The sequence below is a fragment of the Orcinus orca genome, chromosome 2, assembly GCF_937001465.1.
Source record: "Orcinus orca chromosome 2, mOrcOrc1.1, whole genome shotgun sequence".
NCBI classification, from domain to species: Eukaryota; Metazoa; Chordata; class Mammalia; order Artiodactyla; family Delphinidae; genus Orcinus; species Orcinus orca.
Genome location: NC_064560.1, coordinates 115,131,325 through 116,234,983, shown reverse-complemented (window position 1 = coordinate 116,234,983; position 1,103,659 = coordinate 115,131,325). Strand labels below are relative to the sequence as shown.

The 1,103,659-nt window shown below is 42.4% G+C and overlaps 16 protein-coding genes, 1 long non-coding RNA gene, 1 other non-coding gene and 4 pseudogenes across 77 annotated transcripts; 7 read left to right on the top strand and 15 right to left on the bottom strand.

Annotated features, from left to right (window-relative positions):
• Nucleotides 1-45,021: 45,021 nt before the first annotated feature.
• On the bottom strand, nt 45,022-135,066 carry EHD4 (EH domain containing 4). Its single transcript, XM_004273960.3, has 6 exons — nt 134,691-135,066; nt 103,507-103,683; nt 93,332-93,429; nt 64,351-64,763; nt 56,486-56,650; nt 45,022-49,054 (listed from the first exon to the last, which is right to left on the bottom strand). Exons 1-6 carry the CDS (start codon nt 134,924-134,926, stop codon nt 48,518-48,520), a joined length of 1,626 nt encoding a protein of 541 aa, XP_004274008.1. The 5' UTR covers nt 134,927-135,066; the 3' UTR covers nt 45,022-48,517.
• Nucleotides 135,067-145,519: 10,453 nt separating this feature from the next.
• Nucleotides 145,520-190,179, bottom strand: PLA2G4E (phospholipase A2 group IVE). 3 transcript variants are annotated; one of them, XM_049706670.1, is made up of 21 exons: nt 190,025-190,179; nt 183,579-183,651; nt 177,851-177,987; nt 174,118-174,249; nt 173,039-173,079; nt 171,086-171,128; nt 170,522-170,582; nt 169,742-169,902; nt 169,565-169,651; nt 169,137-169,174; nt 167,131-167,266; nt 165,700-165,836; nt 163,149-163,371; nt 160,583-160,697; nt 159,897-160,034; nt 158,359-158,466; nt 157,608-157,811; nt 156,203-156,369; nt 150,002-150,088; nt 148,624-148,807; nt 145,520-148,199 (listed from the first exon to the last, which is right to left on the bottom strand). In XM_049706670.1, exons 1-19 carry the CDS (start codon nt 190,118-190,120, stop codon nt 150,005-150,007), a joined length of 2,181 nt encoding a protein of 726 aa, XP_049562627.1. In that variant the 5' UTR covers nt 190,121-190,179; the 3' UTR covers nt 145,520-148,199; nt 148,624-148,807; nt 150,002-150,004. The 3 variants fall into 3 exon arrangements, with proteins under 3 accessions (XP_049562627.1, XP_049562626.1, XP_049562628.1); XM_049706669.1 differs by having other exon boundaries at nt 148,624-150,088; XM_049706671.1 differs by lacking the exon at nt 190,025-190,179 and adding an exon at nt 189,383-189,957 and having other exon boundaries at nt 148,624-150,088.
• Nucleotides 190,180-220,889: 30,710 nt separating this feature from the next.
• PLA2G4D (phospholipase A2 group IVD) lies at nt 220,890-251,755 on the bottom strand. Of its 2 annotated transcripts, XM_004274114.3 has the most exons (20): nt 241,170-251,755; nt 237,994-238,066; nt 237,663-237,799; nt 236,956-237,087; nt 236,252-236,292; nt 235,829-235,871; nt 234,711-234,774; nt 234,240-234,376; nt 232,966-233,076; nt 232,805-232,842; nt 232,492-232,627; nt 232,043-232,179; nt 230,632-230,854; nt 225,591-225,708; nt 225,089-225,226; nt 224,765-224,872; nt 224,426-224,617; nt 223,987-224,153; nt 223,160-223,346; nt 220,890-222,052 (listed from the first exon to the last, which is right to left on the bottom strand). In XM_004274114.3, exons 1-20 carry the CDS (start codon nt 241,212-241,214, stop codon nt 221,826-221,828), a joined length of 2,454 nt encoding a protein of 817 aa, XP_004274162.1. In that variant the 5' UTR covers nt 241,215-251,755; the 3' UTR covers nt 220,890-221,825. The 2 variants fall into 2 exon arrangements, with proteins under 2 accessions (XP_004274162.1, XP_033291604.1); XM_033435713.2 differs by lacking the exon at nt 235,829-235,871 and having other exon boundaries at nt 234,240-234,371.
• Nucleotides 251,756-252,958: 1,203 nt separating this feature from the next.
• Nucleotides 252,959-266,990, bottom strand: PLA2G4F (phospholipase A2 group IVF). Its single transcript, XM_004273958.4, has 20 exons — nt 266,847-266,990; nt 265,730-265,802; nt 265,000-265,136; nt 264,768-264,896; nt 264,296-264,336; nt 264,013-264,055; nt 263,468-263,534; nt 261,410-261,579; nt 261,208-261,321; nt 260,986-261,023; nt 260,667-260,802; nt 258,894-259,030; nt 258,414-258,636; nt 257,216-257,330; nt 256,855-256,992; nt 256,635-256,742; nt 255,427-255,621; nt 254,990-255,156; nt 254,285-254,471; nt 252,959-254,007 (listed from the first exon to the last, which is right to left on the bottom strand). Exons 1-20 carry the CDS (start codon nt 266,955-266,957, stop codon nt 253,787-253,789), a joined length of 2,550 nt encoding a protein of 849 aa, XP_004274006.1. The 5' UTR covers nt 266,958-266,990; the 3' UTR covers nt 252,959-253,786.
• A 1,868-nt stretch (nt 266,991-268,858) lies between these two features.
• VPS39 (VPS39 subunit of HOPS complex) lies at nt 268,859-316,367 on the bottom strand. Of its 3 annotated transcripts, XM_004273957.4 has the most exons (25): nt 316,153-316,367; nt 308,622-308,687; nt 300,802-300,866; nt 300,451-300,493; nt 299,130-299,224; nt 298,103-298,201; nt 297,562-297,654; nt 295,218-295,401; nt 289,248-289,368; nt 289,015-289,135; nt 285,807-285,936; nt 280,807-280,949; nt 278,585-278,728; nt 277,984-278,125; nt 277,237-277,323; nt 276,835-276,908; nt 276,410-276,508; nt 275,695-275,812; nt 275,070-275,198; nt 273,925-274,027; nt 273,657-273,702; nt 272,596-272,745; nt 272,296-272,430; nt 271,947-272,038; nt 268,859-270,904 (listed from the first exon to the last, which is right to left on the bottom strand). In XM_004273957.4, exons 1-25 carry the CDS (start codon nt 316,223-316,225, stop codon nt 270,829-270,831), a joined length of 2,628 nt encoding a protein of 875 aa, XP_004274005.1. In that variant the 5' UTR covers nt 316,226-316,367; the 3' UTR covers nt 268,859-270,828. The 3 variants fall into 3 exon arrangements, with proteins under 3 accessions (XP_004274005.1, XP_033291589.1, XP_033291590.1); XM_033435698.2 differs by lacking the exon at nt 298,103-298,201; XM_033435699.2 differs by lacking the exons at nt 300,802-300,866; nt 308,622-308,687; nt 316,153-316,367 and having other exon boundaries at nt 298,103-298,194; nt 300,451-300,496.
• Nucleotides 316,368-318,129: 1,762 nt separating this feature from the next.
• On the bottom strand, nt 318,130-414,247 carry TMEM87A (transmembrane protein 87A). Of its 14 annotated transcripts, none has more exons than XM_033435705.2 (20): nt 361,198-361,389; nt 359,842-359,902; nt 356,827-356,912; nt 353,434-353,547; nt 351,284-351,337; nt 351,153-351,197; nt 347,177-347,294; nt 342,403-342,464; nt 341,434-341,617; nt 340,115-340,214; nt 337,711-337,804; nt 336,146-336,328; nt 334,249-334,357; nt 333,275-333,333; nt 332,265-332,368; nt 324,806-324,879; nt 324,325-324,386; nt 322,426-322,478; nt 321,852-321,882; nt 318,130-319,404 (listed from the first exon to the last, which is right to left on the bottom strand). In XM_033435705.2, the coding sequence occupies exons 1-20, from the start codon at nt 361,339-361,341 to the stop codon at nt 319,363-319,365; spliced, it is 1,779 nt and encodes a 592-aa protein (XP_033291596.1). In that variant the 5' UTR covers nt 361,342-361,389; the 3' UTR covers nt 318,130-319,362. The 14 variants fall into 14 exon arrangements, 11 of the variants coding, with proteins under 11 accessions (XP_033291596.1, XP_049562401.1, XP_033291595.1 ...); XM_049706444.1 differs by lacking the exon at nt 336,146-336,328 and adding an exon at nt 336,825-336,907 and having other exon boundaries at nt 322,426-322,481; nt 334,249-334,346; nt 361,198-361,387; XM_033435704.2 differs by having other exon boundaries at nt 322,426-322,481; nt 361,198-361,387.
• On the top strand, nt 325,202-330,185 carry LOC117202929 (COP9 signalosome complex subunit 7a-like; annotated as a pseudogene).
• Nucleotides 361,538-442,912, top strand: GANC (glucosidase alpha, neutral C). 9 transcript variants are annotated; one of them, XR_007475757.1, is made up of 26 exons: nt 361,538-362,439; nt 364,772-364,834; nt 366,349-366,457; nt 375,049-375,176; nt 382,860-383,042; nt 389,472-389,520; nt 392,421-392,487; nt 393,904-394,000; nt 395,106-395,298; nt 395,527-395,680; nt 402,103-402,338; nt 404,882-405,008; nt 405,927-406,006; nt 408,223-408,366; nt 409,470-409,566; nt 412,740-412,841; nt 414,172-414,415; nt 416,856-416,920; nt 417,500-417,576; nt 420,850-420,924; nt 424,173-424,286; nt 425,771-425,883; nt 431,600-431,703; nt 437,710-437,803; nt 442,391-442,551; nt 442,873-442,912. XR_007475757.1 is itself a non-coding variant. In XM_033435694.2 (24 exons), exons 1-24 carry the CDS (start codon nt 362,411-362,413, stop codon nt 439,985-439,987), a joined length of 2,685 nt encoding a protein of 894 aa, XP_033291585.1. In that variant the 5' UTR covers nt 361,538-362,410; the 3' UTR covers nt 439,988-440,527. The 9 variants fall into 9 exon arrangements, 5 of the variants coding, with proteins under 5 accessions (XP_033291585.1, XP_004274161.1, XP_033291582.1 ...); XR_007475756.1 differs by having other exon boundaries at nt 441,097-442,551; XM_033435694.2 differs by lacking the exons at nt 437,710-437,803; nt 442,391-442,551; nt 442,873-442,912 and adding an exon at nt 439,953-440,527.
• Nucleotides 428,774-477,881, bottom strand: LOC117202903 (uncharacterized). Its single transcript, XR_004485426.2, has 8 exons — nt 477,809-477,881; nt 473,558-475,165; nt 472,032-472,198; nt 468,034-468,104; nt 467,065-467,348; nt 466,456-466,510; nt 446,627-446,727; nt 428,774-431,230 (listed from the first exon to the last, which is right to left on the bottom strand). It is a non-coding gene; the product is annotated as an uncharacterized LOC117202903 (long non-coding RNA).
• CAPN3 (calpain 3) lies at nt 442,545-491,020 on the top strand. Of its 3 annotated transcripts, XM_033435703.2 has the most exons (24): nt 442,545-442,912; nt 466,669-466,738; nt 468,236-468,354; nt 469,849-469,982; nt 470,803-470,971; nt 471,807-471,953; nt 473,784-473,867; nt 474,754-474,839; nt 476,995-477,072; nt 477,856-478,016; nt 479,447-479,616; nt 479,949-479,960; nt 480,615-480,823; nt 481,583-481,619; nt 483,384-483,401; nt 486,770-486,883; nt 487,861-487,938; nt 488,316-488,373; nt 488,472-488,536; nt 489,019-489,087; nt 489,177-489,255; nt 489,475-489,591; nt 489,913-489,971; nt 490,382-491,020. In XM_033435703.2, exons 1-24 carry the CDS (start codon nt 442,604-442,606, stop codon nt 490,406-490,408), a joined length of 2,469 nt encoding a protein of 822 aa, XP_033291594.1. In that variant the 5' UTR covers nt 442,545-442,603; the 3' UTR covers nt 490,409-491,020. The 3 variants fall into 3 exon arrangements, with proteins under 3 accessions (XP_033291594.1, XP_033291593.1, XP_004274001.1); XM_033435702.2 differs by lacking the exons at nt 471,807-471,953; nt 483,384-483,401; nt 486,770-486,883; XM_004273953.4 differs by lacking the exons at nt 442,545-442,912; nt 471,807-471,953; nt 483,384-483,401; nt 486,770-486,883 and adding an exon at nt 456,390-456,853.
• A 528-nt stretch (nt 491,021-491,548) lies between these two features.
• Nucleotides 491,549-553,522, bottom strand: ZNF106 (zinc finger protein 106). 8 transcript variants are annotated; one of them, XM_049706435.1, is made up of 23 exons: nt 553,367-553,522; nt 546,533-546,639; nt 538,036-538,121; nt 534,137-534,198; nt 525,711-525,908; nt 520,282-522,453; nt 518,593-519,226; nt 517,364-517,433; nt 515,870-516,027; nt 515,729-515,789; nt 514,911-515,249; nt 512,148-512,928; nt 511,730-511,785; nt 510,501-510,646; nt 508,897-509,031; nt 504,025-504,141; nt 501,511-501,702; nt 500,639-500,701; nt 499,480-499,599; nt 498,533-498,604; nt 497,640-497,711; nt 495,891-496,037; nt 491,549-495,451 (listed from the first exon to the last, which is right to left on the bottom strand). In XM_049706435.1, the coding sequence occupies exons 2-23, from the start codon at nt 546,549-546,551 to the stop codon at nt 495,395-495,397; spliced, it is 5,757 nt and encodes a 1,918-aa protein (XP_049562392.1). In that variant the 5' UTR covers nt 546,552-546,639; nt 553,367-553,522; the 3' UTR covers nt 491,549-495,394. The 8 variants fall into 8 exon arrangements, with proteins under 8 accessions (XP_049562392.1, XP_049562390.1, XP_049562393.1 ...); XM_049706433.1 differs by having other exon boundaries at nt 546,533-546,636; XM_049706436.1 differs by lacking the exon at nt 546,533-546,639.
• Nucleotides 553,523-556,287: 2,765 nt separating this feature from the next.
• SNAP23 (synaptosome associated protein 23) lies at nt 556,288-591,876 on the top strand. Of its 2 annotated transcripts, XM_049705517.1 has the most exons (9): nt 556,337-556,434; nt 568,907-569,274; nt 576,721-576,822; nt 577,398-577,439; nt 577,855-577,903; nt 578,653-578,770; nt 587,943-588,101; nt 589,182-589,326; nt 590,532-591,876. In XM_049705517.1, exons 3-9 carry the CDS (start codon nt 576,766-576,768, stop codon nt 590,595-590,597), a joined length of 636 nt encoding a protein of 211 aa, XP_049561474.1. In that variant the 5' UTR covers nt 556,337-556,434; nt 568,907-569,274; nt 576,721-576,765; the 3' UTR covers nt 590,598-591,876. The 2 variants fall into 2 exon arrangements, with proteins under 2 accessions (XP_004273993.1, XP_049561474.1); XM_004273945.4 differs by lacking the exon at nt 568,907-569,274 and having other exon boundaries at nt 556,288-556,434.
• On the bottom strand, nt 572,791-600,601 carry LRRC57 (leucine rich repeat containing 57). Of its 7 annotated transcripts, none has more exons than XR_004485418.2 (8): nt 600,161-600,266; nt 599,917-600,055; nt 598,979-599,247; nt 596,485-596,670; nt 595,665-595,827; nt 590,060-590,191; nt 579,912-580,169; nt 572,791-573,135 (listed from the first exon to the last, which is right to left on the bottom strand). XR_004485418.2 is itself a non-coding variant. In XM_004273944.3 (6 exons), exons 2-6 carry the CDS (start codon nt 600,242-600,244, stop codon nt 595,786-595,788), a joined length of 720 nt encoding a protein of 239 aa, XP_004273992.1. In that variant the 5' UTR covers nt 600,245-600,266; nt 600,501-600,601; the 3' UTR covers nt 594,291-595,785. The 7 variants fall into 7 exon arrangements, 4 of the variants coding, with proteins under 4 accessions (XP_004273992.1, XP_033291571.1, XP_033291570.1 ...); XR_007475363.1 differs by having other exon boundaries at nt 579,912-580,166; XR_004485421.2 differs by lacking the exon at nt 579,912-580,169.
• HAUS2 (HAUS augmin like complex subunit 2) lies at nt 600,572-610,049 on the top strand. 6 transcript variants are annotated; one of them, XR_004485422.2, is made up of 7 exons: nt 600,572-600,763; nt 604,152-604,244; nt 604,601-604,670; nt 605,648-605,780; nt 607,862-607,970; nt 608,739-608,938; nt 609,595-609,733. XR_004485422.2 is itself a non-coding variant. In XM_004273942.4 (6 exons), the coding sequence occupies exons 1-6, from the start codon at nt 600,671-600,673 to the stop codon at nt 609,757-609,759; spliced, it is 663 nt and encodes a 220-aa protein (XP_004273990.1). In that variant the 5' UTR covers nt 600,572-600,670; the 3' UTR covers nt 609,760-610,049. The 6 variants fall into 6 exon arrangements, 5 of the variants coding, with proteins under 5 accessions (XP_004273990.1, XP_033291573.1, XP_033291574.1 ...); XM_004273942.4 differs by lacking the exon at nt 608,739-608,938 and having other exon boundaries at nt 609,595-610,049; XM_033435683.2 differs by lacking the exon at nt 608,739-608,938 and having other exon boundaries at nt 600,639-600,763; nt 604,042-604,244; nt 609,595-610,049.
• A 14,946-nt stretch (nt 610,050-624,995) lies between these two features.
• Nucleotides 624,996-625,125, bottom strand: LOC117202941 (small nucleolar RNA SNORA11). The gene has a single exon (XR_004485480.1). It is a non-coding gene; the product is annotated as a small nucleolar RNA SNORA11 (small nucleolar RNA).
• Nucleotides 625,126-625,787: 662 nt separating this feature from the next.
• STARD9 (StAR related lipid transfer domain containing 9) lies at nt 625,788-753,462 on the top strand. The gene is given in 36 exon segments (XM_049705388.1): nt 625,788-625,933; nt 630,305-630,374; nt 632,148-632,264; nt 686,717-686,833; nt 688,331-688,363; nt 688,453-688,514; nt 690,604-690,716; nt 701,925-701,994; nt 703,426-703,498; nt 706,204-706,271; nt 707,345-707,442; nt 707,860-708,069; nt 708,235-708,332; nt 709,466-709,543; nt 709,968-710,039; nt 713,445-713,624; nt 717,119-717,170; nt 717,505-717,642; nt 718,345-718,427; nt 718,547-718,650; nt 723,818-724,011; nt 724,447-724,918; nt 726,631-727,010; nt 727,013-727,158; nt 727,160-736,695; nt 736,883-737,080; nt 737,499-737,682; nt 738,048-738,185; nt 739,178-739,252; nt 749,756-749,873; nt 750,049-750,170; nt 750,372-750,436; nt 750,603-750,805; nt 750,971-751,068; nt 751,287-751,445; nt 751,942-753,462. Coding segments are annotated over 36 exon segments (14,073 nt in total). The 5' UTR covers nt 625,788-625,886; the 3' UTR covers nt 752,044-753,462.
• On the top strand, nt 659,973-661,562 carry LOC105748195 (importin subunit alpha-1-like; annotated as a pseudogene).
• On the bottom strand, nt 685,341-686,559 carry LOC101287648 (voltage-dependent anion-selective channel protein 1-like; annotated as a pseudogene).
• CDAN1 (codanin 1) lies at nt 743,268-768,789 on the bottom strand. Of its 5 annotated transcripts, XR_007475286.1 has the most exons (32): nt 768,656-768,789; nt 767,936-768,426; nt 767,492-767,698; nt 767,132-767,301; nt 766,886-766,999; nt 766,725-766,803; nt 766,182-766,302; nt 765,900-766,009; nt 765,341-765,430; nt 764,373-764,448; nt 763,630-763,835; nt 763,219-763,339; nt 762,726-762,872; nt 762,443-762,609; nt 761,964-762,051; nt 761,629-761,718; nt 761,388-761,442; nt 761,031-761,167; nt 760,842-760,945; nt 760,404-760,562; nt 759,998-760,061; nt 759,753-759,831; nt 759,419-759,567; nt 757,892-757,999; nt 757,701-757,764; nt 757,357-757,538; nt 756,986-757,093; nt 755,613-756,171; nt 754,441-754,484; nt 751,271-753,187; nt 750,732-750,890; nt 743,268-750,192 (listed from the first exon to the last, which is right to left on the bottom strand). XR_007475286.1 is itself a non-coding variant. In XM_033435677.2 (28 exons), the coding sequence occupies exons 1-28, from the start codon at nt 768,743-768,745 to the stop codon at nt 756,046-756,048; spliced, it is 3,702 nt and encodes a 1,233-aa protein (XP_033291568.1). In that variant the 5' UTR covers nt 768,746-768,789; the 3' UTR covers nt 755,376-756,045. The 5 variants fall into 5 exon arrangements, 3 of the variants coding, with proteins under 3 accessions (XP_033291568.1, XP_004273989.1, XP_033291567.1); XM_033435677.2 differs by lacking the exons at nt 743,268-750,192; nt 750,732-750,890; nt 751,271-753,187; nt 754,441-754,484 and having other exon boundaries at nt 755,376-756,171; XM_004273941.4 differs by lacking the exons at nt 743,268-750,192; nt 750,732-750,890; nt 751,271-753,187; nt 754,441-754,484 and having other exon boundaries at nt 755,376-756,171; nt 767,492-767,695.
• Nucleotides 768,790-770,013: 1,224 nt separating this feature from the next.
• On the bottom strand, nt 770,014-915,154 carry TTBK2 (tau tubulin kinase 2). Of its 4 annotated transcripts, XM_033435663.2 has the most exons (16): nt 914,779-915,154; nt 880,456-880,591; nt 874,564-874,711; nt 861,726-861,827; nt 847,085-847,158; nt 840,403-840,543; nt 838,519-838,623; nt 828,109-828,174; nt 823,859-823,951; nt 822,628-822,753; nt 803,576-803,733; nt 795,483-795,699; nt 792,106-792,317; nt 789,733-790,321; nt 779,264-780,537; nt 770,014-776,931 (listed from the first exon to the last, which is right to left on the bottom strand). In XM_033435663.2, the coding sequence occupies exons 2-16, from the start codon at nt 880,522-880,524 to the stop codon at nt 776,469-776,471; spliced, it is 3,837 nt and encodes a 1,278-aa protein (XP_033291554.1). In that variant the 5' UTR covers nt 880,525-880,591; nt 914,779-915,154; the 3' UTR covers nt 770,014-776,468. The 4 variants fall into 4 exon arrangements, with proteins under 4 accessions (XP_033291554.1, XP_004273988.1, XP_033291556.1 ...); XM_004273940.3 differs by lacking the exon at nt 861,726-861,827; XM_033435665.2 differs by lacking the exons at nt 861,726-861,827; nt 880,456-880,591; nt 914,779-915,154 and adding an exon at nt 859,306-859,417 and having other exon boundaries at nt 874,564-874,698.
• An 18,229-nt stretch (nt 915,155-933,383) lies between these two features.
• Nucleotides 933,384-1,102,945, bottom strand: UBR1 (ubiquitin protein ligase E3 component n-recognin 1). 6 transcript variants are annotated; one of them, XM_033435660.2, is made up of 48 exons: nt 1,102,721-1,102,869; nt 1,095,091-1,095,237; nt 1,062,529-1,062,785; nt 1,059,754-1,059,832; nt 1,047,661-1,047,771; nt 1,035,027-1,035,157; nt 1,026,698-1,026,836; nt 1,025,451-1,025,513; nt 1,025,086-1,025,209; nt 1,024,648-1,024,755; nt 1,023,918-1,024,006; nt 1,022,263-1,022,361; nt 1,021,152-1,021,309; nt 1,016,487-1,016,586; nt 1,015,815-1,015,943; nt 1,011,222-1,011,402; nt 1,008,991-1,009,052; nt 1,008,378-1,008,488; nt 1,007,618-1,007,683; nt 1,007,257-1,007,358; nt 997,732-997,795; nt 995,436-995,560; nt 993,149-993,201; nt 991,947-992,049; nt 991,037-991,085; nt 990,489-990,643; nt 988,860-988,959; nt 987,804-987,913; nt 984,480-984,566; nt 983,122-983,303; nt 978,889-979,094; nt 977,194-977,287; nt 976,278-976,427; nt 973,351-973,448; nt 969,909-970,002; nt 968,508-968,656; nt 964,408-964,463; nt 963,275-963,371; nt 959,426-959,493; nt 958,284-958,434; nt 953,661-953,748; nt 952,165-952,298; nt 950,602-950,710; nt 947,589-947,645; nt 945,001-945,078; nt 938,672-938,842; nt 936,720-936,821; nt 933,384-935,184 (listed from the first exon to the last, which is right to left on the bottom strand). In XM_033435660.2, exons 3-48 carry the CDS (start codon nt 1,062,702-1,062,704, stop codon nt 935,043-935,045), a joined length of 5,100 nt encoding a protein of 1,699 aa, XP_033291551.1. In that variant the 5' UTR covers nt 1,062,705-1,062,785; nt 1,095,091-1,095,237; nt 1,102,721-1,102,869; the 3' UTR covers nt 933,384-935,042. The 6 variants fall into 6 exon arrangements, with proteins under 6 accessions (XP_033291551.1, XP_004273987.1, XP_033291550.1 ...); XM_004273939.4 differs by lacking the exon at nt 1,095,091-1,095,237 and having other exon boundaries at nt 1,102,721-1,102,944; XM_033435659.2 differs by lacking the exons at nt 945,001-945,078; nt 1,095,091-1,095,237 and having other exon boundaries at nt 1,102,721-1,102,945.
• Nucleotides 984,575-987,649, bottom strand: LOC117202900 (60S ribosomal protein L32-like; annotated as a pseudogene).
• Nucleotides 1,102,946-1,103,659: the final 714 nt, after the last annotated feature.

The following is a 1,103,659-nucleotide window of genomic DNA, read 5'->3' as shown; positions in this document are numbered from 1 at the left end:
CCTCCTGGGCAGCCAGCAGCTTTTCTAAGTCCTGGTGTCTGTGGAGCAGCCACTCCACATCTGACACCGAGCGCTGGGGAGAAGCAAGCCAGGGTGCGGCCCAGCGCTCGGGGGTGCAGAGAGCCATTCCCTCACCCTCTGCAACCTGGCCGGGGGCCCAGGGTGCAGGGGAGCAGCAGGATCTGCCCTTGGCTGTAGCTGCCAGACGGTGCAGCCAGCTAAGGGGCAGGGCCTCGGCTCACCCTGCAGTTGGGGTCCAGCAGGAGGTCCTCCCGGCACGCCAGCCAGGCTTCGGCCTGGTCCAGCCACTGCTGCAGACGCCAGCTCCCCTCACAGCGCTCCCAGTGCAGGGCCCAGGCCTCCCTGAGTGCCCGCGGCGGACCGTCCAGCTCCTGCAGGCACTCTCATCTGCGGGGACGGGGCACTGGGGGTGAGATGCTCAGGCAGAGCCACGGGGTGGGGCAGGGCTGGAGCACCCAGCAGAGGTGTCAAGGGAAGACCATGAGGCCTGGACCCTCCCCGTCTCTGCCCCCCTCTCTCCGCCCCCTGCTCCTGCTCAGGGTTCCGAGGCCTTGGGTAACTGGGCTGTGTGCCCAGCTCAGCCCCAGACCCATCTCTGTGCTCGTACCTCCAGGGACATGAAGCGGCCATTGTCCACCGGCTGCTGCCCTTCCTGCTGTACATCCTGGGCTTGACGGCAGTGCCCCTTGATTTGTTGCCCCAGCTCCTCCAGCAGCTCCAAGAGCCGCTCGGTCCCAGACACATCCCCAGCCAGCTCCTCTGAGGACACCAGCCCCTGCTTCTCCTGAGCCCATGCTCTGCAGGGCAGGGAGGGGAAGCTGCTGTCAGGGCCAGGAGGGCAGACTGGGGTGGGAGGCAGGGCATGAGCTGCATAGGGAGATGGGGACTATACCCCCCAAAGAGCTGGGGTGACCCCCGCCCTGCAGGGCAGAGCTGAGCCAACAGCCGGGGCAGGATGCCACCTACAGCAGTTCCCGACAGCGTCCGAGGAAGGCGTGGCCCTGGGCAGCCTCCTCCAGCTGCTGACCCCGCTCCTGGACCTTCGCATTCAGGGTGGCCAGGCCTCCTGCACCTCAGCCAGTTGCTTGGCCAGGCCCTCCTGAGCCACAGGGTGTAGCTGGCCCAGCTGGCAGGGCTCCATCTGCACCTGGGCCCCCTCCTTTTCCATCGCTGCCAGTCTCTCCTGCAGCCAGAATCAGGCCTTACCCCCTGGCAACCTGATGCCTCTGCTCCTTTTCAGGGAGCACCCATCCACTCTGAGAAGCCCACCTCCACAGCCCGGGCAGGCAGGGCCTCCCTTCCCACCTCTGGGGTCCCCTTACCCAGGGGAGGAGGTCAGACGGGCAGCCCACGGGGCATGGACCCTTACCTCCAGGCATCTGTGCTGTTGCTGCAGGGTTTGCACCGGCGCCGGGCTGCGGCCACAGGCATCTCTTGCCACCGGGGCCGCCCTCTCCTGCATCCAGCCCCGGAGCTCGGCTGCTACCTGCTCAAAGCCGCAGACCTCACGGGCCATGGCCAGGTTCTGAGAGAGGAGGGCGGGCCTGCTCCGGCCAGGGTCCTCTCTCCCTGGAGGTGTAACCTTCCGGGCCACTTCCTTTTAAACAAGGAGGTCCATGGGGCTTGGTGACTCGTTCATGACCACCGGGTACAGGAAATGTCCCAGATGTGGCAGCTGCTCTGTGAATGTGTGATGTTACTGATGACGGGGTAGGGCCCTGGGGGATTCTGTGAGGAGAGGGTCTTCAGTGCCCAACTCATGAGAGGGGCAGAGGTGGGGGCTTGGAAGCAGGTGGGAATGAGTCCACAGGAGGGAGGACGTTCTTTTGGGGGCACCTGGCTGAGATGAAGAGGGTCGCCTCAGGAGGCTGCCTGGCCAGGACGCTCAGAGGAGGTATCCCTGGGCTGCAGGCTCTGTCAGGGGCTCGGGGACCTGGACTGCTTTTCTAGAAACTGCCAGCTGTGGCTGAGAGCGAAGGTCATGGAGCAACGCTGGGGATGCCCTCAGCACACATCCACTCAGAGCATTTAGATGAGAAGAGTGAATGGCTGGAGCGGTCTTGCCCAGTTAGCGGGTGTGGTGAAGGACAAGAGACCAACGGGGCCTGTGTCTAATAAACCTGAAGCCTATGTTTGGAGGGGGCTTTGGGGGGGGTGGTCAGGAGCTGGCCAGACATGCTTCCTGTTTCTCCCTGGAGGTGTGAGCTGCCAGGGGGAAACCACATCAGTGGAGAGACTCGGAGAGGGCTGGAGGTGGAAGACTGCGACTTTTGATCTGCTTGGCACTGGGAGTTGGAGGCAGCCACCCTGCTCCACACACAGACACACAGACACACAGACACGGTGGGGCTGCCTGTCCCTGGCCCAGGCAGGTTACACAGCTGTCCCAGCCCCTTGGCTGCCCCTGGCTGAGACTGAGGGCACCTACCTGTGTGCAGGTTTTCACTGCCCGGTCCAGTCTCTCCCAAATGGCCTCGATGTGACTCCGCTGCCCTTGAATCTGGGGAGAGCACCTGGGTGCTGCCCATTCCAAGGAGCCTGCCTGCTTCCGCAGGGCCTGCACATTGGCCTGTCCCAGGCTCTGGACTTCCTTTCTGAAAGCATCGAACTTCTCTTCCAGCACCTGCAGGGTGCAGGGCCAGGGAGGTCACTCTGGAGGTGGCGTCCAGCAGCTCTCAAAGCTACTGAAGGGCTCGGCAGAATCTGCCACTCCTGACGTCCCTTGGCCCTGCCTCTAGGACCACGGGGATCCTCCCAGAGCCGCCCACTTCCTGTGTGGCCCCCTCCCCCTTCTCTGCCCTTGTGGGCCACTCAATCTACTCTCCTCCAGGTTCGCTCAGGAGTGACTCACCTTGACGGCCTCCAGGTCCTGCCTGTAGTCCTGGGACTCAGCAGTGGCCACCTTTGCTGGCCAGCCAGGCGTCCAGGAGCAGGGCTTCCCGCTCCAGTTGGTGGAGCTGCAGCTGCTCCCGAAGGCCTTGCCCCCTGCCCTCCGCTCTCCGCAACAGCCCCGAGTGGGTGTCCCTCACTGCGAGCATCAGGGCGAGCAACTTGGGGCTGCGGCAGGAAGGACAGTCCGCCTGGAGCCCTTCCTCTCCAGGCTGGACCGGCCTCGTGCCTCTGTAGGGAGAGCCCCTCCCTGTTCCTCCCTATTTGGGCCTGGCTCCAACGCACATTTCTGGGTTCTGCCCGCTCTCGAGGAGGGCTGCTGTCTGCTGCAGCCTCTCGATGCGTGTGCTGAACCCCTCCGGGTCTCTCCTGGTGGCCTCCAGCCACCGCAGAAAGGCCTGCGTGGCCTCGGCACTCTGGCCCATATCTTCAATGTCCCGTTCTTGAACACAGCCCCGTTCTTCCAGCCAGGATCCTGCCTCTGGGAGCTGGGGTGGCATAGAGGACAGGTTTCCCTGGGCGATGCCCTCCCGGGCTCCCAACTTTGAGTTCATGGCCTCGAGATTCAGAGCAGTGAGTGGTTCTCAACTTGGCTGACGGGGATCACCTGAGAGCTTTAACAATTGGCTGTGCCTGGCTCTCACCCCGTAAGGTTCTGATTTGGTCTGGAATACAGCTGAGTGTCAGCACTTCTTAAAAGTTCCAGGTGATACTCATGTGATGCACTGATTGAGAATCATTGGTTTAGAAAAAACAGCAAAACCAAACCAAACCAAACCCAGTGGGCTGTTTCCTGGGAAACATGCTGAAGGAAGATCTTGGGAACAGGAGACAACTTAGTGGAGGTGACAGAAGATAGAAGATGCACAGAGAGCCCGGAGCCCCACCTGGGGGTTACCTTCCAGCCCTGCCTACCCTCTGGGTGTCGTCATGACCAACCCCCACCCTTTCGTGCCCCATCACACCCCCTCACCTCCATCAGGAACTGCTGGGCCTCCTGAGCCTGCTGTAGCCGCTGTCGCCTCTGTGTAGCCTCTGTCTGCAGGCGGCCCACGGCATCCTCCAGCTGCCGCGCCCGGGCAGCCACGTCGCGGGCAGCAAAGTGCCCAGCCTGCACCAGCTCGCGCCCTGTGCCCACCGCCGCCTGGGTCAGAGCCTCAGGGCTGCTCATCTCAGTCTCCAGGTTCTGCAGAGTCGGAGGAAGACGGGGGATGCTCCTGGGTGCTCCTCGGGGGACCCAGAGTCACGTCTCAAGCCCGGTGGGATCCCACAGCTGCCCCCAGAGAGAACCCTGCCCCTGTGACCGCCAAAGAATCCAGGCAGAAGCTTCCAGCCCGAGGCGACTGACGATGGCCCCGCCCCTCCCGCTGGGCCGACACCTGGCACTTCTCCTGCAGGCGCTGCAGGGCGCTGGGGCTCTGGCCGCAGTCCTGAGCGGCCGTCAGGGACAGCTTCTCGCGCACCCAGACCATCTCCTCGTCGGCCTCCTTGAAGGACTGCAGGAGGAGGCTCCGGGCCTCCAGGGCTGTCCTGCGCTCCCGCAGGGGCGCCCGCTGGCTCTCGAACCTGCAGCAGTGGAGGGCGGGCCCGGGGCAGGGGGCACCCTGGTCGTCAGGATCAGGGCCACACTGTGACCTGCACACCAGCTCGCCCGCTCTGTGCCCCTCACCGTGGGCAGGGAGGGCCCCGAGGAGCCGAGCTGGGGGGCAGAGAGGAGGGACGGCTTTACCGCTGAAGCACCGCTGGGCCTGCTCTTCCACATCTTGGGCCAGGCAGTGGCCTTCCCGGACAAAGGCCTGTGCGTGCCCGGCCTGCCTGTCCAGTTCTTCCTGAGCCCCCAGGAGCTCGTCCAGCCCAGGCTGCTCTGGGCCCCCGATGGGGACTCTCAGTTTGAGCTCCACGGGCTCCAGCCAGTTCCTCCACGCTGTGCCAGAGACGCAGGGCCTGGGGCAGAATGTGAGGTGGGCACGAGAGGGAGAATCTAGAGCTGCACCCAGCCCGCTCCAGGGCCGCACAGCCTCACCTCACGGGCCTCCTGTAGCTTGGCTGCCTTCCTCTGGCAGTTGGCCTGTAGCTCCTCCCAGAGTTCTCTCAGCTCCTGCAGCCGCTCCTGCATGGTTTCTGAGGATGTGAGGCCATCCCACAGCAGCCTCTGCCCCTCCTACAGCCACAACATGGCACACACCTCATGGACTCAGGACTGCTGGTGTCAGGGCACTCGTGTTGGCTCCAACCACCAGCCCCACAGCTGCAGAGTCTGTGTGCTAGCTGTGTGATCTTGGGCAAGTTCCTTAACCTCTCTGAGCTCATTTTCCTTATCCATGTAATGGAGATAATAATGGGTATTTTGTTTAAATGAGATCAAACATTTCAAATACTTAGCAGGGTACTTTATATCACAGAGAGGCAGCCTGGGGTCGGGGCCTGCCCTTTGCAGGTGGAAGAGGGTAAATTTAAAAGGTGCTATACTTTGACTCCTACACGAACAGGACTGCTGGCTACATACCCTGACTCTGTCCTCTGATGTCTGTCCAAGAGAGCTGTTAAAACCATCACGCCAAAACACCATCTTTAAAATTCTTGAAAAGGCACTATTTTTGGAGGGTGCCCAGGGAAGCCACTGCGTCTCATGGCCCTTTGGTGCTTAGCACGGCATCTGTATGCAGAAAGCACTTGAAGGTCGGCCATCCACGGCTGTGATTCAGAGCCAGCTGCCAGGGCTCTGTGGGGTCACCCCCTGCTCTGGCCTATAAGCCCATCCCTGGTCCCCAAGACCTCACCGTCTGCAGCCTTTGCTGGTGGTGTACACTCGTGTCCTGCGCCTGGAGATTCTGCGGCCGCCGCAACTGTGCCTGCAGCCTGGCTGGGTCCTGCCAGCCCTCTTCCAGGACCACCAGGTTCTTCTCCCTCAGCCATGCGGCCACCTGTGCACACCGGGAGGAACAGGCCCTGCTGCCTAGGGCTCTCCTTTCCCCTAACCTCTGGGCTGCCCCGAGGAAGAGTGGCTTGTCCCGGGGGCAGCCCCTTCTCTCACCACAACCACTCCCCACGCCGGCCAACCTCGTAGGAACCCTGCAGGAAAGGCTGCAGCTGCCCGAGCTCCTCCAGCTGGTGGCGACAGGTCCTGGCTTGCTCCAGGAGTGCCTCTTTCCTGCTGGAAGGAGGGTGTCAGGGGCCTCAGGTCTGCTCACTGGGACCTGGAGCTGTTATGGTTGTGTGTGTGTGTGCACACGCATGCACACACACGTGCACAGGTGTGCCCTTGCAGCCCAGGACAGCCTTTCTTGTGTATCAATATACCCTGAGTCTGTCTCCTCCTGCTGGGGCTGCCAAAGGGTGTGGAGGGCAGAGGAGATGCAGAGAGTCTTGATGGAATGAAAACAGCCCCCTACAGGATGCCGGAAGCCTGAGAGGGAGGGGGTCAAGACGGCACTGTCCTGGGGGACAGCCGGGCCTGCCAGGAACCACCTAAGGGGACGGGGCGGGGGGGCAGGGAGTGTTGACAGAGACCAGCAAACCAACATTTTCCATCTGTCAATCAAAGACCTCGGGTACCCAGGTGGGGTCCACCTGCAGGGAAGAGGAGGGCATGGCCGCCAGGGCACCAGCCCAGGAGCCACAAACACAGTGGGCCCTGGTGGGCTCTCTGGGAAGGACGGAGACCCCCACCAATCTGGAATCCAGTTTTTGGCCAAATCTGCCTTGATCTAAACGTCTGAGGGGCTGGACGAGGCAGCTGAACCAGATGGAAAAAAGGCAGAGACTGGAGCCTCATAGCTGTGCCGGCTTCAGTTAAATGAGCATAAGACATATGCCAACCCCCCTGAGTGCCAGGCGCCACACCGGGACATCAGGGATTCCTTCCTCATCCTGACCACAACCCTAAGGGGCAGGTATTTTTATCCCCTCACTGTAGACATGAGACTCTGTGAGGAATCTGCCCCAAGTCCCGCTGTGAGAGGGCAGCGCAGAAACTCAGCGCCGTCCGGCTAACTGCTGTGCTCTGGTATTGCCATTTCATGAGGTCATCTCTCTTTTAGTTTCTTAAGCATGTCCTTCTTTTTCAAAGTCCCCTTTATCTCAGCTGAGTGACGATGTGCTGTCTGACTCCATAACAGGTTGACACACTGCAGGGTCAGGAGCGCTGGGGCCCTGGCATCTGAACTCAGCCCCTGGAAAAGCCTGGTGAGCCCAGGCTAAGGGATACAAGGGCAAGGGAAGAGCCTGATGCCTGTGCCAGCCCACCCACGGCTCCCGCAGCCAGAGCCAGAGGTACCGCAGGAGCATGGCCCGGCACCGGCCTAGGGCACCCTGGGCCTCGGGCTGTCCACCCGGGTGCAGGCTGCGGGTGGAGGCTTCCAGCGCGCTGATCTTCTCCGCCTGTGCCTCCAGGTCTCGCTCATGCATCTTCTGCTTCCACACTGTTTCCATGTCAAGCAAGGAGTCCTGGGAAGCGATACTGTCTACAGGGATGCCCCCTCCCAGTCCCAAGCTATCTACTTTCCTACCAGACACATCCCCCCAATCCCTCAAGGCTGTATCTGGCTTTAGGGCAGTGATTCTCAACCAGGAAAGGCACGGGGGATAAGGGTCAAGTATTAGAATTTCCAGGGCAGGTGGAGCTCCTCCACATAACGGGGACACCCTCTCCTATGCACTCCCAGTAAGGCTACGTCAGCACAGGAAACGGCCCCGGATCATCCTCTGAGGACTCCCATGAGTCAGGCTTGCCTGCCACAGGGGTTGGGACAGTTGCGGGAAAAGCAAACCTCTGGGTGTAAGGAAGTGAGGGGGGCAGAGGAGAGAAGGGTGTTGGGAAAAGGAGGCAAGAATGCGTCAGGGGCCACAGGCTCACCCTCTGAGCTCCCACAGAGGGCCCAGCCCCAGATGCATAAGAACTGCCAGCGATGGACGGGTAAGCCACCGCTCAGTGACCGACGTGCTTGAGGGTCGGAGATGCCCTTGGCCTGGGGAGCTCTGGCAGCACTGGCTGGTTTGATCTCTAATGCTGCCCTGGCAAACACTCCCTCACTCCTGCTGGGCACCTACCCCGAGACGCTCACTGGCTGGGCAGGCTTCCAGGCTGCAGAGCCAACTTTCCACCTGCTCCACAGAGCTCAGAGCCAGCTGTTGAGAAAGGAAAAGGCAAGAGGAAGTGAGCAGAGGGTCCAGTCACTGCAGGTGGAGTGACCCTGTTGGTGGCCCAGTGCGAAACCAGGGACCTGGGGCCCGGCTCAACAGGAGTCCACAGCAGGCAAGATTGGCCGTGGGTGAGCTGAGTGGTAGGCGGTAGGTGGTGGCGGGAAAAGCCCCTGGCACGGCAGCCTCTCTGGCTTTGGCTCTGAGGAGGTACAGGTCCCAGGGGTGGGGGCAGGATGGAGGCTGCTACCTGTAGCTCCAAGGCCTGATGCAGCTGGACCTGGTGCTCCTGCCAGGCCCCTTCCAGGCTGTTCAGCTCCTGGTCTAAACCAGCCGGGGCCTGGCGGATGTTGGGGGTGGATGGGTGCCCGGCACAAGCAGTCATTGCCCAGTGCTTTGGGCCAGGCTGATGCTGTCTGTTCAGGCATCCAGCTCGGCCTGTAAGAGGACTGGGCTCAGATCCCAGAGGCTGAGGCTTCCTGAGTGGGAGGGAAGAGGCCCAGTGGGAGGGCAGAGAGGTGGGGAAGACCACTGAGGGGATTAGAGAGAAGAGGAGAAAGGCAGAGGTAGCCGATGCAGAAAGAACCCAAGAGAAAAGTGGGATCACAGTAAGGGGGAGGCCAGCGAGGAGGCGAGATCCCAGGAAGGGCCTCAGGGTCTGGGCCGCTCACCTTGCGATCCTGGCGTTCCTCCAACATGCTCTGGACATCCGCGAGGCTGCTGGGGGTGCTCTGGGCGTCCATCTCAGCTCGCAGCCTCTGGGCCCAGATCAGCAATTCCTGCCTCATATCCTGCCGCTTCTGAGCTTGGTGCAAGGCATCCAGCGACTCCTTCCTGCCACAGGGTTCATCAGCTAGTCCTAGGGCCTCTGAGCCCCCTTCCCCCGCCAGTGCCTTCTGTCCCTGAATCCCCTCAGCCAAAGAAGGGCCCACAGGCTGGGAATTAATAGGGTGGCGATACAGATGGTTATTAGAAGGATGGAGAAAGACTCTTAGGGAAGGGTGGGGATTGAGACGCTGAGGGGATGGGTCAGCGAGAGCAGTGAGGGAAAGAGGCCTGGGGGTTTGTACCGCTTCTGGGCCCCACTCCGGAGCTGCCACCAGCTGCCCATCATTGCCTGCTGTTTGCGGCAAGGGTGTGGGCGGCCTCAGGGCTTCTCTGGCAGAAGCAGCCTACCTCATGCTCCACAGGCTGTGAGGGAAGCCAGGGTCAGCGGCTGGGGCAGGGAGGCAGGTGGTGCTCAGGGGAGCCCAGCCTGTGGTTGTACAGCTCAGTGGACCTGGCTGGCCCTCGGTCCCAAGCACGTCCCCGCCCCGCCGCGTGCCTGCCCAGGGTCCCACGGACGAGGTGCCCTGGGCCTGGGGCCACCTCCACACCCAGCTGCACACCTCCACCTGGGCCTGGACGAGGCCTATTTCCTGCTCCAACTCCTTGTGTTTCCGCCTCAGCCTCTGCATGCTCTCCAGATCTTTCCCACAGTCCAGGGCCTGGACCAGGGTGGCCTGGGGAGGAAGGGGGCGTTATTATCAGCCTTTTCTCCAGCTCCTCCCTCACTGCAGAGGGGTCGCTGGCCACAGGGTTTCTGTGTGGGAAGCAAGCACCCAGCCTGATTCCCTTCCCAGGGCCCTCCGCGGGCTGGAGCAGGCCGCTGGCCCTGACCACAGGTCTCTTCCTTCTGTGAGGGAGGAAGGTTCCCAGGAGAGACTTGGGGCTGGAGTTTCGCTGGCGGTAGGAACCTTCACGGGTGTGCTGCTTCCACATGCATGGTCTCACTTGACCCTCGCTCCTTTGCAGGGAACTGAGATGGGCTGGCCTGGGTGAGGCAGGAACCAGAGGGCCAGTAAGAACAGAGCCCTCTGCATGCTCAGAACAGGGCGCCACGTGCTTCACAGGGGGCTTCTCAGGCCACGTACAACTTCCCCACTCCCACCTCTGCCAGCGTCTAGGTCAGGTTTCTCTGTGGCTGCTGACACGATCCCGGGGCAAACCTACTGCGGGTTCTGGCCTTGCTCGGGGACAACAGAGGAAACGGTGGGGAGCGGGATGCTCTGGCCTCTGGCCTCACAGTGCTTCTGGGAGAGAAAGGCGGCAGGTGGGCCAGCCTCCTAGAAGCAAATGAGGGCTTTTTCCTGCCCTGGAAATTCTAACACTTGACCCTTATCCCCCATGCCTTTCCTGGTTGAGAATCGCTGCCCTAAAGCCAGATACAGCCTTGAGGGATTGGGGGGATGTGTCTGGTAGGAAAGTAGCCCCCAAATGGGGGCTTCTACAGGTACCCAGCTGAAGAGGAGAGGCGGGTGAGGGGGGGGGACGCACTGGCTCCCTGGTTGCATCAGCAGTTCCACTGCTTACCTGCTCCCCGATCTGCTGAGTGAGGTCATCCAGCTTTTGGGACAACGTGTGTATCTCCAGGGCCCCTTCAAGCTGCCGCTGGTAGCAGAGCAGGTTGCCATGGAAACTGTTCCACCTGACGGAGAGGGTGTAAGGCTGAGTCTGAGGTGACCCTCCAGCTCCCTCTCCCAGCCCCACTGCTTCCGGCTCTGGGACTGGCCTGTTGTTGAGCTGCTGTCACCGTTGGCAGGTGGTGTTGAGTTGCTCAGGGTCCTGGTTCTTGGACTGCAGGGACAAGTCATTGACGCTCCTGATGTGGGCATCATCCACCGTGTCCTGTGGAGGTGCAGGGGGAGGGCATCTGTGGCACCTGCTCCGAGCCCCTTCTTTGCACTGCACCAATACTTGGAGAGTGTGCTCGGGCCTGAGAGAGCTCGAGGAACCGCACGTTGGCGGAGTGGAGGCAGCTGCTTCCTCTGCCGTGGCCATCCCATCCCATGCCAGGTGCCCTGAGCAAGATGCACCTGGGGTCTGTAGCCCAGGGTCATCTCTAAGACTAGGAAATCTGCTCCCCAGGTCGGGACCAGGCAGGAGCGGGAGGGCAGGCACGCACTGATGAACAGAAGCTTTTAAAGTTAAAATGCAGCTTCTCAGGATAAGAAAAGCAAAGTAAGGGGTTGAATGAAATGGTGAGTGCCAGCCTCCTTAGGTTTGGGTGTCCCTGTCCCTGGGAGTCACTGGGCTGAGGCTGCCACAGCTTAGACACTGGGTGGGGTTCACGGCTACACGGGGCTGGGGTCCTTGACAGTGGATGGACTGCAGGCGTCCTGCCCCAGTAAAAGTGCCTTGCACTGGTCTACATTTCCAAAGCGCTTCCCAATAGGTGTCTCACAGGTGCGCAGGGAAGGGGGTTTCTCTCTTTTATAGAAGCTGGAGCAGAGCTCAGAGACTAACCTGGTGAATTTATGGCAGAGCCAGGACTCAAACCCAACTCCTCAAGTCTATCTAACACTCTTTCTCCTACAGCATCTGGCACAGTGGCTGTGAAATTCCACCATTAGTAAAGGCCATCTTAGATTGGAGCACTGCAGCCTTCTAAAAAAGTCATATACTTACTTCAGGGGGTGCAGTTAGCATGTCTGGGCTCTTAATACATGACTGTGAATGCACTTGGCCAATGTCTTTCCTCTATACCGCATAAGGGAAACTGATTTTGGTGTGTGTATGAGTAGCGGCTGGGGAGGAGATGCTGAATGAGAGTTCTGAGCAACTGCAGTTTATTGATCATCTACTACACCCAGGCACACATGCATTCTTGTTCTTTTAAATTTTGAAATAATCATAGATGCACAGGAAATTGCACAAGTGTATAATGAAGGCCCGTGTACCCTTCCCCCAGCTTCCCCTGATGGTAACATCTTACATAACTCTAGTGCCATATGAAAACCAGGACACTGACTTTGGTGTAACTGTTAACTAGACCACAGACTTTATTCAGAGTTCAGCAGCTTTTACATGCATGCACCTGTGTGTGTGTGGGAAGGTATAGCTTTAGGCAGTTTTATCACATGTATAGATTCCTGTAACCGCCACCATACGTATATGCTCTCTTACCTATGAGATAAGCGGTATCCCCATTTCAAAGATGAAGAAACTAAGGCTTGGTGAGGTGACGGAGGCTCCCCCTGCCTCAGACCTTTCCCCTTGGCCATCCTGGTGTCCTCACTTTGGGGCAGGGTGTGGGCTGAGGGCCTGGCTGTTACCTTGGCAACAGAGGTCATGATCTCCTCATGGGCCTGGACCTCAGCCTCGAAGGCCTGGTGTTTCGGCATGTGCCTCAACTTATCTTTCAGCTCCCCAGGAGGGACTGGTTCTTTCAGCTGCTGGAGTCACTCCTGGATCCAGTCCTCGGCCTGGTGGGGTGGGGGGGACATGAATCTCATGATGCTGATGCTGCCTCGGTCCACAGAAACGTCCCACACGCCTGCGCTCAGCTGTGCCCAGGTAGCTGGCTTCTGGCCCAAGGGTGGGGCTGGGCAGTGCCTGGTAAACAAGATCCAATGGTCTGAGCCCAGGAAGACCCCAGGCCCAGATGGCCCCTCAGCCACACAAAGGGGCTGGCCAGGGAGCTTGCGTGGGACCTCATTTTGGAGGTGAGGCTCGCCTGCCCCGGAGCCCTGGACTTCTCTGCTCCCTCCCAATGCCTCTCTTTGCCCTGGCTCTGTGAGAGCTTAGGAGGCAGCGGGGTCTCCACGTACAGGGTCTTCAAATCAAATGTCTGGGCTCCAGCATGGCCTCTGGGAAAGCCATTTAACTCTCCAAACTTTAGTATCCTCATCACAGGGCTGTGGTGAGGCCTGAATGAGCCCGTGAAGGTGGACGTCATCTGTAAACTGGGAAATGTGGCCCAAGTGGAAGGTACTGGGCTGGAGAGGCCCTCTGACCTGGAAGGCGGCCCTGATGAGGGCCGTCATCAGCAGGGAGGCGTGCAGGGTGTGTCCCCGGCTCTCCGCCAGCTCCTCCACCCGAGCCCGGCGCTCTAGCAAGCTGCAGAGCAGGTCCTGCGCCCTGGGGCCCCCGAGCATCTTCACCTGCTCACACAGAGCCGCCTCCAGTGGGCGGGGTGGGGCTGGGGGGAACTCAGCTCTCGGCTCCTCATTCGGGGAGCCCCGCCTTCAGCCCTGCATGGCCCAAGGCTGGCCGGTCCTCCCAGCAAGCCAGAACCAGCCCCCAGCTCTCCCCCCACTGCCCCCGCTCCACTGCCCTGTGACTACCTGATCTGGAGCCATGTGGCCCCTGTGTCTCTGCAGTGTGGCCCACCCCATCCCAGGCCCTCCTGAGCCACACGTCCTACTCTGCTCAGTCAGCCCCAGCCAGGCACCCCTAGCCCCCCAGGCCACCCCTGAACATCAGCATTGCTTGTGGGGACACACCGAGCACCCCACCTTGACCACGCCCAGGATCCTCCAAACCCATTATCTTCTCGTCCTGGGCAGTCAGCACCTTCTGGAATGTCTCATGCTTGCGAATCAACTGCTCCACCTGTTCCACGGAGCTCCCCAGGGCACTGGTTCTCCGGAAGACCTGGCTCAGCCCATGGAAAAGTCAAAGGGGCCATCAGGGACTGTCCAGCCAGCCCCCCACCCCCATTTGCAGCCGTCTGGGTCGAGGCAGTGCACAGCCTCTGGGCTCCACATCGGGGAAAGGGCCAGAGCCCCAGGAAGCAAGCGAGCAGGTCGGGGAGAGGGCAGAGGGGAGAAGAGGGTGTGCTAGGAGGCTATGGGGTGAGGGCACCTGCCTCCCGGGCTGTGAGGGTCTCGTCCAGGCGGCCACGCTTTCTGAGGAAGAGCTGCTCCCGGTGCATGGCCTGCAGCCTCTCCTGTTTCTGCTCCCAGGACTGGAACACCTGCTGCTGCTTGTCCTGCAGGACTTGCAGCCCTTCCTGGACCTGGGCATGAGCGTGTGGAGAGCCTGCACTCGGGAGAGCCGCATGGACCAGATGGAAGCGGGTCACAAGGGCAGCCTCTGAGGAGAGGCCGGCATGGCGCAGTGGGGTAGGGGTACAGTGATCGGGCACGGGCACAGGCTCAGGCGGGGTGGGCTGGGGGGGGCACCAGGAAAGGGGGGCCCACCTCCGTGATGGATGTCCCTGCAGCCAAAAGTGCCTGCTGGCCCCCCTGGGCAGCCTGCTGGTGCAGCTCCTCCTGGACCTCCAGCACTGCCCGAAGCTGTTGGTGGGCGCTGAGCTTCAGCAGGCCACTGCCGGGATCCTGGGAGATCTCCTCCACCGGCAGCTGCTGTCACACACAGGCGCCCAGGAGATGCAGTCCCACACCTGGATCCCAAGGAGACGGAGGGAGGGAGTTGGGTGAGGGCTGGGCTGGGCGGCAGAGAACCAGCCTCGGAGGCACAACCGCCGCCTGCCTGGATCCACTCACACACTGAAGCGGCCCCGAGCTGTCACAGCTCAGAGCCCACGTGAGGTCCACAAGGCCTGTGGTCCCCTCGTTGCTCCGCTGCCGTCCAACCCAATCCCCCCAGGGCTACTAAACTTCCACAGGCGCCAGACCAGCCTCCTCCTTGCCCTGCCCGTGACTTCTCTCCACCCTAGGCTTCCCCTTGCCCCTCCTGCTTAGAAGTTCTTCTCCTTCCTTCCATCCCTTCCAAGCTCATGTGTTCATCAAGGGCCAAGGCCTTCTTCGCCTTGTGAAGCCTTCCCTGCCCCCCGCCCCCCTGCCATCTCACTGCGTGCCTTGTCCTCTGAATCTCCAGTTTAATACTTACAAATGCTCTTCTGTTGATTTGTGTACAAACACATGTTAAAGCAGGAGCGGCCTTGGATCCATGTCCCGACAACCTCGTTGCACAGATGAAGACGGGTAAATTGCACATCGTGTGTGAGGGAGTTTTGTAACCTCCAGACGCTCACACACAGGGGGTAACAAGCTAGGGGTAAGTGCCTTGCTCGAGCCCACACTGCTAGAAAGTGGCAGAGTTGGGTCTCTAAACTCAAGCCTTTTTGCTGTGTCATAGTTTGGGTCTCCCTGTCTATCAGGCACCAGGATAAGGGGACTCCTAGGACACCCACAGCCAGGGCCCACTGTCCCAATCTGACTCTCTGGGATATTAGGCTCATCCCCCCCAGCTAGATAGGCTCCCTGACGGCAGTGATTCCATCTTTCACAGGCTCTATATCACCTTCTCTCCCCGCTCACAGCTCCTAGCAGAGAGCTAAACACAGATGTTGAAAAGATGCCGGCTGATCCAGAGGACACCGTCTAGGACATGCAGATCTCCAGTTCTGGGCTTTCCTGGGCTGTTTCTCCTCCTGAGCTCTGGCTGGGACCCCTGCCTCCTAACTGCACTGTCACTCACCTGGGCTGGTGTTGACCCAAACCTGAGGAGTCACCGCTGCATCCCCCGCGCTCAGCCCTCTGCCTGGCCAGACGGACACCTGCACATGCCCAGTGCTCTTCCTCCTCGTGTCCCCACTCGTCTTCCCTCCAGGGTTGGAGGGTCTCATTAGTGCATGCACACTCACGGTACAACACACACACGCACACAGAGCCCGGGGAGGGAAGAGCCCTCACCGCTGCATGGAAGCGGGCCAGGAGCCACACCCGCTCCAGCTGGGCCTGGTGTTGCTCCACGTGCAGCTTCAGGGCCTCCCAAGCCTGCACCAGGGCCCGCTGCCTCTGCTGCACCACTTGGGCCTGAGGCCTGGGCCCCAGCTTCTGCACCGTTCCTCCAGTCTCCAGCAGCTCCTGCAGCTGGGGGCAGGGTAGGGATAGGGAGAAAAGGGTCACGTCCTCCTAGAGGCTGAAGGACCTGCCTATCCCACGGCTCCCTCCTGGGGTCCTGCCCTCCATACACAGTGGGCCTGACTGGTGGCCCGAGAGTGGGGAAAAGCTAGAGAGAAGATGGGCAGGCCTGCGGGGGAAAGGCAGCCAGACCTGGGCTCACCTGCCGCTCAGTGCCCACGAGTTCACGCTCCAGCCCCTCGTGTCTCCTCAGCTGGGCCCCCAGCCCACACAGGTCCCAGGCCACACCACAGGGGAGGCTGTGGCTTTCTCCCGAGGAAAGGAGATGGCCAAGGGGATCAGGACTGGAGGGTGGGGCGCTGATCCACTTCTAGAAAGAAGCCCCTTCCTCCTCCTGGGCTCACACCTGGACCTGGGTGAGGGCTTCCAACAGATCTCTGTGAACTTTGAGGGTGATCTCAGCGTCTCGGAGCAGGCAGCCGTGGGCCTGGGTCAACGCCCACAGCTCCAACCAGGCAGCCCTGCGCACAGGCGTGCGGGAGACGGGCAGCAGATCAGCTATTCACCTAGCACCTCGTTCCGCCCCCTTTGCTAGGCTGGTCAGCTCTCCTGCTCTCTGGGCTGCACCCAGGACTGGCCCAAATCTCCCCTTCTGAACCCCCTCTCCTGTCTGGCCCTGGCCCTGGAGCCTCTCTTTCTAGCTTTGCTTTGAATTCAGTCTTTTGCTGTTGTCACGCTCAGCACTTAACTGATTCCTGTGCTCTTTGATACTCCTTACATCTTGTGCCTTCGAGTCTCAATAGGTCAATCAGATTCTAAACTTTCCTCTCCATTCCTCATTTACTCAGTAAACTCTCCCTGAGCTCCTAAGGCTGGGTCAGGCTCCGCGCTAGGGGTTATGAACGAGGATGACCTTGCCTCAAAGCTCACAGGTTGGGGGAGGATCCAAACCAGCCAGTGGGCAGCTAGGCAGTGTTCCCACAGCCCCTCCTCCAAGTCCCGGGAGCCAGAGGTTTGGAAAAGCGTCCCTGGGGGTCCGGGCAGGACTCTCTGACCTGCACCCGTGGCGGGCTCGGCTTCCCTGGAAGCACCCCCCTTTCCCGACACCTCAGGTGCAGACAGAGCCAGTGTGGCCCCGGGACCACGTGCCCTCTAACAATCCAGGACCTGCCTGCCCAGCACCCTCCCCCAAACCCATGCCCTGGGTCCGCTGCGCACTCACTGCAGATCCTGCTGCATCTGACGGGCCCTGAGGGGCAGCGCTGTGCCCACATTCTAGCAGGCTCTCTGCCAGCTGCTGGCGGGTTGCCACCTGTTGGCCCCCCATCTCTATTTGGTGCTGAAACTTTGCAAACTTGGTGCAGAAGCGCTGAGGGGAGAGGGGAGTAGGTGACAGAGTGGCCCCTAGCTGGCGAGACAGCAAGCAGCCTGGGGAGTGAGGCACCTCAGTGACATCTGGACCGTGGGGGGTTGGATGGCCGCAGGGCCTGCCCACTCTACCCAGAGCGCCTGTCCTCAGCCAGGGCTCCTGACCCAGGGCCCCCTTCTCCACACAGCCCGGCCAGCCCCCTGCCCGCAGCGTTCTGCCTTGGGGCTTCCTCCCTACCCCGGCCTCTTCTCACCAAAACGTCCTCCTCCCCAAGGCTCTCTCCTCCCCTGACTGCCTGCTTCTGGCTGGCCAGCCAGCCCTGCAGGTCCTCGGCCTCCCTCATGAACTCGTGCATCTTCAGGGTCCCCTCCAGCTCCCGGTCCCCGTGGGGATAGCCTGTGGTTCCCCAGAAGTTAGCTGCCCGCCCCCCTGGGGACAGCTGGCCCAGCCAAAGCAGGTGACCTGAAGGAGGAGGTTATTCATGGTCTCTGCCCAAGCCTGAGGCTCTGGATTCAGGGAGGAGTAAACATAAGAAGGCCAGGAGAGGGCAGGTGAGGGTGTGGATGTGGGGAAGAGATGGGGAGCTAGGAGCTGGGGGTCCAAGTTCCTGCCCACTGGGCCCTCACTGAGGAATTTACAGAAAGAGGGGAGCAACACACAGCAAGGAACCATCTGCCATCTCTGTGGGCCTGGGGTCACGGGCTCCTTCCAACTCGGGGTTATGGTATGGACACAGCCAACCGTGGCTAGACCCCCTAAACCTGGGGAGGGGTACAGCGCCCCTCACCGTGTGGCTGCCAACTCCTGCAGTGCCCGCAGCCCCTCCCGGAGCCTCTCCTGCACCACGCCCAGCTGCATAGAGGCCTCGGGGCCAGTGAGGGTTTGGGCTCTCTGGTCAAGCTCCTCCATGGAGCTCCAAGAAGAGCCAGTTCCTGTTGCAGGGCCCGTCAGCACGCAAAGCTCAGACTGGGTGACTCATTCATCTATTCTCTACCCAGGGGGAGGAGAAGCAGCAAGAAGAGACGGCAGAGAAATCCTGAGGCCACAGGAGTGTGGACCACTACAGAGATGAAAGAAGGGGGATGGGCTCTTCGAAGGGGTGGTGCCTGAAGAAGGGGTGGGGAACTGGGGGTGAGCAGGGGGCCCTGCAGGATTTGGGTGGGGGTGGGGAAGGGGCTGGACAGTCTTCAGGAAGAAAGAGCAGGGCTCTGTGCCTCCGAGAAGCAGGATGTGCATTTTGGGCGTGTGACAGACCCCTTCCTCATGGTCCATCATCACCCCAGTCCAGACCATGTCGGGGATGCTCAGGACACATTACCTAGTGCTTCTTGATGAGCCTGACCGTGGCTGTCTTGTCCCCGCCACAGTCCTGACTGCTCACCAGAGGCCACTTCTCCTCCACCCAGTCCTCCAGCTCTGATATGTCCAGGAAATACTATCAAGAATGGTGCCAACTCACCTTGACGATCTCAGAGGCGACCCTCCATCACCCCTTGGGGACATCACGCCACTGCTCTCCAGCAGGCAGCAAAAAGAGGCTTCTTTGCCCATGGGGACCCAGCAGCTCCGGGCCCAGAGTTCTCACCACTGACCCAGCTCCCTGAGAGTTCCAGGTCCCGCCCACAGACCTCACTCGCACAGGCTGCCGGACTTTGGCTACTTCCCCTGACCCCATGCCCTCTGCATCCTACCGCGCCTCACAGGCCTGCTCCAGCTCCGCCCAGCGGCCTTCCAGCTTCTGGCACTGCTCCACGATGTGCTGGGCCTGGGGGCGCCCTGAGGCTGCAAGGCTGCGGCCGGAACCCAGCACCCTTCGCACCTGTCCCTGGTGGGCTTTCACCTCTGCGCGGAGCTCCTGCCACAGAACAGCATGAGGGGCTGTCGAATCTGGGCTTCCCTTAGCCATGGGGTGCCTAGAACAGAGCCGTGGATGTGGCTCCAGGGTTCAGTCATGGCAAAACTTGCTGGCAGAGAAAGGCTGGGGGCAATTAGGCACCGCTGAGTAGTGGTGGAGGGCGTCTAGGGTCTGGGAATGGGACATCAGGGATCCTGGGAGAAAATGAGGACCATACCTCGTGCTTGCGGAGAAGACTGTGGGCGACATTCAAGTATTTCTCGGAGCCAGCGCTGGGTGCAGGCATGTGTTCTGCCACCCAAGTGAGCTCCATGTCGCTCAGGTGGTGGAACTGGTACAGCTCAACGGAGGCCTGCAGCTGCAGTCGCCGGGCGGCCAGACATCCCTGAAGGGACTCGAACCTGGGTGGAGGGAGCAGATGGGGGATGCTGGGGACAGGTGAGGGGTAACGCTCAGTCCTTTTCTTGGCCCAGCCAGGGACCTACGAAGAAAGAGATTGGGGCTGGGGAAGCCTCATCTGATGATGGGGAGGCAGCTAGAGAGGGCCCAGACCCCAGCTGAGACAGGCTGGGACCTGGGACCCTTCGCTGCAGTGCTGGCACCTGGACAAACGTCTCCTTGCGCAACGGAATACAAAGAAACTATGAGGGACTAAAAATAACTGTGTACGTTTGCAGTTGGGGCAAATTCTGGACAGAAGATATAAAAAGACCAAAAAAGCCCAACTGCCACTTCTGAAGAGCCAAAACGAGGGCAAAAACAGGGTGTCGGGACAGAAGTAGGGTACTGCTCATGTCCTTTGCACTTACCACCACTAGAGGGTGGGCAAAACACCTAAGCCACGCCCCCAGCCCGATGCCTGGACACACCCCTACCTTCACCCCATATAAGGAACAAGTTCTACCGAGTGAGCAGGCAAACAAGGGAACTTGCTGTTTGTTCTCGCTTCCCCCTGATGCAGCAGGGGCCCCAATAAAGCCTTGCCTGAGTTTCTCATCTGGCCTCTAGTCAATATTGACGGGAATGACTCTACTCATAAGGGAAGGAGGCTTGGACAACCTCAGGGCCTGTAGGTGCCACCCTGCTGGGCTCCCTGGGTGAAACCACCCTCAGGTTCACATGGTGGCGATTACACACAATGGAGTGGAGACGGAGCGAGCAGGCGAGTACCTCTGGAGGTACTTTTGGGTCTCCTCCACGATGGTCTGGGTATTGACCACCTGGTGGGCCTGGGGAACGAGGGCAGCCATCTTGCTGGCCAGCGCCTGGCTCTCGGCCTCCAGCTGACGGTGCTGTCTCTGCAGCCCCCAGCTTGAGCCCAGGTCCTGCCCCATTTCTGCACTCTGCAGGGGCCCCTCTAGCTGCTCCATCTTCTCCTTGGCTTCCTGGGGAGGGACGCCGGGCGCTGCATTAGGTTCTCCACATACAGGCTGGCAAGTGGCCCTTCTTGGGCTCTAAGGCTGCAGTGCTAGTAGCACACCAAATTCACCAACGGCCTTTTGGGGACCTCTCCCACTCCTGACCCGCACCTTCTCCCAGAGCCTCATGAACAGCCCCATCCCCTCACACTTCTTCCTCTCCGGGGGACTCAAGTTGTGCTGAGCATGCATGGGTGCACAGGAGGCAATCCTGGATTGGCCAGTGGTGGGTAAAGCCAGGGTCAACGGGCCAGGCCTAGGCCAAAGGCTGTAGGACTTCCCAGGGCCGCTCCAGAGTGGGCAGAACACCCCGACTCCTCCCCTCTCCTTCCCGTCCTGGCTGTTCTCAGCCCAGCCCAGCTTCGGTCTCCCTCCTGTGTCCTGCCCCTCCCTTCAGCCAACCTGCAACAGCCCCAGGAGCTGGTCCTGCTGCCGAGCCCGCCAGAGCTGCTTCCCATGCTCTGCCATGTGGCGGTTCAACTCTTCCCACTTGCTGCTCAGGCCCTGAAGCCTGGCCTGCACGTCCTCCTGGGCACGGGGTCTGCTGCTCAACAGCTCTCTCCTAACCTGCGGTGGACACAAAGGCCTGGGGCGTCTTGTTGAGCTGCTGGTACCAGGAGGGGTCGTGGCGGGCTGGGCCCGGGGGGCAGCAGTGGTGGTGGCTGGCTGCGAGCTGCATGCCACACGCCACGAGGGCTCGAGCTGTTTGCGTAGCCCTAAATCTGTGGGCAGAGGTGGGAAGGCTTTCCTCTGACGCCTGCGAACAGTGTGGGTTGAGCAGGCACCAGATGGCTGGTGGGAGGGCTGCACTCAGGCAGCGGCGGCAGGCTGCCTCTTAGACCCGAGGGGAAGGGGTGACAGAAGCGTCCTGGGCTGGTTTGGGTGCCAAGACCAGGGGGTGCCTGCTGAGTGAGGGGGGAAACTGGGGAATCCTAATTCCATGGAGACTGAGGTTGATTCTTCCTTCAGTGACTGTGCTCCACGCAAAAGTGCTGTGCAGCGGAAACGAGAAGCTGAGCAGGCCCTGCACCCTCTGTCCAGTGTCCCGCACCTGCTGCAGGCCCTCCATGTGCCCCTGGGTGGCCACCAGCTCACGCTCAGCTGTTTTGTGCCACCTGAGTTTCTGCAGGATGTTGCCAGGCTCTTGGGATGGCTCGTCCGCCAGCATCCGCCACTTCTCCTCCATCCACAGCATCACCTCTGCCACGTCCTGCTTCCATTCCTACCCAGGAACCAGGGGACAGTGGGTATCACAGAGTGGGGGTGAGGGCTGGTATTTTCCCCTAGGGAAAGGGGTCTTAGAGTGCCCCGAGGGGAAGAGCAGGATGAAGAGCCATTCCCGGGGTGCAGGAGAGGTGGGACCTGGGGTTACCGCTCCCAAGAATGGACAGGGAAACCAAGATGGGGAGAAAGAAGTCTCAGGGAAAACAGCAGAAAGAGGCCTGGAGAATCAGGGTCTGGCTTCACGGTGCCCTGTGCCCAGATAGGAGAAGCATCTGGCCGGGTCCCCACTGCTCCAGCCGCATCAGATCATGGACGGTCGTCTGTCTCCAAACAGGCTTAAGCTCCGGGAGGCCTGTGAACTAGCCCGGCTCTGAGCCCCCATCGTGGGCAGAACAAATATCTGACAGGGTCAAGATCTGCAGCTGGAGCGCATGGTCCGTGCAAGAGCCTGGAGTGTGGCCAGAGGCCATGAGGACAGAGAGCAGCCGGCTGAGGGAGGGTGAGGGGGTTATTCAAGAGGCCAAGGCTTTGGGCCCAGCCCTGCCTTTGAGCAGTTGGCCTGAGCCTCAGTTTTCCTCATCTGGAAAAATCAGAGCCATAATGCCTATCTCACAAGGGATGCTTGGAGGTCAATGACATAACATGTGGGAGAGTGCTTTGTAAACTAGAGTGTTCCAAATAGCACACAGCTGTTAGTCCAGCAGTGGACTCTTAAGCATCCCTCCCAGGGAGGCCTCATGTACCTGTGCCGGCCCCTCCCCTGGAGCTGGAGGGAAGCTGGCAGCTGCCGACCCCAGGCCGCGCTCTCCTGGAGCCTGGTCCACTGTGCCTGGACGCGCAGCAGCTGCTCTCAGACCCGGGAGGGCAGGCAGAGTGGGGGAGGATATGGGGAGGCTCCACTCTGCCTGAGGCTCACCCCGAAGGTCGGACACACCACAGCCCAGGGTGCACCCCACTGTCCCCCCACTCCCCGTGCACTCTCCAAGCCTCAAGCAACGGTCTGTGTAGGCTAAGAAACCTGGACTCTGCAGGTGCTGCCCAGTCAGGCCCAGGCTCACCTGTGTTGGCTCTGAGCCAGCTTCTTGCCACGTGCCCACAGATCCTCTGCTTGAGGGCCCAGGGCATCCAGGAGCCACTCAAACTCCTGGTGCCGCTGCAGCAGGCTCTGGGCCTCCCCCATGTCCTCCTGGAGATGCAGAGACTGGGGTCATGCCGGGAGGATGGGGGTCAGCACCACCTCACCCACCGCTGACCCAGTGGCCTCCCGCCCAGCCTGGCTTCTAAGCTCCTACTTCCTGGGGTAGGAGCATCCCAGCTGCACACCCCGAGCTCCATACCGCGAGGCTGTCCAGCTGTAGGAAGGTCTCACGGTTGGCACAGGTGGCAGTGAAAACATCCACTGCTCGACCAAACCTCTGCAACTTCAACCCCTCCTGCAGCCGCTGCTGTCTTTGCTCCCAGGCGGCCTTCAACTTCCTGCCTTGCTGGCCCAGGAGCCTCAGGGTACTGGCCGCCCCTCGGGAGTCCGGGGAGTCCAAGGCTGCCATGGGCTGGCCCTGAGCCTCCAGCTGCTGCAGCCTGCCCAGGACGACAGGCAGAGGGTGAAACCCCGTCTGCTCCCCTTGGCAACCTTCCTCCCCTTTCACCTCCACGGCTCATTCATCTTGGAGCTCTGATGTAAGGGTAACCAGAAGGGGTCTGAGGCTGGTGAGCCCGGGGGTCCGCTGGTCCTGTGGGACAGCTGTGCCCTGGGCCACTAGTGAGACACTGAATGTAACAAGCCCAGCCCAGTACGTGGGACTCATTAGTTCCCATGCTCCCTGCATGTCACACCTTTGCTCCAGCTGGCCACGCTGATGACAGTGCCCAGGCAAGTGGATGTGCTGGGGCAGCACACCCAGAAAAATCACTCAGACTGCCTACATGCCTGACTGGGGCCACCGCAAGCCTGGGTGGAGCTTGGAGCGATTAGAAAAGGCACCCACCCCTCTCTGCCAGGTTCACCCCCAGGCTCACAGCTTGGGAACAGGCGACACCTTTGTGTGAATTAGGAAAAGGCTCCACTTCTCTGAGCTGATGCAGCCCAGAAGCGGGTAGCGGAGTCTAGTGAGCAGAGGATGGGCTGCATTTCAGTGCCCACTTGGCCACTCGTCAGGCTCCTTCACGTGGGGCGCAGCCTGCAGACTGTACCCACCCCTGTAGGAGGAGAGGAGGCATCACCATACTAAGGAGGTGGGTGTCTTATTCCCGGGGGGTGGGGGGCTGAGCCATTTCACTCCAGGGGTCCGTGGGGTCTGCGTTACCCAGAATAGGTGGGGAGGCTTGACCACCCTGACAGAGCAATCTACCAGGCTCACCTGCATGGGGTATGGCCAGGCCTGGACTGGAGAGAATGTTCCAGGAAGGTCAGACTCTGCCCTAGGTCCCTCCCAAAAGTATGCAAGATGCCTGACCAGTCCTTGGTTACACCCCCTCTTTTTAAACCTGCCTGAAGCACCACTCCCCTGGGTGACTGGCCACTTCCTGCCTCTCCCTTTCCGGTATCCCGTCCCCACTGGCCGTGGCCAGCCTGAAGGGCGTCCCACCCGCCCCCCTGTCCTGACCTCTCCTGCTGCAGGTGAATCTCCTCCAGCAGGTCTTGGTGCTCCGCCAGAAGCCGCTGGGCTGAGGCCACGTCCACCACCTCCTCTTCCTCGCTGTGCAGCTGAGCCCGGATACCGCCTGCCTGCAGCAGACACCGGCTCCGCTGCAGGAAGCCCTGGCGGGGCTGCGCCTTGGCCTGGGCCCAGGCCCGTCAGGTCACTTGCTCCTGCACTCGCTCCAGCAGCCCCTACGGCGTCTCCACCTGTCCCTGCAGGGACTGGCTCTCTGTGGGGCCCAGCTCCTCGACCCTGTGAGACAGGGCCCACTGCCTAGTCCGGGCCCTGCCCTGGGCCCACTGCCTGGGCCTGTGCTCCCCAGGGCCAGTGGTGGTGACTCTAAACTGGCCCCTCACCCTCCACCTAGAGGCAGCAAGCACGTGTGGCTCTCCCTTTCGCCATGAGCATGTTCTCATACTGTTCCCCAACCTGTGCCCTGCCCTTCGGACAGCACATCCTGCCCGTCCTCCCCACCTCAATTTCTGTCCTCTTCCCCATTCCAGAACCCTGCTCAGGCCTTCATGGTGCCGAACCCAGGCCGTACTCGCTGGCTGCCCTTTGCCTCTCTCCCGCACCAGCATCTTCTGCTGGCTCACTTGCAGGACGCGGTGGCTGTCCTCTAAGTGCCCCGGCTCTGGGGTTTCTAGCTGGAGTATCATGTCTTGCAGCTGGACCCATGTGGTTCCACACTCCTGCAGAAAACTGCACACATGTGTGGTGCATGCCAGCTGTGTTTCCTTCTCTTTCTTCAGGGCCTCCAGCTGCTCCCACCTGGGCAGAGGGAGCAGGGCTGTCTCAGGGATGTCACGTCACAGGGACACCAGCCCGTCCATCCTGGGGTCTTGGCTGGAGGCTCTCATGACAGAAGCTGCCAGGCTGGCTGCCCCCACACCCTCTCCTCTCTGCTTCTGACATGTCCAGTCTTTCTTCCTGGTATCTTGGGGGTCAGGTGAGCAGGCACTCAGGCCTGGGCACTGCATCCAGGCTGCCCCCGTCACCTTGTACTCCCTCCTCATGCTCACCTCTAGCTCAGTTCCTCCTGCTGTCGCTGGATTTTGGGGAAATCTCCAGGACATCTCTGCTTCAGCTGTTCAGCGGAGCTGCTAACCTCAGCCCAGAGGCCTCTTCCCACAGCCAGGGCAGTGAGGAATTTCTGGGGGAAAGAGATTCCAGGCCTTGAGGGGACTTTTCTCTTCCCACACTTCCCTTAAGACTAGGAATGACCTCAGATAAGGGCTGCTACAGAGATGTTTGAGCTGCATCCCTCTGGTAGGACAGGGATCTGTGTCCTTAAAGGGCTGGGAGGGCCCTTTAAAAATTCAAGACCAGGCATCCAAATTGGACAGGAAGAAGTAAAATGGTCACTATTTGCAGATGACATGATTTTACATATAGAAAATGCTAAAGACTCCACCAAAAAACTCTTAGAATAAATGAATTCAGTAAAGTAGTATACAAAATCAACGTACAGAAATTTGTTGACTTTCTATACACTAATAATGAACTATCAGAAAGAAAAATTAAAACAGTCCCATTTACAATTACAACAAAAAGAATAAAATACCTAGGAATAAATTTAACCAAGGAGGCAAAAGATTTGTACACTGAAAACTATAAGACATTGATGAAAAAAATTGAAGACACAAATAAATGGAAAGATATTTTGTGTTCATAGATTGGAAGACTAAAATTTGTATGGAACAACAAAAGTTCTTAAATAGCCAAAGCAATCTTGAGAAAGAGCAAAGCTGGAGGTATCACATACCTTGATTTCAAACTATATTACAAAGGCATAGTAATCAGAACAGTATGGTACTGGCATAAAGACAGACACATAGCTCAATGGGGCAGATAGAGAGCCCAGAAATAAACCCAAGCATACATGGTCAATTAATTTATGACAAAGGAGCCAAGACTATACAATAGCAAAAGACAGTCCCTTCATAAATGGTGTTGGGAAAATTGGACAGCCACCTGCAAAAGAATGAAACTGGAACATTACCTTACACTACACACAAAAATTAACACAAAATGGATTAAAGTCTTGAATGTAAGACCTGAAATCATAAAACTCCTAGAAGAAAACATAGTAGGGTAAGCTCCATGACATCAGTCAGATGATGATTTTTTGGATTTGACACCAAAAGCAAAGCAACAAAAGCAAAATGAACAAGTGGTACCACATCAAACTAAAAAGCTTCTGCCTAGCAAAGGGAACCATCAACAAAATGAAAAGGCAACCTATGGAATGGGAGAAAATATTTGAGAATCATATATCTGGTAAGGGGTTAATATCCAAAATATAAAAAGAACTCACACAACTCAATTGCAAAATAATAATAATAATAATATAATTTAAAACTGGGCAGAGGCTCTGAATAGACATTTTTCCAAAGAAGACATACAGATGGCCAAGAGCTACATGAAAAGATGCTCAATATCACCATCATAAGGGAAATGCAAATTAAACCCACCATGAGATATCACCTCATACCTGTGAGAATAGCTATTATCAAAAAGACAAGAAATAACAAGTGTTGGCGAGGATGTGGAGAAAAGAGAACACTTGTGCACTGTTGGTGTGAATGTAAATTGGTGCAACCACTATGAAAAATAGTATGGAGGTTCCTCAAAAAATTAAAAATAGAACTATCGTATGATCCAGCAATTCCACTTCTGGGTATTTATCTGAAGGAAATGAAAATACTAACTCAAAAATATATATGCACCCCTATCTTCATTGCAGCATTATTTATAATAGCCAAGATTATGGAAACAATCTAAGTGTCCATCAGTGGATGAATGAACAAAGAAAATGTGATACACACACGTGCGTGTGCGCGCATGTGTGCGCGCTTGCACTGGAATACTATTAAGCCATAAAAAAAGAATGAAATCTTGCCATTCAGGACAATATGGATGGACCTTGACAGCATTATGCTAAGTGAAATAAGTCAGATGGAGAAAGACAAATACCATATGATCTTACTTATATGTGGGATCTAAAAAAAAAAACAACAGGCTCAGAGATTCAGAGAACACATTGGTGGTTGCCAAAGGGGAGGAGTAACGAATGGGTGAAACGGGTGAAGGGAGTCGAAAGGTACAAACTTCCAGTTATAAAATAAAAAGTCATGGGGATGTAATGTACAGCATGGCAACTATAGTTAATAATACTATATTGCATATTTGAAAGTTGCTAAGAGAATAAGTCTTAAAAGTTCTCATCCCTAGAAAAATAATTCTGTAACTATGTACGTATGGTGATGGTTGTTACCTAGATTTATTGTTGTGGGCATTTTGCAATAATATACAAACATCTAATTATTACGTTGTACACCTGAAATAATACAGTGTTGCATGCCAATTATACCTCAATTTAAAAACATTCAAGGCCAGCTCCCTCCCTCCCTCCTCCCAGACAGGACCACGGCTAACATGGAGCACTGAGAGTGGATAAGGGGGAGGCAGAAGCATGGTGAGGAGGGAGCAGGGCAGGAATGAAGAGGGGCGGCAGGGCCAAGCAGCTAAGAACCCCCCACCGGCTCCAAGGGGACTGTGCCTCACACTTGAGCTGCATGACCTCCAAGTTGTGGCCTGGGGCTGCAGTGTTTGGAACGGCACTGTCTGGTTTGCCAGCCAGGACTGCAGCTCCCCACAGGAGCCATAGAAGCCAAACAGGGCCACCACCTCCTCCAGCCGGGCCCTGCGGTGCTGAGGAGAGGCCGGCCCAGAGGCTGGGGTGAGGGTCAGTGCCCGCCACGGGGCACTCAGAGCAGGTCCCCCATCACCTCCCAACCAGCAGAGCCCAGGGCCAGGGCCAGAAACGGTCCCTGTCCCACAGCTGGGCTCTGTGCCCTCTGTCAGAGGTGGCACAGGGTAGAGGGCCCCGGCAGAATGTGTGCTTTTGCTCCTGTCCTACTCATGTCCTTTGGCTCTTAGGTACAATCCACGCTTCTCCCATGGGACCTGACCCCACTCCCGGGCCCCCTCCTCTCCGGGCTCTCCTCTAGCCGCTCCTGGGCCTCACTGCTGTGCTCCAGGCACCCTGGCCCTCGTTCCTGCCTTTGCACAGGTCCTGCCTAGAACACTCCTCCCTGCCATCTCCCCCTGCCCTCCCGCTGGCTCACCTGCTCTCAACTTCTCATTGTTCAAGTCTCTGCCTAAATGTCCTTCCCTCAGCGACGCCTTCCCTGGCTCCCCGTCCTGACCTGGGCTCCCCTCTCACGCTCCCATCACACCCGCGTCTGTCTAATGACTTGTTTCACATCTTCTCTGCCATGACGTAAGCTCCCCAAGGTCAGGGAGCAAGTCCAGTCACTGCTCTGTCCCTGGGCTCACGGCTCAGGGTCTAGCCCCGAGTGGGTGCTCCATGAACGTTTCTTGAACAAGGAGCGTTACCTCTGCCAGGGTCCGCAGGCCCTCACAGTCCTGGCTCAAGTGGTCCTGTGTCTGGAGGATGGTGTTGGGGTCAAAGGCAGGGTCAGGCTCATCTGGGAGGGCCATCTTCTGGGTGCCCCGGGGGCCAGAGTAGCAGGAAACCTCACGCGGGGCCCCTGGGTTTCTTGGGCCTTCTTTCGGAGAGCTCAGGGCAGACACCACCTGTGCGGACAGGACAGAGGGCAGCATGTCTGGAGGGGGCTCCCCGCAAGCAGCAGAAGGCTAGGCTGGGTGGGGCCAGTGGTTGTACCTGGGATTCTTGTTCCATGATGTGGCTGATGGGCACCTGGCCGGGCAGCACCCCCAGTCCTTCAGCTCCCAGGTGTCGGGGCTCGTCTGGCGCAAGGGCTGCAGGGTCTCTCCCGGGAGCTGGGTGAAGTGCGTCCCTGTGGGAGCACAGGTTCTGAGGGCTATCCTGGTCCTGCTCCTCTTCTTGACCCAGGAGCTGGCCAGTGGGGATGGGCGGGGGATTATTTATTACTCAGTCCCCAGGAGCCCTGGGGGCGAGAAGAGGATGAAGGTCAGAGCTTCCTGTTCAGGGCCTTACGATCTTCTCAGGCTTGTAAGCCCAGAGACCTAGAGCTGATGGGACACCTCCCGGGCCTGTGCACGGATAAGCAGAATGTGCATTGTGTGAAATAAATACTATGGGTGTCCAGGGTGGGGAAATGGCCAGAACAGTCTGGGGCTGGCTGGGGGAGTAGGATTTGCAGAGGGGGAGGCAGAGTGGCTCTGGTGGTAGGAGATGGGGCAGAGAGGGGTGGGGAAAGCACAGGCTGGCCCTCCCGATGGGGGTGGATGAGCATCTGGTCTCTGTCCCTCTGTGCCTCTGGCCCCGGGCAAGGGTAAGACACAGCAGTGGCAGCCAGGCTGAAGAAAAGGAATAGGCACAGAGAAAGACTGGAAAGGGGAAGAAAACAAAAGAAGACTCAGAATTTCGAGCAGCTTCACATCTTTCTTTCTGCTGAGCCCAAAATGGCCTCTCTTAACTCCCTCCCTTCGGTCTTCAGATGCCCCTGAGAGCCACACAGAATAAATTTATGATGCTCTGTTAAGGTTCCTACATGGGGTCTTGGTCTTATACCTCTGTGGATGAAGCTCATCTGGACCAGAGGGCAGGGGTACTGGCTGCCCGGCAGTGCTAAAATTTGGGTCCCATCCTGAGGTCTCCCAGTCGCATGTCCATCAACTCTGCTCCAGCCTTCAGGGAGCTCCTTCTGTATGGAGGAGGGAAGGCTCTGCTTAGCTGCCAAAGTGGTTCCCCACCCCCAGGAGAGGGGGCATTTCTGTATCAACCACCCCCATTGGGCAAAGCAAGGGTCTGGAAATGCCAGAGACTAGGACTAACCCTCTCTATCAATGCCAGGGCTGGCTGGGCAGTAGAGGACACAAAAGAAGGATAAGGCACCTTGCATTCATTCATTTAAACAATTAGCTCAGACTGGAGAAGGAGGCCACACAGAACAGGAGGGAGGCAATACCAAAAGCAGTGTGTGTTAATATAACTAAGTGCTGGAGTTAAACATCATAGCCACACAAGGAAGAATGGGGTAGAAACAGCCCTGCACCAGGAGTTGGGAGGCCTCTCCAGCAGCTGTGAGGGCAGTAGTTTGGCCTCTGTGAACCTTGGTTACCTCATCTGTAGAGGTAACCAGACAACTGCTAACACACTGTGGATCTATTTTCAAAAATTGTTAATTATGTGGTCCAGGGAATAAATGCAAAGGAAAAGAGATAGCTCGACCTCGGCTAAATTAGAACCATAGACTTTTCAGACTTGGTTAGTCTGGTCCTGGTGGTCAGGACCAGAACCCCAGTCAGCTACCGACTACTCCACGAGGCCCCCTCCTAAGATACGAGGACCTGAGCTGCAGCTCTGCAGGTGCATGGGACATGGCTGGGCAGAGAGAGGGCATCTGGGAAATGGAGCTTCCTTGGGATGAGGGTAGAGGGACCAAATGTGAGTACAGGGTTTGAGGGCTGTGATTTACGCATCCTGAGCTACATGTGTGGCTTCTTGAAAGAAAATTGCAAGCTCTCACAGGGTGGACCAAACTGCCCACCAGGTAGGTATCTGTTTCTTTTAAAACTGGAGGCTCGATGAACTGAGGGAGGGGGTTCAGAAAGCAGTCTGGTGTAGTGATTAGGCCACCCCAAACCTAAAAAGGCCAAGTCAGGAGAGAGCAAAATAGGATTGAAGGGTCACCTTAGGCCTGGTGGTGAAAGGGACACTCCTGGAGGAAACTGATCAGTGCCTGGGAACTGGCGGGCGAAGTGAGCAACACCAAACTACACTTCGATGGCCTCCAACCGTGAGCAGACAGGACTCCACTAACTGTGGGCGGGTCCGCAGGGGAGATGATCTGAGAGGGGTGGGCACCTCCAAGCCCAGGGGAAGGCCAGGTCAGGGGCCACGAATGCCCTCCCATTTCCACCCTCTGTGTGACCATGGGAGAGCGGGCACAGCACGCGCATTTGGTGTCGGAGGCCCGTGGGTCTGGGTCCCTGCCCGGTCGGTCCCCGCGTACCAGGAGCGACGATGCCCCCGGGCTGCGGCCGGCGCGGGCTCGTCCAATCGCCGCAGCTCGGTCCCAAAGACGCGCACTGCCGCGCTCGAGCCGCAGGTGGCGCCACAGCAGGGCCTCAGCAGCCGCCTGGTCCTTCCCAAAGGACATGCTCTCCTGCGCTGACCGCCGCTCCCGGAGCCACAAGGCTGCCTCCGCCACGTCGGCGAAGTACTGAGGAGGGCAGGCTGGGCACGGGCCGACCCCACACTCCCCACCCGCCGCCCAGCTACCTGCTGGACGAGCAGGGCCGCCTGCAGCCGCGCGCCCCGCCCCGCCGCCCGGGCCCAGAGCCTCTGCCACGCGCCCTGCACCGCCGCGGCCCGTTCCCGGGGATCCGTCACGATCGGGGCCTGCGTGCGCCCAGGTCGCGTCCTCTCCGAACGAGATCAGTGCACACGGCCTGGTGGCGGGCGGAGCTCGGCTTCTAGGGCCTGGCAGACAGCAGAGCAGGGAGCTGGGTGAGGGGAAGGGCGGGAAGGCAGGGAGAGGGGAACCGGCAGGGCGCAGGGTAGTGGGCACCTTGTGTTGCTGCAGGGCCGCAGCGATCTGGCTGAGATCCGGGCCCAGGGCCGCATCCTCCACCAGCTGTCCCCGCTCCCTCAACCAGGCTTCCTCCTCCTCACAGTTGTGCAGGAGCTCTGCCCGCTGCAGGGTCTGCACCAGCAAGGCCCGCCTGAGGGACAGCAAGGGCCACAGAGGGGCTCGGGGAGTGACGGGGCTTGGGGAGGGGGTTCCCCAGTAGACTCAGACACTCCCCCTTAGACAGGAGTTTTCCTTTTCCTGGATGACTCAACAGAGGAGACAGAGGCCTTGGGGATGAGGGTCAGTGTAGAGGAAGTTGCCAGGCAGCACTGTTTTAAGCTGGGCAGGGGGTAATTTGGGTTACAGAAAAGTTCTGGAGAGGGTAGGGGAGTTCGGGTGAGCTCTTACCGGGACCTGGCAAGAGACACCAGGCTCTGGTGGAGCTGGGCCAGCACCCTGGCCTTGGCCTGCAGCACTTCCACACTAGTGCCTAGGGAAGAATCCAGCTCCATTGTCTGGTGGGCAGGATGGCTCACGTGGGCACCATGGGCCAAGATCTGGGCCTCCAGCAGGTCATGCCCCTGAAGCAGCTCCACTACCTCTGCCAGCTGCTGCCCACAGGCCGTGGAGCTGGCCAGCACCTGGCCAGGGACAGATGAGTGGTCATTAAAGTCCCAGAGTGCTGGGTCCCCGTGAACGCCAGGGCTGGCGCATCCTGCTGTGTTTCCCAGGGATCTGCTGGTCCAGGGCCCACCTGCAGCTGGTTGAGCTTCTTGGAGGCAGTCTACTTCCTGCAGCAGGCTCAGCACAGCCTGCATGCCTGCCATCTGCTTCCTCTGCCCTTGCAGCTGTGAAAGGAGCCGCTCCCAGCACTGAGTGATCTCCAACTGCCTGGGGGATGTGAGAATAAGGGTGGTACCCACTGGGCTGGGGTAGGGAAGCTACCTTGGGGTCCACAGTTGCGGGGTGGGGACTGGCTGTCCTGGAGGAGCTTGAGTACCATGGCTGGAGCTGTGAGCATCCATCCAGTTGGGGCAGTATCTCCACCTTTTAGACACAGGCAGAGAAGCCGGAAGGAGGGCTTGGGAGGTTCAGGCCTTCACGGACCCTGAAGCCTTCTTTCCAGTCCTCATCTCAGGTGATAGCAACTCCATCCTTCCAGATGCCCTGGCCAAAACCTTGATAACTCACTTTCTCACACCCCACATCTGATCTGTGTGCAGATCCCGTTGGATTCAAAATATATGCAGGATCCCACCAATTTCTCATCACCTTCACTGCTTCTCTGGTCTGGATTATTATTATCTCCTTCTGACTTGGCCCTTTCAGTCTATTCCTGACATGGCATCCAGAGTTATCATTGTAAAACGAAAGTTAGATTGTGTCACTCCTCTGCTCAAGCCCTGTCACGACTGCTTATCTTCTGCTGAGTACAAATCAAGTCTCTACTGGGTCCTGCAGGGCCCAGCAGGATCTCTGCCACCACCTCTCGCCTCCATACCTCCCTGACCTCAACTACAACTTGTTCACTTGGCCAACACTGGCTTCTGTGCTGTTTTTCAAATATGCCACGCGTGTGCTACCTTGGGACACTGCACTAGTAGTCTGTCCTCATATCTGTGTGGCTTCTCACTTCTTGCTGGTCTTTGCTCAACAGTAAACCTCCTCTGACCACCCAATGTAATTCCCTCCCCCCACCTGGCACCTCATATTCCCCTATTCTGCTTTATTATTTTTTAAAATCACTGTCTCACATACTATATATTTTTTCTGTTTTCCTTAGTAGTATGTAAGCTCTATGGAGGGAGGGATTTTTGTTTGTCCTCTTCACTGCTAAATCTCTAACACCTAGAATAGTACTTGGGACATAGTAGATACTCAATAAATGTTTAGTGAATGAATTAATAAGAGGCTATCTAGAAAGAACAGTGCTTTTCCAAAAGGGATCAATTACGGATGGTGGAATTTCAGACATCAGTGGGAGCTAGATCTTTTTATTTATTTAGGACACACCTTGCGGCTGGTAGGATCTCAGTTCCCTGACCAGGGATCGAACCTGGGCCCTGGCAGTGAAAGCGCTGACTCTTAATGACTGGATTGCCAGGGAATTCCCAGGAGTTAGATCTTTTTAAAGATCCAAACCCATAAATCATCCCTGCCTCTGTGTCCAGGAATGGGCTGTGTAAAGACAGGGGCATGGTAGGAAGGCCCTAGCCTATTTTGAAGACCGTTCACGTGTCTGGGGCTCACCTGCAGGCCACCTCTGCCCAGCCATGGTAGTGCTCCTGCTGGAGGATGTCTGCAATCTTGGCCAGGGCCTGGAAGCACCCCTCCTGGGGCAGGAAGCCGGCCTCCAGCATGTGCAGCCTCTGGGTGGCCGCTTCCACTGTGGCCGGGCTGGCTGGCGGGGCTGCAGCCCGGTCCAGCACCTGCTCTGTGTCTGTTAGAAAGCTCTCCTGGAGGGCTGCCTTACGCTGGAAGCGCCGGCCCAGGGTTTCCAACCTCTCTAGTTGCAGGAACCTCCGCTGTAGGGCCTGACTCCACGAGGCCTCTGCCTGCTCCAGGCCTGCCCAGCTCTGGGACAGCTCTGCAGGGCCCAGGCCCTCGTGCGGCAGGAAGTGCCTGCGATTCTGGGCTCGGAGTGCCATCTGCAGCCAGAAGAGCAGGGCCTCCGTGGCCCCTCGCTGCTGCAGCCTCGGTGGCTTCTCCTGGGTGCGGAAGGAGGCAAAGGCCACCAGCAGCTGGCGCATGCCTGGCAGGGTGTCTGGGAAATCCCGGGCCTCCGGCTGCACCGGCTTCTCCGCGATCCACCACAGGAGGTCGGCCACCAGCTGCTCACACTGGGTCTGCAGCGCCTCTGTCTCCTGGAGCTGAAGCAGGATCTGGCAGAGGGCACGGGAAAGGGTCAGGGCGGCACCCGGGGGCAGGCCCTGGAATCCAGGCTCTGGAGGCCCTCCCCTTTGGGTGCTGAGTGCCAGCCAGGCTTGCCCGGGTGGGCAGTAGCTCCTACCCTCAGCTGAGGACACACTAAAGTGGAGTTCCTCCCAGCCCCCAGAGAAGCGGGTCTGCCGCCATTCTACACTCAGACCTGGGAGTGTGGGACCCCGTCCTGCCTTCCTCTACCTTATTTTACTCCATTTGGTCTCAACTCGGGTGAGGGGGGGGCTGTTCTTTTTCTGAGCCTTCCTTTCTTCCCTGAGGCCGCCACACCCCTAAAGCAGCTCAGAGCCCTTGGCCTGGATCATCTCCCCCAGGCCCAGCTGAGACAGCAACCCTGAGAACAGGCTTCCCAAGCCTCAGCCTTTGCCATCGTGCCCAGAGGGTAAGAGAGCCCCCAGAAGCATGGACTCTGCCCAGCGGAGCTGCACTGCGCTCGGCCTTGCAGAGTCCAGCTCTTGGAGCCTTTTAATCCCATTAGGAGCTTAGCAACCTAAGAGCAGAGGGGGAGGGGGAGGGGCAGGAAGGGGCATCACCCACCTGGCTTTCCTGTGTGCCGGGCACTGTGCTTATGCTCCCTTGCACACTCATAGCAGCCTTCTATTACCCAGAATTAATTATCTATTGCCCAGGAATCATCATCTCCATTTTACAGATGGAGTGCAGTAAAGTTAGGTGACACAGCCAAGGCCACACAGCGAGGAAGGGGTAGAGACAGCCTTCAAACTCGGGTGTGTCTGGCTCCGGAGCCCACGTTCACCCCACCTCTCCTCGATGCCACCTTCCCTTTGTTACCAACCTTCGCGAGTCTCCTCTGGACAGTCTGCCCCTGGTGCAGGTGGGAGAAGTGGTGGTAGAAGGAGACGTGAGTCATGATGGAACGCTCATCGGGCTGTAGGGCCACCACGTCCTCGGGGCCCAGCAGCTGAGCGATGCCCAGCTCCTGCTCAGCCACACGGAAAGCACAGCGGAGGTGGTGCAGTGGGCGGTCGGGACGCAGGGAGCCGTAGTGAAGCAGATCTGGCCTGGGCAGAGAGCAGGCAGGGCTCTTTACCAGAGTCAGTGACTTGGCTTTAAGTGGACTTGTTAAAAAGGCAAACCAGCTCCTATTGGTCATTCATACCTTGCACTGCATTAGTTTTCCCCTGATGATTATCTGAGACCCCGGCTGAAGGAATAGGGCTGGGAGAGGGGAGGATTAATTTTGCTCAGGGGTCAGCCTCCTGGGTAGGGGAGGAAGCTCTAAAAGGTCAGGTGCTTGCCAGGGAGAGGACAGAAAAGAGAATCAGGGGCACAGAGAGTGGAGGAAGGCAGCGTCAAAGGCAAACCTAGCCAATTCCATGGAAGGGGGTAGGGGTATCACAGACCGGGGCCTCAGCTGTTAGCTGTCTTTATCTCTGTGCCCAGCGCAGGGGCCAGAGGGACATGGGAGAATGGGTGGGTTGAGGACCCAAGTCCTGGAGCAGTTGGCTCAGTGGGTAGAGGCCTCCCAGAAGGAAGCCAAGGGCTGCCTCAGGCCAGGCCAGGGTCCGGAGGCGCTGGGGCCCCTCCCTCATGCACACCTGTGGGCGTGGATGAGGGCACTGAAGCCGAGCCCATCACTCCAGCTGCGGGAGAAGTCAGTGATGTTGGCGTTGGCGTAGCCGGCCGTATTCCGCTGGCACCAGAGCAGCAGAGCCTCCTTGGCAGACAGCAGGGCTGTGCTGGCCCCAAACTCCTCCTGGAAGGACAGGACAGCGGGTCACCATGCAGGGACAGGTGGGGTGGGGCAGCAGAGCCCGCAGGCCGTGGGAGAGGCAGGCTGGGCACGCTGTGATCCTGCTCTCCCACCCGGAGCATCTGACTGTACTCGCTTTCACTCATGCTGGGGAGGGAATGGGGGTGCGAGAGAAAGATTGTCCTTACAAAAAAGCGGAGTGCTTGAAACCTGTCACCTCTGAGCAGCTGGCTTTGAGTCGCAACTGGTGACAAGAGCAGCAGTAAGTCCCGTTTCTCCGGCCTTTCTGATGGGCCAGGCACTGTGCTAACCTACCCTGGGCTGCACAGAATTGAGTCTGGGCTTCATTAGAACGGCTCCTGGTCAACACGGGTTTTCTGCCAACCAGCCACCGGCCTGCACACGTGGCTCTCCACCCAGCACAGCCCTCAGAGGTAGGCGCTGTTAGTATTTACATTCTAAGGATGGCATATGAGGTGCAGTGAGAGAGGTCAGGAAGTTGCCCTGGGTTCCCCACTGATAGGGAAGGGTCTCTCTTGACCCGGAAACATCTGACAGAGCCCATCTCTGACATGGGGAGCCCACCTGTCTGCCCCCACAATGCCTCATGCAAAGGCTTCTTCAGACTGGGAAATGACCATCTATAACTGGTTTCAGTCTCCTGGATACTTTCCTTTATTCTGCTACTCTCGGCTTCCACCTACCCCCACTCCCGTCTGCATCCCTCTTCCACTCGGTGCTCCTTTCCCTTCTCCTTCCTGGCTCCACTTCTTTCCCTGCCTTCCATTCCTCGTCCCTGTCCTGCCCTCAGTGGTCCTCCCCTTCCATCCGCTCCCTCCCTCGCCCCTCACACCGCAGAGTCCCCATCTCCTTTCCCCTTGACTCTTCCTCTCCCTTTCTCCCCTCTACCAACTCCTGTTTATAAACTCAGAATGTTAAAGCACAGCAGGCTGCATTTCCTGCCCTGCCCTTTGGGCCCCGGAGCTTGGGTAGGAAGGAAAAGTGAGCAGCAGCGCGGGGGAGGGGAGGGGGAAAGAGCTTCAGGGCCTGGAGCTGGGCTCTGCCACAGCCAGGCCAGGTCCAGATATCCTGAGTGGCTGGGCTAGGCTAGCAGACACGAACCAGGAGAGATTCTGGGGGGAGCATGTGCGTGTGTGAGGTCAGCCTGGTGCCAGACATGTCTGAGTTTTGCAGGGAGCAGAGCCTGAGCTGGCGGCGGACCAGAAAGCCAGTCGGCTGGTTGGTGGCCAGTCAGGGGATGATGCGGACTTGCTGCTCCTAAGGGAAAGGGGGGCAGGGGCACCTGGAACTGGCCTTGGGGGCGGGGGAGGGGAGTGTGGCTTCCTGGAAGGGCTTGAGGTCAGCTAGAAATTCATCCGTCCATTCATTCGCCACATACATGCTAGGCTCTGGGGATGTAGGCAGGCAAGGCCCCTGCTCTCCTGGGGCTCACAGTTCCCTCATGAGTATAAAGGACCCTCCTGGATTTGAGCCAAATCTCTGGCTTCTTTTCATTAGGATTTCGTTCTCCAGGTTTGCGTTCCTAACCTACTAGAATCAAGTTTTAGATGGGGTTTTAGAAACTATGAAAATTGACAAATATGAGGGCTTTATGTGTTTACTCTTTCTGATCCAGCTGTGGGAAAACAAGAGGGAGAATGGAGGAAGATGGGGGACCATCTCTTTGGTTTTCAGGATCCTGGGGATTTGGAAACCTCCAGGGCTGGGGCTCCCTCTATATGTTTAACTTCCCCCAACAATACATTAAGGGGTAATGAAAGTTACAGGATTTCAATGCCCTGTAACAAATCGGGGGTGAAAGATGGGTGGTGGGCAGGTACCTTGACCCCCTCACTAGTGAATGACTCGTCCCAGATCAGGCTTGAAGCCTGGGAATCTAGTTCTCACTTCAGCATATCACCGTCTCTCTGACATTCTGACATCTTTGCCCGTGGTTGATGAGTGAATAGTAGTTGTGTGGATGCCAAGGACCCGTTGTGGGGATCCTAACAGTTGGGTGCAACTGCTCTGTCCCCAGGGCCCTGAGGTGAGGCCAGGGCTGGGCACTGGGGGCTGAGACATACCCTGTCCAGGGAGATGTGGGCAATCTGGAAACACAGAATGATGACCCAGATGAGTCCCAGGATGAGCATCTGGTCTCCATCCACGATGTTCTCTGGCTCCATGAGGGGTACTGGCACCTGTGGGCAAAGTTGACTGGGCTCAGCTGCAAAGCCCATATACCAGAGAAGACTCATAGTAACCAAGTGTCCAGGGGGCTGGCTGCTGGACGGGAGGGTTCTGGAGTCTGTCCTGCCCTAGGAGATCCCCAGGGGAGAGGAAGGCAGGCACAAGGCCAGGCAAGTAAAGCGTTTCTAAGTGGCTGGGGCTTTGGTCCCAAGCCCCCTTAGGGAAAGCCCCAACATGGTGAACTGGGCTGGACCATAGGAGCAGGAGGACTCCCCATGCATGGGCTACAGGTAAACCCGGGCCAGGATCAGTGGTTCAGCTACGGAGGTTGAAATGAAGAGTCGTAAAAGTCAATGTATGAGCTCAATAGACAGCATCGACTGTCTGCCTCCACCTGCCAGGGTATCTGGGGATCTCCAGTGAGTGCCTGGGTCCCTGGCTCACATTTGAATCTCAGCCTTCTTCATCAGTGTTCCATCTCCTGTTAAACATTCAGATTCCCAAGCTCCACCCAATCAGACTCTCTTGGACCAGGGCCCAGGAATCTGTATTTGGACAAACACCTCGGTGGTTCTTAGGTGCACTAATGTTGAGAACCTGCTGACCTAGATTTTGCCACTTGGACAGGAAGGATTGAATCAAGGAGAGAAAGGAACAGAATAAACATGAAAGTCGCATGTGGCTTGGGCCCCTTCACCCTCTGGCTCCATCCTCCTCTTCCGGACCCCATGGCTCTAAGACCCATGGGATTCTTGCAGTTCCCTGAGATTCTAAGCTCAGGCCTTGGGGCTTTTGTACTGGCTATCCCTGCTGTCTGAAAATATTATTCCCCAAGGGAGTCCCATGGCTATTTCCTTCTCTTGCTTTAAGTCTTTACTCAAACGCTACTCTCTCATTGAGGCCTACCCTGGTCACCTTTTAAAAAATCTTCCCGATTTTGTGCTTAGCGACGTCGTGGTAGGGGTATGAAGGCCTCGGAAATCAGCAAATGCTACAAACCAGGGATTTCATCTGCCTCCTTCCCCTCAACTCCCCAGCCCAGATAGCTGATTGTTAAACATTTACCAGCATATTGCTGATCTGGGTTCAAATAAACTGTCTCCCCTGAAACTGTAGGGCCCCCATGCTCAGGTCTGGGCTTTGTGACATGCAGTACCCAGCACAGGGCAAGGGCTCCAGAAATGAGTGCACCCCACATTCTGCTACTTATTAACTGTGTGCTGGGGGCCAAAGTTTGACCATAGCTGCCTCATATATATGGTGGAGACAAGGCTGTCACCTTCATAGGTTACGTATCAGTGACATGCTGTGTCTCTAAGCTTGAGGGGAGCTGCATAGCCTCTGACAAGGGCTGTGGGGCTTGCACCCTCCCCAGGTTCCCAAGAGGAGGTGGCTGGCTCTCAGGCCATTGTCCCTGGGACCAAGTAGGGCCTGGCACTGTGTGGCCGGCAGCTTTCTGCTCTTCTGTGCACCCAGGGACCGCAGTGCTCCTGTCTGTTGCTTTGGCTTCTCACCTTCCTGGCCTCCCTTCAGCAGGCCAGGCTCGCAGGTGGGCTGGCTGTGACCTCCATTCCAGGACTTAGGCTCAGCCCAGCCAGTCCCACCTGTGACTTCTCAGCCTCCAGGGGCAGCCACCTCGTGATTTAGTACCTGAGGCCAGGAGCCCTTGGGCCTCCCAATTCCTGCTTCTCAATATAAATGACCCCATGCACAGCCCCGTGAGGGTCCCTCTGTGTCCCTGGAGCTCCTGTCTCCTTTTAGAGACTATTTCTTTGGCCTGTCCCTTTCTCTCAGGGTCCCTCCTGTTTGCTTAGGTCCCTCCCTGCTGTCTGGTCCAGCTTCTCCAAGGTAGCCCTGCATCTCCTCCCTCCATTGCCTGGCTCAGTGTCCGAGGCTCTTCCCCTGTGCCTGACCTTCCCTCACCCCTAGGGCCCCCTATCCAGGATCTGCTGGCCAGTTGACTGTGGGTCTGCCTGGTAAATAATTTCCTTATTTATGAAAAGAGAAGGCTAAGAGTGCACTGAATCTTTCAGCTTAGACTCCACAATCTCTCATTACAGTCAATGTCATATTCCATTTCTACCCACTGGGGACGATGGCTGTTCCACTTCAGCCAGTGGGTGTTCTCTAAACTGGGAGAACTGTGCAAGGAAGGGCTTTGCTTCCCGGACCTCTGCATCGCAGCTGCTCCTCCTGGATCCCGGCTCCAGATCCTCTGCTCTGCCCTGTGGCCAGCCCAGGAAAGATGATCTAGTCATCCAGCCTGTCCCCGCTGCCCACCCCAGCACCACGCCCAGAAGCCCTCTCCCCAGTGCCCACCTTGGTCCTGAGGAAGGCCAGAGCTCGGGTGCTGTTCTCTAGGAAGTGTATGCGCATGTGGCGCCGGCTGGGGGGTGGCAGGACCTCCCCCGAGATGAGCTCCAGCAGCCGCAGCAGGTGGGTACCATCAGCCAGCTCTGTGTACAGGTTCTGGATCTTGATGCCCACCTGGGCGTGGAGCAGGCATGGGAGAGGATGGAGAAGGCACAGGGTCAGCCTAACCGCACCTGTCTGCCCCATTCCTGGACCTGGGCTACGCAGCCCAGAGCATCTGCCTTGAGGAAGCAGCACTGGCCTCAGCTGTGCTTCGGGGTCGAAAGAAGTGGCCTCAGCCAGATGACCTCATAGTCGGTCCCCCAGGGTCCACTGGCCAGGGAGCCGGGGGGACAGTAGAGATGGGCTGTGGGGCACGCCCAGCTACACTCACCGGCTGTGCTGGAAGATACTGTTGATCCACTTGGTGAAGTCTTCTCCTGCATCTGCAACGTGCTGTGCCTGCAGCTCGCCAATGTGGCCCATCTCATACGCAGAGTCCATGGTGGGACTGGACTGGGAGAGCGGTCCAGGGCTCTGCCCCTGGCCTCCTGCTTCACATGCCTGTAGCCCCAAGGAGCTGCTGGGGCTTGTGGGGCTGACCAGCCATCAGGCCTGGAGCTCTCTGGGGATGAGGGGCCACTGGACATTTCCCTAAGCTGGGGACGTTGGGGGCATGGAGGTTGGGGGAGGACTGTGGATACTGATGACTCCCTGGGAGTGGGGGCCCCTCCGTGCCAGACAGTCCCACATTTGGTGGGTGGTTGCAGCTTGGAACCTAGCCAGGTAAGGTCTGGTCCTTCTGGCTGGTGTCCTGAGCTTGAATGGCCCAGGGCCCCTTTTGTCCCATCCCACTTTCTAAATTCTTCTTCTAGAACTCCTGCTGCCAGAGGTTTCTCCTGGGCCACTGCGTTTGCTGCTGCTCCTTGGGACAAAAAGGGCAGGTGGAAGGAAAACGGGAAACTACTTACCTTGGTGATGTGCAGGCCCTGGGAGGAGACCTGGCTGGATGGTCGGAGATGGCAGATAGGAGGGGCTGGGCGGGGAGGGAGACATCAGGAGAGGCTGAGGCTGGAGCTGGGGCTGTGCCATGGCCCTCCTCTTGGGCCAGCAGGGCAGGGGTGACAGCACACAGCCGGCATTGTTCTCCCACCTGCCGCAGGGCGTGGCCCAGACTGGGAGGGGGCGGCTCAAGAATGCTCCAGATCAACTGCTCCAGGGTCTCCTCCTTCATCATCCCCTGTTGCAAATGCCTTCAGCATCAGGTGGGGGTCCTGGCTCCCAAGACGCAGAGGCCCCACAGGGCAGAGCCTCTGGTCAGAGCTTCTGCACCCACTTCCGGCAGGCTGGGGCTACCCTTCTGCACCCCTGCAGAGCCTCTCTGTGAGCACCCACAGGGGCGGGGATGGGAGCGAGCCCGCTGGGCCATGGTCCTCGCACCCTCTCCTGGGGGATGCACCACAGACACACCACAGACTTGGACCAAGGCTGGGCTTTCCAGGTCCTGACGGAAATGCACCCAACCCAGCCCAGGGCTGCAGGGCGGTACTCCCTCAGGCCTGGGGCCACTTTCTGAAGGGGGTTCCCCCTGGGAAGGGGTAACCTGAAAAGTCCGTGGGAACGACAGAGCCTCCTCCAGAGTTGGAGACACGGTGTTCACTCTTTGGAGCCCCAGTGAGGCACCAGCACCTGTGCTCCCTCGGCACTGGCTAGGCCTGAGGCTCAGAGGTGGGGGCTGTGAGGGAGACCCTCCCTCCCTCTCCCTCCCTCTCCCTCCCCTCCCTCCCTCTCCCTCCCCTCCCTCCCTCTCCCTCCCCTCCCTCCCTCTCCCTCCCCTCCCTCCCTCCCCTCCCTCTCTCCCTCCCCTCCCTCCCTCTCTCTCCACTCCCTCCCTCTCCCTCCCCTCCCTCCCTCTCCCTCTCCTCTCCTCCCCTCCCTCTCCCTCTCCTCTCCTCCACTCCCTCTCCCTCCCCTCCCTCCCTCTCCCTCCCCCTCCCCCTCCTCCCCTCCCTCCCCTCCCCCTCCCCTCCCCTCCCCCCCTCCCTGCAACCTTGGACCCCATGCCAGAAGGAGAGCGAGTTCTAATTCAGGTGGCTTCACAGAACAGTCTGGTTACAGACACCGGGCTGGGCTGTGTGTCTGGGTTCATCCACCCAGCAGCCCCGGCAACACTTCAGGGAGGCGTCCCTGACAGCCCAGGCCGGTGAGAGAAGCAGTGGCCACAGCCTGCCCTTGAGAGCTGGGCAGGACCCATCACACCTGAACCCCGGCCTGTGGCTGGAAGTGAGAAGCATGCTGCTCTTGAGTGGGGGCGTCTCCCCTGTATCTGAGAGGAGCCTCCACCCCTGCTGTCCTCTCCCTGTGAGGTCCCTCCTGCCACTGACTGCTTCGTGGCACTAGGAATGAACCTGAGCTGCTTCCTCACCCCAGCCCCAGGTCCAGTCAGGTACCAATGGCTGTTGCTGCTGTGCCCCCCAGCGAGCACTCCACAGTGCACCCCCCACCCGGTTACTCCCACTGACCCTGCAGGTCCTCATCACTGTCCCCAGCTCATCACCCTGCCTGCACGTCAGCCGACGCCCGGCCCAATGTACCTTCCCAGAGCAAGACTCCCCATTGCCTGGTCGGGACCAGAGGTTTCCTGCCCAAGTCTGAACATCAGTGGTTCCCTCAGCTTAGAATAAGAATGCCCCTCTACTCCCCACCGTCCACATTCTCCAATCACATCAGCCCTAGTTAAAATCCTGCTCCTTCTAGGAAGTCCCCCCTTCTCCCACCTCTGTAAGCTTGTTTCACCTCCTGTTAAGAGCCTTGGCCCACAGCATCCCATGTGATGTGACCACCAGAGGACAGGATGGAGCTGCATGACACTTTGTACACAGATCTCAACAGAGGTGGCTGTATTTGAGGTTGCTGAGCAGGGCTACGGAACTGCTCTTCTTTCTTCCTAGTTCAACTGCAGTAAAGCCACTGCACATGCTGCCAGGATCAGCTCCTCTTGTGCCGTGACTGATAGCAGCCCCTGTTGAAATGAGAATCCCTGCTGGTCAGTACAGTTCTGGAATATTTGTGCTGCAAGTAACTGAAATTTCAAGTCAAATGGGTTTAAATGATATAAAGGGAATGTACTGGTCCACATAACTGAAAAGGCTGGCAGGAGGAGGACTTCAGGTAAGGTTTGATCCAGCAGCTCAAATGATGCCACCACAGGTGTGGATTCCCTTAGTCTTTCTCAATGCCTTCTTCATCTTCATGCTCCACAGGGTGGTTGCTGTTAGCCTAACCTCACTCCTCTGCTTCCAGCACCTCTGGGCACTTCTCTCAATGCTATTTATATTGTTGCACCAATAGGCTCACTTCTTTGTACTGCATGGTTCAGAAAAGAGAGTACATCTCTCCCAAGAGTTGGAACAGAAGTCTGAGGGGCCTGGCTCTCATAGACACACATCCATTCCTGAACAATTTCTGTGACCAGGCAGATGAAATACTCTAATTGGCTCAAGACCATCAGGACCCACCCTGGAAAGAAGGGGTGGGGTCTATCCCCCCAAATCTCATGCCTCAGATTGAGCGTGGAGAAGTGGAGAGTGGTCGGCAAAGGAAATTCCAGGTCTGGATCACCAAAAGGGTAGATGGGTGCAAGTGTGAAAACTCCAGATGTCTGCTATGGGTGGCCCAGACCTGTGAGGCATGCCAAGAGGCAGGAGCAGTGCCAGCCAGCCAGGGGCTGCACCCTAGCACTACTGCACCCTCAGGTGCTCGGGCCTGCCTCAGCGCCGGACAGAGGACATCTCCTGTGAACGCTCAGTGATGCCCTGTCCGCAGCCTCGGAAGGATCTCCTCCATGGTCCCCTGAAGTCTTGATTTCCAGTCACTCTCAGTTGGGGTGTGAGCCTCCCTTGGGGCCTGCTCCCAGACCTGGTCTCTGCCCACAGTGGACGGAGTTGCTTTTCTGCTGAAGAAGCCCGAGTCTACCACCCAGGGAAGATGCAGGAAGAGTCAGGGGTCACAGGGATGGCGTGCAAAGGGGCACACCCTCCCCTTAACTCCTCTGCCTCGTTTCAGAATGGTTCCAAGCGATCCCTGCTTTATGCCTGAGACAGCTGGCACACAGTCAACTGAAAAACCAGAGCCAAGGGGAAAAAAGTAGTGATTTTTTTCAGAAGTTTATTGATCAGTAGACTGGGTCTTTTTTTGACATTTCTAAACAAGATTACAAAAAGACAGAAGCATTGTGTATTAAATGCATTGGCTAATTGACACGTCACCTGGTATACTCTTAGATTCTGCCCATGTTTACCTGGAAAAACTCAGTGGTTACCTGTCCTAAGAAAGTTATTTGCCACATTCCATGGAGGAAGTAAACGGTGCCTCCTTAAATGCTTTCCTTATCTCCAAGGCAATCTGTCCAGGGTATTGTTCTGGGCATCTAGGAGTGTAGCTATAAAGCGGGAAGGTTCTGGTGGTGGCTGTCAGGCCATGACTCTGGTGGTTAAACCCCATCCTAGGCGGCAGGCTCCAGTACAAGACATTCCCAGTGTGGCGCAGGGGCGGCCCCCCAAGACCCAGCAGACATAGCAAAGGACCGTGGTCGGGACAGTGGGGCCAGGGCTCTGCTGAAGCCTCTCCTGCGGGTTTGTAAGGCGGGCAGCGGTTGGGGGAGAGCACGAGGCATTTGGCTTCTCGTCACATGCTCTCTGACCCACCTGGACACCAGTCCCATGAGATGGAATAAGAATCCAACTCCTTAAGGCCCACGGTTCTGTGGGAGGAGTCACAGCCCCCAATCCAGGCTTTATTGCTGCATGATGACAAGTGTTCCGGAGAAGCCACTCCAGCCCTGGAGAAGTGAAAGCCAACTGAATGCCTGGCCCTTCCCACAGAAGAGCAGCCCCAACCCGGGTCATCCAAGTGTGTGTGACGAGGAAAGAATCCAAGTAGGATGCCAAGCGGGTTGGACATCAGCGTGTGGCCGCAGAGCTGGGGGATCTCGGCAGGTCTCAGTGCAACGCTTCTGTACAGACGGGCTCAGGAGGGCCTCACCAGCAGGCTCACAGTTTGGAAGTCGACTTCGGGAGGAGTAGGCAGAAGTTTTCATTTTTTTCCCCCTAAACTCAAGACTGCAGAAGTTTGTGTTGTGCGATACCATGTGCTGTACAGAAAACAGACTCAAGATTCTTAGGTTTTCTTCTGTGAAATCATGGAGAGCATGAAGATAGTTTCAGAGTTCTGGAGTTTACCTACTTCCACGCCCCCTGCCTCATCCGTGAGCACTCTGCAGAGGGGGTACTTGGACAGTGGGGTGGTGCGGGGAGGACAATACAGTCGGCCCAGGTGCCCAGATCCCAAGGGCTCCATGTTCCCGGCCCTGCTGCATGGGGTCAGGGGATAACGGGTGTTTTGGACACAGACTCGAGGAACTCTGTGCGGGTCCTGGGACGATATGGGTCCTTGCTTGGCCGCCATCCTTAATGTCTTTCAGTGTTTTTCTTTCCAATCAACTATTTACGGTGGGTGACTTCAGGTTTCAGGAGAAAAATGGACATGTGACTTCCTTTTTCTTCCTTTTTTCTCAGCATTCAGCTACCAGAGGTCATGGGGGTGGGGTGGGGATCACCCATGAGGTGCTTCCATCCACGTAGAACCAGAAACCTCCTCTGCGGCTCCTCTGCAACAGTATGCCTCTACATCCATATATAGACAAAACTTGCCATATGTACATATATACACATTAACAAGTGGCCAAAATACATACTCTTGTGACATACGTGTATATATTTATCTTTATATATGACAACTGAGCTGAGTTAAAGAAGCAAGATGATTGTGAATGGAAATAATCTAACCTTGGCATCTCTATGCCTTTCGACAAATGAACTCTCTCCTCCTCTCTCAATCTTGCCCTCTGCTGGATCCACTGTGCTTACGCACCCGTGTGGTCCTCGTGCATTCACAGAACTATCTACTGGAATTACAAATGTCTCTTTTCTATGTGTCTAATTAATTTAAAAGTACTCACTAAGGCTAAAACCATGTTACGTATTTACTTCTCTTAAAACTAAATTATGTCGAAAGTAAGCTAGGGAGTGTGAGGGCTGGCATCTGGATAAATGCTTCTCTAAAGTAAACATTTTCTTAAGTCTGCTGTTCTGCCCCTGATGTCACAAGTGACACCAGAAACAAACAAACAAACAAAACAAAACGAGAGTTTTGGGAGACTTAGGTGTGACTGTTTGGATTTCATTCATTTTTGGTGCCGGCAGGGTCCCAGGCTATGCAGCCATCACAATAGTGATGAAATATCATGTCTCTCTTATTGCATAAATAATGGTGAAAGGCACCCGCATCCCCCAGCTGGAGCCCACACAGTGGGGAGGGTGACCTCCCCTGGACACAGGCATTTGGGCAAGTGGTCCAGAGAGGTTCACCCAGGGCACCCAGGGAGGGAACATCAGGAACTGATGTACAGGTAAGGGCCCAGATCCTACCTCGTGAGGCATTCATGGTATGAACCACACAGTCTTTTGAAGAAAAGGCTTTATATGAAAGATTGCATCTTGTTTCTGTATAAAGGCCTTTATCCTTTATATAGAAACTATATTTAAAAAACTAGTCATAATAAAAATGCCTATTTTTTATAAAAATAGTGTCTAACGCTAGTAGACTGACCTTGGGCTGGCCCCCCGTCCCCTCTGTGGCCACAGGGCCAGGACACTGCACGCACTAATTCATGTTTTTTCTGGATTTAAATCCTGCCATTGACCAAGGAGCCTTGGGGACGTGTAACCACACTAACTGAAGACTGGAGAGAACCACTGCTTTTCTTACTCTAGTTTAAGTATGATAAACTTTGCTACAACCTGTTGTCAGACAAATAAAGCTAATCTTCAGATTTCAACGTGACTTGAAATGAATACTAGAACTCTTGCCAGGGGTTAATAAAGGTTGTGAGTTCCAAATTTCTAACCAAATACAACTTTGCTGGGAAGGCCGCAAGGTTGGGGGAGCCCTGGGAGGGCCGGCCAGCAGGCGCTGGGATGGATGCTCCCTGCGGCCTGGCCGCGGGCTCTGCGGGCCCACAGAAGGGACGGGGACACGCAGAAATGGTGCGTCCTCCTCTCAAAGCTGGGGCAGCAGTCTACTCTTTGGTAGACAGTTTGGAGAGAACAGAAACCTTCTCAGCTGTTTTTTTTTTCACTCCAAATAGAGCAAGAGACAAAATAAATAAGCTGGTCTTTGCTGCTTCCCGGTGCTCTCTGAGGGACAGCCAGGTTCAAAATGATGGACAGTCCAGTGAAGCCCAGCACAGCCCCCAGCTGACACGCCCTGGCTCCTGGGATTCCACATCTGGGCTTCTCTAGGCTTTGGAGGACTCCTTGGACGATTTTCCTTTCTTCTCAACGCTTCCATCCCTGTATCCACCCCGTCCCCCCAACATTTTAGTAGAAACTCTGGGAATTTTAAGGTGAACGGATCTCATCTAGTGTCCAGTGTCTGCCCTCCCCGTTCTACAGATGGGGAAACCGAGGCACAGAGAGGGCAGTGCCTCGCCCAGGGTCGCTCAGTGAGTCAGTGGCAGTGGGGGCCTCTGGCCCAGGCCCCCCAATTCTAGCCCCACACCGCCCTCGCTGTGTGCGGCTTGCCCCTCAGTCGGCGTTCGGCAAGGATTTCCTGTGGGAGGGTGGCACGAGGTGCGGGGGCAGGCTGTTGGGCAGCTCGTAGCCATCGAGCTTGATCTTGATGAGGTGCTTGGCCAGTGCGAATTCCTCCTCGTCCAGCATGCCGTCGCAGTCACAGTCGGCCAGCTTCCAGATCTTGCCCAGGACGCTGTTGGGCAGCTTGGAGGTCACCATCTCCTTCTTGGCGTTGACGCCCGATATCTTGCCGTTGACGGGCGACAGGGTGTAGAAGAGCTCATCGTAGACAGGCTTGTCTTTGGCCACAACCCACTCCTCCTCATCGGCGCCCTCCTTGGCACCCTCCCCGTAGCCCTGGTTGAAGGGGCCCTCGGCAGTGCCGTCGAAGGCCCCGCCCTGCACCAGCTGCGTGGGCATGCTCGTCTCCTCCTGGCTGATGAGGCTCATCAGGGACGAGATCTTGCTGCTCAGCATGTTGTCCACGGCCTCGATCAGCTTGGGCTTCAGCGAGTGGAATTTGGCGAAGTCATAGCTCTCAAGCTGTTCCTGGAAAAGGAGAAGCCACAGATTTGGTTAACATCCTCCCTGCAGGAAGCAAATGAGGAGAGGGATGGCTGGAGGGGACAAATGCTCCCTTAAAGCAGGCAGCCCATGCTCTGGGCTGTCCAGAGCTCTCTCTCTCTTTGGTGGGGTCCCCACATCCGAACCCACCAGACACAGGAGTGGCTTTTGGAACAAGAGACAAGATGCATGGGATGCAACATTTTCCTATGGTAGCTAATCTGGGCTGGCAGTGGCATGAGGGACGGTGATCCCCGAGGGCTTTGAGACAAAATTCCTTTCACCCTGTCTTTTTTTTAAAAAGCACTCTAGAGATCTACTATTTTATCTTTTAAAGTATTTTACCTACCTTACATACTTCAGTTGATTTTCACAACAATGCTGGGAGTCAGGAAGAGCAGGTATTAATAACCCCATTTCACAGAGAGCACAAGGGGTGTCCTGGCGGAGTCAAGACAATAGCCCATGCCTCCTGCCGCTTGACTAGCCTTTGTGCTGTAACGTGAAGCTGCGACAGAGCTGTCAGTAGAACTAATTTAGGTAAAATGATTATTTAAAGACGACGTTGATCAGTTAAAAAAATGTAGTTTAGGGTACAAATAGGTACAAGTTGAAATTGCAAAGAGAGAGAGGAGTAGGGATGGGAAGGGCAAGTATAAATGCAGCCAGTAGAGCTGAGTAGTACTAGCATGGTCAGGGCAGGTCTCGGCTGCATCTCCCAGGACAGCTGGGAGGAGCAGACAGAGCACAGGGTTTGCAGATGGCCCTAGGGGACGCGGCAATTGCCTGGCCAGGATGGGAGCCAACTGTAGATGCCACAGAGGCTCTGTGGATGGCTCTGTAGAAACAGTCCTTCCTGCCTTGGTTACCCTTCCTTCCTTCCATCCATCCATCCATCCATCCAACATTTACTGACCATTTGTTATGTGCCAGGCCCTGTTCTGGGATATAAATATGAAAAGCCACAGTCTCCGCCTTCAGGGAGCTTATATTTCAAAAACCGCTTGACTTAGTTTACAGTGAAACAATGATAACATGAAATAGAAGAAAGTCATGAACAAAGGGAAAAGCCAAGTAATTGAAAGGAAGAGGAAGGGAATCATCACATCAGATAATGAAGGCTGAGAAAAGCTACACTCCTCAGCTGCCCTGGCTGGGGAGCCGGCGGGGGTGGAGGTGTCACGCCTCGCTGTCGGCGGGGAGAAACCACCTGTTCCTCCAAGAAAGACAAACCTTCTCTGGCCCTGAACTGTGGAAGTCACTTAGGCAATTGTATAAGGGGCCTCAAAGATCTAGTGAAAATGTCTTAATAGCAGTTTTGCCAAACAAATGCAGAGAATTCCAGGTATGGCAGTTTTTATATGGACTCTACGTGAAGTATGTTTGTTTGGACAATCCTAGAGGGCCAGAGAGGGGCCAGCCAGGTGTGCAGTTTTCTGGAGATGAGACAGGGAGGCTCTCAAGAGAAAGAGCTTTCACATTCCCCTCAGACCTGACTGTTCTGGACAGAAGTAATGGGACAGGGAGTTAAGAAAAAACAAAGCTTTGTGCTACCATAAATATTACACTTTCATTGTAAAAAATTGGGGAAAAAACTGGTAAACAAAAATAAGAATCTTAAATCACTTATAATACCATCACCCAGCAATGACTTTTGCTAACATTTTTGGGCATACGTTTATAGCCATTTTTACAAACACACACACACTCTTTAACTGAAATAAGACCACACTATTTAACAACCTGCATTTTAAAGAAATAATATATCACAGCTTTCCATGATATCAATTTTTATACAACCTTTAAAAATTTTTTTAATTTGACTTAATTTTTAAATTGAAGTATGGTTGATTTACAATATTGTGTTATTTCAGGTATACAGCACACTGATTCAGTTTTATATAAAGTGATTTGGTTTTATATATACATATACTTTTATTTTTAAACATCTTTATTGGAGTATAATTGCTTTACAATGGTGTATATATACATATACTTTTTCAGTTTCTTTTCCATTTTAGGTTATTACAAGATATGATATAGTTCCCTGTGCTATACAGTAAAAACCTGTTACTCAGCCATAGAAAGGAATGAAATATTGCTATTTGCAGCAACATGGATGGACCTCGAGATTATTATACTAAATGAAGTAAGTCAGACAGAGAAAGACAAATACCATATGATATCACTTATATGTGGAACCTAAAAAATAATACAAATGAACTTATTTGCAAAACAGAAACAGACTCAAGATACAGAAAACAAACTTACGATTACCAAAGGGGAAGAAGGGAGAGGGATAAATTAGGAGAATGGGATTAACAGATACACATTAATATATATATAATAGACAAACTTATTTTCAATAGCTACATGATATTGAACTGTATAGCTGGGCCTTTCCTCATGTACCCTGTCCATGTAATTGGAAGTTTAGGTCATTTCCAATGGAGAATCAAAATTGTGGTCTCTAGGGTGTGCTGGCAGGGCAGACATTCTAGGCTGTTATTCTGAAGTGTAGCCCTGAGCTTTAGACGGTGGAGAGGACAGAGCGGAAAGCAAAACAGCCTGACATATCTTGGAAAGGTGCCCCCAACACTCTTCTCAGTAGCCAACTCTGTGACTGTCAAAGCAGGCTGGCCTGGGCTGCCACCTAGCACTCAGCCTGAGCTCAGCTCAGAGTGGTGGGGTAGCACAGGCCTGGTTTCTAAGGTACATTCCAGTTTTCATGTCCTCCATCCTCACTGACACACCACAGTCACCTGCACGTCATCCGAACATCAGCACCAAACAATGCTGCTAACACTTTGGGGTCCTGCTGCCAGCACCTCGGTCAGCCAAGGGAACTGAGAAGAGAAAGCCTAGGAGGAGAGCAGGCAGCCTACACAAAAATCCCAGTGCTGCTGGGGTAAACAAGTCTGGATTCCCCTGGGTGCATGAACACCTACCCTATTTCCTCATGAATGAGCCTGAGCTCTGGGCACACACAGAGCCTCTGTGTCCGGCCAAGTGGACAAATGAGGGCGGTGCCCACCCAAACTTTCCACCCGCCTGCAGGCGACATGGATTCAGACTGCAAACCTCTGGAAAACTAGCCAAGGGAAATGGCCACATATTGGCAGGGGTGGACAGGAAGCAGCGGCAGCAGCCGTTCCCACCCCGGAGGGCACGCATGAAGTAAGCCCTACACTCTCATCCCTGTGGTACCCGCCTGCCCAGTCCTGGCCAGGGGGGTGGGGTCCAAGTTAAACCACACCATCACTGTCCTCCACCAGGGTGGCTCCAAAGCTTTTTATTGGGATGAACACACACTGGAGAATTTAAAGAGCTACCCATCAAACAACTGTATGCATCAAAGCCGCCAAGCGCGGGATCCTGGAATTCCCCCACAAGAGACAAAGGTCAATCCCAGCCTAGCCTCTTCTGGGCTCTCCCTTGCCTGCTCACTCCCAGCCTGTACCAGAAGCTGTTTTTGAATCCACTTGGATGGTCTGAGCAGATGGGGATGGCTCTGCCGCCCTCTGCTGTTGAAATGTTTTTTTTTCTATTTTAAGATTTTATTATTTTTTAACATCTTTATTGGAGTATAACTGCTTTACAATGGTGTGCTAGTTTCTGCTTTATAGCAAAGTGAATCAGTTATACATATACATATGTTTCCATATCTCTTCCCTCTTGTATCTCCCTCCCTCCCACCCTCCCTATCCCACCCCTCCAGGCGGTCACAAAGCGCTGAGCTGATCTCCCTGTGCTATGCGGCTGCTTCCCACTAGTTATCTACCTTACGTTTGGTGGTGTATATATGTCCATGCCTCTCTCTCACTTTGTCACACCTTACCCTTCCCCCTCCCCATATCCTCAAGTCCATTCTCTAGTAGGTCTGTGTGCCAGTTCTCCAAGGAGGACAACTGCATCAGCTATCAAGGTGGCCTTGCTCGTGTTCCCTCATTCTGCAGCACGGACACGTCAGCGCAGCAAAGCAGATTCCCTCCCCAAAGCAGATTCCCTCCCCAGATTCCCTCCCTACAATGGGTGTAGGGCTGACACAGGCCCTGGGCAAAAGCCTGCAAAATACAGTTGGCTCTTTGCTACAGTCAAGAGTCACCTTGACCAGCTTGGAGAACAGAGACTTAAAGCCGGCCCCGGTGAGCTCTCCGTGAGATCCTGGGATGTGCAAAGATCATAATCAAGTCATCTCCAAGCTTCTGCCCCTGCCGCTGTCCCAGACACAGTAAGGCTGAATGCCTGTGTTGGGGAAGATGTCAGATGCTCAACAGACTCAGGGATGTGGAGGCCTTGACCCACACCAGGAACCCCCAGAGCTTCCTGGGTGACAGCAAACTAGCTTGAAGTAGTGAGCACACCCTCTGGGCTCCAGGCCTGCCTTGCTCCCTGGGGATTCCCTGAAAGGACTGGGGTGGTATGATCAGGGCCTGGCTGGCTTCCCAAGGAAGAATCCTCACCCAGCTTCCAGGGGTTTGCTCCAGACACCACTGGTCTGTAAGCCCTGTGGGAGTCAGGCCTAGGTCAGGGTCTGAGAAACTCATTACCCTAGAGCCTGCTACGATATAAACATACACTAACTTATTAATTAACCTACTCAACACGTATTCACTGAGTACCTGCTACACCCCAGGGGCTGGGGATATGGCCGAGAACAGGACATGGGTCACTGGCTTCATGGAATTACAGCCTTCTATGGGAGACACTAAATAAGACACTGAGTAAATGAATTATACCACAGCACAGAGACACTTATGTTGTAACAAGGAGCACAAGTCCCAACAAGGGGCTTTGCTGCCAAAACGTCACTGCCAGTTACAGTCATAGCAGCAAAACTGTAACCCAGAATGGACCTCTGTAGGGGCAAGGATTTTTATTTCTGCTGTTTGTTCAATGATGTATTCCAGGGGCCTAGAACAGCGCCTGGCCATAGTAGACTTAATTACTATTCTTAGGTGAACGCACAAATGAACACAGATGATGGTAGGACTGTGTGGATGGTAGGCACCCGGCAGGTAGGACCCCTGCTCCCAGTCCCAGGGCACCCAGGAGTCCAATGAAGGGGCCAAGGTGCCTGGTGCGGCGCCTAACCGCAGGGTTCTCAGTGAAGGTTCAGGCCCTCCCTGTATTGCCCGGCTACATGGGCCAAGGCTGCTCCCGAGACCTGGGGTGAGGGACTGCCCCTGTGACCAGCTCTGAGAGGCCTGGATGCCCTCTGACCGGCCAGGCCCAGGCTAGCATGGTCAGGAGTAGCTCTGGTCACAGAGTTTGCTCCCTCCGTTCAGGAGCTCCCTGGAGACGGGCAGGGGAGGCCTGTCAGGGAGACTTCAGGTCTCGGGAGCCGCACCTTGTGGGTCGGGCATCAAGGGAGCCTCAGGAGGCCGATGAGCCACAGACGTCCCATCAGGCCATCGTGAGCACTGTGTATTTACTCACAGCTTTCATTTCAGTCAGGAAACCAATTTCCCTTCCAAAGTATCTGAAGGATGCCAGGAAACAGCTGTCCTTCAGTTTGGTCATGGGGTACAGGGCATGACCCAAGGGTGCAAAAGCAGAACCTGCTCAGGAAGAGGCCCCAGGAGCCCTCAAATTAGCCATCTTACGACCAGAAAAAAATCCAATTTATCCTCTGAGTACAGGAATATCAACTTTACTTCTAAAAAAAAAAGTGTTTCTATGTATTTTTTTTTTTTTTTTTTTTTTTTTTTTTGCGGTACGCGGGCCTCTCACTGTTGTGGCCTCTCCCGTTGCGGAGCACAGGCTCCGGACGCGCAGACTCAGTGGCCATGGCTCACGGGCCCAGCCACTCCGTGGCATGTGGGATCTTCCCGGACCGGGGCACGAACCCGCGTCCCCTGCATCGGCAGGCGGACTCTCAACCACTGCGCCACCAGAGAAGCCCCTATGTATTTTTTTAAGCCGACTAAATCATATTTGACTAGATCGTATATACCAGATGCATTCACCCTGATCCCAGGCATCACAGCAGCAAGTGTAACCCACTCCTATTTCAGTGTGTACGTTATATACAGAGAGTTTACATTAACAAACCCCTTAGGATCGATGCTTCCCCTCCTGCGGCCTGATCTTGCCTCTGCACCTGTGCTTCCTCCTCCCTGACCCTCCCCCGCAAACCGACCCCCATCCCCACCCCAGGCAGGCTGGCAGCTCACAGGCCCAGAGTCTCCAGGGTACAGCCAGTATGCTGTACGCTCTCTTTGGCCCATGTAGATTCTTTGAAATTCTGAGCCAAAATTTGAAAACCAGGGTACTTTACATACAAATCCAGATCTCTGGCTTCTCGTGAAATATCCAGGCCTGCACTCCCACGGGGCAGCAACCACTGGGCAGGATGGGGCTTCCCCACTGAGCGGGGAAGGGCACACGCTCCCCAATCTGCTCCCACCGTGTGCCCTGCAAGTCCTCACTCACTGCACTTGCAGAATTGTTTTCCTCCCAGTAGGGACGTGTTTCTCAGGACCCACATCTCTACCAAATGTGAGAAAACAAGAGGTGGTCGGAGGGGGCACCCCAGTTTCCTTTGGCGTGGCCCGCCTGCCTCACTTGTTTGAGTTACTTCTGGCTGGTGGCTGCAGGCATCTGAGTTGTGTTGCCTGCTTTCCAGAGGGCTGTGGCCTCCAGGGCAGATGGGTCCTTGCAGTGGACAAGGAGATGGTCAGTCAGGCTCTCTGAGGAGCCAGGTGAGGCGGCCTCGCTCGGGAGGGCATGGTCAGTGTCAAAATCAAGGTCACCTAACACCATGGCGGGGAGGTGGACACACGGGTCAGGCCAGGGTGGCAGCACCCACTCGGGGTCACCTGGGGCTGCCCAGACACATGTCAGGGAGATTCTGAAATTAGGCCAAAGGCTGCCCGAAGCTGGCCTTTAAGCAAACTCTCCAGTGAGCACAGCCTGCTGTGTCTGGTGAACTCCCGCCGTGGCCACAGCCCGCCACGGCCTCTGACTGAGCCCGCAGCAGCGATGCTGCCCAAGCGCGTAATCCCACAGTGCAGGGCAGCGTGGGGGACGGCCGGCTTCAGGAGCCCCTGGAAGTGACCTCCAAGGTCACTCTCAGCTCTAATTCCCTTAAAGTTCTGGGATTCTAAAAAACAGGTGGCACTTCTGTGCCAAAACAACCCTGAACACAGCCTAAGGGGGCTGTTCATAGGACTTTTTTCAGGTGAGCTTAATTTACTTCTCGAAATGTCTCCCTTTTTGTTTAAATGTTTCAGGAAGCAAGCAATTTCTGCTTTATTCACAGGAGCCTATTATCATGTATTACTAGGAAGACGAATTTACCGTGTTCTCCTCCATTCTAAACCATGAAACCCAAATGTGTACCCAGCAACCAGCCGGACAAGCTGGCAGTGCCCCTCCATCCCCACTGGTGACATTGTGATGGGCCCTCTGTACCTGCATTGCCTTGACCTCGGGGAAGTCCCCTGCAGAAATCTGGTATTCTCGCTGCAGCTGAATGTAGATTTCTGGCAACCTGCTGATAAGCTCTCTCTTCTTGTTTTCTTTTCCAAATACACTTGGCATCTCCTTCTTCAGGTGGCTGATGATGTAGGCATGTACCTGAAGGGGTATATGTCAGTGAGGACGGGCCATTTAGAAGTGCACCAGAGAAGGACAAACAAGATGGCCTCTTACATGCATCACAGCACATAACAGGCATCCCCGCAAAGTCATGGTGCTCAGGACAGGAGGAGGGCAAGGACCAGGGGGGGAAGGTATGGGGGCACCCGAGTGGGAAAGACCTTGGTTCTGGTGATTAACCTCAGAAGACCTAAGAGAAAGTTTCACCAGGGCCAGTGCCTGCAAGCACCAGCAAATGAAGCTGGAGGCAGATGGAAATGGCTGATCTGCATGGAAATCTGTGCCCGGTGAACAGTGAGGTGAGAACACCCATAACCTCCCCGTAGACAGTTTAGGCCCCGAGATCACTGAAGTCATTTCTGCACAAGACCAGCTGCCTAGGGCCAGGCCAGACAGCAGAAGCTCCGTCTGAGAGAGGGACCCCTGGTACATGAGGGGGGAGCCCCAGAAACCTTGGTCACCCAGGGGTAGCAGGCCTGGCACTGTTACCCGAAGGGTGGTGAATCCTGCTGGGAGGGCTCTAGTTGGCTTTCGTCACTTCCTTCCCTAACATTTCCACCCTTCTACTGATTTCCAACTTTAGGATGTTAAGAAACACTCATTACAAAAGTTCTCTTTGTACAGCAGAAACTAACAAAACATTGTAAAGCAATTATACTCCAATAAAGATGTTTAAAAAAAAAGTTCTCTTTGTATACCTAGAGTTCTACAGAGTAATTTAGAAGTCAAGAAAATAACTAAAATAAGAAAAGATGAAAAACAGGGCAGTGATTACAAAAAGAAAATGACTGTGTAGCTATGGAAAATCCTATTAAAGAAAGCAGAGGTCTACTATAATCTTGTGGAAGAATGGAAATTGAATGAAGGGGGTAAGCAGAAACATCCCATGGCTCAGCTGAGGGCCTCTGTGTATGGACATACACTGGGCACAGCCAAAAACATTTTGCTAAGATCTGAACTCTAAACTAAGTGCATAATGCAAATGCTGACAGGCTCGGACCAGACAACGCGAACTTCTCCATCTACATAAAGGTCATTTTAACATAAGCACACACTGAGCTGCCTGACTATTGCTACAAGTATAGATTGGGAGAGATGCTTCTATACCTTCCTGTCACTAGTAAACTTATTTATTTATTTATTTTTAAACATCTTTATTGGAGTATAATTGCTTTACAATGGTGCATTAGTTTCTGCTTTATAACAAAGTGAATAGTAAACTTATTTACTTTTCAAATTAAAACAGCTTAAAATATTTACACGATTCTTTAAGATAACCAGAGAAATCCAAGGTTTGGCAATCCTTTTATTTAGAACGATGGGCTTTTAACTGCATTCCTGAGGATATGATGAATACGTGGTAGAACTAGTAAGACTGGTAATTTCCTTGCCTTGGTTAGTGAATGCCTGGCTTGGTTTGGATGAGGCTGGGGACGGCCCTGGGTAGGTCCGAAGGCCTTGGCGGGACCGCCATATTCCATCGGGGAGAACCAACTATCACCAGCTGTCCTTGCATCATTTCCTTGGCCTCGGCCCTCCTGGATCCTCTGGACTGGGCCTGTGGACCCCTCTCTCTTCCGTGCTCTGGCCTGCCCTGCTCTGGAGCCCATCCCAGCTGAAGCAGGAAGTCCCACTACCTGCTCAGCTTCCCATCCACGAGGGCGTCTTTCCAAGACCCCTTCCCAGAGCCCAGGCCTGGGGCAGCTGCCAGGTCCCTGCAGAGCTCCCCAAGCCCCCTCCCCACCTATCAGTGTGGTACCTGGGAACTGCCAGGCCCCTGTGCAGGTAAGGCTGACTCCCCACCCAGCCCCTAGCTCCCCTGGGAATGGCACCCTGCTCTTGAACACCGCCTGGTCCCCAGGGGCCTGCTTTCCCTGGGCTGGGCTGCAGGTGATGTGCCCCTGCCACAGCCCTCCACCCATCGCCTGGCACCTGCTCCCTCATCCCTGCCCTCATGGTGCTCACCGCTGATGACTGAGGCTGCTGGATAATGGGCCAACCTTTGACGCCAGGCCTCCAGGGCCCTGATGTAACTGGGGCAGTTCCTGTGCCAGGTCTCAACTCCCTCCTCCTCCCACCTGCCTGGCTCTACCTGAGTCATGACCCTCAGGTGACCTGCTCATGCTGCAGGCTGCTCTCAGCCTCAACTACTGGCCTGTTTCGTGGAAGTCTCCTGTTGTACTGCCTCTGCATGGCCTCCCCCTCCTGCCCTTCCCTGGGCATCCTAAGACAATAATAACCCAGGGTCAGATTCTATGCATGGGCCCTGCCTTTAAGAAGCTTATCAAGTTACAAGGTAAATTATAATCCTTAGAATCACAGAGTATTAAATCTGGAAGGGGCTCCCTATATCTGACTGAATTCCTGGTTCCAGGAAGTTCATATGACTTACTCAAGGTCACGCAACTAGTTAGGAGATGCCAAGCTGGAAGTAGCATTTAACTATCTTACTGCCTCATTCCCTGTCTTATAGAATTAACTGCTTTTTGTGGGTATGAATTAAAAATCGTACTGAAGCTGCTGAAGTCTGGAATTCAAAGTGAACTATGTCCTATGGAACAACTTTGAGGTTTGGCTTCTGATCGTTCCTAACTCACAGGGAAGCTTTGGGAAGGTCATGTACTCTTCCCTCCCCATGCATAAAAAATGGATACGTTATGGCACACACACTGCGAACACCACGCAGAATGTGGGAAAGACTGCAATCTTCTAGCGGGACGGTGCCTTGTGATTTTCTAAGGACTCTCGGTAAACAAGGGACAGCCTGGGTGGCTGAAATCCCCAGTCAACTTGAAAAGCTCGTGTCTGCCTTTATGTGACAAAGATGTGTCTCCAAACAAACGCAGGACCCGGGGCCAGATCCGGCGATGGTCCAGGGAAGGAGGTAGAAACAGTCTGATCTTTTGTTCTTTATAATAGGAGAAAATTAATTTAGAGGAAGAGGAATAAGAAGGAGAAGATGGGGAGAAAGAGGAGGTGGGCAGGATGGGACTGCGTGTTTGAAGGCCGGGTCAGGCGCTGCCACCGCTGCCCACGCGCTCGCTGAGCAACCCTGGGCAAGCTGTCTCCTCCCCAGCCTCGGCTTGCTCACCCCCAACCTGGGGATTACAGCCCTTACCTCACAGGGCTGTGGTTATGAGAATCGAGAGAGAGCATAGATTTGAATGTACTTTGTCCTCTAGAAAGGGGGCTAGAAATGTTGTTATTGACTAATGGCCAAAGACCTATAGCTGGAGGGGTAGTAACGCCAGAGGAGGCTTGTGGCTATTTAGTCCTTACTGAATAATGAATAGACTCTATATATTTAAATAGAACATGATGAATTTGGGTTCCAAGTTCTTCATTCACAAGTGAATGACACTGAACCCTGGGGAACGTTTGAACATTGTTGTCTTGTTCAATTCACTCTTTCCCTTATATAAAACTAGAAAAGCCCCAACTCATCAAATGGTGATGACCAAGGGTAAGTCAAATGGCTCAAAATGTCAATTTTTTTCTGGGCTAATAACTCAATGAGGAGAAAAAGATGTACTCCCCTTTAAACGAACAGGGATTTATAGTTCACATCCACACTCTGACACAATCTCATTAACTGTGTCCATGACAAGTGTTTGTATCTCCAAGGCTGAGAAGCATGTACACAGAGTAATACTGGGAATTTCCACTGTGGGCTTGGAGGGCAACCCCCAGCAGCAAGTGCTGGAAGCTTGAGGTGCTCATGGACAATAGGAATGGAAATGCCCATGGAATTTGGATACTGGGGAGACGTGTGGGGGAAGTCAGGCTGGGATACATTGTTCTGCACTGGGCAACCTTAGAGTTGCCCAGGTTTAATATGACCTGATGGAGATCTGCATCTTTGCAGGCCCAGCTGGAAACGTGCAGAGAACATTTAACCTCTGGGGATCAGCACATTTTATATATATATAAATTTACTTTTATTTATTTGTTTATTTATGGCTGTGTTGGGTCTTCATTGCTGTGTGCAGGCTTTCTCTAGTTGTGGTGAGTGGGGGCTTCTCTTGTTGCAGAGCACGGGCTCTAGGTGTGTGGGCTTCAGTAGTTGTGGCACGCAGGCTCAGTAGTTGTGGCTCACGGGCTCTAGAGCACAGGCTCAGTAGTTGTGGCGCACGGGCTTAGTTGTTCCGTGGCATGTGGCATCTTCCTGGACCAGGGATTGAACCTGTGTCCCCTGCATTGGCAGGCAGATTCTTAACCACTGCGCAACCAGCGAAGTCCCTGGGGGTCAGCACATTTTAAAATTGGGTTTACTATGATAAAAAAATTTCAGTTCCTAAACTAGAGACCCAGAAGATGAACCCATGGGGTGGTAAGAGTGTGAGGCTTCAAGATGCAGCTGATTGGCTCCCACTTGGAGGTTTGTTATTCTGTTGAAATCAAAGCTGGCACCAACAGCACATATGATTCTGAAGAGCCTTAAACGGCATGTGAGGGGGCCTACCCAGTCATCTGATGGTGGCCTTCAAAGAGACAGGCTCTCCTGGGTGGACACAAGTACTGACACACCCCCAGTAGCTTGGGGCTGCCAACTGAGCTATTTTTAAATGCCCCCTGGAGGACTAAGCATCAAAGGGATAGTCATCAGCCACTGCAGAATGATTTTTACATAACTTAGCCTGGGTCCATGTGGTGAATTTCAAAATGTCTAACTTCTCCCCAGAAGGAATAGGCGGTGCAGACAGACCAGAAAGCTGCCCCTGCACGCTACACGTGACTAAGAGGAGAACACGCTGTGAAGACGAAACTAAATTGCACCGAACTATAGTAAACCCCCCAAATCAATGACCTCTCCTTTTCTTTCTCAGTTTTAGTTGTTCCTTCCTCAAATGTTGACTCATTTTTTACTGAATGAAGGTTTCCAAGTGGGTGGGAACCCTTCCTATCCTTGGGCAGCGTGCTTATAAAGGGTGGGGTCCTACAGTAAACTTGCCTTGCTATTTACCTTTGTGCATTTATCCCATAAACTACTATGATTTGGAGTTTGAACCTTATTTCTTTAACTTGGCTATTTTAATTATAGCTGAATAAAACTAAATTCTTATTTTCTAAACTTATTTTGGGCTTTCCCCAAATAGGTTACTCTACAAAATCAGGAAATGAAACTTGACTAGCATCTTAGATTGTGACATCCTTCAAAGAAGGATGTCTACTGATATCATAAGATACAATCTTTGATAAATGGCACTCTAAAGGTTTCCTGTTCCTTGAAACAGAGAGTTGGGGAAAAAATATAAATAGAAAAAGCAGGGAAATCATTAAGTTTCAAGAGATCTTTAGTAAGAGTGCCATTTTTCATATTATTAAAATGTCATCTTGGGCTTCCTTGGTGGTGCAGTGGTTAAGAATCCACCTGCCAATGCAGGGGACACGGGTTCGAGCCCTGGTCTGGAAAGATCCCACATGCCGTGGAGCAATTAAGCCTGTGCGCCACAACTACTGAGCCTGAGCTCTAGAGCCCTCGTGCCACAACTACTGAAGCCTGCGTGCCTAGAGCCCGTGCTCTGCAACAAGAGAAGCCACTGCAGTAAAAAGCCTGTGCACCGCAACCATGAGTAGCCCCCACTCGCTGCAACTAGAGAAAGCCCGTGCACAGCAACGAAGACCCAACGCAGCCATAAATAAATAAATAAATAAATAAATAAATGTCACCTTTATGATACCTCAAGTTTGACTACTGCAGAACCTGGCAGGACATTAACAACGCATTTCTGGCTTTATTTCTGGATGAGGCACAAATTCTACCTAATTATGGTGGTCTATAAATAGACACACTCCATACCCCAACTCAGATCTGTCACCTCTCAGGTGACATCTGAAAACTTATCCTTTGCATGCTTGCAAAATGACAGCTCGACAAACCTCTAAACTTTGTAGGGTTTACGTGGATGGATAATTTTATAGAATAAACAGAATGACAGATTAATGCAGAATGCAAGGGCATAATAAGGAGCAACCAGATGTTGTCCACTCTGGATTTCAGGCGAATGCCTTCCGGACCAGGGAGTCAGGCCCACTGGAGTTTGAATCTATATTTTGTAACTTCAGGCTGGGGAGCCTTGGGCAAGTTATGTCACCTTTTTGAGCTTCAGTTCCCTTTTGTGAGAAATGAAGAGAATGCCCAACTCTGTGCACTTACTGACAGGATCAGACCCTCAGGAAGGGTTGGCTTACCAAAGGAAAACTGGATCAAGAGAGATGAAGATTAATATATCAAAACCAAAGAGCATTTTTATGAAATAGAAACACTGCCAAGAGAAAAACTCAGGTGACTCCTTGTCCATTTCAGCAACAAGTTCACAAATGGAACATAAAACTGCAGGTGGTGTATAAAGTGGATGGCATTGGTTAGTGGCCAAGGCCACTGTGCTGAGTACGGCTTCTTCTCTGCCCAAGACTGTTTCCTGCCCCCCTCTGCAGTGTGGTGCTGCCCCAGGAACACACTGACACTGAGAAGCTCAGGCTGGAAACATCCGTACTTCAAACATTTTCCTTTATGAAAAGGAACAAGCCAGATACTATTCTTAGGGAAAAAAAGACAAGCTTTTTTCCTAGAAGTAAGCTCAGCAAGTTGACCGCCCCCTGCCCCTGCCCCCCGCCTCTACACAAGGGCTTTCATTATTCCCGGCGTCAGTACACAGCAGCATTCTGTGCCTCTCTAAACCCAGGCCATGCTGGCCCCTTCACAGGGCCCAACACTCAAGGATGGCAGCGAAGTCCCATGTGCTTGGCACCCCCAGTCAGCTCTCTGCTCTTTATTTATTTATATGACTAATGACAGCTGCGTCTTCAGTCACTAGGCCCTCAGCAACGACCGGTAAATTAAAAACGGCCATGGGCATTTAAAAATAGTTTAAAAGATCTTGAAATCTGCAAAGGCTATGACGTCATTTACCAGCCTTGGTTATAAAATCACGTTGGGTACTACGTACACTGAAGGTAAAGTTCAGCTGTATCAGCTGGAGGAGAGAAAGACCACACGCTGCGGGGTGGGCAGTCACTAAATGGGCAAAAACGGACTTCCTGCCACCCGGGACGAGCAGGGGAGGGAAATCATGTCAGGAGAGCTATAAATCAGTGGATTTACAAGCCTTGCAGAACTGGAACAAAAGTGGCTGTAGTTAGGGAAGGAAGCAGATGGTACTGAGAAGAAAAGTTCAAACAGCAGTGACTCACAGAGCACAGGTGACTGCAGATTAGCTGGGCCGCATGGGAGGAGGGCATGAGCACGCACTGGGTGGGCAGCTGAGCAGAGAGGAAAAGAGCAGAACCAGGGACTATGGGTGGGGCTGGGCCGCCAGGGAGGCCTCTCGACATAGGAGGGATGCTGCCCTGTGAGCATGCTGGCATAAGGGCGGCGGTGACGAACCACGAGGAGGCGTTGCACGGCTGGTCACCCGCCCGGAAGTCATCCTCCGTGGAGCCCTCCCCGCTCCCCATCCCGCCCCGGCGAGGCCCCCTCCTCAGAGCACAGTGTCCACACCCCAGTCACACACAGCTCCCCATTCTGTAAGGGGGGGTTCTGCACCCCCTCCTCCCCCAGACCAGGCTGCCCAGCCCTGGCCCAGGGATGCTGAGCAGCTGCTGACTGAATGAGGCAAAGTGAGGAGAGTGTGAGGAGGGTCCCTTGCAGAGGCTGCCGCGGGGGGTCTCCGGCTTACCTTGGCCAGCCTCGCTCGCTTGATGAGGTCATTGAGTTTGCGCACCGCCGCCTTCTGAGGAAGGCTCTGGATGTCTCTGAACAGGTCCTGGGCCTCGGCCTCGAAGAGCCGGCGGTTGTCAGTGTTCTGCAGGGGCTGCGCCCAGAAGGAGCCGATGTAGACGCGCAGCACCTCGGGAGTGTTGATGACCTTGCCCAGGGACCACATGAGGGCCCCGTAGACGCGCATCAGCTGCTGCGTGTCCACTTGGTCAGCCTTGTTCAGCACCACGCGGATCTTGTCGTCCTGGCCCCGGAAGGCCTTGATGGCCTCCGAGAACTCGTCTGAGATGTCCAGTTTGTGCGCATCGAAGAGCAGGATGATCCTGTCCACCCGCTCAGCAAACCACTGCAGGACCTGGCAGAAGTCATACCCTGTGGGGAGGGAAGGGCACATCAGTGCAGGCGGTTGCTGCGGGGGACACGCCTGCCAGGAGGGCTTGGAACCCCCTGGGTCTCCAGCAGCTGCCGAGGAGAGAGCCCCGTCTCCAAGCTGGAGGCAGGGGAGGCCTCGCGACCTGAAAACCATTTCACATGGGGCCCTCTGGGCTGGATGCATCGAGTCGATGCTGGGGACCCTGGGAGCCCTTCCGTGGGGCGGAATGGGGGATACAGAGGGGCTCGTGGTCACTTTGATTGGGCAGTGCTTACTTCCGTACGCGTAGCTCCATTCAGTCCCCCAGGGGTCTCTTGTCTCACCTAGCACAGTCTTTTGGCTCAATGGCAAAACTGGTCAGTGGCTCTGTAAAAAATGCAGGCCATGGGCCAAAAGCTCTTAATTTCTGTCAAAGTCTCACCTTTCTGAAAGTTCCAGAACTGGAGAAGGAAGAAAACCTAGAGGCCGCTTGGAGTCCCATGGGGTGTCCAGGAAGTACCACAAAAGAGGAATCGCCTTCTCTTTAAGTTTTTAAGAGTGTGAAGGAGATCAAAGGTTGGCCTGGCCAACACTGTGACCTATATTTATCATTTGGACTATTTATATCCTAAGTATGTTGTAAATATTCTAAAAATGGTGTCTCACAGCCATTCCGAGAAATGGTCTCTCGCCAGTTTCTTTCTAAAAACGAGGAGGCCCATGACAATTCTGTTTGGTTCACTTTGGCCACGTACCAATGCACTCCAAATCATGCGGCTAAATCAACACTCCTCTGCGCTTGTGGTCAAGATTTTCAGGCATTTCTCCAGGGAGGCAAGTCCCACGAGAAGCAAACAAGAGGGGCCAGTTCCACGGGTTTATTTTTATTCTCAGTCTGATTAGCTCTGGACTCAGAGCCTCAGTGCAGCCCAATCAGAACCCAGATGGGATTCTTCCTGACCCTACTTAAGTGCTCTTGCCTCTTTTTTAGATTCTGAAAACTTCCAAACACCTATAACAGTCTAGAGAATAATGTGATGAATGCTGACATACCCACCTTGTACCTTTAAGAAATTTTGACACTTGGTCTTGTTTGCTTCACATACTTAAGAAAATTGAAGTCTAGTTTATTTATACAACAAAATACCACATAGCAGTGCGAATGAACTAGATCTTCACTTGTCAGCACAGGCAAATCTCTCACAAATTGGTGAGTAAAAAATCAGCTTCAAAAGGACATGTACAGTTTGAGAACATTCACTTACAATGTAAAAAACAAAGCGCCACTCAACAGCCTATGGATATATACTACAGCACAGAAAATATAAGTTACACCAGTTTTGGGATTCTGGTTGACTCTGGGGATGGAGGGAGTGAGGCATCTAAGGTAGATGACAAAGTGTCTAAAGGAGAATGAGCTATTAGGCAGAAATAAAGGGGGTCCGTGGACTGAAGTTTCCATGAATTGAAGAACAGGTGTAAGGGGAGTAGGTGGACAAGCAAACTGGATTCAGACACATTTAAATAAAGAAAACATTCAGAAATGCTGAAGCCCTCTGTACACCCCTCCCTAAGCCCTAGCCTCAACCTCTCCTCCAGAGGAAACCACAGCCCCCAGACGCGGGGCTTTATGTCATCACACATGTGCGTATGCTGCCAGCTCAGGCTTTTCACTTCTCTTTCTCTCTGCATCACTCCCTGACTCCACTGGGGACAAGGAGGATAAAGGTAGTTCCCGGAACGTGGGCCAGAGTTTATTTTCATTGCTGTCAGTAGCCAGTTTAGATCAGAGGAAAATCAAAGACCTACTGAACGGGTCACAGAGTAGTATGTGGATATACAGAGTCACGATTCCACTCGAGTTCTGTCCCTCTGAGGCTAGAACAAACCTCCTCCTAAGGTAACACAGGTTCTGTCATTCGAAGCTGACTTGTGTGCCAGAGAGCCCAGATCCCAGGTAGCAGATCCTCAGCAGATGAAAGATGGTGCTGTTCCCTGGGCACCGGGAGGGCATTTCGGAACCACCCACTGAGGGCCCTGCTTGTGGAGTTACTTTTCCAATAGGGATGATCGACTTATCTCTCTGACCCAAATCCTCTCTCACTTGGTAACTGAAGGTTCACAAACAGATGAAAGAAAAGGCTGTGTCCAGAGTGCACACTGGAGAGGACACGAGTTGTATTTCGCTGAACGCCCTTCCTGTCCGGTGGGGGTTGCGGGAGGGTCCCTCGGGGGCCACAGACGCTGAAGGCATGGCACACAGACTTTTGCCCCACTCGTTAGCAGGTTGGGGTACAGGTAGGTGATCTAGAATCAGACAATCATCTCCTACCAGCGGATGGTGTTGAATCTTGAGGGAATGGTGCAAAGACACAGGGAACGTGAGAATTTATTTCTGGCAGAGGTGGCTGAGTTTAGACAGTGACGGTAGCTTCCTAACCTAGTTTTTGAGCCCAGCTCTCCAACTTTCCCATCAATTCTGCGAACAGCCTGATTTTCTGAAAAATTCCTTTTCTGCTTACGTTAGTCAGAATCAGCTTCTTTGGTTTGCTACCAAGGACCATGACTGGTAAATAATCTATCCCCACATTTGAATATTTCCAAACTCTAGATGCTCTTACAATCAGTGCCAAAAGAAACTTGCCACTCCAATAGCTGTCACCTCCCCCATGTGCGTGCACCGTGCAAATCTAGCCATGCAGACACATCTCTCCTCCTCCAAGGGCCACCTGGGTTCAGCAGTTGGCCTCAATAGTACCTCATGTGTTTAAACTTTAACTTAAATTTGGGTTCCTAATAGTTATTTTTAAAAAGACTTCATTCTAAGGCTTCAGTGAAATAAAAAGTTACTGGAACGGCCAGATGTAAGTTTACTATAAGTGAAGCCAGTACTCATCTCGGGAGGAATGGCTGCATGTCCGTATTCTTCTGTTTTAAAGTAATGTTGAAAGCTTAATAAGATTAAGTAGTATAGGGAAGTAGAACTGTTTTGTTTGTCACCAAGCAGGTGTAAAAGGATTGCTTGTTACACATCAGGCAACACAATCAAAGGCGAAAAAAATCACCAAGTGTCTCAGAAGAAAGCAAAGAATTATCAAAGCCAGGAGAGGTTGGTCTGCTCAATTTTTTCCCCACATACAGTTGTTGTTATTGTTATTATTTTATCATTTTAAGTGTACAGTTTAGTGGCATTAAGTGCATTCATATTGTTGTGGAACTATCACCATCATCCAGCTCCAGAACGCTTTTCGTCTTCCCAAACTGAAACTGTACCCGCCAAACAATGTGTCCGTCCCCTCCTCCCCCAGCCCCTGGCAACCACTATTCTATTTTATGCCTTTATGAATTTGACTGCCCTAAATACATCATATAAGTGGAATCATACAGTACTTGTCTTTTTGTGACTGGTTGATTTCACTTAACATAATGTCCTCAAGGTTCATCCATGTTATAGCATGTATCAGAATTTCCTTCCATTTTAAGGCTGAATAGGTCTTCTCAATTCTTATACCTTATGATATAAGAAAGGCACCAAATATCTGTCTACCAAAAAGTTCCAGCTGATTTTTTTTTAAATTAATTAATTAATTATTTATTTATTTTTGGCTGTGTTGGGTCTTCGTTGCTGTGCGCGGGCTTTCTCTAGTTGTGGTGAGCAGGGGCTACTCTTCGTTGCAGTGCGCGGGCTTCTCATTGCGGTAGCTTCTGTTGTTGCGGAGCACGGGCTCTAGGTGCGCGGGCTTCAGTAGTTGTGGCTCGCGGGCTCTAGAGCGCAGGCTCAGTAGCTGTGGCACATGGGCTTAGCTGCTCCGCGGCATGTGGGATCTTCCCGGACCAGGGAATTAACCTGTGTCCCCTGCATTGGCAGGCAGATTCTTATCCACTGTGGCCCCAGGGAAGCCTGTTCCAGCTGATTTTAAAGAAAGGATCTAGTTTAATGATATGTTATTTAGTTTGCCTGCTGAAGGAAAATTATTCAAAAGGACCTAGAGACCACTGCTTCTCAAAGCCTGGTCTTGCATCAGAATCAAGTATGGGATTTGTTAAAATTTAGACTCCTAGCCTCTCCCTAGAACCATGGAATCAGAATCCCTGGGGCTGGGCTTGGTGACTTGCATTTTATTTTACTTTATTATTACTTTTTAGCGTATACAGATTTAATTTTATTTTTGCCTAACTGAGAGTTGTTTACAAAGCCTCTACAACACATTTATACATTTTTCTGGCTTAGTGAGCATAGGGTGGTGAATGAAACTGAAGCCTGCCATGATTTATGGTTTCCACTGAGGACTGGTCATCATTCTGAATAGAAAAGATTATATTTTAGGCACAAGGGAAATGAACTATGTAGTAACTTCCAAATATAATATTAGAAATATTTATGCATGCAGCTCTTCAGTAAACTTAAGAGTTTGCTTTCTTGTCCTCTGGCACTTTCATTTCAAAGTAGAGAAGGGTGACCGGCATTTTATAAGCTCTTCAGACAACTGCAATGCCCAGTAAAGTTTGAGGATCACTGCCTTAGACTGAAGACCAAGGCATATGGGATGGCAAAGATGTGTCTGTGTTATTGCTGGTCGGTAACACAAAACACATTAAAAATAGTTTCTTTTTATTCTAAAAAGTTACCAATACGTGGTTAGATGGTACAGCACAGAACTGAGGAAACACAGAGTTTAAATCTGCTTATTTGAAGACGGATTTTAAAATTCATGAAAGCTCTGCCGTCTTTGCTCATGCTGGGCCTAGGCCCTGGCAAGCCCTTCTCCTCTGGCTTAGGACCTAGAAATCTAGCCCAGATCCTCGTCATTCTTCAAAACACCTGGGGGAAACTTGAGTGACATGTTACTTAACTTCTGTAAGCTCCAATTTTCTCATCTGTAAAACCAGGTTGTTGAACGACTGCATAAGAAAATGCTTTTAGGGCTTCCCTGGTGGCGCAGTGGTTGAGAGTCCGCCTGCCGATGCAGGGGACATGGGTTTGTGCCCCGGTCCGGGAAGATCCCACATGCCGCAGAGCGGGAGCGGCTGGGCCCGTGAGCCATGGCCGCTGAGCCTGCACGTCCGGAGCCTGTGCTCCGCAACCGGAGAGGCCACAACAGTAAGAGGCCCATGTATCGCAAAAAAAAAAAAAAGAAAATCCTTTTAACATGCTCAGCACAATGCTGAGACTTAGTAAACTTTCAATAAATATAAACTTTCATTATTAATTCTGCCCCCTCCCTCACAAAGGTGGACTCAGTTACTCCCTCTTCTGCTTATTCTCCTACTAAACAACTTTACACAGTGGATTATAATCCAATGGATATACAGGGCTCTCTCATTAGATCATAAATTCTTTAACTGCAGGGACCACATCTTCCTCATGGCGTCACAAGACAGTGATTATCGTTGTGGGCTTTGGACTCAGGCTGCCTGGGATCTAATCTATCTCCATCACTTACTAATTCTGTGACCTTGGGCATGTTACTTAACCTCTCTGTGCCTCATTTCCTCATCTGTAAAATGGGGCTAATAATAGTATCCATATACTTCATGGGGCTGTGGAGTTAATGTATGTGAAGCATTTAGAATCATCTTGGTACCTAGAAAGCTCTCCAAGATGTTATCTACTGGTTATTTAAAAAATCCTCGTATCTAGTCCCCAATGCATGGCGGGGGCACAATAAATATTTGTTGAAGGATGCCTGGCTGGGGTGAGGTATAGTCTGCTGTCATAGAGAAAACAAAATTAATTAGGGTAAAGGTGACAATGCAATGATGCTTGAGCCAAGGGAGAGAATCAGTGCTCAAACAATAGCTAATAGAATATACCTACCGAGCACAACCATTCATATTTTACGAATAGAGCTGGTGGCCTTTCTTTCCCTGCTTGTGAGACAGAGGGAGTTCTACCAGCTGGTCTTAAAGACCCTGGGTTATTCCTGAAACAGAGCGATGGTTCCAACCACAGGATTCCCCTCTGGCTTAGGAAAGGCCTGTGCACACCTGCGCTGGCTGGGACAGCTCGGGGCAAACATTCTCGTACTCAACGGGCAGAGAGCAATGAAGTGCCCCAGAGGTTCTGTTACAGAGGGCGGTCAGAGCCCTGTCACCGCTACAGTCAGCCACACTATGCTAAGTAGGTCTGTGACGAAGCTACCACTTAAAACAACATGGAAAACCAGCGGCCCTCAGACTGAACGTGCCCTTGGTTGCTGTCTTTTGGGCCTACATAGTGTCCTTACATTTTGAGCTGACTGTCTTTGGTCTGGACAGCACTGTCCACCTGGTGCCTACTTCTGAGTGGAAACACTACAGCTCTGACTCAGCCTTAGAAACCCAACTGTGCCCTCCAGCCCTCCTGGGCTCCCGCAGCGTGCCCCTAGCCCCCCAGAGAACTGTACTCCGTTAGTTCACACGTGTCTCTCAACTGGGCCGGGAATGCCTGAGGGGGGTGGGGGTCTTCCTACCCTGCTTCCTACACTGACTCAATGTTTTCTGTGGGAAAATGTTCAAAATCCCCCTTTTTTTGGGGGCCGCACCTCGCGGCTTACAGGATCTTAGTTCCCCGACCAGGGATCGAACACAGGCCCTCGGAAGTGAAAGCGCACAGTCCTAACCACTGGACCACCAGGGAATTCCCCTAAACTTCCCTGCTTGAAACAATCTCTTTGAACATGTCTCTCTGGAAATCGAAAATACACTAAACATCTTGGAATTTAACAAGACATTTCAAATACAAAATTTTTTTTAATGGATTAATTAATAATTATCAAGTGCCTAGGATGTGCTTGGAACTGTTGCTGAGGGACATACTGCCATAAAAATGAGGCTGCTAGCTTTACCCAGAATATCCCCAAACTGGAAATAACCCAAATGTTCTTTGGCAGGTGAATGGATAAACTGCAGTGCCTCTGTGCAGTGGATTACTACTCAGTGATACACGGAATGAGCTACTGACACATGTAGCTACACGGGTGAATCTCAGAAACATGCCGAGTGGGAGAAGCCGGGCACTAAAGAGCACATACTGTACGATTCCATTTATATTAAATTCTAGGACAGGCAACGCTAAGCTACAGCGACAGAGAGCAGATGAGGAGTTGCCTGTGGCTGAGGATGGGGCTGGGACTGACTGCAAAGTGGCACAAATGAAGAAGGAACTTCTCAGGGTGACAGAAAGTTTCTATTTCTTGAAGATGGTGGTGGTTACACGAGAAACACGAGTACATGAGTAAATCTGCAAATTTGTCAAAAATCAACAAGCTGTACAATTAAAGTGAGTGCATTATAATGTACTATACTTCAATAAAACTGACTTAAAAAGTAAAAATAAATAAATAAGAAAGAAAGGAAAAGAGAAGAAAGGAAGAAAGGATGGACAGAAGGCTGGAAAGAAGAAAGAAAAGGAGAAAGAAAGGGAGAAGGAAAGAAAGGAAAAAATCCAAGGCTGCTAAACTTGTTTGAAGATATACATCTCCACAAAACTGCTGAGTAGATCAGGAAGTTGAAATCTGTTCATCAGGGAACTATGTCACAAATCTGGCCATGTATGGAGCTGGATTTAGCAACAGTCGAAATAGTCTTAACCACAGAGGTTAATGTAAAATTTGGCTTGTCCACTGAAACTTTGAGAGTCGTGTAATTTCACAGTGCCTTGCCTCGTGGCCAAGGTGACTTAAGAGCCTTTCATGCTGACAGATCAGGGAAGAGAATGTTCGGAGTTTATGAGAATCAGTTCCAGCTGGGCAGAATGCAACAAGGCCCGGGGTGCACACAGATCTGGGTGTGTGTGTGTGTGTGTGTGTGTGTGTGTGTGTGTGTGTGTGCGTGCGCGCGCGCGCAGGTGACCTTGCATGTGGGTGTAGTGTATGTATGTGTGCAGGTAAGAGTGTCCGTGGAGTCGACACAATAATAGAACTGTCCCCATGATGCTCGATATATGTTAAAAATTCATCATTCAATTATAGACATTTCAATTCTATAAGACTTTCCAATGGAACTTTTAACAGTCTGGAACAAAATAGAGATGTAATCAGTCCAGTTGTTTAAAACTACACTTTCTATCTTTGCAAAAGGACCCCAAAGCTATATAGCTTTGCGAGCTGGGAAAGAGACTTTGTCCTGTGGAAGATCCCAGCTTGGCATTCCTGGCTCCACGTTCTGGGAACAAGAGGGGGAGGCAGGAAGGAAGGGGCCCTTTCCACCCAATCAGGGGCTTCCGTCACAGCCCTGTGGAGACCGTGGTCACCATCTCTGCTGAAAAGACCCACCAGGAAATGGCATCTGAGGTTTCAGCAGTGGCCACCTGGCTCAGGTAAACACAGGGCGGGGACCCTGAGGAAGCAAATTTGGTAGGCTATTTTTAATAGAACAACAGAAAAAAATGCTTCAGTTTCTTCCCAAAGCCAAGTTTCCTATTACGTGAGTTTTAAACAAAATGTGTGTCAATAAAAGGATGCAAGATAATGGAGGACATTCAGACCGAGGCCAGGTTCTCTCTGCCCTTGCCCTTAGTGCCCTTCTTGGGGTGGGCAAGGCCAGTCGCCCAGCCGGCCACAGCCCAGGACTCTGCTCAGACCTCTCCTCCTCTTTGGCGGGGCCCTGGCCTACTCCTCCCAGAGCTAGTAGCTCCGTTGCAAGCAGGGCATTCATACCCCTTCCCCAGCACCTACGGTGTTGGTTCGTGTAACACCGGCCCCTCTCCCAGAGTTCCCCGAGGTGTCATGTCCATCTTTGTGTCCCTCCAGCACCTAGTCAGTTGTCCAGCACAGACTGTCCAGACAGTATTGAGAGTGCTGGCAGTGCCCTTAACTGCCCTTCCTGTCCCCGGGCTCCGTCCTTTGCCATCCAGCCCTCAAATGATCTCCACACCTTCTCAGAACTCAGATAATCTCCCCAACTGTGAGTCCCTGATTACTTCTAGAATAAATGTCTACAGAGTCTTGGCGACTAGCCCCAGCTTACCTCCCCAGCCTTTTCTCACAGTTCTCATACTAAACTACCCTCCCCACCCCAGAAACCACACTGGGCTCTTTGCTGCTCCTCCAAAGCATCCTGCAGTTCCCTGCCTCTGACTTTCCCTTCTGCCTGGGATGCCTTCCCTCTTTCCCATCTCCAGTTACCCATCCCTCTGGGGCACTTCCCCCAGGAGGCCTTCCCCAACCCGAGCGGAGCTGGACCTCCCCACCTCCTGAGAGGGTCTGTTCTCTGCCACAGCCTGTCCTCTAGATGAGACTGTCATCATGTCTAGAACCCAAAAGCCTAACGCAGAACACTGTACACTAAGTCAGCTTCCCTGTGACATATTCTTCCAGCATCAGTGATGTTTCTTTCATAACACTTATTCTCTATAATGATATATTTATTTGCTGATTATATGACAGAAATTCTGAGGGCAAACACCACCCCTCATTCCATTTACCACCTTACACCCAGGATCTACCACTGAACATAGTAGGTGCTCAATAAATTTGATTTATTCCTCAGAAAAAAAAATAAACTTAACCCAAGGCCACACAGCTGTTTCCCAGGGGAGCCAGGATTCAAACCCAGGGACGCTGATCCCAGAGCCTGCAATTTTATCCACTGCGCTGCACTGTGTGTACACCACGATGGTGGAATTAGAGGTGATTTTTATTTTCTTCTTTTTGGTCTTTTAAAAAGTAGTTTTTAAGTGTTTTATGATGAACATATATTATTTTTGTAATAAAAAATAAACATGGAAAAAATCATTGGCCCATATAGGACTGGGCTAGCAATATTATTGAGGTGGCATTCCCTTCCTTCTGTACTGGTGTTTACAACTAGGGTCTGGATTTCTAGTGCTTTCCAGCTTACTGCCATCTCAAGAAACCCTGCAGGTGGTGTCTTTGCTGCACACCCCGCTGTGGACAGAGGCAGCCCCCCTTCAGCTGTGCCCGAAGAGCAGCGGGAACACACAGGTGTGCAATGAGTACAGACACTGCTCCTGCCTCCCTCCCCACCTCCCCTCTCTTCTCCAGCCGGCTTTCTCCTCCTCGCAGCTGACCAGACACACAGTTGGGGTGGGTGGCGTGGGGGTGAGCTGATACTAAGCCCCTTCCCGGATCCAACAAGACTCTCAGAGAGGACGGACACCGCAGCCTCCACATCTGCACAGCAGTCACCTCTTTTTGTGGCGGTTCAATGTATGTTCCTTTCAAAGTCTTCAGACGGTGATGGTCACCGCTTGGAGAATGTAACTGGCTACAAGAATATCCCCGCAGTTACAGCGTTCCCTGCCTCCCCGTGCCTGGCCTGAGGGTGGTCTGGCCACTGAACACACCACATTTTAAATTAAACCAAGGACCGAGCCTGTCCTGGGGTGGGCTTGGTGTTGTTTATCCTCTAGCTTCTCTTCCCACTCCTCTCCCTTTGGAATTTAGTCCAAGACCTTGTGAATTAACTTTTCTGTGCCTGTTTCCTCCTAAAATAAACAAGCTAGCCCCACAGCCTGTCTCTCCTTCCTCTGGGGGATGTTGTGAAGATAACGATGGGGCAGATGGTGCCACGTGACCCCGAAGAGCCCGCACATCACGAAATCACAGCATACCATGGACAGATGGGGAACTGAGAAAGGCTCTACCTGAACATTTAGCACGGCGTACGTGGCTGCTTCTGGTCATGTGACCAAGCCAAAGGGAAAACTGGGTTTCATATTTCATTTTCCATTTCAGGTTAAAAATTAGGTTAAGAAGCAGGTCTGAGCCCTAGAAAAAGACAGCAATAGTACACGGCATTTGAGGCTCTTTGCTGAAGAGAGAAGTTGGTGAAAATCTACTAGGAAAAACCTACATGTCCTGGAGCCTGGTTCAGCCACTTCACTTTACATGGCCTCAGTTTCTACATCTATCTATCAGATGGGTCAGATGATCAATATGGAGCCCTTCAAATCTTAAAGATATATATGGTGGTTCTGAATATCAAGCTTTTCTGAAACAAAATGTCAAATTCTCAGGAAAATCCATTTAGTGCCTGTTAGTAGATACCATCAAGTTCCATTACCAGCATAAGACTGTAAAACCATCTGGATGGTTACAGGAATATTCAGTGACTAACTCTAGGGGATAAGATTAGCAAGGAACACATTTCATTTTACTATATTCATTCCACTGGACTCATGTGCTATGGCATTTTGGGCTGATCTGAAGGTCCTTGCATGTTTCCATAGCAGCAGTTAGTTGCCCTGAAAGATTAATTTCCTTGCCATTTAATTCCAAACTCCTCTATGCTGAAAGAAATTACCAGAGGAAAAGTCACAGAATTTGAGACTTTCAAGGATGCTGAGGAAGTCATCAGATTCAACCTTCTAATACTATAATTAACAGAATCCAGGAATCAAGTGTCACGCACGTGGAAATTGCCCCTTCCTCATTTTCAAGTGGGCTTTGTGTACCTCAGGTAAGAAGGTCTCATACAATACGTCTATAAATCAGACAAAGGCAGTTTGTACTCGTACTGGATTTTCTTGAGGCAAAATGTCAATGGTATATAGACTCCACCCAAGTGTAATGAGGCCAAATATTTACAAACAAGGCTTCAACTTGGACAATGCATCTTGTCATTTTGTGGTTCAGAAGGGCAAACAGACAATGCTTCTTCAAGTCATAATTTTCCGCAGAGAAATGTTAAACCCAGAGGGTGACAACTTTGGATCAACAAATGACTTGCAAGTGACCTCTGACCCCGACCCCCTGCCCTGCCCTGTTCTTCCTTTTAAACATTCCCAGCGTGGAGTGAGTGTTCTGTGAGCATTTGGACAACAGCCAGTCAATGAACACCAGCTCCAGCAACTAAGTTATCAGCTAACCCACTCCGAAAGCCAAACCATTACTCAGAGATAGTTACTTCTGAGTTTATGTCACAGATAGGAAGACAGATCAAGTCAGGGGGGACCAGGTAAGCCCACATTGGGGTCTTTATTTAAAAAAATGACTCACTTATTTAATTAAATGAAAGTCCATGTAGTTACCAACAGTATTTCAAAATGGTCAAATATCTCCGGAAAGGAACTGCTTTGAGAAGATCTGTAAATATGAAAAGATGTTCAACCACAAGAACAGTGAGAAGTGAAATTAGAATTATAATGAGATGCCATTCACCTATCAGACAAGGCAAAGATAAAGCGAAGATGAAAACAAAATCGGTAATGCCCTAAATTGGGGAGGATGTGTGGAAACAGGCACTTCTGTATTGTTGGTGGGAATGTAAACGGGCACATCTTCTAGAGAGGGCATTCTGGCCTCAGTTAACACAGCAAAAAGACCACAGTTCCTTTTGATCCAGCAATGCCACTGCTAGGAGTGTATCTTACAGTTACACGACTGTGCAAACTGTATATACTTGCACTGTATGTGCAAAACTGTCTGTATTCTGTGGCACTGTCTGCAACAGTAAAAGATTAGAAACCGGGCTTCCCTGGTGGCGCAGTGGTTGAGAGTCTGCCTGCCGATGCAGGGGACACAGGTTCGTGCCCTGGTCCGGGAAGATCCCACATGCCGCAGAGCGGCTGGGCCCGTGAGCCATGGCCGCTGAGCCTGCACGTCCGGAGCCTGTGCTCCGCAACGGGAGAGGCCACAACAGTGAGAGGCCCACATACCGCAAAAAAAAAAATTAGAAACCGCCTGAATGTCATCCATCCAAAGGACACCAGCTATGAATTCTGGCACAGCTACATGATAGAATATGAAGGAGGCAGCGCTAAAGTCCCGACCTGGCTGCGCTCCAAGATTTACTAAGTGGAAAAATCTTGGTGCAGAGCAGTGAGCAGAGGACCTTCTTACTCAGAGGAAGCCCAAGAGGCTGCTGCTGGGTTTTGCTCTAGGAGAGGAACTGGGAATGTGGATGGGACAAATGTTCTTCACCATTTAACTTTCTGTCACTTGAATTTTTCATCTCAACATGTGCACACATCCACACAAAACAGTGGTCCTTCCGAAGAGTACCTGAGACAGGCGAAACGCTGAGTAAGTGGTCGGACTTGTGCTTTGCAGCGTGATTTGGATTCGAACAGGGGATGGTTTTGAGAAAGAGACGAAAAGAATCCTGATGAATTTGGAGGTTTCTAGAGGAAAGTGTCACGGCACATGTGAGAAATACCCCCAGACACCAGAAAGAGGATTATGGCAAAAAGAACTGGAAACGTGACAAGAGTCGGGGCCCTTGCCACGAGAGGACACCTCCTCTGGGTCATTCTCTGAAGCAGGTTCCCCGCAACGGCATTCCGTAGCTGCATTCTCTCAGCACCCTTTCTACAGATCTACTGTCAAGTCTATTGTGCTCTCTGCCATCAAACTTGGAAAACCTACCAAAATGGACTTGAGCTGTGTCCCACGTCCCTTTCACCAGTGTGAAAGGATAGGGCGGAGGATGTAAGTGGTGGGGGCTGAGATCTACTCTCCGGGGTAATTCTGGGGCACTTGGCCGAGCTGACCCTGCAATCCTGGTGGGTCTTTTGGGGACCACCCCAGTTCCAGGAAGTGAACAAGACTACCATCACCAACAGTTCTTCAATACGACTGTATGCCAAATGGCCTGTACATGTTATGTCGCCTTATCTTCCAAGAACTGGGGTGGGGGGTTTCCTCACTTTATAAAAGTGTAAACTGAGGCTCAGAGGGTCCCACAGTAAGGTAGGGGGTGCTGAGATCTGAGCTCAGGTCAGCCTCCTCCAGGGCCCACAATGATGGAAAACAAAGATGCCCTGAAAGTGCCGCTATTTTTTCAGCATGTTTCTACGTCCACTAGCTGGAGATGCCTCCCCACCAGCACGGGCGCCTGAACCTGCCCTCTGTCCACTCTGGGTCCTCTCACTCTGAGCATGTTTCAGAGCTAATGCCTATGGACCACTCAGGTATTGACATGATTTTACAGAGGAGGAAACTAAGGCTCACAAAGGTGGAATAACTTGCCCAGGTCACCCAGCTGGTCAGTGGAAGAGCCAGGGAAATGGAAAAATGTCCCAGGCCAGTGTTTCTCATATGATACTGCTCTTCTGCCACCTAGAACCCCGCATTTACAATCGATCACTCCTACCCTCCAGTCTGTGGGGGGGGCCCCATGGGTGCACAGTGATGGTAGGGCAGAGAGCTTTTGCCATACATAACATTAGGGATGGAGGTTATATAACAAGGATGTCCCCATTATAGCAGTGAAGTTATTAAACATTTGAAAATATAAATGAGAATCTTTAAAAAAATCTCCTTATTTTTCTCTAGAGGTTCTAAAAACTCTAACTTCCAAAGAAGTCTAGAATGGTTTGGGGGTGCTCCTATATGGAGTGAACGCACAGGCAGAGGACAGCAGTGTCAGGCCAGGAGCCCCTGTCAGATGCTCACGAGGCTAGAGTCACCTGATTACCTGGTGACCACTGTGGGGTAAAGTTACCTCTGCTCCCTGTCAAAGCCCTCACCTGGGAGGATGTTGGTTAGTCAGAGATCCCGGCCCAGTGCTGCGCTGCCTCTCACCCCACCCAAAAGACCACCCCCGACCACTTACATCCTCCGCCCTATCCTTTCACACTGGTGAAAGGGATGTGGGACACAGCTCAAGTCCATTTTGGTAGATTTTCCAAGTTTGTGATCATCTCTTCTTTCACCTGGTTTGGAGGTGGCAGAGAGCATAGGAGTGGGCAGGCTCAGCGCTACCCCAGATTCCTAAAAGTGGGGACCTCCTGCACCAGAACCCCTGGACACGCAGTTTTCTGCGTCTCACTCCAGATCCCCCAAACTGTGCTTGAGGCCAGGAAATAGCATATTAACAAGTTCCCTGGAGCCTGAGAATCACTGCTCTAGGGCTTCAGTGCATCATTCACAGGGTAGAAGGGGAGCAGAGGGGAGACGGTACCTGAGAACAGGTATGACAGAAGAAGAAACGACAGCGACAACCTGGCATCAAGGGAAGAGAAAGCCAACCATCCACCAACCAAACGAACACACGGAAACTGAGTGGCAGAGCCGGGCTGGACCTGTGACTGCCCAGGAGGAACACCTGGCTGTTCACAGAGATAATTCTGGGCAATCAACAGAAGGTCAAAAAAGATAATCCTTCTGTTCCTCTCAGAATAAAATCTACGTGCTTCCCTAAGGCCAACAGCTCCCACCAGCAGCCCCTCCTGACCTCACTGCTCACCACCTCCCGGCCACTCCCCAGCCTCCAGCCTTCCCTGACCTGTCCGCTCCCTCTGGCCTTTGCCTGCAATGCCCTTCCCCCAACTCTCTGCCAGGCCAGCCCCTCCATTCTGTAGGTCTGAGCTTAAATGCCACCTCCTCGGAGAGACCCCCTCTCACTACCCATCTAAAGTAGGACCACTCAGGACTTCCCTGGCGGTCCAGTGGTTAAAACTACACAGTGCTTCCACTGCAGAGGGTGCACGGGGTCGATCCCTGGTCGTGGGACTCTGCAATTGTTTCCTTCAAGTTTTTGTGTCAACTTCATTTGTTCTGCATTTTAGCTCATCCATCTACCTCAACCGCCCCCCTCCACCCCCGTATGTTTCAGAAAGCAGCAACAGGGTCTATCTTGGTGCTGTTAACACTAAAGCGCCTGGTACCTGACACATGGTATGTGCATGAGCAATGGACCAAGAGGACCTAGCAGAGCATGGTGCAGGGTGGACATTCAACGTAAGGAAGCTTCTTCCTCTTCCCACTACCCGTTTTTTTTTTTTTTTTAAGGATTTTATTTACTTATTTGGCTGTGTTGGGTCTTCATTGCTGCACACGGGCTTTCTCTAGTTGCGGCGAGCAGGGGTTACTCTTTCACTGCGGTGTGTGTGCTTCTCATTGTGGTGGCTTCTCTTGTTGCAGAGTAAAAGCTCTAGGTGTACGGGCTTTAGTAGCACACGGGCTCAGTAGTTGTGGCTCACGGGCTCTAGAGCTCAGGCTCAGTAGTTGTGGCGCATGGGCTTAGTTGCTCTGCGGCATGTGGGATCTTCCCGGACCAGGGCTTGAACCCGTGTCCCCTGCATTGGCAGGCGGATTCTTAACCACTGCGCCACCAGGGAAGTCCCCCACTACGCTTGGAATGAGAATGCAGGGCAGCATGTACTATCTTTCCCAAAGACTACTACCAAAAACCACTAAAGGAAAAAAAACCAGGAGGTTTGGTGTGTATAGGGGAGAAGTGTCAGTTATGTGGAAATGTGCCCCATGTGGTACCTTTCCCCAGTGCTGTCTTCTCAGTGTGTGTGTGTGTGTGTGTGTGTGTGAGTGAGAGAGAGAGAGAGAGAGAGAGAGAGAGAGAGAGAGAGAGAGAGAGAGAGAGAGAGAGAGAGAGAGACAGAGACAGACAGACAGACAGACAGACAGACAGACAGACGGGCAGGGGTGTTTATGTCATTGCCTCTTGTGGTTAACATCCCGTCTAAGGGTTGACTGGGCTCAGCTGGGTGGGTCTCGATTGGGGTCTGCCATGAGGTGAAAGTCAGGTGGCAGCTGGGGCTGGAATCATCTTAAGGCTCAACTGAGCTGGTCCTCCACGGCTTTGCTCCTATTTCAGCTGGGCCAGTCAGAGGCTGCCTGAGCCTCTCGGCTGCCCCATGTGACTAGCTTAGGCTTCCCTCACAGTATGGTGGTCTCAGGGCAGCTGGACTTTTAAAATAGTGGTTGGCTTCCCGAGAATAAACATGCCAAGAGCTCCAGGTGGAACCTTCAGGGCTTCTTATGACTTAGACGTGGGAAGTCATACAGCATCACTTCTGTTGATTTCTACTGATCAAAAAGTGAGCCAGAGGCCATCCCAGATTCAAGGGCATGAATACTGGAAGGCATGGTTCATGGTTGGCAGAGGTGGGAGCAAGAGGCATCTTTGGAGACTGGCTACCACGCTAGCTATAGGACTGTGGACTTAAATTCTTTGTGTCTCAGTCTTCTCTCCTGTAGAATGGGAGAGCAGTTCCTACCTCATACAGCTTTTGTAAGGAGCATATGAGTTAATAATATATGGAAAACACTTAACAATGCACCGTGCAAGTGTCAGCTGTATTATTAGCACTCAAAAGAGTAAGGAGCAAACCTTTTCTCTAATTAATCTCTGTATCCCAATGTCTATTAAATGTTTTATGATCATGAGCTGCTCTCTATGGGAAGTAAGAGAAGTACTCTTTCTCCAATTAAAAAAAAAAATCGTTTTTTATTTAAAAGTCTAGGTTGGTTTAAAGTTGGGGTAGAAGCAGTCATTTCTCACGATCGAGTATGCATTTAAGATATTAACAAAAACTAAAGATATCTTCCAGGGCTTGGCAAATGCCATTCTGAGTCATGGTCGTGACGCACTCACAGTAGGGGCAGAAGGAGCCACACTCGTGGTGTGGAATTTCCTGTGGCACTGGCGGAAAAGGAGTCTGAATGTGTTTGTCAGCAAACTTCCCCGAAACAAAAAGAAAGCAGGATTTCCTGTTGGAGGCCCAAGAAGCGAGTGATGTCCAGGACCTCACAACCCAACCTCAGACTGGCCTTAGCTCTGGCCAGAAAACAGGATCTGCCAACACATTCATCAGCACTCAGCCCCAGGCACTGGGGATGCACCCTTTTCTGTTGTTGCCAAATTCAAACAAAGCTCAGAGACAAGTCATTGAGCTCAAGCTCTAAATATAAAAATGGCTTCATGATCCAAGCCTGTGGACATAAGTAAGTTCTACTCCTCAGAATTCCTACAGAATTCTCTACCATGTCATCCTCTACCTCATACTCCTCAGTATTCCACGCAGCCTCCAGGATAAACCCAGTCTCCTGACGTGTGCATCCACCCGCCACATACACACGCTCCAGCCACAGCCATGACTCACATTCCTCCAAAGGGTTCTGAGCTCACACATCTTCCCGTTCTTGCAACCTCCTTCCATTGTCTCGAGGAGAATAACAATAGTTAGGGGAGCCAGGTTATCTTTCCCTTGACTGTGCACCAGACAGGTACCGTGACAAGATGTCACATCAACTCACTTTATCCTCACCTCATCCTGTACAGCCCTGACCTTGCGGGTTGATGAACTCACGCATTTACCTGGAGTCTCTGATCAAGGAGAGCTGCATCATAAGGTCAGACATACAGATCAATGAAACAGAATTGAGAGTCCAGAAATAAACCTCCACATTTATAGCCAACTGATTTTCAATAAGGGTGCCAAGACAATTCAGTGGGGAAAGTACTGTCTTTTCAACAAATGGTGCTGGGACAACTAGATACACACATGTGAAAGAATGAAGTTGGGCCCTAAAGTCACACCATGTACAAAAATTAACTTAAAATGGATTAACGACCTAAATGTAAGTGCTAAAACTATAAACCTCTTAGAAAAATATAGGAGTGAATTTTCATGAGCTTGGGTTAGGACAAAAGCACTAGTGGCAAAAATTTAAACAGATAAATCAGACTTCATTAAAATTAAGAACTTTTAATGCTTCAGGTTAGACCATAAAGAAAGTGAAAAGACAACCCAGATAATGAGACAAAATATTTGCAAGTCATATATTTGACTAGTACATACGACATATAAAGAATGTTAAAACTCGGGCTTCCCGGGTGGCGCAGCGGTTAAGAATCCGCCTGCCAACGTAGGGGACACGGGTTCGAGCCCTGGTCCGGGAAGATCCCACATGCCGCGGAGCGACTAAGCCCGTGTGCTATAACTGAGCCTGTGCTCTAGAGCCCGTGAGCCACGACTACTGAGCCCGTGAGCCACGACTACTGAGCCCGCATGCCACAACTACTGAAGCCCACATGCCTAGAGCCCGTGCTCCGCAACAAGAGAAGCCACCGCAATGAGAAGCCCACACACCGCAATGAAGAGTAGCCCCTGCTCGCCACAACTAGAGAAAGCCCGCACACAGCAACAAAGACCCAATGTAGCCAAAAATGAAAATAAATAAATTAAAAAAATAAAGAATGTTAAAACTCAACAATTAAAAGACAAATAATCCAAATAAAAACGGGCAAAGCCTCTATATATACATTTCTTCAAAGAAAATATAGAAGTGGCCACAATGCACATGAAAAGATGCTCAACATCATTGACCATTAGAGAAATGCAAATTGAAACCACAGTGAATTGAAACCCCTTCATACCTATGAAGATGGCTCTAAGCAAAATGACAGTGTTGATGAGAATGTGGAGAAACTGGAAGCCTCGTACACTATTGGTGTATGAAAATATAAAATGATGCAGTCACTTTGGAAAACAGTCTGGCAGTTTCTCAAAACATTAAATACTGAGTTACCATATGATTCACCAATTCTGCTCCTAGATTTATACCCAAGAGAATCAAGAACATACGTTTTCTCACTCTCTTTTGTTTTTGCCTGTGCCCTGCGCCATGTGGGATCTTAGTTCCCCGACCAGGGATCGAACCCACCCATGGCCCCTGCAGTAGAAATGCAGTCTTAACCACTGGACCGCCAGGGAAGCCCCAAGAATGCACATTTTCACAAAAACTCATACATGAATGATCATAGCAGCATTATTCAAAATAGCCAAAAAAGTGCAAACAACCCGAATGTTCACCAACTTATGAATGAATAAAACGTGGTACAGCTGTACAATGGAATTTTTATTCAACCATAAAAAGGAATGAAGCACTGTTTGACTCACACGAACCTTGAAAACATTATGCTAAGTGAAAGGAGCCAGACACAAGGGCCACATGCTGTATGATTCCATTTATATGAAATGTCCAGAGTAGGTAAATCCAGAGACAGAAGGTAGATTAGTGGTTGCCAGGGTCTGGGGGGAGGAGAATGGGTAGCGATTGCTAATGAGGACAATGTTTCTTTTTGGGGTGATGAAAATTTTCTAAAATTCATTATGGTGATGGTTGCACAACTCTGTAAATATACAAAAACAAACAAACAAACAAAAAAACCCACTGAATTGTTCAGAGAGAGAGAGAGAAAATGCAGATTTTTTAAAAAAGGGGAAGAAAAGTCCCTTCCCTTAGCAGCTTTGCTGACAGCCTACTTCCCATACTCCACTTCTTGTTCAGAACTCCTGTAATGCACAGGGTCAGAGTGGCTTGTCTGCAGGTCCATCCACCCCAGCCGAGGGTGTGCACCAGGGCCAGGGGCTGTGCCTCATTCCTTTTGAATCCAGGACTGTGCTTGGCACCCAGCAGGCAATCAATATAAATGTGTGTTGAATGAATAGTCTCTAGCATGCCCCTACTATTACCCACTGCTTTTTATACCATCACTTCTAAAATAAAGGAGTGCCAAAAAGATCACACACACAATATCTGTCCATTATTTTAAAATTCTTTTTCCACCAAATATTTTTTAAACCAGATGATCAATTACTGTTGTCCCTTTTCCACTTCGAGAGAGACATGTGATTTCAAAAGTTAAAAGCTAATTATCAATAAAATGACCGAGGTACGGGGAAAAAAGGTAAAAACGCTTAGCCAAACACAGCATATTCAGTCCCTGACCAACAAATTCCACATTTCAAATAACTTGACAAAAATTTCCCCCACTCTGAGACAGAAGACTTTAAGAGGCAAGAAACCAGTACCAACCAATATTAAATTCAGCCTTTGAAAACTCTGGCCTGTACCACCACCACCACATTGAGATGGTGAGAGTAATAATAACAGCTAACATTTACTGAGCACTTACTATGTGCTAGGCTGGGTATTATTTTCTGCTTTCTAGGTATTAACTCAGTTACAACAGCATTATGTGGTAGGTACTATTATTACCCTCATTTCCCACAGAGATTCACAACTTTCCCAAGGCTGCATGGCTGGTAGATGGCTGAGCTAAACTGGAACCCAGCAAGTCCAATTCTCCTGCCCGCGTGTTTCTCGCTATATGACATAGGACAGCCCACAGGGACTTCAGTCCCTTGACTGGACCTAGGAAAGCAACATGTTTGACTCTGGGTTTACAGACTGAATAGTGTAGGTTCTAAAAAAAGGCCTCAGAAAAAAACATGAATATGCAGGAATTGAAATCCATGGGTGAATATCTGATACTTGAAAGTCTATTCTTTTATATACCCTTTATATATCAGGTGGAAAATATCTGAATAGACAACATGGTCAGTCAAAACCTGCAAAACCTTGACCTGCCTACCTCTGCAAGGCCACCGCCTTCTGAACTTTCAGCCACAGGCCTCCGCCACCTTCCGAGACTGTGGTCCTCCCACCTCACCCCTTCTCATTGAGCTCAATGCCTTATCTATTTCCTTCCTGGCACTCATCACTATTTACAATGATTTTATTCATTTGTTTACCTGCTTTTCTTGTCTGACTCTCCCATCAGAATGTAAATTCCATAAGGGCAGTGACCATGTCCATCTTTTTTGCCTAGTGTTTGTTGAATGGATAATAATTCTCTACGTAGGTGACAGCTTTCTTTCAGAACAATCTGGTGCATCAGTGACTGGCTGGATGACCACACTAGGCTGTAGCAACTCCAAGGCAGGGGCGGTACCTTGTTCATCTTTATGCTCCCAATTCCTAGCTTAGTACCTGGCACACAGGAGCTCATTGCATCTCGACTGAACTTGTTCATTAATGAACTGCTGTCAACGTGGAGGGCAGTCTCTATTGGAGTACCTCAAGGCTCCACCTTGGGTCCTGTCTGCTCAACTTCTGGATCCAAGGGCGATGGTAGAAGGGCATGCTGATGAAGCCTGGGGATGCCTTAAAGCTGGGAGGAGCTGCAGTGGACAGGGAGAGGAGCTAAGAGAGCCTGAACAGTCGTAAACCCAAAACCCCAGAAACAAAACAATAAATTAAGAAACCCTGTACCAGGGTGGGAGGAGGGAGAATTAGATGAAGATAGTCAAAAGGTAAAAAATTCCAGTTATAAGATAAATAACTACTAGTGATATAATGTACGACATGATAGAGATAATTAACACTGCTGTATGTTATAAATGAAAGTTGAGTTCTCATCACAAGGAAAAGAATTTTTTCTATTTCTTTAATGTTGTATCTGTGTAAGATGATGGATGTTCATTAAACCTATTGTGTAACCATTTCATGATGTATGTAAGTCAAAACCTTATGTGGTACCCTTTAAGCTTACACAGTGCCATATGTCAATTCTATCTCAATAAAACTGAAAAAAAAACAAAAAACAAAATACCACCCTGTACCAACCACAGGATGGGAAGGCAGGGACAGGAGTAGCACCTGTAATGAGGGTCACATGTCCAGTGAGCTCAGGTGACTGCAGTCTGAGATGCTGGGATGGTCCTGAGCCGTGTCTGTATTGGGTGGTGGTGAACAGAATGAAGGAGGGGATAGTGCTGCCTCGACTCCCCCTTTATTTAATGATTATTTCTACTCTTATTTATAATACTACCCAAGGAAGGCCTGAACTTCTCCTGGGGTACTCGGCAGGCATGGCAGGCCCCCCCTCAGAAACTCTCTGTGAAGTCCAGCCTTGGGCTGTGTGGTCCACCTGAAGTACAGGAAGCACCTACCATAACCGCCTGGCCCTGGGAGCCGCCGGCCTCTTCAGCCTCCAGCTCTCAGCTCTCCAGGTGCTTCTCAGAAGAGCCTCTGCTGCTGTTGGACCTGGCTAATATCTCGCTCCAAGCCTTCTCACTCTTCTAGTGAAAAAGACTCATTCCTCCGTGTATGTGTGTTTTCCGCTCTAGTCCTCCCTGCTCCCAGAGCACAAGAGGGGAAGTCACTCTTATCTGGAACTTTCTAAATGATCTCTCTCCTGTCTTGCACAGCCTTCAAAATCCGGTCTTTTGTCTTTCAAGCTCAAGAAACGTGTCAGGTAGGTGTGTTTGGACTTCCCTGATTACAGTTTTCGTCATCGCTATTTTTTTAGCATCTTAAATGATTACCAGTTGGATTTCCATTCCCTCTTTCCTGTTCTGTCAATTCTTTTGTGATGTTATGTCTGGGCACCTCCACTGTGTTGGCATATCCTTGAAATGACCTGCTCACATGTACCTGTCAGTATTCAGATGCCTTTTTTATTCTTGAGTGCTTTCCTTAATGCTACCAAAATCAGGAGGACATAAGGATGTCTATATGTAAATGTTAAGACATTAATCAATGATTTTGAAGCTAATGTTATGGCCTGTTACGTTAGCTGAAGCACAGTTAGATCTCTTCTGTTTCATTCATTATCATCATTGATTGCTTTTACTAGCAGGACATTTTCTGCCCTTCTATTTTTCACTGTCTTCTCAGTTCTATTCACTGATTTATAATGAGAAAGGCTTATAGAGAGAAGGGCTTAAACATCAGAAGAAGGTGCCCTTAGACTTTCATTTGACAAGCTGCTGGTCCTAGCTCCTAGGTCCGACCTGCTGGTAGATCTGTTGGAAAATTCAGATCAAGAGTTTTTTTCTTCTAGAGTTATTTAAATTTTTAAAAGGGAAAAACTGTACTATTTTTGTTATCAAAGTCAAGTCTGTTGAAGGCTACACAAAACCTCATGCTCTCAGGAAACCACAGGAATAATTACTTGCTGCTAAAATAGCACCTTCCAAATGCTTATGTGCTAAGTAGATGGACAAGTACACCAGCTGCCACATTAGAATTTTTCACAGTCTTCTCCTTGTCAGACAGGGATGTTATAATTGCAGCCAGAACCCAGAGGTTTGTACCACACAGTTGGGAACACACTTGTGTTCATGCCAAGTCCAGAAATAAATCCTAGATGATGTTTAGGTTCAGCACGACATTAACAGTATTTTAGGAAGCAAACAGTTCAGGAGCCGGAATAATAAGAGATTGGGAATGAAAATAAGGATGTGTGGATAAATGTGCTCTTTTCTTATCACAGAGAGTCAAAAATCTGGACGCCATCATCAGGGCAAAGGACGTTCTCAAGACTGAACCTGGTCAGATTTCACCCACCCACTTCAAGAAAATAACTTAGAAAATCTTAAGAACCCAAACATTTCTTTTTTTTTTTTTTTTTTTTTTTTTGCGGTATGCGGGCCTCTCACTGTTGTGGCCTCTCCCGTTGCGGAGCACAGGCTCCAGACGCGCAGGCTCAGAGGCCATGGCTCACGGGCCCAGCTGCTCCGTGGCACGTGGGATCTTCCCAGACCGGGGCACGAACCCATGTCCCCTGCATCGGCAGGCGGACTCTCAACCACTGCGCCACCAGGGGAGCCCCAAACATTTCTTTATTGGCTACAAGAAAAGAATCAAGAAAAGCTTGTAGGAATTTTAGGTAGCTCTTACTTCAGTAGAATAAAGTTACTATTAAAAATATATCAGAATATTTTAATTCCTGCTTGATGGGAATTCTCTATGTCAGGCAAGAAAACTACAAGTTAGTATCTAAGCTCACCCTTCTGTTCCTAAAGATTTTCTGTTAACTATAATTAAACCAAGGAACGTCAGAAGGGTAATGGGTTTCCATATGGAGTAGTATACTAAAAATTGCTTCAAAATCAATTACTCTAGGGGGTTTTATTTATAGAACTCCCAAAGAGGAGATTTAGACAACATTTACTCCCCTCCAATGCTGACTATGCATTCTTGTTTCACTCTGGAGCACAGAGCAGGGACCTGACTTCTAGGGTCCATGTTAAGGACCTGCTGATGAGAAGGCTGGGCTAAGACACATTCTAACTGGTAAAGGTCACTTCTAACATAAGAGTGGGTTTGCCATGTTTTGCCTCAAACTGAACACCCCAAAATACGAATCATCATGTAGAAATGTCAACTGTTTCTTCTGGTCACCTATGACTTTGGCCAAGAGAAGAGCAATGTCCTCCGTGTAATCACACTTGCCCCCTCTACTCAGCACAGAGTAAAAAGGAAGCAGGCTTATGACGTCACGAGAGAGAAGAATGAACAAGGAAGAAGGGAGCCACAGGTAAGGGGAGGCACGTGACTGAACCCGGGTTCAGGACTCCTTCCTGGAGATATACCCTCACTAGGCCATCTGGTTCCCAGAGCTCGGGGTACCTGGGCAGTTCCCTGGGGGTGCCCAAGGGCTGCCAGTGATGATGAGGCCAGCTCCCCAGCTTAGGTCCCTCCTTCCCTGTTCGACCACCAGCAAAGTAGCACGACGCTCCACTGCCCCACCTGCCATCTGCCTCATCCCATGTAGATGGGGAGAACTCTGAGTGTGATGCAGTCAGCAGGTCTTCTTGGGGGTGCTCTGCAGTCACCCCATGCTCATCACCTCCTCCTGTAGCTGCACTGTCTGCCCAGCGTGTGCTCAGCCAGGGCTGCACAACCCTGCAGGCTAGAGGGTGGACTAGGTCCACACAGCAGCGTCAGCCTGCAGCCACTGCCTGAAGGACACATCCCCTCAGCTTGTTCTCCAAAAGCAGCACCTCGTTAACAGCTTTTACTCTGTCCAGTCCCCGGATGTCAAGCCTGGTTGCCTATCTGCCCAGCAGCTGGGGAAAGAATTCTTACCATCGCTGTTAGGCTCCCCTTTCCCAGAGGAGCGAGGGCGAGGGGTTCCCTAGTCAGGTCTGGGCTCCTGTCTGTGCAGGACTATGTGCAGGTTTAACTTAGCAAGTCCTAAATGAAGAGCACGCTGTAGACACATGGCAAGGGCTCAGTACCTGGTGGCTGTTCTCATACTGCTATTGTGAATACACACTTCAAGGAGACGCTACGTGTGTAAGAGGGACCTGCTTGATGAGACTCTGCCTGCTGATCCATCAACTGCACTAAGGGACAAGCGGAGGGGCAGCAGCTGCCCCCTTCCTCTTTCACAGACGAAACACCCGTCAGGGAGGCAAAGCCCCACCAATAAGGTCAGTGGCGGATGTTTCAAATGTTCTGTGGGGTCACACTTTGTCCCCGTGCCTCATCCAGTGCTGACACAGATGACTGGCGAAGGTGGTGCTGTGATTTAGGAGCTGGAGGGATGGAAGCAGACGGGAGCGTGTGTGAGAATGCAGCGCTGTTTGCAATAGTTTAAGCTGAAGCAGCTTTAAAACAGTATACATTCTTTGGGGTTAATATCCTTTGGGGTTGAAACTGTCAGCTAAGTGACTCCAACCAGCCACGGTGCCCGAACACGGTACGGCACCTAAGCCTGGGGACCCCGGCCACAGTGCCCGGGGCTGCCATTGTTTGCCGCTCTGGGTCCTTCCCCATCAGCTGCTGTCTGTCAGGGCGGCAGGGACCAGCTGACTGGTTGGAACCATATGTGCTATTTCTGGGCATAGGATGTGAAGAAGGACATGCCACAGTAAGTCAGGATATGAGTCAGTTATTATAAAGTGTTAAAAAGAACTGTCTTCAAAGCATCCTGAGAGCATTACACCACGCTAACTACTCTGAAGGAGCTATAGGTTGAAAGACACTTAGAATCACTAAGCCCAGGAGAAACCCTGAAGAACATGGATGATTAGCATTGGTCAAAGGCCTGCCAATGAACAGGAATGGATAACGCTGAAGCTAAAATCCAGAGGTCCTAAAATTTAAAGGCAAAAAGAAAATTTCCAGGACCACATATATCTCTGGCATACTTCCATCAGACATGCAGAAGCAGTGGAAACATAGGCAGCTTGAAAAAGCTGTGGGACGTGGGTTTGCTTTATTTTCCTTTTAAAATAAAACACTGTATTTTCAGAGCAATGTTTAATGGGGCCAAATTAATGGTCCTAAATTGGTTTTTAAAAAAATCTATTGGCACCGAGGTGTAAAGATACACAAAAGATGTCTCTCTGGAGTGCTGTCTGCAAGAGGGAAAAATTATTAACCACACGACATCCACAAATCAGTTAAATAAATGACGTTATGCCCCTTTGATAGAACCTAAGCAGCTGTCAAAAGGAATAAAGTAATTTAAATATACTGGCATAGAATGATCCGTGATAGCTGTTATGGCAAAAAATCAAGTTGTAGCAAATGTGCATGGCAATCTCATTTCTGTTAAAAAAGGTATGTTTGTATATGCAGAAGAAAAAGTCACTAAGGGGCTTCCCTGGTGGCACAGTGGTTGAGAGTCTGCCTGCCGATGCAGGGGACACGGGTTCGTGCCCCGGTCCGGGAAGATCCCACGTGCCGCGGAGCGGCTGGGCCCGTGAGCCATGGCCGCTGAGCCTGCGCGTCCGGAGCCTGTTCTCCGCAACGGGAGAGGCCACAGCGGTGAGAGGCCCGCGTACCGCAAAAACAAAAACAAAAACAAAAGTCACTAAGGAGCTGGAGAAAACCATTTACAACTGTTATTTGTGGCTTTTTCTACAAGTGCAATGTTCTTGGAGGCCTCAGGGAGGCCTAATGGCCCACTAAGTCCCTGAACGAATGGGTGAAGGCACAGCACGGTAGCTGGAGGCTGCAAAATCAGCATTTCTCAGACGGCATGAGAAGAGAGGGCTTATAGACATGGGGAGCCCTTTCTTTAACCCTGTCACGGGACCTCTGCTTTCTAGCTCCCAGGTGTGTCCTAGGGCCTGTGTAACGTTCTTTGGCTTCAGGAGTGGGGCAGTTCACTGGCTGGCCATAACCCCACTGCTCCTGTTCAGGGGCTGTAAAGAGTTACCAGTGAGAAGTGACAGCAGCAACGCATCCACTCCAGCGTCTCCCTCCCAGCAAAGCCTCCAGGAACTGTCCTCTGTTTCAAGGGCCAGGGCGAGGGAACTTGACCTGCCACTGGGACCACAGGAATCCATCCTAGTGCCCTCCCTGTCAGGAATTTCCTCTCTGTAAGTAAACAGTCCTCTGGTCTGCTTCCAACAGCCCCTTTACCGGGAAGGTGGGGGAGACCGCAGGCCCATCTATTTAACCACAGTGCACAGGTCTGGAAACAGTACTGCCTCAGCCTTGTGTTGTGAAGGCTGAAGAAGCCCAGACGTCACTGTTCTTCACAAGCGTTTTCTATTCTCCACAAATCTCCTCTGAACGCCTTATCGTCTCTCCTTTCCCATCCCAGAGCTTCCCTTAGGTAATTCCTATTCATCCTCCAGATTCCGGCTCCAACGTCTCTTCCTCTGGAGAGCCTTTCCCAACACGCCAAGGCCAGATATCCTCCTTACACTCTGATAGACAGTCCCCATCGCAGAGTGAGTATCCCAGCTCTTGTTCTCTATTTATTTCTGTGATAACGAAACTCATGTCTGTTTTCCTCGTTAGAACACAAGCTCCTCCAGGGCAGAAACTGCACCTGTTCTTTCTGCATCCCCAGTGCGCGGTACAGCGTCTGGCACCAAGCAGATAGCAATAAAGGCCTCACTCAGTAGAAGGCTGCTGCAGAGGTGACTGGGGTGGAATACACGGCACTGGGGGAGGGAGGAAGAGCAGCTGGGAGGGCTTTCTCCTTTGCTGTCACTAGCTGGCCTTCTTTATTTTTTGTCATGTGTCCCAGTGAGTGGTCAGCAAGTGGTCCCCTCTTAAAGTCTGAAGATCTATGTGAGGTGGGTACTAGTATTACAAGACAGTGTTTAAAGGAATTAAGAGGTTATGACTAAGGCTCCAGAAAGTTTCTCAGTTGAAAGAGCAGAACTTCTGACCATATGACTTCCTGGTTATTTCCTGGGACCTCTTCAGCTCTGGACCCCGGGGCTGCCCAGGGATGCTGGGGGTGCCCTGGAGGATGGACAGAATACAACAGGGGCAGAAATCCTCTGCCAACATCAGAGAAAGACTCAGCCAGCCCCGGTGAGGGGTGGGGGGCCCGGAAGGGCAGGGTGGGCACTGACCTCGGCTGATGCGCTGCTTCTCCCCAGACAGGATGCCGGGGCTGTCGATGATGCTGATGCTTTTCAGGACCTGATTGGGCAGCTGGGAGCACATGAATCTGCAAGAAAGGGATCAAAGGCGGGATCAGAACCTGCACGTTGCGGAGTGCTCTAACCTCGGAGCTCCTTGGCCTCTCCTGGCTACTGACATCTTCTGAAAAGCGGGGGCTTGGAGGAGACTGATGGCGCCTCCCCTGGAGACTCGATGCTGGTTCACAGGGCAGCTACTGGAGGGTGGCCGGGCACCGGATGCTCCCTACCACCAGATCCCTTACTGTTAATTTTATTTTAGCTAACGTTTATTGAACACAGGTTATTTTACAAACATCATCTCATTTGTTCCTCATATTAATCTCATGAGGAAGGCAACACTGTTTACCTCCGGGAGGTTATGTAACTTGCTCAGGGTCACTCAGAGCTAAGCTTTAAACCCAGGTTGGTGTGACTCCAAAGGCCACCAGCCCCACCCGCCCCTCCTCTATCCTGCTCCTTAGACAAACGTCCCAGACTTTTCCTCCCTGGGAATCCCATGCTTCCTTCAGGGTCACTGCCCCACTGGGCTGGAGTATCCCAAGCTCTGTCCAGCCCCTGCTCACTCCCTAATGTGACAGCGGAGGTACTAGGGCCTGTTTTCACTGTCCGATGCCCCAGGGACATGCTATGGCTCCAGGCTCAGGGTGGGGCAAGCACCTGTGGGCAACACCCCAAATCCTCCAGGTGCTTCAGTGCCCTAAGAGTGGACAAAGGGGCAGGGGTAGGCAGGGCCCTGGCCAAGCATCTCCCAGCCTCCTTCCTTGTCCATCACCTTCCCGATACCACCTCCTCCTTCTCATCCTCATCCCTCTGCTGTGGTTCCTGTCGGCTGCCCTGGCGTTGGCCTTGGAAGCAGAGTGAAGTGGCAGGAAAATTGTGGCCTGTGCGTCAGCAGACCTGGGTTCAGGTTCAGCTCATCCTTTGCCAGTAACTTGCCTGGGACCCTGGGCAAGGGCTTCCTCATTCTGGGCCTCAGTTTTCTCATGTGTCAAGGCACCAGGGGTTGGCGAGGTTCTTTTAGCTTTAACACGGTGTAACTCTAGAGGACCAGAGGGAAATGCTTTGTTACTTCCACCCCAGGCAACCTGGGGGCATCTCTGTTAGGCACTGTGTATGTTTTAAGGCAGAAACTAGAGTGTCTCTCCTTCTCCTATATTGTAAATGGCTAACTTTGGTATCTGTGTGGGCAAAAGGCTTGAAAATCCTTGGGGAAAGCTCAGTTCTTTCATTCAGTGGAAAAGGTGGGATTACTCAGAAAGTAAATATGCTGGGAATGCAGGAGAGGGAGGCCTGCCTGGCCCTCACAGCACATGTGGACAGCACAGCCCCCGGGCAGGCGTGGGCAGCCCTGAGAGAGACATGCAATTACTGACATTGCAAATGAACTTTCACTGAAGGTGCTTGGGACAAGTTTCTCAGATATTGTTTCCCACATTTTCAAGTCATCCCAGGAAGATGTAGGAATGATAACTATGATCATTCTGCAGCTGGAAAAGTTGAAGCACAGAGCAGTTACGACATGTGAGGCCATGCTGCTAATGCATGGCTGGCTGGAGACTGCAGCCTGGTATTTCTGATGTCAGGTGAGTAGAACTCAACCCGTAAAGTTAAAAACCTCATAACATTAAAAATAAGGGGTCAAGTTAATTTATGAGAAGCCCCTCATTTCTGATTTTCTCCTACCCCTCCACCTTTATAAACCCCACTGCCCAACACTCAGCAGATCTGTGAGAATAAAGTGCACTGGGATCACTACACATTCTCTGTAAGTTCACCGAGCAAAAAACGCCATATTCAAGTCTCTAGATTGGGGTAGGAACAGAGTTCTGAGCACATCTGTGGTGGACTGCATTTCTTGTGGTAATTAGGTCTCTTATCATAGTCCCATCCTTTTTATCAGATGGCTCAAGACATCTGGCAATGCTGAGAAAACTGCACATATGTGAAACTTTTTCACATAAAGTATTCCTGTGAGAGGCAGACCTTTTTCTGGAACCACAAGCTCACACTTGATACCAATTTTTCCAAAACACAAAACCCTTGGATTCTAATGTGAAGTTAACAGAGGGATTCAAAATTTAGAAACCATCCACTCCCTCCATACAAAGAGACAAGGTTTCAACAACTCCCATGCCTCCTGACGTGACAGCAGAGACAAAATGTGTAAGCCACAAAACAAGATGGTCTGATGTGGTGACATCACCACGCAACATACAGGGAGCAGGCCCAGGGCCAGGAGGGATGACTGCAGACAAAAGGGGGGAGGGGAAGGGGGGGGAGAAAAGAAGAGGGAGGGGAAGGAGGATGGGGGGAGGGGGGAGGAGTGGGGGAGGGGAGGGGAAAGGTGAGGAGGAGGGGAGGGGAGGGAGGGGAGGAGGAGGGGAGGAGAGTGGGAGGGAAGGAGAGGGGGAGGGGAGGAGGAGGGGAGGAGATGGGGAGGGGAGGGGAAGGGGAGGAGAGGGGGTGGGGAAGGGGAGGAGAGGGGGAGGGGAAGGGGAGGAGAGGGGGAGGGGGAGGGGGAGGGGGCTCTCCAGGGGCACCCCGAGAGAGGGTGACAGGGGTTGTGTGAGCAGAGCTGGACTTTGCACAGCCTGCCCAGCATGTGTGTGGGGGAGGTGGGGAGGTGGGCAAAGGAGCACAGGGCACAGTCAGCTTTCAGACCCCTGTGTGGGGGCATGGCCCACACTCTTAGGGGTTAGAACCACACATGCATTTTCTTAAATGGTTGTACTATAATCAGAAAAAACCCTAATGCAATGCTGTTATAGCAATCTTATCTTCCTTTGATGTTCCATGAAAGGAAGGTGAAAAGTGGGTTATTTATTGGATATAACACAGTCAGCCTTGGGGCAGGCCTTTCCCAGTGATATGTCTGCTGCAATGTTTCCAAGCACAGATTTGCTGTCCCAAGATGGATTTCCTACTTCTTTCAGAGGTACTAACAAGCACAAAGTGTACCCGTGCCTTGCCTTCTACATTTCACGTGAAATACGCACACGTGCCAGTTAAGCCCAGGAGCCTCACGTAAGCTTTATGAAATATGTCCCTCACCCAGGGCTGGCTTGATATATTTTATTTTTGATAAAAGGAGAGGAGGAGGGGATCGAACCCTACATTGGACCCGAATTCCCCGTCACCCCACAACCAAGGAAGGCTTAGGGGTAGCAGAGAGGGGGTGAGAAAAGGAATGGTCTGGGCTATAAGGTCTCAGGCTGGTGGCTAGAAGTCCTGCGGCACAGTAAGACAAGGAGGTAAGGGGACTTCAGTTCCTAAAATCACCTCCAAACACTAACATTCCAATTCAATGATCAACATTTTAAAAGAGCCAGGCAGTAGCTTAATAGTGATGTGATTTCCAGTGCAGTGATACCCAGTAGTTGCAGCAATGATCAAATGACACAAGCATCCACTGACCACTTACTGGGTGCCAGGCATTGTCCTAAGCACTTTCCATTAACGCACTCAATCATGGCCACAACCTTCAGCAGTGGGGCTGTGTGCCTCCATTCTACAAAGGATGAGACTGGGGTGGAGGGGAGCAAATCTGGCCACCCCGAAAATGTGTCTCCTTGGCATGAGGATTAATTTAGGCTGATTATTTTTAAGGCCCAGAAAGACTCAGGAAGAATCTTTGACCTCCTCTCTCACTGCCTAAGGAATGTAGACAGAGGACCTGTTCCAGGAAGGGAGCTGTCACCAGAGATAAACACAGTATGAACTAGCTGAGTATATGGGGGGAACCTCGCAAAGTCCATTTGTTAACACTCCTCTCTGTGTCCCATTGTCTCTGCATGGCCCAGCGAACATTTATTTATCAAACATTATTTTCCAGCTCCATGTCAAATGCCTTCTTCCCCTTACAGGTTCCAAACCACTACCCCCAACATCCTCTTTTGCCTTTAACTGAAGATGGTATTTAAGGTGAGGGCTTCAGCCATCTGGGGGAGTTAGTTACTCGGTTTTCCTGGATCTCTCCCATGTATACACGTAATTAAATTTTTGTTTGATTTTCTCCTGGTAATCTGTCTCATGTCAACTTAACTCTTGGACCAGCCAGAAGAACCCAGAAGGGTGGAGGAAAATCTCTTCCTCCCCAACAAGGGCACAGAAGGGTCACATGCCATAACTTGCCAAGTCACATAGCTGGTAGGTGATGGAGCTGGGATGCGAACCTGGCAGTTCTGACCCCAGTCCGGCTCTTAACTGTTAGGCTGCTACTGCCATTTCATGCATTTGAATCACCGCTGTTTATCTTTATCAACAGAAGGCAACATCCTAAAATAAAGGAGTGACATGCCATAGCCCTGGAATTCCCCACCAAAGAGGCCCCTTTGTGTGACCTGCTCTCAATCCATTGGTGGAGGGTGGAGCAGTGACCAGGAAGCAGAAGATCTGGTTCTTGGCCGTCTTCCTTCTCACTCCCCTCTTGGCCTTGGTCAAGTCTCTGAGCAATTCTACCAGCCTGAGGACTCCCAGGTTGTCTTTAGGTTCAAATAAACCTAAGCTTACAATAGAAGAGAGTATGCGGCTGTTTTTGCCCCAGTTCACTTTACTGATAAGAGTAAGATCAGAGAGATTACACGACTTCCTAAACTGGCAGAGTGAATAGCACCCAATATGCAAAAAGACTTTGACAACTAACCTGTAATAACCAATTATTATTACATGGTCCTACCACAAAGACCTGATCTAAACTCCTACTGCCTACGAGGAATTTAATTTCACATCCAGACTATGAAAAGCCGATGGTTACCCCTTAGACTGAGTCTTATGGAACTACCACTTTTACAAGCAAAAAGATGGTTGAATATTGGCAATTCCATGCAGTTTGACCTAAACACAGACTTTTCTCAATCAAGTCTCCCTCTCCCAACCACCACAGGGGAAAAAGCTGGTTTTCTGGGATGACAGGACCAGGGCTGTGCAGGCAGCTGCCAACAAAGAACAATGGCTTGATGATCCAGGAGCCACCACAAATCCTGAGGTTAAAGATTAACGGGAAGGGCTTCAGGGAGTTTATTACGGATAAGCACACCACAAAACCCAAAACAAAACACCCTCCACCCCTAACCAGTTAATCTCTCATGTTTAAAAAAAAAAAATTAGTTTTGCTAGTGAATCAAGAGTGATTCTTGGCAAGAGCCTATTTTCCTTAATTTCTGCGGCTAAATTATCTGGTGGAGCCAGCATGTGTGTGGACTGATGCTATTTACTTGTATTAAATCAGTTCTTTAAAAAATCCCAATGGTACTAAGTGACTGTGTAATATTCACAGTCCAAAAAAAGTCTATTGAATGAAGCCTCATTCAGTTACAAACACAGAGGTAACGATAAGTCCAAAAATACATATATATATTCTATTATTGCTAAATCATTATGCAAATTTAAGACAGTGGAGTTTTTTTGTGTTGGTTTTTTTATTGGTTTGTTTTTTATCACACCATCATCACCATCAGGCCTGGCTAAAATGACAGGAGCATTGGAAGTCCTGTTTAGATTCCTTCAGCTCAAAAGGAAGTTTCAAAATTTCAAGCCCTAGGGCCAGCAATTAATTTTTCAAAGAGAAACAGAGAAGTAAATGAGATTAATAATTTCTTCTGTGGAAGTCTACAATTTAATCCTAAATTGTAGATCCTAAACTGAAAATGATGTCTGTATCTATCTGGATTAAATAAAAAAAAAGATTACCATTTTCAGAAAAGTAGATTGAGGGAAAAATTTAACATGCGATCCAAATGCAGGCTGCAGGGGGAAGTGTCAGAGGCCAACTCCTGACATTTCTTGAACTGACCAAAACACGCTGCTGTCCCCCAGGGCTTGTGCCCTCAGTGTGCTGCTGGGTTGTCCCTCCCCTCTGTGAGGTGGAACTGCCTTCTGACAACAGACTTTGGAACCTCAATAACCACATTCCCACAGAGCAACTCCGAGACAGGCTTGCCTGTGTAATTCCTCTAGAAAGTAGAGCAGCACAGTGGAGTCTCAGAATGTCGCATTATTTTCCATAGAACTCTTTGTTCCAGACTCAACTCCTTTTCTTTTTCTATTGTTCAGGTATGGAATTTCTATCATTCAAAGCTGTCTTTTTGGGAATTTGTCTTCGTTCCTCAGAAGTGCACTGTAAACCTCCCGTTACCTTCTTAGAAACCAGCCTTAGAGATGGAGGCTTAAGCTCCACTGGTTTGTTTAATGCTTCGAGGCTGGTACCATCTTGCGAAGTACTAAACTCTTTTTTTTTTTTTTTTTGCGGTACGCGGGCCTCTCACTGTTGTGGCCTCTCCCATTGCGGAGCACAGGCTCCGGACGCGCAGGCCCAGCGGCCATGGCTCACGGGCCCAGCCGCTCTGCAGCATGTGGGATCTTCCCAGACCGGGGCACGAACCCATGTACCCTGCATTGGCAGGTGGACTCTCAACCACTGCGCCACCAGGGAAGCCCACTAAACTCTTTTAAAGACTCCCCAGTGCAGGGTAGATGCCCAAGCCCACACCCTGTAACGGGAGGGCCAGAATAATGAGACCTATCCCGTACGGGTAGGGGGGACAGGTGGTTGCTCAGTATGGTGGGGGGTGGAAGTTCTCCACAGCAGACAACCAGTTCTCCTCCCTACTAAGTATTGTATTTTGACCTAATTCCCAGAAAGTCTGCTATGTAGAAAGAAGTTTGCCTGCCTTTAGAGCTAAGCCTGCTGCTGTTCCCACAGGGATGCTATAATTACATACACACATTTGAGCACCCCACGCTAACTGACCCTCTTCCTTGTGCTAGTGCCGGGTGAAACGGCAGTGCTGCCGTGTAGATACAACTTAAGCAGGCTGTTTACTCTTAAGTATGCTATCAGTTTCCAGGTGGTACATCCCTGACATGTGAGTTTCGGCTATACATGGCCACCAGGTGGCTAGAAGGACAGGAACTCTTCTTTGCTGGTGCTTCATGAGGTGCAGGGCAATAGGTAAAAGGGAAGAGGGAGCCTGAATTCTAGCCCTGTCTCTGCATCTTCTTGGGCAAGTCATTTTACTTCTTTGCTCTCAGTTTTCTCATCTGTAAAATGGCCCTAGTGTCATCTGCCTTATTAGCCCTGAAAAGAGGGTGTATGTGAAATTATTAATCTATAATTTAGGACATAATCATTATCATCTTCATCATCATTGTTGGCGGGCTAGATTGAGGACAGCCTTAAATGTTAGATAGAGGGCAGCAGGCAGTGATTCTCAGTCCAAACGTCCTCCCATTGGGCAGCTCAGTACAGCAGTCGCTAGCAGGACTCTAGCCAGATGGCCTGGGCTCCAATCCCAGCACTGCCATTTATCAGCCGAGTGGCCCTGTGGAAGTTAAATGAACCTCCCTCTGCATCAATTCCTCCTCTCTACGTTGGGGATAATAGTGCACCTATGTCACAGGGTTTTTGTGAGAATTCAGAGCTAATCTACAAGTAAAGTTTAGACACACAGTAAATGCCATATAAATATTTGCTATTACTTTTCTATGTATTCTGAATTCAATTAACACGATTATATAAAGCATGGGTTATTTTCAGCAGGTTTTAAATTCTGAGATAAAGAACCTTGCCATTCAAAATCTTTCCTGAGGGACTTCCCTGGCAGTCCAGTGGTTAAGACTTTGCCTTCCAATGCAGGGGGCGCGGGTTCAATCCCTGGTCTGGGAGTTAAGATCCCACAAGCCTCCGTGACCAAAAAACTAAAACATAATACAGAAGCAGTATTGTAACAAATTCAATAAAGACTTAAAAAATGGTCCGCATCAAAAAAAAAAAAAAAAAAAAAACCCAAAATACAAAAAACAAAGTCTTTCCTGAATACTTCTTTTCCATTCTCATCTGCTGTATGCTTGGGATTTAAGAAAAAATAAATTTGTTAGGGAAGTAAATCATCTGCCAAAATAAAAGAAGCCAGTAGCCACTCTCTCTAGTGTTTCCCTTGTGTATACAGACTTTATAACATGGGAATTCGAAAAAGGTGGCAGCTTATTTCTTTTTTGAGCCTTTGTTAGGCAAAAAGAAAGTAAGACTAAGGACAGTGGTAATGAAATTGAGGGACTCCAGGCAGCCTTTCATGGAGAAGGATCCTGCGCCCTGCACTTTCCAGGGCCTCCGGAACCTTCCAGGGCCAGTCTTGGGACAGGAAGCCTGGCTGTTGCCTGCCCTAGGACCACGGCTCCTGGGAGGCCCTGCTGGGGGGAGCTTCTTGTTCCACTTCCCCTCAGCTGTGGTCCATTTGTCCTGAGAGACCCTCTGGTGTTCTCCCTCCTGGGCTCAACCCTTATTTCTCTTACAAGGAGGCACGCTGGTGCCAACAAAGGCTGCCCCGGAGTTGAGGAGAGACTCTGCAGGTGGAAAAAGTCATCTGGACAGTATTCTGCCAATCACCACCAGCAACAAGATGGAATTTCTCTGCGACTCCATCTACATCATCTGTACATTTCTATTTATCCCGCGGCCAAGTTCCCTTGGTGCCCCTTGGATGCCTTCTTTGATTTGCTCTGGGAGCATAAACAAGCTCTTAGAGGAGAGTACAGATCCCTAGAGAGGCGCCTGTGGAGGTCGCCTGGGCCACTCTTGGCAAGAGCCACTGCACAGCACCTGGGCACGTCATTCATTCCACAGTCCTTGTGAATGGCGCACCCTGGAGTTGTGCGATCACGCACCTCAGCCTCTGGGAAGACAGCAGTCAGCGGGGAGGATCTGTTCCTTTTTTTTTTTTTTTTTTAAATCTAAAAAGTAGAAGTGCAGTTCAAGTCTCTTATCTGTCAGCTCTAGTTCCATGCCTCCCTAAAGGGGTTTGGAGGACCCCTCCCTGGCTTTGCATTCCCATAGCCCACTCCCCGCAACCAACCAGTCTAAAGAGGTAGACTCCTACAAGAGGGGAAGGGAGGGGTGAGGGGAACACAAGAAAGAAGAAAGAGAAAAGCATTTTAAAATATAGGCTAGGGGCTTCGCTGGTGGTGCAGTGGTTAAGAATCCACCAGCCCACACAGGGGACAAACGTTCGAGCCCTGGTCTGGGAAGATCCCACATGCCGCGGAGCAACTAAGCCTATGCGCCACAACTACTGAGCCTGCGCTCTAGAGCCCACGAGCCACAACTACTGAGGCTGCGTGCCACAACTACTGAAGCCCACGCGCCTAGAGCCTGTGCTCCGCAACAAGAGAAACCACCGCAATGAAAAGCACGCACACCGCAACGAAGAATAGCCCCCGCTCGCCACAACTAGAGGAAGCCCGCGCGCAGCAACAAAGACCCAACGCAGCCAAAAATAAACAAATAAATTAATTAGTTAATTCTAAAAAAATAGGCTAGGAGTGTCAAAGAAGAAGAGGGAAGGGAAGGTAAGAGCAGGTGATACCTGAAAGTGCAGAGCTGCATCCAGGACAACCTGCTAGCTTGTCCTCTGTCCTGTACCCCACTGTGTCATTGGGAACTCTGGTGAAAGGTAGTACAAATAATACACATCTCCAATCAAGACAGAACCTCAGCTATCCTACAACTTCACATCTGTGAAATAATGACCATGCAACAAAATTAACGTTTTGTGTATTCTGACTCTACCTCCCCTGCCTTGCTCTAACGAATGAGGAAGCAGCTCAAAGCATGGGACTGAGAAGCAAAAGGGACAGCCAAGGAGGTGGGGTGACCAGTCCTGGAAAAACCAAGACTAAGTCTGCGTGTCAGGAGAACTTCAGTGGTCCTCTGGGTTCAGCTCTCTGTGCAGGAGGCCCCAGCACACGATGCCTGAGATGCGGTCATCCAGCTACTGTGTAACATTGCCAGCCACAGGGAGCTCACTACCTCACAAGGCAACTTGATCTATTTCTGTGAGGCTCAAATTATTAGAAATTTGTTCCTTATACTGTGTGGCCTCATAATGTCCAAACCTGGGCCTTAGCTTTGCCCTCTGAAGTCACCCAGAGTAAGTATAAATGATCGCGTCCTAAGAGAATTTTTCTAGTATTTGAATATGATAGTGAATTTTCTCGTAACTTCTCTCTTTCAGAACACACGTGCTCTGTTCTTCTGGTTTTGGACCTGTACGTGTAATGGGCAAGAATTCCAAGAACAGGCTTAAACAACCTGACCAAATGGTCCTTACCGATTGAGGAAAGCATTTCCAAAGCGACTAAGCTTTCGAAATGGCTTTTTGGGGTCCACGACTAAAGCGTTCCCTGGGGTGCTGCCCTCAGTCTCCCCATACATCACGGCGATGAAGGAGTCGGTGGTGGGCTCTGGACCAATCCTCATGCCTGGGAAATCTTGCTCCAGTAAGTATCTGGGAGAGGGGGAAAAGAAAAGAAACTTAGCATGTGGTTACAAAGCAAGAGGCCAGAAAGCTTCCTGGGGCTACCAATTTGTAAATAATCATTTGAAAACCTAGAACATAACCCCCAAGAAAAAGAGAATGACTGGCATTGTACTCTTTTGCTAATAATGAATTTTCAAAGCTTAGAATCTACAGACCTATTTTTTCCCCCAGTGTAAGGAGCCTAGTGAAAGAGGCAGACATCTTGCAGACCTGCTGGGCCTTCTCAAAGTGGCCCTTAGCTCAGCACAGCCATCCCCGGTCACAGTTCCATTGGCACAACAGATACTACCCCAGAGAGGAGTACTCAGCCAGCTCCTATGCATCCTGGAAGACCCTGCTCAGGCCCACCTCCTTTAGGGAAGCGTCCCTGTCCCTCTAGCATGTTGGGGACACCTGCTCTGTGGGCCCCAGGCACCCTGAGCCTGTGGCCATCGTGGTGCTCACTGTGGGTGCTGCACTTCTCTGTTTGTGGGCCTTGAAGGCAGGCCCATATCTATGGCCAGATGTATATTCCCAGGACCCAGCACTATGCCTGCCCACAAAGGGCACCCAGTGTAGTGAATGAAATGATGAACCATCTCCTTCCTGATCACTGGCAGTCAGTGCGGCCCCAAAAGCCTCCCTTGGGCATTTTACAGCTCCCTTGGGATCCTGGAAGTCATGACCATGGAAGATGATTGCCAAAGAATTGAGCAGCAATGCAGACTGCTAAGGGGAGGGCTCGGATTAGATATTACCAGGGTCATCCCTAGCTTTCTGTGCAAAATGGAAAAAGATGCCCCTTCCTCTAGGCAGACCCAGCCCTGTGCCAGGGCTCACAGCTTAGTGAGCAGGACTCTCGCTGGATTTTACCCCCATATGCCCCGTTGCCCAGGTGCCCTCATGCAGTTTAACCTGCATACAGTGGCCCTAGCAGATGTCACTGAGCATGTTCATCCAGGGGGCTGAGGAGACCAACTGATGTGCTACAGGGCATAGGACTGGCTCAGTGGCATGGCTGGCGTGGGGCAAGGGAGCCAGAGGTAGAGCTATGGGGAAAGTCTGCTCTCTGTGGGAAATGGCTGTGTCCTAACATAGCTCCCCCCTACCTCCACCAGCACATCATTTAGCTGAAGCCAGTCAGAGCCCCTCCCTTCCTCCCCACCAAGATTTCCTTTCCAGGATATAGGGACACACTTAGGTATATGTATGCCTATATGGATGGAATGGGATGGGGGATGCAAAGACAACTCCCTCCTTCCTTTGCAACCAAGGGGAACATAAGGAGGGAGTATTTTGGAATACTTTTCACTAATCACCAAGCAACAGGTGGAAACGCCAACACCTTCAGAGAACACTTGGCAGGGACAGTGAACGGCAACTGGGGGAGGGGGCGGTGGAAGAGAATGCCTGTTTGAGGTGACAGAGCCTTGTCCCTGCCCTGCCAGGGAGATGATCCTTCACCCTGGGAGGAGGCTCAGGGCAGAAACATGCACAACTTTCTCCAACTCCCCATTCCTGCAGCTTACAGTCTGTTTGGTCCTGAACCATTTCTTTTGTTTCTAAAATGTCTTGACTGATCAAATTGAAGCCCAGAACCTATGATTTTATGTCCAGGGTTAGAGGGAAAGAATGAACTACCAACCATCCAACACCATTTTGCCATTTTTCTAAGAATAAGAAGTTAAGCCACCCTTTAGACTCATTTTTTCTCTGTAAATAAAACTGAAATTGTTTAGCACTCTTAGCAGGCTGTACTCTAAACGTTTGATCTTTTTATTTTTTAAATCTAAAGTTTCTACATTTCTATGAACTTGTAGAGCACCAGAATAGACACAGAATTTAAATATGTCCCTTAAATTTAGAGTAAATGTGAAAAAAATCAGATAACAGCACCCAGCATTCACCAAGTACAGTCGACCCTTAAACAACATGGGTTTGAACTGCACAGGTCCACTTACATGTGGATTTTTTTTGGTAGTAAATACTACAGTACTACATGGTCCACAGGTGGTTGAATCTGTGGATGTGGAAGTACTGAGGATACAGAGGAAACGTGGGTATGGAGGGCTAACCATATGCTATATGTGGATTTCTGACTCCTCAGAGGGTTGGCACTCCTAACCTGTGTTGTTCAAAAGTCAACTGTTCTCATTATTTACCTGGTGTAGTACAATACTCTGGTGTAGTATACACTATCTACCTGGTGTATACTAACATTACCCCCATTTTACAGGTGGGAAAACTGAGGCACCAGAGAGGCTAAGCAACGTGCCCAAGGTCACACAGTAAGTGTTTCAGTGGAGATGGAATGCAGGCAGTCAGACTCTAGGTCTTGTGCTGTCTCCAGATATGTTTAAACCTGGGCTTCAGTTGGTAGTTTGTTCAGAGATGAGGCGCACAAGGGGAGTTTCAGGGTGCCTCCATAAGGCACTATGGCCCAATTATTTCCTCCAAAGTGAGGGAAAAGAGCTCTCCAAACCGTCCTCCTGCATGGTCCCTGGGCTGCCCTAACAACAAGGGGCCAGCTCTCCCCATTCTCCCTGGAGAAAAGCTGGGGAGAGAAGATGCTATTTTTCAAAACATATTGAAACTTAATTTTTTAAAAATCTCAAAACTTTTTCAGGCACCTAGTAGACTAGTAAATATTCTTAGGAGCAGAAAGGTTCATGTTTATAATCTCTTATGAAATTCCACACAAATCTTAGAAATACTGATAAAAGCTACAGTGAGAGCATCGCACATTTTGTGAAACTCCAGCACTTACAGAGCGTATGCAGAATGTGTGGATTTCACATACACATATGAATTTAGAAATTTAAGTTTTACAGCCACTCTGAGATCTTAAGTCTGAAACCATTCAACAGCAAAGCTAGAAGTCAAGTCCAGATCACACCCATCCCACGTGCAGTTAGATTTCCACACCCCATCGCCTGGATGAGGCAGTGCCAGGAGGCCTGTGGGAGACACCGAGGAAGGGGGACAACTGGGGAGATGTGCCGATGTCAGCAGCCAATGTCACCAGGCTTCCTGCAGCGCACGACTCACAAAAAGGTTAGGTCCAAGTGTCGGTTTGAAACCTGACAGGCACTTTCCCATAGAGTCAACGTTAACAGCAATGGCTGGCTTGCCAAGATAGCCAAAAAAGGGGCTTGTTGCTGGTCAAACTCATGAGTGGCCATGCAGGACTGGGAGCCTGGAGCTCCTTCCTCCTGGCCGGAGGCTTTTGCTTTTATACCAGGCTCAGCCCCATAGCCTTGGGGTCCCACATAGCGCCCAGCTTCTGGGACCCCGAGTAGGACCTGTTAGATACATGAGTTAATACATGACACTCTCAGCTGATTGCCCAGAAGAGTCTTTACACTGGGGGATTGAGGGACTTGCCTGGCGGACCAGTGGTTAGGACTTAGCGCTTTCACTGCCAGGGCCCAGGTTCAGCCTCTGTTTGGGGAACTAAGATCCCACAAGCTACATGGAGTAGCCAAAAAGACACCCTCCCCAAACGGAAAACAAATGCATTGCTACGCTGGTGGACTGTGAAACTCAGATATACTTCAGTCACACCCCTGGGCAGGCAGGCATGTGTCACATGCGGTGAGGGAACTAAGAACAGCCAGGACCCAGAGTATCTGATGTGAACAAAGTGAGAATGAAGAGATGAGGTTCAAACCCAGCACCTTGAAAGGAAGAGTCTGAGTGGATCCTGAGGTGTGATGCACCGAAATGGGTTACCCACCCAGCCACAGGCATGACACTGATCAACTGTGATACTACTATTTTTTTTTTGGACACCTCAGAGGCTTTCCCAAAGCTACAAGTTCCAGAGAGTTTGTGGTGTTATCTGCAGTAACAGGAATTCAAAGGAACAAGAAAAGACTCCCCTACAGTTCAGAGTCAGCGAGCCCACTGCACGAGCATCCTGTGCGTTGGGTTGGGTTTTGTCCCCGGGTCCACCTCACTCTCCTTTTCCTGTGTACTCAGAGAGGGCTGCTAACTCCACTGGTGACTGCTCCCAAGAGTCTCCAGCCAAGTCATCAATGAAAAAAGGGGCAGACATTTGGACTCTAAGCAGCTGGACAGAGGGGGTGGTGGGACCTGACACTGCTTTGTCCCTGTCTGCTGAGGGCCACGGTTCGGTTGCATCCAAGTGGCTCCTGGCACCCTGGCTGCTGTGCTCAGCCCAGGTCAAGGAGCTGCTTTCATGCAAGGCTATATGTAGACAGCGTCTTTCTTCTTCCACTGCTTAGGTTAGAAAATTTCTTTTTGACTTCATAGAAAAAATTGTCATTTGTGATGGGACCTAATGAAACTTAAAAGCTTTTGCACAGCTAAGGAAACCATAAACAAGACGAAAAGACAACCCTCAGAATGGGAGAAAATATTTGCAAACGAAGCAACTGACAAAGGATTAATCTCCAAAATATACAAGCAGCTCATGCAGCTCAATATCAAAAAAACAAACAACCCAATCCAAAAATAGGCAGAAGACCTAGACATTTCTCCAAAGAAGATACACAGATTGCCCATAAACACATGAAAGGATGCTCAACATCACTAATCATTAGAGAAATGCAAATCAAAACCACAATGAGGTATCACCTCACACCAGTCAGAATGGCCATCATCAGAAAATCTACAAACAATAAATGCTGGAGAGGGTGTGGAGAAAAGGGAGCCCTCTTGCACTGCTGGTGGGAATGTAAATTGATACAGCCACTATGGAGAACAGTATGGAGGTTCCTTAAAAAACTAAAAATAGAACTACCATACGACACAGCAATCCCACTACTGGGCATATACCCTGAGAAAACCATAATTCAGAAAGAGACACATACCACAGTATTCATTGCAGCTCTAATTACAATAGCCAGGACATGGAAGCAACCTGAGTGTCCCTCCACAGATGAATGGATAAAAAAGATGTGGCATATACATACAATGGAATATTACCCAGCCATAAAAAGAAATGAAATTGAGTTATTTGTAGTGAGGTGGATGGACCTAGAGTCTGTCATACAGAGTGAAGTAAGTCAGACAGAGAAAAACAAATGCCATATGCTAACACACATATATGGAATCTAAAAAAAAAAAAAAAAGGTTCTGAAGAACCTAGGGGCAGGACAGGCATAAAGATGTAGATGTAGAGAATGGACTTGAGGACGTGGGGAGGGGGAAGGGTAAGCTGGGACGAAGTGAGAGAGTGGCATATATACACTACCAAATGTAAAATAGAGAGCTAGTGGGAAGCAGCTGCATAGCACAGGGAGATCAGCTCGGTGCTCTGTGACCACCTAGAGGGGTGGGATAGGGAGGGTTGGAGGAAGGGAGACGCAAGAGGGAAGAGATATGGGGATATATGTATATGTATAGCTGATTCACTTTGTTATACAGCAGAAACTAACACACCATTGTAAAGCAATTATACTCCAATAAAGATGCTAAAAAAAAAATTGTCATTTGTGACAGGGGAAGAACAAAAATCTTCAAGACCACGAAAAGTCCCTCAACATACCCAAGCACCATCCTCTCAAAGACGAGTTTAAGAATAACTAAAAAACAAGCAAACAAACAAACTAGAAGAGGCACATTACTCAATGATAGACATCCAAAATTCCAGCTGCAAACCTCGTCTCCCCTGGGTATTCACCCATGCATTCTGTCTGGGTTTTGTCTGTCACACTTGTGCTTGAAATAATGGAAAAGGCATTAATTATTTTAGTAATATACCTAACGTTTGAGAACTTGTTATGTACTAAAGTCTTTATATGAATAAACTTATTTAATCCTAAGTTCCTTATGAGGTAGGTACTATTTTTACCCCCCATTTTACAGATGAGAAAACAAAGGTTCGAATAGATTAAATCGTTTATTAGAACCTAGGATTTCTATTAGTCCTGTGAGAGCACTACCTGCCCTAAATCAGAGCTTAAGAGGCTATCAACCTCCAACAGGCGTGTTTACAGGAATGGGTTTTGTGAATCACAACAAATACACAAATCTAAGACTTTTTAGCTGGTATTCAATCATTAAGTAAGCACTCTAAAAAGCAATATGGCACATCTATCTGGGGTGTTTTATGAGCATTATTTTTTAAATTCTCAAGCCAGAAATGAGAAAGAGAAATGGCTTGTGTAATGCTAAATAAGATTTTAAAATATTTGTGCATACAATGGCATCTGTGCAGAGAGTTTAGAGGTTTAATTCATTGCTGTGGTTTGGGACATTTTTTAAAAGAGCATTTAACTCCAACGGTCATTTTGTTCCTTTGAGCATTACTAAGGTTTTAAACCACAGAGTTGTGAAAAAAATATCTGAAGTATACAACTTTTGAGTTCAGCAAGAGAAACAGTTTTATTTCCTGATTTTTAAATCCAGGGCTATGAATTTAAATACATTTCAATTTATAATGTGTTGGAAGGTTTTACATAATGTATTTTTGATTGATAATACCTGACCCACCATTTCACTAGGAAAGGGACTGAAAAGAAAGTGTTAGTCTTTCAACTCTGATTTGTCCTAAATCTGGAAATGATGTTTTTAAAGCAGTTTCTTTTGTTTATCCTCATGTTTAATACCAAGAAATGGAAATGCCAGAAGAATCAAACATTTATTATCACAAGTCTTATAAAAATGGTCCAGAATATATCATTATTTCCTAGCAATGAGTACCACCACCACCACCACCACCACCACCACTGCTTGTAGACACCACCAAACAACAGATTATGATGAAATACTAATAATAATGATAATAATCTTACAAACAACAGTTTATAAGGCATTTCACACATAGGCTTTATCCTTTCACCCTCCCTGTTGCTGGAGCAGGTATTTTTATCCCTAGCTTATAGAAGAGAAAACTGCGCTTATGACAAGTTAAGCAGCTTGCACAGGACCACATTAATACAGGACAATGACTAATTTGAACATTCTGATATGCTTCCATCCAGTCATTTTCTGCAGGTATAATTTTTTCTTTATAAAATTGGGATCAAAGCATTTAAACAATTTTGCATCTAGACTTTTCACCATTAGTTTTTCCTCACACCATTAAAAATGATTTGAAAACACAGGTTTTAATGGCTGCATACTATTCTGAGGTGAGTATGCATCAGTTTAGCCTGCCATTTCCTTTCTGTTGGGCATTGAAATAGCTTCCCGTTTCTTGCTATTAAAAATAATGCTGATAGAAAACAAACTTATGGTTACCAAAGGGGAAAGGGCAGGGGGGAGGGTAAATTGGGAGCCTGGGATTAACAGATACACACTACTGTATATAAAATAGATAAGGACCTACAGTACAGCACAGGGAACTACAGTCGATATCTTGTATGAACCCATAATGGAAAAGAATCTGGAAAAGAGTTTATATATATATATATGAATCACTTTGCTGTACACTAGAAACTAACACAACATTCTACATCAACTATACTTCAAATAAATAAATAATGCTGAGATAAATATCTCTGAGGAAGCATCTACTTTAAAAAGTTTTTAGCTTATTTATTTTTATTGAATTATAGTGATTTACAACATTATATTAGTTTCAGGTGTGCAGCACAGTGATCTAGTATTTTTACATATTATATTCCATTAAAAGTTATTACAAGATTACTTTAAATATTTAATCTTCTTTGAGTTATTGAAAAACTAAGTCAGGCCAAGCTTCACTTCCATTTTAAAACTCTGTGTCTTCCTTAAGTGTGAAACCTAACTTTTCTTTTCATTTTTGTTTTCCCTTAGTTAAATCATTGACATATTATCACCAGGACTGTTTGTTCAGATGACATCATCCTTGTAACTGCTCTAAGGGAGTGCACCAAGAAAAACTGGAATGGCCTGTTGGACCACGTATTTGGAACTTGCTGGGTAAAGCCTTTCATACCTCTATTTTTCCAGCTATGAGTGGAATTTAAACTACTTCAGGCTGGGATACACTGAAGGCACAGTGCTGTCTAACCTATGCCATCATCTGGAGCTGCTCCTCTCCACCTTCCATGCTGCTCTGGAAGGAGGGTGGAAGAAAGGGAAAGGAAGGAAAGGAGAACAAAGGGAGAGGAAGTTTACAGGAATCAAAAGCAGCATACTTCCGTGGGCAGGCCCCGCACCTGCACACCTGCTATCAAGGGGAAATGGCCAGCACATGCTGAGGAAAGAGACAGCAAGCATCCAAACCAAAAACAGCCCTCGCGCAAAAATATATTAACCCCCCACAAGCTATTCATATAAATAGCCCTCCAAGACTACGGTAAATAATTGTTTCTCCTAAACTCACAGAGTAAGAGAAATAAAAGCAAAATGAAGAAGCAGAGGAACCACACCCAGTTAAAAGCCCAAGAGAATTCCCCTGAAGGAACAAACAATGAAACAGACCTTTTCAGTCTAATAGACACCGAGTTCAAAAAGGAAGCAATGAAAATACTGAAGGAATTAAGAAAGGCTATCGACAAAAATGCAGATTACTGTAAAAAGGAACTAGAAAGTAAAAGGAGGAGCCAAGAAAAATTAGAAAATTAATTTGCTGAGATGAAAGCTGAGCTAAAGGCATTGAATAGCAGAATGAATAATGCAGAAGAAAGGACAAGTGATCTGGAAGATAGAATAATGGAAACTACCCAATCAAAACAGCAGACAAAAAGCAGAATTAAAAAAAAAATGAAAGCAATACAAGAGACCTATGGGCTAATATAAAGTGGGTCAGTCTATGCATAATAGGGATTTCAGAAGGAGAAGAAAGAGAAAAGGGGATCGAAAATGTATTTGAAGAAATTATGGCTGAAAACTTCCCAAATCTAAAGAAGGAAACAGATATCCAGATATAGGAAGCACAGAGGGTCCCAAACAAGATGAACCCAAACAGACCTACACTAAGACATATTATAATAAAAATGGCAAAAATTAAAGATAAAGAGAGGATTCTAATGGCAGCAAGAGAAAAACAAAGAGTTAATTACAAGGGAACACCCATATGGCTATCAGCTGATTTCTCTACAGAAACACTGCAGGCCAGAAGGGAGTGGCAAAATATACTCAAAGTCTTGAAAGGGAAAAACATGTGACCTAGAACACTCCACCCAGCAAGATTATCATTTAAAATAGAAGGAGAAATAAAGAATTTCTCAGACAAGCAAAAACTAAAAGGATACAGCAATACTAAACCTATCCTAAAAGAAATATTGAAAGGTCTTCTCTAAATAGAAAAGGAGCAGGAAGATATAGGAAGGAGGAAATCACAACTGGAAAGTAAATCACTTAAATTAGCCAGTATACAGATCAAAAAGAAAGGAAAAAAAAACCTATTTGTGAAAGCGATGATAAACACAAAGAACATCAAAAGGATAAACATGAAGATGTAAAAAAGGACATCAAAATCATAAAATGTGGGGAAGGAGAGTAAGAAAATGCAGATTTTTTTTTTTTTTTTTAAGCATGTGTTTGAGCCCATATGACTATCCATCTAAAGCAAGCAGATAGCGGAAGGGGTTAACATACTTGAAAAACAGGGCAACTACAAATTAAAAACACACAATAGATTCACAAAAACCAAAAAGAAGAGAACACAACCATAAAATAAAAGGAAATAAACCACAAAAAGAAAGGAACAAAGAAGAAACAATCAACTGGAAAACAAGGTTTCAAACGGCAATATGTGTGCATCAATAATTACCTTAAATGTCAATGGACTGAATGCGCCAATCAAAAGACATAAAATGGCAGACTGGATTAAAAAAACAAGAGCCTACAATATGCTGCCTATAAGAGACCCACTCTAGGGCAAAGGGCACACATAGATTGAAAGTGAGGGGATTCAATGGACTGAATGCTCCAATCAAAAGACATAAAATGGCAGACTGGATTAAAAAAACAAGAGCCTACAATATGCTGCCTGTAAGAGACCCACCCTAGGGCAAAGGGCACACATAGATTGAAAGTGAGGGAATGGAAAAGGATATTTCATGCAAACAGAAATGACAAGAAAACAGGAGTTGCAATACTCATATCAGAAAACAAAGACTTTAAAACAAAGGCTATAAAGAAAGATAAAGAAGGGCACTATGTAATGATAAAAAGATCAATACAAGAGGATTTTATACTCATCAACATATATGCACGTAATATAGGAGCACCCAAATACATAAAACAAATACTAACAGACATAAATTGATGGGAATACAGTAATAGTAGGAAACTTTAACACCTCACTCACATCAATGGACAGATCATCTAGAAGAAAATCAATAAGGCAACAGAGATCCTAAATGATACAATAGAACAGTTAGACTTAATTGATATTTACAGCACATTACGTCCCAAAAAAACAGAATACACATTCTTTTCAAGTGCACATGGAACATTCTCTAGGACTGACCACATACTAAGGCACAAAACTAACCTCAATGAATTTAAGAGTACAGAAATTATTTCAAGCATCTTCTCTGACCACAATGACCTGAAACTAGGAATCAACCATGGGAAAAGAAATGAGAAAAAAAACGACTACATGGAGACTGAACAACATGTTATTAAAAAAAAAATGGGTCAATGAAGAAATCAAAAAGGAAATTAAAAAAATACCTTGAGACAAATGACAATGAAAACACAGCCATACAAAATCTATGGGATACTGCAAAAGCAGTTCTTAGAGGGAAGTTCATAGTGACACAGGCCTGCCTCACAAAATGAGAAAAATCTCAAATAAACAACCTAAACTACCACCTAAAAGAATTAGAAAAAGAAGAACAAACAAAACCTAAAGTCAGCAGAAGGAAGGAAATAATAAAAATCACGGAAGAAATAAATAAAATTGAGATTTAAAAAACAACAGAAAAAGCCAATAAACCAAGAGCTGGTTCTTTGAAAGGGTAAACAAAATTGATAAACCTCTGGCCAGGCTCACCAAGAAAAGAGAGAGAACCCAAATAAACAAAATAAGAAATGAAAAAGGAGAAATCTTAACTGATACCGGAGAAGTACAAAACCATAAGAGAATACCATGCACAATTATATGCCAACAAATTTGACAGCCTAGAAGAAATGGACAACTTTCTAGAAATATACAGCCCATCAAAAGGGAATCAAGAAGAAATAGATGATTTGAATAGACTGATCACTAAAAGTAAAATCGAATCTGTAATTAAAAAAAAAACTCCCTACAAACAGAAGTCCAAGACCAGGGACTTCCTTGGTGGCGCAGAGGTTAATGATCCGCCTGCCAATACATGGGACATGGGTTCAAGCCCTGGTCCAGGAAGATCCCACATGCCACAGAGCAACTAAGCCTGTGCGCCACAACTACTGGGCCTGTGCTCTAGAGCCCACGTGCCACAACTACTGAAGCCCATGTGCCTAGAGCCTATGCTCCACAACAAGAGAAGCCACCACAATAAGAAGCCCGTGCACTGCAATGAAGAGTAGCCCCCACTCACCACAACTAGAGAAAGCCTGTGTGTAGCAACGAAGACCCAACACAGCCAAAAATAAATAAATAAATTTATATTTAAAAAAATAGTCCAAGACCAGATGGCTTCATGAATGAATTCTACCAAACACACAAAGAACTTATATTGATTATTTTCAAACTCTTCCAAAAGACTGAAGATGAGGGAACACTCTCAAAGACATTCTATGAAGCCACCATCACCATGATACCAAAACCAGCAAAGATAACACCAAAAAAGAAAATTACATGCCAATATCTTTGATGAATATAGATGCAAAAATTCTCAACAAAATATTAGCAAAACAAATCCAACAACACATAAAAAAGGTCATACACCACAACCAAGGTGGGATTCATCCCAAGTTCACAAGGATGGCTCAACATACACAAATCAATCAATGTGATACACCACATAAATAAAAGTCAAAAACCACATGATCATCTCAATAGATGCAGAAAAAGCATTTGAAAAAACTCAACATCGATTCATGATAAAAACTCTCACCAAAGTGGGTAAAGAGGGAACACATCTCACATAATAAAAGCCATTTATGACAACCCACAGCCAATATAATACTCAATGGTGAAAAGCCGAAAGTCTTCCCGCTAAAATCTGAAACAAGACAAGGATGCCCACCCTTACCACTTCTATTTGACATAGTATTGGAAGTCCTAGCCACAACAGTTAGACAAGAATAAGAAATAAAAGGTATCCGAATTGGAAGGGAAGAGGTGAAATTGTCACTATATGCAGATGACATGATACTGTATATAGAAAACCCTAAGGACTCCACCCAAAAACTACTAGATCTAATAAATGAATTTAGCCAAGTAGCAGGATATACAAGATTAACATTCAGAAATTGACTGCATTTCTTTACACTAACAATGAAATATCAGAAAGGGAATGTAAAAAAACAATACCTTTTAAAATCACACACACACACACACACACACACACACACACAAAATGCCTAGGAATAAACCTGACCAAGGAGGTGAAAGACTTATATGCTGAGAACTATAAAACATTAATAAAGGAAATTAAAGAGGATTCAAAGAAATGGAAAGATATACCATGCTCTTGGATTGGAAGAATTAATATTGTTAAAATGGCTATGCTACCCAAAGGAATCTACAGATTTAATGCAATCCTTATCAAATTACCCATGACATTTTTCACAAAACTAGAATAATCAAAAAATTTATACGGAACCATATAAACCATATTGCCAAAGCAATCCTGGGTCGGGGGGGGAGAAAACAAAGCAGGAGGCATAACTCTCCCAGACTTTAGACAATACTACAAAGCTACAATAAACAAAACAGTGCGGTATTGGTACAAAAATAGACATACGGATCAATGGAACAGAATAGAGAGCCCAGAAATAAACCTACACACCTACAGTCAATTAATCTTCAAAAAAGGAGGCAAGAATATAAAACGGGAAAAAGTCTCTTCAGCAAGTGTTGCTGGGAACACAACCTCACAGCATGAACAAAAATAAACTCAAAATGGCTTATAGACTTAAACATAAGACATGACACCATAAAACTCCTAGAAGAGAGCATAGGCAAAACATTCTCTGACATAAATTGTACCAATGTTTTCTTAGATCAGTCTCCCAAGGCAATAGAAATAGAAACAAAAATAAACAAATGGGACCTAATCAAACTTACAAGCTTCTGCACAACAAAGGAAATAATTAAAACAAAAATGAAAACAAAAAGACAACCTAGGAATGGGAGAAAACATTTGCAAATGCTGTGACTGACAAGGGCTTAATCTCCAAAATACACAAACAGCTCATACAACTCAACAACAAAAAAACACCCAACCCAACTGAAAGATAGGCAGAAGACCTTAACAGACATTTCTCCAAAGAAAACATACAGATGGCCAATAGGCACATGAAAAGATGCTCAACATCACTAATTATTAGAGAAATGCAAATTAAAACTATGATAAGGTATCACCTCACACCAGTCAGAATGGCCATCATTAAAAAGTCTACAAATAACAAAAGCTGGAGAGGGTATGGAGAAAAGGGAACCCTCCTATACCGTTGGTGGGAACGTAAGTTGGTACAGCCACTATGGAAAACAGTATGGCAGTTACTCAAAAAACTAAAAGTAGAATTACCATATGATCTAGCAATCCTACTCCTGGGCATATTCCTGGACAAAATCATAATTCAAAAAGATACATGCACCCCTATGTTAATAGCACCACTATTCACAATAGCCAAAACACGGAAACAACCTAAATGTCCATTGACAGATGAATGGATAAAGAAGATACGGTACATATATATATAATGGAATACTACTAAGCCATAAAAAGAATGAAATAATGCCATTTGCAGCAACATGGATGCAACTAGACATTATTATACTAAGTGAAGTATGTCAGAAAGAGAAAGACAAATACTATATGATATCACTTATATGTGGAATCTAAAATATGGCACAAATGAACTTATCTACAAAACAGAAATAGACCTACAGACAGAGATCAGACTTGCGGTTGCCAAGGGGGCGGTCGGGTGGGGGGAGAGAGATGGACTGGGAGTTTGGGATTGGTAGATGCAAACTATTACATTTAGAATGGATAAACACCAAGGTCCTACCGTATAGCACAGGGAACTATAACCAATCTCCTGGGATAAACCAAAATGGAAAAGAATATATAGGATTATTCCATAAACAAGGTTAAAAAATAAAAAACCAAAACAAGAATACTTTCAAAACAGATTTTACTTCCAAGTCGATTAAAGAGTTAAATATTTTTAAAAATCTATTTAAAAAAAGAAAATACAGGTTAATATTTTCTAAATCAGGATAAACAAGGATTTTCTAGGCATAAGAGAGATAAAAGACATCTTCTATGGAGGAAAAAAATGCTAGATTTGACCACAAATGTTACATATTTCTGCACGTCAAAAATTATCATAAAAATTAAAAAAGCAAACCTCAAACTGGAAAAAAAACTTATAATAACTATGACAAAGGACTGAGCCATTATTGAGTAAAATATTTAAATATCTGCAAGATAAAGACTAATACTCCAAATGAAAATTGGTCCAAGTTCATATACGATTCACAAAAAAATATAGATGTTGGCTATATATTTTATGAGTTCAGCTTCACTAGATAAAAAAAAAAAGAAACTTTTTCCTATCATATTTATTTGTTTTTAATAGTAATACTTAGTTTTATCAATGGTTTAATGAAATAATAATCCTTATATTAGACTCCCTAATGGGAGTCTAATTTGAAATAATTTTTCTGAATAGGAATATATATACACACACGTACACTCCTTTGTGTGTGTGTATATATATATTTAATATATACAGCGCGCACACACACACACACACACACACAAAGTACATTTATCAAGAGTATATATAGGGACTTCCCTGGTGGCGCAGTAGTTAAGAAACCGCCTGCCAATGCAGGGGTCACGGATTCAAGCCCTGGTCTGGGAAGATCCCACATGCTGCAGAGCACCTAAGCCCGTGTGCCACAACAACTGAACCTGCACTCTAGAGCCCGCAAGCCACAGCTACTGAGCTTGTGCACAACTACTGAAGCCTGCGTGCCTAGAGCCCATGCTCCACAACAAGAGAAGCCACCACAATGAGAAGCCCTTGCACTGCAACGAAAAGGAGGCCCTGCTCGCTGCAACTAGAGAAAGCCTGTGTGCTGCAACCGAGACCCAATGCAGCCAAAAATAAATAAATTAATTAAATTAATTAGTATAAAAATGAGTATATATAAACTTGAAAAATATTCATAACTTCTGATGCAGTAATTCATGCTCAGACAGCTATTCTAAGAAAAAAGCTAGATATACTAAGATTTATAGCCAAGAGTATTCATTGCAATATTAGGCATAACAGCATAAAATTAAAAACAATGTTCCTATAGAAATCAGTTGTATTTCTTTACAATAGTAATGAAATATCAGAAAGGGAATGTAAAAAAAAAAAAACCTTTCAAAATCGTGCCCCCCAAAATAAAATACTTAGGAATAAACTGGACCAAGGAGGTGAAAGACATCTGCTGAGAACTATAAAACATTAATAAAGGAAACTGAAGATGATTCAAAGAAATGGAAAGATATACAATGCTCTTGGATTGGAAGAACAAATATTGTTAAAATGACATACTACCCATGCAGATTTAATGTGATCCCTATCAAATTACCCATGACATTTTTCACAGAGCTAGAACAAATCCTAAAATTTATATGGAACCATAAAATCAAAGCAATCTTGAATTGCCAAAAGCAATCCTGAAGAAAAAGAACAAAGCAGCAGTCATAACCCTCCTAGACTTCAGACAATACTACAAAGCTACAGTAATCAAAACAGCGTGGTATTAGAACAAAAACAGACTTAGGGGTCAATGGAACAGAATAGAGAGCCCAGAAATAAACCCAAACACCTACAGTCAATTAATCTTTGACAAAGGAGGCAAGAATATAAAACGGGAAAAAGACAGTCTCTTCAGCAAGTGCTGTTGGTAAAGTTGGATAGCCGCATGTAAATCTGATGAAGTTAGAACACACCCTCTCACCAAATACAAAAATAAACTCAAAATGACTTAAAGACTTAAACATAAGACATGACACCATAAAACTCCTAGAAGAGAGCATAGGCAACAATTCTCTGACATAAATTGTACCAGTGTTTTCTTGTGTCAGTCTCCCAAGGCCATAGAAATAAAAACAAAAATAAACAAATGGGACCTAATCAAATTTATAAGCTTTTGCACAACAAAGGTAACCATAAAAAAACAAAAAGACAACCTACGGAATGGGAGAAAATATTTCCAAGTGATGCAACCGACAAAGGCTTAATTTCCAAAATATACAAACAGCTCATACGACTCAACAACAAAAAACAAACAACCCAATTGAAAAATGGGCAACACCTAAATAGACATTTCTCCAAAGAAGAAATACAAATGGCCAGTAGGCACATGAAAAGATTCTCAACATCACTAATTATTAGAGAAATGCAAGTCAAAACTACATGAGGTACCACCTCACACCGGTCAGAACGGCCATCATTAAAAACTCTACAAATAACAAATGATGGACAGGATGCTGAGAAAAGGGAACACTTCTACACTGTTCGTGGGAATGTAAGTTGGTACAGCCACTGTGGAAAACAGTATGCTGGTTCCTCAGAAAACTAAAAATAGAATTACCATATGATCCAGCAATCCCTCTCCTGGGCATATTCCCAGACAAGACTTTAATCCAAAAAGATACACGCACCCCCATGTTCACAGCACCACTATTCACAACAGCCAAGACACGAAACAACCTAAATGTCCATCGACAGATGAATGGATAAAGAAGATGTGGTACATATATACAATGGAATACTACTCAGCCAAAATCAAATAATGCTATTTGCAGCAACATGGATGCAGCTAGAGATTATCATACTAAGTGAAGTCAGAGAAAGGCAGATACCATATGATATCACTTATATGTGGAATCTAAAATATGACACAAATGAACCTATCTTCGAAACAGAAAGAGACTCACAGACATAGAGAATGGACTTGTGGCTGCCAAGGGGGAGGGGTTTGGGGAAGGGATGGAGTGGGAGGTTGGGGTTAGCAGATGTAAGGTATTATATGTGGAATGGATAAACAACAAGGTCATACTGTACAGCACAGAGAACTATATTCAGTATCCTACAATAAACTATAATGAAAAAGAATATAAAAAAGAATGTATATATATGTATAACTGAATCACTTTGCTGTACAGCAGAAATTAACACATTGTAACTGAAATGAAAACTACATTAGAAGGAATCAATAGCAGAATAACTGAAGCAGAAGAACAGATAAGTGACCTGGAAGACACAATGTTGGACTCACTGCTGCGGAACAGAATAAAGAACAAAGAATGAAAAGAAATGAAGACAACCTAAGAGACCTCTGGAACAACATTAAACGCAACAACATTCGCATTATAGGGGTCCCAGAAAGAGAAGACAGAGAGAAAGAACCTGAGAAAATATTTGAAGAGATTATAGTCAAAAACTTCCATAACATGGGAAAGGAAATAGCCACCCAAGTCCAGGAAGCACAGCGAGTCCCATACAGGATAAACCCAAGGAGAAACACACCGAGACACATAGTAATCAAATTGGCAAAAATTAAAGACAAAGAAAAATTATTGAAAGCAGCAAGGGAAAAATGACAAATAACATACAAGGGAACTCCCATAAGGTTAACAGCTGATTTCTCAGCAGAAACTCTACAAGCCAGAAGGGAGTGGCATGATATACTTAAAATGATGAAAGGGAAGAAGCTACAACCAAGACTACTCTACCTGGCAAGAATCTCATTCAGATTCAATGGAGAAATCAAAAGCGTTACAGACAAGCAAAAGCTAAGAGAATTCAGCACCACCAAACCAGCTCTACAACAAATGCTAAAAGAACTTCTCTAAGTGGGAAACACAAGAGAAGAAAAGAACCTACAAAAACAAACCCAAAACAATTAAGAAAATGGTCATAGGAACATACATATTGATAATTACCTTAAACGTGAATGGATTAAATGCTCCAAGCAAAAGACACAGGCTTGCTGAATGGATACAAAAACAACACCCATATATGTGCTGTCTATAAGAGACTCACTTCAGACCTAGGGACACATACAGACTGAAAGTGAGGGATGGAAAAATATATTCCATGCAAATGGAAATCAAAAGAAAGCTTGAGCAGCTATACTCATATCAGATAAAAAAGACTTTAAAATAAAGAATGTTACAAGAGACAAGAAAGGACAGTCCATAATGATCAAGGGATCAATCCAAGAAGAAGATATAACAATTATAAATATATATGCACCCAACATAGGAGCACCTCAATACATAAGGCAACTGCTAACAGCTATAAAAGAGGAAATTGACAGTAACACAATAATAGTGGGGGACTTTAACACCTATGGACAGATCATCACTTACACCAATGGACAGATCATCCAAAATGAAAATAAATAAGGACACAGAAGCTTTAAATGACACAATAGACCAGATAGATTTGATATTTATAGGACGTTCCATCAAAAAACAGCAGATTACACTTTCTTCTCAAGGGCTCACAGAACATTCTCCAGGATAGATCACATCTTGGGTCACAACTCAAGCCTCAGTAAATTTGAGAAAATTGAAATCATATCAAGCATATGTTCTGACCATAATGCTATGAGATTAGACATGAATTACAGGGAAAAAAACACAAACACATGGAGGCTAAAAATACGTTACTAAATAACCAAGACATCACTGAAGAAATCAAAGAGGAAATCAAAAACTACCTAGAGAAAAATGACAATGAAAACACGATGATCCAAAACCTATGGGATACAGCAAAAGCAATTCTAAGAGGGAAGTTTATAGCTATACAAGCCTACCTCAAGAAACAAGAAAAATCTCAAGTAAACAATCTAACATTACACCTAAAGGAACCAGAGAAAGAAGAACAAACAAAACCCAAAGTTAGAAGAAGGAAAGAAATCATAAAGATCAGAGCAGAAATAAATGAAATAGAAACAAAGAAAACAATAGCAAAGATCAATAAAACTAAAAGCTGGTTCTTTGAGAAGATAAACAGAATTGATAAACCATTAGCCAGACTCATCAAGAAAAAGGGGGAGAGGACTCAAATCAATAAAATTAGAAATGAAAAAGGAGAAGTTACGACAGACACCACAGAAATACAAAGCATCCTAAGAGACTACTACAAGCAACTCTATGCCAATAAAATGGACAACGTGGAAGAAATGCACAAATTCTTAGAAAGGTATAACTTTCCAGTACTGAACCCGGAAGACACAGAAAATATGAACAGACCATTCACAAGTAATGAAATTGAAACTGTGATTAAAAATCTTCCAACAAACAAAAGTCCAGGACCAGATGGCTTCACAGGTGAATTCTATCAAACATTTAGAGGAGAGCTAACACCCACTCTTCTCAAACTCTTCCAAAAAACTGCAGAGGCAGGAACACTCCCAAACTCATTCTATGAGGCCACCATCACCCTGATACCAAAACCAGACAAAGATACTACAAAAAAAGAAAATTACAGACCAGTATCACTGATGAATATAGATGCAAAAATCCTCAACAAAATACCAGCAAACAGAATCCAACAACACATTAATAGGATCATACACCATCATCAAGTGGGATTTATCCCAGGGATGCAAGGATTCTTCAATATATGCAAATCAATCGATGTGATACACCATATTAACAAATTGAAGAATAAAAACCGTATGATCATCTCAATAGATGCAGAAAAAGCTTATGACAAAATTCAACACCCATTTATGACAAAAACTCTCCAGAAAGTGGGCATAGAGGGAACCTACCTCAACATAATAAAGGCCATATACGACAAACCCACAGCAAACATCATTCTCAATGGTGAAAAACTGAAAGCATTCCTCTAAGATCAGGAACAAGACAAGGATGTCCACTCTCACCACTATTATTCAACATAGTTTTGGAAGTCCTAGCCACGGCAGAGAAGAAAAAGAAAGAAAAGGAATACAAATTGGAAATGAAAAAGTAAAACTGTCACTCCTTGCAGATGACATGATACTATACAAAGAGAATCCTAAAAATGCCACCAGAAAACTACTAGAGCTAATCAATGAATTTGGTTAAGTTGCAGTATACAAAATTAATGCACAGAAATCTCTTGCATTCCTATACATTAATGATGAAATATCTGAAAGAGAAATTATGGAAACACTCTCATTTACCACTGCAACAGAAAGAATAAAATACGTAGGAATAAACCTACCTAGGGAGACAAAAGACCTGTATGCAGAAAACTATAAGACACTGATGAAAGAAATTAAAGATGATACCAACAGCTGGAGAGATATACCACGTTCTTGAATTGGAAGAATCAATATTGTGAAAATGACTATACTACCCAAAAGCAATCTACAGATTCAATGCAATCCCTATCAAATTACCAATGGCATTTTTTACGGAACTGGAACAAATAATCTTAAAATTTGTATGGAGACACAAAAGACCCCAAATAGCCAAAGCAGTCTTGAAGTAAAAAAACGGAGCTGTAAGAATCAGACTCCCTGACTTCAGACTATACCACAAAGCTACAGTAATCAAGACAATATGGTACTGGCACAAAAACAGAAACATAGATCAATGGAACAAGATAGAAAGCCCAGAGATAAACCCATGCACCTATGTTCAACTAATCTATGACAAAGGAGACAAAGATATACAATGGAGAAAAGACAGTGTCTTCAATAAGTGGTGCTGGGAAAACTGGACAGCTACATGTAAAAGAATGAAGTTAGAACACTCCCTAACACCATACACAAAAATAAACCCAAAATGGATTAGAGACCTAAATGTAAGACCGGACACTATAAAACTCTTAGAGGAAAACATAGGAAGAACACTCTTTGACATAAATCACAGCAAGATCTTTTTTGATCCACCTCCTAGAGTAATGGAAATAAAAACAAAAATAAACAAATGGGACCTAATGAAACTTCAAAGCTTTTGCACAGCAAAGGAAACCATAAACAAGACGAAAAGACAACCCTCAGAATGGGAGAAAATATTTGCAGACGAATCAACAAAGGATTAATCTCCAAAATATATAAACAGCTAATGCAGCTCAATATTAAAGAAACAAACAACCCAATCCAAAAATGGGCAGAAGACCTAAATAGACATTTCTCCAAAGAAGACATACAGATGGCCAAGAAGCACATGAAAAGCTGCTCAACATCGCTAATTATTAGAGAAATGCAAATCAAAACTACAATAAGGTATCACCTCACACCAGTTAGAATGGGCATCATCAGAAAATCTACAAACAACAAATGCTGGAGAGGGTGTGGAGAAAAGGGAACCCTCTTGCACTGTTGGTGGGAATATAAATTGATATGGCCACTATGGAGAACAGTATGGAAGTTCCTTAAAAAACTAAAAATAGAATTACCATACGACCCAGCAATCCCACTACTGGGCATATAACCAGAGAAAACCATAATTCAAAAAGACACATGCACCCCAATGTTCATTGCAGCACTATTTACAATAGCCAGATCACGGAAGCAACCTAAATGCCCATCGACAGACGAATGGATAAAGAAGATGTGGTGCATATATACAATGGAATATTACTCAGCCATAAAAAGGAACGAAATTGAGTCATTTGTTGAGACACGGATGGATCTAGAGACTGTCAGAGAGAGTGAAGTAAGTCAGAAAGAGAAAAACAAATATCGTATATTAACGCATGTATGTGGAACCTAGAAAAATGGTACAGATGAACCGGTTTGCAGGGCAGAAGTTGAGACACAGATGTAGAGAACAAACGTATGGACACCAAGGGGGGAAAATCGCGGTGGGTAGTGTGCTGAATTGGGTGATTGGGATTGACATGTATACACTGATGTGTATAAAATTGATGACTAATAAGAACCTGCAGTATAAACAAACAAACAAACCAAAAAAACAACTAATACTAAACTTTCTTTGGGTTATTTGTATGGAAATATGTTAATATAACTGTTTCAGACATTACATGAAATTTCTAAAAATCTTATGTTCTGGTATAATCTTATGTCATAATTCTAATTACTTTAAAATGTATATCTCAGAAATAACTAAATTTCCTTGTCAATTACATTATTATGAACTTTCATCAAATCTTTAACTGTGGTCATTTTTAAGTCTTTTGTCATTTACAGACAGTTCTGGGTGTACTCTGATGCTTTTGCAAAAATGTTCCTATAAAAGGGTTTCATCTTCAGGGAATTCATGGAAAAGACTCCGACAAGTACAGGTTTCTGGTAACTGACTATACTGCTGAACTGAATGAATGAGCATTTTCAGAATTCTAATGGAAAACTGATGAATTCATAAAAGTGCTAACAAAAGATCAAGATTAAAAAAAATTAATTACATGGGACTGAGTGTACTGATGAGGATGATTATAATTTTTGTGACTTTCTGTTTGAATTAAAAAAAAAAAGACCCAACACAGCCATAAATAAATAAATATTAAAAGAAAAAAAACTCACTGGATTTTCCAACTTGAATATTGGGATTGAAATAAAAACATATCAAAATCAAAAAAAAAGAAATTAACACATTGTAAATCAACTATATTTCAATTAAAAACTGGGAAAAATATTAAAAACAATGTTCCAAGCTTTATGATAGAATATGATGCAAACATTATTTTTGAAGATTACTTAATGACACCAGAAAAAATGCATCATATCGTATTAAGTGAAAAAGGCTGTTTATTAAACTGCATTTATTGCATAATCCCCAGTTTTGTAATCATGACTTCTATGTCTTCTTCTACGTCATCTGCTAAAAATGTGAACAGATGGAGCTTGGACCATATGCCATGGAAGGTCCACTACAGTGAGCCTCTCTCTTCAGGCTTGATGGTTCTAGTGTCATGATTCCATCAACTGAATATTCATATAGCAACGGCCCTCTAATGTTTCCTGGGGGAGGCTGCCTAAGAATCACCTTGAGATATAGTTTATAAAAACAAAAACAGATTTCTCAGTCTCATCCACAGAGATTCCAATTCATAAGGTCTGGGATGAAGCCCTGGAATCTGTTTCCGAAGGTGTCCTGGTGATCCTGACCCACAGACAGATCCAGGAACCACAGCTCTCTAGTTCACAATTTTCCAAGGTTTTGAAAAGTACATTGAATGCCTTTTAGAAGTAAGCTTCTAGATGTCACTTCTCCTAATCCTCGGGTACCGCTGCCCTTTGTCAGGTAGACAATGTAATGAGTGGATGAGAGGCCAACCTACGGCGTCTCGCCGAGCTGACTGATGCTGCCAATGCCACACTCAACCTGGCCGGTACCGCTCCCCCCCCCCCCCACCCAGAATCCTTGCTCCAAGTCCTGCCTCCTCTTGGGCTTCTGAAATGCCAGCCGCTCCCCCTCCACGGGCCCCTTCCATCAACTTCTAACTCTGCTGAGGCCATGCTCATCAACCAAACCTCCGGAATGCCTGTGACCAGGGCACGATTCCTCGCCTTCAGTGCCCAGCTGCTGAGAGTTTTCTATATTTGACGCTTCACCTCCCACTCATTCCTCAACCCTCTGCCACCTGGCTTCCATCACCACCACCTACTGACTCTTACCAAGGTCACCCTGGCTCCTGGTGGCTAATCCACTGGTTCCGTTTCCCCAAGGCAGCTGATGCTGCTGACCACCCAGCCCTCGTTCCCTGGCTTTTGTAGGGGTCGTCTTCTGTTTCACCTGTCTAGCGTCCATTTCCCCTATCTGATAGCCGTGCCCTGAGAAGCTGCCTCTCCCCACCCTTAGTCCGTGAGGTTTGGGGGCTGACCACCCCACTCCAGGCACGGGTACTTCATTCCCCTGGCTCGAGACTGGTGCAAGGATGGGCAGACGGCCAAAGTTGAGTCAATAAAACTCAAACCTGAGACTTTCCGTGAAACTATGGGGAAAGGGGTTCTCTTTTTTCCTACTGGGGTTGCTGAGCCGGCAGAATGTGAGTCTGGAATTAGAGAGGGTCTGCCCACCCCACAAGGAACTGCCTGAGAAGGAAGCCAGCGTGAGGAAGGCAGCAGAGCTGAGACAGCGAGTCCTGATGGCACCACGTGGGGTCCTAGGCCAGGCCTGAAGCCAGCACAGCCTGGTTCAAACAGTTTTGTGAGAAAAGGTATACCTTTTTTTTTTTAACAGATTTTATTTTTTAGAGCGGTTTTACGTTCACAGCAAAATTGAGTGGACAATACAGAGGTTTCCCACACACCCCCTGCCTAGACATATGCATCGCCTCCCCCATCATCAACATCCCCCAATAGAGTGGTGCGCTTATCACAACTGATGAACCCACCTTGACACAGCATTATCACCAAGAGTCCACAGTTTACATCAGGGTTCACTCTTGGTGATGTACATTCTATGGGCTAAGGTATACCTTTTTACTTAAGATTTTTTTAGTTGAATTTCTGTCACTTGCAAGCAAAACAGCCCTAAGATGGCTCTGAACCATCATCCTCCCCTGGCATTACTCCACCTACCTGGTGACATTTCCCCCAGCGTCTCCACAAGCTCCTCTTCCTCCCATTCCAGACCCATATGTCTGACCCCTCACGGACTCTACACCTGGGTGTCCACGTACGCACAGGCTTAAATCTAAACTCGTAAGTATGCCCCTACTCTTCCTCCTCTTGTGTCCCCATCTCAGCGGATAGCTCAACCACCTACCCGGTTACCCAAACCTGGGCCTCATCATTGACACTTTCTCACTTTCCCTTCCCCGTCTCCTTGGGGCAGCGAATTCTGGCTCATTCCGTAGGGTTCAGCTTTTAGGCTGTATCCTCAGGGAGGCCTTTTCCAACATCCAAACCTGCAGGAAGGGTCCCTCCTATGCTCCCATCCCAAACTGTGCTTTAGTGTCACAGCTCTTGTCACCCAGAGCCCTCACAGTTTGATTCTTCTCCATAGTCTGTGATAGCTGGACCCATCCCTGAAATCAATAGTATTTGAGTAAAGAAACACTAGGCTGTGTAGGTATGATCTTATACTGTATATTGTAAATAAAGTCTATTGTTTGGTGAAAATTAAATATTTCAGTATCTCGGCGAGATCTGTAAAAGGTATGGTACCTGACACACACTACTATGATTTTCAGGGGTCCAGCACTTCACTGGGGGTGAGAACCACTCAATTGGACCCACAGTGTTTCCCTAAAGGAACTTTTTAAGATTATTTTTGATGCGGACCATTTAGTTTTGAAGTCTTTACTGAATTTGTTACAATATTGCTTCTGTTTTATGTTTTGTTTTTTTGGCCCCAAGGCATGTGGGATCTTAGCTCCCTGACCAGGGATCGAACCCGCACCCCCTGCATTGGAAGGTGAAGTCTTAACCACTGGACCACTAACCAGACTGCCTCCTAGTGAGTGCCTTCACTTCTCTTTAATAACTGAGTCTAGAGCCTATCAAAGGAATGGAGCAGAGCTTTGTCCTTAAACAAAATCTATTTCCCCCCATTTTTGAAAACTGGGACGTTTGTCTGCTTCCAATTTTCTGATACTTTGCATATTCTTCATAATTTCTTACAAATCACCAAACACAGTTCTTAGAGCACAACTGCAAGTTCGTCCTATAAGGGCCTCCCATCTATCTATCCAGGTATTTACTCGGTCTTGCCTGTGCCAGGCCCTGGAGAGCTCCTCGCAGTCTGGGTTTGAGTCCCTCTCAAACATGGCTGGGCTCCCTTTACCATCCCTGGAGCATTTTCTTTGAGAGAAAAGGAGGAAGCAAAATAATAGCTGAGTAGTTCTGCTTTCTGTTAACATTATAGCAAGAGTTCCAAGCAGTGAGCCTATCACTTCCTGATTCTTTTTCTTGTTCTAATCATACCTAAAAAGGCTTTTTTATTGTCTGAGGCATTTTTGCCCTCTCAGCCCACTCACTCCAGCTTCTTAGTGCTTTGTACTGTCCATAAACCTTGTTTTCACCCTTGTGTGTAGAACCCCTGCTCCCTTTTCCCCTATTAATGCTATATTTAATAAAGTTTTAAAGCATAATTACTTTTTCAAGCATTTTATAGGAAACCATCATACCTTGATTTTACTAACTTGAGTGTTATGAAGAATGTACCTTTATACACTGACAAGACCATACAAGGGAACAAGCGTAGGGATGGTGCAATGGCTATTTGTACTCCTTTTTTCTCGGGTCTACTCCTTAGTTCCTTCTGTCCTTGTGTTCTTTCAGCTTATTCCCACTTTTTTTTTCATTCGTTTTCTTTCTGGCATCCATTTTTATTTTAAATTATTGTACACAAATGCAGAAATTACCTGACTAGCACTAACTGCAGAATTTATAGAAAGTAAATAAATCACAGGATGCTTAATACTGAAAGACTGAATTGTTTTATATTTTTTATCGAGATATAATTCATATACCATAAAATTCACACTTTTAAAAGGCACAATTCTGTGGTTTTTAGTATACTCACAGAGTTGTGAAACTAATACCACTATCTAATTTCAAAACATTTTTATCACCCAAAAAGAAACGCTGTACCCATTAGAAGTCACTTCCTATTCTTTTTTGCAGTGTGGATATCCAGTTGTCCCACCATCATTTGTTAAAAAGAATATTTTCCCCCATTGAATTGTCTTGGAACCCTTGTAAAAACAAATTTATCATAGATGTATGGGTTTATTTCTGGACTCTCAATTCTATTCAGTTGATCTATATGTTTATCTTTAGCTAGTATCACACTGTCTTGTTTACTGTAGCTTTGTGGTAAGTTTTGAAATCAGAAGTATGAGAAATGCAATTTTTTTTTCAAGATTGTTTTGGCTATTCTGGATCCCTTACACTTCCATGTGAATTTTAGGATCAGCTTGTCAATTTCTGTAAAGAAGGCAACTGGGATTTTGCTAGGGATTGCCCTGAATCTGCAGGTCACTTTGAGTACTTCTGCCATTCTAAAAATATTAAGTTTTCCAATCCATGAACATGGAATGTCTTTCTTTTTTTTTTTTAAGGCTTTCTTTAATTTCTTTCAACAAAGTTTTATAGTTTTCAGTGCATAAGTTTTACATTACTTTTGTTAAATTTATTCCTAAGTACTTTATTTTTTAAGGTGCTATTATAAATGGAATTTTCTTAATTTCATTTTCAGATTGTTCATTGCTAGTGTATAGAAATATAATTGATTCTGTATATTAATCTTATATCCTGACATCTTGCTGAACTTGTTAGTTTTAAGAGTTTTTTAAGGCTTTTCCTAAATCTTTAGGATTTTTCTACATACAGGATCATGTCCTCTGTGAATAGAGATGGTTTTACTTCTTCCTTTCCAATCTACATGCCTTCTGTTTCTTTTTCTTGCCTAATTTCCTTGGTCTCTACCCTTTAAAAGCCTATATAGCTTCCTGAGTGACTTCCTTTTTTTTTTTCCTTATTAGAATAAATTTTTTGAGAGAACAGGACAGGGTGTAGGAGGAAGAGAGAAAGTGGAGCTCTTAAAAATCAGAAGTTGTGGGCTTCCCTGGTGGCACAGTGGTTGAGAGTCCACCTGCAGATGCAGGGGACACGGGTTCGTGCCCCGGTCCGGGAGGATCCCACATACCGCGGAGCGGCTGTGCCTGTGAGCCATGGCCGCTGAGCCTGCGTGTCCGGAGCCTGTGCTCCGCAACGGGAGAGGCCACAACAGTGAGAGGCCTGCGTACCGCAAAAAAAAAAACAACAAAACCAGAAGTTGCAGTTGTGTGGTTTGAATGGATTTCTGGTGAACCTCACATCCTCTCAGGGGAAATGTCTTCCTTCATAGCACCTGGGCCCAGGGACTTTTCTGGGGGAATCTCTGAAATCTGTTTTCCTCAGGTTTTGGACATAAGCCTGGCTGAACCCAATATCCAGCCTTCCTTGGCTGTTAAAGAGTCTACCATGACATGGCCACTTCCCCCGTGCCCATCTCTTCTCCTTCTCTGGTCAGTTCTTTCCTGCTGGTCAGAGGCAGAGCACCAACAGTTCCTCCCATTGCATCCTCTGTCTTCTGAGAAATAAAACTGTCAACGAGACAATAGGCTGTTTGTTTCTACCTCCAAAAGACTTTGACAAACATCTCCTGAAGTTCTGGGCCAGCTTTGTGACCCATGTGAGGAGAGTCCACCAAGACTCTCCTTCTATCCATCCTCCTCCTCACACTTGAGTCCTTCATGGTGATCTTCCATGCAGGAATGAGCACAACTTCTTGACACTCAGGTTCTCCATCCACCCCATTTAGGAGACCTCTTCATTAGAACACAGCACACACTTAATTTCTTCACTCTTGGTGAATGTCCTGGCTCACCATGTTTCAGTGGGGCTCTTAGTTCATCCCAGTTATGGGACAAAAGGAAGCAAGAGTAAGGTTTCATCAAGGGTGTGGAATGTACATCAAAGGTCTTGCTGAGTGGCTTTACAAGGAGAGAAGTTTCCCTCCATATCAGTGAAGGTTCTGTGTTACCAGTGACCTCTTGGGATATGCAGGAAGCCAGGTAGATAAGAATCTCTGACTATGCAGATAGGTGCACCCCATAGTCAAGTATGAGCTTCCAGTGCTCACTGGCTAGAAGCAAACCACCCAGGCACTGAGAAAAGACAGCCACGGATGCAGGCATGTTCCAGGACTATAAGCACCCTGGGCCAACACCTCTGGCCCCCAGTTCCAGTGCAGGACTCTAGAGGGCAGCTGCCCTTTTGTTTGGGGCTTTCCTCCCAGAAGCTACATCTTTTCCTCCTAGCTCCACTCTGAAACCAAACTCCCATCTCCGGTGCTCACCAACCTTCCTGTCTACCCTGATTTTCTTCTACCCTGTCTACCTCACAGGTCCACTTTTGTGCCTGCTGCCTAACAATAAAGTCACTTTGCCGTTAGGGAAGGTCTCAAGAGCAAGTGACTTCCTGATAAGGTGACTCCTCCCTCACCCTGGTGTTGCACATGGGGCTCCAGTGCCTCCTGAGAAGTAGTTCATTTGGATGGAGTTGCCAGACCTCAAAATCCATCTTTAAACTATGTTTAGCTATTCCACAAAGCTCCCCCCAAATGATGAAACAGAAAAACAGTAAACTGAAAAAAAGATCGATTCATGTTCCTGTGGGTTTGTTCTCCTGCCTTTGGCTTGCTTACTATCCAGGCTGTGGGAGCAGAGAGAGTGCCTCATCACATCCGGGTTGACATAGTATCAACCATGGCTCCCTAATCACACAATAAAGCTCTCATGGCAAGGACAGATGGGAGGAACTACTCAGGGTGCTGTGAACATGCCACCGCTAATGTCTGAGACTATTATAACAATGCTTACCTTCTTATCCTTTATTTGTATATTTCAAAAAAAAAAGTCCACCTACCACTCTTGTACCACTTGGTCATAATACTTCATTGTCCCACATACTTAAAAACTGGTTAGTATTACTGAGACCTTAAATGTATTGTGCCTCATCTTTCAAGGTATCAGTTACTGTAATATTTCTACGGTTCATTTTGAGTGTCTTAGGTGACATATTTAATATTGTTTTCAGCTTACTAATAAGCACCAAATAGAGCAATTTAAAATTATTTTCTTCCATCTTCCTTCACATTCAATTTACTGCCTAGAACTATATTTCAATATAGTGTATTTGTTTTACTGAATTCATTCATAGTGTATCTGCAGGCCTATATTTTCTGTAGTGACAACTACTCTATTTGTGGGAACTATTTAGGTCACTGGAAGGGAGAAAAAGAGGTCACTACTTAATAGAAATGGCATGTATCCAAATACCAATGCAGTTTTCTGAACACCTGTTGAACATCAATGATGAAGAGACTGTTACAATTTCCAAAACCCTGGATCAAAACCTTAAATGATTACTTTGTTTCAACTGACACAGTTTAACCCAGGAAAACAAGTCTCCTAACCAAAGGAAGTGAGTCTTAATATGCCAGCTGCTTTAAAAGTAAAATAGCCTCTTCAAAAAGCTATCTGTTACAATGTAAATGATTTCCCATCAAAAATCACTAGGAAGGAGCTATACGATTTGAATGTCAAGGCATGCACAGTAACTGTTTGCTTTTGGAGACACAGCGAGCATGACAATATTTTCAGCTGTCAAGGGTGAGGGAGGAGGGACTGACCCACCTAAGAAATGGAAACTAACGAATAGTAATATGACACTCCCCCTTAGTTCCACTGGGCATCCGCTGGTGCGGCGGCTACACACAGCTAACTTCCTAACGCACGGTAAAGGGAGGCTGTGCAAGAGCTGAATGAAGGCGGCCTCTCTACCCTGTCTCCCGAACTCTGTGGTGGAGGCGGCGTGCAAGGACCGCAAGGGAAGGGGGAGTGGGCAATACCCTCTACTGTTGCCATTCATTCTTTCTTTCTTCCTTTCTTTCATTCATCCAACAAATAGTTATTCGCGGGGCACTGTGCTAGGGGCTTAACTTTCCAACTTTGACTCAATAACACATTCTGTTACCACACACCTCCGTCCCCATTTCCAGCCGTAGCCCTCACTAGCTCATCAAGAAGGTGCTTATTATAACCTCGCTTTCCCTCCCTTCCCCGGGTTCCCAGGCTAGGGTGACAAGATAATGCCAGCCAGAGAAGTGCCTTTCCAAAAGCAAAGAAGGAGGGCTCGGAGTACGCAGACAGGGGCGGGGGGCGGTTTCGAGGACCCTCCTGGCTGCGTAGGGAGAGCCAGCCCCTACTTTGTCGGCCGCGCCCCGGTTGGGGCTTCGGACACCCGGGCACCGCGCTCGGACGGGGAACCTGAGGTCACGCCGATACTGAAGGAGGAAGCAGCGGAGACGGGGTTCCTCCAAGGGGAAGTGTGCGCTGCAGGAAGCCCGAGGGAGGCGGGAGGCTGGTGACAACGAGCACACACGTGGGGAGGACCGCCTCCACCTAGGTGGTAGGGACAGGTTCGCAGGCAGGGGTGAAGAGCGGGCGGGGAGGGTTACCTGATGAACGTGGTCTTGCCCGTGCTGTACTGGCCCACCAGCAGGATCATGGGCTTGTTCTCAAAGTCGGCGTCCTCCAGCGCGGGCGAGTGGAACTCGTGGAAGCGGTACGCCTCCTCCAGCGGCAGCACCTTGCGCAGGTAGAGCGAGCGCAGGCCGCCCGTCACCGTCTGCACCGCGTCCGCGCCGCCCGCTCGTTCGCGCCCGCCCGCCTGCCGCCCCAACCAGCTAAACATCCTGCCGCCGGTCCGCCCGTCCGCACCCCGCGCTCGCCCTCTCAGTGCAGGTCCAGCAAACTGTCCCCACTCCGGACTCGACCCTCCCCAGCTCGCACTGAGCTGCCCAGGCCGCCCTAGCCACCGCCCGAGCTGGCCCCGCCTCGCGCCGTCTCAGCCAATCCCCAGTATCTACGTCACGGGAGCTCGTTCACTATTCAGAAGGGCTCTCTCAAGTCCTTCCTCATTGGGCTGCTACCAGCGCGGGTGGAGGGCCCAACCAATGGGGAGGAGGTTCTTAATGAATTATTGATGACGGAGCCCTCTGGAGGACTGGGAGGGGAAGAGGGTGTTTCTCGAAACCACCAGCGCACTCTGGCCAGGTGGCGTCGGCTTCCGGGCAAATCTGAACTGGTAATAAAAGAGCCTCCGGAGGCTCCTTAGTCTCCGGGAACGTTTACTCATTCCAGCCCTATGGACGTCGATGCTGGGGACAAATGTTCAGAAAGTTGACAGGCAGGTTCTTTCTACCTACTGGCAGGTTATTACACACATTTTATTGGTGAAGAGACCCTGACTCACGGACACAATTGACAATATTTGAAGTAGGGGAAGTAGACTTCAATTTACTTGGGTATATGTTTCTCCACACTGCCTCCACTAAATTCTGGGTCGATTGAAGACCTTTTGCCCTTAGTTTTCTTTATCTGATTTTCTGTAAATTTGAAGATTTAGTTATCCTCATTATTACAACCTCATTGCCACATAGTAACATAAAAAGACTGTTACCGCCTAGCTGTCTCTTTTTCAGGTGAAAAGGATACATCTAAATTGAGATTGGGAGAAATAATCAGCCATCACTTTTGGTGTCCTAGGTTACAGTTTTAAAATGTCTCAGTTGTTTCAGAGCATTTCTCAAATGTGGTGGAGGGGGGCACCTGCATAAGAATAACCTGGGATACTTGTTAAAAATGCAGATTTCTGGTCATCACCCCAGACCTACTGAATTAAAATACTGAAGAGGGTTGGAGCTCAACAACTACCCCCAGGTGATTCTGATGTATCCTAAATGTGAGGTAATAGGATCACAACAGACTTCTCACATTTGATAGCAATGCAGTCTGATTCAGTGGGTATGGGATGGGACCCAAGACTGCATTTCTAACAAGCCCCCAGGAGATGGATCTGCTTGTTCATGGATCAAGCAGATCCATGTGGTGGAGAGAACAGGATTTGGCATCAAAAGACCTGGGTTTGAATTCTGACTATATAAATTAATGGCTATGTGATCTTAAATGCAATGAGTTGTCTCTCTGCCTCAGTTTTCTTGTTTGTAAATTGGGAATTCCTTTGGAGTTGTGTGGATAAAGTATTTAGATGGAGCTATGTGTGACTAAGGAAGTGAAAAGAAAGCCAAGGGAAAATGTAGTTAGATATCTGCCTCATGTCAAAATAAAGATTGAAGTGTAACAATAAAATGAAACCATAGACCTACTAGAAGAAGAACTACTACTTCAGAAGCTACTGAAGATTTGTAAAATTTGGAAGGGAAAAGCTTTTCTAATCAAAATCAAAAATAGAAATTATGAAAAAAAGAGTTGATAGATTTGTCAACAAAAAAGTAAAGGCTTCAATTTTTTTTTAATACATACAAACAAACCCATATAAACATACTCTTGCCATGTGATCCAGAATTTGCTCTCCTTGGTATTTACCCAAATGAGTTGAAAACTTATGTCCACAGGAGAACTGCACACAAGTGTTTATAGCAGCTTTATTGATAATTGCCAAAACTTGGAAGCAACTAAGATGTCCTTAACGAGGTGAATGGGTAAGTAAACTGTGGTATGTTTAGACAATGAAATATTATTCAGCTAAAAAGAAATGAGTTATCAAGCCAGGAAAAGACGTGGAGGAAACTTAAAACTATATTACTAAATGAAAGAAGCCAGTCTAAAAAGTCTACATACTATATTATTGCAACTGTATGACATTCTGGAAAAGGCAAAACTATGGAGACTGTAAAAAGATCAGTGGTTGCCAGGGGTTAGAGAGGAGGGAAGGATGAGTAGGAAGGGCACAGAAGGTTTGTAGGGCAGTGAAACTATTCTGTGTGATAATGTAATTGTGGATACATATAATTATACATTTGTCCAAATCCATAGAATATATAACACCAAGAGGGAACCCTAATGTAAACTGTGGATTTAGGGTGATAATCATGTGTCAGTGTACGTTAGGTTCATTGATTGTAACATATGTAACACTCTGGTGTAGGATGTTGGTAGTGTGGGATGTTGATAGTGGGAAGGCTGTGTTGCAAGGATAAGGGATACATGGGAACTCTCTGTACTTTATACTCAATTTTGCTGTGAATTTAAGACTGCTCTAAAAAAATCTATTAAAAATAGTATATATAAAAAACCAAACAAATCCATAAACAAAAGTAAAGGGCAAAAGACAAATTGGGTAAAATATTACAGACATATGTGATATACATATTTAATTAAGGACATTAGAACTTTAAAAAGCTACTATGAAGTTATTAAGAAAGAAATGAATAAACTGAACACCGCATTAGACAAATGAGCAAAGGACATAGACCACTAAAAAAACTAATACAACTGGCTAGTAAACATTAAATGATGCTGATCTCCATTAATAATCAAAGAAACAAATTTAAAGTGAAGAGATAACATTAAGAATGGCAGACTTTTATTTTTCTAAGCTGATGCCTAATGTTGGCAAGGGTGTATGAAAAGGTACCTTTTCATACATTGCCGGAGATGGTGTAAATTGGAACTTCTCTGGAGTCCATACTTATCAAAAATCTTGAAAATGCACATTCAAGACTTCTGCTTCTCAACATCATACTTAAGGTGAAATGACTGAAAGCTTTCCCTCTACAATCAGGAACAGGGTAAAGATGTCTGATTTTACCACTTCTATTTAATATCCTACTAGAGGTTCTAGTCACTACAATAAGGCAAGTAAAAGAAAAGGTATCTAGATTGGATAGGAAGAAGTAAAACTCGATTTGCAGAAAATATGATCATCTATGTAGAAAATTCTATGGAATCTACAAAAAGCTTGCAGAACTAAGTGAGCCTAGCAAGGTTGCTGGGTGTAAGACAAGAACCTGCTGTATTTTTATATACTAGAAATGAATAACTGGACAATGAAGTTAAAAAAAATCAATATCATTTGCAATAACATTGAAAATATTAAATACTTAGGGATAAACCTAATTTAAAAAATGTACAAGGTCTATACACTGAGAACTACAAAGCATTTCTGGGAGAAATAAAGAAGGTCTAAATAAATGGAGATATATACCATGCTTGTGGCTCACAAGACTCAATATTGTTAAGATGTCAATAGGAGACTTCCGGGAAGATGGCGGAAGAGTAAGACGCGGAGATCACCTTCCTCCCCACAGATACACCAGAAATACATCTACGTGTGGAACAACTCCTACGGAGCACCTACTGAACGCTGGCAGAAGACCTCAGACCTCCCAAAAGGCAAGGAACCCCCCACGTACCTGGTTAGGGCAAAAGAAAAAACTAAACAGAGACAAAAGGATAGGGACGGGTCCTGCACCAGCGGGAGAGAGCTGTGAAGGAGGAAAAGTGTCCACACACTAGGAAGCCCCTTCGCGGGTGGAGACTTCGGGAGGCGGAGTGGGGGAGCTTGGGAGCCGCGGAGGAGAGCACAGCAACAGGGGTGCGGAGGGCAAAGCGGACAGATTCCAGCGCAGAGGATCGGGCCGACCGGCCCTCACCAGCCGAGAGGCTTTTCTGCTCGCCCGCCGGGGCGGGCGGGACTGGGAGCTGAGGCTCCGGCTTTTGTCGGAGCGCCGGGAGAGGACTGAGGTTGGCGGCGTGAACACAGCCTGCAGGGCGTTAGTGCACCGCGGCTAGCCGGGAGAGAGTCCGGGGAAAAGTCTGGACCTGCCGAAGAGGCAAGAGACTTTTACGTCCCTCTTTGTTTCCTGGTGCACGAGGAGAGGGGATTAAGAACGCTGCTTGAGAGAGCTCCAGGGACGGGCGCGAGCCGCGGCTAAAAGTGCGGAGCCCAGAGACAGACATGAGTCGCTAAGGCCGCTGCTGCCTCCACCAGGAGGCCTGTGTGCGAACACAGGTCACTAGCCACACGCCCTTCCGGGGAGCCTGTGCAGCCCGCCACTGCCAGGGTCCCGGGATCCAGGGACAACTCGCCTGGGAGATCGCACGGCGCGCCTCAGGCTGCAACGTCACGCCGGCCTCTGCCGCTGCAGGCCCGCCCCACACTCCGTGACCCTCCCTACCCCCCGGCCTGAGTGAGCCAGAGCCTCCGAATCAGCGGCTCCTTTAACCCCGTCCTGTCTGAGCAAAGAACAGACGCCCTCCGGGGACCTACACGCACAGGCGGGGCCAAATCCAAAGCTGAGCCCCTGGGAGCTGTGAGAACAAAGAAGAGAAAGGGAAATCTCTCCCAGCAGCCTCAGAAGCAGCGGATTAAAGCTCCACAATCAACTTGATATACCCTGCATCTGTGGAATACCTGAATAGTCAACGAATCATCCCAAATTAAGGAGCCCTGTGGATGAAAGGCTCTTGGTGCTGCAGCCAGGAGTCAGTGCTGTGCCTCTGAGGTGGGAGAGCCAACTTCAGGACACTGGTCCACAAGAGGCCTCCCAGCTGCACATAGTATCAAACAGCAAAAATCTCCGAGAGATCTCCATCTCAACGCCAGCACCCAGCTTCACTCAACGACCAGCAAGCTACAGTGCTGGACATCCTATGCCAAACAACTAGCAAGACAGGAACACAACCCCACCCATTAGCAGAGAGGCTGCCCAAAATCATAATAAGTCTACAGACACCCCAAAACACACCACCAGACGTGGACCTGCCCACCAGAAAGACAAGATCCAGCCTCATCCACCAGAACACAGGCACTAGTACCCTCCACCAGGAAGCCGACACAACCCACTGAACCAACCTTAGCCACTGGGGACAGACACAAAAAACAACAGGAACTACGAACCTTCAGCCTGCAAAAAAGGAGACCCCAAACACAGTAAGATAAGCAAAATGAAAAGACAGAAAAACACACCGCAGATGAAGGAGCAAGATAAAAACCCACCAGACCTAACAAATGAAGAGGAAATAGGCAGTCTACCGGAAAAAGAATTCAGAATAATGATAGTAAGGTTGATCCGAAATCTTGGAGATAGAATGGACAATAGAATGGACAAAATGCAAGAATCAGTTAACAAGGACCTAGAAGAACTAAAGATGAAACAAGCAACGATGAACAACACAATAAATGAAATTAAAAGTACTCTAGATGGGATCAATAGCAGAATAACTGAGGCAGAAGAACGGATAAGTGACCTGGAAGATAAAATAGTGGAAATAACTACTGCAGAGCAGAATAAAGAAAAAAGAATGAAAAGAACTGAGGACAGTCTCAGAGACCTCTGGGACAACATTAAACGCACCAACATTCGAATTATAGGGGTTCCAGAAGAAGAAGAGAAAAAGAAAGGGACTGAGAAAATATTTGAAGAGATTATAGTTGAAAACTTCCCTAATATGGGAAAGGAAATAGTTAATCAAGTCCAGGAAGCACAGAGAGTCCCATACAGGATAAATCCAAGGAGAAATACGCCAAGACACATATTAATCAAACTGTCAAAAATTAAATACAAAGAAAGCATATTAAAAGCAGCAAGGGAAAAACAACAAATAACACACAAGGGAATCCCCATAAGGTTAACAGCTGATCTTTCAGCAGAAACTCTGCAAGCCAGAAGGGAGTGGCAGGACATATTGAAAGTGTTGAAGGAGAAAAACCTGCAACCAAGATTACTCTACCCAGCAAGGATCTCATTCAGATTTGATGGAGAAATTAAAACCTTTACAGACAAGCAAAAGCTGAGAGAGTTCAGCACCACCAAACCAGCTCTACAACAACTGCTAAAGGAACTTCTCTAGGCAAGAAACACAAAAGAAGGAAAAGACCTACAATAACAAACCCCAAACAATTAAGAAAATGGGAATGGGAACACACATATCGATAATTACCTTAAATGTAAATGGACTAAATGATCCCACCAAAAGACACAGATTGGCTGAATGGATACAAAAACAAGACCCATATATTTGCTGTCTACAAGAGACCCACTTCAGACCTAGAGACACATACAGACTGAAAGGGAAAAAAAATGGAACAAGAAGTTTTAAATTGCCAAGAGAAGGATGAAAATTGCCTACAAATAAGAACTTTCTTTGTTGTAGAAAAGACGGCTGTGGTAGGAAGATTAATGCCTCCCTCCTCCCCTGCCTCCAATTCCATGTCCTAATCCTAGGAACCTATGAAGATGTTATGTTACTTGGCAACAGAGAATTAAACTACAGATAGAAGTAAGTTTGCTAATCTGTTGATCTTCAAAGGGGGACATTATCCTGGATTATCCAGGTGGGCCCAGTGTAATCACCAGGGTCCTTACATTCAAGGGACATAGAAGGTTGGAAAGATGCAATTTGAGAAGAGCTCGCTGGCTGTTGCTGGCTTTGAAGATGAAGAAAGGGGCCGTGAGCTAACGAATGTGGGGCAGCCTCTAGAAGGTGGGAAATGCAAGGATTCTTCCCCGGAGCCTCCAGGAAGGAATGCAGCACTGCCAACACCTTGAATGGGGCCCAGTGAGACCCCTTTTGGACTTCTGCTTTCTAGAACTATAAGATGATAAATTTGTGGTTTTGAAAGTTTGTGGTAATTTTTTATACAAATAATAAATTCATTTTGGTTTGAGTCCTAGAAATATTAAGTAATATGAAGTTAGAAAACTAACACAATGGTCAACCTTAAAACAATTAGAGGAGACATTTTGTACAAATATTTCTCCATGATCTTTAAGAACAGAATAAAGTTTTGCCTGTTTAGACTGGTGGTGAGTTTGCATAGGGAGTTATGTCAATTATCGTTCAATAACCTAAATGGAATGTAGGCTGCAAAAATACTGAATCACTATGTTATACACCTGAAGCTAACACAATATTGTAAATCAACTATACTTCAATAAAAAAATCTATTTCCTGCAAAAATGAATTCCTATTTGAACCACTAAAACAATAAACATTTCTATTGTGTCAGTGAAAAAAAAAAAAAAGATGTCAATATATATAATATATATAATATTAAATATATAGATTTAGTGCAATCCCGGCAGGCTTTTATTTTTGTTAATCGACACGCTGATTCTAAATTCACATGTAAATGCAGAGGACCTAAAATAACTGAAACAACTTTGAAAAATAACAAAGTTGGAAAACATACTACCTAATTTCAAAACTCATTGTAAAGCTACAGAAATCAAGACAGCATGGTATTGGTATAGAGATAGACTAATATATCAAAAGAACAAAATAGAGTCTAGAAATAGACCCACACATACATGGTCAATTGATTTTTGACAAAGTGCAAAGGCAATTCAATGGATAAAGGAAATTCTTTTCAACCAGTAATGCTAGAACAGTTGGACATCCATATGTGAAAAAATGAACTTTGATCTCTACCTTGCACTATATGTAAAAATTATCTCAAAATGATTATAAACATAAATGTAAGACTTAAAGTTATAAAACTTCTAGACAAAAACATAGCAGAAAACCTTTGTGACCTTATGTAGGGAAAGATTTCTTAGATGATACTAAAAGCATGATCCATAAAAGAAAAAAATTGATAAATTGGACTTGATCAAAATTAAGAACTCCTGGCCTTTGAAAGATACTGTAAAGAGAATGAAAAGACAAATCACAGACTAGGAGAATACATTTGCAAATTACATATCTGATAAAGGACTTGTATCCAGAATATATAAAGACCTCTTAAATCTCAATATCAAGAAGACAGGGAGTTCCCTGGTGGTCCAGTGGTTAGGACTCAGCGCTTTCACTGCTGTGGCCTGGGTTCAACCCCTGGTCAGGGAACTAAGATTCCGCAAGCTAGGTGGCGCAGGGGGAAGAAAAAAACACACCAAGATACTGTTATATACCTATTAGAATGCCTGAAATTAAGTCTGATTATACCAGTTGTTGGTGAGGATGTGGAACAACTGGAACCCTCATTCATTTGCCAGTGGAATGTAAAATGGTACAACCACTTTGGAAAACAGTTTGGCAGTGTCTTAAAAAGTGAAGCATACACCTACCACATGACCCAGCACGGGGGGAGCAGAGGGAAGGATTACAAAGGGCATTAGAAGAAGAAGACCTTTGTTGGCCTGAAGGATTTACTCATTACCTTGATTGTGGTTATGGTTGACAGTTGGATATATCTGTTGAAACTCAATAAATTGTGTAGTTTAAATATGTGCAGTTTATTGTATGTCAATTGTACCTTTACTAGTTGTTAGAAATGCTCACACTTCTCAGGAATTTTATCCTGAGGGAATAATGAATGTAAAGATTTATCAAAGGAATGCCTATCAGCATATCATTTATAATAGTGAAAAGCTGTGACTAGTTGTCCCCCCATGAAGGACTAGTTAAGCAGATGATGGATTCCTATGCAGTCTCTGAAAATTGTTATATAAGATGAGTATTAATGACCTGAGAAAATGCTCAGAATATATTTTTAAGTGGAAAAAAGCAGATTACAGAAGTGAATCCATGTAACTGCTATGGCAAACAGTATGGCAGTTCCTCAGACAATTAAAGACAGAAGTACCATATTATCCAGCAATCCCATTTTGGGGTATATATCCAAAAGAATTAAAGATAGGGTCTCTAAGACATATTTGCATACTCATGTTCATAGCAGCTCCACTCACAATAGTCAAGAGGTTGAAGCAACCTAAGTGTCGATTGATGGATGAATGGATAAACAAAATATGTGTGTATACATACAATGAAATATTACTCAGCCGTAAAAAGGAAGGAAATTCTGTCTTAGGTCACAATCTCAATGAACCTCGAAAACATTATGCTACATGAAATATGCTGAGACCCCTTTATCCTTCCTGCTGCCTGGAATGTGGGCATGATGGGTGGAGCTCCAACAGCCATATTGGACCAGAAGGAAATCTTGAGGATGGCAGAAGCAAGAGCTGAAAGGAGCCTGGGTCTCCGATAAGAAATAGAAAAATAAACTTCTTCTGTTTTGTTTAAGCCTCTTTAGATCCTTTTTGATTATGTAGCAAAAGCAATGTTAACTGATATAGAATTTGAATACATGAATCAAGAACTTAGGACATTACCTTGGCTAGAACTAAAGGGTTGCAAGTTTTCAAAATAGAAGCAGTAGTAGAAGACCTGGGTGTAGATGAGATTGCTTAAGGAGAGTATAGAGTGAGAAGGGGGAGAGCTAAGCAAAGAGCCTCAAGGAGTACTAGCAGTTAAAGGAGAGAGGGGAGGTGAAGCCAGGGAAGAGGCTTGAAATTGTCCAAGCACATGTGGCCCCTTCCCTCTAGGGCTGGGTTGGCAGCCCCTAACGTGTGCCCCTGTGTACACAGCTAATATGGAACTTCCTCTTTGTATTGCAAGCCTCTGTTTCCATGGAGGTCTCCTGCATGGGACCAGAAGGAAGCTCCCTGAAGTGTGGGGTCAATTGTTCATCCTTTTTTTTGTTGTCCCAGTGCCTAGAGCAGTGACTGGCACGTAGTGGGAAGGCAGTAAATATTTGCAAGCGGAACTGAATTGAACTGCTTGCTGTTGGCAAGGAAGTCATGGGAAGGGAGGGTTTCAGGAAGGAGGGAGTGGTCTGCAGGGCCAAAGGCGGTGAACAATCAAGTAAGATAAGGCCTGTAAAGGGCTGGTGCCATTTGGCTCAGTGTATTGGCAATTAGGAGGGCATTGGTGACCTCGGGGAGAAGTGTTTTCATGGAGACATAAGGGCAGAAAACATCCACTGTGGGGCAGGGTGACTGGGCTGTGTGGCAGTGTGGTGTGCTGCCTGCTCTCAGGAAGGAAAGGGGAGACAGGGAGGGAGGGACATTGGGGGAGAAAGGACTTTTATTTAATTTTTCTATTAAATCATGTTATAGGCGGAGAGCAGGGAACCTGAGGTGGGAGCCTCCCTGTCCTCCCCAGGACCCTATGCTCTTGCCCTTCTTGGAGCTGATGACACTTTGTCCTTATCCCTTGTGTGGCCCTTACTCATCCCCTGCTCTGTGACACTGCCAGCACTGTTTTAGAAGCTAAGTCACTATTTAACTTCTCGAGTCTGTATACAAATCTTTTCATGTTTTACCCCCCAACCCAAATCTAAGTTCCTGGAAAGCAGAGGCTGTTCACAGACTGCTGTATATCAGGTAGGTGCTAGGCTGATGCTGGCCGCCCTTCTTTCCTCTCCATCAATCAGTGCTTCGTGAAAACCATCTGAGCTTCAAACAGCATAAGTCAGCAAGGGCTGGTGCTCCACTAGTCGCTGCCGCAGCTTCACAAAAACAGAGGGGCACCCCACCACACAAGAAAGGGGGAACCCCTGCGGGAGGAGAGGAGGGCTGGGACGAAAACAGCCTTCTCACACCTCTGGCAGTGCGTGTGGGAAGCCCAGGCAGGGATGAGGGCAGGAGTTATGCAGGGTTTGCAGCACCAGATGATGAAAGCTGATCAGTCAACAGCATTTGCCCACATGGCCAGTTTATTCTGTGCTCAAAAAATACAATGATTTTATAAACCTCGTTTTACATACTTTGATGAATCCAAGGCAGGGCTGCCTTCACCTGACAATAAACACCCAGGTCTTACCCAGTGGCTCACTCTGATCATTTTAGGAGAACCTGTTTCTTGCAGATGGAAAGAAAAGATGGCCAAGTGGAGGCAGCTGGCTGCTCTGGTGCTGGAGCAGGGTGGGGTCCCAAGTCAGCATTCTCTGGGTGGGGACCAGCTTTGCAGGTCCAGGAGCACAGTTTATCAGTGGCTCAGGGGAAGTGATGGATTCATGCTTTCCAGCTTATGAGTGAGCATGGCATAAACCCTCTCCTCTCAGACTTTAATATGCATAAGCATCACCTGAAGGCAGTGGAGAGGAGGTGAAAATCTCCTTAAAATGCAGATTCTGAATTCAGTATGGCTGGGGTGCGGCCTGAGATTCTGCATTTCTAACCAGTTCCCCACCACACTTTGGGTAGCAAGGATGTAAATCAGAGGACAATTTTGGTAAACTTTTGACACCTGTCACCACACATCTCCTAATATCCAAAGCACTGCTTAGGGAACATGGTGACCCAGAGAGAGGGCCACGTCTTCCAGGTTTGCTGGGCTTCATGTAGACCACATGCCTTTCTGGTCACGCCTTCCATCAGCACAGGCATCTCAATGGCTCAGGTTACACATTTCTCTCTTTTTTTAAAAAAATAAATTTATTTATTTATTTTTGGCTGCATTGGGTCTTCACTGCTGTGCAAGGGCTTTGTCTAGCTGTGGAGAGCGGGGGGGCTACTCTTCGTTGTGGTGCGTGTGCTTCTCATTGCGGTGGTTTCTCTTGTTGTGGAGCAGGGGCTCTAGGCACCTGGGCTTCAGTAGTTATGGCACGTGGGCTCAGCAGTTGTGGCGCATGGGCTTAGTTGCTCCGCGCATGTGGGATCTTCCCAGACCAGGGCTCGAACCTGTGTCCACTGCATTGGCAGGCGGATTCTTAACCACTGCGCCACCAGGGAAGTCCTACACATTTCTTTAGTTAAGTTCCCAGCCTGATGGGAGATGTGGATACTTTGAGCTTCTGTGTCCCAGGGCTTTCCCAGAGATTCATCTGGAAACCATCTCCAAAGATGAGCATTTCCCTCAGGGTTAACCTAGTCCTTTCTGGGTTGATCCTTTCCAGTTTTGTTATCTCAGGGTGACTCTTCAAGAGTTGGGATGTTCTGGCCATGGTGTTTACATAATAAATCAGAGAAATGCCGCTTAGAAATACGTAATACCATCTGGAAACCAGAGAGGAGGGTTAGGGTTGGAGAAGTGCCTCTGGAGCAGGTTGGTCAGCGAGTGGTGGCCCTGTGGAGTGGTGGCACCAGGCAGCATCACTCACCTGATGCCTCATGTACCTGCCCAGACGTCCCAGAGCTGCATCCAGATCCTTGTTTGGTGAACTGGAGCTGCAGACTTGGGCTTTGCCTGGCATTTCGCCGGAGCTGGATGCTTAGTCGAGGCTGCCCAGTGGGGATCAAAGGGATCACTTGTCCTCGGCCTTTAAGTGGTTGAAGAGGGGCTGCTGAAACCCCATCATCTGTTTGTGTTTGTTGTTGAAGAGACCAGGATGTCTCTAGTGCTCCATCTAGATCTTCAAGCATTATGCTTCCTAGTAATAAGCTGATTCATAAAAATAAAAATCACAAAATACAGTTGCCTATAAAAATCACAAGAATACAATTGCATTAAATTTAAAAAAGCATTTGAAGTGAGAAAGAGAAAAACACCGTATGCTAACACATATATATGGAATCTAAAAAAAAAAAAAAACAAAATGGTTACAAAGAACCTATGGGCAGGACGGCAATAAAGACGCAGACATAGAGAATGGACTTGAGGACACGGGGAGGGGGAAGGGGAAGCTGGGACGAAGTGAGAAAGTGGCATGGACATATATACACTACCAAATGTAAAACAGATAGCTAGTGGGAAGCAGCTGCATAGTACAGGGAGATCAGCTTGGTGCTTTGTGACCACCTAGAGGGGTGGGATAGGGAGGGTGGGAGGGAGGGAGGGAGGTGCAAGAGGGAGGAGATATGGGGATATATGTATACATATAGCTGATTCACTTTTTTATACAGCAGCAACTAACACAACAGTGTAAAGCAATTATACTCCAATAAAGATGTTTAAAAAAAAATTCCAGTGGGTATAAAGCCCCATTACATCCCCTTGTTATTTTCCTTTGTCTCTTTCTCTTTCTCCTTCAACCTTTTTTTTTTTAATTTTAATTTTTTTGATAGAAAGCCCAGGCCAGCCTGCCTGCAGCCCTTGCTAGGCAGCGGAGGTGGCTCTGAGGGCCGGTCAGCCCTGGGTTCTGCACCTCTGATGCTAGAAGCAGACACAGGACTGTCCTGGGACTTTAGGGGGGACTCTTTACGGGTGACCTGGGACTTTAGGGGGACACTGGCTCTTCAGGCGTTTCTTCTTCTCTACTGCTAGTCGCAAGGCCTGAAGGAGCTTGTCCTTGTTATTCAGGATGTTATATTCGGAGAGCTTCACCAGCTTGTCGAAGGCGGCCTCTGTGTACGTCAGCTCCTTGGTGGCGTAGGGAGATTTGGGACCATAGATGTCAACCTGGCCCTGCTCCAGCTCCTCGGGGCTTCGCTCCACACCTGGAGGAGCAGAAGGACTCGCTGTAGCCCCTTATCACGTGAGGTTGTAATGGTTTGTTTCTGCCCCTCTCCCTGAGGCCCACCCCTGCACACCCACAATAAAACGTGCCCATGTGCACACTCACACACGCAGATGCGCACGCACACCTCCTAGCCCACCAGGGCGAGGGACATAGCTTGCCCATGCCAGGACCTCCCTGGCACCGCACAGCGCCAGGCTGTGAATGACTGAAAGAGTAGAGCTTGACATCGCCGGCGCACGGGGGCATGGGGGGCTGTTCTTTCTCGCCGAAGCCAAGTTGGGCTCAGACAGGAGCTATGCCAGGCTTTCCCATTAGTGCTGTCAGGAGACTGCACACGTCTAAGAACAGGAGCTCTCCGTCCAAGACCAGTTGGGGTGCGACCTGAGCTCCCGGCGGCTTACCTGGGGCCTTGTACTTTTGGAAGGTGTCGCTGATGAGTGGGAAGAAAATCACAGTGGGGGCATCGGGCTCCTGGGAGCTCTCCATCAGGTAGCACTCCTTGAGGTTATCCTCCTCCTCCTGCACCTCATATTTGGGGAAGGGGATGTTCTGCTCGGTGCAGTACTTGCAGGTTTGTTTCACGGGCTGGAACATCACAGGAGGACATGTTTGAGTATCAGGAGGGGTGAGGGTGGGCAAGAAACACAGAATTCTTAGGTCCAGCTTTCTGATTTCCCCAGCTAACAACTCAGGTCTCCAACTGCTCTGCCTATGTGTGCTATTTTTAGGACAAACCTGGATCCGGATGAAGAGCCTGGGGCAGTAGGTTGGTGTGTGTCCAACTGCAAGCTCCTTCCCCAAGTAAACTGGACAGAAGCCCTTCCGATGATGCTTCACCCACAGACCTGGAGATGTGGCTGGCTCCCTAAGAGGGTGACAGCCATGGCTGGCCAGGCTCCTGCAGGACACTCATGGGCTTTGGAACGTGACAGGGCCAGAAAGGACTCTGAAAGGGCATCTTTATAAACAGGATGTAACAGAAAAAGCAGCAGACTTGGAGTATCAGAATCCCCTTAGTTCTGCCCCGTTCTAAGCTCACTAGCTGTGCGATCTTAAGCAAGCCATTTACCCTCTCTGTGCCTCACCTTCCTCACCTATAACATAGGAATAATAGCAGTTGTGCCATCTACCTCAAAGAGCTGGTGTAAGGATCAAGGGAGATCATGTGTAGGAAAGCATGTTGTCCCTTGTTTACAAACTTAGGTCATTATCATTGGTGTCATCCTTGTCATCTGTCTATACTCCCTTTTCCCTGGCCTCAGGATAGGACTGTATTAAAGTAGACCAGGGAGAGGAACCAAGATGGCAGAGTAGAAGGATGTGCTCTCACTCCCTCTTGCGAGAACACCAGAATCACAACTAGCTGCTGGACAATCATTGACAGGAAGACACTGGAACTCACCAAAAAAGATACCCGACATCCAAAGACAAAGGAGAAGCCACAATGAGACGGTAGGAGGGGTGCAATCACAGTAAAATCAAATCCCTTAACTGCTGGGTGGGTGACTCACAGACTGGAGAACACTTATACCACAGAAGTCCACCCACTGGAGTGAAGGTTCTGAGCCCTACATCAGGCTTCCCAACCTGGGGATCTGGCAACAGGAGGAGGAATTCCTAGAGAATCAGACTTCGAAGCCTAGTGGGAATTGATTGCAGGACTTCCACAGGGCTGGGGGGATCAGAGACTCCACTCTTGGAGGGCACACACAAAGCAGTGTGTGCATCAGGACCCAGGGGAGGGAGCAGTGACCCCAGGGGAGACTAAACCAGACCTACCTGCTAGTGTTGGAGGGTCTCCTGCAGAGGCGGGAGGGGTGGTGGCTGTGGCTCACCGTGGGGACAAGGACACTGGCAGCAGAAGTTCTGGGAAGTAATACTTGGCATGAGCCCTCCCAGAGTCTGTCCTTAGCCCCACCAAAGAGCCCAGGTATGCTCCAGTGTTGGGTTGCCTCAGGCCAAACAACCAAGAGGGAGGGAACCCAGCCCCATCCATCAACAGTCAACCGGATTAAAGTTTTACTGAGCTCTGCCCACCAAAGCAACATCAGCTCTACCCACCACCAGCCCCTCCCATCAGGAAACTTACACAAGTCCCTTAGATAGCCTCATCCACCAGAAGGCAGACAGCAGAAGCAAGAAGAATTACAATCCTGCAGCCTGTGGAACAAAAACCACATTCACAGAAAGATAGACAAGATGAAAAGGCAGAGGGCTATGTACCAGATGAAGGAACAAGATAAAACCCCAGAAAAACAACTAAATGAAGTGGAGATAGGCAACCTTCCAGAAAAAGAATTCAGAATGATGATAGTGAAGATGATCCAGGACCTTGGAAAGAGAATGGAGGCAAAGATCAAGAAGGTGCAAGAAATGTTTAACAAAGACCTAGAAGAATTAAAGAACAAACAAACAGAGATGAACAACACAATAACTGAAATGAAAACTACACTAGAAGGAATCAATAGCAGAATAACTGAGGCAGAAGAACAGAAAAGCGACCTGGAAGACAATGGTGGAATTCACTGCTGCAGAACAGAATAAAGAAAAAAGCACGAAAAGAAATGAAGACAACCTAAGAGACCTCTGGGACAACATTAAACGCAACAACATTCGCATTATAGGGGTCCCAGAGGAGAAGACAGAGAGAAAGGACCAGGGAAAATATTTGAAGAGATTATACTCAAAAACTTCCCTAACATGGGAAAGGAAGTAGCCACCCAAGTCCAGGAAGCACAGCGAGTCCCATACAGGATAAACCCAAGGAGAAACACACCGAGACACGTAGTAATCAAATTGGCAAAATTAAAGACAAAGAAAAATTATTGAAAGCAGCAAAGGAAAAACAACAAATAACATACAAGGGAACTCCCATAAGGTTAACAGCTGATTTCTCAGCAGAAACTCTACAAGCCAGAAGGGAGTGGCATGATATACTTAAAGTGATGAAAGGGAAGAACCTACAACCAAGATTACTCAACTCAGCAAGGATCTCATTCAGATTCGATGGAGAAATCAAAAGATTTACAGACAAGCAAAAGCTAAGAGAATTCAGCACCACCAAACCAGCTCTACAACAAATGCTAAAAGAACTTCTCTAAGTGGGAAACACAAGAGAAGAAAAGGACCTACAAAAACAAACCCAAAACAATTAAGAAAATGGTCATAGGTACATACATATCAATAATTACCTTCAACGTGAATGGATTAAATGCTCCAACCAAAAGACACAGGCTTGCTGAATGGATACAAAAACAACACCCATATATATGCTGTCTACAAGAGACCCACTTCAGACCTAGGGACACATACAGACTGAAAGTGAGGGATGGAAAAATATATTCCATGCAAATGGAAATCAAAAGAAAGCTGGATTAGCTATACTCATTATCAGATAAAATAGACTTTAAAGAATGTTACAAGAGACAAAGAAGGACACTACATAATGATCAAGGGATCAATCCAAGAAGAAGATATAACAATTATATATGCACCCAACATAGGAGCACCTCAATACATAAGGCAACTGCTAACAGCTATAAAAGAGGAAATCGACAGTAACACAATATTAGTGGGGGACTTTAACACCTCACTTACACCAATGGACAGATCATCCAAAATGAAAATAAATAAGGAAACACAAGCTTTAAATGATACATTAAACAAGATGGACTTAATTGATATTTATAGGACGTTCCATCAAAAAACAGCAGATTACACTTTCTTCTCAAGTGCTCATGGAACATTCTCCAGGATAGATCACATCTTGGGTCACAACTCAAGCCTCAGTAAATCTGAGAAAATTGAAATTATATCAAGCATCTTTTCTGACCACAACGCTATGAGATTAGAAATGAATTACAGGGGAAAAAACGTAAAAAACACAAACACATGGAGGCTAAACAATACGTTACTAAATAACCAAGACATCACTGAAGAAATCAAAGAGGAAATCAAAAAATACCTAGAGACAAATGACAATGAAAACACGATGATCCAAAACCTATGGGATGCAGCAAAAGGAGTTCTAAGAGGAAAGTTTATAGCTATACAAGCCTACCTCAAGAAAAAGAAAAATCTCAAGTAAACCATCTAACATTACACCTAAAGGAACTAGAGAAAGAAAACTAACAAAACCCAAAGTTAGCAGAAGGAAAGAAATCATAAAGATCAGAGCAGAAATAAATGAAATAGAAACAAAGAAAACAATAGCAAAGATCAATAAAACTAAAAGCTGGTTCTTTGAGAAGATAAACAAAATTGATAAACCATTAGCCAGACTCATCAAGAAAAATAGGGAGAGGACTCAAATCAATAAAATTAGAAATGAAAAAGGAGAAGTTACAACAGACACTGCAGAAATACAAAGCACCCTAAGAGACTACTACAAGCAACTCTATGCCAATAAAATGGACAACATGGAAGAAATGGGCAAATTCTTAGAAAGGTATAACCTTCCAATACTGAACCCGGAAGAAATAGAAAATAAGAACAGACCAATCACAAGTAATGAAATTGAAACTGTGATTAAAAATCTTCCAACAAACAAAAGTTCAGGACCAGGTGGGTTCACAGGTAAATTCTATCAAACATTTAGAGAAGAGCTAACACCCATCCTTCTCAAACTCTTCCAAAAAATTGCAGAGGAAGGAACACTCCCAAACTCATTCTATGAGGCCACCATCACCCTGATATCAAAACCAGACAAAGATACTACAAAAAAAGAAAATTATAGACCAATATCACTGATGAATATAGATGCAAAAATCCTCAACAAAATACCAGCAAACAGAATCCAACAACACATTAAAAGGCTCATACACCACGATCCAGTGGGATTTATCCCAGGGATGTAAAGATTCTTCAATATACGGTAATCAATCAATGTTATACACCATATTAACAAATTGAAGAATAAAAACCGTATGATCATCTCAATAGATGCAGAAAAAGCTTGTGACAAAACTCAATACCAATTTATGAAAAAAACTCTCCAGAACGTGGGCATAGAGGGAACCTACCTCAACATAATAAAGGCCATATACAACAAACCCACAGCAAACATCATTGTCAATGGTGAAAAACTGAAATCATTTTCTCTAAGATCAGGAATAAGACAAGGGTATCCACTCTCACCACTATTATTCAACATAGTTTTGGAAGTCCTAGCCATGGCATCAGAGAAGAAAAAGAAATAAAAGGAATACAAATTGGAAAAGAAGAAGTAAAACTGTCACTGTTTGCAGATGACATGATACTATACAAAGAGAATCCTAAAAATGCCACCAGAAAGCTAGTAGAGCTAATCAATGAATTTGGTAAAGTTGCAGGATACAAAATTAATGCACAGAAATCTCTTGCATTCCTATACACTAATGAAAAATCTGAAGAGAAATTATGGAAACACTCTCATTTACCACTGCAACAAAAAGAATAAAATACCTAGGAATAAACCTACCGAGGGAGACAAAAGACCTGTATGCAGAAAACTATAAGACACTGATGAAAGAAATTAAAGATGATACTAACAGATGGAGAGATATACCATGTTCTTGGATTGGAAGAATCAATATTGTGAAAATGACTATACTACCCAAAGCAATCTACAGATTTAATGCAATCCCTATCAAATTAGCAATGGCATTTTGTACAGAACTAGAACAAATCATCTTAAAATTTGTATGGAGACACAAAAGACCCCGAATAGACAAAGCAGTCTGGAGGGGAAAAAACGGAGCTGGAGGAATCAGACTCCTGGACTTCAGACTATACTGCAAAACTACAGTAATCAAGACAATATGGTACTGGCACAAAAACAGAAACATAGATCAATGGACAAGATAGGAAGCCCAGAGATAAACCCATGCGCCTATGTTCAACTAATCTATGACAAAGGAGACAAAGATATACAATGGAGAAAAGACAGTGTCTTCAATAAGTGGTGCTGGGAAAACTGGACAGCTACATGTAAAAGCATGAAATTAGAACACTCTAACACCATACACAAAAATAAACTCAAAATGGATTAGAGACCTAAATGTAAGACCGGACACTATAAAACTCTTAGAGGAAAACATAGGAAGAACACTCTTTGACATAAATCACAGCAAGATCTTTTTTGATCTACCTCCTAGAGTACTGGAAATAAAAACAAAAGTAAACAAATGGGACCTAATGAAACTTCAAAGCTTTTGCACAGCAAAGGAAACCATAAACAAGACAAAAAGACAACCCTCAGAATGGGAGAAAATATTTGCAAACGAATCAATGGACAAAGGATTAATCTCCAAAATATATAAACAGCTAATGCAGCTCAATATTAAAGAAACAAACAACCCAATCCAAAAATGGGCAGAAGACCTAAATAGACATTTCTCCAAAGAAGACATACAGATGGCCAAGAAGCACATGAAAATCTGCTCAACAACATCACTAATAACTAGAGAAATGCAAATCAAAACTACAATGAGGTATCACCTCACACCAGTTAGAATGGGCATCATCAGAAAATCTACAAACAACAAATGCTGGAGAGGGTGTGGAGAAAAGGGAACCCTCTTGCACTGTTGGTGGGAATATAAATTGATATGGCCACTATGGAGAACATTATGGAGGTTCTTTAAAAAACTAAAAATAGAATTACCATATGACCCAGCAATCCCACTACTGGGCATATACCCAGAGAAGACCATAATTCAAAAAGACACATGCACCCCAATGTTCATTGCAGCACTATTTACAATAGCCAGGTCATGGAAGCAACCTAAATGCCCATTGACAGACGAACGGATAAAGAAGATGTAGTACATATATACAATGGAATATTACTCAGCCATAAAAAGGAACGAAACTGAGTCATTTGTTGAGACATGGATGGATCTAGAGACTGTCATACAGAGTGAAGTAAGTCAGAAAGAGAAAAACAAATATCGTATATTAATGCATGTATGTGGAACCTAGAAAAATGGTACAGATGAACCGGTTTGCATGAGAGAAGTTGAGACACAGATGTAGAGAACAAACCTATGGACACCAATGTGGGAAAACCCCAGGGGGTTGGGGATGGTAGTGTGCTGAATTGGGCGATTGGGATTGACATGTATACACTGATGTGTATAAAATTGATGACTAATAAGAACCTGCTGTATAAAAAATAATAATAAAATAAATAAAGTAGACCAAGAAACAGTTTCTTTCCCTTGAAAATCCAGAACTTTTCAAAAGGAAATAAATTAAAATAAATAAAAATCTCTGGTCCTAACTCTTTGGTGTAATTACATGGAGGCTCATACTTCCCGGTAGTGGAGAGACCATGTGATCACTTTGAACATAGGACATTACAAGCTCCTGAAGTGGTACAAAACTTTACAATTGACTGGGTTCTATTAAGGTTATTATTATTTTTTTAAAAATTAATTAATTAATTTATTTATTTTTGGCTGCATTGGGTCTTCGTTGCTATGTGCGGGCTTCTCACTTCAGTGGCTTCTCTTGTTACAGAGCATGGGCTCTAGGCACACGGGCTTCAGTAGTTGTGGCACGTGGGCTCAGTAGTTGTGGCTTGCGGGCTCAGCAGTTGTGGCTCGTGGCCTCTAGAGCACGGGCTCGGTAGTTGTAGTGCACGGGCTTAGTTGCTCCGCGGCATGTGGGTTCTTCCCGGACAAGGGCTCGAACCCGTGTCCCCTGAATTGGCAGGCAGATTCCTCACCACTGTGCCACCAGGGAAGCCCTAAGGTTATTTTTTAAACTCTTTTTTATTTTGCAGCTAAAGAATTGCCAAATATGGGAAATGCTCAAATGTAAGAAGAAAATTGGAATTAGCTCGGTGAATCTAGTAAACCCATTGCATGAGGGCCAGCGGGCTATGCCCCTGAGGTTTGGAGGTGTAACCTCCATCAGGGATGGTGGCTTGAGCTTCTCCGATGCTAAGTCTAGGAGCCTGTGCGGAGTGGGGCGGGAGCCTTTCTTTGCCAAACTTGCCTTTGTCTGGGACCCAGCACAGTAATTGAGGTGGATGATGAGGTCAGCTTTTCTCTCCGGCCTGAGGACGGGCGGGTAGCTGGAGTTGATGACGAATGCAGTGTCCAGCAGGCACAAGTGGTTCACGGACGCTGTCAGCTTGTTTGGGAAGCCATCTAGCACCGAGTCTGAAAGTCAAGGCTTGTGGTTATCCTCACTCCTTGGCGCCCTGATCTCAGCAGATGGTCAGAGGCACCTGGTGGGGATGGGATGCCCTGCCCGGAGCTCATCCACTTCAGCCCGGCCTCCAGCCCTCCCCTTGGCCAGGGTGCCCGGTGAGTCCCAGTGTCCCCCTGGGTAGGCTGAAGAAGAACAGCATGATCTGGGGAGTTTAGCAAGTCTTTTATGGAACACGCACAGAAAGCCCACTAAGGCTCAGCCCCAGAATTTGTGGTGTAGCAGGGGCTTAAGACTATCCTATAAATTACTGCAAACCGTGGGCCCAGAGCCAGCTGCCTTTTCTGCCCCAGATAGTGAGGACAAAGATCATTAGCCTAGGCTCAAGCAGCCATTGCAGGCTGTGGCCAAGTAAAATACCAAAGATGGTGGAAAGCCAAATTTAGAGCCTCAGCAGGGTGGGGACGAAGTCCTGAGTTGAAGCTTCAAGACCACAGTTTAAGAGCCAGCTCTGCCACTCACCATTTGGAGGAGCCTGGGCTGGGCCGTTCCTGCCCAACTCCGGGGGCAGCACTTACATTAAAAGGTGTCCCCAGGGGCTTCCCTGGTGGTGCAGTGGTTAAGAATCCACCTGCCAATGCAGGGGACACGGGTTCGTGCCCTGGTCCGGGAAGATCCCACATGCCGCGGAGCAACTAAACCTGTGCGCCACAACTACTGAGCCCACACGCCATAACTACAGAAGCCCACGTGCCTAGAGCCCGTGCTCTGCCGCGAGAGAAGCCACTGCAACAGGAGGCCCGCGCACCGCAACGAAGAGTAGCCCTCACTTGCCGCAACTAGAGAAAACCCGCGCACAGCAACGAAGACCCGACGCAGCCAAAAATAAATAAAATAAAATAAATACATTTTTTTTAAAATGAAGAAAAAGATAAAAGGTGTCCCCAGAACACAACTGTAGAAAGTCAGGGCCCATATTTCCCCAACTGTAAAATGGGGTCAACTTCTACCTGCTGGGATTGTTATACAGATGCTGTATAGAGTCATTGTACAGATTCAATTAATTAAATACACCACCACTCCACCCGTTGTTCAAGGCTTCACCAGATGTAGAATACACTATGGGGAGAGTCTGCCACTTGGGCCCAATGAACATGGGCAGAGGAGTTTTCTCATCCTTTCTCCCTCCACATCCACTTCCCCTTCCTCTAAACAGAGGTAGGCCTCAAGGGGCAGCAGGTAAGGTTACCCTTCCACGTGGAGAACTGGCCATTCTGGTAGTAGTCGGTGTGCATCTGCAGCCCCAGCAGGAAGTTGTGGAACTCAGACAAAAAGGCCCGGGAGGTGAGGATGTTGCGGAAAGTATTGGACAGCCATGACCCTGGCATCACCACCGTGGTGTCCAGCATGTTGGCATCACATTTAGGGATTTCAGGTAGGAGTGGCTCATCTTCTGCAGGGGAGGGGGGTGGATGGAGGACAGGTTACAGAGCTGGAGTCCCCAGATTGCCCAGGTGAAGCACCCCATGGTTGCCCTGCACCCAGGGGTCAGCCTGTAAGTGCAGTGCATACCTTCCTTGTCTAGTTCTCGGAGCCAGGAGGACCCAGGGGAGAGACATAGAACAGGGGCAGGGTAGAGGAGAAGGAGTGGGGTGACAGGCAAGGAGGGGTTCCAGAGAAAACAGAGAGTCCAGAAGGGTGACCTTTAACTGCATTCATAGATCCCCACCCTCTGCAGCTCTCCTGGGCACCGTGCAGCTCTTCCAAGTCTACCACACGGTGCATCCACTCCCCCGGGCCAGGCCAGAGCTGGCAAAGGTGTATCCAAATGCAATCACCCTCCTTTCCAGGCAGGGAAGACCCCCTAGCTGCCTTCCTATTTCCATGGGCCATAGGGATGACGTTGAAACACGTGGCAGGTGGACTGCTCCTCAGTTGCTGATCCACCTTCCCCACCCTGCCATCGCCCAACCAGGAGGGGAAGCCAGTGGGTCACCCACCGATATCATGCACTCTCTCCCTTGTCCACCTGTGGAAAAACTCCTCCGAGGTGTGGGACAAATTCCAGGCATCGAGCAGGTTCAGGGAGAAGATGCTGCTCCACAGACCTAGGGAGCAGGACCAGCGGTGAGCTGCTGTGCCCAAGAGCCTCCAGGCCCACCCAAATACTGATTGATTCTGCCTTGGACTCGATGCCCCCTCCAAGTCAAGCTGCTCAGGGAGTGGGACGGGCTTTCATTTCCCTCTCCCCACAGTGCAGCTCGACATAAGTGACTCAGCTCTTCTCCGCTCTCCTCTTGGAACTGGAAGAGGGTATGAAGGCATATAAGGCACAGCCCCAGGAGAGACTTAATGCTGACAAGTGCAGGCTTCAAGTTCAAGTCCAGAAATCACCCCTTGCATCAGTTAACACACTAGTTTAGGACAGCGCCTGGCACATGGTGAGCACTCAATAAATGTAACACCATCTCTTATTATGATTTAAAAAATGCAACACAGTAATAATACTACTCATGTGAAATCTTTCACATACATTGACCCATTTGAATCCTCCGTAAGGTTGGTTTTACTCTTAAGCCCAGTTTACAGATGAGAACACTGAAGCTCAGGAAGGTTAGGTAATTTGGCCTACTTTGCACAGCTAATAAATGAGGAACCAGAGTTCAAGTCCGAGTGTCTCACCTACAGATCTCTGAGCCACATGCTCAACAGCACAGGAAGGAGAGGCTGCTGGGGGCTGTGGGCTTCGGGGCTGACTTCCCAGAAGAAATGGAGCTTAAGTGGGACTTTCTGGGATGGGTTGGATTTGGGATAGATGGAAGGGAGGGGGAGGCAGACAACTAGTTTAAATAAGAGCATAACTGTTGTTGAGGCTGTAAAAATGGGTCCGTTTTTTGCGGTTGCCCTTTGACAGATGTACTTTGGGCTCTGAAGGGGAGAACTCTACAAGTGGACATCACAGTCAGGCCTCTGCACTCAGTTGGCCTGGCTTCTGGAGGACCAGGGAACATAGTGTTGGGAGCTGGGCCAGGCTTCCCCAGACACTCTGTCTTCACCCTGAGGTCCCCTCTGGCCCCTTGGATCCCAGGGGCTGGTTCAAGCCCCGGAAACAGGCATGTTGCTTCCTGGAACCAGGGAGAAGGGGGTAGAAGTTCCAGAAGCTTCCATCTCAGCCTGCAACTCCCAGTCTGGTTCTGAATGGACACCAGGGAGACGACTGGAGACCAGGACATTGGGAGAGTCCCCTTTGTTCCCCAGTGACCCAGGAGCCCCTGTCAGGTCCTTCTAGGCCCACAGGGTCACAGGGAGATCAGGGCAGTCTGGGAGGCTGGAAGGCTCCGGAGCCTCTCCTGGAATGAGGGTATGCTGACAAATGCCAGGAGGGTCACATGCCCAAGGGATAACCCAAACCAGCACCAGCACCTGGCACATGATCCTGGGGGAACAGACCGTGTCTCCTCGTCATTCCTCTAATCAAACGCGGAGCCTGTTCCGCATGGGGCAGGTTTCCCAGGGGCCTCCCCCAGCCAGGAGTCACCTAGCATGTAGCATATCCGCGACTCTGGGATCCTCCTCATCAGCCGCCCCATGAAGAACTCGGAGCCGAAGAGCTCGGTGGGAATGAAGGCTCCATACTTCTGCAGACCCACCTCGTAGGGAGAGAACTCGAACCACTCTGCACACGAAGCAGCAGGGCAGGGTGTCAGTCTCAGGCCGGGGCGGCCCCGCCCACCCTTCTCCCTGCGCGCGCCGTCTCCCCGGCCGCGAGGAGCCTGGGAGGCCGCAGTTCCCCCGCAGGGCACAGGGGGGCGCCCGTGACCGGCTTCTGCTGGCCCGGCAAGACTCAGTGTTGCAAGCTGCACAGGCTCGTTTGCGCCTCATAAACCCGGACCAAAACCGGACCCCGAAGCAGGGTAGGTCTCTAGAGTCCCTCCATCCTGGCAGCTTAAGAAATGTCTAGGACTCTCTCCCTTCACGACCTTTATTTCCTCTATCCCATCAAATCTCTGCTCAGGGGAGCCACAGGACCCCTGCTGCCCACCGGCTACACGCGTCTGGGCAGAAGGGGGTAGCCAAGTGGATTTCTTCGGCTGTCAGCACATTCTTGCTGTGGAGGCTGGCAAAGGTATGGTGGCGGGATGTGTGCGCTGGGGTACTGAGTGCCTTTGCCTGCTGAGAAGGGACCCACCCCGCCCCGGGGAAATTGCTAGCCACCAGTGTTACCTCTGAAATCCTGGTTGCTTACATCATCCTTGACATTGATGGTGAGGTAGATAGGCAGGGGGTTCTGGCCCTGACACAAAGCAGCACGCTGATCTGACAGTTTGCATTCATATCTCTGTGTGGAAAAATAATGGTTAAGGAGAAGGAGCAGACAAGCAGCCAGGAAGCGGTGCAGAGTAAGAGGACAGTCTGGACCTCTGGCAGCCCACCAGGCTCCTGAGCCCACCAGGCTGCTCTGGAGGTCTCACCTGACACCAGTCAAAGCTACGCTTAAAATGTACCCAGAAAATGTTCCCTCATCCTTGGGCCGTTCATCACCCCAGACACATGGACAGGGTGGGACTGGATCTGCAGTTTAGAGCTGTCCTTCAGAGTCCTGGGGTTCTCCTCGAGTCTCAGGGACCAGAGAATGAAAAGGCGGGGGTGGAGGAGGCCACCACTGCCCCCTCTTCATCCTCATCACCTTCTACCCTACTCAAACCAGAGCAGCTCCATTTTTTTAAAAATCTGCTTTGCATGTTGGGCTCTCTCATAAATTCATTTGGGAGGGAAAAAAAAAGATTCTTCTTTTTAAACAAAAGATTTGGAAACTTGGCACCGGATGGCAGTCAAATTCCCTCTAAGCCCCCAGAGCACTAAGTGGTGTAATCAAAGTGGGAGTCCTGCAGATCAGCCTGGACCACAGGCCACCTCCCAAAGTGAATCAGCCAGTGTAGACAAGGCCAGTGGAGGCTTTAGAGGACCAGGCTCTGACCCCAGGCCAAGCAGCTGCCTGGTGGGTGACATCCATGGTTGCGCGAGTGTGTAAAGGCACAGAACCTGTGTGGGATGGTAAACATGTGTGGGTCAAACAACTCTTAGGCCTCCCTTGCAAGGCCAACAGGATGCCTGTCAGAACTGGGCCCAGAGATATGGGCACCACAGCAATGACCGTCATGGAAGGAGAGGAAGTTGCAGACTCGGGGAAGAGCCCAATCCACACTCATTGTCAAGGGGGCCTGAGGCAAAGGAGCTCCTGCCTTGGCCAGAGTGGAAGAGCAGAGGCCTCCTTCCATCAATCCTAGACTTGCTTTCCCAGGAACCTAGGCTCCTTCCTACACCAAACCCTGGGCAATGCTCAGACTCTAATGTTAAAAGCCTTGGAGCTTTCCTCCTCACCACATGGAGCACTAACTACTCTAAGAAATATTAACTGTTGACGAAACAGTTGATGAAATTCCCATTTAAGGAATAGCACAGAGCAGAGCCAGAATTCAAATCCTGTCCTGCCTGAATCCAAAAGCCAACACCCTCAGCCTCTGCCTGCCCTGCTCCATCATGTGGACAGAGTAGACAGTGGGTTATCAGAAAGGGCAGGGATTCATCAAAGGCTGTGAGTGCCCGCGTTTGAATCCCCACTGTCTAGCACAGTTCCTGGCATGCAGGAGGTACTTAATTTTGTTGAAAGAATGAATGGGGGAATGAATGAATGTTGAAGATGAGGTTTGGTCTGTCCTTGGTTGCTCAAATTGTCTGTGTTTTCTGGAAGAGGGGATCTACTAGAAAAGAATTTGCTGTCCCTCTTCCTTCTGGTAAGTTCTGATTTGAATTCTGAACTCTTCAGACACCTTTGGGAGTGGGGCAGACAGCCATAGACCTGGATAGAAATTAGATGGGAAGCCCTACTCTGGGGTCAAGCAACAGCCAAAGTTGGTTCCACCCTGGGGTCTGGGCAGTCGGAAGGGTCCATGTGTTAGCTGAGCTCACCCTGATGTCCGGGATGGCAGCATCCCATGGGGATCCCACTGCCCTACCACGGCCCACATGGCTCTCACAGCAGCTGGGTCCCAACACAGGCTGCTTCTCTTCTTGGGCACACACTGCTCAGATCATTGGATATCAGAGCTGGAAGGAACCTCACTGGGCTCATCCTCCGTGTGGTGGCCATGAGAAGGGGCCCAGCAGACCTCCAACTACAGGAGTGTAATTGGCTGATGGCCCAGCTACCGTGCTCTGAAATCCAGGGCTGAGTTTGTTCTAAGGCCACACTTCCCACTGGGCTGGTCCCAGCCCATGACTGAGCGTGGCAGGGATCCTGAGGCAGGCCCACTGTGGTGGAGGGGAGGGGGCGGTGCCAGACTCCTCCGATGGCCAATTTGGCTGGGGAACTCTGCAAGGGTCACTGTGCTGACCTTTCAGACCGCACAGTGGGCTAGGATGCTTCCACCTGGCCTTTCCTTCCCTCTCTCCTCCACTTGGGGTCAGGCTTACATCACACTCTGATGGCTCCCTCCCCATTTTCTCTCACAGGTTCTCAGAGGGCCCGCTGCCTCTCGGAAAGGTTGCACCTAAGTCACCCTGATGTGAGGGTTTCAGTCATACTCCAAAGGGACTCGGGAAGACAATCCCACCATCTGCCTGCATCATGCGTTCTGATGCCTCATGCTTCTTAAGGCCCAGGGGTGCATCTGCAGGGTCTAACCTAACTCCCTCCTGCTGCGATGTACCTCCCGGTGCCCCAGTGAAGGCGGAGGGCTGGGCATCAGCCCCAGGGCGGGTTGGGCCCCAGGGGAAGCTGAGCACCTACCTCGTCCCCCAGACAGGTCTCGACCAGCAGACCCCAGAAGTCTGTGAAGGTGACTTTGTAGCCTTCCTGCCTGCGCTGCTGCAGCTCCTCCCGGAATTTGAGGAGCTGATCTGGGAACAGAGCGGGCGTCTTGTCCTTGACTACGTGCCTCCGCGCCTCGAGGATGGCAAGCTCCAGGTTTTTGGAGGACCAGTCAGGGTCACGGTACAAGGTAGCCATGGTCCTGGAGAGAGACAGGCGTGGCTGAGAGAGCTGAGCCAGCCCTGGTCAGATCGACCCTGGACCCTGGCAGGAAAGGAGGTGGGTAGGTCATGGGAAACCCTCACCTGCCAGGAGAGGAGCCTGGAGGAAATGGGGTGAGGCCCGGTCAGGGAGGGGAGAACATTCTTACTCAAAGTCACGATTGCTGTGCCAGGTGGAGCACAGTGCTTAACAGTGAAGATTCTGGACCCAGATCTTCCTGGGTTCAAAACCAGACTCTGCCACTCACCAGCCATGGGATCTGGGCAAGGTACCTAACTGCTCCTCACCTCAGTTTTCCCATCTGTGGATTGGGGAGAAGGATGATAACTGTACCTACCTCACAGCGTTATTGTGAAGATGACATGAGTCAATGTAAAATGATTAGGACAGTACTGGGCACGAAGTAAGTGCTGGGGCCAGCATTTGACCCCAGGCTTTGCTAATTCCAAATCCTGGACTCTTCCCACTCTGCCACATTAATTCCCATAATTGTGATGCCAGCTAAGACTTACTTCCCCTTCTTCTTCTTAACTTCTATGTGGACAGTGGGGAGGAGTAAAACAAAGATAGATATCCCCCTAGCCCTGGGTCTTTGCCTCTGTCTGCCTCTGCTTGGCCTGGACCCGGCTTTTCTCAGTCTAGGTCAGGACAGCACCCAGGAATCCCCCTCCCCACAGTGGACCTGGTCTACAGCTGCACAGCTGTCTGAGGAGCGGCCTCTCCCTTCAGGAGATTTCTTCAACAAAAAGTACCCTGCTCTCCATAAGGTTCACGCTGTTACTTTCATACCTTTAAAAAGCTTTAAAAAAACATTACAAATGATTGATTTTGATTTTACAAAATTCCTTCCCAGTGCTTTCCCAGGCCAGGAGACATCCTACCCCCACCCCAGCTGGGTCTGAGTTCCTCCCAGTTTCCTGCCTGGCCCAGAGGTAGGCCAGGAGGATGCAGGTGCCCCTCTACCCTGGTGCAAGCAAGTTTATCTCCTTAACCTACTTCCCATGGGCAGTGGTTTATCGGTGAGATTAAGAATGTGGGTCCCCTCCCCCCCCCCCCCAAAAAAAAGAATGTGCGCCCTGGACTCAGACAGCCTGGGTTGAAATCCCAGCTCTACCGCTCATTAGCTGAGTGACCCTGGGCAAATTCCTTTCTTTCTCCAGCTGTAAAATGAGCATAATGACAACATCTTCCTCATAGTCTTCTTGTGAAGAAGAAATGAGATAGTCCATTGGAAGCAGTCACCCCAGTGCTCCGTGCAGAGGCAATGCCCGTAATCGTCAGCTATCCTTCTGTCCCACCTGGGCTGAAGCCTCGGGGCCTCTGGTGCACCAGGAACCCTTGGTTTTCCTCACATCCACCCCCTCAAATGAAAGTTACCCAGAGCCCCTCCAGGATGAGGGACACAGCTTGGGACGCTGAGGGCTCTGAGGCCCACTAGTTACACACAGAATAAGATGCAGCCCTGGCTGAGAGGATGTGGGTGGTCACAAGGCCTGGGTCACCCTAGACCAGGGCTGCATTACGACTTTGGTGGGCCCCTTCCACCATAAAAATATTAAAAATTATCTTCTATGACTGTTGTATAAAGACAAATATAGTGATATATTACTATATATTAAAACACTTTCTTCAACCTAGGTTTCTTTTAAAGAACTTAAAAGAAATTACAACATCTTTGTGGGCCGCCACCAGCATCGTGAATCCCAGGTGCCGTGGCTGCTGTGGAGAAGCCGGCCTTGTGCTGGCCTCACCTGTCAGGGGAGCTAAGGGCTCACTCTCCCTGCTCACCAGCAAGAGTGAGGATGGGAGCCCGAGGATGCCTGCAGGGCAGAGGGAGCACGCAGGGCTGGGGGTGGGCTGGAACGTGGCAGCCAGAGCAGCGGGCCAGCTCCACCCACCCCAGGAGACCTGGCACAGTCTGAGAGAGGGCAGCTGCTGGGGAGATGCACCAGTGGCACCAGTGGTTCACTCATAACTGGCTGCCACGCTCCTGGGACCCTGCCACAGTCATGGAGTCATGACCAACACGTGTCCCTGGTGTACCCAGTACTGGGAGAGCATCTCACAACAACCCCATGAGGTCAGGGCTATTACTATCCCCACTTTACAGATACAGAAAAGGAGACTCAGAGAAGTTCAACTGCATTCCCAAGGTCACACAGTGGTGAGGGGTAGAGCTGCCCAGGTGTCACGAGTCACTCTAACTTGGGGCGGATGAGCTTTACCAGAGACCCCACCCCCGCCCGCCGGCCAGGCTGTTGGCTGCTCGCTCTGGGCTTCACCAGACAGTGGCCCCCCCGCTCCTTACCAGGTGGCCCCTGACAGGCCAGTGATGTAGCTGGCACAGTTCAGGATGTTCAGCTTCTGCAGCCCCAGCAGGTGGCCATACATGGCAGTCATGGATCTTGTCCCACCCCCAGTGGCCATGATGGATATCAGTGGGACCTGGGGGCACATGGAGGCAGACTGCTGGGGCAATGCTGGGTAGGGGAAGACTTGGAGAGACAGGAGCTTAGAAATAACAGTGGAAGAGGAAGAGCTGGCTACAGAGAGCAGAGAGTGGGGACTGAGTGACCTGAAAACTGCCTTTCACAGAGTGTCAAGCCGCCTGGTAGGTCTAGAACTGGACCTTAGTTCCAAACCCAGTGGTCGGTGTCGGGCTTGGTAAATTAGAAGGCCATGGCTGGAGGAGTTCTTGGCACTATTAATCTAGCTCTCAGTTAACAGATGATGAACTGGGGCCAGGGGGCTGGGTGGCTCGCTCAAGAGCCCAGCTAGCGTGTGATTCCCTAATGGCTGCAAATCAGCACCTGCTGTAGAGGGATTGGATGTCAGGCTCAGGCCTGGCACATGGTATGTGGTCCCTATAGACCATATGTGTAAAAGCAGGGGTAAATGGATTTTTGATGCGGGAAGAAGCACAGTTGTCACCTCTGGGTTTACTTAGGTTTAAGATGTCCTCAGTGTGTTTCCCTATAGATGGGAGAGCGAGGCGTGGAGTCTTTGCCAAGACTCACTCAGTTTTCATCTGAGTGGGGACTGTAAGATGTACTGTCGGCCGAAGCCCCATCACAGCCCTCCTCAGGGACGAGGTCTCTGTCTACACCTGTGGTTGGCCTCTGAAGTGCGGGCTCTCCGAGGGGAGTGTGAGCCTCAGCCCCTACCAGGGAGGGGACAGAGGGCTCTGGCAAAGGTACCATCATCTACCTGTGCGCAGAAGCTGGCCCTGCGTGAGGAAGCTGCCTCTCTCCAGTCCCCCACTGCTGTTCGTTCTGTGTGTGTGTGTGCGTGTGTGTGCGTGTGTGCGTGTGCGCACGTGCGCATACATTTATGGGAAGGGAGAATTGAAGAATGAAAGGCCCAGGGCCTTTTGGGTGGAGGTGTGTAGAATGTGGGTGGTGGTGGAGCTTCCAGTGTTTTCCTGGCTGGGGAAAGGATGCCACATTGTCCCGTGTAGACAAGACATCATTCATCATCTCAGGATCTGTTAGCGCACGGGGAGCAGCAGCTGGGGCTCCTTCCTTTCTCTCTACTCTGCCCTTCCTGCCCCTTGCGAACACACAACTGAATTACATCCAGCACAGCCAGTCACCTGGGCACCTGGAACGTCAGCAGGAAGGGCCACCAGGAAAGGCAGTGCTGAGGCTGCCCTGGGGCAAGGGAGGGACTGCAGGGGGCAGCTGGCAGGCACAGTGTTCGAAGGACAAGCCTGGCTCTGAGCGGACCTCTGCTCACCCACCTCGTCTGCCTGCAGGTCCTCCTCCAGCTGCAACACCTGCTTCAGCGCCTCAGCCACCACCACCCTCCGCTTCTGCAGGAACTCCAGCTCTGCCTGGCACAGGCTGAAGCCTAGCCGCACGTCCAGTGCCTCGGAGCTGTGGGGACAGAGGAGCTTGGCTTAGCAGGTCTGTAGACTCCACCTCCATGGAGAAGACATGGCTTTAGGGTCAGTTGGACCTAGGCTTGAAGCCTGGTTCTGCCAGGAATCACCTTTGTGACCTTGGGCCCCTGCTTTCTCATCTGTAAAATGGGGCTAATCGTGCTTAACTCCTGGCACTGTCTTCAGCACTTAATGAGATAACAAATGTAAAGCCCCAAAGCCTTAGCTGGTGGGCCGTAAGCAGGTACTCAACACAATTAGGGACTCACTGAACCCTCTGCCTCTTCAACGAGATCTGGAAAGTCTTGAAAGCCTTCCCCCAGGCACCTTCTAGAGCCCAAGGCCAGACATGGGTGACAAGAGGCCCTGAGATCCTTTTGGCCAGTCCCTCTGAATAAGGCTCTACAGTAGGGCTCTTCTGAGCTGGATAAACAAGGTCCTGTTCTCATGGAGCTCATATTCCTTGGTGAGCTTTTCCTGCTCCCAGAGTAAAAATCATCCTGTGTGACAAAAACCCTTCACATCCCTGATCTCACCCTGTCACCCCCACAGGTCTGCAAGGTGGGTGGGGCAGGAAGAGCATGCCCAACGCTTGCCCTCTTTTTATCACATCCCTGATGTGAGCAAGTCCAGGCTTCTGGCCTGGCATCCAAGCCCCCACCTGATCTGTCCAACCTCACCTCCTGCTACTTCCTGGAAGGGTCCATCGGCTCTCAGAGCCCAGGAGTAGTCTGGGTTCTGAGCCTCCTCCCTCTGCCCATCAACATCCCTTGCATTCCAAGGCCCTCCTCCCCAGTGACTCCAGGAGACTGGACCTTGACAATTTCCAGCCTGAGTCTTAGTGACCCTGGTAACTATAAAGGTCACATCTCCTTGAAGGTAGAGCCTGGGAGCTCTCTCATTATGTTTCCTTCATGTCTGGTATAGGCCTGCAGACACAGCTGTGAGGAAATCTTCCCTTGGCCTCAACAAGGAATGAATAATAAAACAGCAATAATAATAACATTTGTTGATATTTTCTGAGTTTCCCACTTCGCAGATCACTGATTTCTTCACATGTGTTATCTCACTGGATCCTCAAAGCAACCCAATGATAGACAGTACTCCTGGTATTGCTCTAATTTACAGGTGAGAAAAACTGAGATTTAGAGAGGCTTAATAACTTGACCAAGGACAAACAGCTATCAAATTGTAAATGGAAACTACAGTCACTTGATTTTCAACAAGGGTGCCAGGACAATTCAAAGGGGGAAAGAACAGTCTTTTCACCAAATGATGCTGTGACAACTGGATATCCACATGCAAAAGAATGAAGTTGGACCCCTAGTTCACACTGTATATACAAATTAACTCAAAATTGATCATAGACCCAAATTGAGAGCTAAAACTATAAAACTCTTAAAAGAAAACATGGGAGTAAATCTTCATGACCTTGGATTAGGCAATGGTTTTTTAAATATGTCACCAGAAGCACAAGTGACAAAAGAAAAAAATATACATACACTGAAGTTCACCAAAATTGAAAACTTCTGTGCTTCAAAGAACACCATTAAGAATGTGAAAGACAATCTCCAGAACAGGAAAAATATTTAGAAATCATATATCTGACAAGGGGCTTGTATCCAGAATATACAAAGAACTTTCACAAGTTAACAATAGAAGGCAAGTCACCCACTTTAAAAATGGGTAAAGGATTTGAATAGATATTTCTCCGAAGAAGATATAGAAATGGCCCATAAGCCTGTGAAAAAATGCTCAACGTCCCTGGCCGTCAGGGAAATGCAAATCAACACCACAACAAGATACCACTTTAAGTCCCTAAAGATAAATAAGTCAGAGGGACAGACCGAAAGAGGGCACTTTACCAGGGTGTAGATTTCATGTGTAATTCACAATTCTTGTTCTGGGAATTGAAAGATGAAAAGTTTGTCAGGGATGACAGCTCAGAGCCAAGTGGTCCCAACCAAATAAGGGGAGACTCACCACACCGTGCCCGCCCCCACCCCGGGATGCTTGACTTAGCGCATGCGCATGCAGCGCCCCGCCCGCGCATGCGCACACAGGTTCTCTTCTGGACGTCTCTCGCCCCCAACCTGGCTCAGCTTCCACACCCTGTCTTTGGCTCCACAATGCAGCTCAGCAGTCTTCTATCCCCCAAGACTCCTGTACCCTGCCTGAGAGACCCGCCACGAGCCATGCTCCCCGCCGGGCTCCCCAGGCTCTCCCCGTCTCCCTTCCACAGGCACTCCAGGCTACGCTGCTCAGGGACCCCTTCCCAGACCCAGGCCCTCACCACAGGCAGGGTCACCGCCTGGCCGTCAGGGAGGCAATCCAGGGACTGGCACACAGGGTCGTTCTTGCACGCACTGCAGCAGCAAAGCTGGAAGGATGGGCCGTTTCGTGAGGGGAGGGGCTCCTCCCAACTCGAGTCTGAACCAGCCCCTAACCCCCTGCTGTCGCAGCCTCCTACCACAGAGCTCCACTGGCTCTTGGGCACCTCCACGTGGACCTGGGGCTGGAAGTACTTGGGGTAGTGGAAGCAGGCAGGGTTTGGGCCGCAGGGCTCCAGGCAGTGTGAGATGTGCTGGGTGTGCTCGAAGGACTCCGTCACTGTCACCGGGAGGCCCTTCACTGAAAGAGAGGACAAGAGGGCTGAGACCCCTGGGAAGCCTCCCACTTCCTACCCCAAATCGGCCCAATAAAAGGCCTAGGGGAGGCACCCAGGACAGGGGTTTAGAATTACCGAGGGCATTGGTTAAAATGCCCCAGAGAGTCTCATTCTGAAGGGCCAGGCGGGGCGCAGGAATCTGCATTTTTACAAGGCTTTTGTGTGTGTGTGTGTGTGTGTGTGAGGTCTGAGAGGCTGAGTTTTCTGGACTAGTCCTCCTAGGTTCTGCTCCTCCACAAGGTGCCCCGAAGTTACCTTCCCACTGCACTGAAAGCAGGCCCTCTCCTTGCTGCCAGTTTGGGGGCAGAACCTCTTCCTTCCCCCTCCCTCCCCCATGCCAGTTGGGCTGTGCCGCTCTCCTCTCTGCAGACAGGGCTGGAAGCCTTGCATGGGGGGGATGAGGTGGAGTGGTGAGAAGGAGAGTCGCGTATTTGCGGATCTCTTAGGTCCCTGCCAGCTATAAAATGCGTTCCCCATGGAGCCCAGGGCAGCCATGGAGCAGCCAACTCTGGTGTTGACAGGGTTGGGAAGTGGCACTGTCCTCCCCACCCCCCAGCAGGCAGAGGTAGTCAAAGGGCTCACCTTTCCTATTCTTCTGTCTCCTGGATTCTGCATGAACCTCCAGGCAGGACATTTGTCGAGACTGAAACAAAGGAAGGGGAGGTCATTTTGAGCACAAGCTTCCGGGGATGCTCTACCAGGCCACAAACTCCCAAAGACTGATTTTCGGGGGAGAGATTTCCTTGAATCCTGAGGCTTTAGATGCATCTAATTGAAATGGCTGTACCAACAGCCTAATTATGAAAATCTTTTTCATTCTGAACTTGTGCTTATAGAGAGATTGGAGTTGGGGGAAAATGGGACGAGACTGATTCTGAGAGTGGGTGCTTTATTAGGGAGGTTGCTGAGGTCATCGTTTTGGGAGATGGGATGCTGGTCCAGGTGTTTCCTCCCCAGGAGCAGGAGCCCAGCTGCTGCCCCCACCACTGCCCGCACCCCCTTTGTCTGGCTTCAGTTAGTCTGACTCCTAGCGGGCTCTGGGACAAGGGCCCAAGTTGGGCCTGGTTTTCCCTCCCACAGTTCTGTTCCCAAGAGCAGCAGCCACAGGTGGCCTCTGGAGCCACAGGGGCCTGGAAGGACAATTACCACCAGCACGCCATTCGTGATGAGACTCTCAGGTGGAGAGGGGCTGAAAAACAAAATGAGAACTCCTGGTCAGTCATATCGTTCTTTCTAAAAATTTATTTTATTGACGTATAGTTGATTTACAACATTGTGTTAATTTCTACTGTGCAGCAAAGTGATTCAGTTATATACATTCTTTTTCATATTCTTTTCCAGTATGGTTTATCACAGGATATTGAATACAGTTCCCTGTGCTATACAGTAGGACCTTGTTGTTTATCCATCCTATATACAATAGTTTGCACCTGCTAATTCCAAATTCCCAATCCAACCCTCCTCTACCCCCTCTTCCCCTTGGCAACCACAAGTCTATTCTCTAAGTCATATCATTCTTGACTGATTTCTCACAAGGCTGACGAACAGCCTACGTAGGGTCAATAAGGAGATAGCAGAGCCTTCTTAATCCTTGTGAAAAATATTGGCTTAAGAAACCTTAGATCTGCAGATTGTCAAGGAGAAAACTGGCATACATTTTAAATAGAATGTCCAGAAAAAAAAAAAAGATTTCTAAGTTAGAGGGAGTAGAAGAGTTTCTTTTCTTTTTCTTCCTTAAAGGATAGCTGTTCTTTATGTCCAACCAGATGCAACTGCATGGAGTTATGAGGATAAACAGGTTGCAAGAAAAGGCCAGAGCCCACCATCTCGAGCAAATGTAAACAGTTCTGGTAGCAAAACGGACTCATCCTATTTAATTTGTGCATTTAACAAATAGTTTTGACCCAGCTAGAGAGGGGCCTGGTGAGTGTGAAATGTCCTTGTGTTACAAAGCTGAGAAAGCCTCCAAGGTTACAATTCGCCTAGGGGAGTCCACAGCCTCCCTTGTCAAAATGAAGCCCAAGATGACTGTGTTTCCATATCAACTCTGATTACCAATGCTGACGTATTTCATTTTGTAAGCCACTTTCTAATTCACCCAAGGAATGTTTTTCCCCCTAAAAGTCCTGTCAAACCAAGAACTGAAGGAGAGAGCCCAGATTTTCTTTAATATGAAAGAAATAAAGTTGATTTTAATTTGTCAAATTTAATTTTAATTTAAGTTGATTTTAATGAGGCACCTCAAATAGTTCCAAGACCCCCTATGCAGAGGATTCTCCGGGTGGAATTTGACAAGCCCTCTTGTTCTTGTTCCTGCCTCTCATTGTCCCCCTGTCCCTGGGCTGTTAATAAGTCCAGGGGACTCAGTTCTGCCAGGGTTAAGAAGCTGGTTGCCCAATCACAAGGCACACTGCTGCCCCAGGGCAGGCTTGTCCCCTCCCGGCAGGAACCCTACTCCCTCCCTCACAGCCCTTTCCTCTCCTTTCTCTCTCTGTGTCCTCTTCTTCCCACACTCCAGCTCTGTGACCCAATTCCACTTGAGTCCACGGCACAGTCATACGTCCAGGACCCTGGACCTTTTTCTTAATTGGACATGATGAGAAATAACCCCACATCTCTGTCCTGAGCCTCCCCTTGACTTGGTTCCAGAGTTGACTGCAGAGGGGCATGGCCTCTGCTTCAGGCCAGGTTTGGGGGAGTTTGTTCTAACAGTCCTGGGTCCAGGAGGAGACGCCTTGGTCCTGACCTCTTTCTTAGCGTGGCCTCAAGAAGGCCCCATCCCCAGGGTGGCAGGAAGTCTTCCCAGAGGCCACTCTCAGAAATGCTGGGGAGCTGAGGCAGGTGATTTGGCCAGAGTACTAGATCTTTAAAGCAATACTGACATCAGTAGACCTGGATGAGAAGGGGTGGGGCCCAGGCACCTACGGGATTTAGAAGTTCCCAAGTGATTCTGATGCACAGTGAGGAGCGTCAAGGGTGGGAGTAGAAGTGGGGGTGGGGAACCGCAGAAAGGAGGACCCAGCTGTACAATGCCTGTGCCCAGAAGCTGCTTTGGGGTCAGGACCTTGGTGGAAGCCTGGGGGGTTGGGTCCTACTCACCTCTCCTCCAGCAGGAACTCCACCTCCAGCTCCTCCATGCCCTGCAGGGGGAGGAAGAGACTGCAGTTGTGAGCTGTGTCTACGCCTCTCTGCAGACCAGGACCCTGTGCCATCCCAGGAGACCCTGCGGACCTGCCCCTGTCCTTCGCACAGGGCTGTCCTGCTGTCTTGGCGTGGGGGCAGCTGCTCCTGGCTCTTTTTGTCCCCTCTCCCTCCCTCTGTCCCCAAGTCTTTGATATCAGGAACATCACTGACCACCCAGGGGAGGGTCAGGGTGTGGAGTTGACCCCTAGACCCAGCAGGTAAATCTCTCTGCCCCAGAACATTTTCCTTTCATCTTCTCCCTCCAGCTTCCATTGCTCCCCTTCTTCTCCAAGGGGCTCAGGGCCTGGGGCAAGGGAGATATTGCCCCCAGCAAGCTCAACTCTGAAGGCTAGGAGCCCCTTCCTTCAGCTACTGCTTTGCATCTCTTGCTGTGTAACTTCAGGAAGTCATGACCTCCCTCACTGGACCTTAATTTCCCCACAGAGTGTAAGCCAGGTGAGGGCAGGGATGCTTGTCCCTGAGGTGTCACCCGTGCACGGCACAGTGCCTGGCCCATAGGGCATTCAAATACTTGTTGAATGAATTGATAACATCCTGGGCCTTTTCAGCTCTGCCTTTCTCTGATTTGCAGATTTGCACTCCTTTATCCTTATCTGCCCTCTGTCCCCTGGGACCATCCCAGAAGCAGGACTCTGAGGAAAGAAAGGGAATCAACACGTATTCTGTCTCCATTTTGTACTGTGAACAGTGCTAGATGCCTTAATTATGTATTCTTATTTAAGCCTCACAGTGACCCTGTGTGGTAGGTCTTACTATCACTATTGTATAGACGAGGTAACAGAACTCAGAGGAATGAAGCAATTTCTGCAGGGTCACAGAGCTATTGATAGTAAGCCAAAGCGCTGGGATTTGAACAGCAGTGCTATCTTCTCCTGACCTGGCTACAGAGAGAGGATCCCATAGAACAGCATCATAGGAATAACCAGCTGCCCCTCGTGAAGCAGGAGGCTGAGGGCTGGGGCACCTGCACTCACCTCTCTGTTGAGTGGGAACTTCACGTGGGTTTTCTCTCGGAAGCAGAGCTTGGTGAGGTCATAGAGAACTGTCAAGAAATGGTCATCTGGTGTCAACGTGTCGTCATCACAGACGCTCAGCTCTAGCACGTTCTAGGGGAGAACGGAGGGTTCAAGTCTGGTTACCAAGGTTGCATCAACCCATTCCCAGGATGAGCGGCCTGACCTCAGTCCTAGTGAGGAGGTGGGTCTGAGGGATGGGAGCCAGCACAGCTCAGGTGTGAGGGACATCTGTAGGGACATGAATTAAGAGAGGAAAGTGTCTATTCCCTTCTTTGCAACTCTCTGAAGCCTTCCTGCCCTTCTTCTCTGATTCTCCTACTGGGAAATTTTGCTCTTTTGCAAGCTTGGCAGGGGCTTGTGAAGTGTGAGGGATTTCATTTCACCTGGGGGAGAGATGGAAGGGCACAGCAGAGAAGACCCCTGTCAAGACATAGAATGTATCCAGCATTGGGACCCAGGAGCTGAAGACAGTTTTTTTGGCACTAGAAAACCGAGCTAAGGGAAGCTAACATCTTCACACTCCAGGGGAGTGATGTGGCAAAGATTATAGAGGGTTTGATTGGGTTGGGATGACGTATTGGAACTCTATCCTTTGGCTCATCAGCCCCTAAAGAGGTCTCATGGATGGTCCCAAAGCTGTATGTCAAGGATGGAGCAGTTACCCTGTCGTCTGGCTGAACTCTAAGGTCAATGATTTTAGGTGACATGGATTGGCCTCTGAGGCCACTTTTTCCAAGGATCCTGAGAGATGTAGGTTGGGGCTGGGTTTGCCTCTTTGGTTCCTATCTAGTGGGCATGAGGTGGTTCTGGGGGTTCCCAGCTGAATGAGATCTGTTGACTTTGTAATGACTAGAAACCAGGTGTGTCCCTGAACCAACCCAGCAGCCCCATAGATCTTCAGACAAAAGAAACACGAATTCTGTTTTCAAGATGGTAGGCCGAGCCCAAACTGAAATCCCCCTTTCTCACCAAAAACCATATATATGATAGAAAAGATATTTTTAAAACAATAAATATAAAGCCCTTCTTGAAAACAAAAAGGATAAGTCATTAACTCGGAACGGAGAAGCATCCCTAAAATATGAAAGCAGTAAGCTTGATGGAGCTGTTAAGCCTCAAATGCCTCAAGACTGGGTTTGATGCCTCCATGATGAGGCCAAGCTTGTCTTAAGGCCACCCTGATGAAGCTGTCACAACTCAGGATGTTCAAGAGAGGATTCTCCCTCAGGAGATGTGAGCTCAACTTAGAGTCACCGTATATCTGAAGAAGACAAATACCATGAAACAGCAACTCAACAAATGAAGAACACACACCCAAGGAATTCGAAATAATAAAGCCATCTAAAAAGGATTTAAGATAGAGAAAGCCCTCTGGCCGGAATTAGACTGGTCTTGGGCCTAGTGAGTAGAATGGCTCTTCTCTATATGCTCCTGCTTGGAGTATGTTCTGGAAGATACTGGAAACACACTCTATTTTGGGGCAGGAGACATCCAGTTCCAGTGACAATTAGGTAGGACAAGAGAGACAGGAAAGAGGATAGAAGGATAAGTATGCCTAGAGGGACAAGCGTGAGACAGGCAGAAGGAAGGAGTGGGTGAGTGGGGAGACAGATAGGTCGATAGGAGGACAAGAAGTCGGTAGAAAGAAAGACAAATAGGGACTTCCCCGGTGATGCAGTGGTTAAGAATCTGCCTCCCAATGCAGGGGACACAGGTTCGATCCCTGGTCTGAGAAGATCCCACATGCCATGGAGCAGTTAAGCCCGTGTGCCGCAACTACTGAGCCTGCGCTCCAGAGCCCGCAAGCCACAACCACTGAGCCCACGTGCCACAACTACTGAAGTCTGCATGCCTAGAGCCCATGCTCTGCAACAAGAGAAACCACCGCAATGAGAAGCCTGCACACCGTAATGAAGTGTAGCCCCCACTCGCTGCAACTAGAGAAAGCCTGCACACAGCAACGAGGACCAAATGAAGCCAAAATAATAAATAAATAAATAAATAAATTTATTTAAAAAAATACAAATAGTCATTATACTACAAAGTCACAGTAATCAAAACAGTATGGTACTGGCACAAAAACAGAAATATAGATCAATGGAACAGGATAGAAAGTCCAGAGATAAATCCATGCACTTATGGCCACCTAATCTATGACAAAAGAGGCAAGAATATACAATGGAGAAAAGACAGTCTCTTCAATAACTGGGGCTGGGACAACTGGACAGCTACATGCAAAAGAATGAAGTTAGAACACTCCCTAACACCATACACAAAAATAAACTCAAAATGGATTAAAGACCTAAGTCTGGATACTATAAAACTCTTGGAGGAAAATGTAGGCAGAACATTCTCTGACATAAATCACAGCAAGATATTTTTCAATCCACCACCTAGAGTAATGAAAATAAAAACAAAAATAAACAAATGGGGCCTAATTAAACTTAAAACCTTTTGCACAGCAAAGGAAACCATAAATAAAACGAAAATACAACCTTCAGAATGGGAGAAAATATTTGCAAATGAAGCAATTGACAAGGGATTAATCTCCAAAATATACCAACTGCTCATGCAGCTCAATAAAAAAAAAAAAAGAAAAAAACCAAAAAAAAAAACTGAAAAACTAAACAACCCAATCAAAAAATGGGCAGAAGATCTAAATAGACATTTCTCCAAAGAAGACATAGAGATGGCCAAAAAGCACACGAAAAAGTGCTCAACATCACTAATTATTAGAGAAATGCAAATCAAAACTGCAATGAGGTATCATTTCACACCAGTCGGAATAGCCATCATCAAAAAGTCTACAAACAATAAATGTTGGAGAGGGTGTGGAGAAAGGGGAACCCTCCTACACTGTTGGTGGGAATGTGAATTGGTACAGCCACTATGGAGAACAGTATGGAGGTTCTTTAAAAAACTAAAAATAGAGCTACTATATGACCTAGCAATCCCATTCCTAGGTATATATCCAGAGAAAACTATAATTCGAAAGGATGCATTCACCCCAATGTTCATTGCAGCACTATTTATGATAGCCAGGACATGGAAACAGCCTAAATGTCCATCGACAGAGGAATGGATAAAAAAGATGTGGTACATATATACAATGGAATATTACTCAGCCATAAAAAGGAATGAAATAGTGCCATATGCAGAGATGTGGATGGACCTAGAAACTGTCAAACAGAGTGAAGTCAAAGAGAAAAACAAATATCATTTACTATCACTCATACGTGGAATCTAGAAAAACAGTAGAGATGAACTTATTTGCAAAGAAAAAATAGAGTCACAGATGTAGAGAAAAAACTTATGGTTACTAAGGGGGAAAGGCGGGTGGGATGAAATGGGAAATTGGGACTGACATATATACACTACTATAGATAAAATAGATAATTAATGAGAACCTACTGTATAGCACAGGGAACTCTACTCAAGTGCTCTGTGGTGACCTAAGTGGGAAGGAAATCTAAAAAAGAGGGGATATGTGTATACGTATAACTGATTCACTTTGCTGTACAGCAAGAAACTAACACAACATTGTAAAGCAAGTGTACTCCAATAAAAATTAATTTAAAAAAAGAAAGAAAAACAAATAGTCATAAGAAGGGCACATGATCAAAGAGAAGGACAAGCAGGGAAGGAGGGGAATAGCAAGCAGGGCAGGCAGGTGCTGTCCCCCACGTCTCACCTTCACCCGGGTCTGGATCTGGAACTTGAAGCTTTCATTCCACTCTGGGTTTCGGCAGTTGGAGATGGTCCTAGTCCTCAGCCTCTTAGGAGAGCTTGTGGGCAGCCAGAGGCTCACAAAGCAGTCTGTCTGGCTTACTGTCCGAGGAAGACAAGGGTGGGAGGGGAGGGTGAGGAGTCAACCCAGGTCCAGAGAGGAGAGAGTGTGGAGGCAGAAGCCAGCTTCTGGTCCCCTCCTGACTCATGGCTCTGACTCTCCAGAGACCTTTGTCCCAGAACCCTGAGAAGGTCATGGACTGCAGGCTAGAGGTTTCACAGAGGGGACCCAGGTCCCACTGACTGTTCTCGTGGACACAGATGGCCTCTGGCTCTTCTCAGCAGCACCCTGGCTCTCTGAGCAAACACCTGTTGGTTTGGGACAAGGTACAGTTGCACAGTTTTCCCTCTGCCAGGGGAAGATCTGGAGGACTAGCCCCCAAGGGTCCAGTTTATCTCTTGCCTTAGCCCAGGGCACCAGGGAAACCACAGTAGGGCCCAGCTCTTCCTCTGAGCTGAGGAGCAGCAAGGATTAGCAGGGACACCATCGGCTGGGAGTCAGCCTAGAGGGCCCCAGCGGGGAAGGGCTTGAGTGGAACAAGCTATTCAGCAGGATCTAGGGGCCGGGACTACCATCCACACATGACTAACGTCTCAGATACACCCCGACGGGCTTTTCATATCTCTGCTGGTCTCCCCACATGGGGTGTGTGACCCAAGAAACCCTCACATCTAAGACCACATACTCTATTTTTCATTTGAAAGAACAACGCAACTGTGATGATGCTGTAAGTGCTCTGGAGAAGGACAAAGGCTGTGACCTCAACAGGCCCTCCTGAAGTGAAAGAAGGCCTCCTGGGTCTTCTGTTTGGAGCAGCAGAAGGCATACAGTGAAAAATGGCAGCCCAGCCCAGCTCCTTCCCTCCATTCTACCTGGGAGGAGGGAGGAAGAGGTGCCACGATTGCCCTTGTCACTCTTCTTCGGTCATTCCCAGGGTACCCACCCAATTCATAGAGAACGGGAACCGTCAATACAGTTTCCAGTGTCAGAGAGTCTTCTAGATAGTAAAGCTGGGCAGGGATGCGAGACTCATCCAAACTACCTCCTAATTATAATTAATAATGTCCTGTGAGAGTGGAACCAGAGGTGACCCACTCCCCAGACTGACTTAGTCCTATATTGTCTCTATACTGAGAACTTTATCAGACTTAATAACCATGGTTTGCATCACAAGCATCCCTAGTTTCTGATTTCATCCCCGCTGTCTGGTTAATCTGTGAGGGCTCACCATTCAATGAATTGGAATTCATGGCCTTCCTCCCACTGAATAGAGGTGAGATGACCCTGTCCTTTAAATGTCATAATCATCATTAATCCAAACACAAAGAATGACCCAAACCCAACAGAATCAAAAGAAAATGATGACATCATCCCTATCTTTCCTTCCACACCCAACCTGTTCTTCCTCACCGTCAACTCAGGTGTCCTGACTAGACACCAAATATCGCCCTTGACTCTCACCTTGAGTCGACTTAACTCCTTGGAGCTCTCCAGCCTGTCCACTTCTCCCTACTTGCATGGCCACTGCCTTGGTACAAGCCACCTTCATCTCTGCTGCCACTGCCCCAATGGATGCCCTGTCTTCTGTCCTGCCCCACCCTGATCTTTTCTCTTTAGAGAAACCAGAGGGCTCTTGTCCCATCTGACCATGTCACTCTCCAGTTTAAGATCCTTTAGCGGCTCCCATATGCCTTCAGAAAGGAGTCCCACCCATTCAGCATGGATGCCCCTCCCACTTCCCCAGCCACAGCTTCATCTTTCCATCTTCCCTACCACCCCAGCCCCTTCCCTGCCCCCAAACACACACACACACACACACACACACACACGCGCGCACACACACACACACAGAGATGCGTGCACACATGCACGCACGTAAACACTCACACACGTGCCACCACTCACACTCCAGACTCCAGCCAAACCCAGTCCCTTGTAGGTCTCAAAGGCCATGCCATCTTGCAATGAACACCCTTCTGTTCCTCCTTCACGCCACCCTTCCTTGGTTAGCCCCTTCAGGTTGCAGAAGAGACCTCCTCTGGAAGCCTCGTCTGAACCTCCAAGTCTGGGCCAGGTGCCCCTTGTAGCCCAGGGCCCTCTGCTCTCCTCCCGATGGAGCACTGGCTACAGTTCACTGCAATGGCAGGTCGGTGCATCTGTCTCCACCTCCCACTGCACCCTGGGAAGCTCAGGAAACCCATGTTGGCACCGCTAGATATTTGTTGAATAAATGAATGATAGAAAAGCCCAACTTCCTGCTATTGGGCTGTATCAGTACCCAAGAAATTCTGGGCTGAGTCACCACAGATATAGATAGGCACGTTTAATGGCTCTGCTCAGAGAGAGACTCCCTGGGGACCTGCTTAGTCCTCCTGGACCCCTCCCTTGGCTTTTCCTGGGCTCTGGGGCACCTCCTGCTGGTCTGCCTCCTGTACACAAGGAGCCTGCAGGCAGGGACCCACCAGGCCTACACTCACTTGCTTAGCATGATTTGAAGGACCCTGTAAAGGCCCATTTCCCTCTAACATCCCTTTCCTATCATCAGTCCATGCCTAACATTGTCCCATTAAATCCACTAAATAAAGTTTCAGGTATTTTGGCCGAAGGCTTAAATCTCTAATTAAGATAAAAAGACTCCTGGAAGAGCCAGGATTGATCAGACACCCACATGTCAAGCATTAATTTATTTCCCAGTCCTTTCGTAGGGAGCCGTTCCACCTCCTCCCCAACAAGGTTGGGAAGGAGAGTGAAGCCCAAGAGGGGATAATCCTGGGGAAGGAGGGATGATGAGGTAGCCGCTGGACCCAGATGACGATCTGGGGCATGGGCATAATGAACTGACTGTAAGGCAGTGACCATCGAGCTGGCAATGAAGAGTGGTTAAGCAAGGATGACCCAATTCTGAGAATTTCAGGGACTTCAGGGAATTTCCTAAGCACAGATAGGTTCTAATCCTTGTTCTTCATGAAGTGACAGAGGGCTTGGTCATCAGAATGACATGTCTCTTTTCCCAGAATGTGGGTGGCCAAGATGACTCAATGATCTCTATAGATGTCAAGAACATTGTCTTCCTAATACCTTAGAGACACCTGCCTCACACCCCCTGGGAGTGCTGGTTTGAGTTTATTTTCCCAAGAGGAGTAAAAACTCTTGACAGCGGGGAGATTTCCGGGCTGATTTTCTCCCAGCTCTGGTGCAGGGCTGGGTGGTGTGCTCCTTGATGGGGGCAGTCACCCCTGAATCTCATCCCTGAATCTCATCCCTTTCAGCCTCCTGGAAATCTTAGAAACTCAGGCACTCATTACAGGACTGAACCAGAGAGGAGCTTGTTTTTGATCCAAGCTGGAAGGCACAATGTGGGGCAAGGGTAACCCAGGACCTGCAAGAGGTTAGGATAGACTCAACCCAGGTGAGGCAGCAACAGATCCCAGCCTGTGACAACTGTGGATCCAGACACGTGACCTGGGCTGCTGACACCCCCAGACACCATGGCTGCCCCCGGACGCTGTTCTTTAGGGAAATGAGGAAAACATAAAAAGGGGATCCCAAAGGGGCCAGGGTGTCCCCGAAGGGCAGCCTGTGTGCCAGAGGCGTGTGGGGGGAAGGGGGAGAGGAGGGTGGTGGAGCAGACCTCAGCCTGTTTCTCTGGTTCCTGTTCCCCATCCCACCCCCTCCTCTAGGGCTTGTAGGTGACGGGTGTAGCAGGGAGAAGACAAAAGGAAGGGCCCTGGACGCGGGGGAAGGTCTGAGCGCACAGGTGTAGGCACGCCGTGCGAGTGTGAGGCCCGCATGACACACAGGGCTGGGACAGATACGCCTCCAGAGGAGCCGAGGCAGGCGAGGCAGCTGCCGGCATGCGAGAGCTGTGGCCGTCCCTGAGGGAAATGGGCTGAGGTGTCTGATAACCCACGCTGGCACGGCAGGAAAGGCAGAAGAGGCAGGCAGGTCCTGGGTCCAGCGGACACTTCCAGGCCCCTCAGGTCACTCACTGGTGGCCTGAGAGGTCCCGAGAAGCCCAAGAAGTCCGTGGCCCTCTGGCTGGTCTTGTGACAGAGCCAGGCCCCAAATGATGCTGGCTGCAATTGCTCCCCCGGCATGGGCTCTGGACACTCACCCTCCCAGGGGCCCAGTCTGAATGCTGCCTGATCCCTTTGTTCTCTCTGGGGCTCCAGGGCCCTCCTTCCTCCACCCTCCACACTCATCCTTACACTGCAGTGTTGCAGCGACAGCTTCCCGGAAGGTCTGTCAGCCTCTCCCACCTGTGCTCCTGCACCATCTGCATATAAGCCCTCGGGAAGTCATGCAATCCCTTCCTCAAGAGCTCAGGTGCCCATCACTTAGATTCCTGTCAACCCTCTGAACGGCCCTGACCTCCTCCTCCTGGCTTGTCTCCCTTAACCCCCAGCGGTCCAGACCTGGCATCAAACACTGATTCTGCTTTCGGCAATTAATCCTCAATGTGCGAAATGGGCCCCACAGCCCTGCCTTCAGGTTGTGCGGAAGATGAATGATGTTTGGATGTCTGGCCCCAGCTGGCCCCCAGCAGGGGCTCGGGGGGACGCAGCTCCTCTCCCTCAGACTGGGCTCCCCAGGCCTCTGGATGCTCACACCCTCTCCCCTCAAAGCAGCTTTCCTCAGATACTCCCAGCTTTCAGTGTCCTCCAGTTCTAAATTCTGTGGTGACAAGATGAGAATGCCGTCCTCTATTACTACTCTATAATTGCTTTGGGCATAGACACCTCCCCATGTATCACGGCTCTCCCAGGCTAATTGAATCCTGGGGTGAGGGCAGTATAACAGAGCTTTGGGGAAACTGGAGCCCTTGGGCGATTCCTGTGTGGTCACCAGTGAGTGGGGACCCCCTCAGCCATGGGCCTTGACACAGAGCTTTCTCCTCCTTGAGGGCCAAGCTTCCTCACTGGATGGGGTGGGGGGAGATGAGGGCAGCATAGGGAGGGGCTTTTGTTCTGCCCACCCAGATGCCTTCATTTCTTCCTGAAGCCAAAGACTTCCCTGGGCCCCCATGGTCTGGGAATGCAGCAGGGGCTGGGATGAAAGGGACGTTAAAGTTGCAAGAAGACACTGCACAAAGAGCCCTGGTGAGTCAAACCACATCCATGGCCTGAACTGAGGAACTCGGCGCTATGGGGCACCCGGCATGCACTGTAGAACCCGTTTGAGATCCAGGTCCTGAGAAGGGCACTGGGGCTGGCCGGCAGCTGGCTCCATGGTACTCAAGGGCCCTTCCTTCCCTGCCACCCCTAACAGGCCGTAAACTCATGCAGAGACAAGGAGTGCCCAGTGTGGGAGAAGCTACTCCTGGAACGGATCCTAGGGAGGGGAGAGTGGGGAGGAGAGAGCGAAGTGAGCCGTTGGAGGAGGCCGAATGCAAGGGCCGGTCATGCCAAGGGTGCAGCTAGAGGGAGGGGCCTGGGAAAATGATACAAACCCCAAAGTCTGTAATACAACTTGAACATAGAGCGTGCACACACACACACACACACACACACACTCTCATGCGCGCGCGCGCGCGCACACACAGCCACACCTGACCATTTCTCCCCCCGGGGCCTGTCTCCATCCTGGCCCCAGATGCAGAGAAGAAGGAGGGAAGAGGGAGGGGGATACTTACCCACGTCAGCCTGTTGGACGTTTTTCATCCGGATGACCCTCACTGTCAGCAGGTGGCATGGAGACAGCTCCTCCTGTGGATTGAGAGGACAGTGGACTCACTCTTCGGGCGATTGTGGCAGGTGGCCTTGACGGAGAGAGCAGCACAGGCTCCCACTGCCCAGGCTCAAGCAACCTCCCCACTGTCCATCGGTGTTTCTGGGCTCTGGAGGCTGCTTCTGGTCCCCAGGCGGCCCGAGGCTATGGACGTGAGGGGCTTTGTCCTCACCCCACTCTGAGCCAGCACACCCGGGAAGAGGGACAGCTTCATGCCTGTTCCGTCCCTGTCTTGCTTGTTTGGATCTGGGAATTGGAAGCCCTTTTCCTGAGCATTTTACCCAGGCTTAGACAAGTCTTTTTACTGTCCACTCCCAGCCCACGCCCATGGCAGACACCATCGGACTCCTCCAACCCACCCAATGACATTTATAGAGGCCTCTGAACTGGAACCCTTTACTCCACATCGTCCACTCCATGTTTCTAGAATCACTTTCTACCCTTCCAAGAAGATGCAATTCTTCTGTATTTAAAATAATATTGGGGGACTTCCCTGGTGGCGCAGTGGTTAAAAATCTGCCTGCCAATGCAGGGGACACAGGTTCGAGCCCTGGTCCGGGAAGATCCCACATGCCGTGGAGCAACTAAGCCCATGCGCCACAACTACCGAGCCTGCGCTCTACAGCCTGTGAGCCCCAACTACTGAAGCCCGTGTGCTGCAATTACTGAAGCCTGGGCGCCTAGAGCCCATGCTCCACAACAACAGAAGCCATGGCAGTGAGAAGCCTGCGCACTGCAACGAAGAGCAGCCCCCGCTCGCCACAACTAGAAAAAGCCCGTGTGCAGCAACGAAGACGCAACACAGACAAAAAAATAAATAAAAATTAAAAACAATATAACATTGGGATTTAGGGAAAAACATGAGAGTATGAAGGAAAAAAGTCCCCATAATGCCACCACTCAGAAAAGGTCACTATTTATAATTATTTTTATTTTCAACTCAGACTGCCCACAGATAGTTCATCTGCCTTGGCGGTTATCAGAGATAATACTATTTGTAATAGCATCTACTGAACACGTACTGCAGTAGGGGCGGGGCAGAGCGGGGCAGGGCAGGCACCGACCCTTAGTGCGAGACCCTGAGCTCAGGGGTTAGAGGTCCCACTCAGTCAGCCTCACGGGGGTCCTGGGGCAGAGAGTGCAGTGGAGGTGGACAGCGGCCTTCTCCCCAGGGCCCTCCAGCCTCAGGCCAGTGGGTGAGCTGGGCTCCTGGGGGACAGGCTGGGTGCTGGGTCTCGCAGAGCTCCAGAGCCCTTGCCATGGCCACCCACTGGCCGGGCCCAGGCCACGAAGCAGCAGTGAACCTCTCCGCAGTCCCTGCCTCTGTGACCTAATGGCGGCGGGGTCTCCATGGGTCACAGGCCGTGGGACCCACCCCTGTTTGGGTGGCCTGAGGAGCCCGAGGGCCAGCTGGTTCCTGGGTGCCTGGCTTCCTCAGTGATGAGATCTGTGCAGGGTCTGGGGATCTTGCCCTGAGGACACCGCCAGCTGAGATCTGCCTCCTCAGCCAGGCCTGGGCACTGGCGCGAGGACCCAGACTGGAGGCTGGTCCAACACTCCCAGGCAGGGAACCAGCCCACGTAGGGACCCCCTCCACTTACCAGAGGCTGGACCTCAGAGGGCAAAAGTTGAGCCTTGGGACCTTGCCCTTTCTTGTCAGAAGAGAGAATAACATTTGTTTTGGTGGAGGTTTACAGGAACATCGTGACCTGACTGTGACCTGACCTCAAGAACAAAGGCTCGGACACCGAGAAGTCTGCAACAACTAACCATGCCCCTCCTTCACCTTTCCTATAAAAGGGCTTCGCTGAAAGCTTTCAGGGAGTTTGGGAATTTTTAAGGCATGAGCCACCAGTCTCCTTGCATGGCCCTGCAATAAACTTTCCTCCGCTCCAAACTCCGACGTTTTGGTATTGTTTGGCCTCACTGTGCATCGGGTCCACGGACTTGCATTTGGTAACATTACTATTTGCTAGACACTTCTCTTATAGTTTCTAATCCTCATAAAACCTTTATAATAGAGGTATTGCCATCTTTTTAAAAGTTAAGAAATAATTGACGTATAACATTGTATAAGGTTGAGGTATACGGCATAATGATTTGATATATGTATTTAGTATTGCCAGATGATTACCACAAGAAGTTTAGTTATCCATCATCACACATAGTTAAAATTTTTTTTCCTTGTCATGAGAACTGTTATTTTGATGGCTGTCCTTCCAGCCTCTTCGGGGCTTAATTCTGACCAGGAACAATAGGACGACGGCTGGGAAGACAGTTGCTTAGTCCCTGAGATAGATACATACGTCAGTTTTAGGGCTTCTTCCTCCTCTCTCCCCAACAACTGCCTCACAATCGGAACAAAAGCCACACTGGCAGACACATACAGGCCTGAGGATTCCTTCTGTGAGATTAACTCTGAAATGTTGAATATATTCATGGTCAATAACTTGCTCTAATGGGATTGCCTTTTGAGCTTTGTAACTGGGCCAAAGGTCACAACACTGCTTCTCTTTTGGTTCTGGAAATACGGCTCAGCCTCTGGGCACGTGGGCTCGTCATTCTCACTCCCCACCTGGGCAGAGCGTGTGTCCTGGTTTGATCTGGTGAGGAGGCAGGAGTCAGCTTTCATCCAGGAGAGCAATTCTGGTGAAACCTGTTCCCCCTGGCCCATTTTCTCAGAAGGCAGCTAGAGGGCTACAAGAGGGGAGCTGCCTGAGGACTCAGCCCAGGCAGGGGTCACTCCTCATGTCTCTGAACCCAGGGTCACGATCCTCTTGGCCATCATAGGTCTTCTCCTGCCTCCAGGAGGGGCTGCCCTTGGCCCTGCCCAGCTCCCTTGTGTCTTCGCTGGGAGAGAATGAGCATCTACAGCTTCCCGCAGGACCTCACTTGAGGTCTCCCTGCCTTCCAGGAAAAGCTCTCTGCTGTCATCTAACACGATACCTTCCAACGAGGCTGACCATTTCTTTCTACTCTAACTCAGCCCCATTAACAACACAGCTACCATCTGCTGAGTGTCTTCCAAATGCTAAGTGTTGTGTATATAATCTCTATATTTTATCTTACTATTAGCCTTGCTTTACAGATAGAGAATCTGAGCCTAAGTCCTTTGACTTCAGGCACTCAGCTAGAATCAAAGGAAACTGAGTTTCAATCCAATTCTAATTCTTAAGCCCACGTTCATAACCACAATTATACTGTCACCTTACTTGAAAGCGACCGTGGGCAAACACGAAGACAGGTGCTGCTTACCCTGATCTCCTCATGCTTGGTCTTGTCCTCTGAAAATCTATTTTCCCGGCAGAGTCTTCTTTTCACCCTTCATTCCCCCAAAGCCCCCAAATAATCCCCACACTCTGGCAGTCCTTCTATTTACAGTGCTCTTCTGACACATTTCATCACCTCTCTCTGTTTTAAACAGACAGAGCACATCAGAACTGTAAGGGTACTTGGAGAAGCTCTCGCTTTCTAGCAGCCACAGACGGCTCCTTTGTGGTCATTCTGGAGCCTCAGATTACACCTTTAGCCCAGGAATTTGCAGAAGACACCCAATTGCAAAGCACTCTGCAAAGCACTCTTACATCTGCCAGCAGGGAGCCAGAGCCTGGAGGGTTTGAGAGACAGCCCAGAGGGGCGGTGCGGAGAGGAAGGCAGTGGGAACATGGGACTCGGGTCTTGGGCCCAGATGATTCCAGAAATGAGGTCTGTGAAAGATGACCTTCTGGGATTAACATGAGTGTACATATTTTGCTCCTGATATGATCAGCTCAGTTGGAGTGGTGCTAGACACAAGCAAAACTTCATGGCCCCAGAGGTAATGAACAGAAAGACGTAGAAAGACGTAATAGATCAAAGTACAGAGTCTGTGACTATGGGAACCTGAAACCAGTGAGCTTACGGAACCCAAGTGTATGGGGTAGCTTATGGGATCCAGGTAAGAACTTCAGGGACTTAGACAAGCTCATCCTTCCAATAGGATGCCCTGGCTGGGCATCAGGGTGAAAGTTTAACAGGCATGGCCAGGCTGCGGCCCTGGAGTTGGGATGGGCAGTAATCCTCCAGTTCATGGGGGTATTGGAGGGTCCTGGGATAAGGACCAGGGAGCACTCCCTGGAGGGGCTAGAACTGAAGGCAGGGATTATTTGGCAACCAGTGGAGGAGTGTATTTAGACACTTTAATAACCAGAACAGCTGTGCAGGGAGGGTGGCTGGATGGTAGTTTGCTGGGAAGTCACTGCTCAGGCTGCAGACACACCTGGCTCCAGCCTCCTCCCTCACCTCGGTCCCTGGGGCTGGACTTGCCAGGACTCCATTTCCCCCAAAAACTCCTCAGGACAGGGGTATCTTGCCAGCTCATATGGAAAAGAGCTTGACTCTCAGCACTGGCTATTGTGCAATCCAATATTACCCCTTCCCAAACCCTCACTTTAGAGATAGGACTTTGGCGGGGAAGTTGGGAATACAATTCCTTACCCTCCTCTAGTGCGCTGGGCTCTGCTCTACCTGGGGTTGCTGCATCTGTTCTCAACTACCACCCGCCCCCCGCACATCCCAGCCAGACTCTGAGGAAGGTACTGTTATCCTGCTTTGCAGAGGAGAAGACCGAGGTTAGAGAGCTTGCATCTCACATGGCGTCACACAGCCCAGAAGGGGCGGGGCCGGGACTCAGACGCAGATCCACCTGACTGCAGGGCAGAGCCCTCTCCGTCCACCTGGAGGCTGGCTCTCACCGTGAATTAACGAACTCAGTTAAAAGCTTGCTCCAGGTCATGCACTAGACTAGTTAATAGCAGAGGCAGGAGTAAAACCCTCAGCTCCCATTCTGGGACTGTCCTCACACCCCAAGAAACTAGCTATCATCACAAATTAGAAGAATATTTAGTTACAGATGGGCTCCCAGGGCCTGGCTCCCAGGTGCGGGTGAGGGTTGGGAGGAGGGTCTGACAACCCTGTTTCAGAAGTGGTTAGGGTCAGACATACCCAAACCACACCAGCGCATGAGGTCTGGGTGCTGACGAGGGAGTACAGCTCCCGGGGAACCTGTGGGAACTCCCCTCCGCGGGGCTTCTCAGGGCAGGCCCGGCTGGCGATGCCACCTCCTCCTCCCTAGAGAGCTGGATGTATCCATCAGTTCCCTGCAACACCTGTGTCAGAGCTCAGACCAGCCTGGCGATAGCTTCCAGGAGGCAAGGGCCCTCCCTAAAAGGAGAGCATTGGGATGGGAACTCTGTGGGATCCCAGAGCATTTCCCTGCTAGTCTGAGCAGCACCCCAGACCAGGGGTCACCTGGGAGGAGCCACTATGGCTGTTTTCCTTTTTATCACCCAGGCTAGGTGAGAGGTCAGGGCAAGAAATCCCAGCTCTGAGTCATGGACCCTCCAGGACCTGAGAGGGATGGGCACAGCTCTCCATTGCTTCATTCCCGCTTCAAGGTAAGCTCTGTCCCTCTGTGGAGGTTTCTCCTTGCCCAAGCGCCAGGAGACTCAACGAGACAGGAGAGGCAGGAGCACGTGTGGACCAGAGGCTACCTCAGCCCCCTGAGGGCTGTGGAGGAACACAGCCCAGAAGGCAACGTCTATCCTGGCCCAGGCGGCGGGACACCAGGCACCATACAGCATGGGGTTTTCCTCCTGGGCTCCCTGGAGACTGAGCAAGGTCTCCACCTCCCACCCCAAAGGGGCAAGACACTTTCAGGGCATCACTCGCCTCACTCCATGATTTAGTGTGGGCCGGGGGAAGGTAAGGAGGAAGATGTTGCTGCTGACAGCCCTTGCCATGGCATGCCTACAGCAAATTGGAAGACAGAGACGATGGGAAAGCCAAGGCAGAGCTGGTCTAGAGCCCTGGAAACCTGACCCATGAACCTGGGGTGTCTCTGCAAGGCCGTGAGGGGCTGCAGAGACCCAGGAGTCTGGACCACAGACCCAGGAGGGGTGCCTCGTGGCCAATGGAGACAGGTTGGCAATGGTACCGATCCTCACCGGACACCACACCACACACTCTCCCAGCAGGCAGTTCAAGACGTCCACAAGGTAAATGCCTGCTCACCGTTGGGAGAGGCCAAATGTGACGCACCCCCAGCAGTGCTGAGCACTGTCCTCCTGGGTGCTGCTGGGCCCAGGACGTCCCTGAGCCACTCCATAGAGTCTTGTCAAGCCCGTGGGTATCCGCAGCTGGGCCATCCACCCAGGAGCCCAGCCCCAACTGGGCCAGACTGTGTCCCCTGGTGCCGGGCAGGGGCTGCCCTAGCCGAGGTGCTCCACGTCTCTGGAGTCTGCGGTGCCCCCAGCCCTCCCTGAACCCGTCTCCTGCTCTCAGCTCCGGACCCACCCAGCCCTGCTCCCTCACCTCCAAGGTGCAGGTGGCGGAGGGCCTGCCATCTTCTGCTTGGCTTGGGTGTGACGGGTGGTGGGAGGCTAAGACAAGCGTCTCCTTCTGCAGCATGGTGTGGCTCTGCCGTTGGGCAGTGAGATGGGGAACTTATACCCTTACTCAGAGCCCCGCCCTCTGGAAGACTCTTGGCAGTGTCTCAGATTGCCCGGGGAGGGGTTTAGGTAGGTAGACAGATGGGGTTCCTGGGCACAGGCCTCTTAGTATCAAGGGACCCTCAGGTCTTCAGATCCTGGAAATGCGGGGACCAGCAGGGTCAGGGGTCTGCTGCCCCAAGAAGAATGACCAGGCTGTCCACTGCCCCAGAGAATGGCAGGAAGAGGCTGCTGGACCCTCATGACTTCAGGATTAGCCCAGCCATGATTTGGAAAAGCTGTCTCTACAGCTTGTCAAGGTCATGGCTCAGAGGTGCCCCTCTGGGGGATATGCCCTCCCTCCTAACTCTACTTAGCCCCATGGCTCAGTGCCCCAGGAGCTGTAGGCAGGGACCTCAGGAGAGGCAGGGACCATGACCAGGACTCAAAGTTAGAGGATGAAGAAGGAAAGTAATCGCCTGAATCCCCGGTGAGGAGAGAGTCAAGGGCTAGTGGTCCCTGCCCTCCCAGGCAGGTGGAGAAAGGGTGAGCCCAGCCCCTGCCCGGGCTCAGAGATGCTCTCGCCCCATGCAGCTGATCCCTATCTCTGTCCTGGTGGCTGGCTCACTCCAAGGGTCTGGGGAGGCAGCTTTGCTTGCTCAGCTGTGCAGCTGGGAGCTTTGGGAATTTCCTGCCTGAGCTATTGCCTGGGGGCCCACAACCGGCTTTTCCGGCCCATGGATTAAAGTGATTTTATGAAACTAAGGGTGAGATCTGAATACAGGGCTGACTGGGCTTGAAGGCAGGGATGGAACCTGGTCAGTGGTATCTGTGGGGCCTCTCCGTATGCCAGGTGGAGGACATCCCCACCCTGCTCCTCTCTGCTTGCCAGGCTCTCCGGACGGGGGATGGGGCCTTAACTTGGACCCCTCCCAGCTTGCACCCTTCCCTGCCGCTGCCATGGCGCACTGCCAGGGACACAAACAGCATCCGCGCCCCTCGGTGGACTCTACCAAATTCAATTTCGTTCACAGCGCTTAGTGAGCACCTACTGCATACGTGCTACTAAGAGAGGAAAGTCTAAGCTTGAAGCTGCTGACAGTCCAGCTGGGGAACCAAATGCTTCCAACCCCTCAGAAGCTCAGAGGTCTGAGTCTCCTGTGGTAACGGGGGTATCCTAGAAGGAGCAATAGAAACCCTTTACATTTGTAAAAATCTGTGGTTTGCAGACCTAATAACTGGCTGCGGAGCACAGAAACGGGGAAATGAGTGTCAGCTGGGAAGGGAAAGAGTGGGCATGAGAAGGCTTCGTGGAAGAGGCAGCATCTGAATTGGGTCTTGCAGGAGAGATGGGATTGCAGTAGCTAACGATAGGTGAGAAGGGCATCATGGGAAGAAGGAGCAGTAGGAACAGGAATAAGGAGGCCAGAAAGCAGGCTATGCTCAGGTATGTAAGTGGGCTGGTATCAGAGTAGCGAGTTGTGTGGGAGGAGGTATGGGGGAGTGGAGAGTGGGACACAGAGGGTGGTGGAAGTTGGGCAGAGAGAAGGGAGGTTCTGTGAAGGAACAAATCTGGAAAGATATATTAGGCCCCCATAGTTGTGACCTTTAAAAGGCATACTTTAGGGACTTCCCTGGTGGTCCAGTGGCTAAGACTCCGCACTCCCAATGCAGGGGGCCCAGGTTCGATCCCTGGTCGGGGAACTAGATCCCTCATGCTGCAACTAAATGACCTGCACATGGCAAGGAAGATCCCGTGTGCTGCAACTAAGACCTGGAGCAGCCAGATAAATAAATAAATATTTTTAAAAATTAAAGAAAAATAAAAGGTGTGCTTTAAATTTGGACTTATTCTCTAGGCAATGGGGAGCCATCAATGGTTTTTGAGCAGGACAGTGACATGATCAGAGCTGAAATTTCGGAAGGCAATGGTGATTCATGTTGTAGACAGCCCAGCCCACAGCACTACAATGTCCTGAATGTGATGTGGTGAGGCTATAGTGAGGGAAGGGGGACACTCCCCCCAACGGAGGTGTCCGCCTGGTACCCATTCCCTCCACTCCCCCACCCTTCACCATCAAATGGGCCCAGGGCAAGCCCCAAACTCCAAAACATTCCTCAAAGCCTAGAACTTGATCCTCCTCTCACTGAAGGAGCCTAGCCACAAACACCCACCCTACCCCGCTCCATCCATCCTCGGCAGCCTGTGAAAACTCTGGGTCTCCAATCCTTGTATTTCCTCATTGTGCATAAACTCCTCAAGAGCGGGGCCTCACTTTAGCTGAATGAAATCAGATTGAATGGGAAGCTAACAGGAGGTGGGGTGGAAGCTTCTTCCTCCATACCCTCTACACAGCCTCTGACCCAGGTGGGAGCTGGTGCAACAGCAAACAGAGTGGACTCGCCTGCCAGCATTTACCGCCTGGCTCTGAGCTGACAGGGTGCAGTCGGGAAGGAAACAACAAAGAATTTGTGATCTAGTGAGGGGAGCAGAGAGGGCTGAGTTAAGTGGTGAATTGTCCAGTGTGGACTCTAAGTAGGGCAGGAAGGGACAGAGGCCTTGGTGGTGGGAGCTGTGGGAGTGGGCTGGGAAGGTGGGGAGTGCCAGGCATAAGGTAACGTCCAACTATGGGGTGACGGGAGCCTAACCCCCTCCTCTGATCCAGTGTGTCTCTGAATGAACCCACAATTAAAGCTACAGCAGTGTTCTTGGTACACAATCTGATGCTCCAGAGCTCCTTCATGCGGAAATTCTGAAGCCATCTCCGCACAAAGTGGAGGGGACTTGGTTTCTTTCTACCCACTGCCCTTTCCTCCCTAATGAGCAGAAAGCCTGAGATCTCCCCAGAGCCCCCCAACCTGCTCTTCTGAGCCTCCACCTCTGACTGTGTCCGGGGGTCTTGTTAACTGGCTCCCATTTATCAGGGTGACCAGGAGCTGCCTTCACCAGCCGCCTCTTGGTCTCAGGTAACCCAGCATTGGAAAGTACATTCCTCCCAGTGACTCAGCCGACATCACTCCCAGGAGAACCAGCAAGGATGAATTCTTCACCTTTCCTCTTTCAAGATGCCTCGGGTGCCTGTCCCTTCCGTCCCACCCCATCAGCAGCATCTGATTCTCAGCCTCTTGCCTCTCACGAGTTTTTGCCCCACAAACCAGGCTGGCCAGTGAGCTTCGTAACCACGCCCTCAACCTGTCATTCTCCTGCTCAACACGTCTAATGCTTTTCCATTCTTGCCAACGAATTCTGGATTCCAATACCTTCCAAGCAGAGCCCAGAAACAGCCCTATGTACACATGGAATTTCATTATACAATGAAGGAAGTATTTCAAATCAGTGATGAAATGATGGACTATTCATTACTGGAAAAAGTATTATAGCTTACCATTTGGAATAATATAAAGTTAGTTATAAAGTTAAAATGAACTTCACAACCACACAAAAATAAATTCCAGATTAAATATCTAAACGTTAAAATAACACTATAGAAGGTTTAAAATAAAATATTAGAGAGTGATGAGGAAGAGGAGGATTTTCCTAAACAAGGTATAAAACCTAGAAACCAATAGGGAAATGCTGCCAGATTTTTTTTTTAATTTTTAAAAACAATTTATTTATTTTTGGCTATGTTGGTTCTTTGTTGCTACGCACAGGCTTTCTCTAGTTGTGGCGAGCAGGGGCCACTCCTTGCTGTGGTGCGTAGACCTCTCACCATGGCAGCCTCTTGTGTTGTGCAGCATGGACTCTAGGTGCGTAGGCCTCATAGCTGTGGCTCACGGGCCTAGCTGCTCCTCGGCATGGGGGATCTTCCTGGACCAGGGATCGAACCCGTGTCCCCTGCATTGGCAGGCAGATTCTTAACCACTGCGCTACCAGGGAAGTCCCTGTTGCCAGATTTAAATACATAGAAAGGGACTTCCCTGGTGGTGCAGTGGTTAAGAGTCCACCTGCCAATGCAGGGGACACACTTCGATCCCTGGTCTGGGAAGATCCCACGTGCCATGGAGCAACTAGGCCTGTGCACCACAACTACTGAGCCTGCACTCTAGAGCCCTCAAGCCACAACTACTGAAGCCCATGCACTGCAACTACTGAGCCCGTGTGCTGCAACTACTGAAGCCCACATGCCTAGATCCTGTGCTCCGCACCAAGAGAAGCCACCGCAATGAGAAGCCTGCGCACCACAACAAAGAGTAGTCCCCGCTCGCTGCAACTAGAGAAAGCCACGTGCAGCAACGAAGACCCAACACAGCCAAAGACAAAACAAAACAAACAAACAAAAAACATACAAATGTAAAACTGGGGTAAAGCAAAAGATGCCATAAGCACCGTTCTACCTCCAAAACTTATCCCAAATTCCTTCCTCTTAATAAATATCTGTGGATAACAAACCACTCTTAAAAAATAACAGTAAAGAGGAGAGTTTTACCCTGCCTGATACTAAAATAAACTACAAAGTCACACTAACACAAGCAGTAGGGTGTTGGTGCGAGAATAGGACCAATGGAACAAAGTAGAGGGGGCAGAGATAGACCCCGATATTTAAGGGAACTTAATATATGAGAAAATTGGCACCACAAATCAAGAACAGATTGTTTAAGAGGTGACATGGTCATGAGTGGCTCAGTGTATAATGTAAAATAAAACAGCATCCTCACCTGTCCCCATATAAAAAGATGGGCTGTAAATGGGGTGAACATAAGAAAGGGAAAACTATGAAGTTGGCAGAAGATAACATAGGAGAGTCTATTTGTGGTCTTGGGGATGAGGATTTCTTAAACATCATTTTGAATCCACAAACCACAAGGAAAAAAATTTCTAAATTTGATTACATAAGAATTAAGGGTTTCTGTCAACTAAGAACACAGAGAAACAGTTAATAGACAGCCAACAGAATAACAGAAGACATTCGCATCGCATTTGCAAATCACAAAAGGATTAATGTCTAGTATATAGGAAGAATTTTTACATACTCCACAAGAAAAAGACGGCCATGCCAACACAAAAGTGAACCAAAGATTTGAACCTGCAATATATAGGAGGGGAAACCCAAAAAACTAACAAGCATTTGAGGAGACGCTCAAAATCATTGGTAATCAGAGAAATTAAAACCAAAATGAAATTTCACTGCAGCTATTAAATTGGAAAGCACTGAGAAATTTGAATAAAGATTGCCTTTCTTTGGGGAGAGAATGGGAAAGGATTTGTGGGTTCAGGGAAGTAACAATCAAGAAGACAAACTCGGGGCTCATGGGCACCTAGGGTATTAACAGGCCATGTCCTCGGCCCTCTGCACTCAAGTGAAATTATTTTCCCTCCTGCTTTACCTCAGAGTCACTGCCACTGCTCCAGCCTGAGTCATCATCTCCCTCATCTCAGCTATGGCATTAGCCAAACTGGTCTTCCTGCTTGCACTTTTGCCTTGTTATAAGCCATTCTCTACAGAATCTCCTAAAAACATAACTAGATTATTCGACAGCCCCGGTTAGAACCCTCCCATAGCTTCTGGTGGCTTTTACTTCTTGTCATGGCTTCTCACATTCTACTCCTTCCCTTGAACACAGTTCAGCTTGTGAAGTGGAGATGCTGCTTTATTTCACCCTATATAGTGAGCCACTTGTAGCCATGTCATCTATTAAACAGTGTGTTCTTTTCCTATTGATCCGTGGTGCCAATTTTATGATATATTAAGTTTCCTTAAATATCAGGGTCTGTCTCATGGCCCTCCATGCCCTGAACGTGGTAAATCCTTTTCCACATCAGGGATTTTTGCGCTTGCCGCTCCCTTGCCCGAAGTCCTTGACTTTCTGCTCTGTGCATAGCTGGCTCTTTCTTCTCTCTCATGGCTCTGCTCAAGTGTCATTTTCTCCAGCAGGCCTGCCCTGACCACCCTTTATAACATGTATGCCTTTCAACCACTTATTTGCTTCCGTGTTTCTCTGGTTATTAATTAAGTTAAATTAGATCAAATCTAACTTAATATATCATATGTTGATTTATCATGTTCATCTTTTTGCCTCGTTCCACCAGACCGTAACCCTTTTCAGGGCAGGAACATTGCTGGTCTTGTTCATCAACTGGAAACACCTAACGCCCATCAGTAAGAAGACGGTTAGTTATGGTACATTCACCACTGGACCATCACACAGATGCCGACAGGAACAGAGTGGCTACCATCTATTGAATGTTTACAAAGTGACGGGGACTATTCTTCATATCTTGTATTACCTGTGAAGTAGATACTATTATGATCTCATTTTAAAAACTAATTGAGACATGGAGAGGGTAAGCCACTTCCTCAGAGTCACCATAGTAAGTGACAGGGCTGTGATGCAAATCAGCCTGTCCCGGAACTTCTGGCCTTAACCCTCATACACTCAGCCTTTTGGGAGATGCTACTGCCCTGGAAAATCAAGATTCTCCATTATGTTTTTTAAATGTCTCTTTATGTTCCTGTGTTCATTGATAAAGCTCAATTTCCTAAAACAAACATATAATGAGTAACACAGACATAGAAAACAAACTTATGATTCCCTTAAAGGGAAAAGGGGGTAGGGGAGGGATAAATTAGGAGTTTGGGATTAAGAGATACAAACTATTGTATATAAAATAGGTAAACAACAAGGTCCTGCTGTATAGCACAGGGAACTATACTCAATATCCTGTAATAGACCATAATGGAAAAGAATATGAAAAAGAATGTATATATAAGTATAACTGAATCACTTTGCTGTACATCAGAAACTAACACAACATTGTAAATCAACTATACTTCAATTAAAAAAAACATACAGTGAGTAAACACAGTTTTGACAACATAAAGTAAAGCAAATATTATACCCTCCAAGTAACGGGAGATAAAAAAAAAAAAATCAACCATTGAAGTTAATATGTCAAGATGTCTCAGAACTTCTGGTCAACAGATTAGACGTGACTATTTCATGATGACAAGATATAAAATAAGGATAAATATGGGCTTCCCTGGTGGCGCAGTGGTTGAGAGTCCGCCTGCCGATACAGGGGACATGGGTTCGTGCCCCGGTTCAGGAGGATCCCACATGCCGCGGAGCGGCTGGGCCCGTGAGCCATGGCCGCTGAGCCTGCGTTTCCGGAGCCTGTGCTCCGCAACGGGAGAGGCCACAACAGTGAGAGGCCCGCGTACCGCAAAAAAAAAAAAAAAAAAAAAAAAAGATAAATATGACAAGAAAGGCTCTTTATTCCAACGTAGGTAGTATTTATGTTCCTAATGTTGTCAACAGATCCTGCCCTTCTTCATCTTTATAAGCAGATGTTAAAGTCCTACTCAGTGCTTTGTATTCTCAAAGCACTTGTGTCCATAGCTCAACATTTCTCAATCTTGTGAGGTTTCTGCTACTAAAGCTTGTGCCTCTGGTTTCAACTGGATGATAGGTTTTATCGTCCTGACTCTCTCTCACACATAGCAAGACTGCCTGGAGCTTTCTGTACACTGAGTTTGCTCTTTGTCACCAGTCACCTCTGTGAGGATGACATTGTCCAGTTAGTCCAAGGTCTAGATGTTGAAGTTTCACAGACCTGGATTTGAACACTTGTTCTGCCACATGTTAGCTGCATGAACTTGGGTAGGTTTATCCCTCTAAGCCTGAGTTTCTCCATCTGAAAAGCGGGAAGCAAAATAATTCCTACCTCATAGGGTGGTTGTGAAGACTAAACGAGATAAAGTCATAGCACATGGCCGGCCCTTAGTTAGCGATGGATTCAATACAAGTGCTATGATCCACAGGACAGCAACCTCAGACACCAAGATGTCATCTGTCCAAGGAGCTCACAACGTACTTTGGGTGAGACAGGAAGGTCATGCAAATGGTCTCATATGAGGAGAGGTGTAAAAATATGCTGCTTGGGCATCACAGCCACCCAGGGCTGGGCAAGTCAGAAGAGGCTGCCTGGAATAGGAAAAACTTGAACTTGCCCTCGAAGGAAGGATAAGGACCCAGGAAAGAGCATTTTTGTCTGGTGAGACAGCATGAGCAAAGGTATGAAGACTCAGAAAGGATATTAAATAAGGTACCAAATGTCAAGTGTAAGAATCATGATGATTCTTCTGTTGGCAGTGGTGACTCATGAGCAGAGAATATTTAAGAACGAGAGCAAATCCTACTCCTACAGGCAGAACAGGTGGCCGTCGGCACTGTGTGGTTTGGGTGAGCTGGAAGGCAGGCATGCCTCCTTCATCAGCCCAGGGTGGCTCCTTGGAGCAAGCCGTGGCCTACAAAAGCCCCCTGATAAATAAATGCCTCCCCCTCTTCACCAGCCGGGAGCGGCCGCTGGTCTCGTCCTACCCAAATGCCCTGCAGTCTCCCAGGGCCCCCAGTTCCATGCAGACTCTGCCTCAGCTTCTCTAGCTGTCACTCTGGGCCTGAGGGGACGGTACCCAGGAAGGATAAACATGCATGTCTGTGGAGGAGGAGGAGGAATCTGGAGCAGGGCCTGTGAGTGTCAGAGGGAGACGATGGGAAGCAAGGTTGCAGGCTCCATTCGTTTCTTCATGGCCTCTGGTCACCTGGCCAGAGCAGAGTCCCATCCATCTGTGTTTAGGTCAGGCTAAGTCTACACAGGCAGACACTGCCTTTCTCTCTGGTCACTTTACAGAGATGGAAGGGCTTCCTGCTGGCCTCAAGGCCGGATATGGGCAGAGACCAGGTAGGGCAGGAGTCACCTGGCCATGGAGCCCGCAGGGCACCAAGTGCTAGCCGCAGGTGGCATTGCTCAGTGGAGGAGACAGCTGATGTGACACAGGTGGAGAACCTTCACTGAGCACTCAGGAAGTGCCCAGCACCGGCTCTAATTCTGGACAGACTGACTCTGAACAGAGATTTCTTGTATGTAAGGAACTCTTTGGTGAGTCTCTCCTGGGAATCAAAGACTTAACAAAGAGTTAAAAAAAAAAACAAAAAAACGGATGCAATGTGAACATTTTAACCTGTATGGTTTTGTTTTTTGTTTTTGTCCCTGCAATCCTTTTGGTCCTTTCTTCCCTCAAACTGACCCCAGGCCTCTGCTGCCCTGAGGAAGGAGATCGTCTTCAAAATAAAAAGAGAAACAGAAGATAAATCTTGGTTTCTAAATTTCTCTAGGCCTCAGTTTTCCTGTAAATAACAGATATGGAAAAATACATAGGCAGTCATTTATCCTTGCCCCACCTCCACCATCCGACAGCTGGCGTAACAGCGAGAAACTCTTGGGATCCAGAGCGGAGAGCACGTCTGACCTCTGTGAGATGCAGCCTCACAGATGTGCCCTTCGGCTCCCAGAGAGTAGAGGAAAGAGGCCTGGGCAGACTCATGGAAACTCCGCAAGGCTGCCTGAGGGGCCCTGGAAGTAAGGAGAGCTGTGGGCCTGTGGGCGATGGTGGGGCTGAGTGAACCAACAGTGAGAACTGCTGGGCTGGGGTTGCTGGAGCCTGAGGACCCAGCTCGGTAAAAGCCACATGAGGGCATCTTGGCGGACGGCCCAGTAGAATGATTGCACTTTTGGCAAACTCATCATTTGGTGAACTGACTTATTTTTTTTACTTTAAAAATCAACTTTACTGAGGTATAATTTAACACAATAAAGTCTATCCATTTGATGGGTTTTGACAACTATATACAAATGTGCAACCACTGCCACAATCAAGACAGAGATCATTTCCTTTGCTCCCAAAATTTGCCTCATAGCCCTTTTGGTCAACGCTTCCACTTCTCCCTGGGCCTCAGGGAACCAGGGATCTGCTTTCTGTTGCTGCCAATTAGATGGGTCTTTTCTAGAGCTTCACGTAAGTGGAGTCATACTGTTCAATCTTTTGTGGTGACTTCTTTCATTTGGTGTAAAGTTTTTGAGATTTATCTATGTTGTTGTATGAGTTCGTTCTTTTTCACTGCTGTGTAGTTTTCCATTGTAAAAATTACAATTTGTTTATTCATTTGTCAGTTAAAGGATAAAGGTGTTTCCAATTTTCAACAGTTATGAATAAAGCTGTTATGAATACACACATACAGGTGTTTGCATAAATATGAGTCTTCATTGCTCTTGGGAAAATAACTACGACTGGAATGACTAGGTCTGATTGATTTTTACCTAGTGACCCAGAGCTAGTGTGATGTCACATCTGGGCTCATCTGACAATCCCAGCCTCCTGTCCTCGGCACTTCTCCACTCTCCCTGGGGGTAGGAAGATGAGTTGTAGTGGTTCAGACGGGAAACCCATGGTGACTCAGGACAGGGTGAGTGGCAGGGATGGAGAGAAGTGATGGGATTCAAGACGTATTTTGGGGGACTTCTCTGGTGGTGCAGTGCTTAAGTGCCTGCCAATGCAGGGGACACGGGTTCAAGCCCTAGTCTGGGAAGATTCCACATGCTGCGGAGCAACTAAGCCCGTGCACCACAACTACTGAACCTGCACTCTAGAGCCCACAAGCTACAACTACTGAGCCCACGTGCCACAACTACTGAAGCCCCTGCGCCCTAGAACCCGCACACTGCAACTACTGAAGGCCACGCGCCTAGAGCCCGTGCTCTGCAACAAGAGAAGCCACTGCAGTGAGAAGTCTGCTCACTGCGACGAAGAGTAGCCCCCGCTCGCCGCAACTAGAGAAAGCCCGTGCGCAGCAACGAAGACCCAACGTAGCCAAAAAAAAAAAAAAAGACGAATTTCGGGATAGAACCATCACAGTATGATGGTTTAGATATGTAGGGCGGGGCAGAAGATGTCCAGTGGGCTTCAGTAACCTGAGGTGAAAAGATATAATGCACAGGGGTGGTCCTGAGGGAAATCCATCAAGTACAAAAGTAGAGGAGGGGCTTCCCTGGTGGCACAGTGGTTGAGAGTCCGCCTGCCGATGCAGGGGATGCGGGTTCGTGCCCCGGTCCGGGAGGATCCCACATGCCACAGAGCGTCTGGGCCCGTGAGCCATGGCCGCTGAGCCCGTGTGTCCGGAGCCTGTGCTCCACAACGGGAGAGGCCACAGCAGTGAGAGGCCCGCGTACTACAAAAAAAAAAAAGTAGAGGGCAGAAGGGGAGAGACTGGGGAACTGAGCTTTGAGCTAGGCCTGAAATGTGGGCCAGGCTAGGAAAGGCAGCGGGAAGGGAGGGCATTCCAGGAAGGGAAGCAGCAGAATCCAGGTGAAGGGGTGGGAATGAGCTTGCCTTACACCCTGTAGGCGGCACAGAGTAGGGCGAGTCCCGCCAGGAGGGAAGGGTGGGCGCTGGGCCATAGGGTGGGCAGCTGGGGTGGGGTCCGATTTCGTCAGGCCTCTGGAGCCAGGCAGAGGTATCAGCCTTGATGTCAGAGATCATGGGAAGCCGCGTGGGCTCTGAGGCCTGCAGTCAGCCACCTGTCACTCAGCGTTCCAGGTGTGCACCAGAGGCTGCAAAGACACTAACAAGCAACCACAAAGCTTGTGCTTCCTGAAGATATTTACTGACAACCCACTCTGATAAAAGTATGGGTCGTTTATGGAAAAAGTCTCTTGGCTTCCTTGGTTTCTTCCAACCTCATTGGCGATTCCTTCTCAGTCTTCTTTGGTGGCTCTTCTGTCTCCACCAGGCGTCTAGAAGGTGGGGAGCAGAAGGGCATAGGCTTCTGCTTCTTCCCTTCTGTCCGCCCCACCCCACCCCCATTTTTGGGAGACCTCATCCAGCTTCATGGCTTCAACAACCATCTATATTCTGCTTCATGTAGTCAACCCAATTATCTCCCCGACCTCTCTCTTAAGTTCCAGACTTGTGTTTGCACCTGCCCACCTGACATCTCTGCTCGGATATGCATATATCAAGCACCTCAAATTTAAAATGTCCAACACAGAAACCTCCAGTCTCCTCCATCCCAACTCATTTGGGGAACCCTACCTTGGTGTTCCCTAGATGACTAAGGATGACCTAAGATGACTAACCTCCCAGTTATTAAGGCAAAAACCTAGGAGGCGGCTTTGTGTTCTCATTCCATATCCAGTCTATCAGCAAGATAGAAGTTCTGCCTCCAGAAAAATTCAGAATCTGTCCACTTGTATTTAAGCCGCCTCCATCTCCTCCTGGATCACAGCCAGAGCCTCTTCACTTGCCTCCCTGTTTCCCCTCAGGCAGTGCATTCCACAGACCAGCCGCAGTGGTCGGTGTAAAACATAAATCAGATGAAGTCCACCCTCAGATTAGAAGCTTCCAGTGGCTCCCGCCTGACGCCTCAGAACAGCCCCAAAGCTGCCTCCTGCTGCACCGGGTCAGCATAAGGCTCTGACTACTTCCTCTCTTCCCCTGCTCTCTGCTCTCCAGACACACTGGTCTTCTCTGTGTTTCCAGAACAGACCAGCCTTGTGCCCACCTCAGGGCCTTTGCACTTAGAAGTTGCTCTCTGTGGAACATTTTCCCACCGGTCTTCTTATGGCTCAGATCTTGGTTCAGATGTCACCATCCTACCTCCTGTCTGTCCCCTCCCTGCTGAAAGTCACCCTCTATCACATGTTTCGTTCCAGTAGCTTTGACATAGAAACAGTCATGTATGTATTTACTGTCTGTCTCCCCCATTAGAATGTAAGTTTCAAGAGGACTGGATCCTGTCTGACCTGCTCAGTGCTCTGTCTTCCACTCCTAGAACAATACCGGGGGCACAGTGGGACCTTGATAAATATTTGTTCAAGGAATGAATATGGGCTTCAGATGTGGTTCCTGGTCTTCCTGAGATGGAAGACATGTAACAAACCACAGGAAGAGTTGCCTAAGAATACAGTGCAGGAAATGGTAACTCTGAAAACGAATCCGATAAACTCATTTTTGCTGAAGTATTGCTGGATGACGATATGCTACCCAGTAATGCCAGCCTCCACGGGGCCCTAGAAAGATGAAGACGTAATCTACAGGGTGGTCCTGGAGGGAAACCCTTCAAGGACCAAAATGGAGGGCAGATGAGAGACTATTGGAAGATTGGTGGGTCCTTGTGGGTCCCTCAAAATTTGCCGTATGGAGGATTCCTCTGTCACTGAATGCAGACACATCCTCCCCAATCATACACATTCCCCCCACATACATACATTCCCTAATATTACACCCCCTCTTGCAGAGCTGACTGCAATTCTTCTTATCTTGTTCAGGTATTTCATACCCGTCTTAGGGGAGAACCAATTGACAAGCTTCTGAGAAATTCCATGGAAATTTGCAAAAATAAAGCACTATAAACTCTGACATTTCACCATAAATCTTAACAAATTATAGTACAGGCACACAATGGAATATTATTCTGCCATTGAGGTGACAATTATGAAGTTTAATTATCAACGAAGAAAACATTCATGGCTGTAATTTTAGGTTAAGACAAAAAACCTGGACATAGATCTGGTATAAGTATTATAAGCACAACTATATCAACATTATCTAAGGAGAAAAAAGACTGAAAGGGAATAGTTATCGTATTGAGTTAATGCGATTACAATGGGTTTTTCCATTATGTTTCCAGACATTTTTTGAAATGACTTTTACACACATAAAAAAGAAAGTATTAAGGTTAAGCACAGTGTCTTTGCCTCTGTCCCAGCCCTGTGGCCTTCCCGCTCTTCCCTCAAGCAGCTGAAACAAGACAAAGGCACAGCCTCATTCCTGAGCCATGTCAGGCATGGGGATGACAGGGCAGAGGGGAGAAAGAATTGTAACGTCACAACAACAACGACGACAGCGGTCAGCATGGTTCCAGCTTCCTGTGCTCCAAACACTCTGCTATCCACACCTGACATGATTTTGCCCCAGAGGTGGAGAAACTGAGAGGTGAAGTCTGAGAGGTTAAGGAACTGGTCTGAGGTCCCAGGGTTGGCAACTGACAAAGAAAGTTATGGAAGCCCTGGTCTGATTTCACAGCCCACGCTCTCAACCACTCTTAAGGAGGACGGCGCTCTTACAGATACCGAATCCCTGTGTTTCAATGGCTCTCACAGCTTTGAGGGGCCACCTCTGAGTCAGGAGGCCTCTGATGCCAGGGAGGGGCAGGGGGTGCAGGCCCCTGACCTCTCAGCAGGGCTGTAGCTGGTGCATCTCCCGCTGCATCACATCAGGAGCAGGCCTGGCCTACTGGACCACAGGGACTTCCCCACTGGGGAACAGGGGACTACAGGAAGGGCGGGAAGGTGTGGGGCAGAGAGGGGGAGAGGAGCCACCACTCTTCACCTGTGACTCTGAGAGGGGTCACCGGCAGGGGCCCTGGTGCTTCTATGGGGCAGTCAGTCTGGTCAAGGGGACGAATCTTGGGGGGACTGGTCATCTGCCCAGCTGCCCTCAGGTACCTTGGGTGGTGGACACTGGGTTGACAGCCACAGCTATGAAGTGGGACCTACTGGGGCCAGGCAAGGTGACCCCGTGGTGGAGGGCCAGGATGGAGCCAGCAAGCCAGGGTCCAGACAGAGTGGGACAGAGGCAGAGGGGTCCACAGGGGGCAAAGTGACCATGACGCAGTGCTCCTGTGAACAAGGCCCATGGACGGATGCGAGCCTTGCCCCCTGCTGAGCTCAGCCTGGCACTGCTGCTGAGACCAGAGTGGCCAGAGGGGCACAAGAACACGGACCCCTCCCCATTGCTGGGAGCCCACAGGAAGCTCACACACCTGCCCGGTGGAGAAGCTGGGGAGGCAGATCTGGATCTACTGATGATTGCCTAAAGCCAAGGTTCAATTTTTGTAGCCCACTCAATTTACCAGATGGGAATGACTTAGTCAAGGTTTTCTCTTCACTGGCCCATAGGTGGGGTCCGTGAGGAAGGCCAAATCAGTACATTCCCTCCAACTTCCTCAGAGCTGCGTGTGGTTACAGTTATGACCCTGCCCTGCCGCTAGGCTAGACGGCACAGGCCTAGAATCTATATGTGCCAGGTGGTCTGCTAAGTCATTCAACTGCAGGATGCTGACCCCTCAGTATCACATCAATCGAAACACCTGCCATCTCAGCTCTCCTATGGACTTAGCTGGGTGACCTTAACCCCACTGAGCCTCACTTTCATCATCACCACTAATCCCTCCCAAGCACATAGAGTGCATGCAGTGAAAGGTCATCACCGTCAGAGTTAACAACTCTTTGGAGCACAGAGACAGGTAAGGACGGGTAGGTGATGGGCGGGGCCAAAGGGATGCATCTGGGAAAGAAAGAAATTAACAAAAACACAACCTGTTAACTCTGCAGCAATGCAGGTGATCTTACTTATAGTCAGGAAAGCGGGGGTAAAATTTAAGGGGCCAGGAGCACTCCCCAGAAATGCAGACATACCTGAGAGCCCCCGGGGGCCATGGGAAGTAGAGGTGGGAGATGGGGAGTTTCCAAGACCTGCGTCTGCTCCAACTCACTGACACTCCTTCCTGCTGTGCTGCCTTCTTCATCCCCTTGTAGGCTCTGCAGGACAAACACATCAGTTCCCGAGCCAGGCTGGCCTTCTGAGGTCTGGATAGTCATTCCAGCCACATCCACCTCTCTGGGTCTTAGAACAGGCTGTTTGGTACTGGGTTGGTCCTTAACAGCGAGGCAAACCGCGGATATCCTTGGGAAATTTCAAGGGGGTTTTGCAAAACAGCCAAAGCAATGTCATCGGATTCCTCCTGAAGCTAAATGAGCCTGATGGTTAAAGAGGTGAAGGAAGTCAGTGCTTAGCTAAAAGAGTCCCACACCTCTGTGAATACATCAGCCAATCAGGGCCGACTCTGGTGGAGAGAATGTTCCTGCTCTGTGTAGAGAGTCAGCAGCAAGATACAATTACATTCACCTGGAGCAGCTCTCCTCAGGGGAGGCCTGCATTTCCGAGCTCAGATCCAGGCTCCTCACTGCTCAGGGCTATTTGTAAAAGTGTGACACTCAATATGTCAGTGGGGAGGGAAGAGGGAGCAAGGACTGAGGGTCAGGTGGCTGAGACCATCTAGGCCCCTGGTGGAGTCCCTGGCTCTTGGCTGACACCCCCAGATCTCTCTTTTGAGCCCTGAAAATAAATCCCTAGCCTGGTGTTCAGCGCTGACAGAGGGGCCACAGGCCAGAAGGGAATTCGGTAATCTACTCTGCCTCTCATTTTCAGCCCTTTCTTTGGTTTGATAGACGCCATTTCTGGCAGCTTAAAGACAATGCATCATAGCTCCACAGTAAAAACAAAAATGCAAAAATAAAAACAAAACACAAACCCTCTTTGTGTCTGTTTACAAGTGTTTTAAAATATACATTCAAAATGCGCATCTTTCCGTTTCTCTGTGTGTGGGCTCTGAGTGATCCAGCATCCTCTCTAGCTGGGGCCACTCCATCATCCCCCTCCCCATTTCAAGACTCTCTTTTCTGAGGCTGTGGTCCTCCCGTGGGGCCTGCCTCTGGCCTAAACAGCCCTGTCAGAAATCAAGCAGCAGTCAGACTCCCAGGTCTGACTGACTACAGTCCTGTTTGGGGGGCGGGGTTGGGGGGAGATGTATGTAAAGTGTCACTTTTCTGTTTGTGCTAAAAGGTAGCAGAATTCGCACCCTCTACCCCTAATTAAGTCACTTAGCATTCAGGATTATTTTCAGCTGAAAGCAATTAAGAAGAAGCCGATACAAGAAAAGCTTTCTGCTCTCCCTCTATTTGCCTAAAAGCAGTAGGTACGTTTCCTTCCCTCTCCACCAGTTAGAACAGAACTTAATCAGACCTTAATCAGAACTTAATTCCAGACCTTCATCAGCCCACAGAAGCGCCAGTGCTATAACAGTAAATTATAGAAAATTATGTGACTAGGAAGATAAGGGTTAATTTAACCAGGTCTGTTTGTGCCTCTACTCCTCATCTTTAGGGATAAGAATGTTTCTTTCCTCCTAGTATATCTTCTAAACACATGGAGTTGTTTAAAAAAATAAATTTATTTATTTATTTTTGGCTGCATTGGGTCTTTGTTGCTGTGGGTTTTCTCTAGTTGAGGTGAGCGGGGGCTACTCTTCGTAGCCGTGCACGGGCTTCTCATTGCAGTGGCTTCTCTTGCTGTGGAGCATGGGCTCTAGAGCACAGACTCAGTAGTTATGGCGCACAGGCTTGACTGCTCCGCGGCATTTAAGAACTAACGTTGACTGCAGCCCACTGTTTGCTGGGTGTTAATTCTCACACTTCTACGAGGTCAGCATCGTCATCATTATCCCTATTTTACAAATGAAGAAAACAAGTCTCTTGGGGCTTCCCTGGTGGCGCAGTGGTTGAGAGTCCGCCTGCCAATGCAGGGGACACGGGTTCATGCCCCGGTCCGGGAGGATCCCACATGCTGCGGAGCAGCTGGGACCCGTGAGCCATGGCCGCTGGGCCTGCGCGTCCGGAGCCTGTGCTCCGCACCGGGAGAGCCCACAACAGTGAGAGGCCCGCGTACCGCAAAAAAAAAAAAGAAAAAAAAAAAGAAACCAAGTCTCAGAAAGGTTGGTAACTCGCCAATAGTTTGCTCTGGAGCCGTGGAAACCCCTTTCTGCCCCACGAGCCCATACCGGGCCCTTGGCGGGCTTGCCCCATCCAGAGTGGGATCCAGGCCTGCAGGAGAGGCACCTAGCCTTTTGTGTCTCTCCTGATGTCATCAGATACTTTCTCCCTGGACCTGTAATGAGATATTCTAATTATTACCCCTCTGTATCCCTGGCTACAGACAAATCAGCTCCTTTTGATAAAGCCCCACCTCCCTTTTTTTTGAGCAAAATGAAGTGAGTTTTTGTTGCCTGAGACGAAAGTGCCTTTGGGAGACCCTGCCTACAGCTGATGGGGTGACAGCTACTATGCCCTGGAGGCTTGCCAGGCACCACTGGACTCTGAGCCCTTTACAAAGGGAACCAGCTCATGGGGTAAATATGGAACAATGTTATTTTTCTCACTAACTGTCCCCAGCTATACTCTGTCAAAGCCTCCTTTCCTGCTAGATACAGATATTTGAGAAGAGACAGTCCTCCTAACAATGAAACCAGAACCATTTTTCATTTAAACACACACATTTTGATGCATATTATGTTTATGTTTGTAAATTTTTTCTTTTTTGTTCCCTAAAATTGAAGGCCTGCAGGTGCACAAAATACTTATTTAGCTTCCAAAACCTCAAGACACAATGTACCCCTACACGACTAAGGAGTTCACTGTGCCAGGAGCCAGTTCTAGAATGTAATGTAATTTAATGTAAACACAAATGGGATAATTATTATGGAATGGTTTTGTATCGCTGGTCTATTTGACAACCCCTTTCTCTGCATGGTTTTCTCCCTCTATTTCTCAGTATGGGGACTTTCTTGTTGGAAAACTTCCTTCTTTAAAGAACTTTCCCCTGGAAACTGAGGATGCCTTTGTTTTTAATCTGTAGGACTTCCCACATTCTAAAAGTTTATTTTAACCTAACAAAGCACCCTGCCATTTAGCCATACCATGGAAAATGCTTTTTCTTTATCAATGCTTTTTGCAATAAAAAAGAAAAGCAATACACCTTAAACTTATACACTGCTGTTTGTCGATTCTATCTCAATACAACTGGAAAGAAAACAAATTAATTAGATTTTTAAAAATCAGTCTTTTATCCAATTTCCAGTGAGCATTACTTTTAGGATTAATCAATGCAAAATAAAACCAGGAACAGCTAAAATGTCACATGGTAAACTTTTTTTAAAGTTAATTAATTTTGGCTGCGTTGGGTCTTCGTTGCTGTGCATGGGCTTTCTCTAGTTGCGGTACGCGGGGCTTCTCATTGCAGTGGCTTCTCTTATTGCGGAGCACAGGCTCTAGGCACACAGGCTTCAGTAGTTGTGGCTCGCGGGCTCTAGAGCACAGGCTCAGTAGTTGTGGCTCACAGGCTTGGTTGCTCCGCGGCATGTGGGATCTTCCCAGACCAGGGATCGAACCCGTGTCCCCTGCATTAGCAGGTGGATTCTTAACCACTGCACCACCAGGGAAGTCCCTATGTGGGCGTTTTATCTCCAGCTTGTAGGAAGAAAAAGAAAGGTCAGCGTATCCTTATACATCTGCTATTTTTTTCAAGTGCCTTTAACTCAAAATAATCAATAAGCAGAGCAGCATATTTGAGGGCAAATCTGGTTTCTTTCAATAACTTCACCTTTGTGAATTTTCTTTTGTGGCCTCTATTTCTTGACAAGTCTAATTTTTTCCAGGTCATTTCTTTAAATCTCCAAGACATGATTCTTTTAAAGTTTACCATGTGAGGGACTTCCTTGTTAGGTTAAAATAAACTTTTAGAATGTGGGAAGTCCTACAGATTAAAAACAAAGGCATCCTCAGTTTCCAGGGGAAAGTTCTTTAAAGAAGGAAGTTTTCCAACAAGAAAGTCCCCATACTGAGAAATAGAGGGAGAAAACCATGCAGAGAAAGGGGTTGTCAAATAGACCAGCGATACAAAACCATTCCATAATAATTATCCCATTTGTTTTTACATTAAATTACATTACATTCTAGAACTGGCTCCTGGCACAGTGAACTCCTTAGTCGTGTAGGGGTACATTGTGTCTTGAGGTTTTGGAAGCTAAATAAGTATTTTGTGCACCTGCAGGCCTTCAATTTTAGGGAACAAAAAAGAAAAAATTTACAAACATAAACATAATATGCATCAAAATGTGTGTGTTTAAATGAAAAATGGTTCTGGTTTCATTGTTAGGAGGACTGTCTCTTCTCAAATATCTGTATCTAGCAGGAAAGGAGGCTTTGACAGAGTATAGCTGGGGACAGTTAGTGAGAAAAATAACATTGTTCCATATTTACCCCATGAGCTGGTTCCCTTTGTAAAGGGCTCAGAGTCCAGTGGTGCCTGGCAAGCCTCCAGGGCATAGTAGCTGTCACCCCATCAGCTGTAGGCAGGGTCTCCCAAAGGCACTTTCGTCTCAGGCAACAAAAACTCACTTCATTTTGCTCAAAAAAAAGGGAGGTGGGGCTTTATCAAAAGGAGCTGATTTGTCTGTAGCCAGGGATACAGAGGGGTAATAATTAGAATATCTCATTACAGGTCCAGGGAGAAAGTATCTGATGACATCAGGAGAGACACAAAAGGCTAGGTGCCTCTCCTGCAGGCCTGGATCCCACTCTGGATGGGGCAAGCCCGCCAAGGGCCCGGTATGGGCTCGTGGGGCAGAAAGGGGTTTCCACGGCTCCAGAGCAAACTATTGGCGAGTTACCAACCTTTCTGAGACTTGGTTTCTTTTTTTTTTTCTTTTTTTTTTTTGCGGTACGCGGGCCTCTCACTGTTGTGGGCTCTCCCGGTGCGGAGCACAGGCTCAGGACGCGCAGGCCCAGCGGCCATGGCTCACGGGTCCCAGCTGCTCCGCAGCACGTGGGATCCTCCCGGACCGGGGCATGAACCCGTGTCCCCTGCATCGGCAGGCGGACTCTCAACCACCGCGCCACCAGGGAAGCCCCAAGAGACTTGTTTTCTTCATTTGTAAAATAGGGATAATGATGACGATGCTGACCTCGCAGAAGTGTGAGAATTAACACCCGGCAAACAGTGGGCTGCAGTCAACGTTAGTTCCTTTCCTGCTCAATCCCCATTACAGAAAGTGTGGCTTCAATAACCCAGCTTAATATCAGAACTGATTCATGTAAATACTGTAGATCTGATGGGACTAAAATGATCTCAATATAACAATGATTTTTTTTTTTTTTTACAGAGAAAAAGATACATCGTCTTTTTTGTCTTATCCCATGAACGGGAGAGTGGACATTTTCCTAATTTTTCCTTCAATAACTAGCCTTGATGGGGGTGCACTTGTCATCCCCATCTCCCCACAACAGGAATTCTTCATCACAGAGCAGGAAATGGGACAGGGCTTGGCTTGAGTTAAAATTTCCCTCATTCCTGAGGCCAGAATGCAGAAATAGGGAAAGGAAGGTAGCTCAGAGCCAGTACGGGGCTGAAGCTGCAGTGTAGAAACCCTTTTGGACCCTGCCATCCTGGCACGTCAGGCCTTGAGGAAAGTGGCTGTGGGCTGGTGCGAGCCTCATGAGCTGAGGAAGCCAGAGTGGGTCCGAGTCGGGGAAATGGCAGACAAGCCAAAGCCACCTGCCCCGGGGGGCACGGAGCCTGTGGGTACGTGCCCCGCAAAGCCCTCTCAGCTTCATTCCCCAAGAAGCGCGCAGGGGCAAGCCAGGCAGCAGACCTGGTGGGGTCCCCTGTCATCCCCAGCTTGGCCAGTAGTGGGCAAAGAGGACAAGCCCAGAGCAGCTGGAGCACCTGTCTTTCATCACCAATGCTTCAGGACAGGAGCAGAGGGCGGTAGTGGGGTGCTAGCATTGCCTGTGCTTCAGCAGTGACACCATGTGGCACTGACTATATATAAAATAGATAAACAACAAGGACCTACTGTATAACACAGGGAACTATATTCAATATCTTAAACAACCTAAATGGAAAAGAATCTGGGGGACAGGATAAATTAGGAGGTTGGGATTAACATATACACACGGCTGTATGTAAAACAGGTAACCAACAAGGACATACTGTGTAGCACAGGGAACTCTACTCAATATTTTGTAATAACCTATAAGGGAAAAGAATCTGAAAAGGAGTGTATATGTATATCTGAGTCATTGTGCTGTACACCTGAAACTAACACAACATTGTGAAACAACTATACTTCAATAAAAAAAAAAAACTGAAAAGTCAGCTGAAAACCTTGACTGAAGGGAGGCTGCCCAGTTTCCCTCCACCACGATTTTAATGGCCAGGACCCACCTCTTTGGACTAATAAGCAGCCCTGGGTGTTTTGTGGTTATCACTGATGGGAGAAATCCAGGAAGGAAAAACATATTTCTAAGCTCGGTTAGTTGGAGGCTTGAAGTCAATTAGATAGATAATTAAAAAGAGTATAATCTCAATCTGAACTCCCAGCTAGAGGAGTGATTACACATTATTACATTGGGGGTTAATCATCACCCCAGGTGTAGGCAAAAATCACATAAAATACCAATGCCAATTTGTGAAACTTCCTGACACCCAGAAGAGTCCTCACCCCCTTCCTGGATGAGATGGACTCACAGTGATCACACTTTCCACAGAAGAGGATTCTCCTCCACTTCCTGTTGCCTACTTCAGTAGGTGGCCCTGTCATCCGTCCAGTTGCTCAACGGATTAGTCAGAACTCTTTCAGTTGAAGGTGTTGGGAGCAAGCTTAGCATCAACAGGAATGTATTGCCTCATCTAGCTGGGAAAGATGCTGGATTAACTCACAAAATTGAGAAATGAAGATCCTGGGAAGTTGAGAAAGGAGAGAACCTGGGATTCGGAGCAGCAGAACTCTTTCCCTGTCCTGCTCTCCTCTCCTCTTCCTCTGCTTCTCTTTGCCCTGGACCTCAGTCTCTCCTAATGTAGACAGTTCCCCTCCACCGGCAGGGGATATAGTCATTAGCAGCCCAAGCTTCCCAAGCCCACCAAGGGAGAAGTTTTCTCACCAGGCACCTTTATCCTAGGGAAGGGCTCTGATCGGCTTGCAGTGGGTCAGTGTTTACCCCTGGGCCAACTAGTGCCAAGGAGATGACATATGTGATAGGTCAGTTCTGGTCACACCCTCTCACCTGAGGCCACTGAGCAGGGGTTGTGGGCAGAGAAGAGTGATGGGAACTCTCATTTTCTGGGAGCAAATTGAAGACTAGCACAGTCCACCCTGCAGATGCTGGTATCCGCAGCATTTTATAATAAACTCCCAGTTGGACCTTAACATACAAGCAGAAAAGTACATGAATCATGTGTGTAGTTTGATGAATTTTCACTATTGAACACACTCACAGAAACAGCACCTTGATCAAGGGACAGAACATTATCAGTATCCTAGAAATCTACCTTATGCTTCCTTCCAATCACCACTTTCCTGACCCCCCAAAGGAAAACACTATCCTGATTTCTAATACGGTAATTAATTTGATCAATTTGGGAACTTTATATAAATGCAGTCATTCAGTATTATTCTTTTATGCATAGTTTCTTACACTCAATATTATGTTTATGAAATCCATCCATATTATTGCATGTAGACACAAAGTGTTCATTTCACAGCTGCATAGCATCACATTGCATGAATATGCCAAAATTTATATATCTTAGAGGCTTTACCTAGGCGTTTATGTCTTTGAATTTTGCTCTGAATTATATCCTTCTTTGGATATACATGTAAATGCTGGTTACTAATTAATATTTTTTAATTAATTTTTATTGGAGTATAGTTGCTTTACAGTGTTGTGTTAGTTTCTACAGTAGGGCAAAGTGAATCAGCTATACGTATATATGTATCTCCTCTTTTTTGGATTTCCTTCCCATTTAGGACCCCACAGAACACTGAGTAGAGTTCCCTGTGCTATACAGTAGGATATCATTAGTTATCTATTTTATACACAGTATCAATAGTGTATATATGTCAATCCCAATCTCCCAATTTATCCCAGCTGCCCTCTCTTTCCCCCTTGGTATCCATACATTTGTTCTCTACGTCTGTGTCACTAATTAATACTTAAGGTTGCTACATGAGCTTAAAAGCATATTTTGTGGAAAGGTGTTACAGAAGGATGAGGATGCTCTGCACACTTGAGGTCCACCTTTCCTCACCTCTTTTTGTCTGGGCAACAATCATTTGTCAACACAGCCCCCTGGTGGCGACTTCCTGAACTGCAACCACGGCTCATAGCAGAGGTTAATTACCGGCTTTTCAAAGTATTATATAAAGTAACCGGTGATGTTTATGGAAATAAAAGTGCTCCATCTCCATCTCACAATCTAAAATACTGATAAAAATTTAAAATAACAACTACCATTTATCAAGTACCTACTATGTGTCAGATATTATGTCAACTTCAACACAGTATTCTGTGTACTGGTTATTGTTGTCTCGTTTTTGAGGTAAGAAAACAGACTTAAGGAAGTTCAATACTCACTCAAGGTTCATTCCCCCAGACCTCTCCCCGAGGAGGTGTGGCGTTGGACAAGAGCTTGCACCCCTCCTGGGGCTATCTGCTGGGAGGCAAGTGCTTCCAGATCCTCTTCTCACATCTCCCTCTCTGTCCAAGAGGAAGGAACTTGCACTCCTGCTTTCCCCCCGTCCATTCCCGCAAGGGGTACGCGTTGTTTTTGTGATTGGCTGAGGCTCGAGACATTGATTGGGTCATGCCGTACTAGTGGATGGGTTAATACACCTACAGATCAAGAGTCGTGTGGGTGTTTTCTCCGTCTTCCTGCACCTGCATCAGGTCAGCCTCTCCTCTGTCCTTGCTAGCTGCTCCAGACCAGGTATTAGGGAGGATGACAAACCTTTCTTGGTTTGCTGGGGACTTTCCCCCCTGTGCACTGAAATTCCCAAGTCACAGGAACTGCCTCAGTCCCCAAGCAACTTGACTTCCCTTCTTAACCGTGGGCAGGTCAGGACCAAGTTGTTCCACAGACTCAGCTGTTCTAGATTCTCTAAGAGGATGAGACATTCTTTAGGCCTCCTGGTTCGTGACACATGAGCCAATCAGCACTCAGCAACTACCATTAGGAATGAGGATTATCAGGTGAGCTTTGACAGCATGTGGGATGGCCCAGCATGTGGGTTCTGCAGGCGGCCTGGGTACAGGCTTTGGTTTGTTGTACACAGAGCTGCCAGATCAGGTATGGAAATACCGTGTTGTTAACCACAGGCTGTGATAGTCCCCCAGTTAGTGATCCTAAGTCTTTATTTATTTATTTATGGTACGTGGGCCTCTCACTGTTTTGGCCTCTCCCGTTGCAGAGCACAGGCTCCGGACGTGCAGGCTCAGCGGCCATGGCTCACGGGCCCAGCCGCTCCGCGGCATGTGGGATCTTCCCAGACCGGGGCACGAACCCGTGTCCCCTGAATCGGCAGGCGGACTCTCAACCACTCCGCCACCAGGGAAGTCCGTAAATGCCCTTCTATTCCTAATTTATTAAGGGCTTTTCATAAGTCCTGAGTTTGTATTGAATTTTATCAATCTTTTTTTAAAATTTATTTATTTGACTGTGTTGGGTCTTTGTTGCTGCATGCGGGCTTTCTCTAGTTGAGGTGAGTGGGGGCTACTCTTCATTGCAGTGCGCAGGCTTCTCATTGTGGTGGCTTCTCTTGTGGAGCAAGGGCTCTAGGCCTGTGGGCTCAGTACTTGTGGCACATGGGCTCAGTAGTTGTGGCTTGCAGGCTCTAGGGCTCAGGCTCAGTAGTTGTGGTGCATGGGCTTAGTTGCTCTGCAGCATGTAGGATCTTCCTGGACCAGGGCTCGAACCCGTGTCCCCTGCATTGGCAGGTGGATTCTTAACCACTGTGCCACCAGGGAAGTCCCTCAAGCTACACTTTTATATTACTATTCTCATTTGATCTATATGTTATTACATAAAATTTATAAGTTTTCTAAAACCCTTCTTGCGTTGTTGAAATAAATCCAACTTGATCAGGAAACAGAAATGTTTCTCAATTCACCCTTTGCTCACCATTCCCACCGCCACCACATGTGCTGGCCAGAAAGCAGAGTGCCAGCCCAGTGCCAGGACTAGGGATGAGACCCCCTGCAGGGCCTTCTGGTCCGTGCCCACCCCCGACCCCAGCCATCTCTGGGCTTGGCCCAGGACGGCCCACAGGCTGCAGGAAGAGACTTGCACAATCTACATGGAGCCTGTGGGTGGGACCTGACAACTGTCCAAGTCACAGTCCTCACCCAGATAAGGGTGGGGCTGACGGGATGTCCTGGTAGTCAAGAGGCCTGGGGTAACAGCAGGTAGCTGGTGGTTGGGGGGTGAAACAGACAAATACACTCACATGCACACTCATGTACCAGGTAAGGACTTGAGCTTCAGCCATGGGCTGCGTAAGCACTCCTTGGCTCTGGGTCTCTCCGGCTTTATTGAAAGTTCCCCAAATGGGACAAGTCTTTTTTTCCGCTTATGCCCCCTTCTCAGTCTCCAGAGCCTAGGCACTGAGTCAGCCAGGCTGCAAGGTTGAGGGCACAGTCCTCCAGACTGCCAGGAATTCTGACCCACTTTTAGAGGGGTTTACCCAACTGTGCAGTCTCAGGGGACAGCCCCTACAAGATTGTCCTCACTTCAGACGCCAGCTGCAAGTTCAGGGGTCCCCAGGACCACCCTCACTTTAGACCAGCTGGCTACAAATTCGGGGGTCCCCAGGACCACCCTCAGGTTTGATCATTTGCTAGGATGACTCACAGAACTCAGGAAAGCTCTACACCTAGGATTACAGTGTGTTAGTTTGTTTTTTTAATAGTGAAAGGATACAAATTGAAACAAGCCAAAGAAGGAGACAACAGGGCAGAGTCTGGGAGAGGCTAAATGGGAACTTCCAGCTGTCCCTTCTCCATGGAGTCACCTCTTCCCAGCCACAGTGAGTGACAGTACGCCCAGAGTATTCCTAACTGGGGGCCTTGAGCCTTTGATGTCCAGAGTGGTTACCGGGGCTCCCTCACCTACTGCCCATGTGGCTGACCTTTAGTCTCCAAGCCCTCTGGGAGGTCAGGCTAATAGCTTTAGTCCCAGTTCCTCTGGAGGTTGGAACTGATAACAGTCTCTTTCAGAGGCCTCATCACAGATCACACTGTCAGACTGTCCAGCGGCCAAAGCCCCCAGGCAAACAAAGACTCTCCCATCAGGCAGGCCATTCCAGGGGCCAGACCCCTCTTTAAGTCAGGTTAATCCTTCACAGTACAATAGGGCCAGCTCCAAAGTAAGTGCCCAAAGACACAGGGTGGTGTGGCTGTTAGAAGCCTGGCCTTGATTTTAAAGCCTCCAGTTCCAGCTCTGGCTTTGCCACTCCTGAGCTTAGTGATCTTAGCAAGTTGCTTTACCCCTGTTGATACCCACCAGCCAAAGACACCCAGGAACATCACTGTAGTTGAATGAATTTGAGTTTATTGGTACTTGTTGCAACCAAGGAGAACGTACACTGTGGGGAACCATGGAGTGTCTCAGTAAGTAGGAGGTAGGAGGGGCTTATTGTAGGATTTGGGCTTGTATGAGGTGATTTACGGTGTAAAAAATGAATAAACAGAAACCTCAGGTAGAGTCGGGAGGCCAGAAGGGGGTGTTCTCATGCACTATGAACAATAGCAGAGACCAACAGGAAGAAGAAAGACTCCTTTCCTGGCAAGGACTCAGCCAATTAAAAGCCATGGACTCTGCTTACTAGAGCCCTCCCAGCTTCCTTTTCCTCTCTGTAAAAGCATTCTCTTTCCACTGCAGTGTAGGGGCTTTGCACACACACACCCCCAACTCTACGGAGACAGAAGCTCCTGCACTTGGGAGCCTTCCAAACCTCACCCTATGTCCTTCTTCAGGCTGTTCATCTGTATCGAATAAACTGGTAAACGTGTTTCCTTGTATCCTGTAAGCCATTCTAGCTAATTATCGAATCCAAGAAAGGGGTCATGGGAACCCTAACTTACAACTGGCTAGTCAGAAATACAGATAACAACCTGGGACTTGCAATTGACATGTGAAGCGGACGCAGTCTCATGGGGCTGATCCCTTAACCTGTGATCTGACGCTAACTCCAGGTAGATAGTGTCAGAATTGAGGTGAATTGTAGGACACCCAGCTGATGTTGCAGAGAATCGCTTGGTGTGGAAGAAAGCCCCACTCCTTTGGTGACCAGAAGTGTCAGAAGTGTTCTGTTTGAGAAATAAAGGAGAAACTGGAGTGTGTTTTCCTACTCAAGCCAGTAGATACCATCATCGACATCACTGAAAAATAAGAGTTTGTGATAAAATGGAGAAATTGTAGAATCAAAATAAAGCCAAATACATGAGAGACAGAGGGAAGGATGTCCTGAGGAGAGGTCATCCGATGAGGGCCACGGTCTGTCACTGTGACACCTACATGCTGCCAGGGCAGCCAGAGTTGTATGTGAGTGTGTGTGTGTGTGTCCCCTTTGAGTGTGGGAGATCATAAGTGAGTATAGTAGCAATACATAAACTGGATTATATACCATGACCAAGTGGGATTTATCCCAGTAGTGCCAAGTTGGTTTAACATCCCAAAAATCCATTATTGCCACATAGCACATTAAAGAATAAAGGGGAAAAAATATGATTGTCTCAATAGACACAGAAAAAGCATTTGACAAAATTCAACACCTTGCATGATAAAAAACACTAAAGGAGCTAGGAATAGAAGGGAACTACCTCAACCTGCTAAAGGGCATCTAAGAAAAAATGCTTTCCTTCCAATATTATGTACAAGACAAGTATGTCTGCTCTTGCCACTTCTAGTCAACATTATACTGTTCTAGTCAGGAAAAGAAAAAGAAATAAATGGCATCTGGAGCAGAAATAAAGAAGTAAAACCACCTCTATTTGCAGGTGACATGATCTTATATGTAGAGAATCTTAAGGAGTCAAAAAAGAAAAAGAGAAAACTATTAGAGCCATTAAACAAGTTCAGCAAGATTACAGGATGCACGATTAATATACAAAAGCATCAATTTTATCTCTTTATAATAGAAATGAGCAATTCAAAAAGAAAATTAAGAAAAGAACTCAGTTGATAATAGCATTAAAGAGAACAAAATACTTAGGAATAAACTTAACAAAACAAGTGTAAGACTTGCTCACTGAAAACTATAAAACATTGTAGAAGGAAATTAAAGACCTAAATAAATGTAAAGACAGCACACGTTCATGAATTGGAAAACTTAAAATTAAGACGCAGTGCCCCCCAAATTCATCTATAGATTCAATTCAATCTCCATCAAAATCCCCAGCTATCTTCTTTGCACAAATTGACAAGCTAATCCTAATATTCATATGGAAATTCAAGGGACCCTGAATAGCCAAAACAATCTTGAAAAGAAAGAACAAAGTTGGAGGACTCATACTTCCTGATTTCAAAACTTACTACAAAGCTACCGTAATGAAGACACTGTGATATGAGCATAAGGATAGACAAACAGATCAATGAAATAGAATCAGAGTCCAGAAATAAACGCTCACATTTACAGCTAAATGATTTTCAACTGAAGGTGTCAAGACAATTCAATGGGAAAAGAACAGCCTTTCCAGCAAATGGCTGGAAGAACTGGATATTCACTTGCAAAAGAATGAAGTTGAACCCCTACTTCACACATATACAAATGTTAACTCAAAATGATGGAAGACCTAAATGTAGGGGCTAAAACGATAAAACCATTAGAAGAAAGCATAGGTGTAAATCTTCATGATCTTGGATTAGGCAATGGCTTCTTAAATACGACACCAAAAGCACAAGCAGCAAAAGAAAATTTAAATAAACTGGGAACCATCAAAATCAGAAACTTCCGTGCTTCAGAGGATATCATCAAGAAAGTGAAAAGACAACCCACAGACTGGGAGAAACACTGCAAATCATATATCAAATCAGAGAACATATGAAGAGCTTTCTCAATTCAACAAAAAGACAAATAATCCAATTAAAATGGGCAAAAGATCTGAATAGATATTTCTCTAAAGAAGATATACAGGGACTTCCCTGGTGGCACGGTGGTTAAGAATCCACCTGCCAATGCAAAGGACACGGGTTCAAGCCCTGGTCCAGGAAGATCTCACATGCTGTGGAGCAACTCAGCCTGTGTACCACAACTACTGAGCCTGCGCTCTAGAGCCCATGAGCCACAACTACTGAGCCCACGTGCCATAACTACTGAAGCCCACATGCCTAGAGCCTGTGCTCCACAACAAGAGAAGCCACTGCAATGAGAAGCCTGCACACTGCAACGAAGAGTAGCCCCCGCTCGCTGCAACTAGAGAAAAGCCCGCACACAGCAATGAATAACCAACGCAGCCAAAAATAAATACATACATTTATAAAAAAAAAAAGATATACAAAAGGCCAATAAATATGTGAAAAGATCCTTAACATCAACATTATGGAAACACATACAAGATACCACTTCACACACACTAGGATAGTTATAATAAAAAAGACAGACAGTAACAAGAGGTGGCAAAGATGTGGAGAAAGTGGAACCCTCATACAATGCTGACAGGAATGTAAAATGGTGCAGATACTTTGTTGTTGTTGTTGTTGTTTTTTTTTATCCTCTCTGTGTTCATATTTAATTGGTTTTCAGATAAAGTACATATTCATGGAAATTAAATAAGCATTCAATAATTAATGGCAAATTACACATAGTTTTACTTTGACATTTCATAATACTCCATTAAAAGCACTGAAGAAAATCCCATAAACATAGGCATGTTATTTAAATCTACCAATTCTATTTTCTTTAAACAGGTTATTTACTTTTAGATCAAGAAACTTGATGAAAAAGTTCATTTCATAAGCTCATAAAACAAAGCGATATTCTTACAATAATGATATCTAGTTTTATTTAATAATTAACACCTGAAAATGTAAATCTACTTTGGTTTACTCTCAATAAAAGTATAATAAAATTAAAAATAACCAATATAAATTTGCATTTAAATGGAAATATTTTCTTTTGTTAACCCAATTTTTTTTTTTTAACATCTTTATTGGGGTATGATTGCTTTACAATGGTGTGTTAGTTTCTGCTTTATAACAAAGTGAATCAGTCATACATAAACATATGTTCCCATATGTCTTCCCTCTTGCATCTCCCTCCCTCCCACCCTCCCTATCCCACCCCTCCAGGCTGTCACAAAGCACCGAGCCAATATCCCTGTGCCATGCGGCTGCTTCCCACTAGCTATGGTGCAGATACTTTGGAAAACAGTCTGGCAGTTCTTCAAAAGACTATGGCCCAGCAATTTCACTCCTAGGTGTACATGCAAGAGAATTAAAAACATTGTCCACACAAAAGAATTGTATATGAATGTTCATAGCAGCATTATTCATAATAACCCAAAATAGCAGAAACAATCCAAATGTCCATCAGCCCATGAATAAAGTGTGGTATATCTCTACAGTGGAGTATTACACAGCCATAAAAGGGATGAAGTACTGATACCTGCTACGTCATGGATGAATCCTGAAAATATTACGCTAAGTGAAAGAAACCAGACACAAAAGGCTACATATTCTATGATTCCATCTATATGGAATGTCCAAAATAAGCAAATCTAAAGAAACAGAAAGTAGATTAGTGGTTGCCTAGGGCTGGGGTGGGTGTGGTTTGAGGTTGACAGTGTAGGGATGAGGGGTTCCTTTTTGGGTTAATGAAAATGTTCTCAAATTGATTGTGGCGATGCTTTCACAACTCTGAATATATAGTAAAAGCCATTGAATTGCATACTTTAGATGGATGAATTATATGGCATGTGGATTATATCTCACTAAAGTTGCCTAAAAATAGTATAAGAGGAGAGGAGCAGAGGCAGTAAGGGGAGCCTGTCAGGATGTACTGTGATTCCTGATACCTGGAGCCACCTTCCAGGCCCTCCCCTGCCCTGCCTGTCTCCACTCCTGGCCTGGCACCTCCAGCTTGCACCTCAACTCCATTCTGTTCAGGCGTGAAAAGAACTACGTGTAAATGTTTGGTCGAACCAGCTATTCTATATGCTGGCCTGATAAGGAGTTTGTTGTCAGCTCCTCCCAAACCAGCTATGAAGGTGAGGGAGAACTCTGGGTGGGACACAGCCCCTCTGGGCGATGAGACCAGCCGCAGAGGCGGCCCAGGCCTGGGAGAGCCCGGGAACTCCAGCCCCGTGAGGGCCGTGGCTGTACCCACTGCAGGTGGGTTAAGCCCCCAGCCCCCAGGATCAGAGTGTGGCCCTCAAATCTTGGGGACCCCGAGAAGTCTCAAGTCTGCGGCCCTGGAGGCCTGGCCCCCGGGGCCCGGTGCCTCAGAGAGGTCCTCAAAGCCTGCAGGATGGTGCCCCGGCTGTTCCGTACGTTGTAGTCACTGAGCTGCAGCAGGCAGTCAAAGTCTTCCTCCTTGTAGGTCATGTTGAACATGGAATAGGGGGAGTTGTCCCCCGTGAGATCCACCTGGCCGGCCGGGAGCTCTGCAGGGCTGCGCTGGACACCTGTCCAGGGGTGGAAGGGGGTTAGGCGCAGGGCCCAGAGGCCTCCACAGCTGGCAGAACGGCTCCTGGTGGCTGGACACAGGGGTGAGCTGCTCCCCACTGAAGGGGTTCCTCCCAGCCCTGTGTCCTTTGCCCAGAACTGTAACTGTGGATAGCAGGATGCTATTTTGAGATATGAAGCATGTGCTGCTTCCCACATTTTCTCACAGCATTACACATCTTCCACTGTTCAGGCGCCCCCTGGTATCCACCTCACCCCCAGGGGTAAGGTGGAAGCAGCAGAAAAACAAAGCCCTTTAGGTTAGTGAGTGGATTCTTAAAACTCATGATGGAAGCAAGCATCTGAAAACCAAAGAGCTTTTGCTTTGCAAGAAACAGTCTTTGTTGAGAGAGAAAGAGACTCCCAAGATGCGGGCTTAGCATGTTAAGAGTAAAGCTAGAAGGTTTGGAATTATGGCAGGAACTAGAAAGCCAGAAGATTGCACAAAGGCAGAATTAGGTTTTCCCATCAAAAGGGGATAAAAGTCTGACCAGTTGGTGGGAGGCGAGGATTATAAGGAATGTGATGAGAGTTCAGATTTCGGGGGCCCTGGAGTAGAGGCCCAGCTCCCTGAGAAAGGACCCCAGAATGGTCTGCGGTAGAATGACAGAGAGGCTAATTGTGACCCCAGACAGGTTTAGGGGAATCTGAGAGAGAGGGGACTGGGGCTTCTCTTTTCTGGCTGTCCAGCCTGGGAGGCCTTTAGGAAGTCCTCCAACAATGTGGTGCGCAGTAGTGGTAGACGGTGACAGTGCAGGGATTCCCATACATGGCCCCTGCCATAGAGCGGGGGAGCAGAGCCCAGTTGTAGTGACGGGCATGGGGAGGGGGAGGCCAAAGGAGCCTGGGGTCATGACAAAGAGGACACCAGCCCAGTGGCTTTGCAGACGGAGGGCCTCTGCAGGGATCTGGGCATCCACAACAGGCCAGGGTATTGCCATGTCCCAGACTGGGTGGGACTAGCCTTAAGACTCCTACCTCTGCTGGCTGCAGGGGCACTGGGAGGGCCCAGAGCGGTGCCTCTGAGGGGCCAGGCTTCCAGGCTGTTAGGAAGGGGGCTGCCTCACCTGGGGCTGAGTGGTCCCTGAAGGAGGCGTTTACCAGCGGGAAGTGAAGCACGACAGGGGCATCAGGGCAGGTGGGGTCTGAGAAGAGGTGGCACTCCCAGGGCTGGCGTCGGTCCTGAGGGCTGGGCTCCACACGGGGGAACGGCAGCCCCCGGGCCCGGCAGTCTAGCTCCGTCTGCTGCAGCACCTGGTGGGGCAGAGGGGGCTCAGAGAGCAATGGCTACTTCCCAGTCATCCCAGGTCAGCACTCTAGAAGATGCTAGGACAGCTCCAGCCCAAACTGACTGCTCAAGACAACCTGATTCTGTCCTGCTCGTGGCCCAGTCAAGCTACACAGTGCCTCGGAGGGAAGCAAAGGATCCCGGCGGTCTGCAGTATTGTTTGACTAAAATCTTTAGGTGGGGCACAGATCTTGCACCCCATATGGGATTGCTGTTTCTGGGATATTCAATCTCAGAGCCTCCAGGGCCTCAGTAGGGGACCCACTTCTGTCTCACAGCCCTACCCACCCCCTTCCCCAGAGTCCTCAGGGAGGCCCCTGGGAGGATGGACGTGGACAGGCCAGGCTCTCCTCCTAGCTCTGTCCGGCGGTTCCTCTTGGGGTGGGCATGGCGAGCTTCCTCCCTGTCTACCGTTCTTGGGAGCCCAGGGCCCCAGCACCTCCACAGCCCTTCCCAACCCTGGCAGGAGCCTTTGAGTCACAGCCTGTCATCTCTCCCTACCCCTGGGGACCCAGAAGGTCTGGGCCAGTGGCCCTGCTGCTCGTCCCTGGAGCATGGCCTGGGTGGGCAAAGGGTCTGGGGTTCCCATGGGGTGACCAGCGGCACCTCAAAGGGCGAGGATAGAGAGTAGTCGAAGGATAGTATGAGGTCCAGCCTGCGGCCTGGCCGGAACATGGAGGGACAGCTGGTGTTGAGGAAGTAGCCGGCATCCACCAAGCAGAGCTGGGGATCCTGCGGGGTCAGCTGGCTGGTGGAGGAGTCTACCTGGCTGTCTGATGGGAGAGGTAGCAATAGTCAGGGGCAGCCAGTCCAACACAGATCACCCACCCACCCCTTATACTGCATTCGCCTCCACGTCCCCTTCTAACCCCTGGTGTCACTCCCTGAATGCACGTGCCAGCCCAGCCCTTCCCAAGACCTCCTCCAAGCCACACCCCAGGAGTGGATGCTGGGACCACCCAGGCCTCTGCCAGCCCCAGCCATGGTCCATCTCCACCCAGGAGCCCAACCTTGTTACCTGGGGACACATGGCAGTGGCCCTTACCTGCCCAGGTGGAGAAGTCCTTCTGGGCACAGTAGTCCTGGTGCAGCTGGAGGCCCTGGAGGAAGTTGGAGCTGTGCTGGTAGAGTGGTCTGCTCGTCAGGAAGCCCTTCAACATTTGGGCTAGCGCTGTTCCAGGCTGGAGCCACAAGGCCTCCGGCCCTGAGGAGGTCCCCGAGGAGGGAGGAGATTCCTCTGAGCCCAGAGAAGAAGACATTGGTCCATTGAGGGGTCTGGAAATGCCTGGCCCTCCCTCCCCCGACAGTCCCCCCCGCCGACCCGGTAGCATCTGAAGGGGAAGCGGCTTCACCGCAGGCTCCCCTCAGTGCCTCCCTTTCCTACCCAGGCTCCTGATCTTGTCCTTGATGTGCTGCTTCCAGGCATCACTGGAGCTGGTGAGGTTATACCAGGCATCCAGCAAGTTCAGGGAGAAAATGTTGCTCCAGATACCTGAAGGCCAAACTCCCAAGAGAGGTCAGCCTTAGGCCTCAGTGCCCTGCCCCCCATCACTTGGAAGGCAGTGGTCCCCACCCTTGAGTGCAGATGGAGAATAGGAGGGGGAGCAGGCTGCCTCTGCAATGGCCCTACCCCCCGGTTCAATATCTGCCCTCCCCGGGTGCTCTGCCCAGACCTGGGTACAGGGCATTCAGAGTGATGACCACTCACCTTCCAGGAAGCAGATGCGGGACTCAGGGATCCTCCTCATCAGCCGCCCCATGAAGAAGTCCGAGCCGAAGAGCTCAGAGGGGATGAAGGCGCCGTACTTCAGGAACCCAACCTCATAGGGGGAGAACTCGACCCACTCTGAGGGGCCAGGAGGGAAAGGCAGGAATGAAAGGACAGTGGGTTTGGGGAGCCCCAGCTCTGACAAGGGCCAAAGACACTGCCCCCCAGCAGGCCTCCGCCTCCTCCCAGCCCGGCTGACTGTTGAGCTGACCTCTCCCCCACCCAGCCCCTTGTCTACATCCTCACCACCACAGCCCTGCCCCAGGACGGCGAGCTCTACAGGCTGCCTCATCAGGCAATCAGAACCACCATCCTTCCAGAAGGCTGGCCATCTGTGCAGGAGTTTCCTGTGTGAATTCTCTGGGGGCCCTCAGGGTGCAAAGGAGGTGTGCATGCACGTGTGTGTGTTGGAGGGTGGAGTGGACAGTACTGAGGACTGTACCCTTGAAGTCCGGGGTCTGCAGGTTGTTCTCTTTGACATTGAGGCTCAGGTAGAGGGGCAGAGGGTTCTGGCCCCGCTCCAGCGCAGCTCTCTGTCCTGACAGCTTCTGATCCATCACCTGGGGTGGGGGCATGAGGGCCAAAGTAAGGTTGGGAGCACCCTGGAGGCAGGGTGGGAGCACAGGCTGGGGGTGAGGAGCGTTGGGGTCTCCACGTAGGGCTGTGCACTGCGTATCTGCAGACAGCACTGTTCACAAGGACCACAGTGTCAACAGTGACACCCACCCCTGCATCCTGTGGTTCCAGTGGCCCATCTTTATGGGTTGAAGCATGGAGGGTACATGGACCCTGACGCAGAGGCACAAAGGCACGCGCGCACACACACACACACACACACACACACACACACACGCACACAGACGCTGCTTTCCAGAAAGGACTCAGAAATCCCCCTTCAGTGTACATTGTAAGCTCTGCCAGGGGATGGGCTGCCCCTTCTAGGTTCATCTGGACTAGTTCAAGTTTCAGCCCCTGCCAAACACTCTCCTGACATCCTCATCTCCACCTTTCCTGCTTTGCACAGTACAAAGTTGTACCCCACTATTTATCCTTGCCTTTTGTTTCTAATTTTCCCTCCAATAGAACTCCAAACTCTGGCAAGGACTCTGGCTTGCCTTTTGGGGAAGCCTCCACAGAGCCTCACTGAATTCTAGGGGAACAGAAAGGTCTCCTTCTATCCCAGACCAGAAATGAAAATAGAGTTCATCTCAAGCCTCAGCAAGGTTAAGGGTGGTGACTGCCTGGGACCCCACCTGGGGAAGGATCCTGCTGCCACAGGCCCTGGGTTGTTACTCATGGAGCCGTATGTGTACCATGAACGCACCACCTCTGTCTTAGGCTCTCTGAGCTGGAAGGCACCCCACTCAGCAGCTAGACCTAGGAGGTTCCCACCCTGCCATATCAACCTTTATCATCAGATTTACTTAGAGTTAAAGATACAGATTACTGGGTCTCTTCTGAGAATCATCAGAAGCCACTTAGGAATTTGTCTTTTTAAAACCTCCCCAGGTGATTCTGATGATCAGCCGGATGTGCATCCCGGGACTCTAGCCTAGCCCATCCAACAGGGAGTCCGGCTCCCACACCCATGACAAAGCCTCAGCACACCTGGTGTGCTTCCCTTCCCCTGGCAGCCCTCTGTCACACAGTGAGAGCACTCAGGTCACAGTCACCTTTTCCTCCAGTTCTTCAGTGGTATCCAATATGACTTGAGTTATGGGGAATCCACAGGAAATTCTCCAAATACGGCTCAAGCGGCCTGGCACTGAGCATTTGTTATCTTTACAAGTTAGTCCTGTGGGTGTGAGTATGTATGTGTGCTGAGGAGGGAGGGGGCTTGATGAATACCTGTGATTTCCTTTCTCAAAGTCTTTTATTTAGGAATCCTGTTTGCCTGCTCTTTTGACGTGTAAATCTTTTACTACAGATGCAATTTCTGCCCTGGGAAAGCCTTGGAAAAGGGTCAGCACACCTCTCTATCAACTGAAACAGCACCCAGTATTCCTTTTCCTTTTAATAGCTCACCAGTAAGTCATGGCAAGTCTCTGGATCTCTACCCGCACCCCCCCCAGTTTCCAAATGAGGGTCCCCAACCCTGCAGAACACCACTCTGATGACTCAAGGGTCCCACCTGGAGTGTGGGAGCTGGGTGCAGTTGGTGGTCTGTCAGTGTGATCTGGGTCTTGCACAGGGTGGCACTAAACTGTATATAAAACCTTTTGTCTAGAGTTGAAGAAAAATATGTAAGACCTTTTTAACTCAGGAAAAGATAGGAGAAAAACTGTAAGTTTCTCCTTGAAGAATGGTGAGCAGCTTCTAAGCCTTTCAGTGTTTGCCAGCAAGAGAGTAAAAACAAAGTTTCAAAGAGATAATTTGAGAAGCACTGATTACAACAGGTGTATTTTGTAAGTGGGTTTTTATAAAAACTGAAGTAATATTATAAAAGTATATAGACTAAGTAAGTTGTTCTAAGTTTCAGGGTATAATATTTCTCTAATAATACTTAGTATTAATGAAATTGTGATTTGTTATATATGGAGTTATATTTTCTGACCACTTAAAATGACTTTTGGTACTGTAGCTCAGTACAGTATAGAGATAATAAATACTTATTTTTATCTAAAGGCAAATTTGAAATCAACACTAAATTTTTCTCAATAAAGAATTATTTTAAAAATGTGAGCTTTAAGAGAGAAAGCATGATGACTAAGAAAAAAAAAGAAACAATATTTGCAAAGCTTTCACATTGTGACAAAATTTTTTAAACTGCATGGGTACTCATTTTAAAGAATGCGTTGATGTTCAGTAATATCGCAAGGATTTTTATTCTTGTGAACAATAAGTTTGTCTTTTTTAAAATGACTACAAACTGTGTACATAAAACCATGTATTAAGTCATTACTGGAGGATCAAATGTAATTAAATATGTCTTCTTTACAGCCTAGGATCAAATTGCATTTTCTAGCACTTCATAAAATGAACTGTTAAAACAAGCTTTCCCCACTCTATAGTAATTAATTGTTGCCACCAGGCAGAAAAGTCAGTTAATAAAACACAGCACCCTCAAAACCAAACATGAACTTGAACAGTAGATCCAAAGAATACATGGGATATATTAATAAGATAAAAACATTTCAAGTAATTATGTTGGTTTTATAAATTCCATGCCATTTCGACAAAGATCCCAACAATATTTATCATGAAACTTGACTAACTGATTCTATTATGTATATAGGAGGGCAAAGGGCCAAAAGTGGCCAAGATAATTCTGAGAACCAAGGTGGCAGATGGGGGTAAATTTGCCCTATCAGAAACTGAGATTTATCACAAAGGTAGTAACTAAGCCAGGGCAGGATTGGCACAGGGATAGAGAATGAGCCCCATTAGAATGGAATAGAGGGACTCCCTATTGGCTAAGAATCTGCCTGCCAATGCAGGGGACACAGGTTTGAGCCTTGGTCCGGGAAGATCCCACATGCCGCGGAGCAACTAAGCCTGTGCACCACAACTACTGAGCCTGTGCTCTAGAGCCTGCGAGCCACAGCTACTGAGCCCGTGTGCCACAACTACCAAAGCCCACGCACCTAGAGCCCGTGCTCCGAAACAAGGGAAGCCACTGCAGTGAGAAGCCTGCACACCTCAACGAAGAGTAGCCCCTGCTCGCTGCAACTAGAGAAAGCCCATGCACAGCAACGAAGACCCAACACAGCCAAAAATAAATAAATAAAATAAATAATTTTTTTAAAGAAGTTAGCATTAAAAAAAAGAGGATGTCCCAATGACAAATATACTTGAAAATATGCTCACTCTCACTAAAAACCAAGGAAATGGAAAACTACAATAAAATTTCCTTTCACACCCATAAAATGAAAAAACATTTAAAAGTGTGAAGAGCATGTAGAGAAAAAGAAACTATGATACACTGGTGGTGGGAGTGTGAATTAATACAACCTTTTTGGAGAACAACTTGTCAATAGCTAGAAAAGTTGAAGATACACTACCCAATGGCCTAACAATTCCACTACTGGCTATCATCTCTCTTCAAGGATTAAAGAATCTCTAACACAAGGGCACAAGGAGACTTCTACAAAACCATTGTACAAATAATATTACATTTTTCTTAAGGATATATATTTTTAATAAAAGTATGCATAATAAACGTATATCTAATAAAGGTTTATAAAATATGTTATATATTATATAATATTATAAAGTGTACAGATTGCAGATATGTATGTGATGATAAAACTAAATTCAGGATGGTGGTTACCTCTGGGGGTGGGAGGGAAATGGGACTGAAAGGGGGGCCCACAGGGGGGCTTTGGCTCTATCTGTAATATTTCACTTCTTAGGCTGCTTAGTGAGATCATGCATATTCCTTATATTATTCTTCATGCTTTATGCATTTTCTTAAGTCTGAAGATCATTGTGATAAATTTTTAATATTATATAATAAATATTTTTAAACTAATAACTAAAAAACAAGAATGGTTGGTAATTTCCAAGTAGCACTGTGCTTGCCAACAAGAATAAAATTTAAAGAAAAAAGTTAAAACAAATTCACTTTTGGCATTAGTTTACATGCTAATCATTCTTGGCCAAACACCTGATATCCAAAGATAAGAAAGGTAAGAATCTTTCCTCTGCTAATATATTTGATAGTTTACTTTTTTGTTATACATGTTAAAAATACTTTCTGTGTTTTAGCTGTTTCAAATGCTTTAAAAGAAACTTTGTTCCGATAACTATATGTGGTAAAACAACAATGTGAAAAAAATTCCTGATTTTAATAATTACATCAGTTAATGTAAGATTCAGCAATTAACTTACTAAGCTTTCCTTAAAGAAGCAACGCATAAAAAATTTATTTGCTCAGTTTTGTATTAATGGTGTTAGGATAATAGTAAAGAAATAGAATAGCTAACACTTAATGCTTACTCTATGCCAAGGCGCCACTGAGTGCTCACAGCAACACTATGTGTTAAGTACTCTTCTCATCCTCATTGTACAGATGAAAAAAACTGAGGCACAGAGAGGTTAAGTAGTTTGCCTAAGGACACATAGCTGGTAAGAGGCACTGGGATTAGAATCTAGGAAATCTGGCTCCAGAGTCTGTGCTTTTAACACTACCATGAAGATGAAGAAAAATACATTTCATATTACAGTATAAATAAAATAAAATGAAAGCTGTTCCAAAAACCTCACTGACTCTTAAACACGATGCTTAACTGACTTTGACATTGGTCCTTAGCTCTTGGGAGACCCAGAAATTTCTGTTTCATGGCAATCAATTGAAGAATAACCTGATTCAAAATGTCGGCATCCCAAAGTTGGCAGACAAGGAAGTACAGCAGTTCCCACATCCCTTAACCACTGGCCTCTTACCCAGCAGGAAATGTGCGCGCACACGTCAGCTAGTTACAAGGCTGTCCCAGCCCTCACCCTTACACATAGGCTCCGCCTCGCATGCGCAGGGGCCCTACCTGTCCGTGCAGCGCAAACTCCAGCACCAGACCCCACAGGTCCACAAAGGTCGTGGGGTGGCCCTGCTCAGCCCGTTGTTCCAGCTCCCGATAGTAGCTCGCCAGGCGCTCAGGAGAGAAGGCCTCCAGCTTGCTCTTGGCCAGGTGCTCCCGGGCGTGTCCGATGGGTCCCTTCAGGTCCCTCTGCGACCACTCAGGGTCCCCATACAGATGGGCCATTGTCCTGAGAGAACAAAGGGACATTACAGTCTGAGGTCAAGGCCCAGCATGGGTCGCTGCAACTCCAACTTCCACCCTCCGACTTCTCCCAACACGTGGCTCTGGCTGCCAAAGCCCCACCTATCTGGAAACTGCCTCAGGGCATTCTCTCCTTCTTGATCTGTACTGTCCAATATAAATAGAATGTGAGCCACATATGTAATTTAAATTTTCGTAGTAACCACATTTTCAAAAAGTAAAAAAAGATCTGAAAAATTAATTTTAACAGTATATTTCATTTAATTCAGTATCTAAAATTATCATTTCAGTGTGTAATCGATATGAAAATTAATATAAATATTCTTTTCAAACTGTTCTTTCAGAATTCACTGTGCATTTTATATTTATAACACATCTCAGTTTGGACTAGCCACATTTCAAGTGGTCAATAACCACACGTGACTAGTGGCTACTGTATTGTACAGCACAGCTGTGGACCCCTACTCCCATCTTTATAGATCCGTCCTGAAGCCCTTTAAGACTCTGCTTGTCAACAGCTGTCACCTAAACTCTGAGTTTACTCCTCTTTTACTCCTTAAAGTCACATTTCGATAAGACTCAAAGGAATGAATCTCTAATAGTGAAAAGTTCCACTTCGTCATAGGCAGAGTGGAGCATAGGGTGGCAATGTTGTCTTTAGGTAAAATAGCATCTCTTGACCTCAGTTTCCTCATCTATACTATACAATAAGAGAAACGACCCCAGAGAGTGTTGTGAGGATTAAATGAGGCAACGACAATTAAAGGAAAAAAAGCTACCAATTTGGAGCTCCTGGTACATGTCAGACATGTTAAGTGCTTTACTTGGGCTGTCCCACTCCAGTCCTATGGAGTGTGTAGTATTATTTCCCCCACTTTGGAGATGAGTCGACTGAGAAGCAGGGGAAATAAGTTGCTCAAAGTCACCTAGCCAGTAAGTAGTGCTGCAGAAACTCAAACCCAGCTCCTTCTGGATCAGTAGCATGGAATGGATGTCCTGCAATGCCTTGCTCATGGCAGGACCTCTGAATGTCCGTTTCCCCGCTTTTGAGAAAGTCACTTGGCACCCATCAGAACATACTGCTCACACCCACTTAGAGGGCCCCTCTGACGTCCACTCCATTTCCCCTTGGGGCCTGATCATCTCTGCTCTTCCAAGTCCCAAGGGCCCTCACCATGTAGAGCCCGAGATGCCACCGAAGTAGGTCACACAGTCCAGAAGGTCCAGCTTCTGCAGGGCCAACAGGTGGCCATAGAGAGAGGTCATGGCCCGGGCACCTCCTCCTGTGGCCATGATGCCCACGACGGGGACCTGGGTTGCACAGACACAGGTTGGCTTAACAAGGACAGGGATGGAGCTGCCTCCTGCCTCCAGGCAAGGGACCTCGAGGTCAGAGCCTGAAGGAGTCAGGGTTAGAGCTAGCGCCCGGCTCCTCCCCAGTAAATGACAGCTCTCAGCCTTGGACAGATCCCCAAAGAGAGCTTCCCCATGCCCCACATCTCCCCACATATGCCCACTCCTCAGTCTCTGCTGACTGGAGTATCTGGAGAGGGCATAGCAATCAGGCACTCCCTTAAGGCGAGTGCAAGGTATCTGTACCCACATCCCCCTTCCCCCACAAACCTCATCTTCCTGTAGGTCTCTGTCCAGCTGCAGGGCCTGCTTCAGGGCCTTGGCCACCACCTGCTTCCTCCTGCTCAGGAAGGCTTTCTCCTCCGCACACAAATCGAAGCCCAGATGCACAGCCAGCTCCTTCGGGCTGGGGCAGTGGAGGATCCAAGGATCAGGGGGCACCTGCATAGCTCAGCTACTGGCTGGTCGAGCCCACAATAGCTGCCAGATAAACTCCTTGCTCCCAACCCCCAGGACCACACTTTCCACACACTCCCCAGCCCCGTGACTACCCCTGTCTCCCGCAGATATGAATGTCCCTTACCAGCTCTCAGCCTTGAGCTGCAGCTTCACTCCTGGGGCCTGAAATCAAAACAAGAGACCCCACTCAGAATGTCCTAGACCCTGAAGGGAGTGTGGGTATCCCCTGGGGGCCTTGGGGTCTTCATTCTCACTGGCACTTCCCAGCCAGCTGAGGCCACTTACATTTGTAGCAGGAACGTCAACTGTCACCTCCTCCCCCATGGCCAAGGACCTTAGGGGTACAGTGAGGTACGCAGCTGAGTTGCCTGAGTTCCAGCCGTTGCTTTTAGAGGTCTGGAAAGAAAAGTCATTCATTCATTCACCCACTCAACAAATCCTTACTGAGTATCTAGACAGCGATCTGGACAGACACAGGCCCTCCCTGATAATACAAAAATAATTACAGTATTTACAATTATTGTAATTAAAAAATTACAATTACTAATCATTATAAAAATAATAATAGCTAACTGAATCACTTTGCTATACACCTGAAACTAACATAATATTATAAATCAACTAAACTTCAATAAAAAATAATAAGCATAGGGGGCTTCCCTGGTGGCACAGTGGTTGAGAGTCCGCCTGCCGATGCAGGGGACACAGGTTCGTGCCCCAGTCCGGGAAGATCCCACATGCCGTGGAGCGGCTGGGCCCGTGAGCCATGGCCACTGAGCCTGTGTGTCCGGAGCCTGTGCTCCGCAACGAGAGAGGCCACAACAGTGAGAGGCCCGTGTACCGCAAAAAAAATAATAAAAATAAAAAAATAAGCATATCTTATATTTATTTAGTGTATTAATAGCTGATATGTGTTTATTTATTATTCTGAGTCATGTGCATGAACTTATAAAGAAACAGGTAACGAACTGACATTAGTAAGTATTGTAAAGGAAATAAGCAGGGTGATGTGATAGAGTAACCAAAGGTGGGGTATGTAGAATCTGTTTAAGATGTGGGGGGCAGTCAAGGAGGGCCTCTGAAGAGATGCCATCTGAGCTGAGGTCTAAAGGAGGAGGAGAAAGAGGAGCAGGCAGCCTCGGAAGGAGCCGCAGGAGGACAGGGAAAGCACTTGGTATGTTGGAAAAGCAAGAAGAGACGAATATGGCTGGAGCATCGTGAATGAGGGGGAGCATGGAAGAAAATGAGGCAACAGAGGTGCGCAGGGGCCAGGTTATGCAGGGCCTACGGACGCAGACATGGGATTTTATTCTAGGAGCCTTATCGGAGGAGACATTGAAGACTTCAAACAAAGACTGACATGGCACAGCAGCCCCCCGTGCCCACGCGAGGCCCCTGGTGATCCTCCCTGTCTGCCAAGGGCATGGTGCCTAACTGGGGGAGGCTGACAAGGTCACAGGGCCCTGACCTTGGCAGGTGGACGGCCAGAGAGAAGCCTGCAGCAGGTGGAGCTGGCCCGAGGCTGGGGTCGGCAGGGGAGCTCCAGAGCCAAAACCTACCCTCAGGCACCCACTCAACTCTGCCTCTTGGGCTGCCATGTAGTGGAAGCGGAAGGCAGAGGCTGTTCCCAGGGCAGATGTCTGTGTGTCCTCATATGAGCCCTTCAGCACCAGCTCCAGCTCCAGCTCATCCTGATCTAGGGAGAGAGTGGACAGGTTAGCACAAGGGAAACAAGAGCCCGGAACCCCAGCTAGGATCCAGGAAATCAGCAGTACTGCCCAGGCCATGGGGAGGCCGGGTGGCTGGACCATGGCAAACAGCATTCTGGAGAGGGCTCTCCCCACACCCCCCATGGGACTCCCACCTCCAGCGACAGGCCTTCCCCCAGGTCAGGGGGACTCTCCTGCCCAGAGGAGACCAGTTGCCTTTGCGCTGTGTGGGCAGCCTCCTGCTGGACAGGTTCCCCAGCCACACCCAGCAACCCTCCACACTCCAGGCAGAGGCCAGACCTCATGCTGAGCAGGTCTCACCTGCAGCCTCGGCTGTGCTCCCCGTGCTGTCCAGGTGAACATCCAGGCAAGACAGTTCTCGGGCCTGGGGCAGAGACCACGTCATGGGCAGGGGGCTCTGCAGGGGAAGCTGAGGTCTCCCCTCAACCTCACCCCCTGAGCCCCCTGTCCCAAATCCACCACGCGCAGAGCCAGAAGTAGGGTCCAGTGTAGGACCAGTCCTCCCGTTGACCGACGTGCCAAGCGAGCCTGCTGCATTCTCTCTGTAACGCGTGCCAGCTGATGCCTGCAGCCCACTCAGCTCTCGCCGCTACCCTCTCCCTGAGAACTGCTGAGGTCATCAACATGCCGCTGGTCTCCATCACCTCAGATAACAGGCAGCTGGCGTAGGGGTGGCTATTTTAAGGTGTATTTGAAAAAGTAATACTAGCCCCTCAAACAAGCACTCGCAGGACCCCAAGGGTGGACGCCTGCTTCAGTTTTGAACGCCAGCTGCCTTACTACATGCAGGGCCTGGCTTAGCTCCCCGGTCATGCCTGTGTTGCTCGCTGAGGGTGTTCCTTTGAGTAGAAAGTTTCTAATCCTCGCTCACCGCACATTCCTGTCCACTGCAGCTTCGTGAGCTCGCTATGCTTTAGGAGAGCTGACCCTCCATGGTCCAGAGGAGAAGCTGATTGACCCCTGATCCTATCTCAAAGCTCCCTGACTGGAAGGACACCACACTGTAACCTGAGCCTGCTGGCCTGGCCTTCGAGAGACTTCCTCGCCCCCTTCAGGGCTAAGAACTATGAAGTCATCACACAGAACAGAACACCATCAGGAAATGCCTAAAATTCCCCCAATGTTCCCTCAATCCTCCTGCCTTGGGCCAGAATTCCTCTCAGCAGAGCAGTCGGGCCTCCCCTCTCTCTCCGGCCTCCCCTCTCTCTCCGAGTTCTTTAGCCCCAGGCCCCTCTGAGGCCAGGCTGCAGCCCCAGGTGACCACCTAGCAGGGAAGTGGACTGGTCTTACTGCAAAGCCCTGTCCTTGCCTTGTCCCTTGCGGCCCACCCGCCAGGCAGCCCCGCCCCTACCCCAGTGTCTGCACTGGGGCCCCTCCCTTAGCGCACCCCACCCCACAGGCCTGGGGAAGGTGGTTACCACAAGCACGTTGTTGGTGATGAGGTTTTCTGGGCAGCCTGACCTGGAAGAATCAAACCATCCAGAGTCCGGCCTTGCAAAGGCAAAGGCTTCCTGCACTGATGTGCCCCCTCCCAGCCAGGCTGCACCCAGGTGGGGCCTCCCTGGGTGACACTGAGGGCTCTCTACGTCCTGGGTATGATCCAGGGTGTGGGGAGTTGCTTCTGAAGAGTGAAAGGTCCTCACCTTTCACCATGGCAGACAAAACACCAGCCTTCCTCTCCTCATTTCTCTGAGGGTCCCCCCAACCCAACCGGCAGGGGTAGGAGATGAGGAACAGCAAATCTGGGCTGGTCAGACCAATGGGAAGATCTGGGTTAAAGGCATTTTCCTAAGGAAAGCCTGGGTCCTGAGACACCCCCTGAGCTGTGTGGTATTACTCACGTTTTCTCCATCAGGAACTCCACGTCCAGCTCCTCCGGTCCCTGAAATTAAAGTTAAGCAAGCTGTCAACATGCACACGTCTTTAGAGTTGACACAGCTCCCTTATGTATCTCATCATCCCGAGCAGCCTCTAAGGGAGGCACGGTGTCACAACTCTTCCCATTTTACAGATGAGGAAATCGAGTCTTGGGGAAAGATGGGCTACCTGCCCAAGTTACCCACAGCTAGCTAGATCCCTGCCTGGCAAGGCTGTAGGGGAAGATGTAGACCACGAGCCAAAGGAGGCTTGAAGATGCCCAGGGCCCATTTCATCTTCCTCTCGAGGGGGACCAACCCCAGAACTCTGCCCTCTCTCCAGGTCTTGGGCACCATGAGAGGGTCAGAGGCAGTAAGCAAGAGTGACGAGCCCACACCCCCCCGAAGAGTTGGTCACAACGAGCTGTGTTTTGTGGCACATGAGGAGGTTTGCCATCACCCAAAACCTTCCTTCCCCGTAGATGACTAGAATTCCTCCCTTAAGTGATTCAGCCAGTAACAGTCAAGTTCACCTCCTCCTTTCCTATGAAAATGTAAATATCTCTGGGTGGGCCTTCCGTCTTCCTGCAAAGGAGTTCAAACCCAGCAGCATCCCAACAGACGGGAGAAACTGTGCCACTTCCTCAGCCTGGAGCTGAGAGGTGGGGCTGGCGGGAACCTCCACCCACCTGGGGATGCAGGGAGAAGGTCTTCCGGAGCAACCTGCCAGGGAGGACTTCAGAGACATCACAGAGAACCTTGAAGCAGGCGTCATCCGTCTTGAAGTCATCCTTGTCATAGATGCTCAGCTCCAGAACATTCTAAGGACCCGAGAACAGCAACGTAGCACGTTATTAACACATAGCGTGGCTCACACCTGTTGAATCCTCAGCCCTCCTGCCGAGGGCCGGAAAAGATTATTATGCCACTGCACTTTGTACTTCAAAATAAAAATACTGGTAAAACCTAGAAGTGGTAAAAGGAAATCCAGCAAAGTTCCTAATTCCCCCCTGCTCATTTTTGTTTTTATAAAAAATAAAACTCTTTTGAAGTTTCCCCAGCCCAACCCCACCCCTGCTTGGCTGGTTCCCTAAGGCCTGGTAGGTACCAGGCGCTATACTGGGAGTGCTCTGTGCGTGATCGCATTTAACCTCAAACAACCCAGGCAGGAGGGCTCTTGCTGCCTCCACTCCATGGATGGGTTTAGGGAGGACCAGTAGCGTGCTGTTCACACATTCTGTCACACACGGCACATCCAGACTGGGGCACAAAGACACCCCCTTCCCCAGTTTCTCTGCCTGAGCTCCGGAGGAAGGTGTACTCTACCCCAGGAACCTTCCCAGTGTGGGGCACAGCCTGTCCTCAGGGGGGTGGCCAGGGGTCCTCTGGCCTTCACCTTGACCTGACTTTGGATCAGGAAAGTGAAGGTCTCGTTCCACACAGGATGACTGGAGTTGGTGACCGTTTTGGTCTTAAACTTTGTTCCAGGTGAGGTTGGCAGCTGTAGGATCACATAGGGGTCTGCTTCGCTCACTGCCAACATCAAGAGAACCATGTGAGACAGAATTCCTCACACCCCTCTCCAGGGGCCTCACCAGGTTCCTCCCAAGACCCCTGCAGCCACTGCGGGCAGCCCAGCCCAGCCCAGCCCAGCCCCAAGGCACTGGGCCTTCCCCGTAGGACCTGGTCCTCCCCACACTCCTGGGGCCCAGGACACAGTTACTCACAGAGGTCAGCCCAGCCCAGGCCCCGTGCCTCCAGGACCCTCACGGTGAGCTGCCAGCAGGCAGAGGTCTCCCCCTGGAGAGAAATAGGCCACAGAGTCCCTCCTGCTCAGTTACGAGCCCCCCCAACTGGTGCCGAGGCTTCTCCTGAGCTGCTGCTCGCTGACGCTGCCAGGCATTCTGGGGCCAAACAGCCTTTGCCCATCACTGTCCCTAGGGCCATGGTCCTGGGCCGCAGCAGTCAGGGAATGGCGGTAGAGTTTGTGGGGCGCCTTCCCTTCAGGGACAGGATTGCACAGTAGAGAAAGCAGGAAACAGAGGGCCAAGGAACAGCCACCACACTGGACATGTCAGTTTGGGGTCAGCCACCCCCAGAGCTCACAGGGAGGGCAGCCCTTTGGTGAAGCATGCGACCCTGCTGCCAGGCATTCCCCCTGCCTCTGGACAGGAAGTGGGCACGTGACTCCAGGACCCTGAGCTCTGGGGATCCCAGTGCTCCGTGATGGCCTCAGGTACAAACTGTCTCTTGGGTGTGAATTGGGAAACTCCAAGAGCATCAGGCTGTTACCGTGTGCAGGGGGTGAAAGTTATTAAGATGCTGGCAAGGCCACATCAGCCCGCAGGCAAGCCCAATAAGGTGGAAGAAGAAACGGAGTGGGCAGAAGCTCGGAGGGACCAAGAAGACAAGCAGTAATAGGTGGCAGGAGGAAAAGCAGAGGGCAGGGGGGATGTGGCTGAACCCTGCTGGGACAGGGCCCGGCTGGGGCGGGGGGCGGGTATCTCAAACCCCTACTTCTGAGGTCCTTGCCAGTGCTGAGATCCAGGGGGCCCTTCGGTTTCTGTTCTTCCTGAGGCCCCGCTGAGTAGATTTTTCTGGGCACCCTGCACACGTTTCTTATGATAAGGCCCTGTGATCTGAGGCAGAGACAGCACCGTGCTTGCATGGTGGACATTCAGCCTTGCATGGTTGGGAGACAGCGCTGCAATGAAACCAAAGCTCTTTCCTGCTCTGCACCCTCCCACGACCAGTCCTACTACTGTGCGTGTGATCTGAAAGTCTAGGCTCCCACCAGGAAACGTCTCTGCTCTGCACAGGTGCTACCTGCCAGGGGCTGGCTCAGTGTCCACGGCACCGGCTCTCCATGCCCCACAGAGAAGCTTAAAGGACAACGGGTCACAGCAAAGCCAATCAGGCTTGTGCCCTTGTGCCGGCCCTGCTACCCTGTGTCCCCACATCATCCCTGTCTTGTGGCTTCTTACTAAGTGTCTTTGTCATCCTTGTCAGCTCTCTGGCAGAGCACACATGACCCTCCCAGCAAGGTAGGCTCATTTCTCCCTTCTTGGGGATCAATGCTAGTGACATCGACAGGCCTTAAGCCAGAGGTAGTTGACAGGGATTTAGTGTCATTTTAGGCACCTGGCTCCGTTTCCTCCCCACGCCCAGATTCCATCACCGCCCATCACAGAGGTGGTGCTGGCTGGGACCTGGGTTCCTGTGAGGAGTTGTTGTTCAATGCCCGCTCCAAGCCAGGGCGAGGCAGAGGCAGCCAAGCTGTACCCCAGCTCCCACCCCGATCCTCAGGGCCACAGCCTGTGGGCTGCTCTAAAGCCACTTGGGGCTATTAAGAATCGCCCCCAATTGCCCTCTTTCCAGCCAGCCACCATACCCAAATTGGGTGTTGCTGCCCATTTCCCCCTCTGGTCACTGAGAGCCTCTCAACTTCAGAAAGCCCACCATTTCCTGGAGGGTATTTTTCCTAAGATGGAACCCCATTCTCCTCACCTCTAAGAGTGTCACTAACACAGAGCACTGGAGGATGGGCTGTGACAATCACTATGATGACTGGCCATTGCTGGGGCAGAAGAGCACGTTCCCAGCCAGATTGTCTGGATCTAAACCCTGGTCCTCTGTTTACTTGCTGTGTGAGCCTGGACAAGTCACTAAACTTCCTGGTGCCTCTGTTTCCTCATTGTAGTGGGACAAACAATAGTATCAACCTGACACAGCGTTCTGAGGCTGAAATGTGTTAATGCCTGTAGAATGCTTAGCAAAAAGTAAGCAGTTTCTAGATAATTGCTCTTATTACTTACTATTTATTAAGTGCTTGTTATGTTTCTAGGTGCTATACTAAGCATATTACATATTCAAACTCTATCTATCCTCCCAACACCCTCATAAGATAGTTCTCTCATTTCCTCCCATTTCACAGATGAGAGAATTGAGGCTTAGCAAGGTTGACTTGCGCTAGGTCACAGAGTTAGTTAAGTGATACAGTTAGGATTGAAACCCAGGTCTTCAAGGCCAGAGCTCACAACCCCTTTGTGGTTCTACACTCTTAGGACTTTGCTTTTTTGTAAACGCATGCAACTCTCATCCCCTGCCCCACGGATATCTAAACATTAGAATTTCATAGATTTGTTTCAGATAAATAGGATTATTTAGCCGACTAATGTGTTAACTAGTAGGATTCTTTTCTCCTGCGGGCTCTGGGGCTTCACCTTGCCTGTTGAAAGATCCTGCCACCTGTAATACTGCCTTCATTGATAACTGACCCTGGATGCTCCTGGAGGGGTCTCAAGCAGGGCGCCTGCACCCAGCTTCCTGTAGCATCCCGGAAGTGCCTCTCTGCTGAGAGCCCCAGCCACCCTCTCTGCCCCTGCACAGGAGCCCCAGGGCCTCCTCCACCCTCCGTGGCTCAGTGCAGGTCTCTGCCCATCACGGAGGATAGAGCCCAAGGGAGATTGAGCGGGGTCCAGAGGATCTATAACCATGAGGTCTTCAGCTGGGGGAGTAAAAGGATCAGGCTGCCTTTTCTCCCTGCTGGCACCCAGTGACCCGCAGTAGGACAGCGCGGGGAGGTTGGAGAGACGGGAAGTGGGAGCTGCGGGCACAGCCTCTGAGTCAGGCTGAGATGATGCTCCTCACCCTGGTCTCCGGGGCCCTAGATTCTATGGATGCCAATTGTCCATCCCACCCACTCCCCGTCCCTAAGCACAGATTCCCTCGCCATCTGCCTCCCACCTCCAGCCTCTGCCTAGGCAGAGACTCCAGGTCTGGGACCCAGCCCCTCCCCAGAGACCAGAATCACCTTGGTTTCAGCTATGTCAAGCTTGTTAGAATGCACCCTAGCTCCAGGCCCTGCCCTGAGTGATGCCGACAGGCTCAGTGACACTATTACCTGGTGAGGATGGCCAGGTGGTCCCCTAGGTGTCATTCTCTCCATGCCAAACCTTTGGCTCCACTCCAGGCCCAGCTCCCTCCAAGATGACAGCTCCCTGGCTGGCTGGCAGCGACTACTCCGATGGAATGGGACTGACGGGGGACCTGCCAGCCTCTGAGGAGCCACGATCCTATAAACAGCCGGAGCCCCACCTCCAGGTCACTCCCTCAGCCCAGTACCTTCTCCTCTATCCCCTGGAGGCTGAATCAACTAGCTTTTCCAGAAACTTCTGGCAAGGCTCCAGGACCTGCAGGTGGAGCATCACTTCCAGACCTGGGATGTCAGGATACAAGAGAGGGGGAAGTCAAGTCCCGGGAGCAGCGGCAGGAAGCTGGTTTCCCTGAGGCTGAGGGCAGAGGGCAGGGTGGGGTCAGAGCTAGGAAACCCCTGCAGCCCAGCCCCAGCCTGAGCCAGGCCAGCCTCTGGGGGAGGAGGGCTGAGCACCTGAGAGCAGATGAGCAGCCAGGAGCCTGGGAGTAATAATAGGGCGGCCCCCGGGGCGGGCTCTGAGCAGACTCTGGAGACCTAGCTGCAGGGGGCTCTGGACTCTGGCTCTAGGCCTCTCACTCCTTCCGTGTGGCTGGTCCTAGGCATTTAGAGGATTTCTGTTAAAATAGAGTGAAAAACTTTGTAGTAAAGGTAAGAGACCAATCAGGAAACTCTTAGAATATGAATATTACAGAAAAAAGCTCTGTGAAGTCACCTGTTTAAACTATTCAGTATGCACAACATGAAATGTTCTCCTGAAATGCCACGAACTCAGTCCTTTTACTGTCAATTCGTTATATAATTGAACAATAATGATTTGTTTTTTGAGGCAAGTGAAACTGAATTAATGTTAACCTATTACAAATGGATCTAAAATGTATTATTACAGCCAGAAAAGAACATTAGTAATGGTCTATGAAAAATCATTTGAATGAGAAATATCAATACTTTAAAAAATGTAGAACACTGCAAAGAACAACTTATTCCAAAGTGGGTCACAGATGAAGCAATGCACAAAGTCACTGGCTGGTGAGTAGCAGAGCCCAGGATTACGCTCTCTAGACTGAAAACTCTACCTCCATCCCAGAGTGGGCTCAGCCCAGCCTGGAGCCCATCCAGCAGGAACGCCCTGGTCATTGGTGGCCTCCTCCCTCAATCTCTCTCTCTCTCTCTCTCTCTCTCTCTCTCTCACACACACACACACACACAAACACACACACACATGCATGCTATCCAGGGCTAAAGTCACAATTCCTCTTCTAATCAGGGAACTTATGTGACAAAGCCTCACCCATCCTGACTCTGGGAAGAAGACCCTAGTTCTGGCTCCCAGCTGGGAGGAAGGTGTCTAGATCCCAGCCTGTGCCTGTGGTCCCTGGGCTCAGCTGGCTCAGTTTCCCCATCTGTGCAGTGATGGTGTGGTAAACGCTGCACCTGAAGAAGCCCATGAAACCCTGAGTCAGAGATTCTTAATTCATATGTGTTAGTAAAGCTAACGACCATTCGTATGTGTTAGTAAAATCTGCAAAAGTAAGCTACTTTAACTACAAATGGTGAAGACCGCTGTCTTCCCATTCTTTTACCTCATCTGTTAGCGTTGATGCAACTGTGGTACTTTTAGGATCCAAGGAGAAGTTGGGTTAGAGACACGTACATTAATTTCGGCTCAGTGGGACATAGTTATGTGGTTTTCAGTTGGTTTCATGTATAGTGAAGTTACTGCCAGCCATTCTGGTTTAGAAATAGTTTCCAAAATACTCCTACCATGCACTGTGCCAACTCATCTGACATTGTGACACAGAGGTGTAGGCAGAGGCTGTGCTGCAATACAAGAAGAATAAGGTAGAGGAAGATAAACAAGGTCTGAAACATACAGACCAAAACTAGCCTGTGGAAAATTCGTCCAAACAGACACATGAAATCCTAAGTGGAAAATACAATCTTGTTGAAATATGATCAAAACATAAGTCTCCTGAAAGAGATGTTTTCAATCATGGCTTAAATGCTTTTTTTCCTTTATTTGATGGGAATTTCAAGAAATAGAAGTTATCATATTCCTGTACTACAAGCAGCTAGCACATCTAGATAGCTCAGAGAGGAGAGAAACTGGTTAGAGGTTGTAACAGATTTTATTTTTCTAAAGATGATTGCAACAATGTCTCCTGTCCTCATGCTCTTACCCCTCCCTCATCAAGAGGTGGACACAGATTCCCTTTCTCTTGGACCTTTTGGGCTGGAGCTGCTAACTAATAGGATGTGAGGAACTTGACGCTGCTTGACTCTGAGGTTAGGTAACAAAAGGCGATGTAGCTTCTCCTTGACGGCTGGAAAACTCCCACTGAGAGCCACCATGACAGATGTCCCAGTCCCTGAGGCTCCGTGCTGTGAGGAAGCCAGGACATGTGGAGAGGTCAAGAGTCCTCATCCCCAAGTCCTCCCAGTCCAGGGCATGGGGATGCATAAGCCTTCAGGTGATTCCAGCCCAGCTACTGAGTCACCCCCAGCCTGTGCCCTTTCTGAATTTTTGACCCACGGAAACTAGGAGCCTAATAAAGGGGTTACTGTGTTATGTCATTGAGTTTGGGGTGGTCTGTTACATAGCCATAGTAACTAAATCAGAGCTTTTCTCAAATTTGCTAACAATCCTAAAGTTTTACATGGCATCGTCAATGAAGAGCTGTGAAGCAGAAGGAGACTACAAATAATTAACTATTACTAACTATCAATAATTTTAAAAACCGAATTTCGTTCATCCAGGCTGGGGGAAGATTTCTTTCTATTTGATCTGAAGAAGATGATTTTACAAAATTTTCCTCCCATCACATGAAGGGTTAATACTATCAAGGTGCCTCATCATTGTTGCTGTTGACCTTGATCATCTTGCTGAGATAATGTTTGTCTATCTTCTCTATTGTAATTTACTTTATTCCCACTTTTCATACTGTCCTTTTTGGAACTAAGTCACTAAGCCTAGCCCACACTTAAGAAGTGGGAGTTATATTCCATCTCCTTTAGAGGGGAGCATCTATATAAATCATTTGGAATTCTTCTGCATTGAAGATTGATTTGCCTCTCTCCCTCCCTGACTTATTTAATTCAATCATTTATTTACACCTGTGTGAACCTATGGATATTTATTTATGCTTTGGGTTATAAATACTATGTTAGTTATTTTGTTGCTCAAATTTATATGTATATGTAATATATATTAAAAATATTACAGAGGCTTCCCTGATGGCACAGTGGTTGAGAGTCCGCCTGCTGATGCAGGGGACACGGGTTCGTGCCCTGGTCCGGGAGGATCCCACATGTTGCGGAGCGGCTGGACCCGTGAGCCATGGGCACTGAGCCTGTGCGCCCGGAGCCTGTGCTCCGCAACGGGAGAGGCCACAACGGTGAGAGGTCCGCGTACCAAAAAAAAAAAAAAAAAATTACATGTGTATATATAAACCTGTGTGTGTATAATATATATTATATATTAATATATATTAATCCATGTATGTACACATATCCATAATTATTTCTACATGTATCTATCAGTATCTATATTAAGTTAAACATAAGTTCATACTCATAGAGTCTCTAGCTCTAACCCAGTACCTTGTGCTTCATTCTTGTCATCTGGGATTTTTCAAAAAATGAATTAATAATTAAAAATCTAACAACAACAAACATAAAACTCAAGACCCAGATTGTTTGATGACAAGTTTTACCAAGAATTCAAGGAATAGACACAATTTTAAAAGTGCATTTGAAAGGCACCAAGAAAAACAAAAAAAAACCCCAAAACAGGAAAGACGTTCCTAGATAGAAAGACTCCATATCTAAAGATGTCAATTCTTTCCAAAAATAACCTACACATTTAATGACATTCCAGATGAAATCCCAGAAGTGTTTTCACTGAAATTTGACAAGCTGAATCTAAAATATATAGAGAGAAGGTCAAAAATCAATAATAGCCAAGACAATTCTAAAGAACAGGAAGGGGATTTGCTTTACTATAAATTAATTATAGCTGAGTCTTGGTGCAGGAGTAGACAACTGGACAAATACAACAGATTATGGAGCCAAGAAACAGATCCACACATATTTGGAAAATCGTTAGATGAGAAAATTGGCAGTGTAGATCAGAGGGGACAGAACTATTCATTAAATGGTGCTGGCAAAAGCATAATTTAGGTCTTATATTTAAAAGTAAAGGGTTTGCTATTTACAACATCAGAATAAAAAGGGATTTCTTAAGCAAGAAACAAAAACCACAGACCATAAAGGAAAACAATCATATACTCAATTACATTAAAATGTAATTAAAATACAAAACTTCTTTTTAATGAACGACACCTTCCAAAGTTGAAAAAATAAGCTACAGACTGAGGGAAGATATTTGCAATACATTTAGTCAAAAAAGTATTGGAATCAAAAAATATCTTTATACATTAACACATCAGTCAGAAACAAAAAAAGAAATGAATAGAGAAAATGGGCAGAGTATATAAACAGGCACATCACAGAAGAGCAAATGGGAATAGCCAAGAAACACACAAAAAATACGTGCAACTTCACTAGTATTCAGGGAAATGCAAATTAAATTCACAGTAAGATACTACTTCATAACATCAGATTTGCAAACATTCAAAAATCCTACAAGATTTTTAAATGATGAAGTAAATTAAGCATTTTTCCTTCTCCCCTTGGAAGTCTTCCAAAAGCAACATGAGAAAATAATAACAGAAACACAAACTCCACCTCTGATAAAACTAAAAGACATTTGAATCCCAACCCACAAAATATCTGGAAGGACTGCCAAAAGTAATGAAGATCAAGCAGTAGGGGCAGGTAGAGAAGCAAGGATGCAGGCGATGCCTGAGCTCAGAGACAGTTCAGAGTGTACATACCAAGGTGCAGAACACACCCTGAATTGCAGAGCCAAAATAAGGAATGGGGTGCATGGGCTTGTGGCAGGAACTTCCCTGGGATGGGTTTAGTTATGAGAAATATAGGAGGTAGGGCTGATAAATTCCAGAGACAAGTCCCTTGAACACGAAGCTGAGTATTCCAACACCTGAGCAGACCCACAGCTGCCTATCTCCTTTGGCTGCATAATGGTGAAGTAAAGGAACCCATCATGCTCACTACCCTAAGACATAAAGATGGTTCCTGTTGAGGCACTAGTTGCTCAGGCCTCTCTTTGAGCCTTGAGATTAACTTTCTGTAAATAGTTTGTATCTGTTATTAGGGTTCCCCAGAGAAACAGAACTGATAGGTTGTGTGTATGTATATATATATATATATATATATATATATATATATATATATATATAAAGTGAGTTATTATAAGGAATTGGCTTATGCAATTATGGAGGCTGACAAGTCCACAAACTGCAGAGTGGAGACCCAAGAGAGCCAATGATGCTCATGAAGTCTGAGGCAGCTGGCTGAAGAATTCCCTCTCACTTGTGGAAGGCAGTCTCTTTGTTGTAGCCAGGCCTTCAACTGATTGGATGAGGCCCACCCACATTATGAAGGACAATCTGCTTTACTCAAATTTAAATGCTAATCTCATCCAAAAACACTCTCCAAGTTGACACATAAAATTAACCATCACAGTGTCCTGGGTTTGGTTCCTTAGAAGCAGAGCCTGAGGCAGGGATTTGGATGCACTTGTTTTATAGAGGAAATCCTCTCAGGAGACTAGCAGTGAGGGGAATCAGGGCAGGAAAAGTAGCTAAACAGCTCTAAGCTGCAGTCTAGCTTCAGGACGATCCTTTGGAGACTTCTGCAGCACAAATGACACCAGATTCTTTCCATTTTGAAGCAAGGGGCCTGGTTCTCTGAACGTCTGTGTCTGTTGGATGTTGACTGTGGGCTACCCCAGAGTTGGGGGTATGAGTGAGAACATCACTTCCTTGGGTGGGTGGTTAATTTTATGTGTTAATTTGGCCGGGCTATGGTGCCCACTTGTTTGGTCAAACGCTAGTTTAGATGTTGATATGAAGATATTTTGTAGATGTAACTAATTTATAAGCAGTTGACTTTGAATAAAGGAGTATTGTGAGTGGGCCTCATTCAATCAGTTGAAGAGCAAAAACTGAATTTTCCCAAAGAAGCAGGAATTCTGCCAGAGACTGGAATATCAACTCTTGCCTGAGTTTCCAGCCTAATGGCCCCTCTACAAATTTCAGACTTGTCAGACCCCACAATCACATGCGCCAATTCCCAGATCCCCTCCTCCTGCCGCCCTCTCCAACCGGTTTTGTTTCTCTGGAGAAGCCTCACTGACACAGCAGGTAAGGGGGCTTTTATTCAGCCAAAGGTAAATCTCTGGAGGAGTTACCTGTGAACCGTTAGCAACTAACCATTCCAGCAGCTGGAGGATGGGTGCACTGGTCTGATAAAGAGAATCTGGGTAGGGCACCAATAGCATCCACTACAGTCCATCTCCTGCACCACTCGGATCCACTTGCTTCCCACATTAAATTCATTCAATCCAGGAACAGCTTTTTCCATGATTCTTGTTGGTCACAATTTCTGGGGACACATACAAGAGAAGAGTTAGTGGAATACAGCTTGTGCTGCTACCATTGGTCCCACATCTGTAGCTGATACTGTCATCTTCCTCCTCTACCCCCCATTCTAGGTCCTCCTCCCCCCGAGCCAGCACTTTTGCTGGTCCAAGCAGCTCTCATGGTGGGGTGTCCTAGACCCTCATCCCTGAGCGGGTTACCACGCTCTTATCAGACCATGGTTGCCACAGTTGCCCATTTTACAGTTAAAACTGTGTGTGAGAAAAATCAGGGATCATCTGGTGCCGAGCATATCCCTCCCTGCTCTCGTTCTAGAGCAGCAGCCCTAGCTCCTGACGATCAGAACCAATTACCCCTCCCAGTATGGTAAGTCATTCCTTTCTTTGCCTGCTGGTCTATCAGCATGAGGAGCCCAAAGTGACAAGGCAGCAGCCATAGTTTTAAGTTTAGTGTGACCCATTGTGTCCCCATATAGAAGCTCCCTGGCCTGGGAGAGCTGGGAAGAGCAGCCCAGGGAGGGGTGTGGCTGTACCCAGCACAGATTGGGTTAAATCTCCAGCCCTTAGAGGGACAGAGTGTGGCCCCCAAAGTCTCTGGCAGCCTCCTTCACCCCCAACCCCCGCTGTGTCAGGGAGCCTTGAGGTCCGCAGCAATGGTACTGTGGTCCCATGGGTACCACAAGCTGTCAAAGTCTTTCCCCTGGGACACCATGTGGGAAAAAGAACAACGTGAGGAGAAGTCAAAAGAGTTTACTGCCCTGGACACCTGCCTCGGGGAGAAGAGGAGGAGGTTAGGAGCAAGTCACAGAAGCCCCCCACGAGGCCTCCAGGTCGGGCACAGGCTGGCCTTCATGTTTGGAACTGGAAATACCTGGGGGCTGGTCCCCACCTGAGAATCCAAGGGGTCCATTGCTGTTTATCGTCCTTTCCCAGGAGTAAGGAGAACATCATTGGTTCTATGCTCCATCATTATAACTATTCACTGACACCCACTCTTAACCCATCTCCTGCTTCATTACACTCACTGGGGAACAGTCAATCCTGGTGGAATCCAACTCTTGGACCTCTTGGCACCTGCACTCACTTTAACCCCATGACCAGGAGCCTCAAGTGGGTCCCTGTGTTGCCCAGCAGGCCTAGCCCCTGTCCTTAGTCCATTCCCCTCTGCCACTCCAATAACTTGGTCACACTTTCTCCACCATCCATAAACCTCTAAAACCTCCTCCAAACTCTCAGCTGATGACCTTGATTCCTGTTGCTAATTGCTTCTGTGACCTATACTGTCTCCAATTTTTCTCCTCTCGTTTTCTTGACCCAGTCAGGTTTCTCTCCCACTGCTCCACCAAACTGCTCTTGTCAAGACCTCCAGTCAAAGCCCGTGGCTAGTCCAGTGATGAGTTCTCAGTCCTCACCTTACTTGACGTCTCAGCAGCATGTGACACAGGTGATGGTGTTTTCCTTGAAATGTTTTCTTCCCCTGGCTTCCTGGACAGCACACTAACCTGGTATTTCTCCTCCTACGCCACCCACTCCTTCTCAGTCACCTTTGCTGCTTCTTCCCACCTTCCTGACCTCTCCAGACCTACATCAGTCCACACAGCAAACAGGTTCCAGAAGAGTCTGGATGCCCAGCCTACTCTCCAGCTGCTGTTTTTCCCACCCACCCTATTCCTGCAGCCTTGGGCTCCTCCCAGCCCATAGAAGGGTACCTGCACGGGGGTGATGTCCTCTGGGGCAGCTGGAAACATCAGGACCTCAGGCTGGCGCAGGCCATGGCAGCAAGTCCCTGGCCATGCCGTCCCTCAGTGAAAGGGGATCTTGGGTCCTGGGGCCCCACGCTGCCTCTCACCCCTGAATTCACTGAGGGACAGCTGCTTGTCTGATGGGAAGCTGCTTGTCCAGACACAGCTCAGGACTAGATTCCCAAAACCGGGCATAGTCTGGGAGTGAGAGAAGGAGCCTCCAGACAGTGGCACTGTCACATGCAGGCCCCTCCGTAGCCAGCATATGGGGCATCAGGGGGGGCTTGAGAAGGCAGCCTGCCCGCAGCAGTTCTTGCTCAGAGGAAGGCACAGATCAGGAAAGGGGGGTGCAAAGGAGGCATCTAGGCTAAGGTCATCAGGGGCTTCCACTGAGCCTGAAACTTTGCAGGTACCCCTGGGAGCCACTTGCCAGCCTGGTGAGGGCAGGGAAAGGGGCTTGTGTGAAGGCTGTGGCCTCAGCTGTTGATCCCAGCAGGTAATGCAAGAATGTCATGTCTGAGGAAGGCCAGGTGGTCTCTTAAGCTTGTACTTCCCACCCCCTCGTGTCACAGTACTCCTATGCTGCCACATCACTGACCTGGATCACTAGGGTAAATGGACAAGTCTGCAGGGAACTGGAGGAGGATGGCCAAGAGGGCTCCAAACGCCCCAGGCCCTTCCAGGCACCTTGAGGGCTGGGGAACTCAATGTCTCATTCAGGAATATCAGAGAACAGCAGCCACTGGCTGGGAAGACCTGCCCTCGGCTACTGGTTCACTCTGCCCCTCCCCTCCCGCCCTCGCTCCCTGGATGGTGGCAGTAACAATCCCACAGGGACGGGGCCTTAAATCTGCCCAGCTTAGCAAGGCAAGGATCTGTTAGGAGATCAGGGCTCCACCCTCTGGGTGGCTCCCACACTGAGGGCTTTTTCCTCACCTCTTGGATGTCAGCCAGCACCACCAGAAACCTCTGGTACAGCTAATAAAAAAAAGAGCACACACACGTGCACACAGGGACACACGAAGATGGACCACCTCCTCCCATGCCAGGAGGAAGGAGGGAGAAGGGGAAGATTCATGGAGCAAAGACAAGGAGTGAGTCCTGTCAAATGTCCCCAGAAGGCCAGGTCCTTCCCCTGGCCTAGGGGAGGGTGGGGGCCTAGGGACAGGTCACTCTGGCCAGCATTACCAGCCAGCCCTACCCCCAGCAAGGTGGCAGCAACAAGCCCAGGTCTGAGCCAGGTTGCTCTGAATGTACCTGGCAGGAGGCGGGGAGCGATGAGGACCAAATCATTTAGGATCAGGCAAGAAGTCACTTCTCTGCAGCTCAGAGCCATCAACACCCCTTAGAAAAGAGCAACCAGCAAGTACTGAGAGCACGCAGCACGCCAGCCACTGTGCTCAGCGTGTCACACACCTTGTCTCATTTCACCCTCATGGCTCCCTGTAAGTGGCCTCTGAGAGCCATAGTGAGGCCAGCAGCCCTCAAACCAAGAGACTCCTTACCCTTGCAAGTGTCAGAGTCAACTTGTCCCGTGGAAGAGTGGACCTCAGTTCTGATTGATGGTGCATTTGGGGACTAAAAAATATATTGGTGATCAAAAAACTCAGATATTCTTAATAGAATGTTATGGAACAATGATTCCTAACTTTTTCTATTATTTAGGATATGCAGTTGCTGATTTAACCTAAGTTATTTTTTAAAAAGACAAATTCAGAAAATGTACTGTGTAACTGAAAATTGTTAATTTTTTTAAAACGCTGGGAAGTGATTTCAGCCTGTCCTCTGTCTTTCATCTTGAAACTGGAATTCTCCTTTGTAATATTTTACTTACCCCCCGCAGCACCAAACCCATCAGATATAAATACAGATTAATAATTTCATAACGTCACTTCAAGGCTCTGAAGTTCTCTAGAACTGCATCCCTTCGGCCTCCTCCCCAAGTCCCACACTGCCACCTGAAGGTCACCGTGCCATTGCACGGCCAGTGACCTGACCAGGAGCCATCACAGCCCAGAGCTTGTACACAACCCTCTCAGACATGAGATGACAATCAAGAATTACCAAATATATAAAGAAGGTAAAGCCCATGAAGGAGAGGCAACCTACCCCAAGGAAACTGTTCACGTAACAGTCAGGAAAATACCATGAAATGCACATATTAACACCATCTGAGGGAAGTGGTGAAGCATTTCCATGCAATGAAAACAAGTAGTTTTGGAAGATCCTATTAGGGAACTTAAACAGGGAAATGTGACAGTCAAAAGTTAAACAAAACCCCCCAAAAATGGATAGAGAAGCAGGCTGGACACAGGTGGAGTATATATTTGTGAACCAAAAAATCATGCAAAGAAAATCCCCAGAATGCAGCACAAATGAAAAACATAGAATGTGTAAAAGGAAAGTTTAGGGATACAGAGAATCGATTCATACATTTCAATATCCATTTAATAGGAATCCAGAAAGAGAATGAAGAAGAGTAGTGTTTTGATACAATTGGTAGATAATTTCTTAGAGCTTCAAAAAGACATGAATCTCAAAATCGAAAGAGGTCACTGATTTTTTTTTAAGTTCCCAGTTTAGAAAAATCATAGTGAAACTTTTGAAAATCAAAGACAAAGAGAAAATCCTAAAAATTAGGTAAAGATAAATTACCTACAACGGGATGAGAATTCAGCTGACATCAGGCTGCCCATTGGCAATATGCAATGCAAAGAGGCATTAAAATCTGAGTAGGGACTTCCCTGGTGGCACAGTGGTTGAGAGTCCGCCTGCCGATGCAGGGGACGCGGGTTCGTGCCCCGGTCCGGGAAGATCCCACGTGCCGCGGAGCTGCTGGGCCTGTGAGCCATGGCCGCCGAGCCTGCGCGTCTGGAGCCTGTGCTCCGCAACGGGAGAGGCCACAACAGTGAGAGGCCCGCGTACCGCAAAAAAAAAAAAAAAAAAAAATCTGAGTAGATGTAAGCCTGAACCAAGAATCCTACCCTAATCCAGACTATTATAAGTCAGGGCAAGAAAAGACAATTCCAGACATATCAGGTCTCAGAAGGTTTACATTCCACAGATCCTCCACTATAGAACTATTCAATTTTGCACTCCAACAAAAAGAAAGATAAACCCAAAAGGAAGACAGCAGGTCAAAGGATAAAGACTCATAAAAGATGTGTAAACACCAGCTAACCAGATAGCCTATCTCAAGAGCAATTGTCCCCAGTGAGCAGGCATGAGAGAATCAAGCTACTCCGATCCCACACCAGCCAAAAGCACTGGCCTGTTAGAAGCCCAGCTCCCTCAGCAGCGCCCCCTCCCCGGTTCATGTCCAGCTGGAGGCCTGGGGTCCCAGGCCAGGCTGGAGGCACAGGCTGGGATCTAGACACCTTCCTCCCAGCTGGGAGCCAGAACTAGGGTCTTCTTCCCAGAGTCAGGATGGGTGAGCCTTTGTCACATAAGTTCCCTGATTAGAAGAGGAATTGTGAATTTAGCCCTGGAGAGCATGCGTGTGTGTGTGTGTGTGTGTGTGTGTGTGTGTGTGTGTGTGTGTGTGTGTGAGAGAGAGAGAGAGAGAGAGAGAGAGAGATTGATTGATTGATTGATTGAGGGAGGGGCTGTAGTCAAAGAGAGCACTCCTGGCAGAGGGGAGTGTCGAGTGAGTAATGAGTATGGCAGCCGGGCCAGTGAAGGGCCCCAGGTGGCTCAGCGCTGGGTGGGGTGTGGGTGAGAAGAGGCCGCAGAGGCCCTAGCCAGAGGGAGAGGGCCTGAAGACCTCCACACTAAGCCCAGTCAGGGTGGATCTCCTTTCCACACACCTAAAATCTGCCCATGCTGGAGAGGCTCCAGGTATTTGGAAGGTCCCGGGTGGGTCAGAAGAAATGATAAACAGATCCTCCAGAGAGAGAAACAGATCCCCCAGATCGGTGGGGTACATCTGTGGAAAAGGCAGGAACCTGGGCCTCTGAGTTCCCAGCCAGGCTTCCTCTACCTCTGCCCATCCCTGGCAGCTGACAGGCCCCCACTAGGAACAGGAACACACACGCAGGTTCACGTTCACTCTGCCCCTGATAAATGGATACGCCCTCTAGACACACCCATTTAGCTTCTGGGAAGGGTGAGACTATTTGCACAAGGTGGCAGCTGTACCCCTGATAAGAGAATGTGAACCAAGTTTAAAGAGCGAAGATGAGTAATTAGCAGGGGGACCCACCAGCTGGAGCCCAGCCAGGAGGGGATATCATCCCACAGGGTCCACCACCCCTCCCTCTACCAAGCCCCGGTCCGGAGCCCACAGTCCCTCCTCTGTCCCAGTCTCCCGACTCCAGCCCGGGTCAGCCTCCAGCCCTGTCCCCAGCCTGTTTCTGGCCCAGAGCCAGCTGGAGGGCCTGCCGCACAGCCTCCATGTTGTTCAGAACGTTGTATCGACTCAGGGCCACCAGCCGCTCAAACTCCTGGGGCTCGTAGGTGAAGTTCATCATGCCATAAGGGGTGTCTGGCCCATTGATGACAAAGTCCCCACAGGCTTTCTCCTCATCCGTTTGTCGTTCCACATCTGCAGTGGGACGGGGAGAGAGTCTGGGCTAGGGCACTCTGTGGCTAGGAGCTGCCAGTCCAGAAACCCCCCTTCCCTAGAGCATCTGGCTGGTCTGTGGGCTCTGCCTGGGGCCACATCTCAGCTCTCTCGTCCACCGGGAGGAGCCGGGCCAGTGTGCATGCCGAGTCCAGGAAGCAGTGGCCAGCTCGGGGCCTCCAGGAGGTACACTGTCCTGGGTCCAGCACCCCATCACCACCCCAGGGCTCCGTGGGCCAGACCCAGACCTTCCCCTCACCTGGGGCCAGGTGTGTGCGGAAGGTACGGTTGACCAGGGGGAAGTGCAGCACGATGGGTGAGCGCGGGTCCTCGGCCTTGGCAAACAGGTAGCATTCACGGGGCTCCTTCAAGTCCTCAGGGGGCACCTCAGTGCTGGGGAAGGAGATGCCTCGGTCCAGGCAGTACTTCTCTGTCATCTGTAAGACCTGGGCAGACACCCAGCCCTGTGAGCTTCCGGCCCTGCCTGAGGCGCCTGGGACTCACGCTGGCCCAGGCTTCAACGCCAGCCCTGTCTCGCAGCAGCCGAGTGACTACAGGCAGCAAGAAGAGAACCCGCATCTGGGCGTGCAACCTGTCCATCACCCCACAAGCCTTGAGGGAGCCACTGATAGAGACTCCCTGGAGGGACCCTGATGGCTCTGTTGTTACCATAGCAACAAAGGGACAGCAAACCTGAACCCAGGCCCAGATAGGAGCAAGGAATCCTATCAGGAACAGCAGCGTCCAGAACAGGGGTCTTCTCTTCACCGGGATAAAGTCTCCCGAGGACTCCCTCTGGCCTCCTCTCCTGAACCCCACTCTCCTCCATCACCTCAGCAGTCCTCCCCTTCCAGCTGGGGAGACCAATGCTGCTAGTGGTGTTCGCAAGGTGCCTGCCCAGGCCTTTCTCGACACCCAGCCAGGCTGCCTTAGCAAGGACCCCCCCACCCACCCCGCACCGTACCTCAAAAGGGGCATCCAGGGAGTAGTCGAAGGACAGAATGAGGTCCACGGCTCTCTGCGGCTGCAGGCTCAGCGGGAACGGAGAGTTGATGGCAAAGCCTCCATCCACCAGGTACAGACAGTCCCGCATGGGAGTGAGCTGGTTGGGGAAGGCGTCCGGGTGCGAATCTGCACGAAGACAAATGCTTGCTCTCTGCAGCAGCCCTCTTCTCTGCGCACTGGGAATGCCCCACTGTTGAGAGTTCTCCTCTTCCTACAGCCACAGGGTCTCCCACCGCAGCCCCCGGCCTGCCTTCCAGCACAGTCATCACAGTCCTTCCCCCACTAGCCCCTGGGCAGCAGGAGCCCCCCCCCAGCCCCCAGGTCAAAAGGTAGCACTGGCCCCAGGGAGCCAGAGGCACAGGCAACAGGCGGGACCCCGCCCAGAGCAGCACCCACCTTTCCAGGCCAAAAACTCCCTGCTAGACACATAGTCCTTGTGCAGGCAGAGGCCCTGGGTGAAGTTCGAGTTCTGGGCTGAGGTGAAGCGGTAGGTGAATATGTCCAGCACAGCCTGGGAGAAGGGCCCTTGCGGGGTGAAGAGCCTGGTTCGCAGCCTCGCTGGGTCATGCAGCTGGAGCTTCTGGCGGTCGTCTAGGTGGGGGTGGGATGGTGAAATACCGTGAGAAGCCCTCCTTTGTCCAGCGGTCCTCACATCTCAGGGGAGCCCCTCTGTCTCCTCCCCACGTCTCTCCTCCTTCCCCACCCTGCCTCCTGGGTCTCTGACCACTGCTTCCCCAAACCCCTTTTAAATGACTTTTTCTTTCATGTTCCCCACGTTTTGAAAGTTGACATGCACGTATTAAAAAAGTTGAAAGTTGACATTGCATGTATTAAACAACATCACCTACCCTTAAAGTTGCATATGCAACTTCCAACCAGAATTTCACCCATTAAACACCCACTGAACAGTTACCATGTGCTGTGGTGGCCACTGTGCTGGGCACAGGGATGCAGAAGTGAACAGGGCCTGACCCTGGCCCTCCAGGGCTCACAGCCTATTTAGGGGAGAATCTAAAGAGGTAATAAATGGTGACAGTGTCCCGAGGTAAGGACAACATGGGATGTGCCTACGGTTCTAGGGAAACTTGGTGGTCAGACCCTCGATCAGCCTGGAGGGATGGACTGGAACAGAGACGTCCCCTGACAAAATGATGTCTGAGCTGAACTTTAAGAACTGAGCAAAAGTTATCCAGGGAAGAAAAGTGGGAAAGGTATTCTACGCAGCAGGGGCTGAAGGGGAGCTCTGAGGTGGGGGGACAGAGTGTCAACCAGATACCCAGTGGCCCTGGGCTGAGTTGATCTAATGGGAGCCCAAGCGGAGAATTAAAGGCACAGGTTTGTCACGGAGCACTCACAACTCCCACTAGGTTTTCTGACGTGGGTTCCCCACCCCTTAGCCTCTCTGTAGACCTCTGGGCATCCAGAGACCCTAAGCTAGAAGTCATTTTCTCAATATTTCTCTGAACCGAATAGGACATCCAAGTCCTTCACTGCCTCCTCCCACATTGCTCATGCTTCTGCCAGGGCCCTGCTGCTGGAAAGAGGTATTGCGGGGGCTGGCAGTGGGGAGGGGAGGTTTGGGGGAGCAGGCTCTCTGCCCTCACCTGTGATGTTTACACTGCCTCTGCACCTCTGTAGGAAGCCGAGGTCCCAGCCGGCGGTCTTCAGGAAGATCTCATCCAGGCTGGCTGCAAACGCGCTGCCCCATATACCTAAGGAGAAAGGCAAAGTCCCCGGCCCTCACAAGTCCTCCACCGGCATCACCAACTCAGGGCCTGGCGCCTGCCCTGTCCCCTTGTCCCCAGGCCTCTGGCCTAGACTCACCCTGCAGGTAGCAAATCCGGGGCTCGGGGCGGAGCTGCAGCAGTCGCCCCATGAAGAACTCTGAGCTAAAGAGCTCAGTGGGAACATAAGCGCCATACTTGGGTAAGCCGACCTCATGGGGGGTGAACTCGCACCACTCTGGGGGCGCAAAGAGGAGGGAATGTCACCAGGGGCTTCCCACCAGGACCCCATGCTTCCCCTGAGCCCTTGTGACTTAGCAGGTATCTTTGCCTTGTCAAGAGCAGGAGGCAGCAAGCCCACTGTGCTTCAAGGCTCCCACCTGTGCCCTGACAGCCCTGGCCTCTACATCCTCACACTACCATTGCTCCCACCGGCTTCCTAGGTCCCCATGCCCGGGCACCTGCAAAGTCTTCCCCACTGATGTTGCTGCAGACGTTGACACTGGCGTAGATGGGGTAAGGGTTCTGGCCCTGGCTGACCGCCTCCTGCTGGTCAGACAGCTTGGCAGGATTTTCCTGGTCAGGAAAGAAGGGAGGCCACTTGGCCTTTAGGGAGTTCCCTTTCCCCACCCCCATGGCCTGAGGCTCGGCACCCTGCAGGTGTGGCGTGCCCACGAGACTTTGGTTGCTAAGGCCAGGGCTCTAGAGACAACTCTCTAAGGGACAGGCTTTGGGCTGCAGCAGAGGTGAGGCCACATGGGGTTCGTGCAATTCCAGGGGCTTTGGACCCCCTTCCCTCCCATTCAAGAAAGCCTATCAGAACCCAAGGGAGTCAAGTGACATTTTTAAAAGAATAACTGGGGCTTCCCTGGTGGCACAGTGGTTCGGAGTCCGCCTGCCGATGCAGGGGACACGGGTTCGTGCCCCGGTCCGGGAAGATCCCACATGCCACAGAGCGGCTGGGCCCGTGAGCCAGGGCCGCTGGGCCTGCACATCCGGAGCCTGTGCTCCGCAACGGGAGAGGCCACGGCAGTGAGAGGCCAAAAAAAAGGAATAACTGAAAATCCAATCTACTTTCTTTGAAAAAGTAAATCACTAGAAAACATGTATTCTTTTCTTAGACATCACATTCATAACAGATAGCCACACACCAGTGGGCCAGGCCCCGCAGGGCCCCAGGGCTGAGAACCTCGCTCAACTCTAATCTCATCTCCCGATGCATGCTGGGCCTGCAGTTCTAGGAGAAGCCACCAGGTGGCGAGAATCATGTCTGCTTGGCCGTCGGGCTGGAGTGGCATTCTGCCTCAGCAGGAGGTTGAAATCATTTGGGACCCTTTCAAAGCACACTTGTACTAGGGCTCGACCCCTCACCAACCAAAACCAGTATCTCTGGAAGTGAGACCTAGGTATGGTGTTTTTGGAAAGCTGTACAGGTGATTCTAATATGCAGACAGACCTGAGAACAGCAGACCAGCCTCTCCCTCCCAGGGAAAGTGAGATGAAGCGAGTCAGCCCACGCAGAGATCCCACCCCTTGCCCCCAGGGAGCTCAGACTTAAAGGATAGCTTTGCAAATCTCAGATCTTAGCCTAATGGGTAAGGCAGAACTAAGTGCTGGTGGACAGGAGCCATGTTCATCTACTACCTGTTCTTCTCTTACCTCCTGGTGTAGGAAATATTCAATAAGAAGCCCCCAGAGGTCGATGAGGGAAGCGCTGTGGCCACTGCTTTCCCAGATCCCCAGTTCCTGGGCATAGTACTGCAGGCGTTCCATGGACATTATCCCCATCTTACTGCTGCAGACCCGTGCCTGGGCGCGCTCAGTAGGGCCCTTCAAGGCCACCTGGGACCAGGCTGGGTCCTTGTAGAGTGTGGAGATGCACCTGGGCATGGAGGGAATTAGGAGCGTGGGAGCACAGTAAGGGGAGAGAGGGATACAGGTATCTCTGAGTCACCCCTCCTCCCCCATCCCTTGCACCCACTGGCCTGCACCACCCACTCAGAGGACCCTGGGGACTCAGTCCCTTACTGCCCTTCCTGACCCCTTTGGATCCCTGCCCCTCCCCACCAGATCACCAGGTCATACCTCTGCCTCTTCAGGGCTCTCCTTTTTTTTTTGCCCTGCCCCTACCTCACTTACCAGGTGGACCCAGAGACTCCACTCAGATAGGTCACAGTGTCCAGGACGCCGAGCTCCTGTAGCCCGGCCAGGCTGCCATAGAGGGAAGACATGGCTCGGGTTCCACCTCCCGAACCCAGCACAGCCACCACAGGCACCTGGGCACAATAATAATCATGATAACATCTACCCCCACTATTGTTTATATATTATTGCTTAGCATATCAGATATTGGTCTAAGAGCCCAACTTGTATCATCTCTTTCAGTCTTCAAAGAAACCCAATGGCATCCCCATTTTACAGGTGAGGAAACTGAGGCACAGGAAGTTAGATAATGTGCCCACAATCATACCATCAGTAAGTAATAGGCTGTCAGACTGAAGCAGTATAACCTCAGAGATGGCTCTTAACATTATATCAGGAAAGTATGTACCTGGGAGGTATATTGGATTCACTCAAAACAGCTAAAGCAGGGTTTCTCAACCTTGGCACTGTTGGTAATTTTGGACCAGATAATTCTTTATTGTGAGGAACTGTCCTGTGCGTTATAGGATGTTTGGCAGCATTCCTGACCTTCACCACGCAGATGCCAGTAGCATCCCTCTCCCCTCCCCTAGTTGTGGCAATGTCTCTAGACAGTGACAAATGTCCCCTAGGTGGGTGGGGGGATGAGATTGCTCCCAGCTGAGAACCACAGAACTGAAGTGACAAAGACCAGCAGGCAGCCTGACCTGCCCCAGACACGGGAGATGTCTCTTCAGGATCAGAGGTTCCTGGTGGGATCAGACTAGAAGCTGTTGGGCTGCTCAGCTTTTCTACGAAGGTTTGGTTCATTCCACCCCAGACTTCCGGTTCCTTTCCCTGTCCTTCCTTTCTTCCCCTGTCTTGAAAAAAATGCTCCCTGGCCATTGCCCCGCAAGGTCACTGCCCCTCCAGAGCTCTGGAGGAGACAGAGCTCCCTGAAGGCAGGTCTGTGCCCTCTCTACCCTCCACCCACAGAGCGGAGATGGGGCACAGAGCAGGCATTACCAGATGAGCGGTAGGCTTGCTCAGCTTGTCAGCACGGGGCACAGGGTATGTCTCCTTGGACATCTGCAGCCAGAAGGAAGCCACCAGCCTGTTCCTGATTTACCACAGGTCTCCCCCTCAGCACTGCCTTTCCTCCTGCCTCCACTTCCAAATCCCTTTGTCCTGTTATGGACTGAATTGTGTCCTCCCCAAATTCATATGTGGAAGCCCCCATGTGACTCTCTTTGGAGAAAGAGTCTATACGGAGGTAATATAGGTTATGTGAGGTCATAAGGGTGGGGCCTTAATCCCATAGGACTGGTGTCCTTGTAAGAAGAGGAAGAGAGAGAGAGATTCCCACAAACCCCTGCACGTGCACAGAGGAAAGGCTGTGTGTGGACACAGCAAGAAGGTGGCCGTCTACCAGTCAGAAAGAGGCCTTGTCAGATAACGACTCTGACGGCACCTTGATCTTGAACTTCCAGCCTCCACGTGAGAAAATAAATGTCTGTTGTTTGAGCCACCCAGTCTGTGCCGTTCTGTTATGGCAGCCTGAGCAGACTAATACACCTCCCTTGGCTGGGGCCGTTCAGCCCTCGTTCATATGGGGGTCACATGACTCTCCCGACTGTGCCCATCAGCTCAGGCAAACGGGCCTGCCCCCTTCTTCCTCTGGTCCCCGCACTTCCTCAATGCTTCCTGTCACCTCTTAGACACACAGTCCTCTCAAGGAAGAGGTTGGATTTGGTCGCAGCAACTCTGGTGTCTGGCTCCTCCATTCCATACCTGGTTACTGTCGGGAGCCTGGCTCAATCCCAGCACCTGCTGTAGGGCCTTGGACACGACGTGCTTCCTCTTATCCAGAAACTCCTGTTCCCCGTCACAGAGGTTGAAGCCAAGACGCAGGTCCAGGTCCCCAGAGCTGCCTCAGAGGGGGTGGGGGTGGGGTATTGGGTGACTGTTCAGTGGAGAGCCTCCGGCCAAACCCATTTTCACGGGAGCAGACAGATGCACATTCCGTGGAACCTCCCAGAAAGATGCCACAGGACCCAGTCACCCCCAACGCCCGTGGAGCCGTAGGCAGAAGAGTCTCCGCGCCGCTCACCTCACTTCTGCCTTCACACTCATAGCCACCTCCTGGCCCTGGAAGAGACAACAGCCCATCCCTGAGCGCACTGAGAGGGACTCATTTGAAGCCCCGGTTGCTCTGGTAATTCTGGCCCAGGTGTGGACACCATGGCTGGCCTGATTTGAACCCCTCCCCCAGACCTTTTGTGGGGGTCACAGAGCAGGCAGGGGCCCCTCAGGCACCCAGACGGAGCCTTACCTCGCCCAGGGCCACGACATGCTGCTGCTCCCGACCTAGGGCCAGAGAGGAGATCAGGATGCCCGCCTCGCCCAGCTTGCTGGTCTGGACCTCCAGCTCAGCACTTGGGCCGCTCTACAGAGAAGAAAACACCCAGGAAAAGGGGCCTCGTCCAGGCTGGATGGATTCTGTCTTCTGCGCCTTCCCAGGCTCCGTCACTCACCTGCAGGACCGTGAGCTTCTCTCCCAGCTCCACCTCCAGCCTGGAACTGAGCACTGGGTTTATGTGGAAGGTGAACGTGGCTGGGAGGCCTGCCTCCAGGGGAGGCTGCAGGGGCAAGAGCTGGGGCTTCTCGTAGGCCCCGGGCACTGCCAGCCGAATCTGCCTGGAGCCTGGGAGCAGAGGGCCTAGGTGAGTGCCAGGTGAGGGGGTGAGAGTGGGGGCTGCGTGGCCCGTGACGGTAGCACGCCGAGCAGCAAGTCCCCTTTCCCTCCCCTTGGAAGTGCCAACTCATCGCCCTGCCCACTCTCTGGCAATGGGCCCTACAGACATCATGAAGGACACTCGGGGTCCTATAACCTGCTCCGGTCAGAGCTGGGAGCCTGGGATGGGGACGGCACACACAGTGCTCAGGGAAGGGCCCCTGTCCGGAGCTTATGGGGTGAGGATTTTGAGATTATTATATTAAGTATATAAAATATAATTCTATAATTACCATATTATAATGATCATATATTAATTATTACATTAATTACCAGTTTTCAACTGGTAGTTCCCCCTCTCTTGCTCCATTCAAGCCCCGTGCTCATTGCCTTGGGGGAGGTTTGTGGCCAGAGAGAAAGCAAACAGGCTGCACGTTATTTCCAAAGCATAAGCCCTTGGGAGAACATAGAGGGTTTGCAGGGGATGTAAAAGGAATTAGTGGGTTCGTGGCACAGAGAGGGTAGGCTTGGGAAAGCGGAGGAGAGCCAGCCCCGGCCTGGTGAGGCCAGCTGCGGGGAGGCAGAGGGAGGCCTGTGGGCCCAGGAGCAGCGGGGCCCACCCTGTTCCTGTAGCTTTCTGGAGAGCAGGCAAGACCCCAGAGAGAAATGGCTACACATGACACCCAGGAAGAGGGGACCTCAGACAGACCCACGAAAGAGCCTCTAACGCCTCAGGAACCGACGTCCAAATGGAATCCCTGTCCCTACATGCCCTCCTTAGCACTAAATGAGACCTGGGGACTTGACATGACCAGGGGTGGGAGGGAATTAGAGAAAATAAGGAAAGTGATCCTTCTCTCATATCACGGTTTACAGACTGAGATTGATGAGGGCTGTTCACTGTCAGACACAACAGAAGCTGTGGTGGGGAGAGCAGATGGGCCCCGGGTGTCACAGACCTGGGCCTGGGCCTGGCTCTACCGCTTACTGGCTGTGTGACCTTAACAAAGTTTCTTCTTTGAGCCTCAGTCTCATGAATTTAAGGAGGATAATGACTGTACCTACGTTACGAGGTTGTTATGAGGATTAAAAGATGAAACACTGTAAAATGCTTAGACCAGTGCCTGACTCATAGTAAGTGCGTCATGTTACCTGGGCACGACTCAGCCCGTAGGCTCAGACTCCCAGTGTCGGAGAGGACCTTAGCTGTCATGCAGCCTCCGCTCCCCTCCCAAAGCTGGCACCCCTCCCGAGTGGCTGTCCCCTGTGGCAGACTGACATGGCCCCAGTTCTTCACTTCTGGAGTTCTCACTGTTTGCCATGTGGCCTTGGTTTCTCTCACTAAAGAGCCTGGCTATATTCCTTGCCCTCCAACTTACAGTCAGCCTTGTGCTTGTTTTGGTTAACAAAATGTTAGTGAGGGCTGTGATGTGACCAAAGGCTCGAAAAGCACTTGCTCATCCGGCCATGCGCTCTTGTACCTCTGCCAGTGTCTTAAGAACATGCCCAGGCTTGTACGCTGGCCACAGGAGGTGGATGAGGGACATGGGAGCAGAGCCAGGTCACTCCACCAAGCCCAGCCTAGATCAGCCATGCCCCAGCTGACCACCAGATGTGTCTGCCACTGAGATTTTGTGGGTGTCTTTTGTACAGCAGTAGTTGAACCGATACAGCCTCTGTGCTTGAATACTCCCAGGGACGGAAATTTACTGCTTCTGGAGGCAATCCATGTCATCCTTGGTCAGCTTTCAGCAGTGAAAAATTAAGAACTTTCTGCCCCAGACCCATCTTCTTGAAACCAGCAGTCCCCAATCCCCCAGGAGAGAAGGCAAGACCCAAGGCCCCTGACCAGACTCACCATACTCTTGATGTGGGGCTGTCCCATCTCCCCTGAGGGTGCCCTGGATTCTCAGACAGGGCTGAGCCTGAGGAAAGCAGAGGCCTGTGGGAGCCAGACAGTCCACAGGGCCCTGCACAGGGCCTGAACCAGGATGGAGGGAGGGAAGGGTATCTGGGGCAGGGTCGAGCTAACATCCTTCCCAGGGCCTGTGCCTTACGAGCAGGGGTCTTCTGTCACAGCCACCCTCCCCCCAGGACTCAGAGGAAGTGGTCCCTGGTGGGAAAGGGGGAGGAGATGAGGGGCCCTGACGGCGGCTCCTCGGCAGACTCAGAAGCCAGGTGAGCAGTGTGCTGTGCACAGGTGGAAAGCCTGGCTTCTGGGCTATTCCATCAGGTGGGAGGCAAGATGCCCCTTTGTCCCTGGAGGTGCCTCCCCAGCACATCTCCCCTCTGAGGAGGGGTTGAGTGTCCTTCATGCAAGTGGGCATGATGGGCTCAGTCGTGGACTCCCCAATCCCCCGTCCCCCAGCCCTGGGCAGCCCCAAGCTGGCCACCCCTACTCACCACCAGGACCCCATTGGTGATGACTTCAGACGCCGGCACCTGGCTACAAAGGATGAGGGGCTTATGGGACGCCTGAATCCCTCAAGATGGCTATTACTATAATAATGTAACCAAAGCAGCTGGAAGAGCCTGGGGAGCACGGCAGGTTTGTGGGTAGAGGTGGGCATCAAGGTCAGGACATCCCCTCTCAGGCCAGGCCAATGCAGGACCTGGTGACTGACAGCTGGGAGCTTTGGGTGGGTCTCAGAGTAAATGGGAGGGTACAGGCTCCACCTGGACTCACCTGTCCTCCAAAAGAAATTCCACCTGCAGCTCTTGTGAATCCTACATGGAGGGAGCAAGGGAGCGCCAGTTTTCAGAGGTCCCAGAGCCTCAGGACCTTCCCCTCCCACCCCTGGTTCTACTCAGCTCCAGCGACTAGAAGGCCAGATTGATGCTGGGGCTGCTCGTGGGCACAGGACAGGGTAGCAACATCGCCACTAGGAGCTCCATCTGTTCAAGGCTGTGGACAGGCACTGTTCTAGACACTGAGGATTCAGCAGTGACCGAGACACACAAAGCCCCTGGCTTCAAGGAGCCCACGTGCTGGCTTCCCTCAGGGAAGGAGTGCTCGTGGGAAAGCTTTGTGGGGTCATTGCTGCAGGGTGGAGGAGGGTCTGTCTTGGAGGTTGGGCCTGTGCTGATCGGGAGCCCCCTGTGCCAGGGCCTCTTCTCCCGGTACTGGGCTCGTGGCTGGCGCAGGTGGAACCGCTCACCTGGTGGCTGAGTGGGAAGGTGTGTCTGCGCGGTTGGTGGGGCTTGAGGCTCCTCAGGTCAAACAACAGCAGGGAGAGCTGGTCACTGTCCAGGACGTCCTTGTCGTAGAGGTTGAGCTCCAGGACGTTCTGGGGGCAGGGCAGGAGGCAGGAGGGCCTGAGGCAGGGCGGAGGGCAGGCACCTGGGAGGGGCCCTCTCCCTCCGCAGCCCCAGCCCCTCGCTGACCCTCACCTTCACGGCGCCGTGGACCCGGTAGTGGAAGGTTTCGTTCCATTCGGGGTCACGGCAGTTGGCTACCACCCTTGTCTGGGCCGGGCTGGGGGACGCTGTGTGCAGCCGCAGCTGCACGTAGCAGTCTGCTTTGGACACTGTAGGTGGGATGGGGAGGGTTCCTCAGCCTCTAGCTCTTACGGCTGGAAAGGTTGCCTGGAGGAGACTGGGGCTGGACGGGAAGGGGCAGAGGAGGCTGCCCGCATAGCAGGGTGGGGCGGGGAGAAATGCGGGAGGGCCCATGTCCTTGACTCCGTCTCCACCAGTTACACCTCCTATTCAACTGAATGGAGATCCTGCTGCAGCCAATTCAAAAGGTCATGTGGCAGCGCAGAGCACTGAGTCATTCCCAGAAAGAGCCTGATTCAGGAAACAAGGTCCCGCCCAGTGTGAGCACTGGCGTGGAAACCCCTAGAGAGAGACGGTAACTTGTGGCGGCAGCAGGCCTCACACGCTCACCCAGGCTGGCAACCTCCACGAGCCAGCCTCAGGGAGGAGGTGGTGGTCTGCACACTGCCTTCCCCTCCAGCTCCCGCAACCTGCCCCGGGCCCTGGCCCGGGCTCCCTCACCAGAGAGCCCTCCATCCGCTCCACTCTAAACACACATGCATGCTTCAGGCCAGCCCCTGTTGAGCTCTGGGGAGGCCCCAGGGAGAGGAAGGGAGAAAGCATGAAATTGGGGGTCACTCACACAGGTCTGCGCCCCGGATATTTCTGGCCCTCAGCACCTTCACCTGGAGGTCATAGTATGGGTGGGTCTCCCGCTGAAAGGACAGAACTCCGGGGACTCAGTTCCAGGAAGCCGGGTGTGAGGCCTGACCTCCCTGCTGTGGTGCCCACCCAGGGCTTCCCTTGTCCCATCGCAGAGCGGCAGCCTGGCCCAGGGTCACTGACGTCACTGTGCCAGGGACCCAGGAGGCCTCGACAGAGCAAGCGCTGGGAGCTGAGTGTGTTGGTGATGAACCTGACCTTGGAATCAGTCAGGCTGGGATCAAATCTAAGCTGCACTGTGGACTAGCTAAATGGCCTTGGGCAAGAGACTTGATTTCCCTGTGCTTTAGTTTCTCTGTCTCGAAAGTGGGGGTTATGATGATAATCTCACAGGGTTGTAGCGAGTTTTAGATGAGAAGTCGTACAAACTGCCTGGCATAAGTGCTTAATACATGGAGCCATTTTCACTAATTATGTTTATTATGCACCACGAACGTGCAGCCCCCCTGCCTACAGCGCTGGGGCTGTAGCTTGAGAGTCAAAGTGAGAGCTGGAGTGATGTGCTTAAGAAGATTAAGTATCAAAAGAGAAAACTGTGATGGACCCCACCCACTAGCTCCTAACAAAGGCTAGAAGACGGCCCAAGAGGGTGCGGGCAGGTAAAGGGAAACCAAGAGTCACCCAGCTGGTACCGGTCTGATGAGTCGCTAAGGAGACTGGCAGCTCGGGCTCAGGAGAGATAACAGTAGACTGCAGCCTCCTGGGAGTGAGACTATCTCCTCCAGATCCCAGCGAGTGCCTCATTCCCCCCACTCCCTCGACCCCCAAACCCCATTCTACAGCCAGGCTAGGGCTTACCGGGCTAAAGCCAATCAGCTGCAAGTGTCACATGGCTTCCATTTCCTAACCGGGGGTGATTAACTTCAAGATTATTATTATTTGGCCAAGCTCTCTAAGCTCTACCTGGTAATCTGGAGCAAATCGGTCCTGGCCCAGATCAAAATGCATTCCCAGGGCTGGCCCCAGTCTCCACAGGGCCCTGTGCGCCCAGGACTCCTCCTGTCCACACCCCCCCCAGGGGAGATCGGGTACTTTACCCACCACCGCCTCCACTGAGGTTCCCTCTTCTGTCTCTTCTGCAGCAACACCGCACCCACGAGGGACAGCTCCTTGCCTGTCAGCCACCTGGGCCACAGTGCCCAGAGCATGGCCGGGCTGCCTGCGCTCCTCTGGCTACACTGGCTGCCGGCTCAGGTCTGACAGGTAGCTGGAGTGGGGAGGGTGGAGGAGGCTGCTCTGCTGAGGACTCACAGCTGAGGCTGGAGGTGGGGTTTGACGAGCTCCAGGAAGTGACTGGAGCCCAGTGTCCTCTAGCAGGAGGGACTTTAGACCCTCTCAAAGAGGATGAGGAACTGGCACTCTGGTTCCCAAACCTAGACCCTGGTTATCATGGCGCGGCTTATGGAAAATAGATGCCTGCGCCTTACTCCCCAGACGATTTGATTAATAGTGTGTGGCTAGAACCCAGGTGTTCGTACTTCCATCAAGCCTTTTAGATGATGCAGACACAGGTGGTCCAGGGAACAGCAGAGCCAGAAAGTGCTGCGTCAGGGGCCTAGGTTCCCCCAGCTATCAGAAGAGACTCAAACTAACACCTTTCAAATCCCACCTCCCCCACAGCTCTTAAGCAGAAACATGGAAATCTCTGATTCCCCACAGTGTTTCATCTGGACTCAAAGGTGTTTCTAATCCCTCAGGGCCTCTCTCATTTGTTCCCCAAACACTGAGAGGCTGTTGTGTGCCAGACACTGCGCTAGGCCCTGGTCCAAGGGTGAGGAGGGCCCAACTGTATCCTGAAGAAATTCAGACTCGTGATTCCCCGCTGTGGCTTCTAACCAGGACCCCTTCCTGAATCCGCGGAAATACCTGGATGGTCCAGGAACAGAAGTAGGGATATGGTCAGGTGGTATCGATAAGGGCAGGTAAAAACCGGCCTGCCTGTCCTTAAGCTACTAGAGATAAAGGCTTTAGAGGGTCCCCTTTGACCATCGTGAGCCTTAGGCTGCAGGTGGTGTGTAATGCTCCCTTTTCTGCAGACCGCAGCCACCTAGGTGGCCAAGACAGGCAAAGTTTCTGGAAGAAAGGATCTCTAGGGCAGTGAGCTGTTGGGAGATACATTTCTTTTCCTCAACCAAGACCCAATCATCTCCACTCTCCTCCCCAGTGACCAAGTTGGGAGACTGAAAAGATGACATTCCAAAATAAGGTGATTCAACTCTGAAATGAACTCTGCAGGCAAGTTCAGACCAGAAATTCCCAGAACTGCTGTTGGCAAGGTCCCAAGGGGGAGGGCCTGTTTTTGCTTAATTTGGAGCATGAGGCCAAGACCTGTGCTGGGGTCTCAGAAGTGCCAGTTCCAGCCTCTTAGTGACCTGTATGCACAATGTGGAGGCCCACGGAGCCACGGCAGGGGAGCCTGAGGGAGGGGCACGGAGCTAGCTGGGGGCAGAGCCAGGCCTGGCATCCAGGACCCCTGACTGATTAGAGTGCTTTCTGGGCTGTACCACACTCTCTCCTGGAAGTCATCGGACCCATGCCTCAAGAAAGTCATACCTCTTAGTCCCAGACGTTTTTTCATCCCCAGGAAAAACTCAGGATGGCCAGAGATGGCTCCAGAGAGGGACACAGAAGGACCAGATTGCCTTTTTGGAGCTGGCCAAAGTGGACCAACACTTCTCCACTTCTCAAACATCCCTAGGTCCCTTAATCCCACCAAGTCAACATCTTTCCTGCCTGTCTCAGTCATTATGAGCTGCAGGAAGAGGAAGAGGCACAAGGCCCTAATATGTGAAGCGAAGGGCAAGTAGTTTGGATCAGCTAGAGTTGCAGTGTCTACTAGCACTTTGTGATGCTGGAAATGTTCTGTATCTGTGCTGTCAGTATCAGCTACACGCTAGCTGTACTGGACGGCACACATCAAGACAGCAGTGTTATACTGACTTTTTTTCTCAGTCACTAATTGGATTAGTCTTCTCGATTATTAACGTCTCATTGTTATTTTCACCAAATCCCACAGGAAAGGGGGAAAAAGAGACCCAGACAGGCTTGGTTTCGTACTTCATGATGTTTATTATGAGAGATCTTCGTCGTCCTCACTACAGAGCTTTCATCTCCAGCCTTCTCCACACCTCCACGGAGGGCAGAGAGTCCAGGGAAGGAGAATGGAGTTCAGGAAAACTGGGTCGTTTATGTATTCCAGAAGGGAAGGAAACACACATTCTTCATTCTACTGCTTCAAACACGTGTGCCACACAGGTAGGGAGATACACACACTGCAGGCGGGGAAGGCAGGGCGCGCGGGGCGGGGCCAGTTTCTGCGGCTGCTCCCAGCGGAAGCTCAGTCCAAGCCACTGCAAACAGGGCCCCGGGGAAGCACTGCATCTTAGCGGGGGCGTGGCCAGTGGGACACGGATCTTGTGAAGCGCTGCTCGGCTGCCTCTGTGAGCGATGCTGACGGCCCTCACTCCGTCCCTTCAGACCCTCCGCAGAGAGCGTGCCTGGGAGGAGCCTCATCTACACCAGCAAGTCAGGCTACAACACAGGCCCCAGATAGCACGGTGCTGGGGTTTAGAAAGGATCTCATGTCAAGGACAGGCCACTAGAACAGTGTCAGTATCGGGTGCTGGCACATACCCTCATTACTGTTAGAAACACTGGGGTAACAAGACGGTGCATCTACAAAATCCCCAGGATGACAGGATGCAGGGCCGCTGTCCCTGTGTCCTCAGCCTGCAGTGCTAGGCACCCGTCCTGTGGGCTCTAGAGCCCCGTGGGAGGCAGGGTCTCCCCCGAACACAAACAAGTGCTCAGCGGATCTGGCGGGGAGTTATGTCACAAACTCCTGCTGCCAGCAGCTCGGCCGACTCTCGGCTGTCCCCGAGCACCTCACAAGCACGCCCTACATCACGTCAGTGTCAGTTCCTGATCTGATCGTTCTCTGAGTGCAGCAGAGATCCACCTACCTACCATAACCCAGAGCCATCCTCCAACCCCTGCAAAACAAAGCTGGAGAACAATGGCCAGGCCAAGGTGTAAGGTAGGCGGATGACACTGGCTGGGAAGAGAAAGGTGTCCAGAGCACAAAGCACGCTGCTCAGAAAGCCTAAACCAACCTGCCCTGGGTGGCTGGTGGATGAACCAGGAGCAGGGGCCTCTGCGGACACCTGCCAAGAGGTCACATACCCAGGGCAGCCCACCCTTAGAGCAGCCGTCACACTCGGCCCGAGGGACCGAGAATGAGGCTCTCCTAAGCTTCCAGGCACAGTGCATACAGTCCAGGGAGGATCTATTTACAAGACACCTGACAATCGAGCAAGGTATTCCTAGAAACTGGGACTTCCTCTTGCTTCTCATTTTACCTTGTTTAAAATACTAGTTATTCCCGGTGTCAGGAAAATAGGAGAGAAAGTCTGGGTGGAGAAGTTGGGGGGTGAGATAAAGGAAGAAAATAAGTAGAAAGTGAAGGAGACTGAAAAATAAAGATCCGAGTGGGGAGACTGGTGGGGGGACACGGGGTCAGTGACTATAAAGTGACCAGCATTACCTAGAGGACGGGCCATTTGGCCTTTGCAGCCAGAGGAGCTCTGGTACTCCAGGACTTCAGGCAGCCGAGCTGAGGGCTCCTGTGAAGTCCTGCATGTATCTTAATAGAAAACTTGGAATAAACAACCCCACGGTTGCAAACACTTGAGACAGTTTCCTTATTCGGGTGATTGGAATGCAAAGACAGGATGGTGCCCTTCCCCGTCTCCTCCTGTCCAAGCAGGTATAAAATTCTCCAGAATTGCCTGCAACATAATGGTATATAAGGTGTAACTAATTGTTTTTTCTATTAAAAGTCTGGCAACGCCAGAACACAAGTCTCATTGGTTCAGAGATGTTCCACGGCACAAGGTAGCCAGTAGTGTCCAAATGGGGAGACTCCTGGTGGTGGCAGCAGCCCCCGATTCCCCAGGCCGGGGCTCTCCCCGCCTCTGGGATAGCCGAGTTGTCCGCTGCTCAGTCTTCGGCTTGCTGGGCTCAGGTGTCAGCCGGGTTGACCTCTTTGGAGCAGAAATAGTGCACGACCACCCCATTGGGGTATCTTGCAAATGCACTGCAGGGAAGGAAAATGACCTGGGAGTGAGGACTGCCTCTAAGAGAAGACTACTTCTTACTGGAAAAGGCACCTTACCGGGTGCCATTCCAGAAGCCGCCCACCCTAACCACAAAGAACAGCCTGGCATCTCTGGACTTACGTAGCCACCATCTCTGGCAAATATCCGAACAGAGGATGAGGTCCATGCCATTTGAGTGCATGGGGATATTTCTTACTGTCATCAATGTGCAAGCACAGGCAGATGGGGCAGTACCCCAGCCTGGCTCAGCAGCGGCTGAAGGCCGACTGCTCATCAGAACTAGTTTTGGGCTAATTTTTGTTTTTAATATTTGTTTATTTATTTGGTTGCACCAGGTCTTAGTTGCAGCAGGTGGGCTCCTTAGTTGCGGCATGTGAACTCTTAGTAGCAGCATGCATGTGGGCTCTAGTTCCCTGACCAGGGATCCAACCTGGACCCCCTGCACTGGGAGTGCGGAGTCTTAACCACTGCGCCACCAGGGAAGTCCCTTGGGCTAATTTTAACAAAGGACAGCGAGTCTTTCTAAAGAAAAGGATTCTTCCAGCCATATAAGAAAAAGGACAAATCATTCTTCTTTGAAGGAAAGGGGACTGGCTGGAGTATATGCCTTAAAACAGAATGATGCTGCCTCAGGATTTTACTCAAGTCATGAGGCAGCAGGTTGAAAGACCTTTTTCTTCCTTCAGAGGTGTATCCTTAAAAGATAAGGACTTCCTGCCCACATACAGCTCTCACACACCCCCGGCTACATCACAATGTTTAGCTGCCAGAGGGGAAGGGCTTTATGGGCAAGGAGTCAAGAGCTCCATGCCATACATTTCAGGCCTTTAAATTCTCAAACCCCCTCCACACCCCCGGCAGACAACGTGGTCTGCCCTCTGGAGGCTCAAGAACTAAAAGCAGCCCAGACAGTCTGCAGCTGCACTTTCCTCTTTGGCTAAGGGGCATAGGGACATTTAAGTCCATCCTGAGTGTGACCCACATCAGAGCCAACAGTGCATGGCTGTGGATGAGGCTCACCTGTTCCCAATCTTCTTCTTACACACCATGCACACCTTCTCCTCTGTGATGATGCACTTCACCTGCTGGTGTAAAATCCGCTCTTCCTGGACCTGGGAGCAGAGAGATCGGGGGAAAAGTCCCAATGTCCAGCAGGCATTTAGAACAGAAGGAAGGGCCGGCACTGTCTCATTTCCCAGCCCACAGAGACTCCCCTAATTGAAACACCTGCATTTAAATGCCCACTTGGTTACCGATCAGCTTGAACTAGAGTTCAAAAGCATAAAGCTCTGCCTTTATCTACAGGGAACGCGGTAACTGTCTCACACTGAAAAGTACACGCCTGCCCTCATGTCTGAAAGGCTCATACCCTCAGGAACTCTGCATGGAGAAGGTTCTTGAGCACTTGATTGAACCGTTTCCTTTGTGCATTCTCTTCCAAGACCTTTTCCAGAAAGATGCGTATATCGTTAATCTGAGTGTTCGCTGGCAGAAGGTTGATGGCCTGGGGACGGGAAGAGAGAAGGGAATAGGGTGAGGCAGGACACGAGTGAGACTGAGGAAATGCCTGACGTCACGGAGCCCTCGAACCCCAGTCCCTCCTCTGGCCCCTCTTCTCATTCCATGCTGTCCTCATGCGCCCTCCGTCTCCCCGAGAAGAACTCCTGACCTTGGTGGTATCCAGTTTGCCGTGGTGCAGCTCGAGGACCTGCAGGGCAGCTTGGAGGTTGGCTTGTGGCTCGAGCAGTTCCAGCTTGATTGGCCCCAAGCAGTGAACGCTGGGTGGGGACAGGTACATCCGGAGCAGGGACAGATACACCTGTCTCATACACAACAAGCCACGCATGTCAGGCTGGCAGCAACCCTCCCAGAACCCCCAGTGTGACCACACCTAAAGGCAAGAGGGTTGGTCTATAGGAACAGCTGTCACGGAGCATTTAAAACTCATCATTTTTCACCTTTTAAAAAATTTTGTAAAGTCAGTCAACTGAAGATGTCAAAAATTAAAGATTGTGTTCTCCCTGAGAGAAAAAAAATCAAATGCCTTGTATTTGTTTTGCATTACACTGTTAACAAAACGACTCAAAGAGATCCCTCATTTCCTTTGGCTTCGAAGGCTGAGACCCTGCCACGTATTAGCAGGTGAGGATTACCCAAGATGAGATGCTGCATCTCCTACTGGTACCCGTACCACAGAGTTTCTCAGCCTCAGCACTCAATACTCTGGGCCGAATAATTCTTTGCTGGGTCTGTGCTGTGCACTGTTTAATAGCAACTCTGGCCTCTACCTCCTAGATTCCAGTAGCACCCCTACCCCCAGTCATGGCCACCAGAAACGTCTTTGTACATTGACAGATCCATGTGTAATCTAGACAGAGCACACGTGTGCACCTTACCAGAACCATCAGATGTTCCTTCTCAACAGGCTGACCACATAAATTTATTACACAAGTCGGGATTCTTTCGAGAGTAAAGGGGCAGGGGTGCTACGAATAATCACATGGGCGACGACAGATGTAAGCCAGAACCATCCCAAGCAAACCAGGATCATGGTCACGCTGCCTCTACCTCAACACGCACGTGCAAAACCAATCAGCACATTGACCCCATGACCTGTCTTATCTTAGCAATTCATACCAGGGTCACCTGTGGCCAAACCAGAGGGGTTAGCTATGCTAAGAGGGACAGTGCAATGCACCCGTGCTCCCTGGGGCCAGGGTCACTACTTACATCTTTGTTGCCATCTTTATTTTGGTCATAATGCTTGTGGCAGTACCTGCAAGGGAGAAAGTGGTCAGATAAGGCCACATCTAGAGACAGCGCATCGATGCTGCCTGCGTGAGCAGCCTAACGACAACAAAATCGGAAGCCAGCACACGAGGTGATTCTCGCTCCTGCTGAAGGGTGGAGGGGTGGCTTTCTTAGCCTCTCACGCCTCTCATCTCTCTGGGGGGCCTCTTTTAGACCCTTGCAAGGTGGGATGACAGGGTCAACGTACTCTTCAGCCATTCTCGTATCCTTCAGGATGTGGACATAGATGAAGAGAGCTTGTTCGTGTTTCCCCATGCGTCCCAGCAGGAGAGCACGTTCTTCTAAGAGGCCTGTGGGGAAAAAGGTGTTTAAGTAACCATCATCCCCATTAGGCAAGCCCAAGGCCAGGGGCTAAGCTATTAGAGGAATGGATATTGGGGAAATATAAAAGGGGAAAAAGTATTTTTATTACTTGGGATTTTTTCAAGGAGAAAATTACTAAAATTTTTAAAAGGGAAGAGGGGAGGGAGCTATTTTAGGAGGTACTTTATCCCATCTTTTTTGTGACTGCTTATAAATGGGGCAACAACACTTGATAATCAGCCAAGTGCATAATAAGCACCTACAATGTAGCAGGCACTTCAGCTAGGTAAACAGACACCTGGCCTCTGCTCTCATGGAGCTTATACAGCAGACAGACGTGTGTCTTTTTTCAGACATACGTCTGTCTGATGTATAATTAGACATTACGCCAGATTATAAAAACTGCTAACCAATGAACTTGGCCAAGAATATGTACTGAACCAAGAAACAGCTTCAACCTGGCCATCAGTTAGCATGTGGTGGGGCTTCCCTAGTGGCACAGTGGTTAAGAATCCGCTTGCCAATGCAGAGGACACGGGTTCAAGCCCTGGTCCGGGAAGATCCCACATGCCGCGGAGTGACTAAGCCCATGTGCCACAGCTACTGAGCCTGCGCTCTAGGGCCCACGAGCCACAACTACTGAGCCCATGTGCCACAACTACTGAAGCCCACGCGCCTAGAGCCCATGCTCTGCAACAAGAGAAGCCACTGCAATGAGAAGCCTGCGCACCGCAACGAAGAGTAGCCCCCGCTCGCCGCAACTAGAGAAAGCCCGTGTGCAGCGATGAAGCCTCAACGCAGCCAAAAATAAATAAATAAATTAAAATTAGCATGTGGTTCATACCCAAAAGAGACTCCTCTCAAACAAAACTGAGCCTTCAGAGGGGACAGAACAGGAGCACAGGCCTGAAACATGTGGTTTTTCCCAGGCCCAACCTTTTGGAGGGCTGGGGAACTGGTAAAAGGGAAAGATCCGTGTTTGCATTACCCTTCTGCTAAAGTGGCTCTGGACCTAAGCCAGACACTCACCATCAAAAGGAAAATCACAGATGAGCCGGCCTGGGTCATAGTAGCTAGAAATTTCCAAGAACTTAAGGAGCTTCCGTCGGTATTCTCCCAGCTCTCCTTCTTCCTCACCAGCAGGGACTGGAGCTTTGCCTTTAAGGAAAACCACGCTCAGCATGAAAGGATGCTGTTGGGCAGCAATGTGAGGTCATTAAGAAAGACGAGAGGGACGGGATTCAATAATCAGAAAGGGCCTCCGTGGTGGTTTCCAGTTGGCCTTCTCTTAGCTTATGGTCTCTGCATGGCCCCAAAACATCAGCTTGAGGAAAGAAGAAAAGAAACCAAGCTGCGTAGAGAAGCACCCTGCTACACAAACCTGTTTCTTATCAGCACAGGCGTCACTCTGCGGACAGATCTGCTCCTTCCCCACCACCAGGGGTGATGCCCAGGGGAGCTAAGAGGTGCTCAGATCCAGGCACCAGCCCCTGAGTCTCACCTGCGGGGTCACTTAGCTGCCCTGGCTCCTCTGAGGCACTTCCTGCCCACCTGGGCCTGCAGAGAAGGTCTTCTTCCCTAAACCACCCATGACACCCTCAGGTCCAGCTCTCCTCTAAGGCCTGGGGCCACCCCGCTTTCCAAGAACTGGTACCTGCAGGGAAGGACAGGAGATACTCCTTCATCAGACCTTGCACCTTCTCACAGTACAGCTGGATCAGGCAGTTGTGGAACCGAGAGCCCGTCTCCTCCCAAACGTGGATGACGTGTTCCTGAGGCAAGATACAGGTCTGCCTGGTACCCTCTGTGCTGTGACCCAGCCCATTGCCCAGGCTGCCTCACATTTTTAAGGCCCAAGAGGTCCCATCCAGGATTGTCCCCTAATTAGGCCACAAATATTACCAAGGGATAGCTCTTCTAAAACCACTGGGAAATTTCACAGTACAACCCAGCAGTACCAGGAATTATTGTCTTGATTTCCAGTCAAAGCTCCTTTATAAACTCTGTCTCATAATCCTCCAAATCAGCCCATGTAATGAAGGTTGAGTATTTGCATTCTGGTACTTAGGACTGATTTGTTGTCCTTCGGTCACAGTTGAGTCTGGCTGTACAAATGTGGCTTTGAAATGTTTTTCTCCAGCATCCTTCTCTTTTATCCCTCTGCACGTCATCTTTAGAAGGTAGCATCAAAAAGTGCCATCTCCAGCTTGGTCTACTGGGATCTCTGTCTTCAGAGGATATTACATTCCTTACATTCCTTCCAATCCCCAAGGGACACAAACCCTAATCTGAACTGGCTGATCACTGACTCATGCAGTCCTGGATCCTGGGTTTGAAGCCTTTTAGTTCAGATCAAAAAAATACCTTACCAGATATGGAATTGCCAGACCCTTAAAATTCTCCACTAAGAAGCCAAGCACTCGGTCTCGCGGCAGAGACTCCACCTCTGGGAGGTCCTCAGTAAATATCTGTTGGAACAAAACCTGAGTTCTAGCAGCAGAACCACCTGATGGGAATTCTTCCAAACGCACATGCGCACAAGCGTAGGGTCAAGGGGACAGACGCTGTATGGGCAGGGCATCTGTGGCCAGTTACTATGGGACAGACTAGGTCGCAGGTCTCCTGGCATCTGCACCAGGCTCTTTTCACTCCACTCATTGCTGTTCCATGTTTCCCAGTCTTTGAAACACCAGAGAACTGCATGAATCCTTCCTCCCCCTCCATCCACTGCCGTCTGAAGTAGAATCAGGACCAACCGTGGTGCCAGATAAATCCAAGGGGCTCCATGACCTACCTTCAGCCCATCCTCTGGAAAGTCTCTCAGCACCCACACTGAGTAGGAGAAAATCAAATGCAGGTTTTCTGTACCTAGAGGGAAAAGTCAGCAGATGAAGCCCACCCACCCTGCCCATAGGACCGGGAAGGCAGATGCCCAGGTTGCCCAGGATTTATCTTCCGGAGAAGATAGCTCTGTCCAAGCACCAGTCACTCAGGGCTGCTTGGGCCTACCGAGCTGGCTACACACGAAGGAGCTGTCATGGTTCCATCACCAGGGAGACTTTCACCCCAGTCAGAGGAACCCAGCTGGGTGAACATGAGGGAGGGAGGGGAATGACCAGTCGGAATCAGAAAGGGAGAGAGGTCAGGTCCACTTGCACCATCCTCTCCCTGCACCCCTTCCACAAGCTGGACTTACCCAGATGTTGCAGGTATTGCACTGTCCTCTCATGGCCTTTCAGAGGGGAATTCGCTTTCTTGGACTGGTCCACCAGCACCTGCAGAGCTGGCCACGAAGCCCAAGAATAAGGTCATGAACCCCTTCCAGAAGGTGTATCTCCTTGGAAAGTCATCACACTGTAAGCAGTTTTTGGCAGGAAAGAGGTCTCTGCAGGAGGCCCCTTTGTCTTGGCACTAACCTTAAACTGGGCACCTACATGCTCTGCTTATCTGTAGCCCTAGCACACCTTTCGAATCTTGTGATCACACAATACTTTGCTTAACTCGCTGGTTCTTTCCATAGATCAAAGAAGTAGAAATGAAGAATAAGTAATTAAAAGAGGGCCAGATCTTCTCCCTAGCTTCCCCTTCAGTAATCTTGTGAACGAACTGTGTGAACAAGATAGCATCTAAAGAAAAATCACGAGAAGGCAACAGGCCTGCACACAGTGGGGGACGGCCCCTATCTCAATGATTAACTGAGATTACTTCCCTTTTTCCCTTTGTTGAGCAGAATCTTCAGAGGGGGCTTTTGGGGCACACTGAGTCCACCATCTCCCCAGACTGCCAGCACTCTCATTAAAAGCAACTTTCCTTTCTTACCAACATTTGTCTTTCTCTCGTGTATTGATTTTCGAGCGGGGAGCAGCTGGACCTGATTCGGTAACAACACCTCAGTCAAAATACAAGAGATTCTCCCAACCAAAGAAACCTCTCCTCCAGTCACCTTTCTCATGGAGCCCCTTCTTCTCGTACAGGATGATCAGTTCGCTGTACTTGTGAGCCTTCTTCAGCACGTGCTCGCTCTCTTCGATGTGGCAGTGGTTGTTCTCCAGGCGCAGCAAGGGGGCCACCAGGGCCACGTTCGTCTGCAGAGGAGGCAGGATTTCAGCAGAAGCTGCTTCCTGGGGAGTCCGCCCCTTCCCCAGCCCCGGCCTGCTTCAGGCTGAAACACCAGGGGTGTGACAAGCAAGAGAGAGCAAACAATCCTTTGCCAGGACTACAGGTAGTACCTTGTAAAGCATTTATGCTCTTTCAAACAACATGTTTCAAGGGTTTTTTTGGGAGAGGGAGGGTAAAGAAAGGGGAAATTTTCTTTGGGGAAATACTGTCCCTGTTCACCTCGTAGCACTAACCCCCATCTTAGCAGAGAAGACCAGCCCACTGTAAGATTCTGGGTCAACATCTCGCCGTATCCCCTCAATTCCAAGAAGCTCACAGACGTCAGGCCAAGAGTAGTTGGTTCCTGTCATCAAAGGCTTCACTCTTACCAGGGGCAGGGACCCCAGAGTAGGGGACTGTGGGGACCCGAGTGCTGGAGGACTCACATGGAGGTAGCACTTGAGCAGGGTGGTGTCAATGATTTGCAGCAGCTTCTTCTTGGATTTGATGGTAGGAGTGCCTTCCATGAGCGGGGAGGTGCTAGACTGGTGATCAGAGTCATTCAGCTTCTTGACCAATTGGCTTCGTTTCTGCCAAGGTCAAAAATGCAGGGTCAAGGCCAGGACTAAATCTTTCTTTATCACCCGAGCTACTAGGCAATTCCAAATACGTCTAAATCAGCTCACACCTACCCACCCTGATCCCACATTAGCATTCAATTTTTATCAGGGATCAAAATAGATGACCACCAAATCACCAGACACAAAGACAATTATCTACTGAGTATTTACTACAGACCAGGCACTATGCCAAGCACTTTATATATTATCCTATTGTAAACCTAAAACAAATGCAGGTAATATTAGCCCCATTTGATAAGTGAAGAACCTAAGGCACAGATATTAGATACCTCCTAAGTGGCAGAGGCAGATTTCAAATTAGGGTCTGATTCCAAGGCCCCTGTTCTTTTCTTTTTTTAAATCAACTTTATTGAGGTATAAGTTATATACAATAAAATGTACCCCTTAAAAGTATACTATCAGGGGCTTCCCTGGTGGCGCAGTGGTTGAGAGTCTGCCTGCCGATGCAGGGGACATGGGTTCGTGCCCCGGTCCGGGAAGATCCCACATGCCGCAGAGCGGCTGGGCCCGTGAGCCATGGCTGTGGAGCCTGTGCGTCCGGAGCCTGTGCTCCGCAACGGGAGAGGCCACAACAGTGAGAGGCCCACGTACCGCAAAAAAAAAAAAAAAAAAAAAAAGTATACTATCAAAAAACGAAACATTTCTGTTACCCCTGAAAGTTCCCTTGTGCTCTTCCCAAAGAATCTCACCCACCCTCTACCCCCACTGATCTGATTTCTATCACTAGAGATTACTTTTCCCCTGTTCTCGAACTTTATATAAACGGAATCATCCAGTTTGTACTATTTTGTGTCTGACACGCCAATGGTCTTATTTGTTCTACCAACTCTGTGGCACAATGCTCATGTCAGTTACCTCCACATATTCCAAGTTCAGTGGAGAAGGCCAGGGAAAAATGTATGCTTGAAGTCCCCTAAAGCTAAGATGTTGAAAATAGAGGGTCTTCTGTGATGCCACACGCTTGGGAGACTTTCTGCCCCGGGAACCTTTTTTCACTTGGCTCATGGGGTGTGCAGTATGCAGACAGAGGCAAGTTTGTGTGCTGTCAGCCACCCCTGGAACCCAATGTCAAGGAAGTGCCAAAGCAATGGATGCCTGACTGGACCTGTGGGACACCCACTGACCCAGAAGCAGGTGATGGGAAGCTGGCTTACAATTTTCCTAGCAATACTTCTCATGCCCATCCAGAGGACCCCTTACAAAGGTCAGCAGAACACTTCTGGGAAAAAATTTAGTAAGTTCTCTGACTCTGAGTGGGTGAACAGGAAATAAATAATAATCTTCTGCACAGAAATGTGGGGTTCAGAGGCTTCAATGGAGACATTAGTTTTAGTGCTGACATGAAAATTTCACTTATCTGCCGTAACAGTAAATTGAAAATAATTTAAGTCTAAATACTCCCTCTAAAAAAAACATGTTATAGAAGAATATTTAATGACAGGGAAGGACTTTCCTAATATGTGGCTAAATGTTTTAAAAGTAAGCTATAAAACAATATATAGCTTGATATCCATTTGTAATAAGTAAACTAATATATAAATAAACAAAAATTATTCATAGGTACAAATAAAAGTCTGGAAGGACAACACTAAAATGTTAATTTTCTCTGGGTGGTAGAGCTATGGGTGATTTTTATTTTTGTTTTATACTTTTCTGTGTTTTCCAAGTTTGTTGCATAGAGCAGTTATTTTTTCCAAAAGTATATATGTTCCCAAAAGGTTTGTTTTAAAAAATGTATTCTTTTCTATCAACTAAACTTTTCTGTTTTTAGTTCCTATAATAGCTTAGTGTGAATTTACCATGAACTGAATGTGTTTCCTGGTATCAGGATTTAGCAAAAAAGAGCTCAATACTATTGTTAAGCAGGGAGATGAAGCAGAAAAAAATGTCCCCCCCGCCCCAGACTTCAATAGTGTTCATTTATGGAACACCTGTGGCATTATAGAAGGCCCCCAGTTCCCTGCCATAGAGAAGCAGGTACTGGAACTTCCAGGTAAGCTCTTCCATATACTTCTGTATATACCTACCTGTGTCAGGTAGTCAATCAGAGCTAAGTGAGCCTTCTCCAACTCAGCCCCAGAGAGCACAGGCAGCGGGTTAGGATACTGTAGCTGCTTCCTGTAGTCTGTGGGTAGCAGGTCTGGGTACAGGCCCATCACATGTGTAGGATCTACATGGAAGGTAAACATGATTCCCCAGAAAGGAACACAGCAATTTAAGGATAAACTAAAACAAGACTAGTTCTATAGCAATATAAGTTCCAGACTGACTTTTTAAAAGGAATGACGGGCTTCCCTGGTGGCGCAGTGGTTAAGAATCCACCTGCCAATGCAGGGGACATGGGTTCGAGCCCTGGTCTGGGAAGATCCCACGTGCCGTGGAGCAACTAAGCCCATGCGCCACAACTACTGAGCCTGCATTCTACAGCCCGCGAGCCATAACTACTGAAGCCCGTGTGCCTAGAGCCCGTGCTCCACAACAAGAGAAGTCACCGCAATAAGAAGCCCGTGCACCGCAACGAAGAGTAGCCCCTGCTTACCGCAACTACAGAAAGCCGGTGCACAGCAACGAAGACCCAACGCATCCAAAAAAAAAAAAAGAATGGCTACTACCAAAAAGACAAGAAATAACAGGTGTTGGTAAGAACGTGGAGAAAAGGGAACCCTTATGCACTGTTGGTGGGAATGTAAACTGGTGCACCTACTAGGGAAAACAGTATGGAGGTTCTTCAAAAATTTAAAAATAGAACTACCATACAATCTAACAATTCCACTTCTGGGTATTTATCCAAAGAAAATAAAAACACTAATTCAAAAAAATATGCACGCTAATGTTCACTGCAGCATTATTTTTTTAAATTTTTATTTATTTATTTTTTGCGGTACGCGGGCCTCTCACTGCTGTGGCCTCTCCCGCTGCGGAGCACAGGCTCCGGACATGCAGGCTCAGTGGCCATGGCTCACAGGCCTAGCCGCTCTGCAGCATGTGGGATCTTCCCGGACCGGGGCACGAACCCATGTCCCCTGCATCGGCAGGCGGACTCCCAACCACCGCGCCACCAGGGAAGCCCTGCAGCATTATTTTTGCCAAGACATGGAAGCAACCTAAGTGTCCATCGATACATGAATGGGTAAAGAGGATGTGGCATATATATATATGCACACAATGGAATATTAGTCATAAAAAGGAATGAAATTTACCATTTGCAACAACACGGATGGACCTAGAGGGCATTATACTATGTGTGATAGATTTTTTAATCTGAATTGGCTCATGTGCAGCTGGTAAGTGGGAGAATGGTGTAGGTATGAGGCAAAAGTTGTTTTGGTTGGTATGCAATTTTCCCCAGCTTGTTAATGCTTTGAAGTGACCAGGGGCAAGCTTTCTTACAATTACTGAGAAACCTTAACTTATACAGGAAGATCTAAAGAAAAGAGCTGAAAATCCTATAAATTAGTGCAAGTAATGGCTGATTAGTAGCTTCAAAAACCACTATACTTTCTACTAAGTTAAGCCATCTGGGGAAGATGAGAGTAAAAATGAAGCAAAGATGTTTCACTAGGGGCTTCCCTGGTGGCGCAGCGGTTGAGAATCCGCCTGCCGATGCAGGGGACACGGGTTCGTGCCCCGGTCCGGGAAGATCCCACATGCCGTGGAGCGGCTGGGCCCGTGAGCCATGGCCGCTGAGCCTGCGCGTCCGGAGCCTGTGCCCCGCAATGGGAGAGGCCACAACAGTGAGAGGCCCGCGTACCTCAAAAAAAAAAAAAAAAAAATATGTTTCCTCCCCATTAATTGTTTTGGAGGCCTCATAAAGAAGTCTGCACCCAGGATCACATTTTTTACTTTGATGAAACTAGTTTCTATCAGAAGCAAATGTTCTCAAAGATCTTATCTCAAAAGAGAAAGCACAGCCCCAGAGTTTAAGATAGCAAAGGACTATCATGCTGGATACCAAAAACAGTGGGAATTTCATTTTAGTAGGATACCTATATTTATTAGTGTTCCAGTTACAAAGCTGCCTAGAATTTGAGTGGTCTGCTCCAATGTTATTTGCCCCTTAAGTCCTGTTATTTTTCATATTTGTTATAGAACATAAGGTTCTGCAGGACCACATTCAAGGCATTATAGCAAAAATGCCTGTACCTCGATACATATAAAAAAGGGCACCCTGGGTGCCACACGAATATTCTGGCCATTGTAAGGGATCTAGCCTCCCTACTACAAGCAAATAAAGGGACATTCTATTAATATATCAGTCTCATGTGTCAGGATCAATCTGTCACTAGGGGTCTGATGATCTCTGAATATACTAAGAATATCTACTATAGGACCTAAGGACCAGTCCTTAGATTGAAGTCAGTCAATGGAGATGCTGCCCAAAAGGCCCCAAAGGCCCAGTCAATAGCCAGCTGTCCCCAGACCACAACACCACCAGCACATACCTCCTGCTGCTGGTAAGGGTCCACTTGTGCCTTATCTTCCCTACTAGACTGCTCTTTGAAAGCAGAATTCCTGTCTGATTACTGTTGCTTGGGGCCCAGCAGAATGCACTGCACTCTCTTAAGAGCTCAGTATGTATTTGTGGAGTGAACAAGTTAAAAAGTAGTAGCTTCACTAGGATTGAGTTTAAAGTTCAAGTATTGTTGGTACATGGAAAAAGGGTCAAGTTGTTACAGCAGTTCTAGCTTATTATTCCAGTGTCTTCCCAAAGAGCTGGTGGCATACTGAAAACAAATGCCCCAACTGAGTTCATTCAGAGGAAGGATGGTAAATACTTATCAATTTCAGGGTACCCAGCTTCCATCCTCCTTCTTAAGAGCAAACTATTTCATTTTGGTGGGCTCCTTCTTCCAGACCATGTGTCGTCTTGGTGGGAGAATAGTTCAGGCAACTATCTTTGCCTTTAGAAGCAGAGTGTAGCCACAACCTCCTTTCCCACCCCTAGGACAGTCAGAAGGAGTGAGACCATGACCTAATCCTGGCCAATCAGATCCCTTTGATCTTGAGAAAGTGATTCAAGGATGACAAGCAGTATGGCACACATCAACATATATCCAGTCCTAGACGCTTCTTTTATGTAATGCTGATACTCCTCCATCATGAGGTGGGGTCTGTGTTCCCTTGCCTTGAACTTGGAAAGCCCTTGTAAATCAATAGAATACAGGAGAAGGGACCATCGTAAAAGGCACTGAGGCTTCCACCTAGGCCTCCTGGATCACTCACTCCAGGAAAAGCTAGTCACTCTGCATGAGGACACTCAAGCAACCCTATGGAGATACCCACCTGGACAAGAACTGAGGCCCCCAGCCCATAACCAGCCAACATGTGAACTATGAGAGTGAGCCACCTTGGAAGCAGATCCTCTAGCCTAGTCAAGACTTCAGACAAAGGTAGCCCAGCCAGTACACAACTGCAACCACATGAGAGACCCCAAGCAAGAACTGCCCAGCTGAGCACTTCCCAAATTCCTAACCAACAGATACCAAGAGAGATAACAGACGATTTGTTATTTTAAGTCACTAACTTCTGCGATAATTTGCTACATGGCATTAGACAGCTAATACAAGCTGATGGGGGCAACTTTTATTGAGGATGCAACAACAGGGGAGGTGGTGGCAGTAACAGCTAAGGAAGTGGCTGTGCCGGTGGAGGACTGCCTCGGCTGTCCTGGCTACAGAGGGATTACTGTCCAGCTTCCTATTTCCTGCTGGGAGGTCCTCCGGAGCAACCTCAGTTCCTACTATTCCCAAGCCTGGTCCCCCATTCATTTGGTAGGCTCCTCCACTTGCCATTCCCTTAATATTCCAATAAGCCATGCTTAATTTAACCAGATACTTTTGAATTCTCCAGAATTGGTCTCTACTGCTCACAACCAAGAACCTTAACTGATACAGGGAGTTACCACAGTTTATTGCTGGCCAAGGTCAAGGGAACATGCAAGAAAGGTAAACAAAGAGGAGGAAAAAAGAGAAGATAGAGAGTCAAACCAAGTATATATAGATTGATCTAAATTAAGCAAAAATGGAATATACCCAAGCAAAAAATTTAATAATAATAACAGCAAACACTTAACTGGCATTTATTAAGTACCACACACTGTTCTAAGCACTTTCCTGTTCTAAGCACTTGACATAATCTTCACTGCCACACCATGAGGTGAGTAGTATTATTCTCCCTGTTTTGCAGAGGAGAAAGCTGAAGCAGAGAGAGTCCAGTCTGCCTGAGGTCAGGCAGTCTGCCTCCAAAGTACCTGCTCCTCATCACAATGCTCTAGTGTCTAGAGATCTTTTAGGACACTGAGAAAAGAAAGGGATTTGCAGCACTGCCCTACGTGGCTCTTAAAAATGACCTACAGGTGGGACTTCCCTGGTGGTGCAGTGGTTAAGAATCCGGCTGCCAATGCAGAGGACATGGGCTCGATCCCTGGTCTGGGAAGATCCCACAAACTGCAGAGCAACTAAGCCTGTGTGCCACAACTACTGAGCCCACGCGCCTAGAGCCCGAGCTCTGAACAAGAGAAGTCACTGCAGTGAGAAGCCCACGCACCACAACGAAGAGTAGCCCTCACTCGCCGCAGCTAGAGAAAAGCCCGCGTGCATCGACGAAGACCCAATGCAGCCAAAAATAAATTAATTAAATTAATAAATTAAAAAAAAAATGACCTACTGTTGAATCCTACTAAGTTCAGGCCAGTGACTTTTGTCTAGAACAGCAGTCAATAACCACTAGATGATCAAACACACATGTGTTGACTTGAATGACTTTCTGTTACCTTCCTCTAATGGCAAGGGCAAAGCATCCCGGAAAACTGGAAGTCTGTATATGTAGGTGAGACCAGAGTCGTAAGATCAGGACTGTAAATATGTAGCCACATGGCCACCCACAGGATCCTGTTAGGTACGAGGATCAATTTAGATGAGCGTAAACTTTCCCCATTCTCAGAAGTCTGGTGTCATTCCTCCCCATCCTTTCCAGTTCCCCCTCCCTCGATTTATTTCTTTATCCCTAGGCCATACCCACTTGTTACCTGTGCCAAGTTTAGCAAAGACCTGCATGGACTCATCAAAACGCTTCTGGCAGAAGAGGTTGAAGGCATACAAGTTCTTGATGTGATGGATCTGTTGCTGTTTTTCACTGTCGGAATCATCTTTCATTTCCTGATAAGAGAATATAATAGGTAGGAGCTCACTCACTCAACAAATATTTATTCAGTATACACCAGGTATCAGACAATACCCTGAAACATGCTACGCCCTCACAGACTGCCCTTACATTCTAATCATAAGTCACTATGCAATTAAAATACAATAGGGTTCCTACAAAATACCTGACCAGTACTCCTGAAAACTGTCAGGGTCGTGAAAAACAAGGAAAGACTAAGAAACTGCCACAGCTCAGAGGACACTAAGAATGCATGACAGCTAAATACAATGTGATTTCTGGATTTGAACCTGGAACAGAAAAAGGGACATTACTGGAAAAACTTGGTGAAATCTGAATAAAGTCTAGAGTTTAGTTTTAAAACAAAAAATCAAAACAAAACAGGGTGAGTGATGACAGAAGCATGTGGGTAAGGTATTCAGTCTAGTGTGAGCAGTGGGTCCAGGAAGGCTCCCAGGAGGAACATAAACTGAGACACAAAGGATGAGCTGGAGTTGGCCAGGCGAGGCTGGCAGGTGACAGACGGGAGGAGATTCCAGGCCAAGAGGACAGCAAGTGTGCGCAGGGCCCTAAAATGACAGAGAGAACATGGCCTGCTCAAGGAATGAAAGACGTTTAACACAGCTGGCACAGTTGGGAAAGGTCCTGTTCACAGTAAAATCCAAATAAATAGAGCTACTTATTATCTCTGCTTCTTCCTTTAACCTTTTCCCCCCTTATATCCTTTTTAACCAATCTTTGCCACTTTTAATTTCTTCCTTTGAAATGTCTCTCCATGTCAACTATACCCCAATTTTAAAAAAAAAAAGGTCTCTCCATGTTTTCCCTTCTTTTCTTTTCCTCTTCTATTGCGTTCACCCTAGTCCAGGCCATCATCAGCATGTTGCCACGCTTGGGCTAAGCTCTCCTGCTTGGTGTTTTAAAGGCTCTCAAAGCCTGGCACAGCCTCCTTAACTAGGTTATTCCCAGACATTCAAGCCACACCCTACATGCCAGTCAGGATGGCCTCCATGCATCCTGGAAATACTTGTTTCCACACTTGTTTTCACTTCTTCTTCTTCTTCTTTTTTTTTTTTAGATGTTGGGGGTAGGAGTTCATTAATTAATTAATTTATTTATAGCTGTGTTGGGTCTTCGTTTCTGTGCAAGGGCTCTCTCTAGTTGTGGCAAGTGGGGGCCACTCTTCATCGCGGCGCGCGGGCCTCTCACTGTCGCGGCCTCTCTTGTTGTGGAGCACAGGCTCCAGGCGCGCAGGCTCAGTAGCTGTGGCTCACGGGCCTAGTCGCTCCGCGGCATGTGGGATCCTCCCAGACCAGGGCTCGAACCCGTGTCCCCCGCATTGGCAGGCAGATTCTCAACCACTGCACCACCATGGAAGCCCTGTTTTCACTTGTTTAACTTCCTCGGGCTCTGTAACTCTCCCTGTTTCCTGCTCCTGCTCCTACCTATCCTTAAAAGGTCCAACCTTAGGATGCCTTTTCCGGCCCAAAGCAAAGTTTAGTACATAACTGCCCTCTGAAAGTTTCATGTACGTTCTCTGATTAATTTAAATAAAAGATAGGTTCCTCAAGAGCTAAGATGATATCAAGCAACCTTCTTTTGTCATAGAGCAGAACACCTAGTAAGTACAAGCCTAGAAAAGAGAAGGGAAAATGGAAACCCACTTCCATCTTCTCTACTGAAGATTTAACAGACAACCTGCAGCAGGAAGATCACTGGAAAGACCTGAGACCTTCCTTTTAAGAAAAATAGATACTAAAAAAAGCTATGTGCTACATAATACCCTTTTTATAAAGTTCAAAAACTAAATACATATTCAAGTACACAAATATATATGAAAGATAAAACAAAAAAATTTTAAGGGCACAATAAACACAAAGTTAGGATAATGGCTGTGTCTGGAGGGTAGGCAGAGGGATGGGATGGGGAGGGACATATAGGTTACGTAAGTTATTTTTGGGGGGTAGGATGGTGGGTTCATGGGTATCATTATTTTAAAAATGAAAATAAAATAATTTAGAGAAATAGATGAGTGGGGAGAAAAATAGTAAGATGCTAAAATTAAATGGCCCAAGACAGAAACAATCTATGGTATATTAAATGTGTCTAACTACTAAGACTGGATTTTTGTTTTATATCTAGAACTTATACACCCAAAATAAATGTTGCTCTTCAAAAGTATACACCATATAGAATTATAAACATACATATTCCAAAATTTGTGCCCACTGTTTTCCTTTCAGAAGTAATTTATAAGATACTCTGAAAACTAAGTTTTCCTACTATTATCTTCAAAAAATCTCTTCTCTTTTACCAAATTAGCACTGTCCAGTTTAATGACTAAGTGAGGCTTGGAATGACTTTTAGTTGTTTCATAAAATCAAATCCACCCTTTAGAGATGACAATAATCACCACTGGGGATGTTTAAAAGAATAAGACAAGACTTGAAAGTCAATCTCCAAGAAGTGTTTTGGCAATGAGAGCATCACTGAAAGAACAGTATGGTCAGTACTTTGCTGTGAGTAACATCCCACAAGTAACATCCCATCCATTCAAGGAGAGTGAGTCTTGTGACTGCAGCCCTGCTGAATTGAATGTAGCAACCTGAGGTGGGTTCAGAATACCTAAAGAAGGCCTACTTACCCAAGCCCAGGAGACTACTGGTGAAAGGGATTTTGAGAGGCCCTGTAGTTGTTGCATTCAACCACACTGTAATCTTGACAGTTATGACTGTTATTTTAATGTTAGCATTGTCCTTAATTTTTCAAGGCCATACCATATCTATTAAATTATTTTACTGTCCTATTAATTCTATGAAATACTAGTATAATTTAGTATAATTTGCATTCATTCTACATTTGACAGATAAGCAAACTGAGATAGTGAAATCATTTAGAGTCACATAGATATTTTATGGCAGGGTCAGATCCTGAATCCAAGCCCCCTGACTTTCAGCTCTGTGTTTATTCCTCCAGTCCAAACTAAATAAGAACATCTAAACTAAAATCCGCTACTCTGGAGAACAATGAGGAAGGCCCATTTCTCACACCCAAATCTCAGAAACAAGACTTACTGCAAGCTGCAGAGCCAATTCAAACTGCTTGTCCTGGAGAAGCTGTTGGATTTGGGTTGCCATGGGGACTGGAATGAGTCTCCAAACAAAATGGTTGCTGGCCACATAGATAATGTTTGATCTGGAGACAGGAGTAAGAGGATTAGCAAAAGAGCGCTGGCTTTATGATAACACAGATGACTTTAAAGCTTTGCAATAATATGGCAGCTACAGTCAAGAAAGAAATTCCTTACCCTCCTGAGGTAATGAAACGGGGCCTTTGCAATTCAATGCTCTGGACCAGAAGCCTTGGCTCAAATGTCCGGATCTCCACATATCGAGGCAACACTGCAATGATGTAGGGAGGCTGGTGCTCTGCACAAGAGAGAACATCTTGAGTTGCGCTTCTGTTCTAAGCCTTTAGGGTTACGCACTGTTTCAGCTTCTCAGTTCTAAGCTGCACTTGGATCTCCAAATGGTCCACTAGTCAAATACCAAGCCAGGATCCTACACTGTGATATACAAAGAAAAAAAAATGTTTGTCTCAGTGATGCTAAATCTCCTGCACAAAAAAGATGCATCCAGCTTTGCTCAGAGGGACGTGACTCCACTCCTACTGTTTCCCCAAGAGAGCTGGGTGAAAGCGTCACTGGCTCCTTTCTCATTCGTCACAAAGCCAGGCCAGACCAAGGCCAGCTGCAGCTCCCCTAACAATGAGTCAGTGGGAGAACAAGGTTACATAACTTCTTTCATTCTCTTAGGAAAGGCAAGAGGAGGGCAACTTCTCTTTTTTTTTTTCCCTAAAATTATGCTAGAGAAAGAGATCCACATTTCTGGCCAATGTTATTTCTGCTTGAGATTTTCACAGTGAAAAGATGCAGAACTCCACCTAATGCTCAATGGTTCACAGAGAAGGCAGCTGGATGGCATTCTCGGTGTAGCCATTTTCTTACATGAGGTAACTATTGTGTCAAATTCATAAAAACAGAAAGTAGAATGGTGCCAAGGGCTGAGGGAGGGGAAAATGGGTTCTTGTTTAATAGGTACAGAGTTTTAGTTTTACAAGATGAAAAAGTTCTGAAATGTGCTGCATGACAATGTGAATATACATAACACTACTGAACTGTGCACTTAAAAATGGTTAAGGTCAAATTGAAGGATAAAAAACCATATGATCATCTCAACAGATACAGAAAAAGCTTTCAATAAAATTCAACACCCATTTATGATAAAAACTCTCCAGAAAGTAGGCATAGAGGGAATTTACCTCAACATAATAAAGGCCATATATGACAAACCCACAGCCAACATCGTTCTCAATGGTGAAAAACTGAAAGAATTTCCTCTAAGATCAGGAACAAAACAAGGCTGCCCACTCTCACCACTATTATTCAACAGTTTTGGAAGTTTTAGCCACAGCAATCAGAGAAGAAAAAGAAATAAAAGGAATACAAATTGGAAAAGAAGAAGTAAAGCTGTCACTGTTTGCAGATGACATGATACTATATATAGAGAATCCTAAAGATGCTACCAGAAAACTACTAGAGCTAATCAATGAATTTGGTAAAGTAGCAGGATATAAAATTAATGCACAGAAATCTCTTGCATTCCTATACACTAATGATGAAAAATCTGAAAGAGAAATTAAGGAAACACTCCCATTTACCACTGCAACAAAAAGAATAAAATACCTAGGAATAAACCCACCTAAGGAGATAAAAGACCTATATGCAGAAAACTATATGACACTGATGAAAGAAATTAAAGATGATACCAACAGATGGAGAGATATACCATGTTCTTGGATTGGAAGAATCAACATTGCGAAAATGATTATACTACCCAAAGAAATCTACAGATTCAATGTAATCCCTATCAAATTACCAATGGCAGTTTTCACAGAACTAGAACAAAAAATTTCACAATTTGTATGGAAACACAAAAGACCCAAATAGCCAAAGCAATCTTGAGAAAGAAAAACGGAGCTGGAGGAATCAGGCTCCCTGATTTCAGACTACACTACAAAGCTACAGTAATCAAGACAATATGGTACTGGCACAAAAACAGAAATATAGATCGATGGAACAGGATAGAAAGCTCAGAGATAAACCCACGCATATATGGTCACCTTATCTTTGACAAAGGAGGCAAGAATATACAGTGGAGAAAAGACAGCCTCTTCAATAAGTGGTGCTGGGAAAACTGGACAGCTACATGTAAAAGAATGAAATTAGAACACTTCCTAACACCATACACAAAAATAAGCTCAAAATGGATTAAAGACATAAATGTAGGCCAGGCATTATAAAACTCTTAGAGGAAAACATAGGAAGAACAGTCTTTGACATAAATCACACCAAGATCCTTTTTGACCCACCTCCTAGAGAAATGGAAATAAAAACAAAAATAAACAAATGGGACCTAATGAAACTCAAAAGCTTTTACACAGCAAAGGAAACCATAAACAAGACGAAAAACAACCCTCAGAAAGGGAGAAAATATTTGCAAACGAAGCAACCGACAAAAGATTAATCTCCAAAATATACAAGCAGCTCATGTAGCTCAATATCAAGAAAACAAACAACCCAATCCAAAAATGGGCAGAAGACATAAATAGATATTTCTCCAAAGAAGATATACAGATTACCAGCAAACACATGAAAGGATGCTCAACATCACTAATCATTAGAGAAATGCAAATCAAAACCACAAAGAGGTATCACCTCACACTGGTCAGAATGGCCATCATCAAAAAGTCTACAAACAATAAATGCTGGAGAGGGTGTGGAGAAAAGGGAACCCTCTTGCACTGTTGGTGGGAATGTAAATTAATACAGCCACTATGGAGAACAGTATGGAGGTTCCTTAAAAAAACTAAAAATAGAATTACCATATCACCCAGCAATCCCACTACTGGGCATATACCCTAAGAAAACCGTAATTCAAAAAGAGACATGTACTACAATGTTCACTGCAGCACTATTTACAATAGCCAGGATATGGAAGCAACGTAAGTGTCCATCGACAGACGAATGGATAAAGAAGATGTGGCACATATACACAATATTATTATTACTCAGCCATGAAAGGAAATGAAATTGAGTTATTTGTAGTGAGGTGGATGGACCTAGAGTCTGTCATACAGAGTGAAGTAAGTCAGAAAGAGAAAAACAAATACCGTATGCTAACACATATATACGGGATCTTAAAAAAAAAATGGCTCTGATGAACCGAGGGGAAGGACAGGAATAAAGATGCAGACATAGCGAATGGACTTGAGGACACAGGGAGGGGGAAGGGTAAGCTGGGACGAAGTGAGAGAGTTGCACTGACATATATACACTACCAAATGTAAAACAGATAGCTAGTGGGAAGCAGCCGCATAGCACAGGGAGATCAGCTCTGTGCTTTGTGACCACCTAGAGGTGTGGGATAGGGAGGGTGGGAGGGAGACGCAAGAGGAAGGGGATATGGGCATATATGTATACATATAGCTGATTCACTTTGTTATACAGCAGAAACTAACACAACATTGTAAAGCAATTATACTCCAATAAAGATGTAAAAAAAAAACAAAAAATGGTTAAGGTGATAGATTTTATGCTATGTGTTTTTTTAACTACAACTAAAAATAGAATTTTTTTAATTAGTAAAAAATGAACCACTAGATGGCATATTTATCATATAAAAATGTAACCTCAAAGAATATATTTATAAGAGTAGTTTCTTAGTGTTACTAACTTGCTATAAATTTATTTTCCTCATTATTTATTTTCAGATAAAAAGTTTTTCATATTATATTCACAATTTATACTCTAAATGAATAGTACGATAAAATTTCAAAGCTAGAAGGGAACTCAGAAATGAGGAAAAACTAAGGCCTTAGTAATACCTTCATCAGTTTGAATGCTATTGTTGTTATTATGTTACTATTTTTCATCTTACCAAAAAATAAAATTTAATAGCATGTTTTTTTGTATTGGATTCTTTTTTTATGCTGACCTCATTTTAAGAAAGATAACTATGTAAAGTTTCTCTGTCGTTTTAAAATCTGGTCCACTTTAATAAGGTCTAATTCAATAAAAGAAGTAATCTATACTAGAAACCCTTTTGGTTGTCATGTCTTATCATTTGTTCAGTCTCCCCAAGTCTTTGACAACAGAGATGGTCTGGATCTCTCTATGTCTTCAAACTTGGCAGACTGGCTGGTGTCCAGCAAGCATGTAATGAATGGCGGACAATGACAGTAATTCATCAATCAGCAAGCATTTAGTAAGAGGCTATGATGTTTCAGGCACTCTCAAAGTGGACCAAGACATAAGCCCAGAGCCCACAGAGCTCCTGCACGAGCAGAGGAGACAGACAACTCACTGCATCCAGTGGGACAGTGCAGCTAGCGTGATGGAGAAACCTGAAAGGGCAGTGGAAGCACCAAGGGGGAAGTGACTAATTCTGCCTGTGGGTCAGAGCAGACTTCTGAGAGGAAGAGCCACTGAACGGGGGCCTTGTCATATGAGCAGCACACTGCTGGGAAGACAAGAAAGGAAGAGGCAACAGCACAGATGAAGGCACAGGGATGGGGAGTCCTTTCAGAATGACTGGAGCCTGGGTGCAGTAGTGAAGAGGAGAGCAGGAATATAATCGAAGTCTATAAGAAGTTTAGTCTTCTTCCTGTCAGATGGTGTTCTTCCACCCTACCCAGGAAGAATGTCCCCTCCCTCCATGTGTTAAGGCACAAAAATGTTTTTGCGAAACACTGCCAAAGGGGCTGGGAACTAACAAAGGTCTTAAAACAGGGTCCCCACGCTGGGGAACTAGAAACCTACTTCCAGCATATTACACACAGCTTCACCTAGTCTACCAAGCCTCTTCTTCTAAAGGAAAACAAGGGCCCCTAGAACATCACGAAGCTTCTTGTGAAGCTCTTAACCACCCCCACCCATGGCAAACTTGTGAATATACATAATCTTGAGCCCTATAAAATACTGTCCTTCTGATTTATCTTCCTTCTGGTCTATTCATCTCTAATCACCACCTGAATAACCACCCGAGAACATGATGCTTTTATCAATTCTACCATTTAGGAATCTAATGGCCTCTCAGACCTTCGAGTGGGCCTCTAACAACTGGCCCCATCCTCATTCCTCCATAATCCACACCACCTGTTTCAGTCAGGTCAGTCTCTGGAATGCTCTCTCACAAATCAGCATGTCTTCTGCATTTCTGCTCATTTTTCAAACTATTCTTTCTGACTAAAATGAAAGAAATTTTTCTTTAAGCTAGATCCTGAACTCCTTGCCTGGTCTAGTGCAATCTTAATGGAACTTCTTACTGATTAATTGAACAATGAACTTCCCCTTTCTCAACTAGCAAATCTCAACTCATCCGATTTAATGCCTTAAGCAGGGTCTTGTTTCATCTCTTTATTCAAGATGTAATCCTTGTTTCCCGAGCTAGAGCCCTTAAAGACAGCATGTCTGTATGCCTCTCCACAGCAGTAACTAAAATGCTTACTCTTCGGACTAAAAATGATTGCTGCCAGCGTGGTGATATGCTTCCAGGCAATACCATCGCAGAGAGCTGGAAGCCTGAGGCAGGTGTAGGTGCAGAAACACCTGATGTGTAGGACAGACACACCTGAACACACTCTGTGCCTCTAAGCTACAAAAACAAGAGCAGCAATAACCACCACATCAAAAACCTTTTGATGCTGAGTTATACGGATTATAGGACGAAGTAAAAAATTTCCACTAATTTCCAAATGTAGTCTTTTTGGCAGAGACACAAACCATTAAAAAGAAGGTAAAAGAAAAGGAACTAAGAGGTAAAAATAGTAGTAGTAGATAATCACTTCCTAAAATGTACAATTCTGTTTACATTCTTCCCCCTCTGGGGCAAAACCCAACTCCCTACAAAAGCCAGAATATCCCTTTTGGTTTTTTTTTTTGGCGGGGGGCCACACCACACAGCATGCGGGATTTTAGTTCCCTGACCAGGGATCAAACCTGTGCCCCCTGCAGTGGGAGTGCAGAGTCTTAACCACTGGACCGCCAGGGAAGTCCCCAGAATATCCCATTTTTAATAACCCTAAAACACTATTCTACTTACAAGAAGGGGAACTGAGAGTGAATGACACTGGAAACCACTGTCTGCTAAAGCTATGAATGGGGCTCCATCCTTCGAGGGTGGCCCAACGTGGGAAAGAGAAGCTATGGTGGTCTCACCCATGGCCACAGGGATGTCTGTCCAGTTCAGGGCACACTTCTGTGTGCAGATCCCCTCCTCATTGAGCACCACGGTGAGATCATCCTGACCCACAGCCACCTTTCCATCTGCCAGAGGTGCAACTAAGGGCTCCAGCTGTTTTCCTGTTGGAAATAGCTCTTTGTTGGACCCCTTTCCATCTACCTATAGGAAGACACAAAGTGAGTCACCCATCATTCTCCAGCCAGAGGCATGAACACACACGGCCCGGAAAACTCAAGTTAAAACCCCAAACCTACAGAAGCCAATAATATTCCTTATTTGGCATAAAGAAATATTATAGAGTCTGTTATGACAAATTTTGTCATCACACGTTGAACCAGTTCTCTTTTTCTCTAACATGGAGACAAGCATCTAGCCTGGCAACTAACAATGTCAATTGCTGGCGAGGATGCAAAGCAATTGGAACTCTCATATGATGCTGGTGAGAACACAAAATGGTACAGCCATTTTGTTTGTTGGCTTTTTGTAAAGTTAAATATACACTTACCATGGGACCTAACAATCCCATTCCTAGGCATTTCCTCAGGAGAAATGAAAACCTGTGTTTACACAAAAATCTGTGTGCAAAAGTTTACAGCAGCTTTGTTTATAATGCATAAAAATTGTAAACAACTTTGTCCTTCAACTGATGAATGGATAACCAAACTGTAGTACATCCATATAATGGAATACTATTTAGTCATACAAAAGAATATATTGACACACACACAACACAGCTGGATGTCAAATGCATTTACGCTAAGTGAAAGAAGCCAGGCTCAAAAGGCTACATACTGTATGATCCCATTTATATGACATTCTGGAAAAGGCAAAACTATAAGAGATGAAGAACAGATCAGTGGTTACTAGAAGTTGGGGTGTGGAAGGAGGGCTGACTTCAAAGGGGCAGCATGAGGGAATTTCTTGGGATGATGGAACTGTTCTGAATCTTTTTCTTTTCTTTTTTTTGGCCACACGGCATGCAGCATCTTAGTTCCCTGACCAGGGATCGAACCTGTGCCCGCTGCAGTGGAGGCATAGAATCCTAACCACTGGACCGCCAGGGAAGTCCCCTGTTCTGACTCTTGATTGTGGTGGTGGTTATACAACTCTAGGCATCTGTCAAAACTCAGAACTGCACATCCAAAAGCACAAATTTTACTGTCTGCAAATAAATGAATACATTTTGAATAACCTGGTCCTAAAGCAAGATTCCTCACCCTCAAAACACTCCACCCTCAAGAACCTGACGGCAACACCTAAGGTAGTCAGAGGAATGAGAGCCCTCTTCCAACTTTTGGCTCTGTCCCCCGCCCCTCACAGACTCCTCTCAGGCACCTGTCTACCTAGTGGCTATGCAGTCAGTTACACAGCAGTAACTCGCCTAGGAGCTTGCAGTTCGGATCCTGATAAAATTAGGCTAGTCCAAGAATATAAACAGGGAACATATATATTAACTAGATAAACAATGAAGAGCTAACACAGCAGGGAGTAGGGAAGTGGGAGGTGGGGAGAAAGACCTCCAGGATTGTCAAGTCTGGATTATGAGAGGGGTATGAAGCTAAGGAATTTCTGTTATTCTATAAAATGAATGGTAAACCAACCTTTTTTACATACAGCCTGCATACTGGAGGGGAAAAAAACCAATGTCGTGGATATTTACCACTTAAGAGAAAAAGCAGGTTATAAAACAACGTGTATAACATGAGATTTTTGTAAATAGGGCAGATGCCCATTACCAAAATGTTAACAGTGATTATTTCTGAGTGGGAGAATTACGGATGACTTACACTTCTTTTCTTTTCCTTATCTATATTTTCTTATTTTCTATAATAAACACATACGGCTTTTGAAATTTAACAAAAAAACAGTGAAAATCATTTTTACAACAAATATACTAAAAGATTTTGGGGGGCAGGAAACTCAAAGTCTTAAAAATACTTAAGTTAATACTAAAATTAGTATATAATTCCTCAGCACTGAAGCCTCAAGATAGCAGTCCATGATAATGCTACTGGACAGAGGCATGCAGCCCTAATTATCTAGCCCAATAACTAGATACAGGATATGGATAATTCATTATGTAGAGAACTGAGAGTTGACTCTGCCTGGCTTAAGATATGCAGACATCTTATTTGTGAAAGATGTTTAGCGCATGAAAGATAATCAAACATACAAACACAAACCCTGTTATGCCAAAAACTCTACTTAAGGCAGTCTCTTGACCTACAGTTCAGAAGCACATAATCATCTCTCCCAGGTAGACTCATAATCACCTTCCCCAAGGTAAACTGACGATACTTGCAAAATAGTAAATCTTACCCTTATTAGGTAGTAGTCTCTCTTGAAACCCACACAGATAGCATTTTCACACCATGCCATGGACTTGGGCACATCTGGTACACTAAAGTCTCCCTGGAGAAAGACAGCAAGAGTTCAATTGGAAAGATGTTAAAGGAAAAAAACCATGACCTTCCTGTGATTCCACACCCATTCTGCAAAATTACTGTCACCCTCATCTGAATACAATTCTCTTAGCATGAGGCCAGGAAACCACCCATAATAAAAATACAAGTCACCCATGAACTGGACAAGGTGCATGCGGAAAAGGTGAAAACCCCCTTTGATATAAATGAATCTGCAGAGATGTAGAATTGTCCTACTCCTGCCTCTGAAGGCCAGGAGACTTTGACAAGTGGGCACAAGTAACTCATAGGTACTCCTAGCAGAGCATTTATCTGGGGAGAACATCAAGACTGGGCTCCTGAGCTTCACAGGAACTGAAAAGCAAGTCTTTCAAGCTGTGGGTCAACTTAGCAGCAGCTCTCACCCAACCCATGGGCCAGGAAACAGTGGACTGTACCTGCAATTCATGAAATTCCCTGTCTTTCCAGAAATAGAGCTGCAGCTTCTTTTTCACAGCCACACACATCCGCAACACCTCCTCCCCAGTCTCTGTGTGCTGGGAAGAGACACCCAGAGCGAATGAGGATGTGCACACGATGACTCCAGAACTGACAACTATATTAGAGACTTTTCTACCTTGAAAAGGCTACTAATCTGAACATCCCTTGTCATACAAAGTCATGCTGCCAGATAAGCTGAACCAAAGCACACCATTCTCTCTAAGATGCGCTCAAAAACAACAGGCTGAGAAGCATTTCCTCTCCAAGGGCTGCCAGTCAGAGGCCCCGGGCCCAGCAAATGTCATGGGCCTTTATACTTAGAGAGGAAAACCTATATAACTGCTTCCTCCTTTTTTTCTTAAATGCTTCTTGCTCATGGCTGTCAATACCTGCAGGGGCAGGGATCAGCCTGTGTCAGTGACAGCAGGCCCACTTTCAATCCGTTAAAGGAGTAGGGGACGGAAATGCCTAAGCATACAACAAACGATGCAGCATCAATATAGACCATAAGTGCTAAAAAGTGATCAAAGCTGAGTAGAGGGGTGACGCAGATTTTGAAGAAGGTAAGGATGATGAATTGGCAAAAATCAGGAGAAATGTCTTTTCTGAATAACGAAAACTCCCTAAGGACAAAGACCACAATGATACATTCAGAACAAGAGTCACTTTAATGCCCTAGAGCTATGTTCATGTACTGTTACAGGCTTGATTTCCCACTAATGGTTTGTCCATGGCAAGCATTTTCGTCCTCGGTTAGCTGCCTCCTGAAATACAGCTGTCCGGTAGCGCACACACAGGGAATGCAAATGTTTCAACATTTTAAGGGGGAAATTTCGCTAATACAATCCAAAATCAAATATTGTCTTTGGAGTCCCTGCTGAGTCTGGATATCAATGTTATTCTTCCCATCTAATGGTAGGAATGATGTAGGAAAGGCTGCATTTATTAAAGCACAAAGCCAAATTTCATCTCGCCCGCACTTACCTGGAGGTCACATGTGAACAGTGATGCTCCCTTTGCCTTGGAAACTGTAGTGATTTGTTGAAATGTCAATAGGTCATGGACATAAATATTATTTTCTGTTTGGAAGGAGGTAAAACACCCGTATAAATTCTCACAATTCTCTAGTATAGCCACCTTCAAGACACACACACACACACACACACACACACACAAAATAACTGTGTAACAACCAGAAGAACCAAATGGCAAATACTGGTCGAAGATGTACCTTCAGCTTCACTAACAATGACTTATTCTGGTCCATGACCAGTATGGAAACATTTAGGAAGTCACTTAGTCTTCTAAACTTGTATATTTTGTTCCTTTAAATTTGGGCTGGCTTGAATTAAAGAGCTCTTTCACTTCCAAAGAACACTCTTACACTCTGTCTTTCTCAAGTCTGGAAACTTGTGATGCAATATTTGTACAAGAAATTCCTTTCAAAGCTACTCATATTAGGAGGCTCCAGTAAGAGAAAGGAAACCCCCTGTGCATTTTGTACAAACCTATGGCAAGGATTTCTTTTCTAGCAAAGCCAGCGCAATAATTTCACTTGGGCCTCTTAGCTAGTTTTAGTTAATTTAAATGTTTCTCTCTTGACTAGAAACTAAGTTTAAAATGATTCTACCATTTGGGCCCTGGGCTGAACAGTACAGAGCATGAGGCAAGTTTCTAGTTCTTCTGCTTGTCATGAAAAGGCCTCACTGGCCACCTTCCATGAAACTATGGCTTTTCAAACAAGGCCTGGAATAGTCTGGCCCTGATCTCTCACCTGTCTCTTTCCAGTCTCCACCATATACCCTAAGTCTGGCCAGACTTCAGGGCCTTTGCTTAAGCTGTTCCCTCTGCCTATAACACTCTGCCTACCCCTCTCTTCCTGTTGAAACCCTAGTCATCCACTAGACAATGATGTCTCTCCCATTACTAAGATCCCACGACACTTTTTATAAATTTTCATTGTGACTTATCACACTGTAACATGAGTACTTTCTGTCATTTTGGTCTTCAAAACCAGAACCTAAGTTTCAAAGATAGAAACCATGTCTCATTCAACTTGGTATCCCCAATGCCTAGAGTAGGACTCAATAAATACTGAATGAATGAAGTGATACTTCTTGGAGAACAGAGCTCAAGATACGGGGGATGCTGGTGCCTTTATTACCTGTGTACCCTGCTGCATCTGGTTAGGAATGTGTCCGTTTCATTGTTAAGTAACAACTATCAAATTAACCATGAAAGGGTTAATCAGGTCATAGCTTTTGTTTCTTGACACATGAAATACAAATGCAACCCCTTTTCTTACCTAACAAGCTGACCAGAATCTTAAACTGGGAAACCACATGGATCTGGAAAATAGTAAATCATTAGACTCAAACACTTCTGACAAGGTTTAACAAATGTTCATTTTAACTGCAATACTAAAAAGGGACTAAAAAGCCCATATCAATGACAAGGATCTGACTTATGTGCAATCACAATTTCTGCTCGTGAAAGAGGATCTCAAGTACTTGATGGATGGACAGAGATCCCGGCGTAAATGGGAGGACAAAGAGCAGAGGATTCAAAGATGAATAAATAATTTTACCAAAGTCCTAGCTTTGACAGGGTCTCATAGAAGTCAAATATTCTTGTAGCGACCACCATCACGGCCTACCTGCTGAATCTTTTTGGAGAAGTTCTTATTGGATTTCTCTAATGTCACTTCAAACCTGTTGCAACCTATGGGAAAGAAACAAACATTCACGTTTCCAAACACAGGGATACATATAAAAATAACTATGACAAAAAATGCTGCTCCATACTGCTCTCCTACATGAATTATAAAAAATTCCTTAAAGACTAGAAGTTGGAGATCTAAAATAGCCAGTTGTCTTTATTGAGTACAGTAAGTTGTTTTCAACTCCAATTTTAGAACAGAGGGTGTCATGTACCTTCACTTGGCATTAGCAGAAAGGACCACACCACATTTTACTGAAGCTGCAAGGTACTTATGAGGATTTTATCCTACATAATAGTACCTTGGTAAAGTATGTCACCAAAAGAGTGTAAAAAGTAACAGTCAAATATAGGAGCCTCAGCAATGAATCCCAGCCCAAAGCATCCTTAGACTAAGACAGACTAAATCCCAGCGGTTACCCTGTGTCCCATATGACAGGACAGAGCGAACAATACCATCCCCAGAGCTAAAGCAATTTAATGCATCTACACTTACTGCCACTCTCAGGTGATGCTACCTCTGCTGACACTTGCTAAAAAGGGGAAGAAAGTTATAGACCATAAAAAACACATGAAGCCAGCCTTGCTGGGATGACCAAAACATTTAGGGTCAAAAGTCCCCAGAGTCAAAAAGAGAATAATTATCACAATAATAACAGCCGCTATCATTAACTAAGCAATAGCTAAGTGCCAGGCTCTGGATTTTAAAATTTCTATGTATTCTCTGTAACTTCACAACCACCTCCAGAAGTAGGTATTATTATTCTAATTTCATATCTGAGGAACCTGACAGGTCAAGCAGTTAGGTAGCAGCCAGTGAGAGAAAGCCCAGAGGCAAACTCAGGGCTGACTTTACGTAAAGCCTGTGTGCTGAGCCCACACCCTGCCACCTGCCTCCCAGCTTGGGGAGAGACTATGTACACGGCCAACCGCTCAAATCGATGGAGATTCTTTGAGGCAGCCACCAGGGCCCACACCACCAAAGCTGGTCTTACTTCCTCCACATGTCCCACAGAAGAGGAGATGAAGACAGGGCCCTGAAGTTCTGGGAGATTCAGAAACCTGCCCTGTATTACGCCATTACATAGCACAAGAAAAAAAAAAAAAATCAGCCGTTACTGCTTGATAAAGAGTTCTGTATTTGAAAAGGACTTTATTACCTCTAACAATTCTCTTTATGAGCAGAATTATCTAGGGCAAAGATTCTCACACTTTTTGGCCTCAGGACCCCTTCATCTTAAAACTTACTGAGGACCAGAACTTTTACATGGATTATAGCTATCAATGCTTACCATTACAAATTAAAACTGAGGAATTTAAAAAATGTGTATTTAAAAAAAATTTTTTTTAAATAAATTTATATATTTATTTATTTTTGGCTGCTATGGGTCTTCTTTGCTGCTTGAGGGCTTTTCTCTAGTTGCAGCGGGCGGGGGCTACTCTTCGTTGAGGTGAGCAGGTTTCTCACTGCGGTGACTTCTCTTGTTGTGGAGCACGGGCTCTAGGCTCTCAGGCTTCAGTAGTTGTGGCACATGGGCTAAGTAGCTGTGGCTCGTGGGCTCTAGAGCACAGGCTCAGTAGTTGTGGCGCACGGGCTTAGTTGCTCCGCGGCATGTGGGATCTTCCCAGACTAGGGCTCGAACCCGTGTCTCCTGCATTGGCAGGCGGATTCTTAACCACTGCACCACCAGGGAAGTTCCAAAACATGTATTAACTGACTTAAACATAACAGTAATAAGCTCATTACATATTAGTGTAAATAACATTTTTATGAATAATAACTATTTTTCCAAATTTAAAAGAAAAGCATTGTTTTACACTTTTATAAATCTCTTTAATGTCTGGCTTAATAGAAGACAGCTGACTCTCACATCTGCTTCTGCATTTAATCTGTTTTGATACGTTGTTTGGTTGTGGTATATGACAAACATCTGTCCTCGTGTGGACATTTAGTTGGAAAAGAGAGGAATATTTTAACAGCTTTTTCAGATAATTGTGGATCTTCTTTGATGCTATACAAAAATTTGACAAATGGAGTTTCTTGCAATCTGGAATCTGAAACCTATTAATGAACTTTTCTGTAAAAGTCCATTGGTCTATCTTACACTTCAAATGGCTCTTTGATTCGTGCTTGGTTTAGAAATTTCATGCACTGGAAAATACTGGTTCACATAGTTACGCAGATTTTCCAAATGTTGACACATTTTGTTATAAGGGCTGAAAAACAATCATGCTCATTATCACCCCTCATCTCATCAGGAAAATCATAAGTATGGAGACGCTGTCAAGCTCAGGGGGATGGATACAATTTTTCCACAATTCTAATTTTCTCTTGAAAGCTCTATCTTTATCATTAGTAACAAACACTGCCAGTTGTTTTCTTTGAAGTGACAGACTCTCTTTGTTCCTTTGTGAGAAAACATCTACCAAACACCCAAATGGTCTGAAAAACCGCAGTCTGTTAGTCATTCTCTCAAGCAAAAATGATGCTCCGTGAAATAAGTGGTCAGTTCAGCTCGTTGCTCCAACCATCACATAAGTACTTTTCTCCTGAGAGAGCCACTGGGCTTTGTACCTTGCACACAGCTGAAGTGCTTCATGTGTACTTCCCATTGTATTACAGATTATTGAAAAGAGGTGTTCTCAAAGGTCAAGATAGAATAAAATTAATACTTTTTACTGTCCCACAAAGAACATTCTTAAGTGAAACTGGCTTAAAGAAAAAAAAAAAGCACTGTGAGCACATGCTGGGCAAAAATACAACTGCTTGGACAGTGTGGTGCGGACAAGACTGCCGACCACTGTCTTGAACTTGTTATGAGGGGCAGCAGTTTTAGCTGCCTTACTTGTGTACCGTCTGTGCAAATGTCAGTGAAAAAACAATCATGTTTTAGTGTTACTGTGAACTCAAGTTTCGACGCTGTGGCTCCTCTGAAAGGATTTTGGGGAACCTCCTGGAGTCTAGAAACTGTCGACTGGAAAAAAATGCACAACCTAAAAGTTGAGAATTCTGTTTTATTCTGTAGACTTGCTAAGGACTTAAGCCAGGGAGGAGCCAGGATATATAGGAGTTCAGACAAAAAAAAAAACAGGTAGTCAGACATCAAAAGATTACTGCTATGTAAGAAAATCAGACTTCTCAAGTTTCTATGTATGGTAGGATGCAAGAGTCTTGGGCTCATTGAAATCATTCCTTTGATATGCACCTTAACTATCTAGGGCCAGCATCCTGTTTTTCTCCCTCCTGAATACCCTCAGGGCGCACAGTCTGAGGCTGCAGTGGCTGCCTGATGGCTTGAGGGCCACATCCTTTGTTTACTGACATGGCAGGTGACATTTTTCCTCCACAAGACCAAACTTTGAGAACCACTGCTCTAGGGTGAGGCATCACTGAAGTAAACACAAAGTTGTTAAGATCTTAGATAAGAAGTAAGAAGTAATCTAACTCCTCTGTTTAAGAGTAGACTGAAGTCTCTGAGTAGATTGAAGCCTAGAGACGTTTGTGAACTCACAGGAAGGGGATGGCTCAGATCAGATCAGAGTCCAGGTCCCCTTAACCCCAGTCTTTCCATGACATCTCACTACCCGCTCTCTCCCTTCCCTCAGAAAGTTAGTCTGGTCGTAGCCTTACTGAGGTTTTGATAGGGACAGAGTAAAGAGACAAAGTAGGAAATTAAATAGTCAATCCCACTAGGGGACTGTAAGTAAGGAAAAAAGTATGGGAGACCCCTGTAAGTTAATGACCACTCAAGAAAGCTGGTTTATTTAACCACAAAACCAAGCAGGCTTGCTTAGCAACAAAACCATGCAACAGAAGCATGAAACATGCTCCAAAACAATAAAACAATGGTGGCATGAGACACACATCCTTCCCAGTGAGCTCAGTAAGTTAGTGATTCCTAGAACATGCTCCTCTGCACGCACTAAAAACAAAAATATAAGGAAAAGGTGACATTATACTGAAACCTGAGATGATGTGCCACTTTTAGCATATGTTACTACCTTTTTGCTCATTTCCATTGCGCCATGACAGTCCTGGCTTGACCATGTAGGGATAAGAAAATTCCTTTGCCTGACGTGGAGGAGGAACTGATGACAGAAGCATGACACCTACTCTAGAATGAGGAAGAAGGTGGTCTTTTCCCCCTCCCCACTTTTCCTTTGATTATAAAACTGTAGCCCACTAAGTTCTCGGGGCATGGCACGCTCTCGCCCACCCGCTTATAAGCCTCACAAGTATTCTATTCTAATAAATCACTTCTTATCTATCGCTTTGCCTCTCAATGAATTCTTTCTGCGCTGAGACCTAAAGAACTGGAGCTCCTCGGAGCCTCCCCAAATGCCATCTAGTGGTTTCAGTTTGGAATATCTCAAATTTAGAAACCCAGTTAGTTCTATGGCTGATTCATGGAGGCCCAGGTCTACTTCTGGCCCATAAACACACTAGAGCTGGTCCAAAACTGAACTGTTCTCTAGGGGTATAGGGAGAAGTGAAGTCTCTAATCAGTTTGATTTCCTAATTATCTAAGGTAGGTTAATATTGCTATTCAAGTTACCTGTGGGGAAACTGAGGAAGATTAACTAACTTGTCAAAGGTTACATGGTGAATTGGTCACAGGGCAAGGAACAGTTGGCACCAGGGTTCCAAGTCACATTAACATTAATATTACCAGTTTGAGTCTATAGTATGTTGAAAAGTTTATTCTTATAGTTTAGTTTTCAATTCCTTAATACAGAAATGATATATTAAACAAGTTACTTTATCAGCGTATTTAGTATTTGATGGCACAAAGAACTGATTATCTCTTGGGATAAGAATATTAGGCTCTTTTTTTTTTTTTTTTTTTTTGCGGTAGGCGGGCCTCTCACTGCTGTGGTCTCTCCCGCCGCCGCGGAGCACAGGCTCCGGACGTGCAGGCCCAGCGGGCATGGCTCACGGGCCCAGCCGCTCCGCGGCATGTGGGATCCCTCTGGACCGGGGCACGAACCCACATCCCCTGCATCCGCAGGCGGACTCTCAACCACTGCGCCACCAGGGAAGCCCTATTAGGCTCTCTTTATCTCCCTGCTTTACATGTCATCTGAGCCCGCAGTAGACAGTCAAAACACGGTTGTTGAAAGCCGAATAAAACCAAAGGCAGGCTTAATTTTTAAATTACAGACTGGGTCAATGTCACAGAATACAAATATTCTGGCTCTGAGGACTAAAATTTAAAGCAAGGGCCAGCAAAGTACTGCCTGGGGTCAAATCCAGTCCTCCACCTGTTTTTGTAAATTACCCTTTACTGGTACACAGCCACACCCATTCATTTACATGCTGTCTACAGCTGCTCTTTTGCTACAGTAGCAGAGTACAGTAGTCACCACAGAGATGTTATGACCTGCAAAGCCTAAAACATTTACTATTTGTGTAAGTCAATAAGGTAGAGGGTACCTGGAGAAAGAGAACCAGTCATGGTTTTCTTGATATAAGAGAAGCCATTTTTGGCCTAAGCCATTTTGTGAGCTAAGCCTGGCCACAATGCTTGTCCTTGGACAGATCTCAGTAATAACGATCTTAAGGGAACAAAAGAACAAACCTTTAGCAGGCAAGAGAAGTAACAATAGAAAAGATAAAAAATCAGGTGAAAAGACTCCCAGTTCTGTTTCAGTGGTAAAGATTAGCCTCGCTTTCTTGAGATTTTGCAGAATTTAACCCCCTCTAAGGTGCTCAACCACCAGATCAACTGGAACCTAAGGGATGATGATGTTGACCTTTTCAGACCCTCAGTCACTTCACTCAGCTGACGCTTGGACTCTCAACTATCCAAGGCCCTTCATGAATATGCATGGACCCTTAGCTTAAAAACTTCCCCAACTTTGCTGTTTGGGGAGACAGTGCTTTGGGAAAGATCCCTAGTGTTTTCCTTACTTGTTGCAAGTAATAAATCCTTCCTTCTCCCACTCTCTGCCTTGGTTGTGTCTTTTGGCTCAACACCCACTAAGAGGCAAACCCAGTTTTCAGGTAACATTTAGTCCTTTTTTTGGAACAAGTTGGCTGACTCCTGATTTAAAGGAAAGTTGAAAAACTTAGAAATGAAATACAGTAAGTCCCCTACGTACGAACCTTCCAAGGTGCGAACTTTCGAAGATGCGAATGCGTGTTCCATCAACATCAGGCGTGAGTGAAATTGCAGCTTGACTTCTGATTGTGTTAGCTGGCTACCTAGGCTAACTTTGTTGGACACCGAGGCTAACTTTGCTGGACTTACGAACGGGCTGTCAGAATGGAACTCGTTCGTATGTAGGGGACTTACTGTAAACCCTGTTTTGATCTTCTGGTTTCTCTTCTTATCCCACCACAGAACCTGACCAGGTACCTTCCTCCCTCCCAATTGCACCGGTGAAGGGTAGCAGAATATGCCACCCCAAAATATGCTACTCTGGCACAAGGATTATTTTGAGTTGAAGGTAACTGAGAAGAAGCAGATACAAGAAAAGCTCTCTGCTCTCCACCATCTGCCAAAGAGCCAGACACAAATTTACAAAGGTGCCTCCCATCTCCTCTCTATCAAGGACAATATTTAATCAATTTAGAGACAACTCGAGACCCATATCAGCCCACAGACTGCACCAGAGGAATCTACATAACAAACATCTCTAATTAGTTCCCCCATATATTTGCCTTCCCATAATTTGCCACTGTAGAAACTCAAAGTCCTTTTCCTTTGTCTTGTTGCTTCTCTGATTTACAGGTCCCCATACAATCAACCTAAGATGGGTAGAGTTAAAAAGAATTTTTTCCTCCTTTACACCAGTAAGATACTCTTTTTTCCCCAATATGTTACCCTTGCTACAGGTTCCAAAGAGAAGGCTCTATTTCCACACTTACATTAAGCTATTCACTATGATAAGTTATATATTAGGTTGAAAGCTATGAAATTTTGTTTTTTCTAATATAGCCAAATAATGACAATTTAATATGGTTCAACCTACTCTGGCATTAACAGCTGACTTCTATACTCTGTAGCTCCAGGGTATAATATCCAAACACATCAATTTTCCACAGAGAACATGAATAAAATTAGGAAAAGGGAGCAAGGTACTTTTTTCCCCATTAGAGGGCACTCTAACAGAATAAACGTCAAATACTTTTAGTTATTCTACATTTTTACTGACAAAGAAATATTTGATTAAAGTTTTAGTTTTCAAAGTCCTTGCATCTGACCCCAGCAATTTTGTGAGATGCTTTATGGAAGAGGAAACTGACATTGGAAAGGACCTACTCATAGTCACGTGACTGGGGAGAAGTAAAACCTGACTCAAGCCCAGGTCCCCTCTGTCCTAGTCCACCCCGCAGAAGTTTAACAAGATCTTTAACATCAATGGCTCTTAATTTTTTTTTCCTACTACCATACCATTTACATGAGAATTTTACTCTCACTGTAATATTTCTTATTTCTGGTATGAGTCTCCAAGAAGTGAGAAGGGAAAAAACATCTAGCCTCACCTCCCAGATGGGGGTAGGGAAATACAGTCTGAAAAAAAGAGAAAACCCTGGAGATTCTCACAAGTTTCTCCCCACTTTTCCACTGCACTACTGCCAACCCGCAGTCACTCTTTTAACGGTCCAGTTTTAGTATATGTGCCGCTGAAGCAAGCACTCTTTTAATGGTCCAGGAATCACTGATTTTACAGTGTATACATATATATATATATATATATTTTTACATGAGCAGTAAGCCACCTCGTACTTTGTTCTGAAAAGCTGCCACTTACCAACATCCTTCCGAATCCTATAGAGAAGAAGATGACCCTGTTTCGTTCCAACAAGCAGCCATTCCTCTGGAAAAGAAAAGGACCATCAGCTTTAGTAAGACCCTATTTCTTTAGCTGGAGCTTATAATCAGAAATCAAAGGGTTGAGCAAATGAGTTGCTTTTGATAGTAGGTGTTTTGCAAAACTAAGGAATGTTTATATTCAAGAAATGTTTGAGGGACTTCCCTGGTGGTCCAGTGGTTAAGACTGCACTTCCACTGCAGGGGGCACAGGTTCGATCCCTGGTTGGGGAACTGAGATCCCACATGCTGTGCCGTGCAGCCAAAAAAAAAAAAAAAAAAAAAAAAAGAGAAAGAAATGTTTCAGAATCAACTAATTGAAGAAATATTTATTGAACTAGGTGAGACATATTAGAGAATGAAAAATGTCCCTGGCTTCATTGTTTCAAAATGAAACTGACCAAAAATTTGATGGAAGTTTATAAAATCATAAAATGGGTAGTATAAACATAAAACTAGGTATCTGATCTCAGAAATAACAGCTAAAAGGCATCCTTTGAAGGTTTGATGATTTTACTTTAGGAAAAATAAGAAGTGCCATAGCATATTAAACTTACAGAATTCATTATCTCAAAACATGGTCTAACAGATAATAATAAGTGTTGGCAAAGACGTGAAGAAACTGGAACCCTCACGCATTGTTGGCAGGAAAATAAAATGGTGCAGCCCTTTGAAAAACAGTCTGATAGTTCCATAAAAGACTAAACATAGAGTTATCATATGACCCAGGAATTCCACCCATGGGCATACACACAACAGAAATGAAAACATATGTCCACACAAAAACTTGTACATAAATGTTCACAGGAGTATTATTCACAATAGCCAAAAGATGGAAAGAACCCAAGTATCCATCAACTGATGAATGGATAAACAAAATGTGACGTATCCATACAATGGACTATTAGCCATTAAAAGGAATGAAGTGCTGATATATGCTACAATAGGATGGATCTGACAACATTATGCTAAATAAAAGAAGCCAGACAAAAAAGGCTACATATTGCATGATTCTATTACATGAAATGTCCTGGATAGGCAAATCTAGAGACAGAAAGATCAGTGGTTGCCTGGGGCTCGTAGGCTTAGGAAAATGGGGCTGGTGGGACTGGGGAAAAAGAAACGGGGTTTCTTTTTAGGGTGATGAAAATGTTCTAAAATTGTGGCAATACTTGCACAACTCTGTGAATGTACTAAAAACCACTGAATTGTACACTTTAAATGGGTGAATTATATGGTATATGGATTACATCTCAATAAACCTATTATTTAAAATTTAAAAAATGATGGTCTAGGCCAGTGGTTCTTAAACTTTGGCGTGTATCAGAATTATTTGGGGATTTATTAAAACAGATTGCTAGGCCCTGCCCTCAAGTTTCTGATTCAGTAGGTCTGGAAGTGGGCCTGGGGATCTGCATTTCTAACAAGTCCCCAAGTGATGCTGATGCTGTTTGTTCAGGGACAGCATTTTGGGAGACATCGGTTTAGGCTAAAAGGCAAAAGGTTCTGACAGGACTTAAATAATTACTCTGACAGATTTATATTAAATCACTAAGGGAAGTTAAGCATGTACTTCCTCAGGTTTTTGAGGTTGTAATAGTCACTTATTCCTTTCATAAACTCTTGATGTTTTGCAAAATAAAATATTAGATAATGACATAAATAGATAAACTTTATAGAACATGCGTTGTGTTCCAGGAAATGCTAAGCACTTATCATAGGTTATAACAACTATCCTTTGACTTATGTCCTTTTCTTAAATCCCCATTTTATAGATGAGAAAGTTGAGGCCTAGGTAACTTGTCCAGAGTCACACATGTAGTAAGATATGTGTAGCAGTGGCAGGATTCCAACTCCAGTCTGTCTGATCCTTAACCCCATGCTACAATGCACTTACTAAGGCATCCCATCTCAAAAGAATAGGTGTCAGCCACAGGCTGTCTGAAAGACAATGGTCATGTTTATAAAAACAGGTCAGGAGCCACATCAGGAATATTTCTCCAGGTTGATGTCCTTAGCATTCCAGAAAAAGATAGTGACTCTGTCCTCTTTTGGGTTTTAAAGTAAAGGCAGAGCACAGAAAGTTAAGACACAGTGTGCTCTCAATGACATAAGTGGAAATCAGAAATAACACTAGCTCCAATGGAACACTGGTGATTTATGTCGGAGCAGAACATGGTGAAAAAAAGAAAAGAATTCAGTTCACAATGCTTGCTTTGCAAACGATATTATGTTTAGAACTTTACTTATAGATATCACTGTATTGAGCAATTGAAAATATTAAAGTTGATTTTTAGGACACCCACTAATGTTTCAAATACAAATAAAATGAAGTAGAATATTTTTTAATTCACTTATAACATATAGAAAAATCTATAGCAAAAAGGCCACCATAATGTTCACCATCTTCCCCATCCTCTCCACTGTGACCCCCAAGCCCCTGCCAGTTCCTATTTTTCTTTACCTCTTTCAAAACAGCTTCATCTCCCACCCTGGTCTGCAAGGCCTATCAATTTTACCTCTACAAGGTACCCGGCAACAGCCCTCCCCAACAGAGTCTCTCCAGGGACCCCTCAGCTGGTCTCACTCTATGTGTACTTCCGTGTTTGCTATCTGTTACCTTACAGCATAGCTCCAATGCTGTCACACTGGGGCTTAACAAAATCCTCATGAAGCTGTACTACCAAAATATGAAGCCAAACTCCTAAGTATGACTTTTAAGAGTCTGCTTTCCATTTTTATTGAAATGTTTATTTACCAATAGATGTTTCTATCAAATGTCTACTCTATTGGTCATGAAACTGAATCAGACAAATTCACTGAAATTAAAAAAAAAATTAAATTGAAATTTTATTTGACCTTTCTCAAGCATTCCTTTGGAGATGCTGAGGAAAATGCATTTCTCATACATGCAAAGTATTGTTAACAGCTTTCTTTTAACTAGTAAAAGCACCACACACATACTCATTCCTAACCTCAAACTCATAAGGAAAAACAGTGGGGACTTCCCTGGTGGCGTGGTGACTAAGAATCCGCCTGCCAATGCAGGGGACACGGGTTCGATCCCTGGTCCAGGAAGATCCCACATGTCACGGAGCAACTAAGCCCGTGCGCCACAACTACTGAAGCCCACACGCCTAGAGCCCGTGCTCCACTGCAATGAGAAGCCCACGCACCGCAATGAAGAGTAGCTCCCGCTCGCCGCAACTAGAGAGAGCCCACACGCACCAATGAAGATCCAATGCAGCCAAAAATAAATAAGTTAATTAAATTTATTAAAAAGAAAAGAAAAACAGTGTATCACCCAGGGGTAATGATGGCACAGAGCTCTGAAGAGGCTTGATTTGGTTACAGACGTCAGTGGGGGCTCAGATGGCCAGAGGACCTGACCCAGGCTGGCCTGTGCACACTCTATGTCATCATATAACACAGCCGTGCACACAAGACACAGAAAATGAAAAGCCTGCAGAGCAGGCAGAGCACGGGATAGACAGTCCCTTCTGAGACTCAACATTGCACATCAGAAAGTGGAACACACTACACAAACGGTAACACATGCAAAAACAAACAAGAGTCAGCCCTAGAAAATTCCTGATGGCCTAATCCTGAGCCACAGGTTAGACATGATTCATCCTGGGAAGGAAGGTAGAGCCCTCTAGCTCACAATTACCCTAGTGAAGCTCCATCCAACGTTGCAACCCAGTCCAAACTCATGTGATAAACAACCACTGCTGAACACAGCAGGGAGTACACAGACGAACAGGGTAGTGGGCACTTCTCTTCTTTGGGTCATACGGCAAAGAACAGTGTTTCTCAAAGCATCAGCCCTTGTTTAGCTGCATCAGAATCACTTGGACTTACTAAAATGCACATTCCTAAGCCCTGCTCCCAGAGATTCCGATGCAATGATTCTGTGGTGGTGCCCCAAAATCTGCATTTTTTAATTACATGAGACATTTACCTAGTTCCAAAGCTAAAACTATGAGAAGTCCCTCCTTGTCCACTTCCCCGTTTTCTTCCTTCTGCTATAGGTAACTTTTTTTTTTTTTTTTTTTTGCAGTACGCGGGCCTCTCACTGTTGTGGCCTCTCCCGTTGTGGAGCACCGGCTCCGGACGCGCAGGCTCAGCTGCCATGGCTCATGGGCCCAGCTGCTCCGCGGCATGTGGGATCTTCCCGGACCGGGGCACGAACCCGTGTCCCCTGCATCGGCAGGCGGACTCTCAACCACTGCGCCATCAGGGAAGCCCTATGGGTAACCATTTTAATCATTCTTGATTTATTTTTCCATTGTTTCTTTGGAAAATATAAATAAAAATGATTGGGTATACACACACACAGATACACACACACACCCTACATTTTTTATAGGCTCTGAATATACATCAAAGTTTGAGAAACAGGCTCTAGAATCAGACATGATTTACTGGATGTGACCTTGGAAAAACTACTTAAATTTTCAGGTTCTTCTTCTGCAAAATGGAGTTGTTATTATTTCATAAATGCTTAATACAGATTAGTACTCAGTAATGGAAGCCATTACTACTATTAATTAATTAAGCAAATATTTAATAAGTATCCATTATGAGTCAGGAACTGTTCTAGGCACTGCAAATAAACCTATGTACAAAACAAAGTTACTGCTCTGAAGAAATTTATATTCTAATATGGAATGAGAGAGACAATAATAACATATAAAATAGCATTAGGTGGCAATCTGTGAAAGAAGACAAGGCTGAGTAAAAGAGTAGCACATTGGTGGATGTGGTATTTTCTTTTATATAGAATAGTTAGGGAAGGTCTTGCAGATTTATGTGACATTTCAGCAAATGAAATGAGGAAGGAGCCATGTAATACCTAGGACAAGAGAGTGCCAGGCAGAGGAAACAGCAAGTGCAAAGGCCCTGAGATAGTTACATGCTTTTGTGCTCATGGAACAAGGAAGACAGTGTAACTAGTATCAGAAAGGAGCAAGGGATAAGAACAAAGGGGATAAAATCAGGGAAGTAACCAGAGGCCTGATCATGACAGGTGCTGTGATGACAGGTGTTGTTATTCTAGCTGTGATGTGAAGCTACTGGAGGGTTTTGAGCAGAGGAGAGATGCAATTAGATTAAGTTTTCAAAGGATCACTCTACCTCTGTGTGGCTAAAATACTGCAAATGGCACAATGGCAAACCCAGGGTAATCAGTTAGAAGACTACTACAGTAATTCAGATGAGAGAGACTGGTCTTCGTCAACAGTAGTTAACAGCAGAGATGGAGAGAAGTGACTGGATTGTGGAATTTTTCAGGAGGTGGAGCAGACAAGATTTGCTGATGGATTGGATGTGGTGTATAAGAGAATAAGAGAAGCCAAGAATAATTCCAATGATTTGGGCCTTAACCAAATGGGCAAACAGAAATGCCATATGCTGAGCTATGGGATACAGGGGGACAGGCATGTTTTGAAATCAAGAACTGTTTTGGCCATGCAACCAGATATCCAAATGAAGATGCTGAAGAGGCAGCTGGATTCTACAACTACAGAGTTTCAGGAGAAGTCATCATCAGTATTTTCCTCATTTCCATATCCCAGGAGATGGATTACGGTGGCTCTGTGACATCTTCCACCTCCAATATTGTCTGGCTCTCCAGAAGCCTGGAGGTTCCTGGATGAACTTTCCGCCTAAGGTCATGGTGTAGATAGAAGGGGTAACAACTAGAAATAGCAATATTTAGTGCTGGTAAAGTCTGAAAATAAAGTAGTTTTGAGGCACAAGGCAGTAAATGGCCTCTTGTAGCCAATACCTATCACAGCATCCTAGTAGGCAATGGGTGTTTCTCCTGTTTGCTTGGAGATCAGGCAGAGTGAAAGCTATCTACCATTTCAAAAACTGTATTTCTGGAAAGCACAGGTTCAGGCAATCTTCACTGACACGAACCGGAGTTGGTGAAAGAGACTGAGATATGTGTACTGCTAGTCCCACAGGGTATCAGAGTCAAGAATTCTGACAAGCTAAGTACAGTGTGATAAGTAGCTGCATCCATCCTTTTCAGAAGTATATGTCCGAGGCTGAGTGGAATACCCCTCCCTCCACGTTCCCATGTTAGGCAGCATATGTCTCTAGTATCATTTATCTTGCATCGTAGTCTGTTCATATTTCTTTGACTGCCATGTTGTGTCCTAGGAGCACAGGCATTGTTTCTTATTCATCCTTGTATTCTTGTCTCTAGCAGAGAGACTGGTCCATGTAGGCACTTAATACATACTTGATGAAGAAACAGGAGAATGAGCCCCTTTGTGCTGAGTGTCAGGTCTTTCATTTTTTCAATTTCTTTATTTCTCCTCTATTTATTTTTAATTTTTACTGAGAGCATTTAATGACAGAAAAATGGCGGTTTTCTTGAGACATCTGGAGGAGGAAGGATTCTCTCCTTAACCCTAGGACAGCTTGCTGTGGAGGTGTGACTTTAAAGAGGCCCAGAGCTAAACAACAAGGTCCTACTGTAGAGAACAGGGAACTATATTCAATATCCTGTGATAAACCATAATGGAAAAGAATATGAAAAATAATGTGTATATATATATATATAACTAAATCACTTTGCTGTACAGTAGAAATTAACACAACATTGTAAATCAACTATACTTCAATAAAAAAAAAAAAAGAGGTCCAGGGCTGCTAAAGGCTGGGGTGGTGGTGAGGGGCACACATTAATAAGAAGATCTAGAGTGAAAGCACCTTACTGAAACGGATGTGGAGAACTCTGACTAGGTGGCACTGTCCACAGATAATGAATAGGACACCAGCTTCCACCAGGCCCATCATGGGTACCTGGCTCAATATAAGATCTGATTGAGGGTTGAGCCACCTTTTTATGGCCCTTGATTTCTAGGACCTGGACATTAACAGGAAAGACTGAAATTACTTCTGTTTGGTCTTTGGTTATCAGACACACACTCACAGATAGGAGCATAATGTTTGTAGTTAAGAGTCAAGGTTTATTTCAGAAACCATTTGTATTCTGGAGCAGAGAAGAGATACCTGACCCTGCTTTCTGCACTGGCCAATCCCAAAAGGATCATGCAAGTTTTTATAGGTTAGGTTTCATGACAGCCTGGAATGATGCTCTTCTACCTAGAAAAGCTAGGTAACTTGGGCATTTTGACTATAAGGCAATCAACCACTCGGCTAGATTAAGAGTGGAGAGTAACAAGTTAGCTACAGTAATTAGAAGTAAGCGATGAGCGATCATTACGGGGGAAAAGACATAGCTGTTAACTTGTTCAATGCAAAAAAAACAAACAAACCATCAAAAGCAAACAGCTCCACCACCCTCGCTGTCAACAGTGCTCTGCCCTCCCTCATCCTAGGCCCCTCTCTGACGGCGTTCGACCGCAGTCCACACAGCCTGACTCCTGTCCACTTCCCTCGCCTCGTGAAAGGTCCCAGCCGCTCCCGCGCTGACCCCGCCTGGCCCCTCGGCTCACCCCAGGCAGCCAGACAGTCGATCTGCAGAGGCAGCTTTTCTAGGATCGGCACCGGTTCAAAGGCGTCGTGCATGGCGGCGGGCGGAGTCGCCGCCGCCGCAGTCTCTCCCGGACTGTGCCGGGTCGGGTGTGGGGACGGAATCAGCCCAAGGGAAGAGCCGGGACCCCTGCTACTGGCTCTTGGGCAATAGAGCCATCATCAACACCGGACTTCCTGCAGAGCCAAGCCCGCCCCTTCCGCAACCGAAGCCCCGCCCCTTCCGCTCCGGTTCCTAGAGCACACTCGAGGAATGCCCTGGTGACTGAGACTGCGTTTCACCCTGGACCGACCTTCTCCATCGTGGAGTGCGAGTGGCCGTGGGCTTAACAAGAAGGAAAAAGGATTTTAATCTTACAACTGTCTTGGGCAGCATAGGGTAGTGAAGAATTCAGGCTTTGGTGTCGGTTAGACCTGGGATGGAGACGTACCATTTAGGAAATGAGCTAAGTAGCTGTGGCGTTTAAGAAACAATCTCTAGAAGTCTTAGTTTCCTTATCTGCAAAATGATGGTAGTGTTGTGTACCTATCTAACGTGTGAGCGCTTAGCAACGGCTAACAATCTAAGCACTCAATGGTAGTTTTAGTATTACCATTATAAACCCAACTAGTTCGAGTACCTTACCCTTGTATTTTACGGGTTAGTCTAAGCCTGTGGTTCTCAAAGTGTGGTCCCTAGATCAGCATCACCTGGGAACTTGTTAGGCAATCTCAGACCTCATTCCAGCCCTACTGACTCAAAAACTGTGGAGTGGGGAGTCCAGTAATCATTTAATAAGTCCCCAAGGAGAGTCCATGAACTTTAAAGTTTGAGAACCAATGCAAGAATGATCTGTATCTGGCAGTTTAGCCCCAAGAAAACAGCAGACATGTCATAAAATTAAGCATTTGGTTTAAAGCAAAATATAAAAGAAAAAAGGAGTGAGTCTATGATGTAAGGTGTTAAAAAACAAAAACCCACTGACTGGCCCTGGTCACTTTTACAGTCTCTTCATCTGTAAATTAGGAATACTGTCCCATCTTTATCAAATGCTGTTTCTGATAATCAAATGAAATATTTTCAAGTAGTAAGAAACAGAAAAATTGCTAAACAAATCTTGTGGCTGGTTTTCACTACAGAAACTTAATTGGAAAATTTAGAATTACCAGCTGCTGTGCTAGAAGAAGGCCGAATACCTTGTAGTTCCAGACCCAAGGACCAAGACCAAAATAAACAATGTAAACTCTACGGTAACAGGTCAGTGTGATACTACAAATTCCTTCTGAACCTCTTCTAGGAACTGATACACTATAACCAAGCAAAGTAACACAAGAAGCCATAAGAGAAAGCAGAAAGAATAATCAACCTATAGAATTTGTGCTATACACTCCTGCTTAAAACAACAGGTTCTTGGGAATTCCCAGGTCGTCCAGTGGTTAGGACTTGGCACTTTCACTGCCAAGGCCCAGGTTCAATTCCTGGTCAGGAAACTAAGACCCTGCAAGCCACATGACATGGCCGGGGTGGGTTTTTTTTTTTTTTTTTTTAGCCTAGTCTCAAGTTAATATCTAACCAGTCTCGAAAAATATTTGACCAACTATCCTGCTGCATTATGCTACTGTTCACTTGCTAAGTTTCACTGTAGAAGAACAAGCACACGAAGTTAACACCAGCCTTTTGCAAATGGGTTAACCTGAGAATAGTCAGTTCTTCATATTGTTTCTTAGAGATACTATCTAGGTGATATTTTGTTGTTGTTAATCACCATACCAAACAACTATAGAGAAATGTTACATAAATATTTAACACTTTAGTGAAGATTGTAGTAGTGTGGTCACTGGTTTGAGCGGAAAATAAGACAACATAGAATAAAAACCATGGAAGGAAAATTCTACAGGAGAGAGTTTGGGAGAAAGAAGGGTCTTTAAAGAAAGTCTGGAGAAAAAGTGAGAAAAAGATATCAATTTTGTTAAAATTTTTTAATATTAAAAAGTGGCATGAACTTTCTATGTAGAACAAAAAATCTTGGGAAGGCAAAATTGGACAAAATCATTCAAACAAATATAGTGCTTCAAATGAATCCCATCACCTTGTGATGTTTCTTATAAACCATCCCTAAACCAACACCAGATACAAGAACAGTCGATCCTAAAGAATGAGCAGCAGTCCAGGGCCTCCACACTATTTCATGCAGAAAAAACTGTTTAAGCCAGAAGGACCTGTTTCCTTTGTATTAGCTCCTGCTTCTGAAGCATTATAATCCCTTTAACAGGGTGCTCACTCACATGCACTTACGACGGAGTGCCTTTCTGCATCTAGTGCAACACCCAGTAAAAGGCATGAAGACAAGCAAAGCATTGCCTAGGACTCTGCAATGCTGCCCTTGAAGGCTTACAAAACAGTAGTTAAAAGTTCTGGAGTGTGCACCACATTGCCAGCAATGGGATGTGTCACAATAGCAGATGTCAAAAGAGTTAAGCTAATATTTCTCTCTAAAGTACATCTGAAATAGAAAAATCTTTAATATACACCGTTTGTAAACAAAATTGCACTTGATTTTGCTTTTTCAAATGATCTAAATCACACTGTAACAGTCTCTCTCTTTCTTTCTTTCTTTTTTTTTTTTTTTGGTTGTTCTTTTAATCATTGTTAGAACCATGGCTCCTTAATGCAGAAGGACTCCTTTTTCTCAAAACTACCTCTGCAAGATTTAACCTTGGCTTCCCAGGAAATGCAAAAATAATTAACAATTTCCCCCATCACCTATGTAACTCCCTAAATAAATTAAAATTACAGGCAGTTGCTCCTGGATATTACTTATTATGGTGTTGATGTCACAGTTCTTCAGAAGATGTTAAATTTTTTAGTTTGACAGATTAAACAATTTAAACATTATAGAAGGTTTAGGAACAACATACACAAGTTGCATAAACATCCATGTCAGGGTGTGGGAGGGAAAGGGGCATCAATGCTGCAAATAAAAAACTTGTAGATTTTTCTCATCCTATGACCTTGTTTTCAATAGAATGTTCTCCTTGTTCCAACACCTCTCGCCAGCTCCAATGCACAAAGATCAAGGAACAGATCAGGATGTCATTGCCTCCTTTAATCCCATGGAGCAGTGTAAAGACTAACACAGAAGCTGATCTCTTCCCAGATACTAGCCATCTTCAGCTGCAAATCTTCCCATTCTTTACTCCATTTTGGACCTTTCAAAGTGCGTGATCATTCGTTCCTAGGGGGAAAACGGTTATGCTAAGTATATTAATTTTAAATGGTCTACATTCCAAATATCTTTTCCAAAGATGACCACACACACATTTTCTATAAGTACTTGCTTATGGTCATTAAATATTTAGAGCAACGGTTCCTAACCATCTATAAAGATTTTGATACACACAGATGTCCAAGTCCCAAGATTAACTGAAGCAAAACCTCTAGGCTTCTGGACAACAAACCACAAATCAAAGGGAACTGTATGTTTTAGAGTCACTTAAGCTTTAATAAAAATGTGTACCTCCTCTGATTCAGGAATTTAACTTAATGAAATAGTCAAGGATGTGGGCAAAGATTTAGCCACTAGCATCTCCACTGCAACACTCAAAATATAGGACTGTATAAACAAACTATAGTATATCCTTACAATGAAATATGCTGACTAAAATTACATATGATGAAAAAGTTCTAGAGATCTGTTGCAAAGCAATGTGCATATAAGTCAACACTTTGCACTTGAGAAAGGTTAGAATGGTAGATTTTACGTGTTTTTCACCATAATTTTTTTAAATCGTAAAAAAATTACATTTGACTATAAAATAGTATTTATAGTATGCCATTTCAATTGAGAAAATTAATGTAATACTATTAAATTTCACAGTAATTATAGTAATTTTACCTTAGAGTATTTTTTCATTTTTCCTTTGCTTCATTTGCTAAGTACCTATAACAAATTTATCCCAAACTCTGACAGAACTGTAAATCCCTTTTCAATATAATCAATTACATCAGATTATCTATCCTTTTCAGGTTTTTTCCCTTAGAAATACTCGTCCCTGAAGCTCTCTGTTCTCCCGCTCCATTCCGGACTAGCTGTTCTCCAAACTTGTTTCCCAGCTGTCACACTCTGAGAATTTCTTACATCACCCTAGGAATTCATCCCTGCCTCTCTGTGTCGGATCCTTTACTTCCTGGATCCAAAGTCTTTCTCTTTTTAGTTCCCTCATTTTATGAATAACATTTTCTAATACTTTCCTGAGAAAGCACACATAGGCTGTCAATTATTTTAGTTTTTGCATGACTGAAAACATCTTTGTTTTACCCTTATATTGATAGTTGAGCACAGAATTCTAGTTTGAAAATAATTTTTCTCAGAATTCAAAGACATTGTTCTATTATCTTCTAGCTTCCAACATTGTTGAAGAGTCTGATGCTGTTTTGATTCCTAGTCCTTTATTTAATTTGTTTCTCTTGTAATTCATTGTTCTTTTTCAGTTCTTAAATCATTTTTTCACACAGGAAAATATAAACAGATGAATTCAGTGCCACCAAAAGTACTACAATAAACCCATATTCCCATAAACAGCACAACTGGGTTTCACATACTCAGCCTCCTCTGGCTGAAATATGCGTTTCTGGAGAGTTGGAGCCAACGGGATACCCTGAAGGCAAACTGTTAGCAGAAGATGGCTCCCAAGAGAAAGATCTAGGAACTGCAGAACATACCACAAAAAGCAAAGGCTTGTCTGAAAGGTAGAGTTCTCAATTATCTCAATGCATGCAACAGCTAAGAAATCTGACACTGTGTACTGCACCACACAGCAGGTCAGTGAGAAGTGACCATTTTTTAGCAGTCAATCCAACACAGTAAGTCACAATTGGGCAGAGGCTTTTAAAAGGCTTTCTGAAATCGTCACTCTAGAATAACCTAAACATTCAGAACACGTCTAGAAGTGGTTTCCACGAACTCAGACTGCAATTCTTACATAAAACCTCATGTGAAATCTTCTAGATAAAGTGTATGGAGCCATATTAAAAGACTAATAATCAACATAAACATTAGAGGTACTAATTATCCTTATTATCTGGAGGACAGTGACACAGGTAACACTGCATAGTAGGTAAATTAAAATAACTTTTTTTTTTTTTTTTTGCTGTACATGAGCCTCTCACTGTTGTGGCCTCTCCCGCTGCGGAGCACAGGCTCCGGACGCGCAGGCCCAGCGGCCATGGCTCACGGGCCCAGCCGCTCCGCGGCATGTAGGATACTCCCAGACCGGGGCACAAACCCGTGTCCCCTGCATCGGCATGCTGACTCCCAACCACTGCGCCACCAGGGAAGCCCCAACTTTTCTTTATTATTTTTGCCTAGACTAGATAAGGGTTAAATTTGAATTTCTTAAAGACAAAGGAATTAGTGGAAGAGTACGGTACCGGCTACCCAATTTAAACAAAGACATTCTCAAGTCTGACCACACTTTGTAAGAAATAAAAGGAGGACATGTACAGAAAGGAAACATTCTTGAATATTTTAGTTATAATATTAGTATTTCTCTTTTCATCCTTTGTCAACTATACCAACTATAGTTCATCAGTCCATTACCGAGTCATATAAATAAATCTCCTTGAACAGAAGACTTAAGCCACCAGACCCATAGTTTATGTGCATATGATTTAATTACTAACCTCATCTGAATCCAGAAGGGCTGGAAGTGCTCTGCAGAGAGAAAAACAAACTAAACAATGTAAAATAAAGCCATAAATGGTTCAAAAAGGACAGTGAATAATGACTACAATTTAAAGTTTTTGTAACTACCTAAGATTTGCATCCCATTGAAGACATTTCAGGAAAAGAAAAAGCAAATACAAAAAAAAAAAAAAAATCACAGTTACTAGAATTGTATGGACTTTAATAGGAACAATGTTTAATTAAAATTATAGGCATGGAAAGGAACTCAAAAATTCCAAAAGGATTATCCCACTGATTTCAGGAAGACCTATAGCTAAACCTTTCTGAGCAGAAGTGTCATCTGAATGAATAATCTGGATTATTTTTGTTTGTATATCATTCCTGGTCTTTATTTTCTAACATCTTTTTAATATTTTTAACACTTCAAATTATTTCAGTAATTTAACCTTTTACTTCTAGAGTTAACTACAAGCATTCTCATTACTATGCTCTTCAGCTCATTCATTTAAAATAATAAAAGTAATACTAACTGTGAAAAAGGATTCTTGTGGTAAGGATTCAAAAACTTACACATCTGTCACAGATGAAGGAACATTCTCTTCTACCCACTTTAAATCATCTTCCTGCTGAGAACATATAAATGCCAGATGTTACCAAAATGCACCAAAATATACATCTCAAGTAACAATCTAAAGAGGTCTCAATTTAGTCTCTTGTCACTCTGAACTAGTATATTCACATAACAGGACAAATAACAGAAAAGTCAAATAATTTAATTTAAAAAACTAAACTATATGAATGAAATATAAAATGATATCCTACATCCGTAAACGCTTTCTTCTCAGTAATCTAATACCTAGAGTTTTTGCTTCATGTAAGCTTTGCTCCTTAAAACTGAGATAAATTCTAAAGCCCTTTTAAATGCAGAGTGAATGCACAGTTCTTGAGGAAAAAAAAGCTGACTGAAAAACTCTTGATTTTTTTAAAAAATTGAAGTATACAGGGCTTCCCTGGTGGCGCAGCGGTTGAGAGTCCGCCTGCCGATGCAGGGGACACAGGTTTGTGCCCCAGTCCGGGAAGATCCCACATGCCGCGGAGCGGCTAGGCCCGTGAGCCATGGCCGCTGAGCCTGTGCGTCCGGAGGCTGTGCTCCACAACGGGAGAGGCCACAACAGTGAGAGGCCCGCGTACCGCAAAAAAAAAATAATAATAATTGAAGTATACAGTTGATTTACAATGCTGTGTTAATTTCTACCGCGCAGCAAAGTGATTCAGTTATACACATATATATTCTTTTTCATATTCTTTTCCATTATGGTTTATCACAGGATTTAAAAAAAAATTTTTATTGGAGTATAGTTGATTTAGTTTCAGGTGTACAGCAAAGTGAATCAGTTATACATATACATATATCCACTCTTTTTTTAGATTCTTTTCCCATATAGGTCATTACAGAGTATTGAGTAGCATTCCCTGTGCTATACAGTAGGTCCTTGTTGTTTACCCATCCTATATATAATAGTTTGCATCTGCTAATCCCAAACTCCCCATCCTTCCCTCTCCCACCCCCGGCCTTGACAACCACAAGTCTATTCTCTATGTCTGTGAGTCTTTTTCTGTTTTGTAGATAGGTTCATTTGTATCATATTTTAGATTCCACACATAAGTGTTATCATATGGTATTTGTCTTTCTCTTTCTGACTTACTTCACTTAGTATGACAGAGATTAAGTCCATCCATGTTGCTGCAAATGGCATTATTTCATTCTTTTTTATGGCTGAGTAGTATTCCGTGGTATATATATGTACCACATCCTCTTTATTCATTCATCTGTTGATGGACATTTAGGCTGTTTCCATGTCTTGGCTATTGTGAACAGTGCTGCTATGGACATAGGGGTGCATGTATCTTTTTGAATTACAGTTTTGTCCAGATATATGCCCAGGAGTAGAATTGCTGGATCATATGACAACTCTATTTTTAGTTTTTTGAGGAACCGCCATACTGTTTTCCATAGTGGCTGCCCCAGCTTACATTCCCACCAATAGTGTAGGAGAGTTCCTTTTTCTCCACACCCTCTCCAGCATTTGTTATTTGTAGACTTTTTTTTTTTGTAGACTTTTTAATGATGGCCATTCTGACCGGTGTGAGGTGATACCTCATTGTAGTTTTGAAAAAATCATCTTTACTACAAAAAAGATCACCTTAGATTATTAATGGGGCTATGATTTCACTGATGAAAACCATTAAACAGAACCATCAGAATGGTCTGGAACCTTTTCAGGACATAGCAGCAAACCATCTAGTTAAAAGATTACTAGGTCCTAGACAGAATCTCTTGCTATCTCTGTTTTTAAAAATGTTAATTACAGCATAGGTAAAAAATCATTAAGGCCTGTACATAACTGCTGAGCTCCACCAAGGGCTAGAGGACAGGGGGAAAAAAAAAAAAAAAGAAGTCATACTTACTGCTTTGTTTAATTTACTATTTCCATTTGGTTCTTGTTTGGTACTTCTCATTTTCATTCCTTCTGTAGAAGAAAAAAAAATACACTGGTTAACTAGGTCAGTAGACCAGCATTGATAGCAAAAATGGATTCAGAGCTTTATTTTAAGCTTACTGACACTAAATTATACTACAGATAAGTTTTTCCATCTTTACATTTGTGCTGCAAAGTTCAAAGTCAAGTTTTCAGCCCATCTCTAGCAAGTAAACTGGACATTTAATGTGCCATTATTTACTGAACATGGTTTCATCTAAAGATTCATACCCTTACTTTCACTTCCCCCTAACTTCACTGCATATCAAACTGAAGAACATGTTGTAAAAGAATAAATACATGCATCAAAGTTTCTTGATTTTGATACTCAAAATGTTATACTTCTTTTACTCTATTTCTAAAAACCAGAAAAGAATATTTAAAGCACAAAAGGTGAATTTTATCACTACCAAAGCTTTCTTTCAGCATAGGTTCCTTTTGTTCATCCTCCTCCTCTTCCTCAGACAATGGTGAAAAGGCAAACCTGACAGAACAAAGGTAACAGAAGGAGAAACTTAAAAAACTAAAAAAAACTACTCCACTATCTGGATTTTACAGGACTAATTATTGAAACCTCTATTATAGTCATTCATTACATCAGTTTAGTGAATAATAAAGTAATTCTTCCCCTTCAGAAAGCTCTCAATTGCCGCTATTAACAAGAGAGAAGCAGGACAGTATCATATTTATGAGTGCAGGCTCAGCCACAGACTACTTGTGACCTTACACAAGTTACCTATTCTCTCTGTGCCCCAGGTTCCTCATTTGTAGATGGGAATAATAACAGAACATTACTTATAGAGGTAATGAAAAAAGCAGGTAAGTCATTTCAAATAGAGTGCTTAGAACAATACCTCACAGTAAGCACTCAATAAATGTTCACTTATAAGCATATGTATCACACGGGGGTAAGTAAATTCTCTTGTAATTCAAAATTTCAGACTTCAAATTGGTAGTTATGATTGGGAAAGCCTGACCTTGTTGTGTTCCAAGTAATTTAAAATCTCAATTCCTAAGTGGGGAGCTGAGAAGATGAAGGCCTGATCTGGAATATCTGTTATCTTTCCTTCACAACTTATAAGAGATTCAGCAAAGCAGCTACCAGATAGGTAATTCCTAGAATGCTTTAGCTTTGAACTCATTCTGCACTTTCCATTTTACTGTTGCCTATTATTTTCACTCTACTTTGTTTTAAAATCACCCTTACCTGATAAAACTCCTTATAAGCTAGCAATAATAGGGAACACCTGTAACCTGATAAAGGTTAACTAACAAAAATTCAGAGTTATGGGCGCAGTGGTTGAGAGTCCGCCTGCTGATGCAGGGGACACTGGTTCGTGCTCCGGTCCGGGAAGATCCCACATGCCACGGAGCGGCTGGGCCCATGAGCCATGGCCGCTGAGCCTGCGTGTCCAGAGCCTGTGCTCCGCAATGGGAAAGGCCACAACAGTGAGAGGCCCGCATACCACAAAAAAAAAAAAATTCACAGTAAATATCAAAGTCAATGTGATCCTTGAGATGCATTTATTTTAAAGTCAGCATAAGATGAAGAGGCCCACTCTCATTTCCTCTATTCAGTATTATACAGGAAGGCCTAGCAAACACAAGAATCAGAAATGAGACAGGAAGACTATTAATTTGAGATAATAACCAATCTAATGAGAAAATCTAGAAATTATTAGAACAAGGTAACACAGGAGAGTTAATGGATGTGATATACAAAAATCAATAGCATTCCTACATAATTGGAAAAGCCTAAATTATTATTTTAAAAGAGGTTGCATCCATAAGATCCACAAAGGTTTTTAAAAAACACATTTAAAGTTATAAAACATAACCGAGGCACTGAAAGGATTGAAAAATGGAGAGATAACACATTCAAGGATGGGATTATCAAAAAGATACAAAATTTCCCTAATTAATCCATTAACCTTAATTAGATTCCAATCAAAATCTCATAAGGTTTTCCTAGAATTAAACAAATAAGCTGATTTTCTTTTTTTTTTTTAAAGCAAAGACCCAATAACAAAGTATATTTTTTAAAAAGAAGATTAAGGGGGAGGGCGGTTTAGGCCCTGGAGATACAAGATTTATCAGGAAGCTAAGATAATTAAGATTAAGACAATGTGCTACTGAGCAGGATGAGAGCAAAAGGGACAAGAGAACCTATAAACAAACATACTCTTTATGAATGAAAGCTCAACTGTGAAATTTTTTTAAAACTTATAGAAGAACTTTATGACTCCACCTCAAGGTAGGAAATAATTTTCTTAGAACACAAAATGTATAATCTGTGAAGGAAAAAAAATGACAAATTTGACTCCACATTTTTGAGTTTTTCTATAACCAAAAACATCACTAAAAAAAAGTTCAAAGATAATCAAACTAGGAGAAAATATCTGGAATACTTGAACATTGGAAATATCTAGAATATTGGCATCTAAAATATATTAGGAATTCCTACAAATCAATACAAAAATGATCAACAAGGCAATAAAAAAATAGCCAAAGATATAAAAAGCTGATTGACGTAACTGACGGTAAACATATAAAAGACACAAAAAGCTAGCTCAGTCTTAAATGCAAATAAAAGTAACACTGAATATTAACGCTCATCCATCAGATCTGCAAAAATTAAATAAAATAATGGGAGTGTAGAAGAAGGGAAGAGGAAAGAGCTCCTCATACCACTGCTGGTAGATACGCAATTTGTTTCAGATTTTTTTTGGAATACAATCTGGTCATACTTTAAAAATTACAAATACACATACCCTATAACCCAGCAATCTCAAGGCCACTCACTAATATGTACTGAGCATCTGCTATGTGCCAGTGTGTAGTGAAAATTTAACCTTGTGTACACAAAGGGAGGACTGGTTTTGCCCTTGACTACTGAGAGGTGATCTCTATGCCCCTGGCATGTCCTGCATGATGGGAGTGTCTCTGGTCACCCAGTTTGGCTCTGGCCACAGGACAGTCTAACAGTGTGACCTGTGACAAGGTCTCTGGGGCACACAATATTACTTCTGGCCTCCAGAGGAACTAGCAACTAAAGATAAGCCTGACCTCCAGGCCCTCCTTGGAGACTGAAGTTCAGCCACACAGATAGTAGGTGGTCGAGCCCCAGTAAAATCTCTGGACACCAAAGGCTCGGGTGAGTTTCCCTTGGTTGGCAATACTCAGTGTGTACTGTCACACACTGCAACCAGGAGGAGGGAACACCATCTGTGACTCCATGGGAGCAGACAACTGGAAATGCCGCATTTGGACCCCTCCCGGACTCTGTACTGTAAGTCTCTCCCCTTGGCTGATTTTAATTTTTACCCTTTTTCTGTAATAAACTATAGCCATCAACATAACAGCTTTCAGTGAGTTCTGAGTCCTTTTAGTGAATAATCAAACCTGAGACGGTTTTGCAAACCCTTGAACTCGCAACTGTGTATCAGAAGTGAGGACAGTCTTATAGGGACCATTCCCTCAGATTTTGCAGCTTGGCTAACTCCATATAACCAGGAATAGTTTTTGGCCTTCATGGAACTTACATCTGGTTTGAGGGTTGGGGGATAGGAAGAGAAGATAGATAGTAAGTAATAAATAAAGTATATAGATTTTAGAAGATAATAAGTGCAATGAGAGAAAAAAATGAGGCATAGGGGTATTCGAGTGTATAAAAATAAATGTATGTAACCGAGCAAGACCCTATGGGACCTTCCTGGGATAACCCCTCTTCCCTGGCCCCAAACCCTCTGCCTGTCTTTAGAAAAACTTTAGCTTCCTAGACCTTCCCCGAGTTCCAAAGAATAAATTTAATCAGAGAAATGAGAAAATGTAGAAGCAAAGGAAAACAGTCAAGCAAGACAAAATAATAATAGTTTAGCCATTAAACCAAGTCAAGGACCTTTAGTTCCTCCTTAAGGGCTATGGATAATATGCTGAGCCATATCCTTTGCGCTGTTTTGCCGATACTGAAACCCACACCAGGTGGAAGAAGTTAACTGTGTGCTGCCAAAAGCCTGTAGATCCTAGACTGGTTGGAACCAGAAGGCTGACAGGATTACCTCACCTCTAACCAATCAGAAGAATGTCTACAAGCTGATCATGCACCCCACACCCCTGCTCCCTTACTCTTGTCTTTAAAAGCCTTTCCCTGAAGGAAACGGAAAGGGAAGTCCCTAAACCTTTGCTCTAAGTACAACTGTATGCTGAGTCTCATGAGTCCTTTTAAACATATGTGGTCTTGGGCTTCCCTGGTGGGGCAGCGGTTAAGAATCTGCCTGCCAATGCAGGGGACACGGATTCAAGCCCTGGTCCGGGAAGATCCCACATGCTGCGGAGCAACTAAGCCCGTGAGCCACAACTACTGAAGCCCAAGCGCCTAGAGCCCGTGCTCCACAACAAGAGAAGCCCCCACAATGAGAAGTCAGCACACCTAAATGAAGAGTAGTCCCCGCTCGCCGCAACTAGAGAAAGCCAGCGCACAGCAAAGAAGACCCAACGCAGCCAAAAATAAATAAATAAAATAGATACATTAAAAGAAAAAAAAGTGATCTTGGGGACCCTAAAACAACCAAACTGGAAATAGTCCAAATGCCCATGAACAGGGAAACAAGTTAATTAACTATACTACATCTGTACTATGTAATATAATGCCATCCATGAAAATAGATGAGTTTAATTTAAACCAGTTGTCTTGGAAGGCATTTCCACTATGCACTGTTGAGTGAGTAAAAGATTCCACATATGAACAAGGAATAAAATGTGGCAGGATACATCACATTGGGCTGTTAACACTGGAGTTATAGGGAGTGGGCACAATGCTTTTTAAAAAAGGAGAAAGGAAGAGGAGAGGTAAAGCAAAAAAAAATTTTTAAAGACTAAAGAGGGCTTCCCTGGTGGCGCAGTGGTTGAGAGTCCACCTGCCGATGCAGGGGACACGGGTTCGTGCCCCGGTCAGGGAAGATCCCATATGCCACGGAGTGGCTGGGCCCATGAGCCATGGCCGCTAAGCCTGCGCATCCAGAGCCTGTGCTCCGCAACGGGAGAGGCCACAACAGTGAGAGGCCCGCGTACCACACACACAAAAAAAAGACTAAAGAAAGGGAAAAATTTTATGTATAGATATAGCTAGCAAGTGAACAGAAGATCAATAGATCAGTGTAGAGGGAGGTGGCAGGAAAGGCTGGGAACAGCTGCTGGAAGTGACAGAGCAGTGGCCCCACACAGTGTGCTGGAAGAGAGGTGGGTGAGAGGGACTTTTGCTTCCACATTCCACATTTCGGCTGCTCACAGTGTTTGCTTACAGGACACATGCTGACCACTTAGCTGAAGCCCAGAATCTTCCTCCACTCACAGAGGCTCAGAAGGGTAAGTTTTGGCATCTATCAATCGTCACCCTGGCTGCCAAAGTCAAGTGTATCCTATATGCAGTACGACTGGAGGCCCTTGTCCTGCAGAACATGTGGCATCTGGAAGACCCTGTCACTGAGGCCGTGTACGCTGACGTGATTCGCCTCCCTCGACCAGCCCAACCAGAGACTGGAGGTTGACATCCAGCACCAGGACCTCAGTGCCACTGCCTGAACCCTGCAGGAGTGGTGAGTGGGCAGCAAAGTGGTGCTGTCAGGCACTGAGGAGCAGGTGAGCCATGTAGCCACATCTCAGGAACCTGAGCAACACGTGACTGAGCTGAGGGAACCAACTCCTGGCACCAACCAGTGCCAGCCCAGCGAGAAAGCCTCAAAGGGCAAGGGGCTCTGACAGAGCACCAAGATTTGGTCCAGGTTGAACTGAAGGGACTGTCATTTCTTCCCTGGGACTGTGGGACCCCAGCTATCTGCCTGCCCCTTAGGAGTCCTCAGAGAGCTTTCTTGTGCCCCTGACCAGTTGATAATCCTAGGTTCATGACCCTTCACACCTCCCTTCTTCTCTCCCCGACTCCCAAGGGAGGAGGCAAGTACATGGGTTTGTTTTTGTTTTTGTTTTTGCAGTATGCGGGCCTCTCACTGTTGTGGCCTCTCCCGTTGCAGAGCACAGGCTCCGGACATGCAGGCTCAGCGGCCATGGCTCACGGGCCCAGCCACTCCGCGGCATGTGGGATCTTCCGGGACTAGGGCACAAACCCGTGTAGCCTGCATCAGCAGGCAGACTCTCAACCACTGCGCCACCAGGGAAGCCCCCAAGTCATGTTTTTGTTGGTACTTTTTGTTTTATGTGACTTTCTTTCTTTTTCCCTTTTCTCTCTCTTTTTAATAAATTTATTTATTTATTTTTGGCTGTGTTGGGTCTTTGTTGCGGTGCAAGGGCTTCTCATTGCGGTGGCTTCTCTTATTGCAGAGCACAGGCTCTAGGCACGCAGGCTTCAGCAGTTGCGGCGTGCGGGATCAGTAGTTGTGGCTCACGGACTCTAGAGCGCAGGCTCAGTAGTTGTGGTGCATGGGTTTAGCTGCTCCGCGACATGTGGGATCTTCCCAGACCAGGAGTTAAACCTGTGTCCCCTGCATTGGCAGGTGGGTTCTTAACCACTGAGCCACAGGGAAGTCCTGTACCTAACTTTCTTATGTGTCCCATTGTTCCCTCCTGCTCCCTGCCATGCTCTCTCCCCTATTTCTTTAGAAGCCAGCATCCGTCCCTGTTTATTATATGTCATTGAGTAGGCAGGGCTGCTATGTCCTCAGCATAACCCACATGTGTTCCTTCTCCCACCACCCCAGCCCTGCATACCTAACCCCCAGCTCCTACTCCCTGCCCCCAGGCTATTTGGGGAGCATCTGAAGAGCCACAAGGCTCCCACCTTTATTCCCATCCTGAGAGTTCTGGGAGCCAGCCTGCCTTTCTAGGAGTCATTGATGAAAGTCTAGGACACTTTCAACCCAGAATCCTGCCACACTGCTGTTGTTTCCTTTCCTCTTTCCTGACCTTGGTCCTGGGATGCTACTGCTTTGATGACTCCATAGCCTAAGGGCAGCTGTTTCTTGGGCTGTTGTGAGATGGTTCATTCTTGGCCCTGACTATCTTAGAAAGCCTGATGGCAATCCTGGAAGGATTTATACTCCCTTTTGTGAATTTGGTGGGGGAAGGGCAGGGGATATATTGTAATAAAAAGAGTATATATACATATATCTATATATAACACGACACAGAAATAAATCTGCAAGAGGTCTATCTACAAAAAAAAAAAAAGATTAATGTAAAGGAGGGTCACAAGACCCTTAGTTATATCATCTCATCCTTCTCCTTCTTCGGTGGTATAGCTGCATAATATAAGTTCTTAACTGTCTAAAAGCACATGAAGAGGGGGAAAAAAAGAAGGGAAATAAAGGCATGGCTAATAACAAAATAAAGATAGCCAATTCGTAAATAACTGAGATTTGCCTATAGTTAGACAAAGCAAATTCACATGTTGATTTTTATTCCATAGTCAGTCACTTAAGTTTTCATTTTACCCTCTCTGTTTTTACAAAATAAGCTAAGCTACCGACTATAGAAATTGTTATTTCCTTCTGGACACTAGATAGGTGAGACTCTCATTACAATTGTCACAATCTATCTACCTCCCTTATTTACCCATACAAATACTTATATTAACAGAAGATGTCAGAACTGAAAGGGACCTCATATCAATAGGTATCAATTCCCCCTCTTTTATGAAGAGGAAACTAAGGTTCAGAGAGGTGAAAAGAGGCAGCATGCCAAAAAACACAACTCACATTAATAGGAGAGCTGAGACATGAACCCAATTTCCTGAGTCCAGACCCAATGAGTACTGTTTCCATTACATGATATGGCCCTGACAGTGTCACCCACTGAACCACCCCAATCGATAACGTGGCCATTCATGGTTAGCAGCGTAAATAAGAAGAATCCCCAAACCTCTGGTTGTTTGCAGATGGTCGCCAGAGAACCATGATGACAAAGAGGATCATGGAGAACAGCAACCGCCAGATGGCATCATCCACCCAGAGCTCCCGCCAATCCTACCAAAAGGGGAAAAAATACATTTATATACATTATCTTAACCCTTTGTTCGCAAAGCCCTTTGCATAGAACAAGAACTACTTGTTTATTCATTCAACTTATATTTACTAAGGGCCTGCTATATATGCTAACAAGCACTGCGCCAAGCACAAAGTGAATGTACCTAATTTCTTCCCTTGTAGTGATTACCATTGTTAAAGAAAAGGCACTAACCAAACAGAGTGCTTGTCAATGCTTCATTACAGCTCTGAGAATCTTTAGGGAAGGGTTTTTATATAAGGTAAGAGAAAGTAACATCAGGTTGTTATTTTTTATAATTTTCATTTTCATTTATTTAGTTTTACCAAAACAGAGCCATAGCTGCCTCCAAAGAAATGCTACTGGCCATAGTCTTTGTGCTCAGATCTTAAGGACATGGTTTTTACTCAGATTAACATTATTCACACATACTTAGTATTTAAGACTCTGGATTTCTTATTTGAGAATTTTTAGTTAAAGCAAAATTGGGTTATGGCAGACTGTAGTTATCACTTATAAAATTCTCTTGAACTACTAGTATATATAGTATATGATACATATAGAATACTCAGGAGGAGAGAAGCATACTAACCCTCAGAGTGGAGACCTAACCCTAATTTTTTTTTTTTTTTTGCGGTACGTGGGCCTCTCACTGTTGTGGCCTCTCCCGTTGAGGAGCACAGGCTCCGCGGCATGTGGGATCTTCCCAGACCGGGGCATGAACCCGTGTCCCCTGCATCCGCAGGCGGACTCTCAACCACTGCGCCAGCAGGGAAGCCCTAACCCTAATTTTTTATAAGGTACAAACCTTACCACTGTCATCAACATCATTGTCTGTGTATAACAAACAGTACACTATTCCTAAATGCATGTGTTTGTTAACTCACCGACTGACAAGTCACTATCCTGAACTTCATGGTTGTCCAGATGATAAACACAATAGATGCTAAGAGGAAATATAAAACCTGGTCAGTATGAATGTTGGTTTACATCCCCAATTACATTCTCCAATTCTGGTTAAGTAGAATCCCCCACATCCCTAACCCCCAAACATCACCGTCACTTTCTGTTATTTTAACATATTTATTCAATACAAATTTACTTAATTACTCTATACAAGGCCCATGTACTCTTGTCAAACCTTTCTGTACTTAAAGAATAGTTTTGTTTACTATCTGGCTACTTCAGTAACCCTGAGAATTGGAAATGAAGTTATTGGAAACGTGGCTTTTCCCAGCAATATCAATAATACAATTTTTCCCCTTCCTTTATCCTTAGTATACTAATGTTAATTTTTCTTTAGCTGGTCAGATGGGGAAAAAAAAGGCTGATAAAATGACTGCACGACAAACATAACTGTTGGTTCCAATCACAGGCCAGACTTCACTTTTCCTGCTACAAGGGCCAAAAGGCAGAAAATAAGCCTACTTTGGCTATGGTCTACCTAATGTCTATATTTTATGCATGCTTAGTAACATACGTAAAAGAAGTATAATGGCAATGTACCCTAACCTAAAATACTATAGCTATTTAATAAAACCAAATAAGTATTAATGTTTTCTAAAAGGAATCTGAATGCTCTATGGCACTCAAGCTAACTTGCCTCAAGAAAGAGAATGGAGACAGGATATACTAACAGCTGAATTAATTTTCATCTATTATACTTAAACTAAATGGTTCTCAATCTTTTTTGAACCACAGACCCCTTGGAGAATGACAAAAGCTAAAGACCCCTTCCCCAAGTAAAATGCACAAAACCTTTCTATGTAATTTTACAGAGCACACCTATAACCTCTCAGGTTAAGAATCTCTGTTCTAAAAGGATCACATTTAAATATCAGGAAGAAAGTCCCCAACTTACCTGCCACTGCCAAGATAAGTGTGTTGGTGAAATGTCGGTACAAAGAGAGTTTTACAATGTTCCTCCGAAGTTTTAATAGCTTCATTGTTTGAGTCAGGCTAATAAATATGTGTTTGAAGGTCAAGGAAATCAACATTCAGAAAAACCATAAGCTATTAAATTAATCCTCAAGTTTCTGAGGATCTGGGGTCATAATGATAGAGCTATGGATCCCAGAGGACTTACAGCTCTCTTATTCTCAATCTCACAAACACCCCAAGCTTCACCATGATTAATAAGAAAGTCTTCATTTTCAATGAGATACTGAAGAGAAGACAGAACCAGGATAAAATGAGAATGGAGAAAAATAAGAAGAAAAAAGAGGAAAATATTAAAAAGAGAAATAAAGACAGGAAGCAGCTTTCTAGAGAAACAAAAAGAAAAAGAAAGACAAATGGAAGAAAATGAAATGAAAATGAGTAACAGGTAAGGGAAGAGAAGTCAGCATTATCTTCTCTCTTCCTTTAAGGTAGGTAGCTCTGTTCTCACTGTCCCAGGTAATCCAGTCTAGGGTCATAAATACACTTGTGCCTACAACCTTCCAGAGTTCTACACTTAGACCCCTTGTGCCATATTAAGAGAACTGCCATCAGCTGCCAGATCAATCCTGAATTAAAAGGACAGTACAATTACAATTGGCTGAGTATTCCTGGCAGTTAGGCTCTAAAAGTAATGACTCTCCATTTTCAGAACATTATTCCCAAGGAGAAGTTGCCACAGAAGACAGGAAGGGAATTGATGACTACTGAAGAGGATATCTGCTCTCATGTCTGACTTTCAGAATGAGCAGATACAAAAATGAATGAGGTGGAGCTTGGTCTGTGCTTTGACAAAGACTTATTAACAAGCTGCTACCTAAACACTGGGTTATCTCATTGTTTGGTCCAGTCCCACTTCCCTCTCTCCACTCCTCCTAATATTTATAGAGGTTCACAAAGCACACTTGAAAGATAGTGATCTGGAAAAGCTTGACCATTTGAAGCAAGAACACTTCAATTTCAAAGATTTTTGATATATGATAATCTACTCAAATCCATAAAATTATTATTTTGTTTACATTCAGCCATTTATAACAGTTTATCAAGACAATAATATTGCACATAGAAGCAAATACACAAAAAGCAACACAAATTTAAAAAAAAAAAAAAAGGATAAAAGTCCCAAAAGCCAAATCCTTCATCCAATAGGCCAAGTCCCTAATAAACAGTATTTAATTTTAAGAAGCAAGAGAAAAAGATTACTTAAATAGAAATTTGTCTGTTACATGCTGACTGACTTCACCTGCAAATGAATCAATATTTACTTCAAAGAGTGGAAGCCTTCAGACAATCCCAAGTCAGCTTTTGAACAGGGATATAAAACACTTACCCCATAAGGATTTAAATCTGCTAAACCTACATAGAATTTTAAGAGAGTCAAACAACCTTATGTAGTCCCCAAACCACATTTTAAGAATCAAAATCTTTTCATAATTTTCAAAGCATTTAATAATTCCTAGAGGCTGAAAGAAATGTCAGGAGCAGAGCGGCCAGTGATTCTAACGCTAAGTGGGGTGCACAAATAAGTCCAAAATTAAAGTGAAATGTTCATTAAAAAAAAAAAAAGGAAAGCCACAAGCTTTTATCTTGTGCTCAGATCACAGTCACCAATTTCTGATGCAATTTTAAAAATTAAAACCAAAAAAACTGCTTACCTGAGGCCCCAGGTTGTTAGACTAAAAACACCCTAATCCCAGACTAAGGAGTAATCAACAAAACTGTTAAAAAAAAAAAAAAAATCTTTGCAGAAAGATCAATGGAAACCCATCTCCAAAAAGGAGAAAATGGACTGCCATCAAAGAATCCAATGAGAAGGATATCCACCAGCACAGGGCAGTGTCTAGGAAAGCCAAGGGGATAAAGGCCAAGGAAGCAAGATCAGTCTGGGCCTGCAGACAAAGAAAAAGAGGTGGTGAAAAAAGAGATGTCCAGAGAGGAACAGAGATGAAACCAGCACAAGATTCTGCATTTATATAATCATCTGGAGTGGTTTTGCATTTGAACTGAAAGAAAACAAAAAGGTAGTAACATTTGGCACCTGCATCATTCTTCCCTTCTGACAAACCATCATGTATAATATACAGCTATAAGCATTTCACACAAATTGTTGATTACAATCTCAGTACAATGAAACGTGCTGCTAACTAATAAGTGTTTTTTAATACAGAGTTATAACATGCTAATAGAGTTCTTAGCACCCTAAGATCGATGGTAAGAAGCGATCACACCAAAAACTTTATGGCAGTATAAGTTCCCATTCCATCCTATCATTTCCCATCATTTTGGTTTTGGCTATAAGTCCTAAAGACCCTTCTCATATTTAAAATTACTGCATCATTAATATACTAAGAATTATTGATTTCTGGAATTGTAATATACAATGTATTTTTCAAAATAAGATGTAAGGCAAGTATCTATCTCCAAAACTATGCTGCTTGCTTTCATAAAGTTTAAGACGCTATTTATTTAACCCTAACTACCCAATCACCAGGGCATTACTGAAAGGATATCCATAAAATAATACATGCATCAACTGCTGAGAGGGCCAGGTTTACTATCAAAGCCAAGGGATAAGAAAAATACTACAGCAGCAGAAGAAAGAAAATGAAATTGACAGGTGGTTAAAGTTGCTGAAAGTCTAAGGAAATTACATACAGAGGACAGTGTGGTTTGAAAACCAAATTTGCATCCATAAAGTGTTTCATTTAAGGGGCAATTTGTTGCAAAACTTACTGAGCCCTGTTTAATTGAGAGAAAAGTTTACAGCATTTACCATCTTGAATCTAACAAGTTATTGCAGACAGAAATTTTTAAATAAATAGGAAAATAACTGGAATGACCTAGGGAGGCCCACTTCTTCACATTAATCCAGCTCTAACATAAATTTCTTTATCACATATGTCTCAGTGCTTTGGTTTCCTTCCCTAACAAAAGGCATAATTATGTAATTGTAAATAATTATGTAAAGTATAGTCAGTTGAATTTTAAGAAAGCCTCTGAAATGCAAGTGCTGATTAAGCAAAGAGCACTGTCACTTTAAAACAAAAATCAGATTAACCAGCAAGTGCATGATTACAATGTTTGTCACTTACGCAAGAATGGAGCCAGCTGCTCCATTGCTGCTTCCCACTGGGGAACTAGTAAATAAGCAGTAATCTGGGGACAGGTGGGAAAGTGTTCATTCCCCATCACACATTAAATTTATGAAGCTCTAATAGATAGATTAAAAAGAAAAAATGAATTATACATACGTTTGGTAAACCACAGCCCAAAGGTGACTTAGAGGAAGTAGTAAAGAAGCCCACAGACATTTCCAATTAACCTCCTCAAGACAAAAACTATATATCTGAAATGACCACAAAAACTCTGATTAAGCAATACTGACCCCAGTAACTCTGAGGACCCCTTCCATGCCAGAGAACAAAAGATAAAGAGCTCCTGCTACCACAACCTTGTGAAGAGTGACTCCAAGGCGAGGCCTAAAGAGGAAGCAAAGAAATGAGTACAAATGCAACAAACCCCGAGACAAGCTAAGTAACAAAAACTCATGTTGATTAACGCAGGCCAACAACTTAACAGATATAAGCCAGACATACTTGATTCAGCTGAGAAAAACTCAAACACACATATGGTCTTAAATCAAGACAGTGAACTCTAGAACTTGAGATCCGGTCCCTGGTTACTGCATTTTTAAAAAAACTTTTTATTACAGAGAATTCTGAAACATATTCAATAGTATAATGAACCCCTATAAAACCATCATCCAGTCCCAAAAGCCATCTAATCCTGCCCCATGCACATCTCATCCACTGCCCATCCTCCCACACTATTCTGAAACAAATCCTAGATCTTACCTTTTATTTATATGTATTTCCGTATGTTTTTAAACAGATATGGACTTTGAAAAAACATAACCACAATATCATTATCAAATCTAAAAATGTTAACAATTCCTTAATACAATCAAAATCTTATTGAAACTCATTAAATAGTCTGTTATCAAGCTCAAAATCCAGCAAAATGTGAAAAGTCTGAGTAGCTTCTGTGTCAAGGAGGAAAAATCTTAGATCCTTGATACTCAAGGTACCTCTGAATCAGAATCTACGTTTTAACAAGATCCCCAGGTGATTCATCAGTGCATTACATTACGAGGTGCACTGCCTTAAATCATGTCTACCTAAGCCTTAGCAATATTTGTTCTTATATTTTGTTATATGCTAGAAAAACTGCAAATGAGCAGGAATTTATTTCCCCAATGGTGTTATCTTAGAAACCCAGAATACTGCCTGGCATACAGGAGGCAACCACATATGTTAAATGAATATATACATTTTAAAAGTGAGAACCCCCCATTCCCCTAATCCCATTTAAAGCAAAACTCCTTTAAATGAATGAATAAATTAAAAAAATTAAAGTCCCCCATTTCTTTAATTCCACTTAAAGCAAAACTCCTTGAATAACTGTCTATACCTAACTCCAATTCCTCTCCCCCTATTTAAGAGAGAATTCCCCTTATTCTCTCTTAAACTCACTCCAATCAAGCTTTTTGTCCTACCCCCTTCATCAAAGCTGTTCTCATTTAAGGTTGCTAATATCCTCCATGTAGTTAAATCCAGTGATCACTTCTCAATCCTCTTACTTGACACAATTAATCACTCCCCCCTTGAAACAGTGTTCAGCTTTGTCTTCCACTTCACTGGTCACTACTCAATTTCCTCTGTCCTAATTCTACTTCACCTCATTGATTTCTAAATAATAATAGTCCAAGGGCTCAGTCCTTTGACTTCTTCTCTGTATACACTCACTTCCTTGATGATCACATCCAGTCTTAATGGCTTTAAATAACAGCTACATCCTTATGACTCCCAAATTTATATCTCTGCCTTAATTTCTCCCTCCTACTTCCCTCATTTGGATATCTAACTGACCTTCTAATCCTGCCTCCACTCCAAACTTATTCCATTTAAGATCTTCCTGAACTCAGTAAACGTTAGTTCCATCCTTCCACTTGCTTAGATCAAAATAGTTGACATTATCCTTGATTCTAGATCAAAATAGTTGGCATCATCCTTGATTCCTTTTCTCTTTCACATCACACATTTTATCTACCTGCAAAGTCCACTGTATCTACCTTCAAAATATAAAAGAATCTGACCACATCTTAACATTTCTTCCCCTGGTGTACATATAGCTTCTTCACTAACTTGGATCTTTGCTTAACTGCCAAAGTGAAGCCTTCCTTGAGCACCATATTTACAAATGAAAGTTCCACCTCCTGCCTAGAACTCTATATGCTTTCCCTGCTTTATCTGCTCACTGACATATTAGATTTTTCATTCACGTATTTTTATTTTACTCACGTATTTTTATCTGTGCACCAGTCTGTCCACAAATGTAAACTCCAAGTCTTTTGTTTTCTTGCTGTATCCCTAGGGCCTAGAATGTCTAATATATAGAAGGCACTCAAGAATGCTCTTCCCATTAAAAAAATATGACTTGCAAGAATACTTTGGAAGAGGAAAGTCACAATAAGTTTACTCTAAAAGTTTGATGTTTCCATGTCATTTGCTATACTGCAGGTTTTCCTGCAGATGCTCCTTAAATTCTAAGTAGTAAAATGAAACACTAATATTTTTCCAACTTTTACAAATCTACAATATTTCAGATACCTTTGATTTCAGAAATATTTCTTATATCGACTCTTTCAGAATTACACTGGAAACCTGCAACACTGTTTCAATTTAATCAGCATTTTAATTTGCTCTTCCATATAGGAAGTTAATACTTACTTGACTATGCCATATCCCAGACTAACTATGATGACCAGGGTTCGAGCCAGTGAGCGTTTAACTGCTGAAAGCAGCTCTGCAAGGATCAGGGCACCTTGGACTGTAAGAAAGAAAAAAGGAGGGAAAAATGCAGTATGTAAACTAGGTTTGGGAAAAGGCACAATTCTAGAACCAGAATGTAGATTTCTAACACTCTTCAGAATAAGCACTGATATTAGTCCTACTTAAAAAGAATACCTCTTCTGCGATGTTTACAAGTACAAGCTGATATCACTTAGTATCTTACTCATGTGGATAGCAATCTGGGTGTGCTCAATTTACCTTCCCTCTCCACCTCCCGCTTCACTAAAACCTCAGCAAAATACCTCAGCCTACTTCAACAATTTATAGCATCTAAGGAATATTCCTCCCAGTTTAAAAAACTGTGAAATATAGCTACCTATATGTAGGAGAGCACAAAACACAACACAGAATTTTCAACTCACTTTCACATCTATTATTTTCAAGCCATTTCAAAGACCAGGGAAAGATCTAATTAGTATATCTTGCAACAAGAATTATTAATAATTAAGTGGTCTGATGAGAGAGAACTGAAGCTATCACAAAAAAAAAACTTCAGGGCTTCCCTGGTGGCGCAGTGGTTGAGAGTCCACCTGCCGATGCAGGGGACGCAGGTTTGTGCCCCGGTCTGGGAAGATCCCACATGCCACGGAGCGGCTGCGCCCGTGGGCCATGGCCGCTGGGCCTGCGCGTCCGGAGCCTGTGCTCCGCGGCGGGAGAGGCCACGGCAGTGAGAGGCCCACGTACCACAAAAAAAAAAAAACTTCAGTACGAAACAATTTCTATCACTACCTGTTCACCTTACTAAACCATACATACCCTCCTATTTTCTTGGTATTACTATATTTTACCAACCCCGCCCCCCAACCCAGTATCTCTGAAATCAAGGTAGGTCTTACAATCAATGGCATCTTACAATTAAATTAGCAGTATTTACCTTCTTTCTTAGATGCATATAATAATGGTACCTTAAAAATCAACAGCAACTGAGATTCAATAATGATAATAATAGTCCCAAAGTGGCCACTACTGTAGTAACTTTTGTGAGTTTATTTCAATAAAATTACTCTTAAATAACTGAACCCACAATTTAAGAGATTAAAAACAAAGTCACAATCATAGTGATTCTGCTTAAGTTATTCTAATAATTAAGTAACTGCAAAGTTACAGCTACTTAATGACTGCTGACCTTAGGAAAATTGTCTTAAGTTTCACCTGCCAACCACTAACAAACTGGCAAACATTTTTTGGTCACATACCAGATTCTCCTTTGTATCGGATATTCTGAAATTCTGCATAGAAGACAGCTTTCTCAAGCATGCCCAGGAAGATGACAGCACCAATCCAAAACTGAATTCTCAGAAGATCTCTCCAATAGCAAGCAGACCATGCCAGCCACAGAACACCAAATAGGACATATACAATACACATCACCATGAAAAACTGTCATCCAAGTGGGTAAAAGAGAAAAAGAAGGATTAAGGCCAAGAGCCAATTTAGAATCAATACAGTGTCTTAACATAATGTAAAAAATATACATACTACACCTTCTATTTTAAAAATTATTTTATTTCTTTGAAGTTCAATACTAAGATGAAAAAACTGTCTCCTCTCGGGCAGAGAGAGACTACCTAAGAGTTTCCCTTAGAGAGTGACCACTCTTTTTATTAAAAGAGTTTTTTCAACTCACAATCTAAAATTATTTAAATGAAGACAATGAAAGGAAAAACGGCACGGTAGGGTTAGGATACAGCTGAAGGCAAGGAAACACAACAGAGTGGGAAAACTATAAAAGCACAAGGAAAAAGAAAAAAACTCCACAAACAAAAGAAATCTGAAAACAGATTAAGGATGTTCTCAGACACACAGACTGAAAAGGAGAAAGTGTCATCATTTACTCATCCTAAATGGGATCAGAAACTATAGGGTTTTAAGAAGTACCCCATTTTGGATCCTAGAGAGGATGTGAGAGGTGAAATGACCTTTGAGGTACTTTCCAACTCTAAAATTCCACAAGTCACTGACTTCATTTTACAAATGAGAAAATGAGGCACAGGGGGGTTCACTGACACTTCCAAGATCACATTCTAGTAGGAAGTAAGTACAGAACTACAAGCAGTATTTTCGGAACTGTTCAGGAACAAGTCTTTAATACTGCCACAAAACATGGACAATCTTTCAAGCTAAACTCATTTAATGTTGAGGTTAAAGAATATAAGTTCACTTACAATCATCAATGGGTATTCTTCAAGCGTGAGGTATTCATAGGGACCTTTCACTTCAACAGTCACTGCCAAAACACAGTCCTCAGAATTAATGTAAAGAATGAAAAAATTAAACAAGAACATTATCTGATATTTGTTTGATTAAATTAATGAAAACTCCATTGGGTAATTTACTTTTATCCATTTCAATCCTGGTGAATATTACATTTGTAAAGCACTCTGAAATTCATGAAGTGTTCTGATGGTTTGTGCTGTGTCCTGCACAGGCCTCAGCATGACTCTGCTCTAGTCAGTATCTTAGGTGGAAAAGCCCTCTGTTCCCATACTCACATCCTTTAAAGACTAAGTTGAATGTATTTCCTCCACAAAACCTGGTGAGCTGCCCAAGTGGAACTATTCCCCATCTCCTCTAAATTCCAAACATACTTCATGTATGCTTTTTCTTACATCACTAATATGCTTTGAAAAGTATTGGACTTCATTCCTTCATTCTGCTGCCCTCTTTGTTCTTTTCTCTCTCCTTACCTATATTTTCCTACTGCTTTCTTTCATTTTTACCTACTTTAACTTTATGTGACTTTCATAATTAATACATCATTTTCAGAAGGTGCTTAATAATAAGGAAGTGTTTAATGAAGAGAACAAATGACAGTAACAACAAGAATTTGAAAGATTTGCCTTCCTGAAGCAAACCTATAACTACTTTAAAACTGTAAGTGATAAAACTACTTGGATAAATTTTAAGTATGATTAATAAATAAACTGATTTATCTGAGAAGTGGTATCTATCACCAGAGAGAGACTATTCAACAAAAATTTCCTACTAATTTTTATCAAGCAAAAAGGACATACCATTATTAAAAGTAAATCAGGTCTAATACTTATATGAAGAAAAGGAGCATCCCATAATAGCAATCACAAAAATTTCATAGCTGAACTGGTTAGTAATCTAAGCCCTCTTAATTTAATAAAAGAGTAAATAAAATAATTAGTAAATATTTGTCAATTCTCTGTTGACTCTACAGCAAGGGTCAGCAAAATATAGCACATGGACCAAATCTGGCCATCTATTCCAAAGTTTTATTGGAAAATAGTCACATCCACCTACTTACATACTGTTGATGGCTACATTTACACCACAGTGGCAGAGCTGGGTAGTTGTAGCAAAGAGAACATTTACTATCTGGCACTTTAAGAAAAAGTTGGCTAATCCCTGCTCTATGCTAAAATATAACATACATTTACTGAGCACTTACCACGTGACACACACTATGGAAAATATAGGAGATGGAAAGATGTAGAGGATGTTTTCTGCCATCTAATGGGTTACTATCTTCAGGGGACAGGGAGTTGGAAAGCAACAGAGAACTGTGCCCCTGAGCCAGACCCAGAAGGATGAGTGTGTATTTTCTATGATGAAGTAAAAAGCCATCCAGGTAGAGGACATTACATGAACGAAGACTGGTGTGAAAATGCATGATATATTTAAAGAACATGTAGTTTGAGACTCCATATGGTACCATACAGTAGCATTTTGACACAACGCAGCAAAAGGTAAACTGGGACAATTTGTAGAGTTTGTAAGCCTTGCTGCAGAATTGGACATTTTATAGTAACAGGAAGATATCAAAGGTTTTAATGAAGGTAAGAAAGATGATAAAAGTGTTTTAGAGAGAGAATTTTAGGACTTTCACAAGGTGTAGTTAAGTTTTGAGTATCGTCTTTTTAGTTCCAAACAACAGATGGATAAAACAAAAACAAAAAAGAGAGGAAACAAAAAGGACATGAGCTCAAAAACAAGATAAACAGCTCCATGTATCAAAACTGAACAAAAACTCAGAACAGTGCATGAGGTTGAATCCATGGTCATGGTGGACTCTGGGCCCCAAAGTATGCTACAGTAGTTGAGCGTGCAGCTCCTGTGGGATCACTGAAATTAGTAGGAGTCTAAGATAAAGGGGAACCAGAGCCAGATTTGATGCATGAAGAGCCTGAAGTGGAGTGGAGCAAGGTTTCTTCTCCACCCTTTTCAAGAAAGAAGGTACAAGGTAAATCTTGGCAAATGCTCCTTGAGACTATTACTCATTAGGAAGCCATGGGCCTAGATACAGGAGGATATACATATGTCTTGGGTCTAGAAACTGCCAGGCCACCTCTGGCTTGCCTAGATCTGCTATATTCCATATTACTATGGAGAATAAGACCCATCTCTGTCTTGGGAATTAAACATTCAATACAAGAATCCATAAAAAACAAAAGTTTAAAATTAAGTCAAATGAAATAAAGAATAACGACGAAAGTAGAAATCAATGAAATAGACAATGAAATAGGAAAATTAACAAAACCAGAAGCTGGTTCATTGGGATAAAAATATAGTAAAACAGAATTCTAGAAATATTTTAAAAGTTAAAAAGAGAAGTCACAAAAGCAATATTAAGAATAAAAAAAGATTTTTTTTTTTGTAAAGTAATATCATTACTAACTTTAGGCCAGCAAATTTGAAATCTTGAATGAAATGGACAATTTCTCAGTGGGAAAAAAAAGAAAAACCCTGATTCAAGGAAAAATAGAAAAACTAAAGCTAAATTACTTATTACTATTAAAGAAAATAAATCGGTTCTTGGGACTCTGCTGGTGGTCCAGTGGTAAAGAATCAACCTTCCAAAGCAGGGGCTGTGGGTTCGATCCCTGGTTGGAGAACTAAGATCCCACAGGCTGCGGGGCAACTAAGCCCTCGTGCCACAACTACTGAGCCTGCGTGCCTCAACTGGAGAGCCCAAGTGCCACAAACTACAGAGCTCATGCACTCTGGAGCCTGCACACCACAACTAGAGAGAAGCCCATGTGCCGCAACGAAAGATCCTGCGTGCTGCAACTAAAACCTGACACAGCCAAAAATAAAATAAAGAAAGAAAGAAAGAAAATATATCAGTTGTTTAAAATCCTCATGGCATGGGACTTCCCTGGTGGTCAAGTGGTTAAGACCCCGTGCTTCCACTGCAGGGCGATCCCTGGTCGGGGAACTAAGATCCTGCATGCCGCGCCGTGAGCCAAAAAAAAAACCCAAAAAACCAAAAACCTTCATGAGGGAAAAAAAGAACATCAGGCCAAAACACTATCATAAGTGAGTTCTATCAAACATTCAAGGAATGGATAATTCTATCCTTACAAAAACTGCTCAACAGAATATAAAAACGGGACATTCTCTGATTCATTGTATGAAACTCGCATAACCTGGATGCCAAAACCCATAGAAGATGTACGAGAAATTAAAATCATAGGCCAATCTTACTTTGAACATATGACAAAAAACTCTAAATAAAATTCTGGAAAATAGAATCTGTGTGTGTGTGTGTGTGTGTTTGTGTGTGTGTGTGTGTGTGTGTGTGTATCAAGGCTAAATAGTGGCATCTCGGAAATTCAAGAATGGTTTAACATTAGAAAACCAGTTAATGCAATGCATCACATTAATAGATTAAATGAGGAAATCTATATGATCAATTTAATCAATACAGTTAAGCATTCCACAAAACTGAGTATTCATTCTCAATACTAAAAAAAGAAAAAAGAAAAAATTCACTTAGTAAACCAAAAATAGAAAGAAATATCCTGAACCAAATAAAGAATATTTTTTAAAAATCTACAGTAGGGCTTCCCTGGTGGTGCAGTGGTTGGGAGTCCACCTGCCAATGCAGGGGACACGGGTTTGAGCCCTGCTCAGGGAGGATCCCACATGCCGTGAAGCAACTAAGCCCACGCGCCACAGCTACTGAGCCTGCGCTCTAGAGCCCGGGAGCCACAACTACTGAGCCTGCGTGCTGCAACTACTGAAGCCCACGTGCCTAGAGCTCGTGTTCCGCAACATGAGAGGCCACGGCTACGAGAAGCCCACGCACTGTAACAAGAGTAACCCCCACTCACCGCAACTAGAGAAAGCCCACATGCAGCAACAAAGACCCAACGCAGCCAAAAAATAAATAAAATAAAAATCTTAAAAAAAAAAAGACAATAAAAAATCTATAGTAAACATCATACTTAATGGTGAAATGTGCTAATATTGCCAATAAAGTCAGGAGCAAGAAAGGATGGCCACCATCATTGTTTCTATTCAACATTCTACTTGAGAAAGCAGGGGAGGGAAGAAAACTGTAAAAGAGAAGGAAGAAACAAAAAAAGAAACCACAGAAGATAAGACCAATTAGTAAGTTATTGTAAAATTCTACGTAAGAAATGATGAATCCCTAAACTGGGCGGCAAAAGTAGAAAGGAGAACACTAAGAAAAATTGAGACATTAAAAAATTATCCAAGTCAATTGATTTAAAAATTTCCAAGTTTTGACTTCATAACTAAGTTTTAACAAGTCTACTGAGAACATAATACTAATTGAAAATTTTAAAAGCAGGAGGATCAAATGAAGGAAAATGAAATCTAGTATCTATAATACATAATAAGAAAGCATACATGAAGTGCCTATCACATACATATTGAATGCAGAAAAATGTTAATTTCTCTCCCTCTATTTTTCTACTTGACAACATTCTTAATTTGTTATTCCCTCTTTATTTTTTTGGCTGCACTGCGTGGCTTGTGGGATTTTAGTTCCCTGACAAGGGATCGAACCTGTGCCCTCTGCAGTGGAAGCATGAAGTCCAGACCACTGGACAGCAATGGAATTCCCCTTATTATTACCTCTTTAAAGCAATTTTACACTACCCACCATGCGACACAGCTAGATAACAGTAATAAAAATGATAAAAAGAAACAAAATGTACTTACTGGTAAAAAGATTACTTAGTGAATTTTCTTTTGATGATTCTTTGGAGGGTGAAATGCCAACATGTACAATAAAAATGTATGGTGCATCTTGCCAAGTTTTCAAGGGCTCATGCATTACCTAGAGAAGAAAGAAGACATCAAATCTCCCAATCTTAAGAATTAAGAACACAGGTTGGCGGGAGGTGGGTGAGGAATTGGGAGATGGGGATTGACACATATACACTATTGATACTATGTATAAGACAGATAACTAATGAGAACATACTGTATAGCACAGGGAACTCTATTTAATGCACTGTGGTGACCTAAATGGGAAGGAAATCCAAAAAAGAGGGGATATATGTATATGTATAGCTGATTCATTTTGCTGTACAGCAGAAACTAACAAAACATTGTAAAGCAACTATAATCCAATAAAAATTAATTTAAAAATTACAAAGTGGCAAAAAAAAACCCCACAGGTTAATTACACAATATGAATATTTCGTTCCAGAATGTGCCCAGAAACTTGGTTGAGTCCTTCACTTTTACTCATTACAACAGTAGCCAAAACAAAACAAACAGGCCTACAGTGTATACAATAAAGTAGGTTAATTATAAATTACTAAAAGGCAGGACATCTTATATTTTGTTATACACAAAAATCTCATGTTTAACATTTTTCTTTTAACAAAGAAAACCTCAATTTAAATTCCTAAAATGAAACTCTACTTAAGCCATGCTAAGATGCTAGGTTATATTTTACACAGATATCCCAAACAAACTAAAGAAATTTAATTTAAATCACCTGGAAAAAATCACCCATGATGACATCGGTGAATTATAAACACCAGCTCCTGAATCTAATTCCCTTTGTTCAATGCCCTTCCCAAGACCACCACAATTTCTGCTAACAAGGTCTCACATTTATATCAAAAATTTAATCTTGGCTAGGCTATATGGAAAGCAAGAGTCACTGTCCCCCAAAGTCAAGAAAGTAGAATAAATAGCCTCCATGTTTATGGAACTGGTTACCTGATCCAAAGCCAGTTAGTCTGTGCACAGCCCTACCAAAAAGCCATCAAAGGATGTGTTGCCTTAAATGCTAGATGGACTATGGACCTTCACAAAAGCAAGACTAAAACAGAAAGACAAGGGAGATGAACATAGAAAAAGCTTGGCTGCTTCTTCCTCATGTCTGAAAGGAGGCACTACTACTTAGACTTGCAATTTATTACTTTCTGGTCTTAAAAGGAACTTTTATCCAGAGACCTCTGGTAAGCTTCATTGATCTATGAAACCCCTCAAAGTGGATAATAGATTCTGCATTTTCCTAGGGAGCCACAGCTTTTCTCAAATGCTAAAATTATCCTACAACCCAAGAAAATTCTGAACAAGAGTTCAAAAATTATATTCCATGATACAAATTCAAAGTGTCAAAACAAAGCAGATTAAATGATTCTTCAGCTTTACATTTACTAGGTTATCTTAGTAACTTAAGGACATAAATGTCATGTTGAATCATACGTTGATTTACCTCTGCCTGATAGTCTCTTTCTGACAAAATGCAGGGGCACTTTGTAAGAAAACTGTACATATTCAAAGTTACAGGTAATCATGTCCTATTTATCCACTGAAGCTCTCCTGAACTTAACTGTTCATTAACCAGTAAAACTTTGGTATAATAAGCTGCTCTGCTATTAATTTTACGTATCTTAAAAATTACCTCTTACAAATCTCAAAGGGACTGATTCTCATATTCCAAGATTTGATAAAGTTTGCACTTAACTCTGAAATATAGATATTTTGACCCTGTAAAAATAATATTCATAGGCTAGGCGCTCTGTTAAGCATGTAATATTTATTACTTTCTTTAATTCTCACAACAATCCTATCAGATACTATTACTAGCTCCTTCAATAGGTGAATAGATAAACAAACTGTGGTACATCCAGACAATGAAATATTATTCAGCACTAAAAAGAAATGAACTATCAAGCCAGGAGAAGGCATGGAGAAACCTTAAATGCGTATTACTAAGTGAAAGACACCAATCTGAAAAGACTATATATGATTCCAACTATATGACATTCTGGAAGATGCAAAACTATAGAGACAGTAAAAAAAAAAAATCAGTGATTGCCAGGGGCTTGGGGATAGGGAGGGATGAATAACTGGAGCACAGGGGATTTTTAAGGCAATGAAACTATTCTGTATGATATTATAATGGTGTTTATCTGTCATTTTACACTTCTTAAAACCCAAAGAATGTACAACATAAAGAACTAACCCTAATGTAAACTAGACTTCGGTTGATAATGATGTGTCAATGATGGCTCATCAATTGTAGCAAGTGTACCACACTGGTGCAGGATGCTGATGGTGTGGGAGTGTGAGTGTGCATTTGTGGAGGTGGTATGCGGGAACTCTCTGTGTTTTTTGCTCAATTTTGTTGTGAACCTAAAACCGCTCCAAAAAATAAAACTTATTAATAAAAAAAAATTATAATAGTAAACATATCACATTATTCCTTAAATCAAACCAGAAAACTCAGTTAATCAAGATATTAAATCTTTTCTTAGGGGAAGGGACAGAGAGAGGCTCCTTCCTCTAAAAAACATGTTTTATCAGAGTTTTAATAAAAGTGGGTAGAGATACTGAACTTATTAGTATCCTTTAAATAGGATTATATTCTCTTAGGCTCAATTTCAGGAAGAATAATCAAAGGACAGATAATTCTTTGACTTCTTTTGACTATAAAGACTAAATATTTCTAAATATTACTTGTGATATTCAACAGGGTTATCTTTTCAGCCAGCTTTAATCACTGGGAACAGGGCTCAAGCCCTGAGTAGAACTTAAAAGTATGCTATGCACAGAAGACCACTGAATAAAGCACAATTACAAACAGCCAATATGCATGTAAATGGATATTCAGCATCAACAATTATTTTTTAATACAATTTACAAAAATTTAACCTGAAAAATTGCATAAATCTGTTTTAAATTATAATAGCCATTGTTTGTGAGGAAAGAGAGAAACGCAATCTTACCTTCTTCGGACCACAAATCACTACAACTTTTCTCCAGAGCACTTTGACAAAACATTACAAAAGAATTTATAAACTGTGCATATACTTGGACCCAACAGTTCCACCTCTAGGAATTTAGGCTAAAGAAAATATTATAAATGTGCACAAAGATACAGCTAGACACTATGAACATGATCCTATCCATAACAGTGAAACTTTGGAAGCAACCCAATGTACATCAACTGGGAGTTTATTATAAAAATCATGGTAAAATAGTAAGCAGCCCAAGAGAGGCCTGAGTAGGCCCTAACTGCTCACCCCGACTGATCTTAAGGCTCTGTACAAGAAGGAAGTAAAAGTTAAAACAGAGTTTTAAATTGTGAAAGAAGACAGACACAGGCCACAAATTGTAACGATTCCATTTATATGAAGTGAACAGAACAGGCAAATCCACAGAGACGGAAAGAATAGTGTTTGCCTAGAGCTGGGGGAACAGTGGAATGAGGAGTGACGGCTAATGACTGCATGGTTAGTTTTCGGGGTGATGAAGATGTTCTGGAATTAGACAGTGATTGGTGGTCGTACAACTAAAAACCTCTTAATCGTACATTTTAAAAGGGTAAAATTTGAGATGTACTCTTCCAATTATATTCTATCACAAGATTTTACATGGAGTTTAAGGTTCTTCCTTAAAAGTTTCTTACTGTTTACAAACAATATTTATAAGGTGATAATTACAAAACAATACAGACTGATTGTAGCAAACATGGAAAAGACAGAAAATATAAAAAAGAAAATAAAAATCATTCACAATATCATCCAGATATAACCGTTATTAACATTTTGGTGTATAACTTCCATTCTTAAGTTTCTTTTTAAATGTAAGCATAAGATAAGAATTTAAAATAAACAAACATAAGAACACTAAAATGTGTTCAATGCCCTAAATTCCCTATCACACTTACAGTTTTGTCTCCAGTAAAGGTAAGATTTGTTCCATTCTCCTTGGCCTTCAAACAAACAAACAAACAAAAAAGAAAATTAATTCAGAATTTCTACTGTACTCTCAGAAATATATAAAAAGGAAAACAATTACCTCCTGTTTTTCTCCTAAAAGAGGCAATCGATGCACGAAATCCCCAGAAAAACTCTATGAAAGAAATAGAAAACTAAAATTAAAGATGCATAACAGCAAAAGAAAAGCATAGCTCAAAATCCACAGAAACAGTTAAAGCAAAACATATAAAAGTAAACATAATAATATGGCAGTAACAGACAAAATACTTCCAATTAACCACAAACAAGTGAATAAAACCTTGCTAGAAACTAAAAAATAGTATCAAACCAAACTGGCCACTCAATTTTTCTATAAGATTACAGATATTGTCATTCTTGACAAAACCTTAGACAGAAAACATACGAGTAGGATAAATGGATGTCATAGTTCCCTGAATTTCTACACATGAGGAAAATGTGGCTCAAAGCTATAAAGCTTTAGATGCAGAAATGGGATCTGAACCTAAGATTCCTAACTCTGAGGTCCACTGCTCCTTCCATCACAACACATGCCATGCCTGTAAAAAAAACCTCCACTAATTACCTTTCTTACCAGTTATCAGCAAAGGAGGCATTATCCTTCCTGAGTAATTAGGACATGTATTTCAATTCTACATTAGACTGGAGGAGGAAACCTTATGAAGAGGGGTTTATGCCAAAACCCTGGAAAGCTGATAACAGATCTAAAAGTAGTGAACCTTGGGCAACAATATACAACAGGTAACTTTCCACAATCAAATCCAAGAAAGGCCAACCAATCCTCCTAGCCTGGGGAATAAATTTGGAAAACCAACAGAAAACCCCCTACTCAATATCACATTGTGCCTAGCTTTCTTTTTCTACCATACTTCCACTATTTTAAAGCTATTTTCTTTTTATCCGAGGTCATAAAATCTACGGTATGACAAGAACACAACCCTTGTAGTTCAATTATCAATGACTTCATTTGCTCATCAATTAATAATTATTAAGTAAAAGACTTCTTATCAATAAACTTTACTTCTAGTAAGTAGACAGAAAACCTAACTTTCCATGAACTTGCCTCTTCAAGGAAAGGTGCTAAATAATCTGAAGCAGTACTTAAATGCAGTAAAACAAAGTAAAGGCTATAGCTAAAATAACTATTTTCAACACCTATAAAATACATAATTTTTCTATCAAAAAACTGGAGTCAGATTCTACTTCTCAGAAAGGAGAATTTTATAATATAAACCCCATTTATATGATTACATATATATAAGAATTAAAATACACAATATTGGGAATTCCCTGGCAGTCCAGTAGTTAGGACTTGGTGCTTTCACTGCCGTGGCCCAGGTTCAATCCCTGGTCAAGGAACTAAGATCCCGCAAGCCACAGAGCACGGCCAAGAAAAAATAATAATAATATAAAATAAAATAAACAATATTATTCACCTCTTCCCCTTTATTCGAAAAAAGTTGTGAAGTTCAACCCTTTGATTTCAAGTCTATAGTAGGAAAATCTAAAAATGTTGATTCTGGGATATATCAATTAGATGAGATGACAAGAGGTTTAAAAAATGAGGGTTTCAAAAGTCCATCAATGGATGAATGGATAAAGAAAATGTGGTATATATGTACAATGAAATATTATTCAGCCTTAAAAAAGAAATGAAATTCTGATGCATGCTATATGGACGAACCCTGAAAACATTTTATTACGTTAAAGAAGCCAAAAAAATACTGTATGATTTTACTTCTTTGAGATATCTAGAGCAGTCAGATTAACGGAGAAAGAAAGTAGAATAGTTGTTACCAGGGAAGTGGGAGTGGAAGGGGGGGTGGGTGTTTTTATTATTTAATCGTTATGAAGTAACCACTGCAGATGATGAAAAAGTTCTGGAGATGGCTGGTGCTGATAGTTGCACAACAAGGTGAATGTACTTAATGTAACCGAATGGCACACTTAAAAATGGTTACAACGGTAAATTCTATGTTATATATATTTTACTATAATAAAAAAACCCAGGGCTTTGCTTTTTACACACAAAGGAAAGCCCATCCTCTCTTTGAGATGAATATTTAAGTGGCTGACTATGTACCTATCAGAACATGATTCTAACTTGCTTCTGTCAGAAGGAATTGAGGAGTGAGAAATGCGTATCACCAAAAATACAGCCATCATATTATTCACCTCTTCTATTTCCCTCCAACTACTATCAAATATTACCTGTGTTTTAAAGAGTTCACTGCAGTTTTGGAACAATTTTGATGATGTTTGATATTTCCCAGACAAGCCTTTTTTTTCCTTAAGGTTTTCCAAGTATGTCTCCACTTCTTCTGCCTGGAAAAACAGAGAAAATACAAAGTATTTAACTTATGTAAGATATTTAAAAGAAAACAAATAGATTGCCTTTGGTACAAATATAGTTTTGGATTTGCTGTTTTTAAAATTAACATCTTGGGCTTCCCTGGTGGCGCAGTGGTTAAGAATCCTCCTGCCAATGCAGGGGATGCGGGTTCAAGCCCTGGTCTGGGAAGATCCCACATGCCACAGAGCAACTAAGCCCGTGCACCACAACTACTGAGCTTGTGCTCCAGAGCCTGCAAGCCACAACTACTGAGCCCACGTGCCACAACTACTGAAGCCCTAGAGCCCGTGCTCTGCAACAAGAAAAAGCCATCGCAATGAGAAGCCTGCGCACGGCAACAAAGAGTAGCCCCCGCTCGCCACAACTAGAGAAAGCCCGCGCGCAGCAGCGAAGATCCAATGCAGCCAAAAATAAATAAATAAAAATACATAAATTTACAAAAAAAATAAATAAATAAAATTAACAACATCAGATAAAGACTATATATTAGTATTCAAGAACCTAATAGCATTGGACTCTAAAGTGCAGAATTCTAGTCTACGACTCATGAAGGATAGTTCCTCTTAAAAATTCTAGGAAGACTGGGAAACTGTCAGAGTCCACAGGGTTTTGTTATAAGAAAATATACTTACAAGAGTTCCTTGACTAAATTAACACCACCACCACCAACAACAAAAAACTTGTGCTTCTAAGCTAGAGCACAAAACTGTTGTAGCCATTCACAACCCACTATTAATACTATGAAAAAAAAATCATCATTTCTCTGGCTTCATCAGTTCTGTGAGTTTTCTCCCATACCAACATCCCTAATCTCACCCTCTTTTTTTCGAAGCTCTAATTTCACACCTCCAACTATTTGCTTGTCATTTCCATAATTCTGTCCTGTGGCAATTCAAAATAATTTTTACATTCTTAAGTTGTCCTACCCATGAAGACTGAATCTGATAAGCTTGACCAGTTTTTATCACAAGTTTCAAGCATATGTAAATTTAACTAGTGTTCGATTAGGAGAAAAGGTCAATGATATTTCAAACCATATTCTGGAAATATTTCTCTCTAAATTCTTCAGTCCTCCTCATCACACCAACCTTACCCAATGTTATATAACAAAAGCAAAATACAATCAGCAACACTACAAAAAAGATAATGTAAAACCCTAATACTGGGCAGAAATTCAAAATGCTTAAGGTTTAAAAAAACCAACTGGATGGTGGACATTTTTTAAAGACTAGTCCTATTATTTTTTTAAAAGAAACCTCAAGAATAGTAGGGGAAATGTAAAAAAGAAAAGAAATGATGCAAATAGTGGGATGAAAACAGAATGCAAAAGGCCTGAAAAATCCATCTAGGAGCTACATATCTTCAATGCTCATATACAGTGTATTATAGCAACTCTGAAAGTGTGGCCCATGGATGCTTTCATGAGGTTTAACAGGTCAAAATTATTTTCATCTTCATCATCATCATCATCTATTTGCCTTGTACTGACAGTGCAAAAGTAATGATGCGAAAAATGGCAGCCTCCTATCAGTGGTACCTAACTGTACTAGTTAGTAGTCATTGTACTCTCACAGTCACAAACTTGCAGTTAAAAAAAAAAAGGCCAGTTTTATGTAAGAATGCCCTTGATGAAACAGTAAAAATTATTAATGTCATTAAATCTGGACCTTTGAGCACATGCCTTTTAAAATATTCTATCAGACAAAAAAATAAGTATGCAAAATACTATAAATGACTGTCTTAAGACAAAGCACTTTGCAACTATTTTAACTTGTAAGCTAAACTATCCACCGTTTTCATTTACTTGAAAGAAAGACCAACAAACTACAGATATTCAGACTTGGGTATTTGGGAGATATTTTCCTGAAAATGGGCAAAGGGAGGCTGTCACGTCAAAGAAGGCAACTGACAGCATCCATTGTCAATAATAAAATTTAAGGGACTTCCCCCAGTGGTTCAGTGGTAAAGAATCCACCTTCCAATGCAGGGGACTTGGGTTCGATCCCCGGTTGGGGAACTAAGATCCCACATGCTGTGGGGCAACTAAGCCCACATGCCACAGCTAGAGAGCCCGTGTGTCGCAAACTACAGAGCCCACGCACTCTGGAACCCGCATGCCACAACTACAGAGCCCAGGCGCCCCGGAGCCTGCATGCCACAACTAGAGAAGAGAAAACCCGCACACCACGACTAGAGAGAAGGCCGCGCACTGCAACTAGAGAGAAGTCCTCGCACCGCAACAAAAGATCCTGCATGCTGCGATGAAAATCCCGCGTACCGCAACTAAGACCTGATGCAGCCAAAAATAAATAAATAATAAAGTCTTCTTGGACCTTGAAAAAAATTTTTTTTATTAAAAAATAAGTAAATAAATAAAATTTGAGCTTTCAAGGAAAAACTGGAATTTTGGAAAACTTGCATGTTCCCTACCATGATTTATAGTTTCCAATACTTAGAGTATCTGATGAGACTGAAAGGTCATATTAACAAATGTAATTTTGAATTAATTGTAAAATGAATTAGTATTTGGAAGGTTTATATAATTCAGCCAACCAATATTTTCTAAGTGACCATGAAAGATGCTGCCAAATCAGACATGGGCAAAAGACCATTCAAAGTGCAAGACATACCAATTTATTTTAATATAACAGAGCACAGAAAAAGTTCACTGATATGGTTTCAGATTCCACACTGCAACTAACCTTTAAGAAACTCCACTTATTGCGTTTGGGTATAGAATCAAAGAACAATATCCACAATTACCTGAAAACACTATTAAAATACCATTCCCTTTTCCAACTACATATCTGTGTGAGGCCACATTTTGTGCATACACTTCAACCAAAATAACACATCACAATAGACTGAGTGAAGGAAGTATAAGAATCCAGCTATCTTCTATTACACTAGATATTAAACAAATAGATTTGCAAAAATACAAAATAACACCACTCTTCCCAGTTTCTTTGAAAAATAGTTTTCACAAATTAATAAATATTTCTGTATTTTTCTGTTATAATTTCTAATTCAGTAACCCACATGAATAAAGGCTTTTTTGGGGTCTGTAGTAAGTAAACACAGTTCTGAGACCAATAAGTTTGAGAACTGATAGTACAAATTTGCCTGCATATTGGGAAGCATGATTCTAGTTCCAGTTCTTCTCCATAGCTACATGACACTCTTTCCTCTATCAGGTTGGGACCCGATGATATCTAAACACTAAGAAAAGTCTGTAATTTTATGTTCCATACCTTGAAGTTGTAGATTTCATTGTAACAGTCAGCACTTTTCAGATACCAGGTTATATTCAAAGATACATCACAAGGTTCTCCATCAACTATAAAAGAAGAAATCTTTGTGAATAAAAGATAATTCCCAAAACAAAGCATTTTTCCTAAACTATTACCCCACATCCCATTTCCTGCTAAACTAAGATACTCAAAGACCATCCTTTCTCCAAACAGAAGGTAATGAAGTAATAAATTTAAAAAGAACTAGATATTCTTCAGTTAAAAGTAAGAATTGTTGCTCACAGAAATAAAAAGCAGTTAAGGATTTTTAACCTTTGAAACCGTGTATCTATTTTTATGCCTTAAAACCTTCATTTCTGGTTCTCTCTTGGGAAAAAACCTGGAAGTGATAAAGCAGCCTTAAGTTAAAATCAGTCTTCTGTTATCATTTAAATATTTACTGAGCAGAGCACTTAAGTATACAAAGATACATGGCACTGTGTTAGGCCAAACAGGGGAACAGAAGGGAACAAATTATTGAAGACTCTTAAGTCTTAAAAAAGATTCTAGTTGAAGAGTCAAGGAATAACAACATTAGGAATGTCACAAGGCAACAAAAATAGTTCCACTGAGGGAAAACCTCATGGCTTAAACCTTGAGAGATATCAAAATTGGATAGAAAAGAACTATCAACAAAAAGCAAACCTGGCTGGGGAAGGCAGGAATAGAAAAAACAAAGATAAAAAGAGTTATTAGATTCTTTTTAAAACTCACCTTAAGAGAAGCCTCAAGGAACCTCATGAAATCATAGAAGCCTCACATAACTCATTCAACATATTTTGGAGCACAATATTCTAGTGAACCAAAGCATTAGTCTGAAGACTTGGGGTGTAAACCTGACTATATGACTGTTAACTGTGTCACCTGGGGGAAGTCAGTATTTCCTTTTATCTTTGATTCCAGCTGAGGAAGGGAAAATATACTAGAAATACATACTTTGTGCAAATGTGACAAAGATAAACACGACTGCATCTAAAAACCTACTTTTGGTTCTTAAAAGAAGCACACCTAAAATTACAAACTTTCCCTTTTCTTTGGTTTAAGTGGTTTTCTCAGACTAATTTTAAGCGGCACACTTTTATAAAGCTCAACTTTTATAGGGCTTTTATAAGGCTAAAATACACAAAAATCTGATGTGTTGGATAGAATGTATGGATATGCTGTAAAGGATACTGCAATCTTGTTATGAACTACTCAGAAGAACCAAACAGAAAAGGAATTAATTAAATCAAAGCCCTAACAGGAGATTTGCAGGGAAATGTGCCTGCAAAAATACTACTATTTATGTTAAAAGGCATAGAATTTTTTTTTTTTGGCCACGCCACGAGGCTTGCGGGATCTTAGTCCCCAGACCAGGGACTGAACCCTGGCCCTCTGCAGTGAAAGCTCGGAGTTCTAACCACTGTACCATCAGGGAATTCCCAAAACACATAGAACTTTAAATGAATGGCTTTAAGAGACAATGAAAATGGTCCTGCCACATTCCTCACCTTCCCTTGGCTGGCAGGTCTAGTCCCTAAGAATCTTACGTGAGCCAGGTGCAGGTGTAAGGGAGAAGTGGCTACCTCTAGAAAGGACTGCAGTTCCAAGCTTTGAGCAAATCTCACTTCTTTCTCCAAAACAGACATTTTTAATGTAGGTGAAAAATTGTAATTTTAGGCTTGAAAAGAAAAGAAAATGGCCCTGCCAATTTCATGGAAATCTATTGTATACCATACCCACAAAAGCATAAAATCAGAGACAAGGTAAGTATGAGAAAACACAGAAGTAACAAAGTGAAAGGCAATGCAAATTTTAAGAAGCTTCAAACCCTCCAAAAACAACGAAACACAGACACTTCAAAATATGCAGCTTGACCAAAAACCACTAGAAAAACCATTAGAACAAAATACAGGTAAGAAGAAACTGTACAAAATAAAAGGACAGAATAGCATACAGGCTGTCAGGGTATCTCAAAAGACAAAATACTGCTATCCCTAAAAGCTCTTCTTTTCTAGAAAGCCAACCTCACAAGAAATACCAGCGTGTCACAGTAGATTTGATTTAAATCAAACTTAAATTATCAGCCAAGAGATCATATTTTCATGGACACAGTACATTCTTCATAGAAATTCTACCTAACCCCTCCATTCCACCAGGCTATAATCTCAATAAGAGAAAGGGTCTTTTCTATCACTTCCTTGCTGTCTAAAACAGTGCCTGGCACTATACATAGTAGGTGTTCAGTAACTACCTACTAAATGATTAAAAGAATAAAATCATCCAACTATGACATACTTTGCATTTTCATAGAGAGAAATATGCATAGGAGCACACATGGATGATCTGGATTTTTATTCCTGATCTTGAAATGGAGCTGCCCGTGATCATTCATTCTCTAAAAATAAAGCCAGTTTCAGAAATAAAAGGAAGCTTTTCTTTAATGCACAATGGGGTATTCTGGATTCAGATACAGGGGTTTTCCCACTGGACAGACTGGTTTTGTTCTACTATCCCTATTTCCTGGTAATTATCTTTGAGCTTCCTCTTCCAAAGATCCAAGTGGTAAAATACTCCTTCAGCAAACAAAAGCTTTACTGAACATATTTGTTCAGAGCCAATGGTCTGACAAACCTAGGTCATGTGTCCAGTAAACATCTAACAAGCACACAAAAACAAAATCGGCAGTTATCTCTATGACTCAGAACAGATTAAAACCCATGGAGGCGATCAACCAAAACAATGTGTCTAACTATATATTGTTAACACCAGAAAAACAAGAGAAGAAAATAAAGTTCATAAAAGTAAGTATTCTAAAGATTATTCTGTGAAAGGACCTTAGTTACACTACATAGGTTTATACCTAGATAGTGCTTGACTATTAAATTTCAGAACTTATGTTGAGAGTAAATCATCAGAGGTAGAAAACAGGTAATTTGAAAGTTTAAAGATCACTCAAAAACTCGAATAAAAACTTCATGAAATGCAAAAACTCACATTTCAGGAAGATAGTGGTATTTTTGAAGAGGATCTTTCCAAAACTAAAATAATTTTTCCCCTGCAAAGATAAAGGAGAGATAATTAGCATCAGATCACTTTAATTCCCAAAGCAGAATATAACTGATATAAAAAGCTAAAATTTATAAACTGTTGACGTTAGTTTTCTTAACACACACACAAAAAAAAGGCATCAATATCCTTCCTTTTAGTAAAATTCAACCATATCCAAACTGCAGGATTTTGAAGCTTGGTGCAGAGACAAGTTTTTTCTTTTTTCCACAGGCCATGAAGCAAGTACTCCAGAAGGAAGGCTGCTAGAAATCCTAACCTAACTTAAATCTTTCTAAAAGGTCCTCCTTAATCAGTTCATTCCCTTTACTCACTAATCACCGTCCAGAATAACCAATCATTTCTTCAAATAAACTATTCTATGAGCAGACAGCCATATTTAACTATTAACCATTTTACAGGTAACAAATAAATACCTAAAACTGAGAATCTGAACATCGTCACCAAATTAACAAAAGCTGTAATTCTTACCATATCAAAAGTTCAAATAAGATTTGGGCATTACAACCAGTGAGCACAGCAGAACAAAAAGGCTACCGTGGTTTTAATAAGACTAATGCTTTTCGGCATTTCCAGCCAGCATCTGATTTGTCGGCTCACAGCACTATAGCTCTTACTCAAACGACGTTTCAAAAACGTGGTAAAGGGAAGAAAGGGTCAACCAATCCAGTTAATTATCCTTAAGAAAAACGAACTTATCATAAGAAATTTTAGAATACTGTTTCTTCCGTTTTAAACATTCTCACGTTTGAATACATTTTAAATGCCTAGGCTTCCTAATTACACGGCAGGGCTTAGAATAACCATTTCAAAGTCCAAATGAAATCAACCAACTTCGTAAGTAGAATTATCCAGTAACAAAAAAGTGCAGAGAAAAAAAAAAAGAAAGAAAGAAAGATGTCTATTTACATATTCCTCTCATCCAACCCGGGGTCACAAGATTCTGTGCAACTTCTGCTGAAAGAGAAACCACTCTCCACCTATACATCAAGTTTACACGTTTCCAGTCAGACAATAAAAGTTCTCTGCCTTTGCTGATAAGAAACCGCTCCACCGCCACTCTCCGCTCCTGAATTGACCCTGACATTCCTGCTAATTTACCCAAAGAAGCGTACAGCTTCCCGCTCCAGGGAGGTGAGTCCCGGTTAAGCAGCTACACAGACACTCCCGGCAATCCCACCCCTTTGGAAGCGGACTTTAGTGGAACCTTCATGGACCCCTTGGGCTACCGTAGCCCCACCCCTTGCTCCTCCGGGCTCAGTTGCTCCTGAAGTGACCACTCACCGACGGTATCGGAATGTGCCACTTGGATCGGTCGGCAGCAGCGACGGGTGCCGGTCCTACACTGAAAAGCGACAATGGGGACGTCTGAGCCCCCAGGAGAAGAAGAATGACAGGCAGCACCTGAAGCCACGCAGCCGCCGCCATCTTCACAGCCGTGGAGTGCCTACCGAAAGCATTTCACCTTCTTCCGGTTCGTCCCGCCCTCTTCCGGCTCCGCTCTGGGGGCGGGATAATCCGGGTCCTCAAAACCTCTGGTGGCTTGTTTGTTTAGCGACTCAGCGGCCCCGCCTTCAGGCAGTTGTCAGGCTTCGTATGAGGCTTTGGACCTACTGCGCAGGCGTCTTCCTCCCGTAAGCTGGTCACCTTGGAGTGTTAGGATGATCTGCAAAAGTTACCAGCCGAGTCTGTTGGCTCTTCTCTCTCCCATCCCTGAAAGGGTTTGGGGACCAGGGAAGAACCCCATGTGGCGTTTGGCTCTCTCCTCCTCCCATTCGCCCCAGGCCCTCATCGTTTGAGTCAGACGCTGGGGCCAAAAGTCTGGGAAAGCCGTAAGTCTGGCTGCCTGTTTAGCGTGTAGTAGTGAGTACTCGGTTTCCGGAGGTATTTAAGCAAAGACTGGAGTTTGGCGGTGGTGGAGTATAAGCCTTCCGAAACGGAATAATGTAGTAGACAACCCCTTTTAAAAGACCCTTCTAGCCGTGAAGAGTATGATGTAGAGTTTGGTCGGAGAACATCAACCTCCAGCAACAACCCCGCCGGCACTTCCTACTCAAAACTAAAATACAGGAGAGAGTGGGTCAGTTTTCAGTATCTGTGGCATGACAGTCACTGAGGTAGATCTGCAGAAGCTTCGCCCTAATCACGCAGGGCGTGTCGGTACTTCCTCGTTCTCACGCCCTTGGTCTGCATCCTCTAGGGCTCTTTGAGTACACGCCTCCTCGGATGCAAAAACCTTTTCAGTTTCTAATGAAGGCAGTTCCTCATCAGCTACTCAGAACCAAGAAAAATTTGCCTGATCAATCTCTGTAGAAACCCTTATCTGGGCCTGGAAATCCCGGGAGCAAGTGTCAATTTGTCACTCCTTAAGGACATGAAAGTCCCAGAAACTTGATGGTGGTGAAGTGCTGGCGGTTATTTAGAAAGACTGACAATCTAAAAGATCGCCTGGGGCCTTGGCCTGAGATCTGGGAGCCTGTGAAGTGACTGGGAAGCCATGGACGCAGCTGAGAAAGAGGAAATCAGGTAAAGGCCCAGTGGTCCAGCAGGGACTGACCCCAGGGCCCACGGAAGCAGGGGATAGATAGTACCTGAAAACAACATTCTGGCTTTGAAGACTTTATTTTTTTATAAATTTTATTTATTTATTTTTGGCTGCGTTGGGTCTTCATTGCTGCGTGCGGCTTTTCTCTAGTTGCGGGGAGCCGGGGCTACTCTGTTGCCGTGCGCGGACTTCTCGTTGAGATGGCTTCCTTTGTTGTAGAGCACAGGCTCTAGGCGCGCGGGCTCTAGAGCGCAGGCTCGGTAGTTGTGGCGCATGGGCTTAGTTGCTCCGCGGCACACAGGCTGAAACCTGTGTCCCCTGCATTAGCAGGGAGATTCCTAACCACTGCGCCACCAGGGAAGCCCTGTGATCAGAACTCTTAACACATGAATTTCAAACAGGTTGCTTTCCAGGTTCAGCTAAGTACATCTCTTCCTATATCATTCCAGAGTTTATTCTTCAAAACTGGAAAGATCTTTGACATAAACCACAGTAAGATCTTTTTTGACCTACCTCCTAGAGTAACAGAAATAAAAACAAAAATAAACAAATGGGACTTAATTAAAAGCTTTTGCACAGCAAGGGAAACCATGAACAAGACAAAAAGACAACCCTCAGAATGGGAGAAAATATTTGCAAATGAAACAACAGACAAAGGATTAATCTCCAAAATGTACAAACAGCTCATGGAGCTCAATATCAAAACAACAATCCAGTTAAAAAATGGGCAGAAGACCTAAATAGACATTTCACCAAGGAAGACATACAGATGGCCAAGAGGCACATGAAAAGATGCTCACCATCACTAATTATTAGAGAAATACAAATCAAAACTACGATGAGGTATCACCTCATGCTGGTCAGAATGGCCATTATCATAAAATCTAGAAACAATAAATCCTGGAAAGAGTGTGGTGAAAAGGGAACCCTCCTGCACTGTCGGTGGGAATGTAAATTGATACAACCACTATGGAAAACAGTATGGAGTTTCCTTAAAAAACTAAAAATAGAACTACCATATGACCCAGCAATCCCACTACTGGGCATATACCCTGAGAAAACCATAATTCAAAAAGACACATGCACCCCAATGTTCACTGCAGCACTATTTACAATAGCCAGGACATGGAACCAACCTAAATGTCCATCGACAGATGAATGGATAAAGAAGATGTGGCACATATATACAGTGGAATATTACTCAGCCATAAAAAGAAACGAAACTGAGTTATTTGTAGTGAGGTGGATGGACCTAGAGTCTGCCATACAGAGTGAAGTAAGTCAGAAAGAGAAAAACAAATACCGTATGCTAACACATATATATGCAATCTAAAGAAAAAGAAAAGAAAAGGAAAAAAATGTTCAGAAGAACCTAGGGGCAAGATGGGAATAAAGATGCAGACCTACTAGAGAATTGACTTGAGGATACGGGGAGGGGGAAGGGTAAGCTGGGACAAAGTGAGAGAGTGGCATGGACATATATACACTACCAAACGTAAAATAGCTAGTGGGAAGCAGCCTCATAGCAGAGGGAGATCAGCTCTGTGCTTTGTGACCACCTAGAGGAGTGGGATAGGGAGGGTGGGAGGAAGGGCGATGCAAGAGGGAAGAGATATGGGGACATATGTATATGTATAACTGATTCACTTTGTTATAAAGCAGAAACTAACACACCATTGTAAAGCAATTATACTCGAATAAAGATGTTAAAAATAAATAAGAAATAAAAAACATTGGCCCCTAGATTATCAGCATCATCTTAAAAAGCAAAGGATTTTCCTTCTCTGTTTCTATCCTTATTCTAGCACCTCGTACATACCTCTGTTATATCATTTGTCAGGTTGATTTGTGATGTTGGTTAGGCTGTCAAAGAAAACTCAGACACAGTACTTCTTATCTTCCTCAGAGCCCAACACTCAGCAAGAAAGTTCTGAAAATATTTTGTTGAATAAGTAGGTGGGTGGGTTGTTTTTGTTGGTCCGGTTTGGGGCTTTTTGTTTTTACTCCTTCAGATTTTATTGTTGTAGCCATAGCCTTCAGTCATTCATTTTAAAGAACCCTTTCTCATAAGTGACGGTGCTCTTTTTCTGTTGCTTTCTGAGCAATCCCAGAACTTCATGTTTTGTTGTTTACCATGGGTGTTTTACAAAAGGATGTTGTTCTGCAGCAAACACATTATTGTGTTATGGCCATGACACAATTTTGCATCACAATGATTTATGTCCCATGATTTATATTATAGTTAGAGAAAGTACAAAATTTGGATTCACAAACCCTATGTAAAATAAGTTTCTTAAAATGTCTTTTTATTAGTGTTGAAGATGAAGCTGTGGATAAAAACATTTTCAAAGACTGCAGCAAGATTGCTTTCTACAGGTAAGAAGAGGAAGTATATGACCTAGATAGAATAGTTCTGAAAATATTTCAAAATTGATGTTTATTAAATTTTTGAGAACTGATAGACTTTCTGAGGAAAGAGTCAATTAGGAAATTCAGTGATTAAATAATTTATTGACAGGAGAAATTCACCTTCACTACTCTAGCTTAACTCCTGTATTATTTTATTATTAATATGTTATTAATTATAATTAATTATATTGTATACTTATACATTATAATTAACATTACTGTGTTAATAAACAGGTATTTTAAAAGTCAAAGCGTTTTTCAACTAACGTTAAAATTTTGAATCTTTGAAGAAATAATACTTTTACATGGTTCAAAAATCAAATAATATAAAAAGATACACATCGAAAAATGTTACTCTCTTTCTTGTCCCCTTCCACCCCATTCCACATCTTTCCCTGTAAGTAGCCAGATTTATTAATTTCTTATTTATCTTTCCAGTATTTCTTTTTGTGAATGTACATATTCTTGTATCACCACCATTCTTAGGCCAAGTAGCTTTCTATATACACTGTTGTATACATCTTTTTTTCTGCTTCATAATTTATTCTGAAGAGCTCTGTATGAGTATATGGAAATTGTCCTCTTTTTCATAGCTGTATGGTATTCCATTGGGTAAATTATAATGTATTCACTCTCCTATTGCTAGACCCTTGGGTTGTTTTCAGTCTTGCTGTAACATCACTGCCACAGTGAAAAGCTATACATATGTCATTTCCTACACACGCAGGTATATTTGTAGGATGAATTTCCAGGAGTGGGATTACTAGGTCAAAGAGTAAATGTATTTGAAATTTTAACTATTACCAGATATCCCTCCATAGAGATTGTGTCATTTTGCACTCCCATCACCACTATATGATTGCCTATTTCCCCAGAGCCTCAAAAAATATTTCTTTAAAACTTTTTTGAGTGTCTACCTTTATGTGGTCCTGAAACTGAAATCACCAAAAATTATATCATACAACTTTCTAATTTATACACACAACTCTAGAGAAAGAAAATCATATCATTTTAATTCTGAACAGGTACCTTAGAGGGAATTCTATAGTGAACTCCTGGTCACCTTGACAAACCACTGGATTATATTGGATTTCCACTAAAATTTATTAAGTTTCAATTAAAGTATACATTTCATGGAAAGAGGGAGGGACATCAACAAGCTAATACGTGTCATCTATGAAAACTGCCCCACCTTCTCAATAAAGGGGACAAAATACCATCCTTGAGTAGTGTTATGGTGAACAATTTTATTAGTACTCTTCTTATTTTATTAATTGCATTAGCACTCTGCTTATTAATTTTCTTAGCTCTCTAAATTATTGATACTCCTCTTAGTGCTTTATTGGAGTACTAATATACTGCTTGTGCCCAGTTCACCTACTATTGAAGTGAATTTTAATGACTTCCACATGGTAATATAGTCTTTTGGAGGCTGAGAGTCACAAATCATTCTCAGACGTCTGTATACTCCAAATCTGTAGGCGTCAGAAACAGCGGCTCTCCAAGAAGTCTACCTATCGGGCATTACTAGACTCAGTCACAGAAGGCAAAGAGAGCACCAGGTTCCAAATCATCAACGAAGCAGCTAAGGTGAGAAAAAGTATTTTCTACAGAGAATTATTTGTTTCTATATTTATTTGGGTTGAATTAAGTAAATTTCCACAAAGGTTAATTAAACTATGTATGCTTCAAAAACAAACTTTGTGAGAGAAGTAATGCCATCTTTTTAATATCTACACAATGCTACTTTAAAAGTAATATGACTATCAACATATAGATTGCCTTGTATCAGATGCTTTCTTAGATGTTTTACGAATGTTATTTCCTTTTAATTAATCTTCAGAATCATCTAAGAGGTACATTGCATTGTCCCTAATTTTCAGATAAGGAAATTGAAGTCTAAAAAGCCACTTGCTCAAAGTCATAGCTAGTAACCAGAATTTTCACCTGTGACTGTAGACTCTGTCACGCACCCATGCTCTTTTTATCACTATTATACAACATACCCTCAAGCAAGGTACAGATTCAGTGAATGTCCAAACCTCAAAATGTGAGTGGGCAAGAGGAACAATGGTCTATGCAGTTGAATAAGTCACAGATGGTCCCACCCCTAAGCTGCTTCACTAACAGATCACCATAGTTGTTACATGCTAAAAGGATTAGAGCAGTATCCTAAGTGCTTTTTCACACTACTTCAGATGGGCCAGTCACAGAGGAAGTGCTGTGGGCCGGGCTAGGAAGTGTGGTTATGCACAAGTAGTTGATGCTTCCAACCTGACCCTCACTTCACATCCTCCCCTGTCTTTGAAAGGTGTCCTAAGCTTCTAAGGCCTCCCAGACCAATCTGGTTTAATTGGTGATTCGCTGAAGGACATAGGTAAAGACATGCAGTCTAGTCCCATAACAGCTTAGATAGTAATTCCATCAGCTCACTAACAAATCCCAGTTCTGGGAAGCAGACTGAGAAGACATCCCCACTTTCACTGCAGCATTGTGAGAGATCTTGTGACTACCGTAGAGCTTGCCGTATAACATTACACTGAGGAATCTTCTCGGAGAAGACAGAGCAAACACTGCCCCACAACATCAGGGCATTCTCTGTAACATTTGTAAGGTCTCTAACTTCGTCGGGAGGCTCAACTTTATTCCCAGGCAGGAGGAGCAATGGCACAGTGAGGAAGGCTACCTTCCATATGAAGTTTTAGAGATTTTAGTCACTTCAAAGATGTAGAATTCTCTAACATAGCTTTCTTACCTGAATTCAAAATAGGGGCTAGAATCATATCAATAGTTTGTGTTCTCTATCCCCATCCCTTTTTCCCAACTTATGGTTACTTAAGGATGTAGTTGTGGTAGCAGCACACTTAGTTCTTTTCTCTTAACTACACTGAAGGGATGGTTAGCCTTTCTTCAAAACCTAGTGCTGCTTCTTAACACCACTCATTTTTTTCTGGAGGAATTTCCCTCCTTGCTTGGCATCTGTGCAACCTTTGAGTTCACAGCTCATGGTAGAGTACTGATCCAGGTCTCCCAAACTTTACATCCTTTTGTAGCCGAGTTTGAAAGCTGTTCATGGGAAAACATGCGGCAGCATTAATTTCTTTCCTAGAGAGCCACCCGCCATTTGCATGTGGTCTAATAGCCCAATACCCCGCCAAACCCCTGTATTCAGGGTCAGCAGAAGCAGCTGGCTCCAGGAAATGCAAGGAGTCCACCAGAGACCTTCCAGGAGTCGGTAGGCCTTTAATACCAGCAGTCAGTTCCCTTCCTTTCTCATTTTTCCTGTCATTTGCTCTTTTTCCTTCTTGCCTCTGATGTGTCTAGCCCCAGAGAGTTATAGCTGTCCCATGGTCAGGGACAGTCCCTTTCTGTCCTTGGGGAGGCTCAGTCTGTTGAGCACCTGAACAATCCACTGTCGTGATGACACATGCCGAGGCAGAGTAAATGAGGCACTCGGAATACCAGTGTGGGCCAAAATGCAACTTCTCGATGCAGCTCCATACCAGTGAATTTAGTGGTAGAGCCTCTCACACTGCCTTTTACAAGACTATAGGTCAGTTTTTCTGTACACACCGCTCTTTGGATCCTGAAAATATGAGGGACAATGCTGTTCAGGTCAGGTGCCAGAACCAGAGCCCACCAGCTATGGATGCCTTCAAAGGAAAAGAAGCCACAGTCCAGGAGGACCCACGGGAGCTCAGCGCAAGACAGCACATGGCTCAGAAGGGAGCTGAGGAGCCGGACAAGCAAGGGCAAGTGATCCAGGATGTCAGCAACGTGGCTCCCAAGACTGAGAACTTTGAGGACCCCTTGGAACAGACACAATGTTCAGGTGTTGGAAATAACAGTGCTGCACAGGGAATCTGCATGCTCTGATGTCAGGCAAATGCATGCAATGTATGTTTTGGGAGGTCACCCTAAAATTCTGAACTGAATGTCATTTTAATGTCCTCCTTGTCACTTGGAGTTGAGATGACTAATAGGGACTTAAGGCTTCGTGCCCTCTATCAGTTTGATAGGGACAACAAAGATCCAAACAGTAATTTCTAAAGTTGTCTGAACCTTGTATCCTGCTCACTGCATAGTCAAGGAGCCTCCATTAGAGGTTTTTTCTGGGATAAGATGGGTGTTTCATGGGAGATTTCACAGTAGAATATGGTATGGATATGGTCTGGAGATTTTTAAAAAGCCACGTACATCCACTTATTTAGAATGATAGCTTTTTATTTCAGGTTCAGAGAGACAGAGCCCAAAGTCTAAGAGGATCATATTCAGCTCACAGCTGCAGTTCTCAGATTTCACTGATGAGGCAGAGTCTGACAAACCCAGCATTGTTAGTGCCTACCTGCCCTCACACCATTAAAACTCTTAAAGCAATAATTTTGTTGTCAGGCTTTGTTGTTAATTTTTTTTTTTTTCTTTTTTGCGGTACACGGGCCTCTCACTGTTGTGGCCTCTCCCGCTGCGGAGCACAGGCTCCGGACGCGCAGGCTCAGCGGCCATGGCTCACGGGCCCAGCCACTCTGCGGCATGTGGGATCTTCCCGGACCGGGGCACGAACCCGTGTCCCCTGCATCGGCAGGTGGACTCTCAACCACTGCGCCACCAGGGAAGCCCTGTTGTTAATTTTTGAAATCCTTCTTCCCAATTCCCTTCTCCCAACCTGCTACTTAATAAGCAACCAGGAAACAGAACCAAGTTTCATTCACCGTTGTCTTAGTGAGCTCACACTGCTATAACATAAACTGGGTGTCTTAACAAACCTTTATTTCTCACAGTTCTGGAGTCTGGGAAGTCCTAGATCAAGGTCCCACTTCCTGCCCTGTAGACTGTCACCTCCTTAGTGTACAGTTGACCCTTGAACAACGCAGGGGTTAGCAGTGGAAAATCCAAGTATGACTTCACAGTCAGCCCTCAGTATACATGGTTCCACATCCACAGATTCAACCAACCAAGGATTGTATGGTACTATAGTAAGTATTTATTGAAAAAAAATCCATGTATAAGTGGACCCATGCTGTTCAAATCTCTGTTCAAGGGTCAACTGTATATTCACATGATGGAGAGACAGCTAACTCTCTGGTCTCTTCCTGTAAAGGCAGTAATCCCATCATGACTCCACCCTCATGACCTCATCAAAACCTAAACACCTCCCAAGGCCCCATCTCCAGGTGCCATCACATTGAGGGTTAGGGCTTCAACATATGAATTGAAGGGTTGGAGAATGGGGAAGGTTTGGGGAGGGGGGAAAATGACAGTGGACAATTCAGTCCATAGCAAACATGATGTTCCTGGGACACAGTAATGTTACAAAACAAACTGAAGTGTTGCCCTGTGTGTTGCCTCTAGGTCAGGACATCTAGGCTTTGAAGAAAAGCTGGTTGCAGGTTCAGATCCCTAAGTTTTCTCACATAGGGTCCTATTTCTTATGACAAAATAATCAGATATTTGATAAAGAAGCTTCCAGAAAATAATCTTAAAGGAGTTATCAGTAAAGTGTTGACTGCTTTTTTAGACCTCTTTTTTTTCCTACTACTATCAATTTTTTACCTTCAGTCAAAATTTGACCTGGATTGAGAAAAAGAAAAGATCTAGTCTTGTGACACCAGAGCAGGGAAATTTATGCTATCTTCTGAGTGTACCTAAAAAGCACTGCTAGCAAGGCTATTTGGAACAGACCTACGTCTTTGACCTACTTTATATTGCTAATTTTTATGCTTTTTCATGACATGGATGAACTATTTGGCAAAATGTTTATTTTGCAGCCTGTTTGCAAGTTTTCACTGGTGGCAACACTTCTGGCAGCTTCTCCAAGGATGCAGGGATATCTCTGAGCATCTCCATGAAGTTATCCCTTGCGTCTTCATCTAAGCAATGGGACTTTGCCCAACCAGCCACCTCCTCAACAGATGAGGAACAACTACTACTTGTTAACCAGGACTGTTTCTGCAGAAATGTCCAGGAACAGGCAGCTTATTGGGGAACTGGCCAAGCAATCAGAAGCATACCTGGACAGGCTAATTGTCCTTGGGGAACATGCTAATGCCCAGTGTGAACTTGCCAGCGTTCTCCATAGAGAATCAGTGCTTGCAATAAACCAACTGGCTACAACTATGGAAGGGGCAACAAGTGCCCTACAGCAATTTAATGAATCTTAGACCATTCTCTGAATCCTGGAAGGTCTTGACCAATAACTGAGAGAGGTCCTTGCTCACTTCTCTAGGCCTTTTAGGTTAACTATTCCTTATAATATAGTAGAGAGACCTGGTTCCAGAGGACAAGCAAGATCTACCCATCACGGAGAAGTTGTTGGGGTCATAATTTCCCTTATTAATACCCACCACCATTTAAATATATGTTAGAGGGCTGTTCTGTTAACTCAGTCATAGTCTCTACTAGTTTGGGGTGAAATTAAAAAAAAACTTTTAATGTAACTGTGATCCATTCCACTGCTTGAATGTACAGACAAGGCTGTTGTTACCACCATGATTTTTATAACCTGTCTCATATTTTTGCCCCTGTGGCCAAAAAAAGTAGACTTAGGGATGACAAACTACTGGGTTTTATTTTTATTCGGTATGGGAGAAATAAGATAGGAAAAGGGAATTTATGCTCTCCCAGATTATGGGAGGTGAGCCTCTGAATGAAAAACCAAGTAGAGACTTGTGGTACTAAAATGAACCTCCAAAATGTATTCCTTTCTTTGAGGATTTATTTCATCTTCTCTGTGTAGGAGGACATTTACACATCTTAAATCTTTCTAGGGGAGCAAAACCCATGCTGTCTCACCTTATTTTAAATGTTTAATTTTATGTTTCTTCCCTTATTTTACATAAATCCATCTTGCCGCAATCTTTACTGCTATTCTCTAAATATTAACGTTAAATAATTCTGAGTTTATGCAGTCTAACTTCTGTAACAACATAATTTTTTGTTTTTGCTTTTTTTTGCGGTACGCGGGCCTCTCACTGTTGTGGCCTCTCCCGCCGCGGAGCACAGGCTCTGGACGCGCAGGCTCAGCAGCCATGGCTCACGGGCCCAGCCGCTCCGCGGCATGTGGGATCTTCCCGGACCAGGGCACGAACCCGTGTACCCTGCATCGGCAGGCAGACTCTCAACCACTGCGCCACCAGGGAAGCCCACAACGTGTTTTTTATTGTCATTTTTAATCACTAATAGAGATTCAATAATTTATTTGTATATTATTTTAAAATAAATATCCAAACAGGTCTCTAGAGAACAGAAATGTTTAGAAATTCTTAATGTTTTAGATAGAAGGATATAACATTCATGTCCAGACTTTTTGACAGCCCAGTTTTGGTTGAAAAATTGGACAATAACTGGCAGTTAAGAAGCCCAGGGAAGTGGTTTATAAACTGTCATGCGCAGAGCCCTGAGGTTTCCGTAGAGGGGTGTCAGAACTCAATGCAGGGAGGGGAGCGGGCTCAACGGTAGAGGCTCTGAGCCACTTCCTGCTGTTTTCAGTCCAAGTAGCTTTACTTATTGGACTTCTGAGAGTCTGCTGCTGTTGATTTTTTAAACCAGTAAAAACGGCATGAGCCAGATCATACAAGCAAATGTATACTAAGGTCTAAGGAAATTATGTGCTTGGAATATGAAGCTATGTTGATGATAATAAGAGATAAGAATGAATTTGGATATTGACTTTGAAAAGGGTTACCTATTGGCAAAATTGGTTTGCTTAATTAAGTTAAAATGAAAACAAAGTGGGGCTTTTACTCTGATTTGTATGTTTGCTTGCCTAGGGTTATTATAGGAAAAGCAGGGTTATTGCTACCTTCTCTCATATAATTAGGATTCTTTACTAGGCCGCAGCCTCAAGAACAGAACATATCAGACCAGTCTTTGGTTTAAAAAAATAAAGATTTTTAAGAAAGTTATTTTACTAATAATGGGAGGATCTCTGAGTATATAAACGAAATGCAATTTGTTAATCACATATAAGGGACAACCTGTGTGCCCTCTGCTTAGGATGTTCTTGCCCATTTTTGCCTCCCCAAAGTCCTACTAATCCCTCAAGGCCCTGCTTAAGTCCCTCTTCCTCCAGAGAGATGTCCCAGAACCCCTCTCCTTACAGTCATCAATATTCCCCTTCCTTGTTCTCCCGCAGCACATGTCCTCGTCCTATCTCAGCATTTATCATAAAACGCTTTACGGTTACAACATAGGTGTTGCATCTCCTCTAAATTGCACTCTCCCTAAGAGTTTAGCCATCCTTTTCACAGCAATCAGCACTTCACAATATTAGATGCCAAATAAATGTTAGTTGAATTAAATTTGAGAGAGTAGTGGAAATTTATGTCTAACTTGGGAGGGAATACATAATCTAACAGGATTTCAGCCTTATACTTGGATACATTTTCAAATCTTAGAATTCTGATGGCACACTTGAAGTAAATCAAATATACAAAAGAATACTAAACATATAAGCAGTAATTACAGTATGATTGGGGGTGGGGAAAGGGGGAGGTGTTGGCCAAAGAGTACAAACTTCCAACTATAATAAGATGACTAACAGCACAGTGATTGTAGTTAATAATACTCTATTATATACTTGAAAGTTGCTAAGAGAGTAGATCTTAAATGTTCTCACCACAAAAAGGAAATGGTAATTATGTGACTTGATGCAGATGTTAGCTAATGCTATGGTGGTGATCATTTTTGCAATATATAAGTATCAAATCAAGGAGTTGTACAACTTAAACTTACAGAATATGTCAATTATTTCTTAATAAAGCTGGGGAAAAAATTATTATTGTATGATCAGTACTACATCATAACCTTGTTTTTTTGTTTTTGTTTTTTTTTTGTGGTACACGGGCCTCTCACTGTTGTGGCCTCTCCCGTTGTGGAGCACAGGCTCTGGACGCGCAGGCTCAGCGGCCATGGCTCACGGGCCCAGCCGCTCTGCGGCATGTGGGATCTTCCCAGACCGGGACATGAACCTGTGTCCCCTGCATCGGCAGGTGGACTCTCAACCACTGCGCCACCAGGGAAGCCCCATAACCTTGTTTTAAGAATGTCTGTAAAAGCAGCCACAGCCTATTTACCATTATTTACCTGGTGACTCTTCAGTGTCCTGTCACTGTTCAAGTGCCCTTTCCTATATTCCGAAGAAGCAAGGTTCCAGTAACATCGTTTTGTGGGGGAGGGATTGTTTTTGTTTTTGTTTTTTGGTGCTGCATTAATATTCTCCCTGCTTCCTATATCTTGCTTGCACCACGGCATACCCGTTCTGTGTGTTACCTCACACAGGCTACCCAGCTTAGCCTTTCATTTAACAGACATTATAGTAACAATACACAGACCCAGTTGTAACCAGAATTTGGCATCATACTGTACTTAATGATTTGCAGCCAGTGCAGCATGGCACATCAGTTGAAAACCACTGTCTCAAGATATTTCCCTAATCTTGATGCCTCATTTTGTAATCTAAATCCAGCCATCTCTGCCTTCAGAGTTTGTTGTTATTGTTTTATTTTTCAAACTCTGTATTCTCTTTATGATTCTATGTTGCTTCCATCTTTCATCGTAGGCAGTATTTAACCTAAATTCTCGATCTTCTTGAGAAAGCTGAGAATATCCCAGCCTCTAGAGAAAGTTCCCCAGACCTTAATCTAAGTGTACAGGAAGTGCCTTGATTTTAACGCAGGAAGCCTTATTCATCTACAGTAGAGAACCCCAATGACCACCGTTTTACTGTCTATTCTTTTCTATTCTGTGGCTTGTTACCCTTCATCTTTCGTTCAACTGGAATCCAGTTACTCTAGTTTTAACACCAAACACTTATTCTTAAGATACCTGTACATATCTTAGATATTTTTCATAGATACAGTGGGCCACATGTCCCAATTTTCCAAGGGCAGTTTCAGTTTATGCCTGTCATCCACTATCGTTATTAATAGAGAGCCCTCTCACTCTTAACAGTCCTGGTCTGGACAATTATATGTTTGCCTAACCATAGAACACATAGGAGGTGTTTGTTTCTACTACAGATAGAGCCAAGCAAGTACATATAGATTGGAAAGGCTTTCCTTCATGATTGCCATTGTTCTCCAATTTGCTTGGCCTATAATAATTTAAACATAGTTTTCTAATTATCATAATTTGTAGAACTGACCTGGGTAACCTGTTGAAACTAATCGCGTGTGTGTTCCCAGGTTCCTCTCCTGGCTGAAGTTTATGGTATAGAGGGAAATATTTTCAGGCTTAAAATCAATGAAGAAACACCCTTGAAACCCAGGTATGAAGTTCCTGATGTCCTCACAAGCAAGCCAAGCACTGTAAGGTAAGCCAAGAAACACGTTACCTTGGATACACCCTCAATATATTCTTCTATCATACCTTGAGTAGCAGCTTTTGTATGAGTCTCTTATTTTGTTTCTTCAAAGATACAACCATTGGCAGAGTTAGTTTTTAGTTATTTGGGGATAAATTTATCCATTTTGATGCTATCCATTCTGTACTCTCTTCCTCCACCATTTGACTCATCAGCACTTATTAATGGGGAGAAGCAGAGCTTCTGATCTTCTCTCCTCCTGACAAAGTAAGCGGTTTATCAGCCAGACTTTGGGAACAAGCAGGAGACCTGTTTAATTGACTCACTCAGATGAACAGCAGGGCTCCAGAGATCCAATGTACTAGCAAAACTCCCATGCTTACAGTAATTTATACAGTTAGACTGACTCACTTTTAATTAACGGCAGTCTCAGAAGTCTAACATATAATCTGTCTTAGAGTCAGAGATAAATTAATGATCAGTTTCTAGGTGGAAAAAAAATCTTTGGGGATTAAAGCATTTTTCATGTACCTGCAGAATCTGCATCAGTTCTCAGCACATTTTCCGGTGATATTTTAACTTGGTTCTGTCTGTTGGTTTGTTATTTTCTTTATATCATGTCACTAAGGGAATATAAGATTATGCCAGATGCTTTAATTTTCACTACATCATTATCATAGTTTTATGTAGATTATTTTTTCCATGAAAATCTAATAAAAACTTAATAAATTATGGGACTTCCCTGGTGGTCCTGTGGTAAAGAATCCGCCTTCCAATGCAGGGGACGCAGGTTCTATCCTTGGTCAGAGAACTAAGATCCCACATGCTGCAGGGCAGCTAAGCCTCCACGCTGCAACACAGAGCCCATGCTCTCTGGAGCCCACACACGGCAACTAGAGAGAAGTTCGCGTGCTGCAACGAAGAGCCTGTGCACCGCAACGAAAGAGCCCACATGCCACAACAAAGATCCTGCGTGTTGCAGTTAGGACCTGACACAGCCAAAAAAAAGCTAATAAATTATAAGGAGAAATTAATTTAGCTATGCTAGAACTATCATAAATTTAAAATATATCACTGAGCCACTACTATAGGCTAAGAACTTAGGAAATAAGAATTAAAAAGGGACTATTCTCATAGCTTTGCAGTTTGGCAAATGAGAGAGAGAGAGAGAGAGAGAGAGAGAGAGAGAGAGAGTGTGTGTGTGTGTGTGTGTGTGTGTGTGTGTGTGTGTGTGTGTATTTCCTCTTGGTCACATTACATTATTTTTTACTCTCCTGGACGATTCATTTTACTAGTAGACCTTTAACATTTTTACATCTGTGTTCATAAGTAACATTAGTCTATAGTTTTTCTGTGCTATCTTTGCCAGGTTTTGGAGTCAGGGTAATATTAGCATTGTGTAGTAAATGTGGTATATTAGTTTTGCCTCTATTTCAGCCTTTTTCTAGAGGACCTTTGGCTACTGTAATAACTAAAAACTACATTTCTCCATTTCCCAGACTCCCATATAGCTAGTTTCTGATGTAATTCAGGTTCCACCAATCAGATGCACTTACAGTTATCTTGATTTCAGAATTGAGTCTCCCATTTTGCTGGTGTGTATCAGCAGTTATAGAATGACTCTAGAGCCACTAGTTAGGGCAGTGGTTTCCCAGTCTCTGGATTGCAGCTAAGTTGGCATGATCCTGGAGCCCACCAGTTGCCACATTGACTTCTGATTACCCAGCTTCCTGATTCCAGCTAAGAGAGAAGTTCTGTTGGCCTGCAATTATGCAGTATTGTTCTAGGAGTCATTACTGGACACTCAGCCAGGAACCTGCTACCTCAAACCTTCCATAATGTTGTAAGCTAATAATTCCTCCATATTAAGTCATTTACTTTCTGCTTAAAATAGCCAGAGTTGTTTCTGTTATCTGCAGTTGAGTTTTGGTTAACACAGTCATTGATATCAGAATGAGTATAAGCAACAGACCCTCAAGGATGGAAATCTGAGCTTAGTTAGCTGATCTACTTGGATTTGAAGGCAGTGAGGACCTGGTTTTCATTAGGCGGTGAGATATTAATGTTTTGGGCTGAATACTACCCTCCCCAACCAGACTCATATGTTGAAGCCCTAACCCCCCATACCTCAGAATGTGACTATTCCGAGACAGAGCCTTTGAACAGGTAATTAAGTTAAAATAGGGTCATTAGGGTGGGCCCTAATCCAGTATGACTGGTGTCTTGTAAGAGGAGGAGATGAGGATACAGATAACACAGACAGAGGGATGGCCATGTGAGGACACAGCAAGAAGATGGCCATCTGCAAGCCAAGAAGAAAAGCCTCAGAAGAAACCAAACCGGCTGACACTTTGATCTAGGATTTCCAGCCTCCAGAATTGTGAGAAAATAAATTTCTGATGTTTAAGCCACCCGGTCTGTGGTATTTTGTTATGGAAGCTCTAGCAAATTAGTACGACTAGCAATAAACCACGGCATTCTGTGACAGTCAAATTACTACTTGTGGTTGCCTTAAATAGAGTGCCTATTGAAAGCATGGCTCTGGCAAACCAAGTGGTGGGGCCATAGCATAGCATGATTGCCATACAAAATTCAAAACTCTGAGGTGGCCTGGCTGCTATTAATTTCACTGAAGAACTTAAAGAAAACAGCAGTTTCAGGCTTTTAAATTGTCAGAAACCTAACAGATTTCTGTGACAATCCTAAAAGTCATATCTATAGAGTCCTCGTAGCTGAAAATCAGATACAGAGTTAGATTCTGTGGTCTGCTGAATTAGAGAGTAAGTTGAATTCACAGCTTCATCAGGGCTATGAATTTAGGGCATCGCTGTGAAAAGGTAGGACTCCCCAAAATTGAATAGCAACATTTGGGAAGATTTGGATAACCATGAGTCCCAAACTTCAAAATTCCACTGAGCCTCCCAGTTCAGCAGAAGCAGCTCCTTCTCCTCCATCTGATAAGGCTGGTCTCACCTGCTTGGACACCCCGTGTTAACCTCACCTGAAATATACTGTGCCAGGGGATTCCAGTGCTCCCTGTGCTTCACCCTTACCACTCTTCACTGCCTCCAGACCCACTATCAAGTCAGACCCCAACATGCCTAGGGAGCCAATTACAGTCAAACCCAGGAGGAAAAGGCTTACACACCTAAAGAATTGTAAGATTTTATACTGGCAAAAATCTGGGAAATATGCATGGAAATGATTTCTGAGGGACTTCTAGACCAGAAGGAAGGACCATAATTTTAGGATCATGCTAAATTTACTGACATGGGTACAGGTACCAGAGAATCCAGATTTAATATGCTAGCTTAGACAGCTGAAAATGGTTCTAATATTTGCTTGGTTAAGTATAACTTGAACTCAGCTATGGACTGTGCTGAATGAAGCTGAGATACCAGAAATTCCTTGGCGCTGTGTAGAAGAAATGATTCATAGACTTAGGGAGATAAAAATGTTGAAGTGGATATGTCATATGCATCTAGCCCCTAAGTCTGTTCTCCAAAGGATCCAAAAGATACTTCCTTCATTGAGAAATACATTAGTGAGGGAACACTTGGAAAGCATTATAGTGAGTGAATGTCTTTTCTGAGCTAGAGATAATGGTGGGAATGGTACCATTAAAATGGGCTCCCTGATTTCAGTGGAAATGATGAGACTCTAGGTAGCAGAGTCAAAGTAGCAGCATTTAGTTGTAAGAGACAAGGTAGACGTGTTTCCATAACAGGGCCTGTGTGGTACTCAAAATGGCTCAAGCCTCAGGGCAGTGCATGATACGTCAGGGGGTCCATTAGGCTGAAATAGATGGACCAGAGTCCTACTTGACAGAATAATCAAAAGAACTGTATTTAAGTTTGATGAACAGTGAGACACAACCTCTCAAACTACAAAGTTAATTTCCAGAACCCAAAGCATCTTGCTTGAGGCGCAGGCCTAGAATCCATGGAGGAGGTTGTAAAGATATATAAGATCATAAACTATCCCTCCTAATCCTCCCTAAAGAGGCCTGTGACCAGGGTGACTATGCACTAGAAAAATATCTAGACCTAGGGATTTTATTTTTTTATTTTTATATCTTTATTGGAGGATAATTGCTTTACAATGTTGTGTTGTTAGTTTCTGCTGTACAACAAAGTGAATCAGCTACATGTATACATATATCCCCATATCCCCTCACTCTTGAGCTTCCCTCCCATCCTCCCTATTCCACCCCTCTAGGTCATCAAAAAGCACTGAGCTGATCTCCCTGTGCTATGCAGCAGCTTCCCACTAGCCATCTATTTTACATTTGGTAGTGTATATACGTCAATGCTGCTCTCATACTTCGTCCCAACTTCCCCTTGCTCCTGTGTCCTCAAGTCCATTCTCTACGTCTGCGTCTTTATTCCTGCCCTGCCACTAGGTTCATCAGTACTGTTCTTTTAGATTCCATATATGTGCATTAGCATACGGTATTTGTTTTTCTCTTTCTGACTTACATCACTCCGTATGACAGACTCTAGGTCCATCCACCTCATTACAAATAATTCAATTTCATTCCTTTTTATGGCTGAGTAATATTCCACTGTATATATGTGCCACATCTTCTTTATCCATTCATCTGTTGATGGACATTTAGGTTGTTTCCATGTCCTGGCTACTGTAAATAGTGCTGCAATGAACATTGTGGTACATGTATCTTTTTGAATTATGGTTTTCTTAGGGTATATGCCCAGTAGTGGGATTGCTGTGTCGTATGGTAGTTCTATTTTTAGTTTTTTAAGGAACCTCCATACTGTTCTCCATAGTGGTTGTATCAATTTACATTCCCACCAACAGTGCAAGAGGGTTCCCTTTTATCCACACCCTCTCCAGCACTTATTGTTTCTAGATTTTTTGATGAAGGCCATTCTGGCCAGTGTGAGGTGATACCTCATTGTAGTTTTGGTTTGCACTTCTCTAATGATTAGTGATGTTCAGCATCTTTTCATGTGTTTGTTGGCAATCTGATGTCTACTTTGGAGAAATGTCTATTTGGGTGTTCCACCCATTTTTGGATTGTTTGTTTTTTTGATATTGAGCTGCATGAGCTGCTTGTATATTTTGGAAATTAATCCTTTGTCAGTTGCTTTGTTTGCAAGTATTTTCTCCCATTCTGCAGATTGTCTTTTCGTCTTGTTTACGGTTTCCTTTGCTGTGCAAAAGCTTTTAAGTTTCATTAGGTCCCATTTGTTTATTTTTTATTTTATTTCCATTCCTCTAGGAGGTGGATCAAAAAGGATCTTGCTGTGATTTATGTCATAGAGTGTTCTGCCTATGTTTTCCTCTAAGAGTTTTGTAGTGTCTGGCCTTACATTTAGGTCTTTAATCCATTTTGAGTTTATTTTTGTGTATGGTGTTAGGGAGTGTTGTAATTTCATTCTTTTTTTACATGTAGCTGTCCAGTTTTCCCAGCACCACTTATTAAAGAGGCTGTCTTTTCTCCACTGTATATTCTTGCCTCCTTTGTCAAAGATAAGGTGACCATATGTGTGTGGGTTTATCGCTGGGCTTTCTATTCTGTTCCATCGATCTATATTTCTGTTTTTGTGCCAGTACCATACTGTCTTGATTACTGTAGCTTTGTAGTAGAGTCTGAAGTCAAGGAGCCTGATTCCTCCAGCTCTGTTTTTCTTTCTCAAGATTGCTTTGGTTATTCAGGGTCTTTTGTGTTTCCATACAAATTGTGAAATTTTTTGTTCTAGTTCTGTGAAAATGCCATTGGTAATTTGATAGGGATTGCATTGAATCTGTAGATTGCTGTGCATAGTATAGTCATTTTCACAATGTTGATTCTTCCAGTCCAAGAACATGGTATATCTTCCCATCTGTTTGTATCGTCTTTGATTTATTTCATCAGTATCTTATAGTTTTCTGCATACAGGTCTTTTATCTCCTTAGGTAGGTTTATTCCTAGGTATTTTTTTTTCTTTTTGTTGCAGTTGTAAATGGGACTGTTTCCTTAATTTCTCTTTCTGATTTTTTGTTGTTAATGTATAGGAATGCAAGAGATTTCTGTGCATTAATTTGTATCCTGCTACTTTACCAAATTCATTGATTAGCTCTAGTAGTTTTCTGGTGGCATCTTTAGGATTTTCTATGTATAGTATCATGTCATCTGCAAACAGTGACAGTTTTACTTCTTCTTTTCCAATTTGGATTCCTTTTATTTCTTTTTCTTCTCTGATTGCCATGGCTAAAACTTCCAAAACTATGTTGAATAGTAGTGGTGAGAGTGGACACCCTTGTCCTGTTCCTGATCTTAGAGGAAATGCTTTCAGTTTTTCACCATTGAGAATGATGTTGGCTGTGGGTTTGTCATATATGCCCACTTTCTGGAGAGTTTTTATCATAATGGGTGTTGAATTTTGTCAAAAACTTTTTCTGCATCTATCGAGATTATCATATGGTTTTTATCCTTCAGTTTGTTAATATGGTGTATCACATTGATTGATTTGCATATATTGAAGAATCCTTGCATTCCTGGGATAAACCCGAGTTGATCATGGCATATGATCCTCTCAGTGTGCTGTTGGATTGTGTTTGCTAGTATTTTGTGGAGGATTTTTGCATCTATGTTCATCAGTGGTTTTGACCTGTAATTTTCTTTTTTTGTGACATCTTTGTTTGGTTTTGGTATCAGGATCATGGTGGCCTCGTAGAATGAGTTTGGGAGTGTTCCTCCCTCTGCTATATTTTGGAAGAGTATGAGAAGGATAGGTGTTAGCTCTTCTGTAAATGTTTGATAGAATTCTCCTGTGAAGCCATCTGGCCCTGGGCTTTTGTTTTTTAATCACAGTTTCAATTTCAGTGCTTGTGATTGGTCTGTTCATATTTTCTATTTCTTCCTGGTTCAGTCTTGGGAAGTTGTACTTTTCTAAGAATTTGTCCATTTCTTCCAGGTTGTCCATTTTATTGGTATATAGTTGCTTATAGTATTCTCTCATGATCCTTTGTATTTCTGCAGTGTCAGTTGTTACTTCTCCTTTTTCATTTCTAATTCTGTTGATTTGAGTCTCCCTTTTTTTCCTGATGATAGACCTAGGGATTTTAAGTGCTGTCTCTGAGCTTATATAACTCCTGGGAATCCAAAGCATCCAAAAAGTGTACGTGTCTGATTGGGCTGTTGGAAGTTAGGTGATAAATAAACAAAAGTTTCACCTTTCCATCTCACTTTGGACTGAGTGAATCAATAACCGAATCTGTGTTATTTACTCAGTTTCTGAGTGTAGGGTTGGAACGAGAAAGAAAAGCAAAATGTTTAAATTCTATGCACCAACTTGTTACCAGACCAAAGTAATAATGATGATGAGAGCTAACATTTACTGAGCGCTTATTATATGCCAGGCTCTTTGCCAAGTGCTTTACATGTGTGATCTCATTTAATCCTCTCAAAAATCTCTATTTGTTCTTGCTTTTATCATTTCCACTTTACAGATGAGGAAAACAAGAACTAGAAAGATTAACTTGTCCACAGTTATACACCTAGTGTGTGGGAGAGCTATGTTTAGTCCAGTCTTTCTGACACCAAAGCCCATGCTCTCAATTACAGCTCTCTACTGCCTTATCTGTGCTGTGTCCCATGAATATTGATTTACTAATTTGAATTGAGAATTGCATTGAGCCATGTAAACCTACAGCAATTTATTTTTCTCTTCCTGCCTTGTTTTCCAGGCTGATTTCATGCTCAGGGGATACAGGCAGTCTTGTATTGGCAAATGGAAAAGGAGATCTGAAGTGTCACATCACAGCAAACCCATTCAAGATAGACTTGGTATCTGAAGAAGAGGTTGTGATGAGCATAAACTCCCTGGGCCAATTGTACTTTGAGCAGCTGCAGATTCCTCCCAAGCAAAGGTATTTTTGCACATTACTTAACACATAAAGAACTTAAGAAAACCTGACTGTGAATACCAGTTGCCTAAATAGATAATACATCACCATAGAAAACTGGTTTGCCTTATTTGCTGGGATATTGTTCTGAGAAATTTCATCTTTTCACCTGTGCAGGTGAATGCAGGCTTGATGACAAAAATTATTCTCAGACATTTGTGAAGATGACACTCTTAACACATCCTATATGTTTGACTGAGGACGTTCTCTACCCTACACATCCTTCTAAAAAATCATCCTGTTAACTTTTTTTTTTTTTAATAAATATATTTATTTATTTTTGGCTGTATTGGGTCTTCGTTGCTGAACGCGGGCTTTCTCTAGTTGCGGCGAGCAGGGGCTACTCTTCACTGCGGTGCACAGGCCTCTCATTGCGGTGGCTTCTCTTGTCGCGGAGCACAGGCTCTAGGTGAACAGGCTTCAGTAGTTGCAGCACGTGGGCTCAGCAGTTGTGGCGCACAGGCCTAGTTGCTCCGCAGCATGTGGGATCTTCCCGGACCAGGGCTTGAACCCATGTCCCCTACATTGGCAGGCAGATTCTTAACCACTGTGCCACCAGGGAAGCCCACACCATGTTAACTTGATAGATGCTAATGTGAACTAACATGTCTTCAGAATTTCATTTTACCTCCTTAGAATAACATGAGTTACCTTAGACTTGAATAGTTGTCCAGGAATTTTCTGGAACCAACCATTTGATCAAAGCTGTTTGTGTGTGGGTCGCATGAATTGGAAGATAGTAGTAGAAGGAGATTCTTCTTCCATTTTTACCAATATTGTCTTTAAATCCTCCAGTCTTTCTATTTTTACCCAAATAATGAACATCTTATATGAGCTGCAGAAAGCATTCAACATAGTGATTTTTTTCTGAGTTTCAACTTATTTCTATTTTAAAATTTTAATATTAAAAAATCTTATTTTGGGACTTCCCTGGTGGTGTAGTGGTTAAGAATCCACCTGCCAATGCAGGGGATGCGGGTTCAAGCCCTGGTTCAGGAAGATCCCACATGCCGTGGAGCAACTAAGCCCATGTGCCACAACTGCTGCGCCTGCACACTACAACTACTGAAGCCCACGCACCTAGAGCCCATGCTCTGCAACAAGAGAAGCCACCGCAATGAGAAGCCCACACACCGCAACAAAGAGTAGCCCCTGCTCGCCTCAGCAAGAGAAAGCCCGTGCAGCAACGAATACCCAATGCAGCCAAAAATAAATAAATAAATTTATAAATTTATAAAATATAAATGACTTATTTTATCACAGAAATGTGTTCATTGAAGGAAAAATAGAAAATATTGAAAAGAAGAAAAAATACCCATAATCCTGCCACCTACTCTGTTAGTGCCTTATGAATATAATTCAATTACTTTTTTTGACTGAAAATACTAATAGCATAACAAATCCCTGTGTATTTGTTATTTATATTTAATTCATTATTTATTTATATTTAAAGCATTAATATTTAAAACATTTTTTCCTTTTACTAAACTCCCATTATTTTTGTTTTAGAGGTGATATCTAAGTTGGGCTTTTTAATTTTTATTTATTTTTTTAAATAAGCACATTGTACAAAGGTGTATATACACAGGGAGATCAGCTCGGTGCTTTGTGACGACCTAGAGGGATAGGATAGGGAGGGTGAGAGGGACGTTCAAGAGTGAGGGGATATGGGGATATATGTATACATATAGCTGATTCACTTTGTTGTACAACAGAAACTAACACAACATTGTAAAGCATTTATACTCCAATAAAGATGTGAAAAAAAAAAGGTGTATATAGTGAAAAGTCTCCCTCACCATTTGTGCTTGAGCTACCTCATTCCATCCTTGAAAGTAATCAGTGTTTCCAGTTTTCTGTGTATCCTTCCAGAGATAATTTATGCCTATACAATAAGATTAATGTATTCTTTGTTTTTTCCTTTCCTGACACAAATGATATCATGTTTACACATTATTCTGTACCTTGCTTTTTTTCCCTTTACCAATGTGGTAGTTTCTAATTTCTTTAAAACAGCTACATAGTTTCTATTATATGGTTACACTGTGATTCATTTAGTTAATCCCTGCTAGTAGACTTTAAAGTTGTTTCTGATATTGTTTTACAACTACTTACTTCATGAATAACCTTGTATATGTGTCATTTTGCATACATGCAAGTATATCCATAGACCAGAGTCACAGAAGTATAATTTCTGATCAAATGGTTTGTACATCTGTACTTTTGATAGATGTTTCCAAATTGCCTCCCATAGAGGTTGTGTACTAGTTTATATTTCCATTATTTGTATTTATCTTTGTGTTAGAAAAATTAGATTATCCACTTGGAAAAAAAATGTAAGGTCCTAACCTCAGAACATTAGCAAAAATGAATTCCAGATAAATAAAAATAAAGCACACAAGAAAATAAAAATAGGAAAAAATGTAGAATTTAAAAAATCTTAGTGTAAGAAAAACTGAAGAGCCATAAGGAAAAAGGGTGATTGATTCGATTACTTAGAAATTTTAAACTTTAAACTTTATTATAACCGCAAAAACAAAATACAAACAAACAAAAAAACTTGAACAAAATGAAAAGGCAAGGACTTGTAATTTCCAGTCTGGCATGTGAGGAGCTCAGAAGTTGCCACAAACAAGAATGAAACGTCAATCAAAAAAAAAAAAAAAGAAAATTACTCAAAATACAATATAGACCTAAATGTAAAACCTAAAACTATAAAACTTCTAGACAACAATGAAGAAAATCTTGAAACCTTGGATCAGGCAAAGATGTCTTAGATATTACACCAAAAGCATGATCCACAAAAGAAAAAATGGGTTAAATGGATATAACCAAAAGTAAAAATGCCTGCCCATTCAAAGACTATATGAAGAAATAGGTTATTATTCTTCCTTTAATTTGCATTGACTATTAATTACTTTATTTTGTTTTATTTTATTTTATTTTATTTTACTGTAGTAAGAGCACTTAACATGAGATCTACCCTCTTCACAAAATTTTAAGTGTTCCATACAGTATTGTTAACTGTAGGCACAGTGCTGTACAGTAGGTCTCTAGAACTTATTCATCTTGCTTAACTGAAACTTTATGCCCATTGATTAGTAACTCCCCATTTCCCCCTCCCCTTAGCCCCTGGCAGCCACCATTCCTCTTTGAGTCTATGAATTTGACTATTTTAGATACCTAATATAGGTGGGATCATGTAGTATTTATCTTTCTGTGACTGGCTTATTTCACTTAGAAGAATGTCCTCAAGGTTCATCCAGGCCTTAGACTTTGTTCATTTGAGTATGAGTTGCTTCAAACTGGAGGAAATGATCTGGAAATGCATTAAAATTTAAAATATGCATACGTTTGAACTAGCAGTACCAGTTTTGGGACTTTGTCCTGTTGTAATCAAACACACATGTATCTAAGATAAATGTATGAAGGCGTTTATTGTGGCATTGTCATAGTAAAAACTAGAAAAAACCTGAATAATTAACCATAATCAATTATAATAAAATATTATTCAACAATAAAAAAGGGATATTAATCCCTCTGTATAATGATTTAAAGCTTTAGTATATTAAAAAAAGACTATATGAAGAGAATGAAAAGATAATTCATAGACTAAGAGAAAATATTTGCAAAGTATATATCTAATAAAGAAGTTGTATGGATTGACATAATATAGAAAGAACTCTCAAAATTTAAGAAAATAATCTAATAAACAAAAGATTTGAACAGATATTTCACCAAAGAAGATATACAAGTGACAAATAAGCACTTGAAAAATATGTTTAATGCCGTTAGTCATTAGGGTATTGCAAATTAAAACAACAGTGATGTACTACCACACACCTATTAGAATGGCTAAAGTTTAACAGGCCAACCATATTGTTAATGTAAATTGACCAAATAAAATTATATCCTTCTTAGCAGGAGCTGATAAACTGACACTGGGCTTGGAAATGTAAAAAAAAATTTCTATAGATGGGCTGAACTGAAACCAGGGAAGAGTGAGTTCACTAGATGGGGGGAACATGGCTATTTGGAGTGAAAGGTCAGTCCACAGCATCGTAATAACACTAATGTGTATATTCACAACAAAGTAATGTCACTACATTTAACAGACAGCACCAAAAAGTAGACATAGTGGGGACAAAAGTTCCCTGATATAAATGGCTGCCTAGACTTATTGTCCTTGTGGATCCTTGGGAGGCATTCTTTGAGACCAAATTGAGACTGGTCCCTGGGCAGAACGTTGCTCTCTGCCTGTTGAACATTCATGCTGCAAGAAGAGGTAATGAGCCTTATTCTAAGTACAGATGTACCTTGTACTTGTGTAATGTCATAAAGGAGAATCATAGTTTACATGCAATCTTGCAATCTTCTGCTATGCAAAGTGTTTATTTTGCCTTTTTCAATATATTTGCTTGACTTAGGCACTTTGAACAAGGAAAAGAAAAATAAAACACCTCTGAACTCTGATCTTTCACTGCTTTTGTACATTCTGATTGTGAAGTTGAGGGTAAGGATGTTCAGAAACCCATGGGGAATTTATATGCCTTCAGAATATTGTGCATGTTCTAATATGATGAGCTTTTAAAACACTTCGTTAAAACATGAATCAATATGTGTAATTGTATAGATACTCAGCTAATTTTGAATGCTGCTGATGGCATAACTATATATAAATATAAATTTTTATATCCAAAAATATATTCTTGTGTGCTGCTTTTCCTACCTGGTGATGTTATTTCATATAATGAAGATTGTTTTCTTTTTTACTAACTCATTTCAAAGAGAAAGAATTTTACTTATAAGCAAGCTGTTTTTCCCCCAAACATTCCAAAACAATTCTTTTTCTTCTTTGTTTTTTTCACCCAATAAATGATAACATTATGATCTTTAAAAAAGAAAATAGCAGAGCAGTTTTTCAGTTATCTGAAATGCTGTCTCCTGGGCTGCAGTCCTCATTTTGCCCCCAATAAAACTTAACTCCCAACTCTCAAAAAAAAAAGAAAATAGGAGTAGTTATATTAATTTCAGAAAGAGCTAACTTCAAAACAGGGAAAGTATGTGCCTGATAACAAAGCATCAAAATACTTGAGGCAAGAATGATAGAACTGCAAGTAGAAATAGATGAATCCACTATTACAATTAGAGACCTTAACACCCTTCTATCAGGAATGGACAGATTCAGCAGGGAGAAGATCAATAAGGACATATTCTAATTCAAAAGCACCATCAATCAGCTGGCTATAATTGACATCTATAGTCTCCTTCATCCAACAACAGTAGAATACACATTCTTCTCAAGCTCACATGGAACATTCACCAAGACCATATTTTGTGTCATAAAACACACCTTAACAAATTTAAACAAATGGATATCATACAACGCCAGCTCTCAGACCACAATGCAATTAAACTAGAAATCAACAACAGAAAGCTGGAAAATTCCAAAATACTTGAAGATTAAACAACATGCTTCTTAATAACACAAAGAAGAAATCTAAAAAGAAGGAAAGGAAAAGATTTCAAACTAAATGAAAATTAAAATACAACATCAAAATTTGTGGGATGCAGCAAAAGCAGTGCTTTGAGGGAAATTTGTAGCATTGAATGCAAATATTAGGGGGGCAGATGCATTTGAAGAGAGGCACATAGGAACTCCAAAAGAACAAGTCATTTCTGTTGCTTATGCTCACTGGTAGGTTCATAATTGTTCACTTTAGTATTATTCTTTAAACTCTGTGCATACATTATATACTCTTCTATATGCATGCTGCATTTTACACTAAAGAAAAAATTAATGTATAATGAGTATGAATAGACAATTCACAGAACTAGAAATACCATTTAATGTATAAAAAGGTAGTCTGCATCATTAATGGTACAAGTTCAAACTGAAATGCATTATCTTTTCTAAAACTTTAGATTGGCAAAGAGTTAAAAAAAAATCCATGAAGTCTAGTATTGTTAAGAATGGAAGAAATATGCACTCAAATACAACTATAGGTGTTAGAATAAGTTGTCATCATCGTGCAAGACAGTGCATCATGTTGCTCCATTCTAGGGTAATATTGCGCGAGAGGAACTGTGTTCTACCTTGCTTACGTTTTGTTTAAATACTATGAACATGTATTACATTTATAATAAAAAAACTGATTAATGTATTTTTAAAAGACTTAAGGAAATTCAAATCTCTCTATATTTTATAAGAAATCAAGCTGTTGGATTAATGTTCATCATAAATGTTTAATTTCATAAATTTATTTTTATAATGATGTTATTTTTAATAAGTTAAAGGATATAATTTATGGGGTCTCAATATTTGGAAATGGAAATCTTTATCATTGAACAAATTGTCAGTCTTGCCATGAGTGAAACAACTTTATATTACAGCAGAGCCACCAAGGAAAATGAGGAGGATACATCAGATGATACCACTCAGGTAATCTACATAGAGTAATTTATCTTTTTAAAATGTTTTTCACTATCATCATCATTATGTGGAGTATAATAGGTCTGTTCTTCCCTTATACAGGTGGGTAGTTGGTAAATGCTTTACCACATATAAATGGGACCTCCTGTAGGCCAGGCACTGTTCAAGGAATTGGTGCTGTATCATCAAACTAATCCGATTCCCTCATTATCATGGAGCTTATATTCTTCTAAGTCACATTAACTTTTTTGGACTTTAAGAGCAAAGGAGAACTATGGAAAGGTCTTAAGCAGCAGAGATACATGGTCTGATTTCTGTTTCGGAAAGATTATTTTGGCTAAATTCTGGAGAATGGACATTCCAGAAATCGTCTCTTCATCCAAAGCCCCACACATCTTTAAAGGAACCCTGACAGTAGCTATGGCCACGAAGAATGGTGAAAAATATTTCCAGTGCAATAAGACAAATGCTTCTCCCTCTTGAGAACTGGCCCATACTGGTGAATATGAGAGAGAATAATTTTTCCATTTTCAAATAGGGAAGATAAAAACTAACACATTTGTGCCTTACACAGCTTTGTGACAATATGTTATATTAGCTTTTGGGAGACCTCTAATCAGATAGCTTAGATAGTGGTTTTGAGTCAAACACCCCTTTGCAGGACTCTGATGAAAGCTGTGAACCATCTCTGTAGAAAAAAAAATTTTTTTCCTACTGTTTCAGGGAGTTCACAAACTTTAAAGCCTATCTAGACCTCAGGATAATAATCCCACATTAAGAATTCAGGTGTCGGGCTTCCCTGGTGGCGCAGTGGTTGAGAGTTCGCCTGCCGAGGCAGGGGACACGGGTTCGTGCCCCGGTCCGGGAAGATCCCACATGCTGCGGAGCGGCTGGGCCCGTGAGCCATGGCCGCTGAGCTTGCGTGTCCGGAGTCTGTGCTCCGCAACAGGAGAGGCCACAACAGTGAGAGGCCCGTGTGCCGCAAAAAAAAAAAAAGAATTCAGGTGTCGTTTTAAAAAAAACAGACTCACTTTACAGAAGATTTAATTATGAAGAAACAGCCTAGAAATAGGGAAAGGGCTCACTTTATTATTTATTTATTTATCTATCTATTTATTTACTTTGGCTGTGCTGGGTCTTAGTTGTGGCACTCAGGATCTTCGTTGCAGCATGCGGGATCTTTTAGTTGCAGCATGAGAGATCTTTTAGTTGTGGCATGCGGACTCTTAATTGTGGCATGCATGCGGGATCTAGTTCCCTGATGAGGGTTCGAACCCAGGCCCTCTGCATTGGGAGTGCGGAGTCTTACCCACCGGACAACCAGGGAAGTCCCTCACTTTTTAAAAAGAAATGTGCTTTTCACATACACACACAATTCTTTTAAAACTTTTTTCATTTTACCAGAGAAAAGGTGACTTTTGTAAAGCTTGAAAGTTCATGGCTCTAGGTCAAAAGATAGTGAACCTGAGCAGTGGCCATCCCAGTTGACTTCTCCATCCAGCACAGGAACACAGCCAGTAGTTTGGCTAATTGAAGCAGGGGGGAAGGTGCCCATCTCAGCCAAAATCTTTGCTTAGGGTCTCTCAGAAGAGACCCAAGTTATTTGATTCTAAATGTTTTGCCTTACATATGTAAGACTGCATTTTGCAAAGTGCTTTCACATCATTTTGGCTCTTTTAAAGATATTCACGTCAAACAGTGTGGCAGTTCCTAAACAATTAAACATAGAATTACAATATGAGGGGCTCACCTGGTGGTGCAGTGGTTAAGAATCCGCCTGCCAATGCATGGGACACGGGTTCGAGCCCTGGTCCAGGAAGATCCCACATGCCCTGGAGCAACTAAGCCCGTGCGCCACAACTACTGAGCCTGCACTCTAGAGCTCGCGTGCCATGACTACTGAGCCCGTGAGCCACAACTACTGAGCTCGCCTGGTGCAACTGCTGAAGCCTGCGTGTGCCTAGAGCCCGTGCTCTGCAACAAGAGAAGCCACTGCAATGAGAAGCCCGTGCACCGCAACAAAGCGTAGCCCCTGCTTGCCACAACCAGAGAAAACCCATGCCCAGCAACAAAGACCCAACGCAGCCAAAAATAAAAATAAATAAATAATTAATTAAAAATTAAAGAAAAAAAAGAATTACAATATGATCCAGTAATTCCATTTATGGATATATATCCAAAACTGAAAGTGAGACTCAAACCAGTATTTGCAGCCTATGTTCATAGCAGAATGATATTCACAGTAGCCAAAAGGTAGAAGCAATCCGGTAATCCAAGAGTCATTGACAGATGAATGCACACACAAAATGGAGTATATACATGCAATGGAATATTATTCAGCCTTAAAAAGGAAGGAAATTCTGATAGATACTACAAAATGGATGAATCTTGAAGACATTATACTAAGTGAAGTAAGCCAGTCTCAAAAGGACAAATACTTTATGATTCTACTTAGATATCTAGAGTAGTCAAATTCATAAAAACAGGAAATAGAAAAGTAGTTGTCAAGAGCTGGGGGGAGGGGAGAATGGGGAATTATTGTTAAATGGGTGCAGAGGTTCAGTTTGGAAGGATGTAAAAATTCTGGAAATGGATGGTGATGATGGTTGTACAACATGTGAATGTACTTAATGCCACTTAAAAATGGTTAAAATGGTAAATTTTAAGTTACGTACATTTTACCACAATAAAAAATATATTCATGTCTGCTATAGATCATAAGGATGATTAATGGCGTTTATATAGAACATAGATCTAATTTGATTAATATACTGATATCACAAATTGGCCTTTTAAAAGATGAAATCACTTCCTCAGTCTAATATTTTAATCAAATAAATGTGCTATTGTGGTAACAACATTTGTTGCAATATATAACCTCAGTTTGCTCCCTTTTTTTGTGCCAACAGGAAAATCAAGAGGAACTGGGCCTGTGGGAGGAGAAATTCAGAAATTTTGTGGATGTCAAAGATAATGGTACAATTAAAACTGGTGTAGTGTTAAAACAGACCTTTCCAAAATGGCCAAAAGTCTCTATCTAAAAGTCCCTTGAGCTTTGGCACCTAAACACATGACTTCTGTAAGGTGAACAGAAATCTCATGTTTGGGTCCCCTATTCTTCAGTAATGCATTGCAATAGAGAAATAGTGAGTGTATGACTTGTGGGGAGTGTAGAAGTATAGGCCTCATGGAGTTTCTGGTCTCATGGAGGTCCGCATACTGCTTGCACTATGCAGTGAATCAGACAGCTGCAAATTCTACATTCTATTTTTATGAGAGTCAAGTGATGAGAAACCAAGTTCTAGAGCTCATTGCCTCCAACATTTCAATGCAGTGGTTCTCAGCCTTTTCCAGGCCTCCCCATCATTCATGTGAGCATCATGTGACATTTCTCACTAGGCTTAGTGATGGCGGGGGAGGGTGTAGGTGGCTGGGAAGGAATTTGTCCCTTTAGGAGACACGGTTCAAATACTTGGGGCTTATTTAGTTGGAAAAAATACTCACTTTTCTCCTTATTTCTCCCTACCCTGGGGAATAACAGACCTTCCCTAACTCCTTGAGAATCTCTGTTCTAGCATCTATTTCTATAGCCTCATATAATGATCAGGACTGACATGTGCCCAAAAATTATAAGTAGAGGGGCCCTAAAGCTTCCCTTTCTGTAACATTATAATCCTTTTTACCTTACCTAAAGCACCCCCTTTCCATAAACTCCTCCAAATAAGGACCATTTGATGGCAAATACTTTTACCTGAGAGGGAATTTAAGTCAATGTTATCTCTCCTAGTTACTTTCATTTTCCCCATATCTCTAAAATAATTGTTAGATAAAGGACTTGTCTTTGGCTAAAGGAAATTTATATATCTACAATCACAGGAAAGGGGGTATTTTGAGGAGCCAGGAAAGGTCCTCCTGGTGCCCTTGACCTTATAGTTTCTGTATGCAGTAAGAATGAACCGTCAGGCAGAAGACACCGAGCCTTTCATCTAGTAAGTATTAAAAGTGCTCGCTATCATCTGCTTCCTAAAGCAAACAAGTATGCAATACATTTCTGGAAAATTTAGATTAGGGAAAAAATCTAAAACTTTGTAATCCTATTTTACAGATAGAAAGGAGATTTACTATAAATGAGGACACAGAGAACTTTAGCACACAGCTAAGGAAACATAACTAATAAGTGCCCAGAACTTTGCCATGTGCATTTTTGTATCCCCACAACACCTAAATATAACCGTACAGAGAGTCAGCATACATGATTTACTGATTGATCAGGGCAAGCTCAGGTCTCTTGATCCCTAGTCTAGTCATCTTGCTGCTCTTATAGTTGCTGAATCTCCTTAATCGAATGTCCCACTGAGAAGCGAAACTCAGTCACTATCCTGGTCCCTGCAGGTCCTGCCTCCATTGGTTTGGATTTCTCCTTGCATGGGTTTGAGCATGTCTATGGGATCCCGCAACATGCAGAATCACACCAACTTAAAAATACCAGGTAAAGTGAAAACAAGAATTCTTACAGGAGGCTCTGGTTTCTGGACTGGAAAAGTTTGAAAGGAAAATATGTGAGATGTCTGAGCCAGTGCTAATATGTATCTGGCCTTTCCCCTCTTGATATTGCTTGTAGATCTTTAAGAATTTCCCTTTAATGATCGCCCAGAGCAGTGGTTTTCAATTTTTATATTTTGGCAAAAAGAAGACAATTATAAAAACTGTATTGCTGAACCTAAAAATATAGAGGAAGTAAAAATATGGAGCTGCTGTGGTTGAAGTAGCGGGGAGAGCTTCATAATATCACCTCCCCGGGTTTTGCTTTCACCTCCCAAGGCCTTTCTGTGGAACCTTGGGAAATACACTGTGAAGATCACTGACCTAGAAAAAGGCTTTTACCAAAAAAGGACAGTGAGCCAGAGGATGGAAGAGTGTGGCATCTCATATCACCTTTGATTCCCTCGGGGAGATTATTTCAAACTAACACTATTGACAAACAAATGCCAGGGGTATCACTCTAAGAGGAAGCGAAACCAAAGAGAAACAGAGTCTGGTCAAAGTTGCCAGGTTCAGATGCTGTTTAGATAATAGGGAGACATAGTGACAAGTGAATCAGAAACTGTGTTGCTCTCACACCAACCTGAGCTCCGTGTTCCCCACCTCAATTCAGTTCCTAATCTTTCCCTACTCAGCACTGTGGAAACATGTTAGGATACTATCATTTTGCTTTCACGACAGAGAAATACAAAATTTGTCAATTTATTGTGTGCTTGCTATTATGCAGGATTCACAGGAAATGGTCCTCACCTCACAAGAGATATTTAGAAAAGCTATCTAAGATATGAGATCATACACACCAATAGTAGCCTGAGGGGATGCCAAAGGAATCAAAGGAGGAGGATCATATTCACCCACATTGGGTCAGGAAACCTTTAGGGAAGTGTTAGGAGTTGAGCTTTGAAAGATGTATTGTACCCAAGGGGAGAATGCAGGGGAGAATGGAGCTATAATATTCATTAAGAATATATATGCAAAAAAAAAAAAAAAAAAAAAAAAAAAAAAGAATATATATGCAGTGGTAATTGGTAATCCTTCCTTGTGTGTTTCAGTGATGGAGATGCTTACCGTCTTTATAACCTAGATGTCTATGGATATAAAATACATGACAAAATGGGCATTTATGGTTCAGTGCCTTATCTCCTGGCCCACAAACTGGGCAGGACTCTAGGCATTTTTTGGCTAAATGCCTCAGAAACACTAGTGGAGATCAACACTAGTGGAGATACAGAGCCTGCTGTAAAGGTGAGCAATGGATCATGGCTGCATGTCATACTCACAGAAGAAACAAAACCACTGAAGTGTAATTGTAGCTCTGGGCTTTTAATGGCAGTCCTCTGCCTCCAGAGTCCTCGCAGTATAATCAGTGAAGGTTATTGGTATGTACTAAAGGATCAGACTATTACACACATATGGATGGGTGTTGTGGGTTAGAGGGAAATTTTTCAGACCTTCATTCCATTCCTTTTCCAGGATGCATTGACCCAGACGGGCCCAGTTGCTGTTAAACAAAAGGTCAGATCTCAAACTGATGTGCACTGGATGTCAGAGAGTGGAATCATTGATGTTTTTTTGCTGACAGGACCTACACCTTCTGACGTCTTCAAGCAGTACTCATACCTTACAGGTACTTGCATGTGGAAGTGCCAGTTTCTTGTTCCATTATATTTCCTCTATCCCATGTAGAATCACTGTAAATTAATATTTGTTGTACACCATATAGTATTTATAAACAACTTACCCAAGCTTTTAAAGAAGCAAGCATTTCTCCTCCCACTCTCATCCCATTCAGCTTGGTTAAACATTCCACTAGGGCTGGAACTCTCCATTCTCTAATCCCTAATACTCACCATCTGCCTTCCTTAGAGCCTTTTAACCCCTGGGCTTTCTCTTCCTTTATCTCAGATGACCAGTATCCCAACCTGAACTTTTCTATGTTCTCTTCTCCATTAAAATATAGTGGCTTTAGCACTATAAAAGCATTTTATCTTTAAAAGATATGAGATTGGGGCTTCCCTGGTGGCGCGGTGGTTGAGAATCTGCCTGCCAATGCAGGGGACACGGGTTCATGTCCCGGTCCGGGAAGATCCCACATGCCGCCAGGAGAGGCCACAACAGTGAGAGGCCCGCGTACCGCAAAAAAAATAAATAAAATAAAATAAGAGATATGAGATCATCTCAATTGATTGCAGAAAAAGCATTTGACAAAATCCAACACTATTTCATGATAAAAACATTCAGAAGACTAGGAATGAAAGGAAACTTCATCCACATGATAAAAGGCATTTATGAAAAATTCACAGCTAACATCATACTCAATGGTGAAAGACTGCAAGGTTTTCCCTAAGATCAGAAACAAGATGAGGCTTCTCTCTTTCACCACTGCTATTGAACATTGTAGTTAAAGTTCCAGCCAGAGAAATTAGTCAAGAAAAAGAAATAAAAGGCATCCAAATTGGAAAGGGAGATGTAAAATTATCTCTATTCGTAGATGATGTGATACTATATGATAGAAAATCCCAAAGAATACACACACACACACACACACACACACACACACACACACAATTAACCAAAGTTGCAGGGTACATGGTCAACACACAAAATGAGCTGTGTTTCTATACACCAGCAATGAACAATCTAAAAAAGAAATTGAGAAAACAACTCCACTTACAATAACATCCAAAAGAATAAAATACCCAGGAATAAATTTAACCAAGGAGGTGAAAGACTCATATGCTGAAAACTACAAAAAATTCCTGAATTAAAGAAGGCCTAGATAAATGGGAAGAAATCCCATGTTTGTGTATTGAAAGATTTAGTATTGTTAAGCAAGCAATACTATTGGACGCAATCTACAGATTTACTACAATCCCTGCCAAAATTCCAATGGCCTTTTTTTAAGAAATGGAAAAGCTGATCTTTAAAATCATACTGAATTTCAAAGGGCCCTGAATGGCCCAAAAGTCCTGAAAAAAAAATGTTGGAGGACTCATACTCCCCGATTTCAAAACTTACTACAAAGTTAAAGTAATCCAAACAGTGTGGTACTGGCATAAGGATAGACATATAAGCCAATGGAATAGAATTGAGAGTCTAGAAATAAACCCATACATCTCTGGCCAATTGATTTTCAATAAATGTTCAAGACCATTCAATGGAGAAAGAATTGTCTCTTAACCACATGGCACTGGGACAACTGGATATCCATGTGCAAAAGAATGAAGTTGGACCCCTATCTCACACCATATACAAAAAATTAACTCAAAATTGATCAATGACATATATATAAGAGCTAAAGTCATAAAACTCTTAGAAGAAAACAGGGATAAATCTTCATGACCTTGGATTGGCAACAGATTCTTAGCTATGACACCAAAATCACGAGCAACAGAAAAAAAAATTAGACAAGTTGGACTTATTTAAAACTAAAAACTGGGCTTCCCTGGTGGCGCAGTGGTTGAGAGTCCGCCTGCCGATGCAGGGGATGCGGGTTTGTGCCCCAGTCCGGGAAGATCCCACAAGCCGCGGAGTGGCTGGGCCCGTGAGCCATGGCCGCTGAGCCTGCGCATCCAGAGCCTGTGCTCCGCAACGGGAGAGGCCACAACAGTGAGAGGCCTGCGTACCGCAAAAAAAAAAAAAAAAAAAAAAAACCTAAAAACTTTTGTGCATCAAAGGACATTATCACAAAAGTGAAAAGGCAACCTATAGAATGGGAGAAAGTATTTGCAAGTCATACATAAGATAAGGGTCTAGTATCCAGAATACATAAAGAACTCTTATAACTCGACAATAAAAAGGAACAATCTAACTCTAAGATGAGAAAAGGGCTTAAATAGACATTTCTCCAAAGATGTACAAATGGATTAACAAGAACATGAAAAGATGCTCAACAGCACTAGGTATTAGGAAAATGTAAATTAAAACCACAATGAGATACTGCTTCCTACCCACTAGGATGACTAAATCAAAAAAAGAGGGGAAATAATAAGTGTTGGTGAGGATGTAGAGAAGTTGGAAACTCATACATTACTGTTGGGAACGTGAAATGGTTCAGCTGGTGTGGAAACAGTTTGGCAGCTCCTCAAAACGCTAAACATAGAACTACCATATGACCCAGCATGATGATTGATTTTGTGTCAACTTGCCTAAGTCATGGTGCCCAGATATTTGGTTAAACATTAGTCTAGATACCACTGGGAAGTTATTTTTTAGATGAGATTAACAGTTAAATCAGTAGACTATGAGTAAAGCAGGTTAGTCTCCGTAACATGAGTGGGCTTCATACAATCAGCTGAAAACCTTAGAGAAAAGGACTGAGGTATGCTCTAAAGAAACAGGAATCTGTCTCCAGACTGTCTTCATACTCAAGCTACAACTTCAACTCTTCCCTGGGTCTCCAGGCCTGCCTGCAGAATTCAGAGTTGCCAGTCCCCACAATCACATGAACCAGTTCCTTAAAATCAATCAATCATTTTCTTTCTCTGTATATGTACAAATACATACACACATATACACACATCCTATTGATTCTGTTTCTCTGCAGAACGCTAACTAATATACCCAACAATTCCACTCCTAGGTACATACTCAAAGGAACTTAACAAGGACTTGAACAGATATTTGTATGCCAATGATCACTATAGCATTATTCACCATAGCCGAAAGGTAGAAACAAGCCAAGTGCTCATCAAAAATGAATGGATAGGGCTTCCCTGGTGGCACAGTGGTTGGGGGTCCGCCTGCTGATGCAGGGAATGCGGGTTTGTGCCCCGGTCCAGGAGGATCCCACATGCCACAGAGCGGCTGGGCCCGTGAGCCATGGCCACTGGGCCTGCGCGTCCGGAGCCTGTGCTCCGCAGTGGGAGAGGCCACAACAGTGTGAGGCCCACGTACCGCAAAAAAAAAAAGAAAAAGAAAAAGAAAAACAGAATGTGGTATATACAGAAAATGGAATACTATTCAGCCATAACAAAGAATGAAGTTCTGATACATGCTACAACATGGATGAACCTTGAAAGCATTATGCAAAATGAAATAAGCTAGACACAAAAGAACAAATATAACATGATTCCACTTGTATGAAGTACCTATAGTAGGTAAATTCATGGAGACAAAAAGTTAAGATTAGCAGTTAGCAGGGGCTGAAGGTTGGGATGAGTAACAGAAAGTTATTGCTTTGTGGTTATAGAATTCCTGTTTGGAGTGATATAAAAATTTTGTAAACAGCTAGTGGTGATGCCGGTACTACACTGTGAATGTAACAAATGCCACTGAATTGTACACTTAAAAATGGTTAAAATGGCAAATTTTATGTTACATATATTTTACCACAATTTTTTTAAATTGGTAATGTAATATGCTCCACTCCCCACAAAAAACCCACATTGAATTGTATGCCTTACATGGGTAAATTGTATGATATATGAGTTACATATCAATAAAACTGTTAAAAATCAAAGTAATGTAGCATCATTTCTGCTGCATTCCATTGTTAAAATTTCCTGAGTCTAGCCCATTTGCAAGGGAAGAATTTGATTCCAATTTTGATGAGAGGAACAACAGAGAATTTGTGGATATGGGAAGACACCCATATAGGAATAAGTACCATCAAAGCCCCCCTACAGCCCCTTTCAACATTGTTATTAGAGAGAATAGTCTGGTTTACAGGAAAGTGCTTCAAAAACAGTGGATCTGCCACCATGGTCAAAGAAATCTGATTTATAAATTTATAGATTATCTGTTAACTCCTAATGAGGATTTAGTTCAATAATATCCTCTTACCTCTTCCTCCCAACATTGTTATATCATAATTTTTGGTTAATCAACATTCAGTGTTTACATTTTTCCAATGCTCAGGGGTGTCAGATGCTTTATCCATTCCACTTTTTCCCCTGGAGACTTACCCCCAGATCTCTATCTGGACTGTTTTTCTCTAGGCTCCCCGCACAGCTGTCACCCTAGGACTTACTGTTTTCTGTTTTCTGGTGGTAGATCTCTCCCTTCTTGGGGCCCATGTTTTTCGTTTTCGTGGTTTATTAACTTGGTGTTTTTGTTTGTTTGTTTGTTTTTGCGGTACGTGGGCCTCTCACTGCTGTGGCCTCTCCCATTGCAGAGCACAGGCTCTGGACGCGCAGGCCCAGAGGCCATGGCTCACGGGCCCAGCCGCTCCGCGGCATTTGGGATCCTCCTGGACCGAGGCACGAACCCGTGTCCCCTGCATCGGCAGGCGGACTCTCAACCACTGCACCACCAGGGAAGCCCTTAACCTGGTTTTTGTTCATTGTTCGAAGCATCTTCTGGTAGTTTCCTACGAAAGTGCATTAGAGGTCTACTTTTTGCATCTTTGCAGATATGAAAACATCTTCTTTTCCTACCTTCACCCTTGTTTGGTAATTTGGTAACTGGACTGAAAATTATTTATCTCAGAATTTGAAGGCATTTCTCTATAATCTATCTTCTTGTTCCAAAATCACTCTGAACTCTGTTCCTTTGTATATGATCTATCTTTTCTCTCTGACATATCTTCTCTTTATCTCTGATAGTCTGAAATTTCTAATATTCTGAAACTCTGAAATTTTACAACCAAATGCCTTGATATAGACCTTTAAAATAATTGCATATTAGATGTAGACTCTTTCATTCTTGAGAATTGTATCCTTCAGTTCTGGAAAAGTTATTATTCCTCTGAAAATATCTTCACCTCCTTTTTCTCTTTCTACTCTACAGATTTTATAATCTTCTCTTTTTTGTCCAATCCTGAGCAATTTTCTCAATTTTATCTTCCAGGCCTTTCCATTTATGCTCATATTTCTAATTTCTGCAGACTCTTTCTTATCCTCTGATTGTTCCTTGTTTCTAATATCTTATACTTGTTTTATGCTACCCTAGTCTTATTTTATGGGTGCAACTTTTTTTCATCTCCCAGAGGTACTAATGATAACATTTTGATATTTACTTTGATTCCTTGTATTGCCCCTATTTTCTCAGAGATCCTTTTACTCTATTTCTTTATGTGAGTCCCTCTGTCTAATTTTGGAGGCTTTACTCAAATGTTGGATGATCCTTGGCTATCCATGCATACTTAAGAATAAGGTTCTGCCTGGAAGCTCTGTGTACCTGGATGAGTTTTACACTCTCTGTTGAGGTGGAGGGGGGAATTCTCCTGTCCGCTAGTGTTCTGGGAGCAGGGATGAACCCTTCTCGTCGTCATCCCCCTCATAAGCACTCTGGTGAAAGCTTACTTGGTTTTGCTCAATAGTTACCACACCACCCCTGCCTGCAGCCTTCCAAATTTTGTTGAAATTACTCCTCTCCCATTCTCTTTGTTCTTGTGGTTTTATTCTTTTCTTTCTTTCTTTCTTTCTTTTCTTTATTCTGATTTTAGTGGGACTTTAAGAGGGGAAGGAGATAAATGCAAGTGGTTGACCAGATGTCCTCCATGTTATCAGTAAATGTTTTGATGATAATTTCCTGACAGTTCTTCCTGCCTTCAGTTTCTTTGCCTTCAAGTCTGCTCCCAACTAATTTTTCTAAAACATAGTCTGCTGAGGTTACATCTTGCCAAACTTTTGATGACTTCCTATACAAGAAGATTTAGAGTCCTTAGCCTGAACTACAGGGTCCTTTACAAACTGACCCTCTCCAGTGTCATCTTCTGCTGGCCTCCTTCACAGTGTAACCACCCTGGAATATTTATTTTTCCCTAAGCTTATCATGTCCTTCTCTGCCTCCGTATCTTTTCTATTTCCTGTGCCTCAATGATCTATTCATTCTCCCTGCCTGAGAATACTCTTACTTATTCTTCAACGTTCTAACCAAGTGTTACCACCTCTGTGAAGCCTTTCAAGACTCCATACTTCACTGCAGCCAAAATTTATCAGCCCCTCTGCCGTCCCACAGCACTTGAGGGTAGGGACTCTGCTTTCTTCTTGATATTCTAAGTACCAGGCTCAGTGCTTAGACCTTGTAGACATTCAGGAAACATTTATCAACTGTATAATTATCATTGTGGTGGTAATTGGCTCAGTTGTCATCTCCCCCTTTTAGGCACACAAGCCATGCCCCCTCTCTTCTCCTTGGGGTACCATCAGTGCCGCTGGAACTACGAAGATGAGCATGATGTAAAGGCAGTGGATGCAGGATTTGATGAACATGACATTCCTTACGATGTCATGTGGCTGGACATAGAGCACACTGAAGGCAAGAGGTACTTCACCTGGGACAAGAAAAGGTTCCCAAACCCCAAAAGGATGCAAGAGCTGCTCAGGAGCAAAAAACGTAAGGTAAAATAAGCCAGCACTCTGAACCTTTTCATTACAAAGCATTTTTAAATTTTTTAAAGTTGCCTTGATACAATAGTGGAAGAGAACCATCTGGTAAAAAATGGCCAGGAAAATAGTACCTTCAATTGTAACTGTAACTGTGATAACAGAAAAGCAATGGTGAGAAGGTGGCCATCCCTGCCATCCATCCCTGCCTTAGTGGTCTAGGTCCCCGTAAGGATGAAGGGGCCTAGCATTCAGTCCCAATCGTTGTGGCCACCCTGTAGTGCTGTGATGGATGCACCCCATGATGCAAAATTTGATTTTGATGTCAAGATTGAGTATGTCACACTGGCACCAAGAGCGTATGAAAAGGCTAATTAGTCCCATAGTGAGGTGTTCTTGGGGGAGCAGACTAGCTCCCAAGCTCCTTTGAAATTGGCCTGAGAGAGCTGGGAAAGGAGACAGGATCAGGTTTTAAGGTTTTAAGGTGGTTAGGGGGTTGAACTGGAGTGAGGATTCCTGTGCATGCACCGGGGCTTGTGTGGTTTGAACTTCCTGTTGGCATCAAAGAAGGGAGCATCAGGGCTTTCTCTGTCAGTACACACGGATGTGGGTGGAAGGCTAAGGGGGAGTGATGGGGCTTGAAACTCTTAACAGTCGCTCAGAAATGGAGTCAGTTTCTTTATTACACCATTTTTCCTGCATGCTTCCCTGATGGACTCCATCTGTCCATATGGCCAAGGAAAGAACTAAAATAGAAAATGAGGACAGGGAGAAGACACTGGAAAGTGTGTAATGCGGGGCGGGGGGGGAGTGATAGCAATAATGAAAAGGGTGAAGGAGAAAAAAACAAGAGAGGAAAAGGGAGGAACCCCATATGTATCACATAAATGGATCCGAGATTAAAGTTGCCTTTTCAACCCATTGCATTGAGCCCCAGGCCTTTCACAGGTGGTCAGAGCCAATGCTGTTTTCTTAATCTCCCAGTTAATAAACACCTACCATTTATCAGGCATTTATTATGGAAGCAGCCCAAGAGCCCATCGACAGATGAACGGATAAAGGAAACATGGTATACATATACAATGCAAAATTATACAGCCTTTAAAAGGAAGGACTTTCTGATACATGCTGCAACATGGATGAACCTTAAGGGCATTATGCTAAGTGAAATAATCCAGTCACAAAAAGACAAATACTGGGCTTCCCTGGTGGCGCAGTGGTTGAGAGTCCGCCTGCCGATGCAGGGGACACGGGTTCGTGCCCTGGTCCGGGAAGGTCCCACATGCTGCGGAGCAGCTGGGCCCGTGAGCCATGGCCGCTGAGCCTGCGCGTCCGGAGCCTGTGCTCCGCAACGGGAGAGGCCACAACAGAGGCCTGCGTACCGCAAAAAAAAAAAAAAAAAAAAAAAAAAGACAAGTACTATATGATTTCACTAATCTGTAATACTTAGAGTAGTCAAAATCATAGAGGCAGAAAGAAGAATGGTGGTAGCCAAAGGCTGGTGGGGAGGAGGGAGTGGGAAGTTGTTTTTTGGGGGGGGTTTGAGTATTATTTTTTAATATTTATTTATTCATTTGGCTGCACCAGATTTTAGTTGCTGCACGTGGGATCTTTTAGTTGCAGCATGCGGGATCTTTAGTCGTGGCATGCGAACTCTTAGTTGTGGTATGTGGGATCTAGTTCCCTGACCGGGGATTGAACCCAGGCCCCCTGCACTGGGAGCACGGAGTCTTAGCCACTGGACCACCAGGGAAGTCCCGGGAAGTTGTTTTTAATAGGTATAGAGTTTCAGTTTTACAAGATGAAAAGAGTTCTAGACATTGTACAACATTGTGAATCTTTTGGACACTGTTGAACTGTATGCTTAAAATTGGTTAAGATGGTGAATTTTATGTTATGCATATTTTACCACAATTAAAAAATTTTGTAAGTTTTTGAGCAATGGAGAATTAAACTTTAGTATGTAGAATAGATTTGGATAGATATGAGGAAGGATTATTAGAAGGTTATTCTAGCCAAATAAAGTGGTTTTGAGGCCCCCGAGTAGGTGGAAGTGATGGTATTAGAAGGGCAGGGAGAGATACTGGAGAATAGTGCTGTGATCACAGCTCTTCTCAAGCCTCCTTCCTAAATATGGCTGTACCATATTTAGGTTTGGGGATTATTTTTTGTTTTTAATATGCTAGTTTCTTTTCTTTAATGTTTTCTTTTGTGTTATCTTAGCCTCTGGCTTTCTAGGGAGCAGGGACCTTGCCTGCTTAATCCTTTATGTAAAGCACCCAGCACCACAGAGAGATAGAAGCCTAATAAATGTGATCTTAAGAACATGTATTGGTGGGGCAGCAATAATTGTGAAAAAGGATGGGCCTGGTTCTGATATCAATTTATATTCCCATAAGCCCATGAAAGTTTATAGGATTTTACTGGTGTCTGAAATATTTCAGTAATAGTAGTTGTTTTGAGTAAAATTTGAATGCCAAAACTATGATGAAAACAAGTAAATGAACATATGGCTCATATAAAACTGATGAAATCTTTAAACCTTTATGTCCTAACAGCTTGTGGTCATTAGTGACCCCCACATCAAGATTGATCCCGACTACTTAGTGTATGCTAAGGCCAAAGAACAGGGCTTCTTTGTGAGGAATCATGAAGGGGGAGACTTTGAAGGTGTATGCTGGCCTGGTAAGATGTCATTTGATACACCTGTTATCCACTGTTTAGTCCCAACTAATGAAGGTTGCATGGCCATCTTTCTAATTTCTTGTAGTTGTCACATGCTACATTTATGTGCCTTTCCTTAAAGATGATAGTATTATCTTCTTTTATATCTTTCATTTAACATCTGGTACAGTGTTCTTTGTATACATTTATAAGTCAATGAATGAATGAAAAATTAACAAGCAAACCCCAGTGACTTGCTATTTCCCTAAGTAAATAAAAATTAAAAGCCAGGGAATGAGAAAATGAGAGGAGGAGAAAGAGGAAGAAAGAAGAAGAATCCTGCAATCTCTCTCCCTGTGATTCTTCTTTGCCCTGTTAGCCCATAGTTTTGACTTCCCAGCCTTTCATGAGTGACCTCAGGTGCCCCTGACAACTCTGAAGTCTTCATTTCAGAAATTATTAGTTTAAAGCCTTGGTAAAAACTCCTCAAGGACAAAAGGGAATCACCACTCTGTCGTATGATAGCACTCTATCACAAGTCCATGCACTGTAGAGAAACCACACGCATTCCTCTTCTCCCTATACCACTTACAAACATGTCTCTCCTCTCTTTAAGAACAGAGAGGTCACTTCAGGCTATCTGCCATCCTTACTGGGCCTGTCTGAGGCCATCAGTGAGGGACAGGCTCCATCTTGATGCTTGTTCATTGGCATTCCCCTGGCCGCTGAGCTTCAGAGAGCTAGTGATTGTCACTGGAGTCCAGCATTGCCTTCTTCATTCGTTTCTCACCAGACCGTGCCTCTGTATCAGCTATCTTTCACATTTGATGTGAGGTGCCCATTCATTACCCAGCTTTCACATCTGATATTCTTCTTTACAAATATATTACCATGAGGAGCACCATTCCTAACAGGCTGTCTACTCCTCTGCCTCTGCAGGTCTCTCCTCTTACCTGGATTTTACCAGTCCCAAAGTCAGAGAGTGGTATTCCAGTCTTTTTGCTTTCCCTGTTTATCAGGTTTGTTTTTATTCTTTTGCTCTTTCCCAGTTACTTGGAAGGATAAAGTAAGGAAAAAAAGTGATTAAATAGAGCTACTCTGCTTCACTGAGTAGCTCTTGATAAATAATACTTGTATGAAAAGACAGAGATGCCAGGGACTTCCCTGGTGGTCCAGTGGTAAAGAATCCGCCTTACAGTGCAGGGGACGTGGGTTCAATCCCTGGTCAGGGAACTAAGATCCCATATGCCATGGGGCAACTAAGCCCGCATGCCACAATTACTGAGCTTGGGCGCCTCAACAAGAGAGCCTGTGTGCCGCAAACTACAGAGGCCACATCCCCTGGAGCCTGCGCGCCACAACTAGAGAGAGAAAACCCACACGCCACAACTAGAGAGAAGCCTGTGCCACCAACGCGCCTCAACAAAAGATCCCGCATGCCTCAACAAAGTTTCCATGTGCCGCAACTAAGACCTGACGCAGCCAAAAGGAAATTAAATAAATAAATAAGTAATAAAATAAATATTAAAAAAAAGATGGGGATGCCAACCACATTACAGACCTTGGTGGTACCATATGAATTACCAAGTGCACAAAAGCTGTGATTTTGACTTCTATTATGATAGACTCTATGATATATCAAAGTACTTAATAATAGAGACTTATTATATTTTCAAACTGTATAAATTTTTACATAAAATAGTATTGTATAATATTATTAAAGATGATAATGATATATGAGAAAGTATCTTGCAAAGTATAACGTGATATTAAAAGTAAGGTACAATAATAATTCTTAAAACCTTATAAGAATCACAGAGAGAACTGGAGAGGCCACATCTAGAGAAGCATTTTCAATCAGCGGTGGTGATGAGAATAATGATGTCTGATATAAACTGAGTATGTGCTGTGTGCCAAGCACTATGCTACTCACTTTGTGTGCATTATACCATTTCATCTTCACAATAACTCTTTGAAGTTGGAATTGTAATTAACTCTAATCCCACAGGTGAGGAAATCAAGGCATGGACAAGTGTAAAAACCTGCTAAGTTCACCCATCTAGTAAGTGGTGGACCTAAGATTTGAACTCAGGTCTGTCTCCCAAGCCCAGCTCTTAACCACTAAACCCTAGTTTCTGAGCATCCTGTATTAGGATATAGAAAATAACTTAGAGCAGGGGTAAAGAACACGTGGGCCAATCTGGCCTTGCTCATTTGTTTCCCTATTGTCTAGGCTGCTTGCACATAACTATAGCTGGGTTGGGTTATTGAAAAAGAGGCCTTATGGCCTGAAAAGTTGAAAATATTTACTGTCTGGTCCTTCCAGAAAAAGTTTGCCAACCCCTGCCTTAGAGGGTGCTAAAAAGAACAGTCAAAGTGGTTAAATATTTGGAACCCATATAGCTGTGTTCATAGAAGTATACATGATTAGAAATAATTCAAAGTAAAGAGTCAAAAGAAAACATATAAGCCTCCTCCAGTCATTTGAAAGGCTACCATGTCGGGGAGGCAGCAGATGTATTCTGTGGTATCCCAGAAGGCAAGCTAGGCCCTGTGAGAGGATGTTACAAGGAGCAAGACTTTCAGAAGATAATGGAATGAGCTGCCTGAGGGACTCCCGGTCATTGTAGCTATTGAGTCAAATGCTGAGAGACCAGGGATTCTATAAAGGGATTGCAGCACCATGTTAACTACATGACTCAACAGCCCCTTCCCACTCTAAAGCTAACAATTCTATGTAGAACACACACTATAGATCTTGCTAACAAACGGGTATCCTAGCTGTCAAACCTCTCATAGTGTTCGAGGGAAGGGGGAATCTTTTCATGGACAGCTATAATTGCCCATAGTTAAGAGTTGTAGCAGATGATGGATGATGTAGAGCCTAATTGTGAACATTCACAACCTTTCCTGTAGTGATTCTCCAGGGGGTCTCAGAGCAGACCTGTGGGCCACATGGGAGTACAGCACAGCACTCTTTCATTCATAAGTACTCAACAAGTACTTATTGAGAACCCTCTGCCATTTAGGTTGTTCTAGGTGTTCGGGATTTATCCATGAACAAAACAGACAAAATTCCCTGCCCTGTGGAACTTTTAACCTAGCAGGGGACAGAGCATAGATAATAAACATAACAAATAATAAATTAAATGGAGTAAGAAAGAGGAATAGGGACGGCTATCATATTAACCTTGTCACTGTAGGAGTTTTATCATGACCAAGATTGACTTCCTAGGGATCTACTGACATCCTCCACATATGGAACGACATGAATGAGCCCTCTGTCTTTAGAGGGCCAGAACTAACCATGCAGAAGAATGCCATTCATCATGGCAACTGGGAGCACCGAGAACTTCACAACATCTATGGCTTTTATCAGGTAAAACATCTAAAAAGCAGCCACCTGGATCCATGTGCCCTGACTTTTGGGCTGAAAGTCATTTGCTTTAACAACCATGCTGTACAGTTCATTTCTTTGTGTGTCTTTTCTGACAACTGTTGATACAATGGGTCTTATCAGGTTGTAGCCAGTATAAGACTCATTATTTCTCCCTTTGCATCTTTTCCATCTATAATGAACTTGATTAATTTATAGATATTGGTTGATTAATGATAACATAGAAACATCTTCCTTGACAGGAGCCATTGGTACATGGCATTAGATAATACCTCAAACCTTTTATTGAAGTAGGCTGTGTATAAATATGTAAACAAAGGCAATTAAAACAGATTTTTTTAAACTTCACAAACGTCTAAATACAGCAAGTCTTATATTCATACCAGGGGAGTAAGATTTAGAACACAGATGCACAATTTCAATATGTATACTTCTAAATGTAGAAAGCCTTCCCTAAGTACTTAGCCTTCTCAATAGAAGGTGGTAGAATTGTTTTTCACTTGCCAGTCACATCCAAAAAACTTGGCAGTCACTTGCCCTAATTTATATCCTTGGTTCTTTGTTATCTTCAAAATGTAGTGGTGTTCCTGTGGGCCTCCCACAAATTGCTGTTTTCCAGCGGGAGCTGCTGGCTACATACAGCATGATTTTCAGATGCTATCTGTGTACTTCTCTACACAGCCTCTTGCTATAACTGTAAATTATCAATACTTTATAGCTGGAGAATTTTCTTATGTAGGCCAGGGCCAGTCACTTAACCTCTCTGAATCAGTCTCAGAGGTTTTTGTGTAGGTTACTAGAGAAAATCTTATAAAAATGCCTCACAATAGTAAGCACCAAGTAAATACTATTATTTACTCTTATTTCATTGCTATTTTAATGAGATAAATTGTTTCACTCTTTTAATAGGGGAATTTAGAGTAGTTTCATTACATCATGAAAACTATTGGGCAGATTTTTAATATTTTCCATTTCACATTCCCACCTACTATTTACTTTTTGCATGTGAAATAGCTTATTGGGGATGTCTGCACAGTGACATAATCCAGTCATCTCTTTGAAATTTTTCTCCTTTGACTTTATAGCAAATGGCCACTGCAGAAGGACTGATCCAACGATCTAAAGGGAAGGAGAGACCCTTTGTTCTTACACGTTCTTTCTTTGCTGGATCACAAAGATATGGTAAGGACTGGTTCATATGATCAGACTTAAAAACACAAGCTAGCAATCTGTCTCTTTTGACAGATGGTGCTACTGTGTTGATGCCTTCCTTTTCAGTAGGTCAGGTCTTAGATTGTAGAGAGCAATGTGCTCTGAAGTGTGCATTTTGTCCTTTGAGACTGAGTAAACCAATTTTAATAAAGTTTAGTTACTTTTTTCCCACTGAAGAACTGGACACTTAGTTGTTGGGAGAATGACTTCAGAGTATCTGTTTGCTGGGATGGTCATCTTTTTTTTTTAACATCTTTATTGGAGTATAATTGCTTTACATTGTTGTGTTAGTTGCTGCTGTATAACAAAGTGAATCAGCTATACATATACATACATCCCCATATCTCCTCCCTCTTGCGTCTCCCTCCCACCCTCCCTATCCCACCCCCTAGGTGGTCACAAAGCACCGAGCTGATCTCCCTGTGCTATGCGGCTGCTTCCCACTAGCTATTTTACATTTGGTAGTGTATATATGTGAATGCCACTCTCTCACTTCGTCCTAGCTTACCCTTCCCCCTCCCCGTGTCCTCAAGTCCATTCTCTACATCTGCATTTTTATTCCTGTCCTGCCCCTAGGTTCTTTAGAACTTTTTTTTTTTTTTTTAGATTCCATATATATGTGTTAGCATATGATATTTGTTTTTCTCTTTCTGACTTACTTCACTCTGTGTGACAGACTCTAGGTCCTGGGATGGTCATCTCTGATCCTGTCTCTTTTATTTATCAAGACCAGAGAAAATATACTTTAACACATTCCTTCAACCACCTGTTCCACTCAGCAATGTGGTTTAAAATAGACCCAGCTTTTGCTTGTGGTCAGCATCATCTATAACTGGATCCGGTTTACTAGCTAATGTAGATCTAGTTCAACTTAACCACCCTGTGGCAGGAAGGCTATTTTAAGTCCCCTGGCCTTGCATAAATAACCTGAAGCTTAGGTCCTAGTTTGAGGAATCCAGCCTTTATTGTACCACAGACAATATTAGGCCTCCTACTCCACCCCTGAAAACCAGCCCCAATGGCACTCTGAAAGATGCCAAAATATAATCATCAGGCAAAGATTCAAGTACAGAGATACTCAGCATTAGTCCTTAAAATAAAAATTAAAGAAAATACAAATATCCAACAATACGGGAATAGTTATTATATTATGGTATATCCGTATGATAGACTATCACAAGGCTATTTAATATAGTAGCATTAATTGCATGAGAAAATTTTTGTGACATCATGATAAAAGAAAAAAAAAGCAGAAAGCCTAAATGTTTATATATTATCCTGATTTTGTTAAAAAAAATAAATATATGTAGGTAGTAATCTAAGTAATTATAATACTGTGGTGATTATGAGTGATTTTAATTTTCTTCTTTTTACTTATCTTTATTTTCCAAATTCTCTACAAGTATCCCTTTTAATCACTATAACAAGTAAAGTCTTTGAATGTAAACACTTATAAGCAGCAGTTTAAAAAAGATAATGGGGGTGGGGGAGGGATGGACTGGGAGTTTGGGGTTAGCAGATGCAAACTATTACATAGAGAATGGATAAACAATGGGTCCTGCTGTGTAGCACAGGGAACTATATTCAATGTCCTGAGAGAAACCACAATGGAAAAGAATTTTAAAAACTGTATATATATGTATAACTGGATCACTTTGCTGTGCAGTAGAAATTAGCACAACATTGTAAATCCACTATACTCCAATTTACAAAGAAGATAACAGAAGATACGCATACTAAGTAATCTTTGATCTCTTAAATATTGGCTCACTGCCTAGTCTTCAGTACTCTGTGTGAAGCTATCGATTTGCCCCAAACCATAGCAAGTGAGGCATTACAGAGAACACTGCTGTGTCAAGTTCTATGCTGAGACCAATAGCCAGAGAGAGCTTTCAGCAGAACAACCACATGAGACCTGAAAACATCTGAACGTTTACATGAACTTCGTTTCTTGATAAGAATGTTGTCATGTGGGTTTCAACATCATTATGCAGATATGTACATATCTCATCTGAAGTCAAGAAGAAATTATGAGAATACTATTTTAAAAGTCCCTCGAAAATATTTTTCTTTGCTCCCCATAGGACAGCCTAAAATTTCTACAGAATATTAAAGCAAAAATAGCTACCAAAAGTATTTTGGTAAAAGATTGACAAAAATGTTTCAGGAGTAATCTAGACTTAGTAACGTAAGAGTTTTTTTCCTTTTATGATCCTCTTTAGTGTTATATACCTTTACAAGCTCTTATCAACTATTCAGTGCGCAAGAGCACTGACTTTAGAGTCAGACTGCCTGAGCTCAAATGCTACCATATCCATTGTTTGCCATATTTCCCTCACTGTAAAATAAAGTTAAACAATGTTTACCTGATAGAGTTGTTGTAATGATTAAGTGGGATAATACAGGCAAAGCAACGTAACACCTGGCTCAGTGAGGGCTCTGTAAATGTTAACTATTGTTATTGCTGCTATTATGTCTCCCTTGTACCGTCTTAAGTCCTCTTATAGAGGATTTTGTGGAGTTAGGGGCAGTGTGTGGTGGATAGGCATATAGATTAATGGAACAGGATAGAGAATCCAGAAGGGGTCCCACACATATATGATCAAATAATTAGCAACAAAGTTGCTAAGGCAATTCAATGGAGAAAGGAGTTTTTTCAATAAATCGTGCTGGCACATGGGGTATCCATGTGGGGGAGGGGGAAGAACCTTGACTCTTACACCATAGACACAAAGTAACTCAAAATGGAATATAGACCTAAATTATAAAAGCTATGACAAACAAAAAGCTTCTAGAAGAAAACATAGAAAATCTTTGTGACTTTGGGACTTTCTTAGCTAGAACACAAAAAACATGAACCATAAAATAAAAAAAGATAAACTGGACTTCATCGAAATTAAAAACTTATGCCCTTTCAAAGATATTGTTAAGAAAATGAAAGTCAAGCCACAGACTGAGAGAAGATATTTGCAATATACATATATATCTGTCAAAGGACTTGTATCCAGAATATAGAAAAAGAAAGAAATGTTTTCCTTTATGTTGGTTTGCCTATTACAAATAAGGAATCTAAATATGAAATTGAGTACCTGGGCTGATTTGTGATTTTTTTTCTTTTAATACCTTCTTACTGATGACCAAAGGTGCTGTGTGGACAGGTGACAACACAGCAAAGTGGAGTTACCTGAAAATTTCTATCCCTATGTTACTCACCCTCAGCGTGACTGGGATCTCTTTTTGTGGAGGTAAGTGATATCCTCAAGCTTGACGTGAGAGAAAATCAAAGGGAGGGTGTTTTCTTTTTATTATTATTATTAATTTTTATTGGAGTGTGGTTGCTTTACAATGCTGTTAGCCTCCACTGCAGAACAAAATCAATCAGCCATATAAAGGGAGGGTATTTTCATCAAAGCTGGTCACAAATCTCTTCTTGTGAGCTGTTTTCAACAGGGATACTCTATGGCCATACCACCCTGAACGTGCCCGATCTCCTCTGATTTCAGAAGCTAAGCAGGGTCGGGCCTGGTTAGTACTTGGATGGGAAACAGGGGTAAACATGGGAAAGAGAAAATGAGGAGAGGGAAGGAGAGCAGACTAGAGAGGAGAGTGAAGGGGATGCTTCAGAGCTGTGTGTGTACTGTCTGAACTGAGAACATGAAGAAAGTCATCAGAAAGTGAGCCAGAGTGTTTCTTTCCCTCATTCTCTTACTGCTCCCTCCTTAGACACTCTTGATAACTGAGTATCTCTTCTTAAAACATGCCTTTTCTACCTGAAAGTGAGAAAAATGGAGAGAACTACAAAGAATTTAGCAAATCAGAAATCAGCCTTACAGAACTCCTGTGACACATTTTAACTGTTCAATACACACACACACACACACACACACACTCTTGGAAAAGATAAATTTAATTAAAATAAGATTCTCTGATGGGCTGCCTTTCCCTAATCCTAACAATTCCCTGCAGGTGAGAGATCCCAGTATGGAAGGTGCTCAGCATGGCTACAGGTCCAGCTGCTCCTTGTTTTCAGTGGGCCTGGGAGCACCTTAATATCACTTTTTGATAGATGTGGTTTTTTATGGCATTGGTCCACATTCAATACAAGGAATATGTATCCTGCTTAAGGGATAAGCACGAATTTCTCCCTAAACCTCTAATTCTGATTATATCTTTCCCTTTAGTTCTTTCTATAATTTTTATCTTGCTTCAGCTGTTGATTTCAAACAAAATCAATTGCCAAACCGCCACCCCACCCCTAAACACAGACTTATTGAATCAGGCAGACATTTTGCAATTTCTGGGTTACCTGGGCTCAGGACATACAGAAATGTTGATCTTACAGTAAAGCCTTTTGACAGGAAAAAAATATATTCAAAGAGCATACTGTCAGATCCCCAAATAGCCTTGAGTTTTTTAGTATGTGCTCCCTAATTTGAGGCCACAGTTTTATGCTGTCATTTTGAGTGCGCATACAGCGCCTTTGCCCTGTCCGTCTTCAAGGCCTTATCTTACCTGTGTACATCGTCTGTTAGACGTCTGGGTGTCTGACTCAACCTTTCTTAATTGACTAATCAGCGGATGTAGGCGGCTTCATCGGGAATCCAAAGGCAGAGCTGCTAGTGCGGTGGTACCAGGCTGGAGCCTACCAACCCTTCTTCCGTGGCCATGCCACCAAGAACACCAAGCGACGGGAACCCTGGCTCTTTGGGGAGGAGCACACCCGGCTCATCCAAGAAGCCATCAGAGAGCGCTACACCCTCCTGCCCTACTGGTATTCTCTGTTCTACTCTGCATACGTGGCTTCCCAACCCGTCATGAGGTAAACAGGCTTCACCAGTCACACCAGCAACCAATCTCTACCAGAAGATCCCCTCAGCCACTGGCAATGGAGTGATTACAGTGATTGCAAAAGAAAAGCCAGGTGTTTAACCAAGTGCCAATCGGCTTATTGAGCACCAACTGTGAGCAGGGTCAGGCAGTGGAGGTCACAGAAGATAAAAACTAGATCTCCTGCTACTTGGTGGTTCAAGTGTTAACATCTGTAGGAGGAAGAAAGAAAAGAAAAAGGAAGTGACTTTGTAACTGAATTCATCCAATATTTAACCCATGTAGTTCCCCTACAAAACTTGCCACCGCAAAATGTGTCTCTTTGGCTTGAGGATTCTTGGGGGCTGATTGTTTTTAAGAAACAAAAGGCTCAGGAAGTCTTTCTTTTTAACCTCCTCCTTAACTGCCTAAAAGAATTTAGTTAAAGGACCTGGTCCAGGAAGTGCATTATCATCAGAGATATCTACAAGGAATTTGAGCTAAGCATGGTAGGGGGAACGTGGGGACCGAAGTCCTCTCTGTGTCCCATTGTCTCTGCATGGCCCAGCAAACATTTGTTTACCAAACATTTGTTTTTCCATCTCCGAGTGAATATCCTTCCTCCCCTTTGAAGTCCCAAACGCACTCCCTTCTCCTTTTCTCAGGTGCTATATGAGCCTCAATTGCCGATCTTGTCCTTAGGCATCATATTTTTATGGAACCCCCTCATATGTACATAATTAAATTTGATTTTCTCCTGTTAAATACTCTCACGTCGATTTAATTCTTAGACCAGCCAGAAGAACCTAGACAGGTAGAGGAAAGTTGTTTTTTCATCCCAACACCCACAAGCATCCTCTCATGAAGAACAACTTATTCTGCCAGGCTTAGCTCTATCTTACCCTTAGGGCTTTTCCTAGTGTATGAGTTATATTCTGATTCTATTTTGAAGACAGGATGTGAATAGCAACTTTCTGGGTTAGAGAACAGTACACACAGAGACAAACACAGTAAATACATCAAGACCTCTAGATTAGCAGTTCCTCAGCCTGGGTCAGATCAGAATCATCCGAGGAGGTTTTGAGAAATACAGATTCCAAGGCCATACCACCAACCTACTAGGAATCCCTTGGTTAAGTTCCAGGGATATATATTTTTTAGAAGTTTCCCTGGTGATTTTAGACATCAACCAGGTTTAGAGACCGCTGCTTTGCTATATTTAGTAGAAAAGGAATAGATTATTACAAAGGCTAGTGAATAAACTAAAAATAAGTTTCTCTTATTAAAAAATATCTTTTCCTCACGAAATTGAAAATAATATTAGAACCATTAGGTTAATATCCAGATACATAGATATTGAAAGTTTTATGATTTTTATAAGCCCACGTGCCTCCTAGTTAGTTGTGTACAATAACAATGAAACAAAACTCAAAACCCACACAAGTTTCTGAAACCTCCAAAAATGTTGCCAGCTTGAGAACAAGAAAAACCAGTTATTTTTATTTAAATAGGCAATGATTAACGATTCATGAAAAGCAGTGACAGAATGAAAAAATGGCACAGATTTTACAACACTATAAAATTCAGTTTTACAAACATTTAAGTTGTTTTACACCAAACGTGTTAGGCATTTGGACTTGGACAAAGCTCCGATTCTGTCAGAGTAGTATTTAGTGTTCAATAATAAGAAGGGGAAATTTCAGGTACCAGAATTCTCAAGCTTTCATTGAACCATTTAAGCTAATACATAGCTCTTTCACATAAGAAAAATATATAGTAATCACAAGTGCTCATAAAATCTTTTTTTATAAATGTATTTGTTTAATTTATTATTTTTGTCTGTGTTGGGTCTTTGTTGTTGCATGTGGGCTTTTGCTAGTTGCGGCGAGCGGGGGGCTACTCTTTTTTTTTTTTTTTTTTTTGCATTACGCGGGCCTCTCACTGTTGTGGCCTTTCCCGTTGCAGAGCGCAGGCTCAGCGGCCATGGCTCACGGGCCCAGCCGCTCCGCGGCATGTGGGATATTCCCAGACAGGGGCACGAACCCGTGTCTCCTGCATTGGCAGGCGGACTCTCAACCACTGCGCCACCAGGGAAGCCCGGGGGCTACTCTTCATTGCAGTGCACGGGCTTCTCATTACGGTGGCTTCTCTTGTCGCAAAGCGTGGGCTCTAGGCGCGCAGGCTTCGGTAGTTGTGGCACACGGGCTTAGTTGCTCCATGGCATGTGGGATCTTCCTGGACCAGGGCTCGAACCTGTGTCCCTTGCATTGGCAGGCAGATTCTTAACCACTGCACCACCAGGGAAGCCCTCATAAAATCATGAATCATACAAAAAGAGTCTTGGCTTTTTCCAATTTCCTTTGAATAGTTATAAAACTGAAAATCTAAGTGACTGAATTATAATAAAAATCTAATGATATTGAAGTAAGAAATTTCTTTTTTCCTTTCCCCAGGCCTCTGTGGGTAGAGTTCCCTGATGAAGTAGAGACTTTCGGTGTGGAAGATGAATACATGCTGGGTGAGCATTTCTTGATTAATTATAGTTATGATAAATACTTTAATTATGTTTTTCTTATTGTATTTTCTAGTGTAAGAATGCTAAAAAATCCCTAATCTCAAGAAAGCCAAAAACAAAAATAAAAGAAATTCCATCACCAAGATCTTTAGTGTATTAGTGGGATCACAGCTCTATTCTCTTGTCATGCAGCGCTTCGCATAACATGTTAACTTCACATAAACCCATTTTATTTGTGGATGTAAGTTGGGATTCTTGTCTGGGTCCACTCCTAAGCCTTATGATACCACCACAGGGAAGGGAAGTAGAAAAAAGTAAAGACTTGTGCCAGACTTGTCAGGGTCGCTGCCTGTAATCCTACTATACCATAGGAGGATTAATGACAGGTAATAATACAGTTACCTCTGAGCACCTGTCCTCTTTCTAACTAACAGTGCATCTCCCTGATGAATCATTGGTTCAACTCACCAAGATCTCTACCTTCAAGAAGTTCAGTTGAGTGGTCTTTGAAACCACAAAGAGAAGGGATGTTTTCAGACCTCTTATCATGATATTCAACTTTATTTCTTCTCCATTTTTCAGGAAGCGCTTTATTGGTTCACCCAGTCACAGAACCAAAAGCTACTGTGGTTGATGTGTTTCTGCCAGGATCAAGTGAGGTAAAAGTAAATGACAAACATCCGCATACCTTACATGCCTCACGTCTCTTCCCTTCAAACTTGGTGGCTTAAAATGACAAAAATTTGTGCTCTCACAGTTCTGGAGGCTTGAAGTCTGAAATCATGGTGTCACCAGGGCTGGTTCCTTCTGGAGGCTCTGAGGGAGAATCTGTTCCATACCGCTCTCCTAGCTTCTGGTGGCTGCCTGCACTCCTTGGCATTCCTTGGCTTGTAGCTGCATCACTTCAGTCCATGCCTCCATCTTCACAGTGTGTGTCTGTGTCTCCCTTACCATTGTCTCTTATAAGACACTTGTGATGTTATTTAGTGACCATCTGAATAATTCCAGATTACCTCCTTATCTCAAGATCCTTCATTTAGTCAAATCTCTTACCATAGAAAGTAATATTCACTCCGTCCAGGGATTAGGAAGCAAATATATCTTTTTGAAGAGCCACCATTCAGCCCACTACACTTGTCATTACTGATATGACAATAACCAGGCTTTTCTACAGAGTGCTCATGAATGATGTTCTTTCTGCTTGGTTTCTCTAGTAATTTGTAGTTCTGAAGGTGGGGCTCTTTACAAAGGTTCCCCTGCCAAGCAGAAACCTGAGAAAAAAGTTAAATATAACAACAGCTAAATAAATTGTCCTGCCAAGCATTTCTGCTGAGAGTTTCTCAAGTCGATTCTGACAAAGCGTAAGTTCCCATTGAGAACTAGCTCCCTTTCTGACTTAGCCACAAATTTCTATAATGACCTATTAACATTTCAATCACATTGTTGTGACTACGTAACCTATTCCTTCAACACTATTTCCCAGACTGTTCTGTGATTGTTTCTCTTGCTACATCTTCCCAAAGCCTGGGTAGGAAAGCCAAGCCGTTTCTTGCCAGAACTTCACCTTGCTGGTTAGCTAGTATTGCATCACACTGTGCAGGGAGCTATCTAAAGGCCTTGCTGTCACCTTCCCCGTGTTTCTGTGTGGCCCATTCCCTCTCCTGCAAATCTGTTTATCGGGGAGGGCTTCTCTGACACCCTGTTTAAGATTATAAACCGGGGCTTCCCTGGTGGCACGGTGGTTAAGAATCCACCTGCCAATGCAGGGGACACGGGTTCGAGCCCTGGTCCGGGAAGATCCCACATGCCGCAGAGCAACGAAGCCCATGTGCCACAATTACTGAGCCTGCACTCTAGAGCCCGCGAGCCACAACTACTGAACCCGCATGCCACAACTACTGAAGGCCATGCTCCTAGAGCCCGTGCTCTGCAACAAGAGAAGCCATGCAATGAGAAGCCTGCGCACTGCTACAAAGAGTAGCCCCCGCTCTCTGCAACTAGAGAAAGCCCGCATGCAGCAGCAAAAACCCAATGCAGCGAAAAATAAATAAATAAAATAAAATTTAAAAAAAGATTATAAACTACTCCCACTGCCCCGGTTCTGTCCAGCCCTCTTTCGTCCTTTATATTTCTCCACAGAACATGCCATTTTAAACATTCTATGTATTTACTTTTATGTTTTGTTTATTATTTATCTCTCCCATTAGAATGTTAGCATTTTGAGGACAGTGATTTTTATCTGTTATGGTCTCTGCTGTATCCCCAGCATCTAGATGGGCACGTGGCCCATAGTAGGCCTTTTGTAAGTACTTGCTGGGTGAGGAGCTTGGTGACTAAGCTCTGGGTCTGATCTACATTATGTTTTGTGCCAGTTGTATGCTTCCTAGGCTGGAGATCTTTGAATATGGCACCAGAGCACACACTCTATACCTCTCGTTTCAGTTAGTTAGACTGGAAATGGTCGACAGGAAATCCCCAAATATTGTTTGAATCCTTTTTTTTTTTACCTTTCACTCCCACCAGCTTTTTATCTAAAGCTAGTAGAATTCACCAAAGAAAGACATTACGAGAAAAGAAAGCTAAGACGATATCCCTTGTAAACACAGACGCAGAAATCCTTGACAAAACATTAGCAAATTGAATCCAGCCAAAGATAATACTTCATGACAAGGTGGGGCTGATCCAGTTGAATTAAGAGTTCACTGTAGCTAGCAACTGTCAGGTCACAGCCCTCTCACATTCACAGCAAGACAATGACAGATTCAACAGCCCAGCTTTATAAAGGCTCTGGTAATCCCAGGAGGTGAACTTGCGAAATAGACTCTGTGGCTGCCAGAAATTATATTGAACTAGAAGAGAGAAAAAGGTTTTGTTTTCATGCTGCTTCTGATGGTATCTTAAGGATTTATCCCACCAAATTACTTTGCAGGACTTTTTTGGCACTTTAGCAAGTAAACCCCCTTGACAGGCCTCTCAGGTAAGAGTTTGAACCTCATCCCTGAATTGAACTCTGTTAAGAAACAATGACACTATAGTAGTAATCCAAGTTTCCATTTGTTTTTCTCTAAGATCTGTTTCCTTGTCTGACACTTTTTTTTCTCCTGCCTCATTTGTAATCTGTTTGCTTGCAATGTGCTTTTCTGCTTTGTTGTGGTTTTCTCTCTTCCATTGTCTTTTTCACTACTAGATCATTAAGTTTTTTTGTTTTTTTAAAAATTTTATTTATTTATTTTTGGCTGCATTGGGTCTTTGTTGCTGCACGCAGGCTTTCTCTAGTTGTGGCAAGCGGGGGCTACTCTTCGTTGCGGTGCGCAGGCTTCTCATTGCAGTAGCTTCTCTTGTGGAGTACGGGCTCTAGGCATGTGGGCTTTAGAAGTTGTGGCACGTGGGCTCAGTAGTTGTGGCTCACAGGCTCTAGAGCACAGCCTCAGTAGTTGTGGCACATGGGCTTAGCTGCTCTGCAGCATGTGGGATCTTCCTGGACCAGGGCTCAAGCCCGTGTCCCCTGCATTGGCAGGCGGATTCTTAACCACTGGCGCAACCAGGGAGGTCCTGATCATTAAGTTTTTATAAGCCAACTGGACTGTAAAATCCATGAGGGCAGGTTCTGTGTCTTTCTGTTCACTCGTGTGTACCCAGCAATGCTGGGCGCATGGTAGATTGATCTATAAATAACTTTTGGATGGATGAATGGAAAAATGAATGGCCTTTTAGTCAGCTTAATCCGTCACAGTACTAGGTTTTTCCTTTGCGATCTTTTTAAAAGCATATGTTCTTCCTAACTTCTACTCAAGGTGTTTCTTTTTTTAATTGTATTTATTTTAGCTTTCTGGTTATTTGAAATCCAGATAAATGGATGTTTCACTAAATAATGAAATTGTGAACAGAGTTGCGTATATACACTCTTTTTCATAGGGTCTGTTTCTTTTCAGGTCTGGTATGACTCTAAGACATTTGCTCATTGGGAAGGAGCATGTACTGTAAAGATCCCAGTAGCCTTGGACACGGTAAGTTATTTTCAGACTGTTATTTTTACCTATTGTAAAATATTTTACCTATTGTGCTGTATTTGTCTACTTGGGCTGCCATGACAGGATACCATAGACTGGGTGGCTTCAACAACAGAAATTTCTTTTCTCACAGTTCTAGAGGCTAGAAGTCCCAAATCAAGGTTCCAACCAATTCGGTTCCTGGTGAGGGCTCTCTTCCTGGCATGTAGACAGACACCTTGCCGTGTCCTCACATGGCAGAGGGAGAGAGTGAGCTCTCTTGTCTCTTATAACACTAATCATTTGGATCAGGGCTCCACTCCTATGACCTGATTTAGTCTTAATTACCTCTGTAAAGGCCCTGTCTCCAAATACAGTCACATTGGGGGTTGGGGCTTCAACGTGAATTTTGTGGGGACACATTTAGTCCATAACATGTGCCTACACAGAAAGAACCAAGGACATCAGTGTTCTGCATGATAGTGGTTGCCTAGAGCTGAAGGCAGGGAGAGGGTTTTGGGAGCAATGGGGAGTGACCACTAATGGGTATAGTGTTTCTTTTGGGGGTGATTTTAAATTGATTATGGTAATGGTTGCATGACTTTGAATATACTAAAAAACATTTAATTGTACACTATAAATGGGTGTATTGTATGACATGAATTATATCAATAAGGCTGTTAAATGTGAGAAAAAAAAAGAATATAAAAAACATACTCTGGGGCTTCCCTGGTGGCGCAGTGGTTGAGAGTTCGCCTGCCGATGCAGGTGACACGGGTTCGTGCCCCAGTCCGAGAAGATCCCACATGCCGCTGAGCGGCTGGGCCCGTGAGCCATGGCCACTGAGCCTGCGTGTCCGGAGCCTGTGCTCCACAACAGGAGAGGCCACAACAGTGAGAGGCCCGCGTACCGCAAAAACAAAAACAACAACAAAAAAACATACTCTGATTTACATTTGTATGTCTAAGAAAAATAATAACACTGACAACAGAGAGTATACATGATGGTCTCCACATACACCATACAGAATATTCTTCTACAACACCAACTCAGAAAACATGAGTTTTTAGTTGGACCTCTAGGCCCAAGGGGAGGCTATGTGTTATGATTTTAGATTCAGAGTGGCCCATCTAGGCTGCATTTCTGAAAGGAAGTTTGCTCCTGCAGCTGAATCACAATGACTACCACAGGCCCTAAGTAGTGTAAAGATTTATAAAGATATGTTGATGTTATTTTTTAAAATTCTCAGCAGCAATATGAACTCCATTATATAGAAAATGATTTCAGATGCCAACTTTCAGGTCTAGAAGAGACCCCACCATTCATCTACTTGAATCCCTCATGCTTACAGGTGAAGAAAGTGAGGTTCAGAGAAGTTAAATTCCTTGCCCAGGGTTGCAGCTAAATTGTGGCAGAACTGAGACAAGACCCCGGGTCAACTGAACACCTACTCCAGAGCCCATTTATACTAACTTACTGCCGCATTCTTTGAAGGAAAAAAAAAGAATAAGAAGAGATTGGCTGATGAGGGTGGGGAGGTAAATGTACTTTACTTCTTGCTGCTGACTTCAAGTCAAGCAGAGGGTGGACATCTTGACTACTTCCATCCTGATTCCCAACTTCATGTATACAGCAGTCCCCCTTATCTGCGGTTTCACTTTCCACAGTTTCATTTACCTTCAATCAACCATGGCCCAAAAATATTAACTGTGGGACTTCCCTGGTGGCGCAGTGGTTAAGAATCCACCTGCCAATGCAGGGGACCATGGATTCAATCCCTAGTCCGGGAAGATCCCACATGCCACAGAGCAACTAAGCCCGTGTGCCACAACTACTGAGCCTGCGCGCCTAGAGCCCATGCTCCACAGCAAGAGAAGCCACCGCAACGAGAAGCCCACGTGCCGCAATTAGAGAAAACCCGCGTACAGCAATGAAAATCCAGTGCAGCCAAAAATAAATAAATATAAATAAATAAAATTTTTTAAAAAGAAAAAACCCAAAAACATTAACTGTGGTCCAAAAACATTAAATAGAAATTTCCAGAAATATACAATTCATACGCTTTAAATTGCATGCTGAGCTGAGTAGCATGACAAAATCTCGCGCCATCCTGCTCCCTCCTGCCCAGGACATGAATCATCCCTCTGTCCAGCAGATCCACACTGTGTGTGCTACCCGCCCATTAGTGTAGGGGAAATACCTTTATATAGGGTTCAGTACTCTCCTCGGTTTCAGGCATCCACTGGGGGTCTTGGAACGAATCCCCCATGGGGAAGGGGGGACTACTGTATTCTTGCTCTTCTTCCCGCTTGTACATTACTCAGAGCAAAGTACAGGCCTTCACGTGATTCAGGGAGCTTTCTTACAGAGGATTGCACTGGGAGGCAGGGAAACTACTGGGCTGTCCTGGCTGGGAATGCCATTCCAGAAGACCCATAGATAGGGGCCATGCCTACAACCCTGTTGTCAGAGTCACTTCAAGTGCCCTTGGTGGCTTCTATAGCAAAAGTTTCACAGTTTTACCCTCAGAATTGAGTCAGTCATCCTGGTGATCAGGGAAGCAGGAGCAAGAAGGGTATAGGCTGAAGTAAGGACAACAGTCATCTTTCCCAAACCAAGAAACTACCATCTTTTTTTTTTTTTTCCGGCTTAGTCAGGTCTTAGTTGCAGCACATGGGATCTGTCGTTGCTGCCCGTGGGCTTCTCTCTAGTTGTGGCACATGGGCTCAGTAGTTGCGGCTTGCAGGCTTTAGTTGCCCCGCAGCATGTGGGATCTTAGTTCCCCGACCAGGGATCAAACCTGCGTCCCCTGCATTGGAAGGCAGATTCTTAACCACTGGACCACCAGGGAAGTCCCTACCATCTTTTATAAAGACATACATATGTACATCTGGGCCTGCTCATACAGACAGACAAATTCCCTCTTTAGCAGGGTCCTAGAAATAAACTTGTTTGTTATATTGACAGGAAAATTAAAAATACAAAACAGGAAAGGCTACTTATAGGATAGTCAGAACAGATAATAAATTGATGAAGGGTGAGAAGTTTCCCTAATAATTTAAAAATGAACCATTTTTAGTGTTTGAACTCTTTTCCTTTTAATGCCAGGGCCCCCATATTTGCCATCTCTGTGTTCACAAATTTATATTGCCTTTGAGTCTATACTTGTAACAAATGTGAGTCTTGTACAATGAAATATTTTAAAAGTCTACTTTGAAATTGCCTTATATGAATCCTCCTTCTCTGAGAGTGTTGCTCTGTTATAGATACCAGTGTTTCAACGAGGTGGAAGTGTGGTACCAATAAAGACAACTATAGGAAGATCCACGGGCTGCATGACTGATTCCCCATATGGACTCTGGGTGGCCCTAAGCACTAAGGTATTTGAAAAATGTTACTTTTACACATCTTGTTTGTTACTACTCTATCTCTTTATAGTTGTAGCCTTTGAGTATGTGACACTATGTAAAAGTGGTGAACCCCATCTACAGGATAGGTGCTTCTGAAGTTTATCTAGAAATCAAAGTTTTGAATCATTTCTTGTCTGACTTTCCTGGAATTATCCTTAAGGGTACTCTTAGAACTAGAAATAATAGAAATTTCCTCTAGGGCACTGTGACCCTTGGTGCTCTGCAGCTTGACATTGATTACCACTGGACTGAAAGCTCATTGAGCCATAGGCAGCCTGCCATACGGATTAGCCCTGAATCTCAGTCTCCTGTAAAAGGGTCCTCTGTCTATGCAACATTCCAGGGACACAGTCTCATGCAATGACTTCTATGCTCATCAGATGGCTCAAACAATTACAATCTCCTTGGGTAAAACCTGGAAAGATCCAGAGTTGATCTGTCCTTTTGAGGAGATCTTTTGAGCCAAAGGAGGCCTATAACAGATTCCTCTCCTAGCCATCTGCCAAAATACAGTGCCAAACACAAATCCTTACTCTTAAGCAAAAAAAAAAAAAAAAATATATATATATATATTTTTTTTTTTTTTTTTTTTTTTTTTTCTGTACGCGGGCCTCTCACTGTGGTGGCCTCTCCCGTTGCGGAGCACAGGCTCCGGATGCGCAGGCTCAGCGGCCATGGCTCACGGGCCTAGCCGCTCCACGGCATGTGGGATCCTCCCGGACTGGGGCACGAACCCGTGTCCCCTGCATCGGCAGGCGGACTCTCAACCACTGCGCCACCAGGGAAGCCCCTTAAGCAAATATTATAAAATAATTAAGCTTTCTTTTTCTTACATCTTTCTTTTCAATCCGTTTCATTTAAGCATGTTTTCTTGGGTCAAACTATGGACCTCAGGCTCATGTGAGGCCATGGAATAATTACAAGAAACTCAAGGTCCATTGCACATGAAACATTGTCAATAACAGTGAACTGCCATATGGAGTGCTGTGACATTATCTGACATGCAAAAGTGGTCCTCCTACTAAAAGACAGTAGGAACTAGATGCCGTTCTCTAAATGGAGGGTCTTCTAAAGATAGCTGATCTCATACGTTGTAATTTTTTCTTTTAATTTCATTTCCATTCTGTGAACTTTTCTTGACCTGTTGTCACCTTCTAGGATAGTATTTTGGGGGAAGCCACCTATGCCGCTGACCATACTTCATAGTTTAAATCTCTTTCAACAAGGCCTAACTCTTTGTCCTCCTCTTGTGTGACTTGTTTATTCATATTATTTCACAAATGTGTAGTAAGTGTATATATTGTATGACTGCTTTGTACAGCTTGAATATTAAGCAGTTGTTCAACATAATTTTTCATAGATTTTAAAATCTATTATTTCCTTTAGGGAGGCGACAGTCTTTTCCTAGAAAGCTATTACATAAGCACATTCTCTATCCATGATTCACTCTCCAGGGTTCTGCTGTGGGTGAATTCTATCTCGATGATGGTCATTCATTCCAATACCTCCACCAGAAGCAATTCTTGCACAGGAAGTTTTCATTCGCCTCAGGTGTTTTGATCAACAGGTAATGGCAGCTAAAAGAGCTGTGTGCTTTCTTAAATTATGCTATCCTTTTGCTATCCTCAAATGCAGAGCTGCTATTTTAAGAAATTAATGATGAAGGCCACTTGTGGAGTATTCTTCATTTCCCCCCTCCCAGATTCATTAAGGTATAATTTTTTTAACTTTTTATTTTATATTGGAGAATAGCTGATTAACAATGCTGTGATAGTTTCAGGTGCACAGCAAAGCAACTCAGCCATACATACACATGTATCCATTCTCCCCCCCAACTCCCGTCCCATCTAGGCTGCCACATAACATTGAGCAGAGTTCTCTGTGCTATACAGTATGTCCTTGTTGCTTATCCATTTTAAATATGACAGTGTGTACATGTCGATCTCAAACTGCCTAACTATCCCTTCCCCCCGGTAACCGTAAGTTCATTCTCTAAGTCTGTGAGTCTTATTCTGTTTTGTAAATAAGTTCATTTGTATCATTTCTTTTTAGATTCTGCATATAAGGGATATCATATGATATTTCTCTTTCTGTGACTCACTGCCCTCAGTATGATAATCTCTAGGTCATTAAGGTATAATTTAGAAATAAAATTTTAATAAAATATACTAGTATAAAAATACAATTGTAATATATTTAAAGTATACAATGTGATGATTTGATATATGTACACATTGTGAAAGTATTCCCATCATCAAGTTAATTAACACATCCATCACCTCACATGTTTAACCCTTTTTTTCCCCTTTTGATGAGAACATTTAAGTTCTACTCTCTTGGCAAATTTCAGTTATGCAATACAGTATTATCAACTATATTTACCGTGTTATACATTAGATTCTCAAACCTTATTCATCTTATAGCTGAAAGTTTGTACTCTTTTACCAGCCTCTCTCTACTTCCCCCACCCCCCAGCCCCTAGCAACCCCCATTCTACTCTCTTTTTCTATGAGTTCAACTTTCCTTTTTTGAAAATTTTTTTACATTCCATATATAAGTGACACCATGCAGTATTTATTGAATTTTTCAGTTCACTTCTTGTATTCTTCAGGTCTATATTTCGTTTGGTACTTTTTAATATTTTCTGTCTTCGTTGAAATTCTCACTTTGTTCATGCATTGCTCTCTGACCTTGGTGAGCATCGTTATGACCACTAGTTTGAACTTTCTTTCAGGTAAATAACTTACCTCCATTTTGTTGAGGTCAGTTTCTGTAGATTAATCATGTTCTTTTGTTTGGAACATATTCTCCTGTTTCATTTTCCTTGACTCTTTTTGTTGGTTTCTCACATTAGATAAGACAGCCACCTCTTCCAGTCTTGACAGACTGGTCTCATGTAGGAGATGAACCTTGTCGATCAGCTGGGCCTGAGCTCCTTGTTGTTTCTCAGACCGTTGTGATTATCCAAGCTGCCATCTTTGTTCTTAGTGACTCACAGTTGTTGAGGATGTGCTGAGACCCATCCGTGTCCCAAAGGGGCAGATTTTAGTCAGCACCTAGTTGCAGGCTGATTAGAACACTCAGGCAGTAGCTGGGAAAGTATGCAAGTCACATCCCTGCCAGGGAGAACCTGTGAGAGGGATGTTTTTGCCTGCTCCCTCTGCACTGAGCCCTGGGGGGATAGCCACACTGCCTATTAACAACTACTTCTTTATTTGCTATGATTAAGCCCGTTGGCTATCAGAGCTAGGTGATTTGAGGGCCATCCCTCAGGTGGGAGCCTTGAAAGGAGGGACACTAGAAGTGTGGTCCAAACCCTTCACTCTTCTTGGAGAAGCCGGGAGTTGGGGATTCCTTCCCAATTTTATGGGACTATGCCAGGGGTGGGGGTTATATGGAGAGTGTGTCTCAGCCTTTCCTACTTTTTTTTTTTTTTTTTCATAGATGGCCTTTCTTATGTTGAGGTAGGTTCCCTCTATGCCAACTTTCTGGAGAGTTTTTATTAAAAATGGGTGTTGAATTTTGTCAAAAGCTTTTTCTCCATCTATTGAGATGATCATATGGTTTTTATTCTTCAGTTTGTGAATATGGTATATCACATTGATTGATTTGCATATATTGAAGAATCCTTGCATCCCTGGGATAAATACCACTTGATCATGGTGTATGATCCTTTTAATGTGTTGTTGGATTCTGTTTGCTAGTATTTTCTTGAGGATTTTTGCATCTATATTCGTCAGTGATATTCGTCTGTAATTTTATTTTTTTGTAGTATCTCTGTCTGGTTTTGGTATCAGGGTGACGGTGGCCTCGTAGAATGAGTTTGGGAGTATTCCTTCCTCTGCAGTTTTTTGGAAGAGTTTGAGAAGGATGGGTGTTAGCTCTTCTCTAAATGTTTGGTAGAATTCACCTGTGAAGCCATCTGGTCCTGGACTTTTGTTTGTTGGAAGAGTTTTAATCACAGTTTCAATTTCATTACTTGTGATTGGTCTGTTCATATTTTCTATTTCTTCCTGGTTCAGTCTTGGTAGGTTATACCTTTCTAAGAAATTGTCCATTTCTTCCAGGTTTTCCATTTTATTGGCATAGAGTTGCTTGTAGTAGTCTTTTATGATGCTTTGTATTTCTGCAGTGTCCGTTGTAACTTCTCCTTTTTCATTTCTAATTTTATTGATGAGTCCTCTCCCTCTTTTTCTTGATGAGTCTGGCTAAAGGTTTATCAATTTTATCTTAAAGAACCAGCTTTTAATTTTATTGATCTTTGCTACTGTTTTCTCTGTTTCTATTTCATTTATTTCTGCTCTGATCTTTATGATTTTTTTCCTTAGACTAACTTTGGGTTTTGTTTGTTTTTCTTTCTCTAGTTCCTATAGGTGTAAGGTTATATTGTTTATTTGAGATTTTTCTTGTTTCTTGAGGTAGGATTGTATTGCTATAAACTTCCCTCTTAGAACTGCTTTTGCTCCATCCCATAGGTTTTGGATCATCGTGTTTTCATTGTCATTTGTCTCTAGGTATTTTTTGATTTCCTCTTTGATTTTTTCAGAGATCTCTTGGTTATTTAGTAACGTATTGTTTAGCCTCCATGTGTTTGTGTTTTTTACATTTTTTCCCTGTAATTAACTTCTAATCTCATAGCATTGTGGTTGTCAAAGATGCCTGATATGCTTTCAATTTTCTTAAATTTACCAATGCTTGATTTGTGACCCAAGATGTGATCTATCCTGGAGGATGTTTTGTGTGCAATTGAGAAGAAAGTGTAATCTGTTTTTGGATGGAATGTCCTATAAATATCAATTAAATCTATCTGGTCTATTGTGTCATTTAAAGCTTGGGTTTCCTTATTAATTTTCCATCTGGATGGTATGTCCATTGGGTAAGTGAGGTGTTAAAGTCCCCCACTATTATTGTGTTACTGTCGATTTCCTCTTTTGCAGCTATTAGCATCTGCCTTATGTATTGAGGTACTCCTGTGTTGGGTGCATATATATTTATAATTGCTATATCTTCTTCTTGGATTGGTCCCTTGATCATTATGTAGTGTCCTTCCTTGTCTCTTGTAACATTATTTTAAAGTCTATTTTATCTGATATGAGTATTGCTACTCCAGCTTTCTTTTGATTTCCATTTGCATGGAATATGTTTTTCCATCCCCTCACTTTCAGTCTATATGTATCCCTAGGTCTGAAGTTGGTCTCTTGTAGACAGCATATATATGGGTCTTGTTTTTGTATCCATTCAGCAAGCCTGTGTCTTTTGGTTGGAGCCTTTAATCCATTCACATTTAAGGTAATTACCGATATGTATGTTCCTATTACCATTTTCTTAATTGTTTTGGGTTTGTTTTTGTAGGTCCTTTTCTTCTCTTGTGTTTCCCACTTAGAGAAGAATTTCCTTTAGCATTTGTTCCTTTCGCATTTATTGTTGTAAAGTTCCTTTAGCATTTGTGTTTCCTGCCTAGAGAAGTTACTTTAGCATTTGTTGTAAAGCTGGTTTGGTGGTGCTGAATTCTCTTAGCTTTTGCTTTTCTGTAAATCTTTTGATTTCTCTGTCGAATCTGAATGAGATCCTTGCCGGGTAGAATAATCTTGGTTGTAGTTTATTCCCTTTCATCACTTTAAATATATCATGCCACTCCCTTCTGGCATGTAGAGTTTCTGCTGGGAAATCAGTTGTTAACCTTATGGGAGTCCCCTTGTATGTTATTTGTCGTTTTTCCATTGTTGCTTTTAATAACTTTTGTCTTTAACTTTTGTCAATTTGATTACTATGTGTCTTGGAGTGTTTCTCCTTGGGTTTATCCTGCCTGGGATTCTCTGCACTTCCTGGACTTGGGTGGCTGTTTCCTTTCCCATGTTAGGGAAGTTTTCGACTATAATCTCTTCAAATATTTTCTCAGGCCCTTTCTCTTCTCCTTCTGGGTCCACTATAATGCGAATATTGGTGCATTTAATGTTGTGCCAGAGGTCTCTTAGGCTGTCTTCATTTCTTTTCATTCTTTTTTCTTTATTCTGTTCCATGGCAGTGAATTCCACCATTCTGTCTTCCAGGTCACTTATCTGTTCTTTGGCCTCAGTTATTCTGCTATTGATTCTTTCTAGGGTAGTTTTCATTTCAGTTATTGTATTGTTCATCTCTGTTTGTTTGTTCTTTAATTTTTCTAGGTGTTTGTTCTTTAATTCTTCTAGGTCTTTGTTAAACATTTCTTGCATCTTCTCGATCTTTGCCTCCATTCTTTTTCCGAGGTCCTGGATCATCTTCACTATCATTATTCTGAATTCTTTTTCTGGAAGGTTGCCTATCTCCACTTCATGTAGCTGGTTTTCTGGGGGGGTTTCTTGTTCCTTCATCTGGTACATAGTTCTCTGCTGTTTCATTTTTGTCTATCTTTCTGTGAATGTGGTTTTCATTCCACAGGCTGCAGAATTGTAGTTCTTCTTGCTTCTGCTCGCCTACTTGTTTTGTTTGTTTGCTTGTTTTGGTTTTCTTGTTTTTAACTTATTTTTATTTATTTATCACTTATTTTGGCTGTGCCGGGTCTTAGTTGTGGCATTCCAACTTCTTAGTTGCAGCATGCATGTGGGATCTAGTTCCCTGGCCAGGGATCGATCCTGGGCCACCTGCATTGGGAGCATGGAGTCTTACCCACTGGACCACCAGGAAAGTCCCTCCTACTTGTTTTGATGTGGGTATTTTCTCAGTCACCCAATGTATAGGAGTCACTCAGCTAGTTTCCGGATTTCTCTCAAAGGGAATTGCTCCATGTGTAGCTTTATATTCAGTGCATCTGTGGAAGGAGGGAAATTCAGGAGGCTTTTATGTTGCCATCTTGGTCTGGAGCCCCCCAGGAGTATTTTTCAACCACTTCATGAACATCCCTTCCTTATTGTCTCTGTCTTCCTTTCCTTCCCTCTCTGAAAAATAAAAAAGAATTCAGTATAAATTCCCATTAATCCAATTTATTCATCTCTTCAGCCATTCATTAAGTATCTGATTTCTTACAATTTGATTGTAGCGTCCAAGTAACATTTGGGACTTCAGTATCCTTAAGTGATGCCTCTCCAAATGGCTTGTTAGAGGGAGACTACTGGTTAGCTTGTCCTCGGCACATAGGGTCATCTTTTACCATCTCTTCATCCTAGTAAATGTGCCCACTATATGTTTCATGCCTCCACAGAGAAAGATGGGAGGGGAACTCACAAGGCTCGGGATGGTGACCTGGTAACCAGTCCAAACCCCTATTCCTCTCCTTCTCCTAATGCCATTTGTTGTATCTATTCCAGTTGTGCTGACAAGAGGGGTCATTATCCCAGCAAGTGTGTGGTGGAGCAGATCTTGGTCCTAGGCCTCAAGAAGCAGCCATCTTCTGTGACCAGCCACTCACCTGGTGAGGAAACAGGCCATTTGTTTTTGTAAACATAGAAGTATCTGCAGTGAAGAGATGATTAGTCTAAAACTGACAAAATGTCCTTAGCCAAGTGGACTCTGCTCTTTCTGGCAGGAGTCAAATATACTAGTATCTAGAGGGCGTGAGGCCATTCTGCTTCTCTTCATCAACTGGTCTTTCTGCTCGTTGTAAGCAGTTAATATTTTCCTAAAGGAAATTATTTGGGACTTGAAATAATATTGTAGCTTCTCTGAATATTTTTTTTAAACTGTAGATATCTGAAGTCCTGGGGAATCCTGCTCATGGAGTTTATGGAGTTTCTTAAAGGACATGGGATAGGATATATCCTTTTTTACTGAATTATCCTTTCTACTGAATTTGTTGGACAAATCACTTTGTTCCTTAGTTTGTTTTCAATCAGTCTTGCACTCAAAACAGTGGAGTGTTTCATGTTTTAAAATTTCATGGAAGTCCATGGGTACAAGTACTATTAATTTGGATTCTCCTATATGGGGCATAAGGTTTTATAACAGAATCAGAAACATTTTAAATTCAAAATTTCTCTCCTAGATGTTCATCAAACTTTCCCTTTTACAATTTTGATATCTAGATGGTAAAGCTCAGCCTGTGGCTTTTACATATTGTGCCAAAACATCCACCCTGAACCTGGAGAAGTTCTCACTGAACATTGGTGCTGACTGGAAGGTCCAAATCCAGTGACAGAGCAGTGCACCTGGTGACAAGTGATGGGAGCAGCTGCACCTTTCTGCCTTTCCACGGGCCTTTTTTTGCGATTTGTGCTGCATGCTATTGACTTCTCTGGCTCAAAGTCATCTTTCATAAGTCACCAGTTTACTAACGAACAATAGCTTTCAGATTTTTCAGATGTTACATTTTTAGATGTGCTAATAATACTCTTTGTGTCACACACGCCCTCTTCTCCTACATGCAAGTGGCCCAGAGACATTTATAGCGTTCACAGATCTCGCATTGCTCCGTGGGCCATGACCTGTGGTATGCACTCTGGCCCAGTGGGCAGTTTCTCTTTGAGCACAGCTGGATGGGTTTGTTTTATGTGAGAAGTGGGCCAAGCCCACCCACCTTGTGGAAGCTTGTCTCAGTCCATGTGGCAGAGCCACTTGGGCTCCAGCAGCTGAGCTGCTCAAGGCCTATCTCCAAGTGGACAGCAGCTTCTGGTGCCTCCCCACCCCAGTTATCTTTTACCCACTTAGACCTGGACAAGACAACCTTTTCTGCTTAGAGTGTATTCACTGCAGCAACAGGGAGTTACTCTACCCTAGAGACTGACTCAGGAACACAAAGGGCTCTTTTCCCTGTCATGTTTTTTGGGGTCCAAAGTTCCAAATTAATCTCCTTAAAATTCTCATTTCTTTATATTAATTTTTTTATTAAATATTGTCCACTAACCAAAGCTTATTTGTAATATGAGTAAGCTATAATTTAAAATAATAAAATAATTACCCATGTCCCCACCCTCAAACTTCAGAAATAGAACACAGGGCCGGGATGAGGGGGAGGCAAGTAAGGCACTTGCCTGGGGCACAAAATTTAAGGGGATGCCCCAAATCACAGTAATCAAAATAAATAATATTTTAATGCAATATTTTTAAAAATCAAAATTAACAGCAGGGCTTCCCTGGTGGCGCAGTGGTTGAGAGTCCGCCTGCCGATGCAGGGGACGTGGGTTCATGCCCCGGTCTGGGAAGATCCCACATGCTGCGGAGCGGCTGGGCCCGTGAGCCATGGCCGCTGAGCCTGCGCGTCCGCAATGGGAGAGGCCACAACAGTGAGAGGCCCGCGTAGCGCAAAAAAAAAAAAAAGACAAAATTAACAGCAAAAAAAAATCCATGATGAACAAAATATCAAAATTTTAAATAAGGACAGGATCGATAGTACTGCGTTTTACTTTTGCCTCAGACTCTAGTACAGCGTGGCGTGGGCTAGAAGACTACATCTATGCCAGTTCCCCAGGATGCTCCCCAGGGACACCCTGTGGCCACAGCATCTGCTGGGGCAGTCACATGTCCTCAGCACTGCTCAACATGCACATTTGCTTATCAGGCTTCTTCCACTCAGCAGCTTGCCAACTGTCACCTCTATGCCTCTGTTCCCTGGGTCCCAATATCCACGGTCTGCCCTCCACCTATGCAAATCCTACCATCCATCCAGGCCCAACTCAAATCCCACTTCCCCACAGAGCCTTTCTAACTACCCTAACACCCTCAACTCCCCTTTACTATGAGCAGTGATTTTGCCCTTCTCTGAAATGCTGCCCCACTTATAATATGCATTCTGCTTAGCATTCTCAGGGATGGTGCCTCAGTGTTTCAGGTTTGTCTGTCTTGTTCCCTTACTAGATTGTATGTTCTTCAAGATCATGTTATATTTGTCTTATATCTGCCAGAGCATGATTATACTTGGCTTTTAGTAATGGTTGGCTGTAATTGGTTGACTGATGGATTTATTTAAAATTGAGAATTGAATGTATTTGTTTCTAATTTACTCTTCTGACCTAGAACTCTTCCCTCCAGATATAGTAAACATTACACATTTCCTCATGGACACATTTGATTGTATCAGTTGAGATTTGAGCTTTGCACCATATATAAGCACACATAGACATATACAGATTCTTTGCTCCTATTTCTGTAAGTTTTGCAATTAAGGAGAAAGGAAGAAGCCTCCATTAGCTGAAGTCCGATTTCCCAGCTTCAAGTTTCCCTTGCCAAGCTACAGTAAGACTTAAACTGAAAACTGAATGCTCTTACCTAATATAAATGATGGTTTTTAACAGCACTTAAGGCTGTATAATTAAGACCTATCTTCAGTTCAGCATTTATTATGTGTCTATTATTCATCCATTTAAAATATTTTTGGAGGAAGGAATGAAATAAGAACTTTAGAGTAGGTTAGTGAGGAACTGCTCTGTCTTGACCCAGAACTATCCTGAAAGGTTTAACTAGATACATTGAATGGAGAGAAATACATCCTGGGTGTGCGTAAATGTTATCTGCTCTTATTGCTTCTCACACTTTACCCCCCTCCTATATCTGAAGCTCAGGACCAGAGAGCTAAGCGGGGCCGAGTTGGCCTACAGTGTTGAGTTACCTTGTTGTGGCTAATTCTCGATATGTTTTCTCAGGAAACTGGATTTTATGTAAGAACTTAGAATCATTTTAACAAAGATTCAAACAAAGCTCTAAAATGAATATATAATGTGTCTTTCCTTTAAGACTTAAATGCCAAGGAACGAGTTGACAAATCAGTTTAAACGTTAGAAACTGCTCAAAAGAAATATGGGCAAAGGTAATTCATAAAAGAAATTGAAATAGGCAAAATAAGCATGAAATACACTCAGCATTGTTAATATTCAGAGAAATGGGGGTGTCCATGATTGGCCAAGATTAAAATGAAAATGCTAATGCTGGTGTGGAGAATAGGCATTTTCGTGCATCATTGGTGGAATTATGCTAAGTATAATCTTTCTGGATGACAATCTGGCAATAGCATCAAAATTTTAAATTTGCTTTAACCCAGAAATTCCACTTCAGATAAATCAGATAAATTGCTCAGAGCTATTAATTGTAATGTGGTTTATACTATGGAAAACTAGAAATAAACTAAATGTCCTTTATCAGGGGATTGGTTAAATATAGCCCTTTCATACAGTAGAATATTATGCAACCATTAAAATAACAATGTATATATATCAACATAGAAGTATGTGTTTGATAAAATGTTTACTGAGTGATTTCATTTATGTAAGTTTATAATAAACAGACCAAAGCTGGGGACTTCCCTGATGGTCCAGTGACTGAGACTCCACGCTCCCAATGCAGGGGGCCTGGGTTTGATCCCTGGTCGGGGAAACTAGATCCCACATGCTGCAACTAAGAGTTCACATGCTGCAACTAAGAGTTCACATGCTGCAACTAAGAGTTCACACACCGCAACGAAGATCCCGCACGCAGCAACGAAGATCCCGCGTGCCGCAAGTAAGACTTGGTGCAGCCAAATTAATTAATTAATTAATTAATTAATATTTTTTAAAAAAAACAGAATTGAGGCACATCCTATACTGCTCAAAATGTGAAGGCCATGAAAAACAGGTCTGAGGAACTGTTCCAGATTAAAGGGGGACTAAAGAGACATGACAACAAATGTATGATCCTGGGTTCCATCCTGGAACTATAAGGGACATTACTGGGACAGTTGGCAGAACTTGAATAGGATCTTTTGATTACATGGTAATTTTCCTAATTTTGAGAATTGTACTATGATTACATAGAAGAATTTCCTTATTTTTAGGAAATACATACGGAAGTATTAAAGTAGCATAGCTCTGACTTACTCTCAAATGGCTCAGAAAATAATTTATGTATGTATGAGAAAAAGAGACAGAGACAGAGAGAGATAATTGGCAAAATGTATTAAAATGTTATAACTGAAGAATCTGCATGAAGGGTATACAGGAATTCCTTACACTATATTTTCAACTTTCCTGTTAAGTTTTAAACTATTTCAAAACAAAAAGTTTTAAAAACAAAGATGCTGGGCCATATCTTCCTAGTATCTAATAGCTTTAAAATGTTTGCTTTCTATTGTTGTAAAGGCTTATAAGCTGTAGCATGTAAAATAGGATGAAAGAAATGGAGTTAAGAATGAACTCCAAGCCACTATGTAGAACAGTATGGAGGTTTCTTAAAAAAACTAAAAATGGAATTACCATATGATCTTGCAATCCCACTCCTGGGCATATATCCAGAGAAGACTGTAATTCAAAAAGATACATGCACCCCTATGTTCATAGCAGCACTATTCACAATAGCCAAGACATGGAAGTAACCTAAGTGTCAATCAACAGATGAATGGGTAAAAGATGTGGTATACACATACAATGGAATATTACTCAGCCATAAAAAGAATGAAATAATGGGACTTCCCTGGTGGTCCAGTGGGTAAGACTCACTTGCTCCCAACGCAAGGGGCCTGGTTTCAATCCCTGGTCGGTGAACTAGATCCCACATTCATACTGCAACTAAAGAGTGCACATGCTGTAACAAAGATCCTGCATGCCACAAGTAAGACCCGACACAGCCAAAATAAATATTTAAAAATATATAAATAAAAAAATTTTTTAAAGAATGAAATAATGCCACTTGCAACAAATGGATGGACCTAGAGATTATCTTACTAAGTGAAGTAAGTCATACCGAGAAAGACAAATATCATATGACATCGCTTATATGTGGAATCTAAAAAAAAATGATACAAATGAATTTACAAAACAGAAACAGACTTACAGACATGGAAAACAAACTTATGGCTACCAAAGGGGAAAGTGGGGGAGAGGTAAATTAGGAGTCTGGGATTAACAGATACACATTACTATATATAAAACAGATAAACAACAAGCACCTACTGTATAGCACAGGAAACTATATTCAGTATCTTGTAAAAACCTATAATGGGAAAGAATCTGGAAAAGTATATGTATATCTGAATCACTTTGCTGTACACCTGAAACTAACACAACATTGTAAATCAACTATACTTCAACTAAAATTTTTTCTAATAAAAATAATGAACTCCAGTACAAGAAAACACCTTTATTTCTGATGCAGCAGACCTCTTCAGAATCATCAGATCAGCTGTTCTTCACCGGAGAAATGCCGGGCCAAACCAAGCCCCCTACTTCAGGGAACACAAATACCACCCTCGGAGCACTAGGCCAGCAGCCCCTGACCTCACACCATCCACACTATGGCAGCGCTGTACGTGCTTCTATATGTGCTTCCCCACAGAGGTCCTGTCTGACTGCAGGAGCTGACCATGGAGCTTTCAGGAGGGTATTCACACTAAGAAACAGAATGGAATACATGTTTATGGCAGGCATTTATTTAGGGCAGATGCCCTGTATAGTGGTCAGGGAAAGTCCTTCATGCATTTGGAAGGCCAGTTTTGTCACCTTCCTTCTTTTCCCAGGTCTAAATCATCCTGCGGATCCTGGCTATAGTGGACCTGGGGTGGTCAGTTCCTGACAGAAGTGATCCCAGGATGTAGATTCCAGTTTGACCAGGTACCAAAACATTCCCTGCCCTAGAGGCCTAGTTTCTTTCTTTCTTTTTTTTTTTTTTAATATTTATTTATTTACTTGGCTGCACTGGGTCTTAGTTGCAGCATGTGGGATATAGTTCCCTGACCAGGGATCGAACCCGGGTCCCCTGCATTGGGAGCACGGACTCTTAGCCACTGGACCACCAGGGAAGTCCTGGCTATTTTCATTTAAATGTACCTATAGGACTATTTATGTTCTGGGGTACAATTCACTTTCAGAACTAAGTGAATTCTAGGGTCCTGGTCCCACACATCAACATGACCAGGGCCAGTCCCAGATTGGGCCATTCTCCTAAAGGCTCCCTCGAGTGGAAAGCACAGCTCGTCACCGTGAGTTTGCCTTAAAGTTGTGCTGAGCCTTACATCCTGGTTAACTAATACCAGCCTATCAGATTGTTGTAGCCCTAGGGAAGACCGCAGTTCTAGAGTTTGGTCTGCGTGCAGAATTCCTTCACTTTTTCACATCCTTTTCAGTATCAGTGTATCATAGTGATAGGCAGCAGAAACACAGTCAAAACACATAAATATTTGGAGTTTAATGGGTTTTAGCTCATAACTGACCATCTTACCTAAAAGCCTTCTTAGTCATGGAACTCCTATGACAATATCAAGCATTCCACTCTGCTTTTAAGATTTCCATCTACCAAACTCTCTGAATGCCCAGCATAATTCCGGGGGTGGGGGTGGGGGGGAGTGGCACTCTAGACTAAAATAACTTCTCAGTCCAGGGGATAGAAAGCCATCAGCAACTCCACTGGAAACAGATTACCATATTAACCGCAGACAATGGGGGCCATATAGCTCACATTCTAGCAGAAAGAAAGGGGACATTGGCATCTGATATCAGATCTGCCTGTCTTATGACCAGCTAAAGACTGCAGTGCCACAGCAAGGCCAACCAGAATCAGACAGCTGCTTCTTGACTGTTGTTTTCAGCACGGCTGATGGTGTTAGATTCCACTCCCTTCAGAGCTAGGGGAAGGGAAGCCCTGACTATTTATATGCAAGGATCCAGAGATCTTATGCCTAATGCACATTACTGGAGTCTTAGTCATGCATTTATTCCTTCACTGGATATCAGGAGACCTGGGGTCTTGTTTGGTTCTGTAGTGAACTGGCAGAATGACCTTGACCATGTCATTTAATCTCTCTAGGCTTTGGTTTCCTCTTTTGTTCAAGAAAAGAGATAAGCTCTAAAATTCTGTGTGTTTCCCATGACTTAACTGTAAAAATAGAGCAGATATCTCAAGTTTTCTCAGCTGTAAAATGGGATTAATCAAACGTGCAGGGCTGTGTACAGATTAAAAGTATTCCATGTGTATGGAAAGGAAAAAAATAGTAACTTTACTTTGGAGAAACCTGGTAGATGCCACCTTAGCCAAGTACTCAAGGTTGATATCACCAGTAATAAAATACATCAATGTCATGTACCCCCAGATCTGATTTGATGAGAAGGGTGCATAACCTCTGTGATATTCATCCCCCAAACCATAATCTCAGTCTAATCATGTGAAAAACATCAGACAAACTCAAGTTAGGGACATTCTACAACATATCTGACAAGTACTCTTCAAAAGTGCCAAGTTCAAGAGAGACAAAGACTGTGGAACTGTCAGAGATTGGAGGACACTAAGGAGATATGACAATTAAATGCAGTGCAGATCAAATTCTATAACAGAAGGGGAAAAAAAGCACTAGCGGAAACACTGAAGAAATCAAAATATGTCTTGTAGTTCAGTTAGTGGTATCTTACCAACATTCATTTCTGACTTTTGATCATTGTACCATGGTTATGTAAGGTGTAAACATTAAGGGAGGCTGTTGAAGGGTATTCGGGAAATCTGTGCTATCTTTGCAATGCTTTTGTATGTTTAAAATTACTTTAAAAGTTTTTAGGGGACTTTCCTGGTGGTACAGGGGTTAAAACTCCGCACTTTCAATGCAGGGGGCACGGGTTTGATCCCTGGTTGGGGAACTAAGATCCCACATGCTGTGCAGTGTGGCCAAAAAAAAAAGAACGTTTTTACAACTATGTGAAGTGGCTAGCTCACAGTAGGCACTTAATGAGTGGTAGGTGTTCTAATTATAAGCTAATGCATTAATTCCAACAGTGTTGAATCAAAGAAATGTTGATGGAAGACAGTGATATGCAATCATTAACTGCCTTGTTGGTGCAACAGAAGCCATTCCAGCTGCAGATATTGCATGACCTTAGCTGAAATATGTTATAAAAATGAGTTCTTTATCCTTGAAGAGGCTCTGGGAATTGAAAACATGCAGCTGTTTACATGCTCATCATCTGCCTTTGTTTGTGGGCTCAGATTGGATTTCTCGCTGATAGCATGAGTTTCTACAGCTGTGCAGCTGAATAAACCTTGAGCTTGGACCTGCTAATCTGAGAGGGGGTTTTATTCACAACAATTGGTAGAGCAAAATGAATAGCACCTTGCACTCTGTGTGTTTGATACAGTATTCCCATTGTGCTATGACAAGAGGCTGATCTCCATCACACACCCATCTTCATTACCAAGGATGGAGCTAGCTTAGACAGCTGAGGAAAGAAGGTCAGCTGTGTGGGGGCCAGAGACAGCTCCTCCCCCGGAGGCAGATCAGCCAAGATACTTTGATTGCATTGGCAAAGCAATAAGAAGTGGAAGAAATTTCTTCTCACGTAGGGAAACATCATTCAACAGATATACAACACATATTTATTAACCCTTACGGTGCAGTGGGGACCCAGTTCCCACCTTCACAGAGCTTATAGTCCTGTGGGCAAACAGGAAGCTCAATAAAGAGAAACAATAAAATGTGGGTCGGTGCTGTGAATTTCAAGGTGGTATAGAGCTGGGACTCAAACATATGATGGCACATATTATGGCGGGAGAAGGAAACTGCCCCCCTTTGTTTTCCATTCCATTAGTGAGTTTGACGGTGGAAGTCAGTCTTTTTAGAGGCTCTTTTAGTGCAGGCAGATAGGCACGCCTCTGATTGGAGACTCTGTGACCACATGGTCCTGGGCAGATGCACTGTTCACATGGAAGATGGTCAATAAATGCTCATAAGGTGAAAGCTGATTTGTGCCAATGAGTAACTGTCATTCAACCTGATATAACCCCAAATAATATTAACTTCGGTTCATCTCTAACATTTATTACGTGCTTAAGACAATCCTGCCACTATCTTAAATGTACACAATGTGTTTAGTTTTTACAACAACTCAATAACAGAATGACTATCATTATACCCATTTTATAGGTGAGAAAACTGAGACATAGGAAGAAAGGAAGAAGTGACTCACCTAAAGCTACACAGGCACAGCCAATGAGCAGCAGGCCTAGACTTTGAACCTAGGCAGTCAGCTTCAGATGCTGCCCTTCTCTATTCTGCCTCTCCAAGAGTAGTAATAAAGATCCTTGGGCATTTCCTTAGAGGGATGGGGGAATACGCTGATGGTTCCTCAAAGCTGCAACCCCAGGGATCACGAGCCTGGCGGGACTCCCTATTTCAGCTGTCACTTCCTACCTTCTCTCGTAGCCTCTAGCCTTGGGCTGATGAGATGGGCACATGGGAACAGGCAGAGCTGCAGTCTGGGACTAGCCTTCACTCAGCCACACTTGGTATATGGCCATCTCCTGACAGCCTGGGTAGCAGCTACCGTGAGTAGAAGACAAGGCAGAGGCCAGGCAGGCAACTTCCTTCCCCAGAGCCACTTGTGGTCTCATCTAAGAGCCCTGAAGCCAACTGTTTGGGTATGACATGCCAGGACTTGATGGCCAACCTGGCTCAGTATCCAATTCCAACTTCTGACTCAGATGCCTAATGTGGCACGCCTGAATAATCTGTACTCAGGTGCACTTTTTGTAGAAGATTTGGTCCCAGTGTTTATCTTGGGGGTGGGGAGAGACAAGGGATAGCTAGGTCAAGTGGGCAAGAAGAGACAGGGATTTTCTCAACTGAGGACTCTGCTGAGTGGCATTTTCCACCCAGACAGTTTCACTGAACGCTGACATCAGAACATTCTAGAAGAGATGCCAAATCCAGTTGAATAATATTCTGATATCCTAGAATTTTAAAAAGTAAAAATCATGTTCTCAAAAATGCCTAGAACATTCTCCTAGAATTCAGTATCTCACATTCACCCTTGCAAACTTTTTTCAATACTGTTTTCCATTAATTTGGTGGCTAAGTTTGATAGTCTGGATAACTGCCAATTCAATAATGTATCTGCCATTCTTTGCTAAGTTTCAGTGTTCAATTTACTCAAATATTCCCCTTTCATTTCCTGACAACACCAGAACTTAATGGCAACACAGGAACATCCCTGGCCAGGTCCTTCTCTCTCGAGAATGCAGTCTAGCTGCACTGCTAGCCTCTCTCTTGCTCTCATACTCATGATCTTTCTTCATGTCTATTTTTGGTTTTCCTGGCTCAGGCTTCTTCGGGCCACTGAAACACAACCCTCACTTTCTTTCTCTCCCTCTGGCATGTATGCTGCTGGTAGGAGCCCCCTAAGTAAAAACTGCTACAGAAATCCTTACTCCTTCCTCAGGAAAACTGGATGGCTTCTGGATCACAGCTCAGTTTTTAACGTGAACACAAGCTGGACGACCTTCTGATGGGCTTTCAACTTTGAAGTGGATGTGGACATTTTTCTCTCCAATGACAGAATCACTACAACTTCCTCTTTGCAGTTGCTTCCTTTCCTTAAAGGTAGCTGAATCTTGTTGTCTTTAAAAGCCTGTTCCTTCCAAAGTTGCCTGTCATGCTAACCGTCATTAGCACGTCTGTGGCCCCACAGACAGGGGCTGAGCCCAGGTCTCCGGGGCCAATCCCCCAGGCAGACCAGGGCAAGGGCACCGAGGCCGGTGGCGGAAACCCAAGTGGCATCTACTCAGCCATCATCAGCCGCAATTTTCCCATTATCGGGGTGAAAGAGAAGACATTTGAGCAGCTTCACAAGAAATGTCTAGAAAAGAAGGTTCTTTATGTGGATCCTGAGTTCCCACCGGATGAGACCTCTCTCTTTTATAGCCAGAAGTTCCCCATCCAGTTCATCTGGAAGAGACCTCCGGTGAGTAGCTGAGTGGTTGCAGCTTGGGTTTTTTTCCCTCAGAGTAGTCCTCCCACTCCGCACCTCCCCACAGCACAGCTCTGTGGTGCATGGGGCACTGGGCGAAGGATCCTGGCAGTAGCCCTGCAGGGCTCTGTCCTCAGGTGAGGCAGGGCTGATTCTCACTCTCTGCTCTCTCTCTCAAAAAAAACCCTTGCTCTTTATGAAAGCAATTGGAAGTCAGTTTAATTCACCCTATAAAAGTAAATATTCCTTTCCCAGAACAAATTCCAAACTGGAATTTCCAAACAAATTCCAAAATTCTGACCTGGAGAGTAGTCCAGATCTACCCTCCTGTTTAAGTATCTTGCATCTTTATAAGATTCCTTCACTTTCTTACTGAAGGGCTAAAATCATGATGTTCTTTTAAGTTTGCCAGTAGCCATGTCTTTCTGAAATGGAAAGAACCCTGGAAAGAGGAGAGTGGCAGCAAAGACTACTTTTTCATGCACAAAATGTTAGGATTAGAAGGAGAATCCCTTGCCATCATTTGAGTCCATCTACCTCACCTCACAAATGAGGAGATAAAGGCACACCAGAGTGAAGTACATCCAGGGCACGCATGACAGCCTGGACTAAAACCCTGTTTCTTTTAGTGACTATTCCAGGAATAGTCAGGAAAGGAAAGTGAGGAAAGTCACATTCCCCCGGCTCCCTGCTCTGATCACACCTCCAGCATGACTCTTGTCCTTAATTCAAGAAATCTTTATTGAACATCTTCTAGAGCCAGAAACCAGGCAAGCAACTGAAGAGACAGCGTAAATAAGGAAAACAAAACTTCCTGCTCTCCTGGAGCCTAGAGTCCTGAAGGCAAGACAGGCTTTGAACAAGAGTGATGAGTTTCAGGGCGCTTCAGAAGGCAAAGGAGAGCTAACCCAGGCCAGGGAGAGAAACCCTCCTGAGGAAACCATTTCATCTGAGCCGCAGTGCTATTCATGAGCTTCATCAGGTTAAACTGAGGCCCAGTGCTATTCATGAGCCATGTGTTTCTTTTGTTTTGGCCACAGTGCAGCTTGTGGGATCTTAGTTCCCTGACCAGGGATTGGACCCGGACACTTGGCAGTGAAAGCGCGGAGTCCTAACCACTGGACCGCCAGGGAAGTCCCAAGCCATGTGTTTCCTTTTAACCTGAGATGAAATATCCAGGTTAAATATCCAACAACCCTGTCCTCGCCCTGTGTGTTCCACAAGGGCCCCTTTCCTTCCCTGCCGGCTCTATGCTCAGGCCCGTGACTGTCCTGAGGGCCCTCAGTTTGGAAGGGAGGACTGGAAAGAACTTCATTCTCCAACCCAGTCACTGCCCTATTGCGAGGGAACTGGGACACGTCGCATCCCTGATGAAATATCTTCAGTGACACTGTTCTCCCCTCCCCCCATGTTTTCAGATAAGTCCAAACTCCTTACCTGGGCTATAGGCCCTTCTCCAGTCAGCCCCGGCCTCCCTGTCCATCTCTCCGTCACTCTCTCTCCTGGACCCCTATACATTCAGCTGCTCTGTTGTTCTAAGTCTTCTCATACACAGCCTTTAGACCAGTCAAGATACTACTCAAAGCAATGTGTTTGAGTATCTCGTGCCTGATCTAAGTGAATCGGTCCAACTGAACAAGAGGATATGCGTATGAACCATCCCCTCGTGGGCAGGAAACTGCCTGTCCTTTTGGGCCATTACAGTCATCCCCATCAAATACAAAATGTGTGTGTGATTGTGAAATGTGAGTGCATCATTCGAGGGTGAAGGTGACCACATAAAGGGGGAATCACACTGGGTCGGGGCACTTGGCTGCTCACTCGGTTATCGGCTATGACAACCTCTGGAATAAGGCAGTGAGCAAATGCTCCCATTTTCCCCATCTGCCTTTGCCTTGTGCATTCCAGGTTATTTCTCCATACTCTCCTGCAATCACTCTTAAAATCAGGGGCAACCTAGATCCCTTTTGCTTTTGGAGGGATGGGACACGGGCCAGCTGCAAGGCCTTGTGCATCTGCTACCCTCCTTCCCTTGGGAATGCAGGACCCCCAGATCGCTCCACGGAGACCCAGAAGCCCACGAGGGAATTCTCCCTTGGGAGGCAGCATCTCCCTTCTTGGTGCCTCTGCCCTTCCCGGCGAGGGCCCCTCCATAGGCAAGTTGACTCACATCCTCTCGTGGTGCAGGGCACAAGGATTCTGTGCAAGGATTCTGCATAGAAGATTCTATGCAGTGCTAACCCTCTGAGTCAGCTCAGCTCACTAAGGCCGCCAACAACAGAGACTGGCAACGTGTTCCTGAGCCTCCCCTGTCTCTGGCTCTAGGCAGAGTCACCTTTCAGGAAATTCCATCTCATTCCAGCCCCACCCTAACCTGGACCCCAGAGAAGCAGGAGTCCACCTATTTGGGAACCAGGTTAAGTCAGACTTCAGGTTAAACTGCACGTGATGGATACAGCCTCAGTGTCTCTTGGCTCTGCCAGGAGAGGTTATAACCTATTTGGGCCTCCCATTCACAGCTGAGTTGAGGTCAAAACTGCATCATTGATGGACAGCCACCCCCAATTTATCCCGTCAGCTCTTTCCCTAGGAAATCTGTTTTCCCTTCCTCCTCTGCCGTCTAAGCTCCTGGGGCTGATAGCTGGGATTCTGCATTTTCCCTGAGCCACTTTCTGCTTAGCTTTGTTTCCACTGGTTCTGGGGGGTTGGGGGAATTTACCATCTTTCCTATATCTCCAGATCCAGTGCTTTATAACTGACCGGCAATGGCTGGGCCTCCAGCCATAGGCTGCCTAGCTGCCTCTTCCCCTCAGGTCCTGTCCCCATGGCTCCATCTTTTCAGAGCCTGACCCTTTGCCAGTTCGGAGCTGGGTCCCAACTTCACCCACATTCCTCTGGTGTATGCCTTCCCTCTTACCTGTTATTATTATTACAACCCCATATCCAACTGTGCTTTGCCCTGGTTGGTCTAACCTGGCTCTCAGCCCTGCTCTCCTGCACTCCTTGGGTCAGCTAGCTCCCTCTGCCAACACCTAGACCTGAGGAAACCTCTTTCCCAGACAGACAGCAGCCCCTTTATATTCTGAACAGGTGACTTTATTTCCTATAGTTTCCATACCTGGAAATCTCTTGATTTACACTCTTTTTAAGGCTAGAGTTTAGGTAAGTTTCCCAAGTTGTAATTTATCATGAACCATCTTTCAACAAGACTAGAAGATTTTGATGCTGGTACTAAGATCTTATCAGAGTATCCACGGAAGGTCATGACCACCACCCAGCTGAATGCAATTGGAGGAGGCTTTCTAATATAACATGCATCACAATTTCAGGGATGTTAAAATATGAGGGGGGAAAAGTACCTTTAGAATAGACAAATAAGACCCCTTTCCCCCTTAACTCACAGTCCTGCCATCCCCTTCCTACTCCTTTTCCCAAACCATTTCTTTCTCCTCTGCTGCCTAGCAGCCTGAATCCAACCCCACCAGCTGGGCTTTGCTGCTCTCTGTCTGACCTGGTCTCTTACCCCTTCCAAGTCCCCAGCATCCAGGCAGAGCTAACTTCTCCCTTGTCCCAAGCTGTTACACCAGACAAAAATTAAAAAATAAAATAAACCACTACATTCTTCAGGTTAGGTCTTGTTACCACTACAAAATTATCTTTGATATTTTATACATATTTATCCAGATGTGTTTATATGTGAATCCTTACCGTGGCTGAATCGTCAGCTTTTCTCTTCAAGAGGAAAACACATCAGGAAAAAGTAGGAAGATTCTTGTAGTTATAGGAAGGGGGCTGGACATGGTTGTTTTCTAGGGGAAAAAAAAGGAAAAAAAAAATGCTGATTTACTTACAAGAGGAAGGAGAGCTAGAACAGAAACCAAAGGGGGGTGGGGGAAGCAACAGGGCAGGAGACCACACAGGTGAGGGTCATCCCTCCCCTTGACCTGACCCTCAAAGACCTCTTTACCAATGAACTTGTGAAACGCCGGAGGCAAGTATATAACTTTTCTCAGTAAAGGGCGGAAGTTAGCGTCTTGATTTACACAGGCCGAACTGGGCCAGCACACCAGGAAGTCAGAATGTGGAAAGCACAGGAGTGGGGAAAGACAGAAGCATAAAGAAGCAAGCTGCCCGGAACCCGCCGAACTGTGGTGGGAGGGAGGAGGGTCTGACCTCTCAGAGGCTATGATGTGGGGATTCAGGATCTCCAAGGAACCATGAGCCCTCAGCTAACACCTGGGAAGCATACTGCTGAAGAGAAGCTGACACTTGCTTTAACAGTTTCATCCAAACTTCAGGTTTAAATAATCACCATCAGAACTTTTAGGAGTGTATTATACCCCCCAAGTTTCATCCAAACTTCAGGTTTAAATAATCACCATCAGAACTTTTAGGAGTGTATTATACCCTCCAAGAGCACCAGGAATAGAGAGTATATATTATAAAGCAGTATCAAAGCTGCTATAAAAAAACTCCTTATAAATCATAGGCTTGAAAAATGTTTGGGAACTACTACTTTTTGCCACTCCAGGTAGATGGACTTCTTTCCTGATGTTAAGGTTTTGAAGGGAAAACGATGCCACCACCTCCTTTATTAACCTATAGTTAGTACTTTCTCAGTCTGAAAGTTCACCCTTATTTCTAGCCAGAACTCTTCCGGCCACAATTTTAGCACATTATATCTGGCCCTGATCCAGCAGACAGTGAAATTGAGTCAGCTGATTTCCTCTATATATTAATTCTGCTTATTCGTGAATAATGCCATCCTTCCTTTAGTTGCTTCAGATCAAATAGTCATAAAACTTCTCAACTCTACCCCATAGGTGTGATTTTTCCAACCCTGGAGTTGTCAATGCTATGATCCACATACAGTCGATGCTCAGGACTTGTGGATTCTGTATTTGTGAATTCACCTACTCACTGAAATTTATTTGTAACCCCCAAATCAATATCCATGGTGCCTCTTCGGTCATTTGCTGACATGTGTAGGGCAGTGAAAAATTTGAGTCTCCCTCCATGCATGTTCCCAGCTGAAGTCAGACAAGGTTACCCTCTGCCTTTTAGTTTCAGCTCTCAGACTATAACCAAGTATCATTTTCATAGTCTGGTGCCATGTGTTTTCTCTGTTTAAAATGTCCCTGATGAAGACTTCCCTGGTGGCACAATGGTTAAGAATCTGCCCGCCAATGCAGGGGACACGGGTTCAAGCCCTGGTCCGGAAAGATCCCACATGCCACGGAACAACTAAGCCCATATGCCACAACTACTGAGCCTGCACTCTAGAGCACTTGGGCCACAACTACTGAGGCCGCGTGCCACACTACTGAAGCCCACATGCGTACAGCCCGTGCTCCACAACAAGAGAAGCCACCGCAATGAGAAGCCTGCACACAGCAACAAAGAGTAGCCCGTGCTCGCCGCTACTAGAGAAAGCCCACGCACAGCAGCAAAGACCCAACACAGCCAAAAATAAAATTTAAAAAAAAAAAGAAGAGTAAACATGTTTTAAAAAAAAAATGAAGCAAACAGGCTGAGGGCAAATAAATAAATAAATAAAATGTCCCCCAACGTGTAGTGCTGAAGTGCTATTTAGTGTTCCTAAGTGCAAGAAGGCTGTGATGTGCCTTGGAGAGAAAATACATGTGTTAGATAAGCTTCATTCAGGCATGAGCTATAGTGCTGTGAGTTCAATGTTAATGAATTAATATATATATTAAATAAGGTGTCTTTACACAGAAACACACATAAAATAAGGTTATGTATTGACGGTAGACACCCAGGAATCTAATGCTGTATTTCCTCCAGGTGCAATGACTCAATATTCACTAATTGAGCACTCACAGTCACAGTGACTTTATAGAACGTAACTACCATGAATAATGAGAATCAACAGTATTCCTATGTTCTCTCTATTCCTAGGTATCACAGCTTGAGATAATACCCTATGAACAGTGTGATCAGTAGGAAACACTGCAACATAGTTTAATCTATTACAGTCATTATTTTTTTGATGTTCAAATTGTCCCATCTTCAGACAATGGGAGCCTCCTACAAGTTGCCTGTCTCATTTGACATGACCCCATTCATTTTCAATAGCTTCCTTGTTTTCTGGCCACAACAAAAAGTCTCAGGCTCATCTTGTACATTTCTTGCTCTAGATCTGGAATGAATCATTTCTTCAAGGAGGCTGGTTTCTTTTAGTCTGAACTAGAGTTAAAGAAAAGGAGTGAAATGTAGAAGATAGCTGCCTATTGACTTCCTGGGACCCAGTGCTTGGCCTTTACATCAGCACTCTGAAGTTGAAAGTTTTCTGACAATCTGTGGGGACACCAGAGGTCTGTTGCTCTAACGACCTCTTCCACATGCCCATCACCTCTATAATTAACACTCCACCCTGGGTAACTTCCCCGCAGGGGGTCACGTGACCTGAGTTACTCAATTCCGAAAAGAAGAAATCCTAGTTTGGCACAAAATAAATTTATTTCATTCCAGTGTGAGATGAGAGGGAGGGAGCAGAGCTACGGAAACACTGATGCTGTGTGCAGTGAGCCCTCTGTTTCTGGGCCTAGAGCCCAGTCGCTGTGCAGCTGCTTCTCTCAGGGATATTATCTTTCCAGTAAAACCAGCTGGGAGGTCTGCTTGTAATCTGTTTTAGTGTCATCATCTGTCAGACAGTTTAGAAAGAAGTGGGGATCCCTGGGCTAGCCGCTAAAAGGAAGAATTGGGGGCATGGTGCAGAGTGGTTAAGACAGCTGGATTTAGAACCAAACAGACCTGGTCTGAACCTTGGCTCTGCCCCTAGCAAGTCACATAAACTTTCCAAGTTTCGAGTTTCTCTTCTATAATGCACATAGTGATATTCTCATCATATGGCTGTATCTGAGTATCCATAAAATCCTAGTAGGTGCTCAAGGTTAGGTAGCAATATTAGGATAGGCAGCTGAGGACAGGAGCATAACACGGTGACGAAGTGCACAGGCTTTCAAGTCAAAGAAACTGGATTCAAATCCCGGCTCCCCCTCTTACCAATGTGACCTCAGGCAAGTTACAGACCATTTCTGGGTCTCAGTTTCCTCCCATGTGAAAAGAAAATGAAAATTCCTACTTTCATAGAGTTGTTGTAAGGATTAAATGAGATACCGTACATGACTTGCTTAGTGCAATTGTCAATAGCGGTGACGGTAAGTGAAAGGCAAAATGAGGTACCCAGTTGAGAGCCAGCCCCCTCTCTACTCAGCAGAGAATCATCACAGTGCCATCCTGGAGTGGGGCTGGGGAAGCATAAGTTTTGGCGAAAGTGTGACAATTCTATAAATATCGATAACATTTAGGACTGCCTCCCATTATATTCCGCAAGACAGCAGCTCCTCCTGAAAGTCGTGATGGAGACAGGACTCTAGACATCATGGGAGGAACAAGCTGAAATAACTCAGCAGTAGAGCTCTGAGAATGGGAGGGGCAGAGACAGAAATAGTCAAGAAAGGTATGAGAAGATGCATTTCATTGATTATGAATAAAGAAGAGCATCTTTTCATAATTCATGTAATTCTTGATTATTTATCTTGCTGTCCACGAAATAGCTGTTAATGTCTTTCGCTCATTTTTCTATTGAGTCGTTTGTTTTTTTAACTTGAATTATAAGCATTCTTTATGTATCCTGGATACTAATCATTTATTGTTTAGATGTGCTTTTTTTCCCATTTTTTGGCCACACCACGCGGCATGTGGGATCTTATTTCCCTGACCAGGGATCGAACCCACGCCCCCTGCATTGGAAGCCCAGAGTCTTAACCACCGGACTGCCAGGGAAGTCCAAACTTTTCCCTCTTTTAAGGGTATTTTTTTACTTAAAAAATTCTAAATTAAAAGCTCTTAATTAGAAGTTCTAAATTAATTCTTAATTTATTTTTTCCTTTATAGTTAGTGCTTTTTGTGTTCTGTTAAGAATGTTTTTCCTAAACCAAAGTAATTCCTTTTTATTATCATTTAGAAACTTTATTTTTCTGCCTTCATATTTGGGTCTATAATACATCTAGAAATGATTTTTGCATATAAGATAGGGATCACATTTTGTTGTTTTTCCATATGGATATTCAAAGTTTCCAGCACAATTTATTAAAAAGACAATCCCTTTTACATGACACTTTTTAAATAAATCAAATATCTATCAATGCGTGGCTCTGTTTCTGCGCTCTCTGTTGTGTTCCATTGTGTGTGTCTATCTTTGTGCTAACACACCTTGTGCCAATAAGCCTTTTTTTTTTTTCTCTTGGCCGAGCCACATGGCTTGCAGGATACCAGGGATTGAACCCAGGCCACAGCAGTGAAAGTGCCGAGTCCGAGTAACCACTGGACTGCCAGGGAACTCCCACTAAACTCTTAGTAATTCTAATAATTTGATTATTGATCCCAAGTTATTTGTCTATAGAGTCTATGTTTCTGTATAAATAGTTAGGTCACGTGAAAATAATAATGGGGCTACCCAGTGCATTATGCACAACTGTATTCAGCAGCCTAATTCGTGTTTTATTGCACTGGCGAAACCCTCTAGCATAATGTTAATAACTAAGGAGATAGCAGGCATCTTCCTCAGCTTTCCCATTTTAAAGGGAGTATTCTTAATGTTTCACTGTTGAATAGATTTTCTACACATTGATTTGTAGAAACAACTTATCATTAAGAAAGTTCCCCTCTATTCCTGCTTTGCTAAGAGTTTCTTTTAAAATCATAAATGGTTGTTGAACTTTAATACTTTTTCTGCATTTATTGAGAAAATCGTGATTTTTCCTTCTTTAAACAGTTAATATACAAAATTACATTAATAGAGTTTTCCAGTATTGACCCCTTGCATTCTTAGAATAAAACAAACTTAGAATGTATTATCATTTTTACATGTCACTGAATTTTGGCTTACAAATCCTTTATTTAGGTTTTTGCATATATGATCATTAGTGAGAGTGGCTTAATATTTCCCTTTCTAGTGCTGTCCCATTTTGGGATCAAGGTTATATTAACCTCCTAAAATGAGTGGGGAATGTTCTTTCTTCTATTCTGTGAAGAGACTGTGTAAGATGGAAGCTATATGCTTCTTAAATATTTGGTAGAATTTTGCCAGTGTTTTCTTTAAGGGAAGATTTTATTTATTAATGAAAATACAGCCTCTTCAATAATAATGGGATCATTTGAAATTGTTTTTCTTCTTGAGTCAGTGGTAATATTTATTCTTCTAGGAATTTTTAGTAACCATTTTATCTCTTTAAAAACCTTTTTTTTTTTTCTCTAAAGTCAATCATATTGGATATTAATGTAGATACAGCAACTTTGGGGGCAAGTTTTTGCTTGATATATATTTTTTTCATTCTTTTACTTTCAACATTTCTATGTCCTGATGTGGTGCATGGGCTCAGTAGTTGTGTGTGGGGGCTTAGTTGTCCTGCGGCATGTGGGATCTTAGTTCCCCGACCAGGGATCAAACCCAGGTCCCCTGCATTGGAAGGCGGATTCTTAACCACTGGACCATCAGGGAAGTCCAAAACCTTTGTCTTTTAACTGGAGATTTTAGTCTATTTACATTGATTATGAGCTTTGATGTACTTTGGGTTTATTTCTATCTTCCTAACCATAACCTTTCTGTTTGTATTTCTTTTGAAATGTTCCTGTTTTCCCCTTTATGTCCTTTTAATTGATTAAAAGTGCTTTCTCTCATTTTTTTTTCTTTCTACTAGTTTGGAAGTTATTGATTGTTTCTGTCTTTTCAGTGGTTGCCTTAAATTGTTAGCATACATATTATCTTGACGGAGCCTGAAATATCAATACCATTATTTTTCTCATAAATAATATGAGGAACGTAGAGCACTTTAAGTACTCCTCTTCTAACTAATATGCCATGGTTGTTCCGAATTTTATCTCTATCTTGATTTTTCAACCTTAAAATTAGAAAATATTGTAATTTTTCAATATTTGCTTAAATTTACACACATTTGCCAATTTCTTTGTTTACTGATCCTTCCTGAGTCTTAGACTTTTCTTTCTAGAATAATTTTACTTTTTCCTAAAGTACATTGTTTAAAAGTTCCTTTAGTGGGGGTCTGTTTGTAGTAAGCGTTTCAATTTTTATTTGTGTGAAATTTGCTGTCACTCTTAAAATACTTTTCCTGAGTAATCAGCCCTAGGTTTATTCTCAGTGCTGTCCTCTGGATTACGTTGTTGTTGAAGTCAGCAATCATTCTATTTGGTATCCCTTAATAGGCCATCTGCCTTTTCTCTCTGACTGCTTTCAAACTCCTCTCTGTCTATGGTATTCTGCATTGTTGTGTCTAAACGTGTATTTCTTTATATCTTTCCTGCTTAGGATTCATTGGGATCTTGAATCTGAGGATTGGAGTCATTAATCCATTGTAGAAAATCTCTTAGAATATTATTTCTCCCCATATTTTCTATTATCTTCTTCTAGAACTCCAATGAAATATATGCTGATCTTATCTTGCTCTATCACATATATCTTAACCTCTTTTTAAAAAAAATTTCCCACCTTTGATTCTCTGTGTGGTATTCTATGTGATTTCTTCTGAAGTAGCTTCCAATTCACTAATTCCCACTTTAACACCACCTAATCCAATTATTGAATTATTAAATTTCATTGTGAACATTAATTGGATACTGGTTCAAAAAATAAAAGCATCTATAAAAGACATTTGGGGAACAACTGAAAAAATTATCACAGGGATTTGGATCTTGGATAATATTAGAGAGCAGTAGTTAATTTTCTTAGTGATAATGGCATTATGGTCAGTAGGAGAGTGTTCTTGTCTTTAGGAGATGCCTGGTGTATCCTAAGTATATCCCTAAGTATTTAGGCGTAAACTGTCATTGTACGAACAACACTCTTTCAAATGGTTCAGCAAAAAAATAATAAAATCTACACATACATATATAGATAGGTAAAACAAAGATGGCAAAATGTTAACAATTGTTGAATGTAGATGTAAGCTATATGGGTGTCCATTCTTTAAACTTTTCTGCAAGTTTGAAATTTTTCATAATAAAAAGCTAAAAAACTGTGATAGCTAAAATCTAACATTTCAATAACAGGGTTAAAATATAAAATCAAGGAAAAGGAAAAAAAGAAAGAGAGAAAGGAAGAAAGGGAGAAAAAATAATTGAAAGGGAGAGAAATGTAAAAGAAATAATATAAGAATATCCCAGAACTGGGGACAAAATTCTCTACCTTGAAAGGAGTCACTGAGGGCTCAGCACAAAGAATTTTAAAAATAAATAAACTCATACCAAGACATACAAATGTAGCTTTTGGAATTGGGGTGGGGGATTGTTGGGGAGAGGGAGAAGGGAGAAAACCCTAAAAGCTTTCAGAGGGAAAAGACAGGTCACATACAAAGAAATGTTCATAAAAACTGCATCATACTTCTCAATACCAGATGCCAGGAGCAATGAGACAATGCCTTAAAACTTCTGAAGGAAACTGATTTTCAACCTAAAACACCTAGACAAATTTTCAATCAAGTGCAAAGATAGAAAAGAGATAGATGGGCAAGGACTCAAGTGACTTACCTCCCACTCATCCATTCTTACGAAAACTGCAAGTTGTGTGCCAGTAAAATCGAGGAGTGAACCAAAGAAGGGTTAAAATCCAGGAAACAGATTTCCACCCAGGAGAAGGGCAGTCAGTCCCAGGCCACTGCTCCAGACCTGGAAGATTGCTGGTCTGGTCTGTAGGGGAGAAGGGCTGCAAAGGAAGGCCCTAGGTTGGGGAGCAATGAACCTCTAGGTTATCTATGCATTTAAGTATTTGTAAAAACTACTGCTGAAAAAAAGCACTGATGGATACATAAAAAAATCAGAGAATTATAAAGAATAAGAGAAAAGAAACATTTATACAGAAAGGAAATGTAACACAGCATACTACTTAGTTAAGAAGTGAACAATATTTAATTATATTAAAGGAAATAATGAATTTTAATTTCTCTAAAATTTATGACATAAGTATTTTGGGAAGATGATGGGCAGAGCATAATGTGAGGAACCTAAATCTCATTCCCCCAAATAGGAATTCTATTGATACTTTGTAAAAATAATAAATTAAAAAGTAATAATATAAGCATATTATTTAGAAATATAGAGGTAAATACCAGAAGAAAGAGCTAAAAGAATTAAAAGTGGCTGTCTCTGAGGAGAGAAATTTGCAGGGCAAGAGACTGCTATTCCTCTAGGTAACTTTTGTTTGACTTTTTAAAACTTTGTTCATGTATAAACTGAATAAAAATAAAATTATTTCTTAAAAAAACTGACCTCAAGAATTACGTTGAGGGCTTTCCTGGTGGTGCAGTGGTTGAGAGTCCACCTGCCGATGCAGGGGACGTGGGTTCGTGCCCCGGTCCGGGAGGATCCCGCATGCCGCGGAGTGGCTGGGCTCCATGAGCCATGGCTGCTGGGCCTGCGCGTCCGGAGCCTGTGCTCCACAACGGGAGAGGCCACAACAGTGAGAGGCCCACATACCGCAAAAAAAAAAAAAAAAAAAAAAAAAAAAAAGAATTACGTTGAGCTATTATAGTGTCCTGTAAAGCCAATGTCATGGTTTCAAACACTAGTGAACATAGAATCTCTGATGTGCTTATTTAAATTGCAGAGTCCCAAACCCCTACCAAGAGGATCTGAATCCTTAGGTCTGGGGCAAGCCCTAGAATCTGCCTTTTAAACTTGCATCCCAGGTGATTCTGATGCAGGTAGTCCAAAGTCCACACTTCGAGAAGCACTGACAAAAACTGACAAGAGTGAACAAGTGGACAGGGAGACGGCATCCTCCTAGTGGGAAGGCTGCCAGAACGGAGTTTCCACCCATGCCAGCTCCCTGCCCTTACTCTCGAGTTGCCCGTTTGTGCATGGTGAAATTTTGAAAAAGCTCAGTTTTCTTGTGAATATATTCCAACACATATTTATCCTCCTTCCCCATCTACCACCTTCTCTGCCTCAAAGGTCCTGAACTCACAACCGTGGATGTCTGTTCACTGCACTGGGACCCACTCTAACAGGGACTCTCATTTGAGGTCAAGCTACCTACCCTCTGGGTCCCTCTCACAGATTAGAGTCCCTAAATGGCCAGTCAAGGTCTTTGGGGGGATGGGGCAGGGACATCAGGAGAATGAAGGCTTCATTAACCTCAGACAATGGCCCGGAACAGAATCCTCCTATGCATTCAGGAGCCTGTATAGGATTAGTGTATACAGCATGTTTCGAAGGCCCCATGCTATATCCCATTGGCCGCCAGTGTTAAAGGCATGAATGCCTTTTGCTGAGGCAGGGTAAGCCTCTCTGTAACTATATTTTCTCTTTTTAAAGAAAGAATCCCAGCAAGGCTGATGGAAGTAGCCTGAAGGTCTGCAGGTCTTGTGGCCTGTCCTGGGGCTGTCCCTGGCTCTCTCGCTCCCCTTGCCAGCTCCCTGTCTGACTGGCATGGTGTTGCCCCTTGACCGTGGGCTCAGGGGCCTCCAGCCAAAGCTGCTGACTCTGACCACGGCCTCTCTCTGGGCTGTGTTCATTTGCATTGCGCTGCTGAGAGTGGAGGAGCTATATAGGCTCCGGCCCATTCACGGGAGGATTAGGCCTTGGACTGAGGGCGCAGCAGGAGAGAGGCCACAGTGAAGTCCCAGCTCCACTCCCTGAGTGGTCACCATGCCCTACCTGCTGCCAGGATTCTTCTGTGACCGTGTGATCCGGGAGAGGAACAGAAGAAACGGAGAAGGCACCGCCACACGGCCCCTCAAGTATGAGGGGCAGGATTTTGTTGTTCTCAGACAACGGTGCCTGGCTCAGAAGTGCCTCTTTGAAGACCGTGTGTTCCCAGCAGGTGTTCAGTCCCTGGGCTCCCATGAGCTGAGCCAGAAAACCAAGATGAAGGCCATCATGTGGAAAAGGCCAAAGGTAGGGATAGGAGGGACGGGGCTTCAGGAGACAGCTCTTGGGGATGGGAGGTCAAGTGGTCCAGAGCCTGAGGCCACAGATCCCGGATCTGAGCAAGTGGCTTATCAACATTCTCCTACCCATTTGCCCCCAAAATACTTTCCTGCTTCCTCCTGAAACTGGAGCTGTTATTTTCTATTCCTGAACTAGAGATTATTTAATACTTTATAGATCCCTGAGACTGTAAATATTTTTAAGAGAGCTAATGCACTGACTTAAATTCGTAGTAAAACAGTAAGGAATAATTGATGTTTCTTCTCGAGGGCAGGTATTCTGGGGGTGGGAAAGTGGAGTGGTGAAGAGGACTAGGGCTCACAGTTTCAAGGAGAGTTCCCCGGAAGCTGGTGAACAGTTATGACATAGGAGGCTGCAGGAGGCTAGAGATTTGCCTTCTTAACTTCTTGCCTAAGGCTGGTTCATTAGTGATGTGTCACTTCTGTGTAAACAAAAAGGTCCATGCTGACCAGACACACTCCCTACAGGGAGAAGCAGTTTGCTCAAAGATACCTTACTGCCTGGCAATTGAGGAGTCCATTTGTTTCAACTGTATTCAGCTACTCTGTGCTTCTCAAAGTGTGGTCTTTGGACTGCCTGCATCAGAATCACCTTGGGATGCCAGTTTAAAATGCAGATTCCTAGGACTCATCCCAGACAGAACTGTATTTCTATATTAACTATCTGTATTTATAATAAGCAAAACATGAGTTCATACTAACTTATACCAAAGTATTTCTCTTTGTGTGTGTATGTGTTATTGTAAATGAAGTTTGTTTTTGTTTTTATCAAATTCCATTTGTTCATTGCTGGTATATAGGAAAGCGACTGACTTTTATATACTAACCTTCTATCCTGCAACTGTGCTTGCTTATTAGTTCCAGAAAGGTTTTTTTTTTTTCTTTTTGGCATTTGTTTGGGATTTTCTACATAGACAATTATGTCATCTGTGAATAAAGAGCTTATTTCTTCCTTTCCAGTCTTTATAAATATTATTTCCTTTTCTTGTTTTATTTCATTAGCTAGGACTTTCAGTATGATGTCGAATAAGAGTGGTAAGAGGAGACATTTTGACTTATTTCTGACCTTAAGGGGAAAGCATCTAATTTCTTAACATTAAATATGAAGATAATTGCAGTTCGTTTAAAACTTTTTAAAAGTAAATCTTCTTTACCAACTTGAGGACATTCCCCTCTATTCCTAGGAGTTTTTATCATGAATGGGTATTGAATTTTGTTAAATGCTTTTTCTGCATCAACTGATATATGATCATGTGATTTTTCTTCTTAGCCTGTTGTGATGGATGTCATTGATTGATTTTCAAATGTTGAACCAGTCTTGCATACCTGGAATAAATCCCAGGTAAATTATATACTTGTAGTATATAATTTTGTTTATACATTGTTGTTTTTGAGTTACTAATTTTTTTTTTTGAGGATTTGGTTTCTATTTTCATAAGAGATACTGGTCTGTAGTTTTCCTTGGCAATGTCTTTTTCTGGTTTGGGTATTAGGGTAATACTGGCCTCATAGGATGAGTTAGGAAGTGATCCCTCTGCTTCGATTTTTCTGGAAGATATTGTAGAGAATTTGTATCATTTCTTCCTTGAATGTTTCATAGAATTCACCAATAAATCATCTGGATCTGGTGCTTTTTTTTTTGGAGGGTTATTAATCATTGAATAAATTTCTTCAATAGGTATAGCCATATTCAGATGGTCTGTTTGTCCTTGTGTGAGTTTTGTGTCTTTTACAAAATTAGTCCATTTTATCTAAAGTTATCAAATCTGTGGGCTTAGAGGTATCTGCAGTATTCCTTTATTATCCTTTTAATGTCCCTGGGATCAGTAGTGGTGATCTCTCCATTTCTGCTGTTGGTAATTGGTGTCTTCTCTCTTTTTTCCTTGGTGAGCATGGCTACAGGTTTATTAATTTTATTGACCTTTTCAAGGAACCAGTTTTTGGCTTTATTGATTCTCTCTTGTTTTGCTATTTTCAATTTCATTGATTCTGCTCTTTTATTATTTCTGTTTTTCTGCTTGCTTTGAGCTTAAATTTTTTTTCTTTCTCTGGTGTCCTGAGGTAGAATATTGGTATTGATATCAGATCTTTCTTCTTTTCTAATATATGCACTTAATGTTATAGATTTCCCTCTAAGCACTGGTTTCACTGTATCCCACAAATTTTGATGATATATTTTCATTTTTATTTAGTTCAAAGCAATTTTTAACTTCTCTTGAAACTTCTTCTTTGACTTGTGTGTTATTTAGAAGTGTGTTGTTTAATTTCCAAATAATTTGGGATTTTCCAGTTGTCTCATTTTTATTGCTTTCTAGTTTCATTCCACTGTAGTCTGAAAACATACTTTGCATATTTTCTATTCTTTTAAATTTGTCGAGGTGTGTTTTATAGCCCAGAATGTGGTCTATCTTAGTGACTCTTCCATGTGATATTGAGAGCAGAATGCGTATTCTGCTATTGTTGGGTGGAGTAGTCTATAAATGTTAATTAGATTAAGTTGATAGCTAGTGCCATTCAGGTCAACTATATCCTTATTGATTTTCTATCTGCTGAAGTTCATGAACAAGGGGTGTTAAAGTCTCCAACTATAATACTAGATTTGTCTATTTTTCCTTTCAGATGTATCACTTTTTGCCTCATGTCTTTTGACACTCTATTGTTAGGTGCATCCACATTTAGGATTGTATGTTTTCTTGGACAAAGGACTCCTTTATCATTATGTAATGCATCTCTTTATCTCTGATAATTTTCCTTGTAATGAAGTCTGCTTTGTCTGAAATTTATACAGCTATTCCAGCTTTCTTTCTTTCTTTTTTTAAGTTTATTTATCTATTTATTTTTTTCGGCTGAGTTGGGTCTTTTTTTGCTGCATGCGGGCTTTCTCTAGTTGCGGCGAGCGGGGGCTACTCTTCATTGCGGTGCGCAGGCTTCTCATTGCGGTGGCTCTCTTGTTGCGAAGCACGGGCTCTAGGCACGTGGGCTTCAGTAGTTGTGGCACGTGGGCTCAGTAGTTGTTGCTCGAGGGCTCTAGAGCGCAGACTCAGTAGTTGTGGCGCACGGGCTTAGTTGCTCCGTGGCATGTGGGATCTTCCCAGAGCAGCGCTCAAACCCGTGTCCCCTGCATTGGCAGGGCGGATTCTTAACCACTGCGCCACTAGGGAAGCGCTCCAGCTTTCTTTTGATGAGCATTAGCATGGTGTATCCTTCTCTAGCTATCCGAGTCTTTATATTTAAAGTGATTTTCTTGTAGATAACATATCGTTGGGTCTTTTAAAAAAATCTATTCTCACAATCTCTACCTTTTTTTTTTTTTTTTGGCGGTACGCGGGCCTCTCACTGTTGTGGCCTCTCCCGTTGCAGAGCACAGGCTCCGGACGCACAGGCCCAGCAGCCATGGCTCATGGGCCTAGCCGCTCAGCGGCATGTGGGATCTGCCTGGACCGGGGCACGAACCCGCATCCCCTGCATCGGCAGGCAGACTCTCAATCACTGCGCCACCAGGGAAGCCCACAATCTCTATCTTTCAATTGATGTATTTAGGCCATTCACATTTAAGTGATTATAATATAGTTGGATTAATATCTACTATGTTTATAACTGTTTTCTATTTGTTGCAATTTTTGTTTCTCTCCTCTCCCCTTTCCTGCATTCTCTGGTTTTAACTGAGTATTCTATATGATTCCATTTATCTCTTAAGTATATCAATTATACTTTTTAAAAAATGTTAATGGTTATGCTAAAGTTTCCAATATACACTTACAACTAATCTGATTTGACCCTCAAATAACATATACCACTGTATATGTAGTCTAGTACCTTATAACAGAAAATTCCCAATTCCTCCCTTCCTTCCCATGACATTACTGTCATGCATTTCACTTATCCATATGATATAATTACTCAACACGTTGTTGTGATTATTACTTTAAATAATCTTTAGATTAAAAATAAGAAAACTAAAAGTTTTATTTTACCTTCATTTATTCCTTCTCTGATGCGCTTCCTTTCTTTATGTAGTCCAGGTTTCTGATCTATTTAATTTTCCTTCTCCTTGAACAGCTTATTTAAACATTTCTTTCAAGCCAAGTCTGCTGGAAATGAATTCCCTGTGGGTTATTATTTTAAACATTTATTTTATTTATTTATTTGGTTGTGCCGGGTCTTAGTTGCAGTAGATGTGCTCCTTTAATTGCAGCATGTGTGCTCCTTAGTTGCAGCCAGCAGGCTCCTTAGTTGCAACTCGCTGGCTCCTTAGTTGTGGCATGCGCACTCAGTTGTGGCATGCATGTGGGATCTAGTTCTCTGACCAGGGATCGAACCGGGGCCCCCTGCATTGGGAGCATGGAGTCTTCACCACTGCACCACCAGGGAAGTCCCTTCCCTGTGGTTTTATTTGTCTGAGAAAGCCTCTAGTCTCCTTCAGTTTTGAAAGATAAATTCTCTGCATATAGAATGCTAGGTTGGTGGGTTTTTCTTTCATCAATTTAAATATTTCATCAATTTAAATATTTCTTGCTTGCATGGTTTCTGAAGAGAAGTCTACTATAATTCTTGTCTTTTTTCCTCTAGAGCAAAGGTATTTTTCTCCCTCTTGGCTTCTTTGAAGATCTTTTCTTTATCTTTGGTTATCTGCAGTTTGAATATGATATGCCTAAGTGTAGTTATGTTTTATTTTGCTGGCATTTATGCTACTTGATGTTCTTTGTGCTTCTTGGATCTGTGATTTGGTATCTGTCATTAATTTTGGAAAGTTCTTGGACATTATTACTTCAAATATTTCTTCTGCTCTGTTCTTTCCCTCCAGTATTCCAATTATGCATATGCTGAACCTTTTGAATTGTCCCACAGTTCTTGGATGTTCTGCTCTGTTTTGTTGTTGTTGTTTTTGCTGTTATATTTTTCTCTTTGCATTTCACTTTAGGAAATTCCTATTGTCTCATCTTCAATTTCACTGATTTTTTTTTCTTGTCCATGTCTAATCTACTGATGAGCCCATCAAATACATGTTATACTGTCTTTTATTTCTATCATTTCCTTTTGATTCTTTCTTAGAGTTTCCATCTCTCTGCTTATATTGCACATCTTTTCTTAAATGTTATGTACTTTTTCCATTAGACTTTTTGACATACTAATCATAGTTATTTTAAATTCCCTGCCTGATAATTCCAACATCTATGTCATATCGGAATCTAGTTCTGATGCTTGCTCTTCAGATTGCATTTGCCTGCTTTTGGCATCTCTTGTAATTTTTTACTGAAAGCCAGACACATTGCTTTGGGTAATAAGAACTGAGATACATTAGCCCTTGGTATAAGGATTTACGTTAAGCTGGCTAGAAGTTGTGCTGTGTTTGTTTCCTCCAGCTGCAGGAGTCAGAAGCTTCAAATTCCTTTAATATCCTTGTTTTGTCTCCTCTCTTGACTTTGGGCTTTCCTAAATACTTATCAGAGTTTACATCTTGCAGCTCTTTCAGCTGTAAGTCACTGTTATTTCACTGGAGCTCTGTTGATGTGGTGGTATGATCAGGGAGGGGAAGTGTTCTATAATCCAATGATTAAAGTTCTTTCTTTTAATGAGACTGTCTCTCTGGGCTATGACCTTCGTACACGTTTCTCCATTGGTATAGCTTTTACCCCTTCTTAGGTGAGAAAGCCTGGAGGTGGCTGGAGTGGGAGTAATACACGTCCCCCAACATAGGCGGTAAGACTGGAAAAGTCTTTTCCCCTGTAGGGGGGATCTTTCTTGGATCTTCACCATGAGAACTTGGAATTTTTGGAGGTAAAAACCATGAAAGGGTTGGGGGTTTCTCCCAAAACTGTGGCCTCCAGAAGTTTCTCACTTTTGTGCTAGTCCACACTCAGCTTCCTGAAATTCATCAAAGTAACCATTTAAGTGTTCCTCCCAGTTTGTGGCTGAGGCAGCTTCTGTTCCAGATAAACAGATCTTGGCTATAACTCTCTGGTTTCACTTGTGTCCATATCTCAGGGTGGTAGGTTGCCCTGCAACCTCAGTTCTCTGATGGATCCAAACAAAGTCACTGGTTTTCAGGTGTTTGGCTTTTTCTGTGGTAAGGATGGGAGGGATGACTTCCAAGCTTTTTACATGTTGGAGCTGAAACCAGAAGTCCCCTACATATATATTAGCCCACCCTTTTAAATGTATGCTTTTGTTTTTCTTATAATGCACATTATATATTAGGATAACACACACACATAATTTAAAACTAATAAGAATATGTACAGTTGCATGTTCAGAATATTTTAATGATGGAGGTATACAATAAAAAAAATGTTTGCAAACCACAGCACTCAAAAACTGAGGAAATGGTCATCTGTTGCTAATTGCTGGGAATCCATCACTGACAGATCCAGTCTCCATGCTAAATTATAGCCAAACAAGTGACCGGAAGTCTTAGGTCCCTAAGTTAAAGTGACAGAGCCAGGACAATTTACCCTTTGTTCATATTAACCAACAAAAACAGATCTCAGATACTCCAGGAAAGTAGGTGGTGGGAAGGGGTATCTAGGTAAATCTAGCTGTTCTATGAATTAACCCTCAACAAGTTTGGTAACTGACCCTCACCAAACAGACATCTCTCACGAGGACAAACAACTGAGGGTCCCTAGGCTGGGGGTTTCCTGGAGGGCGGGCAGGGACGATTTCCTATTTTTATTATATCCTTAAATCCCCCAGCCCTGTGCATACTTGGAAGCTCAATTAATGTTTGGTGAATTTAGCTGAGGTAGTACTGAAGGCAAATGTAGTATATTGGGGAATCTCTACTACTGCAAAAAATGTAACTCCATTCAAATACCTGGACCTCTAAGCAGATGGAAGAGAAAGCAGTGCAGTCGCTACTGCCTTTCCAAGTAGTCAGCCCTGGAATTGGTGGCAGGTGAGGAGATGAGGTGTGCTTCTGTACCTATAGACCCAAGGAGAGAAATCTATCCTTGTGACAGCTAAAAAATGTAGCTATAATTCTAGTATTTGAGTTACTCTATAATATATTCCTTATAACAGGGCATGACATTCAGTAGTCAAGTGTCCCAGCTGGCAAGTAACAGAGGCCCAACACAAACTAACTTAAACCGAAAAAAAGGTCTATAACTTGAATGTTCAAAAGTGATGATCAGGTTTAGACACACTGAATCCAGGCCTCAAACAATGTCATCAAGACACAATCCCTAATATCATCTATTTGTCTATCTACCTGTCTATCTATTTATCACCTCTGACCTCTCCACCCACTCCCCCATCTGCTTCCTCTGAGTTATCTTTATTCTCAAGTGGGCTAACTTCACAAAGGGGCAAAAATGGCCACCAAGAGCTTCAGGCTGACACTCCACCAGCTTAGTAACTCCCAGAGGAGAATGTATTTCTTTCTCAATAGTTACAACGAAAGTCTTGGCCCATATCTCATTGGCCCAGATTTGGTCATGTGCCCATCCCTGCACCAGTCACTCTCACTCTAATTGCCCTTAATAGCCATCTGGATCTGGGTGAAGAAGGAAGCCCACCAGAACAACATGGGCTGACAGTGGTGCTGCTCCCCAGTTGAAAATTGAGGTGTAATGCCAGGAGAAAGTGGTATGTATTTTAAGGAGGCAAAACACTGGGGAGACAAAAATAACATATGTTGACTATACCTTAATTGGTTCCTTTGTTAAGAGGAAAGAGTGTTATTTGGAATAATGAGAGTTTTATATTTTATTAGTGGGAAATGGTTTTTAAAGACCACATTCCGGATGCTGATGTTTTCTTTACTGCTAGATTTTTACTGCTTTCTAGTTTTTTTGTTTCTTTCGTTTTAGTGCAGAGAGATAGAAAATTTTTTCTAGGGAGACAAAAATAAATCATGAGTTATATATCCAATTCAACTTTAACATTGCAGGATTGTTACTTAAGTCATTCAGTTTTATCATTTTACATATTTTCTTTTACACTAAAAATATCCTGGTTCCTAATGACATTAATGTACATTCTTATTTACCTTATCGTACATGTCAAAGTTTTGAAGTAATAACAATGTTATTTTTCCTTATTATGGTTCACATTTCTTTATGGTTTTGGTTTTTGACCTTAGGCTATATCCCAAAAGGAATAAACAACCAAAATTTTATATTTTAAGTCACTTGAAAGAATTCATTTTATGTGTGTGGCCATGCCATCAATTTGATAAGCAGTTTGGTTCCTTTGCTTCAATTTGCTCTCAGCTTTTAAAGATTGCTTTTTAAAATTGTATTTAATTTTGGCTTTTAATTCTATAAAATTTACATGATTCCTAAGTCAAAACTATTTTCAAACAGTTATATTCAGAGTTTTACTTCCATCCCTATATTCACCCCCTTAATCCTTCCCTCTCCTATAGGTAACCTTTTTAAAAATTATTGTTTTGGGTTTATCCTTCCATTGATTAAGAACTTCAGGTGGGATGTGTGTGTGGTGTGGTCTAAGCATGACTGACTTTCCATCTAGTAGGAGAGAGAGATTCCTGAGTGCAGGGAGCTTCAACTCATGTGAGTATACCAGCTTGTTGTGATGGGGGAGACAGAAGGAGAGGGCTGTGTCACTGGGATAAGCTTCTCGAAGCTGTGAAGAACGGTGTTAAAACAAAAACACAGAGTCTACAATTATTTCAAAAGTTAAAAAACAAAGCATGGGGACTTGCCTGGTGGCGCAGTGGTTAAGAATCCGCCTACCAATGCAGCAGACGTGGGTTTGAGCCCTGGTCCAGGAAGATCCCACACGCTGCAGAGCAACTAAGCCCGTGCGCCACAACTACTGAAGCCCGCGCGCCCTAGAGCCCACGCACCATGACTACTGAGCCTACGCACGGCAACCACTGAAGCCTGCATGCTGCAACTACTGAAGCCCGTGCACCTAGAGCCCATGCTCTGCAACAAGAGAAGCCACTGCAATGAGAAGCCCGTGCACCACAGTGAAGAGTAGACCCCGCTTGTTGCAACTAGAGAAAGCCCGCGCACAGCAACGAAGACCCAACGCAGCCAAAGAATAAAAAATAATTAAAAATTTTTAAAAACCCAAAGCATGACACATCCAAACAAAAACAAGAGCACCCTCTGTTGGTCTCTGTTGGAATACACATAATTGGTAGTGCCTGGATTTGAAAACTGCTCAGGCCAGGGGTGTCCTATTGGGTTACCTTGAATAAAGAACGCACCCGCCAGAAAAAAAAAAGAACACACCCGCCAACAGATGGGGAGGCCTCTGAGGCCCACACCAAATTTACCCTCGGCTCTCCCCAGCTTTCAAGTCCTGTGGCCCTTGGGACATATGCTGATACTAAATATCTATGTTACCATGTCTTGGGGGAAAAGATATTTACTTTCCTTCCTGTACCTCTTTTCCCTGGCAGAGAAAAAAAAAAAAAAAGCAAGAGCCATGTTTTCTATTGTCCCTCCAAAGCTGTGACAGTAATGACACTGCCCTAACTCTCAAGGTGCATCTTTACTCAGACAGTATATCAGTGTGAGGGAGCAGTGTGGAACAATGGGAAAAGAAGCCATGTATCTGGCTTCTCTCACTTACTAGCTGTGTGTCCTTGGGCAGGTTTCTTAACCTCTCTGAGCCTTGGTGTCCTCATCTGAAAAACAAGAATGATAGTATCCAATTCATGGGCTGTTTTTGGAGGTTTAAATGGGTGGTGTGTGTAAAACTCTTGATATGTGATGCCAGTACTACGTATGGACCTCAGTAAATAATAGCTACTGCTACTATTATTATTTCCTTTTTGTTTCACAGGAAATTTGTGAGAATCCCCGATTTATCATTGGCGGAGCCAACAGAACTGACATCTGTCAAGGAGATCTAGGTAGGAAAGTCCCTCGGGTCATATCTAGCCAAACAATCAAGGGGTGATTAAAAGATGTGATCCCTTCACAGTAAGTAAAGGGACAATAACCTGTTTTTGCTTTTAATGAACTGGGGGGAGGAGGTTTTGATAACATTACCTTATACTCATTTATCAACACGCTGGTGATTGCTTCATTTAATTTCTGTCCTTCCCACCTTTCTCACTAGTTCTTTGCCTTGTGTCACAGGAGGTGTGCCTCATTCCACAGCCTCCTCTCCAGAGTCTCCAGGACACTCACACACCCCACTCAGCGAGACAAAAGCCCTGCTTTTAGCTGTACCCACCTTCCTTAGAAGTCAGCTCTGAAACTGTCCATGTACCACGCGTGTCCCTTGGGCACATGGAATCTATATGCTCACAAAATGTGCTTTTGTAACTCGAACTCTTGTTGAAATTGCCCCAGAATAGCTTCATATTAAAGGAGTCTTTCAACAAAGACGACATTTGCCATGTGGATGAGCGTCCAATTTTCTGTCTGGTTGGTTAGCTTGTCTGCTTCACCAGTCTTTCCTCTGTCTCAGCCTCTTGTTCGGGAAGTATTATCTTTGGTGTGGACTGTGGGAAAGCTCTGTGAAATAAAGTTGGAGAGACATCGACAAACACAGTTTAAAACTTGTGGGAAAAGGGCACTCAAGACCAAATGAATTTGGCTAATCTGGCCCCAGAAGGAGAGGCTGAAGAAGTTTTGGATATCTGAGTTCCTGCACTCGAGGGAAGACTGCCTGCAGAGCCCTGGGCAAGCTAATAATCTGGGCCTGTTTCAGAGGAGAGGCTGGCTGCCTGGGGGGGTCTGGGGGGGGCCAATGGTGGGAGGAGGGCTGTGGCAGCTCTCAGCCTCCCCTCTGCAGTCTCAAAGATGCTGTCATATCCCACAGAGTACAACGAAGGCCTTGTATATAGTCTGTGCTCTGTTAGTGATCCAGGCCTGCCCCTTGGGCATTCACACACGCATACACACACATACACAGGGCAAAGTGCCGCCTCCAACTACTAGCCAGCTTTCCTTACAATACTAATGGGCTGCACTGATGGCTCTCAGATGCTCAGTCTCTGCCAAGGTCCGAAGGGGAAATGGACTCACACTGCAAAGTTACAGGGCAGGCAGATTTCCTGTGGGTGTTGGAAAGAATGACCCAGTTATGACCCCTACTGCCCCATTTCCACTGAGGTCCAAATGGAGGTCTGAGCTTATGTTGCAGACAGAGGAATTGCCTACAGCTTTCAGGAAAGCCAGTCACAAGGGAGTAAGTTACCCTGTTGATCACATGGTCCAGAGACTGCTGTCACACTCCTTCCCTGGGTTGACACCTCTGTAAGGTCAGATCTGGAAGTGGGACAGTGAATGCCAAGTGAACGCCCTTCTCCAGAGAAGTAGAGCAGCCGATGGGGATGGAGTCTCCGTCTTCCCTGGAGGTGTGGGCCCTCCCGTGACCTGTGCCGCGTGTTTGCCTGCAGGGGACTGCTGGTTTCTCGCAGCCATCGCTTGCCTGACCCTGAACAAGCGACTGCTTTTCCGGGTCATACCCCATGATCAGAGTTTCACCGAAAACTACGCGGGGATCTTTCACTTCCAGGTGAGGTCAAGGGAGTGTAGTTAAGAGGGCCAGCTGCTGTCTACTCACCACTGGTCTCCCTGCCTTCACTTCCCAGTGGCTCCAGGAAAGGTTCCCACCCACCCTCCCGGCCATGGATGTGGGCAGTGATCCCCTTCAGGCCTCAAGCCTGTGAGGAAGCAGTTGTTTATCTCTTCCTACCCTCAAACCCCTACACCTTCCGCTAGGCCCCAGAAAGGTTGGAGGATATCCTGTTTGCTGACCTGTGGGTCTATTTTTTCCTCTCCAGCTGGCTGGCTTCTGTGTTATTACTGGCAGCCCTTCTCAAGTAAATCCCTAAGATACTAGCACTGGGAATCCAGAGGGCCATTTAGGTTGTAAAGGAAATCCCATCCACAGCTGCAGCTCCTTTTTACTTGTGTCCCTTAAACACAGGTCTATACCAAGACTATCACGCACCCTTTCCAGCCTCTGGAAGAAAAGTCTGGTTAATCTGGGAACCAGGCTTCTGCTTCGGCCCCGCAATGAGTCTTTTGGTTCCAGAATCAATTCAGCCATTGGAAACTTTCTGGATCCAAACTGTCCTGGCAAAGAGCCAAACCCTGTGCTGGCCCAGAACTGAAATGAGCTTCGTCTGTGGGCATCTAGCAGATATTGGGGTTCTGAGGCATCAATCTGTCTCCAGCCCTTAAGGCTCCAAATGTCCTGGGCTGACCCAGATCATCAGTTGATCTCCTCTCCCAGGACTGAAGACTTCAGAAAGGGTCTTCTCTGCACGTTCAGGATCAGTGTCCTGCTGCCGTCCCAGCTCAGGCAAGGCAGCTGGGCCCTGAATTTTGTTTCTTCAAAATCAAGCGACTCACCTCCCTCAAATATTTAAAAGGTCTTATATCTAAAGGATCATAAACACAAAGACCAGATAGATTTTTGCCCTCTTGTCCGTAAGGGAGAAAATGTCATTAGAAGGAAATTAAACTACATTTGGATTTCTTGGGTCAAAACTGATTTGTTCAAAAAAGAACATCATCCAGAATTGAGAATATTGGACAGTGTTCCTGCTTTAGCCAGAGTATATTCTGGGTCACTTTCCTTTTCCACGTCAATCCTTCTTCTTCAGCAGCAATTTCTACCTTATTTGTCATCAAGAAATACAGAAATCATACATCATCTTCACCTAGACCAGTGGTTCTCAACCCTGACTGCATATCAGGATCAGTTGAGATGCCTAAAAATACTGATACCTAAGCCACACCCCAGACTTACAGAGCAGGAAAAGGAAAATCTCAAGCCCTCAGGTATGTAGGGAGCGCCTACCATCCCCCATACCGAGCTGGACTGGGTGGAAGACAGGGTGGTTTGTAAGCCACTTCTTGCCCTCAAGGAGCTCCCAGTCCAGTTAGAGAAAGAGTCACACACTCCAATCCCAAGGTGCTTGGTATTAAGGAATGTGGGGTAGGGACACATTTCCCAATGGTAATCTGAGGATGTGACTCTGTGCTTGACGCTTCTGTGCAGTTCTGGCGCTATGGAGACTGGGTGGACGTGGTTATTGATGACTGCCTGCCGACTTACAACAATGAACTGGTTTTCACCAAATCCAACCACCACAATGAGTTCTGGAGCGCTCTGCTGGAGAAGGCTTATGCTAAGTAAGCAGCACTTTAGCCTGAGAGGCAGGGCTAGAGGCGAGGAGGTGGACTGCAAAATCCAGCCCGTGTGTGTGTGTGTGTGTGTGTGTGTGTGTGTGTGTGTGTGTGTGTGTGTGTGTGTGTGTGTGTCTTCAACTGTGATACAAAGTCAGAGAAGATCTGTGTGTGTGTGTGTGTGTCTTCAACTGTGACACAAAGTCAGAGAAGATCTGTGTGTGTGTGTGTGTGTCTTCAACTGTGACACAAAGTCAGAGAAGATCTGGTCCAGGCAGCGGTGATTCTAAGTAAAACCACTAAGAGTAGAAATAAGACGTGTGTAGGAAATCTTTAGCTTTAGCTTCTCGTAGTGAGCTCTTTAATCCTGCCTTCTTGGTGGCATTGTGAATCCTAGATGAGCGCATTGTGTCTTTGGAGCTCAGATCCCAGAGTCTGGCTTGGCTCCACCTCACGAGCTTGCAATATATTAATAAAGCCATGTTGTCTCTAAACTTAGAAGCCCCACCCCAGCTACTAATGGCTTTAACAGAGCCCTACCTCAGGTTCAGGGTATAGTGGAAAGCATCAGGAAGTGGGAATAGTGGGTTCCATCCCAGTGTTTCTCCTCTCTGTGGCCTTAGCTGGTCACTTAGCCTCTAGAGCTCAGTTTCTCCATTGTGAAGAAAGGGAATCATAGTACCTATTCCAACAGCTTACAGGCTTGTTGGTGAACTGGATGAGACAACATCACAGGACCAAAGAGTAAAGTTCTGGTGGTAGGGGTACCTGGGTCATGTTTCCTAGAACCCTGTGACCCCAGATTGGTCTTCATCCTCTCTCTAAGGCTCCATGGTTCATATGAAGCCCTGAAAGGTGGGAACACTACAGAGGCCATGGAGGACTTCACAGGAGGAGTAACAGAGTTTTTTGAAATCAAGGATGCTCCCAGAGACATGTACAAGATCATGAAGAAAGCCATCGAGAGGGGCTCCCTCATGGGTTGCTCCATTGATGTAAGTCTAGGGTGTGGGATGCAGGGCAGGAAGCTGCCAACTATTGGGAAGCCTTACCCAGTGACTAGCAGCAGAGGGCTTTCCTCTGGGACAGGGTGAATCTACTGTTTTAGGAAGGTGGAACTGGTTCTCAACTTTGAAAATTGGGAATTTCTCAAGGGAGAAGAGTTTGTGGAGATTTTCAATAAAGATATTCAGCAACGACATTCTAAGCCCTGGAATTTAGGTGGAAATAGGTCCAGAGGCCTATGTCAGTGTAGCCCTCTGTGGTCAGTGTTTCTCAGTCCCAGCATGCCACTATTAAGCTGGCCACACACTTGGCTTATGGACCTGAGCCCACCAGTTCCCTAAGAAAGCCTCCCGGTCATTGAGCTTTGATTGTATCTCTCATTTGGGATACGGGCTTTGTGTTGTAATCTGGGAGAAACTCAGCCTGTGCAACAAAGTGGTGTGAACTGAGACCAGAGCCAAGAGTAAGGGAATGGCAGACTGGCCAGGAGACACACCTTTCCTGGGGGCTGCTCAATGTATAATAAATAGTCTTGGCGATTTCCATTGCTGAAGAAGAGCCCCAAGCTAAATTCCTGTTCCTTCCTCTCCTAGTACACCCAGTAGATGGGGAAGCTTGGGAAGATAAGCCAGCACAAAGCACCCATGGATGAACATTTTCTTTCTGCATCACTGTTCTCCATCTTTTCTGCATTCATGCTCTACTTACCTCTACTCTTTTCTTTTGTCTGTCCCCTCCCTTCTTTCTCTCTCCTTCCCTTTCTATCACCCTCCTTTGTTTGCTTTCTCTCCCGCCCCTTCCCCTGCCCTCCCTGTCGGGCCTCAGGATGGCACAAACATGACCTACGGAACCTCTCCTTCTGGTCTGAACATGAGGGACTTGATTGAGCGGATGGTGAGGAATATGAATAACTCGCATCTCAGGGATTCAGACCTCATCCCTGAGGGATTCTCAGATGACAGACCGACCCGGGTGTGTACGCCTCTGGTTGTCAGGGCTGACCATCCCTTCCACCTGCATGACCCAGCCCTGTTGTATGTGGTGTCAGACCTTCCTCAGCAGCCAGCACCTCACACACAGGCTCCTCCTGAGGCCTTCCAAGGGTCTGGGTTGGAATAACTTGCCCTCTCCAAGGTTCTTGAGGAAGGTGCGGGAGGCAGCTTTTGGAGGGAATCTCTGTGGGAGGTCCTTCAAACTCCATGGTCCAGGCAGTTTCTCTGATAACGAATTAACAGACAGAAATACAAGAGAGACTTCATTCATTTTAAAGTACTTCTCTGCTTCTAATTTGTTCATTTATGTATGCAACACATATTTATTGAGCTCCTACTAGGCACTAGGTCGTCTTCTAGCAAACACAGAAAATTCTCTCGCCTTTGTTTAGGATTCTAGTGAACAAGCAGTCTCCCCCCAACACCCCCGCCCCAGAGCTTATATTCTAGTACTTTTAGAAGTAATATGTGCCATGGAGTAAAGCAGAAGAAAAATTAAGCTATTATTTTCCCCATCTAAGGATAATAACGTTTGGTATACGTCCTTCTAGTATTTTTCTATGCATACTATGAATCTAAATTTTTATTTTAAAATAGCTGTCATACTGTATGTACCTCTTTGCAGCATGCTTTTTTCCAGTTAGCTTTATATTCCTAATGTGGCAATGAGAATTATATTCTTAATGTGTCTCCTCTGACATTTTTTTTAGTGGCTGTACAATATTCCACCAGGCAAATAAGTTATCATTTATCTACCCAATACCTTATTATTGGGAATTTAGATTGTTTTCTTTTTCTGTTCTTGGCTATTACGTTTAAATGTTACGACGAACATCCTATAAGATACATCTTTGTGTCTGTCCATGATGATTTCCTTAGGACAGATGGCCAGCAGTGCAATAGCTAGGTATGCATAAGTAATGCCACAAGAGTCATTTCAAGTGGCTCCTTCCCCCCCTCCCCTGCCCCCACCACCTAGAACTGAGAGATGCACGCATCTCCTGCCCCCCTCCCTTTCTATTCAGCATGGTCTGGGTCCTATAAAGACTGGAATCTGGAAGAGGCTGAGACGCAAAAAGCCCTGGCCCTCCACACACCCCTCACCTTGAAGAGGCCTCCAGGCTGCTCCTCTTAAAGCTGTTATGCTATCAGGCAAAGTGAAGCCACAGAGATCCATCTAGGGCTCACTGGGCTTTGGTGATCCTACCCCGCTGCCGAGGATCTCCTGTGGCTGCAAATCTCAAATGGAAGAGCTACCCCTGCTCCCTGAGGCACGGTCATGTCTCAGCAGGACTCTCCTCTGGCCTCCTCAGAATTCTCTCCCTGGGCGCTTTTGATTTCTTGAGCGTGTTCTGGGGTGGGGGGTGTGTGGAGGAAGTGAGGGGATGTGAGGATAAAGGGTTAGACCTACATGTTTCGTCTAACCCCCTTTTCCCAATCCCTTTCTCTTCCAGGAATAGTCAACCCTGGGTGGGCTCAGGGGAAGGGGAGCCCAATCCAGGGGCAGCCTCCATCTGCCCCGACTTCCTCCTTTGCAGGACCCCAAGGGATCGAGAAAGGAGGTCCAGGCACGCTCTCACCCACCTCGTGCCCCAGCTCCATGTCGCTCTCCGACGGTCTGGGGAAACCACTTGTCTGGGCTGCATTTTCTTGGCTCTCTGAAAGGGCTAGTGAGGGCCTTCTCATGGCTGGGAGGCACACGTCCAGGGCGTGGAGGAGTCCTTGTCCTCGCAGAACCCAGGACATGAACCAGTGTGAACTTTGTCTCAGGCAGCAACCCCTGACAGGTTGTCTGGTTTTCACTCCACAGACGATTGTTCCAGTTCAGTACGAGACAAGAATGGCCTGCGGGCTGGTCAAAGGCCACGCCTACTCAGTCACTGGGCTGGAGGAGGTGAGCCTGGCGGGACTCGGCGGGACGGGACTTGAGGGGCTACTTGGGTGAACCTCCCGAAGTCAGGACTTGGCTTTCTGTGTCCCTTCACATCTGTAGAATTTGCCTCCAATCAGGCACTCAGGCCAAGCGCCTGGGGTTGGGGGAGACCACTGGGACTGGCAGGTGGATCTTGCCACAAGATGGTGCTCAGTTTATGTTTGTTTTTAGTGCTAAAGATAGCAATTGCCCCAACATTTCCAAAGAACAAATAGAAAGCACTTTGGTGTTACGAAGTTGATATCATGGGCTCTTGTGTTCCTTGTTTTCCATGGTCAGTTCCAAGGTTTTGCTCCCCCTGGGATGTCTGGCCTTCACCGGGTCACGTCACAGACAGGAACCTTGTCAGGCCCCTTGTGCACAATTGGGCGAGTTGTGCCCTGTTCACAGAGATGGGCAGAGAGGGGCAGTCGTCTGCAGCAGACAGGAGGAAGGGCCCCTTTTTCTCACTGATCCATCTGGAAGGGACATTTTCTATAGTTCCTCAGCCAGCAGGGGCGTTTTATCTAATTCACACAGAGGCACCTTGTGCTAGCAGAGCCCTACATTATATTCCCTGCCTCCTCTCCCAAAGCTCTGAATGGCCCAATGTTCGCTGGGAAAATCACTTCTTAGAAGATGGCAAGGTGGTGGCCAAGCCTGACTCCTGCAGACTCAGCCCTAAGGTTCTGACCCATCACCCTGCCATTCCACAGGGCACTTGTGATTAGTGTCCTTGACCGGGGCCAGGCAGGACAGGCCCCTGTACAGGATTCTCTCCCCACTCCCACCCCAGCCCTCAGGGCAAGACAGAAGACCCCCTTTCAGAAAGGGCCCAAAGGGAGAAAGCTTTTTCTCTTTGCTCAAGGCCCTGTACAAGGGTGAGAAAGTGAAGCTGGTGCGGCTGCGGAACCCCTGGGGCCAGGTGGAGTGGAATGGCTCCTGGAGTGACAGGTGGGTGCGGGGACCCCACGGATAGGGGACAATAAGGCCTGGGGCAAGGCAGGGCTGGGTACCGAGCCACAAGAGTACTACAAATGCTTGGTCTAAAATCACCCTTAAAACCAAGGATCCGCAGAGGAGAAGAGGGGACGTGGGCTTCAGGAAGGGCTGGGAGCAGAGCCACGGGAACCTGGGATCCAGAGAGCTTGCTGATGGCCACTGTCTGGAAAGGAAAGATGTCTAGAAAGCCTGGGCTAGGTCCAGGCAGGAGGGGAGTCTTGATGCAGGAGTCTGGACTGGACAGGTGACTTCCCTTCTCGGAATCTCTGTTGCCTTATCTGTAAAATGGGAACAACATTAGCACCTACGCGGTGGGCTGTTATGAGGAGAAAATGCGGTTGTGTCAGGAGAGCGCCTAACCAGTGCTAAGATTTCCTCTCCCTCACTATCCCCATAAAGAGAGGCACAGGCCCTTTGCAAGAACTGTACTGCTTATCACTGAGAGCAAGTGACTGGGGGCAGCAAAAATAGCACACCTGGGGAAGCTGTTATGAAGGCTCCAGAATGTTCACAAAGCCTCTATTGTCCCACCCCAATCACTGGCTCCTGACTCCGCCTCTCTGGTTGGAGAGTAGGCCCTGGAGCTCCTTTATTCCCAAGGCGGGGAAAGCAGGACTCAGCAGCTGGGAAGGACCACACCCAGGCTGTGTGTGTCCTTCAGCCCCTGGCTTACCTCAACATACCTCTCATCTCAGGGCACCGTAATTACTGGTTCATTTGGCCATGCATTCACTTAGCAAGTATTCGCTGAGCACCTACTGAATCCCAAGCACAGGTCTAAGCACTGGGGCCCTTCCGTGAGCAGGCAGCCTCACTCAGTAGACCGATAAGGTGCTGATCCTGGTCTCCTTACCGTTCCCTTCTCTTATCCGTGCGACAAATCCCCAGTTCCTCAGTGTGCAGTACGTGCCAGGCCCCATGCTACTGTCTGGGGACTTAGAAATGAACGCAGAGATTCAGGGCCTGCCCTGTAGGCTTTAAGGTCCAGTGGGAAGGACAGAAAAACACTAGTCGTTGAGAGAAATGCTATGGTTCGGGTCACAGAGAGGGAGCCCTTCTCCTGGTCTGGGTGGGACAGGAAGGGAGAAAGCTGCCTGGAGGGAGTGGCATTTGAACTGGGCTCTCTGCTCTGCGAAGGCCCTCGGTGCCCCATCAGTTGTCCACTCCACTGACCCGAGTCACCCACAGGGACCCTCGCTGTGTCCTCCAGTCTCAGATCTTGGTGTCCGGCCTTAACTCACTTTCTGCCAACACCTCCACGGCAGGGGTCACTGACTAGTGGGGCCCAGCCTCAGTCACACAAGGAGACCCTCCCCCCAACTCCCCGCCACTGTGCCCCTCCTGCTGGTCTCAGGAATCTCCACTTCCCCTCCGGTAGGTATTCCCTGGTTCCAAGCACTTCCTCAATCCCTTACCTCTCCAAACTAGTTTAGTTTCATTCTCCTCCACATGCCTGAAACACAAATGTGCTTTATTTCCTCCTTCTTCGGGAGAAAGAGTGTGTAAAACTGCCCAGCCTTTTAAAACATAGAACTGGGATGTTTCGTGGGGTGGCAGGAGGAAGGAGAAGTTTACATGTCTGATCTTTCTCTCAGTAACTCAGACAGTTACTTATTAGATGATGGGTCTGTTCTAAAAGTTTTGCATGCGTTATTTCATTTCTTGCTCATCACAGCCCTGTGAGTAGGTGATATAATCATTCCCCTTTTGCAGTTGAGAAAACAGAAGCTGAGAGGGGTGAAGTGACTTGCCCAAGGTTACAGCTAGTACTGGTATGATTAAATTGAAATCCCAGTTTACCTATTTCCAGAGCCCAACTCCTAACTTTAAAGTGTGAGGAACGGTTAAAGATTCAGCCAGAGGAGAGTCAAGCCCTTATAAACCATTCAAAAAGTGTGGTCTTAATCCTGAGGATGGTGGGAAGCAATTATTGGGTTTTACACTGAGGGTATCATATCAGATTTGCATTTCGATGGTTCACACTGGCTGCAGTTTGGAGATGACCTATTCTCTGAACTTATTCATATTTCTCTGACACCTCCTGTCCCAACTCACACCAGGCCTTCCCTTTCTTTTTCCTTCCCTAACTCCTCCACTCTCCCTCCAGTTGGAAGAACTGGAGCTTTGTGGACAAGAACGAGAAGGCCCGTCTGCAACACCAGGTCACGGAGGATGGAGAGTTCTGGTGAGTCCAGGCCCCAAGAGGACCCTACAGGGTAAGGGACGGGGTGGGAGCTGAAATCTCAAGCCTCCATCCCCGGACAGAGGCCGTCAGATTCCAGCCCTTGGGACATCTGGGCCCTGTTCTCCAAATCCAGCCAGAGACCCAGCAAGACTGAGGTTTTGAGAGGAGCCCAAGAATCATGGCGATGACTGAGCCCAGGACCGGGCCAGCACGCTGTGGCTCCCACCTCTCTGTGCCCCTCCACCACGCACGCTGCTCCAGCCACTTGCTCCCTCCCAGCCTCCGCGGGGCCGTTTCCTGAGCCGAGGAAGCTCTACTTACTCTGCTCAGTCAAGGCCCTCCTCACCCTCACTCTGATCATTTCTACTCAGCCTTCAAGTCTCAGATTAAAGGGAACTTTCTTCAGGATCCCCTTGTTTTCCTCAGGATTGTGATTAATTTATCTGTGATACTCACCACCTTTCAAATTGCTTGTTTCATCGTCTGTCCTTCCCCAACTCTCTCTCTTTCCCCTGGCCCAGTGCCTGAGCCCGGTGGAGGGGCACACAGTAACACTTTGGAGAACTGAATTGCTGCCAAGCTCTCCCATCAAGAACACACGAGTTTGAGTCGTTATTGCAAGGGATACATCAGAACTGACAGTACTGACCCTAAAAAGGAAGGACAGGGTCCTCTAGGATCATGACCAAGTGGCTCTGGACTATTTCATTGTGCTGTGTTAGCCCTGGAGTCTTACCTTTCCCAGCCTCCCATATGGGTCTCTCTCTTCTTCCAACCTCTCAGGATGTCCTATGACGATTTCATCTACCATTTCACAAAGCTGGAGATCTGCAACCTCACAGCTGATGCCCTGGAGTCCGACAAGCTTCAGACTTGGACAGTGTCCGTGAACGAGGGCCGCTGGGTGAGGGGCTGCTCTGCTGGAGGCTGCCGCAACTTCCCAGGTGGGAGATGCTCTGGATGGGGGAAGGGTCCAAGCAGAACAAGTTCCAGGTAGAAGAGTATTAACTAGCATTTGCTGAGTCTCTACGAAGTCCCAGACACACATTATCTTATTAAACTGTCCCCATTTTACTGAGGACACCTCCATGCTGAGGAGTTTGCATTAAGGAGCTGGTAACAACCTTTAAGCAGGTTATTATGTCAGAACAGGATTGTGTTCATAATGCTGAGGATGGGACTGGAGGACTGAGTTAGCAGCTTCTGCAAGAATTCAAGCCAGAGATGAGGAAAGCCTAGGCCAAGTCAGGAGCAGCAGAGATGGAGGGGAGATGGGGCAGGTTGAGGGGAGGGAATACTGGGGGATGTGGAGATGGAAGAACGACTTCAAGATTCCCACTCTGGGGCTTCCCTTGTGGCGCAGTGGTTGAGAGTCCGCCTGCCGATGCAGGGGATGCGGGTTCGTGCCACGGTCCGGGAAGATCCCACATGCCGCGGAGCGGCTGGGCCCGTGAGCAATGGCCGCTGAGCCTGCGCATCTGGAGCCTGTGCTCCACAACGGGAGAGGCCACAACAGTGAGAGGCCCGCGTACAGCAAAAAAAAAAAAGATTCCCACTCTGGGGGCCTGAGCACATGGTGCCAGGGAGGTAACATGAAACACACAAGAGAAAAACAATCGGTGATTTTTTTTGTTTGTTTTTTTTGGGTGGAGTCGGTTGTGGGGAGGGGAGGGGAGGGAGGGGAGTTTACTTTGGGACATGGGAAGTCTGAGGCACCTGTAAATATCCAGGTGAAGATGTGTGACAGAGAACTGGATGCATAGATAAGAATGGTACTTGACTCTACGATAGGGACTCAATATAGATTTGTGGAAGGAAGGAAGAAAGGATGGAAAGAAGAGAGGAAGGAAAGGAGGGAAGGAGGGAAGAAGGGAATGAAGGGAGGGAGGAAGAAAAAAAGAAAGATAAAAGGGACAAAGGGAGAGAGTCAAGAGAGAGATTGAGACTGGGATCTGCAGCTCAAGCGTCACCAGCATGCAAGGAGCAGTTCGAAAGTGGGAGTTGATAAGACAGCCTAGGGAGGTAGAATGATGGGGTGAGAGAAGAGGCCTAGGACCAAATCCCAGGGACCAATAACACTGACGAGAGAGGTGAGGAAAGTGAAACCATCAGCAAAGACAGAGAATGAAAGTTCAGAGACGAAGGAGGAGCCATGCAGGCATCAGTGCAGCTCCATCTGTATAAGGGTGTAAAGGCTACCCCCCACACACCAAATAATTAGACAAATGCCTGGATCATTTTTTTTCCGTACATATTTGAGCACCTAGGTGTGGTGGGATAGAGATAAATAGGTTCCCTCTGTCTCATCTCCTATCATCCTGCCTTGTCTCTGAGAGGCAGATCTGAATGTACAATTCCTTTCTGCGGGGCACAGACACTTTCTGGACCAACCCTCAGTACCGTCTGAAGCTCCTGGAGGAGGATGACGACCCTGACGAGTCCGAGGTGATCTGCAGCTTCCTGGTGGCCCTGATGCAGAAGAACCGGCGGAAGGACCGGAAGCTGGGGGCCAACCTCTTCACCATCGGCTTCGCCATCTATGAGGTGCGCCGTCCCTGATCAGCTCCTTTTCAGGAAGGAGGCTTTCAGGGGGCTTCCCAAGGGGTCCCCCGGCTTCCCCAATACCCATGACCCCACCAAACTCCTGATATCGGGCCCACTTGCGTCAGAACCTCTTAGAAGTTTGTAACGAGTGGAAAAAACCCCCCGTCTAGGGGAGGTGGAGGGGGGCCAGGGCTCTCCAGGTAGCTACACGGGGAGTCAGACCCCTGCATTTGCTCTATGATTGCTAGCATGCCCTTCTGGCAAGCTTTCCATCCCCATTCAGATCTGAAATCACAGAATCTGAGCACCTTCCTTTTCTGTTTCTCCCCAAGGTTCCCAAAGAGGTACAGAAGTGGAGCAGCCAGCAGTGCGTGCAGCATTACCTGGGGGCCTGTGTCCACCTGTGGCACATCGGGGAGCCTCCTGTGGGGTTTGTGGGCAGGACTACGATAGGAGAGGGCCTTGCCCTCATTACTCAACTCCAGAGTCAGGGCCTCAGGGTACTGCATGGCCTCCTGACCACCGCCCCTACAATGTGCCCTTTCACCCCTCCCGCCAGAGACTGTCACACACTCACACACTCGCTCACACTCACACACAGAGTCACACAGACACATTCTGAGGCTGACTGCCCTCTTTGGGGTGGAGGGATCGCTTCCCTCAGACCCCAGCCACAGCTCCCCCTGCCTCCTTGGGGTCCTTCCCCAGCCTGGAGGTGATCTGGAGCTAAGCAGTGGCAGTTCTGGTAAGTGGCCCTGAGTGGGGGATGCCAGAGTTGACACTCACTTCTGGATCACAACAGAAAAGGGGATATGGATGGAGTAGGGAGCTCCAGGGATGTTGACCTATTCGAGGCCTTAGGAATCAGAAGTCGGTAGGTCATGACTGTGAAATGGGTGACCAGGGAATCGGCAGGGAGGACTCCCTGGAGGAGGACTGAGCAGGACAGGGCGTCCCTCCCGAGGGGCTCAGGTCCCTTGGGCTCTTCTCTCCCTCAGATGCACGGGAACAAGCAGCACCTGCAGAAGGACTTCTTCCTGTACAACGCCTCCAAGGCCAGGAGCAAAACCTACATCAACATGCGGGAGGTGTCTGAGCGCTTCCGCCTGCCTCCCAGCGAGTACGTCATTGTGCCCTCCACCTACGAGCCCCACCAGGAGGGGGAATTCATCCTCCGGGTCTTCTCTGAAAAGAGGAACCTCTCTGAGTGAGTCCCAGCCTGGCTTTTCCCCCTAAGAGCCCACATGGCCCATTCCAGAGATCAGAGGTGTGAGGCAGCTGGACAGGTCTCCTCCAGGAGTCCTGGGATATGCTGACCAGGCTGTACCTCTTCCCCTGTTCCCAAGCCACTGGCCACTTCTCCCCTACATCTGTCCATCCCACAGATAGTTATCGAGCACCTGCTATGTCCCAGGCACTCTTCCTCTAGGCACTGAGGATACAGCAGTGAATTAAACAGAAGGAAATCCCTGCCCTCATGGAGCTTAACATTCTAGCATGAGATGACAATGTACAGGAAAAAGTATACTGAGTATATTAGATTTAGATAAGTGATAAGGAGAAAACATAAAGTGGGAAGAGGGATAGGAACAGTTGGGGTTGATTGAACTTTTAGGATTAGGATGACCAGGGAGGGCAGCAAGGCCACATCCTGCCCTCTTGGTCATCAGAGGTGAGTTCATAGGTCCTGCCATTTTGACCTCTGTCCCTAAAAGAAGCACAAGGTCCATGGATAGGTGGCTGGGTAATGCATTTGGGGAAATCTGGACAAAGCCAACAAGAAGCCCTGTGTCTGCACTTGGCTGCAGGGAATGATACCTGTGGTGGAGGATGTTAGTTCCTGGGGTTCTCTTGAGGTCAGTGCCAACTTGACTCTGAGAAGCCAGGTGGCCTGAGCAAATCCCCTCTGTGCTTCCTACTTACTCCTGGTGACACTGAGATACCCTCATGTTTGTGTTCCTCACAGGGAAGTTGAGAATACAATCTCCGTGGATCGGCCAGTGGTAAGTGGTTTGGCTCTTTCATGTGAGAAGGCCCAGGGCACAGGTGGGTGATGGAGGAGAGAGTGGGTATCAGCAGAGGGACGTGGGAGTCTGGGGTGTGCAGAGCAATTACTCCGTGTTACTGCAGCTTCTGTGTGGCATGGCTTGAAGTCATGGGACTTATGTCCTGAGGATATTTACTTAGTCCAGGGGCTAGAAGGACAGAAGAGAGTCCTAGAAGGAGCAGCAGTTTGAACAATTAGGGGGAGGGATCAAGGCCACAGGAAGGGATGACAACAGCAGCAGCCAGCTCTGGATTCTGAGTTAGAATCTCACATAGAAAAAAACCAGCCCTACACTGGCTCTGGAGTCTCAAAACCCGGGTCCTCCACCTGCCAGCTCTGTGACCTAGACAAGTTATGTAACTCGTCTGACTCAGTTTCCTACCCTGTAAAATAGGGATGGTGATATGTGCCTTGCAAGGCTTTTGTGAGCTTTGAATCAATGAGATCATGTACATGAAGGGTCTGGCAAAGCACGGGCCCTTAAATGGCGATTATTGTTCACGTGTTTTACATCTTACAAGGTACTTCTCACATGTGTCATCTCACTTGATCCTTGCAAGGTTTCTGAGATGTAATAATAAGGTCATTCTCCCTGATTTTCAAGTAAGGAAGCAGAGGCTCAGTGGGGTTAAAGGGCTCCCTTGAATTCACAGAGCTCGTAAATGGCAAGGCTGGAACTCACATCCAGATTCTCTGAGCCCAGACTCAGGCTCTCTCCCCCATCCCATGCCGAGGCCTGTCCCCCCCAGGGTGGGAGGCCCAGGGTTAGATGCACAGAGCTGGTGTGTGTTGGGGTCTCCTTGTGTTGAGGAGTCTTGTGACTGCCTTGGACTTTGGGCTCTGGCTAATTAATTGTCCCTTGTGTTCTGTGGGTGTGTCCTGGGCCAATAAGAGGACAGCAAATGCCCCACTGAATCGTCTTCTGGGTAGTGACACTCATGGTTCTAATCCTGACCCTGTGCTAGTGGCAGATCTCCAAGTGCCTTCTGAATTATCACAGATGTTGGTTTTAGTATTAAGTGCATTTGGTGCTAGTCTCATCTTTTGAATGTCAGTAATCAGTGTATTTATCAGACGTTGCAAACTCAAAAGCTTACGGGGACTGGCAGGTCACCTACCTGAGTGGAGCAGGCAGGCATGGGGGTTTTGGTGTCCCTACACTGGTATATTTGCCTGTAGTTCTCAACTGACACTTGGTTTCAGTGTCGGAGAGACAGCTGGTGTGGTGGTGTCTGTAGCAATCTGGAGGGTGCAGAGAGCTGCTGCTCCCAGCTCCCTGGATTGCTGTCACAGGGGGTCACAGGCCCGTGCAGCCTGCCAGACCTTCTAATTTTACCAAAAAAACAAAACCCGAAACTCTGTAAGTCAAATAAAATTCATTTTCAGGCCAGTTTGGGTGAGCCACTTTTTTTTGGTGTTTTAGTAACCAACTTCATTAAAAGATACAAAACATCTGCCAGAAGATCCCCTTCCTTGGCCACGTCCAATAGCAGAGTGGACTATAGAAGCAAAGCCATAGCAGCCGCCAGTCTCTGGGCCTGGAGAAGTCTCTTCTCCTTTCACCCTCCAGGCCCATTTGGCTCCATGTGACCTGGATTTCTGGACCCTGGAACCTCACCCCACACTGAGGACCAGGTCACAGGGAAGCCAAAAGCCACTGGGTTTTCTGGGAACTTGCTTTTCACTTATTCTGCATTTATTATTTCCTTTCCTTGTGCAGAAGAAGAAAAAAACCAAGGTGGGTGTAAGAGGGTGAGTGGGCAGAGAGCACGGCGTGTGCGTGCGCATGAGCATGCGTGCACTGGACTTGTCCCCTCCCCCCCAGCCCTCCACCTCCTTCCCTGAGCTCCTGTGGCATCTGTGGGTACACAGCAACGATAGCTAATGCTTGCTGAGCGGAGGCTACGTGCCAGGCACTCTTCTAGGTGTTTTCCATGGATTCTCTCAACCCTCACAGCAACTCTATCAGATTGGTACAGGCAGGCCTCGGAGATATTGCAGGTTCAGTTCCAGACCAGCACAATAAAGCGAGTATCGGAATAAAGCAAGTCACACGAATTTTTTGGTTTCCCAGTGCATATAAAAGTTATGTGTACACTATACTGTAGTCTATTAAATGTGCAATAGCATTAAAACTAAAGGACATACCTTAATTAAAAATACTTTATTGCTAAAAAATGCTAATCATCATCTGAGCCTTCAGCAAGTCACAGTAGTAACATCAAAGATCACTGACTGCAGACCACCATAACAAATAACATAATAGTGAAAAAGTTTGAAATACTGCAAGAATTACCAAAATGACACAGAGACACAAAGTGAGCAAATGCTGTTGGGAACATGGCACCGATAGACTTGCTCAACACGGGGCTGCCACAAACCTTCCATTTGTAAAAGGGCAGTATTTGCAAGGCACAATGTAACAAGGTATGCCTGTACTACTATTATCTCCATTATCAAAGGAAGAAAAGGTACAGGCAGATTGACTAACTTGCCCAAGACCACACAGCCAGTAAGTGGCAGAGCCAGCCCTTGGAACCAGGAGGTCTGGCTGGAACCAGGAGGTCTGGCTCTGCAGTCCGTGCTCTGAACCACCACGTTATATTGCCCGCTTATAAGAGGGAGGGAGAGGATGGCCCTCCAGTGAAAATGGGCCTGACATGGGGGTCCTGCACAAACCAGAAGGAGCACCTCTTCTTTTTCAGAAACCGGTTTGGCTAAGCTAAGCAAGGCTCGATTCTTGCGGGTAATGGCAATGGGTTCTGTTCCTCAAGGGACAGTGAGAGAGTTGTGTGAGGATTTCCATGGAGAGTGAGGGCCTTGTGATGCCAGCTGCCTGCTCAGCAGACAGGACGGCTCCTTCTCCCCCCTCTATTTCCCTGCCTGCTCCCCACTCCTCCTTTTTTCTTAGCTTTCTGAGGAAGGGGCGGTGAGGACGCCCAGAGGGGCTGTCACTGCCAGGGCTCTTGTTCCAGGTGAAGCCTGTTGCAAATCCCCTCCTAGACAGTGACCTCTCTCTCTGAACTAAGCCCCCCTAAGTCATGGGCCCTGATGGACTCTGCTTGCTGTGCGTGTCCAGACGGCAAAGGGGAAAGGGGAAGAGAAGCTTCACTGGCACAGCCCCAGAGGAGCTGCTCAACGTGACTGCTTTAAAGGGGAGAAATGAGGAGAGCTACCTGGGCAGCTTCCCCTCCTGGGGTCTTAAGGAAGAGTCCCTCCTGGGTGTCCTGGTTAAGACCACTTTGCTGTAAGAACACCATCACTAAAGGTGACCATGTGTGCTAAGAGCATCTCAGGGGCCTCAGATGAAAGCTTCCATCTGAGACCAAGGTCACTGTTTCCCTTGTGTGGTTTTGGAGCTCGAGATTACAACCTCATCCTTGCTCCATTCACCCCATAACTTCCCCATAGTCTTCAGGGTGGTAGTGCCCACAATAACGGTGCCCCTTTTAGAATTCTGGTTTGACCACCCAGAGTGCCATCCAGAAATGACTGACCTTTGGGCATCCTCAAGCCCATGGAGCAGTAGCCATAGGCTATCAGACAAGGTTTGGTGTTAGTGTTCATGACAGCATCTGGAAGGATCCGTCATAGGGGTCCTCCGAGCACTGGTGCTGATGCAGACCAGAGCTGAGATTCCTCAAGCACCTAACACTGCATATTAAGGCACTGTGCTGGGGGTAAAATATACATTGTTTTCATTACAACAGTATCTACAAGGTATGTGCTGTTATGATTCCCTTTTTATAGATGAGGATAAAGACTCAGAAGTACTTGCCTAAGGACACACAACTAATGGAACTGGAAATCGTATTTGTCTGCTCCGAAACCCATGTTTCTTGCCCTCAGCTCTCTGGTGCAGGCCCCTTATACTCTATTGCCTGTGTTGCCCAGACCCACACGTGGGCCCCAAGATGTGTGCCTGGCAGGGGTGCCCCATGGCCACACCATGTCCATGGGCACACATCCCCGCCTCAGACTGTGCGCCCCACTTGCTCTGGGATTCCCTACAACCATCAGTTACTTGAGCAAGACCCTTTGCTTGGAAGGCAGAGCAAGCCAAGGTACTTGGGGCCTGCTGGGAGCCAAAGCCAGGGAAGCTCTTTCCATAGGTCTGTCCATTTGTGCTGTCCCAGACAAACAGTATGGAAAGGCAAATGGGGACTCAGCGGTCAGGTTCCATTTCTGCTCTGAGAGACTCTGATTGCCCCCTTGCTCTCTGGCCTGCAGCCATCAGCCTAGCCTTTCTCTTCTGGCTTTCCTTGTGGGATGTATACACCAACCAGTACTGGCACAGCATGGCAGCTGCTCTCCACCCTTTTATATCCTCCTCACTTGCATGAGCATGTCTGGCAAATACCCCTTATATTTGTGTAGCATCTTAAATGTTTTTGCAATACAATTTTACATTCAGTATCCCATGTGATCCCCATAAGAGCCCAATGAGAAAGGCAAAGCAGGTTTTATCATCCCCATTAATGGATGAGTAAACCGAGTCCAGAGGATATTTCTCAGATGTGAGGGGTACGGCTGGGACGCCAGCCAAGTGTTCTGACCTCACTCACTGACCATGCCATTAATCAGAGTCCTTTTTTCAATGTGTCCTCTGCCAAGTCCTAGAGGCTCCTTGGAGGTGCCTCAGTAGCTGCCACGGCGATGTGGGGATGCTGAGGGAAAAGAGCTCTGCCTTCTTCATCAAGCAGAGAAGCTCTGTTTTTAATGACTTCTGGGGAAATTTAATTTGAACAGGGCTTCCATTTGAAAAAAAAAAAATCTACAAAATACTTGAAAATCACTGCACTAGATCATGCTGCTTTTAGCATTCTTAGCATTTTCACGTGCAGTAACTACCTTGCTTAATCCTCGTAATTCTACCATGAGGAGATAAGGAACTGAAGTCCAGAGAGACTTAGCATCTTTCCCCAAGTCACACAGCTTGTTAGTGGCAGAGATGGAGGTTGAACGGAGGTTCAGGAACTCCCAACTCTGCTCTTTCCCTCTCCACTGGACGAAGCTGGTCCAGGAGGGAGGTTGCCTCCTTGTGCCCGCTCAGCCAGTAATCCTTGTCTCCTTCCTGCCCCCTCCCTAATTCCCTCCTCTCTCCAGCCTATCATCTTCGTTTCAGACAGAGCAAACAGCAACAAGGAGCTGGGTGTGGACCAGGAATCAGAGGAGGGCAAAGACAAAACAAGCCCTGATAAGCAAGCGAAATCCCCACAGGTTTCCGAGCATGTGCATGAATGGGGTAGCCAACACACAACTGAGGTCTATCCTCTTGGGGTGCATGGGGGTTGGAGGCGCCACAGGGGTGGGGTGTCCCTTTAACATCTAGAGGTTTGGGTTTGTCCCACTGACCTTTTCTCTCATCAAGTTCTCCTAAAATCTGGGATGCTGCTTGGGTGAATGTCTTGGGGTTGGCTGCCACACCAAGCTGGTCCTAGGCCTGGGAAGGACAGGCCGAGCCTCCCCGCTGGAGCCCATCCAGCCAGGAAAGAGAGAGGGATGCAAAGCCTAAGACAGAAGCAGCTTGAGATGGAACAACTCCTGTTTCCTGGTGTCATTAACAATGGGGAGGATAAACAATAGTAGTGGAAAAGGGGGATGACACCAGAAATGGAGTCCTCCAGAGCTCAGGGGACGGTGTTAGAGGGGGGAGAGGTGGTCATATAAAGCTTACAGGAGGTTATAGACTAAGAGGCAAAAGTCCACAGATAAATCCAGGGCTATCTCTGTCCTGTAGTGCCCAACGGAGTGGGGAGGGGAGGAGGGTCCCCTGAAGATTTGGCCTTGATGACAGAGGCAGCTGGAGCTATCAGATTGGTCTGGCCCCCTCTGTCCTGCTGGGGCTGGTTTGGTTGGGATGGTCAGGCTCAAAACAGTGGAGGGGGCTCTAGCAGGTGGGGATGGGGGGAGAGGACCAAGAGGGCTGTCTACATGATGGCAGAGCTAATATACCTCCTCTGGTTAGAATGTCTGAGCTGCGGGGGTATGGAGTGAAGGCTCACCTGGGCCTAGACGATCCTCACTCCAGATCACCAGGTTCAGCTGAGAAAGAAGAGCATTTGCCCTGTATCCAGCTCCTGCTGCCACCTAGGGCTGTTTTAGGCACCTGGCTCCTTCAGTCCAGAGGAACTTTCCTCTCGGGTCTGTCCATCTCCCTGGTCCTCACCAACCAGTTTTCCTTTGTGCTTCCATAGTCAGAGCCCAGCAGCGCTGACCAGGAAAGTGAGGAACAGCAGCAATTCGGGAACATTTTCAGGCAGATAGCAGGCGATGTGAGTACCTCCAACCCCGACTCCCACAGACACTCCTCTCCTTAATTGCTCAATTTGCCAGTTATTTCATTATGGTTCAGTAGAGGTCATTTTGGCTTTTGGTGGAAACAGGGTGTATGAGTGTAGCACAGAAATCCACAAGTGAAGTCCTCGAGTTTTTGACCAACACACCCACTGGGCGGCTCTGAGCTGCCCACTGCAGTCTGGACAGCTGAGGCTGCAGTGTGTCTTCCTCAGAAGAGCCCCTGCTTCCCCACGACAGAATAGCCCTGACAGGGACTTTACAACCATGGACAGCCGGGATTTGTTTTGCAAAGCCCGGGCTCCATCAGTTGCTGTACTTTTGAACCATGACTCTCTTCTCCCTACCTCCTCAGGACATGGAGATCTGTGCAGATGAGCTCAAGAATATCCTTAACAGAGTTGTGAACAAACGTGAGTGGCTCAAACTCTGTGAGAAACAGGTGGGTGGTGGGGGCAGTGTGTGTCCAGTTATCTGAAAGCAGCTCCTCACTCTTCTCCATACCTCCCAGATAAGGATCTGAAGACACAAGGCTTCACGCTGGAGTCCTGCCGTAGCATGATTGCTCTCATGGACGTATCCTTCCTGCCACCCCTTCCCAAGCCTCTGTCATCAGCCCCTGAGCAGCCTCTGGGGGCTAGGGCAACAAATGGGGTGGGGGGGGCCAGTCAAGCAGCGGGGCTCAAATTCATGCCCGAGGAAACATTTAAGGAGGCCCTGAGTTAGAACCTCCTGACTGCTGGTCTGAAAGGGGCTGTTGGAGGAGGTACAGTTGGGAAGAACATTGGCCCCTGCTCTTAACCTCAGCCCTGGGATTCTGCCTGGGGCCCTAACGAAAGTGGTCCTTAGGAGAAAGGTTCCCTGGGTTACAGAGCAGGCATTAATTTTGACTCAGGAAGCATAGAGGGGGGTGTTAAATACCAGGACAGGGCAGAGTGGGATATCCTGGGCAAAGCTCTCCTACGGGGCTACTTTCCCTGCACAGCCGCCTAGAAAGCCCTCTCCCCATCCAGGGGGATTTTGCTATGTGCCCTGTAGCCCTGACTTCCTTCCTCCAGACAGACGGCTCTGGGAGACTGAACCTGCAAGAGTTCCATCACCTCTGGAAGAAGATTAAGGCCTGGCAGGTGGGATGAGAGAACGAAGGTGGGAGTGAGGAAGGGACTGATTCAGAGACTCAGTGTGCGACCCCTGTCCTCAAATTTTCTATTGCCAGAAAATTTTCAAGCACTATGACACAGACCAATCCGGCACCATCAACAGCTACGAGATGCGAAATGCAGTCAATGACGCAGGTGTGGGGAAGAAAGGGGGTGGCCAGGATGCGGACTGGAGCCGGTGGGAGCAGGAACGGGAGGGGAGGATGGGGCCACTTGGGCCCTACTAGAGAAAGGAATGAGAGAGGGCTTCTCGCTTTCCTCTCCCAGGCCCCAGAGTGACCAGGAGGCAGGGGAGATAGCACACAGGCCTAAGGGCTCCAAGCCTACCCCATCTCTCCTGTGCTCCCCCCACAGGCTTCCACCTCAACAACCAGCTCTACGACATCATCACCATGCGCTATGCAGACAGGTCCATGAACATTGACCTCGACAGCTTCATCTGCTGCCTCCTCAGGCTGGAGGGCATGTTCAGTAAGTGGACAGCTACCCTTCTGCTCTCTTTGCCCCTCCTGCCCCCTCTCCTGCAGCGACAGCTGTGGTGGCGGGAATCTCCACTAACTGACCTACTGTATGACCTTGGACAAATCCCAATCTACTGTATTCAGATTGAACAAAGGTGAAGGGCCTCTTCAGGCTCAGAATGGGATGGCAAAGGGAGGGTTACGGGTGGTACTCTGCCTGGTAGATTTTTGTGCTGAAGAGCAGCACTTAGCACACAGTTAAGAAAAGGTAGAGCAGTGGAGGGGGACTGAGCCTTTAACTGGCCTCTGGCCTGTGCGTTCTTCCACACAGGAGCTTTTAATGCATTTGACAAGGATGGTGACGGTATCATCAAACTCAACGTTCTAGAGGTAAAGCCTAATAGAAGCCGTACAATCCCCCTGTACCTTAAAATTCGAGGTAGAGGAATCCATGAGGAAGACTGGACACACTATGCACTCCTCACTTCCCAATGGTGGTGGAGGGATGGGATGGGAAAGGAACATAAAGGGAAGCTCACGGCTCAGCAGGATGTGGCTCATCGGGAACGAGGACTGGGGGAAGGCTCCAGGGAGGCCTCAGTTCTACAATGACTTTATGGTGGAAAATATGTACCTTCTAGGAGAGATCTGTGGGAAGGATGCAGTACACCGCTGCTTCTCAGAAAATCTTCCCAGTGTCTGGCATGCTGGGGGCTGTCCCTTTCCTCTGCCCCGTTAGATCCCTAGGGCTGGGCTCCCTTTTCTTGTTTGCATTCTGATCTTGGGACTTCCTCTTTCAGTGGCTGCAGCTCACCATGTATGCCTGAACCAAGCTGGCCTCATCCAAGGCCATGCAGGATCACTCAGGATTTCAATTTCACCCAACAGAGCTAGAGCCACTTACCTCAAAGGACACAGTAGCTGCACCCTCAGCAGACCTCCAGGCACCTCATCGGTCTTGTTCCTCCTCTACTCACTTCCTTCTCAGCCTCAGGGTATCTGTCCATCTGTCATGCCCAGCCTCACCCTTTAGTTAAGGAATGGGGAAGGGAGAACAACTCTGTCCCTGTGCCACATGGAGGCAAGTGTCTCTGTCTGCCTCAGCTAGCCATGGCCCAGTGACAGCTTTGCTTGGAGTCTGAGTGGCCTCAGCTCTGAAGCAAACACTCCCTTTAGCTTGCCCTCGGCTGTTCGCAGAAGCATTTGCCAGTGGCACTCAACACTTCCTGGTGCTAGAGCCCTCTATCACCTTTATATTCTCCCAGTCCCGGGACAGCAGCCCAATGAGCATTTGGTTCTGCCTGACTGTTTCAGGATGGGCCTGCTCCAGAGTAAACTAGCTCAGCGGAAGAGGGTTGGACACTTTGGGTTATCTGACTCATAAGTTTGGTTGCATTTTGAAAAAAAGTTGATCTAAATAAAGGCACCTGTATAGCTGGCTTGATCGTGTTTTGTTTTCTCACATTTAGATGTCAGCCACAGCAGGGATGAGTAGCTCCAATCTTACCCATCACGTATAGAGAGCCGTAGTTTCAGAACACAGCAATGGAAAATACACACATACACAAATAAATCCTAAACCCCGCTTTAATCATGGCTTTTGCTATTTCTTGAGCACAGGAATCAGTCAAATACTTTCCAAGACACATGAGGAAAGGAAGGGGAATAGCTGTTGGTGTCTAGATCAAGACAAAATGGGTCACTATAACCAGAGGGGCCAGTTACCTGAGTGTAATGGAGCAGAGATAAAGTTTTTAATCCTAGTTCCTCCACTAATATTGACCTACTGTATGACCTTGAACAAATCCTTATATGTAGCGGTCTGCCGAGCTTATCTGGACCATGATCTGTGGCATATCTACAACCATCTTTCATTTTCTACCCAATTTCCTTCTTGTTCTCTATATCAATGTGGAAGAGAAGGGTTTGGCTGTGAATATGAATATGCAGATAAGGTAACAAAAATAAACAATTAGTAAAAGTACTTTATTTTCCCCTTATATTTGCTTTATATCTTGCTTTACAAAGTTAGGAAGTTCGCAGCTTTATACCAAAATGTAAGAAGGCTAAGCTATTTGCTTATAAACATTTTTGCAGTCAAGTGTCATCTGATTTCATTCTTCTAACCCATATTCAATTAAAAAAAAAAAATCAGACACCAAGGGTGCTGGCACAGCTCTAGGGCATATATTTCTCTTGAGTAGGAGGAAGATCTTCAACAGCCTTTCCTCCTTGACTCCCTCCTCCCCCAATTCAGTTGGGCTACTACCTTGAATTTAGAGGAAATCTGGGAAACGTTAGTCACCATGTGACCCAGCAAAGCCACATACTTGGGGGTTGGAGGTGAGGTTAGAGGTTATTGTCTGGTAAGCAGTAGGTTTGGTTTAATCAGGATTTCACATCCACTTGTATATGGAACTCAGTATAACCCAAATCATCTCTACCACAACTTCTAATTCTAACCATTAGACAGCTTCTCTGAAATCCTGAGGAATCTGATGATTTGGGGCAGGGATAAAATCACTGTTTTAACAATGTGACAGGCATGGCCTTCTTAACAGTTTTAGGAGTTCTCCTTTAGGTAACAGGAACAAAATTTATAAGACAGCGTATATAAATTGCAAACCAGAAGGTACATGCTGTTTAAATCCCACTTCACAATATACTTTCATTTCCCCTCCAATGAATTCTCTTCCATAAAATATACCATACCATTCCGCTAAGTTTTGTACACCTACTCCCACCAAATCATCCACATACCTAGTCACTAAAGTTGTGCACTGTATAATCTACCAAAAAGAAAAAAAAACAAAAAACCCTTTGTTAGGCAAATAACCACTTAAATGGCAGTAATGTTGCCTATAAATTATAGATAGGTCAGGAGCTCAACACTCAACTGCTAACTCTTCTGAGGCAGAAAAAAAATTCTCCACAAAAGCAGAAGTGTAATAGCAATGACGTTCTCTCAAATTCAAGTAACATCAGATCAAGATAACTTTGTACTGTGTTTAACTGCTTTATACTGAGTAGAGCCGTATACCAAAATTTTGAACCTGATTAAAAACTTCAGGATAAAACTTGAAGTGACTGATATGTCATCAGAATAAACTGCCATTAAAACCCGAGCATATGCGCACAAAAGGATTTATGCTATGGTTCTCTTGTCTTCTAGCTGTCAGAGGTGAACACGAGTGATTAAAAACAACATTCTAAAAATGGCCTCCAATTCCTTATAAGAAATGAGTTGTGTTTTGTCAGGTCATGTAATAATTGCCTTCCTCAACTAAGTACTAAATATCAGAGCCAACACAAATCCCTGAGCCACTGCTCTACTCTGAGGGGGAACAGAAGGCCAGAATCAGCCAAGACATTGTAGAAGACTTAAAACAAGACTTTTGCATAACTTTCAAGACACTTAAAAGTCATAACATACAACCATAAGCAGTCAAGATGCTTATGGTGCCTTTATTTCTAAACAGGTGGCTACAACAGTGCATTGAGGGCAATATACTAACCTGGTGTTAAACGAATTTTATGCATTCTTGAAACAAAAACATTATTGCCACGGCTTCAAAGAAAATTCTTGTGAAATGAGAAAAAGTATTACAAGTATAGGTGCCCACGCGCATACACATGTACAAAGAACATCCACAACTGCACACATAAAGGCAGACAGACTGTGCACGATTCTGTGAAAGTTAAAATCAAATCAGTTTTTACTGATTCTATCAGTCTGTTCATACCTACAGTTCCCCATGACTGCCCAACACCTCATATACCCCCTTCTAGCTGTACAGAGGCTCCACCACTCTCATCTTTTCAGACATGTCCTCAGGCAGGACAGAAGGGCACCTACGCAACAGAGTATGCAAGACTTCCTCAGCACACTGCCCAGCCAACGCGGAAATGTGGGTTCACTACAGCCCAAAGGAAAATGCTAGGTTTAGCAATAAATCCAAACGTACTTTCCTGGGAATCACCATTCCCAAACCCACAGAACAGCTTAGCTTCTCTGGTCACCTGTACAGGAAATGGGGTGAGAGATGGGAATGCTTGCTCTCAGACAGAAACAGCACACATAAACTTTATGCAACAGGATCTTCTCTGTTCTCTCTCAAGTATCATGCAAATCTCAATAGTGTGGTCAACACAAGAGTTCTGCCATTCATAAGGACAGAAGTAAACAGCTTGTGGAGCCATTCATTATCTAGATGTAGCTCCTAGATTAGTTCTTAATGTTTTTTTTGGATCCAGTGAGAACCACTGGAGGCTTCCCTGGAAAAAAACACCTACTTAGTCTTACACACAATTCCAGGGGGTTTGGATACCCTCTTGAAACCTATCCATGAACCCCTGGGGAAGTCCCCCTGCCCCAGAGCCTGAGTGAAGACATGTGAGTAGAAGTGTGTGCACTAAGATGGGTGGAGATAAACCTGGATGCTCTGCAGTCCTAGGAAAGAATAGGCATCACATCTGAAGCTTGGTATGTGGCGCTGGGCTCTTCTCCCTTTTCCTCTCTCTCTCTGTAGAAACTTTCGGAGTTTTGAGAATCTAGAAACAAAAGGCTGGAAAGCAACACCTCCACGGCTTCTCTTAAGAGTCCAGAGAAAATCCAAAAACAAAGCAGTCTCATGAAGGCTTTGTTCATTTGGCTGCTCTCAATGGACAGGTAGGGTCTTTCCCTTCATCCTACTCCACCCTTCCCAGCTAGTGGGGAGATGAAGGCAAGACACTGGTCTTTAAGAAGCCTGCCTGAGGCCTTGAAAACTATATTCAGATGCTTTATCCTGACTCCCCCATTTGGGTACTGCGGGTGGGTGGAAAGTACCCTGTGAACCCAGAGGAAGTATATGATGGCTACTGCCAGTCTAGGCACAGCCAGAGAATAGAAGAGTGGGGTTTGGCAATGAAGTAAATGAAAAGGTTTCAAACCCACAGCCCGCCTGGAGAGTCAGAAGCTGGAAAGAGAGATAAAGGTTATACCTCTAGTTCGAACAGCCTGCCAATACCTGCAGTGAGTGCCCAGGTCTAACAGTGAGATTTCCAAGCAGACATTAGGTCTATGCACTGCCTTGAACTGAGCACTCTATCAAAATCTGCAGAAGTTCAATAGGAAGTACTGTCTGTAAGGACTTGTCATTATGTGATTTGCTGCCTGAGTTCCTAAAATATAATCAGCAGAGCAGTTACTTTAACTGTTAAAAACCTATTGTGTGTCCCTTTAGCATTTAAAGCCAGCTCTGTCTATCTACAAAGAGCATACTGAAACACACTGTACATAATTGTTAAGAAAGGGAACTATTTGCTTCCAATTTAAATATCCAGCTGTTACAATTAACTGATTGTAATAATTAAGGAGAAGTTAAAACTGATCCTAAAAATCTAGCACTGGACAAATTTGTACTTAAAAGCCTGCCTATAGGTTTAAACCATCATAAGAACAGAAACTAAAAATCACCGACTGAAATCAATAAAATATACATATGATTAGGGTCAAACCGGGGAGCCAATTAAGATCTGTATTTTAATAATCATCTGGAGAACACCAGTAGCATAAATTACTATAAGCCATGCTGTCCCAGAAGAGTGTGGTTCCTTAAAAATCTGTTTAAATCTGACAGACCTCCAGCAAGAACTTAGAAGTGTAACCTATCACCCCATAGAGCTGCCCAGACTTATGCTAGTGGTAAGCCTGGCTAGTAACCACTCTCTCCTTCCCTGATCCACTAGGGAAGGGAAGACACTGGCCTGTGTAAGGGGCTGATGTGAAATTAGTTCAACTAAAGACTTCCCAACATGGGAGGCAAAAAACTTCATGAATCAATTTTGCTGTCATCCTCAGCATGTCGTTCAATGTGTCCTGCAGCATCCTAGGAATAAAGGGAAAAGGGCCCATGAGAGAAAGGATGGTAGTAGGACAAGAGAAAGTCAAAGCCAGGGAGCTTCACAGGTACATTCTAAGATCCATACATGAAAGGCAGTTAGGACCCAGTACTCTAATTTACATGGAACTGCGCACTTAAAGATGAGTTCTTAACAAGAGCGCTGTAATAAACCTCTAGGTTCAGTTACTGGACTGGAAACATGTGAAAACATTCTCTTTAGGCTCTTTCTCAAAAACTACCTATTCTTCATTTGAAACCTCATTAAGCTATACACCAAATCCCTGGATAGTAATAAAAAGAAAAATCCCTACACTCTCCCTGTTTATTGCAATTGTGAACATTCTAATAAGGCCAAAAAGGTTTACTGAACCCTGCTATGAGCAGTCAAATGACCCCAGGTTGACCTCAAATCCCACTGATGTACCTGTTTGGATCCTTTCCTAGCAGTAAAAAAAGCATCACAGTTCTTCCAGCGACATTTCAGAGTTTGAAAGTTCGGATTTGTATGGTCAGTCAGCAAATGTTGTTTTAAATGATCTATAACGCCAAATATCAGAGAGCAACCGTGCCACTGGAGAGAAACAGAATGAAAAGGTAAGTTATAAAGAGCATGGGAAACATGCAATGAGAATATTCCTCACTTGCATCCTGTAAGTAAGCCCCTATTCTTTAATTTATTCTTGGCTAGGAAATTCAACAAAGCCAGAGGTAACCAAATTAATCATCAATTTAATGAGAAACTTGAAAAGACTGGGAAGTCTTTTGACAGTGCAATATTTTGAGAAGGCAAAGCACTAAGGCAGCCATTACATCATTAGATAAGGAAGCTGTTAGCAAATACTGACAGACAAGTTACATAAAATTCAATTTAAACCATACTTATGCTTTATCTTGCCATCATAAAATGAGTTTCTTAGTCCATTTATTTAAGAAAGGCAAAGAGCTTTCCTGCAATAGTTAAAGGGTTGTTTTTAACAATTCTAAGAACTGTTGACTTGTAAACTTGAAAATACAAATGTCTGATAAAGAAAACTACATTTGTGGAAATACTTGTAGAAAACTGCCAAGGAAGCCTGACTTTACTAACAATTTTTATTACTTGAATCAAGTCTTGTGATCACCTATTTTTTTTTTTTTTTACTGTGTTATAAATGTGGCTATGTTTCAATTGTTAGCCAGAAAGCATAAAGACTCGTCTTGGCTTTTTCTCCCTACAGGCTTGTAAGAAATCCTATGATTCTCATTCTAACATGTTCATTTCTAAAAAGTAATGCAAATTTGAGTTTCTCCTCTGTAAGCACTATTCCAACCCCCCAGCTTTAAAACCAGAAGGTATTTTCCTCGTTTCTCTAGATAAGTTGTCTATTTGTATATTCTGGAGCCTGTTGTACTAGATTTTGCTTGACTTCACTGAGAAGACTAAAAATCAAAGATAGTGATGTGTAAAAAGCTGAAAAGTAATTAGGCCAGAGGCAAACCCAAAATCAAATTTTAAAATGGAGAGCATCCAGTTCATTTCATCAATGCTGAAAAAGGAGGTCAGGGTTTAGGGAAAAAAAATTCAGTGCCATCAACTTTTCTCTGGTCACAACTAACTATTAGAACTGATGAAACAAATTAAGGCTTATAAGAAACAGTATGAAAGTTTTGAGGGTTAATCACCAGCTCCCACCCAAAAATAAAAACCACTCAATTTAGCCTAGTAAACTGAGGTTTAAAACTTCAAACATGCAAATTTTTATCTGCCTATTCCTCAAAAACCAATGAGGAACAAACCAAACTATACATGTAATGCCTGAAAAATGGGTAAAGTATTGTGGGCAGGTCATGAAAATAAGCACTTATACTTTTCTTTCACACACTTCTGTACTGTTGATGTTTTTGTAGGCAAGTATCAATAGAGTAATAAAACAAAATAAAAAACACAAAAGAGATAAACTCTGAGTGGATACTCAAATATGCTTTATATCTAATCCTAAGATTAGACTTTTCATTACAGAAGTATGGAAGCATTTTATGTAGTTTTTAAAAAATAAGCTTATTTGTCCTACAGCGGAAGGCAAAAGTAGACGCTCAATATAAAAATGCTAAACCGATGATAATGAAGATCTATAAATTGGCCTGGGGTTGTGCAACATCTAAGTCTGGTGACAAGAACAGTTTCACTCCTTACCCAGCAGCGGTAATTCTGCATCAGATTCAGCCTCACGGCCTGAATACTGCCATCGTAACAGCCAGTATAAATCTAGAGAAAAAGGTTTATCACATCAGACCAAAACAACACACAAGAAAACTACTACAATCATCCTCAAAATAAGAGTCAAAAGTTACTGGTACCAGCTACAACAACAAGAAAACCTAAACCTAAACCCAAACCAGCCCCAGAGTACCATAATGGGAAAGTATCTTGTAGATCTTCTAGTCTGGACACTTTGAAGCTGTGCTCCTTAGAGAGCCACTCTTGGGATTGTGGCTGAGACCGGAAGTGGCAGGGATCAGAGGCACCACTTATACTTTAACCGGTGTAGCTCTGGCTTCTACTGGGCATTGCATATTAGGCATCTGTATTTCATTGGAACAAAAGGTTCTACTGCTTAAAGTCTGAAAAACATCCATTCTGGTTCAACCTCAAAATTTAAAAATAAAATAAATCAAGGATTAGCAGGGTTACATGAGTTAGCTTCTACTTTTAGGTCTGCTATAACTATGCCACACTGGCCAAATCTCCTGACTCTATTCCAATGTACTGTCCAGATCATAATGTCTCTGAAAAAAGCACCACTCAATTTTTTTTTTTGGAAACATCTTAAATTTACCTTCTATTTAATGGTGGTATTATATTTTGTATTGTAATTATTTTAGCTCTTAATAAAAAAAGGAATATTCAACAGCATTACTGGGTTTTCAATATTATAATACCAAGAGATAGAAAGACATTCAGTAATGAGGCATATCAAAAACAGATGTCATTTTTGGAAGTGACAAGTAGTAACATTATTAATAGTTTGTACAATTTTTAGTAAACACGTTCAAAGGCAAATATGTGGCACAGCAAATTATACTCACCATACTTTTATGGATGGTCATACACATAATCATGTCTTTGTGTCCTCCATAAACTTGCAATCGATCATGCGACTTGGGTGGAGGGAAAAAAAAAAAAAGAGAGAGAGAATTAAGGTTATTTATACCTTGTGTTTAACAGGCATAGTCCCTGAAGGCCTTTGAAAGGTTTAAAACTACACCTGAGGTACCAAGCTGAAGTACCAGTAGCATGTTAACAGAAACATAATCTAACAACTCCTTCTCCTCATGGGAAGAGCTGGTAACTGGAAAAAATAAAATCAATTTCTGTGTAGTGTCAAAGTCTCAAACCTGAAATTGCACACAAAGAGAATCAGACAGGTGTTACAGACTACAGCTGCTCTCCATAAACCATTTAAATTTTTTTTTGACACCATTTAATTTTTTTAAAAAAATAAATTTATTTATTTATGGCTGTGTTGGGTCTTCGTTGCTGTGCACGGGCTTTCCCTAGTTGCGGTGCGCGGGCTTCTCATTGTCATTGCTTTTCTTATTGTGGAGCACGGGCTCTAGTTGTACAGGCTTCAGTAGTTGTGGCATGTGGGCTCAGTAGTTGTGGCTTGCAGGCTCTAGAGCTCAGGCTCAGTAGTTATGGCGCACGGGCTTAGTTGCTCTGTGGCATGTGGGATCTTCCTGGGCCAGGGCTCGAACCTGTGTCCCTTGCATTGGCAGGCAGATTCTTAACCACTGCGCCACTAGGGAAGCCCACCATTTAATTTTTAACACGTGTGAGCCTGACCAGGTATCTCAGAGTAGTGTTTCTGAAAGCATCCTCCAAGGACCAGCTACTTCATAATTATCTATAGTACTTGTGAAGAACTCAGATTCCTGAGTTCCACCCCAGCCTTTCCATATAGAAAAATCAACACCAAATCCAAATAGACAGTCTCCCCAAGTCATTCAAGCAAAATACTGGGTCTAAATTCTACCTGTAATTCATAGACACGAACAAATTTATCCAGGCAAGCAGTCACCATCACTTTTCCTAGGATATTCACCACAGTCACTGCATGATTGTGACCTTTATAGATCCGTACAAGCTCACCAGTCTGCATCAGAAGAGAGATAAGAGTCACTAGACTGACCTTCAAGATTCCTTCCGACTTCTGAGATTTATAATTCTGTAATTCTAGAAGACATAATTCTGAGACTACTTGTACAAACGTAGCTGTACTAATTTTAACAGATGAAGTACTCCCACAAGCATTTTTTACTTTTACAAAATGTATGCACTGTATCTTTTTTTAAATAAATTTATTTATTATTTTTGGCTGAGTTGGGTTTTTGTTGCGCGTGCAGGCTTTCTCTAGTTTTGGCGAGTGGGGGCTACACTTCATTGTGGTGAGCAGGCTCCTCATTGCTGTGGCTTCTCTTGTTGAGGAGCACTGGCTCTAGGTGCGTGGGCTTCAGTAGTTGTGGCTCACAGGCTCTAGAGCGCAGGCTCAGTAGCTGTGGCGCACAGGCTTAGTTGCTCCGCGGCATGTGGGATCTTCCTGGGCCAGGGCTTGAACCCATGTCCCCTGCATTGGCAGGGGGATTCTTAACCACTGCACCACCAGGGAAGCCCTGCACTGTATCTTGATGGAGAGAACCCCAAGTCACAGAAAGAGAAGGGCCACAGCTATGTGTGTATGTATTTTATAGCTTTTGAAGTATATTCACTTTTATCATTTCACTGCATCTGGACATGTCCCTGAGGCTGGATAACCCCCAGGTTTACAGACTAAGAACTGAGCTTCAAAAGCAGCCTCTATGACCTGAGCAGAGTCTCTTGGCTGTTTTTACTTGTGCTATTTTAAACTATGTATCATATCTACTTTCTTAGAGCCTCAGATGCTCAATTTATCTCATGTTTAGATGAGGCATTCAAACTAAACCTTATGTAAATTTGAGTCTATTCCCCACTAAGAATTTTGATGAGGTCAGAATTTCTACAGTACTTAATATTATCCAAGAGCTTATGCGCAGGGATTATTATTAAGTCTTTCACTAGAAAAAGGGCTTAATTTAAATTGCAAGAGGTCTGAGGAATCCTTCAAGCTTTAATCATCATTCTACTAAAGATTTCTTCACACCAACATGGCTTACGTGAATGTTGTGGGCATGGACTGACTGATCACTGGAGCCACTGAACACAAGGTCATTCACCACCTTAAAGAAAGAAAATTCAGTTAATGAGATTCGATATAACATTCTGAGTTTCCTTTAACTTGTAATACACATTAGCAAATTCTACTTCCCACCCTATTTTGAGATGAGCATGAACGAGGTATGAAATAAGTTTCTCAGACAAATTTTCTGAACTGAAACTTATGTGCTGCCACCAAGTACTGTGATGAATTGACAATGTACTACTGGGTTTATTGCTTCTTCGGAATGATTACGAAGCAGCCTAGAAGGGCATTCGAGTATATCTACATTCTACAATAAGATACAATTTTATTTGTCTCTTGGTTAATATATTAAAAAACAGTATGTCCTGTGGTAATCCAAGCCTAAAGAAAAGGGTCATAGGGACTTCCCTGGTGGCGCAGTGGTTAAAAATCCGCCTGCCAATGCAGGGGACATGGGTTCGAGCCCTCGTCCGGGAAGATCCCACATGCTGCGGAGCAACTAAGCCTGTGCACCACAACTACTGAGCCTGCGTTCTAGAGCCCACGTGCCGCAACTACTGAAGCCCGCACACCTAGAGCCCGTACTCCGCAACGAGAGAAGCCACCGCAATGAGAAGCCTGCGCACCACAAGGAAGAGTAGCTCGCGCTCACTGCAACTAGAGGAAGCCCGTGCGCAGCAACGAAGACCCAACACAGCCATAAATAAATTAATTTTTTAAAAAAAAGAAAATAAAAAAGGATAGTAATCTGTATTCTAAATAAGGCATTAGACAACATGGTAAATTTCATTCAAACCCTTCTATTTGTACCAGACAATGAACTCCTATTTTTTGCACTATACTTGCCTTCATGCAGAGAATGGTTTTGCTGTGGCCCTCCAGAGTTCTAAGGAGCAGTCCATTCCGTGCATCACGCACACTAATGGTACAGTCATAAGACCCCACAACCAGCAGCTTTCGGGCACCTTCCTGAGCTGTGGCAAGACAGCTGACAGCCCGAGGGCCATGGCATTCAAAGATTTCAAGTCGTTTGTTGTTCTGAAAAATACACCACCATTATATGAAGTAAAAGCAACTTAGTTGGAAAAACTCAACATCAACTAACCCAAATCACTACCTTGATACAAACTCTAAATTCTAACACCAGTAAGTTCTCATATCTACTCCCTATCCCTAACTCCCCAACCTCTGCCATTCCTATTCCAACACTCTGCATTCATGACTCCTTCCTTCCTGATTCTAGTGGGGACAGTCTTACACTATAAACTCATTTCTACCTTTGACCCGCACTATCCTGATCATAATTAGAATTTGGTTCTTTTATGCCCTCTCTCACTTCCCTTAAGTTAATGATAATGAATGATAAACCTTTTTTTCATATTTGAATACACTTTCCACAGACCCAAGAACTCTCACTGTTTTTTTGTCATCCAAAATTTATGCACTATGCCATGATTGTTTCCAAAATTCTCTTTGAGAACTACCTTCTTAGACAATCTGAGTCTCTCATTCTCCACCTTTCTGTTATTCTGACCTTCTTCTGACTTCTGGTTCTATGTCTATCTCTCATGACATCATTAAGTTAAACTACAGAAGCCTTTGTATCAGTCAGAGTGGCATGGTCACATCCTGAATTCCCAAACATTCCTTTACCTCAGATTTTAGACTTGCTTCCCTCATTCCCAAACCAAACTTGTTCATAAAGTTTCCTACTTCCCCAAAACTCTAAAGAGGTAGTTTAAGGTGCGTGCACGAGATAAAACTCCTAGAAACTAGGCAAGAGCAGCAGCTGGGAGCCTACAGAGCTGAGCATCAATCTCAGTCATCTTGAGATGCTGGGGAGGTAGATCAATGGAGTTCAGGGCCCAATGGCAGGAAGGCCCAGGTAAACAGCCCATGCTTTCTGTTGAGCCCCAGAAAGCACTGCGTTCCAGGAGTATGGGCAAAACAGAAAAGGTCCAGCCCTAACAAGGCTTCAAAATTCATATCTCTGCAGAAACTCTCAAATCTCTGTCTCAAAGTCCATCTTTGCTGGGGCTTTTAAACCATTTAAAGACCATTTCAAAAAAATGAAAGTAAAGATCATTCCCATTTGAATTTGTCATCATCTTGCCCCAAAACTTCTACCTACCTTTGATTACCTTAATCTCACAAAATAGAAGAGAACTGGGTAATTATCAAGTTTTATCCTTTAAAATATTTTAAATCTATTCTGTCTTCATTTCTATTGCCCTAACCAAATCTAATCTAGGTTGTTAGCACTTTGCATTTAGAATCCAAAAACCTTTACTAATTACCCTTCTGTGATCTATTCATATCTAGTGAACCAAATAATCTGACGCTTGATTATATATGTGCTAGTTTCTTCTAATTTGATTTTAAGCTTCTTAAAGGCAGAAACCATGACATATTTTATTGCATTCCTTGTAAGTAGTTCCAGCTAGCTGGTAGAAGGAGAGATAGTAGGTACTAACTAAACATATGATACTGTAACAAGGCATAACACAGTAACATTCTAACACACTGTTAAAAGATGACCAGATGGCCTCGGGATAGAATGCTACAACTAACTAGTAACCAAACCTATCACTTCTACCTCCAATTACATCTTTTATCCATTTTCTCTTCACCTTAGTCTAATCTTTCATGTCAGCTGCCATAACAAAGCCTCCTAAATGGTCTCCAAGCTTCTACTAGTACCAGTATTTTCCATCCTGTTCAACTCCAGAGTGACATTTTCTAAAATACAAATAAGATCATGTCTCTCTTACTTTAAAGCTTACACGTCCAACTACATTAACAAAGCACACAGGGCCATTAAGAACTGGTCCGTATTCATTTCCTAAGCCTTATCCTGAGACCTAGCATGTAATAGTGCTCCATAAATGTTTGCTCAACAAATGGATTTATATTTGGGTCAGGAAAGAATGAGGCCCACAGGCACGAAGGCAAACCTTGACTTAGTTCAAGTCAAGAACAAGCTACCCTCATGAAACCCTAAATCAGTTCCAAACCACATCAACGTCATACTCAAAGGAATTTAAGCTCATTTCATGGTGTCATTCTTAAAATGAGACAGACTAGTTTAACCTATGACTCATTATTTGGCCCCAAATCATCAGGCCTGGTTTAATTTAGTAGAGTTACACTTTGGTCCTGGCACACTTGGGCCTGAGCAGACAGAATGCAGCATCTTGTTTCACTTACAACAGAAGATAAATTTTTGAGTAGCAGCTAATTCTGTTGCTTTCTCAAACACACACAAAAACAGGAAAACATCTGCCTTCAACTTCTTCCCACACACACTCACACCATTTTCAAGTGGCATGGGAATTCAGCCTTCTCTCCCCAACCACTAACCTTTATGTTGAAGGTGACCACAGTGCCATTTGCCAGTCCTGCATAGAGAATTCGCCACCTACTGTGGAGGCAGAGAACCCGGTCTTCCAGCTGTAACTGCTCCACACACTCTCGAGTCTGATAAAAGCACACAACACCTGATCAGCAGAGATTAAAGGCAAATAAGATGTGAAAACAATCCTCCTGAGAACAGTGTGAAATGATTTTTTATGAGGAAGAAAATGTAGCGTCCTCTATTTTGTAGAAGACTATCTTAGACTGTTTTCTGCTTTGAAATATGTGGCCAAATACCCTCAAGCTGTAGGTAATATAGTAAACAAATGTAACTTCTAATGTTACCTATGTTTCTAATTTGGAATGTAGAAATTCTTCAAAGGGCACTATGGATTGGGTTCTAGCCTCTTAAATTAAGTAGCCAAAGATAAAGTTAAAGCTGCACTTGACATTTAAAAAGGAAAATAAAGATTATAGTTGTATATCTGATAATTGCATTAATCAAATATGCGCTTTCCTGCAACTGATTCTCTATTTTAATAGCTCTCAAATGTCTCCTTCAAACCAGTATCAGGTTAGCTGGTCTACAATTACCCAAGAAGCTCTGAAAATATATAGAACCCCAAGCTTCACCCCAGTCCCTGAGATTCTAATTCAGGCCCTGGAATATGTGTTTTTAAAAATTTCCTTCATAATTCTGATGCATATCCAGGTTATACAAACACAGTTTGAGCTGACCTTCAAGAAACTATTTCCATGAATTTCCAGAACTGGGTTATACTGATAAAATCTACTTACCTAGAACCTAGAACAGGGCCAGTTACATAGTAAGTGCTCAAGACTGAATGCTGTTGAATGATACTAAGTGACTAAAGGCCCAAGTTTAGCTTTTTAAAGAGGTCTGGATACAGACATTAAAATCAAGACAGTTATAAGTAGGACCTACTTGTCCCATCCTATAAGTAGGATGGAACAACCTATGGGTTGGATGATAAAAGCTGTAGACTATCAAAGTCTTTGATCTCTTCCAACCTTCTTTCATACCTGAAAGAGACAGTCTTTTAAATTACTTTCCCCGCATAAAATTACAAATATAAATGCTGCATATGCAATTGTAAAATAAAGGAAAAGACAGTGAATATGCTCAAATGATAAGATATATGTTGCCTCTGGCTAACCCATCCATGTGAGATCATTTTGTAATTTTATAGGAGAAATGGAATACGTTGCCATAATAAAAAAACTATTGGTGCATGCAACAATAAAGATGAATTGCAGACATTATAGCGAGCTAAAGCTAATGTGAAAGAATACATCCAGTATGGTTTATTATGAAGTTCAAGCACAGACAAGTATAATCTATAATGACAGAAATCAGAACAATGGTTTTCTTTGGCTGGGGGTGGTGAGTGCAAGGTGTATGAGGGAAGCTTCAGGGGGATGAAAATGATCTGTGTTTCGATCTTGGTGGTGGTTAAACAAATGTGTATCTATGTAAAAATTCATCAAGCTGTATACTTAAAATTTATGTACTTTACTATATAAAGTTACACCTCAATTTCAAAAACTAAGAATTTTTTTCACTAACATACAGTCCCACTATGCCAAATACTACTGCGGGTTAGAACCCTTAAAAACATTGAAAAATCTTTTAAAAGTTTTTGCTAATTTTATAAGTCAAAATGGTACTGAACTTCTGTTTTAACTTCCATTTATTGACAAGACTGTTATTTTCAAATAGTTACTTGTATATTCTCTTTTTAAAGAATTTCTGTCTTTCAATTTATGTGTAGGGATTTTACTATTTCTCTTCTCAAAGGTGTAAGCTCCTTACAACATATGATATTAACCCTGTGTTTATCCTGTCCTGTTACAACTATTTTTCCCTCTTTTTACCTAAGACAATTTCTTGCCAAAATCTGTTTACAATTTTCAATAGACTTAAGTATTGCTTCCATATAATAAAATTCACCATGTTAGATATGTTTCATTAAGTTTAGTAAAGTATGCAGTTATGCAACCATTACCACAATCAACTTTCAGAACATTTCTAGCACTCTAAAAAGTTACCTCGTACCCTCTTTCAGTCAGTCCCCACTGCCACCCCAGGCAACTCTGATAGTTTTGCCTCTTCTAGAATTCCATATTAAGAGAACATTCAGTATGTAGTCTTTTACATATGACTTCTTTCCCCTAGCATGATGTTTTTGAGATCCATCCATGTTGCTACATGTATGAATAGTTTATTCCTTTTTGTTGCTAGTATTATTCCACTTTTTATATACCACATTTATCCATTTATCAGTTGATGGATGTATTGATTAATAATGCTGTTATGAGGTTCCTTCTTACATTCAGGATATGTGAAATTTGTGGCTTCTCTTTGTTTTGATCAATTTAGCTAAAAGTTTTTTTTAAATTTATCTTTTCAAAAAACTAGCTTCTGGTCTCACTGATTTTTCTCTATTGTGTCAGTTTTATAAATTGGTGGTTTCCATTCTGCTCTTTATTATTTCCTTTATATATCTATTTCGGGTTTAACTTTTTCTTCTTTTTCTATTTTCTTACAAACTCAGATAATTGATTTTAAACTTTCTTTTTTTTCTAATATAAGCATTTAAAACTAGAAATTTCCCCCTCAGCAACGCGTTAGCTATCCTACAAATGTTACGCTGGATGCTCATTTTCATTTAGTTCAAGATATTTTCTAATTTCCTTTGTGACTTCTTTGAATCATGGGTAACTTAGAAGTATGCTATTTCATTACCCCTTACTTGCGGACTTCCAAGATTTCTTTCTCTTTTTTTTTTGGTGGATTTCTTTCTGTTATTGATTTCTAACTCCACTGTGGTTGGAGAACATACTCTAAATGATTTCAATCCTTTTAATTAAGATTCTCAATAAGTCTAAGACTTATCTGATGACCCAGCAACGGTCTATACTGGTGAATGCTCCATATGCACTTGGAAAGAATGTGTATGCTGCTGTTTTGGGTGGCAGAGTCTATGAATGTTAATTTTTTTAACTATAAATATTAATTAGATCTTGTTTGTTAATGGTATTGTCCAGTTCTTCTACATCCTTGATGATTTTCTGTCCAGTACTCTATCAAGTATTGAGAGAGGTGTTGAAGTCTTCAACTGTAATTGTGGATTTGTCTATTTCTCCTCTGTAGTTCTATCAGTATTACTTTACATATTTTGGTGCTGTTATTACGTACATATATTTCTAATTGTTCTATCTTCCTGCTATATTGACATTTTTATCATTATGGAATGCCACCCTTGTCTCAGTAGTATTCCTTGTCTTAAAGTCTATTTGCCTGATAGTAACATAATCACTCTAGCTCTTTTTGTTATTATTTGCATAGTACATTTTTTTCCATTCTTTTAATTCAACCTACTTGTGTCTGAATTTAAAAGGTGTGTCTTGTAGACAGCACAGATTTTGATGTTTGTTCTTTAGCTAGTCAATCTCTGCCTTTTGATTTTAGTGTTAATTCACATTTAATATAATTATTAAATATGGCTAGATTTAGACTCCAATTTGCTTTCTATTTGTCTCATTTTTATTTCTCTGTTCCCCCATTTCTGCCTTGTTTTGCATTAAACAAGTGTTTTTTAGTACGCCATTTTAATTCCTCTATTAAATTTTTTAGCTGTCTTTCTTTGCTTTATTCTTTTAGTGGTTGCTCCAGGGCAGCTGTTCTCAGACTGTGGCCCCTACACCAGTAGCATCAGTATCACATGTTAGAAATGTAAATTCTTGGGCCCTATCCCAAGCCTACTGAATCAGAAGCTCTGGGAGTGGGGTCCAGTAATATGTGTTTTAACAAGCTCTCCAGGTCTATCTGACGCACACTGAAGCTGTGAGCCAGCCTTCTGGAGATTACCTCTTTAAATTGTAACCATCTAGTTCAAAGTAAAACTGACTTATCCCCAATAAAATATAAGAACCTTGCACCAGCACAATTCCATCCTCCCTTTCCTTTGTGTTCCTGTTACCACACATTCCATCTATATATGTTAAAAACCTAATCTTTGGTATTATAAATTTTGTCTTAAATAATCAAATCTTTTAAAGAATATATGTGTGTATATATTTATTTTTTTAATTTATTTATTTATTTTTGGCTGTATTGGGTCTTTGCTGCTGTGCACGGGCTTTCTCTAGTTGCGGTGAGCGGGGGCTACTCTTCTTTGCGGTGCGTGGGCTTCTCACTGTGGTGGCTTCTCTTGTTGTGGAGCATGGGCTCTAGGAGCATGGGCTTCAGTAGTTGTGGCATGTGGGCTCAGTAGTTGTGGCTCACGGGCTCTAGAGCACAGGCTCAGTAGTTGTGGTGCACAGGCTTAGTTGCTCCGCAGCATGGGGGATCTTCCCAGACCAGGGATCAAACCCGTGTCCCCTGCATTGGCAGGCGGATTCTTAACCACTGTGCCACCAGGGAAGTCCTATAATATATATATTTAATGCAAATGATTTTCTTTCATTTCTTACAATACATTTAGAAAATTGTTTCTCAGAGGAGATATCTACTTCTATGTTTTCAGGTTTAAAAAATTTAAACATTTTGTTTTCTCTCTAGTATTAATTTTGGCATAAGATGTGAAAATAAAAATCAAGACTAATTGTTGAAAAGAACAAAGGAGGTATATTATTAATAGTAGAGTAAGTGAAAAGATACTGGTGGAGAGAGACAGAAAACATGGTTTAGATCTAAGCCTCATTTCTTCCAAAGGCTATACAGGGTACTGGAGTAAGTTCAGAAGCAAGAAAGTGAACAGAATGAAGCATCTGTCTCAGTGTCTCCACTCTACACAGTAAATACAGTCAAAGTGTTTCAATATTATCACGTTTGATTTTGCTGGACCCACTTACCTTAACATTATAGCAGCGAATGGTGTGATCACTGGAACCAGTGTAAAGGGCAGCATTCTTCCCAGAGGTCTGAGTAACCAGGAGGCAGTTCACTTTGGAGGTATGGCCCTCAAAGACACCAATATACTTCCGACTCTAAAGTCAAGCACAGTTCAGATCATTACTTGTGAATATAAATGGATTAGATAATGCATTTCCTCAAAAAAAAAAAAAAAACGATGCTAAAACATACAGTTCATTGTTGTAGCCTCAGAGTCTAGAACAGTACCTGGTATCAAAAGGTGTTCAGTAAATACCTGTTCACTGAATGCCCAGCAAACAGTCACATGTACTGAGGTAACCTGCAACTATATGTTAACTGAGCCATAAGTTCGTTTGGGTTTTTCCATAAGATGTTACAGAAAAACCTGAACAAACTCTTTGGCCAATCCAATACTTAGGGCAATTTGGTATAAGACAGATCAGAATTTTAGTTAATATCTAGGGCAAGGCTCTCTAACATATGGACCAAAAAGCTAGCAAATCCAAACTATAGCTAATTACCCAGATAAGTTCCTGCATTTGATCAGTATGCAGAGAATGCGCCACAATATTCAAAGATATGTCAGGTGCCATCACAGGTCTAGTGTTCCAGGTGTGGTTTCATAATGGAACATCCTGTTGTCTCTGTGCACATACTGTTATATATTTAGAATGTATATATATACCTATACTTACCTTTCAGTTCAGAGTTAGAGCCAATTCCCCAAATCTTACAGTCACACCTCCTGGTACCATTGCTTCCTTCCTTCAGTCATCCCTGTTGCCCTCACATTATTAGGCTAAAGGAACCTATATACCTGTTGCCTACAGCAAACGTTTTCTCAGTCCATCATCTATCTAACCTTTTGATTTTCAAGGACTTCATCAGTTTCAAATACTTTCACCATACTTGTTCAAACATAGTGTTCCTAAAGTTTCTTGGCTATCGTTGTGGATAAACAGAATTAGTTTGACGCATACCAGACTCAAAACTCAAAAGTCCATTCTATGAAAATTGAGAGTAATGAGCATCAGATTATCCTAAGTGTGGGGTAGTGGAAGACCGTTGCTCTTCTTAATAACCGGGATAATTAATCAACTCTCAGGGAAAATGCCTCCTCTTATATTGACTACTTCCCCAGTACTCACTCTATCCCTTCTCTATTATGTAGCAGCTATGTGACAGACCTCAGCATCGACTCCAGGGCTGGGACCTGACTGTCGCGAGCCTATTGTTATAATCCCATTTCCTTTTGCCAAGTGATTGTTCAGAGAGGAAAGCACAGGACCCTTTTTTGGTGGTGGGAGGGAAAAGAAACCCCTGTGGCTACTGACATCTATCTGTGAGCAGGAGGAGAACTTGCTTTAGGAAAAGGTGATATCAGAGAAGGCAGAATGGAAATAAAGAAAGAAATTAAGCCTCCAGTGACCCCACTGAGCCGCTGGATCAACTGTATCTAAAGTTAGTCTAAAGCCCACTCCATCTCTGGACAGCAAATAAACTCCTAGTCTAAGAGAGAGCTACTTGGAGTTTCTAAAACCTGCAACCAAGCAAAAATATTCAAATTGTTGTACCAACTTACCACGAGATTATAAACTCGGACAGTTTTATCTGCTGAACAGGTATACAGTAAATTCCCAAATATCTGAATTGCATTCACTGCAGCTTGGTGCCCCTCAAAGCTCCCTTCTGTGGGCTCATCATCATCTCCTGGCTCTGAAGATATTTCTAGAAAACAAGAAATATGTTTCAGAGATGTGTCTGCCTGTGTCTCAAAAGATACTAAAAAATTTAAACCATTATGAAAAAGTGGTCTCTGGATTCTCCTTAAAGCCTAGTTCCCCCAGCAAAACACCACATTTTCATTCGTGATCTTCATTATGAAGATTTCATAATAAAAAAAGGCAGGGAAGACCTTTCACTTCGGAACAAGATACTTATATAGTGAGCTTTGAGTGATACCCATAAGGCACCAAGCATCTTTCCACATCCAGTTTCCTCTGCTGCCAGTTATCTTGTTGAGTAAGGCATTATTATTATTTTTTTGCAGTACATGGGCCTCTCACTGTTGTGGCCTCCCCCGTTGCGGAGTACAGGCTCCGGACGCGCAGGCCCAGTGGCCATGGCTCACGGGCCCAGCCGCTCCGCAGCATGTGGGATCTTCCCGGACTGGGGCACAAACTCGTGTCCCCTGCATCGGCATGCGGACCCCCAACCACTGCATCACCAGGGAAGCCCAAGGCATTATTTTTAAGTAGTTCCTTCTCAAAGCAAAACCCCCCAAGAGCCAAAAAACCTTAATTGTCCCTTGGTATCCAAAGGGGACTGGTTTCAGGACTCCCCCACCCCCACCAAAATCCACGGATGCTCAAGCCCCTTAAATAAAACGGTGTAGTATTTGTATATAACCTATACACATCCTCCTGTTTACAGCTGACCCTTGAACAACATGCTTTGAATTGTGCAGGTCCACTTATACACGAGTTTTTTTTTTTTCCCAATAAATGCATATTACACAATCTGCAGTTAGTTGAAGCCATAGATGCGGAACCGAAGATACAGAAGGCCAACTATACTAATTAGGTGAACACGTAAGACAGCCAGGTAAGAGAGATGGGAGTAAGAAACTGAAATGCCAGATCTGAGGATTTACGAATACCGTAACTGCTGGTCAAAGCAATCCTCTTGGTAACAAGCCCAGTTCCCGTCCCCTATTGTATAAGCATATTTAAGTAGATTTAAACCCTGGCTCTAATATTTACAAGACTTTTTTTCTGTGATTAATTTAAATAAAACTGAACAACCAAATACCTGAAGAGTTCTTTGATCCTTTAATGGATGAGATCACAGTCTGAGTTTCTGCCACACTACAAAATAATAGCAAAAGTCTTCTTAGCATCTGTGTGAACAGGCCAGGCAGTAAAACTTATATTTTCCTGACTCAAAAGATTGTTCTAAACAATGGACAAAATAGCAATGATATAAGAGATCGGTTTTTCCATCTGAAATTTCTATATGAAAGGAAATGAAAGTAGAGTAAATATTTACAACACAAATGAGAAAACACAAAATCTCCATTGCTAAGGTTTGATTCTTCCATATCCATTATCCCTACTGATTTTCTATAAATGTGACTCTTTAAAAAAATTCTGATTCAGAACAAAAGGTTCTATTTTTCAAGAATAGAATGGTGAAAGCTGTTCTGATTGGACCAACACGGTGTCCTTACCTTACAGGGATGCCATCTTTATAACGGGTGCCAATCTCACTGGTAGAGCTAACTTCATCACAACCAGAGCGAGAAGTTTCTAATGAGTTTAGCTCTGTGGAGTTACGAATATCCTTTTTAGATGGGCTGTCTGGTTTCTCTTCTCCAGTTTCAGAAGAATCAATGGCTACCACTTCTAACTGAGGATTAGGAATTTCTAGGACTTCCAGAGACGAGTCACTATCTGGTTCATCTCTGACACTCTCTTGTTCTGGACCAGTTCTGCTATCTTCCCAGGTGGAGGTTGTCACTTTCCCCCCTTTAGTGGACTTTCCAGTTTTTACTTTCCTTACAGGTTTAGCAGTAAATATATCCTGTTCAGTGTCACTGTTCTCAGGAACATGGGCAGCCCGCAGAGTTTTCTTCTTCCTAAGTTTCTTCTTTTTCTTGTTCCCCCTAGCTTCAGCTGATGTCAGAGTGGACTCTGCCTGTTGTTCTGGATGGTCAGCTGGAGAGTGGGGCTCTTTCTCTAAAGGGGTTTCTGAAGCAAAGGACAATCTTGGAAAAGAACTGGTACAGGCTTCAGACCCGCTGTTGCCTCTGTTTGGCTCTTCACCTTCTTTATTTATGCTAGGAAGACCAGCTGATTGGGAAGAGGGATTGTTCCCTCTGTTTCTGGTATTTCCTTGCTCCACAGAAAACTTCAGTTCTTGGCTAGGCTCATGGAATCTCTCTGTTAGCTCTGATAAGGACAATGCTGCAGTGATAACTGGATAAACTGGACTACTGTCACTGATCTCTCCTGAATTGAGAAGGAAAAAAAGAATTATTCCATCGTTTTTGTGTCTGGTATTTGTAGTCATAAACTACAGTTATCACTGATTGAACTTCTACCAAATAATGACATTTTGATATGTTAACAACTTTAACAGTCATGGTTTAGTTATCTGACCCCTCAGCTTCCCATAACCTACACATATTTCTATTACAGTATTTATATACTTTGCCTTGCATTAATTTCACAAATTACATGCATGTCTTATACCCTACAAAAGCTCCTTTTATGGGCAGGGATTGTTTCTATTGATCTTTTTTCTTTTTTGTTTGAAATGTCCACATATTTAACAATGTGTTTTATTCTTAGTAGACACAAATATCTATTTAGCTAAAGTGCTTTCACCTTTATTTCTTAGAAGTTTTCATTATGCATTTTACCTGTATATCATCCAATTTAGCTACATACTAGCAGTTAAAAAGTCAGCTGACTTAAAATGTCTATTTTCTTTGACTTAGTTATTTCATGTCTAGAAATTTAAACTGATGAAATAATCACAGACATACTCAAAGACATATACAATGCAGCGTTATACAGAATACAAAAAAAGGAAAAAACGTATTCAAAGATTATATAAATTATTGTATATTCATATTATGCAACTTCTGAAATATTATACAACTAGCAAAATAGTGTTTTAGATGAATTATTTTTATGACACAGGAAAATGATCATAATTAAGTGGGAAAAAAAGCAAGTTATAACAGACTATACTTGTCCTTTGTATAAAGTCTCATGTAAGCACATAAACATTTATAATTTTAAAAGACTGAAATATATAACAAAATAACAAATACACATTTTTATAGTTTCCCAACTTTTTACAATGAACATGAATTAGTTTTGCAATCAGAAAAGGAAATAAAATACAAGCTATTTTTGAAAAAAATACTACTAGTTTTTAAAAAATACTAAATAGTATCCATATAAAAATAACATAATTCAATATGAAAGATAATATACATTTGATGTAGATATCAATGATTAGTGTTGCAACAGATAGCAAAATGTAGGATAATTCTTCAGACTTTGTTTTTGCTCAAAAAAAAAAAAAATCACACAATATCAGTTTGCTTCTTTCATTTTAATATTTATTTATTTATTATTTATTTGTTTATTTAGGCTGTGTCAGGTCTTAGTTGCAGCAGGTGGAATCTTTAGTTGCAGCTCACAGGCTTCTTAGTTGCAGCATGCGGGCTTCTTAGTTGCGGCATGCGGACTTCTTAGTTGCAGCATGCAGACTTCTTAGTTGCGGCATGCATGGGGTATCTAGTTCCCCAACCAGGAATCGAACCCGGGTCCCTTACATTGGGAGGGTGGAGTCTTACCCACTGGACCACCAGGGAAGTCCCTGTTTGCGTCTTACTTAATTTTCAATGTAGCACCACTGTGGTTATGCAAACTTCAGATGAGATTTTAAATAGCTTGGAAGTTATTCTCAAATGGTAACTAGGTAAGAATTATTCTATGAAGAGAGTAAAAACCCTGGCTATTTCTCAAAAACACCCAAGTTTCTATTAGATGATTCCAAACCCCAGAGCCCTCTGCCTTTCATCATGGCCACCTGCTCCTCAGGTCTATATTAACCCTAGTTTGTACTTGAAATGATAAAGATAGTTAAGTAATGAGAAATTCAGAGGATATATCTTATCTAGAAAATTGACTAAATAACTTCAATGCCATTTATCTCACAAAAACTAAATAATTCTGCACCAATCCTAATAAATGAAACCTGTTAAGTGCTAATCCAAAGTCACTTCAGTAATCCTACATTAGAGAAAATTAGAAAAAGGTTACCAATATTTAAATAATCTTCCTAAATAAGAAAACTTCAAGAAAAACTGTAATAACTTCAGTTTTAATGGGCAAGTATGATGTTACATCACTGATATAAAATTGCCGTAGACCCACTACAGGGTTGCCCTTAACCCAGAGAAAAGTTTACATACTATTAGCTTGCAGTAATTCCTTGGACACATTGCAAGCAGAGCCTTGTGACACAGCATTCACATTCTCATCTTGTTCAGGAGACATGGGCTCTTGTTTAATCTGAACTGATGAGTCTGGAGCAGGAACACTGCCATGGGCTTGGAAAGTAGATGTGATTCCTTGGAGAGGGGCTCCAGTGGATGACGGAGACACATGGGAAGATGAAGCCTCCAGGAAAACCGGGAAAAAAGAAGTAGGCAGCAGTGTGGCATCAGCAGATGTTTGAGATCTAATGTTCCTTTGTTCTTGTGTAAGGTTACAGGGAACCTGGTCTGGACGCTCAGAAGGTTCATATGTTTCTAGAATGGGAAACATACGCAAATGCAAAAATGTTATCTGAAAAGCCACTCATTTCTGAGCCAATTTGTATTTTTAAAGATTACAAGAGAATTTTAAAAACCCTCATAATTCTTTAAAATAGATTATTATATAAGCTATATTATATATAATATATATTATATTATATATATATAACTACCAAAGAACAGGCATTAATATTCCAATTTTTCAGATTTTAAGTGACTTATCCAAAGTCACATCGGTACTAAAAGAAGAGACAAAATGTGAACCCTAGTCTTGGGACTCCTAACCCAGGACTCTTTCTGTAACGTAAGCATTTTGGGGATATACAGTCTCACAGGCCTTTCTATAGAAGGATGAAACCAAGGAGACACGAGAAAAATCATGTTAACTTTTTCATAACATTTTAATTCCCCTCCACAGAGAACCAAAAAGTAACAAGTTACAGAGGGTCCAATCCATCAGATTCTCTGAATACCTTGTAATCCCTGTAGAATCTGTATTCTATGGGTCCTCAGGGTACTCATCTCCATAGTTATCTAAAAATAAAGTATTTTGTTAAGCATTTTTAAATCCAACTTCAAAATGATCCATTTTCACTAGACATTCCATCTGCTACTACCTGCTGCTTGAGCATAAGTAGCCTCTGAACTTCAACATAAGCTGTCTGAAGAGCTGCACGGGCTTGCAGAAGGTTGTTATCCATGCACTGCAATGATTTGCTTAGTTCTTCCTCCCTTAAAGAAATATGCAGCAGCTGGTCAACCTGAGAACGTTCTGTCAAAAGAAACCATAAGGTTCAGTTTAATACTGGAGACTTCTCATTAATAATACAGTTCCTCAGAAGATGGAACTGCATCAATTGTCTAGGACAGGCCTTTATTTTCTCCCCACTAGGTCACTGGAAGGAGACTCATCAAATTTACAAATCATGTAGTCAAGCCTGATGCTGTCAGAAACCAAGCCTCAGGGTTTCAAGCGTACCACCACATGGTACCAATTTACCAAATCACCATCTTCCACCATGACCCTTCCAAGCAAAATCTCTGCCCCAGGCAAATCAACTCTTGTAGGTTTCATTTCCCATGCTCCTTTATCTACTACCCTCTTCACCCAAGGCTTTGGCTTAGATTGGGCCCCAAACCTGAACTGCTTGCACTCTCTTCCCGATTCATATTTTTCCAGTCTGTTAATTTAAAGTAGTTCTCTTTATTACAAAAGGCATCCTGAAGAAAATATAGCTTTGAAACAGTACACTTAAGTTACTTTAAATAAAATGTTCCACTATGTGCACGTATTTGTCATCTTTATGTTTGCCTCTTTCCCATTCAATACTCCAAGACCTCTCCCCCTAAACTCCAGACCCACATATCCAACTACCAACTTGATACCTCTACCTAGGTGTCTCTAAAGTCCTTTAACTCAAGGGATCCAAAAGGGAACTCACCACCTTCCTCTACCCTCAACCTGAAACTCTCATGGAATTTTCTAGCTCTACAAATAATGCCATCATCCACCCAACTGCCACAGCCAGAAAATGAGGTCACCCTTGACTCCCACCTTATCTATCACATCCAATCACCGAAAGTTCATCCAATCACTTCCTGCACTAGCCCTTATACCCTAACAGTGTTAGAGTCAGTGTAAGGCAAGAGTCATAGAAGCATATCAGTCAGGGAGCCACACTAATAACTTCTCTACTTAACTCACATGAGAAAAGCAACCAAGATGCCTCAAAAATGGAAAGTGAGAGAAATGGCTATAAATGACCAAGAGGGATAAAATTTTTACTAAATGTCCTATTCCTCTTCACCCCACTGAAAAGGCCCAGCGACACTTTCTAGCTATACACTGAATTCAATTTGTCCAAGATACATATTAACTTTAGCTTTCAGGTCTAGGTGGCATCATATATTTCTTCTACAGCTGCAACTGGATATAGTAGGAAATCAAACTTTTTCTATGCCCTTAAGCAAGATGACAAAAATATCAAATATAAATAAATAAATAAATGGGCATGCCATGTTTGATAAGCTACACTCTGTATCAAGTTGTAAAAAGGCTGAATTGCTGTAAGAACAATTTCTTTCTGCCAGAATATTCTATACTATACCTTTCTTTCCTTTAATTTTCCTTCTTTTATTTTTTCTCTCAAGACTTGGGAGTTCAGGAGAAGATCCATCCTAAGGAGATAAAGAAAATTGAGTAATATTAAATATGTAAAGGCCATTATCCAGGAGGGGAAAAAAAGAACCAGTTCTAAGATAGTCATACATTATTCTTCATTATTGCTACCATCTCTAACAGGGCAGTAGGAGTCTCATGAACATGGTATGAACTCATATTAGTTGAATGAATGTATCTGATTAAAAAAAAATACAATCCAAGGTCAAGTACCTCCCTAGCAACCTAGAGGGATGCTAATCCCACAGGGCTTAGGCAAAGCATATCACCTTGGTAAAAGCTAATAATACATGTATCTGATTTCATAGTTTCTACTTTAGAATTCAGCAAGAAAATCTTTACAACCAAAAACTCAACAGCCTGAGACAAGCCCCAAGATATTAGCTTTGTCATAAGACAATCTCTCATCCGATAATATCCACCACAGCATCTAGCTCAAAGGAGCAGAGTTGGAATAACTACTTTGTTATATTGTCCCAATATTAAAGGAAACAGCCCATTTTCACACAGTGACAGATTCCAGACTATATTACCACCAGCAACTCTTTCTTTTCAGAAAGGGTTCCTGAAAGGGTTAGGCAATATTAACATCAGAGGTGCCAAAAGAGAAGTATCAGTGAAGTAATGGATTCTAAAAAGACCAGGCTGGGTAACTTAAGTACAAAAGATAGAGTAACAGAGACTAAGACTATGCTCATATAGATGTACTCTCATAGTATAAAACTACCTTAGTGTTAAGCCTAGTAGTCCTGGGTCCGACAAGCACACATGCCCTGCAAATGCAACACTAGAGTACCTTTCTTCAGCAGTCCAGAATGCATCATGAAAACAGATAAAGTTACAGCTGAAGATGTGGCTCATTCCTTGGTCAGGTGATACAAAGAATCATTGGCTTAGATACTAGTTTTAGAGATGACTTCATATTTTCCTAGTACTATACATTCATATTCAATTACATCTAACTTACTAGAGTTACTCAGTTAAAGAATCCAGCAGGATAAGAATATGAAAGTAAGAGTCAGCTTCAAAATCTTTTATTCCAGAGTAGGGAGAACCACAACCCCAGATACCCAAGAAAAATTAAACAGTTAAGTCTCTCTAATTAAGGCCAAGTCACCACATGAAATGTTCTACAAAAAGCACAGGAATGATACTCACTCCAGTGGCTCTTCGTTTCTTTCTAATATTCTGGACATCGTTTTGTTCAGCACCAGAAGTACAGCTACTGTCTGTGGCTGCATCTGTCAAACTGGAGATTGCAAGGGCTAAGGATGCATTTGATGATAAAGAGTTTCCTTCTCCATTACTCTCCTGGGCATTGTGATTCTCTGAAAGTGGTGTAGAGCTCTCCTGGCTGTGCAGGTCTTTTGCCAAATGCATCAAAGGTATCGTATGGTCAGATGATAATTGAGCACTATGTCGCCTTCGAGTAGCAACATTTTCAGCTCTTTCACCTGTTCTTAGGGAGGCAGCTAGAGGTGTCATTTCCTGCTTAAGGCCCATGGTTGTTTTTTGACTCTGTGCAGACCTCAATGAGTTATTAGGTGAAAAAATCTGCTGGGGCTCATTTTCTTTGCCTGTAGCTTCCTCACTGAAGAAGCTAAACACAGAAGGAGCCCTGTCCATGATCACACTGCTCTCTGAAAGGCTTCGCTTCCTTGCCAACCCAGGGGATGAAGAAATGGAAACACCTTCCCACTGGAATCCTTCTAGACTGGACAGATCAGGCTCCCCATCCAAATCCAAGACCTCTTGTTCATTTTGAACTAGAGGCACCATTTCGATGCCAAACCTCGAGAAAGAAAGAAAAGGAAAAATAATTAATCAGACATGGTTGGGAGAGGGGGCACCACTTAATGTGCCAGACTCTGTTAAGCACTGAGGTTACAAATATAAATAGATGGTTTCTGCCCGCAAGGAGCATTAAGAGTTCTAAACATAAAGTAAGTTAACTCTATTGTAAGTATTATAATGTAACAAGTACCAAATTAGATATTTGTATACAACTATATACAAAAGGAGGGAATAAAAACTGAGGGTTTTATTTAATATGGAGCTCTAAATCAACAATAATAAATACGTAATTTTTAACAGCAAACAAATAAAAAATAAACAAAAATGTTTATTAAGCATTTACAAGCAGCAGACACCATGCTAAGAACTTTATAATCTCAATGATACTCACAAGTTACAGGAAAAGAAAAGGGGGCACAATAAATATGTTATTTCGACAAGGATAGAAATTTAAGCCTAGAGGGCTATGTAATTATAAAGCAGGATGATTTTCAAGTAGCAAACCTATGCTGAATGCTGCTTTACCATTCAGAAAAGTTTAGTGCCTCAACATAAGATGAATAGCCAAACTATGACACAAGTACTTAGGAGAAAGTATTTTGCAATCACAAATACAAATGCCCAGAGCAAATACAGAAGGATAACCATCCACACGTTCTAAGTAAAAGGTAATGAGAACAGTTATACCTAAAAGTTGTACCACTCATTAAGATCTATAGATAGACACAGAGCTATAGATTGACTTTTTTTATGCTGTCACTTTATGGCCCCTATCACCAAAGTGCTAGATTTCTAAGTTTTTTCCTTGTCCCTACTTCATTTCTCAGAAGTAGGTGTGCTTCTTTTCAACCTGAATTCCCTGCTAGGAAACACTTTATTCCATTGGTTATAGAATAGGCAAGTAGTCACTCCTGGATATTTAAACCAGACATCTACAACGTATATTTTTTGCAAACATTTAATTAAATTTAACAAGGAGAATTCTCTTGACCAGAGTCAAAGGGTAAGTTTAAAAGAAAAAAAGGGAAATGGATACTGAAAAGAGGCACACACCTGGGTAAGCCTTTGCCTAGCTCTTGCTTTTTCTTGGTTACTTGCTGAATGACCTGTTCCCAGTTGACATTTCTCCGAGATGCATTTAGAATCTGCCGGAGGGTTGGCTTGAGCCCAGACTCCTTCTCTGTCTCACTCTTTCGATGACCACTGATATTGCGGATGCGGCGAGCACTGTTGAGGTTTGGCTCAGGAAGGTGTGCTCCAGTTTTGCTCTTCAAGCTAATGTGACGGGTTAGATCTCTCTGGAGTGAGGCAGGAAAGCCAAGCTTACTTAGTTCAGGCAGGAGAGGGCCTGAGGGCTGACCTATATCGTTTTTTTGAAGCTCAGCATCCAAGCTAGTAGTCTCAAAGCCTTCTGTTTCATAAGATACATGAGATTTAACAGGGTCATCAACCTGTGCATCTTCTAGAGAGGTTTTCAAATCTAGCAGTAAGTCAGAGTGTGGGCTGGCTACAGATGTCATTTGTAACTCAGATTCTTTCTGGTGAACTGTTGAGTTACATGGGGAAGTGGATGGTTTTCTAGATGTTTTCAGGTTTTGCTCATCCCCCCTTTTCTCATCAGCAGCATGAGTACTGCAGGATAAAACTTCTGTAGTTGCAGAACCCAGGGTTCCAATTTTTGTTCCATCCTTTTCTGCATCAGATATCTCTCCATCACTTTCATCTTCTAATGCGTCTACTTGAAACTCAATCTTCAAAGATCCTTTTTCAGACTCTTCTACATTCCTACTTGCTTTTGCATAATTCCTGGTCCTTTTAGAAGCGCTAAGAAGTGGATTTTGCAATGACTCATTACACTCTAGCACATCTTTGGCTTTTTGCAACGTATCACTTAAATTTTCATCAGGTTCCCTGTGAGTTCCAAATGTACTTTTATGCCCTTTTAAAACACGAGGACCTGAATTTCGCAATTTGGATATGTAAGAACCCTGATTATTTTCCACTGTGGGTTTGTTCAAGGGGTTTGAGTGTTCTCCAGGAAAAAAAGAATTCGTTTTGGTGTTTTTTGAGGGATTCTTTGAATCTTGCTTTTGAGGAGCTGATTTAGTGACTGGAATTGGAAGGAGTGGGGATTTTAGCAATGGCATCTTATTTAAGGTATGCTCTTGTTCAGGTTTTTCTACAATGGGGCCCTCTCTCACTACCTCATAGGAAGCAGTGCAGTCAGAAGTGGCTTTGTGATTAAGAGATCTAGTATGTGTTTCTTTTTGCGTTTTCAGTGTTGGAGAATTATTTCTTTCATCAGTTTGGGGCTCTTGTATTCCTGTGGTTATCAAGCTAAAATCATTATCTATCGTTTCCAACTTGTTACCAGTGACTTCTTTCACTCCCGATTGTAAATCCAGAGTCTTCTGGGAAGGGTAAGGAGTCCAGCGACGGAGCTTTTCCCTTGCCACACTGCCATTCTTCCCACCAATTTTGGAAGCTAAGGTATCTGTTTGTTTAGTGGCTTGGCTTTCCAGATGCTCAAAATTGAAGTCAAGTAAGCCCTCTGAAGAAAACTTATCACTTGTAAATCCTTCAGAAGGACCTCTGTATGTGGTGACTGCACCAACTTTGTCATTTTCTTGCCGCTGCCACTTATATCTCTCTTGATTATATTTGTTTGACTTAGATTTCTTGTTCCATAGCATAGTCACATCTTCCATTTGACAGTTAGAATTTCTGTTTCTGCTTGGTTGAAATTTGTCTCCGGGGCCACTGTAATTCCAACTATTTGTGCTACGTACACTGGATTTCCAGTTTCCGTTACTGCTGTTCATATGCCGACTGGAAAAGCCACCTGTTCCTTCAGAATGCCAACTGGAATTCCTTCCTGTACCATTATGATTCCAATCTACCATTCCACTATTTGAATGCCAACCACCTCCAGAATTACTATGGCTGTGAAACCAAGTTGAGGAGCCTCCTGCAACACCCTTATGCCACCCAGAACATCCTCTTGATCCACCACTACTCCTCGAAGAATGTGGGAAGCTGTTTTTCCTAGTAGTATTATAGCCATCTTTCTCCCATTTCCGGTCCCGCTGAGGAGGTCCACGATGATGCCATGCTGGCTGACTGTAGCTCTCTCTGTCTTGGTAAGGAATTCGGTCTTCTCGTCTCCGTTGGGATCGCCTGTCATCAGAGTTTATTTCTTGGCTGCTATTGGAAGGTTCATCTTGCCTGGAAAAAAAAGTCTTTCATTAGTGACTTAAAAGAGTTCTCCTGGTCCCTCTAAAGGCATAACCCACCAAACTTCCGCTCTGCCTTCCTCCTCTGTTACCTAGAATATGTAACAGAGACTACTTTTATTTCAAATAGTAGATGCTTTCATATCTTTAAATGATATAAACTTATATTTCACTATTTATTGATTAGAAATTAACATCTTGTGTCTCCTATCACCCCCAAAATATTAAAAACTTGACACATTTATACTATCTTCCCTCTCCTGCTCCTGTTTCTCTCGGCATATTCTGGGATTTTGTCCCTATCATCCAATTATTATTTTTATATTATAAAATTTTTTGAGAATAAGAACAAGTATATTTTGTAGCTATGGTTAGTTATCATAGTTAATACAATTTAAATTCACCTGCTCTTAATACCATGATTTCTTCAATAGTTGGTTCTTTCTGAAAACCCAGTTTCTTAACCTATTTTAAATGGTAAGATTTTACTATGCATAATCACTTTCATTAATAAACACTTTATTATTAAGTACACATTCAGTGACTGTTAGTGGTAAAAGAACACTTTTATGTATAGTTCCTCTTCCTGAAGGGCTTATAATCTAGCTAAGGAAATAAGCAGGGTCACAAACAGGAGTAAAATAGCACATAACAAGTAGCACACACAGTAAGTGCTATAAGGAGCTCCATGAGCTAGCGGTTTTTATAAAGAAGCTACAGCTGTTTCAACTATTCATGTTAGACAAGGAGCTCACAGAAACGTGAATAAATTTAAGCAAACATCACAGGAATAGGCGTAAAACCATTTTTCTCTAAAAAGCGCCTACAGTATGCCTGGCTCAGTGCTTAGCATGTGGTATGTGCTCAAAAAATTGAATAATACTAATTAAAATGTATTGAGTACCTACTTATCATAAGGCATTTAGTGCTAATCACTTTACACAGATTATCTCATTTAATTTTCACAACTCTGCAGCAAGTAGCATTATTCCTACTTTTTAGATAAGGAAACTGAGGATTAGAGAGGTTAAGTAACTTGCCTAGAGCAAGATAGCAGTTAGTGTTATGGCAGAGATCTGAACCTTGGTGTCTGACTCTAGAGCTCTTTTTTTTAAAATTGAAGTGTAGTTGATTTACAATTCTGTGTTAATTTCTACTATACAGCAAAGTGATTCAGTTATACGTATATATGTATATATATACAAATATATATATACATTCTCTTTCATATTCTTTTCCATTATGGTTTATCACAGGATACTGAATATAGTTCCCTGCGCTATACAGTACAACCTTGTTGTTTATCCATTCTATATATAATAGTTTGCATCTGCTAATCCCAAACTCCCAGTCCATCCCTCCCCCACTCTCCCCTCCCCGTTAGCAACCACAAGTCTGTTTAGAGCCCACATTCTTAACCACTAGACCTTGATAGAATAAAAATCTCAAAGTTTCGGCAGTTGGGTTCCCTCCTTAATTTTAAACTCAGTATTGACTTTAACTGGCTTTAAAAGCTTCGAATGTCTATAAGATTTTGGACACAAATTGGAATTTCCTCCTTTTTCACAAGACGGAATTAAAAGTTAATTTACCTAAAAGTTCAAACATCCACTTACATTATGAATTACAACTATTTCTAAACAGGAGACCCTAAGTCCCCAAGTGACAAGTATTACTACAGATACTTGGAAGATTTTTATACCACCATTAACCAAATTTTTTTTTGTTTCTAGGCAGTATGAAACTTATGACATCCAAGGAGATCACTGACTTGGCTCTACTAATTATCATCCAGAAATGAGGAGAATTGGGCAATTTAAGTCAGTCACGAAGTAAAATTCCTAGATCATCATGAATTGGCTAGGTCAGGGGGACAATAGCATGCAGCTAAACCCACAGCCCAGAAAGAACAATATAAACTAAAAACCTCATGAAGGAAAAAAGAAAAAAACCTCATGAAGAAATAAGTAGATGACTTTATAAATAGGTCACCAAAGAGGCATATAAAAATGATCAAAGAATAGTATCTACAACATGTCTAATTTACTGAGAAGCTCTTTTACCCTCTGACTTAATGTTTAATCATTTACACAGATAAGCTAATAGTGGCACAAGAGTGTAAGAACAAAAATAGAAGTTAGTCTCCTAGAGGCTCCAACACCCTAAAACAAGAGTAAACTACAGCTATACTGAAAGTAGTGAGAATGTCATTTGAAGGATAAGCAACTAAACAATTTAAGAACCATGTTGCTACGGACATTTTAAAACTAAGAAAGTCTCCTTCAAGGACTTGTTCAAAAAACTTTTAGCATATAGAATAAAAAACTACTTCTTTTTTATATTTAAACCTCTAACTGAAAATGAAATACAGACCAGGGATAACTAGTATTCAAGAAGGATCTTTAAAATTTTTATAATTTGAAATGTTTTTTATCATGTTCTAGGACTTAAAAAATTACCCCACCTCATAACTGGTTCTATGTCTCTTTTACTCATATCTGAAATTTTCTGCTTCATTAATTAAACTCTTCACACCACAAATCAGTAATGTTAAAATACAAAACGCTAATACCTGAATTATAGATGTAGGTATGAAATTATGTAGTACAAGCTATAAAACTCCTATTGCTGAAATGATCCTGACAGTGTCCAACTGAATATAAATTTATTCAATAAATATTTACTGAAGAAATTAATAATAAAGGGATAAATCAAATTTGGTAGAAGCACCATGTTAATTCACATTAGGCAAAACAATTTTTTCCTAAGGGATGAAATAAGAAATGCCATATAACATATTCAAATGAAGCTTATTCACTAATACCTTTCCACTAGAAAATCTGGATACCAAATAAGAATTTATTGGTATCCAAAACAATTTGGAACTAATAAAAACAGTTCTAAACATAGTTATCAACAAGGTAAAATTCAGATACATAGCCTAGCTTTTAGGTAGGGTCAATACTGAGTTTTTGGGTTTTTTTTTAAGGAGTTAATACAGTAGTTCAAGAAAGCATTCCATTGCCTTTTATAAATAAGACAGCAACTTCAAGGTAAACTTTATAATTAAGATAAATAAATCTGTGGCACAACTTTGTAAATCAACTATACTTCAATAAAAAAACAAAATTTAATTTTAAAAAAGATAAGTCTGAATGCTATAGGCTGAAAAGAATGTAAATGGAAAATGCATTCTCTACTACATTCTGTTGCAGATAGGCTTTTTAAAATATCAAAATTATTACTTACCGACTTTGTTCTTTCCTTTGTTTTATTAACTGAACGAGTTCCTTGTCAAAATAATCTTCCTCTTCTTCTTCCTTTCCATCATCTTCTCTTTCCTGGGCATCAACATTATCTTTGTGCAATTGGCCAGAAATGTGCTTTGCATACGCAGAAAGACCCACTTCTGTGACCCCGCACACTCGGCACTCATGACTACTGTCCCTAGGGAAAGAGGCAGATGAGGGACATTCAATTCTCCCCACTGGCATGGCACACTCACAAGACCTGTTATAGTTTCCTCTGAAAGACACTGCACACTTTGGCACAGTGAAAAATTAGTTCTAATCAATTTCAGTGCTCCTTTCATCACTTTTAATAAGTTTGTTCATAAGTTACTTTTGAAATGAATTAAAGATTCTTTTCCAGCAATCAAGAGGCAATACACTTCAGAATAATACAGTTTAGGAGGAGAAATCTTCTTGAATTGCTGTACTTAAAACCTTGCCAGAGGAAACGTGGTGAAAGGGGAGGCAGGGCGGGGGGCTCAGAGCAAACAGAAGTTGCTCCAGAGCACACCCATGGTGCCAGCTGCACTCAGAAAGCCTGGAGACAGCTCTTACATTTAATCTCTGGCTCAAAAGCTTTCTCCCAGTGAAAATTAAGGGGTGGAGAAAAGGGTAGGCGGTGTAGCCAATCACAACCTGGTAACTAAATCGGAGCAGCTGGAGCTCTGCCTGGAATGTGAAGATTCCGGACCCCAGGGCAAATGATACTAGTAGTCTCAGCAAACTTTTTTGGTCGGATGATACATGTGATCTACATTCTGCTGCAGAAGGGCTTATTTTAAAGGGAATGGAAAGCATTTCAGTTGTAGGAAGTTAACAGCTGTGCTAGGCAAATGGTTTTTCTCAGGTTTCAGAAAAGAACACCATTTAGAGAGAAGTATAATCAGGTTCTCGGTTAAGAAAGATAATTGGGCAGGCGTTTTCTTCTTTTACTTTACACACTTAATGGTATATCTCATACTTGGCCAGTTTAAGAAGCCAAAGTCTTGAATCAATGTCCAGAGCTGTAGTAGATGAATAATTTAACTGCTTTTTTAGCTTCCTGAGTCCCTTGATTGGTTCAGCAATCTATGCAGTCATTGATGAGAAACACCTGAACACCATGGGCACATGTGTAATAAATGGACAGTAATATCCACTCAATAATCCAAATTGGCTTAACTCTATCACTTGTCTTAGGTTAATACTAGTGATATTTTTGCACTTCCTATGCCATTCTATAAAAACACACATACAAAGACATGCTGTCTTTGATTGATAAGACAGGCAGACACAAGAAATACATACACAACACTGCTTCATCTTCCCCTCACATACAACCAACAAGACACGGGCAGAATTCACATCAGTTAGCCAGAAGAGACCCTCAAAATTAAGCACCTCATTTACTAGAAGATGGTTTCTGTTACAGATCATCTGAATATTCATTAAAAACAAAAAACTTACTGAGCAACTACTAATTCCAGGAAACAAGCTAAGTATATGGTTAATGGTGACAAATTATAAACAAACAATGCCCAGTAAGTAAACAAAACAGTTTTTTACTTTGTACGAATCATGAAAAACACCTCAGAAAAACGGAGAAACTTCATAAGTTTCCATCTTTTTTCTTGACTTTGTACCTCAAATGCTCTGGAGGCAATATAGTCTTTGACATTAAGATTCATTTTAATGAGTTCTGACCAGATTCCCTGAATTACCCTGAATATCGATAGTTTAATTCATTCTAATCCTCCAGGAACTTAAATACATTATTTTCGCTGAGAGTTTTCAACTGTATTTTACTACAATTATATAGTTAAAGAAAAATAATCCTCAACTTTCTTCAGTTTACCTGGGATATCCACACTCTTCTCTCAAGCAATTAAAATTAAGGTAGTTCATTCAAAGTGAATGTTAACTTGTAACAGAAAGCAAGCCTTTTCTCACAGCAACACAGAATGAAGTTTAAAATGTATATATAGGGCTTCCCTGGCGGCACAGTGGTTGAGTCTGCCTGCCAATGCAGGGGACACGGGTTCGAGCCCTGGGAAGATCCCACATGCCGCGGAGCAACTAGGCCCGTGAGCCATAACTACTGAGCCTGAGCGTCTGGAGCTTGTGCTCCACAACAGGAGAGGCCGCGACAGTGAGAGGCCCACGCACCGCGATGAAGACTGACCCCCACTCACCACAACTAGAGAAAGCCCACGCACAGAAACGAAGACCCAACAGAGCCAAAAATAAATAAATAAAATTTTAAAAATGTATATATAAATAGAAATCTATCCCCAATGGGTAGCATCAGAAGAATCTGAAGACTGTAACAAACTTGGCATACATAATTTACACTATAATAACAACTCAAATCAACTGAATTTTCGGTTAGAAAATCTTTTGGGCTTTAAACTCTCTACAACTGTGGAAAATGTTTTTAGTCCACTTTTCTACCTCAAAGTTTATAGAACGCTAAACCATATATTGCAGTACCAGGGACATCATTCTAAAAGGTATTCTTGAATAAAATCCCTGATTCTAGCCTTAGTTCCAAAATGCAGAGAATTTTTTTCTTTTTCTTTTTTGACTGTGCCGCTTGGCATGCGGCCCCGACCAGGGACGGAACCTGTGGCCCCTGCAGTGGAAGCATGGAGTCCTAACCACTGGACCACCAGGGAATTCCCACAGAGAATTTTTCATATGTCCAAACCATCAAAATCCCCCTTTAAAAGACATAATTGGAAGACGACACTGACTTTTTAAAATATTAAGGAATGTAGTATAGACAGTAACTAACTCTGTTAAAAATAAATATCCATAATCATAAACCCACATATTTTGCAATTTCCAAAGCACAAGTATATGTTGGACATGTATCAAACACTCAAACACAGATTTTTTAAACATTTTTGCTTTCATTGCAAGAAAGAGTATTAACCATAATTCCGAAGTTACTTGATAGAAAAATACCTCGAGATCCTACCCAGAAGGGTATAGCAATAAGTGCAACATAAAAGTTAACACTAAAAACACAGATTTATCAAAACACAGAAATCCCTAACATTTTTCTTATAAATGAAATCTAGTTTTTTGTTTTGTTTTTTTTAAAGATAAGCTTTACAAGAAACTTCAAAAAGAGAAAAGAGAGAATCTACATTTATACTGGGAAAGAGCAGGATAGGTCAACCACATCTTGTGAAAATTCAAATGTGTCTGTGTCTGGAGTCAAGCATATTACAATACGCATTCAGGCTCCCAAATAGGGTGTTTGGGAAACCACATGTTCTTTAAAGCTAATAGCAAATTAAATAATATTTGAATGATGCTATTTTCCAATTTTTTATCAATAACCAGTTAAAATACTACTTTGTATAAATATATAAACAATTGTTGGTAAAAAAGTACTGGTTTACTTCCTGACTAATAAAGGCAATAATTTTCCTCAGAGCGTTTTAACAGAGGGCCCAAATTAGCTTCATCCTGTTACCACACAATTTCCTCTCATGTGTGAAAGGCAAAGCCTTCAGATATTCTACCCATAAGCTCCTCTTTATTAAGCTTGCTCTAACTATACCACAACAGCTGGTTGATAAATTAAGGTTTGTGCCCTTTTAATAGCATCTATCTGTAGAAACTACTTACAGGCCATACATCTGAACAAGTACATCAGGAAAAAACAGGGAAATGTTCCAGATGTCTACAATCGTGAACTAAATAAGTTACTCACTTCTCAATCAAGCTTGCATTCAAAACCTAAAAAAAATGCTCTTTACATTTCTTAACCAGATCACAACCAAAAATTATAGTGATACTTAATATCAGAAAGCCAGTAGTTAAACATGGAATCCAGAGGAAATAATCACAAACTGAGGATAGGAAGAAAAAACATAATGACTGATAACTATTTGTCCCTTTGGTACAAACTAGTGATGACTGTCATGGCAATAAATGTTCCAAGTCAGTAAATGATTTTTAAGATTGTGTTGTTTTTTATAGTTTTGCCAGCTGTTTTTCCTTGCTACCTGCTTGCCTTTTCCCTTATAATTTGTACTGGCCAGGAAACCATACCAAACCTTATAGCACTATATCTAAAATATGAGTAAATTAAGTACCAAAGTGCTCTCCTCTAAATAAAATGAGTTTGGGTGTTAACACTGACATTACTATTGTCAGTTCAGAGGCTTCCAATGCTTATTCCTTAACTATCTGATTATGCTCCAAATAACTAAAAACAGTAGACAAAATCTCCATGGCACAATTAAGTTGATGAGTGGGAGGAAAGGAGAAACAAATTACAGAACAATACATATATGGCATGTGGTTCAGTTATGGTAGCAAGTCTAAACAAAATGTGTGTATATATAAATATAAATCTATGTATACACACAGAAAAGAGGTTTGGATAGGATATACACTAAACTGTTGACTTTCCTCTAAGAGGGGAGTAGGAAGGGGGGGAGAGAGTGAAAGGACCTCTACGTTTTTTACTTTTTATGATTCTGCACTGACTATGTACATGAATCTTAGTTATCAAAATTTGTTTTTTTAATGTTTTAATTAGCTAATTAGTGATCTTTGAATAAAATAAGGCATTAGTCTTAGAACAAAATGAGCTTCTCTCCTAATGACTAGATTTACTAACCTCATTTGTTTTGTTTGATTTTATAATACACTACAGGTCACTAAGAAGCCCAGAAAAAGGTGAATTCCAGAAAGAAGTATGTTGGAAATGGGATCAAATAATCCACATATAGGGAATCAAAGGTTGACTGTATTTCATAGGTTCCAATGATAATGAGTTAAAGATCATATATACTCAAGGTATTATTAAGGGCTCTCCACATTAAATCTGAGTGAACACCTCTTTTATACTGCTGCTAAGACCTAACCTTCACACAGTAAAAGACTGAGACCATGGAAAAATTCCACTAATATGCTAAACAGATGCTGAAAGTTTAATAACATATTAATTTGCCCACACAACCTAAAACTATATTACTTAAAACACAAATAATTCCAAATGACTTAGGTTGGCATCTTGATCAAATCTTGCACAGTAAGTCCCCTACATACGAACAAGTTCCATCCCGAGAGCACATTCATAAGTTCAATTTGTTCGTAAGTCCAACAAAGTTAGCCTAGATACCCAACTAATACAATCAGCTATATAGTACTGTACTTGTAATAGGTTTATAATACTTTTCAGAAATAATAATACATAAAAAACACAAAAAATAATGAAAACATTTTTAACCTTACAGTATAGTACCTTGAAAAGTACAGTAGTACAGTGCACCAGCTGGCATACAGGGGCTGGCATCAAGTGAATAGGCAAGAAGAGTTACTAACTGGAGGAGGGAGAGGAGGAGGGAGATGGTAGAGCTGAAAGATAGTCAGCAATATGAGATGGAGGGCAAGCTGCAACTTGCATTCACTCAGATTTAATGTGGAGAGCCCTTATAATACCTTGAATATATATGATCTTTAACTCATTATCATTGGAAACTATGAAATACCGTCAACCTCTGATTCCCTATATGTGGATTACCTTAATTATTTGATCGTCACACCTGACGCTGACAGCACAGGTTCTGGTTCCTTGCTGGATTCAATTCTATTTACCATATTGAAAAAACGATCCAGTGATGTCTGAGTAGTAGCTCTTTTTTTCTTGTCATAGATAACACAGTAGCACTGGATTGCATTCTAACGGCCGCTGCAGCCTTCATGTACCATTCTACGTTCAGGTCCTGTGCCTCAAAAACTAACAGTGCCTCCTCAAATAAAGAAAATCCCCTTGATATTTCCTGCGTCATGAATCTCTTCGGTTCTTCAGTTACTTCTTCGTCCTCTTGTCTCTCTTCGTCCTTTCTCTGGGCCTCCAATTCCACCAGGTCTTCATTAGTCAGCTCCTCTTATTGCACAGCAAAGAGTTCAATGAAGTTGTCCTCTTGCAGATCAAGCTCCAGCTTCTTGCTGAGGGTCACTAAGTTGCTGAAGACCTCTTTGGACTCATCCACCTTCTCAAATCCACAAAAATCGTGAACAAACTGCAGGCAAAGGTTCTTCCAAACCCCATTCATGGTGACAGCCGTAACCTCATGCCAAGCAAAGTCAATGTTTTTTATGGCCTTGTAGATGTTATAGTCCTTCCAAAATTGTCACAAGGTTGTTCCTGATTCGTCACTCACCTTTACCGCCTGACGAAAAGTGTGACATAAATAATATTTCTTGAAAGTTGCTACAACTCCCTGGTCTGTAGGTTGGATGAGCGACATATATTCAGTGGCAGATGCACTATTTTGACTTCGGGATGAAAGTTGTCCATGAATGGGGGTGGCCTGGAGCATTGTCAAGCAGCAAAAGAATGTTGAATGGGACGTCCTTCTCCAAGCATTATGTCTCTACCTCTGGGATAAAGTGGTGGAAAAACCAGTGCTGGAAAATGGCCTGTGTAACCCAGGCTTTGGGGTTACTCTTCCACACAATAGGAAGAGAGCCCTTGGCTATGTTTTTAAGGGTTCTTGGGTTCTCTGAATGATAACCTAAGAGAGGCTTCAGCTTCATATCACCAGAAGCATTGCCACCAAACAACAGAGTTAGCCTATCCTTTGCTGCTTTATAGCCTGGCAACCACTTTTCCTCCTTATTGATGTAACTTTGGTCTGGCATCTTCTTCCAGTACAGTCCTGTCTCAACCACATTAAAAACCTACTTGGGTAAATACGTGCCTTCATCAATAATTTCTCGAAGCATTTCAGGAAATTCCCGGGCAGCTACTGTATCTGCACTCGCTGCCTCACCACTTACTTCTACATTGTAAAGGTTGGCTCTAGCCTTGAACCGATGAAACCAGCCATGGTTAGCATTAAAAGACACGCCCTCTGATTCTTTGCCGCGTTTCTTCTTCAAGTCTTCATAAAGGCTTTTAGCTTTCTCCTGAATCAACATTAGGCTGAGTGGGACTCAACGCTGATGCTGATCCTACATCCACACATTGAGAAGCTTCTCCATCTCCTCCATCACTTTTCCACACTTCTTCAGTATTATTGTCGGCATCATTGGCCCAGCAGACTTTGCTGTTCCATGATCTCGTCCTTCTTTTTTTTTTTTTTTTTTGTTGTACGCGGGCCTCTCACTGCTGTGGCCTCTCCCGTTGCGGAGCACAGGCTCCAGACGTGCAGGCTCCAGACGCGCAGGCTCAGCGGCCATGGCTCACGGGCCCAGCCGCACCGCGGCATGTGGGATCCTCCCGGGCCGGGGCACGAACCCACGTCCCCTGCATCGGCAGGGGGACTCTCAACCACTGCGCCACCAGGGAAGCCTTCGTCCTTCTTCTTTAGAATCATGCTGATGGTTGAACAATTCATGTTATAAGAACAAGCGACATCTATCATCTTTTCGCCTTGCTCCACTCTCTCAATTTCACTTTGTTTCCGTCGTTATCGCTTGGCGCTTCTTAGCAGTACCAGCTACCTCACTGCTGCTTTTAAGCTTGCTTCTGTACATCCTGGACTTGAAATAAAAATACTGTACTACTGTACTCTCTATAGTACTTTACAGTAAAGCACACAAAAGCACAACCACTTGCAGAGGATGCACGCACATGACAATGTATGCTAGACACATGAACTAACTTACGTAATTGGACATGGGAACACACATTCCCATGTGTGAAAGTTCACAACTTGAAGGTTCATATGTAGGGGACCTACTGTAACCATTACTCATGGACTAAGGTATAATGCATATTTCTGTTTCCCAAAGTTTCTCTGTTCCATACTGTCTCCAAACTTCAAATTCACACATGTCCAAAACATCAAAAGAGGAAACTTAGTTGGAAAAAAAGACACAGGATATACATACATGCTACATTTAATGTCTTAAAGGTACTTGTTAGATTTTCTTTCCTTAAACATCTCAAGCTTTAATTCACAAAATAGCATTCTTAGATACTCAGGGTTTATACATCTATTTTATTTACACTAATGAGATTCAGTGCTATTTAGAAGACTTTGGACTTTTCAGACTATTCCAGCAACAGTAAAGGTTTATGGCCTGCAATAATTTGAACACTGCTGAGGCAATAATATGAAATGTCCTAGTTGCAAGGCTGCTGGGTAGGAATAAGAAAGCTTACTAATGAGAGAACTAGCTCATCCCCACCCACCTTTGTTGTAATCTATTTGCTAGAGTTGCTGTGAATTCTACACATTTGAGATGCACAAAGATTTATCCCTTTTGAAGGCCAAAAAAAATCTACTGTACTTGTTATTAATTCCAAAGGATAGTTCTATGCCATAAGACAACATTCATTTATGAAGGATTACTATAAAATAAGCTGACAAGCACCATCAGCCCTCAGATCCCCCCACATCCAGAAGTTTATGGAAGACAGCTGTCCCATACCTGCCCTTCAGGTTCTCAAGTTCCCTGTGATGCAACATGCTCCGCATGTGTTCGTCCATCTCCTTCAAAATTAAAGAAAGCAGGTTAAACTAAGGGGGATTGCTTTGGGGAAAAAAATTCCTCTGTCCTGTTCAATCAACAATTGGGGCTCAAGCTCCTTGTATCAAAGTCGTGTTTGCGGTTACCATTCTCAATTCAATATTGGAATCAGTTCCTTATTAAGTAACTCTTTAGCTTGTTTTTAGACATATTTCATTTTTAAATAAAGCAATAGTTAAGAAAGACCTATTTAAGTGGCTTTTCAAAAAGGTTTGAAAGTATATTGTATTTAGGAGGCAAAAAAGTAAATAGTAAACAAATATGTTAAATTATATCCCAATATAAGGAATTTACTTAAGTTTATTAAAAATTTAAAAAACGGCCTGAAATCACGTAACTTCTCAACTACTTGGCTACTTTTCACCATACTCTCTTTCCCCACTCAACTGAGAGTTTCTCAAGAGTTAGTTACAACTCTTACCCATATCTTGGCCAGGGCCTGACATACAGTTACTAATATTTGTTGAATGAACAGATGGATACATCAATTCTACACAGAAGTTACAGATATAACAGAATTTTCCTATGGTAGGTCAAAAAATGCCTTGAACACGGCAGTTCAATCATGGCTTCACCTTCACTGCCCACTCCCTTCCCCACACCAATTGATTTGTTTGGTTCCAATGAAAAGTTTGAAAATATACTAGATTCTCCCCTCCCTCCCTCCCACCCTTGGTGGGAAGGAAATAAAATCTGTGGAAAGAGCTTCCACTTATAAGTGTAAGCGTGACACACGCACACACCCCTCCAAAAACTCAAAGTTGCAAATGTCTGTCTCTCTGTCACACAAAGTATATATAGCCAGTATGCCATAACAGAGAATGGCTGTTTACCAATATGATAAAAGGGTTACTACAATTGTTGAGTATTACTATTAACTGTGCCCTGTGCTAAATGCCTCAAACATTTTCTCATTTGAACCACAAAACACTGCTAAGGGAGGATTATTAACATCATAAGGACACAAGGGTGTAGAGAAGCTAATTTGTTTATTCACCAAATATTTATCAAGTGCTTCTTAGGTGCCAAGTACCTAGGCATTGAAGGGATAAGTGTGAAAATATTTAGCCTTGCCCTCTCAGAGTCACAGATTATCAAGTGGTGAAACTAGGACTCTGGCAGATCCGACTCTGGCAGATCAAACTCTGGCAGATCCGACACCAAAGTCAACATTTCAAACACCATGTCATGTTGCAAACATCTAGTGCATTGAGATTTTTTTATTATATACAATTCATTTGTCAAAATGAGTACAACAACCTCTTCTTTAAGTTATCTACACACAGTGTGATACACAGTGTTATGATTCAAAACACTTCCTTTAAATGGCAATTTTACTGAAGATGACCACCATTTCCTTCCTATCTCTACAAATGCTTCATCCGGAAGGGATAGTTTTACATGTGACCCCTTCTAGATACAACTGATTGGCCATTAACCAGAATGAACATTTATAGAGCGGAAAACTAAGTTCAATTAGTGACAAGATACAGAATGAAAAAATCCATGGACAATATACAACACCTGCTCAAATCTCTATGCTTCCTGTTGTTCAGTTTTTGTTTCCTGTTGCTCAGTTTTTCCTTGGATTAGATTTAACATATGCCAAATCTCCTTTTCTTGAGCTAAATTTAAGTGGGACTGTTTCTTGCAATGAAACTATTCCTAACCAAGGGAGTATTCATTGAAATAGGTTACTCTCTCTGATGTAAAAACCAATTCTGTATTCTATTTCAGTTATAAAAAATGTTATCATTCAAAACTAGTTTTAATGTGATTTTTTTTTTTTTTTTTCCACATGGCTTGCGGGATCTTAGTTCCCTGACCAGAGATCGAAGTCGTGCCCCCTGCAGGGGAAGCACAGTGTCCTAACCACTGGACCGTGAGGGAATTCCCTTAATGTGACTTTTGATTGTTTAAAATACTTCAATAATCTGTCTCTAAATTTACAATGTGAAATCCTCTTCCATCCTTCTATAAGGAATGAATGCAAATAATGAGACAACTGAGTTTTCAAAATAACTGAGAAAGATCCACAGGCACAGTTCCAAATGCATACCTGCAGAGTTACCAAGCTTCTATTTAGTCCCTTACATCAGTATTATGTTGTTAAAAGGAGGGGGGGAAAGGGAGAAAAAAAGGATTTGGGGTTGAACAAATTTGGAAAACACTGAGTAACAGAAAAAAATTTTAATATTTTTTAATTCCAGGGCTTCTCAGATTTTCAGAAGTTAATAAGCATCAGGATACTCAGGGATATAATACACAGTCACCCTAGATTCTTTTCTCCTTCACAGTGTATTTGGAGAAACCAAGGTAATACTAGTTTGGGAAACTAGAGGAAAGCACATCAACATAAGTTGTTCATAGTCTATCTAAAAATAAGTGTCTGAGTTTATCCCTTTCAGTTAACCCATTCTGTTAATTTCTTACCCCATATCTAAACACTTAATCACGCCATTCCCTTGCTTAAAAACCTATAGTTGGCTGTCCCTAAGGCAGGAGTAAATAACCCCAGCCCTTATTTAACTTTGTTGTGACCCATGGAAAAGTATGAAGAGACGAAACATGTTTTAATCCAGAGAAGAAATGCCAAAAAGACTTAAAGTAGCAAAATTATGAGAATATAACAAGACAGGCCTGCTACTCCATGAAGATCTGACACCACACCTCTGAGTACCCATCTCATACCTTCTCAATTTCCCTCTAATCTGAAAGTAGCCTTATTGAAAATTTGAGTTAACCCTGGTCTAAATTTTTAAAATTGGAAGAGCCTTTTGTAAAAGGCAGCAAGTATATTACTAAACATGATTTAAAAATCTCAGCTGATTTTTCCATCACTAACAGAAATCCTACATAGGAAAAAAAAAAATTCCTCACCCCAGCCTACTAGATGGATCACAATCAAACCCCTCAGTCTAGCACTCAACACTGTTTATTAACTATCTTCACTTAAATTACAAATTAAATTGTGGTCCCGCTACTCCCAAGATGAAACTGTTCTAATCAGGTAAGCCTTCTTACCAACTCCTAGAACTGTTATACTCCATTCTACCGCTATACCTTTGTATGTATTTTTCTCTCACCTAAAATATCTCTTCTCCATTTCTTTTAAGCCATTTCACACCCAAACCTTTCAAGGTTTACTCAGACTTCGCTGGCTAACCTCACTCATGATAATCTTCCCAGTTCTCTGAACTTCCAAAGAACATCTTAAAAACACGGAGAAAAAATTCCTCAGTATTTAAGCTAGCAGCACTCTTGGAAAGCAAGAATAAAGAAGAAAAAAAAGAAAAGCAAAATGTGAGACAAACTGCAGCCAATTTCTATAAAGCAAAGGTAAATTCTTTTAGTTCTTAAAAATGCGTTTTTCTTTGAGCAACATCCCCACCTTGTGGACGTCTAAGAATATAGTTAGTACCATTGCTGCTGTGCCGCACTTTTCACAAGAATATGCAGAAAGAGAACTCCGCTACGTATCAATGCTGTTACCTTAGCTAATCAGAAAGTTGTTATAATCTCAACCTGAATTTTAATGTCTTTTCTCTATAACTGGTTACTAACTGAATATCTCTTTATCATACTGTTGAGTATCCTCAAATTCCAGGTAGAGGTTTAATAATATAGTTACTGGTTTTATGAGGCAGTAATGAGAAAAAAACCAGTGAAATAAGACTAAGGTTTAGGAAAGAAGCATAAGTAAGATGTTAAAAGTTTTTACCCATCTATAAATTCCACATGATGTCTCTGAAAAAATGATCAGTCATAAAAGCCTCAGATTCTCCCTCTTCTATTATTACCTTTTTTGAGCTGTACACAATGTGGCACAATATGCATTTTCGTTCTCGTGCCATAGTGACCAGATCTGAAGCACTCAACGTCATACCTGCAATGAGGAAGTAACATTTAGTAACCTTTTCTTCCCAGATGTCTTTTTAGATTCATCTTAACACAGCCCAAAATACAAATCCTGCAACTCCCTCACCTCCACCCTGCTCCCCCAGTCTTCCCATCTTGGTAAAGGAAAATTCCAAGTTTCCAGGTACCTAGGGCAAAAACTTTGGGAGTCATCCTTGATCCCTCTTTCTCACCCCATATCCACCCTCATCAGCAAATCCTGCCAGTCCCACCTTGAAGTACATCTGAAATCCAACCACCCCTCACTGCTTAGCATATCTACCATCTCACATGGCACCAGCCTACTGACCTGACTCCCTATTTCCACTCTTGTCTGTCCTCTCATGGTCTATTCTCAAATTAGCAACCAAAGATTCTCAGAACAGGATTCTTTTAAAATTTAAATTTAACTCCTCTGCTCAGAATCTTCCAATAGAATCCCATCTCACTCACAGAAAATCCAAAGTTCTTTGTCACGGGCTACAAAATCTGTTTCTCTCTCATTCTCTGACTCCACGCCCTATCACTCTCCCTGTATTGCTCCATTCAAGTTACACTGTCCTCCTTGCCATTCCTTGATCACACCAGGGATTCTCCCACCTTAGGGTTTCTATATTTCCTGTTCTCTCTGCCTGGAATATTCTTCCTTAGATGTACCTATGGCACAGCAGAGAGTTGACCCCACATCTCTTATTTCTGGTTTAAGAGCCTTTTCTCTGTGTTATGCTGACATTTAAAATATTTAAATAAATCCTTCAGACCAAAAAAAAAAAAGTATTTATGGGTTTCAAGGCTCACTCTCTCATGCTGCCTCATCAGGGAGGCCTTCCCTGACCCCCTATAAAATACTGTACTTCCTGCCCTCCGTTTCTTCTATCCCCCTAATAACCTGCTTAATTTTTTACTTTTTAATAGTACTATGGTAGATTGTTTCCACAGATGGCCACAACATTATCTCCCACCCCACGCGCTCTTTTGCAGTGTGATGTTGTCACCACCACCCATCAAAAGGTATAGAGTCTATTTTCCCTCCCTGTGACCTGTTTTGACCAATAAAATGCAACGGAAGTGACAATGCAATTTCTGAGGCCGGGCCTTAAAAACTTTGCAGCTTCTGCCTTTGCACGCTTGGAACACTCCCTCTTAGAACCCAGCCGCATGGAGAGGCCAAGGGGAAAAGAACTGAGGCCCCAGCTGAGCACCCAAACAACAGCCAATGAGGGATCCTAAGTGGGACCAGTTAAAGAACCATGCAAATGAGCCTTTTTCAACCCACAGAATTGTAAGAAACAAAATAGCTGTTTTAAGCCAGTAAATACTGGGACAGCTTGTTAAACAGCAAGAAATATCTGAAACAAGCATCCTTTACAACCTAACATAGTATATATTTTTTATTCTTTGTTTCCCCAATTAAAAATTAAGCTTCACAAGAACAGAGACTCTGTATATTTTGTTCACTAGTATAGGTCTAGCACTGAGAACAGTGTCTGGCATACTGTAGGCACTCCATAATTATTTGTTGAATTGTTCCAAATAGAACTATCTTAGGTTATTAAATGTAAGACAGAGATAACTGGATAAATACTGAGGTTTGGGCTAAGACCAGAAGGGTCTCTATTCTACAATCCTCTAGCACTACCATACTTTCCTCCTGCATCCCTGCAAGGATGCCCTACCTGAGAATTTAATTCCACTCCCCAGGCAAAATTATTTTTCCTCCACACACACACCAGACTCTAATAGATTTATCTGCTTCCTTGCCTGGGCTTGTTCCTTATGGGACTTAAAATTGTGATGTAATGAAGTTATAAGCTGCCCTAATTTAATCTTTAACCCTTACACAACATGGTGGAAAAACCAATGAGAAAGAAGCCTAAGGTTCTCTACGTCTCTTGTCACTCAGTTTCCTTGCTATTGCAACCCACTCCATACCACTGCTAAATGTCTGAAATAATTCTATTCAATAACAAATTACAAAACACCAAAACAAGATTGTGGGTAAAATTTTGACCATTTGAGAAAGTTGAATGTTAACTAGCTAATAAAACAAAGAAATATACCTTTATGGATAGGTATAGTATTATTTATGCTTCTAGTATTACTAACCTATCCTAAATCTCAAAATTAACACAAACCACTGTGGTGCTAAGTGTCAAAGCACAATTATTCTTTTAATTCCCTTATCTCTTAACATTAACTTTAATTACTATTTGCAAGCAGTATTTTGTTATTTCATTCAGGAAGCATCGTTCTAAGAGCTGCAAAATCAGTGATAAAGATGATATATCCAGAAATGTTTTTAATACTGCTTCAAATGATTACCCATTAAAGCAAAACAGGAACAAAAAACTTGAAAGCAATGAAAAAGTGAGACTTCCTGGCACAAGCAACAGCAGTTGCTGTGGGGTTTTTATATATTTACTCAATTGAAAACTAAGTACTAAAATACCAACTGTGTTTCTATTTAATAAAGCCATCAACTCGTAGTAAATGGATAAAGAAAGTCATATAATAAAATACTCTCTATCAACCTTTTAACCAAAGACTCCCTCTTTTTATTTATTTCTTCTTTTCACGAGCTCCATGTTTCTAATCTGCATATATTAAGTTTCATTTCTGTAAAAATTTTCACTTTCATAAAAAGTGTAAACTGCTAGCAAAGTATTTAATCAAGAAAGACCTAGTATTTAAAAATACTGAGTTGAAGGCTTCCCTGGTGGCGCAGTGGTTGAGAGTCCGCCTGCCGATGCAGGGGACGCGGGTTTGTGCCCCAGTCCGAGAAGATCCCACATGCCGGAGCGGCTGGGCCCGCGAGCCATGGCCGCTGAGCCTGCGCGTCCGGAGCCTGTGCTCCACAACGGGAGAGGCCACGGCAGTGAGAGGCCCGCGTACCACAAAAATAAATAAATAAGTAAAATAAATAAATAAAAATACTGAGTTGATATGATTACATCTAAAGACAAAAGAACTTTAATTTGTACATCCTTAAACTGGGTAAAAATATAATTTCCATTAAGCTTTCTGAAATACTGAAATTAGCTCACAGCCTTCTTTAAAGGTCTTAACAAGGATTAGAAGTCAAGGAAATAGAAACCATGCAACTTTGCAACCTCAAAATGCTTGAGAGGTTACATTATACAAGCCAAGTAAGTCAATTCAACTACTGCTGTCCTCACTTTAACCACCTTACATTTTCCCCCATATCATTTAAATATACCCATTATGAAATCTTTCAAATTTTCCCCAAATAACTGTGAGAAATATCTGTGATATTTCTTAGTCATAAGTCTAAAAAATCCTACAATAAGTACCTTTTCTCAATATCTTAATTACTATCCTATTAATACAATTATCATTCTCATAGGCAAAACCATATTACTGATTCTTTTCTTTCAGATTCTCATATTTAGTCACCAAGTCCTGACAGATTTCAATTTTTAAATTGTTATTTATGCTCGCTGTACAGTGGAAATTAACGTAACGTTGTAAATCAACTGTAATTCAATAAAATAAAAAAGTTTTTTAAAAAGAGGAAAAACAATTGTTATTTACTCTTCAGTGTGATAAACCTGCATGACTTTATATGTATTCTTCTCCCTTCACCCAACTGTTATACTCACTAATGTTTCCTGCCTTGACTCCTGCTCCCAATAAATGAACAAGTTCTAAATCCAAGCAGTACATGAGAATCACCCACACAGCTTACTGATAAAAAGAAATACAGTTGTGTGGGCAGAGTAGAACTATTGCATTAGTCCCCAGACACCCCATTCTGTACTTCACCATGCTTTGAAGGCTGTTTGATGGTAGGTATGTCTGGTCTCACTGACCTTACCATGAGGAAGGGATCTGTCTTTTCATATACCTATAACACTGGTTACAATAAACACATAGTACTTAAGATATTTGAACTCTGACATAATTAAAACCAATTGAGACTCTATATGATAATATATTGTAAAACACTGAAGAAAAAAAGCATAATTATTGGTTTGTTGGGGTGGGGGAAGTGGTACTCAGATTAGTATCCCTTTTCTGAATTCCACAGGTAACTTGTCCACCTTAATCCTGACAAAAAACTAATGGATTTCTGGTGAGCAAGACAGGGCAACAGAGAGACAGTGTTCAGTGATACAACAAGTTTTTGTCACTACCCCTAGGTTGCCCAGGTTATGGAACAAAGATATGACTGGCACTTCTGAAAAGTCCTCACTTTGCTGAGTGGGACTCCCCAGAAAGTTTCAAGGCTCCTAGCTAAGGAAGGAGTTTTAGTAAGCTGACAACAGAGGTCAAGAAGTATTTTGGGGCATATGAACCTGTAATCACAACTTTCAAAGGCTTATTCTGGGTACCTGTCCTATTTACTAGGTCTAAATTCTGGCTGGCTCTTGTTTCCCAAGGCAAGTGACTGGTGGTTTCCTGCATCCATCCACTATCTCTGATGGAGCATAAGTTCATAAGCATTTTACTCACTAGCATTCCTACTTTTTATATTATCTGCCCTAACATAACACTCACCAGTATCATATATGTATGTGTATACACACACGCGTGCACACACACACACACACACACACCACTCTTTATTCTTTATCAGTAAGCACAGGGCTAAAACGAAGACAGGAAGTTAAGGCTGTGACTCAGGAAAAGGGATCAAAAGTCAAGCATCCAACAGATGAAGCTGTTCATATTGCCCATCACCAGGCAAGGAAATGGACAGGGCAGACCACAATCTGATTCCTTACCTCAGAATCAGAACTATGGTCAGGTTCCAATACTTTACTTTACTTGGAAGCATTATGTCCTAGAGGGAAAAATAACTGAGAAAGAAACTGGGATAATGCCAACTCTAACAAGGTAATAAAAATACTAGCAAAATACTAGCAAAAGTTGTCATCATATAACAGAGTAAGTCATAAGCCCAAAGATAGCTTATACACTGTTTTAAAAGTTTAACTGGGTAGCTTGTTGCATTTAACAGTTGAAAAAGTTGGCATTCCTGTATTCAACATATCATTTATATATATTTCCAAGCAACCCCAAAGATCCACATAGTAATGTAAAATTCTATGACATGAACTACAATCAATGCAAGCTGAGTGAGCCTTACTAACTGCTCACTATTCTTCTCAAAAAGCTTTGCTGTTCTCCGTGCATCTTATTGCTAACAGTACATTCAATAATCTTCATCCACTTTATACAAGTATGACTATAATAACAATCATTTTCACTATTTCTTCTTTTTATAGAATCTTTTAAGTTCATGGGTGACCATACCACAGTATTACAGTAAAGCATTTATTTTAGCAGTTTTAATTTATGTTAACAGCTTTCTAAATGCCTTTGTCCTGTATTTAAAAAATCATTAAGTCTCTGAAAAGGTCACCATATATTTTATTAGATTTTAAGAAGGAATTTATATGCTACTAAAGTAGTGGTATTTGCAAATTTTGGAATTTGCAAAAATCTCATATCCTTGTAAATGTCGAAAGTCAAAAGCTCACATGCATACTGTACATGTGGCAATGATGTATCCCAAATCCCAGCAATACAGTAAAAAATATGCTTAGACAAAATTAGCTCTTGTTCAAAAGTACAGTATTCCAAGAGCTTGAAAAACTTCCCAAACTCACCTTGAAATTATCAGCCTAAAAAGTATACCTGTATAATATCCTCCTAAGTGGTCTCAGCACCCCCTCTCAAACTACTCTCAGGTAATACTGTACTTTCCTAATTCCTTATACAACAGCAGAAGTAATCTCTTTAAAATGCAAACCTGATCATAATATTCCCTTTATTTTTCTCCCTATATTGTATTTTGCAAAATTTCAAACAGAAATATTTAAAGAATTTTATAGTGAATATCCCACACCCAGTTTACCATATACGCATATACCCACCACCTTGATTCTATGGTTACCATTTTACTCTACAGTACTTGCTTTATCAGATACCTATCCATCTATCTTTGGTCACTTAGTCATGATGTATTATGATTTGTTAATATTTTGCCTAGAATTTTTTGGGTCTATGTTCATAAGACACACTGTTCTGTAATTTTCTTTTTTTTTAATAATTTGTTATTTTTATTTGGCTGCGTTGGGTCTTCATTGCTACGTGTGGGCTTTCTCTAGTTGCAGCGAGCGGGGGCTACTCTTTGTTGCGGTGCACGGGCTTCTTCTCATTGTGGTGGCTTCTCTTGTTGCAGAGCTCCAGCTCTAAGCGTACGGGCTTCAGTAGTTGTGGCTCGCGGGCTCTAGAGCGCAGGCTCAGTAATTGTGGCGCACGGGCTTAGCTGCTCTGAGTCATGTGGGATCTTCCCGGACCAGGGCTCAAACCCATGTCCCCTGCACTGGCAGGTGGATTCTTAACCACTGAGCCACCAGGTAAGTCCCTGTAATTTTCTTTTCAATCTGTAATACCTTTATCAGGTTTTGGCCTCGTGAAATGAGTGTTTCCCTTTTGTCTATTTTCTGAAAGTTTATGTAAGACTGATGTTATTTCTTCTTTAAATACTTGATAAAATTCATCAGTGAAACCCTTTTTTCATTAATTCTATTTCTTTAATATAGGCTTATTCAGATTTTAGCACACTGACATTTTTAGTACATTGACATTTAAGAAACTGTCCATTTATAGTGTCAAATTTGTTGGCATAAAGTTGTTTATAATATCCCCTTATTATCCTACAGGATCTGTAGTGATCCCTTTCATTTCTGATACTACTAATCTGTGTTATCTCTGTTTTTCATTATCAGTCTATCAAGTGGTTCATCAATATTGTTGATTTTTTTCAATGAACCAACCCTGGCTTTGTAATTTTGTCTATTGGTTGTCTTTTTCTATTTCACTGATTTCTTCTATTGTCTTTATTATCTCTTCCCTTCTATCTACTTTGGGTTTACCTTGCTCTTCATCTACTAGCTTAAGGTAGAACTTTATTTAGCTCATTCATTATCTTTAAACCTTACTTTTCTAAAGGTGTTTAAGTTATAAGTTTCCCTCTAAGAACTGCATTAGCTGTGTCCTACAAATATTTTAGCGCTTTTAAATAAACTATAATAGTTTTAAATTTACAGAAAAGTTGCAAAAAACAGGAGAGTATCCATATAGCCCACCCCTTTTCCTGTATTATTCACATCTCATATTAGTATAATTTGTCACAATTAATAAATCAATATTGATATATTATTATTAAGTCCATACTTTGTTTCCTCTTTTTTCACCTAGTATTCTTTTTCTCTTCCAGAATTTCAACAAGGATCCCACATACGTTTAATCATCATGTCTCCTTAGGTTCTTCTTGGCTATAACAGTTATCCCACAGATTTAGATGTTGTATTTTCATCATCCAGTTCAAAATATTTACTGATTTCTCTTACAATTTCTTCCTTGACTCATCGATTTACCAGTTTCACTGAATTTCCAAGTATTTGCAGGGTTCTGTTTGACATCTTGACTTCTACTTTAATCCCATTATGGTCAAAGAAAATATTCTGTAGTATTTCAACCCTTTTAAATTTATTAAGACTTGATTTATAGACAAGCATCTGGCCTATACATACCTTTGGGGAACAAAATGTATTCTGTAGTTGTTGGGTGGAAATCATCATCTATACTGATTTTTTTGCCTGTTTAGATGTCTATCAATTGTTGAGAAAATTGTTAAAATCACTGTGATTGTTGTCTCTTTCTTCCTTTAATTGTATCCATTTTTGTTTCATGTATTTTGAAGCTCTGATATTAGGCACATACATATTTATGACTGTCTTCCTGATGAACTGACCCTCTTATTATTATGAAAGAACTGCCTTAATTCTGGCAATATACTTTATCTTGAAATCTACTTTATCTAATATGAATATAGCCACTCCAGCCTTCTTATGCTGTTTGAAAGGTGTATCTTTTGGCATTTACTTTTAGTCAATCTGTCTTTATGCACTGAATCAACGTTTATTCCGCTGAAGTAAGTGAAATTACTGATATGGGTGGATTATGTCTACCATTTTATTATTTTTAATCTCCTATTTTTTTGTTTGGCTGTACCTCTGTTTCTGTCTTCTTTTGCATTATTCACTTCAATTTTTCTGCTAGATTTTTAGCAATACTTCTTTGCATCATTTTTTTCCCACAGTGGTTGCTCTAGGATAGAGAATATACATCCTTATCATTTTCACACTGTACTCAGTGTTAGTAACATGCCACTTCACGTAATCTGTAGAAACCTGGCAACAATACAGGTTCATTTACCCCCACTTCCCATTCCATGATCTATGGTATATGTTTTATATCTACAATACATGATGAACTCCACAAGATGATGCTTTTTTTTTAAATAATCATAGACAGTATTAGGAAATTAAAAGAAAAAAACCAGTTTCTATTTATCCAGATATTTACCATTTCTGATGCTCTTCATTCCCTTAACAAAGATTCAGGTTTCCATCTGGTTTCATTTCCCTTCAGCCTGAAGAACTTCCTTTAACATTTCTTGTAATGCAGATCTGCTGGAAACAAATTATCTTGGTTTTATGTGACAATATTTTTATTTTGCTTTCATTCTTGAAGGCTATTCGACTGAATCTGGAATTCTGGGTTCTCAGATTTTTCTTTCAGCATTTTAAATATTCTCTATTCACTCTGGCCTCCATGATTACTCCCCTGTATATAACACGTTGGGGTTTTTTTGGCCACTTTCTAGATTTTTCCTTTTATTTTTGGCTTTTAGCAGTCTGACTATGAAAAATCCAGTCACGGTTTTCTTCATTTATAAACTAGAGGTTTTCTTGTCTTTACTTTTCTTGGTTTTGCTGAACTTATTGAATATGTCAATATATGCCTTTCACTAAATTTGGGAAATTTTCAGCCATTATATTTTCAAGTATTTTTTTTTTCTTCCCCACTTTTTCTCCTCCTATTCTGGGATTCCAATTATGTGTGATGGATTTTTTGATATTGTTCTCAGGCCCTTTTTTCCTCCTACTCTTTTTCTGTTCCTCGCATTGAATTTCTATTGACCTTCAATTTCATGGATTCTTTCCTCAGTCATCTCCATTCTGCTGCTTAGCCCACCTAGTTTAATTTATTTCCAAAATTATATTTTTCAGTCCTAGAATCCCTATTTGGTCTTTTCTTAATCTCATACTCATTCTTTATGAGCACAATTCCTTTGCATCATTTTCCTTTCCTTCACTAATAAATAGTTATAAAAGTTTTAAATCTTTTCCTGCTAATCCCAACATTTGGGTACTTTACGGTCCGTCTCTGTAGATTGTCTTTTAACTTGAGAATAGGTTACATTTTCCTGATTCTCTGTACATGAGTAATTTTGGAATATATCCTGACTATTGTAAATATTTAATTGTTAAATTAAATAACAAACATAACTGTTATTTGTGGAGACTCTGGATTCCTTTATATTCCTTTGAAGAGTGTTGGTTTTTATTTTTATTTATTTTTGTTCTAGTAAGTATCTAAATTGGTTGACTCAAACTGAAAACTCTGTTCCTCAGGTAGATGAGATCTTGATTCAGTTCTTTTATCTTGAGCTGGGCTTCCTGGAGTCTGCTCCACACACACATAGTTCTCAACAGTGTGCCAAGATTTGGGAAGAGTTTATTCACAGAATTTGATGTTTCTATTTTCCAGGATTCTCCTCTTACTTTCCAACACCTGTGACTGTCTTGAGCCTTATTTTTGGTTCTTTAGATCACAAAGACTAGCAGTTTACTATCAGAATTTTAACCATCCTACTTGGCACAAACTGAGGCCATGAAAATGAGAAATCACGTAGTTCTGTTCCCCAAGTGTCAATTACCTTCCAGAATCTGTTTGCTTTTGGTAACTCTACAGTGATTTTAGTTGCTTTATGTATTTCTGTCCAGATTTAACAGTTGTTATCTGCAGGAGGAGCTTAGTCATGACCAGAACTGGATTCCCATGTTTGCACTTTTAAGAGCCCTCACTGTGTTTGAATAACTCCAGGCAATGGTCAAGCAGGTGGGGCTGATCAAAGAAGACATACTCCTCAATCATGTGATGGAGTAAGAGGCCCTAGGCTTAGTGATGAAGTCTGCTGGGGTTTGAGTGACTCTTGAATGGCAGTTGTCTTTCATGAGGTGGCTCAGCATTCCAGTCTACTTCAATTTCACCTCCATCTAAACATGAAATTTATGAGTCCCTCAACCGTACAAAGAAAATGCCTTTCTCACACACACTTAAGTTTTCATGCCTCAGTCCCTCATTTTTAAAGGCCCTTCAATGACATCCAATTATTTAAGACATATACCAAAATATATAACAAGTCTTACAAGGCCCACTGATATGATCCTTGCTTATGTGTACTACACATGTTTTAGCTACTTTCCCCCTTGATCTCTGTGCACCAGACAAAATGGTATTTTCAGTTTTTCCCACCTAACATGCTCCTCCCACAGGGCTTTTTCTTATGCTGGTCCCTCTCTTTAGAATGCTCTTACTCCTTTCCATCTAGTTAACTACTCATCCTTCAAATCTCAGTCCAAATGTCAGTTGCCTGAGGAAGCTCTCCCTGATCTCCCAGACTAGGTATTTCCTCACTATATGCTACTCCCCTAAAATCCAGTACCTTCTTTATACCACTTATCACAACTATGACTATTTCTGAGGCACACAGTAGAGCAGCAGTTCTCAACCATATTAGACCCAATACTCTTTTTTCTAAAACATTATGGGAACTTTCATTCATACATAAATATGAGGGATTATTATAAGAATCCCCAGTGTGCTCCTCAGTCACCTTTCCCAATTGTCACCATACAATTTTTTTCTTTAAAGATTTTTTATACCTTCTTTTTATTGTAAATATTTTATAACACCTCCTTATCCTTCCTGAAATGAAATTCAGAGCTACTGTAACTTACCCATGTAAATTTTAAAATAATGTGCTAGCTATAATAAAAAAGAAAATTTATCATAAAACAATATGTATTTCAACATATAAATGCTTTGGCATGATATTAAATAAGACTACAAATGTGACAATTACAAATATAGACAGATATAGGTATTTTATTGTTGATAAAAATACCATGAATAACATTGCTGTCTGTGATATGACCTTCCAAAATAGTGACCGACTCTTGATAAACTTTCTGAAACAAAGAAACCAGTCTCTTGATTTACATGATAACTATGCTCTACGCAAAAAAATAATAATACTGTGTGTTTATATGTAAAATAAATTTGATTCTAGGCTCAGATAATCATAAACACATTTTTCACCTACATGAAAAACCCTCTGGGACATTTTAAAGTGACACAAGATGTGGAATAACTTTTTACTATACATGGATGTCCCTTATACTGCAGGATGTCTAACACCCCTGATCTCCATCCACTAAACTCAGTGTCACCCTCCCAATTATTTTGAAACCAAAAACACCCCTGCAAATTTCCAAACCTCCCTGAGGGATGATCCCCAAACCATCACTGAAAACCACTGCATTAGGGTAAAGGAAGAAAGCAAGATCTATATAGCCAGACTGCTTGGGTTTGAAACCTGGCTCTATCACTTACTAGCTGTGTGATCCTGAGCAAGTAAGTTAATTTTTCTATACTTCAGTTTCCACTTATAAAATAAAAACAATACCAGTACCAATGTTAGAGGGCTGTTATGAGGAATAAATTAGAAAGTCCATAGTGTTTTGCACAAAGCAGGTACTAAATCTTTGCTATATTTAGTTATTAGTATAATTATTTGCTTAATAACTGCCTCTCCCAACAGAGTGTAAGCTCCATGACAGCAAGCCGGAATGCCTGTCTTGTTCACCATTTTATTCCCATTACGTGGCACACCATCTGGTATAGAATAGGTATGCAATATCTGTTCAATGAATGAAATCAGCAAAGATGTCTGTAACAGAAACATAATAAAAACTGCAGTATAACCTTCAACAGTAGTATTATTTTAGGTTATACTACTAAAATACTTCTACATATGAATGTCAGAATTTACCCTGATGACATATACCTATGTATAGAATATCTCCAGTGGGATACTCAAGAAACTAGTAATAGTCATTGCCTCTGGGAAAAAGAACTGAGGACATGGGGGTCAGGGATTTACTTTTCACTATAAATCCTTTTGTACTCTCCAAAAATTTAAGCAAAATACACATATACAGTTGACCCTTGAACAACATGGGGGTTAGGAGCTCTGACCCTCCTCACAGTCAAAAATCCATGTATAATTTGTAGTCAGCCCTCGCTATATACAAATTCAACCAACCACAGATGATGCAATACTGTAGTATTTAATTTTTTTTTTAAATCACCATATAAGTGGACCCATGCAGATCAAACCCATGCTGTCCAAGGGTCAACTGTATAATTGTTTTTAAAATTTAAAAAAAAATTTTTTTAACTCATAATATGTTTTTAAACAAAGAAGACTTTAGGCCCAAGAACCAAGACTATATAATGGTTCCAGGTAAGGAACTTTTTTGGAACTCCAGAAATCATCAAGAAGTTTGACTTTCTGGCCTTCCCTGGTGGCACAGTGGTTGGGAGTCCGCCTGCCGATGCGGGGTACATGGGTTTGTGCCCCGGTCCAGGAGGATCCCACATGCCGCGGAGCGGCTGGGCCCATGAACCACGGCCACTGAGCCTGCGCATCCGGAGCCTGTGCTCCGCAGCGGGAGAGGCCGCAACAGTGAGAGGCCGGCGTACCGCAAAAAAAATAAAATAAATAATAAGTTTGACTTTCACATATTTTGAACCTTCAGAGTGGTTCATTACAGGCTATCACACCACAAAGATCAATTCCAGTTTACTAATACTCCAAAAAGTCTAATCTCATTAGATACTGATTACCCACCTAAAAAGATACAAAGGGACAAACAGCATAACTACCAAGAGTAATAACAATTTTATATTTACATACTAGTTTATAGTTTACAAAATATGGTGGAAAAAGCGTGACCTTGGAATTAAGCAAAAATAACTAATGTGTCTACCACCTTGAGTAAATTTTGGTCTCTCCAAATTTGGTTCTCTCTTCTATGAGAACAATGCCACCTAGTTATCAGGGTTTCAGATTAGAGGGAAAAAAAAGAGAATTTCTTGCAGTGAGTTTTGTCTTTTTAAAGATAATTATTTGTATTTTGAATAGTTAACACAAGTTTCAAAATTATAAAGGTACAAAAGGGCTTACAGCTGGTTTCAAGGGGTGAAATGCAACTTTACAAGGAAAGACTCAGACTTACCACCTGAACCCACTAATCAATCTTAGCACCACTATCCTGGGGAAAACTAGACTACACAGCCTGATCTTTGATACTGTCACCAAAGTGTTTACCTGAACTAATCAAGTATTACCTCTACCTTCAATTCTGTAGTAACATGTTAAATGATAACACTAGGAATCAATGAGATAAATCCAGATAATTGTACAACATTCTATGAGTCATGATGAAAAAAGAAAAGGATAAGAAAAAAAGGTAACTTCCAGACTTAAAAAGACTTCAAGAGACATAACAGTCAAACTCAATGCACAAACTTTGATTGGAAGATGGATCAAAAATGGTAAAAAGAAAAAAAAGGAATAATTTGGGGAAATTTTAATAAGGATTCGGTATTCGATAATATAGAGAAATTATTGTTGTTCAGTGTGATTATTATATAGGGTTAGGCAAAAAAATGTTCTTTTATTAGAAACACACATTAAAGTATTTAGGGGTGAAATGTCAGGAATAAAAACAAATACAGCAGAATATTAACAGATTTTAAAATCTGAGTGATCGATTTACAGGGGATTCAAAGTAGTATTTTTCCTACTTTTCTGGATGTTTAGAAGTTTTCATTAAAGAAAAAAAAGGCTTATAGAGAAAATTATTCCTCTCCCACTGGCTGGTGACTCCCAGCCACCTCCAACTTATCACTGTTACCAGTTTCTTATGTATTCTTCCAGAGATATTCTATGCATGTATACACGTACAATAGTCACCGCTCAGTTTTTCCTTTTTAAATATCTTCCTTTTAATCAAAGCAATTGGTTGTGAACTAACCTGATCTAGTATCTTTAATTAAGGCTCCTATCATTTTCTAGACTCAATAGTTAACTCTAGAAACTATAACTGTAATATAGTTGCTTCTCAACAGAGTGCTTACAATATCTAACTTGATATAACAGGAAAAGGATGAGATTTGTAATCGTATGTGAATTTCACCACTTCATCACTTACCCTAGCTAGGTTATCTTGAGCAAATTACCATCAAACTCTCAGCGACCTCACCTGAAATGTGCTCCAAAAAAACCACCTTTCATTATAATATCTCATTAATTTTTTGTGACAGACCTGAGTGTATATGGCACATGTGTAGTAGGTGTTAGATAAATCCTAGTTAAATCTAAATATTATCTTCCATTGTTTCACTCACTTGAGAACAGGGCTTAAAACAAATTTTAAGATTTTCCATGGGGCTTAGAAGAGTATTAGGCTCTTAGTAAGTGCTCAAAAGTTATTTTGGCTTGAGTAACTTTGATATAAACCATTATGGTGGAAAAAGACTCATTTGCTAGGTAAGAGAACTTTCCTTAACTAGGATGGGTGTCCCAAATTGCTAAAAGCCATGGAAATCTCAAACTTCCCAACAAGATGGCTTAATCTGCCTCTCAAAGATGATTAAATTGAGCAGGTTGAAGGGGAAGTGGGGTGCAAAGCGTTTCCTCTCCATAAGTATACACTGAGATTCGGACTAAATATTAAATTGACCCATAGTAAGCGCTCCATAATTAGCAGCTATTATTAAGACGAATCACACAGGAAGAGAAGACGTAAGGAGGAAAAAGAACGAAGGCTGTCGGTCACAAGAGGTGGAAAGGTGTCCGTGGCCTGAGACGTGTAGGCCATAAAGGGCACCTGGGTCTATGGGCTCCCTGCGGCCCCGGGGGCGGGGCGAAGGAGGTCAGCGACCTCTCCGAAAGGTCAAGCCTCTGGAGCCACGTTTCCCTCTGGAGCTGGGAGCAGAGCCGGAACGCCCCCGCGAGAACCTGTACCCCGAAGCCAAAAGCACCGCCTGCCCGTAAACCCGCGCCGATTCTGGGAGAGGGGACGACCCGCGGCGCCGGCGCCGCAGCCCGCAGGAGCAGAGACCTGCCGCGTCCTGAAGCCCAACATCCTCCCTAAAGTGGCAGACCACCGGGACCCTCGGGCTCCGATATGCCTCAGCACAACCCGGCCCTTGGATACTCACACTTACAGCCGAACCCTCTTACTCCATCAGGCCTCCGAGGCCCCAGCGACGGAGCCCACTGACGCCCCAGCCGCCCCCCTCAGCTTCGGGTCCGAGGGCCCGCTCCGGACCCGCTCCCCGCCTGGCACCGCCGCCGCCGCCAGAGCGCAGGCGCACAGCACCGCCGTCGCGCTCTCTTTTTTTTTTCCTCTGCGCTCAGCTTTTCTCAATAACCTAGCTTTATTTGAACACACGAGAGTGAGCAACGGACACAGAGGAAAGAGGCTTTACTGCAAAAGAATGGAGGAAGACCAAAGCCCGGAAGAGTTCATCCGCTGCACCGGACGGTGCTGTGACCAGCCTCCCTCGTTTCTTTTTCATTTTGCTCTTTCTGGGCCTCCCTCTTGCTCCTACTCTCTTAAGTCCCGACCATTCCCTTTAGGTAGTGGCAACTGTTGTGGCTAAATTTCCAACCACGCCTTCCTTGTAAAACTTATTGAAACTTAATGGAAGGTGCAAGAGCTTTAGAACAGACAGACCTCAGGTCAAATCTTGACCTAGATACTAGTAATTTGTGATATTCGGAAAATTACAAGTTTTCTTGAACCTCACTTCCCTCAGAGTTAAAATTAGGGTGTTGCTGGGAGTGAATCTTATCTCTCAGGGTGTTGCTGGGAGTGAATGACAAAACATAGGTCAAATGCCTGTCCATGAATGGTGCCTAAATCCATCAACACCAATGATTATATTTCTTATTAGTACCTAATGTATTTATATTCATCATTAAAGTTAGCCCATAATCATTCCCTCAGGATCTTTTAGTGACTAAAACTAGTCAGATAAACCAAATTACATTAAAGTTGATAATGATGTGAATTTCCTATATTATTGAAAACTTCTAATAATATCTATGTTTAACAAGACCTTCAATACCTCAAATCAAAGTAAGCAGCTCCCTCCATCTATGTGTAAATCCAGATTTGCTTCTAGAGGATTGAGGAACTTATTCCAGTTCCGTATTTGTGACATCACAAGTCTTTGAAACACCAAGGGTTAGGGTTAGGGTTAGGGTTAAAGGCATGCAGTGTAAGAATTGCTTTACCCTGTAATCTCAGGGCCACAGTCCAAGAGAAAGCTTGTAGAAGACCAAGGTCAGCTGTTGGTGAGCATCAAGGTAATCGTAGATCAGCGTTTTTCAACCTTGGCACTATTCACATTTTGGAAATAACACTTGTGCTGTCCTGTGCATTGCAGGATATGCAGCAGCATCCTTGGACACTACATGCCTATAGTACCCCCCTTATGACTCCCACCTCCCACACATACACACCTGTTGTCCTGACAGTCAAAAATATCTCCCAAAGGAAAAAAAAAAATCTCCAGACTTTGCCAGATGTCCTCTGGGGAGCAAAAATATCCTTGGTTGAGAACCACAGCATTATACCAGCCACCATCCCAACCCTAAATGAACTCATTTTCTCCACTTCTACCCTCAAGAAGTGATTACTGCTTAAGAAAGCCATGCAGGAGGGCAGAAACTGGTGAGTTCATTTTTTCCAATCTTATACAGGCCCTCAACACCACTTACCTGTCCTACTACTTTTCTCTGGTCAACTTGCTTCATAACTTTCTACAACAATATTCCAAATCTTCTCCACTTTTCTTAAAACTCCTAACTCTTTATCAATAGGTGACCTTGTCTCTTACTTCACAGAGAAAACAGAAACCATCAGATGAGAAATTCTTTAACTTCCTGTTACTAAACATACAAACTTACAAATACTTCCTCTCATTAAAATTGAGGAGATATCTTCTCTATCTTGTTTCCAAGAACTTTCCTTCCAACAGTGCTTTAGATTGCCTCTACTTTTACCCACTCAAGCTCTTTACCTACTAACCCTTCTCTTTAAAAGTCTTTTCTCAGTATCTTCCCTATCATGCTTAAGTTTCTCCTGTCTTAATTCTAATAACAACAAAAAAACAGAAACAAAAACTTTGACCCCTTGTCATCCTCTTTTCAGCCTCCCTTCAAGACCAAACTCTCCAAAAGCCGTACAATTTGTCCCCGTTTCTGCATCTCCTCTCTCTTCAAACTAGTACAATCTATCTTTCAACCTCATCATTTCACCACATAGCTTTCACTAAGATCACCATTGTTACTAAATTGAAAAGATATTTCTCAGGGTTCATCTTCCTTGACTCCTTAGGAACAGACAACTCCTTTGAAACTCTTTTTATTTCCAGCACTATGCTTTATTCTTAGAGGTGCCTGGAACCGTTTCCGGACCTGCTTAAAACCCTTCAATATTTTCGGTGATCATGGTAAAGTGCAGGTTCACTGGTCCAAAAATGCAAGATCTTCCAAGATCTGGCCATTGCCAACTTTTAAAAACTCATTCCCCCCTTCACCGAAAGATATACGATGAAGTTTAAGCCTCTAAGTAGGATGACCTACAAGGAAATTTCCAGAATGCGCTATGTTCTTGGACTCTCCAGTGCCCACAGTCTGGAAATCTCTATCTCCCTCCCGGACTTCCGGGGGAACTCCTGCTTATCCTTCACGATTCAAAAGTCACTTCCTCCGGGAACCCTTCCAGATACCCCTAAGAATAAAGCGCTTAGTTCATTGTGCGCCAGCAGCGCCTCGGATTTTCTATATGTCAAGCATTATATTCAGTCCACCATAATTTGTTTACATATCTTTCTCCCAAATCTAGACAGAGGGCAGGGAAGCATTTTATTCGCCTTCTTTTCCTCAGCATTCATCCCGCACAGTTCCTGGCACACTGTTTGCCCTCAGTAAATGTTTGCTGTGTGAACACTTCCCAACTTCGCGCGGGACTCGAATTATCCGGTTATCGAGCGAGTCCCCAGGCTCTCCGCCTGCGTGGCAAGGAGATTTAAAGCCTCCGCACGGTGATTGGCTCCAGCTTCAGGGGTGTGTCCGCGCCCGCCGCGCTGGGGAAATGCGCAGGCGCGCAGGTCCGGCGAGCGCAGGCGCAAAAAGGCCGCAGCTGGGGTGCAGCCTGGAGTCCGGCCTGCGGGTGTCCGAGCTGCCGCGGCCGGAGAGGAGTGGCCGGAACTGCTTGGTGAGTCTCCAGGAGTGGGGCTGAACGAGCTGGCCGAGTGAAGATTGTGATCATAATCCCAGGGAGAAAGAGTATATCGTGACGGTTGAAAAGTTGGTGGCGTCGGGCTTAAGGGGAGGAGCGGGCGCTCTGGCCCCGACTGGGCAGGTCCGGCCCGGATCGAGGACGTGAGGTGCCTGAAGACTATCTAGGGGCTAGAGGAGGAAGGGTGGAGAGATGGTGGTTCTCTGGACCCTTCCTTGAAACCTAGCAGAGGTAAACTCCCACTCCCTCATCTCCCACCCTCGCAGTGTTGCTGCGATCGGGATTAATAGACTGTATGGTGGCCACAGTGATCAGATAACTCTGAATTAGTTGTTTGAAGGTTTCTGAGGTTCATGGCATTGGGGAGTCCATGCTCTCCAGGAAAGTCCATTCTTACCTCGCGGCTTTACTGAAGACACACGAAGGAAAGGGTGGGTAAAAGATCGAATTCCACGGAGTAAGGGGGGCGGGGGGAAAGTCCTGGAAAGTACTATTTTACCTGGGACTTTTTTTCATTGTTAGTCACCACAATACTAGGAAAGGCAGGTGGGAGTTAGAGGAAACCGAAAGTCGTCAAAGTTAGGAAAAGAAGATGAGAAAGGGGTAGTATTTTGCTTTTTGCTACTTGTCATCTACTTCGGGGAGGGGTGGGGGCTATTGGGAAAGGAGAGTTATGGACACTGGCAGCTTCTGACAGTGTTCCCTTTGCCTTGTGAAAATAATGTAACTTCTTAGTAGCAGATATTTCGAGAATTGAGAGTGATATTACTCCGTCTGCCCTGGTGCCCTTAAGACTGGTTTTCAGATGTCCGGGTGAAATACTGCAGCTTATGACCAGATAGAAATGGTTCTCCCACTTTCTTGTCTTGCCTGGAAAATACCACACTTGAAATTCATGAGACATCATTAGCAAGAATACTTTGACATCTAATCTTAAAATATTTCATAGTAAAATTTAAAAATATTAATATTTCTGCCACCAGTAAAGTTGATGCCAAAGGCATCCAGTGATCACTGGTCATTCATTCCTTTGGCAAGAGGTAATAAGAAGAAACACATTCATATAAATTTTAACAAATATTGATATTAGAAAAACCTCTTCTTACATTACCCTGCTCCTTCGACAGGTCATGTTAAAGTAAATAAAATGATCATATAACAACCTACAACTTAAATATTTATCAGTGTTGCTAGAGTTCTTTTTTTAGGTGCTTGTGGTATGTGAGTATGCACTAGAAAATTGCTGTTATCTTAGTTCCAGAATAGGAATGACTTACTGTGCCATTATTTTCTTAACAATATTATACTCTTTCCTACAAACAGTAGAATTTCTGTATGCATCTTTTGTTTGTTTGTTTGTTTCTTTGTTTGTTTGTTTGTTTTACTCTAAATCAACTTTAGTAACAAGCTCACTGAACTAAAGATCACATCTCTTCTAATCATTCAGGACACAACCTTGAACCAAGAGGAGAGCAAACAAACAGGTCCTGTTGCTCATGGGACAGCTATGGTACTTCACTTGGCATGAACCATACCACCATCATAAATTACGCATTTTAGAAGATCATTTGTGTTACTATTTTACATCAAATTTTAATAGACTTTCTTTTAAACATTACCCTCTTCCAAAGTGATAATCTGTGAAATCACGGTTTTGCTATATTTTATAACTTTTTCTAGGATATATTATAATAAATACATAAGTATTAAGTGCATAAGTATTGCTTGTATAACAACTAAAATAATTTCTTGTTCTTGCTCTGCACTTTGGAAAATACTGTTTTGGGCCTAATCTACTCATTTTTAAGAGAAAGTGAAGACTGGACTACCTAAACTCTAAGGCCAGTGGACTCCAAAATTCTGTGAGCCTTTCTTTCTTTTTTTTTTTCTTTCTTTTTTTGTTCTTTCTGTGAGCCTTGTGATGATGGCCTTCATTATTGTGACACAGTTCTAACAAACTTACTTATCTGGTTTCACCAGATGAAAGTAGATTAGAATAGCAAAAGTGAAAAAGAGGATGTGTGCTCTTTGACATTTTTGTGTGAAATCAGCTGCCTTTTGTTTTGTTTCCTCTGAATTAAGGTGCTTTGTTTTCCTCCTGTGTGTTCCTCTGTCTTAAATATTCTGGAAATCTGTTTTTTAACTGTGTTTGTACTCTGCATTATGTATATGTTAACATTTATAATATATGATGTTGCTTGCATCTAAGAGTGCTGGACTTTTTATTCCAGTGCCATATTTTGTTTCCAGGTCTGTAGATTGACAGAGAAGTAGATGACAAGGACTGGTTTTTTCTTTGTCTTGGGCGGGTAGAGGCTTGGAACAGATGGATCCAGTGCCTCTAACAATTGGAGGAAGTGGATTGTGGAGCCAGGAAACAGCATCTACTGTTCTTTTTGTAATATTGGGGGGTGGAGATGGGATTCCATTTGCAGTCCTTTAAGTCACTGACATTTTGGTTTTGATTTCAGTTCAGGTCGAATTGCTACTAAAATATTTAAATCACTGTTCACTATGTTTTTCTGGAATTCCCTCATCTTAAAATCTTAACATTTATTTTAACAAGGTTTGACAATTGAGATTACCTTTAGACTGCCTCTTGATACTTATAAAATAAAATCCAAACTTCTTGGTATAGGATATAAGCCCGTCATAACCTCTCTCCTACCTGCCTTTTAAAGCCATCCTGCCCCCTCTGTACACAGGCACATACATACACATGTTATATTCCTGCATGACTACGTTGTGGCACTTCTTTTTTTTTTTCCTTTTGGCGGTGTGGTGTAGCTCATGGGGTCTTAGTTCCCTGACCAGGGATTGAACCCAGGCCCCAGCAGTGAAAGCACCGAATCCTAACCACTGGACCACCAGGGAATTTCCTGTGGCACTTCTTTAATAGTCCAAAATCACAATTTTCTTAGAGTTGATTGTGCTTTGATCCCCAAATCACAATCCTGAGAGGTGTTTAATAATTATTATGAAAAATTATAATAGTTTTAGTTAGCATTACATTCTAGCAGGGTTCTAAATGCTTTGTATAAATTAACTCAATCCTTATAACAACACTTGAAGTAAGCATTATATTCTCATTTAATGAGAAAACTGAAGAACAGAGAAGTTAAGTAAGCAATAGTCATGATTCGAAACCATTATGCCTCCAAATACTGGCCACTTAACCACTACACCGTACTGCTTTTTGTATAAACAAGAATGCCATTCCATCTGCTGTGGGGGATATTCCTTTCCAGGGATCTGAATGCTTATGTTTGCCTGTGGCACCTGACTCCTCCCATCAGAATATTTGAGAAACTTACCAGAAAGCATCTAAGTAAACTTGGAATTAGGGCCAAAATACTTGGATGGTTTAGATGAATATTTCTCTCAGGCAAGGTAAAGCCATGCCAGTCCTTCCCACCTCACACTTGGTATTTCCCCGGCAGATTCCATACTTATGTCTGCCAGACTGCATCTCTGTCTTCCCTGGGGAACGACTGTTGCATTCTTGAGCCTCCTTCTTATCTTTCATATAGACATCCCTTTTCTGTTCTCACGGCCTTTCCTTTAGACATGGTCAATATAATTCATTATAATCACACCTAGATCTTCCTCCCCAGGATTATATCCTGATCACTTAGAGTAGAATTGCAGAAGTTCCAAGGCTGAGCAGTACTTGAAAACTAGGTTTTGGACATCAAGCAATTAAGTTATAATAGGTGCTTCTGTAAAACTGAAGTGTAATTTTGATCTTTTTGGTTAGTGATCTTTAGTGGTACTTTTTCCCTCAGTAGTATGATTTCTGTCTTGATTCATGTGCTTCAGCGGTCTTTGAAACCAAGGTATTTCATAGGTATGATTCAGAGGTCTACTTCTTATATTTGCATAGCTTTGGGGCTTTGGTGTAAGAATTGCTAAAGTTGTTCCTATAGAGGGAAGTAGAAGGAAGAAATGAACCCTAACATAAATAAGACTCTCATCTCATCTAAATGCTTTCAGGAAGAATTAAATTTCCTGATCAGAGCGTGTATTCTTTTTGGCCTAACCTAGAATGTTTAGAGTATTTTGAAATACCATGTACCTGTACTTTGTGAGTATAAGTGTGAACATTTTTTCTTCCTTCCTTTCTTCTTTGTGTGTGAACACTTTTAATGTTCCATATTAAAAGTGGAATCTAAGAATGAAATATATTTCTAAAGAGAAACTAAATTCTTTTATGCAGTGATGGTTCATATCTGAATTTCTACTTCGTTCTCTGTAATCCTTTTTTCTATTCTTTCCATTTATTCTCCATTACTCATGTTTAAGAGTCTTCAAAAAAGAGCTGCTTAGGTGTATTGTGCATATACTAGTACTTTATTAGGCGCCTGGAATGGCACCTAATAACTCACAGCATGAGATACCACGTATGAGGTAGGGATGATTGGCAAGGCTTCCAATAGCCTGAATAAAATATTCATCCCAACCATCCAAGTATTTTGGCTCTGATTCTAAGTTTACCTGGAAACTTTCTGAGTAGCTTCTCAAACATTTTGATACCAGGAGTCAGATGCCACAGAGAACATAACAAATAACATGAGTGAAAATGAGCAGTTCACTAGTAATTGTCATTTCATGAGTCTTTGCTCTGTGCTAGGCACTGTGCTAAGCACTTTATATACCTTAACTAATTTTATTTCTGAAACAACCCTGAGAGGTAGAACTGTAATCCTAACGAATGAGGAAACTGAGACTTGAATATGTTAAGTAAATTGCCCAGGTACCAGAGCTAGGATGAACTCAGGGTCTATCTGACCTCAGAGTCTGTGTTATGAACCACTACATTATGCTCATTCAACACAATTTATTAAATTATCTCACCTTATCTGGATGTAGAAAGTTTAGTCACAGAAGAATTATAACTGAAATCATATTCAACCCAACTAGGCCTTGACAGTATTTCAGATGGTCTTAGCCTCAGGCTAGGAAGACGATAGTCTTGTAGAGAGACAGAATTTATGTGCATAAAACAATTAGAAAACTTAAGTGAAAAGGAAAACTGTATATATTTGGAGGCAGGTAGTATAAAATAAACATTGCAAAAGAAACAAAGGTAATTTTCTTGGCATCAAAATATGTTCCCTTACTTGATAGTAGATGCTTGAAAAATGTTTGTGGAATGTATTGAGAGAGATGAATTCTAGGACCAGGGTTCCTTTCTTCCACACCTTCAGACTAGGTAGGCTGCTGACTCCTCCTTGCTCTCTGTCAGCAAAAGGAAGTTTTCAGCTCCCTTGGGGAGGTCACCATAGCTACATGGTAGTTTTTACCAATTCTCGTCTGACAGCCCTGGCCTATAGTTTTCCTCTTCAGCTGGACCTCTGTTTCGCTTGCCCTCTTACGACCACACTCCTCTGCTTTCTCTTTCTCAGCTATCATCAAGTCTGTTCCAAGAAGTATACCGCACCCCTGCCACTTCTCCAGTAACGACTGTGTAAAGAAAGCCTAAGAGTTGCATTTTATTCTCTTAGCATAAAAAAGTTGGACTAGATGATCTCTGAGGTTTCTCTTTAGAGATAATTCTCTGAGATGAGAATTAAACAGAAACTTTGTTCACACATAGTTGGTTAATTAAGCAGAAATTTCTGTAGGCTGGTGTTTTCCAAATGGTGTTCCATGGAACCCTGGGTTCCTTGGGTTTAATAGAAGTATTCTTGGAAGGATTTTATGGTCATCTACATTTGAGTGGGATAGACAAATGTAAATAAATATACTTCTTTAGAACTTATGATTTCCAGCCAAGAATTTAATAAGCCAGCCAGTCTATAATGTGAGGATAAGCATCAAAACTAGGAGGGGATGGGAAGGTGTAAGAGCTAAATATCTTCATTGTAGAAAGTCAGTGGATGATACCCAAAATTGACAAATATCAAGAAACAACACTATAAGCATGATTTAGAAGTTGGGAGTTAAACACTAAAATAACTAATACTGTTGAAAATTTTGCCTCTGGGGTCCTGGGAGCAGGAGTTGGTTTGGGGGAAGAGGAAGGTCAGGGGAACTGCTATTTATTGGTGTAGAACTGTTCGACGTCTCAAACCATGTATATGTATTTGATCAAAATTAAATATGGAAGAATATCACATCTTCAAAAATAACTTTTAACGGCTGAATAACATTCCATCATGTAGTTATACCATAATTTTTCAGTCAAATCTCTATCACTGGTTATTTAGACCACTTTGATGATTTTAACACTATAAATAATACTGGGACTAATGTATTTTTGCCTATATCTGTGATTTTCTTCTAAATTGATAAAAGTGGGAAAGGCCAAAGAATAGGGATATTTAAATTTTTCTTGTATTGCATTATCTTTTGAGAGTTTTGATTTTTTTATTAATGTTTATTTATTTATTTTTGTGGTACGCGGGCCTCTCACTGCTGTGGCCTCTCCCGTTGCGGAGCACAGGCTCCGGACGCGCAGGCTCAGCAGCCATGGTTCACGGGCCCAGCCCATGTGGGATCTTCCCGGACCAGGGCACGAACCCGTGTCCTCTGCATCGGCAGGCGGACTCTCAACCACTGCGCCACCAGGGAAGCCCGAGAGTTTTGATTTTTTTTAATCAGCATTTTATTTTCTTAAATAGTGGTCAAGTAAACTTTAATTGTATAGGAGTAAGAATTGAAATGCCCATAGATAACCTGGGCTTGAAAAATACTATTATATCCATTTTTCTTTTGTCATTGGAGCTTGCAACATTTTTTATCTTTTAGAGTTTTTCATTATCAGTCAAAGGTTTGTAGTTATAGCATAGACTTTTGCTGTTAACAAAGTTCTAGAGTGTTCTGAAATTTGTCTACAAAACCAGTGTATGTTTGTAACTTTTCTAATGTTAAAGTGATTTTTACAGAAAATTTAGAAAATACATTATTGTATAAGGCAAATAAAAATCACCTGTAAAGGGCTTCCCTGGTGGCGCAGTGGGTAAGAATCTGCCTGCTAATGCAAGGGACATGGGTTCGAGCCCTGGTTTGGGGAAGATCCCACATGCCGCGGAGCAACTAAGCCTGTGCGCCACAACTACTGAGCCTGCACTCTAGAGCCTGTGAGCCACAACTACTGAAGCCCGTGTTCCTAGAGCCTGTGCTCTGCAACAAGAGAAGCCACTGCAATGAGAAGCCCACGCAGTGCCATGAAGAGTAGCCCCCGCTCGCCGCAACTAGAGAAAGCCCGCGCACAGCAACAAAGACCCAACACAGTATAAAATAAATAAATTTATTTTTAAAAATCACCTGTAAAATTTTTTTTTTTTTTTTTTTTTTTTTTTTTTTTTTTTTGCGGTATGCAGGCCTCTCACTGCTGTGGCCTCTCCCGTTGCGGAGCACAGGCTCCGGACGCGCAGGCTCAGCGTCCATGGCTCACGGGCCCAGCTGCTCCGCGGCATGTGGAATCTTCCCGGACCAGGGCACGAACCCGTGTCCCCTGCATCGGCAGGCGGACTCTCAACCACTGCGCCACCAGGGAAGCCCTGTAAAATTTTTTAAACATTTTTATTCCATGTAATTTAAGATAGGGTGGACCTTCACATTTTGGGCCTTTAGTTTTTAAACTGTACATAGTTTTTAGCGTAGCCTTAAGATTTATTGATGAGAATTACAGTGTTTAACCTTATATAATGACCATTTTAAGTCTTTTCCAAAGGTTAGTGTTTTCAGATATACTAACATAAATAATGAATTTGTTGCCTTATTTAGGTTTCACTTTGTCTTGCATACTTATTAATAATAGCCAGGAGTACCAGTTAAAAAAAAATAATTTTCTCTCATTACAAGAAAGAAAACTTGGAATTTTTTCCCTTTTAAAAATACAGAAAGTCATGTTTACAGAATTCCAAGAAGCTGGAATGAAGAAGTTAATGAAGAAGGGCATCAGGTGTATTTCTTAATGTGGTTGTTCTACCCTATTTTCCGACAACCATTTCTCTTCCTGGAGAAGAAATGTGATTCATTTAATGTAAAATATGTTTTTTATTTCAGTGGTGCCTACTCTATAACTACTATCATTTATTTTAACTAAATCTCTTAACTTAGATTTTACACTGTGGCAGAAAATAGTTTGTTTAGCATAGGAAAAGCTACAAAATTAATGCTTTCCTTCCTATCTTCCTTTTAATTCTTACTCATACTTTTTTTTCTTTTGCTTGACTATTCTTTCTCCAACCTTAAGTCTTTTTTTTTGTTTTTTATTGAAAAACTGAGAGATATTATTGAGATACTATTCACATAACTTAAAATTCCCCATTTTAAAGTATGCCGTTTAGTGGCTTTTATCATATTCATAAGGCTGTGCAGCCATCACCACTAATTCCAGAACATTTCCATCACCCCAAAACAACCCCATACCTATTGGTAGTCAGTCCTACGTCCCCCTAACTGTGGCAACCACTAATCTACTTTCTGCCTTTATGGATTTATCTATCCTGGACATTTCATATAAATAGCATCATACAATATGGGGCCTTTTGTATCTGGCTTTGTTCACTAAGAATAATGCTTCCAAGGCTCATACATGTTGTAGCATGTAAACTTCCTTTCTATGGCTGAATGATACTCCATTGTATGAACGTTTGAGTTTTTTGTTTGTTTTTTAATAAATTTATTTATTTATGTGTGGCTGCGTTGGGTCTTTGTTGCTGTGCACGGGCTTTCTCTAGTTGCAGTGAGCGGGGGCTGCTCTTCGTTGTGGTACGCAGGCTTCTCCTTGTGGTGGCTTCCCTTGTTGCAGAGCATGGGCTCTAGGCGTGCAGGCTTCAGTAGTTGTGGCACGTGGGCTCAGTAGTTGTGGCTCGGGCTCTAGAGCGCAGGTTCAGTAGTTGTGGTGCACAGGCTTAGTTGCTCCGCAGCATGTGGGATCTTCTCAGACCAGGGATTGAACCTGTGTCCCCTGCATTGGCAGGCGGATTCCTAACTTCTGCGCCACGAGGGAAGTCCCAAGTTTTTTGTTTTTTTGGTTTTTTTAAATCTTTGGCTGTGTTGGGTCTTTGTTGCTGTGTGCGGGCTTTCTCCAGTTGTGGTGAGTAGGGGCTACTCTTCGTTGAGGTGCACGGGCGTCTCCTTGCGGTGGCTTCTCTTGATCTGGAGCATGGGCTCTAGGCATGTAGGCTTCAGTAGTTGTGGCACGCAGGCTCAGTAGTTGTGGCACGTGGCACGCAGGCTCAGTAGTTGGGGCTCACAGGCTCTAGAGCGCAGCCTCAGTAGTGGTGTGTGGGCTTAGTTGCTCCACAGCATGTGGGATCTTCCTGGACCAGGGATCGAACCCATGTCCCCTGCATTGGCAGGCGGATTCTTATCCACTGTGCCACCACGGGAGTCCTGGACATTTGAGTTTTTCCCTACTTTTTTTTTAATTGAAGTATAGTTGATTTACAACTATACAAGCATAGTGTACAAGCATAGTGGTTCAATTATTTATTTTTTTAGATTATATTCCATTATAGGTTTTTACAAGATATTGAGTATAATTCCCTGTGCTATACAGTAAATCCACATTGCTTATCTATATTATGTATAGTAGTTTGTATCCGTTAATCCCATACTCCTAATTTGTTCCTTCCCACCTCCCCTTTGGTAAGCATACGTTTGTTTTCTATGTCTGTGAGTCGATCTTTATTTTATATATAGATTCATTTGTATTAGTTTTTAGATTCTACATATAAGTGATATCATATAGTATTTGTCTGACTGATTTCACTAAGCATAATATTGTCTAGGTTTATCCATGTTGTTACAGATGGCAATATTTCATTCTTTTTTATAGCTGGGTAATATTCTATTTTTTATATATATATATATACCATATCTTCTTTATCCATTCCTCTGTCAGTGGGCATTTAGGTTGCTTCCACGTCTTGGCTATTGTAAATAGTGCTGCAGTGAATATTGGGGTGCATGTATCTTTTTGAATTAGAGTTTTCATTATTTTCCAGATACATACCCAGGAGTGGGATTGCTGGATCGTATGGTAGCGCTATTTTTAGTTTTTTAAGGAACCTCCATACTGTTTTCCACGGTGGCTGCACCAATTTACATTCCCACCAACAGTGTAGGAGGGTTCCCTTTTCCCCACACCCTCTCCAGCATTTATTATTTATAGACTTTTTTTTTTTTGCGGTACGCGGGCCTCTCACTGTTGTGGCCTCTCCCATTGCGGAGCACAGGCTCCGGACGCGCAGGCTCAGCGGCCATGGCTCACAGGCCCATCCGCTCCATGGCACGTGGGATCCTCCCAGACCAGGGCACGAACCCGTGTCCCCTGCATCGGCAGGCGGACTCTCAACCACTGCGCCACCAGGGAAGCCCATTTATAGACTTTTTGATGATGGCCATTCTGACCAGTGTGAAGTGATACCTCATTGTAGTTTTAATTTGCATTTCTCTAATAGTCAGTGATGTTGAGCATCTTTTCATCTGCCTGTTGGCCATCTGTATGTCTTCTTTGGAGAAATGTCTATTTAGATATTCTGCCCATTTTTTAAAAAATATTTATTTGTTTGGCTACATCAGGTCCTAGTTGCATCACATAGGATCTTCCTTGCACCGTGTGGGATCTTTCATTGAGGCATGTGGGCTTCTTTCTAGTTGTGGTGCACAGGCTCAGTAGTTGCAGCATGCGGGCTGTCTGGTTGTGGCGCGCACAGGCTCTAGAATGTGCAGGCTTAGTTGCCCCACAGCATGTGAGATCTTAGTACCCCAACCAGGGATCGAACCCACATCCCCTGCACTGGAAGGCAGATTCTTAACCCCTGGGCCACCAGGGAAGTCCCTTCTGCCCTTTTTTTTTTTTTTTTTTTGGTTGCACTGGGTCTTAGTTGCAGCAGGCGGGCTCCTTAGTTGCGGCATGCGGACTCTTAGTTGCATCATGCATGTGATATCTAGTTCCCTGACCAGAGATCGAACCCTGGGCCCCCTGCGTTGGGAGCGTGGAGTCTTTTTTTTTTTTAATTTTTTAAAAAATTAATTAATTTTATTTATTTATTTTTGGCTGCATTGGGTCTTCGTTGCTGTGCATCGGCTTTCTCTAGTAGCGGTGAGTGGAGAGTATTCTTTGTTGTGGTGCGGTGGTTTCTCATTGCGGTGGCTTCTCTTGTTGCGGAGCATGGACTCTAGACGTGCGGGCTTCAGTAGTTGTGGCACGCAGCGGGAGTGCAGAGTCTTAACCACTGCACCACCAGGGAAGTCCCTGCCCATTTTCTAATTGGGTTGTTTTTTGTTGTTGTTATTGAGTTGTATGTTCTGTTTGTTCTGACTGGGTTATTTCCATTATTCTGTCTTCCAGATCACTTATTTTTGTGTCATTTTAGTCAGCTGTTCATTGCTTCCAGATTGCTTTTTTTTTTTTTAGAATGTTTTTTTTTATTTTATTTACTTATTTATTTTGGGCTGCATTGGGTCTTTGTTGTGGTGCACGGGCTTCTCATTGTGGTGGCTTCTCTTGTTGCAGAGCACAGGCTCTAGGTGCGCGGGTCTCAGCAGCCGTGGCGCACAGGCCCAGTTGCTCCGTGGTACGTGGGATCTTCCCAGACCAGGGATCGAACCCGTGTCCCCTGCATTGGCAGGCGGATTCTTAACCACTGCGCCACCAGGGAAGTCCCAGATTGCTTTTTATCTCAGCAATTGAATTATCTGTTTTTGACTAGTTCATTTTTATAGTTTCTAGATCTTTGTAACAGTGACCTGCATTTCTATTGATAATCTTTCTTAATTCAATTAGCATTTTTATTACCACCTTTGAACTCAGGATCTGCAGGGATGGGGCAACTACCAGTGCAAGGCTCTCTTCTCCCTGATTGTTGGCAGGCCAGCAAATGTGCACTCCTCCCAAGTAGAATCTATTCTTCTCCAGCCCTTCATACTGTCATAGTGGTTCTCCCAGCAGCCAACAGGGCTTTTCTCCTTTGCACAGACCCCCAGGACTGGGATGCCCAGATTGTTGCTTGACCTGCTTGTTCCCCAGCGTGTGAGTCTGCCCGTTCAGACCTTCTCTTCCTTCCAGATCCCTCCCAAGGTTTCAGATCCTGACCTGATGCTTTTTTTCTATCCTACTCCATTAAGTGGAGATCTCTCTTGTAGCTTTGGTTGTATAGGAGTTGTTCTGTCAGTTTCCAGCAGTTTTCCCTGAGAATTGTTCCACTTGTAGATGTGTTTTTGATGTGTTTGTTGGGGAGGGTGAGCTCCACGTCATGCTACTCTGCCATCTTCATCCCCCTCTCGGATTTTTCCTACTTTTTGACTATTACGAATAATGCTGCTTTAACACTGGTGTACAAGTTTTTGTGTGGACATATGTTTTCATTTCTAATATATGTAGGAATGAAATTGCTAGATCCCATGGTAGTTCTGTGTTTAACTTTTTGAAGCCTAAGTTGTTCTTGTCCTTTGTCATTAACCTCTATCTATGTTTTTCCTACATTAGGTACCAGAATTGTAACAGGGAGAATATCATCCATTAGTACTTGTTTGTATATTAAAAAATGAAAACTTTTATCTGAAACAGTGATTTTCAACCTTGGCCACACATTGGAAACCTGGAGAGTTTTAAAACTGACTGATGCTTGGCTCCCACCTGCAGAGATTCTTATTTAATTAGTGTGGTCTGCAGCCTTGGCCTCTAAATTTATAAAGGCTCATCAGGTGATTATAACGTGTAACCAAGGCTGGGAATTACTGCTCTAAAATGTGCTTTAAGCATGGAGTTAGACTTGCAACTTGGAAAAGGCAGAAGGCAAGGTGTTGCAGGAAAGAAATTGGGACTTGAGAGGATGGTCATGTCCCAGCTCTCAGGTGAGTCGCTGGGAGGGCCGCTGAATGTGGGTTCTTGGCTTGGCGTAGGAAAGAATTCAAGAGCGCCATAGTAAAGTGAAAGAAAGTTTATTCAGGGAGAGATACACACTCCATAGACAGAGTGTGGGCCATCTCAGAAGGCGAGGGCCCCAAGATACGGGGTTGTCAATTTTTATAGGAGTGGGTAATTTCATAGGCTAATGAGTGGGAAGATTATTCCAGCTATTTTGGGGAAGGGGCAGGGATTTCCAGGAATTGGGCCACCACCCACTTTTTGGCCTTTTATGGTCAGCCTCGGAACTGTCATGGCACCTGTGGGTGTGTCATTTAGCTTGCTGATGTATTATGATGAGCATATACTGAGGCCCGAGGTCTAGTGGAAGTCGACTCTTCCGCCATCTTGGACCTAACCAGTTTATGTAACCAGTTTATGTTGTGTCCTCAGTGGCAATGCCATTCTTTTAAAGGTTGTGCCCAGCCCCCTTCCTGTCTCACAGGGACTTCATGTGTATACAGGTTGACCCTTGAACAAGGTGGGTTTAAACTGGGTGGATACATTTACACTCAGATTTTTTTTTTCCAATAAATACCTACTACAGTACTAACGTAACCCCTGCATTGTTAAAGGGTCAACTGTACTTTTCTTTGGGCAAAGCTGCTACAGATTTGAATGACTTGATAATGTGGTTCTCTACTCTCCATCTAATATGCATAACAGTAATTGAAAACACATGCTCTAGAGCAATCTTCCTGGGTTTCATCCTGGCTCTACTTGTAAAAGTTGCTTAACCTCACTGTTCCTTAGTTTGTACATCTGTAAAATGTGGGATTAAACAGTGTTTGCTAGGGTCGAATGTTTGTGTGTCCTCCCCTCCAAAATTCATATGTTAAAATCGTAATGCTGGATGTGATGGTGTTAGTAGGTAGAGCCTTTGGGCGGTGTTTAAACCATGAGGGTGGAACCCTCATTAATGGGATTAGTTTCTTATAAAAGAGATTCCAGAGAGCTCCTAACCCCTCCCACCATGTGAGGGTGCTTTAAATCATAAAGAGGGCCCTTACAAGAACTTTTTAAATAGCCAGTCTGTGGTATTTTGTTATTGAAGCCTTAATGGACTAAGACAGTGTTGTAAGGATTAAATGAATGTGTGTGTGTATTTATATTTTTTTAATATTTCTTAGAATAGTGTCTTGCATGTATAATGCTTTATAAATATCAACTATTGTAGTTAGAGTCCTCTCAATCCCTACCCACTATCTAGACTTTCAAAACGGTGAGTAAAGATTATTAAAAAGTTAGCTGCCATTTAAAATATTTTTTGTATATTTTTAAATTTTTTCATAATAAAAAGTTGAGAAAGTAGCATAATGACCCTCCATGTATTATTCACCCAGCTTCAGCAATCATGGCCATTCTTTGCATCCTCTATACTCCCACCCATTTCCCCACCTTTGTTGTTTGTTTGTTTTTTCACCACATAGCATATGGGATCTTAGCTCCCCGACCAGGGATCAGACCTGCTCCCCTTGCAGTGGAAGTGTGGAGTCTTAACCACTGGACCACCAGGGAAGTCCCAACTTCAAATTATTTTAAAGCAAATCCTACAGACTTTCATTTATTTATTAATTAATTTATGTATTTATTTTTGATTGTGCCAGGTCTTAGATGAGGCCAGCAGGCTCGTTAGTTGCGGCATGCATGTGGGATCTAGTTCCCTGACCAGGGATCAAACCTGGGACCCCTGCATTGGGAGCGCGGAGTCTTAACTGCTGCGCCAACTGGGAAGTCCCAGACTTTCATTTAAATGGCTTCTCATTTCATACATTTTCTTTGAATCCCTGACGGTGCTGAATGTCAGTAGAAAAGTTAGAGAACAAGAATACACTGGAGGTGAGGGGCTATGACAGAAGATTGACTGTACTCCAGGATGGAGCTGTTGTAAATTCTCAATTACAGCTACGTTCTCTGCTTCTTTATGGGATCCTCTTTTATCCACTTCTTAGTATTTTGCCATGAAAGTACTAAGAACTTATTCAGACTCAGTTAGAACCCACTCCTGCCATATCATGTGAAGTATGTTTCCCAGCCAAACCGTAGCAAGGGCCTTTTCTCTAAACAACTTTTAGCAGTTTAGGACAAATTTTTCCACTGTATTATTTCTATACTTTTATGGTTGGGGTGGGTGATCATCAATTAGTGGATAGAAATGTTTCCACAGATTTACACTTACTGTGAATATGTGCCAACTGGAAGATCTGTCTCAGGAAAGGCTAAGAATTGATATTATGCTTATGAATTAGGGTATAGAATTTATTCCTTGTCCTTGTTTTCTCCAATCTTATAAATCTCTTTTCTTGGTTGTCATAAACTATCATATTTTACAATAAAAATAAATGTATGAAATTTAAAAGTAGTACATTACAAACTATTTGGAAAATTGGAAAAAGAAGAAAAATCACTCTTAATTCTACTATACCACAACAGCCATTGGTTATATTTTGATGATTCCCTTCCAGACTTTTTTCTACCCATATTTTAACCCTCCGGTAATTATAGCACATATTTGATTTTTTTTTTAAGTCTTCTTTGTTCAGTGTATAATATACTAACCTTCATAACCTAAGCCCTTTTGTGGTTTGTGTTTGCCGGCTTTAGCCAGAAAAAAAGAATCATTTAAGGGCAGTCTTTAATTTTTTAGACATGCAAATTTATATATATATTTGTCTAGCTAAGTACCTATCAACCAGAAACTTGGTTTAGTTCTCCATCTTGATGGATTTTTTTTTTTTTTTTGATAACAAGCAGTGAAGTTTAATTAACCAGTACTGAAAGGTGACCTTCATGGACCAGCATCACTTCCATGAGCTGATTGATTAAGTGGGAGAACCACAGGCCTCATGACTGGCATGAAAATAGTATAGCCTATACAGTATCGTCAACTTTAATATTCAAATTTAGTCTTCAGATGGAACAGTTAATTAGTAGCGATTATTTTCAGTTGCATTTACATTGATATCACTCATATTTAACATTGTTACTTTACTTTCGTTTTGCCTACTATTTCTGCTTCCCTAATGATATTGAAATAATGGCTAACACTTGAACATCAGCTATGCTTCAGGCACTGTGCTAAGCACTTTGTGTGGATCATATTTTTTAATCTTCACCAAAAAAGCCTTTGAAATAGATCTGTTATCTCTATCTTACAAATGCAGACACTGAACTTTAGTGGGGATAGGTAGCTTGCCCAGGGTCACACAACAAATACATTTTTGAGGCCAGAATTTGGATGCTGGAGCTCCCACTACTCACCACTGTGCTAGCCTGCTCTGAACAGAAGTTTCTACTTGTTGTAAATACATTAGTTACCATGAAAGTCTAATCAAAATATGCCAAAGAGAATTGCACATTTTATCAAACTGTTAAAGAATACAGTAATAACTGTATGAGTGTAACTCATAGAGCAACTTACATTGTGATTAACTATGTTTTAAGAGAAGGAATAGGCAGGAAACTAATGGTAGAATATTTTAATGCAAAATCCTTGCCTTCCAGTATAAACTGAGTTAATACTTTATAAAATCATTCTTATATTGGTCTTTTCAGGAATCAGTGATTTAAAGTGCTATTTCTTCATTACTTCCTGAGTATCCCTCCATTTTTATCAATGAAGACATGTGGATCTCCTGTTGATTAAGTTCTGAGTCCTTTTTACTTTGTATTCCTTCTTCCCAGTAGTATTATTTTCATTTTCTAAATTAATGTAGATATTTTTCAGGTTCTAAATTATTATAAAACAGATGAAAGCCATGATTACTCTGGTCTTTCTAGTTCTTCCTTCAGTTTAACCATCTTTGAGTCTGTGGAAGAGATAAGATTTCATGGTATTACTATAGAAAGTATCTGAAATTTTGAAATGAGCCATCAGGTAGAGTGCTTAGCCTATATTCTTATATTATATCTTATTAAGGGGTGGTACATCCAACAGTAAGACTATTTACCAGACCATGAGCTAGCCTTGGTTTCAGAGTTGATCCAGCCTTGAATAATAAATCTGCTCTTTACTCAGTCACCTTGGGCAAATTACTTACTTAAACTGAGCCTTAGTTTCCCCACCTATAAAGTGGTATAACAGACATAATGACATATATGAATAACTTAGATGGTTATATGATACATAGTACATGCTCAGTGAGCATTTCTTCCTCCCCTCTCCCCCCAAGGTTTATAATAGAAAAGAAATTAAGAAAGATAACTAGGAGTCTGCTAGTAAGCCCAAATGAACCGTAGTAAGGGAAGTAGGGTGTAAAGGCAATGAGAAAAATCTTACATTTTCATCTCAAAGGCGCACATGTAGCGTAAGTTCCCAGGAGCATTGGGAAAATGACACAGATATTTAATCTATTGGGTTATACCTAAGAAAAGTAAGTTTAATGGGATCTTTGTGTCAAGTGATGTTTCATTTTTCCTTCCCCGCCCCTTCTCTAATTCTCTTTACTCTACCATTCTGGATAGCCTTTCCTGACTGCATGAGAAAAACTTCTGGAGATAATAAATACGAGTAAAGCTATATAGCTAGTTCTAGCTTGCACCCTGCCTGACACTTCTGAGCAGTTTAGTAAAGGCTAAAAGAGCCTAGGGAGTATTATTCTTTGTCTCTCTTTGGCCTTCCCCTTACAATTCTGCTTTGTCTCACTTACTCCCATTTACTATAATAATGTGCTCAACATCCTCAAAAATCCAGAGTAGAGAAGTCTTAGGCAGCTCTGTCCTGATATCAGCATGCCAAACATGTGAGAACTTTACAGAAGTCTGTTTCTTGTTTGTGTGTCATCTGCTCAGGGAGGGAAAAAAAGAAGTACTAGGCAGCACTTTGAGTTCACTTAAAAGGTGTGTCCTAAAACATGGCACCACTGCTATGCCAGGAGTGACTCTTCACATCTGCTTCCCAGCTATATCTGCCTTTTTTTTTTTAATCTGCCTTTTTGATAATTAAAGGCAAGGACTCTTGGAATCTTTTAAGTTTGACAGAGGTCAGTTTTACATTCAAGCCTCTCTTTGAACCTACATGGAGTTTTGCTCATAGTTACTAGGAGAATAACAAATATTGACTTGTAATTGGCAAGAATCACTTCTAGGAGTAGAATTACAAAATTATACAGTTTGAGAGATCTGAGCTTCCTTACTCCCAAAATATCTTCCTACCCATAGTATACTATATCGGAAAACCTAATCGGGATGTCATTTCCAGATACTAACTGATTAGTGTGTATTGCTTTTCTTAACACTTTCTGCTCTGTGGGGCATTTAGGAGTTTCACGTGAGAGGGATAGATAACTTTGGAGCGTACCGCCTAGGAAGGACAGGCTTTGAAAGGAACCTTGTGTGGGAAAGCACGAGACTGCCTGGGCAGGCAGATGGGGATATTATAGAAAGGAAAAGCATACAAAAATGGTGGGAGGGTACAAAGGAACTTCCTTTTCTTTTTATAATTACAACTATGAAAGATTGACAGAAGAGAAACTGTAGCATAATCATATGTGTGATTAAAGCTAAAGTCTCATAAACAATTAGCAAGGTAATAAAGCATGTGGTTCTGTTTATGCTTATATCTAATGAATGATCAGTTCTTAATTTAAGAGAGGCCTTTATATCTTGATTATGTATCTTAGTATATGAACCTTTTGGCAGAGCCACAGTCCTACTATGGCATACAAGCTATGAGATTAAATTTGCAACTTTTGGCAATTTAATAATTTTAATAACAGTAGTTTTATGAACATTAATGTCTTTAATCAAGGCTCAAAATCTTAATTAAATCCTGAAATGGTTAGCAATGACAGTAGAATTATAAACAAGGCTCTAAATGTAATGCCTTCCTGTCCTAGGAATGGGATATTGTCGCTTTTTGTTTAGATGGTTCTAATAAAAGTGTTGGTTAGCTACGGATGTGACTAAAAATATCTGTATGTGACCAGCAGGCCATTCTAAATCATACACATGTAATGGCAATTTTTGGTTTGTGGTTCTAGTGTTGATTCGAAGGCTTTGTGCTACTATTACATGTAGCTTTGTTTCTAAGATCCACTTAAATGAGCGTACATCTTGTTTTTCTACTTATTTGTTCATTCAGCACACATTTACTGGGGTACGAACTGTCAGATCCTGTTAGGTGTTAGAGGTACAAAGATATAATAAAATCCTTTCCCTCCAAGTGTTCAGTACTAAGAAGTTAACAAAGTTCCCTGCTCGTCAGTGAGTGTACTCCATGGCAGGATTTCTCAACCTGAGCACTTTGACATTTTGGGCCAGATAATTCTTGTTGTGGGACTGTCCCAAGGAGCATTATAGGAGGTTTAGCAGTATCCCTGGCCTCTACCAACCAGATGCCAGTAACATTACTCCTCCTTACCGCCCACCCCCAACTCCTGGCAATCAAAAAATTCTCCAGACATTGCCACATGTCCCCTGGGGATAAATCCAGAATGTGAACCACACTTTTATATGTGTGATTGACAAAGGGCTTTGGTAAAATTGGTTTTCAAATTTTTAATAACGAAGCTAGCAAATGTAATAAAAAGAAAACAACCTAGGTAAGTCACACAGTGCTTATTACTCCACATGACTGCTCAAAGAAGAATACTATACAACAGTGTATCGCTGTTAATATTAGAGGGCAGGACTCTTGGAATCTTCACCTATTAAAAGTTTTATGTTTCAGTTTGAATGTCTGTGAGATCACTTCCTGAGTTACTATGAGTTACTAAGTTACTAAGTATAGAAGAATAATTGTACAGTTTCTTAGGGACTTCACTAAAATAACAGACCATACAGTAATTGGAAAGGGAGAGTCTACTCTTAATAAAAACTAGGTCTTTTCTGAGCTCTCTGTATCAGCATTATCCTTTTCTTGTTAAGAATGAAAGTATTTCATTTTTTCCAATGAGTAGCCTGGACAACTGGCACATTTTTAGAATGTTTCCTGTGCTTTGCAGGCACAGGACTTTGAATTTGTTACTTTACTAATGGAACACTACCTGACTTCAACTTCTTCACCTTATTGCTTTTCCATATTCAGACAATGTACCAAGAACATTGTACAACCAGGAATTCATTTTAATAGTTTCTTGAAGCTTGTCTTCTAGTAATGCCTTCCTTCTCAAAGTAGAAGGACCACTTTCCTATTAGAAACAGTGCTTCACTGGAAGTCCTGAAACCTGAGTTTTAGTTTCACCTCTGGTAATAACTAGCATTTAAGCATTTACTTACCATCTCTCAGCCTTAATTTCTTCACCTGAAATATAGATAGATAGGTAGATAGATAGATAGATAAATAGATAGGGATAAAGATAGGCTATTTTACTGTGTTTTCCAAGTATCCTAAATTCCATAAATATACACTCTTTGCTCAAACAAACTTGTTTTTTGTGTCCTTATTCTTACAGAATATCCACATTTCAGTTTCTCCACCTATCAAGTTTTAATTCATCATGGATAATCTGTCAGCAGAAGAAATTCAGCTGAGGGCTAACCAGGTTACTGATGAGGTAAAGGTTTTACTTGGAATAAGTAATAATTCTCTTTCAGTTTTCACAGTGGAAGGATGAGAGGACCTTCTTAGAAGACCATTTTGGCTTCTTCCTAGTCTCTTTATATCAAAGAATGCATTTGCTCTAGAGCGCCATTACTAGCTCCTTATTTTTTCAACTCATCAAAAAGCTAAATAAATGAAAACAATTTGTATGTTTTTTTTTGTTTTTTTTTTAGTCATTACTGAACAGTTACTTACAACAAAGATATTCTAGATTTGAGGAATTCTGACATTTAATTTTAACAGAATTTTCTAGTATCTGTGTAATATACCTAGATTTCTGCTTACATTAAATTTTTTATAAATCCCATTAACTTTACCTTCCAAATTTTCTCTTAAGGACCATCTGGTAGGAAGAAAGTAACCAAAATTATAGTAATAAGCTTTCTTTTTTTGTTTTAAAGGGAGAGGTGGATGGGCTGGCAATCTTTAAAAATAGAGTAGCATTATGAATATGGCCTGTGTTCAGATTTTGGGCGGGGGGGGTAGGGGAATTGTTGTAGAATGCTGAAACTCTGTGTTTTTTCCTAGTCTCTGGAAAGTACAAGGAGAATCCTGGGTTTAGCCATTGAGGTAAGAAGGTGTTTAATCATCAAGTTAAGTATAGTAACTGTATAGAAGGGATTCTGATAGCACAGGCTGGAATTACTGTTAAGAATCAGAAGGGTATTGTATCAATAAGCTTTATTATTTGAAACCAGCAATTGCTGAAATTGTCAAACCATGCAGTAATGGGCCTTTCTGTTTTTCTAATTGATAGTATTGGAATATGACAAGGAAGACAATTCACCATGAGTCTGCGACTTCTTTTGGGGGGTTAATATGTTAAAGTGTGTTGGTTTGGGGAGATTAGTTTCCTCTGTAGCTCTAGTCCTCTGAGAAACTTAAGTTTCTAATGATTCTCTCTTGCTGTTTTTCAGACTTTGTAGGTTCTGTTTCTGTTTTGTTTTTATTTTGCTGTGCTCTCAGCGTTTTTCCCTTCTTTTAGTCTCAGGATGCAGGAATCAAGACTATCACTACGCTGGATGAACAAGGGGGTGAGTTGCAGGCATTGGCAGAAATTCTTGATTTGATTTAGGATGCCAGAAAGCCTTTTCAGATCAGCCGTGTATAAAATTAATTAAGCCTTTGGGAGTACCTTCCCTTTGTAAGATAAGAGTGACATTTTACTTCTTTTCTGCTGATTTGAATTATATCATGTTTGTTGCCTATTTGAGGTGGGGGCCACAATACCCCATTGTATACCAAGTATTTATTATGTAGCAGGGCTTATTGTGTGTATTGGTCGTACATGAACTAGACATTATGATATTTTTGCATCATTTTCAGAAATCAAGTTAAGTCCTTAAATAGGTCAGATTCAGGCAGGCTTGGAAACATTCTGTTTGATTTGGCCCTGAGCAATCTGGTCTAGTTTTTATTAATCTTATGACAGCCTTCAGGTTTTGAGCCTATCCAATAATAGAAATGCTGGGGATCTGGTCTAGTCACAGTACACTTAATTTGGTTGCAGAAGTGATGTCTAAACCAATCCTCACATGCTCCTATTATACAAATTTCTTTAGAACAAATCTTTCCACAGTCAGAGGCCAGGTGCCCCAGGATCAGTATGTGAAAGACTATTTTCATTCTGGACAGTCTGTAATACCATCTGGCCCTGATACAGTCACTGTGATGGGTTATTGGTGGATTCGAGGTTAAAGTTTTTGCTGTTCCATCATAATGGCGTTTTCTGGTTGGCACCGTGAATGTAAGACAAAATGTAACTTCCACAACTTATTCTTAGAACAACTAAAACGCGTAGAAGAAGGCATGGACCAAATAAACAAAGACATGAGAGAAGCAGAGAAGACTTTAACAGAACTAAACAAGTGCTGTGGCCTTTGTGTATGCCCCTGTAATAGGTGAGTTGATAAATCAAGACCTTTTTCAAATAAATCTAAAGTGAGAGCACACCCCTCCCCACCTCCCAATAAGTATGACAGGGCCTAAATAAGGAACTTTGTTAGATCAAGTGAAGCTGCTTCTCCTTCAGTCAGATCAAACTTTTTGTATAAATGGGCATGTTCACTGCAAACCATCGCTTAAATTTGATCAATCTTTCGATCAAGTCCCAATTTCATTTTTTAATAATACAAGAAAAGGTTAGGAAATATACATCTGGGTAATACAGAGCAGGATAGAATTAGTGTCTTTTCCCTTCAAATAAGGAGAATTAACAAAATATATGTTCTGTGGTAGGCACATGAGGGATGGTCAAGGGAATAAAGGACTTGGATCCTGGCTTCAAAAGACTTACCATGTGGTTGGCTATATGAGAGAGAATAGCAAAAAGTAAGAACTATATAAATCTAGGGCTAGATCATGTGATATCAACTGAGGCTAAAGGTATAGAACTGATAAAGGTTGGTTTGGAGACCATCTTATAGGAGAGATAGGACTTGAGTTGGGCTCTGAATGACTAGAAAGATCTGGATGGACATGAAAGAAGTGGGAAGACATTTCCTGTGGAAGATTTAATTTAAGTAAAGATTACAGAGGAGCTTGACTTAACTGTACTACATGATTCACATAGATGAGAAGTGGAAAATAATACATAAGTAGGCAATAGAGGAACTTTGAATGCCAGCCTAAGGGGTTGATTGATTGGAGTATATAACCGCACACCAAGAAACTAGTTAGGAACCTTTTGTAAACTAGGCCTGTGGGGTATAACTTTATCATCAAGATTAGAGAGAAAAATGTAAGTCAAAAAAGTTCACGTTAAATCAACTGATTATATATCAAACATGAAGAAGGAAACATTAAAGAAGACTGAAGATTTGAGGCCTCTAGTAAACTAGGAGATGAAAAGTCTTCAAATTATTTGTGTATAGTGTATGAGATTATACTTGACGGAAAGGAATTCATTCTTTTTAGTGACTTTATTATTAACATTTAAATTCTCTACTTAATCTTGGATAATACAAACTCCATGGTGTTGACAAAAGTACATGTATTCAGACAAAGATGAGGAGTCATTAACAAAGCAACTTTGAACTTTACCTTTGGCTGAAATGACGTTGTCTGGAGATTGAGTGACTATCCTTTCTGCTGAGAGTATTCATTTTTAAAGAGCTTTGTAAGCATTACTGCTTCCATCCAGTTGTCTCAACTGGTGTGGTAAACCAAAAATGAGATACGAAGGTTTACAGACTCTCAGCATTTGTTTACTCCTCAAAGGAGTTAGGAATGGAGGAGGTTTTGCTCTGTCATGCTTTCAGATAAGTGTTTCATGTGACAGCATTCTCTGTGCCATTTCTACTGGAGAAAATAGAGTTAAATTACTTGTTGGTCAACTTTAGTGTTTGTTTTGGGCATAAGAAGCTAAGAAAGACAAGTCTGTTGACCTGTTTAGACCTTGGTTGACTCTCCAAAAGTGCATATTTTAATAACTATGACCTGCGAATCAGGGTTTAGCAGATTACTTTCAGCAAACAAGTTAGAAATGTACAGATTTTTTTTAATCTAAACTCTTTTTTTAACTATGTTTCACGAACTTACTTGCACTTTTCTCCTATGTTCTATGTACCCTCTTGGAAGAGTTCAGGGGAAAAGGTAAATGAACTTCATTGAGATACATATTAAGAGAAGAGCAAGGAAGAGGAAGTCCTCCCTAGAACCTAGAGCAAATTATCTCTGATGAGTAGGAAGAGCAGGGAATAAGGTGGTCTGATATCATAAAAAGTGGGAAATGGAGCTACATAAGTATTAATTTTATTTTTCTTTGTGTACCCAGACAAGCATAGGCAGGATTTTCTTGGACAGTCTGAGAGAGAAGGTAGTATGGTCCTGAGTATGGTCCTGAAGCAGTCCGTCGTCAGCCTCTAACCTCAGCAGAGCCCTTTCCTAGTGGGTCAAGAGAAGAAAGCACTTCGTAACAGTTGGAATCAAGGGGCTCCTATAACAGAACACTTGTTCTCTGAAGAGGAGAGAGTAGTGTTTCACTTTAAATATTCCGATTTTAATTGCCTCCCTTCCATCCATCTCTCCTTTACACCATTGAGTCCTTGCCCTCTATGGTATCTCTTGTCCTCAGCTTTATCTATTTTCACTCCTGCCAGGGGCGTGATCTTTCTAAGCTTAATCTGCTAATCTGTGTTTCAGTTAGGCTTATCATATAAATAGCCATAACATGAGCTTCTGAAAGGCAGAGACGGTATCTTAGTCTTCTGTATAAAGCTAGTACTAATTCTGGTACTAGTAATAACAACTCAGGTCCACAGTCTCCTATCTGCCATTTAGAAATCTAAAAAACTCTGAGAGCCAAAGGTTTGTTTTTTTCGGAATGTAGTGCCACAACTTATTAATTAGGCTACGAGATGTAACCTGAACTGAAGCTATTTAATAGTCTTTATTACACTTAGCATAAATGTTAATCTGTTTCACTGCAGAAATATTGATGTATGTGATTGTGTGGTACTGCTCAAAATGTCTCACATCCAAAGGTTTGCATGAGAGTTGTGAGCCTGTATATTAATTTAGGCTCTTACTATCCTGAGCACTTTAAATTTAATCCTTACAATACCCTTAATATGAGATAGTTCCTCTTATTATCACCATTTTACATATGGGGAAACAGAGGCATAAGGAGGCTACACTAACAAGTGGAAGAGCTGAGATTCAAAACCAGGCAGAGCCCTAGTTTTTAACTGTATGCTACATTGCTTGACTGGCAAGAAAAGAATGAACCTTTTTGTTGTTGCTTTTGTTAGATGCATTACTATATAGAAAATATCTTGAGTAGATTTGTTCTTTGAGATTTCTTTTTTTAGTAGTATTCATTAAAGCCATATCAGCAGATCTTTTTCTAATAAGACATGGAAATAACTTCACTTAACAGAACCCTATATTAGAAGTGAATTTTAATTTTAGCTAATTCTTTTTAAAGGACTACTAGAATTTGAAAACAGACTACCAGGATTAAACTTTAAAATTGTGAATAAATGTCATTCTTTTAGCTTGCTACTATTTGAATCCTAAAAGCAAAATAGAACAGATCCTTATTAAAAATCCTATATCTTTTTCAGTAAGTTTGGGGTTTTTTTGTTTTGTTTTGTTTTGTTGTTTTGGCCGCGTCACACTGCTTGCGGAATCTTAGTTCCCTACCAGAGATCGAACCCAGGCCCCTGGCAGTGAAAGCACCCGAGTCCTAACCACTGGACCTCAAGGGAAGTCCCTTTGTCAGTAACTTTGATAAGTTGTAATTCTAATTAACGAGTTTAAAAAGAGGCAGGTTTAAAATGGGAAGTCTCAGAATAGTAAACTGCCTGATGTCCCACTTTAACCATTGTCAGACAAAGTATTCCTCTGTCTTAACCTGCCTCTCTTCATTCTGTGCTTAAAATGTCAAACATATTGGCACATAGTTTGAAGACAGGTTGGTATTTCTGGACCACTTACTAGAGAAGTTGAAAATTGGTACTACAGGTTTTATACTATTGAATCTTATGTCATATTAAAATGTAAATATTCAACTCTGATTAGTTAAAATAAATATTGAATTACTGTATTTTAGTCAACATTTGAGTGCTTCCTCCATCCTATTCACTGGAGATACAAAGTATTTGCCTTCTCTTCATGTTAATTTTCATAATTTTAGGACAGAATATCATCATTCAGACTTTCTTAGGAAAAACGAAGTATGCTCTGGTTTAAATAGTTTTCATGTTTTTCTTTTTATCTAGATTTTCAGATGTTGGTTGTTTCTATGAAACCAGGCAGGAATTTAAATGCATTATGCTTTGAAAACTAAACCTGTTTCTGTTCTGTTTGATTGGCATTCACTGTTTTCTGCATTTCATTCTCTCACCTAATCTCTTCCTTTCTAATATGCTTACTAAAAATGAAGATTTAACATCAGAAGCTGAGCTCAATAACTGATCAAAGGGAACTTTAAGATGCAGTCTTGTGGCGCAATTTGGGCTGTTAACCTGCTATCTAAAGGTGATGCTTCAAATGGCTTTTCTGTGCATGTGCATGGATTTTGTGAATGGTAGAGACTCTTAAAAGCTGTGCTGTGGTGTGTAATGTAAAGTGAATTTGTTCTTGATGAGTGCTGTCTGCCAGAAGATGGATTGACGAAAGGATCTTAATTTATAATACCACCCTTTGACTAATGGCTCTGATACTAAGTTTTTGCTAAAAAACACTTAAGATTATAAAAGTAAAAACACCCCTAAAGTTTCCTAAGAAGTTTTAAATAGGTTGATCTTTGTAGAGAATTGCTGCATTCTAGTTCTAATCAAAGGGAAGGGAATTCAGGCTAAATACATAGACTTTGATTTCAGCTTCCTTTCTTCTGTTAAGTTTTCCTACTCCTTTCTGGTTCCAGAATCAATATTTCCTCTCTTGAAGTATTGCTTCTAATGATTTTGGATTCCCCATGATTTAGGCCACTACCAAATTGAGGAATTAACTGCCAATGTAAGTCATCTTAAATGCCATTTGGAACAAGGTGGGATATAAATTTTAAATGTTGCCATATCTAGTTACCTCCTTTTTTTAAATAAGGGTTTACCCTCTTTATATATATTATCATCTGTTCCATAATACCTATTATGTCATGTGTTAGCTTGCTGTGGTTTCGTACTGAATTAATGCAGCGCTAACTAATCTTAATTTTTTTATGGAAGTTAACCCTCTAGTCAGCCTACTGTTTATTATAATGTTTGACTCCTAAATTTTGGATCTTTATTGGGACTATGAATACCATGGTTAAATGTTAGAAAATTGTTTGATTTCTACCCTTTGTTTCTTGCCCTTCTTTTTCTTCTTTCCTATAACCTGATCACCTCTCTCCCCGCCCTCCGCCCCCCAGCTTGGGCTTTCTTTTTGCTATTTTATTCAGTTAGTACTAATGTTGACAACCAAAACTCAAAAAAGAAATTGTTAAAGTTACTGTGTTCATATCCTGATACTTGTTTTCTATATTTATAGCAGCTTCTTAAGGGATATTTCAAATTCTTATTTCAAACATGCCATTTTTGAATGTGATATTTATCTGAAAAAATGTAGTAGTTAAAGATGATTAAACTCTTCAAAACTGACAGTCAGGGGTAAATCTAACTTTCTAGATGGAGTTCTTAATTGCATTAAAATCTACCACAAATTTGCTTTAAGCATTTTATTATGAAATCTAATTTCTTCCCAGAGGGGCTGTTAATTTTGTTATGCAGAAGAGTTCTGTTGCAAATCAGAACCATTTCTTTCTTACTATAGACCAGAAACAACCCTGGCCTAGATGTCTTTTTTTTTTTTTTGCGGTACGCGGGCCTCTCACTGTTGTGGCCTCTCCCGCTGCGGAGCACAGCCTCTGGACGCGCAGGCTCAGTGGCCATGGCTCATGAGCCCAGCCGCTCCGCGGCATGTGGGATCTTCCCAGGCCAAGGCACGAACCCATGTCCCCTGCATTGGCAGGCAGACTCTCAACCACTGCGCCACCAGGGAAGCCCTAGATGTCTTTTTATATAGCTATATTCCAACTATATTCGGCTGCTTGTAGATCTCAAAGCTAGGGAATGTTAATGGGCTATAAGAATAAACATGCCAATTGGTAATCTGTGCAATTAAAGACATGAACTTTTAACTAAGGATCAGGTTGAGTTGAAACCAAAGAACAAAAATATTTGTCTGGGCTTCCCTGGTGGCGCAGTGGTTGAGAGTCCGCCTGCCGATGCAGGGGACACGGGTTCGTGCCCCAGTCCAGGAAGATCCCACATGCCATGGAGCGGCTGGGCCCGTGAGCCATGGCCGCTGAGCCTGCGCGTCCGGAGCCTGTGCTCCGCAACGGGAGAGGCCACAGCAGTGAGAGGCCCGCATACTGAAAAAAAAAAAAATTGTCTAATGCTTTACAGAACAATTTTACATCTATTATCAACAGCCCTGTGACTTATTAAGTACTGTTATCATCTTAGTTTTACATATAAGGAAAAGATGCCCAGAGATGGAAGTTTGCATAAGGTTCTGTAGCTACTGAATGACAGGTCTAGGATTGGGATTCAATTTACTCTAAATCTTGTGGCTTAAAAAAAAAAATTTGTGTATACGTTCACTTCCTCCAGATTAATTCCTCAGTGTCCCAATATATAGTAATACTAAGGTGTACTACCATAGTAATCTAAAATATTCCTTCTACAACAGATTGGAAGTCTCTTAGAACAGTGTTTCTCTTCCTGGTTGGGCAGCTAGATGACCTATTGAATTTAAATAAAATCATAGTTACAACAGAAGATTCCCAGGCTCCATCAGACAAAAATTGAAGTAGAATTTTCAGAATGTAGCCTGAAATACACATCTGTGTATTCAGAATCATCCAGGTCACTTTGGTGCTCAGTCAAGTTTAGGAAATACTACCTTTTAAAGTACTTAAGACCCTTTGAAGGAAGACAAATTAGATTAAAACCATTGTTGTTTTTATTAGATACTCAGCTCTCTGACAATGCCCTTAAAAACAGGTGTCTTTAAGGGTTTTACAACTCAGTGGGAGAAGCTCCAGGGTAACAGCATGTGGCAGGACCTTGAGCAAGCAGAAGGCATTATTACCTGGAGTAGAGGTGCTGAAAGAGACATGGAACTATCACAAGGATGAAGATATGAAATCAACAGCATATAAAAATCACTGCTTTATAAACATGCAGAGCATGTCAAAACTGCATGAAAAAGTAGTGCAGAGATTTTTTCCCCAATCCATTTGAAAATAAATGTGACAATTCAAGTCAGCTTTTTGTACCTTTTCCCCTTGATATTGGAAGAACATCAAAGATCCAGTCCTCTTAAAGGGAGAAGGGTTTGATAACCAGTCTGATTCTTTATTTATAAACTATGCTTTAATTGGACCTCATTCACAATATCATGTTAAAACAATTCGTTTGCATCTTATATCTAATTGAAGGAAGAATTCTCAGAAGTTGAAGGAATTTCAAATATTATTTCTTAAGGTTGAGGAGGTTGGAGCATGTGTATATCCCTTACTAGACCAAGAGCCCACAAGTCTGTCCCAACCCAGTGCTTCTGTGCTAAGACTCTCAGAAGCACAGTGTCTTATTATTTAGTGACATTAGAATTCCAGCCTTCAATCTTTGACCTGTTTTACAGTCTAACATCCTGATAAAAGCCTCACTTATATTACTTCTATTAATATTTCTGGTTAACTTTCTGATAAACTTATATGTTGTTTATTTTGCTTGGTTGCTATTACTCTGCTTCAGAATTTTGCCTGAGACCCATCTTATTAACAAAGAATACACGTAAATGGGTTTTTTACTAAACAGAAATTATTTATAAATATTCATTTAAATAATGTGTATATCAGGGACTTCCCTGGTGGTCCAGTGGTAAAGAATCTGCCTTCCAATGCAGGGGATGCGGGTTCGATCCCTGGTCAGGGAACTAAGATCCCACATGTCACGGGGCAATTAAGTGCACATCACAACTACTGAGCTCGTGTGCCTCAACTAGAGAACCCGCGTGCTGCAAACTACAGAGCCCACACACTCTGGAACCTGAGCGCCACAGCTGCAGAGCCCACATGCCCTGGAGCCTGCGCTCCACAACTAGAGAAGAGAAAACCTGCACGCCACAACTAGAGAGAAGCCCGCGCATTGCAAGGAAAGCTCCCGCATGCCTCAACGAAGATCCTGTGTGTCGCAACTAAGACTCGATGCAACCAAAAAAAAAAAAGTAGTACTAAATAATGTGTATCCCACCTTGTTCCAGGAAGGATTTAACATGGCTTATTAATGACTAAATTGATTTATTAAACATATAGTACCCTTTCTGTGGCATTGATGATTAAGGTCTAAGATCCAATTCTAGGTTTGCCAAACATGAATCCTCACAGGATCCTATTAAGAAAGGAGCCACTGCTTTCCTAAAATCTCTCCTTTGCTTTTGCGATTTCAAAACTTCCTCATTAATGTATCATGTGGAATAAATCAGAAACCAATGTTATAGCCATATACTACTTTGTTTTTGTTTATAGAAAAGCAAAAACTAAAATTGTGTGAGTGGAAACTTTACCTAGCCAAATAATCAGTAAGAAAAAGTTTTATTTGTGTTTTTTGTAACAGCCACTTAAAAGTCATTTTACTAGGTTCTTTTTCTTGCCATTTATACCAGTTCAAATAGTAAATCCCACGGTAAAATTCTGGCTTTGGCTGATTTTTAGCTATGTCAGTTAATCTAAACATATGCTTCTATTTTTAAGAGGCTTGGATTTAGGATCATTTTTTTTTTTAAGGTGGAACAGTAAACTCTTAAATGAAAAAGTCCTAAACCAAAGGATTTGTAACTGGTACCATTGTAGCCAAAGAACTCATTCATTGCCTTTCCTTCATAATGTTTGTTTCTTAAGAAACATTTCTTAAAAAAATTTTTTTTATAATAACTTTTTAAAATTTTTATACAGCAAGTTCTTATTAGTTATCCATTTTATACATATTAGAGTATATATGTCAATCCCAATCTCCCAATTCATCACATCACCACCACCCGCCAAAGAAACCTTTTTAAAAAAATTTAATGCACAATTCTAACTTTAAAAAACAGATCAGCTGAAACTACTACAGTTTAAGTAAGTGAGCAACTGAGGTCTAAGTACTGCCCACTCAGCCTTCTTTCTCTTCCATCCCTCATCAACGTCTGAGATGCTTCCAAGGAACCATTAAGGCATCCCAGAGCACCTTTCCTAAGGAATTTTTTTCCTGGTGTCCATTAACCTCTTTTCTGGAGAGTGTCAGAGGCTAGGAGAACCTGAAAAATCAAATAATTACATTTTGGTACTTGCTAACTGCTCAGTGAAGATTTGGTGGAAGTAGTTTAACCTTTAAAAAAATGTTTTTAATGTCAGTGGGCTTACACAGTTCATCTTTTTCAATGCCAGATTGTGATGGAGCATAGTGTAGATAATCTAGATCTAGCTGCATGTAGCTTTTATTCTAAGGGTGCTAGGGCATCCCTAAGGTAACAAGCACTAATAATGTCATTTCTCCCTCTCCTGCTTTTTGGTATCTCTCTACACTCCTGACTCTTATATAGGACAAAGAACTTTGAGTCTAGTAAAGTCTATAAGGCAACATGGAGAGATGGTGGAGACAACTCTCCTAGCAATGTAGTATCTAAGCAGCCAGGCCGAGTGACAAATGGTCAGCCTCAGCAAGCAACCACAGGAGCAGCCAGCGGCGGATACATTAAACGGTATGCCAGCTCTTCCCGATATTTTTATTCTTTTCCTAAATGAATGGCTTTCTCTGGAGACTGGGTGTAATTATGCATGAACCCCAACTTATTAATTAGAAATAGCATTTATTCCTTTTTTTTTTTTTGGATTTAAAAAAATTTTTTTTTGGCCGCACAGCATGTGGGGGTGTGTGGGATCTTAGTTCCCCGACCAGGGATCGAACCCATGCCTCCTGCAGTGGAAGCGGGGAGGCTTAACCACTGGACTACCAGCGAAGTCCCTTATTCCATTTTAATATTTGCCTTCTGACAAAATGGTGACTGGGATTGTTGACATTCAAGGATGGATTAACTTTTCTTTGTAAAGTACTTTCCAAATTATTCAAGTAATCATGTTTTACTTCTGTAAATAAGAAGATGTGTTTTAAAATGTATCATCTAGAGTAGGAGTCGACCAAATCCCTATAAGGATATCTGTAAAAGGTCAGATAGTAAATATTTCAGACTTTACAGGCCATACAGTCTCAGTCACAACTACTCAACTGCTCAACTCTGTTGTAGGGTAAAAGCAGCCATAAACAATATATAAACAAATGAGCATGGCTGTGTTCAAATAAAACCTTGTTTATAAATTCAGAAGGCAGGCCAGATTTGGCTTTGGGCCAGGATTTTGCAACCCTTATTTTAGAGGACTAGTTCTTTAGACCTAAGCATGCATCAGAATCACCTGGGAGGTTTATTAAAACACAGATCGCTGGGGTCCCTTCCAGTCTCTGATTGAGGAGATCTGGAGTGGAGTGTGAGAATTAGCATATTTTCATGTCTAACAAGTTCCCAGGTTATGCTGGGAATTACACTTTGAAAAACCACTATCCTAAAGTTATTTCTTAATCTTAAATGGCTTTAAGATGTTGTGCTCTCTTGGATTAGTCTTTCCATTTTTACTATGGAATGTTTCCCAAGAATGGTAACCTGCATCTGTTGGGTCCAACACTTGCTGAGGTCATTTTGGTTACTTATTTTTATAAAAACTAAATCCAGACTCACTCCATTTCTAATTCACCCCAAAGTACTGAATTAAATATCTTTTTGTGATAGTATAACAAATGATGCCAGGGAAGATGAAATGGAAGAGAACCTGACTCAAGTGGGCAGTATCCTAGGAAATCTAAAAAACATGGCCCTGGACATAGGCAATGAGATTGATGCTCAAAATCGACAAATAGAACGGATCACAGAAAAGGTAAGAGCTTTGTAGTGCCACAGGAAAATGAGACATCCGGTATAGTGTTTAGTAATAGACATCTGTGCTAGATGCTCTGGGGGAGAGCAATAGGGATAAGATCCTGTCCTCACAGGCCTTGCAGTTTTGATGAGTTCTAACACATTGAAAAACAATAGTCGAGTCCTCCTGTCTCTTACTCAACTGGTTCATTTTGAAACCAAGACCTTGGGACGAAGTGGTTTTATTTAAAATTTCACACATGAAGCTCACAATCTCCTCTAACCTTTCTGTGAGCTGTCGGGGTTTTTTTTTTTGTTTTTTTGTTTTCCCCCTGAAAGAGCGAGTTAGCTTTTGGAATTTTATTTTGTTAACTAATAACAAATTAGTAAGTTCCTGAATCTTCATCTCATGAGTCAGTAGGTAAAAATCAGTTCTGCAGAATGGTTCTCATGGGGTGGACACACAAAAACAAGAGTAACAAAAAAGTGTGGTTGCTATTTGTTACTTCATATGATATAAAATATACTGAAATTGTGTTCTGTGTTTGGTTGTGTCACATCTAAAAGCTGTTCTTATTTATTGTTACTTCATTAAAATCTCAGTATACTTTAAAGGTTGGGGTAAGTTTTTCAGCTTGGCTTTCTGTTGAATCACTTATGATGGATTTCATTGAGGCAAATAATGGTTCATAAGATGTTTTCAATGCTGTTACGTGGGTTTAGGCTACATATTACCCATCATTTTAACTTACATATTGATATGGATGGTGATACATCTGTTCCACAGATCTTGGGGTAGGTTATTTCAGTCTCTGGGTGAGATCTAGGCTAGCTCCAGATGAGATTCTATGATTCAGTTCAGGGGACTCCCACAAGGTCCAGATCTATAGCAGAGAAGAGCATTATATTTTCACTGCATCTACATGCCATTGATTATAAGATGCATCCTAGTTTCAGACATGTTAAACTATGAAAAAAAATGTTATAGAACTCATGAAATACTGGCAACTTCTTCTGTTATATCTTTGTCATGTTTATACACCCAGGTTTTTCCAAATGAATTTGATATTCTGTCACTTCTTGCCCAAAATGAGTTTTGTAATGTGGCTTGGACTATTTCCTGAATTTTCTCAATGTGTCAGTTACTCTAAGTACATGAAATTTAATGTTTCTTAGAGCAGCTTATCTTGTGAAGTAATGCGGGTGTATTTTTCTTTTTTCCAGGCTGACACCAACAAAGATCGTATTGACAATGCCAATGCCAGAGCAAAGAAACTCATTGACAGCTAAAGCTACTGCTGTACTTCTTTATCATTTATTCACTTCCCTAGCTCCTCCTTCAGTCATTACCTTTCCAGAGTTTGAAATTTTGGTTCCACACTCTTCTAATCGGGAGATGATGTGGAAGAAGATCTAGGAGTAACAGCCCCCCTATTCTTTTATTTTCTCTTTTTCCCTTGAGGGTAGACTGTGGCTTAGTTTTCCTTCTAGTACTTTCTTTCTCAGTCCATACTCTTAGGTTGTTTTTCATACATCATACATAATGTTATTTTTTATTCTCTCCATTTACTTAGCAAGTTCTTCTGCTTTGAAACTTTGGAAGCATTGCCAAAGACAGCCATGTCAAAGGCTGGGGGCAGTAGGGGCAGGCACAAGGAGGAGAGGCAAGAGATAAGAGGTTGTTACCTCAGTAAAACCTGCAGACCCTAAAGCCAAAAGTTGCATAACCACAGTGAAGATCTAGTTGGTTTTAATTTCTGTTTAAGTTGCAGTTTTTGCCAGTTTAGGCCAATGCTTGGTTTTGGAGCCTGTATACACCATATTTTTGTTATACATCACAACTTTGCAACCTCTGCTTCAAATAACAGAATGAGTTTTCTTAAAGTGAGCTTAATTTCTGAACTCTTGGTGGTTCATCTATGTACATAGATTCTATGATCCCATTTCATATTGCACCATATAGGAACACATGGTATAAATGAATGGCTTTTTATTTTCATATTATTAATAGTATCATGGTCCCATTACAGGCCTATTAACCTCATAAATTTGTCATTAGTCTTTGAAGAAGAAATATGTAAATATGTATATATATTATGAGAATTTCTCTCTACAGCAGGGCTTAAAATTTTTTGGAAAAGTTTGACAAAGTATATCACGTGAATTCAGATTTACCTCAATGCCAAGAATTGTTTAGATAGGAAAAAAGAAACTTGTTTTGATCTCAGGTAGAAAATAGTTAGATTACTTTGAGTTTTATGTAGCTTTAAACTTTTTTAAAAACTAGAATTTATTCTGTTTAAAAATGATTTAGAAAATTATGTCTTTGGTTTACTTATTGATGATTGCACTATGATTCTCTTAGCTTTTTGGATTCAACTTCCAGAATCACATTTGCTTAGATCCTGAACAGTGTTATAAGAATCTGATTGGTATTTGTCACCTTTATTTAAAAACTAGCTTCTGCACACTTCAAAGCTATTAATGTCAATTGGTTTGACCAATAACCACTGTTTGATCCTTACAATTAAATTTTGTAACTAACTAATGGAACTGTTTTTTCAAATAAGTGATGTGCTTCTGTGAGTACTTTTTGGGGGGTGGAAAGCAATAATTTTGTCAGCTCTTATTTGACAAACTGAATAGAGCAAAGATCCATAAATCAAAAGGCACTCCAACAAACACCTGACTTTATTAGCACCTTTCCCATTTTCATTGGAAATATAGGACTTTTCATTGCTATGATTTGTCATGAGGTTCATTTTAATCATTACTAGTTGTTTTATTCATTTGAGCTTATAATACACTAGCGACTGAAAGTGTTTATGAGTGAAAACTGCAACGCACTTACTGGAGGAGATAGAGTTAACATGGGAACTTTCAAAGGCTGAAAAGGAAAATATTTATAGTGAGATTTAATTAGGCCCTCAGTAATAGAAATGCCACATGCCAAAAAGGAGTAGTTTGGCAGGTGGTAGTAAATGTGTGTGTATAATAAGAAGGTATAAAACACTGGGGGCTGTTCTATACTTAAATATCCTTCCTAAAAGCATTAAAAAAAAATTTTAACACTATTATGGCTGAAGGAAATAGTTCTAAAGATACCAGTATGCTGTTGCAACAGTATAATTGGTTAGAAGTGTGAACTAAGGCACCATATTGTCTGGATTTACACTCTAGCTCTGCCACTTGCTGGCTGAGTGACTATAAAACCATTTCTGTGCCTCAGTTTCCTTGTGCGTAAAGTGGGATTAATGATTCCTACCTCATAGAGTTGCTGCGAAGACTTAATGTGGTAATGCATGTAAAGCACTTAGAGCAGTGCCCAGCAAACGTAAGAGCTTATTAAATGATAGCTGCTATTCTCTCTAGAGCGGAGCTCTTTTTGGGTCAAGGATCTCTTCGTGAATTTGATGAAAGACAACACAGCCTATCTCTCCAGAGAAACAGACACACAAACACACACACGTGAATCATGCATAAATGGGTCTTGAAAGCCCATCCATGGATCCCAGGTTACATATCTTTTCAAAGCTTCTGCTACTGAGAAAAGAGGAATGAGGACGTAGAACTTAGGCTCATAATACACTAGAAATAGAAGCTGTTGACTTAAAAGTCTTCTCCTGTGACACTGTCTGGAAACTTGTTTCTATTACTTTTGAAAGGTAGTGACTGAGGTGGTTAGCACAAGCTCTGGAGTCTGACCAACTGTATTCAAGTTTTGGTTCAATCATTTACTAGTTTTGTGACCTTGAGCATAAAACTGACCTATAATTAAGGAGTTAAACATTATTCTCCACTGAACTTAATTTTTTTTTAACAATAAGCTCCCTCTTCAGGTTTCTGGTCTTATGACAGTGATCTTTATCCCCTATAGTTGTGCCTGTTTTTTTCTTCTTTCACAGTTTTAATTCATCCTTTGTTTACCACATTTCAACTCTACATCTTTTCATGTCATGTATGGATTAGGAATCTCCCCTTAACTTAAATTTCTACTTCCCAGACATCCTATACTCAATTGCTCTTAGAATTAGTTTCTTTAAACGCTATTCTTTAGGTTACTCCCTTACTAAAACCCTAAGTTATCCCAGTTACATTCCTAAGCATACTTATAGTTCTCAGGTTGATATTCAGGTTCCTTATTCTCTACTCATTTGTTTTTCATCCTAATGTAGTGTTTGCTCCAAGCCTTCCATTTCTGTACAACTTGCTAAATTCTATTTTAATGTTTTACAGGTAAAATAAATAGCACCATTTATTGAGCACTTACTCTGTCATAGGCACTATTCTAAATGCTTTTATGTATCTTTTCACCAAATCCTCATAACATACATGAGAGGTAGGAGGTGTTTCCCATATTATGGATGAGAGTAAGTTGCTCAAATTCATAAAGCTAGTAAATGATAGACTTTGGATTCAAATCAGGATCTTTCTGACTCCAAGGCCCATGTTCTTACTCAGTATACTACACTGACTTCTAACCAAGCTCTAAAAGAAGGTAGGTGATTTAGAATCTCAGTCTCCAGACCTCAAGTCAACCCACTTTATTAGCTCATATTTAAGTCTAAACACTTGTGTACTATATCTTTGGGCATATTACTTTACTTAATCCCTGCCCTCAAGTAGCTCAGTCTAGCAAGAGGCAGATGAATACAGAATGTGAGAAATGCTGCCGTAACAGATGGAGCAGTTAATTCGGCTTAGACTTCTCAGGAAGGGGCTTAGACAGATAAGGAGCGTGTTAGTAAGAGAGGGCATTCTGACTGAGCAAACAATGTAAAGACAGTTAAAGGAGACAGACGTTGCACTGTGGGTTTAAGGAGCAGAATAACCTGGTAAGACTGGGCAAGTGAATGAGAGTGAAGAGAGGGTATCTGGAAACAAGGCTGGGTCCAAGGTGTGAAAGTTAGCCATCAAAACGGGATTCTCTTAAGGGTAGGGATTTTTAAAACTCCCATTAATAAATGTCTTGGGACATTTAAGTTATTTAATTTATAAGTTCTGATTTATTAGATAAGTATTGATAAAATAGAGAAATGTTCAGTAGATCAATAAGATTAAGCATTAAACAAAGTTTATAAAAAACAAAACTCAATTGGTAATGTAAACTGGCACCCCCATCCCTCCCCAGTTGAGAAACAGAGAATAACATGGGAAAAAGAGAACCCCTAGACCAGATTTAAGGTCAGAGAGACTTTCCTCATATAAACACTAGGCTCTTGTGATCTCTTGACGTAATGGTTAAACTAGGTTTGTAAAATGAGAACAGTACATGGTAAATGACGGCCCCTTGGCTAAGACAAAACATCAGAAAACAGCAGAGTTGTAGCTTTCTAAATGTTCATGCCAGTAACAGTCTGAAAAAATCTACTTTTATAGCTTCAGTTTCTCTTAATAAGCATGGTTTCCAGTACCACAAAATGTTTATAAGTCACATGAAGGCATTTCAGTACTCTTGCAACCCGAACAAGAACATAAAACATTTCTTATCAGTTTACTTTCAAACAAAGGTCTATTTACAGGTTAAAGTTCCCCTGTCGTCTTACTTTAAAGGATTAACCTTTCTTCCAGCCATAGTTATTAAAAAATCTTTAGTATATTCTCTCATTCAGAGAATAAATTTGATAAACATAAGTTGTTGTAAAATACTGTAACAGTAGCTTTTTGATAGGTAATTTGATTATTAGAGTTCTAAATACAAAAAGATGACCAGAAATAAGAGACTGTTTCTAACAAAGCTTCAGGAAAATCTTGATTATTAAAACCCTGTATCTTACAAGTTTTGCATACAGTTTTAGCTCTTCAGAGCCCTCTATCAATAAGGCACCTGCAATAGTAAAAAAAAAAAAAAAAATTGCTACTGCAGCCTTGGGAACACCTCTTAGTGTTGTGTTGTTGCTTCTCTGACAAAGTACACTTTTAATCAAGAGTCATACCTTTATGTACATCCTAAATTCCAAGTATAAACATTGCAATTGAACTAATGGACTGGAGTAAAATCATAAATCCTTAGATTAACCATAGCAGCCTCTCATGAATTATTTGAATTTCATAAAAATATGAAGTGTCAACACAGGGTGGAATGGCAAATGATTTTCTGAAAGCTCGCACATTGAGACACATGAAATTTCAAGCTGTTGTGTGGAGCTATTGTGGTACCAGGCAGCATCCCCTCACTGTATACATAGCAACTAGCTACTGGGTTTCTCAAAGCCAAACAAATGATGGTTTCAAAGATCAACACTGTCCTTTGCCCTATCCATGACTCAAAATGGAAGAGTCTTCCTGTGTTTGATTCCCTTTAGCTTATTTGAGATGAGCCCTGGAAAGGAAAAAGATCATTGAGTGAAATATAACCTCCTGGGATATCATCTCCTCACTGCAGATATCCTTGACAACAACAGGAGCCTTTCATTCAGCCAGATTGCAACAGGTTCCAAGTCAGTGTCCTGTATGGTTCACATGCTCCTGGAGAACATCATGCAAACTTCTTCTTGGTGGCTGTGAACCTCTCCATGTACTGAAAATCATGAAAGAATACATGTGTTATTTTTCCCTGAGCAAATAACTAACTTATTGGTTATTTGGGATTTTATGATTTTTTTTCCTTTAGTTTTTTTGTTTTTGTTTTTTTTTTCCGGTACGCGGGCCTCTCACTGTTGTGGCCTCTCCCGTTGCGGAGCACAGGCTCTGGACGCGCAGGCTCAGCAGCCATGGCTCACGGGCCCAGCTGCTCCGCGGCATGTGGGATCTTCCCGGACCGGGGCACAAACCTGTGTCCCCTGCATCGGCAGGCGGACTCTCAACCACTGCGCCACGAGGGAAGCCCATCCTTTAGGTTTTTATGGTCCTTCATTTCCTACAAAATCTACCTATTCTAGATGCAAATTTAAAGCACATGGTTTTGTGGGGTGTTTTTTTTCTTTCCTTTATATCTTAATAGGACACCTATCAAAAGAAAAAGATGCTTTACAATAAGCTGTCTAGAGAAAAAGATCATCTTGCCACAATACCATTTGGCTGATTCTCAGAACCCACCTCCAAAATGGAGAACAAATCCTTATTGACATAAATGGATTATACATACGTCCCGTACCTAGAAACACTCGTGTGAGTTACTTCACCTTTCTCTTCTCTGGAGCAGTGACTAGAAATTCAGAAGTACACTAATACATACCTTATCATAGCCTTCCAGTTCTCGAAGTTTCTTTATTTCAAAAAGGTTGCCTTCTACAGCAAGCAGACAGATCTGGGAATCACTGAGGATGCTCTGTGGAAGCATACTGAGCTCAAGACAATTCTCCTCCAAACGAAGAACTTTAAGGCGAGGACAGCAAGATATCTTCACTGAGATCTGAGCTATCTATTGAACAATTTATAAAAGGGATAATAGGAAAAAGTATAAGCACTGTAATAATTATTTTTTACTAAATTAAAAAATCTTTACTTGACTATTTGTCCTAGTTCTTTCTTCTACCACCTCCATTTTCTCACTACCCACTCACTCCAGAAGCCTCTTGTGTTATCCAGCTTCTGTTACTACTACACTTTTTTGGGGAAAAAAAAACAAATCTTTTTTGAAGGTCACCAGTGGCTTTTTGGAAACACATTTTTCTGATAATAAAAGCACTGTTCATTATAGAAAATTTGAGAATCATACGAGGTTAGAGAAAAAAGTTACCTGTAATCCATCACTGTAAACATTTTGGTACAATTACTGCCAATCTTTTACGTGTACATAGATGCCAACCACTTTACTGCCAAAGTCAAGGATTCATTGCCCTCATTCCCTGTTGCATTTGACTGTGCTATCCCTTTCTTGAAACTCCCACTTCTTGTACCTAAGTGCTGTGTTTTTCTTCCTATCTTTTGAATTATTCCTGATTTTTGGCTTCCCTTCTTGTTTGTATGGACATTTTTCAAGCAGCAGTCCCTAATACTTAATATTCAATCTTTCTAAACTTTCTCCTAGAAAGCTTATTCATTCTCTTTTTTTTTTTTCTTTTTTGCGGTACGCGGGCCTCTCACTGTTGTGGCCTCTCCCGTTGCGGAGCACAGGCTCCGGACGCGCAGGCTCAGCGGCCATGGCTCATGGGCCCAGCCGCTCCGCGGCATGTGGGATCTTCCCGGACCGGGGCACCAACCCGTGTCCCCTGCATCGGCAGGCGGACTCTCAACCACTGCGCCACCAGGGAAGCCCTCATTCATTCTTAGAGCTATCACTTCTTTTAAGCTATCTATCTACATTCATTTCTGCCCACCTCTATTCCACTCCTATGTCTCTGATTTTTAGTAAAACACATTGGATGTTTCACCATCATAACCCACTCAGCATGCCCATTCCCAATAGCACCACTCTTCTTTTAGGCTCTTGAGCTCAATACCAAGCAGTTATCTTTGATTCATTCAGCTCTTCTGCCCTTTAAATGCTCCAAGCCACCTAGTTATATTTACTATGCCTGGTATCATCTCAGACCATCACCTGGGACCTTGTTAAAACTGCAAATTCTCAGACCCTACCCCAGACCTACAAAATCAGAAACAATGAGTGTGGAGCCCAGTGATCTCTTAACCAGCTCTCCGGGTTATTCTGATGCACACTAAAACCTGAGAACCATTGATTTAAGGCAGCAAAGGTGAATGTGGAGCAAGTGCTCAATTTGCTTAAGTTTTTTCCAATATTTTTCCCCAAATATTCAGAATTTTTTTCCAAAAAGCTCAAGAACATACAAGAATATCCACTTTAAGGAAAAGATAAAGCCAATCTCATCCAAGACTGACTGAATTTCATCATAACGTAAGGTCAGGACATTCTAGAACAGTTTTGTCCAATAAAACTTATTGCAACTAGTGGAATGTTCTATATCTGTGCTGTCCAATATGGTAGCCACTAGCCACATATGGCTGTATTGAGCCATACTTGAAATATGGCTAGTGCAACCGAGGAACTGAATTTTTAAGTCTAATTTAAATGAATTTTAATGGCCATGTGGCTAGTGGCTACTGTAATGGACTCTGCAGATCTAGAAGCGTAGACACTAGAAAAACTAGACTACCCAGTCTCACTATGATCAGTGTTTCATCATTTGTGCCTTATGCCTAGACCAAAGATTATTTCTCCAGTCAGATATGTGTTAACCAAAGAGTTTCTGAAGTTATGGAAATAAATTTCAAATACTGCAATTAAAGCTGTCCAACAATCTCCAAAAATCCTACCACTGACGGTTTTTCCGCAAAAGCAGGACACACACTTGACAAAGATGTCAGCAAAAGGACAACTGAATGAACTCTGATGTCCAACTCTGAGAACATATGAGTTTAAGCCTCTTTTCCACTCTATCTTCCTGACATAGCTCCTTGCTAGATGATTAGAGGTATATTTGAGGATGATCTGAAGAACTCAAGGTTTGTGAAACAGAGGTTTAACTTTTGAAATTGCCTCACCATGTTACCCATCCTACCCTCCAAAAAACACCTACACAACAAACACACCCAGTGTCTCAACTAACTTCACGGCACTTTGGGCTTTGAAATTAGTCCAGCCCATAGAATATACCTCTCTTCTAGCCTCTGATACCCCTCTCCATGATTACAGTTTAGAGAACAATTGTTTATTCAGGAGACCGTAAACCCACATACATGCTGTAGAAAAAAACCCTTAAGCTCTAGACCTGGTTCTGGTTGAGGTTGAGTTCGATGACCTGCAGCTCCTGCACTGTGTCAGGTATGCTCCGAATTTGGTTCTTGGAGAGATCCACTACATCCAGGTGCCGTAGGTTACAAAGTTGGGATGGTAGTGCTCTAAGCTGGTTCCCAGAGAGGCTCAGGGTCTTAAGGGCATATAGTTGCCCAAAAGTAGACGGCAGCTCTCTCAAGTGATTGTTGTTTAGGCTTAGTGTCTCTAGTTTTTTCAGATTGCATAACTCATCAGGAAGGACAGCTGGCAAAGAAAAATTTAAAAACCTGAATCCAACACAGCTGAAAAACACCTTTGATGAAGTTTATAAAAACTATATGGCAGTCTGTTATGCCTCTTGTTAATATACATAGGCATTTCACATGTTGTGCCATTTTTAAGTATTTCATTTTTACCAACATCGTCTTCAGAAGGTGAGGGTGCCATCAAAATTCAGGAAAGCATTATGTGTATAATAGGCTCCTTTTGTGAAGGGGCCACTGCACAATCCCACAGCAATTTTGTGGGATTTGGAAGGCCCTCTCCTTCCCATCCCATCCGCCCTTCCAAATTAGCAGCAAAGTTAGCTCTGCTTACATTACACCCCAAAGATGGTCCCTTTCAAGTCCAAATTAACCTCCTACCAATCATTACACCAGGAGAGGAGGCTTATATATGTAATTACAAGAGATAGAAAGCTTCAAGGACTCTGACATTCTTCTGCATCTTGAGCTCCTGAACAGTTTCATAACAACAAAAATCAGCTTGTAAGAAAAAAAAAACACCCTTCTTTTTCTTTTTTAAGATTCTGATACATTTATTTGAAAACCAGTTTAATAACATTATAATCGTACTCCACACTCTATTCCAAGAGAAAAACCACCCTTCTTAACAGCTGATAACTAGCAAAATTCCCAGGCGCAAAAGCCATACTCAGTTTGTTGTTGTTCAAGGACAGGCTCTTCAGCAGAGTGAACTTCCCTATAATCATAGGCGGTAGACTCTCGATCTTGTTGTTGGACAAGTCGATGGTCCTGAGATTGCTTGTCAGCTTCTGCAACTCTGAGGGGAACTGAAGAAAGGGGCTCTCAGCGCGGAGAATCCCTTACCTATTAACTTCACCGCCCGCCGTCCCTCTCCCTTTAAATTCCCTTGGTCGGATCCCTCCCAGTCTCACCTCGGTCAGCCCACGGTCCTTAAGCTGAAAGACACCAGTTTTCTGCGCGGTTTCCACATGAGCGCGGAGGGCACTGTTTCCCATCCTAGCGCCAAGGCTCGGGTCTCTGCGGGAAGGAAGAGCAGTTGTCACCACTCGGCCCTGCACCCAGCCACCCCGTCGGCCTCCCGGCTAGGTCTCAAGCTCCAGCTGTCACCTCCTGCCGATCCCTGGATCTTGGGGGCCAGCTCAAGAGTGGCAAGGAAGAAAGGGAAGAACACCAGGCCCCACCGCTTTTGCAGCTGTTCCAAGGCTAGACGCCGCTAGGAGCCTACAGAGGATCAGGGATCCCCGAACTCGCCTCCTACCCCTCCGCTCACAGCCGGCTCCGCAGGGGAGGACCCGGGACCCGCGCTCGCCTGGGATGCGCTCCCTAGGCTTCCGCCGGGTCGGAAACGCCCTGTGACGTCATCGAGCCGCGCGGTGCTTTCCGCTCACTCTCCGCGCCACCCGGAAAGGCGGCTGCCAGCCATGGCTGAGGCGAAACCTTGGGACCCGCCGTCCGAGCCAAACGCTGCGGGGCTACTGCTGGGACATTTCGTAGCTTCGGGGTTGGTTACTCAGGTGCGTGGTGGGCGATGCCGTCATTAAGGGGGTGCCCACGGTGGCGACAGAAGATAGCTGTGAGGTGGTGGTGCTGGCTGCGGGAGTGGGTGGGAGGGTGCTGGCTGGGGGCTGTTCTAGAGTCGGGGCCGATGGAGCTCCTTGTAGGCAGCAGAAGTGACTGGTCCGCGGTGGGTTCTGCAAAAGCGGGGCTCTAAGGAGATGGTGTTTCAAGTGTCTGGCAGGCGAGTTTTCCCAGGTCAGTTCTTGGGCGGTAATAAAGACTAGTGTTACCTGCCTTTTTTCATCCAGTGATACCGCCTCTAGATTGTAATCGGTGGCGGGGTTGGGAAATAACGGGTAGGTGGTTAAAACATACGGTCCCAAAGAACGCTCGTTTGTGTGAAATATTGAAGCATTACGGGAGGCGCCGGGTACAGGAGAGCGCCAAGGGAAGCACGCATCTTTAAAGGCCGGGGGGGAACAAAAAAACTGGTGAAAAAGACCCGAGAGACCTTGGAACATGATTGGAGGAAGGAATTAATTTTGCGAAGGAGAGAAGAGGGAGATTAGCCAAGGGGTGGTAGTTTTAGGTTCGGCGGGAAGAGCATGTTCATAGGCCAAAGGGAACAAGCCAACAGAGGGAGAAATTGAAGATGTGAGGGAATAATGGAATAGAAATGGCAGATGTGACAAGGGAATGGGAGAAGGTTGAGAGAAGGGAAAGAAAATTTGAGACAATGAGGAAGTTGAGGAATTTCACTAAAAAGGCAACTGAGAAAAATAGAAAAGGTAAAACCATCTACAGAGATTAGCACTATGCACATGATGAAAGATTTATGAAAAATAGACAACTTTTTATACCTAGAAGAGTCATTAGAGAATTCTACTATCTACTTACAGTAATTTTAAGATGCAGAAACTAAGACCTGAGGAGACCAAGAAACGTGTCCAGGGCCACTCAACTAGTGAAGTAGAGTTAGATCCCAGAGCTCTCCCTTTTCTGACACATTATATCATCTCTAAAATGAACTGTAATAGATGATAGATACTGTAACACTATCTTGAAAGAGTTTAAACGTCTGTTGAAGGACTTTTCTAGATTACTTGAAGACCTAGTAGCCAGACCTTATGGATTTGGGGAGAAACAAGGGGTAGGAATGAATGCGTTGGAAAATAGGCAAAACATAACCACAGCACTCCCCAGTTCTTACCTTCCTCACTTCTCTCCTGTGTTTTCTTGCTACCAGATTACCTAGTGCTCTCACCTGTATTGTCCAGTTCTGTAACAAAGTAATTTGGTAAATTCATACTATAAGACATTTGGGACTGAGAATTGGGCTGCGGGTTGTCTTTGGGACGATCTTCATAGTGTCCTTCAAGTAACACTAATTAGACAGATACCTGTTTTGCCAATCCATAGCTCCATAATACCTTGTTATAGGGACTTCCTTGGTGGTGCAGTGGTTAAGAATCCGCCTGCCAATGCAGGGGACACGGGTTCGACCCCTGGTCTGGGAAGATCCCACATGCCATGGAGCAACTAAGCCCGTGAGCCACAACTACTGAGCCCAGGTGCCACAACTACTGAAGCCCGTGCACGTAGAGCCCATGCTCCGCAACAAGAGAAGCCAGAGCAATGAGAAGCCCGCACGCCCCATCGAAGAGTAGACCCCGCTCGCCGCAACTAGAGAAAGCCCATGCACAGCAACAAAGACCCAATGCAGCCATAAACAAATAAATAAGTAAATAAATGTTTTTTAAAAAGACCTTCTTATAATCTTACTGCACAGCTAGGCCCAGTGAGGAAACTTTGAAGATTTGTAGCATGATTTTACTTTAAGCAAACTTTACATATAAAAAACCTATTTTTATTACAAGGATTTATCATTGATTCTTTCAAAATGATGTATTATATGATCCCTTTAAGCAGTCCATCCCTTAAGTGCACATCCTCCCGTGTGAATTAAAAATTGAGTGATGCTTAAAATTGTGATGTGATATGATACAACTCTTATAGAAAATGTTGTTTGTTTCAGCTTTGTTCTTTTTTTAAAAAATATTTATTTATTTAGGCTCCCTTGGGTCTTAGTTGCAGCACACGGGATCTTTAGTTGAGGCATGCAAACTCTTAGTTGTGGCATGCATGCGGGATCTAGTTCCCTGACCAGGGATCAAACCCAGGCCCCCTGCATTGGGAGCATGAAGTCTTACCCACTGGACCACCAGGGAAGTCCCAGTTACTGAGCATTTATAATGTTTAGTTCTTTCTGTCTGGAATACCTTTTCCTTCCCATCCATCATGAGCTTGTTAAGGGCAGAGAGCTTGTTTCGTTCATCCTTGAATCTTCTGTTGCCTAACTCAATAAATGTTATAAAATTCATTACCATCAGTCAGCAAACATTTGCTATGAAGGGCCAGAGCATAAGTATTTGAGGCTTTTAGGTCCATAGGGTTGCAACTAGGCTGTTGTAGTATGAAAGCAACATGAGATAATAAGCAAATGAACGAGTGAAGTTGAATTTCAATAAAACTTTATTTCTGGACCCTGAAATTTGAATTTCATATAATTTTCATGTGTCACAATGTTTTTCTTTTGATTTTTTCTCCAACAATTAAGAAATATAAAAACCATTCTTAGACCTTAAGCTATACAAAAACAGGCAATGGGTGCATTTAGTTCATAGGCTGTAGCTTCCCAATCCCTGGCCTATATGATATCTGAAGTTCTTTCCAGTGCTAACATTCTAGAGAAGAAAAAGAGGATAGAAAAAATTATAGATGAAGCCAAGGGATGAACAAGATAATATTCTTATTCTGAGATAACCTGCAATTTAAGAAAGCAGTATAATATAGAATGAAAGGATAAAAAGGAGGAGGAGGTAGGCTTTTTCAAGGAATAATTATGCCTGGACAAAACATTCCTTTATCTAAGAGAGGGAGAATGCGGAAAGAGACAGTGTGAATGACTTGTAACCAATAGAGGTCATTTAATGAATCAGGTGAATGATTCCATAGCCCAGGAAGTGTTTAATTTTAGCCCCAGGAAGGTCTGAGAGACTAGGTCATTTGTGTAGAAGTGATTCTCCAACAATTTCAACTTTAGAATTTTTTGGTAAGCTATCAGCAATGCCAGTCTATTGTGCATGATGCCTTAAGAAATAGTACAAAGTGATTTTCTTCTTTGTTTTTCTTATTTTTAAAATATTAATATTTGGGCAAAAGATTTGTGATGGTGCAGGTTTTAAAAAACAGGAAATATACATTGCACTGTCCTACTCTGTATTTCATTTTTCAGGGGCAGCGTTGGACATAATATATCCTCATATTTTAGACACGTGGCCATGCTATTCCAACACACACATAAACTCTGACATATTGCTGCTTTCTCTGTTCACTTACCAATAGGAGATGTTAAATATATCTAAGAAATCAACTTCTTGCTTTGTGAACTTCTCCAGACTACAGCAGATCACAGATATTCAAGCTGAAATCTACCAGGTAAATTATGTTGGAGTTTTTACTTTCTACCTCTAGTATGGAAAAAAATCTTAACTGGCTCCAACAGTAATCCTCTTGCACGCAGAACAGTGTCTAGCACATAGTCGTATAGGTTTTTCTTTGCAGTAGTTAATAATAGTAGTAATGGTCATAGTAGTAGTTAGGAGTAGTAGCAGTAGCAGCAACAGGGCTTGAACACCAAAATGAAAAGATTCAGTAAATCCCTGGGCTCTCATAACAAATCATCCTCCTGGTCCCCTTAAATATTCCTGAGTTAAAGACTGTCCATTTTTATCAAAGCCTTTACTTCAGGCTACTTTCTGCATGAGCTAAGTGTTTTTTTGTTTCTAATGTAGAAAAACCTGGAAATTGAACTCCTAAGACTAGAAAAAGATGCAGCAGATGTAGTCCATCCTTCCTTTTTGGGTAAGTGGTTTAGTTAAATGAGTAATCATTGAAATTTCAACTTTTTCTTGGATTACTTTAAGCACTAGGCTATAAAATTATGATAATTTTTCCAGGTATTGCCCCAAAGCTAACAAAGTCAGTAGAGCTTAAAAGACAAAGGCTGAGGAACTTTCCAGGTGAAAGGATCCTAAAGAGACATGACAGCTAAAGCACAGGGTAGTCATGGATTGAATATTTGATTAGAAAAATTTTTTTTAATACAAATGACATTATTGGGATATTTGGTGATGTTTAAATATAGGCTGTATTAAATATTGGTAGTATTGTACTAATGTTAAATTATCTGAATTTGATACTTGTAGTATAGTTATATAAGAGAATGTTCCTATTTTGGGAAATACATGCTGAAGTTTTAGGAGTAAAAGGTCCTGACATCTGCAACTTACTCTCAAATTGGTTAGCAAAAATATATGTATGGGCGTGTAGAGAAAAAGGGGAAAAAAAGAAAACGTATCCAAATGTTAGTTGGTGAGTCTAGGGGAAATGTATATGAGAGTTCAATCAATGAGCTATTCTTGAAACTTTTAAGTTTCAAATTTTTTCTAAATAAAAATTTAAAAGAAGAGACAGCTGACAACCATTAACAATTCTGGGGAAAATATTGAAATAAAAGTAGCTTATAAGACAAATGCTTGTTTTTTAATGCTCTAATATAGAATATTAGAGACAGACACTTTATGTGAAGAATATGGCTCTGGCTATAAACACTGAACTAGGAGTAGAATTGGGAAACAAAGAATTTAGCACTAGATTGGGTTGTCAGTAGGAAAAGTAAGAGAAAATAGTTGAAAATGAAACTGGTATTGGTATTAAAGACAGCAAAGGGGAGATATTTAGGAGAGAAATGGTGGGATTAATTTTTGACCATTGATAGTATTAGTGACTTCAAAACTTGTCCTGTTGCTAATTATAATTACTGTTTCTGGTTTGTGTAGCACAGAAGTGTCATACTCTGCAAAGCATGAATAATCATTTGGAAGCGGTGCTAAAAGAAAAGCGGTCCCTCAGGCAAAGACTGTTGAAACCCATGTGCCAAGAAAACTTGCCTATTGAAGCTGTTTATCACAGGTTAGACTAAAAAGTAGACGTTAACAGTCACACATGTTCCCTGAGGGTAGTTTTTGTTTAGACTAATAGTTATTTCATAGCATAATTCATTAAACAGTATATGAGTGATCGTATCTATTAATATTGTTATTAATGCTGATACATTAAACCAGAAAGAAAATCCTTTACTTTTAAAGAATTGTAGCAATGGTTAAGAGAAAGACATTCCTTTTGCCCATTGTGTCTTAGGAATTATAAATAATGACTTTAATGAAAGAAATTAGATCCATAATATATAGTAAGGTGGATAAAAATCATTTTTATTATGTATAGACAGCTTTCTGTGATGTAAATTTATTGTTGCATTAATGTTGCCTCTATATAAAAATTCTGTTGGGGGAGTTTAAGCAGGGACAGATGAAAACAATGTCAACTGAAAGGAGAAAAATAACAGTTCTGATCTCACCTCTGCTGTTTATATGCCTCAAAGCCTTGGGCAAATGATTTAAGTTTTTGCCTTAGTTTCCCAATCCATAGAATGGGGATGCTTTCTATTGCTCTCTTTCTCATAGGAGTATGGAAAGTATCAAATTGAAGGTGTAGGTAATTATTAATAATAAATAACAATAAAATTAAAAAGCAGTCATCTGGGGATCTGATTGCTAACTTTCTCCACCAGTGCCTCACTAACTGACCCTGAGCAAATCAATATTTCCTCTAAGTGTCAGATCTTTTATCTTGCAGTAAAATAATAAATATACAAATCCCATTCTTGTGGATATATTCAGTATCTATTCAGTGTAGTTAAATATCATTAATGTGTATATTATACATTATATATATCAGAAGAACTGAGTAATAGTTTTAAGGCATTTTGCAAATACAAAGATTCAAAGTAGTTTCATGTGTAGGCTATTTCAGTGAAGTACATTTATCCTTATTGTCTTCACCCTTCACCAAGAATGTGTAGATTGAAATGGAATGAGGTTTTACCTAGAGAAATTTTTTTTTAAGTTCTTCACTCTTTTTTAAAAATTTATTTATTTTTTAAAGTTTTTTAAAATTTTATTTTTGTCTGCCTTGGGTCTTCATTGCTGCGCACGGGCTTTCTCAAGTTGCAGCGAGCAGGAGCTACTCTTCGTTGTGGTGCACGGGCCTCTCATTGCGGTGGCTTCTCTTGTTGCAGAGCATGGGCTCTAGTTGCGCAGCCTTCAGTAGTTGTGGCACGCAGGCTCAGTAGTTTGTGGCCCACGGGCTTAGTTGCTGTGTGGCATGTGGGATCTTCCTGGACCAGGGATTGAACCCGTGTCCCCTGCACTGGCAGGCGGATTCTTTTTTTTTTGGCGGTAAATGGGCCTCTCACTGTTGTGGCCTCTCCCGTTGCGGAGCACAGGCTCCGGACATGCAGGCCCAGCGGCCATGGCCCACAGGCCCAGCCGCTCAGCGGCATGTGGGATCTTCCCGGACCGGGGCACGAACCCGTGTCCCCTGCATCAGCAGGTGGACTCTCAACCACTGCACCACCAGGGAAGCCCCAGGCGGATTCTTAACCACTGTGCCGAAGTCCCAATTTTTTACTTATATGAGAAAATTATTAACATTGATGTTTGTCTAACATTAGATTGGGCTACAGATATGATTAGTGTTGTCTCTTTCTGTTTTTGTGTTTGGATGAAAAGTTAATTCCTGTTTAAAGTGAAAGAGAAGAACGTTTTTTTTTTTTTTTTTTGCGGTACGCGGGCCTCTCACTGCTGTGGCCTCTCCTGTTGTAGAGCACAGGCTCCAGACGCGCAGGCTCAGCGGCCATGGCTCACGGGCCCAGCCACTCCGCGGCATGCCGGATCCTCCTGGAGCGGGGCACAAACCCGCGTCCCCCTCATCAGCAGGCGGACTCCCAACCAGTGTGCCACCAGGGAAGCCCGGAAGAAGAACCTTTTTTATCACTGATATTTCCATGAATGCAGAAAGGTTATTAACGGCTCATTGGGTGGATTGTAATTCTCTTAATTTCATATTAAAAGTCCTAATTAAAGGGAAAAAAGAGAACACAAAATACCTGAACTAAAAAAAAAAAGAGTTGACTTTTTTTCTCCCTCCTTCAGATACATGGTGCATTTGCTGGAGTTGGCAGTAACTTTCATTGAGAGATTAGAAGATCATCTTGAAATAATTAGAAATATCCCTCATTTAGATGAAAATCTAAAGAAAATGGTGAGTATTACCAATAGCATTTAAGTACCTCATCAACTCCTTTCACATTGCTTTTAGCTATCTTTAGTTCTTTTATACTAGAATCTCAAATATGTGATCTCCTTGTCTAACTTCTTTGTTGGCTAATATTATGAGCAAATTACTTTTTTTAAATCAAGATGCCTTTTCTTTATTTAGAAGTCATTTTACATTGTTTTATTCCAGTATTTATTAAATATGTGTTATCTTCATTGTGCAAGGGACTGTGCTATAGGTATCATGAGAGATAAACAGGTATGACCAATCCCTCTCCTCAAATTCTCAAGGTTTGGTGAGAGAAAGTATAAGATACTCTCTACTTTATAGTATTGTATTTTCACAGTGAGTGCAGCAGAGAATTATAAAGAAGATGCTGTCTTTTAACACAGGGAAGGAGGTGATTACTTTCACTTTAGGGAGATTAGGAATAGGATAGGAAGTAGGAATACTTGAATAAAGTTTTAAATAGGAGTTAATAGCAAGCTCCATCTTGAAGAATCAGTGAAAACTGGATGTGCATCAGAAAGAGTAGTTCAGCCGAAAGCAGCAATGTGAGGAAAGCCATGAAAATTAGAGAGTACAGGTAGTTTGAGGGAAGAGTAGTACTCCACTTTGGCTGATGCTTCAAGGTATTGAGAGGGAGATTGACTCGGGGTTAGTTTATGGAATATTTTGAAAACCAGACTAAGAAGTTTAGACTTTGTCTGAGTACTGGGGAATCACTGGATGTTTTTTTCTTTTGTTTTTTAGAGAAGGGCACAGAGGGTTGACTTGAGCAGGACTGTACCTTAATCATGGAGAAAATATTGGATAAAGTAGACTTAGGCTTGTCACTCAAAGTGAGGGCAGAGCATCAACATCACCTGGAAGCTTGCTAGAAATGCAGAATTGCAGACTTCATTCACTTTAGACCTTCGGAATCTGAATCTACATTTTAACAAGTTCCTCAGGTGATTCCTATGCACATTAAAGTTTGACGAACTGTGGGTTAGAGGACTAGGCAGAGGAACAAAAGGCAGAGGAACTTGGAGAATAAATAGTCATTCAGATAAAAGATTTAAAGCATAGGAATACAAAGGATTGTGTAGATTTTTAGATTTTTGGAGGTCAAATTTCTAGCACGTGGCTACTATTTGGACAAGGGACACATCCAAAGAATGAAGTTTCTAGCCTTTGGGACTTGAGGATAAGTAGGATCAAGAGATTAAAGAAGCCAATGAGTTTGTTTTTTGATATGTCTTGCAGAGACAGTAAATGTTCAGTCATGGTTTGTTGAACTGTGGTTAAATCAAGTTTGAGATATTGAATATGCATCTAGATGGAGATTTCCAGCAAACTGAAATGTAGGACTAAATTTTAGGAAGAAGATTAGGTTTGACAATATAGATTGAGGGTCATCTGCATTGAGGTGATTATTGAAGACAAAGGAGAGATGAACTCACAAAGAAAAAGAACATGTAGGAAAGCACAATTTTAAGGAGCCTTTGTATTAAGGGGCTGGAAAAGATGAGTTGTCAACTTTTGGTGTCATAATTATTTATGATATAGTAATGTATTAATGACACATGATTTCTCTCCTGTTTTCCCCTTCTTTCAAATATTATAGAGCACAGCCTTAGCAGAGATGGATATTTTGGTGGCTGAGACAGCAGAACTGGCAGAGAATATACTCAAGTGGCGAGAACAACAGAAGGAAATTTCCTCTTGTATCCCCAGAATATTAGCTGAAGAAAATTTTCTTCATAAATATGATGTTACAGTGCCTCCTTAACCTTTTATTTCTAAAATTAATGTTCAAACTATTAATGAAAAGTAATTATCAACTTTTTATTTTTGTTTAATTATATGTAGTCAGGTGAAATCCATTTCTAGTCAATTATAACATGGGTATTTATAGACTTTGCCACTAGCAATACTGAAAGAGCCCTCTTTATATTGAAATACCGAGATTCCAAGTTCATTAAGACAAAACTGAGTTTTCCTTTGTTTTTCACGTATTTTCATTCCACTTTTCAATAAAACTCAAATACAACTATAATTAACGTGAGTGCATTAACCATATCTTTGGCAGCAGACTTTATTATGTTGTTTTTTTAAAAAACGCTTGTTTCTGGGTTAGAAGAGTCTTGAATCTGAAAGTATGTTGCTTATTCCTGTGAAATTGTCGCTAAGTATGCAAAAAACAGCAAAATAGCAGACCTGACCACTATGCTTTGAAAGGCCTGCTTGTAAGGTTGGTCCTTGGCTGGCATCTGGGAACTTAGATTTCTAGGGTTCCCTCCACTCTCACTGATAAGAGTTGCTTGCTGTGACTAAGGCGTTTGTATGGTGTGGTTTGTGCTGAACACCAGCTTTCTTCCCGGGAGTCTAGAATTTTGGTATATGCTAGGCAGAAGGTACCTATGTGACTATCCCGCAATAATAACCCTGGCACTGCATCTTTAATGAGCTTTTGTGGTAGACAGCATTTCACACATGTCACAACTCAGTTGCTAGGGGAATTAAGCACCTCCTGTGGTACTCCACTGGCAGGGACTCTGGAAGATTGTGCCTGGTTTCCCCCGGACTTTGCCCCATACACCTTTTCCTTTGCTGTTTTGCTTTGTATGCTTTTGCTGTAGTAAATCATAGCCATGAGTACAGTCATATGCTGAGTCCTATGACTCCTCCAAGCATATCATCAAACCCAGGAGGTGGGGAGGGGGCTCTTGGGGACCTGACACACTAAGCAATTGCAGAGGGTGTTCACTGGCAGCCTTAGAAATAGGCAAAGAAGAAAAGTAGAGCAAAGCAAAGAAAAAGGCACATTATTGTAAAACTTATAGAGGTTTTACGTTACAAATTGCTCAGATATTTTACCTGAGATTATTATGCATATATAAGGGAGTGGTATACTAAGTCTCAGGACGCTTTCATTTATACCAGTAGTAGAACTACCCTTGGCTTATTTTCAGACTTGGGGTTCTCTTTTGCTTTTTTTAAATTTTTTTAAATTTTATTTTATTTATTTATTTTATTTTTGGCTGCGTCAGGTTTTAGTTGTGGCATGCGGGATCTTTGTTGTGGCGCCCAGGCTCTTTGTTGCAGCCCGCGGGCTTCTCTCTAGTGGTGTGCGGGTTTTCTCTCTCTAGTCGTGGTGTGCGGGCTCCAGAGCACATGGGCTCTTGAGTTTGCAGCACACGGGCTCTCTAGTTGAGGCACGAGGGCTCAGTAGTTGTGGTGTGCAGGCTCAGTTGCCCTGCACCAGGTGGGATCCTAGTTCCCCAACCAGGGATCAAACCTACGTCCCCTGCACTGGAAGGTGGATTCTTTACCACTGGACCACCAGGGAAGTCCCCTCTTCTGCTTTAAATGGATGCTTCAATATTTTTATACTGTCCTATTCTCTGTATCACTGGAGTTCACTCATCCTTGTATTCATCACACTCTTAAAGGCAAGAAGACCTCAACATAGTGGATGAGTTAAGTAGTTGTTCATAAGGAAACAGGATCATTACCCAGAACTACCCTGCTAAAAAAACATGTCTTGAAGCCTATTTTGCTGACCTTTGCAAATGGGTTATAGAAGAGTGGTCATAATTTCTTGAACATTGCCTAGACTCTTTAAGCAAAACTTTTAGTTGTATTTCATTAGAAATCTGTTCAAGCCCAGCCTTGGTTTCAAACATCTTACTAAGCTTCGTCATGTATTGTCAAACATATATATATGAGTATATGTATGTATATATATACATATATATGTGTATATATATATATGTGTATATATATGTATATTTTTATATCACATATGTCACAATTATTGATACACCTGGTTGTTTTGGGTTTTATTTTTGCTTTTTTGACTTTTATGTCTTTTTCAAAATAAAAAGATAAACCTGTGATTTTTAACTAAAATTTTGTGGCTCTTGTCTGAATCCTATATGATTAAAAGGACAGATTCTTTATTTAATATGCACAGTTAAAGTGTAAGCATACAGGTTATCTGATTCACAAAAGCTTGAGGTAAGTTGAGACAGGTCTACTACAAAGAGAAAAGCTAATTTAGTCTGTGCTAGAGTCAATAAGTGTGCATCAGTTTTTTTTTCCTCCGCTTCTAGATATGTGGATAATAACAAACAAAAATAACTCTGAATGTCTTTCTATTTAACACCAGAAGTTGTGTGAGATTTGTGAATTCACTTCCAACATAATAATGATGCCACTTTATGAAGACTATTCTGAAGGAATTGAGATGCTACCTGGTTTTTCCAGCATTTTTCTTACTTTACTCCTTGCTCTGATCTGTGACTCTGCCAGCCTGACCCCTGTTATCCTCTCAAACCTCCATAAAGTTAGGAAAATAGTCTGAGGAATAGGAAAACCCAAAGGGTTTCTTGACATGCAAAATATAGAGTTTAGATATTAATAAAACTAATCAACGTATTGTGGAATTTCCTGAGATGTAAAATGAATTTATGTAAGAGATTTATTCTACAATTTGGGGAATCTACTCATGTGATTGAGTTTACTTTAAATTAGTTCAAGATAAGCAGATCACGTTCTAGAGTTCTTTTAATTTTGCCTTTTCTTTTTCCTTTTTCACCATTTCCAAGTTATATTTTCTCTTCTCCTTTTGGAAATACCTCATAAATGTTTGTAGGAAAAATTTACATTAGGATGTGGTAGGAGCAGGAGTCCCATTAGCAGTTTATGAACTTTTCCTGGGAGACTATAGACCTCTGATGTTGCTCAACCAGAATTTAGGGTAAAAAAATAGGAGTCAAATATCTTACTTGAGACTTTGAATCACTTTATTTTCTTAATGTGGAAGGCTAGTAAAAGTCATTCATTTCTTGAAGGTTGTGGTGAGATGACATTTTCAAGGAGACCCTACACAAACTCTGAATATGCTTCCTTATCAAAAATCAATTTACCTCTAGAGGGCAACATACACTATTTTTTTTTTTTTTTGGAGCTGTCTCAGGTCTTAGTTGTGGCACGTGGGATCTTTGCTGAGGCATACGGGATCTTTCGTTGCAGGGCGCAGGCCTCTTTCTAGTTGTGGGATGCGGGGTTTTTTCTGTTCGCTAGTTGTGGCGCTTGGGCTCTGTAGTTTGCGGCACACGGGATCTCTATTTGAGGCGTGCAGGCTCAGTAGTTGTGGCACGCAGGCTCAGTTGCCCTGCGGCATGTGAGATCTTAGTTCCCCGACCAGGGATCGAACCCGTGTCCCCTGCCTTGGAAGGCGGATTCTTTACCACTGAACCACCAGGGAAGTCCCATATACTTATTTTTGATCAGTAGATGCTAATAAAATTTTCTGTAACTTACATTTTCTTTTCTGAGTCTTAGCTTTTGTGGGACGTAAAAATTTACCTTGGTCAATGAAGATTTACTTGAAAAACTGCTGGATGGAAGTCTTTCCGTAGAATACCTGACGGTAGGTGGGAATCATGGAATAGGATATCAGTAATCTGAACTGCCTTATCTCCCCAAGCTCATCTTAATCTTATATTCCTCTCTTCATCTCCACCCCCAAATTCAGGAGATTTAGAGACAGGGCTTGTCTTTAGCTACTACAATATGGAGAGTAATAGCAAAGGCTTTAGAATTATACCTGGTTTTGAATCCAAGTTCCACCATTTACTAGCCCTATGTTCTTCCTAACTTATTTAATATCAGTCTCACTTTCCTCATCTCTAAATGAGATGATAACAGTACCTACTTCATGGATTCTTGGGAAAATTAAGTGAGATAATGCATAAAAAACAATCAGTTCCTAGTACACAATAATTGAAAGTCATTGCTGTTATTAGTTATAACCAAAACAAAGATGGCTTTGGTAATTCCCTTTCTAAGCTATTCCTTTTATTCCTTCAGGCAATAAGTTCCAAAAATATGAGTTAGATATGGTGGAACTTAGTTAAAGAGACCTTTCTGGGTTCCCTGAAATTTTACCATGTAAATCATGGTGAGGTCACTCTAAGGAGTCAAGAGGGAGAGAGCTAGCTTGGTTAAATCACAGAACAGTGTAACTTCACTTACAACAGAGGAAATACAGATGAAAACTTCTGAGTTATCATTTCTCACCTATCTGATGGGCATAAATTCAAAAGTTTGTCGAGATACTCTGTTGATGAGGCTGTGGAAATACAGGCATGCTTAGCATTGCTGATGGGAATGCAAAGATCAGTCATATGGCCCCTACAGAGGAGAATTGGGGAATATTTAGCTCAATTACATAAGCATTTCCTTTTGGACTCAGCAATTCTATTTATAGGAACTATTGCAAAGATATACTGGCAAAAATAAGAAAATATGTATGCACATGGCTATTCATACCAGGAATATTTCTGATAGCAAAAGACTGGAAACAACCAAATTTGCAGTTAATCGGGGAGTGATAATATAAACCATGGACATCCACACTGTAGAGCACTATGTGGTTGTAAAAGGGAATGAAGTATATCTATATTTACTGACAAGGAGTGATCTACAGGATCCACTGTAAAGTATAAAACAAAGTCAGAATCAGGAATTCCCTGGCTGTCAGTGGTTAGGACTCGGCACTTTCACTGCTGTGGCCAGGGTTCAATCCCTGGTCAGGGAATTAAGATTCCGCAAGCTGCGCAGTGCAACCAAAAACACAAACAAAAAAAACAAAGTCAGAATTGTATGTATGATATGTTACTGCTTATGTAAGAAAGGGGGGAGATAAAAAAAAAATATATATATATATATACAAAACTAAAAAGCATGGTTACCTATGGGGGAGAGAGGCAAGAGGGTAGAGGCAACAGGGTAAGAAGCTAAACTTCTGAATAGATCTCGTTTTGTAAATTTGACTTTGGAACCAGGTAAATATATAATTATAAAACAAAATTAAAGGATTCCTAACATTGATAGAAAAATGAAACATTTGACTATATATCAAGATGGTGGCCTAATCAAACTGAGAGTAATTATTTCAAATGACTTTAAAATTCAGTAAATTTGACTGAATATTCCTAGTGAGCTATTCCCTATGAACAAAAAAACTCCAAAAAAATAAACTGTTTTCAGTACTCTTCTTATTGATGGTATTATTATTATCATTATTACTCAGAGACTGTGAGTATACCATAAGATAAAGCAAATGACTAATTATGTTGATATAGTTAGGATAGCAGTATATGTTATGGAAGACAGTATTTATACTCTTTTTTGGAAACTTTTTGATTTTATTGAAGTATAGTTGATTTACAGTGTTGTACTAATTTCTGCTGTACAGCAAAATGACTCAGGTATACACATATATATTTTATATATACATAATGGAAAACAATATTTTATATTCTTTTCTATTATGGTTTATCCCAGGAGATTGGATATAGTTTCCTGTGCTATAGAGTAGGACCTTGTTGTTTGTCCATTCTATATGTAATAGTTTGCATCTACTAACCCCAAACTCCCAGTCCATCCCTCTCCCTCCCCTCCTCCCCCTTGGCAACCACAAGTCTGTTCTCTATTGGGAAACAGTATTTATAGATGTAAGATTTCAATGAGACTAAAAACTCTGTGGTCCTGAATTTGAATTAAAAGTATGTATACAGCAACTATACTTCAATTTTAAAAAATAGAAATAAATAAATAAATTTTTAAAACTACGCAAATGGAAAAAAGGCCTTAAATCAATGACAAACACAATAGCAACAAGCACCAAGATTATAGTCTCTGAAAAGCAATTCATACTAAAAGGAACCACATTATGCTGTACAGTACATCCCCATGATTTGTTTATTTTATTTATTTTTTAAAAATATTTATTTATTTATTTATATTATTTTATTTATTTTTGACTGCGTTGGGTCTTAGTTGAGGCACGCGGGATCTTTGTCGAGGTGTGCGGGATCTTTCATTGCGGTGCGCGGGCTTCTCTCTAGTTGTGGCGTGTGGGTTTCTCTTCTCTAGTTGTGGCACGCAGGCTCCAGAGCACGTGGGCTCTGTAGTTTGTGGCACACGGTCTCTCTAGTTGAGGTGCACGAGCTCAGTACTTGTGGCGTGTGGGCTTAGTTGCTCTGCAGCATGTGGGATCTTATTTCCCTGACCAGGTATTGAACCTGCGTCCTCTGCATTGTAAGGCAGATTCTTTACCACTGGACCACCAGGGCAGTCCCAACTTGATTATTTTATAACTGGAAGTTTGCACCTTTTGACCACCTTCACCCATTTCTCCCACCCCCGACCCCTCACCTCTGGCAACCACCAATCTGTTCTCTGTATCTATGGGCTTGATTTTTTTCTTTTTTTTTTTAAGTTTAAATTTTTATTTATTTATTTTCTTAATTTTGAGCTTGATTTTTTTGTTTGTTTTTTGTTTTGTTTTAGATTTCACACACAAGTGAGATCATAGAGTATTTGTCTTTCTCCGTTTTATTTCACTTAGCGTAATGCCCTTGAGGTCCATCCATGTTGTTGCAAATGGCAAGATTTCATTCTTTTTTATACCACTGAGTAATATTCCACTGTGTGTGTGTGTATGTGTGTGTGTGTGTGTGTAACATATCTTGTTTATCCATTCATCCATCAATGGACACTTAGGTTGTTTCCATATCTTGGCTATTGTAAATAATGCTGCAATGAACATGGGGTTGCATATACCTTTTCGAGTTAGTGGTTTTGTTTTCTTTGGATAAATACCCAGAAGTGGAATTGCTGGATCCTATGGTAGTTCTATTTTTAATTTTTGAGGAACCTCCATACTGTTTTCTATAGTGGTTGCACCAATTTACAATGCTACCAACAGTGCACAAAGGTTCCCTTTCCTTCACATCCTTGCAAACACTTGTTGTAGCTTGCTTTTTTTTATAATAGCTATTCTAACAGGTGTGAGCTGATGATCTCAGTGTGGCTTTGATTTGTATTTCCCTGATGATGGTGATGTTGAGCATCTTCTCATGTACCTGTTGCCCATCTGTCACATACCTGTCAGCCACTTGTATGTCTTCTTAAGGAAAATGTCTATTCATTTTTAATTTAAAAACTCCACTTTTTAATTGAATTTGTTTTTTGGTTTTTTTTTTTTTTTTGGTCTATTGAGTTGTATGAGTTTTTAATATATTTTGGATATTAACCCCTTATCAGATACATGATTTGCAAATATTTTCTCCCATTCTGTAGTTTGCTTTTTCACTTCTTTGATGGTTTCCTTAGCTGTGCAAAAGCTTTTTTAGTTTGATGTAGTCCCACTTGTTTATTTTTGCTTTTGTTGTTTTTGATTTCAGCGTCAGATTTTAAAAATCATCACCAAGACTTAGGTCAAGGACTTCCCTGGTGGCGCAGTGGTTAAGAATCTGCCTGCCAAGGCAGGGTACAAGGGTTCAAGTCCTGGTCTGGGAAGATCCCACATGCGGAGCAACAAAACCCATGTGCCACAACTAAGGAGCCTGCACTCTAGAGCCTGCGAGCTACAGCTACTGAGCTCGCATGCCACAACTACGGAAACCTGTGCACCTAGATCCTGTGCTCTGCAACAAGAGAAGCCACCTCAATGAGAAGCCTGCACACAGCAATGAAGAGTAGCCTCCTCTCGCTGCAACTAGAGAAAGACTGCATGCAGCAACGAAGACCCAACAAGGCCAAAAATAAATAAATTTATTTAAAAAAAAAGACTCAGGTCAAGGAGCTTAACGCCTATGTTATTAGGGATTTTATGATTTCAGGTCTTATGTTCAGGTCTTTTTGCATTAACTCTTGTGTATAGTATAAGATAATGGTCCAGTTTCATTCTTTTGCATGTGGCCACCCAGTTTTTCCAACACCATTTATTGAAGAGACTGTCTTTTTACCATTGTATATTCTTTGCTCTGTTTTCATATATTCTCTATTCCGTTCTGTTGATCTATGTGTCTGTTTTTATGCCAATACCATACTGTTTTGATTACTATAGCCTTGTAATATAGCTTGAAATCAGGGAGTATGATGTTGCCAACTTTGTTGTTCTCAAGATTTCTTTGACTATTCAGGGTCTTTTGTGATTCCATTACAAATTTTAGAAATTTTTTTTCTATTTTTGTGAAAATGCCTTTGGAATTCTGATAGGGAATGCATTGAATCTGTGGATTGCTTTGGGTAGTACAGTTATTTTAACAACATTAAGTCTTCCAATCCATGAGTATGGAAAATTTTTCCATTTATTTGTCTTCTTCAATTTATTTTATTAATGTAGTATTCAGTGTATAGGTCTTTCACATCCTTGGTTAAATTTATTCCTAGGTATTTTATTCTTTTTGATGCAATGTAAATGGGATTTAAAAAAATTTTTGTCTTTCTAATAGTTTGTTATTTGTGTATAGAAATGCAAGATTTTGTATCCTGCAACTTTAGTGAATTCTTTTATGAGTTCTAAGAGTTTTTTTTGGTGGGGTCTTTAGGGTTTTCTATATATAATATCATGTCATCTGCAATTAGTGACAGTTTTACTTCTTCCTTTCCAATTTGGATGCCTTTTATTTCTTTTTCTTGCCTAATTGTTCTGGTTAGGACTTCCAATACTATGTTGAATAAAAGTAGTGAGAGTGGGCATCCTTGTCTTGTTCCTGATCTTAGAGGAAAAGCTTTCAGCTTTTCACCTTTGAGTATGATTATGATGTTAGCTGTGGGCTTGTCATAAATGGCCTTTATTATGTTGAGGCACATTCATTCTATACCTAATTTGTTGAGAGTTTTCATCATGAAAGGATGTTGAATTTTGTCACATGATTTCCTGCATCTATTGAGATAATCATATGATTTTTATCCTTTTGTTAATGTGGTGTGTCACATTGATTGATTTGAAGATGTTGAACCATCTTTGCATTACTGGAATAAATCTCATGTGATCATGGTGTATGATCCTCTTAATGTATTGTGGAAATAGGCTTGCTACTATTTTGTTGAAAATTTTTGCATCTATGTTAATCAGGAATTCGGTCTGTAATATTCTTTTCTAGTGGTGTCCTCAGGGTAATGCTGACCTCGTAAACTGAGTTTGGGAGTGTTCCCTCTTATTTTTGGGAAGAATTTGAGAAGGATTGGTATTAACTCTTTTTTGAATGTTTGATAGAATTCACCAGGGAAGCTGTCTGGTCCTGGACTTTTGTTTGTTGGGAGGTTTTTGATTATTGATTTAGTCTCCTTACTGGTAATCAGTCTGTTCAGATTTTCTATGTCTTCATAATTCAGTTTTGATAGGTTGTGTGTTTCTAGAAATTTATCCATTTCTTCTAGGTTTTCAAATTTGTTGGCATATAATTGTTCATAGCAATCTCTTATGATCCTTTGTATTTCTGTAGTATCAGTTGTAATGTCTCCTCTTTCATTTCTGATTTTATTTATTTGAGTCCTCTCTCTTGTTTTCTTGGTAAGTCTAGCTAATAGTTTATCAACTCAAAAAATCTTGATAAAGAACCAGCTCTTAGTTTCACTGATTTTTTTTCTGTTGTCTTTTTAGTTTCCATTTTACTTATTTCTGCTCTGATATTTGTTATTTCCTTCCTTCTACTAATTTTGGAAATTTTTTTCTAGTCCTTCAGGTGTAAATGTAGGACATTTATTTGAGATATTTCTTGTTTCTTAAGGTAGGCATTTATGAACTTCCCTCTTACAACTGTTTTTGCTGCATCTCATAAATTTTGTTGTGTTTATTATTTTTGTTTGTCTCACATATTTTAAAATTTTTCCTTTGATTTCTTCTTTGACCCATTGGTTATTCAGTAGCATGTTGTTTAATCACCACATATTTGTGAATTTTCCATATATGTGAATTTTCACATATTTGTGAGTTTTCTTCTCGTAATTGGTTTCTAGTTTCATACCATTATGGTCAGAAAAGATGCTTGATATGATTTCAATCCTCTTAAATTTATTAAGACTTATTTTGTGGCCTAACACAAACAAATATAATGTTATATGTCAATTATACCTCAATTTAAATATTTTTAATTAAAAAAAATAAAATAGAGACCTAAAAGGAACCAGAAATCCTTGAAGAAAAGGCTGATAGCACACTTGGAACATGTTCAAGAGGCACCTGGAACTTCTTATCACGTCAGGAATAAAGGAAGCTAGCAAAGATTACTGAAGCTGAGTCAAAAGTCAGTGAGGCTCCCACTGGCCAAAGTTGGGATGATTTTGGCTATCAAGAATAGTAACTGGGCTTCCCTGGTGGCGCAGTGGTTGAGAGTCCGCCTGCCGATGCAGGGGACACGGGTTCGTGCCCTCATCTGGGAGGATCTCACGTGCTGCGGAGCGGCTGGGCCCGTGATCCATGGCCGCTGGGCCTGCGCGTCCGGAGCCTGTGCTCTGCAACGGGAGAGGCCGCAACGGTGAGAGGCCGGTGTACCGCAAAAAAAAAAAAAAAAAGAATAGTAACTGCAGGGACTTCCCTGGTGGTCCAGTGGTTAAGACTCCACGCTCCCATGCAGGGGGTCCAGGTTCAATCCCTGGTTAGGGAACTAGATCCTGCATGCCGCAACTAAGACCCGGCACAGCCAAATTAAAAAAAAAAAAAAAAAAGAATAGTAACTGCAGTAGGCTGAAGCAAACAAAATATGCTTAAATTCATGAGTTTATAATAATGTTAAAAAAAACAACAGCTCATTATCCACCTTTGGAAAGTGCTAGGGAACCAACTTATTTTGAAAACTAGTAATTGAAACAAGCATTTGTCCTGCTTTTACTATGCCACCTGTCCCTCAGTTGATGAAGAAAAGTTGCTCTTTATAAGTATGTCAACACATAAATGAAAAAGGATAAAATTGGAGCTTATCACTTTGCAACCTTGTGATATTGTGATTTATAGTAAGAAATATATATTTGGTCTTTGTCTCACTTTTGGCACAGAGCTCCTAAAACCCTTGGGATTTCCTAAATGATGAGTCTGGTAAAGGTGTCTCTTGTTATGTTAATGAGGTGACTTTTTGACCCCACTGAGGGATGGGGCCTGGTTGCCAGGAGAAGCTACCATATAATTAGAGGATTGGAACTTTTAGTTCCAATCCTGGAGGTTTAAACAATCCTCCTGGGGCTGGAGGTTTAAACAATCAGCAATGGCCTATGATTTAATCATCCATGCCTATGTAATGAAGCCTTCATAAAACCCCCAAAGGATGATGTTCAGAGAGCTTCCAGGTTGGGGGACCAGAACACTTCTATGTATCATGTGCAGGGCCCCGAACTCCACAAGGACAGAAGCTCTTTCGTTCAGGAGCTTGCCTTATGTATCTCTTGAACTAGCTGTGGATTTATATCCTTTAATAGCCTCTGTAGCAAGCTGGTAATCTCGTGAGTAAATGGGTTTCCTGAGTTCTGTGAGCTGCTCCAGCAAATAAGTCAAACCCAAGAAGGGGGTTGTGGGAACCTCTGATTCTATAGCCAGTAAGGTCAGAAGTATCAATAAAAGTAACAACCTGGATTTTCGACTGGGATCTGAAGTCTGCTCTAGCAAATTAATTGTGCCCAGGAAGAGACAGTCAGAATCTCTAATCTATAGCCGGTGGGTCAGAAGAAGAGGTAACAACCATGGGCTTACGATTGAGGTCAGAAGTGGAGAGCAATCTTGTGAGACTGAACTCAACCTGTGGAATCTGATGCTATCTCTAAGTAGATAGTGTCAGAATTGAATTGTAGGAGACCCAGCTGGTGTTAGAGAATTGCCTGGTGTTGTGGGGACCGCCCCCCAGCCCCACGTTGGAAATTGGGTCCAGAACCTTTAAGCTCCTAATGAAGTGATGATCTAATTAACTCAGAGGCTGCTCATTAGTGACTGCAAATAACACAAAAAGAAAGATAGGTGCCGACTGATTTGATCAAGCCTCTAAATTGAACTACCAAGTTACAGAAAATGCAGAGGACAGAAAAACATTTAAATATCACCATAGGGATTAACTTGCAGAACTAGTCTGTGGGAAATTTACCGGAAAACTGCCTGGTTTCTTAAACAAATAAATGCCAGGGGGGAAAAAGGAGAGGGACAAGGAAGCTACTGAATAAAAGATTAAAATACATATCAATCACACTGTATTTGGATCCTCATTCAAACAGAGACTGTTAAGAAAACTTATGAGAAAATCAGGGAAATTTGAATGCTGAGTATTTGATGGTGTTAAGAAACTAATGTCTTTGGTTGTGATAATGGTATTATGGTTATGTTAAAAAGGTAGTCCTCATCTTTCAAAGACACATATTGAAATACTTATGAGTGATATAACTAAAAATACAGAATATTGTTATGCTGACTTCTCCAACCTGAATATAGAAATATATATATATATATTTGGCTGCACCATGTGGCTCGCAGGATCTTAGTTCCCTGACCAGGGTGAAAGCACGGAGTCCTAATCACTGGATCGCCATGGAATTCCCAAGATAGAAATATATTAATGCAGCAATACTTTCCATCCACCCCCCGGCTTTATTGAGATATAATTAACATATAACACTGTGGAAGTTTAAATTATACATGATTATTTCATACATGTATATATTGTGAAACATTAATATTGGTTACTATATCCTTCACCTCCCATAATTACCATTTTTTTGGTGATGGTAGTGGTGGTGAGAACATTTAAGATTTATTCTCTTGGCAATTTTCGAATGTACAATACAGCATTGTTAACTATTGTCACCCTGCTGCACTTTAGATCCCCAGAACTTATTTATCTTACATCTGGAAGTTTGTACCCTTTGACCAACATCTCATTTTCCCCAACCCCAGCCCTAGCAACCACGAATCTACTCTCTGTTTCTATGAGTTTGTCTTTTTTAGATACTTATACAAGTGAGATCATACAGGATATTTCTGTCTGAATTATTCAACTTAGCATAATGCCCATCTATGTTATCATAGACAGCAGGACTTCCTTCTTTTTTTAAAGGATGAGTAATATTCCACTGTATGTGTGTATATATATATATATATATATATATATATATATATATATACACATACAATTTGAGATGTATATATATATATCAAATTTCCCATTCATCCTTCGATGGACACTTAGGTTGTTTGTTCCACATCTTGGCTAATCGTAAATAATGCTGCAGTGAACATGGGGATGCAGATATATTTTTGGGATAGTGATTTAATTTCCTTTGAATATATACCCAGAAGTGAGATTGCTGGATCATAGGTAGCTCTATTTTTAAGTTTTTGAGGAACTTTCATACTGTTTTCCCTAATACAGCCATTTTTTCCACTGCAAAGCACAGTGAGTAGAGAAGCCATTCAGAAGCCTAGGGTTCCAGGCAAATTTGAATTGTAAACCAGCTGTCCCAATACTCTAGGGGTGGGTCCTTTCAAATAGATGAGAGAGGAGACTGGATAGGTAAACTACTATTGGAACATGCCTGACATACAAATCAAAGGCTCACCGTGACTCTATTACTGCCCCTGGGATACTAAAATAGCCTCCTGACTGATCCCTCTTGGGCTTCCATCCTTCCCCACTCCTCAGAATAATCTCAAAACAGTGGCCAGAGTAATCATTTAAAATATGTACATCATATGATTTTACTTTTCTCCTTAACACTTTCCAATGGCTTTCCAGCTCACCTAGAATAAAATCCAAAGGCTTTACCACGGTCCCATGCTACCTCTATGACTCTCCCCCCCTGTCATTCTATGCTACCTCCACTGGCTTTCCTGTTGTTCCTCTAACATTCCAGGCTTTCTCCAAGTTCAGGGCCTTTACATTGGCCTGTTCCCTGTGTCTGAAATTGCCCTTTTACATAACAGCATGACTCTTTTACAACCTTCAGATTTTTCTCAAGTGTCATATTCTCAAGGAGGTCTTCCCTGGGCATATTATCTACAGTTTCAACACTCTCCTTTACTCACTTCCCATCCCCTTTCCTGCTTTATTTTTCACTCCTTAGCTAATCTGATATACAGTTTACTTAATTTGTCTTACTTATTATAAGTTTCTCTCACCAAGCTGCATGAGGTCAGAGGTTTGCCTGTTTTCTTCACTGCTATGTCCCTGGTCATAATAGGTGATTACTTAGGAAATATTTGTTAAATACATAAATGAATACCTGCAAGTCACTCCCCGCCCCACAGTTCATTCAAACCTAGTCATGTCACCTTATCAATGATGCCTTTCCTGAAGATCCTATACAAAGTAGCACCTTTCCCCCTACATACACACAGAGATCATTACTGAATCTCCTCACCGTTCTTTTTCCAAAAAATTGCATTTAGCACATTTTGACATATTATATATTCATGTATTTATTCTCTCTTCCCTTCCCTGTGGATTCTAATTTCCATGAAGGCTGGGACTGTATCCTCAGGGCCTTAGAACAGCCCTTGACTCTTGGTAGGTACTCAGTAGCTATTTTTTTTTTTAGATTAATTTGTGCTTTTATTTGCCAGTATTAACTACAGTGGCCTGCAAACTTTTTTGATCTAAAAGGTACATTTTACATCACGATCCAACAAACACACACATATATAATATGTATACATATATAAAAGTGAAACAAAAGTTTTGCCAAAAACGTCTACCCTGAGTGTTCTTTTTTTTTTAAACCAAGGATGAATTTCACTGACACATCATAATCACCAAAGTGCCCAGTTCATCTTAGGGTTCACTTTAATGAAATGAATAGTGTTGCACGTTCTACAGGTTTGGACAAAAGTATGGTGACATAAAATCATTATAATGTCATACAAAGTATTTTCACTGCTTATAAAAACTTCTGTACTCTATGCATTCATCTCTCCTCTCCCCCCAAATCCTGGCAACCATTGATCTTTTTATTGTCCCCATAGTTTTGCCTTTTCCAGAATGGCACATAGTTGGAATCTTTTTTTTTTTTTTTCCTTTAAAAGAGAGGTTCAAAGCCTTTATGTCTGTAAGACTACTCATGGCCCACCCACGCGTGGACCTGACAGGCTCTAGGTGGCAAACTCCCCCACTAAATACCGTAGCTTTCCTTCCAATACTGAGCCCTGTCGCACTGGTCCTGCCCAGCAGCCACGTGGAGGTGCAGGGGAACACGTGTTGGGTATTTGCTCATAGGAAGGCTACAAGCTTTGTGCCCCTTCTCACAATGAACCCAGATTCCTGTCGGGTGTGTTGTAAACACACGAGCCATTTCTTCAGGCCCCCTGCTCTGAGCACACCCCAAGTAGCTATTTCTTGGATTAATTAATGAACCAGTTCGGTCCGATAGTCTTCCCGCCACAATCACGAACTCTGTCAGGGTGGCTATGAGCTTCCAGCACGATCAAGAGAAGCTCGCCTGCGAGCACTCTAAACTCCTTCATCTCCCGTGCCTCTTCAAAGAAAGGCGATGCCCTTTGCAGGGAACTGCAAAAACATCGGTGTTCCCCATTTCATTTCTGCTCCTAAAATTTAACCACTGAATTAACAGCTCAGGCGAACGCAGCGAATAAAAGTATTTAGCAAATTACTTTGTGAACTGTCTTTGTAGTCTGTCTGTAAACTAACTTACATTTAACGGATTTACTCCACTTTATACCACCGTCGCACGGTGGGAGAACAAAAGCTAGTTCCCAGTAGGCGGGAGCCGGCCCCAACCAGCCAGGATCTGCGCCCTCCCGCCCCCGACAGGATTGGTCCAGGCTCCGCAGGCACCGCCCTGGTCGGGCAGCCTGCGCCCTCGTGGGCGGGGCCGTCCCGTGAGGCGCGTGGGAGGAGCGAGGCGGGGCGGCCCGGGCGTCTTCCAGTCCACCGAGCTCAGGATTGGCTGAGGTTCGGCAGGCACAGCCGCGGCCGGGCATCCGCCCGCATATGGGCGGGGTTGTCCCGTGAGGCGCGTGGGGCAGGCGGGGCTGGGCTGGGCTGGGCCGGGGCTCGCCTTGGGGCAGGCGTTGGGGATGCTGCAGCTGGGCCGACCTGCGGGACTTGAGCCTTGGCCCAAGGGATGGCCAACGTGCGAGTGGCCGTGAGAGTCCGGCCCCTCAGCAAGAGGTGAGTCTGGGAGGGAGGGAGGGGGCGCCTGAGGCGTCAAATGAGCTGAGAGGAGGGCGAGGTCCTCGCCTCTCCCTCCAGTGATTCTGGCGCGGAGAAATCAGACACAAAGTGGCCCAAGGGTCCAGCGTCCGGAAACTGTAAAAGCCTGGCGGGACAAAGCCTCGCTCGGGTTGGGTTTTCGATTAGTGCCCTGGCGGGGAGCGGTTAGTGGATAGCCTCAGGGTGGCCTACCCTGTGTCCCTGGAGTCCTGCCAGCAGGAGTTTTGAGGGGCCGCGGCTCCAGTCTTTTTTTTTTTTTAACATCCTTTTTGGAGTATAATTGCTTTACAATGGTGTGTCAGTTTCTGCTTTATAACAAAGTGAATCATATATATCCCCATATCCCCTCCCTCTTGCACCTCCCTATCCCACCCCTCTAGGTGGTCACAAAGCACCGAGCTGATCTCCCTGTGCTATGCGGCTGCTTCCCACTAGCTATCTATTTTACATTTGGTCGTGTATATATGTCCATGCCACTCTCTCACTTCATCCCAGCTTACCCTTCCCCCTTCCCGTGTTCTCAAGTCCATTCTCGACGTCTGTGTCTTTATTCCTGTCCTGCCCCTAGGTTCTTCAGAACCTTTTTTTTTTCCCCCATATATATGTGTTAGCGTACGGTACTTGTTTTTCTCTTTCTTGATGCATGGTGTGGGCCTTTCTCTCTGGGTACACCGAGAAGGGCTGGGAAAGGGGGAGAGGGATCGGGCGGTCTCCTGTCTCTCCTTGGTGGCTCTGGAGTACCTGTGAGGAATGGGGCAGAATTGTGTGCGTGCCCGTGTGCACATGGGTTTCTCTGTGAAGATGTGGAGGAAAGCAGATTGTAAGGTATGAGAGGGAAACGGAGGCTCAGAGAGATGGTGGTTTCATTCGGTGCTCGACAGCAGAACTGGCAAGAAGGGGAAGTTGTTTTAACCCCTTCCCGCAACGTAGTCAGTGCCCATTTCCTCATGCGTGAATCTGATCCTGCACTTCTCAGCTGTTGAGGCATCCAGGGTCCGGCCGCATAATTTCTTTCCCTTCTTACTGATTTTCCACTCATAGGTTTGGAAAGTCAGGGAAGGCTTCACAGAAGGGTTGGTGCTTGAACCCAAACGCTTTTAAAAGAGCTGCTAGAGTCTGCTGACAGGTGGAGAAGGTGTAAAGAGCACTCCGTGAGAACACTGAGAGCGAAGGACTTAGGCTGTTAGGAAACAGAAAAGTTTCAGTTGTTTGAGGAGAGGGTGTGTGGAGGGAGATGAGTAGTAGGAGATAAAGCTGGCAGAATGTGGTTTGGGACCTGAAGGCACATACTGGAACTATTTGGGAGGCACAGACTCAGTTAACAAAGTCATTGGATCTTATGTGGTACTTGGAAAGAAATCTTAGAGGTCAAGCTTCCATTCTTAATTTTTCCAGATGAGAAAATGGTCTTGTTTAAGATCTAAAAGTAGGTAAGAGCCGAGATTCCTTTCACCAGATCAAGCCGCTCCTTCCTGAGATAACAGAAAAGTTGGACTTCTTTCTCAGATGCCTGTTTGCTCAGTAGGACTAGAATAGACCATCAGTAAAATGATAATATGGGAAATGGCTTTGGTGCCCTTCCTTCTACCTCACAGTTGTTTCCCATAATCAGAAAATCCATGTCTCATTATAAGATGCTGCCCCTTGTTTGTCCCAAATCATCCATCATTGAGAAAACATGTTTTCTTCTGCCAATACTGTGGGCTCTGGAACACTAGCCACTGCTCTGGCAAAAGTTACTTTTCATGCACTATATTCCCTTTCTGTGCTCTTCTTTTTAAATCTGTGAAATAGTGTAACTACTTTAATGGGTTTTTTTTGTGAAGATCAAATGAAAGGGTATATTAAAAATACTTAGAACAGAGCCTGGCTCATTTTAAGTGTCCAGTAAAGTGCTAGCTATATAATTTTTAACAGCTTTTATTCCTCCCTCTTCTTAGCTGTCTTTTTTTTTTTTTTTTAAGTTTTACAAATGAATAGATCAGTGGAAATGGCTTGGTTATTTTCTCCTCTAGGGCAGTGATTCTCAAATTATAGGAGACATACAGTCCACCTGGGAAGCTTGTTATAATGCAAGTTGTTAACAGGAGTTCCAATTAACTAGCCCCACCTTCTCCCATAATTCTGATGAAGGTAACCTGTGGACCACACTTTGAGAAACACTGCCCTAGGAGTAACCGTGTAACTGAGGATTTATTCCTGTGCAAAATCTTTAACCCTAACGAATGAATGCCTGTTGGTAGAATTCAGGACCCAGAGACATCAGTAGACTTCCTATGAGCTCTGTGCAGTCCGCTGCCCAGTTGAGGTTGGTGCCCTTTCTTTCCCTTCTGCTCAACTTTAATTTGTCCTCATTTTGTTTTAGAATATTTTGGAACCACTAGATTACCAATGGCAGTGGTCCAGGCAGGGGAAGGGCAGGATCTCACCCACCTTTAGTGCCATATCTTTCTGTCAAGAGGTCAAGTTCAAGACCCTTTTTTCTTTTGGCTGCTTTATGCTAAAAAGTCCTAGATAAATCCTCAAAAGGGCTTACTTTAAAAAATTAAATAGATTTGCAAACGTTATTGCATATTTTCCCCCTTATTTTCTTTATTGTGCAAATTTACTATATCCTGTGTATTTTATAGTGGGTGGAGGGAGAATAAAACCTACTTTTAAATGCAGAGAGGAAAAAAAATTATCGTAACACCAAAGATGAAAGATTTTCTTTAGGAGAGCTGAGGGCTGGGGGCAGGAGGTGTAATTTTATGATCCTGGGGGACAAAGAATATCCCTGCTGCCTTAAGTACTGTCTTGTATGAAATGTGAAAGAAAGAGCATCAGGGCCTTGAGGAAATTTAAGTAACAGAAATGTCATCACCTGGGAGAGGGAAATTTTTTATCCAGGGCTTTATCTCAAACACACTGATAAGTTTAAAAAAATAATCTTAAATGTAAAGACCCCTGTCTCACTGTGCAGCCCTTGCCATCCCCCAGCCCCCAAATCCTCAAGGTCACATCCTGGAAACCCTGAGGAAAGATAAAAATGAGACTGAATATATTTGCTCAACTTTCAGGTCTCAGGCCAGGAGTAATTGAATTGATAACTTTCTTTGTAGTAGAAAAAGTGCCCATGAGTTAACTCTCATCTATTAACATTCTGACCTTAAGCACTTTAGCTAAAGTTCTTTATGTTGTGAAAAAGGATTTCATATCTAGAATGGAGTGTATTCCATTCATTTTGGCCTTAAGGTATATGGGTCATATGGATTAAGCCCCTTAAAGTGAATTTAGGGGTTGGATAGTTGTTAGCAGTGTTACTACAGAACTGCAAGTTTAGGAAGATTCTTAAGGATCTTGGCTCTCATTCTGATTTAGGAAGACATAAGGAAAGGATTTGGGAAGTGTGTTCTCAGGTCTCAACAGAGAGGACTCCAAAACCTTTTTTGTTATTTTCTGTGCTCAGAATATCAGAGAAAATGAGAAGTGATGCCATGCTGTGTGCTGAGCAGAGGATATTCTCCACGGTTTCCAAGCCCGATTTCTAAGTCATATGGCTTTGTGGTTAGACAGATCTGGGTTGAAATTTCAGCTCTTCCACTGCTAGCTGTGTGACCTTGGACAAGTTACATAATTTCTCACAGCCTTGGTCTTCATTCTGAAAAAATGAAGATATGTTAGGAAGCTATGTCAGGAGGGTGTGTTAAGAGGATTGCATAAGATGAAGTATAGTACATACTCTACTTAATACAGTGCCTGGCACATAGAGGGTGCCCAACAACGGTGACTCTTCACTGTTCCCAAGACAAATTCTAATAATCCAGGGAAGTGTGCCAACTAGGGGACTGCTTGATATGATGCTGGTAGCCATTAATGGAGATGGACACCCCAGTTATGGCGACAGCAGTAGGGAAACACTTTGTCCCAATAGCGCTGTTCTCAGCTGCTCTTTTCTTTCTTTTTTTTAAAAAATAAATAAATTTATTTATTTATTTATGGCTGCATTGTGTCTTCGTTGCTGTGTGTGGGCTTTCTCTAGTTGCGGCGAGCGGGGGCTACTCTTCGTCGTGGTGCACAGGCTTCTCATTGCAGTGGCTTCTCTCGTTGTGGAGCACAGGCCCTAGGCGCACAGGCTTCAGTAGTTGTGGCCCACGGGCTCAGTAGTTGTGGCCCATGGGCTTAGTTGCTCTGCGGCATGTGGGATCTTCCCAGACCAGGGCTCAAACCCGTGTCCCCTGCATTGGCAGGTGGATTCTTAACCACTGTGCCACCAAGGAAGTGCCTCTTTTCTTGATTAACTTAAAGAAGCAATATTTCTTCTCATATGGGTTATGTTTTGTTTTCTAGGGAGACCAAAGAAGGGGGAAGAATTATTGTGGAAGTTGATGGCAAAGTGGCAAAAATCAGGAATTTAAAGGTAAGCGTGAAATTGTTTTCCTTTTTCTTTCCACTGAGGAGCTAGTATTATTACAGGGCTTCTGTGGGTGAAGGTGGGTATGTGAATGTGTTTAGAGAGGGGGATTGGGAGAGGGAAGGGCATGTATGGGGAATTGTGGGAAGAGCTTTGAGCAACCACAAAGCAAATATAAAAATACAGCAGGAAAGAAGTTCCAGGGATGTGGCTGCTGCAGCCCAAGTTCTATCAAGTGGGGTACAGCTGTTTTGGAAACTGGTCAGTAGTTGTTCTGAAAGTAAACACTAAGAGTGTTATGGGGGCTGTGGCCAACTGGAATCATGCTGGGGACAATCCATGCATATATTTAACTCACTCGACCACCAGTTAGACTTCGGCTCAAGTCTCTTATTGGATATCACTTCATCTAGAAGCATTACCAGGCTTTTAGTATCCATCTGCTAATGCAGGACTCTTCTTTTGGCCGTAGTGAAGGCGAAGTAAGAGACTTTAGATCTCAGAAGAGAGTCAGTCACTAGCCCGAGTTTTGCTACAAATTCTCTTTTACAGATCTGACTGATCTTTGAGTCACGATCGGACAAGTACTGGCAACTTCCTCCCCTACCCTTCACCCCTTCCTAGGGCTAATTTCCTCCATCCCATTCCTCCATTTCCCAGGCCAGTGGAAGTGGAAGGGATTCTTTCGAAAGAACAAATGGCCCTTGAGCAGTGGAGAGGGACGGGGCAGCCGGCCATGTGACTATTGCTGTGGTCAGCTTGCAGGTGGTACTGAGCATTCCTGAGAGCTGAGGAAGCTGACTTGCAGGACGAGGGTTATCTGGATCCCAGGGCCCCCAGCCATGCCCACTCTTGTGTTACTCCTCTGATGTGATCTGTTTCTTTTTGTCAGTAGCTCTCTGCCAGACTTTCAACAGGAGCTCCCCGGGGACAAAAGACCTTTCATTCTCTGCTGTCTCTTATTTATGTCTCTGTTGCCTAATCACTTCAGCTGCTTTGTTCTGAGAGCCCATATTTTTGGTTCTTAAGAATAAATTCTGGCCAAGATCAAACTCTAATCTGCCCCCTGCACACCTCGCTGACTGCTTACTTCACTGAGGCCAGTTATCCACTAAGAATCTCTTAGTCATTCTGGCAGCCTCATTCTATTGTGGCTTATGGTACCTAGTTCAAAGGATTGTTTCTCCCTGTCCAGAGTCTAAATTTTAAATAGTAAGATAGGCATTTCTGTGAATAATGCCATTCTCCCCAGTACCTGGAGGTCACTACAGTTCTAAGCTCTGGCTCTGCCCTCATCTACCTTGGGCAGTTGGAGTGGTCCTAACTCTTCTGTCCAACATGCTTTCTCATTCACTGGGGGTGGATACCCCAAAGACCTCTGTGTTTGCCCTAGGTTGATAGATCCTGTCAGGCCCAGGGACTGAATTACTCATGTACTACCAGTATCTTCTACAGAAATACTTAGAGAAGAAATGATAGTAAGAAGAAGAGGCCCAGAGAAGGAAAGGCTTTTTCTCCCAAGCTGTCTCATGCCTCATAGGGCTGGTTCGTATGTGGGTTGATATGTGATAGTATGATAGACAGGCATTTAATTCTCTGGGGCTTCATTGTACCTAACAAGATGAAAACAAAGGTTACTTTTTCTTTTTCAGGTAGATATGATAAAGATTCTCATGATCAGTCCAGGTATCTCTAGCTACAGCAGAGAGGAATCAAGTGCTACTGGCCAGATTCTGATATTATAGTAGAGAAGACACTGGATCCTATGTTTGATTTTAGGTGGACGGTCGACCCAGTGGCTTTGGCGACTCCCGGGAGAAGGTTGTGGCATTTGGCTTTGATTACTGCTACTGGTCAGTCGACCCAGAGGACCCCCAGCATGCATCTCAGGATGTGGTAATGTCATTTTTCCTTCACTCTCCCCAGCTCTTTATAATTGGATAGTTATTGGGAAATTAACATGGAATCTGGGCCCTGGCTATTTCTTACTTATGGTAGTTTGGTCAGAAACTAATGATGTTTTGATCTGGGAAGTGGTAGTGAGAGGCATCAGTTGCAGAAAGAGCAAAGGAGATAAGAAAAGACTGCTTGTTGAGGGCACGGAAATTGACTAGTGTCCATTTAGGCTTGGACCTCCGTCTGATTCAGATGGGTACGAGGTAGTTCAGGCAGTGTTCTGCTCCTGTGGTAGGTGAATGGGCTCACCTCAAACTTGACCTTGTGTTGTATGCAGCAGAAGGGCCCATGAGTCGTAGAGACTGGTATCTTCTTTGATACCATTCTTAGGCTTGTGCTCCTAGGCTGAGTGTAAAGGGCTGGACAGTTAGTCTGCCAGCCTGGAATGTATGTAAGAGGCGAATTCCGTTCATCTGCTGAGGATTGAGAGGATGAGCCAAGCCTGTACTGGCTGGTGCTGTAGGTCACCCTTCCTGCTGATTAGCTCTCCCATAAGTTTCTGAGGCAGCAGGTCTGGCCAGGTGGGTCTACAGGACTTCTCTCTGTTTCTGTGAAGCAGCAGCCTTGTCCTGGTTGGAGCACTGTCAAAGGTCATGCATTTAGTCCCCATGATGTCCAGCAAGCCTTGCCTGATTCAAGTCTGTGACCACAAACAATAGTCCTCACCCTAGTAGCTGCCAGGGTCCTTTCTAAAATTAGAAAAATCATTTATTTGGCCTTTCGGATGTTCTTTCTTACATGTGAAAGAGAATACTAGAGGAATATGTCTTTAGGAAAAAACATTGAAAATGGAAAAATTTGGGGGAGAACCCTAGACAACCATTGCCTATCAGTGCATACATCTTTGAATAAAAAGCCAAAGTGTGTCTTCTGCTAAGTATGTTAGTCTTTTGTGAAACTTTTCCTAATTATGCCAAAGAAACAATGTTATCAAGCCTGAGTGACTTGGAGGACAGCATAGGCATACCTCGTTTTATTGCACTTTGCTTTATTGCCTTAATGGATACTGCATTTTTTACAAATTGAAGGTTTGTGGCAACCCTGCATCAAGCAAGTCTATCCGTGCCATTTTTCATAACATTTATTCACTTCGTGTCTCTGTGTCATATTTTGGTAATTCTCGTAATATTTATAACTTTTTCATTATTATTATATTTTTTATGATGATCCCCGGTCAGTGATCTTTGACGTCACCACTATGACTCACTGATGGCTCAGATGATGGTTAGCATTTTTTAGTCATAAAGAATTTTCAAATTAAGGTATGTTCAGTGCTTTTTAGACATAATGCTATTACACACTTAGTAGACTGCAGTATAGTGTAAACATGACTTTTGTCTGCACTTGGAAACCAAAAAATTCATGTGACTGGCTTTGTTGCAATTATTTGCTTTATTGTGTTGGTCTGGAAGCGGACCTGTAACATCTCCGAGGTCTGCCTGTACTGATTTTCTGCTGATACAGACTTCTGAAGATGATTGAACTTCTGAAGATGATTGGATAATTCTAAACCATGGAAGTATAATTCCCCATCCATCCCTTTTGAGGGGAACATGTGGAAACAAGACCCTAGACCACTGTGAGATTTGTTGTTTCAGTGGGTCCCTTCTATTATAATATGAGCACCCCACTTTTTTTTTTTTTTTTTCGGTACGCGGGCCTCTCACTGTTGTGGCCTCTCCCGTTGTGGAGCACAGGCTCCGATGCGCAGGCTCAGCGGCCATGGCTCACGGGCCCAGCTGCTCCGCGGCATGTGGGATCTTCCCGGACCAGGGCATGAACCCGTGTCCCCTGCATCGGCAGGCAGACTCTCAACCACTGCGCCACCAGGGAAGCCCGAGCACCCCACTTTTGTAGTCACAGTGTGTTTGCTGTAAATGCTCAGCAGAAAGGGGCAGTGTGGGTATTACCTGGCCCCTACCAAGTCTTCTCCATCCTTTGGAGGATGAGGGCACTGGCAGGTCCAGGCTTATCTTGTGGCCCTTGACTTTTATCCCAGCACTCAAGCAGGTATGAGGTATCTGGTTACTGGTGTTTGTATTGTTCCACTGAGATCCTCCAAGAAGAGCCAGGAAAGGAAGTGACTCTCAAATAAAAGCATGGGACTCCTAAAGCAGTTCACCGTTGTGACAGTATTTGTGGTATCGAAGACAGTGGTCTTTCTATTAGCAGAAAGTGTGAGCATTCTGATGACTCTTTCCATCCTTCTTGATCATAACATACTTAGGACTGTTCTGTACATAAGAAACATTATCTATTTTGTGTAACATATTTTGGGTTTTTTTTTTTTTTTTTTTTTTTTTTTGCGATATGCGGGCCTCTCACTGTTGTGGCCTCTCCTCTTGCGGAGCACGGGCTCCGGACGCGCAGGCTCAGCGGCCATGGCTCGCGGGCCCAGCCGCTCCGCGGCATGTGGGATCTTCACGGACCGGGGCACGAACCCGTGTCCCCTGCATCAGCAGGCGGACTCTCAACCACTGCGCCACCAGGGAAGCCCTGTGTAACATTTGATAGATAATCTGGGAAGTATGTGTAAACTAAACAAAACTACATATCTATATCTATATATCAGCAAGCCCAGGTATAATTTTGGTATGAGGCTCACTTTTTATATTTATGTAGCTTAAGTGTATAAAATAGCCTAGTGGAAACCCAGAAGCCCATAGAGGAGGGGAATTCATAAATATGATTCCTTTTCTGTTGCCTGATTTGAAGTTCAATGGAAAGATCAAATGGCATTTGGACAGGAAGCCTGTGCAGAGAGATAAAACCAGTGTCTCCTAAGGTTTATTCTGGCTTGTTTACTAATCGTCTAAGGCACTCATTGGTTACGAGAGGGAAGGAAAGGAATCTCTGTCACAGGCTGGAGAAGGGCCAGAGGTCCCAGAATGGTAGCAAGACTAACATCCACATGATTTGGTTGGAGGGACTCATCGCTTTGACCCAGAAATTGGAGCCCAGTCTTAACCCTAATCATTACGGCTCTGAAGTCACCAGGGATAGGAAAGGCAGATTATCATAAAATCATAGGACTTGGCATAAGAAAGCATTTAGATGTCATCTGTTTCATCTTCTCCCAAAGTACAGCAGTCCTCTCTACTGTCTTTGTGATCGTATTTTGGCGGGTGGGGGGAAAGGGGCCAGTCTTATTGAAGTATAATTTTGGTACAGTAAAATTCACCATTTAGTGTACAGTGTACAGTTCTGTGAGTTTGGACGAACACATACAGTTGTATAACTTACACTACAATAAGTATATAAAACAGTGCATCATCCCCCAAATTCCTTCATGTCCCTTCGTAGTCAGACTGTTCTTACCCACCCAGCCCCTGGCAACTGCTGATCTGTTTTCTTCCCTACAGTTTTGTCTGTTCCATAATGTTGTATAAATGTAATAAAATAGTATGTAGCCTTTTGAGTCTGGCTTACTTAGCATGATATATCAATGCATGATATTCACCTCTGCTGTTGTGTGTACCACGTATCATTCTGATCTATTCAGACTCATTTATGTCATCTTCTTGCCCTAAAGAAACCTCATGGCTTTGGAAACACCAACTCTAATTGCACAGAGTAAGAGACCAAGTCCCTGGAGGACTGTGCCTCCTTTTGTGAAGGAAGGACTGTCATCACCCTCAGAAGAACAGCACTGATTTCAGAATATCCAGATATCTGAGGGGAAATTTTCCCCACGGGCCTTAGGGGGATTTTTGAGCAACATCATAAGGCATTGCTTGATGGATGTTGACAAGAAGTCACATGTTCAGTGTTGGTGTTGCTTTCTCCTCGTAGTCTCTTAGAGCGTTAGAACTTGAAGGGCACTTAGCAGTCATCTAGGCCAGGCTTCCCCAACCTTAGCACTGTTGATATTTTGGCTGGTTAATTCTTGGTTGTAGGGAGTCTGTCCTGGGCATTGTAGGATCTTTAGCAGCATCCCTGGCCTCTACCCATTAGGTGCCGGTAGCAGTCCCAATCGTGACAATGAAAAATGTTTCCAGGCAAGGCCCACTCATCTAGGCCACCCTCTCCTGTTCCAGATACAGCGTGTAACTTACATGGTCTTATACAGGCAGTTAATGCCAAAGTGGGACTGGACCTTTGCCTGCTGTGGTGGCCTTTGCATTGCATTGTGCCACTCTACCTCCCTCTCTTTATGTTTATGTTACAGCCTCAAAAGATAGGTTCAAGATTAAAATTCATTTGTGCTTTAGCACTTCCCAGTCCTTAGTGGTGACACACTTGAACACACAGATCAGGTGTCAACAAATATGAGCCTCTAGAGAGCAAATCGGCTACTGCAAGTTCTGCTGAGAGGCAGCTTCCTTGTTAAATATCTATAGACTCTAAGTGTTTATCATTTCATTTGACTTTCTTCCAAAATCTATTAACCCTATATTATTTACTCCATTTTATAGATAAGGAAACCGAGCCGCAGAACGGCTACAAGACTTGCCTGAGTCACTTAACCAGTAAGTGGTAGAGCAGGGATTCAAAGCCAAGACTGTCCGGCTCTAAATTCTATGTCGTGTCCACCAAGCCTCACTGACTCTCAAAATTAAACAAATCTCATTCGGTCTGCTAGTGACCTGGTCCTCTCTTTATGCATATTATCTAATTTAATCCCTTCAACAGCCTGAAAGGTAGAAGATTTTATTCTTCTTCTATAGTTGAGGAAATTTAGGATAAGAGCGATATGATCGGCCCAAAGTCACACAATAAGAAAATGAGTCTTAGATTTGAAAACAGGATCATCTGAATGCAAAGTTCATATTCTTTACTAAACTACAGTGTAAAAAGATAAAAAGACGGATATAGGAAAAGGAAGAGATGGAAAGTTGAGGAGAGAGGGTGAAGGGAAAGAGAGAGAGAGAGAAAAGGTTATAGTGAATGGGGACTAGCAGGGGATTATACTACCTGACTTGTCCATTACCCCATGACCCTGATGTCATCAGCATCCCATTCTTTTTTTTAAAAATTTATTTATTTTGGCTGTGTTTCGGGTCTTCGTTGCTGTGCACGGGCTTTCTCTGGTTGCTATGAGCAGGGGCTACTCTTTGTCGTGGTGCGCGGGCTTCTCATTGTGGTAGCTTCTCTTGTTGCGGAGCGTGGACTCTAGGCGCGCAGGCTTCAGTAGTTGTGACACACAGGCTCAGTAGTTGTGGCTCGTGGGCTCTAGAGTGCAGGCTCAGTAGTTTTGGTGCACGGGCTTAGTTGCTCCGCGGCATGTGGGATCTTCCCGGAGCAGGACTCGAACCCGTGTTCCCTGCATTGGCAGGCGGATTCTTTTTTTTTTTTTTTTTTTTTGCGGTACGCGGGCCTCTCACTACCATGGCCTCTCCCGCCGCGGAGCGCAGGCCCAGCGGCCACGGCCCATGGGCCCAGCCACCCCGCCGCACGCGGGATCCCCCTGGACCAGGGCATGAACCCATGTCCCCCGCACCAGCAGGCGGACTCCCAACCACTGCGTCACCAGGGAAGCCCGGCAGGCGGATTCTTAACCACTGCACCACCAGGGAAGTCCCCAGCGTCCCATCCTTAAGGGAGGTCATTACTGACCTAATTGTGTTTTCAGTCTTTATTAACATTTGGACTTGCAGCCAAGGCTTTTCTTAAAAATTGACCTGCATTTTATCTGCCTTGAATCTATATTAATCGGCTTCTTCTCTTGAAGTTAGACCTGGATTTGAATTCAGGCACGGCCACTTACCAGCTGGCTTACTTTGGGACAAGTTACTTAACCTCTCTGAGTCCTAGTCTTTTCAACTTGAGTTACTGTGAAGAGGAAACAAATAATGATGTGAAGTGTTCAGCTCAGGGCTTGACAGCTAAAAGTGGAATGTGAGGTCATGAGTGCTGTGGCTTGGGTCCCTGTTGTGATTACCACTATCACAGTACAAGAGAAGTGAGGCCCATGCTTCTTTCTAAGAGCTGAACTAGATTTGAAAATCTTCTTTGAATCTGGTTGTGATCCCTTCTGGGATCAGCATGCTCCACTTGGAAAATTAACTTCCCTCCCTTCCTCCTGGTCAGGAACATCTGTTGGAGCGGGAGTCCTCTGCACAAGCATTTTGTGTTTGGGCGATTGTATGTTTGTAAAACTTTCCATGAGGAGCATTAGCTCAGCTTTACCCACCAAGGACTGTGAGTGGCTGTCAAAACAAGTGTAGACTGAGTCAACAGAAAGTGCGTCAGGAACAAAAAGCTACCCAGCCCTTGTGGGACGTAATTGCTTCTATTCTCCTGGGAATCTTTATTTTAAAATGCTCTGTTATTTGGCTAAAACACACTAGTTAAAAAACCTGTAGCTTTTCCAGATGAAATATCGTGTGAGTGAGCAGAGATTTCCTCCCCACAGCCACCACATTCAAAACTGAAATTATAGCAGCAATGTGATTATGCTTGTTGTTGTTTTAACACTGTTTCATCTCCATAATACACTGAACACCAAACAACACACAGAACATCCATTGCTTACCCCCAAAGAGCCCTGCCAAGGGGCAAGGTGGGGAGGAGTGTGTGTGTGTGTGTGTGTGTGTGCGCGTGCGCTCGTGAATGTGCGTTTGTGTTACAGGTTCTTTGGTGAGTATTTTCTCCAGTTCTGGACTTCAGCTTGAGGATGTTAGGAACTAGGAGAGGCTTCAGAGGAAAACCCCACACACCCCAAAATGATTAAAGGGCTGGCTGCAGGAACCAAGAGGAAAGCCACTGTCAGTGTAGTGCACCTCATGTGCATTCTGCATGTGATTATTTAATGAAGGAATGTTGCTCTGGAGACGGGAAGACAGGTAATAATAATGCTCTACAGGTACAGAACATGATGATTTTAATAGTTTATGGAGCATCAGAACCAGCTGGTCTTCATTGCCATTTAGAGAAAATAGAGGATTTCAGATTAAATTGCAGAGGATTGTTTATAAAGACACAAAGAGTAACTTGTGCAGAGTTTTTGAATCTGGATATGTGGCACCTAAATAGTTTGACTTTAGAATTCCAGAATGTTGGTGTTAGAAGAAATGCTAGAGACCATCATGGCACGTACTTTAAAGATGAAGGCCTAGAGAGACAAAAATAGTAGTTAATAGGATTTTTTTTTTCTTTTTGGCCGGTCCAGAGTTGTGCTTGGTGTTGCAGGGAAATGCCTGTTGCTTATTCTAGTGACAGGATCATGAACTGCAACAGATAGTTTCCTGCAGGGCAGGAAGTGTGCTGCTTAGCAGAATCCCAAGGAAAGATCTTGTTCTTGAGACTGGGCCTATCCCTGGCTCTGTACTCGTCAAGATGAGGCAATTACACTATTGCCATTTAGTAGCATGGGGGTGGGAAGGCATTGAGTGACTATTATCATGGGTTCTGTAACATGACCAGGCTGGGGCTAGTTAACTGCTGCCACAGAAGCAGCATTTCTGTCTGGGGACTGCAACCCATTATAAGATGAAGACAAGTGATCTATGATCTCCTGCTTCGGAAAGTAAGTAGGGTGAGGTGGAGAGGGGTATGGCTGTCACTTCTTTTGTATCTCCTGAACTTGGAGTATGAATGAAGGCTTTGGGGAAAGAGGAAAGAAGGTGGAAGAGCTACGGAAACTGAAGAGGGACCTTGGAGGAGCAAGAGGAGGGGCAAACATGAAGAAGAAACTAAGGTGAGAAGGAATTTGAGAGTTCACAGAGGGGTTAGGGGTATATCACTTTTTACAGTAAATATTATTATCTCCAATTTAGGTACAGGAGCAGGCTCAGATAGGTTGAGTAGCTTGCTTGAAGGTCACCAGCCAAGTGATAGAACCAGCATTCAAACCTTTGACTGTGTGATTCCAAAGTCCAAGCTTTCAAATGCTGCACCACACACAGCTCTATTTATTTCTGTATTTCCAGTGTGGCACATCTTAAATGATCAGTTAGTGGTTATTGGGTTGATAATTCAATTTATGGTGCAGTGGATAAGTGATAAGTTAGCACTCTGCCTTCTTGAATCTTGCTGCCCGTTTTGAGGAGGCCTTGCAGTTTGCCTAAGTTGGAGAACCATAGACATCTATGAATTTCTCTGTGCATCCCTTTCCCTAATGCATGTATGTGCTAGGGCAGCTGGGGAGCGTGTGGGCGTCAAAGGATTTTCTCATGAATATTTGCAGAGCTGTGTACATTCCAGCGCTAGTGCTATTTCTTCCCAACCAAGATGGAGACAGAAGTTGAAGGGAGAGAAGTTTATAAGAAAAAGCCTTTTTGTTCAATAATTGGATGGGGCTCTTCTGGCATGAGTGGGGGAAGGGAGATTACCATGAGTGCTTCATTTCAGTAAGTTCCCTCTGCCAATAGCACAGCTGCTCAGCTCCATAAGCATGTCCATGGGCTGGATTTTAAAGGAATAAGGTCATTCTTTTGGCTTCTTCTAACTCATTTTTTCCCCCTCTCTGGAAACTTGATTATGAATTTTTAAAGGGTAGCTTTTAGACTCAGAAAAATCTGAAGAACAGAGATCCTTGACACTTAATGCTTGCTGTTGGTGCTGGATGCCTTTACAAAAATGAACAGCAGAAACTAGAGAAATCTTTTAAAATGCAACAGCTTGTTTGGATTCTTTTTTCTCCTCTGTGAGTCAAGGGTAACAGGAATTTCTGGTTGTATCTGGAGTCCTTGAGATTTAGGCTTGGGAGAGAGGTTATCTGTAGGGGTGGCATGCCCACATTTTGATAGTCAACTGGAAACCTGGTGCAGCCTAAGCATAAATACAGATAGAGGTCCTGAGCTACGTGTCCTTCATGTTCCCCAGAAGTTCTCTTGCTTGCATCTGCAGTGCTGAGAAGTTGCCCTATTCTCCGCTCCCTTTACACTTGAATTTGTCCTGGGTTTATAAGGATTGTCAATTAATTGCTTGAAGAAATGATGATGGAGGTGATCACTTTGAGGGTCTTTGGAAAAACTGATTTGCAAAATCATGTGAACAAGAGGATATAAGATGAAGCGCAGCCCTTTGAACAAAAGGTCTGTGTGTCCACCACAGCAGAGGTGTGCACAGGCAGACTGGTAACAGTAGCCTTCTCCAGAGGAAGCCACCTGGTCTGCATCACCAGGTGCTAAATTCTCTCCCACATACTTGCACAGTAAGCCTGTGTCCAAGTCCCCTCTCAGCACCTTTCAATGGTCCTCTGTTTGTGGGAGCCAGTCCAGCTGACCAACAAAAGGCCCCTTCTAAGTGCAGTGTTCTGAAAAGGGTTCAGAAAGTATGGGGAAAGGAGCAGGACTGGTCTCTCTCTAGTTCTATGCTCAGCAGAAAGCAGACAACTGCATAAAATGTGTCAGTAGATTAATTAGTTTATTAAAATATTTTGCTATGAAAGCAATACAAGCTAACTGGAAAACGTTCAAACAGTCCAGAAGGGTGTAATGTAGAAGGTGAAAATCGCTTCCCCTTCCATGCCTCCCCACTGGTCTCATTCTCCAGAGGTAACCACTGTCGGCAGTTCTTTGCTATCCTTTCAGACATTCTCTAATCATAAGTAAGCATCTATAGTATGTCTCTTTTAAAAAAAAAATACTAAGGGGCTTACACTCTGTACTTTTTTTCAACTTGCTTTATTCTATGCAACTTATCTTGGCCCTAATTTATTTGTAGTACCTATAGTTCTACCTCATTGTTTTAATGCTACATGGAATTCCATCCTATAAAGGTATTGTAGTTTAACTAGTTTTCTAATGATGGATAGTTAGAATATTTCCAGCTAACTATATAATACAATATATTATTACATATTATATAATTATAATTCCAAAATTTTGTAATTCTGCTATTATATAATATATATTATATTATGTTTCTACTATTCACTATAATACTAGAGTGATCATCTTTGCATTTTTGCAAGTGTAACCGTAAGGTAAATTTCTAGAAGTGCAGTTGCATGTTCAGAGAGTATGTATATTTTAAATTTCAATAGATTTTTGTCTAATTGTCTTCCAAAAAGATTGTACCAATTTACATGCTTAACAATAGTGTATCAGAATACTTTATCACATTCCTTGTCAATACTAGGTGTTATCAAACTCTTTAATCGTTGTCTAGCTTGTAGGTAGAAATGGTATCTTATCTTTGACTTTTCTTTTTATTATAATTGGGATTGAGCATCTTTATATGTTTCTGGGCCATTTGTATATTTTGTTCCCTGTGAATTGTTCATATATTTTTTCCCCATTTTTCTACTGTATTGTTCATCTTTTTCTTTTTTTTAAAAGATTTATTTATTTATTTATTTTTGGCTGCTTCAGGTTAGTTGCGGCATGCAGGATCTTCGTTGAGGCATGCGGGATCTTTCCTTGCGGCGCGTGGGCTTCTCTCTAGTTGTGGCGTGCGGGTTTTCTCTCTCTAGTTGTGGTGCGCAGGCTCCAGGGCGCGTGGGCTCTGTAGTTGTGGTGTGCGGGTTCCAGAGCGCGTGGGCTCTGTAGTTTGTGGAGTCTAGCTGAGGTGCGCGAACTCAGCAGTTATGGCGCGTGGGCTTAGTTGCCCTGCGGCATGTGGGACCTTGTTCCCTGACAAGGGATCGAACCCACATCCCCTGCATTGGAAGGCGGATTCTTTACCACTGGACTACCAGGGAAGTCCCTTTTTCTTACTTATTTTTTTTTTTGCAGTACGCGGGCCTCTCACCGCTGTGGCCTCCCCCGTTGCGGAGCACAGGCTCCGGATGCACAGGCTCAGCGACCATGGCTCATGGGCCCAGCCGCTCCGCGGCACGTGGGATCCTCCTGGACCGGGGCACGAACCCGCGTCCCCTGCATTGGCAGGCGGACTCCCAACCACTGCGCCACCAGGGAAGCCCTCTTGCTTATTTTTAAGAGCAGTTAGAATATTAAGGAAATTGATCCATGTCATAGATGTTGCATGTTTCCCCTGTTTACTTTTGTTTTGACTGTGTAATTTTTTCCCGTGTACCCGTGTGTGTGCGTTTAAATGTAGTCAAATTACTGACCTTTCTCTGTGGCTTCCTAGTATGCTAAGCTTAGAAAGGCTTGTCATTCTGAGATCATAAAAGTATTTGCCATTTTTTTTTCTGGTGTACTAATGGATTTATCGTATTAATAGTTAAATATTTGATCCATTTGAATATTTTTGTTGTAGGAAATGCAGTGGGGCTTCATCTTTACTTTTTTTCCCAGATAGCTAGCTAATTGCCTCATTGCCATTTACTGAACACCCATCCTTTCTCCACTGATATGTAAAAGCCATTTTTATCATTTGCTTAATTCCTGTATATACTGGGGTCTCTTTTATTATTTTTTTTAATTAAAAAATTTTTTTGGCCACGCTGTGCAGCACGTGGGATCTTAGTTCCCCAACCAGGGATCGAACCCACGCCCCCTGCATTGGAAGCACAGAGTCTTAACTACTGGACCACCAGGGAAGTCCCACCTGGGGTCTCTTTTAAAACTGTTTTGTTTCATTGATTGATTCGTACTTTTGTGCCAGAACTATACTGTTTCACAAGTTTTCAAATATTCATAAAAGCATATACCATACTGTTTTACTACTTTTTAGTGTTGGACAGGGCTGGTCCTTTCTCATTTCTTTTTCAGGCTATCCTGATTATTTTGGTGTTTGCTCTTCCCCAAATGCCATGTACTTCCCTGCTTTTGCTCATGCTGACTCCTCTTTCCAAAATATGTTCAAATATCTCACCTCCCCAGTTCCTACCATTCAAAATGCTGCTTGTTCTTTAAGACCCAGTTAAAATGGTACTTCCTCCTTGAAGTTGTCACCATCCCTTAGATTCTCATAATATCTTGTTACTCTCTTGTGACACTCTGCGTATTAATTTAAATTAACACTCTTTGGGTACATGACTTACCTATTTTATTAGACTGAGTGATCCTTGAAGGCAGACTAGGCCTCATCCATCTTTGAATACCCTACATTTCCTAGCGTAGTGACATTTCTCTCATTCAGTCAGTACGCACTTGAGAAGCAACTACCATCTGCAACACAGTGGGGTTGAGTGCTGTGAGGAATATGGGGTGATATAAGATGTGATTCCTGCCCTCAGAAAGCTTAGTCTTATTGGGAATGATAATAAATATAATAACAGTATACTTATATTATTATAAATGTATAATTTTATATTTATAAATAATCCTTAAAATAATAAAAATAATCAACAATACCAAGCATTCAAGTGTTAAATGAGTGGTACTTAGATTAAGTATTTCAGGAATCCAGAGGAGTAACACACTACCCATAGATTCCTTTGAATGAGTTCAAGGGAGGTCACTGCAGTCAGAAGGAAAGGCATAATAAGCAAAGGTTGTAGGGCCAGAATGTACAAGATGTGCTTGAGTGGATCAAGTGCTGCCAGTCCAGGGTGAAGCTAAGAGGATGTAGTCATAGTGTCCGTCTCTCCAAGTGTCCCAGGAGGCCAGACTCCCACATTCCATCTCTGCGCTGCTCCAGACTCCTAGGGGATATGCAGGCTAATCCCAGGTTCTTTGGGACAGTGGCAAAGTGGCCTCGGGAGCATCCTGGATGCTTAGCTGAATCCGCAGATACAGGCCATGAAGATATTTAACCTGAGGGCAGGAGGCGGCGTATCCTGGGTTACAGAAACAGCATTCACTCACCGTTGTCTGTTGTATGTCAGTATATGCTAGGTGCTGGGTAAACAAACTGTGAGTGTGTGTGTGTGTGTGTGTGTGTGAGTGAGTGAGTGAGTGAGTGAGTGACAGAGACAGAGTTTTGCTTAGTTGCTTTACCTCACTTGATATATCGCGTTTTATGCTGATCAGATTTTGAGCAAATCTATGTCTCATTCAAGATTTTTTTTCTAGAGGTTCTAATAGGCTGTAGTGCCCATTCCATCCTTTTGTCCATCCCCATTGTTGCTTGGACACCACTGCCTTTCTTTGTTTCCAGAACCTTGGTTTGGGGCCATGGTATCTCCATTGTTGCTGCTCTCTCAAGAGTCTGCCCCTGGGACATCTTGCAGATCTGTTTTGTTCCAGAATGGTAGAAGTGTTCTGATTTATTGTAGAAAAATGCCTCCCAGGAACACATTACTGGTTCTTCCTTTTGGATGTGCCTGTTGAGCTTTACTAAGAACTGTGCATGTCCAGATGCTTCCATACAATGAAAGGAAGAGGACATGCTTCCTATTCTTTGGGAACACAGATGTAGAGAGCCTTGCTCCTCAAAGTGTGGACCTTGGTATTGCCTAGAGCTTGTTAGAAATGTGTACTTTCAGACCCTAAGCCAAATGCATTGAATCAAAAGCTGCATTTTAAAGAGATCACCAGGTGATATGTATGCATGTGAAAGTAATTAAAGTTAGAGACGCAGATTCAGATCAGAGTTCTGGGTTGGAGCTTAAGATACTGCTGGACTGAGGACTACACTTTTAGTAACAAGATTCTGGAGTTCATGATATATTGTACCTTAAATTATACAATTTTGAATAGATGACTGCTCTTCCCAAGGTCCAGATAACTGTGCTTTTGCTTTGGCTGTAAAATGTGGATTATTCCCTGGTTGACATTTCTCTTACTTGTCTGTCTGGCTGACGTAAGAAGGAAGACATGTTAGACACTGACATATCCACTCACACAAGTGCCATCTCAGGCAAACCTTGATGGCTTTTGGTTTAGTGGAACAACTTTATATTATGTGATTTAAATAGCCTCAGTTTTCTTATCTTTCAAGAGGGAGTGATGATCCCCACCTACCAACACACAGGAATACTGTTAGACTAAAATGAAGTATTAGGCTTGAGAGGACTTTGAAAAAAATCAGAAAGATTAAATAAATATCAGTTGATATTATTACTACATTATATTCTCTGGTGTTTCTATACCAAGAAAGAAGTCTCTTTACAGAGTTGTGTATACTGCCAGTGAAAGTATCTTTTGTTCTTAATTCTTTAATGATAAAATTTTTTTCTAAAAATACTACAGTTAATTAAAAAATAGGTAATATATGCACATGGCAGATAAAACAGTACAAAAGGATGTACAGTGAAAATTAAATCTCTTTTCTATCTCCTGGTACCTCTTTCCCCTATGCTGAGGCAACCATTGTCATTGATTTCTTGTGTATATTCCTATATATTTTGTGTACATCTAAGCATGTAGTTGTATATTTATTCTTTTTTTAAAAAATGGTAGCAGACACATATTATTCTGCATCTTGCTTTGTTCAGTTAATGCATCTTGGAGACATTTTCATATCTGTATGTATGATTACCTCACATTTTTGATGGCCACATAGTAACATTTTATGTGAGTGTACCATAATTTATTTGCTACTGTGAACTTTTAAACTATTTATGTCTTTATATTTACAGTGAATTTCTTGTAGGCAGCATATATGTGATTGAGTCTTGCTTTGTTTTCCTAATCAGACCATCTCTGCCTTTAATTGGGGCTATTTAGAACATTTACATTGTGTAATTACTAATATAATTATGACAATCATTTTTCTTTTTTCTTTTTTTTCTATTTGACCTATCTCTTATTCCCTTTTTTGTATTTTTCTGCCCTTTTTGGATTGAGTATTTTTGTGTTTCCATTTTGTTTTTGTTGGTTTATTAATTAAAGTCTTTGTTTTGTTAGTGGTTGCTTTAGGGTTTATAGTATACATTTTTAACTTATCACAGTCTATATTTAAGTGATAATATACTACTTCCCACACAAAATAAGGTACACTAAAATACTTCTGTTTCTTCTCTCTCAGTCTTTATACTATCAAGTCATACATTTTATATCTACATATGTTATGAACTCCATAATGCATTGTCAATAATTTCATTTAAATGGTAAATTATTTTTTAAAGAATTTAAATAGTAAGAAAAAAAAATCATATACTTGCCCATGTAGTTAACGGTTCTAGCGCTCTTCGTTTCTTTTTTCCATCTGGTATTTTCCTTCTATTAGTATATTCTTTAACTTCATTTCAGCTATCGTATTTTGGACACTGAAAAGATGAAGACCGTGTTTGAGTTATATCTGACAAACCGTATAGCATTAATTCTGGTGTCAGCAGATGGATCCACATTGGTTTGTGACTTGCTCTATGGACTCAGTAGAGCAGATTTTAATTTAGCATTTGTCTTCTAAACCAAAGACAGATCCTTTGACAGGCACAGTGATAATATGCTGTGGCTTCTAGAACATGTACGGGAGACTTTTCCTTATATTCTAAAGACAAAATCAGAAATTGATAATTTACTATGAAACATTTTGGAGCCTTTCAAGTTGTAGGTCTTAGCTGTCCAATATCTTTGTTACTGCTTGCTGTTCTTTCTGAACTGCATGTTTTGGGAACAGGAGTTTGGCTTCAAATTATTTTTTCCAGAATCTGAAGTTAGGGGTGGTTGTTACTGCATACTGGCTCTTACTAGTCTGTGGTTTACATACATTTACATAATCTCAGCTTCCAGCAAAAAAAGCCTTTATGGAATCCTGAGCAGGTGTGGAGATGAAGGGAAACAATCTGTTTATATCGCTGTTTTGTTTACTTTTACCTGCTTGGCCCCCTTTTCTCTCACCTCTCCCTTAAATCAACATTAAATTTGATGTATCTTTTATTTGTGAAAAGCTCACTAAGGTCATGTAATATGTGATTATTTTACCTTATCCATTCAACATACTTCTACTGAAAAATATGCCAAGAATTGTGGTAAGCACTGGAAATAACCAATAAGAATTGGACATTGTAGTTACCCATGAAAAACTCTTAGTTCTTGAGGGAGGCAGATACACAGAGTTAATTACTTCACAGTGTGGTAAATACTACAGTACTGATAAATATTTTAATTAAGCATTTGAAAATACTTGAAGAGGGAGGTAGGCCTTTTTTGTCGGGGGTAGGGAGGGGAGGTTGTAAAAAAGTCGAGTCCGGGCGTCCCTGGTGGCGCAGTGGTTGAGAGTCCGCCTGCCGATGCAGGGGACACGGGTTCGTGCCCTGGTCCGGGAAGATCCCACATGCCGCGGAGCGGCTGGGCCCGTGAGCCATGGCCGCTGAGCCGGCGGGTCCGGAGCCTGTGCTCCACAACGGGAGAGACCACAACAGTGAGAGGCCCGCATACCGCAAAAAAAAAAAAAAAAAAAAAAAAAAAAAGTCTAGTCCACAGCGTGATTGCTCTTTTCAGGATTGAATAGGATTTAAACCTGTAGTTCTCTTCCAAAGGTGGGAAGGGCATTCTTCTTAAGACTTGAAAGGGGTGCTTCACATACATGGATTTAACTACACAGCTTGGTGTGTTTCCAAAAAGACTTCTCAAAGCATCCCATGAATCATTCACTAATCCTAACTTGAAGCTCCTTCCTGGTTTCATTCTAGATACTGTTTAGTCTTATAAAATAAGTGTATGAATCATTTGATTGAGTCTGGCTACTTAGCATATTAACTTGGTTTATGATCATGATGAGGGAGCTGGGTTTGGTGAAAACCTCTCTTCTCTGCAGGAAAGGCAGAGTAGATGGTTTCTCATTTTTTCGAGTGTGAGCTATTTATAGACTCACTTCCCCCCACAGACTGAACACAATAGGAGCCTGAAATCAAATGGTGACCAGATGTGCCCAGGCATCCCCAGTTTGTACTTAGAAGTTGGAAAAGGCAGAGCCTCTAAGACGTTGGTCTTAGGGCAGAAACGGTTGGACTCACTCATAAGATTATCATCTGTATACAAACAGTCCCTTGCATCTGGTCCCCAGGAGCGGAGGAGGTAAACAGAAGCGTGTGCGCACTCATTTTTGCTTCTCTTCCTTGAAGTGGGGGATTGTTCCTTTGTTAGTCATTTCATCGCTCAATTCTTATCTCTGTAGTTAGGCAGTTAGACAAAGTACAGATGCTTTCTGGGGATATGTGCTGAATTGATGTAGGAGGAAAAGCTAATGCAGCTTCCATGTAGTTGGTGGAGACAGTGGCTCTGCTCAGATGAGAAGAGATCTGACAGGAATGGAAACCCTTAATTACTTTTTTTCTTTGCTTTTGCTCCCCTAGTAAACTAACCCCATCTTGTTTGTGGTGGTGTTATGGTTTAAAGCACAAACATGTAGTGGTTTCTGGCTGGTATTGCTTTTCCTTCTCTCCCACATTAGAGATTTTGAGAAAGTAGAAGCAACTTCCCCCTTCAGTAAGCATCTGGCAACATTTCCTTGGAGTTTAGAGATTTTTTTTTTTTTTGCGGTACGCGGGCCTCTCACTTTTGGGGCCTCTCCCGTTGCGGAGCACAGGCTCCGGACGCGCAGGCCCAGCGGCCATGGCTCACGGGCCCAGCCGCTCCACGGCACGTGGGATCTTCCTGGACCAGGGCACGAACCCGTGTCCCCTGCATCGGCAGGCGGACTCTCAACCACTACGCCACTAGGGAAGCCCGAGTTTAGAGATTTGATTTCAGGGTTTGGAAAAGTTGTGCTTAATTTCGGACAATATTCTCATGAACAACTCGCTTAAGGGGGATGTGAGAGAAGAAAATACCACCTTTTGAGAACCTGCTCTGTTCCAGGTACTGAACTGAGTACCTGACTCATCTGATTCACTCTTTAACAGCAGCCCCCAAAGTGGGTTATTATCACCTCTATGGTACAGATGTGGAAACCAAGGCTCAAAGAGGTTAGGTAACTTTCCCAGGACCACACTACTAAGAGATGGAGCCCAGATTGAAACCCAGATCTGCTGCTTCCAAAGCCCTTGCCCTTTCCACTGCACCTGCTGCCTGCTGTGTGCGCTAACTACTCCTGACTGTGCGCGTGCCTCTGATATTTGAAGTATGACATGGATTAGCTGACAATTAGAAAAATTTCAGCTGATAAACTGTGCATTTACCATAGGAAAGGACCCAGGAGCCATGACGAGGATCGTGTGTTTTCAAGCCTCCCTGTTGATGCCTTCCTCTGAGATATGGAGGACACCACCTATTTTAAATTTTGTATCCGAAGTGCTTGTCTACAGGTGCAGTCAGCATGTGTTCTTCTGAATCCCCCGAATAGCTCTAATTGACCCAATCACTTTCTGAGATACAAGAAATAGCTCCCACGTTACAGCAAATGGATGCTTCATTTCACCTGTTCTGACCCAGGGGCCAGGTTTTGAAGTGGACTTCAAAAGTGGTGAAATGGGGACTTCCCTGGTGTTAACCACCCTGGTTCAGTGGTTAACAATCCGCGCTTCCACTGTAGGGGTCTCAGGTTTGATCCCTGTTTGGGGAACTAAGATCCCACATTCCGTGCGGTGCGGCCAAAAAAATAACAGTGAAAGTGGTGAAATGTACCCAGAAGTGCCCATGAAGGAGCCTGGGGTCTGTGCACTAACCCTGCCAGTCAGTGTGCTGCTTTCCTTCCCGGCACAACTCAGTATTGCTGGTGCCTCTTTTTCTGAGTAAGTCCTTTCTCATCTGTGAAGTACCCTGGGGTGACCAGTTTCATATTGGGGAGGGAAAGAGTGAATGCAGGGCCTCTAGTTTGAATCCAGAAGAATCTTAATATATGTTTTTGAATGAGATGAAATCCTACATTGTTTTCTAGTTTTTTCCTAAATTCCACCAGCTTTAATTTCCAAATATTTATTTTTCTGCAAAGATGAACCTTATCTGCTCAGTGTCTTCCACATAGAAGCATTTATGCACCAGAGAGAATGAATCTCTTAGGCATTCATCAGCTCTGTTAGGGTTTTTGGAGGCTTATTAACTACGCTTCATTGAAAATCAGTCCCAGGTTCCTAACTGTCCAGGTTTGTGTCAGTGCATCTCTTGGTTGTCACCAGCAAGTAATTTTTGAGCTGAGTGCTCACCACTGTCGGGTCTCTCTTGGATCATCTAATTTTTTTGTCTTTTGCATGCACTTTAGTAAGTGGCTGTGACAGCTCCAAGAAGCACCTTTGTTCCGGGGCTGTTGGCTAAGGCTGCTTTGTTTATTTGGTTGAGGTGACTTGAGATGAGGGGCTGAGGCACAAGAAGCACCACAAGATGGGTGCGGTTAGAGGTCTTGTGGTTCTAACAGGCAGCTCTGTCTTCTGCAAACTACCAAGTCTTCAGGGAAGACTGGAGGAGGGGACTGTGGCTCGAGGGAGGAAGGCCCCTGCCAGTGGGATGCATGAGGCAGATGCAATTCATATCAACGCAAACCTAATTTCTTTAACTAGACCTTGGATTGCTGAGAATGGTATAGGCTTAAGCTGGGCTGGCTGAGCTCGACTATGAAATTAGAACTGTCTTGGGGGCTCAGCTTGTTTGCTTCTCCAGCATTAAGTTTGGTCTCTAGAGACCCATTCAGACTAAACAATATTAAAAACAGGAAATTTGCTCCTAGCAGCATGGTTGCGGAAAACTTTTTCCACTTAGGCAGGAATGAGAGTTAAAAACAGGAACTCCATCCTCGGGGCCTGTTTTCTTCTTATATAGAAGTAGTATTAGCAACTCCAACAACTTGAAGCAGCTTTGCCCTACTTGACTTCCCTTCAGAGTGCTGCCTGAGGGCATCCATTACAAAAGATGGTAAAGAGCCCTCTTGAACACATTCAAAAATATGGAAACAGTGCTATGTGGAGGATGCTGACCTGGTGATGTATATCTTGGCTGAAGATCACGTGTGTGGAATTAATGCAGGCAGTGCTTAGGGGAGACCTGGAGAACAGCTGTCGTTAATTTTATTCAGCACACATTTATGGTGTGTATTCTGGATTGGGTCCACGGGTTATATATTCATTTATAAAGTCAGTGTTAACTGAGCGTGTACTATGTGCATCGTGTGTGGGGCCCTTAGGTGTATGATGTGTGTGTCCCCTTCAGTACTGCAGGGGCCTGCTCGGGTTTGCTCGTGTCGGTCAGCCCAGGGCATCCCTGAATCTGGGGGTTCAACTCCTGGGACTGCTGCTTTTTTGCATAATTTGCTGCTGAGGTTGGTGGGGGTGGACAGGGGACATTTTGGAAGAAGGGAGTAAGGACAAAGAGGAAGCTAACAGCTAGAGAGGAAATGCTCTTCTTTTCTTCCTCCCCCACTGTGATGGCACTCTGCCTAAACAGTCCAGCGTTGAGGAAGGCTTCTGAAGCCCTCAGCGAACGTGAGCCAAGCCCTCGCTGTCACCCCACCCTTTGTTCACAACCCCCTCCTCTGGCTCAGTCGATGTGTCATGAACAAGCTTCTGCAGCAGAACAGCCTGTGTGGTGAAAAGATTCCTTAGCAGATGTGTGTCATTATTTTTGGCTGGTAAGGAGACAGAACTACTCTTTTTAAAACTTTTAAATTGAAATATACACACAGAAAAATTATATGTTCACACATTATAAGTGAACAGCTCAAATTTTCTACCCACTTGAACTTTTACAAGCTGAGCATACCCACATAACCAGCATCCAGATGGAGAAATAGCGCATTACCAGCACCTCAGAAGTCCCACTTGTGCTCTGTTAAAATACACTGTAAAGCTCTTTCCTGGGGCTTTTTTCCAGTGAATGCTCTGAGAGGCAAAGTAATGTCCCTGCCTAGCTAATCACTGAATTTAAGAGAGGGCAGGTGGGCCAAACACAGCCCTGCCAGCTTTTCTCCTCAGCCTTCCCTTCTTTTTCTGACTTGCAGCTGTCAGGATCCAATTAACCTCCTCGTGCATTCAGCCTGGGGCTGGTTTCTAGTTATAGAGATGCATTTTGGTTTGTTCTTTTTTTTTTTTTTCTGGCTGTGCTGCGTGGCATCCAGAATCCTAGTTCCCTGACCGGGGATCAAACCCGTGCCCCCTGCATTGAAAGTGCAAGGTCTTAACCACTGGACCGCCAGGGGAGTCCCCATTTTAGTTTGTTCAGTGCATTTCTTTAGCAAAAAAATGATGTCATGGGGAGCATCTTCAAAATAGAGTAGATTAGTGAGGTTTTAGTAGGTGTGCTGTTTATCATCCCTTCTCAGTTTCGGTACTCTTCAGGTTGAGTATATGCCATATTTAATATTTGTAGGTGGGATTGTATTACAGCCCAGCATTATGAGTTATTATCCACATGTAGGCAAAGCAACTGGCAAGCTTCCTGGGAGCCATGCCTGTGCTTGGGGTAGCTCCATGCTTGATCATATGGCCCACATAGTAATGGAAGGTATATACATAAAGGGGAGCCAATAAGAAGAAAGATCATAGAGTTAGAATTTTGTAAACTGGTCAGAGTTTTAAAAAATCATCCATTATGCAATGTTGTTCTTGGTTTAGACCGTGGACTGTAGTATCACACTGCTTGGGTTTGAACCCCACCTCTGACATTTGCCAGCTGTATGACTCTGGGCAGCTTTCTGGACCTCTCTCTGATTTGGTTGCCTCACTTGTAAAATGAAGATGATAATATCTACTTCATGGGTTGTTGTGAGGAATAAATTATTAATGCAGGTAAAGTGCTTTGAATATTACCTGGTATATTTCAATAGTGAATAAATTGTTGTTCTTGTCAATCTAGTGTCATGACAGATGTTAAAGTAACAGCTATCTGAACCTCTTTTTTTTTAAATTAAATGCAAGTCAGTATAGAATTGAGATGGAATATAGAAATTTTCTTCTACAGAAATTTTCTTCACAGCCAACTTTGCACGTTTATTTCATAACATAGGACATATATCCACAGCATGGGAAAGAAAATCTCACAATAAGTTTTTTTAAAGCTTAGTCTTTGTTTCCTATAAATTCTCTCCATGGTAAGGTAGGACCACTGTAAGTTTCATTCTGCAGAGGTGGCTGAAGTTTTCCTTCTCAAAGTGAGGTCTCCAGATTAGCAGCATTGATATTACCTGGGAACTTGTTAGAAATGCAAATTATTGGGCCGTACTTCAGACACTACCACTGTACAAATTTTCTTCTATTTGTAGACCGTGGGGAGCATAGTCATAATTACAGGTTGGGGGAAGGATTAGAAGTTGGGAAACACCTATCTTAAATGAGCTAACTTCTTCCTAGTGTAATATTCTCTAGTTTACAAAGTGCTTTCACATGTATTGTCATCGGCCCATGTATTTGTCACAAAATTGTTGTGTTAGGTACCATTATTTATACATTTTAGAAGGGTTGATAAAGACTGCTGTTACCTAATGAGTTGTAGGGTGGGAACTTTGTCATTTGGAGTCTCCTGAGTCCAAATCCTGGTCTCGTTCTGTAGCACTGTATAGCCTTTATGTCCTCAAGCTGTGAGTGGGCTGTTTTCAGTCTGGCTTCCTCAGTAACAGACCCTGAGATAAGGAGTTATGTGAAAGTCATTTATTAGGATGTATCGCTGGAAAAGAAGTGGTAGGTAGGGTGGGGAACTGAGACTAGCAAGGGAAGGAGGAGGCCAAGCAACTCCACAGAGGCGCTCTGAAGACAGAGTATAGAGTTTTCCGAATCAAGAATGTCCCGAGTTTCCCTGTACCCATCAGTCATTGGTAAAAACTGCCTTCTAAAGAACAGTTGGCTGTTATTCCTGTCCTGCCCCTAGGTTCTTCATATCAGTTTTTTTTTTAAGATTCCATATATATGTGTTAGCATATGGTATTTGTTTTTGTCTTTCTGACTTCACTCTGTATGACAGACTCTAGGTCCATCCTCCTCAGTACAAATAACTCAGTTTCATTTCTTTTTATGGCTGAGTAATATTCCATTGTATATATGTGCCACATCTTCTTTATCCATTCATCTGTCGATGGACACTTAGGTTGCTTCCACGTCCTGACTATTGTAAATAGAGCTGCAGTGAACATTGTGGTACATGACTCTTATTTTTTCTTTTTTTGCGATACTCAGGCCTCTCACCATTGTGGCCTCTCCCGTTGCAGAGCACAGGCTCCGGACGCGCAGGCCCAGTGGCCATGGCGCGCAGGCCCAGTGGCCATGGCTCATGGGCGCAGCCGCTTCGCAGCATGTGGGATCTTCCCGGACCGGGGCATGAACCCGTGTCCCCTGCATGGGCAGGCGGACTCTCAACCACTGTGCCACCAGGGAAGCCCACATGACTCTTTTTGAATTATGGTTTTCTCTGGGTATATGTCCAGTAGTGGGATTGCTGGGTGGTATGGTAGTTCTATTTTTAGTTTTTTAAGGAACCTCCATATCCATAGTGGCTGTATCAATTTATGTTCCCACCAACAGTGCAAGAGGGTTCCCTTTTCTCCACACCCTCCCCAGCATTTATTGTTTGTAGATTTTTTGATCATGGTCATTCTGACAGTTGTGAGGTGATACCTCATGGTAGTTTTGATTTGCATTTTTCTAATGATTAGTGATGTTGAGCATTCTTTCATGTGTTTGTTGGCAATCTGTATATCTTCTTTGGAGAAATGTCTGTTTAGGTCTTCTGCCCATTTTTGGATTGGGTGGTTTGGTTTTTTGATCTTGAGCTGCATGAGCTGCTTGCAAATTTTTGGAGATTAATCCTTTGTCAGTTGCTTCATTTGCAAATATTTTCTCCCATTCTGAGGGTTGTCTTTTTGTCTTGTTTATGGTTTCCTTTGCTGTGCAAAAGCTTTAAGTTTCATTAGGTCCCATTTGTTTATTTTTGTTTTTCTTTCCATTTCTCTAGGAGTTGGGTCAAAAAGGATCTTGCTGTGATTTATGTCATAGAGTGTTCTGCCTATGTTTTCCTCTAAGAGTTTTATAGTGTCTGGCCTTACATTTAGGTCTTTAATCCATTTTGAGTTTATTTTTGTGTATGGTGTTAGGGAGTGTTCTAATTTCATTCTTTTACATGTAGCTGTCCAGTTTTCCCAGCACCGCTTGAGGACACGGGGAGTGGGAAGGGTAAGCTGGGACTAAGTGAGAGAGTGGTATGGACATATATACACTACCAAATGTAAAATAGATAGCTAGTGGGAAGCAGCCGCATAGCACAGGGAGATCAGCTTGGTGCTTTGTGACCACCTAGAGGGGTGGGATAGAGAGGGTGGGAGGGAGAGACGCAAGACGGAGGAGATATGGGGATATATGTATATGTATAGCTGATTCACTTTATTATAAAACAGAAACTAACACACCATTGTAAAGCAATTATACTCCAATAAAGATGTTAAAAATAAAGAAAGCAAGAACATCTGGCTCTTAAAAGGTGTTTCAGTAACCTGAGGGCAGTCGTCCAAGAAAAACAGATAAAGAGACACAGATACTGACTTTTGGAAATTAAACCAACCACTGGCTGGTTTACATGAAAATAGTAAAGGAATCCAAGTGTATATAGGTGTAGAACATTAACAGCACCTGCTATACCATCAAAGCTGGTCCAGAAGATTGAAGTAGGGAGCTAAGGAATTCTGAAATACATGCTGGTCTTGGAGAGGGCTGTGGAAAAACCACTCTGTGTATCCTGTCCTCAAAACTTCCTGGGAGAGCCCTGCCCCCAGCACAGCTTCTGGTTATGTCCTGTGGTCAGTAAACAGTCTACTGTATTCTCTGCATCTACCAGTATGGGCATTAAGAATTGATACTCATGGGCTTGCCTGGTGGCACAGTGGTTGAGAATCTGCCTGCCAATGCAGGGGACACGGGTTCGTGCCCCGGTCTGGGAAGATCCCACATGCCGCGGAGCAACTTGCCCCGTGAGCCACAATTACTGAGCCTGCGCGTCTGGAGCCTGTGCTCCACAATGAGAGAGGCCGCGATAGTGAGAGGCCCGCGCACCGCAATGAAGAGTGGCCCCCACTTGCCGCAACTAGAGAAAGCCCTCGCATAGAGACAAAGAGCCAACACAGCCATAAATGAATAAATGAATAAGTAAGTAAATAAATAAACAAAGGATTGATACTCATAATGATGACCTCAAGTCCTGCCATTGCCAAATCCTTAGACACTAAGGAAGAGTATACCGAGCACTTTGAAATTCTAATGTAAATGAAGTTGACAGTGGTTTCTGGCTATCCAATATATCAGAAATGTGTTTTTAATAAGAAAATCTCATTTTGTGATCATCTAGGTAAAAGTGAGTTAACCATTGCTATGTGATAGTCACTCATGCTGCTCACTCAGTATTCCTGGCTTTTCATCTTCTGTTGCATGATAGAATTTCACTTCCTGGTCCCATTGTGTGAGGGGAGGGGGGCCATATTATGAGCTCTGTCCAGTATATTTTAAGGAGAAACGATGTCTGAGCCTTCAGTTGCTGGAGTATGACCTTCCAAAGCCCTCTTTCCTTCTGGCACCAAGATCAATAATGTCGGAGATAGGTAGTTCTGTCAGAGAAGATACAACCATCAAGACTCCCTACTGACCCACAGGTAGCATGAGCCAGAAATAAACTTTTATTGTTTTAAGCTACTATGCTTTAGAGGTTTGCTACAATAGCCTAAGCTAACCTAAGCTTGTCCTGACTGATGACTCTTCAGTGTTGATCTTATTGAGTGACTTTAACTTTGGTACAGTATCAGTTATTGTAAGAAAATGGGTCGGGACTTCCTGGTGGCACAGTGGTTAAGAATCTGCCTGCCAGTGCAGGGGACACGGGTTCGATTCCTGGTCCGGGAAGATCCCACATGCCACGGAGCAACTAAGCCGGTGTGCCACAACTACTGAGCCTGCACTCTAGAGCCCGCGAGCCACAACTACTGAGCTTGCCTGGTGCAACTACTGAAGCCTGCGTGCCTAGAGCCTGTGCTCTGCAACGAGAGAAGCCACTGCAATGAGAAGCCCGTGAACCATAACGACACCACAACGAAGAGTAGCCCCCGCTCGCCACAGCTAGAGAAGGCCTGCACGCAGCAACAAATACCCAACGCAGACAATAAATAAATAAATAAGAAAATGGGTCTAGGTGATCTGTCCATATACTTTCACTTTATTTTCAATGATAAATGATTTTAATGTATTTCAAAGGATTAGAAGGCCTTTCATGTATGTAGGACGCTCTTTAGTTTTGCTTTGTTTCTTATTCCACTTGGAACCTTCAAACCCACTTATATTTTTTAAGAAGTTGGCTCTAAAAAGGACTTCTGCCTTACAACTGTGGGCCATATCTGTCTACCACCTGACTTAGTGAAGTTTTATTGGAACATAGCTACGCCCATTTGTTTATGTAGTGTTTATGGGTGCTTTTGTACAAAAAGGCAGAATTGAGTAGTTGTGACAGAGGCTCTGTGGCCCGTAAAGCCTAATATATTTGCTGTATGGCTCATAATAGAAAAAAATTTGCTAACTCTGTCTCACAGATCCTTAATTAATTAGGAATGGAAAGATTCCCGGATGATTTGCCTGAATTGCTGCAGATATCCTAGCTCTTGGAAGTTCTATCTGATGGAGTGAAGGCCTTCTCCTGGATCTGCGATGTCCCTTTATTTTATATACTACCCTGAAAGCAGTGAAACAGCTTATCCCTCTTGGATTCTGCCTGTGAATAAGCAAAGACTCCCTCACGCCTGATAATCAAACCATTTTTCCATATTGCCACCCTCGTTGTCTTTGTCCAGACCAGCTGCTGGGCAAACTGCTAACGAGTCCACTTGTCATGCGATGCTGCTCAGTGATTCGGCTTTGTGCTTGTTGCTGTTGACAGTGGAACCTGCCGTTTTGATAGGGCTTTTTCAGGCCACATGGGAGAGAGGTGATCAGGTTGTCTCACACGATGGGTCATGAATGTGAGGCTACGTGAGGAAATAAGGAAACTGTCCACAGTCACACAGCCAGGCTACATGACAGTGGAACGTTATTCATTACTGCTCAGAATTCAGCAGTAACTGTAGGAGGCCAACAGCAGCTCTCTGTCTCGCATTCAGAGCTCCCCAAGAGTTGATCGTGTCCGTTAATCTTTATCCAATTTGGCATACCTTTATTAGCATTCTTATTTGGGGTCATCTAGTGGTTGACAGTCTCTCTTTTGCCCATACTTGCTTTGCTTGGGGCCCAGTCAGATGGGGCCTAGAAAACAGGGTTAAATGACATAAAACGTGGCAGATTATGATCAAGGAATCACTTGTGGTTGTCTTCTTAGATGTGGCTGTGGGAATGGCAAGTCTTTAGATTCTATTCCAATAAATCCATCTTTCATCTTTTCTCATAGGATCCTGTATAAGGAATCTGTCTTTTTGCAAGGAGGAGGGAAGCATTAGAGCCAGAAACCCATCTATCTGTCCTGGGAATTCCTTGCTTATGTCCAGAGAGTATGAAAGCCGCATATGGGACCTACCAGATGGCACATGCCACTTGGACAGTTGTTCATGGGAACATTCCTTAGCAAAAAAGCATTGTTAGAAATAGCAAAATCTTGTATAAACAAAGATACGTGTTTTGGTGATCTCAAAGCTCAGTTTTTCTGATTCATTCAGTAATCAGAGGCTTAAACTAAGAATATGAATTTATGTTTCTCTGTGTGGTATGTGTATCTATTACCTCTGTATGAGTATTTGCTGCTATGTGCAATTTTCTTTTTTTTTTTGAGGTTTATTTTTTTAAAATTAATTTATTTTTGGCTGCGTTGGGTCTTTGTTGCTGTGTACGGGCTTTCTCTAGTTGCTGTGAGCGGGGACCACTCTTCAATGCGGTGCGCGGGCTTCTCATTGTGATGGCTTCTCTTGTTGCAGAGCATGGGCTCTAGGCACGTGGGCTTCAGTAGCTGTAGCTCATGGGCTCTAGAGCGCAGGCTCAGTAGTTGTGGCACACGGGCTTAGTTGCTGCGTGGCATGTGGGATCTTCCCAGACCAGAGGTTGAACCCATGTCCCCTGCATTGGCAGGCAGATTCTTAACCACTGCACCACCAGGGAAGTCCCTCTTTTTCTTTACTTTTTTTCTTTTCAGAAAAAGAAGCCCTAGACAAATAGACAGGGATTTCTATTTTTATCTTTGATAAAGGTGACAAGAGTTGCATTCAGTAGGGCATATTTTAGGGTCTGACACCAGAGGGACCCTAGACTTTCCTCTTTGACACCCCATCTCCTTCCTAGATGAAAGGTGGTGAAGTATAGTGATTAAAAATATGGTTTATGGGCTTCCCTGGTGGCACAGTGGTTGAGAGTCCGCCTGCCGATGCAGGGGATACGGGTTTGTGCCCCGGTCCGGGAGGATCCCGTGTTCCGCGGCGGGAAAAGGTTTATTTTCCAGATTCACAGATTACTGGCTGTGATCCTGGACTAGTCCCTTTATCTCTCTGTGCTTCACTTATCTCATCTGTAAAACAGCGATAATGATACCTACCTCAGAGTTGTTGTGAGGACTAAATGAGTAAGTAAATATAAAACACTTAGAACAGTGCTTCGCAGATAATAAATGCTACATAAGTGTTATTATTATCTTCTCTGATACCTGATCACCATCTTATCCAGCACACAATAATTTCTCCAATCCCTTTTCTGTTCACAACAAAGTATCCTTCTGTCCTTCCTGGTAGCATGTGCATTTTAATAGGGGCACTGTGAAGTTACAGCAAACTCAGATGAATTACTCTAATGGAGAGAATTTCTAGTATTCTACAGGGTGGTGGGGAAAATCATTTGGGGGCACATCGTGGCAAGAGGTTGAAGAATCAGGGGAAATCACATGCTTAGAGAATATCTAGAAAGAAGAGACTTGAATATGTCTCAGCTTCCTTCCATTTCTAGCCCCAAGTTTTCTTAAGTCAAGAAGCTATAGGGTCTGCACAGCCTCCTGTGGAAACCTGAGCTGGCTCTGTAGCTTTCTTCCTGTGTCTCATAACCATGTCCAGCAACAGGAATGCTAACTCACCAGCTGCCTGCCTTAACAGATTCAAGGGCATGATAGTACAGAAAAGAGGCTGCACTGAATACTGGTTCATGTGGAGCTGAGGAAAGCTAATAAGCTAAGAAGGATGACCAGGTGCTGAAAAGGAGAAATGTAAGGTTGCTTCCTGAGGCTGCTGCTTCTCCACTGCAAGAAAACCAAAACAACCAGGGCACTGTAAATTGGTCTGTTGATGATACTGTCAAAGGCATCAACAGCAGCAGTTTGGAAAGCCAGCTCCAAGTGACTCAAGCTGCTGGGAAACTGCCTTCTAGGAAAAACAGCCCCCCGTAGACAACATAATCTGGGCTGGTTTGATTCCAGAATTTGTGTCCTTCTTGGGCAGAACTGACTTTAGTCCCATTCAGTTTGAATCTGCTTGGGTGCTCATTAACATTGCCTCTAGGACGTCAGAACAGACTGGGGCTGGGACTTCCCTGGTGGTCCAGTGGATAAGACTCCACACTCCCAATGCAGGGGGCCCAGGTTCAATCCCTGGTTGGGGAACTAGATCCTGCATGCATGTCGCAACTAAAGATCCCGCATGCCACATCTAAGATCCGGCGCAGCATGCATGCATAAATCAATCAATCAGAACAGACTGGGATATAGAAGATGTGGCACATATATACAATGGAATATTAGCCATAAAAAGAAACGAAATTGAGTTATTTGTAGTGAGGTGGATGGACCTAGAGTCTGTCATACAGAGTGAAGTAAGTCAGAAAGAGGAAAAACAAATACCGTATGCTAACACATATATATAGAATCTAAAAAAAAAAATGGTATTGAAGAACCTAGGGGCAGGACAGGAATAAAGATGCAGACGTAGGGAATGGACTTGAGTACACAGGGGAGGGGGAAGGGTAAGCTGGGACTAAGTGAGAGAGTGACATTGACATATATACACTACCAAATGTAAAATAGATAGCTAGTGGGAAGGAGCTGCATAGCACAGGGAGATCAGCTCGGTGCTTTGTGACCATCTAGAGGGGTGGGATAGGGAGGGTGGGAGGGAGACGCAAGAGGGAGGAGATATGGGGATATATGTATACGTATAGCTGACTCACTTTGTTATACAGTAGAAACTAATACAACATTGTAAAGCAATTATACTCCAATAAAGATGTTAAAAAAACAGAAAAAAGAAAAACAGACTGGGGCTATGCTGTCCCAGCATTCATTTCTCTGCTGGCATCTCCCCATGCTTACATCAGTGAACAAGGTGTATGGGCTCTCGGAAACATTGCAGGTGATGGTTCAGTTTTTTTTGACTAGGCTATCAAGTGTAGTGCAGTTGATCCACTGTTGGCTTTTTCTTGCAGTTCCTAATGTGTCATCTTTAGCATGTGGTTACTTGTAGCACCTTACCTGGACACTTTCAAACCTTTGTTGCAACAAGAATCCTGCATCCCTGTTAGATGCTGTTGAGCAAATTCTTCCTACTTTAGTTCGTCTCCTGTATCATGATGTCCAGAAGTATTAGCAGATATATGGACAATATCAAAGATCATAGCTGGCCACCATCACCAGATACAGTGAGTTGTGAATCATGGATTAGTCCCATTCCTCATTGGTGTTCTAAGGCAGACTTTAAGATGCAAAAGGAAGCTTTATGGGCTGTGACCAGCTAGAAAAGTTGTGGAACAGTTGAATAGATTGTGTAACAGATTGTTCATTGGGGCATAGTAGAATTGTTGATGAATCTCTGAACCGTGAAAGATACCAAAATTACCGTGGTTATTCTGAATGCCATTTCAGGTATCTTCCAGGCTGCTGAGAAACTAGGTGAAACTGAGAAACTTAGTATAATTGAAGAATGTAGAGGTCTGGACAAAACTGAAGCTCTATAAAACCATGAAAATGAGTCTGTGTAACAAAGTTTCATTAAGTTTGATTGAGAAATGCTTCCCTATGGAGGAACAAGAATATCAAAATGTTGTGCCAGAAACTGCCTCTGAAGGCTGTATGTCCCAAGTTCCAGATGGCATTCTGGGACCACTTTTAGATTGTACAACTAAAGCATAAGTTTATTATACCAGACGTGTACTATGTTTGGTATAAGTTTGTCTTACTGTTTCTCTAAGAGCTCTTTAAATGTGGTTTGCTATGGTAAAACTACTTTTTACAAGGAAACTATACTTGAACAGTTCCAAACTGTGCATATTGTATGAAGCTTCTCCTCTCAAAGGGTTTCTTAATTTCAGTGTGGAATTTCATATCTTGCAGTGTCCTATAAAAAGATTATTTCACCCTTTGCTTCAAAAAAAAAAAAAAACAGCAGCAGCTGTGGGTCAGCAGGCAGTCAGGGCCTAGAGGGTTCAGGGGAGGCCTCAGGTTTTGTTGCAGTTCTGATAGAGGAATTTAGACTTTATACTTTGGAGTGTCTAGAGGTAAGGGTCATATTCTATAAAAATAAAAACACCAGTAATAAGGATATATGGTCAAGGATATTTATTGAACCATTTTGAGTAGGGATAAAATAGTAGAAACAAGTGATTGCCCATTTATAGGGGAACGATTGACTCAATTTTGGTACATATACACCGTGAAATATATTGCAGATGTCTTAGAAGAATTCAAAACCCATAAATATGTGAGTGAGCGTGTGTGCATTTATGGTTATGACTGTGGGAAGAACAAGAAATGATGCCAGTTGTTAATGTCTTACCCACAGGTGGGGGTTAATGTATGAGGGAGGAAAAGAGGAAGGGAAAAGAGGGGTGGCAAATAAAAAGGAAATAAAACGAAGCATTGCCCCCACAGCATGCATGATAGCCCAGTTATTTTAATTAATTATTTATTTATTTGACTGCATTGGGTCTTAGTTGCAGCACGCAGCATCTCTCGTTGCGGTGCGCAGGCTTCTCTCTAGTTGTGGTGCGTGGGCTCCAGAGAGCTCAGGCTCAGTAGTTGGTGGCGCGTGGGCTTAGTTGCCCTGTGGCATGTGGGATCTCAGCTCCCCAACCAGGGATCGAACCCACCTCCCCTGCATTGGAAGGCGGATTCTTAACCACTGGACTGCCAAGGAAGTCCCCCAATTATTTTAAATTGTGTTTGTGTAACTGTGGATTTGTGTATGCATGAAAAAAGGAAGAGTTGTATCTATGGGAAATAACCTGTATGTTAATGCTATGTTATGTGATAAAAAGCAAGTTGCAGGTTGACGTGCATTATATGTGTCTCTTTCAATGAAAATAAAGAAAAACGAAGAACTGTATATCCTTATATATGTGGAGAAAGGTATGGAAGGACATACCTGTTCGTTATATCCTTTCCGTCAGTACCTGAATGGGGACTTGTTGGATACTTAAATGAGTAGGATTAGGGGTTGAGGTAGGGAAGGAAGGTTAGTTTTTTCTTCATGCGTTTTATTTTTTCACTTGGTACAAGAAGTGGGTGTTCTTTGTAGTTTGAAAAACAGCAAAGAAAGAAAAAAATGTAATCTTGTCTGTCTCTAATAAGGCTTCAAATTCTGGTCATTAAATAATAGCAATGTCGGTGAAATTTGGGGGTGCGATTATAATTCTCTTCATATGCAAACGAAAAGGTTAATGGAGCAAAAAGACTCCAAAAGTGATTAACAAATGGCAGAAGGATCAGATTTTATTGTTTTTGACCAAAGGCTTTAACAAAATTTTACTGAGACTGCTATTTAGAAATACTCAAAGGAGACTTGGTAAAGTTTCTCCCAGCGTGAAGCAAAACAACAGGAAGTAAGGAAACCTTGAAGAACAATTTTAAATTGTAGGGTAATAGCTTAGTGTTCAACAGATAAGATTTGCCTTTCCTGATAACTCTGGTGAACAGTTATTTTGCTAGTGGCAGAATATCACAGTGGTTAAAAGCAAGAGCTTTGTTTAGAGGTACTTACTACCCATGGGACGTCAATTTTCTCGTGTGAACATTAGAGAACTTTGATAATATTAACTACCCTCATAGATGTATTGTGAGTATTAAATGGATTAATAACATTTAAGGTGCTGAGAGCCTAACACAAAATAATTGCTCAGTAAATGTTACTAGCTATATGAATCTAAAACTCTGGTTTTTGAAAAAGCGCTTTTAAAAAAATTGTAGACTTTTTAATGATGGCCATTCTGACCGGTGAGAGGTGGTACTTCATTGTAGTTTTGATTTGCATTTCTCTAATAATTAGTGATGTTTAGCATCTTTTCATGTGCCTATTGGCCATCTGTATTTCTTCTTTGGAGAAATGTCTCTTTAAGTTTTCTGCCCACTTTTGGATTGGGTTGTTTGTTTTTTTGTTGTTGAGTTGTATGAACTGTTTGTTGAATAAAGCACTTCTGTTGAAGTATTCATTGTGCAAAGTAATCCTAACAATCATCCTTAAACAGTAGGAGTAGTGCAAAGCACAGTGTTTTGCTTTAATAGGCACTTTACAAATATTGGTTGAGTAAATAATTTCATATGGCTTTGTTAGAGTCTCTGTTTAGATTAATATCATTTCACATATTTATATTTTTCAAAAATTTAAAAGGAAAAGTACATATACAGGGTGATAATTTAGGTGCATCTTAGTTAATGGATTCAAGAATAAAAGAGATTCCTATGTACTTAAATATAGACAGCTTTCAGTAGCGAAATATGAGGGTACTAATTTGTATTTTAGAAAATTATTATGAAGGAGAGGATTCTGGGAAGAAAGCAGGAATCTGTCTTCCCACCTAGATGACAATTGCACTGGCAGAATCCATCTTAAATAACTGTTTTGGAACTCTGGAGTCTATTGAAGACTTGCCACTTCCAGAGGAAGACTTGGAGGACAAATTGAAGTTAATTTCAGCTCTTAACATAGCAGCAGCCACCCATTCCCTATTCCCAGCCAAGTGGCAGGCAGCTATGCACTGGTCCTGGAGCATCTTGCACGTAGCTTGCAGAAGTCAGGGTGGGCAAAAAGGACCCTGTTTTCCAAATATCAGGAATCTACTCTGATTGCTAATTGCTGCTTCTGATCACAGAGGTGCAGGCAGAGGTCGGCAGCCATTGTTGTTGCACCTTTCTCCAAGTCCCTCCCCATCCTGCTGAAGTGACTTCCAGGGGATTTAAAGGGCCAGCACCCTTCTCCTCACCCCCACCCCACGTCATTTTTCTCTTTTTGGGAGCCAGGTATTTATGATCAGGGCATTCAAAAACAACAAAACACACAGGGAAAATTAAAAAGTGACTAGACATGCCCAGGGAAAGGCTCAGAAAAGACCTGAGAATACTTTAGCTTTACACCTCTGTCTGATCCTCAGCACAGAGACAGCCTACAACAATCAAAAACACAAAAACAATAAATGAAAAGAATAACAAGAGACAGCATATGCTGGAGAAAGGAAAGAATCTGATTTCCAGAGTTACTACATTATTAGGTTCAAATGTCCAGTTTTCAACAAAAAAGTCACAATACAAAGAAACATGAAAGTGTAGCCCATGTAAAGGAAAAAATTAATCAACAGAAACCACCCCTGAGAAGGACCTAAAGGCAGATATACTAGACAGAGACTTTTAACTGTCCTAAAAATGCTCAAAGAACTAAAGGAAGATATGGAGAAAGTCATTAAAACGATATATGAATAAAAACCATATGATCACTTCAATATACGCAGAAAAAGCTTTTAACAAAATTCAACATCCATTTACGATAAAAACTCTCCACAAAGTGGGTATAGAGGGAACATACCTCTACATAATAAAGGCTATATATGACAAGCTCACAGCTAACCTGATACTCAGTGGTGGAAACCTGAAGCATTTCCTTTGAGATCAGCAACAAGACAAGGATGCCCACTCTTGCCACTTTTATTCAACACAGTATTGGAAGTACTAGTCACAGCAATCAGACAAGAAAAAGAAATGAAAGGAATCTAAATTGGAAAGGAAGAAGTAAAACCGTCACTGGTTGTAGATGACATGGTACTGTACATAGAAAATCCTAAAGATGCTGCCAGAAAACTACTAGAGCTCATCAATGAATTTGGTAAAGTTGCAGGACACAAAATTAAAATACAGAAATCTGTTGCATTTCTATACACTAACAACAAACTATCGGAAAGAGAAATTAAGAAAAATATCCCATTTACCATCACTTCAAAAACAATGAAATAACTAGGAGAAAACCTGGTCATAGTACTTTCTCCATACACTGCACAAATCTTTTTTCTTGTATTCGGTTACATTTTTACCTTGCTTGAAATAATAAAGCATAGCACGCCAAAAATGTTGCTTTTTTCTTCCATCTTCAATATTAAAATGGCTACACAAAAATTCACCAATTTTGATAAATCTTTTTCAAATGCACTGATATGACAGCTTTCACATACAATCTAACAAAATTGTTTCAAATGAAGTTAAATACAACCAAGTGCTACTAGAGCTATCTTTTTTTTTCTTTTTTTTTTTTTTTGCGGTATGTGGGCCCCTCACTGCTGCGGCCTCTCCCGTTGCGGAGCCCAGGCTCCAGACGTGCAGGCTCAGCGGCCATGGCTTACGGGCCAAGCCGCTCCACGGCATGTGGGATCCTCCTGGACTGGGGCATGAACCCACGTCCCCTGCATCGGCAGGCGGACTCCCAACCACTGTGCCACCAGGGAAGCCCTACTAGAGCTATCTTATGGAAAAAAACAAATGAACCTTTTGGTCAACCCAATGAAAGACCTGGACTTGGAAAGCTATAAGACACTGCTGAAAGAAATTGAAGATGACACAAACAGGTGGAAAGATATATCATGTTCATGGTTTGGAAGAATTAATATTGTTAAACTGACCCTACTACCCAAGGCAGTCTATAGAGTCAACACAATCCCTATCAAAATACCAATGGTGTCTTTCATAGTACTAGAATAAATCATTATAAAATTTGTATGGAAACACAAAAGACCCCAAATAGCCAAAGCAATTTTGAGAAAGAAGAACAGCTAGAGGTGTCATGCTCCCTGACTACTGATTATACTACAAAGCTACAGTCATGAAAAGAGCGTGGTACTGGTACAAAAACAGACACATAGCGCAGTAGAATAGAATAGAGAGCCCAGAAATAAACCCATGTACTTATGATCAATTAATCTATGACAAAGGAGGCAATAATATACAATGCAGAAGAGACAGTCTCTTCAGTAAGTGTGATGGGAGAACTGGACAGCTACACGTAAAAGAATGAAATTAGAACATTTTCCCACATCATGTACAAAAATAAACTAAAAATGGATTAAAGACCTAAATTTAAGATCAGAAACCATAAAAATCCTAGAAGAAAACATAGGCAAAACACTCTTTGACATAAATCATAGCAGTATTTTTTGATCCATATTCTAAGGCAGTGGAAACTAAAGAAAAAATAAACAAATGGGAACTAATTAAATTTAAAAGCTTTTGCACAGCAAAGGAAACCATTGACAAGATGAAAAGACAACCTACTGAGTGGGATAAAATATTTACAAATGATATGACCGTTAAGGGGTTAATACCCAAAATATATAAATAGCTCATACAACTCAGTATAAAACAAACAAAAAACCAACCTGATTAAAAAATGGGCAAAAGACCTGAATAGACATTTTTCCAAAGAAGACATACAGATGGCCAACAGGCACATGAAAATATGCTTAACATCACTAATAATCAGAGAAATGAAACTCAAAACCACAATGAGATATCATCTCACACCTGTCAGAGTGACTATCATCAATGACCACATATAACAAATGTTGGTAAAGATGTGGAGAAAAGGAAACCCTTGTACACTGTTGGTGGGAATGTAAATTGGTGCAGCCACTGTGGAAAACAGTTTGGAGGTTACTCTAAAAACTAAAAATAGAATTATCATATGATCCAGTATTCCACTCCTGGGTATATATCCAAAGAAAATGAAAACACTAATTTGAAAAGATGCATGCACTTCAGTGTTCATAAGCAGCGTTATTTATAATAGCCAAGATATGGAAGCAACCTGAGTGTCCATCAACAGATGAATGGATAAAGAAGATGTGAGATATATATATATATAAAATATGTGTGTGTGTGTGTGTGTATATATATATATATATATATATATATATGTGTGTCATGGAATACTACTCAGTCATAAAAAAGAATGAAATCTTGCCATTTGAAACAACATGGATGGACCTGGAGGATATTATGCTTAGTGAAATGAATAAGATAAAGACAAATACTGTACATATCACTTATATGTGGAACCTAAAAAATAAAACAAACAAATGAATATAACAAAACAGAAACAAACTGGCACATATAGAGAACAAACTAGTGGTTACCAGTGGGGAGAGGTGAGGGGCAAGATAGGAGTAGGGGATTAAGAGGTACAAACTACTATGTATAAAATAAATAAGCTACAAGGATATATTGTACAGCACAGGGAAGATAGCCAATATTTTATAATAACCTTAAATGAAGTATAATCTGTAAAAATTTTTAATCACTTTGTTGTACACCTGAAACTAATATGATATTGTAAATCATCTATACCTCAATTTTTTTTGGCTAAGCCATGTGATATGCGGGATCTTAGTACCCCAACCAGGGATTTAACCCGCACCCCTTGCAGTGGAAGCACAGAGTTGTAAACACTGGACCACCAGGGAAGTCCCATATACCTCAATTTTTTAAAAATGAAAGAAAAGAAAACCTCATCCTTTGCATCACCCCAATATTTAGTCTTATCTTACAACATATCTGACTTTCTAAATTTCACCTGGACAGCCATGCATTTTCACTACTCGCAGCTTTATATGTGTTATTCATACTGCCTAGATAATCAACCTAATAATTAAAATCCTACTCATGGCTTGAGGCCCACTTCAGATGTTCCCTGTTTCATGAAGTCTTCCCTGCTTCTTCAGTTGAATTCAGTTCTGTTGAATGTCTTCCTTTTGCTCTTCCAGGTCAACTCTTCATCGTTTTCTACCTTTTTCTATGCCCCAAAGGCTGACCTGTTGGACTAAGCATTGGGCTTCCTTGCCCTCTGGCTTGAGTTGGGGTTGAACGGTGGAGAGCTCTAACAGATGAGAGGGAGAGGTTTCCTCCTGAGGGATTGGCTTGGTCTGGCCTCACCTGTTAACTTAAGTCACAGCTCCTCTCAATGTGGTGCTCTCCGCATGGTTCTCTTCTTCCAGGTTTTGGTGAACGTTTTTCCCCCTTCGTCCATTTTGGCTCTGAGGTGGTGAATTTCCAGGTACTGGTTCCAGGTTACTCCACTGTCCCTTGTGGTTTTCCTACTTCACACCCACACCTTTGTGAATAGTCTTTTTACTTAATTAAACCTGAATGATTCTAATTTGAATATACCATCTGTTTCTGTTTAGACCCTGACTGATATAATGCCACAATGTGTTTCTTGTACCTGTAGTACATTTCATTTTATCTTTATGGTTATTTTTTAATTTGATTCAACAGGACTGCAAAATAAATATCTTATGCTTCATTAGCATTTTCATGTATTAAGCGTTTTCTCATAATTTACTTCATTTGATTTTTACAATAAACTGTTTACAATAAACGTCATCCCTATTTTACTGATGAGGAAAAAGGAAACAAAGCACGTTACTCATACCAGGTCACACAGCTAGTAAGTGGCAGTGCTGGTATCTGTAGGAACCCAGGCCTGACTCAGAATCCAGGGTGCTTTCTGTTGTTGTATTTTTCCTTACATCTTTTTATTAAACTTAAAAAAATTTTTTGAAATGATCACAGATTTACATAGAAGATGAAAGTACATTCAAAAAAATTTTTCCTGAACCACTTAAAAGTTGCCAACCTGTTACCCAGTTATCCCAGATACTTGAGTGTGCAGTTCCTTATACTAAAGGACATTCTTTAACATAACCACAATACAACCTTCAAAACTGGGAATTTAAATTGTTATATTACTACATCTAATCATTAGATCCCATTTGAGTTTTGCTGATTGTCCCAGTGATGTCCTTTATAGAAAAAGGATCTGGTTCAGAATCACTTGTTGCATTTAACTGTCTTATGTCTAGTCTAATTCATCCTGGAATAGTTCCTCAGTTTTTCTTTGTATTCATAATCTTGACACTTTGGAAGATTACAGGTGAATTATTTTTTAGAATGTTTCTTAAGTTGGTTGTTCAATGTCTCCTCATGATTAGATCCAGGTTATGCATCTTTGGTAGGAATATCACAGAGTTCACTTTGATTTCTTGATTAAGGTGCCGTCTTGCTAGGCTCCTCCACCGTAAAGTTACTCTTTTCCCTTCTTTGTAATAAATATTTTGTCGAAAGGTACTTTGAAACACTATGTAAATATCCCATTCCTCATCAAACTTTCAAATTATTTACTTGTTTATATTTGTACTGACTCATGGTTTCCCATTTTATTCAGTGGATGACAGTCTGTTAGTATTATTGTTTGTTACGATGCTCAGATTGTTCCCATTAATGGGAAATGGCATTTAGCCAAGATCTGGGTGCTAGGTGTGATCATTGCTATTGAGATATCACTGTTCCTTGGTCTCCTCAGTAGAGTTAGACAAAGCTAGGGAATATATATTTGCATATACAGATGTATATACACACACACATGCATACAGTTCCATTATATCTATTTACTTATATTGAAACTCATGAGTTCTCACTGATTCTGATCAAATACTCTACAGTTGAAAGAAGGAAGTATGAAGAGAGAACTTGAGTGCTAGATGGAAGTAAATGAAAAATAACCCAACCAACTTAGCAAATTTGTTTCAGGACAGGGAGTGCTTGACTAAGGAGAGTTGTGTTCGTAGAATTTTGGAAATTGAGGGCTTACAAATAGTGAAGGTAACTCTTCTGCTTTTTTTCTTTGTGTTCCATACCACTAGGAAATATTGACCTTGAGCTGCAATTATAAATACTAGTTGCTAACTGATATTTTCTAATGGGAATTTTGGATTTCATTCATCTCATGTTGGTATGAGAATAAGAAAACTGTCAATTGTTAAGAACTCATTAAGTTAGTTGTGTCAGTTATGAACCTCTAAACTCAGAATTGTGAAAATGAATCACAGAAATGTTTAAAATGCTTAAGTGTTTGAGGAATATAGGAATGACAAGCAATACACAACAGGTTATATACTATGAATAACAATATAAAATTTATATATTTGTAGAAAGATGGAAAAGTACAGTAAAAATTTATTGTGCTTAGCAATGGCATTTGGTCAGTTATTAATTTTTTTTTACTCTTTTGGGATGTTGATTATTTTCTTACTGATTTGGAACTGCTCATTATATTGCAATATTAAGTTGTGGTAAATCTACATTGTAGATAATAGATGCCATTTGGAGAACATAGAAGAAAATGAGATGGAAGTATTTTACATTTCAGTCTTTATTTTCCTTCTTTCTGCTAACTAACGCAATATAGTGAATGCACTTGGATAAAGAATGAGTACTTTGGTCTTTTCCAAGTGCCTCCTGGTTCTATGGTCATGGCAGTAGCTGTAGGGTCAGAGAAACTTTAAGTGGGGACACTTCAGGAGATTCTTCAGGCCTATGTCATGGTTAAGAAAATTGCAGCCCTTCTGTCTCCTCCTCTTCCCTCTATAGGTGGGAGCTCATGGATCCTTTAGCTTTCGGGGGGTTGTGAGAAGAGGGCTAGTCTATCAATCCCAAGCAGAAGATCCTAGAAAGACCCTGTGATATCCAGTCACAGAGTAATTTTCATTTTAGGGAGTGATATTCTCATACCACTAAAGGGTTGCATCGTGGGAATGGACCACTGCCACTATAGTTGGGCCTCTCTCATTGAGGCTAAGAACAGCTGCTGATGTCTGTCCTTTTTGTACCCATACTTCCTTGTTTAAATAAGAGTAATAAAATAACTTCAGTGAAGCGATGAGGCAGAGAGATTTGTTTGGCTGTTTCTGGGGTTACTTGCCTGGATGTTTGTTATTCCTAAGGTGGGAGATCTTTAGTCCTTGGGATGAACTTTCCACAGTTGACAGCCAGGTATTAAGAGATGGCAAGTGGAGGTCTGAAGGTTTTTCAGGGAGAGTAAAGTGACCTAGTTGTTCTGTTGTTTCACCCAGAATTCTGACTTCTTGAAGGATTGAAATGACAAGGATACATTTTAGATTTTGTGGTACTGCAGTCCTGAGGTCACCCTCACTTAAGAGAGAAGGCCTTTATCCGGGGGACATTATTCAAAGAAGGGACTTATCTGAAAGCAAGCTTAAGACACAGGTTTAGTGCCACCTATGCTATGAAGATTTTTCTACCCCAGCCCACAGTCTTTTTTCCTTCTCGAAATATAATATTATGTCTACCCTTCATTCTTTTTCTACTATGTAAAAGTATTGAACTTTTACTAACTCTGTGATCATTGTAGATCGAGACAGTATTTCAAATGTCTTTCAAATCTCCCACAGAGACCATGCAGTGCTAGGGCCCTGTTAGGCATTTAATAAATACTTGCTGCCGAGGTGAAGAGAAATCCAGTTCTGGGAACTGCCAGTCTCAAAACTGGTTTCTTTCAATATAATAAAACAAGAAGCAGACTCACAGATAGAGAGAACAAATTAGTGGTTATGGGGGTTGCGGGGGGCATATAGGAGTGGGGGGATGGGAGGTACAAACTATTGGGTGTAAGATAAGCTACGAGGATGTATTGTACAACATGGGAAATATAGCCAATATTTTGTAATAACTGTAAATGGAATGTAACCTTTAAAAATTGTATAAATATACAGTGGAGATGGGCTTCCCTGGTGGCGCGGTGGTTGGGAGTCCACCTGCCGATGCAGGGGACACGGGTTCATGCCCCGGTCCGGGAGGATCCCACGTGCCGCAGAGTGGCTGGGCCAGTGATCCATGGCCACTGAGCCTGCGCGTCCTGAGCCTGTGCTTCGCAATGGGAGAGGCCACAACAGTGAGAGGCCCGTGTACCGCAAAAAAAAAAAAAAATTGTATAAATATACAGTGGAGAAAAGACAGCCTCTTCAATAAGTGGTGCTGGGAAAACTGGACAGGTACATGTAAAAGTGTGAGATTAGAACACTCCCTAACACCATACACAAAAATAAGCTCAAAATGGATTTAAGACCTAAATGTAAGGCCAGAAACTATCAAACTCTTAGAGGAAAACATAGGCAGAACACTCTATGACATAAATGACAGCAAGATCCTTTTTGACCCACCTCCTAGAGAAATGGAAAGAAAAACAAAAATAAACAAATGGGACCTAATGAAACTTAAAAGCTTCTGCACAGCAAAGGAAACCATAAACAAGACCAAAAGACAACCCTCAGAATGGGAGAAAATATTTGCAAATGAAGCAACTGACAAAGGATTAATCTCCAAAATTTACAAGCAGCTCATGAAGCTTAATAACAAAAGAACAAACAACCCAATCCAAAAATGGGCAGAAGACCTAAATAGACATTTCTACAATGAAGATATACAGACTGCCAACAAACACATGAAAGAATGCTCAACATCATTAATTAGAGAAATGCAAATCAAAACTACAATGAGATATCATCTCACACCAGTCAGAATGGCCATCATCAAAAAATCTAGAAACAATAAATGCTGGAGAGGGTGTGGAGAAAAGGGAACACTCTTGCACTGTTGGTGGGAATGTAACTTGATACAGCCACTGTGGAGAACAGTATGGAGGTTCCTTAAAAAACTACAAATAGAACTACCATATGACCCAGCAATCTCACTACTGGGCATATACCCTGAGAAAACCATAATTCAAAAAGAGTCATGTACCAAAATGTTCATTGCAGCTCTATTTACAGTAGCCCGGAGATGGAACCAACCTAAGTGTCCATCATCGGATGAATGGATAAAGAAGATGTGGCACATATATACAATGGAATATTACTCAGCCATAAAAAGAAACGAAATTGAGCTATTTGTAATGAGGTGGATGGACCTAGAGTCTGTCATACAGAGTGAAGTAAGTCGGAAAGAGAAAGACAAATGCCGTATACTAACACATATATATGGAATTTAAGAAAAAAAAATGTCATGAAGAACCTAGGGGTAAGACAGGAATAAAGACACAGACCTACTAGAGAATGGACTTGAGGATATGGGGAGGGGGAAGGGTAAGCTGTAACAAAGCGAGAGAGAGGCATGGACATACATACACTACCAAACGTAAGGTAGATAGCTAGTGGGAAGCAGCTGCATAGCACAGGGAGATCAGCTGGGTGCTTTGTGACTGCCTGCAGGGGTGGGATAGGGAGGGTGGGAGGGAGGGAGATGCAAGAGGGAATAGATATGGGAATATATGTATAACTGATTCACTTTGTTATAAAGCAGAAACTAACACACCATTGTAAAGCAATTATACTCCAATAAAGATGTAAAAAAAAAAAAAAGGCATGTACCAATATGTTCATTGCAGCTCTGTTTACAATAGCCAGGACATGGAAGCAACCTAAGTGTCCATCAACAGATGAATGGATAAAGAAGATGTGGCACATATATACAATGGAGTATTACTCCGCCATAAAAAGAAACGAAATTGAGCTATTTGTAGTGAGGTGGATGGACCTAGAGTCTGTCATACAGAGTGAAGTAAGTCAGAAAGAGAAAAACAAATACTGTGTGCTAGCACATATATATGAAATCTAAGAAAAAAAAAGAAAAAGGTCATGAAGAACCTAGGGGTAAGATGGGAACAAAGACACAGACCTACTAGAGAATGGAGTTGAGGATATGGAGAGGGGGAATGGTAAGCTGGGACAAAGTGAGAGAGTGGCATGGACATATATACACTACCAAACGTAAAATAGATAGCTAGTGGGAAGCAGCCGCATAGCACAGGGAGATCAGCTCGGTGCTTTTTGACCACCTAAAAGGGTGGGATAGGGAGGGTGGGAGGGAGACACAAGAGGGAAGAGATATGGGAACATATGTATATGTATAACTGATTCACTTTGTTATAAAGCAGAAACTAACACACCATTGTAAAGCAATTATACTCCAATAAAGGTGTTAAAAAAATTAAAAAATTAATTAAAAATAAGAAAAAGAAGGACTTGTTTCTTTCAGAATAATGATTCTTCTCCTCATTGGGTATGGCATACGTTCCAGTTGGCCTTGTTTATCTTTACCTGCATTTCAAAATTTCTCTTGTAGTTTCTTTCTCCTCCTGTTCATTGGAAACTGTTTAAACAGAAATTTCCATGGTATACATTGCATGGATATACATATATGATATGAATAAATATGGGAAATAAATCTCTCTGTAGTTCACAGTGTAAAGTGGAGGAACCAAATAGGAAATCTAGTTTCATCTGTCAAAGTCAAATATAGGCCGTTGCCTGTTTTCTCTGGAAAAATCTGCTACAAAAAACCAGGGGCAGGATCCAAATGATGTTGATTAACCCCTAGCTGGGCTTACAGTGGGAAGGAAATGTGAACATTTATACTGGGCAGAGACCCAAAGATCAGTGACCTGCAGTGGTGTTGAGGGAGTGGCCTGACATTTATAAAGAGTGGACAGCATTTCCTGATACTTTGTGGGGTTGTTTTGGCACAGCTGGCACAGTTGAGACTTTCTTTCCCTTCCTAGATACCTTGTTTCCTCTTTGGGTAAGCTATAGCCCGGTGGACAGTGGGGCCTGGGCTGTGGCTTAGATAGACTTGGATACCTGATGGGTGGGGCTATAGCATGCTTTCCTACTGAGAAATTAAATAGAATTTTAAGTTAAAATATTAAGTCATCTTATTATAAATATAGGGAAAACTGTACTTATGAGTATCATAAATAACTATAGTAAAATAAAAAATAAAAACAATTGGGTTTAGTTAGTATCCTCATTGTATTCAAGTATTCCTAATTACTATATTTACATCAGAATTTAAGACCTGAAAGGGACATTAGATATTATCTAGGAATAGAACAAAAGTCTGAAAGAATAAGCTGTACACCAAAATGTTAACAATGGTTATGTCTAAATGGTGGGAGTATTTTTATCAGCATTTTCTGGGTTTTTTTCTATTTTAAATATATTTATTTATGTAATAAAACATAAGAATACTTCTCATGGTGAATACTCAAATACTGATCCTTGTCAATAAAGATGACATCTATTACTGCATTAAGTAGCAGTGTTACTAAAAGGGAAAAAAAAGTCTTCTAGTACAGTCCTTTTAACAGTGGAGTTATAGACCAAGAGATACGTGATGTTTAAAATCCATTTAGATGGAATACATCATAGAATTTAAAGCTGTTTTCTCATAAATATTTCTTAGGTAAATTAACAAAAACTGGTGAAGAATTTCTTTTCTGTGTGAAAATCATAGTTGATAATAGCAATTTCATTTTATAATAGAAATGTATGGGTCAAAAGGTACAAATTTACAGCTATAAAATGAATAAGTCATGGGGATATGATGTACAGCGTGGTGACTATAGTTAATAATACTGTATTGCATATTTGGAAGTAGCTAGGTGGGTGGATTGTGAAAGATCACAGGAGGAGAAAAAAATTTGTAACTGTATGGTGATGGATGTTAACTCGATTTATTGTGGTGATCATTTTTCTTAAAAATAAATAAATTTATTTATTTATTTATTTATTTATTTTTTGGCGGAGTTGGGTCTTTGTTGCTGTGCGCGGGCTTTCTCTAGTTGCAGCGAGTGATGGCTACTTTTCGTTGAGGTATGCAGGCTTCTCATTGCTGTGGCTTCTCTTGTTGTGGAGCACGGGCTCTAGGCACGTGGGCTCAGTAGTTGTGGCTTGCGGGCTCCAGAGCGCAGACTCAGTAGTTGTGGCGCATGGGCTTAGTTGCTCCGTGGCATGTGGGATCTTCCTGGACCAGGACTCGAACCTGTGTTCCCTGCATTGGCAGGCGGATTCTTAACCACTGCACCACCACGTAAGCTCTGTGGTGATCATTTTGTGGTATATAGAAATGTTGAATCATTATGTTATATACCTGAAACTAATATGTCAATAATACCTCAATTTTTTAAAAAGCCTGGGAAAAAAGAGAAATGTATGAAGCCTTTCTGTGGGAAAGTATTAAGGGTTAAGAACTTCATGTATTTTATTGGCTAGGTAACCTCTCTTTCAGTTACATGATTTTCATACTTATAGAAGGGAAAGAATGATCCTTAGGCCCTAGCAAAAGCGATAAGACATGAAGAAAGAGTTTACAATTTTTTTTACATTAATGGTTTCTGAAGATTTTTTAGAAATGAATATTTAATAAGATGGAAGGTAGAAGTTTTTTTAAAGGTATCTATGTGAAGTTGGGGCATATTAACTATGGTGTCTGTACTGGAATATGTGTTTTCCAAAAGTCCATGGTTCTTTTAAAGTACATGGGAGTACCAGCGAGAATGTTAACTCTTTTGAGTACTCCTTATACCAAAAAATGGAAAAAAATAATATGTAGTAACAATAACAACAAAAACTAGCACAGTAAAGTGCTTACTTTGTGCCATTGTTCTTAAAGTTTTACATGTATTTACACAGTTAATCCTCTCAAAGACCCTGTGAGTTTTAGGTGCTCTTTAATCTCCATTTCACAGGTGAGGAAACTGAGGGAAGGTTACTTGCCCCAGGAACCAGATTTCAAATCTGTTAAGTTGCGAAGCCTGTGTTCTTAACCATTAAACTATAACTGTAGCTATTTAGAGGAAGGCAAATTATTCTAAGCCCTTTCCCCAACTCCAGGCCGCATTGTTATATTTTGTACATGAATACTCTCTTCAAATAATAGGCCCTGAACCCTAGTTTTGTGTACTGCTGTCACAAGTTTGGCGATAGGATGGGTCAGTAGATCCACAAATAGTACCAGCTGTACCTCACGGTCTCTGTGTGATGAGAAGTAAAAGTAAGTACAACTCTGGGCTACTTGAGGTTTTCCTAGCAGCTAACAGCGCTAGTGAAAACATATGTTTGAATAGTTTCCAGAGTTGTCTAGAATTATTTTCCAGTTTAAAGATGCCTACTAACACACGGTTTTTAGATTTATTATTTTTTTTACATCTTTATTGGAGTATAATTGCTTTACAATGGTGTGTTAGTTTCTGCTTTATAACAAAGTGAATCAGTTATACATATACATATATTCCCATATCTCTTCCCTCTTGCGTCTCCCTCCCTCCCACCCTCCATATCCCACCCCTGCAGGCGGTCACAAAGCACCCAGCTGATCTCCCTGTGCTATGCAGCTGCTTCCCACTAGCCCTCTACCTTACGTTTGGTAGTGTATGTATGTCCATGCCTCTCTCTCGCTTTGTTACAGCTTACCCTTCCTCCTCCCCATATCCTCAAGTCCATTCTCTAGTAGGTCTGTGACTTTATTCCTGTCTTACCCCTAGGTTCTTCATGACATTTTTTTTTCTTAAATTCCATATATATGTGTTAGTATACGGCATTTGTCTTTCTCTTTCCGACTTACTTCACTCTGTATGACAGACTCTAGGTCCATCCACCTCATTACAAATAGCTCAATTTCGTTTCTTTTTATGGCTGAGTAATATTCCATTGTATATATGTGCCACATCTTCTTTATCCATTCATCCGATGATGGACACTTAGGTTGGTTCCATCTCCGGGCTACTGTAAATAGAGCTGCAATGAACATTTTGGTACATGACTCTTTTTGAATTATGGTTTTCTCAGGGTATATGCCCAGTAGTGAGATTGCTGGGTCATATGGTAGTTCTATTTGTAGTTTTTTAAGGAACCTCCATACTGTTCTCCACAGTGGCTGTATCAAGTTACATTCCCACCAACAGTGCAAGAGTGTTCCCTTTTCTCCACACCCTCTCCAGCATTTATTGTTTTTAGATTTTTTGATGATGGCCATTCTGTCCGGTGTGAGATGATATCTCACTGTAGTATTGATTTGCATTTCTCTAATGATTAATGGTGTTGAGCATTCTTTCATGTGTTTGTTGGCAGTCTGTATATCTTCTTTGGAGAAATGTCTATTTAGGTCTTCTGCCCATTTTTGGATTGGGTTGTTTGTTTTTTTGTTATTGAGCTGCATAAGCTGCTTATAAATTTTGGAGATTAATCCTTTGTCAGTTGCTTCACTTGCAAATATTTTCTCCCATTCTGAGGGTTGTCTTTTGGTCTTGTTTATGGTTTCCTTTGCTATGCAAAAGCTTTTAAGTTTCATTAGGTCCCATTTGTTTATTTTTGTTTTTATTTCCATTTCTCCAGGAGTTGGGTCAGAAAGGATCTTGCTGTGATTTATGTCGTAGAGTGTTCCGCCTATGTTTTCCTCTAAGAGTTTGATAGTTTCTGGCCTTACATTTAGGTCTTAAATCCATTTTGAGCTTATTTTTGTGTATGGTGTTAGGGAGTGATCTAATCTCATACTTTTATAGATTTATTTTTAACTAACATTTTTCCCTCCTTGAAATGTCCCTTTTACTTCTCACTTATCAATAATTTTTTTAGTAGTTATTTATGTAGGCTGCTTCAGGTCTTAGTTGCAGTACGTGGGGTCTTCATTGCGGTATGCGGGATCTTTTTTAGCTGCGGCACGCGGCATGCTTGTGGGATCTAGTTCCCTGACCAGGGATCGAACTTGAGGCCCCTGCATTAGGAGCATGGAGTCTTACCCACTGGACCACCAGGGAAGTTCCAACAATTTCTGATACCTGTATTTGAAATCAATATTTATTTCATCATTTTGAACCCTTTTTCATCCTAAATGGAAATCACAGTTTTTGTTGTTGTTGTTATGAGTCTACTTGGGGCTCAGAGAACATAGTATATAATAGAAAGAACTACAGAGCTACCAAAAACAAGCAAACAAACAAACAAAAAATCTATCAGTGAAAAGTTCCTATAGGAAAATACAGCGCAACCATTATTCTTGGACCTTAAACAGTCATCATGAAATCTCCAGAGACATAGTTGATTCTAACTGCTTTTGAGAAGGGTTTGTCTGCTAAATGTCGCTGATATCAGGAAAGTCCATTCCTTGAGATTTATCTTGTGGATCTTCTTTTTAAAAAATAGACTTTATTTGTTAGAGTAGTTTTAGGTTTACAGAAGAGTTGAGCACAAAGTGCAGAGAGATCCCATATACCTCCTGCCCCCAAACTATCAACATTGCACACTGTTGTGGTACATTCGTTGCAGGTGGTGAACCTACATTGACTGATATATCATCTAATGTCCATAGTTTATATTAGGGTTCAGTTTTGGTTTTGTTCATTCTTGGGTTTGACAAATGTATAATGACATGTGTACACCATTATAGTATCATAGAGAGTAGTTTCAGTGCCCTAAAAATCGTGTGCACTCCACCTGTCATCTGTCCCTCCCCCAACTCCACCCAATCACTGATGTTTTTACTGTCTCCATAGTTTTACATTTTCCAGAAATTCATATAGTTGGAATCGTACAGTAAGTAGCCTTTTCAGATTGGCTTCTTTCACTTAGCAATGTGCATTTAAGTTTCCTCCATGTTTTTTCATGGCATGATAGCTCATTTCTTTTTAGCACTGAGTAATATCCTGTCATCTGGATGTACCACAGTTTACACATTCACCTATTGAAGGACACCTTGCTTGCTTCCAAGTTTTGGCAATTATGAATAAAGCTTCTGTAAACATCTGTGTGCAGCTTTTTGTGTGGATATGTTTTCAGCCCCTTTGGGTAAATACCAAGGAGCATGCTTGCCACATTGTATGTTAAGAATGATATGTTTAAATGGAATATTACTCAGCCATAAAAAGAGTTATTTGTAGTGAAATTGAGTTATTTGTAGTGAGGTGGATGGACCTAGAGTCTGTCATACAGAGTGAAGTAAGACAGAAAGAGAAAAACAAATGCTGTATGCTAACACATATATATGGAATCTAAAAAAAAAAAAATGGTTCTGAAGAACCTAGGCGCAGGACAGGAATAAAGACGCAGATGTAGAGAATGGCCTTGAGGACATGGGGAGGAGGGGGAAGGGTAAGCTGAGATGAAGTGAGAGAGTGACATGGACATTATTACACTACCAAATGTAAAATAGATAGCTAGTGGGAAGCAGCCGCATAGCACAGGGAGATCAGCTCGGTGCTTTGTGACCACTTAGAGGGGTGGGAAAGGGAGGGTGGGAGGGAGATGCAAGAGGGAGGAGATATGGGAACATATGTATATGTATAAATGATTCACTTTGTTATAAAGCAGAAACTAACACACCATTGTAAAGCAATTTTACTCCAATTAAGATGTTAAAAGAAAAAAGAATAATATTTTTATTTTATAAATAAAAACACAAAAAACTGGCAAAACGTCTTCCAAAGTGTCTGTACCATTCTGCATTCCCATCAACAATGAATGAGATTTCCTATTGCTCCATATCCTTGCCAGCATTTGGTGTTGTCAGTGTGTTGGATTTTGGCCATTCTAACAGGTGTGTCTGGTATCTCCTTGTTTTAATTTGCGACCCTAATGACATATGATGTTGAACATCAAAAATTCTGGTTCCTAGTTTCAGTTGCCCTTAGGAAATGAGTATTGCTAGGGATTTTGGTTTGGGCTTCAGGTGTTGTGAGTCCCAGTACAGAAGCATCCAGTGGACTATCCCCTATTTAGCACATCCTTAAAAAGACTGGAAGTGCTGTGTCACATAAAATTAACCTGTCTGTTGAATGCTTTCTTCTGTTTATATTCCAGAAAAAATAAAGTTACACTGCTCATCTCTCCTCCTGAACTGGACCCTCTAGCTTTAGATTGCCTTTTGGTGATTTATTTTAGCCTTCAAACTGTTCTTGGTATTCATATTGAGCTGTTTCCATCTGCTTCATTATAATACCACAGTCAGAGTGAACCACGGTGTCATCTGGCTCTGTTGTGCTCTATTTAGGGCTGTGGTTTTTCCTAGAATTTATGATGAGCTAAGCCTCACAGTTCTTGAAGAATGGAATCTGAACTTTCTACCAGTTCCACGTTTGGAGCCTACTAGTTTTTCTTGTTCACATCTTTTACTGTTGAGTGAAAATGGTATCTTCAAAGATGTTTTTCATAAAACCTCCAGGTGATTATTTGAATTTGGATAAAGACATGGGTGGAGTAACATTCTGTTGTCTTCCTTTACAATCCACTGAGCTCATTCTGCTCTGCTGTGTGAGTGGTGGGAAGAAATAACACTTTCACTAGATGTGGCCTTGCTCTGTCTGCACCTCTGTTTCCACTTTCTTCTGGAGCACTAGAAAGAAAGGTTGAGTTTTGGGGAACATTTCCAACTAGTAAATGGGTAGCAGCCAACTCAAGTGGTCTGGTGAAGAGAAATAACCTCTCCTTCCTTCAGTCCCTGGGAATTTTACCAAGACAGATGTCAGGAGGCAAAGAGAACTCTGCCCAATTTTCAGTTTTGCTAATATAAAGGTGAATGAATGGCGAGGACAGAGCTGGGAGGGAGATTGGGGAAGGGGGTGGGAATGGTCCAAGGTCCAAATCTTTTACCACTCCCTGGGTTATTTTGGCCCTATGCCTGAATATTAGAAGCACTAAAAAACAAACAAAACATAAATAGTTCATTGGTCAAGAAGCATAACTATAGCTGCTAAAACACAATAGGGTAGTATAGTCTTAGGTCAGCAACTGCTATCTCCGTTCCCGTGGTCCCTAGTTACGTGTGTTATCTCACTTAATCTTCACAACAAACCTGTGATATAGTTACAAAATATCCACTTTACTGGGAAAGAAACGGAGGCTTACAAATTTTAAGTAAAATTTTGTGGAACCATACAAATTTGTATGGTCCCACAGCTATGAACCATAAGAACAGTGTTCCAATTTGGAACCAATTTGGGACCGTATCAGGAGATTCACAGAATTTAAGGGAAAGTAGAAAAATGAGCAGGAAACCATGGGGCCCTAGGTAGCAGGGAAGCCAGGCAAAGCCGTATTACAGAATAGTCTGATTTGAGCACCACACTTGGCACTTGTGTGTTCAGGATGTAGTACTGATGGACTCTTGATGCCAACAAGGAGAATTTATTCCTTTGTTTTTGTGTCATTCTTTGAAAATTCAAGTGCAAGCACCTAGTTGGTGGGCCTCATTTCACATGTTCGTGTTCTAGCCACCAGGAGGTGGAGAGGGTTTCCTGGGCTATTTGGCTTCCGTCGGGGAGGGTTGGGCCCTGCTTCCAACCAAGACTGACACAATCAGGTTCCCCCCGCAGATAGGAAGAGTATTTGGATGCTGAGTAGCAGCAACACAGAGGGTAAATGCCCACCATACCAGCTGTGTATGTAGATGTCTCTGTGGCCTTCTGCTGAGGACTGGTTCAGCTGGAAGCTATGCCTTCCCCATAAGCCAGGCTGTTTTGTCCTGAGCCTGGGGTCTGCCTGACAGAGTCCAACAGGACTTTCAGACACTACACAAAGTATAGGGGTTTTCATAGGAGGACCTCTGGCTGTTTCTGATTCATTAAAGCTGACCACTACAGAGATGAGTGACAGTGGAAGCAGTCAGCTGTTAGGATCCGTCTGAAGAGGCAGCATGTAGAAAAGGGCCCCATAGGGAAAACTCCTCCCTAACTTCTGGGCTTAACTGATTCTCAGTGTGGTGTCTTGAGACCCTGAATTTGTGTGAACTGTTACTGCGCAGTATTTCATTGTAGCTTTACCTGATTAACCATATTAAACTTTTTTTTTTTTTTGGTAATGGGAAGGAAAAAGAATTAATGTACATGGTTTTTCTTTACTAATTTGCTGCGTGTCTTTGCCTTTCTCCCAGACTCTTTTTGCCTTAAGGTTAGAGACCATATATATCAATTTTGTGTCTTTAATGTCTAGCCTTGGGCCCGGCATATAGTAAGCACTTTGAAAAATATTTGACTGACTAACTGAATGCATGAATTTTCCTTAGCAATCTTCTTTTTTTTTTAAGGTTTCAGTATTTTATTCAAGTTTTATTTTTATTTTTTTTTTTCAAGTTTTATTTTTAAGTGATGTTAATTATAGCATTTGAAGGGGAGGAACTAATTCCATACAAAATGGAAGACTCTAAAACGTACCCATTAAACTGCTAAAAAATAAACTGAGTGGCGAGAATACAACAGAAGTTCAGTTTAGATTCTGAGTGTTGTCCCCATGTGATTACAGTTACAGAGACTCTTCCCAGCTTGCAGCTGGAGCTCTTTAGAAGCTATTTCATACTCCGGTGCAAGGGCGAAAAAACACAACATGAGAAAAAACACAATTAAGTCCTGAATTATTGGCTTCATCACATCCACCTTCTCCACCCCAAAATGGCACAAAAGAAACAGCAACCACACCCCGCAGACTACTTTTTGGTGTAAAAGAGGTGATGGATTGCGGTGGAAAAAGTCCCTGCCTAAAAAAGTCCCTTTCAGATGAGTTTGTATACACCATCAAAGAGTCTCTCCTCAATCAGGGTAGGAAACCAAGGTTCAATTCTCAGGAAGTCACAATTTCATTCATTTACTCAATACGAATTTACAAATTACAAAGTGCCTGCAAATTATCAACTTCCACTTGCAGCCATTTCTAGGTAAAAAAGAAACCTGACATCTCTAGAGGGGCCAGCAAGCTCCCCCTCAAGTCTACAGCTGAAAGGACCTTTTTTGAAATTGGGTTTCTTCTGTACCTCTGCAAGGGTAACACCCTAAAGCTGAATCATCTTTAACCTGGAAGTCTAACATGATATTTAGCGATACTTTCATCCCAGACATACAACATTAAAAGGTACGCTAAATTCTGAAGGTAGCTATGCTGCAAAATAGTTTAAAATTAAATGATTGTACAGTATTCATTTATGCTTGAAACTCCAGTCCTAGACCAAGCTTGTGGCCACCAGCGTTGACATTCTTGCCATCCAGCAGAACTGACAGTGTCAGTTTGATACCTGGCTTTAGGGTCTGAGTATATCCTAACCCTGTCAGGCTGGAGCTGTTCACTTTAGCCAAGAAGCAGGCATCAGGGTCGATCTGGTACTTTGCTGTTATTCCGAAGTGAGTGTTACTGTTTCCTGCTGTCCAGGCCAGATTAACAGCAGTCTCCAACTTGTTCCCTTTCTGATAAATGGAGCCGCCAGACTCTGTCCCATCATTTACATTAGTGTGAAGCTGGAACTCATCCGTCTTGTAGCCAACCGCAAAGTTGCTCTGGGTCACTCAAGACTTTGCGGTCTCAAAATTCACCTGGTAGCCAGCCAGCCCTCATAACGCAGCACCAGAGCACCCCGGATGGAAGGCCCAGCAATGTTGAAATCGACATCACAACCCAGGTTGATATGTTCCCACTTGTACCCTGTCTTGATTTTAGCGTTTTTTTCCCCCAGTGTTTGGTGAGAAGGATGAATCGAAGGTCAGCTTCAGGCCACGTGCAAGCTGATCTTCCACGGTAATCTCCGTGCGTAGTGTGTTGTCAGTGTTCCATTTCTGCGTAAACGTTAGACCATATTTGGTCCATCTGTACTTGCTTTCCAGACTGTCCGTCACTTTGGTGGTCTCGGTGTTGGCTGAACCTGTAAATTCCAGTCCATTCTCAGATTTTGTTTTCAAATCAAGTTTTTATTAAGCCAAGTCCATAGCCCTTGGTGAAGACATCCCTGGCAGATTTGCCAAGATCAGCATATGTGGGAGGCACAGCCATCTTCTGCTCAGAAGTGGTGGCAGTCAGCAATCTTTTTTTGAAACTGAATTGATTCTCATAAAACAGTGGGGAATTTATAGTCATGGATGTTTGAAACATTTTATATTATTTTAGGTTAAAAAATAATTTACAAGCTGCTGTGGGAAGAAGGACCAGAGTGACATGCTCTCTATTTTTATTGTTATAGGTGTTCCAGGATTTGGGGACTGAAGTACTGTCTGGAGCTGCCAAAGGCTACAACATATGCCTTTTTGCCTATGGGCAGACAGGCTCTGGGAAGACATACACCATGCTGGGCACCCCAGTGAGTATTGGGATTGGAATGCAGTATCTTCCTAAAGCCACAGGAAGCCTGAATCTTGCATTGTCCTTGCCACTGAGAGAGGATGTGAGTTTCATAGTCAGTCAACTTCAGTAAGATTTAATGGGTCCTATTCTATATTAAGAATGCGTTTCTTCAGACTCACAGACTTAGAGAACAAATTTATGGTTACCAGGGGGCAAGGGTGGGGTGAGGGATAGTTAGGGAGTTTGGGATTGACATGTACACAGTGCTATATTTAAAATGGATAACCAACAAGGACCTACTGTGTAGCACAGGGAACTCTGCTCAGTATTATGTAACAACCTAAATGGGAAAAGAATTTGAAAAAGAATAGATACATGTATATCTATAACTGAATCACTCTGCTGTACACCTGGAACTCACACAATATTGTTAATCAGCTATATAACTTTTTATAAAATAAAAAGTTAAAAAAAAGGATGTTTCTCAGCACTTTAATTGAAAGGTAAACTTTGAATAATTTAGCCCCTCTTTATTACACCCTGAAGAATCTTAGAATTTTACAATTCCCTTTGATGACACAGACCTTGTCAGTTCTTCTGAATTTCTCATATCATTTCCAAGCTCATCACCTGTAGCTTTTTAACACCTTTGGTGTAGACAAGTCCCAGACTGAGTGTTAAGTGCTGGCTAAGGCCATGTGGATATGGGGCTATGTGTGTGTTCGATCTGAGTGTTCAGAAAGAAGCAGGAGAACCAGCTACTGGGATGGGAGCTTTCAAAAGTGTGTAGGACTTATGAGAGCCTTCCTTTATCATGGAAAATTGGGAGGGTAGAGTTCCTTAAGAATACCTCTTTGTTTTAGGCTTATAAGTACCCTGGTGAGATGAACTGGTAGGGCAGGTGACAAATAACACCACACAGGGACATTCTCTAGGACGTTGTTCCTCCTGAAAGATTATCCCTGCTGCCGTGGGTCCAGATCATTGCTTACTACATCCATGTTTAGCCTGATTTTATAGATTTTAAATTAAAAGAAGAAAATTCCCAATAACCCAGGGGTGTAAAGCCTTTAACCTGAGTATAAGTTAGCACTGGATCCAAGATGAAAAAAGAAGCCGCTTCTCTCTAAATGTGTGTTTTGAACACCCATGTACTCTAGTCCTCCTGTGTATGCAGGGTTAGGAGATAGGGTTCTGGGAGGGACCACCATGGTAAAGTGAATTCATCCAAGAAGGATGTAACCTTCTCTGCATGAAAGTATGTACCTGGGTTTGCTAGCTTCTTCTCTCTTCCTTCTTACGGCGGTGATCTGCCTCTCATCTGGTACATTCCTCCCATGAGAGTCTCCTGAGAGCACTGGCAAATAGAGTGTTCCACATACCGCTGGGGAAACTGCCTGAAGTGAAGAGGCTAGCACAAGGAGCCCATCCCTGCTGAGGGTGGGCCCTGGGTGTTGGGAGGAGAGCATCACCGTGAGCAAACAGTAATGCTTTCTTCTCTTCTGTTCTCCAGGCCTCTGTTGGGCTGACACCACGGATATGTGAGGTATAGACTCTCTTTTGATTGGATCCCCTCAAAGTAGGTCTTCTTTGTACACTCCCTTCAGTGAAACTCCAATCCTCTGGTTTGTGCAGGGTCTCTTTGTCCGGGAGGAAAACTGTGCCCCACTGCCTTCCTCCTGCAGAATAAAAGTAAGGTAAGAACCTGTCTGTCTCTGCGGCCTGAAGTGTTTCTGTTTCCACTCCAGAGCTGTCCTCTCCACTTCCATAGTCACCCAGAGGAATGGAGAAAAGCCACAGCAGAAATATCTTGCAGTACAAGATGAAAAACTTACTTAGGTTTTAGGTTGTAGGAAACTTAGTTCCTATCCTCAGGCTTAACAAGCTGGCGTCTCCTGTGGACCAGCTTTCCCTGGCTAGCTGGTTTCCTTTCCTTTATTTTCTGTACAGTTTCATATTAGCTTTTGGGATTTCTGTTCCAGCCCCTCCTGGGTTGTTCTCCAGGTCAGTAGTTCCCAAACTCTAGTTCCTAGACTAGTGCTAGGAATAGCACGTCACCCCAACGTGACGTTTTAACCAGTCTGAACTGTAAATGTTGGTGGAAGGTTACCAATTGCCCTTAATTCTCTTTATTCTTTTTTGCTTTTGTTTTTGGTGTTCAATGTCCTTGTTTAAAAACATGAGACAGGGCTTCCCTGGTGGCGTGGTGGTTGAGAGTCCGCCTGCCGATACGGGGCACGCGGGTTCGTGCCCTGGTCCAGGAGGATCCCGCATGCCGCAGAGCGGCTGGGCCCGTGGGCCATGGCCGCTGGGCCTGCACGTCCGGAGCCTGTGCTCCACAACGGGAGAGGCCACAGTGGTCAGAGGCCCGCGTACCGCAAAAAAAAAAAAAAAAAAAAAAAAGAGACATAATTCACATACCATAAAATTCACACTTTTAAAGAATACGTTTCAATGATTTCTTTTTTTGATATTTACAAGTTGTTCAACCATCATCACTATCTAATTACATAACATTTTCATTACCCTAAAAAGAATAACTGTCTGGGGTTTTTCTGTTTTGTTTTTTATAAATTTATTTATTTATTTTTGGCTGCGTTGGGTCTTTGTTGCTGTGTGCGGTCTTTCTCTAGTTGCAGCGAGCAGGGGCTACTCTTCATTGCAGTGCACGAGCTTCTCATTGCTGTGGCTTCTCGTTGCGGAGCACGGGCTCTAGGTGCGCAGGCTTCAGTAGTTGTGGCTCGCGGGCTCTAGAGCACAGGCTCAGTAGTTGCTCTGCGGCATGTGGGATCTTCCCGGACCAGGGCTTGAACCCGTGTCCCCTGTATTGGCAGGCGGATTCTTAACCACTGCGCCACCAGGGAAGCCCAACTATATGTTTTTAAAATTAAATGATTGTGAACACTATTTTTACATTTTTTAAGTTTATAAAGTAAAAATTTGCAAACCTCTATGTGTATAAACATATACATATATGTTAGGTGTTCTGTTGTCCATGAAATCTGGGAACCACTATTCTAAGAGATATCTGGAGTTCCTGTGTCCAAATATGAGAAGATTAAGGAGAAAAATTTAATAAGAAGAGTGTGCAGAGAGCAGCTTTGAACTGGAGCCTTTTTTTCTGACTGCTGGCTCCACAGGCAAGCATCTGTGTTCCAGTGAGGAAGACCTTTCTGTGAGAAGTCTGCTTTCTTATTTAACAAAATATTTACTGATTTTAATTAAGAATTGTAGCTGTGTTGTTATTTTAAAAAGGCATAAAATGCCAGTAGATACCAATGAGACAGCATATCTTAAACAGAATCCCAGTGTATAAGACAGGTAAAATGAGAATTCTGCTACTTAAGTTAGGGGTGGAGAGCAGACCCTTCTCACTTAGCTTCCTGTGTTGCTCAGCATGGCCCTTGAGATGCCTTCAGTGAATAATAGAGCTCAAAGATCACATTTGAAAACCACTTCAAGAAACATGCTTGTAGACTCTATGCTCTGGGGGCCCGATCGAGGCACAGGCTGGTGGCAGCCTAAACCCATGGCTGAAATAGCTTCTTGAAGGCTAAACTTGAATCAGCACTGACACTGTAAACCTGAAACTGTGGAGTAATGGCAGCCAATGCTCAAAACCCTATTGTACACATGCAGAACGAGACTCAAGGGGGAAACCTGGCGTGACCAAGGTCTTAGACTGTCAGAGCTAGAACTAGAATTAGGACCTTCTGATTCTTGGCTTAGTGTTTTTCCCACAGTTTTTCAAGATCTAATTATATGCCTTTTTCTACATGTCTCTAGCTTCCTGGAAATCTATAATGAACGAGTGCGGGATCTGCTGAAACAGTCTGATCAAAAAAAGACCTATAATCTGCGGGTCAGGGAGCACCCAGAGATGGGGCCCTATGTACAAGGTGAGCTACTGTGGTCCTGGCGGTCTGAGACTAAACTGAAGCCTAGGAAGCTCTCCTGACGGTTACTGATTCATTCAACAAACGTATAATGAATACTTACTATGTGCCAGCTACTGGTATTAGATGACAAATAGGTACCAATAAGTAGAAAAGGCAGTCTTGCCCTCCCAGGCAAAGTTATACTCTTGTGGGGGTGAGTCAGAAAACAAGCACTACTTACAGTTGTAATAAAGGCTAATAAAAAGATAAATAGATACAGTGATGGCAAAGAACACTGGGTGGTGTAGGCAACCCATCTGCATAGTGTGGTCAGGAAAGCTTCCCTGAGGAGGTAACATTTTAAGCTGAACCTGGAGTGGATACAGGAGCCAGTTGTGTGAAGAATGGCATAGCAAGAGGAAGAGTGTTTCGGGTTGAGGGAGCGGCATGGGCTAGAGCCCTGAGTGAAGGGCTTGGTGGTGTCAAGGGGGCCAGTGTGTCTAAAGCATGGGGAGTGAGGGGGAAAGTGACATGGAATAGGGCTGGGTCTGTGGTGCCAGGTCCAGCAGGGCTGGGACTGATTCCCAGGTCATCCAGTCTCCTTTTCGGGGCACTTTCTGTTCCAGTGGTGGTGATAGTCAGGGACAAGGGGAGATGTCAGACATGGAGCAGGGTCTACTTGCTGTTTCCTCATCAAGCACTGATACTTGGTGTTTGGTTCCATCTGTCTTATTCCATTAGGCTGAATCTTGCTATTAAGTAGAAACTGTTGGGTTCTTTTGTGGGGGAAGCTTATTTAAATCTTGACAAGGAGAGGGACATGAAAGATCAAGAGCTGGTCTCTTCTCTGATCAGGGCATGGCTAATGGCTGACTCAGTAGGTGTGCCAGTCACTGATTCTGCTGAGTCTTTTCCCAAATGTTCCATCGTAATTGGCAGCCTGGAAGCAATGATGAAAATACCATTTACTTTGCTAGGAGCCAGTTGGAGATTCCTCTGTAAAACTCTGTGGATATATATTTCTGTGTAAAACAGTAATTTGAAGGCAGACCATGAGTGGATGCAGTAGTGCCACAGTTTCTCATATTTTAATTTATTTTTATCTTAATGTGCTTTTTGGGTGTGGGGGGCGGGTAGGGGGAGTAACTAGAGGAGACCTCAGATGTAGTCCCGATGTCTTTGTTGCACAGAAGATGAAATGAAGTCTGGAAGAAGTTAAGGGATGTTCCCAAAGTTGCACAGCCGGTTGGGGCAGGGTTGGAACTAGGAACCTTTTCTAGGACTGGAAGAGAAGAATGGGACAGAATCCTGTACATGGAGGAGACCAATGATCATAGGTTCTTTGATTGGCATAGTACCTGAAACCCTGAGAATTCACGCAGGGTGGTACAGCTTGGGTCATATACCCAGCGACAGGATCAGACTTAAATCTCAGAGCTCTTTTGGATACCTTCATGAGTGAACCCTTGTGGAGAGGAAGGATGCTTGGTAAGAAATAATTCTAAACCAGCAAAAAGTCTCTTAGGTCCTTTGGGTTACATGTTTCTTAAAGTTGGTCTGGACTTTCTCAAATCATTACAAATACAGGTGGACATTTCTCTTATTTCCTAGTAAAGGAGCCATGAGCTCACATAGTATAGAGCCAGCCTTGGAAGCCGAGACCCTAAATAGTCACTCTGAACTTATTCCCATTACTACCCTCTGATGGCATTACAGCAAACTTTTTATTTTTAAAAATGTTTGCTTTCTTTATTCACTTAGTATTTATATTACCTGCCAGTCTGTCTGTCTATCTTTCTCTATCTTCGGCTCATATATTCTGTGAATACGATTCCAAAGCAGAAAGTGGTTTCTGCTTTGAAACCAGTTCTACAGGAATTTATTGAGTATTTGCTGGATGCCTATACTATTCAGGTTGCCATGGGGAAATATGAAAGATACAAGGCCTTTAAAGAACTTGTGGTTCCAGCTTAGAACTATAAGCCTGAACTTGATAGCTGCCTAAATCCAAGAAAATCAAAGGGGTAGCCTCTTACTTTTCATTAAAGTTTATGAATTAGATGACGGATTAAGTTGAAATCTGAAATGTACAGGGCCCTGCCCAAAGCACACGTAAAAGTCCAATGGTTACAGGGTCTAAAGTGATATTTAAGTGAGACAAAGGCACTATCATATTTTTGCTTTGGTCTTTATCTTAATATACAGGGATGGGTACAAAGCAGGAGGTTGTTGGAAGAGGGTAGTTGGGACTCTGAAAAAAATTATTTTGTATTTTCTTTATACTCATTCTGCACATAACAGGAGTATTTTTGTGTGTTTGTTTTTTTAATTCTTACACCTTTTTTTCCTTGCCTTTCTACACTGACTAGGACTTCTAGTACCATATGAAATAAGAGTGGTAACAGTATTTAGTTTTGTTCCCAGGGGAAAGCTTCAACATTTTACTATGGTGTTTGCAGTAGCATTTGTTGTTAATAGATACTCTTTTTTTTTTTTTTTTTTTTTTTTTTTTTGCAGTATGCGGGCCTCTCACTGTTGTGGCCTCTCCCGTTGCGGAGCACAGGCTCCGGACACGCAGGCTCAGCGGCCATGGCTCACGGGCCCAGCCGCTCCGCGGCATGTGGGATCTTCCCGGACCGGGGCACGAACCCGTGTCCCCTGCATCGGCAGGCGGACTCCTAACCACTGCGCCACCAGGGAAGCCCAATAGATACTCTTTATCACACACTTCTCAAACTATCTGTGAGGAAGGACTGGTTTTTAAAAAAATTTCCAATCCATGGCAAACAAATACTTTGATAAAATAAAGATGAATTACTAGAAAAAAAAGAAAAAGACATCTTAGTTATAAGCCCAAATTCTTCTTTATTAGATTCAAAAGATATAAAATTTGTAATATTGTTGTAAAGGTTTCTGTACCTGTCTCATCGCACATCAGTAACTGTTTGAGAACTGGCTCCAGTCTGTGCAGCAGCTTTGAGAAGCACTGCCTTAGCATGTTAAGGGAATTCTAGTTTTCTAAGAGTTTTTATTTTTATTTTATTTTTTCGGTACGCAGGCCTCTCACTGTTGTGGCCTCTCCCATTGCGGAGCACAGGCTCCGGACGTGCAGGCTCAGCAGCCATGGCTCACGAGCCCAGCCGCTCTGCGGCATGTGGGATCTTCCCGGACCGGGGCACGAACCCGTGTCCCCTGCATCGGCAGGCGGACTCTCAACCACTGCGCCACCAGGGAAGCCCAAGAGTTTTTATTTTTTAATTTTGAAACAAACTTTTGAAAAAGTTGCAAATATAGTATAAAGAACATTTTTTTATTTTTACATTTTTAAAATTTTTGGCTGCATTGGGTCTTCGTTGCTGTACGCGGGCTTTCTCTAGTTGCGGCGAGCGGGGGCTACTCTTTGTCGCAGTGCACGGGCTTCTCACTGCGGTGGCTTCTCTTGTTGCGGAGCATGGGCTCTAGGCGTGCGCACTTCAGTAGTTGTGGCACGAGGGTTCAGTAGTTGTGGCTCGCAGGCTCTCGAGCGCGGGCCCAGCAGTTGTGGCGCATGGGCTTAGTTGCTCCGCAGCATGTGGGATCTTCCCTGACCTGGGTTCGAACCCATGTTCCCTGCATTGGCAGGTGGATTCTTAACCACTGCGCCACCAGGGAAGTCCCTAAAGAACTTTTTTACTTGAACCATTTGAGAGTAAATTGCCAACCTAATGACCCTTACCCCCGATTATTTTAGGGTGTTTTTCTTTCAAACAAGAATGTTCTCCTGTATAGTTACAACACAACCATCCAAATCAGGAAATTAACTTTGATGCATTGCTACCATCTGATCCTTAGAACCCATTTAAGTTTCACTAATTGTCCCAGTAGTTGTCCATTTGAGAGTTAAGGGTTGCCTTTGGTTAGGGTGTCTCTCTAGTGTTCTCCAGTCTGGAAGGCTTCTTGGTCTCCCTTGACTGTCATGAACTTGATACCATTAAGTGGTGCACAATTTTGATATGTCCCATTACTCATGATTTTTAATTTCCTCACTTAAGGTCATATCTGCCAGGCTTCTTCACTCTGAAATTGCTGTTTCCCTTTTGTAATCAACAAGTGTTTTTTGTGGGTGCGGTCCTGCGAAACCATGTGTGTGTCCTATCCTCATCTGACATTCAGTTTATTTATTAATTTATTTATGTTGGCATAGACTCATGGTTTCTTATTTTATTGAATGAGTCGCCTTCTGTTACTACTATTTTTTATTTTGATGCTCCAATTATTCCAGATTTAGCCAATGGAATCCACTTCAGGTGTGTTCCTGTGACATTTTGGCATATCACCATCATTCTTTGAGCACTTCCTTGCTTTCTGACAGGAGATGTTTGAGGTTCATCTGCTTTCCCTGCCTCAGTCTTTGAATCAGCCGTTTCTCCCAGGAGCCCTGGTTCTTCTTTTTTTTTTTTTATTTGTAGTATAGTTGATTTACAATGTTGTGTTAATTTCTGCTGTACAGCAAAGTGCTTCAGCTATACATATATATACATTCTTTTTTTAATATTCTTTTCCATTTTGGTTTGTCTCAGGATATTGAATATAGTTCCCTGTGCTAGACAGTAGGACCTTGTTGTTTATCTATTCTATATGTAATCTGGTCCTTTTTATTGGAGAAAAGTTTTTGGAAGCCAAGATCCTAAGTTCTAGGTATGCTCATTGCTTCTGAGATGCTGCAACTCCTAGTCCTTCTGAGTGGACGGAGCTAATATATGTTCACACCAGTACTTCCAACTGCAGTCCAACACAGCAGGGTTCATTCTGGATTTCTCCCTTTCCAGATTTGTAATTCCTTCATCCAAAGGTGGAAATGCTTCTTTGATCGGTCCCTCCACCCCCATGTGTAATTAGTCTCGTCATTGCTGTCCTCTCTCTTATGTGGATGCCCGCCTCACCTGGCTGTGCCTCTCACCACAGGAAGCCATGCTCACCGTGCCTGCATTCCAGCGCTCCGTGCAGGGCTGCCTGTCCCCACCCCTCACTGTGCAGGTACCTTCCATACCCCTCTTGGTCTCGGTATTCTTTTGCTGGGCCACCTCCTCACGCCAACTTAGAAATCTTGTTCCGCTGCCAGTCCCTCTGTGGGGATGCCTTTCTCTCCTTGTTGGGCCTCTGACTTCTCACGGCAGGCTGCCCCCACACATGGGTAGCCTGCTCACCTTCCCTGGGCTCCCATGCCCTGCACTGGGCTGCCTCCGTGGGGACGCTCTGCTCAGCCCATCAGGCTCTGACTTTCTGTGCTGGGCTGCCACCCGTGTCATCCCCTCCTCACCCCACTCTCACGCCAGGCCTTCCCTCTGTGGGGACGCCCTCCTTATTCTTCTCAGGCTCTTCACCCTGACGTGGTTGCCTGCCTTGCTCTGCTCCACGTAAGGACTTTAGGACTAAATTGTTCACGAAAGGGAAATGGAAGGGGTTTTAGGAATTTTTTTAAAAACATAAACAGCCATTGAATTTTTAAAAAATATTTATTTAGGCTGCGTCAGGTCTTAGTTGTGGCATGCAGGATCTTCCGTTGCAGCAGCTGGGCTCTTTGTTGTGGTGCATGGGCTTCTCTCTAGTTGTGGCACGTGGGCTCCAGAGCATCCGCGGGCTCAGTAGTTGCAGCGCGTGAGCTCCAGAGCACGTGGGCTCTGTAGCTGTGGCATGTGGGCTCTGTAGTTGCAGCATGCAGGCTCTCTAGTTGTGGCACATGGGCTCAGTATTTGCAGCACGCAGACTTAGTTGCCCCGTGGCATGTGGGATCTTAGTTCCCTGACCAGGGATTGAACCCCCATCCCCTGCATTGGAAGGCGGATTCTTAACCACTGGACCACCAGGGAAGTCCCTGAATTTTTTTTTAATATTTGCTTTATATATGCTTGTCTATATTGTATGATTTGTGTCCTTTGTCCTGGTAATAAGGTGAATTTCTTTGTATATACTGCGGAATTTGGATTTCCAGTGTTTTGTTGGGAGTTGTTGCATGTATGTTCAAGAGTGAAATTCTCCTCTAATCATCATCTTCCTTGTCCTGTTTTTCTTCCTCCTCCTCTTCTCTTCTTTATCCTTCTCTGATTCTCCATTTTCCTTCATCAGGGTTAAGTATAAAGGCTATGTTTGTTTCCTAAAATGAGTTGAGAGATGCTGCCTCTTTCTATTTTCTGAAAGACTTCTTGTAAGATTGGGGTTATTCCTCCTTAAATATTTGGTGGAATTTGCTGGCAAAGCCTTCTGAGTCTGGAGGATTTTTTGATGAGAAGGTTTAAGATTATAGATTTGATTTCTTTCAAATATTCTATTTTTTATTGCACCAATTTTTGGTAAATTGTATTTTTCTAAAAAATCCACTTCCTCCAAATGTAAGACATGTATCTGCATAAAGAGTAATATCCTCTTATGCTTTATGTGTAAGATGACTCTTTAAATGTAGGATCTCTTTTTTCATTCCTAACTGGTTATGTATCCCTTGTCTCTTTTTTCTTGTTCAATTTAAGGACTTATTAATTTTATTTGTCTTTTCAAAAAATCAACTTTTGGTTTTGTGGCTTCCCTCCACTGTAAGTTTATTTTGTATTTATTAATTTCTGTTCATATTTTTGTTATTTTATTCATCCTTTCCTTGAGTCTAATTTACTGATTTTTTAACCTTTGTAAGTAGATGCTTAGCTTGTCGATTTTCATCCTTTTTTCTTTCCTAATATATTTATTTACAGCTATAAATTTTTCTGTAAATACAACTTTAGCTGCACTGCACACATTTTAATGTGTAGTATTTTTATCATTATTTAGTTTAAAATTGTATGTAATTTTCATAATGATTTCTTTTTTGACCCATGGGTTATTTAGAATTGCATTTCTTAATTTTCAAATATTTGGAGATTTTATAGTTCTATTTTATTATAGGTATCTACTTTAATAGAATGGCATTCAATGAACACTCTATATGATTTCATTTAAAAAATATATATGTATAACAATTTGGTTTGTGGCCTAGCATATGGCTAAGTTTTGTAAATTTTCCATGTGTTCTTAAAAATAATTATGCAGTAGTTGGATATCGCATTTATATAATACTATTTGTCAAGTTTGTTATTTGCATTGCTTAAACCTTCTATAACCCTATTGATTTTTTTTTGCTTGTTTTATGAGATAATAAGAAAGGCTAGTTAAAATTTCCTGTTATGACTATGAATGTCTTTTTCTCCTTTTAATCCCAGCAATTTTTGTTTTATATATTTTGAGACTATTATTATGTGCATACAAAATTAGAATTATTAAATCCTCTTGATGAATGCTTCTATCGTTTTGAAGGATCCCTCTTTATCTCTAATAATGCTTTGCCGTGAAGTCTACTCTACTTTGTCAGGAATTACTATAACTACTGTAGCTTTCTTTTGGTTAGTGTTGGCATTTTAATCTTTTTTATACTTTCTCCCTTTCTATATCCATATGTTTTAGATGTGTTTTTTTTTTTAAATAAAATATTTGGCTTTTGCTTTGTTTTATCTAGCATCACAATTTTGGTCTTGTAATTTGAGCATACTTCAAGCATATTTTGGTCTGTTTATTTTTAATATAATTACTAATTTTATTTGGGTTTAATTCTGTTACATTGTGTTTTCTCTTTACATTGTTTTATGTTCCTTTTTCTCTACTTTCATGATTTTTGAGTTGGTTAATTTTTAAAATTATCCCATATTTCTCCTCTTTTAGCTTACTGTTTACACATTGTCTTATTATTATTTTAGTAGTCATTGTAGAGATTACAGCATGGGTCATTGACTTATCAAAGTCTAATATTGTGGTCTAAACTTTTTTTTAAATCTCCTACCTTCTGTCTGGTATTTTCCTTCAGCTAAAAAATAATCTTTAGTATTTCCTCTAGTGTGGGTCTGCTGTTTACAAATTCTCTTGGTTTTCAGTTGATTGAAAATAACTTTATTTCTTCTTTATTCTTAAAGGAGAAGTTCACTAAGTATAGAATTTTAAGTTGGTGGTTATTTTCTTTCAGCAATTAAAAATTATTCCACTGACTTCTGCCTTCCATTGTTTCTGTTGAGATGTTATCTTAGTAATTCCTTTAAGGTTTTTCTCTTTGTCTTTGGCTTTTAACGGTTTAGCATGAAGTGCCGAGGGATAGATTTTTTTTTTTTTAATTGTGTCAGGCTTCCTGAATCTGTGGTTTTATATCTTTTTTTGCAGACATTTCTAAGCCATTACTTCTAACATTGCTTTTACCCCACTCTCTCCTTCTGGAGCTCCAATTACAGGTGTGTTATATATACTTTATGATTCTTACCCTGTCTTATATAATGCTTTGTATCTTTTGGCTCTCTGTGCTTTATTTTGGTTGTATGTTTCTGACATATGTTCCTGTTCACTAATTGTTTTTTTTACTTTTTTATAAATTTATTTATTTTATTTATTTAGTTTTGGCTGCATGGGGTCTTCGTTGCTGCGCATGGGCTTTCTCTAGTTGCAGCGAGCGGGTGCTACTCTTGGTTGCAGTGTGTGGGCTTCTTGTTGCAGTGGCTTCTCTTGTTGCGGAGCACGGGCTCTAAGTGTGCGGGCTTCAGTAGTTGTGGCACGTGGGCTCAGTAGTTCTGGCTCGCGGGCTCTAGAGTGCAGGCTCAGTAGTTGTGGCACATGGGCTTAGTTGCTCCACGGCATGTGGGATCTTCCCGGACCAGGGCTCGAACCTGTGTCCCCTGCGTTGGCAGGCAGGTTCTTAACCACTTCACCACCAGGGAAGCCCTCACTAATTGTTTTTTAAGCTATGTCTAACCTGCTGTTAAACTTAGATACTTAGATGAGAAACTTAGATGAGTTCTTTTTTTCACTTACAGTAGTTCTTACTTCCCAAATCTACATTTGATCTTTTTATTATAGTTTCCAATTTTCTCTGAGATTTTATAATCTTGTCTTTAGCCCCTTGAAAATAGTAAGCACAGTTACTTTAAAGTTACTGTAACTCCAATATCTGGATCTTTCTTAGGTCTCTTTCTATTCCCTATTATTTTTGCTGGTTTTCATTTATGTTGTCAGGTCTACTTATGTGTCTGGTTTGTTATAATTTTGTGCCAGACAGTATTTGCTAAATTGCTTATAGAAGTCATATGTAGGTCTAGAACAGTGATATCTGCCAGTACAGAAGACTTTTATTTATTTGTGCCAGGTTCCTGCACACATTAGTGATTCAGAATCACATCAGTCCAATTTAAGGACTGAGAATGTTCAAAGCTGAGCTGTAATCCCTTCAGAGGCTATTTACTTCTAATTCAACCTTATTCCTGTGTTTTAACCCTTTGGGTTTCCAACCCAAAGATGTGGTGTGCCATAGGGCCCACTCCAGGTGGGCTGTGGACTGCAGTCTGTGTCTCCCTAGACCTGTGAGTTTGTCAAGAGAACTGCTGTCAGCCACTTCTCCTCAAGGTTTGGCAAATGCTCTCAGAGGAGAAGCGTCCCCAAATGCCGGCCTTATCTCTGTGGACTTCCATCCTCCCCCAGTATATAGCCTGGAAATTTTTCACTGTCTCATCATCCCTCTGTGCCTTCACACTGATCTTTTATATTTTGTCCAGCTGTTTCTAATAGTCTTTAGCAGAAGGATTGGTTTATATTATGTAATTTGCCATTACAGAAAGCAGAAGGTCTCTATCCTTGGTTATTTTTTTATTTTTATTTTTTTGGCTGCGCCGGGTCTTAGTTGCAGCACACAGGATCTTTGTTGAGGCATGCAGGGTCTTTTAGTTGCAGCATGTGGACTTCTTAGTTGTGACATGCAGACTTCTTAGTTGTGGCATACAAACTCTTGGTTGCAGCATGCATGTGGGATCTAGTTCCCTGACCAAGGATCAAACCCGCACAGAGTCTTACCCACTGAACCACCAGGAAAGTCCCTATCCTTGGTTAAATTTTTAAAATTCTTTTTATTATAGAGAATTTTGAACATTTTGAACAAAAATAGACTAGTATAGTGTACCCCCATTTCACAGTAACCCATAACCCAATAACCCTTTGCAAATTCTGCCCTGTCCACATTCCTGTCCACATTCTATATTATTCTGAGGCAAATTCCAGATGTCACATCAATTCATCTAAATATTTTAGTATGTAGCCCTAAAAGATAAGGTATGTCTTTTTAAAAAATCATACCCACAACTATTATCACATCTAAATAATAGTAATAATTCCTTGATATAAAAAATCCAGGGCTTCCCTGGTGGTGCAGTGGTTAAGAGTCCGCCTGCCGATGCAGGGGACGTGGGTTCGTGCCCCAGTCTGGGAAGATCCCACATGCCACGGAGCGGCTGGGCCCGTGAGCCATGGCCGCTGAGCCTGCGCATCCGGAGCCTGTGCTCCACAACAGAAGAGGCCACAACAGTGAGAGGCCCGCGTACCGCAAAAAAAAAAAAAAATCCAGTCAGTGTTCAAGTTACTTTGCTAATTTTTAGTGTAAGTGTATTCAGCTTATCAGCCCATAAATTTACTTTGGTTCCTGAATCTCTAATACAGAGATTCTCTAGCACAGTTGTGAAGGCCTTTTTTGACTTGGTGGGTAACCAGCCATAAAGATTTACTTTCATGCCCTTAAGCTCTCTTTACCTATCTAAAGCCTGCCCATTCCACAGTGGCTAAATTCAAGTCTCACTTCCCCCATGGAGCTTTCCCTGACCACTCCTCTGATCTCCTCAGCATTTATTATCTTTCTAGTCCTGTGGCACTTGGCCATATTATCTTGTATCATAAAACTTCTCATGATTGTAAACTGTGGGAGGATAAGGACATGTGTATTGTATGGTTTGTATGTCAAACCGAGTCCGCCATTTTGTGGGGCACGTAGCCCTCGTCTGCCTCAGGAATTTTGTGAGGGCCAAATGAGGTAATTTATGAGAACTTTTCTTATAACCTATATAGCAAAATTGTAAGGAATTGTTATTGCTATTCTTTTCATTGTTGTTAGCATAACTGCTACATGAATTCTAGACTATAATGTCTGTGTGGGCAGAGACCTATGTTCCCAGAGAGACTGTCACAATGCCTGACAGTAGGCTTCCAATAAATATTTGTTGACTTAATTTATTATCTGAATTAAGTTGTTCCCTCATTCTTATCTGTCAACTGATATGAAATAGGATGATAAATTTAATTACCTACAGGAAAAGGTTAAATTTTGCCAAAAATTCTTAATTTCTTTTTTCCTCCTTGCAAATTGGATAGGTTTATCTCAACACGTAGTTACCAGCTATAAGCAAGTAATTCAGCTCTTGGAGGAGGGAATAGCAAACAGGTAACAGGTTTGTTTGTCCTTGTCATTCTTTCAGTCTCATTCTTATTTCCTGTGTTCTCATCCCCCTTCACAGTGTGTACTCTCTCTGCAGCTCCCCACATCCACAATCAGCAGGCCTTTCTCAGAACAGAAGTGTACCCAGTGTAGGGGGCAGTGGCTGAGATTTAGTGCTCTTCTCACTAGTGGTGAAGCTGGAGTTTGTTTTGGGTATAATAATATTAGGCAGTAAGCCCAGAGTATTACTCTATGCTTTGTCTTATAATACACGACTTCTGCTGTTTTTCATCAAAGAACAGATTCTTGCCTGCACTGTCCTCTCCTTGATAGAGGTGATCTACTTTAATATAGTTTATATATAGTTTAAAATGTTTCAGAAAACCATTTTTCTTCTAGTTTTGCATACTGTAAAGGTTACTCAAAAAAAGACTGTTTTGAATCTGCTATGAAATACTATTGACTCTCCTGAAACCTATTGTAAATTGTGATAATACTCTATTTTTAGTTACTATGAAATACCCAGAATGTCATTTTACACCCCCAAAATAGCCTTTTTTACCTGAAAAAAAAAATTGGGGGAATTTAGAGTCTTCTGCGTACCCTATTAATAACACATCTGAGCTCACTGAACATAAAGGAAGAAATTTAAATTTAACATTCTGTTCCTTGGCTTTCGTGGAACTGTTCTGGAGGCACTTGCTTCATGTCTTCAGGGTACCCTGAGCTCCTTGATCTTTAAGTGTCAGGCCTTCTTACCTTGTCCTTCTCATCCTTGAATAAATCAGCCTCTAGGTTTTGACTCTTCAATTCTGTAACTCCTCTGAGAACAGAAGTCAATGAGTTGGTCTTAAACTGAGGCAAGATTGACTTAGATTTAGATGAAGGGAAGACTCTTTTGACTTTAAGGGTCAAGATTGGAATGAATCTTTCAGGGAGCCTATGAATTCTACCTGGCTTAAGCATGATGTTCATGTAATTCAAGATCTCATTTTAGCCCTTTCTGGCACTATAAAGTTAATATTCTGTGTTTAATCATGACTTACTTTCTCTGTCTTTGAGCCGCCTTCTCCAGCAAGCTCTCTACGTCCATTTGTCTTATTTAAATGGGTCTGTTTTAGGGATATTCTTACAGGTTGATGACTCTTTAGTATCACGCTTTCAACTCTGAGTTTTAACTTCTATTGCTTAAAAAAAGTTCTAATTGTGGTTTAATATGAATCTACACTCGCTTTTATTCTCAGATATCAGGACCTAGAGCACTGCTCCTGCCCTCTTGGGGCCACTCTCCTCTAACAATAACAGACTAAATAACGTGTGTTTCATGATCCTCACTTGTGAACCTCAGCACTAACATCTCTTGTGTTCCCCTTGGATCCTTAAAAATCAACATGCATAAACAATCCTTGTCCTAATTTTCTTCCCTTATATACACAGAATCACAGCAGCAACGCATGTTCATGAGGCCAGCAGCAGATCCCATGCCATCTTCACTATCTACTATACGCAGGTTGGTTACCACTTATATTTGCTTAGATTTCTTCCTTTCATTGTCCCTTTTGACTGATTTCCTGTCTTCCTTCCTATTTCTTTTTCTTTCTTCCTACCTTTCCCTTTATAGATCCTCTGATATGACCTCACATTATAAGTAGGACCTACACACAGTCTACTAAGCTACACACTCAGAAAGCGTAGAGGCATTTCATAAAGACTAATCAAAATATCTTTGACCTACATTTTACTTTTAACATTTCAAAGTACTTTAATATCTATATGATCAGTCTGGGCATTTAAAATGAAAATAAACATTAAAATTAAAAAGTAGGGACTTCCCTGGTGTGGCTCAGTGGTTAAGAATCCGCCTGCTAATGCAGGGGACATGGGTTCGAGCCCTGGTCTGGGAAGATCCTACATGCCACGGAACAACTAAGCCCATGTGCCACAACTACTGAGCCTGCACTCTAGAGTCCGTGAGCCACAACTACTGAGCCTGCGTGCCACAACTACTGAAGCCCGCCTGCCTAGCGCCCGTGCTCCACAACAAGAGAAGCCACTGCAATGAGAAGCCTGCGCACCACAATGAGGAGTAGTCCCTGCTCACTACAACTAGAGAAAGCCCGCGTGCAGCAGCAGAGACCCAAAGCAGCCAAAAATTAATTAATTAATTAAAAAAAAAAAAAAGCAAGAAACTGACTGTAAGGGCTCCACATGTTGGATTCAGCATACAAAGACTTCCAAGCAACTAATATAAATACGTTCCAAGAGCTGAAGGAAACCATGTTTTAAAGAATTAAAGGAAAACATGATGATAATGACTCTAGGGAATTTCAATAAAATGATAGAAATTATTTTAAAAGGGGGAATTCTGGAAATGTACAATAACAGAAATGAAAAAATCACTAATGGGACTCAAGTGCTGATTTGAGATGGCAGAAGAATTAGTGAAGTTGAAGATAGACAAATAGAAATCATCCAATTTGAAGAAGAGTAACTGAAGGAAAATGAACAGAGCTGCACAGACCTGTGGGACATCAGGTGTGTCAACATAAGTGTAATGGGAATCCCAGAAAGAAAGAAGAGAAAATAGGCCTAAGAAAAAATTGAAAAATAATGGCCAAAAACAATTGCCAAATTTGTTGAAAGTCTTTAGTGTACACTTTATTCAAAAATTAACTCATACTGGATCGTAGGCACTAATGTGAAACCTAAAACAATTAAACTCATAGAAAATAACATGGGAGAACATTTGTGACCTTGGATTAGGCAAAGTTTTTTTAGATATGGCACTAAAAACACAAATTGAACAAAAGAACAAATTGAAATTTGGAATTGGTCAAAATTTAAAACTTCTGCTCTTCAAAAGACACTATTAAGAGAATAAAAAGAAAAGCCGCAGGGAGAATTTATTTGTAAAACATATGTCAGATAAAAGACTTGTATCCAGAATATATACAGAACTCTCTAAACTCAATAATAAAACAACTCAAAAAAAATGGTTAGAAATTTTGAACTGATACTTAACTAGAGAAAATATACAGATGGCAATTAAGCACTTGAAAAGATGCAAACATCATTAATTATTAGAGGAATGCAAGTTAACACCAAATGAACTATCACTACTCACCTTTTAAAATAGCTAAAATTAAAAAGAATTATTATACTAAATATTGGCAAGATTGTAGGAGCTGGAGTTCTCATACACTATACTACTGGTACAACAACTTTGAAAAAGAATTTAATAGTTTCTTTAAAAATTAAACATATACCTACCATATGATTCAGCCATTGTGCTAGGTATTTTCCCAAGAGAAAAGAAATCATATGTCCACACAAAGACTTGTACACAAATATTCATAGCAGCCTTATTTGTAATTGCTCAAAGCTGGAAACAACCCAAATGTCCATCAAGAGGTGAATAGATAAACCATGGTACATTCATACGCTGGAATACTACTCAGCAATAAAATTGAACTTTTGACACGTGCCTCAACCTGGATGAATCTCAAAATAATTATGCACAGTGAAAGAAGCCAGACATTGTATGACTCATCTGTGTGAAATATCCTGAGAAGACAAATTTATAGAGATTGAAAATTGAGTGGTGACCTAGGGCTGGAGATGGCAATGGAGATTGATTGCAAACAGACTCGGAATTTGGGGAGTTATTGGAAATATTTTAAAACTGGATTTTAGTGATGGATGCACAACATTAAAATTAAGCAACAACAACAAAAACCCCATATTGAATTTTTTTAAAAAAAGGAAAGGTTGTTTTGCTCTTGAGGGCTGGATGCCCCTGGATAGAACAGAGAGAGGCAGAGTCCTGCCCAGCAAGTTAACAGGCTGTGACTCTGGTTAACAAGAGACAAAGCCCCATCATCTGCTCCTCCAAACCTACTATGGATCTCTACTGATGGGTCAGAGCCTCCTGGAGAAGAGTTGAGCATTTACCCGGTAAACCGTGCTAGGGAGACTTTGTGGGGGGTTGCCCACCTACCCTATGGAAGTTTTGCTCACATTTTTAATGATGGCAGGACTCAGGGCTTACTGATTGTCAGATATTGAGAGCTCATCTGGTTCAGAACACATTAGAATACAGATTTCTTGAGTGAGTTGGCTAAAAATCCGAATATCCCTTGGTTAGGAGGCTGTCATGGGAAAAAAAACAACATATTGTTCCAAGTGACAAGCTTTAAATATCTCTTCTCCCTTTAGGCAATCCTGGAGAACCACCTCCCCTCTGAAATCTCTAGCAAGATCAACCTTGTGGACCTAGCAGGCAGGTAATTAGGATCTCAAAGCCAAGTGGAATTACTCCCTTGACAATGACCTTGTTCTTGCTCATTTTACGGGGAATAAACTTTTCCCCACCGTTTACACATTTCAGTCATCCTGAGAAAACTACAAAAGAAACAAATTGTTTGAATGCTAGGTTAAGAAACTGTAGTTTTCCGAGGGCTAAAAAATTTCATGTTAGGGGTTCTCAATCTTAGCTGCCCATTAAAATCACCTGGACCTTTTAGAGCTCCCAATGCCTAGGTTGCACCTCAGATCAAATAAATCAGATTATTAGTGGAGTCAGAGGGAGTGCCAGCAGTGTATAGCCAAGATTGAAAACCAGTGCTCTAAGTAGAGGGGACTGAGTCGGTGTGCTTTTTTCCTTTGACCTAATATTGATTTTATGCTGCTCTACACATCTCTCAAAAAAAAAAAAAAAAGGTTTAAAAAATACTGTGGCATTGGGGAGAAGATACTGCCTTTTAAATATTAGAAGGAAACATGAATTGTACTCATTTCCATATCCAGAAAGAAGAAACTCTCAGGAATAATGTGGTCAGAAAAAAGTGTAACATGAAATTAGGCATATTTTCTTATTTTAAAACTGCTAAATAATTAATATGGTACATCACTCCCTTAAAAGCTTAAGTGCTTTCTGGAAGAAATTGTATCAGCCAACTGGAAGTGTGAATTTCTAATATTTCACATTTACTTAAATAAGGAATTTGAAACCATTAATGACACAGCATAAAGCCATTAATATGTGAAATTAAAACAAAAGGGGAATTGTATATACCAAAAAACTATGTTGGTATCATTACTGTGAATAAGTATTAACTCAAAATGCTCTGGCAGCCAAATGTAATGAATCGTTTGCTTTTTATTGCCTGAGAAGCAGAAGGATGCCAGTTTGTTACATGATGGTAACATTTTTTCTGGAACTGAATTCTAAGGGGTTTATTATGTGGATCTTTTACACAAAGTGCAACATAATGGATAGTGTTTTTCAACAGCATTATAAGGATAGTGTCTTCTTGTTCACTTTTGTTTCTCTTTTCATCCACTGTGTTTTATTTAGTGAAAGAGCAGATCCCAGTTACTGTAAGGACCGGATTACTGAAGGAGCCAATATCAACAAGTCTCTTGTGACTCTGGGGATCGTCATCTCCACCTTAGGTATTTTGACGGTAGCCTGGATTATCAGAGTGGGAGGGGAGACTTTGAAAAATAACTCATATGTTTTCATTTTGTCAAAATGGAGTAGATACTTAAAAGGTTCTCTCTGATAAAGTTTACCTTCTGGCTTTGGGCATGAAAAATTGATATTTGTAGTTTTTGAACACAATGTGACCATCATCCTACCACTCTCATTCCAAAAAGAAGGGAGACTACAAAATTGTTTGGCTTAAATATTCCATCTCTTGAGTCCAGAGTCTAATTCAGGGACCATACTTAAAGCATCCAGTCATAGGCAGAAAGGGATTAGGAAGTGTGATGCTAAGTCTACCTTCTTCAACCATTGCTTTGTTTTAATGCATTTGTTTTGTAATTCCTTTTTTTTCTTCCACTTTTATTATTTTTTGTCTTTTTAAGCCCAGAACTCTCAGGTATTCAACAGCTGCCAGAGCTTCGGCAGCACAGTGAGCGATGGTAGTGACAGTGGGATCCCTAGCTCTCCTTCCAGGACCAGCAGTGGAGCAGGACCTTCCCAGAGGCAGTCTTACATCCCCTACCGGGACTCTGTGTTGACCTGGCTGCTGAAGGACAGCCTCGGAGGCAACTCCAGAACCATCATGGTTGCCAGTGAGTAGGCTGCCGGAGCTGGTTCTGTGTTGAGACTGGTGCTCTGCCACTGCTGCCCATTTCATCAAGGGTCTCAGACAGCCTGGGCGACGGCAGCAAGGCCAGTGGTCATGGGCTGGGTTGGAAAGGCTTGGCGTGTGTTTTAACCTTCTCCTTCTACCCCAGCCGTGTCTCCTGCACACACTAGCTACAGTGAGACCATGAGCACGTTGAGATATGCATCCAACGCCAAAAACATCATCAACAAGCCACGGGTAAATGAGGTGAGACCTTCATTTGAAGTCCTGGTCTGGTACAGCAGTTTACTCCAAGTTCTCCTTTTTTCCTCTCATTTGATTTCCTTCTCTTTGTACTCACCCCAGCTGCCAGACTTGTTCTCCAAATGCCGAGGGAGTGAAATTCTTTCTTTCAGTGTCATACCGTTCTCTCATATCTCAACTGGCTTCATTCAGTTGCCTTTTTTGAATAATTTATTTTAGATGTTTATCTAAGGCCATTGGTCTTAAGAGCCCTTGTACACTGTTGCCACTCGAGGAAAGATCATTTAAAAGTGTCTGTGTTTACTGCCTTTATTCCAAGTTTATGTTGCTCTGTGACTTTTTTCATATGCAAATTGAAGTGCGGTCTCTGTTTTGGGTAAAAGTTGCATATGAGGAATCCTTTAGTCTTGAAAGCTGAATTAATAATGAGAATATTCCAAAAGTTCCTCATCTACTTTGCAGTTTCGGTGAAAAGTTCCAGGGCAGGGATCACAGATGGGTGGCCCACATACAGCCCATTTATGGACTGTTTTAAAGGGCAGTGTAGGGACTTCCCTGCGGTCCAGTGCTTAAGACTTCGCCTTCCAATGCACGGGTGTGGGTTCGATCCCTGGTCCGGGAGCTAAGATCCCACATGCCTTGCTGCCAAAAAACCAAAACATAAAACAGAAGCAATACTGTAACAAATTCAATAAAGACTTTAAAAAAATAAAGGGCAATGTAATTGGTCAGGTAAGTTTAGTCACACTCAATACAGGAAGATTAGCACCTTACATGCTCTGGCATTTGTATTATATTACCTACCTGACCTCCTGCTCTAGGCAGTGATTCTCAGACTTTAGTGTGTATCAGAATCACCTGGAGGGTTTGTTAAATCACAGGTGGGCCCAGCCCTCAAGAGTTTTTGAATAATAGGTGTTGGGGCATTGCGGGAGTGGGGGTGGTCCACAGAATTTGCATTTCTCACAAGTTCTTAGGTGAAGTTGCTGCTGATCCTGGGACCACACTTTGAAAAGACTGCCCTAGAAGTTACTCCCAAGGAGTAATCCGCTTCTTCCAGGCTAATTGCGAGTAGCATCTCACAGCCATTCAGGGCCTGATATCAGTCAGTGGTGACCGAGTTCTCTGTGTTTCAGGATGCAAGCGTGAAGTTGATCAGAGAACTCAGGGAAGAGATTGGAAGACTGAAAGCCATGCTGCTGAGCTTTGAGCTGGTATGTGGGCAGTCAGGACTTTTCTGTCCTCCAGAGCCCCTTCTCTTCTGCAGGGTGTCTGAGCCCTGCTGCATTGTGTTCTCAGTCAGGTGACGCTGGTAGAGCAGAGGCCAGAGATAGGATGGTGATTACTCTGATTACCTGTGTAGTTTCAGATGGGGTGGGCACCCTCTCACTGTGTCCTCTCTGCTGTCCAAAGGGCATTTTCCTGAATGGCCCTTGTTCTGTATGTGGGCAGATATGGGGAATGGGGCCCTCCAGAAAAAATTTCCTTGAATTCTCCTTCTTTGTACCAATCTGAGCCCAGATACTTAGGCTTCTGATTTGTTTCTGATTTTAACGATAAAGTCTTTCCTTTATCTGCATCTTTTCCTTCACAAGAGTGAGGGTGGGACCCATGAAGCACATCTCTCTCTTTGTGCAGAGAAACTTCCATTCATTGAATGAGGGAAAGGATGAAAATCTGAAGGAGCTGGCTCTCCAAAATGAATTGAAGGTGGGTCTGTTGGGGAGACTCAGTTGTGCTTCACATCACCTTGGAAACAGATCTGACCTCCCTCCATCCTTCCTGGGCCAGAACTGCTCCCCCACCAGGACAGAGAGGTTCTGTATAGAGACAACCTTTGTCTCCATTGAGCCTTGAGTTGGGGGATGTGTTTGTCATAGGGCTGGTGACTGGCTTTCTGACTCTGCTTTGTTTTCCCAGGGGATCATGATAACTCCCTTCAGATAGTGACAGTAGCCTAGGAAAAAAATTATTTTCTAGTAAATAAGTAAATCAATGACATGTATTCATTGAACATCAGCTAGGTGCTCAGCACAATGCTGCAGGAGATACAAAGAAGTCCCTGCCCTCAGATGGCTTGCAGTCTAGTTGGAAGCACATTTAGAGAATGATTAAATGAAATAACTTACGTGAGTTAGACGTAAAGGGCTTAGGAAGGAAGAAATCAAATGTGGCTTGGAATTTTCAGGGCCATCCTCAGTGCTGCAGTTGGAAGGCAGAGAACTTGAATAGACCTTGGAGGATGGATAGGGTCTGTTAGATAGGGAGATGGGCAGAGGTATTGGGGTGAGGGAGGGATAACAGAAGCAAAGCCACGGAAGTGAGAGAAGGGCTGGTGTGAGACACGTGGACACACGGGGTGTAAGGGCAGCGAAGCTGGCTAGGATATGTGTTCCTGGTAGAGAGGAGCGGAGGGGAGGGGAGGAGAGGTCCAGTTCAGGAGGTTTGAACTTGACATGAACAGGGTTACTCACAGCTTCTTGAACCCAGTTAGTGACATGATAAAGGAGTATATTGGGTAAATTAATATGACAGTTGCATGTAGAATGGATTGGGGGGGAAGCAGAGAGATCAACAAGGAAAGAGACTGTTGTTGTGACCCCATGAGGGTGAGGACATTTTGGGAGATTGAATCAAATGGTGATTCCCAGAGACTTTTTTTTAATCACTTGTGTTAAGTTTTTTTTTACTTTGTTTTTTTTGGCCGTGCCACACGGCGCGCAGGATCTTAGTTCCCTGATCAGGGATCGAATCCGTGCTCCCTGCATTGGGAGCACAGAGTCTTAACCACTGGACCACCAGGGAAGTCCCCCAGTGACATTTAAAAGGAAGAAGTAGCAGGCATTATTTGGTGACAGGTTAGATTTAGGTCTTGCAAACAAATGTCCCCATTTCCAGTACTCTACTGCATCATCCTTATATGTTATTAAAGTATCCTGGCTATGTCAATATTTTGTTACCCAAACTAAACTTTAGGACTACTTCACATATCCAGAAGTTTCTCAAAAATTCTGTATTTAGCTATATGGTCTGACTTTTGGTTCATTCCAGGCACATTAGCCTTTTTACTTTATACAGGCCGGCAGACCTGGACTTGAACCTGCCGCTTGCTAATCTTACAACCTTAGGCAGGTAGGAGTGGGTGATGAAGGCTGACCAGAGGGGAGGTGTCCTCTGCAGCACCTCCAGGGGGATGTGCCCTGCCACCTACCTCTGCCAGGGCCCAATCCAACCCAGCCCTTCACGGGTACCCTGTAGTTTTCAAACTTCAACTCAATGATTATAACATTAAAAAGAATGTTTCAGGAATTCCCTGGCGGTCCAGTGGTTAGAACTCTGTGCTTCCATTGCTGGGGGCGCAGGTTCGATCCCTAGTCGGGGAACTAAGGATCCAACAAGCTGCGTAGGGCAGCCCAAAAAAAGAATGTTTCTAGAGTCATAAAATACTTGTACCTAAACTTGGCATGATTTTTTTTTTTAAGTTTTCTCTTTATGAGAGAAGGACTTAGATGAATCCAGTTCCTTTTCCTGGTCTTCCTCAGTTCTTCCACTCCCAAAAGAAGCTTCCTGCCTTGATAACAATTTCCACCGTAAGAAATAAAAAGGACCCTATATTCAACATTGTTCCTTCATGTTTCCCAAGTGGGCTTAGCTTAAGGCCTCTAAGCCTTGGTGTGTTTATTTTTAAAACTCTGTTCCTGATCCATAGTAAGCCCTCAGTGTTTTTTTAAATTAATTTTTTATTGGAGTATAGTTGATTTACAATGTGTTAGTTTCTGCCGTACAGCAAAGTTAGTTATACATATACATATATCCACTCTTTTTTAGATTCTTTTCCCATATAGGCCATTACAGAGTATTGAATAGAGTTCCCTGTGCTGTACAGTAGGTCCTTATTAGTTATCTATTTTATATATAGTAGTGTGTATTATATATGTCAATCCCAATCTCCCAATTTACACCACCCCCCGCCCTCAGTGTTTAATAACATTAGTTATTACTGTTGTTATTTTTTTATTGTGTGGTAGTTCAGACCAGTTTCATAGTCTTCATTCTCCCTGGGGAGACCCGTCTTGGTGCTCTGTTGGTTTTTGAGGTGCATACAAGCTTATATTAGAATTCAAGGTGCTGCACCTTGGGAAAGAAGTTCACAAGAGGACTCCCAGTATGGATCACATAGGAGGGGGGGTGGAAAGAGGGGAATTTAAACATATCAATAGATATGTGACTCAAATCCCAACTAATTTTTTAAAATTAATTTATTTATTTTTGGCTGCATTGGGTCTTCGTTGCTGTGTGTGGGCTTTTCTCTAGTCATGGCGAGCAGGGGCTACTCTTTGTTGTGGTGCACAGGCTTCTCATTGTGGTGGCTTCTCGTTGTGGAGCACAGGCTCTAGGCACACGGGCTTCAGCAGTTGTGGCATGTGGGCTCAGTAGTTGTGGCTCGCGGGCTCTAGAGCGCAGGCTCAGTAGTTGGTGGTGCACAGGCTTAGTTGCTCCGTGGCATGTGGAATCTTCCCAGACCAGGGATTGAACCTGTGTTCCCTGTATTGGCAGGCGGATTCTTTTTTGTGTGTGTGGTACGCGAGCCTCTCACTGTTGTGGTCTCTCCTGTTGCGGAGCACAGGCTCCGGACGCGCAGGCTCAGCAGCCATGGCTCACGGGCCCAGCTGCTCCGCGGCACGTGGGATCCTCCCGGACCGGGGCACGAAGCCGTGTCCCCTGCATCGGCAGGCGGACTCTCAACCACTGCGCCACCAGGGAAGCCCAGCAGGCGGATTCTTAACCACTGTGCCACCAGGGAAGTCCCCAAATAATTTTTAAAAATAACGTTTATGGTACTTCTTTTTTTAATAAAAACAATACATGCTCATTGCAGAAAAATTTTAAAATAACATTTATTGAGTTTCTATTTATAAAAGTAACAGTTGCTTTTTGAGGAAAACTTAGAAAACAGAGAGAGCTCACAGAGGTGCAAGGGCCCATGTGCGGACTTGAATAGTCACGGGGAGGAAAGTGAGGAAGTGATGCCGTGAGGAATCGGGCCAGATGGCGCTGAACCGTTCATCTGCTCCCTGTACTGAGTGTCCAGGACCACCTCCTCTGTCTCCTCAGATTGACCAGCTGACTAAAGACTGGGCCCGTAAGTGGAACGAGTGGAAGGCCCTCGTGGAACATTACAGAGTGGACATCAACAGGAGGAGGGCTGGGCTGGTCATCGACTCCAGCCTGCCACACCTGATGGCCTTGGAGGACGATGTGCTCAGCACAGGTGTCGTGCTCTATCACCTCAAGGTGAGCGGGCGGGCGCACGCCCCCTTCTCCTTAAGCCGTTGGCCCCAGAGGTCAGGGAGGGAAAAGCCGCAGAGCTGCCCTCAGGTGTGCCCTCAGGAAACTGGGCCTGCCAACCAACTGTGATCTGTTTTGTCTTTGTATGAATACAGAAGAAGACTAGTAATCAGAACAATCATTTGGTTTTCAGCTGCTGCTACTGTCTCTCTTACTTTTGTTCTCTATGCCTAAATTTCCTTGTTTTAAAGTAAGAATAATGCTGCTTGTATTCCTTATCCGGCTTCCTGAAGCACAGGAGTGCAGTCATGGAGGTGAAATCCTAACCTCGAAATTCCGGCAGCACTCCTGAGCGCTCCCCGCAAATGCAGGCTGCTCACAGACGGCTTTCAGAGGCTAAAGGGATCAAAAGATCTGAAACAGTTGCCTTCCCGTACTTTCCCACTTCATTCAACCCCCCTTCTCCATTACTAGGTTTGCCTGGGAAAGAAGAGAGAAAAGAGGGAGTAGATTTAGGAAGCTTCAAGAAAGCGTGCAGGAGTCCAGAGGGCTGGGGGGTGAGGGGTGACCAGGGCGTGACATGCAGCCACCCACAGAAAATAGAGTGTTGCGAAGGCCTTCCACAGAGACCTCGCTGCCCTGGTTCTTTGTCACCTGGAGGCCGGGGCCTCACTTCTGAATGAAGTGTTTTGAGGGTTAGTGACCCATGTAATCCCATATCCTGTCCTCATCAAAAGTGTCCCACTATAGGACAGTCCCCATGGATGGCTGAACATACCTTACCTGGCCCAAATCCCTGTGCTCATTGAAAATCCAATCTTCATTTTGATAATCGTCCCCGGCACGTTAAACTGACATTTAAAAGGAACAGAGTTTATGGGGATGTGTGACGCTGCTGTCATCCCTGGAGAAATCAGATTGCTATTGCTGCAGTACATGTGGTGGGGAGATGTCGGCACGTCTCACACATTTAGAAAGTCTGTGTTCTGAGGATAAGCCCTCGGGGAAGTTGTCAGAGACTGAGCCTCCCAGACAGAAGGTTAAAGTAGCTTCTTTTTTTGACACAGTATAAATCATCTCAGTGAAAATGCCTCAGGCAGAAGTGGCTGTTACCTTAATAACAGATCTGAACACCAAAGGCTATCAATCGTTCCATTTGTCAGAACGATGGGGAGAGGTTGGAGGTCAAGGAGAGACCAGATGGATTAAAATGCTCAGTATTTGAGTAGAACTGATCTGATATATTGATCGGAGGTGGAGTGAGTGGATGAAGTTAGACGTCAAGTGGCAGAGCTTAGGGTAGCAGCAGAGGGCTGAAGGATGATGGGGAGGTTGAGTTGGAGGCCGGAGATGGACGATGCTGGAGTGCTGGTGTCCTTGCCAAGTCTGCACTGGGGGTCACTCCCTCCCTCATGTTCTGGACGTGAACCTGGGGAAACAGGATTTCAGTCTACTTCTAATCATGGCATTTCTGCAGGTTTTGTACCCATTTCCCCCCTTTTTGTTTGTTTAGATCCTGGTCTGGGTAGTAGTATAACAGTAGTCACTCAAGATTCTCTGTTTTTATTTGCTAACTTGGTTCCAGACCCAGAACTAGTCCCTCGCAGTGGCCTGGGAACTGTTTGCCTGAGTCACCTTGGGAAGTACCTTAGGTGGGGAGCGGGCAGCAGGAAGGGAGGGTGGAGCAGGTTACTGATATCCTGGACTTCATCTCATAACTGCCTTTGTGCTGCTGCCCCTCCCAATAAACAGGCATAAAGAGGCAGAGGGGCAGCAGGCACAGGCGCCAGCTCAGCCCGTGTTAAATGAGATGCCAGCACATTTTGGGGTAGTTTCTGCTCTGCAGATCTAGAAGTTGGGATGTGCTGTGGCCTTTATTCCTTTGGGAGGAATGTGCCTCATCATCAGGGCTGACCTTGAACCCCTGAGAGTGGTCTTGACCCCCCTCCCTCGATTCTGGATGGCGGTGTCTGGAGACCGGCATCCGTTGGATCGTGTGATCCTCAGTGGCTGAGAGGAAAAGCCTGGGCTCTGGCTGGTTGTGGGTGTGCGGGGGGAGCCAGAGCCTTGTTCATTCCTTCCAGGGGTCTTTCTCCTCAGGCGATTTTGGGAGAGCTACAGGGCCCTCCTTTCTGGCTGCTGATAGTGAAGCCTAGTGCAGAACTTTCCAGTCACTTCAAAAACATCAGTCACTGGGCAGGTGGTTTGGCGAGGTTGGAAACACGTGGGCACAGGACCTGGAGAGACCTGAATGCTAGCCGGGGTTGTCTTATTTAGTGGGTGGGCTCCCTGGGCAGCTTATCCCCTGTCAGCTTCAGATTCCTGATCGTAATACCTACATTCTGGGTTGTTAGAGGATTAAATGAGAGCTATCTGTAAAGCACTTGGCGCAGTGCCCGGGACACAGGGAAAAGTTAGTCGGTAAATTATAAATACATATCTTGGGCTTCCCTGGTGGTGCAGTGGTTAAGAATCCGCCTGCCAATACAGGGAACACAGGTTCAATCCCTGGTCCAGGAAGATCCCACATGCCCTGGAGCAACTAAGCCCGTGCGCCACAACTACTGAACCTGCGCTCTAGAGCCCTCCAGCCACAACCACTGAGCCCGTGCGCCTAGAGCCCATGCTCCACAACAAGAGAAGCCACCGCAATGAGAAGCCCGCGCACCGCAACAGACAGTAGCCCCTTGCTCTCCACAGTTAGACAAAGCCCGTGCACAGCAACGAAGACCCAATGCAGCCAAAAATAAATAAATTAATTAAAAAAAAGAAAAGATAAATACATATCTAAACTCGCATCTCTGTTGCCGTGTTGCTGCCTTCCTCAAACAGAGCTATGTGGTCTTAAACTGCATTGTTATAGTCCAAGGGCCAAAGGCCTTGTCTTCTACTAACCCAGTGATTCATTGATAGTAACTCCAGTTTCCCCCTCCTCTCTTGTACTCTCTTCCAGTCTTTTTTGATTCTAGATGTGCTTTTCTCCTTTTTGTGCTGCTTTTTTGTGCTTTACTCTTCTTAGAATCTGGTGTCTGTTAAACTTCATCTGCGGACCAAGAAGGTAAAAATCCTGTGCTTCCATACATCATCCTAGAAGGCATGTCTCTTTGAGACTGACTGGACCAAACTTGGACCACATTAACCTTAAGCCCCGGGAGAAAGCTATACCCATGTGCCCACTTCCTCAGACTACAGAAGCTCTGACGGCCTAACTCCAGGCTATGGGACAGAAAGGAGCCGGCCAGCCCTAGTTGGACTTTGCAAAAAGCTGGTGCTGCTTAGTCATGCATTTTTCTGACCCCACCGTCTCAGGGGCTTCCTGGGCTGCAGCGTGAGTGGGCAGAGCAGTCAGAACATCCTGGAGCAAAGCTGAGAAGTGGTGTGGAAAAGGCTGGGGTGGGCATGGGAGGATGGTGATGACGCTCAAACAGGTGGGCTCTCCTTTGGGGGCAGGGCTGCATCCCTTTTTATTCTCATTAAAATGGCTTTGTTTTTCCCTTTAGGAGGGGACAACAAAAATAGGAAGGATTGACTCAGACCAGGAACAGGACATTGGTGAGTGACAGAGCATATGGGTACGATGCTCTGTGGCAGGTATTCATGCTGGACGGGTTTCTTCAGAGGAACGTGATGGTGCTCTGAGAGGAAGGAATCTTTGAGGTCTGAGGGGCCGCTCCTCTTTCCCTGACAGGTTGTGGGTCTGGGACATGATAGGAGGAGACCCACACGGTGGGATGATCCAGGTCTGGGTGGTTTCAGGTGGTGGCTCTTCCTCTTCCTGTCATGATGTGAGATCTTCCAGATTTGGATTCTGATCTCGTCAGAAGACTGGAGGAGGTGTTTCTCTGGGCTGTGCCTCCACCCAAGTGACCCCCGCCCCCTTCTGTAGTCCTGCAGGGTCAGTGGATCGAGAGAGACCACTGCACTATCACCAGCGCCTGTGGGGTCGTCATTCTGCGGCCTGCCCGCGGGGCCCGCTGCACAGTCAACGGCCGGGAGGTCACCGCCTCCTGCCGTCTGACCCAAGGTAGGGCCCCCTACAGCCCGGTTTATGCCAGGATGAGTGATCGGTGAGCTCCATTCTCATGGGCCAGACCCAGAGAACTCAGTGAGGCAGGCTTTAATGATGGAACACCCAGCCTCTGCACCCAGAGATCTGAAGATTCCCTAATACAGTCCTCTTCCGTAAACAAGCCCCAATTCCAGGGCTCCAGAGTAGAGAGTGACTCTCTGAAATTAGTACCTGTGTTTGTTAGCTCTGTGTCCTTGGGAAAGTCTCTGAGCCTCAATTTCCTATAAAATAGGAATAATAATAAAATCGTTGTGAGGATTGAATGAGCTAATCTGTGTAATGTTCTTAGCAGTGTTCTTGGCACTTAGAAAACATCCCTTATCATGATTACTGTCACTATTACTACTACTATTAATCTATTCAGATTCTCTCTGTCCTTTGAGGCTGAGCTTGGATACCCCCTCTTCAACAAAGCATTCCCTGACTACTCCACCTGGAGCTCATCTTGCTTTCCTTGGGAATAGCAGAGCTCCTCCTGTTCATCTCATTAATTCAATACATACGTTGTACGGTATCCAATAAATACGTATCTTATTGACTCAGCTAAATTATCAACTTGTGGGGGCAGGACTTTGTGCCCCAGAACAGTGGCCTGCACGTTACATGTGCTCAGAACACGAGCTGTGCATTTAATTCGCATCGGTCTCTGTGCCACAGGAGCAGTCATAACCCTGGGGAAAGCACAGAAGTTCCGATTCAATCACCCCGCAGAGGCCGCCGTCCTTCGGCAGAGGAGGCAGGTGAGCACATGGTGTTTCCACGTGGCTCCTGACCTCCCCACTTCTCCTTTCTGGAGGGGGTCGAGCTTTGTCCGGGTCTGTTGGGATGGGGGTGATGATGCTTCCTTCCTTGTCTGCAGGTTGGAGAGACTGTTGGTAGCAGTGGCTCTCTGGAGTGGCTGGATTTGGACGGAGATGTCACTGCCTCCCGGTTGGGTCTTTGCCCTTTGCTTGGGAAGGAAAGGTGAGAGACAGCTGCTCGTTCTGCTGTGGGACGTTTTGGTTTTGCTTTTTAATTCATTACAACATGGAGCAGGGAGGAGATGAGTGTAGCAGCCAAGCTCGGAATGAGGCCTGGTCTGAACCAACGTGGGCGAGTGTTCTGAGGACGCTGAGCTAGCCGCTCAGCTGGTGGTTGTCAGGGTGGTGGTTGTGGCCTTCCTTCATTTCCCCTTGGGTATTGCAACTTTCTTCATCACTGAAAGAGGTATATATCATATGATGTTTCCTGTGGCCACCTTCCTCTGTCAGCAAGATTTACACCTGATGTATTTGTGGGTAGCTTTGCTGCTTTGGGACCTACCTCTTTAAATTCTATTAACCCCTTTAAATTCTGGCCTGCCTGTGTGTGAGCTCACGTGTGTGTCATTTAGCTCCAGGACTGTGGCTTCCTCTGAGTTTTTAAAGTGACTGTGAGATGGAGAAGCCTCTTTTCCTCATAACCATGGGTCCAGTACTATGCATGAGGGGCAGGAACTCCAGGACCCACATGAAAATATCTTGGGGCTCTGCCCTGTGCTACTCGCTTCACCTGCCTTGAGACTGTGGAGTGTGGGTCCGAGTTTTCTACATGACTCATGGGAACTGCTTTTCTTCTTCATAGTCGTTCTTTATCCATTTCTGCATAGAAGCCCCCTCCCAGATCGAGATGCCTTGTGGGTTGGATCCTGGGAATAATGGTGTCCTGTTCTGAAAGCCACAGTGCCTTGTAACTTGGAGACTTCCTGTAGAAAATGTCAGCAGGGGACCCGGTACCTGTGCGACCCCTGGTGTGGGGGGCTGTTCAGCACCATGAGTACAGGGTGCCTGGGAGGGTTCTGATGGCCCTTGGTCCCCTGCTGCTCTTTGCTCAGGCCAGGAGCCTTGATGGCAGCTGAGGATAGCCTTGGGGCAGACCTCGGTGGTGAGATGTTGGATGAGGACAGGAGTGCTCTGAGGCAGGTAGTACGAGCAGCAGGCAGGTGCTCACAGGAGGGCTGCTGACGACCAGAGGATGATGCTTCAGGGCTTAAGGGAGGATGGTCAGTGTTGGGTGACTGTGGGCCCTGAGGGGTGACATAGGGTGGAGCATATCAAGATCAAGGTAGACTCAGGACTGAGGCCGGGGCTCTTGTTTGTCAGAGTGGCCTCCCTTTTTGTAGTGAAGTCATGAAAGGAAGCCTTGTCTTAGGTCAGTTCCTTTGGGAAGTCGCACTGAGGATGTGTTTTTCCCAAAGTCCAGAGGTCTACAGGGAACGGTTCTGCAACTTAAAGAGCCTTGGATGCTGAAGAGATACGTTGGAGTTGAGTAAAGCGGCCTTACCTCCTGGCTGTACGACAGAAAAGCTGTGTGACCTTAGGCAAGCTACTGAGTCTCTGAGCCTATTGGCTCACCTCTAAGTAAGGATGCTACCGTCTCCCTCCCAGGGGTCCTCGTGACACGGGTTGAAAGAGCGAGTGCACATGGAGTACTTTGTCCAGTGCCCGACACCCCACAGCCCCGCTGCCGGGAGGCCCTCACGGCAGGGGCTGCCCGGGAAGGTGGCCTCCCTTTTGCTTTCCTGTCCTCCCACCTTGCCCCAGTGGACCCATCCACCCCAGAGAACACTGGGCTTCTGCCTTTTTAAGGTCTTCTCAGGCTCTCTAGCCCCATGGGCATGGACGTGACCTTTCAGTCGCACCAAGAATGCACCCTTTCATGCAGAGGACAGAGGGGGACTGGAGAATCAGGCCTCTCCCCCTCACTGCCCTCGCTCTTAAGCTCCAGCTCTGGGAGCCTGTGGGCCAGGCCGGTCCTGCCCAGCTACCATTGCCAGCACGCGTGCGCCAGCCCCTGGCAGCAGCGGGTGGTGTGGGCTCAAGGCTCTGAGCGGGCAGAGGGGCCGGGAGAGAAAGTGAGTGTGCGGAGCCCAGCACGTCGTCAGCAGGGCTCCCCGTCTGGGCTTGTGTCTCCACGAGGGTCTCTCATATGCTCTTGGGTGGGGTCGGCTCCAAAGCCTCCCCGTGTCCCAGGTTTCCTTTCCGCCCTCTTTCTCTCTGGAGGGATGCTTCTCTGGTGGGGAGCCTGTGAAGCCAGAACTGACTCTAGAGCAGGGGAAGTTGGCCTGTTGGCCTCCTTTTCTCCCTGCAGCAGTGAGTGATCTGGACCTGAGAAGAGTTTGTCCTTGAAAACTGTCTGTTGTCCGTGTTCTTGGCATTTTCCCCCTGGGAATTCTGGGAGCTTAACCTTAAGTGCCTAGAGCCCGGGGGACACTGTTGCTGCTGCCACAACCTCTGCCACCTCAGCGAGTAGGTGCCATTGCATTTCTGCTGTGGAAGCTGCCGGCGCCGAGCAGCCGGAGGGCGCGATGGAGCCCCGGCAGCAGCTAGGGCTGCTGGAGTCCCCCAGGGAGAAGGGCACCGTCTGAGAGGGACAGAGGTCCTTGGCCGCAGGTTACTGAAGACTGGCCCTTGGTGATCTACCCAACATATAGCATTAGGTCGGCTTGTTCTTTTTCACATGCTTTCGGGGAACTTGGCCGATGTACTCAGCACAGGAGACATTTTCAGTCTGATGGTGTATGGCTCCTCGGACAAGCGTGCATGTCTGTGGGGCTCCTCCCAGACAGCCTCTCCTTGTGGGCTTGCAGCTGCTATGGAGGAAGCTGTATTGGGTCTGTAGAAGCTGACAGGCTGGCTACAGCTTTCCCCGGGGAAGCGTGGAGGAGCTCTCTTCTAGGGAGAAGCAGATTGTAAGTCTGAGGGTCCGGGGACAGTCAGAGAAGGAAGCTGAACACTCTCAGGGAATTCAGAATAAAGATCTCCTTTCTACCCCTTGTATCTGATGTTGTAGATCTTAGCTGGGTGTGTCTAAGACCCTCTGATGGGCTCGGGTTTGTAATTCAGCCGTGTCTGTGGTCAGACACAATTTGGAGCTGTGACACAGGCGTGATACATATAAATATATGTGTAAAATGTTTTCCATTAACTGCTTTTTCTGTTTGTGTGGCACTAACTGGCTTCTTATTCCAGTTGCTATCCCTGGCCTTTGCCTTATGTGTGACAAACGGCGCCTTTCCTGTTTTCTGTACCTTCCACTCTTTGTGTGTTGCCCTTTTGCCCACAGCAGCCAGCAGCCGTCTTCCCCAGAGCACGCTCGCACAGGGACCTGGGCCCCTCCTGATTCCTGGACTCACTGTAGATTGAGTCACCTCCCAGCCTCCTTTCCAGAGAGGAGCCTGCTGTTGTGTCAGCTCCCACCCACGCCCCCATCCATCTATTCACTCTCCCACCCATCCCTCCTTCACTGTCCTCCTAAGGCTACATTAAGAAATCTTAATTTCTTCTAAGACAGAGGCAGCAGACTTTCTGTGAAGGGCCAGGTTGTGCTGTAGCCTTCGCCGCAGCTATTCTGCTGTGCCAGTGAGGCCCGGAAGCCCTCGAGACGATACATAAACCACACATGTGGCTGTGTTCCAATAACTTGATTCACAAAAGCAGGCAGCGCATCATTTAGCCCGAAGGCTGTAGTTTGGGGACCTCTGCTTTCATTCTGCTCTACAAAGTGATAAACCTCCGAAGTGGAATGGACCCCTCAGAGCACACTGCTCAAATGGTTTGCCATCTGCTTCTAGTGTTAAGTCACTTAGAGAATCTCCAAGCCTGAGAGGTGGCCTCCTGGGGCTGGAATGAGGGCCGAGGGCAGGAATAAGCGAGGCTGGCTGGGGCTTTTGTGTCGGTCTCCAGCAGACCCTGACCCTTCCCAGATGCTCCCCCTCCCAGCCCGGAGTGGAGCCCCGTGCATTTGGCTCTTTTTGAAACAGTGACAGGGACGGAGAGGCCCTGCGGAAACAGCATGGGAGGCCCTTGCATAGAAGTCACGTGTGACCTAGGGAGAGGTTAGCATGAGGGGAGAAGCTGTCAGTCTTCAGAGGAAGGCTCTTACTTATCCATGGTCACACAAGAACCTGGTGGCAGAGTAAAAGCATGACTGTAGTCTAGAATTTTTTTTTTTTTTTTAGGTGGAGGTGCCAGGGATTGAGCCCGGGTCCTCATGAAAGCCGAGAGAACCTTTTTAAAAATAAATTTATTTATTTATTTTTGGCTGCATTGGGTCTTCGTTGCTGCGCACGGGCTTCCTCTAGTTGCAGCTAGCGGGTGCACGGGCTTCTCACTGCGGTGGCTTCTCTTGTTGTGGAGCACGGGCTCTAGGCGTACTGGCTTCAGTAGTTGTGGCTCCCGGGCTCTAGAGTGCAGGCTCCATAGTTGTGGTGCATGGGCTTAGTTGCTCCACGGCATGTGGGATCTTCCCGGGCCAGGGCTCGAACCCATGTCCCCTGCATTGGCAGGTGGATTCTTAACCACTGTGCCACCAGGGAAGTCCCAAGAAAACCTTTTTAAATTTTGTATTATTGGAAAATTTTAAATACACTACAAATGATCAACTCATGGCTAATCTTGTTTCGTTTATATCCCCAACTTCTCCCCACTGGATCTAAACAAATCTTGGACAGTTTCACCAGTAAACGTGTCAGCATGTATCTCTGAAAGGGGTGGTCGAGTCTAAAGTTCTTGAACCCTCATCCAGGGCTCATTCACTGAGAACAGCCCTTGAGTGGAGACCAGCTCTCCCCTGGGGCTCCTGCTGCATACACAGCTTGGCGTGCATCCGAGTTCCCTCTCCTCCTACTACCACATCAAGAGGGTTTCTGCTTCAGGAGTGGAGGTGCAGTCGTGATCGCTGAACAAGGAGGAGAGGGTTTCCATTCCCACAGTGTTTCTGGAGCTTCTGCTCTCGTCTAGTTACAACAGATTTTTAGCAGATACCTTTTTATTCTTTTTTAAAGGACAAAGTTTCTTGATTTAGCTAAAATGTTGTGTTTTCTAAAAACAGCCGCTTTACTTTCCTGGTTATTTTCCTTAACCAAAATGAACTTGTGTTTCTGCTAAACCCACAGTCTAAGAATATGCTAGTCTCAGGACTGTTCTCCCCTCCCGCACTGTGACATCATGAGCTGCCTGTGACACCGTGCCTGTGTGTCCCAAGTTGCCAGAAGTCCAAAGCCCTCTCTGCCTTATTGAATGCAGGACTCCATGGGAGGGGCTAAGGCCGTGGAGGTGTTTGCTGAGCTGGGTTTACATTTCCCCCCGGGTAACCCCGGCCCCTGTGACAGGAAAGCGCTGGGAGAGCAGAGCGACAAGGACCACAGGCCACCAAGGGCTGGAGAGACACCCTGCGGGGCCCAGATTCAGCAGCAGCGGCTGTGCTTCGTGGGGGATTTGAGGCAGCGAATCCTAGCGGGACAGATTAGAGCCAAACAGGAACGGGAACTGGACGGGACGTGTGCCAGCCAACAGGTTAAAGACGGTAGGAGCCTGCTTCCCCTTCCCATCTCTCCACACCGCCCTGGCCCTCTGTATTCTCTCCTTTGTTTTCTTTGTGATATGATGGAATCTTTGGTGTTAGGGGTTCTCTCCCCTCTTTTAGAGACCAGAGGCTCTTACACGGGGGCTGGAAGCAAGAATAAGGAAGCGACCTTCCTCACTGCCCTCATGCGTGCTTTTCCAGGTTCTGCTGCTGGCCCTAGCATGTGCCCGCTGCCCTGCTGAGGCCGGGGCTTCGTCCACTTGCCCTGTGGTCAGGGGGCCCGGCACTCCTGCTCCAGAGGGCCACGTGGCCCTCATCCCACCACGTCACCCTGGCCAGCTCTTCACTCTGTGCAGGTGCAGCCGTGGCCAGAGGTGCCTGAGTCCAGGGAGGGAGGACGGGCTGACCTTCTCTCAGGGTGTTTTTGGTTCGCAGACCAGCAGTGGCTACTCAGAGAAGGGACCTGGCCGGCTGGCTTGCAGCAGCAGCTGCAGCAAGACCGTGTAGAAGAGAAAGAACTTGCAGCCGCTGTTCCATCTGATTCATGGTGCCAGACAGACCCTGAGACTCAGCCATCTCCCCCGGTCCAAAGCCAGAAGAGGGCGGTGCACCCGCAGCTCCTGCGGAGACTCGCGCTTCGGGTGGCGGAGCAGAACGGCCGGCAGAGAAGGGTCTCGTTCCAGCTGAAGAGGACCATCGAGAAGCCGAGGCTGCTGGGGGCCCACAGGAGACCGGAGCAGCTCAGGGTGCTGTGCTGGCTCCAGGGTGACTGCCCCCGGAGGCCCCCCTTCCCGGCCCCCTGCCCTGGTGCCCTGGTCCTAGGGCCTCAGCGCAGAAGCAGATTGACAAGTTGCAGTTCCTTGAGCCTCCGAAGGCCCTGCAGCCGGCACTCAGCCCAGCTGCGCAGGTACAGCCGTCGTCGGAGGCCGCCTTGGGGCACTGGCTGAGGTTTACAGCCTTGTTGCCCGGGCAGCGAGCTTTACTTCCTGGGGCCTCAGTTTCCTCCATTTGTGAAATGGAAAAATGTGTCTGCTCTTCTCTTCCTCATCACTTGTTCTCCTGATCACTCTCTTCTTTCTCTGTGGTTGATGTCTTCTAAGATTTTCCCTGCCCCCACTCTGAGGGGCAGCTCTTGCTGCTTTGATCATATCTGCTGAGGGAGAATCTCAGCCTCATTTTCCGTGTGCTCTAGACCCTGACTACCACATATGTCTCCTTGTGTGTGTCCTGCCGCCGCTCTGTCTCATATTGCCTCAGACTGCACTCTTCCTCCCTCCCCTCCCCTCCCCCCCGACCTGCTGGCTCCAGTCAGTTTCCCAGCCCACCTACCATGCTGAGCAAGTGAAACACTCTCTTTCTGACTCCTGGGTTCATTGTGGGATCCTCCTTGTTTCTTTTCTCCTTCACTTCTCACATTCAGTCAAGGTGAGGATATGTTATCTTCCAGACTGCTTGGAGCAGAGGACTATGTCTGCCTCTTTATATCCTCCAGGCCTAGCGCAGGGCCTTGCCCATATTAGTTGCCCAATTAATGTCTATTACTGTTATGTTTGCTTACCAATCTGGTCTTTAGAGTACTAGGTAGGCTTTTTTTTTTTAAGTTTTATTATGAAAAATTTCCGACATACACAAAGTTGAGAGAGTTGTGTACCTGTCACCCATGTTCAGCAAATGTCAAGATTTACCATGCTTGCTTTGTCTCCCCTCCTTCCTTTTTCTGATGAAGCATTTTAAAGCAACTTTTCGACGTGATGTCATTTCAATCCTACATCAAGTATACACTTCTGAAAAATAAGTTTTCTTATAACCACATTGTCATCACACCCAACAAAATTAAGATTAATTATTCAGTATAATCAAAAACCTAGGCCATATTCAAATTTCTCTAATTGCCTCAAAATATATATTTATAGTTAATTGAAATTAAGATCCAGTAGAATTTACACACTGCATGTGGTTGTTATGTCTTTTAAGTTTCTTTTAATCATGCTTTTTAAAAATTTCTTCATATTGTCGATTTGTTAAAGAAAGTGGGTCCATTCTGTAAAATGTGCCCCTTTATAGATTTGTCTGTTTGATTCCTTGTAGTGCCATTTAAGTTATTATTCAGTTCCTCATGTTGGAAGTTTTCCCTAAAAGCGTGGTTAGATCCAGATTCAGTTCAGCCTTTTTGTAAGATAAAGAAAATGAGGAACAGAGTGTACCTGGGGCTTCTTTGAGAGCCAAGACTATAGTCTGTAGTTTCCTTATGTACCTAAAGAGCTGACCCTGAAGGCTATAGGGGACAGTGACATTGGCCTAGTTTTTTTTTTTTTGCGGTACGCGGGCCTCTCACTGCCGCGGCCTCTCCCGTCGCGGAGCACAGGCTCCGGATGCGCAGGCCCAGCGGCCATGGCTCATGGGCCCAGCCGCTCCGCGGCATGTGGGACCCCCCGGACCGGGGCACGAACCCACGTCCCCTGCACCGGCAGGCGGACTCCCAACCACCGCGCCACCAGGGAAGCCCTGGCCTAGTTTTAAACCTCTTTCAGAGCAAACTAAGTGGGACTTTATATTCCTTCTCTCAGCAGTAAGTAGGGACCTCTTACTTTTCTGAGATGGCTTTCCTTGTCTCCACAGTATTTTCCTGAATTGGGATCCCTCCACCACGTCACCTCCTGTGCCTGACCCTACTGAGCAATTATCAGAGAAAACCCCATCAGAAGAGTACTTGCCCCAGGCTGCTTATTACCCCCCAAGGAAAGGGCATTTCATCAAGCATGCCCTCTGTTCTTCAGGCGAGGGGCAGCTCTGCACAGCCAGGAAGGCCCTGGCCAGGAAGGGAGCCTCACCCTCTGGCACCTGCCTCACTGAGAGCTGCGAGTCTGCCAGTGTCCAGGAAATGGAGAGAGTGGGTAAGCAGCCCCGTCAGATGGTGGCGCAGAGTTTCGCAGCTAACAAGCTAAAGCCATGGGATAAGCCGGAAGTCCTCACCCCTTCCACCCAGACCAGGAGGGCTAAGGCCACTCACCTGCAGGGTGGGGAAAAGAAGGGAACCTTGGGCCCCATGAGGCTGCTGAGGGAGCCAGTTTTGGTTCCTCACATCCCCATGGATCCAAACAAGCCACTGGGCGTGGAAAGACAGCCAAGACTTTCTGGGCAGAATCCACCTCCCCCTTCTCCAAGCGGGGCATCAAAGGGGCAGCAGAGGGTCCTGGCAGCTAGGGTTGAAGAGTCCTCTCGCTTGCCTCACAGCAGCCCTTTGAAGAGGCAACACAGTGCGGGGGACCCAGATACCACGGCCTCACTCACAGGTTCCAGCCCTGTAGAGGATCTTGCGAGAGAAAAAGGTGGTGATTTATCTGATGCAGATAGCAGTTACTCAGTCGATTCTCTGTCCTATGTCTGTGCCAAAGCCCTGCTGGAGCCACGGAAGCTGGAGGAGCCCCAGGGGAAGGAGCGGGATCTCCCAGGGCCAGATGACTCCGACAGTGAAGACAGCCAAATATCTGAGGACTCGCTGGCCGAGAAGGGGTACCAAAGCCCACAGGACAGCCCAGCGCTCAGTTTTCTCACCCATGGCCGTGGCCACTCCAGGGCCAGAGCTCAAGCCTCTGTGAGGGGCTTCACCACATCCTCAGACAGTCGACTGTTCACCCAGACGCACAGGAGCTTTTCCCTCGACAGCCTGGTTGACGCTGAGGAAGAACTGGGGGACGATCGGCAAGGAGAGCCTTTCTTGCGTTCAGCTGACGAGATGCCCACGGAGACTTTCTGGCGCCTGCAGAGCTCCAGTCTGCCCGCAGGGGACGAGGAGGCAGTGTGCAGGCCTGGCCCCATCAGCCACAGAACAGGAGCCAGGCTGGATGCCGCCCCGCCAGTGAGCAGTTCATTTTACCTGGAGCTCCAGCCCCGCTGTGAGCAGCCCGAGTTGGCGGTGGAGGCAAGCCCCACAGAACAAACCAACAGTCTCCAAGACGTGCCGCTTTCCAGAGGGAGCCCTCTGGCGTCCATGGATTCCTGGTTCTCCTGTGACTCCAGGAACAGTCCCAGTAGCCCCCCAGGTTCTTTATGTCCAAGTCCTGACCTCCAGGATGTTCAGCCCTGCGGTTGGGAGAGGCCTGGATACTGGCCCAATATGGAAGAACTAAAGTCATCAGATACAGAAACAGTCCTGTCCTGCAGCTCCAAACGGCCCCTGGGCGGTGCTGAGCTGCCCTGCAGTGTCAGAAGTGCATACACAGTCCCTGTTTCTGATACGACCAGGGTGTCCCTCTGGGGCTCTTATAGGCTTCTTCAGCCAGGAGCCGATGGCACCTTTCAGGCCAGAGGGGTCCCTGACATGGCCCAGAAGGGCGTCTCTGAAGCCTCTGACTCTAGTGTGTCAAGCTTGTTGGCTGCCTCTGCCACCTCATTCACTTACGTTGGCAGTGCCTGTGAGAGAGACTGGGCTGCCCTTCAGCAAAAGTACCTCCTTGAACTGTCTCATCCTGTTTTGGAGGCCACAGGAGCACCCAGTCTCCCTCCTCGAGGGAAGGGAAAGCCCTCCCTCGAGGAAGACTCTGGTTCCCTGACCCAAGATTCTGGCAGGGGAGGAGATGCTCTATTGCCAATTGGTCCTAGGGTATCTAGCAGCCCGGATTTCAACAACTTTCCTATCCATCTGTCCAGAATTAGGCGTCTGAGAGCTGAGAAAGAACAGGACAGTCTGCGTGTCGAGGTAGAAGGTACTTCAGAATTCTTTACAGCTAATGAGAAAGAGGTGAGTCATAGTGGAACTTATTCAGCGGACGTAGAATCATCGACTTCTGGAACTACAAATGCGCACGTCTCTATAGCAGCGAACAAGACAGCACATCCCGTGATGGAAGCATGGGGAGTCAAAGAGAGCAGCTTGGAAGAAGCCTCTCAGAGTAGCGAGAATCCTGGTCTCATGACGTCCTCTGATGAATGTTTCATCCTGACGAACGCTTGTCACCATATTGTCACCATAGACACCAAAGAACCCCATTGGCCCCGAGGCTGGGCTCCTTTGAGGAAGAATAGTGCAGACCCAAGGGGGCAATTAGGTCAGAACAGCCACCACCTCCCGCAGGAAGAGAAGACAGACTCCCAGGAGAGCTCCAAGGAAGCGGGTAGAAGACACAGCAGGTTTTCCTTTGCCTTTCCTTCAGGTCCAGAGCTGTGCCTCCACTCTGCTCCCTGGAATCCACTCCCATCTTCCCTGCAGCCACCTCCCTTGGAAACATTCTATGTGACCAAAAGCCGAGATGCCCTAAGAGAAACCGCCTTGGAAATCCCAGCTTGCAGAGAAGCAGGGGCGCCCTCCCCGCCTCCCAGGGAAGCATGGGGCTTTGGACATGAGCACCAAGTCCTCCAAAATGTGTATGTGAAGAATAAGTTGCCAGCACTGTTACAAAACCAGAATTCCAAGATAGCATCGTCTCAGCAGGTCATGGCAGAAAGGCCAGCTGACCCGAACACCAAGGAAGCTTGCAGGGAAAAAGGGAAATGCCTTGGAAACATTAAAGAAAGCCATAACTCAGTTTATTTTTTTGTCACTCAGAACAGACATTTTCTTCCATCTACCAGCATAAAAGTATGTGAATTTGAAAATCAAGTTGGAATTTTAAATAAACACAGTCTTCCAGTGCTCAAGCAGGGAGAAAAGGCTACTGTACAGTCCTACTGCAGTGTCTCCTCAGACAGTTCTGGGTCAAGGAAGCCTCCCCTGGTGTGTGAATCTGAGACGAGTGGGGAAGAAGAGCAGGGGCAGGATGCAGTCCTCAGAGACACCCCGGCCTGTGACATGAAGAGACGGTTTCCTTCTGGGGTCAGGTCTGATTTCATCTATAAAACCATCAATTTAGGCCTTGACAAGGACAAGATAGAGGAAGCCGCTCGCTCTTTGAAGTCCAGATCAGTACATCATAGAGTAAGCAGCCCAGAGACAGCAGCCCAGGATGAGAGTCCAGCCCACAAGGGGGAAAGGAGGAATGAAATTGGGCTTCCTGGAAAAGCGCTCCATCCCAAAGATGGCTCAGAAGAGTTTAGGCTTCCACAGGCAGAGTCCATGTATGAAAGATTCCAGTCAGTCACGTGCTTTCAGGAAAGAAACCTCGGTGAATGCAAGGTCCCTGGAAAGGTGCGAGAAGCGTTAAGCCCCAAAGAAGAACCTCCTGGAAAGAAAGGGAGTAAAGGAGATAATAATGCTGATGAGATGGCTAGGCTAATTAGGAGTGTAATGCAGCTGGAAAATGGCATCTTGGAAATTGAATCCAAACAGAGTACGCAGCTAAATGCTTCCCACACACTGGGAGTCAGTAAGGAGTTTATGTTCCAGGACCAGAAGGACCAGGAGATGGCTGACCATGTGCTGAGGCCAGGCAGCTTTAGAAACCACCTGTCCCTCAAGGATCAGCCATCTTCTCCAAAGTGGAAAGATGATGTTATCTTTAGGGATGGTGAAGCTGGACAAATGGAGGTTAACAGTAGCACTGATCCCCAGGTACACGACATCAGATTTGTGAAGGGGCACACCCACCCAGCTGTATTAGACAGACCCGCCAGGGAAACTGCTGGTTATTTAGGGACATTTACAGTTTGCAGAGAATGCACCAACTCTTCTGCTCATCCAAGGAAAACGAAAGCTTCGGCTGGAGCTCTGCCATTGCAGCCCATGCCTGAGAGGACTTCTGAGGAGGGCGAGCTGGCGAATGCAGTGTACCCCAGACGGCCGCCCCGTGGCTTGGGAAGTCTCGAGGAGCTGGAGACCGTGAAGGGTGTTCAGGAAAGCCATTTTGCCAAACGCATACGTAGTTCTAAGCAAGAGGAGCTGGAAGTTCAAGGCAGAGTTGAAGAAACGGCTATGCAAAGAGGGAGCCTACAGGAGAAAAACAAAGTGGTTTCGTTGACTCAGAAACTCCCTGGCCTGTGCCAGCATTGTGTGTGCACATTTTTCAGCCAAGAGACCGACCCATTGCCAAGCCAGCCAGGGGCCTGTATGGCTCCTCGCCGGGACCTGAGCAACGCCTTGCCCTTGAATTCAGCAAGGCCGCCAAGAACCTATCTTTATGTACCTGGTACTCTAGGCATCTCTTCTATTGACTGTGTGCTGGATCCCACCCTGTTGAAAATGCCCACCAGTCCCCTGGTAACTGGAGCGGGGCGTCAGGACCAGAGTGGAGAGCCCGGACGCCACAGCCCACAGCACGGAGACGATAGACAGGGCTTCTCCGCGGCACACCCTGCTTGGTGCGGGTCTGTGATATCCATGGCTGTGGGATCTCGCAGTCAATCCAGTGCACCAGCGAGCATTCCCCTGGGGGCAGAGGGCAGGAGGTCAACAAGCACCAGTCTGCAAGGCCACGGAGGGGACCTCAGGAGCACCTTGCTGGGCTTGGGTAGCAGGGTGGGTTCTCCTTCCGAAGCCGAGGCAGCTGTACCAAGAGGACCAGACAGAGCCAGTTCCCTGAACAGGGCCTCTAGCCCGCTTGAAAGGAGGGCCAGCTGCCCCTTAGAAGAGGGGGACAAGCGAGGCAGGGGGGAGAGGCAAAAGGCAGAGAAGGAGGCCGAGGACCTCAGTCCTGCCAGTGGTGCTTTCTCAGCACCTGTGTCCTTGCCAAGGCTGCCTCAGCCGGAGCCCTCTGCCCATCCACCCACGTGCCTGGCTGAGTTGGAGGAGATAGGACAGGCGAAGGCCCAGGGCAAGCAGCTTCACAACGTGGTGGCTGGGGGCACAGTCCTTCCTCACGATGAGACGCTATTAGGACCTGAATGTTCTTCAGGGGCCCCTGGCAGGCCTCAGTGTCCACAAATGGGCCAGTCAGTGTCAGCCAGGACCAGAAATGAGGGTGAAGCACGGGGATTTCATGTGGCGTCTCTCTCTGCTAAACCAGGACACCTGTCAAGTGATGAGAGGACATCTGTCCTTCAGGCCACACCCCCCTCTGCAGACAGCTGTCACCCTCTGCCCAGCACTGACACTAACACGGGGCCACGGCACTCCTCACGGACTTCCTCCCACGTTGACCCTGCTCCAGGTAAAAGTCACTGTACCGGAAAAGTGAGACATTGCCTGGGAGCCAGTGAACAGTTTGTGCATCACACTAGCTCTTCTGAAATCATAGAGAAAGAGGGAGAAGCAACCAGAACACCTTCCTCTGCTGATGCTTTGGGCTCAGGCAGTCTTCCTTTTTCAGCAGCTGTGGAGGAGGACAGGAGGGTAATGGTGGAGGAAATAGTGGCTGCCTTACCTTCTCAGGCCCCTTTTGATGATGCTGGAGGGATTCCATGTAGGCGAGGCCCGTTTGCTGCCTGGGAAGCTGCCCAGGGCATTCTCCCTGGCTGGCAGGAGAGCAGCCCAGCCCACCAAGAACCTGGGACTCTGGACAACACATGGGGAGGAGGTCCTGGTAACTTCCTAGTGGCTGCACAAGGAGGAAAACCAACCTGTTTTGAAAGTCACCTTGTAATCTGTGATGTTCAGAATTCTGCCAGTCTCTCAGGGCCTAACCAAGACCAGGGCCAATGCCTTGAGGCTTCCACCGGCTTAGAAGAAGGGAAGGCAAGTCCCAAATGGGGTGCCGTCCTTCCCACAGCCCTGGGAGGGATTGAACCGGAAGCTCCCTCTCGGCAGCCTGTGAGGCGGGAGGGGAGTGTTGGCTCTAGGCTAGCAGAAGCCTGCAGGGCCAGCGTCAGAGGTCCCAGGCCAACTCTGTTGCCACATCAGAGACCCGGAGGAGTTAGGGAGGAGGCCCTGCGCGGGTGCCCGCAGGAAACGTCAGACTGTGGTGTCTTTCCGGGGAGCACTGAAGGCAGCAGGACCCTCAGCCCATCCGGGGGCCAAGCAGACAGCAGATCTCATCCTTGCCGGCAGCCGTGCAACCCTCAACCCGTTGCTTCCGGGGCCCGTGCCTCCCCTTCCTCCACTTCACTGTGTTACAGAGACGGTGACCTGGGCAAGGGGGCTTCCGAGGCCACCCCACGTACTCGTCACCCACCCTGCATGGTCCCCCCCAGGGCCTGCGGGGTGGAGAGAGGAGAGGGCCATTGCAGGGAACCTGATATACTCTGGGCACATGGCCTTGAGCCCAAAAGCATTAATGTGGAGTTGGGGCCGGTAGATGGCAGCACCCCGGAGACCTCTGCTGCTGTTCTCCCGCCTCCGGCTCAGGGCTGCAGCTCCCCTTCCGCCCCTGATGTGAGGACAAGTCCCCTCAGCCCCTGGGTTGCTGATGGAAGCTGCAGGTCAGTCGGGGATCCTGAGAAAAAGGCTGGCAAGAAGAAAGTCAGCGCCGAGCTTGAGGCTCCGCCTTTCCATGCAGGCAGGTGCTCTGAGCCACCTGGGAGGTTTCAGGACAGCTCCGCTGGTGGCCGGAGTGCACAGGGCTCTCAAACCAAGCCAGAACCACCTGCAACAGCTGGGGGACCACACAGCCTGAATTTAAGTGAAGGGTGTGTTGCGAGTGAGCCGCCGGTGGGACCACAACATGGATGTTTGGGAAATGCCATCAGATGCCTTCCAGAAAAGCCGCAACTTTCCGCAGAGTCCAAGGATCATAGTGGCTTGGATCCCCAAGCCAAATTGGTAGCAGAGTTACAGTGCGTCTCCGGTCCCCAGGTTGACAGCCCCCGGGAGGAGGAAGAGCAGCAGAGAGACCAGGCTTCAGGTGGCCGAGAAGATGCTGCCCGGGGCAGGAGCCCCCCATGTGCTGATGCAGGTGGCTCAGGCAGCTGTCAGATTAGAGGTGCAGGCAGAGAGGACGAGGCTGTGGCCAGGCTCCCTGCAGCCTTCAGAGACTCAGCCACTGTTCCCTTGGGGCAACGTGGAGCATGTTGGCCTGTGGCCCGGGGCCCCGGGCAGCCCTCTTCTGGCGGGGAGCAGCCGGCACCCTGCCACCGGTGCTCACTTCCTGTGATCGCCATCGTCTCTGGCCCCAAACACTCTAGACCGCAGTTCTCTGTGGTCAGCTCTCATCGGTCTCTTCAGGAGCTAAGCTTGAGCGTGGAGCCTCCTTCCCCGACAGATGAGGATATACAGGAGCCTAGCAGATTGTGGACCCCACATCCCAGAGGCTGTTTCTCAGGAAAGTCTGCGGCAAGAACGTCTCTGAAAGCTGAGGGCTGCAATCAGGAAGCCGCCTCTGACCTGGACGGCATCGCTGCTGATCCCAGGCCCCTGCCGTCCACACCCCCTCCTTCCCCGGTGACTTCAGCTGTCTCGTGCATGCCGACCCCCGATCTCATGGCTGCTCGGCTATTTGGTACTCCGGAACAGGCCCAGCCGGGAAAGCCAGAGAGACTGGGTGGCCAGGCTCGGCCAGAGGCGTGGTGCTCTGAGGCGGGCGGTGGAGCCCTGCTTTTTGGCTCCAGCGCCATCGATCCCTGCGCCCTGCCCTGGCATCCCGAGGGGCCTGCGCGTGTTGGCTGGAAGCAATATGTGTTTGGCGGCGCAGCTGATGTCTCCCGTGGCCCGACACCCCAGGGCCTGACACCGTCAGATGTGGACTGGTGCTCCCGTGAGGACGACGGCCTAGACGACTGGGGCTCCGCGGTCTACTCCCACCGCAGCACCTTGGCCAGTGCCCGAGGCCTGTCAAGCACACGCAGCCTCGTCGAAAGTGCCCGCCGTTCCCGTGAGGCCTGGGGAGCCTGGGGTTCCTCATTTGCCCTGGGAAGCCCCCACGTCCTGATCAGCTCTGAAGGGGCAGCCCCCCCTAAGGGTCCTGACGAGAGAGGCAGGTTCCCGGGCACCCCTGATGAGGCAGGCTGCCTGAGGAGGGAGCCTCCCTTGGCTGGAGGAAGTGCTGCGGGCCCGGTGGATGAGATTATGCTGCTGTACCCATCAGAGGAGGGCGGCCCTGTGGGTGTGTCCAGGATGAACACCGTGGAGCAGGGCACCCAGACTCTGGGCTGCAGGTCCCGCTGGAGCCACGTGGACCTCTCCTCTGCTCAGTCGGATCTGGCCTCTTGGGCCAGCATGCACAACCTGTCTCTCCGCCTCTCGCAGCTCCTGCACAGCACCTCGGAGCTGTTGGGGAGTCTCTCCCAGCCAAGGGTGGCCGAAAAGGAGTGGAATGCCAAGAGGGAGACCCCGGGTGAGGTGCCCCAGGCACTGAAGATGGACGGCTGTACTCAGACCACCATGGATGAGGGCATCCAGACTGACCCGGCCTCACCACCTCTGCACCTCCAGGCCCCAGAGGCCAACCCTCAGAAAGTCAATGCGGTCCTTGAAAGGCTGGGCTCAGATCTTTCCATCACGTCTCAGGAAAAGGGACATGTTCCCGGGACGCTTAAGAAGAGAGGGGCAGAGGGGACCGCACGGAAAATAGCAGGGCCCCGAGATCTTCAGGAAGAAAGCACCCTCTGCAGGCCCCGGAGTGCCCCCGTACCCTCATCCCACTTGAGTTTTCAGAAAGTTCCCCCTGGGCAGAACCTGCATCCTCTGAGCCCCCAGGCTTCTCTGGATGCCCCCCTGCCTCCCAGCCTGGCTGGTGGCAGCCCCGGCCGCAGCCTCGGTGCACCTCCCTCCCCAGGGCCCTGTCCCCACACTGTGGAGCCTGTGGAGGAGCCCGGGGTGTGGAAGGAGCAGGGCCCCACGAGCGCCTTGCTGGTGGACAGGGCCTCCTCCCCGATCCTCACGCTTAGCGCCAGCACCCAAGGGTCAGGGCACCCCCCAGGCGCTTTGTCTCTCTCGGCCCCCTCAGCTCATTCCCTTGAAGGCTGCCAGAAGTTTGTCTCCCGCCCAAGCCTTCCCCTGGGCGCCCCGAGGGCTGCAGTGGGTAACTATTCTCAAACCACTGATGAGTCAGGGAGCTCTCAGAGAGTGGAGGCTCCGTCTGGAGAAGGTAGCAGTCCCTTAGAAGGGGGTGACCACAGGTGCTCCCTTGGGCTGAGCTCCCGAGGCCACCCAGAGCAAAGCGCAAAGCCCCAAGTCAGCTGCGTGGAGCAGGCCCCGCAGGGGCGTCAGCCCAGGACCACCACTGGGGTCCAGAGCAGACTGTCGCCTCCACCACTGGGAAGCAGGAGCCGGAGGCTGACTGATGGCTTTGTGCCTGAGGACGTGGCCTCCCTAGAGTGTGGCCCACTGAGCAGTAGGGGGCTGAGTCGATGGCAGTGCAGGACAGAGAATGGGGGTGAGAGCTCAGTGTCTCCAGAGGAGCCACGGCCCGCTCTGAACATTTCCTCTTCGTGGGGAGGCCTCTGGCGCCACCGCAGCTGCCCTTCCTTTGAGTTGGCTGACACCCCAGGGCTCCGGGATTGCATCTTGGGCCCAACCGAGGCCTGCCAGCCTGAGGGGCCGCTGCGCCCCAGTTCCCAGACATGCATGGCCCCTGAGCCCCAGCACCACGGTCTGAGGAAACTCCCGGTGTATAACAAATCCAGCGATTGGTGTGGGGGTCAGGACGGCTCCCCTGGGGCGCTGGGTGTGATGGATTTGCTGGGGACCAGATGTGATTGCAGCTCAGGGCAGCAGGGACAGAGGCTCCCACAACCTCATGAGGACCAGAGCCAGGCGCCCGAGTGGTCCCAGAGGGAGCAGATCCCCCTGCGAGTCAGGGCCCAGACCCTCTCCCTCAGCGTGGAACTCACGGAAGCAAAACTGCACCACGGCTTTGGGGAGGCAGACGCCCTGCTGCAGGTGCTGCAGAGCGGGACGGGGGAGGCACTTGCTGCCCAAGAGGAGGAGCCGTACACCTGGTAAGGACCCAGCTCAGAGTGGGGCGACCAGGGCTGGGCGGAGAGGAGAGAGAGCTGAGCCGGCTGACAGCCGGCCGTTCCCTCCTCCCGGCTCAGCTCTGGGACCTTCCGGGGGTCAGAGATAGGTCTGGAGATGGAGAAGGGCAGTCAGGGTCAGCTTCAGTGCCTCACTCACGTTCTGTCTCAGGCCAGAACGCACCGCAGAGAACCTCCGGAGGGAGCGGGCTGAGCGACTTCAGAACTTCCGCCGGACGCAAAGCCTCAGCCCCCAGAAACAACTGAGCTTCCCATTCAACCGGGATCTCCCCACCTGGGCCTTTGACTTGCCCAGCAGGCGTCGAGAATACCTGCAGCAGCTGAGGAAGGATGTTGTGGAGACCACCAGGTATGGTGGACCCAGAACCCTGTGGAGAACAGGCTCTGGGTGGGGCGAGTGTGGGGAGCAGGGCCTGGATTTGAGCGTCCTGGACACCGGAGGCTGCAGCTTCCTTTGCCAGGAGCGATTCCAGGAGTGGGTCCTACGTGACTGTGGACAGTCGGAGGCAGCTGTGGAGACTGAGGCAAAGGGAAAGAGGAGGGTTTGGGAGGGAGCAGCGGACGGGGTGGGTGGGGGTGGATAGAGGAGCCGTGCCATGCTATGTAAGACTGCAGGCCTGAGCCTTGGGGTGTTTGTAAGACCACACCCGAAGGCCCTGTGGGCAAAGAGAGGATGGGCCCTTCAGGAAGGTGGTGTTGAGCGGGCCTGGGCCATTGCCCACTCACCATGTTAGAAGGCATCTCTCCAACCCTCTGGTCTTCCCCAGGAGCCCACGGTCAGTGTCAAGGTCTCCTCACCCACCCTCTGACATAGAGCTGATGCTACGAGAATACCAGCGGGCCCGTGAGGAGGCCAAGGTGGAGATTGCCCGGGCCCGGGCCCGACTGCGGGAGCAGACTGAACAGGAAAAGCTGAGAATCCGCCAGCAGATCGTCTGCCAGCTGCTGCGGGTGGGGAGTGGGGCAAGCCTCTGATTTCAGGGTAGGCTCGGAGCCCGGGGCGGACCAGGGCTGCCTCTGAGTCTTGGGACTTAGAATTTGGAGGAGGGCGTCGGGCCCCTGGTGCCAGCTCAAAGCTGCTTCACTCTCTATTTTCATGCCATCCTCATCAGACCAGCTCCTGTCCCCAGGCCAGAGTTTGGGAGGAGGCGGCTTGGGTATATAGTTGGGGTGGGGATGGGGGAGGCATGGGGGTATGAGGCTGAGGCAGGAGGCAGTGGGAGGTGACGGGAACTGGGGAGGTGAGAAGGGGTGAAAGTGAGGGTGGGAAGTGAGGGTGCACCTGGAGCTGGTTGACAGTAATCTGTCCTTCCCAGGAAGAAGAAAAGCTACACACCCTGGCTGCCTCAAGCTCTTGGTGCACCAGCTCCAACGGAAGTCTCTCCTCTGGTGTCACCTCCGGCTACAATAGCAGCCCGGCCTTGCCAGGCCAGCTCCAGTCCCCAGACAGTGTGGTGAGTAGGCAAATGCAAGCACGAATCGGGCCGGGAGCACCCTGGCAAGAGTTTGGGAGGAAGTTCTGCCTCCTGGAGGCCACTGCTGACGTGAGCCCTTCTCCTGTACGATGGCCTTTGTCTTCCCTGTGGTATTTGTCTCCCCTCCCTGTTTACTCATTCATTCATTCAACAAGTGTTTATTTTGTAGGCACTATTTTAGGCACTGAGCAAAATTGTTCTTGTCCTTAAACAGATTATTAGAGGGATAAATATTAAACAGCTTATTTTATTATTTAATTATTGTTGCAGTAGTTTCTGTGAAGAAGGGGTGCTAAGCCGGATGAAACAGGGACCTGACCTAGTCTGGAGGATCAGCAAAGATGCTCTGAAGAGAATGTGTTTAAACTGAGACTGGAAGGCCGAGAGGTAGTTAACTCAGTAAAAGTTGGTGTCTGGAGATATGTGGGGGGCAGGAGAATAGCCTTCCAGGCAGAGGGCCCAGCAAGTGAGGGAGGAGGAGTTGGGGGAACTAAAAGAAGGTTAGTGTGGCTGGAATGTAAAGAGTGAGATGGAAGAATCACAGGAGAAGGGATTAGAAAAGGCAAGGTTGTGTAGACACTATTGGAAATTCTGGCTGCTTTCTAACCTATCTGATCATGTTACTTCTCAAAGCTGCTGACAAGCTTTTTAGTGGGGAGGAGAATGACGAGCTTGCCAGAGAAGTGGCAAGAGCAGCCCTGGGTAGACCCGCTCACGACCTTGGCAAAGCCGAGTGAGAGACGACAGTTGCTTGGTTCAGGGCACCGCCCGAGTGGAGGAGCAGATGTGGATGCGCTGGCTAGAGCGTCCAGAGGACACAGGGGCAGATTGGAAGTTGGAGGCTGGAAGCAGGAGGAGTCAGAACCACATGCACTTTGGGCTTGAAGGGCTGGTGATGTCCATGTGACGAAGAGCCCTGAATGGGGCAGGTTTTGAGGGGAAGATCATGAGTCTAGTTTGGTATTTACCAGGTTGAAAGTGCTTGTGAGAAATGCAGGGGAGCAGCTGGAAATCAGGCAGTTGGGATCCAGATCTGGAGCTCAGAGGTAAGATCTGGCTGGGGATATAAAATCTGAAATTCCTTTTATAAGCAAAACTTCACACAGTTAAAAAAAAAAAAAAATCGTATTCAAACAGTAGCAAAAGACATAGAATGTCAAGTGCATTTTTCAGTCTTTTTGCCTCCCCAGAACCAGTTTGGTGTATATTTCCAGAGATAGTCTGCGCATCTATAAGGAAATGTGTATCTTTTGAGAATATGTATATCTTTTTTACAATAGTGCGTTAATTTCTGCTGTATAGCAAAGTGATTCAGTTATACATATACGTACATTCCTTTTTTTATATGCTTTTTCGTTATGGTTTATCATAGAATATTGAATACAGTTCCCTGTGCTATACAGTAGGACCTTGTTCCCATTATTCTTCTTTTTCTGACCCTGTAGTGTATTCTTTTTTTAATTTAATTTTTATTTTATATTGGGGTATAGTTGATTTACAATGTTGTGTTAGTTTCAGGTGTATAGCAAAGTGGTTCAGTTATACATATCATTCTTTTTCAGATTCTTTTCCCATATAGGTTATTACAGAATATTGAGTAGAGTTCCCTGTGCTATACAACAGGTCCTTGTTGATTATCTATTTTATATATAGTAGTGTGTGTATGTTAATCCCAACCTCCTACTTTATCCTTCCCCCCGCCCCACCTTTCCCTGTTGGTAAACATGTTTGTTTTCAAAGTCTGGGAGTCTCTGTTTTTGTAAATAAGTTCATTTATGGGGCTTCCCTGGTGGCGCAGTGGTTGAGAGTCTGCCTGCTGATGCAGGGGACACAGGTTCGTGCCCTGGTCCAGGAAGATCACACATGCCGCAGAGCGGCTGGACCCATGAGCAATGGCCGCTGAGCCTGCGCATCCGGAGCCTGTGCTCCGCAACAGGAGAGGCCACAGCAGTGAGAGGCCCGTGTACCGCAAAAAAAAAAAAAAAGTTCATTTGTTTCATCTTTTTGGATTGCACATATAAGTGATATCATATGATATTTGTCTTTCTCTGTCTGACTTACTTCACTTAGTATGATAATCTTTAGGTCCATCCGTATTGCTGAAAATGGCATTATTTCATTCTTTTTTATGGCTGAGTAACATTCCATTGTGTATATGTACCACATCTTCTTGATCCGTTCATCTGTCGATGGACATTTAGGTTGCTTCCATGTCTTGGCTATTGTAAATAGTGCTGCAATGAACATTGGGGTATGTGTATATTTTCAAATTATGGTTTTCTCCAGATATATGCCCGGGAGTGGGATTGCTGGATCATATGGTAGTTTTATTTTTAGTTTTTTAAGGAACCTCCATACTGTTCTCTATAGTGGTTGTGCCAATTTACATTCCCACCAACAATGTAGGAGGGTTCCTTTTTCTCCACACCTTCTCTAGCATTTGTTATTTGTAGACTTTTGGATAATGGCCATTCTGACTGGTGGGAGGTGATATCTCCTTGTAGTTTTGATTTGCATTTCTCTAATATCTGTATTGAGCATCTTTTCATGTGCTTTATGGCCATCTGTATGTCTTCTTTGGAGAAATTGCTATTTAGATCTTCTGCCCATTTTTGGATTGGGTTGTTTGATATTGAGCTGTATGAGCTGTTTGTATATTTTGAAGATTAATCCCTTCTCAGTCTCTTTGCTTGCAAATATTTTCTCCCATTCTGTGGGTTGTCTTTTTGTTTCTTATGGTTTCCTTTGCTGTGTAAAAGCTTTTAAGTTTAATTAGCTACCATTTGTTTATTTTTGTTTTTATTTTCATTACTCTGGGAGGTGGGTCCAAAAAGATATTGCTGCAATTTATGTCAAAGAGTGTTCTGCCTGTGTTTTCCTCTAAGAGTTTTATAGTATCCAGTCTTAAATTTAGGTCTTTAATCCGCTTTGATTTATTTTTGTGTATGGTGTTAGAGAATGTTCTAATTTCATTATTTTACCTGTAGCTCTCCAGTTTTCCCAGCACCACTTATTGAAGAGACTGTCTTTTCTCCACTGTATATTCTTGCCTCCTTTGTTGTAGATTAACTGACCATAGGTGCATGGGTTTATTTCTGGGCTTTCTCTCCTGTTCCATTGATCTGTATTTCTGTTTTTGTGCCAGTACCTTACTGTTTTGATTACTGTAGCTTTGTAGTATAGTTTGAAGTCAGGGAGCCCGATTCCTCCAATTCAGTTTTTCTTTCTGAGGATTGCTTTGGCTATTTGGGGTCTTTTGTGTTTCCATACAAATTTTAAAATTTCTTGTTCTAGTTCTGTGAAAAATGCCATTGGTAATTTGATAGGGATTGCATTGAATCTGTAGATTGCCTTGGGTAGTATAGTCATTTTGACAGTATTGATTCTTCCAAGAACATGGTATATCTTTCCATCTGTTTGTGTCATCTTTGATTTCTTTCATCAGCATCTTATAGTTTTCGGAGTACAGGTCTTTTGCCTCCTTAGGTAGGTATATTCCTAGGTATTTTATTCTTTTTGTTGCAGTGGTAAATGGGAGTGTTTCCTTAATTTCTCTTTCTGATCTTTCATTGTTAGTGTATAGAAATGCAGCAGATTTCTATGTATTAATTTTGTATCCTGCAATGTTACCAAATTCATTGATGAGCTCTAGTAGTTTTTTGGTAGCATCTTTAGGATTTTCTATGTATAGTATAATGTCATCTGCAAACAGTGACAGTTTTACTTCTTTTCCAATTTGTATTCCTTTTATTTCTTTTTCTTCTCTGATTGCCATGGCTAGGACTTCCAAAACTATGTTGAGTAAGAGTGGTGAGAGTGGACAACCTTGTCTTGTTCCTGATCTTAGAGGAAGTGCTTTCAGCTTTTCACCATTGATTGTGATGTTAGCTGTGGGTTTGTCATATATGGCCTTTATTATGTTGAGGTAGGTTCCCTCTATGCCCACTTTCTGGAGAGTTTTTATCATAAATGGGGTTGAATTTTGTCAAAAGCTTTCTCTGCATCTATTGAGATGATAATATGGTTCTTATTCTTTAATTTGTTAATATGGTATATCACACTGATTGATTTGTAGATATTGAAAAATCCTGCATCCCTGGGATAAATCCCACTTGATCATGGTGTGTGATCCTTTTACAATTCTATTGTTGGATTCAGTTTGCTAGTATTTGTTTAGGATTTTTGCATCTATGTTCATCAGTGATATTGGCCTGTAATTTTCTTTTTTTGTGTTGTCTTTGGTTTCGGTATCAGGGTGATGGTGGCCTCATAGAATGAGTTTGGGAATGTTCCTTCCTCTGCAATTGTTTAGAATAGTTTCAGAAGGATAGGTGTTAATTCGCTACATGTTGGATAGAATTCGTCTGTGAAGCCATCTGGTCATGGACTTCTGTTTGTTGGGAGTTTTTTAATCCCAGTTTCAATTTCAGTAATTGTGATTGGTCTGCTCATATTTTCTGTTTCTTCCTGGTTCAGTCTTGGAAGATTGTACCTTTCTAAGAATTTGTCTGTTTCTTCTAGGTTGTCCCTTTTACTGGCATATAGTTTCTTGTAGTAGTCTCTTATGATCCTTTGTATTTCTCTGGAGTTAGTTGTAACTTCTTTTTTTTTAATCAATTAATTTATTTTTGGCTGCATTGGGTCTTTGTTGCTGTGCTGCACGTGGGCTTTCTCTAGTCGCGGGAAGCGGGAGCAACTTTTCGTTGCGGTGTGTGGGCTTCTCATTGCGGTGGCTACTCTTGTTGCGGAGCACAGGCTCTAGGTGCGTGGGCTCAGTAGTTGTGGCTCAGGCTCTAGAGTGCAGGCTCAGTAGTCGTGGTACACAGGCTTAGTTGCTCCGTGGCATGTGGGATCTTCCCAGACCAGGGCTCGAACCCGTGTCCCCTGCATTGGCAGGTGGATTCTTAACCACTGCACCACCAGGGAAGTCCCTGTAACTTCTTTTTTATTTCTAATTTTATTGATTTGAGCCTTTTCCCTTTTTTTCTTGATGAGTCCGGCTAAACATTTATCATTTTTGTTTATCTTTTCAAAGAACCAGCTTTTAGTTTCATTGATCTGTTTTGTTTTTTTTTTTTGCGGTACGTGGGCCTCTCACTGTGGCCTCTCCCGTTGTGGAGCACAGGCTCCAGACGCGCAGGCTCAGCAGCCATGGCTCACGGGCCCAGCCGCTCCGTGGCATGTGGGATTTTCCTGGACCAGGGCACAAACCCGTGTCCCCTGCATCAGCAGGCAGACTCTCAACCACTGCGCCACCAGGGAAGCCCCATTGATCTTTTCTATTGTTTTCTTCGTCTCTGTTTCATTTATTCCTGCTCTCATCTTTATGATTTCTTTCCTTCTACTAACTGGGTTTTGTTTGTTCTTCTTTCTCTTGTTGCTTTAGGTGTAAGTTTAGGTTGTTTATTTTTCTTGTTTCCTGAGGTTACATTGTATGGCTATAACTTCCTTGGCATTCCTTGGCTTGTAACTGTATCACTCCAGCCTTTGCCTTTGGCATCACGTGGCTTCTCCCTGTTTGTCTCTGTGTACCTGTGTCTTCGTGTGGCCTTCTTATAAGGACAGCAGTCATTGGATGTATGGCCCACTCTAATCCAGTGGGACCTCATCATAACTTGATTGCATCTGCAAAGACCCTATTTCCAAATAAAGTTACATTTACAGACAGCAGGAGTTAGGACTTCAACATATCATTTTTGGAGGACAATAATTCACCCCACAACAAGGGCTCATCCACTTGTAGCATGTATCAGAATTTCATTTCCTTTTTATGGCTAATAATATCACATTGTGTGACTATCACATTTATTTGTCTGTTCATCAGTTGATGGACATTTAGGTTGTTTCCACTTTTTGCTTATTATGAACAATGCTGCTGTGAACATTAATGTACAAGTTTTTGTGTGGACATGTTTTCACTTCTCTTGGGTTTTACCTAGGAGTTGGACTGAGATCATAGGGTAACTCTGTTTCACCACTTGAAGAACTGCCAGCCTGTTTTTCAAAGTGGCTGCACTATTCTGCAGTCCCATGAACAGTGTATAAGCAATGTATTTCTCCACATCCTAGCCAACACTTGTTATTATTCATCTTTTAAATTATATTCATCCCAGTGGGATCTCAGGTGGTACCTCATCGTTTGCATCATCCTGATGGTTAATGGTGTTGAACTTTTCATGTGCTTATTATAAATTTATAAATTTTTTTTAGAGCAATGTCTTTTCCCATCTTTTGTTCATTTTCTAATTGGGTTGTCTTTTTATTAAGGCAAAGAGTTCTTTATATATTCTAGTATAAGTCCCTTATCAGTTATATGATTTATAAAAAGTTTCTTTATTCTGTGTGTTGTCTTTTCACTTTCTTGATGGTGTCATTTGAAGCACAAAGTTATAAATTTTGATCATGTCTACTTTAAATTTTTCTTTTGTTGCTTGTGCTTTTGGTTTCATATCTAAGACACTCTTGCTCAATCCAAGGTCACAAAGATTATGCCTATATTTTCTTTTAGTAGTTGTATAGTTTTAGTTCCTACATTTGGGTCTTTGATCTGTTTTGAATCAATTTTTGTATATAGTGAGAATTAGGGATCACATTTCTTTCTTTTGCACGTGGATATCCAGTTGTCCCAGCACCATTTGTTCAGACAGATAATCTTTTCTCCCACTGAATTGTCTCAGCACCCTAGTCAAAGATTAACTGACCATAGATGTGTGGATTTATTTCTGGACTTTTAATTCCATTCCATTGAATTATATATCTATCCTTAGGCCAATACCACACTGTCTTGATAACTGTTTAGGTTTGTGGTAGATTTTTTTTTTCTTTTTTGCAGCACGCGGGCCTCTCACTGTTGTGGCCTCTCCCGTTGCAGAGCACAGGCTCCGGCCGCGCAGGCCCAGTGGCCATGGCTCACGGGCCTAGCTGCTCCGCAGCATGTGGGATCCTCCCAGACCGGGGCACGAACCCGTGTCCCCTGCATTGGCAGGTGGACTCTCAACCACTGTGCCACCAGGGAAGCCCCTGGGTTTGTGGTAGATTTTGAAATCAGGAAGTATATATCTTCCAACTTTGTTCTTTTTCAAGATTGTTTTGGCTATTCTGTGTCCCTTGACTGTACATATGAATTTTAGGGATAATCTTTTCAATTTCTGAAAAGTCAGCTGGGATTTTGATTGGGATTGCACTGAACCTATAGATCAATTTGGGGAGGGTTGCTATCTGAACAATATTAAGTCTTTCAATTCATGAACATGGGATATCTTTTCATTTATTCGGGTCTTCTTTATTTTCAACAATGTTTTATAGTTTTCAGAGTATAAATTTTTCGTGTTTTTTTTTGTTGTTGTTAAATTTATTCCTAACTATTTTATTCTTTTTGATGCTATTATAAATGGGCTTGTTTCCTTAATTTCCTTTTTGGTTTGCTCATTGCTACTATACAGAAATACAGTTGATTTTTGTATATTGATGTTGTCTCCTGTACTCATTTATTAGTTCTAATACTTTATTTTATTAGACTCCTTAGGTGATATGACCTTGTATATAGAATATCCGATCTTTTGTTGTTGTTTTCTTGCCTAACTGCCCTGGCTAGAATCTTGAGTACCATGTTAAATAGAAGTGGTGAGAGCAGACGTTCTTGTCTTGTTACTGATTTTAGGAGAAAACCATCCAGTTTTTACTATTAAGTATGTTAGCTGTGGGGTTTTCGTACATAATCTTTATCAAGTTGAGGAGATTTCCTTCTAGTCCTAGCTTATTGCTTTTATCATGAAAAGGTGTTGGATTTAAATACTTTTTCCTGTATCTATTGAGATGATCATGTGGGTGTTTTCCTTTGTTCTATTAATATATTACATTGATTTTTCTATGTTGAACTAACTTTGTGTTCCTGGGATAAATCCCACTTGGTCATGGTATATATCCTCTTTATATGTTGCTAGACTCAGTTTACTAGTTATTTTGCTGAGGATTTATTTGTTTAAATGCACAGGGATATTGGTCTATAGTTTACTTGATGTCTTTGGTTTTATCAGGGTAATCTTGGCCTCATGGAATGAGTTGAGAAGTGTTCCCTCCTCTATTTTCGGAAGAACTGTGAAGAACAGGTGTTAATTCTCCTCTAAATGCTTGGTAGATTTCACTAATGAAGCTATCCCATCTTGAAATTTTCTTTGTGGGAATTTAAAGAATTTTTTGATTACTAAATTTACTTTAATTAAATGTCTATTCAGATTTTCCATTTCTTCTTGAGTCAGTTTCAGTAGTTTGTATCTTTTTAGGAACTTGTCCATTTCATCTGAGTTACCTAATTGTTGGCATGTAGTTCATAATATTCATTTATTTTTTTTCTTTTTCATAGATGTAAATATCTGAAGTTAAAACTTTCCCTCTGAGCACTGCTTTAGTTGTATCCCACAAGTTGTGAGACATATATAGATACAGACATAGATATAGATATATATCTGTATATAATCTTTGCTTTATAGTAATTTTGAAATTTCAGTTTGTATTTCTTCTTTACCCAATTGTTAAGAGTTTTTCAAAACTTTTTGGTAGAAAGGCCGTGTTTTCTGATTTTGTTATTTTTTTTAAGGGAACTTTATTTTTATTTATTCATTTTTGGCTGCATTGGGTCTTCGTTGCTGTGTGGGCTTTCTTGAGTTGCAGCGAGTGGGGGTGTGTCTTCACCCCCCTTTTTTAATTTGCAGCGAGTGGGGGTGTTTCTTCATTACGGTGTGTAGGCTTCTCATTATGGTGGCTTCTCTTGTTGCGGAGCATGGGCTCTAGGCACACAGGCTTCACTAGCTATGGCACAAGGGCACAGTAGTTGTGGCTCGCAGGCTCTAGAGCACAGGCTCAGTAGTTGTGGTGCACAGGCATAGCTGTTCTGCGGCATGTGGGATCTTCCCAGACCAGGGCTCAGACCCGTGTCCCCTGCATTGGCAGGTGCATTCTTCTTTTTTTTTTTGGCAGGTGCATTCTTAACCACTGTGCCACCAGGGAAGCCCTGTTACTAATTTTTAAGTTTGCCATGTGTTGAGAGAATGTATGATTTCAGAGAAAGTAAAATTTCTTTTTTTTATATTTGAGGGTTTTGGTCATGAATATTCCATTGGCTTCTAAAAATCTTGTTTATCTTCTTTGTGGTCTGTGTTTTCCTTGCTTTGGGGGTGTATATGTGTCTTCTTTCTGGTAATTTGGAAGCCTTTTTTTTTCCTTTCTTTTCTTTTCATCATTACTTTTGTATATTTAAATAGTCTTTATTTCTTGATTTAGCAGTTTTCTTTTCACCCTGGCTGTAAAACATGAGGAAATCAGTGTATTTCCACCTTCTCTCATTTTTTCTCATTACCTTTTGTTACAGTATTTCTATACTATTTACAGTGTTTGTATTCAGAGTTCTAGTTCTCGTGCTAGATCAAATGGACTCTGCTCATTTGCAGTTCTTTGGCGTACATTCTTTTTTCTACCCTAGTAACTCTTCTTGTAATTTCTTCAAGAAAGACTCAAGGGCACTATATTCTCTAGGTTCTCTGAGTTCATATTTGAAAATGTTTATTGCCACTTAAATGAAAGAATATCTGTAATTAAATACCTAGAAGCAGGATTGCTAGGTGTCAAAGGATATATGTATTTTTAATTTAAAATATGTGATGAATATTTTCAAAATATACCTATTTACACTCTCAAATAACAATATATAAGTGCCTACTTACCTACATTTCTGCTTAACAGTGTTTATTAAGGGTTTTTTCCTTCTATCTTTGTGAATCTCATAGGCATAAAATAGTATTTCATTTTAGTTTTAATTTGCAATTCTCTTGTGTCTGAGATGGAGTGCCTTTTCAGATATTTAAGAGCCCTTTGGCTTTTTGCTCTGCCTGCCAGTGTACTGGGTCCATTTCTGTTAGGTTGTTCTTTTGTTTTTGGTGGCCTTTCCTTATATTAAGACAGTTATCCTTTTGCCATTTGAGAGGCCAGTGGGTTTTTTTCCTAGTTGTTTTTATGATATGTTAATCTAGTTTTTATCAGTCTTTTCTTTCATGGCCTCTGGAGTTTGTGCCCTGTTTAGGAAGGCATTTCTCCACTATGAGATCATTAAATTTTTAAAAAAATTTTCTCATAGTATTATTAAATTCTCCCCCACCCTGTATATTTTTGAGCCACAAAACATAAGTAATTTGTTTTGGCAAGATGTGTGAAATGGGTCTGATGTAACCTTTTCTTCAGACGGTGACCCTGTCGTCTCGCAATATTTATTGATTAATCCACACATATTTACTTTTGGAAGTCATCAGTATAGCACTGGGAACAGATGGGATCACACAGGAGTATATTATAGAGCGAGAAGAGGGCCTAGGCCCGAGTCTTGAAAGAATCCCAATAAATCAACTTATGTTTGGGGAAGATGAGCCAACAAAAGAAACTGGGAAGGAACACCCAGAGAGACAGAAAGCCAAGATCCCAGGGATTCAGGAAGCAAGTGAAAGGGAGATGCTCAGTAAGATGAGGACTGGGACCTGTTCACCACATCCAGGCATATGGATCTAGCAAAGGCTAGATTTGAGTGCATTCAGAGGGTGTAAGAGGTGGGAGATGGCAAACGGTGACAATCATTTCAAGTTTATCTGTAAAGGACAAAAGAGCAAAGATGCCTGTAGAGGAAAGTTTTTAAAGGTGGGAGAAATTTTTGCATGCTTAAATGCTGATATGAAGAATCTAGTGAAGGAGAGGTGGAGGCAATAAGTGAAGAAAGAGATCAGTAGTGAAAGGTTCTTGAGAAGGTGGCACAAAAATCTCAATCTGCCTGAAGTAGGAGAGACCACTTGGATGCTGCAGCAGGAAGAAAGGACGTAAGGATGGAGACAGAATATCTTTGTTCACTTTTTTTTAAAAGTAACACTAGGTTAGGAACCGATGATAGAGGTAGGATAGTGGATGCCTGTTAGATCCAGCAGAGGTCAAGGGTCATGTCATTGAGAAGCTGCTTGTAGTAAAGGTGTGGTGGCTGTATTGCAAATCGAGAGGATCATCCCCATTTGGTTCCAAATTAGGACCTTTGGCTCAGCTGCTGTACCTGGGGCTGGGGCCAAGGGTCAAGCTTTTCTCACAGCCCGTCACTTTTCTTCCCCATCCCACCTCCCACCTCCCACCTCCCAGTTGGGCTTTGTTTGCTGCCCACATTAAACAGAGCTCCAGCCATGGCCTCATTCCTGTTGCTGCAGTGGCGCAGAGGGCCCCCCCACTCACTGACCCCTGGTACCCCATCGTCTCAGGTCCCAGTTCATTCTGATTCCTGTTGGAACTCTCCTACAAGCAACCTTGAGCGTGTGGCTTGAAGGGCAAGGAAACTCTCCAGGGGGACTGGTTTCTATTGTGGTTGACTTCTCAAGGGCATCCAGCAGGGAACACCTTTTCACTTGAGCCTTTATGTTGAAAGCTGTTTGGTGCTGTTCAGAGGCAGAGGAGATAATTCTGCACTGGCTTTCTGGTGCTCTGCTCTCTCCCTGCCTCTGCTCTGGTCCTGAGCATCTTCTCTTCTGCAGGGGGACACAAACTTGCCTGATTCCAGAGACTCCTGGATAGGGGAGGTGTGGGGCCGCTCTGCAGTGAGGAACAGTCAGCTGAACCTGGCCGGCTCTGCCTGGAAAACCTCAGCCTGCAGTGAGTGGTGGGGCAGAGCTACCTACCTGGTGTGGGGACTTTGGGGCTGAGGTCTGCTAGATCCTAGGGAGCCACTGTCCCTCAGGAGGAGGGACATTATTATTGAAGGAGGCCGTTGCTGCCCTGAGGCCCTGATGCTCATGCCGTCTCAAGAGTCTCCACCTGTTCATTGTAGGCCGCAGAGCCTCCTTGGGCAGTTGCTGCTGTTCTCCGTCCAGCCTGTCCAGCCTGGGGACCTCCTTCTCCTCCTCCTACAAGGATTTGGCCAAGCACATCGTGGACATCTCTATGGCTGATGTGAGGTTTCCTGTAGCCGACTCTGCTGGGTGGGGAGGAAGAAAGAGGAGGGAAGGAACAGGGCAGATGAGGGCTTCTTCAGCAGCTCTCTATCTTTACAAAAGTGGGGAATTCAGTAAATGCTGGCCTGAGGGACTAATCCGAGAGTCTGCTTTGTACGAACTGTGCCCACTAATCTGGGTGTGGTCACTGTGTCCCCAGGTAATGGCTGCTTGCTCAGATAATCTGAACCACCTCTTCAGCTGCCAGGCAGCAGCTGGCTGGAAGTAAGTTCCCTTGCACAGTGTCTTCTCCCTGTGGCCCTGCTCGCCTTCTCTCCTTTCCCTTCTCCACCTCGGCTTCCTTGAGTCCCTCACCGTGAGCTCTTCCGGTGACTCTAGAACCCAGCTTTCATCCCCTCCTCCTCTTCCCCACCCTTGGTGTCTCCCCCAGCCATCAGGGCGAGGAGCAGGACGTGCATCTGTACTACAAGGTGTTTTCTTCTACTCGGCATGGCTTCCTGGGGGCTGGCGTGGTGTCCCAGCCACTGTCTCACGTGTGGGCAGCTGTGAGTGACCCCACCTTGTGGCCGCTGTACCACAAGCCCATCCAGACAGCGAGGCTGCATCAGCGGGTGACCAACAGCATCAGCCTGGGTGAGCCCAGGGGACAGAGGCAGCAGGGTCAGAGGCAGTGTTCTCAGGAGGCCGGGTACTCAGCTAGGTCCAGTGGGGTGTCAGGCTGTGGAATGATGGGGTGTCACAGGGTAGAACCCGGTCTGTCCATGTACCTTCTGACTTCCTGCATCCCTGCCCCTCCAGTGTATTTGGTGTGCAATACCACCCTGTGTGCACTGAAACAGCCACGGGATTTCTGTTGTGTCTGCGTGGAAGCCAAAGAGGTGCCTGCCTTGCTGGTGGTAAAGATGTTGTGGGAGGAACTTGGACTGCCGTGTTGTGAGAAGCAATCTTTGTGGGCATCAGGTCCTCTGGGGGAAGGAGGGCAAGTTGGGCCAGGGTGGGGGTGAAGGCTGGCCCAGTGTTGCCTTCCACGGTACTGACTGCACTGGAGCCTGTCCCTGTTTGTCCCTGTCCCTCCCATATCACGTAGGCTGAACTCACATTGCTCTGTTTCCAGGGGCAACTGTCTATCATGGCAGCTCAGTCTGTGTATGATGCGTCCATGCCGAGACCCAGCAGGGAGATGGTCCGAGGGGAGATCCTGCCCAGTGCCTGGATCCTGCAGCCCCTCACTGTGGAAGGGAAGGAGATCACCAGAGTCATCTACTTGGCCCAGGTGAGCCACCTTGTGCAGCTGGCCTCACAGCATGCCTTGATTTGACCCCAGCCCCATGGGAGCTTTCTGTATAGCTGTTCAACATCCTTCAGTACCCAGGATCTGTGGCCTGAGAGCTGGAGACTCAAGGGTTTCTTGGGTCACGAATCAGTGGGAATCAGGAAGGAATGAGGCAGAGTTGATCAACCTTCTTCTGAAGCTGCTCTTACCAGAGCCTGGCGGCCTACATCCTCTGGCTGTTCCCAGGGTCCTCAGGAGATAGATGAGTCATTGTGAGGCAGAGCAGCACCCTCAGTTCCCTGACTTGACCTTTTGTCATTGGGAAGTGAAGCTTTTGCCTAGATCTGAACAGCAGAGCACAGGGCTGTAGACAGTTCAGTTCAGAGCCTCTCCAATCACAGCAGCCTGGGGTGGCTGCTTATGGCTGAAGTGTGCCCTGGTGCACTCTCCTGGGTCTGTCTGCACCTTTAACTCTTCCCTCTCTGGTTTATTTCAGGTAGAACTTGGTGCTCCAGGATTCCCCCCTCAGCTCCTAAGCTCCTTCATCAAACAGCAGCCGCTGGTTATAGCCAGACTGGCTTCCTTCCTTGGTAGTTAGCATCTCACGGTCAAGACGGTGCTCCAGGACACCCCAGAGATGCTGGGGCAGCTCTTGTTACTCTCTGTATCCTGATGTTAAGAAGAGCTGAGGCTACCTGCTGTGGCCAACTGGGCAGACAGCACTCATCCCTGAGTTGCCAGCGAAACCTAGTCAGTACTTGGTCACAGCTGGCACCTCTGCAGAGCGAGGGGGCCTGAGCTCCCGGCTGTCCAGAGTGAATGAAGCTCAACTCACCTTTTTGGATTTCTCACCTTTTTTGCCCGTCTCTGGAACCCTATGGCATACAGGCCACTCAAGGATCAGGACTGGACACAGCCAGCAGAGCTGGGAGCCTGCAGTGCTCTGACATGGTGCTTACTTAGTTCGGCGCAGCCCTGGGGCTGGTAGGGAAGCAGGAGCCATTGGCCAAGACTCTGCTCAGAATGTGCTCCAGCAGTCAGCTCCACTGTGGGATGGGGTGTTAGGAAACAGAAAACGGTTTAAAAAAACAGCTGCACAAACCAGAACACTGATTTAGAATTGTCTCTCCTCCCTGAATTTTTACAAAATCCTTTATTATTAATTTTTGCTTTGCCGCCCCTCTTCCTTTCCCTCACAGGAGAAGACAATTGTTTGGGTCTTGGCCCCAGTAAGGAGTATAGAGTAATGCTCTGTCATGGAGCCACCACTCCAGAGCTCAGAAGAATGGGAAGACCACTGTAGAAACTGGCTGGATAGATTTGGGGTTAGGGTGGGGGCCTAGCTCTTTGAGGAGGGCTTGGGGTGGTGCGTGGGCATCTCTCATTTCAGAGATGAAAAACTGTCTTTTGAAGACAAGAGGGAAGATAACGGACCTCCTGGAAGGAGGTAAGTGATTTGTTAGGAGGAAGCACAATTCCATTCCTTACCTCACTCAGAGATTTGGTCCCAGCCTTGAGCACTCCACGCACTGCTGTAGCCCCTTCTATTCTAGGATGGGATGGAGAATGGGTTCAGTTTTCTTGTAACTTAGCCTGGCTGAACTCGAGCTTTGAATATTCTGTATGGTTACCTGAAGTGTAGGGGTCGGAGAGATTCTCAGCTTCAGTTCTGGTGCCCCAGAGTCTTTGGTGGAAGAGGGCGACCATATGGGGATTGAGAAGATGTGGTAAAAGGTAAATTTCTGTATAGTACAGAAGAGGTTTATTTTTCTAAAAGTATCTGCAGGATTTTGTTTTTCTCTTACCTCAGATTAAGTTATTTATATATTATTGAAGGTTTTTTTTTTTGATTGCTTTTAAACTTATTTTTCTGGTTAATTTTTTTGGTTACACTTGATATATTTAACACCCTATTTATGTACTCCCATCTCTCTTCACATGAATCTCTAAGACCACTGATTGAAAAGTGCAGAACACTTGCAAATTAAAAGTCCAATGTGTACTTTTATTCAGTGAAGATTATCCTGGGATAGTCTAATTGTGTCGTTTGGGCTCAGAATTCAGCCTGGTGATTGTGATGGCAGTAACTACTCATGGCCCAGTTTCAGGCTATATAGTTTACACATGTGTATTGAGTGTTTCCCATGAGCTCAGCACTGCTTTGCACATGAAGAGCAACCAGGTAAGTTGCCCAGCTACAGCCAGCTGTAGCCCAGACATGAACATGAGGGAGGATTCCAGAACAGATTCCACTGCCACACTCAACGGTGACCATAGACCCCTGGAAGGAAGCTCTTTAACAGGTATGCACCTCTAGGGCTTCTGAGGTAGAGCCAGCAATGGGAATCCGAACGGTGGTTAGCCTGGAGGTGACTGTATCCCCTAAACTAGAGAAGCCACAAGCCAGGCATGTGAGTCAGCAAATCTAAAGAACATTAACTGAGGCTGATCTTACAGTAAAATGCAGAGGTGGTAAGGATAATCCAGGGACCTGACTCCAAATGATCAAGGAGAAGTCAGGTTTTGGTTAAGACAGGTGGTTCTCAGACTTTATTGTGCTTCTGAATCACCTGAAGGACTTGTTACACCCCAGGCTGGCCCCCACCCTAGAGTTTCTGATTTAGAAGAGTGGAGAGGGGCCCACATATTTGTATTTCTAGGAAGTTGCAGGTGATGATGAGGCTGCTGGTCTGGGGACCACACTTTGAAAACCACTGATACTGGTAGAGAGCAGGTCTATGGAAAACAACGTAAATACTAATGAGTTCACTAGTTCGTTAGCTGCTTGTCTCTAATTCCTTTCTTATCTTACTGCCTGCCTAAAGTAAACCCTTAAGGTTCACACAGGCCAGCGTTTCCTGAATTGGGCCTGTGCGGTTTAACTAAGTGGGCTTTAAACTCAGCATCCTTGGGGCTTCAGGCTTTCCTCCATGCTTGCCTGCCTGTCCCACCTCACATGGAGCTGGGTGTCTGAAGTAGCTGGGTGTCTGCTTACCTCGGGGCTCAGCTTCCTGGGGCAGTGCTTTCGTTCAGCCACACCTGATGGGTGCAGAAAGATAAAATATTTCTTAAAACTGTTTTGGTTCCCAAGCATTCAGAACTTCCAGAATTTGCTATAGTATAAATTGGATTTAAAGGACAAATGAAGAGACGAAGAAAAAAAGGTTCAGATGCAAAAACTTATTGATTAGGATGAGCTGAGGGGAAGGGATGATCACTGCCTGACTGCGCAGAAGCATGATTACAAAGTGGTGAGACACACCCCCATTTTTAACTTTCTGTGCTGATGGGACCTACTGTAAGGGCTCCCAACTGGCTTTACTAAAGTCATACAGCAGACCTCTTTAGACCCAGAGCATCTTACCCTTCCGTGGGTTGGAGACCTCTTTGACAGCTGGGAACTTTTCTCCTAAGAAATACACACATATGCACAGACAGATTTTGCAAGCCACTTCAAGAGGGTTCACTGAGTACCCTCGCCTTCCCCTGACAGAGACTGAATCTCTGCGCACACTGCCAAAGTAGAAAACCCATGAATTTTAGAAGAGTGCCTTATCAAGGTAGTGCTTGCTTAGTCAAAATTGGTGCATTTATAGACACGTAGAATGCTTTTGTTCTGAGCCAAATCAAACACCCCCAGCCCCCCAAGAAGCAAGCATCACAAGTGGGCAGTATCTGGTGAGTAGAAACTTCACACATCCTAAACCTTTAAAGGAGTTGAACGAAGTCAATACTGTTGGCAGTGGCTTAACAAGGGCCCCAGGCTCTCTGGCCTGCAGGGTCTCACATGATGGAATATTTAGGCATTGCTAAGTGGCCAACCAATGGGACAGCTCTACCCTGTCAATGCCCACCTCCAAGCCCACCTGAGACTTTGCAGCCTTCTACAGGGACGAGTAAGGTGAAAATAACTAGACATGAAGCCCTTGGTAAAGAAAACAGTTTATTTTAAAAACCTCTAATGTTCTGCCCGTGCTTGGCCCCTGGATGGAGCTAGAGTCAAAAGTTACTACCTGCACGGGACTGAAGGCAGGTGGGGTGCAAGGTAAAAGGCAGGTTTCTGTTGGGCGAGCCCCACATTTGTTGTACGTTTTTAAGGAGATGGCAGTCCAGCTCCTGGTGGTAAGAAAATGTAGACTCCCAAGATTCATGTTTAACTTTACTCACAAGTTAAGCAGAAGTCACTTCCCTCTGTCAGTCATGATTTCCCAAACCACAAAGCTCTAAGAGATACTGGGACAGCAGCAAGTGGGGCTTGAATCTTGTGCCAACAAGCCCCCACACATCATTTCATAATAAATGCCAACTCTTCTTCTCCAGGACTGGAGTCTCTAGGTTCTTCCACCATAATCCTGAATCGGGTGACCCCCTCCTGCTTCCTTTAGGACTTGGGATGGTGAGCCCACAGTCACGGGGATGCCAGGCTGCCACTCTCTTCCTTTGCATGTGAGCAGGAAGCCTGATGACAGACTGAGCTACTTCCACACCAGCAAGGGTCAGGGTGGGCACTTGGGGTGGCTCTGGGGCCTCCTCCTGAGGCACAGTCAGGCTGGGTTCCAGCGCTCTGGCGAGATGCCCAAGGTAGGGCCGCTTCCCAGCCCTAGCTCTGGGCCAGCACAGTCCCCCGGTTTGGCTGCACCAGCTCACAAGCTCTTAGCTGAGGTTGTGGCACATGGGGTTCAGCTAGAAACAGGTTGAACAGTGTTGCTAATTCTTCAGAAAAATCCTGGAATAAGCAGAAAGATGACAGAAAAGGCAGACACACAGTTCTAGATTGTTCAATTCACCCTTTTTACTAAAAATCAATCCCAAATATCAAGCCCTAGCTAACCAGACAACCTGTTTTATTTTTTCCCAACTGCCTTCTACCTGGAAATGGACTTGGAAACCTTGTCCCATTAGTACTCTAGGATGCTCAAGTTCCAGCAGGGAGAGTGAACTCTAATGGGAAGCTCAAAACCACTAATGAGTACTTAATATGCACATTATTTCATCTTGAAGAACCCCAGGAGGTCTAAATTATTCCCATTTTATGAATGAAGAAACTAAAATTACTTTGTCCCAAATCACAATAACATCAAGGACTAGCTGAGATTAAAATCCAGGTTATTCTGATTTTAAAAACCCACACTTGGGAATTCCCTGGTGGTCCAGTGGTTAAGACTCAGCGCTTTCACTGCTGGGGCCCAGGTTCCATCCCTGGTTGTGGAACTAAGATCCTACCAGCCATGTGGCATGGCCAAAAAAAAAAAACAAACCCACAAACTGCACACTCACTATGCCATAAACAAACTATCTGCCTCTTCCATCTTCCCTTCCTCCGTGGACACAGTCCTTCATACAATAGATACTTAAATGTGAAAGAGGACCCCCAGAGCAGCCACTTCATTTCAGGGTGGTCCTCAAGAAATCTGACAAAATCCACTGAGCTTTGGGAAGATCCTAAGAATGCCAGGCCCCATCACTTGCCCCCTTTCAGGATAAAAGGGACATATGACACCTGTTCCCTCTCCAGGTAAAAGGAGACGAGGACTCCTTACCCTTGGCCACTGGGCCTCATGGAGGCTGCCTAGGCAGGCCTCTATCTCCATCCGTCCCATCAGACCTTTCTCTACCAGCTCCCGGAGCAAGAACAGCAGCAGGTCCCACTGCAACACACACACAGGAAGAGGTCAGGGTGGCTAGGAGGACTGCACAGTGACCTTGATACAAAGGGCAGAGCTGCTGAGGGAGGAGGGGGAGACGAGCCGAGACTAAGGGAGTCTGAGCACGGAAGAAAAGATAAGCACAGCCTCAGCAAAGGGGGACTAAACCAGCTAATAACATTTGGGGTGGGGATGGTAGGAGTAACACGACTGCAGAGGCTTCTCAGAAGCCCACTTGCCCCCCTCCCCCCACCTCTCTGGCTCACCTCCCTCGGCCGAGTGGCTGCCAGAAGCCCCACGTTTCTTGGCCTCAGCAGCAGCTGCAGTGGAACCGGCACTTGAAAGTCCTCCTTCCACAGGGAAACCAGCATGAGCAGAAGCCTTCGAGCCTGCCCTCTCTCCAGCTGCTGCTGTGCCGGGGGCCCTAGGACAGGAATTTGATCTGCAACTATGGGGAGAGAGGAATGCCAAGCTCTAAGAAATGGAGGCAGGGTCACGTGGCCCTGGGAGGACACAGAGTAGAAAAAAGCTGTTTTCTAATCTTGCTTGTACCCCACCCTGAGAACTGGGGGATCCGGCAAGAGAGTGATGTGATAAAAAGGAGCCATACCAACGAGGGATGCTAACTCCACAGAGCACTTTGCCAGATGCTGCTCAGCAGGTGGGCACAGGAACTGGGGGAAAAACGGGGAGACCTTGGACATTAGCACCATCCTTAGAGCAGCAGCCCCAAGCCAATGCAGCTCTGATTATTACACGCTGGACGAGGATACATAAGAAGAGCATCTCGTCGTGTCTCACCTGGCGACACCGCAGCATCTGGCCCAGCTGGCCTAGAAGCTGCTCCAGATGCTCTGGGGAAACTCCCTCCTCAGAGTCCCGGGGCCCCACGGCCAAAGAGAGCACATCCTGCAGAGAGGGGTGGAAGCAGAGTAAGGCTTCGTGCCAGGCCAGGGCCAAGGAGGCCACAGAGAATGTGGCTTGGGGTGGGGATCAGCCAGTGGAAAGAGGCAGAAGGAAAAGGAAGACAGGGCCCTGGGGTGAAGTAATGGGCAAAGGTGCCCTTAGACTTGGGGCTTGGGCAGGACAGCACAGCTGGGAGAAGCAACCAAGTGGACAACAAAGGAACAGATGGAGCAGGTAAGCCAAGGGACAACGCGCTGCCAGAGAGCTCAAGAGATGGCACTCATCTTGGGACAGTCATACCTAGCCAATTCCCAGACAGCATCTTATTCTGAAAGCATTCAGGGGAACTGTCCTGTCGTGTACATGTCGTACTATTTTCTGTCCCTCATGATTCTCTGTTCATCTTCTCAGAAGAGTCGAGGTTTCAGTACAGAAATCCTCTGCATGTTGAAAACCAGTAGCTAATGGCTGCTGAGAGTTTTCTTCTCCCTCTTACTCTAATTTTAGTCTTTTTTTTTTTTTTTTTTTTTCAGTACGCGGGCCTCTCACTGTTGTGGCCTCTCCCGCCGCGAAGCACAGGCTCTGGACGTGCAGGCTCAGCGGCCATGGCTCACGGGCCCAGCCGCTCCGCGGCATGTGGGATCCTCCCGGACTGGGGCACAAACCCGTGTTCCCTGCATCGGCAGGCGGACTCTCAACCACTGTGCCACCAGGGAAGCCCTTTAGTCATTCCTTTTTAGTCTCTATTCCAAATCTTTATTCTCACACTACTACCCCAGATCTGGGTCACTAGTTTAGGACTCTGCCCCAATCACTCAATTCTGCTGCTGGAGGACAAAAGCAGCCCAACAATTCGTAAATGAACAAGCGTGGCTGTGTTCCAATAAAACTTTATTTACAAAAACAAGCAGCAGGCTGGATTTGGCCCACAGGTTGTCAGCTGACTCCTGCTCTAGACAGTACCAAAAAAATTTTTTTTCTCAAATTAAGAGCATTGATAGATTATTCTTATTGCCTGTAACTAAACAAGCATCACCTCCCACATAGGAGAACACTTCTGAAACCATATCCCAATACTGCGATGACTGTTCCTTAGAGACTTCCTACTGCACTGGACAGCCATTCCCTAACCCACTCCCATCATCATCTGTGTAACGTGTACTCAGTCAACAATTTTCACATCTACCCCTTTCCCTTTCACCTTTTTGGGTGATTCAAGTACAGAAGTCAGAGAACAGCAGTTACGAAAACCGTTCAATTCAGTTCTGCCCTACCTAATCCCATTCAGTAACAAAATGGGAACTAGCTGGACAACACAGAAAGCTGCCACACAAATACTAGAGTTGAGGGAGAGAGGAGGGAGACTAGGAAAAGAGCAGGGAGAGGGAGGAGGGGAGCCGAAGGGAGTAGGGAGCTGTGTACTTTTATCTCGGAGATGAGGTGGGAGGGGAGGGGAGCATGGTGCTCACAGGCACGGGAGCAGCCCCTCCGCTCCCCCCGGGCAGCTGGCTCAGGACCCTGGGCTCGAAGCATGCGACTCACAGCCGCTTTCACCTCCCTTCTGATCAGTGCTGCAAGTCAGAGGAAGGACAGAAAAGGGGTCATCAAAGCAGCCCTGCACAGGTTCACCATGCCAACCCATGCCCTTCCCTGTTACCAGCTGGCTCTGAGTCCTATCTCCCCCACATGGCCTCCAACTTCCTGCCAGTCCACTTTTGAAAAACTTGGTCAGCCGCTCCCCCTCCCTGGACCTTACCTGTGACATTGGCTGACAACCAAGCACAGGCTTTCTCTGTTGCAAGCCCCACAGCAATGTTCTCTGCACTGCTCAGAACCTGTGACACAGAAGTTCTGAGTCAGGGGCAAGTTAGGACAATGACGAATGCCCAAGTCCAGGAGTGACCCACCTGCCACCAGAAGCCTCACACATACAACCCTGCAGCACTCCTCTCCCACCACCAACCGCCCAGCCCGCTAACCCCAGGACTCCTTCCTACGTACAGCTGCCGGGGTCTCCTCAGGGAGCAATGCCCTCACGGCACCAGGGCTCTTCTTTTGGCAGAACCTGAAAGGAGACAGAGGTCAGTGATGTCTAGATGCGTCAGCCTGGCCCACAGAAGGAAACGCCCCGAGTGCAGCAGTCGCCTGAGCTGGAAGGGCTCTGCCTCAGGGGAAGGCACCCTCAGCCCTCCGGCCCCACCCCAGATGCCCTTCCAATTCAGCTCTGGACTCTGGGCCCTAAAACCTCTAAAAACCAAGATAAGAGCCTACAGAGCAGGCAAAAACACAAAAAAAGCAGGGTGGGAGAGGACCAATAAAGGATGAGTATAAAAGAGGAAAAAGGGACAGGAAAGTAAAACTAAGAGGAGAATGGAGATGAGAGGATTCAAACAGACTGGAGTCTTACTCCCGCCCCTGGGTCAATGCCTGGGCCCCGTGAGGGCACAGCCGGGAACACAAGATCTCCAACAGTTGGGCTGGATCTCCCCCTTCCTGTCCCTGCGTCACCAGCTGCTCTTGAAGAAGCGACTCTGCCTGGCGCACCAGATCTGCCACCAGCGTGGCCCTGCAGTAGGAACAGCAAGGTTTTGAGGTAGTTGGAAAGGGTGAATCAGAAAGGGGCTGCAACTTCAAGGAAACCTGGTCAGAACTAACTTGAAAGAACGTCAGCAATTTTAGCCTCCCCCCCGTCCCACCTGGCCCTTGTCCTCTATCACCCGCTCCCCCGCCGCCCCTCAGCTGACTTTCCTCAGTTTGGCAACAAGGTGTTATAAAGGGGAAAATTGTAAGGAAATGAGACTGGGGACCCTCAACACCTCCATTCCCAATCCCAACTCATCCTCACTTGATATGCTTGACACAGTTCGAGCCGATTCTCTCTGCCACGAACTCCACGGTCCTGCGCAGGGAGGGTGGCTGGTTGTGGAAAAAGGCTTGAGCCAGCTGTGCCTGTTGGGAGGAGGGGGCAGGGCAGTGAAGGGTCCGCTTTCCCTTCTCCACTGCGCGGGCCCCCCGCCTCCGCCCTGCCCCCTACCTGCAGCCCTTGGGTGGTCCGGGGAGGCTGGGCTCCCAGGCCGGTGGTGGTGGTGGTGGGGGTGATTTTCCTGACGAAGCCCCCACTCCGTCCACTGCTTCCTGATACCCAGGAGGCGAGCAGTTTGCGGAGCTCTCCTGCATCAGAGAAGCCCAAGTGTTTAAGTTCCAGGACCGTCCCACCCTCCCCAGCATCTTGACTTTTAAGCATTTAGGGAATAGAAAGACTGAGGCACCAGGGAGCGCCTAAGAACAGAACAATGTACTGGGGCGCTGCGCCCACAGGGTGCCTTTTGGGTACTCATGAAGGGACAGGCCAAGGACCAAAGACCCTCTGAGGGGAGACCAGTATCCTCACCAATATAGGGGCAGCAAGTGTAGAGCAGGTGCTGGTCCACCACAGGCATGCTGTCCTGGGGGAGAGAACAGGCCAGTGTTGGGAAGGCAGGCTTCCCTTCCTCCCCAGTGTGCCAGAAACATAAAAGTCTTATATAAAAGGCTTCAGTCTATTCTGGCTTGTCTCCTGCTGGGCCCTACCGGGCAGCCTGCCTCCTTTACTCTTGTGCTTCCCATGGCTCTGGCTTGACCCCAACACTCACCAAGCCATGCTCTGAAGCTACTGTGTCCACCTCAAAGGCATCCAACTGACCCTCTTCCAGAAAGAACAGGTCCTCAGGGACTGTAGGAATCTGGCAAGAGATTAGGGCAGGGCAAGTCAGCACTTCAGAGATTCGTCACACCTCCTACCTCATGGTTCCAGGGTTTAGACACCAGGTTCAAAGCCACCTTCCTCTGAAACTATGGCAATCCCTACCCCTCCTCCGAACCTTCACCTTCTGGCCCCACCCTTGTTCAGACTCATACATCCTCCCTTTCCCTGTCTTCAGCCACAGTAGTCACCCCCTTCTCCAACCTGGACCCTCACTCCACCAACCTGGAAAAGCCAGCCCAGGACAGCCAGCAGCAGCAGCTTGTTCAGGAAACACATCTCCCCTTCACTCTCCTTTGACAAGACCAAGCTCCTAAAATGTAAATGAGGGTGTGAATGGAGTCTGTGCAAAGAGAGAAATGGAATACAGTAACAGAAAGCTATCACTGGCAAGGTACTTCTCAAAAACAGACCTAAAAGGGACTGCTGTTGTACAAGAAACCAGGTCTCATCACCCCACCCAGATCTGTACTCCCTTCTGAGCTGGGCCACAGTAGGAACAGAAAACGGCCAATCAAAGTGCAAATATTCAATAACTGCCCACTGTCTTTCCTTGTGGATCAAGGCCTGGCCTCTTCCCTGAGGGTCAGTTACGGCTACGGTACCACACAGGAAGCACAGGCTGCTTGACCCTCTTCATAAATGGCAGCCTCAGCAATGTTCTCCCCACACCCTTTTCTCAAGCCTGCTCTCTCTCTACTCACCGATGCAGGTGCAGCAGGAGAGTGAAGATGCTGCGGTAATAGTCCAGCATGGGGACGATGTGGTCAGCCAGGGAAAGGAACTCCACCAGCCAGGGCACCGTGAGCACTGCTCGCCGGGCCCGCAGCCCCTGCTGCAGCAGAGCCCGCACATCCAGGACCGGGGGCACCTGGCAGGGCCAGTGTCAGTCAGTGGGTGGGTCAGTCCCAGGGGCTGGGGGAAGCCTTCTAACGCCATTGCCTTGAAGCTCCTCCCAGCTCCCTTCTTACCAGAGCCCCCAATCACCTGGCTCCTCAGGGCCAGAATGGTGTCCTGGAGCTCACGGGTCGGGGGTGGTTCGGGCCCCCGGTATGGCAGGAAAGCCACAAAGCCCAGGAATTTAGCCAGAAGCCTCAGGCTGAGCAGCACCACAGCAAACTGCCTCCGTTCACCCTGCAGGGCATCAAGAAGGAAAAGGTCCCAAGCATAAGGCTTCTAGAACAAAACCAAATCTGTGGGACTTCTCTGGTGGTCCAGTGGTTGAGACTTCGCCTTTCAATGCAGGGGGTGTAGGTTCGATCCCTGGTCAGGGAGCTAAGATCCCGCATGTCTCACAGCCAAAAAACCAAAACATAAAACACAAGCAATATTGTAACAAATTCAATATAGACTTTAGAAATGGTCCACATCAAAAAAAATCTTAAAAAAAAAAAAAAAAACCAGATCTGTTACAGATTTCTTCTTGAAAATACCCTTTCCCCCTAGGTCAGAACCCCATCATCTCCCTCTGCTTTCTAACCTGCCAGTCCACATCTGATTCCCCGTCTTCATCACTGGGCTCAGGCTGAGGCAGGGCAAGGCTGTTGAGCTCCCGGATCTTCAAACTCAGGCTATCCATGAGATGCTGATTAAACTGGAAGCTATGAAGAGGAGGGGGAAATAAAGGTACTGGAAGAAGTGTTGGAAGGACCAGAATAGAGAAGAGGTACTCCAGATAGAAAGGCTCAGCAGGGTAGACAGAGGAGGCCAATGAGGTTATGGGTGAAAGAATGAGAAGGGAAATGGAGGCAGGAAGTGTGAATTAGAAGGAGCCCAGGCAACACCCAGTCCCATCCTGTTATATTCCAAAGGAGAGAAAACGCTGCCCTTCTGTGAACACAAACCTCTTCTGGCCTCTGCCCCCACTCTCTGTAAGACAGGAGACCTTTACCTGCTGGCACTCAAGATGAAGTCCCTGAAGAAGCCCTGACAGCCTGGGAAGGTGGGGGGTGGGCAGGGCCCCCCACTGCTCTGAGGGGCCACAAGCCGTTCCTGCAGGCGCCGCAACCGCCCCAGCTTGTCAGCTCCAAGCATATTTAACACATCTGGAGCCTCGCCCAAGACAGTGCCCCCAGCACCACCAGGACTCTGACACATCTGGGGCAGGGGGAGGAAGAGAGAAATCAAAAAACCAGTGAGTTTTTCTGGAAAGAAGGCCTGAACAAAATGAGGAAGTGATGAACCCTGTATCATGTGCCATAGATATGTTTTTTGAGGTCTGGATTATATTCTTATTTTTATAGGTGAAGAAACAGAACCTGTAAGATTCAACATCTGCCTAGGGTCACAAGAGCTAGGATTTGAAACCAGACCTGAGTCCTAACCCTGTGCTCTTTCTACCACAGCACAAATCAAGGGCAAGAAAGTAGCGAGGTGCTGAAGGAAGGCCAGGAGAGCCGGGTGTCTGAGGAGGCCTGGGGAGGCAGGAGGTGCAGGGCATGGGAGAGAGCGCTCCGCCTCCTCGAGCTGGCTTCCTGAGTTTCAACCACCACCCAAAGAACAGAACTCTTGTTCAATCTCCAGCCAAGGACCTGCCTGCTTGCCTGCCCTATCCCAAAGTGCCAGCCATTACTTGGCTGCCTATAATACATACTGTCCACTGTAGATTAATCAGTCTCCCGCTAGGGCTATTACCTGGAGAAGTTGTTTTTGGAAAAGTCGAACAAAATGGCTGTGGCTGCAGGCTGCAGAGAGTTGACTCATCATGGCTCTGAGGAATAAGAGGCAGGGATGGAGTGTGATGTAAGGAGGAAGAGGGAGAGAAAGATCTGAGAGAACAAGCCAACCCTTGGGCCTTTCAGCCCTTTACCAGGGGCTTGAGCAGACCTCTGCCAGAGCTGGCTGGCACAAGGCTATGGGAAAAGGTAAGGGACACTCTCCTCAGCCCCAAGACCCCTCAAAGCTAGAGATACACTTAACCAAACATGAAATAATACCACCCCTCTCATCTTCAGTCTACACTGAATGCCAGTGAGCTTCATGACCAACGTGGACAAGAGAATATTCTTTCTGTATCCTAGTTATCTAGCTATGCAAAGTTATCCGTATTGTCAAATGAGATGATGAAGAAAATGGAGGTCGGAAAGGGTCTAAAACTTGGGCCAAAACTCAAGCAAACTGAAATAACAGCATTCTACTTTTTCAAGCATTTGCAATCACAGAGCAAGTATGAGTGATTTCTGAGTGGAAGGAGCTGGAGAAACAAATTGCTTTTTTTTTTTTTTTTTTTTTTGCAGTACGCGGGCCTCTCACTGTTGTGGCCTCTCCCGTTGCAAAGCACAGGCTCCGGACGCGCAGGCTCAGCGGCCATGGCTCACGGGCCCAGCCGCTCCACGGCATGTGGGATCTTCCCGGACCGGGGCACGAACCCGTGTCCCCTGCATCAGCAGGCGGACTCTCAACCACTGCGCCACCAGGGAAGCCCAACAAATCGCTTTTGAGTAGAGGCAGAGATGGCAGTAACTGAAGAGATTAAGGAGGATAGAAGAAAACAGCTTTGCCCTGGAAGGACAAAGCCTTCCTTCAATCAGCTACCCAAGCACCACTAAGCTGCTCACTACTGGAAGCAAGAAAGACAAGGTGACCGGTGTATGAGCACATACCTGATCCTGCTGCCCAAGCCCTTCTCAAAATCCCAGCCAGGCTCTTCATGGCGATCTTCCCACTCTCGAAGCACCTCATAAAACACATCCCTGACAGACACATAAGAATGTCCGATCAACTGAAGCACAGCTGGCCTAACTCATTCTCAGGAGTGCCTTCCCTAGCTCAGAAGAACTGAGGACAGGACTATCCACAGCCCCGTTCCTTATCCTCTCCAGCGTTCTCTATGTGATAATGCTACAGACCCGGTAGCAGTACACCACATGCTTCACATACTTCTGTGTGCAGTTAAAGTTGATATGGCACTCTCGTCTGAGAATCCAGTGACTAGAGTCATACACCTGCGAGAAGGCTGCTAAGGTCAGAGGTTCAAGTCCATGGGCATGAACAGAATGAGGCTAAGTGGCCCTTATGATGTTTGCCAGGAAGGGCCTGGTAGTGCTAAACTACCACCTGTTAAGTGTCAAACTCCTAGTTTCTATGAAAATGACACAGACTGCCTATCCCAGAGAAAATCCTGCTTCACCCCCTTCCCCCAAAGTTCCCTTTTCTTATCACCTCTGTTTTTTAAAAGTATGAAAGGCTCGATCACTGGAGAAGTTGGCACGATTATCAGTTTCTGGCTGAAAGGAGACAGCTTGTGCAGAAGGTGGCATCGCCAGAGAGACCTAAAACATGGCAGTGACAATTAGGGACTGAAGCTGGCAGAGTTCATGCTCAGAAAACTTCATCCCCATTCCAGTGCAAATGACACTACAGTGATGTGAGCTGGGCTGCCTGAGTTATGAGACCAGAAAGGGTCAGGTCCAGGCTAGTAGATGTCTAAGATGGGGTCACTACCTTGGCAACACTGCCCTCGTAGGCAGCTCGCAGGTGGCCTTGCAGAACTGGTGAGAAGCACAGTAGCCGTTCATTCTCAGCCAACAGCTTCAAGGTCCCTTTGTCCAGGTGGGAAAGAACGCTACAGGGACAAGAGCACAAATGACCAAGAATGGGACAGACTGAAAATAGGAAGCTGGCACCTGCACACCACACAGCGTGTTACCTGGAGCATGGAGCAGGTACATGAAGAAAAGTCATGGGCAAAGGATTAAAGATGGAGGCAAAGGGGAAGGAAATAAGAGAGACCTAATGGAGCAGCAAACAAGAGAGCAGGGCAGAAACATTAGATAAACCCAAAGGTCAGCTACCAAGACCACCGGGGGCAGTTTGATTCTTTCAAGGGCTAAATTCATAGCCTTGACACAAAATTGAAGGTTACGTGGAGGAAAAGGTCCAGGGTCACACTACACCTGTGTTAAGCACAAGCATGTACCCCAAGTAACAAGAGAACCAAGTGGACAATGGGAATAAGGCTCAAATGCCTCTGTTGGGGAAACTCACTGAAACTGATGCTCCAAAACCTGCACTGCAAAGAAGACACAATCATGGACACTCTGGAACAGAGGGCTTTCCAGGGAATCTAGAAGGACAGTACCAAGTTGTTGGCTAAGAATGATTTCATTTCCAGACCCCATTTCTCAAAAAGAGGCTTGTTCACCAACCTACGGCTCCTGGATTTGGTTCAAGGTCACTGTCCTTGGCAGCCACCATCCTCCGGGCGGTAAGGAGCTGAAGGACGAAGAAAAGCTCCAAGAAGAGGTTTGGTACCAGGTTTTCTAGATAAGAAAAGAAACTCCAGGGTATTGAACATCATTCAGAACCAAGGCTCAGTCCTACATGCTTTATCAATTCTTTTAACCTGTGGTTCTACAAGTATCTCCATTGCAGGGCCTTTTGCTCTCACTCACCTGCAATGCATGAAGAGTAGACAAGGGCTACCAGCTCCAGACGCTCACGGGAGGATACTCTGGCAGGGTCAGCGGGTTCAGCTGTGAGGTTTCCTGTTCGGCTGGGGTGAGGACATCCTGATTCTGGGGTGGGACAGGCGGGAGCAGGTGACTGCTGCAGCAGCTTAGAGCTATGGGGAAAGAAATGTCGTGTATAGTCAGCCTGCCTTCCCCTCCACAGCTATACTCAGGTTCCTCAAAGAGACATCCACAGACCAGGAAACAGACCCAGGGTTCCCAGGGGACAAATCAATCACAGAGAAAAGCCCTGCCAATCCCCCACAGAGGCAGCTGACATCCCAGGGAGCAGCAAGGCCATACCGCTCCTTCCTGAGCATCTCCCGCTCCTCTTGCAGACTTCTGCACCCTGGGGAAAGGCTATGGCCCCAAGGGCTAGTGTCCAGGACTGAGGGTTGGGAACTGGGGACAGAGTTGATTGGGGGTGAGGTGAAGCAAGTCTTGGGCTTGGAGAGTGACCGCTCTTCGCTCACCGGAGTTGGGTTGATCCTGCGTGAAGGCTTGGTCCTGCTGAGGAGTAGCCACAGGTTTTTCTGATATTCCTTTCTTCAATCATCTCCCCCTCCACCACCACCTCCACCACAACAGCCTGGACCCCCTGCAAAATGCCCCTCACCACTATAGTTATCTCATCCCCAACCTTCTAGCCATTACCATGCTTTACTACAGAGCACCCAGCCTTAGTTTATTAACTCCCCTAGTAGAGCCTTCGTGCCACCCATCTCCCGGTTAAGGGCTGATTCTCACCCTGCAGAGTCGGGGGGAACCGAGCCTACGGGAGGGAATTCCTCCAGGTTGCTGAGGTTTGGCGGATCAGAGCGCGCGAGGCTGGGGCTGCCGGGGCTGCCAGAGCTCTTGGGCCTCCGGCCCCCGGCCCAGGGCAGGCTCTCCCCGCTGACCCCCTCCTCCAGGGCCCCGGGGCCGCGGCCTCCTCGCTCACGGGCCGGCCCCGGGCCCCGCCTCCTGCCCCCACGGCGGGCCGAAGGGGCCTCAGCGGCGGTGGGGCTCGAAGGCTCGGTCGGAGGGAAGAGCTGGCTGCGCGCCCCGCGGCCGCCCCGCGGCGGGCCCCCGGGTCTCCCTGGCAAGGCTGCCGAGGAGCCCGAGGCCTTGGCGGGGGTTGGGGGGCCCTGCGGGAGGACGCGGCTGCTCTGTTCCCTCAGGAAGTTCAGCAGGAATGGCACGAATTCCTTCCGCAGCGGCCGAAGTGAGATCAGCGCGGCCGCCTCCCCGGGGTCATCCTGAGGGAGAAGCAGCGAAGGGCGAGAGGGTCAGCTGCCAGCCCGGGGCCGCAAGCAGCCGGGGCCGCAGGGCGCGCTGAGGGGTGGGCGGCCGGGGGTAGCGGCCCCTAGCTGGAGCGCACTCGGGCCGGGCTGACAGCCAGGCACCCTAGAGGAAGAGAACGAGAGGGGTGGTATCTCCCGCGGGAAGGAGATTCGGGCCAGCCTGGGGGCGTGTCGGCGCTGTTACCTCCGAACTCTGGGCGCTGCGCGCGATCCACCGCACAGCGGCTGCGACCGACAGCTCCTCTCGCAGCAACGACTCCAAAACGGCCGCCATCCCGGTCCAGGCGCTCGGAGGCGATTGCGCAGGCGCAGGCGCCGGCGCGCCACAGGCGCCCGGGGGACGGGGCGGCCGTTGGGCCGCGGGGTGTAGAGGGCGGGACCAGGGCGGTGGGGCGGGACCAGGGCGGGACCGAGACCGAGACCTGGGCCGGCGGCAGCGGCGCTTCAGCAGGCTGAGGCTCTGCCCAGGATTTGGCTCAAGGCCGCGGATGGGTCCGCGGTTCCCGACAAGAGGTACGGTGGTCCCCCAAGTGCAGCGCACCACTATCGGTGAGGCCCGGCCCCGGCAGCTCTGGCCCGAAGGCGACCTGCCGGGACTCGGGGACGCGGCGGGGGAAACCAAGGGCCCGGGAGAGCGGCCGGACGGTAAAGGTGAACGATTCTCCAGAGAAGATGCCTATATTTTCTACGATAAGCACATTCTTTTCTTTCAAGAGTCTTTCTAGGTTCAGTCGTCACCACCCTAAAGAAGTTAGGCAAGGTCAAAATGAAGTTAAGCTAAATTTATCCTTTCTCAAAAGCTGAGTCTCCTGCCCATGCGGTACCAATGGTTTTCCCCACTCACCATCAACTGATCATTTAAGACTTTAAGACAGAATTCTTGCAGGGGGGCTTTTTAGGATCCTCAGCCCACAACCCTTAAAGTGCCTCCGCCCATCCTGCACATAGAATAGCCTAGTCTGTATCTCTTATACATTACACAAGGTTAATATGTGAGCTACTTTGCAGTTGAGAAGTTAACAGGCATATACATAATTAGCTTCTGGGAGCTTGAGTTATTTCTTAATTTCTCTTATTTCGAAAACCATCAGTCACCTCTTTGGATGTTGCTGCTCACTGAGAAATCAAGACAGGGAACCAGGCAGAGAAAAACTAATGGCACTAACATTCCAGGCCAGACCAAATCAGGAAGGGTGAAGCAGTGCCCATGTGAATGCCTCCTGAGAGTTCCCCTGGTTCAAAGGAAGGTGGAAAGGAGAGAATGGTGGGAAGCAGAAATCACTCCAGTGCTACAGGGACATTTCCTACAGAGAAGGAAAAAGAACCCCTGGTTTTTATCTGCAGGGATTGTGAACACCTAGTTTCTATTCAGTCCAGTGCTTCTTTTTCTAGGTCACTTCTGGATGCGGTACTGCATTTATAGAACACTTTCTACTCCCTGTTGATCTTGTAACCTCTGGTGCATTCAATAACTTTATCAGAAAAATAATATTTCCCACCTTTGAAATCCAAACCACCACACAAATGGAACTAGAGTTTGCATGCGGAATGAATATTTTATTACTAGATTATAAAAATAAAATACAAAATAATTTTAAAACAGAACTTAAAACACTGTACAAAGCTTTAATATGATACAAATGGGAAAATTAAATAAATAATTACACTTTTATGTACAGATGGCCTATACAAAAGCACTCCATGTTTCTGCCAATACTCTATGTCCTTGGTTGCCTGAGCAAAAATGCATAAAGAGGGCTGCTTGGAAGGGAAATGGATACAATACCTTTGAAGGTATTTCAAAGAGCAATTCTCATCACTCTGATTTCATGAAGAGGAGAAGAAAGGGAGAAAACTATGAAATTGTTAAATTACTCTAACTTACTGGTCTTGCTCGACAAGAGAGAATTCTTCTGGTTTGTGATTCCATCTGATTTAAGAGCTGCCAATAGTTCAGAACTTTCAAGAATTATATCTAATTCAAAGCTAGGTGTTTCCCAACTCCCTCTTTTTTCCTAAAAGCTGTGAACTTGTATGTAAATGGCCCAGTGAAATTCAGCACTTGGTTATTTTAGGAAAGGAGTCAGAAGGGGGGGGACCACGAACTGTGCATGAGAAATGAGGGAGCTCAAGCCTGGGTCATCTGTTATTTTCTTTACTCAGTTCATCCAATCCAATTTCAGAGCCCCAAGTGGCACAGTGTTACATTTCCTTTAGCTTCCTATCTTTGTATCTCTGAACGCTTTTTACCTTAGTGAACTAACTTACCTAACTGGTGAATAGTTTAAAAAGAAAAAAATCCCAAGGGCTTCCCCTTCCCTGGTTTGATCCCTAAAATAAATCACATTCAAGCTCTGGTAGGTTTGTTTATCCCTTGTGGATGAGAGAACACCCAGACAGACCCCAGGTATGGTGAAGTGCCGTGCATGAATTTTTAAGGATTTAAACTATATTTTAAGAGGGAAAAAAAGCAACATATGGCAATGGTAGTCTATATAAAAATTTGGTCTACCTAGTGTTTTTAACGGGGTGAGTGAACACTTATGTACACAATATGAGACAATATTAAACTACTGAAAAGACAGATAAAATTTCCTTTCGTTAGTGTGTAAAATTATATCATCAGCAAATTCTATAGTCACGTGGGCTCAAAGGTCTGCCTCACTGAATCCTATTCTCTAGGTCAAGGAACCCAGAACCCCTGGCCCAGGGTATCTGAGAGATATGTCAGTATCATCAGTGATACATACTGTGCCCGTATCTGTCACTTCAATTAAAGAGGCAGATCTTGTTAAAGTTCCACAGGGCAATGAAGAAAAAGGCTTCACATCCTTTACATGTCTCCTTAAGACCAAGGATCCAGCAAAATCTAAGGAAATATTCAAATCATTACTGAGTAAAGGTTTCGGCTTGGCTATTCAGTGTCTTGAGATTGTGTATCACATCAAGCAGTTTTCCAAACTTGCTTAAGGGGAGTAAACATCAAGCTTATGTTTTAAAAGTTGGAGCAGGTATTCACAACTGAATTAGAAAATGTACTGATGGGTCAAGACTTTAATATCATCACTTCATGTCCAGCCAGGGATTTAAGATGTGCAGCATCCAATTCTCCTTAAAATGAATAGGGAGATCCTTGTCCCATGTCCTGGAGTTACCTAAGAACTATAGGAATTCCCCATTTATCTCCTGCAGTTCTCCCTAGCAATGTTGGCAACAGATTCTGCAGGCTCCTGAGTCTAACTGGCTTAAATTTCTCATATTTCCAGAGGGACAGCCAAACTCTTGAGAATATCCAATGATATGTTTCCACACTACTCCCACATCCTTGAAGTATATACCAGAGTTCTATTGGATGAGGACAGGGAAGTGGGATGTCCTAACAACCACCTGGGGTTTTCAATGTACTACATCTTTCCATATGGTCTGAGGACTGGAACTGCCTCTGGTTCCCTTCTCTAAGTTAAGGTCTAAATATGCACCTGTGATTTCTGAACTTGGGTAAATATTGACATGTGAAGACTACCATAGTGGTTACATGCCTTAATCCATGCCATAATACTTTTTATATTAGAACACAGATAAATATTCTGCAAATAAACTGTCTACAGAACCAAACTCAAAACTATACAGTTGTCACCAACCGTTCTATCTCCTCAGTGATACAGGTGCTGAAATATCTCTCCCTTTAGGCAAAGTCCCAACAAATCTGTGGTAAATACGTATAAACAGAAATGGGCAGATTTTAAAACAATGAACGCAAATAACTTAACTCCAAAACACATGAACATGACAGAAGAAATGGTTCCCTAACATATGCCACGTTTTGATAGATATCAAGGAATGAAAAGTTTTAAAATGTGAAAATTTTGATTTTCAAGACTAAATCTAGACTTATCTACAAATAAATGTATTTTCAAATAGCCAGGGTAAGATGCATTTTTTGCCCTAAGACACTAAATTCTGAATTCTGGATCCTGTTTCTCCTATCACCAATTCCTAATGTTAGATTAAGAATGTAGTTCCTAGAACAAAGAATCCTCTGCTCTTCAGGGAACAAGCATAATGATTTTAATTCAAAGCTACTGGATATAGAAAAACTAGTTATCGTTTTAACTGTCTGTGTCTGGGTTTATAAAACATGCACCAACACTTTTCCTTGTCAATTGAATATAACCATACAAACATTCACATGAAAATCTGTGGCCTGGAAGGAATCTCTGATGATTACAGAAGAACTTCAAATTCCCATAGTGGCTAAGAGCGAAACAGATACTGCACCCTAGTCCGCTGGATTAGTGAGCAGCTGAGATTTGTTAAGTATTTAAAGCAATCAATATAGAGTAGATAATGACAACAGTGGGTCTCAATTACCATTTTGCCACTAATTTAGGACTTGATTAACTTGTTAACTCAGGAAAACCCCCCAAAAACAAAAAAGCATTCACTCCACAACATGCAACTTGAAAAACAGTAACTATGCCACTGTCAGCAAGGCTAGCTTGCACACCAAGTTGAGAATAAGAGTGCCTACTTAAGACTTAACATTCGAAAATGTTTATAATCTGTGCTTTAAAGTTAAATTTGATATGACCCAATTTTCATTCTTTGTTCACTACACATTAAAGTTAAATGCCTTTAAGCTGTGCAAAAGACTGCTATGTGGAATTTTAACATTTCAAACAATCTACACCCTGGAGATTTGGCAGCATAATTTAGGAATAATGCTACCTAAAGGGACTGAACTGTTGCCAATTCCATCTTCCGCTCCACCCAAGTAACTCCAAAGACTAGACAAGGGAGGGTAAGGGCAAGTGTGACTAGGTAACTAGCCATTTTGTTGTGAAAGGAGAAACTAGGAGGCACCTGGTTTTCAAAAGATAATTTTAACTTCTGCCCCATACTACTCTTAATATAGTTTGGCTTGACTTTAATTGACGGCCATGTCCCTCACCTTAGGTAGAATAACCAAACTGGTTTAAAATCAGTTGGATGATGTATGTTTGTCACTGAAATCTGAAATATGCCATCACTAAAAAAGTTAAAAATAAATAAAAAAGAACTAACAACAACAAAACCCAACTCATTTTCTGTATCAGACTCTAAAATAAAACAAAAACAAAAATCCTTGTGCCAAAAGTGCTTTGCTCAGGGCTGCCAACATCTCTTTTTAGCCCAAGACATCTAAAAATCTAAAAAAACAAACTGCTTTTAAAAACCGTAGAGTAAATCTCTATACAAGATAGTCCTCTGAAGTGTATCTATTAATACATGAGATATAATTAATGTCTTCTTTTGAAAGTATCAGAGCAGAAATATCTTTGGTTAACTCTTTTCTCTACATGAAAAATAAAATATTCTTACACAACAAGGCTGTTTCTCTCTGGATCTTGAGTTTGTCAGTGCCATTTAGAAAAGGCGGGCAACACAGTGGAAAAGCTGGGAGAAAAATGGAAGGAACCAAAAAAGAGAGGAAACATTCAGTTGCCATGTTGCCATCACTCTCAGTTTTGACTTCTAGCAGAGAAATGCCAATAAGAAATAAAATAGCACACATACTACAGTTTACAGCCTCATCAGCTTTTCAAGTAGTTACCATGAGCACATTTCTGATTAGAGGGCTCAGGATTTAAAGCTGGCTACTTTTAGCACAATTTAGCTAATAAAACAGGAAAAAGATAATTTCTTAATTGTAGATTACTTCCCACCGCCCACCTCCCCAAGTGAGGTGAAAAGAGGAAAGCAGAATGGTAATTTGTAAGAGATTTTTTTTTAAATCAATTTATGTCAGACCCATGATTATCATCCCAGTTTATCCACTCTAACCATAAGGACAGAATTATGTAATTAACATGACAAATCTTTGAACCAGTATTACAAGCGAGTCCTAGTAATTTTTTCCCCTATTAAAATCTTTTAAAAATGAAAATTAAATAACCTATCTTGGCTTGTTAAAGACTGCCAACCTTTGCATTATTCACAAGGAAGGCAAAAAGAATGTTGTGTGACATGCCAAGAACGTATTTTCAGAAAATGAAGATAGACAAGGCCCAAGTGTACACGAGGCACACAATAAAAAGTAATTTTACCATCTGTGATCTTGAAATTACAAATGGAGAATGAGAAAGAATGAGTTTATATAAGCATATGTTTCTCTATATATTTATAAATATTTATATAATTTACCATGAAGACATGCAAGTAGTGTTATAGCAACTATTATACAATATAATACAGAAGGATTGGTCTTCCAATATTACAGTCGCTTTAGTTAAACAGCAAATATGTCTTATCTATTGCATTCCTCTGTAGTCTTGAAACCGGAGAGAAATTAAGATTCCACACTATGCTATATTTCTTATGGGAGACCGTATATGCCTCAATAGTGTTTTGAGTTTTTGTTTTTTTTTCCAAAAAGCTCAACACAGATAAAGAGAACAAGATAAGTTCAGTGCAGCTTCAGGGCAGCTTTGATGCAGCATTAGAATATGTTCACTTGGTGAGGAAATATCTTTCTTTTTTTCTGTTTTCCAATTCAACCGTATTAGGTTTGGCAGCAAACACAAGGTCAAAGACAAAGCACAGATGTTTGCTAGAAGGCAAATTTCAACAGCAAGCAGACCAATTTACCTGACCTTAATAAGGTCTTTACAACACAAAAACTGTGAGTATAAAAGAACTCATTTAAAAAATCTAGTATAATTTAACTTTTACTGATTCCTCTTAGCAGAAGAGTGAGATCAGAACAAATATGATCCTCCTTACAGCTTTATAAATTAAGATTACATGGAAATCAGGTCAAGAAGCCCAAATAGTCAAACTAAAGCACAGGTGAAGCAGGTAATAAAATCTTAAAAGATAAATATTGAGCCTAAATTTATTTTCTCAGATACTCATTCCTTATTGGCTAAATGTATAAAATACAAAGTTTGAGAATTTTAAGCCTCAACATACCTAATTTCTTCCTATTTTTCTTTCTAAAGCTCTAAAAGCATAACGTCACATTCCACAGCAATGTACTTCCCTGGTATTGTCTTGGAGGTTGATAGTAGAGATAGTTGGTACCTAGAAGATTTAAGGAAGCAAGGTCTACTCTGGTCAGTTTTCCTTCCACAAGGAGGAAACTAACAGGGGAAAGAGGGTTCTTCTATCTTGAAGGGTATTACTCCACACTCTGTCCCTCTCCCTAAAGCACTGAAGCCTACAAAGTAGTTTTATTTAGACTTTTCCTTCCTTTACCTAAGTTTCATCAGTTATTTTTCACAATAAAAATATACTGAGTTAAGTAACTGTTGCTCCAAAGAGAAATATTAGGGGATTTAGAAAAGTAATTGGATTTGAAATTCTCAGCACGTGCTGCCAAAAGCACGTTAGAATGTATTGTCAAAATAAGAGAGACTGGATCAGGTGACAAACACTAACTTTAAAAAATGTGAAATCCAGGGAGGGTACTAGGAATGAGGCAAAGTAAAGGTGTGAACTCTCAATACACCAGATAAACACACAAGCCAAATGTATACGAGCACTGGCTCCCCAGCAACACACTTCTTACATATTCTAATATCGGAGCAATTCTGACTCTCCGAGGTTGGGAAGTTTGGAAAGCAAATATTAAAGTAAGAAGTTTCACTTTTGCTATATAATCTTTTAGTAGAGCCTTAAAAAAAAGTAGGCTAAACCCCTTAAAATTCCAATCCACCCCCTACCTTCAACATTTTTGTTTTGAAGGCAGATAAGAAATGAGAGTTCATTTAGCCAGTTTCACCCCCTTGGATTTTGCTGGCTTGCCCCTTCCTATGCAACGACATTGATTCCTGATCTGCTTGCTGCCTATCTTAGGTAATTTCTTATCATATATCTTCTTATAAATATTTTATCATGTTACTTTCTTTTGCAAGACAAGATCAACACTGATTTTTTTAAATAGACAGTACAGGGACACACATGTATCAGATTTAGGAGGAAGATCTCACACCTTTCACAGAGATGCAGCCCAGCTCCTATCTGCTGAGTTTACTGGCTGACTTACTCTTCCCTGGGGGGGCTTTAGTGCTGGCCGAGTGGTGGTGGAGGCTGCTGGATCCTTTCAGGCCATTCTTACTGGGTTTGCAGTGCTCCTGTTGGCAGGACCTCCTGGACGAGGAAGATCCTGAGTGGCTGGGAGGTGACTTGCTTCTCCCCAGATGCGGGGGTGAACTCCTCTGGTCATGATGGGGCCGTCCAGCCCTAGATGGTGAGGAACTGGATGTGCGAGGCAAGGAAGAGCTTCGAGGAGAGGCACTGGGACTCCTGCGAGGGACAACTGGACTCTTGGGTGGTGTCTTTGGGTTGTGAGGGGATCCTGGACTCTTGCACTGAGTAGTGCTCCGGGGTTTCTGAGATCCATTTTGAAGAATTTGGGCCAGGCGGGAGAAAAGGTCTGAGTCGGAACTGCTACTCCCTAGGACTCTATATCTGCGGAGCCTGAAAGAAAACAGAGAATAATTACTTTCATTTTAATTCACTTTAAGTGTGCCTAGAAAGTCACAATGTCCCAAATCATAATATGTATGATGTGAGTCAAAATCAGGAAACAGAGGATGCGGAGTTACTCTTTCATATACCAGCTGTATAACCCTGGACAAATTATTTAACCTCTTCCAGCTTTGAAGGGGAATATTATCTATCTCACAGGGTTACTGAGCAGTCAAGTGCAGTAAAGTACTTAATTGGATGTCTGCCATCCAGAAGCACTTACATGTTGTTAAGCCCCTTCCTCCTATAGCATGTTTGCTCTTCCCATTTTAGAATTAACTTAATGAAATGTCTCTAGCATGTTAGCACATGAGGGAGAGTAAACAATTTTGTTTAAGGCTTTTAGGACAGGAATTCTATATATACTTAGGCAAACATTAAACTCCACAATGTAAGTCTTCAACAGTACTCACCAACAGCAGGAACTACAGATAAAAATATATTTCAACCTCATTTAATAATTTCCAAAAGAAAAGAGTAGTCACTGGTTTCTCTGGGCCTCAGTTTCTGCCCCTGACGATACCCTGAGATTCAGGAGAGCCGAATGCCTCTCTTACTGGCAACCAAGCCATCTAGAAAGCATTCACATAAATAGCAATGTCTCCTCTGCCCTACATATCTTTCTGTCTTGGCCTAAAATCCATTCAGTTTAAGAATTTAAACCTCAAACTGCTGACATGCCACTCCTTACGGAAGGAAATGGGAGAAGAACTTCCAAGTTGTACTGGCACCTGCAGGATGCAGGGGACATATACAGCCACCATCACCATCATGGATCAGCAACAATTTACTGATTTTTTCTCTGAATTTTCTCTCTTCTTCCTTCCCCACCATCTACTTATACTGACAAATGACATAAAACTCATTTTGGTTAAGCCTAACTTCATGGATCTTATTGTAAAAATTGAAGAATGGAATAAGATAATTCCTCTGTGCCAGGACCTATGTGGGAAAGTTGAGCTCCCACTGAATTCCCAGATGAGTTTCAGGCTGGTCAGCTCTGTAATATCTGGCACAATGCCACACATCTGGCTTTGTTATCAAGTTACCAAGTTCTACTTTGAGGGGACATGTAAAGTTGTAAATAGTAAATAGTAATTAAGATTTGTTTGTTGCAGTCCAAAGCAGCTCAAGCCACAGATATACTATCTCTATTAAGCACAGATGCCAAGCAAAAGGGGGGACGGGTGAATATTGTCCATGGAATCATCTTTTTAAAATGTCTCAGCTAAATGACTGCTGTTTACTCATCACCATTTTTCCCGTTGAAGTCTAGTTCCATGGTCATTTCAAATCCAGTGTTTAGTTACCTTTGAACCTGAAAGAAACCCTAGGGCAAGTCAAAACTAAACTTAACTTTAGGTAAGGGTAGCAAGTTCTGCTGGGTAATGATGCAGATAGAACCTCACTTTAATATACTTCAGAAATCCTTATAACAGGTGGAGGCCTATTATCTAGAACAAGCTATAATTTTCAGGTAAATTTATTTTGATGTCCACTTTGTTTTTGTTAAAAGACTATCCTTTTGCTTCTTCTCCAAGGGTTTAGACCATTCTACTCTGAAAAGTGAGTAATGGCTCCAAGGAAAGCACTCTTAATTGGTTCATTACTTCCCAATATTTTCCTCTCTTCAAAATATAATCACTCCATGGTCAACTACACATAAGAATATTTCAATAAACAAGCATACCACACAGTAAATATTAAGGCAATATCTTTATTATGTATGGTCCTGTATATCATCAGATGTAGGGAAACTCCCTAAAGGATTTTTTTGTCTAATTCATTATAATCAGATAAATTGAACTGTTACTAGGGTCCATTCATCATATTACAGACACAGTATCTTTCCCCAGAATTTGACGTCATAATGACATCTGTTATAACGGGATTCTGACTGGACAAAACTAGAAAATTACCGAGTATCTAGTTAAAATGGACTGGGAAAGAGACATAACCTTTGTTGCATGCTAAAAAGCACTAAACAAAGCTCTAGACATATTCTACCTGATTTCCTCTTCCCAAAACCATGAGGCAAATGTTTTACCCATATTATAGATAAGAAAATTGAGGTTCACACTGCTAGAAAGTGCGAGAGCTAAGAATTAACCTGGATCAAACTGACCCTTTCAACTACACTATGCTATAAGGCTTGGGAAAGGCAGGGAAGGAAGTAGATGATCAGAAGCAGGCAACAAAAAAATGAAACCAATGACATAATCAAGCAGACACAGAAATAATGCTACACACTTAACATAGGGAGAAGAGCACACAGCATTACCTGGCTTCTACTCCAGGCCTCATGGGTGGCTTTCCTGGTGGTGGCCGAGGCAAGAACTGAGATGAAGTTGAGCTGTTGATTTGATCTGTGTTGATCCATGAAACTGGCCTTGGAATTTTGCTCTTTCTGGACTGGGAGATGATGGGTGTCAGAAAGCTGTCTTCGGCTGACCTGCTCAGGTGTGAGTCTACAGCCAGCCTTGAAAAGGGAGTGAAGACTTCCTCCTCAGAAAAAGGAGCAGGAATAGTGGATAATCTCTCCTCTAGCAATTTATCAGAGGCACTTGAGAGGTCCCCAAGGAAAGACTTGAGTTGCCTTTTTTCCACCAGAAGCTTGACTAGATCTGGCTGATAAGCTTTCTTTTGGAGGAGCTTCTCTTTTGCAGAGACTGGACAGGATGATTCAAAAGTTGAATCTATCTCTTGTGCTAAAACAGGAATTCGGCTGTGTCTAGTTACAAAGGATGACCTAACCACATCCTTCCGAGATGAAGGACAATGTTCACTCTCTGAAACAGAATGAAATAGTTCTCCATTTCTAGGGGCAATTTTCTCTCTCTTACCCTCTTGGTGCAAAAAAGTAGAGAGGTCTCCTTGATGACTCAGCAAGTCTTCACTCTTGATGTCATCCTCCTTAGATATCTTACCTTTTTGCATTGCTGCCACCTGGCCTATCTGTCCTTCAACATGTTGGTCAATAACTCGTGGAGATATCGCTGAAGTTCCAACTGCCAAAAGCTTCACTATCTCGTGAGTTTTGTCTTGATTTGGCACCACACTAAAAGTCTGTGTCTTTGTCACATCAAGAGGTTCAGTAGTAGCTGAGTGATCCCTTTCCACTGTCACCAAGTCTCCTGGGAGAGGGGAGATCTCAATATAAGGCTGCCCTTTACTCAACTTCTCATCTTCATTATCTGACCCCACAAGCATGCTTTTCTCTTCCGTTTCCCTAGGGAGACCCTCAAATTCTCTCACAGCCAGTCTGTTATGGTCTGGAAGGTCTTTTGGTCCCAGGTCTTGGGAGCTGTCACACTCTCTAATGCTGGGTAACATGTCATGACCAATATGATCTATCTGAAGCCCAAAGTCTGTTCTGTTTCCTCCACTAGGAGGTTCGCGCTCTGTCACAACCAAGCCAGAGAAGCTCTCCCTTGGAGAGTAAAGTTCCACAGTGGGCTCCATGGGATGAAGGTCTTTCTTTTCTGGCAGCTGACCATAATGAAAGCTACCTGAAGTCGACTGTGTAGATGCCACAGAACGTCTAGGAATTGTAATCTGGAGAGAGAAGAGAAAAAAAGTTAAATGCAATAATGTGGAATTATAAAATGAAGATGTATGAGTTGAGAGTTAACACCTCAAATTCTAATTTATAAGAGGAACGCAGATCCCAACCAGCTTTGCCCAACTCATACTTAAAATGAACAATTCTGAATAAAAATGCATGATACTCAAGCTCCCCTACTCAGAAACTGTACAGAACAGTCCCCCTCTGGGTTCATCCCTGCCTTTTCTTTAGCTTGCTCTGTACTCTGGAAGACTGATTTCTACTGACTGCACTATCCAGGCTCCCTTGCCTTCTGATTTCTGGTTGTGTTTGCGCAATGGGCAGCACCAACAGAGAATCAGGGAGTTGGAGGCGAAAAAGATCTGGGTATTACTTCTCTCTGCTTCCTCCCGAGGGACTGCAGCTTTGGCGGTACATTCTACCACTCCTGGCCACAGCTTCTGTCACATGGCCCCCTCTCCTATAGATATGACTCTTACCAGGTTCTGCTAACTGCCCCTCTTCCTTCTCTTTCAGGACTCAGAATAGGAATAGCTCCCTCTATTTCTGTTCCTGTTGGCTCTCTTAAACCCTACCCACACGTCTGTAAAAAGTTCCCTTCATTAGATTTTCTCCAAGTCCCTGTGAGTGTGCCAGTTATTTCCTGCCAGAATCCAGATACAGAATCTTAGGGAAAAATTATCGGTAAATTATTCTAAGTTGAAAAACTCCAAATTTACATGCATTTGTTGTTTCCCATAAATTCTGTAAATCAATGTTATTAATATTTTCCTATAAGCAAACACAAAGATGTTTACTAATGTTTTATATCTTCTTTAATTTTTTAAGGTCCAGCCTATTATAAATGAAATTCTACCATCCTTTCACAGAGGTCATTTCAATTCTATGTGAATAAGATTCAATGTTTAATAAGAATGTCCTTTCTTTAAGACACCTACAGGACTTCCCTGGTGGCACAGTGGTTAAGAATCTGCCTGCCAATGCAGGGAACACGGGTTCGATCCCTGGTCCGGGTAGATCCCACATGCCACGGAACAACTAAGACCAATGTGCCACAACTACTGAGCCCGCACACCACAACTACTGAAGCCTGCATGCTCTAGGGCCCATGCTCTGCAACAAGAGAAGCCACTGAAATGAGAAGCCCGCACACCACAACGAAGAGTAGCTGCCACTCGCCGCAACTAGAGAAAGCCTGTGCGCAGCAACAAAGACCCAACGCAGTGAAAAACAAATAAAATTAAATTAAAAAAATACATTAAAGACACCTACATCTTCTCATTTGTTAAGTGACATGTAAGGAGGCAGAAAATGTCAACCACATAAACTGGTAAGGAAAAAAGCCTTTTTGAGAAATTAAATAACTCGAAAATCATTTAATGAAGCCCATTAAGCTCTAATAAAACTATGGAAATTGGTCTGAATTCGAAGCCAAATGAATTTGGAGCTGTCATGGGAGATTTCACTTAGACCCCATCTCTAGTCCAATGACACCAAGAAACCCATTTGGTTCTAGAGTCAGATAAGTTGTTTAGATCTGTTTCTCTGTGTGTCAGGAGAACAATTAGGTTTAAGAACACGCAAAGCTTACCCTAAGCCCAGCCCAGGGAGAAAACACCTAACTAATGTCCTGGAATAGCTCCTGAATGGAATCAGTGTACTGAGGCTCTGTTAATCCAAGACAGGCTAGGTTCAGACATGAATTCTCACAATAAGCCCAGAACTACAATGACCTTGGGGAAAAGGCAGTAAGTTCTACTGGTGCTGTCACCCTTCAGGAAGTCACCTCATACCTGTACCTCTCTTTCATTATACTAAATATAGGCAGATGGCAATTTTCTAGTATTTGTAAAAATGGTATTGAAACTTAAAATTTATAGTTATTTACTCTTCAAAATTTACTTTTTAAGACCTGAGAGTGATGGTGATAAGAAAAGCAGTTATGAAATTATATTAAATACCAAATAACTAGGGAGATGACTATATTTACATTCAAAATAAACCAACAGTCATTTCATTATTATATGTAATTCCAAGTACATCAGCCAAAATGAAATCAGCATTATTGACAAAAATAACACTCCACTGGTCTTCTGAGATTGAAGCTAGAGAATCAATGCACTTCTGAGCCTAACTCATCTGGATTCAGGATATAAATGTCTGTGTATGTATGGAATGAAAAAAGAGATGATAATCTTGTATATAGAAAAGAAATATGAACCACTGAAGAATTAATTTTCTTGAAAAGATTCTGAGCAATTATGAGAAACTGCATAAATTACTGTAATATTTATATAGCACTTTAATTTATAAAATATTCCTAAAATCATTTTTACTGATTCCATTTCATACCTACCCGGTATTTTAATTGAGTACTTTTATTAACACAAATTTCACAAATGAAGAAAAACACAGTCAAAAAAAGTTAGGGACAGGATTCTAGGATTTTGAGAGTCCCTCACAGCAAAACCTACTTACTGACATGTACTACACACTCTCAAATGAAGTCTGGGAAACTGAGTCTGCAAAAAAAAAATTAAAAAAAAAAACAACATTATCTATCAAGGTGAACAAAACCAAAGATCAATAGCTGCATACAGAGAAAAGAAAGCTAATTCTAAGTATAGCTAAAAACAGCTTCCTTAACATTAGACTATAAAGACACAAAAGCAATTCCCATACTTGGGACACTATAGACTGAATTAATGATCTGCCAGTAAGCCATATACATCCTTTATATGTTTAATTTCTCTAATTCACAAACATTTCATCAAGGCATGAATTCAATCATTTCCTTTCTTCTGTTCTCTAATTGTATCAGGTACACCTTTCTATAGAATTAGAAAATCACCTCAATGTTTTCCATTTCTTTCAAATTTTCTTACTTTTCTTCTAGTACTGAATTTGACTAACATCAGTCTCATTACTTTTTAGTTCAGATAAAGCAGCCTCATTATTTTATAGTTACCCCATGTTCAGAACTGGCCACACAGGCAAGAGACAATAAACTGCAAACCAACTATTCACATTTTAACTTACAAATTATCCTTTCACTTTCCTCTCATTCAAAGATAGTAATGCTATTAAGATAATAAAAACCTTGGTAAATGCAACATTCATACTAAACAGTCTCTCTTCCAAATGAAAGGAATATGGTATATGAAATATCTATATTTCATTTTGTTTTTCTGGCAAACAATTTAGAAGAGATATAGGTAGTAGAATAATTTATTGGTTCCTACTATAGCCAAGAGTAACTGAGTTATTCTTGGCCTAATTCCAGGCCTATTAAAAAAAATTAAATTTTAACCATTCAAATTTCTTTGGGCTATTTAAATTCCACTGCAGACTTTTGTTTAAAGCATCTTTATATAATACTTTATACAAGTGTCGAAAACTATGAATGAAACTAAGCTACTATTATTGAACCATGTTTTTATGTACCAAATTTTTATTTCTATAAAGACAGTACACAGTTGCGGTAACATGTGCATATTAAGAGGCCATACATCCTAAAAGAATGTCTCACTCTTTACCCCTGTCGCTTACCCTGACCGCATTTATGTTGGTAACTTTTGCCGAAGATATTGTTATTTTGTGGTTTGGCTTATGTGGATAGATATGAGGGCTGAGGCGGTGGTAAGGAATGGAGAGGGCAGAAGTCTTAGTTTACAGAGGTGGGTAAAACTGAAAACCTGAAGCCTCAAGACCTAAGTAAGTGAGAAGTAAAAGTTGTTTTTTCCCTTCCCCTGTTATCCCACTCCTCAGAGACAGTCACTCATTATTAATAGTTGAATGTATATTTAAGGGAATCTGAAGTTATAAAAATTTTGTAGAGGTACTAGGAATCATAAATAAGTCACAACTCACACCCAAAGAATAGAAGTCCCAGAAAAGACAGATTGAAATAATATTTCTTGGCTGGTCTGTAATTATATATCACATACATGGCTACAGGATTTAATAGTCACTTTTCAAGCCCCTTCATACAATCTTGGAAGACACTTTGGGGATAAATCTAGTCCAACTATCCCCAACTTCCACAACCTATAGATTTCTATCACAGCATCTACAGCACTTAAATAGTGAGAAGAGTCACTGGGCTTTGATGCCTAGCACAGTACCTGACATACAGTAGACGCTCAATAAATGTTGAACATATGAGTAAATCAACCATTGGACACTTGGGTTCCTTCTATGAAGCCTCTCCCAAGTGACAGTCCAGTCTTTTATTTGAACACTTCACAAATGAGCTTTTTTTTTTACTTCCCAAGTCGGTCCATCCAGTCTCTCATCCTTTCTGACCATTCATGGATTGAATTATACCATCATATGTAATTCCAGAGATGTAATCTCATCTATAGATACAAAACTTTTCTATAATGACCCAACTTTCCAGATCAAAAATAGAAATCCATGGGGTTTCCCTGGTGGCACAGTGGTTGAGAGTCTGCCTGCTGATGCAGGGGACATGGGTTCGTGCCCCGGTCCGGGAAGATCCCACATGCCGCGGAGCGGCTGGGCCTGTGAGCCATGGCCGCTGAGCCTGCGCGTCCGGAGCCTGTGCTCCGCAATGGGAGAGGCCACAACAGTGAGAGGCCCACGTACCGAAAAAAAAAAAAAACAGAAATCCATGGTCAGACAGAGGACATTTAGCCACCCCCTAGTCAATGTACACGCATTCAACTCTCTTACAAAATCCATTTCAAGAAGTTAACCACGGTGGCAATCAATCCAAAAAGTCCTTACCTTTCCATACTATTAAAACACTCATCTGTTAATTACATGGATCATTCATTTTTCAATAGAGACTCTGAGTGACTCCATGAGCTTTCATATAGTCACTCCAGGTGTACAAGGGCTCCAAATATTCAGTGGAACACTGGAAAAGTCACACGAAGCTACTATTTCAGGTAAGCTGCACTACTGAAATGCCTCAAGTCTTCATTGAGATTTTCATGATTCACAGTTCAAGCCCTCATATTTGCTTGAACTAATGCCAAAGCTTCCTCACGGGCTGCTGCCCCAGCCATTCTCCCTCCATGGCTCCCAAAGAGTACATTACTCCCCACCCTCAACCCTGGCAGTTTCTTGTCCTCCATCCCATATACCTCAGCATGGCAGGTCAAGGCCCTTTATCACCTCACTTGTGCAGCTCATTTTCAGCCTCCTTCCTTCACCCTAACATTTTGGATTACTTATTTAAATACTCTGAATTTTGGTGTTTCAAGCCTCTCTGCCTTCATACATGCTGTGTTTTTTGCTTGACACCCCTGCATCTCCTTCCAGCAAACTTATTCATCCTTCAAAGTCCTCTTATTTTTGAAAGTAATATATCTTCACCATGGTAAATAAAATTAGAAAATAAGAGTTGAGAAAATTAAAACACCCAACATTGCACTCCCCTGTCCTAGGCAGATTTATCTGTATTCTCATTTGTGTACACAGCTCAACCACAAAAATCACTTCATGTGGTTTAAGGTAAATGTTTAGACATAAGCCTTCAATGTCAACCTAACAGGTTGGTGCCAACTGTTTATCCCTGAGGTACAGCAGAAAGCCTGGAACTTAGCAGACACCTCACGGAACTGAAGGGCTGAAAGAACAGAATTAAGGCAGTGCAATCAACTGCTGATCTGACTCTCATAGTACTGGTATTAGTAATTCCTGTAAATACAGCCAGAGGAATCCTCTTAATAGATGCTGACAGATTACAAAAAAAGTACATGTGACTCTCTTTTTGTCCTGCTCTTTCTCTGTGCATTACTTTACACCCCCCACTCCTGCTTTTCTTCTTCTCAATGTCTGAAAAACAAGTCAATGAGGAAAGTCTTTCAGTATGTTGACAATCCCCTGGTATGAGGAAGGCTGCTCTGTGTGACCAATAGAATATGGCAGAAATGATGATATGCCCCTTCTGAGATCAGGTTATAAAAGACAGTGTGGCTTCCACCTTGGTGGAGGGTGTTCTCTCCACCACCACCCCCGCCCCCTTCTCTGTCTCTTTCTCTCCTCACTCTCTGAAAAAGCCAGCTGCCATGTCAAGTATGGAGAGCCTACGTGGTGAGGAACTGAAGCCTCTGGCCAACATCCAGTGAGGAACTGAGGCCTGCCAACAACCATGTGAGTGGGCTTGGAAGAGGTTCTTCCCATCCAGTCCAACCCTATGATGATTTCCCTGGCCTACAGCTTGGTAGCAACCTCATGAGAAACCCTGAGCCAGAACGATCAGACTAACCCACTCCTGCATTCCCAACCCTTAGAAAAAGTGTGAAATAATAACTGTTGTTTAAAGCTGTTAAGTTTGGGGTAATTTGTTACACAGCAAAAGGTAACATATAGGTGGTATTATTATTCTCCAGTCACATTTATAGTGTTTCCAAAGGTGATACTAAAATGAAGCACTGCCTTTCTAAAGGACTGTCTAGAACCAAGAGATCGTGTGGTACAATCTGCCACAATATCTGTAAGGAATAACCCATCCAACCTTCTCCCTACCGACAGTGATTACTCAACACCACACAAAACTGGTCACATTCTTTCCTACAGTTACTGTCATTCTGGACCAATAGTTAGACGGGTTTCAGAAGCAGTTCAAGTTACTTTAGTTTCCTTCTCTATCCTTGTTCGTTTATGCCAGCTTAATTTTGCCTCTCCATTTGCTAATCAAAACATAATTTAATATCTCCCCTATAAGCCAAAGTTTAGTCTTATTTTGCTCCCTATAAATCTATGTTGTTCAGCCTCTTTTTAGAAATGATTAGTAGTGGGCTAACTTCATAACTGTTTACCCCATGGGAAAAAAAAATCTAATTTCCAAAAATAACCCCAATTTCTTTTGAATCTAGCAAATTTATCCATCTTTCAAAATATATCATCTAAAAAATTTATACATGCTATTTGATAACCAGTGGTTTCATGTATATGGATAAGGAAAGCCCTAAACAAGGTTCACAAATCTATGCTAAGAAATAAAGAGAATTAAAGAATGCTGAAGTTCTCATCAGTTGATTTAATATGCCAACTATACCTGTAATACAGATAAACTTTTGCTTTGCCTATTTTTATAGTTCTTACATATTTTAAGATACCAAGACAATTTCTTTCATATCATCATAAAGAGGAAACAAGCCTGAATGCAAAAGATATAAACTAACAAACTGTTTCTCATCAGAATATATATGTCCTAATTTAAAATATTCAGATAGAATGGTAGTATGTTTTATCATACTGTCTAAGCTAGAGCACGTGATCAGAGCTGCAAGAGACCTAAAGAGACTATTTGGTGGTACTCCCTACTTAATGTGTCTGTAGTTAAGTTAGGGAAGTAACAACATCTGCTTGCAAAAGTAAACTCTGAATGTAGGCCTCAAGAAGAGGCCTACAAAAGAGATATATTTTTATCCGAAGCTCCCCAAAATGAAGGAGATGGTAAGTTCAATACCTTAGCCACAAGTGTACAAGTGATGAGGCTGCTATTTAAGAGACCTTCAGTTAAGAAAAAGATTTTTTGTTTAATGATACCTGAAAATAAGGTCAAACTTATAATATCAAATATAATATACAAGTCTTTCAAAAATTTGATAGAGAAAATGTTGCAGATAGTGTAAGAGAACCATGAGAACAATTTTTGTGGACAGGACAGTATTGATGGGAGAGAGTAAAAAATACCAGGAGAAATGGAGCCGAGGGTTTAGAACCCTTTATGCAGGGAAGCACACCAGAATGCTGTTGGAAAAATGCATGAGCCAACAGTGAGTATACAGCATACTAGAGTCAAAGAAAAGAAGAAACTGAATATGGGAAGGTGGAAAGAGGGAATGAATGGAAAGAGGAAGGTGAGGTGGAAAAAGAAATGCAGACAAGGGAGGGAGGCATTAGGATCTGCCTCTAGCCCACAGGGGACCTCTGTACAATTTGGAAAAGGATGCCCCTCAAAGAGGAAACAGCCCTACACAAAGATGCACAGTTTGGCTAGCAAAGTTTGGGTTAGATTTCAACCCCAACTTGTTCCCTTGGCTAGGTCTCTTTATGCAGTGAATGACTTGTATAACTACACAAAACAGTCCTAGGAAAGAAGGAAAGACCAACTAACTATGATGAAGAAAGAGGCAAGCATTTATTTCTCTATTTCGAAGTGCAGGTAAATTCCTACAGAGCTGTACACAAAATCAAATTTTGTTACCTTTTCTTACTGTTTTACACCTGCGTGTGCAATTCTGTTCTAATTGAAAACATTTCAGCTCGTGGAACAATGCTGTTACTGGTGAGCTGGAAAAGACGGCCGCTAGCTGATGATGGCATTTAGGGAAACCTGGTACTCCCACGCATGTAAGGACAGATGGACCTGCTCGCGCCTGAGACGTTGCCTTCATATCTGGCTTTTGTGAGACTCACACAGTCACAGAGGGCACCAATGCTTACTGATAAGAACAGGGTAACAGGCGTCTCCAGCTAAATGCCCAAACTGAGAATAAAGAGTGAGTTTCCTCAAAATGTTCCTTTGCAGAAGGCCTGTATCACAATTGCCTTCAGCTGCTTGTTAAAATGCAGATTCCTGGGCTCTCACTCTCCCAAACCTACTGAAGCAGAAGTTCTGGAAGTGAGGCTGGGACTCTATTTTATAAACAACAGACATTAAGCTTGGAAAACTACTATCAAAATAAAAATTAAATGCGAAAAAAATAGTTGGAAAACTACTGTTTAAAAGGAACATAAAATATGACAAATTTCTGGGTGAAGGTTATGAAGGAGAAAGGAAACAAAAAGAATGATACTAGCAATGGTGTACAGTATAAAGTACAAACCATGAATGGTTAAATACATGCCATCCTCACTATATTTATAATGTAGAGTTCAAAAATCTCTAGAATTACAAATTTTTAAAAATCATATTATATATACACACGCAGACAGACAGCTCTTGTGGTCTAATTATAAATGTTACTATGAAATTAGGTCATAATGACATTTCATGTATTAGGTTGCTATCCTGATAAAAAATCTCACTTCTTGAGAAATTTCACATTGGAAGACGGACTACAGAACTTAGTCCAGACATCATTCCCTACACCCATGTGCCAAACTTAGGCCTCTGCAGAAGAATCTTAGTTGATCAACTATTAGTCCTTTCTTAATAGCACCTTGAGTGGATGACAGAAAAATGACAGGAGCAAATCACTTACTGCTGTAAGGGGTCCTTCTGCTTGTGCCTCCATTGGACTTGTGGGTGTCACTGCAATAAATTGACTAGCAGCTCCAGCCTGGAGTTCCAGCCTATCTGCATATTGTTCTGAAGCAGCAGTGGCAGGGCACTTCCCAGAAACTGCTAAGATCACACCTGAGGTTTCCTTCTTTAAATTATCATTTTCTGCCCAAGGACCCAATCGGAGCTTTTCATCTTGAGGCGATTCCTCTAGGACTTGAAGGACTTCGGGTTCCTCATCGGAAGGGCTTCCAGTTGTCTTATGGCCTAAAGCCTCATTTGTCCTAAAATCCCGAAGGTCCTGTTCCTTATCCACAATCACCCATTCTTTGGAGTCAACCTCCTGCTTGCAGGAGCTCAGGTTAACGGCTACAAATCCATTGCTGCCACCACCATCTGCCTGCTCAGGGGTGTTGGCAGAGGCAGGCTTGGAAGCATCTGGAAGATACTCTTCATCATAGTGCCAGATGTGGTCAGTACGGGACACAGCAGGAACACAAGGCTTATGAAGCAGAGCAGGGAGAACAGATTCCTTTCCTTCACTGGAATCTTTCTGCATTTTCTCCAAGCTTAAGAAAATGAACACAAGTTACATAATTGTCCTAGGGAGAATACTTATTATATAGCCTATAAGTTCTATACAGAACTAATATTTACCCACAGATGAGAAAAAAACAATATGGATAAAGCATAAGGAACATTTCACAGGTGGATAACGCTCTGCTCCACCTGTTGTAATCCTGTTTTGGAAGACGGAGCCCGTAGGAGGAAGATGTCTCTCCTGCTGCTGGGCAGGAAAGAAGCCTAACCAGGTTAACCAGGGTGACTTGTGTGATCCAGTTCACCTTTGCTTTGCCAATTCAATCACACTGCCCTCTGCTCTCTGCTCTGAGGGACTGAGAGACAACTTACCCAAGGGGCTTTTGCCTCAGCAGAGGCCCTACAAAAGGAAATGAAGAAGCTAATACACATCAGGCAAATACTTTCTGCATTTGTTTTGTCTTCAGGGAGGTATATAAATGTATACTCATTCAAGTAAACTCCTCCAAAGACAGGGCTAAGCAATAGTGTGACTGGTGGTATTTGGCTGCACTGGCTTCTGAGAACTGCTCTCACCTGCAGGGAAGCAGTTTAAGCAATACACTTGTTCGTCTCCTTAAGTTTGTAATTAGGTGCTTCACTTCCTTCAACTGTTCCCTATTCATTCTAGGCTCTGGCTTGAGTTCATTTTCTTGGAGTACTTCTGTTCTCTGTCTTATCTCTCAGCTCTTCCCTCAGCATGGACTCTCTTTCTAGTTACGTTCTTTTGTTAGACTAATTTTTTCCCAAACTAAGCTTTTATCCCTATCACACTTTTATTTTTATTCCCAATCTCATGCACAACTGAAAATGTTTAAACACTGCCCCAGTCCATCCTTTTGATCATATCAACGTGTAGACACAAGCTTACATCACATAGCTGTGAGACTGAATGAAGAATATGAAGAATACACAGCTATGAAGTACTGTTTAAAATGGAAGCTAGATTGGACAAGGCCAGAAGTGGCTGAATTATCTTCAGACACAGTAACTATTATGTTAGTTAAATACATGGTCCTTCTAACTTCGTATTTCTTTGCCAATAGTAGCCACTGGGGATGTACAATTGAAGGATGTGACTATTATTAAAGACACTCAGGTCTTAATATTACTAAAGCCTTCTATAATTCATAAATATATCCCAAGTTCTTTTTAAAGTTTCAGTCTTTTGTTATCAAAATTGGAGATAAGGGGCCTTAGAACTGTGAACTACAAACAGTCGTTACCTATGTATAGCTCTCTAAAGTTCCACCTTTCCTTCTTTCTAGGTAGAATGATAAATATCCATGTCTCTTTTTCCTACCGCATTTACTCATAGAAGGCCTTCATTAAATTGAATTCAACTGCCTATCACTTGTATATAAATTACTTTTTCCTCTACTTCATGTACTCTTCCTTCTTCTTGCCTAATACCATATTTTTCATGCCCTCTCTTATAATGCATCTTCTCCATTCCAATAAAAGAGATCATCTTCCAAACAAAATCACTTCAAAATGTTCATTTAATTCATACCTAGTCTTATGAAGTTTCCAGCTCCCACAGCCAAAGGCTATATGTTATAGAACTTGTAATAATATCAGAAGGCAAGTCACATTAAGAATGAGGATGTTAACTAAAAACATGGATAAAGATGATGACAGCTTAATCAAATCAGTGCTACAAAAATGCAAAAACTCCTTATCTGAAAAACTTTACATAATAGAAAGTAATAATATCAATAGTGTTTTAGTTGCTTTAAAACAAAAAAAAAGAAAAAGAAAAACTATTTTATACCAAGTCTCAAGAAACTTGTCAGTATCTGGCTTTGGCTCCAGCACCAAACGTTTTTCCAGCTCAAAGCTGTGGATGGAACGTAACTTTCGCACCAATGGAACATCTCTGTCTGGCTGAGTAATCTCTGAGCGGACACGAATTGGTGAACCGAGGCTTGGAGCATTCAGAATACCATTTGCTTGACCATGGCTGTTCTCCTCTTCAGTAGCAGCCTAGCAAAACATAAAAGGAAACCATGAAAAACATTCTAGTCACTATAAACGATAGGAATCATTGGAGTCTTTCAAAATAATATAAGCAAATGATTGGGATTTCGTTTCAGAAGATTAGGATATTTTGGCTAGTGTAATTCATTACATACTTGTCTATTAACCCTTTATTAAATAAGTTTTCTAAATTTATTCTCAGTTTCAGTATTTTTAGTGTTTTATATTTTGGTGCAAAGATAAACAGACTGAAAACGTTTAACAACCTTGGCTTTTTGTATTATGTCTAACTAAATGCTTGCAGGACCTTATTCCACTAAACCAAAATTAAACCTGGAGAGGACATTCTCTTTGAGACATAAGTGGTCTCACAAGAGGTAGGAGAGGTCGCCAAGCCTGAATACTCCCTGTCTCAGTTCCTCTCTAAAAACCAACCAAACAACAACAAGAAAACTAGAGCTAGAACAATAAGCAGCTGGGTAGAGCAGAAGGAGGCTGAGAATGAGGCAGCCCAGAGGGGTGGAGGTGCCTAAGGACAGAGGATACAGTAGCACGATTACCAGGGAAATTAAGCTTTACACCAGCAGTAGGGAGAGAGAGGAAGTCTGAATGTCTATTCTGATTAAAGACCCTCAAGAATGCCCAGTTGGTCTTAAACTGGGGGTGCTCTCTGGCTACCAGGAGAAGCAGAAGACAATCTTCTCCGAAGAAAGGTTTCCCCAACCCCCAAGTTAGGCCTACAGGACTCCCACGAATTATTAATTAATGAGTAAAACACTAAAGGTAGTCAAACATATAAGAAGGCATGCCACCATGACCAAGAGTCAGCAGAAATGATAATAATAATTAAAAAAAATGTTTGTAACTCCCAAAGACTTCAGGTATCAAACTTGTTCAGATACAGCATATAGAACAGCTACGCATAAAATGTTTAAATATATAAAGGTCAACAAAGGATTACTTGGAATTAACGAATTTAATATGAATATTCAATTAAGTTGTTAAACAGCAAATTAGCCATAAAAGGCCAAAGTTATTAATTCATGAATAAGAAGACATGGCAAAAGAAATTACCTAGAATGAAGCACAGCAAAACAAGAAGAAAAATATAAAAAATGATATTAAGAGATGACAGAATAAAAAGATCTAATATATGTTTACTTAACTGGTGTCCCTGAGAGAACAGAAAGAATGAAGAGGTGACAATATTTAGGTAGAGAACAGCTGTGCATTTCCCAGAACTGATTAAAAAAAGAGATATGTGTATGCCTAGACATGTCATAGTTAAAGTGCAGAACACCAAAGACAAGGAGAAAAGCTAAAAAGTAGCTGGGGGAATGGTCATCTACCAAAAGAAAGAAAGAAAAAACAGTAGACTTCTGACCACTAATAACTGAAGACAGAAGAAAAATAACTGTCAATCAAAAACTTTGAAGGCAGCAGAAACTATTTTTAAAGAATAAGGCTGGGGGCTTCCCTGGTGGCGCAGTGGTTGAGAGTCCGCCTGCCGATGCAGGGGACACAGGTTCGTGCCCCGGTCTGGGAAGATCCCACATGCCGCGGAGCAGTTGGGCCTGTGAGCCATGGCCGCTGAGCCTGCGCGTCGGAGCCTGTGCTCCGTAACGGGAGAGGCCACAACAGTGAGAGGCCCGCGTACCACAAAAAAAAAAAAAAAAAGAATAAGGCTGAAATAAATACATTTACAGCTAGGTAAAAATTGAAAGAGTCCTCTATCAGAAGACCTCAACCAAAGAAACTTCTAAAGGGAATATTTCAGGAAGAAAAACGATTGAGTCGGGGACTTCCAAAATTGCAAGGAAATGGTAAACATCTATGAAAATTCCATATAAACATTACTTGTATAAAAGAATACCACTAATAATCTAATTTACATAATTTTTTAAAAGGAAGAAATTAAAAAATAGAAAAGAATTAAATGTAGATTAAATAGTGATAACGTGAAAGAAAACTAAAGTAATTAAGACCTATGTCAAGTGCCACTTCACTCTGTCACATACACAAACACCCATATGGGCTGACAACTGAGAATGTCACTAGAGAATTTTTACTAAGAACAGTTTGCTCCTGGTGTTTACTATAAAGGCAGCCAGAGGTGACATTACAAAAATCTGACACTGACTTCCTGACTACTTTTCACTACTTATTCCTGATTACTACTAGTCCAGATAGTGCTAACCAACAACCAGACCACAGGGCAGCATATCACATCTATGCAGAGAATGTTCCTGCAAATGACTCCCATTACTGAAAGTATATACTGTTAATTTTTAAAAATTATATAGTTTAAAAATATAGTATATATTGTCCAAAGATAGGCCAAGCTCCTCAGACGTTGTCACAGAAGATTCTTTTCAAGATACATTTCCCATTCACAAAGCAGGACTAGCCAAGTTTCTATCAATCATGTTAACACATTTGAGCCGGGAGTCTCATTTTACACCTATAAATTTAACCTCCTTCCCAACTAAATAATTATAAAAATACAGGAAGTACCAAAAACTAACTGATTTGTAATTCATTGTCCCTCCATCCCATTAATCATCATCTTCCATGAAAATGTAAATGACAGGAAACAGTAAGATCAAAGAGAAATTTGGGGATAATCTACCCAAAGACTAATGAAATCATTTAATTCAGAAGTCTATATTTCTCCCCATACTTACAAGTGGACCTGTTTACAATCCTAATGAAGAAAAAATCACGTTATTCAACATCCACTTTGTCAGCTCATGACAAGTTTTATGCTTTCCACTTCTAACCCTTGTTTCCCTGCCTCCATTTGAGATAGTTTTCAGAATGAACACTCAGCTCCATTGGTCTACACTATGGAAGGAAGGTCCTTCTACTTGGAAGGACCATTAACTTCTGTTCTATAGATGTCTCTTCTTTTAGACTCCGTGTCTGATTATTTTTTTAAAACTACCTTCATCTTTTCCACAAAATACAAGATGAAGATTAATTTTTGGTGTCCATACCTGAGCATTACGAGCAAAATTAGACAAAAATATTGCAATTACAAATATATAAATAACTAGCAATACAATGTTCTACTTCTCATTCAAAATTGAGAATCATGATACTTTGCTACACCAGTAGGAGAAAAATAATAAGACATTGAGAGATATCACTTCCTATGCAAGAAATACACACCTTACAAATCCCAAGCTTTATCTTATTCCTGTTGGTATCCATCTCTTCCCAGACATCCTTCTCCTGGGGACGAGGGTGTCCCAGAGATCCAGGCAATTTATCTGGTGACACACCAACAGGGATGCCATTCTCTCCATCACTAAGCTGTTCATCTTGAAACACCTCATCTGTATTTTCTCGAAGCAAGTCTCCTGGGATGGGAGTGGCATTGGCAATTCTGAAAATGAGGAATGAAAATAAGGCAGAACTTAAAAACACCAGAATCAAAAATTACTATGGAGGCTTCCCTGGTGGCGCAGTGGTTGAGAGTCCACCTGCTAATGCAGGGGACACGGGTTCGTGCCCCGGTCCAGGAAGATCCCACATGCTGCGGAGCGGCTCGGCCCATGAGCCATGGCGGCTGAGCCTGTGCGTCCGGAGCTTGTGCTCCGCAACGGGGAGAGGCCACAACAGCGGGAGGCCCGCGTATCGCAAAAAAAAAAACAACAAAAAAACAAATTACTATGGGACTATCCTACATTTTGTTTCTGGATTTAAATGATGAAGTCTATACATAATTAAGAAAGTAAAACAGAACAAAAAACCTCAGAAACTTAGGGCATGCCAATTCTACAAACTAAAAATGCATTTTTTGGGGGCCGCACTGTGTGGCATGCGGGATCTTAGTTCCCCAACCTGGGACTGAACCCGTGCCCCCTGCACTGGGAGCACGGTCTTAACCACTAGACCACCAGGGAAGTCCCTAAAACTGCATTTTTGTTTTGTTTTTTATTTTATTTTTTTAACATCTTTATTGGAGTATAATTGCTTTACAATGGTGTGTTAGTTTCTGCTTTATAACAAGGTGAATCAGTTATACATATACATATATCCCCATATCTCCTCTCTCTTGCGTCTCCCTCCCACCCTCCCTATCCCACCTCTCTAGGTGGTCACAAAGCACCGAGCTGATCTCTCTGTGCTATGTGGCTGCTTCCCACTAGCTATCTAGTTTTAAAACTGCATTTTGATCAACAGAATTTTCAAGCTGATTTAAAAATACAAATTCTGATATAACTCCCTAATTTAACAATCACTTTAAAAGTTAGAAACCTTTCATTTATTTTGCAAGGATTCTTTGTGAATTTTAATATTTTCTATTCTTTACCCATTTTTCTTAGAGAATAACAAAAACTATAAACAGAAAAATGTTAAGTGTCATAATGATATAAGCAGGTATCAGATCAATCAGTTTTGTTTTATTTTTTAACTAGTGTGCAATATGCATTTGCTTTTTCATTTACAGACTTTTTACTAAGTACCTACTACATGTAAGGCCCTAGGGACATAAAAAGAAGAAAGGAAATTCTTGCCCTCTAGGGGAAACTAGAAATTCTGCAGTTATACAGTTCATATGGTCCTGTATGAACTGATTATCAACAAATAGAAAATATTAATTGGCACTTGTCTATATGTTCTTTCAAAGCAATTTCATGTCCTATTTACATAGTTGGTCACCTCTCCCTTAGACTTCTGGCCCATGAGGGGCTTTTCTAGTTCTCAGCTATCGCTCACTAAGTGATCAGGCCCCTGCTGGCTCTAATGTTCTGTAACTAGTATGTTCTACTCTACATACTAGTTGTTGGTATTTTTAAAAAAAATATTGCTGACTGAACACAACATTCAGCACACAGTGAAACCTTTTCTTAGTGTTATCTGCACTGTCTAAAAGCAGAAAAAAACGCCTTCGGTAGATTATACTGACACATACAATTATTATGAGTGGGAAAATAGACAACTTCTCAGTGTACCACTCTAAGGGCAATGGTTACACCCTGGCCCAGGTGTCATAAATATGTCATGATTTAGAACCTGCTGCATAAAAAAATTAAATTAAATTAAATTAAAAAAAAAAAAGAACATGATTTTTCAGGGACTTGTTCCACCTGATGTGATGACCTTCACTACCACCACTCTCAATGTTAAACTGGAAAAGCACTGATAATGGCTCCCAGGGAAAAACCGTACAGCCTTGTAAAGTACTCCCTGTAGTTCTGACACTGGGATACAGTGGAAAGGTAGTTTGACCCAAAATAGTTCAAATGAAAGGATTTATTATAAAAGTAATTAAAGTTCAGAAATAGACTACTTAATAGATATATTTTTCAGATATAAGTTCAATATAATTTGTTTATTGACATAAGGAATTATAATGGACACTAACCTACATGTGCTATGTGGTAATCCAAATGTTTACTGAAAGAATTCCCTCTATTCCTGAGAAAAGGGAATGGCAAAGGAGGAATATTTGAATTCAGGAAGCTCAACCTACTAGCTCCACATTTTTTCCCCCATTTTAATCACTCAATGTTCTTCCAAATCCTTTTTTCCCTAGCCTAGCTACGATTCTGCTTCTTTCCAACTACCCCAATTCCTTGGCATTTCCTCCTTCCACCTCTCAGGAAACAAACCACACCTCCACCTATGAAACTGCCTCTATTTTTACTCTATCCTAGTTTTCCCCTTATATCGTGTGCTTCAGTGTAAGAGCACACACTTCAAGGAATGTTTCCATCTTCTCCACACAGGCTACCTCCCACATGACTCAGGTTCCTCTCAGCATTTATTCCACCAGTTTTATTACTTGCTTAATTATTATTTTCTTCCTTCTCCTGTAACTCTGATCCAAATCTGGAGTTTGAGATATGGAAAGAAAGCATTCTTGCCCAAGACAATTATATTGTTCAGGAATAAGTATGATAAGAAAGATATATGTGAGAGTATTATTAGCACATGGCCTGTGTTTGCAGGCAAGGTATAAATTACAGAAGCAGACTAAGGGAAAAAATTAAAAGATATATGGAAGAACTGGACAGATGTCAAGAGAAGTAATAAGATTGGACACCCTTTTCATATGCCCGTCCCCATAATCTAAGGTAGGGGTCGCCAAGTTAGGGCCTGTGAGCCAAATCTGGCCTGTTTACCTATTTTTGTAAATACTGTGTATGACACACAGGCATGCTCATTCATTTACATACTGCCTATGTCTGCTTTAGCACTACAGTGGCAGCAGTAGTGGTGACAGACAGCAGAGCCCACAAATAGTTATCTGGCTCTTAGTGAACGGTAAGGCTTGCTGACTCCTGATCTAAAGCATCCTCTTACCTTTTCCTGAACTTACTTTCTCCCTCTATTAAGAACTAAGAGTTGTAGGACATAAATTATCATTTTTTCTCTTTAACACTGATTCTCTAGGGCTTTCCAGGTATTCTACCATATCATCTGCAAAAAGAGGTAACTCAGAGGTCAGCAAACTTTTTCTAAAGGCTCAGATAGTAAATGGTAGGCTTGTGGGCCTAATACTTTGCAGGCAAGATGAATGCTAAAATTAGTAGGCAAATGTATGAAAAAACAAGTTCATTCGAATAGTCTCAAAGTATCTTCTCACAAGATAATTATTACTTACAAAGGGAAAAATAGTAACTTTATATAAAGTGGAAAACCTAACACCACCTTAACCAGATTACCAACATTAATATAATCAGTAATAAGACATCTTGACATTATATATCTCCTTATTCAATGCCATCGATTTTCCTCTTATCTTGGCTTTAAATGTATACCACAGATTCTTTTTTTTTTTAAGAACTTTTTAAAATAATTAATTAATTTATTTATTTTTGGCTGTGTTGGGTGTTCATTGCTGTGCGTGGTGCAATGGGGGTTACTAGTTGTGGCGAGTGGGGGCTACTCTTTGTAGCAGTGCACGGGCTTCTCACTGCGGTGGCTTCTTTTGTTGCTGAGCACCGGCTCTAGGTGCATGGGCTTCAGTAGTTGTGGCACATGGGCTCAGTAGTTGTGGCTCGCGGGCTCTAGAGTGCAGGCTCGGGAGTTGCGGCGCACGGGCTTGGTTGCTCCGTGACATGTGGGATCTACCCGGACCAGGGATCAAGCCCATATCCCCTGCAATGGCAGATGGATTCTTAACCACTGCGCCACCAGGGAAGTCCCTATACCACAGATTCTGACATGTAGTGTTTTAATTATCATTATTTTTCCTATAGCTTCACTTTGTATTTTCCCTTTCACCCAAGAGTAGTTTAATTGGAGGTTTTTAAGTTTCCAGGTGGAAGGGCCTTTGACATTTTTGTTTTTGTTAGCAATTTCTAGTTCTATTACAGTGTGATCAGACAGTGTAATATTTCTGCTTTAAGAAACAACTTATATGTTTTCTTGGTGACCTGATAACTGATCAATTTTTGTGAATGTCCCAGGGGTACTTGAGCAGAAGGTGTAACCTCTATCATCAGGGTGTAGATATTGAAAAATATGCCTAAGATCTACTTTATTGATTGTGTTGTTTGTCTTCTATTTCTTATTCTTTGTTCACTTGAATTCAGTCTTGAACTGAGTTGTATATTAAAATCTCCAATTACTAGTGTGTTTCTTTGTCTCCTTTAATCTCTCACAGTTGTTGCTTCCTAAAGATGACTGTTGTGATTCTGGTGACTAAATATTAATAAATACTATGTCCCACTTGTGAACTGTGACACTTAACATTAAAAAGTACCCTTCCATCTCTATAACTTTTAAAGCTTTATTTTGGCTTGAACTCTACATTGTCTGATATCAGGATTGTTATTCTCTTCTGACTGTTTCCATTTTTCTGGTTTATCTTTGTCCATCCCTTTCTGAAACATGTTTTTTTAGGTATATCTCTTGTATACAGCATATGTATACAGCTATATAAACCAAACTAAAAATCTTTTTCTTTTAATAGATGTCCCCATTCATATTTATTGCTATGACTGATATGTTTGGTATTAACTCTGTCATAGTATTTTATAATTATGGGTATTTTGTCATATTTGCTATATTTCTTTCTCTACAAGATGAGTATTCTTTGTACTTTAATTTATAAACTTTTAAGAATATATATTTTAGAAGGTTTGCCTTTTTGTTCTAATGGTCACCTTTGGACATTTACCTTTTTAAATGCTCTTAGTCCCGTTTCCTTATTTAACCTTTTGCTATTGAGTTTCTCAGTTTTAATTGTTATTGTTTTGTTTTTCTTCTTCAGGGACTCTAACAATATGAATGCTATTCCTTCTCCGCCTTCCATTGGCACTACTTTCTCTCTAGCCCTTTTACATGATTTCTTTATTTTCATTCTCTTGGGGCTTTTTTCCCCCTGACCTTATTCAATGCCCTTTATTAAACTTTCATTTGCGTCTACTGTCCTTTGCGCACCTTGTGATTTATTCAATTGTGAGATATCTTTTTCTTCCATTTCTTTCCTGAGTTCAACGAACTATCATTTCATTGTTTCCTCCATCTTTTCCTTTTCTTTCTTCTCTCCCTCCCCACACCACACTCACTCTATTTCTTAGTTTTCAAATTTCTGATCCAAGGTGGTTATCCATATCTTCAATGCATGAACGTATTCAGTTCCATTTGGGGTTCTGTCTTATAATTTTCTTCTTCATAGTTGTTTATTCCTGACAGGAAACTTCCTTAGTAAATATGTATTAGATTTTCTTGAGTTTTTGAAATAACACTTTATGGATATTTAAAATATTTTTCTTGTTCATTTTTGTGGCATTGGAATGTTTTACAGGATTCACAGATTAACTGGTGCCCTCCTCTGTCAGTATAGCAAAGTCCAAACACTTTAGTGGATTTTTATTTGGTCAGAGGAGATATTGTGCATCTTCTGATTTTATAGTTCTCTTTTCTTATAGGTAATTAAATTTTATTTCTCCTTTTTCCCCTCTGTAATTATTCATTTATTGCCTTTCAGCTCCAAATTCATCCTTATTGCCTATTCTGTGAAAGTGGATCTGTGCCCTTTAACTCTTTTCCTTTGCCAGCTGGCATGGGAGTTTTGTCAGTAGAGGGCACTGGAGAGACCCTGCGGGAGGAAAGGGTTTTGCTTTGGGTTCCACTGTGCAGCTTGTCAAGCTTCTCCAGCATGTGTGGCTTTCCCCGTGCCTGTCTCCTGCAGTACACAGACAGCAGCAACCAATATCTTCCCAGAGCAATGCCTACTACCCATAAGTTTTGTAGCAGAGTGTCTCTAGTAAGACACTTCCAGTAAATCGTTTTCTCTGGCACTCCGGAGGGCAGATTTCCATCAAGTTCCAGAGGGCAGATATTTCAGCAAATTCTACCAGTATGGCATTAGAGCAACTTCCCTGCCATCCAATGAGTGAGGACATACACTCACCAACAAGGTCAGTACTCAGCCCTGGGGTGGGGACTGAGGGAGCTTTTCCTTGGATGCTTAATTCAGCCCTAGGAGTAGGAGCTGCACTTTATATTTGCTATTCTTGTATTCTTTACGGTTCTCTCTACTTTTTCAATCCCACATTATTCCAATTTTGTGTTATAGGTAATAATTCTTTGTATCATCTTTCCCTGTTCAAATTACTATGTAGTTTCTCTCTCCTGATTGGACCCAAACAGATATGTGCTTTTTTCCTTCACCATTCAACTGACAAAGGGTATTTCTCCCTTTTTGTCTTTTTTCTTCCTCAGAAGCTACATGTTTTGAATCATGAATATTTTTATCTCCCTGTAGTTTATTATCTGATCTACCTGTATACTTTTTAGTATTTTCATTCTTCGGATGGATTTAGTCTTTCTGATGTTCGTTTTAAATCAACCTTAAGTCCCAGGGCTAACTTTCCTCTTCCCACAGTTTTTATTGATCTGCCTTCAGTAAGCTTCGTGGCAGGGCTGGGTGAGGCAGGAGCATAAGAGATATTACATAAGGCCTTGGGGTTTTGTTTTTTTCTCTTTTTACTTACAGTTAGTTTGATTTGGGCATCCTTTGTCTTCAAATTATGCTGAGGACATAGCTTTTATATAGTTTTATTTTTCCTTTCTTATTATTCTATCTTATTTTAGGAAAAAACTTTGGGATATGGGAACTTAAAATCTATTCATTGACTTCAGCTACCCTGAAGTGCTATCACCTGGATTTTTGCAAATGTGAGATTTATTTCTAACAACAATCAAAGGAGAAGGAGGACAAAAGCATTTAAGCAAGAATCAAAATTTCTACATAGGCTCCAGCTCTGTCACTAATCTTTAGCTAAAGTTGGATGATTCACTCAGAGTTAGAATTATTTCCTCATTTGTAAAATGGGGTGGCTGGAATAGTGCAGCGAGTCCCAAACTAAGATAAGCATGAGAAACATCTGATGCATATGGACTTCTGTGCCATACCCCTAGACATTCTGATTCAGTAGGTCTGGGGTGAGTCCTACAAATGGGTATTTTAAACAAACATCTGTGGTGATTCTACTATAGCTAGTCAAGGTCTCACATTTAAGAATTCTTAGACTAACTAATCAGGGATATCATCTCCAGTTATATGAGTCCATGTAAGCTTTTCTGATTCAATAAGCTCTAGTGATCTCATCTCAATGTAAAAACAAAGCAATGGATTAGTGATAAAGTGTTCCAATTAGCTCATTGTATGATGATTTTTCCCTATTTACTTTTTCTTTTAAACCAACTAGAGCAGGTAAAAAAAGGGGGGGTCAGAAAAAAAGACAACCCCCCCGAAATAGAAAAACAACAAACAAAAGCAACTGTATTTAATGTATATACAGGAAAAAAAATCAAAAAACAAACAAAAAACCCCCCAAGAAGATGGAAATACACTAACCTCTTCCTAATACACCTTGAAAATTAATCACTTTCATAAGAGGAGTAGCTACACGTTTTGTTCCCACTAAACTTAAGCACAGTGTAGTCAGAAATAATTGTGGCTTGTTCTTGTTCCGGGGTCCCATCTATTCTTTAGTAGTAAATGCAACAAATGCCCCTTCTCATTTTGGAGAAAATCTACTGTACATCTGACATTAATGAGTAACACAAGCTCTAAGCTGCCATTTCACGGTATAATCTTTAAGTACTTTCTAAGAAAAGTAAATCCAAACAAAGGCATATATAAGAGCAATGTTAATTCAAGGAAACCCATAGCCATCCCTATGTCTTAGCATTTGGTCATCTGAGGGAACCTGGATGGCATAAAAGACATTTCTGCTAATATTGATACAACACATCTAGGAAAGACACTGATGAACCACCTGTTTAGGACATACCCGATTGCCGCAGGGGTCAAGCGGGTGTGCAGCTGAGGAGTGGTAGAAGTAGTGGTGGTGGTGAGGGAGCCATCAGTTCCAGTCTTCTCCCAGTCGAAAGGGTCACTCTCAATTACTCCAAAGGTCTTGATGCTGTTGTCAAACACGGATGCAAGAAGCTAAACCACGAAAGGAAAAAACTAGAGTAAGCCAACAGTAAACATAATCACTTATTCTATAAGAGACAGCACCTCAGACTCTTAAATTAGTTTAGTAGTATGACTTTTTTTAAAAGCCTGATGATACAAATAGGGGAATTTGAATAAGGATTATATATGGATGATGATATTCAATTAATATTGATTTTTCTCAGTTGAGATACTGGTTTTTAGTTATGTAGGATAATGTATTTTTTCTTGGAAGATAAATAATGAAGTGTCATACTTAAAACCTACTTTCTGATGGTTTGGCAAAAGGAAATGTGTATTGTATGTGTATGTGTGCATTCAGTTTCAACCATGTGATCACTTTTTTGTGTGTGTCAAAAAGGGGCATATATGGTTCAACTTAAATAAGTGACCGGGTTAACAGGTGGTATATCTAGGTTAAGAGGCATATAAAAGTTCATTGTGCTGCCTTAGAATTTTTTTGTGGGTTTGAAAAATTCTTAAACTGTGTGTGTGTGCACATGAATTATCAAAAAGAAATCTGCTCTATTATTTTATTTATATTATATATTATTCCATTTTTGTCTTTAAATTCCAAAAGTCTAATGTAATATTGAGAAAAATCTCATAAAGACCTTCCTTTATGTTTGACAGTATGCAACATTGTCAATTTTATGATTAAAATTGGATTAATATCTCATCATTTCTCTTACTCTGTTAGTATCCTATCCTCAGAGATTCATTTTGTACATTTCCTGCCGCAGACCTGAAATCAGCACTTCTTCACTGGAGGATTTTTTACAAAGGTCTGTTTTAAGCTTTAAAGAGATTACTCTGGCTAAGAAGTGGAGAACAGATGCCATAAATAGGAGGGGGATGAGGGTGCTAGGAAGAGATGACCATTTAGCAGGCTACTGTCAACTGAGCCAGCATGGTAACAGTGGAGGTGATAAGAAGTGGTAGGATTTGGACATAATTTGTGGAGCCAACAGAACTTACTGAGAGATTAGATGAAAGCTGTGAAAGTAAAGAAAGAATAAAAGAGTAATTTATATTTCTGTCCCAAGCCACTGGGTAAATGGTGGTGCCATTTACTGAGATGGAAAGCAGTGAATGTGAGGATTGGGATATTGAAAGTTTTACGGTGTTTAGGGAGGAATAGCGAATATAGATACAAATTTGAGAGTCATCAGCATATTGATATTAACGGGTATTATTTAAAGCCATATGACTAGGTGATATCATCTAAGGAGAGTGGGTAACAAGGGCTAAGGCTTAGGGCACTCCAATATTTAGATGGAAAGAAGAGATGGACTCAGCAGAAAAACAAAACAAAACAAGGAGTGGCCAGTGAGGTAGGAAACAGGTGTGTGGTGTTCTAGATACCAAGTGAAGAAACCACCTCAACAAGGAGATGGTCAAATGCTATCAATTATAAGCTTATAGTTATTTTTGATTATTTGATTTCACCCAGACTGTAAGCTCCACGAGGCTGGTACATGTCTGATCTTGCTCATCACTGTATCTAACCAATGCCTTATGTCTAAGAATGCCATATTGTGATTTATATGAAATAAATATTTGGTCATTTAGAGGATCAAAAATACATTTCTCATATATATTTGGTCTTTGTCCACAGTTCCTGACTCACAGCTCCCAAAACCCTTGAAATTTTCTGAGAGATAAGAGCAGTGGGAGCATTTTTTGTTATAGTATTTGATCTCTACTCCTCCGTTCCTGAAATCACTTCAGAGCCATAAAGGTGAAATGGGTGTCTTGTTATTCATAACAAACCCCTTTCTACCACAACTGGGTTTATGTTAATAAGGTGACTTTTGGAAAGCACCTAAGGATGGAGGCTGGTCACCAGAGGAACCAACCATGTGATTAGAGGGTTGGAACTTTCAGTCCCACACCCCTGGCCTCCAGGGGAGGGAAGAGAGGTTGGAGGTTGAATCAATTACCAGTGGTCAATGATTTAATCAATCATTCCTATATAATGAAGCCTCCATAAAAACCCAAAAGGATGGGCTTCAGAGACCTTCCAGGTTGGTGAACATGTGGAGGTACTGAGAGTGGTGCCCTTGGAGAGGGCATGGAAGCTCCACACCCTTTCCTCATACCTTGTTACATGCAGTTCTTCCATCTGGCTACTTGAGTTATATCCTTTGTAATTAACTGGTAATCTAGGGGGAAAACTGGCTTCCCAAGGCCTATGAGCCACTCTAGCAAGTTAATCAAACCCAAGGACGGGGTCATGGCAACCTCCAATTTATAGCCAGTCAGTCAGAAGTACACATGACAACTAGGACTTGTAATTGGTATCTAAAGTGGAAGGTAGTCTTGTGGGAATGAGTCCTTAACCTGTGAAATCTGATGCTATTTATCTCTGGGTAGATGGTGTCAGAATTGAGTTAAATTTTAGGAATCCAGCTGGCGTCAGAGAATTGCTTGGTGGTGTGGGAAAAAAATATTGGAATTGTGGGTGCAGAACCCTTAAATAGTACTCTAAAAAGTTCGAGAATAAATGTTTATTTGTACTAATACTTGCTGAAAGATTCACATGAACCTACCTTTTGTTTAAGTCCCCCCCCCCCAAAAATAATAGATGTAGAAAAGGAAACTAAAAAGCTAACAGGAATTGGGAAAGGCATAGTTATAAAACCTTGGGATTTTTATTTTGGTCCTATTTTTGTTGACATAAGTTATCGATGTTACAGCTTAGATCTTCCCAAATTGTCAGAGGTAGAGGGCTTTAGAAAACACAAAGGATGAAAGGAAGATGGACTGAAACCCTGCACATGAGGATTGAAACCCTGCACCTGAGAACTGAAACAGCAGACCTTGGACCTCTTTCTAACTCTGGAAATTGAGGTTCTCATAGGTTCCCACAGAGTGACATGTTTCTTTCCTGAAAGGTGGAGTCCCTATCCACAAGGCAGCATCTGCTCTGTTGTGTGAGTACTCAGACAGCTACTGCTAAATGCTCTGCCTGTACTGCGTGGCAATAGGCATGGTCCTAAACAGTTTTTATTGTCAGATGATGGAATTCTTTTCTTACATTTATCATGGTATTGTATGTCTTAGAAAATGTAGCATATGCCATTGGTCCAAAAATAAGAAACAGTTTGTTACTATGATGCTGATAACTTGAGACCAGCAGCAGGAGGCAGAAGGATGGAGGGCACATAACAAAAGAAATAGAAGGAAAGCTTAAAGCACTGAAGCACTGAAGGCACCCTACTGGGAACAAATGGTCAGATGATTAGAGCTCTGCAGATACCTTAAAGAGCAAAACATTTCTAATGTAGCAGAATAATTTTCTAATTCAGGACCACGGTTGCTCTAAATCCTAAACTTCAACAGACTGGGATAGCAGAAATAAGACAACTCAAGGCCTTTTTTTTTTGGTAACTGAATTCATCATATCACATTTGGCTAAAATAAATAATAAGACCAGAAAACTCAATTCAGTTACTCATTCAAATTGATTTCAGAATATAAATCATTAACCTTATAAATCAAATATACATATACACATATATGTATGTATGTGTAAATAAATAAATAAAACTTGTGGTCCTCATCCTTTTTTATAGCCCAATACTACTGAGGATTAAAACACTTTCACTTTCCAATCAGAACAGGAGCTCACTGTGCAGTAATTCTCAAACTGAAAAGGAAGCAGAGCAAAATCTGAAAAAAGCTTCCAGATGATTCTGACACTTCCCTCTAGGAAGACATGATCCATATCTCTCCACTGAGAATCACTGGAAATCCAGTATATATATGACTCCTTTAATTCTTCTATTTAATAATGTATTCTTAGAAAATACAAACTTATCTAAAGAGCCCAGGTTTCTCAAATTAGGGTAATGTGCACCCTCAGGGGATGCAGCCATATGCCAGAGAGAGTTTAAAGTCATTTGATAAATGTGGCACAGCTTCCTGGAGAATTTTACTCAGAGTTAGACATTTAATATAATATTTTATAATACAATGAACACAAAGAAGTTAGAAAGCAAAATTCACAGGAACCTTTACGATAAATCAAGAGAATACAAAGAAACTGGGGACTTATGGCTGACACTTTAAGACTGTTCCCAGACCTCTTGAGAACATGCTCATACTTTGCTGCAATAGGAGAAATTGCTGAAATAGTGTGAGAAACACTAGAAGCATAACATCATCAGGAAGGTGAATCTTCCTTGAACGGAAGTAGAGAAAGGGAGGAGGTTGGGGGAAGGAGACTGGTGGGGGGGATGTCGCGGGGGCGGGGGAAGAAAAGAGGAGGGAGGACCTGAGGAAGATCTGGACAGATAACAATGCAATACTACTTTTTATGTGGCTACTGTTGTTGATTATTTGTGTCAGTTTCCCTTCTGATTGCACTTACGAATAAGAGGTAGTTTTTCTTAATCTTAATTCTAATGGGATATATAATAAAATGCTTTTTCTAAAACATTCAAGACACAAAAACGTACATAAAAATCAGGCACTATGTCTGGGTAATGAGATTCTGAATTATTCAGACTTTCTATTTTCTGTAATTTCCAAACTTGTATTATGATATGTATTTTAATAACAAGAAAAAAATTAACAAAAATGCGTTATCTAAAATAAATTAATTGTATACGTAAGCATGTGTAGTCCCAAAAATGTGTGATGCAATAATCCCACCACCTGGAACATCCTTATTCTTTTTTTTTTAAATACATCTTTATTAGAGTACAATTGCTTCACAATGCTGTTAGTTTGTTGTACAACAAAGCGAATCAGCTACATGCATACATATATCCCCATATCCCCTCCCTCGAGCCTCCCTCCCGCCCTCCCTATCCCACCCCTCTAGGTCATTGCAAAGTCCCAAGCTGATCTCCCTGTGCTATGCGGCTGCTTCCCACTAGCTATCTATTTTACATTTGGTAGTGTATATATGTCAATGCTACTCTCACTTCACCCCAGCTTCCCCCTCACCCCTGTGTCCTCAAGTCCATTCTCTATGTCTACAACTTTATTCCTGCTCTGCCACTGGGTTCATTAGTACCTTTTTTTTTGTTGTTAGATTCCATGCATATGCGTTAGCATACGGTATTTGTTTTTCTTTTTCTGACTCACTTCACTCTGTATGACAGGTCCATCCACACCACTACAAATAGCTCAATTTTGTTTCTTTTTATGGCTGAGTAATACTCCATTGTATATATGTGCCACATCTTCTTTATCCATTCATTTGTCAATGGGACATTTAGGTTGCTTCCATGTCCTGGTTATTGTAAACAGTGCCACAATGAACACTGTGGTACACATCTCTTTTTGAATTATGGTTTTCTCAGGGTATATGCCCAGTAGTGGGATTGCTGGGTCATATGGTAGTTCTATTTTTAGTTTTTTAAGGAACCTCCATACTGTTCTCCATAGTGGTTGTATCAATTTACATTCCCACCAACAGTGCAGGAGGGTTCCCTTTTCACCACATCCTCTCCAGCATTTATCGTTTCTAGATTTTTTGATAATGGCCATTCTGACCGGTGTGAGGTGATATCTCATTGTAGTTTTGATTTGTATTTCTCTAATAATTAGTGATGTTGAGCATCTTTTCATGTGCCTCTTGGCCATCTGTATGTCTTCTTTGGTGAAATGTCTATTTAGGTCTTCCGCCCATTTTTTTTTTTTTGATACTGCTCTCCTACACTGACTGGGCTTGGCCATGTGACCTACTTTGGCCAACGCCGTCCATATTTTAATAGTTTGGTTTTTTGATATTGAGCTCTATGAGCTGTTCGTATATTTTGGAGATTAATTCTTTGTCCCTTGATTTGTTTGCAAATATTTTCTCCAATTCTGAGGGTTGTCTTTTCGTCCTGTTTATGGTTCCCTTTGCTGTGCAAAAGCTTTTAAATTTAATTAGGTCCATCTGTTTATTTTTGTTTTTAGTTTTATTACTCTAGGAGGTGGATCAAAAAAGATCTTGCTGTGGTTTATGTCAAAGAGTGTTTTTCCTGTGTTTTCCTCTAAGAGTTTTATAGTGTCTGGTCTTACATTTAGGTCTTTAGTCCATCTGGAGTTTATTTTTGTGTATGGTGTTAGGTAGTGTTCTAAGTTCATTCTTCTACAGGTAGCTGTCCAGTTTTCCCAGAACCACTTATTGAAGAGGCTGTCTTTTCTCCACTGTATGTTCGTGGCTCCTTTGTTATAGATTAGTTGACCATAGGTGTGTGGGTTTATCTCTGGGCTTTCTATCCTGTACCATTGATCTATATTTCTGTTTTTGTGCCAGTACCATACTGTCTTGATTACTGTAGCTTTGCAGTATAGTTTGAATTTGGGAGCCTGATTACTCCAGCTCTGTTTTTCTTTCTCAAAATTGCTTTGGCTATTTGGGGGCTTTTGTGTTTCCATACGAATTGTAAAACTTTTTGTTCTTGTTCTGTGAAGAATGCCATTCATAGTTTGATAGAGGTTGCACTGAATCTGTAGATTGCTTTGGGTAGCATAGTCATTTTCACAGTATTGATTCTTCCAATCCAAGAACATGGTCTGTTTCTCCATCTGTTTATGTCACCTTTGATTTCTTTCTTCAGTGTTTTATAGTTTTCTGAGTACAAGTCTTCACCTCCTTAGGTAGGTTTATTCCTAGGTATTTTATTCTTTTTGTTGCAATGGTAAATGGGATTGTTTCCTTAATTTCTCTTTCTGATCTTTCATTATTAGTGTATAGAAATGCCACAGATTTCCGTGTATTAATTTTGTATCCTTACCAAATTCATTGATTTGGTTCTACTAGTTTTAGTAGTTCTAGTAGTTTTCTGGTGGCATCTTTAGGATTTTCTTGTATAGTATCATGTCATCTGCAAACAGTGACAGTTTTACTTCTTCTTTTCTAATTTGTATTCCTTTTATTTCTTTTTCTTCTCTGATTGCCGTGGCTAAGACTTCCAAAACTGTGTTAAGTAAGAGTGGCAAGAGTGGACATCCTTGTCCTGTTCCTGATCTTAGTGGAAATACTTTCAGTTTTTCACCATGTAGTATGATGTTTGATGTGGGTTTGTCATATATGGCCTTTATTATGTTGAGGTAGGTTCCCTCTATGCCCACTTTCTGGAGAGTTTTTATCATAAATCAGCGTTGAATTTTGTCAAAAGCTTTTTCTGCACCTTTGAGATGATCATATGGTTTCTACTCCTTAATCTGTTAATATGGTGTATCACATTAATCGATTTGTGTATATTGAAGAATCTGTGCCATCCCTGGGATAAATCCCACTTGGTCATGGTGTATGATCCTTTTATTATGTTTTTTGCTAGTATTTTGTTCAGGATTTTTGCATCTATGTTCATTGGTGATATTGGTCTATAATTTTCTTTTTTTGTGATATCTTTTTCTGATTTTGGTACCAGGGTGATGGTGCCCTCGTAGAATGAATTTGGGAGTGGTCCTCCCTTTGCAATTTTTTGGAAGAGTCTGAAAAGGATTGGTTTTAGCTCTTCTCTAAATATTTGATAGAATTCACCTCTGAAGCCATCTGGTCCTGGACTTTTGTTTGTTGGAAGATTTCTAACTACAGTTTCAATTTCATTACTTGTGATAGGTCTGTTTATATTTTCTAATTCTTCCTGGTTCAGTCTTAGAAAATTGTACCTTTCCCAAATTTGTCCATTTTTTCCAGGTTGTCCATTTTATTGGCATCGAGTTGCTTGTAGTAGTCTCCTAGGATATTTTGTATTTCTGCAGTGTCTGTTGTAACTTCTCCTTTTTCATTTCTAATTTTATTGACTTGAGTCCTCTCCCTCTTTTTCTTGATAAGTCTGGCTAATGGTTTATCAATTTTGTTTATCTTCTCAAAGAACCAGCTTTTAGTTTTATTGATATTTACTATTGTTTTCTTTGTTTCTATTTCATTTATTTCTGCTCTGATCTTTATGATTTCTTTCCTTCTACTGACTCTGGGTTTTCTTGTTCTTCTTTCTCTAGTTGCTTTAGGTGTAGGGTTAGATTGTTTATTTGAGATTTTTCTTGTTTCTTGAGGTGAGATTGAATTGCTATAAACTTCCTTCTTAGAACTGCTTTTGCTGCATCCCATAGGTTTTGGGTCGTTGTGTTTTCATTGTCATTTGTTTCTATGTATTTTTTTATTTCTTCTTTGATTTCTTCAGTGATCTCTTGGTTATTCAGTAGTGCACTGTTTAGCCTCCATGTATTCATGTCTTTTACAGTTTTTTTCCTGTAATTGATTTCCAATCTCATAGTGTTGTGGTCAGAAAAGATGCTTGATACAATTTCAGTTTTCTTAAATGTTCCAAGGCTTGATTTGTGACCCAAGATGTGATCTATCCTGGAGAATGATCCGTGTGCACTTGAGAAGAAACTGTATTCTGCCACTTTCGGGTAGAATGTTCTATAAATATCAATTAAATCTATCTGGTCTGTTGTGTCATTTAAAGCTTTGTTTCCTTATTTATTTTCTGTTTGGATGATCTGTCCATTGGTTTAAGTGGGGTGTTAAAAGTCCCCTGCTATTATTGTGCTACTGTCGATTTCCCCTTTCATGGTTGTTAGCATTTGCCTTATGTACTGAGGTGCTCCTATGTTGGGTGCATAAACATTTATAATTGTTATATCTTCTTATTGGATTGATCCCTTGATCATTATGTAGTGTCCTTCCTTATCTCTTATAACAGTCTTTATTTTAAAGTCTATTTTATCTGATATGAGTATTGCTACTCCAGCTTTCTTTTGATTTCCATTTGCATGCAGTATCTTTTTCCATCCCTTCACTTTCAGTCTGTACGTGTCCCTAGGTTTGAAGTGGGTCTCCTGTAGACTGCATATATATGGGTCTTGTTTTTGTATCCATTCAGCCAGTCTGTGTGTTTTGATTGGGGCATTTAATCCATTTACATTCAAGGTTATTATCAATATGTATGCTCCTTTACCATTTTCTTAGTTGTTTTGGTGTGTTTTTGTGGGTCTTTTTCTTCCCTTGTGTTTCCTGCCTAGAGAAGTTTCTTTAGCATTTGCTGTAAAGCTCGTTTGGTGGTGGTGAATTCTCTTAGCTTTTGCTTGTCTGAAAAGCTTTTGATTTCTCTGTCGAATCTGAATGAGATCCTTGCTGGGTAGAGTAATCTTTTTTTTTTTGTGGTACGCGGGCCTCTCACTGTTGTGGCCTCTCCCGTTGCAGAGCACAGGCTCCGGACGCGCAGGCTCAGCGGCCATGGCTCATGGGCCCAGCCGCTCCATGGCATGTGGGATCTTCCCGGACCGGGGCACGAACCCGTGTCCCCTGCATCGGCAGGCGGACTCTCAACAACTGCGCCACTACGGAAGCCCCTAGAGTAATCTTGATTGTAGGTTTTTCTCTTTCATGACTTTAAGTATATCCTGCCACTCCCTCCTGGCCTGCAGAGTTTCTGCTGAAAAATCAGCTGATAATCTTACGGGGATTCCTTTGTATGTTACTTTTTATTTTTCCCTTTGCTGGTTTTAATATTTTTTCTTTGAATTTAATTTTTGTTATTTTGATTAATATCTATCTTGGTGTGTTTCTCCTGGGGTTTATTCTCTGTGTTTCCTGGACTTGGGTGACTATTTCCTTTCCCATGTTAGGGAAATTTTCCACTATAATCTCTTCAAACATTTTCTCAAACCCTTTCTTTTTCTGTTCTTCTGGGACCCCTATAATTTGACTGTTGGTGTGTTTAGTGTTCTCCCAGAGGTCTCTGTGATTGTCTTCAATTCTTTTCATTCTTTTTTCTTTATTCTGTTCCTCAGCAGTTATTTCCACCACTTTGTCTTCCAGCTCACTTATTCTTTCTTCTGCCACAGTTATTCTGTTATTGACTCCTTCTAGTGTATTTTTCATCTCAAGTTATTGTGCTGTTCATCACTGTTTGTTTGTTCTTTAGTTCTTCTAGATCTTTGTTAAGCATTTCTTGTATTTTCTCAGTCCATGCCTCCATTCTATTTCCAAGATTCTGGATCATCTTTACTATCATTACTCCGAATTGTTTTTCAGGTAGATTGCCTATTTCCTCTTCATTTATTTGGTCTTGTAGGTTTTTACCTGCTCCTTCATCTGTGATATGTTTTTTTGCTGTCTCTTTTTTTTTTTTTTTTTGATGGTTGGGATTGTGTTCCTCTCCTACTGGTTGTTTGGCCTGAGGCTTCCAACAGTGGAGTTTGTAGGCTGTTGGGTAGACCTGGGTCTCGGTGCCAAGATGAGGACCACCGGGAGACCTCCGATGAACAGTCCTTGGGGTTTGAGGTTCTCTGTTAGTCCAGTGGTTTGGACTCAGAGCTCCCACCACAGGAGCTTTGGCTTGATGGCCCCCAGCTCATGAACCAAGATCCCACAAGCCGCATGGGGTGGCAAAAAAAACAAACAAACAAAAAAAAACAAAGAGTAAAAAGTAAAATTAGACTAGGAAACTAACAGATTTGTTAGAAAGACTATAAAAAAATAAAAATATAGATGAAACAACAACCGGAAGGTAAAACAGAACCACAATAACTTAAAAAAAAAGGTGGAAAAAGCCTTAGCTGTGGTGGGCAGGGCCTAGGGAGGGGTGGAGTTTGGGCAGTGGGTGGGGCCTATGCTTAGGACCCACAGGGCTGGAAAAGGCCCTGGGGGGTGTGGGGCTTAGGCTCAATGGAACAGAAGGGGTCCAGGCGTGCCTCTGGTCTCAGAGGGTGTGAGACCCGGCCTGGGAGCCCAGCAGGCTTTGTGGGCCCTAGTGGGTGAGGCAAACGCCCTCTGCTCCTCTCCCACTCCTGCTCCTCCGGTCCTGGAGGGCCCCTCCCGCCTGCCTTTCCTGTTCTCCCCCAGGAGGGCCTCCCTCCTATGTCCCCAGGACCCACGTGGCCTGGAGGGTTCTTCGGAGGGCAGGGGACCTGACCTGGGAGCTCAGCAGGTTTCCCAGGCTTGAGTGGGTAGGGCAATACCCTTATTCTTTATAGCAATCATTCATCTGACATAGACATAATGCCTTAGGGAAGCACCCCTCCTCTTATCCTTAGCACAAATGCAATCAATAGCTTTATCATATTTATCTCCACATGAAATCCCAGTTTGCCCTTTCAAAGAAAATGCAGGCAAAGTCCAGTCTTTGAAAAACAAGAACTATTTGTAATGTGATATTGAGGACTGAGAAGCCTGATTCCTTCTCAGTTAATAAATGGTAAATTAATGGATCAATAAAGCACTTAACCAGCAGAGCACAATGACAATGCTGGCTTTGCTGATCCAAAGATAGACTATTTACGGCAAAAGAAACTGCCTCACTTCAGTGATAAGTAGATGCAATAGAGGAAAAGAAATGCACAGGCTCTAGATTTCTCTCCTCTTCTGGGGGTTTTTTAGCAGCATTGGTAGAGGGAAAAAAAAATTACATTGCACGCATCCTTTGGAGAACAGAACCAAAAAAAGAAAGATCAAATAAAGAGAATTAGTTGAAGAAACTTCAGAGTTTTAGGCTGTTTTCACCAGCTCTAAGATACTAGGATGACTCAGGAGTGCCCCTTGGTCGGCTACCCCAGGGGACCTGAGGCAGTGTGAGACAGCATGGTTGCTCAGCCACTGTGCTGCCTGATACCAATGTCATTTCTTCCAGGTGCTCATCAGCCCACAAGGTAAACTGGCAATGTCTAAGCTTCTCGATGCCTCCTAAAAAGCTCAATGAAAAAGGTAAGCAACATTTCCTTTTTGCCATAACAGGACAAAGCATCATAAAGGAAATAGAAGTTCTATTAACATAGAAGTAACGTTGAGTACAATACAAGAATGAAGAAAAATGTGATAATTATAAGCAAACGCAGTGTGTCACTGAGGTACATGTAAAACCACTTTCATTTACATGATGCTTTACAATTTACAAAACATTCTCACAATTACCTCATTAAAATCTTAACAACACTGTGGGGTAGGCATTTTCACCATTTCACAGAAAAGAAAACAGGTTTAGAAAGGCCATACAAATGGTGTGTAGCAAAGCACCAACTGAAACAGCTCTTTTAAGTGCCATTTCCACCATGTTAGAGTTACAGCCAGTCAGCAGGTGTTGAGCTGCACCCCACAGGCCTGCAAGCCCTGTATTTGCCAAGCCTCAAGACTGAAGAAAGAGCCAAGAGACAGTGACAGAGACATCAGTGGTTTATTGGAAAGGGAACCTTACATGTCCGCAGCAAACGGGTCCTGGAGCAACACCCACCGGTGCATGGCAGACAGCAGGCAGGTCATGGCAGCAATCTTCACTACTAGGGGAAGAAGGAGGCTACCACTGATAGGGGAAATTGATGTCAGCTTGGCTCATCAGTTACCAGAGAAACCAGCAAATGGGGCACGTCCCTCACAGCCCCTCAGATTAATGACCATCACAAGGGCTGATGTTTCCCTTTAATAAACTAGCAGGTGGAGCTGTTCTGGCCTAAGAACTAGAATCACAAGCTGGGCCAGGGGGCAAGGCCATCCATGTGAGCAGGGTGTAGATGAAGCAGGGACTGGTCGAGCAGGGGATGTACAGAGAGCAAGAGAACAGCCATCTTGAGTGGTCTGACCATATACCAGGCAAGGCAAAAACAGTATAAAGTTGAAATTATCCTTGAAAGCTTCTTAAGATGCCCATAAATAAAGTACAGGATAGTAGTTGTACTAGATGCAAAATAGCTAGATTTTTTTCTCCAGCATTGGGAGAGACTTCTATTTCTTCAGATTCATGTGAATGAAGCTACCTACATTTAGGGGTTATATTGTACCCCCCAAATTACTGTCCTTTTAAACATTAGAATCATAGTCAGTGCAACCTGATTGCTGTGAATGAGAAAAAGACTGAGGGAACAACAGATTCACAAAGGCACACAGGGCATGGCTGAGCCAAAGGGCAAGCAGAATCACAGACACGTTAAAATTGTTCCATCTCCTGCATATGCAGTTGAATTTAAGTGAGTCAAGTAAACATGGATGTTCTGTGACTCTACTGTATTCTATATAGTTATATCAAATACCCATTCATTGACTCAGACATACACTGAATGCCTACTATGCTGGGTGCTAGGAGTGCAAGAGTGAACAAAACAGTTTTGTCTTCAGAGAGTTTGCATTTAACAGAAGCCATCATCAGATTAAGCAGATTTCATTCAATTTGGCAAACTTTTATTAAATGCCTATCATTGTGCTAACTTCTTGAGAAAACTGAGATAAATGTGCAAGGTACTGGCTCTAATGGAATTTATCTAGTAAAGAGAGAAAACAAAGTACCACTATAAAAGTTTAGCATAAGAAATCACTCCTGTCTGAAAGGAATCAGAGGAGACTCTGGCATCTGAGTCGGGCCTTCAATTTCATAAGACAAGCAGCGTTATGAAACACAGGCATACCAGGCAGGACAAGCTGGAAGAAGTGCTAGGAGTCCAATTTGACTGCACTGAGGGGTACTTATGGAACACATAAGTACAACTGAGAATGAAAGGAGATAATTAAAAGAGGGAAAGCAAGAATTCATCCACTTCTCTCCATCTCCACTGCTTATATCCAAGTCAAGACGATCATCATTCCTTGCCTAGGAAGATGCTATCTCCCAGCCTCCCTTGCAGTTAGAATTGAGCCAATGTGAATGGGTTCTGGTCACAGGGGTATATGCCCAAGTGTTTAGATCACTTCCAGGCCTGGTCTGAAACCCCTAAACCATCATCCATACTTGCTCTTCCCTTTCCTGATGACTGTAAAGGCCATGGATTAAAGACAGCAGTGTCAGAATATGGGTGGAGCCTGGATGTTCAAGATACCACTTGAGAGTTGCCCAGGAGAGAGCCCAACTTAACTACACTGTTTTGTGAGCAAAAAATAAACCTTTGTGGTGTTAACACACTGGTTTTTAAAACATTTCTCTCTTTCTAAGGCATAGCTCAGCCTCTCTCAATACCTTCCTAAGTAGTCTCTAATTCTCTGCCTCATCTGAACACACACAACTACAAAAGCAATCCTCTTCAAACACAAATTGGATCACCATGCTCCTGTTTACTAGACTCCAAGGCTTCCTGTTGCACTAGAATAAAATCAAACTCCTTAACAAGGCTGACAAGGCCCTGTATCACCTTGGCCTCTGCCTTACTTTCCAATCTTGTCTCAAACCACTTTCTCCCCTCATTTGCTACATTCTAGCCACTTGTCTTCTTTCCGTTCCTTTCTCACATCAGAGCCTATGCTCATGTTCTTCCTTTTGCTTGTAACCTTCTTTCTCTTGTCTTTGCTCTCCACATGGCCAATACAGTCCCATTTTTTAGGGCTCAGCTGAAAGGGCAGCTTAAGCGAGAGAGACCTTCCCTCACATTTTATTTTATGGGATGTTCCCCCTTGTTACTCTAGCTCAACCTCTTGTTTGTTTGCTTCACAAGCAGCCCATCTATGCCTTCCGAAAATTTTAACTTTGTCATTATTAGAGTCAGGGGATCCTAAAACGGCTCTAAGTCCCCCAAAGCAAGAGGCAAGCCTGCTAAATTTTGATGTAATCTCTGTATAAATAGTCCCATTCCTAAACCTGGAAAGTATATTAACAAGATTAATGACATTTAGTTGGCTTTGGATTTCCTCACTCATATCCTCTGATTTTAGCAATGCTGTGTCAGTGTGTGAACTGGCTGATATACACATTTTAGTTTCAGGCTCACCAATGGTGTGTATATTTATGGGTTTCATTAGTCTTCTCAATTTGCTAAATGATGCTTAACATAATCTGACACTCTAATAAAGATACCTTTTTTTGTTCTTATGTCAGGATCATGTGATCCTATTAGTTACTGACAATAATTTCTGATAATTTTTCATGTAACTTTTTAGTTCTTTCCCTGAAATTTTATTAGCCACTCATGTTAGTATTTACTTAACAGTGCCTGCTGTGTTTGTGGCCACCTCTCTAAGGAAGCATGTTGGTAAACTAGAAAGAGCTTGGGCCTTTTTGAATGAGTCAGAAATGGGTTCAGATACCACCTCTAGCACCACTAGTTTTCCCAGGCAACATGTCTAAATTAAGTTTTTGTAAGAGAGGGATAATACTACTACCCAGGTGTTATTGTGACAACGCTGTGTATCATTACTGTGATAATAATGTGTAAAGGTACCAAGGGTTCTTCTTTATCTAATCTCATGCTGCTATCTTAATTTCCCATTAACTAGTAACAGTGTCACCTACAGGAGGAGTCCTGTGGTGGAATTCAAGGTTGATAAGATTTTCCTAGGCACCCCTCAGAAATATCTCCCTTTCTCAAAACACTTTAAGAGGATTTATTTAAATTATAAGGTGGCAACAATAAGATCGAATGTTTTAATCACTATCTACATTTCTGAAAATGTTGACCCAGCACTTTTTTTAACTTTTAATTTGAAATAATTATAGATTCATAGGAAATTGTAAAAATAGTGCAAAGAAGTCTCCTTTACCCAGTTTGCCTCAACAGTAACATCTTAAATAACTAGAGTACAATGTCAAAAACAGGAAAATGACATTGCTACAACCCAGACAGTTTATCAAATTTCACCAGTTTTACATGTACTTGTGTGTGTATAGTTCTATACAATTTTATCACCAGAGAAGATTCATGGCCCAGCACTCGTCTCTTATAGTTGATATACTCTTTCAAAATTTAATAACAAAAACAATCCACAGGTTCTATATCTGAGAATTCAACCAACTAGGTCAAAAATATTAAAAAATCCAGGAAGTTCCAAAAAGCAAAACTTACCAGCAACTATTTACATAGCATTTACACTATATTAGGTATTATAAGTAATGTAGAGATTACTTAAAGAATGCGAAAGAATGTGCCTAAGTTATATACAAATATTATGTCATTTTATATAAGGGACTTGAGAACCCATGGTCCCCAGGGGTCCTGGAACCAATCCCCTGCAGATATTGAGGGCTGACTGTATTCATAATAAGATATCTGCTTTAATCTTGACTATAATTCTAACATCTTCACCTTTAGTTTAACAGAGAGAAAACAGAATTTATGCACTCATGAGAGCTGATTTTTCTTATATTTCCTGAGTAGGAGATTATTAGGCAAAGTAAGATGCAATTCAATCTTCCTAACATTTGTTGAAAATTTAGGTGCCAGGCACAGTGCCAGGGTAGTATGGAATAAAAAAAACAAAATAAGACATGTCTGTACCCCCAGGATTTAAAAGCCAGTAGGTAAGACAGACATACATAAATACTAAGTATAAACTTGGATGTAATTTCCCAAAACACCATAAAGCTTTCCAAAAGCAAGTGTCAGCCTTTATTCAACCTGAGACATGCATAAAAGATTCCCGGTAGAGAGCAAACAGCTCTCCTCTCTAGGTCTGCACATGCTTTCAGAGTGAGCACTAGCAGGTTACTGGTAATGTGCTGGCCATATGCAACTTGTTAAGATAATGTTCTCTGGCAAGAAACTATGATGTTTAAGGATTCACAAACACAGACATTCACAGTGAAAGTGGCTTTGGAAAACAGCATCATTTAACACTTTGGTTATAAAATATATTTACTTTGGTCTTGTCTCAGAATATATAAAGTTGGAGACACACTGTTATTTGACCTTTGCTAACACTAGGGAAGCAGTCACACTAAGTACTGGTATGCTTGCTGTTGGAGGAGGTTTGTTGCTGTTGTTAACTACACTGGTTGTTCCATAAAGAATTTAAAATTCTAAAAGAACAGTAATTAAAGTCATATTCAGAATTCCAAACTGTAAAATTAACCATCAGTTCACAAGAACATTCAGATTCAAAGTAGAGGGGACTTCCCTGGTGGCGCAGTGGTTAAGACTGTGCTCCCAATGCAGAGGGTCCAGGTTTGATCCCTGGTCAGGGAACTAGATCCCACATGAATGCTACAACTAAGAGTTCACATGCCGCAACTAAGGAGCCCTCATGCCGCAACTAAGACCCGGTGCAACCACATAAATAAATAAAATAAAAATTAAAACAAACAACGTAGAGTAATTTTTCTCAAAATGAAGACTGCAGCAGAGCATTGTGAGGAAAGCAAGAGACAGAAACTGCAAAGGTCAGATCTTTTTGGAACCTGACATCACATTGATACTAGTCATCAGAATACACTCGTCACTTACGCCAACATCTTTTTCCCAATTATCATTCTCCCATCTACCTGTCCTCTGCTCCCACTCGCTGCTTAAGGAAAATCAGAGAGCAAAAAAGAAGCAGATTATTTATAGAATCTGTGAAACAATGAAAATGTTATGCCTGCTCTCTCTCTTCCTAAAATAGGGAAATTACTATATTTTGTTTTGTTATCAGGTGACAGAAACACAGAGATTCCCCTTAGAGAATGTTCAACTGAAAAACCTGAGAACAATACTTGTTAATTTAAATTAAATTAATTATAGGTCTAAGTTTCAAACTTTAGCTGGTGAACATTAGTCTTCTTTAGATTGTAGGCATAACTAAGCAGAGAATGTAATTAAAATTTTTTTTGCTATGTAAACTTTAATATTCACATGCAAACTTTGTCAACCAAAAAATTATTAGCACCCAAGATGAGAAAGTTGTAACAATTCCTAGCTCCTCCTGAATCTAGGCTTACAAGTAAAATTTCATTATTTTATTGCAAGTAACATGAACTCCTGCATTTTAGAAAACCCATATAAAATATAAATGAGAACATATTCCAAAGTGACTCATATACAATGTATTTCCTCCATTTGTTAGCCTATACAGTTTATAACTCAAATAGCCATATAGAAAAGAATAACACAGGCTCACCTACTTAAGGTCTCTAAGGACCCAAGGCTGTATGTTGCCTCTCTGCTTTATCTTCTGTATATATTATACAAAAGCTACATTTTGGGCTTCCCTGGTGGCGCAGTGGTTGAGAGTCCGCCTGCCGATGCAGGGGACACAGGTTCGTGCCCCGGTTTGGGAGGATCCCACATGCCGCGGAGCGGCTGGGCCTATGAGCCATGGCCGCTGAGCCTGCGCGTCCGGAGCCTGTTCTCCGCAACGGGAGAGGCCACAATAGTGAGAGGCCCGCGTACAGCAAAAAAAAAAAAAAAAAAAAAAAAAAAAAAGCTACATTTTCACAAAGAACTAGTTATTATATGCAAAAAAGTTCACTGTGCTGTAGACAATCTTTTAGTCTTTTGACACTGACAACACTTTAGAATATGAATCTTTCATTAACAGGCAGTAAAGCATATATGTTGTCCTTTGTAGATAAAAATGATACACTAATATATATTTTATTATTATTATTATTATTAATCAATGTGTGCTTTGCATTTATATTTTCAGTGGTAGTGATTATCTCGCATTAAGCTCTGACCAAGTTCCCCCTGAGAGCAACAGAATCTTCTGAAATCTAGCTGGTTGGGGTTAGGGATGCAATTTGTGGTAATCCTAGTCACCCTTGTAAGGCCTTATTAACTGATGCTCTGAGGAAATGTTTCACTCACCACAGACAAAACGGAGCCAGTAATCTTCACTGACTGCTGTCCCATAGCATATTAACATACAATATGCAGCCCTCAAGCCCTCGACAGACACATTACCTAGCTGGACATTTCCTTCTGGTCAATAAATTAGCTATAGGATTTTCATAATTTGAACTATCAGCAATTCTATACACCAGAAGAACCACAGCAGGAACAGTTAAAATGTTACATGATGAACAAACCTAAAACTCTAATGAAGTATGTTCGTTCAGAAGAGAGGAAACACACACACGTGCGCTCACGTGCGGACGTGGACCCTGTCATTATCAGTCAATTTAACCACATTTCTCAGGATGTATTAAAATAGTATTATTCTAGGGACTTCCCATACTCATTTATAGCACCCTCAACAGTACAATGAGTGAAGAAAGACTAAATGAGAGAGAATTAACCCACAGAACTCACAAAGATGATTACCTGGTAGTCTGGTTTTGTAAAATAATCCAAAGAGGAGATGTGGTCCAGAAAGATGCTGAATTCTGGAGGGAGATGTTTCAACATAAGCCTGTGGTCATATCTCTCCTTAATAGAGCCCACTTGTTCCTGGGAAGTAAAGAGAAAAGGAACCGAAGTCAATTTCTCTTGGCAGCTACACATTAAGAGCCTCTCAGTAACAGTCTCAAGGGTATGTACTACAGAATGAGACAGTGGGTAATTAAGCATAAAGCAAGAACTGAGCTCTTACTAATAGCTAACAGCCTAATGCACACTGCTTTAAGGCAGCAGGGGGAGGGCACTGTAGTGCAGAACCAAAGGCGTAACACAGTTCTGCATCAGTGAACACATAGCTCCCCAAAAGAAAGAGCCGACCTTAAATCTGGTCTACTTTTCTTTATCAACACATGCATTTATAGTTTTCAAATTGAACAATATGTGACAATTAAAAACTAAAAGCCTAATTGACTTATAAAAAAGAAAAAAGAGAACTAGTAAAAATAAAACCTAAGAGGGAGGGCTAGAAGTCAAATCAGAAATGACAATTGTACTTAAATTTGTATCTATTCTCCATGTACATTAAAAAAGTCATAACATTAATTACATCTCTAATATCAGCACATAGAAAGAAAAATATACATATTGGGATACAGTGAAAATGTTTGTAACTTTTAATTCTTATGCATAAGTATAATCTCAACAAAAACGCCTACCCAGAAATTTTTACTCCTTCCCCTACCAAAACTAACATTTCCATTTCTTTTTTAAAGGCTTTATTTTTTTTTAATATTTATTTATTTGGCTGTGCCGGGTCTCAGTTGTGGCATGCGGGATCTTTAGTTGCAGCATGCAGGCTCTTAGCTGTGGCATGTGGGATCTAGTTCCCTGACCAGGGATCGAACCCGGGCCCCCTGAATTGGGAGCATGGAGTCTCTTTGTTTTTTTTTTTTTTTCTGCGGTATGCAGGCCTCTCACTGTTGTGGCCTCTCCCGTTGCGGAGCACAGGCTCCGGACGCGCAGGCTCAGTGGCCACGGCTCACAGGCCTAGCCGCTCTGCGGCATGTGGGATCTTCCCGGACCGGGGCACGAACCCACGTCCCCTGCATCGGCAGGCGGACTCTCAACCACTGCGCCACCAGGGAAGCCCCGGGAGCATGGAGTCTTAACCACTGAACCACCAGGGAAGTCCTAACATTTCCATTTCCAAAATTACCTTGTCCTTTATTTTTCTCCAAGGCAGCTGACCAACCACAAATTCCACCAACATGTAGAATAAGGACCAAAGGTCATCATGTCTTCCCATTTCCTTCATAAGCAAAAGAGAATTCAGTCACATTACATTACCACTCCTTGTGAGTACATTACATTGTCTAAGGCCTAACTATTGTGTTTCATTTCCTATAAAACTATCTGGTAGGTATATCTATGTACCTGTATAGCTATACAGCAATCTACATGACACAACAGATATACTGAAAAACTTTTGATACAAAGAATATCCCAAAACCCAGAAATGCTGGAAATAATTAAGAGCCCATTAATTAATAAATGAGTTCACTAATTAGTAAAGGAAGGTGGTTGCCAAGGGCTTTGAGGAAAGGGGAAAGGGGAATTAGTGTTTAGTGGGTGCAGAGTTTCAGTGTTGCAAAATGAAAAAGTTCTAGAAATCTGTGCACAATAATATGAATATACTTAACACTACTGAATTGTATACCTAAAAATGGTTAAGGTGGTAAATTTAATGTTATGTGGGTGTTTGGTTTTTGGTTTTTTTTTGCGGTACGCGGGCCTCTCACTGTTGTGGCCTCTCCCGTTGTGGAGCACAGGCTCGGGACGTGCAGGCCCAGCAGCCGTGGCTCACGGGCCCAGCCGCTCCGCGGCACGTGGGATCTTCCCGGACTGGGGCACGAACCTGTGTCCCCTGCATCAGCAGGCGGACTCTCAATGACTGCGCCACCAGGGAAGCCCTGTTATGTGTTTCTTACTACAATAATTAAAAAAAAAAAAAAAAAGCAAAGGAAATCTTAAGAGCCAAAATTAAAAGAAAGCTGGAAACATGAGAAGCAACCTAATACTGAAGCTCTGGCTTTGGCTATTTTGGGGGCATTTGTCATAGGTTTACCAACATGGGTTTTATCAATCATGAAGGGGACAGGATTTGTAACTTCCCCACCTCTACCCTCAACATATAGCTAGGACCCTCAAAGGACTATCTTTAGTGCAGATAAAGTGAGTGGTTAAAAAAAATTTGCCCTGAGAATCTGTTACCATAGGACTACCCCTCACTCAGATCTGGGGTTTAAATTTATATTGTTTGTGTGGTCCAGGAAACCAGGCCCAGAAATTAAGTGTTTTCTGGGTGATCCTGTCCTACAGTAATGACAGATACAAATGAAAATCCTCTCAAGATACCCTTAAATTCAGACCTCATTGAATTCCTAGAGATAAAGCCCCACCAAATATAAGTTCATTACTTGAAATTATAAAATATATTAGAAAGCAAGCTACCATAAACTAACGGCAAGAAAAACTATAAAGAGCAGAATTAGATATCCAAGAATTTCAGAATGGAATTATAAGATATAGAATATGAAATAAGATATTTAAAATGTTTAAAAAATAGAATCAAAGTCACAAGAAAGGAAGCATATTCTCTCCCCCCAAATAAAAAGACCAATTAGATTTATAAAAGGACTAAAAAGAACATTTAGAAATAAAAAGCACAAATATGTAATTAGAAACTGAATGGCTAGGGAATTCCCTGGCAGTCCAGAGGTTAGGTGCTTTCACTGCCAAGGGCCTGGGTTCAATCCCCCGTCGGGGAACTGAGATCCCACAAGCTGCGTGGCATGGCCAATACACCACCACCACCACCACCAACAACAAAAACCCACACTCAATTGTCAAGGTTAAAAGCTGATCAAGCACACCAGAAAAAAAGAATTAATGAACTGGAAGACAGATCTGAAGAAATTATCTAGAATGCAAAAAAGAGACCAAAAGAGAAAACCTGAGAGTGAACTTAAAAGGCATGGAAGACGTAACAAGAAAGTTTAATATGCATCAATTTGGAGATATGAAAATAAAGGTACAGAGAGAAAGGAAAAGAGGCAACATTTAAACAAGCAATGTCTGAGAATCTTCCAGAATAGGTGAAAGATGTGAATGTTCAGGAAGCAAAACAAATCTCAAAACAAAGTAAATATAAAGAAATCCACACCAAGGCACATGCAGGACACCAAAGACAGAGAAGATATCAAAAGTAGTCAAGTAAAAAAGGACAAATTAAATACAAAGTAACAATAATACATGAACAAAGATCTCAGTAGCAACCATAGAACCAGAAGAAAGTAAAATAATTTCTTCAAAGTACTGACATAAAACAAATATTAACAAAGGATTAAAATGAAGGAAAACAATGAGATGAAGTAAACAGAGTTCATCAAGTATTTTGAAAAGTCCTTGTATTGTTTGGGAATTATTTACATTAAAAGTTTAAGATTCTCTAAATAAACTTGATTTTACTTAAAAAAAAAAAAGTTTAAGATTTAGGTACCCAAAAAATAGAAATGCAGTGTATTAAGTTTAGAAATTATCCAATCATGGTCGCAGAGTATGGAAGAAAGAAGTATATTTTAGAATTACCTGGGAATTCTTTTTAAATTAGACAAGACACTCTCAAGGTTCCACTAGCTGCACTCCTGTGTCACCACATACACTGACAATCACTGTTGTGAAGCTGTGTTACTGTGTAAAGCATTCTACTCCTCAGGTGTGCTGGGAGCAGAAATGAAGGGCAAGAACCACTGCTATACACTATCAAATTTCTCTACCAAGAATAATAAGCAGGTTAACAGAGCAACTGATAGAGCACTCTATGCTGGAAAGGCTTTTAGAAGAAATCTCTACTCTTCAAACTAAAAAAAAATATATATATATATATATATATATATAAAATCTCTTTCTAGCAGCTATTTTGAAAATGTTTATATAGCTATTATGATCTCTGAAAATGTTTATGCTTATCTCAAAAAGAATGTCCTATTCCAAAGATTCCAATGTGGACATATTCTTTAATAGAATTAATTAGAAAGCATAGTACTTCTAAACTTTCGCAAGAATCTATCTGGAGGATGCGTACCTCTTTTCAAGGTAGAATAATTAACTAAATACCATAAAATAAAACAACACTGAATCAAACCAAATGAGTTAAAATGCTCAGCAGAGTGCTACACACTGATAAAAATACTTTTCCTATTTTCAATTTATAATCACATCCTAAGAAACCAAATTAACTAAAGCATAGCATATAAAACTACAGCATTCTCTTCCTATTACATTTAGCATTGGTCAAGTTATTATTATTTTTTAAATTTATTTATTTTTGGCTGCGTTGGGTCTTCGTTGCTGTGTGTGGGCTTTCTCTAGTTGCGGTGAGCGGCGGCTACTCTTCGTTTAGGTGTGCAGGCTTCTCACTGCAGTGGCTTCTCCTGTTGCAGAGCACAGGCTCTAGGCACGTGGGTTTCAGTAGTTGTGGCGCATGGGCTCAGTAGTTGTGGCTCGCGGGCTCTAGAGCGCAGGCTCAGTAGTTGTGGCACACAGGCTTAGTTGCTCCGCGGCATGTGGGATCTTCCCAGACCAGGGCTCAAACCCATGACCCCTGCATTGGCAGTAGGATTCTTAACCACTGCGCCACCAGGGAAGTCCTGGTCAAGTTTTTATTAAAGCAGTTTTGGCTTCACAGAACAAGAATAAGGTAACAAAAGACCAAGAAAAGATTTCTATTTATTTAATCAAGGAATCACTTGTTATATTTCTCAACTCTGTCCAAACAAGTTCAACAGTTGAGAATCCATAAAGTACCCACCTTTCCTATTCATAACTAAGGTTCAGGATGAGGAAAAAAAAATTTAGAGCAAAACAAAAGGATCAAAGTTAAAAAAAGAGAGAGAGAAATTTTTTTAATTTAACCCAAGAGGAGAGGTATAATGTACTAAGATGAAAAAAAAATTTTAAGTTGTTATATTTTAGATCTTCATGAAAACAAGTTTGATGGAGAGGGGAATATCACAGATTAGATGTATATTACAGATAAAATGACCTCCTTCATTAGGTATTGATAGTATGAATTCCCAAATAACTTCTTGAAATAGAACACAGATATTTTCTTTCTTCAAAATTCTATAGTAAATTTAATACTTATATCTAATTAAGGACACAAGATTCTCCATAGACATATATATAATTAGCCATTATATTTTCTGCCAAATTAAATTTTATTTTCTATGCAGCTGCACACATCTATTATCTATCCACTATGCATCATACCATGCATTAGTATTTCTAACACCTTTCCTTCTGCTCCCAAGCACTTTCCATACCTCTGTACTCTAATGTAAAGAAGTCAATCTGATTCAAGCATCAGCATGCTTATACAGCCATGACTCTAGTTCAGATACCTACCCTGTTCCGATGAGCATTGATTGATGCGTAACGAACTGTCCCTCGAAAGCCTGCCACAGCTCGAGGCTACAAAACCAAGCAAAGAATAGTAACTGAGCTTTAAATAGCATAAGATTCAGCACACTTAAGCCCATGAAGTAGAAGGGAGAAACGTGTATTACTGTGAAGAAAACACTACTTAAATTTCTAACACTTTTAATAATTGTGAAATTATAAAAATTAGAGAGAATATCTCTAAATCATATGTTTAAAGCATATTAGTTATCAATGAGTCCCATTTTAGTTATCGATGAATCCCATTTTTTCCTACCATTTTAAAATAAAGTAGGATTTATGACAAATAAACTCTGTACATTAGAAAACATAAAAGCTTTCATAACAAGCATCATAGTATATACATTAATATTCAGGCTCTGGTTACAAATAAGTATATTAAGACCATGCGGTCTAAGTAAAATAAGATGCCAACATCTTTGTGTCTTGGCTATATCATTCAAACTCAATTCAAAGATGGTGGCAACTTGTACCTCTCCCTGCACATGTAATTCACATATTCATAAACTTAAATTATTGGGTACTATTACCCCAAGAGTTCCCTTAATGCCCTTTATAGTCAATCCCCTTGACTCCCAGTTTCTGGCTGGCAACCTCTGATTTCTGTCCCTCCTTAGAACTTAGAATTGTCTAGTGTTTTAGGTTTAACTATTCTAATTACTGTGTAATGGTATCTCACTGTGGTTTTAATTTGCATTTCGCCAATAACTAAAGATGTTCAGAATTTGTTCATGTACTTATTTGCCATCTGTAGTATCTATTCTTTAAAGAAATGCCTATCCAAATCTTTTGCTTATTTTTATAGGTTTGTTTTTTTATTATTGAGTTTTGAGAATTGCTTATAGATTCTGGATATAAAGTCCTCTGTAAGATGTGTGTTTTGCAAATATTTTATTCCAGTCTGTGATTTGACTTTTCATTTGCTTAAGTGTGTTTTCAAAATGCAGAAGTGTTTACTTTTGATGAATTTTTAATTCTTTCATTTTTGTACCACATGAATATATTTCCAAAACTTATGTTTAAAAACATCTTTAAAGAAAAAGAAAATAAAAAGTGAGAGTGGTTAGTAACCTAAGAGCATGTTTTATTAAAATAAATACCTAGAAGCCAAAGCAATCTTGAGAAAAAAGAACAAAGCTGAAGGTATCTCATTCCCTGACTTAAGACTATACTACAAAGCTACAGTAATCAAAACAGCATGGTACTGGCACAAAAAATAGACACATAGATCAATCGAACAGTATAGAGAGCCCAGAAATAAACCCACACAATTACAGTCAATTAATCTATGACAAAGGAGGCAAGAATATAAATGGAGAAAAGATAGTCTCTTCAATAAGTGGTCTGGGAAAACTGGACAGCTACATGTAAAAGAATGAAATTAGAACATTGTCTCACACCATATATAAAAATAAACTCAATATGGATTAAAGACTTAAATATAAGACCAGAAATCATAAATTACTTAGAAGAAAACATAAGCAGACACTGACATATATCGTAGCAATTTCTTACATCTGTCAGGCAAAGGAAACAAAAGCAAAAGTAAACAAATTGGACCTAATTAAACTTAAAAGCTTTTGCACAGCAAAGGAAACCACTGAAAAAATGAAAAGACAACCTACTGAATGGGAGAAAATATTCACAGATGATATGACCAATAGGGGTTAATATCCAAAATATATAAACAGCTCATTCAACTCAGTATCAAAAAAAAAACCCCGATTAAAAAATAGGCAGAAAACCTGAATAGATATTTTTCCAGAGAAGACATATAGATGGCCAAGAAGCACATGAAAAGACACTCAACACTGCTAATCATCAGGGAAATCCAAATCAAAACCACACCTGTTAGAATGGCTATCATCAAAAAGAACACATATAATAAATGTTGGTGAGGACAGGGAAGAAAGGGAACCCTCATACACTGTTAGTGGGAATGTAAATTGATGCAGCCACTATGAAAAATAGTCTGGAGATCCCAAAAAAAACTAAAAATAGCTCATAGACAATATGATCTAGAAATTCCACTCCTGGGTATATATCCAAAGAAAATGAAAACACTAATTCAAAAAGATACATGCACCTCAATGTTCATAGCAGCATTATTTACAATAGCCAAGATATAGAAGCACTCTAAGTGTCCATCAACTTATGAATAGATAAGGAAGATGTCACACACACACACACACACACACACACACACACACACACTGGAATATTACTCAGCCTTAAAAAGAATAAAATTTTACCACTTGCAACAACATGATGAACCTGAAGGGTATTATGCTTAGTGAAATAAATCATATAGAGAACGACAAATACTGTATGTTATCACTTATATGTGGAATCTAAAAAAATGAAACAAACAAATGAATATAAAAAAACTGAAACAGGGGGCTTCCCTGGTGGCACAGTGGTTGAGAGTCCACCTGCCGATGCAGGGGACACGGGTTCGTGCCCCAGTCCAGGAAGATCCTACATGCTGTGGAGCGGCTAGGCCCGTGAGCCATGGCCTCTGAGCTTGCGCGTCCGGAGCCTGTGCTCCGCGACGGGAGAGGCCACAACAGTGAGAGGCCCGCGTACCGCAAAAAAAAAAAAAAAAAACTGAAACAGACTTACAGACAAAGAGAATAAACTGTGGTTACCACTGGGGAGAAAAATGGGGAGGGGGTAAGACAGGGGTAGGTGATTAAGAGATACAAATTACTATATATAAAATAAATAAGCTAAAAGGAAGTATCATATAGTGCAGGGAATAGAGCCAATATTTTATAATAACTATGTAATAAAGAACTATGTAATAAAACCCTCAATGGAAATAAGAAAATAGATGAAATTCTGGAATGGTAACATTTAAAATTTTTTCTTAAGTAGGACACTATAGCCCTAGGCACTGGAAGTTTCAGCTGAATGGTTAAGAAGGAAGCAGCAAGAGAAAACATGGCATTCCAAGAGCTTAGACACAAAGGGCCAATGTAAGATGCCAGCTCAAGGGCTAAAGAAACTGAGGCATCCTCTAAACCGGGAGGGAAAACATGAACATGCAGATTCAAATCACTAAGTAAAGAGAAGTTCAACTCCAAAACTGTATGGACCAAAGTACTGCAAATATATATACAGAGACACACACTACTCCTTTTTTTTTTTTTTTTTTTTTTTTGCAGTACGCAGGCCTCTCACTGTTGTGGCCTCTCCCATTGCGGAGCACAGGCTCCGGACGCGCAGGCTCAGCGGCCATGGCTCACAGGCCCAGCTGCTCCGCAGCATGTGGGATCTTCCCAGACCTGGGCACGAACCCGTGTCCCCTGCATTGGCAGGCGGACTCTCAACCACTGCGCCACCAGGGAAGCCCACAAGTCCTTTTTATCTCACATCCCTATTTGATACAACTAATACATCTTAAAGGTTACAGACAGTAGAGGCTCTCCCACGTGCCACAACTACTGACGCCTCCACGCCTAGAGCCCGTGCTCCGCAACAAGAGAAACCACCACAATGAGAAGCCCGCGCACCGCAACAAAGAGTAGCCCCCACTCACCGCAACTAGAGAAAGCCCGCACGCAACAACAAAGACCCAACACAGCCAAAAATAAGTTAATAAATAAATTCATAAAAAACGAACAAAAAACAGTAGAGGCTCTCAAAACCAACCACATAAACAACTTGCTAGTATCGCTAGTGTAACAGATAGGATCCATCATTCCCTTTGTAATGCATTCTGACTGACAATCCTATATCATAAGTTTGGAAAAATAAATACACATTTATGTTTTGAGGGAGTTTCTCTGTGGTGATGTAATAGTTTTATATCCTGATTGGGCTGTTGGTTATATGAATCTACATGTGTGATAAAATTTCATATACCCACCCCTCCCCTGAAAGGAAAAGTGTATGTAAAAAATAGTGAAATCTGACTCAGGTTTGTACTTGAGTTAATAATAGTATACCAATAACAGTTTCTTAGTTTTGACAACGTATTATGATTATGTAAGATGTCATCATCGGGGGAAGCTAGGTGAAGGGTACATGATAACTGTACTATTTTACAACAGCTCCCTGAATCTGCTCCATACTCCAAAACAAGTACCCTCGGGCCTATAGAAGAAAGAAGAAAGCAAAGTAAGGGACTGGTTAATGCAAAATATAGAATGTAGGTTATGGCTGCAATGGCCACTACAATAGCAACTTAAAACTAAATGAAATTTAAAATTCAGTTCCTCACTTGCTCTGGCCACAATTCAAGTGCTCAATAGCCACATGTAGCCAGTGGCTACCATATAAGACAGTACACATACAGACACTTCCATCTTCGCGGTAAGCTCCATTGAAGGAGCTCGAAGAAGGAAAAGGGATGTGATCAGGAAGTGATCGACCCACAGAACACTTCTAAGGTGGTAATGAACTATTTCTTAACCTAGATGGAGGCCATGGATGTTTTGACATTCTTCCTTAAAATTTTTATATATGTTTTTTACACTCTTCTAGAATACATATAGCAAGGCAAAAAAAAAAAAAGGAAATATTGGTTTTTGCAGATAACATGATGGCATACCTAGAGAATCCAAGCAACTCAATTCAAGTTTCTTAAAAGCAATAAATAAACAAAATTGTACTATATAAAAGAAATCTACCCAAGCAACTTTTGATCTTATATTAGTGGAACAATATAAGAAAATGATTTCAATCATAATTATGATCCAAAAAGTAAGAAAGTAATTTTACTTGAGATTTAAGAGTTTTAAAGAAAATTATGAAATCCTACTGGCATAAAAACTCTAAAAGGAACTAGTTATTAACACATAAATAAAGGGAAAGTTAACTCCTTACACAGCCTGGGCTACATTCGACCACAATGATATTCCCTCTTTCTTCCATAGTGCTAACCTGACCCCAACCCCGGTTAAACTCAATTCATAGACGAAACTGTACCTGTAAACAAGCAGTTAAAAGTATATGGAGAAAAAGGATTGTACTGACAATCTTACCTTAAATTACCATCATACTCAAATGAGCTTTCAGCACAGCCCAGCAATCTATTATATTTTCCCAGTCAGTTTGCTCTCTCCCCTTCCATGATAACTATTTCACACGTGCTCTTCTCTCCTCAACCTCCAACACCATTTTGCACTCTCAGCAAAAGGCCTTGTCTCTTTCTTCACTGAGAAAATAAAAGCCATGAGAGAACTTCAACTTCCACCACCAAATCTAAATGCCTACCTGTATCTGTGTCCATTTATTCTACCTTTTCTCAGTTACAGTGGAAGAAGTGTTCTTGCTCTAATAATGGGCTACCCTCACCATTGTGCCAGGATTCCTTCCCCTAACAGCTTGCAAGAACTTGGCTCCTATGATTGTTCCTGCTCTGTCCTACATCATCAATTTTTTTCATGTCTCCTGGAGCACTACTAATATTAGAACACGAGCATGCTACAATAGCTGACGTTAAAAAAAAATAAACTAGGGAAGGAGGAAAGGATTTTACTTTCCTTACAACTACTTCCTTGTTTTACTTATATTCCCTTTCTCCACATCCTCTCCCCAACACTTTCTTTAACCTACTCCAATTAAGTTTTCATTGCTCTACAGAACCACTTTTATAGAAGTCACCAGTCACTTCCACCTTGCCAAATCCAGATGATCAGTTCTCAGTTCTCCTACCTTCCTTGACCTATCAGTAGCATCAGTAGCACCCCATATATTTGAAGCATTTTCTTCCCTTGGCTCTCAAGATACCACACTCTCCTGATTTTCCTCCTACCTCACTGGCCAATCCTCCTCCCCACTGTTCTTTGCTAATTCATAGTTCTTTTCTATCCATTATAGAGTTGCTAAAGTGTCTCAACGGCTCAGACTCAGACCTCTCCTCTTTTCTAGCTATACCTTTTCCCTAGCTGATCTAACCTAGTTCCATTTTTTTAAATTACCATTTATTTTTAAACACTGGGAGCAAATGATTCTTAAATTTATATTATCTCCATCCCTGATAATCTCCTTTGAGCTACAGATTACTATATCAAGTCAACTTCTTATTATTTCCATCTAGAATCTAAGAGGCATTTTAAACTTAACTTTTAGAAAATAGAACTTCCGGGGACTTCCCTGGTGGTGCAGTGGTTAAGAATCCACCTGTCATTGCAGGGGACACGAGTTCGATCCCTGGTCTGGAAGGATCCCACATGCTGCAGAGCAACTAAGGCCATGCGCCACAACTACTGAGCCTGCACTCTAGGGCCCTCGAGCCACAACTACTGAAGCCCACGTGCCTAGAGCCTGTGCTCCGCCACAAGAAAAGCCACCGCAATGAGAAGCCCGTGTACCGCAACGAAGTGTGGCCTGCGCTTACCGCAATTAGAGAAAGCCCGTGCGCAGCAATGAAGACCCAATGCAGCCAAAAATTTAAAAAATTAAAAAAAAAAAAACCTGAGCTTTAAAAAAAAAAAAGAGAACTTCCGTTTTTCCCTCATAAAACTTCCGTTTTCCCACACTTCAGCCTTCATCTCTATCATGGTTTCAGGACAAAAACTTAGAAGTCATTCTTGACTCTTCTTTTCCCTTCACATTTCAGTATCAAATCCAGAAGGAAGTCCTGTTAAATACGTCTTTAAAACATATCCTAAATATAAGCATTTTCCACATGTTCATTGTACCACCCTAATGCCCTAAGTCCCAGCCACCAGCAATGACCACTGGACCATGGCATTAGCCTTTTAACTTGTCTTTCTGATTCTACTCTTGCTCTCAATAGTCTCTTCTTCACAGAGTGATAAAAAAAAAAAAAAAGTCCTAAGAATTGAAAAACTGCTGTTCAGAATAGAAGTGGGATTCCAGAAATATATTCAAATCCAATACACTACATAGAAACTAATTTCTTTACCTGCCCAAATACCAATTAATACAAGAACATTGATAGAACTGAAGATAGTCTTCCACAATTTCAAGGCACTTAAATTCTCATGTGGCTAAGTTTTAAATATAACCTACTTCTGTATATAACTCTATAGTTAGCTTATTGACAGAGCATGTAACATATTATGCAACAACCCTGCTTCCTATCACACTTAGAATAAAATCCATCTCTTGGCAAAATCATTCACATTCTGGGGCCTACCAACCTCCTAAACTCGTCTCTCTCCACTTACCCACCACACTATGCTATACCATGCTACAGCCACAGTGGCCTCCCCACTTTTCCTTGAATAAACCAAACTTACTCTGCCTCAGTCTCTGCACTTGCTGCTCCCTTTGCCTGGAGCACTCTCTTTCCAGAAAATCACACAGCCTGTTCTCATACTTCAACTCTCAACTAAATACCTCCTTAGAGAAGTCTTTTCTAACTAATACCTCTAAAATAGTCTCCTAGCCTCACTGCCCATCACTCTCTATGTCAATACCCTGCTTTCTGCTGTTTTTTTTTTGTAGAATTTATCACAATCTAAAATTATGTATTTATTTGTATATTATCTGTCTTCACCACTAAAATATAACCTCCATAAGAACCTCATTTTGGTCTGCTGTTCACTGCTGCAGTCCCAGCACCTAGACCCATGCCTCACACATAATCTGTGCTCATTTAATAAGGGTTTTATAAGTGAATAAATAATAACCTCATAATATTCTAAAAACTAAAAAAAAAAAGATACTTGGAATAGAAATGAGACTCCAGAAATATATTCAAGTCTAATAAGCTGCACTGGACCCAAATTCATCACCTGCCTTGCTATCTATTAATGCAAAACCTTCACTGGAACCAAAAAGATTGTCTTATAATTTCTAGGTGCTTAAATTTTCATGTGCCTATATTTTAAATATTATTTACATTTATTGTATACAGTCTGTTATTATATAGTTATTAGCTCATTCAAAACCAGTGTTTCAACTTCTGTGCAACTAATCTGCTAGAAATGAAAATCACAGTCAGTACCAAGTTGAAACAAAAAGTATAAAAGTAGACATTATAACACAACCATTGTATCAACTATACTTCAATTAAAAAATAAATTAAAAAAAAAAGTAGACATTAAAGAACTGTAGGGGGAGATCAACTGCCAGTATGACAATATGAGGAGCTCTAACGACCTGCTCCCCAGTAAAACTGGTAAAAACATTTTAAAAAAATAACCATAGCCTCTGGAAATGGTCCTTCAAGCAAACAACAAATGATGAAACAGCTATTTCATATTCATGAAAAGTCAGTAAGAAAAGCTAGAGTCTATGGTATTTGAACCAAAACCGCTCCCCCTCCTTCCTCTCTTCCAGATCAGCAGGGGTGGCTCCACTCCAGGATGCTGCAGCCGAGAACACAGGGCTCCTTCCTTCCCCAGTTCCGAGCCAGAGGGCTTTCTTCGTGTAGGAGCAGGACTTCAGCATTTCTCATCTTCTCCCAGCTGCCTGTTGCTGACGAGGCTGTCATGGGCAAGCGTGGTACAGAGGTGGAAGCCCCTTTCTTGCACCCAGCTTCCACTAACGGAATGAAGGCTCTACCTTGGGCATGATGTGCTGAAAATACTGGGGCCCCAAAAGCCCTTCACCTGGCTCATGAAGCAGTGGTTCCATGCCAGGAGAGTCAAGCCAAGAGACCTCAGGCTACTGTCCCGATCTCAACCAGAGGGCCCTGCTCCCAAGAGAGGATGTCACTCAGAGAGAAGTCTGCCATAGTCCTCACCCCCAACTCCAGAGCCCTCGGTCAGAGATTTTGTCTGCAGACAGAAGAATGCCATAAAAAAGTTTATCTCCCAATCTCTTCCCAAAGGAACTTATTTCATTTGCAACAGTGAAGTTAATTAAACTTAAGACCCTCTCATTAATAGTGGAGGTTATAGTACAGAGAATTGGGAGGATTTGTGGATCTGAGGATACAGCCTAGACCACAGGCTGGCCAGGTGAGAACCAGGGGAATAAGACAGGTGGGGGAGCCCGTCTGGGGTCAGAACAAACATCAAACTATAACCTCAGAAGGGAATTCCCTGCCAGTCCAGTGGTTAGGACTCTGTGGTCTCACTGCTGAGGGCCCAGGTTCAATTCCTGGTCAAGGAACTAACCCTGCAGCAGCAGCCAAAAAACCCCCAAACTATTCCATTTTAGGAGCCACAATTTGATTGGATTAGTCTGTCAAGGAATGTACGTCTTGGGGCACTGTTTTAAGCAACAGAGCAATCAGCCAGCAATCAGCAGGTTTAATAACTGGATGTGGTCAGAAAAAGTGTGGAGGAGAGCCCTACCAGTACCACTGTCATTCCAGGGTGACGATGGGCAGACCTAAAGCTGCACCTCCCTGAGGGGCAACAAGAGAGACTTAACAGGGCTTCCCTGGTGGCGCAGTGATTGAGAGTCTGCCTGCCAATGCGGGGGATGTGGGTTCGAGGCCTGGTCTGGGAGGATCCCACGTGCCGCGGAGCAACTGGGCCCGTGAGCCACAGCTACTGAGCCTGTGCGTCTGGAGCCTGTGCTCCGCAACAAGAGAGGCCGCGACAGTGAGAGGCTCGTGCACCGCGATGAAGAGTGGCCCCTGCTCGCCGCAACTAGAGAAAGCCCTCGCACAGAAATGAAGACCCAACACAGCCAAATAAATAAATAAATTTATTTTTAAAAAAAAGAGAGAGAGACTTAACACTATGTGCTGGGATGGGGGAGAAGGATAAAATAATCTAGTCAGTCACTAAACATATAAATAAGCAAATAACACTAACAAGCCCTGGAAGGGAGGACCAGTACCCAGAATTGCTATAATATATTATCTAAAATGTCCAGTTTCCAACAACAAAAAAATATAAGACATGCAAAGAAACAGGAAAGTGTGACCCATACATGTAAAAAAAAAAAGTAGGCAACAGAAACTGACTATAAGAATGACTACATTCTTCTCCTGTTGCATATAACAGGAGAAGATTTCAAAGTAGGCATTATAAATATGTTCAAAGAAATAAAGGAAAGCTTTCCCTTACTTAAAGAAGTAAGGAAAGTGTAATTACAATGCCATATCAAATAGAGAATATCACTAAAGAGAAATTTTTAAAAAGAACCAAATGGAAATTCTGGGTATGAAAAATACGGTAACTGAAATAGAAGTACAGGATGTACAGAGACTCAGACTGCAAAAAAGACCCTTGATGCTAAAGTGGTAATGTGTGTTCTCATAAGACCACTCTAAATCTGCATCTAATGTACATGTTTTTAAAAGCCACAACTCTCAATAATAAAATTAATTAACACCACCTATAAAGTAATCATAAAATCTATATGATACTTCTTGGATGACATCCATTCTGATACACAATTAGCATTTCTTTAAAAAGCGTGACACTATAAATAATAAGTTAATTCTCAAATATTTAATAATAACATGAAAAATCTTACTGGTCTGACGTCACCACAGGAATTGGTAAATTGTCGAGCCAAGCCAAAATCAAGCATGTAACATTTCCTACATGTACTAGGAAAGCGACCCATGGCAAAGTTTGACTAGAAAAATAAAGAAGGAAAATATACATATTATTATTATACTTAGCCCTTATACCTTATCCTTCCTCTATTTTAATTCTTCTATTTAAACTCTATATAATACACATGTCCCAAATATACTATTCTAGTCAATGATGTTTACTGGATATTAATACATAATTTTGCTGTGGGTTCTATTAATGCCTAGAATCAGGTGAACTTTGAGCAACAAAAAATTTATGTGACTATAAATTTACATAAAACACAACACTGACTTAACTGGAATCAGTACTCTAAGTTCCTTGAAATTCTAGTCTAAGTCACTACTTACTTTTTAAAATGGGAGGAACGAGGAGTGAGCAAAATAGAATACATAGTTCAGAAATTGAAATGAATTTCCTATAAGCATCATGAACCTGAATTTCACTACATGTAAAAATTAAAATACAATTCAAGGACACATTTCAAAACAGACTTAAGGAAAATACACTCTGCATTCTTCCCTTAATAAAAATAAATGTAACATTAAATGACCACAAACTTGCAAAGGTAGGTATATAAGGGAATTTTTCTTTTTAAAGTCAAAAGTCAAATTGTTATAGAATTGTTAGCTTTTATTTTAAAATACTGTTTTATTTTAAAATACTGTTCTACTTAGGGAGCTTTCTAATCAAAATGGAAACTCTTCAATCACCATGGTTCTCAAAAAATGACGTTTAACTTGACATAAAAATAAAAGCAGGAGAAATCTATGTTACATTAAGTCTGACTCAACTATGTTAATTTTAGTTGGCATTTTCATGTAAACTGTTTAATTTTAGAAATCATGTAGCAACAGATGGAAATAATTTTCAACTGCAACAACCAACATATGATAAATTTATAGTAAATACAGCATATCAGAAATGGGTTATTTCTCCTTGTAATACAAAAACCAAGAAAGAGAAAATAAAGACATATTTCACAGTTACAGAAATGACAATTTCTAAGAAAAGACAGAATAGAAAAAAATACTATATATTGGCACTGTAGCACTCAGGAGAAAAATCAAGCTCCTTCATAATTGATGGTTTCTTATAAGTATAATTTGTCACTTGAGAAATAGTTCAGGGCTTCCCTGGTGGTGCAGTGGTTGAGAGCCCGCCTGCCGATGCGGGGGACACGGGTTCGTGCCCCGGTCCGGGAGGATCCCACATGCCGCGGAGCGGCTGGGCCCGTGAGCCATGGCCGCTGAGCGTGCGCGTCCAGAGCCTGTGCTCCGCAACGGGAGAGGCCACAACAGTGAGAGGCCCGTGTACCGCAAAAAAAAAAAAAAAAAAAAGCAAGGAAGAGGAATAGAGTGTTGAAAGGTTCTAATTTTAAAAAAAAAGAAAAAAAAAAAAGAAATAGTTCAAAGAACACAATGCCAACATCTGAAAGCAACATATGTACATATTTTTAACCAATATCAGGAAAAAGAAATCCAAAGAATAACTATTAATTTAGGTGTAAGGCTAAGTAACTGACAATGTTAACACATACAATAATAATAGTGAAGCATTAATAATTTTTAATTTGGCTGCTGAGCAACATTTTCATTGTATGAGAAAAGCTCTTTATTATAAGTTATAGTTTGTAATTATCATTTTTTTAATTAAAAGGCAAGTTACATGTACTTTAAGTTTACATCTTTGCCACAGAAATTAAAATACTACCTTGTATTTAATATAGAAAGCTACATTTGTAATTTACTGTGTCCCATCATAAGATTAAGAGTACCAAGCAAACTCATTCTGTGATCTGGAGGAAAAGGCTCCCTACCGGTTTGATGTCTCGGTGCAAGAATCCCACAGAATGGATGCTCTCAATAGACTCCAGAATCTGTCTACCCAACCGAAGAGTAGTGCTAATGGTGAATGTGCCCCGGGACTGGCTACGGCGTAGATCCGCCAGATTCCGACCCTGTGGAAACCAAATAAACACTTTCAAGTACTGTACTAAATGTATAAGAGAAGAGTAGAGAATTGCTCATTTACCATTAAAAAATGTTTTGACTGAAATAGCAAGGATTTTACCTGAATCATGAGCCTCTCACTCAAGAGAAGAGATTCTCTTAAGATAATGCATGAACATTTCGGAGAAATTTAAGAATAACCAAAGTTTTTTTAACATATTATGTTTCTTTTTAACTTTTTTTTTCTGAATGAAGGATTCTTTAAATTCTATAGAACTTCACAATTTTCTAAAGTTTCATACATGATTTCATATAATGCCATAATAACCCTTTTTAAAAATCTCCTATCCCTATACTGCCCCTACCCCCTCTCTCCCCGCTCCCCACTGGTAACCACTAGTTTGTTCTCTATATCTGTGAGTCTGCTTCTTTTTCGTTTTATTCACTAGTTTATTGTATTTTTTAGATTCCACATATAAGTGATATCATACAGTATTTGTCTTTGTCTATTCTACGTCTATAATATGTTTCTGAGTCATCACGTTTCCTTTGTCACTGATGTTATAACAAAATATAGTCTTGATTACTTAAAAAAGATATATACGGGCTTCCCTGGTGGCGCAGTGGTTGGGAGTCTGCCTGCCGATGCAGGGGACATGGGTTCGAGCCCTGGTCTGGGAAGATCCCACATGCCACGGAGCAACTGGGCCCGTGAGCCACGACTACTGAGCCTGCGCGTCTGGAGCCTGTGCTCCGCAACAAGAGAGGCTGCAACAGTGAGAGGCCCGCGCACCGCGATGAAGAGTGGCCCCCGCTTGCCGCAACTAGAGAAAGCCCTTGCACAGAAATGAAGACCCAACACAGACAAAAAATAAATTAATTAATTGAAAAAAAAAGCTTTAAGAAAAAAGATATACACAGGGAAGTAATTCCTCATTATTGCCTAACATATTCCTATACAAACTACTTAATTTTTCAGTGTCACAGTTTCCTTATAAAATGGGGCCCATAATACCTACCTTACACTGTTTTGTAAGGATTAAACAAGATCCATGTAGTGTTTAGAATACTGTCTGGCACACACTAGGTACTCAATAAATGCTAATTACTGTTATTATAAATAAGAATGATATGAAACAAACACTCGATTACTTATAGCAGTAGATAAAAGCAATGAATTTATCTAGCTTGTGCCGGATGTATTACATTCATGACTGTATTTAGTCCTTAGCACCCTAAATAGAAGTTATTCCTGATTTACAGATGAGGAAACTGAGGCTCAGAGACTTTAAATAATTCTGACCTGTTAAGGTAAAACTGTTCTTCAAATCTAAGTCTGTTTGACTGGAAAGTGTTCTTTTTCCACTGCACAGTGCTGCTCTACCCAGAAGATTCCTCATTGCACAGGTTTCAAACAAGCAATCTGATGAGAAGAGCAGGCTAGGATGCTGCAGTTCCACCTCCCAAAGAATGGAAACTGGTTCCTATATCACAAGGGAATTTTAAACATCCTAATCTTTCTATACCCAAAATTTTATAGTGTATGTTTGGGATTAATACCACTAATACCATTACCTCAACTAAAGACAGTTAATTCACTTCTGAAAAAGTAATAAATTCTTAAGTGACTTAAATACCATTTAAAATAAAATATTAAATAGTAATCAAGTAATACAAGAATTGAAAAATTACAGAAAAGTCAGGAGCCTTTAATACTTCATTTCCTCTTTAAAAATGAGGTTTTCCCACAGCATTAATTGGTAGTTAACTTTTTTATTATTTTTTAATGTTAGTGGAATTTATTTTATTGTTCTCTACATCCTCAGCAAATGTAAAATGACTGATAATCTAGGGCAATGAGTTTTATAATCCCATGAGGTCATGTACCTAATAACTTTTATTAGCATTTCAATAATTTTTTCCTTCAAAAATCAGTATTTTGACTGCCAAATATATACCTAAGGTAATACTGGAACTTTATTTGTAAAAAATTCTGCCATCATAAAAGTTTTTGAAAGGAAATCAATTAAAGTGTATTTATGATATTAGTAATGCTTTTTAAATTTTAAATCTTTTAAAACATAAATCTAAGGTATCAATTAACAAAATCTGAGAAGATAAAAACAAAGCTGGCAAGGGTATGGGGAAAAGAATTATTAACATGGTACATACATGCAGGTTGATCCACCAAATTATACTTCAGGCTATATATTACAGGTGATTATTATTTGTTATAGATAAAAACTTAAAACAATCTATACATCCATCAATAAATGAAATGGTTAAATAAATTATGGTTCAGTCATCTTACTGACTGTTATGCAGCCACTAAAAAAAGAATGAACTCTCATATACCTATCCATCACCCAGAATTAACAATTATCAATTAACGGCCAATCTTGTTTCATCTGTTATCCACTCCTCCCCTCCCCCTATGCAACACACAACATCTCCCTTCCTACACACATATACTGGATTATTCTCATGTAAATTCTAACCATATCATTTCATCCACATATATTAGGCAAAGAGATGAAAATATAAAATCAAAGAAGTTACATGCCAGCAATTCTATCGCCACAAAATCAAAGAAGTTATATGCCAGCAATTCTATCGCCACAAATTTGAACTGGAAATATCAGTATGAACTATGATATATTTTTTCTTTAAAAAAAAAAAATCCTGAACCTATCCACTTGAAAAGAATTTAAAACAATGACAAACCCAACTGCAGCAGGCACCCATAGCATCTAGACTGTCATCTCTAAATACCATTTATCATTAAGAGGAATCAGAAAGTAAGGATGCTATCAAGGTTCCCTACTGAGGAACCAACTCATTATTCTGAAAACTTTTAAATAAAAGAATCAAACATTAGTCCTTCCCTTCTGTGTGAAATGTACCTTAGGATAACCTGATAGTTGGTGGAGTGCTTTTTAAAGAATTCCAGCTAATAAAGAAGAAATTATAAAATTACAACAGTGTTATTTGCAACCCCACTGAAGTAATGAATCTAGGCAGTGGTTACTAATGGGTTGATAAAACCTAAAAGAAAAATCACTGGGAACTTTAAAATGGATGGAGAGGCTGATGGCCCTGAAACCTCACTGATCAATCTTAACATAACTAAAAGAGAGACCACCAGACACTGCCTACTGATGTGATACAAATAGGAAGCACACAACCCACCTCTGAAGTATTCTAGCCAAATAAAACAAAAGTGGAATCTGATCTAATCACAAGTTTATAGAAAATACAGGGGACAGAAGAACATGTTAAATATCACCACATGGAGACAATCAGCAAAATCCAGAATATGGAAACTTCTGCCTGCCGAATGACTCTGTTTTTATCAATGACAATACAAACAACAAAAAGAAAACTGTAAGAAAAAAAAATGAGAGGGAACCTAAAGATTAAAAGAGGCTTAAGAGATATGTATGCACAAAATACAATGTGTGAACCTTGTCTGGAACCAGATTCAAGTAAAACAAATATAAAAAATAATAATAAGGGAGAGAAACAATCAAGAAAATCTAAAGATTGACTTGATAATTGATGTTATTAAGATACTATTGTGCATTATGGTTAACAGTGGGAAAAAAAGAATCCTTGACTCTCAGAAATATATATTGATATACTTACAGATAAAATATGCCTTGGCTTTTCTTTGAAATTATCTGGGGAAGGAGAGTCAGATACGATTGGCCATTTTTTTTTTTTTTCAGTACGCGGGCCTCTCACTGTTGTGGTCTCTTCCGCTGCGGAGCACAGGCTCCGGACGCGCAGGCTCAGCGGCCATGGCTCACGGGCCCAGCCGCTCCATGGCATGTGGGATCCTCCCGGACCGGGGCACAAACCCGTGTCCCCTGCATCGGCAGGCGGACTCCCAACCACTGCGCCACCAGGGAAGCCCAAGATTGGCCATATATTGATGATGACTGAAGATGGGTGGTGAGTACATAGATATTCATTATACTATTCGCTCTACTTTTATGTTTAATTTTTCCACAATAATAAAAAGTTTCAAAATATATAGCAGTTGGGCTTACATATATATATACATATATATATATATATATATATATATATATAAAATATATAGAGAGAGCAGTCCTGATGTTAGGCAATCTAGATCCACATCTGTACTGGTTACAGGCATTTTTTGCCCCTTCCTAGGTGATATGCCTATCACAAAATATCACCCTTTGGCTATACTAAGGATGATCATGTAAAGCCTCAATAGTGACAGGATATGAAATGAGACCTGGCCAAGGTCTTCCTAGTAGAAATGAGAAAAGAAACATGTGTGACTGCTTGAACCCTATTAGATTTCAGACCCATTTTAATGGTAAATAGCTAGAATTTCTACAAGAGAAACAGGATTATTCCTTAAAATTTTTAACAGCAGATATTATATAACTGAATTGCCAGGAGGAAAAGACTGAAGTTAACTTCAGAACAATGAGGGTTTTTAGAAAAAATTAGAAATGTCAGTGAGAAGCTGGGTCTGAGCATATATATTTTATTAAAATATATGTGGGAAACCCCAGCAGCCATCTTCAGTATGTCAAATAAGAGAAAGAACCCTTGAACAGTTATAACAGCTTTAGTCTTGCCTCAAATCAAGTCAACCATAACTGTAGGGATGGGAGGTTAATGGTGGGTTAATTTCCGCATGACAGGAAAGAATACAGCATGCAAGTCAAATTGAAAGGTTCTTGTATGGGTCCATAGGCGCTTGCCAAAGGTCACAAAAGCCATCGTTATCTGATATACACCAGCCTCCTTAGTCCTCCCAGACTAGGAGCCTTCCCATTTCCAGAAAGTGAGACTAAGGTTAAGTGCAAATAAAATAAAACCGAGTATATGCTAGGACTGAGAGAGAGGCTGCAGACTAAAAAAGACTGTCCATGTTCTCCAGTCAGTAGTAGCCTAAAGACAAAAATAGTTTTATTGTGCCAAGAATATTGGCCTCAGGCTTCCATCAAGTCCTAACACCCATCAAGTTAGTCAGTCTCAGGCAAACCACAAACCTCCTTGAGCTTAAGTCTCTTCATTTGCAAAATGGGGATAAAACCTGTCCTATCCTCTTCAGGGGATATGATAAGGATCAAATAAGATGCATGATAAATCCAGAAGAAAACTATAAAATAGCATACAAAAAGTTATATTATTATTGGTCAAAGTGAAAGACAGAATGGTCCATACTAATGACCTAAAAAGATACAGGGATAGCTACTTGAAGAAACAAAACTATGCTGGCTCAAGAGTAGTGAATCACATGATTCAAAGACTTTAAGGCTACAGTCTGCAGGGAGATTTGATCTAAATCAAATGCTGAAGGATAGCTGAGGGAAACAAAAAAAGAAGAGGAAGAATTTAGGCCAGGATCTATGTCTCTGAAATCACTACTATGTAGCTAAGTTGAAAAAATAAATAAATAAAAGAACCAAATGCCTAAAACAAACTTTGCTAAAGATGAAGTGAGGACCCTAAACTAGGCAGCAAAGTGAACCATGGCCTTTATTTTATTTTATTTTTTTATTATTTATTTTGGCTGTGTTGGGTCTTTGTGGCTGCAAGTGGGCTTTCTCAAGTTGGAGCGAGCACAGGCTATTCTTCATTGTGGTGTGCGGGCTTTCTCATTGTGGTGGCTTCTCTTGTTGCAGAGCATGGGCTCTATGGCGCACAGGCTTCAGTAGTTGCAGCACACAGGCTCAGTAGTTGTGGCACACGGGCTTAGTTGCTCTGTGGCATATGGGATCTTCCTGGACCAGGGATCGAACCCGTGTCCCCTGCATTGGCAGGCAGATTCTTAACCACTGCACCACCAGGGAAGTCCCTGAACTATGGCTTTTACACATAGTCACACATTGTCACACATAGTCACCTGATGGTGACTACAGGTTCAGAGCTGTGTGTGTGTGTGTGTATGTGTGTATATGTGTGTGTGTGTGTGTGTGTGTGTGTTCATTCAGGGGCAGAGGCAGTGTCAGAGAGAATGGGGTGATTTCTCTCTTCTCCTTGTTGTAGTCATTACTTCAATGCTCCCTTTCTGAATTTCTTGCATCTGCTACCCAACCCAACTCCACTTTCCATCTAAAGGATAGGGGAACAGAGCTATGTTAATGATAAAGAGAAAGAGGAATGGCATTTCTCCTCTATCTCATCTTATTTTTAAATTTTCAAGCAGTCAAGGTTGATACTTGTGAAAATGGAAAACTAGAGCCCTTAAGGTAGTGAAAGGTGGAGAAGGAAGGGACAGGGATAGGACAAAACTCATATTATATCCAGCAATCCATGTGGGGATCAAAAACTTTGCAATGATGACAATCAATGAAGATATGCATCAACTAAATAGTTGACAGAGACAACCCTTCCATCTTTGGAAAAATCTGTTATCAGGTCTGTTTAAAGTTCCATCTGCATAGTATAAAACATTCTGAGATGATACCAAGAATGTTGTTAATTTTATTCATATCTACTATAATTAGGTATTTTGATCAAAACTGGACAATTTTAAGATACATTTTCAAAGTAACCTACCTGCAACTGCATGACCACGTAGTTGAATCGATCATTCCTCCCACAGCCAATAAATCTACAAACATGGTCTTTCCCTGGATAAAAGAAAGAAAGAAAGAAGATAGTAGAAAAGGTTATACTATAGTTTCTCTTCTTAAAAATTAATAATTTGTTTTTCTGTATAGTATTTTATGATCGAATGTAAAGGACCTATCTTAAGAACCTTAAGGACAGGAAATTAGTATTATTCAAATTTTCTACCCATCTCTCTCCATATCCTACACTGCTCTTTCTGTAGTCAAATAAATGTTTACTAAATGAATAAATAAACAAGTAAATGAGGGAACAAATGAATGATAATTTATTTAGGAAGGAAAGAATTAAGAGGTCATTTCAGATCAACTTGCCCAGACATGATACATCTGAAAGCACAGAAGAGCGATAAATAAGAACTATGTTAGGAATATAAACCCTGAATTTTAGATATGGTCTGCCATTCACCATTATAGACTCAGTGAGTCCCTTCATCTTTCTGGGCCTTATTGATTTGGATTTGCTCAGCGGTTTTCAACCTGAGTTCCACATGTGAAATCCAAGGAGCTGCTAGTGGCTAGAATGCAGAGGGAAGCAGAGATGGAGCAGACAGAGGCTAGGGTCCTGCCCCTGATTCAGCAAAAGCAAACAAAGGTGCTAAAAGAGGATCAGGACTGGTGGATTCCAGGGCCAGAAGAGGGAATCAGGCTGGAGAACAGTTAATGAAGGGAGGGAGAATAGAATGAGATGATGCTGGAGAAACAGGCAGGCACCAAATCCAGAAGGGTCTTGGACTCCACGATAAGGAATCTGAACCATATGTATAAGTCAATATTTTCCAACCCTGGCTGCTTATCAAAATCATCTGGGAAACTTTTTGAAAACTCCTAAACTTTATACTGATTCAGAATCTGTGGCGGAAGATACAGGATATGAGCTTTCAAAAGTTCTCTAAATGACCCAAAAGCAGACAGGCCATGGATGATTTTGAAACATCCAGGTATTTGGAAACTACTGCTGTGTAGTGAGAAGCATCTAAAAGATAAACACTTAAAACATTCCATTTTAGAACATCACTATGGTAGCAATGAGGAAGATCGACTACAGAGAGCTCAAATATGGAGGCAGAATGGTCACTCTGCTGACAGTTACAATATCTCAAGAGAAAGAATAAGGGTTTGAACCTTTTTTTTGAATCTTATGTATTATAGATAGATTAAAAAACAGGATAAATCTGAGAGATACTAAAGATATACTTTTTGACTAGAAATTGGCACAAGTAAAAGTTGTACCAAAATAAGAGAATATAGTAGGTTGCATAGATTTTAAGGGATATCAGAATGTTGAGTTTGAGGACAACCAGCTGAATTCAGTAGACAATTGTAATTTCAAGCCTGGTGCTGAGACAAAAAGCTGAACTCCAGAAATACATTGGGGAAGGATTGGTTCATGGAAGGCAGATGGAACTACAAACATAAATGAAGATTTCCAAGTTGAAAGAATAAATAATGAGAAGAAAAGAAACCGAAGAACAGAATTCTACAAAATGAACCATTTAAAGCATGAGCAGAAATAAAAGAGCCCATGAAGGAAACAGTAACAGCCTGAGAGCAAACTATAAGAAATGGATATAGATCACAGAATCCAAAGGAGAAGAGCATTTTAAGGTGGAAGTGGCCAGTGACAAATACTATAGAAAGGCTGAGAAGTGCTCATTAATATAAAAAATTAGGAAGTCACTGGTGAGTGGAAAGGGCAGAATCTAGTCTATAATGGGTTAAAGAGTAAATGGAACATGAGACAATGAGGGCAATCTTTGAATAAGCTTGCCTAAAAAGAGAGGAAGTCACAGACCAAGAGCTAGAATGACAAATTTTGATAGACTGTTAAGAAATACATCCCAACAATCAAAAAGAATTAGTCCACTGACTGATTTAAAATATAAATACAGTCCAGATTTAATTTAGTTAATAATTCCACACTTCTCTTTTGCATCTAGGTCGTCACATTGTTCTCTCATTCTCTGTGCTTTTGCTGAAAAGAGCCATAACTAGCAAGAACAGGTGCAATGGGAACAATAATTCACAATGTGTACAATGTATGTACATCACCTTACATATATTTTACATATGTTTGCAAAACTAAGTCATCTAATAAATTGTAGTAGGGATGAAAGGATTAAAATGACCACCAATTGGTAACTTACTCTTTTTCTCAGCTTCATAGAAACAATTAAAAAATCATTTTAAAGTATTTTCTTATTATCCATTCAAGATTCCACCTTCCTATCATGTAACATTTAAACGCAGCATCTCTATTACAAAGACGTTTAAATCATCTAATAACAAAAGACCATGTGAAATTTAACTCCTCTAGGAATGCCCTTTTAAAAATGTCTTTATGATAAGTCACGTCAGAATACTATTTATCTCTTGATACTAAAACCATCCTACTTTTAAAACGATAAAAATCAAATAAACTAGACCCTTTATACTGGGTAACCAAAAACACAAAGTCAGTAGCAAATTTTCTAGGATTCCCTGGTACATCTTCACTGCTTTAGGCAAGAGCTTAATGAGTTCTTATCTCATACATTATAACATAGTACACTACTGATCTTATATTTTAGATATATGCAATTAATGAAACTACTTAATAAAGTTAGTTCAGTAAATATGTATAAATCTTTGGAAGTACGGAGAAACTACAATTTAACTGAAACAGTAACTCTTCACCACCACTTAGAGCAATTCTTAAAATAACTTTTATAATAACTAGTACAAACTGAGGTATCACTCCATGAGTACAGGGACCATGTCTGTCTGTTCTGTTACCTACCCCACAGTACCTGGCAAAGAGTGAAACACCTGACTGATATTTGTGAATGAACAAATTAATAGAAATAACAATAACTAATAAAGCATGCATAATAGGAAGCATACTATGCTAGGCATTATATTAATGCTTTATATGTACTTAATCCTCACAACTTAATAGCATAAGTATTATTATTTTCCCTATTTTTCCAATGTGAAAATGGCGGCTTAGTGAGGTTAAGTACTTTGTTCAAGACCCCACAGCTGGAAAATGATGGAGCAGTTTGACTTTAGAGCCTTTGTTCTTATCCATTACGCCAGAAACAATTGAAACAGATTTTAAAGTCAAGTAACACCTTGTAAATAAATATTAAAACTAAAAGATAAAGACTATGACAAAACACAGACAAGAGGACCTACTATGTGCCAAAAACTAAAGTAGGCACTAGGAATACAAGATAAATTAAGACCCATGCCCTCAAGGAATTCGCAGCCCAGATATATAAACAAAAAATTGTAATACAGTATGATGAGCTCTACATTATAGACAAATTGCTGTGAACACACAGAATATGTGAAAATTTTGTTTATGAGGCTTTTCATGAGAGTTAAATCACTAAATTTTAAATATATGAGAAGAGTATTCTAAGAAGACACAAAGTGTGAAGGATCCAAGCATATATGAAAGATAATTAATAGAGTTAACAAGGCTAGAGGGCTGGATAATAGTTAAAACGTAGGCTCAGGTGGGGGGCATGCTGAGGCAAGAAAAGTACACTGAAGTCTTATATGCCACATAAAGGAATTCAGATTTGACTCATTATTAGATAATGGGTGACAGGTGGGGATGGGAGGAGGTAGTTCAAAGGTTTTCAAGCATGAGAGCTACATGATTTGGCCTGTGTTTTGGAAAGGTAATGCTGTTCACCATTAGATGTTGATTTATGTAAGAGATTAAGGCAGGGAGATCAATTAGGAGGTTAAAACGACAGACGAGGTAAAAGATAAGGAAGGTTCAAATTAAAGCACTGGAGTGAGAATTAAGCTTTCAGGTTAAGCTTTAAGAGACAGAAAAGACAGATTATGGAAGAGAAGAAAGTGAAGGAAGACTTTTAGCTTAAGCTAAGTGGACAAGGTAAACTGCATTAATATAAACCAAGACAAAAGTATGAGAGGGGATAGGGCTTCCCTGATGGTGCAGTGGTTGAGAGTCCGCCTGCCGATGCAGGGGACACGGGTTCATGCCCCGGTCCGGGAAGATCCCAGATCCCACATGCCGCGGAGCGGCTGGGCCCGTGAGCCATGGCCGCTGAGCCTGCGCGTCCGGAGCCTGTGCTCCGCGACGGGAGAGGCCACAACAGTGAGAGGCCCGCGTACCACAAAAAAAAAAAAAAAAAAGTATGAGAGAGGATAATGATTTCTGGTTTGGGGATTTTGCACCGATTTATCTATAGGACATGCAAGTTGTGTTAGAAATTTAAGGGTAGAGTTTAACAGAGGTCAACTATATAAAATAATAGATCTGTGTATTGTCAACGGAGTTGACTACCCAAAGAAGATGGATTTTGAGACAACTGGGTCAACGCCAGAACACCAACACGTCAGGGAAGGAAAAAGGAAATGGTGAAGGAGATTGAGAAGGAAATCTATTCAGATTTTCTATTTCTTCATGAGTCAGTTTCAACAGTTTAGGTCTTTCTAGGAATTTGTCCATTTCATGTAAATTATTTTTTTTGTCATGTAGTCCATAGCATTCCCTTATTATAATCCATTTTATATTTCTGTAAGGTCAGCAGAAATGTCCCCTCTTCCATTCCTGATTTTAGTAATTTGTCTTCTTTTTTTTCTTGGTCTGTCTAGCTAAAGGTCTGTCAATTTTGTTCATTTTTTTAAAGAACCAATTTTTGGTTTTGTGAATTTTTCCCCATTGTTTTTCTGTTTTCTTCTATTAATTTCCACTGTAATCTTTATTATTTCCTTCCTTCTGCTTGCTTTAGGTTTAATTTGCTCTTCTTTTTCTAGTGTCATAAGGTGGTAGGTTAGGTTATTTACTGAAGATCTTTCTGGCCTCACAATGTAGGTGTCTACTGCTATAAATTTCCTTCTAAGTACTGTTAAGCGGTACCCCGTAACTTTTGGTACCTTGTGATGATTAAGTTTTAAATAAGGAATCTGTAGAAAATCACTTTTGAATCTTAGAAGGTAGGGTCATTAATGCCATATATGATGCAGGACAACCTATTATTTTTCTTTGAAGGAGACACAATACTGCTGTAAAGAAAAAATGTTGGCTTTGAGTTAGATTTCAGCTCTGCCACTTAGTAATTATGGGACCTTGAACAAGTCTCGGTTTCCTCAGCAGAGCTATTGAAAAAAATTAAATGAGATAATATATTTATAAATCATTTTCTTGATTAACTATTCAGTGTTCATTCCTCCATACTAACAGCACCCAAATTTCCCTTGGGGAACGATCTTCCTCAATTGTATATCCACTATCTCAATGAGTCTGATTCACTCTCCGGCAAGGCTGGGCATTAATTGCTCTAAGCCAATCAGAATAATCTAGAAATTGAGATCACTTTGATGATGGAAAGAAAACTAGATATTCAAGACTTAAGATAATCAATGCATGATATTACTCTAGCAAGTATAATTGTTTCAGGGATGTTCTAATCAGAGCAAAACTCAATACCTTCATATAATTATGAGAAGCGATGTTACACTTAAAGAGAAAGAATATAGCCCCCTTCCAGCTGCTATGGGCAATCGTCTCTCAACTGTGAAAGAAACCAACATGAAGATAAAGTTCACAATATGGAGAAGATAATCGCAGGAAAAAAGAGCATCGAATGGACAGCCACATACAAAAGAATGAAAAGTAGACCCTATCTTATACCATATACAAAAATCAACTATCAACAATCCATCAAAATGGATTAAAGACTTGACCATAAGACCTGAAACCATAAAACTCATGGAAGAAAACACAAGGGGTAAGTTCCTTGACATCAGCCTTGGCAATGATTTTTTTGGACTTGACAACAAGGGCAAAGATGACAAATGCAAAAATAAACAAGTGGGATTACACTAAATCAAAAAGTTTCTGCACAGCAAAGGAAACCATCAAAATATAACTAAAGCATATCCCACCTCTGAATCTTTCAGCTTGGTGTGTAGGAAAAGTGCATGTGCTCAAGACTGCTTGAGCTAAATATCAGCTTTTTCACTTGCTAGTTTGTTACTTAACTTCTACAAGCCACATGAAGAGTAAGATAGCACTTACCTAAGAGTTACTGCACAAGTGAAATCAGCTAAAGTATGTCTAATCCTTAATATACTGCCTGGTACCTAATAAATGCTCAATATATGCTCCCTATTACTATCATTAAAGCTTAGTGATTATGAGCACTAATTTTGGAAGGAGACAGACATAAGTTCAAATCTTGGCTCTACTGACCAGGCTCACCTAGCATGTGCCTCTCTGGCACCATCCATTCTGTCAAATCTGACTGTACTTCAGTGGACCAGGCCAAATATGTCCCATAATGTCACTACCCACACACTATTCATAGGATATCTCCCCCAAGTAACTGTTTTTATCATTTGCCTGCTCAAGAGACCATAAACAATAATGCCTGAAGAAATAAGATTAAAATGGTGAGCCTGGAATTCAAGATTCATTCTACATTACTTATCAAACCTCATTTCCTTCAGTTTAACAAGAATTATACACTCTGAAGTCTGTTTCTTTTTTATTGTCCCTCACAAATGTTCTACCTTATTTTTTGTTCACATTTATTTCCCTCAACCTTGCCTCCTCAAATCAAATACAGCTCTTAAAAATCTAAATATCCCTGTAGGAGGTAATATTAACGAATTAATACTCAGGATTAGATTTTCAGATATTTAGCAAGTTAGTCACCGAGCCAGGCACTGAGGGGGAAAAAATAAACAAGACAATTAAAATAAGAGTTCCCTAGAGACAAATAAGAGCAGCAGAGTCTGGTGCACAGATGGAACTAGAGAAAGAAGAGAAGTCAGCAAGGCAGCACTGATCACTAGGAATCATAGGTTGTTGACCACAAGAAAACACAGCATGGAAATATATCAACAAACGAATTTTAACTTTCTGTTTATGTGTCTACTCTTAGAAATCTGCTAAAAGACAAAAGGAATCCTGAACATACAAACCAGATCTTTACCAACCACTCAAAATATCACCCATAACCTAAACAATCTTTTTGTTCTTACAATTTCAGATGATCATCTACTATTCTTGCTTTCAAGAGCTTAAAACTATGGCAGGTGGTGGTTTGGTGGTCGACATCCCACTGTTAAATATTAATAAGAGTAAAATGTCATGCAAAAGGCAAGTAATTTTACGTAACTTGCTGCTAGAGGAAAGTAAATCAATCAAAATGGGCATCAGTTATTTTTCTTTTTAAATAAAAGAAGCCATTTAGTAATAAAGTGAAAACCTGAACTAAAAGTATCCCTAACCCATTAAATGGGGATGTTCTGGAATTCAAAGAACAAATTCCAGGTTAATTACAAATTAGCAAATAAGGGGATTCTGCAAAGCTGGACAATTAGACTACTAAAGATACAACAAAAGTAGCTTCCTTATCTATCTATCATTTACTCCTCCTATTTACCCACTCCTCACCAAAAACAAACAAACCGTATCTACCCTAATAATAACTCATGAAATATCCACACCAATGGGAGATAGAAAAGTATAAGGCTAGGTCCCTTCCTCAAAGAATTTACAATCTTGTTAGAAGCAATAAATGTATTACAAGACCAATATAGGCAGTACAAGATCAAATTATAGCTTATAAAAATGAAGAATAAGCATTACAGAGAAAGCAAGAGATTAGATTAGAATACATCATAGAGCTCGGAGCTTGATTGAGTTAACTTGACAGTGATACCAAAAGAAGGAAGGGTGTCTTCTAAGCTAAATCCCTAGGAAAAATAATTCAGCCAAGGAGCCTAAGGAATAAAGGCTTCTATCAGCATTCATGAGAATGCCCATCTAACAATCCTTTAGGTTCTAAGTAGCTCACCAGGAGCTAAAGGCAGAAGAAAGTTTCCAAACTCTTCAGTCTAGATAACCATTACAGGGAAGTTCATCATTTAAATAAGACTATCCTATCACAATGGCCAATTTAAAACTAGCAGGCTTTTATGATTAGAATGAAAAAAAAAAGAGCATGATTTCCTCACCCTATTTTTAAAATGTACTAAACTATTACAAAAATGTATAAACAAATATATGTTTAAAAAAAGAAAAAATAAAGAATTAGGAGACCACTACAAGAGGCCCAATATCTGCATAATAGGTAGGTGTTCCAGAAGAGAAGATAGATAAAATAAACGGGTGGAAACCACCAACAAAATAATTCAAGAAAATTTCCCAAGAAAAACTTTCAGATTGCAAGTTTCAATAAAGGACACAGCCTGGCCTACTAAATGAAAATACACAAATGGCACAACACTGGAGAAAAAGAAAAAAACAAGTTGCCAAAGTAATAAGAATCACAATGGGAATTACCTTTCTCAACCACTACAGTGAGTCTGAAGACAAATTTCTGAAGTAAAATTATTTTCAATCCATAATTCTATATCCAGCCAGTGTTTTTTAACATCAGGGCAGACATGCAAGAGAGGTCTCAAAAATATATCTCCCATGCACCCTTTACTCAAGAAGTTAGTAGAGAGGTGCTTCACTAAAATGAGAATAAACGAAAAAGAGAAAGGGATTCAACAAGGCATACAATACAAAAGAGAAGCAAGGGGAGTCCCCAGGAAGAAACTGCGGGGTGATCCAAGGACAATAGCTGTGAATGTAGAAAATAACCAGGCCTAACTGGAGCAGACTAGGAGGTTCCTGAAGTGATTTCCCTAAGAAGAAGAAATTAAGAATTGTTGTGTTTATCAGTAATTCATTCTTTTTTATTACAGAATAGTATTCCATTGTATGGATATATCACAGCTGATTTAGCCATTCACTCTCTGAAGGACATATTTTTGGTAATTAAGAATAAAGCTGATATAAATATTTATGTATATGTTTCTGTATGAATGTAAGTTTTCATTTCTTTAGGTTAAATGCCTATGAGTGGGACTGCTGGGTCACAGAGTGAATCCATATTGAACATATGGTAAGTATATGTTCAATTGTTTTCCAGAGGAGCTGTATCAATTTGCATCCCCTCCAGCAAGGTATGAGGGTTCCAGTTGCTCTAAGTCCTTGTCAGCACTTGGTATTGTCAAAAGTTTTATACTATTTCAATAGATGTGCAGCAGGAATTCACCATGACTTTAATTTGCATTCCCCTAATGGCTAGTTATGTTAAACATCTTTTGCTGAGCTGATATTCCACTTTATATCCTCTCTGCCAAAGCCCATTAAAGATTTTTAATTAGATTGTTTTCTTACTGTTGAGTTTTCAGAGTTTTTACATATTCTGAATATAAGTCCTTTGAAGGTATGTGATTTGCAAATATTTTCTCCCAGTTTATAATCTGTCTTTTCATTCTCTTAACAGTGTCTTTCACAAGCAAAGCTTTTAATTTGATTCAGTCCAATTCATCGGTTTCTTCTTTTATCAATCATGATTTTGGTATCATGTGAAACGACTTCTTGCTTATACCAGCTCACAAAGATTTTCCATGTTTGCTTCTAGAAGCTGTGTAGCTTTATATTTCACATTTAAATGTGGTACATTTTATTTTATTTATTTATTTTTGAGATATAATAGCTGATATTTATTTAGTGCTCAGGACATGTAACATCTCATTTAATCCTCATGGTGGTTCTGAGGTTGTTAAGACAATGTCAAATTCCAGTTCAAAATTCCAGTTCAGAAGCAATAATCAGGACAAATATTGTATTATTATCAGAGACAATTTCAAATGAAAATATAACTTTCACAGATCAATATGCATCAAATAGTACTGAATCAAAATATAAAGTAAAAATTATAAGTACAAGAAGAAATGAGCGGGCTTCCCTGGTGGCACAGTGGTTAAGAATCTGCCTGCCAATGCAGGGGACACGAGTTCGAGCCCTGGTCTGGGAAGATGATGTGCAGTACATTTTAAGTTTATTTTTGTATAATGTGTGTGGTTTAGGTCAAGGTTCACTATTTTTGTATTTGGATGTCCAATTGTTCCAACACCACTTATCAAAAGTGCTATTCTTTTTCCACTTTGCAACTTTGGCCATATTTGTGTGAGTCTATTTCTAGAATCTATTTAATTGATCTATATGTCTCCCTTTGCCAATATCACAGTCTTGATTGTGGTAGCTTTGTATTAAGTTTTAAAATCATGTAGTTTGATTTTTCCAACATTTTTCTTTTTTTAAAATTTATATCTATTTATTTATTTAACATCTTTATTGGAGTATAATTGCTTTACGATGGTGTGTTAGTTTCTGCTTTATAACAAAGTGAATCAGTTATACATATACATATGTTCCCATATCTCTTCCCTCTTGCGTCTCCCTCCCTCCCACCCTCCCCCAACATTTTTCTTTTTCAAAATTGTTTTGGTTGTTTTAGGTCCTTTGCCTTTCTATACAAATTCTAAAATTGGTTTCTCTATAACTACAAACAGTGCTGCTGGGATTTTTGTTGTTGTTGCTGTTGTTATTGCTTTAAATCTATAAATCAACTTGAGGAGAATCAACATCTTAACTATAGTGAATCTTCCAATTCATGAATATATGTCTCTCCATTTATTTAAATTGTCTTACTTTTTTTTAAAATCAGGGTTTTACAGTTTTCAGCATAGAGATCTCATACATATTTTGCTACATTTATACCTAATTCTTTCATTTTGGGAGAGCTACTATAAATGGATTTTTTAAAATTCAGTTTTCAATTGTTTATTGCTAGTATACAGAAATATGATTGCTTTTTGTAGGCTGACGTTGAACCACTTGCTAAACTCATTTATTGTGGAATTTTTTTGTGGATTCCTTGGGATTTTCTACATATACAATCATGCCATCTGCAAATAGAGACAGTTTTATTTCTTCCTTTCCAATCAGTATGCCATTATTTCTTCAAATATTTTTGCCACACCACAACCGTTCTCTTCACATTCTGGGTCTCTGATGACACAAATGTTAGGTCTTATGATAGTCTCAAGGTTTCTGAAGCTGCTTATTTATTTATTTTTAACTTTTTTTCTCTATTCTTCAAATTGGATTTTTACTTATCTATTTTTAAGTTCACTGACTTATTCATCTGTTATATCCTCTCTGCTACCGAGCCCATCCAATGAGTTTTTCACTTCCATTATTGTATTCCTCTGTTCTAAAATTTCCGTTTAGTTCTTCTTTATATCTTCTATTTCTTTGCTGAGACTTTCTATCTTCCCACTCATTCCTGGAATATGGTCATAATAGCTGATTTTAAAAGTCTTTTTGAGATAATTTTAACATCTGTGATCCTGGCACTGGCATCTGTTTTCTGTCTTTTCCCATGTGAGTTCAGATTTCACTGGTTCTTTTTAAGCTGAGTAATTCAAGATTGTATTCTGGACGTTTTGAATATTATCTTATGAGAATCTGAGTCTTATTTAAGTCCCACCAAGAATGTTGGTGTTTTTGTTTTAGCCAGTAATTGACCCAGTTGGGTTCACACTTCAAGTTCTGACCATCCTTCTGCAGGCTGCATTTCCAATTTCAGTTCAGTTTGCAAAGCCTTTGTAGTCATACTGAATGTGTTCCATAATCATTCCACGCAGTGTCCAGTTTGGGGCTTGGGGGTGGTCTATCCCATAATTCAGTCCTCAATGTTTTGTATGCTGTTTAGGATCACACTCATGCACGCACAGCTTGGAAGTCAGCGCAGAAGTCGGTGAGCAACTTTAAGTGATCAGTTTCCCAAGCTCCTCATTCTCCTGCAATCTTTTGGTTTCCTGGGGCTTCGCTTTTTCAGCCTTCCAGCAGAAAGCTGGGGCTTCATTAACCCCATTCTGCCATGTACTTCCTGTAACTGTGCCCACATAAGGGCCAAGCAACAGAAGAGCAGAGGGAGAAGAAAAGCAATGGGATTTGGAAGGTTTCCTTCCCTCTGAGATTTAGGCTCCTGCCTGCCCCACTGACACCACTGCAGCTACTGCCCAGGATTGCTTGAGGCCTTGGGGGCAAGAGAATGAAGAAAAGGGGGGAAAAAAAGAAAAAAGAGAAAATGTGGGATTGCCACATTTTCTCTGAATATTAGGAGACCCCTTTCCTGATCCTTGAGTCAGAACTAGAGGGCTTCTCGTGGTGCTTTTTCTGTCCACGTTAATAATGCTCACGTCCAAGTTTCAGGATACATTAAGTTCAGGCTGGGGCGTACTGGAAGAAAAAAAAAATGGTAAACTCACCGCCGGTTCAGTAGTACTTTGAATTCTGGTCTTCTTCCCCAATCTGCCTCCTACTATTTATTTTTCAGAGTCCTCAAATAGCCACTCCAAGCATTCTGTCCAGGTCTTATAGCTGCATTCAGTGGGAGAGACAGGGTGAAGTGTGCTTACTCCATCTTATCTGGAACCAGAACCTGGACTACTGCTTTTCATAACAAATTTTGTAGAACTGATTGACTAAACTATTTGTTAAATTTGGTTATAAGAAATTAAAATTTAAAAATAAATAAATCCTGTAATAACCTTATTGAGGAAAAGGGAACAAGCAAGCTAATAGGATCACATTTTTTTAAGCACATATACTTTTGGAAATTAAATGCTTAGGAAAAAAGTGAAGTTCTTAATTGTACTTTGCTTTACTTCTTTAAATCTTATTCTACCTGTGGATTTTTATAAATGCTGAGACTAAAGTACTTATCCAAAGTATGAGACAGAGGAAGCCAACTGCAGATGAGAAGCTATAAACTGTTTAAGAAATTGAAAACAAGTTCAGGATGACCAACACTCTGAGTGTAAGCCCAACAGTTTCAAGAAATGAGGCTAGAGAAGCAGGCAGGCATCAGTTCAAGGTTTTGTATGCCATGTTAATCTAAGGTGGGTGGATTTACCTGAGTAAAGGAAGACCCTGAAGTGTTTTAGCAATGGTCGGGGGTGACATGATCCTATTGGTATTTTTGAAGGATCACTCCTCTGTAGAACATAAAGGAGCATAGAAAATGAGTCTTACTGTCTGAATCTAAAGGGTCACATCAAGTTGCAGGACAGTATATACTAGTATGATTCCACACATGGTTGGGGGTTATGGGTAGGGAGGGAGATTTTATACACACACATACACACAGGCACACACATAATATTATTATACACATCTTATATAATCACATGATTATATATCCAAATATATCCATAAATCATATGATTATATGAATTTATATCTGATTATGGTTCTATATAATTATATATATATATATATATATATATGTATGTATATATGTGGATAAATAGATTAAAATATGTATTGAACGTTTCTGGAAAAAAACACAAGAAACCAGTAAGAGTGGTTAGAGAAGGAGAGTGAAGGGCTAAGAGAAAAAATCTTTTACTTTTCACATTATTCTTCTGTTTGATTTTTAAATTCTTTTACCATGAACATTTACACTCTTAAAAAGGGTTGTAAAAAAAATGGAAGATCTTATGCATAAATTAGATATGAGAGATATAAGATATTAAAGCAGGATATGTATGAATGAGCCTAGCGTTCAGTAACACTGTTTCTAGCATATAGTAAGCACTCAAACACTGTTACAGATCTTCCCACAAATAAGATATTACCAATCATTTATAAAGTAATTTCACAACACAAAACAGCTTTCTAATTACATTACACTACACTATACTGCACTAATTTACCAGGTATTTTCAAGCATTCAGAAATGTGAGGAAAGATAAAGAGTAAGAATGGATTTTAAAGATATTTATTATTATCATTTAATTACTGTAAAAGAAATGCTTTTACAGTAAAAGCATTTACTGTAAAAGAAATGCTTGCATATTTGTCTCAATTTCTTAAGCACTGAAGGGTATAAAGGGAAACAGCAAAAGAGCCTTTCCTGCCCTGGTCCTTCTAATTCCAATAGCCAAATATAACCATTCCAAATGGCCTCTTGAGTTCTATACAATTCCAGACTTTCTTTGCGCATATAAAGCACATATAAATATATATACTTATATACATTATATTCTCTTTCAAGGAAATAAACCTCTGCTCCTTAAAATAATCTAGACCTATTCTATTATGTTGGCTAAAAAGTTCGATCAGGTCTTTCCACATGAGCTTATGGAAAAACCCAGATAAAATTTCTGGCCAACCCGATATTTCTTACGTGTCATTTTTCTAAACCCAAATAGAGTAATGAATAGACAAATCACTAAACTGGCAGATAAAGTTAAATCTTTCAAGTCAGGAAATGCTAAAATGGACATACTAACAGATAAAGTTCTCAATGATCGCCTAACACCCTTTGATAGAAAAGATAAACCTTAACCAGGGCAAGCAAAAGTTACTTTAAGGGGAAAAAATGCACAGGCTGAAATGAACAAAAGGACAGATGATAGGTTTTTAAAAGGTTAAAATATATAATGAGGGGTAAGGGTTTATCCCAAACCTTTAGGTCCCAGAGTCTGACTATTATGCTCTTCCATAAAAGGAGTCATCAGAGATCTTCTAACACACCCTTTGATTAAACAGAAACTTAACGAGGGCAAGCAAATTTGGAATAACTTTTATAGACATTCTATACTGAACAGACCAGAGGTCTAATCCAGAATTTACATATTTCTTATATTCTTATGACTAGGGTAAGAAAGTGGTCACATATTACAGCAGTAGCTGGAGACGTCAAGCAGGGAAGGCAGAAGAGGTGCAGTTGATCTTCTGTAATAGTTTTCCTTCATCTCAACTTTCAGCTTGTGTTCTGCAGTTTCTAGGGCAAAAATAAAATCCAGGACCAATATTTCAGGGTTTAAAAAAAAAGTCTCCAGAAGTCAGAATAAAAATCACAATCTCTTTATGGGCTGTTAGGAAAAAGGTAGTTTTTCCCTGCATTTGTATGGGGCAAGAAAAATTAATTCCTAACTATTTTAACTGAGAATAATAAAATTATTTGGTTATCAAACAGTGGAATTTACTCTCTTATTTCTTAATATTAATAGGATCTTCACTTACTTTTAGAGGATGTAGAGGAGAAAAACTTTTAAATAATTCAACAAGCTTTTAATTAATTACTTTTTCACCCAAGGTAATGAATAAAGAGAAAAACCTCAGTTTTACTCAAGTTGGTGCTTTGAAAGAACACAAGAGATAAGATGAGTTGCTCATTTACAGCATGAAGTAAAGAGCTAAAATGGGACAGACAGGCTGGGCAAGGTTCTAGTCACTCATTGATTTAAGTAGTGATTTTTAAGTACAAAATAATTCATTAGATTGAACACATTATGGAGGGAAGACACATAAGAATTAGTGAGAAACCTGATCTACAGAATATTTTTAAAGAAAAACTATTGATAAGCTTAGGTATATATTTATATTTCAACTGGAAGCAAGTAAACAAAATATAAACTTTTAAAGATCCTAGGAAGACTTCCTTTGATGAAAAGATATAAGGATAAATTTTAGTCACAATATTCTGAATTCCCAAAATATTACACCACCTATATGCAAAGGTTAAAAAAAACTTCCAAACCAAACAGAAACCATTTTCTGGAACACCCAAGTGACTGGCTTTTGTAACAATGAAGAATTGAACATCTATATAATATGGTTTTGAGAATCTAAGCCATAGTCATCAAAAGGTGACTTTATCAACTAGTATTTATAACACTCTTTAACAAATTATTCCAGAATCTTAACAATTCTTTTTCTTACCAAAAAACTAAATATTATTAACAAAATGAAAAAACAGAAGAGTTAATGTTATCCTATTCTCCACATCTCCATTTACAAATGTATCAGCAAATACAAAGTCACAGTCTGCTATCATTTTAACACTAAGCATAATATGTCAACTTTAAAAGTACATAATTCCAGGGCTTCCCTTGTGGTGCAGTGATTAAGAATCCCCCTGCCAATGCAGGGGACACAGGTTTCAGCCCTGGTCTGGGCATATGCCACATGCCGCGAAGCAACTAAGCCCATATGCCACAACTACTGAGCCTGCGCTCTAGAATCCGTGAGCCACAACTACTACAGCCTGTGCACCTAGAGCCTGTGCTCCGCAACAAGAGAAGCCACCACAATGAGAGCCTGCGCACCGCAATGAAGAGTAGCCCCCACTCACCACAACTAGAGAAAGCCCACACGCAGCAACGAAGACCCAGCCAAAACTAAAATAAACAAAATTAAAAAATAAAAGTACATAATTCCTGCCCTTTTAGAGCCTGAAATTTAAAAGAGAACACAAATATGTTTTTAAAAATAAGATAAACAATGTAAACAAATTGAAAAGTGCACATAGAAAAAACCAGGCAAATCTAGTATTTATGAAAACCTATTGAGAGAAATGTGTTGGTCTAATAGCGTTTAGTGTCCTAGTCCCCACACCGTGATCTCAATTGTTTTCCAAAACAAGGAAGTAGGGATCTTGGAGTAAAAGGGTTCCTGATTCCAACTCTGCTGAAGGGAAAGTTCAAGGAGAGCCTGAAACATGTACTGGGCCAGAAAGCTAGAATGATATCAAAGAACACTGAAGTTACATCAGAAGGACAAGCAGCCAATATAAAAGGGCTTCGCTTCCACTAGCGAAAAAAAGTGAAAATTTTAGTCTGAGAAGAATAATGACTGCAGTGGGATAAAATAAAATATATAAAAATCCATGATCTCATAGTGATACTCAAAACGAAAAACAGACCAGAGGGAAGACAGCAGAAGCAAGAAGAACTACAATCCTGCAGCCTGTGGAACAAAAAACACATTCACAGAAAGATAGACAAGATGAAAGGGCAGAGGGCTATGTACCAGATGAAGGAACAAGATAAAACCCCAGAAAAACAACTAAATGAAACGGAGATAGGCAATCTTCCAGAAAGAGAATTCAGAATAATGATAGTGAAGAGGATCCAGGACCTCAGAAAAAGAATGGAGGCAGAGAATGAGAAGATGCAAGAAATGTTTAACAAAGACCTAGAAGAATTAAAGAACAAACACACAGAAATGAAAAATACACTAGAAGGAATCAAGAGCAGAATAACTGAGGCAGAAGAACGGATAAGTGACCTGGAAGACAGAATGGTGGAATTCACTGCTGCGGAACAGAATAAAGAAAAAAGAATGAAAAGAAATGAAGACAGCCTAAGAGACCTCTGGGACAACATTAAACACAACAACATTCACATTATAGAGGTCCCAGAAGCAGAAGAGAGAGAGAAAGGACCCGAGAAAATATTTGAAGAGATTATAGTTGAAAACTTCCCTAACATGGGAAAGGAAAGAGCCACCCAAATCCAGGAAGTGCAGAGAGTCCCATACAGGATAAACCCAAGAAGAAACACACCGAGACACAAGTAATCAAACTGGCAAAAATTAAAGACAAAGAAAAATTATTGAAAGCAGCAAGGGAAAAATGACAAATAACATACAAGGGAACTCCCATAAGATGAACAGCTGATTTCTCAGCAGAAACTCTACAAGCCAGAAGGGAGTGGCATGATATACTTAAAGTGATGAAAGGGAAGAACGTACAACCAAGATTACTCTACCCAGCAAGGATCTCATTCAGATTCGATGGAGAAATCAAAAGCTTTACAGACAAGCAAAAGCTGAGAGAATTCAGCACCACCAAATCAGCTCTACAACAAATGCTAAAGGAACTTCTCTGAGTAGGAAACACAAGAGAAAAAACCGACCTACAAAAACAAACCCAAAACAATTAAGAAAATGGTCATAGGAACATACATATCGATAATTACCTTAAACGTGAAAGGATTAAGTGCTCCAACCAAAAGAGACAGGCTTGCTGAATGGATACAAAAACAAGACCCATATATATGCTGTCTACAAGAGACCCACTTCAGACATAGGGACACATACAGACTGAAAGTGAGGGAATGGAAAAAGATATTCCATGCAAATGGAAATCAAAAGAAAGCTGGAGTAGCAAAACTTATATCAGATAAAATAGACTTCAAAGTAAAGAATGTTACAAGAGACAAGGAAGGACACTACATAATGATCAAGGGATCAATTCAAGAAGAAGAAATAACAATTATAAATATATATGCACCCAACATAGGAGCACCTCAATATATAAGGCAACTGCTAACAGCTCTAAAAGAGGAAATCGACAGAAACACAATAATAATGGGGGACTTTAACACCTCACTTACACCAATGGATAGATCATCCAAACAGAAAATTAATAAGGAAACACAAACTTTAAATGACAAAATAGACCAGATATAATTGATAAATTAAATAGATTTAATTGATATTTATAGGACATTCCATCCAAAAACAGCAGATTATACTTTCTTCTCAAGTGCACACGGAACATTCTCCAGGATAGATCATACGTTGGGTCACAAATCAAGCCTCAGTAAATGTAAGAAAATTGAAATCATATCAAGCATCTTTTCTGACCACAATGCTATGAGATTAGAAATCAATTACAGGGGAAAAAACATAAAAAACACAAACACATGGAGGATAAACAATACATTACTAAAGAAACAAGAGAGCACTGAAGAAATCAAAAAGGAAATAAAAAAATACCTAGAGACAAATGACAATAAAAACATGAAGATCCAAAACCTATGGGATGCCCCAAAAGTAGTTCTAAGAGGGAAGTTTATACCTATACAAGCCTACCTCGAGAAACAAGAAACATCTCAAATAAACAATCTAACGTTACAACTAAAGGAACTACAGAAAGAAGAACAAACAAAACCCAAAGTTAGCAGAAGGAAAGAAATCATAAAGATCAGAGCAGAAATAAATGAAGTAGAAACAAAGAAAACAATATCAAAGATCAATAAAACTAAAACCTGGTTCTTTGAGAAGATAAGCAAAATTGATAAACCATTAGCCAGACTCATCAAGAAAAAGAGGGAGAGGACTCAAATCAATAAAATTAGAACTGAAAAAGGAGAAGGTGCAACAGACACCACAGAAATACAAAGCATCCTAAAAGACTACTACAAGCAACTCTATGCCAATAAAATGGATAACCTAGAAGAAATGGACAAATTCTTAGAAAGGTACAACCTTCCAAGACTGAACCAGGAAGAAATAGAAAATATGAACAGACAAATCACAAGTTATGAAATTGAAACTGTGACTAAAAATCTTCCAACAAGCAAAAATCCAGGACCAGATGGCTCCACAGGTGAATTCTTTCAAACATTTAGAGAAGACCTAACACCCATCCTTCTCAAACTCTTCCAAAAAATTGCAGAGGAAGGAACACTCCCAACCTCATTCTATGAGGCCACCATCACCATGATACCAAAAGATAGCAGACAAACATACTACAAAAAAAAAAAAAAATTACAGACCAATATCACTGATGAATATAGATGCAAAAATCCTCAACAAAATACTAGCAACCAGAATCCAACAACACGTTAAAAGTATCATACACCATGATCAAGTGGGATTTATCCCAGGGATTCAAGGATTCTTCAATATATGCAAATCAATCAATGTGATACACCATATTAACAAACTGAAGAATAAAAACCATATGATCATCTCAATAGATGCAGAAAAAGCTTTGGCAAAATTCAACACCCATTTATGATAAAAACTCTCCAGAAAGTGGGCATAGAGGGAAACTACCTCAACATAATAAAGGCCATATATGACAAACCCACAGCAAACATCATTCTCAATGGTGAAAAACTGAAAGCATTTCCACTAAGATCAGGGAGAAGACAAGGATGTCCACTCTCACCACTATTATTTAACATAGTTTTGGAAGTCCTAGCCACAGCAATCAGAGAAGAAAAAGAAATAAAAGGAATCCAAATTGGAAAAGAAGAAGTAAAACTGGCACTGTTTGCAGATGACATGATACGACACATAGAGAATCCTACAGATGCCACCAGAAAACTACTAGAGCTAATCAATGAATTTGGTAAAGTTGCAGGATACAAAATTAATGCACAGAAATCTCTTGCATTCCTATACACTAATGATGAAAAGTCTGAAAGAGAAATTAAAGAAACACTCCCATTTATCACTGCAACAAAAAGAATAAAATACCTAGGAATAAACCTACCTAGGGAGACAAAAGACCTGTATGCAGAAAACTATAAGACACTGATGAAAGAAATTAAAGATGATACCAACAGATGGAGAGATATACCATGTTCTTCGACTGGAAGAATCAATATTGTGAAAATGACTATACTACCCAAAGCAATCTACAGATTCAACGCAATCCCGATCAAATTACCAATGGCATTTTTTACAGAACTAGAACAAAAAATCTTAAAATTTGTATGGAGACACAAACGACCCCGAATAGCCAAAGCATTCTTGAGGGAAAAAAACAGAGCTGGAGGAATCAGACTCCGACTTCAGACTAGACTACAAAGCTACAGTGATCAAGACAATATGGTACTGGCTCAAAAACAGAAATATTGATCAATGGAACAGGATAGAAAGCCCGGAGATAAACCCACGCACCTATGGTCAACTAACCTATGACAAAGGAGGCAAGGATATACAATGGAGAAAAGACAGTCTCTTCAATAAGTGGTGCTGGGAAAACTGGACAGCTACATGTAAAAGAATGAAATTAGAACACTCCCTAACACCATACACAAAAATAAAATGGATTCAAGACCTAAATGTAACACCGGGCACTATAAAATTCTTAGAGGAAAACATAGGAAGAACACTCTTTGCCATAAGCCACAGCAAGATATTTTTTGATCCATCTCCTAGAGTAATGGAAATAAAAACAAAAATAAACAAATGGGACCTAATGAAACTTCAAAGCTTTTGCACAGCAAAGGAAATCATAAACAAGATGAAAAGACAACCCTCAGAATGGGAGAAAATATTTGCAAACGAGTCAACAGACAAAGGATTAATCTCCAAAATATATAAACAGCTCATGCAGCCCCATATTAAAAAAACAAACAACCCAATCCAAAATGGGCAGAACAGCTAAATAAACATTTCTCCAAAGAACATGTACAGATGGCCAAGAAGCACATGAAAAGCTGCTCAACATCACTAATTGTTAGAGAAATGCAAATCAAAACTACAATGAGGTATCACCTCACACCAGTTAAAATGGGCATCATCAGAACATCTACAAACAACAAATGCTGGAGAGGGTGTGGAGAAAAGGCGGCCCTCTTGCACTGTTGGTGGGAATGTAAATTGATACAGCCACTATGGAGAAAAGTATGGAGGTTCCTTAAAAACCTAAAAATAGAATTACCATATGATCCAGAAATCCCACTACTGGGCATATCCCAGAGAAAACCATAATTCAAAAAGACATATGCAGGGACTTCCCTGGTGGTGCAGTGCTTAAGAATCCACCTGCCAATGCAGGGGACACGGGTTCACGCCCTGGTCTGGGAAGATCCCACATGCCGCGGAGCAACTAAGCCCGTGCGCCACAACTACGGAGCCTGCGCTCTAGAGCCCGTGAGCCACAGCTACTCAGCTCGCGTGCCACAACTATTGAAGCCCACCCGCGTATAGCCCATGCTCTGCTACAAGAGAAGCCACCTCAGTGAGAAGCTCGCGCACCACATCGAAGAGTAGCCCCTACTTGCCGCAACTGGCGAAAGCCTGTGCACAGCAATGAAGACCAATGCAGCTAAAAATAAAGAAAAAAAAAGACACATGCATCCCAATGTTCATTGCAGCACTATTTACAACAGCCAGGTCATGGAAGCTACCTAAATGCCCATCTACAGATGAATAGATAAAGATGTGGTACATGTATACAATGGAATATTACTCACCCATAAAAAGGAACGAAATTGGGTCATTTGTAGAGACATGGATGCATCTAAAGACTGTCATACAGAGTGAAGTAAGTCAGAAAGAGAAAAACAAATATCGTATATTAACGCATATATGTGGAACCTAGAAAATGGTACAAATGAACTGGTTTGCAGAGCAGAAACTGAGACACAGAAGTAGAGAAAAAACGTATGGACACCAAGGGGGGGAAGCGGCAGGGGGTGGGGGTGGGGGTGTGATGAATTGGGAGATTGGTATTGACATGTATACACTGATGTGTATAAAATGGATGACTAATAAGAACCTGCTGTATAAAAAAAATAAATAAAATAAAATTTTAAAACAAACGAAAAACACTTCACTATTCACAAAAGGGCACAACTTGGTATTCTAAAAATTGGTAAATAAAAAGGAAAAAATTCAAGCCTTTATCCTACCCTTCTTGTAATAACTATTATTTCAGGGGAAACAAACAGCTAATGAAATAAAGTTCTACTCTGTAGAATAATTCCAATTCAGAAATTTGGAAGGAAAAAGAAAATAAGAAAAATCACCATTTTGCAACCCCTGTAGAAACAATGGATCAAGACAATGTACTCAGGACTTTCCTGGTGGCACAGTGATTAAGAATCCACCTGCCAAAGCAGGGGACACAGGTTTGATCCCTGGTCCGGGAAGATCCTACATGCCGCGGAGCAACTAAGCCCATGTGCCACAACTACTGAGCCTGAGCTCTAAAGCCTGCGAGCCGCAACCACTGAAGCCCGTGCACCTAGAGCCCGTGCTCCACAACGAGAGAAGCCACCGTAATGAGAAGCCCGCACACCGCAACAAAGAGTAGCCCCCAGTCTCCGCAACTAGAGAAAGCCCGCACGCAGCAATGGAGACCCAACGCAGCCAAAAATAAATAAATAAATAAATTTATTTTTTAAAAAAGCCTCTGGGTCTAACTACAAGTTCACAGGAAATGTGGAGGATAGAGGAACACATTAAACAACACTGCAAGGATGTGATCAATGAAATCCAGAATGTGAACTATTCTATCAAACTAAGAACTTCACTTCTCAACAAATAAATGGCAAGGCCAAAATTTAAAAGAAAAAAAAAGTAGGGGAGGGGGAACTCTTACATATTAAGAGAGACTTAAGAGAGATGTCAACCAAATGCAATGTCCCTACCATGTGACGTGAAACTTGATTTGAACAACTCAATGGTAAAAGGATATTTTTGAGATAGCGGGAGAAATTAAACACTGGCTGCTAGATTTTATATGGTACTGAGAAATAATTTCCTTAGGTGTTTTAGACTATAGTGTTTATGTTATTAATAAAGGAGTCCCCTAATGTAAATTATGGACTTTAGTTAATAATAATGTATCAATACTGGTTCACCAATTGTAACAAATGTACTACACTAATGCAAGATGTTATTAATAGAGAAAACTGTAGATGGGGTTTATTAATAGAGGAAACTGTAGAAACTGCTCATTTTTTCTGTAAACCTAAACCAGTTCCAAAAAGTAAAGTCTATTAATTAAAAAAAAGAAACACTGGAACATGGGCTTCCTCTCCAATGAGATTCTCCAATCCATTCTTAAAACTGGTCACCTGAAGAGTTTCCATAGTAATTTCACTTTCTCAATAATGCAGATTTCCCCAAATTTTCCTAATGTTTAACATAAGCTACTTCTCATATCATTTTTTTTTCTTGGTAGGGAATAAGTGACTAAGACTTTCTATATTCCAATAGATATAATTTAATGGATTCACAAAATCATCAACCATCAACAAAGCTCTTACAGGCAAAGTAATGTCTGTCAGTTTTTGATATGTTTCCAAAAACCCCTGCCCCAACCTCAACCCTACAGATTTCCTACTGGCCTGTAATTCATAACTCTGAAATAAAGACTATTTTCATTAAAAAATAAAAATGGAGACCTTATCTATTAGATAAAGACCCATACTGAAGTATTTACAGATGATATGATGCCTAGGATTTCTTTTGAAATACTTCAGCAAGCTGGGAAAAAATGTAGGATATAGATGCAACAAGTCTGGCCAAACACTGATACTTACCGAAGCTGAGTAACGGGTACATGAATGCTCATTATACAATTCTATTTTTATGTATATTTAAGATTTTTCATAATAAAAATTTAGGGGAGAAAAACAAATTTAAGATTTGCCTGTCTCACTGCAGGAGTCTAGACATGTATAAAATTTTGTTAAGATTGGAAAGGAAATCTATCTTTTTAAAAAGTATTGATGGGGCTTCCCTGGTGGCGCAGTGGTTGAGAGTCCGCCTGCCAATGCAGGGGACATGGGTTCGTGCCCCAGTCCGGGAAGACCCCACATGCCGTGGGGTGGCTGGGCCCGTGAGCCATGACCACTGAGCCTGCGCGTCCGGAGCCTGTGCTCCACAACGGGAGAGGCCACAAGTGAGAGGCCTGTGTACCGCAAAAAAAAAAAAAAAGTATTGATGGTAGGTACTGCAGAATTACTAGCGATCAGATTTGGAATCACAGGACAAAAGGGTTTTTTTTCCCTCTTTTACCAGCACTGCAAATAAAACTTATTTATTAAAATGAAAAAAAAAAAAAGAGTGGTACGGTGAGATAGAGTTCAAGAGACCATAAAAATGGAGAAGTAAAGATCGGTAGAATGTCCCTATAAAATATTTATTATGATGGGAGAGAAGAGAGAAAAAAGAATCTAACAGAGTAGGGAGGCAATAACGCTTTGCACAGTGTCAAAGCAAATAAATTGAAAACAAAGATTTGAAGATAGTATAGTCATAAACTGAGCGAAGAAACACAAATAAATGGTTATATAGAGATGTAGCTCTGAACAATGATATTAATAAAGGGAAAAGCTTAATAAGTTTTACAGTTCTATTTAATAAGGAAACTTCAGAGAATAACTGAGTATAGAAGTACTACCTAAGAGGCCTATAGACAAGTGGTCTAGTTGAGCAGTGACTAAAACATTCAGACTCATTTGTAAAACCCACGTATAATTCAGGAGTTTAGCTTGATTCAATAGAGAATTGTAGGATATACATCCAGAATATTTCAGAGAGCTTTGAAAAGAGAGTTATCTCCTATAGTAGCGTGGGGAAGGTCATTCAGAAGGAAAGATGAAAAAAAAAAAAAGAAGGAAAGATGAGGTAAAATGCTAAGGCCTTCGCACTTTAGGGCCAATGAGAAAGGAACATACTACTATGAGAGTCATGCACGAGCCGAGGAAATCTAGGATTGTTAAGTACAGGAAAGACTGGGAGAAAACTCAGAACTGAAGGAATCCAGGAAAAGACATTATGAGAATTTTGAATAGGGGGATTGATTTTTAAAAGAAACAAAACTTAGGGTTCAGGCTAAATTCATCATAAAAAAACAAAGAAACAGGGCTTCCCTGGTGGCGCAGTGGTTGAGAGTCCGCCTGCTGATGCAGGGGACACGGGTTCGTGTCCCGGTCCGGGAAGATCCCACAGGCCGCGGAGCAGCTGGGCCCGTGAGCCATGGCCGCTGAGCCTGTGCATCCGGAGCCTGTGCTCCACAACAGGAGAGGCCACAACAGTGAGAGGCCCGTGTACCGCAAAAAAAAAACAACAAAGAAACAAATCCTATACCAGTTATCAAAAATTGAACATCAACTTTAAACCAACCAATCCTATAAAGGGCTAGCCTCTGGTTATATACCTTTTCCTTGCACATTTAGTCTTTTTATTGGGGTCACTGAGTAAGAAAATCATTATGCCAACAGGCAGGCAGAAGCAAGCAGCTCAGCCCCATAAAAATGTTCTCAAAGTGTACAGATTCCAAAGCACCTTCAACAAAAAGAAATTGTGAGGCATAAGTATGCAGAAGGCACAGTCAGAAAGCCAAGAAAAGAAAGTCAAGGGCTGTCCATTGAAATACAGACCAAAAGATTAAAAATCTACTTATTTTGGAAAGTGAAGGGTCCTGAGGAATAGGATGTCACGTGGTAATAAGCAAGAAAGAAAAACATTTTAGGTAATAGTACGAAAGATAAAATAAGAAGGAAAGGACAGACTCAACATCCAAGGATCTCTAATTCACCCATTAAAAGGTACTAAACTGTTCTTCAAGCTTTATCACATACAATGCTAAGTAAACCATGGCCAAAATAGGCAGGAGAACTTACTGAAAGGGCTACAAAGCTATATCCTGCCTCATCTGGAAGCATCTCCTCAGGACCAAGTAGGAGAAAGACAGGTGAAGCAGCACCGTCCAAGCCAAGCTGATGTTGACATACCCTTTATGGACTTAGCTGAAAGTAAAACAGATCTCTTGGGATCCGTGCAAACCACGAAGAGGTAGCTCCAGCTGCACCTGTTTGTGGTCCCTATTTCGCTGAGCTGGAAACAGCTCGAAAGAAATAGGGAAAAAGCAGAAAAGGTGAGAAAAAGAGAACACCATCCTTTTCTCTATCCTTTCTTCTCCAGTCATCCATTTTTTCTAGTAGTGACAATGGGTGCTGATCTATCCACTGTCTTCCTGATTTCCCATGTTTTAGGAAAGCTAAGTTTAGGCTAAAAGTAACTATTAAACAGAACTATAATTTTATTAGCATCATGCTCTAATGAAATGAGCCAACTAGTAGAGAAACTCGGACAATGAGAAAGCTTAAGGCAAAGAGCAATGATTAAAAGAATAGATGTTGCCACAATACATAATACACATTTCACTAACTTATCAGAAACTTATTTACTAGAATTCCAGACATCATCACATCAGCGATTCACAAAGATAGCACATTCACCCTAGAGACTACACAGCCGTGAATTTGAGAGTCCTAAGCTACATAGCATTTTTTTTTTTAGTAAAAGGCGAAAGATTTATTCAATCTGAAGAGAAACCAGAGTATACACAGCATTTTGTCCTTGCTATTTCTACCAACTACAGTTCTTTCTACCAATTATAGCAACTTCCTTTGCTCTCTATGTTAGTACTAAATTCCTTTAGATGCTAATGAATGTCCCATAGCAATATCAAACCTTCTAGAGCTTAACAAGATCATTTAATGTGCTAATCACCACTATTTAATTTTGATTCAGATAAAACAGTTAAATATCAGTAATACCAGATTATGTCATAAACTGAAAATACAAAGATGAATCAAACTAGCCATGTATTCAGGGTTTTAATCACTTGATTGATGTCGGAAAAAAAGTTATTTATGCTTGTGGTAAAACAATAGGGATCCAAGTCATAAAATGGACCTCAAAAATGGTGGCAGGGCCAGAAAGAGTTATTCGATTAAACTGAAGCTAATGAAATCAACATATAACAAATACTATTATTTTTAATCCATCCTTCAGTGTGATTTGAAGGCAGCTTCCTTAATGGGATTAAAGCATGTTTAACATCCAAAAACATAAGTAGAAACAACTCAGAGGTATTCATGTTTGGCTATTTTTTTAAAAAGGCAAGTTTTACCATAACAGACATTATGAAAACACTTTCTAAAGCAGAATGTTTCAGGTTATTCACTCTCTCTCATCCTTGCTCACCATGAAAAGGAATTCCCAAAGTCCAATTACTCTAAGCAATCAGTATTTCTACAACTACTAGTGATAAAATTTCCATAAGAAAAACGTTCAGCATGTTTAAACCAAGCTGACACCAGAATATTCAATTGATAGAGAATGTAATTGAGGTTCACAAAGGTAACAATAAATTATAAACTGTTTGGTATATCATACAAGAAGCTTACCTTGTAGTTTTTTCAATACAGCAACTTCCATTTTCAGAACTTGTTTTGGTTGTTGAGCTGATTCCACCTTCAGTGCAACATTTTCCCTGGTAAGCATGTCCAAGGCATCGTAAATTTCTCCAAAGCCCCCACCCCCAATCTTCCTCAACTGCATGGGAAATAAAATAAGAACACACACACACAAAATTACTAGAAGATTCTAATTAGAAACTAATTCATCTCTTATATTTAGAAAATAATATATAATTTGCCTATCCCTATTTTATGATAAAAGATCTCAACATTGTTAACTAGGCATATGCCAAGAACAAAAACCTAGAAATAATATCAAAATCTTTTCTCACAGTTTTTTGTTTGTTTGTTTCTTTCTTTGTTTTGTGGTACATGGGCCTCTCACTGTTGTGGCCTCTCCCGTTGCGGAGCATAGGCTCTGGACGCGCAGGCTCAGCTGCCATGGCTCACGGGCCCAGCCACTTTGCGGCATGTGGGATCTTCCCGGACCGGGACATGAATCCGTGTCCCCTGCATTGACAGGCGGACTCTCAACCACTGCGCCACCAGGGAAGCCCTTCTCACAGTTTTGTCCACAAAAAGTACTCAATTTATTTCAGCCACAAACTATTTTAAAATCTGGCCTACAGCCAGCATCAGAAGTATCATAAAAGACTCAATATCTGAAAGCTTCACTTCCCACAAATACCCCTCAACAACCCTATTTATTCTAATTTTAAGGCAATCATTTGAAGACTTTTTAAATCCATAAAATCTTTCTGCCAACTGAAATCTTATCTGGAACCTGATTGAGATATGTATGTGGGGAGGTTGGAGAAGGGATAGGGGCAGCCAGAGCCCAGCCCTCTCAGCACCATTTACCCTCCTTTCTGAGGCACTGAACAGGCTCCACAGAACAGCTCCTGTTCTAAACTATCCCAGTGTTCACTATATATCCATACGCTCAAATAATAGTAAACTCTAATCAAATTAAATATTTTCATCAGGGAATTCCCTGGCAGTCCAGTGGTTGGGGGCTGGTGCTTTCATTGCCGTGGCCTGGGGTTCAATCCCTGGTTGGGGAACTAAGACCCTGCAAGCCACGTGGGACAGATAGATAGATAGATAGATAGATAGATAAATAAATACTTTCATCAAACACTTAATATTCTCCCTAATAAAATGTGTTAGCTTAACTGGGGAATATCGGGATCTTTGAGTATTAAAAGCAAGTTCTGTTAATTAACTACACTCCAATATAAAATAAAAAGTTTAAAAAAATAATAAAATAGGGCTTCCCTGGTGGCGTAGTGGTTGAGAGTCCGCCTGCCGATGCAGGGGACACGGGTTCGTGCCCCGGTCCGGGAGGATCCCACATGCCGCGGAGCGGCTGGGCCCGTGAGCCATGGCCGCTGAGCCTGTACGTCCGGAGCCTGTGCTCCGCAGCGGGAGAGGCCACAACAGTGAGAGGCCCGCGTACCGCAAAAGAAAAAACTAATAATAATAATAAAATAAAATAAAAGCAAGTTCTGAAGAGCTAGTGACACTGGAACTGTAGAGCTGTGAGAAACTGGGGTGGGAGGGGGGAGGTGATATACTTCAACCTAGATACAGCATGCCATTAGCCTTCTTCCATTTCCTAAAACTCAGTCTTCTCCTTAGCACGTTATCAAGCAGCCAGGATGTGATATAATGTAGGAAGTCATCACTGGAGGCACAGGGTCCTAAATCTTAACCACCCCAGAGGCCTCACCTCAAGTCCTACTTCTTTCCCCACACGGTCTGTACTGATTTCTGCATCTAGGTTGATTCCTTTATCTCTTCCAAATTTCTATAGGAATTATGTGCTTAATCATTTAATTAATCATTTTACTATAAATACCTCAGGTATGACCTGTATTAATACACTATACAGTGTTTCAACTCATACTGTTTAACTGTCCATTGTCAATGCCCTATCCCCCTACAATGAAACTAATCTTCTTCAAAGAGAGGGCCACTCCTTCTATTTTTTACTTCCCCCATAGCATTTGGCAAAGTGGTAAGTATATAATTATTGCTAAATAACTATTTACTGCTTTGTATACATGAGCCATAATCCTTCCTTATTCTGGTTTGGTGATGGGAAGAGATACCACGAGAAACTCTGATATGAGTTTGGGACTAAAAAAAGTTCCAGAACTTAATTTCAGTTAAATAAATTCTCTTTTTTGACCCCTGACTGGGACCCAATCATAATAATCTTATGATTATTTATATTTTGTCCATTAAACAAAGACTGTGTAACTCTAAAAAGTCATAAACAGTACTAAAGAGATATCTTTCTAATTATGGACTCTGATGCGAGTTGGCTTCATGTTTTTACCTCACAAAGAACCTTACCAAACAACAGAAGAAAAATTCTAACCTGAAATAAATGATTTTGCTCCTTGGTCTATTCATATAAAATAATTTGAACAATAATAGAGCATGAATTTTTTTTTTATTGAGCTTAACAAAACCCTAAGACATCACCAATGTTTATACGGCAAAGAGACAGAGGTAATTTAGTACGATGGTGATATGCAGACTAGGGAAAGAATAGAGGTAAGACTGTGGCAGACTGTATTTCCTAAAGATGGCCACAAAATAGTGCCCATCCTTTTTGCTCTTCTGTGACTCCGCCACTCCCCCATCAAGAGGCACAGTCCATTTCCCCACCCTCTTAAACCTGCGTGGATCTTGTGACTACTTTAACCAACACTCTCAAGAGCCAGCCACCATGTAAAAAGTGTGTCCATCCTGAGAAGCCATAGCCCTGTAGAGAGGTCCTAGAAAATGGGCCACCAGTTTGGCGGTAAGGGAACTAAGGACCCCAGGCACCAAAGAAGCCATCTGGAAGTGGACCTTCCAATCCCCAAACCTGCTAGTGCCACATGGCTATGAGACAAACCACCCAGGCAAATTCTTCTTAAATTCCTAATCCACAAGACTGTGAGCAAAATAAATGACTGTTTTAAGCCTCTAAGTTTTGATGCAGTTGTTATATAACAGTAGATAACCAAAACACCATCGTTAACAATGAGCCTGTGATATTTTACTAAAAATGCCACTATGACTCTCAAATTTGGGGGACATGCTCCATACATTTATTAGCTCTCATTATCAGGACAAAGCAACTATGCCAGACGTAGCTTCATTTGTCACCTTTTGATATGTCTACTGAAGAAAGCCAAACTTCACCACAGCACTTAACACAAAGCTCCCACCAAAGAAACACTCGTGCCTGACTTACATTAAAGATTACCAATTGCTGGAATCTCCCTGCACCAGTCCATGATGATGAAAAGGTTCTTTTCTTATATTTACTCAAGTAAAATTTCAAAGCCTACTGATTTGCCTAATCAGTAAAACACTGTACCACAGAAACAAAATTTTTATTTCTAAAAGAAGAATCTTCTTTTTCCAATCTGTTGATAGACTAAGGAAACTATTAAATAGCTTTGCTAAACCTGCTAATGGAAAAAAACTTTGGTTACCAAAGACTGGATAGCCATAAAATATATTTAAATATATCTAAAACAAAAATAGCTTCTTTCATAGGAGGAAAGATGGCAGATTCCAAGTCTAGGGCAAGGAAGCCATCAAAAGACTATTAGGATCGTGTTAAAAGCACTCAGGAGACAACCTGAAGAATGTCCCCTTAGTCAAATGAGACAATTTGCTCATCAATAAGAATGATAACTAGAATCAATAAAAATGATAACTAATGTGGACTGAAACACATTAAATATGCTTAAATCCATGAATTCTTAATTATATTTTTAAAAATTTCATTGGTCACTTTTATTTATTCATTTATTTATTTGCGGTACGCGGGCCTCTCACTGTTGTGGCCTCTCCCGTTGCGGAGCACAGACTCTGGATGCGCAGGCTCAGCGGCCATGGCTCACGGGCCCAGCCGCTCCGCGGCATGTGGGATCTTCCCGGACCGGGGCACGAACCCATGTCCCCTGCATCGGCAGGTGGACTCTCAACCACTGCACCACCAGGGAAGCCCTCATTGGTCACTTTTAGAAGATGCTAGGGAACCAATTCATTATTTTGAAAACTGGTGAATTAAGAAAAGAATCAAGCATTTATCCTGTATTCCTATTCAAATTGTATCTCAGGGTAGTCAGATAGTTAATGATAGGAAATTTCTCTTCATAGATGTACTTCAACTAATAAATGAAGGAATGATAGACTATCACCAGTCTGCAATCCCTAATGAATTAACAGACCTAGACAATGATGATCAATAGTGCTAACATCACAAAAAATGATGGGCAATAGGACATTATATGCCTCCCACCCAAAGTTCACAATACCCTTTATGAAAAAAGAAATGCCCCTACTTCAGTAAACAAACCTGAGGTCAGATCCATTAAGCCTCTCTAAATAACTAACTGTTTACATAAAATACATGGGACAGAGAAACATGTTAACACCACATGGAAGCAATAGAAAAAATCCAAACTGTGCAAAATTCTACAGGCAAATAACCTAGTTTCATTAATAAATAAACTGTAAGGAAAAAAAGAGAGATGAAAAGGAACCTAGAAATTAAACGAAACTTAAGTGATGTAAACCAACTGCAATATCCAGACTTTACTTGGATTTGGTTGATTCAACTGTTAAAAATAATTTACAAAACAATTAGGAAAATGTGAAAGTTGGAAGGATACCTAATGATATTAAGAAATTATTGCTTTTCTAGAAGTGATAATGATATTATGATTATATTTTAAGAAGAAGTCTATCTTTTAGAGATATATACTGAAGTGCATAGAGAGAAATGCTAAGGTAAAATATTTGCTTCAAAATATTCTGGGAGGGCTTCCCTGGTGGCGCAGTGGTTGAGAGTCCGCCTGCGGATGCAGGGGACACGGGTTCGTGCCCCGGTCTGGGAAGATCCCATATGCCACAGAGCAGCTGGGCCCGTGAGCCATGGCCGCTGAGCCTGCGCGTCCGGAGCCTGTGCTCCACAACGGGAGAGGCCACAACAGTGAGAGGCCCGCGCACCACAAAAAAAAAAAAAAAAAAAAAAATATTCTGGGAGAGAGGTTAAAGAGATGAAACAAGATTGACCATCAGTCTATAACTGTTTAAGCTGGGGCATGGGTACCCGGAGGTTCTTTATAACAGTCTCACTATTTTAATGTATACTTACAATTTTCCTTAATAAAATGTTAAAAAATAAAAAAGGGCAGTTCACTGTACTGTATTTTTTTTTCAACTGTTCTTTCCCTAAGTATACTTTTATTTACCTTACTCAATAGTAGCTATCAGAGGACTTCCCTGGTGGTGCAGTGGTTAAGAATCCACCTGCCAGTGCAGGGGACACGGGTTTGACCCCTGGTCCGGGAAGATCCCACAAGCTGTGGAGCAACTAAGCCCATGCGCCACAACTACTGAGCCGGCACTCTATAGCCTGAGATCCACGTCTACTGAGCCCGTGTGCCACAACTACTGAAGCCCGCGCACCTAGAGCCCATGCTCTGCAACAAGACAAGCCACCGCAATGAGAAGCCCGTGCAGCGCAACGAAGAGTAGCTCCCACTCGCCGCAACTAGAGAAAGCCCTCCTGCGGCAACAAAGACCCAACACAGCCAAAAATAAATAAATGAATAAATAAATTTTTAAAAAAATAGTAGCTATCAGAGTTTAGGAAAATTTACTCCTATAAGCAGCAAGAATAAGAATTAGGGCATAAACAGAACCTAATCATAGGAAAAGAACCAAAAATAACTGCTTTAGGCATATAAGCAATATATGTATTATTTCCTAATGAAATGGTTTTATCAAGATACCAAAAGTTACCCGCTCATATGTATGCAGCCCCTCCACCCCCACCCCTCTCTCTCCCTGATGTATACTCACTACTTTCCATCTTTCTTTGACCAGGATTCCAACACTGAGGATATCTGGCTGCTCGCCTCCTCCACTCATTGCAATTCACTGATGTGATAGAATGGCTACACAGGCATCCAGCTCCCAAGGGTGGTTTCCATTTAACCTGAAACAAAAGAAACACAGCAGCATATCAGGACTAACTAATTAACATAAACATTCCAGCACCAAGTAACACTACTAATCCTATACATTAATTAGGTTGCTTTGCTGGAAAGAGGGGAAAACCCCCACAAACTCAGTTCTAAAATCTGTTTAGTACATGTAAAAAAAAAGTACTTATCTTTCCATTACAGATGTCCAGTGAAATAGCCACACATTAAAGAAGCATTATATTATAACACAAATATAATTTACAATAACTGAGATTGCTAGACCTCAGGACAAGCATGGTGTCAATGGCAGTTGACACAGACTACTATCCTTAGTCCAACACACTGCTAAGAAAAAAAAAATCGTATCTAATTTACAACAGCTTACAGTTTAATAGGTTGCAACTAAGAGCTTAACATCACCAGAGCTAATATAATTTTAATGTTACAAAATGCATTTAAAGTGCATAGGAAATAAACATGAGCCACAGAAAAGGTCTGTTGATCAAACCCAATACAATGATATTGTAAGAAAAAAGGATAACAACATGAACAACATATCTGTAGAAAATGAAGATACTGCAGAAAAATATGGCCTAAAGGAGATAATGCTGTAACCTAATTACAGAACAAACTAAAGGAAAGTAAGAAAAAGAAGCTTTAAAAGAACATAAATCATAATTAGAAAACCTTATAAATGAGAGAGCTAGGCAACAGAAAGACATAAAAAGAAATCTGAGCAAATTCAGAAAAGGAACAGAAATTAAAGGAAAAGAAATGAAGATTCAAGTAGAAGAGACATGAGCGAAAACAACATAAAATTAAGGGAGAAAAAATAAAGGGAAAAATGAAAAAAATTAAAAAGAAATTTAGAAATTAGAAGTGATAAAAGACAAAGTAAATATAAAATACATATTATAAAAGGCTGCCAATAAAAACCCCAAAGCTATGAGATGGAACAAATATTAGCCACTATAATTCAAGAAAATAATTTCTGGAAATTAAAAAAGGACTAAACCTGCAGGTTGAAATGGTATACTACATATCTGGGAAAACAACTCAGAAGAAGGTTAATGCCAAAACACAGTCTAGTAAAGCTACTGAATTTTAAAGGGAAAAAAATTTCACTGGACGTATGTGCAGAAAAGTCCAAATTATACATAAGGGGAAAAAAAATCAGAATGGGAACAGACATTGGCACAAACAGCTTACTGCATATTTAAGTATCCAGGGAAATGTGAGCCAAGCGTGTTCTATCAAGCCAAAGTAACCTTCAAGGCTAAAGGAAACAGTTATGAACACACAGAACTCAAAGAATATTGTTCCCAAGAAATGCCCCTAGGAATCAACTACGTAACAAGTATCAGACAATCAAATTATGATAGAAAATTTGGCATGAGGATTGGCCTGAAAAGGCTTAAAAGCAATGATAACTCAGTAGCAATGAGAACCCCTGCCTCCAGATTGTGAAGTCTAAACATCATATGCCACTAAAAGAAATAAGAGCTCCTTGAAGAAATGGCTTATTCCTGGTCTGGCACAGGAAATTATGCACAATGAACTTGGGGCATCTTGTCAAATCAGAAAGCAAAAATGTTAACAGTACTACTACTAACATGCCAAAAGGAATTCAGAGATAAGTGAAAGAATTCTCATTTGCCAAGGATGAAACAATTCGAGCTGATACAAGAATGGTGACTGCAGTGATTGAAAAACATCAAAAACATAAACGGACTTCCCTGGTGGTGCAGTGGTTAAGAATCCACCTGCCAAAGAAGGGGACACGGGTTCAAGCCCTGGCCTGGGAAGATCCCACATGCCATGGAGCAACTAAGCCCATGCGCCACAACTACTGAGCCTGCGCTCTAGAGCCCACAAGACACAACTACTGAGCCCGCGTGCCATAACTACTGAAGCCTGTGCACCTAGAGCCTGTGCTCCGCAACAAGAGAGCCCGTGCTCCACAACAAGAGAGTCCACTGCACTGAGAAGGCCATGCGCTGCAATGAAGAGTAGCCCCCGCTCGCCGCAACTAGACAAAGCCCACGCACAGCAATGAAGACCCAACGCAGCCAAAAATAAATAAATAAAAATAAATTTATAAAAAATAAATTAATTTAAAAAATAAACACTCATGAGTTCATAATGACACTCAAAAAAGAAAAAAGAATTTTGGAGGTTGCTAAGGCACAACTCATTATTCTGAAAATTGTCAAATAAATAGAAAGAATCAAGCATTTATCCTGCCTTTCTGACATGAACAGTATTTCGGGGAAATCAAAGAGATGATGAAGGCAATTTTTTCCTTAGAGAATAGTCACAGCTAATAAGTGCAGAAGAAATTATAGAATTAGAAAATCACCATTTTCCAATCCCTGGTTAAATAATGAATCTAGGCAATGACCATCAATAGCTGCTAAAACCATAAGGTAAAAAGTGGATGGAGAACTTTAATATGGAAGGATCAAGTTGAACTCAATGATCAACGTTAACATCACTAAAAGGTAGAACAATGAAACATGAAGTGCTTCCTGACAGATGCAACAAAATCTTCTCAGTACCACCTATGAAGTCTCTTGCCTTAAAACAAACAAAACACCTCTAAATCTAATCAAGCTTCTAGATTTAATTATATGTTTATAAAAATAAGGGGGATCAAAGTACATGTTAAATGACAACATGAAGATACAATGAGCTAAATCCGTGATTATGGAGATCCTAAAGAACAAAATGACCCATATAAATGACAAAATGACCCAAGACAAATGGCATGTAAAATAAAAAAGCTTTACACTGCACATTATAAGAAACAAGATATGTATCAACCTAAGGCAGCAACTAGCAATCAGATAAAATTAAGCAAGTACTGGGTAAGGCATAATTGGTAATTTTGTAGGGTGTAATAATAGTAGTGTAGTTATGTTTATAAAGTCTTTCTCTGTAAGAGATACATAAACTACTAATGTACAAAGTGATAAAAGGTCTTAGATTTGCCTTAAAGCACTCTAAGGGGAAAAAGAGTTATTGTTTTGGGGGTAGAAGATCAAATGAGGTAAGAATGACAGAATTTTTATAATTTTTGTATGATGGGTATATGTAAATCCATTATACTGTTTCTAGGCATAACTGCAATATTCTACAGTAAAAGTAAAAAACAAGAGATGCATAGATTAAAAAGATCTAGAGTTTGTTTTAACAAATGGGGCTGGGACAAGTAAATATCCACATGCAAAAGAATGAATTTGTACCCCTACCTAACATCATACACAAAAATTAACTCAAAATGGATCAAAGACCTAAATGTAAAAGCTAAAACTATAAAAGTCTTAAAAGAAATCACAGTCATAAATCTTCACTGACCTTGGATTAAGCAATGATTTCTTAGGTATGACACCTAAAGCACAGCAAACCAAAGAAAATGATAAATTGGACTCTGTCAAAATTTTTAAAATTTTATATGCTAAAAGACAACCTATGAAATTGGGGAAAATAATTGCAAACTATATATCTGATACGTGGTTAATACCCAGAACAGATAAAGAATAATTCAACAAAACAAAAATCAAATAATTCAATTTAAAAATGGGCAAACAGCCTGAATAAACAGTCCTCCAAAGAAGATATACAAATAGCCAAAAAGCACATGAAAAAAATGCTCAAAATCTAGAGAACGACAAATCAAAACCATCTGAAAAATCACCTCATACCCACTAGGATGGCTACTATTAAAAGAAGAAAATAATAAGTGCTGACAAGGATGTGGAGAAACTGGAACTCTTGTACACTGTGCATGGGGATATAAAATGATGCAGTCACTATGAAAAACAGTATGGCAGTTGCTAAAAAAATTAAACAATCAATTGCCATATGATTCAGCAATTCCACTTCTGGGTATATACCCTCAAAAACTGAAAGCAAGAACTCAGACAAATATATTTGTACACTCAAGACCACAGCAGCGTTCTTCACAATAGCCAAAAGGTGGAAGCAGCCCACACGTCCATCTGCAGTTGAACAGATAAAGAAAATGTGGAATATACACACAATGGAATATTATTCAGCCTTTAAAAAGGAAATCCCATCACGTGCTACAACATGAATGAACCTGGCTGAGTGATAAAGCCAGTCACAAAATGACAAATACTCTTTATGATTCTATTTATATGAGCTATCCAGAGCAGTCAAAATCATGGAAAGAGAAAGAAGAATTGTGGTTACTAGAGGCAGGAGGGGGGAGGGGGAAGGGGGCATTGTTTTTCAATTGGTATAGAATTTTAGTTTTGCAAGATGAAAAAGTTCTAGAAATCTGTTTTGAAACAATGTGAATATACTTAACACTACTGACTGTATACTTAAAAATGATTAAGATGGTAAATTTTATGTTATGTGTTCTTTATCACAGTAAAAAAAAAAAAAAAGTATGGGCCCCATGGAGGAGAATATGGTAATATTCAGCATAATAAAATAATTTATATTTAAACTCTAATCCAGCAATTCCACTTCAAGGAACCTATTCCAAAGGTACAATGGCAAAAACATGTGAAATGACTTCTTCACAAGCCTTTTCACTATAACATTATTTATAATTACAAAAGGCTAGGGAAAAAACTAACAGTCACTCAATAGGGGATTGGTTGAACGTAAAATGATTCACTTATGTAACGGAGTACTAGTCCAGGAATTAGAGATATATTGACACAGAGTGATTTTCAGGATATATTGTTAAGTGAAAAAAAATAAGATGCAGTGACGTGTTTAAAGCATACTACTTTTCTGTAAAAGGAAGGTAAATGTTAAGTATATTAACATATTTGCTTTTATTATTTTAAAAAAAGGAAAAGCCAAAAAGTGATGAAAACGATAGCAGAGATCAATAAATTTTTTTCAGTAAAGGGCCAAATAATAAATATTTCAGTCTTTATAAGCTATATAATCTCTGTCATGGCTACTCAGCTCTGCCATTTTAAAATAAAAGAAGACATAGACAATACATAAACAAAAGAGTATGTGTTCCAACAAAAATTTACTTACAAAAAGAGATGGGTGGCCAAATTTGGCCTGCAGACTATTGCTTGCCAACCTTTGCCCAAAAGAAAGGAGAAAACAGGATGGAGGGGATAAGGATAAAAGTCAGACTTCTAAGAATATATCTTGTGATATAGTTTTCATTTTGGAACAAAAATCATTGTTTTACATACAAGAAAAAAAACTCCTAGGGCTTCCCTGGTGGCGCAGTGGTTGAGAGTCCGCCTGTCGATGCAGGGGATGCAGGTTCGTGCCCCAGTCCGGGAAGATCCCACATGCCGCGGAGCTGCTAGGCCCGTGAGCCATGGCCGCTGAGCCTGCGCATCCGGAGCCTGTGCTCCGCAACGGGAGAGGCCACAACAGTGAGAGGCCTGCGTACCGCAAAAAACAAAACAAAACAAAACAAAACAAAACAAAACAAAAAACTCCTATACTCCAAATTCAGGAAAGGACCATAGCAACAAAGTAATCATCAGAACTAGCTTCAAACTCATCCCAGTCTATCAATGACAGCTTCATATTAGCGACCACACTTCAGAAAGTCAACCAGTCAGTAACAGCCACAGTCCATAGCCACATCTGTTTATCAAAAATTCAACCACTTCCTAAACACTCCCACTTCACCAATCCCTGAACTCTAAGCTTCACAACTCTCCCCTGAATGGAGACCAATAAATTTAGCGTTTTGTTGACACTGAGTGGTGACCTCTTCCTTCAAGACAATTAAAAGACAAAATAAATTTAAAAAAAGATACTAAAAATGAAAGGAGTACAATCTCTAAAAATCTAAAACAAACTGAAACCAAGAACCCACTGCATACCAAGTATGTGACATTATCACACAGAAAATAATTCAAGTGGCTTTAAAATACAGTATTTTGATTGTATACCCCTAGTGGGATATAGCTTAAGGAATAAAAGAACAACAAAGAAATCTTAAAACGTCATTTAGTAGTTTTGTCATTAGAAATAATATCAATTCTGTTATTTAAAAACTATTATAGGTATACTGCAAGACACAGCAAATAAGTGATTATATTAAATCACTAAGAGTCAACATTTTCAGTATAAAGAGATACAAATATAAAAGTCAAAGAGGTCAAGTAAAAATCCTGAAATCTGACATTGAAGAAAACATGAAAAAAATATGATCTTTATTTAAACACGTATTTCACAAGCCTAACCATCGAGAAGTCCTAGAAGCAATGCAGCCCAATAGATTAAGCATCTCTAGTATCCAAACTGAAAGTTCCAAATACCATTTCCCTCAAAAAAAGAACAAAAGCTCCTTGGAAAAATGGCTATTTCTAAAACTGGGGCAGGAAATATAAAAGATGAGCCTAGAATCTTGCTGTGCTTGAAAGCAGGGAATATACCAAAGACTTGGGACAGATCCAGGGTTTATGGGGCCTGGAATTTATATTAAGTGAGGGCCCTATCTTAAAAATCTTACTTTTGCAAATTTTACATATGACCAATTACTAAAACTTTGCTCCCAAAGCTTTGAAAGAAGCCAATGGAAATAAAGAACCCTGAAGTTTAAGCTTCATTATCCTCATGGTGAATCCAACTTTGTTCAAGAATGGAGTCAAGTCAAAAGGACATAGGAGCTAAGTGGAACGGGCTCACAATGGTTTGAAGTGAGAAAATTGACATCTAAAGAATAATGAGGGAGTTCCCAGGTGGTCTAGTGGTTAGGATTCGGCACTTTCACTGCCGTGGCCCAGGTTCAATCCCTGGTCAGGGAACTGAGATCTGGTAAGCCATGAGTCATGGCCAAAATTAAAAATAAATAAATAAGGAAATTAAAATAAAAGGATAATGACTGCAATAACTGAAACACATGAAATATATAATAACCCATAAATTCATAATGATATTCAAAAACAATTCAGTAGACACTACAAACAATTGCTAGTGTACTAATTCATTATTCTGAATATAAATAAAAGGAAAATAAATCAAGCATTTACCCTGCCTTTCCTGTAGTATTAACTGTATTTCAAAGAAACCAAATAGTTGATAGTCACAGAATTAAAAATTCACCATTCTGCAACACCTAATGAAATAATGTAGGCAGTGGTTATGAATGGCTGCCAAAACTCTTAGGTGAAAGGTTGATTTAGAACTTAATAATGAATGAATGAAACCGGTAATACTTACACTTACAGATTACATTTAGCATCACTAAAAGATATGACATTGAACAGCATACCACTAACTTTGAGAACTGAACTAAGGCTTAGACTCACTGTCCAGGTGCCAGACTTACCACCACTGGTATACATCTGGGACAGATCTGAGTATTATTTCAAAGGCTTTAAAAACCGAACTAATATTAAAAACAAAATACCTGGAAGGCTACTTAGAATGTGCAACCTCAACACAACTAGGTGGTCAAATTTTTAAAATATCAACATTCTCTGCAGAATTTAAATAAGACTCAAGTCTCATAATTTTTTAAATAACAAGGACACAATCCAAAACTACCAAATATACAAAGAACCAGGAAAATCTCAACTTACATGTGAAAGGACAAATCAGCAGATGTAAATGCCAAGATGACAGAGATCTGGGACTTATCAAAGACATTAAAGCAGCTACTATAAAAATGCTCCAAGAAGTGAAGGAATAAATAGAAAGATATATAAAGTCCTAGAAATGAACAGAAAGATAAAGTCTCAGTAAAGATATAGAAGACATAAACAACAATTTTAGAAGGGAAAAATACAATAACAGAAAATTTTAAATGTTACTAGAGTCAACAGAAGAATGGAAGTGTCAGAAGAGTCAGTAAACTTGAAGATAAATATACAGAAATTAAAAAAACAGAAAATAATTTTATAAATGAACACAGACCCCAGGGACCAGCAGGACAATATCAAAAATTCTAACATTCAACTCATCACAGTCATGTCAAGAGAGGAAAAAGTGTAGGGCAGGAAAAATATTTTTAAAATAATGGCTAAAACATCTCAAGTTTTGCAAAAGACATAAAACAATTGATTGAAGAACCTTAATTAACAGGACATGCACAAAAAAAATCCATTCACAAACACATCATAACCAAACTGTTGAAAATTAAACACAAAGAAAAACTCTTAAAAACAGCCAGAGAAAAATGATACATTACTTACTGGGGACAATAATTCAATTGACTGTGACTTTCTCATTATAAACCATGGAGGTCAGCAAGAAACAGAAAAACATTTTTAAAGTACTGAAAGTAAAGCACTGTCAACCAGAATTCTGTACCCAGAGAAAACATCCTTGAGGGATAAGGACAATCTCAGAGAAAAGAAAATTATGTATTGTAAGCAGAGCTGCTGTATGGTAAATTACCAAAGAAATTTCTTCTGAGAAAAAGGAAATTATAACAGAGGGAAACTTGGAATAACAGGAATGAATGAAGAACAACAGAAATCTAGGTAAACATAATAGACTAACCTCCTCTTGACTTTTTCAAAATATGCTTGCAAGTTAAGAGCAAAAATTATAACACTATCTGAAAGGATTTCCAATGTATATAGATATAACTCATAAGATAACTACAAAAAAAAGCTAGAATGGTAAAGAGACCTATATGATGGTTATTAGGCTTTTGCATTCTACCTGAAGTGGTGATATAATAATTCTAGTAGACTGTGAAAAATTAAGTAGGTATATTGTAAACACGAGAGCAACCATTCAAAAAAAACTATACAGGGACTTCTCTGGTGGTCCACTGGTTAAGACTCCGCACTCCCAATGCAGGGGGCCCAGGTTCAATCCCTCGTCAGGGAACTAGATCTCACATGCCCCAACTAAAGATCCCGCTTGCCACAACGAAGAACCAGCATGACACAATGAAGATCCTACGGCTGCAACTAAGACCGAACACAGCCAAACAAATAAATAATTCTTTAAAAAACTATACAAAAAAGATATAATAAAAAGCAAAAAACAGGAAATAAAGTGGAATACCAAGACATGTTAAGATAATCCAAAAGAAGCTAAGAAAGGAGAAACAGGAGAACAAAAACAGAGCGCATCAACATAAAACAAATAATAAAATGGTTGGCCTAAATCCAAATATATCTGTAATCACTTTAAATATAAATGGCCTAAACACACCACTGAAAGAGAGAGATCATGAAGATGAGTTATGCTTTCTATAAGAAACTCACTTCAAAAATAATGGGATACGTAGGTTAAAAACAAAGGTATGCTCACTTCTGCACCAGTTCTCTTTACCCTCCTAAACAGTTCAATCCTAACACATAAGCATGCATCACCAAAATGTTGGTGACATTTTTGTAGCCTGGCAGAATAGATTAATTTACAGATATTTCACTTCAAAGCATACTGAATGTGACTTCATATTAAGGCAGCATTAGGTACAACATGGTAATACATCATTAACTTTATTTTTTAAATATTTTTAAAACATCTTTATTGGAGTGTAATTGCTTTACAATGGTGTGTTAGTTTCTGCTTTATAACAAAGTGAATCAGCTATACATATACATATATCCCCATATCTCCTCCTTCTTGTGTCTCCCTCCCACCCTCCCTATCCCACCCCTCTAGGTGGTTACAAAGCACCAAGCTTATCTCCCTGTGCTACGCGGCTGCTTCCCACTACCTATCTATTTTACATTTGGTAGTGTATATATGTCCATGCCACTCTCTCACTTCGCCCCAGCTTACCCTTCCAACTCCCTGTGTCCTCAAGTCCATTCGCTACATCTGTGTCTTTATTCCTTTCCTGCCCCTAGGTTCTTCAGAACCCTTCTTTTTTTTTTTTTTAGGTACCATATATATGTATTAGCACGTGGTATTTGTTTTTCTTTCTGATTCACTTCACTCTGTATGACACACACTAGGTTCATCCACCTCACTACAAATAACTCAATTTTGTTTCTTTATATACATCATTAACTTTAAACTCTTATTAAAAAGTAATTTACCAAAAAAAAAAAAAAAAAAAGTAATTTACCAGTTTCCAGAATTTCCAGTACAGGACCTCCTGAACAGAGAGCCGTTGTTCAAATATAATTCAGTGTGAGTGACAAAGTAGAATTTAGAAGTAAGGATGTCTATTTCATATTCAACTGTTTATTAAATCTTTAAATTCTTGTCTGTCAGTCTACATTGTTTTTTATTATTATACTTCAGTTTCTTTGAGAACTTCTGAGTTTCATGTGTTTTGCTTTTATTATATAAATATCATTATAAATAAACTTATTCATGAATTTAAAAAGCAAAGGAATAGGAAAAGATATACCACATAAAGCTGGAGTACCTATACAAATCTTCCTCGATTTCTGATGGATGGGGTTACACCTCATCATTAAGTTGAAAATATCTAAGCTGAAAATGCATTTAAAACACCTGATGTACCACTGGAACCAAGATGGCGGAGTAGAAGAACATGCTCTCACTCCCTCTTGTGAGAACATCAGAATCACAACTAGCTGCTGGACAATCATCGACAGGAAGACACTGGAACTAACCAAAAAGATACCCCACATCCAAAGACAAAGGAGAAGCCACAATGAGACGGTAGGAGGGGCACAATCACACCGAAATCAAATCCCATAACTGCTGGGTGAGTGACTCACAGACTGGAAAACACTTATACCACAGAAGTCCACCCACTGGAGTGAAGGTTCTGAGCCCCACGTCAGGCTTCCCAACCTGGGGGTCTGGCAATGGGAGAAGGAATTCCTAGAGAATCAGACTTTGAAGGATAGTGGGATTTGATTGCAGGACTTCGACAGGACTAGGGGAAACAGACTTCAGTCTTGGAGGGCACCCACAAAGTAGTGTGTGCACTGGGACCCAGGGGAAGGAGCAGTGACCCCATAGGAGACCGAACCAGACCTACCTGCTAGTGTTGGGGGGTCTCCTGCAGAGGCGGGGGGTGGCTGTGGCTCACCATGGGGACAAGAACACTGGCAGCAAAGTTCTAGTAAGTACTCCTTGGCATGAGCCCTAACAGAGTCTGCCATTAGCCCCACCAAAGAGCCCAGGTAGGCTCCAGGGTTGGGTTGCCTCAGGGCAAACAACCAAGAGGGAGGGAACCCAGCCCCACCCAACAACAGTCAAGCAGATTAAAGTTTTACTAAGCTCTGCCCACCAGAGCAACACCCAGCTCTACCAACCACCAGTCCCTCCCATCAGGAAACCTGCACAAGCCTCTTAGATAGCCTCATCCACCAGAGGGCAGACAGCAGAAGCAAGAAGAATACAATCCTGCAGCCTGTGGAACAAAAACCACATTCACAGAAAGATACACAAGATGAAAAGGCAGAGGGCTATGTACCAGATGAAGGAACAAGATAAAATCCCAGAAAAACAACTAAATGAAGTGGAGATAGGCAACCTTCCAGAAAAAGAATTCAGAATAATGATAGTGAAGAGGATCCAGGACCTTGGAAAAAGAATGGAGGCAAAGATCAAGAAGATGTAAGAAAAGTTTAACAAAGACCTGGAAGAATTAAAGAACAAACAAACAGAGATGAACAAATACAATAACTGAAATGAAAACTACACTAGAAGAAATCAATAGCAGAATAACTGAGGCAGAAGAACGGATAAGTGACCTGGAACACAGAGTGGTGGAATTCACTGCTGCAGAACAGAATAAAGAAAAAAGAATGAAAAGAAATGAAGACAGCCTAAGAGACCCCTGGGACAACATTAAATGCAACAACGTTCGAATTATAGGGGTCCCAGAAGGAGAAGAGAGAGAGAAAGGACCAGAGAAAATACTTGAAGAGATTATAGTCGAAAATGTCCCTAACATGGGAAAGGAAATAGCCACCCAAGTCCAGGAAGAGCAGCGAGTCCCATACAGGATAAACCCAAGGAGAAACACGCCAAGACACATAGTAATCAAATTGGCAAAAATTAAAGACAAAGAAAAATTATTGAAAGCAGCAAGGGAAAAAACAACAAATAACATACAAGGGAACTCCCATAAGGTTAACAGCTGATTTCTCAGCAGAAACTCTACAAGCCAGAAGGGAGTGGCATGATATACTTAAAGTGATGAAAGGGAAGAAGCTACAACCAAGATTACTCTACCTGACTCAAAAAAGATGTTAAAAAAAAAAAGAAAAAGAAAAAGATTACTTTACCCGGCAAGGATCTCATTCAGATTCAATGGAGAAATCAAAAGCTTTACAGACAAGCAAAAGCTAAGAGAATTAAGAACCACCAAACCAGCTCTACAACAAATGCTAAAGGAACTTCTCTAAGTGAGAAACACAAGAGAAGAAAACGACCTACAAAAACAAACCCAAAACAATTACGAAAATGTTCACAGGAACATACATATCAATAATTACCTTACATGTGAATGGATTAAATGCTCCAACCAATAGACACAGGCTTGCTGAATGGATACAAAAACAAGACCCATATATATGCTGTCTACAAGAGACCCACTTCAGACCTAGGGACACATACAGACTGAAAGTGAGGGGATGGAAAAAGATATTACATGCAAATGGAAATCAAAAGAAAGCTGGAGGAGCAATACTCGTATCAGATAAAATAGACTTTAAAATAAAGAATGTTACAAGAGACAACGAAGGACACTACATAATGATCAAGGGATCTATCTATATATATATAAATATATATGCACCCAACATAGGAGCACTTGAATACATAAGGCAACTGCTAACAGCTCTAAAAGAGGAAATCGACAGTAACACAATAATAGCGGGGGACTCTTAACACCTCACTTACACAAAGGACAGACCATCCAAAATGAAAATAAATAAGGAAACAGAAGCTTTAAATGACACAACAGACCGGATAGATTTAATTGATATTTATAGGACATTCCATCCAAAAACAGCAGATTACACTTTCTTCTCAAGTGCGCACGGAACATTCTCCAGGATAGATCACATCTTGGGGCACAAATCAAGCCTCAGTAAATTTAAGAAAATTGAAATCATATCAAGCATCTTTTCTGACCACAATGCTATGAGATTAGAAATGAATTACAGGGGAAACAAACGTAAAAAACACAAACACATGGAGGCTAAACACTACGTTACTAAATAACCAAGAGATCATTGAATAAATCAAAGAGGAAATCAAAAAATACCTAGAGACAAATGACAACAGACACCGCAGAAACACAAAGCATCCTAAGAGACTACTACAAGCAACTCTATGCCAATAAAATGGACAACCTGGAAGAAATGGACAAATTCTTAGAAAGGTATAACCTTCCAAGACTGAACCAGGAAGAAATAGAAAATATGAACAGACCAATCACAAGTAATTAAATTGAAACTGTGATTAAAAATCTTCCAACAAACAAAAGTCCAGGGCCCTGGTGGCGCAGTGGTTGAGAGTCCGCCTGCCGATGCAGGGGACACGGGTTCGTGCCCCGGTCCGGGAAGATCCCACGTGCCACGGAGCGGCTGGGCCCGTGAGCCATGGCCGCTGAGCCTGCGCGTCCGGAGCCTGTGCTCCGCAACGGCAGAGGCCACAGAAGTGAGAGGTCCGCGTACCGCAAAAAAAAAAAAAAATCAATTCATAAAATTCATCAGATTAACAGTCTAAAAAAGAAAACTACATGACCTATCATTTGATGCAGGAGAAGCACTTGACAAAATTCAACAGTCATTCATGATATACACTCTCAGCAAACTAAGAGTAGAAGGGCATTTTCTCAACCTGATAAAGGGCATATAAAAAACAAAAAAAGCTGCTCAAACTGATCAACAGATTTAACAACATTCCAAATGAAATTCAAGCAAAAGGCGTTAAATAGACAAGCTGATTCTAAAATTTATGTGAAAAGGCAAAGGAACCAAAATACCTAAAACAGTTTTGAAAAATAGTAATAAAGTTGGAGGAATCACACTACATGATTTTAAGACTTACTACTATATAGTGACAGTAATCAAGCCCTTGTGCTATTGGCAAAGGCTTATTAGTCATACTACAGGTAAATGAAATAGAGTCCATAAATAGATCCACACAAATATGGCCAATTAAATTTTTAGCTTTTTAAAAATGTAAATATAATCCACATACCATCATTTTAAAGTATACAATTCAGTGGTTTGTAGTATATTCACAAGGCTGTGTATTCACCACCACTCTCCAATTCCAGAACTTTTTCACCATCCAAAAAAGAAACCCCATACTTATTAGCTGTCACTCTCTATTCCCTCCTTTCCCTGGTCCCTGGCAACCACTAGTCTATTTTCTGTCTCTATAGCTTTGCCTATTCTAGGCCAAGTGATATTTGACAAAGACGCAAAGGCCATTCAACACAGAAGAGACAATTTCCAACAAAGTGCTGGAACAACTGTACATCTGTATGTAAAAAAATGAACCGCAATCTAAACCTCAAACCTTATATACAAAACTTAACTCACAATGCATCACAGATCTAAATGTAGAATACAAAACATTTAGAAATAAACTGGTAAGCAAATCTTTCTGCAAAGGATTTTGGACATGATACTTAAAGCACATTTTGTAAAAGAAAAAAAAAACTGATAAACTGAACTTTACCAAAATTGAAAACTTTTACTCTGTGAAAGACACTGTTAAGAAAATGAAAAGACAAGCTACATACTGGAAGAAAATGTTTGCAAATCATAATATCCAACCAAGGGCTTGTATCAAAATATATAGAGAACACTTAAATTTCAACTGTAAGAAAACAAATGACCCAATTTGAAACTGGGCAAAAGACAGACACTTCACGAAAGAGGTTATACTGATTGCAAATAAATACATGAAAAGATGTTTGACATCACTTGCCGGTCTCCAAAAGTTACATAGTGTATGATTATATTTATATGACATTCTCAAAAGGATAAAACTAGAGTGACAGAGAATAGAAGAGTTGTTGCGGAGAGTTAGAGGTGGGATGAAGGTATGATTATAAAGGGATAGTATGAAGGAGTTTTGGGGGACTGTAGAGCTATTATGAATACTTATGAATACTATTATGAACTATTACGATTATTATTATGATTATAGTGAAGGTTACATGAATCTACACACATGCTAGAACTCATAGAACTGTAGAACCCAAAAAAGTCATTTACCATGTTAATTTTTTTAATAAATAAAATTAATTTATAAAAAGAAAATCCACAATTATCTGAGAAGGTGGTAAAATATTCCTCCCTTTTCCAATAGTGTATCTGAATAAGGCCATATTCTCTTCATATGCTTCAACCAAAGCAATATATTGCAACAAACTGAACACAGAAGTATGAGAATCCGGCTGTCTTCTATGGGGTCAGACGTTAAAGAGACTTGAAAAAATGTAAAACAATGCCACTCATTTCACCACCTGTTTTTCTGTTTTGGAAAATAGTATTATTTATTTATTTATGGCTGCATCGGGTCTTCGTTGCTGCGCGCAGGCCTTCTCTAGTTGTGGTGAGCAGGGGCTACTCTTCGTTGTAGTGCGCGGGCTTCTCATTGTGGTGGCTTCTCTTGTTGTGGAACACGGGCTCTAGGTGCACAGGCTTCAGTAGTTGTGGCACATGGGCTCAGTAGTTGTGGCTCATGGGCTCTAGAGCACAGGCTCAGTAGTTGTAAAGCGCATGGGCTTAGCTGCATGTGGGATCTTCCCGGACCAGGGCTCGAACCCATGCCCCCTGCACTGGCAGGTGGATTCTTAACCACTGTGCCACTAGGGAAGCCCAGCTTTATTATTTTAAAATAAATAAACTTAAAATATGTTTTAATTTTAATACAGGAAATATCATTAGCTATAAATCCATGATAAAACAAATAAACAACTCTTTAGGGTCCTCAATAAATTTTAAGATTGATAAGAGGTCCTGAGACCAGAGAGTTTGAGAATGGCTAAATTATGTTATACAAATCTATATTTGAATCAATCTATTAATAATCTTGATTTATTATATACAAAGTTATTTGGGTAAATTTTAAAATATTCTACAATCTGAACTTTTACCAATCATTCTTTCAATAAACAAACATTTGATGAGTACCCTGCCAAAAACTGTGGGAATACTAAGATAAATAAATCATGGTCCCTAGCCTTTAGGACAATAGGTACTCCAGGAGAGATTTCTCATAGGTAATGCTATTGGTAGAATATTCACTTGAACCTAAATGCAATAAGAGAAGAGTTGTGCAACTGGTTTGGAATTGAATTAGGTTAGAAAACTAATCAAAGAAAAACACAATACAATTATTACTTCCAGGAAAAAAAAACCAGTGTAGAAAAGTTACTCATACTATATACCTACATCTATACCTATACAGATATAAATTTCATGACTTAGATGTCAAAAGCATTTACAGAGTCATAATAACTTAAATTCTGAATACTGCCCTAACCAAAATTAAACTATAATATTAATGGAAAATCGGAGGACCTAGCTGAGATAGGCTGTGAAAAGCTAAATCCTCACCTTCCATAGTGGAAAGCCAATAAATAATGACTAAAATTTAAAAATTAATCAGCAGCAATACAAGCATGTTCATTTGAGATATGGAGGTAAATACCAAAAGAATCAGCAAAAAGGGCAGAGTGGGGAGGCCAGGAGACTCTTCTTTTCTATAAAGAAGTGTACAGAATCATTCAACTTTTTAAATTATGTGCATATTTAACTGATTAAAAATGAAAATTAAATTTAAAATGCAACTTGTAGAAGAACATTTAAACATGAAAAAATATTCTTTATATTTTAAGTGACTTATAAAACAATATATATGATCTCATTTCTATTTTTTTAAAAAGTATACATATAGGGGCTTCCCTGGTGGTGCAGCAGTTAAGAATCCACCTGCCAATGTAGGGGACACGGGTTCGAGCCCTGGTCTGGGAAGATCCCACACGCCGCGGAGCAACTAAGTCCGTGCGCCACAACTACTGAGCCAGAGCTCTAGAGCTGGCAAACCACAACTACTGAACCCACATGCCACAACTACTGAAGCCTGAGCGCCTAGAGCCCGTGCTCCGCAACAAGAGAAGCCACGACAATGAGAAGCCCACGCACCGCAACAAGGAGTAACCCCCGCTCACCGCAACTAGAGAAAGCAGGTGCACAGCAACGAAGACCCAACACAGCCAAAAATAAATTAATTTTTTTAAAAAAAAGCCTGAACTCATATTTACCAACTATGAACTATGGTTATTCCTATATAGTATGATTATTTTCTTGGGATAGACTCCTCTTCTGTAAATTTACTATAGTAAACATGTATTTTTACAATAAGTAGAAAAACACTATTTTTAAAAGTTATAATTTTTAAGCCTCACATATATGGTCAAAAAATTTTTAGAGAAGGGTGCCAAAACCATTCAACGGGGAAAGATCAATCTTTTCAACAAATGGCACTGGATAAACTGGATATCCACATGCTAAAGAATAAAGCTGGACCCTTACTTTATACCGTATATAAAAATTTACTGAAACTGGATCAAAGAACTAAATGTAAGATCCAAAACTATAAAACTCTTAGAACAATACATAGGGGAAAAGCTTCATGACATTGGATTTGGCAATGATTTCTTGGATATGACACCAAAAGAAAAGAAAAAAACAGATAAAGTGACTTCATCAAAATTAAAAACAAATAATTTTGATGAAGTGTCCATCAAAAGAGTAAAAAGGCAACCTATGGAATGGGAGAACATATCTGCAAATAATATATCTGATAAGGGGTTAACATTTAGAATATATAAAGAAATCCTACAACTCAACAACAAAATAACAAACAACCCAATTTTAAAAATGGGCAAAAAACCTGAATAGACATTTCTCCAAAGAAAATATACGAAGGATCATAAGAATGGAAAGATGCTCAACATCATTAATTAACTAGGAAAATACAAATCAAACCACTTTACAACCCATTTAGAATAACTATCAAAAAACATGAAAATAAGTGTTGGCAAAATTGTGGAGAAAGTGGAACCCATGTGCATTGCTGATAGAAATGAGGAATGAGGAAATGTGAAATGGTGCAGCCACTGTAGAAAACAGTACTGGAGATTCCTCAAAAAAATTAAACATAGAATTATGATATAATTATGCAATTCCACCTTTGAGTATATACTCCAAAAAATTCAAAGGAGGGACTCAAAAAGATATTTTGTACACCAGTGTTCATGGCTGAATTATTCATTAGAGCCAAGAGGCAAAAGCACTCAAGTGTCCATCCCAAATGACAGATGAATGGATAAACAAAAATGTAGCACATATATACAAAGGAATATTATTCAATTTTAAAAAGGAAGGAAATTCTTACACATGGTACAACATGAATGAACCTTGAAGACCTTATGTTAAGTGAAAAAAGCCAATCACAAAAGGTCAAATATATGATTCCATTTATAATAGGTAGCTAGATTAGTCAAATTCATAGAGACAGAAGGTAGTTTCTGTCTAGTGGTTGCCAGGGGCTGCAAGGAGGAGGTAATAGGGATTATAGTGTGGGTACAAAGTTTCATTTTTGGGAAGATGAAAAAGTTCTGGAGATGAATTGTGGTGATGGTTGCAGAACAATGTTAATATACTTAATGCCACTGAGTTGTACACTTAAAAATAGTTAAAATGGAAAATCTAATGTATATTTTACCATGAAAAAAGTTTCTAACACTACTAGGTATCCCTCAGAAATATAATTACCAAATAATTTTCACCATATCTCACTTTAAATTACCAGTAGAAAGATCATGAAACAAAGTAGTATCCTGGATAGAGTCCTTCAAGATACTAATATAAAGCTAAAAATACACCTGTTCCAATTAGAAATTGAACCCTAAGGGAAAAGCCCAGAATCCTGTAAGCTACTGAGGTGTACTAGATTGCTTCTAAAATGGCTCCCAATAATCCCTATCTCATGTTATTGATCCCTTCCCCTTTAGTGTGGGTGGATCCAGTCACTTGACTCTAATGAACAGAATACAGCAAAAGTGACAGGATATCACTTCCCAGATATAAAAGATTGTGACATCTACCTTGCTCATTGTCTCTCTCTGGCTCTTCCTACTTGCTTGCTCTGATGAGGAAAGCTGCCATGTTGCCCCAAGGAAAGACCCATGTGCTAGGACAACCTCTGCTAGCATATGATTCCACTTACAAAAGGTACCAACAGCCCTCAGTCCAACCACCCACAAGGAATGGAATCATGCCAACAACCACTGGAGTAAGCTTGGAAACAGATCCTTCCTCAGTTGTGCCTCTTGATGACTACAGCCTACCTTAATTGCAGTCTCTGACTCATCTTGAAACAGAGTACCCAGATGGCTGAGTCACACACAAAATCCTGACCCACAGATTCTGTGAAATAATGCTGTTGTTTTAAAACAGTAAGTTAGGGGTAATTTGTTATGCAGCCATAGATAACTAACACACCAGGCTTCACTGGTGTAAGACAATAGTTTCTCAAAGTTGTACACGAACCACAGGTTCTTTTTGATTCCACATCAAAAATTATATCTGAAAAAATTAATGTAATCTGGCTGCAGTATCAATGCTGTCAAATAACTGTTTGGGATTCATTTTTTCAGTAAGCTAATAGCTTTAAAATGATATTGGTGCAAGAAAATGAGATACTGCAAGAAAGAACTTAAATAATTCCTCTTTGGCAATATCTTCAATGACCTAAAATAGAAAGTAAACAGCATGATAATGAATTCAGACAGTGATGCTAAATCTGGAGGTGTTGCCAAAACAGACCCAAAGATGATCAAAATACAGACAGAACATACTAAATGGAGATTCAACTTGTAAAATACCATGTGGTGAAAAATCATTTGAAACATTTGCTTGGTAGAAAAAGATTGAGAAGAAAAATAGCCAACAAATTAAAAAGTAAATACTGATAATCCCCTAGATTACAAACTAGGGGATGATGAAGACCATATCATAGTCACTATATTCTCTGCCATAATCAAAAATTATGAACTTTGCAGTTAATCAATAGATATTTGGTGAAGTAATTTAATTAACCAGATGAAAATGAGATATCAAACTGTATGTAATTTATAAGTCATACAGGTTCACATATACGAGTATAACAGAAAGATGAGAGGAAAAATGAGAACTAAAAGGAGAATGAAAATAAAAATGATAAGACACAAAGGCAAATGGATAAAAACTGTACTAATATAAGAATTCCAAAAACATAAACCAGACCAAACCATACTTAATGAAGATAACTCCCTACAAGAGTATTGTCTGAGAAATTAATAACACTGCAGTGTGTTTATTGTCTTTTAGCTCCAGGGACCTCACAGAATAGAGATTAAGACCAGACTATCTGGCGAATTCCCTGGCGGCCCAGTGGTTAGGACTCCGTGCTCTCACTGCCAAGGGGCTGGGTTCAATTCCTGGTCAGAGAACAAAGATCCCACAGCTGTGCGGGGAGGGGGAGACCACACTACCTAGATTCAAATCCTGGCTGTAAAACCTAGGACCCACTACTTAACTTCTCTATGCCTCAATTTCCTCAACTATAGAAAAGAGATAACAACTGTGGCTATTTAAGGATTAAAAGTGATAATACATGATATATGTAAAGTGCTTACTCATCACAGTGCCTGCTACACTGACTGTGCCCAATAAATGGTAATCATTACTTACTACGTCATTTTGCATGCTTCTTAGCCAACAGAAGAAGAAACAGTCACATTCACAAACATAATGTTATCCAAAACAGTCCCTGAAGTGCTTGAATGTTGATGAAAGAAAATAATCATGTTTGCATGGAAGACTAGAATTTAAACCTAGTATGCAAGTATTACTTAACAAATTCATATAGAAATGTTTTTGTCAGCAAGAGAAATTATTACTCTACAACTATGATTACAAATTAAATTATAGCATTTGCATTGTTATAATTTTGCTCTTAAAGTTAACAGAAAAATTAGTTGACCAAAAAGGGAATAAAAATAAACCTACTATTTCTAGGTTGGAAAAAGTATAAATTAGTTCCCAAATGTGCTTTCACTTGAAGCAAATTTTGAGTACCCACCTACGTAAAAAAAGGAAGCACTGTCATAGTGAATATAAAAAAAGATATTATTTAAATATAAAAAGTAAAGACTCTCACACACTGCTAGTAGGAATGTACTTTGGAAAATAGTTCTGTATTATAAAGTAAAGCTGAAAATATGCACATACTGTGACCCAGCAACCCTTTTCCTAGGTATATCCTAAAGACACTCTTCTCTCACGTGCACCAGGAAATATGTACAAGAATTTTCAGTCACACTGTCCATAAATGCCAAAAACTGAAACAACCCAAATGTCCAGCAAGAATGGATAAATTATAATATACTCATACAATGAAAAAATGTACTAGCTTCCTACTGCTGACGTAACAAATTACCACAAATTTAGCAGCAAAACAACATAAATTTATAGTCTTACAGTTCTGGAGATCAGAAGTCCAGGCTTCCACTGGGGCTAAAATCAAGGTATCAGCAAGGCTATGCTCCTTCTGGAGGCTCTAGAGGAGAATCCTCTTCCTTGCGTTTTCCAACTTCTAGAAGTTGCCTTCATTCTTTGGCTCATGGCGGCATCCTCCACCTTCAAAGCTGGAGTAGTGTAGTTAGCATCTTCAAATCTCTCTGACCTCCGCTTCCATCATCACATCTCCTTACTTCTCTCTGACAAAATATACATGCCTCCCTCTTACAGGACCCTTGTGAGTACACTAAACCCACCTGGAAAATCAAGGATAATCTTCCCAACTCAGAGCTTTAAGTTAATCACACCTGCAAAGTCCATTCTGCCTATAAGGTAACATATTCAGAAGTTTCAGGGATTAGAAAGTGAGTATCTTTGGGAGGACCATTATTCTACCTGCCACAAAAAATATGCTAAGAAAATGAAACTACTGCTACTCTGAACTACATGACTAAATCTCAGGATAGACATTGAAAAAAATCAAGCAAGACAAAAGTATACTTACAACATAAGTCCTTCTATGTAAGGTTCAAAATTAAGCAAAACTAAACTATGTTAAATAGGGATGCAAGTATAGGTAGTAAGTCTATAAAGAAAAAACAAGGACATGATTTTTCATAAAAAGCACAAGAATGAATTCCTTTGGGGGTAAGAAAAGGAGATAAGGAAAGGGCTTCTGAGATGCTGGCAATGTTCTATTTCTTGACCACTTGGCCTTATAATTATTCTTTAAACTGTACAGGGGGCTTCCCTGGTGGCACAGTGGGTAAGAAACCACCTACCAATGCAGGGGACACGGATTCGATCCTTGGTCTGGGACAATCCCACACGTCACAGAGCAACTAAGCCCGTGCGCCACAACTACTGAGCCTGCGCTCTACAGCCTGTGTACTACAACTACTGAGCCTGCACTCTAGAGCCTGCGAGCCACGTCTACTGAGCCCATGTGCTGCAACAACTGAGCCTGCACTCTAGAACCCGCGAGTCATGTCTACTGAGTCCGTGCACTGCAACTACTGAGCCTGCGCTCTGCAACTACTGAAGCCCGAGCACCTAGAGCACGTGCTCCCCAACAAGAGAAGCCACCACAATCAGAAGCCTGTGCACCTCAATGAAGAGTAGCTTCAGCTTGCCACAACTAGAGAAAGCCCGCATGCAACAATGAAGACCCAACACAACCAAAAATAAAGTAAATAAAATACATAAATTTAAACTGTACCTATAATTAATGTCTCTTATAAAAAGAACAGTAACAGATAATGGCCATATAAACCAGAGCAGGGAAATCCAGACACAAACTAGATAGGCAACAACCATCTAGCAGTATGACAGATAGCAGAAGACTGTCCCATCTATACAATGGTAAAAAGCCAGGTAATCTGTGAGTTGAGCATGAAGCAGAAATCTAGGTTCAGAGTAAAGAAAGAGGCTTAGAAGCACATGCACAATTACATGTCTTCTAAGACATATCTTCTAGGACAATTTACAATGTCTTCCTAAAAGACTATAAATTTCTTGAGGTCAAGAGCAGAATTCTACTCATCTTTGTATTCTCAGTACCTAGCGTAATACCTACCACAGAACAATCGTTCAATAAATGTTTAATGAATGGAAGAATGAATGAAACATCTTTAACCTCCTAGACAGCTGAATGAAAAGAAGTAGTCCTCAAGTAAATAATTGAGAGCTGACTTTTAAATTTAACATATAGTCATTCAATAAATTGTTACAAATACATAGAAGAGTAGGAAGAAGTATAATGCATAGTTTTGCCCTCAATGAGTGTATAATCAAGGGAAGAAGTTAAACAATTATTTCCAAATTATTCTTTGAAGTAGAACACATCATACAAAAACAGAAATTAATAGTAATTCTCTGGATTTAAAAGGCAAAATAAACTAATAAGAACCTGCTGTATAAAAAAATAGATAAAATTCAAAAAAATGAAATGAAATAAAAGGTAGGGCTTCCCTGGTGGCACAGTGGTTGAGAGTCCGCCTGCCGATGCAGGGGACACGGGTTTGTGCTCCGGTCCAGGAGGATCCCACATGCCGCGGAGCGGCTGGGCCCATGAGCCATGACCGCTGAGCCTGCGCGTCCAGAGCCTGCGCTCCGCAACGGGAGAGGCCACAGCAGTGAGAGGCCCGCGTACCACAAAAAAAAAAACGGTAAAATATATAAGTTAACCAACATCAAATTGCAAGGGCTAGTGCATATGACAAATCAGAACTGGGAGAGACTAACATGGGCTAGGATGATCATACGATGTTTCTTAGAGGAGCTGGATAACATCTATAGCGGTTTGGCGATTGCAAAATAGCCAAAAGTTCCTCCCATTCCTGTATACACATCCCTTTACAATGTGACCTTGCTGCATCTGCCACTGAAAGGTAGATTTTCTTTCTCCATTCTGGAAACTGAGGTTGGCCCCATGACTTGCTTTAACCAATGGGACATCAGCAAACATGACTCAGAAGGTTGAAAAGCACTTATGCACTGGACTTGCCCTCTTTTGCTGGTTTTGGAACCCAGATAGTGAGGAAACCCAAGCTAGGTGACTGCTTCACATAAATGAGCCCAAACAAGACCAAAAGAACCATTCAGCTGAGCCTAGCCAAACTGCCAACCCACATAATAGTTAATAAATTATTGTTTTAGCTCCTGAACTTTCGGGTGGTTTGTTTAATGACAAGAACTAACTGAAGATGTAAGCAAAGGCACAGAAAAGGAAAGGAGCAAAACATACAAGTACATGAGAAAATGAATGCATACATTAGTCTAAATGGAAAAGAGTTCTGATTGTGGAGAAAGAATACATAAACCTGAAAGGTAAACTGAGTTCAGATTGTAAAAATCAGGCTAGGGGGCTTCCCTGGTGGTGCAGTGGTTAAGAATCCGCCTGCCAATGCAGGGGACATGGGTTCAAGCCCTCATCAAGGAAGATCCTACATGCTGCGGAGCAACTAAGCCCATGCGCCACAACTACTAATCCTGCACTCTAGAGCCCGCAAGCCACAACTACTTAGCCCATGTGCCACAACTACTGAAGCCCATGCGCCTAGAGCCTGTGCTCCACAACAAGAGAAGCCACCTCAAATGAGAAGCCCGCGCACTGCAACGAAGAGTAGCCCAGAGTAGCCCCCACTCGTCACAGCTAGAGAAAGCCCAGGCAGAGCAACGAAGACCCAATGCAGCCAAAAATAAATAAATAAATAAGTTTAAAAATCAGGCTAGGAAGAGGATGAACTTCATTCAGTTTCAATAGACAGGAAGAGCCACTGAAGGATTTCAGAGCAGGGGAGGATATAATGCAAGAGGAAAGGAAGTCCAGTTACAACTACTATTATCTAGAAAGGCTGAAGCAAAAAAATTCTACATTTGGGGGAAGCTAGATAATTCACTAAACAGATAACAACAGGGTTCTATAAGTGTCATATATAGCTTATGTAAGATTCTGCTCTTTAACAGAAAAATAGGAAAATTATTTTTACCTACAATTTTAATTTCAATGGGAACAGTGCTAGAATTAATCATCAGAAGAGGTTATGACGTGTCTAAAGAGTAAGGAAAATATTTTTGAAGCTATTATTTGGGCATAAAGATAATACCCAGATTTCTAATGACAGCATAACTTTGAAATATGACTCCTCTTTGTTTGACATTTCAATATACCCACCAGACCACTTCGGCTTCTGACCACCGAAGTAACAGGGACCAGATTTAGCCTCCCAACTTAAATGGGAAAAATAGACAAAATATATGAAACAATGGACTTTAGACACTAGAACTAGACAATAGGCAGCACAGAACATGGATCCACGAGAGAAGGGAAATAAATGAGGTAAGCCTTAAGACTGCCCCCAGCTCACTGACTGGAGAGTTTCCAGGCTGCAGCACAGGAATGAGGAACCCAAACAGAGCCCATCAGTCTCGCTGAGTTGAAGAGACAGAATTCAGAGTTTTGAGGAGGCCAAGGCAGGGCAGAACACTGAAGAGCTGTGCAGACAGAACTCTGGATATCTAGAGAGGGTTCCTCTTGAAACTTTGGCGAGTACTTATGAGTGCATGTGTGTACAGAAGCAATCAAGGCCAGGGTAAAGAACCCCTGGAAAGAGGCAGGCAGGAACAATCCTTAATGTTCACACAGGGCTGTGAATAGTTTGTATAATCACCAAACAGAATGAAAAAAAAAAAAAACTTTAAAAACATCCAGGGCCATGAATGCATCTAACTATTTTCAAATAGCTTAATTGTATCCCAGAACAAATCCCCATAATATTTACAGGAATTAAAAAAAAAAAATCCAGCACATGACAGTGTAAAATTACAACGTCGAGCATCCAAACAGAAATTAGCAGGGACACAAACAAGGAGAAATATCAATCAATAAAAACAGACTTAGAAATGGTGCAGATGACAGAATGGTAGACAAGGACTTTAAAACAGCTATTATAAATATATTCAAAGAAACAGAGAAAACCATTAAGCATGAGGAAAGAAATGGGAAATATTTTTTAAATGAACTTCCAGAAATAAGAAGTATATACCTGAGATTTAAAAAATACACTAGATAGGATTAACACCAGATTAACCACTGTGGAATAAAGGATTAGTGAAGTTGAAGATACAGAAAAAGGAATCATCCAGGACTTCCCTGGTGGTCCAGTGGTTAAGAATCCGCCTTCCAATGCAGGGGATGCAGGTTTGATCCCTGTCGGGGAAATAAAATCCCACATGCCACAGGGCAACTAAGCCTGAGCACTCTAGAGCCCGCGTGCCACAACTAGAGAACCCTGTGCACCACAACTACCGAGCCCACACACTCTAGAGCCTGCGCGACACAAGGAAGAGTCCACGTGCTGCAACCAAGACCCAAAGCAGCCAAATAAATAAATATTTTTTTAAAAAAGAAAGAAAAAGGAATCATCCAAAATGAAACAGACAATAGAAAAAGACAGAAACCACACAGAGAATCAGTGAGTAATGGGATAACATCAAAAAGCCTAACATGGACTTCCCTCGTGGTGCAGTGGTTAAGAATCAGCCTGTCAATGCAGGGGACACGGGTTCGAGCCCTGGTCCAGGAAGATCCCACATGCCGTGGAGCAACTAAGCCCGTGCGCCCAAACTACTGAGCCTGCACCCTAGAGCCCACAAGCCACAACTACTGAAGCCCACACACCTAGAGCCCGTGGTCTGCAACAAGAGAAGCCACCGCAATGAGAAGCCCAGGCACCGCAACAGAGAGTAGCCCCCGCTCGCTGCAACTAGAGAAAGCCCACGCGCAGCAATGAAGACCCAACACAGCCAAAAATAAATAAAATTTTTTTAAAAGCCTAACATACATATAACTGGAGTCCCAGAAGGAGAGAATAGAGAGGTTGTTTATACTTTTATTTTGTTGTCGGTTATTGTAACCATACTATCTTATATAAAGTTTCTCTCCACTTTTAGTAGATATTTTAATTTCTGGATACATTTATTGGGCCCAAAGAGATTGCATGCTTAAAAAAAAAAAACCTGAAGAAAAAATGTCTGAAATTTTTCCAAATTTGATGAAAACTATCAACACACTGAACATCCCCTATTAAAACAAAAAATCAGATGTTTTCAAAGTCATCATGATCTGTTAAGTAGATAATATTTAGGATACCTGATTAATATTCCAAAAATAGATTAAAATATAGTTAGATGCAGAGTGGCTATCTCTTCATCAAACATCTCAAAAGTCAAAATAATACATTTTTCACATTACAAGAAACTAAATTATGTCTCAAGATAAAACAAGCTGAGGTGCAGACACAAGTTTACAAAGACTACAAACCAGTTAAGCTTTTCAAAATATCTAATAACAGTAATGTAAACAACAGAAGGGTCAAGAATAGGATAAACCCCATGAGATTTTTTTTTAACCCTGCAGGTTTTAGCAAGAGCCTCTCTATAAAGTGTTAGTAAAAAGAGATGAAGATGTACAAATAACCCTATTTGTTGATAGCAAAAGAGAAAGAAAATTTAGTCACCACTCACACTTCAACTGTTCCTTCTAAACTTTAACAGGAGATAAATTATACTTCCAGCAGCATGGAATCTCTCTGAGCTCATAAATATATTCAAGAAAGTAAAATATCTATTAAAAGTAAAGAGAAATTTTACAAGTCAGTTATGGTTACAATTACCTACAACAGAATAAAAGTGTAAACAACCTAGTTCACCTCTCCCTGGCTACTAACAACACATAAACAAATTCTTCCCTTACAGAAAGTACAGTGTAACTTACATGTCAAGATTGTAAGGAAAGGGCTTCCCTGGTGGCACAGTGGTTAAGAATCCACCTGCCGATGCAGGGGACACGGGTTCGAGCCCTGGTCCGGGAAGACCCCACATGCCACGGAGCAACTAAGCCCACGTGCCATAAATACTGAGCCTGCGCTCTAGAGCCCACAAGCCAAAACTATTGAGCCCGTGTGCCACAACTACTGAAGCCTGCATGCCTAGAGCCCATGCTCCACAACAAGAGAAGCCACTGCAACGAGAAGCCCACACACCGCAATGAAGAGTAGCCCTTGCTTGCCGCAACTAGAGAAAGCCCATGTGCAGCAACAAAGACCCAACATAGCCAAAAATAAATTAGTTAATTAAAATTAAAGAAAAAAAAGATAGTAAGGAAAACATTAAACAAGACAATTCCTTGGGTAAAATCTACTGTAGCCACATCAACCAAACAAAGCATTGCCTATGATCCTCCAACTAAGACAAAGAAAAAAAAAATCAATGAAGAATCCTCTCTGTAGTGATCTTCATTGTAATTGGATTTTAAGTATATTAACTTCCCTTTTTAAAAATAGAAAAACTAGAAAAAAAAAAAAGGGGGGCTTCCCTGGTGGCGCAGTGGTTGAGAGTCCGCCTGCCGATGCAGGGGACACGGGTTCGTGCCCCGGTCCGGGAAGATCCCTCATGCCGCGGAGCGGACAGGCCCTTGAGCCATAGCCGCTGAGCCTGCATGTCCGGAGCCTGTGCTCCGCAACGTGAGAGGCCACAACAGTGAGAGAGAGGCCCGCGTACCGCAAAAAAAAAAAAAAAAAAAAAAAATCAAAACCGAAGCAAAGAGAGGTTAAGTAATCTAATGACTCATGATATGTTATCATAGAGATGAGAAAAGATTCAGATCTCACCTTGAAGCACAATTAACAGTTTTATTCATCTGTCTAGTAAGCATTTATTAATTTATGAGATTTGTGGCTATTCTAACCTTATTTTATAAACCAAAAATTAGGAGCCAGCATATGATAAGGGATATTTTTTCTGATTTACAAATGAATTTATATAATTTTAAACTTACAAAGATGTTCAAACTATATCCTAGTTACTTGTACATTTAATAACTCACCTATAAGCTGCTGGACTCTGGCTACAAAGAGACTCTAACTATTTATCTGAAAGACCTCTTTCTTGTAACCATACATACCCTCCTACTGGAAATGCCTAGTCCTAACTTCTGAGGTTCAAAGAGTATGAAATATAACATAGGAATTCTGTCAGTACTTAAGCAATTGAGGCCTGGGAGAACCCAAAGTCGAAACCCATATTGGAGGGAGAGGGTGGCCTCTTTAGAGCAAAAGTTTTCAAAGTGTTCTGGTGTTTGGAAAGGATTTGTCTAAAGCTGTTTCAGGAATTGTATGAACATTTAATTTTTATTAAATATCTTTATTTTAAAACATTTATTTTTAATTTTTTAACTACTTACAGCTATAACATATCCACTAACCTCCAAAACTGGTAGAGTATGTAGAATAAACTGTGGTTGATAAAACGAAGACTTCCCTGAACCCATCCCCCGGACTGTTAGGTCCGTCAGTTAATACGTTTATGTGGTCGTCTGCATTTTCCCTTCATGATACTTGGAACACTTGTAATTCCTTGTTCTACAATTGTCTATTCCCACTGTATTGCAAGTTCCAAAAGTGAGATAATTTCTGTCTTGTTCCCTACTGAATCTCTAACCCCTACCACGGTAACACGGTAGATACTGAAATATTTAATGAGACTACTGCAGTAGTTCTAAGGAGTGATAATGAGGATCAGAGACGCTAAATTAAGATGGTAGCAGTAGAAATGAAAAGGAGAGGTTTTGTGCATGTAGAACCAGGGAAAAGAAGCAGCCTAAAAAATTAAATTAATGGGATTTTTGAATTTGTGTGACTGATTAAATCGTGACACCTTCATTTATAATTACAGAAGTTAAAAGTGGACTGACTTTGGCCTTGGACATGTTGAATTTTTTAAGTGCTACATAAGTCCCTAATAAATGAAGTCCTAATCTAGCTTACTATCTACCATACTATTTAGCTTCCAGCTGATTTTTTTTTTTTTTTTTTTTAAATTTATGGCTGTGTTGGGTCTTCGTTTCTGTGCGAGGGCTTTCTCTAGTTGCAGGAAGTGGGGGCCACTCTTCATTGCAGTGCGCGGGCCTCTCACTGTCGCGGCCTCTCTTGTTGCAGAGCACAGGCTCCAGACGCGCAGGCTCAGTAATTGTGGCTCACGGGCCTAGTCGCTCCGCGGCATGTGGGATCTTCCCAGACCAGGGCTCGAACCCGTGTCCCCTGCATTGGCAGGCAGACTCTCAACCACTGCGCCACCAGGGAAGCCCCCGGCTGATTTTTTCAAATCGAATTTCATAAGAAGCAAGGCTCACATTTTTCTCTTTATTCATTTTTTCCCCCTATTTTCCTCCCCTCATCTCTGCATTACTGGTCATTGAAAAATGTTGATAAAACCTTTTCTGAGAGGGCTTCTCTGGTGGCGCAGTGGTTGAGAGTCTGCCTGCCGATGCTAGGGGACATGGGTTCGTGCCCCAGTCCGGGAGGATCCCACATGCCGCGGAGCGGCTGGGCCCGTGAGCCATGGCCGCTGGGCCTGCGCGTCCGGAGTCTGTGCTCCGCAACATGAGAGGCCACAACAGTGAGAGGCCCATGTACCGCAAAAAAAAAAAAAAAAAAGTTTCTGAGAAATTTTAGAAACCGAGGCACTTAGTAGATCAAGGAAAAAAGCAGGGGGCGGGGGTTCCCAAACTTAATCCATAAAACACAGCACACACGGAAAACTAAATGTTAGACCAATATTAGCAAAATACAGTATTGAGATGATCACATGGTTAGAACAAGCTCAGGGAAACAATGCAAAATCATTTTTTTTAAAAAGGTAATTACCTTGGAACGTCAGAAAGACCAAAAAAAAAAATCCAAGTATAAAAATAATGATAAAAGCATTTTAGTAAAAACAGACATAATGGCAAATAAGTTTTCTAATGCAAATATTAAAAAATACTGATTTTTATTTTCAATAAAGATGTAAATTCTCTAAAATATATATATAATATATAATATAGATTCTTAAACATGGTTAGGTTAAATCTTGACATTATCAAAGGGAGCTAAGAATCTATTACCTCCCATTCTTCAGAAAACACTACAACAAGCCAGGGTTTTTTTGTTTTGTTTTTTGTTTTTAAATTTTTATTGGAGTGTAGTTGATTTACAGTGTTGTGTTAGTTTCAGGTGTTCAGCAAAGTGAAGCAGTTATATATATGTCCACTCCTTTTTAGATTCTTTTCCCATATAGGCCATTTACAGAGTATTGAGGTGCTTTTCAAAGAACACTTAATTTTTTTACCTTGGGAAGCGCTACTCTAATTGAAGTGAAAGTAAATTGCTTAACACAATAAAAAGCAGCTATCAACATCCCAAAATATCAAGGAAAAAATCACAGAAAAAATCCAAAATGTTGACAAAAGTTGATAAGTATTATAGACTCAAGTATTAAGAACACATAAAATAATAACCACAAGGAATCATTATGCTTAACTTAAAGTCATATAACATAAATGAAAATATACCAAGAAGTCTGCTTAAAAATCACCTGTTTAAAAGACGAAACTTTCTGGCAAAACTGACATTGATGTTAGGTAAATAATATGTCAATCTATATTTTAAACTTACAACCAAGGATTACAAGATATTGAGGACAGAAACTTGTGAGCAGTAATATGTTGGAATTATGTTCAAAATTCAGCTCTAAAAACCCAACTTTTTTCATATAGACTTAAAGGGTCTTTTATCAAATATGGATGTATGATATTTAACCTGAAAGCACTGAGTATTTACAGCACAAAAACTGTTTAAAAAAAAAAAAAAAAGTATTTTTAACCCAAGGATTCTATCCACTGAAGCCTAGGGGAAAAAAATCTACCACCATCATCACTATTGTTCACAATATACTGAGTAACAAAAAATATGACAACGAAGTAAAACAGTACAAATGTTTAATTTCATATTTCAAAACCTATAAATATTGGATGTCCCGCCATATTTATTACTAATCAAATAAATTGACATAGCTCCAGCTATATTTTGAGTCTTTCTTAAGAGCCCCAAAAATAGCAAAGGAATACATGGCTAGAATAATTCTGTGTAACATGCACTCAAACTGTAAAGAATGCCACATACCTATAAAAGAATTTTTCTATCGGAGATTTTTTTTTAAGTGGGAAAGGAAGCAAGCTATATTCTCCATTAGTTCTTAAAGGCTATTTTATTTTGCTAATCAATTCAGAAGTCACTAGTTTAATAATGCTCACTAAACATTTTCTCTTGTTTTATACTGTTTTTTGTTTTTTTTTTTTCCAGGCAACAAACATTTATTATGAGGATTAGGAATCTGAGAGTATCTAATTTGCGTGGTTCCAGCTCAAAGTCTCTCATGAATTGCAATTAAGTTGTCATTTCTATACATTAAGTTATAAAACTTATAAAGAATTGCCTGCCCCCGCCACCAAAGTTATATTCCATGATCATAGCATATTCAGCTCTGTAATATTTGTTTACAATGAAAAACCAACAATCTATCACTAACTCACATTTTAGTGTATTTTTTTAATGTAAAATACCCTCAAAAGTTGTCTGCATTATACAAACTTCACTTCTAACACTACATTAGAGATATTTGAAGCCCTGCATAAGTGAGTTCATTTTGCTAAAGCACATAAGCCTACTCTCACGAAGATTTCCTGAGGCATTAAAATAATAAGTATTTAAAAGAAAGTCAAAAGAAGACACAAATATCTGAAGTCATACACAGTACAATAAAGAATTTGCTAAATTATGTATTAACCGTACTACAAGATAATGAGCAAGATATTCCATTCTTAGACCACTACTGAAGACCAAATTTATTTCAATTTCATATTACAAATTAAATTAATGAAGCTAGGGACTTCAATTTCTTTTATGTGTCTAAAACTAAAAGAAGAAAAAGCATTTTTTAACATTCTATCATAAAGGAAAAGTGTTAGAAAGACTTTCCTTTATTACCATGCTTCAAACATCCCCTTTAGTGCCTTGATAAAAATGTATCATACAGGAAAACATAAGCTTCTAAATTAGAGAGATTCCTTTCAGTACATTTTCAATTTCAAAAGAGCACAATACATCATCCAAGTCCACACACTTGTTATCTGAAAAATGTTTAGACTTAGGATGAATTCTTCAAGCTTAGTCATATAAGTAATATTTGCCATCATTACTGCTTTATTTAAATAAATAGAAAAGAAATACATAACATTCAGCTTTAAAATCCATCTCCCATCACCTCTTCCCCCTCAAATGAACGGTACTCTATTACATTTAGCCAAAAGAAAACAGCAAATACATCTTTATGGTCTATCCTAGCAAACCAGTATTTAGAAGCCAATGAAACTTTTACTAATGGCTCAGAACCAAACACTGTAACAAAACAGAGTGGATCCTCCGGGTGTGTACATGTGCCCATTCATAATATTATGATCCTCATACACGCCTTAAAAAACTTAACTTCTATTTAAAACCAAAACATCTTTACATAATACACAGGTTATTATAAAATTGCCCTCTTTAATGTTCAAACATAGAACAATTTCTAAAGCGAGGGACGAAAAGAGTTAATACCGGATTGCTGCCACCTATCAACTTTAATTTAAAGCAAAGTACAACTCAATGTCATTTTTACCTCTAATGCAACCACGACTGAAACAAAATTAAGTTCACTGTGGATAAAGTATCCTGGCATCCCAATGTATTATTTACTTCTGATTTAACAGTAAATACGTGTGAAGTCTTTTGTCCCTCCCACAGCATCCCGGGTTGTCAACATCATCTTAGTCAAAGCAAACGACGAGCAAATCCCTCAGGTCTACTTCGCACCTTAAGTACCATAAAGTCATGGCCTCCACTGTCGTTACTACACAACAAACAGATTCTATAGTCCCATGCCCTCTTCTATTAGATTTGAGGAAGCGGGGTGGGAAAGAAGCGTTCAGTATATCCTGAGAATATATCCTGAGAATCATCTGTGTTCAGTCCTGGTACCTAAAGCAGCATGAATACAAGTGGTATGTGGGTCACCCACAGAGAGAGAAACAGAACGAAGCTTTATGACCCTCCAAGTTCAGCGAAGACACCAAAAGCCTCTGGGGATACGGGGCATAACCCTCCAGGGAAACGGGGGAGAAACAGTCTCCGACTTGGAGCTACTGGGTCTGGCACAAGCCCAGGGCGTGGGTAGCGACCGAGGAGTCTCCGGTACCCCTCCCCTCCGCACCAGTATCGGTCACTGGGCGAGGGGTGCGGCCGGAGGAGGGGGTCAGGACTGAGGGAGGGCGGGACGCTGGGCTCCCCCAGCGGCGTCCTGGGGGCTCGGGGGGTGTGTCCTACCTGGGCCGTGGCGGACGCAGGGATTTCGGGCGGAGGGCTCGGGTTCAGCTCAGGGCGGGGACCGGCAGAGGTCAACCCTCAGCAGGCGGGACGACCGCCGCCTGCCCATCCCCCGCCGCCCAGTGCGGCGGGACCCGAGCGCGGCTTCGAGGGCCGGCCGGCTGGGTAGTCCCCTCGGGTACCGTCCGCGTTTACTGGCGGCGGCGGCTGCTGCTGTTACTGCTGCTACTGGCCGCCCCCAGCCGCTGCTCTTGTGCCAGCTCCTGCTCCTCCTCCTGCCGCCTCCGCCGCCGCCTGGTCCCCACCGCTCCCATCGCCGCTGCGGCGACTACTGCAGCGCCCGCTGACCCGACCCGACGTTATTCTCCCCCTTCGCAACCCGACACAGCCTAGCCCACCTACCCTGCCAGTGCGCACGCCCACCTCTCCGCCACAGGTGCTGATTGGAGAGCGCGTCCCAAGCCCGCCATGTTGGTTGGCTGGTCCCATTGCCTATCACGAAAGGGGAGGGGAGCCAGGCAAAGAGTGTCTCCGCCCCCCACCGGAGAATTGCCGCTATCTTCAGGTTTGCCTGAGAGGGCGAGTTACCGGGAAAGGAGCATCACAATGGCAGCGCGCGTGCGCGCGGGAATTCTGGTCCTCGTAGTTCCAGCCGCAGCGGCAACTACCCGCCAGTCTGGAGCAGAGAAGTAGGGCTTCTGAGACTAGTGGTTGGTACACAGTGGTTCCTCCTAGCTCAAGCAGTTACCTTGGTTATAGAGGCACGGTTGTGACGCCAGGGTTGGTCTTTTCGGAAGAAAATCGTAAATGCTTTGTCACGATACGAATTTACACACACCGAGGAGTTCGGTCGCGAAAAAGGGCCCCAAATCATGAGGCCCTGCCATGCCACCTCCTCAGAAGCAGCGCTGCCAGGATCTGGCAAATTGGCGCTGTCCCCAGAACCGCCTAACACGAAGTTAATCATCGGTGGGTACTGGGGAAAGGCCTGAAAGTGTAAGAAAGAAAGAAGACCGAGACCTCCAGAAAGGAACGTCAGCCTGGAGCCCGGCGTATCCTTACGGTTTTCACATCAATGAAGAACAAGATTTCACTCCCTTTTTGAAACACCGCCAGTGAAGGGTTCAGTGAGCAGCCCCGGTGAGGTCCCGTATGGGATTCTGAGCAAGACAATGCGGGAGTCCCTCGAAGACTTTCAAAGAAAAGCGAGGAGGGCGGAGAAACGAGGCTATGTGGGATAATTTGTATTTGGTATATCAAACTCTTTGGTAAAGAGGAAACCTTATGATCAAACCCCTCTCCCATCCTTACCCACCAACTTACAGAAGAAAAAACTCAAAGAGCTTAACAGCTTTCCTAGAGCTATAAAACTAATGAGTAGAAGAACCAAAACTCCGGTCTCTTAAACTCCCGTGTCCAATGCTTTTCCTACTTGATAATCTCAGGAGTCTGCCATGGACTGAAAGATTGCGATGAATTATGAGCTTCCTTTTACTTTAAATCTTTTTCTTCACTCAAGTGACATTATGATTAAAGCTGATTGAGAATATAGAATGGTTAAATACGAATCCTATATTCAATCTCATAACTATTATTGAATCTGTTTCTTCTTGTTCAGGAAATGCCACAGCCTCTTGACATTCTTTGAAAAACAGCAGGCACTTCTACTGTCTGTCATGTCTAGATCCTTGCATGAAAAGCAGGACAAAATGTACATTAAAGGCACTTGATGATGCAGCTCATCTTGTTCTATTCAAACTTAAAGAAGTTGCCAAATTGTTTTCTTTCCACTGATTAAAACCACAAGTTGCTTTTTCCATTACTTTGTCTAACAGAATATAGTTCACTTCAGAGTATTGGCAGGGCAAGTAATTTGAATTGGAAAGGGTTAGTGTTTCTGTAAATACTTTTCTTTAAAATTAAAGAAGTTTATAGGGGAAACAAAGTCCAGATTCATTGAAATAATGCCTAGCAGGATTTCAGATAGATAGTCTCTATTCAAAGAGAATATTTTTCACTCACTTAGCAAATATAATGTGTCTCTCCAAGCTACCCAGATATAATCTCTGCTATCATAGGTAAGCTTTTTAGTGAATTTATTCATAGAACTACTATTGTGTTTATTTTAAATGAGTCAGTAGATACAGCTGGATTCTCCAAATGATGGAAAGACGATTATTCTTCTTACTGTTATCTTATGACCAACTCTCATTTGCAAATCCATGAAGGATAAGATAAATAGAAGAGTATGTGAGAAAGCAGTCCAGCAGCTGTATATCAAGAAAGAGTTGAAGGGGGAAAAAAGTGCAGTGCAAAGGGAAGTGTTGTATGATGAGTATCTTGAGAATAGTACAACAGTATATCTCAGAGTAGGAAGTATAAGAATGAATACATAGTGAAAGTTAATGCCACAGGTATAGGAACCCTATATTGGAGTGGATATTGGAGTGCCCAAGGAAAACAGTTTCTCAGGGCCCCTTTTCTTCTCTGGTCTTTCCCTATTAAGAATTATTGGTCCCGGGACTTCCCTGGTGGCACAGTGGTTAAGAATCCGCCTGCCAATGCAGGGGACATGGGTTCGATCCTGGTCCGGGAAGATCCCACATGCCGCGGAGCAACTAAGCCTGTGTGCCACAACTACTGAGGGTAAGCTGTGACAAAGTGAGAGAGTGGCATGGACATATGTACACTACCAAACGTAAAATAGATAGCTAGTGGGCAGCAGCCGCATAGCACAGGGAGATCAGCTCAGTGGTTTGTGACCACCTAGAGGGGTGGGATAGGGAGGGTGGGAGGCAGGGAGACACAAGAGGGAGGAGATATGAGAACATATGTATATGTATAACTGATTCACTTTGTAATACAGCAGAAACTAACACACCATTAAAAAAAAAAGAATTCTTCTGCCAATACAGGGGACATGGGTTCGATCCCTGGTCCGGGAAGATCCCACATGCCGCGGAGCAACTAAGCCCGTGCGCCACAACTACTGAGCCTGCGCTCTAGAGCCCGTGCGCCACAACTACTGAGGCTGCGCTCTAGAGCCCGCGAGCCACAGCTACTGAGCCTGCATGCTGCAACTACTGAAGCCCGCGAGCCTAGATCCCGTGCTCTGCAACAAGAGAAGCCACCGCAGTGAGAAGCCCATGCACTGCAACCAGAGAAAGCCCGCGTGCAGCAACGAAGACCCAACACAGCCAAAAATAAAATAAACAAACACATAAATAAATAAATAAATAAAAGAACCACACCCGAATCCTCTGGCCCCACTGGCTTCCTCTCTAAAAAGAAAAAGGGGCTTCCCTGGTGGCGCAGTGATTGAGAGTCCGCCTGCCGATGCAGGGGATACGGGTTTGTGCCCTGGTCCGGGAGGATCCCACATGCCGCGGAGCAGCTGGGCCTGTGAGCCATGGCCACTGAGCCTGCGCGTCCGGAGCCTGTGCTCCGCAATGGGAGAGGCCACAACAGGGAGAGGCCCGCGTACCGCAGAAAAAAAAAAAAAAAAAAAGAATTATTGGTCTGGGGACTTCCCTGGTGGCGCAGTGGTTAAGAATCTGCCTACCAATGCAGGGGACACGGGTTTGAGCCCTGGTCCGGGAAGATCCCACATGCCATGGAGCAACTAAGCCCGTGCGCCACAACTACTGAGCCTACGCTCTAGAGCCCGCGAGCCACAACTACTGAGCCTGTGTGCCTAGAGCCCCTGCTCCCAACAAGAGAAGCCACCACAATAAGAAGCACGCGCACCACAACGAAGAGTTGCCCCTCTTGCTGCAACTAGAGAAAGTCTGTGCACGGCAACGGAGACCCAATGCAGCCAAAAATAAATTGATTAATTAATTTAAAAATAAATAAAGAATTATTGGTCTGTCCCAAGAGATACTTGTTCAGTTAGGATAAATGGCAAGGTAATATTCAAGAGCTGGTACCTGAATTTAGGAATCTCCTTTTGAGATATATGTATCTCAAATATATATATTAAAAAACAAATAAATTTGGTAGTCAGCCTCTAGGCACCCCGTGATCCCTGCCTCCTGGTATCTTCACCCTTGTATAGTCTAGTCCCTCCCATACTGAATTGGGCTGCCTCGTGTAACCAATAGGCTTTTTCAGAAATTGTGGTGTGTAAAGTCCAAGTCTAGGTTATAAAATACTTTGCAGCTTCCACTTTATGCTCTCTTGGGTCACTCACTTAGAGGAAAGCCAGTGCCGTAATATGAGGACACTCAAGCAACCTCTTGGAGCGGCTATCTGGCAAAAAACTGAGGCATTACACCAATAATCAGCACCAATTTGCCAGCCATCTTAATGAACTGTTCTTGGAAATAGATCCTCCAGCCCCAGCCGAGCCTTCAGATGACGGGAGGCCTAGCTGGCGTTTTGACTGCCACTCTGTGAAATACCTCAAGCCAGAACCACCCAACTAAGCCACACCCAAAATCCAGACCCACAGACACTATGTGTTATAATAAATGTTTACTGTTGCTTTAAGCACTAAGTTTTTGGGGAAATTTGTCATGTAGCAATTGAGAACTAATACAGTAAGATTTGCAAAAATCTAGGATCAGCCTTAGAGCATATTCAAGGATAATGAGCAGAGGCTTCCCTGGTGCTGCAGTGGTTGAGAGTCGGCCTGCCGATGCAGGGGACACGGGTTCGTGCCCCGGTCCGGGAAGATGCCGCGGAGCGGCGGGCCCGTGAGCCACGTCCGCTGAGCCTGCGCGTGCGCGTCCGGAGCCGGTGCGTCCACAACGGGAGAGGCCACAACAGTGAGAGGCCCGCGTACCGCAAGGAAAAAAAAAAAGGATAATGAGCAAAGTTCAGATTTATACTGAGTTCCCCACAGAACATAATGCCTCTTTCAACACAGCTTCTTTTCTCCTGCCCAAAATAAATAACGTACTGGAGAATCCCTTCTTCTTTCCCTTTTCCTCCATTTGTGGCGTCTATCCATATTTAGATACTCATTGATTTACTACTTTCTATTCTTCCCCTAAATCCAAACAGGAAATAATCTAGATGAGTTATTCACATCATTTTTACAATACCACAGTATGAACCAGTGTGCAACTCAAGGAAAAGAGACCTCCCTTTCCTTTTGCTTTCCCTCTCTCTCTTTAAAAACAAATCTCATGTCGTATATCTGAAACTAATATAATACGTGAATTATAACTCAATTTTTAAAAATCTCAGAATTGTACACTTTAAATGCGTGGATTGTATGGCAGGCGAATTATAGTCATCTGTTGGTATCTCTGGAGGATGGGTTCCAGACCCCCACCCCTCTTGCAGTTCCCCCCTGCAGATACCAAAACCCGAGGATGCTCAAGTCCCTTATATAAAATGGCATAGTAGGAACTACCATAGTGTTGTAGATCAATTATACTTCAAAAGCAAGCAAACAAACAAACTCAAAGAAAAAGAGATCAGATTTGTGGTTACCAGAGGCAAGGTGTAGGGGGAAGGGAAAATGAAGGCAGTCAAAAGGTACAAACTTGCAGTTATATGAAAAATAATTACTAGGGATATAATGTACAACATGATAAATATAATTAACACTGCTTGTTTTGTTTTGTTTTTTGCTTTCTTGTCTTTTAGGTCTTTTTTTTTTCTTTTGGCCGCGCCACTCCACTTGGGTGATCTTAGTTCCCGGACAAGGGATTGAACCCATGCCCCCTGCAGTGGAAGTGCAGAGCCCTAACCACTGGACCGCCAAGGAATTCCCTAATTAACACTGCTGTACGTTATGTATGAAAGTTGTTAAGAGAGTAAACCCTAAGAGTTCTCATCACAAGGAAAAAAATTTTTCTATTTCTTTTTTTTTTTTTTTTTTTGCGGTACGCGGGCCTCTCACTTTTGTGGCCTCTCACAGGCTCCGGACACGCAGGCTCAGCGGCCATGGCTCACGGGCCCAGCCGCTCCGCGGCATGTGGGATCTTCCCAAACCGGGGCACGAACCCGTGTCCCCTGCATCGGCAGGCAGACTCTCAACCACTGCGCCACCAGGGAAGCCCTATTTCTTTAATTTTGTATCTATATGAGATGATGGATGTTCATTAAACTTATTGTGATAATCATTTCATGACGTATATAAGTCAGATCATTATGCCACGCACCTTAAACTTAAACTGGAAGAAAAAATCAAACAGCATAGTATTTGCATATAACCTATGCAAACCCTCCCATATACTTTTTTTTTTTTTTTTGAGGCAAGGAATACGACTTTATTCAGAAAGCCAGCAGACTGAGAAGATGGCAGGCTAGGGTCCCCCAAAACCATCTTCCCATATACTTTAAATCATCTCTAGATTACTTACAATATACCTAGTAGAATGTAAATGCTATGTGAATAGTTGCCTGGCACGCAGAAAATTCAAGTTTTGCTTTTGGGGCTTTCTGGAATTTGCAAATATTTTCAGTCTGTGGTTAATTGAATCCACGGATGCAGTGCCCAAGGATACAGAGGTCCAGAGCACTGACTGTATATCTCAATAAAGCTGTTTCTAAAAACTCTGCACAGTCTTTTAAAACACGACGCTCATAGTGGACTGGTGCTCAGGTATTTCCACAAACCAGCAAACAGTCCTGTTTTTAAAATTTTTGGTCAATCTAACCAGTTTCTATTTGAATGTTACTTAATCCACTAAACAAAATATTTTAGAGCCAATTAATGCCAACCACTCTGCTAGGTACTGGGAGAACAAATATGAATAAACTCAGTCTCTGTCCTTAAGAGTTTCATAGTGGATTAGCGAACATGCAAATCCCATTGCAATGCACCACAATAACTGCTAAAGGTATATTATGTAGGCTATATAGATGCTCTAGAACAGGGGTCAGTAATCTATAGGCTGCAGGCCAAATTTTGGGGGGTCCTCTGAGAGCTTGACCTCTTTAAGCTAGTGTCAGATGCACTCTGATTTTGATAGAAATGCATTCACACCAAATACATTAACTAGCTCAAGTGTTTGTATTTTTGAAAACTTCATCCTTTATTTTGCTGTAAAAGACTATTTCTAATTAAAGAAATTTCCAATAAAAAGGAATCAGTAAGAGAAAACTGGCAGGAGGTGGGGGGGTAGATGGGCAAAGTAATCTCAGTTTTGGATATATGAGCCTATTGTCTTTTAACCTGTTGATGTTTGGTGATTATTAAAATAGACAAAATGTTAGGGAAAATTGACACTGATTAAAACTAGTAAAGTTAGAAAACACACTAAATTTGTATTTAAAAAGTAATTCTAATTATTTCTTGATCTACTTCCTATTTATGCCTAACTTTTATGAAATACAATACTATACCATTAAATGTTAACAGTTAACTTTTGTTTTTAATTAATTAATCTATTTATTTTGGGCTGCACTGGGTCTTCGTTGCTGCGTGTAGGCTTTCTCTAGTTGCGGTCAGCAGGGGCTACCCTTCGTTGCAGTGCGTGGGCTTCTCATTGCGGTGGCTTCTCTTGTTGCGGAGCACGGGCTCTAGTCTTGCGGGCTTCAGTAGCTGTGGCACATGGGCTCAGTAGTTGTGGCGCACGGGCTTAGTTGCTCTGTGGCATGTGGGATCTTCCTGGACCAGGGCTCGAACCCGCGTCCCCTTCCTTTGCAGGCAGATTTCTAACCACTGCGCCAGAAGGAAGTCCCAACAGTTAACTTCTTTAAAGTTTTATTCTACTAGAACAGTAAATTCTCTACATATTTGCTCAGTCTTTTAGCTTTCCTCTTTGTTGCAAGGTCATCAATTAACAAAGCATCGTTGGATACTCACAGTTTTCAAAAGAGAAAGTGGTGAGGTGATGTTGTGATTCCTGATGTGTATCTGCGACAGTCTGGAAAAAGTTCAGTACAGTGGCTTTCAATCTGGTTCAGTGATTAGCTTCTCCAAAAGCTGGATAGCTTTCTGTGTTTTAAGGTAGAATAACTGCCTGGTAATGCTAATAGTGCACCATAGTGATCATAGTATTCCACTGCCAGCTGTACTGAAATAAAACTTAGAATGGTCTCATCGCTCTATTTTGTCTTATTAATCAAAGCAGACTATCAAGTGGGTAGGTGTTTTTATAATTTTTAGAAATCAGAGGGCAGACAGCAGAAGCAAGAAGAACTACAATCCTGCAGCCTGTGGAACAAAAACCACATTCACAGAAAGATACACAAGATGAAAAGGCAGAGGGCTATGTACCAGATGAAGGAACAAGATAAAACCCCAGAAAAACAACTAAATGAAGTGGAGATAGGCAACCTTCCAGAAAAAGAATTCAGAATAATGATAGTGAAGATGATCCAGTAGCTCGGAAAAAGAATGGAGGCAAAGATCAAGAAGATGCAAGAAATGTTTAACAAAGACCTGGAAGAAATAAACAACAAACAAACAGAGATGAACAAATACAATAACTGAAATGAAAACTACACTAGAAGAAATCAATAGCAGAATAACTGAGGCAGAAGAACGGATAAGTGACCTGGAATACAGAATGGTGGAATTCACTGCTGCAGAACAGAATAAAGAAAAAAGAATGAAGAGAAATGAAGATAGCCTAAGACATCACTGGGACAACATTAAATGCAACAACATTCACATTATAGGGGTCCCAGAAGGAGAAGAGAGAGAGAAACGACCAGAGAAAATACTTGAAGAGATTATAGTCAAAAACTTCCCTAACATGGGAAAGGAAAGAGCCACCCAAGTCCAGGAAGCGCAGCGAGTCCCATACAGGATAAACCCAAGGAGAAACACACCGAGACACATAGTAATCAAATTGGCAAAAATTAAAGACAAAGAAAAATTATTGAAAGCAGCAAGGGAAAAATGACAAATAACATACAAGGGAACTCCCATAAGATGAACAGCTGATATCTCAGCAGAAACTGTACAAGCCAGAAGGGAGTGGCATGATATACTTAAACTGATGAAAGGGAAGAACCTACAACCAAGACTACTCTAACCGTCAAGGATCTCATTCACATTCGATGGAGAAATCAAAAGCTTTACAGACAAGCAAAAGCTAAGAGAATTCAGCACCACCAAATCAGCTCTACAACAAATGCTAAAGGAACTTCTCTAAGTGGGAAACACAAGAGAAGAAAAGGACCTACAAAAACAAACCCAAAACAATTAAGAAAATGGTCATAGGAACATACATATCGATAATTACCTTAAACGTGAATGGATTAAATGCTCCAACCAAAAGACACAGGCTTGCTGAATGGATACAAAAATAAGGCCCATATATATGCTGTCTACAAGAGACCCACTTCAGATGTAGGGACACATACAGACTGAAAGTGAGGGGATGGAAAAAGGTATTCCATACAAAAGGAAATCAAAAGAAAGCTGGAGGAGCAATACTCATATCAGATAAAATAGATTTTAAAATAAAGAATGTTACAAGAGACAGTGAAGGCCACTACATAATGATCAAGGGATCAATCCAAGAAGACGATATAACAATTATAAATATATATGCACCCAACATAGGAGCACCTCAATACATAAGGCAACTGCTAACAGCTCTAAAAGAGGAAATTGACAGTAACACAATAATAGTGGGAGACTTTAACACCTCACTTACACCAATGAACAGATCATGCAAAATGAAAATAAATAAGGAAACAGAAGCTTTAAATGTCACAATAGACCAGATAGATCTAATTGATATTTATAGGACATTCCATCCAAAAACAGCAGATTACACTTTCTTTTCAAGTGTGTATGGAACATTCTCCTGGATACATCACATCTTGGGTCACAAATCAAGCCTCAGTAAATTTAAGAAAATTGAAATCATATCAAGCATCTTTTCTGACTACAACGCTATGAGATTAGAAATCAATTACAGGGAGAAAAACATTAAAAACAAAAACACGTGGAGGCTAAACAATACGTTACTAGATAACCAAGAGGTCACTGAAGAAATCAAAGAGGAAATCAAAAAGTACCTAGAGACAGATTACAACGAAAACACGATGATCCAAAACCTATGGGATACAGCAAAAGAAGTTCTAAGAGGGAAGTTTATAGCTATGCAAGCCTACCTCAAGAAACAAGAAAAACCTCAAATAAACAATCTAACCTTACACCTAAAGGAACTAGAGAAAGAAGAATAAACAAAACCCAAAGTTAGCAGAAGGAAAGAAATCATAAAGATCAGAGCAGAAATAAATGAAATAGAAACAAAGAAAACAATAGCAAACAAAGATCAATAAAACTAAAATCTGGTTCTTTGAGAAGATAAACAAAATTGATAAACCATTAGCCAGACTCATCAAGAAAAAGAGGGAGAGGACTCAAATCAATAAAATTAGAAATGAAAAAGGAGGAGTTACAACAGACATGGCAGAAATACAAAGCATCCTAAGAGACAACTATAAGCACCTCTTTGCCAATAAAATGGACAACCTGGAGTAAATGGACAAATTCTTAGAAAGGTATAACCTTCCAAGACTGAACCAGGAAGAAATAGAAAATATGAACAGACCAATCACAAGTAATGAAATTGAAACTGTGATTAAAAATCTTCCAACAGGGCTTCCCTGGTGGCACAGTGGTTGTGAGTCTGCCTGCCAATGCAGGGGCATGGGTTCGTGCCCTGGTCCGGGAGGATCCCACATGCCGCGGAACGGCTAGGCCTGTGAGCCATTGCCGCTGAACCTGCACGTCTGGAGCCTGTGCTCTGCAACGGGAGAAGCCACAACAGTGAGAGGCCTGCATACCTCAAAAAAAAAAAAAAAATCTTCCAATGAACAAAAGCCCAGGACCAGATGGCTACACAGGCGAATTCTGTCAAATATTTAGAGAAGAGCTAACACTCAACCTTCCTAAACTCTTCCAAAAACTTGCAGAGGAAGGAGCACTCCCAAATTCATTCTATGAAGCCACCACCACCCTGATACCAAAACCAGACAAAGATACTACACAAAAAGAAAATTACAGACCAATATCACTGATGAATACAGATGCAAAAATCCTCAACAAAATACTAGCAAACAGAATCCAACAGCTCATTAAAAGGATCATACACCATGATCAAGTGGGAATTATCCCAGGGATGCAAGGATTCTTCAATATACGCGAATCAATCAATGTGATACACCACATTAACAAATTGAAGGAGAAAAACCATATGATCATCTCAATAGATGCAGAGAAAGCTTTTGACAAAATTCAACACCCATTTATGAAAAAAACTCTCCAGAAAGTGGGCATAGAGGGAACCTACCTCAACATAATAAAGGCCATATATGACAAACCCACAGCAAACATCATTCTCAATGGTGAAAAACTGAAAGCATTTCCTCTAAGATGAGGAATGAGACAAGGATGTCCACTCTCACCACTATTATTCAACATAGTTTTGGAAGTCCTAGCCACAGCAATCAGAGAAGAAAAAGAAATAAAAGGAATCCAAATTTGAAAAGAAGTAAAACTGTCACTGTTTGCAGATGACATGATACTATACATAGAGAATCCTAAAGATGCCACCAGAGAAGTACTAAAGCTAATTAATGAATTTGGTAAAGTTGCAGGATACAAAATTAATGCATGGAAATCTCTTGCATTCCTATACACTAATGATGAAAAATCTGAAAGGTAAATTAAGGAACACTCCCATTTACCACTGCAACAAAAAGAATAAAATACCTAGGAATAAACCTACCTCGGGAGACAAAAGACCTGTATGCAGAAACTATAAGACACTGATGAAAGAAATTAAAGATGATACCAACAGGTGGAGAGATATACCATGTTCTTCTATTGGAACAATCAATACTGTGAAAATAACTATACTACCCGGAGCAATCTACAGATTCAATGCAATCCCTATCAAATTACTAATAGTACGTTTTACAGAACTAGAACAAAAAATCTTAAAATTTGTATGGAGACACAAAAGACCCTGAAAAGCCAAAGCAGTCTTGAGGGAAAAAAACAGAGCTGGAGGAATCAGACCCCCTGACTTCAGACTATACTATAAAGCTACAGTAATCAAGACAATATGGTACTGGCACAAAAACAGAAACATAGATCAACAAAACAAGATAGAAAGCTCAGAAAGAAACCCATGCATCTATGGTCAACTAATCTATGACAAAGGAGGCAAGGATATAAAATGGAGAAAAGACAGTCTCTTCAATAAGTGGTGCTGGGAAAACTGGACAGCTACATGTAAAAGAATGAAATTAGAACACTCCCTAACACCATACACAAGAATAAACTCAAAATGGATTAGAGACCTAAATGAAGACTGGACACTATAAAACTCTTAGAGGAAAGCATAGGAAGAACACTCTTTGACATAAATCACAGCAAGATCTTTTTTGATCCACCTCTTAGAGTAATGGAAATAAAAACAAAAATAAACAAATGGGACCTAATGAAGCTTCAAAGCTTTTGCACAGCAAAGGAAACCATAAACAAGACGAACAGACAACCCTCAGAATGGGAGAAAATATTTGCAAAAGGAATTAACAAAGGATTAATTTCCAAAATATATAAACAGCTCATGCAGCTCAATATTAAAGAAACAAACAACCCGAATCCAAAAATGGGCAGAAGACCTAAATAGACATTTCTCCAAAGAAGACATACAGATGGCCAAGAAGCACATGAAAAGCTGCTCAATATCACTAATTATTAGAGAAATGCAAATCAAAACTACAATGAGGTATCACCTCACACCAGTTAGAATGGGCATCATCAGAAAATCTACAAACAACAAATGCTGCAGAGGGTGTGTAGAAAAGGGGACCCTCTTGCACTGTTGGTGGGAATGTAAACTGATACAGCCACTATGGAGAACAGTATGGAGTTTCCTTCAAAAACTAGAAATAGAATTACCATATGATCCAGTAATCCCACTACTGGGCATATACCCAGGGAAAACCATAATTCAAAAAGACACATGCACCTCAATGTTCATTGCAGTGCTATTTACAATAGCCAGGTCATGGAAGCAACCTAAATGCCCATTGACAGACGAATGGATAAAGAAGATGTGGTACATATATACAATGGAATATTACTCAGCCATAAAAAGCCATATTCAATGGCTGAATATTACTCAGCCATTGAGTCATTTGTTGAGACGTGGATGGATCTAGAGACTGTCACACACAGTGAAGTAAGTCAGTAAGAGAAAAACAAATATCGTATATTAATTCATGTATGCAGACCTAGAGAAATGGTACAGATGAACTGGTTTGCAGGGCAGAATTTGAGACACAGATGTAGAGAACAAACGTATGGACACCAAGGTGGGAAAACCGCAGTGGGGTGGGGATGGTGGTGTGCTGAATTGGGCGATTGGGATTGACATGTATACACTGATATGTATAAAATTGATGACTAATAAGAACCTGCAGTACTAAAAAACAAACCAACCAAAAAAACAACTAATATCAAACTTTCTTTGGGTTATCTGTATAGAAATATGTTAATATAAATGTTTCAGACATTAAAAAAAAAATTTTTTTTTTTTCGCTGCGTTGGGTCTTCACAGCATATGGTATCTTCCCGGACCAGGGCTCAAACCCATGTCCCCTGCATTGGCAGGCAGATTCTTAACCACTGAGCTACCAGGGAAGCCCCACTTAGAAAGCTCTCTATGATCACTTTCCACTCTTGCTACTAAGTCCCCACATATACTCCAGTCCATTTAGTAAGAGAGGAAATAAGGTATAAATACTGGAAACGAAAAGAAAAAACATTGATACATGTATTATCTACACAGTAAATGTCAAATGCATCTAAAGAAAAAAATATTAAAATTAATGATACTAAAAAATGATACAAATGAATTTATTTACAAAACAGACTGAATGCACTGAATCAGAAACCTTTATATGTTGCTGTGTTTCCAGTAGGAAGAATACCTGGGGTTCAGGATCCAAGCAGTGGCTCCAATCCACATCATTCCTGATGACTCCCTGGAGACCTCTGTGCTTTCTGTCCCTGCAACTCTGGGCTCTTCATGGTTAGACATCTTGGTCCCTAAAAGTGGCCCACTCTTGCCAGGGGATACAGCAAGTGTCCTTCTAGACTACAAACTATTGCTGTGGACTTTTGGGCTGCATGCAACTAGCAAGCAAGTAAAGGAGTCACCATCTTGGCAGGGGCAATTGATGTGGATGAACAGAAGGTAAGGCTGCTCTTGGATTAAGAGAGAAGGGAGGAACATGCGTGGAATTTAGATGATCTACTTGGACACTTCTTGGTACTCCCTTGCCGAGTTGTGACTGAATGGCTTAGTGCAGCAACTTAAACCTTTTGTGCTCCCAAATCTTTCAGTATCTGCGTACTGCAGGACCCAACTAACAAACTGATTATGTTGTTTAGGTCTACTATATTCTTAATTTTTTTTGTCCACTTTAATCTATCTAGGTTTGGGAGATGTTTGTTAAAGTCTCCCCTATTAATGTGTCTATTCATCCTTTTATATCCTGTAGTTTTGCTTTAGAAAGTTGCTGCTTTAGTAAATGACATCCTCAGCTTGTACAGTTCCTACATGCACGATTTTCAGTTACCATGTTTTAATTAATTAACATTGGTCCTCAACAACACGGTTCAAATTTCACTTATGATGGTATATTAACTGTGAGTAATTTCATAAAGTGCAAATTACGTGGCTAGTTCTTCAGTCCACAAATCACTAAATAACAGATGTGTGTCATGATCAGTGACCAATTATGTAACTTCTTTCAGAGTCTGTTGGTCTTTGGTTTTTTTGCTTTTGTTTCTTTTGGCCACACCAAGTGGCTTGTGAGATCTTAGTTCCTTGACCAGGGATCGAACCAGGGTCTTCGGCAGTGAAAACACACAGTCCTAACCACTGGACCGCCAGAGAATTCCCCAGAGTCTGTTGGTGATTGGACATTGCACATCTGTTGCTCAGTTCGGGACGGAGAGCAAAGCGTGTAGTCGTGCTGTCTCCTTGTCTCCCAGTGATAAACCCATGTGACATTTTACAAAAATGGATAATCAAAAGAGGGAATGGCCAACAAAGATAAAAATGCAGCAAAGGGCTTCCCTGGTGGCGCAGTGGTTAAGAATCCGCCTGCCAATGCAGGGGCCATGGGTTCAAGCCCTGATCCGGGAAGATCCCACATGCCGCGGAGCAACTAAGCCCGTGTGCCACAACTACTCAGCCTGTGCTCTAGAGCCTACGAGCCACAACTACTGAGCCTGTGTGCCACAACTACTGAAGCCCGAGTGCCTAGAGCCTGTGCTCCACAACGAGAAGGCACCACAATGAGAAGCCCATGCACCATCATGAAGAGCAGCCCCCGCTCGCCACAATTTGAGAAAGGCTGTGCGCAGCAATGAAGACCCAACACAGCCAAAATATATATATATAAGTAAATAAAAAATAAGTAAATAAAAAAAAAATTTTTTTAATGCAGCAAAGGAACTAAAGTGATAATGCTGGAAGTGAAATTTGGGTAAAATCTAGATGTTATACAAGTTATACTGGAGTTATAGGAGTAGTAGTTAACTATGGAATTGTTGACACCACTGATATTTGAGAGAATGCATGTCAGAGGAAGCTAGTGAAGGCAAATTTCAAAAAAGAAAAAAAAAAGTGGTTAAGATGAATGTCCCAGAAGGAATGACACTGCCAAAAATCTTCACACTAAAGGAACTCTTGGAAGTATTTCACAACTTTGGAACACAAAGGGTAAAATTTTGGAAGCTGATCCAAACTTAGAAATATGACAATTTGCCAAGGCACAGAAAAGATGCTCACTCTGTATAAGTTATACAGAGAGGCAGACATGCTTGACGTTATTTTCTAGATGTTTTTGAAAAAAAAAAAAACTTGAATTTTCAATGTTTCTAATGTTATAAGTTACACTGTACTACATAAATGTTTTACTATTTTCATTTCCCAATACATTTATAACTGACAGTTTGTTTTTATACTGTCATTTATAACATTTATAACAGAGTTTGATTTGAGCAAAATTTTTAAAGGCCATGGAACAACTGTATCTTTTTAATTAATTTTATTTATCGCTGCGTTGGGTCTTTGTTGCTGCATGCTGGCTTGCTTTCTCTAGCTGTGGGGAGCGGGGGCTACTCTTCGTCGCAGTGCATGGGCTTCTCGTTGCAGTGGCTTCTCTTGTTGTGGAGCACTGGGCTCTACGTGCGTGGGTTTCAGCAGTTGTGGCACGCGGGCTTAGTTGCTCTGCGACATGTGGGATCCTCCTGGACCAGGGCTCAAACCCATGTCCCCTGCATTGGCAGGCGGATTCTTAACCACTGTGCCACCAGGGAATCCCCAATGGTATCTTTCCCATTGATGCTAAGATTGCTCTGTATGGTTTCAGCTTGCGTGGACATATATGCAGTAATTCACTACTGTACAAAGTGAGGACTGCCTGTATTTGGTCCCAATTTCTTCACGTCCTCACCAACACATTATCTGTCTTTTTGAAAATAGCCATCCTTGTGGGTATGAAGTGGTATCTCATTGTGGTTTTGATTTGTGTTTCCCTAATGACTAATGCACATCTTTTCATATACTTACTGGTAATTTGTACATCTTCTTTGGAGAAAAATCTGTTCAAATCTTTTGCCCATTTTCAAATTTATTTATTTATTTTTGACTGCATTGGGTCTTCATTGCTGTGTGCCTGATTTCTCTAGTTAAGGCAAGTGGGGGCTACTCTTCATTGCAGTGTGTGGGCCTCTCATTGCAGTGGCTTCTCTTGTTGTGGAGCAAGGGCTCTAGGTGCGTGGGCTTCAGTAGTTGTTGCACGTAGGCTCAGTAGTTGTGGTGCACAGGCTTAGTTGCTCCGCAGCATGTGGGATCTTCCCGGACCAGGGCTCGAACCTGTGTCCCCAGCATTGGCAGGCGGAGTCTTAACCATTGCGCCACCAGGGAAGCCTCCATTTTTAAATTAGGTTCATTTCTTTAATTTTCATCTGAATCTATTTGTTAACTCAGCTGATTATTTAAAAAGTAGGTGAGTTAAGCCCATCTACGTTTGTTGATTAGTCTGAATTTTGTTATATTGTTTCACTATGTAGTTTATTTTCTTTGCCTCCCCCCCCTTTTGATATTGTGTGTAGTTCTAGTTGTAAACTTTATTCTGATTTTATATAATACTCTCAGTACTCTTTCTTTAAATTCTCTGTTGCTTCCCTAATATGTAAGCAATTTTGAAACTACCTCTTACTGCCCCTTCTTGCTATGTAGCTGCTAGCTTTATCCTATTGTCAGTTTGTGTAGTTTTTATTTCTTGATTTCTCAGCTTCAAGTGCTATCTTTTTACTTCTATGTAATGCTCCGGACGCACAGGCTCAGCGGCATGTGGGATCCTCCAAGCCGGGACACGAATCCGTGTCCCCTGCGTCGGCAGGCGGACTCCCAACCACTGCGCCACCAGGGAAGCCCTCAGTGAGCTTATTTAACTTTCCACCTACTCATCCCTTTGCTCCCATCTTTTGTTGGTTGTAATAATTTTGCATTATTTTGATAATGTAAAATTATCTGATTTTGGCTTATTCCCACCCCCATCTGTAATCTTAATTCTTACAGTTGAACATATGCATATATATGTAAAATATGCATCTTAAAAATTATTTACTGATAGACTGTATGGTCAAAATGTTTGGAGACCATTACACTAAATACCTATGTCTTTTAAAGAATTTGTCTGGGCTGACAAAGATAACTTTTAGCTATAGCTCCTTTCTAGGTATACTTTTTTATACTTCAAACCCAAATCCCCAAACATGAGAAGTCCCTTTTTTCTTTTTAAATATACACATATAAGATATTTTATTTCAAAAAGCACAGAACATTATACAAGTTTTAAATTTACATTTTGCAATAAAAGATATCAATATATGCATTATTCGCATCATGGATGGAATTTGAATCAGTGGTATAAATATGTGGCAGTCACTAAATATAGATCATCATCACAGTGAACCAAAATGCATAGTTGTTATGAAATGACAAATGACCACTAAAGGGTGAACTCAGCCCATACACCACGATAATAAATTAGTTATACAGATATATGTTTTTCTTCACTGTATCATTAAAATTCCTGCTAGCCCCTCACCAAACATTCAAAAAACACAGTTTTGGAGCCATCCTGTTGAACCAGTTCCTCCACATACTACACTAAAGAAAATAAAGTGACTTTTTGCTCATTTTTAAGTAAACTTCATATGCTTAATTAAACTGTTTCCAATGATGAAGGCAAACAACTAGGATATTTGAATATAATTAGAAATCCCTTGGGCTGGGGGCAGCACTGAGAGATGTATGTTCATCTACAGTGCAGAGATCTGAATCAATCTCAGGAAATGGAACTCAATAGGAAATGGGTTCTTTGGCAGTAGAGATCTGACTGGCCATTGCAGGACAGTCCCTCTGGCAGCTTGAGAGCTTAACCGTAGAATTTATGAAGTGGATAGAAAAAGGTTAGAAATAAAAAATCAATTTATCTTTGCTAAACTGGGACCAATCAATTAGGGCAGAAGTCAGCATCTTCTGTTGCCTAGGCTGGCTCAGACTTCCCAGTCAGACAATCCACCCAACAAAATTACATAAGAAGTAAAAGGAAATGTTATAATCATTTAATCATACTGGCAAATTTGACAAACTGAATACTAAAATTTGTAATCCTCACCCATCAATAGTTAGAAACTGTTTATTGGAGTTGTATCTATTTTCTGATACCTTCTGAATAATAATTATTCAGGTAGAAACATGATTGTGATTCTGATGCCTGTTCATGCCAATCCCTTATTGTAAAATCCAGAATTTCTTTACTTTACATAAAAATACCATAAAAATCTAACCCAAAATGTGCATCATCAATCACTTTGCAAATATATTTTTATTTGCTTGCCTTTGCTGAGCAAAAAGAAGGTAGGAAAACATTTATACACATACATGACCATGGTCACCAAAGGCAAAATAAGACGGTCTTTGAATGTATCTTTCGAACTCCTAACATTACCCCAGAGACAACAGAAGCTAAAACATAAGATTTCAATCTATCTTCTGCCTGCTGTTTTATATCATAAGTTCTTGATATAAAAAGTTAAAGCCCAAAACCAAGAAGTCTATGCACAGATGCCGGAGAGCTCTGTTATTTATGAACAAGATGGCTCAACCACAGCATGTTTTAACAGGACACAGACTACTGACCACATGGCTTTTTTTGTTGGTTATACTATTCATATATCCAGAGTTTATGAAAAGTTTGCACACAGATAACAAATGAAGGATCTGTCTTACAAAGACACAGAATGTTACAGAACAGGCTTAAATCTGATTGTTCTAATTTACAGCTGCCATGATCCATTCATTGGGGGAATTTTCTTATCCTCATTCTATAGATAGTTTACATCAGAACTGCATCAGGTTTCTGAGTCAAATAGAGTCATGTCACAATCAAGAGATAAGTGAACTTATTTTAAAAACTTGCCTTTGGAAAATGGGAAGTATAATTTCAAAATGCAATAAAGCTAATCCTCACCATCAGAGGTGAGGACTGCAGGCTTTGTTTCATCAGGGATAAATAATAAATACATTATCCTAACTCTTCTTGAGGTCTACAGTAGGAAAAAAAAAAGCTTTTCCACACTGGCAGAAATTTGCCTTAGAAATGGAAACTTTGTCCATATAGAAATATAGTTTAATTTCTGGCTGAAACAGTAAGTGGCACTTTAGGGTCATTTCCTTAAGAGAGAAATTATAAAATTTTTACTTTTTGGAAAACTTTCTCAATTGAAGTACACTGCATGGTTTCTGAATTTCTCTTTAGCTGCAAGGAAGACTAACACAGATTATTAAATCTTGTCAGTGATCCATTAGATAAATTAAATTTGGGGGGGAAACACCAAATACAAATTGTAGAAGAGTCAACCAACATATAAGAATGCCCACAACTGCTTGATGTGACTTCATTTATCAGGTGGATGAAGTGCAGTGGGACAGATTACGAAGGGAAGTAAGTTTTCTGGAACTATTAGCAGAATCAGACACTTGGGGGTGAAGAAGCATTTCTTTAGTGTTCTGGAACATAAAATAGATTAATCTATGTCTTTTTTTTTTTTGCTTTAAGCATATGTTCATTAATTGAAAGAAATATTCCATTAAGGAATATTTTATTGATGTATGTGAATCTGGACATGGAGCAAAAGACCCTCCAACCCTTCCCCAGCCCTCAATAAGGTCTCCATAATTTTGAATCAGTCTTCATTACTGTCTTCATTCGTGATTCTCCCCAGGCAGAGTTGGAGCTCACAGTAACTGCCAGTTGAATCCGAATAACATCTGATTAGTTTCCTGGCTCCTAGCAATCTCTTCTATGATGCAGTGTTGCTGCCACACCAAATGGAGCTTCCGATACCGCTCACGAGATAAATGAAGGGGGTTGCCCCTCCTTCAGGGGGAGAAAAAAACATGTAAGCTTGAATCAAATAACTACTACATCTTTATTGTTTAAATTAGTCTGAACTTTTGAGATGTTCTTGGAACTGGGAGGAATCACCAGGACAAGGTTTTAAAAGGTATATTTTCCCTTCACCACTGATCACTATGAACTCGATAAGTTACTTAGCTAATGAAGAAGAAACTTACTCCTTGATTATTCAGAAAAATAGGTCAAGTATACCATGGGCATTATGGGATCCCATTTAAATGGCTAGAAAGGTTTATAACTTGAAGCAGTTCTATTCTTTTTAGAGTGGTTAGCCTGAGTAGGTCTTTAATGGCTTTCTGGCCTCTTATAGTTTATCCAGCTTTGATTTCTGATCTTTGGACGGTAGAGGTTAGGTCTGAGGTGTAACACTAAGCCCTCAAATTATACGTTGCTCCTCAGAAATACTTAGTTATTATTGTCTTTATGACACAACAAACTTGCTGGTGATTAGCAAGTACTTAAATAAAATTACTCCACACCAATTCTAAGGTTGCACAGTTTGTAACACTGTATAACAGCTAATCCAAAATGACTGAAGTCTGGCTGTTGCCAATGATGGAGAACTGTGAGACTCTCATCCCTGGGGCACTAACATGTCTCAGCTGGTTAGGTATTTTCATATTGCCTAACTAACTTAAAAATTCTGCTTCTTTGTACCTTTCTGGAACAACACAGGCCTCTTATCCTCAATCATTAACTACTTCCACCACCCACCTTTTTCTTCCTGAATCCAAAGACTTTCTCTATACAGGTCAAAAGCTGTTACAATAAAAACAAATCTCCGTATGAACAAAGAGGTTCTAAGCCTCATCCAATAAGCCGATTCATTCTGAATAATATATTGGGATGATGAAAAAGTTCGGATTTTTCCGTTAAGATGTTACAAAAATCCCGAACAAACTTTTTTGGCCAACCCAAAATTTCAAAAGAACAAACTTTTAGTTAAACAAAAAGAGCTTATGGTAAGGGGATCTAATCTTTAACTATATGTACTTTTGGGACCATTGTGGCCTTACCTCCTTTTTCTCATACCCATGAGTGGTACTCCAGTTCCTAACACCAGTGAAGGATACAGAAAATTACAGGATTCTAAGCATTTTTGCTAATGTTTAAAAGCAAAGAAGGCTGACATAGCTGGCTAATAAAAAGTTTCAAGTATTGCAATGGAAACAATGAATATCCATTTTAAACCAAACTCCCTCACTGGATACTACAGATTTCTTTCTTTTATACATCAGCGTCAATTAAACCTTCTAAGTAATTCTGAAGAAAGGTTGATTAAAAATAATAGAGCATTCAAACATTAGGATGGCGGGGGTCTAAAAATTTTGGAGAAGCACAAACTTGTTGAAAATTATATGTTACATTTAGGATGGCATCATATTTAATATTTTCAATTTATAGCTATTTAAAAATATCTCTCAGTATTAGCTTTTGTGTTTAAAGAGCTGCCACCATCCATGTACAATAATGTGAGTAAAATTTTAAAAACTTACTTCAGGCCAGGGTCTGTTTCTCCATATTCATCCAAATAAGGGGCTGGATAGGCACAGCCTCTGGCTTTACCTTCAACCAGGACTACTCTACATTCTCTGATTCTAAGGGACAAAACAACCAACAGAAATATTACTAAGTGCATGTATGCAAATGACAGGCACTGTGTCAAAGTTAATCTAGAGAAAAGACATGGTATCTGTTAAGAATTCAGTATAAAGACAATATAGACAAACAGACTAAATCATGTTTTGTCTAAATAAAAGAGAATGAACATTGCTATTTTTGTTGAAGCTATGGGAAAGGATCAATGGACTTAGGGAAATGGGATCAGTCAGTAATACTGACTAAATATACTGAAGAGAGGAAGGAGACTGTCCTATGTGAACCATAGGTACCCTGGAAGATGGTGGCTGGGGTTGTTTCTGTTCTATTTCCTGACCTATGACCTGGAGCGGGGGAGGGAGCTTAACAGAAGAATAGAACCACATCTCCTAGTCTGATAACCCTGGGCCAGAAAGAAGGTCATCTATGGAAGTGTCGAGCCTTTTCTGGTTAGAGCCAGCCTCCAACAGTGCACATTATAAAGAACCACTGTAACCCTGAAGGTACTTGGGACTCTTACAGCAGAGAAATGGAAAAATAAAAAATAATGTTCGTGTACATAAGAGATAAGTACTCTAGAGAGAAATTATAAAATAAACAGTTGGAATAGGTAGTGGGTTTAATCGCTGGAGGTACCCTAGAAGAAAATAGGTGTTTGGGCTTTGCTTGCATACACTTATTCTCCTTGTTCCAACAGATGCTGATTGGCAGTGATTACATATTCCCTAGTGAGTGAGATGTTTGGGTTTATGTAAACAGAAACTAGATTACATGGGGAGAATGGAAAGAAAGAGCACATGCATCCACTTTGAATTTTTTCTCTCTCTCAGGAAACTTGCACTCTTCTTTCATAAATATGAGAGACTATTGGTCTGTTCTCAGTCATTTGCTAAGACACCAGGGAAAACAATGGTTGGTTGGTAGAAGAAGTGAAGCAAATTAAAACATTCAAAGGACAACATAAAGTAACAATGTACATGTCCTTTGAAAATACAAGTTTTAGGACTCTAAACTCTTTCGCTATACCTGATTTTTACACAATACCAGAGTAATCAATATAAAGCCTATCATATTTCACGTTTCCATTTTTTCTTACCATCTTTATTGGAGTATAATTGCTTTACAATGTGTTAGTTTCTGCTGTATAACAAAGTGAAGCAGCTATACGTATACATATATCCCCATATCCCCTCCCTCTTGCATCTCCCTCCTACCCTCCCTATCCCAACCCTCTAGGTGGTCACAAAGCACCGAGCTGATCTCCCTGTGCTATGCGGCGGCTGCTTCCTACTACCTATCTATTTTACATTTGGTAGTGTATATATGTCAATGCTACTCTCTCACTTCATCCCAGCTTACCCTTCCCCCTCCCTGTGTCCTCAAGTCCATTCTCCACCTCTGCATCTTTATTCCTGTCCTGCCCCAGGTTCATTAGAACCTTTTTTTTCTTAAAGATTCCATATATATGTGTTAGTGTATGGTATTTGTTTTTCTCTTTCTGACTTACTTCACTCTGTATGACAGACTATAGGTCCATCCACCTCAATACAAATAACTCAGTTTCATTTCAAGTCTACCATATTTGTTTAAGGTTTTCCACAAATAATGAAAATGTGAACAGATTCCAATTTTTAACTCCTTATTTTTCAAACTACTTACTTCATATTTTTTAAACTATTATTTACATTTGAGAAGATACTTAAGTATCTTTTCAAATGCAATTGCATGTGAATAACAGGTCTATGCTCTAACTTCTGACAGATCATATCCTATCAACATACTGTCCTGCCATGATGGCCTCCAGACTGGATTCAGATTCCCTAAGTTCATTATGAAGCTTCCTACTCACTTTAGGAAAATGCAGACTCCAGCTCCACAGTGAAGGGCATGAAAAATGCAAGCTCCCACCTCTTCTCCATTCACAATTTCTTGGCAGCAAATGTTCTGAGAACACAGTATGGCTCCGCAGAAAAGACAGAGGACAGGGTGCTTTCGCTCGTCATCTGCAGACCGTGGGCACCTCAAAAGGGAAGAAAACATTCAGTATGGTGGAGAAATAATAAAAGCATGATATAATCAGTTAGCAGTGTTTTAGATGTATTAGCAGTGTTTTCATCACTGGCTGCTTTGCAGCGAAGAAAGCTCTTAAAACACAAGGAAACATTTAATTAGATGATTCCTTTTTAATACTTTTCCTTAAGAAGATAACAAAAAGTCTTCTGATTAATTCATAGTAAGAAAATTTATTTTTAAATATGCAGTGTTCTGCGAATTCCCACAAAGTGTGGCACTTAAATATGCCTTGAGATTGAGATGCATTTAGAGAATCCAGTCTTCATCTGACACGACCAATTTACAGTCAGCTCCCCCTCTGGATTGGTTTAGTCAATCTTGTGTCTCAATGTTGGAGCAATGACCTTGAAGGTATACAATTACTGTTGTTGTTTTAACCACAATTTTCAGTAAGGGTTTAAACACATTTCCCCCACTTCTTTGAAGTATTGAGATCTTTAGGGTTGAAAGGGGAGACTGCAGTCTTTGAGCTGACGCACCTTTCTACCTGTGAAACACAGCCAAGTCTTGGGAAAGAAAAAGTGACAAAGTTTACTTGTTTGAACCAAGTAGTACTATGAGATCTGGCCATTTGACACAGTGGCATGCTAGAGCCTTGCTATAATGCCCCCAAGAGGGGTATCACTCTCTGAATTAAAGTGATAATGGCTATCTTTGTAAAAGGAGCTTCTTATACTCCTATCTCTGCTGTATAATGGACATAAAGCAAGCATCAATTTGGACAGAAAAAAATAAATGCAACCCCAGGAGAGATCCATTGATGTCCACAATTGGGTCAGAATAAAGAGCACCAAAACAAATCTCTAATATGGTATTAACAGTTTATTCTCCGATGCCCACTTTCTTAGGCAAGATAAGAAAATCACTATTCTCTACACACGAGCAGAGGGACTCCCTGCATAGGTATTCCATTCCTGTCTCCTGTAGATGAGAGGGTTATTTTCACTCCCTGGGTGTTGCTCTTTTTGGATAAAGCCAACATCTTCTTTAACTTTTAGCACAGGATGGCTGAGTCCCATCCTATAGAGGAAAATGGGAGTGATGCCCCTGAAATACAGTACTGACCAGTACTCCTACACTAGAGATGACTCAGTCTTAATGGAAACTAGTAGTAACAATAAAACTGGAAGAGAGCATAAGATTTATTATTATTTTTACTTGAAACCAGTAAGTACTAATATCATTCAGGAGCATCATCACTGTGATTAATGATTAACACTCTTCTCAGAGCCAACAGCATGATACCCTTGAATGACTAGAAAACAATATCTATTCACAGGGTATCTCTGATACCAATGCAGCCCCAAGATTAGGAAAATCACTGAATTTGGAGCTGGACGCAGTCTCTGAAATCATCCAGCTAATTTTTGGAGGGCTGAGAGGTAAAGTGATTCAGTCACTTCTTTAGTTGGCTGACCTTAATCTGCCTGAGACAAGCAGCAAGGGAGCTGAAATTGAGGTCAATTCTAACTGGTAATAGAGGCTGAACTATGGGCTGCCCAAGCCCCTGATGGGCCAGTTAAACCCCCTGGCTTTGTGGCTCAAAGCAATGGTTATAACTAAATAAGAGAATTTCCTTAGTCATTCTGTAGGGTGGTGATTCTCAGAGTGGGCCAAAGAAGGGCTCTTCAAGCCCTTAAGATGACCCTGAAATGCAATCTGTCCTTCAAATGACAGCAAGTTATTTAACATATAGTTATAAAGACTAAGTCACCTTATAGATCAAGGCAGTTAACTGGAATTATTAATTAGTATCCTTAAATTTGAGAGTTAGTTGTGTTTACTGAGAGCTCTAATTAAGTTTAGTAAGAAGTTTAGCTGTTGCACAAAGCTCAGGAACATAACAAAACGCCTAACTGAGCTTTGGAATTTCTGTAATTTGGGAAGACAATGCCTTGTCACCAGTACATTATCAACGGAGTCTTGAATAGGCTTTGATTTTCAAGCTACTGAGATTCTTGCCTTTTAATTACTAGTTACTGCTAGTTCCACGTCATCATTATCAGTTTGGTTTGCTATGGGTGATGTGTGATGCTACTGGATTGTCAAGGATACAGAACTACATCAATAATAATTTTGGCTTATTATTTTCAAGATGATGCATTGTGATTCAAATATGAAATATTCACAAACCAATGGCTGAAGCAGATACAAATATGATTTCTCCATTCAGTGACATTTCACTGGTGGTGTGCTGCTCATTAATTTATGCTATTCAAATAAATTGCATCATATTACAGAAGGCAAAACAAAAATTACTGTTAACCTTATTGAACATAATTTTATCACAGAGCATCATGAGTTTAAGCTCATGTTGTTCTCTTATAAAGGTAATTCATACATGGTATTAGCAATGAGCACAATGTAACTTGTTTTTATTGCTTCTCACTCGTCTTTATCAGCCAGTATTTTTTTGATTTGAAAGTGATCAGTGAAAGGGAAGATGAAGATAAAAGGAAGTTTAGGAAACACTCCTTTAGAGTAGTGTTTAATCTGATTGAGGTAGGAGGAACATGGTGCCAGAAAAGGCTAAGGGGCTAAAAGGCTATTCCTCTTTCCAGTACCCAGGCTTGCACTTTGAGTCACAATGTTATCTGTTTTACTGTTACAATGAGCTTCCATATAAGATTGTGTTTGGGAAAAAAAAGTGTTCTTCAGTGTCATTTCAGTGAATGAATGTGGTCACCACACTGTAATGCATGTAAAACAGTGTTTAAAGACACATGTATAAAAGATATTTCTAAGACTGCTACTTGCTTGGGAAGTTGAGAACAGTGAGGTTCCTGTACCAGAACAACTACTGATCTGGCAAGAACTGTCTGAAGCAATTATTCTGGGAACTCAGAGTCAGGACAAACACTTGCAGTGTCCAGAGGAGTGCTTGACAAAAATGAGGCTAGTAAATTTCAGTGAATTTTGGCATTCTGTGTAGTGGTTACCATCCCTTATCCCCCAGCCCCACAGCAGGTAGCTATGGGGGTGGCTGCCCACAATCCTGGTGCAGCATGCTGGTGCCAAGGTGGGCAAGAGGGACCTTGTGTTCAAAAATTAGGGTTGTATGTTTAGTTTTGCCTGGCAGTTCACTGAGGGGCTGGCACAGAAACTAACCATTGTTTCAGCTCCCGTGGGCTGAAGCAGCTTCCTTGGCGGTGATGGTAGTAGAGGGGATTTAAAGAGGTAGATAGTCTTTATATCTTTTCTTCTCTCTTTTTTTTTTTTCTTATTGTGTCCAGGCATTTAAGGAAATCTGTCAGTTACTGGCTGACCACAGAGATAATGGAACAGAGACTTCAGTGAACACACAACGAATAGAGTCTTTGCAAAAATAGTTTGGAAAAGTCACTAAAACAAACAGATAACTACAGCCTTATCAAGCAACAATGGTAATTCCTGGGATGTGGTAAGAATCTGATTTCCAGAGTTATTATGTTACAATACTCAAAATGTCCCATTCTCAACAAAGCTTACAAAGAAACAGAAAAGTATGGCCCATTCACAGGAAACCAAAAAGAGACTGACAGAAATCATCCCTAAGGAAGCCCAGCCATGAGACATAATAAACAAAGACTTTAAATTAACTCTCCTAAATATGCTCTTTGAAAGAAACCATTAACAACAACAACAAAAAAAACCTAGTGGAAATCAGGAAAGTTGCAGGGTACAAGATCAACAGACAAAAATCGGTTGTGTTTAAATACACCAGCAGGGCTTCCCTGGTGGTGCAGTGGTTAAGAATCCGCCTCCCAATGCAGGGGACATGGGGTTCGAGCCCTGGTCCAGGAAGATCCCACATGCCGCGGAGCAACTAAGCCCGTGCACTACAACTACTGAGCCTGCGCTCTAGAGCCCGCGAGCCACAACTACTGAAGCCCATGTGCCTAGAGCCCGTGCTCTGCAACAAGAGAAGCCACTGCAATGAGAAGCCCGCGCACCGCAACAAAGAGTAGCCCCTGCTCACCACAACCAGAGAAAGTCCGCGTGCAGCAACACACAATGCAGCCAAAAATAAATACATACATACATACATACATACACCAGCAATGAACAATCCAAAAAGGAAATAAAGAAAACAATTTCATTTACAATAGCTTTCAAAAGAATAAAATACCTACGAATAAATATAATCAAGGAGGGAAAAGTCTTGTACGCTGAAAACTACAAAACATCACTGAATGAAATTCAAGCAGGCCTAAGTATAGAAGGCATCCATGTTCATGGACTGGAAGACTTAATATTGTTAAGAAGGCAACACTCTCCAAAGCAATCTATAGATTAATGCAATCTCTATTAAAATCCCAATTGCCTCTTTTGCAGAAATGAAAAAGCCAATTCTCAAATTCCAATTTAATCGCAAAGGACCCGAAATAGTCACAACAATATTGAAAAAGAAAAAGTTGGAAAGCTCTCATGTTACAATTTCAAAGCTTACTACAAAGGTACAGTAATTAAAAAATGTGGTACTAGCATAAGGATAGACTTATAGACCAATGGAACAGAATTGAGAGTCCAGAAATAAACCCAAACATCTGTGACCAACTGATTTTCAAAGCAGGTGCCAAAACTATTTAATGAGGGGGAAAAAACAGTGTCCAAAAATGGTGCTGGGACAACTGGAAACCACATGGAAAAAAGAATGAAGTTGTACCTCTTACCTCATTCCAAAAATTAATTCAAAACAGATTCACAGCCTAAATATGAGCTAAAACTATAAAATTATTTGGAAAAAACATGGGAATAAATCTTCATGATCTCAGATTTGGCAACAAATTCTTAGTTTTGATACCAAAAGCACAAGCAACAAAAGAAAGAAACATAAGATGGACTCATACATCAAAGGACACTATGAAGAATATGAAAACACAACTTATAGGAGGAAATATTTGCAAATTAAAATCTAATAAGGGTTTAATATCCAGAAAATAAAAAGAACTCTTACAACTCAACAACAAAAAAGATAGTCCAATTATAAAATGGGCTTGGGATTACCATATATACACTAATATGTATAAAATAGATAACTAATGAGAACCTGCTGTATAGCACAGGGAACTCCACTTCGCTGTACAGTAGAAACTAATACAACATTGTAAAACAACTATACCCCAATTAAAAAATAAAAAAATAAATGAAAAATAAATAAACAAAATGGGCAAAAAACTTGAACACATATTTCTCCAAAGAACATATACAAATCTGTAACAAGCACACAAAAAGATGTTCAACATCCTTGATCATTAAGGAAATGTATATCAAACCGCAGTGAGCTACCATTTTTCACCCACTGGGATCACTTTAATTAAAAAACAAACAAACAAACGAGAAAATAAAAGGTGCTGGTGAGAATATGGAGAGATAGGAGCCCTCATACATTCTGGTGGGAATGTAAAATGGTGCAGCCATTGTGGAAGACAGTTTAATGGTTCCTCAAAATGTTAAACATAGGATTACCGTAATGACCCAGCATTCTACTCCTAGGTATATATACCCAAGAAAAATTAAAATATATGTCCTACCAGAAACTTGTACATGAATGTTTGTAGGAGCATTATTCATAATAGTCAAAAGAGGGAAACAACCTAAATGCCCACCAATGGATGAATAGATTAATGAACTTTGGTATATACATACAATGAAATATTTAGCCAAGAAAGGAATGAAGTACTGATACATCCTACAACTTGAATGAACCTCAAAGACATACTAAGTGAAGAAAGCCAGACACAAAAGGTCATAGATTGTATGATTCCTTTTATATAATATATCTAGAATAGGCAAATCCATGGAGACAGAAAGCAGATTATCAGTTACTACAGAATCGGGAAAGAGCGGGATGGAGAATGATTATTTAGTGGATGCAAGGTGTTTCCCTGGGGTGATCAAAAAGTTTTGAAATTAGAGAGAAACAGTGGTGGCACAACATTGGCAATACACTAAATGCCAATGAATTATACAAAATTGTATGTTATGTGATTTTCACCTCGATTAAAAAAAAAAGATTGAAAATCACTGTTACAGAGGATGCTCAGTGGTCACTTTTAAAAAAAGTTTGCTAGTGGTGGTGAGTTTGTAAGCTCAAAAAAGTTTTAAATATATATTTCTTCTTACCTGAAATGAGAAGCTTGATTTAGGAGGCAGCTATAGTCATCAGGAAGCTCTATCAAACTATTTCTTTTTCTAGGGTACCTAGAAATATAATTTAAATGGCAATTTTATTTTATGAGTAAATAAGCCCAGATCAAAAACAGACCAAATAACAGAAGGAAGAATGTTTTAAAAATAATGAAAGGAGGGGAATTCCCTGGTGGTCCAGTGGTTAGGACTCTGTGCTTCCACTGCAGGGGGCATGGGTTTGATCCCTGGTCTGGTCAGGGAACTAAGATCCCACAAGCCGTGTGACGTGGCCAAAAAAACAGTTTAAGGATTCATATTTGCAATCCATAGTAATTCCTACTGTTGACTAGATTAAGTCTAAACTTTTCAGCCTAGAATTCCAGATCTTTCATCAGCTGGTTTCCTCTCCAAACCCAACTCCTACTATCTCCTAAGACTAAATTGTTCTAGCTATATTTCTATACTGTCTAGGAAGGTAATATAAAGTAGTAGTTAAGAACACAGACTTTGAAATCAAACAGGCCCGGTTACATATCCTAAATTCTCTAACACCTGACAAGTCACTGAACCTAATCCTGTATTTCCTGGTCAGTAAACTGAGAATAAACATATATACTTTCTCAATCATAGGGCACACCCTCAATTTAGTAACACATTTCCGGGGTGGGGGTGGGGTGAGGAGAGAAACATTAAATACTCATGTTGATTTAAGAAATGAATAGTATCAAGGAACCTCAAAGGGCTGTTGAGAACTCAATAAGATATTGAAGTGAAACATAATATACTTAGTACTTGTTACATGCTTGCAAATGTTATCATTCTCACCATAGTAATATGACAAAAGCCTTGCATGCATGTCCTGGGGAAGGTCATCTGAATAACATGAAATTCTCTTCTCAAACCCCAGTCAATTCAAATTCTACTATAATCTCTTCTGTGTTCAGCTAAAAATTATCTCCTCTAAGACTAAACTTACATCATTAAGAATATTTACTCTTTACATTTCTATAGCATTAACAGTATATTCCATATATTATTATACTGTATCTCATTTATGTACATAATTAGACTATAAACTACCCATGACCAAAAGGTGTATGTATTGTATCTTTTAACTCTCTCAGAGTATTTTAGTTTAGTACCATGCTAGGGAAACAGTAGATGTCTAAAAGGCACACAGCGACTTCTGTGAGATTAATAGTGCTAAAATATGTACTCATATTTTAAACTCTTCTTTTCTTGGTGATGTGAATACTACTGCATCTGAGCACAGGAGGTGGATCTATAATCTCTAAATCACTAAAGTTGGGTTAAGTCTTAGGCAGCAGCATATGCACATTTAAGGAGAAGCTGAAAGGAACTCAAGGGGTGAAAACAGATGAGAAAAGAAGGTAGCAAATGCACACTGTCTCACAATGTTTGCTTTAGCCATAAAAAAAAAATTGTGCTGGTGTTAGTATTTAAGGCTGGGGTCAATTCCTCTGCTTGTTTATTGACGCAATGCAATTTGAATAAAAATCAGAGACTGTACATAATACAAACCAGGCCCTGGAGGGGACGCAAAGAAGATAAGCATGCGGTTCTGGCCACTGTTGAGTTTACTGTTCAGTGATTTACAGTGTTGGCTGGGACACACATACACACACATGAACAGACACATATGAGAGGATGTGTTAGGATAGGCTTCAGGGAGAAGGTAACATTTAAAATGGTCCTTAAGGGGGACTTCCCTGGTGGCACAGTGGTTAAGAATCTGCCTGCCAATGCAGGGGACATGGGTTCAATCCCTGGTCCGGGAAGATTCTGCGTGCCACGGAGCAACTAAGCCCGTGCACCACAACAACTGAGCCTGTGGTCTAGAGCCCGTGAGCCACAACTACTCAGCCCACGTGCCACAACTACTGAAGCCCACGTGCTCTAGGGCCCACTGACGCAACTACTGAAGCCCACGCACCTAGAGCCTGTGCTCCGCAACAAGAGAAGCCACCGCAATGAGAAGCCTGCACACCACAACGAAGAGTAGCCCCTGCTCACCACAACTAGAGAAAGCCCGCGCACAGCAAGAAAGACCCAAGACAGCCAAAAAATATAAATAAATAAATAAATAAATAAAAACTGTCCTTGAGGAAGAGATGGATTTTGATTAAACCATAACTTAAGGGAGATAGAGGGGCTGAAGAAAAGTTTTGCTGGGTAGTCTCTAAGCTTATAGAAAGGAAGAGATGGGGAGGAGGGAATAGTTCTATTTATATCTTTATTCTCAAAAGGAAAAAAAGTGGTTTATATGAATACTGTCACTACCCTCTCATTTTAATACACTAGCAGCTGCAAGAAGCCTTTTAACAGGTATGCACTAGCTTAAGGTGCTGGTGGTGTCAAACAATTTAAGAGAGAAAGGACAGCCACTCCAAGAAAAAAATCAACTGTACGAAGAATCGAATTTCCGGCAAAGACCTAACAGAAATGTAAGAAACAATGTGCTGAGTGAGAATGAAGACAACAGACTAGAAAGCATCCTCATCAACCAACTACTTTTGGAAACACAACTTGTAGATGGGGAAGGACTGAGAAGTAAAACCAACCTGACTATGGCGCTTTTTTGCTTCAGACAGTTTAGTAAGGCAGGGTCTGTACACCATCTATATGGGGAGCAGAGAGAAAAGGCAAATGGGTCATCACAACTTCAGTGGAATATTCATGGAGCCATCCTCTCCAAACCTCTCTGTCCCTTCTTTCCATGTGCCCTCTGCTAGACTTCTTTTACCTTATATCTTGTCCCCCTTTCTTCTCCCTTTCTTTTCTCCCCTTCTTTTTTCTATTTACCCCCCCCTTTTATTAATTTCTTTTTTAAAAGGTTATCTATTACTAGAAAAACAGAAACCACTCTGAGTATTTTAACAAGAGGGAATTTAATACTAGGAATTGGAAATAAAGGTGACAGAAGGGCTGAGAAGCCAACCAGGAGTCAAATAAGGCAAGGCAACCCAAAGATTAGCCAATAACAGGAAGCTACTATCCTTCCCAGGCTGGAGGAACAAAATAATATTTTTTGAGTGGTTTTGTTGGAGCTCAGGGTCACTGGTGGATGCTAGAACTACAGTAGACTTGTCTGGTGGGAACTAGATGTTCTGACATCCAGTAGAACATCAGTAGAACTGACAGTAGCCATTGTCAGGGATGCCCCACAAGGCAGAGAGAGGTGGTCTAAACACAGGTTTCTCTCTTCCTCCTGACCTCCAATATCTTGCCAGTGCCTCCCACAGGCTGAAGCCAACAGATGAGGGAGACTGGGAAATATGGCCTACAGAGGTCAGTCCCCTGCCTTTCAGAGAAGACAATGAGGAAAGGCTCTGAGGCAAGCAGAGCCAGGAATGGTACAGACTTTGTTTCAAAGTTTGAATTTTTAACACTAAACTAAAATGGCAAGTTAAAAATGTATCGACTCCAACAATATAAAAGTAAAATTAGTATAACCTACTGTGATTGCATTCAACACAAAGCATGATACTGATTTTTTTTTTGGATTCATTTTTATCACACTGAAAATCAGAATACCTCATGAGAAATGAGAAAACACAGAAAAGAACCCAAAAGAAGAGGTGAGAGCACAGAGAAAGGTGTCAGGAGATGGGCGGACATTCACACAAATCCTGACATGGGCATGCAGGGAAAAAGACACTGATCAAAGAAAAAGGAGAAAGAAAAAGGGTAGAAAATTGAAAAGACTAAAGGAAATCAAGGGTGTGATACTGTGACTGATAACATTAAAAAAGAGACAAGCCCCAAATGGAAGTTACTTGTGCTAAGCCCACGTCCATCAAACCAAGACTTAACACCTAAACCTAATTGCAGTTTCAACCTTCCCCAGAAGTGAAATCTTTACCCATCGGTCTGGAATTTCCTGGTCAGTAGCAGTGAGGTAATCTGCCTAACAGATCCTTTTGTCCCGCAAAGGAAGGTTTCCTTGCCTGAAATAATCCTTTTCTCATTTATGACTTCGTTGTCCCACCTCCTTGCTGACTATAAAAGGCTCCTTTCTACTTGCTAGATGGGATGCTGCCCATTCATAAATCATTTAATAAAGCCAATTAGATCTTCAAACTTAATTTTTTTAACAATAATAAATATATTTGGTCTCTGACCCAGTTCCTGGCACAGACTGACTCAGCACAACTTCAGCACTGAGCTTCCAAAACCCTTGGAATTTCCAAAGTGATGTGAGTGAAAAAGGTGTCTTTTGTTATGTTAACAAAGTGGCTTTTGAACAAAAGGATGAGGGCTGGTAGCCAGGAGAACTAACCAGTGACTAGAGGGTTGGAACTTTCAGCCACTCCTTACCCACCAGCCTCTGGGGAGGGAAGAGGGGTGGAGGATGAATCAGTCGCCAACGGCCAATGGTTTACTCAATCACGCTTATGTAATAAAGCTTCCATAAAACCTCTAAAGGACAGGATTTGGAGAGCTTCCAGGTTGGTGAACACGTGTCGATTCAGGGAGAGTGGTGTGCTCAGAGATAGAGTGTGGAAGTTCTGCTCCCTTTTCCTCATACCTTGCCCTATGTGTCTCTTCCATCTGGCTGGCCCTGAGTTATATCCTTTGATAAAAAACTGATGATCTAGTAAGTAAAACGTTTCTCTGAGTTCTGTGAGCTGCTCTACAGACTAATCAAACTATAGTCTTTTGGTGAGCACAGGTGACAACCTGGACTGTGACTGGCTCTTTCTGAAGTATGTGGAGGTGGGGTCGTCAGTTTTATGGACTGAGCCCTTAACCCATGGAATCTGACAGCATCTCCAGGAAGACAGCATCAGGATTGAGCTGAATAGCAGGACACCCAGATGATGTTGCAGAATTACTTGCTGGATGCGTGGGAAAAACAACCCGCCCCCCTGCAACAAGTATTGGAATTGGATGCCAGAATCTTTAATGGGGGAAATAAAGTAAGAGTAACACGATGAGAACTAATTATTAAAATGATGGTATATGTCAATTATATCTCAAAAAAAAAAAAAAAGATGGAAAATGGTGGCAGCAAAGATAGGGTAAGGAGATTGGAGGTTTGGAGGGTAGAGAGTGATCAGAAGGGCCAGTAAGTAATGGGGTAGGAAGAAATTTTTAATTAAAAAAAGACACACTTTTCCACAGAAAATTTAACTAGATACATCTCTGATCTACCAAATGACCTTTATTTCCTCCTCAGTCACCCTGCTGAGATATGTGCTACCATATGAGATATGCTACTATTGTAGCCCCACTTTGGGTTCCTCCAATGTTTAACTGTGACTGTACTGCTGCTTACAACAGGACCTACCCTCACTCCACCCACCCCCCACCCCATTTAAAACTGGGATGAGATAGCAGCTGTAGGGAAAATAAGAACCATGAATGGTAGTCATGGTAGAACAAGCAGAAATTCCAGCTGCCCATTGCTGCTGGTCTTATCCCCAACTCCTTATGTGTGTGAATTAGGAATCTCGTATATTTTTGTCACCCCTTCAAACGATGCTAATCAATCTAAGAGCTTAGCAAATATTTTTAATTTAACATTTTCAAACTGTATAATAACCCAATAATGATATTTTAACCCCACAGTACCTCTGCAGGAGGGGCCTTACAGTATCCCAATATTTCTGGAAAAGCAGGAACAAATTTGTGGGTAAAGATAAATAGCTACAGAGTGCACTGTACTCTCCTTCTGCAGGATCTGCAAGGAAATAAAAATACATTTAATAAGTACATTATTCTTACCTGGTCAACAGTAGAGTTTCTACATTGTTTATGCTCATTTCTATACTCTGTCTACACAGAGTATACTTTGTACTCTATGAAACTGTGGGTGACAAGACACAGTGATCCTTTTTTTTTTTAATTAATTAATTAATTTTACAGTGATCCGTTTAAATCTGATTGAGTCATTCTCCTGATCAGACTTCTCCAACAGCAAACCACCACAAAAATACAAAATACAAAAGTCCTTATTGTGGCATAAAGGCCCTACCTGATCTGGACCTCATCTCCTACCACCCTCCCCCCGTTCAATAGGCTTCGGCCACTCATCTCTAGTATTCCTTGACTATGTCAAGCAAAGCCTTTGCAGTTATTGTTCCTTCTGCTTAGGAATACTCTTCCTTCAATCACCCGCCCAGTTCAACCCTATCTCCTTTTTCAATGTCCCTTTGCTCAATATCTCCTCACAAACAAGGCTTTCATGACTCTACCCCAGCATTCTCTACTCCCATGACCTGCTTATTTTTCTTTGCAGCACTTATTACCATTTCACATTATACTATATATATTTATCTGTTTGTTTATATTTCATCTCCTCTCAATAAAAGAAAGGACTTTATCTTATCCATTGCCATACTACAGCACAGACTAGATAATATATGATTTTTAAAAAAATGAAAACAACAGATCTGTACTGACAACCACTTGGAAAGTAGCATCATATTTATACAGAATCAGAACAAACCTACATCTAACAAACCCTACTGAACTGAGTTCAAGATATAGAACCTTCTTAAGGCTGACCTGAGAAAAGGACAAAAGAAAGAATCTCTGAGCAAATTTGATGACTCTTCCAAAATCATACAAACCTTCTGATTTTTACCCATACAAAGCCACAAGGAAACCTTCTCTACCTTGATGTAGATTTAAGGCAAGTAAAGGAGAACGGAAATGATTCTGTTACTCAAATACACATAGCCTTGGTTTATCACAACAGCCCTTTCCCAGCAGCATTTTAACTCTTTCATAATAGATACAGTCATATGTTCAAAATTCAAGAAACAGAGTATATAATAAAAATTTCCTCCTACTTAGCCAAACAGTTCTTTTCCCTTAAAAGCAATCAATCTTTCTAATTTTTTGTATACCTTAACCATTATACTCTGCGCGCAGGCATTTTGTAAGCTCAAGTACAAAAACTGTACATAGATAGGAGCCATGAATAGGTTTTGCAGACTGTGAGGCTAATCTGGTTTCTGGCCTCACCTTTTACCTACACCAGGGCAGGGGCACACACATGTTTGGAATGAACACTGATGAAAGAGGTGAGGAATGAAGTGGTTTTGCCTGCTCTCACCTTGTATTCCTGAGGTTGAAGGTAACAAAAAAAGTCTTTTATTTACTACTCTGTGATTTCATTTTCCTACTTACTGGTAAATAGTTCTTCAGGTGGAGTTACTCCAAGTAAATAGTGGAAAAACAATGCAGCACAGCGAAGATAAGGGATGATGCCATTCTTCAACGAGACCCATAAATACCAGCCAGGAATACCACACCCAATGCAGCTAAGAGGCAATAATTCCAGAAGAGAACAGAATACAGATCAGACTAAAATCTAGACTGTAAACACATCCCCTTTCAAAAACATAGCTAAGCATTAAATAATTTTTTATCCATTTAATTTTTAAATATTTAAAACAAAATATTTAACTAGCTAAAGAAAACCACAAATCTTGCATTTTTTACCAGGTAGATGTTTAAGGCAAAGAACTACTTTTTTCTTTCTCCTAACCCTTGTAATGAAATGTGGAGCAAATATATTTAGCAATAACTAACCAAATAAGCCAAGTTAGCTAAAAAAAAAAAAAAAAAAAGTTAATACTTTCCTGATTTCTGTATTAAAATTGGTGATTTGCAGGGCAGTGAAACTAATCTATATAATACTATAATTTTACAACATAAAGAGTGAACCTTAATGTAAACTATGGACTGTAGTTAATAACAATGTATCAATACTGGTTCAACAATTTAACAAATGTACCACACAAATGCAAGACATTAATAATGGAGAAATTGGTGGGGGGAGGGAGGAAATGGGAACTCTTTGTACTTTCTATTCAAGCTTTCTGTAAACCTAAAACAGCTCTAAAAATAGTCTATTAACATAAAAATAAATACACACGCACACATATTCAGTACTTAAACTAAAAGAAAAAGGTTGACTGGCGAAGAAGATGAAAACAAAGAGCAGAACTTGGCAGCAGATGAAGCGCAGCAGAGCACTCTGTTGTACTTTTGGTTTTAACCTCTGCATTGCCAATATATTTCACATATTACTCACAGCAGCCTTAAAAAACCTCTAGGTAGTTAAGTGTATTAACTGTATGAATTGCTTTAAAAGGGCAACCTATTTTCACCTTTTTACATTTATTTAAATTCTAACTGCTGCATATTGTTAAAATTCTATCATCTTTTGCCTATGTTCCCATAACAGTTTACAAGAGTAAAGATGTGTCAAAACTTGTTTTAGACTCAGAAACAAATGAATGGGTAGGTTTTACTTGTTGTTATTCCAAAAGCCTTTTAACTGATTTTTTAAAACTGGAATTAAAATGGTTCAAAAGTTATACTGCCGGGCTTCCCTGGTGGTGCAGTGGTTGAGAGTCCGCCTGCCAATGCAAGGGACACGGGTTCGTGCCCTGGTCCGGGAAGATCCCACATGCCGCGGAGCGGCTAGGCCCGTGAGCCATGGCCACTGAGCCTGCGCGTCCGGAGCCTGTGCTCCGCAAAGGGAGAGACCACAGCAGTGAGAGGCCCGCGTACCATAACAAACAAAAAAAAAAAGTTATACTGCCAAACAACTGAACAAAGATGTGGAATTATAAAAACAATACTGAAATAGACTGGACTAATGGACTGTTACTCACCCACTTGTATACTGAGAAACTTCTGCCAAGAAAGAAGATGCAGAACGAGCCTCTTCACTCTCTTCTTGAATTTGTGCAAGGGGGAGACCTGAAAAAGAAATTCTGAAAGATAAATCTATGAATTTGCTATTCAATTTATCAATTAAACCTCAATTTCATGGTTCCAGGAAAATAAGCAATGTCAACTCAACTGAGGTTCTTTCCCTTGTTCTCAGTCTAAATTGTTGATCCTGAATATTAAAACTGTTACATAAACTTTAACAGTATGTTAGCTAGAGAAACAAATAGGGCAGAATCACAGCCTTGCTAAACATGATGTTTAATAAATGTTTACCTCATTATAACATGACCAGGTAAATAAATTAGTGGTCATCTACCTGCTCTGGGTTCCTAGCTGTCCTGTCTAGCAGGTAGAAATTCAACCTCTAGAAAGGAAAGTAGGTTGCTGTTCTGCCTTCTTGCTCAAGCAAAGAGACACATAAAAAGAATCTTGTGGGGTTATTTCCTCCATAATCTATCCTTAACCTTTAGTAGGACCATCCTAAACCTTTCCAGCAACTGCCACCTCTCCCACTTAAGTTAAAATTTTGTGTAAGCCATTGAAGTTCTCTGAACTTTAGTTTTATTATATTAAAATGGGGATAAAAATGCCTATCTTCAGTCTGCTGCGAGGGATGGGTACAGCACATTTGAGTAGTACTCTCTTGTTTTAAAAATATTTTGTTTATCCATTAATTCATCTGAAAGGCCACAGTTAAAATTACCCTGAGTCTCTTACCTTGAATATTGCCAGTTCTTTTCCTTTTTCAATTAAGGTCTCTTTAGAAAATACACTTTTTTTTTTTTAAAGGAAAATATATCATGAACTCATACTGATATTTCCAATTTAAATGTAAGAGTTCAATATTTGTATATGACTGTTTTTTTCAGTATGAGGTAAATTTTACATACAATAAAATGCACAAATATTAAATGCACCATTTAATGAATTTTGACAAATTCACACACCCAGGTAACAAGATCTTTTTACATTAATAAACTTTATTTTTTAAAGCAGCTTTAGGTTCACAGCAAAACTGAGAGAAAAGCACAGATTTCCCATATACCCACTGTTCCCAAACACCTACGATCTCTCCCACTATCAGTACCATTCACCAGGACTGGCACATTTGTTACAACCTATATTGACACATCATTATCACCCAAAGTCCATAGTTTACATTGGAGATAATTCTTGCTGTTGTACATTCTACAGGTTTTTTTTTTTTTTTTTTTTTTTTTTTTTTTGCAGTACGCGGGCCTCTCACTGTTGTGGCCTCTCCCGTTGCGGAGCACAGGCTCCGGACGCGCAGGCTCAGCAGCCATGGCTCACGGGCCCAGCCTCTCCGCGGCATGTGGGATCTTCCCGGACCAGGGCACGAACCCGCGTCCCCTGCATCGGCAGGCGGACTCTCAACCCCTGCGCCACCAGGGAAGCCCCATTCTATGGGTTTTGACAAATGTATAAGATGTATCCATTAGTATAGTATCCCACAGAGTAGTTTCATTAAACCCTAAAAACCCTCTGTGCTCTGCCTATTCACCTCTCTCTCCCCTAACCCTTGCCAATCACCACTGGTCATTTTACTATCTCATAGTTTTGCATTTTCCAGAATGTCATAGAATCATACAGTATGTTGCATTTTCAAATTTGCTTTTTTCACTTAGTTATATGTATTTAAGTTTCCTCCATGTCTTTTCATTGCTTCACAGCTCATTTCTTTTTAGCACTGAAGAATACTCCATTGCTTGGATGTACCACAGTTTATTTATCCAGTCACAAGGACATATGGGTTGCTACCAAGTTTTAACAGTTATGAATAAAGCTGCTATAAACATCTGTGTGCAGGTTTAGTGTGGACATGGCTTTTCAGTTCATTTGGGTAGGTACCAAGGAGTGTGACTGCTGGACTGCATGGTAGCAGCATGTTTAGTTTGGTTAAGAAACTGCTGAACTGTATTTCAAAGTGGCATGGGCTTCATTCCTACCAGCAATGAATGAGAGCTCCTGTTGCTCCACATCCTTGCCAGTACTTAGTGCTGTCAGTGTTCTGGATTTTGCCCATTCTGATAGATGTATACTGGTATCTCGTTGTTGTTTTAATTTGTAATTCTCTAATGACACCTAATTGTAAACATCTTTTCATATGCTTATTTGCCATCTGGATATCTTCTTTGGCAAGGTGTCTGTTCAGGTCTTTTGTCCATTTTTAACGAGATTGTTTTCTTACTGTTGAATCTTAGAGGAGTTCTTTGTATATTTTGGATAACAGTTCTTTATCAGATGCATCTTTTGGAAATCCATTCAACCAGTTTGTGGCTTATCTTCTCACTCTCCTGATAATAATCTTTTGCAGAACAGAAGTTTTGAATTGTAATGAAGTCCAACTTACCAATTATTTCTTTCATGGATTGTACCTTTGGTGTTGTACCTAAAAAGTCATTGCATACCCAAGGTAACCTAGGTTTTCTTCTATGTTATCTTCCAGGAGTTTTATAGTTTTGTATTTTTACATTTAGGTCTATAATCCACTTTTAGTTAATTTTTGGGAAAGGTGTAAGATCTGTGTCTGTGTCTTGCATGTGGATATCCAGTTGTTCCAGCACCATTTGTTGAAAAGATTATCTTTCCTCCATTTGTCTTTGCTCCTTCATCAAAGATCAATTGACTATATTTATGTGGGTCTATTTGGGGGCTCTCTGTTTTGTTCCATTGATTCATTGGTCTGTTCTTTCACCAGTACCACACTGTCTTGATTCCTGTAGCTTTACAGTAAATCTTAAAGTCAAGTAGTATCAGTCCTCTGACTTTGTTCTTCTCCTTCAATACTGAGTTGGCTATTCTGAGTCTTCTGCCTCTCCATATAAACTTACAGTCAGTCTGCTGACACCCAAAAAATAACTTGCAGGGATTGTGACTGGGAGATTATTTGGTTTTTACTTAACTTTTCTGAATTTATTCTTGTGTGTCTTCCTTCTTATACTGAAAATCTGGTTCCCAATGACATTAACACAATCCTTATTTGGTTTAAAAACCGCCTAAAATAATTTCAAAATAAGAATATTAGTACTACTGATACCACTAACTGAGTTCAATTTAAGATTTTTTTTGTAGTTCTTCCATTATCAGAATATATCCTACTAGGGAAGTACAGTTGAAATACTGTTTTTTAAAGTCACTTAAGCAATTATTTTCTTGATACACTTGTTAGGTTCATTTGTTGTTTTCAATTGTTAAAAAATTATTTTCACCATTTAGATTTTTTTTTTAGTTAAGTATAATTAGGGTTCTAAAATCAACTATATTAAAAAGACATTCATAAGAGTCTTTGCTCAAAGTATTGTACTCTTTACTTTGTCCTAGAGGCAACTCTTTTTAATCAGTTTTCGGTTTATACTTCTGTTGTTTCATTTATTAAAAAAATAAGCAAGTATGAATATATGTAAGAATGTAAACACATGAATACACATAAAATACCTCACACAAAGGTATATACTAAAACCAGTGTTCTGTACCCTACTTTTTTCACTTAATAATATATCCTGGAGATCACTTCTTCAATAGATCTTGTTCATTCCGTTTTATAGCTGCACAGCATTCCATTATATGGATATACCATAGGTCATTCAACCAATCTCCCAGTTTTCTGCTATTCCAAATAATGCCACAATGAATAATCTGTGCTTATATCCTTTCATACTTTTGCCAGTAGAGCTTTGGGGTAGATTCCTAGAAGTGGGATTGGTGGGTCAAAAGGTAAATGCATATGTAATTTTGCTAGATACCGTTCTAAGGTCACTTTAATTATCTGTCCTCTAAATTATTTGAACTTTCAGTAGCCTTTATTGATCACTGATACTCAAAACCCAACTTTGCTTTCTATTAAGAGCAGAGTCTATAAGGACAACTATACCACAATTCCATGATATTACTCATGTATCCTCAAATGAACATTCATCCAAAAAATATTTATTGAGTTCTTACTGGGTATAACAAAAGTTGCTAGACACTTGAAGCTTATGAGGGAAGATTTTGAAATTTGAATGTTCCCTATTAAAGAAACAGTAGGCATGGAGGAGCAGGGAGAAAGGAGAAGCAGGGAAAGGAGTGGAACAACAGTAAGATATAACTATAAAATAAGACACTATGTGATAACTGCTATAAAATGAACAAAGTACTATCATTCTAGCTGGAGGAATCAAGAATGTTTCGTAGACAGGCTTATCGAAAGGCTGAAAGTATTTAGGTAGGAACAAACAATGGAGAGACTAATCCTCAACCTTGAGATTGGGGAATTTGAAAAAAAAAAAGAAAGGGAAAAGCAGATCCAAATGGTCTCCCTGTATACCTAGAGAGCAGCTGCAAGTTAGAGAATCAAGTGGTTGACCTAATTATTCCTGTCACAGTTCTTCTAACCTTTCCGTTTAAACAGCATCCGTAAAGAAACAAATGAACAGTCATTCAAAAAGAGACATAATACAGAACTTAGAAATATATAAAATGATTAATCACAAACATAATTTATTTTGCCAATAAATCATGGGCAAATGTTATTTACAGCTAACAACTGATGGGAGCTTTACCTGTGTCTGTGGTAAGAAGTATCTGAAGCATGTGTGCCATGGTGATCAAATGGAAGAGATAAAGGTGGTTATAGGAAGAACTAATTGATGAAGGCTGCAGATCAACAGCATCATCCCAATACAAGGATGGGAATGCTAACACAGTACCCACCTATGAGAGAAAATGGACATCAACATGGGTAACAACAAAGACCAACACAAGTTAATCTCATAACTAAATGTAAAGAACACCAGATCCTGCACTGTTTGTGTTTTTTTTTAATAACCACCATATTTTTCCTAATTATTCAACAAGATATTTTGTAATATAATATACCACAAATAGAGGACAAATGTCATCACCAAACAGATTTAACCCTTTGCTGGGTCTACTTATTCTAGTTCTAGGTAGTGGTCTCAACCCTGCGATTTTAGAAGATTCAACATTACAATCACTTGGGGAGCTCTTAAAATAACACTGATACACAGGCCCCACCCCAGTCCAATCAAATCATAATCTCAGGTGGTCGGGCCCATTTACCAGCATTCTTTTCAAGGTTCCCCCAAGAGATTCCAAAAGATAGGGAGACAACCACTGGGTAGAGGATACTGGCTAACCTTGCATCCACAAACTCCATGCTCCCAACTTCACCATGGCTCTTTCTAGAGAACTCGCTTTGAAGGAATGGAATCTTCACAGGGATGGAAAAGCTGTGCAAGAAACTCAAAAAACAGTTGCCACCTAACCATAGGTGTTTTGGGGGAAGCCTGGATGCACCCATGGCCTGGTCCCTATCACGAATAATTAATGATTTTAAGACAGCTCACCCCATCATTCACTGCTTAGAATGTAAACAAGATGAGAAAAAGAGGAAGGGGGAAAATACATTATTAGAAAAAGTTTGTTTGTATAGACACTAATTAAATATAATCAACTAGAATAAGACTATTACAAAGTAAAGGGTAAATGTGGTTTCATTTTTAAAGTGATTTTCATGGTCTCAGTCAAATCTGTATCTATTTGTAAAGGGAATGGACAAAAGAGACTAAACTTTGAACACTGATAATTTATAATCTTGAACAAAGAGCATAAATTTCAATGAGGAAAACACACGAAATTCTAAGCTTGAGTGACTTAAAAAAAAAATTTACTGAACACTTACCAAAACATGAAATAGATCTACAGATAGAAGGCAAGGTGTAGCTTCTGATTTGAGGTTAGGAAGAACAACTAAAAAACAAAAAAACCTTAATGTAATTCAGTCAGTCATAAGCAATGTAGTTAAATATAATGCAAGATCTAAAACAAAAATTTAACAGGGTTATAATACAGAAACTGATAAACTGGTATATCACACCTTTAAGATATAGGAACCATAATTAAAGATAAACTAAACTGAGAAAAGGCTCTAAAAAGCCCTGGATGCAATTTAATGGTTGAAATATAAGATACGGGGCAAAGGGTAAATAAACTAGGATGACTGAAGTAAGAAATTGTTTGATAAGTATTTGCTGAATGAAAAAGAATTCCTTTTATACAATGTTCCCTACCACTTTTTCCCCCCTAACTACGCATTTCTAAATGTTCTGTGATACATAAAATACGTGAACAATTTGGGGTTTGGAGCAGGGAGAGCATGAAAAGCACTGTAAATGAAAGGAGTATGGAGATGATCCTCCTGAATTAAAATTAGATAATGGTTTATATGGGCTGATGAATGGAAGGAAATGCAGACAGCTCAAAAACTTTGTCTTTCTGATTTGATCAGTCTCTAAATTTGGAAGTCAGAGAAAGAGTGACAAGGAAGTGAAATCAAGAATTCAAAACAACAGTAAGGGTTTTGTATATATAAAAATGAGGGAATTAATTTATTTCAATAAAACTATTATTTGTTTAAAATTCAGACTAGGGGCTTCCCTGGTGGTGCAGTGGTTGAGAGTTCGCCTGCCAATGCAGGGGACACGGGTTCGTGCCCTGGTCCGGGAAGATCCCACATGCCGCGGAGCGGCTGGGCCTGTGAGCCATGGCCGCTAAGCCTGCACGTCCGGAGCCTGTGCTCCGCAACAAGAGAGGCCACAACAGTGAGAGGCCCACGGACCGCCAAAAAAAAAAAAAAAAAAAAAAAAATTCAGACTAGGTGAATTTCTCAACCCCAAATCCAAGATTCTAAACAAAACCATAAAAGTTAAGAGCATGGGCTTTGGAGTCAGACAGAAATGGGATGCAGTACTTCCTGCGACTATTTGTCATAAGCAAGGTACTTGACTTCTCTAAGTCTACAGTGTATACAAGATTGTTGAGAGGTTCGTTAACATGTGCATTAAAAGTACTTATCCTGAGCTTGGCATACAGTAATCGATAAACGCTATTAATATTGGCCTTAAAAAACAAAGTGATAACAGGGCTCTGCCATTAACTAGCTATGTTAATAGCTAAATAGCTATAAGTAAATAAATAAATCTTCCATTTATGCTAAATTAAATATCTCAGCAAAACTTATGTGATATAGCAGGAAAAGCATAGGTTTTATGGTCAGGCTTGGATTCAAATACTAGTTCTGCCTCTTTTTATGACCTCAATCAAGTCAAATAACTTCTCTGTGCCTCAGTTTCTTCATCTGTAAATCAGGAAAATGATAATTTCCTTGAAGAATGGCAGTTCAAAGACATGATTATATAAAAAGATCCTTGTACAATGCCTGGCACATACATGGCAGTGAGCATTGTATGTCCTGTTGCTACTGCAGAATCAACATGTTACAACATTATTCATCACCTTTCACACAAAACAGCTCTCTATTGTGGACTTTCTGGACTTCCCTATTTCTCTCAATAATCTAGTTACTCATTTTAATTCAAAATCTTGCCTCCACCCATCACAATTCCCTCCCTAATTTATGCTACTACATGCAGATGCATGTTACCTTTAATTTTTCCTTTTTCCAATCCAACCTATACAATATCAAATTAATTTTAGAATATTATTGCTCAAAATGTTTCAAAAATTCCCAATAACTTGAAGAATGAAGTTCAAACTTCTCATTGGGGCATTTAAGATCCTCTATTTTTATCAAAACAACTTCATGCTTCTCTATCTATCTACAGGTGCCACTACTCCTATCAAACTTGCCTAACTTGAACATATCACATGCTTTCCTACCTCCTCAATCTGTTTAAATTGTGCCCTGGGCTTAGAATGCTGTCTCTGTTCCTCTCAGCTTATCTTTATGGACCCTGTTAGAGGAAAAAAACAGCAGAGCCCCACAGTGATCCCTTCCTGTCTCAATTCTTGAAGCATGTATTCTTACCATATATCTGGCATTTGGCTACATTATAATGTGAGTTTTCACAGAGGTTCTGCTTCTTTAATTCAATCATAAGCCTTACAAATGGCAGAGACCATATCTTCTACCTCTATACAGAGTTTATAGCCCTAACACCTTGCAAATAAAGATGTTCCTGCTAATAAATTTTCACATACCAAACTTTTACATAAAGGCACAAAGCTACATTACAGAGCAAAAGCACATCAATTCTATTAGTTACTGCCAATTAGAGATTATGCACTATTATTTCAGTTTCTGCTATCTGTGATGATGTTAAATAGTCTCTTTGTTTGGTGCTTATTTTGACGTGTTTTAAACATTATAAATCCCATAACGTGTGATGAATGTAAAAGCAGGGAGACTATTTGGAAGTGCTGGTAAAACAAGGTATCCAAATTATAACTGAAATGAAAAGAGATGCCAAAAAATTAAAAAAACAAGACCAAAATATTACTGTGCAAATAGGATAAACTGTTAACAATAGGAAGAGGTCCTAAGAATAAGAAGCATGTGTAACACGTGCAAAATTCTGGGCCTGTGCAACTGACCAATAAGAGAAAAAGTAAATGAAAAAACAGAAAAAATTTAAGTGTGTAGCTAGGGAACAGCATTAATATTAGATTCCTATTAGCATGAGATTAATTCAGGAGATAGCTGGAAATAAACTTGAAGATATAAAACTTGGCAGGGTAAAAGTTCTAATGAAATTTAGGTGGCAGATTTGGATGGAGCCATGGAACCCCCATGTCATTAGAGTGACAGAAAGCTGCCCAGGAAGAGCTCCCTAAGAAGCTTGTGGGAATCAACAAGGAGGAAGGTGACCTGTTTCAACAGACTTTCAAGGTAAAGTAACTGGTCAATTTTGGGGAAAAAAGCCTGTTAGATCAGCTAGAAAAACACTATGCCTGGCTTTAAAGCTTAAAAAGACTGAATGACTCTCTTATTTGGTAGAAACATACCTAGGAAGTGCAAGTTTAAACCTCTTTACCTGTGACATATTGAACTTACGAATAAAAACACTTATAAAAACAGTCTTTTTTAAGCCTGACCTATTTAGACGCAAAGGAGCTCTTGTAGTACAAATACCTAAATGGAAATGCAGACAACCAAAATGAAAGCCAAATCATTCTACTACTGTATGACCCCTAATCCCTCTTTTTGTTTTTATATTGAGTACCATATGGGCTTAATTTCTAGCTTGTTAGAATCTAAAAAAAACCCCAACTCAGCTGTTATAGCCTGTCTCTCAAAGAAAAGGGCATGCATGGACCTACAGTCTGAGATTACCACACTTAGCACTTCTATTATTTTTATATGACTTTGATACACACCAGCAAAACTAAACATATTTTTAAATGTTCTAGCCACATCACTGCTCCCTTTTCTAACCAGACTGAGATACAAGATGTTAGTGATTGTGGATGTTGGTTCAAAAAAGCCCCTAGGTGGGTATAACCGATACACGTTGACAACATTTGAAAACACTTGGCTTTAAAAATAAGATTGCAGGTATTAAAGGGGCAGCCATGTGTTTTTTTTCTTTTTGTTTTTTTCTTTTGTAAGGCTGTGGTAATGAGTATCCAAAGTTAGTGCAGTGTGTTGTTTCCTAATAAAATACACTGCCAGAAATGCAATGGGAAAAGACACATAAATAACATAATAATAATAATTCAGAGAAGACTCTACCTGATAGAAGACGAATCAGATGTTTCCGTATCAGGACCTGAGAACAGGTAATCCTTTGTGCAATGGCAAACTGCATTAATGCTTTTAGACCATTATGCTAGATTGTAAGAGAGGGGAAGATAAAAAGATAAGGGAAGATAAAAGACCTAAGTCATTCAATGTAAAAACCAATCCCAGTCTGCAAGAATTAGTGCAGACTTACTATATACTTTACATTCTTGCAAATTTAGTTACAATATTTTTAATACTTCTAAAAAGTTTTATGACTTCACCGAATTTTTTTAATAGATCTTCCCATGACAAAGAGGTATTAAAGATATAATCATCTCAATTCTCATTTAAGTACTCATTTTCCCCAGAGTCATTCTCTTAAATATCTGGCCTAAATTATTCTATTGAGGCCTGTGCAAACAAACGTATTTACAGAAATTCTAAAATGATGGCAGAAAATCACTGAATTCAGGGAACAGATCTTCTGCTTCCCAGATGGAAGGATGGGAACTATAGGGAAGCACATCGTGGACTCCAAGTCCCCTGTGTCAGCTATCAGATAATGAGAGAAATGGCTAGGAAGTAGGTGGTCTAGGGAATCCTGTTACCCAGTTTGTTTTCACAGGGCTACTGAGCACACTTCTTAAGCACTGTTTTTCAGGGTCCCCAATGTTATGAGGCTTGGGCCTGAGGCAGGAGTATAGTTATACAGAGTCAGGATCTGCCCATCAAGGAGTCATGGTTTAGTTTTATTCTTGAATTCAGTATGATGATTTATCTAGAGCTAAGCCAGCATTAATACTTAATATTACATGATGGTACAAAATTAGTGAGAAGGAAAAATGTAAGAGACACTAGGGTTCTGATTTGGAAATAAACAGAGAAGGGGATAAAAAGTAACCAAGTATCATCAGAAATCTTTCTGTGAATTACATTTAACCACTAAGATTGAGAAAACTCTCCAAAGTGTACAATGTTGGCCCTTCAGTCTCCTATGAGACTGAAGTAGCTTTTTTTTTTTAACAGAATTCTGCTTTTACAGAAAAAGGAATGAATAAAGATTTTTTTAAATGATAAATATACTGCGGACTCCCTAAAAAAGCATACCAAGAGTTACACGTACCCTGCTGGAATACACATACCTGTCTATTTTGAAGTGCTCCAAACAAAGGTTTTCCTTCATCTCCCAAGAGGTTTTCTCAAGGAGTAAGAAAAACAAAAATGATAAATTCTGAATACTGCTACAATTGTATACTTGGTTTCTATCAGATATTCTTTAACTAATCTTATTTTTGACCAGATGCTTTGCACTTTTCCCCTTCAAAATTTCATGTTTAAGTCTATGCCAAAATTTCCCCCCCACCCAATTTTTAAAAATATTTATTTATTTATTTATTTCGCTGCGCTGAGTCTTAGTGGCAGCACACGGGATCTTCGTTGCTACATGTGGGCTCTTTTAGTTGTGGCATGCGGCACCGGGTCAAACCCAGGCCCCCTGCATTGGAAGCACGGAGTCTTAACCACTGGACCACCAGGGAAGTCCCCCAAATTTCCAAACTTTTGAGTGAGAGAATACTACAAAGGCAAATGTAGATCATTCACAAATTGCTACTACAAATAATAAAGTCCCTGCAGCAATCAATAAAGAATACCTGGGGGCTTCCCTGGTGGCACAGTGGTTGAGAGTCCGCCTGCCGGTGTAGGGGGCACGGGTTCGTGCCCTGGTCTGGGAAGATCCTACATGCTGCGGAGCGGCTGGGCCCGTGAGCCATGGCCACTGAGCCTGCACGTCCGGAGCCTGTGCTCCGCAACGAGAGAGGCCGCAACAGTGAGAGGCCCGTGTACTGCAAAAAAAAAAAAAAAAAAAAAAAAAAAAAAAAAATACCTGGGAAAAACAAAGCATTCTGGTTCATTTATCCTCCTTTAAAAAAAAAAAATTCCTATGCAAAAAAAATTTTTTTTCTTTAATTGAAGTATAGTTGACTTACAATATTATATTAAGTTCAGGTATATAGTAATTTGATATTTTTACACATTACACTCCATACAAAGTTATTATAAAATACTGACTATATTCCTGTGCTTTGTATTACTTCCTTGTAACATTTATTTTGTACCTAGTAGTTTGTACCTCTTAATCTCCTTCACCTATTTTGCCCCTACTCCTACCCCTCTCCCCTCTGGTAACCACTAGTTTGTCCTTTGTATCTGTGAGTCTGTTTGCTATATTTGTTCATTTGTTTTATATTTTAGATAGCACATATAAATAAAAACATACAGTATTTGTCCTTCTCTGCAAAAAATTTTTAAATAAGTAATTTTTTTAATATAGTAACACCTATTTTGTTAAAAAATAATACATAAGACAGACGTAAGTAACGTTATTGCTCTTTTAGGTACTATTAAAAAACAATTAGATTTATAGGATAAAAAGATGAAACTGAAAATACCAAAAAAGCATGGGTTCAGAAATATATTTTGCCTTGTTGGCTAGGGTATTTATTACTAAATTACTCTTATTTTCACTGATCCTTGGTAGCAAACACATCTGTGAGAGTGGAAGGCTTATTTCCTATTTTCTTTTTGCATTTTCTTATCATGTATTTTCTCTTATTCTAGCTTTGAAGAAAGCAGAAAAAATAGAAAACCAGAACTGGCTAAAAATGGACAAAATTTTGGCTAATCTAGACACCATTAAACACAAAATGCGATAGTTAAAAGGTCAGTATGAACTAAATCAAGTATCACCATGTTTAATTCTAAATGTAACCTCAATTTGCTGGTAGTTTTTTTTACCATTAGATACCAGATGTTTAACTGAATATTATATATTGTGTTACAAAAGTCACTTGAGCAAGTATAAAACCTATTAATATATCTTTTCAGTTCAGTACTGATTTTGTATTTGTAAATTTTATATTAAAATGAATATCACATGATTTATATATACATTTTTAAAATTTGGAGGATGTGTGGATCATATAACCACCCTATTGGTTTTGAAACAATTCCTGAACTGACATTTTATGGACTTTGGAATTAGTCATTAAGCAAAACTTTGTTATTTCCTGGGTATTGCTTGGGAAGAAGTTTTGTTAAATAATCTGAGCGAGGAAGTACTAAATTCTTCAGAGATTAGTGCCTTTATCTCAGAAGGGCCCCCTCCTGTTATGCGGCATAAGATATCTTATTCACAAAGTGATCGATTGACAATATTTGTCCTCTTCTTCCATTCTCTTTGTCAGACCCTCTGTTTTGATTCCTCAACTATTTTTCATAACTGTGCCAACACATCCTGTATATGTCTCTCCACACCCACAGGGAGTGAGATAAGTTAGCTGTTTATGTACTAGGAATAAAGTACAGCATTATATCCACTGCATGGAAAAAGCCCTAGAGTGAAAACTATATAACACTCTATTAATCAAATAGATTCAAATTACTATGTTACAGAAACACACATGAAGACTCAGTCCTATTCTCCAATGAATTTCTCATCTACTCTATAACAAAACTGTCACTTTTTAAAATGTTCAATGCCTAAATATAAATTTCCAATTCCTAATGCTTGTGTTCCCAAAATAGTAAAGTGTAAAAGTACCTTCATTGGAAATCTGAAGATATTTAGTAGATTATGACTCCAAAAGAATGCTTTACATTTCATATCATATTGTTCAGATTCTATTTAAACCTCATCTTTTCCTTTTCTCATTTTATTTAATCATAGTAAATATAAACCTGTGTATTTATTTTTTACCCACAATTTAAGTCTGACAGGTTTGGAAATAACTTCTAAAATCCGTTCACAGAGACTGATGCTGATGTCCAGGAACGCTCTGTGAAAGAAGTGGCTTTGGACTTCCCTGGTGGCGCAGTAGTTAAGAATCTGCCTGCCAGTGCAGGGGACATGGGTTTGAGCCCTGGTAGATCCTACATGCTGCAGAGCAACTAAGCCCGTGCGCCACAACTACTGAGCCTGCGCTCTAGAGCCCACGAGCCACAACTACTGAAGCCCGCACACCTAGAGCCCGTGCTCCACAAGAGAAGCCACTGCAATGAGAAGCCCGTGCACCGCAACGAAGAGTAGCACCCTCTCTCTGCAACTAGAGAAAGGCCTGTGTGCAGCAACGAAGACCCAACGCAGCCAAAAATAAAATATAAATAAATAAATTTATTAAAAAAAAAGAAGTGGCTTCATGTTAGTTACTTCAAATCATGAAATAGTGTCTTATTACAAAACTATATTTAAATGAAGAAAATGTGGTAGAACCATTAAAAACAACTACCAGAAAAACTGGAAAATGAGTCTGAAACTGGCTTGGATAAAGATGACATGAAAGAATTACAGTTCTTAACTCTTTTTCATGTAGTACTCTATCTTGTGACTGTCATGAGCAAATATACTAATTTAAAAATCTAAGCAATTCTTCACTGCTTCACTACCCCTGTCTTTAATGAGATATATAACACTGTGTAAGTTTAAGGTGTACAACAGGGGTCCCCAACCCCCAGGTTGCGGACCGATATCGGTCAGTGGCCTGGTAGGAACCGGGCTGCACAGCAGGAGGTGAGCAGTGAGTGAGCGAAGCTTCATCTGCTGCTCCCCATCACCTGCATTACCACCTGAACCACTCCCCCACGCCCAGGCCACCAGTCCGCAGAAGAACTGTCTTCCATGAAACTGGTCCCTGGTGCCAAAAAGGTTGGGGACCGCTGGTGCACAACATGTTGATTTGATAGCTAGAAGCTTTCAACATGGCAGAGAACTTGACAGTGGGCTTCCCTTCAGACTTGGTAGGTTTCTTGCTGCTAATCCGTCTCTCCTGACCCCCTCAGTCTTCCTTTCTCTTTCCTGGTAATTTTTTAGATGACTTTAGTTTACCTTTCTTTTTATCTCAAAGTGTAAAAGAAATAAAAATACTGGACATTTCTGGGTTGATTCTTCTTCCTTTGTTTTTCTCTGATCTTCCAGTGTTGTAACTCTGCCACCTTTCTAATATAGCTTGCTTCATGCTGTCCCTTTCAAGTATTTTTAGTTTATATGCTCATTTTTGTAGTTAAAAGAGATTAATACAAAATATTCTAAGGCTAAATGGCATCATGTCACCTAATCTACTGATATACTAAGAGTCCTTAAACAAGTCAAAGTATTCCAGGCCATCAGGGAAAAAAAGGAATTTTGGTCAATCAATGTTAATTCTGTTTCTATAAAGCTCCAAACTAGTTCTCTTATAGGCTTTACCAATTGCCTGGATAGTGAAAGCACATGTGCTCCAGGTCATCATGGGGATTCGAGGATCCGTTTCATCAGGAGGCACTTTCAATCCAATTCTATAAATTGTTGTGGCAAAGAGAAGGACCATTTCCTTGATGCTATTAGAATATTTTATCCTAAAAATAAAACAAGAAAAATTTATATTGATATAATGGTCTAGTAAAAGGGGCTACCTATTGAGAAGTCCAATTAAGTACCAAAGTAAGAATTTAACTCCTTTTGACAAAGTAAACTACCCTTTGTCAAATTAGAGATAAGAGCTGCTGAAGAAGATTTATTCCTTAAGAAAAAATGGGAAAAGCAGAACTGTAACTCCTACAGGTAGAAAAATGTCTCCGACAAAATGGTAATGACCCAGATAATTTCTTATAAAAGATGCAGTAAATGTTCACAGCAGAAAGGGTCCAGGTCCAAATTAAGGAACAGACTGGAGAGAGGATTAAAACTCAGAGGAGGGCTTCCCTGGTGACGCAGTGGTTGAGAGTCCGCCTGCCGATGCAGCGGACGCGGGTTCGTGTCCCGGTCCGGGAAGATCCCACATGCCGTGGAGAATCTGAGCTTGCGCGTCCGGAACCTGTGCTCCGCAGCGGGAGAGGCCGCAACGGTGAGAGGCCCGCGTACCGCAAAAAAAAAAAAAAAAACTCAGAGGAAACAGATCTGACATAAGTTTTAGTGTATGGATAAGGGACCAAGAAGTACTTCTGCGCTGATAGGGGTGTGTGTATGTCTGTGTGTGTATATAATAATATATGTACTAGCAATGATTATTTCTGGTTTCCTGAACTTCTATTTGTTGCAAGTAACAAATATTTTCAGTAGCAATGGGATACATAATGTAAACAAGGATCACAACTAGAAAAATGTACCTCAGATGATATTCATTAACAAGTAATATCTGATTTGGATATATATTTTTCAGAGTGCCTTCACATAAATATCTTTCCATTAACGTTATGAGGTAAGTTAGAAGACCACTGTCTCAATCTTACAAACAAGAAAATGAATTGTGGTAGGGTTGGAGTGACCTGAGACTTTTCAGAAGTCACAGAGCAAGTCAGATGTGATTTTAACTTAAGTCTCTTAAATTCTGTTCTTGTTGTAGGTTGGACTATATAAAAATAGTATTTTTGTTGGTCAAAAACAGTTAATTATAGGCATGGTTCACCCTAATACATATTAAATACATATTACTCTAATATCTCAAACCACTTAATTTCATTAGTACAAATAAAACTCTAGGGAGAAAGCAACAAGATAAAAATGGGATAAAGAAAACAATTTTACAAATAAAGCAAGAAGGAAGGAAAGAACTGTTCTTCACTCTTATTTTCACAACCACTTACAAACTTCTCTTGTTTAGATACTTACGAAGACTGAACTCCAAAACTCAGAATAGAATGGAACTCAAAAGTGGAATCACCCATTCCTTGATCAAACAAGACTGGAATTGTTGGCTTTTCTCCTTACAAATTAAAAGGAAAAAGAAAGAAAAATCACAGGAGTTTAGCCTGACACACACTTTTCTAGCTTTTGTAAATTATATATGATCATTTTAGAAAACTTAGAAAATGTTAATAAGCAATAAATAATCATTCACAATTTCTCCACCCAGATAACCAGATGGCATTAGGGTGATATTCTTCTGTTCTCCATATAAATGTTACACGTGTAGATTTTTTTTAAAAAGGACAACATCTCTAGTACTGTTCTGTATCTTGTTTTTTCACTAACAGATCATAAATGTCTTCCACATCAGTAACTGACCCTCTATATTTCTATTTTTAACAAATGCATAGTATTCTATTAGTAAGGCAGCATGTGTTAGTGAATAAGAACAAGGATCTGGAGCCAAGCTGCCTGGGTATGAATCCTAGCTCTGCCAGTGACTGTTACTAAGACCTTGGGTAAATACTAAACCTCTTTGTGGCTCCATTTCCTTATCAAATTAGAATTGTTATTCCCGTATGTGAAATGACTTGTTTTCTTCTGGTGGCTCTTCAGATTCTTTTCTTCATCTCTGGTTTTCAGCAGTTTGGGTATGATCTATCTAGGTATGCTTTTAAGTTTGAAGTTCACTGAGCTTCTTAAACCTATAAATTTAAGTCTTTCTCTAAGTTTGGAAAGTTTCCAGCTATTATTTCCTCACTATTTTTTCTGTACCATCCTTTTTCTTTTCAGGACTTCAATGACACAAATGTTGGGCTAAAGGGAAGAAAAAAATGTTCCATATGTCCCTAAGGATACTGCATCGTTTTTCTGCATCACTTTTCTGTCCATTCTTCATTGTGTAATTTCCCCTGATCTAATTTCAAATTCACTGACTCTTATCTCACCGTCTCCATTCTACTACTGAGCCCATTCAGTTAAAATTGTATTCTTTTTTTCTAAAAGATTTAATTAATTAATTTTTGGGCTGCGCTGCGTCTTCGTTGCTGTGCGCGGGCTTTCTCTAGTTGTTGCGAGCGGGGGTTACTCTTCATTCTGGTGCGAGGGCTTCTCATTAAGGTGGCTTCTCTTGTTGGGGAGCACCGGCTCTAGGCGCGCAGGCTTCAGTAGTTGCAGCACACGGGCTCAGTAGTTGTGGCGTGCTGGCTTCAGTAGCTGTGGCTCATGGGCTCTAGGCGCGCAGGCTTCAGTAGTTGTGGTGCACGGGCTTAGTTGCTCTGTAGCATGTGGGATCTTCCCAGACCAGGGCTCGAACCCATGTCCCCTGCATTGGCAGGCGGATTCTTAACCACTGCGCCACCAGGGAAGCCCCCATTCAGTTAATTTTTTAATTCATATAGTATTTTTTCAATTTTGTTATCTCCATTTGGTTCTTTTTTTATAGTTTCTATTTTTTCCTGATGAGAACTCCTATTTTTCCATTCACTTCACGAGTGTTCACCTTTATTTCATGTTTCATGACTATAAAGCTGCTTTATACTTTTTGTCTGAAAAGTTCAACACTAAAACATCTCAGGATTGGCAGTTGGTTGACTGTTTTTTTCCTTGAGAGTTGGTCAGATTCTCCTGGTTCTCTGTACCTTCAGTAATTCTGGATTGTGTCTTGGATACTTTGAATATTACATTGTGAATATATTGAACATTACTGGTCCGCATTAGCATTCTCTGGAAAAATGTACCTTTTTTGTTGTTGTTCTAGTAGGCAATCAACCCAACCCAAATCAGGTTCAACAAGTTCTGTCTCACTCCCTGTAAGTGGTGGTTCCAATGTTAGTTTTCAGAGCCTTTGCTATGCTGTTTGGGTCTGCCAGTATATGTACTACTCAGGGCTTAGTCTGGAACTTGAGTGGTGGTTTAATGCAGCTTCAGTCTCAAAGCTGTTGCTATGCTTCTTTGGGCCTGTTCCACACACGTGCAGCTTGGAGCTGAGCTCAGGACTTGTGCTTGTCTCAAAAGTAGGAGATTCCCTTCTACAGCTCTCTCCTCTCTGGGATTCCCCCTATACTCTCTAGCTCCAAGGGGCCCTTCTTCCCAGTTCCTCTGGTCAAAATGACCAATTTCTCTCAGTTTTAGTCCCCTGTGCTGACTGGGGCTAACCTTGCGGTGAAGCTGTGAGGCAAAGAAAAAAATAATGAGGATTCACCCAGAATTTTTTGGAATATAGTGGTCCCATTTCTCCCAGATCTTTTGACAAGTAAGACTGGTTTTCTCTTGGGATTTTAGATATTTATGTGGCCACCATGGCAGTGCAGTTCCATGACTGAAGCTGGCCTTGGGAAAGAGCCAAAAGAGAGGGAAAAAAACACAACAAGTGGCATGGACATATATACACTACCAAATGTAAAACTGATAGCTAGTGGGAAGCAGCTGCATAGCACAGGGAGATCAGCTCGGTGCTTTGTGACCACCTAGAGGGGTGGGATTGGGGGGGTGGGATAGGGAGGGTGGGAGGGACGGAGATGCAAGAGGGAAGAGATATGGGGATATATATGTATGTATAACTGATTCACTTTGTTATAAAGCAGAAGCACACCATTGTAAAGCAATTATACTCCAATAAAGACGCGGAAAAAAAAAAAGAATTCCCTTTACACTCTCCAGCTCTGAGGGGCTTCTTTTCCAGTCCTCTGGCCAGAAAGATGGCATCTCTCCTGGATTTTTTATTGTTCATGTCCACTGCATAGTTCTGTGACTCAGGCTACCCCAGGGTCAAAACTGGGAAATAAAGGAGGAACAAAAAAACCCCAGGAAACTCACTGCCTGTACTAAACATTCCTCAGATTTTTACTTCCACCCCAATCTGCCTGCCATTGTTTACTTCTCTGAGCCTTTAGGTAGTCTTATCTCTCAACTGTGAAGAATATATAAATGGGGTAATAATTTCCAAATGTTTGTTGTTATTAATATTAATTACAACATATTAACAGTATTAATAATAGTTAACACTTATATAGTATTTACTATGTACCATGCACTGTTCTACTTTATGTAGGATAACTCAATCCTTCAATCAATGAGATAGGTACTATTATCATTCCCACTTTGCAAATAAGAAAGCTGAGGCACAGAGAGGTTAAGTAACTTGTCCAAGATCACACAGATAGTAAGTGATAGATCTAAGACTTAAATCCAAGCATTGTGACTCCAGATTAATTACTGTCCATACTACCTCATAGTATGAAAAATTATTAAATTGAGTAAAGTGATTTAAGCCAAACTTAGCCTTGGTCTAAAAAAACCTATTTCCTAATATTTAAAGCAATATAATTTGCTCTAATATTTAGAGCAATAAGTACTTTCAAAAAAATAAAGACTCTGACACTTAAATCTCATACAGCTAAATATAAAATAATTTTAAGCAAACCTTTAGCATGTTTCATATTATAACCTGTTATTCTGGCCAGAACAGTCTGTATCCATCGTGCCAGGGTCAAAAGTTGAGCAAGAGCTTCTGTATTCTCACTGAAAAATGATATTTAAAAATTATTAAAGCCATTGGCACAAAGTCAAACTGAAAAGCTGAATTTGTAGGGTCTTTCCATGGATAAACGGCTGTATGAAAAAGTCAAGCTCCTCCAGATTAGCTTCCTAGGTCATAGAAACACTGGTGCCTAAAAATGTAGTTTTGGGAGGGAAGAAAAATTTTAAAGTACAAAGAACAAGATACCACCCATACACCCATAACCTGGAAGTAATAAATGTCAGTAAATGAAATCACCATTCTAGCTGCTCAAGTCAAAAACTAGGTATCACCACTGATATATCTGATTCCTTCACACACCACGTTCTAATCTATCAGCTAGTCTTGCAGGTTTCATCTTCTAAATGTATTCCAAGTTGATCACTTCTTTCTATCTCCATCATTACTACCCTAATCCAAGTTACACTATCCATCACCTGGACTACTTCAATAGACTGTTCTTCCTGCTTCCACAGCAGTGCTTCTTTATTATCTATACATTCATCACACAACCGCCAGCAAGATCTTTTAAAAATGTAAATCAGATTGTATCACTTCCCTATCCAAAACATTCCAATGGTTTTCCATCACACATAAAATACAGTTCTAACTTCAAATCTTAGCTCATAAGCCCTTTTAGGATCTGGTTCCTTGCTTGCTCCATTCCAAGCGTACTGCCTTCTTCCTGTGCCTTGAACCTGCTGCCTTCTTGCTTCACCTTCAACATGCTGATGTGCTCCTACTTCAGGGTCTTTGCTCTTGATATTGCCTGTTCTTAGAATTCTCTTCTCTCAGAGAGTAGCACTGCTTGTCCTTCACTTTATTCAGGTCTCTATCCAAACGTCACCGTCTCGGAGAGGAGCTCCCTGCCGACTCAATCTGTAGAGAACCTCATGCACTGGTCTGTCTCTAGCCCTTTATGCTGCCAATTTAGTTTTTCTCTGTATTTCTCACTACTCAATACTCTGTATTTTTATGTTTACCATTGGTCTCTCCTCTCTGTAATATAAATTCCGTAAGGGCAGGGGTTTGACCCAAACTGCTATTAATAACCAAGGGGGACCAGAAACAGTGCTATTAAAAAGGACTATAAAGTAGAGATTTGCTTACTGAAAGGACAGCTTTAAGTGAAGTTAAAATATACAATGAACTGTGCCAAAATTCACATCTCTGGGCACAAATTTGATCTAAGAATTTTTTCAGTTCTCAGAAATGAAAGTGTACTCTGATTTGTTATGACCAATTTTCTTTAAAAATGCTAGCTTATTATTAGTTTTGATAAAGTTTTTTATATGCTCTTAACTTTAGTATCTTAGGTTATACTCATGTTGATTTTCTAACAAAAGAGGCAAATATATTCCAACTATACAGGTAAGTTCAAATGCCTAATAAAAATGTTATGTATAATTATGTATTTCAGATCCTAAGTAACAAAATTGTTACTACAGACTAAAAGTGTCACAGGGTTTGAAGAGACCTAGTTGTAAGGATCAGTCTAACTTTAGAAAGGACTGCCCTGAAGCATCCTATTCTTAAAGATATCAAGGAGGACTTCCCTGATGGCATAGTGGTTAAGAATCCACCTGCCAATGCAGGGGACACGGTCTGAGCCCTGGTCTGGGAAGATCCCACATGCTGCAGAGCAACTGAGCCTGTGAGCCACAACTACTGAGCCCGCGCTCTAGAGCCCGTAAGCCACAACTACTGAGCCCACGCATTGCAACTACTGAAGCCTGCGTGCCTAGAGCCCGTGCCTGGCAACAAGAGAAGCTACCACAAAGAGAAGCCTGCACACCACAATGAAGAGTAAGTAGCCCCCGTTCACCACAACTAGAGAAAGCCCATGTGCAGCAACGAAGACCCAACACAGCCAAAAAATAAATAAAACTAAAATAAATAAATAAATAAAAGATAAATCTTTGTGATGTCACCTTCTTCCTAAAAGATGACATTCTATGTCCCAATACACTGAATAGAAAACAATTCAAAATTATGTTTTCTAATGACATGGAATAGGAGAGACAGAGCAACTACTTACTGACGCTGATTGCCAAACCTATCACCTTTGAACTCTTATGCTGTGAAAACAAGTTAAAAGTGTTTTATCAATAAAATCATTTTCTTTAGAAAAACTTAGGTCTATCACTACAAAGTCACTGAGTTAAAAAAAACTGAAATAATAATAATAATAAATAGTACTGTTATCATCATGTAGAATAGTGAGAATACAGAAATATACAATTACATGTTCTAGTTGTCATAAAAAAACTAATAAATCTGCTATTAAATTCTATTCACAGATGGTCAGAATATAAAAGTTTAAAAATTTATTCTAAACACTAAAAAACTATCCATAGATGAACCTATTGTGTTTATTTACCTTTATAGTTAACCTTTTGTCCATGTCTCTACAACTACAGCATTTGGATCTTCAGAAAAATAGAATAGAAATAATAATACAAAGACCTGCAGAGCAACCAAACTCCTAATAGCAACTCTAATGCTGGCAAAGGACTATAAGAAAGGAATGGATCTTCTTTGCAACTTTCTTCCTTCTGTGAGTGCTAAGATGGAGATCAAAGTTCTATTACTTTAATGGCTGTTGGAAGACAGATACAAAACATGTAGACTTGAGTAAATGAATGTTCCAGTTCCTTTAGAAACCAAAAATTGGGGCTTTTATCATATTTTTAAAGTGGAATACAAGTTATAAAATGAAAAAGTATTAATTAAATAGCAAAAAAGGAATTAGTAATCTAATTAAAACAGTCACAACAAAAGGATTAAAGACAACTTAAAAAAAATTAACCAAAACATAAATTAAAATATACCTGCTTATCCTTTGAGGTTGCAAAGGAATAATGGGGATCACAGTATTGCACAGAGACTTGCAAAGAGGGCAAAGATATTCTCCACTCTCTAAGTCAAAAAGGTCAACATGAATGCGTTGCTGAGAGCTCAGCTGTACAGCTTCAAAATACCTGCAAAATTCCAAGACATAGGTCCATTCAAAACTACACATGTATCTTTGCTCTAATTCAACTGAAAAAAATCTGGAATTTTTGCCTCAATAAACATCTTTAGAATCTACATGCAAAAATACACAAATTATAATTATAGAAGAAATAGGACGCCCATTCTTTTGGGGACAAACTGGAGGACACATCAGGGCAGAAACAAATTTAAAATAGTTTTACTGAATTATAACTTGTCTCCTGCCTCAACAGCATGGAGATACAATACAGATACTACCTCCCTCAGTTTCCAATGACCAACTGAAGTAGTAAGGGCTATTACAGGAAAATTATGTATTTTAATCTGATGCCAAAAAGGTAAACCCTACACAAAATATTTCGCAGGAATTATATTTCTGAACTTTTATCTCTTCCAGATATACAACTAGAACTTCATGTCCCCTATTCTATCTCAAAGGTACTTTTCCTTCTATGTTTTGAGGGGAATGAGATTTTTATAAAGATTATTACTTCTTTTATACAAATACTTATCAAAAGAGACTAATTAGTTTGTGCAAAGCAAGTACAGTGAAAATTTTAAGTTGATAACTTTACACACCAATTTCTAAGGGTGATACTATAATGAGTATCATGCAAACAAAATCTAATTAAAACTGCTTCAATTATTCAAATAAGAAAAAAAGAAGACACGAGAAAACATGCCTTTTTGTGGCCTTTAGAGAACTTCAATATTCCTAGCTTCTTTCAAGAACATGTCAGAAGGACAACTTACTTCTGCCAGCACACTGCATGCATTACATGACCACAGCTTCCTGTGTAAGTTCCATATGCCAAGTCTGAATCCATGAAAAGTGGGTCCACGGTTTCTGATACAGAAAGACAAAAATATGAGGTATGTATTCATCTGCCCCACAATCATAAAAAGAAACCAAACAAAAAAAGAGGTTATCAGGTCTAAAATTCTAATCATAAACTTTCTTAGGAATGTCCAATAAAAGTGTCACAATATCATGGCAGTAGTATATATATTCTTAAGAGTAAGTAAAAAGAGGAAAATATAAAGCTAGACTTCCAGGTGTGATTAGTATGGATTAATGACAACTTCTATTCTTTTTTTTTTTTTGCGGTACGCAGGCCTCTCACTGTTGTGGCCTCTCACGTTGCGGAGCACAGGCTCCGGATGCGCAGGCTCAGCGGCCATGGCTCACAGGCCCAGCCGCTCCGCGGCATGTGGGATCTTCCCGGACCGGGGCACGAACCCGTGTCCCCTGCATCGGCAGGTGGACTCTCAACCACTGCGCCACCAGGGAAGCCCACAACTTCTATTCTTGATGTATTAACATTAGGCTTTAAGTTGCATTATCTTGGTTGTTGAAGCAATTTTCTATGATTCAAGCACAGTTTACTTTTGTATTTTAAAAGTGATTTGACTGGGTAACTTTAAGGGATATTTAGAGGCAATATAATCTACTGGCTAAGAGCACAGACCATGGGGTTCAAAACCTGATTTCACCATTTATAATTTGTGGCTTCTGACAAGTTAATTAATTTCTCTGTGCCTCAGTTTCTTCATCTGTAAATGGAGCCAATACTGGTACCTAAATCACAGGGCTGTTATGAAGATTAAGTGAGTAAATACACATAAAGCACTTAACCAGTGCCTGGCACATGGTGAGTATTCATTAGATGTTAACCTTTTTTATCATTATTATTATTCCAAGGGTATTTAAAAAATAAAGCAGCTAACTCCTGATGTGATATAAGAATTACAACATATTATGTAATAAGTACTCCAGCCAAGAAAATGTTTAACAAGAACCTAACCACATGGCAACAACCAGACAAATCCACAATGTAAGACACTGTACAGGAAAACTGGCCTGCATTCTTCAAAAAACTTATCATGAAAAAAAAAAAAAGGCAAGTGACTATTCTAGATTAAAACAGACATAAAATAAGCAACATAGGAAACATGTCTGAATCCTAAATGGAAAAAAAAGTCTAGCTAAAAAAAGACATTTTGAGGGCAGTTGGGGAAATTCAAATATGGATTTTATATTAGATGATATTACTGAATTAGTAATTTTCTTAAATGTTATACTGGTATGCTAGATATATAATAGATTATCTTTAGTTTTAGAAAATGCATGTGGAAATATTTAGGGAATATTTAGGGAAATGTCATGAATTCCTACTTGCAAATGGTTCAGCAAAAAGAAATGGAGATAGATAGAAAGAGACAGAATGAGCAACGTGGCCATGTGTTAACCAAAATTTTAAAAAACAGACAAAGGAGCCAAAATGGCATGTAAAAATCTAGCATCCATTTTATAAATGGGTAAAATGTGATCTGACCAAATAAGGCTAAATACAATCTCACTCCCAAACTTCTTTCAGATAGTATTTTTTCTAATTACACAAGTATGAAAAGAAATGCTCAAAAAGACATTTATTAAACAATACATACCCCCTGAGAGTTCTATGGGTTTTCCCCTGTGCTGGGTTAAGGCGGTGGATTTCTGGACACAGGCCGATAATACCATGGCATTATTTTCTAGTTTCACCTCTTGTTCTTCTTGGCAGAGGATGCATGTCAGCACCTCCTTTTCAGTAACAGACGGACCCCGTTTAGGACCCAAAGCAATTTTACAGTAGTCACTGACTGCTGGGGTGCTAGCAAGAGAAACGACCAGAAATGAGGACACATGTTTTGGTCACTTGTCTTTATATTTTGGTAGATTTTAAGTAACTTTAGGGCAAGAACTTTAAGAATAAAAAAAATAAAATAAAAATTATATTTAGCAATATTAGCTTAAAATCTTCCCCCTTGATTTTTCTGACTTTTATCAGTTAATTTGCTTACTAGAAAATACATTCTGTGTTGATAAGTGCAAAAAGAGAAAAAGCAGATCACAAAGTAGAATGCATATTATAATTATAGTTAACTTACTGCACCAAGAAGCTGTGAATCTGTTTTTTCTGATTATAAAAGTAATACATACTTATTAAGAAATTTTGGAAAGTCTAGAAAAATATAAAGAAGAAAATAAAAAGCATCATACTCTCACAACCTAGAAATAACGACTTGTACATGTCCTTCCAGTCTGCTTTCTATTTATAACATTTTTTACATAATTAAGACCACATTACATATACGGTTTGTGTCCTGCTTTATTCACTTATATCTTAGCTGTTTTCTCATGTCATGAAATTTTCTTCAGAAACATTATTTTTAAATGGCTGCACAGTACTCTCACTAGATGTGCCATAATGGTTTTATCCATTCCCTCTTATTAGGCATTGAAGTTTCTGTTCTACTTTGGTAGCTATTAAAATTTAAAATATACATCTTAATGACTTAGCAATTCATAAGATGTATTCAATGTGTACAATAATAAATAAGAGCAAATACTTACAAAGCACTAATTGTAATGTGAGGCACTGTTTCAAATACTTTGTTACCTCATTTAATCCTTCCAACAATCCTATAAGGCAGGTACTATTATTATCTCTATTTTTCAGATGAAGAATCTGAGGCCTAGAGATGGTAAGAGACTTATCTAATGATTCATCTAGGAAGTAACCGGGCCAGGATTTAACCCAGATGATCTGACTTCACAGGCCATGCCGTGTAATACTGCCTCGCTATCCATGCAAGAAGCTCCCTGAGATATCATATATCATCCAACAAACTGGAAATAACTTAAATGGTTATCATCAGTATACATGAAATTACATAATACAGAATAGTATGAAGTTTTTAAAAGGTGGGTCTCAGCTAGGTGTGGTACTTACTACTTTTTAGGAGGGGTTCAGCAACATGTGAGTAAAGTTAACTTTTTGGTTATCATAAGGACTAGGGGGCGCTACTGCACTTCAGTGGATAAAGGGCCAGAAATGCTAAATGCCCTGCAATTCATTAGGCATAAGAACTGCTGTCCAAATGCCAAGAATGAGGAATGCTAAGCTTGTTTTTTTTATTATTTTATTAATTAATTTATTTATTTGGCCACCCTGGGTCTTAGTTGCGGCATCCGGGCTCTTAGTCGCAGCATGCAGGATCTAGTTCCCTGACCAGGGATTGAACCCAGGCCCCCTCATTGTGAGCACGTTGTCTTAACCACCGGACCGCCAGGGAAGTCCCTGAGCTTGTTTTGTATGTAAGAATATACATATACAGATTTCCAAGACATAATATTAAATGAAAATGGGAAACTGAAGAATGATACATGCATAATAACATTTATGCAAATAAAACAAAAGGCTGAATGACACTATATAATTTCTATGGTTACATATATTTGTATCTAATAGCACAGTAAAAATTCTTATAAGATATACATAAAACTTATAACCAGAGTATCTCTGAGGAAGGGCAGAAAGGGGTGCAGGATTTGGGCCAGTACTCAAATGGAACTTTAGCTTTATCTCTAACATTTGATTTTTAAAAGGAAAATGTGTTAATATAACTGTAATTAAAATTTTAAATGTAAATGTAATTTGTAAATGTAAATTTGTAAATGTAATGTAAATGAAAAATGTAATTACATTTAAAACATGTAAGAGAATATATTTGTGACTTTGGGATAGGAAAAGCCTTCTTAAACAAGATACAAAAAGTTAAAACTCGAAAAGACTGACAAATCTGTCTTTATCAACACTGAAAACTTTGCTATGGCTAAAATTTCATAATTAATGTTAAATAAACAGGAACAACATATGAGAAACATGAAACAAACTTTAATATCCATAATTTTAAAGGACTTCTAGAAATCAGTAAGATAAAAGTAAAGTATCCAATAGACATGGGCAAAGGATAATAAGAGGCAATTCTCAGAAGACAAAATTTAACAGGCTAGTGAATAATTATAAGAAAAGATGCTCAACCTAGTACTAACCAATCAGGGAATTTCAGAAGGGCACAAATTTATAATTTTGATTATACCAAATATTTTCAAGTACTGATAATTTTAAGTATTGGTGAGAATGAAAGAAACAGGAACTCTTCATACACTGCTGGGAGTAGAAATTGGTGAAACTACTTTGGAGGGCAATGTGGCAGTATCTATTAAAATTTTAAATAATTATGACCCAGCCCTTTCATTTATTAGATTCCACCCTTGAGAAGTACTTGTAGGGTTGTGTAAGGGGGAACATACAAAAATGTTCTGACACGTTGTTTGTAATATGGGAAAACTGGGGAACAAGGGAAAAACAACTTAAATGTCCAAAATATGATAAATAAAATATTATATATCCATACTATGGAATACTATGCAGCAGTCATAAAGAATGATGTAGAATCTACTCTAAAGGTCTATCTGTATTGACATGAAAAGATTTAAAAGACACTGAATGAAAAAGCAACCCACAGAACAAAAAAGGATGGTAAAATTTTAAAAAGCCACTAAAACACACAAAACAAGACTCATTATTATTCACGTACACATGTTTACAAATGCATAGAAAGACACCTAGAACCATAGTTATTATCACAATGGTTATCTGTGGAGAAAGATCAGGAATGCAGAGGACGGTCAAAGGAGACTTACTGTGTTATGTGAATTGTTTTCAGTGAGAACACATACACAATTTTATGTGTACAATCAATCAGGCAATAAAAATATATTATGAAAGCACTAGGGCCATTAATTAATTCTGAGTACATTTCTGCTTACATCCTCTTGTTTGAATAAATATACAGTAGTCTCTTGTTCATTACTTTCTAAATGTTATATTGTTCATAGGTAATATCAAGAGGGTTGGGACTTCTGCTTGTTGTTTAAAGTTTTGTCTTAGTTTCTAGTTTTATTACTGGGATGTTGTCATCCCAGGATAGTTTACCACCATAATTTTAATCTTTAAGATATAGAGTCAGTATTCTTTGTGGTTCTTTGTTAGCATACTCAGCTTCAGGATTACAGACATATTATGTAAAGTATGTTTACTGTCTACTGTTATTGCAGAAGCACAATTTCCTAAAAGTATCCACAACACACATTGTTTTAAGGAGCAGTGAAAGCTTGTTTTTAAAAATAAGCATAAAAGGGATTTTCAATATTTTAAATTGGAATGCTTTTCATAGAACCATTATTTTGCCTCCTCCCTTTTCTCACTGTATCTAAATAACAGCCCACAAACCACTACTCTCAGAAAGTTAACAGATTTCCCCAAGAGCACAGCATAGTGTCATAGTCAGAAAACGAGGTTTACTAATTCCCATTCCAATGTGCTCTCCATGACTAAAACTATAGGCGTTGCCTTCTTTCTTTTTTAGAAAAAAGGAAAAATTAACATGGACCATCTTTTTCAAGTGAAGGGTTTTTTTTCAATCTGTAATAGCAGCAGTCATTTTTACCAGAACTCATAAAAATGATGTGGAATATATGAACTGATACATAAATGTGTACCTAAAGAAGTCCGCACGTACAAGATAACAGGAGATGATTTCTATCTTTGCTGTTTCCATCGTCATGCCTTTTTGTGCATAAAGGTTCCCGACTAACTTCATTGTGCACTTGAACAGTTTATCAACATAAAATTACATCCAGTAAGAGGCTTCACTGTGCCCTTGCTAGCTTAAAAATAGTGTGATTTCTCTTACTTTGAAATATATTTTGAAAAAATATTATTTAAAGTGAATATGTAATTTTTCCTACAAGAAACTGGGTTGCTAATTTTTAGTTCTGCTTTATTTTACCTCTCTTCCTCCATAATGGAGTCTTCTTTCCCAGACATTTCTGACGTACTGTCATACATGAGTTTGTGAGTTTCAATAAAGTTCTTCTGTAAGGCGGACATCTGAGCCATGATCTTCTGGCGATGAAGCCTAGCAGCTTCAGCTTTTCTTTTTCGTTCTGCTTTTTCTTTATCATGAGTAATCTGGGTATTAAAAGACCAGAAAAATTAGGTAAGATCCATTGTGAAAATTTACATATACTGTTCAGTCAGGCAAAATTTCCTAGAGTAAACTCAGATTCAATCTGATGACTCAAAATTAACATACAGGCTCCATCACATCTTACAATTAATTGTTCCACTGGTTACTTCAATAATTTAACTTATTAAAACATTTTTTTAACTTAAAATGCCAAGTATCTTAAATATCTAATAAACTGCTTTTTATATTCAATGCAGGTATATTAAGAAACAAAATTAAATGAAATAATAATTTTGAGGGCTTCCCTGGTGGCGCAGTGGTTGAGAGTCCACCTGCCAATGCAGGGGACACGGGTTCGTGCCCCGGTCTGGGAAGATCCCACATGCCGCGGAGCGGCTGGGCCCGTGAGCCATGGCCGCTGAGCCTGCGCATCTGGAGCCTGTGCTCCACAACAGGAGAGGCCACAGCAGTGAGAGGCCCACGTACCGCAAAAAAAAAAAAACAGTAATAATAATAATTTTGAATCATTTGTCAATCATTTAACCACTGACATTTAATCAATTTAAAGCCAACTTGATGTCTAACAGTTACTACTTAACACATTGCTAAGAATGAGAACTTTAACAACATTACTGAAATGCATTGGTGTCTTTTTATTTATTTTAACTTAAGTCCAGTGTTTTTCTTTTAGGAAAGATAGTTAATAACCACAAGTAATAATATTCTAATGATTTTGAGATTAGAATCATCAAAACCTGATTCATTATATTATGGAAATTCATAACGTAAAGATTACTGCGTTTCATTAAATCTTAGATGCACCATAATCTTGTGTTCCACTAAGAATGCTGCTGATTAAATAATAAGAAGGCAAGGATTATAAGACATATTCCAATTTCAGACATTAAAATATTTCAAAAATTAATAAAATATGGTATTTTCAACAGCGCTGCACTGAACATCAATTTCCTCTACTTTTGTGAAATATATATATTATATTGGATAACTATGTATGTCAACTACCACTAATCCATGTGGTACAGAAACACAATGAACAATAGTAGACATCTTATATACCTTACAATAAACAGGTTCCTTCTCACAAAAAGAAGCAGCTCCCTTATACCAGTAAAGTTCAAAGACAGAGATGAACGTCATCATCATTATAATGTTATTACCTCATCATTTTTAATAGATTCTGATCCTGATGTAGTTGCTACAATTAAACAAGATTTTTCTCTTAATCGCTTCACGGTGTCAAACATCTGTGAAAAACAGATGAAATGTTAAAAAAAGATATGGTTAGATTGATCAGGAACAGAGAAATTCACTCAACTGATTTTGTCATCATGTCTCCAAATGTCTTTGACTTAAACTTAAGCTATTTATATATATTTACACACACACACACACACACACACACACACACACAGAGAGAGAGAGAGAGAGAGAAATACCTGCAAATACATAATAAATAGCAATCCAGCTAAGAAGAAGGTTGGGGATAGCAAAAATCAGCTGAATCAGTCTGCAGGGGTGAGCATACCTCTGCTTTTGCTATGGAAATTTTTTAAAATTTAAAATAACATTTTTAGTGCAAAGACATATAAAGACAAAGATACAATATGGAAAGTGATACCTTTTCTTCCTGATGCCAGTCCCTCTCCCCAAAATCAACTAAATTAAAGATAATTAGTATTTCTTTTCAGGAAAAAAATCAGAATATATATTTCTTTATATTTACATATATTCTCATAAAAACCGATCCTACTATATACACTGTTTCCTACTTTCCTTTTTCACTTCATCATTTATCTTTAGAGGTGTTTGCAAAACAGCTTATACAGATCTATCTTACTCTTTTTTTTGTCTGAGTTTTATGGTTTTATTGACACAAATACAACGTGCACATGAGCTGTGTACTCATTTTCTTCACTGCACAACCTGGCACAAAGATTGGTGACTCTGGTGGCCAGCTGGGCTGCTCTCTCTACAATGGCTTTACAGTTCTTTGAGGAGACATTGTGAGCAGTCTCAGTAGAGTATGATTTGTTGCATAGCAGCACTTCAAGCTCCTCGATGTTGTGGACTAGGAACTTCCGGAAGCCACTGGGCAGCATATGCTTTGTTTTCTTGTTGCTCCCATCAAGATCTGGCCCTTGAATCTTCTGAGCACCCTACTATCAATACCTCTGGGTTTCTGCCAGTTACACTTAATTTTGACATACTGGCCTGACTGGTGCTAGATGAACTTCTTGGTCCTCTTTTTGACAATCTTGGGCTTCATGAGGGTAGCCATGATGCCAAGTAGGAGACGGCCGCCACCTCCGCAGGCAGTGCCAAGGAAGAGCTATCTCATTCTTTTTAACAATATCAAGATTTCAGAAATAGGACAGCACATCCATAAAACTTGTAGTATTTATATTTTGAAAGAGCCTCAGTCTCATGTGGAAAAAACCCCCACAAGGAACTTAAAACAAAACTTTATATTAACCATTTGGATAAAGTATCTAATGTTTATAAGAACAGATATTTGTGATTTTTATATATTTTGACAATGGACTTTGGTATTGTAATGGAAAAATGAACTTTCAGGACCAGATCTCCAATTTATAACACCAGGTCCATAGGATATAAATGTTGGACTAATTGATGGCTCAATTGACTTTTTTAAAATTGCGGTATCATTGGTTTATAACATTATACAAGTTTCATGTGTACAATGTTGTATTTCTACATCTCTATACACTACAGCATGCACACCACCAAAAACTTAGTTTCCATCCATTATGATACAGTTGACCCCCTTAGCCCATTTCACTCTGCCCCTACTCCCTTCCCTCTGGTAATCACTACTCTGTTTTCTGTATCTATGTGCTTGATTTTGTTTGGTTTGATCTGTTCATTTATTTAATTTAATATTCTACATATGAGTAAAATCTATAGAATAGTTATCTACTTTACTTCTTTTATTTGTTTTTGTTTTATATTTTAAAATGATTATATTGGTAGGTTTAAGAAAAATAGTAAATATTCATGAAATCTACTTCAAGAGAAATCTTGATAACATCATTACCTTATAGTTACATATCAAATTATATCACACTTGTTTAAGGAGTGTCTCTGATTAAGTAATAAAAAGGACTAACTGCTTGAAGTACAAATCAGTACAAAGATCCCCAATTGATGTAACCACCCTATATTCTTTTTTTTTTTTGTGTGGTATGCGGGCCTCTCACTGTTGTGGCCTCTCCCGTTGCGGAGCACAGGCTCCAGACGCGCAGGCTCATCGGCCATGGCTCACGGGCCCAGCCGGGCCCAGCTGCTCCGCAGCATGTGGGATCTTCCTGGACCGGGGCACGAACCTGCGTCCCCTGCATCGTCAGGCGGACTCCCAACCACTGCGCCACCAGGGAAGCCCCACCCTATATTCTAATTATCAACATAATATCTAGCTGATAACATAAAAATATTTTCATAAATACAGTGAAAGGAAGCTCCATGACCTTGGCTTCATGTTTCCATTTGGAGGGTTTTCCATTAAAGTAACATTCCTGACCTCTCTCCCTACCCCTCATTCACTCCTCCCCAAAGGCACTGCCATCCACCCAATAGTTCAAACTCCAAATTAGGAGTCATTTTGATTTCTCTCACTTCTTCCATCTAATGTATCAGCAATTTCTATAGCTCCTACTATCACATTATACGTGAATCAGTCCAGTTTCTTGCCATCTGCTTTCTAGCTGAAGTCATGCTCATTTCTCACCAGGATTACTGCAATAATCTTCTAATGGTTACCCTGTGTTTACTCTTGTCCCTATAATCCATTTACCCCTGACCTGTAAGGTCCTATATGACCTGGCCCCGGCTGTGCCTCTGACCTTGCTGCCTACCTTTCTCTCCCTCCCCCATTATGCTCCAGTCACACTAGCCTTCTTTCTGGCCTCCTTAGAGCTTCCGCATTGCTGTTCCCTCATTCTGGAGGACTTTTCAAGATTCTTGTAAGACTGGCTCCATGTCATTCAGTTCCAGTGTTACCACCTAAAAGAGGCCTTTTCTGATTACCCATCTAAAGTTACCCCTACTCATCTACTGAATTATTCTGATAATTTTTTTGTTTATTGTCTATAGCTCAATGTTTGCAACATGATAGCAAGCACCTTATCTGTCTTTTTCGGAGCCTAGAAATGAACATGGCACATAAGCAGGTACCCAATACGTATTTACTGAATAATGAAACGAATAAATGTTAATTTATTAAAAAGAGCCCTCACTAAAACATACGGAAAATAGGATTACTAACATGAAAAATTATGAGTGATCATGAAAATCAGTAGTAAATGATTTTACATTTTACATTTACTACTACTACTACTACTACTACTACTACTACTACTACTACTACTACTAAGATTAAACTATTATGGTTTAATCTTAAAGGCAAGCAGAAGATTCTTAAATATTTAAACCAAGATAATGATCAGTTTATTTTTCAGTTTTACCTGGAGTATCCATGTAATCATGTCCTTCTGGCCTTCTAACTGGGGAATTCCCTTGAGTTTTTCTAAAAGCATTTGTATATTCTGAGCATTCATGGCTGAACTTCCCAATCCTTTTTTAAAACACAAAAAGTATATATCATGAACATATATCTTCATAATTATGTATAAATTATAATTTATAGTTAATGTTATTCACATTGATAACCAAAGTTTACAGTCAATCCCTTAACTACATTAATTTTTCAATGGAAGAATCTACAATTACATGAAGTACTAAGTATTAAATTAAAGAACTTGAAAAAACGGAATTACTTTAGGTCTCTCTTGTACATGTTCCACTGGGGCTGCTAAGTGAAAACTACCCTTAATGATATATCTTTTGCCTTCCCTCTACTTGGCTCACTGTCTAAAAGTACTTACTGAGAACCAAAGCTCCCAAAAATATGGAAGTGGGAGCTGTCCTATCCATAAACTGAATAGGTTTATGATGTAGTCAAGAATCTAAAAAATAGTGTTTAAATAGAAAATGAGATGTTTTTGTCTTATTGATCTTATAAATCAATGTTCCTAGAATGTGCTCTGAAAAAACTGTCTTAATCATGTAGCGTTTAAGAAAAATCTAATCTAAACCTATCCTGCTCTTCCACATTGAAAATTGTGCAAAACAAACACATTATCATTCACTCAGACTTCTGCAATCATTTTAAATTCAGGAACATTAATATCTTCCATAGATGGGTAGTATAAACATTATGGTTGAGATAGCAGCAAATATTTGATAATACTGAGACAAGGAATGAAAGTAAGAAACCATCAATGCATGCAGCACCCCCAAAAGGGGGGTGAGATCATGCAGTAAAAGGACTGCCATGGGGATTAAAAAACATACCTGTGTTACTGAAAATGTTAAAAACTAAAAATGCTACGAAAAGACTTAAAACAATTTCAGAGTTTTCCGTCTTAAGGACTAACAGATTAAAATCCTGTCAGAGCTAAACTTTCTGTTACAAATTGGCAAATAGCTGAAACTGTGTTGAAAATGATACTAAAACATACTTGAGGCCTTATGGTAAAAGTCAAATGTCACTTCTTCTTCGGGAGATTTTTGAAGCTGTTGCTTTTCTTCTAGTAAGCCCAATGCCAGAATATGAAACGCCTGAAAAAGGAAAGTAGGACAAGATCTTTAAAACTGTGCTTCTTCAGGTAAATACATTTTAAATGGAGGTAAAAAAATAAGCAATCTGATGGGTAAAAAATGTGCAAAGGTTATGAACAAGCAGTTCACAGAAAAAGAAATGAAATATACACATATGAAAAATGTTCAATCTTGGGAGTTGCCTGGTGGACTAGTGGTTAGGATTCTGGGCTTCCACTGCCGTGGCCTGGGTTCAATCCCAGGTCGGGGAAGTTCCCGCAAGCCACATGGCACGGCCAAAAAAAAAAGGGTTCAAGTTCACTTAAAATTAAAGAAATGTGAGTGAAACAAGATCATCTGTTTTTCACCTATTAAAATGGCAAAAAAAAAAAAAAGGCAAATATTTTAGAGCTTAGTAAAATACAGAGCTGGCAAAGGTGTTAGGAAGCAGGCACTCTTCACCACACTGGTAATGGGAAAGTAAATCAGTATAACATTTTTGGAGGCTAATTACACAATATCTATCAAAAATGTAAAGGTACAGACCTAGTGCTAGGAATTAGTGTAACAGAGTCACTCACTTAAGTGTACAAAGATATTTGTACAACAATGTTCATTTTAGTGTTCTTTGTTATACAAAGACCTAAAAACAACCTAAATGTCTATTAACAGGAGATAGTTAAATGCATCATAGATGTCCATACAATGGAATACACAGCTATAAGCATGAGGTAGGCCTATATGCTCTAATGTGGAACGACTTTCAGATGATACAAACCTTTAGGTAGGGCGATGGGAGGCAGGGAGAGAAATTTTAACTTTTGATTTCAAATATATCTCTATGGGTTGAAATTTTTACTGCATTTATTTACCGCTGTTATAAAAAAAAAAAGTGAGATACACATAGAGTATGATAGCATTTAGAGCCTCCAGACCAATAACAGCCAAGGAAATTTAGTTGGCAGATGATAAATAAATATCCTAATACAGCTACCAAAGGTGACATTATTAAATAACTTATCCATAACAGTATGAAGAAAAAAATAGCTGCTTCCATTTAATGAGCTAATTCTCATAACAACTCTATGAAATAATTATATTTAAACCCATTTTAGCAATGGGGAAATTACTCTTTGCTCCTTAAATGGGAAGTGCGCTAACCCAAGTGAGGTAAATTCAAGCCTAAACCTGTCTTCAAATCTTTATTATACTGTCTCCTGATAATACAATGTGAAATAAAAATACAGAAAACTATGATACAATAATGACATGCCAATTTATTATTAGCAGGAACAGCCCTTTTTAAAATTTTTCTCTGCTTTTTTTTTAATGTAAATGATTCTCAAGAGTAATGATCCTAAAAACTTGAGAATGTGTCACAAGGAAATCTGTGCCACATCTAAGCTGTTTTCAATGACCCTTAGGTCTCAGGTGCTCTAGTTGTGGTTCTGAAGTCAGAAAGTTAGACTACCGATCTTCTCCAGACCTCCAAGAACTCTATGAAGTAGAGAAAGTATTTGAAATAGAGAAAATATTTTCGGTATACATACCATTTGGAGCATCCCTTCAGTCCACAAGTTAGAATCTGGGTCTACTGCCTGCTCAAATATGGTCCTGAGAATGTACATCATGATATCACAATTGAGAAGGTTAACTGCTTTGCTGAAAGCAGGGCAGAATTCAGGAGGAGGAGGTGGTGGTAGTGCTAAAGTGGGTAGGAGATCAATGTCAGGAGAGACAAATAGGTACAATTTTATTTGGGTTATCCTTCATGCTAAATTGCAAATGTCAGAATCATATATTACACGCAAAACAACACATGATCTTTGTTACCTTTAAAGCGCTGAAAACATCAATGTCAAGGGAAATAAGTCACTATGTAAGTCACCCAAAATAAACTCCATTTGTTATAAATTTAAAATTCTATCACCACTGATGTAGGCTATACCTTAATATGTGAGCAAGAAACAAAGGGTTCTTTGCACTTCCATTAGTTGCCCACTCTCAAAAAACAACAAAAACAAAACACTATATGCTTTGCTGATACAAAATCACAGCATATAGTCAAAATGAGTCAATTCAGTGTCTCATTTTTTACCTTCATCTTTGTTTTCCTGTTTTCTCCTTTTCTTCTGCATGTGTTCAGCCTATATATATTTAAAAAAAAAAGTCTATCTTAAAATACACCACTTGACAAGTATGAAAAAAATGGGGTACTTTGAAGCAGGCAGGAAAGATTCACAAACCTACCAAAATACTTTATATACTGAAATATGTATTCAAATGCTACCTTATTCCAGAAACAAAATGGTTGTCCTAGGGAAAGCCACTGCAAAATAGATGGGTAATAATCTTCATCACTAATTTAGTCCCCATTCTTTCAGTCAACAGTATTTACCTAGTGTCTATTATATACAGGGCATTGTACGACAAACTGGAAATTATTCATTTTATAAGAACAAAGCCAGATATTACCTTACCTAAGTGATCTAACTTAACATCAACCCTTAATGGGACAAAAAGACATTATATGTGCCTACTGATGTGATGCAATATATCATTTATGTAGTATTTTTGCCCTAAGATGTTTAATTTGAATCTACTCACAAGAATACAATCAGACATATCCAGAATATAGGATATTCTAAAAGACAACTAGCCTATACTCTACAGAAATGTCAATGTTATGAAAGACAAAAAAAGGCAAAAAGATTATTCCAAATTAAAGGAGACTATAGCAACATGACACCAAATAAAGTGCATGATCCTTGATTGAATCCTCCTACCCCTAACACAACTAAAAGAATATTTTTGGTATAATCAGGAAAATGTGAATATTTCCTACGAACTAGATAACATTATTGATTCAATTTTAATTTCTTGGGTAAGATAATGAGCTCTAATAATGAAAACCAGTATGAAACTACAGAAAAACCAGGCAATTTTCTATGGAGTTAGAAAGCATAAAGCATTTTAGGCTATTTACTGAAGAGGATAACTTTTCCTACCTTGCTATGTTGTGTTTTGGAGTAATGATAAAAGTACATATTGAAGTCTTTCAATGATTCATCTTTCAGCTCATAAACTCCATGTCCTGATACACCTGGTTTCCTAAAACGATAGAAAATACAGAGGTGAACTGCAGTGCTCTTGAAGTATAGAGTAAGACAAAATAAGAACCTAAAAGTTAATATAAAAGTCAAAATCAAGAAAAGAAATCAGCCTTATCTCATTCAACTTGCTTAAACTGAAATGAGAAATTTCATTTCAAGAGTAAAACTAAAAACCTACACTGTAAGCTCAAAGTCCTGGTAACAGCTAAGCTGTGTTTCATAATTATGAAATTTAAACAAATCTGAAGAAGTTTATTTTATACTACGTAGATCTGACCCCATACCCTACCTAAATCCCTAAGGCTTCAGAAGCTAAAAACGAAGCCTGTTCAAGATGTCCTGTTCAACTACAGCTTGCATTGTCTAAGGTCAAATATAAAATGGTAGTAAGATATCATATCTGTAGAAAATTGAATTGTAAATTAAAATATAGTGGTGAATCCTCTACAGAGAACTATAAGGAAAAGCATTAAGGCCAAAAGGAGCACACCATATTTGTTCTGCACATTAAACAGCTTTTGGTCTCTTTCAAAGTAAGTGAAATACTTTATTGAACAATATTAGAGCATAAAAAAGCTACACTCTATTTTTAAGGTTATTTGAAACTAGCAATTTATCTATAAATATATTACTATAACAGTAAAATTCACTACCAGTATCAATTTTTAATTTCAAGAATTAATCCACTTAAAACCTTATTTCCATTTTTTTGTATCTCAAAGAATCAAAGGATTGCAAAATAATGTTTTAATCCTAGCAAAGTCTAAAATTAGAATACAATATAAAAATTTAATAGAATAAACGAAGTCATGGCTTAGAATTGATGGGAAAGAGACTATCGAAAGGTTTTTTTGCTTACTTAAGTCACCTAATATCACAAATGGACATTTCTCATTCACTTGACAAAAATACTCATTTCTTCATCATACAGGTACTAAGTGCCTACAGTGTGCCCCTTGTTCTCACCCATTCTGTCTGTACTTTGTTTTTGTCCTTGGGAGTTCAGGAAAGAACTTCAGAGCTTCTACAAAGTATCCGAAATACAAGAACAAAGATTGGTCTAACTTTCAGAATAAGCATAAATATTAAGTACTTACTTAAATGTGGCCACTTTGTTTATGACATTTTCTAAGCCAGTTTCATTATTTTCCTGTTGAAACAACATTTTTGTCATTTTTACCTTCATGTAATGACTTTATCTTCTCTTACTGTGAACTGAAATACACTTTCAATAGCATTCCTGAGTGTTTTATGAACAATAAAAAAAGATCAATTTCCAATATTTAAAAATTAGGTCGGACGACCAATTTCTTAACAGAGGTAAGATGTATGTATAAACTGCTTAAGGAAGAAATTTAATCTAAGTTTGCCCTCATATATATATACACATACAACCAGTAATTCAAAGAAATTATTATTTTCTTTATCTAGTAGGTTCATCACCCACATCATTTAAGCACATGCCCATGCTGTACTAATCCCTAAAACCAAGGTAACAAAATAAATAGGATCTACGGTAAAACACATATGTAGATGTCCAAATATATTCTGGCTTCTGCAATTATAATAATTTTATTTTTTTCTGACTGGCCTGAATTTTTCCTTGAATTCGGAATTTTTTTGTTGTTTTTTTTTGGCCATGCCGTGGTCATGTGGGATCTTAGTTCCCCGACCAGGGATTGAACCCATGCCCCTGCAGTGGAAGGACGGAGTCCTAACCACTGGACCACCAGGGAAGTCCCAATAAGGAATTTTTTCTTAATGAAGTCATTTAAAATCAGGATAAGGACCTAGTCAATATACTAAAGCAAATTCATAGATTCCTATAGTGTTGCAAAAATTAAATTTAGCCTCCTTTAAAAACATACTTGAGATAAGCAGTGAAAACTTAGGGTAGACACTAAAGCTTTTTTTTTTTTTTTTTTTTGCAAAATACGGAATGTGTATCATTATTGGTATGTGAAATTATTTTAGGTGGCACACAGTTATATATTTTTAAATTTTTGAATATTCATTTATCTTAACATGTATTAGGAAAAAATTAATCTAGAATGTTAAACCTACTATTTCATTGTAATATTGCTTAGAAAGATGCTAAGGAAAAATGTAAGTTGATTTTAAAATGTATTAATAAGGGACTTCCCTGGTGGCACAGTGGTTAAGAATCTGCCTGTCAATGCAGGGGACGTGGGTTTAATCCCTGGTCCGGGAAGATCCCCCATGCCGCGGAGCCACTAAGCCCGTGCGTCACAGCTACTGAGCCCGTGAGCCACAACTACTGAGCCTGCACGCCACAACTACTGAAGCCCGTGTGCCTAGAGCCTGTGTTCCGCAACAAGAGAAGCCAACACAATGAGAAGGCTGCGCACTCAACGAAGAGTAGCCCCCACTAGCTGCAACTAGAGAAAGCCCACGCACAGCAACAAAGACCCAACACAGCCAAAAATAATAATAAATAAATAAACTGTATTAATAATTATAAAATTGGTAGACAGATGTGCAAATATTATGAAGGTGATATGCCAAATGGTTAAAGTTTGAGAATCAGTTAACAATGAAATTGGAAAAAGATACAGGTATGTTGGAAGAAAAATGACCAACAGTCAAAGCTTACCTCCATTCTACTTCTCTGGATAGCCTTGATAGTACAGGTAAATCTAATCTCTTCTAAGAATCATTGTTCTAATTCAAAATTAAATCTCGGAGTGAAAAATATGACTCATAATCTTTAGGATTACTGTTTCAATATCAGCAATACTGAACATAAGTATCACCTGTGTCAGCCATGAGACTGCACCCTGCAGACCTCCAGCTAGAGAAATACTAATGCAGGCTCACTCCGGGAGACATGGGAAGGCAACAAGCCTTGATTAGACTACCCAGCAGTCTAGGACAGTCCTACCTAACGTTCCTTCCCTCTTTCCTTCACCTGGAGTCAGATTTGCACCACAGTATGATGGCTCCCCCAGCCTTTCCCAGTTTCCTCACCATTTCTCTCATAGTCATTGTTCCTAATTAAATCTTAAATCTTTTGTCTTGACATCTGCTTCTCAGAAGACCCAGACTAACACACCACCCAAATAGTCTCAGCATTTCAGGAAGTCCCCTTTTCCTCTGGAGAAAATTTATGTTAAAGTAAAACAAAAAAGCAAAGAGTTTCCTGCTCTAAAATGTTTTCTAAACAGTCAGAATGTCTCTAAAATGTTTCCTAATGCCCAAAAGGCCAGAATTAAAGTTTATACCACAAAAAAATTAATGGTGAGTTTTATATCTGAAAATTTCCTAAACAGATTTTCCTAAAACTTCGAGTGGCTTCCAATTAAAGAAAAAGAAAAAACTATCCCATCTTGAGGTGAATGGAGTGAAAAACAAAACTGGACTTACATTCTCAGGTAAATTTTTGGCAATGGCACTGTGTGGCATGGGTTCAATACAAAGCAAGTGAATAATTTCTCTCATTGTGACCTCTTCTTTGGTCACATTTCCCACTCCAGGGACATAACGCTCTCCTAATACAAACAATGAAAAGAAAAAGTAAAACAATTAATTGCTTTCCATTTAAATCTCTTCCCATCAAGAACACTGCATTAAATCAAATCTATGAGATAGTAACCAAAAATTATTTGGATATGTTCCTAAATCTGAACAAGAGTCTCTTTGCTAAAAGAGGAAGAAAAATGAAGAGATCTGAAGAACACAGGCCTTCTCTTAACTTAAACACACACACACATATACATACACATACTCATACATTATAAACAAGGCCCCTTGATTAAATTAGCATGGTCTCTAACCCAGAAAACAAGGAAGATAGCATTGAATAAGTAGTGGCCATCATGGAACAATAGCTTTTCTTTCAAGATTTCCTCAATGTTGTCTCTACTTGTTATTTAAGAAAGAACAAAGTGAAAACTAAAAAACAAAATACTTAAAAATATCTCTATGGGTTAAATGACAAAATAGTAATATGTATCAGGAATGGATGGTGTTGCTAACATGCCCACATAATCAGGTTTCCACTTTTCATCTCGATAAACTGCCAAATGGGGAGAGAAAATAGCTAAATTAACTATGGGAACTTCACTGGTGTCAACAGCATCTAATCCCCAATGCTTCAAGAAGGCTTAAAATATTTGACCTTATGTCACCACTGATTTTCAATACTACAACATGAGTACAAAGTCCTGTGATATCTATAAGAGGGTTATTAGAAGACAGGAATTTTTTGCCTAAGAGATTTGACGAATTCTACAAATTAGCCAAAGAATGACATTTTGTTAATTTAATTCACTTCCAACAGACTCACTCCTCTTCAAACACTGTAATTTTCAATTGTTTTCCACCAAAACAGTACCCTCTATAAGTTTCGTGCTAGAAAGAACCTTAGAGATCATGTAGATTACTTTCACGTTTTACAAATCAAGAATTTGAGACCCTAAAAATGTAAATGGCACGCTCTTGATAGTTTATAGCGAGGTCAACTCTAGATCTTCTGATTCCTAATCCAAATCTTTTGCTACTTCTTAATGTTTTCTTAATTAATATAATATAATCAGAGATTATATTAATCTTAATATAATCAGAGATTTTACACACACACACAAACACACACACTTTTAAAAATGATGACTCCTAAAGGTAATAAACTTACACTCAGGAATGCAGCAAATATTAACTAAAAATCAAATCACATAGAAGGAAATACCCAATGAATTTGGGTAAACAAAATAACAGCAAAATAATAGTAGGAATAATAAAATAGTAAAATATAAAACAGCAAAAATATATTAGCAATTTTAATATATAGCATTAATAAGCAGTATTAGAAATTCTTCATATAGTATTCCAAGAACAAATACAAAAATTCCCCTCAAGTCTTTGTAATTTAATAAAGTATGTCACCAACTTAAAAATCTTCTACACATTTTTAATTTGTCCATTTTTTTCAGCAGTTTCCTATGGAATACTCTGGAGTTATTCCAGAAGAGTTAGTGCCTGGAAGATTTAGCAATCTCACTTAGCAATGACGGTTTACCACACTTCCTGCTGAGACAAGCAGCTAGCCCAGCAACTAGCTCCCTAATAAACAAATAAAATGAACCCAGGTTTTCAGATTTGGCTAATGGCTAGAAACCTCACTAGGAAGTATTAATACAAAGCAGTGTCTCCTGCAGTAAAGTAAGAAATAAGAACCAGAATGAGAAGTCAAAAACTTTTACTTAGCTGGTAAGATCAACAGAGACTATAATATAGAATATACAAAAGTAGAAGTATGGCCAATATTTGCACAAAGTAATTTAACAGACTGACTTGATGAAAATATATCTTACTTAGATGAATGTTACATTGAAATTTTATATATATATATATATATATATACACACATAAAATTTTTAGCACTTGACATAGTTATTTTACATTTACTTTTCTGACTAGGATAATTATATCCCAGATCTCTACAAACAAGTCCAAACAATTACAAATCAGGTATTGAAAAATGAAGATGTAATAGCTGTGTTTTTTAAAAGGTGAGTTCCTAAACATATCAATCACATTAGTCACATTAATCTCTAATATTCTCTGCTGTATTTGGGAGGAGAACAAAATAACTTACAGTTCTTATTAATGTTCTCTCTAAAAAGTAACTCATGTTCTATTTCAAAACATGTTTTAATCTTACCCACAATATAGATGAGGACTTGAAGCATTTCTTCTATTAAGGTATTATATTGTTTAATCAAATCCTATAGAATTGTAAAAGAAAAAATTAGTTACTTAAGAATCAAAAACCTCCATAAAACATACATTTTTTTCTGGATCAGATAGTCCAACTGATCCAGTATTTTCTTTCGGACCACAGCAACAGAGAATTATGAGGTGAATAATTCCCTTTTTTGACATCAAATTCAACAAGGTTCACAATACTTGGCACGAAGTAAGAACTCAAAAACAATTGTTAAATATTATTACTGTTTTTATTATCATTATTTCCCATCTAGTCTTCAGTTAACAAAAGAATTCTAATCTTTAACTTTTCCTCTATTATTGGCTTCCTTCTTATCTGGGTTGGTGAGACAGTGTCTTCAAATAGGTAACTAACACTTATGGTGAGAGTTCCCTTCCCTAACACACCTGTTATTTAAATACTACAGTAAATGAGATATTCATTTTCACTGAGTATAAAAACATGACTAAAAATTAGCTTTGTATTTTATAGCCTATCCTTTGGTCTGTTGCAAGTGACTTCTAATTTGAAGAATAAAATAATGTAATTCATAAATTCAAAGTAGTCAAAGGTTACTTTATAAACTGGTATCAAGTACTAAAACAATGAAGATGTCACAAAACTCCAGAGACAAAATATAAACCATAAAAAATTTATTGATAACAAATACAAGTAAAGAATTAATATCTTTACTAAACAACGAACTTTTACAAAAAACAGGAAAAGGGTGAAGGACAGGAACAGGTAATTCACTACAAAAAAGGAAAAAAAAGGTCAATAATCATGAAAACATGGTCAACCTCACTGATAATTAAAGAATTGCAAATGAAAATTAAACACCATCTTTCATGTATCAGACCAACAAAGATTAAAAATATCAGTACCATTACAGATGTACATACTGCTAGAGAGAGCTTAAATTGGAGTTACTTTTCTGAGAGCAATTTGACAATATGTATTCAGAGTCATAAGAAAGAGTATACTGTATTCTTCAGCAAATCCACTTCGAAGAATTTATCGTAACAAAATAATTAGGCAAGTGTTTAAACCTTGAGGTGCAGAGACGTTTATATGAGCAAAAAACTTGAAAAGCCTCTTCAGCAATAGGGGACTAAAGTATAATGCATTCATATACTGTAATACTACACAGCAATTAAAAATTATGGTGTAAAAAAAAGATGAGGTTCCTGCATACTTAGTGACAAGAAAAAACCTATCACAATATTTCATTAAGCACAGGAAGCATATTACAAAAATAGTACATATAGGGCTTCCCTGGTGGCGCAGTGGCTGAGAGTCTGGCTGCCGATGCAGGGGACACGGGTTCGTACCCCGGTCTGGGAAGATCCCACATGCTGCGGAGCGGCTGGGCCCGTGAGCCATGGCCGCTGAGCCTGCGCGTCCGGAGCCTGTGCTCCGCAACGGGAGAGGCCACAACAGTGAGAGGCCCGCATACCGCAAAAAAAAAAAAAAAAAAAGTACATATAAAAGATTCAATTTTTCCTTTAAAAACAAATAAGACGGACGAGGGGAAGACGGCGGAAGAGTAAGACGCGGAGATCACCTTCCTCCCCACAGACACACCAGAAATACATCTACACGTGGAACAACTCCTACAGAACACCTACTGAGCGCTGGCAGACCTCAGACCTCCCAAAGGCAAGAAACTCCCCCACGTACCTGGGTAGGGCAAAAGAAAAAAAGAAAAAACAGAGACAAAAGAATAGGGATGGGACCTGCACCAGTGGGAGGGAGCTGTGAAGGAGGAAAGGTTTCCACACACTAGGAAGCCCCTTTGCGGGCGGAGACTGCGGGGGGCGGAGAGGGGGAGCTTCGGCGCCGCGGAGGAGAGTGCAGCAACAGGGGTGCGGAGAGCAAAGCGGAGAGATTCCCACACAGAGGATCGGTGCCGACCGGCACTCAACAGCCTGAGAGGCTTGTCTGCTCACCCGCCGGGGCGGGCAGGGCTGGGAGCTGAGGCTCGGGCTTCGGTTGGAGCACCGGGAGAGGACTGGGGTTGGCGGCATGAACACAGCCTGAAGGGGTTAGTGCACCACGGCTAGCCAGCTAGCCGGGAGGGAGTCCAGGAAAAGGTCTGGAGCTGCCGAAGAGGCAAGAGACTTTTTCTTCCCTCTTTGTTTCCTGGTGCCCGAGGAGAAGGGATTAAGAGCACTGCTTAAAGGAGCTCAGGAGACAGGCGCGAGCCGCGGCTCAAAGCGCGGACCCCAGAGACGGGCAGGAGACGCTAAGGCTGCTGCTGCTGCCAGCAAGAAGCCTGTGTGCGAGCACAGGTTACTATCCACACCCTGCTTCCGGGGAGCCTGTCCAGCCCGCCACTGCCAGGTTCCCGGGATCCAGGGACAACTTCCCCGGGAGAACGCACGGCGAGCCTCAGGCTGGTGCAACGTCACGCCGGCCTCTGCCGCCGCAGGCTCGCCCCGCACTCCGTGCCCCTCTCTCCCCCTGGCCTGAGTGAGCCGGAGACCCCGAATCAGCGGCTCCTTTAACCCCGTCCTGTCTGAGCAAAAAACAGACGCCCTTCTGCGACCTACACGCAGAGGCGGGGCCAAATCCAAAGCTGAGCCCCTGGGAGCTGTGAGAACAAAGAAGAAAAAGGGAAGTCTCTCCCAGCAGCCTCAGAAGCAGCGGATAAAAGCTCCACAATCAACTTGATGTACCCTGCATCTGTGGAATACATGAATAGACTACGAATCATCCCAAATGGAGGAGGTGGACTTTGAGAGCAAGATTTAGGATTTTTTCCCATTTTCCTCTTTTTGTGAGTGTGTATGTGTATGCTTCTCTGTGAGATTTTGTCTGTATAGCTTTGCTTCCACCATTTGTCCTAGGGTTCTATCTGTCCTTTTTTTAAAAAATTGTTTTTTCTTAATAATTATTTTTGATTTTAATAACTTTATTTTATTTTACTTTATCTTCCTTCCTTCCTTCCTTCCTTCCTTCTTTGCCTCCCTCCCTCCCTCCCTCCCTCCTTTAGACAACAAATCATCCCAAATTGAGGAGGTGGACTTTGAGAGCAAGATTTATGATTTTTTACCCTTTTCCTCTTTTTGTGAGTGTGTATGTGTATGCTTCTGTATGAGATTTTGTCTGTATAGCTTTGCTTCCAGCATTTGTCCTAAGGTTCTGTCTGTTTTTTTTCTTAATAATTATTTTTAATTTAATAACTTTATTGTATTTTACTTTATTTTAATTTACTTTTTCTTTCTTGCTTGCTTTTTTCCTTCCTTCCCTCCTTCCTTCCTCCCACCGTCCCTCCCTCCTTCCCTCCCTCCCTCCCTCCTTTCTTTCCTTCCTTCTTTCCTTCTTTTCTTTCTTCCTTCCTTTCTTCCTTCCTTTCTTTCTTTCTTCCTACTTCTACTAATTCTTTCTCTCTACTTTTTCTCCCTTTCATTTTGAGCCATGTGGATGAAAGGCTCTTGGTGCTTCACCCAGGAGTCAGTGCTGTGCCTCTGAGGTGGGAGAGCCAACTTCAGGACACTGGTCAACAAGAGACCTCGCAGCTCCACATAATATCAAACGGCGAAAATCTCCCAGAGATCTCCATCTCAATGCCAGCAGCCAGCGTCACTCAATGACCAGCAAGCTACGGTGCTGGACACCCTATGGCAAACAACTAGCAATACAGGAACACAACCCCACCCATTAGCAGAGAGGCTGCCTAAAATCATAATAAGTCCACAAACACCCCAAAACACACCATAGGTGTGGACCTGCCCACCAGAGAGATAAGATCCAGCCTCACCTACCAGAACACAGGCAGTAGTCCCCTCCACCAGGAAGCCTACACAACCCACTGAACCAACCTTAGCCACTGGGGACAGACACCAAAAACAACGGGAACTACGAACCTGCAGCCTGCAAAAAGGAGACAGTAAGATAAACCAAACACAGTAAGATAAGCAAAATGAGAAGACAGAAAAACATACCACAGATGAAGGAGCAAGATAAAAACCCACCAAACCTAACAAATGAAGAGGAAATAGGCAGTCTACCTGAAAAAGAATTCAGAATAATGATAGTAAAGATGATCCAAAATCTTGGAAATAAAAAAGAGAAAATGCAAGAAACATTTAACAAGGACCTAGAAGAACTAAAGATGAAACAAACAATGATGAACAAAACAATAAATGAAATGAAAAATACTCTAGATGGGATCGATAGCAGAATAACTGAGGCAGAAGAACGGATAGGTGACCTGGAAGATAAAATAGTGGAAATAACTACTGCAGAGCAGAATAAAGAAAAGAGAATGAAAAGAACTGAGGACAGTCTCAGAGACCTCTGGGACAACATTAAACGCACCAACATTCGAATTATAGGGGTTCCAGAAGAAGAAGAGAAAAAGAAAGGGACTGAGAAAATATTTGAAGAGATTATAGTTGAAAACTTCCCTAATATGGGAAAGGAAATAGTTAATCAAGTCCAGGAATCACAGAGAGTCCCATACAGGATAAATCCAAGGAGAAATACGCCAAGACACATATTAATCAAACTGTCAAAAATTAAATACAAAGAAAGCATATTAAAAGCAGCAAGGGAAAAATAACACACAAGGGAATCCCCATAAGGTTAACAGCTGCTCTTTCAGCAGAAACTCTGCAAGCCAGAAGGGACTGGCAGGACATATTTAAAGTGATGAAGAAGAAAAACCTGCAACCAAGATTACTCTACCCAGCAAGGATCTCATTCAGATTTGATGAAGAAATTAAAACCTTTACAGACAAGCAAAAACTGGGGGAGTTCAGCACCACCAAACCAGCTTTACAACAAATGCTAAAGGAACTTCTCTATGCAAGAAACACAAGAGAAGGAAAAGACCTACAATAACTAACCCAAAACAATTAAGAAAATGGGAATAGGAACATACATATCAATAATTACCTTAAATGTAAATGGACTAAATGCTCCCACCAAAAGACACAGATTGGCTAAATGGACACACAAACAAGACCCAGATATATGCTGTCTACAAGAGACCCACTTCAGACCTAGAGACACATACAGACTGAAAGTGAAGGGATGGAAAAAGATATTCCATGCAAATGGAAACCAAAAGAAAGCTGGAGTAGCAATTCTCATATCAGACAAAATAGACTTTAAAATAAAGACTATTAGAAGAGACAAAGAAGGACACTACATAATGATCAAGGGATCGACCCAAGAAGAAGATATAACAATTGTAAATATTTATGCACCCAACATAGGAGCACCTCAATACATAAGGCAAATACTAACAGCCATAAAAGGGGAAATCGACAGTAACACATTCACAGTAGGGGACTTTAACACCCCACTTTCACCAATGGACAGATCATCCAAAATGAAAATAAATAAGGGAACACAAGCTTTAAATGATACATTAAATGATAAATTAAGATGGACTTAATTGATATTTATAGGACACTCCATCCAAAAACAACAGAATACACATTTTTCTCAAGTGTTCATGGAACATTCTCCAGGATAGATCATATCTTGGGTCACAAATCAAGCCTTGGTAAATTTAAGAAAACTGAAATTGTATCAAGTATCTTTTCCGACCACAATGCTATGAGACTAGATGTCAATTACAGAAAAAGATCTGTAAAAAGTACAAACACATGGAGGCTAAACAATACACTACTTAATAACGAAGTGATCACTGAAAAAATCAAAGAGGAAATAAAAAAATACCTAGAAACAAATGACAATGGAGACATGACGACCCAAAACCTATGGGATGCAGCAAAAGCAGTTCTAAGAGGGAAGTTTATAGCAATATAAGCCCACCTTAAGAAACAGGAAACATCTCGAATAAACAACCTAACCTTGCACCTAAAGCAATTAGAGAAAGAAGAACAAAAAAACCCCTAAGTTAGCAGAAGGAAAGATATCATAAAAATCAGATCAGAAATAAATGAAAAAAGATAGCAAACATCAATAAAACTAAAAGCTGGTTCTTTGAGAAGATAAACAAAATAGATATACCATTAGCCAGACTCATCAAGAAAAAAACGGAGAAGACTCAAATCAATAGAATTAGAAATGAAAAAGGAGAAGTAACAACTGACACTGCAGAAATACAAAAGATCATGAGAGATTACTACAAGCAACTCTATGCCAATAAAATGGACAACCTAGAAGAAACGGATCAATTCTTAGAAATGTACAACCTGCCAAGACTGAATCAGGAAGAAATAGAAAATATGAACAGACCAATCACAAGCACTGAAATTGCAACTGTGATTAAAAATCTTCCAACAAACAAAAGCCCAGGACCAGATGGCTTCACAGGCGAATTCTATCAAACATTTGGAGAAGACCTAACACCTATCCTTCTCAAACTCTTCCAAAATATAGCAGAGGGAGGAACACTCCCAAATTCATTCTACGAGGCCACCATCACCTTGATACCAAAACCAGACAAGGATGTCACAAAGAAAGAAAACTACAGGCCAATATCACGGATGAACACAGATGCAGAAATCCTGAACAAAATACTAGCAAACAGAATCCAACAGCTCATTAAAAGGATCATACACCATGATCAAGTGGGGTTTATTCCAGGAATGCAAGGATTCTTCAATATACACAAATCAATCAATGTGATAAACCATATTAACAAATTGAAGGAGAAAAACCATATGATCATCTCAATAGATGCAGAGATAGCTTTTGACAAAATTCAACACCCATATATGATAAAAACCCTGCAGAAAGTAGGCATAGAGGGAACTATCCTCAACATACTAAAGGCCATATATGACAAACCCACAGCCAACATCATCCTCAATGGTGAAAAACTGAAAGCATTTCCACTAAGATCAGGAACAAGACAAGGTTGCCCACTCTCACCAGTCTTATTCAACATAGTTTTGGAAGTTTTAGCCACAGCAATCAGAGAAGAAAAGGAAATAAAAGGAATCCAAATCGGAAAAGAAGAAGTAAAGCTGTCACTGTTTGCAGATGACATGATACTATATATAGAGAATCCTAAAGATGCTACCAGAAAACTACTAGAGCTAATCAATGAATTTGGTAAAGTTGCAGGATACAAAATTAATGCACAGAAATCTCTTGCATTCGTATACACTAATGATGAAAAATCTGAAAGTGAAATCAAGAAAACACTCCCATTTACCATTGCAACAAAAAGAATAAAATATCTAAGAATAAACCTACCTAAGGAGACAAAAGACCTGTATGCAGAAAATTATAAAACACGGTTGAAAGAAATTAAAGATGATACAAACAGATGGAGAGATATACCATGTTCTTGGATTGGAAGAATCAACATTGTGAAAACGACTCTACTACCCAAAGCAATCTACAGATTCAATGCAATCCCTATCAAACTACCACTGGCATTTTTCACAGAACTAGAACAAAAAATTTCACAATTTGTATGGAAACACAAAAGACCCCGAATAGCCAAAGCAATCTTGAGAACGAAAAACGGAGCTGAAGGAATCAGGCTCCCTGACTTCAGACTATACTACAAAGCTACAGTAATCAAAACAGTATGGTAGTGGCACAAAAACAGAAAGATAGATCAATGGAACAGGAGAGAAAGCCCAGAGATAAACCCACGCACATATGGTCACCTTATCTTTGATAAAGGAGGCAGGAATGTACAGTGGAGAAAGGACAGCCTCTTCAATCAGTGGTGCTGGGAAAACTGGACAGCTACATGTAAAAGAATGAAATTAGAACACTCCCTAACACCATACATAAAAATAAACTCAAAATGGATTAAAGACCTAAATGTAAGGCCAGACACTATCAAACTCTTGGAGGAAAACACAGGCAGAACACTCTATGACATAAATCACAGCAAGATTCTTTTTTGACCCACCTCCTAGAGAAATGGAAATAAAATCAAAAATAAACAATTGGGACCTAATGAAACTTCAAAGCTTTTTCACAGCAAAGGAAACCATAAACAAGATGAAAAGACAACCCTCAGAATGGGAGAAAATATTTGCAAATGAAGCAACTGACAAAGGATTAATTTCCAAAATTTACAAGCAGCTCATGCAGCTCAATAACAAAAAAACAAACAACCCAATCCAAAAATGGGCAGAAGACCTATATAGACATTTCTCCAAAGATATACAGACTGCCAACAAACACATGAAAGAATGCTCAACATCATTAACCATTAGAGAAATGCAAATCAAAACTACAATGAGATATCATCTCACACCAGTCAGAATGGCCATCATCAAAAAATCTAGAAACAATAAATGCTGGAGAGGGTGTGGAGAAAAGGGAACACTCTTGCACTGCTGGTGGGAATGTGAATTGGTACAGCCACTATGGAGAACAGTATGGAGGTTCCTTAAAAAACTACAAATAGAACTACCATATGACCCAGCAATCCCACCACTGGGCATATACCCTGAGAAAACCATAATTCAAAAAGAGTCATGTACCAAAATGTTCATTGCAGCTCTATTTACAATAGCCCGGAAATGGAAACAACCTAAGTGTCCATCATCGGATGAATGGATAAAGAAGATGTGGCACATATATACAATGGAATATTACTCAGCCATAAAAAGAAACGAAATTGAGCTATTTGTAATGAGGTGGATAGACCCAGAGTCTGTCACACAGAGTGAAGTAAGTCAGAAAGAGAAAGACAAATACCGTATGCTAATACATATATATGGAATTTAAGAGAAAAAAAATGTCATGAAGAACCTAGGGGTAAGACAGTTATAAAGACACAGACCTACTAGAGAATGGACTTGAGAATATGGGGAGGGGGAAGGGTAAGCTGTGACAAAGCGAGAGAGAGGCATGGACATATATACACTACCAAACGTAAGGTAGATATCTAGTGGGAAGCAGCCGCATAGCACAGGGAGATCAGCTGGGTGCTTTGTGACCGCATGGAGGGGTGGGATAGGGAGGGTGGGAGGGAGGGAGACGCAAGAGGGAAGAGATATGGGAACATGTGTATATGTATAACTGATTCACTTTGTTATAAAGGAGAAACTAACACACAATTAAGCAATTATACCCCAATAAAGATGTTAAAAAAAAAAGCAATTATACCCCAATAAAGATGTTAAAAAAAAAAAAAAAGACACCAAAACTTTAAAAGTGATCATTTCTAGGAGGCAGAGTTTCATGTGAGTTTTCTTCTCCTTTTTGTTAATCTATACACAGTCATCACTCAGTATCTGCAGGGGACTGGTTCTAGGACCCCTGCAGATACCAAAATCCACAGATGCTCAAGTCCCTTATATAAAATGGCTAGTACAGTTGGGATTCTGTATCCATGGATATGGAGGGCCAACTATATTCTAATTTTTATAGAGTAAAAAGAATATATGTGTGTATATGTATGTTTTACGTATGTGCCTGATTTTTGGAGATATACATAAATAAATAAAAATCTTAAATATGATTAAAATTTTTAAAATAATATTTCCTTTGGAATTAATTTACTTATCAGTTTCTGTCACTTACCTGGTCTTTTGTGGATATGGTCTTGTTAAAAGCATCAGCAAGTTCATACCTCTGAAGTACCAGTAATAAGAATTTGTTGGGATCCATTAAAGATGCACCAATCTGTGAAAGAAATCAAGTACCATAGTTCTCATGTATTAAATGGAGAAACACTTTGTCTCTAGTAGGACTGTGAGAAAAAATTATAAGGTAAATCTGCAGAAGATAATGCAGTAGTCCCTTCTGCTTCTATGATACTATATTCATTTCAACAGTGAGAAAAATTTAAGTGAAGTTAACAATAGTTACAGTATCTTCGCTTATTATAAGGAACCTAGGAAGGAAGGTTAACACAAATATCAGAGGTAATTTAAATAGGTACCTGAAGCATAATGATATCTTTATCATACATTTCTTCTCTGCACTTAACATCTTGGTAATAAAACACCTATAAAATAAAAAGGAGAACAGAAGCTAAAAGAATCATTTTATCTCAAACAGAATTCTTAAAATTTTCTCTAAACTAGAAACCCCAAGAACTCCTTTGTGGCAAAAAATAAGCTGTAAATCTACAAATCATTTTAAGGGATTTGTGAGAATGAAGTGAGAAAATACGGCATGAAAATAATTCAGAGTTAAAAATGCTCTATACTAGTTATTACTCTCAACATGCGTAACAAAAGAATTTACTTCCCTTAAGTTTAAAATGCCCACTTCAATAAAGTAAACCAATTTCTATAATCAATCATAACACTATTTTTCTCCCAAGTGGTATCTTTACAAGCCCTGTTTCCCCACCACTTAGGAAAAGCACTTCTCCTTATTTGCTCTACAACAGAGGGAAACAATGCCCTTCCATTAAGACTGGTGGTGGGAAGATTACATGTTCCCAAGTAATCTTCAGAAAAGACGTATATTGGTGGGATGGTTCCTGGTACTACTGGCTTTCACCGAATCTACCCACTTAACAGTATTAAAGGATAAATGTCTATATGGCCACTAGAACTTTCATTTCTGAGTTTATATAAGAGAACACAAAACAAATACTCAGCAAAATCCAGGGACACAAAGTAAAACATATAAAAGAAAAAACAAGCAGAAAATGAACACATTCATAGTGTGAACAACAGGCCTTGCCATACCTGGCTAATGAGAGACAGCCCATTTCTTCGCCACATCTCAGCAACAACCTGGGCAACCAATACCAGACAACGCAAAGGATATTCCACTAGTACCTCTACTTGAAAATCCTCCTGAAACAGAGTGAGATCAATTCCATTATATCCCAGAGGGCTTGGATGTTACGCCACTATACATTGCTCAGTTTTCTCATCTGTAAGACTGAGGGCTTGAACTAGATGACTCCAAGTCCCCATGATTTCAAAATGTTCTTTTTCTTCCCACTCAACCAAGAGGTATTTAGAGGGGACTTCCCTGGTGGTGCAGTGGTTAAGAATCTGCCTGCCAATGCAGGGAACGCGGGTTCGAGCCCCGGTCCGGGAAGATCCCACATGCCGTGGAGCAACTAAGCCCATGCACCTAGAGCCCGTGCTCCACAACAAGAGAAGCCACCGCAATGAGAAGCCCACGCACTGCAATGAAGAGTAGCCCCTGCTCACCACAACTAGAGAAAGCCCACGCGCAGCAACGAAGACCCAACACAGCCATAAATAAATAAATAAATAAATAATTTTTTTTAAAAGAGGTATTTAGAAATAGAATATAAGCAAATCAACATTTAATAGAGTCACTTACAAAAGGCACAAATTCATGCAGTCTTGAAATAGCACCCAGCCTGCTTAAACGCACATGAAGACCTAAAGGTTAAAAAAAAAGAGAGAAAAATGAGAAAGCAATAAACCCAGCTGATTTGTTTCCTAGTTAACTCATCAAGTTTGAAAACTTGTGAGATTTAAACATACGTTTATTGAGTTTAGAAATGACATCTCAGAATGCAAACATTTGATTTCTAATTTTGAAACACAGTTTTACTAACATATTTAAGATCCTACATTGTACAAGGTGTGCTTATAAATTATATAAAAATAATATTCTGCCTCTTAAGAAATTATTCTCCTCTTAGCCAAGCATCAAAAGAAATAAAAACTTATAAACAACACAGTCCTACTGTATAGCACAGGGAACTGTATTCAATATCCTGTGGTAAACCATAATGGTAAAGAATATGAAAAAGAATGTATATATACATATAGCTGAGTCATTTTACTGTACAGCAGAAATTAAACACAACATGTAAATCAACTATACTTCAGTAAAATAAATAAAAACGAATCTTGGTATTTCTTTTTATAAAAATAGAAGTGACATAAAATCATGTCAATTATACCATATACAAAAATTAACTAAAAATGAATCAAAGATCTCAACACAGGAGCTAAAACCATAAAACTCTTAGAAAATAACATAGGGAAAAGGCTTCATAACATTGGATTTGGCCATAATTTCTTGGATATGACACCAAAAGTACAGGCAACCAAAGGGAAAATAAATGAGACTACACCAAGTTAAAAACTTCTGTGCATCAAAGGACACTATAAAGAGAGTGAAAAGGCAACTCACAGAATGGGAGAAAATATCTGCAAACCATATATCTGATAAGCAGTTAATATCCAGAATATACAAAGAACTCCAATAACTCAACAACAAAATCTGATTAAAAAATAGACAAAGGACTTGAACCTTTCTCCAAAGAAGATATACATATGGCCAGTAAGCACAGGAAAAGATGGTCAGTATCACTAATTATTAAGGAAATGCAAATCAAAACCACAAGGAGATACCACTTCACACTCATTAGGATGGCTATTTAAAAAACAAAAAATAACAAGTGTTGATGAGGATGTAAAGAAATTGGAATCCTTGTGCTCTGCTTCTGAGAATGTAAGATGGTGCAGCTGCTATGGAAAACAGTATGGTGGTTCCTCAAAAAATTAAAAAGTAGAATTACCTTATGATCCAGCAATTCCACTTTATGGGTATATACCCCAAGAATTGAAAACAAGCACTCAAGTGCATATTTGGACACCTGTGTTCATGGCAACATTATTCGACAATAGCCAAAAGATGTAAGCAACCCAAGCATCTACTGGAGGATGAATAGATAAACAAAACGTGGTATATACATACTATGGAATATTATTCAACCTTAAAAATGAAGGAAATCTGACATATACTACAACATGGATGAACTCTGAGGACATTATGCTAAGTGAAATAATCCAGTTATAAAAGGATATGAGTATGATTTCACTTATATGAGGTACCTAGAGTAGTCAAGTCATAGAGACAGAAAATCAGAGACTGTAGGGAGCAGGGAATGAGGAGTTATGTTAAATGGGCACAAATGTCAGATTGGGAAGATGGAAAGAATTCTGGATATAGATGGTGGTGATGGCTGTACAACAATGTGAATGTACTTAATGTCACTGAACTATATACTTAAAAAATGATTAAAATGGTAAATTTTATGTTACATATATTTTACCACAATTAAAAATATAATTATGTACACTTATACAAAGTTGTTAAAAGAAAAAGACACTGACACGGTCGGTTTACATAGAAATGCAAATCAAACGATGATTAAAGAAAATCTATGATTTCTTTCTTTTAGTGGTGAAAGGAACAGTGACACAGTGAACACACTGGTGCAATCAGGAAGAGAAGAGGGTGAAAAAACAGCAACAAGATTTTCCTACATTTACATTTGGTTAGGCGATAAATTACCAAGTTAGTCCTTAAGTATATAGTATAAGGATCCATTAGTTGACCAAGATAACAAAAAGCCCAGGTAGCACACTTAGATGTTCTGGTCACAGCTCTTTGAAGGATAGTGACAGCTTTTAACTGCAGTATCTGATCCGAGTATGTCTGTGCATACTGAGAACAAAAATAGTACTGATTCTAATATGAATATCTAGAAAACAAAGCTAATAGAAACATGCAAAAACCAAATAAACACTCACCAGCAAGAGTCCTAGAGATTGGCAGATGTATGCTTACAAGATCTTCAGATACTCTGTAGGATTTAGTTTCCAAAGTATGACCACACAATTGTACTACTGTTTTGCTACTAGATTTGAAACTTGTACTGCACCTCATCACAGCTTTATGACATTCTTTATAAGCCACCAGTAAGAGTTCCTCCTAAAAGGAAAATAAAAATGCAAATAAATTGACAAGTTATCTACTTTATTACATCATTCAGTATACATTTACTAAATACAAGCACAAAATTGTTTGACGTGTTACTAGAGCTACATCAACAGGATCTGCAAACCTGTAGGAAATATTATGACAGTCAGACAGACACACATACACACACAATCAAAGTAAAAAATTGTAAGCCACATAAATGGTATAAACTAATAACCTTAATAGGGCAAAAAAAAAAAAAAGAATCACAAACAACTGGGAATACTTGTTTGCAAAAGTAGCTTTTGAGGGGCTTCCCTGGTGGCACAGTGGTTAAGAATCCACCTGCCAATGCAGGGGACACAGGTTCAAGCCCTCGTGCAGGAAGATCCCACATGCCATGGAGCAACTAAGCCCGTGTGCCACATACTGAGGCTGTGCTCTAGAGCCCACAAGCCACAACTACTGAGCCCACGTGCCACAACTGCTGAAGCCCACGTGCCTAGAGCCTGTGCTCTGCAACAAGACAAGCCACTGCAATGAGAAGCCCACGCACTGCAACAAAGAGTAGCCACCACTCGCCGGAACTAGAGAAAGCCCGCGTGCAGCAACAAAGACCCAACATAGCCAAAAATAAATAAATAAATAAATTTTTAAAAAAGCTTTTGAGTGGGGTTTGAAAGAATATGCAGAATTTAAGTATGGCGGGAAGATGGAGAGATGGTAGCACTGTAAGCAGAGATACAGAATAAACAAAGAGAAATAAGGGGAAGTAATAACTCCTGTTCGGGCAATGGAAAGGAATAAAAACTAGATAAATCAAAGGGTTTATGGACAGAATTAATGAGCAATTAAACTGGAAATACGCCTTGCGTTGCCATGTAAAGCTGAATATACTGATACTGTCTGAAGTGTAATAATGTAGTCAACATATTGCTTCAAGAAGGATTAGTGGGTATCACTGAAGGTAACAGATTGGAGACAGTAGTGTTAGGAGACAAGGAAACCAATAGAAAGTTTATTACTAAGTTAAGTGTAAGGTGATAAGGGACTCAAACTAGGGTGGGGGCAGTCAGGGCAAAAAAGAATAAACCCATAGGAAATAAGTTAAGATTATAAAATAAATTTAGGATAAGGAAGACTCAAATCTGGGTGAGTATGGCAGGGAAATGAGTCAAAGGTCACTTTTTAAGAGTATTTCTCACTGATTGTATCTTAAAAAAAGGAATTCTATAGTTAAATAAATTTTGGGAATATCTCTCTTAGAAATGAGCACATTAATTTTTTTTCTTTAAATAAATTTATTTAGTTAGTTAGTTAGTTTTTGCTGTGTTGGTTCTTCGTTGCTGCGTGAGGGCTTTCTCTAGCTGCGGTGAGCGGGGGCTACTCTTCATTGACGTGCGCAGGCTTCTCATTGCAGTGGCTTATCTTGTTGCAGAGCATGGGCTCTAGGCACATGGGCTTCAGTAGTTGCAGCACGCAGGCTCAGTAGTTGTGGCACACGGGCTTAGTTCTCCATGGCATGTGGGATCTTCCCAGACCAGGGCTTGAACCCGTGTCCCCTGCACTGGCAGGTGGATTCTTAACCACTGAGCCACCAGGGAAGTCCTGAGAACACTGATTGATCAAAGGGTTTGAGAAGTTCAGTGGCTTAAAAAATCATGTTTGATTTTGTTCAACCTAGCATTTCCCGATCTTACATGAACATAAAACTTTCTCCCCCCATCAAAATCTGTTAACATCTAACACACAGAACACAGTGGCTCTCAGATTTCCTGTATGGATGAACGTATGAATCATGGTGTCATGAACAGAATAAGGGAGTCAAGAAGAAAAAATGCAAGCTGGAAGTAGAATGAAATGATGACAAATCAATTTAATATACTCTGAGTTTGAAATGCAAATGTAAGATCCAAGCAGTAATGTGTAGCACACAAACAGAAGTGATTCTATAGTTTGGGAAAGTTATCTTACGAAGTTTTAATTGGGGTGGTAGAAATAAAAGATCTGTAAGAAAAAGAAAACATTGGGGAATGTCTTATTTAGTAGGCAGAAGGAAGTGAGGGGAAAAAAGGCAATCATTGATTGAAAATGGGTAATCAACAAGAGAAATATTAGGATAAGTTTGTGAAAGTCAGAGGGAAGGAGTTTCTAAATGATGAAGGTTCTCAAAAGAATACAATGTTACAGACATTTAAGGAAGATGGGGGACTTAGAAAAGACCTCTGAATTTGGTTACTGAATAGATCCTTTGAAAGTTTTTCAAAAAGCAGCTCCTATCAATTGGTAAGGGCAGAAACCTGGCTCTAAAGAAGTTTTAGAAGCTAAAGAGTGGCGACAGTAAATGTAGATGACTTCAGGAGGTTTTGCAGATGTCAACATGAACACCACACTCTTTGACCTCGTCTCCAACAATTAAGCATGCCCTTCATAGAGACGAAGGGAGCCAAAAAATATGTGCTGTGGTAGTTGCTGGACAATATTTCCTGTCCTTATTGTTCTATACAGCTGCTGTGCTAGATTAAAGTCTATTGTGTCTGTGAGCATGACCGCCACTCTGAACCCATGACCAATGGCTGGTGGTGGAGCAGATGAGGAAAAGAGAGAGATAAAATACAGTTCATGAGGTAGCAATGACAAGTAAGGGGGCTTTTATTCTCATTGTTCTTAAGAATAGGAGAGTCCTGTGTGTTTACAGGCAGATGAATGAAAGAGTGGGAAATACCAGAGGAGATAACTGAGGAAGCAAACTCCAGGAAGAAGAAATATAGGTTGGGACCAAGAGCCTAGGTAGAGACATCACTTTTAGAAAGAGGAAAATGAAAGAGACCAATAGTGAAGATATATATAGAAACTCAGTGAATTGACTATAGTGAGATGTACAGAGAAACTGGAGAAGATGAAAGAATTTGACTTAGATAATGTTAATTTTCTCAGAACAGAAATAAATGAGGTCATCTTCTCCAAAGGGAGTCTGGAGTAGGATTACGTGTTTAAAGAGCATTATGGTCTAAAATCATTGCTTAAGGAGGGGACTCTGCTGGAGTTCCAGTGGTTAAGAATCAGCCTTCCAATGCAGGGGACATGGGTTCAATCCCTGGTTGGTGAACTAAGATCCCACATACCATGGGGCAACTAAGCCCGCACGCCGCAACTACTGAGCATGCAGGCCACAACTAGAGAAGACCACACACTGCAAAGAGGAGGACGCATGCCACAGCAGAGGATCCCACATGCCACAACGAAGATCCCATGTGCCGCAACTAAAACCCAACGCAGCCAAAAATAAAATAAATACTTTTTAAAACAAATAAAATAAAATTATTGCTTAAGGAAAAACATTAGTTCTATATTTTAAAATTAATTTTCTTGGACTTCCCTGGTGGCACAGTCGTTAAAAATCTGCCTGCTAGGAGCTTCCCTGGTGGCGCAGTGGTTGAGAGTCTGCCTGCCAATGCAGGGAACATGGGTTCGAGCCTTGGTCTGGGAAGATCCCACATGCCGCGGAGCAACTGGGCCCGTGAGCCACAACTACTGAGCCTGCGCGTCTGGAGCCTGTCCTCTGCAACAAGAGAGGCTGCGACAGTGAGAGGCCCGCGCACAGCGATGAAGAGTGGTCCCCGCTCGCCGCAACTAGAGAAAGCCCTCGCACAGAAACGAAGACCCAACACAGCCAAAAATAAATAAATGAATTTATTTAAAAAAAGAATCTGCCTGCCAATGAAGGGGACATGGGTTCGAGCCCTGCTCCAGGAAGATCTCACATGCTGTGGTGCAACTAAGCCCAAGCGCCACAACTACTGAGCCTGAGCTCTAGACCCTGAGAGCCACAACTACTGAGCCTGCATGCCACAACTACTGAAGCCCACGCGCCTAGAGCCTGTGCTCTGCAACAAGAGAAGCCACTGCAATGAGAAGCCCGCACACTGCAATGAAGAGTAGCCCCCGCTCGCCGCAACTAGAGAAAGCCTGTACACAGCAACGAAGACCCAACGCAGCCAAAAATAAATTAATTAAAAAATAAATAACTAAAATTAATTTTCTTAATGGTTTAACTCATATAACAAGGCTCTTGATTGAATTAATATCTACACCCCTCCACTGTTGGAATATTTAAAAGTCTAGTCCTAATTTTATTATTAATATTCATGTCCAAGGAAATAAATTTATCAATAAATAATTTAATTGATTAGTGTGTGCTGTATTTTTTAAACTCCACTATTCCCAAAGGTAAATGGAATGCCATGGAGCACATTTTCTAATTAAGTGTAAAAAACTACAAATTTAATAAGATAATTCAAACATATAAGAAACTATTTAAGCAATAAAACTTTACATCAAGGAAGTTGCAACATAAAACTATACTATTAATAACAATCAGAACACTTAAAAAGGCACGGATCCTTCTAACAAATTTTACTTACATCACAAGCGCACCACTCTTGGAACATTAGTAAAATGTTCTTCAATTGCATCTGTATAGCAATGGCAGCCTCCCAGTCAGGATCCACTTCTATGTGTTGCCCAACCTGTCTTCTGATTTCTTCCATTCCCTACAAGAAAAGAGTGGTTAACATATACATATGGGCCCTCTTTCTTTGCTCTTCCACTGGCAAAATATAAAATCATCAGGATTTATATTCATGTATGTGTAGTTTTTTAACATAGCTGTTACACTAGGTCAGAACGCACGGGTTCAAATCATAACTCTGTCACTTTTCTAGCTGTATGACCCTGGTCAAATTATTTCTAAGCTATGATTCCCTTATAGGTAAAAGGGGGATAATAATAGTAACTACCTCATAAGATTGCTATGAAGCTCAAAAGAAAGAATGCATGAAAGTGCTTACTACAGTTATCACATGGTAAGCATAAATAAACATTAATAGTAACAACTGCAGTTAACTAAGCTATTCAGAAAGATCTATTAAAGCAGAATCAGTGAGGCAGTGTTTAAATTTTACTTCTATTTTGCTAGATTTATCCTTTCTCAAATAAAAAACATAATTTGCTCAAAACAAAACAAAACATTAAAGATTGGGGTTAAATTTTTTTAAATAAATTTATCTTACTGATGTACAGAAGAACTATCATACCTGCATACAGGTAAGAATCTTCAAAAAAGATCTAAAGCCTTCAAGGAACTGCATTCTTAATCTTTCCGTCCACACTGCAGGCTTGCTGATCAGGATATACCTATCATTTCAAGAGACAAAGAAACATTTCACTTTCCTATTTTGGGATAATTTTAAGGTTCTCAGGGCTATAGATAATGTTGATTCATCAAAATTATGAATTCTAATTTCTTATAACTCTAGGCAGTGCTAGAATTACACCAGCAAAATGTGAATGCTCTACCTATGAGAGGCAGATGTCAAAGCTAAGCCTGACTTCTCCACTCAAAAGTTAGTCTGATTAAGTGAATCTAGCCTGTCACAGCTGGACAACCACAGTACAAATTTTCTAGAACTGTTCATACCCTTCACCCAAAGGACCAGTTGAAATCCCTTCAGCCTCAAAATGCATGTCAAAACTACATGTGCCTGATGTATGCTGGTTGTGCAAACTATTTCAGAATATTTTGTAAGTTATAAAATATTTTTGTGCATTAAAATGACACACATTTTCCCCTAAAGCATGCAGTCATGAGAATTATAGTAGTTTGGCCTGAGGATTCAATACCTTTGTTACTGCTGCTCAGTATGTAATGACTAAAGATTTGTACAACTTTGTGTGACTATTCTGCACTGGTTCCCAGAGCCATTCGTTCCTGCTACCTGATTTCAGTACCATAGATATACTACTGCTGGTGGGTCAGGAAATTTGGAACAGACTTCCTACCTCCAGGCTTTCTTCGCCCAGAACCCAGAAGAAGGATATAAGCACCTATGTCATCGTGGCTTACATATCAGAATGTATTTGTTTCATAAGATAAACAGACCCATTTTAGCCTATAATTTACAAGACCAATACTTCTTTTGGCTGTAAAGACAATGGCTGTTTTCATATCCAGTGGGAACATGGTTTATCACAAAATAACTTCTCAGGAAGGAATCATTAACAATTGTTAAAAATTATTTTGCACTCAGTCAACCCAAATCAATTCCTATTACACACCAGGTATCAGGAACATAAACATGAACCAGACACCCTACCCTTGAGGTTCAAAGTGCAGATGGGAAAACAGATATGTATACTGGACACTGTAATCCAATGTTAAGTTCCCAAAAAAAGGGCACAAAGGAAGTAATGCTGAACATAAAAGACATGGCAAAAAGATGGAGGAAAAATTAGTTTTATTCATAAAGATAGTAAGGATTGTGGTTTAATTTTCCCTTTCTTTAAATATCCATTAATATGTTGAAAGTTAAAATACAATCATCAGGGGCTTCCCTGGTGGCGCAGTGGATGAGTGTCCACCTGCTGATACAGGGGACATGGGTTCGTGCCCCGGTCCGGGAGGATCCCACATGCCGCGGAGCGGCTGGGCCCGTGAGCCATGGCCACTGAGCCTGCGCTCCGCAACGGGAGGGGCCACAACAGTGAGAGGCCCGCGTACCGCAAAAAAAAAAACAAAAGAAAAACAATCATCAGGACTTTATCAAAGAAATAACTTTGAAATACACTAATTACATTCTAAATCTTCCTTTTAAAGTAAAAAAGACTAAAGTTTAAACTCTACCACAATGAACAAATGGCATCAAAGTCTGGCTGTTTTCTAGAGCACTGCTACTCAAAAGGTTGGTTCACAAACTAGAAGCATGAGCATCAACTGAATCTTTAGAAATGCAGAATCCACTGAGTAATAATCTGCATTTTAACAAGCTCCCATAAAGATTTGCATTCATATTAATATTTGAGAAGCACTGATCTAGAGAAGAAAATTTACATTTCTAGTTTCACATAGTTCATGCCTGACCCCTGTAGGAGACCTAGGAAGTAAAGAAGATGTAAGAGATAGGAAGAAAGGAAAGAGTAAGGAAGGAAAGGAAAAGAAAAGCAGTCTGCAGATAAAAATAGGTGGTAAAAGCACTGGAAGGAGAGGGTGGGACAGAGTAGGAGAGGAAGAGGGTGACTTGCATTGAGAATATGCTATACTTTTCAGAAAAAGGAAGGAACAAGTTAGAGTAATAAAAGGACAATATTCACTTAACAGAACCAAGGTTCAACTGCATCTCTTTTCTAAGTTTCATTTCCATAATATCCCAACAGATACCTTCCATAGAGTGAGTGACAAATGAAACTAAATTAATACAGGTGTATTTATTTAGAATGAGAGAGGTAATAATCCCTTCCTTCTACTACACAGACCTCAGAGTACTGTGTTCATTTCTTGGCATATACCTTAAGTGGTACACAGTCAACTAAAACAGCTTCAGTAGCGAAGGACAATAATGTAGAAGGAATTTTAAATATGAAATGGGTATATTTAAAGAAAATGATGCAACTTAACATAAAAAAGAGTTGTCAGATATGCCTGCTGTCTTCAAATACGTCAAGTTAAATGAGCACTGAGTTGCTCTGAATGGTCAAAGGGTGAGCTAGAGCCACATAATGAAAGCTATAAAGACAGATTTCAATATAAAATAAACTTTCTAAAAGTTGGAAGGGGCTACTCAAGGGTTAGAATGCACTGCTTTGAGAGAGTGAAAATTTCCTGAGGCAGGCTGAACAGAGCTTCTGCTAGGGCCAATAAACTTATTTCATGCTGAGGTACAGTCAGATAAGTAGTATATAAAGTGAGACTATGAAGAGCTACAAATTCTGGAAGAATCTGTACTTTATTCTAGAAACAGTTAAAAGGCATTAAGTATTTGTGGTTATTTCTAACTGATTTAAAAATAAGCAGGGCTTCAGGAAGAAGTGGTGAATGAGTAAGTATATGGGGAAATAATAAGAATGACTACAAAATTTCTACAATGAGAGACTGAGAAATGGGGTTCAGTTATTATTTGTTATGTATATCTGATTGGTGCTTTAGGCCAGGTTTCAGAGAAGGCTTTGTTGTTGTTTATGTAGTCTGTGAAGCTACATAATGTAGTGAAAGGAACATGAGTATTACAGATAAATAGCGTTAGGCTCAAATCCAAATTCTGCAACTTACTAGTTTTGTGACCTTAGGCAAATAATTATAATCTACAAATAAAGATATCACCTACCTTATGAGAATGTTGCAAGAATAAAATGAAGTAAAATAAGTAAAGCTTCTTAGCACATAGCAGTTACTAATAAATAACACAGGACCCTTGTGAGAGTGAATTACACGAGAAGTCTAACACAATATCTGCTAATCAGGTCCTCAAAAGACATTAATTTTCCCTTCTCCTTGTCATTAGAGATATCTCTACTTATGTAAGGATGTAGGAGAGCAGTTGTGAGCATCAGATGAGTGGGAAAACTTTAAAATTACCTTCCCAACCAGGGACCCTAAAGTTTTACCATAGGGGTAAGTATCTAGGGATGCATTAACTCTAAATTATTTACCACAGAGAATAATTATAGTCAGAGATCCACAAAATAAAATAAGACAAAACAATGATGTGATTATGCACTTCTCTGGATAGAAAAATAACTGTTATAAGAATACTTCAGAGTAATGAGAACCACAGAAAGAGATTTTTCCTATACAGTAGACCAAAGGAATGATAAATACACTGATTTAACACTAAACTTTAAGTACTGCCATTTGGAGTTTTTGTATATTTTTTGTTTGTTTTGCATATTATAAATTATGCATAATTTGTGAATCACACTGGCTAAATGGCAATTCACTACTGAACTCATCACCATCTCAACTTGTACTGAAGATATGATAACATAACGATTTACTGAACTTTAAAGAAAGAATTACATGTCATAATCATGTTTAGAAATTGCAGAATTTGAAAGGGTCTGAAAACATTTTTCTGAGTAATATCAAGGATCCAATGCATAGTTCCAGAAATCTGTCAAATGTATTTTTCTAACTAGAGTAAACTATTTCTAGGTTGGTTTAGAAACTTGTTTCCAGCTCTCTATACTTTACATGGTCACTAGAAGAAGTGGACAAAATTAGAATGATTTTATTCACGTAGGGACTAGAATAAGTAATCATATATATCTTAGAGCTCTTTTTTTAATAGTGAACTAAATGAAACATATTTTGTCTTAATATATTCTTAAAATAATTAAGTTTATGATTTATTGAATACTTTATACAGCATAATCCTTATAGTAGTCACCATCTATTTCTAAAAAAATTAGAAATTTATTTCCTTTTAGGTCCAATGATCCCAAATGTGACCTATCATATGATTCCAACTTTACTTTAAAAGGAAACTCCATTTCTTCAGGGAGAAAAACTTAAGAAACCCCTGATGAATACTTGGTCATATGTATGAAAAAGGAGTTAAAAAAATTCACATCAACAAGATCATCTGAAACTAAGCACAAAGAGACTATGCAAGAGGGGCAGAACCAAAATACATGAGTGGAAGTGAGTGGAAGGCATGGTGACCATGATGGAGATTCATGTGGTGACCCCAAGAGACCCTAAGTTCCTGTGAGAGGCCCTTCCTCAGTACCTTCTTTATTGACCTGATTTTAACTCTATTAGAAGCCTTCACTTAAAACATTTATTGACATCACAGTAACAGTTCTTTGTCCTTGCCATCATTATAAAGATTCCAAGATAACCAAAAGGATCAGATGTTTATATATAGGACAGAATAAACACAACTGTGTTTAACAGGTACCCTCACCTTTTTACTCGAACAACTTACTTTAGATCACATATTACTGCATATACTCTTCCCAATTTGTCCTGGCTATAACCCTGGAAGTTGAATTTATTGTTCCTATCCAAGTACTCAGGCAAAACTTCCAGCAGAGTTTCAGTGATGACAGAGATAACATTTTGCTCTTCAATAAGATGTCGAGCCTGCAGAACATGTGAAGAATATTGTCTTTAGTATTAACTCATTATAGTATGGACTTTACTTATTTATTCATTTGGTTGGTAAATCATTTTGAATAAATGTTTGTTGAGCATCAAACATATTCCTTAGTCTCACAGGATAGCAATTTCTGAGAAATTATTTTCTAAAAGTAAAAATTCCCTACTCCTCAGCAACTAGAAAACACCTATCTGAACACCCCAAGCCCATTACACAGGTTACACAGTATCTGTGTAACATTCATTTACATGAATGTTTACCACTGTTAATCACACAGTGAGCAAAGCAGAACAAACAGATATACTTCAGGCTTCTGTCATATATATTTTCTATTCTGACATCTCCCCCTTAATCGCAATCCAATTTCTCTTCCCCATTCTTTTCTCTGGCCTTTGAAAAGAGAAAGTAGGAACTTTCCAGAAGAAACAGGAAAAGTAGCAGGATAAAAAGGAAGCAGAATCCTCCACCCTCCTCCTCCCAGGCCTATGCAGCTCCATCTCATGCAAATGCTCAACAGTTATACTCTCCTCCTGTTTTGTTTTGTCTTACTCTATTCCCCCACCCTAACAATGATTTAAAAAAAAAAAAACCTAAAGAACAAGAGAATAGCACACAAAAAAATTTTTGGTATTAAAAAGGCACTGTTCCTAAGTTACTCTAGACACTGAGAAACCATCCCTAGGTTTCACCTGCAGGAATAAGCACTTTTGGACCAAGGTAGTGCCATCACTCCCACTCCACAAATTACCTAGCCCTTGGGTATCATTAAAGCATTTTCACGTGCAGATACCACTGAAGCATTATTCAATTTTCCACGTGTAATTAGACCAGCATAGTGACTCAGAAATTGTTTTAATTCAATTCAACACTAACTAAAATTCTTAAATAATAAAATAAATATTACTTAGAAAGGTTGCCAAGACTAATTAATACATACCAAAGTAGGAACAGTAAACATCTGAACTGAGAGTGCAGTTATAGAGATACTTCTGTCATGATCATCACTGATATAGTCTTTCTGTAGCTGCTTATAATACTGGAAGATAAAACAATAAGTGGAGAAGCAATTATAAATAAGTACTGAAAACTTTTAAAATCCCAATTTTAACAGCTGCTATATTTGTTCCTATGTATAAGATGGCAAGTATTATAACTCCTATTTATTAAGGGGAGATACTATGGTCAACAAAAATTTACTAGAAAGAGAATAACAAAAGACCGAATATGAATTCAGCTACCCAAACTAGCATAGTTGGATACTGAGAACTATTTTTAAAAAACACAACAAACACACACACACACACACACACACACACACGTAAAAATCACAGAGGACTGTAAAGGTGTAGTATATACTTTCTCAAACAGAATCTGGGGCAATTTTTAGCAGATTTTACCCCAATGGAATAGGGCAGGGACTATATTGAAAGTATTTAAAAGCTGATATGACCCAGAAAACCAACCATCAGATTCAACCCAGCCTTAAACAGAATGGATGCTGGCTGTACATAACTTCTTATACATACTGGTGCATACCAGCTGAAAATCAATCCTGATATCTTGGGAGAACAAAAATAATAATACATCCAGTCATGCATCAAGCATCTATTATATGTAAGCACAGTGTTAGATCCCTGACCTACATATTTAATTTCAACCATTAGAATTCATACAAAGTTTAAGAGGTAACCATGGTATACAGAAAAACATCATATAAGGAGGGAGAACTGCTGTTGTATAAGGAAAAAACTTCATTTCAGATCACAGATATGGTCCAATATTCTATCTCTAATGAGTTTTAGAAGAATAGAGTTGATAATTTGAGTTGTCATCACCTTTAAAGAAACCAAATGTCTTAGTTGCTTTTAACAATCTACTTATAAAATCCAGGAAGTGCAGGTATCTTATCCCATAGTATCATTTGCCTATGACAATCATTATTTAACTCTCTGCTTCCAATTCCATCCTGGGTCTACCTCTGTCCTAAGTTTTACAGAATTTCCTGCCACTCAAAATCAGAGTAAACTAACAAGTATTTACTGGATACCTCTGTATAAGGCAAAGCAGAAGGTTAAAGAAGTACATGTTCTAACTAGTCTAACTTGAGAGAGAGAGAGACAAAAAATATAACAATATAAGGGATATACAATAGATCAATAAAACAATATTAAAAAGCTGTAAGATTTATCTTTATATTCTAGCCTCAAATAGTTAAGTATAACTCTTGCCCATCAGATATCTGCCTCCTTTTAGCATGTATATCTGTTCCTTTTCCCTGCTATGCCTTTCAGCTAGTCACTGCTCTTGTTATAATTTTACTAACAAATGATTAGAAAAGATAAATGTATTCATGAATGTGATAACTTCCTACTGCTTTTTCTAGGCAAACAATAGGTCATTTTCCACCTATCTCCTCTCTCAGACTACTGTTTCCATACTACCAAACGTGAAAATAAATGAACTTTTTGACAGAGAAATGAACTATAAAATTAAATTCTTGCTTCATAATTATCCCCTTTGTTTCCATTATTTCACTTACAAAAATGGTTTTCTATTTCTATTTATTGATATCTATTTATAAAGAGCAATTACCTTCACAAATTCCATAGCAAAGAATTTTTTGTATTCCATCTCCATAAAAAAACTGCTGAAGATCAATTCGTGAAGGATCTTACGGGCACCTATACATCATTTTTTAGGGAGGTGGGAGGAGTATCACCAAGGCAAAAAAAACATTCCAGCTATTAGTAGTGGCAGAATATTATAAAAATATTTCACATGCTAATAGATCTCAAGGACTCAAATGTTAGTGGCATTTATTGCATTAATATTTAATAGCTAGAATTTAAAATACATACATGTAATGCCTTTCCCCTCTTTTTCTGTACCCCTCTCACTCCTGTACCTTACTTCATCCTACTTCTCCCACCTTTCTCCATTCCTTTTCATTCTGTTTCACTAAAGACTACTCTTACTCTGTACTTTCCCTTCTCCATCCCCTTTAACCTTTCTCTCACCTTTTACTTTTGGTTCTTCATTTAAATTTTAAAAATGAAAATTAACATAGCTTTTATAATGGCACTACTGCATGAATGCATACATACTCTTTTTACTGGTTCTGAGTAAATGAAAAGGCACTATAATTAAAAGGCAATATCCCAGGGTTTTAACACAGAATACATATTGATTGGTTAACCTCACCTTCAAAGTATAATATCTTATCAAGTTCACTGATTTAATAAACAAAAGAGATTAAACTCCACTTTAAGGTCATAATATTCCTCTGCTTCATGGCAAGAAGCACAAGTAAAGATCTACCTACCTTTATAAAGCTTTGCATCCCAAAGCATTAACCTGCTTATGAGACAGGGATTCTCAGAGCCAGGTTCTTCTCTAAGGCATGCTTGGCAAAAGATCTGTCTGAAGTCACCTACAAACAAAAAAAGTCATATAATTTTTATTCTTAAAGTATTTTCTCCCAAAAGTACATTTCCTATAATAACATATGAAAAAACTAACAGTAATCATCCTACACTTGATATCAAGAATTATTCTGCCAATATCAAAGAATCAAGAGCCAATGAAACATTATTCACAGCATCTGAAATGCAATCCTGAAAATAAGCAAAATGTATAAAAAAAAACAAAAACCATTTTATTTTATACTCAATGACATTTTAAAATTTGTGGCTATTTAAAAAGACAATTAAAAAAAAGACAATAGTTTATGAAAAATAAGAAAAATAGGCTATATACTTACTTGAATAGCTCATAATTTTATTCATCCAGGACCCCAGACGCAAAGCAAATTTCTGATGAGCCATAACCTCAGAGTGTAATACTTCTACATGAAGTGGATGTTGAGAGACATTTTCTGAATGACTCTAGAAATGAAAGGAATATTAAAAACAAACTAGTTTTAAAATTTTTGTTCTAACTAAGTAATCTACTCTTCAAAAAAAGAAATCTATAACTGTTGCAGTTCCAAATCTCTGGGTCTAAGTGCTCCAATCTTATCTTTACTTAGGATGTCAAACCACTTCAACAATATAATTGTTTTACTTGGGCTCTTGTAATGTGCATTCCTCTTAAAATTCTCTTTTTGACTCTAATTCAGAAAATTACCTTTATATCTTCCTTTGCTTCCTGGCAAGCAGCAAAAGCACCTGCTTTAACAGCCCGACGGCCCTAATTATAGACAAACATGAGAATTAGGTGGTAGTAGATTGACAATCCCAATCAATCAATAAGTAATATAAAGCCCAAAGACCCAATAAGCTCTTAATTATCAATCATTTGTTGACTGCCTAAAAGTCCTAAGATTGACAATACCTAGAAGATAAACATAAATGTTTAGCAGTTTTATGTAGCTTCAGAACTTTCAATACCACTAGTGGAGAGTTTCTATACTTTAGGATTCTAGATTTCCTGCTTGGCAAGAATGTCAATTATTTACTTATTGTAGTATATTCTATTTCTATCAGATAATAATAAGTTAGGTTTACTAAACTCCTATTATATGTCTTAGATAGTTTTCATGAGTAAACTTAAAATTCTTCATCATGTGTTCCATATCACACTTTTGGTCCACTAGTGGGTTAGAGGTTTGGCCAGGATATTGATTCCTCAAGTCCTAGAATCACAATGCTAATTACTAGTGCCATGATATTTCTTCTACCATCTTACCCTCCTCTTGAGGGTAGGGATTAGGTTAATGTTCCTTCTGCATACCCGAAGAACACATTTTGCTTTGGATGGGTGTTAAATAAAAGCTGAGCCATGCTATCAATATTATTCTAAAAATAGTTTTAATAGATGATGTTAACTAACCAACTTCTCATAATTCATGCATTTATTCATTCATTCAATAATTATAGAAACAGACTGAGGTTGAGCTGACATTCTTTTTTTTTTTTTTTGGCGGTACACGGGCCTCTCACTGTTGTGGCCCCTCCCATTGCGGAGCACAGGCTCCGGATGCACAGGCTCAGCGGCCATGGCTCACAGGCCCAGCCACTCCGCGGTATGTGGGATCTTCCCGGACCGGGGCACAAACCTGCGTCCCCTGCATCGGCAGGCGGACTCTCAACCACTGCGCCACCAGGGAAGCCCGAGCTGACATTCTTAACTACTCTTTGCCAAGTATATTCAGTAACTTTCTAATTATTTAGAACAAAAGAGGAAAATTAGTCATCTTAAACTGTTAAACACACACAGAAAAATCAAGTTTCAACCAATTTACTTAGGCTATAAAGGATAAATGAAGAGGATGGTTGTACCTAACACAATACTAAGGCACTTGGCAAGGGCCAGTCAACACCCAATTTCCAGGAAGCTGATGAAGACAGCATAATAATTCAAATGACACGAACCTCTTTGTCTATGGCAGTGGTGTGCAACTGTGCCTCTGTGAGCTCACAGTCAAGAGCTCTTTGTAGACTGTATATGACATGGTCATATGAATGGTGTTCATCATTGAAAAGGACACAGTAGTAGCTATCATTTTTCTCTCTGTTTTTAAAAAAAGATATATATTCAGACACTGCAACAAATAAACAAAGGAAAACATGAAATACAGGCTAAAATAATATATGCCATGTGATGAAGCAGCACCATGTAGCTTCCTACGTATGGGAAAGTACCTCTGTAATACTAGTATAGGAGGTGATTTTAAGTGGTACAGTGCCATAAAATTTAAAAACCCTGACAAAAGAATTACCTTTTCGATGTTTGTCCCCCAATTTTTCTAACTTTCAGAATTAAAATATTATTCTCAGTAAGTGGCAGTATGTCTTTAACACCATTCTTAAATCTTGCTAATCTCCCACTTTGACAAAAGGAGACAGGCCTCAGGCTCAGAACCTTCAAGCAGGCAACGACAGACAGATTTTATTAACATTTAGTTTTTATTTAACTTATTTTTGTTTTTACCTTCTATTTATTTTAAGTGATACTGGTTTTATAGCACATTTAAGTTTTTTTTAAAAAGGTATATAGATTTAAAGTGCCAGAACTACCATTTGACTGAGAGGTCTTAGACAAATCACTTAAGCATTTAATCTTGCTGAGATGACAGTAGCTTTTCCACCTCTAAGAAGAGTATAATATCTACATTTGAGAGTGGTGTGAGGATCTTATAAAATACGTGAAAATGGCTGTCATGGGCTACACAAATGTCAGAAGTTATTATCAGTTTTAAACAGTTTATAATAACCTTTCACTAATACTCAATTGATCCTCATAACTCTAAGAGGCAGCTTTTCTCAGGCCTCTTATACCTTAGGAAATAGAGGCTCAAAAAGACTTCTCTATGGTCCCAAAGCCAATAAGCAGTGAGAATTAGAACTCAGATCTGTGAATTTGAAGTCCAGTGCGGTCTACATACATGACCACATTCAAGCAACCCACCCTTTTTAGACAGGCATATTGCTAGTACTATGTTTACCAACACAAAGTTTCTTAAAGCATTTAACTGATGCTATCAAAATATCTGAAATTAAAACCTTTGTGGACACAATCGCTGATGATCGTTATTTTTATAAACAGTTTATGGCCCAGCAAAAGTCAAAACAATACATTTAATGTTTTTAAAAATTGAAATTCTTAATTCTCTCTCATAGAATAATACAAATACACCCAATAAACTAAAAAAACTGTACTTAGGTTTGTGAAACTCCTATATTACTCAGGTAGAAAAATTCCTACAAGCCCCAAACTGTATTTCATATCAGGTCTAGAATTCTCTTTTGCATTTGTAAATTAAGAGCAAATATTACTGTCACTAAAAGACATATGGTCGTTAGAAATTGCTGGGTTTTAGCTAAAAAAAACTGTTAAGGGAATTCCCTTGTGGCGCAGGGGTTAAGAATCTGCCTGCCAATGCAGGGGACATGGGTTCGAGCCCTGGTACGGGAAGATCCCACATGCCGCAGAGCAACTAAGCCCGTGTGCCACAACTACTGAGGCTGCGCTCTAGAACCCACGAGCCACAACTACGGAGCCCGCAAGCCACAACTACTGAAGCCCATGCGTCTAGAGTCTGTGCTCCGCAACAAAGACAAGCCACTGCAATGAGAAGCCCACGCACCTCAACGAAGAACAGCCCCTGCTCGCCGCAACTGGAGAAAGCACGCGGGCGGCAATGAAGACCCAATGCGGACAAAAATAAATAATAAATAAACTTTTAAAAAACAACTGTTGGGGCTCCCCTGGTGGCGAAGTGGTTTAGAGTCCGCCTGCCGATGCAGGGGACACGGGTTCGTGCCCCGGTCTGGAAAGATCACACATGCCGCGGAGTGGCTGGGCCCGTGAGCCATGGCCGCTCAGCCTGCGCGTCCGGAGCCTGTGCTCCGCAACGTGACAGGCCACAACAGTGAGAGGCCCGCGTACCGAAGAAAAACCACAAAAAACTGTTAAATCCCTACACCTGAAATAAATCTAGATCCCAAAGCACAGGGCAAAGGGCTATCTCCTTATTCCTACCATCAAATATTTTAAATTTTTTTAAATTAATTAATTTATGTATTTTTGGCTGCGTTGGGTCTTTGGTGCAGTGTGCAGGCTTCTCGTTGCGTTGGCTTCTCTTGTTCCAGTGCATGGGCTCTAGGCGCACGGGCTTCAGTAGTTGTGGAACATGGGATCTCAAGTGCAGGCTCAGGGCTTCCCTGGTGGCACAGTGGTTGAGAGTCCACCTGCCGATGCAGGGGACACGGGTTCATGCCCCGGTCTGGGAAGATCCCACGTGCCGCGGAGCGGCTGGCCCCTGAGCCGTGGCCGCTGAGCCTGCGCGTCCGGAGCCTGTGCTCCACAACGGCAGAGGCCACAACAGTGAGAGGCCAGCATACCAAAAAATAAAAATAAAAAAAATAAAGTGCAGGCTCAATAGTTGTGGCACATGGGCTTAGTTGCTCCACGGCATGTGGGATCTTCCTGGACCAGGGCTCACATCCATGTCCCCTGCATTGGCAGGTGGATTGTTAACCACTGCACCACAAGGGAACCTCCATCAAAATATCTTCTTTTCTTTTTCTTCTTTTTCTTTTCTTTTTTTTTTAAATTTAATTTTATTTTTTTATACAGCAAGTTCTTATTAGTCATCCATTTTATACACATCAGTGAATACATGTCAATCCCAATCTCCCAATTCATCACACCGTTCCCCCACTCCCAGCTGCTTTCCCCCCTTGGTGTCCATACGTTTGTTCTCTACATCTGTGTCTCTATTTTTGCCCTGCAAACCGGTTCATCTCTATCATTTTTCTAGGTTCCACAGATATGCGTTAATATACCATATTTGTTTTTCTCTTTCTGACTTACTTCACTCTCTATGACAGTCTCTTGATTCACCCACGTCTCCACAAATGACCCAATTTCGTTCCTTTTTATGGCTGTGTAATATTCCATTGCATACAGGTACCACATCTTCTTTATCCATTCGTCTGTCGATGGGCATTTAGGTTGCTTCCATAACCTGGCTACTGGAAATAGTGCAGCACTGAACATTGGGGCGCATGTGTCTTTTTCAATTATGGTTTTCTCTGGGTATATGCCCAGTAGTGGGATTGCTGGGTCATATGGTAATTCTATTTTCAGTTTTTTAATGAACCTCCATACTGTTCTCCATAGTGGCTGTATCAATTTACATTCCCACCAACAGTGCAAGAGGGCCGCCTTTTCTCCACACCCTCTCCAGCATTTGTTGTTTGTAGATTTTCTGATGATGCCCATTCTGACTGGTATCAGGTGATACCTCATTGTAGTTTTGATTTGCATTTCTCTAATGATTAGTGATATTGAGCAGCTTTTCATGTGCTTCTTAGCCACCTGTATGTCCTCTTTGGAGAAATGTCTATTTAGGTCTTCTGCCCATTTTTTGATTGGGTTGTTTGTTTTTTTAATATTGAGCTGCATGAGCTGTTTATATATGTTGGAGATTAATACTTTGTCTGTTGATTTGTCTACGAGTATGTTTTCCCATTCTGAGGGTTGTCTTTTTGACTTGTGTGTAGTTTCCTTTGCTTTGCAAAAGCTTTTAAGTTTCATTAGGTCCCATTTGTTTATTTTTGTTTTTATTTCCATTACTCTAGGAGGTGGATCAAAAAAGATCTCGCTGTGATTTAGGCCAAAGAGTGTTCTTCCTATGTTTTCCTCTAAGAGTTTTACAGTGTCCAGTCTTACATTTAGGTCTCTAATCCATTTTGAGTTTAATTTTGTGTATGGTGTTAGGGAGTGTTCTAATTTCATTCTTTTACATGTAGCTGTCTAGTTTCCCCAGTACAACTTATTGAAGAGACTCTCTTTTCTCCATTGTATATCCTTGCCTCCTTTGTCATAGATTAGTTGACAATAGGTTGCATGGGTTTATCTCTGGGCTTTCTATCCTGTTTCATTGATCTATGTTTCTGTTTTTGTGCCAGTACCATATTGTCTTGATTACTGTAGCTTTGTAGTCTAGTGTGAAGTCAGGGAGTCTGATTCCTCCAGCTCTGCTTTTTTCCCTCAAGACTGCTTTGGCTATTTGGGGTCTTCTGTATCTCCATACAAAATTTAAGGTTTTTTGTTCTAGTTCTGTAAAAAATGCCATTGGTAATTTGACAAGGATTGCATTGAATCTGTAGATTGCTTTGGGTAGTATAGTCATTTTCACAGTATTGATTCTTCCAATCCAAGAACATGGAATATCTCTCCATCTTTTGGTATCATCTTTAATTTCTTTCAACAGTGCCTTATAGTTTTCTGCATACAGGTCTTTTGTCTCCCTAGGTCAGTTTATTCCTAGGTATTTTATTCTTTTTGTTGCAATGGTAAATGGGAGTGTTTCTTAATTTCTCTTTCAGATTTTTCATCATCTGAAGGAATGATGAAAAATCATTGTATAGGATGATGTGTATACGAATGCAAGAGATTTCTGTGCATTAATGTTGTATCCTGCAACTTTACCAAATACATTAATTAGCTCTAATAGTTTTCTGGTGGCATCTTTAGGATTCTCTATGTATACTATCATGTCATCTGCAAACGGTGACAGTTTTACTTCTTCTTTTCCAATTTGTATTCCTTTTATTTCTTTTTCTTCTCTGATTGCCTTGGCTAGGACTTCCAAAATTATGTTGAATAATAGTGGTGAGGGTGGACATCCTTGTCTCATTCCTCATCTTAGAGGAAATGCTTTCAGTTTTTCACCATTGAGAATGATGTTTGCTGTGGGTTTGTAGTATATGGCCTTTATTATGTTGAGGTAGTTCCCTCTATGCCCACTTTCTGGAAAATATTTATCATAAGTGGTGTTGAATTTTGTCACAAGCTTTTTCTGCATCTATTGAGATGATCATATGGTTTTTATTCTTCAATTTGCTAATATGCTGTATCACATTGATTAATTTGCGTATATTGAAGTATCCTTGCATCCCTGGGATATATTGCGTATATCCTTGCATCCCTGGGATATATTGCATATATCCTTGCATCCCTGGGATATATTGCGTATATTGAAGTATCCTTGCATCCCTGGGATAAATCCCACTTGATCCCACTTCAATTTGCTAATATGCTGTATCACATTGATTAATTTGCGTATATTGAAGTATCCTTGCATCCCTGGGATAAATCCCACTTTTATGTATTTTTGGATTCTGTTTGCTAGTATTTTGTTGAGGATTTTTGCATCTATATTCATCAGTGATATTGGTCTGTAATTTTCTTTTTTTGTAGTATCTTTGTCTCGTTTTGGTATCAGGGTGATGGTGGCCTCATAGAATGAGTTTTGGAGCTTTCCTTCCTCTGCTATTTTTTGGAAGAGTTTGAGAAGGATGGGTGTTAGCTCTTCTCTAAATGTCTGACAAAATTCACGTGTGAAACCATCTGGTCCTGGACGTTTGTTAGAAGATTTTTAATCACAGTTTCAACTTCATTACTTGTGATTGGTCTGTTCATATTTTCTATTTCTTCCTGGTTCAGTTTTGGAAGGTTATACCTTTCTAAGAATTTGTCCATTTCTTCTAGGTTGTCTATTTTATTGGCATAGTTGTTTGTCGTAATCTCTTATAATTCTTTGTATTTCTGCCATGTCAGTTGTGATTTCTCCTTTGTCATTTCTAATTTTATTGATTTGAGTCCTCTTCCTCTTTTTCTTGATGAGTCTGGCTAATGGTTTATCAATTTTGTTTATCTTCTCAAAGAACCAGCTTTTAGTTCTATTGATCTTTGCTATTGTTTTCTTTGTTTCTATTTCATTTATTTCTGCTCTGATCTTTATGATTTCTTTCCTTCTGCTAACTTTGGGTTTGGTTTGTTCTTCTTTCTCTAGCTCCTTTAGGTGTAATGTTAGATTGTTACTTGTTTTTGAGGTGGGCTTGTATAGCTATAAACTTCCCTCTTAGAACTGCTTTTGCTGCCTCCCATAGGTTTTGGATCATCGTGTTTTCATTGTCACTTGTCTCTAGGTATTTTTTGATTTCCGCTTTGATTTCCTCAGTGATCTCTTGGTTATTTAGTAACGTAGTGTTTAGCCTCCATGTGTTTGTGCTTTTTATGTTTTTTTCCCCTATAACTGATTTCTAATCTCATAGCGTTGTGGTCAGAAAAGATGCTTGATATGATTTCAATTTTCTTAAATTTATTTAGGCTTGATTTGTGACCCAAGATGTGATCTATCCTGGAGAATGTTCCATGCGCACTTGAGAAGAAAGTGTAATCTGCTGTTTTTGGATGGAATGTCCTATAAATGTCTATTAAATCTATCTGGTCTATTGTGTCATTTAAAGCTTGGGTTTCCTTATTAATTTTCTGTTTGAATGGCCTGTCCATTGGTGTTAATGAGGTGTTAAAGTCCCTCACTATTATTGTGTTACTGTCGATTTCCTCTTTTAGAGCTGTTAGCAGTTGCCTTAAGTATTGAGGTGCTCCTATGTTGGGTGCATATATATTTATAATTGTTATATCTTCTTCTTGGATCGATCCTTTGATCATCATGTAGTGGCCTTCCTTGTCTCTTGTAACATTCTTTATTTTAAAGTCTATTTTATCTGATATGAGTATTGCTACTCCAGCTTTCTTTAGATTTCCATTTGCATGGAATATCTTTTTCCATCCCCTCACTTTCAGTCTGTATGTGTCCCTAGGTCTGAAGTGGGTTCTTGTAGACAGCGTATGTATGGGTCTTGTTTTTGTATCCATTCAGCGAGCCTGTGTCTTTTGGTTGTAGTATTTAATCCATTCACATTTAAGGTAATTATTGATATGCATGTTCCTATGACCATTTTCTTAATTGTTTTGGGTTTGTTTTTGTAGGTCCTTTTCTTCTCTTGTGTTTCCCACTTAGAGAAGTTCCTTTAGCATTTGTTGTAGAGCTGGTTTGGTGGTGCTGAATTCTCTTAGCTTTTGCTCGTCTGTAAAGCTTTTGATTTCTCCATCAAATGTGAATGAGATCCTTGCTGGGTAGAGTAATCTTGGTTGTAGGTTCTTCCCTTTCATCACTTTAAGTATATCATGCCACTCTCTTCTGGCTTGTAGAGTTTCTGCTGAGAAATCAGCTGTTAACCTTATAGGAATTCCCTTGTATGTTATTTGTTGTTTTTCCCTTGCTGCTTCCAATAATTTTTCTTTGTCTTTAATTTTTGCCAATTTGATTACTATGTGTCTCAGTGTGTTTCTCCTTGGGTTTATCCTGTATGGGACTCTCTGCCTTTCCTGGATTTGGGTGGCTCTTTCCTTTCCCATGTTAGGGAAGTTTTTGACTATAATCTCTTCAAATATTTTCTCGGATCCTTTCTCTCTCTCTTCTCCTTCTGGGACCCCTATAATGCAAATGTTGTTGCATTTAATGTTGTCCCAGAGGTCTCTTAGGTTGTCTTCATTTCTTTTCATTCTTTTTTTCTTTATTCTGTTCCACAGCAGTGAATTCCACCATTCTGTATTCCAGATCACTTATCCGTTCTTCTGCCTCAGTTATTCTGTTATTGATTCCTTCTAGTGTAGTTTTCATTTCAGTTATTGTACTGTTCATCTCTTTTTATTTGTTCTTTAATTCTTCTAGGTCTTCGTTAAACATTTCTTGCATCTTCTCGATCTCTGCATCCATTCTTTTTCCAAGGTCTTGGATCACCTTCACTATCATTATTCTGAATTCTTTTTCTGGAAGGTTGCCTATCTCCACTTCATTTAGTTGTTTTTCTGGGGTTTTTTCTTGTTCCTTCATCTGGTACATAGCCCTCTGCCTTTTCATCTCGTCTATTTTTCTGTGAATGTGGCCCCCATCAAAACTTCTGATCAAGAAAATAGCTAAAGACTTGGACTAAAGGGAGACACAGTATTCCGAAGTCCCCACCTTTGTTCACAAACCTCTCAGAGAACCTGGAAGTTGGTCCAGGCCAGTATCACACTGGGCAATTTACTCCCTACTGGGATGAATGGCTGCTAGGACCTTGTAAATCATTTAGAACAAGACCCCCAAAATGTGTTTTCTTAAAAATCTGAAGCTCCTGATTAGGCTCTTCCTTTGGCTTAACTTCTGTATAGTGTCTTAAGAGACCATCTCATATAAATGGGCATTTTGGAAGTATTTCAATAAGGCAATTCTCTATAAAATCTTCATAATGATAGTTAAGTTAAAGCAGTAAATAACAACAAAGACATTTTTCAAACACCCGTTTTGCAATATAAATAACCATCATGAAAACTTCTCCCTTTTAAAAAATCCCCCACCTTATCTGGAGTTGAGGAGGCAGTTCTTTTTCCTCTTCCCATACAGTCATTTCTACAATGTATTTTATCACTGAAGGGAATATTTTCCTGGCTTGGTCAATTACCTCTTCATTCAACGGACAGCGTAAGTTCTGCAAGAAAGTATAGAAAAACATACTACCAATGTTGTATACAAGTAAGTGGATGAGAAAGATAATGTTATTAATTTATAGCAATAATTTCAATGAGTTCATTTACACCATCCTCCAGGAATGAATTTAACTTCAACTCAAGACGCTGCTATTCACATCGGTTTAGCTTAACTCCTTGTGGCCAAGTTGGTGCTACAGATGACAGAAAGGCAAGAAGGCAAAACCACAGAGGTCTCCTTTATGATGCTCTTCATTATGAATGTTCTTCCCTGCCTGAATAATTATATCATCAGAGAACAATGAGTTATAGGGAGTGGTTATCCCCTCCAGCTGACAAAAACTTTTCTCACTAATTTATTTCAACTGATCCTTATAGCCACTCTGTTAAGGCAGAAAATTAAAGGCATTTAAAAGATAAAGGTCCCATCCAAGGTCAAAGAACCTCTAAACAGATATAATAAGCAAGACTAAAATCTGGGCTTTTGACTCCCATGGGGGGAAAAAAATGTTAATTTCATTACAAAATACAACTTCCTTAATAAAAGGCTTGTTCAAACCAATTAGCTAAAAAAAAACACATTTAAATGCTCTATGTCATAAACCATTATGGAAATGCAAATCAAAACCACAATGAGATACCTCTTCATACTTGCTAAGGTGTCTATAATCAAAAAGGGAGATAACAATAAGTATTGGCCAGGATGTGGAGATATTTGAACCCTATGCACTGCTGGTGGAAATGTAAAATGGTTCAATTTGGAAAACAGTCTGAGAGATGCTCAAAATGTTAAGTATAGTTACCATATGACCCAGCAATTCTACTCCTAGATATCTATCCAAGAAGTATGAAAACATATATCTGCACAAAAACTTGTACACAAATATTTGTAGCAGCATTACTCATAATAGCCAGAAAGTGGAAACGACCTAAATTTCCATAAACTGAAGAACGGATAAATAAAATGGTATGTAATCCATACAATGGAATATTATTTGGTCATAAAAAAAAGAATGAAGTACATGTTAAAAAAGCACTGAAGTTATACTTTAAATGGGTGAATTCTTTAATACATTATGCAAGTTACAGCCCAATAAGATGTTTAAACAAAGCAGTAAGCAGGAAAAGAAACATAGTAGCTCTTTAAGACACACACACACACACACACACACACACACACACACACACAATCCACTAGAAATTCAGTACAATGCTTTTAATATTCAATTTTAACCTACCTGCTATAGACCGTACTAATGAACTGTATTTTATTCTGTGGTGACGAAAACATTAACCTACACATTTATTCTTTTGCATCTATTCTTTCTCACTCCCCAATGCTTTATTATTTTAATTTCTACCATCTCCTCAATATGTCACCTTTCCTCTGGAGATTTTGCTCAGAAGCTTTTGCTAGAGAGAGAGAAAATAGAGTGCCAAAGGTACTAAGAGCAATATTAATCCACTATGTTCCTATTTCTTACCTTTTTTAGCTCAATATTTCCTTTCAATTCCTCAGAAAAGTAGTCTGAATTAAAGAGTTAAGAGAATCTACTCATTACTTCCATACTGTATCAATCAGAGGCTAAGTTCTTCAGAAGAGGTCTGGTAAGTACAGAAGAAACTTTTTTTTTTTTAATTTATTTTTTGGTTGTGTTGGGTCTTCATTGCTGCACGCGGGATTTCTCTAGTTGTGGCGAGCAGGGGCTACTCTTCATTGCAGCACGCGGGCTTCTCATTGTGGTGGCTTCTCTTGTTGTGGAGCACGGGCCCTAAAGCACACGGGCTTCAGGAATTGTGGAGCGTGGGCTCAGTAGTTGTGGCTCACGGGCTCCAGAACGCAGGCTCAGTAGTTGTGGTGCACAGGCTTAGTTGTTCCAGGACATGTGGGATCTTCCCGGACCAGGGATAGAACCCATGTCCCCTGCACTGGCAGGCAGATTCTTAACCACTGCGCCAGCAGGGAAGTCCAAGTACAGAAGAAACTTTAAAATAAATCATTTATAGCTTAGAAAATAAGAAGGTCCATTAGAGGGAACAAAAGGGTGATAATCAAAATAGATTTTAAAAAACCTTAAAAATTAACCCAGAAATGTACTGCAGGACTAGAAAGAAACTTCTCTTAAATACACTTTAAGAGATACTGCCAAATGCTGGATGATGGGCTGATTAGTATCAGCCACGTCTAATTACATTTGGTAAATCCCTATTATGGTTGGCACAATGCCACACGCCTGGCAGAGTATGGATTTCACATTCACCAAAGCAGAGATGAAACAAATGCGAAGTACAAAAGACTGTTGGGTGGCAATTGATTAGTTATATGCTAGCCATAAGTGTCCTTCTCTCACATCTAGATCATGAATCAGATCTAGAGTCATTGCAGAATATCCAGATTTACCTTCAGAATAAGACTGAATGACCAACTACCTTTGGAATCTAATTAGAAAGCCAAAGAAATCCAAGAAGATCAGGTTAGTTCAGGACTAAATTCAGTGTACTGAGGCCATATGACTCAGGAAAACCACCAACAGACTGGAATCCCATGATATAGGAAGAGGGAGGCTAGTTTTCTAAACTCAATGAGCAATTTAACTCCCAAGGATTCTTCAGCTACTTAACACAAAACAGTACAAAAACAATTTTCTAGAGTGATTAGTTATGGAATGATGAGGATATAAAAATCAAGCCACAAAGCCCTCTGACTATATGCTAAAATATTCCAATACCCTTTAAAAAAATATCAGAGGAGGAAATGGAAATAATCAGAATGAAAAGGGTTCTTAAAACAGAAACAAGAGGGACTTCCCTGGTGGTACAGTGGTTAAGAATTCGCCTGCCAATGCAGGGGACACAGGTTCGAGCCCTGGTCCGGGAAGATCCCACATGCCATGGAGCAACTAAGCCTGTGCGCCACAACTACTGAGCCTGCACTCTAGAGCCTGTGAGCCACAACTACTGAAGCCTGCGCACCTCTAGCCTTTGCTCTGCAACAGAGACAAGCCACCCCAATGAGAAGCCCACACACCACAATGAAGAGTAGCCCCTCCTCGCCCCAACAAGAGAAAGCCTGTGTGCAGCAATGAGGACCCAATGCAGCCAAAAATAAATAAATAAATTTATTAAAAAAAAAAAAAAAAAGAACCAGAAACAAGAGAATGAATAGAAAGGGACATCTGGTGATATTTAATCAAGCAAATTTTTTATTTGTCAAATGAAGGAATAATCATTTGGAATCAGGACAAATAAATGAGTAAGAGAGAAGAGGCAATCTAAAAATAGAGGGCTGAGGGACTTCCTCGTGGTCCAGTGGGTAAGACTCTGCACTCCCAATGCAGGGGGCCTGGGTTCGATTCCTGGTTGGGGAACTAGATCCTGAACGCATGCCACAACTAAGAGTCTGCATGCCGCACCTAAAGATCCCAAATGCCACAACTAAGACCCAGAGCAGCCAAAATAAATAAATAAATATTTTTTAAAAAATAAATAAATAAAAATAGAGTGCTGAACAATAAGGTATATGTTAACGATAGGTGAATGGGTAAAGAGTATATGAATATTCTTTGTACTCTATTTTTGCAACTTTTTACAAATTTGAAATTATTTCCAAATTCAAGGTTAGAAAAAAAAAAATGTGCTAGAGCCCAGATTCTAAAGATCTGAATTTTAGTCCCAACTGTCACATTGTCTGGATTACTATGGCTCTTTAATACATTTAAAATCTGTTGGATCTATTCACACTCATAACTCTTCAGTTTTTCCTGGCAATTCTCATAAATTTTTCCAGAAGAACTTCTGATTACTTTTGTCAAGTTCCAAAAGAGAATTTGGCTGTTATTCTGATTGGGAATATAATGAATTTATGGACTAATTTTGGAAAAACTTTTATCATTTGTAATACTGAACCTTCCAATCCAAGAATGAAATGTGTCTTCTGATTTTTTTTTTTCTTACATGCCCATACTCCTACAGGAGTATAGTTTTAAAGTTTTCTTAAAACAGACCTGGCAGATTTCTTCTTGGTTTTTTCCCTAGGTATTTTATTTTTTTTGATGGTATAGTAAATGGGATCTTTTCTTTCACTACATTTTCTAAAAGCTATTGCTTTTAAGGGCATTCAAGAAATATTTTTTCTATAACAACCTAAGTGCAAAAAGAATTTGAAAAAGAATAGATACATGTATATGTAAATAAATAAATAAAGTGACTTGCCTGAAAAAAAAATTTTGTTGAATACATTAAACTATGATTTTTAGTATGTAAGTTCCATAACTAACAACCTAACTAAACTCTACTATAGTTTCTAATTCTTTTTCAGTTAATTTTCTTGGGTTGTCAAGGTATAAATCATGACTATTTTGCCTCCTCTCCAATATTTATGTATTTTAGTTCATTCTGTTTGTCTATTTGACTGACTTCCAGAATAGCGGTAAATAATAAGAGCAATAGTGAATTTCCTTATCCTGTCTCTATCTATAATGGGAATACACTAGTGCTTCATCATCAAGCATGATTAACAGCTTTTGATTTGAGGCCAATAATTCTGGAAGAAACTGAAAATCTTATCAAAGAGCTACTTTCCCAAAAAGTGCCAGGCATAAACAGTTTCACAGATGAATTCCAAAAACAGTTCATTCTAGGAATGTAGGCATGATTATATTATTCTGTCAAACTTGATTTTACCTGTTAGTTTTATTTAGGCTTTCAGCATAACAATTATTAATACAACTGATTTATAAATTCCATATTATGTCAGATCTGAAGTCAACATAATGTTGGCTTTATATAACAAATTTGGAAAATTTCCCTCTTCTGCCCTCTGTGTTCAGGAATAATTTGTATGTTTTTGTTATTTGTGTAGTGTTTAAGTAATAGAATGATTTTTATTTATTTTTTATCTTTTTTTTAAATACAGAGAAACAGAGAAACCGGTATAATAAAAACAAATTTTACCTAAATTTAGTAACTCTTTTTTCCATATATGCTTCCTTTTTTATTGCTTATTTTAAGGTAAAAAATAGTCATCATGATATTTTACTCCTAAATACTTTAATATTTATTGATTGATTGATTGATTGATTTTTTGTGGTACGCGGGCCTCTCACTGTTGTGGCCTCTCCTGTTGCGGAGCACAGGCTCCGGACGTGCAGGCTCAGCGGCCATGGCTCACGGGCCCAGCCGCTCCGCGGCATGTGGGATCTTCCTGGACCGGGGCACAAACCCGTGTCCCCTGCATCGGCAGGCGGACTCTCAACCACTGCGCCACCAGGGAAGCCCTTTAATATGTATTTAACATGGACATTTCCTTATATAATCTTAATATCCTTATTATAATCTAATAACATTAACAATAACTTTTAAATATTATCTGATATCTTGACCATATTCAAGTTTCCTAATTATTCCCCAAATGTCTATCACATTTGGCTATGCCTCAAGTCATTTACATCTAAATGAATCTCTCATGCCCACCCCTTGACTTTTGTTCTTCATGACTGAGGTCAGGCCAATTTTTCCTATAAAAAGTCCTACATTCTAGATTTATCTTGAAATGTCCTATATATTATATTTATCTTCCTTGCGGTATTCTTTATCTTGTTCATCTCTCCCCTGTATTTCCTATAAACTAGAAGTTAGATCTCAAGGCTTTATTAAGTTCAGGTAAAACATTTTTAGCAACAATATGTCATTAGTAAGACTATGTACTTCAATTTCTTAGCAGCTTGAGATAAATTCACATACCATATAATTCACTAAAAATATACTATTCAATGGTTTTTATGTGCAGCTATTACCACAGTCAGTTTTAGAACATTTTCATCAACTCAAAAAAACATACAAGGGCTTCCCTGGTGGCGCAGTGGTTGAGAGTCCGCCTGCCAGTGCAGGGGACACGGGTTTGTGCCCCGGTCCGGGAAGATCCCACATGCCGCAGAGCGGCTGGGCCCGTGAGCCATGGCCGCTGAGCCGGCGCGTCCGGAGCCTGTGCTCTGCAACGGGAGAGACCACAACAGTGAGAGGCCCGCATACCGCAAAAAAAAAAAAAAAATACAAAAAACCTTTAATGATCACACCCACAAGGTCTCCATCCTCATAGACCTAAAAAATCACTAATCTAGTTTTTGTCCCTACGGATGTTCTATACTGGACATTTCATATAACTGAAATCATGTAATATGTGGTCTTTTGTAACTGGCTTCTTTCACTTAGCATAATGTTTTCAGAGAGTTCCTCTAAATTGAAGTATGTTTCAGCACTTTATTCCCCTTTATAACCAAATAATATTCCACTGTAATGGATATAACCTAACCACATTTGCTTATCCATTTATCAGCTGATGAACATTTGGATTGTTTCTGATTTTTATTAAGAATAATAATACTATTCTATTTTTGTATAACACTGTTTTATTATAATAATAACACTATTATGAATAATGCTATGAACTTTCATGTATAAATAATTATTTGAACACCTGTTTTCAATTATTTTGAGTCTGTCTAGGAGTACAATTGCTGGGGCATGTAGCAACTCTACATTTCACAGGTTGAAGAACTGCCTCTTTCCAAAGTGGGTGCACCATTTTACATTTCCACCAGCAGTGTCTGAGGGTTCGAATAACACTTGTTATTACCTGCTTCTTGATTATAGCCATTAGCGGGTATTAAGAAGTATTTCATTATGGTTTTGGTTTGCATTTCTCTAATGACTTATGATGTTGAGCATCTTTTCATGTGCTTATTGGTTATTTTGTATATTCTCTGAAAAAATTCATATTCAGATCCTTTGCCCATTTTAAAAACTGGGATGTGAAGAATTCCCCGGCTGTCCAGTGGTTAGGACTCCGCGCTTTAACTGTAGAGGGCACAGGTTCAACCCCTGGTTGGGGAACTAAGATCCTGCAAGTCACACAGTGAAATGAAATGAAATAAAATAAAATAATAAAATGCCACCACTAAAAAAAAAGAAAAAAAAAACTGGGTTGTCTTTTTATTTTTAAGTTTTAAGAGTTCTTTGTAAGTTCAACATACCAGTTCCTTTTACCGGATAATATGACTTGCAAATATCTCTCTCTCATTCTGTGTACTATCTTCTCACTTTCTTGGTAGTGTCCTTTGGAACATAAAAGTGTTTAATTTTTTTTTTTTTTTTTCGCGGTACGCGGGCCTCTCACTGTTGTGGCCTCTCCTGTTGCGGAGCACAGGCTCCAGACGCGCAGGCTCGGTGGCCATGGCTCACGGGCCCAGCCGCTCCACGGCATGTGGGATCTTCCCGGACCGGGGCACGAACCCGTGTCCCCTGCATCGGCAGGCGGACTCTCAACCACTGCGCCACCAGGGAAGCCCAATAGTGTTTAATTTTGATGAAGTTCAATTTAAGGTTTTTTTTCTTTTATTACTAATGCTTTTGGTGTTACATCTATGAATCTATTGCCAAATCCAAGGTAATAAAGATTTATCCCTGTTTTCTTGTAAGAGTTTTATCGTTTTTGCTCTTATTTTTAGGTCTTTGATCCATTCTGAGTTAATTTTTGTGGTTGGTGTGAGTTAGGGGTCCAGATTCATTCTTTTGCATGTGGATATCCAGTTGTCCCAGTCCTATTTGGTAAAAAGATCATTCTTACCCTAGTGAATGGTCTTGGTACTCTTGTTGAAAAATGGCTGACCACAGACATGTGGGTTTATTTCTGGGATTTCAAATCTATTCTGTTAATCTATATTTTTATCATTATGCCAGTACCACACTGTCTTGATTACTGTTGCTTTGTATTAAGTTTTAAAAGAGGGATGTGTGAGTCCTCCAACTTTGTTCTTCTTTTCCAGGGTTGTTTTGGCTATTGTGGGTCCCTTACAATTTCATATGAATTTTAGAGCCATCTTGTCAATTACCTAAAAAAAATTTCCAGCTGGGGAACTGTACTGAATGTGTAGCTGAATTTGGGGAGCATGGCCTTTAATACTGTGATTTATAATAAGAAATATCTTCATCCCAGTTTCTGGCACAGAGCTCCTAAAACCCTTGGAATTTCCCAAGTGAAGAAGTGGGGGCTGTCTTTTGTTATGTTTATGAGGTGACTTTTAGAAAGCACCTAAGGATGCGGGCTGGTTGCCTGGAGACCCAACCTTGTGATTAGAAGGTTGCCAACTTTCAGTCCCATCCCCAACCCCAGAGGGGCTAGAGGTTGAATCAATTGCCAATGGCCAATGATTTAACTAATCCTGCTACGTAACAAAGCCTCCATAAAAACAAACAAACAAACAAAAAATCTCCCATGGGCTTCCAGAGAAATACACACAGATGTCTCTAAATACATAAAAGATCTACTACTGCTAAATTCTTTCCAGGCAACGAAGCTTTCAGCCCCTGCATGCTCATCCCCTAGATATAAAAGGATGCAATGAACACTTTAAAATGACTACTTTTCTCTTCCTTAGGTCAGATAAATTCTGAGGTAAGCCCCGGGTCCCAATTTATTTTTCTTCCCGTTACTTTTATATATAACTGAGTTGATTTGAAGTATCAAGACATGCACATGTTAGCACAAGTTAAGATCTGATCACATCTAAATATGCCTGCACTAAATCCAGAACTGTGACACAACAGCACTTAAGTAAAATCTTTGTAAATCTGCTTCCCTAAATCTGGGACACTGAGAAACAATTAGAAAAATGCAACACTGTCCTTAGAAACTGTACATGTTGAAGGAGTGGATATTCAACAAAAGTCTGTCAATGACCATAAGTACAAAGTAAATACTAAAAATGTTTTAATGCAAGTAAAAAAATATATTCTTGTGAAAATATTTAGGTTTGCCAAAAATTGTCTTGTTAAAACAAGAGTTTATGCCATGCCCAATTATTTGTTACATGATTTCTGTGCAAATCTTTATAACTGGACAAAGCCTCAGTCCCAAAATGTTCCTCTTTAATTAAAATTTATCCAAATTCAATCAGAAGAGTCCATTTGAATTTATTGTTTTACATAAACAACATTAGAATCTATTTCTTTTTATATTTTTTCTTCCAGTTTTGAGATATAATTGACATAGCACTGTTTAAGTTGAAGGTGTACAGGATAATATGACTTAAATACATCATGAAATGATTACCACAATAAGTTTAGTCAACATCCATCAAGTCATACAGATACAAAATAAAAGAAAAAATATTTTTTCCTTGTGGTGGGAACTCAGAGTTTACTCTCTTAACAACTTTCACATATAACACACAGCAGTGTTAATTATTTTAATCATGGTGTACATTATACCCCAGTACTTATTTATCTTAGAAGTTTATACTTTTTTGACCACCTTCATCCAATTCCCCCTCCTCCCACCACCTGCCTCTGATACCACAAATCTGATCTCTTTTTCTATGAATTTATTTGTTTGTTTTTGAAGTATAGTTGACCTATAATACTATGTTAGTTCCTGGTATACGACATAGTGATCTGATATATATTTGATAATAAATGGTCACCATTTCAAAATGGTCACCGTAAGTCTAGTCACCATCTATCACCATACAAAGATACTATATAATTATTGACTATACTCCCCACACTGTACACTTCATACCCATAACCTATTTTGTAACGGAAAGTTTGTACCTCTTAACTTCCCTCACCTATTTTTTTCCTCCCCCTAACTCCATCCCCTCTAGCAAACACTTGTTCTCTGTATCTGTGACTCTGTTTCTGTTTTGTTATGTTTGTTCATTTGTTTTGTTCTTTAGATTCCACATATAAGTGAAATCATACAGTATTTGTCTTTGTCTGATTTATTTCACTTAGCATAACACCCTCTAGGTCTATCCATTTTGTCTCAAATGGCAATATTTCATTTTTTTATGGCTGAGTAATATTCCATTTTGTGTATGTGTGTATATTTACACAGACACACCACATCTTCTTTATCCATTCAGCTATTGATGGGCACTCAGGTTGATTCCATATCTTGGCTATTGTAAATAATGCTGCAATGAACATTAAGGGTGCATATATCTTCTCAAATTAAATACATTTTGTATTTCTTTTTTCTTAATTTCATTTTTGTATTGTTCATTACTAATGCATAGACACAAGTAATTTTTGTATAATTATCTCATATCCTGCAACTGTGCTGAATTTATTAGTTCTAATAATGTTTTAGTGGATTCCTTAGGATTTTCTATATACAAAATCATGTCATCTGCAAACAGAGCTAGTTTTACTTCTTCCTTTCCAATCTGGGTGCTTTTTATTTCTTTTTCTTGCCTAACTGCCCCAGCTAGAACCTCCACTACAATATTGAATGGATATGCTCTGTGGCAAAAGCAGAATCTGCCTTATTCCTGATCTTAGGGGGAAAGTATACAATATAATTATAGTTGTGAGTTTTTCATAAATGCCCTCTATCAGGTTAAGGAAGTTCTCTTCTATTATAAGTTTACGTCTTTTTTTAAATTTATTTATTTATTTATTCATTTATTTTTGGCTGCGTTGGGTCTTTGTTGCTGTGTGCGGGCTTTCTCTAGTTGAGGCAAGCGGGGGCTACTCTTTGTTGCGGTACGCGGGCTTCTCATTGCGATGGCTTCTCTTGTGGAGCACGGGCTCTAGGCATGCAGGCTTCAGTAGTTATGGTACGTGGGCTCAGTAGTTGTGGCTCGCGGGCTCTAGAGCGCAGGCTCGGTAGTTGTGGCACACAGGCTTAGCTGCTCCACAGCAGGTGGGATCTTCCCAGAACAGGGCTCCAACCCGTGTCCCCTGCACTGGCAGGCGATTCTTAACCACTGTGCCACCAGGGAAGTCCCTATAAGTTTAAGTCTTCTTATCATGAAAGTGTGTTGGATTTAGTCAAATGCTTTTGCTGCATCTACAGAAATGATCATGTGGCTTTGTTTTTTATTCTATTTATATAGTATTACATTAACTGATTTTCAGATGTTAAACTATGTACTGTATTTTACATCATACGAGGAGGCTCATTATGCCATATCAACCCAATATTCATAATGATGCTAATACTGATGACTGGTTTCAGGTGACAACAGTATGATGCCCTCCCCTGCCCGCCTCACTGTACAGTTTTGTTTTTTCCCTTATGACTAGCAAGTAATCTATGAGATGGTAATTCAGAACCATGCCCATATTGTTCCTCATCAATTCAAGTTTTAAGGGTTTTAGCATCCATTAATGATCTTTGTCTAAATCAAATATTTCCTTAGGGTTTGCAAAATGTTGATTTTTCTAATTCTATTATTCCTTCTCTATTAGCTAGCATTCCTGTAGAAAGAAGAGCTTTACCTCATGAACTGGAGATACTTGCTTACAATGAAATACAATTCCTGTTGAAAAGGTAGAATAAACGTTTAGTCCATTCCCTTCAATTACCAGTTTTTAGAGTAAGGAAATGATACAATAACCACTGCATGGCAACAAACAAGTTTTATTCTATTTAGTTCTTATGTAAGTTTCATTATTAGAAACTCATGGATTTTTATATATTAAGTATGATTCAATCAATCATAGTGGTTATTTATTATTGTTTTTCTGATGCCCCAATTGTCCAACTCAGGTCAGTGGGAGCCTTTTCAAACTGGGTTTTAGGTTCTTTTGACACAAACCCATCCTCACAAGCCTACCTTATCTATTCCCTAACTCACATGTGGAATCAGGCAGTTTTACAAAAAGCCCTGATTTCTTTTAGTGGGAAATGGTACTTAAGAGATCAAAATATATACCCTAAGGGTACTCAATGCTATAGTTATCAGGAACAGTTTAAAGAGTACAAAAACTATTTATTCCTTAAGTTTTGAAAAGGATTCCTCTGTAAAACTATTAGAGCATGGCATTTTTTAGGAAGTACTTTCTTGTGACAATTTTCTAAATTTCTTCAATGGTTACTGCCTATTCAAGTTTTCTATGTTTTTGAATAAATTATGGCACTTAATACTGTCTGATAAAAGAAGAATCTATTTTCAAATGTATTTGTTCAGAGTCACATAAGGAGCCTTTTACAATCCTTCTGTATCTGTAGTTCTATGGTTATTTTCCCATTCCTTTTTAACGGTCTACATCTGGGCTTGCTCGCCGTTTTTTTTCTTGATTAGGATGTATAGTGGATAATCAGTTTGCTGACGTTTTTTTCTTTAAGAAAAGCAATTATGGAATTTATGTGTCAATTCTACTGTTTTCTAATTCATTATAGTCTCCTATCTATTAATAACTACTTCCATTTGCTCTTTTGGGTTAATATATTGTTTACTCATCAAATTGCTTAACAAAAAAGTATTCTAAGTTCATCTTTTCATTGTAAATTCATTCCTTCTTTAGAGAAATATGGAATATAATTATCAAACACTTAAATTCTCTAGAGTCAAATAAAACTCCTTACATTTAAATATTAGAACATAAAAATCAGGATTATCAATGGAATTCGGCTTAACCCATACACATAACATTTATTTCTATTTAATTTCATCAACCTTAAAATAGTTAGCAATTAAAAAAATAGCAATATTCTTACCTCTTTTGTGGTACCTGCTCTTCCAGGTTCATGACTTATACAAAAAGGGCCAGTTTTCCATGCTTCTGTGTCTCCACAGTCACAAAATCCTCCTCCAGTAGAAGTATGCATCTGATAAATGAAAAATGAGTATGTCTTAATTTCAAAACATATCACAAGGCAAAGAAGAATGATAAAGATGACTCAAATAATAAATGTTTCCCTCTATTTCAACCTTAATTGCCTTTAATGTTATAGATATATATCAAAAAATATTTTGATTAGTTAACCCAAAAAAATCCTTAATACTTAATCACAACAAAACTGAACCTTCAAAATTGATATTTTTGAAACATATTCAAAGTTTTTAAATAATAGTTTTTAAACTTTGTACTAATGGAGAACAGGTTGTGACGTGTGCAAAAAATAATCTATACTTCACCCAGAATGCTTCAGTAGATTTTATGATTAAACAAACTTCTTAAAAATCATTATAATGATACTTGTATAAGTACTTAAGACATGTATAAAGTATTTTCATCTATACTGATGTTCCACAGCAACTAAAACTTATTCACAACATTGTCCCTGTGAGGGTTCCTGTAAAAAAAAAAAAATTATCTAAAATATCCTAATTTAGATAGAGAAGGATGACAATGACCTGAATTTGAATCTTCCCCAAATCTCCCCCCTCCAAAGCATACAATTAACAAGGAGAACAAATAAAGCCACACATGACTCATGTCTGCAAGATTACTAGGAGACAAAAAATAAATACCACAACCTTCAAATGACTTGCTTTATCAGAGTTCCTGTTGCCTATCACTTCAAGCCTGTGGTTACAGACAATACGAGAGGGAAGCTTAAGTGACCCCATGAAAGAGAACAGAGGGGTACAAAGGACTTAGATCAAGCACAAACAAAATCACACTCCAGAAGAGAAAGCCCAATGCCAAGGGACAAATACTGAACACAGGTTAGGACTTGGTGGTTCACAGGGAAAGAGACTGAAAGTAAACAGGACCAGAAGTGGCCACCTCAGAAAAGCATTACTTTTGGAGGAAAATCAAATACATTAAAAAAGGTGGTAACCCATTATAGATGGGGCAGTAAATGAAAGAAGTAAATAAGAAAGAAAATTTAAGGATCCTATGAAACAAGAGAGAAACAAGACATGCCAAACCCTCCCCTCACCTCACCACCATCACCAATATCATCTATAAAATAAGTTAGGGGCTTCCCTGGTGGCGCAGTGGTTGAGAGTCCGCCTGCCGATGCAGGGGACACAGGTTCATGCCCCGGTCTGGGAAGATCCCACATGCCACGGAGCTGCTGGGCCCGTGAGCCATGGCCGCTGAGCCTGCGCGTCCGGAGCCTGTGCTCCGCAACGGGAGAGAGCACAACAGTGAGAGGCTCGCGTACCGCAAAAAAAAAAAAAAAAAAACAGAGAAGAGGGTAGAACTGACAGAAGAGAGCACTTGTAAACCTATCCATGAAATGAAAAAGAACAGAAAGAAGTACACCATATCCACACAAAACTATTGCAAAAAAAAAAGCCAAAAAATGCAAATAAGAGCCAAAACCCAATTATGAAGCTGGAGAAAACTATACAATGCTCCAAACTGAATTACACAGCCTCAAACAAGCATTAAAAACCCTTAATCAGACTAAACACCTTTAATCATAAATATAAGAACTAAGAACAGAAACGGACAAAGAAATAGGAATAAATAAAATGAGACTCGAGTGAACTAAGGGGAAAAACCAGGAAGAAAACGATATCATATCAGAAATGAATTTTTTTAAATTACAAGATGATAGACTCAAATGAAAAGTTAATAAATAGCATTGAAACAAAGCAGGAAAACAAGAGAATGAAAATAAGATGAAGTAAAGAAATACAGGGTCAGAGAAAAAGTGGTTGAAATAGAAGATAGGCCTAATAGAGGCAGATGAGTATAACTGGAATCACCAAAGAAAAATCAAAACAATGGAACAGAGGTAATATTTAAAACTTTAATCTAAGAAAACTTCCTGGAAATAAAAGACCTGAATCTACACAATCAAACGGCCAAAAGTGACTAAGAGAAAACTCACTCAGTATGATCAACTCCAAAGTATACCCTCCTAAAACTACTGGATTTTAAAGATAAAAGTCCTGAGGCCCTAGGCAAAAAGATGAAATAACATAATCACAAGAAAATTAGACTGGCATCAGACTTCTCAATAACAACACATAAAGCAAGACAACAGCAGAGCAGCATTTTCAAGGAAAGAAACTGCAAACCAAGAATACTGTCTACAGCCGAGCTATAATATAATTTTGAACATGTCAGAACTTAAGAAACACAGTATACATGCGACCTTCCTGAGGAATCTACCTGAGCAGTGATCAGCAAACTTCCTGTGTAAAGGAACAGACAGTAAATATTTTAGTCTTTGCAGGCCATGGAATCTCTGTTGAATTACTCTATTCTGCTCTGGCAGTGAAGCATCAGCCACAGACAATAAATAAATGAACCAGCATAGCCACATTCCAATGAGACTTTATTTATAGGCACTGAAATTTTAATTTCATATAATTTTCATTTATCATGAAATATTATTCTTCTCATCTTTTTTCCCAACCATCTGAAAATATAAAAACCAAGCTAAGGGACTTCCCTGGAGGTCCAGAGGTTAAGACTCTGCGCTTCCACTTCAGGGGGCACAGGTTTGATACCTGGTTGGGGAACTAAGATTCCGCATGCCTTGCGGTACAGCCAAAAGAAAAAAAAAAAGAAGAAAAGAATAAAAACCAAGCTTAGCTTGCAGGCAATACAAAAACAGATGGTGAGCCAGATTTGACCCACAAACTGTAGTTTACTGACCCCTAGAGGATGCACTTCAGCTGACCAAGCAGTGACTGGGGAACTTCAGAAAAAGGACAGATGGCGAACATTTTATGTATTTAATTGTAGCGCTAAGAACAAATCAAGGGTGTTGAAAGATACATGGATAGAAGAATGTAAACATTATATGATCTCACAATCAGAAAGACTACAACTAAAAAGTGGGAGAAGGGAAAGAGAAGGCAACATAAGATTATCAACTATTAAATAGGTAATAGGAGGGAGTCAAAGATAGCATTAAAACTGACAGACTAGATAATAAAAAGTTACATAAGGGAGTAAAAAGGAACTAAAGGCATTATAAAAATTATTAGTACAAACATTATCACTAGAACAATAGTAACAAAAGAAATTAGAATATACAAATCAATTTTATATACTGAAGAATGCTAGACTCATCCATGATTACTAAAAATGTAGTTGTTTCAAATGAAAGTAAAAGCATAACCTTAGTATAGGGAATGCCATGGAAGCAAGGCACAAAATCCAGAAGCATTAAAAAAAAAAATCTGGCAAATTTGACAACATATAAATTAAAATGTCAGTAAGGCAAATGATAGCATATATCAAGTTTAAAAGACAGAAAATAGATTTTATACAGTCAAAAAATACACTTAATTTATAATCCAGCAATATCACCCTGAGGTTACCCAAGAAAAATTAAAAAATATGCCCACACAAAGACATGTACTTGAATGTTTGTAACAGCTTTATTTAAAAGCTGGAAACAAGACAAATATTCATCAACTGATGAACAGGTAATATATTGTGGCATATCCATACAACGGCATACTACTCAGCAATAAAAAGGAACAAACTGCTGAGACATGAGAGGATCTCAAAGGCACTATGCTAAGTGAATATAACCAGATAGGAAACACTACATACTATATATAGATTTCACTTATATGACATTTGGAAAAGCCAAAACTATAGGGACAGAAAACTGATCAGTGACTGCCAGGAGCTGGGGTAAGTGGGCAAGAGGACTGCCTGCAAACGGGAGAACTTCTGGGAATGATATGTTTTATATATTGATTATTGTGGTGGTTACTGAACTGTATGTCTGTGAAAACTCATGGAACTACACTTACAAGGGTAGATTTTATTGTATATAAATTATATCTCAAAAAAATCTGACTTTAAAAATTATTAAAGACAAGCATAGTAAGAGAAAATATTTGTAACGTATATAACAGTAAGAAAAAGGCAAAAGAAAAATTAAGGATAAAAACAGGCAATACACAGAAGAAATTAAACATACAATTAAAAAATGAAAAGATGTTAATACTAGTAATAGAAATGCAAATTAAAATGAGATTATTTGACTAACGGATTGGCAAAAAGTAAAGACTGACTAAATAAACTTTGGGGATGTAGATAAAGAACATTCTCATATCCTTTTTTTATTTTTATTTTTGGCTGTGTTGGGTCTTTGTTGCTGTGCGCAGGCTCCCTCTGGTTGTGGCGAGTGGGGGCTACTCTTCGTTGCAGTGCACGGGCTTCTCATTGCAGTGGCTTCTTTTGTTGTGGAGCACAGGCTCTAGGCGCGCGGACTTCAGCAGTTGTGGCAAGCGAGCTCTAGAGTGCAGGCTCAGTAGTTGTGGTGCGTGGGCTTGGTTGCTCCGCAGCATGTGGGATCTTCCCAGACCAGGGCTCGAACCCATGTCCCCTGCATTGGCAGGTGGATTCTTAACCACTGCGCCACCAGGGAAGCCCCTCATATCCTTTTAATGGGACTGTAAATTGACACAGCAATTCAGGAAAAACATTTGGCAAAATCTATGAAAATTTTAAATGCATGTACCCTTCAATCCAGAAAATCTACCTCTAAGAATCTAGTCTCAAGCATTCTTTAATATATACACTGGTTTATATTAAAACAAAGGTATATGTGTATGTTCCATTATTTGTTGATCAGTGAAAGCTGGAAACAGTGTAATTATCTAGAAAAGGGTGATGGGTTAAATATTTGATGACATATTCCCACAAAGGAATACATGCAGCAATTAAATAAGGCAAGAGTTATTATATATATCAACACAGAATTATCTCCATGATATATTAAGTTAAAATCAAGTTGCAGGGAGTTCCCTGGTGACCTAGTGGTTAGGATTCCAGGCTTTCACTGCTGTGGCCCAGGTTCAATCCCTGGTCGGGGAACTGAGATCCTGCAAACTGTGCAGCATGGCCAAAAAAAAAAGTTGCAAAACAAAATATACAGTAGGATCCCATTTGTACACACACAAACATCCTCCTAAACATATAAATATATATATGAGTGTACATGCATAAAGATCTGCAAGGATGTGCACTAAATTGTGTTCAGTTTAACAAAGAAAGTATGATGGGACAGAAAGGCAACAAAAATTTTTATTTGTATTCTTTTGTATTATTTGAATTTTTAAAAGGTAAGTTTTATTGCATTGCCTAAATTATTTTTTTTAATGTTGTGTTTCAAAGATAATATATGAATACAAATTCTCATCATGTAGGATTATAGCAGGCTGTTAAAATAGACCCTGATCGTTATTTTTATACCTCAGAAAATACTGAGTTCTCATATATCCCTCCTTTTCCCTACCCACAGTTTCCCCTATTATGAACATCTTGCAATAGTGTGGCACATTTGTTGCAATTGAGGAGTCAATGTTGATACATTATTTTTTTTAAATTAAGTAATTTATATTTGGCTGCTTTGACTCTTAGTTGCTGCACGCGGGCTTTTCACTGCAGTGGCTTCTCTTGTCGCGGAGCACAGGTTCTAGGCACATGGGCTCAGTAGTTGTGGCACACGGGCTTAGTTGATCTGTGCCATGTGGGATCTTCTGGGACCAGGGCTTGAACCCGTGTCCCCTGCATTGGCAGGCAGATTCTTAACCACTGTGCCACCAGGGAAGTAAGTCCCTGATACATTAACTAAAGTCCATAATTTACATTTGGGTTCTCTCTTTGTGTTGTACATTTTGGGGGTCTTGACAAATGTATAATGACGTATATACACCACTACAGTATCACACAGGGTAGTTTTACTGCACTAAAAATTCCCTGTACTCCACCTATTCATCCCTCTATCCCTCCCACCATCATCTCCCAGCCTCAGCATCCACTGATCTTCTTACTGTCTCCATAGTGCTGCCTTTTCCAGAATGTCATACAGCTGGAACCATACAGTATATAGCCTTTTCACAATGGCTTCTTTCATTTAGAAACATGCATTTAAGGTCCTGCCATATCTTTTCATAGCTTGATAGATCATTTCTTTTTAGCACTGAATAATATTCCATTGTAGGACTTCCCTGGTGGTGGGCGCAGTGGTTAAGATTCTGCCTGCCAATGCAGGGGACACAGGTTCGAGCCCTGGTCCAGGAAGATCCCACGTGCCGTGGAGCAACCAAGCCTGTGTGCCACAACTACTGAGCCTGCACTCTACAGCCCGTGAGCCACAACTACTGAGCCCGTGTGCCACAACTACTGAGCCCGTGTGCCACAACTACTGAAGCCCGTGTGCCCTATAGCCCATGCTCCGCAACAAGAGAAGCCACCACACTGAGAAGTCCGTGCACCACAACGAAGAGTAGCCCCCACTCGCTGGAACTAAAGAAAGCCTGCGCACAGCAACGAAGACCCAACGCAGCCAAAAATAAAAATAAAATAAATAAATAAAACATTTTTTAAAAATTCCATTGTATCAACGTACCAAAGTTTTTTCACCCATTCACCAACTGAAAGACATCTTGGTTGCATCCAAGTTTCAGCAAATATGAATAAAACTGCCATAAACATTTCTGTGCAGGTTTTTTGTGTGTTTTTTGTGGATATAAGTTTTCAATTCATTTGGGTAAATACCAAGGAGCATGATTGCTGGATTATATGGTTACAGTGTATTTATTTCTATAAGAAACTGCCAAACTGTCTTCCAAAGTGGCTGTATCGTTTTGCATTCCCAACCCAGCAATGAATAGGAGTTCCTGTTCCTCCACATCCTCACCAGCATTTGGTATTGTCAATATTTTGGATTTCTGCCATTCTAATAGGTATGTAGTGGTATCTCACTATGGTTTTAATTTGTAATTCTCTAATGACATATGATGTTTTGCATCTTTTTGTGTGCTTATTGCCATTTACGTATCTTCTTGGTGAAGTGTCTGTTTCAGATCTTTTGCCCATTTTTAAAGCTGAGTTGTTCATTTTCTTACTGTTGAGTTTTAAGAGTTTTTTATATATAGTGGATAACAATCCTTTATCAGATACATGTTTTGCAAAGCCTTCCACCCAGTCTGTGGCTTGTCTTTTTATTCTCTGAAAGGTCTCTATTTTTTAATCCAGTAATTCCACTTCTGAGAACCTAGCCTAAAAAATAATCTTACATATAGAAAAATGATTTACATATAAAGATATTTATAGCAATATTGCTTACAATTAAAAAAAACTGAAACCTGAACAAATTCTCCAATAGGTAAGCAGTTAAAATATATTATGGTTTAATATTATATACCCAATAAGTTCTAAAAGAAACATAATTGAATGCAAAATTGAATCCAAAAATTGAATGCATAATTATACATATTGTGCTTTTTCCATTTAAAAGTATAACATGAGAATTTTATTCTTCCTTTTACAACTCTGTAAGCTTCATTTGAAAACTGTTTTTTTCTGATTAGAGGAAACAGCTGTATGAATATACTATTTTTGTAACTCACTATTCTCATTTAACAACAAAAAGGAAACATTTATGGAGTTAAAAATAATCTTTGGGACTTCCCTGGCAGTACAGTGGTTAAGACTCCATGTTTCCATTGCAGGGGGCACAGATTCGATCCCTGGTCGGGGAACTAAGATCCCACATACCACGTGGTGCAGCCAAAAAAATAATAATAATAATCTTAAACAGTGGGTGTTTTTATTTTGAGGATAAAAATGCAGAGGTTTACTGAAAGTTTTTTTAAAGATAGTACTTCAGTATATTCTTTCTTGTTTCATGGTTACCTTTTTGTGTGTATGTAAGAATGTTTAAGTTCTACTCTCTAAGCAAATTTCAATCATACAATAATACAGTGTTATCAACTATAGTCACCATGTTAAATACATTAGATCCTCAGACCTTATTTATCTTACTGTAGCTTTTTTTAAGGGATAAACTACTGAAAAGCTGGATATCACAAAGAAGGGTCACATTACACACAGCAGAACAAAAAGCTCCAATTTTTATCTGTTATTTTCCTGTTCTCAAAAGGTTTTTGTTTTGTTTTGTTTCTTGTTTTTTATGCCTCTACTTTACTTTCAATTCTCATCTTGGATTGTGCAAGATCACAGAGAAAACTCTTTGGAATGGGATATAAGTTTTACACATAAGGGAAAATTCAATTTTTGGCTCTTTGGTATTAAATTAAAATTTATATGAACACATGAAGTTTGACACTTAAAAACAACCTCAACAGGGCTTCCCTGGTGGCGCAGTGGTTAAGAATCCGCCTGCCAATGCAGGGGACATGGGTTCGAGCCCTGGTCCGGGAAGATCCCACATGCCGCAGAGCAACTAAGCCCACGCACCACAACTACTGAGCCTGCGCTCTACAGCCTGCGAGCCACAACTACTGAAGCCTGCGCACCTAGAGCCCGTGCTCCGCAACAAGAGAAGCCACTGCAATGAGAAGCCCACGCACCACAACAAAGAGCAGCCCCCACTCACTGTAACTAGAGAAAGCCCACGCGCAGCAACAAAGACCCAATGCAGCCAAAAATAAAATTTTTAAAAAAACAATAAAAAGTTAAGATAGTTAAGTATTCATTGATATGATTTTTTATCATAAACAATATATAATCAAGACGAACTATTTTTGTGTCTGCAAGTCAGGTGCTATCAAGCAAACAGCAATCCTTTTTAAATGTTTAACTCAAAGACAAATAGGAAGACTCAATAAATTTTAATTTTCCAAATGTTCTCAGAAAGAATTATCAGAAGCATCCTCCAGTTATAAAACACAGTTGGGTAATCCATTTACCCCAAATGAAACACCTGTGTGTGTTGTGAGGTAGCAATGATAGAACTATGATCTGTGGTGATAACACCCGCAACGCAGAAGCATTCTCTCTTCACATGAAGAGTGTGAATAACAAGAAGGGATGGAGAGTCACCTTTCATTATTTCATCAACTATTGGTGTTTTCACAGTATTTTAAATGCCTGATTTCAATTTTACAACAACAATACCAATATTTATTCTGAAAGGTAATCGTATGTTCCAAGTAGCAGAACTTCCAACACGATCTCTAAGAATAATTCAAAGTTCTTTTTTTGGCCGCACTGTGTGGCTTGCAGGATCTCAGTTCCCTAACCAGGGACTGAACTCGGGCCATAGCAGTGAAAGCACTGAGTCCTAACCGCTAGACCACCAGAGAACTCCCTAATTCGCAGTTCTGAACCATGCTTCAGAAAAACATTTCCAGCAGTGCAGGATTTATTCCTATTTCATCGTTGGTAATAACTGCACATGTCACTGCAGGAACTTTACATTCTTCTGCTGCAGACTTTAAGACTGCTGTGAAAGGTGTACTTTTGGGAACACTGAGTACTCCGTAAGGCAGACAGCAGCGTGACTTTAAAGGAAAACTTGGACATGGTGGAGCAGGTCTGGACAGAGTTGCCATGCCATCTCTGTGCAGCAGCCCCACTTCCTCTGTGGTGCCGGGGACTGCAAAAGTTGTTCTGTGCTATTCTGTGACAAAAGGTTTTTCTTGGTGCTTTCTTCACATAGTACCTGATCTTGGGTCTGCATCCCCATCGTTATTCTTTTCTTCCCCTTCTCTGCAGCAACACAGATCCCTTCTTATTTCTTCTCATCTTTTTTTTAAATGGCTTCATTTTTTCTTTTATTATGTTTTTTATTATAAAAAGAATATACACAATATATAGGCAAGTTACAAAGTATAATAATAAAATGATCCAGCATCTAACACAAGAGAATATTAATACTGATGATGTTCCCTCTGTGATCATCCACTTGCCCTGGAGGTTACTATTACGTGAATTGTATTTATTAGTCATTCCCTCACTTTTCTTTAAAAATTTCACCACACATAATAGGTATTCCAGAAAGACTCTACCAAATTATTCTCCCACCAAAAGTCTTCTGTTCTCTTCACACTCACTTTTGAAGGGTAATATTTTTAAAAGCTTATGAACATAATTTTTTATTAGTTACATAACAGCCCATCCTTCTGAAAACTCAAAGGTTCCTGAGTAAGCTGTGTACGCACCCTCTACAAGAAGAGCTCTGCAAAAACCTAAAGATGATAAACCTAAGCATGCTTCATAAAAGAGTGCTTTGTGGTGGCAGTGTAGACTGGTAAACTTTCAATACTCGAAGGTAGCTTAGTGAAGAAGTTCCTAAAATTTAACAGACAAGTTTTACCAGTCCACGGAAAATCAGAAAAGGAAGGAATAAGGAATGTGATGAGCTCTTTAACAGAGCTACATGTATGCAATCTAAAGACCTGCTCTTTAGTCTGAGATTATCCTACTTTCTTGGAATTAAATTTTCTTTTTCTTCATAAAATGATAGGAGATGGTAGGTATTTTTTGGTTGCTGTTCATGTGCTCTTTTTAAAATTAAAATTGAACTTCCCTAGCCAAATAAAAATTTGAAAACCCTATGTCTTACCCAAGTCTTGTGAAATTATACTGGACCACAAAATCCCAAAGTCTGGCAACTGGAAAACTCTGGCCTTGAGACTTCAGCATCTCTCCCCCTTAACATCCCAGAGTAAAACTAAGAAGAAATTAACAACTTCCTCATTGTCTCTACTTCTGGCATCCTTTCTTGAGTTCTCCAACATAAGGAAAAAACTATAATAAATGGAGACGACTGGGAAATACGAAATTAACCAATGATCAACTTTGTAAATTCCATCACTGATTAGCTTTGCAATGTTAGGAAAACATTTTAACCACACTATATGATAGGCTCCTCATGTTTTTTCTTTTGCACAATAATAAAAATACATATATATATATAACATATATCTATAGCTTATCATTTCCTGAGATAGAAGCACTAATGTTGAAGCCAGTCTAAAAACATGAACCACACTTTCAGCTCTATGGAAGAAATAGTCTACATAACTTTAAGATGTTATTTACATTTACATGGGACCTTCGGCATATTATATGTACAAAGAGAAACATCAATTATTATATCTGCCCAAGCCCAGAGCACAGAACCAATACTGTTACTTGAAAAATACATTTCAGCTCAAAATAACAAAGTTGTCTGAAGATGTCACAGGAGAGGCAAATCCCTCAACCTCACTACTAATTAAGAAAATTAAACTAAGACCACCATGTGATACCATTATATACCCACCAAACTGGCTAAAATTTAAAAGACTAGCAACACCAAATCTTGTAAGTGTGTGTTGGTATAACCACTTTGGAAAACACTATCTACTATGACTTAAGATATACCCTAGAACTCAGCAATTCTATTCCAGATATATACCCTGGATAAACTCCTGTACATGTGTACCAAAATACACAAATAAGAATGTCCACAGCAGAATTGTTTTAATACAATAACAGTCCCAAATTGGAAACAATCTACATATCTATATACAGTACAATGAATAAAGACAATATGGATTATTAAACCCTATAAGGTAAATGGACAAAATATATATATGCGTATATATATATAAGTATATACTTAATGCCGAGTGAAAGCTACTCAACAAGAAAAAGATACAGAATGACTCCATCTGTACAGAATTCAAAAACAGAACCATTCAATATGATTTGGGTGATAAGCTAAAAGGGAAATCAAGGAAACCATTATCACAAAACACAGGAGAGAGAGATTATCACAAAGGAGGAGAGAAGGATGGTGATCCAGAAGGAACAAATGGGAGGCCACTGAGAGCTGGAAATGTCTCATTTCTTGACCTAAGTAGTGGTTACACAGGTGTTCATTTTATAGTTATTCTTTAAGCTGTTCATATGCTTTATACAATCTTCTGCATAAAAATGATGTATCTCAAAAATTAAAAAATTGTAAGGAGCTGCATCTTGAAGTAGTAGATGTCTTATCACATGATATGTTTAACCAGAGCTAAAGGTTCACAAATCAGGTCTGTTACAGCAGGAACTCAAGTACTAGTCAGGAATTTGGACTAGCTGGCCATCAGACTCCTGCCAATCTAGAGATTTTAGGCATCTATTTTCATACCTTGTAACGATGATTTTTATGAACACTATTCTGGAAGCAGTCCATACAGAGTACACATGTTGGATCAATTGCACAGTCCCTGAAAAAGATTAAAAATCAGACTCCAAAATTTACATGACTCCTGCTGATGCTCAAGGTATGACTATAAAATAATGTGAATGAATTTCCTATATCATGCACAAACTGATTATGAAAATACTTTAAAAACTGAATTCCAGGGACTTCCCTGGCAGTCCAGTGGTTAAGACTTCACCTTCCAAGGCAGGGGGTGTGGGTTCAATCCCTGATCGGGGAGCTAAGATTCCCACATGCCTTGTGGCCAAAAAACCAATACATAAAACAGAAGCAGTATTGTTAACAAATTCAATAAAAACTTTAAAGTCAAAAAGACACGTGCACCCCAATGTTCACTGAAGCACTATTTTCAATAGCCAGGTCATGGAAGCAACCTAAACGCCCATTGACAGACGAATGGATAAAGACGTTGTGGTACATATATACAGTGGAATATTACTCAGCCATAAAAAGGAACGAAATTGGGTCATTTGTAGAGACACGGATGGACCTAGAGACTGTCATACAGAGTGAAGTAAGTCAGAAAGAGAAAAACAAATATTGTATATTAATGCATATATGTGGAATCTAAAAAATGGTACAGATGAACTGGTTTGCAAGGCAGAAATAGAGACACAGATGTAGAGAACAAACATATGGACACAAAGGGGGGAAAGTTGGGGGTGGTAGGGGTGGTGTGATGAATTGGGATTGACATATATACACTAATATGTATAAAATAGATAACTAATAAGAACCTGATGTATAAAAAATAAATAAAATTCAAAAAAAAATTCATTTTCTGGTGCTCCATTTGGTAGCACATATACCAAAATTAGTTTTCTGACAAATCATCAGCTTTTTTTCATTCTCTGCATCATCTTACCCTATTACAGTTATGAATGTATTTTACAGACACTGATTGTTCACTGGTAAATGAGGCTTGGTTAAAGACAAAATTCATTAGAATGTAAGCAACATAAATTAAAGGATTTTAATTTATTTTATTATAATGATATGTCCCAAGCATGTAGATCAGTGCCTGGCACACAACAGGTATTCAATGAATATTTACTGAATAAATTAAATTCAATCTCTCTTAATCTCTTTCCTAATAAAAACTTCTAAAATGTAAAATTTTATTTAATACTTTCAAGGAAACATTAACAATAATATATATTAGTGCAAAGTGCAAAATTAATTTTTAAAATATTTATTTAGAAAAGTTGAAGAGATGGAATTCGGCAGTTTTAAAAATGAATTTTTATAGGCTAATAAGTAAAAACTGACTAATAATAGCCTCTAAAATATAATATCATCTACTAACCTATTCAGAGCAGGATTTGTCAACCTCAGCAGTACTGACATTTTGAACTGAATAATTATTATTTTGAACTGAATCACCTAATAATTATATAGGTGACTGTCCGTGTGCCATAGGATGTTTAAGCAGCAACCCTGGTCTCTACCCACTAGATGCCAGTACCATTCCCCTAGCTGTGACAATTAAAAATGCCTCCATGACCCTTTTGGAGAAATGAGGTCTACAAATATCTACTATGCTTTAGCTGAAATTGACCAGGCTTCAGCTAAAAATATATAACAAGATAAATGAAACTTACTGTCATATAGCAAAATAGAAATAAAATACTAAAGCTGACTGTTTCCTGAGAAAGGAAGAGAATAAAGAAAAGCAGTATGTTCTACACAACTGTTAACTATACATAAACCAGTCAAACCTAGAATTACAGTGAAGCAAAAAACAATTCTCTGTATAAAATCTAAAACTTCACATTCCTAACCTAAACAACCTCTAATAAAAGAAAGAAAAGGGCCTCCCTGGTGGCGCAGTGGTTGAGAGTCCGCCTGCTGATGCAGGGGACACGGGTTCGTGCCCCGGTCCGGGAGGATCCCACATGCCACGGAGCGGCTGGGCCCGTGAGCCATGGTCGCTGAGCCTGCACGTCCGGAGCCTGTGCTCCCCAACAGGAGAAGCCACAACAGTGAGAGGCCCGCGTACCGCAAAAAAAAAAAAAAAAGAAAGAAAGAAAAACTAAAAGTGTTGTTAAGATCTAAAAGTTAAAAGTTTCAGGCAGGAGTAGAGAATAAAAAAGTTCTCTGTGTTACCATGCTGTGTTAAGTCAATCTCTCTCACAAAAGGCAAAAAAAAAGCCTAAAGCTGTTTCCAGTTTCCTTACCACTGGCCTCTTCTATCCAACTAAATTACAAATGCTCCTACAGGTCCACAACCCTCTGATACCAAATCTCACCTGGTGGCGGAAAAATGACCTGAAATGACAAGGGACTATAGACTTTATTTATACCACTTGCTGTGAACAGTCATAGGTTTCTTACAGAAATGCTCTGTTTGATTACAGGATCCTGACCTGACTCCACTAGGGAAGTATTCAGAATTCTGAAATACATGTGGCGCCAAGAGTTTCAGATAAGGGTGTATGGACTATGTTATAAACAAGGCAAAAATATATCACTTATATACTTCTGCAGAACAGGAAGAAAAAGTGAGAGAACTGTTTAAGTCATATATTTAGAAACAAGCTGTATTAGCAAAAACAAACTTATAGTGCACAATAAAACAAAGTAAATTATGTAGAATTAAATATATTATAAATAGTAATATACCAAGAAAGGTACATCATAAAATACATACAGAACACCAAGTTGTTATTATAACCAATCCTGTACATTTCTAAATCTTACCTACAAGAATATGTTGTCTCTCCACTTTTGAAAACCTTCCCACAGAGTTGAAATGCTCCACTGTGCTTCAATTTCTCTAAGCAAATATCTGGATCTTCTCCAAATAAGTACCATTCCAGTGGAGTGACTATTGACATTTGTATATTCTCCTCCTGCTTTTCCAAGTCTGGTTCCATTTCAGCAAAATAAATTTCGGGCACCAATCGTGCCAAATGGTTCAAGAAAGTAGTATGAAAATCAATTTGCTGATGCCACCACTGAAAAACAAAACAAAACAAAAATTAAACTTTGTTACAAGTTCCTTCTTAAAAATCTAGGGGCACCAGTAATTGTGTAGTTTCAGAGGAACTGATTTACAATATATTCTTCCTTTATACTTCACCAATACAAAAGGAAAGTAAATGATTTTTTTTTTCAAAAAAGGCTTGGAAATAAGTGGTTGTCCCCATATCACAGATATCTGGAAAAAAGAAGTGCAGCTATAGTGGATGGAGAATTACTCTTCCCTTCTGAAATGGTCAACTCCTGGTGTGTGAAGATTCTATTATCAGTCAAAGGCTGTACAGACAAAGTATTCCCCATACCAGTAGTTTAACTATTTTATTTTCTTCTTACAATTTTATTGAGATATAATTGACATATAGCACTTATAAGTTTAAGGTATACAGCATAATTATCTGACTTACATATATCATGAAATGATCACCACAATAGTTTTAGTGAACATCCATCATCTCACACAGAAACAAAATTAAATGAATAGAAAAAAAAAAGTGTTTTTCCTTGTGATAAAAACTCTTAGGATTTACTCTCTAGTAGTTTAATTATTTAAAGGAACCATAGCGTTTAATGAGAGATCAAAATGAATGAGTGCCAGAGTTTTCAGAACACAAAAAGCACTAACCATAAAAGAAAAAAACAGATAAATTGGACCTCAGCAAAAGTAAAACCTTCTGCTCTTCAAAAGAAACTGTTACAGATGGCATTTCTGCCATGCTTATTTATACATGAAAACATGTTCAACATCATTAAATCATTAGAGAAGCGCAAATTAAGACAACAATGAGGAGAAACCAAGATGGCGGCGGAGTAGAAGGACGTGTAGTTCATCTCTCTCCACAAAAGCATCAAGAATACATCTACAGATGGAACAATTCTCAAAGAACACCGGCTGAACACTAGCAGAAGACCTCGGACACCAGAAACAACAAGAAACACCCCTGCATAACCGGGTAGGATGAAAGTAAGAAGGGAAAAATAAGAGGAGAAAAAGTGGGACAGGATCTGTGCCCCTCAGGGGAGCTGAAGCACAGAGGTTCCCGCATCCGGGGAAGCCCCCTCACTGATGGGGAAATCACTTGGGACAGAAGGCGAACATCTGAGGCTGTCAGAGGAGGATGAAATGGCTGGTCTGTAGCAGACGGGACAGAGTGAGACCTACACAGATGGTCAGTGCCACAGGCCTGTGTGCCCCAGACTGGGACGTGTGTCTGCCAGTTCACACGGGGGCTGAGAGCTGCAACATGGGGATTAGAAAGCAAACCTGGGGGGAGAACTGCTGTTGGCTGCAAGGAGACAGCCTGAGGGGACAGGAGGGAGGAAATCAGCAACCGGGACACTTATGAAGGAAACCCAAACTGCCATAGAAGCAAGGCACCACTGTTGAATGACGTGCAGTGGGTGGAACCACCACAGCAGCCTCTCTCTCCCCACGCACTGACCCCTGCCCCAACAGGCGCTAGGAAAAGCTGCCAGAACTGACCTTCTCATGCCGGTCACCAGGCGCTAGGAAAGGCTCCCACTAGGGCCAGATCTCTCATGCCCGTGGCCACCAGTTTTCCTGCGTACCTGTCGCTGCCAGGGCCCCCAAGACCCAGGCAGTCATGCCACCTCCGCGCCCTGTCCTCACCAGAGCAGACCTGAGGGCTCCAAGGCAGCCTCGGAAGCAGACTCCGGTGGGTGGCACACACGCAAAGGTGGGGTTAAAACCACAGCTGAGCCCCAGGGGCGGGGCGACTAAAGAAGAGGAACAAAAATCTTTCCGTGCAGCTACACAAACTGCACGTTAAATCCCCGCGATCGTCTTGGTAAATCCTCCATCTATGAAATATCTGAACGGACAACGAGTGTTCCCAGAACAGAAACCAGTCTAGTGCTAGCAGCTATGGACTTTGGGGACTAGTACACCCAAGAGTTGGGCCATGTCAGAGTCCTAGCTGTCCCCCAGTACCCAGAGAGAGACCAGAAACCTACCTAGAGGTTTTGGAGGGTGGCCTGGGGATACAGAGGTTGGCTGTGACTCAAGGTGAGGGCAAGGACACTGACAGTTGAGACCCCAGGAAAATATAATTATTACTATTTTTTTAATGTTTTGTTTTGTCCTGTATATTTTATTATTTGTTTTTATTTAGTTTTTTAAATTTATAATATATTTTTTCTATTTCTACATTACTTTTTTGTTGTTCTGTGTTTTTAACTTGCTTTTTTTTTCTTTGTGCTATTTAACTTTTATTTATTGTTTTTGTGTGTTTGTTTTGTATTCCTTGCTTTTTCCTTCAATTTGCATTCTGCTTTTGTTTTTGTTTTTCTGGTTAGTTTTGCTTTTAATTGTTTAATTTTGTTTTGGGATTCTTTTGTTGGTCTGGCTGTTCTTTTTCATTTTCTCTGTTTTATGTTTTGGTTTCTTATTTTGTACGTGTGTGTGTGTGTGTGTGTGTGTGTGTGTGTGTGTGTGTGTGTGTGTGTGATTATTTTTGTTTCTGTTTGGTTTTACTTTTACCATTTGGGGTTTTGTTTGTCTCTTCCTTTGTTTGTTTCTTCCTTTTTAATTGTTGCTGTTGCTTCTTGCTTGTTTTTGTCTTTGCTATTTGTCCCGAGTTTCGTATGTCTGTTTGTTTTCATTTGTTTTCTTCCTACCCTTTTATTTCTTTCTTTTTTCTTTTCTTTTTTTTTCCCCCATTTTTGCTGAGCTGTGTGGCATGCGGGGTCTTGGTTTCCAGGCAGGGGGTCAGGCCTGAGCCTCTGACGTGGGAGTGCCGAGCCCAGGAAACTGGAATGCCAGAGAATTCCTGGCCCCAGAGCTCTCCCGGGAGTCTCCATCTCAACTCCAAGACCCGACTCCACCCAACTGCCTGCAGGCTCCACTGCTGGACACCCCACGACAAACAACAAACAAGACAGGAACACAAACCCAACCATCAGCAGACAGGCTGCCTAAAGTCGTACTAAGGCCACAGACACCCCAAAACACACCACCTGACACAGCCCTGTCCATCACAGGGAAAAGATCCAGCTCCACCCACCAAAACGCAGGCGCCAGTCCTTCCCACCAGGAAGCCTAAACAAGTCACTGGACCAAACTCACCCACTGGGGGCAGACAACAGAAGCAAGAGGAACTATGACCCTGCAACGTGCGGAAAGGAGACCTCAAACACAGTAAGTTAGACAAAAGAGAAGACACAGAAATACGCAGCAGATGAAGGAGCAAGGTAAAAACCCACCAGACCAAACAAATGAAGAGGAAATAGGCAGTCCACATGAAAAGAATTCAGAGTAATGATAGTAAAGATGACCCAAAATCTTGGAAGCAGAATGGAGAAAATACAAGAAATGTTTAACAGAGACCTATAAAAACTAAAGAACAAACAAACAGTGATGAACAACACAATAACTGAAATTAAAAAACAAAATAGAAGGAATCAATAGCAGAATAACTGAGGCAGAAGAACGGATAAGTGACCTGGAAGATAGAATGGTGGAAATAACAGCCAAGGAGCAGAATAAAGAAAAAAGAATGAAAAGAATTGAAGACAGCCTCAGAGACCACTGGGACAACATTAAACGCACCAACATTCGAATTATAGTGGTCCCAGAGGAAGAACAGAAAGAGAAAGGGTCTGAAAAAAATGTGAAGAGATTATTGTTGAAAACTTTCCTAACATGGGAAAGGAAATAGTCAATCAAGTCCAGGAAGCGCAGGGAGTCCAGGCAGGATAAACCCAAGGAGAAAAATGCTGAGACACATATTAATCAAACTATCAAAAATTAAATACAAAGAAAAAATATTAAAAGCAGCAAGGGAAAAACAACAAATAACATACAAGGGAATCCATGCAAGGTTATCAGCTGATCTTTCAGCAGAAACTCTATAGGCCAGAAGAGAGTGACAGGATATATTTAAAGTGATGAAAGGGAAAAATCTACAACCAAGATTACTCTAGCCAGCAAGGCTCTCACTCAGATCTCACAGAGAAATCAAAAGCTTTACAGACAAGCAAAAGCTAAGAGAATTCAGCACCACCAGACCAACTTTACAACAAATGCTAAAAGAACTTCTCTAGGTAGGAAACACAAGAGAAGAAAAAGACCTACAAAAACAAACCCAAAACAATTTAAAAAATGGTAACAGGAACATACATATTGATAATTACTTTATATGTAAATGGATTAAATGCTCCAACCAAAAGACACAAAGTGGCTGAATGAATATAAAAACAAGATCTGTATATATGTTGCCCACAAAACACCCACTTCAGACCTAGGGACACATACAAACTGAAAGTGAGGGGATGGAAAAAGATATTCCATGCAAATAGAAATCAAAAGAAAGCTGGAGTAGCAATACTCATATAAGACAAAATAGACTTTAAAATAAAGACTGTTACAACAAAGGACACAACATAATGATAAAGGGATCAATCCAAGAGGATATAACAATTGTAAATATGTACGCACCCAACACAGAAGCACTTCAATACATAAGGCAAATGCTGACAGCCAAAATAGTGGAAATCGACAGTAACACAATAGTGAGGGACTTCAACACTACACTTACACCAACAGATAGATCATCCAGAAAGAAAACTAATAAGGAGTCACAAGCCTTATATGACACATTAAACCAGATAGACGTAATTGATATCTATAGGACAATCCATCCGAAAGCAGCAAAATACACTTTCTTCTGAAGTGCACATGGAACATTCTCCAGGACAGATCACATCTTGGGTCACAAATCAACCCTTGGTAAATTTAAGAAAACTGAAATCGTATCAAGCATCTTTTCTGACCACGATACTATGAGATTAGAAATCAATTACGGAGAAAAAAACCGTAAAAAACACAAACACACGGAGGCTAAACAATATGCTACTAAAGAACCAAAAGATCACTGAAGAAATCAAAGACGAAATCAAAAAATACCTACAAACAAATTACAACAAAAACACGACGATCCAAAACCTATGGGATGCAGCAAAAGCAGTTCTAAGAGGGAAGTTTACAGAAACACAAGCCTACGTCAAGAAACAGGAAAAATCTCAAATAAACAATCTAACCTTATACCTAAAGGAACTACAGAAAGTGGAACAAACAAAACACAAAGTTAGCAGAAGGAAAGAAATCATAAAGATCAGAGCAGAAATAAATGAAATAGAAACAAAGAAAACAACAGCAAAGATCAATAAAACTAAAAGCTGGTTCTCTGTGGTTTCCCTGGTGGCGCAGTGGTTGAGAGTCCGCCTGCCGATGCAGGGGACACAGGTTCGTGTCCCGGTCCAGGAAGATCCCACAGGCTGCGGAGCGGCTGGGCCCATGAGCCATGGCCGCTGAGCCTGCGCGTCCAGAGCCTGTGCTCTGCAACAGGAGAGGCGACAACAGTGAGAGAGTCGCATACCGCCAAAAAAAAAAAAAAAAAACGCTGGTTCTTTGAGAGCATAAACAAAATTGATAAACCTTTAGCCAGACTCATCAAGAAAAAGAGGGAGAGGACTCAAATCAATAAAATTAGAAATGAAAATGGAGAAATTATAACAGACACCACAGAAATACAAATCATCATAAGAGACTACTACAAGCAACTCTATGACAATAAAATGGACAACCTGGAAGAAATGGACAAACTCTTAGAAAGGCATAACCTTCCAAGACTGGACCACGAAAAAATAGAAAATATGAACAGACCAATCACAAGTAATGAAATTGAAACTGTAATTAAAAATCTTCCAAGGGCTTCCCTGGTGGCGCAGTGGTTGAGAGTCCGCCTGCCGATGCAGGGGACACGGGTTCGTGCCCCGGTCCGGGAAGATCCCACATGCCGCGGAGCGGATGGGCCCGTGAGCCATGGCCGCTGGGCCTGCGCATCCGGAGGCTGTGCTCCGCAACGGGAGAGGCCACAACAGAGAGAGGCCCGCGTACCGCAAAAAAAAAAAAAAAAAAAATCTTCCAACAAACAAAAGCCCAGAACCAGATGGCTTCACAGGTGAATTCTACCAAACATTTAGAGAAGAGCTAACACCCATCCTTCTCAAACTCTTGCAAAAACTTGCAGAGGAAGGAACACTCCAAAACTCATTCTATGAAGCCACCATCACCCTGATACAAAAACCAGACAAAGATACTACAAAAAAAGGAAATTACAGACCAATATCACTGATGAATATAGATGCAAAAATCCTCAACAAAATACTAGCAAACAGAATCCAACAACACATTAAAAGGATCATACACCATGATCAAGTGGGATTTATCCCAGGGATGCAAGGATTCTTCAATATATGCGAATCAATCAATGCAATACACCATATTAACAAATTGAAGAATAAAAACCATATGATCATCTCAATAGATGCAGAAAAAGCTTTTGACAAAATTCAACACCCAATTATGATAAAAACTCTCCAGAAAGTGGGCATAGAGGGAACCTACCTCAACATAAGAAAGGCCATATATGACAAACCAACAGCAAACATCATTCTCAATGGTGAAAAACTGAAAGCATTTCCTCTAAGATCAGGAACAAGCCAAGGATGTCCACTCTCACCACTATTAATCAACATAGTTTTAGAAGTGCTAGCCACAGCAGTCAGAGAAGAAAAAGAAATAAAAGGAATATCAATTGGAAAAGAAGAAGTAAAACTGTCACTGTTTGCAGATGACATGATACTATACATAGAGAATCCTAAAGATGCTACCAGAAAACTACCAGAGCTAATCAATGAATTTGGTAAAGTTCCAGGATACAAAATTAATGCACAGAAATCTCCTGCATTCCTATACACTAACAACGAAAGATCAGAAAGAGAAATTAAGGAAATAATCTCATTCACCATAGCAACAAAAAGAATAAAATACCTAAGAATAAACCTACCTAAGGAGACAAAAGACCTGTATGCAGAAAACTATAAGACACTGATGAAAGAAACCAAAGATGACACAAACAGATGGAGAGATATACCATGTTCTTGGATTGGAAGAATCAATATTGTGAAGATGACTACACTACCCAAAGCAATCTACAGATTCAATGCAATCCCTATCAAATTACCAATGGCATCTTTTACAGAACTGGAACAAAAAATCTTAAAATTTCTATGGAGACACAAAAGACCCCAAAGAGCCAAAGCAGTCTCGAGGGAAAAAAATGGAGCTGGAGGAATCAGACCCCCTGACTTCAGATTAGACTACAAAGCTACAGTAATCAAGATAATATGGTACTGGCACAAAAACAGAAACAAAGATCAATGGAATACGATAGAAAGCCCAGAGATAAACCCACACACCCATGATCAACTAATCTATGACAAAGGAGGCAAGGATATACAATGGAGAAAAGACAGTCTCTTCAACAAGTGGTGCTGGGAAAACTGGACAGCTACATGTAAAAGATGAAATTAGAGCACTCCCTAACACCATACACAAAAATAAATTCAAAATGGATTAGAGACCTAAATGTAAGACCAGACACTATAAAACTCTTAGAGGAAAACATAGGAAGAACACTCTTTGACATAAATCACAGAATCACAGCAAGATCTTTTTTGATCCACCTCCTAGAGTAATGGAAATAAAAACAAACAAATGGGACCTAATGAAACTTAAAAGCTTTTGCAAAGCAAAGGAAACTACAAACAAGACGAAAAGACAACCCTCAGAATGGGAGAAAATATTTGCAAACATATCAATGGACAAAGGATTAATCTCCAAAATATATAAACAGCTCATGCAGCTCAATATTAAAAAAACAAACAACCTAATCAAAAAATGGGCAGAAGACCTAAATAGACATTTCTCCAAAGAGGACATACAGATGGCCAAGAAGCACATGAAAAAAGCTGCTCAACATCACTAATATTAGAGAAATGCAAATCAAAACTACAATGAGGTATCACCTGACACCAGTCAGAATGGGCATCACCAGAAAATCTACAAACCACAAATGCTGGAGAGGGTGTGGAGAAAAGGGGACCCTCTTGCACTGTTGGTGGGAATGTAAATTGATACAGCCACTATGGAGAACAGTATGGAGGTTCTTTAAAAAACTAAAAATAGAACTACCATGTGACCCAGTAATCCCACTACTGGGCATACACCCAGAGAAAACCATAATTCGAAAAGACACATGCACCCCATGGAAGCAACCTAAATGCCCATCGACAGACGAATGGATAAAGAAGATGTGGTACATATATACACTGGAATATTACTCAGCCATAAAACAGAACGAAATTGGGTCATTTGTAGAGATGTGGATGGATCTAGAGACTGTCATAGAGAGTGAAGTTAAGTCAGAAAGAAAAAAACAAAAATCATATATTAATGCATATATGTGGAACCTAGAAAAATGGTACTGATAAAACGTTTTGCAGGGCACAAATAGAGACACAGATGTATAGAAGAAACGTATGGACACCAAGGGAGCAAAGTGGCGAGGAGGTAGGTGGTGGTGAGATGAATTGGGAGATTGGGATTGACATATATACACTAATATGTATAAAATAGATAACTAATAAGAAATTGCTGTTTTAAAAAATAAAATTTGAATGATAAAATAATAATAAAATGGTAGCTCTAATGTCAACCACATCAATAATTACATTAAATTTTTTTAATTAAAAAAAGAAGTAACAAAGGATTAATCTGCAAAATATACAAACAGATCATATATCTCAATATCAAAAGCAAACAAACCAATCTAAAAATGGGCAGAAGCCCTAAAGAGACATTTCACCAAAGAAGATATGGAGATGGCCAAGAGGCACATGAAAAGATGCTCAACATCACTAATAATTAGAAAAAGGCAAATCAAAACTACGAGATATCACCTCACACCAGTCAGAATGGCCATCATCATGAAATCTATAAACAATAAATGCTGGAGAGGGTGTGGAAAAAATGGAACCCTCTTGCACTTTTGGTGGGAATGTAAATTGATACAGCCTCTGTGGAGAACAGTATGGAGGTTCCTTAAAAAACTAAAAAATAGAACTACCATGTGACCCAGCAATCCCATTCCTGGGCATATATCCAGAGAAAACCATAATTCGAAAAGACACGTGCGCCCCAATGTTCACTGCAGCACTATTTACAATAGCCATGACATGGAAACAACATAAATGTTCATCAACAGAGGAATGGATAAAGAAGATGTGGTACAGATATACAATGGAATATTACTCAGCCATAAAAAGGAACAAAATTGGGTCATTTGTACAGATGTGGATGGACCTAGAGACTGTCATACACAGTGAAGTAAGTCAGAAAAACAAGTATCGTATATTAACGTATATATATGTAATCTGAAAAAATTGGTATAGACAATCGCATTTACAAAGCAGAATAGAGACAAAGACGTAGAGAACAAACGTATGGATACCAAGGGGTTGCGGGAGTAGGTAGGATGAATTGGGAGATTGGGATTGACATATATACACTACTGATACTATGTATAAAATAGATAATTAATGAGAACCTACTGTGTAGCATAGAGAACTCTATTCAATGCTCTGTGGTAACCTAAATTGGATGGAAATCCAAAAAAGAGGGGATATATGTATACGTATAGCTGATTCACTTTGCTGTACAGTAGAAACTAACGCAACATTGTAAAGCAACTATACTCCAATAAAAATTTTTTTTAAATGACAGTGAGATACACCTATAATACCTAAATAAACATTTGGCAATACCAAGTATCAACAAGGATGCAGAAAACTGGAAAAGGAATGTGCTGGTAGGAACTCAAAATGTTATACATCCACTTTACGAAAGAGTTTAGCAGTTTCTTACAAAGTTAAATATATACTTACTATATGACCCAGCAATCAAACTCCTAGTTATCTACCCAAGAACTTATGTTCACAGACAATTGTACATGAAGTTATAGCAATTTTATTCATTATCGCTCAAAACTAGAAATGATTCAGGTGTCCTTCAACTGGTGGATTATAAACAAACTGTACATCCAAACCATAGAATACTGCTCAACAATAAAAGGACTGAATTATCAATGCATGCAACATCAAAAGAAGTCAAACTCAAGAGGCTATGTCCTACTGCCTCTTAGCAGTTGGGACCATGTTCATGTTGTCAGCGTATCTGTGAACTGAGCAAAGCCCACCTCTGTGCCAAATTCCTGATTCCCATTATAAGTGGCTTTGGTGTTTTTCCTTTTTTGGCTGTGCTGCAAGGCATGTGGGATCTTACTTCCCCGACCAGGGATCGAACCCACGCCCCCTGCAGTGGGAGTGCAGAGTCTTAACCACTGGACTGCCAGGGAAGTCCCTATAAGTGGGTTTAACAGACACTATATGCAGATTTCAATACCACCACCCTTAACTTCAATCAAACAAGAGAGCTTTCTAAGTATCAAGAAATGCCCTGTTAAAAGACTTTCATGGATTACTCGTTGGCAATTTGGCCTTAAATGTGAAGTGATTACCTCAAACCACACAGCCAGCTCAACATTTTTAATGCCACTCAGTAACAGCAGGCCTAAAAGAGAGGTAGGAGAAACAGAACTCTCTAGTATCAAACCAACAGTGGTGATTTCAGTTGCAGTTAATATCCTTCCAATTAAATTAATACTGTTCATTTGAAATATGTTGGCTTTCTGGTTTTATTAGAATTTCATGTTTGTTTTATACTTAAATTAAAACTGTAAGTATAAGGCATTCATAGTAGTTTTATATTTGTACACATTTAAGTTATATTATAAATTTTTAAAAAATTTTTAAAGGCTATATGCTATATAATTCCATTTATATAACATTCCAGAAAAGGCAAAACTACTCGAGATAGAGGATAGCAAAGTGGTTGCGAGGGGCTGACTACAAAGTAGCAGCAATGTAATTTTTGAGGGCAATGGAACTGTTCTGTAGTATCTATTATGGTGACGGTTACACAACTGTTGGCAACTGTCAAAACTCATAGAACTGTAGAATAAACAGTTATTTACTTTATGTAAATTTTCACAGTGAATAAAAAAGAACATAGTTTGAAAAAGAAAAGGAGAAACAGGTTGAGAGAAAATATTTGCAATAATACATTCCCTCCAAAGATCAGGGATGAAGCAAGGATATCTGTTCTCTTCTATTCAATATTGTACTACAGGTCATAGCTAGTGAAATAAAACAAGAAAAATAAATAAAAGGCATGATGATTGCAAAGGAAAAAGTAAAGCTGTCTCTATTCACAAACAATATGATTACTCTTCATAAAAAACTCTAAGGAATCAGTTAAAAAACACACATAAAAATGGTAAGTGAATTGAGCAAACTCATTAGATATAAGATCAACAGATAAAGATCACCTGTATTTCTATACACTAGCAACAAAAAACTGGAAAATGAAATTTTTAAAAAAACAGCATTTACAATAGCATCAAAAAACATAAAGTACTTGGGAGTTAATTTAATAAAGATTGTGAAAAACCCCTACACTGAAAACTACTAAACATTATTGAGAGAAATTTCTAAAACACCTAAAAAAATGAAGAGCTACATCATGTTCATTACTTAAAAGATTCAATACTGAGATGTCTATACTTCCTAAACTGAGCTACAGATTCTACACAATCCCAGAAAGCTTTCTTGTAGAATTGACAAGCTGATTCCAAAATGAATATGGAGGGAATTCCCTGGCATTCCAGTGGTTACAACTCGGCCCTTTCATTGCCATGGCCCAGGTTCAATACCTGGTTGGGGAACTAAAATCCCACAAGCTGCACAGCACAGCCAAGAAAAAAAAAATGTAAAGGACTTAGAAAAGACTTAACACTACATGATTTCGGGACTTACTATAAAAGATATAAGAAATGAGACTGTGGAATTAGCACTGAGATAAATATATATATATTTTTTGAGATAAATATATTTATCAATGGAACTAAGAGTTTAAAAATGAATCCACACATATAAAGACAACTGATTTTTTTAAAAGGAACCAACATAATTCAAAAGAGACAGCATTTTCAAAAACTGGTGCAGGAGTAATTAGATATCCTTATGGCATCAACCCGTACTTCACACCACACACAAAAATTAATTCAAAATGAATAAAAGATTTAAATATTAAAAAATAAAACTGTTGGGACTTCCCTGGTGGCGCGGTGGTTAAGAATCCACCTGCTAATGCAGGGGACACAGGTTTGATCCCTGGTCCAGGAAGATCCCACATGCCACGGAGCAACTAAGCCCATGTGCCACAACTACTGAGCCTGTGCTCTAGGGCCCACGAGCCACAACTACTGAAGCCCACACACCTAGAGCCTGTGCTCTGCAACAAGAGAAGCCAACACGATGAGAAGGCCGTGCACTGCAATGAAGAGTAGCCCCCACTTGCCACAACTAGAGAAAGCAGGTGTGCAGAAGCGAAGACCCAATGCAGCCAAAAATAAATAAATAAAATAAATAAATTTTTTTAAAAAATAAAATAAAACTAAAATTTCTTGACAAAAACATAGGAGAAAACTCTTTGACATCCTATGGGTGGGCAAAGAGTTCTTGGACAGGGCAGAAAAAGCACCAACCATGAAAAAAATGGATAAATTTTTTATTTTAATCAAAATTAAAACCTTCTGTTACTCAAAATGAACATGAGTAACTGTTACCCAATACTGCTACTCACTGTGCATTTTTCAAATTTTTCATACAACCAAATACTGAAAGATGAATTTTAGAATGGATCTATATTAAAATGAACATGCCCCTACTTCTTAAATTAAGCTACCCCTTCTATGAAATTACACAGAAACAGGAGGAAACTAAGAAGTATATTTATCATACACTAACCCAACTTGCCAGTAGAGCATAGGGCACCAACCCACAGCTATCTATGGTAGCTAAGGTCCTGGCCCTTTTGGCACAGGAACACCCTTGTGCCAAGATGTGAGACTGATTATTCAGACCACTGGGTAGTGTTATCTAGGCAAAAACTTACCAAAAGAATGAAGGAATCCTAGAAAAAATAATAGGGATGGAAAATTAGGACTCTTCAGTCTGTAAAAACAAAGGCTAGATAACGTTTATAAAATCATAAAGAGTTTCGACACAGTTAACATATACTTGTCCACTATATCTTAAAGTAAATTAACAGGTGTCCCCTTGAAGTGTTAAAAAACAATTTTCAAGGCAAAGAAAAGGAATGAGAATTCTATTCAGCTATGATAAACTAATAAAACTTGTCTAAGGAGTTTTCTAACCTGACATTTAATTAGAATTAAGAATTTACAAGGCAGGGAGACCTTCAAGATGGCAAAGGAGTAAGACGTGGAGATCACCTTCCTCCCCACAAATAAATCAGATATACATCTACATGTGGAACAACTCCTACAGAACGCCTACTGAACGCTGGCAGAAGACCTCAGACTTCCCAAAAGGCAAAAAACTCCCTGCATACCTGAGTAGGGCAAAAGAAAAAAGAAAAAACAGACAAAAGAATAGGGTCAGGACCTGTACCTCTGGGAGGGAGCTGTGAAGGAGGAAAAGTTTCGACACACTAGGAAGCCGCTTCACTGGTGGAGACGTGGGGTGAAAGGGGGGAAGCTTCGGAGCCATGGAGGAGAGCACAGCAACAGGGGTGCAGAAGGCGAAGTGGAGAGATTCCCACAAAGAGGATCAGTGCGGACCAGCACTTACCAGCCTGAGAGGCTTGTCTGCTCACCCACCGGGACGGGTCGGGGCTGGGAGCTAAGGCTCGGGCTTCGGAGGTCAGATCCCAGGGAGAGGACTGGGGTTGGCAGCGTGAACACAGCCTGAAGCGGGCTGGTGCGCCACAGCTAGTTGGGAGACAGTCCAGGAAAAAGTCTGGAACTGGCTAAGAGACAAGAGACCATTGTTTCGGGGTGAGTGAGGAGAGGGGATTCAGAGCACTGCCTAAACGAACTCTACAGATGGGCGCGAGCCGCGGCTATCAGCGCGGACACTAGAGACAGGCAGGAAACGCTAAGGCTGCTACTGCAGCCACCAAGAAGCCTGTGTGCAAGCACAGGTCACTATCCACATCCCCCCTCCTGGGAGCCTGTGCAGCCCACCACTGCCAAGGTCCCGTGATCCAGGGACAACTTCCCAGGGAGAACACATGGCACACCTCAGGCTGTTGCAAGGTCAGGCTGGCCTCTGCCGCTGCAGGCTTGCCCCACATTCCATACCCCTCCCTTCCCCCAGGCTGAGTGAGCCAGAGCCCCCTAATCACTTGCTAATTTTTTTTTTATTTTTTTATTTTTTATTTTTTTTAAACATCTTTATTGGAGCATAATTGCTTTACAATGGTATGTTAGTTTCAGCTTCACAACAAAATGAATCAGTTATATATATACATATGTTCCCATATCTCTTCCTGCTTGCGTCACCCTCCCTCCCACCCTCCCTATCCCACCCCTCCAGGCGGTCACAAAGCACCGAGCTGATCTCCCTGTGCTATGCGGCTGCTTCCCACTAGCTATCTACCTTACGTTTGGTAGTGTATACATGTCCATGCCTCTTTATTGCTTTGTCACCGTTTACCCTTCCCCCTCCCCATAGCCTCAAGTCCATTCTCTAGTAAGTCTGTGTCTTTATTCCTGTTTCACCCCTAGGTTTTTCATGACATTTTTTTTTTCTTAAATTCCATATATATGTGTTAGCATACGGTATTTGTCTCTCTCTTTCTGACTTACTTCACTCTGTATGACAGACTCTAGGTCTATCCACCTCATTACAAATAGCTCAATTTCGTCTCTTTTTATGGCTGAGTAATATTCCATTGTATATATGTGCCACATCTTCTTTATCCATTCATCCGATGATGGACACTTAGGTTGTTTCCATCTCTGGGCTATTGTAAATAGAGCTGCAATGAACATTTTGGTACATGACTCTTTTTGAATTATGGTTTTCTCAGGGTATATGCCCACTAGTGGGATTGCTGGGTCATATGGTAGTTCTATTTGTAGCTTTTTAAGGAACCTCCATACTGTTCTCCACAGTGGCTGTATCAATTTACATTCCCACCAACAGTGTAAGAGGGTTCCCTTTTCTCCACACCCTCTCCAGCATTTATTGTTTCTAGATTTTTTGATGATGGCCATTCTGACTGGTGTGAGATGATATCTCATTGTAGTTTTGATTTGCATTTCTCTAATGATTAGTGATGTTGAGCATTCTTTCATGTGTTTGTTGGCACTCTGTATATCTTCTTTGGAAAAATGTCTATTTAGGTCTTCTGCCCATTTTTGGATTGGGTTGTTTGTTCTTTTGTTATTAAGCTGCATGAGCTGCTTATAAATTTTGGAGATTAATCCTTTGTCAGTTGCTTCATTTGCAAATATTTTCTCCCATTCTGAGGGTTGTCTTTTGGTCTTCTTTATGGTTTCCTTTGCTGCGCAAAAGCTTTTAAGTGTCATTAGGTCCCATTTGTTTACTTTTGTTTTTATTTCCATTTCTCTAGGAGGTGGGTCAAAAAGGATCTTGCTGTGATTTATGTCATAGAGTGTTCTGCCTATGTTTTCCTCTAAGAGTTTGATAGTTTCTGGCCTTACATTTAGGTCTTTAATCCATTTTGAGCTTATTTTTGTGTATGGTGTTAGGGAGTGATCTAATCTCATACTTTTACATGTAGCTGTCCAGTTTTCCCAGCACCACTTATTGAATAGGCTGTCCTTTCTCCACTGTACATTTCTGCCTCCTTTGTCAAAGATAAGGTGACCATCACTTGCTAATTTAACCTCGTCCTGTCTCGGGAAACAGACGCCCTTAGGCAACCTACACGCAGAGGCGGGGCCAAATCCAAAGCTGAACCCCAAGAGCTGTGTGAACAAAGAAGAGAAAGGGAAATCTCTCCCAGCAGCCTCAGGAGCAGTGGGTTAAATCCTCACAATCAACGTGATGTACCCTGCATCTGTGGAATACCTGAATATACAACGAATCATCTCAAAATTGAAGCGGGAGACTTTGGGAGCAACTGTAGACTTGAGGTTTGCTTTCTGCATCTAATTTGTTTCTGGTTTTATGTTTATCTTAGTTTAGTATTTAGAGTTTATTATCATTGGTAGATTTGTTTATTGAGTTGGTTGCTCTCTTCCTCCTTTTTTTTTTTGTATATAGATATATATTTTTTTCCCTTTTCTCTTTTTGTGAGTGTGTGTGTGTATGCTTCTTTGTGTGATTTTTGTCTGTCTTTGCTTTTATCATTTCTCCTAGGGTTCTGTCTGTGCGTTTTTGATTTTCTTTTTGTTTTAGTATAGCTTTTAGCATTTGTTACCATTGGTGGATTTGTTTTTTGGTTTGGTTGCTCTCATTTCTTTCTTTCTTTTTTTTTCTTTTTTTATTACTTTTTAATTTTTTTATTTTTAATAATTATTTTTTATTATAATAACTCTATTTTACCTTATTTTTTTCTTTATTTTTTTCTCCCTTTTCTTCTGAGCCATGTGGCTGACAGGGTCATGGTGCTCTGGCCGGGTGTCAGGCCTGTGGCTCTGAGGTGGGAGAACCGAGTTCAGGACATTGGTCCACCGGAGACCTCCTGGCTCCATTTAATGTCAAACAACAAACGCTCTCCAAGAGATCTCCACCTCAATGCTAAGACACAGCTCCACGCAACGACCAGCAGGCTACAGTGCCGGACACCCTATGCCAAACACTAGCAAGACAGGAACACAAACCCACCCATTAACAGAGAGGCAGCCTAAAATCATAGTAAGGTAACACACACCCCAAAGCACACCACCAGACGTAGTCCTGCCCACCAAAAAGACAAGATCCACCATCATGCACCAGAACACAGGCACCAGTCCCCTCCACCAGGAAGCCTACACAACCCAACTAAACGAACCTTAGCCTCTGGGAGAAGACACCAAAAACAGTGGGAACTAAGAACATGCAGCCTGCGAAAAAGAGACCCCAAACACAGTAACTTAAGCAAAATGAGAAGACAGAGAAATACACAGTAGCTGAAGGAGCAAGGTAAAAACCAACCAGACCAAACAAATGAAGAGGAAATAGGCAGTCTACCTGAAATTGAATTCAGAGTAATGAGAGTAAAGATGATCCAAAATCTTGGAAAGAGAATGGAGAAAATACAAGAAACCCTTAACAAGGACCTAGAAGAACTAAAGAGCAAACAAACAATGATGAACAACACAATAAGTGAAATTAAAATTGCTCTAGAAGGAAGCAAAAGCAGAATAACTGAGGCAGAAGAACGGAAAAGTGACCTGGAAGATAAAACAGTGGAAATAAGTACTGCATAGAAGAATAAAGAAAAAAGAGTTAAAAGAATTGAGGACAGTTTCAGAGACCTCTGGGACAACATTAAATGCGCACCAACATTCGAAGTATAGGGGTCCCAGAAGAAGAAGAAAAAAGAAAGGGACTGAGAAAATATTTGAAGAGATTTTAGTTCAAAACTTGCCTAATATGGGATAGGAAATAGTTAATCAAGCCCAGAAAGCCCAGAGTGTCCCATACAGGATAAATCCAAAGAGAAACATGCCAAGACTCATATTAATCAAACTATCAAAAACTAAAAACAAAGAAAAAAATATTAAAAGCAGCAAGGGAAAAACAACAAACAAACAAGGGAATCCCCATAAGGTTAACAGCTCATCTTTCAGCAGGAAGTCTGCAAGCCAAAAGGGAGTGACAAGACATATTTAAAGAGATGAAAGGGAAAAACCTACAACCAAGATTACTCTGCCCAGCAAGGATCTCATTCAGATTCAATAGAGAAATTAAAACCTTTACAGACAATCAAGAGCTAAGAGAATACAGCATCACCAAACCAGCTTTACAACAAATGCTAAAGGAACTTCTTTAGGCAGGAACACAAGAGAAGAAAAAGATCTACAATAACAAACACAAAACAATTAAGAAAATAGTAATAGGAAGATACACATTGATAACTACCTTAAATGTAAATGAATTAAATACTCCAAAAGACACAGACTAGCTGAATGGATACAAAAACAACACCCATATACATGCTGTCTACAAGAGAACCACTTCAGACCTAGGGACACATACAGACTGGAAGTAAGGGGATGGGAAAAGATATTCCATGCAAACGGAAATCAAAAGAAAGCTGGAGTAGCAATTCTCATATCAGACAAAATAGACTTTAAAATAAAGACTATTACAAGGGAAAAAGAAGGACACTACATAATGATCATGGGCTCAATCCAAGAAGATATAACAATTGTAAATATTTATGCACCCAACATAGGAGCACCTGCATACATAAGGCAAAGGCTAACAGCCATAAAAGGGGACATCGAGAGTAACACAACCATAGTAGGGGACTTTAACACCACACTTTCACCAATGGACAGATCATCCAAAATGAAAATAAATAAGGAAATACAAGCTTTAAATGATACATTAAACAAGATAGACTTAATTGATATTTATAGGACATTCCATTCCAAAACAGCAGAATACACTTTCTTCTCAAGTGCTCATACAACATTCTCGAGGCCAGATCATATCTTGGGTCACAAACCAAGCACTGGTAAATTTAAGAAAACTGAAATTGTATCAGGTATCTTTTCTGACTACAATGCCATGAGACTAGATATCAATTACAAGAAAAAAATCTGTAAAAAATACAAACACATGGAGGCTAAACAACACTGCTAAATAACCAAGAGATCACTGAAGAAATCAAAGAGGAAACCAAAAAATACCTAGAAACAAATGACACTGAAAACACGACACTTCAAAACCTATGGGATGCAGCATAAACAGTTCTAAGAGGGAAGTTTACAGCAATACAATCCTACCTCAAGAAACAAGAAACATCTCAAATAGACAACCTAACCTTACACCTAAAGCAATTAGAGAAAGAAGAACAAGAAAACCCCAAAGTTAGCAGAAGGAAAGAAATTATAAAGATCAGATCAGAAAGAAATGAAGGAAACGATAGCAAGGATCAATAAAACTAAAAGCTGGTTTTGGGGCTTCCCTGGTGGCGCAGTGGTTGAGAGTCCACCTGCTGATGCAGGGGACACGGGTTTGTGCACCGGTCCGGGAAGATCCCACATGCCGCAGAGCGGCTGGGCCTGTGAGCCATGGCTACTGAGCCTGCACGTCCGGAGCCTGTGCTCCACAATGGGAGAGGCCACAACAGTGAGAGGCCCGCGTACCACAAAAAAATAAACAAATAAAATAAAATAAAAGCTGACTTTTTCAGAAGATAAACAAAATTGATAAACCATTAGCCAGACTCATCAGGAAAAAAAGGGAGACGGCTCAGATCAACAGAATTAGAAATGAAAAAGGAAAAGTAACAACTGACACTGCAGAAATACAAAGGATCATAAGAGATTACTACAAGCAACTATATGCCAATAAAATGGACAACCTGGAAGAAATGGACAAATTCTTAGAAAAGCACAACCTTCTGAGACTGAACTAGGAAGAAATAGAAAATAAAAACAGACCAATCGCAAGCACTGAAATTGAGACTGTGATTAAAAATCTTCCAATAATCAAAAACCCAGGACCAGATGGCTTCACAGGTGAATTCTATCAAGCATTTAGAGAAGTGCTAACACCTGTCCTTCGCAAAGTCTTCCAAAATATAGCAGAGGGAGGAACACTCCCAAACTCATTCTACAAGGCCACCATCACCTTGATACCAAAACCAGACAAGGATGTCACAAAGAAAGAAAACTACAGGCCAATATCACCAATGAACACAGATGCAAAATTCCTGAACAAAATACTAGCAAACAGAATCCAACAGCACATTAAAAGGATCATACACTATGATCAAGTAAGGTTTCTCCCAGGAATGAAAGCATTCCTCAATATATGCAAACCAATCAATGTGATACACCATATAAACAAATCGAAGCAGAAAAACCATATGATCATCTCAACAGATGTATTAAAATCTTTCAACAAAATTCAACACCATTTATGATAAAAACCCTCAAGAAAGTAGGCATACAGGGTACTTACCTCAACATAATAAAGGCCATATATGAGAAACCAACAGCCAACATTGTTCTCAATGGTGAAAAAATGAAACCATTTCCACTAAGATCAGGAACAAGACAAGGTTGTCCACTCTCACCACTGTTTTTCAACATAGTTTTGGAAGTTTTAGCCACAGCAATCAGAGAAGAAAAAGAAATAAAAGGAATCCAAATCGGAAAAGAAGAAGGAAAACTGCCACTGTTTGCAGATGACATGATACTACACATAGAGAATCCTAAAGATGCTACCGGAAAACTACTAGAGCTAATCAATGAATGTGGTAAAGTAGCAGGATACAAAATTAATGCACAGAAATCTCTTGCATTCCTATACACTAATGATGAAAAACCTGAAAGAGAAATTATGGAAACACTCCCATTTACCATTGCAACAAAAAGAATAAAATACCTAGGAATAAACCTACCTAGGGAGACAAAAGACCTGTATGCAGAAAACCATAAGACACTGATGATAGAAATTAAAGATGATACCAACAGATGGAGAAACAGATATACCATGTTCTTGGACTGGAAGAATCAATACTGTGAAAATGACTATACTACCCAAAGCAATCTATAGATTCAATGAAATCCCTATCAAATTACCAATGGCATTTTTTATGGAACTAGAACAAATCACCCTAAAATTTGTATGGAGACACAAAAGACCTCGAATAGCCAAAGCAGTCTTGAGAGAAAAAAAAACGGAGCTGGAGGAATCAGACTCCCTGACTTCAGACTAGACTACAAAGCTACAGTAATCAAGACAATATGGTACTGGCGCAAAAACAGAAACATAAATCAATGGAACAAGATAGAAAGCCCAGAGATACACCCATGCACCTATGGTCAACTAATCTATGACAAAGGAGGCAAAGATATACAATGGAGAAAAGACAGTCTCTTCAACAAGTGGTGCTGGGAAAACTGGACAGCTACATGTAAAAGAATGAAATTAGAACACTCCCTAACACCATACACAAAAATAAATTCAAAATAGATTAAAGATCTAAATGTTAAGCCCAGACACTATAAAACTCTTAGAGGAAAACAAAGGCAGAACACTCTATGACATAAATCACAGCAAGATCCTTTTTGACCCACCTCCCAGAGAAATGGAAATAAAAACAAAAATAAACAAATGGGACCTAATGACACTTAAAAGCTTTTGCACAGCAAAGGAAACCATAAACAAGATGAAAAGATAACCCTCAGAATGGGAGAAAATATTTGCAAATGAAGCAACTGACAAATTATTAATCTCCAAAATTTACAAGCAGTTCATGCAGCTCAATATCAAAAAAACAAACAACCCAATCCAAAAATGGGCAGAAGACGTAAATAGACATTTATCCAAGGAAGATATACAGATTGTCAACAAACACATGAAAGGATGCTCAACATCACTAATCATTAGAGAAATGCAAATCAAAACTACAATGAAGTATCACCTCACACCAGTCAGAATGGCCATCATCAAAAAATCTACAAACAAGAAATGCTGGAGAGGATGTGGAGAAAAGGGAACCCTCACCCTCTTGCACTGTGGTGGGAATGTAAATTGGTACAGCCACTATGGAGAACAGCATGGAGGTTCCTTAAAAAACTAAAAATAGAACTATCATATGACCCAGCAATCCCACTACTGGGCATATACCCTGAGAAAACCGTAATTCAGAAAGAGACATATACCACAGTGTTCACTGCAGCTCTATGTACAATAGCCAGGACATGGAAGCAACCAAGGTGTCCCTCGACAGATGAATGAATAAAGAAGATATGGCACATACATAAAATGGAATATTACTCAGCCATAAAAAGAAACGAAATTCAGTTATTTGTAGTGAGGTGGATGGACCTCGAGTCTGTCATACAGAGTGAAGTCAGAAAGAGAAAAACAAATACCGTATGCTAACACATATATATGGAATCTAAAAAAAAAAAGGTTCTTATGAACCTAGGGGCAGAACTGGAATAAAGATGCAGATGTAGAGAATGGACTTGAGGACACAGGTAGGGGGAAGGGTGAGCTGGGACGAAATGCGAGAGTGGTATGGACTAATATATACTACCAAATGTAAAATAGCTAGCTAGTGGGAAGCAGCCACATAGCACAGGGAGATCAGCTCAGTGCTTTGTGACCACCTAGAGGGGTGGGATAGGGAGTGTGGCAGGGAGACGCAAGAGGGAGGAGATATGGGGATATATGTATACATATAGCTGATTCACTTTGTTATAAAGCAGTAATTAACACACCATTGTAAAGTAATTATACTCCAATAAAGATATTAAAAGATATTTTTAAAAAAAGATATTACACACTACTACCTATAACATAAATAACGAATAAGAACCTACTGTAGAGCAGAGGGAACTCTACTCAATACTTTGTAATAGCCTCTATGGGAAAAGAATCTAAAAAAAGAGTGGATATATGTATAACTGATTCATATTGATGTACACCTGAAACTAACACATCACTGTAAATCAACTATACTCCAATAAAAATTTTTTTAAAAATTTACATAAAGTTCCATCACAGGTAAGTAAGGAAGGTTACACATATTTGATTATATATAAGGCTTTCTGAGTTTGCTCTCCTGAAGCTCAATATGGCTCCATAAATGAGCTGAACTCAATAAAACTTCATGTAAAACATTATGTTAAAACTAGATATTATTAGGGACTTCCCTGGTGGCACAGTGGTTAAGAATCCTCCTGCCATTGCAGGAGACATGGGTTCAATCCCTGGTCCGGGAAGACCCCACCTGCTGTGGAGCAACCAAGCCCGTGAGCCACAACTACTGAGCCTGCACTCTAGAGCCCGCATGCCACAACTACTGAGCCCGTGTGCTGGAACTACTGAAGCCAGCCCTCCTATAGCCCATGCTCTGAAACAAGAGAAGCCACCACAATGAGAAGCCCACACACCACAAAGAAGAGTAGCCCCCGCTCGCCGCAACTAGAGAAAGCCTGCACTCAGCAACGAAGACCCAACAGAGCCAAAACTTTAAAAAACAAATAATAATAATAAAAAAATTTTTAATTAGGTATCATTGTAGAAATTAAATTAGCCTATCCTCTCAGAAGGACAATTTTGATAGTTATTAAAATTTTTAATTTATATAACCTTTGACTCAGAAATTCCCACTTCTAGGAATTTGTACCTCAGATAAACTCAAATATGTAAAAAGAAATACATACAAGTATTTTATTTACAGCATTATTTATAATAATAAAAGACTGGACATGTGCCCATGTAAGGAGCCCGCCTGCCGTAACTAAGGAGCCCCATTTGCGGCAACTAAGGAGCCCACGCGTGGCAACTAAGGAGCCCACCTGCCGCAACTAAGACCCAGCGCAACTAAATAAATTATTTTTTAAATAATAAATAAAAAAAATAAAATTTAAATTAAAAAAAATAATAAATAAATAAGAGACTGGAAACAACCTAAATGCTCCATAAGAAGAGTTGAATAAATCATGGTACATAAATTCAATGCAGCCATTATAAAAAAGGGGGGCAGATATCAATATGTACTGCTATGGAACATTCCTCAAGTTATATTTTTAAAGAAGAAAAAAAAGGTGGGAGGAACCAAGATGGCTGAGTAGAAAGACGTGCTCTCACTCCCTCTTGCGAGAACACCAGAATCACAACTAGCTGCTGGACAATCATCGGCAGGAATACACTGGAACTCACCAAAAAAGACACCCCACATCCAAAGACAAAGGAGAAACCACACTGAGATGGTAGGAGGGGCACAATCACAGTAAACTCCAATCCCATAACGGCGGGATGGGTGACTCACAGACTGGAGAACACTTATACCACAGAAGTCCACCCACTGGAGTGAAGGTTCTGAGCCCCACGTCAGGCTTCCCAACCGGGGGTCCGGCAATGGGAGGAGGAATTCCTAGAGAATCAGACTTTGAAGCCTAGAGGGAATTGATTGCAGGACTTTGACAGGACTGGGGGAAACAGAGACTCCACTCTTGGAGGACACACACAAAGTAGTGTGCATATTGGGACCCAGGGGAGACTGAACCAGACCTACCTGCTACTGTTGGCGGGTCTCCTGCAGTGGCGGGGGGTGGCACTGTTTCACCGTGGAGACAAGGACACTGTCAGCAGAAGTTCTGGGAAGTACTCCTTGGCGTGAGCCCTCTCAGAGTCTGCCATTAGCCCCACCAAAGAGCCCAGGTAGGCTCCAGGGTTGGGTTGCCTCAGGCCAAACAACCAACAGGGAGGGAACCCATCCCCACCCATTAACAGTCAAGTGGATTAAAGTTTTACTGAGCTCTGCCCACCAGAGCAACAGTCAGCTCTATCCACCACCAGTCCCTCCCATCAAGCCTCTTAGATAGCCTCATCCACCACAGGGCAGAGAGCAGAAGCAAGAAGAACTACAATCCTGCAGCCTGTGGAACAAAAACCACATTCACAGAAAGATAGACAAGATGAAAAGACAAAGGGCTATATACCAGATAAAGGAACAAGATAAAAACCCAGAAAAACAACTAAATGAAGTGGAGATAGGCAACCTTCCAGAAAAAGAATTGAGAATAATGATAGTGAAGTTGATCCAAGACCTTGGAAAAAGAATGGAGGCAAAGATCAAGAAGATGTAAGAAATGTTTAACAAAAACCTAGAAGAATTAAAGAACAAACAAACAGAGATGAACAATACAATAACTGAAATGAAAACTACAGTTGAAGGAATCAATAGCAGAATAACTGAGGCAGAAGAACGGATAAGTGACCTGGAAGACAGAATGGTGGAATTCACTGCTGTGGAACAGACTAAAGAAAAAAGAATGAAAAGAAATGAAGACAGTCTAAGAGACCTCTGGGACAACATTAAATGCAACAACCTTCGCATTATGGGGGTCCCAGAAAGAGAAGAGAGGGAAAAAGGACCCAAGAAAATATTTGAAGAGATTATAGCCGAAAACTTCCCTAACATGGGAAAGGAAAGAGCCACCCAAGTCCAGGAAGCTCAGTGAGTCCCATACAGGATAAACCCAAGGAGAAACACATCGAGACACATAGTAATCAAACTGGCAAAAAAAAAGACAAAGAAAAATTATTGAAAGCAGCAAGGGAAAAATGACAAATAACATACAAGGGAACTCCCATAAGGTTAACAGCTGATTTCTCAGCAGAAACTCTACAAGCCAGAAGGGAGTGGCATGATATACTTAAAGTGATGAAAGGGAAGAACCTACAACCAAGATTACTCTACCCAGCAAGGATCTCATTCACATTCGATGGAGAAATCAAAAGCTTTACAGACAAGCAAAAGCTAAGAGAATTCAGCACCACCAAATCAGCTCTACAACAAATGCTAAAGAAACTTTTCTCTAAGTGGGAAACACAAGAGAAGAAAAGGACCTACAAAAACAAACCCAAAACAATTAAGAAAATGGTCATAAAACATACATACTGATAATTACCTTAAACGTGAATGGATTAAATGCTCCAACCAAAAGACACAGGCTCGCTGAATGGATACAAAAATAAGACCCATATATATGCTGTCTACAAGAGACCTACTTCAGACCTAGGGACACATACAGACTGAAAGTGAGGGGATAGAAAAAGATATTCCATGCAAATGAAAATCAAAAGAAAGCTGGAGTAGCTATACTCATATCAGATAACATAGACTTTAAAATAAAGAATGTTACAAGAGACAAGGAAGGCCACTACATGATGATCAAAGGATCAATCCAAGAAGAAGATATAACAATTATAAATATATATGCACCCAACATAGGAGCACCTCAATACATAAAGCAACTGCTAACAGCTATAAAAGAGGAAATCGACAGTAACGCAATAATAGTGAGAGACTTTAACACCTCACTTACACCAATGGACAGATCATCCAAAATGAAAACAAATAAGGACACATAAGCTTTAAATATCACAATACACCAGATAGATTGAATTGATATTTATAGGACATTCCATCCAAAACAGCAGATTACACTTTCTTCTCAAGTGCGCATGGAACATTCTCCAGGATAGATCACATCTTGGGTCACAAATCAAGCCTCAGTAAATTTAAGAAAAGTGAAATCATTTCAAGCATCTTTTCTAACCACAACACTAAGAGATTAGAAATGAATTACAGGGAAAAAAACGTAAAAAACACAAACACATCGAGGATAAACAATACATTACTAAATAACCAAGAGATCACTGAAGAAATCAAAGAGGAAATCAAAAAATACCGAGAGACAGTGACAATGAAAACACAACGACCCAAAACCTGTGGGAGGCAGCAAAAGCAGTTCTAAGGGGAAGCGTATAGCTATACAAGCCTACATCAAGAAACAAGAAAAATCTCAGGTAAACAATCTAAACTTACACCTAAATGAACTAGAGAAAGAAGAACAAACATACCCCAAGCTACCAGAAGAAATCATAAAGATCAGAGCAGAAATAAATGAAATAGAAACAAAGAAAACAATAGCAAAGATCAATAAAACTAAAAGCTGGTTTTTTGAGAAGATAAACAAAATTGATAAACCTTTAGCCAGCCTCATCAAGAAAAAGAGGGAGAAGATTCAAATCAATAAAATTAGAAATGAAAAAGGAGAAGTTACAACAGACACCGCAGAAATACAGAGCATCCTAAGAGAACACTACAAACAACTATATGCCAAAAAAATGGACCAACTGGAAGAAATGGACAAACTCTTAGAAAGGTATAACCTTCCAAGACTGAACCAGGAAGAAATAGAAAATATGAACAGACCAATCACAAGTTATGAAATTGAAACTGTGATTTAAAATCTTCCAACAAACAATAGTCCAGGACCAAATGACTTCACAGGTGAATTCTATCAAACATTTAGAGAAGAGCTAACACCCATCCTTCTCAAATTCTTCCAAAATATTGCAGAGAAAGGAACACTCCAAAGCTCATTCTATGAGGCCATCATCACCCTGATACCAAAACCAGACAAAGATATTACACAAAAAGAAAATTACAGACCAATATCACTGATGAATATAGATGCAAAAATCCTCAACAAAATACTAGCAAACAGAATCCAGCAACACATTAAAAGGATCATACACCACGATCAAGTGGGATTTATCCTAGGGATGCAAGGATTCTTCAATATATGCAAATCAATCAATGTGATACAGCATATTAGCAAATTGAAGAATAAAAACCATATGATCATCTCAATAGATGCAGAAAAAGCTTGTGACAAAATTCAACACCCATTTATGATAAATACTCTCCAGAAAGTGGGCATAGAGGGAACCTACCTCAACATAATAAAGGCCATATACGACAAACCCACAGCACACATCATTCTCAATGGTGAAAAACTGAAAGCATTTCCTCTAAGATCAGGAACGAGACAAGGATGTCCACTCTTACCACTATTATTCAACATAATTTTGGAAGTCCTAGCCAAGGCAATCAGAGAAGAAAAAGAAATAAAAGCAATACAAATTGGAAAAGAAGTAGTAAAACTGTCACTGTTTGCAGATGACATGATAATGATAGTATACATAGAGAATCCTAAAAATGCCACCAGAAAACTACTAGAGCTAATCAATGAATTTGGTAAAGTTGCAGGATAGAAAATTAATGCACAGAAATCTCTTGCATTCCTATACACTAATGATGAAAAACCTGAAAGAGAAATTATGGAAACACTCCCATTTACCATTGCAACAAAAAGAATAAAATACCTAGGAATAAACCTACCTAGGGAGACAAAAGACCTGTATGCAGAAAACCATAAGACACTGATGAAAGAAATTAAAGATGATACCAACAGATGGAGAGATAGATATACCATGTTCTTGGACTGGAAGAATCAATACTGTGAAAATGACTATACTACCCAAGGCAATCTATAGATTCAATGCAATCTCTATCAAATTACCAATAACATTTTTTACGGAACTAGAACAAATCATCCCAAAATTTGTATGGAGACACAAAAGACCCCGAATAGCCAAAGCAGTCTTGAGGGAAAAAAATGGAGCTGGAGGAATCAGACTCCCTGACTTCAGACTAGACAAAGCTACAGTAATCAAGACAATATGGTACTGACACAAAAACAGAAAGACAGATCAGTGGAACAAAACAGAAAGCCCAGAGATAAACCCACACACCTATGGTCAACTAATCTATGACAAAGGAGGCAAAGATATACAATGGAGAAAAGACAGTCTCTTCAATGAGTGGTGCTGGGAAAACTGGACAGCTACATGTAAAAGAATAAAATTACAACACTCCCTAACACCATACACAAAAATAAACTCAAAATGTATTCGAGACCTAAATGTAAGACTGGACACTATAAAACTCTCAGAGGGAAACATAGGAAGAACACTCTTTGACATAAATCACAGCAAGATCTTTTTTGATCCACCTCTTAGAGTAATGGAAATGAAAACAAAAATAAACAAATGGGACCTAATGAAACTTCAAAGCTTTTGCACAGCAAAGGAAACCATAAACAAAATGAAAAGACAACCCTCAGAATGGGAGAAAATATTTGCAAATGAATCAACGGACAAAGGATTAATCTTCAAAATATATAAACAGCTCATGCAGCTCAATATTAAAGAAGCAAACAGCCCAATCCAAAAATGGGCAGAAGACCTAAATAGACATTTCTCCAAAGAAGACATACAGATGGCCAAGAAGTACATGAAAAGCTGCTCAATGTCACTAATTATTAGAGAAATGCAAATCAAAACTACAATGAGGTATCACCTCACACCAGTTAGAATGGGCATCATCAGAAAATCTACAAACAACAAATCCTGGGGAGGGTGCGGAGAAAAGGGAACCTCTTGCACTGTTGTTGGGAATGCAAATTGATACAGCCACTATGGAGAACAGTATGGAGGTTCCTTAAAAAACTAAAAATAGAATTACCATACGATCCAGCAATCCCACTACTGGGCATATACCCAGAGAAAGCCATAATTTATAATGACACATGCACCCCAATGTTCATTGCAGCACTATTTACAATAGCCAGGTCATGGAAGCAACCTAAATGCCCATTAACAGACAAATGGATAAAGAAGTTGTGGTACATATATACAATGGAATATTACTCAGCCATAAAAAGGAACGAAATTGGGTCAGTTTTTGAGACGTGGATGGATCTAGAGACTGTCATACAGAGTGAAGTAAGTCCGAAAGAGAAAAACAAATATCGTATATTAACACATGTATGTGGAACCTAGAAAAATGGTACAGATGAACCAGTTTGCAGGGCAGAAGTTGAGTCACAGATGTAGAGAACAAACGTATGGACACCAAGATGGGAAAACCGCAGTGGGGTGGGGATGTTGGTGTGCTCAATTGGGCGATTGGGATTGACATGCATACACTGATGTGCATAAAGTTGATGACTAATAAGAACCTGTAGTATAAAAAAACAAACAAAAAAAACAACTAATACTAAAAAAAACACACAAAAAAACAAAAGGTACAGAACAGTAAGTACTGTATGCTACCATTTATAAAGAAGGGAAGAGAATGAAGAGGAGATATATATGTATATGCTTACATTTGAGTAGAAAACCTCTGAAAGGATTCAAAATACATTGTTAACAGTGGAAAGACCCCTGTATTTATTTTTCACTACATACCCATTTTTACTATTTCAATTTTTACTATATAGATTATCTATTAGAAATCATTTTAAAGCTTTTGCCATCTACACATTTCATGTACAAAGTTATTCATATCAGGAAAAAAAACCTGAATGTCCATCAATAGGGGAATAGTTTAAAGAAATGATGGAATCTATCATTTAGCCACACCTGCCCTACTGTGAAAAAAAAAAAAAATATATATATATATATATATTCCACTGTGTACACAATGTTACTTGTAACTGTGAAAAAACGTCCACCTAAATGTCTATCAATAAAGATGCATCTATACCATTCTATGCAGTCAGAATATCATAAAATACTGTAGCCCGAAAAAGCAAGTTTAAAATAATAAAATTTCATTTTTGTAAATTAAATGAAAACCTAAATTATATTTACTTTATGTATTTCTACAAATTTGAGTTTCCTAATTCAACATACACACATGTATATAAATGTATAGATATATGTATAGATGTTTCCTAAACATGGAGTTAAGTGTCTAGAAAGAGAAACATCAAACTGTTTACAGTGATTACATGGAGAAAAGGAATTGTGGAGAGGGTCTAAGAATTTTCACTTTTTACTTCAAACAATGTAATTCTGTTTGACCTTGTTTGACAAGTGACAATACCTCTGCAATCAAGGGGCAGGGTGGGGGAGCCACTCAAAAAACTATAGGATATACACCCATTTAAAATGATGCCAAATACACAACATTGTTAAGCAACTATACTCCAATTAAAATCAATTTAAATTTTTTGAAAAATAAAATAAAATGATGCCAAATACACTCAAAGTATCTCCCTTGAAGATACTTATTAACTACAAAGGGAAAAAGATAGTAAGTGTAAAGTAGAGAAACCCTGCAGATACCAACTTAACCAAATGATTAAGATAAATATCACCAGTAATAAGAAATATTGATATCAAGAATCCCATAATATGATTCACTGAGAACGATATGGTACCATTTTTGTGTTATTCTTGCCAAAAATGTATGCCCTCATTCCTAACTTAAGAAAATATCAAACCCAAATTAAGGAACATGACACAAAATTACTGCTCAATATTCTTGAGTAGTCATGTCAAGGTTATGAAAAACAAGGAAAGACCAAGACACTTACAAACTGGAAACAGACTATAGAGAAAGTGAGACATTATTACATACTGGAAGAGACAAACAGGTGGGATGTCAGATGGGATCCTCAATAGGATCCTGGAACAGAAGAAGGATATTAGTAGGAAAACTGGTAAAATTTGAATAAGGTCTGTCGTTTAGTTAGTAGCAATATTAATTTCTGGTCCCTAATAATTGTTCTACATTTATGTGAGATGTTAGCATTGGGGGATGCAGGAGTGAGGGATATAAGAGAACTGTCTGTGCTATTTTTCTAAGTTTTCTAAAAGTCTAAAATGAGTTCAAAATAAGAAGTTAGAAAAAAAGAGCTGATAACTGAAGATGTCTATTTCCATCTAATGGAAAGGCATTGAAGATACACAGTACATTAAAGTAGGTTACAAAGCAGTGTGTATAAAATCTCATTTTGGTTAAGTGTTATATATATTAACATGGGGAAAAAGTTAGATGGAATATATACCAAAATGTTAACAGTAGTGGGTAGTGGGATTTTAGCATACTTTCATGGAATTTGTATGTCTGCTTACCTAATATGAATAATATCCTTACAGTGATTCCATATTTTGGGAGTAATTTTTTAACTGTAAAATTTTAAATATTTTACTAAAATCTTTTTTTAAAAAATGAACTAAACCTTCCAATATTCTAACTCCAACTTTTCTAGGATACTCACAAACCAACAACTTGTGTTCTCTGCATACCTGGCAACAACTATAATTAGCAGATTTAATGTTCTATGGAGTACCTAAAGTTCTTTTCTTCAAACAGCACTAAAGAAAAAAAAAATCCTGTATATTCAGTCCTATACACCAAACAAAAACCTTTTTCTGTCCTTCCTAATTATGGAAGGCACAGAACTAGTTTCTGTTCTAGTTTTCAAGAATATTTTCAAGAACATGAGAAACTTGAGAATCACCAAAAACCTAAGGGATCTATTCTGGTTCAAGTCCTTCATTTAAAACTGAGTGACAAGGAAAAAGTAAACTGGCTTGTTCAAGACTGAATACTATCCGGGTCAGGAATAGAACTTAGGTATCCTGACTCCCAGAGTTCAGTGTTCATTCTACTTAACCAAATATAAATACATTATTCTTTTAAATTTACCCTTAAGACTTGCTCAATTTCACTTTAATAGTGAAACAAAACAAAAAACAAAGCTTTGCCTTCTTTTTAATTTTTCCCTCTAAATGAATACCACTAAATATTCTTAAATTATATCCCTGTCATTACATGTCTCAGTCTGAGGAACTGATATTTTAAAATGTTATCTTTACATAATTGGATGATTTGGACAGAATGTCTGGGTGTTGATGCCATCAATGCCCTCTCCACTGACCTTACCACTAGCTCTCTATCCTTCCACCTCCCCCCACCTTAGTTGTTCCTTAAGGTCGATTTAGCTCAAAGCCCACCTCCATGAACACTTCACTGACCCATCTAAGAAAATTTCTCTCCCCTGTAACTCCAATGCAGCACTTACTAAAGAAGGTACTCATTCAGCACCTGTACCTTTGCCAGATAACATTAGTTACCTTTAAATGTGTACATCGAGCCTCTTCAACCAGATTTTCAGCTCCTTGAGGGAAGGAACTTTCCTTCCAAATCCTTGTATTCACACAAGCCTATCTCAAGTACTTAACAAAAGGTCTCAGTCATTATTGAAAGTTATAGACTTCTTGCTAAAGAGAACAAAGCAAATAATAACATTAAGCCTTCTAAAACTGTTTACGAAATTCTTACAGGAGATAAAGTACAATTACGCTGTTTCACAAATATTTTTTCCTAGATGACTGCTGCAAGTATGAAAAAATTTTTTTCAACTAAGATTTCTGGGTTTTTTTTCTAGGTAAGAAAAACTATACAGGATGTATTCTACTGGGTGACATGTTCAGGAATTACTGGTGACTGGAGTAGGTTTGATTCTTTGGTTGGTTGCTTTTAGTATTTTCTCCAATTTGAGACATGATTAAATTAAGGAATTTTTATTTTCATGTTCAGGGAAAAAAACTTTTTTCAACATCTGGAGTTAAGGGAAGACTTTCCCAATTGACTGTCCTGTAAAAACAAATTCTCACAACATTTAAACCCCCAAACATTCCAAACATTTTCCTCATCCCCATGGAGATTAAAAAATATGTTTTCAACTCTGACCCAGGGACTGGGATGACTGGTAACATCAGTCTGAAAACAGAACTTACTTTAAGTACACTAGGTTCCTTTTGTTCAAATCACAATTTACCCTTCCTTAGATAACTGATGGACATCTATGGAGGGCCTGTAATTCTGTTTCTAATTCCCCTGTTTTAAAGGCATAACAAAATCTGGAGGCGGCAGAACTGCTCAAAGCAAGTACTGGACTAGTAATTGTAGCACCTCTAGGCACCAAGAAATCTTTTGGTTATACTAAATTTTCTTGTAATACTATTTGACAGGTTTATGAAGTTTATAAACAAGCAAACAACAAAACCCCTAGTGCACCCACTTATCCCATAGGGAAACCCTGTCTAAAACATATCTGATAATCAGCTCCCTAAGCCTGTCTGAACACATCCACTCAGCCAACTTCCATTCTTACAGCTCATAATTAAACCAAAATCTACCTTCCTGTAACTTTTATCCTATGCTGCCTGAAATAATCCAATACAAATTACTCTGCTCTTTCACCCAACAACCTATCAAATAAATGAAGCTAAATATTATGTCTCTCATTAGTTTCTTTATTCCAGGGCTAAACAGGAATGTAGAAACTAAAGAAATCTGTTCATTCCTAGAAATGAAATTTAGCCATCCCTAATGACATGGTATCCAGCCCACTCTCCATGTTACATAGAACATGCACTCTCTCTCTTACATAGAACATGCACAATATGTCTCTGTACATAGGAGTGGGACTGCTTATTACCTTCCTTATCCAGGACACTAAACTGCTTTAAAAGTTCGCTTTTTTGTTTGTTTGGCAGCCACATCACATTATGACTTAGTGAGTTTGCAGAAAACTAAAACCCTCAAATCATTCACATAAGAGACCTAGTCCTACACACAAATACCCGGTCCTAGACATAGTCTTTACTTTCATGGCAATTAAATTTCACCTTGTTAGTTTTGATGCAAAATTTAGCCTAAGGAGATTTTATGTGTGTGTCCTATAACATATCGGTCCTATGTCTGTTAAGCCTTGTGTTGTTTCGTACATAAGTCTACTATGTCCTCATGGCATTGATAAAATTAGCCAGAATCAAATATAGAGTAGTGTGACAAATAAGGCCCCTCTCTCTTCTTTCCTGTTGAGATAATATACATATATTCATGCTGTCAGAATTTAGTTTTCGAAAGCATACCATCCCTTCTAAGCCTTTCTCTTCCTTTTCTGCTCTGACCATAGGCTCATGCTCCAATTTTCTAAGCTCTCTAAGTCTCTGGATGAATGAAATCTGGTTTCCTACACTATGGGGTACATATCTCATATTCTCTTTCTACTGTATTGAATAAATATTTCCAATACAACTAAAATTCTTTCTTAGATTAGAAGGCAGAGTATGTATATATAAAAACATAAATGCATAAATTTACAGATTTTTCCCCCTGTGGCTAAAGTCATTTCTAGCTTATCCAACAATATCAAAAGTTCAAAGGACTTTTAAAAGGTAGTCCATAAAGACACATTAAGTGGTTATAGCCCCACTCCTCCAAACAAGTCAAACAGACTTCGTTCTGAAGAATAGCATCAAGTAAACTATTAGAAGGAGAATTACATTCAAGTGATCAAAAACAAACTCCATTCTGGACAGGGCCTATGTCATTCCTGAATATCAAGTAGGCACTTATGGAAGCACAATAACTCTTCTGGGGTCTTTCAATAGCATTATTTAGTAGAGCGTATTTCCATAAGCACTTAGCTTACTACAGGGTATAACAACATTAAAAAAAAAAAAAAGCTGTACCAAATGCTTTAAAAAAACAAACTCATGAAATAACTTTTGTTTCTTCAACAGGAGGCATGTTAACCAGAATATCTTAGAAGAACACATAGGAGTTCACAGAAATCACTCAGGACTAAAGAGGTCTTAATAGTTTGTTTTAAGCCATCTGAGTTAAAAGCTTAAAGAAAATTGTTTCACAGAACACAACATATGATTAACACCTTCAAAGAAATCTGAGGTAACCCTCAAAGCCAGCACACACGAAGAAAGGACGGGCAGGATACTGCATTGGTTCATCCTGCATCACTGATTTATATAATATCTACCCAGACAGACACCCTATGCAGTACTGAGGACAAAAACCTCTTTATTTGCAAGACAATGTCTGTTATTAAACATAAGCAGTCAGGCTCAAGCACCAGCTCATCTAGATAAATTACTAGATAAATTACTAGTAGGACTGAAGCTGTCACTCTTTTTTAATTTTTATTTTTTATTTTAATTTATTTATTTATTTTTGGCTGTGTTGGGTCTTCGTTTCTGTGCGAGGGCTTTCTCTAGTTGCGGCAAGCTGGGGCCACTCTTCATCACGGTGCGCGGGCCTCTCACTATCGCAGCCTCTCTTTTTGCGGAGCACAGGCTCCAGACGCGCAGGCTCAGTAGTTGTGTCTCATGGGCCTAGTTGCTCCATAGCACGTGGGATCTTCCCAGACCAGGGCTTGAACCCGTGTCCCCTGCATTGGCAGGCAGATTCTCAACCACGGCGCCACCAGGGAAGCCCGAAGCTGTCACTCTTGACTTGCAGTTTTAAAACTTAACTTCATCGGACTCTACAGAATTTGGTACTGAAAATCAGAATTTTCCCTAGCTGCCTACAATAGAAATTAGGAGATGCTGATGAAAAAATAACTGTCACTAGGTTCTGCTATGGAATCCGCCTGCCAATGCAGGGGACACGGGTTCAATCCCGGGTCCAGGAAGATCCCACGTGCCGCGGAGCAACTAAGCCCGTGTGCCACAACTACTGAGCCCACGTGCCACAACTACTGAGCCCGTGTGCCACAACTACTGAGCCCGCGTGCCACAACTACTGCAGCCCGCATGCCTAGTCAATAAGAGAAGCCACCACAATGAGAAGCCTGCACACCGCAACCAAGAGTAGCCCCCACTCACTGCAACTAGAGAAAGCCTGCACGCAGCAACAAAGACCCAATGCAGCCAAAAATAAATAAATAAATTTATTTATTTTTTAAAAAGAGAGACTTCGGTTTTCATCCTCGTTTTCTCACTCTAAGTATGTGCTCTGGCCTAAAATAAGAGATACAGATTTCTAAGGAAAATCACCTCCACTGAAAATAGCATATAACTTCTCATTCCTTCCTCTATATCTCAATATTTTAAAGTCCACTATAAAAAGACTATGTTATCTCTTAAAGATCTCCTATACACATGAGATTGTAGATAATTTTTCCTTGACATGATCAGGAAATGATCATGATCAAGTCAGACATGATCCTTGCCTTCACGGAACTTACATTCTGGTAGGAGAAACAGACATTTAAATAAATAAAGACAATACAGTAATCACAGATTGTAATAAGTGCAGTGGAGGAAATAAACAGGGTGCTTTGACAGAGAATGGTAAAAAGAACCCATCTTTTAGACAAGGTAAGTATCAAGAAAAAACAGAGGAAAAACACTGTATGAAAAAGAACAGCAAGCAAAGGCACAGGCCCTGAAGTAAGACAGAGCTTGGACTTATTTTGGAAGCTAGGGTGGCTAAAAGTAAATGAAGAGAAAGTAACAAAATGAGGGGAGATGGAGGGGCTGGATCAGGCCAGATCTTAAAGAACATGTAATGAGTTTAGATTTTTTTCCAAGTAGATGGGAAACCACTGAAGGATTTAGGCAAGAGATTGACATGATCTGATTTAGTCTTACAAAGATTTCTCTGGCTGCTCTGTGGAGAATGGACTGGAAGAGGGCAAAAACAGAAGCTAAGAGACCAGTTAAAAGGCCACTGCAGTTGCCTAGGCAACAGATGGTGGCTAGGACTAAAGAGATGGAGTGGAGACAGACAGAGTTGTTTGTATTCAAGAGCTATTATGGAAGTGTCATCTACTGAGACAGGGATAACAAAACTTGATGTCTCCCTTCTTTGCCCTCCCAAAACCTGGTCTTTCCTCTCAGTATATGACACAGCCACAATCATGAATACTTAAGTCAAAAACTGGGGATCCAGATGTCATCTGTTTCTTCCCTTTTCCCTCATGCCTAAACCATAAACAAATCTTTCTACTTCTACCATACTTCCAAAATCTCTCCCCAATCCATCCACTTCTCTTCATCTCCAGTGATATCGCTTTAGTACAAGCCACCAGCAACTATGGCTTGGTTACTGTAGTAGCTTCCTAATTGCTTCTCCGTTTGAAACACTTTTCAGACATCCAAGTGGATATGTCAAGTAGGCACACGGACCTGTGACTGTGGAGCTCAAAAGTGAGATGACCCTGAGATACAAATTTGGGAACTGAACGAATACAGATGGTATTTAAAGCCACAGAACTGGATGAAATCACATGGGCAGAGGATGTAGACAGGGAAAAGAAAAGAGCTTAGTACCATACCAGGAGGCATCTTTTGAGATGGACTTAATGAAGAAAATCCAGTTAATGAAGACAGAAGGCAGAAGTTCTGTCAGACCACTCCACATACTATGATTTCCCAATTTTTCTCACTCTTCACCTCCCTAGACCCAATAAACTACCCTCTCCTAGAAACTACACCCTATGACACTGCACTACTCTCACCTCCTACCTGCTTGTCTGCTCCCTTTCTAGCTCCTTCCTCCACTGTCTATCCCTGAAATTCAATCATTCCTGTCTTCCTCGCTTCTCCCTCTCTTCCTCCCTCCCTCTCTGTGTGACTGTCTCTTTCTCTCTGTGTATGTATAAACACACACACAAACACAGACTTTCCTCCTCAAAGATCTTATCCATCCCCACAACCTCAACTTTCAACTCTATACTGAGAACTTCTAAATGTCTCTGGCTAAATCTTACTCTGTGGCCCACAGACCAGGACTTCATTTGCAGTGCATGCTTGTGAAAATGCAAATTCTCAGATCCCACCCTAGACTTACAGAATCAACTCCCCTAATTATTCTCAAGCAATGGCTCTTCTAATAAATGTCCAATAATTCATACCTATTACTTCACTCTAATTGCATGTTATGTGATGTCAGGAATTTGAGAGACTTCATGCCTGTTGATTGCAACATGACAGTAAAAAAAGACCTGGGCTCTAAGAAGGAAGTTTGATTTAAGAATAACAGAAACTATATAATACCCAGGGACAAGACTCTAATGGAATTGATAAGATTTCTTAGACCCCTGTAACTGTTCCATATTTACTATTTTGTTTTCCCCTGCCTCCCAATGGTGATTTAAGATTCAAATCATTCAAATGTTAAAGAATCTCTGAGATCACTTCACTTAATCGAGAAGAAGAAGTAAACTGGAAAAGCCAGTGTCTTACTCCATTGTCAGGATAAAATTGAAGGTGGTATTTTTAAAAAGAATAGGAAACTAGGAAGATGTCTGGAGTTCTAAAATAGAGAGAGCCAAGCCAAAAAAGTGATCAGGAGGCTCACCAGTCACAAGTCTTCATTCACTTACATCACCCTATCTTGTATTAAAATTTGAGCACTTGTCCTACCTGTGTCTCTAGAGTGTGAGTTACCTGAGGCTTTTACACTTCTCTTGTCATCTACCTACTATCTTGCAAAACCCAAAACCTTGCCCAAAGAAATCTAATATTGAAGAGTTTGCAACATAATTCTAGCTGAATTCCTGTACCATTATCTCCAATCCCAAATAAGTAAGATCCAGATTGATGAGGTTTTTTGGTACCACCTGGAAGGAATTAATATATCAAAGCTTTAAATAAACACTAGTCATCTTTAGCAATACAAAATTACTATAACACTTCTGACCACAGCACAGTTTCTCCACTCCTTAGAAAATGTAAGAAGCACAGCTTTACATTAAGACCAGATGTTTCAGCTGCTTCTAAAGTTTCCCTATCTTCTCATTTCTTATCATCTCAAACACATGCTTCCCCCTTCAATACGTGAATTGAGGTTGAACTGCTACTTGGGGTAGAGGATGGTTGCAAGCACTGCCCTAGCTGATGGCCAAACCCTTAGTCCAACTCCTTCCCCACCTGATTTCTGTCTCCCAGCCAGTCTCTTCAGTCCCTGAGGTGGACTCTTTTCTGGAGCTCACTCTGTTCTCTCATAAAACAATGCTCAAGTGTCTGCAGGGTTAAAATACTTCAAAAATGATTTTATTAAAACTACAAACCAAAGAAACTTCAGAAAGAGGTGTAATCCCACACCTTTCTATATGCACCAATAAAGATAAATTAATAAAACTCTCCACAGCATGCAGTGACCAATATTTGAATATTTTCTATATACCTCCCCACTAGGTGCCTGGGGACATCCAGAACATTCCCTAATGTTGCCCCCCTACCTCTTATCCTCCTCAGTCAGCTTTCTCCCTGTAGTCAGACTATTGACTCAAATTTACTCACTATCTCTGCCTTCCCTTTTTTTTTTTTTTTTGGTTTTCAAAATACAAGGGCAAAGTATAGATTCCGATATTAATTAATGGTATCGCTCTGACTTGAAATGTCTGAAAGTCTGTTCTTCACCTGTAAAAAGCAACGACAGATGATGGGTTTCTCCACGGAGGATTAGGCCTGGGTTCTCAAGATGCTACAACGAAGGACTACAACTCCTACACCCTATATCTTGACGTGAGTTGACAGAGGCAGCAGTCCCTGTCACTATGAAGCCCCACCCAGCCAGCTATGCAATACAACACTAGGTGCTGCGTCCTGGACGTCTATCGTCTAGGAGGGGTTAACACTACGTCTGTCGGAAAATGGCTCTTCCTCCAAACCCCTACACCAGACCATCTAATAACATTACCAGTTCTATTTCAGGATAGAGACAAGCTTGAACTCGTCACGGCTAATAAATGACAGTCATTATACACCGGAGACTTGGCCGGCAGGAATGTGGGTGATGACTAACTTTATTCTGTGGCTTCCTTTCTGATCAATCCATACGACTCCCGCTCCCCAGAGCCACCGTAAGGGGTGAAGCCCCACATCCTCCTGAACGCGGTAGGGAAGGACTCGGGGGGACAAAAGCAACTAGCCTACACGGACTTACAGAGGCCAGTCGTTGTGGAGTCTGAGGCAACTCCGTGCTGACTTCCATCCTCTCTGCGTCCCCAGCCTCCTCCTCCGCCATCTTGAGGAAAACTGACACCCGCAGAGCCACACGCCCCGCCGGAGGCGCGTGGGACCCTGTGGCCGGTCCCAGAGACGAAGGGCGACAGTTTTACGACGGCCCCTGAAGTCGGGTTTGACGCAGAATCAAACAGCGGTTTCCGGTCCGCTTCCGGAAGCAGGCGTCACGGCCGGTGCGGCTGTTTCTTCCACTTGTTTTTTAGTCACAGTGCTTGGTGGCCGAGTGGTTGTATAGCTGGTTTCGGTGCTGGGAACTGTTGCATCTACGAGGTGAAAAACAAGTTCAGCGTCCATTATGAAAGGAAGAAAACTGTCGGGGCTAAGTGAGAACCTGCTCTGAGTCTCTTTCTGGTCGGGCGGTTGTTGGGTGTGTTTTGCCTTCCTAAGTACCTGCATTGGTTCCCCAGAGCCAACAAAATGAAAAAATACTCAAATATAAGCTCTCTTTAAGAGCGTAGCTTGTGGGAACTTGCACATGCGCGCAAGAAAGCTTGGGCCCCAGCAGCTCTTGGGAGAGGTGGTGAAGAAGTAACGAGAAATGGGAAACCTAGTCATTCAGTGGCAGAGGAAAGACGAAATAAACGTGGTACATCTGCATTATGGAACATCGTGTAGCTCTTAAAGAGAACAAAATAGCTCTGTGTGAAAAGATAAAGATAAATTAAGTGGGAGGAAAATGCAATCAAGTTGCCACAAACTATGGTTTGGCACTTACCTACCTTTTAAATGCGAAAGTAACAGTCTTGAAAGGGAACAGAGCAAACTATTAATAGTTAGCTCTGAGGAACAGGAGAGGAGGGAGGTGGTCTAGAGCTACTTTACCTTCTGTATTGTTGTAAATTGTTTACAAAAGAAGTAA

Bases quoted from the DNA above. Each gene is read 5' to 3' on its own strand.
- LRRC57 (XM_004273944.3), bottom strand. From the start codon at position 600,244: ATGGGAAACAGTGCCCTCCGCGCTCATGTGGAAACCGCGCAGAAAACT. The intron at 600,056-600,160 runs GTGAGACTGGGA...CCCTTTCTTCAG, and splicing joins AGGACCGTGGGCTGACCGAG to TTCCCCTCAGAGTTGCAGAA. The intron at 599,248-599,916 runs GTATGGCTTTTG...TTTCTTTGCCAG, and splicing joins CTTGAACAACAACAAACTGA to CTGTCCTTCCTGATGAGTTA.
- UBR1 (XM_004273939.4), bottom strand. From the start codon at position 1,102,801: ATGGCGGAGGAGGAGGCTGGGGACGCAGAGAGGATGGAAGTCAGCACG. The intron at 1,024,007-1,024,647 runs GTAGGTAGATCT...AATGATGTATAG, and splicing joins GGATGCAAAGCTTTATAAAG to GTGCCCGTAAGATCCTTCAC. The intron at 1,022,362-1,023,917 runs GTAATTGCTCTT...TTTATCTTCCAG, and splicing joins TTGCTATGGAATTTGTGAAG to TATTATAAGCAGCTACAGAA.
- EHD4 (XM_004273960.3), bottom strand. From the start codon at position 134,926: ATGTTTAGCTGGTTGGGGCGGCAGGCGGGCGGGCGCGAACGAGCGGGC. The intron at 103,684-134,690 runs GTAACCCTCCCC...CCCCTCTCCCAG, and splicing joins GGCAAGACCACGTTCATCAG to ATACTTACTGGAGCAAGATT. The intron at 64,764-93,331 runs GTCAGTGCCCAC...CCCTCCCCACAG, and splicing joins GAAGCAGCGCATCAGCCGAG to GGTATGACTTCTGCCAGGTC.
- ZNF106 (XM_049706435.1), bottom strand. The intron at 525,909-534,136 runs GTATGGGACAGC...CTCTTTCCCTAG, and splicing joins CTTGAGAACCTGAAGGGCAG to GGACAGTAGTCATGAGTGCC. The intron at 504,142-508,896 runs GTAAGTGGGTCC...TGCTTTTATCAG, and splicing joins TTCGCTGCTATAATGTTAAG to ACTCGAGAGTGTGTGGAGCA.
- SNAP23 (XM_004273945.4), top strand. From the start codon at position 576,766: ATGGATAATCTGTCAGCAGAAGAAATTCAGCTGAGGGCTAACCAGGTT. The intron at 577,904-578,652 runs GTGAGTTGCAGG...ACTTATTCTTAG, and splicing joins TACGCTGGATGAACAAGGGG to AACAACTAAAACGCGTAGAA. The intron at 578,771-587,942 runs GTGAGTTGATAA...ACTCTTATATAG, and splicing joins TGTGTATGCCCCTGTAATAG to GACAAAGAACTTTGAGTCTA.
- HAUS2 (XM_004273942.4), top strand. From the start codon at position 600,671: ATGGCTGAGGCGAAACCTTGGGACCCGCCGTCCGAGCCAAACGCTGCG. The intron at 604,245-604,600 runs GTAAATTATGTT...TTTCTAATGTAG, and splicing joins TTCAAGCTGAAATCTACCAG to AAAAACCTGGAAATTGAACT. The intron at 607,971-609,594 runs GTGAGTATTACC...CAAATATTATAG, and splicing joins ATGAAAATCTAAAGAAAATG to AGCACAGCCTTAGCAGAGAT.
- TTBK2 (XM_033435663.2), bottom strand. From the start codon at position 880,524: ATGAGTGGAGGAGGCGAGCAGCCAGATATCCTCAGTGTTGGAATCCTG. The intron at 790,322-792,105 runs GTATAAAATAGT...CATTTTCTTAAG, and splicing joins GACAAGTTTCTTGAGACTTG to CTTGGAGAAAATGCAGAAAG. The intron at 780,538-789,732 runs GTAAGTGATTTG...TTCTCTCTCCAG, and splicing joins CAGAAGGACCCCTTACAGCA to ATTACAATTCCTAGACGTTC.
- PLA2G4D (XM_004274114.3), bottom strand. From the start codon at position 241,214: ATGGAGAGAATGACACCTAGGGGACCACCTGGCCATCCTCACCAG. The intron at 234,775-235,828 runs GTAACCACCTTC...TCTCTGCCCCAG, and splicing joins TCACCAACAACGTGCTTGTG to GCCCGAGAACTGTCTTGCCT. The intron at 234,377-234,710 runs GTGAGACCTGCT...CTCTCTCCCTAG, and splicing joins GAGCACAGCCGAGGCTGCAG to ATCAGGATGAGCTGGAGCTG.
- PLA2G4E (XM_049706669.1), bottom strand. From the start codon at position 190,120: ATGCTGCAGAAGGAGACGCTTGTCTTAGCCTCCCACCACCCGTCACAC. The intron at 177,988-183,578 runs GTAAGTATCCCC...TTCCTCGGACAG, and splicing joins CGTCCAACAGGCTGACGTGG to TAAGCCAGACAGACTGCTTT. The intron at 167,267-169,136 runs GTAAAGTGCCCT...CTGTCCCCACAG, and splicing joins CACATGAAATCTACACCCTG to CTCCGAGGCACTGGACGTGC.
- GANC (XM_033435691.2), top strand. From the start codon at position 362,411: ATGGACGCAGCTGAGAAAGAGGAAATCAG. The intron at 395,299-395,526 runs GTGAGCAATGGA...TTCCTTTTCCAG, and splicing joins ATACAGAGCCTGCTGTAAAG to GATGCATTGACCCAGACGGG. The intron at 409,567-412,739 runs GTAAGGACTGGT...TGATGACCAAAG, and splicing joins TGCTGGATCACAAAGATATG to GTGCTGTGTGGACAGGTGAC.
- VPS39 (XM_004273957.4), bottom strand. From the start codon at position 316,225: ATGCACGACGCCTTTGAACCGGTGCCGATCCTAGAAAAGCTGCCTCTG. The intron at 280,950-285,806 runs GTAACAAGTGGG...CCTTCCATGTAG, and splicing joins CTTTGCTAAACTTGGCACAG to ATCCTACACATGTGATGGGC. The intron at 273,703-273,924 runs GTACGTTGACCC...TCTCCCTTGCAG, and splicing joins GATACGAGAATGGCTGAAGA to GTACTGCCACAAGCATTATG.
- PLA2G4F (XM_004273958.4), bottom strand. From the start codon at position 266,957: ATGCTCTGGGCACTGTGGCCCAGGTGGCTGACAGGCAAGGAGCTGTCC. The intron at 258,637-258,893 runs GTAAGTGAGGTA...CTCCATGCCCAG, and splicing joins GGAGTCTCTGGGTCCACCTG to GTGCATCTCCACACTCTACA. The intron at 255,622-256,634 runs GTGAGGGCAGAG...ACCCCCACCTAG, and splicing joins AGGCAGTGTAAACATCACAG to ACGACCGCCAGAAGCTCCAG.
- TMEM87A (XM_033435704.2), bottom strand. From the start codon at position 361,341: ATGGCGGCGGCTGCGTGGCTTCAGGTGCTGCCTGTCATTCTTCTTCTC. The intron at 351,338-353,433 runs GTAATATTTGAT...TTTCTTTCATAG, and splicing joins GTGAACTCTTTAAAACACAG to AGTTTTTCTGGGGATTTCGT. The intron at 332,369-333,274 runs GTGAGTTAACAA...CCCTTTTGGTAG, and splicing joins GGATAGTGACTTGTCAGTCG to GATTGGCGGGAGCTCTGGGT.
- CDAN1 (XM_033435677.2), bottom strand. From the start codon at position 768,745: ATGGCGGCCGTTTTGGAGTCGTTGCTGCGAGAGGAGCTGTCGGTCGCA. The intron at 762,610-762,725 runs GTGATTGGGGGC...TGGCCCTGCCAG, and splicing joins TTCTGGCCCTGAGGAGCCAG to GTGCCCCCGGTCCTGGATGT. The intron at 756,172-756,985 runs GTAAGGAGTCCT...TGCTTATTCCAG, and splicing joins ATGAGGCCCAGTGGCCAAGG to GATTTTTCTGAAGAATTAGC.
- CAPN3 (XM_033435703.2), top strand. From the start codon at position 442,604: ATGCTAACCGTCATTAGCACGTCTGTGGCCCCACAGACAGGGGCTGAG. The intron at 468,355-469,848 runs GTGAGGTCAAGG...GCTTCTGTGCAG, and splicing joins CGGGGATCTTTCACTTCCAG to TTCTGGCGCTATGGAGACTG. The intron at 489,972-490,381 runs GTAAAGCCTAAT...TTCCTCTTTCAG, and splicing joins TCAAACTCAACGTTCTAGAG to TGGCTGCAGCTCACCATGTA.